Genomic DNA, 1,153,433 nt, shown 5'->3' with positions numbered 1-1,153,433 from the left:
GGCAGAAGTAACCTGATACTGGCTTTGTGCATCCTCCCTTCTACTTCTTCCTGTTGTGTCAGTAGCAGCGATCAGGCAGTTGGGATTGAGATCAACACTACTTGCCACAGCAAGCTGAATAACCTCCTGACCTGCTGTTCTGTTGTGATACATGGGTTTCAGTTTTCTCTGAGCTAAAAGGAACTTACACTGAAGGGAAAATAAGGCCTGCTTTTCAATTTAGACAAGATTGAGGACATTGCATCGAATCAGGCAGGCTGAAATGGTAGGGGTTTTATCTACTGTGTGAAATATGGCAAATGGAAAAGTTAGTTGTTTTGTTGGTCCCCTTACATTCACCTACATCTTGCACAGGGGGAAAAAAAAAGAAAAAGTTTGTATTGCTGTATGAGGGATAATGAAGGAAAAAAAAATAATTTAAGAATGTATAGTTTTCTGTGTGCGTCAAGATTGTGGTCTATGAAAGGACAGCCAGAGCAACACGTATGATTCTGAAAACTTACTCCCAATTTATTCTTTTGAATTTAAATAACACCTAAACCAGTTTGAGAGTCTGACAGTTGTAATAGCAGTGATAGGGGTTATTTTCTCTTACCATTGAGTACTATTTTTGCATGATGCAAAGCTTATGTTGCACTGGATCTGAATTTTGTTGCTTAGGCTGAAGCTGTTTGGTAAAGACCTTTCAGCTTCAGACTGGTTTATGCTACTTTGAGTGTGCCTTGGCAGAACAGCTGGATGTTTTCAGGTGGAGTGTGATCTAATCCCTCTGGAAAAAGTCCATAATGACCATCACTGTTAGTAGGAGCAGGAAGGTAATAGACTTAAATGAGGCTATATTGATTTATGAAATAGTCGGTTTATCATTGGTACTGCAGTTACCAGTACTGGTACTACCAAGAGATGAGTTGTGACTATAGGCTTCCCTGGTTTTAGCAAGGGACAGCATTTGGAATATAGCTTATTCCAGTAGGAGCTGATGCGTAGCTTACGGGCGTATAGAAAGGTGGTTTGAGAGCTGCCCTCCACCTCTTACCTCACAGATGGCATGGTGCCTTAGGCTGTGGTACACAGACCACTAAGCTGGATCGTATGAATCTGCACTTCCCTTTGTAATGCCGGCAGGCCACACGCTCTCTCTGTCGTGTGTCTGTGTACACAGGTGAGCAAAAGGATCTGTTACAGTCAGTCAGCTGGAGTCCGTGGCTGCCCTCCTAGCAGTGTAATGCTGTACCAGGGAAGTCAGAACAGCTTTTGCAGCTTGTATTTGAGGTAAAACTCAGAGTTGGTAGTAAAGTAATTCCAATTTTGTCTTTCTGGCATCTGCTTTACAGGCTTCTCAAGAATGCAGTATTTTGGGCAAAGACCTGTCCCTCCACTGCCATACTAAATCATTAAGCTGTGTATTCCTCATGTGTCCGTTCCCAAGGAAATGTTGACTACTGGAGTTTGATCTGCTCTTGAGAATTAGAGAAGATACAGTGCTTAGAATTTTTTTTTGTTTGTCTTAAAGAAAAGATTTAATAACAGCAGCAAATGTTATATGCACCTCTCTTCTTTATGGATATTATTAGAATTATTACAGTAAGTATGCAGTTCCTAAGATTTTAATATTACACATGTTTTCTTTTAACATGAGAAATAATATTTCTGCCCACATTAAATATTATTCCTTCTTTATTATAACTATTTACAAAAATTTGGTTCTACCTGAAAATATTATGCATAGGCTGAGTGTATCTGCTATCTGTGAGGTTTCTTTTGTGCTTATTGCTGAAGCTGGCTTCTCTGCAGAGCTGTTGAAGTGGGTAAAGCCAAACAGTTTTGGAACAGTTGTGAAAGCCTCCATGTGAAGTGTCATATTTACCTGTAATGGCTGAAAGCTTGGATCTCCTCTCACACAGCAAAGTTGAAATAGTGCTTTTCTGGGTACCTGATAATAGAAGAGGTCACTTTTTAGACCAGCTTAACTTATAGTAAATGGTTGAAGAGAAGCACTGGTGAGCTGTCACTCATTCCAGCCCGTTATAGACAGTTCTTTGTCTGTAACAAGACAACAGGGAAGCCCAAATTGATAGCTGAGTCCTGCCAATATAACTTGTGTATCCGTTCCTTCATGTGCTTTGCCTGCAGTGTTTCTGAAAGATAAAATAGTGCTTAGGTTGATGAGGAGTGGATAGGAAGAACTTTTCTTTTTCTTTTTTTTTTTTTTTTTTTTTTTTAACCCATTTGGATATAACGAGAAATAAGATACCTTAAAGCAGAATTTTTTTTTTTTTTTTTTTTTTTTCTTTCACTAATGGTTCTGACATGACACTCATTTAGGGGCTTTATTATGAGCGCATTTTGAGGTATAGTGTGTGCGGGCAGGCATGTAACAGAGCCAAAGAAGGCAGAGAGTAAAAAAAAGAGAGGGAAGCCAACAGCTGCAGAGTAGATAGCCAGCCTCTGTGGAAGCATCAGTCTGTGTGGGAAATAAGGGACTTTCCTGACAAGGAATGAGTTGTACAAGAGTGCTCAGGGACAAATACAAAGTCACCCCAGTTGCTCCATACAGTTTGGTATTGTATCTTTGAAAGTCTCCTGCTGTTTTGGTCATGCATTAGAACAGTAAGTTTCTGTGCAGAGCATTTGGTTTGACTCGGATGTTATTGCAGTTGTGCTTGCGGACAGAGATCCAGAATGGTACAAAAAGAACGACTGTGGATTGACTTCACAGTTTCCCTCTGCTGGATTCCCAGCATGAGTAGAAGTTGCAATAGTAAATAAGTGGACAGGAGAATGCGTTAGGCAGAAAAGTATTGGTCATCTAATAACTGCAGTCACTTTTCTGTACCACACACTAAGACCTGGCCCTTGTTCTTTATGCTTCTTTAGTATCTTGATTCCATTGTTGGAATTCTGTATCTATAGACATGCCACCAAAGTCTTCTCACTCCTTACTAGCCTTTGCAATAAAGAATAAATTAGACCTGTTATTTAAAAGATCCATTGGCTCCTGGAGCGTTACACATACACTATTGCTTTACAGTTCGGGGTGGTTTGGGCCTCAGGGGATGCTAATTTCTGCCAAATTTGATGCAATTTGTTATTCAGTATCTTTTTGCAATGATCCAGGTCTTTTAATTGTTAATCAAGGTTGCAGTTGACAGGAATGGATAGCAGCAGGGTGAATAAAGACGTGGACACAAAATTGCAGTGTGACTTAGTTAACCCAGCCAAATGTACAGTGTCTGCTTCTAGGGAAAGGGACTGCAGGCCACAACTACTGAGGAAGGATCATCAGTGAGAACATACGGAGAGATTGGAAGATAGCAAAGGAAAAAACGTAATAGTGGACTACAGTATATGTTGGTGCTGTATGTGGGTCCCTAGAAAACAAATGCACAGAAATAGATACCTACCGAGTGTAAACATGCCATAGTAGTGCCTGTAGGAATGAATCTGACCCGTGGGTGATGTGTGAACAGAAAGTGTGTGTAAGGACATGTCTGGATAGGAGTAGGAAGAAGGCATTGCATGTCCTTAAAATAGCATTAAAACTGTTGCTATCATATATTGTTTACAAATTTTGTTTTTTTTTCTTTAGGGAAAATGCTGAAAATTGAAAACAAGAAAGAAAAGAGTTGATAAATAACTTGAAGTCCAGATATGTTTTTTTTTATGAAAGTAAAGACAAAGTGCTGTGTTACAGTGAGAAAATACGTGTTCATGTCTTGTGGAAAGAATGCAATTTGCAGGAAATTAAAACAAATTTATTTATCTTGGCGCAGAGAATGTTGAGGAAGGCTGGAGACAAAAGGAAGTTAAGAGACAAGGTGAAGCTCTGTTGTTCTTAAAGAGCTGGATGCTGAGAACTGGAGCCCCTTGGGATAATTTGTGATATGTAGAAAGATGGGACAGCAATAAAATGTGTCTCTTCAGGATTTTTGTTTATTCTTCTGTGGAATTTCTTGTGGGTTCCTTTCCTGGTGTAGCACTATTAGTTGCTTTGTTTTTGAAGGAGCAGCCTGGTGGCTTTGCCTTTGATTAAGAACCCCCATATGGGATAAATCCAAAGAGAATCGAACCCTTTAACTAAAACTATGAAATTGGAACCTTTTTAGTACAGCTTGAGTTAGACTTCTTGTATCAGATGAAGATCAAGGAAGCCAGGGGAAATCTGACCAACTCAATACTAACACTTTACAGGGTGAGGCATTTTCCTTGCAAATTGGAAAATTGTTTCTTCATGGGAAGTCCTACATATCCTAACTAGATGTCTGTGAGCTGTCTGTATAATATAAAGCCAATCCTTAGATTTGTAGGCTGTGGTTCTTTTGCATTTTGAAATCAGATTCTTTTCACACTTGGAACAATACAAAGAAATGAGAATAACGTGTATCCTCTTCTTTTTGGAACATCTGAGTACTCATTTCTCTCACTGAAGTCCCTAATAATCATGAATCTTCATAAACCATAGATGAAAGGTATTTTAAAAGGTAAATTCTGTAGAGCTGTCTCATTTCTATTGAAGTGTGCTGTATTGCAGCTGAAATTCTATAGAAATTTCTGCAAGACATGAACTAACTGAAGGACGGAACCTCACACAAGGGAGTCTGACTTGTCACTGGTGGTTCTACGCACTTCATTAAAAGAAATAGTATTAATTAAAATGGGTAAATGTTTGGATTGTTTTTTCTGATAGGTTTTGATTCAAAAAAGTTCAGTCTTACAATTTTTATTGCAATAAATATTTAGTCTCACTAAAACACAGCTAGAGGTACAGCTGTACTTACGGGACACAGCTGATATGACTGTGGCTTTTCATGACATCTCTTTGGTAGGCTTCGAAATGACCTTGTCAAAGTTAAAAGCTTGTAATGTTCATATTTTGTTTTTATGGCATTATGATTCTTCATAACAGTGCTAAAAACAAAAACACAGTGTAATTATACTGTCAGTCAAGCAGCCAGAGAAGGCATTTTCCACCAGCTTTGCACCTACTAAACCGTAAGTAATTTATAAAATTAAAAGTCATGACTAAGTGGAGGCATTCTGGGGCTAGTTAAGCACTTGTCGTAGCTCTGGTTTAAGTGACCCCACACACCGAACTCTGGTTGCGTACTTCTATCCTGTGGGTGTGAAAATGGTTGTTGGTACTTGTGTTGCTGTGCTTGCACCTAATAGAAATAGCAAGCTGTCAGCAGAGCTGTGAACAGGTGTACAGTGTGTGTTGTAATGATGTTTTATTCATTTGAATTTCCAGCCCATTTAGTCTTTTCCAACAAACAACAAAAATATTTTCTTCATTACCTCCAATTAATGTAAATGTCAAATGTTTGAATATATTATCACAGGGATAATTCAGTATGCTGGTTGATTTGTGGAGTATTTGCATTAAAGTGACAATTAAAACAACAACAAAGAAGTAATCCAGACCACATGTTCTTACCTGTTGTCATGCTGTTATAGTGATGTTGAACTTGTTTCTGTGAGGTCTCCTTTTGTCTCTGGTAAACAAATTTCCTAAAACCTCTGAGTTTACCATCATTTATATCTAGTCTTTAAAAAATTTTAGCAGTTGTTTTGTATTAATTTTTAAACAAGGTTTATTAGCTGTCCATTGTCTGTTCTTTTACTATATAATGTAAAAGTTTAGTTGACAGATATTAATCTCTCGTAATGGAATTGTTCAGAGGGCAGAAGCCTGCGTTACAGATATATAAAAAATGTGTTCTCATAGGATAGAGACCCTAAAATAATTATCAGATGTTTATCTTTCAATGGCGCTCTCTCTCATTTAACTTTTCTTTCAGTTATTTCTGACTTAGTCTGTGCCTGACTGCTTGCTTGTGATGTGGAAGTGAACACCTCTCACCTATTTCCTAGTGCTGTATTTACAGCTTAATTGAAAGTTTTTGTAGTAAGTGGGACTGAAACTCTTGAAAAACATAAAACATTTCAAAGGCCTGAAACGTAGGTCGCAAAAGTCAGTGGCACCTAAAATTGAGCTTCTTAATCTCAACTGACAAATTTGAATAGAAATTACTTCTGTAGACGCAAACATACTGTAGTTGTCACCCACAGTAATGCATAAACTGTTCTTTTTAGTTTAGTTGATGTGTCATACGGTACTTCATTCGTTAGTACACGTGACTTTTGGTTCTGCTGCCGTGTCGTGCTGGAGACGGTGGGCCACTTACTGTTATTATTTCTTACTTTGCTGTCTTAGGGAACTGCCTTTATCTCAACCCATGAGTTTTCCTTTCTTTCCGATTCTTTCCGCCATTCTCTCCTGGGATTCTACTGAAAACTTCTGGAATAGAATTGATGCCTGCATGTAAGTCTAGCATATCAAGATGGTGATGTACAGTCCCATCCATTTCTGTTTCATGAGGAGTAGGCCTGTATAGGAATTCGGTGACAAGAATGGGAGACAGCTGATTTTGGAGCAGGACAGTGACTGTGGGAAAGGCACGGCTTCACTTTTGTGTAGTGACAGATGTATTGCCCATACAACGTGCTGAGATTCTTCCTTCTTACACTGGTGAAGCCTACAGAGTAATCTACAGGCAGCAAGCAAGTAGGGTATGCTGCTTGTTATTTTCTCCCTTACAAGTAAACCAGAATTACTTTCTTATTATTTTCCAGTGACTTGAATTCCAAGGTTTTGCAAAATGTGTCAGTCTCCTACTATCCAATTTTTTTCTGATGATCCTCTTCTCATTCTTGGCTGCATTGTCTGTTCTGAGATTATCATATTAGAGTTTTAGAAACGACGGAATTTTACTTTTCCCAGCATCATGGGAGGAAAATAGTTGGGGAAGATGAGAATTCCGAAAGAACTGGATGGTGTGGAGTGCAGCAGATGTTGCATGAACATCTGGACTGCATTTAGTTTAGTTTGTAACAGATTAAATTAGGTGGAAAATTGGGACGTCAATTCTAGATCTTGGATTCAGAAGATGGAACAAGTGGATTGTACGTCTGATTTAAAAGATAAAATAAAATGAAAATACTAGATATGGAGAAAGTGATAGAGATGTCAATAGAAAAATGCTTAGACTTCTTGCATACTTTATGTGTAAGTTCTTGAGTGCTGCAAGAAATAATAATTTACATTGCTCATTTTCTAAAGAAACTCCCCATCTCTGTGATCTGACTTTAAAGCTGCTTTTGTTATGCCTACAGTGTGGTTCAAACCAAATTTCTGAATTTTTAGAGGTAGATCTGATTTGTTTGGCTACCTTTTCATCATCATGAACATTCAGAGAACCAAATAACCATGCAGCAAGGTATAAAGTGGTTGGCAGTATGAATACAGGTAACAGAGGAGAGGCCTGAGGGGGAGTATTCCTAGGAAGAACATGCTTAAAGTTATTCTGTGTCTCTAGCTGAGGTCAGAGAGGGCTGTCTTGTGTGGTAAAGCTTTAATGCTTCGTGATCACACAGAAAAAGTAATCCCATTCTGGTTAAAAATGCCAGGTTCATGCTGTTGCAGAGAGAAACATACAGCTTATGAACTTGTAGGATAAATACAAGAAGATAACATTACATAGTGTGTACTTGCAGGCTAACAGATTTTTAAAATAAATTCATAGTAAAAATGTTGATAATAGCTGAAACTTATTATGTAAAAATAGGTAATTAAAAATGAGTTTAAGATGTGAGATGATCAAGCAATCTATTGTATAACTTACAAACCAGTCCTCATCAGCAGATAGCATTAGACAGTCCTACACAGCCTCACTATGTGTGTAATCTATGACAGGCAGTGTACTCTAGTTGAAAGGGAAAGAAATGTAGATGCAGTAGGAGAAATCCGAGGTAGCATATACTGGAAATAATAAATGCATTTGTACATGTGAGGAAAGCTAGTGGGCAGTGTATTTTAAGTTACAGAGAAGATGCTTTCTGTAACAACTTCCTCTAATTTTGTATGAAGATAAATATAAAGTATAATGAATCTTAACTTTGTTTCTGCAGATTATTCTGAATTACAAACAATGGAAGGAAGGCAGAAAAAAAAAAATCCCAACCCTTTCCTTAATTCTTCATGATCTTTTTTTATCTCTTTGTTTCATTGGAAGTTTCACTGAATTGGTTTTATTTTGGTTTTGCTGAAGTCTTGGGTTGTAGCATGTCTAACTCCTAAAGTCACTCCTGTATCAGGCGCTGCCTTGGCTGCTGGGGAGGTGGGGGCATGGGTACATGTAAGCTTGCTGCCCTGCCACCCTTTCCTGTCACCATATTTTGAGGTACTTTATGGAATATCAGGGTTTTTGTGACAGGAAAGGCAGAAATGCTTCCATTTCATCGTTGTTTTAAGTCATTCTTTTTATGTTGTATCCCTTTTATCCACGTTCTTCTGTGTCACTGTTTTGGCAGTTTTTCTGCTTTGGGTCAGGCAAGCATCTCAAGAGACAACAGTTCAAGTGTGCCCGAAAAAAAAGGAAAAAAAAAAAACCAAAACAAACAACAACTCTTTTTAATATGACTGAAAACTTTTTTTTTTCCATTTCTCTAACTTAATATAAACTTTTAATCCAGGACATTACAGGATTTAATTTCAAGTTGCAGTGGAATTTTTTTTTTTTCCCCTCAAAACAAATTAATTGACCTATTTCTGGTTGAAAGTTATTTGTTATTCCCAAATTCTCTATTGGTTCTAAATGTCCCAGTGATTTCCTCTGATTTTTTTGGCAGTTAGGGGTATATGTAAATAATTGGTAATAAAAGGGAAATACTGCAGTGGTTAATGGGAATTACATATCTTCCCATTTCATTTGGGAAGTATCATAAAGAATACATTTAACTAGAACTTTTAGAACATTCTTGTCTACACTTAACAAGTTAATCTAATTTCCCCACAGTCATTATAACAAACTTTTCTCAGTGGATTGAGTGACTGGTCATAAGTACATCATAGCTGACTCATCTTTCCGTGCACAGTAATGTAAATTTTGAGAATTCGTGGCTCAGAATTCACTGCATATAATTCAAATCTGGTGGATATTCAAAATATAGTAATTCCTTCTAAAAAGGTAGTATGATATGCTCAAAATTATTTTAAAATCTTTTTTGTGCTAATGGTTGAATGACTTTTTAGAGAAAGGGGCCTCAACAGCATACTTCTGTGGCTCTGTACTCTATAGCAAGGCCATATAGCAATCTGTTCATAACCCTTGCGCATGAGGGCAGCTTTAGGGATCTGATGTGTCCCAGCGGATGCGAGCAGTCAGGGAGGAATAAGCCACTACCATTCAGGGTCAATGATTTATGACCCTAGAAATAATGTAAAGGATAAGTGAAATCTACCTTTCTGGATATCATAATAATAATAAAATGGACACTCTTGCTTAATGTCAGTAGGTGTGCTTCTGATATCTGCAGCACCTTCCAGGAGATGTAAGACCAGATTTACAGATGGACAATCAACCTCTCAGGTTCTGAGTTGGTTTTTTTTTAAAGCACAATTTCCTTTTTCAATTTGTGTAACTGAGGTGGCACGCATGCACACATGGTTATGCATATGTACGTAGCTAAAGGTGATAGGTGTGCACTGTTTCTCTGCTTGTAAAAAGTCTGTAACCAGTGTTCTGTTTACAAAGCTGGTAAAACATTGCAAAGTAAAAAGATTAGCAAGAGGTAACAGTGGTGAGTGATGGGAGGTTCACCTGTTGCACTGTGTACGTACTTGCAGCTAAAAAACCTTCACACGTTAGCGGAGCCAGCAATGTTTAGGTTCACCTGGTTTTTGGTGCTTTGGGAAGACTAGAAATGAAGAGTTAATTGAACAACAAGAAAATACGTATCAAGACAATCCCACAACCCATTTTTCGATAATTGTTTCTTCTCTTAAGAGAGCATTACCTCTCTCACAGATGGTCAGAGTAAGGCATTTTGGGAAATCAGCCAAACTTGGCTTTCTTCCTGGTCTCTCTGCTTGGTAACGGCAGCATTTAACCCCAGAAGTGTTATTTAACTTTACTCCAGATACCATTTTAATCAACAATACTAGACTTCACAGTTGGAAAACTCCTTTTAAAGTCTCCGAATCCTTCCCCTCCCTCCCCCTTATGTGTGTTTTGGACGTACGGAAACAAACTCTGCCAAAGTAAAGCTTGCTTACTTTAAAATTACTTGGAAAGGGACTCCTGAAATATGACTTGTAGAAAGGTTTAATGAATCATGTAAGTGTCATATTTCTAGGAAAACATGGTCCAACAATTAAATCAGTGGTGCGAAGGAAAAAAGATTTCCTCCCTCCTCAAACATAAGAAGGAAGATCTGTTAAACACTTGAAGCACTAATGTTGAGTTCCTTCTCTTAGAATAAAACCCAGGACGTAGTGTCTCTGTGTGGTAGTACCTTATGCTCATAATACTGTTTTCATATCAAGTGACCTTGGTGTAAACTTGAAGATGCAAAAATGGTGGGAAATGGAAGTTGCAGGTGATCCAGGGTACTTGTTCTCTGCTCTCAGGCAGAGCAATCCTCTGCAGTCAGAGGCATCCCAGTGGTGGGAGGGGATGGGGGGGCAGGAGGAGAGAAGGAGGACATCCATCTTGTCCACAGCAGGTTGTGAGTCGGGCAGAATAAAGGAGCTTGACATCTAACCTGTGTTTTTCACTCTTTAACATTTGTGAAGACTCACAGCCTCTATGAAGGTTGTACAAATACAATTTTCAAAATAGTATGAAACTGCAAATTAAATCTTTTTTGGTGACGATGGCTTATTCAGTACCAGCTGGGGTCTTGTAATATGCATGGAAAATCATCCTGTCATTACTCTTGCAAAGAGCTTCTAGGATATTTCAGCTGACCTGTAGTAGTGTTTTTTTTTACCCCAGTCCTGTTCTGTACCTTGAAGACAGAGTTTATTCAGAAAGAAAAAAAAAACTATTCTTTTTCCAGTCACTGCTTTTGTGGAGACTGTTCCCTTTCTCACTGTTTCTAAGTGAGCTGGGCTTCCATGCTGCAGGATGCTTTGATTTTGGCTCCAAGCCCAGCATCTCAGCACATTCCTCTTAATGGAGTTGAATTTTTCTGTCTCTGCCTGCTTTTTTCTTTGCCTTCTGTCTTTCAATCCAAGCAACATTTTATTTGTATGATAAGCATGAGCAGGCCAGCTCTCCGTTTGCACAGTGAGAAATTTCATTTTCTTCCAACTCTGCTTTGCTTCCCCTCCGTGGAGCTGAGATTAAGCGAGTTCTGATACTGTCACACTGCAACACAGGCAGGATAGGGAGCCTAGAAGGCAGAAAATATATTTTGGCAGTAATTGAGCCCAAATTATTTTTTTTTCAAGAAAGACTTTCTTCAGATAAAACTATATTTTAGTTTATACTATAAAGGTAAATATAGGCAATGTTTTTTAAGATGCTAAAAAATCAACTGTTTAAAAAAAGAATCTCTTGCAAAGAAATGGTTTGGGTTTTTTTGTTGTTTTTTTTTTTTTTTTTTAAACACACACATCAACTAGCTTCTCGTACTCAGTCAACTGCCAAGTGCAGTTGGGGCTACTTGTATTTACTCAAGTGTCTTCCATCACACTCATCATTTTTCCAGAAAATGAAAAATTCCATTTCTTTGCAGAACTGGATTCCTTTCTGAGCACTTCAAACTCTGGACAGGTCTCCTTTAGCAGAATAGGATGCAGCAACCTTTCCCACATGCCACATGTTATCGCTCTCTGACAGTTGACAGCAGAGCTTATGTTTGTTCTCCTTAATCTATTTAAGTACAAAGATCTGGTTTAGTGCAAGTGAGCTCTTTTTAAACTGCTTAAAATAACCTGTGTGTTACAGATCAAAAGAGGTTATGGAACACACAGGCGAGTAGTTCTCTGGCAAATATGAGGGAGAATTACTCTGATGTGGAGTGGCAAGGCAAGTGTTTGTCCCACTGGAAAAGCTGCCTGCACGGCTGTTCATCTGATGACAATTATCCAGTAGTTACTGGGGGAAGTGACTTGTTGTTTATTTAGAAAGCAGAGAGAGTGTTATGAAAAAGAATCTTAGATATAACTGTCCAGTAGCTGAAGCAATGAAATATTAGATATGCTACAAAGGAAGTTTGTGCAGAACGCAAATGTAAATATTGGTAAGGCATCCAAATGTTTAAAAGAAATAGCTTGTTTTAATGGATTAAAAATAAATACCTCACTACAGAGATAATCCTTAAATGTTAAGTTTCATAGTTTAGTTTATTTCAGGGTAGCTGTAATATATTAATTTAGGAAAGTTTGTGATTTGTTCATAATGAACAATTCTGTTTGCTTCTAATTTTCAGATGGCTGAAAATAAAAAGAGAAGAAAAAAGAAACAGCAATTATGTCAAGTAATTACTTTTATTCAGTTCTAGTTATAATAATAATAGTGTTCAATGCCAGCTTCCTAAAGGCTGGTATGATTTAGTTATTACTTATTTAGACTGCTCACTCAGCGATCTGTTTGTGGGTTTGTTCAGCACAAATGGTCTATGTTTGAACCAGAACGATTATTTCTATTTTTTTTTTACGTGTGGGTGTCATTCTGTGCAGAGCTGTAAATCTCGCTGGGATGTTAAGAGCTGAGTTTAGACTCAGCGCCTCTCTGGGGAAAGAAAGGACCCTGTGGACAAAATAGACTTGGGTTCACTGCGTGGTGTTAGCAGACACAAGTGCCATCTTCCTTAAGACCTCTCTGGAAGTGGAAGAAGTGTGTACAGGAGAGGTTAGGCAGATGGCTGGGGACCTCTTTTAAACTTTTTGAGTTCTTTCCTACGAGCTGCAGAAAGTAGCTGTGGGCTTAGAGTTGTTATCTATGAGCTTTGAGTCCTGCGACCCACTTGCTCTTTTAGAGATTTGGCTGCTCTGGCTATCATCACCCAGGAGAGGGACCAAAAGATAAGTTTTGGAAACCAAGAAAGTTCTTGCATTCTTTCAAAGTTGAAGGTGGAGAACAAAAAAAAAAAAAAAAAAAAGTGAAATGTACATTTATCTTGCCTTTTTGTTGCATTTTTCTTTTTTACAAAAATAATAGAAAATGTAATTTATTTTAATTTTGTTTGCTAGCAAGTGTATATAAATTGGTTTTGCTATTATATATGCTTAGCATTTTGGTTTTTTATCACTCTGATATTCACATTAATCTTATGATAGTCTTAATTTCTTTTACCTCTAATTGAAAGGGTTTGAAAATGTCCCTAAAGTCACTGGACACTTAATTCTTTCAAGAAGATTATTTGAGCAGTTTCTGAAGTTGTTAGAAAACTTGAATAGACAGTAAGAAAACTTTTGTCATTTGTTAGTAAATATCTACGTTGTGGGCTATTTATACTAGATTTGGCAGATTTGCTGTCACTAATAACATTAATCTACTGGATCTTTTAACATTGTTTACTATTTCATGTCTTACTAGAATAACTGTAGTGCTATTTTCTTCAGTAGCTGTCAGAAAATAGTAACTGAAATGAGTATGTGAGCAGTCCTTGTTGGGAAGGCTGTAGCTGAATACTGGTGTGATCAATATGTCTTAGAGGTTTAGGTTGCAGTTTTCTCAATTAATTGCTGCTCAGCTTTTAAAACATAGCACAGCTCTAATACAGAATAAAGATCAGTGTGATGTGAAGTGATTTTGACACAGTATTGCTTTCTCTCTTATTGTTTTTTTGGGGTTTTTTTTTGTTTTTTTTTCAAGTTTATTTTTAAACATGATGGTTTACTATTTTCATTCATTGTAGGCAATTGATACTTTGCTATTGCAGTGCGTATTTAATTTGGAAAGTAGGAGCTGCCTGCTCATTCTTCTAGAAAAGAATGTAAACATTTGTTTGCCAATGTAAGCCATGTTCTTCTGCCTCTGTTAAAAATGTTGTTTCCCACCAACATAAGAAAATCTCCCCCATAATCCATCTGATTGCTAGGGTGATGGAGGTGTTCCCTAGTTCTCTGCAGTGCGATGTCAGCCAAGTTAGCTTCAGCAGTTTCCCCCACCATTTGAAGCTGAAGTCTGTCATTTGACTGATGAAGAGGTGATGCACTCACACCTTAGGTTCGTTCTGCCAGGTAGGAGCAGTAATGTTTGGCAGTTGCATGCTCCAACACCTCCAGCCTGTCCTGACATTGGAAATGGAGTATTTCCTTCCTGTGCTCCAGTTTAGCGAGTGTTACTTGTGTTGAGAGGATGGTATCTTTGTCCTGACACCAGCAGAGATTGCAAATTATTGGAGAGAAGAAATATGCTCAATATAGTTTACCAACTCAACGTCAACTAAATCCTGTCTTGTCACCATTGAAAATTCAGACCATCAGCATGTGAGATTTTTTTTTTTTTTCAGGTAGGAAATGAGGAGACACACCCTGTAGGATTTAAAAGTTTTATTCTATCCCCTTTTACTTAAAAAGCTGCAGACTTCATATAAAGTTACAGGGTTAATTAACATCATTGCAGCTCGCAGTTAGAGGTCAAATAATTTGCTTTTCTTAACAAATGTAAGCAATTTCAGTTACAGAGTTGAAAGAGCAAGGAGTTATCCAGATCGTTTTACCAAATGTAGAGGAGAATGCAGGTTGAGGTATTGAAAATTATTAAAATGCTTTGGTTACAGAATGTGTATTGAGAAATGGTAGGAAGTAGCCTTATAATTTGTATATGCAGGAAAAACAGGAAATATATTTGTGAATATTTATATTACTTTGTGTTTAGAACATGGTGGTTTAGAAATAGATCCAGAAATGGCAGATCTATATTTAAATAGGGCAGATCCAAATAAAAGAGGAAGTATTTTTGACTCTGGAAAAGGATATTTTAAATAATTTATCCCACTTTGGTTCTTGAAAGGCCATTAATTGCGTATCTGTTATATGTATTTGTGTACAACTGCAATCTGAAATTTTTCAGCTTTTAAGAATAAAAGATAAAGAAACTAAACTGTGCTTATCTTCTCTAAATTAAGAAAGAAAAAAAAAAAACTTCATTCTTTTAACAGTATACCTTACCTTGTTTTTTTCTGGGAACCTTTCGGGTTTGTACAATATAGAGGTTTATAGAGGTTCAAGGGGCAGCTCCTCGGTCAGTAAAACTGCATAATTTTACATCTGACCCTGAAAAGATAGTGAATTACGGCACTAAGTTTAGCGTATTTTTCTCCTATGGACTGATCCAGGGAAGAGGATTTCTGTGTGTTACATGAAACTAGCATTTCTCCTTAGCTCTTGCTTGCAAAATGTCATTAGAAATGTAGTGTGGACAGATAATCAGTTTGCATGGCGCAAGAGGCAGGAAGACTGTAGGTGGCGGCTGTAGAAGAGGTGTTTAACCTTCCCTTGTGCTGATCCAAACCTAGCATGGCTGAGAACCTAACACTTCTCAGAGGAAGCTTTGTGCCATCTCCAGGTGAAGCTGCAGAGCGTAGCACCGTGGGAAGCAGCACTGGATGTGCTGCTGTGCGCCCGGAGTCTGCCTGTGAGAGGGCGTGCCGGGGGGCTGCATACGCGCTCTGTGTCTGCGTCCTTGTGCTGATGCTACAGCAAAACATCTCCAGTACTTGTGTTTTTACTGGGAGCCACTTGATAAATTGTAGTAGACCGCTTGTCTTGTCTCAATTCCTGTGGCAGTATTTTCCTCTCTACACATCTATCTAGTTGTGTTTAACAACTAGCTTCTACTTTATCTCCATTTAGGCCAGGATGACAAACTATTAATTCACTGGATAAGCTGCTGTTTGGTACAGAGGAATTGCTGCCAGTTCCTCGTGTGTACTCTGGCACAAGATTCCCACTCTGTGGAAGGAATCCCACTGTTTCCTGTATGGAGATACTCTGGGATTACCAACAATTTCTCCATTATGACCGTGGCAGGGGGGTTGGAACTGAATGACCATTAAGGTGCCTTCCAACCCAAACTGCTCTATGATTCTATGAAAATTATATGAAGACATTGCCCAGTTAATGCAGTGTCTGAGCAGCTGGTTGAGGGAGGCTGTACTGCTACGGGACGAGGCGGCAGCTCCCTTGTGGAAGCTGTTCATTCCCTACTGCCCTGCCGGGGAAGTGAGTTCTGGGCTTGGGGCGAGTCAGCTGTCACAGGTGATGGAAGCTTATTGAGATGATAGTGGCTAGCTTCCTTACTGGTGGTGGCCTTCAGATGCATCAGATCCAGTTAGACCAAGGCCATTGCTGATTTAGAACTATAGAGCCAGCTGGAGAGAGTTACTGTAGGCAGGTTTAGCTGTTAAGTCATGCTTTTAGCACCCGTCTTTAATTACGCATATTTGATAGGCGTACAAAGAGACAAGGAGCAGTTCTCTCAGCTTTATGTAGCGTAAGCAAACTAAGCACAATACCGATGTAGGAGCTGCCTGTACATCCTTTCGAATAGAATTAGCTTTCTGTGGAGGTAGCTAATGGTAGCTAATGTAGCTGTAATTTAGGCTTAAGCACTCAGTTCTGAAAGGAAGGACTAGGATTTTCCACAAAATATCAGATAGAATTTTCGGCAGTTCTGTGTTGTAATGTTTTTCATTCTGAAGATGAAATCTCAGTTTCTTCATCAATAGCAAAGCTCCTGTACATGACAATAGAGATTTTTGAGAAATCTGTAAACTAGGGTTTTATTTGAGAAATTTGTAATTTGGAGAGACCCTTTCATAAAGATGAAAACATCCTCAACTACAACTTTCATGTTACTTCCCAGTTACATTAAGAGCTTGTAGAACCCATATAGCACTGGCATTGCTACTTAGAAATATCACAGGGTTACTGGATAGTCTTGTAGGGTACTTCGTAACAAAAATTCACTGTTTGCCAGCTCCTGCCGCAGCTGTTAGTGTTTTCACCTTTTTTAAGGTGAGGGGTTTTTTTCTTTCTTTTTTTTTTTTTTTCCCCACTGGTCTTTAAGTAATGTGCTTCCCTGTTGCATCTTCACATTAAAGTCACATGAGAGTTTTACATGCTCTCAGCTCCTGCTATGGTTGGTGGACATGGTCTGTTCTGATCTGAGAGCAAAAGCACTGATGCCAACGGTGCTGGCAGGCTTTTCTCAGCTGGCTGTGATTACACATGGCTTTAAATTTTCTTTACTTTCCGGAAGAATGTATCTGGCCAATATTAATTTGAAATAGGAGGTGATAAATCATATGAAAAATTTCACCCACTTCTATTTTGATAGATTTGTGTGCAAGATGAAAGTAAAATACCTTAAGAAAGAAACAATAATTACTCAGTTTTAAGATTCAGCTGCCTTTCAAAATATATGTAAAAGGGAATATATGTATAAGAAACAAATTTCAAGCTTTTATGTATGATTATTATATGCATGCCCCACTCTCCTTTTTATTTTTTTTTTATACCTGGCTCTCAAAGTGTAAAATTTTTATTCTTAAAGGAGCTAACCAGATGTATGTGCAAGACAGGCAATCTCTATGTGAATTTTCATATCATACAAATCGCTATCCCATCTGCTATCCATTTCCTTACAGCTGTCCTTCTTTCTTGCTGTTTCTGTCAAGGAGCCCTAGGAGCCACCATTCAGATAGTTCTTACTCAACTGAGTAATCCCCTTGGAGGCATAAATATATTTTTTTGAAGGATTTAGCTTTTAAATCTTGACTACTGGGAAGAACAGCTTTTGAGAGGCTTCGTTATTTTTTGTGAGTTTTGTCTAATTAGTACACCCTTCCAAATACTGAGAGCTGTGCGTGAAGAGTTGCTGTGAATAAGACTTACTTGAAGTGTGTTTTGTGGTGTGTAATGTAAGTTACCGTTTCCTTTGTCTCTTCTCTTTTTATAGCACGTAGTGTGATTAAGAACTCAGTACAAATAAAGAAGTGGTGGCATGATTTAGAATTTATTGCATTTATTAAAGTATTCTGAACTCAAACTTTTAAAAATAGTGATATCAATTTCAGATATTTAAGGGGATAAGTACCTAGTGAGGATTTAGGGTAGGGTTGATTGAGGAAGTAAGTCTACTTTCTGAACGTCTACAAAGAAAAATCAAACAAGAAATTCAGTATCAAAAACATCAAAGACAATAATGCAGTTGCTTTCATCTCCAATGTGTGCCTGCACTTCAAAGCGAAGCAAAATGCTCACCCTTCCGCCAGTACCCCCGAAGGAGGATGAGCATATAGTTGAAGATAAGTCTCCATCGCTTCTTAGAGAGAGAACAGGGAAAATATAAGTAAAATTTTGCACAGAAAAAAAAAAAAGCAGCTTTACACTGTTTCTTTTCCTGCAATGTTTATATCACAGGACATTTCCTGCACTAAAGAATCTTCTTGTTTCATTAAGATATGTAAGTAATTATATACCCCTCAAACCCTGCTGTTCACTCAAAAATTTTATTTCATCTGTTTATCTCTGAAATCTAAGGATAAGGCAGTGTTCTCTGAGGTAAAGTAATATTCATCATCCTAATTATCACTTTTGCGAAATGTGCTGATTACACACATTTGAATATGTACATTTGCTCACTCGTATCCTCCCATACTTTTTCTCTTGGAATTGATGATATTAGGTTTAATTCTGTAAAGTCATTTTGTATTAACAGTTTTGTGAAGGACGTGTTCAGTTACTCTGGCAGTGCGAGGAGGGAAAGAGAGAGGTAAATCGACCCATAATGCTCCTCTAAACAGTTTGCTGTGAAACCAGCACACTTTAGGGCTGGCCATGCTATAGGAAATCGTGCATGTAGTGATTCCCCAAATTTAGGTGTCCGATTCAGCTCTCGTGGTTGTGAGTGAAAATCCGACCCAAAAACAAAGCCCGGAAATTAACGGGAAAAAAATCAGGACGTTTCCATTCTGTACTTGCTCTGGGGAATTTTACTTTTCAGGCAAAGGTTATTGCTAAAGATACATGGTAAACTGAAAGCATGAAAATATCATAACTTTTATTTCTTTGAGTGAGAACAGGTTTAAAATGGTTGTTGAAATGAGACTAAATCCAGTTTTGGCTTTTTCTCTATGCTGCTTTAGTTCAGTTTCAAAGCTGTCACTGATCAGGAAGCCTGACAGGCCCAGTGTTTGCAAATCCTCAACGATGAGCAGTAACAAGATTTAAAAGTGAAGCCTCTGAATAGAGCCAGTTTGCTCAGTCAGCTTTATAAATTCAGTTATTTAACCATCTGCAACCTAGACTTATGTTATTATTGTGTATCAGATCTAAATCCTACACAAATAGCAGTCACAGCATAGTGAATGTCATCAGATAGAATAATTGTCCACACCCTCACAGCTTTTTTTCATAGCATACCAATCAGCTGAAAAGGGATTCGTAACCCAGTAAACTGAACAGGTTGCTTTTAAATGAAGTTCTATAAGAACAGAAATATTTTGGAGTCACTTTAATAGGGAAATGCCTTTTGGCCTTCATTTCTTGTCTTTCTGTTGCAATGAGTAGAGGAGAAGTTCAATCATTAGGCGTTAACATTCTTCTTGCAGAATGTACGTGGCCTGAACCGAACTTTGTAGTCTGGTTGCCAGACCAGCGAGTCAAGCTGCAAATACTGGCGATTTTCGAATTTGAATTACAGTAATAAACAGACCTTTAAGGCACAGTAAGTCTTCTGTGTTATATTTAAGTCACTGGTAGATTTTAGTATTTTGGTAATGAAAATTCCGCCCACCCCCCCCACCCCCCCCCCCCCCCCCGCCCCGAGATCATTCCTCAGTTAGCCATCTAGGAAACTTCTGGCAGTTTCGAGTATCAAATAATTCTCCTAACTGTGGTGCCATTTCTGAAAAAAAACAAAACAAAACAAAAAAAAAAACCCAACAAACCAGAGAGCAGAACACAACAGTACTGTTGTGAACTCTGGTATAGTGCTAATGTATTTTGTTGGGCACTCTTCCTGTTGTGCGGAAGCATGGATACATAGATGTATTTCTCATTAGATGAGCCGTAATGACCAACTGTCATGGTGGTGCCATTTCAAGCAGCAGCTTGAAATGTTATTTCTGTAACTGTTTGCGTCTGTTTGTTTTGCACAAGAGAAAGAACCTATTGTTTCCTTTTCCACAACTTGCTGCTTCTAGGCTTTGCGTTCTGCCCAAAAGGAACGAGGAGTCTTTAATTCACTTTTTAGTCTGTGAATTCTTCTAGTCTCTACTGCACAGGTGAGTTTACGGAACAGCTTGGTTTGGATACTGTAGCTTTTAGATTATATTCCAGTTTGGGTAATATGGGGGTTAGATAGCACCAGTCCATATGGTAATCAGGTGTAATTAGCTGGAGAATTGTCAGGAGACTGAAGTGTTTGGAAGCAGCAAGGTCATCAGGAATGGCATTGAACAATGAGCAGTCATAGAAATTTAATTACATTTGCTAAACTGTTGTAACCAGTTCAAATGCGATCTTTTAAGAATGGAATTTTTAAAGTTGTGATACAGTGATACAGTGCTGTTTAGGTTGTTTGCCTCAGATTGTCTGTACAGAGTTAAGGATTTCTGAATGTACTCAAGTCAAGAAAGAACATGCTATTTATATTCTTAATCACATAATGGTCTTCGTTTCTTTCCCATCCTATGGACTAGTTCATTGTAAGAGTTATGTTGATAGGAACCTAGAATTTCTGCACTTTAGAAATGACCTTTTAAATGAAGTCTTAGATCTCATTGCTATTCAGATATTTATACGTATACATGTGTCTGTGTTTATATATATAAAAATACCTCTCATATATGTATATTAGCTATGCATATATAGAAGTACTTCGTACACACATAATGAAGTGCCCGTATAGATATATGCATGCATTGTATCATGTAAAAAGTGTGCCTATGCCACTTAAAGTTTTAACCTACTGTGAGGGTAGGCAAAATAGATGAGCTTTTCCTTAGAGGTTGCTTTCTTCCTCTGTTACATAAATATATTTTTCTGGATATACATTCTGAAACATACTGACATAGTTATGCAGTGCTTCCTTCACGTCTGGAGCAAATTTATGACAGTCTGTCAAGTCTACCCTCAGTATTTTAAACTTTCCAAAATGGAAATTTTTTATTTTTTGTAACAGAGGAATACAAATTCACTGCCTCATCTATCAGAGATCTTTTTTCAAGAAGAGTCAAAACCTGCTGATTTTCTCTTCAAATGAAGGAAGAGACATTTTTATATTGGTAGTCGTGTGTGCTCAATGAATTGATTTGTGTATTTGCAAAACTTGTGTATGCCGTGCAAAACTCTGCTCTTTGCTAGAAACGGTTAAGTAGCCTATATGTTCTATCCTGAAACAAAACCAGTTCAACAAGTCCAAAATAGATCATGAGGGCCTGGTAGGGAAAGGCACAAATGGGTGCAGAATTGGTGGCTGGACCCAGAGTCTTCAGAGGTGCCAGCTGTCCCTGGCCAGATGTGCTGTCCCCGAGCCTTGGTAGGCCCGAGGTGCTGCCAGCTGTCTCAGCTGTGTCCAATACCTGGTTAGAGAGGAAAGCAGGTAAACACTCAGCAGTCCTGAGAAACCTCTGCTTTCTTGGAGAGCTGTGGCAGTGATGAAAGAGATGAAACATAAATACTCTTAATTCTGTTTTCTTCTATTCCATGTCAAGTTTATATTTTTAAGTCAAATTAAAGCTGTCTTAGCTACTAAGTATGAAACATTGTTCTGCCCTAAATATCTGAAGAGCTGCAGTTAGAAAATATGAGGTAAGAGGCGATATTGAAGTTATTAATTTTCCCATTTTTATTTGCTGTTAAAATACTTTAGAGGAACATTATGTTTTGTAGTTTATCTGTATAGCAGTGTGCGAAGGAAACTACTACTCTTGAAATACAAATTTAAATTTATTGATTTTCAGTGAGCAGTTTGTGCATGCATGTGAATCAAAAAAATCTAGCACGTATCTTAACATGATGCACAAATCTTTGCATTGTGGTTTGGAAACCAAACATAAAATTTCATTCATTTTCTCAGTCAGTGCCACAACCATTACATTATTTAAACATTTTATTTTTGTCTGTGAATATTGAGTTGCTCTGGCCATTTAGTAATGCAAAACAGATGAAACCCTTAAAGGATTTGCTGGCTGGCACCAGAAGCTTTTATTGTTTAAAGGAAAAAAAAAGTTAATCTCTTGAAAATGTTATACTATTGACAAAGTTGCTTGCAATAATTAAGAAATTTAAATGAGTCACTCAGAGCTGTAGCAATTGGGTATTATGATTTCACAGGAAATAAGAGTTTCAGATATTAAATGTTCATATTGTGGCATGAGAAAATGCTTTGCATCTTACGAGTAGCTTATCTTCTAGTGGAATTAGCTAGAAACAATATGCATTGGGTGTGATGTCTAGTTCCTTATTGTCATTCAGGGAGAGAAGTCGCTGGGGCTCTCTCCCCTAGCTGAGAGACGGGGCCTGTGCCAGCTCTTTCAGACGGTCGGGTCCCTTGTTCTAATGGGGTGTTCTTTTAGCTCTGGAGCAGATAGAGTCTCCAGACTATTTCAGAAGCATTAGTGACTTTCCTTTGAAATATTGTACACTGAAGGCCAAGTCCTTGTCTCAATTAAGTAAAGATCAAAATTCCTGTTGATTCATTCCATTTGTGCTTGATAATTATATTGCTTCCATTTTAGGAATTTTTCCGTTGCTCTCTCAGAGATCAGTGCAAGTCCTTTACCAATTTCATTCTATGCTTAAGCAAAAAGGTTTAAACTATGACGACTTCATTATGTGTGAGGCGTCCCTCAAGGGTCCATGTTGGGCCCGGCCCTGTTCAACATCTTTGTCGGCGACATGGACAGTGGGATAGAGTGCACCCTCAGCAAGTTCGCCGACGACACCGAGCTGTGTGGTGCCGTCGACACGCTGGAAGGGAGGGATGCCACCCAGAGGGACCTTGACAGGCTGGAGAGGTGGGCCCGTGCCAACCTCATGAAGTTCAACCAGGCCAAGTGCAAGGTCCTGCACCTGGGTCATGGCAATCCCAGGCACAAATACAGGCTGGGCGGGGAATGGATGGAGAGCAGGCCTGAGGAGAAGGACTTGGGAGTGCTGGTGGACGAGAAGCTCAACATGAGCAGGCAATGCGCCCTTGCGGCCCAGAAGGCCAACCGCATCCTGGGCTGCATCAAGAGGAGCGTGGCCAGCAGGTCGAGGGAGGGGATTCTCCCCCTCTACTCTGCCCTGGTGAGACCCCACCTGGAGTACTGTGTCCAGTTCTGGAGCCCCCAACACAAGAAGGACATGGACCAGTTGGAGAAGGTCCAGAGGAGGGCCACGAAGATGATAAAAGGGCTGGAGCATCTTTCCTATGAGGACAGGCTGAGAGAGTTGGGGCTGTTCAGCCTGGAGAAGAGGAGGCTCTGGGGAGACCTTGTAGCGGTCTTCCAGTACCTCAAGGGGGCCTACAAGAAAGATGGGGAGAGGCTGTTTAGCAGGGCCTGTTGCAATAGGACGAGGGGTAATGGTTTTAAAATAGAGGGAGGTAGATTTAGATTGGATATTAGGAAAAAAAATTTTTACAATGGGGGTTGTAGAACACTGGAATGTTCAGGTTGCCCAGAAAGGTGGTGGAGGCCCCATCCCTGGAAACGTTCAAGGCCAGGCTGGGTGAGGCTCTGAGCAACCTGATCTAGTCAGGGATGTCCCTGCTCCTTGCAGGGGGGTTGGACTAGATGACCTTTGAAGGTCCCTTCCAACCCTAACCATTCTATGATTCTATGATCCTATGTGCTTTTACATAACTGTTTCTGATTATTTGAAATAGGAGGGTAAGGTAAGATAAAAATTACAGTGGCTTACCTTCTTAGTTTATATTTTGCAGGTTTTTTTTAGTAAAATCCAATATTATTGATTTTTTTTTTTCCCCCCCCTATCTCCTACATTCCATACCTGTAGCACCTACAGGATGAACCATGGTGTCTGTTGTAATAAATAGCCCTACAGAATATGAGATTAAATTAATTTATTCTTGGCCATATGGGTTTTGTGAGACTAAATGCATAGGTCATGATCTTCCTTCATCAGGGAACCACAGCTAACAATGTCTTTCTGAGCCTTTTGAAATACCGAGTACACAAGCCTGTAGTCTTCATTAACATCAGGAAAACCACAAAGCAATACATTGTCATATAGCAGGTAGTCGGACTTGGCCAAGCAGTGTATCAGAAAATAGCTTGTTGTTTGGAAAAAGATGTGTGGTTATTACCAAGAAAGTTTGAGGATACTTTTCTCGATATTGGCATAACAGGATCAGGGGTTAAGAAAATACATCACGTCCCAATGTAAGCAGGTGCAGCGCTTCCCCATTAAGAATTTTACACGGTGGTAGCTTAAAGAGCAAGTCTTTTTCCAACTTGAGCTACAAACCAAGAAAGCAAACTAAACAAATGTAATTTAAAAGGAACTGTATTAGATGTTCCACGACAGTGTGAAAGATGGCCTGTTATGGGCAGATTCAATTTGCAAAATTAAATTTGAAATTCTTCACCTTTTGAATATATATAAATATACATGTGTTTACTATAGCTGTAAAGGCTAGCATGAAAATGTATTACATCTGTAACCTTGAGTAAGTCCGATTGTCCTTTGCAGGGGAACAGCAAATGTTTTATTTGTCTGTCTCTAAAATTTGTTCCTGTTTAAATAATCCCCTATCCCTGCATGAATGCCTTCACGTTCCTGTTGAAAGATGTTATCTGACATTAGAAAAAACATTAGTTATGCCAGATATGAAGTAATTATCATGGCAGGGGAGCTCAGGTTTACAAATACATTTCTGCATTCATTTTTTATTTACTTGCAGTCTTGATTTTGTGTGCATTAAAGCATAAATTAAAATAGTTGACAAATATTCTGAACATTAGTTTGCTAATGGACAGAGCAAATAAACCTATCACTTTTATTTTTTAAATACATGACTATAGTGAGCGATACGATGCTTACGAAGCGGGGAGACTAATCGCTTGGTTCTGATCTAGAGCAGATTTATCCTCTTCGACCTGAAATTTCTTGTCTGCAGTGCAGCTCTGCATTGGATATTCTGCGCTCATCCTGTTATCACAGCAAGCGGAGCTAATAGATCTGATGTGTATAGACTAAGCAGTAGGTATATGTGCTACGGCGAGAGCACTGCTGCATGGATCTCTGTGGTGCAGATAGACGCTGGGAAAGATTTACCGTGATGCCTTCAAGGTACATTTTGTGCTCAACCGTATGTCATTTTTGCTGCTCGTGTTTCAGCTTTTTGGAGAATACAGGCTTTAGGCACAGCAAAATAAAGTATGATGTGAATAAACATGGATTTAGGAGAGTATAAAACTGAATTTACGTTTTTGACGTTAGCTGGAATTTGAAGCTGATTTGTTGGCATTTTGGAAGATGGCAAAACAAGAGTTAGATAACAAGCACTGATACTGTTAACTTCCCTTTTACTTTCAATTCTCCATGTGGTGCAACGGATTTTACTGTGCCCAAGAATGATTTTCAGTTGCTGGCAGCCCTGCTGTGTGTGTGGCAGGATATCCCAAGGGAGTTCAGCTCCCACTTGAAACTGTTTGTTTCGATGCCTGAATGAGAACTAAGCACTTTTGGAAATTTGAGCCTTAACTTCTTTGTGTACAAAGATAATTACATCCTGTGCTTTTTTTTTTTATTACTTATATCTTTTTTTATTGCAGTTTCACTATGAATGCATCCTAATGTGGGGCTTAGATCGAGGCATAGCCCTCAGTCAGTGTTTCCCAACTGAAGTCTTCAAAGCACTTTACAGAAGAGGTCAACATCTTGATCCCGGTGGGGAAAGGGAGCCTGTAATTGTGCAGGCAGCTGGGCCAATCTCATTAATCACTGCTTCCTAATGTGGGAGCTCGTGCTCCTACACCTCTTCCAGCCCCAGCTCCCTTGTGCGGGGTTTAGCAGGAGGAGTAGGAAATTGTCCTTTTGATACTGGGGTGAAGTGGGTTGACTCGGTGTGTGGAGCAAGAGGGGACACACAGCACTGGGGGCTGGGGAAGGAGGGTGGGAAATGCTGCAGTAGAGAGAGTTTAACACCAGTAAAATGCTGAGAGCTCACTTAACAATAGTCATTTATCTAAAATATCCAGTAACTTTTTCAAGGTTCAAGTCTACATGCTCTTTGTCTCATGTCTACATGAAATTTTATAGTTAATTATAGCCTGGAATTATTTGGATAAGTAACAACGTTATTTAGAAATTACGTATTTATTTGCAATTTGTGCATGTCTTAGGATATAAAGTAATTGCTAATGTTTGATCATTCTTTATACAGAGACAGTAGAAACAAGTCATCCGAGAAAACTGCTGAGCACAAAAGGCCTCTATTTCTGGAATTCCCAGATACTTTTAGCAAACTTTGCTAAAAGTTGGGGTTTTAATTTGGCATTAACAAAGGATTTTGTGATGTTTTATATGCTGTAATCTAATATTCTGCCTGTGATTTCATTCAGAACTACTATACATTTAAATCTCAGTTTGGAAGCTAGATACCACAGGAGAATAGTCCTGGAAAAATCTAAATTATCAGTTATGAGCTGATCTAAAACTTACAGTATTGAAACATCTTTTGAAATATGCATTAGAGAATCTTTAAAGAGATCATACAAAATTCATCAAAACGCATTTTTCAGAAGCAGCTACTTTTTCATCAGGGTTTTATATGTCACTGTTTCTAGTTCCAAATTTTTCAGGCATTTACATACAAACAAAATTCTGTATATGCAAACATACAGGGAAGAAGAGATGAGAGCTCATCTATTACCAAATCCTGTGTTAGAAAAGACAAAGCAGCTGTGATACTGTTGAGTTACGGAAAACTGGGTAACAGATCTAAAAGGAAGAGTAGTGTCTGGAGTGTAGGGATTGCACAGAAAACAATTTATTTGATACCTAGCCAGTGTTTTATTAGCAGATGGGGCAAATACAGCAAAGAGCTTTGCTAGTGGTTGTCTGTACTCAGTAGGTACAAATACACTTTTCTATCCTGCATATGTTTTGGGTTTTTTTTTTTGTTGTTATTTTCTAAACTAGTCCCTTGGCTGGGAATCCTCTACAAGAGCAGGCTGCTCCTTCATTCAAAACCTTGAGTATGTAACAGCATCTCACCTTATCCGTGTTGGCTATGATTTTTGGAGTATTTGTGCATCGTTTTGCTCATTGTTGTATTCACTTTTGTTGTCTCTATACCTCTCTTTCTAATTATAAATAGACATGTTGTAGAATTACATCTCTCAGACGTTCCCATGTCTTTACTTTGCCTGTCGTAAAACTGTAGCTTTGCTTCTCTGCTTTTGTGCTGAATGGTCCTTCCCTCTGCTGTGGATTTGGTAGAGTGCATGGAGCAAGAGATACTCACGGTGAGGGTGAGGTTATTAAGAGCTCATTAGGAAGCTGCATGAGAAATAGGAATTCCTGAAAGCTGTTATTCATTCAGGAAATACACTAACCAAGAATAGAGGGAGAAGTAAAAATGAGTGAGATGCTGATTTGCTGTCTCCATGTTTCCCTAGATTTTACCAGTCTCCACGCTGCTCAGCAGTTCCCATCTGCTGAGACTTCATGTTTCTGCTGTGCACTGCAACCTGACTGTGGCCCTTCAGCTGTGCAATGTATAATAAATCCTACATCTACTTTAAAAAGAAGGCCTGAGAGGGACATATGGTATAAAAATAATATTTAAAGTCTATTTTAAACCTTACTTTGCAAATTATATGCTAGTTGTACACAGTTAATTTACATGAAATATCCAAAGTTTAACTGCCTGAAACTTGACAGTTGTGTACTTGTTCAAGAGGCAGAGTGACCAGATATATATTTAAATAAACATCTGTCAGAACATAAACATCCTTCACTAATTCACTGTCTCAAAGCAGTCTGTGCGGTAGCCACACCTTGCAGCATGCCTTGAAGGTAAACAGGTAATGACAGTTTGGACTGGCTATTTTTTCCCAAATCATTGACTCATCTTCTTCCTCCCTGAGGCACTTGAATAATTATCCAGTTAGTAATGATTCTATTTAATGCAATAAAACCCTTTCCACATGTAGATTTGAATGTGTACAGCATGTGATTTTTATGTGAATCATGTATTTTGTGAGCAGCATGGTCAGCTTAGAATTAAGGAAGTTTTGTCCTGGGTCAGTTCTGTACAGCATCAAGTGCAGACAGCTGGTATTCATAATGAACTAACTAGGAAGGTGCCTGAGAAGTCCCACATTCTTGGTTTGATGAAATCTCTGTGGATTCATTTGTATTGCCCTTTTTCCTGAGGCACTAAAGAGAAGAGGGTGTTTTCAAACAGAGTATTTGAGTTAACAGAAGCGTTCTGTGGCGGGTGTGCGGATGCCGGAGAGAGCTGATTGCTACCTTGCAGACTTTGCCTTGGGAAGAGTGAGTGGTTATTTCAGCACTGGCATCGTTCTGAAGGATTGTAGTGTATTTTACTTGGTTAACCTTTCTTGTTCCATTGGATTATTTGGTTGAAGTCAAGAGACTTAAGCTGATGATTTTTACTTCTGTGATTTGCCAGCCCTGATAACTGGTGGAGTGCCAGGTTCTCTCTAAGCTGTCACTGGGTGAGTGTGTTCCAGCTACATCCACCTGTTTGTGCTCTGCCTGCCAGGAGAGTGATTGGTTGTCAATGTGGCATCTTTGCCAGCACTAAATCCACTTTTCTTTTTTTCTGGAGGAGAAAAGTAATTGGTACTGGTAGCTTCACAATTGGGTGTTATGAATTTTCACAGACAGCAGGACAGGCACACTTAATACCATGGCTTGTTGAATGATCTTTTTTTTTTCATGTGTTTTAGTGATGAATACTTTAGGTGGTACTTAAAACTGTAAAAGTAACGTATCCCTGCTGAAGACACTCTGTGTTGCACTGACTGGCTAATGCTGCTTAAGGTAATCAATTCCTGTCTTCATTTCAGTTAATCTTAATCTTTGCCACTGCTCACCAGAGAAACATTTGATCACATGCAGAGATTTTTTCGTTTGGTAGTGGGATTTTTTGTTTGTTTGTTTAGCCTTTTTTTTTTACCCAGGCAATAGTGTTAGTAGAAAGAAATAAAATCAGTAGCTGATCAGGACAAGTTTGTCTGCCACCTTTGTCATTAATGAGTTGATATAAAGTGAGTAAAATGTTTTTTTCCTTGATTGTGTAAACGTGAGAGAAAATAAACCCAGTGAAATGAAAAACGTCATCTAAGGCATATCAGCCTACCACCGTGTCTCCATTAGTATTGTGATTTCATGTGAGCTGTCTTAGTATCAGTTTTGTTTGGATTTTCTACTTTAAAAGATTTGATATCTCTCTCGGGCTATCTCTTGGGTAGTTGTAGATTACTTCTCTAGCCAGTTCCTGGGGAATTTTGATTGTCACAAATAAGCTTAGCGCTAAAAAGCAAAGAAAACTACACTGTGTGTAGGCTGTAGGTCTTGATAATGGGTAACACAATGAACTTCCGTGGCACAGTATGCTGTCGTGTGCTCTTTCATCGCAGGTGAAATCAGGTAGCAGAGAGAGCAGGGGCCTTTTCTTCTGTCTCTGTTATTGGTGATGGGATAAGGAAAAAAAGAAGGGATAAAAGTGAGGGGATCATTTTAAAACAAACTGGATTTTTAGTACACACAGACTCTTCAAAGTTACAGTCATTCTTTAAGAAACAGTTCATTAGATCAGAGTTACATGGAATAGACAGCGAATTTCTTCTTTTAATTAAAATTCTGGAGAGGTTTCCCTTCCTGCAGGCTGTCCTGAGCATCCTACTTTTGCAGCTTTCTAAACAGAGCGATCAGGAAAGAGCCTAAACAAAAGATAGATCCAGGAGCCATATTTCCCTGGTGAACAGCCAGGTGTCAATGTTATTTGCCACACCATGTAATGCAGACTATAAACTTATGCAAGCTTTGTAAATTGAGACTCTGCCAGTACAATGAAAGAGAAATGTTTTAACATAAATGAAACCATTTCTATTTCAATCCTTAAAATATTTTTCATGATCGCCAGTAGTCTCCAGGTTTCATGAAAGGTGAAGAATTCTGACCAAATTTCATTTTTCAGATATTTTTCTTTTTTTCATCTTATAGATAATACTCTCCAAAGTTATGCATTTTTCATAATAGAGCAAAACAATGGGCAAAGTTAAGGGCTGTAGTAGCATAAATGTCAGTCAACTGCTGAGGTGTAGAGTGAAGAAGTACTATGTGGCAGTTGAAACAGGTGAATGTGGGAAAAGAAAACATGACTTGGGTCAAATTGTCATTTTAATTTGCACATCTTGAGGCTGTTGTTACCTTGGAGAACATGTCGTTGATCAGTGGGCCAAGAAACAGAAAAGGAAACCACAGGGAAGACCAACAAATGTCCCTAAGTGTTATTAATCAGTTTTTGTCTCATATCAGCATGACTGGAAGGATATAGTTAGCTATTGCAGAAAAGACAAAGCTCTGTCTTGTAATGGTGAAGCTTGTATTCCCTAAAATAATTTATAAAGCTTGTAATTAAATAAATGGAGTTGTGCTAACATTGTTCAGATCTCTCAGGATGATGTTTTCTCACTCTTTTGCTTTATTGACCTGTTGGTAGCATTTTCCTATTTCTGCCACATGGGTGGGGTTTTTTCCCAGACAAATGCTATGGTACTACAGGAAAACATTGCTTTCAACTTTAGGAAGAATTTCTTTTTTTAATGGCGATGTAAATCTTTGATATATATGACTTGTAACAGATAGTGAAAGTTGTACTCTCAAATTTCATTGATCAAATTGAGGCAGGTATCGAAATTAATGTTGTTCCGTATTAGCACTATATCCAATGAATATTTTCTTTTACAGCCTAGTAAGCTGGATGCAATAGAGAAGTATGATTTCTGAACATGCAGAGCAAGCAGAAAGATTTTAGTTAGTAGGCCATGGCGACGTAAACCTTTAGATTCTATATCAGCATTACTGCTTACAGCGCGAAGTGGGAAGGACAGGAATTTGATTTGCCACGATCCATTATGGTTCCAGCACTTCATGTTGACATTTTCTTTCCACTCCAGTTACCAGTCCTGTGTATGTCTGTGTTGCAAGACGTGCGCCCTAGAGGGTGTCTAAGCACTTCACCTCAGTGTTGGGAGACACAATTCTGAACGTACCACTCGTACCTCAGAACAAGGGAGATGCAAGGCACGCTTGCACCAAGGAACAATCACCAGTGCAGATGCAGTCACTGAGACACTGTTGTGTTAAACCTGCCGCTATATTGCTTCTATATGAATACCCAGAGGAAAATGTGTTACTGTGATGTGCTGCCAGAAGGATCAGCCAGTCTCCTAAGGCATATTTGGCTTGTATGCTTTCAAGTGTAGGCAAGTATTAAATTTTCATTACAATGATACTGTTTTCAGCTAGACTGCTTTTTGAGCACATCAAAAAAAGGACTGGCTGCCATAATTCAAGGCCAGAAGTGGTAGCTGGGAAAGAGAAGGGAGGGCTAGCCATCTTACATCTGCTCAGAGTGACAGCATCCAACTTCTTATCTGAATAAAATAAACATCACTTTCCATTTGTAATATGTTATAATTATTAGTACTAGGAAAATAATGTAGACAGCTAGAAGAAGAGATATGTGCCAGAAAGAAGCAGTGCCAGGGCCAGCGTGACCTTAGAGCAGAAGGAGGAGAGTACACAAGTATGTGCACATTGCTTCTGAGATGGTACAAAGCATGGTGAGGTGGCAGCTGGAGCGCTGTGGGAAAACGGTGCACTTTACTGATGTGCCCAAATGAACATCAGTATGCATTAAATTAGTGCACTTGTTTTACTGTGTTTTGAAATAATAGTATAAAGTACGTATTATTTAATCTGTGTGCATGAACTGTGAATTATGTGGTGTAGTTCATTCCAGAGAACAAATGTGATCATAGTCTGGGCTACCACCGCTACATATTATAAATGTGCCTGATGTCTGGTGTAATTACCACGGTACTATTTCTGTTTTCTGCTGAAATCTGATTTGTCCTTCAGGTTTTGCACTGCCAGTTATCTAAATAAAATATAAAGCTGAATAAAGTAACAGTCCATATGGGGTCGTTGTATGTATAGCAAACAACACAGCCTTATCTCGCAGCATAAACACTATTGTCTGCTTTATACTACTTGTTCAAATATTTGGAATTAATGGTGAGAATACTTGCTATTAGGAAGGTTAATGACTAATTGATTAACAGCAGAGAAGGCATCTGCCACAAATGAACTATAGTCATTGTTACAGTAAAGCCTCTGAAAAATGTTGTAAATCCTCACAGACCTATTTCCTGAGAAGTTATCTTGACTGTGTCTTAACAGAGAGCCCTGTCATAGAATCATAGAATCATAGAATGGTTAGAGTTGGAAGAGACCTTCAAAGGTCATCTAGTCCAACCCCCCTGCAAGGAGCAGGGGCATCCCCGACTAGATCAGGTTACTCAGAGCCTCATCATTCAAGCCTGGCCTTGAATGTTTCCAGGGATGGGGCCTCCACCACCTTTCTGGGCAACCTGTTCCAGTGTTCTACAACCCTCATTGTAAAAATTTTTTCCTAATATCCAATCTAAATCTACCCCCCTCTATCTTAAAACCATTACCGCTCGTCCTATCACAACAGGCCCTACTGAACAGCCTCTCCCCATCTTTCTTGTAGGCCCCCTTGAGGTACTGGAAGACTGCTATAAGGTGTCCTGGTGGTTCACCTTATAGGGCCTTTGAAAATGGATCCAGATGGATGGGCATGAAAGACATGGAGTTGATCGATTTATACAACCTGGTATATAAGCATTTGAGCAACAATGATATTGGGTGAACACTGCTGGTGTGATTCAAGTCATGTTTGGCTGCCGTCTTTGAAGGCTGAGTGATCCACTGCTGTATTTACTCACTCTTGGACCCAAAAATGTAGAGGCAAAGCTTGAGTTGTTAACCTCATGCAAGCTGCATCCTGGCAGCTGTTGCTTATGAACAGGGCATGTGAAAATAGGGAAAAATGATCAGGCTGGACTGACAAATTGGCATTTGCAGATGTGAAATCCAGTAATGCTTTACTGGAGTGAGTTTACTTCTGCCGGGAGGACGGCTAAACCCTTGTTAGGGCTTGTAGCAGGTATTTATTGCTTTTTCATCTGGATACACTGACCTGCTACATTTCTAAATTTATTCGTATGTACAAAGCCTTAAACTACCACTGTTAGTCCTACCCGTGAAAGGATTAAAAAAAAAAAAAAATCTCCAGAATTGTCAGCCTTTGAAATTTAAAGGAGTTAAATGAAATTTGAAGGAGTACAGTCTCATTCTTGCATCTAAATTTTCTAAATGCCTCCTGTGTGTATCCCTTCCTGAACCAAGATTTTGTTATCTCTCATGTCTAATGCTATTCAGAACTTACAGTATTTTTTTTTTTTTCTTCTTCAACTCGAGCATTTGCTGTGAGTTTACCCTTTCTCTCAGGGAACTGCTGTCTCACTGTTCTGTGATGTCATAGCACCACGCTGTTCTGCAGGAAACAAGCCAGGAGAGTGTCATTTGTGTGGAGGTATCCTGCCTACAAACTGCCATATTTGCATTGCTTCTGTTCACAACAGTCAATTTAGTTGTGATACTTCCTGTAAAATAATAGTTAGTACCTCATCAGAAACTTCAGAGGATATTTCAAAATCAGCTTCACTAGCTGCCTTGAAAATAGGTGAAAACAGAGACAGAGGAGCACTGTGGCACAGTCACATTCTATTTTAGTGGCGTTTGCAGGGTTCCCTGCTGATGAAGTTGGAATAGGCAACTGTTGTATCACATTGTGAAGCAACTAAGGGAGGATTTGCTTTTGGACATCACTTGTAAAGAAATTAAAAGCTTCTCTGAGCCAGTAGGTTTACTGTCTTTTTTTTTTTTTTTTTAATATGGGATCACAGTTACATGCCTTGAAACTTTTATGTTAGTTTATAATTGGAAAACTAAAAATCCATTCGTCCACATGATTTTATTAGTTCAAAAAGAAAAAAAAGTAAATTAAGACACATATCTGACTGTAGATACAGGGTAACATTTAAATTTGTTATAGCCTATTAGAGCTCAGTTGTTCCTAATAGATTAGAAAAAGTATTAACAATTGAACTGCTGTTTGTTGTTCTAGTCTTGATCTTATATTTGTAGGCATGCATGCAGATGCATGCAATTGGGAGCAACGCTCTTTTTAAAGGATTTTAAATGGTTTTCAAGTTGTGGCTTCAATCTTAAATTTAAAAACACTCCAAAACAAAAAAATTGTTTTGGTTGATACTGCAGCTTTTTCTTTTTTTTTTTTTTTGTTAAATGACTATTTTGCCCATTTAGAGAGGAAGAATTGAAAACTTATTTTCTAAACGTGTATTCAAAAATGTACTTTTGAGACTTGTAGTTTCATACTGTTATATTTAATCCATATAACCGTAACTTTCATGATACAGCTAGAGTTACTTCAGTATAGTTAAGTGTAGAACCAGTTACTAAAACAGCAGCCAATATTTTAACCAGACTTCAGACTTTATAACCTCTGGTGTGCACTGCTCCCTCTCATCGCTTCCCTGTCTCCTTGGATCTGTGCTGCCCAGGCTGTGTCCCACTGGCTGCACTTCCTCTGCCAGCTTCTCTACCTTTTTTTTCCTGTGAACAATTCCACGTAATTTTCCTACCTAGTTTCAGTTGCTGTTTATTTGGCAGAGCACTTCGATAGTAATTGTCTGTGACTGTGTCTTCATCAGTGTTTTATTCAGAAGGATAGCAGGTTTTGAGTGCATGCCCTGGTTGCTCTCACTTGTGCCACTTTATCCCCACTTACTTGTCCACATCCATAAAGCATGTAGAAGTGTAAAGTAGATTTCTTTCAAAGGAAACAAATTTTGAAATGTCTTTCCATAGGTGCAAAAATGCACTCCAGCCCATAAAAGAAATAGTTTGCACTTTGTAGACTTTATTAGTAGTTTATTTAGGGGTGATAGCAGGGTACAAGGCTGAACGTGTTCCAGAATAAGCCATGGGAAACACAGTGCACGTGCAGGAACCTCAGCTACCAGCTGGTACAGTGCATCGATTGCACCCAATGACTGGCTAATATAGGTTAAAGCCTGAGTTGCTCGCAACCATGGATATTTAAAAATCCATTATGTCAAATCCCATTGATGGCCGAGTACCGTTTGCCTTGCAGACCTGGATTAAGGATGTTAGCACTTGATTACACCGGTAGAGAAGTCTGGCTATTCTGTAATGCATTTTCACCGTTCTCTTTGTAGAACAAATCATGGCTTCCTCGCTCAAAAGATACTTTTTTCTGCTATTTTAGATTCAGTAATTACAATAACTCTAAACTGGAAGCAGAAATGAAGAGATTAGTTTTATTAATTATATTATTTTATGATATAAAGACTTTCCCTCATCCTCAGTCAAAATCTGTTGTGCAAATACATGAGATGATGACAGTTCGTCTCTCCTGGAGATTAAAGACTTTTATCCTCATTTTCTGATTCCTCAGCCCGTCTTAGTGTCCTTGTGACAACTGGACGGACTAAGTGGTTCTGATTCTTGCTAGTGTGAAGCTGAAGACTTGCTGGACAGCAGTGAAGCTTTGCTAGCATCTACAGACTCTTAGCATGAATTCAAAAAGATAGCTCAGTTCAAAGTCTGAGTCTGAGAAATTTAGTGTGCATGAATCCAAGTACTATTTTCACACAGAAATAAAAACTCTGAATATGTATGAAAGGGAGAGAGAGAGATTATACTCATTTCAGAAATCTGGCTAAGACATGATTCCCACCAGGACATATGATCATTGAAAGAAAATGGAAAAGCATGGAAGCACCAGCTGTTTGTGAATGAATCAGATTTGGCCTGGTTAGCATCAGAGATGAATAAAATCTGGTTTTGTTAGGATGATAAAGACTGAATTGAAGATGGTTTAGAAACCCTCTAAGGATTCCTCTGAAGACAGTTTCTGGCTAGTGAAAATACTTAGGCTGTTAAATAAATATGAAATTATTATTGGGTTGTTTATTATTCACCTTCATGTTAGACTCCTTATCGGTTTCCTGCTAGCATCGTCCTGCATCTAAAATCAGATACCCTTAAGCTTCCCTGTTTCAGAAAGGACAGTGCATGTCTGTGTGTGAACGTGAGCCCACGTGTTATGCCTGCATATAACGTTAATATAATAAACTAAAAAAAAACATATGTAGGAGAAGGGTGCTTCACTGACATGAAGCCTACTGTATGAGTTATGTGCAAGCTAATTTGGTTGAATTTTCTGAGTACATATTTATGACTTATTTTAAAATGGAGGAGAAGAATGTCCAGGCATAAGTTTATAACTACAGTGCTACTGTGAAATGCTGTTTATAGCGTTACATACACAGCAGGGCATGAATGCCGATGAAAAAACCTGAGTGGAATATTCTGGGTTTGTACTGTCACCTGCAGAATGTTAAAGTGAAGAAGAAAAGTCCTGTAGTGAGTGACTTCTACAGCTTACAAATAGATGAGAGGGGCGAAAAAAAAAGTTTTATAAAACTGAAAGATTTTGTCAACTGTAAAAGGAATGGTTTATGGTATTCTTGGCCCAGATACATTCTTAGTTTACGTGGGTGCATATCAGCAAGTCCAGACATGTATCTATGCATATATTTAAGGAAATGGTGGGGATATGATATGCTTTACAGTACCACTGCCACTTGGCATTTGTCATTGCTGCTTTTTTCAGGAGGAGTACCACAAATGTTCCAAACACTTGGAAGAATGCTGGTGGTGGGGAAATGCTGTTGCTCTCATTTATTTTAATATGTCATACATTGAAAAGAGAATAACCCCAAAACTGAAAAGCATAAACTTACAGCAAAAAGTTAACTACACAACCCCTCGAATATGAAACTTCTAAAGAGACTTTCTGAGGGCATCTACCCCACATTACATCTCTAGCTCAAAGAAGAATCACACTTGGTTTGACTTTCTGCAAATTGAAGATACCTTCTATTCCATTTCATTCAAATGTTTGGCTATGCTTGATTGTTGCCATTAGATAGCAAGCACAAATCCAATAAAATGTAAACCTTGCTTTCATTTAGTTGAAAGCAACTTGCTTGTTCAAAGTCTTTGAGATTGTCTCTTTTAGAAAATAGTTTCTTCTGAAAGGTAAGCAACCTTTGTCAACTTGAAGATCTGCTTAGTCCTATGGGAGTGATTGATTTTTTTTCGCTTAGTCCGCTGTCATGCAAATCATTAATTTACTTCATTCGGGGTTTATTTCTTTAGATGGAGTAAGAAAAAAACAGGTTGCTACTAACTATTCTCTCTTTTATAGGGAAAAAAAAAAATCCCACAAAACACTGTAGCACCTAATATTCCACTGCCATTCTTCTTAGGTTAATTGATGCATTTAGATAAGAATGGTTGATAGCTTGAGCCCTTCCAAGTACATACTCAGTCTGAAAACTGCCAGTGTCATTGGAGAAGTAAAACAGTGTAGTGACTTAGCTCACAGTGTCTAACACCCGTGTGTTTAGGTAAATCTAGAGTAACAGCTCTTTCAAAATATTAAGGGCAAGATTGGGAGTGACAGCTCTAACACAGACTTGGAAAAGTTAATCGATTTTTATTATCAGAATTATTTCCAGTCACAAAATACTGTGATTTTATTTAATGAGGGAGGCTATTAGAGTAACGGGGCTTTTGCAGTGATCGAAGTAGCACTCTTCTAGTCCTAAGTCACTACAAAAATCTGTTTGCTTTGGCACAGTAAACCAGTCAAGGAGTGCTTCCGAACTTGCTCAGCTGGTAATAATTGTGCAGGTCTAACACCTGCTGCTTCTGCGTAGCACTGAGGGGACTGAAGACCACAGCGTGTCAGCTGTGGGTATGGCTGTGCTGAGCAAAGCCATTGCGGCCTAGTATTTACAGGCCGTCTTGTTTTTGGCCTCTAATGTACTACTTACATCTTACCATTTAGAGATTTGGGCAGGCTAGGATTTTGAGGATCTTGCCTGCTTAGTCTGTGGAGCTGTGCCTACCACTTAGCTTTATTTTACTTTCACGTGGTCGCAGCGTAGGGTGTACAGTGAGGTCCCCCCCTCAGTCCTGTGGAATTTTCCATTTCAAGTCTGATCAGAATGGTCAGGCTGGTACTGTCGCGACTCGGACAGTCTGGTGTATTTTCAAGTCTGTTTTACTGGTAACCATAAGAGTTTAGATTCCACGATCCTTCAAGTATTTGCACTTTTAAGTTTGCTTGTACAAAGAAAGTTCAGGAGTTTTATTCGCATCTTATAGGCAAAATGAGGCAAGAACATAAAATGCTGTGCTGTGTTGGCCTAGGGGAGCCCTGTGAACTGCTCCTAGGGAATGTACAAGAGGTGACGGAGATAGGCAGGCTGTTGTATCTGTGACAGCTCTCTGTGTGAGCCTGTGCCTGCACTGGGAACTTCTGGTTTCCATAAAATGAAAAGATGGGCTCATTCGGGACAAAAATTGCACCTCTATTAGAGAATACACATGCATAAACCACACAGGAGTTGATTGTGAGTAAAATTTTCGTGGTATTTCCTGTTCATTTGTTTGGAGGAACAGGGAATGGGAAAAAGATGAAACATACATACATATATATATATATGTGTGTGTGTGTGTATGTATATAAATTATCTATATATGTATCAAAATGAAATGGTAAAAATGTTTTAGTCAGATGAACTTTGCCTGGGTGTTTTGGTTTTTTTTTGGTTTTCTTTATTATGTTGTAAAGATGGCCAAACTTTGCTTTGGCATATGCAGAAGGACAGTATTATCTTCAGAGTCCTCAGCTGTCCCCACAGAAGGGGCACGTTTCCTGGGTTTTAGAAATAATAGAAAAATTAGGAACTAAAATCTTTTACTATCAGGTTAAACATGCTTTTTGACTGTAGCATTAAAAACAAGCTTTTTGGTCTATCAGTCTTTCATAATAACCTTTTATTAGATTTACTGGAAGCATTCTATCGTTTTCTTCTGAAAAATGGGCATCCACTCCAGTATAAATAAAAATCTTTTTTTTTGCTACTGCTTTCCAAATGCAGTATTTGAAATATTCTTTCTTGATATATTACAAAGCATTTTAGAAAATGTGAATCACATTATTTAGAATGGTAAGCACAAGAAAATAAAAGGTTGATACCGACTGGTGGATTTTTATTGCTGATTTTTATTATGTTTTTGAGTTATTAATGGAAGGTATGGTTACTGATCAGTGTTTTATAATAAAGCTTAATGATTGAATCATTTTAATGAAAGAATACATATGTTTGGCAATATAGAAAATACATATAGTAATTGTTGAATTCAAACAATTATTTTTTTTTTTTTAGTGAAAGCCCTGGAGGAGTATCATTTTTTGGTTAGCTGAAATATTTTATTAACTAGTATGAACTGGCTTGAGCCTTCTTAAACAATAATAAATGATGTTGCTAGAAGGCAGCTGTGGTAAATAGTTTACTGCACTGCTGTGCAGGTTTTTCTTTTTTTTTTCACCATGATCTCAATACTAATGACAGTAAGGGAATAACTGAAACAATTTCTCCAGAGTACGTCTAATTATGTTGGATTTTGTGTCCAGGAAAATTAAGATATAATAGTACATCAGCTGAACTGAACCTGATACCACAAAGACAGTTTTGTTAGTATTGATCTCGGACTTGTTTGCAGTGGATTGGGGTGATGGGAGGAATTGAATGAGTAAGTCCAGCTCAGCACTGCTTAGGTCTTGGTATTTAGTGGAGTGGTAAACCACTTGAGTTGTAATTACTGGTCTGCATTACAAATTACATCATTTTTACTCCTTGGAAATTGCACATTTCAGTTAGAGGGCTGGAAAATTATTTCTTTAATATGCTTGTTAGCATAGCTGTCCGATTCCTTAGCTTACGTTAATGGTGATATCAATGTGCTCTTACACAGTAGTAGTACTCGGTGGTGTATTTACAAGAGATAAATTCCATTTTCTTCACAATTCCGTGGATATCTTTGAGAATACATCTATACTTCAGTTGCTGCTTCTTCCTTGCCGCCCGTAGTTCTGAGAAAGTTCAAAATTTATTCTTAACCATCCTTGTGCTTCCAGGTAACTAGAAGTCAGTGGGATTCAGTGTCCTTCATGCACTGATAACTTCTCTTTTAAAAGCATTTATGTAAAAGAGGTAGAGATGAATTTAAGAACTCAGAACCCAGCATGTTGCATCAAAATGAAGATAATAACTGGCAGCTTTAGAAACTGTCTAAGTTTAGACATCTGAAAATTGTGACATAATACTTTCCTCTTTTTTTCCCTATGACAACCCAGTATTAAAGGGCTTAAACTTGGCAGCCACACCTACCAGTAAGTTCTTGCCTCCAGGAGGCTTTCTGAGTCCTCTGGCATACATATTTCTGAATCATTGAATCATGCTACTGTTGTTTTGTTGTTTGTTTTTATTTATTTTTTTTAGCAAATGATTAATCAACTATTTTTAAAAGAATCACTGGCTAGTTTCTTCATACATTTCTGTATTTTCTTATGCCTTATGCTGCTGCCGTAGAATAAATTTTTCACAGAGGTTTTGTTTGTAGTAAAAATACTCAATTTCTCGTAACACCAGTCATCCTTCAGTGTACTTTTCACTTCAGTCTAGGAATGAGACCACGTGGTTGTATTCTGTGGCTCTGAAGAAGAGAAGATGCTTTCTGAAAGAGCACTCTAGTCATGAAGTAGCAGGAATTGTGACTCTTAACACAGTATTTAGTTGTACTTCTTTAACTATTATTTAAAGGCAAGAATTGTATACTTACGAATGGAGATAGGTACACCTCACCAGCATTCATGGTTTTGATTCCTTTTATTTGAGTTAATGTGGGCTGGGACATCACAGCATCCCACCGCTCCTATCCCTTTATAATGCAGAATGCCTGCAGTTTCCTGCAGTGTAAGAGCAGGTGACTTCCTTCTTATGTTTGGCTTGTAAGATCTTTGGGACCGTATTTTATTATGTGTGTGGGCATGAGAGTAAAGTGGTAAGTTTTTCTTAAAAATTTGAACAGAGCTCAAATAGGGAGAAAAGGGGAATAGTGTGTTTCTGTGTACCATTCCCTTAATTAGGGCTTCAGCCATAAGTTGAAGTCAGCAGAGGTCATTCCATTAGTTTTACTTTCCCAAGTTTTTTTTGGTACAATTAGATGGGTGAAGAATTACTACTTAAGAAAAAATGAAATCCAAGATACTAAAAAACTAAGGGGTAGGTTCTGATAACAGTCAGCTAGGCAGGCTACTTCGTACAAATCCAGTTTTAAGCCTCCTTCAAAAATAATGACATTTCAAAATATCTGTAGAAACTTTTTAAAAGTCTATGTAATGTCAGCTGGTTTTTAGTCAGGTTAAAGTGACTGCACTTTTTTCATGTTAAGAAGCAACCCAAAAAGTCTTAGTTATTTTTTGTTTTTCTGAGGTATGGAGAAGTTAGATTTTTTTTTTTTTTAATTTTTTTTTTTTTTCCTATTAAACAAGTACTCATAGGATCATGGGTCAGGCTGGAATGACTTCATGCATCCTCTAGTCTGATGTTGTGCTCAAGGCAATGTCAGTACTGAATTCAGACCAGGTTGCTCAGAACTGTCAAGTTCACAGTACCTCCAGGGATGGTGATTGCATGACCTTGCCATTAAACCTGTTCCAGTGCTTGATTACCCTCATAGTGAGCTTTTTTTTTATTGGAACTTCCCCTGGTTCAGGTTATGGCTGTTCTCTGTCATTCACACGCCAGGCAGCTCAGCAAAGAGCCTGGCCAGGTCTTTGCCGTGAGCGCCTGCAGGGCTGGCAGGCTGCTCTCTGCTCTTCCCGAAGCCACCTTTTCTCCTGGCTGAACTGGCCTCCTTCCCTCCATCGCTCCCTCCAGGTCTTGTGCTCCTGCTCTCTCAAAAAATCTCAGAGGTTGTTTTTCTGTCATTAGTCAAGTTTCTAAACTGAAGAAATCAAATCAGCTCTATTTTCAGAATTCTTATAGTAAGTAAGTTAGATAGGAAAGAAACCACATGTGATCCTTTGCTTGTAGGTCACTTCAGATCTCCCAGGTGGGTCACCATGCTGGAGTGCGGTGGTAGGTGGTGGTGTTCAACAGGAGAAGTAGAGCAGAAAGCTGAGGCAGTCAGATAGCCGGCTTTGCCCTGCCGTGCTCCTGTGGGAGTGTGCCACCAGCTGTCTAGGGCTGATCGAGTACTCTCATTTTGTAAAAATATTTTTCTTTTACCATTCAACAAAGAGAATAAGAAAAGAAAACAGAGAAGTCTGGAAAAAGAGAAAACACATTTCCCGTAAGGAAATACTGCAGTTACCTGGTATGATTGCTTCCAAAAAAAAAAAAAAAAAAAAGTAACTCCAAGTAACAGTAACAGTAGGCCTCCTGAGCTTACTTGTGTAACTAGAAGTGTGGTTGGGAAAAGACATTATAACTGCTTAGAAAATGTTAAAGAAGTCAGTTTCTCAGGGGAAAATGGAAATTCATCAGAAAAGACGCTTTGCCTGAGAGAGCTTTGCTTTCCATTTAGGATTCTAAACCTTTTCATAAATGTGTGACTTTCACAAAAAAAAAAAATTAAAAAGGAGGTAAAGAAAAGCTTTTCAAGAGGGATTTTCTGCTGACAGATAGAGTGCTGGTAAGTTGCTGAGTGGCAGAAGCAGTGTTTGCACCAGCGGAGCCAGCTGGATGCTCTGCTCAGCCATTTTTGAGGAGGGTCTGGAGCAGGGCCCGCAGCAGGACCCGCCTGCGTGCCCTGCGGCCTGCCGCTGGGACTCCTGGGGGCCCGTCGCTCTTCCTCAGCCCCTAGAAACTGAGAGTGAAGGTTTTGGTTTCCCCTAGATACTTGAACTAGGGAACAGAGACATGTAGGACAGGAAATGTGTTTGTTCTTGTCTTGTGGAAGATGTGTTGTACTCTGAAGTTTTTAATAGAGGGTGCTTCACAGCAGCCACAGTCATCCCCTTTGAAGCACCGGCTGTGGCTCCCATCTCTAGCATCTCTGCCTAACACTCCTCCTTCTAGCCCCTGTGCATACAGGCAGGTAAAAAATGTGCAGCATATAGTTCTAAATATTTATAATTTCAGAAATTATATGTGATTTCAGAAACAGTAATTGAGACAGTCGTATCTGTTAACAGTGTTGATACAATACGTTCTTTCTATCTGTTTTTTTCAGAAACTCTAGCTGCACCTTGCATTGGGGAATAGATACAGGAGTTGTGGTTAGAGAGAGGATGTGATGTTAGGAGAGTTGATCCCTACTCAGTGCTGGTCATGTAGAAAATTGTAAAATTGAGAGCTTTAGGCAGGAAGACAACAAAGTGTTCCAAGTACTTTGTATATACTGAGCATTCTCATAAAATCTCAAGTTTAATGTCAATAAATTAGACACTTTTATTGTGTGCAGTCATTTAGTTTCTCTACTGAAGCAAAAAATTATTTCTACAATTTGTTACAGTTCTAAAATTTTCATCTTCTCTGGTTTTAATTCTCATGGAACAATTCTAGTTCATTCTTCCATATATTGCTTAAGCAGTTATGCTTACCTTTTCAGAAAAAAAAATAGAAGAGAAAGAAAAACAGTAGGTAGGTACACGTAGAAGGTAGAGTGGGGCTGTGCAGCTGTATGGTTTAGCACTCCAGACTTCAGGATCCATGGAAAATCCCCAGACTGGACATCTTAACAGTTACATGGAACTGGCATGAATTTGGGGTATTTATACTGTGGGCGTGTCATTCATACGCAGTTGTTTGACAGCATCTGCAACATAAGATAGTTAAGCTCACTTCACTGTGTAGCTATCTTTTTTCTTTTTTACAATTTTGGTAATTCTTCTTACTGTTGTACATTCAGTACAGTGAAAGGCTTTGACCAATGATGAAGATACCTATTCCAATTATGGGGAAAAAATAATATTTATATTTTTTTAAGTTTTAATTTGAAAAAGTCAAATGTTTAAGTCAATTTTTTAAAGTTATTTCTTAAGGAAAAAAAATGTATGGCTTTAGGTCTTTATTTCTGTGAAAATAATTCTATCCTTCCTATATAAATTTTACTTTATCTACAATGTATAAATAGTATAAAATAATTGAATAATAATTGAATCAGAAAAAAAACCCTTCAGCGTTGTTTTAAGATATTGGAAGATTCCAAGTCTATTATGATGAAATTGAAATGATCCTACAATATGTCTTTATTTTGATGGAACCAGATTTTTCAGTGAAAATTTGTTGGCGTTTTCTGACAGACTTTATTCAGGAGAACAATTAAAATAAAAATCCAGAGTTTTCATTGTTTTTCATACAGAATTTCTAGTAGTTTAATAGTATATTGCAAAATTTTCCCTGTGTAATCTTCGTAGGAATCTGGCAAGCAGTACTGCAGGTATGGCGCTTCATAGGCAGGTTGTCAGCCACTGAAAAATAACAAGTTGACAAGAGTTTGAAAAAGGATACCAAGCTAATGGAGCAGTGGCAAAAAAAAAACTTGTGTTGTTAAAAGCATGATATATGAGAGAAGGAAAGAATGGGTGGAACAGTGTAGCATGAAAAATGAATAGACATTTCATTATGAAGGACTTCCCTCTTGTTTTCCAACACATTGCTGCTTGCAGAACCCTGTGTAAATACTGCAAGTGGTTTGTTGGCAGCAGACAGCGATGTCAGATGCTCATACCTTTTCCTAGCAAGAAATTTGTATTGATGTGTCTTCGGTAAGTTTTCAAATTGCAGAGCTGTGCTAAATAAAATGTCATTTTCTGAATAAATTAGGATTTTATGCTATCATCTGAATTACTAATGTCGTCCTGTGTAATACAATGTTTATGCTTCTCCTGAGGCAGCCTCTTCAATTTTGCTTACACCTGTGGCTTATTAGAGGACAGAAGGTCTTCCAAAGACTGATGGTCCCAATGGAACACTGCTCATTTTCAAGAAAAGGCTTGAAAATTATTTCAGTGTTTCTAAGTAAACCTCCAGGTCTTGTAGTTTTTAATTTGAACAGGCTTGTTGATGTGCAGGTATCAGCTACTGCTGGGAGCAGCTTTTGTTTTATCATGTGTACTCTTCGCCTTGTAACCTTGCAGAACACAACAAAAATTGGTTTAATTTTGTTTGTTTAGTTTGTGTAACTGCTCCAGTTTTCACAACTCGTTTGACGTATAGTTATCTATTCTCTCTGTTGCTAGAATGAGGTAAGTTCAGTATCCCAGAGTGATCAGTGGAACATCCAGACATTATAAACAATTATTTGGTAAAATATTTGTAAGAGAGCTTTTTAAGAGTTGAAGATGTATTTTTCATTTGATTTATTTTGTTTCCCCCAAGTTAATATGTTTATGTGGAGCTTGTTCTGAGCTATTCAGAATTTACTTTTTTTTTTTTTTTTGAATTGTCTATCTCCACCTTTTTTTCTCCACATAATAGTATCTGAAGGGATAATGAATACATTGTGTAATGTCATAAATCAAGTCAACCGATAATTGAAGCACCACTGAGGACACACAGAGTCATCTTTCGCTGTAGTAGTTTTAGAGTTTGAGCACCCTTGGATCCACCATAAATTCCAGCATTTCTGCACTCCTTTCAGGGGAAGCGAGAAACGAGCAGCCCTTTCTCCGTGGGGCACTCGTGACTACTTGCTGCAGGAGGTGTGCGAGGAGCAGCAGGTTCCTCTTGCTGAGAGTTTTTGGCCTTGCTGGCTCCTCCCTGATGGTGCACACAAGGTGCTTTATGCCTCTTCAGCAAGAGCTACCAGCAGTCCACCTGTCTTGAGAACCATACTGATATTTTCTGTTGACCGCTATTTCCTCACCTTTCCCTCTAAATGGCAAACATATTTTTATTCAAAGAGCAGCTGGTTATATTCTAATGCTTTGTCTTCCAAAGTAGATTCTTGCAGTGTCGAAAATGGCAATTTTCTGTCCCGCATGGTCATCTTGAGTGGGGCTGAGGGATGCAGCCTGAGTGCTGGCATCCCACGAGCACGTTGTGAGGTAGGTGTATGAATGTTACCTAAATGTTTGTGCAGTTTCTGAGCACAAGTCTGAGCTCAGATTTGACACAGTGTTGTCACACTTCTCGTACAAGGCTCTCAAATTAGAATCCTTCCCTTCCCTAGATGGGAAGCCTCATGAAATCTTTAATTCTTAATTTCAGATTAGCATTAGTAATAATTTGAAAGGATATTTTTTAAGACAGGTGCCTAACTGCTACTGACAATGGATGTTCCTTGAGGTTCTAACTCTCTGTTTATGTCTAAAAATACATAAAATCCACCAATATACTTGTGTGCAAAACAATTTGTTTAAGCAAATAGCTAGTGATTATTCATTAGACTTCAAGACTCAGAATTAAACTTCACTTGTATTTAAACCCTCTGCAGTTCTATTTTAAACCAGGAAAAAGCTTAATAGGGACATAGAGGAATTTAAAATGTTGATCTCACACTTCCTTTGAATGTGTGCTTGAAAACTGCAGCTTTTCACAGAAACATCATTCGTCTCATTAAGTTATGACATACACTAAATATTAACTTAGAGTAATCTTGCTGGAGATCAAAGCCTCACACTTCATGGAATGAATTTAAAAGTAGAAATTTCTTTGAGAAAAGTAGTGAAAATAACATCCTGCATAATTCTTTGTTACTAAAAAAAAAAATTAATTAAAAGTGAGTTAAGTTTTCCAAGGAGTATATTACTCAAAAGGTAAAGTTATTAAAGTATCCATAGCTATATAATATGAAGTTTATATACTGTATTATATTGTTTTGTCTGAAAAATGAAAGACAGAACTCTGGAAAGTGAAGGACAATTTGAATGTTTTCTAGATTAAAACTTCCAGGTTTTCACTGCCAGTCTCTCACTCTTTTTCTTTTTCTTTTTCTTTTTTTTTTTAAATTGTAACATTTAACCTTCTAAAAGATGAAAACTTTGAAAATGAAAGCATTTCATCTGGAATTAAACTAGCCAAAATACTTTCCTGTTAATTTTGCTGAGAAGTGTGGGGAAAATAATTTCACTTTTATTGAGGACTTGCTGGAAAACCAAAACTCAACCAAACAAATCCCTACTTTTTCTGGAGCTCTTTTAGTCCTATTAGGGCAGCTTTAGGGGTGATCAGAAGTCTTGGCATTTCAGAGGAATTCAGTGTAATACAGGGGAGCTGGGAGGCAATCACTCTGCAAACAGGTTGGTTTTCAAAGCTCGCAGAGTTGGTGTCTGCAGACCCATGTACCTGTTTATCCTTTCAGGTGACGAGCCAGGTGCTAGGTCAGACAGGTTGGGTATAAAGATCTTTCCCGAGTCCTGGGTTTAAGTGGTTGACAAAAATTGCCTTCTTTGAAAGACTCATGGTAATTGTAGCAGTTATAAAACAAAGCAAAAAAGAAGTGATTAGAAAAACAGGAATGAGACGATGATTGAAATTAAGGTCGCTTGCACAGCTCTTCAGAGTAACTTAGTGGCGTGTTCAGAATTGTTGTTTACGGTAATATATTCAAGTTAATATTTAATATTGCATATTTTGTGTTCTTTTGGTAAAGTGTCAGTAGTTATCAGCTGTTTTGGTTTTATTGATATACAGATATTGGCACGCTCACACAGTCTTGAAGAAATGCTGTTGCTGCTGATAGTGGGCTTTTAAAAGTGCAAGGGTTTATAAGCTCATGTATTCCAAGAAATCCATGTACTGCTTTAAGTATGTGGAGAACGCTTGTGGTTTTATTTGATGTGTCAGTATTGCGTACAGTATAAACTGTACCGTTACAGTCCGTCTGTAGCTCTCTTTTGCTGAGGATACTGTTGTGTGAATGAAACTGCAGTTCCAAGGCGTCTGTGGTTGGTGTTATTAGGGAAAGGGGCATTAATGCAGAAAATGCAGTTCAGCATTTAGCTCACTCTGGTTTGGTTCCTAGCTCTGTTATTTGGGCACATCTCTTCACCTGGGTTTCCCTGTTCTAAGCTGGAAATGCTGATGTCGGTGATGTGCTGTGAGGTTTGGAGCTAGAAACTGCTACGCAAGAGGTGGGTAGCGTTCAAAGATCGACAGATTTGACAAATATTTTTGGTCTCCACTGTATGATTGGGCACTGATAGCAGAATTAGAGAAATAAAGTCAGAGTACAAATAGCACCTTGACTTGTACCAATATTCTGCTTAGTGTAGTGTTGAATTAAAGAGTTTAGCTGATTTCTAAATCTACAATGTGTTTATTTCTAAAATTTTTGACAGAATTAAATGTTTATCTGCTTGCATTCTTTTTTAGCCACATCTCATGCCAACTGAAATACCAGGCAAAAAAGGAGTTAAAATATTATGTTCTGGAATTTTCATTCCACTTAATTTTAAGATCTTAAGGAATTAACTCCAAAGACCAGCTTAAACTGGAAAAGTGGCAACTGGGTGAGCAGTCATTTCCCCACTTTTTTTCTGAGTGAGCTCTGAAGTTTAGATGTGCAGATGAGTTAAATCTGTTGAAAAAAAACCAAAACAAACAATTACTTTTGAGACAAGTTCACTACTTACTGTTGTCATAAGTCACAGGGTAGCTGTTTTGTCCATCAGAGTGTAGATTGTGTATGAAACTCATAGAAGAACAGCCCATATAATCTTAGAGTGTTTGCCCATTCTTTTTCTTCTCGCCTACAGGTTTTCTCTTTTCTTTTATTTTTCCCATTTAGTTTCCTCAAGTATTTGGAAAAAAAAAACAACAAACAACCTCTGCCAAAAAAAAAAAAGTGAGGTGTCACCACAGAAATGAAGGCTATTAAAGAGCTTTTTACAGAATTTCATCTCTTGGAGAGCTTGGAATGAGCATACTTCTCTAGGCCTTTACTCTTGCAAATTAGGCCTTGAAAACTATTTGTTAGAATTGTTCCATTGGGGTGAAAATATCACTGCAGTTAGACTCGTGACCCAACGGAAAGACAGCTTTCTCATGACCGTCAACATGAAGACTTAATTTTAAACTGCACTGAGAAGGAAACAGATTTGTTACCTGTTCTGTTGTTTACTTTTGACCAGAACTAGACCCTATTCTGCCTGTCACTAAATACTTAGTCTCAGAAGTTAATGTTATTAAAAAATTGCACTTGCCTAAATATTACTAAATTTTATTCTTTTCACATTTGCAGTGTAATTTACATCCTTTTTTTTTCCCTAAGAATTGCTAGAAGTCTTCATAGGACTCTTAATGAGTCCATCAGTAATGTCCAATTCCGTACATGTTGTTTCCTTTCACAGTTCTTTTATTCCTAGCAGTACAGCCCTGAGGACTTCTGATTATAAGATCTTCTGACTACAACTTACGAGCCTAATAGCCATCACACCGTTATTTATGATCCTACAGCACACTTCAGGGACAGCCTCTGTAGCTGGCTGGCTTTGTTTGCAGTAGTCAAAGCCCTGGAGATGTCAGCATTTAACTTTGCTTTGAAATTGCTGAAGTGTGGTGTTCCACCAGATTGGGTGGCCTACACAGCAACTCGAATAACAAATGGCTCTGGGTTTTTTTGTGGAGGAGTAACCGCACATGCATTGTGTTAAGGTTGCCTTTTGACTATTAGGCAGTAATTTCTGAAGAAAAGAGCCTGCTGTTCTCTCACATCCGAAATGGAACATGAGTATAACCTGGAATGAACTCTTGTCTTATGTTTTTATTCATTGTTTGTTGACCCTGTGGTCAACCCTCTGTCACTATGATTAATCATTCAGACTCCAGTTGTCCAAAAAGACAATTCAAGCCTTTTCTACAAGAGAAAATGTGGGGTGGAAGGAAATAACACAAAGTATTAATGAAAAAAAATGAATTAATCTTTGACATGATAATTTATACCTGGGCTAGCAAACCAACAGGAGTGCTCTTGTATGTGAATGATTAATAGCTGCTATGTTTGCATCTGTGACAAGTGATTAATAAAGTTTGTGATTAAAAAAAATACTTCCTTTTCTTTTCCTCAAGTGTGCAAATCTTGGAACTCCATTTCTGTCTGCACAGTGGCTCAATTACAGTGCAGACTTATTTGTAATTCAGATGTCACTCACCATTACTCATGCAAATGTCTTTGAAATGGAGTTCACTTGATCTGTTAAGTCTGAAAGAACGGGGAAATCTAGCATGTCCCCAAAAGACTTTCTAGTCTGTGGGGAAAAACATGTCTGAGGTGCAGCTGTTTATTTAGAAGCATGTAACCTATCGGTTACATGTAAAATTATTTTCTGAGATTGCGCAAACTAGTTACCAGATGCAAATTGAAGCTGTAAAGTTGATCTGTATTTCACAGTTAGAGCAATGACTTGCATTAAATCTCAAACCTATTTAGACAGAGCTGTGATTTTTTTTTTTTTTTTTCCAGAAGTTAGACCATGCTGTAAAAGGTATGTAATCTGGGTGGAAATCATTCTCACAGCTGTAACATGACAGCTTTAACCAATTACTGGTTTTTAAATGTACACAATTCCCTTCTCCAAAAATTAAAGGTATTAGATGAAAATTTGCAAAAACTTGTTTAGAAGGCCCTCTGCAAAATGAAGTCTTTCCGAGCCCGTTTGCTAAACCCTAGGCTGTTCAGATTGCATGGAACAATTCCATGGGTGTGTTGATGCAGTTGTGAAGGAAGGCAGGAGGGGCAGCAGTGGTTCAGGCTAAAGGAGCAGTTGGCTCTGTATCCGCTCTCCCAACAGTGGGCAGATGGTTGCAGATGCCTAGGGAAATGGGAGTGAGGAGGGAACGGCGCTTTCTTTGTTGTGTTTCACCAGTTGCTAGTAAACTCTAGCTTCCTGAGCTAGACTTTGAATTCAGACTGTCGTGTTTAATAGCTATCAATATATCATAACCACTTTTAAAAACCTGTTTTTATTTTGCCCCCACGGCATTCTGTGGCAGTTACTTAGTTTCAAATACAAATTGCATGTTTACTATTTTAAACTTGCTATGTGAGCATTTCTTTGCCTTTCCTTCTAGTTCTTATTTCATGAGGAATAGTGAACAACCTTTCTTTACGTTCTGTTTACTGTTCATGATTTTGCAGACCTGTTTCATATTTCCTTTAGGTCATCCCTTTCAAGGGGAAAACTTATAGTCACTTTATCTTTTCTCCTGTGAAATCTGTGGCACGCATTCTAACTCTCTTTTTTAAGATGAGGGATCAGTATTTGAGATAGATCCATAAAGGATTTACATAGAAGTGTAATGATGTATTTATTGAGAATTTGTTCTGTCATTCTTTTTGGCTGACCCCAAGCCCAGAACTGGGAGTTTCAAAGCAGCATCTACAATGTCTACAAGTGACATTCTTTTGTGGTAATAGCTAGTGTATATAATTTGAGAAGATTGTCTTGTTGCTTTTTGTTTGCTATTTTTAATGCTTGGTACTTCCTGTAATAATTTTCAACATTAATTTTCATGTTCCAATATTTTTTCCAAATGTCAGTACAATGGTGTTTAATAATTTTATGTCTCCCATTTATGAGTAGCATACTTATTTTTCTTCTCTAAAGATACAAACTACTTATCAGGAAAAAGAAAATTTAATCTAAAGTTCGTTCCCGTGCCCTCTTTGGCTTGTGTAATCTGCAATTTAGGTCTGTAGATTTCCAGGCTTTACACTTTTTTAGAAGTCTAATAAGGTTGGACTGATAGATTGGCACAGAAACCATATTAAAGGCCCGTTTCTGGAAGTACCACCTCAACTGATCATAATTCGTTGCGATAACGTTAAGTGAGATTTGTCTTTCATGCACTTAAAGATTAAAGTGCGTAGAGAAAGCAACGCTTTAAAGTGACAAAGTAAGTGTCATGGAGACATTTGTATGAAAGATAACAAATTCTTTCTTCCTTTGTAGGCATTAATCTAATACGTAAGAAGAGAGCATTGTCTCCCTGATTCATGGTAATGTAATTGCTAGCTTCAGGTAGAGGTTTTTTGAACAATTTTTGTTCTAATTATTTTGTAAATGTGTTTTTGTTGTCCTGAAGCATTTTTTTCAAATTATCTTTGACGAGCAAGCCAAAGTTACCTTTGGTAAGAGAGGACACTTAAGTTGACTTGAAACACAACGTTTTGTTTTCATGTTGATAGTTTCAGAAGTAGGAATTTGGAAGTTATTAAAATCAGAAAGAGAGATCTAAGAAGTGGAATTCGGCATCGTTCTCAGTGTATCTGCTGGTCCAGTTATGAAGGTATCTGTGTTGGCTTTGTGATCCAAGTTCTAATCCTCCTACTGAAACTGTAACTTTACAAATAGTGATGTTTTCATTGTCTCTCTGAAGGAGTGAATAACAGTCTATAATTTGAAACACTCATCAGAAAAAAAGGAAAGGACCCAGGTTTGAGTCAGTGTTCCGATGTGTAGCGCTTTAACTAAATCTAAGAGCTTCAGCAAAGGCATTTGAGACAAGCACATGCTGAAACACTTGAGTATTGGTGTGCTCACTTGATATGTCATCAATAAATGAACCTGCTAATATTAGCCTGTGTTTTCCTTTTCTTCTCCAGACCAGTTTCTTTCCTATAACAACATCATTTCCAAAACATAACCTCATTTACTTTGCAGAATTAAGTGGAAGGTTTTGTTGCCTTGACCATTTAAATATTATTTGGTCTTGCTTGATCATTATCCTGCTAAGCTAGGGAGAAGAGCTTCAGCACTCAGCCAAAGAAAATACAGACTCAAGTGGGCATTTAGTTTGTATTTTGAAAACTCTACAAAAGTTTATATTATCATGTCTCATTCAGACTTTACTTCTGCCAGGAGCAGCCTTCCTCATTATTTTTTTTCAGTAAGGTATCTTCAAACAAACTGTGAAGTGGTGTTAAACCCTGTATGGGTCTGTAAGTCTGTGGGCTCTTTAAGGTGTGTGCCCGCTGAGTGTGATTACTGGAGAAACAGAGAGAAGAAAGGTCCCCTCATTTCCCTCTGGTAGTAACATTATTTGATTTACAGCATTTCTTTAAAACAGGAAACTGCCAGGAATGTTTCTTTATTTCTAAGTAAACATTTGTCACTGTACTTGCAGAGCCCATAGTATTTACATTTAGCTGTTGATATTTTAATTAAGAATTTCAGCGTGTTGTTTGCCCTGCGAGTTCAATGGGAAAAACTCTACAAGTAAACATCAGTTCCCTCTTGGACAATCACTCTGTAAATTAGCTTACTTTGTCAATAAAGCGCATGCCTATCAGCCCCTTCAAGGCAGCAGGGGGCAAGGATGTTCATTTGCTTAAGCAGTAGGTTATACTATTAGTGTGTGTGATTGCTGTTAATTAGGATGTGTGTAGATGTCTCTGCGCTGCACAGTTTGTAATATAAAATCTTTAAGCATTGCAGCTATTAATGAAGTCAGTAAGTGATTCTATTAGGAGACTTTTTGTTTTTATTACTTCTTCTCTGTTTTGCTATTATTTATTATATTAATAGTACAGTAGTCAAAATATAACCAGGGGCTGCACAAAACCAGTAAAGCAGAGTTTTTTCCTTGAAGAGTCTGCAGGAGAAGGGACTGTATGTACCCGTGGTTGTCCTGTAAGGCTGAAACAGGAATGCATGTATAGTCCAGCTATCAACTATAAGTGACTTCCATCATTTCCATTTGATATTAGGTTCAGTGTTTAAATATATTTTTTGTATCCCTTGGACTTGACATAATTTAAGATTTTGCTTAGTTTTCTAAATCCATCATAAATTCTCTCACTTATGTTTTCTTGTAAACAAGGTTATGTGAGTATATATTTGAAAGACCAGACTGTATGAATATCCATTTCTAATTTACATTTTAAAGCTGAATGTTTATAGCAAAGCCTGAGTTAATAATGCCTGTGCTGTTAGCTACATATAACCTCTCTCTGCATCAGCGGCAGGATGAATTCAAACTCCTGTCGAGTGTCTTTCAAATATGTAATCTAAAGGCATGTTTCCCTTCACATGGAGAAGATCAGTTGAAGGGAAATACTGTTCTACAAAGGTAAACAACAGAGTTTTAGATGAAAATTCATCCATTACTTGGAAACAAAGTCATAGCATTAGAAGTTTTGCATCCTCATCATGGTGATTTAATGTAAGTTAGTGTTTTGTCTGTGTGAGCATCACAGAGAGGGAAAGCAAGCCACTGCAACCGGTATTTGGACTAGCAGAAAGGACAGTGCTTTGCTGAGCTCATGGTGGTCAGAATGTCTACATGAACTTGGAAATGTATGCCCACACACTCTGCCTTACTGTGTCCCGAGGGAGAATATGACATACTCAGTTTTCAACTATATGGATGCAACGCTAGAAAAGAATATGGTGACATGTGTACTACAATTGTTGGTAAAATTCAATTCTTCCCATTGAGGCTCAGATGAAACCTTGAAGTTTTACTTCCTCTTTTGCCAAATGCCTCCAGCAGTACTACTCTCAATTTGACTGGAAATGGTATGGAACATTAATGGCCAGACTGGATGGAAGTTAACAGAAGTGGATTTTCATCAGATTTAGGTCATTGTAGGTTTTTGTAGGAATTTTGAGCTTGGACTTGAAATTATATCAGGATTTCTAAACTTTCACAAGTGCACTGTCAACAATGAAAATGCAGCAAGGATGGAGTCAGTTTCCTGAATGTAAAAAGTAACAATATTTTGGGGAAATTCTGTCTTGTTTTGTGGAAAAAAATGATTTCTCTGATTAAGAAATCACATTTTCTCAGATTGCCAGTAGTAAAACCACTAAAAAAGCAAAAAAAAAAACCCCCAAACGTTCTTTGAGAGATTTTGGTTTTTAAACAGAATGTTGCAAGAATCCAACACCCCTCTGCAAACAAAGAAACAAAAAACCCCCGAAAGTGCAACCTTCTGTGGTATAAATATAAATGTAAATTAGGAAGTGCAGGGGTGATTCCACGTTTGAGGTCTTTACTCAGAGCAGTACCAGGGTTTCTGTGTTTGCATGTGTAAGGGAAAAAAAAACAGTTGGAATTTTTTAAAATTGTAGCAACTGTTTTCCAGTTGATCCATTGGGACACTGGTGCTCTTTATGGCTCAGTGCGTCCTCTGTCCAGGAAGGTTTTGAGATGTGACGGTGAACCACATTTCTCCTACAAGTTGCTAGGCATCAATCTTACCAGACCTCTTTCGAAATTTTCAGCCAGTGCCAGGCACAGCAGCAGATGTGTTTGTAAAGGAAGCTTTCCAGCCATCAGCAGCTTTGCTGAGCTTGTACTTGAGCTGAGCTACTGAAAAAAAAAAATGCTGGGCAGAACTTCAAAGCCATATTGTGGAATTCGGAAGATAAACAGGTTCTTTTTCAGCTCAGGAAGGATGACTAAATTTCAGAAGACAAACAAGACCATTAAAGATTCCCACAATCAGAGTTAAAACTCATTCCCTCAGAATGTGTAGGGAGGTGGATGTGCTTGAATATTGTAGAACTTCAATGCCAAAATCCATCTTTCTTGAAACACTGTGAGGTTGAGTAACAGGTTAGTGTGGTGTAGAAAGGACAAAAAGAGCTTTTGAATCATTACGCAGATGAAAACACAGAATGGTTCTGTTTTCTCATGATTCAGAACCAGGAGCAACTTCACAGTTTCCAGGAACCTGTTGATTATTTTTGAGCTCCTGAAGGAGTCTGGTTCTTGGTTTCATATCTGAATTGTTGCAGGTACACGTGAGATATAGAAGCAAACTATGTTCTTGGAAACTCTGATCAAGCCCATACCAACTTCACTGACAATAACAACAGAAAAGCTTTTAGGATTGTGTTGTATGACTCAGATACAACTTCATATGCAGACTTTTATGTGACTTTTATAAACACTAGTAATATTTAAGTTTCTTCCAGATGCATCCATGACTTTGGTTTTCAGACTAATTTTCCTTTGCTGTTGCATGCTATCAAAGCAGAGGAAGTTAACTTTACGTTCTGAGCCATACAATTTGCCAAGTCAGATCAAGCCTTGAAATCCATTGACATAGATTTCTTCTTTAACTGACCAGTCTCTGATAATTCAGAGACATAGAAAATATCTGTGATGCTTGGTTAGGCCTTAGGTCAGTGGGTTATCTTCAGTCAGCATCTAGCTTTAGAAGTTTCTGAGAATTCTGTACTTTAATGACCCTAGCTAGCTGTTTGTATTGATATTTTGCTCTAAAATGGAGTCACACTTTAGGGCAGTTTTGATTTGCTGTTCCATAATTTGCACCATAGTAATGGTTAATCAGAAAGTTAAGCGCAAGAAATTAAAAAGCCAGAGAAAGAAGTCAACTAATGCTTTGTACATTGATAAAAATATTTGACAGATCTGTTGTTATTACAGAGGATTGCCATTTACTAGCAGCAGTTGTTTGAAATCAGTCAGTAAATGGAAATACTTTGCTGCTGTTTTATCTGTTGTTTGGATTATTTAAGTACTGACTTCATTTTCTGACCTTAAATAGGACGTCCTGACACATGGTCAGCTTGTGACAGTGATTAATTAGTATTAATATACAAATTCGGTGTTCTGTCAAGGATGACTGGGTATGGGCTGTTCAAGTTGTGATCTCCTGCTTTGCCACAGACCAGCACTCAGAGGGCAAATAGGAACACAGGGAAGAGGTTTTGTAGGTTTGCTTTGGTGTATCTCAAATGAGCAACTGCGTAAGATGGGTCAGAATTTTTTCAGTTCCATTGGAGTTGCGGTCAGGTCTTCAGAGAATAGAAATCTGGTTAGTTCTGCGTTGTCAGTACAGTCATGACATTGTAGAAGTTGAACATCAGTCCTTAATCATCAGTAACTCTAAATTATACTTATTTGTTGCTTTTTATATCAACTTCTCTCCAAAGTTAATAGTTCTGATTTCAGTCCTGAGGGTTTGTTTATTTTTTTATTTACTTTTTTTTTTTAATAAAAGCAGTGTGAAATAATAGAGGAATAGGACTTTGAGGATCTGTGGTTTATTTCTAGCTTTTTCATAAACCTTTTGTGGGACTTTGTGTCAATTATTTTTACCTTACAATAAAGAAATGATGACGAAAAGGGACTTACAGTCCCAGATATTATTATTTATTTTTACATTGCATTTTGTCTCAGTTAGTTCAGTGGACGTATCCATGTTGTGACTGTGCATTTTGGTAAGGAAGCACTAAGTAGGTTGTTTTTGTCCTGAGGCAGGTAAACATACATCATGGATTTAGCATCAAGATATATTTTTTAAAGTGTATACAAAGTACATTAAAATCCTTGAAATACAATGCTTAGCAACATCAACAAAAGGGTGTATAAAAGTTGTAATCAGTGTAGTATATGGCAATATTACTATAACACAATTTTGTATGGTATGCGGGCATGTTTTTCTGTTCTTTCACTTTGTCACCAAAACCCACTTTTGATCGTTACCGGCTTTCTGTATGTTTATTGTTGTGCAATGTTAAGTAAACTGCAGATGGGTGAAATCAGTTTGGAAAGATGTCGTTTCAGCTGAAACAGTTAAGTTATGCTGATAGTGATCACTGCACTCTTTTCTAAGGTAAAAAAACTCTTTGGTCTTGCAGTGTTAAAAGTATCCTCACTTCCCTTTGCCTTAAGAGGGCTGTGGAGGGGAGGGAGGACGAAGTCTCCCCATTGTACTCCGCTACTGTCTGCATCAAAAGTATAATCAAACCCTTGCAATAGCATTATCACAGTGAAATTGCAGGCTGGGTAAGTACAGTATGTATCTCCTAGTCAAGAGAACCTAGAGATTTGGGGCTGACAATTGAAATTATGTCATGATGCCAATTTTTGTAAAGTGCTGAGTACATTTTCTCTGTAAATCACGCTTGTTTGGGTCAGTTCAAGATTTGCTACCAAATCCTAAAGCAACGTCGCTACTTCAATGTCTGTCCATAATATATGAAAATAACAGTGATATTGTTGAACCCCGTTTCAGAAGGACACAACAACCCTGAGATAAGTTTGTGACTCTCACTAGTTAGTGAGTGGATTAGTCACCAAATAAACTTTCAGCTGTCTGTGGCTTGCAGCTTTGAAGCTTAATGCTGTTCATTTGTGATAGTCACAGGAAACTTCGAGATCAGATATTCTTGTACTTCCTAAGCGACTGCCGTTGGGCGTGATGAAACGAGCCATACTAATCACTGTGCTGCGATGCAATGCCAGCCCCGTTGTCTGTTACTAATGCACCCAGCAGACCTGAACCCCTGTATTTCAGGTCTCTTAAAAGCACTTACTCTTGGCATTGCCAAATCAGAATAGGTTTAAAAAGGGTACAACATGTAATTCTTAGTTGGTTTTGATAGATTTTTACATAGAGGAGGTAACAGATACTTCAGAATTGTCAGGACTATCAGACTAGGGAGACATTAATTCTGAGGAAGAGGTTTCTTAAAAGCATGAAGCAACTTATACGTGGAAATTGTTTTGTGGAGCTGGCAGGCCTGCTTTACTTCAGCTCCACTGAACAATCTCCAGGTATGACGTTTTACTGTTCTTGACAGAGAAATGAGTGCTGATGGAAATGTAAATATATTGGAAGAAATAGAAGTTGTAACAATTAGTTTGTTGGAGTAGGCTTTAGAGGTAGAAGTGCCTTTTGTATTTAGCCAGGGAACCGTGCTGCGGAAGGGGAGTCCTCCAGGAGTTCTGCTTTCCTGGTGCCTTTCTTCTTTTGCTAAAACATGAAAATGGGAACCAGTGGGTAAGAGTTAGTGTCAGCATCCTAAAGTTTCGTTATAAGAAGCTACTTCATAATGAAGAAATGTCTATTTCGATTTCACAAATTGTTGTGATACTCTTTAACGTCTTTTGACACTGTACACTGTATGTCATTCAGCTTTTCATTGTTCTAATTTCAGTCATGTGGAAGTGCTAAGGTTAAAAATAGACTAGAACCACAAAGGTTAGTTGCTTTTCCATCCCCTACGAAGAATTATGCTTAACATAGTCTCTTCCCAAGTGTATATGTACAACTAAACGTTGACATGAATACAATTCTTAACTGAATTCTTCTGTGGGCTACTAATGAAAAATGAAGTATAAATATGATTTGTCACTGGAACTGACAGTTGGAGAAATTGGGTCATTTGTTAAGCTAGATCTAGTAACCAGACTCAGACTTATTTTTGAGATGGTATAGGAGATTATTGTGTATCAAAAGAAAAATCATGAAAAAGAGGCATTGATGGCAGGGGTGACTGTTACAGAAGTTATCATCTCCTGACTTAGAAGGTTGATTTTATTTTTATCATATTGTGCAGTTCCCTCTATCTCGTCTGTAACATCAGTAGAGAAGTTTCTCTCTTCTTCCTCATTGATCATCCCTGATACATGGATGAACACCTTATTTGTGTAGATCCTTCTGAAGTGTTCCACACTGGCCTCACCCCATTGTTAAAAAGCTGGCGTGGTGCCTTTGAGTTGGGATCTAAAACTTATCAAGAATGTGCTCCCCTCGGATTCTTTAATGTACATTGTGAGGGGCCCTTTTTATGGTATCTAATGAGCTGTCCCACAAATGCACTGAACATTGTCATCAATCACTGCAAGGTGCTCCTTATTCACTTTTCTTTTTCCTCCTAGAGACAGTTAAGTAAGAATATTTGAGTCCAGTGAGAAAAGTGCTCCCTGTGTAAGCAGCCTTTTTCAAAGCTGTGAGGAGGACGCATATGATTTCTCTAAGACACCAGTGAGCAGTTCCATAGTGCTTCATGGTGACCTTTTCCTTGTTGAGGAATGATTATCTCTGAAATTTTCAGACAGGCACTCTAGCACCAAGAGCACAGAATTTCATTTCTTGTGTCCGCAGATGTTGCATCTATGTTACAGTCAAGATGATACAGGAATTTCATGGGTGTCACAGGCTGTAGGAGATCTTAGCTAACAAACTCCTTTTATTCTTGCAGTTGTGTAAAACATTTTCTGGGTTAAATATTAACAGTAAGTAAAACAGAGAAACTACATCATTACTGGAACAATCCCATTTTCCTCTCCAAATTAGAGAAAAAACAGGTAAGTATTTCCAGTTAATGCACAGAGAGTTAAAAAATTTCTGTCCTGGTTATGCCATCAGGATTTTGTTGTTTGGACCAAAAGAGATGATTTATTCAGTTTTTGTTTCTTTCTTTAAAACAAGGATAATACTTGCCCTGTAGGGGATTAAAGGAACAGTTGCTTCTATGAAGATTTAAGTAGCTGTAGCAAAAAGAGTAAAGGGACTTGCAGACATTGGCTGCTGTTTGCATAGTTCCTTCTGCCTCTTGATTTGGGGAGTCAAAAAGCGATGCTCAGTAATCAGAGTAGAAGGTTTCTAAATTTGTACGGTTACTGGTTCAAGTGAAACTTTTGTTTGCAAACTGTGTAGTGAATGACCATCTGACTAAGAGGTACAGGTGGAAAAAATTGACCAATACAGTCAGGGAAGTAAATACAAGTGTCCTTTCTGTACAAGAATTGTTTGAACTGATGGCCTGCATAATAGCGATGCATCTTGGTCACTGAAAGAAGAAGTGTTTGTCCTACAACAAAGCCCCAGAGCCCATCATTGACACCATTTTGTGCTGTACCACACAATTTCCAATTTGGGAATGGATGAATACAGTCTTACTGTTCCTGCATGTTCTCTGGCTTGCCAAGATAGGTACTCTTCTTGAAGAAAAAGGGCTGCAAGTCTTCACTTTAAAGGGGGATATGGCTAGATTCTTGTAATTGCTAAATATCTGTGCCCATATATAACCACATCAATCACTTCTAAAATCTAATTTCATTACTTCTGAAATCTAATTTCATTACTTTTTTGTAATCACTGCAAACTACTAGTGATCAAAGTTCAGATCTATATATTGCTTCATGTCAAGTAAAGATCTATTTTTTGAAGGAGTCAGTCTTAAAAGATTGATGGAGTTCACTGGATTTCAGGTGATTATGGTAAAGATTTCACTTAGGATGGTAGATGATCAGTTCAGTGAGGTTTTATTAAGCAGTTAAAACAGTTACTATTTGTCTTTGATGTTTTAGACCAGCACTGTCCATCCAGTTTTGTCTTCAGTTAATGGAATTTTGCAATGCTGGCCTGCTTTTGAACCACCACCAGTAATAGGTATATTCAGAGGTAGCTGAATGACGGCTAATTTATTTTATATTTTAATTTTATCTTGTAAGGATTTGGCATTTTATTTCATGTATTATCATTCTGAATGTTTCCAAGAATGGTGACATTCTCTGTGGTATGGTAGAAGATGATTTGGAAAACTTCCAATCAAGCATTACATAAAAGGGCTATGTCTTACGGATGTAATAGTCCAGCTTTGTGATACGGGGATATCCTGTATGTTCCTCAGTAGACGTTTAAATGCTAGTTTTGTCTAATTAAGTCCTACAGTTTTGGATAGCTGCTTGTTAGATTTATTTTTCTCTCCTTGCTTAGCAGAAATCAAGCTGAGGAGGGAGGAGCACAGCTTCCTAGGGCTGCTGCAGAGATAGTGGACCAACATTACTGATAGATGAGGAGATGCTTTGGTACAAAATAGGTTGGTCCTTGCGCTTAATTTTTAATCACCATTTTGAGCAGTTCAATGAAATTGAAGCATCTTATGAGCAGCTTTCATGTAGCATAGATAGAAAACAATCACACAGAAAGGAATTACGGAATATGATAGTGGCAGCTGTGACACTGTGGCACTGCTAGCTGACCTACACTCCATGGGCAAGGTGCCTTGCAGGCCCAGTTGCTGGTATTTTCCCTGATTACCAGTGAGTTCCTGGTCAGTTGTCATGTTGTATGAGCAGATTCTTTTTCACCTCTTCATAATTTCAACATTTTTTGAAGTTGTTAATGCAAATTATTTGGGTGGGTGATAGTACATTCTCATTCAAGCATGGATTAAGTTTGTTACATTTAAATTGGTGAAAGCACTAAATTTTTTCAAATAATAAAAGTAGTCTGGAGATATTTCCCTGCTCAGATTACTGCAAGGGAGTATGTTATTTTGCATTAAAAGTGGTAACAGTTGAATTGAAAGCAGTGAGATCAAATGTGAGAATATACTGGCATTGTAAATGCCGTTTCTCTCTTTTTTCTTTAAAAGTGTTAGATACTGAAATGGATTAGCTAACAAAGATGATTGAAGTGTGGTTTTGGATGCCAGCCAACATATTGTGATATGCGGCTTGGCCAAAAAAAAAAAAAAAAAAAAAAAGAGAGAAAATGAGAGCAAGGCTTTAAGCCCCTTAGGCAACGCTAATGTTGATGCTAATTAATTCAATGGACCTTGGGTTAGGCCCACTTTCCTCGGGGAGGTATTTGTCCTCCTTCTTCACTCCTGGAGTTTGTATTCAAACTACTGTGTCTTTCTGTCACTGTGAACAAAGTTACCTTTAAAAAGTCATCTATGAATATCAACACGGAGAATGACTTTTATCTTAACCCTGCAGGTCAACAGTATAAAAAATAAGAGCATTCAGATTCAAGTCTCTTTGACCTTTTCAGACTACATGAATCTGCTTGATATTTTTACAGCGGAAAACCATTTTACTGGAGAAAAAGAAAAAACCAATTATTGCAGAACAGATCTAACTAATAGAATATGATTGTTGAAAATGGGAATATCACTCTTTAATTACCATTGTCAAAAGAAGACTATTTAACCACATTGCATTACCTCCGTGTGCTTTTTCTCACGATGTTATGAACACCATTGTGAGTTGCTGACGGAGTATTACAGGGCAGCTACCTTGCTGGGAGGTGTTCTGGGGGACTGTGGTGCCATTGCTGTCGATTCTTACTACCTGGACACCACTGCAGCAAATGGTCGGCATAATTGTCTTTTTTCCTGTCTTCCCTGGTGCACTTCAAATTGTACTGCAGGTCAAAGCCATGTCCTGATAATTTATATTCCGCTAGATTATACAGTTAGCTGGCCGGTGCGCCCTTGTTAGCCAGATAGATGATTTCCATTTGGATGCCATCATTTTACTGAAAACTCATGAAAATGCAGATTGAGAAGCTTAGCAGATGAAATAAATAAGTAGAAGTAAGGATATGTAGCTTCTCCATTGCACCCCTCAGACGAGCCTCGCAGCTTCTTCAGGGAGCACTGTCCCAGCATGAGGAAACTCTCAGTCATGTTTAGTTCCATCTTGTCTCAACCACAGTAAATCCCTGGGCAATCCGGTTCTGCTTAGTGTTTCAGAGCCAGGAAAAAAGCCCTGGTGTACCAAAGGGAGCCGAGAGCAGTTGATACTGTGTCTCTAAATGCTAAAACATTTATGGCACACCAGTGTCATTGCCTAGCTGTGTGTATTTGACAGTATAATCGAATGTTTTCTTAAGGCTCTTGTGAAAGATTTTGTTCTGTTAGCTGATTTTCTGTGCACGTTCCTATAATGATTATCACAGAAGTAGCTACTGCACATCTCCCACATTGTGTTAGGTTTCAATAAATATTGTGGAAGCCTCATTTCTTTTTTTAAAGACAGCTCCAAAAGATAAATGTCTAAAACAATTTTGATAATAACTGTGTCTTCAGAGTGTTGTGTACGTTCCTTTTGGTGTACACAACATTCAGTGTAAAATACAGAAGACTGATGAAATAATATTCATTAAGAACTTAGAAGTAAGAAGCCATGAAAAATATTATTTACTAAATAGGAGTCAGCAAAGGCTGCCAAATCTGGTACTTCTATTTCTTTGTTGCTATCCCTTAACTTCAGCTTATGGAAGGAAGAGCAGAGTAGGGAATGTTGCACTACAGCATCCATTCCTCCCTGTAAATCTGCTCGTACAGCTCTGGGTGAGGCACGAGAGTGTCTCCAGTGAGAGCTACTGAGCTTGTCATCCTCCCAACCTTACAGATGCATCCTGTAGTTCCATGCTGCTCTGTGGGCTCTCCTGGGGGCACCTGGCTCCTAACAGGTACTGCTTGTCATCAAAGAGAAGGCAAAATAGGAAAGAGAAGTGATAGCGCTGAGGTAAAATGTAGACGTTTCTGGATTGCCGTCTCCTTCCTCTCGGTGTTGTCGCATGACCTGAGGTTACTCCCAGGTGTGTCTGCCCTTCAGCACGTAACGCCTCGCGGTCACTCCTGGCTCTGCACAGCAGTGGCTGTGTTCCAGCACAGAGACGGCAAAACTGTCACAGTCCCTTCAGGAGCCAGGGGCCATCCAGGTGTAAAAGCTATTAAAAATCCATACGTGCACCGATTTGTCCTTTGACTAATCCAGTCGTTTAGATTTGGTCTCTAGAGCTACTCTAGAAATTGAAACTTAAATCATTAATCTATAGTGCTGATAGTTCTGTGACTTTCTTATGTTAAGTAGGTAAGTAAATAAATAAAAGATAATCCTTACCAAAGGCAAAAACATAATAAAAACAATGTCTTCCAATGTGTGAGGACTCCTGGCTTAGCTGCTGTTCTTTATAATGTTTTTCTCAAGTGTGATGGGGAGGATGAACCAAGTGACTGGGTTAATAATAAATTTCCTTGTTACGTTTATGGAAGGGGAAGGAACATACTAGCAGCAAGCTGAGAAAGGTTTCATACAGTCATTAATACCTCTAAAGATCAGTTCCGAGATAGGATGCTACACAGTTGTGCATTTGTATTTGTTTATGTATTTTAGTAATATTCTGAATGTACAATGCCATGTTTACTTTGAACGTGTATTATTGATACTGGAGTAGGGAATGTCATTGCATGAGTTGGACTGCATTGAGAAAGGCAAAGATTTTTAGCTAATGAGAGGTTTTTCTTTTCTTGCAAGCACCTTTGTGAGAACTTGCAATAAAAAAAAAAATTACATTTATAATCCTTGTAGACATGATTTATCTTAAAAGCAAACAAAGGAATAAGAAACTTTGGGCTTACTCACTTCCTGAGCCTTTTTATGTCTTAAAAAAAAATAAAATCTTGTAGCCACATAATCAAATTCAGGCCAGACAAGGAGAGTCATACAGTGATGACCAAGTGCGGGGGTTGCACGGGGTGGCTCTGAGTCCCCGCTGCCTTCCATTGGCATGCGGGCACCTTCGCAGCCCCCGCTGCTGTACCCTCCCCTGTTGTCTTGCCAGTTTCAGAGAGAAAAGCCAAAAAGGATTCATTTGGTGGCTTGGATCGTCATTGCAGTTTTAGAGAAGACCCTGTCACAGAGGAGAATTGCAAAGAAACTTTCACTCCTATTACATATGTTTTTAGAGAACTTACAAAGCTGCCAAGCCAACTGCTTTGCTGAGCCCTGGAACTGTGTGTGAGCATGTGTGCACACATGTGCACACACAGCTTTTTTCCTTACAGATGCTGTTTTCCTCATGCTGGAAAGACAGTACAGCTGTCGCGTTGTCATCCTTTTTATCACAGCACTCTACCCTTTGGTTGCATCCTTTTCACATGTCGTCTTCTAAGCACAGGAAAAAGGACATTTCCGAATATATTCAGTTCAGTAATTCTTTTTGAGTCAAATGGCTATTTATATCCATTCCCTAAACATGCTATTGTATGTAAGGCAAAATACGAGAAGTGATGACAGATAATTGATTATCACCCCCGAAAAGAGCTGAAGAAAACAGCAGACACTGTCTGGCTCAAATCACACCATATCAACTCCTTCAGGTTGTTTGTTTTTTAAAATATGTGTCTTGCACAGTATAGTATAATGATGTTTGGAATATGAGGAAAAATTTTGAGGCCTGCTACAAGTGTAAACGGGCTTTTTTTTGCCATTCACAGAAAACCATGGAGTTACTGTCTGTTTCAGTTGTTAAAACGGAGTTCCGAAGTTGGCTGGGGCTCTTGGGGGAGCCTGGATTTCTCCTTCCCAGTCTGTTTCTTGCAGTTCCCATTTGCAGGTTGTGCCAATAGCAAGGCCACATATGGGTTCCAGATAGATGCTGATGCGCGCTACACACAGAGGCCCCCTGTTCACAGATACATGGATCAACACAGAGCATCACCTTCGTAGGCACCCACAGCACTTACATGAACAGCACAGCTCCTGCTCCTCCTTTCCAGATCATTAGGAAATTGAGTATTTAGTGTGTGCCCTGTATATACACATATACAGGCAAATATATATATATATATTCATGTGTAAACTCTGTCTTGATTAACGGTCACTCTCATATTTGCTCACTTCTCAGACCTTGCAAAACAAATGCGCTGATTCTTGGCTCTTCTATCCCCAACCTGAGTTTTTTCCAGTTCCTAGTCTCTTTCTGCTTGCTGGCTACTGCAGCTTGATTGAAGTTTTTGCTTCCTCAGGTGTCTTAAGGCCTACAGTGGACTGTAAGTCCACACAGAATCCAAGCCCAGTACCTAAGCTGTGTTTATCCTGTCTTCGTCTCCAGCCTCACGTCTTTCCAGGACTTACTGGTGAGTCAAACCTGGAATTTGCTAGTGAATCAAACACAGACAAACACACCAGAGAGCAAAGTTACGCAGAAAATAGGTGAATGGAGTTTCGTAAGACTGCAGTTACCCGGCACAGGGCTTGGCCAGACCAATATAGCAGCTTGTTTGTATGCAACCAGCCTTTTCCTTTTTATATTAACCCTTCTCTCAGTCTTCCTATGCTTGCTTCTCCCCAGTCCACCTTGATCTTAAGCATTCCTTTTCATGTTCCCATAAGCTTCTTAAAACATCCCCTGAATTTTGCATAGTCCCACAACCCACCTGCAATAAAATTGATCATTGCTATCGACTCAGTAATCCCGTTTCCAGCTCTTATAACTTCTTTAGGACTTTGAATGTTTCCTTCAGTGGCCCATGATGCAGGGACCTGGGAGTTCTGTCTCTGGTATTTGTCTTCATTGTCTCCTGTTTCTTAGCATTGGTGTATCTAGGTGTGATTTATTGCTTTGTCTGTCTCTTGTCCTTGTTTGTATTCTGAATAGCATTTAAGTGGACACCCCATCATGCCAGGTACTTTTGTTGTAGCAGCAATTTAGTATCAATTCAGATTTCATCTGTTCTTTCATAGCCAAAACAAAGCCAACTGGAGACCATAAATCTGGATGTATGGTGAACCCTGGCTCATATGACAGAAATGTGTATGCACACATCTGAGATAAGTTAGCCTTGCACAATGATACAGACTTGGTATTAATTTGACTGTGGAATCTTCCCCCCCCCCCACTTGTGAATGTGAGCTTTATGTGTACATCTTGTAGGGAAAGAGTAAAGCAGGGCACAATAACTCAAAATGCTCAAATTTTCTACTGGATGTGTACATACGATTGGACTAAGGTCGAGAGTAGAATGAGCACGTGTAAGCGTGAGTGGCTGGTCTCTGAACTACAGGGTACATTGACCCCTAGGCCATGAATTTTCTGTGGGACAGAGGACTCTGCTTTGCTTTGTACAGCATGGAATACGGTGCCATCAAAACCAGCCACTAACAACTGCAACAGTTGCCTTACATTTTCTGCAGTCCTAGCGGCTGCCTTGTATTTATAGCAGCCACAAGGACTAATATCTAAGAGCACAGGGTGGTGAAGCTGAAGAGGAAAGGAAATGAGTTTGAATGTTATGTGAGTGGCAAGATGGAAGGGATGGTGCAAGTGGCCGAAGTGCAATAGGAAGCTTTTCAGTTCAAGGTCATAAATATGAATTTTTCCCAAGCTGGCAGTGACCAAAAGCCCTAACTGTCTGAAAGCAACATCACCCAGTAATGGCAGAGACTGGAAGCAGGAGTGTAGAAAGACATGAAAAGCTTTTCAAAGTGCCCTTGCGGGCTAATACTGTTACTCCAGTGACTAAGTTTCTTGAAGGCTGTGAGTCTGTGGCCATTTATCTGGTAGGCTTGCTATTCATCTCCTTTGAGTGTAGTGTAAATGCACTGTATTAGGGTCATGATGAGAGCAAACCGAAAACGTTTAAATATTAGAAATGAGTTAGCCGGCTATCCAGCAGGAAGGTATAAGCTATTGCAAGTGCAAACACAAAGAAAGCAGGGGAAACAAAAGATAACATTTGGAAAGAGATGGCTGCACTGAGACTTGTGATCTTACAAACAAGTCTGTTAAGGAGGAGGGACTGTTTGATAGTGTATGAGACAGCTTTTCTCTTGCAAAATAAGGAGAAAATACTGAGTATTCTTTTTAAAAGACTTCTCTCTGCTTCCCAGATATTTTACAGACACAAAAAGCGAGAGTGCACAGAAATAAAATCATGTCTAGATTGCTCAGAAGTTTAAAATGTTGGTAAATAGGAAACTGTGATAGAACAGACTGAGGAAACGTCATTCTGCCTCTATTTCGGAAGGCTTAAGGAAATACTGAGAGAATGGACAGTAAAGAAGAAAGGGTTGAAGTATAACACTTGGAGTGTATTTTACTATTGAGACAGATAAAATGATTCAGATTATCTTGCCTTAATGTCTCTAACATAAAAAATGAGATAAAGAGGAAGAGCTTGCAAACAGTACTGGCAAAACCCAGTCATTTATAGTATTTCACCACTGAAACAAGACCTCTCACCTGCGCCTGTGATGAGGGTCTAAAATCTGAGCCCAAATCTAGGTACTAGTTTGACATTTACAGTTTGTTTCTTTAGCAGAAACAGGAACCTCAACTCTACACACATTTGCCAGTATAGAATCTGTATATAAAGTAAGAGATAGGCTTTTCTTCCTGCGTTCTTTTTACCAGAAATTAAGAGAGAGTAGTTGAAAGGCTTTTATTATTTTTAAGAAACAGTGTTTTAATTTAAACCTGGAAGAAAAATCACATTAGTGAGATTTATATGAGAGAGGATATGGTGCTCCAGAATGTATTGAATGGAAGTTCTACTGTCCTGTTTCTTTCTGCTAGGTCGTCCTGTTCCTTACTGCTATGTTAAGGAAAGTAATCTTTCTTTACTTCTGGAATGAGTGGTTCACATTGTAAGGGACCCGTGGTCCATCTTGCTCCTCAGAGTGGGATTGTGGTAGCCAAGGTTTTCAGTGTCTTATCCAGTCTAGTTCTGAATATCTCCAAGGATGGAGATACCACAGTCTCTAGGCAAATTATTCTCACAGAGTGAATCAGAAGAGCCCTGAATATTCTATATTTTAAATGTTACAGCTTCTAAGCTGCTGCTGCATTGTGTATGATTTGCTGATTTTGTAGGCCCTCACAGGGTAGCACCTCTCTGCCTTCTATTTAGCAGCAGATGGACTTACTCTTAAGAAGGTATTTACAAATGTGAACAGAGTGACTGATCTCTGTAGGCGTCCAGTGTAGAGGAAAGAAAAACACAGATTTTAGTCAGAGCCAAAGCCAAAATCACTCTCTTCAGAGCTCTCTCACTTGGTTGAATATAGAAAGGAGCAGGAGAGACAATGACCGTGTGCCCGCTTTTGGTAAAACGTTAGGTGGAACAGCGCTCTCGGGTACAAAGCTTGAAAACCTCAAAACAGAAAATGCCTCTTCTCTGCGGTGTAGCCAAGCTAAAGATGTTCTGGCATTCTCTGACATGATCCTTTTGCATGTTTTGCATATGTACGATGATCAGAAGCCTCTTAGCTCACCTGTACTGGGCCTGTCATCACAGAGTCACTCGAATTTCTATAACAAATTAAATGGTCATTGGATCAGAAATGGAAGCCGTCTGTAGTGTGGTCCTACTGGTTATGGGTGCAGAGAGTGGTGAGGAACATCCTCGAAGGCCCACATCCCAGCAGATAACCCCCCATTCCTTCTTGTTTTCTGTCTGCTTCAGAGAGAAAAACACACTTTCAATAGAAAGTTAAAAAAAAACAACAACTCATATTACCACTGTTGAACAGAATATTTTTGAAATACTGAAAAGGATGGGAGAACTTCTCACATATGACGTTGTAATCATAAAGGATTAGTAAATCTTAACTTAAAATATAACAATATATAGCTTGGTTAAAATCCATTTAAATAAGCAATTTGTATCACCACTGACTGGAAATAGTATGAGAAATTCTCCTCCCAGTTGTACGTTTCAGTATCTTTCAAAAACTACAAAACAATCTTGAGAATTTTATATGGATTCCTTACGGTATTCCTTAGGGTATATCTTCTTTGGAGATGTGCGCAACCTGTATTTGCTATTCTGTTTTCTGGACTGCAGCTTTGCTAAGCTTTGAAAAGAGGATGTTAGCATTTTTAAAGCCTTTTTTCCCCTTTTTATTATATGAATCACTGTTCTTGAGGGAGTCAAAGTTCAATCCTCCTGCTGCATTACAATGCCTTTCAGTCTAATATTAGAGAGCAAGTCCCATTTTACTTTGTATTACGAAGCTTCACTTCAGCATTAATTTCATTCGGAAAGCAGCTGCACTTATAATAGATTCCTTTTAAGCAAAATGGAAAATATACATTTATCAAATGACTTTCTTCCAGTAATGCTGCAGCAGTCTTTATTGCATCAAAGTTGTCAGCAATCAGCCCATCTTTCTGAATAAAGATGTGCCAAATCATAGAAACAGACTTTATATTGAATAAGCAGTGAGTGAGTTCCATGGTGGATGGACAGACAGACACTACCTCAGCTTTTACAATATAATATATTTATTTATGCCCACATCACATTGCTTTAGCAAATTATTATTGGGGAATGTTTTCTACATGGACATAGCAACTGACATTATTGAAATAAAAATCATGCTTTTCAGTGTCTTTTGCCTAGGAGACTAATAACACTTTGTTACAAATAAAAGATTTTTAACATCAGCCTTAACAGCTTTATCTTTCTCTGCTGAGACTTTTTTTTTCTTTTTCCTCTTCCAACGTGGTTATTGAATTACTGAGTTTTTCTGCAGAACATCAGTTTCCCAGTTTGGTTCAGCACAGTTTTGTTCTGTTTGTAACTAAAGCAACGCTTAGATTGCATTTTTAATTTGGAGGTTTGTTTTTACTACTTGCGAAAAGGATAGGTCCAATTAAAATGTTAATTCAATTATAAATTTCTAAGTTTAATTCTAAATATTCTGTGGACTGGAAAATCCATTCTTATGAAGAGAAACTATTGATGTATTATTCTTTGGTTACACAGAGAGACTAGCATTAGCCACTTGATCCTCCGCAGCTGAACCAAGCTTTTGATATAAAATTGAGGATACTTCAGCATTTTTCTTAGTTCACTCTGTGGATTTCAGAATTCCGGGGATTAGAGTTTTATAATCTGTCTTGTCCTTATATTAAACCTCTTCAGGGACACTTATTTTTTCAGGAGTTGTGATGCAGGATTAGGCAATGGGGGTGGCAAGAAATGGAAGATAATTTCTCTTACTCCTGATGTTCAGGTTGTGAGGTTTTGAACCCTGCATATTCCACAAGCCCAGAAATCCCATGATCAGACTTACACGTTTATGACAAAATCAATCTGAAATTATCAAAATCCATTTTTAAGTGCTTAACAAGGACAGTATATTGTATTCCTATTATGATTTTTTTTCCACCAGATATTTAACATGACAGTATAATTTTGTTTTCTGACATAAAAGGATCCCAGGGAAAGAGCACATGATAAACAGTAACAAATGTGAAAGCGAGTTAGCGGGGAGAAGCCCGCTCTTCCATGGTTTTCCTTCCTGCCTGCTTGCCAACCGAGATCAAGTCTGAGTTGGAAAATAATTCGAATACTATTTAAAAACCCAACCTATAAAGGAAAGCATACACTCAGTCAGCAATAAATGAATAAAAATAATCACAATTGCATCATAATCACCAGGTTTCAAATTCCGGTGATCTCTTTGTCTTCTGTCTGCTGTGTCGGCAGTGCACATATAGGCAGTGGGTAGAGATGCCCCCAGTAAGACAGCCACTAAAATCAATGGAATTACACTGCTTAGAAATCTCAGCAGCTCTATTGGCCTGGTCTCTTTCATCTCTGTAGAGCTGAGAATCGTGCTGTCTTTAGTTTAATGGGAGCTTGCTAAGCCGTGCAACAAAATACTCAGGAGTCACCGCAGCAACTGGCTGCGGTCTGGGAAACAGCACAGTGAGGGTAGAGCTCCGATACCAGCTGTCTTTGAGGTTGCTGCATACTGTAAGATGCAGCAAATATCACAACCTGTTATTTTACTTCACCGCATAAATGAGTAGAAAATAAGGCAGGGCAGAAGTCTGGTGAGCTGCAGTACTTCCCTGCAGCGGTTGGTGTTAAGTTCCCAAACGATATGCAGAGTTTCAGGTGTAGCTTCCTCCTCAGCTCCAAGAAATTAAAAAGGGGGAAAAAAATCCCCAACCCCTTTGGTTATACTTGTGTGAAAATGGCTTATCTAATTGATCTTAGCTGTTCAGGGAAGCTTCTGTTTACTTAATTGAGAGCGTAGCCGCTTGCCTGATAGATCGGTACGTAGTAGCTCTCCTGAACAGGTCCATCAGCAGATCAGGGCAGTCCTCAACTGATGTGTGGTGCTGAGACACTGCTACGCTCAGCGGCAGAAGCTGATTTTTCTCAAAAGCTGCACTGCAGGCTGGATCACAGCTGGCTGGGATGCAGCTTCTGTGGTGGTGATGGGCTGGCAGCACGTCTGATCCACATCGCATTCACAGAATACAGCAAAATCCCTGAGAGGCGGGATGTCTGTACAGTTAAGTTAGGTCTTGGCAGATTGAAACAATCACTTCTTAGATAAAGCATGAAATAAGAAATTTAACTATGGTATGTGTATTGTTAAAACACTAAGAAAATACAATGTAAGGCTGCAATTATAACTATTTTTTATGAAGGTAAAATAGCTTTTTCCTGTGTACCACCTGAGTATTCATTCAAGTGAGTGTGATGTATACGGGAGAGGACCACTGTGTGCACTTGCATATGAGTAATTCTGTGAAGCGGAAGTGTTATTTTACTTGAAGACACGAGGGAAATTTTATCTGAATTACACTAGAGTGCAAAGAGAATGCACTTGAATACTCATAGAAACTGCTTCTTTACTAAAGAAGGTTTATAAATAAGATGAGGCCAACTCTGTATTTAAAATGGATTTAACTCTTTTTATCTTCCTATGCTTCAAGTGTTAATTATTTTTATAGGACCTTCAACAAGATGACGATTACTCTCTGAAAACCAATCATTTTAAAATTTGCTACCATAGAGCCATTACATGTGTGTATCCATCAGGTAGGTAATTCAGCTATGAGCCAAGAAACCAGTGCTCAACAGTTGTATATTTACTCATCATAAAAAGATTATTTTAAGAGTAAATTGTTAGTTGAGTGAAGTAAGACAGTTCTCTGTAATAACTATTTTATACTTTATCTAAATAGGAAATACATGAGTAAGTGGAAAATTTTCAGAGGACTTGCATATTTATAACTCGTTCTTCACTCACAAAATTAGCTCTACAGTTATGATTAGATCATAGCAAAAATCTCAGTGTTCATTTGCAGAGGCTGTTAGTGGACCAGCATATAATTACGTGAGGAGATATTTTCCTATTTTCCTTTACTTGAATGCCTACATCATAGCTTATCTGAGAAAGAAAAATATTTTAAAAATAACTTATTAGTTTCTTGCATAGAACTCCGCCACAACAGACTGAGACATTGGTTTGTTTACAGTTTAGCAAAGCTTATTTTCACTAGATCCTTTACAGTAGGGGACAGAAATGACCATGATTGAGGCAGCCATATGAAAGGATAAGAAAGGTCAGGACCCAGGTGAAGGTACTAAAACAAGGCAATGTATGTATCACTGTTCTTTGTGTCTACCCCTTCCCATTCCATGGAAAAAGAGATGAGCCATAGAACAGGATTATAGAATGGTTTGTGTTGGAAGGGACCTTTTAAGGCCATCCAGTCCAACCCCCCTGCAAGGAGCAGGGACATCTCCAACCAGGTCAGGTTGCTCAGAGCCCCGTCCAGCCTGGCCTTGAATGTTTCAAGGACGGGGCATCCACCACTTCTCTGGGAAACCTGTTCCAGTGTTCTGCCACCCTCACTGTAAAAAAAAAAAATTCTAGTGTTTAATCTGAATCTACCTCCTTCTATTTTAAACCATAACCCCTTGTCCTGTCACAACAGGCCCTGCTGAAGAGTTGCTCCCAGTCTTTCCTGTAGGCTCCCTCTAGGTACTGGAAGGCTGTGCAGCTGAAGTTTCAAAGCAGACTTATACAGCTTCTGAATCAAGTTACTGAGGTTAGACCCCTTCCAGAAAATACCTACATAAATTCTGTTGGAAATATTTGTATTCATGAAGTTGTGTGTGTGCCTGGCAGGGGGACTTAACTGAGCATTTGTTTCCATGTTGTTGAAGTCACTAGATGTGGAGCAGTTGGACTGGGGACCTTTAAAGTTTCCTTCCAGCTCATGCTATTCTGTTATTCTGTGTTTCATCAGACAAATGTACTTCATTCTTAGCTGATGTATTTAGTACGGATTTTGAGGTTCAGTTTACCCCTAGGGAAAAACGTGGTCTGATTTTCATGTCTTGTTAAGAGATACAGATACTGCTGAACTAACTGCATGTGTTGTATTTTTTTGACTGAAAAGAAACCTTTTCTGTAGACCCCTGTTGTTCTCAACTTGCATATGCTTTTGTGTGGTCAAGCTTTTCTTCCTTCCACAATGCTCTAAAGATTACATTCCAGGACTGCATAAGCCTTTAATAGGGTTTCTGTATAGTTATGTAAGGTCTTACATGAATCTTACTTCAAATTAAAGACTGAATGTGAATTTGGATAATAAATTCTATATTCAGCATTTTAAAGTACTTGTAGAGAAAGGTTATTCAAGGCTTTTTGCAGTGGTTGTGAACAAATAGCTCCATGAACTAATAATAGTCATCCTCATGTTTTCAGCTTGGAAGTACTGATAACAATTTGATTTACTACTATATGTGAGAGACCAAATTCTTTAAAAATATTCTGTTAAAAAATGGTGCACGTGACTCTGCTGTAAATGAGTAGAGAAAACCAACTAGCTTTTCACACACATTGGAATAACGAACACATCTTGGTAAAAGAATTATAGACTGTATAGTTGCAGAGAAAAAGTGACTTGAGTATTTAAAGATATTTGACTTGGTGTGTAGGTATTGAATTTTTTTCTTTTTTTTTTAGTGTTTCAGAGTTTTCCAGGTGAATCTTATGTACACGTCTATGCATCTTTTAAACATACTCTTCTGAGGATTACTTCCCTTTGCTGTTTCCATGTTATGAGTGCCGGTTTACAGAGTTCTTTCAGAAGGTGTGAACAGGACCCAGCAATAGTATCTACTGGAGAGGGGTAGTTTTTTGACTATAGTGTATCTGTATATATGTGAAACCTTGGGCATTTGCTTTCACTATCAAATTAGTTCAAGGATTTTGTAGGGCTCGGGGAACAAGACTGGTGTCTCGGTTTATTTCACAAAGAATAACTGTACGGTATGGAAACGCCACTGGTGTTACGCATAGCACGGGGAGCAGGCTTCAGTGAGGTTCTGTCTGACCGAAACGCAAATGATCCTGGCATCAAGGACTGCATTTCTCGTTGATCCACATTTATGTCGTTAAAGTAGTCAAACAATGTAGAAGTCTGCATCATGCCTCCCTGCATCACGTATGTAAGTAAATAGGGAGATTCAGTCCGTGGTTGTTAACTAGATGATTACAGAGAGAGAAATAGAAATTAAATATCTAACGAATTTGTGTGCCTTCAGAATATAGATGAATTAAGAACTGATTTGTGTCCTGCTTGAAAAGCTATGGATCATCCTTCCTTAAAGCTCCCTAGGGCATGGCTATATTAATTTCATATTTCTGATTCCTAAAAATAACCTCTGTCAGTGATAGCAAGAACAACTGAAACTTTCACAGTACAACCCCTGCTCCAACAAACAACCAATCCAAAAAAACAGCATACTTTCAGACAGGGAATTAGTGAGATTTGAGATATCTTTCTGGTTTAGTCTGTTTTACGTCACTGTTTCCCCAGTCCCACTCTTGCACTGGTCTCACTGGGGAGCTAAGCCCACAGGGATTCCACTTTGTGATAAAGACTGTGGTGTTGCTTGGAGCTGGGCCTCCCACCCTTTCTGGATAATGTGAGCGGATTCCCTTCATCCTTCATGGGGGGAAAGACTCCTTAGCACCGTATAACAATCTCCCTAACTCCGTCTCTCCAGGGAGAGAGGCTCCCTTTGACTGCACTCTGGCAGCACATCTATTCTGGTACCTTGGAGAGAACAGGAATTAGCATTAGCTCAGGGAAAGGGAGAACGTAACATTCTTTCAGTCTTACTCCTTCCACACTTCTGGTGCTGTGATACTTTTATTAACGCTGAGAAGCTGGGAAGGTAGGGAATGGAGATGACAGAGGCACAGAGACAGATCTGAGGGTGGCACTGAGCAGGGTTTAAGGCAAGTGCCTGAGCTGTTATGGTAGCATTGGCACTGCCTGGAGTTGTATATATTGAAAATCCTTAAGTTCTCCCCATGTAGTACATTTAGAACATCCCGACACTTTTTTTTCCCCACAGTCAGGTTGAGGGAGCGTATGTATATCAATATCCAGCTGCTTGTGATGGTTTTGAACCCTGTGTTTTGGCAGGGTCCCACTTGACCCTCTGCTTTTAATTTAGACAAAATTACCTGCATTTTGTCCTGTTGGTATGTTCTGTGCTGTTCTTGACCGTTGTGTCTGGGAGCTCTGATAGCGTGGGGTTTTTTTAGTAAGTTTCTTTCTTGACTGTAAGCCTGGATGACAAACAAGCTATGATACACTTCAGACATTTAAGAGGAGGCTTACAGCAAGAAAGAAACCTAACCTGTACAGTGTAGACTTAAACCCACAAATGTTAAAGCCCAAGATTTAAGGACTTTAATTCAAATCCAAACTTAAGTCACCAGTTTCAAGTGATTTAGCTGGTTTTGTTGCATGTTTTACCATCATGCAAAAACCATACAGGAAGCAATTTAGACAGACTGAACTCGATTTTTATCATCAGAGCTCCAGCAGCTTTTGCTTCCCATGCCGCAAACAGCTGGTTCACGCTGACTGATCTTGCTGGTGTTACTGAACGTCCACAGCCACTGCTGTGTTGTGGCTTTAAACAAAAAGCATTGCACGTGTTACGGTGCTGTCTTTGGGCCTGGCAGAAGGGTGCCGCAGACCAGGGGTGAGCTGATCTAGCAGCCTTTAGGAGAAGCTTCACAGCACCTCACAGAATTTCTCTGCATCATTAGTCCCGGAGTCTCCTTTCTGAGTGCAAAACACTGTATGTTTACATGAACTTAGTTTTGTAAATACTGACCCTGGTTTTGTACCAGCCTCTAGATTACAGATTATTTAATAATGATTGTCTTACAGCTGTGTTGAATAATATTACGGTTACTTTCTGAAAGATACAGAATGTGCTTGCACTGGATGTGACCTGATTTCATCCCAGTGACAGGCACCAGTCTTCACTGGCTTTTGTGGTGTGCGTTTGTAGCACATGGGTGGAGCGGCTAGTGCAACGTGGGACAGTCTCAGAGGTAATTGGGTGCCTTTATACCCACAAACTTTTATGAATAGCTTCATAGACTCTCAAGGTTTTCATGGTAGTTAAAGGGTTATTGAGCCTTGTGATGTCTTGGTGTGGGTTAGCCTTGGCAGGCAGCTGAGTCCCACACAGCTGCTCGCTCACTCCCCCAAGCGAAATGGGGAGTTGTGGGTTGAGATAAAGGCAGTTTAGTAAGTAAAGCAAAGCTCCATGTGCAAGCAAAGCAAACTAAGGAATTGATTCACTACTTCCAATCAGCAGGTAGATGTTTAGCCATTTCCTCTTCATCATGCACAACAGTTACTTGGGAAGACAAATGCTGTAACATACCCGCCCTTCCTCTTTCTTCCCCCAGCTTTGTAGGCTGAGCATGATGGCATATGGTATGAGATCTTCCTCTGGGCAGCTGGGGTCAGCTGTACCGGCTGCGTCCCCTCCCAGCTTTTTGTGCACCCCCAGCCCGCTTGCTGGCGGGGCAGGGCAGGGCAGTGCTGTTGCGCTGTTCAGCAAAACCTAAAACCTCCCTGTGTTATCAACAGTGTTCAGGCCACAGATCCGAAACACAGCACCATCTGAGCTGTTCTGAGGAACATTAACTCCATGCCAGCCAAAACCAGTACACATCTTTATTTGTTATTTTATTACATATGAAGAAAAACTCCAATCAAATTAATGTTTTAGTTGTGCTTTATTCTGCAATGTAACTCAGACTTCTCACTTCCACTTAAACATCAGACCAGCTTACAGACGTCTGATTTCTTTTCCAGCGCTCTTAGTAGAATAGCATAACACGATACTGAGATACTTAGTGGCAGCAGTTTTCATCTTTTCGGTTTTATGGAAGAATTCTTAGGCTTGTTTTACATTCCTGAGAGGTAAAAGTAGCTTTTACATGAAGAAATAAAAATAAGCAAATAAGTAAATTACATGAACTTTGAAATCAGCACTGTAGAGCCTGTGTTTCAGGTAACTAATTTTTAGGTGTATTTTTTTGCATACCATGCCTGTCTTAGCGATTTTATGCAAGTTTTGAGGTTTGTGTGGAATTGGTAGCACTTTGCTGTCTTAAGTGCCAGCTCTGTAGGTTGCTAGATGCAGCTGAGTGCTATTAATTGTTCTAGAATTGGGCACAGCAAAATTGTGCTTATTAAGTTAGAAACTAAAAGAAAAAAACCAAGCATTGATTGTGCCAGCTGATTATTTTGTGTTAGAAGATCAATTTATGTTTGTTGATTGATTATTCCGTAACATTATGATAAGTGGAAGAAAATACGCGTAATCTTATTTATATCTTTATTTGACTCTCGTTGAAAAATAAAAAAGAATGTAGAGGTCGAAGATTCTGAATCAAATTTCTAATAAGCCATGACTGCTACTCAGAGACATTTTCTCCCCTGCTGGGAATAATGTTATGGGTCTTTCATTTTTTGAAGAAAAAAGTGGAAGGGTACAGCAACTCCTTATGATTTGCTGCAAGTTGCTATGCATTTATGATGATTGTGACATTGAAGTCTATACTCTTTTTTGACACAAGAAAGGAAAAAGTGTAAGTACAAGGTTGCTTTAAAAAGTTTTGAAACCGGAATTCTGACAGCATTGCACAATTAGCTCTTTCACTAAGCATTTATGGCAGCTACAAATTCACAGCATGGTTTTTGAGGCAGTAATAAATGGCGGGGAACAGAGATCAGAATGAGTCCTATTGACATTTCACAGCCCGAACAAAGGGTTGAAAGTGTATGGCTTGTATACAGCTTGTGTTACGTGTTAGCCCCTTAAACTAGAACTAAACTCAGTATCACCCCTTAAAGAGGCTTCATGCAGTTAATTATTAGCAAATTAAGTCCTTCAATCATTCTGAAGGTTGAAGAACATTAAATTATATAGTGCTTACCAAATGATGGCCAGAATCTGACTCAATTTACACTTTGGAGTCAGTGATGTTCATGAGGTTGTGAATCAGGGCAGAGTCTGGCCCTCTTAATAATTGAAGTGGAACAGAAATAAAGAGCGCATTCAGAAAGCCACTGTGAATCTGCGGAGCCTCATGGTATGGAACCGTACACCGCCAGGAACACAGTGCTGTGTAGCAGGATGACAGAAAGGAGAGGAAAACTCACTCACTTCAGGGGCTTTCTTGAATAAAAATGATTTGTATGGATGTTCTGCAGTTTTTCTGTGAGCCTTGGGGAATGCCTTTGATGCACTTGATTAGGGAACAAGATCTCAACCTTGTAGACTCAGTAAGATCTTCACATGTTTAAATACAGTTAATTAGTCTCAGTTCTCTCTTTTCTTTTTTTTTTAACTTACGCCTTCACATGTTTTGTTTTTCCCTTTTTTGTGCTATTCATTGATTATAAGACTTAGTTTAACAAACACCCTGTTTGTGCAAGACCCTGTTCCTAATTTATGGAGTATAAATGACCAAGTGTAATTTTTATTTTGAAATGTAAGATTACATATATTTTACAACAGGTTTTAAAAGGGAGTAGGAAAATCCTTCATATCTATCTATGTGCTGTAGTGGAGTGAAGTGCAAGGATTCCTAATCTGCTCCAAGCATGCTGATATATGCCGTATCATGGCGAGGTATTAGCTCAGGAGCAGCATAGCCAAGTTGGGAAGTAAATGTGTCCTCGCATAATCTGTAAAAAGTATGAGCTTCTGCTGGGGTCCATGATTGCTACGTCTTCTCTGACATGAGCTTTTCAGCAGGATAAATTGGATGTGCAGACGATGGTGTTCAGTTCTAGTGGCATAGTTGTTGGGTATGTGCTGTATGCAGGAATGGGGAGAAGCTTGGTGGGAGTAGATACCCTGGGCATAGCCAACAACGTGGATGTCATTGATTAGAATGTCTGCAGATTGAGCCCTGGGAACCAGCACGTGGTTATTCATCATGGGAGTGCTTTGACCTGCACACGGATTTTAGTCCATGATTCTTTGCTATCCTAAGAGATGGTGTATTCTGCCAAGTACTCACATGAAGTCAGCTATGTAGGTGGGTAAATATGTGTGGCTGAGCCATTTTTTTCCATCATCGTGCATGAAAGCTTGATTTTCAGCTTCATTGAGCATAGTTTTGCTCTGATTCCTCAGCTCTAAAGAGGCATCAGTCCAAGGTAAATTTTGGGCAAAGTGTATCCTGCCACATCTGTAAAATGTTCTGGTAGTTTTAATTCTCTCTGTTGGCAGACTTGTTACTAACTGGTTCAAATTATTTAACTATGGAGTTACCTATTTTCCATATCTGTAAATAAGTTCCCTTTATTAGAGAGGTGTTGAAAAGACATTCGCTTGCTTATTTCATGGACTTCAAACCTGATGAGGAACATCTGGAGTATGTCAGTCTGTGATTTCTGTTTTTCAGTATGTCCATCTTGTGTACGGAAGGAAGAGGGTTACAGAAAGGTTCGGAAGTCTGGCATGCTCCTGTCTGAGGGACGTTTTCATGAAGCCGTTTCCAAGTAGTTTTGTAGACAAAGTGCAGTATGTTAATGCTGTGTCAGAGCGATGCACAGGGAATGTAGTGGGAGCTTACGCTGTGTGTGTGCGTGCCAGGATGTGCTGTAGAGTTGAAGTGTCAAATCCACAGATCAGAGCCTTACCTTTAATCACTCTGCTCCGGCACAGGTGAATATAAAGCAGCACACCCCTTCTCCCCGGAAACCCCAATAAAACTGCTGGTTGTGTTCCACTCTGATGCACCAGTTCAAAATGGCTGTCTGCTTCACTCCACTGGTTTCTTGGAGGTGGGGATTGATCTATGAATCTCTTGCATGATACGTTTGAAATATTTATCTGAGCTTGAGCTGTCAGGTGGTGTCCGACTCACTCATTACGAGGCAGCAGAGGGAGGCCAGGCTGTCAAGAAGTTACCGTTTTCATAAGCTGCAACTCTGTGTTGCCGTCTATGGATGGCATGTTCTGTGCTTTGTCAGTCTTTGCAACTGGAAGAGCTGGTTGCAAGGTATTTGATTTAAATGCTGGTAACAGTAAATTATATCCAACAATGTTAGCTTATCTGTAATATTTATGGTCCTTTTTTTTCTTATTTCTCTTTGCACCTTTATTCTTAGTTATTATTTATGTTTTTATTTATTTATTGGCTTTCACTTTTCCTCATTTTCTTTTGCCCTAAGTTTCTGTTCTCTAAACGTGTCAGTGACTGGCTTGCAACCCAGTGTAATTGGTACTTGGTAAATGACCTCTGGCTTGTTTCTTGATCAGAATACTACCTGATCTACCCGAGCTGGGTGAAACATGCCTTCAGGGTGCTACACAGTTTCCCGTGATCGCAGAATTGCGGACTTTTCTCGTAGTGCAACCAGGCACCAATAAACATCTCCTACAAATTGTAAATTCAGTTTTGCTGTGGATTATTAGTAAGAAATAAACCACCAGATGAAATCAGACATGTCGTTTTTCCTGTTGTGTGTTCTCTTAGACCGTCATTATGCCGTGGTACAATACGCCGTTCTATGGGAACACGGTGCTACACGCTGCCAAGACTGAAAGGTTTCATTATATTTTGGATTCCAGGAGCATGACAGACATTTTTACATTATACAAACTACCTAAAATTGTAGTTCTTAAATGTTTTCATTGTCTGAAAGGCACATCTTATAACTGTGGGATAGGAGTGTTATCTTTAGGTCAAATTACTGTGTGCTGAAGCATGACCCAATTTTCACTTTAATGGGAATCCCATTTTTGGTTGTGCAAAAAAATATAAGAAATACCCATTGACTGTGAGGTGCTTATTTCAGCTTTATTAAAGAGCTGCTGATTGCAAGTTATGGGATGCTATAAAATTGAAACTGCCTTACTTAAAAGCATTCTCGCTTGTGTGATGGTCTAAAGGTTGATTTTGTAGCTGTGTAGATAGTGCATGAGGTTATTTAGATAGTGCTTCCTCATCTGCAGATATTTGCTGTTCTTTCTCTTAAAAAAAAAAAAAAAAAAAGAGTCCTGAAGCTTTTACATTTTGGCAGTTAATCTTTAATTCTTCACCATACCAATTAACTGTGAACTATTAGAGAAACAATAAGCCATGAATCATCAGCTACAAGTAGGCAGAGAGTTTAATAGTCAAGAGATTGAGCATTTCTTAATCTTATATACACTCAACATCAAAGTGAATAAATCCAAGGTTAAAAAGAAAGGCTATCACATTCCCCACTGGTTTAGAAAAGAACTTATTTCTTTCTCTCTTGTTCGTCTGCTCATACAGCACAACAAAAGGAAGGACCTGATTCTGCAATCCTTGATTCACACAAGGAGCTCTTATTTCTGTATCAGTCACACTAAGCAGAGTGTATTATTAATAGATGTTATTCACAGTATACAAATAAAAATCATGAGAACAAGTAGCCCACTTCAGTAAACTTTCAGTTCTGTGGAAAGTCCTCATGGAAATGACTGCTCCCATTTCAAGGGTATGATGTGTGGCAGTACAGCTATTCAATTAAGAGCCTTTGAAACCTTTGAAAGCTTGTACTCTGCCTAACTATGAGCATATAAATAGTCCTTGGCTTTCATAGAGTTACTCATCTCTCAGAAGTGAAGCTGAAGTTCGTGTACATCACTGGGTCAGTGCCAGACTCTCCTGCGTCTTGCAGAACAAAGTTAAGAGATAAAAAGGCTGAAGATATTTCTGTGGTCAGAACTACATGGGAATTGGCCTGCCTTGCCTTAAAACTTTTGAAAATGATTGGTTAGTGCAGTGCTTCCTAAATACAGTTAACAGCTCCAGAAGGCTGTATGGAAAGAAGAGTTCAGGTTATATTTATAGTTGAAGTGGTTACCCCATGCTAAACAGAACAGGATGCTGTGCATTTACAGAGAGCTGATGGCCCTGAGAGCGAGCGGCTACATTTCACACAGGGCTGATGCAATTGGAAGAGTTGCACAAATGCGGTGTCGGCAAGTCAGGATTTTTATAGAGAGTTGTAGAGCATTTCACTCTAATGGGGCTGCTGCCGTGGAACTGCCTTTCAGATCCCTGGGTTTACTCTGCCTGGGTGGAACTTTTTTAAAATTCTAAGTGAAGCAGGCTCAAATTTGGATTTATGCGCCTTCTCACAGGATCGGTAAGAAGAGGTAGGCTGATATATTCTGCAGGATATTTTTCTGTAGGAAAATACTTACTCATCAAAAGTGACAGTCTGTAGGAGAAAGGAGTAAATGAAATAGACTGTTTCTAACCTAAATTTGGAAATGTTTTCAATTGCTAGAAGATATTGGACAAATGGTTCGAAGAAGCCTCACATCTGTCAAAATGGGAGGTGGCTTGGTTCAGAGTAATTTCTTATTTCATAATCCATACTTAATTTGCGAAATTGGGTTGTTTTGCAGATGTCTGTGCAAAGACTAATGAAATACTGAGTCCAACATTGAAATAGGAGGCAGACTGAATTTAGTAGTTGCTGTATCCAAGGAATATCATTAGGTAGCATCCATATAGATACTTTACAAAGAAATGGTAAGACTTCTAATTTTATATGTTTTAGATATTTTTAGTTTTGATAGTAAATGTTTCAGACAACTGTAGGGTTAATGCACCTGAGGCCAGTGCTACTTCCTTGCCATTATCTTTCCTTTCTCAGCCACTTTTAGAATAATTGTAGGAAATTCTGGTAGTATTGCCTTGCTCAGATAGTCCAAGAAAAAAATATTTAATCCAAAAAACCGTAGGAATCAATAACATTCTGCTAACCTTGTTCCAAAGCTGTTTATTGCCAGTAAAATTTCCTCAATATTACTTAAGCTGCTAATGTGTTTAAATAAATTGAATAGAATTAATCAAATTCTACTCTGCATCATTAGGAGTAATGAATAGCTAAAAATCCCGCTCTGCTGGAAATGTAGAATTGCTTAATTCAGATTTCAGTATCAACAGTGCTGATACAGGGGAAACAAGCAGAAGGTGTTAGGGGGCCTGTTAAGAATCATGTGGTCTAGTTACAGAAAGATAAAAGCAAATGTTGAGGTAGAATTTTATCTGCATTAGGTTACTAATTTACTATCACATTACTTAGGAACCATAATGGAAACATTTTGTTCTGATCAGAATGACAGCAGTCATAGTACAGGCTTGGAAGGGACTTGAGAAATTGTTCTGGACCATTCGTGATCTCAGGGCAGAAGGTTCCAGTCTGGTATTCCTTTGCAGGGAAGCTTCCTTCCAATTGATACATTTTCAAGAAGTCCATCAAATTAAAAGAAGAAAGACTTTTTTTTTTTTTTTTCTAAAAAATTCTCAACGATCTATTTCTCCAACAATCTGTGAGAATATTTGTAATCACTCCTACTTAAAAACTACCCAACTCTCCAACAGTATTTCCCTTACACGGCTCTCCCTTTAGCTTGCAGTCTGTAAAGATTTACCCTGAATGACCAGCTTACTGTTGGGTACTGAGATGGTGTTCCTCTATATTTACAGTAATGGGAGCTTTGGAGGAAGGAGTTGAAAGGAGGAATGACAAGGTGGTGTGCAGTGTTTGGAGTAAACAGTGTATTTCCATTAATTCTTTGCTTTGTGACCCGGATCCAGTGGGGAGAAAACAGGTGATATTTTCATGTTGAGGGCACACAGTCTTCCAGGATGGTGATTTCTATAGTAAACTGGGGTCCATGAAGCTCTTATTGTTGTCCATCTGTACTACAACTTATTTTTAGGTTGTTATCCTGAGAACCTTGTCTACACAGAAGACGACTACTTTATTGCATGACTAGCAGTTTCAAAGCCGGTGTGAGCACAAAATAGACTAAGGCAGTGTTTCTTTTCTTTTACTGTCTGAATGGAAGATAGTCGCTGTGGTTGGTATTACGAGATTATGAGAAAGAGGCACGAATAAATCATATGAAGGGATACAGAAGTAGTCAGTGTGGCTGTCAATGTACTTCTGTATTCTGGAAGAATCATTTCCATAACAAGCTGGTGGAAAGGGAGGAGGAGGTGGAGAAGTGAGTCCTTCAGGAGATGGTCTGTACTGTCAGGAGAAGTTGCTGCAGCACGAAATGCCGTTTGGAAACGTACTGAAAACTGAGCCAGAAACTTCCAGACCTAGAAAAGAGACACACTACTTTTTTTTTTTTGTAACAGCAAAAAGCTTCTGTCCTTTTCCATCTTGCTTCAGAAAGATCTGTAATGTAAACTATGAGTGATGGTGGTAGCAGTGTCTTAACAGGAATTCTAAACAAATAGAAGGGCACGTAAAAGAATACTGCAGACTAATTGAGAATTACTAGGAGTTTTACAAATGTTGATTCCCTAATTTCGATCCTTTGCTTTTCTGAACAATAGGTTTACTCTCTGTTGAACTGTGAAACTGAAGTATTTTTACAAAAGTAAAGTTAGTATTTTATTTATTTGAGGTGTTGCTTTTACGTGGGTAAGTCATAGAACAAACTGAACTGAATTAGTATTTTCCCAGTCTTTGAAATATGTATTTATAATAACTTTGTATTTAATTTCTCTTGAAAGTTGAATAGCATTAACACTCCTGTAAAATAATTTACATTTGAAAGAAAAGTTTTGAAATTTTGATGCACATTTGGTAGACCTTTACCTCTCAAAGAACACTGAATTTTAACATAAAAGTCAACATTAATTAGCATCTCTTCCTTGGTTATCATTATTTTTCTTTTTATATATTTTAGGATAGATGTATATGTACATACTGTCCTTTCCTCTGTGTATAAAATAATTGAAACCTGGATATATTTTTTGGCTTTTTTTTTTTTTTCATTTCTGAATCTCTCTCTCATTTTAAAAAATGAATACCAGGCTTTTTGAACTCTCCACTGTTGATAACTGTTTGGACTGTATCTTCAGTCTTCTTAAGGGGCAGAAAAAGGATTAATCTAGAGAGTTATGCTGTGGCTTGGCAATGGAGGATCATTTCCTATTTTATTTGCTGGCTATTTCTTCTTGTTTGCTATTTATGAAAAAGGTTTTTACAGTTGCTTGGATTTTGAGGGTATTAATTTTTGCATGGAAAGTCCAGCAGTTCACAGCAAAAATTAAGTTTATGTTCCCCAACTCGTCATGCAGGTTGGACCTTAAACTCATGCCCTTTGTGTGTGATGAGGAGCTTCATCGTACTGCCCAACTACTGCCATAAACGTGCTCTGTTTTCAAGCAGTTGTGGCATTATATTGACAGAAGGTTGCTATGATGCTGAATTGCTGGCTCTTTGTTTGGAATATTGTTTCTGTCACACAAAGATTTTCTGTTCTTTTGTTGAGAGATTTACCGACTTGTAATGATGCAGTAAGAGAGTGTGCATTTTTAAAATCAGATGCAATTACACTTTTCATCAACATCCGTATTATAGTTTTTAGCAGTTTCTAAAGAGCGGTGGTAGATAGTTTGCCTGAGATGTAGAGCTGCCTGCTGCTATTCAAGGAACAAAGATAAAAAGCTTTCATTTATGTATTGCTGAAATACACTTTTTCTGTTTAGTAACAAGCTGATACATGGTGATACTCTGTCAGTTCTAAAACATCTGTGTTACCTTCCCTTCCCTTTTCTCCAGGCGTGGTGTTACACAAAGTGGTGAAACAGTAATATAATTTGTAATGGGATAGCGTGGGTCATTGTGTATGCACTGTAGATGTTTCCTATCTTCCAGACTACCACAACGTTACAATAATGTAACGTAAGTAAAGAAAGAATAAGGAAGCCTAATGTGAGAGTTTTCAGGTCACTGAAGAGATGAGGAAATGGCCTCATGGGATGTTTTTCTGATTTAGTGTGACCAATCCAGACTTTCAAAACCTGCGATGTTAACATGTTGCTAAAACATCAGGTGCCAAAAAAAAAAACCCTACCAAACCCCCAAAAAATCAACAACCAAATGTAATTAACATGGCCGTTGTAGTTTTTGTTGCAGCTGCTACAACAATGAGCAACTTAGTAAGGCCTGTAGGATTAGGGTTTAGCAGCATAGTTTGGGAAATGTAGTATGATGCCATTTAAAACCCTGCCACGCATGGCATTGCAAGGTAAATGTCACCACATACCATCATCAGCTCACTGAGTCTATGTTCCAGTATATCAGCATAGCTGAATATGAAAAGTTTCTTGTCAGTTTTGTTTAAAAAACCAACCAAAACCAACAACCAAACAGAAGATGTAAAAGTGCAATCAGTAGGAGTTCTGCTGCTGTAAGTGGAACCAGCTGACTTCCACTGACTCCCAGCGAATCTGAAGTTCTCTTCTTGCTGCCTTTTTGTTAAGTTGAGTCCAGCACCTTTCTTTATTCTTTTCCTCTGTCTTGTAAAACAGTTTTTATGCTGATTTCAGTGATGCAGTTTCTACAACAGCCCCTCGAATAGCTGAAGATTAGTGGCTGGGCCTAGGCAGGAGAAAAAGTTGTTGAAAAGCAGGAGGATGGAAATTTTTCTTGTTGCCTTTCCCAGAAGAAAACCTATCATGTTACTACTCCCAGAGGGTATCATTACATTATTGCCATTTGAATTAGCACCTACGCTTCTCCGTGGGGATTTCTCATCTTTGGCCACCCTCTGTGGGCTCTTTACAAACACAACAGGCGTTGCTTACACAGGTAACTTTGGAGTATTTAGATTATTTGCTGTGCAACATAATGTTTAGAAATTACCTATGCAGTTTTTTAAATAAAGCTGAAATTGAAAAGCAGTGCAATATCCCAACCTATTGCTGTTCCATATTGGCCAAGGGAGCATCTCTTACTCTTTGAGAAATCCTGCTGAGAGGGAGGAGACCAGTGCTCATTGTGGTGAGTGCTGTTAGTATTCAGCCTTTTTTGCTGGCTAACACTTTAAATACTGTAAGTAGTAAGGAAAAAACATATTTATATCTATATGTGCGTAAGTGTGAGCTTACAGAGGAGGTTTAGAATTTAACCACATTCTTGAATATGAGAACTCAATGACAAATTCTACCTTTCAGCTTAATGCAGTTGCAAACTCCAAAATACATCTCCAGCTGCTTTGTACTCGTATGTCAAAGCCTGAAAACACAATGAAGCACTTGAATTTTGGCCCCCAGGGAGCACTACCATGTCATCTTGGGTCCTGCAACGCTTGTCAGTGATGCCTTATTAGCTTGGCACTGTTTACAAGTAGTGACTCGCTGGAGAGGAAGAACAGGCAGGGGGCTGTGAACACATAATATGATAAGGGCTGGAATACATTGACAGAGGAGTTGACATAATGGTATTTTGTCCCAGGGCTCAAGCACTCGTTCAGTGAATATGGCTGTAAAGACATGGCTGTTAGAGTTTCACTTAGTCTGTAAGTGCTATTCCAGTGAAGACTTGCTTTTAGGGCAAGAGAGATATGGCAGGGCCCAAACTCATCTGAAAATTTGAAGTAGGTCTTACTGCACCTTCTCCTTTTAAAGTAAGTGTTCTCAAAAGGAACTTGAATCTCAGAGACAAAGTTCTACTAAAACGTCCACTAGAATCATGACATTGCAATCAGCTTGGTACGATAACAGAGGATTGTACCTTGCAGGACGATTACTTCCTCCACACTGTCCCTCCATGAACTTGTTGGCAACAAGTTCATTATATCTGTTCAAGTTCTTTGGAAAAGTCTCCTGATCCTTATTACTTCTAAGACCTAGTTTTGTTCTTTGTTTTATTTAGCAATTTCCTCCTCTCTACTTGAACTATGTCCCTGCTCCTTGCAGGGGGGTTGGACTAGATGACCTTTGAAGGTACCTTCCAACCCTAACTGTTCTATGATTCTACTATTCTGAATGTCTCATTTGCCCCAGTGCAAAGATGGTCATCCATCCACCTCTGTCCCAGTCTCAGGTGCATGCGGAGGAGGAGCCATCCAATCCTCACTTCCTTTCAGTGGGTTATGCCTGCCCCAGGAGCGGCAGCTTGAAGAACGTGACATGGTCCTCTGCATGACCACCCATTCATTCACAGTTTAGGGGAGGATAACAGATGATGCACAGCAGATTATAAATACGCAGTAAAATCATGCCGTCTCTCAAGGGGCGGAACATTGAAAGTGTTGCTGGTTGAGAATAAATCATAGTGTTTATGTCCCATTCGTGCCAAAGGACTGGTCTACAAAGAAGGGAATGGTGAGTTTTTGTAACTTTGCTTTTAAAATTCAAATACAAAGCAAACATTATGAATCTTAGCACTGATGATGTTCCTTTGAGGGAAAAAATATGGCCATATCAAGTCTTGTCTTTACCATGCTTCTTGCCGGTAAAACCAGCTTCATTCACAAGGACGTATTCTTATCGGCACCAAAACTAAATAATTGTTTCTAAAGCTGAATCGTGCAGGCAAACAGAACTTTAGTAACTTCCCTGTTACTTTGCTCACAACACATAGTGTCTATGAATCTTATCCAGGTTGTCAGTGATGTAAATCAGTACAGATCTGTCAGGTTCAGCAGAGGGTCTAGATTCCCAGCAGCTTAGCTGTGTGCTGGAACTGGACATATAACAGTGGACGCCCAAAATTTTCAGGGCAATAGAGCTTGCAGTAGGAAAAGTGAACCCAAAATAGATGCCATATTAAGATTTAATCCTGTGCTCTTTCTTCTTTTCAGAAGTGGTTCGCTCGGTTTCCTAATCACAGTGTACTACGTTGCTGCTTTACAATCACACTCCACATGCAAATCACTTCACTGGTTTCTTAGTGACAGCAAGCCCTGCCAGCAGTAGGTACTTTGAATATGCCAATAAGATTTTAACTGCTTCGAAATGGTTGCAAGGGGTGTTGTTTCGGGAGATTACAATCAGGGCATTCCGTCAGAGGGCTGCTAAAATAGCAATACTTTATTTCCACCAGCCTATGTGCAATGAGCTAATAAGTGATTACTGTCTTTGTATCTTTATGTTTAAGGACTGAGTAGAGAATTTTGTTCAGTGAACAATGATTGTGTCTTCTCAAGGCATATGCGGCTTCATTAATATTAATGAAGCTTGCATGCATGCATGCATCAAAAAAGGACTTATACCCTATATAATCACTATTTGTCTAGGCAGGTTTAGCTTCATCATTGTCTATTTACTAAAAATAAGCCTTGTGCGGTTGATTTATAACTAATGCCTGGTTTACGTTGTGAATATTTACCATTGTCTTGATGTCTGAGACTATGAAACCCTCTTCTGCTCGTTCAGGAGACGGAAGCGAACTGTGACCTTTACAAAACGGATGTCCATTTGACATTTGTCCATCTGTCATTTGGAGAATCTGTGGCCAAAGAAGGTGAAAGGTTAGAGATTGACCCAGAAGTTCAACATGTTTTGTGATCGTTTTCCTATGATTCTATTACTACATTTTAAGTGTAGTGTAAGGTGCCATGCATGAAGTTGCAGTGGAGATCAGAAGGGAGCAAATACTCTTCAGAGCACTTTTCACACTCCAAGTGCTTCTGACAAGCGTATTCCTTTCCTTCAGCGGTTGAACTGTTGGCTAAACTAGCTGAATTTTTATTTAATAATTTAGAAATTGTGTTTGTAAAAAAGAGGTAAGAAAGAGGAATCTGCCTTTTAAGTACTGGAAAGTGTTCATTGGCATCACAAATTCGTAATATGCGTCTTCACATGTTGTTTTAATATGTATATACACAAAATAATTTCTGTAAGTTCTTTTCACAAGTTTAATTTTAAAAAATGCATACACTTAAAACACTGCTTTTTGAAGATGAAGATGAATATCAGCTACAATTCAGAGATACCTGTAGCAGAAAATGAGGTTATAGAAATTTCTGAAATTTGGTCAGATGGCCGAATCTGTAGCCCATGGCCTGTCTAAGGTAAGCCATTTCGTCAAGATAGATAATTATATTAAGTAGCAAAGTGTATAGTACTTGGGAATCGCAGTGAATAATTAGTTGAATCTCAGCTGCCATTGCATTATCCTGGGAAAAATGACATATGTAATTCTTGGGTGTGTAAGTAGTGGAAGACTAAGCAGTGGAGGGATAATATGTTGATTCTGTATCTCATTTTCTGACTCTGAGTATGTTTCTTCATTATTCCATGCCTCAGCTGCCAGTATTTAAAAGGGCTATCATATATTGAAACTAATCTGTCCTGTTTCTTGAAGTTCTGGAGTTTCTGGGAGTACATCTCTGAGAGATTCACCCTTTCTTAATAAATCCTTTTTAAGCAGGTAGTAAAGCTAGTGTAGTCCCTGAGCATGAGAAGCTGAAAACCAAATTTGTCCTTCAAATTTCAAGGAAGATCTCTGTAATCATCTGCTATTATTTTATGCTTCAGATAAATTTATTTTATTCCTCACTTATGTAATCCTTTGTTATACTATGAATAGACTCTGTCAAAATCACATTGTCTCTTGGAGGAGTTGCTTTGCTTTGGGTCAGTCAACTTCCAAGACTTCCAGGTTTCCAAATCATGGGTTAAATTATACCATTCCTGATGTCCCAACCTGAGGCCGTTCTTTCAGGGACAAAGGCTTTCCCAGGAGCTCATCTCAGATAATTTTTTTGAACGCCTTTTGGCATTTAAGTGCCTTTTAGGGCATTTGATTGAATTCCAGATATCTTTTAAATAAGTCCAGCTACTTGTTTTACCTTTCTTTCAGAGAGACATTTCTCCGTTCATGCTATTCTTGCTTTGCATTTCAGTAACAGTCCTTTACTATGCCAATCTTTCCTATTCAATATCCTGCTGCAAAATCACGCCCTTCTAAGTTCTTTAGAACAATGTCACTTACATTAGTGTTGTTGTGGATAACCTGCTCCTTATGTTACGTGCGTAACAGACAAAAATCGTGTCTTACTTGCCCCTAAATGCCCTTGATGTTCAAGTGTTCTCTGCAGTATCCTGCTATGAGAAAGCTTTCTTTTGATACAGCCTGACAGTTCCCTCTTTCCTGATGTTTGTATTAGCTTATTCTTCAGGATGCTTCTATGGGTTTTATTGTCTGTTCTCTGTTAGACATCCTTAAGGTGATGATATTCTGGAAACAAGGCTAGGAACACCAGCACCTGGGTGCTTGGTGTTGGGATGTCCTGGTGTAGACGAGCACACCCTCAGGTAAGGAATGTCTCATTTTGGAATCACCCTTGATTCAAGGTAGGTTAAAAGCAAGTGCAAAGAAAACAAGTTTTTCACAGTATCCAAAATCTCCCAAATGTTTGTAAAGGTTGTAAGTGGAAAAAAAAAAAACCGAAGTAGTAAATCATTTTACTTAAACACACTTTACTTACCCTAAAATTCCACCATAAAGTTTTCTCTGTCTTTATTCAAAGGCTCTCTTCACTCTACTATGGCAGGGATAAATTCTTTCTGTGTGATTTGTGTCTAATATTTGGGTGAAGATTCACTGCTTAAGCTGCCCTAAGTCCAGGCTGCTGTGATTTTGCCCTCACTCTTGGTCATGTTTGTGCTTTTTCCTGGTACTGGTGTTTGTGCATCCTGCCAGGTAAGCCCAGACAGGGAGACAATGCAAATAACAACAACTTTATTAAAAAAGCATATGAGAGGGACCAGAATCCTGCACTTCAAGGATTTCCTTTGGAATTTTTACCCTAGAAACATTGTGAACAAAGGCTAATAGGCAGATTGCATTACAGGTTTGTAAAAGCAAAAGACAAAAATAATATTGTTCCCGTGAATAATGGGAGGAATACAATACACCTGCTATTGTATTTCAAGGTGGTTACTGAATATTGTACCTAATGCTTTTTTTTTTTTTATTCCCATGTTTTTTCCTTGTCTTTTTCATTCAGTTATTTCTTTAAGTTCAGTCAGGAAAATTGGAATTTTAGACTTAGATCCAGATTTTTTGTGACTCTATGTTTCCTTTATTTTGACAACAATTGTGAATTCAGTACCAGTACAATGATTAAAAGGTAAATATCTCAGAAATAATGGATATGGACAAGGCTACATACTTAAAAGCTAACAGCTATGGAATATGCGACAATAAGTACTATACACTTTACATGATCAACGGCAAACTAGGAGCTCCAAAGGTCTAGAAATTTTTCAAAAATGAGATTCAGCAGATACTGCTTTGACTTATGGGCTTTAATTTAATTAATTTAACTAGAATGAGGTCACATTCCCAAACAAACTAGGTGGATTCATTGTGGAGAAGCACCGCATGCTGTGCCTGAATCCACACAGCTGCTTTCCGGGTCTGAAAACAGATTCATCCATGCAGGTTAGCTTGGAGCCATTATTCATCGTTATTACTACTTTTTTTTTAACAGTACACAAAAAGAAAACTGAGGCTCTTTATGTATGAAGGGAAACACAGTCTTCTCAGGATTATTTACAGTCTAATATACAGTATTTGTTGAGAAAGGAGTGGCAGAAAAATGAACTAAAATAAATCTCTGACCTTTTCTGCTTACCTTACTTGTAAAACATTCTTTGCCTGTTTTCTGGCAGGTTATGAGCTTCCAAAAAGACCTTCCCTCTGTACAAAGAGCACCTACTGCTAATGGCCGCATACAAAATCTTGCATGCTCCCGTTTTCTTCTGTCCTTTATTTTACTTTAAGTATTTATATTGGCATTCCAGTCTTTTGGAGACTGGAGCTCGGACCCTTTATTTTTCCAGAGGTGGTGAGTGTTCACAGCTCTTCCTTGGTTTTGTGTCCATCCCTTTCTCTCACAATACGTGAAGGAGACTCTGCCCAGATGAGAGACTCTGCTATGTAGGAGAGAGACTGATGTGCAGTGGTTCCCTAGATGAGTTGGAGACCGTTGACACTTGTAGCACATTGCTTGAGGATATCCTTGCAAATGAGAAAGTTGTTGCAGTGAGAAAGGCTCAGTCCTGATATTTAAGCTGATGCCTTAAAACATATTAATTTAGGAAGGGTGTGGGGGGTGCGCGTGTATTTCATGAGCCTACCGAAAGCTCAGTCTGATACAAGGCCTTGACAGAGGTTTAATTCCTTAGAACTGTTACTGAAATGTAATGCACAGTACTAACATTTTCTTTGTGCTTTTTGGGGGGAGTATCCTTTTCTCCCCTTTCTAAGCTCTACCTGTAAAACACACTACAGTTCTTCTCAAGCCGGCCCCAGTTCATTCTGAAGTCTATGGCAGATATGAAGTGCCTTTCTAGCCACCTCCCCATAATCACAGATCTCACTGCTTCTGACTATCTGCTTGACTGTGGAGGTTAATGATGCTTGAAAGAATTTTAAAATTTAGGCAGGAAAAGTCATTGTACAGCTGATGATATAAAACAAGATCCTTGGATATTGACTAAATCTTTTTTAATTTGTAATCTCTCAGTGCTATAACAAATAAGAGTAAGTGGAGCATATTTTTACAATCAGTGTGGGTTAGCTACTGGTGTTATTTCCATAGCCGTATGGTAGAAATAAACCCCTACTATACCATATTACACAATTTCAACTGAAATTACTAGGGAAAATTTTCTGGGAAATGAAGTCCCTATTGGGTAAAGAAATAAAAGAGGATTCATCATCTGAAGTATTCAGAGCATTACATTGTACATTCTCTTGAGAGAGACAAAGCACAGTGCAAAGCAGTGAAGAAGCCGCCCTCCCTCAGGCTGTGGAAGCAGTCCTCGAAGGTCTGAGAATGAAAGCAGTCAGTTTTCATGTGCAGGTTCTGTTCTGGAAGTTCATCCGAAATGGAAACTGTGAACCACCTGCTTTGAATCTGGGAAGACAGACTAAGCCACAAGCAAGGTCTTCCTGTTCCACACCACAGGCACTGGGAGATGTGATGAAGAGGAGTTGTCTAGTGCACCTTTTGGAGGAGGGTATTCCTGGTGAGATGAGTCTTCTCGCCTTGGGTGTTCATTTTACGGTTGTGGAAAGAGGATTCAATCTCTTCTGAATCCCTCCAGCCCAAGCACAGAAAATCTCATGTTTTCCTTCAATGGTTTGAACTTGCTTATGGATTTCTTTCTAGTTTATGCCCAGCAGTCGCAGACATTGTCTTACTGATGCATTTATACCCTTGTATTTATTGCAGTGGTGCAGACTGTGACGCTTGACTCTTGGCTAAACCATCCTATATTATTTTTTTCTTGACTAAATGTTAAAAAAAAATTGATCAAGGATGATTTTTAATTATAAAAGTGCTTTGAAAAGATTTTTTTCACCTGTATAATTAGACGACATTTTAAAAGAAAATTTTCCAGTCAATTAGTCCTTAATGAAGCTCAATTTGTTTTACAAATTAACTTTTTCTTAAAATAACAGGATGATTTAATGCAAGAGTTATTCTGCTTATTTCAGTCTGTACTACAAGTCCCCTCTTCCAGAAACATACGTCCCTCCTAAGTCAATAGGAGATAGAATTTAAGGTAATAGGTTTTTGTTCCCTAAAGCTTCACTAAGCGTGTATGTTGACTGTGTAGCACTGGAATACTGAGGCTGTTCCCAGAACTTTGGTTTGAGCTCTCACTTCGTTCTTGTGCTGGACCTGGTGCGCTGTGGTCCTGAAACCAATGCATTGACTCCTCATGAAATTAAGGGTGCCGTATAAAATCTGGTTGCCAGTTTTTCAGGCTCTTTGTGATTTTGCTGTCTCTTCATTGTAGTCAGCCCTACTGCGGTGCTTAGCGGCTGAGCCTGCTCTCATCTCTGTGTACACAGCTTTATCCTTTCTCTGGTGTAAAAAAGTTAAAATTTCCTTGGTCTGTGGAGTTTGACAAATATAGATCTGTGTTGTAGGAAGACAGGGCTGTACTTGGCTGTTGGTTGTACAGATTTAAGTCCACAGAGCCTGTAGTTTCTCGTGAGCACAGTGTGGCTGCAGGGTGAGTCTTTCCAGGGACGGCTGGGGTCCGTGCTGCCCGCGTGCTCTGCCCCATCGTAGGTGACTGCTTTGGACTGTACAGCTGTCTCTTCTAATGACGTGGGGAAGCAAAATAATAACTGGTTTAAATGACTTTTTTATTGCATAGATTTTATTTTGAAATAATAATCATTTATATTTTAGAGTACTACATAAAAATGTTTTGTTTATTGTGACACTTCAATAGTACATCATATTAATCATTGAATGAATGAAGTACTGCCGTTAAAGTCTGCTTGTCTTTAAGACTGTACATTTTTACTGCATTTAGGTCAAAGTATATGACCTGTGACTAATAAGATAGAAAATCATAAACAATAATAACAGCAGCTGAAATATTTGCCTTTCTCAGCCAGGTTTCATCTCTGAGAAAAGGGGATTTGCAGAGACAGTAAGGACAGCTAAGCATCCAGTTCCTGTTGAAAGCCCACAAAAGTCAAGTACCGTAACTCTCACTGGCTCGTGCCTGGGAAAAGGTTCTGTTTAATATTGTTGCTGAACAGTGCCTGTGCGTATTGGCAGTTGTTACAGCTTTGAGGCCAGATTCCTTTCTTGAAGGTGAGCACATGATGCTCTTTCTGTCTCCCACTGTGGCTGAGTGTTGACATGAGCAGTAGGGAAGTGGGGAAGGACAGTGGTACCCCGCCTCTGCTCTGCCAAGGTGGCATTGTGGTTCAGCTCAGTTGCTTTTAATACTGGAATACTGCTGGGAACTGAGTCTGGAAGAAAATCCTGGGGAAAAACTGCTTTTGTTCTGTATTTGAGAAAATTTGCCAGGTATCAAGGGTCGTAGGACCCTGACTGGTTTGCGCATCTCTCCTGTCCGTAGGAAAGACAGTATCGTTTGACTGTAGTTAGACAAATGGGCCTTTCCTAAAGGGATATTACGCTGTCTGCTATGAGGAGAGACAGTAGTTGTAGGCAATCTGAATTCAGCTGGAGTTCAGCTACCTGCAGGGAAAATATCGCCTGAGCTGGATATTCAGAGCACCTCAGGGAGCACAGGTAAGAAAGCCGGTCTGCGTATTACTCCAACTTATTCTGAAGAGAAAACCACAGCTAACATTTCTACTTTCAGTTATCCCTTTCTGCAGCCAACGAGAATTTTGAGGTGACTTAGAACAGTAGCTGGCCTTTTATTAATTTATTTTTTTGATTTGTAATGGTAAGCCAGATTTAAGCATAGCTAGGAGCAAGTTCTGTTGACATGAGAATTCGGGGGCTGGCGGGTAGTTAAGTGGAATTATTTACATTTAGAGAGGTCTGCACAGAATTAATGGTTGGAGGATTTGTTTCTCTTCATCCTGTCTCCTACTGGCATTTGCTCATATTGCTAAAGAAAGAAAGAAAATGCTGGTTAACAAGACTCTTGTTTAAGGGATGGTTAAGACTGAAAAAGGAAGTATTGCAAAACTGATTGATCGTGGTTTAAAGTATTTACCTGATGAATTTAGTAATACCCGTTGTTTTAGGGTTATACAGTGTCTCTACTGTATAGAGTACTGTCTCTACTCACTCATTCAGAGTGAGATCTGGTCTGGCACACATGCCTGTTTATTTAGTGAAACATTCATATGATGTCCCTGTCTGTCTTAGTATGCAGAGTTGAGTGCTTCCTGGCTTTCTCCCCAGCACTTGCACATTAGGAGAACTGCCGTACGTCCCCGCGTGGGTATTGCTCTGTTCTCAGCCTGTCCCAGCAGAGGATGGACTGCTCTTGACCGCAGCCTGGCGCGCTGGGGCCCTTACAGGCTCGGGTGGTTCGGCTGTAGCGTCATAGCAAGTGAAAGGTGGTGGCAACACATCAATGGAAATAGCTGCAAGTATGTGTAATGTATCTGTTTAATTATCTTATCTGTCCTGTGGGATCCTTTCCAATATCTTTTTACAAGTTAGATCACTCACAATCAAGGAGGAAAAGAGAGGAACAAGTACAGTGCATCTCCCTATTAGGGACCTAAGCTTCTCCAGCTCCCGGTTTCTATTATGAACTCCAGTCTTTCTGTACTGTGTACATTTTATTTAGGAGTAAGCGCACTTTTTGGATTTTCTGCTCAGGGCCAAATAAGCTCTTCTGTTAAAGATCTGCATTAAGAGTGATGCTCCCTTGTTTCCACCCTTTTGGATGGAAGTGACTTTGTGTGCCGCATGCCGAGCTGTTATAGATGGGTCAGTGCAAGGTTAGATACCTTACCGTGATTATCAACAGTGCTTTTTAAAAAATGAAGTCAACATGGCAGTCAAGAATAAAAACAGCTTGAAATATTGTAATTTGTCTCACAAAAACATGTAGTTAAATGGAAGAGAAATATATGTCATTAATTAAGTATAGTTGATTTAGCTGACAGTGGTATAAATTTGAGAATACTTTTATTATGCTCTAATTCTTCTCTGTTCATTCTTCAATGCGAGTTCTGTACTTGGAACTAATTTTCATCTATTACACATTTCATAATACTATTAGTCTGATTAATTAATGCATAATACATCCTGGAGACTAATTTGTTTACTCCTAACGGGCTCATTAGGACTTGCTATATGAATGTGAGATTAGATTTAAACTGAGCCACCTTCTAAAGACGGAATCATATGTCTGCTTTGCAGTAAACTGGCAAAGGAAAAGCTGGTAATCTATATCCCTCGTTGATATGCAGAAGCGCGTTAGAAGTTTACTGAAGCCAGACACATAGCTTGGCGCTTCTCGCAACTAAAAAAAAATGTATTTGCTTACGGTGGATATGGCTTTATATATTTCAAACTGAAATCCGCTTTTATTAGGACAATTTGCCACGACTGCAAATCTGAATGCAGTAGTACATCTATTTTTATTTGGTATTCAAGTGTATGCTGTATTCTCATAGGGCTTCACCTTTGTTATTTTACTTTTTAATGATTTTGTCTAACCAGAGTGAATGGATAACTCTGCACTGAAGCTAAACATTCACCAAATACAGTAGAATTTGGGAGGGTTCCCTTGAGTGCTGTGAGTCAGTCTGGATTTTGTTGCCTGTTGCTGTATAATAATGTCACGTTGTTCTGAGTTTTTGCCCAACTGACCTAAGAGGAACTTTCATTTCTTAAGTCCTGGTTTTCATACCAGCCTGGATTCTGAATGGTTTGTAATACTGGGGCAAGCAATGGTAGAGAATTGAGCATCACTACAGACAGAGCCAGAGTGGCGGCTCCTCCAGCACTTTATATACTTGGGTAATTCTTTGTAAGTTCCCGTATATGTACATGTGTGTAGCTATATAGTGTATGTATGTGTGTAAAAATACCTTACTCATTACTGCCCTTCTAGTTCTGAACCAGTAATTAAAGCTGATGCCTATTCTTTCTGGTTTTTATCTTTTAGCCTTTTCAAATAGAAGAGGTAGCAGGTCAATGCTTTTCCAAAACCTTTCTCTTAGTCTGGTGTATTCTCTGCAGACAGGTGATTTACAAGTATTCTTTAGTTAGTTATGGTGAGTTACCACAAGTTCTGAAATAAATCATTATGTACATAACTTTCATTTCCAGGACTTGGATTGGAGAACTTCCCAGAACAGGCTGTGTAATGAGGCTTCCTGCTTTCCGTCAACTGCACCTTTCTTACTGTGAAAATACTCTTCTTTCCACAGCACTGGAAACCTCATGATTGAGCCCTGCTTTAATTAGGAAAATGTGAATCCAGAAAATGTTAACTGACTTTTTCCTTCACTCCCCTTCACAAAAAGTTTCAGTCAAAATAGCAATAACTTAGAGGGCTGTGAGTTGTGATTTAACTGTCTTTATTCTTCTTTCAGGAGCAATATTAGCATTCCTCTTCATGCTACTGTGAAATCACAGATGGCCTTAAAGTTTTTAGGTGGTGTCCCATTCTGTCTTTTCATCTTCTTTCTTCTTCTTGTCAAACAACCTTTTATCTCACTGAACAGAGACAATCTACAAATCAGTCTTAGACTGAAATCTTAGCCCTGCCGAAGGAATTAGGAGGTTTGTTATTTGTTTTAGAGTCTAGATTTGGATTGCTAGCCTGTTGTTCGTTATAAAATTTGCCATGGATTTGTTTCTTTTGTTTATTTTGTGGACACTTACCCAAAACATCTATTGCTTATGACCAATAAATGAAGTCCATTTTCTGCATCATCCTGGTGAGATCAGAGTGTTGCTTCATACATACATGTTATATGTTTTAATGAACATGTAAAGTTTAGATTTGAAAGAGCTTCACCTTGCTATTGCATAGCATATGTTTTGACAGGCCATATAAAAAACATAGTATCTCCATCTCTTGCTAGTTGCTGCATATTGCATTAATTGAATATGCTGTGTAAGTCTTCAGCACTGTATTTGAAACAGAACAGATCTTGGAACAAAAATGAAGTGTTTCTTAAACGATGGAAAATGGAATTGCCCACTAATAGGTCTCAGTCTTACTAAGGTGGAGATTAATATAGAGTCTCTAGTGTTACAGGGATAACAACAGGAATGCTTTTGTCTTGCAGAGTTTATCTTTATAAGTTTTGGAATAGAAAAGGGTTGACAAACTAACTCTGTCTCATTAAATTATCTCCTATATTACCAGCAGATCATAGAATCATATCATCATTAGGGTTGGAAGGGACATTTAAAGCCCATCCAGTCCAAACCCCTGCAAGGCGCAGGGACATCTCCAACCAGATCAGCTTGCTCAGAGCCCCGTCCAACTTGGCCTGGAATGTTTCCAGGGATGGGGCATCCACCACCTCTCTGGGCCGGTGTTCCACCACCCTCATCATAAAAAATACTTCTCCCTTATATCTAGTCTAAATCTACCCTCTTTTAGTCTAAAACCGTTACCTCTTGTCCTATTGCTACAGGCATTGCTAAAAAGTTTCTTCCCATCTTTCCTGTAGGCCAGCTTTAGGTACTGGAAGACCTCCGTAAGTCTCCCTGGGGCTTTTTCTTCTCCAGGCTGAACAGCCCCAACTCTCTCAGCCTGTCCTCACAGGAGAGGTGCTCCAGCCCTCTGATCATCTTTGTGGCCTCCTCTGGACCCTCTCCAACTGGCCCACATCTTTCCTGTGCTGAGGGCTTCAGGGCCAATAAACAATCAGTTCAGAATGAGACTGTCATGATTATATGCATAACCTGTAAATATGATTTTCTCAAGACTGTTATATTCCAATTATTATACTTAAAGTAATTTATTATATAATTTAACTAAAATAATTATGTATTTTATTTTAAAAGCCTATTAAAAAAAGTAGCTTTACATTTTACAAACCCTGAATTAGACATTCCTTGTAGAAATGCATCACTGAAAATCAGCTAGACAATAACCAATATTTTTGGAATGTCACTATGCTGAAATTGGTGGTCAGTTTGGTTTTTTTTTTTTTAGTAATCTTGAGGATTGTTGTGTGTTTGTTCCTCTGGGATATTATCCTCTTGGGTCACTCTAGAGGCATTCCAAGAGGTACCTGTGCTGGAGATAGTACTATTGTACCAAGGAAATGTAAGGAATAAGCTGATTGCCTAATCGCTCAATATGGTTCAGCATCTTGTGTTCACAAAATTCCTTTTTTTTCTTACTGCCTCCAAAGTCTAGCTTCAGCAACAGAGAAATAAAAACTCAAGTCTACTCCGAGGTTTGAATTTCTACTTTGTAACTACTGTAGTATACAAATTATCTTGATTTAAGTTAAGAAGAAGGAAGTTTGGGATGAACTTTATGCACCTCTGATACACTGACAGCTACCCAGCCAATACATCAGGAGGTTTGTTCGCTCTTTTAGGTGTCAGAGTTGGCATTGTGGAGTGAAACACATTTCTCAGATGCTTCTCCTTGACAACACTGTCGGAAACACTTAGAGTTAAATCTTGATCCCTGGAATGTAATTGAGTTTTGTTTTTGACTTTAGTGGGAAGAGAATGTGCCCCTGAAAGCAGTTAGTGGAGTGCCCAGGACAAGCTAATTTGTTTTGCTAACACGGTTCAGCTGTGTTAGAAAACACTTTTCAAAAAGAATTAAACTTTCCTCTGGTATGGACAGGACTAATGAAACTTCCTTCAGAGCCCATCAGCACCATTCGTTTATAATCAGCCAGAGGGACTGCTGTCTAGTGACAGGAGACAGCGTCCAATCTGAATAAAAACCAGTAGCATCTGCTGTGCGAGTGGGTAAGCAAAACCGACAAGTTAAGATGTCTCGAGAGCTCTTTTGCAGCAGCAGGTATTTTATGTGATTCGGAACATGGTAGGCAAAGCTTCCCTTGATGAGTCTTGAGCATCTGTCCTTATCCCTAACTCCATGGGGCTGAGTAAAGTCAGCAATATTGCTGCCTGTAAATTCAAGTAATAAGATTCTGGGAATATCTCCTGTGTGACAGTTTTAAATAAATGAATTGTTTAATATTAAGCACTTGTTTCCATACTGCCTGAAACTATGTGGAGGATAAGCAAAGCATATAACTGTCCTTCAGCAGTGTTGATTAAGGCTTAGATTATTTCAGCTGGTTAAAACAATTTGTCTTGCCATCCATATTCCCGTGGCAGAGACCAGAGCTCACATGCAGAAAGCAGTTCCAGCATTATCCAGAAGGTTACGTGTTCAGCGCTGGGTACTCTGTGCTGGGCTCCCCAGAAGCCATCAGGAAAGAAAGGGAAATTCTCAGCACTCCTCCTTCTGTTTTACCAATTTGCAATCTTTTATTAAATTACATTGTATGTAATTAAATTATGTTGTATGTAATTATTGAGCAAGGAATGTTCTTGTTAAGTGGCTTTGGGAAATAGATTTTTATGTGCCACCTGCAAACATGTTTTAGCAAGCTGCATGTTTCTGCAGAAATACATGCCTTTATTGCGAGCCTGTGAGTGAAATATTTAGCACCAGCTAGAGTGAATAGTGCAAAGAGGCTGTAGATGTGTAGTCACTTAGGAATGTGCAATTCTTATAATAAGTATATGTTGTGGTTTAGCCCCACTCAGCAACTAAACTACCATGCGGTCGCTCACTCACTCTCCCCTCACTGCCCCCCACAATGGTAAGGGGAGAAGAATGGGAAAGAAAAGAAGGCAAAGCTCATGGGTTGAGATAAAAACAGTTTAAGAGAACAAGAGAGGAAAAGAAAACAGAGATGGAAAAAGAAAAAAAAAACAATAACAGAATATATTCAAGCATGTAATATACACTTGCAGTAGCTCATCGTGGATCCTGGTGCCCAGCTCCCTCCCCTCAGCGCCCTCCTCACTGACACACTGAGCAGGGGTCCCATGGGGTGGAAGGGCCCTGGGGCTCATTTGGGTAACCTGTCCCAGCTGGTGGCTCATCAGTAACCTGTCCGAGCTGTGTCCCCAGCCACAGGGGCCACCAGCTCCTGTTCCTCTCCCAGCTCAGGTGAAGGCCAGGTTGGATGAGACTCTGAGCAACCTGATCTGGTTGGAGATGTCCCTGCTCCTTGCAGGGGAGTTGAACTGGATGACCTTTGAAGGTCCCTTCCATCCCAAACCATTCTATAATTCTATGAAAATCAACTCTATTCCAGCCAGAACCAGGACAGTATAATTTACAGTATACTGGGAATCTTGGACCTGCAGAATTGAAGGATCCATAAGCAAGTGAGTATACTGGGACCTAAAACACTTCTGGCATATTGTTTCTGCTTCTGATTTGGAGTTGTTTAGATTTACCTTGGAGACATAAGTAAGAATACTAACTAATCATCTAGTTTTTTTTCTCGTCTTAATTCTAATTGACATGCAAACACTCACCACAATTTTTTCTGCTTTTTCACCATTGCAGCTAACAAAAAAGCATGAAATGTATATAAAGGCTACCATTACAGGAATTTTTTTTTTCTTATTAACATTACTGATGGAAAAAGAAAGTTTACTCCCCAGCTAATTACTTAGAAGCTTGTCCAGTATTATTTCCAGACTAGCAGAAGCTAGGAAGTTATATTCAGCCTTTGAGAAGAAGAATGCAGTGATTAAATGGGATGAGGAAGAGTTTGATTAATTTCTAAAGAAGCGTATTTAACAAATCTTGGATTTGGATTTGATTTTATGGCAATACATGTGTATTATACTTTTGGAGGTGAAAAGCTGTCTCGTGGGATGAAGGCGCAGAGGCGTGTATCAGAGAAAAGGGAGCGTGCATTGTCACGTGCACAGTAGTAACCCACCAGTAACGCAGGTAGTTAATTCCAGGGCGCTGGTGTGTGTTCTTGGAATTGTAAATTACAGAACTGACAGATAAAACTCTTGTCAATAATCAGCTAAAAATTCCTTTATTCTGAAGATCACCTGTGCAGCTGATGAAAGCATGTATTTCCAAAGGGAAATTATTATTTTTGTTTTTTAAACAAAGAGTACGGTTAGCTGTAATGAGCATGTGCACACTACACAGTTAATTTAATTAAGCTTCTGTAAGCGTAATGCAAGATGAATTCAAGGATAGTCAGCGTTACCTCTGAAGGTTTCAGATATGTTGCAGAAGATTAAAAGGACTTGATGTTTTCCATAGCAAAATCTCTTAGGCCCCAGTTTCAGCACTGTTTCTGAAAAAAGGTAAAAAGTGGTATCTGTGCTCTCCTCTGCGTTTCCCAGGCTGGCCTTTCGCTTCAGTCCTTTGCTCTCTGCCACGACAGGTGTTTGTGCCACTGTGTCATGAAAGGGGGGAAGGAATTAATCTAGATAAAAGGTAATCTAACATCATCTAATTTCAGAAAGCTTTCTTTTATTAAGTTACCTTTTTTAATGATAGTAAGCCCTTAGAAAGGCATTGTCAAATGCAAGAGTGTTCTTCCCCAAAGTTTAGTCATAAATGTTGCCTCTGACACCAAATGCATTGGATTTTGGCTGTTTCTGAACGCAAAGCAGGTTCCTTTCAGTGTTGTAGGGCATTGGAAAACTTATTACGTAACTCAGTATGCTTCCCATTCTAGTTTACTTCATATCATGATAGTTTGTTAGCACTTGGCTTTTTCTCTTTCAGCAGTTTCTAAAATTTTCAGCATACCGACACTGCAAACTGCTCCGAATTACGTTTCATAGTCTGCAATTCTGTTTCCTTCAGTACGGAGCCGCAGCGTGCCGCTGTCAGCGGCTGTGCTGGCTTCCGGAAGGAAGGAAGGGTGCGGCGCTGATGTGCATAGGGCCATTAAAAGAACAGTCAGTTTAATCTGCTTTATTTCTTTATTTACATTCTTTAATGTATGCTGTAAATTCAAAACTTCCCTTTTTAAGAAATCTTTTGAAATCCTTTTTCACCCTCCATACTTAACGCTTTCACCTCTCCCAGGCCGTCCTCTGTTTGTCACTGTGAGCGCTGCACAAGGACAGCTTCCGACTAGCGATATTCCCAGCTTTAAACAAGAATCTGCTTAAAAATTCTCTTTGAGGAAAAAACATGTAGAACGTCATCCTTTGTAATCACATTAGTAAGAGATTAAAGTAATTTTTTATCGCTTTTGCAAATTAAGATTTCGTTAGTATGCTTTTTATTTCTTCCAAAGTTTGTGTTAATGAATGCACCAATGTCAGTTAGGAAGAGAAAATGGTAGAAATGCTGTCAGAAGAATTTAATTACACTCAGCACTAAGTATGCATGTTGACAATAATACTGGGTTGTTTGTTTGGTTTTTTTTAACAGATAAACACTGGATGTTGAGGTTACAAAGAAAAAAAGAATAAAAATGTGATTCTGTTGAGAATTATTTTTCTAAAGATTTTTTCATTTTAGAAATGTGAAGGTAGGCTGTAATTTTGCTTATCAATGGGATCAATAATCCATTCCTGAAATTATTTCCAGTTTACTTTACTGTGATGTTGGTTTGGGGGGATGGTGGCAGGAGTAGGAGAAGGAGAGGGAACAGGAAAAAAAATCTTTTTTTCTCTCTACTGAGAGACTAATGATCTCTGAATCTTCAATAAAATTGCAAAACTGGTAACATAACAGAGAATGTTCACGTTTATTTATTTTCTCAAGAACATGATTTATATAAAATTGTTAGAATTCTTTTTTTTTCATGGCAAAATACAGGAGAGATTCTTCTTACTGAAAAAAAAACCACATTCACTTCAGAGGGAGCAAAACTGAGCTGTATTTTTTTGAAGGGGTTATGGTTTTTAACAAACCCTCCACCCAACAGGCTCTGCTTCCTGTTTGTGCAAGGAGTGCCCTGGCAGGATATTGGAGCTTCCATAAGATTTTCATAAGTAACTTATAGTTTTGTATCCTTCATTCTTCAGACTCTGAAAATTTGGTGCAAAAGTATCTTGATGTCCCAAAATGCGTATTTTTTAGGTTCTTTTTCCTTTTCCTCTCTGCAATATGAAAGTTTCTCAGAGAAGCAACTGTTAGCTTGCATAGCCAGGTCTAGTTTCTTATACAGCTAGGAGGATTTATCAGCGGATGGATTTGCACACTGGTATCATTCTCCGGGACAGTACCTTCCTTCACGTTTGTGTGGATCCAAGTTGGCAAGACTGGACTGTACATAGCAGAGATCTTTTTCAACTGCAGTGTTTGCAGTGAAAGGAGTGAGAATGGAATGTGTGCTGAACTTCTCCAGGCTTCTCACCAATGTGCTTTGGGTTAAGCCCTTTCCATAATAACTTGCTGCATCTGGAGTGCTTGCTGGTTTAACAGTGATTCTCAGAAAGTACTTCTTCCTAAATCCTCTCTTCTCCTACCTGCATTGTAGCTTGTGGAGCTATATGGGGACAGCATCCTGTTACTCTCACAATACTTTGGTGATGCTGACTTTCCCCAGACACTCTTCTGAAGTGGTTGGGTATCCATTTGTTAAGCATTACTGCTTATATAGGAATAGTATGTTTCCTTTTCTGTTGTTTCCACTTCTACTAATTGTTGTTACAGACTGAGATAAATGTATTTATGTATAAAATTTAAAACTCTAAATCTTTGAAAAAGCTGTTGGCTAGGACTTTGTTCTGGTTTTGTTAGTGAGGGGGGGCCTAAGGTGGCAGCTTCTGTAGGAAACTGCTAGAAGTCGCTCCCCTTTGTTCAGGGGACTCGGCCGGGCCTAGGGCGGACTCACTGCTGGCCAAGGCCAAGTCGATTAGTGGCAGAATGTTCCATGATAACGCCTCTGCGATAACGTATTTAAGAAGCGGAAAACTTGCGAGACATGCAGTGAAACTGTGTTTATCTGAAGACTGAATTTAAGAGGCCTCTCTCTGTCTTTATTGAGTTTGGAACTTGCAAACACTTCACCCCAATAGTCAGACTCTGTCGTGGTACCAGCATCACATACATCCGCTGATTGTGTTCAGAGGAGAATATTATACCCAAGCTATGCAAATCTTTACATCCTCTTAATTTCCTAGTGTCTTTGTTATGTTTCACTTTGTGATAAATCTTTTCTCCTTTCTCCCATTTTTTAATGCTTTGAAGATTTTCTGAATCTTTATCTCAGTTGAAAGGATTTGTTTCTTTTTCTTCTGTTTACCCGCTCCTGGGAGTGCTAATACCCCAGGACCATGTCCAGTTGCGATATTGCTTATCTAGCCAGATGTGAAACAGGATCAGGCATTGATTGCTGAGGGGCTGCTGGCTTTGCAGTCCCTTTGCCAGCTGTGCAGCACAGTGCCCTCTGCAAGGGATGGTGGTCCTGAACTGAGTTCAGTTCTTTTGCTTTCCATTTGTGCCAATACTTTCTTTATCACGTTTTATACATTAACATGTGGAACTAATGGTAAATTCGGATCTGCTCATACACATGCGGTGCAGATGCAGAGATACAGACACCTAAATAATGCAATATGACAAAAGGATTGCTGGGAGGAGCGTTGCTCTGATAAGAGCTTGTGTGGACACTCCAGCTGCTGACAACACTTCCTGTTTTGCAAGGGGAAAATAGAAATCAAAAGTAAACCCTGTCTTATACGATGAGGATTTGGAGCTTACCTCAGAGACATATGGAAATTCAAAATACAGACACAATAAAAATACAGGGAAATAATTATAAATTGGGTACTACACCAGCATTCTGTTGGACACAACCCTCCCTTTCCAAAATGGGAGCTTTGCTGAAAATCCCAAATACAAGGTGAAGGACAGACGGAAGCATGTAGCCTGCTGATCCGATGCTTCAGTGAGAGCAGATGGTATTCTGCAACAGTCCATTTGTGATCATCCCATAATAAAGATTAAAGTTGCATATTCCCCAGCAGAGGTGCTTTCGGCAGCCTGCCAATTCACAAACAAGTTCTTGGCCCTCTTCTTCCATCATTTGACTCCTTTTTGGTTTTTTCAACTTATCTGAATCGTATCATTTTGCCAGTGATAAATCTTTCTGTAAAAAGTCAAGATGAAGAAAAGGTTTTATATTGCCATTGTTTTCCTGTTATAATAGTCTATTAACTGCAGTAGGAAAAGGTTTTATTGTTCCAGACCATAATCTTGCAGTAATGTTTTTAGTCATACCCATGTTGGAGCTGTGCTCGCTTTCCAAGGTGTGCGAGGTTGATAATTGCACAATGAATGCAGGGCACTCTCTCATTGAATTTGTCCTTGTGAGCTAAGAAGTGTGGGGGTGTTGTAACGAGGCAGCAGCTGTAACTGACATTCTAATCACAGTTGGGAGTCTGATTTAAATTAATTTCTCTTTTTTTTTTTGGTAAGGTGGCTGCAAACTGTTATTTTACTGGTTATAGTGGAGCTCAAACCCTGACAGGTTGTATAGTAGCAGACAACCATCTGATAACCTGGGATAGCAACACTGAAAAAATAATAAGCTGCTTATAAATGCTAGGTATGCAGGTATTCCATCACATTTTTAGGCTTAATGTGATCTGAATTTTGACACATTTCCTGTAAAATTGATAACTACATTTTCAGAAGTCCATTCTTTTCTGTTTTTTTTTTTTTTTTTTTTTAATACAGCATGTCAGTTGTAGAACATTGTCCATGTATCATCGTATTGGTATTACATTTGAAATAGATATCTATATGTATACCAAAAAAAAAAAAGGTTTTAAAGCAACACTTGAACTATGAATGTGCATGTGAGTGTATTATAATAATGCATAAACAAATAGATATCCAGGCCCTGATTCACTCAGAGCTGTTTGGAAGGTATTGGGTTCTTACTGTATTTTGATCAAAGAAAATATTCGTTAAAATTGAAACAAATGCTTGCTTTCACCATTCCTTCATTACTTACTGTTCAGTAACCATTCAGATGAGGAAGCTTTGTTTGAATTCTGTGATTCTTTTAACATTTGCTGGAATTATGCTAGTTTGCTGTCTGTGAGATGGAGAACACTGATAGATACGTCAAGGATGCAATGAGGATTACCTAGTGTCTGTGTGGGAAGTACATAATTCTGTGTGTTTCTTTATCTCCGTAAATACTGAGTTTCCTGATATGTTAGATAATGAATGCAAATGCTTTCTTACTGTAAACACCATCTATTATCTCTGAAGAGATCTTCTGCCTTCCACTATTATTTTAGAAACCATTAGAAGAACCTCTTTTGACTATTAATACTTGGTTGCATTGCTGTGTCAGTTGTAGTGATTCCCTCATCCTTCAATCTGGTGGCTGCGGTCCCCCAAATATGAAATGTGAATGGCAGGGCTTCTGTAAATAACACTGAATGCTTTTGGAGAACATGGCTCAGCATAAAACAAAATGCCAAATAAATACATTTAAAGCTTTGAAACAGTAAGTAATCAAGAATTCTGGGCACTGTCTTCAATGAAAGAGATCAAGGGAAAGTTAAAAGTACTTGGCTTCTTCTACAGAGATTCTTGACTAATTTAGCTAAGCTGTTTGGTTATCGTGCATGGGTGTGTAGGGTCAAATGTTTTAGTTGTGTTGTGTTATTGGAGGCAGTTTTGTAGCTTGAACATACTGTGGCACGTTCGTATCATCTCTGGGCAGGCAAAGAAATCGTCCCAAGTAGGCCACACCCTTAGAAAAGCACGGCTGCTAAATAAGGTGTGAAGACAAGGCCTGAGTGAGAATTGTAATACTTTGTGCTGTCAAAATAAATTCTGTCCAATGCGGGAATTGTGACCATGTTAATAAAAATAGAATGTAATAACTTATAGGTAAGGTTTCTCTCTGCATGCTGTCATTTTCTCACCTAGAAGAAATAACCGTTACTGTAGATTGAATGTTTGAAACTGCTCACGACAGTCACATTTCTTTGTTCTTTGACTGTCATGATCCAGAGATCCTTCACAGAATTGTTCTATAACCAGTTCTCCATTTATCTTCAGACATCTTGTGAAGAGGTGCAGAAGTGCATCGTATGAGAACAGACTACGCGTAAACAATGCTGTTATCTAAACCATACTTTGATTCCTGATGTCACAATTCTTGCTGTCAAGTGCAGCATCCATTACCAGTGCTTCATTTCTTTTTTTCAAAGAGCCTAAGGGTCCCTAGTAAAATTGCAATGGGCCACATCGTAAGAGGATCTGATATTTTCTTCATAACAATAAAAACTTTTATAAATCTCTCTATTTTTTTCTTTTTTTTTTTTTTTTCTTTTTTTTTCCTCCCCATAACACATGTATTTCCATGTTGCAGTTAGGGAAGACCTGAGTTTCTGTCACTTTGGTGAGTTTCTAGCATCACCACAGTATTTGAACGTACTTTACTGCATTTAGTGTGTAAATTTGCTGACTTTGCAGTGGCCCAAGTGTCGTAATGATCTTTGTGCTGAAGCTAACAGAGGCACTACCCTCCCAAATGGAGTACAGTAAAGGGAGGATGATTATTTTCTTTCTCCTCTCAAGTACCTGGTGAAGTCAAGTTCTCACAGACTAGCACAGGCTGACTACTTTGTGAAGGCATGTGGGCTACTGTTGCTGTTGCTACGAGTAGGTGAGTACTGTGCTCTTCCCGTCTCTTGTGGCATGATGACAGAATCTTTGTCTTGTAACTCTGCCCAGAGGATGCTAACAGGAAAAAAAAGCTGGTGGTTTCTCTCCACTAGTGCAACCTCTTTTATTCTCTTTTACAAAGCTTCCTTCCTAAAAAAGTAATCCCGATCCCTCTCTCATTTTAAATGATCACATGTGTTTTGTTACGGTTCCTGAAATACGTCGTGATCGTCAAAAGGAGTGAGAACTTGCATGTCCTGCCACAGCTTAGTCTGTCTGTATGGCATAGAATAGTCTGGTCTACAGTCTGAAACATTTACATTTCTCCTAGTTACAGCCTAGGAGCAACTCTCAACGCACCTGACAGCTCTGCTGGGCTGTACTTCTGGAGCAGTTAGCAGAAGAGTCACACGGAGTTGGCGTGTGGGCTGTGTTAGAGAGCAGTTTGTACATACAGCGACGTAATGTGTGCCTGTGTGTACATGTCTTTTTATTGCTAGGGGTGAAAAAACTTGATTTTTCCTATTCTAATGCAAACTTTGGACCTCTTCATGTTTCCTTTCTGCTTTTCTTTCTTGCGTTTTTAAATCACTGTTAATTTATAGAAATACAGAAAGCAGTACTGCAGGTTCGTTGGTGTTACACTAGCAGATAGCAGAGTTCCCAATTTCTGGATTTGACATTCTACTTTTTTTATCTAGCTGAAAACACTTGCTTTTGGAGACAAATGTAGTCATGTTGGAAACTTTAAGTATGACAGTGTTGTTAGGGTAATTCCCAGAGGTGTGTGCTGTGTCTAAAGCCAGCAGTGATCCGAAGCCTGGGTAAGAACATGTCTTTGAAAATAACGTGTAAAGATAAGTCGTTTGACACAGGCTCTTTGGTGAATTCAAAATCAGGTAAAGAGCAGTAGCAGATGTCTAGTAGAAGCAGGACTGTCGCAATGGTTTGTATCTTCTGAGGTTCTTAGTCCTCGGTGTTTGGTTTGGAGCAGGGGGGAGCGAGGGAGTCACTGAAGGCAGTAAAATAAACTGGCTTCAGATCCTTTACCTGCTGTTACTCAGGGGGAATGTGATGCTGTGACATCTTCCGTGCCTCTGTTTTGAAAGTCATCTAAGGTGACTCAGAAGAGAGACTGCTGGACCATCCTCATCTAAATCTGGGGAGTGAGCAGTTGTCCTGTCTTGGGGGCAGAAGGGAAAAGAAAGTTCCCTGTTAGAAATAATTTTGTTCTGGCCTTGCAAAGCAATTGCATCTGTTCTCACACTCGGGCGGAGCTAGAGGAAGGATGTAAGACTGTCAGAATAACCAAAGTGGCCAGAAAAATGTTTAAGTTATATTTAATGTCATAGTTTAACTATATGTGTGGTTTATTTATTTGTTTACTCTTGTTTTTACTCCCTTATTTAGTACTTCAGTTCTCTCTCTCCTTTTTTGACTAACTCATAATTGGTGCAATTTATATCCCAGTTTATCTCACATTTTGAGTTTTTCTTGACGTATATCTTTCAGTTGCTGAGTAGAAGTAGATGTAAAACTGATACCAATAATGGAAAGAACTGCTTCTCGCTGGATTTAGCAATCAGTTCGGCAGACATTTTTATAAAGAGCACCTGTATTCCTTCTGAGGTTTGGATTTCTCGGTAAAATCAAGACTGGAATTTCTCTGTCCCTTGAAGTAGACAGTGATTAGTTATATTAAACAAAGTGTTTGTCAGAAACCCGATGTGAAGCTTTCCCCTGTGTGCTGCTGTTCTTCGTACAGCAGGTAGGTCACTGCTTTTACAGCCAAGTGATCTCACTGGGAAGGGCAGGCCCAGGCTGGCAGGGGGAGACGTCCTTTGAGCAGTCACCAAGAGCGCTGAAGAGTAACCTAAAATAGATGGATTTTGTTGCCTTCATGTTTTACACTGTTTTGGTGTTAGTTACTGCAAGATGAACGGCAGTAGAGGCAAGATGTTCCCTGTTGCCTCTTTCTTGTGAAGGCTATTAAACTGCTTTTGAATGTGCCTGCATCATTCTTGGTTTGTTTTCTTTTAATTCGGGTTCTTTTCTCTCATCTCTGTGAGTTCATTACAACTGCGAGATCACTCTGTGCAAAGACTGATTTAATACAGAGAGGTAGATCTTCAGCTGGTGTAAGTCAGCCTTTAATGTTCTTGGGGTTTGACTGATTTGCATCACATCATGATTCAGTCTGTACCTCCAGGCTTAAAATTTATAAGCCAAACAGTTTGTATTGCAACCATTTAACACAAAACAAATATTTTAAATCGATGGTCTCCTTGGATCCTAATTGTTGTGTAAAGTTTTTAGTTATATCTAGGCAAATGACCACAGTGTTATTGAACGCATACTTTTCAAGACAGATTTTAATTCATGAGGTTCCTTTAAACTAAAGCAGCATCGTGTTTGCTGCTGCATGCCTTTGTCCACTGCAGCTAATTACCAAGATGAGTGCATAAGAAAAAGTGTGTCTTTTCTCATCATCCTTCCCTGGCTGTGATTCATTCCAGGTTGCCACAATCAAGCATCACAATTCGTTACTGCGTGAGTGAGTTAGATGTCACAGAATCATTGTTTTCTTCTCTGTGCCTCTAGCTGAGAAGAGGAACAGGCTGTAATTAGGAGGGAAGTTCTTCTGTGGTACATCAGCACATGCATAGTCTTGGAAATCAGCAATGATAAAGAAGAGAATACACAAATATAAATACTTTTAAATAGAATTATTAGAAGATATGATTTGTAGGTGAGGACTGAAAAAAATCATTTTGATAGGTGATACTATATGAAAGATAAAAGGCAGTTTGTGCACCTAAGGTTTAGTTTATGCTAGAGAGATGAAGTAGGATTAAGAGTATTTACATCCAACTTGAATTAACTGACAACTTGATTGCAGAATAATTTGTTGACTGATAGATACATTCAAAGAGACTGTATTCCAGTGCTGAAAAAGAGCAACTCCAAATCCAAGAGTTAAAATGTAAGAAATAGTAGCATGAGTCTCAAAATTGTGGTATTTTCAGGTACAGTTCTGTTTCGGGGTCCCTGCTAATCTATTCACCCTGCTCCCTACTGGGTTGGTGCAAGTGTTTGTGGAGTTGCATCATAACCAGGGTGACTGAAATTATTACAGTTAGAAACAAAATGACTGTCTTTGGTGGCAAAAAGGAATGGCTGTTTTTTTCAAATCCCAGTTGTTTCCCCACGTGGCCCCACAGCAGCTATGCTGGCACCAGGGAGCAGCCCTTCCAAGAGCTGCTGCCGCCCGTGGCCTGGCTCGAGCTGGAATGGCACAAGTGTTGTCCCAGAGAGAGCTGCTGGGGGACCTCAGACTGATTACTGGGGAAAGGTTTCTGGTTTGGGTGTTGGTTTTATTTGCAGGCTTCACTTAGGAGTCACACACAGAGATGTGCAGACGCGTGGCCCTGTGGTGGGAGCTGCTCCGATCGGGACTGTGGCAGCCCTGCCCGGCGCGGGGGCTGGTGCCCAGCAGGCTGCCTTCCCCTTCCCCCTCCTCACCTCTCCTTTGCCCTCAGTTTTAAGGTTGTTTCAAACAGTCCTGCATCATCTGTATTTTACTTGGACTACACTTTTTCCTTATGAGAGTGGATGAAGGAACTAGAGGCTTGGAAGCCAGTCGGCTTTTCCCGTGTCTAATCACAGTATTGGATTACTGACGGTACAGTGTCAGGTTTGGAACATCAGTGATTCTTACACTTGTTCACTGCTGTTGTGATGTCGTGGAGTCTCCAATATCAGTAATACAAGGAGATAAACTGTGTAATCAGTAGAGATATTTTAATATTTTTTTTAAACACAAAATAAAGGAAATTAAACCCCAACATTTTAATTACTGCAGCATCAAAATTATAATTTTAATAGTTCAAAGTCAGTGCAAAAAATGTCTATACAAAACAGCATTTCACCCATTTTCTGCATACTATTCCATACTCAGTTATGACACGACTACTAATGCAAATACTGTTTTTTCAAACCCCTGTGAGGATTACATTATTCGTATCAGTGTTAGATGTCCAAATATTAACTTTGAAAAATGTCAGAAGATACACACAGTGAATATGATTTAATGATACTGAGAAGCTGTAACATATTTAATGCCTGATTTTGAAGTTTTAAATTTTAAGTTTGTCTTTATTAGTGCCAGTTCTTATTTAATTGACATTGGTGGTTTTTTAAACACCTTTGCCAGCAATTTTTCCGGCATTGTTGGCACATGACTGTCATTTAATTTTAGAAAGTTTTTTTACATGCATTATTTTACTTTTCCTTTCAAGAAAGTTGTTTTCCTTGGAAAACAAAATAAAAATAAAACATAACTGAGCTGTGCTAAGCCTTTTTTGGCAATTTGTAGGATCACTGGTACCCATAAAAAATAACAGGAGGAAATTCTCCACTGTTTTGCACACTAGCTGAAAGTTCATCAACCTATTTTGTTTTGATTCTACAAAAGTAAGGAGATATGTACTGATTTTTGCAGTCAGTTCATTGGGCTTGTGCTACCATGTTGAAGCCTTAGCAGTGCATTGAGAACAGTCTCTCACAATGGAGTGTAGCCTAGATTCTAGACTTGGTATTTTTTGTTAAGGTCATCGGATGGTTTCCATAATGAGGACTGAGACTCACCCATTTGATCTCAGTGATGGAAAGGTTGTGGCTCAATGGGCCATTCTGTGGTTTGTGTTACTGCTGTGACTCTGCAAGTCTTCATTTCTTGTTTTTCTGTAACGTCTCAGCTCTTGTGAGGAGGTGATGGTGAGGAGTACCACAGGTTGCTGTTCGCTCTGTTCAGGGCAACATCTGTTACGCCTAGAATTTTGTTGAAGCCTCACAAGTAACAAATGAGGAAATCTCAGTGTCCAATTATGTGGATGGTACTAGTGTATTGTATTATACAAAATAACAAAAATATAGCACCAAAAATTATAATGATAATTAGTTTTCCCAGCTGTGCAGGAGAATTACGCGTTTGCTAAGGCATTACAAAGCAGGGGGACATGGACTGGTCAGTCAAAATATGCTCTTGATTAGAGTCCTTAGGATGTGCGTTTTTACTACTGCATCCAGGCCCAGAATTATTTGGGTCTGTTTTGTATAACGTAGAGAACTTGAGCTCTCTTGTCCTTGGTCTAACAGAGCCTTACAGCATCACAGCGTTAGCTGCGCCAGCACGGTAGAAGAGTGCACGTTTCCTGAGTGTCTGACTGCAGCAGACCTGCTGCAAATCATTAAAACGCTGCCTGGAAATTAAGCCATCAGTACTCCTCCTTGCCTGCTACTACTATTTTTTAAGGGTGCAGGAGGAGATGATGAAGATTACTCCGACCTGTAGTGTCGGAGTTTTTCCAGTTTTTCTGAATTGTAGCTGGATGGCAGATGGGAGCCTGCAGAGGGGGAAAATGAGGAAAAAGGAGGGTGCAGCAGGTATCGAACAGCAGTACAGACTGATATGAATACAAATTAACTCGAAGTTAGACCTGGGTAGGATCTTAAAAGTGATGTAGATGAACTCCATAAAAATTCACTATATCTTTCAGTAAGGTTCTTTGAAAATCATTCTGAGATAGCGTATATATTTTTAATAATTCACAGTGAGAGCAAAGGCAGAAGTATAAAGATTTTGAAATAATTTTTCTAAGGTCAAATTAAAAGATTTCTGAGGCTCCTTAAGTAATCACACACTTATTTATTGAGATTCTATTTAAAGCATTCCATTGTTCTCCATAAATATTCATGTTTATTTTAATAAGTGCTTTACAGATTTATTTTAATTCCGCCTAAAACCCTCCAGTGGCTAGAAAACTTCAAGTCCAGGTGTACAGACAAATCTGGAATGTATTTCTAAGATGCTGTAGCAGAGTTATTAAGACTATTATTAATGACAGCTATTTTTTTTGTTGTTTTTGATTGCCGCAAGAGAACACAGAAGCTTACAGCTGAGATTATTTGAAGCAACATTCCGTTCTTTAGGGGGCTATTATTTCAATAAAAACAATGAAGTCAGTTAGCATAGGTAATAAAATAATTACAGTAATTTATTTTGGCTATTAAGTGTTGAGTCCCCTTAGCTAATCATCCACTTAAAGCTGTTACTCAAAGTGCCCTGGTTGCTTTTGCCTTATAGTTAAACATCATGAATTCCTATTCACTGATAAATCCATCTTTTAAAAAATTCCTGCTGTGCTTTTCTGCTACTGTTAAATCTGAATGCTGTCAATGATGTAATGTATTGTTACCCAAAACTAGTAAAGGATATTTCCTGTTGTCCCGTCAATAAGAACAGTCATTCCTTGACGACTTTGTGCCTGGTTACAGGCGTAACAGATCAACCTCCTCTTTACAGAATGGCCATATTTATTTATAGAAAGCAGAATTTGATCCTTGGGAATGTTATTGCTAAAGTACTTCTGAATAAATTAATCTTTATAGGTGAACTGACAACAGTCAATCTCTGTCACGTTTAGAGAAAATACCGTTTTTTGTGTTTTAACATCGTTTCCCTTGAACTGATTCAAGTGCTGATTTCCTTAAGATAGAGGACAGTAGAAAGCTACTCAGCGAAACCTTTGATATAGATGAATACATATATATACGGGGTATAGAATTAATATATTATCAACTTGTCTGTAGATGTATGATGTAAAATCCATTGAAAATTAAAGAATGTTCCAAAGACTTCAGGATACTTACAGTCAGATTTCACGTCCGTGTCCAGCAAGAGGTATAAACATGACCAAATCCAGGCATGCAAGTGGTTGCAGGGAGCTTCACTCTCGTGTAAAGCAGTCTCATTCCTGTTCTCTAAGTCAGAGTCTTACAAGCATAAGACAAAATGAAAAATCAGTGAAAAACTGTGTACGGGTACCAACAATCTATTGAAGATGGTATGCACTGGTAATTTCAGCTGCTTTACTACTGTGTTTTATCTCTCAGGCCACAAAAAGTGAGAGCTTCTAAAGCAGTAAATCCACTCAAGGAAGAAAGCTGAATTTTGAAACATGTGGCAAAAAGATTCCTGGATTCAGGCAATCCAGAATGTGGTTGCTTAGATTTATGGACTTCATGATGCTCATAAGGGTTTGGAAAGGCTGGCAACTTGTGGAAAGGTGTTTGGGATAGCAGTGCTTGCGTTTTTCTGTTGGTTTGTATTTTACCTCATAATGCTTCATAGTGGTGACTGTTTTCAAGCAGTTTCACTGTTTGTTGCTCCTGAGAAGTGCAGGGAAAATCTTTCCTTCAAGAATCCTTTGAAACTGAGAAAAGGTGTTGGCTTAGCCTGAATATTTTAAGGAAGAAAAAGGTTGTCCTCTTTTTAGGTATATCAGCTTTTGCACCCCAATTGAATTTTAAATAACCCTCAAAAGCCAAGCAAAATCTGTGTTAGGCTATGATAGAATTGGTAAGTCATCCAAACCATTCTTTATGTCTCTGCTTTTAAACACTGACTGACTTACTACTCAGGGTGTTGGGAAGACGATTATTAAGGGATTTTGATATCCACGTTTCTCTCTTTATAAAGGGGTGGTTTTTGTTTTCTTTTTGGAGGGATATAAATTAACATCTTTTGGGAGATTCAGTCAGGGCATGAATAGGAATGTAAACTCTGCAATGCATCATTTTATTCTTTTAGGAATCACATTTTACTCAGAGTGAAGTAGCAAAAATTGTCACCTTTCATGAAAAGGATTAAATTAAACTACACTGCATAACATACTTTGACAATTCTTATGTAAGTGTTTCCATTTAGAATGATATTTTAAAGGAAAGCCTTTAAAATGTTTGTTTTGTTTCTGCAGACTTTAATGGATGACATATCCTTGATTTTATTTTTCATTTCTGACTGTTAGTACCTAATGTGGAGGTTTCTTTTTCTTTATCGTGCCTCTAAATCTGTTATTTGCTAACATAACTTGGTAGAGGCAATGCCGAGGTCTCCTTTAATGTGAAAGCGAGGGAGTGGTGAGAGGACACAGTTACTGCCCCCCGTGACCAAATTCTGCAATGCACAGTTTGAGATCCCCTATAACATAAAAAGCAAAATAACTACGTTCTTCTGATCAGCTTTGATAACCTTTATAAAGAACCTGCTGTATCATTCTTCCAGTCAAAGTTACTGTAAATAGTCTACTAGTTGTCCATTTATAATTAATTTAATTTAAATAAGGAAGAGTTAAGAATACTTCTAAATGAATAAAACTCTTCCAGTAATTAGTCTGCTTCAAAAATGGAAATTTCAAGTCTGATTTGATAAACATAGGTGTGATTAATGTTAGTAACTTAATTGACTTCATTTGGAATAATAAACAGTTAAATACACAGAATCACAGAATGGTTTGGGTTGGAAGGGACCTTCAAAGCCCACCCAGTCCAACCCCCCTGCCAGGAGCAGGGACATCTCCAACCAGATCAGCTTGCTCAGAGCCCCGTCCAACCTGGCCTGGAATGTTTCCAGGGATGGGGCCTCCACCGCCTCTCTGGGCAACCTGGGCCTCCACCACCCTCAGTGTAAAAAATTTCTTCATGTCCAGTCTGAATCTGCCTCACTCTTATTTTAAAACCATTAACCCTTGTCCTATTGCTACAGGCCCTGCTGATGTACAATTGTACATGATTTTAAAATATAATCTAGTTATTGTAATAGTTTACAGAATGCCTATCATATTCTGTTATTTAATTTGTTATTTTTGTTGGATAGAAAACGGCAATTTTTAATTTACTTTGCCATAACAATACAAGTGTCAAGAGAAAGGTTAACCATATATTATGCCATGTTTTTCTTAAAGCCTCTGCTCTACAGATCATTTGATTACTGAGTGTCATGGCTTTCATATGCATAAAGAAAAAAAAGCTTGAAAATGCACTAAAAATATTTTATAGAGGGGAAATAAATAAGATGACAAAAAGTACTACTTTAGAGGTTGCACTTAGTAAAGACAGCATCATGTTGTGAAACAGCTTGCTAATGGGGTTTGACTGCTTTTGTTCATCAGTATTTAATCCAAGGTTCCCTTTAAATCTTAGACCTCCTTTATTTTCTGTTTTGGTGAATGTTGGAAACGGGAAAGGCATTAGTAAATACAAATTTGCAGGCTGAAAAGCGTTACTCTTGTGGTCGATTTAGGGATATCGGGGTATAAAATCTTACATTAAAAAGAAGAATTAGAACAAAGCACTCTAAACTCATGGTCAAACAGAACAGTACCCATAGGCTTTTTCAGTCACCATGAAGCTTTTCCCCTCTTAAAATGAAGCAAAATTTGTTCACTTAGAAGCAAGGAAAAATTTCTGTAAGTGATGGATTTAACACACCGCATAACCTTTTCATTAGACAATTATGTGTTTCAGTCCATGGGATATGAAGTGTATATTTTTTGTAGTATGTTTTCAGATGTCAATGACCCTATTTCATGAAATATAAGTCACACTGTGAATTTAAAGATCTGAAGAAAATCAATAGATGAGACATTGAAGACTTGTATATAAACTGAAAATTTTTTTTTTAGTTTTTTTTATCTCTCTTTTTTAGTCTTCTTGCTGAAAGCTCAACCCAAACATCAAAAAAATCATTGAAAGACTTGGATAATAATTACTAGAGTCTTGGATTTTACTGTAAAGAGCTTTTGTGTCCTAGCAGTATTTGAAGTCCTAATCCACTGGGTACAATACCTCTGGGTAAGACACCAGTATCGTAAGAGAGAGTTAATCCATTGAGCAATAAAAATTATTGCTCTACATCAATTTTGAAAATTTTCTCTTACCTTCATGATGAGTAAAACTCAAATTGTACAGACACAATTGTCATTGAACTAATTAAAGTAATTAACATGATTACATTAATAATTGCATACGCATGCCTTTGGTGTTTGGTGTAGGGGAGACATTTTCACAAACATACTTTTCACTAGTGCCTTTATAAAGATTAAGGAACTTAAACTCTCCCTTAAAATGCTTCCCCCCGTAATTCCCATATATGTGTGCAAAGGAATCCCCTTGTTCCTGTCCGTTTCTTACCTGTCTTTCAGATTTGAAAGTTCAGTTTTGGACACTTGAAGTTTTAAGAGCAAGCTTCATTCTCGGAAGTGTGTGATTAGAAACTCACGTTTCTCAGACTGGATCACGATGTGCACTCATTATATGTAATCTAGCAGGTTTAATCCTGGAAAATATGCCAGTTATGAATACTGTAGTGATTGTAGAGATACAACTTCATATTCTCTGGTTTTGGATTTGCAAACAGGCAGAGCTTTGGAGTTCTCTGCTTATATGCATGGATATAAATGATGAAAATCATTTTAATACTGAAACATGAGAGGAAATGAAGAATACAGCAAAGAGGAACAGCGGCCCCATTTGAACTATCACGAATTTCAGGGGCGCTTATCCTGCCCCTTAGTCAGAGTTAATAATCATTTAATGTTTCTGAATGAACAAAGTATCAGAAAACATGGCAGTTCTTAATGCAGTACACATTTAAACCGAAAATTAAAAAAAAAAAAATCAGTGTAGGTATACAGAGTAAATATTTAGCAAATATTACTAATTCAGTTTCTTTCTACTCAAGAAATAGGGATTGGCGGAAGGACTGAAAGACAGATACGGATTTGTCTCAGATCAGTAATTGTATTTAGCTATGATGAAGCAAACCCCTAGTTTATGTATGGTGTTACTAAAAAAAAAACCTCACATTTGTATAGTAAGAACTCAGAAGGTGTTGATAATTCTCATCATTGTAATTTCTTATTTTATTTTATGTTAATTTACAGTTAAAAATACAAACAACAAGCAGTGAGGAGAACGTCTTCAGTTTACAGAAAGTCTGTGTTTCTGGAGATATGTTTGTGTTTTAATTAGTGTATTTTTGTTTTAGTTGGTTGATACTGTAGTTCTCAAGTAGAATTGTGCACATAAATTGATAAGAATTCCTCTTAAGGCTATGTTCAGCTTAATGATACATGTGAGAATGATTCTGCATCTGAAAAAATTGCTAACAAGGTAACTAGAAGTTAAAACCTTCTGAAAAATCAGCCATGAGACTCAGACTGAATTGGCAAACATTTTGGCTCAAAAAAGTTGTCTGTGCTTTACTTCTAATGATGGTGCATTTTTAAGAAACTATTAGTATTTAACTTTCAGCTCTAATGCAATATTGTAACCATTTCCTTCATTTTAGAACATGTCATCCTGCTTTCACGTACTTTAGACAATATCTTAGAGGCTGTGTTTCTCTGGTGAAAGGCCACTGAGGATACAGACAGGTACTTACGCTGCGTAACAGGTCGTGGTGCAAACTTTGTGGAGAACGTGGATCGCTATAAAACTGCTGCAAGATACACAGAGTTTAGTGCTGCAGATACTTCCAGCTGAGAATTTATAATGCAGAATTTCACTTTGAGAGTCAAATTGTGTAACATGTAATAAGAAGTCACCCTACATTTGTAAATGCCATGAAGAACAATGTGAGCATCAGACAAAAGGGAATAATGTTAAGTGAGGGTGTCTGAGACATCTATGTGGATGTGAGAAGGAAGACTTGGTTAAGGTCAGAGTAAGACTCGGATCTCTAGTGCATCATCACTATGCTATATTTCTCATACAACATTTACTAAATCTTATATGCCCATGTTACCCACTTCTGCTTATTCAGGTGATCTGATAAAGTCTAGATATTTTTCGGTATTGATTGGTGTAAGCATGGCTTAATGGCAGAATCATTACTTTTTTAATTTTGGAACTGCCAGCCCTTGCTCTTCTCAACTGCACTTCAGTTTCTTCGATTAAGGACTGCCATTACTAATTGTTTTAAAATGTTGTTTGAATGCTTCTAGTTCAAAAAGTTTAGTTGTTCTTGTAGTTCTACACTTTTAGTAATTCATTAAAACTTTATGTTCTTTGGCATAACCAGAGCCAGAAGCGGGAAGCTGATAGAAAACCCTGGAACAAAAGCTGGAACTTAAATTAGAGCTTCCAGAAAATAGTGGCTTAATGGCTTTCTGCTCTGCTTATGAGCTGCATCATTATGTCCATTCATTCTTTGCATTAAACCGATGCGTGCCTGGTGCCGACCATAACAGACTTTGCCTACCTAGCTCACATCTATTATTGCAATTCTGGAGGAAAGGTCAGATAAGGATAATATGTCAAAAGGGTATAATTAAGATTCAGAAAGATTAATACCTGTGGTATTTAGTGAAATTGCCTTCTAGTGGAATGCTCATCTATTACTTTGATATTTAACATTTCTGCTGTTAAAATGTTAGTGCTTGTAAAAGTACAAAATTGGTGGCAGACATTTGGTTTATATACTCTTTTTATACTAAAAAGGAACCCCATAGGAGAGGCAATCGGGTTGTTGGTTTTTTTTTTTTTTTTTTTTTTCCACTTGGAATTCTTATGTGTAAGTCTTTCAGTATTTCCACTATAATATTGTATTTGGTAAGGTTATTTAAGTTATGTCAATCAGTTTGACGAATGGTGTCAATTGGAGAGGGCAGGGGAGAACATACCAGTAACAGTACCCGAGATGTGTGGAATGGTCTCTGGTCAAATGAAAATGATACATTTGTAGGATGAAGAGGAATAAATGTTATTTAATTCATCATGAAGAAAAAGATCTTTTTTTAATATGGTTCAGCACATACTTAATATATAATTGAAGGCAGATGAGTAGCCTCACTGGAGTTTGTGGTATGTAGGAGCTACATTTCCTCCAACTATTCCAGCTACTACACAAAGACATAAAAGACGGCACACTTCCCAAAAAGTTCAGTTAAGCTGAGAAGACTGGTGCAAACTGACACCCCAAAGTAGGTAAAGTTAAAATAATAACGAGACAGGTATGAACACAATGAAGTGATAACTTTTTTTCTTGCTCGTTATGAACATTGCAAGTAGTTTTTTCTTATACATATTACGTTCAAGTCTAAAAATATATGCACAGTACACTGCTGAAAATTACAGCAAAACAAATTTGAATGAAAATCTACACAGTTTTCCTGAATTCTTGTCCTTTTTTTTTTTTTATCTTTAGTTTCTAAAGTAAATGGAAATTTTCCTTTATTGGGAATTAGATTCTGCAAGACATTTACATGAATCATCCTTCTACAAATGGAGTTGATAATTAAGTGAGTCACAGGTAGAGAAGTTCTAGATTTACTCAGTAAAACTTCTACATGCCTTTGCTACAGATATAACTGTATTTAGTGCTGGCAGTACTAAATATGCCGTATTAGATGTTGTATTACACAACACGTGCCAATATTAAATTTTAAAATTCCTGTTAGTGTAATGATAGGATCTTAAACTGCAATCAAGGAAAGGAAATTCAGAGCTACAATGGACATCACTGTTGAGAAAGTCATGTAAGAGTTCAGAAATGACACCCTAAAATTTCTGCAGTTCTAAGAAGAGTACAGTCATTGTTAGTGTCATGTCACTACTTCATGGGTTTAATTGTGGGTGTGTTTTATTTACAAAATTACAAGTACGGTTAGTTAAATGTCACTAACTGTGTGTGTCTGTCCGTCTTGGCCCAGGCCTGGCTGTACTTCCAGCTGAGCACAGAAGGAAATTAGGAAGGTTCAGGATAATTCTCTTTTAAAAGAGCTTTCATTAGCTGTCTTCCAGAACTTTTGGAATGTCTTTGTACTCAGTTATCATGTAGGAAAATAATTTTTTAATCTGTTGGTAGAGTTTTAATTCTTTTCTTAAATTGAGAAGAACCGTTCAGCTGTCTAAATCTGAAACACAACTTCTTATTTCTCTTCTACGTCTGGAAGGTTTGTATGACAGTCACCACACATAACCACATCATAAGCCACAACAACACAGTTAGTGAACAGCTAAGACTAGATATGAAGTGCTGTAGGAATTCAGAAGACATTATGTGTAGGAATTTTTTTAAAAGTACGTGATTTAGCTTACTGGAAGTTTCACTGTGTAAATCTGATGGCTGAAAGTTATGCGATAAGTTCTTTTCTGATCATTGAAAACAATTGTGAAATCAGGAACCAAAACAATTACTTTCATGTTTTGTAAGACTCTGACAAAGCTAATAACTTTGTATTCACATAAAAGACAAGGTTATCCCTCAGGCTGTTGTGAGAGATATGTGCTGTTTGTTTGCAAGTGTGCTGTAAAGACTCAGGGTCCAGAAATATGGGTGGGATTTTTTCATATTTAAGTGCATACTCCTCCTGAGTCTGCTGAAATGAGTCACGCAAGAGGCTGAGGGATCACACCCCAAGATTTTTGCTGTTCTCTGTAATTCCTATGTATGTTGCATTGTAGACTACATTTTATTCTTCTCTATCTACAGATAGATCTCACTGTAATCTGCAAGTCTTCTCTACATATTAGGAATTGCAGTTTAACCTAAGAACTGCTCCCACTGCTGCTGAGTGTGCAACTGCGCTTTGAAAGCAGAGCATATTTAGGGCTGCCGTCGGCCCCCCAGCCGCCACTTTCGCAGGGGGCTGACTGAGCCCCCCATTTAAATGTCACATCTTGTGTAAAATTTGCCGTTAAGCAACAGTATCTTGTTTGGGAACTATTAGACATTGCTGTGTTTAAAATGCGTGGTAATTACTTATTCATCTTGTGTGGCTTACTGGGAGAAAGTCATGGGAAGGAAATGAGTATTAAGGTCTGAAAGGAATGGGAGAGGGTACGCTGGGAAATGGGAGAGACAGAAGATTGATTAGAATAAATGCAAGTGTGTTGTTTGGTATTCATGCAGCTGGATGTAATGGAGTATTGTGACTACAGAGACTTAAATGGGGATCACAGCTGAGCAGGATAGAAAAAGTGGGAAAATATTGAGGGGGTGGATGGGATGAGGCATCAGCTATGGCTGGAAAGAGCCAAGGCAATCATGAGAGTTCCAAATACATTTGATGTGACGGGTGCTGAAGATACAAGGAGGGTTCAAGGATTTGCAGCCATTCTTGCTGCCATTTACAGTAGTGATTATGGAGCAGAACGGCGATACGAGGATGGGGCCATAGCCTGGGAGCTGTTCTGGACTCTGCGTTACCCCATGGGTGTTAAAAAAGCCAGACATGCCTTTTTCTTTCTGCAGCTGGCCAGAAAAAAAAAGTTGGAGCTGAACCTTTCTGTTTTAGACCTAACTAGCACCATGCTGCTCCGGAACTGCCAAATGCCTACAGTAGAGCAAGTGATTAAACACCTTTTTGAATTTTACTTCAATTTGTCAGCATCAGCTGGGAAAACATAAATGTCCAGTGTCATAAATAGCTCATTTAAAAAAAATTAAATAGCCTGGACAAAACAATTGAAACAAAAAATAAATTAAAATTATTTCATTCAATCTTTACTCGGGCAGAATTTCCAATGAAGTGGGCAGCTCAGTAAGGATTGAGAGGGAAGTAAAAAATTTATTTATTTTAGTGAATTTGATCTCTCTGAAAAATAGCTAAAATAGAAATTAAAACTGAGTTTTTAATTGCTAGGTAATTGCAGAATGCTAATAAGAATACTAATAAGTATGCCTGCTTGGATAATGGATTTTTTTTACCACCCCAGCCTCTCTTTTTAAGCAGAAACAAGGAGTAGACGTGCTATCCCATGCATCTTACCCATTCAGAATCACATACGTGTCACCTGCACACACCTAGGTTTTCTAAGTATGCAGCGATTGCTCTTTGGATTACTTGAGTACTTGCTGGTTTCCCATTGCCTGTGTTATCTACTTAATTAACTAGTTGTGTCTCTTGACTCGTTATCTTTTTTTTTTTTTTTTTTTTTTTTTTTTTTGTGGCAACAAAGGCAGTTGCACCGAAGACTTAAGCATGCAGAGGATTTTTTGTCACTCATGAAAGCATGATTTGCTTTGTAAACTGCAGGTATCAAAGCAGCTTTTCTGTTCTGTTTGGACACACTGTGTAGTAAAGGGGGATGAGAGGCAGCTGTGCTTCAGACCACATGAAGTAATTTGCAGACACATTTTAATTGCCTTTTAGAGAGCATGAAGGAGTTCCAAATAGTCTAATGAGTTCCAGCAAACACCTGTGAAATGCTTTTAGACCACCATGTAAAACAGAAATTAAGAAATAAAGCACCAGTCTAGCACGTATATTCTAATGGAGGTTAGAGAGGAAAAATATATTTACTTAAGTACTCACTACATTCTCTAAGACAAAAATGAAGAAAACAAGAAACCATTCTATATTTTTATACCAACAAGAACTTAGAGACAAACATCAGCTAATGGTCTTTGTGGAGCAGTTAATATAGGAGCCTTAGGGGCAGAGGCTTGTTTGAGGTTGCATTATAAATAGTCCCAATGTATAAATGTATTTTTAATGATTGTGTTGTAACTCAGCAGAGTAATTATGGTCAGTCTTAACTTCAAGTGTATGGGGCTGTACCCACTTAAATCAGAGGTGTTCTTGAGTGCTTTTTCTCCCTTGGGCTTAAAAATAACAACGGAATCTCATTGAAAGGTCCTGCAAATGATTTAATGTGAACTGTGTTTCTGCCTATATAGTGTTCAGTCTAAATGTATTTTTGTTGGAATTGTGGATTGCAGACCTCTGATGATAGTGAATTTACTGTTTGTGTTTAATATTTAACTGTTCAATGGAAATAGTACCTGAAATCCACAGTGAGGCTGATCCTTGAGGTGGAGCCTCAGGTAGCAGGAATTATGCTTCAGCTCTGTAAAATGCAACGTATCACCACATCAAGAATGCCATGAGATTTTGATTGTGCAAAGATGAGAGCTTTTTCGAAATAGATTGCTCAGAGAAAACATTCAGAAATTTAGAAAAAAGGTTTCAAACCCAGTACAACTGTAAGCTATATGGAAGGTAGACATTGTAGACATTGTGCGGTGGCTTGTTTTTTCAAAATCTATACTGGGAGGATTTGCAGAAGGAAATATTTCTAAAATTTATTTCTTTGGCCTTTTAAAAATGCCAAAGTAACAGTAACTGCCTTTTTGCCTTCAAGAAACCCAGCAAGTTGATGGAAGCTATGTAAGTTGTACATTAACTATACAGAAGAAGAATATCAGTTTGACAAGGAAAAGTGTATGTTTGACATTCTGGATTTCATCATTCGAGCTTGCAAGACTGATTTGTGGCATGCAATAATGTTGTCTTAGGCCTCTTTGGAAATGTTACAGTTCTCAAATGATTAGAACGCTGAATGTTTGGCTTTGCAGAGAAAGGAAGAAAAGTTTGCTGTTTGAGTGACGTGAATGAAATGACAGCTCATCTCTAGAATAAGACATTGTGCTGTGAGGCTGCTGTATCATTACTTCCTTAGCAATGAAAAATTCCATTAAAAATCATCTCTATCGCAGGCTTTGTCGTAACGTGTATTTTTTCTCACTGGCAAGGACAAAACTGTTTAGAGTATATAAGTTGAAGGAAAGATTTTGTATGTGCAATGCATGCTGTTGCTTAGAAGAGAGACTAAACTGAGGGAGGAAATGTAGAATACCCGTTCCTCTCTCCTGATTAATCCTTCAGGATTAAGAGTTTCCTCTTTTATTCAGATGAAATTTAGACATAAGTAGGAGATAAATTAATCTATTTTTCATTTCTGACAAAATAAAGGCAGACTTGAGGGGAAAAAACATTTCCCTATACTATAATGTACAAATTATACAATATCTTAAATCTGGATTTGTTTTTCTGGAACTATGTAAGTTTTCTCCTGTTGTGCAAGGACTAAAGGGGTACAATGGACGGCATCGAGGAAGCAGCAAGGCAGGAGTGAAGTGGCATTGTGACAGTCAGCGTGTTACGGAACTGGCAGCACAGTGTAAATAACTGCCAGATAAAGCCACGGGGTAATCCAGAAGTCTCGGGATGGCACAGCAGCATGTGGTGACGTGAGAGCTGAATTAAAGACATTACATATTAACTACTGAGCAATCACTGTCACTAAAATTACTATTAACAGCAACAAATACTGCAGTATAGAGAACGATCCCTTATGAAAGCATAGTAACTGAAGGTGAGCATCCACACATCAGGTATCAAGACTTGCAGTAAACCTAAAAACAGCCTAGCAAGAATATGAATTGCTTTCAGAAGTAAAAAGCCACATCCTGTTTTGCATATAGAAAGATCTCTAAATATAAGAATGAGCAATGCTTTTTATTTTTGTGGAATCACAAAAAGATCTGCATTGGCCATTGGAGATGATTAGAAGTGTAGGGGCCCTGCGTTCCTACAAAGGTATTTAAGAACAAGAAGTTTTTCAATTATAGTCAGCTCAAAGAATCTCAATGGAAAAAAAATATTTTAAAATGCTGTTTTATTGAAAACTCAGTGTTTTATACTGAGTAATTATTTTGTGAAATCTTGAAAGGGAACACTTAATCTGAATCACTTAGGTTCCATTTAATTTCAGTATCAAAACATATTATTTTTCTGGTAATATTTTAATATATTTTGTTTTGTTTGTTAATATAAATATTTATTTAATATTATGTATCCTATTTTATATTATAATACTTCCAAGTTATTTCTGCTCAGCATTTGAATCCCTTGATAAAGTTGATCTAAACCTGGTTTCTTTTAAGTTTTGGGGAAAATACTGTCAGTGATTTAATCATGAAGTCCACACTGAACAGTGTGGAAGTTGCACATAGTACAGTAGCGCAGTAATAAAGATCTGCCTGAGCACATTGCCAGTTCTTTAAGTGAAGGCTTTGTAAGGTATGTTCCAGGTACTTCAAATACCATAGACATTGCTAGAAATGATAATAATGGGGGTTAATATTTTTATGCTCATTCTATCTGTATCCACCTCAGCTTCATTTTTCTTTCATTTTTATCTCCTTACTTTATCTGTTTTTTTTTCCTCTCCTTCCTTCCTCCTCTGTGCTTTGAAAAGATCTTCATATATGAAGCCTGTTCTCTCTGTTCTTCTTTAAGAATTGAAGAACTGTTAGGAGAGATTCCTCTCTTTCATCCATACGTTTCTTTTGTTTATGCTTTCCTTCTTCTCTGGCGTGTCTGAACATTTTTCACCGCCTTCCCTCTAGGTTTTGTGAAGCATCATAGCACGCTTTGCTCCAGCTATATCTCTTTATATCTTCAAGAATTTTCACGCTCTTGCTCTTACACACTTTTTAAAAGGCTAAGCACTGTGCAGATGTTAAAGATCAATCAAAACATTATTCCAAATTTCATTATAACATTATTCTAATTCCAAAGATAAAGAAACCTTACTTTCCCACATAAGGAAACTGAAGCCGGGTGAGATTAAATTTCAGTTTTAAAATTGCTGTCACTTTGGCATAGGCCATATAAGACATTTTTAGTATGACTTTTAAAAATATTTAAAACGTACTCATCCTATTGATTTGTGATAGAGATGTGCCTAATCATCAACTCTGGGAATTACGCTTTCACTTGCCATCTCCCACAAGCAAAACATGTTTTTGAAGAACTGGTCTGAAATGGCATAACCCTTGTGCATAAAAACTGTTCCACATGTGCCAAGGCAAATGCCTTCTGATAGGTTTTATTTTCGTTCTGCATTTCTGGATGGTTCTTGAAGACAGGAATGTGTCTTGCTTGCATAGGCTTGCTCAACATCCCATGGCGGTGAGGGGTCTGGCTGAAGGGTAATCCTGGGATTCTGCAGAAACTCGGATTTACAGGATTCATGGCAGGGGCAGAGTGGGAAATCTGTAAGGATAAGGTGATTAACTTTCTATTTCAAAGGCAGCCCTGATCACTTCTAAAGTACTTGAGATAGGCAGTTTTGTGAGGTAGTTATTCTCTGCTTGATTGAAACTAATTGTTTAAATAAATACACTTTTTTTTTTCCAGTAGTATCTTTTAGAAGCAAGTGATCTATCTCATTATAATCATAAATATCCTGCAACATTACCAAACACCATTCAAAAATCATTACCTCCCCTTGGTAATGATATTCTCTCTATTTGGGACAGCCTGAGGAGTGCCTTGCAGCCTGAATGTGCTGGAATACTGAGGAAAGCTTTACTTCGGTCCATGTTTGCCAGCACATCCTCTTTGTGTGTGGTGAATCTTTTTTTTTTTAGGTTGTCCATACTCAGGGCTTGGACAGTCATAAAGAGATTTAAGGGCTTTTAGTTTAAAAACTGTTAATATCTCCTAGTCATTTTTGAGAATAAAAATTTGAAGTTTTAAGCTTTATCCTATGAAATTACAGTAGAATCTCTGTCAAGATTTTATTATGGAGAGAAATATCCTTACTTGAGAACAGAGTAAAGAATAGCGGTAAGTTTTTGATACACAAAAAAGGCTAAATTTTACAGTATTCGGGCTGTGCTATTAGAAGAAACCCAAACCAACGTGATATAGTGTTTCCTTAATGACACCAAGGACATTTTGAGAGTCTTAGTTAAGTCATTGTATAAATCTTGTTTACATTAATCACTGCTCTGTAATAATAGAAGGATAATCCCACTTTCAGAACAAGGTTGGCACTGGTGGCTCTCTGGAGTCTGGAGACTGTGAAATCTAGCCTGGAAAAAAAAAATAATAAATCAAGAAAATTGATAGGTATTGTCCTGGCTCTTCACAGTTAAGCACTGAAGAACTCCTGTCTTGTATTGGGAGTCTGGTTTAGCAAATCTCTCTCTGTCCCTGCTAAGCAGCAGATGTACCTGTTCTGCTTCTCAGGACTTGTGAAAGGTAGACATGATCTGGGAGAAGGGATTACTTTTCTATTAAAGCAGGAGCCAAAAAAAAGGAAAATTCACTATTCAGATAGCCCCGTAAAGCCTTAAATAAGGAAAGTAATTGACGACCAAGCAGAAAGCTTCAAGATATTGTATACTTCTTTTCCAAAATGTATAGCAGTAAATGATTTGTAGCCTGAGAGTCTTAGGAGTATTTATCTCATAGTGGGATGTAGAAAGTCAGCAAATAGATGGAAAAACGTGAGTAAAAGTAATAGCTTGTTTTTATTCTAGGTACTAACCTATGTAGTTGCTAGGGAAGGGTGCACAAGATGAGGGGTGGGAGGAGAGAGAGGAGGTCTTAAACCATGTAGTAATGAGTGAAGTTGATCTAGACACAGCATACTCTATATATGCATCCTTCAACAGGATATAAATACTTGAGATGTAACAGTGTGCAATTCCAAATGGTTACAACACAGTCCTGAGGTTTGTATACCTCCAATGGGAGTACAGGAAAAAGCATCTGTTAGAATCCAAACTGTCGCTCTTTACAAATTGTTTGTTAGGGATGACATTTTTAATTGTGGTTAGCTGAGAATAATCCTCGTTACTTGTTATGAACATGCCTTGCTTTTCCATTTGCTACCTACTACGGAGTTGCCCCAAAGAAATCTTAAAGGAATGTAGTAGGGAAGAGAGGAAAAAAAGGATTTGTCCCACTTTGTTAGGATGTGTTCTCTATTGGTCTTCTGTTTGGCTAGAATGGGTTATTCTTTCCAGGGTTAAAGCCTGGTGTTGAGGAAGATCCCATATCCGTAGTAAAGACGGGGAAGCGAGTGAACAGAGTAGATGACTGCCCAGGGTGTCAGTGAAAAGCTTACAGTTTGGCAAAGGCTTATAGAGGGAGAAGGGCAGAAATTGCAGCAGAAGCCACCTGCTTCTCTTAACCACAAGTGAAACAAACTGGTATAAGTGACCACCATGTTTGCTGGCCTTTGCCTATTTGTACCTTTCGTCTCCCTACTTTATATTTTTGAGTAATGAGTAAATAATGCTTTTCTCTGAATATCAGCGTCACTGCAAACTTGTCACAGACTCCTCATGGATGCCAAACCCCAGCTGGAACTTGTTGTCACAGACACCATAGGGAAGTTCTGATGAATGCCAAAAACCCAGCCAAGATGCTAACATGAACCTGACTGGAAACCAGACAGGTGTATTCCCACACTGGAGAGTGCTGGGATTACACAGCCCTCTGCTGAGCGCGGTACGTGAAGCCAAGTGTCAGTCTTACACTAAAATGGAACTGGAGAGAGAGGTACGGTTTAGAGAGAAGCTGATACAGTCAGTATCAATTAGGAAAAAGACATAAATATGAATTAGTAATCATTCATCATCTTCAGTAAAGAGTTCAATCGTCTAACTTTAAAAAAAATGTAACGTTTTTCTGTTAACAGCCACTTATATCACAAACATGCATAATGTTGATAACTATATTTTACAGTGTGAACCCTCTCTCTACTTTTTTTTTAAATGTACTGTCATTCAGAAGAACAAAATAAATTTTCCTGAATTCTTTTACTGAGAGCAGAATAAATGTAGAGCAAACGCTTAGAGAAGTTTCCCATTTTTATAATAAGGATTGCTTTTTACCTCTGCATGAAATGTGAAAAGCTGTAGTACAAGTACAGCTGAACCATAAAGCAAGGTGAATTTTATTTTAATCAAGGTAGAAAATTTGAGCTTTCTAAATTGCCTAGGTAATATTGTAATAAGTTTGTTAAAATATTTCACTATAGTGTTTGAACTGGAGTCAGAGCTCTGCTGCTGGCCTTCCACCCTGAGACTTTTGGAATATATCATCAAGAATTTACAAATAACTAAGCCAAAACAAAATACAATCTTATATTGTCCAGCACAGGAGCCTCGTCCTCGTATGGTCTTTATCTGTATAAAATAAGCTGTCCACAGATAGTCCTCTACCCACCATTGATTACCTAATTACACAATCACTCCATCAGTAAATCAGCACAACATCTGTGACCCTCCATGTCACTGCAGTAGCCCCCTCTGATTCCCCAGGAGCTTTACCGAGGCGGTTTTGCTGACATAATATATTCATTATCCATTAGATCTGGCACACGCTCTGCAGTGCTCAATTACAATACAATCGAGCAGAGGGCCTGGTGTCAGCCGATGTAATGACTTTCTGATTATCTGTCTTTAAATGATGAATGAAATGAAAATGTACCATTCAAACCAAATGTAAGATTGCTAAAGATGCTAAATGAAAATTTTACATATACATTTTGTGGGAAGAGGGATGAGGTTAGAGGGTAAGGGTTTGCCTCACATTCAAAAATAAAAGGGTAGAAATCTTTTCTTCAACCGCTGTAAAAGCATCTGGTGGAACGATGCTGCCTTCAAAGTTGTGGTCTTGTGCCCACACATTTTCTGACTGTCTCAGATATTTTCTGTCTCCCAATAATTCATTAGAAGTATTTAAGTTACAATGGTTTTTTTCAATAAATTTAATCTTCTCCTTTTTCATTTGAGAGACTTAGTTGCATAAGTTAACTTTGTGTGTAATAACACTTCTTTAGACTAATGTTGATTATGATAGAGAGCTTTATTAATGAGTCACTTCCGACTTCACACATTTTTAAATGTTATGAATTATGGGGGAATAAATGCCCTACATGGTTTCACTTTGAAATACATTTCTGTGTGGAACTCTTTGTTTTCTAGCTTATTGTTAAACAAGTGTTTGGGAGCAACAATCCTGGCCTCCATTTTATCTTCCGATAAGAAGATAAAAAATGTTCATGTTGTGCAATACCAATCTGTAAAACCTTACGTAACGAACGATATGTATCACTGCCAGATGTGGTTTCTTACATCATTTCTTAAAATCACAACTTTAAAGAGCATATAACTGAGTCTCAAAGAGTAGGCTGTTATCTCACAGAGTAAACACAACATACCACTATGGGGAATAATATTTTAACTGAACAATATCCTTCTGAGTAGACTAAAACAAAATGAGATATTTCAGTATATGCCAGGATTAGAAATAGATGAGAGATTCATAAACATTCTACTTTTCAAATAATTATGAAGCAGATGTTTGATGGTACAGTCATTTCTGTCTCTGTTTACATCTTAGGTTATTTTAGTTATAATTGAAAATTCCATAAAGCCACACGTTGGAGCGCTTTTTGAATCTTACTTAAATTTTAGCTTCCCATTTTACACCCTTAAGTTGAATATTTCAAGCTTTGGAGTGATGTACAGCTTTCCTGGGAAATGTAGTTCTGACTTTTCAGCCACTCTTTGGTTGTAGGCCTAATTTTTTTGCCAGATACCATCATGGAACTTATGTAAGACTTTTACAGTTCATCGAGATATGTTTATCAGCATCCTGATATCTCTGTTCTAATACTGCTTTTAATACAAAATTATTTTGACCTAACAAAAACTGTGAACAAATGAATTTTATAGCTTGTAAACCTTGTGTGCGTATTTTGAGTACAAATTACATGAGTAATAAATACAATTGCAATGAATGAAAACAAAGAAAGGCAGTGACAACCTCTACTCTGCCCTGGTGAGACCCCACCTGCAGTACTGCATCCAGTTCTGGAGCCCCCAACATAAGAAGGACATGGACCAGTTGGAGAAGGTCCAGAGGAGGCCATGAGGATGATCAGAGGGCTGGAGCACCTCTCTTATGAGGACAGGCTGAGAGAGTTGGGGCTGTTCAGCCTGCAGAAGAGAAGGCTCTGGGGAGGCCTTATTGTGGCCTTCCAGTACCTAAAGGGGGCTACAGGAAAGAAGGGGAGAAACTCTTCAGCAAGGCCTGTTGTGATAGAACAAGGAGTAATGGTTTTAAAATAGAGGGAGGTAGATTTAGATTAGATAATAGGAAAAAAATTTTTACAATGAGGGTTGTAGAACACTGGAACAGGTGGCCCAGAAAGGTGGTGGATGTCCCATCCCTGGAAACATTCCAGGCCAGGTTGGTCGGGGCTCTGAGCAGCCTGATCTGTTTGGAGATGTCCCTGCTCCTTGCAGGCGGGTTGGACTAGATGGCCTTTGAAGGTCCCTTCCAACTCTAACCATTCTATGATTCTATAACCCTCTGGAATTTGTAAGATATCCCGTTCAGTTATAAGCTTGATGCTGCACAGCAGCTGAAAAAAACTTGTTTTTACAAATATCCTCCTGTTTGGGGAGTTTGAGGGAAGGAATCAAAAGCAATGTGGGTACCTTACTAGTGCTTCATGATTTATGACAGATTTATGATTAAACTGTAGATGGAAATGAATCTGAGTTGACAGTGTCATCTCTAAAGGAAAAACTACCCAAAGATTTTATTGCACTCAGATGTGTATTTGGGGTTGAGTCAGCCCTTTCTAGAAGCAGGAGCATTGGAAAGATTTGTAGCCCCTTAACAACTTTGGAAACGTCTATATTCTCCAGGCCCCAGGATCTCATTTTGAGCAGATATTTAATAATAAGCCTTCTGGTCAAAACCAGAGAAATATGCCAGCATAACTTGAGTTAGAGAGATGCTGCCAACAGAGAGAGGGACGCTCTGCCCTTACAAATACATTAGTTTAATCTAAACCAAGGGGCAAATTTGCTCTGGTCTGGTCTCAGGAATCTAGATTGATCATATAACCTTGTGAAAGGAAATTGGGAATCTATTATATAAGAGACCTGCTGGTGAAATAATTTTATCAAGTGCTTTGCTATTGTTCATACTGTTCATACGATTTTATTGATCGTCATAGGACCATTCTATGCCCCTTTGATTTTAGCTTTTAAAAAAATCAAGGACTGATAATTTTGAAGTCAGTAAATTATTTCAGTCAACTTCTTTTGTCAGATGGCAAATAAAATGTCTGTGTGCAAACACTTACTGCTTTTGAATGATAAAGATGTTTCCATCTTTTTCCATCAGTACAGTCACATCCTCCACTCATTCCCATTATTTAATATTCCCATCATTTAATATTTTCTCTTGGCTGTAGAACCCAAAACATATGAAAAGTTGAAATGTTTGACAAGTGATTCTTGTTTTCTTAGTTTAATTTTCTTCGCTCTCTCCTCATTGGATATAATCCTCGGCATCTCTGAAGATTCGTCGTATCAGGTAACAAAGCTGGAATAATGCAGCAGAGTGCAAACCCTAGGCTGTTCCTTAAATAGGGGGGAGAGATGACCTCTGGAAGGATAATGCAATTTAGTGCTTCTCCACTGGATTTACTCCTGTTTGTGCCTGTTAGTGTTAGAAGGCAAAAAGCCAGACAGCAAGGAGATTTAAAAAAAAAAGTGTGTGGAAAATCAAATAAAGGTAAATGCTTGGAAAGTAGGGTAATTTTATGACTTGCATATTAGATTAGAAAAATTGCAAGTTTGAAATTAATTGGCATAAATACACATACTAAAATAATTATAAATTTATGTTGCAGGCTAAATATAGTATTTTACTGTTTCATCTGTAAATTGGGTGCTGATCTTCTGTGAAATAACTCGAAAGAATCTCATGAACAACATATAGTTATTATTTGTTAGTATTGTAATGAGAGAATTGGAATACATGTGAGAATTTTACTTTTCCAAGCAATTTCTTTCCTCACTTTTCCTTTTTTTCCCTCCTTTCCATTTCACACTAGAGCTCTTCCACACTGGGTCAAGGTGCTCTCCCAGGATGCCAGGCTCTCTGATGCCCACCCTCTGTGCCGGCGTAGAGCCAGTGATACGTGTGATAGCTAAATTCCACGGAGTGAGGTCGTGATGTGTAGTGTACGTGCTAATCTCACCGTAAACCCCAAGGGGTTTTGCAGCTCTGGGGAATCAGCAGATAGAGCCTGAAGCAGTACTTTTCTGCCCTCCAGGTCCTGACACTATACCCACAAAGGAGCTCAAGATGTCACCTTTGTTTTAAAGGAAGGTGTCTCATGCTTGGATTTATCCTAGCCTGGGATACAGCTCCCCTTGGGTTTTGAATTACCTCCAGTGATTTATAGCTCCTGCTGAAAGGGTCCGTTATATTCCCAGGCTTTGTTAGTGGCGTAGGCTGAAAGATTTAAGATGGTGGTTATCAGAGGTTATTGTGTTGTCTGGAAAACATGAGGAGTTTCCTGCTTCTGTTTCCCACTCATGTCGTTTTCTCTGCCTTTTATGTGCGGGCCATACAGGCTTAGCTTTCTGGGAAGGGCGAAAAAAAACGAAAAGAAAATCATTGTGGTAACCAAGTAGAAACCAGACTAATCTTTGAGTGGTCAGTAGTTATTTCTCTCTGTTTTAGTAGAAATGAACTATATAAATATTTTCTTATCACCTCATGACTACCTTCTAACGTCTTCTGACATGCAATGCGGTGCAGATAGGCTGAGAAGCACAATCTTAAGGACAGTCTGGAAAGCTTAACACACCTGCTTTCCGTGATATCAACTAGAGCTTCTCAAAGATGCTGGGGTCTAAAAAGCGTTTTTAGTCTCTCACAGTATTTGGAACACATACATATCCATTTAAGTGACATGAGGCCTCATCTGCTAGCCCTGTTGTTGTGCTTGCTAGTAGTACAAGAATATTTCTGCAAGTAAAAGCTGCAACTCTAAGGCCTTTCCCTGATCTTTGATAAAGTAGCAATGTCCATGTCACTGATCTATGTTGTGGGCGTATTTTAGGTGCCTGGAAAAGTTCATAGATGCTTACCAAAGAAGTTGTAGGTTTCTTCTGAAATATATATGGGAAATGTTGGGGAACAACCAGGCTTTTAGTTAGAAAACTTATATTGCTACTACTTGCAAATAGTTTCAAGTCTCTTAATAAAAATAACATTTTAATCTCAAGCCTTTTGCAATACTGATCAGTAGTTTAAATATTCAACAGCTTGAAGGGCAATTTTTTTGCAAGCGATGTATTTGGAGGTTTTTTGTGTGCATTGTTCATAGCTGTTCTCAGCTATCAGCACAATTCAAAACCAGGTTTAAAACAGTGTGCCTGGGAGTCTAACCTTTCCTTTCCTTTTCATATTTGATCACTGGTTTGCCTCCATTAAATGACAAAGACAAGTGGGCCAAATAAAGTCTTCTGGTTTCAGTTACAATCTTTCAGTAACAATGCCTTCTAAATTGCTAAATACAACATGTCTCAGTAGCTTAGAAAACAAAGTTGGCTCTCTGTTGTCAATGTAGCAGAGATTCCAGCCTCTCTCACTTGGTTGTCAGGTTTTGATTGACAATGATTTTCCTACAGTTTTCCCCTGCTTCAAAATACCATGGGAAGGATATTACGCATTCCCAACCTGTCAGCTTTGGCTGCCGTACAGAGTGTTCAATTACGCTCTAATCGAATAGCTGCCCAATGTAGGCCACATAATGACTTCCTGATTATCTGACTTTAAATGATAAATGAAATGAATATGTATCATTCTTTTCAAATACAGGGTAGTCACTGAGCCAAATGAAAGCCGATTCTGTGCCCTTTTGTCTGAAAAACAAAAAAAAAAGTAATTCTATTTAACAGTTGTTCTGTTGCTTGTTTTGCCTTCATTAAGGTAGACAAAGAATGAGTTATCTAGGTAAACATTAGTTTTCATTTTTGTTTTCAAACAGATGCTGAAGGTGTTAAACAGTGTTTAGATCGTTCTCCTTCCTCTCTTTACGTTGACTTGTTATAAAAAGCAAGGTCAGATTTAGATGATAAGTTTCTATTGGGAATATTTCAACACATGCTGGCACTGCAACAAGTCTGTTTTGAGTAATGTATTATACAGACAACATTAAGGACTGAATAAATTATTTAGCGGTGATAGTGCTAGATGTTTTTCATTTCCAGTCTGTGGTATTAGTACTAAGCAACCATTATGGCATTTGAAGTCAAATAAACCTCTGCCATCTCAGTGGGGTAGCATGCATTTGTTATGCCAAAGTCAGAGCGCAGTCTCGTAATGATCTTTCAAAGGCTTGTCAGGGAGATTCTCCAGCCTTTTTACCCAACAGCCTGTGGTGGGCACTTTTCTCAAAGCAGTTCTGCTTCATCTTTGGTATGATTGATCGTGCTAAAGCAATCTGTGAAAAGTTGCCGTGATACAAAGACTTAAGATGAAGCAGCTCATAATTTTTTCACACATTAGCCTGATTGTCGTGGCTTCTAAACCACTAGGAACCACTAGGAACATCATGATGTAATACATAAAAAGAACACCTATGGTGAAGTTCAACTCATTTTGAACTTTATTAATTGGCTAAAACACTGGCAGTCCAGGACCAGGTCCTAGATGAAAGATGTACTTTGACCCCACTATGAGCAATCCATCCCTGAACTTAGTTAGCTCCTGAACTATATTTTTTCCAATTTTCAGCCTAATGTGAAGATACGATAGCCATGTGAAATTCTCCAACTTGCCTGCAGCAGAACTGTCTTTCCACTATATTCTTTTTGCCATTATTGTTCTTATTAGATAGATCATGGCTGGGAGTAGGATCTCAAGGTCCACCTAATTGTTTGTTGAAAATGCTCTAGTGATTGAGATATTTGAGAGAAAAATTACCCTCTTCATAGGGCAGCATTTTGGGAATGACCCCCTTCCCTCAGGACTAAATCCCTTTCATGGTGAAGTTGATGAAAATCATGTAACGGGGAGGTTGACAATGAGCCAGTCATGAATGTGTGCTGGGACACATCATGCGCTTGTATGTCAGATCAGGGGACAGAGGAAGGCTCCATACAAACACACCCCCTGCCCTGTGTTTCAGTTCCAGGTGCCAAGCATGAAAAATCAGGTTGACCTGATCAGCAGAAGATTTTCACAAAGCGGCAGGTCTACTTCTGGAATTTTTCCTATATTTTTATGTTGTCACCTCAAGAAATGTCACCCAAAGTTTGCATTTCAGCAGGTAATGGATGCATTTTGCATGTTTTAAAATGTTAGAACATAGTTTTTGCACTATTGCATCTTTATATCAGGAGAGGAGCTCTGAGTTGAGGAGGAATGCATTCTGGGAGGGAAGACCTTAGTGACCATTTCTGTAGTGCTTTCCAGGGTAGGTAAGAGAGGAGCGAGCATCCGGTCAGCAGATGAAATAGCAGTAAGGAGACATTTCAGAAAGTGGGCAGAGAGTCTACAGAAGCAGGCAGCAACTTCATCAAGTGAACAACCTACCATTAAGAGATGATAGCCCAGCTCAGCTTAACTTTAAGTAGCAAAAGTGGCTTTCTGTGCTGTACAGTCCTGTCAGTGTGCTTAAAGTTAATGTAGCTTTAGACTCAGCTGTATTCTCATATTTTTTACCCAGTTATTCTTCCTGTTCTTTTTCTTGTGGCTGTTAATATATTTTACCAAATTTGATATTTGAATTACATGAAGAAAACTCTTTATGATTTGAAAACAAGGTATTCTTGTGGTTTATGAAGTTGTGATCAAAACTCCTGTTTTAATTTTTTCTCCTTTGTTACAGAGTGACATGAAAGGAACCGAAGTGATTTTTTTAGGTATTAAATAGCATATATTTTTAAATGAAATAAAAATGTCCTGGATCCTGAAAGGACATGAGGTTTCCAATTGAACTTCTTGGGGCTACATTATAACACTCTTTCTAACTAGTATCTCACAGTTGGAACACACAACAAAAGTAAAACTAAGGGTACCTGAGCTCTTACACAGTTAAAGTACTTTCAGATGCCCAAGTTCTCTTGATTTCATACTGCTGTGCTTGTGATTCTTTAAATTAGCTACAGCTGAGCTGGCTGCAGCTAATGGATAGTTGCTGTGAGCATGGTTAGTTCCTTAGTAGATCTGAAGCAAGATGGAGGATATTTATATTTTCTGATTAGGTAAGGTAGCATTTTTAGATAGAACAAACAGATATAATTGATTAAAAGTGTCTCCTTCCTATTTTCTTTCTTCCCCTTTCTCTTTTTTTTCCCCCCTGCATTAATTGTTATTATGCCAAACTGAGGTAATTATAGTGTATGTCAGTACTGCTGCAATGATAATTCTTAGTTCTTATGCAGCCTGGCCAGTTCCTTGTTCCTAACCCCCTGCACTCTGCACTTAGTACACTCAGCTACCTGAGTATTTGCCCCGGGGTTGTGTTGTTGTTGTTGTTTCCTTTTTTCTCTAACAGATAAAGTGCATTTCTGTGTAGCTGCTGTGTTAATTTTAGCAGTGCTTGAGCTGCCTACTTAGAAGTGATGTCTCTGTCACAGTGGTGCAGGCATATTTTCTCTTACTTTCTTGAATTCGTAAAGAAGAAAGAAATGTTTTCTCTGTGGTTTAAAAGGTATTTTGAAAAATCTAAATAATGCAAAATTAAGAAGAGAGAAAGCTAATTCAGGTGGTTCTTAGTTCATCTGTTGTAAACATTTCTTCCCTGAGAGCATTCTCAAAGCAAGAAAGACTATAAATGTAATTCTGAGAAATATGTTTATTAAACAGTTGAGGGGAAGAGGAAATCGATCCAAAATGCATTCTGTCTTATTTCAAAAGTTGCTGTGGGAGGAATGTGCCAGTATGTTTTGCCATGCTTTTATGATTCATACTTTTCCCTATCTTTTTTTTTTTTCTTTCCTCCCTATTTCTCTACACTGTCCATAAAGAGAAAAAATGATGGGCTGAGGGGCACTCTTAGAGGGGTCCGAGCACTGAGGAGGGCTTCTTAGTGAACTCTGCCAGAGAAGGAAATCAGACAAACAGAAAGGCAGGAGGACGAAAGGGTGCAGACTCTTCCTAGAGCTCAGACAGAAGAATAGGCGTTCTGCCTGCTTTCTTCCTAGTAACAGCTTTGCTAAGAGCAACCAGGTAATCTAGTAATAGGACTTTGCTATTTCTCTAATCTAGAAGACAAAATACAAATCTGATTTAGGAAAATCACCGTATTTAGCCAGGTATCCATTTACACCTGTGTGGCTGAATGTGTCTTAAAGAGGCAAATCCAGCTAAATGAAATCTTTATGATCTGAACACAGACAATAAGGTGTGAGTTGTGCTGTAAAATGTCCAGTTTTGAAGCTGAGAAAGACAAAGGAAAACAGTTCTAAAACTTGATCCTTAAAGAAGAAATGAGGGGAAAAAAGGTGGCGGTAGAAAGCCTTATTAAGAAATACCTGTAACAGTCTGTCTTCCCAGCATTCTGTTACACTTCTGCGATATAAAAACCTGTAGATAGTCCAGGAGGGTATTACCCTGATTAATTCTGTAATGCTTTATTGGACCTTAGAAAGGCTGGGTGAAGACGGCGTATAAACCATTCATTGAGTCTGGATGAACACAAAAGCACAGATAAATTTTTCTGAACCTCTGTTTAGATTGATATGTGTGATTGGTGTGTGCTCTAATGATGTTAATCAGCTAGGCAATTTGAGATACATATTTCGTCTTTGAAACTTGATTGTGCAAGAAGCATAGTTGGTGCAGACAGAGCAGAATGGAAACATCTGTAAGGGGAAAGATGACTTGTTGCTAATTTCCCAGAATGAGTGTGTTGCTCCTCAGTCATCAAGAGTGAGAGATCTAAGAGGATGATTACTTTAAGAATGACATTTGCCCTTTTATTGACTCTCTCTGAATTTGGATGAGCTAGGTGAAGTATATAACTTGCTGTCGTGTCGATGTGTAGGATTCATGAATGTTGCTAGAGAGTATGTAGTGTAATGACTGATGGAGCTGTGTTGGCAAGTTGTGCATTTCTAATTCTATCAAGATTGTTTCTTCTCGGAGTCAATCCGTAGAAAGCTCAGGTACGAGCAGTTCTGTGTGCTCACACCAGTGGTCCTTGTGGGCTAGGAACCGGCGTGCAGCTGTTTTTCCAGCAGTTAGCAATCATTTAGTCTTTCATATTTTTTTCTAGCATTGTTTAATATGTAGCAACATGAAATTAATAGTGTTTGTGTGGTAGGTACATTTTGAGGGGTATAAATTGTCTTGGCAGGTTTTGGATACTCAGCAGGAATCATGCATTTGTAAGTGGGAGGCAATGTGGCATATGAAATTATGGTCTCTGAGAAATTTTTGAGGAATTTACTCTTCAGAAAGGGGAAAAAAATATCATCAGTGTCACTGAGTCTTAATGCATATGGTAATTCGAAGTTGTTTGGTTGTTTTTTTAAAACAACACTTAAATAAATAAAAATATAAAAATAATAATATAAATAATATTGAAGAAATTTCTGACTTTGCAGCTGAACACTATTTTTTGAGTGACAATACTGATGATATTGCCATCGTAACCAGTACCAGTATTAATCAGAGTATTTATCCCTGCATATGTAGGAACATATGTGAAATTGTAATGCTGAACTTGACTGAAAAGCTCTAGGGTTTTAAAATACAGGAGGCCCAAAATCTGTTTATATATTTATCAAATCAGCAACAACTATCTGAAAACTTTATGTGGAGTATGAAAAGACAGAAGGTACAACCCCCTGATGAATGCTCCAGCGGTAACCGAATGAATCCTCGGTTTTCCTGCCCCAGCCTGGCTCCTCTCCGGGGGCTGCAGGGAGACACCGGCTCCAGCCGCGTCTCCTGGGCTGGGGGCAGCCTCAGCCTGGGGCGCCTCCTCCCCTCCTTCTTCTCTGGCCTTGCCATTCCCAGGGCTCTTTGTCACAGATTTTTCCTTGCTGCCAGGTAGTGTCTTGCCCTTTCTTGAACGTGTTTGTACAGAGGCTCCGTCAGCCTGGCTGGTGGGCTCGGCTGTGGCCTGTGGTGGGGCCTGTTGGAACCGGCTGGAACCAGCCTGGCCTCTCCTCTCGGGGACACGGGAGGCCCTGGGCACGGACACCCGCACAGCTTGTGTGGGGCACAGTGGGGGGTCGCCTGCGATGAGGCTGAGGAGAAAAAAACTAGAAATGAGAAGTGTAAACTAAGGTAGTAGTTGGCTAGAGAATAGAAATTTAAGGTTATATTGGAAGCAGTAGGATCAAGTTGTTGAAGAATGTCTTTTGCTCTGAAACTAGTGGAAAACATGCCAGTGTAGGTGATATTTACTGGTATAAAAAATAAGAGAGTGTCATTCCAGCACACGGGAAAGCTGGATGACTTTGAGGGCAGCAGTAACAGACACAAAATTTAAATCCAGTAGTATGAAATATGGGGTATGTCGTCAGGGAATCAGAGGACTGCTGCGTGTTTGAAGCTCATCGGCTGGACACACAGAAGGAGGCCTGGGTCTACAGGCTGGCCTGAGCGTGACTGCTGGCCACCAGTGCCACTTGCCCATGGAGTGCAATTGATAAAATACTTGCTACAGACAGGGAAGTGTTAAAATGACCTTGCATTGACGTGCAGTGTTTAAAATCTGGTTTTCCATGTTAAATAAATGTGGGGGAAAAAGGATGGGTCAGTTACTGTACAGTGACAATTAGGATAATGAGTACCCTGTCATGCAAATGAGTCTAAAAGGCCTTTAATCATTAGGCCTGCATGAGAAAGGATCTGCATTTATAACTACTTGTTATAGATGCATTAAGAACAAATATTTGGAAAGGGAAAGAACTATTTAACCTGAAGGAAAACGTTGGTAAAAGAAGCAAAAGGTACCATCCTGGCCATGATTAAACTGAGTTCTGTCCTACTTACTGGAGGATCTAGAGTCACCTTTGAATAGTTTAATAGGGTCAGCGGGCCTGACTTACTTTAAGGCAGAGTGGTGTCAGATTACAAAGAATATAACAATGGGACTAATTGATATAGCAATTGATTGCCTCATTTATTTATAATTTCTTCTCCGGACATGTAACTGTGCAAATCTTGAGGCATCTTTTCCTCTATAAAAGGATACACCTGAGTTAAGACATTCCAGCTCCTTTTACAAAACAGAGGTCTATCCTTGCAGCATGAAATGTGGTGTGAGATGAGGTGCTCTTGGGGAGCAGAGGGGGGCCGTAAATAATCATTACTCCTATGTGAAGTGCAAAGGACTTAAGAAATAAGGGCAAGCAGAAATACTTGTTTTTTTTTTCCTTCAATCCCACCAATGTCGACATTTGAATTAAGACAGGAGAAGTACTGAGGGCAAAATGTAATGATTATAAGCAACAGCAAAATATATTTTATTGCAGAATGATGTTGAATGTGGTTTGTCTGATAGTGTGTTAATGGTACTCTGACTACCGATAATCACTTAGACTGCCAGTCTGTTATTTTTAAAGAGGAAGGTATGGCTTAATGAAATTTTGAAGTTTGATTGTTGCAGAAATCATGTGTTCTTCTTTTCTGACAGCAACTAGTGCCAGTCAGTTTTGCACTTAGCTTGCAATGAAGCACAGGTATACATCCTACCACCTTTGCACTGTAATACATCAGTTGTCTGTACTGGAGTCATGTTACGCTCTATGTAGGGACCCTTTTTCAGAATAATTTCTTTTTTTTTTTCTTTTTCTGGTAGCCACTTGAAAATTGTGTATCTAGGAATATGTTGTTAATCAAAATGTTTGCCATAATTGTACTTGGAAGCCATTTGTCTGGAAAAACCACACAAGCTATGAAGTAGTTGCATATATAGAAGTTGACATTCTTTTAATGTTCTATTTGTCAAATAATTCCTGAAAACTACTTAAAATTGAAAGAGAAGATGTGACTTTTTATCTGGGATATGAAAATATCTGTGTAAGGTATCTGTTAGTATAGACTTATTTTTTTTCTGAAAATTCTGCGGTTTTTCTACCATTTCTACTTCTGTATTCTGGCTGACTTAGCAAAGTTGACTCTGACTATTTCATTAAAAACTTCAATTTTTATTATTGGGAATGAAAATCAGTTAAGAGAGGAAATGTAGCTGTAATGTACGTAGTGAAGACTTTCTAGGCAACTGAAAGTAAATCTACCAAAGCTAAGTCTGTATATTCTGCCTTGAGGATGTTTTTTTCTTCAGAGAATGGGATGTCATCTCCCAATCCTTGGTATATACTGAGAAAAAGCCAGAGTTTCCAGATGCATATAAAAGGCTCTCCAAAATCACTGTGATTTCAGAATTTCAAATTGCGAAGAAAATAATTAAGTCAACAAAGCCATTTGATGTTTGTTCCCTGAAGAAAGCGGTAGCAATGCACAGGTAGTTTGTACCAAGGAAATTTGAGCTTTGCGCTGTTCAAACCTGGGCATCTGCCACTGAGTTTGCCCCTGGATAAAGTCAACATTCAAACCAGCATACTCTATGTGGTTATGAGGGCTCAGAAAGAAATTCTTAAAACATCTCTACAGCTTTTAGAACGGAATACGTGATTTAACACTGAAGCATTTGCATACCTGCTCCTTTCTTTTTTCTCTCCCCCCTCCCTTTCTCTGGATGTACATGATAAATGACAGATACTTCTCGGATAATATTCATGTGGTACTCCAAAATAATTCTGCAGACATAGTAAAAGCTTTTAGAGACTGTAAAACTGATTATCTCTTCTGTAGCTCTTTTCATCTTCAAAGCACTTACCAGCATTAACTAATTAATCCTCACAGCGTCCCTCTGAGTTAGATATCATTGCTATTATATCGATGAAGGAATTGAAGCAAACACTTTGTGACTAGCTCATGATCACGGTGACAGAGATGTAGTTAGAATGCACAGACCTGTACATCCACGTTCTCTTCTCAAACTGCCATGCTGTTCCTCTCTTGAGAAATGTGCATGTAGATATACCTGTAATTACAACTGAAGGGGGAGTTTCTGTTAATGAAATCCTGTTAGGAATTGCTTTCTTGGAAGATTTGTGGTCAGATAGACTATTACCTTTTTAAACCCCTCTTCTGCACCTTCTTGCTGAATGGGCCGGAGTGCAAACATGAATGACTTGCTGCAGAAACAGTTTACTTTGTATACAGCTATAGCTAATTTTAAAATGTTTCAGATATTTACTAAAAATCTTAATTCCTTCAGAAAATGAACTTTGCATTTCTTTATGGTGCACTGAAAAATTTAAGTCAGAAGTAACGCTTAGGATCTGTATCCATTCTGCTCTCTGTAGGATAAATTCCTCAGTGATCTAACAGTCCCAGTGTCCTGAGCCTGCTCCTTCCAGACTGCAGATGCATTACATGAGCTCCTGGCTGCACTCTGTTATGAGGAGGCCTGATGAGAACATTAGGGAAGGTCAGACTAGGGGCACTCAAATTATAGCTAAGTACTATGATAGTATTTTCAAGTCAGCTAATATGAAGTTTTTTGCAGATCCTCATATGCCGTGGGATTTTTTCCTGGTAAAATATATACTTTCATAAAAAAAACCCAATTATTTTCCTGAAAATTCTGTTCTCCAACCTGTGGAAGTTCTATCAAAACTCCATTTTTGTGGAGCCTTGAGAAAAGGCCAGATACAGGCCCAGAGCCTTGAGAAAAGGCCTAGATATAACAGCTAGGTTATGCCTGTAGGTAACCATAGCTTTTATGATGGGGCTTGGGTGGGTAGGCAATAGTGGGGAACAGGGGAAGTTTTCATCTGGGATTTTTCACAGGTTTTTATGAGTAATGGTGCCAGTGATACTTAAACTGAATGAGGACGATCACAACATGAACTTTAAGGCAAGTAGCGAATGTGATGCTGAGCATATGTCAACTGACAATGAACACAAAAATTAACAATATAAAAAGCATAATCAAAGCATGCAGCAGTGGTGACTGCCCAGCTCTGCCTGGAAAATCTACACAGAAAATCTTCCCTTTTAAAAAGTGGAAGGCTCTCAATTTGCTAAGTGTCAAACTTCCACACTGGCTAATGCTGCTGCCACCCAGAATAAAAATATATTGTCTTAAGCAGAAACTACCGTTTGACGTAGAACTCATTCTGTTGAGTAGAGGATGTACAGTGAAACTGAGAACCAAATTTCTTTAAAATCTGGGTTTGCCTTTTGGCAAACCTCTGCTCTGCAGTGCTTAGTGTGAAAGAGCATTAAGGAGATCTAAACTGGTGCAGCAGCAGAGGCGCTGTGGCCTACAGTATGTGGAAAGATTTAGAAAGCTGTATGAGAGGCTGCCATAGGGGCCTCAGTATGACTGATTCTTTTTAAATGGTCAAATCCAAATACGTGGAATTCTTCACATCTCCAGATCTGTCTCTTAGAGTATAAAATTATAAACTTAAATCCTTAAATTTTGAGTTATGTTAGGTCTCGGAGACTTCAGAATGTTTAGGCTCCTTCCTTGAGTGTCTGTAGAGGCTTGGTTTCCTCTAGGAAATGGAAAATATAGTCTCTTTCTTGCATATTACGTAACAGAGGACAAAAGATTAAGCAAATGTAAATCTCTCAGATTTTAACTCTGTCAGGCCAGTAAAGCAATAAAGACCACAAGAGGTTTATTTATTTTTGATAAGTGGTCTAAAAATTATTATGAAACGGTAGGATTTGGAAGTTAGGGTATAACTGAGTTTTTTGAAAAATCAGTCTTTTTTGTAGACCATTCACTGACTGCAAACTGCATAATTAAAGTGCAGGCCATCATGATGTTGAGACAAGAAGCAGAAATTGAAAAACAAGTATCAAAATACTTAGTATTGTACAATTGAACTTTAAAAATCGCAGATTTACCCTGTTGCTGTAATGAAATAAACTGCACTCTAGAAAGCTTAAGTTTTAAAAGTCCAGAGGACAGAAGTTTTGGATGTGGTTGAAGACTCTCTCATCTCCTTTAGAGATGTGTGCTGATGAGCACTGATCTTTTGTTTCTTTGATGTCCATGGGAGTATTGGGGCAATCCCAAGCACAAATACAGGCCGAGCAGAGAATGGATCAAGAGCAGTCCTGAGGAGAAGGACTTGGGGGTCTTGGTTGATGAGAAGCTCAACATGAGCCGGCAATGCGCACCCGCAGCCCAGAAAGCCAACTGCATCCTGGGCCGCATCAAGAGGAGCGTGGCCAGCAGGTCGAGGGAGGTGATTCTCCCCCTCTACTCTGCCCTGGTGAGACCCCACCTGGAGTACTGTGTCCAGTTCTGGAGCCCCTAACATCAGAAGGATGTGGACCAGTTGGAGAGGGTCCAGAGGAAGCTATGAAGATGATAAAAGGGCTGGAGCATCTTTCCTATGAGGACAGGCTGAGTTGGGGCTGTTCAGTCTGGAAAAGAGAAGGCTCTGAGGAGACCTTATAGCGGCCTTGCAGTACCTAAAGGGGGCTACAGGAAAGATGGAGAGAAACTCTTCAGTAGGGCCTGTTGTGATAGGACGAGGGGTAATGGTTTTAAAATAAGAGGGAGGTAGATTCAGATAAGATATTAGGAAAAAAAAAATTTACAATGAGGGTGGTGAAACATTGGAACAGGTTGCCCAGAGAGGTGGTGGATGCCCCATCCCTGGAAACGTTCAAGGTCAGGTTGGCCCGGGCTCTGAGCAAACTGATCAAGTTGGAGACGTCCCTGCTCCTTGCAGGGGGGGTTGGACTGGGTGGGCTGTAACGGTCCCTTCCAACCCAAACCATTCTATGATTTTCCAGTTGAGGAACCATTTCCCCTGAGAACAGCTGTTTAGCTGTCTGTGAGGAGCAAGTGCAGGGATTAGCGAGCAGATGTTGGGGTTGATGATGCCATGGCTTTAGCTCTATCTGATTGCTAGCTGTTCAGTGCGATGGCTGGGGCCCTGGGTGGTCCCCCCCAGTGTGAGCGGGATCACATTGCTTTTCTGTGAGTACAGAAAGCTGCTCTGAGGAGGACAGGGTGGAGACTCTGATGATGTCAATAAATAGTACTCAGCAGACATCCTCCTAAAAAAAATTAGGAAGTATAAAATTAATATTTAACCAGATTACTACATTTTGTCTGCTTCATTAATATTTTATTAATTTATGAAAATGCTGTTGATGGAAGTAATATTGACAGGGTGTGTTGCTTTGGTTTGGTTGTTGGTTTTTTTTTTTTTAATATCTTCTGGTAAGTGGAAAGATATCTTCCTTATAAGCAGAAATCATCTAATAAACCATATTGGACAAATGCTCTAATAAGACAATAATTATTAGGACATGATGCATTAATGTTTTATGTTGTCTATAACTCAGCTTTAAGAGATTAATAATGGAGATGTGAGGGGAATGCTGCCTTAAGTGTTTATGATTATGTTAATATTAAGACATACTGTAGGAAAGGAGATGACTTTCAGGTAGTTACCCACTTTGTTTGGACAGAGAGCATTCTGGAGGAAACGTTCTTTCCGTTTTCTTCCGATAATCCTTAAGCAGTTCTGCTGAAGTGAAATGGTAGGAGCAACTCTCCATGACTACAAATCCATGAGAACCTATTGTCACTATTTAAAAAAAAAAAAAAAATTAAAATTGCAAAGTTGCTTGAGCTGCTACTCTTTGGCCCCAAATTGTTGAGGAGCAAGAATTCCAGAACCTTATTTCATTTTGGAAATGTCAGTTGTTCCTTCTACATCTGAAACAAATCCTGATGCTTCAGAACTCTGATATGATTTGACCTGTGCATTCAAATTGGCAAAGCAACTTCTAAATAAGAAGTTGCCCTTTCAAAAGGCAGAGAAGAATTCTTGGAAAATTTGAAGGTAGTATTTCATCACAGTGGCAGAGTGAACAAATGTATTAATGAGAAAGAAAAGCAATAATTTATTGTGGAAATAAGTGAAACATACAGCATGGTGGAGTTTTGTAAACCTCTTTGACTGGTTGTGGGCATAGCAAAACCATTCTGATTGCAGGTATTTTTTCCTATGTCTTTTTTTCAATCTTAGGCAATTGTTGGATATCCTCCTCTTGAAGAAGTCACTGAAACAAAAGTGCCTTTTGTAGGAGATGAGAGTTCTTTGTTGTGTTTTAGAAACAAGAACAGCTTTTAAAAGTGGTGTTGTGTCATTTTGATGCTTTAGGTAGAATAAAAATGTGGTGTTCATATTTTTATAGAGTATTTCTGTTTGACCCTTTTTTGTCACAGACTATATGTGTCTATGCAGTCTTCACTTGTCTCTATTTTTCTATATTGAAGACAGAGCCCCTTCTCTTCATATCTTAATCATATTTTCTAATCAGAACCTGAACCCAGTAACAGTTCAGTTGAGCTTTTAAGATAACGAAGTGAGATGAAAGTTAAGCAGTACAAGTTGACCTATGCAGAACTGCTCCTACTGCCAGGGTACCATGAGCTTGATCAAACTTGCAAACTTATTTGTGTTTTCCTCCTACTTTTAAGTGCCTGCGTGCATACTGTTAATACTCATACCTAATGTGTGAAACACGCAACTGTTTATCACAGCCCAGCAGGCAGGATACAGATATTTTCAAAAAGCACTGCTGTATCCTTATCTCAATAGTGCTAATATTATCCCCTGCCAAAACAGACATGATATATTGAAGTGTCTGTAACTGTTACAGGATCTCTGCATATTCCTTGAATTTAGCCTGCAGCAAGTCTGTCGTCCATGGTGATCCTGATGTTGCAGCTGATGTTGCAAGAAGCAGATTAAAAATATTGTTAGAGCATTGGTGCTGACTTAAAAGCAGTACAGCCTCTACAGACCTGTGAATTGAGACACATCCATTAAGCTGGACTGCTTACTTTTCCACCTTCCCTATTACTTCTTTATATTCTGATACTAGGTCCCCTTTCATGTTTGTCAGGTAGAGATGGGGTTCAGATCATAGCCACAAGCTAGGAAGAATCGTAGTTAGGGGCCAAACTTACCTAACTTCAAAGCTTAACAGCAGTTAATGAAACAGGTTCCTATCTACCAAAGTCTGTTTGAGTTTTGGGAAGACTTTATTTTCTTTATTTTTACTGACTGGATTAAACCTGACACCATAACATGGGAAAAGGAGAAGTCCAGTATTGCAAACCATTTTCTGTTTTATTATCTCCAATATTTGCATACTGCAGTGCTGAATTACACCGCAATTGTGCAGAGATCCAGTGTAATGGCAGTGTAATGACTTCCTGATGATCTGTCTTTAAATAATAAATGTAAAGAATATGCCACTTTCCAGCTGCATATACACCAAAGTTTATTGCCACTTGAACCTACTTTTTATTCCTTGGGTGGGTGGGGAGGTGTAGAAGGTTAAATATTTCCATGTTACACTCTTTTCTAACCTGTCCTCATATGAGTAAGTTATTTCAACCTCCGTGAAATAAATCTTCCTGAAATTCAAAGGGGAAAAGTGGTTGTATGGGGTTAATCTCAGGATTTTACATCAAAGTTTAGATCAAATCAAAACCCTTGGCTATTGGTGAACCACAGGTTCTTCCTGTTCATGTAAGTCCCTCCATCACCCACTCCAGCATGGCACTTTTGAAACGCAGAAATCTGTCACTTCTGAGATAAACCCGCTAATCCACCTCTCTCCTTGGCACATTCTCTGTTCAATGGGCAGATTTCTTATATGGATATTTTCTGTCACTTTTGCCTGTACTACCTCTGTGTCATAAGCTGATGGCTTTAACTAGTGATTTTCTGTTTTTCAGATTCAACAGAGAAATCCAAACACCTCTCCGTGAAGTGTTTTCCGAGTTTATCCCCTGCTGAAAGTCTCCTCTAAGGTAATGGGTTGTGAATGACAGCAGGCATACTGTAAACAAAATTTCTGAAAAATGTTTCTTGCTCATCCAAAGAGCTTGTGAATTCTAAAGTCTGTGTTATTCCTCTCAGCACCAGCAGCAGCCTCTGTCAGTCTTGCTGGTTACATATCTATACAAGTCTTTTTTCTCTTTATTTTTGGTTAATCTTTAAAATTATATGTCCACTTTCCATGCTGTTGTCCAAATTTTGCCATTTCGTATCTCTGCTTGTGCTGCCTTTTCCTTTTTTTGCCATCATCTGATCTCAATATCCTTCTTGAATTCTTTCCTGTGTCATCTCTGAGAAGTTAACTTGATAAGTGCCTTTAGCGTTCTTACATTTTGCCACATATACTCAACTATTTAGTTTACTTCTTTAATAATACTGTTTTTAGTGTTCATTGTGTGTATGGTCATGCTAATGAGCTTGTGCACTTGATTTCTAACTCTCAATCTCGTTCCGATGCGGTTTGTATGTAAGCTTGTTGCTTCTGTGAGTTTCAAAAGGTTTCCCAGTGTAATAGTTACTTTTTGGTTCTCTGTCAGAGTGGATGTGCGAATCCGCAGGATTGTGTCTGTGTATATACACACAAATGCATCTGAATACACACACAGGCATGTATAATGATATCTATGCATATGCACATATCCATGTGTATATGTACTTGCAGCTTTGGTTACTGCAATTTTTTATGTATGTCTGAATCACAAAGTGAGATTTTTTTTTTGAGACCACAGGACATTGGGGTGACTATAAGGTCCTTATAATCTGTCAATCTACTTCCTGAGCTATGTTGATAGTTTTGTGTTTTGCGGAATGAACATGATCTGTTGTATTACAGCACAGACTGTAGTCATGAGTTTTTTAAGATTCCTACTGACACTCTTGCAGCAGTGAGCCCTCTTTTTTTGGGCTTCTTTAGTGAGGAAGACTTAGTATTTGGAAAATGAAAGTGGGTACGTTATTCACAGTGCTTTGGCTCCCTGTTGAAAATTAAAGACATAGGATGTAATCATGAGTCTTTTCAAGTCCTTGTATTAATTACTATGACTGTGTTGTTTAGATTAGGATGCAGCAAGATGGCGAATTGCTGACCATGTATCACTGGTTTGTAGTTCATTGTTGTAAGGAATTACTGAGGAGGATTCTTCTCTGTTCCTGTGTGCTACCCTAGCACTTTTAAATTATTTATTTATTTATTTCTCTACATGTTTAGTGGTGTGGTTTACAATATGGTTCTTTTTCACAACAAGAAAAGATCTTGTCAGCAGAATATTATGGCACATATAAACTGGTGACATGAGGGGTTGTATCTGTCTATAGCTTCCCTTTCCACTTTCAAGTCAGACATGTACTGAAAGACCTATTTCTGAGTTTTGAGATTCGAGATGGTAACACTTAAGAATGCTACTTCCATGATTTCACTGTTTGTTTGGTTTTTGGAGACAAGTTTGATACTTAAAGTTGATCACAGGGTTGCTCATACATGTGGGTTATGTAGAACTGCCAGATGAAAAATCCGCAGCCTGTATATAGTTCAGCCACGCAAAACGTTCTGTTAGAGGACTGAAAAATTTAGACAGTGATGCTTCTGGAAAACTTACTAGTGGTCAGCTTAGAGAAAATTAACCCGCTTGTTTTGGGGAAGGTATGGTCAGAAACATAGAGAAGCATAGAGTTACACTAATTGACAGTGGAAAAATCGTAACCCTCCTCTATCTCCTGACTTCTTAAATTTTGTCATTTTACTTTTGACATGCGGAGAAAGACTCTCCACAACCTAGAAGGTTGTAAAGTAGGTATACTTTATTTTCGATGCACCGGGTGCGTAGGGAATTGTTTCCCAAAAAAGGTGCGTGCCTGTGTCAGTGGACTTTTCTATATTTATACACAGGAGTGTTTACATATTCATAAGGATTGTGATAACACCTATACGTATTCATAACCTTTCCCCGAAAAGGTGGACCCATTCCTGGAAATCATTTCCTTAGTCCATGCCCTGGACTCCTCCTTATTGCGCCTGCACCTTGATGTCTGGTGGTCGTGCGCGGGGGTCTTTGGGGATGAAGGAAGCAGGGAAGAGCGAGGAAGAGGAGGTTAAACTTTTTACCTCTGGGCCTTGGTGTGCCATTAATTGCCCACGGCAGCTGTTTGTTGTCCATCCGTGCTCCTGATGTTTCGCCAATAGCTTGTTTGTTCCATATTTATCCTGCTATCCTTGTTGGTTTGAGTAATATCTTCCTTCTTTGTGATTAATTCTGTATATTTACATCGTGTGCGGTAAAATAAGCTACATACTTTATCATCTTTTGTTAAAGATTATCCTTAATTATCATGCTACTATTTTTGGTGTTTTCCATCCCTATCTCACTTTCCCCTATTTCCTTCCCCCAATGACTGCCAGCCTCTGCAATCCCAAAGACTGGAATTTGTTATGCTAATACAGCGTAACCGATGAGCAAGTTGTTCCATCCGATTTTTCACTTTCTTAGCAGCAACACCTGAAAGGTCATCATCAGTCTGTAAGTGAGTTTCAGATATTCAAGTGCACTTTTCAGATATGAACTTAGATTTTGTGCCACATTAATTATTCAGCACTGATAACGAGGGGAGAAAAACAATTTGAAATTTGACATTTTGTATCATAGGTCATCCCTTAAATTGTATTAATTATATTAATTCCTTCAAATTTTTAAATTAATTGGTCAGAATGTTCCAGAGGACAACAGTTTGAAATAAATAGTTCTATTAGTAGTTTTTAGATAATAAATGTGTTAAAAGGAGGTGAATGCCACCCAGAGGGTATGCCCCAAACAGCTGGGTTAGAATATATAGTAGCAATGCACAAGGGATTTTTTTGCTTAGTGCATATAGACTGCGTGTGTTAATACGTTAAATGTTTCTCATGAGATGGTAATTTCATTTAAGGAAAATGTAAGGCAAACTTCAGCAGTTCCAAGCCTCATTCTCTATATTTCTTTTCTGATATTTAGGTAATTGAAGAGCTCATGGTTTATGCCAAATAGTTTCTTCTGCATGGAGATTCTTTGTTTGCATCTTTACTCTGCCTCAGTGTGATCAGCTCAGTTTGGAACTGATGCTTGTGTTTCAATTCCAGAGTCATTTAGGTTGTTTAGGTCCACAAGCAACCTTGGAGGGCAGCTGAGGAAGGGATTGGGTAGGCAGTTTCTTTTGTTTCTGAAAGTTTCTGCTGCTTTTGTCTTCGCTTTGCTGCCTTCTGTAATGCATAAAAAAAAAACACTTCAAAAGGCTGCATATTTATTGAATTGCTTTAAAAACCTTAAGTATATTGTTTTGGAAACTGTGGTACAATAGAAGAAAATAATGTAAATACAAATGCAAATATTGAGGTGAGTACATGGAGGGATTATAAACCAGGATTTTGTCAGTCATGAAGAACAAGCAAAGCTGCTGTAGTGACTGGTGTCCTGTGAAAACACTGGATGAAAAGAATAAAGAATTACTGAAATAATTCTGACTTCTCAATGACAATTGATATTTACTCATTAGTGATATTGGGGGTCTTTTTTTTCTGACTATGTCAAATAGACAATTTTATAATAACATTCAGCAGATATGCCATTCAGATAATGGCATTTAAATACCATGGTTTGTTGTTTTTTTTTTTTTTTTTCCCCTCAAAACTCTATTATTTTTTTCTTTTAATTTTTTTCCTGTATATAGGTATTTGAGAAAATGTCTTATTTCTGTTTGGCTCCTGGAAGTGTACTGTCATTGGAGGAGGGCATTCACTTCCAAGAAATTTTGATGAGAATACTTCACAGTCAGCTACAAATATTTTTAACCTTCAGGTTGTCTTTGATCCCAGATCAGCTTTCAATTACCGTTTCAGTTACGCAGGAAAAGAAAGATTTTATCATTTACAGAATACAGCCAACTCAGGAGGAAGCAGTTATTTTAAGACTTCTATTACTATAGCTGACTTATTACCGTACCTTGTTGCTGGCCTTCCAGAATACTTGTTTATATGGAATTAATCAGCTGATGGATTAATTTCCTGAAGTTTACATGGACTACTGCACAAGTGTTGAGATAGAGTATTATTTATGAGAAAACTTTGGATTACTTTGTGAATTTTATTCCTTTCTTATACAAGAGAGAGCAAAACACTATGAATCCTGAGCTGTTTGTTTAATATGATGATCAATGTTAGATCAAATTTTGGATTTGTTCTTTATCTTTCAGGATTGTAATATGCCTTAAAATTCTCAAATGTGCTGGATGTGATTTTTAGCAGTAATGTTTGGAGTATGTAGAGTCAGTGTAATATTTTATGACCTCTGTAACCTCACTTGCACTGTGACGTTAAATACAACAAACAACTCTGGTTGAATTAGGCAGGAAAGTTGTAAAAAGGGTATCAGTGTGAAACTGTCCTATAAAATACCACCATCCAACTCACTTTATAGCCACACATTTTGCTATTGCAATCTTAAAGAAAATCTTTGATACATTAAAAATACTGTAGATCTTGTGTTTGACACAAATTTCTGTATGTCAGTGTGATTCAGTCTTTATCAAAATGTGCATATTTATTAAAAACTTAACTATAAATTGAAATTGAGGAATCAAATGATCAGTGCCATCTATTTCTTATGGTTTTTTCTTTTTCCTTTTTTCTTCCTTTTCTTCTTCCTTTTCTTCTTTTTCTTCTTCTCTCTCTTTTTTTTTTTTCTTTCCCCAAATCTCTTCTGTGCTCTAATTTTACAATATTTTAGGATGAACGTTTGAGATCAGGAGAAATTTAGATGCGATTGACCCTCAAGCTTCTCTTATTTACATTTCTGATTAAAAACAACAACAACAAAAAAAAGGAACCTGAATAAATATCTTTTCTCTATATGAACTGTTTGCCTCCTTCCTAGGACTGTGGCATGAAAAATAGACAAGAAAGTTGATATTATGCACACACTTGTAAATTAATAGCAGGTTTGTTATTGAGGATAGGAAGGCATAGAAGAAAATATTTATTTTTAGCATGGTGGGCAAGAGACCTGAAACGAGTATAAAACTCTACTGACTATGTTATTTAGTTACTGTTCACTGGAAGGTAGCAGACTGTCTGTGCAATAGTAACTTGCATCCAGAATAGAATGTTCTCATTTTGGATAAGCTTATCAATCATTTTTGAATCTCTGGTTTTGGATTAGATGGCTAGTGCTTTACTTGTTTTTCCATTTAGCATATTCTAGCATTGCTCTTCTCTTTGGTAATATATATATGACTTGATTATGTATTTGTGTCATGCTTTTTAATAATTCCTAAAGTTTGACTATTGAATACTGTCAAATTTTCTTTTTTGTAAATGTTAATTGAAGAGACGGGGGGCAGAGGGGAAGAAGGCTGTGTTTTTGGTTTGGTTTTTTGGTTTTTTTTTTTAATTTAACTGTCTTATGTTCCTATTTCTCTGTGAGTAAACAAGAAAAAAACCCAACTTGATATTTTAACTTCCCCATATGATTAACCTTTTCATCAGACGAGTGTAGTGAAAATCTAAATGAAATAGTTGTTCGTCTCTCCAGTACAAGGTCCTGTATTTAATGCCAAAGCCATCCTTGTGCCAATATCTTTAAGAAAATGGCAAAGAGGGCTGCCAGTGTAGCTGCATATTGAGCACTGATAATAGTTTTTTGCCATATTGTCAGTGGATGACTTCAAAAAAGTTGTTGAGAAATAGAATCTCTCTGACTTCAGTATCGAAGTCTGCAATGATTATTATAACAAGTACTCCATTAAGAGACAGTGCTATCACATTAATGTGGAGGCTCCAAACTGTTTACTTTTTTCTCCTAAAATGTTTTCTGGTACAATACTGAGGTATCTTTTAATGTCAGTAGTACAGGAACTTTATGGATAGATCAAAGGTTGCATTCACTTAATACCAGTTTCTGTTTTAAGTATAAAGAGAAGAGGCCTGAGGTAGAATATGAAAGTACTGTGGTGGTACTGTAATCTTTCAAGGTGGTAATCAGCAAATGCCAGCAGAAATCTTGAAAGAGCAAAAATCAAATAAAGAAAATAGAGAGAGAGAGAGAGTTGTGTGGAAGTGCCAGAGGATTGCGAGATGCTTTATTTTCACTTTTTAAGTCCGTGGTAAGTGCAGAGACTTGTTTTGGAAGATAACCTGCTAGTTTTTGATTACATACCAGGTTAGGAGAAAAGATGGACAGGGAAGATTTTGAGGAAAGGTCTTGGAGCAGCATTGCTTTCCCTGTTGTGTTGGATTAGTAGCTGTCCAACATCTGCATTTTGACTGCAAATTACTGCAGGTACCCATTCTTCAGCTACCATTTTAGCAAAAATTTGTGATAGTGAGACTGAGTGCTAGGCAAAAACATGAATAAAAATGATGTTTAGTAGTGCAGCAACTTCACTTGTGAGGGGTTTTGCATGCAGTATGCATGTGCGCTCGTGAAAATGTATGTGTACAGAAGGGCATGGTCATAGACATTTTAAAATCCAGCCTTCCGCTTTCTGGTACTAGGAAAGGCCATCAGTGTTAGATGAGAAGGAAAGGCTTTATATTCTTACGTAATATTTAAGATTGTTTGCATTTTAGTTCTTCCTTTTTACAAAGCTGGAAGTTTTGTCTAGTGGCATTTAAGTATTTAGATATAATTCTCTTCATATGTAAAAAACTTATAACTTTCTGTGAAGTGAAGGGTAAAGTCTACATTGTAAATTTTTGCTGCAAAATCTACGTATAGCTTAGGTACAGGGTTGGTCATACCTTTTGTTCTGTAGGGATTGTTTGCACTAATAGTTTAACTCACTTATCTGTATATATTTATAAATATGATTTGTGTGAATGTGTAAATAAATATTTTTTCCCTTTACCGGTACTACTATTTCTATTAGCATTAGTAAAATAGTAAATAATGTGAAAATATCCCTCAGATAATAGAGAATAAACTTTATACCTGCAAAATTTCAGTTTCAGATTAATACCGTACAGTTGGTTTAGGGTCTGTAGTCGGTTTTGGATGCCTAAAAACTATAGGTAAGTGCTTCTGGATAGTTGTATCTTGGCCAAAAATGAATGGAAAAGTGACATATGACTGACACTACTGCATGCAGATTATCTTATTGCCAGCAATAGAAATAGTTAGAAGGATATACACTCCAGCGTTATAGCGAAGTCATTGTTTTTTTCGTGAGGATCTTGTGGTTTATCCAACAGACATTGCAGTGCAGTGCACTGGGGCTTTCAGAGACAGCTCATCATAATCTCTGGGTCCGTGACCTAACAGATTAAATGGAATGATGAGTTTGTATTGTTAGAGCAATTCTGTCTAGCGGACAAAACATTTTATTTAGGGGATAGATTGATGGGATTAGAGCTTTGAATTGATTTACTTTACACACAGAAATTTACTGTAAGGTTGTGGGTTTTTTTATTAAACCAGCCACTGGATTGTTAAAGGAATTATTTTAGGACAGATCAGTTCATTTAAATGAAGAGTGAAGGATCAAAAACCTCAGAATTTATTAGTGAATTCAGACCTTGCCATTCCTTTGCCTAAAAGCAATATAATCTTTTCTTATTTTATTTTCACTTGCAGACTATTTGGAAGGCATATAATCCTGTCTCTACATTCCCTTTCAGCACTAAATAAACTTGGAATGCCACAAGGTATCTGAATAATCAGAAATTCAAATAATTCTTAGGGTGAAGAGGGATGCTGTTTGCTTTAAACACTTTTGAAAAATGGCACAAATAAATAGGATCTATTATTTGTGTTCTCTTGATTTGTTGTAGCTACACAGCTCTTCAGAATAAATAGGAAAATATGCTGTCAAAATGTATATCCTTTTCACAAATACAGTTCTTCACTCGAAGAAAATTACTAAAGTGCTTAAATAAAAATTTTACAGTGAGAGCCTTTTCATTGTCTTTCCCTTTCCCTGTAATGCTCAGCAGGTGTTTAAATGTGTTATTTTTTCACTTCAAACTATAAGTGTGAAGGAATACCAATAAACGTGTTAGGTTTAGATAATCCAAAATTCCCTTTGCTCAGCTTCTTAGTTTACAGTTATCTGTGTGAGTTAGGAATCTATTACGGTGAGTTCATCTTATACCCAAATCTATTCACCAAGCATCAAAACTCATCAGTGAGATGGAATAATGCCATTTAATTAGTCTTTGATATACAGTTAAATTAGGTCTTAATAAGGGGTAGTGCATCCTAAAATCAATTATCTCGCTCTTCTTAATAAGAGCAACTAATTAGTAGGTAAATCGCCACAGTTCCCCTTTTATCCTACAATTTTTACAGTCTTATGGAGGAGATTAAGCTGAGGAAATTACTCCCCAGTAGCTCAGAGAAATTTTAGGGCATACCTTAGGAAATGCTTTGCCAAGCTAGCTGCCGTACAGAAAAGAAACAATAAAGAAAGGGGGGGAAGGGAGAGGAAGAAATCTCATTAAAAATGCTTAATTTCATGATAATTTTGCTGGAATTCCTTGTGTCAGATCGCTTACCTGACAAAGGCAAATAGAAAGTACGTGTTGGCCTCCCTGCAGCGATCTGTCAGTGTACAGTGAGTGTCTGTCCCGGGGTTCATTTCAATACAGTCATCAGCTAGCCAAAATACCAATTTTTCCATGGAAAACTCTGCAACTGTAAACAAAGCATAACTTATGGGATTTAAGCACAGTCTTTACAAAATATAGCTTTATATGGAGAGTGGCTTTCTTGTAGAAGGAGAATCAGAATCCCAAAGAGGAAAATAGTTGCCATGCCATATGAAAGAAGAGCACAGTGGTCATGGAAAACTTCAATATTTCTCCATAGGTACTAAAATTGTTACATGTTTTAAGCACAGAAGTGTTGTATTTGCTAAAAAATAAGCTCTCAAAGACTTTGAGCTTCTTCAAATTGAAGTTTCTTTAATTTTTAAATCCATATTTCCAATTACAACAAACTAAGTGCTGGAAAAAACTCCTAGGTACAAGAGGGGTTTTCCACAGAGTACTCAGAATTCCATCACAAATTCCATCTGTCTCAAAATGCTACTAGGAATGTACTGACTTTGACAGGCCCTAATTTCATCCGGTCATGTAGACTACTGTACTGCATAACGCCATAGATTTGTCAAATTTGATGGCGCCTTGTTGAGTTTTTGCTTTCAAAAGATGATGTCAGTCTCTTTAATTGGATAGTCATTTTTTTTATCATGGTCAAAGATTTGAAGGGACCTCAATGACACGCTTGTGATTAATCAACGAAGGGAGAGGCTTTTTTTTTTTTTTTCATTCTTTTTCTGCTGCTACTACATCGTGCATACACTAGTCCCTTCACACTAAACTTCCTTGCCAAGCATGTCAGAGAGATTTTATAACTGTGAAAGTGTGATGTTATTGCTTCAGTTTCCCTTATGCTTATTGTTGCAGTTTCTCCAGACACTTTCTGGTGTTAGTCATTAATGACAACACAGTGCCCTTGTTTAGAGAGTCTGAGGTTGCCGTCTGTTCTTTGTTTTTCCTTCTTGCTGCATTACTCATGCTTTTTGTGGAAGGAGAAGTTCTGAAGGCAGCCATTCCCCCCTGCAAAACTTGATGAAATGATATAATCTTTGATATCTGTTCCTGAATTGAATGCTTATCCCAATAATTCAGTTTCTGATCTTAACAGTACCAGAAAGCTGTGAGAAGCAGTCCTCCTGTTTGGCTTATAACTGGTCTGGGACAGGCGATTATGATAGTGAATATCTGAATCTCCAGACAGTAAAATTTACATTAGCATCTCCGTGGTGCCATGCCAGTGGTCTTTTTGTTGGTGGTCAGCTTTAGCAGCAGAGAAGAAAACCAAACATGCTGTCCAGTTGCCTTGCATGTTCTCTGTCTGTATATAACCGATACAGAATCTGTACACGAAATGATGCTGGGCCCTGTTACAGTGCATGTACCAGTATCTGTGCTCTGTACCCATGCTAACAAAACGAGTCACAAACTTGCTGAGCATTTACAGAGAAAGCCTATGATAGGTGGTGGTGGGGAAGCTAGCGAATGCTGAATTTTGGCCTTGTCTTTGGTGCCTCAGATGAATCCTTGAGCCTCTTTAGCTTTTTCTGACCCTGTCCTCAACAGTGGAAAGTTAAGATGGGGTGGAGATTTTAGCAGGCCACAATCCAACCTAGGCGCAGTTTAAGGACCTATGTTAAACCTGCTTCTGCTGATAGCCTCGCATTTAAAAGGACTGAAAGACATAAACTAATAGCATGCCTTCACAGCCATGTTTTCTATAGAAGTGGGTATCAACTTTCTGGACGGACACTAGTTGCAAGTTTTAAGCTATTTTCAAAGCATATACTTTAATGGTTTGGGTTTTTCTTAAGTCAGTATTGGAATTGTGAATTAGACAAGTAACTAGTAATGCCTCCTCCCTGTGGGCATTTGGGAAAAAGCCATTAAGTGTGTTGCTAGCATTCTCATTTGTATGTTCAGTTTCACATGTATGCTGGTTTGTTTTTGTTTTTTTTTTTTAAAAAAAAAAAGTCAACAAGCTTTGAAATGCAGCTGTAGAATATAAAATATCAGGAATCCTTCCACTGACCTCTGCAGATTTCAGAGCTGGTTCATAGTGGGGACTAAAAGGTCATCATCTCCCACTCTCCCTTGTCCCCAGCTGTACATCTTATGTGAAGGCCAAGTTGGAACCCATAGGGGTCACAACAGCTTAGCTGGGTTTCAGAAACAGCTGTGCCCTCATGACCCCAAAGCAACTTTTTATTATGATATTTTTTGAATTGCAGCAGTAAGTTTGGATCAAACTGTTACCATAACAAGTACTAACAGTCTGTTTAAGGGGTAACATAAGGTCATTTTACTGAGCGAAGATGAATGTTCATTCCTGTTTTTTCCAATTTATTATGTAGTCCTGACAAAATTACCGTGCCAGTTTTATGATCTCTTCTGCATATCTCTCTGCTTCTCCCACTTTGCATTGAACCTGGTTCAGGTAGGAGTCTTTGTTTTTGCAAAATATTGAGGGGGCCATGGCATGATAGTTTGAGAAAATACCTAAGTCATTATGTTTGCAGTTAAATTAAGTTCATTTTTCCTTTGTGAAGAATAGCTGAAGAGAAACAAAAGATACCTTTGTCTTTTTGTCTACTCCCTGTTTCAATAGTGATGCATCTTATCCCTGCTAAAGGGCATGGTGGACTCAAATGAAATCACCAGACAGGACATAATTTCATCTCCAAATGCCCTCTTACTTTTTCCCTCCTTTGACAGCTTTTATTGTGTGACCCACAACCATGTGAAGTTAGGTGGGTTCTTCTCAGCAACATCCATCGATTGTATTTATAGATCAACGATGCATGTTTTATTTAAAACTGAAAATATATTGGCTAAAATTGGCAACCTATGTTTGGTGTCCAAGAATTTGCAGATGAACAGGTCTTTTCTCTTCCCTGTCATCGTGTCTCCTCAAAGGAGCTTGGACATTTTGTTGCTGTCACTTTGCTATGGTTATATCATCATTTACGTCTGCCGCTTGTAAACAACAGTACTGCGAGCAGCTTGACAAGTGGCACTTCCCCTAGTAAACAAATCGGTGATGCACTTAGAGTGATTAGCAGGGATTGCCAGCGTGTGAGATGGGGTTGGTGTCTGAAGTGGAGTTTGCCCTAAACACAGACTGTCCTCTTTAGGATACCCCCATCACAGGGGAAGATAAAATTAGCTTTTTGTTATGAGTGTAATACCTGTGTTAGATCCATGCTTTCATCAGTAGTTTGTGTGAGACTTCAGGTGTTTTCTGATCCACTTGCATTCTGTGGGTATTATTCCAAAATTAAGGATCAGGGATCTCTATCAAACAAGATCTTTGTGAGACAGGCAGTTGTTCATTTGGTAAGTAAAGGAAAGAAAACATCAGCTCAAGAATAAAGCCTTGACTGCAGCTACAGCTGTGATTTGGCGCAGAAGATGGAAGAACAGGCAACTTTCATATTCTGTGATGAACTTGGCCACAGGTACCTATTTTTATTCTGTCCTTGATTATTTGTCTCATGGATTTTTTTCATACAGTCTGAAGGTAACACGTCAGGTTTGTGTATGTGCTGTCTGCTGTTGTCTTGAGGTAACCTTTTAGGGCCTCACCCCAGGTGTCAGAGGCATGTTAAGAGCAGTGCTTTAACTTAAGGAAATACAGATGCTAAAGCAAAATGAAATTTGAATCATTAGAACAAAATCACCCTGACCTTAAGTTCAAATGATCACAGCTCTAATGGCCTATAGAGTTGCTTATCATGAACTTTTCAGAATCCTGCTCTTAACCTTATTATAATTCAAATTAAAATGTTATTTAAAACCACCAGACTTCTTTGCAGGCAGAGACCAGTGACTTTACTGTCCTTTTCCTTACATGACTGTTGAATCATGCATCAGTGCAAAGAGAGTATAAAACACTACCAAAGAAGAAACACTGTTCAAATATTTAAAATTAGCTTTGTATATAAAGGACTACACAGAGTAACTGGTGATAGGTGTGGCTCCATCCTGGTTTTTAACATTAGCGAAGGGTTGTTAGTTCATCTAGAAATTTGCTCTGCCAGATTTGCTGCTTCTCTATACATGGCTGTGTGATTTGTCTCCACATTCCGTTTCTTCTCCCCATTGAAAATGAGCTGTGCTGATTTAAAGGCTGAGATTGCGATCAGAACCATGAGATACGGCAGGTTGAATGTTTTTACGTATACATCTTTTCAGCAGGAATTTGATTCCTGTCTTCCCTCTCTTCTTTGAGATAAAGCCTTCTAGCCTCTCCAGGAGTCTGGGGAAAAACAAAAATGTCAGCAGCTGTACAACAAATTATAAATTTCACCTACATTTAAAATTTAATTTAAAATAATCTAACCTTGTCTTATTTTAAATGCCAGCAAGTTTGATATTTCTTTTTACATGAACTTGAATTTACTTCCTACAATGAGAGAAGGTTATAAATATTCCTTACTCCACCGCCTGTTAATCATTTTATGTTTCATCTTTGTGCTTTGGGTAAACAGAATCCTATAAACAGTGACTGAAGAGTAACTTTCTTAGCCTGTTGCTTCCTTGCTACTGCAAGTATTTCACTCCCTGGGATTTTTTTTCCTGTCACTTCCCTCTTACCTCTACATTTTATCTTTTCCTTTTCCCTTTCTCTTCATTTTCTGATTTAATTCTCAAGTTCTCTTTAATTTTACAGCCCTCTCCTGAAAACACACAACTACATGAGGAGGAAGATGAAGCAACGTCATTCCTTCCCACCCCCCTTTCCTGCCCCGAGCATGGGGATTTGCCCTTCTGCAGAGTCGAAGCTCACTGCAGCCCCAGCCAAGGGCAGCACATAGCAGTTACAGTAAATTCAGAACTCTTCTCAGTCTTTGCGGTTCTGCCTCTGGGGAGAGTAAGCTCAGCAATAAGTTGTTTTACTCAGTGCAATTACAACAGTCTGCTGCCCTTGTTCAAACTCTTTTGCACTGGAGAGGAGGCTGGGGGACCAGGACGGACGATGGCACAGAGCAAAGCTGGGACTGGAGATGGCTGCGGCAAATTAGCGGGTTAGTTTTCCGCTCCCAGTGGCCTTGCCTTCTTCCCTTAGCAAGTGTGTGCTTTACCTATGACTACAGCTGTCGTTTGTCTGGAAAAATGTGTAAATAGCAATTGACTTATCTTGACCCATTGTTCCATTTCAGAAACAAGTTATTTCACAAATGAATGTCAAATGCTTTCCCCTAATTTATGAATTGTACAGCTATTGCATGGGAGGTGTCATGACTTTGAAGTGAGAGTTTAATAACAAAGGCATTGTGTTTATGTTACTGTCCATTAAGGCCATGACTAATCCTGGCTGGATACTACACTGCCACATGGGAATCTTAGATTATGCAGCTGGGTTTGTTTTATTTTGGAAATAATATTAACTGTGTGCTTACATTGTCCAGTCCTGTTGGATGTCCTGAAGACAGTGGGACTGCTCTGTTCAAATGCCATTCTTAGTTTAGCTTGTATGTTTCCCCTAGTGCTGTGGTGCCTTTAGGCTTTTGTTTGTACAGAAACAGTTACCAATCTAAGTGATTTATTTATCACTTCACATTACAATTATGTTATCAGAAGACAGGATTACATAAAGCATTGTCAGATATGAATATAGATTGTTTTGCTGCAAAGTGGCAGATCGCATGTGTGCTTATACTTTCTTCCGTCAGATATGGGAAATGCAAAAACAAATGTAGAAGGGCAAACATATCAGATGTTTATGAGATTTTTATCTTGCTAAGGAGTTCAGAAAAAAAAAATTATTAGTGTCCGTAGTTTGATATATTTCTGTTTCAGTCAGTAGTCAATTTTATCGTCTGAGCGCTAAGACCAGTATGTGTTTACTTTTCTAAATAACACATATTTAAAGGTTGAAACTAATCTTTCTTTTCTTGAAGACCCCAACAGTGTTCCAAAGGAACAAGCAGTTCAGGTCTCTTTGCATAGGATGAAGTCTCAGATCAAAAGTTGCTTCCTTTTCACATCCTGTGGTGGCCTCTGGGCTCATGTGTCACTGGAAACTCTAATAAATGTTTTCTGCCATTGATTTTGCATTGACTGCACGACAGTACTACTTTAAGCCTTCTAGGCTTCTACTTTTTTTTTTTTTTTTTTTTTTTTTTTTCTTTGAGTACAGATGCAGAGTACACATCTTTCCCTTCTCTGTGCAAGACACCATTTGTGCTGGAAGGCATGCAACAGGGAAGGGGGATACACACCTCAGTTACTCATGGGCGGAACACTTCTGTCACAGCCAGGAACTTCTCATCTTGTATGTATAGATCCAAACTCCAAAAGGAATTCCTTTAGTCTTCCAGGTCTGATTACTTTTTTGCTGCAGCTCACTCTTTCTTCCTGTCTCGCACTGCCTGTGTCGTTTTGTGGGCGTTCTGGTAATGAGGCAGCATTCATAGTTGGGAGTTGTCTGTGGTGTGGTTCTTCTCTGTGACCAAGTGCTGTTGTTTATTACTGTTCCAGTAATCTTTAGGCTATTGTTGTGTTTAAAGAGGTTTTTGCCCAAAGGGGAATTACAGACTTACATTATAAGGCTCATTTGGGTCCTGATCCAAGGGAAATTATTATTCAGAGGCTCTAAAGAAATGACAGATGTGACATTAATGCTGTACTCGCTTGTACAAAGTAATTTTTATGTATTTGCCCCCTGACCTTTGTCTTTATTATTGATATTGGATTTATCCTTGCCAGCTGCCCTATCTGGAGTTGCTAGACATTTTGTCCATTCCTTAACCAAGTCTGAAAGGTCAGGGTCTATTAACACATTTAAGATAATATTCTCCATGTATTTTAAGTCAGAATCTTTCCTTCTTTCCTCTGTTTTTAGTACAGGGTTTAGTGTGGCAAAATCAGATACTGGCTTAGCACTGATAATCTTACGTACTCAAATAGGAAACGAATGTGTATGAACTATAACAGACTTGAAATAAAGATTTGAATATTATTGTTTTATTTCCTTTTTGTTGTTTGATTAGTTGGGTTTTAGCATCCTTGGTAACTATTCAAAATAACAACACAAGAAGTCTGCCTATTTTAAGCTGCTCAGTTTTCTGCACAAGACTACACAAAGAATAGTGGTTTCTTGAAAGAATATAGCAAGAAACCACTGAAAAAGCAGCTGCTTTTGTCCAATAGTTTTAACTACATTGTAGGCTTTTTTAAACAGTTTTGCTCTAAACAGTCATGACAGTTAAGGTCTGCAAATGGTATTTCGGTAGGTGGTGCCATCTTTGAAGAACTTACTGCCATAAAATGGTCCCTTCATGTGCAAGCAATGCGGTTTCAGATTATAGACAATCAAATCAAGGATATGAGGGACTAAATATTCTCAGTATGATCGTTGGCCGTAGGGTGTAGGAAGATTTCTGCATTCAATAGTCAGTATACCATTTGAAGGAAATAGGTGAATTAATGTTCATTAGCAAGTAACTCATTATAAATAAATAGCATGTAAATGTACTTGCCGAAGAGATTGAGTATATATGTAGATATCTGTGTCTCAAGTTGCAAGCTCTGTGTTTGTGTGTATATATATATTAAAAGTAGTACATTAATTATGATAGAAAGCAAGATACTCTTTATCTGAACCAAGGAACCACCCCAAAAAACATCAAGATTACCAGTATTTTCAAAAATAACTTTATATTTGGGTAACTTTGCCATAGTGAGATGTAATTAATATCATTTCTCTGGTGATTTTGAATCTTTAGAAATATTCATCAGATTTATCTAGCCTCTTCATTGGTATCATAAAGAACCAGGTACATGGTATCATAAATTCTATAGTAATCACATTGACAATTAGTTTAATTGATTTAAAAAAAAATATTATTTCCATAGATTAATTTGGCTTAAGATTTTCTTAGGAGGTAGAAAGATTCTACACTGTGAAGCTAAATATGGAGACAGAATTTTGTTGAACAATGAAGGAACAGTATCTCTCATGTCAACATAGTGAAAACAGAAATAAATTCTTCTTGCGCCTCCCACCTGGCTGTAATTACAGCATTGGCTGCAGTTCATTTAAAGAAATCTGTTTTTCAAGTGATTTACCAACATAAATTATGACAAAAATATTTATGAGACTACTTAAGTAGCTTGGTAAAAGTGTGCCTCCTCTGATAAAGAGGCAAAAATACTACTATAGAGAAGTTCACATGTTGATATTTAAGGTCTTCCTTTTCAGCATCATTTTTCAGGAGTTTTTAAAAAAGAATATTTGTTGTCCTGTATTTCTCGGCAATAGATTATCCTAGTTTTATTAGTTTTCATTTTCCCTGATGAACTTTCCTATGGTCATTATGAAATTTTACGAAGAGGAAATGACTGTGAAGAAATAGCACTGAGAGACCTTGAGGTGATAGTGGGAAAACAAATTAGCTGTTAATCTGCACATGGTACAGCTGCAAAAGTGGTCAGTACTACCATATGCAGCGCACACAAAGTCATCTCAGTTTTGGACAGAGGAAGAAGCTTTTGGTGAAGCTCGTGAAATAGTAAACTTAAGATACCACGTTACTGCTAAGTCTGATCAATTATAATCTGTGTAGAGAGAAGCAAGATGGATAAGGGAGCTGGAGTCAGATTTGGAGAACAATGTAATGCTTGAGAAATGCTTGGGAAATAGCAGTCTCATTTGGCATTTTAAGGGATATATTGTTGTTTTGCTGTTACTGCAATAAAACTGCAAGCTTTATTATTACAGCATGAAGATGCTGAAGGCCACATTTTATAGACAGTGCTTACATACTTTAAGTGCTTAAATACAGTGCTTAAATACTTTAAGCATACAGTGAGTTTCTTAGACGAAATATGAATGACAGATGTATAAGATGAGGTGCATAACATACAGTATTTTCATACAGTGCCCTCAGAAAGGGTGCAGTTACACACACTTACTCTCTTCTGAGCAAAACCAGGTAAGTAAAAACTACAGTGAAGGCAACTTTAAATTTTACACACACACACACATATATATATATATATATATATGGATTACATATCTATGTACAAATTAAACTAGTGACTGCTTTTCCTATATCCATCATGTATCTTGTGCCCTTCTTGGAAATCAAATTCTTTGGAGCGCCAGGGAACTATACTCCCCAAGGAAATGGAAACAAACAAGCTCTTAAACTTGCATCCATAAAAATCCCAAATTTACAGTAGGTATGTCGTCAGGAGTATTTTGAATTACCTAATAAAGAACTTAAAATATAAGGGAAGCAGGAGTACTTGTTACCTATAAGAAATAAAATATTTCTATACTCTTTTACCAGCAACCTCTTGAAAGTAACATTGATTTTTCTATGCTATTAACAAGAAGATTTAATCTCTTGACACCATCTCTGGTCATCTTGCTAGACATTTCATCATGTCTTCAATAGAAATAAAACTGGATCTGTTTGACTCTCAATTTGTCATATCCTGTGTTTGACACACAGTGTTTGAGTTGCCTGGTGTTGTGTTATTAATTAAATTTATTGTAATCTAGCAATAGTTAAACAGAAGGCATATTCACAGAGGATTCGGCTTCAGCCGGAGTATCGTAAGCTGTTAGGTAAGTGAAAACAACAGAGAAATTCTGGAAACATTAGAAACGTAGCAGTCAGAGTTCTGTTCGTTACAGAAAAATGCAGACTAATAAAACTGAGAGAAATATTGATGAATATGACCGTATCCATTTTAGCAGCCTTCAAAACAGCTCCTGCTCAGTCATTTCAGGACTGATTGAAGAAGGTGGATATACTTCAGCAGAAATGAAGGTAGTGTTAGCATTGTTTGGATAAGTGGTTATGTCAGATATGGGGGGACCATATATAAGATGTTGTAAACATGGCCTAGACCTTAACATTTGAAAGAACATTAATATGAACAGGAGGTATTTCTTCCATTGTGTTTGGTTGTAGCAAGAGAGAGAGAAAAAAGTATCTCTATAAAGTTAGAAAATACCTAGAGAAGTGACCGGGCTTACTGTGTTTTTCTTTTTGAAAATTGAAGAGATAGTGGCATTTTCTCAAAGAATGTTTCTGAAAAGTAAAAAGAAACAAAAAATCCTAAGACAAAGAAAAGCTCAATTATACTGTGTGACAATATATGCTTGTGTAAAAACTTGTTATGCAAGAAGCAAACGAGTGCAGGTTTCCCTTCTCTGTTTGCTGAAGTGATGTGTAAAGCTGTTAGATTACCCAGTAAGCAGAGCATTTTATAGAAATAATTTCAGACATAGCTGTTGCTTAATAAAATACTTGTTCAAAACAAGCTTATGTTATATAAAACAGACCTGTAAAGAACAGAGGCCCTGTTCATCATTATTTTAAAAAGCAGATTCTGACAATATAGAAGAAAACATGGTAGTAAACTCTAGAAATAAAGATTCAAGTAGTATCTTAAAGTTTTCTGTTATTTCTTTCGAATTTAAATGTATTGAATAGATTGAAAATTAACACTGTCATTCTGACCTTTCTTTTCCCACCTGGTGTTTTTTCTATCTCTCTGGCATGTTCCATTGACATTTTTCTGCAATATTTATCTTGGCCAAAATGAATGAGGCGTTTAATCTCTGAGCGCTCCTCCCCTTTCTTCCTCACAACTTTCAAACAGACAGTTCTTGTTCAGATCTGCGAGCTACCAGCTATTTTGGACTTTTCCTTTTCCCCCATTATGCCAGAATCTCACAGTATCTTACCTGCAATCTTACTTGCTTCATCCTCATTGTCAACTTCTTTACTGATACAGCATTCTTTGTTTTGGCTTCTCTTCAATCCCTAATAAATACAACCAATTATTTGTCTGATCTGACAATTGGTTAATGTTATCTCAGTTCTGCAGATCTTAAGCTGTATGATAGCAAACACAGCCTTCTCAACTCTGTGTTACCATTCGGCTCATTTATTTCTCTTTGAACCTGGCCCATCTTCCCTGGTGGCACTTTCTTTTTGCTAGTGTCTTTTTGGTCCTGAAACGTTGTCTATTATCTCTTTCTTTTTGAGCTCTTCAGTAGGAAGGACCAATTCTTTTTGAATCTTTGGGGAATGTTAGTCATACCACACAGATTTAATGTATACAAACAGTCTAGTCTCAACAGCTCTTCCTGGTGCTTTTGCCAGTTTAAGACAGAAAAGCAAAGAAAGATGATGTCTGTGTAGAAAAAGGCTCTGTATTCTGTAAGTGGAAGTGTTTTGGGATAGCTAATCATGTCCTGAGCAAGAACTTCTTTCATATCTCATTTCTGTGTCAGTGCAGTTGAATTACAATTTTTTCAGCATAGCCATTCAGCCGCTGGGAAGAAAAAAAAAAAAAAGAAGCACATCAACTTCAATTGATTATTTGCATATTTATCAAAATGAAAGACTTAAAATTGCTGCAGATTGAAATTAGGTAAATGAAATCAATTTCTGAACTTTTCGATGAATCCAAAAGAATGACAACAGACTACGTGTAAGTATCATTCAGAAAAACTGCCTTTAACAGCTTGAGGGATCACGAAAGGGCCACGAAGATGATAAAAGGGCTGGAGCACCTCTCTTATGAGGACAGGCTGAGAGAGTTTGGGCTGTTCAGCCTGGAGAAGAGGAGGCTCCGGGGAGACCTTGTAGCGGTCTTCCAGTACCTCAAGGAGGCTACAGGAAAGATGGGGAGAGGCTGTTCAGCAGGGCCTGTTGTGATAGGATGAGGGGTAATGGTTTTAAAATAGAGGGAGGTAGATTTAGATTGGACATTAGGAAAAAAATTTTACAATGAGGGTTGTAGAACGCTGGAACAGGTTGCCCAGAGAGGTGGTGGATGCCCCATCCCTGGAAACGTTCAAGGCCAGGCTGGATGAGGCTCTGAGCAACCTGACCTAGTCAGGGATGTCCCTGCTCCTTGCAGGGGGGTTGGACTACATGACCTTTGAAGGTCCCTTCCAACCCTAACCATTCTATGATTCTATGAAAGAAAAAGCCTCAAAAATGACACCCTTGTATCCCATTCCATTGATCCAGAGTTGCTCTAATATTTTTTTTTTAGAAAAAGAAACCCATGTTTTAGTGACTAATTTAGTTTTAAACACCCTTTACTTTCTTCTAGTTTTCAGATAATATATCCATTTTGGTTACTTTTTGAGAGAGATTGGGGTAAGACAGGTAAGATTTGGGTAATACCTCTGAGGAGAGCAGAGCCAGTTTGAATGAACAATCGCATTTCACCATAGTTTCTTTGAGTTTTTGGATCACATGCATGTGTACTGCCTGTCATCTTCTGCATCAAGCCCAAGGGGTCTTAAACAATATTTTAGGTAATCTACTAGGCATTTAATTTTCTTTAGAAGAACCCAATTATGCTAGAAATTAATAATTAAAATTATAAATAGAATAAAGAAGAAAACATGCATATTGTATCCTACGGCTACATTTTTCAGCATGGTGTGCAGGGAATTAGGTGCAAAAATCCCATTTGTGTTAATGGATCTTGCATGTCTATTTCCTCATACACTACAGTGCAAATTTACCCCCTGGTGTCTTTGATGGTACAGAGGACCAGCACAGAGGGGGAGAAGAGTGAGTGATTTATATGATGATCTGTCAATCATAATGGCAACCAGAGAAAATTGCAAAGCTGATTTTAACCTCTGTAGAAACAGCTAGTTAGACCATATGCTTTTTCCTCTTGCCAGATGTCATAATTCATCAATTTCTCATTAAGAAAATAGCACTATTAAAAAAAAAAAAGGAAAGATTTGTCTTACTTTTTTTTTTTTTTTTTTTCAGAAGAGTCCAGAAAATCAAACTGTAGAAAACAGGATGAGGTAGCCCTTTTCATAAAGGCAACTACTCTGTGGTCTTTTAGTTTTCAACTACAAGGTCAGACTGGAGTGCTTAAACCTATCACAATCTGATTTTTCTGAAGGGTTTTCCATATTTACAATATTTTCAAAATTGGAGACCATTAAAAAAAAAAATCCCCTTATTCTGATGATCCTTAATCCTGCAGAGGAATCTATGAGAGATGCAGCTACCATCTGAGGTTTGTATTTACTTTTTGTCTCTTAGAGCTGGAGGTCACATATATATACTTAAACTCGTTCAACCTATATGGATTATAGCGATCTTCTGACTGCTGTTGTGTGTCTGGTATTTAAAAACAAACCAACCAAGAAACAAAAATCACTGACAGGTAACAAAAATGTTAACATCAGAATAAGGCATTATTTGTTCTTATTCTCTTGAAGGCTGTGAAAACTCAATGTACAAAGAAGGCTGCTTAGCTAAGTTAGTTGTCATTTTTGTTACTACACTAGTTAAATTTAAATATAGTTAAATAGATATTTTTTTTCTTTTTTTTTTTTTTTTTCTAACAAGTGCTTAAAGCATCCAGGGGAACCATAGGACATCATTTTCCAAATGTGTTATATCCTCTCTTCTTGTATAAATAACATCAACACGTTGTAAGTGTTTGGTAGGCTGCTTTTAAACAGCTGTTTTGTTATTAATATTTTATTGCCCTACGTTTTCAAAGATATTTTGACACTTGCTATTATTTCAAATGCAGCTTTTCTTGGAGTTTTTAATGGTTTGTGTATATCTCTAGACAGTTTCAAGATCTTGAAGCTGTCACAACATGTTAAGTAGGCAAATCAGCTAACAGTAGTTTCAAGAAAGATAATTTTCTTTGCATAACTTCAATCTGCATCATTTTGCATGACTTATTAACAGGAACTGACTCATTGACAAACAAGGCATATAGTGTATGGAATAGAGGATGTTTCAGAGTAAATGTCTTCAAAAAGCTAAGCACTGATCAAAATTCTGAATTTCCTGCTGCTGACAGACGGTTCAAAATTTGCAGAGGCTGCTTACAGTTAAGGTTTCATTGGAAAGCTTTCCACGGGTATATTACAGTTTTGATGTATGTAAAATGTTTAATTTTGCAGCTGTCAGAACTTTATGCCTTCAACCTCACTCAGTAGTTCGAATCTAAATTTCTAAAGGTCATATATGGTACTGTAATTGTTTTAAAATTTAATTTTCTTTTTACTCCTTCCAATTTTCTTTTTACTCCTTCCAATCCTGGAGTGAGTGGGACAGTGAATGTCTGAGTAATGGTGAAAATTGAGAGTTCTGACTTTTTATTCAAACAACCAGATACTGTGCATCTGGTCAAAAATGTGTGCTGTCGTTACACCGCGTTGCTATTGACCTCCACCCTTTTCTCCGGATTCCACCCTTTGTAGGAGGAGAGATGATTCACAGTGTGTGATAGCTTAACACCGAGTTTCTCTGCCAACGACTGCTGATTATTTTGAATCATCTGTGGTGATTTTTTTTCTGATATGAAGTACTATCGCAAAGCAGAACACCAAATTCTGTTTGTTCGGGGGCTCGTGTCAGACAAAGCAGCTGTCTTAGAGGTGAAAGGATTAGTGTTTTATCTACTAAAGCAGGCCTAGGTTCTGCCTCTTTCTAAAATGGAATTATAAAGCTAGCAAAGACTGAATAGTGTTTTCTTGTGTTTTATACCAAAACAAAAGTTTGAAAGTATTATCACTTTTCTCTCTGGGTTTTTTGTCATGTTCTGTGGTAGTGACTTCAGAAGAGAAACTGGCTCTTCTCTCCATTCCTTAGCAGATGGTGGCTGTTTTGAACACTTGTGCGAGGCTTTAGTAGCAGCTATCCAAAGTCTGTGTCTGAGAGTTTTCATGAAAAGCAAAGAAAAAGCTGCCTGCATACTTCAAAAGCAATTAAGAAGTTAGAAGTCAATGCTAAATCTTTGTCCTTTTTCAAGTAATACTCCATATTAACTTCAAAGACAGTGTGCTGGACTAAAGTTTTCAGGATTGAACTTTTAGCAAATAATGATTTTGATATTTAAATCTCTTTCTGTAACCGTTATTTTGCAGGCAGCTCTTCTCACAAAATAAGATTTATAAGAAGGACTTTGAAGTTTAAAAAATACAACTGAATACGCTTGAGTTTTCAAATATTTGAATAGTTAACGTGATTTTAACTGCCTCCGTGATAACACCGACTAAAAAGGGGTTATCTTTTTCATGGGAACGCATTATAAGAACACACATAGAGTCAAATTTTTCATTTCTGTCTGGGTACAGTATGCTGCAAAAAAGGTCCTTTGGATATTGAGCAATTGCAAGATTTTTTGCTTTATAAAACTTCTGTGCAAGCCCCAGAGCAGAAATCATTCTTCAAATAGAAGAGTGATTAAGGTACTACAACATTTAATAATCCCTGATGCCAGCGTGGTCCCTTGCAGCTGTCAGCAGTTGCGTACCAGATGTAGCAGTGTGGGCTGGACTAATTTTCATTCGTCCTTGGGATCGCACACAGTCCAGAATTTCCTCTGCCATCCCTGATTTCTGACCCAGAGCCCAGCAAAGCTGAGGACTCAGCTGTGTGCTCATGAAGATGTGTGGAACAGAAGAGCACTAAGGGAGTTGTTTGCAAATTACTTAATGGGTTTCATCAGCTGAAAATGGAAATTATAAAACTCAGAGAATTGTGATGTGAAAGAAAAGCTCACAAAAGTTTGTGGGACATTTTCTTCCATGAAGTACTTGCCTAGAGTTCATAATAAGTGTGAAAATACCCTAATAGAGCCAAGCTTAGCAATCTACTTTGTGGAAAGATTTTAAAAAGTATTAAGTACTGCTGAGCAGCCAGATGCATGTTCATTTAGGAGTGGAGACCTTCCTTACCACATTTTATGTCCCAGGAATGTGACCTCTTGGAAGTAACACTGTTAGTCAGTAATATTTGTGCTTATTCATCATGAAGATTGCAGAATTTTTCATCCTTTCTTTTGTGTTTATGTGATCAATGCGTAATTCAGCATATTATTGTGTGTAATACTTATTTTTTTTAATTATTTTTCCTGTCTGATTTAAAGGAACTACTCAAGTACAGAGTCCTCTGTCTGTCACCGTCCCTGTTCCTTGTGCTTGATATCTCTCGTCACATGGAAACATTCCTGAAAAGGCTACTAGATGATCCAGCCCAGGCAGCTGAATTCTAGGCAAGGTCCCTGTTTATAACTGTGGATTGGAATAGGCAGAAATTGTCATCCTTAAAAATGCTTGTTTAACACTGGATTTCATAGATGAAAAGATTTTCTGTCATTGAAAATGCACACCAACTAGGCACTCTTTGCCAGTCTTGTCTCTAGACACACCATTGCAAGGAAAAGCCATTTCAAATGAGCCAAGTAAATATTTAACTGTATTCTACTCCGTGGAGAGTAGAGAGCAGTCGTAGTTACTGCTGTAAACGTCACAGGGCTTTGTAGACCAAGCTTCTTGTTCTCTTCCCCTCCTGCATTGCTTGCATGTGCTCCAGTGCTGAGTAAAGAAAAGCAATGCTGGGTAGCTCAGGTGAGAAGTAGGTGAACAGCTTCTGTCTGTGCTTGCCTGTATAGGTCTAGGTGGATGTAGGACGAAAGGCTTTCTGTAGCATGATGAAGAACAGAATGGTGTGAGTAGAAGAGTGTGTATGTACTGCAGAATAGCTAGAGCTGGACACTGGTCCAGTTGGTTCCAGAAAGCTGAATCGTAGCAGTCAGCACCTATACATGGTCAAGCCACAGTTCTTCTAGTCCAAATTCAGCAAGTCGTGCTAAACGTTGATTCCTTATGTTAAATCATGTTATGGGGTCTATTTGTAGGACATATTTCTGTTCATTATGAGTAAAGATCTTTTATCTTTTCTCAAAATTGTGGTGAAAATACTGCTGCAGGTAGGATGAGCTTTTTTTTTTTGACATTTCTGTTGCTATTTTAGTGGTGTTCTGTCAGTAATGGCTTGAATCTATTCTGTAAAATATTTACTGAGAAATCAATTTTGTTACCATAAAAACATGTCTGTTACTTCTAAACAATTTTGATAGTGGTTTAAACAGCAATAAAAAGTATTGTGAAAACCTTTTCAGAACTGGAAAAGGTAAACCCCACATAAACCCTATGAACCTGAAGAAAATACAAATATATTTAACAGAACTATTTTCAGTTTCCTGACTAACTACTATAATTTCTTACTGGAGTTCCGGTTTATCCTAACTTTATTAAAGGATCCTGTCCAGCAGGGTGTTGAGCTCCCTGTTTTTAACTACAAAAATCATTTAAACAAGTTGTTAGATGTCTAAATAATCTTGTTGATGTTAGCCTACAGATGTTCTTAAAGTTGAACAGAAATATTTTGCTGGAGGAACACTGACATAATATGATAAAATGAAGTCTTAAGTATGCAAGATGGAAAAAAAAAAAAAGAAGAGGCAAAATGTCATTTCACAAAATGTAAAAATGTAAATTGTTTTTAAGTATTTTAAATGTGTTTCCCTAGAAATGGTTACCTTTCCCAGGTGGATTTGATACTGCAAATAGACAAAGGCTGCCAGGTGCTCATTTGTTTCTGCTGTTCCTTGGATTCCCTTGTGAACATACCATGTAGCAAAAGACATAGGTATGTATCTTTTAAATACGAATGTGAACCCAGTCATCAAAAGAGAAGTGGCAGTGAACTCAGGGAAGTTTAACCATACAAAGTCACACTTGAAGTTCAGAACATCTTTAGGAGCTTTCCTAAATGGCAAGCTCAGTTACAATATTCTTGCGCGTGGCATTAGGTTGGTCTCGTTGTCCAGGCGCAGCCGCAGCAGGAATGGAGTCGTGCTAAACTGTGTGATGGCCAGTAGGCTGATTTCTCTCTTGGCTCATTGAGGCTTCTGATTCAGGATATGATGCATCATTGTATTCTGTAGTGCGGCTGTTACCATTCAGCTTTCCTAGGGTACTTAACAGTTTGTCTGGCTTAAAATATCTGTCTGGCTTTTGTTTCCTGCCTGTGCATTTTTGCAGTATATCTTACAGGCAAGTAAGATGTCTGTTGTCTTTTTGATCCTTGAGGATTTTATGAATCAAATCGGTATTAATTGGAGTAGCGAAGAAGAGAGGAAAGAAGAAGAAACACCATTTACTTAAAAGTAATGTGACAGGCTCATAGAAACATTTCTTAGGCTTTTAATAGTCAATTTACGGAAATAACATGTTGGGTCAGTGGAGTAGTTGTGTAGTCTATTAGCCTCCCTGTTCCTAAGGAGTTCAGCCCAGCATTGATGTTCAGGTCAGTGCTTATTTTTGTGTTGAGAGGTAAGCATCTAAATTTTTATTTAGTTCTCTTTTTTTTTTTCCTGAGAAGGGGGAAAACCCATCAGGTTGCCAATGGCCATGGTGAAAACTCAGATAGAAAAGCAGTTCAAGTTATGTAGCTTGCTGCTTGAACTCAAGAACAGAGAAGACTTCAGTTAATCAAGGTTATTCTTTATTAGATGTTTATATGAGTAGAAGATTCATTTGAGTTGGATTTTGTGACATGAATAAATAAATTACCTCATTAGAAAAATTCTCAAAAATTGGAAGGGGAAAGAAAAAAGAGTAAGAGCAGCAGTACTCTCTTTTCCTTTCCTGGAATGAGATATGCAGAGCAGATAAGCATCTCATAGATATCTATATAACAGTCTACATAAGAAAAACCAGCAGATTTTGAGTACTGTTATGTCATTTTTGATGTCTCATTCATTCCACTTACTTGCCATGCCCCACACCTAGAAATATCTAGTCTTTACACAGAGATTAAAGCAGAATCAATAGAAAGCAAATAGAATAGCCATTTTAATCTTTTATCCCAACTCTTTTTTGGTCTATGCTATTTTCAGCACATCACTTCTGAAATTACATTCTTGAAAGCAAGAGAGATTTTTCCTCTCCTATTATTTTCTGAAGTTCATTGTTCTTGGGAGGTGGAAGATTTAGAATGCTATGAAGGAAAATACCACACCACAATTGTAGACAGGGATAATAAACTTTTTTTTTTTTAATGCATTTTAGCTAGAGATATGGGGACCTGGAGCATAAAGATTACTTGATTTTCTGTCATCAGTGACTCTTGAGCAACTTCGAACAAGTGTGTGCATTCTTGCTATCCATTAAGACTATTTTGTGATATGAATTATTTTTGACGGGAGTTTTGAGTTTTAACAAGTTGATTTAAGAGAAAAACTCAGATGCCAAGGGTGATGAATAATTCTATTCTAAGAAAGATTTTTTTTTTTCTTTTTTTTTTTCTTTTTTTTTTTTTTTTTTAATGGCTTGTTTATGGAGTAGTAGATGCTCATTCGCTCTGGGCATTGTATATCAAACTGAGGGTCATGATCACCAGAAAAGTTCAGAGGGGTTTTGAAGTGTTAGCTGCAGTCAAGAGCAATTAATTTCCTCCTGGGTCAGCGTGGTTTAATTCCTTTAAGGAGGAGAGAGAAAAGACACTGGAAATGTTTACTATTTTTAATTGCTCTCTGCAGTTGGATTTCTTCTATATGGAAAAGTAAGTGTAAATACTAATTGACTGACTTAAAGGCATGCTTTCTTGCTTAGCCCTGGAGGAATGGGTTTCTCATAAAGACTGGGAATCCAAAATGGCTAATGCTACTAAAAAGAAATGCTGGCTACACAAGTAGTTTTTAAGAGGATATATCACTGTGCGTGATTTGGGTCACTTTCTGACTGCACATCACTATTATACTGTCATAGCTTTAGTACCGTTAGCTATTTCACCTTCCTCCCCCCCCCTGCATTGGGGTTTGATACACTAATGGCTTTGTTTCTGTCCCTGTCCACTTCCAGAGTTGTCACGTGCTGTGAGAGCCCTGAGGCATGGCTCACCTGTGAGCAGGTGAAAACCATCTCAGATGTTGTCTCAGGATACCAGTGCACCCCAGCTTAGATAAAGCCGAGGAACTCTTGGGGTGATCAAGCCTGGAACAGTCTTACCTTATGTTTTTCTGCCTTTAAGCTGTTTTTTACCTTTTCTGTGTAGTGGCAATCTACTGACTGGGTGTGGAGAGAATTTAAAGTATAACCACAAAATTACTGGAGAGGGAAGCTGGGTGATGAGGAGGATGAACTAGATCACATGATTGTAAAAGCACAGTACTAGCCCAAGGGAAGGACACAAAAAGTCAAGGCAGGGTTGTCTGGTGGAATCCTTGCTTAAATTGACCAAAACCACTGTGCAATCTCAGGCTCAGCATGTCAGTCCTCATGCACATCAGCTGAAATTTTTCTTGGAGACTCAAGGGTAAAGCAAGGACGGAACAGAGGTTTGGCCCTTAAGGAGATGAATATCGTTTCACACTATACGATGTTTAATTGCCACCTACAGAGTAACATTTTACAATAAAGAACACAGAAAGGAACTTCTTCAATCCCAGTCTTATACACAGTCAGTGTATTGCTTAAAGAAGCAAAGCTGTTACGGACAGAGAACATGAATCCCCTGAGAAAATGAATCTCAAGCTAAACTGCAAGCCACAAGAATAAACCAGCAAAGCCGATTTGGATGAATGTTATAAATAAATAAATAAATCTTCATTTCTAATTTGCATGAAGGATTAATAAAAAAAACCAAACAACTTTAAAAAGATGAGGCATAGATGCAATTTTATATCTTGGGATTATAAAATAGAATACACAATGGAAACTCATCTAAAAATTTGCTTACATAAGGTGATTCAGTACTGTATAATCCTTTCCAACCCACATAATCGTGATATTGGAAATACAATAATCACAAGGCTAAGACAGTCAAGTTAGTATTCAGGCCTCTTGTATATGGTCCAGTAATGAATTTGATTGAGAATATTGTTGAGCCCTCTTTTTTGTTGGTTTTATTTTTTTTTTAAACAGAGCAAAAAACCAGTCCTCCTAGAACTCTCAGGATGTGCAATACAACAGAAAAGTTATTTAATTGGAACCTACTCTGAAACAAATGTTCTTTTCAAGTCTCTGTTTGGGTTGATCTTTGAATGACAATATGAAAAATCTTATTTTTAAATTCTTTGTTTTCATCCTAAATTAACTTATTTTTCTGTAACTGATCTTGACTATTGAATGAACCCAAGGGTAAAATGCAGATTCTATTTTAATGTTATTTTGCATAATGCATTTGCACATTGTGAGTAATGGTACCCAGAAGGAAAGAAGCAGCGTTTAATTATATAATTCTAAAATTCTTTCTCATACCTTTCATATTGTGTTTTTATTCATTTGTAACATGTTAACAACAAAGCTGTGTTTTGAAATGTATTTGGGCTAGGAGACACTTCTGCCTTTCCAGAATACTAGTGTTAAGTGTTTGTAGTCTTTCAAAAATTCAATGCAATTTTTGTTTATTTTCATTGCAACCAGATAACATGAGTTACTACAACTAGGTATGTGTGTATCTTAAACAAGCATATGCATGCATATACATATTCATTATGCATGAGATTTCTGTGGCAGGTAAGACTTAACTGATACAGCTAGAGTAGATAGTTCCTGCGATGGCTTAATCATTTTGTGAATGAGCACAAGGAAGTATGAAGCTGTGTAAATGTTTCTCTTCAAAGCTTTCCGTATTTCATACTAGCCAGTGCTGCTTCTGCGCTTTTGCTGGAATATTTGACTCCATGAGGTGCACAACCTTGTCTCAAACTGAGCTGGAGGCTGAGGGTGTCTGGCACCTCACACGCTCCTTCTTTGGTAGCGTAAATGCGAAGACTGAGGTGACTGGTGTGCTGTTAGACTGTTGAGACCCATCAGACTCAGTCCAATACACGCTGCGTGTCAAAAAACTGACTCAGTAAATAGGTGAGAATTTGCCTGTTATGATTAGGATTTTTCATGCATGTATGTGCCTGAATTTAAACATGTTACAAGCACTGAGATAGCAAATACCTACATTTTGTTCTGTTTCTTTGTGACTTTGGTGAGTGCTCTATGTATGATTGAAGGTAACAAATGATTTAGAACAATTTGAACTAATACAAGCTCTGAAAGAAAATTGCTGAATGGAAGCCATTATATTTAGAGATCTCACATACACACATCTGTGTATGTGTATAAAATTAAAAAGAAGGTTATTTAGCATAGTATGCTATATTTCAATTTAGGAGAGGTACTGTATTCAGAATTATTGTATAAGCTCTGAAAAAAAAAAAGGTTTATATTGTCTTGAGCTATTTCAGTGGTGTTGCTAGCATGACACTGTAATCCAAAGGATAGAATATCAATAAAGCTAGGAGGTACAGGAATGTAAACAAGCTTTAGAAAAAACGTCCAACAGTTTGTTAAATAGACCACAACAAAACAAGTCCATTATCATTGCAAAAATAGCTCTGAACTTAGTATGTCTAATTATCTGGATAGCTTGGAAAAACATAATTAATCCATCAGCAGTATTCGGCATTCTACTTCTGATACTGAGTGGTGAGTTTTATGTTTATTCATATCTCTGTCAATATACTGGCATCTCCTGAAGATAAATAAATGTAAGATTTTTTCTTTTCCTCTTTATATGATTTTTAGTCTGACTGAGTTTGGGAGTGTAGTCCAAATCCCAAAATTTTTTCCTTTTTAAATAGAGAATGTTCTTTTTAGTTAATAGTGAGGGAAGATACTTTTACATTCATCTCTAATGTTGGTACCATTTTGGGAAGCTTTCTCAGCAAATGTTTTACTGCCCCTCCAAACATGGTGCCCTGTTTCTGGCTAGGACAGAGTTAATTTTCACCTGAGCTGGGAGAGGAGCTGGAGCTGGTGGCCCCTGTGGCTGGGGACACAGCTGGGACAGGTTACTGATGAGCCAGCAGCTGGGACAGGTTACCCAAATGAGCCCCAGAGCCCCTCCATCCCATGGGACACCTGCTCAGGGTATAAAGTGGGGGTGGTGCTGAGGGGCAGGTTTTGGTGCTGGAGAAGGGAGCTGGGCACCAGGATCCACCATGAGCTCTGGTACTGTACGTTACCTGCTGCAGCGTTTTCTGTTATTGGGGCTTTTTGTTTGTTTGTTTGTTTTCCCTCTCTGTTTTGTTTTCTTCTATTATTCTCTTAAATTTCTTTTTTTTTTTTTTAATCTCAGCCCGTGAGTTTTGCCTTCTTTTCTTTCCTAATTCTCCTCCCTGTCCCACTGGAGGGTGGGGGGAGTGAGTGAGAGACTGCGTAGCTTGGTTCTGGGCGGGGATAAACTACAACACATGGTAACTTACCTTTGTGTGTTGGATGTTTCAAAGTAATGCATTTTATTTAAATTTCAAATGTGTTCACATAATGTGAGCCCATAGATGCTGTGGTGACTTGTGCAGGGCTGTGCAGTGTTGGTTTCTGTGAAATCTGGCTTGCGTCATAAGGAGCTGATTCAGCAAGTGGCTGAGAACAGGGCTCGTGTAGTCAGGAGTGCTGCTTTTCAAAATCAGGTATGAACGTAAATGGCGTTGAAACTTGAGCTGATTTGTCTGGTTCCAAGCTCTCTGTGTAAATGCGGGCAGAGCAGGTGTTTGAGTTAAGTTCTTGAGTGGTTGTGGCATCTGCAGCCGGAGCCGGGGGGGATCAGTTTGCAGCTCTCTGGGGCAGCGCACGCTGCCGGAGCGGGATGGCCCTGCCACGGCTCTCCGCAGCCTTGGTGAAGCCCAGGAGAGCATGGAACCGCGCAAGCAGAGAAACTCGGTTCTCTTCTCATCCAAAACCTTTACCTTGCTCTTTTAGTTAGTGTTGGCATGTGACAGGGTGAAGAAATGGGAAGGTATGATATCTTTTCTGAGACTATATAGAGTTTGCAGGACCATAAGTTCTTCACTAGCTTTGTATATACCTATTAGGCCTCTTTATAAGGCCTTTTAAAAGGCAGTGCATTTTCTACCATTTGCTCTTTCTTTTTGCCATCTTTTTGTACTGATAGTATTGAAATACACTGATCTCTTAAGGTGCAAACAAATGTCTTTGGAATTAGACAATCAAATAATACTTGGGAGGAAATAAATGTTTATGTTTCTCCAGGTTACCAAAAATGCCAATCTAACCAATGCTTCTCAAACATGTGGAAAAGTATTTTTGGGTGCTTTCTTCCGTTTTCTGCTATACCCCTTACTTTGCCTCTACCATACATAGGTTATGGAATCTCACTGTTCTAATGCCAAATAAATAAGCACAAGTGAAAATATTACAGAACAGAAGTTTATTTTATAAATAGATTGTCGTTCACATTTGGTATTAATGGCTACGGTTTGAGTTACCGCCTATGTATACATACATCTTCTAATATGAGTGGCTTTGTTCTGTTTTCCCTGAGGTGTGCATTATTTTCCTAGCCCTCGGCGCTGTGTGCCGCGTAATGGATAGACAGTTCACAAGAGTAGCAGCTCAACAAGACTCAGCCTCTCCAAAATCAGCCAGCCATGGAGCTGCATGTGGTGATGGCACTTCAGCATAGCAAAGTGTTTTCCTAGTGGTTTACAACTCTCATATCTGTAGGAGCCTTATCTAATTGCTCTGCTCAGAGTATCTGCATGCGTATCTATTTCTTTCACCCCAAATATCTTCGTTAATGGCTAGTGCTTCATTTTTTGAGTTGTAGAGACTGCATGCTTTTGCCCTTTGCTGCTTCTATAATGGTTTGTTTTCCTGTGAGCTTTCTGACTGTCGCGTATATGATATCTTTAAATCACAAATCTCTGAGAGGACAGTGAATTTGTTGAGGGCACCCATCATTAAAACAAACTTCTGTGATTTTATGATACCAGGATGTCTCCCCCTCTGTTTCCCTCCTTTTCTCTGCCTTCCCTTTTCTTTTTTTTTTCCCCTCTTTTTCCTTTTTCTGTTCTGTTGTTGCCATTCCAGAAATCATATCTATCTTTGAATTTCAGTCACATCTGTCTTTTTTTGGCATTATCAATATGACAAGTGTGATCATAGAACAGGAAGCTAGACTACGAAATGACTGTAAAAAAAATAAGCATCTCTCTTCATAATGAAGAGAACCTGGCCACTTCTTTAAACTATGGTACTCTCTTAATACTTGACTTAAAGTTAGCCTAAATTTTGGAGTAAAAAGTCATTTGTTTCACTGAATATATTCCTGGGGGGGGTTGAGTCTGTTCACCATTGCTGATATTCTCAGTGCATTATCAGACTCATGTTTCAACCTGTGGGTGACATCCTGGCTCCAAAGCAATTAATTCAGGCACGCAGCATTCTGATCATTGCTTTGTGAAATACGTGTTTTCTGTTCATAACCATCTCTATCAAACTCCTTCCAAATGCTAAAATCTGTATTCATTCTGCGTGGATAGCCTAATAACAAGTAAGATTTTTCCTGCTGCATTTTTAGTGTTGGTTTCCTGTAAGCCGAAGGAACTTACCGAAGTTTTGGATGTTTCTTTTTTAGACTTCAGATGCGCCAGCTGTAGCTGCCTGGTTTTGAAAGTGCATATAGAAGGGTTTTTTAAATTTCTTACTTAGCTTTTGTTGAGGTAGTGGCATCCCATTTAAAAAGTCCTGTAAGTACCAACTGCATGTGCCAAGTTGTTACAATGTGATGGCAAACAGGACATTTGTGTTGCAAAATCAGGTGGCTCTGAATTCTTTAATGGCAGAGTGGTTTTTTGCTTCTGTCTGAAATACAAGATGACTTTGAGTCAGCTAGTGTGCTCATAACTTTTTAGTTGAGAAACACAGTTACTTGCAGCTGCCCTGCTTTACCAGCCCCCTCATTTTCAGCCGCCTCTTGTCCGCAGAACTAGCGTGTTGTGCACCGCTCTCCACCCCTGCACGGTAATAAACTCTGGATAGCTTGGCCGTGGATGCCTTTTAATGATCCTTACATTTCTGTCCCAACCAGTTTAAAGAGTATCTCATTAATTACACTCTGTTGATCAGTCTGTTATGTTATTTTGTGGAATTACCTCTTTTTCTCTCAGGAAGCACATGGGCAAGAGTTGGCTTCAGGCCCCGTATACGCACGACAGGGTCCCACTCTGACTCTCGGACCCTCTCACTAGAGATTAGTAGCCATAACTGTGCGTGCAAAACGGAACAGATGTAATAAATTCACTTGCAGGTGCTTTTGTTGAAAACGTTAAAAGAACACAATTTTTTTTTCCTCTGAATGAATGTTGTGCCTATGCTCAAATAGGTGAGAAAGCTCTTTTGAAGAGGCAGGTTTATTAATTATGGAATCTGTACTGGTGTCTCAATGTGGGGAAGAGGATTGGAAGTATTGTGGGACTACTGTAAATGGAGAAAAAAAAAACTTTGGCAAAATTTTAATACTAACAGTGTGCACTGGAAAGAAGAGCATATATGCATTTCCCAGTAAACTGTCCCTGGTAGCAATTTAAGACTGTGGAAGTGAATCTTTTAATCTAGATGGTGGATGAGTGATGAAAATTTGATTCGATTTAATTTCATTTAAAAGAATGTGTCAGTGGACCAGCTCTGAAAGATTCTCAGGAGGTATTATGAAACGTGATCAAAATAGTTTCTTAATATATAATTTATGTCTGGCAGTTTAACTTTAGAAATGGTAAAATGTTAGCATTTTAGAGACCCACAGATAATGCACAGAAAGTCTATAGGGGTATACTCTTTGGCCATATCTGCACAGTGAAATGGTATTACTGTACAAGTGTACTTTTTACTCAGATTTTGCTTTTTGCAGTTCACAAATGACTCTTGCTGGCTTCTGTCAGTTGGCCTGCAGGAAGATTTGAGCAGTTGTCTGTTTAATAATTGCCATTCTTTCCTAAATCATTTGCATTTGGGTTGAAGAAATCCTCCTTCTCTTAAAATATTCTGCAGAACCTGTGGTTATAAATCAGATATCGTCATGTTAACATGTAAATACTCGCAAGTGCATAACAGTGGAGAGTGAATTGATGCTATGTGCAGTCACAGAGCATTTACGGGGGGGGGGGGGGGGGGGGGGGGGGAACAAACCAAAAAAAAAAACCCAACCAAAGGCGCCAAATTGAAACAAAAATGTAGTAGCCACCAGAAAACTGTCTGCATTATCCCTAATTACATACCATGTACTTTGAAAACCACCCACAAAAATATCACACTAGAATTACAAAGAAACCAGTCCTCCTTATCTCTCTTATGGAATTAAAGAAATAGCAGTTTGCACAAAAACATACAAATTTAAGTAGCATTTTTAAAAGTTTTAAACAGAGAAAAACCTACCAACTTATTTTATATTGCAATATTCAGAAAATGAAGAGAATTCTAAAAATGCATATTTCCTTTTGTGAACTGATGTTAGATTTTCAAAAGTGACTTGTATTAAAAAAAAATCTGTGGTATGTAAAGGATTGGTTAGTGGAGTCTCAGAAGTGCTTATATAGTAACTTCCTTCGAAACAAATGTAGTCCTGAACTTCTCAATATCACTGGCACTGCTTGTTTGCTCCTTCAGAATGGTCTTGAAAAAGATTTGGTCTGTGGATATTTAGAAGGCTACTGCTTAAATCATTTGGGAGGGAAGCAGGGGAAAACTTTGTCTTACTAGTCAAGTAAATGCTTTTGATTTCTTTCTCTGTGTCAATAAATACAGACCTCAGATGTTTGTCTGCAACAGTTTTCTTCTGATTTTTTTTTTTCCCCTTTGGTTTTTTTTGGCTTGTTCTTAAGAATGAGCAGCTTGGCATCTGTCTGCTCTGAGACTGTATTTGGGTTGCACAGCAAACTTCACAGTGTAAGCCTTGGTGGAAGTTATGAATTTAATAGCTAGGAAGCTTGAGGTGCTAATTTTCATATTCCAAAATGTTAAAGAGTTCATAGCCTCGAGGTGTGCGAGGAAGTTCCCCGGTCAGTGCCTGGAGTGTCAGGTACCGGGGAGGAGAGTCAGTGGAGATTTCCACGGTGGCCAGGAGGTGAGAGTGACAGCAAGGTCATATCTTGAACTTCTCTCCATGTGAAATGGAGTTTCTCAATAGAAGGATGAGTTTATAGTAACTTGTTCACATGAGAATGGACAAGGGTGGGGCTGATGAACCTGACTTCTGATCAGACAAAGTGTCTGCGTCCTCTTTTCCTGCTTCTCTTCTACACTTAGAGACTTGATGTTTGCCTGCTCTTGGACTCATGTGTAGCCAGGAGAATTAATGAAATAAAATGCTAGGGGGGAAAAAAGAAAAAAAAGGCTGAAAATTTAATAATTTAAGTTAGAAGGAATCTTTTATTAGGACATTTATTTTTATTATTATTTTTGGCAACTCTTCTATAGTTCTCATAACTAAAGAATACTTTGGAATAATCTCCCTTTAATCAACAAATATCCCTAAGAAAAAAAAAAACAGGTAATTCTTCAGCAGAATTTAAAAAGCATTGTATTCTAAGGACTTTTATAAAATTAAACTCCACAAAATATAAATTGGGAAAAAAACAGAACAGCCTTAAATGTCTTCTTTATCAAACATAGGAAAAAAGGAAATAAACATTTATTTTACTCTGTTACTTTATGGACTTTTATTTAAAGACAATTTAATTATTAAATTAATCTCATTTTCTCTGAAGCTTTCCTTCGTTACTGTTTTCAAGTATTTGTGATTTTTTTTTTTCCATTACCTTGTTCTCAGAAAGGAGTAATTGTAAACTGTACTGTATTTTTTTACACACAAAATATGCTTATATTTGTTCAAACATGTACTTGCTGAATTTTGACTCTTTATATTAAATACCATGAGGCTTTCAGATTTTAAATAACAAGCTCATTCAAAATTTGAGCAAATGCTCTTCCAATGTAACAAAGGATGTGCAAGTAATGCAAGGGTAATTTAATGTACATTTGTCTCTGACAGGATGCTGAAGACTTTCTCCCGTTAGCATGGCTTCAAGCATCTACATCTGTGATTCTTCATCTTACTTTTTCCTTTCAATTTTTATCCACTCCTTTCCTCCCCCTTCTTTCTTTCCAGTAACAAATAAGATAATGTAGAGAAGTCGCCTTTCCTGTGGGTTCTCCGGGATTATTTGGTTATAACAAGTAAAATGGTGTTTTGTATTGAGGCTTTTTAGAACTAATGAAAATTATCAACATGTCACACAGCTGCATTTCAGTTTTGTTTGTCAGAGCCCAGAACAGAATTGATTTTATAAATAGATCCTAAATGTGAGCACAGAATATGCATACTGATGAGTTCATGATAAGACTTTGTTTAGAAATACTTTTACAATTTACCCATGAAGAGGAAGAAGAATTATATGTCAAACAGAACAATGTAAAGCAATTTTTTCCAAAGTCATTTATGCAACTCCATATCCTTCAGAAAATATCCTACTTAAGTGGTTTTTGCTTTATGATCGTTGGTGAGATAGAAGAAGGGTTCATGTGTATTAGAAAGAAATCACATGCTCTGGAAAATGGAACATCTTGTTTTACTGTAACACAGATTCAATGGGTCTGACAGGGCTTTTTTAGATAAAGTTAATTAAAATCAAATTGATCCGGGCTCCTTTTCCCTACTTAAAGTTTTTTACAACATCACTAAAAGAGGGAGAGAGAAGTAGCTCCAGTGGGAGGTCAGAGGTTTCCAACACCGGCTCCAAGAACGGTTCCTTTCCTGCTAGAGCCTCTCCTCAGCAGAGAGGTGTTGCAGTGGCCAGTTCTGACATCTGAAGAGCAAGCTCTCTGTGGTCAGTCAGGGAGGCTGCTCAGATCATCAAGTAGCTTATAAAATGTTATGGTCACACCCCTACGTAAGCCTTTTCTTCTCTGTTTGCAAACTGATTTGAGCACTGTCTTTTTGCTCTTGAACTGCTCTCTGCAGGTTTATAACTGACATGCGCTTCGTCTTGTCACCTACCAGCAGAGCTGGGATAGGCAATACACAATTCCGCAGAGTCTGAATGTGGGGTGGCTATACAGCTTTTAAGGTCATGTGAAGATTGTGCTTTTTGTATTGAAATATTCCTCCCTGGACAGCATCCGTATAAGCAGGAGTTATGTGAATCTGCAGCTGTAAGAAATTGGCTACATTTATATATCCAGCCTGAAGAAGAGAGTAAGAATAAACTGAAGATGCTTCAGCAAACATTTTTTGCTTAGATATTCATAGGAAGGTGAAGAGATTTGTTTGTTACTGTGTCTGTTGCAGCCCAGGCAAGATCCCAAGCTCATTCTGGTGTACCTCCTTAGGAAATGTGCCTTTTGCTGCAGATGAACTGTGGCACTTCCGTGCATAGGATGGGATGGGCGTCCTAGTGTTCACAAGTTTGTCCTGGTATTTAACCCATGTATACCTCATTGTTGCAGTCTTCGCATACCCTCTCTTTCTTTTTTTACATCTTGAGGAGATCTCCTCTTGAGACTTCTTTTGCATTTTTCAGGATTGGAATCCAGTTCTTCTTTTTTCTGATATTGTGGAGTCTAAAACAGACTTTGGAGCCGTGTTGTAGTCCACAGAGAAAAGTTCAGAACTTCCTGGTTTGGAGATTATGTTGTGCTTCTACCAGAGGTGTGGGTATTTGTAAACTGGTTTGCCAGGTGGAGTTGTGCTTCTGTTCTGAAGGAACTTTGCAAAGACAACAACCCCCATCCTTCTGGGGCTTCACATAGGCAAGACATGTGTACATCATGCACTGAGAAAACCAACTGCAAACGTAGAGGCTGTGTGTGTGTTTGGTGGATTTTGAAGAAGTGTCCATAGACTTGAATACGATGGTTTTGCTGGTACGGTATTATTTTGATGAATGTGGCTGTACTATTTGCATTTATTTCCATTGTTATTTCCATTGTTAGCTGGATCATTATAATTTGGTACTGGTTATCAAAGCTGTTTGTACTGAATGAAAAGAAGCAAAAATCAGATATATAGCACACTTTGCATCAAAGCTGAGATGTGCTTTGCTGTTTTGAATTATAGATCAGGTGTATGCCCACTGTGTGTCATCCAGTGGCGAAGGTGTGGCCTCACTGAATACATGAAGTGTTCCTTTAGGGAAACTGTGCACAGGATTAACCTGTAAGTGGCATAGTGGCACAGCTGAGATCGGTGGTATCGTTCTGAAGATCGTGTACAATTCACCTGATGCTGAGTGGCCTCTAAAGCTTGGCTGACATTAAAATGTTATTCTTTAAATCAATTACTGCAATAACCATTTTGTTTTGTGATATTCAGAAAATAACGTTTGTGCCATAGAAGAGTTGAGGATATCTCTCAAAAATCAATGTATGATCACTGATGGCAAAGTAAAATTCTCCGTTTAGGTTCCTAGGTATTGATATTTGTGTTCAGCATAACTATTATTGCTGATGTCACTGGTAATAACATAAGGAGCAAAAAGTTGAGATACGTAAAATATTGGATCAGAGCTGAAATAATGTTTATAGCACGCGTAAGTGTTGCAATAAAGCGTTTATCTTAAAAATTCATGCTGCTTGTTCTCTTTCCCCAACAGCCAGTCATTCATTTTTTCTTTAAGTTGTAATTTGTCAATTGTATTTCTCTACCAGATTATTTTGTCACTGTTGTGCTACATACCCCTCTTAAAGTGATTTGTTTTTTTAGTAAGCACTCAAAAATAAAATGCATGGCAGAAGAGTTTTCATTCAGCCACTCTGCAGAAGCAGAAGCCGTTGTCCATGGCTTTGATTTTGACAGATTAATACTTCTGCCTTCATCTCTCTAAATATAGTGTTGACAAGATTGCTGATAGATTAGCCCTTTTCTTAATTCTGTTCCTAAGACCTCATTGCTAGCTGTGAATTTGTGTGGTACAAAATTAATATATAGAACAAAGGCTGTCAGAGCATGGGTATTGGTCAGACGTACACAGATTCTTTTACTTTAGTTTTTTTTTGAGAGATAAAATGCATTTTTTTTAAGGAAAATTATTTTTAAGTGTTTATGTGCATACTCTTGTTTAAACTATCTCATTCTCAGCAGTTTAGGCTTGGATGAGTAAGGGTAAATAGATGTACTGCTGCAAGTCCATGGTCTGATTTCAAATTGGATTGGTCCTTGTAATTCTGTGCCACCAATTTAACAGAAGGTGCCTCATACAAATTACAGCTTGTTCAAAATGTGGCTGCCAGAATATTAATTTGAACAAAATATTCACAACCCACATTTTTGTTCAACTCCTGGATCTTTTTTCTGAGTTTTACAATCTGTTGATTCTGTGTCTCTCTCTGTATTTGCTGATAAACTGGCAAGTTCTTGTGGAGGGGGCGGGGGAACCATCTTAGGGATTCCTTGTGTTCCTCTGAACCTGGGCCAATTTCTGGCTCTTGCGTCATGCTCTTTTGGATATCCGTTTGTTAGTGCAGCACCTATAGGTGAGTAGCCGGTATGGCTGTGTGTGTTTGTGAGTTATTTTGTTTTGATGCAGACTGAATTAATTCATTCTGGCTGATATCCAAGAGATTTTTCCTGTCTCACTTAATTAGACATGATGGCCTTAGATTTTCCATGAGATTGAAGTGCTTTTAAGTGGCAGATCATGGAAGCAGGTGTACCTTTCTTCTCTGAGCCGGACACAATCCCCCTTCCCTGTTCTCAGCAATACGTTCTCCTGCAGAACGGCTCTGAGGACGGACCAGGACCCGGACCCTGCCTTCCCATTTGCCCAGGCTTTTGGGTGAGACTCCTAATTTGCGGAGGGCTCACACAAAGGCTGTGTAAAGATGATGTTAAAGCTGAAGAATAATGTCTAAGCTTCCGTCATAGGCTGGCAGAGAGGTGTGTCTGTCTTCCGCGGCAAAGTAGCACAAGGATAACAGAGCTGTCCTAGCGTTGCGTGGTCTGTGCCATGGGATGTGATCTATGGCTGTGTCCGGTTTCTTCTAGTCTCTCACAAAATGGAGTTCTAAAGCAGTTAGAAAGTTGAACATTACCTTAACAGATATTAATACACTGGTTTGATTGTATTTGGATTGCTTCCTGAGGAGAAAATGTTATTTGTATTATAACTGTCAGAGAATGGAAAAAGAATTACATTAACAAACGCATTACATCCATGTGTTTATAGATCCAGTCTCCCTTAGGGAATGCTGCCAAATACGATATTCCTCACATTTGGTTTGTAAGTTGCATCTTATAGTGGAAAAAATATATGCTGTAAATGTGTTGTTATACACATAACTGAGACCTTGATTAATTAGAGAATTTAAACACATTCTTAAATCTCACTGAGGCCAGGAGCACATAAAAATAAGCTGAAAATTAAGAATATGCTCAATATTTTTAATGGCTTGGCTATATTCTGTGGCTGGGCCTAGAATCTTAAGAAATGTATTTTTGAAAATATTCTGATGTAGTGCAGTGTATTTATAAAGTGTATTTATTACCATCATTTTTCTTTTTTTTTTTTTTCCCCTCAAATATACTTATTTCACAGGTTTTATTTGCTGTTTCACACAACCAAGTATTTGGCTGTGCTTTAATGGTGTCCTGTTTTCCTATAGGAATAGGAAATAAATGTATAGGAGTGCTATCTTTAGGCCAGAATTGGACATCCTCATGTGCCAAAAGGTGGCCTACTCTTAATAATACCATATTAAATTTATCTCATTCTCAGGATAAGATATTTCTCAGTGTGATTGAGGACAGTGAAATCTGGTGTGTACATGAGGAACATAGTACATGCTTGCAGAGTTTCATTTATTGTGCTTTAGAAAAACAGAGTAGTCGAAGTGGCCGTCTCAAGACAAGGCTCGTAGCTCTTCGTGCTGCGGAGGCCGGTGTCAAGGTTTGAGTTTTGCTTTTCTTACAGTTGCCCTTTTGAAATTAATTTCTGTGAAGGATGTTTCCATAAAAGATATTTGGGGAATGGCAGTGGCTGCTAAAGTTAAAACTTAGTGTTGATGACGTGAGACTTAGTCTCGTGAAATGCTGACGCCATTTTCCATAGTGCTCTAAAATCAAATATCCAGCTGAAGTAGTTTCCTGCTGTGAGATGAATACTAAGTTTTTGAAATATACATAAAGAAATCTTTTAATAACATGTAATTTTGAAACATTCCTTACATAATGGATATTTCCACATTGTTTAAATAAGATTTCCATATGCTTAATTAAAATAAAGTCAAGTTTGCAAAAAAGAATATTAAGTTGGGGCTATTCTGGAGAAGAGAAGGCTCCGGGGAGACCTTATAGCGGCCTTCCAGTACCTAAAGGGAGCCTGCAGGAGAACTGGGGAAGGACTTTTGACAAGAGCATGTAGTAATAGGACAAGGGGTGATGGCTTTGGGCTGGAAGAGGGTAGGTTTAGATTAGACATAAGGAAGAAATTCTTCACTGTAAGGGTGGAGAGGCACTGGCACAGGTTGCCCGGAGAAGCTGTGGATGCTCCATCCCTGGAAGCATTCAAGGCCGGGTTGGATGGGGCTTTGAGCAACCTGGTCTGGTGGAAGGGGTCCCTGCTCCTTGCAGGGGGGTTGGAACTAGATAGATCTTATGGTCCCTTCCAACCCAAACCGTTCTAAGAATCTGTGGTGTGATTTTATAATAGGTGAGTTCAACACTGGCTTGGGTGACAGAAAATCATATTTAAACTGAAAATACAAACCCACTCTGATATAAACTTATATTCTACCAGAAATAAAAATCCATGCTTTACAGAAATTGCAGAAACCTTTCTGCAGTCTTTCAGAACCTGTGAAGTAATTTAAAAGAATTAGGTGTTAATATGTGTTCCGTGGTATGGGTGTATAAATAATTGTTTTGATCTCTGTCAGGTGCTACATCTCTGAAGGGTGAAATGTTTCTAGAAAAGACTCCTGATCACTTACAGACAGGTTGCCCCAGGAGCAATGAAACAGGATTTCTTCTGTGTTTCTGCTCTGCGTCCCCACGCCCTCCATCACAGTAACTCCTGTCACCTCGTTTGCCCCCATGTCCATGACACCACTCCCCGCTAGCTGCATTGCACGTCCTTTGGATGTGTCTCCTGCTCAGCCACGGGTGACACGTGTGCCTATCACAGGGCAAACGTCTGCTCACAAGGCACTGATATAAATTTTTCTCTGCTGTTAGGTGGAATTTTATAAAACTTACAGAAATACAATTATATTTGAAGCCTCAGATTTAGTCGAACTTGATTCTAGAAACATATTAGAGATTTCTGAGGAGCAGCAAAGGTGACGGGCAGCTTGGTGCCTGTGTGTTATTGCTTCAGCAGCTGAGACCTGAAGAAACACTTTCCCACCCGCTAATTAGGAAGTTACAATCTATAGCTGTGTAAAAAAGAAAGCGGGTCTAAAACTTGAGGGGCATCTTCTGTGTTCATCTTCCCAAGTGCTCTTTTCCTTATTTCATCAAGGGTGTCATTGTAAACATCTATCTAAGTTATGTGAAAATATGTCTTAGGCCAGCAGTGATGTATTAATGGAGTCAACGGGTGAATTTTCATGAGATGTTGGGTAGCTTAAGGTGGAAGGAAACTTAGCATGAGCCCTGCTAGGAAAAAACATAGACGCTTAAGACCACTCTTAAATTCAGGAATGGAAGGTGTTATTGGGAGCTCTAGTCTTTAGTAATAAAGATGTCTTTTTTAGTTTAGGATATGAAGTGTGTTTCAACTCATTTGGAAAATGTTAACTGATGAATAAGCAGCTTTTATTGGAAGCTTTGAATGTGAATTTTTGGACTGTGTATGACAAGCAATGAAAATCTTATAACACCGGAATGCAAAAAGCAGTGTACCTTATCAGCTTTTGTGAAAAATAAACCATATTACATGTATTTACACTAATTGTATAATTAGACATTCAAATTACAGTATGTAAATACTTAGTAATCAGCTAAAATTTGCTTTGAAAAACAAGATAATTCCCTCAACACAGACTACCTTAAAAGAATGTTAAGTTAGGAGAAACCCCACGAAAGTACAATGGGAAAATTAGTCTGCAGTAATGAAAACCTCGGTAACTGGGGAGTAATGTGTAATTCCATCATTTCCTTTCGTGCGCAGCTATATTTAACGATTCGAAGCCTAATCAGGTGATGTGCTGAGCACAGTGAAATAAGTAGGAGTTCTCCAGAGTCCGTAATGCCAGAGCCCGGCTCGCTTTAAGGATTTGCCTTATTCCCCTAAAAAAGGAGGAATCTCTCTTTTCCCTTTAGAAGATCTCCAGGAAAGATACTGGGAGTGAGGAGCTGAGTGTGTCAGTGAGCCACATAGCGAAACTGCAGCCAAGCGTACTTTAGAAGGCTGTACTAGACCTGGGGAGTTTTGCTGAGTTAACAAAATGCTGAGTATTTGTTATGCTGCGTCTATCTCAGTCTAAAGCTGCTCTAGATACAATGTGTAAATAAAAATATTTCTGTCCATGGAACCTTCCTCTTTCAGTGTTAAATAATCAAGCATCATTTTTATAAATTGCTGGTTGTTGTTCTTGACTGACATGTTTACTCAGATAATATAACAGTTTTTCTCGAAGAAATCTACTTATTGTCGAGATGACATAAACATGGGGGTTTTGTGGGAGAAAGAATTCCCAAGTGTTATTTACTGTTTTGCCTAATTCTCTTTCAGGTTTACAGCCTCATTTAGTATTTTCCCTTCCTCAGTACTGGTTCAATTACCATCTATATTTGCCTATATCTATTACAAGAGCATTTGATGAGTCTAGGAATGATGTCTGCTTAATAAACACCTTACTCCTGTATAGACTGGACCTCATAAATCAGTTACAGCCTGCGCTGCTGCTGCTACCTTTGCCGGTTGGCATGAGTGGATGTGATACGCTGCACGCTTTGCTTGATGCTGATCTTCCCTAGTGCTGACTTGCTTTGCTTTTGTAAATGCGCCTGTCCCTAAACCATCACAGTGACCCTTGCGGCGGTGAAATGAGAGGTGAGGGACTGTAGTCGCATGGCACAAATCAGCACGGCTTTCATATGAGGAAGTGTTCTTCAGGACTGGTGACTCAGAAAATTACGGTTAAATCCTGGCCTGTGTGCTAACACTACCTCACTTCTGTGGTATGACAGTGAATGCAAGGAGTGAAGGGCTGGCATAATTCGGAGATGGAGAATTTTGGGAAAGAGAGAAGGAGTTGACAGTGTCATGAGATGTACCTTCACGCCAAGTTTTCTTAGCAGATGGAAAGCTTTTAAAATTGAGTTCAGTATTACAATTAAATTTGGAGTAGCAATAAAACTGAGCCAGCACAGCAACAAAGAGCAGTAATGCCTTGCTCAAATGTTTAAATGGTTATGTAACCAGTATTATTAATTTATGCTAACATAAAAATAACTTCTAGCCAGTTATTATTGTAATTGTTGATACTTAAAACCTTTGTCGTGTTGGTTCCTGACACTTAAGTGGAGAGGTTTTGCTTTTTCTGACACAACAAGTTGATCTCAGGCTATTTAACAGACAGGGAACAGCTGTATGTTCCTTCCCGGCTATCCACATTAGGTAAGAGAGCCAGTAAATAGGGTCTTCAGGTCTATCATCTCATCGCCTGAATCGCTGAGGAAGCTCTGGCAGGTACTGCAGCAAAATTGGGTTTGCAGCCACTGTGCCAGATCATGGGGTTTTTTTCCTCAAACATAAAGTGTGCAGGTAAAGAAATTTAGCAGGAGATGAGAAATGCTGCTTTACACAGAATTAGGATGGTAAGTGGATCAGCATGGTCTGCCATCGTGGCTGGGTCCGGATGGCAGTAGGAGCTGGGAGCAGCTGCTTGGCCCCAGTTCCAGCTGTGCCGCGAGCCTCGGCTGTGCCTTTGCTCTGGCACTTGCATTTCAGGATGCTGAGCATCTGGTTGTAATAAAGCATAAGATTATGTGCAGTAAGTACTTGGAAATGTTGAATAATGGTCATCTTGACCAGTTACAGGCAGCCTGTTCTTGCAGGTTTTCTGTTCAAAAGTCGGAATTAGGTAAATTCACTGGTAAATTGACATAATCCAAGCATGGCAAGGGTGCATCCTCTGTAATCCAAACACATGATCAGGATAACCAGGAACATGCTTTGCACTGAGTACATAATGCAGCACCTTAGAACATGGACTTGCTGTGAAGGCAGCTGCGATGAGCAAGTTTTAGACTACAGCTGATGAACACTTAGACTTCAGTGCTTACTGAGAGGGTTGCAGGACCATGGTGTTGCATTGCAAAGTTATCTTGCTTTGCTACTCGAGTGAAGATGACCTTAGCGAAAAAACAGTAAATGCCATAAACTAGCCATAAGCTTGATCCAAGTTTCCTACTTGATTCAAGGGAAGACATTTTTAGGAAAGCAATTTCTGGTGTAGGAGACATGACAAGGATAGAGATGACAGAGACAGGAAAGACTCTGGGCAGTGTTGTGATCTCAAGATAACTTGCAGCGGCTGATGAGACTGAGTCATTCAACCTAAAAACAGTGTAGTCACTACTACTGAGGAAGATACTAAAAAGATTCCTTTGACATTTTCAGTATTTGGAATTTCCTATCCATCAGCTCTTAAAGAAGATCCGTAACTTTATAAAACCAATAGACTTCTGTGTGCCGTACATTCATAGCAATATTTGAAGAGACTTGGTTGGTTTCCCAGTTCTGCTAGGGAAAAAAAAAAGGGAATTTTCACAGCCTAAAACAAAGAAGAACTAGAGTAAAGAATTGCAATACCCAAAAGAACCCGTAGGGATTTCCAGGAAACGACAATTCAACCCAACAATCAAGATGCCAGTGGCTTTTTAAAAAAACCTGTTCTTCGTTCTAAGCTGGGAAAAATTCCCAAGATGACAGTGACAATTCCTCCTGTAATTCACTTGAAGGCAATTTAGGTCATTTGATCTGAGACAAAAGAGCATATTTGAACATACCATAGTCGCAGATCCAGGTGCAAAGCAAAAGATGTGTCAGCTCTAAAATCCAGCATAGTGCTTACTATATGCAAGAGACCCTTCTAAGAGCACAGCCTATATTTTTCTTTTTATTCCACCAACCATCCAGTATCTAAACTGCAGACTCCTTAGTTCATTGCATACTGGAATTACGTGCAGCAAATTCTCCAATAGTTGTCAGAATTTAATTAAAATCAATAGCAATTCAACACTGCAACAGCCAAAACTTGACATAATGTTTCATTTCTGTGTACGAAACAGGACTTTCTGGAAGTGTTCGTTTTTGACCGATACGTATTATCTTATCTTGTCACTCAAGATAATTCTTCTGTGTAGCTTTCCCTTATCTCAGGGGATATTTTCAATCAAAAAAAAAAACTCTTTAAGCATTCTTATGTTAACACCCTTTGTCTAAAGGAAAACCGATAGCTTAGTTGTCAGTGAGAGGTTTTTATTAACACCAATATATGGATGTTTATTAGTGGTTTTCCCTTGAGCTTTGCTTATTTTTAACAGAACAAAATGTTTCAAATGATAACCATTTGAAAAATCTGATTCTCCTTCTTGTAATTTAAAGTGTCTTCTTGTCATATGTATATTTGGATAAGTACTGTTCCGAATTTGGATTCAGATCCGTTCTGTGAAAAGCGGTGTATTTAACATTCCTCCCAGCATTGTTACTCCATTTCCTGTTGTTTCTTCATGTACATAGCTGTCAGTGTTGCTGCTGGCGTGCTTCTTTAGGGAGACTTGGTTGAAATCAGAGTTATTGGGAAGCGCTCAATTAGCAGTCTTTCACTTCTGGTAGTGAAGCCTGCTAAGCCTCCTATGCTTTAAGCACAGTATTTCTGCACAACTTTTCCGTCCAGATGTACACATTAATCAAATGAAGAGAAAAACAAGAACTCCTGAGTATACTGCTGTTTCTTTGATAGGACACCGGCCTAGACGGTGGCAGGCACGCAATGACAGGCATGGGTGTACGTGGAAGTGACATGTAGTTAATATAAGATACCGATCACTTCAGTGGATCTGCAAGACAATGATTCGATCTCCACAGTAAAATAAAAGAGAATGGAAGGGAGCCAAGTGCTTTATCTTCTGCTTCCAGTTCAGTCCTTTGGATCTCCCCATCCCTTTTGTCTTCCATGCATGCCCTGATGATACCACAAAAGACTGTGGTGTAGATTCAAATCTTTTTTTCTTCCACAAGATTCAAGTCCCCCGTGAAATCCAAGTTCTCTTTCTGTGAGGTTAAATTTTAGGATTTCAGTTTAATGGGCACAGCCGTAAGGTGCTGCCACTAAGAATTAATGCCAGTGATTTGTACTAACCCCCTTCTGTGGCACTGTGCACCCATGTTCCAATACAGAATATTCCTTCCCAATTTCCCTTTATTAACCACACCCTAAACCTCATTCTAATGAAACAAAAAGGACAAATTACTCAGAAATGCAGTCTCTGTCGAACTGTCAAGCGGTTACAGGAAGATAGCAATTAAGAAAAGCTAGAAGCAGTTTGAAGGCAGAGTTTTGGATCGATAGGCAAAGGAGCAATCAGCTTTCACAGACCTTTGGCTGGCCACGAGATGTTAACGCTCTGTGCAAGGCGAGCGCCTGCTTTATGTTTTTTAGCATGCACTTTCTTTCTGTGCTTCTTGGAGATGTTCATCACTTGGTATCAGGTCCTCCATTTCATGAGTTGCTTGGCTTACACATTGTTATTTTTTTTTCCAAGTTCTAGATTATATGCTACGTGCATACAGCTTGCCGTACTCGGATGGGAAAAACAGAATCTTCAGAATGAGTTATTCACAGTCCCAGCTGTTTTGCACATCAATGACTTTATTTTTTTTTTGTGAGTATCTATTATTCTCCCACACCTGGAGAGAGCCCCTAACGACTTATTTGTGGGTGCGGTTCAGACTGACTTCAGTAGCGTTTGTTACTAGAAAGTACATGGAGCTTGAAGAAAGTCACTCTTTGGGCACCATTAACAATTAAATGAATTAAAGGCTTTCAGGCATCTACATATACTTGTTTAACTTGTCAAAATATTAACATTGCCCTGGTTTTGGCAGTTTCTGAATACATTACTGTGAAATGTGTGCCATCTGCTCACTGTTTTGTGAAGTACTGCAGTGAAATGTTGAGATTGTTACGAAAGCTCTCAGCTGGGGTTCTTCACCCGCTGCTGTGGCACCTCTGCACAGCTGTCCTCTGAGCACTTCCCCAGGCCTCCCTGCCCTTCTCCAGGCTTTCTGAGGCCATCAGGCCACCTGTCCTGCTGCTTCTCAAGTGCCCTCATGGAGCCTCATGACTGCACTTGTGGGTTTGGATGAATTGGGGATTGAGTGAAAAGAAAAGTCATGATCCCAGCCTGAGGAAGAGCACGTGTCCGTTACAACTTCTCTACCCCAGTGTATCCTGAATGGCGGTAAAGACAGGGACAATGCATGTGTCTTCTTCCTGGAGGGCCACCCCAAGGGTCTGAAAAGCAGCTGTTCCAGGAAGCATTCCTGATCGCCCAGTCTTGACGCAACCCAGCTCTCAAAGCCAAAGAAGAGAGAACACATTTCAGAGTTGTTGTTGCAGCATAAAAATCATATAGGTAAGTCTTGGAAGCCTCAGGAGTATCCCACAGGCTTTCTCGTGGTTGAGGTGAAGGGAGGGAAAGTCGCCATGTTTTCTCTGAGTTACGTTTGCACTTCTCTACTTGGAAAATGTGAGATGATATGTAGAAAGAAGTCTTCTAAGAATTTATGCTCAGTGGAAATGAAAAATGTGTTTTTAATTCAGGATAGGTACTGCTGTAATTTCTCTTGGCCACTCCATACTTCATTTCCCTCTTCCTCATTCTTACATTGAACTTCCCGGTTTAAAGTTTTAGGATTCATTCTCTGTTCTACAATAATCCCTCCTCCAATAAGCTGTCATTTTCCAAAGTTATTTTTCTTTCTTCTTTCATTACAGTGCAACACTGTTTCTCTGTTGAGCTTTTTATTTCTCACCATCCTTTTTTCCGTCGCTTGCCATGTTTATCCCAAATATTCTGTGGCATACTCATGCTCACAAACACTCTCTCTCCCCTTGTTTAATTGCTGTTCCTTCTGAACTCTTCCAGTTCTCACCTCCCTATTCAGAGTCCCGTATTTAATCTCTGCCAATTTTAGTTACTGCCACTTTTATCTGTATTTCCTTCAAGCTTCCCTCATGCTTTGTGTTACCTCAAACTAATGATGAAGTGGGACATGTGTCTGCTCTTTTGTTCGTTTTTCTTTCAACACCAGTGTGATTAATCCTGGTCTTTCTGATTGGCCCGTGCAATGATGATTGAGCTGTCGTTCAAACTTTCACTCTGTCTCACCACCCGTATGAAATTGAGCGTCAAGCCATGGGAGCATTCAGCATTGTCAGGAGAATGTGAGTCAGTTAATTTACAAAGTGGCTCTGCGTTTCATACCCTGTCCCCACTTAGGAATGCAGAAAATACTGTGTAGGAGTTATTAATGAATCAGGATACAGCAGTGCCACTACATTACATCATCTTGCATCCCTCGAGATGAATGAATTATGGATACAAAACCATTATTGCTTCCTTTTGGCAACATTTTCACTTTCTCTCATTGTCTATACCTGTGACTTGTTGGCAGTCCACCCTCCCCCAGTATGTTGCGAAACTCCTGGAAGCTTTGTAATTTTATTGTTTTTTTGTAGAAGTGCTTTCGTAGTGCTTCCACTGAATTCCCTTTCCTTTTGCTATAATGCCGTTAACTTTTCAGAGCTTACATTTGTTGCTTTATTCATTTTTAATAATTTTAGTTCAATGAATGAGAAATATCCTGTAATGCAAAGGGTTTTCAAAATCACTGACAAATGAAATTGATACCATTGAGGTTCTTCTGTATTTGTATTGGGATTTCTAATGTGGGAGACTGAGAAACACCACGAGAACTGCCGTTGTCAAAAGTATGGGTACCTAATCTGAAGTACGAACATGTGGTGCAGGCCCCTTTTGCAATTATTCTCATGCTACTGGAAGAAGAATCTTATCAAAGTGAAACTTCTCTTTTTAGTAAGTGAACTAATTTTTTTTTTGTCCTTTCCAACTAGGATTTGAGATTTTTTTTTCTTTTAATGCAAATGTCCTCTTTTTTCTGATCAAAAAGCCTGTACACCCTCTCCATGTGTGAAATTCGTTTAATTACATCTTTTCAAATGTATCATAGTGCATATTCAGTTTAATTTATAAATAATGTGGTGTGTTAGGTCAAATAATCTTACAGTGTTACATCACGAAATGGGGATGTGGCAGCCTTGAAGGCAGAGCTCCTGTACAGGCAAGACACTGTATTAATCTCTTTTTCCTTTTTGATTTCCACTCTTCCATCTCCAGCTTTGTAATCCCCTTTCACAAGTGGAGTAACTAAAATGTACAGAGAATGGAAATATACCTTTAAAAAGTCCAGTGAATCGGTTTCTGTTAAACCTCATTGTGTAAGAATGGGCCGGTGAAACTGGCACAAAGTCGGATGAGAGAGAGATTAATTCATCTTCTGTCACTTCTGAGAGCAGGGTTCAAACCAGTCCAAAGAGACAAAAAAGGCTTTTTGCATGTGTGCTTAATGTGTATAGTTGTCAGCAGTGAGGTGCTTCAAACCGCTCTGCCCTAGTTTCCAGTTTATAGAAGTATCACAACCCCAAATGCAAGGTGTTGGTGTTGGAAAGAGCCCAGGAGCTGAACTGGACAAGCTGGTGCTTTGTTAGCAGCACAGGGGTGAGTTACGGTGCTGCTGGAAGGGCCCGATTAAGGGATGCTACACCAGCAGACGAGCTTGTTCTTCTTTTTGATATATTCTTGAACGATTACTTTGCCTACATTCATAGAAGTTGCCTCACGAAGTCTTTCTGGAATTACTTTGTCCTTTAACGAGGAATGGCTGATTGTGTCTAACAAGTAGAGCAGTGAGTCTGCGTATCTGTTTCTCCTCAGCATTTTGCCTGTAATTTTTCTTCTCTCCATCTGTTAATTCTATGTAGTGGCTTATGAAGGATTACATTAGAACATTTTAAATAATTGGTATGATAGGGGATACCATTAGTCACCGTTATCACCGGTGAGTGATAATTTTCTGCTCTATCCCTTCTGTTTGGGGAGAATTGGAGGGCAAGTCTGCTAACAGGGAACAGAAATGCAGAGTAGATTAAGGGAATGTTGGACTTGATTTATTTCTCACACTGTATCTCCACTGATTTCACAGAATTGCTCCTGATTTATATCACTGTAATGTAGAGGAAGATGAGTCCCTTAAACTGTACTGTGTGTGATTCATTTTGTGTTTTGTCATCCTATAATGTATATTTTGTGGTTTTGATATTAAGCTACACATCTTTCAGATCACAATCATGTTATATGCAAACTCCTAACTACGATATTATCTATCATAACAGTGTTGTTTCTTAGTATACTTGTGTATGATATGGTTTGAAAATACGGTGGTCTTCATCTTTTCTGTTTTCTGCAAGACTTGAGATTTTAATTTTTTATATATATATATAGGTATTTTTTAGTATTCCTTCAGCAAAGTATTTAATCTTCAGTATACATCAGGCATTCTGACAGATGTGAGTAGAGCTTGGGACTTTAAAAGTTGTGTTCTATTTTACTTGAAAATGTAGAATATAATACAAATATTGTTAAATAAAAGTAGAACTGTACTTTTCAGAAACAGATTTCTAAACAAGAACAGATTGTTTAGAGAGCTCTGTGGAATTTTCTTAAGATTCCATAGTTGGTGGAGACTGTGAAAATTGCATTTGTGGATGAACAAACAACCAACCATTGCACACTTCTCCTTTAAAACAAAACAAAACCAACCAACCAAACAAAAAAAACCCAGATGCCCCTGCCCCTTAGATTTTACTCTAGAAGGGTTTATACTTAAAATAGTGACTGTGATTTTCGGCTATTGCAGAAAGCCTCAGAAATAGTAGCACATGGAAAGTGTGTTGGAAAATTCTGAAGCCATGGTTTATTGGTCTAGAAGGAAACTCTAAAGCAACTGTATGTGCAGTAATAGCTGTCCAACATATCAAAGTGCTTAAAGAGTGGGAATAGGTTGGTTATGTGTTAGACATCACCAGTTATTTCTGTATTCAGCTTGCTTTTTTTGATAGCGTAGCATGGTGTGCAGAGATGTTTCACGCACTCATGACCTTGAAGTCCTGAAGGATCACCTTCCCTTACAGTGAGCTTGAATTTAGCCTTGAGGCTAGGCCTGTTTTCAGTGAGGATCTGGACCAGATTATTTACAGTAGTTGTTTCCAGTCTGAATTATTCTAGATGATAATGTGATGCAGAGACTGGTTAATCAACCTGTGTTGCCCAGTTCTACGAGCAGCATCATTATTAAGGTGCAACGTCTTGCTGAAGAGCTGAGTACATAGTGAAAAACTAATGATTAATTCACAAATTCTATCTGAAATACAAATTGCAAAATATTGCTATGTGGATGTTAATGTACAGATGGTCCTGAACACTTCTCATGTTTGATTAAAAAAGTCCCCTAATGCTGAAAATATCCTGAATTTTAGCAGTTAGTAACCTGAAAGTGTACAGCAGCCTTGACCTTAGGTTACATATTATTTAATCACGTGGTTAAAAAAAAAAAAAAATCATGTAAGAGAAGTGACTAGCTGTTTAAACAGCACGCATCCTCTAGTTTGGAGAATCATAAGCAGTTTATGAGAGAGTGATGAGTGACGAATACATTTGTAATTAATGCTGTTCACCACAAAGAAAGAGCTTTGACAGCTCCTGTCAAAAAAAAGGAAAGAAGCTATATTTAGGATAAGGGCTACGCAGAACCAGTATACTGTACTTAAATACTCCTAATCTGCCTTCCTTATTCTTCTCTCCACAAAACCCAACCCAAAACAAAACAAAACAAAAAACCAAAAACCTAAAAACCCTGACAAAGTTCTTCAGCAGCTTTGGAAAAATGAAACTGTACCTGTGTAAGAACAGGGTAAAATTACAGGAGGGAGGATTGGGTGGAGAGGATGAATCTGAAGAAAGAGTCAGAAAGGTAAAGGCTCCTAATGAGGCACCATTAGCAACCTAAGTAAAAGGCAGAAGGAGCATACTTTTAAAATGCGTAAGAAGCCAGGGAATAACAAAAGGAATTGTTGGGTCCTCTGCTTAAGAGGATGGAAGGAAAAAAAAAATGGTATGTAGAAAGCTGAAGAGCTTAATAGCTACTTTGCGTTAGCTCTTCACTAGAAAGATAATAGTTACAGGCTTAATGCACTAATAGTGGTAACATAAAGGTGAGATGGAGTCAGGAAGGAACAGGTTAAAAAGTACATACCAATGTAAGATGGAACACATTAAAATGATCTCTGGAGAGCCAGGGAAAATTCTCCCTGGAGTGAGGTAGCATCGGTATGAAAGCCATTGGCAATTTAATTAGTGAATTCATAGAGGGGAGGGAATTTGACTGGGGCAGGAAATGCATGCCATGGAATGAAATCCAGCAGGTGTAAGATCCTCGTAGTCAAATTCTGCTTTTTCAGTCTTGAGGACCGAGGGAGTATTCTGCTGCTCTGAAAATCCATTATTGAATATGGTATATGGCCCTGACTGAACAGCCTGTGAATCTGCCTTACTAATTAGTACTTATTTTGGCAGTGGTCGTTACATGGCCAACAGCCAGTCTTTCAGGCTGCAGGGACACGTTCTTCAAAGGTGTGGACTGTGAGTGGGAAACATTACATGATATCATTTCCTACAACAGTAAGTCTGCCTCCTAGTCTGCAACGGTGCTGTCTGATTGATAACTCCCGTTATTTTATAAGGTTGAGGGACTCAGCAATTTTGTGCTAAACACACATGAAGAGGAATCATGAAGTCACTGTGCTTGCTGTCCAATCTTTTCTTTATAATTATTTCATAAACTGCCATCTGTAATTAAGTTTAAACTGTCAGTGGTTCCATAGCATAGCAGTGTCATTGATGATAACACGTACACAATTATATAACCCTTTCTATTGGGAAACATCAAAAAAAATCATGGCTGGGAATGCATAATGCTTTTTTCAAACAAGAGAGCAGATGAAACAGAAATTTCAATGGACTCTTACAACCCCACATTCTAGTTGTTGTTATCTTTCATTTTTTCTTTTTAATCTCTGCAAGCAGGATATTTTTGGATCTAGAATGTTTCTACATTTTGCTTTCAAAAGATCATCCTCAGTTAAGTTTGTGTTCTGATTTTAGAATGGGGCAGCGAACAGCAGCAGAGTGCAGGTAAGATTTTTCCTTTCAGAATATTATATGTGCCATTTGCTCAGTGAAAATTCCTCCAGATGTTGTCAACTACTTGCACCCTTCCCAGTTTTCCTGATGTGCAGGAGGGACTAAAATCTGTCCCTCCTTTGGGGAAGCCTATGCAACCAAGCGCATGATTGTTATGACTCCTTAGGCTGCCGCTGTTAAAACGTTCCGTCAAAGCCTAAAGCAGCTGCATATCAAGCAATGGTAGAGGCATAGCAGCAGCTCACAAATGTTGCTGGCCCTCCTCAGAACGAGAAAGCGTGTTCAGTAACAGCGAGTGACTCATTCCTCCAGGCACTCCTTGCCCCTGGGGCCGCTCTGGGAAGTCTGCCACGCAGGAGTGGTTCTTGCTCTGTGGGCAAACCTCCCTGTTGATCAGCAGAGCATGAGAGGAGTGCAGTGCAATTTGCTTCACCCTATTTCTATAAAAAGGGATGTAAACATCCTGGTTTTATAGCATATACGTAACATACATAATGACCATGGATGGATGGTATATTGGTATATATTTGTACCATATCAATGACTGCAGTGTTCTGTAATTTCTATTGAAACACCTGTATCGCACACATAACTCTTCCTCCTCCTTCCCATCTTCAAAAGCTCTGACTAAGACTATTCGCATTTCATTTCACCCCCCAGCAGAGACTACATATTGTAATATCCCATGGTTGTGATTCTCCTTGTACATGGGAGAGTTTATGCTCCCTGTCCAAATAACAGAGGAGGAAAAAAACCCCATTCCAGGCTGTCTCTAGTGGTATCTCAGTCTTGTGTCCTCTTCTCAGCTATCATTTCTGTCTGCCTCTCATTCTGTTTGTGAACCCATCTGGGATTATGTGTTATGTTAACATAACACGCAGTTATATGTGCGCCAAATCCTTTCCAATATCTCTGTAAGTGATACAATAGATCTTCAGCTGTACAGCAGCAGCTTGGGACTGGGTGGGATGCAGTAAACATGTGGAAGGAGTTGGCCCATGTCGTTGTGAGGCTGCCCTTTACTGTCCTTGAAAGGCTGTGGCGAGTGGGGAGGGTTCTTCATTGGAGGAAAAAGCAAGCACTTGGTAAAAAACAAGGAGGAGGGTCCCCCAAGGAGGATCTGGGGGTTCTAGTGGAAAGGAAGTTGACTGTGAGAAAACTTAGCCCCTTTAGAAGGAAATTTTAGTAGATGATGTCAAGGTGACCTTTTAAGCTTAATTTTTCTATGACTTTGCATTTCTCTGCCTATGGTATGTATAGGGTTCCCAGTTCGGGCCTTGTATGACCTCATGAGTTCGTCCATCCTTACGCTGTTGTCCAGTAGCTCCCACGTTGGCCTTAGCAATCCCAGAGCTGTACGTGCTGCGCAGCGAGCCCTGCGGAGGGTCGCTCCGTGTGTTCCTTCCTGCCGGGCTGGGCTGTGTGGGGACTGCGGAGATGGCGTGGGGAAGCCACCTGTGGTCTTGCTTTCTGTATGGTTCTGCTGAAGGTGCTGAAAAAGCCTGTGGCATTTTTCTATCAGCTGTGCATAGAGAAACTGCCATCTCCTGCAAATGGTCTCTGAAATATGGAGGCGGGGGAATGTTCGGTCGTTTGTTGCTCGGGTTGGGTTCATCTGCTGTTCGTGTTTGCCGATACTGTAAATTGTGGCTGCAGGCATTCAGCTCTTTCACTGCTACGTGGATGGGCACTTGTGTCGCATGAGGGGAGCTCCATTCCAGGACAGGAAGTTTTTGCCTTTGGTCTGTTTAATGTTGTCAATTTTTCAGCCAGCACTATACCATTTTTTTGACTGGTGTTACTGAATATTTAGGAAGTGACTGGAGTACTGCTTACTTTTTTTTTTTTTTTAAAAGAAAAAGAGTTAAAAGCAATAAGTCTGAGGTATCTGCGATATATCTGTGCTGTTAGATCTGTAAGTTGTGTGTTGTAGTGCAGATAGCGATTTCCCTGGCGACCGGATGGGTGACCGTGAGGGCAGGGCGGCCTGAAGTTAAGGGCTATCTGCTGTCTTGGCATGAAATATTAGTAGCCAGCATTTAACATGGTTTTTGCTTTCCCACTTTATTTCAAAAGCAGAATTAGAAGGATTTTGTTGCATTAAAACAAAACCTCTAACAAATTATTATCCTTGTCAATGCTTGCACTTCATATAACTTTTCCAGTGTGACAGTGAGCAACAACAGCGAGGGCAGGTCCGTTTCAGGAATTTGCTTTAAAGAAAAAGCAGAAAAAGAAACCTCTGTGATTATAAACCCGGATTATGTAAATTAGTCAGATATGGGCTTTTTTGCTGGGTTTGTTTATTTCTCTTCTGAGATCTCTTGTTTAGAAGTCAAAGTGCTGAAATGGAGGATTTCCATTTAACATTGAAAAAGAAATCAAATTTCTGCTTCCTTATTGTATAGCTCTCTGCTTATAACCTTTAGAGTTAGTTTATTTAGCTTTACAGCAGCATTCCTGTGTGCGTTTGGGTCTCTGGAACTCATTGCTCCCCCTCCTTATTTTATTACCAGAAAATTCAAAATCCTTGACAAGGGAAAGGACTTCAGAAACTACAGCACAGTCACACTTCCCCGACATCAAAGTGAGAAAGGACTGTGAGGTGAGCCATCTTGACCAACATGAAACAGGACTTGACATTGTAATGCCTTGACATCGCTCTCATTTAATCTTTTTTGCTTCTTTTTAAAATCATTTTTATTTTTTTTTTATTTAGCGCAGTAAAAAGAGGATATCCTAAGGACACTTATGACTTATACAACCTATAAGTGAGCAGAGGTATGAAAAGCATCTGTAGCCCCACTTTGCTTTGAAAAGAGAATTGTATATTCCCAACAATATAGGGGTTGCCTGGCTGAATGTCACGTGTAACGCTCAGTGCTCTGATGTTTCCTTGCTGGCCACTGCAATAAAAAATAAGAAATTGATTTAATATAAGAGTTTAGCAATGAATAAGTAGCAGTTGGTGCTGATTATACACCAGAACCTAAAAGCACACAACCCTTCAAGTATAGCAAATAAATGCTAATCTTTTTTTTAAAAAAAAAAAATTGATAACGTCAAAAAATGAAAATCCTATTCTTTGGTATCCTAAATTAAACCTCAGTAAACTAACGCCATTATTACTGAAAAATCATTCCTTAAATATAAGTTGGAAAATAGTTACTAGAATCATGTTGTCATTATAGGAAAATGTAGTTGTTTAGAACCTGGAAGTCTATGTGTTTGAAATGCAGCTTGTTACAGACGTGCATTTACACATTTGGGAGAATTCTGCTTGTAACACAGCTAAGTGCTTTGTACCGTTCATCTTATAATTTCTCAGCTACTGGAAGATTATCACAAGTTTTGTGTTAGCTTGCCTGAGGACAAGAGCACTTTGCTAAATTCTACATGATTTGACTGTGCTTACTGACTTATTATGCACAACAAAGATATTTTGTTGTGATTATTCAATAGAAAAATACACTAAATTGGTTTTTGTCCTCAATGTGACACTGAGAAGCAGTCTTTGTGCTGAATTTTGAAAGTGTCAAAAATTAAGAGTAAAATCTTGAAATAAAAAGAAAAAAATAACTTTAAAATAAATGAAAAAAGAAAATCCAAAGCCTATTGGTGTATTTTCCGATACTGTCTGCAGCACGGCGTGATGCTGTGCTGTTACTCTTGGTAGCATGTGAGCAGAGCTGTAAGCAAAACTGGAGTAAGTGCATCTGAGGGGAAAAATAGAATTTTAGAAATATTGTCATTTCAGCGTTTTGACTTTTTTTAACATTGAAGTAGTATGTTTAATAAAAATATATCTCACTGACAGTGCATCTCTGAGCTAATGTATGTATTTATGGCCATAATTATATTTACTAAACAGTGGACAGAATGTATTAATGGACATAGTACGACTGGTGTTATAAGTAGATTATGATATTTTATTTTTGTTAGGTTTCTGATGCTTTTTATTAAATCTTGATGAATTAAATACAAGTTTATTTTAAACAGAATGTCATTTGCTGTACAGTGAATATGAAGTCAAACGATTCACAATAAAACATGAATCCTTTAAATAAGAATGACGCCAGTGTAAGTCAGCTTTGAATGGCAACCCTTATATCAATAAACAAGGTATTTTTTCTTGACTACTTTATCTCTGAGTGCACGCAAACATCTCTCTAGCACGGTTATGATAAGTAATTATCTATTGAATCATTTAGAGCTAGTGCAGTGAAAGTAGGAAATAGTGTACTTACCTGGCTAAACTCGTAGGGAATGCTTTATGAAGGCTAAGGCATTGCACAAAATTAGTAATATTGATGCTGTATTTTTTTTCTGACAAGCAGTTGTCTTTATCTTACCATTTCCTAATCAGAACGCTTATTCTATATTATCCTGTGCTGTAAATCAGACACAGTGCTGTGCATTAAGACAGGCTGAAAAAAAAGAGACATTAAAAGGGTGTGAAATTAAGACAACAGCATATTTAAATTGTTAGTGATAACTGAAAACAATATTACACCTCCTGTTCTTGCCGATGTAGTCAAGGATAAGCAAGTTCTGCTGTATTTCAGAAATGGGCTGTGTGAAGAGAAGACAAGCACGCTGATGTATAGAGCAGTGGTCACTGATTTTGCTTTAAGAAGGACTTAGACCATGCAAGGGAGGAAAGTCTTTTCCCGCAGCAGTGCAGTGAAATCTGTTGTTGCTATGGTCTCAACTGGGTGCCTGGAAGCACCGATGTATGTGTGAAATGTTTTCATATCACAAACATATTAGCAACTTACTTGATACCAAGCACAGAAAAAGAAACCCATACTGTTCATGCATATCCTTGTTTTCCTCTTTTTTGTGCAATAGGTAAGCGAGGGTGTTGTTGGCAGCCAATTTGATGTCAGGTCTTTTTGTGATTCTTTCTTAGTGCTCATCAGGGTGCCAATAGACTAAAGCCATCCAGCATGAAGAGATTTTTCACATCACAGTTGCAGAAGCAAACTACTTATTGCCAAGCACAGAAAATACCAATAAACATTACATATTCACATTTCCCTTTTGTTGTTTAATAAGGGAAAGGTGTCCTGGTGATTTCTCAGCCATCAAGCAGGAAAAATTACAACTTCTTTTCTTCTCTTTTTGCTCTCTTCTCAACGGAGAGTCTCCTTTCCCCATCCTTCTGCTGTAAACTATAGAGAGCATATAGAAAGTCTCAATAGGAAACATAATGGGAAAATAGGAAATTGCAGAGCTCGGTTGCCAATCGCAAACGAAGGGGCCTCTCCTCCTGGCTGTATGCGGGTTTCTTTGTTAGCCAGAATTGTTTCCCTGCTTTTCAAAGGTCTGTTTATATATTTGGGATATGTCTGCTTTCTCCAAACACTACAGTAAGTTTTATTCATGAGAGTTGTGTGTGTGCAACCTAGATTTCCCCCTTTGTCTTTCTAGCAGGGTATTTTTTGCTGTACCAGCTGCCTCTGCGGTTGTGTCAGGCGGAGCACGGCGCCGCTCTGCAGAGCGCCTCCCAAACACAGAGGAGTCCGAGGGGCCGCTTTTGAAATAGCGAATCAATAAAGTGTGTGTGTGCAAACAGAATGCTTTGCTTTAAAGTCCCATTTGCTTAATTTTAGTGGCACCACCAAGAGCTGTCATCTTTTCCTTCTCACTGCTTACACTGTAAGTTTCTGCCCACTGTGAGAAAGAAAATTTGCCCGAGCTTTCCTGGTCTTCTTTTCCCCTCTGAAGATGACAGAATCCATATCCTTGTGCAAAACAGCTATGAAAATTACTTCTTCATTAGGCTATAAATATCGTTACTAATCTTTACATCTACTAATTTACTCTGTCTGCCAACATTAATTTGGCTCAGTTCCTTTCTTGACACTAGATCACTAGTGAACTGCTGTCACTACTTTAATCTTTTTAGTATACCAGTAGTCAAAATAAACCAGCAGTAATAAATACTGTCAGTAGACATAAATACCGGTATTCCAGCATGGTTTTCTGTTGTTGTTTTGTTTTGTTTCATTCATAGTAACAAAGCATGTCAATTGAAATAAATATGAAGCCTTCCCGTTACTCTGAAAAGTTTTGCTCTTAGCCATTGTGGTCATTCAGTGATCCCTGTGCTAGATGTGTACTTCTACTGCTTACATACGTGACCAGCAAATATGTATACTTTGTCTTTCATTTACATAGTGATGCCAGCTTAAAATGATCTGGTCCTTTCAGGCACTTGATTTTTTTCTCCTAGTACGTGGGGTTTAGTTTTTGTCCTATAGATAGCAAATTGTAGATGTAGGAAATAAGACAATGTTCCAACAGTGCTGTTCCTGAACAGTATTGTCAGTATTTTAGTTAATGTCCCCTTCTACGTCTCCTTAAATGTACAAATCAGGCACCACCTCCAGTCCTGGCAGACCCTTTAGAAAGCATTACATCTTAATGCTTGTAGAAGTACTGATGTACTTTTACTTCTGTAGCAAATGTAATATATTGTATATAATATATATAAAATTTACCATTTGCCTTGTAACGCCTGTAACAAAAATATCGTGGAAATACATACGAAAAATATAGGTCAACTCCCAGGGTGTTTTCTAGTGTGCTGTATTTTTCTCAGTCTCCCATTATTTACCCAATAAATTCTGATAGTAATTTTGATTTAGTGTGCTAATTCAGAAAGTAATCATACAAAGATTATACGCACTAGTTTATATTTAGAATACTAGGAAGGATCCTTATGTAGCTCCATATTAGACTACAGTCTGATTTCTCTTTTCATTCTGACATACTGATTTCTGTGACTGGCTGCTCTGGGAAGTTCTGGTAGAAGTTTTCTAATATATTGCTTGGCAAAATAATCATACTGTATTCAATGAATTCATACATTAGCATGACTCACATATAAGGCTGAGCAGTTGCAGAGCTAAGCCAACCACTTCCAGTAAATAGAATGCAAAATCCCATGTTTATTTTAATTTTATTTATTGTATTGCATATGCATATTTTAATGTTTTTTCCAAGAATGTTTTCCCTCCCTGCCTCACTCTCTAATTGGCAGGTAGGAGTGACACCTTCTCAGGTGGCTAAAAACCCCAGCCTTCACGTGTGGAGTCATATTTGTCTGAAACGGCGTACCTTTCAGAAAACAGATCCCTGTGCGGAAATCCGTGTAGAAAGACAATGCTGAAAATCTGCCTGGTAGAAAACAGCTAAAGCTGTTTGACCAGGTGATCTGGTCAAAACACAATTGTTTTGTTATAGGTTCATACATTAAAATAAATAAAAATGTAACTGAAAAAAAAGGAAATATTAAGAGAGATAAATTTGAGCGAATGACATCAACGCATTTAAAGTCTCTTAAACTGTCCTGTTCCTTTTAGGCAAAAAATGTAAGTTTTCTTGAAATAAGTGCTTTTCATATCACATTATAGAAAGAGGATTTGGATTTCAGATGTTAAATTCAAATCTAAATGTTTTTGAAGGTACAGAGTTACACTGAATCTCTTTAAACTAATTTCTACTATCATAACGTTTGTGATTTAGAAAATTATTGTAGACTTTGGCTTAAGCTTTGGACATTTCTCTTTCCATTTACTTGGGCACAAAGAGTTCTCATGCATCTTCAAATACCCATTTTTTTCAGGCCGTTATCTTGCACAGGGTGGGATATTTGTCCTGTCATCATTCACTTACCATCTGCCCTGCTTGAAGAAGAGTTACAGGTCAATATCAAAGTTATATTCTGTATAGGTGCATGTAGCTGATGTGAGGGTGAGTTAGGGTGAGATATAAGTAAATCAGCAGATAGCACACTGGGTTTACTTCTCTGGGATTACAACCATGCAGATTTATGTTTAGTTCTTGGTTTCAATAGTTAAAGCAAAGAGCACTAAGGAGGTGAATTTTTACCTTCTGTGAGGTCTTTCATTATGCTTTGGTGGGATTCCTGCCTATTCTTCTTCTGATGGACTTTTCTTGCTGTGCTGAAAAGCAAGCTTGTTAAATAAGATCATACAGAAATACAGGACAGGTGGAAATTATTCTGTATTTTTTTTTGTAATTGATGAGTACGGAGAAACTTTCACTGTAATGCACTTTAGTACAACATTGTAGAGTTTATGGCACAATCCCTAACTGGTGGGGAGGTGCAAAACAGCACAGAAGTAGGGGAATCTGTAAGTTTCGGGGAAGGGAAGGTTTTCCTTATATAAATGTATCATTGCTGGGGATTAGAAACTTGCATTTTAGTCTTCATACAGAGCCTTGTTTGCAGTTCAGTAGCAGGTAACAGTAATTTAGTGCAGTAAATGTCAACAAAAACATGGATTTCTTAAACTTCCCTCTTGTTCTTTTACATTTTGCTGTAATATTAGATATCGCACAGGGTTGTTTTTTTTTTATGTCCATCTTCACGAGATCAGGTAATAGCATCATAGGATATTTTGGACTGGAAGGCACCTCAGGAGGTTGCAAGTCCAAACCTCCTGGTCAGAGCCCGGGCAGCTCTGAGGTCAGCCCAGGTTGCTCAGGGCTTTCTCCAGGCTGGTCTTGAAAACCTCCAAGGCCAGGGACTGCGCAACCTCTCTGGACAACTTGTTCAATGCCTGAACATCTTGTGACCCTGTGAGCTTCTACTATCCCTGTTGATTAAGTGGGAGTAGAAGAGAGTCTGAGCTTTCTTTGCTGATTTTAACTCAAGTTACAGTGTTACCTCTAACTGAAAGCTTCTCTGCAAGCAAAAACTTTGTGTAAGAAATAGAAGATACAGACCAAATTAACAGAGTCCAGTAAGAACATTCCATATAGCAATCAAATAAATTCATGTAGGGTATTAGTTTTCAGTGTGGTTATTTAACTTGAACTTAACTCTGCTGGAGTTACTCAGATCACCTCTGTTGTGAAGTTGTAGCCCAAATGACTGGTCCTGGGTGGCCTAAAAAGCCAGGGACAGAAGGGAAAACTCGTTCTCTGGTTAAGAGTCTGAATTAAGTGTCTTCACCGGTGAGTCAGTGTGCTCCTTCGTAGCAGGAGCTCTAACGGGGTTTCTTGGTGGATTTTGGCTGTCTTAAAACTTCCAGGCCTTCTCTTTTCAGCAAAATTAGGAACAATTTGGTATGCCCTAAAGGAATTTGTACTAAGAACTGGTAACTGTTGTAAAGCATTGGGACAATAGGTGGAAAGAGGAGGAAGAGTAACAAGTAGCCTAAGAACTATGCAAACAAAATGTGTATGTGAGAAGTGGTTTCTATGCTAAATATATTAAAATTATTCAGGATATACCTATAACCTCATCCTTACAAATTTTTAGGTGTGTTATCCTGTTATTTTTTCATGCCAGAAACTCAAAATGGATGGATCACTTTCTTACAGCAGGGCCCATGCCACAATGTGCATTAGAAATGGTTTGAACTAGCTGGAGGCATGAGTCCTTCACTCCAAGTCCCAGAATTCACCCAGGGTTTGTGAGCAGCCAGTTTATGCAAACCCTTCCTTTGGTGCATCGCTGCTCTAGCAGAGGCGCGTGGGTTATCTGCCAAGGTAGTTGTCTGCACTTCACCTGTCAGTACCTGATGCTTCTGTATTTCTCTTTCATTTTCAGATATATTAAAAATTTATCACAAACATTTAAAGAAGAAAAATGCATTGACTTTTCTGAAAGCAATTCGTTAATTAACATCAAAGAGATGAAATTTGCCTTGCATTGCCTGGTGAGTGGCATTCTTCCATAGTCCTGGTTGCTATGGCGATGAAGGAAACTCGTTTGTTCCGGGTCACTCCTAAATTTGCACATGAAAGCATTAGAGATTACTGCTGTCTAATCAAGTTATATGGAAAAGTTTAAAGGGAGGTACAATGTTTTACAGCCAGCAACCCTCAACAGAATAAAACACAATAGCTGAGAAAAAGGATTATCTTGTGCTTTTAAAAACATACTAGGAAAGTTCAAAATGGTATGAGAGCTTTTTTAGCCAAACATCTTGATTTTTTAATACTATTTTCTAAATGAGGAATGTAGAATCACATTTCTAATAGAGAATTAGTGTATGCATTGCCCAACTCCAGGGCTGGATTCAGCATAATGAATAAGGCATGTGCTGTGCATTCATTAAATTATTTTACTTTTGAACTCCAGATTCTTCTGTGTCACAGTCCTTGGTATTGTCACATCCCTACTGAAGTACAAGAAAAAATAGTTACTCTCAGTATGAATTAAATTCACAAAAGGGAAGAAGTCAGGACTGCCACCGAACTTCCAAGAGGAAGCCTTAGGAGAAGGCCACACCTTCCTGCAGATACGGGCACGTGACATGTGCAGACTGTCTCGTTTTTGACAGTATTCTGCAGAGCATTAGGAAATAGTGGGTGAATACCATGGTAGAGACCACATTTTCAATAAGCTTGTATTTTCATGTATGGATTAGGTTTTCTTTTTTTCTTTTTCTTTGTCCATTATTTAATTTATTTTTGTGGATTATTAGATTTTCATAACTTGCAGTTTCCAAATAATGTCAGTCATATTAAATGCTGTTTAAACAGAAAATTCTAGAGCTTTAATAGCAGTTATGCAAACAGTTCCATTACAGAACAGAACATTAAGTTACCTTAATTCTTAATATTTATGATTTAACAGTACGGCTCAGAGACCACAACTGAAGAAACATAATGAGTTCCTCAAGTTATCTTTCAAACTCAATATAAACAAGCTTATAGCATCCTGTACCTTAATTATATATGAGGATATTCTTGCTATAAAATAGCATTGTTGTCATGGAAGCAATCAGGACTCGGCAACAAGGGAACTGTGTGATTGACCAAGGCTGTTTTTTACAATACAAAGTGAAAAAACATCCATTTTAAAGTAACTGCGGTAGAAACCTATCTGCTTAAATGTTGGCTTATTTTTCAGTACTAAATTTGACATTTTTCACTAGTAAAGCAAAGTAGAAGATTTGTTTGTGATGGTATGAATTAGTACCATGAAAATGTAGGAGGAGCCTGTGTATGTAGATATGTCCTTATTAAGGAGATCGACTCTAGTAGCAGAATGTTTAGGTATACATCCATGTTTGCTTATATATGAGGAAGATTCAATTAAGAAAGATATATCAGTTACATACATTTATTAATCTGTAACTTTTTATTGTCCTGTACCTCTAGGAGGCTCTCACATCTACGTCTCGTGATTCTACTTTGTTCTCAGTCTGAGTTTTTTATGTGCAATTCCTCCCTATTATTTCCTATGGAGAAGAACTGTGCTAATGTTCTGTATTAGTTTGTCTGTTCGATAACCTAGGGCCGGACACCTGACCGTGTTTAAGGAGGACACTCTATAAATAGGACGGAAAGTGTTAGCATGTGTGAGAGTCTAAGAATGTTGAGTTTTTTCATGTCTCAGGTGAAATACAAAATTACAAAGACTTAATCACATACTTTTGTACTTGATTTATTTTTTTTTGGTCTGCTGTCTTCTACTTTCCACCAAAAGATTTATCACTTCCCAAGTTCTTAGTTTTTAAGGTATAAGAAGTGCCTGTATCCTATCTTATGCAGGAGGGATATAAATTCATCCAGGATTGCATGTGCGACATGGAAGACAATATAAAGATATATTTTCCTTACATTTGCTTGTTGAAGAGATCTGCCATGTGCCAATGTTGACAACTCAGTAGCCCAAATGCTGCTGTTCCACTCTGTGGGCTCTCACAAGCAAATGCCTGGTAGCTCTTACCCTCTGCTCTGCAGCGAAGCCCACCCCAGAGCGGGGAGGTAGCTGAACATCTGTGCTCTCCGTTACTTTCCACCACTTAGATTCCAATATATGGCAAAAAGAGCATTTTACTGAAGCCAATAGTAATCTTCTCAGCAAAGTGATTAAGCGTGTGTTTAAGTGCCTCGCTAGATTAGTGTCTTCAATATCACTGCTGACTCTAGTGGAGCTGTGGTTAATCCTCATGCGCTAATGTTTATGTGGAAGGGGACTTCTGACTCATAGTTCTCAAAAATCAACCTCAACTTAATAAAAAAGAAAAAAATTAATGTAAAAAAGAAGGTTAGCCATATAAATTTTTCTCTCAAGGCTTGGAGGTGACATTATCCATCTAACAAAACCCCCAAATGACACACGATGTTACCGATTTTTTTAGGGCTCATCATTTGTAATTGTGTACAACATCACAAACAAGGCTTTTCAAATACTGGGGGGAAAAAAAAAATCACAAACATTATTTGAATTCAAGAGTGCTTTTCTGTTCTTCGCCTTATTGGCTATTTTTAAACTGCGTTTGTTGGTGGAATGACTGTTCTTTGTATAGAAATGGCCCTGACCACTTACAAGCAAAGATATTCGCGCGTGAGTAGGCATACTTTCTATTCTTCAGCTTAAAAGTGTTTTGTGTACACCTGGAACAAAAGTGATACTGTGATTTTAGCTGACCAGTTGCGTATCATGAATAATGCAGAGTAGAATGAATAACTCATCAGCAACTCTGATATGTTCTGATATGTTCTCACCCAGGGTCCACTAATTGTGGCCTGCTTATAAATGTGCTGTGAACAGAAAAATGAACACATTCTCAACAAATAGTTTTCAATAATTTTACCAGCTTCAGTCACAACTTTTTATTTCAATTCAATATCCAACTCTTTCTGCTGTACCCTATTTTGATCTGAAATTATAGAATTAATTCACTTCCTTTTTTAGCATGTAAAAAGCATCCATTTCCTGATTCAGTTTTACAGCAAATCTCTCTGTTGGTTACTTTTTAAGCATACAAACCAAACAGTACTGTAGGAAAATGAAGTAAGTATCAGAAGGACTAGATATTTACTGTAAGGGTGCTCCCTTTGTCTGGCTTACTGAAAGGAGGAAAAGAAAAAAAAAATGCTGTGTTCTGTTTAGCCCTTTTCTTGTCTTTTAAATATACAATTTTATATACTACGCAATTGGCAATTTTAAGAAAATACTGCGGTTGTGAATGATGAATAACCATTGCGTCATGTTGTGTTTTAATTTTTTGTTTTGAAACTGTGATTCTACACTCAAAACTGGTAATTTAATAGGAGATGAAAGCAGTATGTTTTCTCCTTTATCGGTGCAAGTAAGTAAGAATCGTTACTTCATGAATGACTTTTAGAAGATGCATTATGAAGGAATGGAACCTGAGCGGGTTCCTAAACAAATAGCAAAAGAGATGAAAAAGTAGTTGAGAAGAAAGGTTTTGAAACATAAGGAACAGAAAGCTGACAGCTGAGGGCCCAAGTTTTCCTTTGAGGAGCCTTCCGCACATGGCTTTTTGAGTACTTGTGGGAGAATGAGCGTGGCCTGAATGCCACCTGCCTTCTCTCTCCCTGCGCCGTTTTCCATAGTAGCAGGACATGGGGAGGTTTTCGAGAGGTGGGGGTAGTTCTTTGGGGGATCATTCACAGCACCCACCGGTAAGAGACTTAGCTGGTGAGTCTTCAGAGGCTGCTCAAGAATCAGTGGAGTGAAGCAGGTTCCTCCAGAGGTCACTTGGAGCATCAGCACTTGGCTCCTCTTGCACTCAAGTTACGTGATCAAAATGTATCTCTTTCCACAGAAATTACTTAAAACATTTCAGCTCCTTTCACCCCCGCCCCCTTGTCCATATTCAGGGCAGCTTTTACCATGTCGGTGTGCATATATCATCAGAAAAAAGACTGAGAGAATTGGGAGACCCTGTTTCTCTGCCGGCCATCCTCTGCTGTCCTGGCTTCGTGGCCCTTTGTGCATGCTGCAGCTGGAGCAGCTCAGAGCCTTTCCTTTTATCTTTCCCATATAGATGGTGATGCTCCCCACTCTTACCCTGTTCTGAAAATAAAATGAAGTAAGAGTAGTAATGTTTAGAGACCCTGGTGACAAGTGACAGGTAGAAATGTAATAATTTCTCCTTCTTCATTATTGTTTTAAAACGGCTACGGGTTTGTAACAATGTGAAAGTTCATTCCTAATAGGCAAGTGCTCACATCCCAAGCCTCGGGCTACAGTCAGATATAATTAACACCCTTTGACAGTCTCAGAAGGGAGTACAAAGACCATCTGAGCTGAGGAGGTTGAAAAACCCTGTTTCCCTTGCAGCTGAGATCTTCAAGGCTGAGGTATTTTACTGAGAGAAGTGTAGAGAAGGCAGCATTGCTACTGTCTGAGCTTGAGCTCTGCTGCGGATAATCTGGATTTTGGGGATTGTAACTGTGGAATCTCTCAGTAGCCTAAAAAAAAAAGCCCTTTTCCTAATGTTAAGTGAAGTATTAGAAGAATAAAAATGTGGCATATAAGTATCAAATGCATGAGAATGTTCACGGTTCTTATTTAAATTAGTTTTGATTCTCTTAAAAGAAAAAAAAAGGCAGAAAAAATAGAAACAGCTCTATCTTACAGCATGAAATCTTTCTGGCGTTGGTGGAGCAGTTTGTTTTCCACCTCTCCCAGTCCTCATTGTTTGTTCCAGATTCGTTACAGCAATATTGCTTTTTCCAGTGCTATATTGTTGTGATAAATGCATGCGTATTTTCTTCAGCCTTGAATTTTGGCTTCAAGGGATCGATTCAGACCGGTATTTTTCACAAATAAGCTATTATAAGAACTTCAGAGAGAGAGAAAATAGTTTTAGCTTTCAAAGTGACTTGGCTGCTGAGATCAGGAGCTGAAAATGTCAGGTGTGGTACCGTAGTTACCCGGGGCTTTGGAGGTCTTGTGTGGGCATGGAAGTGAGAAGGGGCCCAGCTTCCGCAGGTGCTGGAGCTCCTGAGAGCTGTTTGCATTTCTGATAATTACACCTGTTTTATTCCTGGTGATTACTTTAGGATTGAATTTTTAGCTTTTGAAAATATTTTATCTTCAATTTAATTATTGAAAATAAAGTATAAGTTAGTTGTTTTATTTCCTCTAAGTGTTAAGTAATTTCATGAGATGTACAAACACTTCTGAAAGGCTCAGAAAACAGAAATAGTCTCTAATAGCTGCTTACCTTCTGAAACGGTTATTTACCTGCTAAAAAGCAGGTGGAGGTGGGCTGTCTGGTTTTCTAAAGGCTTAATGGAGTATTATCACTGATGATTGCTAATTTTTCTTATAAGCATTTAGTTTTAGTTCAGAGTGTGACAGTGAAATTGAGTGGAAATAGAAATATAAGGGAGTGCTGTGAAACGATGGCTGTTGCTATACTGTACTACACGTACGCGTACTGAGCATGTTGAGTTGACTGTCCATGAATGTCCTGACTTAGGTTACGTATTTCAGTTATTTTGGTTTCCTTAGTTCACTGGTCTGAAAAGAAGTAAAGTACCCAGCTTTACATAGTGGAAACAAGAATCGTTAAGTTGCAAAATACTGCCCTGACTTTTGAGTTAGTTCTAGCTATCACGTATACATGGATCATTTCAGAGGCATCCTCCAGTTTTTTTTCTCTCTGAACTCCTTTCATCTCATTTCTGATGAAAATTACTAGAAGCACACTCGTGAATGTTAATAAAATACAATATAGTGTTAAGAGCTAGTCCAGTTAAATCTCCATTAGACTCTGTGATTCTGTCTGTTCGTCGTTCATGCAAACGCAGATTTTACTGGCGTGTCTTTTGAAATGCCTCAGGTTCATTTTACACTCTTCCTTAGCTCGTATCCTGAGAATAAAGAAGGAAAAGTACAGGTAGTGTAGACTGAAATGAAATGTGTTTGTTTCTCTCAGCTTTTTTCTGTGCTGCGTGGCTCACAAACTGCTGCGTACTTGGCACTAAACCCACATGAGAAAGTGGAGTTATATTGTGAAATGGCAGCAGTCACTGCGGCATGGTTTCAGGACAAACTCACAGCTGTCAGCTTTTGGATCAGTCAAGTGTGGAGTTAGTGCAGGGGAAATGTTTAGCCTCAAGGGGGAGAAAGCCAGCTGCCATGGCCATTAGCACCCTTTGTTGACCGTCCAAGAGCACCAGCAACATCCAAGACAGCTTTGTCCCAGCTCCTTTTTCCTGGAGGAAATTATGGGAAGATGCCCATTATGTGGGCAGAGAATGGCATGGGTTAAAAAAAAAAGGGAGAGGTAGAGATACATTTAGGTATTGAGGTATAGGTTGTTTGATTCTTTGGGTATCCCCAAGTAGAGACTTAATTTGCACCTGTCCTTTCAGAACGAAAGGGATTAGTAAAACTTGATAGAAGAAAAGACATTTAGCCTCTTTGCCTTGCATGGCAAATAGAGAAAAAAAAACAGGCCCCTCAAAAGGATAATCAACGGAATGTGCTAATATTTGAGCCAGCACTTTCAAAATCCTCAATTAATTTTGGGGCTGAGGATATTGGGTGCTCAATCAGAGCACTCCAGCTGCACTTGAATTATCTGAGTGTAGATGCTTGGGATCTCCTAAAATGAGATCCCAGCTGTTTCTGGTTGATAAATCCAAAATTAGTAATCGCTTTTCACAATTTTATTTTAAATTAAAAATAAAGTGCTTTCATTCATTATTTGGATTACGTCATAGCACTTGGGAGCTCCATCACAAATCAGGACCCTGCATTATTCAGGACATACAGACAAAGAACAAAAGATTGTTTTTGTCCTAGAGATCTTACAGGTTAATTATAAATCTGTGTATAAGAAACAAAGTAAAGTATACAAAGATACTATGAGATATGATCCAGCAGTGTTGTCTCAACATAATCAACTGCCTAAGCAATGGCAACTTGTTGCTTTGTTTGTAAAATTTATTTTTTTTTTTTTTAAATGAGCAAAAGTTTAAGGGAAGATTGAAAAGAAAACAAAGCAGCAGCTCCTTTGGACTAACCATCAAGGTATGCACTTCATATCCCCTGAATATACACTGCTGCAGTGGGTGTGGAAGGTTACTCTTACACCTGCAACGGATGGCTGTCTCTGTGTTAGTACTTCAGTATATACTACCCTTTGTTCTTCTTCTAAAATTGTTGTTTCCTTTTTTTTTTGTTTTTGTTATTCTTCCCGTGACTATAATCAACAGATGAATCATTACTTCTGTATAGATGATAGTTGTTGAATGGAATAATAACATATGGTAAGGCAAGACAGAGAAATTACTACTGATGTCCAGATGCCTATCACCCAATGAAAATTCTGACCTTTCAGAGTAAAGAGAAGTTAAGTATTAAGTTAAAAAAAAAAAAGGTACAGTTGACACTGTGATGAAAGCTCACACAATAATGTAGTGTTTGTATTTTATACTTATTTCCCCATATAAGCTTTAGTGTATGTTTGTTTTCCCGTATTGCATGGATGGATGAAAATAAACATACAGGGAAATATATGGGTACTTCATTCTCCTTTTGTATGTGTACTGCTATTATTCCCTCACTAATTCTTATTATAGGGCTGAAGCATTGTATTTCAATCTATGAACAAAATGCCATTGTTTAAATAAACAATGTAGAGGCAGGATCTGTTGGAGTCATTGCAGAACGATGTATACACAGAGAACAAAACACTTAGCAGGTAGCTTGAGTGCGGTTATGTCAAGTCTCCCTGCGCGGATGGTGCCTCCAGAGCACTGTGAGTACACAGTAGATAAAGAGTGTTTCTGCGTATGGCAGAAGGAGAAATGGTATTGACGATGCAGACAAAGAATTTTTGAAGAGTTGTTTACAGTTTGCTGGAGTCAGGGAATAGTACAAAACCTACTATAGGATAGTAAACCTGTACACTCACTGTTTCTGTCAACATTTTTACTTTTTAATTCATTTTTATTTATGAGACTGAGCCAGAATCCCGAATCTGATCATCATTTTTGGATGAGACTAGGAAACAGATGTGAATTTTAGCATTCATATATATCCTAGCTATCTGACTGGCTGTTAGCTGTTTATTTTTTATAGTTCTAATCACTTCCTCAAGTACATGACATATTCTTGATCTGGGACACCAACATTTTTCAATCTTGGCATTGAGCAATAAGGAATTATTTTTCTGTGTAGGTGCAGGTGCAATGAAGAATTATCCTGGCCGTTTATGGCTTTCTAATTCAAATGAGATAATCATAGAAGGTTGTATAAATCCACTGACAGCTGAGAATACCCCCTGAAATATCCATGTAAACATCTTGCAAGAAATCTTCTCGCCTGGACCCCAAAGGAGAATTTTTTAAATCTAGAAGTTTCTTGTAAAGCTCCATTTAAAATATATTTACTTCAAACTCTTGTCTTCTGCAGGACCCTCTAGCCCTGAAAACCTTTCTTATCCTCCTACACTCCATATTCAGCTTGTTCTTGATTACAGTTATTTTACCACTGTACAAATTCTACTTCCAAAAATACATATGAAAGCTTTTATTTCTGTGCTATTCAGCAGAAAATAACCACAGCATGGAGGCCACAGAAAATTGTGGATCTTGCTTCCTGACTAGTTGCGTTAAACTAAGGCCACCAAACCGTTTCCATGCACCTGTGTGGGTATCTCCTCTGGCGACCTGGTCTTGAGCTTTTTGTCTGTAATAAGCTCTTCCACTTTATTTACAAAGGCTGGTCATCTCCACACTCCAGAACAATATTTTGTCTAATTACTTAGGCAAAACCAGGTTGAATGTCTTTCACAATCACTTCCAGTGAGGGACTTGTCCTGTTAGAGGGGAGGAAAGAAAAAAAAAAAAACAAACCAAGAAAAAAACAGTTCTGGCTTTAAATTCCTTGTTTTCACAAGCCAGATGGTCATAATAATTTTAAAATAATTCTTTTCTAGATTTTCAAGGCTTTACTTGCAGTCACGGGTAGTGAAGCTTGAGCCAGTCTTAAAACATTTCTGAGAATGTTTACCAATACCGTTGGATTTGGTCAGTTCCCCAGAATTTCCAGAGGAGATGCTCATCCTGATGGTACTCCATTCATGGACAAGGGGGCAATGTGTAGATACAATATGAAATTGCCAAAAGGGCGGCTTATTTATTTGATTTTTTTTTTTATTCTTTTTCCTTCAGGAGTTGGTATTTCTAGAATTATCTTTAGCTGGTGAATGAGGGAGGGGTACTAAAAGGAGACATTCCGTATCCTTGATTTCCAGGGAGTGCTTGTTATTAGCTCGGAAGAAAACAACAGGACAATGTGTCAACAGTTAGATATAACTTCAGTGAAAATAGTTTTCAGTTAGGTGATTGGACTCTTTAAATTTGAGTACACTTTAATGGAACTAGACTTAAATATTTATAGTGAAGGTTAACATAACAAATGAAAAGATAATAAAATTGCATGAAAATGTTGCCATGCTTGTAATAATGTCTTTATAAAGTAGAGAATGTAGTAAGTGGGTATTTTTTGGCCATTCACCCAGCCCTAAGAGCAAACCTATCGCTTTTAAACTTTTAAAAATATCGACATTTTGCAGCAGTAAAATGAAAGTGGTATTTTTCTCTGTGGAGTTCACTTTGCTGCAATTTTGTAATAATAGATTAAAATTTTCCCTCAGCATGGATCTTAAGCATCATTGAAGCCCAATTTTAAGGGTGCAAACTTGACTTGTGACATTTGTGTCTTTTCATATATAAAGAAGTTTTATGAAAGATGATTTGTTTTCTCCACTTGCATCATTTGGAAATCTTCACAATTAGTCATCTTTGGAACGTGTTCGACTTCCGCTTGTTCCTCAGCTGTTTACCGGCATTTCCAGAAAGTTAATGTACTCACCAAGCTTACTCCAGTTCAGCACCGTGTCCCCAGCCTTTCACAACACGTTCACTGTGCCGTTTCACAAATCAACGCAGGCGCCGCGATAGCGCAGAGGGTGTGATGAATGAGGCATGCTCCGGACTCCACATTTCTGCATGCATTGTTCATCATTTTGATGGAGTTAGATACGTGAATTTTTGTCAGAGAGGTCATGTAATCTGATTTCTAGATCTGTGCACAGAGATAGGTCTTTATCTAATTACTCCTGTGGAAGAGGAATGGCTAATTTTCATGAATAGTGTATTTTGGAAATCCATTCATCCTGGGTTTAAAAACTTTAGGAAATGAGAATGTACAAATTCACTTGGTAGTTCTTTCCAGTGGTTAATTGATGTTAATGCAATATGTTGTTGGATTAGAAAAAGAAAGGAATATTCTGACGTGACTATAATAGGAAAATTCTCCATTTCAGAAATGATAGATATTTCATTGTGTTCAATTTTCCTTTCATTTATTAGCTACTGGAAATCTGCTGATAAACTAAATATGAATTGGAATAGGTTGTAGTAGCTCAAGTATTTAAAGAATGATCAAGTTTGTTAACTACTCTGTTTATTATCAAAATAACATTAGAACAAGGTGGCTGTGGATTTTTTTTTTTTTTTTTATTTCTGGGTTCAGGGTTTTTAGTTTTTTCATTTTTGTTCTCTGTAATAGGAGTGATAGAACTGAGTGATATCTGTGGGGTTTTGGTGTGGTGTGTTTTTTTTTTTTTTTAACAATCATGTAGACATGTTTTCAATACAAGGATGCAGATATGCACCAACACAAGATGCATATTTAGGAAACTGCAGTTTCTGCAGAGCAGAGTCCTCTGAGATTTCAAAATCTAAGTGTAGTGTTTCAAGTAATGCTTAAGTTTTGAACTAAGTCTTTGTACAGGATAAATTTCACTGCCAGAGATGTGGAACCCCAGGTGGATCTCTGGTGTACATCTAGGAGTATTTAATAAATAAAATAAAAAAATCTTTATTTTGTCAATCATAATTTGAGAAAAAAAAAAAACAAACACAAAACACCGCAATGTCAGAAGAGTTTATAGCCTTAAATTTGATGATACCTTACAGACTGTTAATTTTTCCATTTGAATGAAAAAAAAAAAAATCATGTATTCCTGCAATTCAAAAGTTGTGCGACCAAGCGATTTTGTGGATTCTCTTAATCTTCTCATCTTTTAATAATTTTCTTGCTGCTGTAGAGAAGATGGTAATATAATGGGCAAAACATTATGGGGAAAGCATATAAAATTTCAAATGGTGAAAGAAAACCCCTGAGGAAAAATATTTCCATCACAAAGTGTTCTCTTTTCAAGGGATCTTTGAAGTCTGTGATAGGACTCCACATTCAAAAATCTTCCTGCTTTGTTTCTTTTTTAAATTAATCATTTGAACATTTTTGGGGGCTTCAGATGTTTACTGGGTGATTATTAAGACACTGAAGTACTGAAGAAGACTCATGAGGCTACGTATTCACCCTCAACAGCCTTTTTATATTTTATTTTGACAAACCATCAATTGGAATTTTTAATTCAAACTATTCTCAAATGTTACCTCGTTTTTACACAGTATATTATCAAAGTACCAAGTCCTTTGATAAGGGTAATTAAACATGCCAAGTTTGTTTCCATAGCCCTAAGTCTGCAATTGCTTAGTCTTTCATTATGTTGCATGACTTACTTGAGCAAAGCCAATGGCAATGCTCCCTCCAGTTCTAAGTGGTAGTATATTTATCATTAGAATTAATGATGAAGAATTATTTTGGAGTAGATAACAAAAAAAAAAAAGGATATTAGAAAGTACAATCACAGAGAAATAAATGTCAGCTTTACAATGATTATTTATGAGAGTTGTCTGGATAGACCAAGAGTTTTGTATGTGACCTTTATTTGGGAACACAGAAGAAGAAATAAAAACGGCATCCCTATTTCTCAGGGGAAAAAAAAAAATAATGGGCTATATGAAATAATACTTAAAAAAAAATGGTGTAGACTTTGTGGATTTTACGGTAGTTTAAATGTAGGTTTTGTGAGGTTTTACAAACCCATGCCTGCCACACAGTAAGTGTCATGACCTTCATCTCCTAACAGAGCCTGAAAATACCAACCTGAGGAAATACTTGCTTGTGTGTGGTCTCCACTGCTGAAGCTGGAAACCTAATGCACGTTGTGGCCATCCTGTAGACGGCTTGCGTTCCTAGTATGAGCATGTGACTGTGGGAGAAAAATCACTTTTCAAGTATTCTTCACCTCTGATAATAAGGGTATATTTCTGTTTTAAAAAAAAAAAAAAACAACTTGAAATTAGCAACCAAATGTTATGCTAGTGGGATCATTTTCCCTGTCCTCAAGTTGACACTGAGTAAGGTGGTTTTATTCTTTTAGTTGCCAAGGAATGAAGAGGAAATCTCTAATATTCTACTATTCTCTTGGTTTCACAACATATTATCTGCTTTGTGACACATACACTGGCTGATCCTTTCTATTTTCTTTCTCTTTGTCTGAGAGTGCTGGAATTTCCCACTGTTCTGCCCTTGATTTTGTCATTGGAATACATTCTAGCAGAAATTTCAATTCACAGAGCAAGGTCATCTTTATTTTATAATTGTGTAGAAGTTAGGAAATTACAAGTATTTTAATAAAGGCAGTAGTGATAGCTCAGGAATAAGGTTTGGACCTAATATCTGTGCCAGGGAGTACATTAATTGTAGTAAAAAATAAAAGCATGTGAAATGGCATACTACTGACATGAGCTGATTATGATAATGCCTTAGTACAAATTTCTGAAAATCAGATACTATAAAAATATACCATTGACTTTATGTTAATAAAATATTTTGCTTGATGCCTTTTAAATTATTCATTTGAAGTAGTCTAAAAATATAAAAGAAGTCTTATTATCATTCAATTTACATGATTACTTTAAGTTCACTTTTTTGGTTTAACATAAACAGAGTATAAAATTCCCATCAAGCTTTTGGATATTTAAAATTGTATCATTTTTATGCAAAAATTGGAGCCTGTTAGGATGTTAAGGTTGTCATTAGTATAAATACAACTTCAATTTCTGATTCGAAACTGTTTTACACATAGAAATTACTGCGTTTACTGATTTGACTCATTATTTCTGCTTTGATTATTCATGTGCTCTTTTGAAAAACACAGTTTTTAAAAATAAAAGCTAGAAAACTCTGTAAATTGGCTTGAAGTATTATCATGAGCATTTCTGGTAAGCAATGCAGGAATCAAGGTAGTCATGGAAGGAGACTTAGGCTTATTGAATACTTGAGTTGTTATTTTTTAAGCAAGCTGAGCTTTGTATGAGCAGTGGTGTTAATGCAAGTGTGAGTACGGCAGTCTGGAACTCTCCGACGCAGTTAAAGTGAAGCAGGTATCTTTTCCTGAGGTAGAATCCTCCATCGTCCCTTGCAGGGAGGCTGAGTAATCTCTCGGTGTTATTTACTGCTGGTTGAAATTTGGAGATAGTGTTACCTGATCCTCTGTCGTCTCTGGTCATGCGAGATGACAGATTCCTACAGCTTTCTGACCTTTATGATCACTGCTGTTTCCCAGAAGCAGTAGCAACTTCTAGAGCGTCAGATGATTTCTTTGTTTTCCCTCATCTATTTTTATTTGACTGTAAAGTCTGTTTCCTTTGGCTGTCAAGGCCATTTTATCAGTGCAGATTTGTTGTCAGACTTCCGAGTCCGATTCAGCCATCTGAGCAACCTGATCTGGTTGGAGATGTCCCTTGCAGGGGGATTGGACTGGATGACCTTTAAAGGTCCCTTCCAACCCAAACCATTCTGTGATTCTATGATTCTGTCTTCCTGAACACTCAGTCACTTCAATGCCATGCCCCCCCCCCCCAGAGTCTCCAGCTCGGTGCCACGTTTAAAGGTGTGCCTGAGACGAGCCACCTAGACTCTGCGTGCTCCTACCCAGGGCCTGCCACGTGAACCCAAACTGTGTGAAAGGACAGGGGTTGCAAAACTCATCTCTCAGCACTTAGTTTTCTGGTGATAAAGGGAATTTTTATTCAGGACTTCCTATGGAGAACTGTGTGCACAAAGGATTGCAAGACTGGGGAGATAAACCTTAGCGACTGGAATAAGGCCACAAAATGAATACGCCAGCTTTTCAGTCGTTCACAAGGGATACGGCCTGAAATCAAGTCAGCCCTGGATTGCCATCAGCCAGCATATGCAGGGAATTCTCACAGCTGCTGTGCTCAAGCCTTGTTTATTGTAGCGGATCACAGAAAATAGATGGTTTCATTTCTTACTTCTAAGAGTCATCTCCATTTTGTGTGCTATAGACTTAATCCATACCAAAGCCACCCTGGCTGAGAAACACTAGACAGTGTTATTTCCCTCTGATTAGCACTTTTTCCCAAATGGTTCTTTAATCTCCATATCTAGGTTAATTTGAAATAGCAACTGAGAACACAGGGACTTCCAATAAGGAAGGAAATATATTGTACAGCTTTGCTGAAAAATGAGCTTGCTACAAAAAGGCACTTTCTGTGGCTGAGAGTATTTGCACAAGTGCCATGCTGTCTTAGGCTCTCTTTCAGGAGTTACTTTGAAAACTGAGGAAAGTTAGTATGATGGAGTTTTGCAGGTGGTCACACAGTCTAATTTTAGGAATTCAACTGATGTTCCTAAGATAGGCGGCCTGTGTCGTTGGCTGTCTCTGTGCTCAGGGGCAGGAGAGGCAGATGATTTTTGAAGCAATTCTGGGTAAGTCATCTAAGACTAAGTAAAGTAATCTCGCAGTTAAGGCTCTTTGACCCTTTTTATTGTGGTTCACGAGACCCAATGGTTAATTTAGGTGTTTCTGTTGGCTATTTTATAGTGTAAATATCCATCCCTCCCCTCGTTGCAGTTTAGCCATGAAGCACAACTAGAGCAGCTCATTTTTGGAGCATTTTCAACTAATGCCCTTGGAGGTTTGTCAGTGCGAGAGAACTTCCCTTGTTTGACAGAAAATTTGTTCCATGAAAACACTTAAATCCCAAAGATTTCATGGGTGCTGTAATGTAATAATCCATGTTTTTAAAGCTTTTGTACCTTCAGCAGCTTGCAGAGTACAGAACGAAGCAATAAGCATTGCAGATGCTCCTGTATATTTTCTGTGTAATGATATCATTGTGTTTCTCTGGTTTAAGTTGGTAAATGGCTCCTGGCTTGATGACAGCCTGTACCTCAAAGGTGTTGGCTACTACAATGCAGCTTCATTTAGAATTGCAAGGTTCAGAGAAAGTTTTTCCCATAACTTGTAAATACAGAAACCCTAGTAGAGGGATTGGGTTTTTTTAGGTCAAATTATGTAGGCATCTAAGTAAGGAACTGTCAGTCAAGTGCTTGATAGATGCGTTTTTTCATTTCCCCAAATTGTGTAGCCCAAACTACAGAACCTAAAAGCAATCTTCATTGGCATCTTAACAAACAAATGTGTTGTACGAGATAGAAATAGCACTCAAACTTGTTATCTGGTGCATTTTTGAAGATTTAACATAACCGAAGCATTGGGGATTTGAAAAGATTTGGTAGAGGTATAACAGTTAATAATTTTTCACTCGTTGCCAGTTTGGCATGACTGTGCTTTTAGCATTCTTGAGATCCATAGCTTCGTACACAGTGTGGGCATTAACGTGTCACAGCAGCAAGAAGGCAAAGTAAGTTTGATATCTGGGGCAGTAATTACTCACAAGCAGTTACAGACAGAGAAAGTGTGGCCTAAAACCTCTTCCAGGTGATGATTCCCAGCAGAAGGGTTAGAAGCAAGTTTTCGTAATATATGAGGCTCTGAAACAGATAAAGCCTGTTGGGGATATTTTCTTTCCTTAAACTGGTAAGTTCGTCTTGCGATGGGTAGTACCAGGTCATGTCAGACAGGTGATGTGACAAAATGACCATCAGTTCAGCAGGGTAAAACGAAGTGATTTTCTTAAATTGCCTTTTGTTTGACCTTTTTAAAAGTAGTGATATAGAGAAAAAGAGCCTCCATTGTTCAGTCTTTTCTATAGAATCAGGCTAATTTTTTGTGTAATGGAATTCACGGTAGAGCTATTAGCTGCTTCCATCATTGTAGAAATTGCTTAGAACGTGACTGTGCTACTTACAACCACAAAATCAACTTAGAGATGATGGGTTAATAGATATGTAACGGATGTCTGTTGAATCAGCTGAGAAGTGCTATGACCTACCAAGCATGCATCAATACAGCGCTCCTTTCTCACAAAGTAACATACCTCCTTTCAAAGTGTTTGCTTTAGGAAGACATAGGGAGTACAACTCTCTTGTCTCCTGTAGACATCTGTGCTCTTTATTTACAAATGTCAAGTTTCAGTGAAGGGTGTGCCACGAAACTTTCCTCTGAGTTCATCAGTGTCTGTTGTTGAGCTTGTGTGTGCCCCTGGGACCTCCTTGATAGCTTGTGCTACTCAGTTGACTGAGGTGAGAATTTGCCCAAATTACTTTTTTTTTTTTTTTTGAAGACTAATGATAATGGGTCTCCAGGGGTTCTAGGGCGGGTGCAGTCTGGAGAGTCAGATGTGTGATGCACAGGTCAGTGATAAACCTGTCCTCTCCGGGCAGTTGGAGTGGAGCACTTTCTGGACAGCAGTTACTCCCTCCTCACCAAAAAAAAAAAAAAAAAAGAGGAAAAATCTGTGAGCCTTTCACAATTCTGGCTCTTATATGTTCATTATTCCCTGCAATACCAGTTTGGATGCATCAGCAATTCTAAAAGAATTTTACATCATTAGAAAAATAAAAAAAATTTTAGTGAGGGAATTTCATACCTATTTCCACATTCCATTTTCATCTTGCATCGTACAGATCTTTTAGCTGAAAGTACAAAAAGCTAAATTTGGCACTCGTGCACTTACTGCACTCTCGTACAATACTTAACCTTACTAGCTGGAGACGAAGCAAGATGTTACGCAATGGAAGTGTTTTTACTGCGTGCATTGGTTTCTAGCTTTAGGGGTTTTTTAAAGTTTAGTTTAGTTTCCTTTTACCTCTAGTTTCTTTGTTACTTTATTCTCCTTTTCTTTTGGTCAGCTCTGACAAGACTGGTACGCTGAGGTGCGAAACGTTCTGCGTTGTTTTGCAGCAGCGTTTGTCTCTCTGGGAGGAATCAGAGTTTGTTTCACTGGCAACTATGAAATCACCACTGGGTCTGTCATGTGGTTAAGCTGCAGATGGTTTGCATCAGTTGCTTGTTTCAACTGCATGAAATGTCCCTCTGGGCTCTGCTGTGATTCCAAGGAATATATGCACTATCGGCCACATGAAAAGAAAATTGTGTTTTACTTTTCTGTGACATTAATCCTTGCTATCCATAGCTTTGGTTGTACAGTTCAGATGCTTCTCCAGGTGAGGGAAGGAAGACGCACCGGTGGGATGCAGTAGTAAGCTATAACGAACCTTTCAGAGGCATCATACAGCCTGGTTTAACCTCAGGAGATACCGTTGCTGAGAGTCAGGGATGGATGGGAAAGAAAATCCGTATGCAGAAGTTTATGTCAAGTATCATATCAGAAAGGAAACTTTTTTTTCCCTCAATGGATTGCCAATGCAAAAAGGTTTCAAATAAATGTAATAAACAATTTTCTCCTTAACAGTAATTTTTAAAAGATACATTTTCTTTTTCAAAAGGGTGTGTATAAAATGGAGACTGTGGTGGTCAAGCCACTTTTCCTTAATAATGTAACATTTTGATACGCAGCCATGCTTGATGCGAAAGCCACAGGCAATGCTGCAGTTTGTTGTTGATGGTTTGTCACTCATCTAGTTTCCCTGGCACAATTTATGTATATGCAAATACAGATTCTTGTCATGCCGCTAGATATTTTAAATGTCAAAAAACTCTGGTTACCCTGCACAAGAATAGAGGCTTAAAGCGCTTGCATGCGCATCATGGTTCAGAAAGAGTTTCAAGATTGACTGGAATTATAGTAATATTTCTCATGGAAAGTACTGATACATTGAGGAGGAGAGGTTATTGTCTTTAGAAATTTAAGGCTCATGAAAGCTGTTCAGTTATTGCATCTGAAGTTTCATATCTAATTATTGTTAACCTAAGACACCAGAACGTAGTGGTTAGAGACAGCAGGGCATTGTTTTTAAAAAGTCTATTCACCATTTAGATGCTGAAACAAGTGGTCACACTTTCAAATATTCTCATTATGTGAGATATTCACCGCTTTCGAATGCCTGAATAGAAATGGCAGGAGGGGAACTCTTGAGTGCTGCATCCTTCTGAAAATCTCCCATTTACTGTCTTGTCAAACTTTTACAATCCCCAAATATACAATTTTTTTTACTTATTATTTAGCTGGCTCATAGATTTTTAAATGAATATATTTTATACTGTTTTTAAAATGCTGAATAGTATTTTAGATTCCAGAGATTGTCACGCTAGTTGAATATTGGGTTGCCATTAAAATGGGTTGTTTAATTTGTTATAACATGTATGGATGGCCTGAACAGTAGGACATAAGGCTAGGCTGGTCAACCTCTACGTAAATAAGATGATAAACTACAAACATTTCTGAGGTGAACAGAACTTTGATGTATCAGCCTCAAGTTGTAGATGAGATGCTGAAGTCTATTACTAAAGAATTGTTTTCATGAAAAGCAGCAGCTTTGAGGTGAAGAGCAGCATTGCTATAATAGCTGGCTTTTCTACCTTAAAAGTTTACTTTCATCTTGTGGCACAACAGTCAAATTGTAACACTGAAAGTCACATTTGCTCTTCAGATTCTTGTGCAAGACCGATGCTTTCAGCATCAGGTACTAGTTTCCTGTATCAGAAGGCAAACCGTGGTCAGTTGTCAGAGCTCTGTGGTGTTCCGGTGAGAGGATCTGAAACCACAGGCTGTGACAAATTACAAGGTACGAATGTTGCATCTTCTCTGTTTCCTCTTTCTCTACTTGAAAGACGAAGTTACAAACTAAGTAGAAAGAAAAAAGAGAACCTCTGCATTTTCTTGTTAAGTAGAAGTTCCTGACTTGAACTCTTTAGTTTGTGAAAGGGGCGTGGGGCGTGGAAGTCGCTCTGAAGTGTTAAGCTTTACCTTCCTGGGGAGTAACTGTGGAAAGGCAGAACTGCGATATTGGCTTGCCAAGTGCCGTGCCACCTGCTCTCCGTGTAAGTGACCTTGGGATTGTAACGCCGTCACACAGCAGTAGTCTGACGCTTCAAGTCTGAAACTGTTTGCCGATGGCAGCTTTATGTTATTTGTGTGGAAATTGCTCAGCTCTGACATTTACAGCATGATTGTTGCTTTGCTCAGATCCGTCTCTGATCTATTGATCTATGCTTTCTTTTCTACTGCAAACTATTCTGTACTCATTATAAATCCTTGAAATTAGCAAAAGTCATCACCATAATATTTTGATATAAATTGGACATTCACAAGTTGCTGAAAGGTCGTGGTGCCAGCAGAAAAAAAAATACGAGCTGACCCACAATCTTAGCAGCATTCATCCCAAAGCAGAAGTGCTTTGTATGCAAGCTTACAGTATGGACTCACATTCTGAAATTTTGTTTTCCCCTTCCATGAGCAGGATTGGGAAAGTAGCCAGATTTGGGATAGAACTGTCTTGCACAGTGCTGGAGAATGCGGCTTTTGATTGCATCCTGCACTCCTCTGAGTGTGCATACGAGAGGCTGGTACTGCCCCACGGGAGCTGGGTTCAGCTGAGACGTCTCCTGTGCTGTGCTGCCGCGAAGCTCAGCACAGGTCGGTCTGGCCTGAGCAAGAGTCCCTGTGCTTCCCCTTCTCACCAGACAGCAATGTCGAAAGCAGATCATGTAGAAATTAAACCAGCAGTTTCTATGTCTACAGTAGTTGTACTGTTAAATACAACAGCAAATCCAAAATAATTTTTAATTGATAAAATAATTGATTGATAATTGCTTGCAGAAGTTATGTCAAATGCAGACAACGTTGGCAGTGTCTCAAGTTTTCTAATTTGAGCACTTGAAATGTTTAGCGGCAACTTGAGATTGTTTTGGGAGCTGTAGTCCGTGTCTCAGTTGATACATGTCTATATTACTAATCATAATGACATGTATTTTTTCATATTTGCCAATAACAGAACCAGAAAAGTGCTCAACAATGAGAGAATGATTTCCACTCCTAACTCATATCCATTACCCTTCCATGTCATTTGGAGAGAAATTTCTCACTCCGAAGAGACCTGGCTGTTGGGACTTAAAAAATCTGTGCTGATCTGTGCAATACACAGAAAAATATTTTGCCCGAAATCTTCACTAGCAAAAGGAGATTTGCTTCATTTATAAAGTTTCAGACCTAAGACACTAGTAATGTTCTCTTACAAAAAGAGATCCTGTTTGAAATGCAACATGGATTTCTTCAAACAACATGGAGGGTTAAGATGGTGGGAGAAAAGCGAAGTTTTACAGGAACTGTTTACTTATTAACCAAGGCACATAGCCTGGCTCTGGTACTCTGGAAATAGATCAGACACGCTGGCAAAAGATCAAGGATCATGTAGAAGCTTAGTATGAGTTGCCATTTTTATATAGGATTCTGTCTCGTAGCTATTGAGAAGTTGTCATTGATTGCTGCCATAAAGGAAAGGAACAGCCACTCCCCGTGAAGCACAAATTAACAGTAACATGCAGAAAATATTGGAGTTTATGTTCGATGCCAACAAGTAAGAATAACAGAAAAGCATGACCGCATGAAGAAGAACTTCCTATTGCTCCTTAAATAACACCTTTAGTGCAAATTGGAACTGACAACTCTTCCTGGAAATAGTAAACATTGTTAAGGTGTTTGTTGTTTAAACATGCCTGAATTTTGAGGATAGAATGTATATATAGAGAGAAGGGTAATTCAAGAATGCATGTACAGAAAAAAAAAAAAAAGAAAAAAAATTAGGAAACTAGTGCTAAAGAGAGAAAAACTTATGAGAATTAGATAAAAAATTGTCTTGAGCATTTACCATTTTTCCTAGGAACTTAACACTATTTCCAGCTGGTGTTTTTATTAAAGGCTTAGCACAATGCAAAACATTGTGAAAACTTACAATGTATTTGCCCACTGGTTTTTCCTCCTAATTTAGTGATTCAGTCATAAGCAGAAAAGGATGCATAACATTTCCTCATACTTTAGATAGAAGCAAGAATTGGTGATCAGTAAAATTCTCGTAGAATTTCTACCCTCCAGCCTCATTTCCAGAGGATCAGTAAAACTAAGGAAATGTAAGAATCCAGTGGCTCCTATAATTGGTAATAAAGAGACTTTTGTGACTCAGGGGGACTCCTTGCATTGGTGACTGTCAGGTGTCAGCTACATAACCATTTCTCTCTTTCTCAGACTGATATTTCCACAATCAACAGTTCGTGTTTGTGGAGGGGTTATACAGTTTGCAGATCAGGCAAAACATGAGTGTAGACATTCCTAACCTGGTGTGACAAATGCCATTTTGTCTTAAAAAAATCAGGTTTAGGATGAGTTTGACCTGGTGCACCTTGGTCTGGGGCACCCTCAGGGACCCCAGCTGTCTGCATTCAGTAATACCACAAACTTTTCCTCTGTTACATTTTCTTGTCACGTTTTCATACGTAACTTGTCGTGAATGAGATAGACGGGTTTCACACGAGTGATGGATGTTATCCGTGCCTTTGGATAATCCAGGTTATCCTGCCACCTTTACTGTCTTAGATACGTGTGCATTGATTGTAATACTGTTGTGTCTGCAGTCCGTTTTGCTGTCCATGGAATAGTTGTTTTGTTTGGATGTAAAATATTCTGAAAGGTATTTTCATCAATTTGGAGTGAATGTGATGGGTCCATCCCGTTCTGGAGAAGAAAGGCTTTTTATAAATAACAGTAGAAGACACAACTGTCATTTTAATAAATTGGTAAATAAAAGCATTTGAAATTATGCTTTGTGTTAGCTACAAAATACTTCCTCAGCTCTTAATGTTGAATTTCTGCCGCATATGGCATTGTTGTTTCTTCAGAGAAGATTCTCATTCTTCCGGAAAGAGTATATATTAATTTTTAAAGTCATATTTACAAGTAACCTACATAAGACCTGCTGATGTCTTGAATTTTCATAAAGCATTCTCACATGTATTACAGATTCATAAAATGTCTCCGTAATTGTATCTGCGATATTTGAGTGTATCATGGCTGCTCCTGGTGCAATGCATCTCCCATTGTGAATAAGGTTCTGCCTGTAAGGCTTGTCCCCTGGATCCTTGAACTCCAACATCAGGGACTGCAGTAAACAAGATATTGTCTCTGTTTGAAAGACATTTAACTCCAAATCAAAATAGATGACAGAAACCTGCTTGCTTTTCCTTTTTTTCCTCTTTTTTAAAAAAAATGTGACAAAATTTCTTATGGTTTCTTGTTTGTCTACTTCTACTGCTCTTTAATATTTTAATTTATTTAAGGCTCCTAAGGATCCTGAATTGCACAATATTCAGAATTCTTGGCAGAATACAGTGACCAGAAGTCTCTACTTGAATACATGACTGATATTTACTGCTAAACCAGTAGCACTCGGATGTGTGTAATAGCCAAATATTAATTGTGCTGTTACAATTCATAAAGTCTTGGTCATCTGATGTGGAAACCCTCATCATGAAGTTAAATAGCTGAGATTCCACTTGTGTTAACATTAGTGGTCCCTTAAATGCACTTGAAAGAGGCATCGGCTTCTTTAACGTGTATCAGAATTGAATAGCCACACTCATGTATGTTCAGTTTCTGCTTAGTATTTTCACTCAATGTATTTGAGTGTGGTATATATACATAGTAAATAACCTGTTTATTGCTTATATGGCTTTTGAAGGTTTTTTTTTTTCACAATGTGAAACGCATTCTTTAGTATGTTGAGGAAAACTCACATAATGCAAACACGCTTGCTTCAATTGCGTATGCTATTGTTATCTGCTTGTATGCAAGTTAATTTGCAAGAGTAGTTGAACTGATAATTGAACTTTTTTAAACAGTTGTACATGTGCTGTGTGTATGTCAAAAAAAAAAAAACCCAAAAGTCATAATTCCAGTTCTTGGAGAACTGAATGTGTAAATCTTCTGCCTGATTCAGATGGCCTGATTTTTCGCATGCAAAGATTCATCAGAAACCTGGTGAAATCCTTAAGTTTTTCTGTAAAATATCACAAATGAATTTTCTTATTGTAAAAATTACTGATCCAAATCAGGATCTCAGATATTGATCCTTCATAAAGGGACAATTAAAATTTCAGGTTATTAAAATACTGTGACTTGGAGGGGGAGAGAGTGATTATCTTTATAAGGAAAAGCAGAAAAACGACCCACTGCCTCCGTATTTAGTTTACAGACTCCCTTTCTTAAGATGAAATATCCTTCTTTGTTAAGAAAAATGATCATTTGTCTAAAAAAAAATTTTAAAATGTAAGTGGTCAAAAACTGCAGCTGTTATTTTATGGGTAGCTAGAGAGAAGGGATCAAATTCCCACAAGTTCCACAATTTTTATTAAATCTGCTATTGTCATCTCTTTTTAAATGCATATACAATAAACAACACGTCAATTTTAATATATATATGTAGTCAGTGATGTGATAAAAACTGTAGCCCTTATGCCCAATTTAGACGCATTATTCCCCCTTTTATAGTTATACTGATACTCTCCATTGTGAGAGAAACACAATAGGAACTCTCATATTATTAAAAAAAAAAAAACCACTATCAAATTTGTAGAACACTTATTCACTGTAGTTGCCTGTAATCTTCCAGAATCTTTTTCTTTGTGTGTAGATACTTTCTTATAACTACATTAATAAAGAATAAATCTAAACAAGATAAGAAGAGAAAATTGGAAGCCTTCTCAATATGTTTTCTTCCACACAGCAGGAATTACAAAATAATTTTGTTTCTTTTTTCCAGTTCTTTGCTGTTGCCCAGCCAGCACCTGAGGGATCACAAACAAACTTGGGCATAAGTAATTAAAATTCAAAACTTCGACACTCAGATACTTTTTACATTTTCTTTTGCTTCCAACTAGCAAGGAATTTTCCACAAAAGCTTTTAATTAACAGATGAGTTTAATGGTATGTGAGTTTTCTGTAAATGGAAAGGACCTCGGTGAGAAGTATGGAAGAACTCTTTCATGCTCCCAGGTTAAGACCATTAGTTTATTTGCATATTGATGTTTTTGTTGAATCCATTTTCCTTAATGAATAAATAAAATGGTAGATATAAATATTGGAAAGAGCTGAGGAAGCGTTAACCAGAATGATGGGATGATGTGCTCTTTTTCAAGGAAGAAAATTGTGAAGATTCTTGTTTTTTTAAAAGAGTCATTTTCAATGAGCTACAGTTTTCCTAATGAACATTAAAAAGACTCCAGCCTTTTCAGTAATTTTTATAATTTCCCACCTTATGAGCATTATATAATTCTTTGTAGGTAGAACAAAGAATATGGTTAAATACAACATACATTGCATTTGTAAAGAAAAACCAAGCAGTTTTCTGCTGCAGGAAATACCAGGTATACATTTTAGGAAAAATGCCAAGCTGTCTTTCCAAAGGTGCAAGTGTCCCTTACAAACTTCATTCCCCCTTTCTGCTGAGGCTCTGAAAATGAATAGCCTTTCCTCGAGGCTTTCTGATGTGATGGGAACAGGAGACAACTTTTCTCGGTGTGTGATAATCAGTAGAGGGTAACGTCTCATACACAGCCCACGTAGGCTCTCCTGGTATCACATTATTTTAGCCGTAGGCTAGACTTTGTGTTGGTTGAATTGGCATACTCTGACGTCGCTGGTTGTGTTTGACAGTGAGGCTACGATTTTTGTTTCTTTTATCTATTTATTTATTTAATTATTTTAGTGTACAGCTGTATCTATGGATTATTTGGAGTAAGCAAGGTGAGAATTCTGTTAATTTCCATTTAAGACCTCTGAAAAATTGCCTTTGTGTCTTGATGGCTTTCTTTTGTTTGGTGTGAATTACATTTATTTTTTTCCTGTTGAACACATATAACACACAACTCAGAGAGATTTGTTAAAGAGAAAAAGTGGGAGGAAAGTGGCTGTGCAATGTAATATGCTGATGCTACTTAACTCCATTTCTCAACATAGGAATACTTGCCTGCTTCAGGAAAAAAAACAGCTCATTTAATTAGGCACTCATTTCCCTGAATGACATAGTCCAAATGTATCCCCTTGTCAAATGACTTGCCTTTCTAACCTTGCAGTCCATCATGGAGCTTTTAGAGGAAGGAAAGTTCTAGCTAGGGAAACATGCTGCTCTCCAATTCCTACTGTGTCCTACACCAACTTCCATCTTTTCATTGGCTACATGTATTTATTTCTTTAGAGTGAAACATGAGCAATGATCCATACTACAAAGCTGTACATGTATAATTACTGCTATATTCAAGTATTTAAACTAAAAAATTTGGGGTTCAGATAGGAACTTGAGAGCTCAGGTGCCCAGCTAATTACCGAGACGTTAGTCTCCGTGCCCTGACCAGCTAGGGAACGCGCCTCTTTTTCCTGGGGAAACAGATGGTGCTTTCAGCATACTGTAAGGTCACCAAATTCAAGCTGTTACAAACTAAAAACCAATTCCAAAGTTTTGCAGCTCTCACAGAGATGGCTTTGCCGAGCAACCCACTCTGTTAGAATGTGGAGGAACCGGCGCACGAGGCGCAGTAGTGGCAGAATGTCACCGGGCATCCGGGAGGCTGATCTCAGTCACTCTTTGTGACTGATCCAGGGATCAGCGAGGAAAGGCTTAGAGCCACCTTTAACTTCCCAGGAGCTGAATTGGGCATCGTAACACTCACCCAAAGAGCTGGCTCAAAGCTTTATGAAATTGTAGAATATGTGAGAGCAAGCTGTGAAGACTTAATCCAGATAATATCACAGCGGTATAACGATGGGCTGGGGCAGCAACTGGGAGATTTGGCAGGGGCTGTGTTGCAAAAGGGCCAGCATTTCCTTCTTCGGGGTTATTATTTCTTTGTTAAAATAAAAGATAGGTTGTTAAAACAAATGTTTTCAAAGTATTTCACTGTATACTGAACAGTGAGCACTGCTGTACACTGAGAAACAAATTAATGAATCAAACATTGCAGCACTATCCACAGGGGCTCATTTAAAAGCAAATGCATGACAGAGCTGGAAAGCAGCTTAAATGCAAATGAGCCAATGTGATGAAATCTGTAATGTTTGATTCATTAATTTGTCTCTCGTCGTACAGCAGTGATCATTGTTTAGTGTGTGCTACTAATGAAAGACCCTTAAAGACAAGGATTTCCAACTTTCTAGATGAGCTTTACTTTTAACAGAGAAGTTCTGTCACAAAACCTTTTATGATCATGTGAAATTCTTGCAGCATCTGTACTAATTAGCTTCATAAAAAAGTAATATTTAATATATATTTTAGTTTTCTTATGATGCAGGCTAGCAGATGGAAAGAAGGAGAGCCAGCATCATATGATCTGCTAGCTTTCCAAAGGCCACCAGCAGCTACTATATTATAGTTAAAAGGAGAAAAATACTGGAAAAAATAAACTCTTGGCTACGGAATGAAATAGAAAAACTCCCCTCCCTGCCATCTTTAGATGCAATTATTTTCCAGAAGATTTTAATCCAATGTAAAAACATGATTGAATGCCCAAAAGAGGTGGGCAGGGTAGTCAACTTTATTGTTTACCTTTGATAGAAGTTAAACTATTAAATGTCTGTTTTGCTAGATATTCTGGTAATGTCTATTTGACCTTGTATAGCAGTGACACCAGCCCCTCTTTGGCAGCTCCTTAGCTCTCAGGCTATGGTTGTGTTTCTCTTCTCAGTTGCTCACATGACTGTGAGACTGGGGAAGACAGAAAAGGATTATCAAATTAAATAGCTGCTGTAAAACGTATCATAAAATGTAGCAGTCTGGGCTCCAATGACAAAGGAAATTTTACCAGAGTCAGTCTGAGCATTTACTGCCATAAATACAGGAATTTGTGTAGGTTTGGTTTTGTTTAGGATTCGTTCAGATGATGATGGCTTTGATCAGTAAGGATCTCCGCAAGTCATTTTTGAGAGATGAGTGGCACTAGCCTCACAGTGTACCAGAAAAAAAAAGAAAGGCGGCTTTTGTAGCTTATCAGCAGCACATAATAAAAAATTGGCTCAATTAGGATTCACGTTTTTGAGATTCTTGTTCCAAATCCAAACAACATGCACTAGGCCAATCTGTTTGTTTATTTCCATTCTGTATTTACAATGGGTGACATTTAGGAAAGTGCAGTGCTAATTGCCTTGCAGGTACCTCTAGGTATTGACATCTACAATTAATCACAAAGCAGGGATGCAGTTGATTCAAACAAATTTTTATCACATCACCATAGAAATGTGAGTTATTTACCTGATGCTGAAGCCAGTTTTTCTGATAGGACAGTTTCTGTTCTCTTGGCTTTTTCTGAGGTTGCAATCTAAGAAGTCAAATATTGCCTGCTACAAACTACCTATGTCTTGAGGGCAGCAAGAGATGATTGTAATGTCGTGTGTAATGACATATAAAGGATCTTTTCTGTGGAAATGACTGTCTAAAATTAAAAAAAAAAAAAAACAAAAAAAAAAAACAAAAACCCCAGAAAACCTGGCCCTGCTGTAAACAGATTTTGGTTTTCATGGCATGCTATATACCAAACCAAAACAATACACAGTTTTTCGATGGCTACCAAAATCACCTGAAAAAGGGAATTGAAATTGGTGTTTAGAAGTGTATGGATCATGATCAAGATTTTCTCTGTGAGAAATTTCTGGAGTCTACTGTCCTTAAATGTGGAGTAACTGTTGGGATGAAATTTTGGAAAACCAACCAACCAAAGAAGATAAAACCATATGCAAAGACATTAGAAAGTAAATTCCACAAAAATTTTATTTTTGTTTTAATCTAGCATTGCACATGTGTTAGACTTCAATTTTTCATTTAAATTTCTTTTTTTCTGTGTGGTAGCCACTTAGTTTTCAACTTCCTCGGCACCATTTAAACTCAATTTCTGCCTATCATCCCATCTTACTGTAGATAAATGGTGTTCTACATCTTTTCTGGATTCAAAATTATTTTGAAATTTCTAGGAAGAAAATAGCTAATGCTTTAGTCCGGTAATAGCTAGTTCTGTTCTGCTAAAGTCAGTGGGAAAAATCCTTGTGGCAATGATTCAGGACCAAGACCAAAGAATGCTGCAGTGTATTTTGCATCAAGCCATAGCTTTACTTGCTTTTTTTCCTTTAATCCAGGTAAAAGTAATTTTTGTGAGTGTGCGTGAGTGTAGCAAGCCAGTATTTCTTGTAATAGCAGCATCTTCTACCCTAGAACCGATATGACATTTAGTTGCCTGTTGTGTGTCCCTCTTTTGAACGCTTTGTCTCCTATTCTCTGTGTTTAGAAATGCAATGTTGAGTGGACTTTTTACCCAGGGCACAATGATTTGCGTGGCTGCTTTCTGAAAAGGCAGTTGTGCGTTCTGTAGGTAAGCACGGGAGCAGCACGATGAAGAGCCAACCAAGGTAGCGGTCATGCCTTCCAGCCAAGAGGTGACCTGCCGGTGTGCTGCTGGAGATACACGGCAGGGCGAAACACAGGGTGGAGGGCTGGAGGGGCAGCTCAGGAGAGGAGCTGTGGAGCTGACATAAGACAGGTGACCACTGTGGTGTTGAAATATTCACTCTCTTTAATCACTGAAGTGGTTCCACAGTGTCAGCACCAAAGGGTTAACAGTCAGACCAGTGACAATACAGTAAGTTGATCTGGTGCTTAGTATGATTTGTTTGGTCTCTCTTCTATTTTTATATTATGCATTTCTGTCTATTAGATCTTTTCTAGTCTTTGAAGTCCTACCTGGCATGCTGTTTCTTTATTCAAAAACAATTTTTGCTTATCTTGAGATTCACGGCTTTGTTGTGGCTTTTATGTTGATGAAGCATTTTCTCACGGTTGTGTTTGTTTCCATTCAAATCATTGTGGGTCTATTGCTTCACTTCTGAATGTCGCTCCCTTTCTTAGGAGTCTCTTTTCACCATCTCTTTTAGCATGTCCAATCCTTTCCATCAGTCTTTCAGATGGTTTAATTCCTCAATTCTTCAACTGATGGTATCAGACCTGTTTATGTTACTAGGCACAGCCAAAGAATTATAACTTGTGTGTGCCGTTCCGCCTCATGCACATGTTTATTAGTAGGCTGGTAGTGTTGTAAGAAGTTGCGGTAGCCAGTGCCTGATGTAGTGTACAGAAATTGTGTGCAGAAATTGCAGTGTAGTAATTCAAAAATGTGTTATCTCAAAAGAAGGTTGTGCTTATTAACTTCTACTCTCTGTTCAAGCTACAGCGGATGGTTTTAGCTAGTTAAAGCAAACTTTTAAAACTTTATTTTTGCATTATTTTAAGATATCATAGAAGCTTTACAAATCAAAAAGTGTTGTTGCCAAACAACTGAACTGAACACTTCACAAGCCACTAGAGATTTTATTTCAGCATTTTCCAAAGTGTTTCCATTGAACAACAAAATGTTACACCTTTCTCTGCACTTACATACCATGTTAATGTTATGTAAATCAGCTTTCAAAAGTGACAGTCAGTGCCTCTAGTCTACAGTCTATTTTCAAGAACATCTTTAGTCTTTCCCTTAAGTGTTTAGGAAATAACTTTGTAGTTTAAGTATAGGCAAAAGAAAACAAAAGTAACTGGAGATAACAGAAGAGATTTTAAATTAATAAAAAAGTTGCAGTTGCTTAAAACTATTTCCAAGGTCGCTGACCTGTATGTTTAAGATGTTGAAACCATTGGCATGGTTTGAAGGCTAAGACGTGGTCTGAGCAGGTCCCCGGTTACTACACTGCACTGCAGAGGTGGCCAGTAGAGGAGTGTGGAGCGGAGATTTCTGGTCTGGCTCAGTGGGTGCTGGTGAGCACGCGAGGCAGGGCGGCAGCTGCCTGCGTACAGTGCTGTCTGAGTGCTGCTGTGCCCCGAATTTGATATGGAAGAGATTCTGTAAGCTAGCATTCAAATGGGAGAGCGCTACATTATTTTTGCTCTTGTCAGCCTTTTTAAGGATAAACAGACAAATATGCAACAGAAAGGTTGACTGAATAGTTTGCTTGGAGTGTAAGCAGAACTGGAACAATCTTTAATTTAAAAAGAGTTTCTAATTGGAGCTGAGCTGTAAAAGAAGATGATGAGTAACATCTAAACCCTACTGAGAAATTCTGCTATTGTGGCCACCTTCTCCATAGCAATAGCCATTCCTTGACAAAAAGAAAAAAATCTTCACCCCAAGGACAGTCCAGCACTGGAGCAGGTTGCCCAGAGAGGTTGCGGAGTCTCCATCCTTGAGTTTTTCAAGTCTGGAACAACTCTTTTGTTGAGCTTAGGGTTGGAACAGACAACTTCCCGAGGTCCCATCCAGCCTCAGTTGTTGTCCTCTTCTCTGGTTGTAAACCCCATACATTGACCATGCTGCCTTTGCCCGTAGTGAACTATTCAGAAATAATAATGCTTTCCGTCAATGAATCTCAAAGTATCTCTAAAAAAAAGGATAGATGATTTGGGGGATGACTGGGGACAGTGTGAGCTGAAGCAACTTGTTTCAGGTTACCCAGCCGGGCAGTTCTAGAGTTGGTGACAGCCAGCAGATCTGCTTTGCAGTGCTTTACACGTTTCACACTCTTGTGTAGTTGTAGGGATGTGTGAGCTGGCAGAAGGCATGTTCCTCAGCTATACGGCATCGTACCAGAGACCTAAGAGGAGAGCAGCGGCCAAAGCATGGTCCTGTGTCCATGTGCACACACCCTGCTGCTCAGCAGGGCTAAGCAGTTTGGAGGCAGCATCAAGCTGACACAGGCAGACTGCCTCTGGTTCTGGGGCTGGCTACCTTGGTCTGGGCTAACATCAGTCCACTGCACCAGACTGTTCTGTCTCCTGGGCTTGCTGCTTTTCCGTGAGAGGGGCAATGTAGTTTTGTGTTCATATTATGCAAAGATTATTAGATTTTTTTTTTTTAAATTACATTTTACAGCAAATTTTCTGAGAAAACGTGGAAACCCGATCAGTATTAAAAAGAAAATCTCCTCTCTGTCAGAGAAAGCACGGGAGCCTGTACTGGCCTCTGAACCAGTCAGCTGGGAAGCTTCAACTGCGTAAAGAAAACACTTACACAGTGAAGTCCTCCATGAAGTTCGTAAAACTAGATGAGCTGTAGCATCCTGTCGCATTATTCTTGGTGCCTTGTGGATATTTCAGGAGAGCGCCCAGGAGCTACCCTGTGACTGTTAGAAAACCCAGACCGCTCACAGCGTGTGAGACTGTTAGGATGAGTTACGTTTGGTGCGTGGTGCCTCTTAAGGGCTGATTCGACCCTTCGTGTAAGTTATGTGCACTATTAGCAAGAGGAACTGATCCCATGAAAGTAGCGTAACATAAATAGATGGGTTCTGAAGACTCATTACCAGGATAAGTGAATATCATGTATTATGTTTTGTAATGTGTTCTTTTATTTCATTTTTAAGTACCACATAGCTGATTAATCAAAAAGCAGTAGTAATGGCCGTTTTCCTCTTGTGTAGAATTTAATTTAATTCTCGTGAAGGATCTTTAAGAAATAACATGAGGAATTGCAGTGAACATTAAAAGACATTGTACAGAAAAGCCTCACAGACTTCTGAGTTAGTTAACTGGTCTTTCTTTAGATCTGAGTTTCCCCTCTTTGTGTTGTAAGACATATGACTAAACCAATTTGGTCTTTAATCCATAGAACATGCTGTCACCTCGCCTGTCTGGTTTTGTGTCACTGCTTACTTGACTATGACTACAGATGTGAAAAAATGAATAGTAATAAGTCTCTTGCTTATATTTGATATGTGATTTTTAGATGTTTTATGCTATTTCCATATATAAATTTGCTGAGAACTAGTCTTTAAAATTACTTTTTACTTATCTTCATGACTCTGGACTTTGAAGTAATACTTCAATGACAGCCGAACTGAGACATTCTAACAGTTTCTGAACAGGGTCTGAGCAGACCTCTCGGTATTCTGCACCATGCTAAAGAACTCCTTCCCTCTTGAAAGTTTTATCATGTAGGAGGCTATTAAAGTTATGAGTTTCGGCTGAGGCATGAATAAATCCTGAGTCTTACTGATGATGTCATTATAGTGGTCAATAAAATACATAGAAGCAAATGCTTTTCATGCTACTAAGATCAGCTAACCAAATCAGGATACACGAGCAATTAACTCTTTAATTAAGATGAATGGATGACATTAGCCCTTCTTAAACCCTGCTCATCAGCATTTACAAATAGAAAAAGACCAATATCTCCTTCCCAAGAAATATAGCTTTTATTTTTCATTCTTTGACAGCATCTCATTCTTTCCACTTTATAAACAAGTTCACTGATGAACACTGCAAGCACTGAGATTTAAGCAGCCCTGTGCAATCAGTGCTATTTCTCATTGCTCAGAGGTAATGTGTATGAATTTAGTTTATTTTCTAGGCAAGTTGCATTGATCTGTGTTTCTAATTAAGAAAAATAAAGGGCTTTTGATGCCCAAATATGCAAGATCATATAAATTCAAGCAGCATGACATGTTAGAGGCCACATAGTTAAGTATTATAAAACTTCTTGCCTTTGAATTGGGTTATTATTTCTGACAAAGGTGTGTGTAAACTGAAGGAATAAAATCTCTCAGTTCTCTATCCTTGCAAATCAGAATAATCTGTCTGGAAGCAGGTAGATTATCTCTCCCTACATTTAATAAACATACTGCAATATATTTATATAAACAGGCAAAGTTCCCAGCGACTGAGGTGTAATCCTACAAAATTGCAGGTTTCCCACTAGTAAAGTCAATTTATTGCCACTTTCTATTTTTAATGATATATGTTGCATATACAAATTCTGTCAAGGAGTAGTCTGTTTTCCTACGACATGTAGTCAAATAGCATACCTGTCACGCTCCGATTTCGGATGAGGGGAAGGCCCCCTTGCGTTCTAGCCGACCTCAGACGAGTCTGGGAGCCTAGGGGCGGCTGGACCAACCTCTCACACACTGGAGTGTGGTTTTGCTCGTATTCTCGGGAACAGAACTAAGACTTAAAACGGAGTCAAGTGCCAGGTAACTTTATTAACCCGACGACAAGTTTGCAAATGCAAGAGAAAAGAGAGAAAGAATGGAAAGAGGGAAAAGAGTTTCAGTTGCAATAGCTACCACCACAGAGCTGCGGCGTCCCGACAGTCCAGTTCACTCGATGGGGGAACAATCCGTCCATTGTTGGTTCCGATATTGATTCCGTGGTTGTTGGTTCCGTCGATGTGGATTCCGTCAATGTTGGTTCCCTTGATGTTTGTTCCCCTCTTTATATTGGTTGTTTTAGTCCTTTTATTGTTCGTTTCGTTGACATTGAAGCCCTGGCACGTGTCCAGAGAAGGGCAACAAAGCTGGTGAGGGGTCTGGAGCACAAGTCTTATGAGGAGCAGCTGAGAGAGTTGGGATTGTTCAGTCTGGAGAAGAGGAGGCTCAGGGGAGACCTCATTGCACTCTATAGCTTCCTGAAGGCAGGTTGTGATGAGCAGGGCTTTGGCCTCTTCTTCCAGGCAACAAGCAGGACCCGAGGAAATGGCCACAAGTTGTACCAGAGGAGGTTTAGATTGGACTTGAGGAAAAACTTTTTCTCTCAAAGAGTGGTAAGGCACTGGAACGGCCTGCCCAGGGAGGTGGTGGAGTCTCCGTCCCTGGCAGTGTTCAAGAGGCGGCTTGATGAGAAGCTACAGGATATGGTTTAGTAGCTGTGGCAGCAATGGTAGTGGGAAGACGGTTGGACTAGATGATCTTATAGGTCCCATCCAACCATGTGATTCTATGATTCTATGATATTCATTGCATTCCAAGAATTGGTTTGCCTAGCCGCATCCCTCACCTGGCACTGATATGCATGCCCATTACCGGGTGATTTGCATGCCCGTTACTGTCTCTGGGCGCATGCTGGGGGGTAGGACTAAATTTCTCAGAATCAGCTCTGCATTCAGGTTTGTAGGACAACAGGAGTTGGCTTGCAAGATAACGGGAAGACTCTAGTCCTATGGTTTAACTGAAGTTCCATTGTTCGGGTGGTGGTTTGATATTTCAACAATGTTGAGACAATTATTCCCCACATGTGCAGGACACAGAATGGAATCAACGTAACTGTTGAAAGTAGGAATTTAGTATTATTTTCACTAATAATTCTACATGTGTGTAATGTTTTGGGTACAGCTTTTTTCTGTATTGATGTTACTGTTGGTAACTTTTGTGAAGCAGAATTTTGCAAAACAAGATACTGCTTTCTACTTCTGTAACAGATATTTTGTTCAAAGAGCCAGAAATGCTGAACATGTATTTAAACTTAGCCTCTCTGAAGAATAGAAAGTCTGTATGATCTTTCCTCCCGTAGTTGCAGTATCAACTGGAAGAAAAATAAAAGTTCATTGCATCTATTATGTTTCTGGTACAGCAGTATAGGGTTGCAGCAAAGAAACAGAAAAGAGTATTCTTTACTCTCTTTTCAGGTTTCAAAAACTATGGAGCCTTTTATGAATTTGTGTGGCTTCCTGATCTCTGTGGTACAGCTACATGTAGTGAGGCCAGGTGGGATTTCGGGAAAGGATAAGGCGAGGTGGGCGATGATGCCATTTGCAATGTGTAGAAGTTTCTATCTCTTCCAGGGGTCTGATTTCCCCAACAGTCTCCTCTACATTGCAGTCTCTGACCTGCAGGGAAGAAATCCCTCTTTGCCTGCACAGGCAAGTTCTGGCTCCAGCGTTTTTCCTGCTGTGTGGCTGCTGCCGTGCAAGACGTGGGGACGTAATCCCTACAAGCTATTTTTGCCGTGCTGTACTCTTGGCAGAAGGCCTGGTGGTACCTGTGATACATATGACATTGTTACTCGCAGTGAGCCTGAGGCAGTCACCCAGCGTGTCGTCCCGCAGTGCGGTCTGCAGTAAGACATCCTCATACACCATCAAAACATCCTCACTTTGCAGCTTGTAGCTCTGTTCTCTTAAAGAAGAAGGAGCAAAAGCTTCCCTCGTCAGGGAAAACTGTTACACAGAATGAAGCTGAAATGGTGAGGAGATCATCTGAGGAGGTAGATGATGACAGGGAAATAGCCATCTGTGTTTCAAGCAGATTTTTTGGCTTCCTGACAGAAAATGGAATAATGACGCTATTCAGACTGCCCCATGATTGCTTTACCCACAAGTCCAGTCAACTAAGACAGTCTTTCATAGACTTAAGATGATACAAATCTACGTGTACAGAGAAAGATATGGGGATGTAATTGTAAAGGGCACAAGCCCAAACAACACAGATTTTTTAAGTGAACTCTTGCAGTTATTAAAATGTTTTGGCTTTGTAACAGAATACAAATCTGCAGTGTTGCAAAACCTACACACGAGGCCTCTGCAGAGGTGACACTGTCACTTGTTACACCTTTGGGAGCGGTTTGGTGTGCGAGGTGCTGCCGGCCTGGTGCCCAGCGCTGCCCAGGTGTGGCTGCGTTTGTGATGGCAGGGTAGGGCGAGGAAGGGCACATGTGGGCTCTGGGTATTGTATGCACGTCTGTGTGGTTCCTTTTGTTGTGCCATTGCAGTACAGACTACTGAGATTCCTAGCCAACTCTTTAAAACGAGGAATGAAAACAATGTTTTATGAGCATTACTCACGCAGCTACTGAAGAAAGACCGTAACAAAGGAGTCAGGCACGAGGCGCTTTGAAAGTGAACAGCTCTGCTGCAATCAGCAAGGCTCCTGCGTGCAGTAAATCAGCACATGCTGCTGCTCTTGTTGCTCCGGCCGGGGCTGCTGCTGGTAGCCAAGCAAGCTAGTTTAGAGCTGAGCTTTGCACCCTGGTGTGACGCTGCTGCTTGCTCTTCGGTGTGCCCTGAGAGCTTGAGCGAAGGCACGCAGACTTTGGCACAGGTTGGGTCGCTGGCGGCACAGGTATGGGAAAACAGGACAGGGAAGCGTCCCCCACAGAGAGGTGAGAGGGTGAGGGCACAGGGACTACGCAGGCCATTCCACCATCAGCTCACAGCAGGCCGGACGCTGTGTGGGCATCAGCCTGCACATCCACGGTGCTGGCAGCTGTGCCATTAGCCTCATGCCTGCTCCTCAGCCCCGCAGCGTGCGGTGAATTCCTGCACTCACCTCCACTCCCATGGAGAGGGGCTGGGTCTGTTTCTGTGGTGCAGGGCCCCTCACGTCACCATCAGCTCCTCGGGAAGCTTCTTACCCATTGCTCAGGGTGGTGAATGGCAAGTCTTTTACTTCATTGTTTGTGGTGTAGATGTAACTTCACAGCCTGTCGGTATGACAGCTTTTGATACTTGTAGTGCTTATTTGTAATTAAATTGTCCATAATTTCCATCATTTTATTGTAATTTTAGTTTCAGAAGGCTTGAGAGGATTGCACTGGGATGTGAGGATGCTTTTAACCTCTAAGCTAGCCTTATAGGGTGCCTCTTAACCCTCAAATTTCTTGTGTGTTCATGGGGGTTATCCTTACAGGTTGGTACACGTTCCGTTCTGCTGACCGCTTGCCACAGCTCTGTGGTTATCTGCATTGATGTATTACCTTCATTACCGATAACTCTGGTATAAATAAGGGTGAAGACACAGCAGGACAGGCCAGAGCAGGGCACAGACTGGCTCCCACAGCATGCAGCACGGAGCCCATGGCCACGTGGGTAGGGAGACCATCACCGGCTCTGGGTGCCTCTGGGTGCTCTGCTTGTGCCACCCACTTGCAGCACAAACAAGGACAAAGGACTGATTTGCTAAAATAATTCTCTGTGGTCCTAACTTTTCTTTGACTATTAAAGTGCTGGTCCCTGCTTCTAGTATGAGCCATACCTTCAAGATTAGTTTGAGACATTAGGCCTCTGTATCCATACAGGCATGTATATAAAATGATCAGATTGCTAACTTCAGGGGTCAGGCCTAGAATTAGGTGTCTAAATATGAATTTAATTCTTTGCTATCTCAATTTAAAGTCATTCTCCTTCTTAAAGTCTTAACAGGAAAACAGTTGGAAATTTTATATAGAAGCCTTCTTTAAGATTAAAGAATTAAAGGTGGAGATCAGCCTGTCAAAGCCCAAGCAACTTCGGTAGTAAAGCCTGTTCAGAAATGAGTGTAACTCATGCATCCATTGTATGTAACAATTCCATTGTATTTTAAAGCGGGAATTAAAATTATATTCGTATATATCTGAGCATATATTGATATATAGAGATGTAGATGCAAAATTATTTTCAAATACATAATCTGTAGTTATGGGGGAAAGAAACCAAATTCCTCAAATTTTGCATCCAGCTGGTTGGGAAATTTGTGCTTTGAGAAAAGGCAGCACTCACTGCTAGATAGTTGTGAAAAATTCAAGTACTGCTCCTTAAAAAGGTAAGAGGACATTAGGATGGAAGACATGAAGTAAATAAAAAGTCTATAGTGGAAATGGAGAATGATCAGAAAGAAAGTTGATTACTTCATTTTACAACTGACAGTTCAGTGAAGTTTCTGTTTTAATATTATGTGCAAGCCAAACTGCCAGGTTTTATTTGTCATCTAACTCTAAGACTCATTCCAAGATACTGGAAAACCTCTCTTGTAGAGTTTTACCTCTTTAACCTCAAATGAAAACTGGCATTCCATCTGGATAGTGTCCAATGTGTCACATTTTGGTAGTCATCAACCAGCTCGCCTTATAAATCAAGAGCACTGATTAAATAATCAAGATTTTTGAAATGCCTTGAGGGAGCGGTGCGTTTTTTTGCATCAGTGATTAGTATTCAGTGGTAATACTGAAATCTATTTGAGCTGCAGATACGAAACTGCGTTTTGCATACTAGGCATAATCAGAGAGATTATATTCAGAAAGTGTGCTTCCCCTAAGACAGCAGAAGGTTATGACTTTTGCCATGGCTCCATTGTTAGTTTAAGTGAGCTTTGTCCTTGCTGTTTTACAGCCCTTCATTCACCAGAATGAAATCTTTTCTGCAGCTCTGTACTGGGAAAATGAAAACTCTAGGTAATAACTTTCATAGGGCAGCTGGTTAAATAAAACTCCAGCCCCTGAATGGAAAGCAGTTTTAATTAAAGATCTTTTCAGTTATTAAAACTTAGCTTATATTGTAACATTGCTTTTGTTGTTACAAGCATTTTGTCATTTAAATCATTCCCCCAAAACATATTACTGATGGCAAGGGAGGCTGTATTTTACACAAGAGACAATACTTATTGGTTGCAAAAGAGACTCGTTAGGAAATACGTTGTTGCTAATAACAAAAAAGAGAACCTAAGCTCTAAATCCAGTAGTGAACTTGAAGGAAGTGTAGGAATCAAAACACTGGTTTCCTGAAAACCTGTGCTCAGATGGTGCAAAACTGCAGGTTGCGTCAGTTGTTTTTTACCACCCTCCTCCTCTCTAATGTGGTGGTTCTGCATCTCTGGATGCCCCCTCGGATCTGAGCGGTGAGAGCAAACTGCACAAAATGCAGCGGTGACTGGGTGCTAAGCTGCCCGGAGCCTGGGAGCTCAGGTGCATTCCCTGCAGTCCTGCTGCCAGCTACAGAGTTTTCCTGGGCAACACTGAGCGGTGGGAGACTCTCCCTCCTTGCAGACTCATCTTCCCGGCTCCCAGACTGACTGGTTTTAGCTAAATGAAAGTGTGTTGTGTTACCCTTGAGACAGGCTTAAACCTGGGGATCTCAAGACTACCGCTTTTGTTAGGATAAGGTGCTCTGATGTTAAGCAATTACATTTAAATTACCCTTACCTCCAAAATTTAAAAAGTATTAAAAAAATCCTCGCACCTGTCAGAAGACTGTTTGAGCCTTGAGAAAGAGCCTTGTCCTACGTCGATCCATATATTTCCTATAACCTTGCAGTGCAATGTGTAATCATACTTAACACAGTCTGCATAAGTGGGCTTAATGCACGCTCATCACTGGCCTGGAGGTGATTAGAGATGATGATGTATAATCATTTGGAAGGGGGAAAGGAATGATGAGTTGGGATTGGTCTGTCTGCTTCCTAGCCCTGTCCTTGATGGATACTCTGAGAGCCTTCTGTATTCATTCATAGCTCACTGGAAAGCAACAGTCATAGTACCGATGCTCGTCCTGCCTACCAACAAACTTCCAGACCTGACAAAAGGTGAGTTTCTTGTCTCATTGCATCAGTTAGCCTTAGAGAGATAATTAACTTTTCCTTCCAACTTTACTTGTACCCCTAGATGATCATGACTACACCACTGCCATTGCTCTTCTGCTATAAACGGGGGTCTCTCCCAGGAGATGGAGGACCTGAGTTTGCAGTCATCTTTGATGGGGAATTTCCCTCTCTTGTTTTTCTCACACTCCAGTTGAAATTCTGCTATGATGCAGAAGGGAACTCGAGCCTTATTCTGCCGGTGAGAAAGGGCACAAGCAGTAGCATGGACTGTAGTGCAGGAAGCCCTTCCTCTCACCTTTCATATCTCTGCACTGTTTTGTATTTTACGTTAAATGGTTGTTGGGTAACAATGCATTATATGAGGACAGGGTTCTGTATAGTAAAGAAAATGGGGCAGAATCTGGTGTGACTTCATCCTCATGCATACAGCTAGATTTTCCGATATCCAAAACAGGCTGGGAGGGTGTGGTCTTTGGCCAATGCTGTCACCTCAACTGCATGCAAGAGCTGTCTGGGAGAGTGCCAACTGACTTGGGCCAAAAGCACACCGAGGATCATGCTGAACACACTCATGCCCAGGCCTGGCCCGGGTGTAACCTCTATGCTCCTCTCTCGTGAAATCCTAACAAATTAAGGTGTTTATGTTCTTTAATGAATCTAGCCTTAAGGCAGAAGGCACTGTTGTGCACGCTTCTTGTAGATGTGAGACTAAATTAAAGCATGAGAAGTATTTCCAGATTCCTGGATGAAAGACACAGCGTAACTGAGAAATGTGAATGCTGCATTGTTTTGATAGATACAAATACTTAAAAACATTGATATAGACTCACACAAAGTACTGAATAAAGCCGGAAAAAGGCTTAAGAGAAAAGTGTGGCTATTAATAGCTCCGCCGTCTCCTTGTCCCGTACTAGGGGTGGCATTGCTTATTAATCCCATAAATGGTAAAAATTGTACAGTCATTAAGATCCAGTATCTGCAGTACTTAAGCAGAACTTGACATTAGGTTAAAAAAAAAAAAAAGAAAAATTGGGATGTAAATGTAGATATTCTGTAATTTTAAGCACCTACTACTTTTTTCTAGGTCAGGTTCATAGCTAATTCCACTGAGATTTTATGTGCTAGAGTATGTGGAATGTTGTCCCTGCGTGTTCCAACTGAATGCTTCTTCATTTCATACAGTAAATTGGAGATAAAAGATGTTTGACCCTGTCGTACCATCCTAGTTTTGGTGTTTGAATATACCATCCCTCAATTGCTTTGTTAGCCAGTTATCTGTTATTGATGCAGGCTTTGCTTGTCTTTCTTTTGAAGACAGCTACATTTTTGCCCTCCGTTTCTCTCTGATTTTTAGTGATAAATTGCATACCTTGTGAGAATTTCAGCTGCTTAGTTTTGAAGTTCACTATTATTTAGCACTGGTAACTTCTAAGCTACTGCAATTACAAATTTCCTGTTAATCAGTACAATATCTTCTAGTATGGTTTAAACTTCCTATCTTTATGTTCGTGAAAATAATACTATCAAATAATTTGTCATTGGCCCCGGTTTCATAGTATTGCAAGTCCACTTCCTTTAGTTGATTTCATCCTCGTTCCTACTGTTGGTGTCAAGCAGAGGGTTGGGACCGATGGATCTTGAGGTAGGTATTCTTTCCAAGTATTTTTGGGGTGCACCTCTATAGACTTGTCATTTAGCTACTCTGCAATGCCAGTTTTCTACATAGTGGATCCTTTCAGTTCCTGTTGGTCCAGTAGATCCACTGTCTCCCTTACAGGCTTGCTGCTTGGTAGCCTGAAAGCATTTACTAATTGTTTTATGGCTGTGACTAATTGCTTTTCAAGTGTTTCTGCAGGCCTCCAAATTTCAGTCTTCTATTTCACCTGAAATATATGCACTTCTCGTTGGCTTTATTTGAGTCTATTAAAGATTAAATGTTTTGCCTTAAACTATGATATTCTCATTCTTCAGATTTCATAGATGAAGTTACGTCTTGGCATATAGCTAGAAATACAGTACGTGGGCAGAGAGTATTCATAACAGAAGGAGAGAAAGAGTTTTGTGGTTTGGTAGACAAAACTCAGCTTTAGAGATTTAAGGGCTCATTTGCAGGGTACAATACATTATTAGCTGATCTTCTCAGGAAAATTCCCTGCTGCCCAGAGCCTTTGTGGAGTCTCCATCCTTGGAGATATTCAGAAGCCGTATGGGCATGGTCCTGGACCACCAGCTCTAAGTGGCCTTGCTTGAGCTGGGGCGTTGGACAAAATGAGCTCCAGAGGTCCCTGCCAACCTCAGCCATTCTGTGATTCTGTGTGATTGTGTATGATAATAGTCAAATTCACCAGGCACGGACAAAAGTAATAAAAATAGCTGATGCCATCTTTACATGGACATGCATGACTATGTTGAGTACCTGCAATTCACAGTAAAATATGGCCACACTGCAGGAATTAATTCATTAAAACACCAGTTGCTGAAACACCATTTTCTAAAATAAACATAAGATATGTTGTGTATTGTAACTAAAAGCACATGAAAGCCTTTCACAATGAAATCATAAATATTTCTTGGTAGAGGAAAACCACTGATTTTTGCTGATATTAGTGATAGCAGAAGCAGGAGGCAATAATAAATAGGATTTCAAAGTGCTGAAAAGGAAAACAACAAAAAGAACTGGTCTGAGGTTTTTGGATGTTCTACCTATTGGCGGTTACATGTAAAGAATTATCTAAGAAATAATATATTTAGCAAATGACAAAAGTAATTGAATTAGACAAGGATAAAATGCTCAGTTTCATCAAGGGTTGAACACCATGCCCCCTGAGTGCAATAGGCAGACTCTCACAGGCTTTAGATCAAACCTCGAATAAACCAGTTTGGTTACTGCTGTTTGACCAGGGTAACAGCAAGCCTGTGTGAACTTAGCCTCATGCTGTGTTTTAAACGTTTTCAAACTGATTATAACATAATGACCAACACACTGTATGAGTCTAATAAACTCAGTGTATGCCAGTTTTAATTAATGAAAAAGGCCTCTTGCACTCAGTTTAAATATTAATGGCTATTTGGATCTCCTTTTCTAATTCATGCAATACTAATTTTGATCACCTTGCAAACTGATGTTCTCCGTGATAACCTGACAAAGTAAATTTTAAATGTGTTGTGATGAGAAGTTTCTTGTCATAAATGTAGCTGTGGAGGACACGTACAATTCCCAGCCATTCAGTCTCCTGGCAGAACCAGAAGAGAGTTCTGCAGGTTACACCCAGCTAGCATAGTGACCACACATCTCTAATTGACACTCAGAACAGGGATAAAAAACCCCAGCAGCTGATAATGCGTATAAAAAGATTGCAGTGATAGAAGACTAAACTTTATCAGTGTGCCCCAGACTGGCCAGTCACTTCTCTGGCCATGCTGCTGTAGAGTGGTCCTACACGTTTCTGTCTCTGAGAATCATTCCAGCAATAAACCACCATACCACTTTGTGCAGTTCTGCTCACTTAGCTGCATTGTTTCTCTGCACAGAGAGGAGGGATATCTCACCTCCCTCCCAGAACAACTGCACTCCAGCTGGCAACCACTGCTCTGGCCGAACAATTCTGGTAAGTATTTATAATCAGCTATTGCAGCTGCTCCAACTCATTCTTTGCTTCTTTATATCAGATTTTGCATTTACTCCTTAGAAGTTTTTCTGGCTTACGTGGGGAATGCTGCAAATTTATTTTGTATAAAATTGGAATCTGAGAACTGTAGGTTTTAAAACAAATTCAGAAAAGGAAATATTTTTTTCCCCCAACAGATTGATAAAAGAAAAAAGCTTGCGTAACTTGCTCCCAAATTGAACAAAGCTAACAGAAAAGTGATGGTCCCTTTCATGAACTGTGAAAAATGCTGTAGATATTTCTCTGGCTTAACAACCAAATGAAAAACATTCTCTGTTCACCACTTGCTCTGCAAATTTTGCTGCAAGCACCAGCAGCTTCACACCAAGAAGACCCAAAGGAATTTTCCATCAAAGCAGAAGCGTGCACCACATGAGCAGGTGAAAATGTGATGGAGAAAGGTGTGATGTCTCTGTGTTTGCTATAAGCTTAACCCATGCCAGCATTCATCTAATACACAATATTTTGTTTTATTTACAAATTCCTATGGATTTAGTAGTTGAATGTTGTTCTTGTGAGAAATTTATTATTTGGCATTCATGCACATAATGATATGCTAATATATCCTTTAAAAAAAAAAGAATTCATCTTGTCTGTTAACATGCTGCAAAACGTGCATGTAGTAGAAAGAAATATTTAAAACATCTTTATTTCATTATCTCATTTATTATGTTGTAGGTTGGCAGCTAATTAGTATAGATATTTGAAGTTACAGATCGAGAGAAACTAAATTACTGCGCTATAATATAATTAATCACAGAAAACTTTTGTTCAGCAGCTAATCTTTTATTAGCTACTTCTTTGCTTCTTGTTGATACTCATAACTTTGATTAAGATTTTCGGTGCTTTATTTAACATCATAGCATATTAATATGAGATTCAGTGAAGTATCTACTGCCTCTGGAATAACATTGCCAGGAAGATGAGGAATTGAAAGTCCTCCTAGTGCTAGACTTCACCAAGCAGTAGTGTATGTAAAGCACCAAGGGTTGATGTTTGCTATGAGTCCGTTGGAGCAGAATGCCCCAGGGTAGCAGACATTCTTTCCCTTTACGCCCTTCCCTCCAGTTATTCTCCTGTGCTTTCAGATGTCCCAACTGTACAGCCACGGCTACAAGCGATGGAAGAAAGCAGTAATGCAAACCAAGACCGAGATTCTTGCTAGCACCTTTGGAAACCTATGGCAGAGGTACTGCAAGGGCAGAACTCCGGAGCGTTTTGTGAGGGTCCTTGAACTGCTCACAGTGGGATAGGCTCCATGTACTGTATCTGGTTCAATATGATTTAAATACCTCCTCTGACTTTCCTCCTAGAGTTGGTATGTTGTTCAGCACTATTTCCTATCCTTTCATTTACCCAGACAAATTATCTCTGAGAAGCAGAAATTCCTGGTAAGATTTCAAAGGTGAAAATAAATTATCCCGTAATTAAGTCCAGTAGCATTATCCTGTTGTTATAGTTCTTTTTTTCAGGTGAAAAAGTGACAGGATACATAGGTCTGTGTTATTTCACAGGCATAATCTATGCTTGAAAAAATTTTAAAAACGTTTTCATTAAGCACTTGCACATACTTTAGCGTGTGCCTGCCTTCTGGCTCAGATAATTTCAACTGTCTTGCTTTTGATAACAACAGGAATGCAGGAAACCCTAAGAAACTTGGAATTTACAGTCACTGGTTCCTAGAATCTTCCTGACTGCAGCCCCTCTACCACAAAGAGATCATGAAGCAGTTTCCTGGTGATGGTTGCAGGTTGGATGGTCAGTTTTTGCTTTATGCAGTCGCTGACGTGACTGCAGGTTGATCACACGTCTGTACTCAGATCTATATTTCTAAAATGTTTTTAAGAAAGATTTGTTCATAAATTCCCTTGGAAATACGTGGCCAGCATGCTCAGTGAGCTATGGAGTGTCATGGTGTGGAAGGAGGGATTGTATCTTTTATTAGGCCAACGAGCATTGCGAGCTTTTGGTGGTTCAGGATCTGAAAAAAAACCAAAAACTTTTATGTCCACTTCTAGCTTGTCAGCTTTTGCAAATAATGTTTGATGGCCTAATTGAACATACACCTTACTTTGCCTATTTTCATTACCAGTATAATGATAAAGAGGTATTGAATTATGAAACTAAACATATAAATGCTTAATCTGAATGGTTTTGGTCTTTTTTTTTTTTACCCGTAGGATTTTATCTACTCAAATGGTTACCAATTCAAACACTTGACATAGGAATAAAATACCTAAGTAAGCTTTTGTAAATACCAGCTAAACAGGATGACGAGTTACTGAGCAGTCACTTGGGAAATACTGTTTAGGGCATTTACTAAATGTTAGAATATTTTAAAAATTAATTGTTTTTACTGTAACATGGCATTACTGAGAATACACCAACAGAAAATAACTAGTTTGAAAATGAGGTGCTATTTTGATGGGGTAACATATTGGTAAACATTTAAAAATCCCTAGTTTCCATTTGATTTCACTGTGTGTATGAGTCTCTTGGTGTAATTTGACACAAATGTAACCCATATTCATATGCTAACTGTGTATTTATGTTAGATAGTTATTTGCAATTCATGCTTTAGTGGCCATTTATATAGTTTTGCTTATCGTGTCAGCCAGCTCTGACATTATCACATGATTCCAATTTTTTACATGCTTTAAATAATGAACAGCAAATAGGCAAGGACTGAGTAAAGCAAACACCATTTTAAGAATAACAAACCATAAACTGATACAGTGGTGTCCTGGTTCTGGTGGAATAGAGTTTTGCTGCCCCTCCAAACATGGTGCCCTGGTTCCGGCTAGGACAGAGTTAATTTTCACCTGAGCTGGGAGAGGAGCAAGAGCTGGTGGCCCCTGTGGCTGGGGACACAGCTGGGACAGGTTACTGATGAGCCACCAGCTGGGACAGGTTACCCAAATGAGCCCCAGAGCCCCTCCATCCCATGGGACACCCTGCTCAGGGTATAAAGTGGGGGTGGTGCTGAGGAGCGGGTTTTGGTGCTGGAGAAGGGAGCTGGGCACCAGGATCCACCATGAGCTCTGGTACTGTACATTACCTGCTGCAGCGTTTTCTGTTATTGAGATTTTTTTGTTTGTTTTCCCTCTCTGTTTTGTTTTCTTCTATTATTTTCTTAAACTTTTTTTTTCAATCTCAACCCAGCGTTTTGCCTTCTTTTCTTTCCTAATTCTCCTCTCTGTCCCACTGGAGGGTGGGGGGAGTGAGTGAGAGACTGCATAGCTTGGTTCTGAGCAGGGATAAACTACAACAAGTAGTAATAATGTGTGTATAGCAGACACTTTCTTTTAACCAAAATCTACTTTATGGGATGTTTGCAAATAGGAGGAAAGAAAAGTAATTGGGCAGGATGTCTGCTAAAATTATATTTACGGCTCAAATAGTGATATTAATAGCATTGACCATGGAAATTTGTTATAGGAGATAACATTTTTAGAAAGTAAAAACAGTTTTCCTCATTTTATTTTAGTAAGTGGATAGTATGGTTTCTGGTATATATCTGAAGGTTTTTCCACCCAAGTGTCATAGTGGGATTAATTACAGTAATAAGTAGAAAATATCATATGAGTAACAATTGTGCACTGGTGAACAGTTTCAGGTATCTTTCAGGATTTTATTTTGAAAATTTCATAATGAGGAACTGCTGTTAAAACTCAACACCCAAATATTTGTAAGAGCAAAAGGATATATACATAATATAAATGCAAGATTTTCCCTTCTGTATATTCTTATGGATTTTTAATTACATCTTGTTCCCATCCAAACTTAAGATTCGGTATTACAGGTTTAAGTGATGCACAGATTTCTTTAGACACCAGTTTTATATATGTAGCTATAAAATGAAATGCACAAGTGTAAAACGCTAGGCTATAATAGTTTATCGTTAGTGCTCTATGGTATTTATATAGTAACTTATTACTTCTCTTGTTTTCTTAATCATGCTTGGAAAAAAAATGCTGTCTACATCATTTTATGAAGTACAAAATAACTGTCCATTTCACGGAATCATGAGTCAGAATCAGAAATGTGTGAGCTCTGACTTGTGGTCACGCCATAATACACGGCTTGATTTCTTTGTAGAAGTTTTTTTTTATTTTCACAGAGTTCATTTGTAAATCATGATTAGTCAACATGTTAATGGTCCTTTTCCTCTCAAAATTCCCAGTGATGTCACCAATCCGTCTCTAGTGAGAGCTATGACGTGAATGTTAACACATAGAGAAGTGCAAGTCTCAGGAAAAAACACTTTTTGGATGTTACAGTGATAGCATCTGGGACTTTTCTGTTCCAGCTCTGTTTGTCGCTGCAGTGGTAATAACAACGATGAGAAACTGAACAAAAAAATTCACTTTATGCATTCTCTTTAGGTAATTAATGTGCCTGTTCTCCTTCTTAGGCCTTGATCTCTATGTGCAAGTCATAATTCTGCTTAAACAGTTTTTTGTGTTTAAGTAGACATAATTCATAGGCAAATACCATGAATAAGCATGCACAGGTATTTTTACTTTGTATGGTCTCTTATAAATAAATCAGTAGTGGTACCTGAATTACAGACTTCCAGCAGGATGAGGGTTTCACAGAATCACAGGCTGTAAGGCCAGAGGGGATCATTAGATTGTGTAAGCTGACCTTCTCTATAGCGTATCGTATAATTTCATCCATTTACTGCGTACTGAGTTCAATAACTTCTGTTTGACTAACACATATCTTCTATATTTGCCTTTATATTGAGTTTCTTGGCCAAAAATCCATTACCATTTTTGTCAGGTCTACCATCACCTGAAAGAACTTTTGAGGATTTTCTTTCCTTTCCTTTCCGTTAGAAACCTGTCACTGGGAACATGGAGCTGAGTTCCTTGGAAGGGCAGCGATTATCCTCGAGTCTGTAGTTTTGCATGATCAGTATTGTTTGTGTTGGGCTTTGGGATTCTTTTGAGTTAAATGTGTGTCAAAAATACACTACTACCTACCCTATTTCTTTATTTGTAGTTTTTTATTAGGAAATTCTAATGATTTTTTAAGAAACAGGTTATGTTAGTAAAAAACCCAAAGTTTTTGCTATTTTAAAAATAAACATTATATACTAAAAATACATTCTAACACCATCCAGACCCTTGCTCTCAATCTCTTTTTATCCTACATAATTCATAACAATATCTGATATGTTCCTGCTAGCAATGTAGCACAGATGATTAGAGAAGGATTTTTAAACAGGAAAGGGAGATTTCGGAAAACATACATTTCAACTGTGTGGCTGTTGCGCCGAAGGTGGGCATTCCCAGTGTTCTTCAGCCTCCCAGATGTAAATTGGCACGCTGAAATAGTGGTACTGTGCTGAAATCATCCATCTCCTGTAGGCGGTTAAGGGATCTGCGTTCACAGAGTTCATTGTCTGTTTGTAGTCAACTCTTTTTTTTACAGATATTTAATGATGTGGCTTTACTTTATTTCATAGATTATTCATGCTCTTTTCAGGGGAATTTTTAGATGAAACAAAAATTATTGTGGATCGTCAATATATAAATAGTTAAAATTATTTTTGTAAATTTGATTCCTGTAGTATTTTCCTTAAGTATTCCTTATCTTCCTTGTAAAAAAAAACAACCAAACAAACCCAAAAACAAATTTTTAAAAAAACCTCCCTTAAAGCAAAAAAAAAAATAAAGCAAAGAGCAGATAATCCTCTGGAAGATCTCCCTGTGACTGAAGAGACGAGGCTTTTATCTTGCTGGCGCTCTTAGAGCTCTAAGAGGAGTCCCTGTAAAGGTAATGAAAACTCAAAAATACAGTTGGATCATTTACAGTTAAACCATTTACTGGGATCTCTTCCTCCCAGTATAGCTTATGTTCCTGTAGATACTTAAGTTCACGGCCGATGGTGTGAGTGCGCGTGCATGGGCAGTTTCTGAGTGCACGCGGATAGGAGCCAGCCCCAGCTGTGTGACGTGCGCTGAAAGCACCAAATGAAGTCCCTGAACCAGCACTTGGGCCAAATTCTCTCTACCCTGGTTAGCAGTGCTATGGTATTTTCAACAGCAGTAAGGGAAACAATGGTAACTTCACGCACAGGCTGTGGAAGGTTTCATTTTCATAGGTTAGCATTGTAAGGTTTAAGAATCTTGTAAAATTAATTGGAGGGGAGCTAATGGTTCAGGAGCAGTTCTCATGCATGCTGTTACTTCTAAGGTTTTGTTTTGTTACTTATTTAAAGGTGATCGTACTTTTTTGGCAAACCTAGTGCTTTCAGATACTTTTAATAAATTCACAGTACAAGGTATCTGAGCTACAGAGATTCTTATAATGAGCAGCAAAAATGAGAGATATTTTATTAGGATGTGTAACTGCCACTTGCTGATTATTTCTAATTGGTGAAATAGCAAATTGGTGTTTTATCTCTTTAAGCTTTTGGCCTAATAACTGCACTGTTTTTCATGAAACATCTCCTTTGGATGTAGCTAGAGGCTTTCTCAGTGGTTTTGTTCACAAACTTGCAAATTACTCTCCGGTATTGGTTCATAGAACCACAGAAGGGTTTGGGTGGGAAGGGACCTTCAAAGCCCATCCAGCCCAATGCCCCTGCACGGGGCAGGGACACCTCCAACCGGATCAGACTAGTTGGTAGTTGCTATACTTTTCTGACAGTGTAATTACGAGTCTCTAGTAACATGGTGTTGTTTTTTTCACAGCTTTTTGTGTGACTTTTTGAATTAAATAATCTTTTTCAACCAACTCCTCTGCACCACTTCACACAGAAACATTTGCATTATTATGATGAGCAGAGCAGCATTGGTCCTGTCTGTCCCGTCTCCTTCCCTTCCCTCCTTGCAACTAACTCAGTCTTTGCCATGTACAAACAAGTCTGGAAAAAAAAAATCTCTGGACCATATCTCAATGTATTAATACTACTTGTTATGTATTATTTTCTTATCACACAGTGATGACCTTTTCATACAGATTTCTTTCTTGATGTTACATGCTCCATCCCAGATGCAAGCTTTAACATTAATTCTCTGTTGCTATATAATTGAGTGGTTTTTATATATATATATATATATATATATATAGATAGATAGCCCTGAGGGCAGTTTTCTCTAACAATCTGAAAAACTCAATTAATTGGTGTTTCTTCGCTTATTTTTTTTTAATTAAATCTATCATAGTGAAGTGAGAGATGTACTGAGTTACTGCTTCAAATTATTTCCCCCTCCTCAGATTATTCCAATATTTACACAGAATTCTATATATTTTTTTTGTTTTTAAATGAGACCGTGGTTATTCACAAGCTATTTAATATGAAAAACTGTCCTCAAATTGATTCTAAAAGTGTCCATATAATATACATGTACACTCATCTCTTTTCTTTGACCAAAATAGAAATTATTTTATGACTCACATTCAATTGTTACAGTTCTCCACTTCGAAAAAAGTCAGCTTGTATAGAAAACAAGGCTTCATAGAAGTGCCCTTAGACAGATATTACTGACAGGGAAAAACCATAGCTGACAGTCAGAAAAGATTTTGATAGACCTGAGAAGAATAGATTTCTGTCTGTAAAAGAGGACCAGAAAGCTTCAAAAGAATGCTTGCAGACATTATTTTAGTAAAGCTGAAGATTTTTCCCTCTTTCTGTATCCAGTCCGTCTGTACAAGTGCTGTAGAAGTTCTGTGGACAGAGGGATTATAAACAGTTCAGGTGTGCTACTGCTGAAGAACTGCTACCTGGTTTGTGGTCAAGCGTTGCAGACTAATTTAATTTAAATTGTTAATTAATTTGTTTATTTACCAGTCCTTTGAGAGCGCCCTAGGATTTCTTTGTAGAAGTGCTCATTCTAATGGAAGTAATGCATTCATTTGTAATCCATGTAGACATTTTTCTGCTCATGTTCTCTCACTAGAAGAGAAAAATTAATACAGAACTAAAGGAATAGCTGAAAAATTTATAAAACTATGTCATCAACTCTTTCATTTGTAAAGAATAAAATGAACAGAAGGGGACAGATAACTAAATAAAGAATAAAGAGACGCAGGTATTTTGTTCATGTTTGTTAAGGACTCTAGGTACCTTTCCAGTTTTTACTGAAGGAACGATTGAGTACGCATTTCTGGTTTAATAAATGTAAGAGTGAATTTATAAAAAATTTTTTTGGCTATCTCTTTTTTTTTTTTTTTTTTTGTGGATTTTTAAAAATAGAAATAGGTTTGCTGTTTTGTCAGCAATCCTCACTTCTGATGGGTTATTTCTTTGCATGGCCAAGTTCAGCCCTTGGGTAAACGACAGGGATTCTTCCAAATGAGGAGATGGCTCACTGGTTTGTAGCTGCTGTGAGCTATGCTGACCTGTTTCCAGCTACATGTGATGTTTAAGCTGGAGAATGAAACATCTTACTGGGCAGTAATACAGACGAAAAGAATCATAAGAAAAATTCTATTATCAGAGAAATTTTTTTAGTAATGAGAGAGCAGGATGTAGTCGTGTTAGATGCTTAATCTGAATGTCAACAACTCTCCGGATGACAATACATTTATAACATTTTCCATTTCCAAACAATGAGCAATCAAACATTAGCTAATTAAGATGCCTTCAGTGGTGAAAGAAAATACAAAAATACATGAAATTATCAAATAAAAAAAAAGTGACTAATTTGTCAGCTTCACCATCACTTTACAAGTAGCAGCAGCCAAGTTATCCCTACACTGCATATCAATCAATTTTACTTTTTACAGCTGATAAGATTTTATCTAATTAAATTATATTTTAATTGCCTTTGACTTTTAATGCAAGGAAAATGGCAATATGCTTTCCATTCAAATACTCCCTACTTATTTCTGTATACTGTAATTGTCATTATGCAGTTAACAGTTGTTCCACAGTGGTATCAAGACTCCACATTTTCTCCTTAAACAAGGATCCTGAAATAAATGTGGGGTTATTTTCTATATCCTAATATAATTCTTTTAATTGTTGGCAATATTGAATAATGCCCACTTATACTGTGTTGTCGTTCTCAGAGTTACTCAAATAGCATCTTTGGAAACATTTGATTCCATGTGTGACTGCATTTGCAATTAGAGTGCCAGTCCTGGAAAACAGTGTCCCTACTTTTCACACTGAGTTACTTACTAATTGCCTTTCAAAATATTTGTTTTTTTCTAAGACTATTATGAATCACAAAGATAGAAGTCGTATTCCTGCTTTATAATATGAGAATTAAAGTTTATTATAGTACAAAAATGTGTGCCTGTAAGAATGTGCCAGAATTAGGACTGTGGATCCAGTTCAGCTTTTCAGCGCTGGTGTGGTTGTCCTACGTACGATGGTGAGCATTGAAGGGCTGTACTGATAAATAGACCAGATCCAAGATGTAAGATTTAAAGAGGACTCTTCTCTAAGTATCTCTTCTACACCTGCAAAGGAAAGGGTGGGAAGGCGGCAGGCAATTTCTTGACAGTTCCTGTTCTTCAATTCAGAGAATACAGGGGTGTTCTGCGGGCTGGTATTTTGGACAATTCAAGCCATATTTAATCTTAATTCAGCACAGAAGTAAAGCAAGCTAAGCAAGCTATAAACAGGCACTGCTGCAAGATATGAACGCTAAACCAGAAAAACAACAAAAAATAGACAGCTTTTTTTCTCTGGGCTTTGAGATAATCAGACTGGATGAAAACTCAAAGGGAAGCCATACTGCATTTAGTTTACTGTCTGACCCAAAAATTAATTTCTACACCAGCTGCAAAGAAAACATCACCTCGAGGTTGTATGTGAAGGTTTCTGTCACAGTATCACTCAACGTTTAGCATTCACTCATTGCCATATGGACTGAATGCTCTACCCCTTGCACCTGGTTTACAAATAAAGTAAGAAGTGCTGCAGCTGTATTTTCCAGCCATTTCTTCCATGAACAGATAATGGTATAGTCAATGCTGAGATATTTGATATGAGTAGTGGACATTTTAGTCCCTGCACGAGTCCTTAATCTCACTAGGATCCACAGGAGGAAAATTACTTGATACGAGAACCTTTGATATTACAAGTTGTATTTAACATTTCAAGGCTCATTTGAGTCAGCTCAGCTCACTGAACTGCTAAAGCATTCAGGACAACAGATCCTGTGGAGAGGAAAAACCTATAGATGTGTTACGTAGCCTAAAGGTATATTACAAAAAATCATGAAAAAATGAGTTGCTGAAGATAAGGCCCAAAATTTTATTGGTGCTGTTCATTTTAGAAGTCACCTGAGAGCACAGGCCTGGTGCGTTACGGAACAGGAGCAGAAAATAGGACTGAGATCTCCATGACTGTCCTGGTGTTATTTAGTGAGGGGGGGCTACGCTGTGGAACTTCTGAAGACAGAAATTCTGTTACAACCCACAAATACCTGTAGAGCATGAGTCAATTAAATTTCATATTAATGCAAAAACTACTGTATTATAAAACTATGTAATGATTCCTTTTCCCCTGGTGTAACCCATTAAGATGCCAGATGATGTGAGCTTTCAGTAGAGATGTGCAGGCAGTAACATCTACCTACTGTGCCTGGGCAATGTACTAATGGCTATTGCGAAACACTGACTGTAAGCATTCAGCCAGGCTTCTGCCCACAGCAGAAATAAATGAATGCAGATGCTTTTTTCCGGTTGTGCTACCCATCTTTAGTCGTTGTTTTGTAACCTCAGTATAAAATAGAGAAAACCAAGTCATTTCAGGGGTTATGTATTTTGTGGTACACTGAAGATGGAATCATAGACAGAAGGTTTTATGCCTTTAGAAAACTGTTATCTTTGTACCACTCAAAGGGCTTGGCTTCTAAGCACTGTAAAAAGAGTGCTTTCTGCAGATCTGTCTTTTTAACTAAGTATATATGCTGATAATGTTGAACCGATCCTGAAGCTTTACTTACCTGACCCAGTGGGAGAGATTTGGCCACGGGAGGCATTTCTGTTAAAAGGGCTGAAGGATTAAACTTGCATTTAATTTCTGAGATCAGCACAGCTTTTGACAAGATACTTTTATTTCTATTGATGGCATGAAGTTACTGCAAATAAAAGGCATGATGTAACGTGCACATTTTCTTCTCGCGGTATTTCTTGGAGAGACAACCCGGGTCAGTGGTCAAAGAATGAAATAGGCAGAAGATTCAGTCAACAAAAGTTTTTTTTTTTTTTTTAAAGGAAATCAAACTGCCTGATGTATAACTTGTATATGTAGAAAGAATGATTGGGTGCAACTTGGGTGGTACCTCCTAGGAAGCACAAAAGGATACGGTGATACGTTGCCCAGTTAGTGTAGGGGGAGGGTCTGGCGTAGGCTCTCAAAAGTCAGTAAAATTTTCTGTGTTAATTCAAATCGATTGCAGGTCATGTCCTAAATTTATAATAATTACATTAAATGTGTTCTGATTACAAACAAACCATAGTTTTTTTTAAATATATGTAAGTACAGTGGGAATTAACACATACCTTACAAGAGCTTTCAGAAATGCATTTCATGTGCATGGTTAATCTTTTTTTTTTTTTTTTTCTTTTATACTAGGCAGTACTCAAAATACAGAGGAAGAGGTTGCAATCTACAGGAAGCTGGTAGGTCAAATTTTAAAATTATATAAACTGTAGTATAATTGGGCTGACAAAAAAGATATAAGCAGTAAGGTAATGAAACTTGCATTTACTGGGTATTCAGAGAATATGCAAAATCATTTAAATTAACATACTGAGAGGGAGAAAATGCGGTTTAGCAGAGGCAATTAACATGAGAAAGTAAGACAGATGCTGTGCAAATAATTCATAATGAATAATTTCTTTGCTCCATTTTGTATTTGCAAGTTTTCCAAACAAACTAGTTTTTCTGATGTATATGTTCAAACTGTTTGCTGAATAATACCTATGCATAATTTTTTGTCTGTAATTCATTCATAAGCAGAGCTTTTTGAATATTCAAGCTTTTTTTGAATGGATATGTAGGTCGTACAACACATTTCTCTTTTCCAATTGGGGAAACATAACTTATAGTTTCTGCTATGAATAATCACAATATTTAACAATATTTGCATCATTATTTTACCAAACATTCTTTCTAGTAAACTCATTTGTTAAAATAATCATGGAAAAAGAGATGCAAACAAAAGCAAATAAATTACTCTGACATCTCTTCTTTTGTTTCTCATTTGACAAAAATAATATCTCCTGTCCATAATTCTGTTTGTCTTCAATTAAAATATATGAGGAAGCTGAAAATACAAAATCGTAGTTTTAAAGATACTCGGGTTTCCTGCGGCTGTAGTGTTGAGTTACACTTAAATACAAAGAGCTCCTTGCCCAAGTAAGTGTGCTCTAATCTACTTCACGCGTTCTTGTTGGCTGGTTTCCTGCCAGTTCTGCAGATCCACTAAATGACAAACCAGCGTTTCTGAATGGCAGTCTGCTCTTTTAGCTCGCTTTCAGAATAACTGATATGATGGGCAGCTTGCGCCTCCGTTTATCATACGGCTGAATTTCCTCCATTCTGTACCCGGAGATGGTACCAGCTTCTGCTGTGTAGCATAAGGGAAAGACTTACATATAGGAAGATAATGAAGATAAACATACTGTTTGTTGGCAGTCAAGGTGATTAATTGCGAGAGGCAAGCTTAATTATGCCAGTAGTAATAATTGGTGTCATGGATGGACACCAAGTTTTTGATGGCCCATTGTTAGAAATGTGTTGAAGTTTGAATATGAACGCATTAAGGAATGAGTACAAATCGTGCCTTCTTACATAACGGGCATATATTCTTAATTATATTTAGAGTCTTATTTATTTGGAACGCTGGAAAAGTCAGATTTTACTCTTTCTGTAAGTGAAGCAGGTCATCAGACCTGAGAGACTGCAGCATTCTTATGATAAATTGTGTGTGATTAACTCGATGAGTGAATTCCATTTGCAGAATCTTATTAGCAATGTAAAAAATGTATTTAATTTTATGTATTTATTTTTATTTTGTACATGTTTTTATATTTAATACATTTGTATTTCAGAGTTTCTATTTCAGGTTACTATGTCAGTACCAGTAATTAAAAAAAAAAAGTAATCTTGGTATTAGTAAGCCAAGTATCACATTCCTAAGGAAACAGCGGGAGAATATTAAATTTTCTTGTTGAGATACCTTTATATCCCATTTATATAGTGGCACCGAGGATCTGGCAGTCTGTTTACACCTTTTTTCCTCAGATCAGAAATTAGCCTGGGAATAGCTTACGACATGAGAAATACAAAGGATCCCCCAAATCTTTCTAACACCAGGAGGACAGGAGAATGGAGAGAATATATAAATATGGTTTCACAAATGTCAATTCTGCAAATGTGTATCAGTGTGAAAGTTCAGCCATTCTCATATTTCATACAGAATAATGTGAGAACAAGACAATTATTTAAAATAACTGAAGTATATCTATGTCTCTGGAAGAGAATGGAAATAATAGAATAACTTGCTTAGTAAATCCTGATGTAGAAGTGTGTTAATCAGCAAGGACAAGTTCCTTTGGGTACAAAGAAATGATGTCTTAAATGAGCATGGCAAACTAAAAAATCGTTTGAAAATACAGAACAATAACAATGAAGTTACATTAAAACTAGAAGGAAATTGTACTTCACTAATTTGGCAGATTTTATATGGCAAACATTAATTCCTTTTTTAAAAATTAGATATATAAATTAAAGTAAGAAAACAACAGAAAAGAAAACATTCATTAAACTAATCTAGTTGAGTATATGTTCTCATTCTTCCTTGGGTTACTTGCCTTCTCTTATGTTTTTCAACACTTTAAATTTCAACTTCATAAAACATGTAGACATAGTAAATCCTTACAATTATTATGTTCTGTTGTCTTCTTTCCTAGTTATCTACAGTTTAAAAGAACATGTTTTGGAATCTAGGTATTTCATTTGCAGTTGCTGTAATGCATTATTTTTGTAATCTTAAAACAGACATTATACATGATACATCCCTGCAAATATAATTCCTGGTCTGCCTTCCCATTCTTCTATGGCTGCCTTCATTTCTTTTTGCACTGCAGGAGTTCTTACCTTACTGGTAGGAGTGATAAATGAACATGTTTCTTTGCATTATACATATTTACAGCAAATAAACTGTGTACACCGTATCACTTTATAAATCTATTGCCCAGTGCTCTTACAGCCAGTGCATTAAATATGGGGCTTCTCATGGATTGCTCACTGTGGTTTCACACAACAGATAGTGAAAGGAGATCAGGCATGAAAACTTCCTCTTTATCTTGCACCTTTCTCACACAAAGTAAGTGATAACAGCTAAGTTCATCGTCCTTCTTTCATGCAATATTCAGGAAATCAGGCACTCAAACTATGACCTTCACAGAGAAAGGACTGTGTCATTTTGTTTAGTCAGTAGCAAAAGTGGGGCCCTGATCCTGAATGGAGTTGTTGGATTTTGTCAGAAGATAAATAAAGCAAGTGAATATTATTGTGTGCTTGTATGGAACTTCTTTTCTAGGAAAATATTTTACATTAAAAGAAAAGAGAGTAGAAGAAGGCACAGAACATAAATTATTAATGAATGATGGGGCTAAATTAAGGTTAAGCAAATAAAAACCAAAATAGTTTAAGTAATAGCTTACTTAAAATAAACATGAGTTACATAGTCTCTATTATTTCATTCTTTTATTAAAAATGCTATGCAATAACAAAATTTATGCCATCTGTTGGAAAAAAGTTATTCCCATCTTGAGAATTTTATGTTGGTTTATTATTATTTAATATTTCTCATTGTCTTGGTAATTCTTGCACACTAAGAAAAGGAAAAAATATTGTTCTATTATGTTTTCTAATGCCAAGTGAGCCTATGAAAGTTAAAAGATTCACCGATATATCATAGTAACATTTTTCGGTAACAAATTCACCTTTTCCTCCCTCTAATTCCTCCCCATGTTGCTAGAGTGGCCTTACTTAAAAGGAACAAATGCTGTTAGTTATGTTTGCAGTGGCGTTTTGTGTAGGGGTAGAAGTGTATCACTTGAATTGTCACAAATCACATACCCTATTTTATATATTGTACACTTCTATTTTTACTTTTTTTTTTAATTCTTATCATTCTTTCCCCAGTCATTCTTTGCATTTTTATATGCACCTTCCAGTAGATGATTTGTCTGCACCTTTTACATGCTTATGGCTGAAGCAGACTGCTAACTAACTTCATATTGCTTTTGAGTCAGTCTTGTACTGACCACATTAATTTCAATATTATGCAAAATAGTTACTGTATCCTTTACACCTTGCTAGTTTCTTTTTCTCTTCTCTTTTTCTATGTATTGTTCCAGATATATTATTCTACCACTTCTTGTGGCTAAAACAATTGAGCTGACCTTTCACCTAGACTAGATACTAGAACTGTCTGTGTGTGTTGCCATTTACCTAAACTTAGTCTCATTTACTCTTGTGCAGATTATGTATCTGTGGTGTAACTCGTCTACACCAATACTGTTTCATGCAAAGCTGAGAAGAAGTACTTCTGATATCAGAAATAAATGTAGATTTTATCCTGAACTGAACTTTGCCCATTAACTCATTGTTACTACTCAGACCGCTCCCTGACCTCCATGGTTTATGGTATATAATCACCTTGTAATATTTTCTCCCAGACAAAAAATACAAAGGCATTTCAATATACAGACAACTACGGAAAGCATATACTTTTTCTTTAATTTAATAGTTACAACCTCTCAGTACTTACTTCAGGAAGACAAGTGAAACTGTTCATCCTCTGTCCTGTCAGTCATTGAAATGGCCAAGAGAATTAACATTGTAATAGTGTGTAGTTACACTCAGTAGCAGCCAGGAGCTTGCAAAACCAAACTAGGGACTAGTTAATAACTGCATCTTCCATTGCTGTTACAACAGTAATGAGAATCCAGATTTCAGGAACTGGAATCTAAAATGTGTATTGGAAACCAGTATGACTGCAGTAACTGGATAGGCCGGCAGAACGTGAGGGACCTCAGTCCTGACTCACATGAGTAAGAATTGTCCTGATACTTGTATATTTAGTTTAACATTTGTATTAGTGGTTTAGGATTAGGATCACATAAGCACTCTTAGCACAGTAACTACACTGGAAACAGTGCGTCCCTCCAGCTCTTCAACAGTGATACTTAATTTCAATGCCTGCAAGGTGGTGTTTTGTGAGAACTGCACAATTTGAATACAAAAATTCTTCTCAGAGCCCAGTGAGTTCTCCTCTGGATGTGCCAGGAGAGCAAAGGCTCATCATTTGCTTGAGAGGGGACTGGTCCACTTTAACAATAGGTTGGCAGTCATATTCTGCAGAATTCCTTTGAAATATTTGTGGTCAGTGAAGATACTGTAGGGGAAAGAGGGGTTTAGGTGTGTAAGTCTGGAGTTTCACGTCTGTGTAACACACTGTCGACATGCACCGGGACAGACAGGTGGTATTCTACTGAGTTCTGCCTGGGGGATGGGGGTTTCATTAGGGAAGGCTGTGCATACCGAACGTGCTCCTTTGCAGACAGCAATTTCTCTGAAGAAAAATGATCCCTCTTTCAGTACAACAGTGTTCTGTGCCTATAAAAGTCTTCACATTTTCTTTACTTTCCACGGAGCAGGTATTACCTACTAAGACTTTCCATCTTTTTTTCTCCTCTTCTTCCAGAACTGCAAACTTATTGATGGCTTTGAATTGTTCAGAGCCGTTCAAGCATGTAGCAAGTAGCTTTCTACCTGCTCGGTACTGCCATTTGAGCCATTTCAAAGACAGGCTATAATTCTTACAAGGTAGATGGGCTGGCTGGAGGAGAGAAAAAAAAAAAAAAAAAAAAAAGCTAAAAGGACTGGAAACTGCCTGAAAATACTAGTACAATTTTAACACCTTTCTGTTCTTTTCATTTGACAAATTATGGACAGCTTCTGGCAATATTTAAGAGATGACACAAACTCCCTTATTTTAATGTCAAACATGCGCCACATTCACTGAATTACCAAAGATGGTGATTCCAGTGTGTTAAAATTCTGTATCTTCCTGCTCTGCCTGTTGGTAGCTCACTGCACCATACCCAGATATTGCTCCTGTACCACTGTGTGGTTACTTCCTTGAAACAGATAATCCCATCCTTTTTTTTTTTTTTCCTTCTGTTTTTTAATAATTCAAGACTACTGTTTGGACAATGTATTTCTTACTACGCAATTGCAAGCATAGGATTCAGAATTAAAATAGGACATCTTGAAATCAGGTGCAACTAATGACATTCCAGTATATATAATAAATGTGGGAAATTGTACCAATTAATTAAAATAATCCTCTTTACAACATGTTAAACCATTTGAGAGGCATTGCTCAGTAAGATAAGCGCTTTTATTATTCTGAAGAGTTGAGTCCTATGTTGTTACGGTGGATCATTGCATATCACGATTTATAGCTTACAGGATTGGAAAAAACTATGCTTACGATCTGGTGTGACCTCTTGTGTAACACCAGCCTGAACTTCACCCAGGTCACGCCTCCATCAATCCCATAACGTACATCTGAGATGCAGCATATCTTTCAGAAAGATTTTCTGTTCTATGTAAAGACTTTGAGCAACACAGAATTCATATTCCATAGGTAAAATGTTCCAGTCATTAATTAGCTGCAGTATTAAAATTTCACCTTCATTGTACAATGCATTTACGTAGCATCAGCTTCTATAAACTGTATTTAATTATGCCTGTTTTGATCAAGCTATAGCAGTGTGTGTGGTGGAGCAGCTATATGCTAATAAGAGGAATAATGATATATAGAGACACATGAAAAATCAGCAGTTCTAGCTTAGGAAATTCAAACATGTGCTTAAAAGGCAAGAGGACAAGCATCCAGCATTTATCTGTGGAAAACTGAAATTTTTTTTTGCTGTCTTATTTTTCCTTTCCTTTCAAATCATACTGAAGGTCAATTTCTCAAAGTAGTATGAGAAAGAGAACCATGGCCCTTCTGAAAGTGGACGAGATGTCCTCATGTCAGCAGGTTCTCTAAGGGACAAGGTGATACTGAGAGGGACTCGGGATACCAGGGACTGAAGCTAATAAAGCATGCAGGTTCTAGGCTGTGTATCACAGGCCTACCTTTTAGGCATCTCGGGAGTGGAGCAGTATGTAATAGAGCCAACAGGAAACAGGCCAGTGATACACTTGCAGTCCCATTCCTCCGGCACTCCACTAAAATCTGAAGAAATAAGCTTATATTCACTTAGGATTCACTGCTTGGAACTTCTTGAAGGTAGGCAGTTAGATTTTTTTCCTGTAAAGAACTAAACAGAGCTAAAGGATTTAAAAGGTGCTAGAGGAGGAGTAGCCTGTGGTCGCCGTTTACTTACTAATCGGGTAGTTAAAAAGTTCTAACCCAAGAAATGAGATATTTGGTTTATTCTCTGCAGCCTCATGCATATTCAGTCTCACGTCTCCCATTCCCAGGAGCATACCCTTACCACCAGCTTAAAGGGATGGGAACAAACCTCTGTACCGTTGAAGCTGTATCACCACATCTAAAAGAATCCAAGATCAATTTAAATTAGAGAACAAGAGGAAGAGAGAACATGGTTCCCTGTCTGTTGTTAGGACTCTTACTTTAGGGAGAAGACATGGTGTCCTTCTACAACGTACATTAATTGTCTCTCACATATTCTAATTTTTATATAGTTATCATAAATTCTGAGTATGGGCGCAAAGCCAGTATTCCCACATTGGTCTTACTAGTAATGCCTAGGTGTGTATCTTCTGTTGATTTTTGCTTTGATACTGTCTGCTACCCATCCGTTCACAGCTGTCATTTTACTAACCCACACCAGTGGGCATATATTCACTTACTCAGGAAAAAGCAATGCTATTTACTGTAAACTGCCTTCCAGAAAACAGTGCCCCAACCTGAAATGTAACCCATGTTCTGTTTCTCTAGATATCTGACCCTGACTTTAGCACTCCCGTTGAACAAATGAGGCTGCCTTATCAGGGCTTCTGGGTTGGTCTATGCCATTGACCCGTACCCATCATAACTGACCATCAGCAGATATTTATTGTGTGGCATTTAATCAGCCATTTGTTTGTTCTCTCTCAAATCACTCATATATTAAGTAACCTGGTAATATTCTGTGTATCCCTACTAGAAATACTCCAATGAGATGAAGATTTATAAATACCTTTAGATTATATGGGCTAAATGTATTTTGGTTTTTGCTAATTTCTGTTTAATCTTCATAAGCATCAAGTCATGCGCTTTATGGACTGCTGTTACAGACATTATCTTTTTCACTGAAACTTGCATTGTACCAAAATGTAGTTTTACACGATTCTTTTCCCATCTGAGTGTAATTCTCAGTCTTTCTTCCTGATAGGGACAACTCATTACTTAACTGCAACAATCTTTTTAATACATCTCTAACATTCATTTTTGCAATCTAGTTTATTTTCAAGCAGAGAGATTATTTCCAGTGAAATGACTTATCGCAGTATCTCTCTACAGAAGTCTCTCTGCAAAATCAAGATATCACCATGCATATTACATTAAAATTTAAACCGCAGCTTTGGAGACAAGGACACATCTTTAAATCTGTGAAATGCCACAGAAGGAGATGAGGCCAGGGAGCAGTTGTGGCTATGTGGATGATCTTCACCCCTGTGAATAGATGCAGTCCTCAAGGTGCAGCACTGCCTGTAATTTACCAAGCTCTACTAGTATGCTCAGCTCTTCCCTCTTCTCAATTAACCTTGAAAAGCTGCGAGATACTTCCCTGCTGATTTCTGGATTGCCCCTTAAAACTCCTGCTCTTTGTTGACAGTTAAAAATCTACAGTTGCCGTTGGAAAATTAACTCTGCTGTAGCTTCTCACTAATCAGACGTTTCCAATATGTTTTTCCCAGCTACAGGAAATCCAACGTGCTCTAGTTTACTTAATTTCTCCGCAGAGATTTTCTATTTTATAGAAGATAGACATGAAGATGGTTACATTTTAGCAGCAGTTCGCCCTGCTGCTGTGGCATTACCCATGTCCGAGGCTCCTTTTCACTGCTGTTCCTGTATGTCCTGGTTAATTTAAGTCGCTGCTTTCCTCCTGGCCTCGCCAATAACCTGTCGGAGCTGTATGGGTTGACATCAGCTTGTGTCTAGCAGTTCGCCATTCTCTGGATTTCTGTTCTACTTTCCTTTAGTGCTCCTTTTTCTGGTGCCACTGGTGCTTCCACAGATGTGTAGTAAAGGGGAGGGGAAAATTTAAGGTTAAATAATAGCCAGCATTTTATTATCCTTCACAGAGAAGGTAAGTGTTCTGCACAGTGTTTGGAAGCAACATTTTGTAGAACAGTGTCTGAGGCTCACCCGCGGCCGGTTCACTGAGCAGGGGAAGGTTATGGCTGAGTTAATTCTGTTCTGAAGAAGCACAGAACAGTTTGTCGAAACGTTTCTAACTTGTGGCAAGAAGGCGGAAGCAATTTTTTACAGGTTTGGTTTGGTTTGTTTTTTTTTCCCCGTGATGAGTTTTGGTGATGCTTGTTCCCGTTCCCCGCGCTCGCCCCCCGCCCCTCCGGGCCGCGTGGCCCGCAGGCGGGGGCGGCAGAGGGGCCAGGTTCGCCCGCGCCCGCCGCCGCCTCACGGCTGCGGTGGGGCCCGCGGCGCTCCGCGGGGGCCGCCTCCGGCCTTCCCCTCCCGGTCCTGGACCCTTCCCCGGGGCGACGGGACGGGCATCCTGACGGCGGCTTCGCCCGGCGGCGGCGAGGGCCGTGCCCGGCTCCCGCAGCTCTGCGGCAGCGCCCGGCCGGGGGACGGGCGCGGCGCGAGGCGCTGGCGCCCGCTGTGCGCAGCGGCGGTCGAGGAGGCAAGGACGCCTCGCGCCCCCCGCCCCTCGCGCCGGCCCTTGTTGCCGCCGCCGGCGGCCGCCCCTCACGCGCCGCCGCTCGGGCCCGGCAGCGCGCGCGCGGGGGCCCTGCGCGCGCGCGGCCGGGTGCCGAGCGCGGGGATTGGCTGGCGGCCCCGGCCGCCGCGCGTGCAGCCGGGGGCCGGCGGGGCTGCAGCCAGAGCGCGGCTGGCGCGAGCGGCTGACGGGGCCCGCGCTCCCTCCGCGCCTCCGCCGCGCCGCTCCCCGGGGGCGGCGGGAGGCTGCTGCTGCTCCGCTCCTCGGGGGAGGGGCGGGACGGCAGAGGAACGGAGAGCCGAGCAGAGCTGAGGAAGAGAAGGGGAAGGAGAGAGAGGGGTGCCCCTCGTCAGTGAAGGAATCCGCACCGGTGCTAAGTTATCTCCCAGAGACGGTGTGAGGCACTCGAGCTGCGCAGCCTCCTCCTCCTGCCGCTGCTGCTGGTAAATGCTCTTCACTTCTTACTTGCTGACGTGCTCGGGGCTCTCCTTACTGCTGCTCGTTCGGCATCCGCGCCTGTAGCCGCAGCGTTTCTGTCTCCCTTCCCTTCTGCCCCCCTCCCGCCCCCCCTTTTCCGTAATTGCATTAGCGGAGTTGACAACTTCTGATATGTGTCTGGGAGCCGGGCGGTGCGCGGTTCGTTTCCCGGAGCCGTGCAGTTCAGCAGTTGGAGAGGTCAGCAGTTGCGGGAGTTCCAGGGAAAGGCGCCTCTGCCTCTGCAATAAGTGCTGCTGCTGCTCTGCTGCCCGTTAGTTCTCGTCCTTCATCACTGGCATTTCTTTTATTTTCACAGTGTTTTAATTTTGCTTTTGTTCTTGAGCTGCTTCTTTTTTTTTCCCTTTCCTTCCCCCCCCCCCCTTTCTTCTGTGATTGAAGTACATTTGTTTTTTTTTTTTTCTTCCAGTTTTTGCCAACAGTGTGGAAGGGTATCGCTGATTCAGAAACTAATGTCCACAGTGCGTCTTGGTTAGGAACAGGCAGAAAAAAAAAAGAGAAGGCAGGCATTTGTATTCCGAAAGGGAATTTAAAAAAAAAAGGAAAAAAAAAAGCTGCTTTGCATCATTGCTGCAGATTTGCAGGAAGCAGTAAAGGACAATAATATTACATTGTTTGCACAGAATATAAACATAGAAGCGCTTTGGTGTTTCATGTATAGCCCTACGATTGAGCTGTTTCCAAATTGCACTTAATAATAAATTCATAGCTGTGGAGGAAGAGATTGCTGGCATGTATTGCATACGTTTCTTAGACAATGTACTGGTGTGTGTGAACATCAGACCCAGTTCCTGTTAGACCTTAACGTAGAGTGGCAGCTTGACAAGATACTATTTTGTTTCTTGCATACACCCAAACTGAAATTTAAATAAGGTGCCTTGATGGATGCAAATTCAGCTCTTAACTCTTTATCTCCAAACCAGAGTCCTTTTTTAACTTGTCTTGTTAGGATGCTTGTGAATGCCAGTGTAACCATTTATCTGTAGCAATTTCAGATGGCTTAATAGCACTGATGTCTTAATATGTGCTTTTTATGTTTTTTTTTCCTTGTACTTCACTATTTAAGTGTTCTGTTTTTTTTTTTTTTTTTTTAAAGGCTCAAAATGTAATGGCAAGTATTCTCTCTGTTTGTGTATATGTGTGTACATAAATATTTATATATATAATGTTTGCCTTGTTTACATTTTCCTTATCCTGTATTACACAGAGAAAACAGGTAATATAACAGAACTGAAACGTAGGAACACAGAATTAAGGGAGACTTTCTTTATAATATTTAGTTGTATATTTAAAATACTATATAAGATCAAAGAAATTCAAAATGCATGTGTTTTAAAGAAGTAAAAAGTCTAGAACTAGTACTATTATAACAATTTAAGAAGAAGCTTGGCTGAAACAATACAGAATGCAAGCTGTCAGTAAGTGTGTGCAGTTATCTAATATCCTCATAGAACCCTTTGTGGAATGATGTTTAAAATCGGATGCATTTAAAAACATAGTTTTTGATAAGTGCAGAGTTAATGAAAAAGTAATATCACCTGTTAATACGGTTACTTTATACAAGTTTAATAGTTAACTTTGGTTGTACAGTCTCAAAGTTTTTCTTCAGACTTCAGAACAATTTAGAGAGAGGTGATTCTGTCCTGGAGATATTTGTATTATCACTCGATACTAGTTGGATAAACTGTGTAGAACAATGACTGGTATTTTCCTAAGGGGCTTATGTAAGTGCTAGGTAAAGTGGATTCTTAGGAATGGCTGACAGCGTAAAGATAGGTGGTATTTCTTGCCTTCTCTCAAGGTTTAAAATATAAAGAAACAATGTATTTGGGCATCATTTATCCTGTATATTGGCAAGTCAGTATCCAGGTGGACACTTTATTTAGCTTGGCCCATATGCTGAGATTTCTAGTTGCTGAATAATAAATAAAAACTATTCATATGTTACACTGGTATAGATTGTGTGGTATTCAAAAAGCTAGCTGTGGAGTTGGAGCTTTAATTTATTTTGAGAGGAAAACTTTTAGCTGTGGTTTCTTAAGTGTCCTGGCAACATCTAAGAACTCAAAGAAGTATTTTTTTTTTCCAATTGTTAACACACTTTCAGCATACTTAAAAAAAAAAAAAAAACAAACCAAACAAAAATTATAAAGTAAATCTACTTATTTTTAGACTACTAAGATAGTGTTTATATGAAAACAATAATCTTTTAATTCTCTATGTGCTTATTTTTGGTGTGGACAATGAAAATAGAATAATCTTGTTTCTGTATCATTAGATTTTAACTGTTTATGTAGCTTGGGGAAATTAACACTTGAATATCACAAGTAATGTTTTTCTCTAATTAAATTGAACAGTATTTTTATTTATAATATTTTGTACTAAAAGTCGAAGAGCTGAATGAGAAAATAGAGGCACTTTCTCTTGTTAGGTCGCAGAGATTAGGAGCATGGTTTTGAGGGGCTATTTAAAATGTTCTTTCTTTAAAAAAGAAAAATATACTTATTTCTAGGGAAAACAGCAATATAGATATTAACTTGTGGTGTATTATGGTCATGGCTTTGGTATTTTCCTGTCAAATACTGTTGGTTTTGTTTCTGCAGAGAAAGAAAATTTCTTGTGAACAGTGTTACTGTTAGAGTAAATAATGGTGTAAGCTGTATTAGCGATCTTGTACTTAAAATTATTTAGAGCAACACAGAAAAGGGAAAATGTTCAGTTCAATCAAGGTCAATGTCTAGACTTTCTTGTCTGAGAGGTCAAACTAAACTGAAGGTCAAATTAAATAGAGAGAAAGCTCAAGCCACTGTTAGACCACTCAAGTCAACATACTGATGTTTGAAAAGCTGTTTTATGTTTGCAGTTTACTGTGAATTTAATCCCTTGATCCTTAATGTTTTTGGCGAAAGGTGCTCTTAGGAGCAGCACCACTGATGTCCATGCTCAAAGATGACACAAAATAAAATCATAGGATTGATCCTTTAAATATTAATATTCTTTTAAATAAATTAATAGTTCTAAAAAGTTTGTTCTCCCTCATCCTGGATCTGTAACAGGAAATACAACCTTAGAATATAAATTAAATTCATTTCTACTGAACTGATTGATGAGAGATGTTTTAGTCCTGACTTGTTGTTTCAGAAGATTAGTATTTAATTGAAATAGCAAGTTTTTTCCAGCCTTTTTTTTAAAAATGATACTTCACTTATAATTTCACAAGATGATTATCAGGAATAATAGTTTTATATTATACTTGCTGTTCTACAATACAAAAGATAGTTTGTGGGTACTAAACATATGTGTGAGTCCATACTTTCTGACCTGAGGTGTCACATCCCAGAGCCTTCATACCAACTGATAGTGACTCATCTTTCTAATTCCTTACTGCACAAAACAGCTCCCGTACAGTGTTATTTTAGTTCATGTAGGAGGTAGAATATGCAGTGACTCTGGCTGTATCAGACTTCCAACCACAGACCGGAGCAAATTTGTGTCCTGGTCGTCTCTGTAGCATCAAAAGACTCCCTTGTTCTGATCGTTTTTCAGAGTCACTTAATGGAGCTGCTGCAGCAGCAGTACAGTCTTCCCTAATCCACATATGGATTTAAAAGATATTTTGGAGCATTCTCTGTTAGCGGAATTTTGTCTCACAATTATTAGTCTGCATTGGGATCTCATAATGCTTTTGAATACATTGTTTTAAATCCACCTTACTGACTAACTCAGTATTATCACATAGACTTCTCGGATAAGCAGGGTGTGCTAAGCTTAGCTGTTATTCATTTTTAGTTTTAAAAAAAATAGATTTTTTTAGTTGAATTGATTGACATTCAGTGCCAAATAGTTATAAATTTTCTACTTTCATGTTTATTGCTGGACGGTAATAACCTAGTAGTCATCCAAATAAGGATGTAATTACGAGATTTTTAGCAACAAGCTGCACAACGTTGAATTATAAACTTAGATATATCTGAGCAGGTTGCACATGGGTATGCTATGCATATACTGCCTTACACCAGTGTCAGTATTCAGACTCATTCTGGGGTGATAGGTAAGGAAACAACTGATCTTAAGTCATTCTGCGTTCTGTAACTCAAGAACAAGTTTTGTAGAAGATAAGTTTAATTGTTTTGATGTCTTTGTTGTTGTTGTTTGCTTTTTTTTTTTAAACTGTAGTGCCCCTCAAGTAGTATGAGGAAATTAAGGAAAAGGTATGACTCTTTTCATTTTTGGATAATAGAGTCTTCATTCTAACTTTGTTAAGGGACTTCTGTGGTATATAAACGTGTATATATACAGCACCAACTGTAACCGTTCAGAACTACAAATGTGTGTTAAAATTTTTTTAAATATGTGAGTAGGTACTCTTGAAGGATTTTCACATTAGTTTTGGGCACACCGTAGCTGTCTTTGTGTCTTTAGTAGGAGCACTTAAAGCCTTCACTTGGTCTCATTTCTCCAGATTTATCTGTTGTTTTTCAACTCACACAGGCAAGGAAAGCACCAGGGATTATTAAGAGGGGTATGTGAACCTATCAAAATCATTAGTGAAATTATCAGTGAAACACTTAGAGTGTGAAAAGAACTTGTCTGTAAAATCCTTGCGGAAAGTACTGTGTGAAGTACGTGGAGAGGCAGCAGCTGAAGCCGGTACTGTACTTGTGTGGTAGCTGTGTGTGCTGAGCAGGCACGGTAAGCAAGAACAGCGCAGAGTTTGATGCTGATGGGCTATTTGGGGGAAGCAGTATAAATGATAGGAACAGAAGTGTTTTTTCTCGCCTATCGTTGTTCATGCAAGGCTTTTGTGGGCACAATAATATCAGCTAGTCTGAGAGACTCAGGGAAGCTTTTACTGCAGATGTGAGTCAAGGTCTGCCAGATTGTATAGTAGAAACTTAATGTTGCAAGTCGTCTTTTTACATCAGTGTGCATGTGTACAAGCTCAAACAGAGCCTATCTCCATGCGTGTACTTCTGTGGCTAGCTGTGTAAGAATGCCTCCCAGAAAGTTTTATATGTGTTCCCCTAACTCTGAGCACAAAAATCTATTTTTTTTTCTTTAAGGAGAAAAAATAGAATGTTTAGGAAAGTAACTTGTCCTTAACTGATGAAGTTAGGAGTGGTGGTTCTGTTGTGTTTCTAAATTACTCTGTAAAGTGCTATATGTAAAGTATATTGTGGAAAATGCAACTTAAGAGATGTGGATGAATGTATATAAGTAGAAATTATACAAATTGTGTTCTGAAGACGTTGTTACGTAGTAGTGTAGAGCTCATGTGTAAACGCATATGAAACTAGTATAGATAGTTCTATTAAATGTAAACAACAGATTTTTTCCAAAGCTTTTTACAAGTATAGATTGCCTAGTGACTCTTCTAATCTCCCTTTAAAACACAGCGATATATGGTGAAATAAGTTATCGTAATAGTGTGCTCCAACATTGTACCACATACTGAAAAAAAATGGTAAGCGCCTTTTTTAACAACAAAAAAGTTGAGTATTTAGAAAGGTAGAATACTTGATGTTGAAATATAATAGTGACACTAGAGACAAGATTTTTGATTTAGAAAATAAAATCCACTTTACTTGCTACACTTATCTTGCCAAAGGTATAGGAAATACTGTGTTTGAATCAGATTCTGGGGGAAAAATGAGGTGTTGGCTTTGCAGCAACTGAAATAAGTAGCAAAGGTAAATATTAAATGCATCATAGTATATAAAAATACATTCTCTAGGGAGGAATGTTATACATTTCATACTTGCAATATTAAATGAGTTTTCTGAAACAATTAAAACAAGTCATATGCAGCTTAATACATTTAATGATTATTTAAAAATTTCCTTAAAGTGCATACTGTTTGCCTAATTCTGCTGTCACTGTGTAGATACCTACTTTAAACATTACTGAAGAATTTGACATTTAAAGAAAATAACTTCATCTTAGTTCATATTTACATAGATTACAAGTTTGGATGTGCATGTGCGCGGGTTCTTGGTGCATTTGGTTTTGGTTTTGTGCCTAGGGACATTCAGAAAGTCATGCCCCATCAGGAGTTGGCAAGAATATAGTCTGGAATGTAGAACTTTCTTTTAAGGCATGTTTTCTTGTCTAGGCATTTCTTGTAACCTTCCTCTATGTAATTTTGACACAAAGAAAATGTTTTTACTGTTGTTGGTTTTTGAGATAGTAAGCTATAGCTGGTATAGTAGTTTTGTGTGAGAACATACAAATATTAACATCCACAAAAAACAGAAGCCCATAAAGGGATAGGGAAATAGTTTTCTCTCCCACTTCAGCATAGCAAATTGGACACTAAACTCAAAAGCATTATTAATTAATCACACAGAAAAATAATTTTTTTTGAGACCCCTTCCAGCATGGGGAAGTTTTAGACAAACCTTAGTTTATAGAAGAATGTTTGAATGTGTAACTGTAGTGTAAGTAAACACAATATTACTATGGAAATGAAACTGTAATTTTAATAATGTTGTAACAGTTTGATTTGTCTGAATGTTTATATTGCATGTGTACAGTTACCGAAAACATGACTGAGTTTATGTAAACATTCATGCGACATGTGAATGGGACGGGAAACTTCCATGGTGAATAGCTTCGATCAGTTCCTTCTGTTTTGGGAACGTGTGGCCTAAATATCAGCCAAAGAACTCTGACAAAAGCTCTTGAGGGAGGCTGTAAATGTGCCGATCACTATTGGAAGTGAAGCAGTAGAGGACAGAATTCTAAAGAAAGCTGACTGTTCAGAGATGAGTGGGTGCCCATACGATGATAAAAACTTCCTGTTAGCTTTACTTGCTTTAAGATCAGTTCTTAATGTCCCTCTGGACTTTATCCTGCATCTGTAGCTGCAGAAAATCCTTGAGAGAAAAACCTACATCTAGGTTTTTCAGTTAAGGTACCTGAAATAAATGTGTGTGTTTGCTGATTAAGTCTTTTTAGGAAAGACTTAGGAGAAGTAGACTGTCAGGTAGATTAGTAATAATCTAAAAAGCAAGGTATGGTAATAAAGATTTGTATATAGCTGTGGTCACAAAAGGAACTAAACCTTTTTTTTTTTTTTTTTTTTTTTTCTTCTGAGGAGTGAGCTGGCTTTAGTTGTCTCCCTGCATAGAGACTAACTTAAATCTCCTTTTCCCTTTCTCTCCAGCAACTTGTTGTGGGCACAAAGCAGTCTGAGAAAACGCCTCTTAGTGCAGTGCTAAATTTGGAGGTCATAGCTGTATTAACCAATGCAATACATGGTATTCCAGTGCAAATCTTAGCTGATACCAATGGCCCCAGCTATGGAATAAAGAATAAGCTGTGCTGCTGTCTATCTTTTGATTTTCCTACCTGCTAAAGGATGCTGACTGAAATCCAGAACATTGTCACCTTCTTTCTTCAGTAGAACCTTCTTGAGGCTGAGAGATGACATGAGAGTGGAGCTGTGCAGAACATACCTTTTCAGAAAATCATGTCAGTGGTCAGGATCAATGCCTAAGTGGCTCACTGTGCAGCAGAACTTGCTCCAGCATTTCTCTAGGGAATCTAAGCCACAATTGTTTCAGTAACCCTTCTAAAACAGGCCCTCTGGAAGGTGGAAGTATCTTCTTGATACTTTGGCTGTTTCATCATTGGAGGGCAAAGGTGAGAAGTGGTCTCTTTCAGATCACGACATAACCAACATGCCTTCCATTGGTAACTGATCTTACCATCACAAAAAAAACCAACCCTGAAATAGTGAATCCTCAGTGGATCAATGTCATCTCTCTTCTTCCTCCTACTCCTTTAGGACCATTCTCTAGCGAAGTGCTACATCCTGCATCAAAACAGCAGTCTCCCTCCGGGGCGTGAAGAGCAGGGAGCAGGAGAATAATGCAGGAAAAAAAGTGACCTGAATGTTGTCTTACTTGCCCTGGGATATGTCTTTTGTATTTCAAAAGTATATTCATGGCCTTTGGCTTCACCACTGCATCGCTGTTATTAGGGTGAGTGCCTACAAGACCTCAAGCCCTGCGTTCTGCGTTCCAGCAGTGGAGGAAAGGGCTGGCAGCTCCTCCTGGTATTGTGCTCTTTGTTGTATGAACAGTGAGGATTACTAACTAATGAGTTGAATGAGAGAGACCTTTCCCTCTGCTTTTGCAGGCAGCTGTCAGTACTGGAGAGAAGAAGTGGTGAGAGGTGAGAAGAACCTTTGGATTGCCTGTGGAGTGTTTATTCTTCTATTAAAGCTTTAATTACCTAACTGAAGCTCTTCTTCCATCTCTCTAGCAATCCCAGGGGCCTCCACAGGTTCCTCTAGTTCAGCTGGCACTCTGTATCAGCTACCTTCAGGCTTAAATTGCCTTTCTTTTCCTTGCGTTGTTCCTTTAAAGGAGCAGTGATCGCTTCCCCTGGTGTTTCTCAAACCATCCAAAATGTAAGCCCTTAATTGATTACTGTTTTACAGAGCTGCTTGAGCATTTCCTCAACAGCTGTCATTCTTTGCCCACAACTTTAATTGACTGCAGTTCTGTAGATCTTGAACTTGTGTGTTACAAGATTAGGATTTGTAATTGCACCCCACTTAGTTTAAGGCCGGCTTCTGGATGGCTGTTCCCCTTTGCACAAGGGTACGGGGATAGGGAGAGCTATGTCGTTCTGTTTGCCTCAGCAATCTTCTTGGGGAAAGTCAGAATTCAGATCCTGTTAATAGTCCCAACATAGATGGTCGTTCCCTTCTTCCCTGGTGATGCTGTGTAGAGGAGACAGCCATAATACTTTTTCATTCCCTTGCTGTTATAGAAAGGAAGCAGTGTGAGGTGTAGGGTTTGGATCTTAAAAAAGTGCTTTGTGCTACCTCCATTTGCCAAAGGTTTTCCATCTAGCCCTGATAAGAAAGAGGTTCTGATTATTGAAAGTTTTCTGGCCCCTGCAATGAAGTATTAGAAGTCCTATAAATAGTCAGATTGGGTTAGTCCTAGTAAGGCTGAAATCTGGTGGGTATTCCGAAAGTCATAAAGCAGTTTCTGTGAAAACAGATGATTCGTTCCTATGAATTGTACAGCAGGAGTGTCTTTAAATTTGCAACATAACAATATTTCTATATAATGACAGTTAAGCCTGAACTAGCTATGTTTGAATATTAGGGTCTGATCCTGTAAATAGTCATTATTGTCCTGCTGTTGTTCAGATGGCTGTGTGTGAGAAGGGATCACCTGCTTTAGGCAAGCTCCCCTGGATCGTGTTTTTCCCACTGTCATCCCTTTGCAGTTTAGTTTAATGGATGCATTTGAAAGAAGGACACTTAAAAGATGGTTAGATGTCAGTTTAATTTTGCTAATGAAATGCTGTTTAGTACTTAGTAGGCCATAATATTGGCAAAGCAGAACCTGTCATTGATAGCTAGTTTGATTTTTCAAAATAAGCAGCAAGAAACATATATATATATGAGCTTGAATTTGTGGCAGTTGAAGTTAATTGACGCCTTGCAATTATTGTAGTGACTTTGGATCAAACCTTGCTTATACATGCTACTTTTTTTAGCTGGGTAGGGATGCTAGCTTTCTTTGGTTTTAAGTGTTTTTCTTTAATGAAAAACAACAACAACAACAAAAAAGAAGATGAGGCCTGGCACCACACCTTACACAAACAATTGCCGAGGTTAAAGAAAAAATACTCAATACTTGGTTTAAGATTGCTCTCCACTCAGGCAGTGCAAACAGAAGTAAAACCAGGCACTCTCCTGGTATTTCAAGAGCAGCTATATGTTACTCATCTGTGTCTTACCTTGTTTGCCAAAAAAGAATATTGTCAGGCATGGTGAGCTGGAAGGACTATGGCTGATGTGCCTTTTCCTGGGTCCAGGTGGTGACTTAGCGAAAATGTGGATCAAATTCTTTCTTACTGTCTTCCTTCTCACTTCACTTATCTGCTCTAAACCTAACTCTGGCACAGCTGTATTTTAAGCTCCAAGACATAAGCTCCATGACCAGGGGTTATTTGACTTGGTTCAGTCAGTTCACGAATGTTTTGGAGTACACTTCCCCACATTTATCGTGAATAAGTCTCTCAGTGTCAGAAGTCACAGTATGCATATCGCTGTATTTTAAAATAATACTTTCTGTGTCAGGTGGTTGGGTGGTGAATTTATCACATTTATGCCATGACCCTAAAAGGGGTGTCTTTGGTTGGATGGTGGTATTTTTTCTCCCTGTCACCTTCCTTCCTCTCCCTTCCCTGCCCTGCTCACCTCAGCCATGACGTAACGGGGAAGGTTTTACAGGTATAGTTCTATGTTTGTAGTTAACTAATTATCTTATTACCAGAAGTTCTATGAATACTTAGTGCCATTTCTCCTGTTGTGTATGAAGTCTTATTTGGGTCTGTTACCAGTAGATTGTAGTTAAATGCTGAATGTTAGAAATGAATGTTTATTTCCACTTTGATTACTTTGGGAGTGCATAGAGCTATTATTCATCTTCCCTACTTAGCAGTTATTCAACATATCAGTTTGCTCACATAGTAAATTTGTGATAGCTTTCTGTATTGTGGAAAACAATCCTTCCTTCAGTAGGGAAGCAGTGGTTCAGGATAAGCGGATGCACTGAAAAACAGGTTTATTCTCCGCTTAAAAAAAGGGCTGTTAGAGTTCCACAGATAAGGGTCTGGATCCGTTGCCTCTGAACAGCAGTCAAAATTTTGCTGGTCAGTTCACGCACAGCTTACAAACTGCGCTTCCCTTCCAGACCTGCTATAGTAGCTTCATTTGGAAACTGGATTGACTGCCTGAAATGCATCAGTTTTGTAGAAAGATGCGTGTCTCTAGGTTTGCTAATTGTGCAGATTTTGCTGCTGTGATTATTATTTTTTTTTAATTGCAAATGTTTCAGTTAGAAAGTGGGTTTTGGAAGATGATAGAACTTGGATGATGTACCAGTACTGTAGGAGGGAAAGAAAAATTAATCCAATTTTTAATTTAAGATAAACAGCTTTATTATACAGGCCATCTTCTGCCTCTGCAATTAGTCTGAACATGGAGAAGAGTCTTTCAAAATAACTGAAATGGCTGTATTATATTTGAAATATACTGTAGCTGGGTGGCCTCTTCACTGATTGCTTTTAGCATGTTATGGGATCATGTTCTTCTTTCAATTAACGAGGGTCGGGTTCAGTAGAACAATGAGTGCCCAGTTTAGCCCTTCTCTTTAAACTGCTGCAAGATTGAAAGCCTTTGGTGAGCAGAGCAGATGCACCTCACTGATGACCGTGACTATGTCACGTAGTGCAGAAGCACCTGTGCGTCTCCCACATGAAAACTGGGTGGCAGCGCTAAAATCCTGTTGCCATCTTATTTCCATTTCCTTGCTATCTTTGAAGATGTGTGTTGACTAAAAGCTGATGCTTTGCACAACCCTACTCTCACTGAGGACTTCCTTAAAGCTTGAATTGTTTTCTCCAAGAGAGATTGAGGATGAAAATTTGAGAGAATAAAACCAAACCCCAAATCCCCTTTCAAATGATAACAATAGTAAAGCATTGACATAGTATATCTGTGGAGGCTGTGAAACCCTGACTGTTACTGGTATTACAGTACAGACTAGACAAACATCCATCTAGGATGATAGCATTACCATTGATAATGTCTTGCAGTTAGGGGACAAAGTAGATGACTTTGCAGTGGGCATCTCTCCCAGTTGTATTTTTCTGTGATGTGTTGACTAGCACTTTTTAATAGAAATAGGTGGATCTGAAGAGATGTCTACAAAAACCCTCCATCTTTTTTCCATCTGTGTTTCTTAGAAATTAAACCTGTTGTTCAAGTTACTGGAATTTTGAATTAGGACAACTGAGAACTTGTATAATCTGAGAATGGTAAAAACAGATTATAGCCGTTGAAGTGCTATTTGAGATGAAATCGGTATGTATGTATGTGTGTATGCATGCACGTGTAGGATTTTGCAACTTGGATACAAAAACCCTTGTGATTACAAGGTGGGGATATTGTGTTGTTCTTGTTAAACTGTTTTTTCCTTTTAAGGCTTCCTGTCTAAGCAAGCCCTTAACGTATGGAAAGAGGCTGAGATTGTGAATAAGACAGCTGTTTCACTGAGCTCTTCTGTAAGTGCTGTAGCAACCTTCTAGCTCTGTAGTTGAAATTTCGCACTAGTAAGTCCTTGTTTATTTTAGACAATGGATCTGGCGTAATGTATCCTAAGAGTAGCACCCAAATAGCTAATGAGACTGCGTTAAATACCATGTAGAGAAAATGAAAGTGTCCTGATTTAGTAAATGAACCTGACATGAGAGAAATAAAAGCACAGAAAAGTAGATCATGCTTTAGATCATACAGAAATAGTGTGAGGAGAAAATAATAGGAGCGAAGTCTTCATGGTAGTCCCTAGAACCCACATGAAATAGAGTAAGATGAAAGTTTTAAGCCTTAATAACTTTGTGAGGGAATGCCATGCCTCTCCCTGTTTCTCTGTATTGTGTCAGTACTGTTCTTTTAAAAAGTGGTCATAGGTGCCCTCTGTGACTACCACTTTATCAGTACTACAGAATCGCTCCTTGAACTCTGAATTCCACTGAGGTATCTCCAGATGCCCTAGATAGTATTGATGCTTTCCCTAGAAAACAAAATGGTTCAGAAAATGGCCAATCATCCATGCTGGCATAACCTTCCTGCATGCTTTTATAATATAAATTACAGTGGAATTAGCGAGTCAAATATTGAATATTGTCTCTTTTAGTGCTATCCTTTGAAATTACTGTTAATGATGATTCCCCAGTTTGGGGAACATGGTAGTGGTTTTCTAGTGACTAATAGCTTCAGTCAGTAATGTAATAGATTTTTGCAGTGATAATGAAAAAAATTCTAATGAAGGTCAGATAGCAAATGGCTACTGAAGCATTAGTTTTAAAAATCTGTCAAACTTTGCAATGATTTTTTCAGTTTTTCTTAATCAGACTTTTTCACCCCTGATGACAGAGCTGTGATCATTACATTACATCATTTCAGTGAATTTCTTGGAAGAACAGACCTAGTTTATTAGGTTCCTAAAGAAGATACTTGATGCTCCTTAGCTTGATGCATGATATCAAGGCCCATTTCGTTTTTCAGACTTTGTAGGTGAGATGGCATTGTTGAGCCTGACAGTTAAACCAGGACGGGGTGAACTGGGATTTGACTATTTTACTTACTGGTTGAATAGCTGTCACAGACAACCCGATGGCATGATGCAAGTGCATATATATCGCCATGGAACTAGTAAATACCACTCTGTCTTTACAGTAGATGGCTAAATCAGTGATGCAAGATTGTCAAACTTTTGTCTAAAAGTTTGCTTTTGTAAATTTGTTTTTTTTTTTTTTTTGTAGTATCGTTAGCTGTTGCAGCATTGATGTTCTGCAGGAAGTAGTGGTAGTTTTGTTGATTTAAATTATTGGATGAGGCTTTTCTGTGTTACACAGATAGAGGACTTTTACAAGGGCATTGGACGGAATGTGTTGTGTTGTAAATATGTTCCTAAATTGTGGCTAAAATCAAATGTGTTTTATTTTTGTAGAATATTTTTTCTCATTTGCAGTTGTGAATCATTCATCTGTTTGTCATCAGCCAGGGATATTTCTGAAGTAAGTGAATTTGTTAGCTACCTACCAAGTATTTTTTTTTGTCCAGCGTACTGATTCTTATTATAGCCTAGTTATGTTAGCTACAAAACATTCATTTGTGAAGTGTTAGAGAACTGTGATTATTTCTCTGAGTGACAGGAAGTAAACACAGAATACAAGTTTAAAAAAAACACCTCAAACCTTTCAGTATTGAAAGAAAAATGACAAGACTGCCTTTTCCTGTGAATCAGTAAAGTGAAAGTAATACTACAGAAGTATAGTTGAAGTTAAGACTTGGCAGACAATCTCACATAAAACCCTTCCTGCTCAGAATCTATTTTGGAGTAAGCAGAACCACCGTATAGGCTGCTATTTTATTTCTGTGTCGAGATAAGCTTGTTTAACTTCTGGAAGGATACACATGTATACGTATGATTTCCTTCAGAAAAGTAATTATTGGAAGTAAAACTTCTGATTACTGGTTCCATGAAGATGGAAGATAAAGGCCAAAACAAATTCTTGTTAAGAAGGAGGTATTTAACTACAGAATTATTATTGAATTAAGTAATTCTTATAATGTCTGAGCTTTTTCAAACCAAAATATTGTTTCCCAATTTAAGATCTCTATTTGAGAATTGGAAAGAAATACAGATACTGACTTTTTAAAACCTTAAATCTTCATCAAATACTAAAAGGCTTCTAATGAAAAAAAATTCATTTCCATTCAGTATATTGGAGAAGGAGATGGTGTATTATTTCAAAATTTAAAAACAATACACAGTGTAGTACAAAGTACAATATAGTTCTTCATTGAACTACACGTGCATAGTATTGTTCTAATATTTATTTTTTAAAAATTAAAAATTAAGCAGGTTAGACCTGTGGGGAAAAATATATCTGTATGTATCTCATGAGGTTGCATCAAACTACTATAAAAAATAGGCAAATAAGTATGTGCAGTCTGTAAGTCTTAAATTGAGTAGGTCAGAGAATGAAAAAAAAAATACTCTTAAACCTTGATTAATTGATTTTCTCATTTTCTAAAACAGTTGTCTCTCTAATTTGCTTCTCTGTTACACTTTCACAATATGCATTTTTGGGGCAAAACCTATCCTAACAGGTTTCTCATACATCTTCAGTGTAGCGATTATTTTTTTTGCTCAGTGACTGTTAAATCCTTGATTACGTTGTGGGAAAAATGTAATGAAGTGATCTAGTATCTCATTTGAGAAGGACTAGCTGTTGTGTTGTTAGTAAGTTCAGTGTGGTGCTTATGGAGCTTTCTGAGGTAAGATGTTAAGAAGGAAATTTGTATATTGTTCAACTGCTGCACTGAAGGTTACAAATTCATAGGTGATGCTAGGTACATTTTATTTTTGTGGCTATGCGGAATGACAGGAATACAGGTTAGAAGGCAGAGTTGGTGGTCCTGCAGGCTCTGAATTGATTATGGTCCTAATATCTGTGATTTATCCTCTCTGTGACAGAGAAAAATACAGAACTGTTGTCTATTGAGCAGTTCACACTGCTTTATAATGACCAAAGCATGTCAAAACCGATTGCATAACAGGGTGTCATCATCTAATATATACCTTTTGCTGATGCAGTGTGAGCCAGGCGTGGATGTTGGCAGAACCACGTGGGTCAGTTCTGTTCAACAGCAGGATACACTTTATTTTGATATTTGTTGCCCATCGTAAGAGAAATGGCTGCCATGCTGCAGCTGGGGTATAGCCCTCTCATGGGTCTATGACACAGAATACTAAGTGAATGTGTTATGCTGATTCAGAAGGGTAGGTTTTAAACCACAGGGTGTTGCCACAGGTCTTCCCTGAACAGTTTATGAACTTTCATGCTTGATCTCAGTCTACTAGAATTTTGAATTCTGGGCTCGGTGAAGCTAAGTTTATTGCATTATACTAACTGCCGTATTGCCTGGGAGTGGGCTCTTTGTTTATTGCATGTTTTAAGAAGTGAAATATTGAAGCCAAGGCAGTTGTTCTCTGATACCCTTCCACAACCAAATATGCAAGCTTCCTGTTAGCCTTGATTTCTCTCTCACAAAGGACGTGGCAAATACCATGATGGACTTAAAAATCTAATCTCACCTGCAGCCAACTCGTTTGATAGATCTGAAGAAAAGGAGGTTATTTCTTTATCCTGACCACTCTCAAGTATCATCTAAAATTTGCATAGAAAGCACATAATTTGAGAGGAGCTTGGTTATAAAAGGTGGGTGGTTTGTCACCTTGCTTAAAGGTGATGAAGTTCAGAAACATGAAGTTACAAGAAATAGGAATTCTTGTGATTCAGACTGCAAGTACTGTAGATTTCTTTCTGTCTTTCACAGTTCACAGAAAAATACGTTCTCAAAGGGACCGTATTTCATAATACTTAAAAAAAAAAAAAGATAAAAAAACCCCAGACTATCATAGCTATATTGGATTTTTAAGTCAGCTTTGATTCCTGCCCTGCTGAATAGATATGAGAACGCTGATGTGGAGTCTTCAGAAGGCTTAGCAAGTGATATTCAAACACCTGGTATTACATCTAGATATATGGAAAGTAGCTCTGCCTCAGACTCAAGGAAAGTGGATTCAATCCAGTGTTAAATAGAATCATGGAATGGTTTGGGTTGGAAGGGACCTTAAAGATCCATCTAGTTCCAACCTGCCCTGCCATGGGCAGGGGCACCTTCCACCAGACCAGGTCACTCAAAGCTTCATCCAACCTGGCCTTTAACACTTTCAGGGATGGGGCATCCCACAGCTTTCCTGGGCAACCTGTGCCAGTGCCTCACCACACTCACAGTGTACAATTTCTTCCTTTTATCTCATCTAAACCTACCCTCTTCCTGTTTAAAGCTGTTATCCCTTGTCCTGTTACCTACATGCTTTTGTCGAATGTCCGTCCTCAGTTTTCTTGTAACCCCCCTTTAGGTACGGGAAGGCCGCTATAAGGTCTCCCTGGAGCCTTCCCTTCTCCAGACTGAGCAGCCCCAACTCTCTCAGCCTGTCCTCACAGAAGAGGTGCTCCAGCCCTCTGATCATCTTCATGGCCTCCTCTGGACCCTCTCGAACAGGTCCATATCCTCCTGATGTTGGGGGCTCCAGAGCGGGATGCAATACTGCAGGTGGGGTCTCACCAGAGCGGAGTAGAGGGGGAGAATCACCTCCTTTGACCTGCTGGCCACAATCCTTTTGATGCAGCCCAGGATGCAGTTGGCTTTCTGGGATGCAGGCATGCATTGCTGGCTCATGTTGAGCTTCTCATCCACCATTACCCGCAAATCCTTCTCCTCAGGGCTGCTCTTTATCCTTTCTCCGCCCAGCCTGTATTTGTGCCTGGGATTGCCCCGACCCATGTGCAGGACCTGGCACTTGGCCTGGTTGAACTTCATGAGGTTGGCACGGGCCCACCTCTCCAGCCTGTCAAGGTCCCTCTGGATGGCATGCCTCCCCTCCAGTGTGTCAACAGCACTACACAGCTTGGTGTCACTGGTGAACGTGCTGAGGGTGCATTCTATCCCACTGTCCATGTCGCCGACAAAGATGTTAAACAGAGCTGGTCCCAATATTGACCCCTGAGGGATGCCACTCATCACCCGTCTCCACTTGGACATCAAGCCGTTGACTCCAACTCTTTGATTTTGGCCAACCGCCCAATTCCTTATTCCTTCTCTTTAGAGAGAAGGATGTTTTGCGGGACAGTGTCAGATGCTTCACACAAGTCCAGGCAGATGACATCAGTTGCTTTTCCCTTATCCACCAATGCTGTCACCCTGTCATAGAAGGCCACCAAATTTGTCAGGCACAATTTGCCCTTAGTGAAGCCATGTTGGCTGTCACCAGTCACCTCCTTATTTTCCCTGTGCCTTAGCATAGTTTCCAGGAGAATCTACTCCATGACCTTGCCAGGCCCAGACTGACTGGTCTGTAGTTCCCCAAATCTTCCTTATTTCCTTGTAAAACCAATACAAGATTGGACTTCCCTGTTCTTTGTGTATGAACAATAAAGGCTGGAACTACTTCTTTCCTGTAAGTTCTCTATTGTTTTCTTCTAAGACATGACATACTTTTTGCAAACAACCTTACCAGTGTGTTACACTTTTAGCCGGTCTGTTGGTTAAAAAGAAGTGAGGCTGCATCTGGACCAGTTTTTTGGCAGCTTGAATCCCTTTGATAGCTCGGAGTTGTGATCACTGTGTTAGTGTTTTCTTCTATAGCCTGTGCTTTGTGGAGATCCAGTAGTAACCCTCCATTTGGGATGTGCTGCTTCTGACTTTGTCCACCAAGTTCACCATTAATTGGAGGATGTCTTTGCTTATGTGACTCAAATTTATACAGTGTAAATGCCTTAATGTTTCTAAGTCACTTTGTTATGTATGATAACATTTTATTTCTTTCTTTAGTGGTGACGCTTCATTCTCTTCTGCTCTTGAATAGCATGTACAAACTAAGCAGATGATGGTAGTTTTTGCCATTCTGTTCTGGGTTGCAGAGTCTTGCATGCTCAGGAGTCTTTATCCAAACTTCTGACATTTAGTTCTATGGATGAGATAGTCTCCTGGTGTACCTCAGGACGAACAGTTCAGCTTTAGGTCTGTTAAGTTACAACTCTGAAAATTAGGTAGAATCACCCACCTTGACCATAGTTTTCATATTGTATGGGGTAAATTGATTTTTAAAACCTCACGAAATATTTTTTTAACCTGCAAATGTTAACAGACAATTGCGTTGTCTTCAGGAAGGCAAATGCACGTCCTCTCACCATATGCAAGAAATTTAGTTTTAGTGAAGTAAATATAAAATCATTTGATTCACAAAGCAGAAAACAGACAAGTACTCATTATTTGTCTAAAGAGGATATGTTTTGTTAAAGTCTCATGCATAATTTTGGAGAAACATATGAGAAAAAGTTTCTCTTTTGGGTTTCCTTCCTAATATTTATAAGACAGACGATCAAGAAGCTAATGTCTCATGGCACTTGCTGTTGTAGATTTGAAGGGTTGCATCCCCATCTAGTTACTCTGTGGAAACTTTTTGAAGCTTTAACAGTTATTTTAGATTCTGCAACACATCACAGCTTTGAGCATTCTTCCCTAGCATTATTGTGCTGTCTGATTGAGTCTGCATTTACTAGAGGTTACAGCTATGATTATGTAACCAAGAGATACAGGTAGATAGATAAAGATGAAAATCCTTTGTATTATTTGGCTTTGATTTTGTTTTGATGTGGGTTGTTTTGTTTTGTTTTTCCCTCCCAGATTGAACTGACTATAGAAACTTGAGAGAAATAAATAGTACACAGACTTGGGAAAAGAAGATGGTAAATTACAGTTAGCAATGGTATAAATCAGGGTTCTTGAGAAGATGCGTTGCCTTTACTATACATATATTTCTGTATGTGTCTATACACGTGTATATGGAAAGGCTTACAATGCAGATGCCCTTGCTGTGAACTCAATGATGACGGAGTATTTTTTCCACAAAATGTAGGTGGTTCTTTGTTCATTCTTAATTTTTTATTTTGGTGAAGATGGTAGAGGTAAGTATTTGTTTTTCAGTAGAAGAATTCAAACCTCATTAGCAAAATGCAAAGCTATCTTCTTTGCCATCTTACTCCTTATGAAAGTAGCATTTTACACTGTTCTGGTTTTGTTAGTGAGGGGGGGCCTAAGGTGGCAGCTTCTGTAGGAAACTGCTACAAGTTGTTTCCCCTTTGTTCAGTGGACTTGGCCGGGCCTAGGGCGGACCCGCTGCTGGCCAAGGCTGAGCCGATTGGTAGCAGAATGTCCCGTGATAACGCCTCTGCGATAACTTATTTAAGTAGGGGAAAACAGGAAAAGAGGGGGAGAAGATGTGAAGCAGCTGAGCGGGGGGCAGAGAGGGGGAGGCGCGAGCCTCATGGGCCTTGCAGGCCTCACCCTCTGGCCCCCTGCCGGGCAGCCGACTGGGCCCAACTTGGCCCGGCCTGGCTGCAAGAAGTGGAGAGGAGTTGAGCAGTTGAAGTGAATAAGATGTAAAAAGGATCCTGAGAGACGTCTGCCAGCCTGTTGTGAGGAACGGCTGCAGACGCCAAGGTCAGTGAAGGAGGAGGGGGAGGAGTAACGCGGCTCCTGGCCAAGATTCCCCTGCAACTCATGGTGACGACCATGGCGGAGCAGGTTGTCCCCCTGCAGCCCATGGAGGTCCACGGAGGGGCAGAGATTCACCTGCAGCCCGTGGAGGACCCCACGCTGGGGCAGGTGGAGGCCTGAAGGAGGCTGTGGCCCGTGGAGGGCCCACTGGGACAGCTGTTTTAGAGGAAGAGATGACAGTGGAAGAGATGACCGACACCGGAGCAGTTCCATGAAGGACTGTGGCCCGTGGGAGGGACCCCACGCTGGAGCAGAGGAGGAATGCGAGGAGTTCTTCCCACGACGATGACACAGTGGCGTAAAACAACGCGTGATGAACTGACCACGACCCCCATTTCCTTTTTCCCGCCCTGTGCCACTCGAGAGGGGGGGTAGTATAGAAAATGTTAAGCCTGGGAAGAGGGAGGGGTGGAGGGAGGTTATCTTGTTCCCTGTCTCATTCTCCTGCTAATTTTAGAAATAAATGAATAGTTTTCCCCAAGTCGAGTCTGTTTTGCCCGTGATGGTAACTTTAAGGATTTTCTCCCCGTCCTTATCTCAAACCTTGAGCCGTTTTTCTTATATCATCTCCTGCTATTCTCTCGGAGGGTGGGGGGAGCGAGAGACAGACTGCGTAGTCTGGTCCCGATCGGGGCTGAACTACGACATACACACAGCAGCATTAATTACAATTAGCTATAGCATTCTAATTTGACTTTATTTGTTCAGAACTCTATTAGCGTTAAGCAATTAATGGTAAGTTGAACTTTTAAGTGGATAAGAATGTCTTTCTAAGCTGTAATAGCTCAATGGATGAGCCTATTGTCCTAAATTGGTTTAGCTACATTATTAAATGGTTGCTGTATACAATGCGCATCATTATATCAAGACTGAATACTATTAAACGTATCACTCTTTTAGGTACACATTGCAATATTCCAGCAAATGTTTCTAAAAGTTCCAGTTACGAAAAATTCTTGTTTCAAGCACTGTCTTTAAGTGCTCACTGGATGATTTCTAGATCAATTTACAGAAATGTATGGGTCAGAGGATTTGACGTACTGCCTAAATCTGATTTTGCAGGTATGTTTACTTTTTGGCAATATTACTTTTCACTTGTGGTGGTAGAAAAAAATACTTTAGACTTCGCTCAATGGCTTAATTGTCTTTCCATACACTTTGACTTACAGAGGATTTGCATTCATAACACATTTTTCCATTTAATATGCTTTATATTATAGCAGGAAATAGAGAAGAGAAATCGCCAGCCTAAAAATACAAATAAATACTTGTTTATCCTGTGAGTTACATTTGAATTCTTTTTTTCTTTTCTTTTCTTTTTTTTTTTTTCAATCTGCTAAGTGCAGTGAGGACACAATCCAATGATGAAGTAACCAGTTTTCTAAACAAAATACGCTAGCACACACACTTTAAAATAAATGTATGTAGGAAGAATATTTTCTCTTTTGCATTAATGTGTGTGGGAAGGATTTTTTCTCTTTACTCCTGCATTACAGCAGGATGCACACACACACACAGATAATACCTATTTATCTCTATATTTATAAATATAGGCTATTCCTTTCAAGCCACAGTAAGGCAGTGTATGTAGTGGGAGCAGTCCAAGGCTGAAATAGTGTGTCTGAAAACAGCTGTTGTATCCTGGTTCTCCCACTTGCTCCCTAGAGAAATACTATGTTGCTTATCTCCAGACAATAGTTGATTATTTTCTCCTCCGCATTTGTTGGCTGTTAGTGGGCTTGTGGACGAGACGAGGCAGAATCACAGCACCACGTGTTTCTACTTAACTCCGAGAAAGGAAATAGCATCCTCTGTAGTCTGTTCTTCCCCGTCAGAGAGCCAGCAGTGGCCTACACAGGAGAGTAACTAATTCATGCTCTCTGACCTTCTCCATGTAAAACAAGCAATATTATCATCCTCATTTGCACTTCTTTATTATTTACTATAGTGATAAAATCAGAGGTCCACAGACAGGTTTGAAGTGCTATTGTCTTGGGTTCTGCCTATGTAGAAACCAGTAGCAGTTACTGGTAAGGCTTCAGTGCTTGTACAGCAAACTCCTGAGAGACTCTGGGGCTTGGGTGTGCTCCCTGCTACCTTCCTTGATGTGGTGCTTCACCCCTGCTCTCCGGACTGCGCTGACTGCTCTCCTGTTCCCTGGGATGCCAGCTCTGGGTCTGCAGGGCTCCTGAGCAAGCACGGTCAGCCCCCGGTTTGCGCGTTACCCTGTGAGTTACTGTATACTAGGGAGTTAAGAGGTGTCTTTCCTCCTGCCTCATTTCATAGACTGCCACGGCCTTGAGAAGGGATTATTTTGTGTTTAACCTGCTATCTTGAAATCACCCCTAGCTGAGGTCAGGCCAAGGACAAAATGCCAACTGAAAGTAGTCACAGCGTCCAAACAAAACAACACAAATGTTGCTGCAAGGGGTGTAAGTGAAGAAAAACATTCTTAATCAGTTTTTAATGAAATAAATTCAGGAAGTTCTCCCTCACCTTCCTCCTGCCAGCTGACCTGTAGGTTTTCCTGCCAGTCTCTCCTTTTGTATCCAGCATGTCTTAAGATGCTTGTTGCAGAGAACAACTTCTTGGGGAAATGTAGCATTTACTGACAGTCCTGTTGTGAAGTCCTTGGCCTTAAAGGAGAAAGCTGTTTGCTTTTGCTCCAAAATGAGTTTATTTTATACCAGAAAATAGTGCAACTGTTCCTATAACTTAATTGGTTTTGTCACTTTCTTGAAGATCCTTGTCTGTTACTCCATGTTTTGTTCCTTGTACTTGCCTGGCTGTTGGTGACTCCTCCCTTCCCCTTCTGGTGATTCAGTATGAATTGTGTTTGGTTTTTTTTGAACATAGCATTTCTGTGTCTGTTCATCCTTAAACAAGCATAGTTGATACAAACGTCAAAAGTGGGTGAGTGTAGGTGGCTCATTACTGGCTCCAGATTGAGACTGAGCACCATAGCAATCACGGTTTTGTGGACACCAGGGGCTTGGAGCAATTGACCTCCATCATCTTGCTTTCAGCAGTACAGAAACACAGGGTTTCAGAGACGAGCCAGAACCATGAACCAATGGGTCTGAATTAATTGCCATTTTAAATCATACCTTTTCAAACTTTCCTTTAAATCTGACCCTCCCTGGACTTTGTTAAGCAGCTATCCAGAGCGCTTTATCGGTTTGACTAATGATGTTGAACATAATCTTTACCATTGTGGTTAAATTGGATATTATGAACCTGTTGGAACAGATTGCCCTAACTATGACTGCAGTTGCAGTCCATTTTCAGTGATCTATGAAGAACACCTTCAATTAGAAAACTTTTTTTTTTGTCAGGGTTTTAGTATGTTTTTTTCTTTATATGTCTGTTTACAAGTGGCATAACAGCTCTGCTTTTTCCTTTGGATGCATATAGTGTATTGTATAAAGAGTTACTCTTGAGGCTCGAGATGGAGCTGGTTTTGCCACATCACAAGTATTTTGTGGTTGAAAAAATCAGTTTATGTTGACCCATAGTCAGTCCATGGGCTCTCTCTGTGGGTTCAGTTTTGGAGGAAAAGGCAGGCGAGATGTGGCATCGTGACCCCACACTCCCTTATTGCGTAAGAGGGAGAAGTAAGCATGTGCGCTCGAAAGGAACAGATGTGGACAGTTAATTCTGTTGCCCTGACCAAGTGATTAAGGGAATTAAACCTGGCCCATTCCATTATGCTGAGTGTCCTTACACCCACTCCTGTTTAGAAGCAAAATGCTGCTTAAAGTGAAGAGTTACTGAAAAGCAGAGCACAAAACAAATATTATCAATCACAAATGTCACATCTAACCTCTGTGCCTAAACACGTGCCTTCGTGAATATGAGATTCCATTGCTGTGACCAATTCAATTAGACTATTAAAAAAAAGAACAGTGTGAGACACCCATTTGAGTTGTGCTTTGTGATTGGATTTCCTGAAAATTGCTTCTATTGAGAAGGGCTAGGGTAGTAAATGTGCACAGCAAAATTAGTGTTTTCTCTATGGTGTTGGGATATATTTTGTTACCGATTTTAAAGAGTATTGCTCTATGCTTTTCTATCAAGCTTTGCCCTAGGGTGATGGTTTAGAATTTTTAGTTTAACTTTGTCTGTCATGACAAATGTAGAGAACTAGACAGCTGGGAAATTGTAAAAGTGGGTTTAAAAGGGAATTATCAAGTTGCTCCACTCCAGTGGATTTAGCAAACCAAATTTTACAAGAACACTATCGATTATGCTGGAGGAAATAAGAGCAGAGTCTTACTTGTAAAATATGGCCGTGCTAATCGTTACTATTTTTTCATAATTAAAGGACCATAATGCTCCTGAACTGCTCTCCTCTAATACTAATAGAAGATTAAAGATAGACTGCAACCTTGAACTTGCAGTTTCAGTGTTTTGAACTTTGTATAATGTGGTAAATAGAAAAGGAAAGGTTACCCAGACCTTGATTGGGTTTCAAGACCTGAAATGATTAGTTAAATCCTAAATTCCAGTACCTGCATAATGTATGAGGTACTCTGATTTATTGGGATAGAAAATGGACATACTCAGCCAAAAATAGATGAAGGGAGGAAAAGGGTGAAAGTGGATAACAGCTAAGTTCAGAAGCAGTGCTTTACAATGAATTTTGCCTCTCCCATCAGAAGAGAGAGCACTGTGGTATTTCTGCTGTACCACACCCTTGGACATATCTTGTGCTGTCTGTAAAGACAAGAGTTCAACTTCTGTGGCCGCTTCAGGCAGGTAGGCATTCAAGAAGTGTGATGGTTCAAGAAAAGCGCAATGGCCTCTCCTACTTGAAGTCAAAATCTGTGAGGATGCAGAACTGCTGTTATGTCTTTACCCTCTCCTTCAAAGCCTCCTGCCTATAGATGAGGGCAAGAAAAGATAGATATACCGTTCTCTCTATTCCTCATACTCTTTGCTTTTCTGGAGGAAAAATTTGAGTCTAGCCTTATGACTTTCTGAAGCAGTAGCTGCAGCTTAAAAAATAAATTGCAAAACCTCCTGCATGTTTCTGAACCAGAGCTATGAAACTAGCCTTTGCCAATTGTTTCAGTCTAGTATTCATCAGTATCTCTAGCGACAGGAGAAGTGCTGGAACTGCCTATCGGTTGAGGAAAGCCATGTTGGACCTCTTAATTCCCTGAGCCTGTTAACTAAGTGCTATCATTGAAACCCTCTGGATAGAGGTGTTGGTGTTTGAATTTTACAGAAGCTGATAGCTTAGACCACTGCTCACTGGGGAAGTATGTTCAAGTGTATTTTTCAAGTGTTGATACATTAGACTGCTTAATTTTATGGTCCTGTGACTGTAATTAATATTTTTAAATTAATTTCAGTAAACCTACTTAGCATTCTGTATTAGTAAGAACTAATGCTAGTACCAATTTTGTTTTCTTCTGCACAATTATTTTGTAGATATTTACTTTTGTCACTGCTGTTTGTAAACAAAATGAAGGTTTTTAAAATTTTAATAGAAAACAAAATATGTCCATTTTTCAAAACTAAAATAAGTTGCGGGTTTTTAAAAATTTTTTAACAGGAACTGTATCCCAGCGTTAAGAAACTTAAGAAAATAAAACAACTTTTTTTTTTTCCTAGCTTATTATATGCTGTAGAGTATTTCATGTGAACTGTTTTTTTTCAAGACCTTGAACCATTTGATTCTCTTTTACTATGGCAGTGCCTATAGCCGGAGTATTTTGGGCTTATCTTAGACCTCTCGTTATCGCCATGTTAGGGAGAGCTGGGTTTTTGTGCCTTTTGAGCTCTTGAAGGTGCAATGTTATTTGTGCATCATGGAATCAAAAACATTTCTAAACAAAATTTTAACTTCGTGTATCAAATGCAATTGTACTCTAACATAGTTGAGTTCCTGCTGATTTTGGGACTCTTCTATTTTGATTCTGTCTATCCTTGATTTCTGCAAGTTAAGCAGCACCACATGTATTCTTACATGACCTTTCAGCCTACTGCTTGCAGAAGAAAGGGTAGAAGAAAGATTGAATTGAATTGTGATATATGGAAATGCAATGGGCTATTTCTCTCTGTTCTTAAATGGAGGATTTGTGAAACTGGATCAGCTCCTCTATACTCTTTCCACTTCTTTCGCTTGCTGTACCCATGGCTGGAACAAACTAGAGAGCCCCTCAACTTTCCTCCTTCTGGGCCATGAAGAATGGCCATGACTACATCTGGCTTCTGACACTGAAGAGATCTAAAAGTTCTCTGTGTCTTTACATTGTTACTGCTTCCAAGAGAGCAGTCTGCTGCAGCCCGTAGTCTGTGGCTGTGTGGTTAATGAAAAGATGTGGGATGGTACACAGATTCTATCTCTTCTGCAGTTTACATGAGAACTGAAGAGCATGCAGAAGAACTGTACAGGGAATTGATCAGAATAGGAAAAATGTGAAGAGTTTAGGAAGTATGACTTTTGGTTTTTTAACCTGTGAAACAGTATGGGGTTATTTTCCTTTCTCCTTATGCTGACTCTTAGATAACATTCTTGGATCTTTTCTAACAGAATAGAATGACCCAGCAAGCCTGACAGTGGCCCAGCAGGCACACGTCCTCCAATTTCTGCATTCTCTGGAAAGTTAGGAGTGTTAGTGAAATTATATGTAGTGGTTAGCGTAGAAAGATGGAGATATTAGGAGAGCACTTTTGTGTGAGTGTAAATTTATTTACATCTGATAACATGGCTTCTCATGGAGAAGGTTAACATTCTCTAGTATAAATTCTGGGGATTTTTGGTTTAGTTGCCAAGCTTTTTGGATTTCCTTACAATTTCCCTTTGAATTAAGTGTCCAGCTGATTTTACACAAGGATGGTCTTCCCTACCTTTAGTTGCTGTCTTTTACGATATAATTGTTGGTGTGTTCTATTAATCTTGCAATCATTGCCCTTCTGGTGGTATGCTGTTTGATTTATATCCTGCAGTATGTTGGAAAGAATGATAGAAGGAAGAGCAAAATGCAAAGTTATAAGAACAACATGAAAGAAGAATTTTGGATCAAATGCTGCAATAACAAGCAGCATTTTCTTTTTATGTCATCCTGAGTCAAACATGAGATAGAAATACCTGGGATACTTCTTGTCTAATAAACTAAGCCATGAAACCAGTGCAGATCTTTTCATCTGTTGCAAAGAATCTTCTCTGCTGGTTATTGTTACTATACTGGGAAAAGGAAGGAAAAAGAAAAGAGAAAATGCTTCATTTTTTTCACTGCTGTCATCACTCATCCTAATGAGGACAAAAAAGGTTACCTCTACTAGGAGATGATGCTTTCATGTATTCTGAAACCCACCTGCTCACTTCCTAATGAGAACGTAAGGTTTGTAGATACTGTGATCGTGTAAGGATGTTTCTGAACTACATTACACAAGAAATAACTGTCAGCTGCCTGTTTGGTAACTGTGAGTTTTTAAATTCAGACATCTTGTGAAATACTCTTGAAATAAATTTTGGAATCCTTTATTCTGACTGTTTTAGACCCTTTCAAATGCCAGACATCAGCAGTATCTGTGTCTTGGGGGTTTGTAGGTTGCATTTTACAAAAACATATTTCAGCATCTGCATGTATACTATGCGATATTTATGTATGTGTATGTGACTAAATACGCAGATGAGCACTGTGATTTGAATTTACAAAAGACCTGGCAATGCTTATTAGCTTTCAGAGACTATTAGTAAGAGGAAATGATTTTTCATAAGGTATTTTTGACATATCTGACCCATACATTTCGCCTAATCTTCTGCTTCTGAGTTTGCTTCTGTACCTTGGAGTTTAAGTGTCATCGCCATCCTGTGCTTTACAACTGGGGTGTAAAGGGGAATTTAAAATTATTAAGATGAGGAGATGGTTTTGAGATTGAAAGCTGTGGATTAATTTAGAGAGGCGCTTTTTTTTTTTTTTTCTTTCCTTTGGAAGTTAGAGCATGATGCATACCATATTTCGTATACTGCAAGACATACAGCTTGTTTGTTTTTTTTTTTTCTTGTGCCTATTTGTTACTCCATTTGATGTTAAGTGTATAAAATATATCTGCAAACTTCAGTGGTTAATACTGACTTGAAACTGACAGAAACAAGATTGTTGCCTCATTTGTGGTCACTTGAACAAAACAATGGAGAGAAAACATCAGTTTGGAGCTTTGTCAGTGATCATAAAGTTAACCAGCTTTCTCAAGTCCTGACTGAATCTATTTAGGCACAGAGTGTTTTACTCCAGTCTCTCCATTTTGTTCATATGAGTATTGCTGCTGTTAAAAGCTGTACACAGAGGGAGAAACAGAGCCTCTGCAGCCAGCTGCCAAATCACTTGAGCACTTCTGGGAAAAAAGCAACACTTGGACTTCCATATGCATTTTTACTAACAGTAAATTTGAGTTGGGACCAATTAGTATCTTTACATGTGTAGGTCATTTAGATTAGTTAGTTGATGGTTACTTTTAGTATTTATATTTTTGTTTCATTTAATTAATCTGCTTTATAATCTAACCGTGCGACTTTCACTGAAACATGAGGGTTTTTTTTCTGCTTACTTCATAGTAAGTAGATCTGGCTGTCCATAACAAGTGTGTGGGGGTTTTGTTTGCTTGCTTTTTGGTTACTTAAATTGTGCGTGAGAAGAAATCAGCCTGCCTGGGAGGTGCAGGTTTACAGTAGCAATCAATTGCTGCTTCTAACACAGTGCAGTTAAACTTGATGGAAGAATTGCTTAAGTTGATCTGTGCTGAATAGCTGTTGTCAAAAATTCATTGTGGTCATTGGTCTGCTAATAAAAGCAGCTCACAGAGCAAAGTAATTTGGAGTTAGAGGAACAGATGTAGGCTCATTAGTGTCAAGGAGTTCACCATCAGGAGTTCAAGCTGAGTAATGATTAGCCAATGGAAAGTATGACTTAAAATCCTTAAAATTCTTTTAACCCTTGGAAATACATGTCTTTTGAGGGCCACATTGACTTACTAATTTACAGTGCAGTTGGAGCATATCAAATTCTAAAAGCTACGTGAGAGCTGACAGGTGGGGTTAACTGATCCTTGAAGAGACCAGGTTCACTGAAGGGGAGAACATGGTGGGCACGTAAGCTTCTTTCCTTATCCCCCTGTTTTATTGGTAATTGGGAGGGGGATTTGTGCTTCCTATCCTTCTAATTCCCCAAAGGTCCTTCAGCAGCAGCCATGGGATTCACCCTTGCTCTGAAAGCAATCTGTGTGCTTGTGGATGGTTTTTATATTTCATTTGAAGGGAGTGGAAGGAAGAGTGCCTACATGGCAAGAATTGAGTTTTACAGGGTTGAAAAATGTATCCTTGCTGTGGATGCTGTTATTTAACAGATTTTTAGCCCTATTCCAGATTCTTAACCTCATGTTTCTATTCAAGAGCTCTTCTATTGCCTCTTGAGTCTTTTGCTAGCTGTCCAGCATTCAGAAAGAAGCACACCTTCAATGCTGGGGCTCCCACTCGCCTGCTGCTCCATGATGCAACACCTTTGCTGTGACCTTAGGATAATAGGTAAATTATTACAATACTGTGATAGTTTGTTTCAGAGGGTATTAACTTCCTCCAATAAGTGAGTTGTGCTCTTGGTCTCTGTAAGGGAAGGTAAAAGGTCATGGCATAATGCACATTGATGTATTTTTTTAAAAATCATTTAATTCTGTTTAAACCAGGATATCATTTTTGAATCAATAAATGAAGAAACAAATGAAGATTTCTAATATTATTATTATATTTCCTCAGGTCATAATAGAAAGATTAGTGTTACATAAAGACTTTAATCAGAAAGATTCATATTCTAATGAAAATGAGATTGTGTAAATGACATGAAACTACTGGAAGATGGTGCTACACAATCATATGTTACAGAACTGTAACATTTCATCCTTCAACTTGATTTCCTTCCTGTTGCGTACTGTTAGTTCATTTTCTCATAAATATTTCCTGTATCTGATGGGCAAACTCAAATAAGATGTTTGATAGCTATTTGTTGGGCAAAAATGCTTGAATTTCTGTAACGTAAGCATAACTATGTCCTCTCATCTGCCTTTTAACTGTGATTTAGCTGAGAGTTGAAGCATAGTCAATTCCATTAATCAACATTGAATCAAATCTGTAAGCTTTGTAGTAAGATTTAAGTGTAAAAACATTTATTTGAAAGCTTGCCAAACTCCACCTCTGAATTTTCTTTCTCTTGTAGGAGCTGATAACTCTGGTAACTCTGATGACACTAACACCCAAGTAGAATTGGAACAGTATTTCGTGGGTAATTTAAGTGACAGTGATAATCTCTCTTGCTAGAGAGACATAGTTCTCTAAGCTTACATCTGCACTTTAAAAAAAAAAAAAAAAAAAAGAATGTTTCAAATGCATTGTTTGGAAATACATGGGGTTTGTTTTAATTTTTTCTTTTATAAGGGTTTAGTACAATTTGTCTACAAATAGAAAGTTATTTTGAGTTATATAGGCTTTAAACCAACCATGTAGAGTGACGCAGCAGTAGGAGGTTTATTTGGTACTGCCTGAAAATGGAAACTAGTACAACTCTCATTGTTAGAAAACACCGAAATGAAACAATAAGTATATAGAAAAATACATGTGCTAAAAAAATACTGTGGACTGCAAAGTAGAGAAATATTCAGGATAGTTGCAGATAGAGTTTTAAGTTCACTTTTTTTTTGAGAAAGAGATTATCATTTACCACAGAGATGTGACAAATGACATTATGATTTCCTCCCTTCCACTGAACTGGTATGACTGGTTTTGTGTCTGTGAATATATGTGCAAATATTGTCCTTTTCTTTTTTAAAATTATTTTTCTAGCAGAACATGCTAGAAAAATGCTTTATCCACACTTGTGTCCGTGTGCTCATCTACATATCTTTTTCTAAGTGCTTGATGTTCCGCTTCTGTGACAACCATCTATATTGATTTATTATGCAAAAAAGAATGCTTACTGTAAGATGATATTTTTGTAAGAAGTACCTATTCTTCAGTGTACTTTATCAACACAGTGCAGATTAATTTTACATTTCAAAAGAAGCCATTTATTGGCCCAGAATAAAACTATCATGAGCACAGATGGTGAAAAAAAAATGGAAATATACGGCAGATCTTGATCTTTTCCACCTAGCTTGTGAAAACACCACTCTATTCCATTCCGCCAATCTCTACATGGTCATCTCTGCTTGATAACAGGATGGAAGTTTTATAGGACAGAGGGACCACATTTTTTTAATTCTTCCTTTTTTTAATTTGTAGGTAGGTAAAGTGGGAAATGTTAAGGAGGAGAAATTATAGGGACACTGGAGAAATTCCTTTAATAAGATTTTTTTAATGTGAGGAAGCTGAAACCCATCATCTGCCAGGCATACTCAAAATCAGAAGATAAAATTAACATGTAAGAAATTTCTTTTGTATGTTTCCTCTATTTTTATTACTTTATCAATTTTTATGCTAGATTCTTCTGGCCTATACATGATAAATCTAAATAAAATTGAGAGTGGAATTCATCTACAGTGTACATATAATGTTAAATAATATTTGGCTCAATACATGAACTGTTACCTGTTACGGTATCTGTTGAAGACAGGGATGAATGTGCTTCACCTACTGGTTTGTATATGGTGCTCCAAAGAGTATTTCGAATGTACATGTGCCCAAATTTTTAATTCTCTATTTAGATATCTGAATTAGTTCAAAAAAAAAAAAAAACAAGATTCTGTAAGTACATTAATATTTTAAATACACTTTTATAGAATAAACTTTCAACACGAGATCAGGCTAACATTCTATATTAACTTTTGCATTTTTGTTAAAGCAGAGAGAACTGTATAAACCACAGTTAGATGCTCAGCTTAGCTATGTAAGACCACTGCATCACACTGAAGTGCGCCCGAAATCCGTATGCTCGATGCTTATTTGCTGAACCTGTACTGCTATTTGTAGTGTCTGCCTTGCCTGTGACACTTAGTTCTTATCCTGCTGTGCTCACCTTGGGGCTGTTGGGCAGATAGGAACAGACTCAATTTGCAAGGGCACACAGCTACGAGAGCAATCTTGCTTGCAGTTTTGTTTTCTGTGTGGAGGCCCATCTTTTAAGGATCCTGCATTTTATAGAACAACCAGGCCGTTCAGTGACTGAAAGGACAGGCTGCAAGATGGATTAGCTTTGGAAAGTTGGAGTTTTGTTCTATGAAGAAGGCTTTTTATATGGTAATTGACTGGATCTGGTGAATAAGGTGGTATTGGGAATATACTTCTGGTCATCTAAAATCTGTCTGTGCTTGGTAGAGTATTAATAAGCTTTTTGAAAAATTGCACTGTGGAAGTACAAGCTTGAGATGTGAAATTGTCAAGGATTTGACAGTCAGTCCCACTTGACTTTCTTAGTCTTGATAGGACTGTGCGTGTGCCACCTTCCTTGGGCTTGGAGCTATGGCCGCTCTCTGAGAGGTCTGCTTCCACATACTCTGGGCTGGTACAGCCAGAGCTAAGATAGACTTCCTTGTGCTGCTCTAGGTCTTGGAGTTGCCTGTGACGGCTGGCGGTGGTCGGGGAAGCAGTGGTCTGGCGGTATGGAGCTCCTTGATGATTAGTTGCTGTTATTTCTTTGGGGAGGATTCTGTGTTGCTGTGCTCTGAAGCAACTAATAGTGGATTTAGATAATTTAAAGCTAGTACTAGCTACACTTGATGGTAGGCAAACACTAATGAAGTCTTTTTTTGTGTTCCTGTTCCCAGACAAATGTCTGTCACAGGTATCTAGCTGTCCACCATGAAAAAATGACGGATTCTGAGACAAGCTGGGGGGCTGCAAGTCGTTTAAAGACTGTATCATACTACATGCTGGGCTTGTTTAGGGTGATACCTAAAGCTTTATTTTTCTCAGTTTCTTCCTTCTTTTAGCAGTCTCAGTAATACTTTCCTGCATAATTTTATGCTTGTTAATTGTACTGTGCTGCTGTTTCATTAATAAAGAAATGAATATTATTCTTGGTACAAAGAGCACTGAAGTCTTATATGGGTCATAAATCCTGCTGCAGTTTCTAGAATTCAAACCTAGTTGTCAGATCAAAGCATTTAAATTCCACCAAGGTACTCCTCACCTCCTCCACTTCATGACTTCTTTGTTTTTGCAAAGGCTGCATATATAGTGTAGTGTCATACTCGACTATTTGTGTAGTCTTTCACTAAAGGTTGCCAGCGATCCGTATTAGCTGATACTTATATATTTGTATTTAAATTTTGGTGGTAAGATGTCTTACTCTCTGTTAATCTTTCTACTAACTAAACGGAGAAGTTTGTATTTTAATGTTGCTTTATTTTACACCTCCTTCAGCTTTTAATGCTTATTTTAAACAAATCCTTTCTTTGCTCGAACAGCATGGTAACAGTATATACAAAGTTACATAAATATAAAGCTGGTTAGGTTATCCCAGTGCAGTAAGCCATGAAAATTCAAGTTTCCTGTTTCTATTTCAACATATTTTCTTTAGACTGTTAATACACATAAATAGTATCATATTGTATTCAGTAGTATCACAGCTTCACTGGCACTATTCAAATTCCTTCATGAGATGAGCAGGGATAAACACATTGGAAATACGAAATACTAGAAATCAACTGAAGTCAACTAGCAGGACACATTTAATATCAGATTTGTGTACATCTGTGTGATCTTGTTGACGGCTATCATATGGAAAAATACGCCTGTAGCAGAAGTTTTTAAACACTTTCTTAAATACTGTTTTTCTGAGGGGCCATCTTTTTTGACTTTAGGAGGAGAGTAGACGTTGACCATCGCAACTTGATGATGTTATGTCCTTACTTCTCGTGTGCACTTTTTAAAACATTAGCTTAGTATGGCAAGCCCTGGGTTTACCACCTGATGTGAGCCGTCGTTGCTGGTTTCTAGAACAGCTCATAATTGAAGGGTCTGGGGCTTGGTATGTGGGTGGCTTTGAAGTTCAGTACTTCTGCCTTACTCCGTGCTGCTGATGTCTTTGTGTATAAATGAAACTGTAATTTGACAGTCCAACAACATGCACAAAAATCCTTACTAATTGATTATTAACACTGTATGCCAAAGACCCATGGAACTTCATTCTCACCACTGAAACAAACGGTGCCTCTAGGACAGTTATTAAGACAAAAGTATATTTGCACTCTTCCTTTCTCCGTTCAGAGATCTTTCTGAAGTAGTTTGGATAGTACTTTCTGATGAAAGAATGAGATTTTTAATATTATTTCTATGCTTGATAGAAAACAATGGTTTCATAATTAATTTTTTTTACTACTTGATTTCAAATACTATTTTCCTGGTAATGTTAAAAGGGATGAGGTGATGTCCAAAGGAAGTAAAATATATAAGTTGAAGTTGATACTCCATTCACTTCACACTACTAAGAATTTTCACTTTTTCCTTTTGTTAAAAAAAAACCCGCTTAATTGCAGTTAGAATCAAGATTAACCTCTCCCCTCATGATTCAGACATGGATCCCCGTCATCCCTCCTCACCCTCTATGAAAGTGTTGTTCTTACAGATATACTCAAGAGGCTTTGGCCACTCTGTGGTGCTCAGATAGCAGAGCAATGGTATCAGTTTCTGAGCTCTTGCTGGATGTTCAGGTAGTTGTGGATGTCAGTAATAATGTTTGTTACTTGCAGTTGCCAAGAAAGTTTGATTTTTAATTTTTTAAATATTTTCATTCTTGGTTGGTCATTCTTCGCTTCCATTACAGGCATCAACTAATAGAGGGTATTCTTCCAAGACATTGCATTTCAGAATACCTATAAGATGTTTAAGTATCCCTGGCTTTAATGTAAACGGTTAGGAACTCTCCTGCCTCGTAGCTCAATCTTTGTGTGTTTCTCCAGCTGTGGAGGCGTTACTCTCAATAAAACTTCCAACTGGTGGCAACTGAGTGCCTTCATCTGTCCTGTTTTTCCTCTTGTTTTATTTCTTTGAAAGTCCTTTGATCTAGAGAGCATCAAGTTCGCTGTCTACTGCAAGCTCTTTATTTCCCCTTACTGAGGGAGCTGGCTGCCCTTTGAGGAGGAAGATGGAACTCAGTCCAGTTTTGGAGACCTGGTGTAAAATGTTTTCTGGCTCTTGGATGACTCTGAGCTACTTGTCCTTTCTGCTTAATATAACACCGTATTTGCACAAATATATTGAAGTTAGCAGAAAAAAAAAGTTTTAAAAGTGAATGTAGTTTATTGATGATTAATAATTCTGCACTTCATGTTAATAGTAGAAGACTATTGTCATCTATTAATGAGGTAGCAAAGAAGCAAATTATATAAATGAGCATAAAATGATTGATAGACGTTTATCTGAAAGCTGTGGTAAGATGAATTTATTTCCTGATGACTTGAGATAATAAACCAGATTTCTTTGGGATTGTAAATTAAGTATCTTACTATTTCTGTTATCACAATGTGCCAAATTCTGGTCTGACAGTTTATCGTACACTTCTGTGGTGCTGAATATTTTGCTCTGAACTTCAGTATTGTAACATGGGATAAGATGTTATAATTTTCATTATAAATTATTATGTAGAGATTTCAGATATTCAACAATGAAGAATCAAGTTCCTGAATCTCCTCAAAAGTAGGTTTAATTCACACATGTGTTTTATATATTTCTGTCGAATTAATACCTATGCATTAATGTGTTCATTAATGACATTAGAAAGAGATTATATATTTGGATATTTTACATTCATAGAGTTTTACTTCTTATTGTTCTTTATATTAATATTGTTAAAAGTGATGAAGTTATGCATAACAGCTCTATTATTGTAACGCATTATGTTACGTAATATGTATTTGTTTGTTTTAGGGGAGTTGAACTACTAACCATAGGTAGCTTTGCAGGCTGAAGTTGCGTTACTACTTATGTATGTGGCAGCGTACCAACGCACAATCCGCAGCCTTGTAATTTTAGAGTTCAGTGTCTTAATAGGATCAAATGGGTAATTACATACAGCTCAGTCTGCTGCATTCGCTCATGTTGAGTTGTAGTCTACTCTAGGACTGATTATAGAGGAGGAAGGTGCAACGCAGCATTAGGAAAGGATGGCAAGTTTTGGGGTCTTTGTTTAAAAATTCAGCAGCACTGGGTAAAGAAAGCTTGTTTGTAACTGAGAATCAATCAAATTAACCAAATATGGATAGCTTCATGGTATATTTCTTTTCAGACTTGTTAATGTTTTCACATAAAACTCTTCATGCTCTTCTTTTATTAAGCTGGAGGCGTGTACAGTTCTGTGGGAGAGGTGGAAAACAGCCTTAGCTCTGTCACAAAGCAGTTTGACTTGTAGGGTGTGAAAGGCGAGTACTATCATCACGATCAGTACCACTAACTTTGGCTGCTGCCTACAATTAGAGATAGGGAGCCTGGTTAAATGGGTTGTTATGTCTTGTTGTTTTTTTTTTGTGGGGTTTTTTTGTTTGTTTGTTTGTTTAGGTAGAATCTTACTTGAGCCATGTTACTGGAGTTTAGGCATATGCACAGCCATTGGCATGGTCAGTACCCATAGGCAGTGTGTTTGATCTACAGCCTTTCTCTGAACAACACATTCTTGCCTTGTATCAGTTCTTGACTTTAGCACAATTTAAGGTGTTCGCTTTGACGGTTGTCTTCACTGGGATTGTTGCAGCAGTATAGAATGAAGTACAGTGGTGAGAAGTGAGTGACTGGAAAAATGATACTAAAGAGCACTATTTGGATTGTATTCGGCATCTGAAGTTCAGAAAAGTGAGGAACATTCAGATTCTTACATCATGTATTGCTGAGTTACCACAGTCTCCTTTCTAAAGATGTACTAAAGATGTTAAAATCCTGTAATTGCCTCTGTTTAGGGTTCAAAAAGTTTGGCCGGAAGGAGAAAGGGAACCCGCTTTGTCTACAGTGGATGTAAATTTGAAAGCTTTTTTCTGTATCCTAATATCCCAAGAGTTTACAAAAAAATCGTATAATTAACTCTGTTAATCCATCAGCACTTGCACCATGCGCTGTTATTCCCATGTCTGTTTATGTTCAGGAGAGGACATAGTAAGAACAGTTAATGGCAAGAACGTGGTAGGATCAGATACTCAATCCGTAGTTATTCCAAGTTTCTCCATGTCTCTTTCTGTTGAGAAATCTTCTGTTCCAGAGACAGACATTGAGAGAGAGTTGGAATTACTACAGATTGAATGTCCAGAAATCAGTCCTGGGAAGGATATTGGGAATCTTTCAAGAGACTGATTTACAAAGAAATAAGCGGTAGAGTTGTAATTTTTTAGTATGCGTAGATTTACAGGAAATGCATCTTGAGCAAGCCTTATTCAGTATTTAAAGAAGTTCAGAGATTTGATTGATAAAGATGAAGGTGTGACTGTAACAGCCTTTTCAGAAATACATTTCTTCAAATTGCATGACGTTCCAGTTTGAAAAATAGCTTTGCCCTATATCAGCGAAGCACTAAGAACTGGCAACTAACAAATCTGAAAATTTAGTTATAATAATAGAGTGCAGCTCCGTAGAGGATCAGTACTGTGCTTAACACCATTTAACAGTTTCGTCATTGATCCTGAAGTACATGGAACTGTGATAAAATTTGCAAATGACACAAAGATTACCAAAGCAGTAAATAATGAGGGCAGGGAGTAATACAGAATTATCTATACTGATCCTGCCTGTAATCAAACATTATGTGTTATGTTTCAGTCAGATGCTAAGCTTAATCAGTAAGAAGTAAAAACATACTAAGCGAAGCTAATAAGAAATGGAAGAGTTGAGAAACTGCAAGACTCAGAAACCAACAAATCAGCAGTACTTTTCTGCAAATACAAGAAAGGGCCCAAACAATCCTTACCTATGTAGAGAGAGAAATAGTGAGGAATGGACTGACCTGTAAGCATTGGCACCAAGTACCAAAGGAAACGGTGAATTATCCATCTCTCTGAATCTTTACGTGTAGACTAGGAGTTCTGCCATAGTTTAACACAGATTAGTGGGTCAAACCAGAAGTAATTTGAATGAACCAGAAGCCTTTGACACTGTCTCCCACAGCATTCTCCTCGTGAAGCTGATGGCTCATGACTTAGAGAGGCTTACTCTTTGCTGGGTAAAAAAACCTGAGTGGATGGCCGAGCCCAGAGAGTTGTGATGAATGGAGTTGGCAGCCAGTCACAAGTGGCATTCCCTCAGTTTTAGAGATGTTCTTGTTTAATATCTTTGTCAATGATCTGGATGGGGGATTGAGTCCTCCCTCAGTAAGCTTGCAGATGACACCAAATTGGGCAGGAGTGTCGATCTGCTCAAGGGTAGGAAGGCTCTGCAGAGGGACCTGGACAGGCTGGACCAATGGGTCGAGGCCAGTTGTATGAGGTTCAACAAAGCCAAGTGCTGGGTCCTGCACTTGGGTCACAGCAACCCCATGCAATGGCTACGGGTTTGGGGCAGAGTGGCTGGAAAGGTGCCCGACAGAAAAGGACCTGGGAGTGCTGGTAGACAGCAGGCTGAACATGAGCCAGCAGTGTGCCTAGGTGCTGAAGAAGGCCAAGAGCATCCTGGCTTGCATCAGGATCAGTAGGAGTAGGGAATCAATCGTGCCCCTGTACTTGGCACTGGTGAGGCTGCACCTCGAATACTGTGTGCAGTTTTGGGCCCCTCAGTTCAAGAAGGACATTGAGGTCCTGGAGCGCGTCCAGAGAAGGGCAGCGAAGCTGGTGAGGGACCTGGAGCACAAGTCTGATGAGAAGCGGCTGAGAGAACAGGGATTGTTTAGTCTGGAGAAGAGGAGGCTGAGAGGAGACCTCATTGCTCTCTACAACTGACTGAAAGGAGGTTGTAGGGAGGTAGGTGTTGGTCTCTTCTCCCAAGTAACTAAGGATAGGATGAGAGGAAATGGCCTCAGGTTGCATAAGTCGAGGTTTAGATGGGCTATTAGGAGAAGTTTCTTTACTGGAAGAGCGGTCAGGCAGTGGAACAGGCTGCCTAGGGAAGTGATGGAGTCACCATCCCTGGAGGTGTTCAAAGAACGTGTAGACGTGACGCTTTGGGTCAGGGTTTAGTAGGCATGGTTGGACTTGATGATCTTGGAGATCTTTTTGTACCGTAATGATTCTATGATTCTAATCAAATGGCATGTCACAGCATGTTGATGTACAGGCGGTCAGGCTATGTGGACTAGGATTGCCCCTTGACCTTGAACTGTATCTATAAAAAGTACTAAGTTGACTTGCAAAATTGTTTGACAGACTTCTCTGGAGAAGCTGTCGTACTTCTTATGGGAAATTACTTGTCCCTTTATTTTAAGGTTAAAGCTATTTTTTTAGGCTCTACTGAAATGTACTTTGTCCCATGTACTAAATTTAGACAAATTAAATTGTCATTTTTTTTTCTGGCACAATAACATGCTAGTCTAGAATGTTGGATGTTTTTTTTGTTTTTTTCCTTTTAAGTGGAAAAAAGTGTGCATGCAAATTAAAGGCTTCCCAGAATGAGATGTTTTTCATACTGCTTTTGTGACTTGTGATAAGAAGACATTTTGGCCTAAAAATGAAGCTTATTTTTGGCATAGGGAGGGAACTTCTTTCAAGACATGGGAAGTAGGAATATTTATTTTTAAATGTTTTAAGAGCAGATTTAGAGTTGAAACCTGACCACCTGTTGTCAGGCTTATACTAATCACCTGTGAACTTGTAAGTAGGGTAACACAGTGCTATGTTGTGATGTTCGTGTTTCTTAAAGAACTGGTTAATGCTCACAGGGACTGGAATTCTACTGTGGCAGCACTGGAAATGTGGGGGCTCTTTCCACTATTTTCTAACGTATTTTGCAGTGATAGTTATGCTCCACAGTCCCTGCTGGTTCAATACTTTATCTTTGCCTTGCACATTCTGTACGTTAGCCCCTCTATGGAGCCTTCACAGTCCTTGGGCGTCAGCAGCGTCACTGAAGGACTGACAAGTCCCAGACAAATAAGTCTCAACCTCAGCAGCGCTCACTATTTTTGCAAACGTAGAAATGCCTTCTGAAGAGCACAGAGGATCAGTGGGCTCTCCCTTCCTTTACCAGTTACTTTTCCCAGTGTCCTTCAGGTTTATTGATCTCTCATGTTGCTCAGTAAATCCTCATATTGGGAGCATTCATGTCCCCTGACAAGAAGCTACCAACTTAAGTGCGCTCACTGAGAGGTTGCATTTTCCCCCCGTAGTCAGTGAAACAAGTCAAGAATGGTTCAGACTTGTATGTAGGTTAAGGAAATACTTTTTAGAAATTTTACAGGGAGTTTGAATGCCTGTTTCTTGTCTGTCTTTAAACTCCTAACACTTGTGTTACCATTACATCCAGTATAAAAAGTTTTCTATTAATGTAGGGGCTATATTTTTAGATACAAAGATAAAATGATCTCATCTCAGACTTGGAATTTTTTTGTAGTCATTGAATAAAGCAAAAATAAAGGCTTTTGTATTCACCTTTCTGCATATTTTCCTTTGTTGTGTTTTTATTTTTGAAGTGTGGCCTGGATTTTTGTTTTCCAGCCCTGCCAAAATTTTAATTTCCTTTTTAAGTTAAATTGCAATGTTCTTTTAAATCACCTTGCAAAAAAAGGTTTAGTTACGTAGCAGCTCTTCAGAGAGTGTGTCTGCGTGTGGCAGCAGTGTTTGTGGAAGGAGTGAGTGGCAGGCTCAGGAGAGATACCTTCTGTTTTTCTCGTGACTTCATTTTAGTCTTTGGTATAAGTACATTTCCGTTAAATGTCATGAGTTGAGCTGCTGTGCAAAACAAAATGGTGTCGTGTATTGCAAGACTATTAGCAGAACAAGGATTTCCTGCTGCTGAAAATCACGGTGGAACATTGTGGAGGTGATGACCTTCATAGCCTTTAAATGAAGCGTAGAGTAGTAAGATGTGCATTGTTTTATATGGAATGCACGGATGCACAAAAAAGTATTGGAAGCCATAAGAATGACATGACAAATACATGATGAGATTAGTATTATGTTCAGAAGAACAGCAAAAAAAAAATACATTCCCTCAGGAAAATTGCAGTTGCATAGTGTGAGATTGCAATACAGCCATGAAAAAGCAGAGCCAAGTAGGAATTTTCTGCTCTCACTGAAGAAGGCTGTGCAGATCTTTTATCTGGATTCAGGGTCAGGCGTGTGATTATTATGCTGACTCACTTGGTAGCCCTATGATGTGAGGCCTGTTAACATTAACCCAAGCATATAAAACCATTTGAGTTTTTCTTTAAGATGAGGGAACCTTTGGATGTAGAAGTTAGTGACAACAAAGCACCAACTATACGATGAAGGTGTAGAGTTGAGTGGGAGAGGCCAGAAGAGTGTTCTTGGTTCTTTGGTGTGTGTTAGGGCAAAAAGAGAGACAGTCTTGGAGACAGGATACTGGGAATAATGTCTTTGAAAAAATATCTTTGAAAAGAGGTTTTTTAATGGTATTCCATAAAGCATAGAGCATAAAGTAAATCTTACTTGGAGTGCTTGTGTCTAACGTAGCAGCATGTAGATGTTTGGAGTGTAGTCTGAGAAATGTGTGAAATTCACGCCCAAACTAGGGATTTGAAGGTCAAGTACACCTGAACATCTGAAAATAAAGCAGACAGCGTGAGTAGTAAGAAGGAGTAAGTTCTTTGTTTTGCATATGGAGACCCCAGATGAAGAAAGCAAATGAGCTTGCACAGAAGAGCTGTGCTGCTGTGGCACATGTTCCAAGTTGCAGTCATAACTGGTGAACTATCTTTTATTTTGGCGTTTACATAATACTTGCAAGGCTGAGCGCAGTGTTTCACTAATGACTACTTGAAAATTAGAAATAAAGCAGAAATAAACAATACTATTGTATTTATTGTTGAAAAAAACATGTGGTTGAATGTTGAAGAGAATATAGCTCTCTGCTGGTGCACAGCTGCCTTTGTGTTCCTCTGTTCTCACATCACTGGTGTGAGGAAGTTAACTGGAATCTCTGAATTACTGACGTTGAGTTTAAAGTTAGAATGGTTTTGAAAATAATTGATAAATCATATGTTTTTCCACTGATTAAAGGTAAATACTTAGTGTCAGTGGGAAACAATATGTAGATTTTATTGATATAGTAACTTTTTTTAACCTAAGGACTTCACAATGGAATAAAATTATTTCTGTCAAAGACCAGACCCCGTATGAGGTGGTCTGATACTTTGGAGCAAGCTGAATTCTTAACCAAGTGTGCTTTTAACTGAACCGGTTTGTTCTGAGATCAGTTTTGTCAAAACCAAATCCCCCTCCATTTTGATGCTAATCTTTTCAGGAATGAAGGGAAAAAGAAGAATATTCAAATTCTTTTTTGAAATATTTTTGTAGAGACTATAAAAGATTCAGTCTCTATGTGATTCCCTTCATAACCGAGGGAGAAGTGTGGTAAACCTTCCACACGCACGCTTGTACAACACATGGAGATGATCTAAAATCCTCATGCTGAGCACGCACATTTGGCTTTTCTGCAGATTGGGGCTGATCCAAAAATGCACAATAGTTCATTTTACCAGTCAGCACCATTCTCTGAGTTTCAGGATGTGGCTTTGGTGGGCTTAACATTGGACTTTACCTGTTAACCTCTCTCTGCATGAGAACTGCCACTGGTTTTTTGGGATTCAGGGCATGCTTGAATGACACCGAAGGCATGAGACCCACTGTTGGAGGTAGGGATTTTAAGGGCAGTGAGTTGCAAGCAAAACCAAATAATGTTTGCAGTTATAATGGAGACATAGTGTTAGATGACACTGCAACCTCCAGGCAAGCAGAGATGAATTTTTAAATGCCTCTAATGATGGTGGACCTATGAAACCTGTATCCCACCTACCCAGGTCATTCTCTGTCTTTATCATTAAATACTATTTCATAATCTCAGCCTTTACTTTGATTTGTGCAATTAGGTTTCTTACTGTTGCTATCTTAATAACTATATGAATATGAATAAAACTCTTCTTTTCCCATTTACCTTTGTGTTATATGCAGCTGAAACTGTGTTACTGTGTCCCATCCCCTTCCTCTACCATGTCAGCTCCTCTTCAGGCTAACCAGTCTAGATTTTTTTCAGTCTGGTTTTATGTAGGTCATGTTTTCTCTGATTATCCTTGTGGCACTCCTCTGGACCTTGTCTGGCTTTCCTCATTCTTGAAGTGCAGTGCCACAAACGATGTGCAGAACTGTGAGTAAGCAGAGTAGGAAGGATTATTTTAGAGTCTGTTTTCTTGTTTATACAGCCCTATATATAAATATAAACATAATATATATTTAGAGAGTGAGGAACAGCATGATATTGTTGATTCATGTGCAGCTTGTGATCTGCCACAGCCAACAGCTTTTTTTTTTTACTGCAGAATTACTTGTTTCTCATCTGTTTATGTGCAGTTGAGTATTTCTGCATAAAGGAAAAATCTTGCCCTTTTTCTCACTGTCGTGAGTTCTTTTTTTTGAGAAACATTTTGCCCATATGTTGAGCTAAATTTTAATTTGAAACCTGTCCGGTATCGCACTACTCTCTCATCTTTATGTTGTTTCTAGATTTAAATGCTCCAGATTTTAGTCTGTAAAATGATAAAATAATTTAGTTTGGAAGGGACCTTGGAAGGTCATTTGGTCCAACCCCTTGCTGCAGCTTCTCAAGCAAAGTGTTTGTTGCACCAGATCCAGTACATGTCCCTGCACGTCTCAACACAATGCTTTCTTGTATTTTGACTGTGATCCCTTAGAGTGTTCTGGGATGGAGTATTCTGGAAATAGCTTTCTCCCTTTACCCCTTGCTTGTCTAGCTAGACTATGCTTCACTAGCTTGATCAGCTTGTCCCTTCTGTTAGATAGAAGGGTCTAATTATAAGATTTTTCAGAAGAAAAAAATCTTTAGTTTCTTACTACTACTTTACTTGAGGGTTAAACCAAGGCTTTAGGTAGTCTGTGTAAGTGTTAACTGGTTCATAAATGGAGGTTATGGATTTGACTTTTCCTTGAAGCAGCATCTGGTTGTTAGATGCATGTGCTTAGGGCATGGTCTTATTATTTTGAGGCATAAAGCAATTTCCCCCACCGAGCTGGGAGAAGCCAGCTCCTTTCAGAATGCCAGGTTTTGACATTATGAGAGGAAAGACCATTTGCGAAAAATGTATTATTAGTAGTAGTTGTTGCTATAAATACCTATCTGTGTTGAGCTAAATTTGGGAAAAGATGCAAATCCTTATTTTGATCAAATGCCTATTATTAGAGGTAAATGGAGAGAGCTGCCTGGTGGCTTTGGCCCTTAGGAGGTTGATGCCATGTTCTGTGGGAGGTGTATCAAAGAAGGTAAAGAGAAGCAGAGCTGTGATTAGATGTGTTTCAGCTTGGGCTTACGCGCACGGAGAGGTTATGCAGCTTTAACTGCAGGAATAATTATCAGATATGATTAATGATGCAAGAGAAGATTTAGCCACAGGTGCTGTGATTGACTGAGTCAGGGTCTGTGTCAGGATTGGTCCTGAGGTTTTAGGAGGCTGTGGGATAGGTTTTAATGGTGATACTGGGCTAGATTAAGCAAACTCATTTAAAATCAATATTTCTTTTTTTTTTTTTTTTTTTTTTAAGTAGACCAAGTGTTTTAGAGCTACTTAATGGATTAAACCAATGTCTACTGCTCTATTTTTCTTTTGTACAAAATGTTCTGTGTGCTAAGCATGCAGAAGAAACTTAATGGCAAGGTTTGATTTTATTAATTTTTTTTTTAATACGATGTGATTCATCTTTGCCATTCTCAAGTCTAATTAAAGATAAAATATCTGCAGCAGAATACAAAATTGTAACATGATTCTGCAGTTGCATAATTTTGTATCAGCTTAAAAAGCATCGTTACCAGTTCTTGCCCTATAAGTTAAGTATTTGGATGAGTGTGATAATCCTGTGCTGCCCCACGGTCTGCACACTCAGGCACTCTCTGGCCTGCTTCCCTGGTAACACTGCTGCCTCAGTCTTCTGGGCAAGTCCGGTGGACTTGTTGCAAAGATTTTAAGTACCTTGGGATGTTTTGGGTCAGATCCAAAAAGCACAACCCTTAATTGTGTGCGTTCCTGTGAGTTGAGAATAAATTGATATTTTGCTTTTTTGGAAACTTGGTAAATTCTTGCCAGTGCAAGGTTTTAAACGCTGCCTCTGAATAACTGTGACATTACCAGGTGATTTCACGGTGAAACAGAGGTGTGATGTATCAAGACCTTTACCAGTAATACCTGCAGATTTAGCAAAGCTCACTATTGATGTGTTTCAGGGTTGGGGAGGGATGCTTAGAAGAGAAAAACTAAGTGTTCCAGTGACATTATTAGTCTTTGCAGCCTGTATCTTTCTTTGAACGACTGTTCTGAGAAACGTAGTTGCGTTGTGTATGCAGGGCTCTATTCTAGCATGGTCTTTTAAGGAGATCCTTTCTTGCTAATACTGCAGTACTAAATTTCACAGAGGAAGCCATCAGTCCTTGTAAATGGAAGGGTTTTTTTTAACGGCTGAGTGGGCAAAAGAGCCAGAAAATCTTTGTTTTGTTTGGTTTTTTTTTTGTTTGTTTGGTTATTTTTTTTTTTTTGTGTTATGGATAGGAGTACTTATCATTCAGCCAAGCAGAGAGCCTTTCTACAGACATCATAACAAAAAGCCCTAATAATATTTTAAAGCAGATTAGAAATAATCCTTCTGTATGACCTTGCCCAGGTGATGTCCTGGTTTGTTGCTTTTTAGTTGGGCACTGCATCATCAGAGCAACATTTTGCTGTTTAATATGGTACCTGTGAAGTGGCATTGTATCTTTATCTGTATTTCGTCACCAGAGAGGGGTAAGGCAGCTCAGCACGCTGTACAAAGTCTGCCTGCTTTGTGTCAAACGCATTTGCAGAGCAGTGTCACTCGGATAATGATATGCTCAATGACACTGCAGCAGACTTGAGCAAGAGAGAAAAATACAATACAGCGGATCTTCAAAAACTTGGTTTAGCTTAATATGAACTCAGTATATCATTGTTTAGTATGATTCCCTTGTTTACCAAGTAATTATAGCTTTAAAATCTGTTTGGGTTAGCATTTAGCTTCTCTCCATCCAAGGGGATCATAATATTGATGGAATATGTATTAGCTTGTTCTTGTGAGCAAAAGTGATTAAAAATATATCTTTATTATTCTCAGTATGATAGAAACCGATAATACATTTTCAAATGAGCTGTTCAAACAAAATATCCAAGTAATGGGCTTCTCTTCCTTTGCATGTAGAAAATGAAGTCAAATCTGCTTAGTTTTACAAGGTTTTAATTAAATTAAAGGCTTCTAAAATGACATAAATTACAAAAGTGAAGCATGAGCGTTGTAGCATTGGGGGGAAAAAAGTCTTGAGACCAAAATTTAAACAGTGTAACGCAAACATTAAAGTGGCCTTCAACAATGACTTGAGGATTAGAACTGTGGTTATCAAGAATTAAAGGATTTTAAAGGAATAATCTTTCTGTTTTGATTATTACATGCTAATGCTGATATATTTGACCTAAAGGAAAAGCTTCTTCCTTTAGCTATGTACCATCTAATAGTTTTTATTGTTGTTCTCATTATAAACAGAATGTCTGTAAAGGAGCGCTTAATTTTTTGCTTTTTTTTTTTTATTTGACTGTAGTAAATCGGGAGATAAATACAGATAAGTAATAATTCTTGCAACTTAATAGTACAAGCATGTTCTTAATGTACACACATTTTAGATTTCAGTAGATGAAGATGTATATTCTAAAATGCTGATTGCTGTAAATTGTCTTTTGAAGCTTCAAACATGATATGGTACGTAGACAAACCAAAAGACCACCTAATTGTGTTCTAACTTATATTGTAAGTAGCTGCAATGATAAGGTAGATTCATAGATGTTCTTTGTCTTTCTAAGCTCCTATAATGTATATGGAATCTTGAAGTCCTTAAACTGACAATGATTGTTTTACAATAATGTTTATATAAGGCTTTCATAAGTGAAGTATTTTAGTACCTGACATCTGCCTATTCAGAAATACAGGCATGCTGTAGGAGGAAATTCTAAATATAATTGGAATTAAATTATGGAATGAAAAAATACATGAGGTCAGTTTCTGGCCATTAAAACTGAATGAGAATTTGAGACTTTAGTTACAATTGTGAACATTCTGAGGAGGCAGAGTGTGCAGTGTTCCAGAAGTCATGATAAATTGCCAAATATACCGGTTCTCTGGTACTCCTAGGTTTTGTGGTGTTTTTTTTGTTTGTTTGTTTGTTTGTTTTTCCTTTAAGAAAAAAAAAAATCACTAATATCGTTACTACCTTTATGTAAGTGTTTTCTATAAAATGTACATAGAAGTACAGAAATACTTAAAGGGACAGTGCTTTGTATGAAGAACATACTGAATTACGTGTATTCCAGAAGCACTTTTTTCAATCCTAATATTTTGCAGTAACTGAAATGTTGGCAAATCATTTTAGTATCTCGTATTTCTGCAGGTTAGTTAATTTGTAAAGCACTTAAAAGAGGGAAAGAAATCAGTCAGTGACATTATATAAGACTTTCACTTTTTTTCCCCCCCTCTTCTCCAGAGTATATGCGTAAAATGTCATTGTTGATGCCTTTTGTCTAGTAGTCAGGAGGTATGCGTGCAAATGAAAGGGTTTTGTAGTGTAATCTAAGAGTAAGGATGATTTTGCTTTAAACGTGGTCCGAGTGTTATGTTTATTAATTTATTTAAAGTATAGATCAAGATAAAACCAGCTTCATCTTTCTTCAGGTAAGTTTTGACTGGTCGTTACCAAAAATGAATTGATCTTGTTTGGTCATTCATCAGATACTAAGTTTAAAGTTTTGTGTAGCTTTAAGTGGCATCAAACTTGTGCATTTATGAATGTTTAAGCAGGCCCCAACCGTGACTACAAGACATTCAGGTCAGGAAGCTTGTGTTACACAGAGAAAGCTGGCCATTTTGGTTCAGTACACCAATCTTGTTCTAGGGATGAATGGCCTGATGCAGAAGTAGATTTGGTGGTGTTTCCAGACATGGGCACATGCTGGCTGGGATGATCATTCAGTGTTAAATAAATACATTCGTGGGTTTGATCTCTGCTCGAGGATGAGGAGGGCTGCAAAGGTGAGGCTCTCTGTAGGTACCTTGATTGATGAGGAGGATCTTCATGGAGCGGCTGATGTCCTCTGTGATACCTGGATTGAGGAGGTGATATCAGTTGTTCCTGGTGGTGAAGGTCAGCCAGAATTGTACTTCACTCTCTTAGTAGCTGGTCCATGCTCTTGCAAACAGTGACTGAAGTGTTATAGACTTTGAGTAGGAGTATAATCGAGCATTTTCGTTGCTTTTTTATTTTGGAAAGGGCTTTTTTGTTTTGTTTTTGTTTCCCATGAAGACGGCTTTTGTTCATGGGGGAAAAAACAAACCAAAACCAAACAGACAGAATGTCTATGTGAATGCTGCAAGAAGTAATAAAATAATCATTGTCTCTAGTGAGGCAGCAGTTAAAAAGTATCCTTACTTTTTTTTGCCTTGTTTCTTTTTTTTTCCTCTTTCTCCCTTGGAGGGAAGTGGCACAGACATGGGCATTTAATTGTGATCTTGACTGATTGTGCAGTACCCAGAGAAGAGGGGTGCTCAGTAACTCTGTTCTGCTTATCCTGTGGCTTCCCCCTCCTCCGCCCTCCATAATGATATTCAGGCTGTGAAGAGGTCGAAATATCAACCTTATATCTGAAGACAAATTTACATTTCACTCCAAACACCATAATTTAATGAAGGTTTTATGCTGTTGTGGGTACTTAATTAAGCTAGAGGCAGAGCTGAAATTTAATATTGTTCCACATGCAGGGAAGATTTACTTGTGGCTTATTTTCAGAAGTCCTCTGAAAGACTATTGCTTAAGCAGTCTACTCTTGTTGGTTTTTAAAGCAGATTGGAATAACTCAAACTTTCGTAAATAAAATCTCATTTTAATTGCTCAATGAGGATAATGTATGTCTTTTTCACTTATGAGTTTTTGAGGAGGAGATATCTGGATTAGCTGGCTTTGCAGCAATGATCAATGCAGCTTTTACTGTCCTTAGCAGCTAAGCCTTGATGATGTACATGTAAACTAACGTAATCATTGAGGACATGCAATGCTGTATGTGCTTCTCATATATAAATCAAGGTGACAATTTAAAAATTGGTATCTTCTGTGACAGTTCTTCTCTTGCACAGCAGAAACCTGCCTTTTCAATCTTAACCCACTGTGTTCCTGTCGTAGTTCAGCCCCGATCGGGACCAGACTACACAGTCTCTCTCTCACTCCCCCCACCCTCCAAGAGAATAGTAGGAGATGATATAAGAAAAACGGCTCGAGGTTTGAGATAAGGACGGGGAGAAATCCTTAAAGTTACCGTTATGGGCAAAACAGACTCGACTTGGGGAAAACTATTCATTTATTTCTAAAATTAGCAGGAGAATGAGACAGAGAACAAGATAACCTCCCCCCACCCCTCCCTCTTCTGGGCTTAACATTATCTATACTACCTCCCCTCCTGAGCGGCATGGGGGGTGGGGGAGCGGGGGGGAAGGGAATGGGGGTCGTGGTCAGTTCATCACGCGTTGTTTTACGCCACTGTGTCATCGTCGTGGGAAGAACTCCTCGCATTCCTCCTCTGCTCCAGCGTGGGGTCCCTCCCACAGGCCACAGTCCTTCCACGAAGGGCCCCCCCTTACTAACAAAACCAGAACAGTTCCTCATAATAAATGAGATTACACTACTCTGGGACATCACTTTCTCAGTTTCGAGTCATGACACCATCTGACTTTGTACAGTGCTGTGAGTCAGTGGGGTAGAAGAGGTGGCAGCTGCTGTTAGGGGACTGGGTGGTCACTGTGATGGGAGATTTCTGAGACTGAGAAACTAGGAAAATTTCCAGACTTCAAACAAGTGTGTGTTTATGTACAACTACTAGGCAATCTATCTGATAACGCTGAAAAGCAATAAGTTATTACAGATATTAGTCAAGCAAGCCTGAGCTGTATTATACCATATTGGCTGTGGTGGTTGCTGAATTGGAAATGTCCAGGGTGAAGAGCTCTTGGAGGGAGCTGAAGCCAAAGTGGGTGTCATTGCTCTACCACAGGTTTCACTGCTTGGCATATGGATCTTTTGCAGATCAAGACCAGCCTTAGTCTTTTCATGGGTCAGAATCAGTCTGTTCTGGCACTGATGGATGTTACCTCCTGATGGTTGCTCAGTTCCACCTGCTGCAGATGAGCATTACTGACTTGCAGGCTGAGTGCCAGCCATCTGAGTCTTTTAAGTAGCTGCAGACTGGGTACTGTTGTCAGAGGTTTCCTGTGGTTATACATCTATGCCAAGGTTGTTTTACTTCTGGCACTAAATGAAGTTGTTTTGAGGTATGTCAGGGGCCAGGGTAACCAGGATGTGTTAGAGTGTGCTACAAAGACACAGACTAAGCATGTACAGGACAGTAACGTGAAAATATAAACAGGAACTCTAATGGTAGATTTATTTCTTATTAGGATTTATTGCTGCCATACAGACCATGTAACTGAGAACTCAGTGAAACAAGAAGTGATGTGATTGATGTCAGGAGTTAGTAATTTTATCTTAATTAAAAATAGCAATTTCTGCCAATGCATCAAGACACTGTATGGGATTGTTGAGGGTTTTTTTCCGCACACGTTGCGTGCTGCTACTCTTTTAGCCGGATAGCGAGATGTCTTTACTGTTTGTTTTCCTTTGTTCGACTGGAGTTGAAAGAACTGAGTATTTCTGCAGTTCAGACTTTTTCTACTGAAGCCTTTGAAACAAAATGTGCTGCCTTTTTTTGGGGAACATTTTTTATTCAAAGCTATAATCTCATTTAAATGTGTGACAGTTTCATGACTGAGAACTTTTCTAGTAGTAATTTCCTATCACTGAGAACCTAAATATGACAGTTCCTGAGTCTTAGATGTCCGGTTTCTTGTCACTGCGTAAGAGAATTAGAGTGAGTGACTTCAGCTGGGGAAATATCTGCTGTAGTTACTAGCTGATTGCTGGCTTTTGGCTAAGCTCAGCTCTAAATCATTCTGTCATTAAAAGAATCCATTCTGGTTATTTAGAATTGAAATCATTACATGGGTACCAAGTTATGAAGCTTTTTTCTCTTTTTTTTTTTAAAGATGAGGAAACTTTCTGGCAATTTCATATGTGTTTCATTATTAGTGAAACTGTTTACATTTGAAGGATTTCTTGGTAGAAGGCATCTTTCAGCACAGCAGAACTTGGAGTCAGTGTTTCTTAGATCACAGTGAGAATCCCCAATATGGTACAGCGAGAGAAGTGCTATTTTTTTTGGGCTGCATACTCCCTGCTTAAAAACATATTTACTTTTTGCCTTCTACCAGTTGAGGAAGCAAGTAAATTATCTACGAAATGTTTGGCTGTAGCTCCAAAACAGAAAGTATTTGCTATGTGTTTCAATTAAAAGAAGCCCTGTAGCAAAATATGTTAGTCACAGGCAGAGGCCAAGTGTATCAATATTCTGTAGGAGCAGCAGTCAAGATAATGAACGGCTAAGGACAGTGGACAATGGAAAGTGAAGCGTGTCGAGTCAGTGCATTGTCAATGAAGTCTGGGCATGTTTTGCATTAGAACGTGCTGTGAAATTGCAGTCCTGATCCTTAGAGAAAGAGTAGACAGTTGCCTAATGGCATAGCGTAATTTTAAGACTGACTTAAGCTTTTGTTATAATAACCAAAAGACTTAAGAAAACAGTTTTAGTGTTTAATTATTTCCTTGCTTTGAGAAGTTGTTTCTGGGCTTCCAGTGCATTTTACTTTGAAACAAAAGAAATTAAAATCCAAAAGAGACTTAGTCTGGTATACTTTTCTTTCCTATGAGGTATATCCCTTATGTAAACAGCTTAGGTGGGAAGCATGTTATATTGGAGTTGGGACTTGAAAAATTACACTGGAGAAGTGGCAAATCTCAAAAACAATATTATGTACTTGATCAGCCTTGTAAATACTGAGCTCAGGATTCTCACTCTATGGTGCAGCTGTTAAGCATCTTTCTGAAATCAGGACTGCAGAGCCAGCATACCACGAGTGGAGAAGAAAAGATAGCAGCATCTAGAGTGACTGTTGCAGAGAGTAAAATTAGTGAATTTAGAAGAAAGGGAAAGGTGGTCAACAAGTTGAAGGGAGAGAGTAGCAAAGTGCTTATTTTGCAAGCTAAGAGGATGTGTTTTTTACCAACCATGCGTATTATCTGCAAATCAGGAAAAATATAAAAAATTGAAGGAAAAAATAGCAATATTATGTATTTTAACAGGTTATTAAAAGGTAGCCGAAAGTCCTGAAAGAATATGTATTTAAAAAATGTGCTTTTTTTTGTTTGTTTTTATATTAATATTTCTGTCCTGATCGCTGGAGCATGTAGTGTGTTTATCTGCTTCCCACTTACCTGAAGTAGCATGCTCTTCAAAACAGTAACAACGTATTTCTCTTGAGTTTCTAACTGTTGTAAACATGTATTTGAGCATTATTACCGTTTAAAACAGAAAACAAAACAACTGCAAGATGTAATTTCTGTTTTCTTTAGGGGAGGCAGAAAGGAAAATAACGTTAGCCATTTTTCCCTGCAGATGTTCCACTTGAGTATAGAACCGGATGGTGCACAATAGATCCTTATGAAAGTGGTATTTGATGGTGCCACCTATTGCTAGAAAAGCAGAAGTAAACTGAGTATTTTTATTATGTGTATGTCTTCTCTGAGCAGAAAAATGAATGGTACCTGTTCATCTTTTAGTTATTTCAAGGTCATTTTAGATACGTGGACATAAGTTTGACCTTGTCTTTGTGGCTATGAAATGGACTATATTTTTAAAAACTGGATTTATTATACAGTAGCATCAGAGACGTGGCAAGTTTCTATTCCAGAAAGCTTGCAGATATTGGCACGTGGTTGAATGCCAGTGGCTGTACTTTGGCTCAACATATTAAGCCTGATTATCCACGCCCCTTTAATTGATGGCATTAAAGTTCATGTAATGCACTACAAGATTGATCCTAATAGTCCTAAAACTGCTTTAGATTTAGCAAAACACTGAAAGTTAGGGATTTTTCCTAGTACTTGACTTTTAGTTTTATGTTAAATAGGTAATAAAATATTTTTTAATGTGCATCCTAAATTTCTATGAAAAGTAACTGGCTGATGATGAAAAATCTTTGAAGACAAAGACTTAATCTGGGTGCCTCTTAATACTTGGTATCCTTTATCAAGTCTTTTGGTTAGCAAGCATGAAAGCTGATTTCTACACCTGCCCTTTGAAGCATGATATTTGTTTTGTTATAGAAGTCTAACAAATGCTAATGGTAAAAATAATGAAAGATTCATAGGGGCAGCCCAAAATCAATTTTAAGTTTTAATTTTGGCTCTTAGCGTTAGTGATTCTTCTTACTGGCTCATTCCTGTTGTTTATCTCTAATAGAGAAACACCCTACCCTAAAAATATATGTATTTTTGGCTTGTAATCTTTAACAGGAAGAAAACATGTCTTCTCAGGATTGTTTTCCTCAGGAAGGATCTACATGGCAAGGTAAGAGCAGGAAAAGATTGAGTACCTTGGGGAGGAACTTGAGCTTTCTCAGACTGAGGCAGGTATCTCAGGAGTTTATTGCTGCTTCACGTAAGTAATATTCTTTGGCTGAAGCTGTCCTCCTTCCTCAAAGATAAACCAGTCTCCTGTTACCCATGCTGAACTTCTGAAGAACTAGAATTCTGTAAAGCTTAAGGGAATCAAAGAAAGTAGCTCTCATGTATAAAGACATATGTAGATTTAGAGAAAGCTCAGAATGAGAAGTAAAGGATGACCTACCCATCTCCTGTCTGAAGAAAAGATGTGGAGAAGTCTGACTTCATCATCTTAGTTACATTCAGTGCTCAAATCCAGTTTAGCGAAAGCTAAAGCTGATTTTAAAGTATTTTTTTTCCCCTTCTATGTTTGTATTTAGCCCTCTTTCTTTCTGATTCTGAATGCTGCAGCCAAAAGCAGTATAAAGCCTTTAGCGGCTACACTTTGCAATATGGAGAAGGGGAAGGATGTAGCTGTCATAACAGTTTATTTTATGGATGGATTTTGTATGCTCTCTTCTTGAGTCTCCATGCTGAATCTCTTCTGCAATCTGTGTTCCTATACCCTTAATGTCCTATGTTGTGTTTGTAGCTACCTACTCTCTCGGTGTTCCTTAGCACTGGTCCACCTGTTTTGTTGTTTTCTTGTTCATTCGGCTGCCTGTCATCTATCCACAGAATTAGAGGCTCTGAGCAAAGCCAACAAAGTTTCAGTTCTTGCTGCAGAGTTTAAACCCTCTTTATAATTTTTTTCCTAATGAAAATCCTGTTGACATAAAAGGGAAAATAATTTTCAACAGTAAAATTACAGGTCTTTTGTAGAAGTCTGTATACCCTGTTCTAATGGAGTTTAATGTTTAAAAAAAAGTTACATACAAAATGTATGAGCGAAGGCATCTGGAGTCGTGCCCGTGAGTGGGGCCAGCAGAGGGCACTTCAGCTTGGAAATGAGAATGGTGATGAAAATTGGTCTAAATACCTCTAAGTTGGGTAGCTTTGTTGAAAAATCGAATAGTTTTAATACGTTAATGAGAATCATTTAGGCAAAAGGTGTCTGCATTGTGATTGGTGCTTTGTTGGCATTGTCTTCTACAAACTGTGTACCTGCAGCCAAACAACATTGTGCCAGGGAAGAATTTGGGAACTGAAGGAGAAAAAAACGCTCTCCATATAGTTTAAGATATGACTTTACTAAAATGAATTATACCTTTGTTGCAACCATTTATCATCTAAAATTGAACATAATAGCATATGTTAAGGCCACTGGTTAAAAACTTTTTCCCCCAAAGAGGATACTTCTGATGTCTTTTTAGTTGTGATTTGATTTATTCTTTTAATTAAAAAGCAACTGAAATGGGAGAACACTGCAACCTATTAGTTGATTTTTGTGAATGATGGTGTAAATGACTTAACACCAAATAGTAATCTATTTCCCCTTTCCATCTAGTACTGATATTGTTATCTTGTATTATAAAACTAACATATGATTATATCTGCCATTAATGCATTTAACAGTAGATGACAAATTTTATTATGATAAGAAGGCTTTATGCTCTTCCACTTACCCTGGTGTAAATCAGAAGTTACTGCCTTGAATTGAAAAGATTTATTCTTGTGTAAGAACTTACTGGTGTAAATTAGCAAAGTCAAGCCTGATATGTGGTGATGTACCAAATTATATTACAGAATATTTAAATTCTGTCTCCCACTGTGAACAGCAGGATACCGTTTTTATCCTTCCTGTTGAATGCAGAATCACTTTTCCATTTATAAATTGAGCCTGAACAGAGTGCTCTCGGTATTGGCTGTTCCTCTGTTACTCACATACAGAATATATGAAGACACCTGTTCATCCTTGTAAGGCAAACAACAAACAAACCGAAGTACTTTCCTATGAAAAAAATTGTTCTGTGATTAGTGGAACTAATGAACCTTCATTGCCTGCAGGTTTCTGTTCTTCATCCCTGATCCCCTCAGCAGGCCTCCCACCTGAAGGATTACTGGTTTCTCTCTGTTCACAGTCCCTATCATCTTCCCCTTGTCCTTTTTCCCCTGCAGTAATGCCAGTTGCCATCCTTTAAACATTTCTGCAGTACCTTCCACAGGCTGCTCCTGCCCCATGTAACTGTCGGCAGCACTTCTGCCTGACCCTGGGTGACTCTGGTGCTGAGTGGCAGCTGGGCAGCTAGCAAACAGTTATTAGCCTGGAGTTGCTTTTCTCAGAGGTGATGCTAATTGGAGTCTCTTGTTTTACCATCTGACAGATTTTTCTCAGAGCTCGGGGGAATTTAGTGTCTTCAAGATGACTGCCCTCTGTTACATTTCATGGAAATGGATCAACAGATATTAAAAGTGGGTCTTTATTCGTTCCTCCTTGTTCTAGTGATTGGTCTTATTCAGTTTGGTTTTGCTAAACTGCTGCTCTTTCTCCTGTCTTGCTCTCTCTCTTGTTCCGCAAATCAAGTGCAATGGCTACTGCCCTTGTAATGATATTATTAACTGGATAGAAAGCAAGCACAGATCAGGAAAGGAGTGCTTAGTCCCTTATTATTTTTAAGGGCATATATGCAATTTGCATTAAAAAACTTCTAGGTCTTGCACTTGAGGACAGTATGAAATGATTGCCTTTAAGCATACCAAAAAGAAGAGGAGGGTGAATACTGAAAATGTTTAGCTTCAAAAAAAAAAAAAAAAAAAATAGCATATAGCACAATTACAGCATATAACTGATACTGAAATATAAATAGTAATGGAATGTATGAGGCTGGAAGGAACTTATGGAGTCCTACCATTCCTCCTGCTTCCAGGGTCCCCCTGGAGTTCTAGGCTGGCTCCCTGTGTTCGGTATCGGAATGCCAGAACTCTCAATGGAGGCCTTTAAGCTCATTTCTTGCGTTGAGCCTTTTCTCTGTTTTGTAAAAATGTAAGCATGCGTAGTATTTTTTATCAATATGTATTTAATGAAAACATCTACAAGTTTTAAGATAGTCTTTGCTCAGTGCAGCACACTGGCAATAGAAATAGCTGGGAGCAAAAAAACTACACTGTGCTTGGCAAGATGGCCTCTTGCAGTGAGTGTACTTTTGAGGCAGCACCAAGTCTCCTGGTGAATATAAAGTTGTTTTCTCTATGTATTACGTTTGGGAAAGTGTATTAAAAAAAATAAAAAGTAATTTTAGTCTCAGTAAATAAATTAAAAAAACAGAGATTTAAAAACTGTAATGGTTATCATATAAATATACTGAGCAGAAATTTTTTGGAAATGTGTAAACAACAGACAGTGAATCCTATACTGGCAAAGAACGTGTACATGGCTTTTTAGGACTAATGATCAAATGAAATTATTTCCGTTAATGAGAGACTACTGATAAGCCGTAAGCATTTACAGATACACCTTTTAGTGCTGTGTTGTATCAAGATACTGGCTTAAGCCCTCAGCTAAGGAGTTGACAGGTATTGTAAGAGGCAAGGACTAGAAATAATACACAGAACCTACGTAGGAAAAGCAAATCTTTCTTTAAACTACAGTTTGTAAAAGAAAGTTGGCTTCAGTCTTGTGATAAATGTAACCCTTACCTAAAAGGCAGCTGGCAACCTGCTTCTTAGTTCTCTGAATATTTGATACTGCTTGCTTTGAAATTATTTTGGAAGTGACATCCACTACGTATACCAGATTTTTTAATCATTGTTTTGCTGTTTGGCTTTTTTAAATCAACTGGGAAGGCTTTTGCTTTTTCCACTTTCATAGCTGAGCCGTGATAGGACTTGAAAAAACATAATATCACATTATTTTATGATTTAGAAATACTGTAAACTTATGTGTTTAGGGACATCATTCTGTAAAGGTAATTAGGTAAAAAAAGACACTGTAAAAACATGTATGAATTTCTTTAAAGTGCTTAATGAGGCCTAATATAAATCTGAATTTCAAATCACATTAGGGTTGTCATATGCCCTAATTTCAAATGACAGTTCTGGCTTGCCACTCAGTTGGCCTTTTATTTTGTGTCACAAATTAACCAACCATGTGTTTTTATGTCACTGTTTTATTAGAGCAGTGCTGTACTTAGAGATGGGGAAATGTCATTGCAGTAGTTCTGTTAGAACACAACTCTTTTTTTGGGGGCCAGGGGGTTTGAGGAGGATGGAAATAAAGGCAATTTCAGGCCATATTTAGATAGTTTACATATGGATAAATATAGAGGAGTGAAAAATTCCATCTAGTTTTCCACACTTGTACTGTACTAACAGTACAGTTCAGTGCGAAGTGCAGCTTACGCTCCTTAGCAGCAATGTATCGGCATCAAGATGCTCTTCAGCAGCTGTTGCTGTTAATGGATGACTAATATCGAATACAGTGGAGAATGTGTTTACAGGTGAAACAGTTCTTGAAAATGTATGATGTTTGTGAAACAAACAAATGGAGTGTCTGCTATCTTTAATAGAATAAAGAGAATCTACTAAAATCATGAAAGGACAAAAAGCAACTGGGAAGTGTGTGGGGATTTTTTAAATCTGCTGTTTGTTGGAGGGGATTAGTATCTCATGATGCCTTTTTCTTTTGTTCTTTGGTTTAATTCTGTGTCTCTTAAATCATACCATCTTGTTGTTCTAAGTAAATAAGGTAATACGTAGAGTTTGATGCACTGACTTAATATTCTGGGATTGGATTAGTAGTATGGGGAAAGGTGAAAATATAATGTCTTGTCTTCATTTGCCAGTGCAAAAAGCATTATAAAGATGAGCTGGTAGGTATCAAGCCAAATAATTCTGTTCTGACTCAGTCTAGAGGTAGAGAGACGCTAGAAAGAACAAGAAATGCGATATAGGCCATACTGATTCGGATGGATGGCCGCAAGTGGATACCTGGGGACAGTAAAAGAGGCGATCATAATTGAAATGCTTTCCGAGTCTTTCAGCCCTTTTGGTCCTGGGACTTCCTGAGCTGGATGTCGTCTTGGCTGCTTGGGAAACCTCAGGAGGGTTCTCCTCTGTGGAGCTTTCCTGCATTTACTTAAATCCTTGTAAACCTGTGGGATCCCCAGCGTTCTCCAGCAAATACGCATTTGCTTGTTGATAACGGCCTTTTTTTAAGGAGAGGGGAGGAAATAAAAAAAAAAAAAAAAAAAAGAATATTTTGAACCAGACTACTGCTAATTCTATTTGATGTCCCCTGTTTCTTGTATGGAAAGAGTCAGGAAGGTTGGGATAACATACCTTGCAGCTTTCTCTGTGGTGTCCTTCCCTCTGAGTGGCGTGATTTTGTCAAGGGGGACATGTTACGTGGATTACACACTGCTTGCTGTATTGCTCTTCCCAGTGCTGTTCACAGAGTGAGATGAGAAGGTGCTGCTCTGTGGCTTTGGGAGGGAAGGAGTTCCTCCTGACAGCCTGGGCAGGGGAAGGAAGATGGTCGCTGCTGCATTACTCATTACAGATCTGATCCCAGCGCACTGGGATTTTCATTATTTAATGTAAAGTGTTGTCGATCATGGTATTGTTATTGTGGTCTAGACAGTTTATAGGAATGCGTACCTGTGCAAGATTAGGTAAACAACAAAGGCATTCTTATTCAGGCTTTCAAATGCACATGCCTTCAGCAGCTCAGTTTAGCTGCTTTTCATATATGGCGGGGGTTGTGTGTGAAAAAAATTATATATATATTTTTATGTATATTTATACACACACTCTTATGTCTCTGAATGAGAAGGGCACTCTCCTGGAGTTAGATCATTCATCTCTTTTAAAGAGACAAAATACTGATTATCTCAGTATGCATGTAAATACTAACACTTATCCAAAGACAGTGCCTGGAATTGCAATTACTATTGATTTTTCATGAAATGCTGTTGGAATAGTTCTTTATTTATTTGAATCTTAAGTTTTGCTTATATCCAGACCAAGTTACACTTTTACTTCCAGTGGTGCCTGGTGATGGTGCTGTGAATGGTTGCAGTTTCCTTCAGCCCACTGAAAGTATGTTTCTCAGTGCTTGAAGCTGCTTCAGGTGCCTCTACAGTAGCAGCTGATGCAATGTGAAGAAGGAAAGACCAGGACTTTATTTGCAGAGTGTGTTAGGATTCAAGGCTGCAGATCCATTTGAGGTGTTGGCCAGCCATAACCGTGTGCTGGCGGCAGCTCCTAGCAGTATGAAATGGCTGACAGAGACAGGTCATCTCCCTCTGCTGACGTTTCCCTTCACTTTCTGGTAGCTCTAGTTCCTTTCATCCTTAGATGAGCTATGTTTGGCCTAATAGGATTATCCACCTCTTCTGTTCCTTCTCCTCCTCCCCTGATATTTGCAGCTTCACCTAAGTAACTGTCTGGTGCTGTTTGAATCCGCTTACGATGATGCCCATCTTTGAAGCTTTGCAGTAGTTCTCAAAGTTAATGATATTCTGGCATTTTCACTGTAAGTTTTATTCTTTTTTCAATTTTTATTTTATCCTTTGTAATTGGAAACTCTCAGTGTTAGGTAATGGTAAATACAGTGTTATATTTATTTTCATGCTCTCAAGTGAAGCTCCTGATTCATTTGCTCTGGTTATTATCGACTTGCCTGTTTTTTTTTTTTTATCATTTCCATGAATTCCTCGGGCTCGGTTGAGTCAGACTGCGAGCTGTGGTCTTTGTGTGCGCTTAAGTATACCCTAACACTTTGCACCTTTTAGTAATTTCTCAGGTTTATGCTGTAGTCTGTACTCCACAGTAACACTGATTAATGTTTTGCTTAGTTGAGCTAGTTAAAAAGAAAAACCAAAACCAAGAGATAGGGGTTTGCTGAGGCTTTACTGAGTCACAGGCTGTGGTGGGCACAGCCCAGAACATGTTTCTTACTGGTCTCCTGCACAACACCAGAGTGCCTCTCAGGAATCTTACTCAGACACTTTGCTTTTTCTTTCCAGTTTTGTTTGTTTGTTTGTTTTTGCTTTTTTTTTAATTCTTGAGAAACCTATGCATTTTTCACAATTGGCCTGTTCTTCACTTGCCAAATTATTGATAGATGTTTTCTATTTGCCTGACACTTTTTCAATCCTTTGCTTTATTTGCCAACCAGAGGTATTGTTTGTAGGTGCTAAATACGCACTGTACCTGTTCTTGAAAAATTTAACAAACTTTCTTTTCAGACTTGTCTTTTTAAATTCATTGGAAAATATTTGATTTAGTAATTTATCCTCTAGAATTTTTTGAGTCTTTGTTCTTTTAGATTCCTCGTCTTGCAGTTTTAGAAACTCCTGATATTCTAGAACAGGACAAAATCTTTGAAGTTTGTTATCAAGGGGTTTTTAATCTATCTAAAGCACTGTTTTGTAAATAATGTAGACAATGAATAAAACACTCAGCAGCGGTGGTGAATTTTTTTTTTTTTTCACTGAGCATAATTTTGCTGGATTAGTGTCAGCTCTCCTGATTCGTATGCTAGCAGAGGCTTCTTCCTGCACGGCTGGTACTACAGCTGTTGTTTGTTAAGCACCAACTCTTAGTGTTACTCCATTGTAGCATTTTTAATTTATGGAATCATGGTTATCTTTGTGTTTTGGATGACCATGTTGTTTCACTTCAGCTTCTGCATTCTCTTTCACTGCTCTTCTGGATACATATTTCAGTAGATATTTCACAAAGACTGATTTATTTTTAATTTTTACTGCTTTGCTTTTTATTTGGATTAGGGTTGCTGTGTCTCTGAAGATGTGAGCAAAGTTGCTTCTCTGGTGTATTATGTTTTGTATTCTGCTATGATTCAGCTGCGATTTTCATTCTCTGCCTCCTGCAAGCAGTGCTATCAGATTTATGCCATGATCTTTCCTGTTACCGTTAAGGACTGCATTCCTGTTGTCTTTGGTCAATAATTCTCTTGAAAATTTTAACTGTTGTCTTCAACTGTTACTAATATCTATTAGAAAAAAATGATTAATTTTTTAAGATAGAAGTTTGGCAGTATGTCAGTTATGAAGCGGTACAGAACTTACATACTTGGGAAATCTGTCATTTCTTCTTTTTTTTTTTGTAACTTCAATTCTTTTTGTTCTACAGCTGTAATATATTGAAAAACTTGTGTTTATAATTTCATGTCTGTTAAAAGCTTTTTTATTATTAACTCAAAAGTAATTTAATTTCTATTTACTAATCTACCACTCTCTCTAGTATCTTTTACTGTCTGTCTAATGGGAAGAAGAAATCATACTATTTTTCTTTCAAGTTTTCCCTAAAGCTCATAAACCTAATTTCCATTCTATGTATTGATGTCAGAATAAGGAAAAGCATATCTTGAAAGTTTTACTCTCATTTGTCAAGGGTGTTACATTTTGATCGCTATCACTGTCGGTAATTGACATCTATGTTAAATTTCAAATGTATACAAACTGTAGATTTTCCCTGATTTGTTGAAATGTTTGGTATTTTATAAAGCATTAGTTTATGTAAGTTTTTGGAGGATAATAGTGCTATACACAGAATATAAAGTTTGCACTGTACATTCTAAGTGAATTGACATAAAAGTGCCTGCTTTCTTGGTTTTTTAAAATGCTCTGTACCAGTTTTACTTAAAAGTAGACTCTCTGCAGGCATCTGTCTGTCTTTTTTGAAACAGAGGCTATATTAGAGTGCAGTTACACAAGTTGCCAAAAAAAATGTAGAGAAGTGGGGAGGACAAGTAAAGGACTCCACAGCCAAAGCTAAAATCCTTAACTTACATTTGTACCGGCCTTTGGGTGAAGTTGCATGAGGATATCTTTTCCTCAGGATACTTGCTCCATGCAATGTTTTCATCAGCTGCTGTCTAAGAACCAATTAGTCTTGCAAAGCCAAGTATGTTAGCATTTGTAAGATCACTGATTTGTTGGGGGTTTTTTTTGGTGGTGGTGGTGTGTGTGTGTGTTTTGTGGCTGCTGGGATGAAACAAGGAGTTCAGGAAGGGGATCATCGTACAACGTAATTTATTGTGTGTTGTCTTACACTGCAGTTCTGCTATCAGCCATCTGCACCTGATCAAGACATCCCTACGTGCTTGTTCCTGCCCCGTGCACTCCCCCAGCCCCATGTGCTGGCATTGTATGCTTACCTGGCAGTGTACTGAGCCAGACTAAAGAGCTGGTGGAGGCTAAAACTGTGGTGGGAGGAGACAAAAGAAATGGGAATATTTTGGTAAAGTGAAGTGCCCAGTCAGGTTCATTGAGTAAGCACATCAACTCTTGTCCTGACTCAAAGGAGGGGAGATGTTGCAAAACTAGGAAGCCAGTTGCTGAGGTAGGGAGAGAAGTGCGTCTGGTAGCAATATTGCCTCTTTCAGCCTGCACACAAAGGTGGTGACTGCTACTGATGTGTTGATATGACTGCAGCGTTGAGGAGAGAGGCGAACTGGGATCTCTGTGTTCCATCGCCTTTGGTATTATGATAGACACCTGTATTAAACAGACCATGGCATAGCCAGTAAATGCTTACTTATTCCTTACTTACTGGATACCTTAATTTATAAAAATATCTATCAGTCTCGGCTTACAGCTGAAGGCACCCTGAGCTGTCCTGTATCATGTTAAGTGCTGTATAATGCTAAGTGCTATGAAAATTGCGGACATGGTGTTAGTGCACACTTCATCTTCAATCCTCCCGTGCCAGGATCCCAGCCAACGGAATGGGAGTAGCGGCCTCTCGAGTGTGGTGAACCGGGAGTGGTCAGAGCCGTGCGGCCCCGGGCGCCTGGCTGCCTGGCCTGCAGCTGCAGTTTCACAAACCAGCAGAAAAGTTTTGGTGATGCTCCGTGGGTCAGTACCTTCCACCAGTGACAAAACTTAAAAATAGTAATACTAGACTGCAACATAAAATATGTACTGACCAGGACCAAATACTAATTGTGTGTGTTATGTGGATTTTGCAGTTCCCTGGCTGTTGATATGCTTGCAGCTGTGATACTGCATTTCTGTCCTTACTGTGTGAGTAATCTATAACCTTAATCTAAGAAACATGACTTATTAATTAATCATTAACAAGAGCAAGTCATGCAACAGCATGAAGTGTGCCAAATCCTCTCTCAAAGTTTTCAAGTGTCTGGCTGCTTGTAGATACCATCTCATTAGTCCTGGCAGGTCGCTCTAGAAGGACCAGACCTTGCATTATGTAGTAAATTTATGGATTTTTATATCAGTTACTCCAGTGACACTCAAAGTGACTTACAACCTTTCTTTGCATTTAATTAATCCTCTTTGTACTCTTATGAGGCACACTGTTAGTGTGGTTAGTAGCACTGTTGGTATTAGCTGAAATTTAAATAGTGGCATAGACCGTGGCCGAAGCGTGGTAGGTATTTGTACAAATAGGTGCTCAGTGGAATGTTTACATCTTTACTGTGCCTCATTTTCACTAACCGTGAGAAGGATTGTGGAAATGTGCAAACTTTGCTGTGGTGGGGTGTCCTGTGGTGGGCCCTTTGGAGCCGGCTGGAACTGGGGCGGGGCAGCCGCAGCCCCTCCTCACAGGGACGCCTGTGCACAGACACCCCCTGCAATAAACAGGAGTGTAACTGGAAAAATTACCCTTTTTCACTTACAAAATTAATTCTCATTTATCTTCTTCACCAATTAGTTGACTGTTAGATTACAATTTTGCCATAAACTTGCAGTATGGCTGTGAAACAAACAGGTGCTTTTCCAGGTACTGGAAAGATGTTCCCTTGTTCCTCCTGTTGCTTAGAAAATAGTTGTCTCTCGTCATTAGATGCTGATAAAGTAGGAGAGAGACAGTCTCTTAGCCTCCAGAAACACTTAGTGACAGGCCAGTACATGAGATGTGCCTTCTCTTCAGAAATAGCGTACTTTGGTTTTATGCTGATTGTGTGGTAGCTGCCTAAATGATTTTTAAAGAATCTGGTATTATTTGTTATTGTAAGAGAAGCCTGAAAGGAACAACTCCATCCCCTCTATTTTTTCTTCTTTTCTTGCTTGGTTTCACTTACTTGTAACTATTTCTCACCTGTCCTCTTAGCAAAAGTCACATCAAGGTAAAAAAAATTACTGTTAGAATGTAGAGACATTTCAGCTTGTCACATGGCATTTTTAGCCAATCTTGGTAACAAGTAGCTTACCAAAAAAACCCTATGATGAAACATGTTTTTATTTTTGTTACTTAATTTGCTACATGGACTTAGGGTGGGTTTTTTTTTGTTTTGTTTTGTATTCAGCCATAGCTGGACTGTTTCGTCTTTCCTTAGACCTCTCACGGGTAAAACGGGCCAAGAGAGGAACTGAAAACAGTACTTGTAGCACTACTGAAGTTTGCACTGTCAGAGGAGAAAGAAAATCAAATGCTTTTAAATCTCCTGTGAGCCTGAAACACTGTGTACTTTCTGTAGTCTTCTTTTAAAGTCATTTTTGCATCATCTTTTGTCTCTTCCCTACAAAGTGCCGCATGAGCAGACATGATGCCAGCAGCACAGTGAGGGTCACGTAGGAGGCCGTGTTCGCGGCTGGGCTCCCAGCAGTCGGCTGCGGGCCGGGGGGTGCGTGAGGGGGCGAGCGGAGGGCTGGCCGACCCTCCCGGGGAAGGGCCCCCCTCGGCAGGGCCCGCTCCCGCCTGGGCGAGCAGGGCGGCCTACGCGCCACGGCTGGGGCCCGAGCAGGAGCGCTGCGTGCCAGTTCCCTTGGCTTTCGGTCTCAACACGCTTCTCAGCTTCAGCTGGGAGCGGCTGCGCGTGCCTTTCTGTTAGTCAGCAGCTCCCCATCGTCAGTTCCAGAAGCCTATGTGAGATGGTCACCTTTTCTTGAGGATTAAAAGATGATTCTGCACATCTGGTTGCCAGTTTTTGCATGAGTCTGACTTGAGGCAGATCTTAGCTCTAAAAATTGCTTACTGTTCTTTTTCTTGGTAGATAATAGGTGTTTTGTATCTCAGTGTGACCTGATGCTGCTGTTACAACTATTTCTGTTCCAAATTCAGCCGTTCCTGAAATAGTGATGCACAAACAGGGAAGGTGTAAAAGAATTAGCAATCACAAGCAAATACTGTAAATGGCACAGAACTACCAAAGCAGGAGGTATGTAATAGAAGTGTCATTTGTGGTGAGGCATAGGTTGATAGGATTGCACAGAAGAAAGTAAGCGTAATAGTGAAAATAAGGAGATTATGGAAGTAAAGACTGCATGCCAACCCCTAACTAGTGAGGTTATCTGTATTTCAGCTTTCACATTTGTGAATAAAAAGCACTGGATTTTTTTAACATCGTTTAATATTCTTAGAAGATCTTATGCTATGATCTGGATTTAAAGATTTTACATGATACTAATGTATGATGTGTATTGAATTCTTTGTCTTATTTAAATAATTGATGCTTTATGGAAAGCTGTTGGCCTGAAATACAATTATGCCTATTCATTTCCAGGGAGATAGACCTCAGCAGTTAAGTAGTGCTAGTACATCAAGCTTCTTTTTTAACCATAAATAAGTACCATTAATTTAAATTCAGTTAAAGCAATAGATAAAGCTGACGGTGTTAAATACTCTCAATGTTAAAAGAAAATTGCTTAAAAGTTGCATTTGTAACAGTGGAAAGCATTACCTTGTCTTCATAGGATTTTGTATGCATTTATGAAATATTTGGCTGTAGTGTTGATGTTAGATTGTCTGTTCCCATCTCCAAACTGTGGTGATTTTGTATTTTTTGAGTGGGTGGGTATCAACTGTTCAAATTTCTTTGGCAGCATGACCAATCACTACTTTACCATTATTTCTTATTGTTCAGTTTCATAATGCGAGGTGAAACCTATGGGTTTTTTTTTTCCAAATGATCTTAAAAGTATTTGTGGCTCTACCTGGATCATTTCATTGTCCAGGTGAAAAATAATTCAATTGCTGAGGCTGTGGACATGTTGAGTATTTTTTCTTTTCCAAGAATACTTTTGAGGATAATGAAAACTCTGAAGAAACTGCAGGAATCAACAGGTAGAATAAGAAGTATTGCATACTGAGAAAGAAAAGAATAAGTTTACAGAGAAAGTGAGAAGTGGTCTGTGAAGTGGTGACATCTAAGAGTACTTTAAATTAAACTTTTCACAGTGAAGATACCTGGAGGAAAAAAAATTGTCTTGATCTAAGAGTTTTGAGAATACTATCAAAGATTATAATGTCTTTTCTTTGTTTGGGAATTTGATTAGAGAGGACATGGTGCATTTCTATCTGCTGGTTTTAGCAGTGTAAAAATTAAATGACTAAGCAATCTCATTGCTTGAGTGTCTATATTTGGGGCAAGGAGAAGAGAAAATGAGAGGCATAAGGAAAGATATGTCTAGAAGATTTTTTTTTTAATATGCTGGGGGGTAGATTGTGTTGCCCTTTTGGTAATTAAAACTGAGAGATAAGTACCAAAACATTTAACAAGTCTATGCTTATTACTAGTATATTACTTTTCATTTTTTCTGAAAGTTATACTTTTGTTTTCCTTCCTGCCAGATCCTTCTTGCTTTTCATTGCTCAGCACATTAAGAATTCTCCCACACCTAATGAACTAAAGGTATCACCCATAACAACTGCCAAAGAGAGCCTTGCTGACCTCCCCTTTCAGTGAGTAGTCACAACTTCAGTTTTGTTTGTTGTTTTGCTCTGAGATGTGTTTATATTGTTGACCAAAGTGCTTCCATCTATGCTTGAAAAATGCCTAGAAAGATCTCTGCAGGAAAGTGTTTTTGTAGAGGAAAGCAATTTGTCTCAGCACTTTGCTTTACAGAATCTGCTTCAGTCTTTTCCAGCCCCACTGAATTACTTGAGAATGCTTTTTCCTACCTACCTGGATTTTCATTTGCTAGATTTGCCCAACCTGACAAATGCAGGAGCAAATGAATGTGTTAGGAATTTGTTGCTCCTGGCATCAAAAGACATTTTTCTTCACTCAAGTAGGCCTCTTATTCAGTTTCTTAACACAACACATAATATTTAGTCTATACAAATGTGTACATATGATTAACTTGTACATTTGCGTATCCCGTAATACATGCTGTGCAAAGAAAAGATAAACAGAAGAACATAAGAGAAGAACCTTTCAAATTATCTCTTCTTTAGAGGTGTCTCTAACTGCTGGACAGAATGTTCACAAGACACCCTGTAATTTAATTAATATTGTACATATACTCTGGGAATTCATGTGATTACATACAGTAACACACTTAGCCCAGTGTGTCCAGCAGAGGAAGTAGACTATCTCACTTAGGAGTAGCTCAAGAGTAAAGGAAATATAACCTTATATTGATCAATTCTCATAACAATTTAAAACTTATTTACTTTTGAGTTTTTTATTCTCTTGTGAATTTTAATTTTACCGAATACAATTCTTGCTCAAGCCATTTAATTCAGTGGCAATATTTCGTAAGAAACTACTTCTAGATTGTACCCCTTGTAAAATAAATGTTTTAAGTTGAGTTGATTTAATATAACATATTAAATTTTATCATGTCTTTCAAAGCATGGCAAAAATTGCATTTCTTAGATATGACAAGCACCAAATTCCAGGGGAATTTTTTCACTCACACTGAAAAAATTGACACATTCTTCTACATTGTTTGCAATGAGTCAATTGGTTGTCTTTCTATATTTTCAACTAAAAGGTTATTTTCTGACTCCATGATTCTGTATTTATTCAGTTCTTAGACCATTAAGATCTGTGCTCCCTACTTAAAATGTAAATTATTCTAAGAGTCTGACTCTTTGAATTGTCAAAATTTATATAGTATAAAAAATTAAAATGAGGAAAAAAAAAAGAAGTACTTCAGTATAAATAATCTTTTATATTGGGAAAGAAAATCTGGTGCATTTGTGGAGTTATTTTTTTATTTTTTACAAGTCTGAGTTGCATGACACTTTTCCGCCAATTCTGTATAATTAGAAAAATGAAACAGTATTCTTGAAAATTGTTTTTACTATTAAAACTATATCTGTGTTCTCTATGTAAAAGTTCATATATTTATTTTAAGGGATCTTTGTAGCCAATCTTTAAATAGTTAAAGATCAGATTGACAAATACCAAATTCCTGGAGAACAAACATTAAGTGATGAAAGGTACTGGTCCAGGAGCTCTCAATTTTGCTCTGTATCTCAACTGCAGTTTGTCAGGAAAAGGTTATAGATGTAGATCCTCAGTGAAAATTTTGAAACACAGGATAGCTCAGTCTCAAAATCCCCTGCTGTAGTCTTGTGTAGGTAGGGCTGGTTGGTTTGTTTGGATTTGCTGCCTGTTTTTTATGAGGGAGCCTGAATAACACCAAGTGATCTCCCAAGGTCAGACAGCAGGTCAGGAGCAAAGCTGAATGTGAAATTGCATTCATAATTCCCTGCAGTAATTGAGGCTGAGAATGTGTCCATTTAAACCTTTCAAAATGGTGGCTAGAACATGTATATTGCCTTTTTACATTGCTCTGCAGAATACTGAGGCCAGGAAGGGTTTTCAGGTACTGAGAAAAATATTTTCTTCCTACTGCTCCCCATCGTATGGCTGCGGGAGTTTGCTGTGGGTTTGATTTGGGTCGAGGCACTTGCTAGGACAAGAGAGCTTAATGCTGTGATATTTGTGAGGAGCAGAGCCTTCCTTCCCTGGCAGTGAAGCATTTGCTTAAGAGAATTTCCACCAATTCCTCCAGCTTAGAGAGGACCCTCCACAGACGCACAGGACGAGGGAAGAACCTAAGTACCACAAGAAGATCGCACACAGTGTATTACTTGAGATGATATGGGATGTTATTTTCAGGGCCTTTGAGATTTTTGTCTTTTGCATGTTTTGTCTTTACATGCCACAATTAATTTTCCATAGCTGCGAGTTTGGGGTTGGGAATTTGTCCTGTGTTCTGTCACGGGTGCTGGTGACATGTCTTGTTTTCAGCCTGTGGTAGGCTTTGCTGTTGACTTTACAGTGTTGAACCAGTACCACCCGTTCTTTCTTTCCCTCATTAAATTTGTGTTCCTGTGGATTTGCTGGTGTGATGAAGAAGTGCTGGCTAATTACTTCCTTTTTGTGTTGTTGCCCAGTCTCTGAAAACTGCATGTTTCTGCCTTTTGATTTGTTCTTCTTGATACAACTAACGAAGACTCACCATCAGTTCCCAAATACCGACACTCATTTCCCTCCCTTGTGTCCTTCTCCAACATTGTCTGTGTTGTTCAGAGGCCATTGCTCTGACATCAGTGCTTCAGCATATTTGTTAGGTTTGCTTTTTGCGGGGGGGGGGATTTTGTTTGTTTTGTTTTCAACAGAAGCTGCTATCATCATCCCATCATGGTGGATCAAAGCCTTTAGAAAGTAACTACCTTAAAGAAAAAAAGAAGTATCACTTGTTGAACAAAACCCTCCTCGACTTATCCTCAAGGGGGGGGATTCAGTTTCTTAGCTTTACACATCTTGTCTGTAAATTCCCTTCTTCTGTGGGAGTGTGAAGAAAACAGCCTCTTAGTCGCTGCCATCTTTAGTGCTCTTCTTAGGCCTGGGTCTGGAGGATGTAAATTTTTTTGCACTTTTAGGGCTGCTGCTCAGTGTGAAAGAGCATATTCTGTACGGTTTGAAAATCTTCTGTGAACTCAGATTGATGTGAAGAATCAAAACTACTTGAGAAAATGGCTGAAGTAACCCTCTTTTTACTGTCAGGCTTACATGCCTCTACTATGTTTGATTTGATAGTTTCCAGTGTTTTTTAAAGTGAACAGAAGTATACAAAATAATGTGAAACATTCATGGATCTTCTAAGTGACAGCATCCATCACCAGCACTAATGCTCTGGGTTTGAGCCTATAGATCAAAGACTTGTTTGCATGGTTACTGCCAAGTTCCAGGTCTAGTTCTGCCAGTCGCACACACCTCTCTATCCTGGACTATATTTTGCCAGCTCCTGAGAGGTACCTGGTACCTTCAGTGACTGTGTGTGCTTGTGCTTACTGCTTTTCATAATTGTTTAAGTTTCTGGCTCCTTTCCTCTTTCCACTGTAGCTCTGTGCTCACAGCCACCCCACTCCACACCCCAAAACAAACAGATGTGGGGGAAAAGTCTAGGTTTTCTAAATATGTAGTCTTGTAAACAATTTTTTTTTTAAGTATGCTCTTATCCTTCACTAAAGCGAATTATTTCCTTTCCATTGATTTTTTTAAAAAAAATATACTGGTCTTTTTGAATAGTTGTCTTTTATTTCCTAAGCAACAAACTCACAATCGCTACTTGATAAATAAAATATTTGCACTCCGAAATGGAACCACAAAACCAATGTAACTTCTCATATTGATTTTTCTCCTGCGTAACTATTTTGGCAGTAGAGGCAGAATATTATCCTGTGCAAGCTTAAAACTTACTTAAATTACTCTAAATTATAACCAACTAATAAGTCAGTATTGCTACAGTGTTGTTCTCCCATTCCTCACCCCTCGCCTAAAATTTGTATCCCAAATAAGAAACAAAGTGTCAGAAAATGGTTTGGATTTTTAAAAAAATGAGCACAGTGGAATGGACACTTCCTGTAATTATCAACAATAGTTCAGCATGGTGAAAAAGCAGGGATATATATTCAATTAAAATAAATAATTGTAATATGAAAGATGATTGTGGAAGTAAAAGCTTTTGTAAATTATGCTGTATCACCAATTACTTGTTTTACTACAACATATTGTAAGGAGGAAGAGGCACTATTTCTTTACATTTCTGTCTTTGTTATGGAATTTAGTAGAGTATTAATGGGGTTTAACCCATTTAGTTTTAGGAGTGACTTTGAATTTATCAGGACATATGCCCACTCATTGGCCTTAGCATTGCAAAAATATTTGTTGGGAGAGAAGCATTTCTTAATACCCAAGATTTTATTTGAGGAAATAAATTAAACACTGTCATTTCTCAAGTCCTGCACGAGTAGATTAGAAATTGAGTCTTATTTTGGATAAACTCATATCTCTGTCAGATGTATGGAAGATGGGAGTAATTCAAGCAGAATGGTAAGCCTAGGATGGTTTACAAAAAAAAAAAGGATTACTGTATTTTAAAATATTTTTAGTGGACTTTAGATATGAGTACTCAAACTTCAGACTGAGAGGCTCTAGTGAGAAAACCTGACTGCATAAAATACAAAATTATTACTAAATGTCAAGTAAGAATGTTCTGGCAAAGATAACGAGATGTTTGAAATCCTGGAGTTTTGACTGATTGCTATGTATCATACAAGGTTAAGTGTTGATAAATAGATGCTGATAGTATTCAGTATTTTGTAAGGATTCTTTTGGAGTTAGGTACAGATTTTAATAATCTTCATTCTGTGCCATGAAGTTGTATAAGTCACATATTTTTCATATACTTCAGTGTGATCTGAGCTTGTGCATTAAAAATGCTCTGGGCAGGAGAAACCAAACGTAAAACGCATTTGAGCTTTGACCTTTGATTTTTTTCTAACTAAGGGCATGTTTTAATATATGTCATAATTTAAAAAAGAAAACTCATCTTTTTTCTTCTCTTGAAGTATGGGACTGTGGGTGAAAGCGTAGGGGGGAAAAACGCTGTAGATATTCAGGCTGATCTAGAATGCAAGCTTGGGGGAAATATTAGGATAAGTGTCTGGCCGCTCCTTAAAGTGAGGCTGAAATGGAGAGATCTTGACTAGAAACTGAAATGGCATTCTGTGGCTGTCCTTAGAGAGCCTCAGGAAAGAGTTATAGCTCATCACAGATGGTGCTCTGTGAAATACTTCTGTGTAACCTGCTCCAAGCACTGAATAAGGGTATGTGACAGGAAGGAAAATGTAAAATCTCAGCCGTGGTGCTCTTGGTAATCTGTCCTTTCTTTATGGTTTTATCCATTCTTTCCTGTACTGAAAACTCAGTACCAGCAATTCTAGATTTTTGTGGAACCTATTCTGAGGTTTTACTGGTGAGATTTCAAAAGAAATTCTGTGTGCTTGAGAATTATATACCCCTTTATGTTTGATGATGAATCCTGAACTGAAGTATTTCAGAGCTGCCTTGTGAAAAGGAAGAGGTTTGCAGTCAGCATCCTTCTTGGAATGAACCCTCTGTTTGTAGTTACTTTGTGACTGCAGTTTGAGGTAGGGTGACTGTGTAGGTGTCTGGTAAATGTTTTGGGTGGAATAGAGCATACATGTGAGGAGTGAGTGGGTAAAGCTGCATTTCGGTTCCATTCGTTCCAGTCCTGGCTGGTGCTGTTGCCCTTGTGAACAGCTTGGTTTTATATATTTAAGGAAAAAGAAAAAAAAAATCTTTAAGAGAAGGGAATCTTATGTAAGTAAACATTTTCTTCCAGGTTTTTCCTTTGCTTTTTATTGCACTGTTTGTGTTTATAGAAGTAGCCGATATAAACTAGTTCGTTACACTTCGAATGCCTGTTATAAAATAAACTCCAGTTCAGAATCAGTCTGAAATGAAATCACAAGTTAACTTTTAGTCAACAAGCTATATCTGCTTGGAAAGGATGTTCAAAAGTCAGGCTTTATAGAAAGAAAACAGAAGCAGATAGAGCTAAACTGCCATCACAGTGAGAAATCAAAATGTTCAGTGCTTACAGACATTCTGGTATCGGGAAGAGCTACCACCATCAGTACTCCATCTGACAGCTGTATATATTTGCCACTGAAGCTGGGACATGAATCAGTTACAATAAGCCTGAAAACAGGCCTAGATGTCATCCTGGAGATGGCTGCTGTTGACTGCAGGAAAGGAGATATTAGAGAGAGCAAGATACCTTGCAGGAATAAATCAGTTTTGAGCAATAGAGAGTCCTCCAAGGGTGCTAATAATGCAGTAGGAAAACATGTCAGTGGGGCATTGGAGAGTGACAAGATTATGCTGCACTGTAGCAGTGTTGCGATTCCGGTAGGTATATGAGGCAAGATGATTCATAGCACAAATAATTTTTGTTCTACACTTCTATTCTTCTTTAAATTTAAAGTTGTGTGCAGGGATGGTTGTGGTTTGCTAGTTGTCTTTGAGCTATTATTTATTCTCAGTTTCACTGTGCCTTATATAAGTTTGTCATTTACATAAACATTTCTCATAATTTTAGGACGTTTAGAGTGACCTGAAGTGGAAAGATGATACAGCTACCATTGTCTTACGTGATCTACTATAAAAAATCAAAATATACCTAACTTTCAAAGCATAGATTTCAGCAGAATAATTTTTTAAAATGGTATAGTAAACTCAGTACAACTAGATTTTATTTTACTTTTTATGACCTAGCACCTGCTGACCTGTTTTTCTGACTTAGGGTATAACCTTACCTTTGTGAGCATGTACAGTAGAAGCAGCTTTACTTCATACAGATCTTCACTGACCTAGCTTTTGATACCCCCTGGCAATCTGATCCATACTTGTACTACACGAGGTTAATTACAGTAATGTGAACATATACATTAAAACAATCTGCCTACTGTTAGAGAGATTTTCTGTTTTACAAGATTGCATCTATTTCTTAATATTAGCTTTGTCATAACTGTAATGTGGCACATTTCACGGACAGTTGAAGTTTCCCTCACTGTAGCAGAAATGTAGCTTATTATGCAGATAGCCACTTCTGACAATGAGCGTCTGCAGCTACTCAAGACCTAGAGATGCTGGTGTGTGTGTCTAGGCATCTTCAGTTGTTATGCTATGTTGTACCAGAATAAATACGCAGAATATATTGCAGTAGAATTGTCACAATGCAAAAAAAAAAAAAAAAAAAGAAACACTGTGCTGCTGGTTATAAAGCAAGTAGTTAAATCTAAGTGGAAGGAATTTTCCTTTTTAAAAAAATATTCTAAATATTTTTTAATCTCTTTTTTTTTAATTCAATCTCCTTAGCAACAGAAACATCTGTTTCTTTTCTCTTAGTCATTACATTCAAAGAAAGTAGCTGCTTCAGAAATAATGAAAGCAATTTCTATGAATTGGGTAGCTATTAATTGTTGCCAAGATGTTTTAGTATGATAATAAGACATGCAACAATTGGATTTTTTCTTTAATTGAAATATAGCTGTCTAGTTAACCTGTGCTGGTTGGGTGAGCTATAATCTGTCAGCTCTTATAGTGCACTTATAATATGATTTTCTGTGTGACAGAGACAAGAGTGAGCTCGACTGTTTCTGGTTTACTTAGTATCAATGTGTGGATTGTTGTTGCACCTAAAGTTTTACTAATTTATAACTTCAAAGCAAATCGGTGAAGGAGTTTGCCTTGAAGCCAGAGGAGTAAATATGCATGACTTGACGAATACATATTTTTGTATATTCATCTACAATATGAAGCAGTATAATTAATTCAAAATATATACTTTGTTTTATGGTGGTGCTCTTTCTCAAATTACTGTATATTTTTCTGTAGTTTTGGATAACCCAATTTAAAGCTGGTATTTGATTTCAAAAGAGCTTACTGATCTGTTATCTTCATCTGTATGGCCAAGAGCGCATTCCTGAATCATAGGAAATTGGCACATGTAAGTGAGATTTAGAAGGAAGTGAACTGAGACTGCAGAATCAGGATTTGAACTGATCTCTCTAAGCCAAGAGAAACAGACTTTGCAGTGTTGAGAAGGAAGGACCTTTGCTACCACCGTAGTCTTGAGTGACTGTGGTTTAGAGCGACCTGCACCTGGGTGAGCTTGAAACATGCTTGAAAACTAGTGCAAAAAATTGAACTTATTTCTTTGTAGTGTGAGCCTACTAAGCTCATCACATGGGGATTAGTAACACTGTTGTGCGGGAAAAATAAAATTGGAAGTGCAAAACTGGGAAGACTTAAGCTCAACTGGAGCTACACTGGCAAGGGCTAGCATGAGTAACAAGGAGGGGGTCTTACAGGAATGTATGCTCATTGCAGAAGGAATTTCTAGGTGTTCATGGGCCGACTGAGAAACGTGGAGAAGCCTTAATGATGAACACTATGAAAAAAGATTAATTACCCGATGTCAATTTTGCCTTGTTTCTTCACAAGCTAAGTCTAATTCCAGACCTGTGTGTGTACCATGTTCGAGGAGAAGAGGTGCAGCCAGGTTGATAAAAGGCCAGTTTTATGCCTTTTGTACATGACGGCCAGCCTAACTTCAGTCCCTGGAAAGACCATGATTGTAGATTTGAAATCTACTTGCAAACATGTCAAGCATGAGAAGATAATCAGTAACAGTGTGTATTTACTGAAGGGCTATTAGTATTTTACCAATTTGATTACTTTCTACAGTGAAATGAGTAGCGATGTCAGTTGTTTTACATGTTTTAGTACCAAGTTGTTCTTTCAGTCCACTTTGTACACTGAAGCTACACAATAGGTTTTCTTTAATGCTTCTGCAGAGTGTGTACTTGTGGCTTTCCTTTTTTATTTTTTTTTGTGAGGGGACATTTTCTCTTACTGCTTGCAATATGATGTCTGTAGGATATGCACAGTAGGAAAAAGAAAATAAAGCCTTTGACTTGAAATTTACACCAAGGACCAGCAAAACTTTTACTCTTATGCTGCAGTCTTTAATCACATTTGTACTCTCCCTGATCTGTTCTTTTTCTTTGTCTCTCTCCAACCCTGCAAATAATAATTCTGCATGAAACTACTTCTGGCACATGTAGGTGGCAAAAATGGTTTTGAGAAGCTTTACCAAAGAACCATCTGGAGCCTGTATGAGGGCCAAGAACACTGAGAACTTCCTCCATGGAAGAACCGATTAGCTGGGTGGAGCAGCGAGCAGTAAACTATGACTGTAATCCTTTTAACTGGCCAGCACATCAGGCAGATGGGCTGGCTGCCCACATGCCATTTCTCTGGGAGTTTTAGATAGGAGGCCATACTCCCCCTTAGGTTCTGCTAAAGCAATAGCAGAAGCCATCTGCATTCACATTAGATGTGCATAGTCCGAATTACAAACATTAAACCATTCTCGATTCCTCAATAAGCGTGTAGTCTTTGTGCTGAAAGTGGAGCTGGTTGTCCAAGCTCCTCAGGGATGAGGTTGCTGCGGGCAGGTAAAGAAAGAAGGTTTTAGGAAGGCTGGGAGGGGAGAGGCTGAGTTTTAGTGAAGATGGGCACCATTGTCTGTTGATCCTACTGTAACTCCTGTGGATGGGGATGAGGAAAGGTATCTGTGGGAGGACCTCAGAAGTGAAGGCTTTCTTCAGTTGTGGTCAGGGACAATGTTACAAAAATGATAGGTGTTATTGTTGCAGGGAAGGGCGTTACAAAAGTACCAAACCCAAGTGTCTTGCTGTGTCGGCAAGGAGGCATCACAGGTTCCTGCAATGGATGTCTTCTTCTCTGTAGGCAGCTTGATACTGGCTTTAAAGTAAGTAGATGGTTATTCCTACTAGGTGTTGAGTTTTTTCAGGTTACTCCAGGTGAAATAAATACTGATTCTATAAAGTAAGAGTAGCTAAATGCTTGGAATCTTACTGCCATTGTCATCCTCTATAAATGTAATTAGAACAGGTACATGAAAGCCGTGGTCATGCATTTCAGGTGGACTTGCAAATGCAGTTCATTAGGTTAGCTTCTGACTCTTCTAGTTGAATTGTTGGAATAGGAGGCCTTTTCTTGAAAGCAGGGGATGGCTTCAATTCTTTCGTGATAGCTACAAATCAGGCAGTGAGGAAACACTTTGTCACTTGGAGAAATAATGTAGTCATCAGTATGATTGTCTGCAAGATGTGCTAGTTGTTCTGTAGGAATGCCCAAAAGTTGATGACTGTAAGGTGGAAAAAAAAGTAAGTTCACTTGAGGTAAGAAGAGCAGAAACTTCGGTTATCTAATGTCTCCTCTGCTGACAATCTAGCCATTTCAAATGTGAAAGGGATTTTTTTTTTTTTTTTTTCTTTTTTGTTGCTTCTTCTCATTTTGCCCTTCACTGAAAGGCAAAGTTTCCCTTGGCACCAGCTGTCTCAACGTTTCCTGAATTTTGGAAAATAATTCCTTACACGTTGGTGCACTTTGTAAAGAAATGCAGGTGATTCCTACAGAGTATTTCAGAGTAAATTGCACGTTTTCTTTCCTGCTCTGTACGTTTAGGTTTTGTATGTAAGCTCTCTGTTACTGTCCGGTGGTTAGCGTACTCAGGGTGGAATTTGTTTAGAAGGAAATCGCTAGTTCTTCTATTGTTGAAGTGGAATAAAAAAGTAACACAGGGTGAAAAATGAAACAGCAAACAGGGTGCTTGACGAAGGTAGCACTCTCGGTAGCAGTGCTTCCACATATGTTTAATGGATAGAATCTTCAAATGGTTCCATAGCAAATGGGTGCCTGTTTTAGCCTGCTCAGTAAATTACCCCTAAAGGTGATGGCTGGTAATTCTGCAGCTCTTCGTGATGTCTGTCCACAAGTTATTTTTTAAAGACAGACTTCTCACGAAGAAGAGAGAAGAATGAATCCCGGTCAGTTTAATGCCAGTGTGAATAAGACACAATTTTTCATGTTTGAAGTTTAATTCTGATTTAACATGAAGTTACTGCAGTTGGTAACAGAGCGGAGAAAATACACATGTAAAGGTAGTGGCTTTGAAGTTCGTGTTAGAATATAGGTGTTAAAATGTGTCCTTTAACTAGATTGAATATTCAGAATATGTCTCGTTTTTCTCTGAACTGTTGTCACAACTGCATAAAAATTATGTGAATATAATTCATGTAATCAATATTGTTGCAAGAACTGTTTCATCTGTCCTTTGTGTGTGATTTTTGCAGAGCTGGGAGAATTGTTTTGATTTTTTGTGGGGTTTTTTTTTTTTTGGTTAAAACTATCCTAAGAACAATCTGAAGAAACCATCACAAGTTGGATCTGGGTTCTGTCACAGCATTATAATAGATTCTTTGATAAAGTGACGCTTTTCTTGTAATAAAATAAAATATTTCAGAAAGCAAGCAATAGAAAGTAATTGTATTCAAAAACTGTAGCAATACCTTTGTTTGGCAGTTACCACTCAAAGACCTCATGCTTACTTTGAGTTGAGGGTAAATTTTCGGTACAACTATTGCATAAATTAGAATTACAGAACCCAAAGTTACTTAGATATTGATTTTATTTTTTTTTTACCTTAATATAATTACTAGATGACCTTTGAAGATCCTTTCCAACTCTAACTGTTCTATGATTCTATGACTGTTGATTACTGTGACAGATCACAATTGCATACATGTCAATACTAAAAGCCATTTTTATTATATATTCCATACTCTTGAAAAATCCTACTGTTTTTAACGAATTTATAACACAAACACCTTCTCCAGAGAAGTTTAGAATGTGTGGAAGAATACTTGTCATCCACCAAAGGAAATGGGGTATTTGACAGCATGCATTTGTCTACAAAATGCGAAGCAATATCTGATGAAATACACTTTGTCAATAAAATAAATTGCCAAACAAAACATAATCCTTCCTCAAAATACGTTTAGCGTACACAGTGAAATAAGCTACTTCCACAAAGTGCATTTTGTTGCTTGAATTTTTTTGATATGCTGTGTATCAGAATCTGTAGATAAAGTGTTGGGGTTTTTTTTGTCAGACACTGTATATCAACCTTATTTTATTATATATAGATAAAATACATTTAATTTGAAGGTAGACATCTGATAGGACCCCTTAAACTGGTATTGATTTAGCTGCAGTGATAAAACACAGACATGCACTGTTTGTGGTGTGCGAGCGGCTCACTTCTTCTCCGAACTCTGCATATAAAATAATGCCTCTGCTGTTTGTAATTCAGCTACTGTTGTGGTGACTTAAAGATATTTAGTTTTCCTATGGCAAATAGTTTCCACCGTACTAAAACAAAGTGCGTAACTGTTTGGTCAGTTGGTGGAGATTGTTCATTTTCATGCTTTGTCAGTCACATAGCTTCCATTACTTATGTCCATGTGTGAATGATGGGTCTTCAGCTCAGCCTTTTCCAGGCTTTTCCGGAGTCATACCAGATGCTGATCTGAATAAGAATTTGCTGGATAGGAAGAGGGGGAGTTTCTAAGCTGAGGAGTAGCTCTTCAGTTCATAAGTAATTAAAAGGTTTTGTATTAATTCTGTTATAAGATACAGTAAGCTTTTCTTACTCAATTACAATTTCTTCTTGATATCAAAAATTTACTTAATTATGTGTAAGCAAAGCTACTTTAGCCGTTATGTAACTGTTGGGAAAGGCATGATATGTCTTTGGAAAAGGTTGCCAAAAACTTACATTTCTGTGGAGAAATACACGGCTCCTGCTGAGTTTTTGAGCAGTAGTGTATATTGAAATTTGTACTACAAGGTCTAGAGTTCAGTTTTGTAACATAATATTCAGAAAAAAAGCATTACAGTTTCCTGTTTCATAGTTCTTGTTAAAGTTAAAATTATGTATGAGGGCTCCAAATTTTCATGTACAGCAATGAAAGTTAAGTTACTTTGAGACTAGCTGAGAAGTATTAGTTGTGGTGATAAGTAAATGTGCAAATTGTTCCAGTCATAATTTGGAAGTACAGAGCTGAAGACAAAAGCAAAGCGAAAGTCTCTAGCCCAGATGGAGTATCTCCTGAATTAGAGTGATTGAAGGTTGTCTTCACTCAGAAGAAGTTAACAAGTTCATTCTTGTCACTGCTTGCTTTCCTGATTGCAAGAGTATTAAAAGAAAAGGTCCGAAGAGTGTAAAGGCTTTAGTTCAGCAAAAGAAATTAAGTGTCTACTCATGAGTTAAGTTTGCAGTACAGTATTTTGAATAGAAATGGAATTATGTATTTGGCTAAATAGAAATTAATGCTAAGCTGCTGCATCTTGTGGAAACAAAAATATGCATTGCTACAATCTTGGAGCCTCCTCTTCTCCAGGCTGAACAGCCCCAACTCTCTCAGCCTGTGCTCATAAGAGAGGTGCTCCAGCCCTTTTATCATCTTTGTGGCCCTCCTCTGGACCTTCTCCAACTGGTCCATGTCCTTCTTGTGTTGGGGGCTCCAGAACTGGACACAGTACTCCAGGTGGGGTCTCACCAGGGGAGAATCACCTCCCTCGACCTGCTGGCCACGCTTCTCTTGATGCAGCCCAGGATGCGGTTGGCCTTCTGGGCACAAGGGCGCATTGCCTGCTCATGTTAAGCTTCTCATCCACCAGCACTCCCAAGTCCTTCTCCTCAGGGCTGCTCTCAATCCATTCCCCGCCCAGCCTGTATTTGTGCCTGGGATTGCCATGACCCAGATGCAGGACCTTGCACTTGGCCTGATTGAACTTCATGAGGTTGGCACGGGCCCACCTCTCCAGCCTGTCAAGGTCCCTCTGGATGGCATCCCTCCCTTCCAGCGTGTCCCAAAGTGCCATGTCTACACAATTTTTTAATACCTCCAGGGATGGCAACTCCACCACTTCCTTGAGCAACCTCTTCTGGTGCCTGACCTCTCTTCCATAAAGAAACTTTTCCTAATAGCCCATCTAAACCTCCCCGATACAACTTGAGGCCAGTTCCTTTTGTCCTATCACCAGTTATTTGGGAGAAGAGACAAGCCTCCCTACAACCTCCTTTCATTAGAGAGGGTTGCTCCCTCCTTTCTCGTGTGATTTAATGCCATAAATCTTTATAGGAGCTGTCAGAAGATTAATAGCAGTTGTAGAAGAAACTATGTAATAGATCTTTTAAATGATGTTTTTGAATTATGTATCATTTTCATATTTTATTACCTAATTGTATACAGCACAACTAATGAAATACCAATTTTTAAAAATGCAGTTCGATTTTTAATATGTAGCTATTGAACATCAATCCGTTCTTTTTGGTTTAGCTTCTTAGTGCACCAAGTGTTGCAGAGCTGAAGTCTGTTTGGTTGCAGACAAGAAGTGAAATGCACAGAAAATAGTTAGGTTTTTTGAAGTTGCTAGAAATGTTCTTTCTGTGCCATAAAACATAAGTAAAAGTGGATGAAACAGTGTAACAGTAGAAATGGTCGAGTTTAGTCCTAAACCTTCATACTGACACAAAGCCCCAACCATTAGACTTCGGGTTTGGAAAGCTCTCATTAAAGAATGTGCAAAGTAGGCTCACTCTTGCTCATTAAGCCACTAGAAGTGTGTGTACAAGTCATAGTTATGCTCTTTTTTTTATTCTATTGAGCATGCAATTTGCATTCAGTTTTGAAAAAAAAAAAATGTAATTTCAGAAAGCTGCTTCTTGAGTGGTTAGATTACAGTTATGCTTCCCACTTAATATGTCTTACAGTTCAAATAACCGCATTCACATTGTTCTGTGTTAATGTGGAAGATGGAGGTCCTATTAGAGATTAAGACTGAAAAGTTGCTATTGAGGCTTTTTTTAGCTGCTGCTTATGATAACAGGGCTTATGTGATGGTGTTTACTGCATCTCTGCCAACTTCTTCAACCTAAATTTTGAACTAGTTACCTGTGCCACTGACTTTGATTAAAGGCTAAGAAATCTAAGACGTAACTAATTTCCTGCAAGATAACAGACAACTTTTAAATGCTTGGGTTATGGAGAGCTGTCCTGTTTCTGGCTAGGGTGGAGTTAATTTCGACCTGTGCTAGAAGAGGAGCTGGAGCCGGTGGCCCTGTGGCTGGGGACACAGCTGGGACAGGTTACTGATGAGCCACCAGCTGGGACAGGTTACCCAAATGAGCCCCAGGGCCCCTCCATCCCATGGGACCCCTGCTCAGGGTGTCAGTGAGGAGGGGGCTGAGAGGAGGTTCCTGTTGCTGGGGAGGGAGCTGGGCACCAGGATCCACCATGAGCTCTGGTACTGTTTATTATGAGCTTAATTGTTTTCTGTTATTGGGTTTGTTTGTTTGTTTGTTTTCTGTCTCTGTTTTGTTTTTTTTCTTTTTTCTCTTGGACTTAGTTTTTTCATGTCAACCCAAGAGCTTTGCCACCTTTTCTTTCCCAATTTTCCTTCCTGTCCCACTGGAGGGTGGGGGGGAGTGAGTGAGAGATTGCATAGCTTGGTGCCGAGCAGGGATAAACTACAATAGGAACTCTCAGAAGAAAGGAGAGATTTCAAAATGCCTCAGCTTTAGAAAGATGTCCCTCAGTGAATGTACCTTGTAATCTTATCAGCAACTGAATTTCATTAGTTCCATTGCTTACAGAATTATTATTTTTTTTTTGAGAAATCAACAATGTAAGGTTTCATTTTTAGGGGATTAAAATATGTATTTTTAATAGTTTGCAAATATTATTGCTAGAAATTGTAATACAAAATATATATCTTAAAATTATTACGTTGAGTTTTCACAAAAAAAATTAATATAAATACTGGGAAAACTAAGAAAATGTGTGTATGGACCTGCTAAAATTGGTGAGGTTGCAGTATAAGTGTAGAAAATTTTATGTCCATTCTCTGAGATGGTTTCTTGTAGCCTGTGCTATATGTTTGCTCTTAAATGAAGAAATACAAGTACCAAATTTTTTTCTCAATATACTGACACTGATTAGAGATAAACAAAACTTGAGTTTAATTCGTTTTAACAAAGCCTGGTATCTGGAAGCCAAAAATGAGTATTTCAGTCAGAATATTCAGAGTATACAGAAAATGCTGGAATTTTCTGCAGGGCAGGTTGTGTACATACTTACAATTTAAGCACCCTAATCCTTTTACAAAGAGAAAGGAAATGCACGTGTTAATTTGGGCACATTCATAAGGAGAGATTATATAGAGAATAATGGATACACTTCAGGAGTAAAATGCCCTGCATCAATTTTTAAAATACATTTCTGAAATCTTGAAATGGTGAATATTGAAGCAGATTTATACAAAATGCTTTAGTGGTTTATAGCAGCTGGCTAAAGTGATACAAATTTTTTTTTGTCATCTGCTCTCATTCTGTGTCAGTGTGCTGTCTCAAGTTTTCACTGTCAGTTGACTCCCTGTAGCAATGATTTCTTACATTGCGGTTATTCTCTTTGAAGGAAATGAACCAGCCTGTTTCTTTCTGGTACGTAGTTATGTCTTTTGTTAATGACTGATAACAACTCCGTGAACTCTAGTATCAAGAATTGCTGGTCCCGAGTGTCACTGCTGAGAGGGAGGGAAAAGCGAGGAGCAGTTGATGCTGTTCAGTCTTGCCGTCCTGCATCACGTCATGTGCTCCTGTAGTCCGTCACCAGGCAGTCCAAAACGTTTTCATGCCACTTGTAGTGAACGAGAAGATACATTGACTTATAAATCTTTGTTGCCGAGTAAACTAGGACCTTGTGTTTGTTTACGAGGGATAGGAACCACTTCTTTTATTCAATTTCAGTTCAAATGCACTGTTGCCATTCCCTTTGCAGTTCAGGTTTTGCATGTCCTTTTGCATTTCTTGTTGACCTGTTGTCTTAAAAGGCTACTTAGGGTGCGGTAAGCCAGTAATGCAGCTGAGATTTGGATGCATGATGGAATTAGACATCCACGTTTGGTTTGCATTTGTCTTGTGCACAAAAACTGGGTTAAATTTGTACAAGTCGATTTTAAGATAGCCCCGTGATGTCCTCACCTCACCTTTATTTGTGGGAATTCTTGGAACTAAATATTATTTTATTCATATTCTTAGATTTGTAATGTAAAATGCTTACTTAAGTATCTGTCTCTTGCTATTTCTTACACTTACATAGATTAACTGCTGGGAAAACAATGGGATATGAACATTCCCGATTACTAGCAAAGCATGTAATGGTGTTTTGTGGATAAAATAGAACTTGGATTTTTCTGGTGTTTCATAGAAAAGCCAAGGTTGTTGAGCAAGCGGAGGTGTTACTTGGAGCTGCTACTTACAGATTAATTAAGTTCCTTATTTTCAATTAATAATTAGTTAATTAGTGCATTTGTGTATATCACCGTAAGACTAAACATTTCTAGATGGACTTATGTCAAAATTTGCATTTGACTCAAGACCTGTCCTCGAAGACTTGGGTGAGATCCTGCAAGGATTTTGGCATTGAAAGATACTGTGTATGTATGTCTATCTGGTTCTTAGTGCATTTATCATTACCTTAAGTGCCAGAATAAATTCTGTCAGTTAAACAACTTTGTCAGTTTTGAGTAGTGTTTCTCCTTGCTTTGTTGCATTACTGCTTCTTAAAGCCTTTAGTCAACTCTTTTAATCTGAGCTTTTCACTAAGATGCTTTTGCAGCTCTTTCAGACGTGGACGAGCTGCTTTTGCAGTACAAGCCCATAGTTGCTCCACAGTAGTGGGCAAATAACTGCATAATGTGGAAAGTGCCTTATACTGTAATTTTTGGTATGAACTTGCAATTTTCTTCTTCCCTATGACTGACATTTTTGGTCACAAAATATGTTAGGGACTAGTGGTCCTTGAAGTGATGAAACTTAGTGCTTTGGTTTGCTGCTCTAACTGAACCGGCTTCTGGTATCCACTGTGGATACAGGAATTAGGTGCCATCAAACGGGCACAGTGATAATACATGCCTTTTGAAATTCTCTCTTTCCCTGTTGTACATGTCATGCTACTGTTGTTGCAGTTTTAAAAAAAAAATCTGTGGTGCACCTACATGGTTACTTTTTTCAAATGACTATTTCTTTTTTTCTTTTCTGCATGACTGTGTATATGAAGGAAAGAGGCGTACAGAGCTGTGCCTCATTACATAATGTGTGTGAATTCCCTGACTTCCTTTATTTCTCAGAGTTAGTTTGGAAAGAGTTTAATTGTCAGAGTTTATTTGGAAAGAGCTATCAAACCCAGGAATTATGGACAACACAGCTTATTTTATATGAGTATCCTTAATATGAAGTGGTTAAAAGTTGAGAACTTGTACAATATTTGTGGAATTCAAATGATCCTTGATAGAGCTGGGAGGATTCATTTATTGGGAAGGGCAACTGCAGTCTTAATCTGTAACATAAAAAGAAGAATTATTTGCAAAAGAAAGTAAAAATCAATGTTCATTTAATTAGTTTTGCAGAGGAACAAAATATAGGAAAAAACATTGACATTAAAAAGTATGATTTTTAAATTAAGCTTTAAATGAGAATTGCAGTATTGATAAGTTGAACAAAAGCAACTGTCTAAGAAGGATTCAAAAAGTAATGTGTACAATTTGTCAGAGTAAAATAGCTTTATGCAAACATGTGTTTTAACCAATTATTTTGAAGTGAGCATTATGAGTGCTTTTTTGAATTGAGTAATATGCAAGCCTTCATCTAGGAGTTAGTGTAGCACCTGGAATAAGGACCAGTAATCTCCGTGCAGTTTTTGACAATATGAATATAATTGCAGAAAGACTAAAACATAACCTTAAAATTAAGTCAGGGAGCTTAAAAGAAAAATTGAACAACCAGAAAATAAACAGATTAGCAGAAAGGAAGAACTTAAATACATAGGAATGGAAATAATTAATTCAACTAACAAGAGGGTGCTCATTATATTAGTTTTATATTAATATGAGTTTATTATATACTGATTAGTACATATGCTTATTTATTCTTAAAAAACAAATCTAATCTGAAGCAATTTCATTGACCTTATGTCCTGATTTATTCCTGTAGTATTCTTTTAAATATGAGAATGTATAAGCAGTCTGATGCAAGGCTGCAGTTAAGTTATTTAGAAAACGATACGTTAAATTGAGAAATAATTTTTAGTGGTTCGTTTTAAAAATGAATAATATCTGAAATACTGCTGTAGTAAAAGGAAGCAATGAAATAACAAGTGCTCTGTGTAACAGAAGAGAAGCTAGCTTGCATTCCTGAAAGCAGGAGATATGTGAAATAGTTATTGATGAGAGTGAGTAATGGATTGATCAGGTAATAACTATCTAAATTTAAACCTGACGAGAAAATGGATAGTTGATATTGTTAAATATCCTCTAACATAGCAGAAAGGGGACAAAAGAAATCCTAGAGTTGTGTGAGGATGGTGATGGTTGCTTCGATAAACAAATGCAATATGGAATGACTGGGAAACAATAAGAGATGATAAAAGGTACAATTTTCTAGTTGTTTTTCAGACTAGCATTATGGCAATGCTAGCATTATGGCTAGCATCTACAATGGAGGAAAATGAGGGAAATTATTGAAGCTAGGAAAACATGGCATTATCCTTTGTTTGCAGTGAGTTTGCGTGTGCCCTACGTTGTTATTACATCCTAATTATTTTAAGTGAGCTCTATAAAAGCATTATGTCATTCCGAAATTTCTTGGGAAGTTTAAGCATCTGGGTTCTGTGAATTTTTTGTTGTGTGTTTGTTTGTTTTTCTCACATCAGATATGTGGGATTTGCAAATAATTAATAGATTCAACACATTTAACAATGTCAGTATGTAATTTCCACTTCTAGGTAAATTCTTGCATAAATCCCACTGTGCATGTGGAAGAGGTCATTACAAAAACTACAACAAACTAAATTCACAGATGATTTTTCTTTCACTTGTATTGTTGTTAGTGTACTTTTGAAAATACCTTATTCAAGGCAGAAAACAAAGATGATGTAAGTTACTGCTTTTTGCAGTTCTATAATATATGCTTGTAATGTGGTAATCTGCTCTCCTAGGCAATTCGAAATGTACTTTATTTACGGAATTCTCAGGGAGAACATCACAAAAAAATTTCACTAAGGACTAGACTATGTGCATTAGCCTCCAAGTATGGGAGGTAAATTTATGGCTTGTAATAATTGTGATAATCATTGTACTCTAGTAACTAAGGAACCCTTTATTGATTGTGTTAATTATTAACAGCTACTGAAGATGCATTCTCAAAATGTTCACCAAGTTAGTCTCTTGTTGTAAGATTTCTGTTTTTTGGATTTTTAAGTGAAAATAATTTAAAGGAATGTTCAAGTTAAAACCAAATATAACCTTAATTACCATCAAAAGCAAGTGCGCTGTTGTGTAACTTGAGGACTAAAGAGTCTGTGCTACTTCAGAATTGGTGCATAGATGGCAAAATGAAAAAGAGCAGCAGTCCTAATTAAGATGATCCTTTCTCCCCTGCGGTTAGGGTTATTTTTTTTCTTTCCCCCAATTTAAATTTTACTTTCTTGAAATAGAAGTTTTGTTAGTTTCCAAAATGAATCAAAGCTAAACTGCGTATTTTTTTTCTAAGATTGAATAGTTAGCATGTTATCACACTATGATTTTTTTTTTTTTTTTAACTATTGCTTTGGAAAAATGAGAATTTTGTGTAGTTCCTTCAGAGGTACTCTAATGGGACTTCATGTAATTAAGAAACATCACTGTGGTACAGATGACACTGTAGTGGCCATTATGGAGGTAGAGTATGCTAAAAATAAGGTATATGCTTTGTTATGTATCCTAAAAGTAAAGCTCCAACCTTATGCTCATAGCAGAAAGAATAAATAACATGGAGTAGTACATATACATACTACTGTTTTGAAAAAAATATTTTGTAATCACGAAAATATGGTCTGATGGCAAAGTTATTGAATAGTATTTTACATGTCACAGAACTTTATAATTTCGATTAAGAAAGTCTTACTGTTTTAGGAGTTTTATATAGAAATTTGTGTGCAAGTAGTATGAGAGGTTACAGATACACTTAGGAGGGCGCTTATTTGAAAGATTCTAACTCTGATCCATAAAGCAATGACTTTCTGCTGTGCTGACTTGCATATGTTCTGTGAATATTCAGAAGTAAATGGGGAGTAATCAGAGTGCGTATGTACAAGTCTTCGTAGGATATGAATCTGAAGTGATTTCTTGGGTCAGTAAAATACCTAGCAGAAAATGTACCATTAAGATACTGTTGAACATTTACCAAGTGGGCTTTTTATACTTCAGTTTAGATTCCTAGGATTTTTGTACAGATGAAGTGATACTGAGTACCTCTGGGAGCTGTCAGTGCTGAGTATAAAGCCAGCTGATGCCTCTCTAGACAGCTGCTATTTTCGGAACTGCTGGACAGATGAGTGTCCTTTGTCTCTTGCCCTGTTTCAGAATATACTTGGCTGAATAAAAGGGCAGAACAGCAGAATGGGAAAGAGCTAGTGAGTTATGTTTGCTCCTACCATTAGACCACGGTGAGGTGTGGGTTTTAGTATCACTTCTTTAACTGAGCCATGTAAGTGCAAGGGAAGGATATTACTGCAAAATGGTATTGTGCTTACTTGAGTAACTTATATGTGAATTTTAATAGAAATACTCATGCAAGAGAGAAAGAGGATGTTCTTAGAAAAGTGAAGCAACTCAAGTGATGAAAAACATGCTCAAATATGCACATCACTGGGAGTTATATGAATGAGGAAAAATGTATAGTGATATCTATCAGTTCCATCAGCTCTTGGTCTGAAATGATTCTCCTTTATCAATGCATTTATTCAGAGATAATGACATCTCAGGAACCAATCAGTTCCTATTGCCAGTAGCACTTAGCTTCTGTTAGCACTCTGGAACCATCAAATCAGATCAAGTGAATTAATCTGTGATATGGACAGCAAAGAGCAGCAGCATTTATCGTCTCTAAGGTCATCCCTCACAGCAGCATTTCAAGGCAGAAGTCCCTTCTCGTAGCAGGATGTTTCACTAAATAAGTGACCTTCACGGCTCGTGTGTTCCTCCTTTGTTTCACATGTATAGCTTTCATGGGACGTAAGAATGAGGATTGTATAGAAGCGACATGGAAAAATACTGTCGTAGTGATGGCATAGCAGAACAGACTGCTAAGAATAGCTGGGAGGTGGTTTGATTTTTTTGTGGTTTGTACATTTGGAATGGAATATCCTGTTGGAACATGAAATTTTGGAACCAGAGGTCAGAAGATTCAGGCCATGGATAAAATTACATATCTTCCAGAATTGCAACAATAGGAACAAAACAAAAAAAAAACCAAAAAACAAAAACAAAAAACAACCCACCCCAACAAAAAAAAAACCCGCAAATTTCTGAATGTGGTAGAAAACACCATAGGTAGGTTCTTTGGCGTGTTACAGCAGGACATTGGTACAGTGAGAGAGAGTAATGGACTTCTTCAGCATCTGTTATGCTTGTGCTTCTTCCTTACATATCTCATGTACAGTGGCAGTGTCTATGTATATTCCTTAACTTACATGCTTTATTTCAGTCTGTGTCTAAAATAAGTGTTTAGTCTTTGTATTTATTTAGTCCTTTTTTATTCCACAAAAAATTTCATTGTTTTGTATGGTTGTGGTTTGTTTTTTTTTTTTTTTTTATGGGAGATGAATGCAATCTGAAGCTGTTACAGAGCACTCCTGTATCTCGTTGAATAATGCACATCTGTGGGTATAGGTGAGACTGACAGAGCTGACAATTCTCTTGACCAGTAATGATCTCTTATGTGATTGTTTTTATAGGAATACCTATCTATATAATGATTTAATTTTTGGTCAAGATCTGTCAGTCAAGTGGTTTTCCACTCTAATGTCAAACATCTGAGTACTAGTTTGGTACCTTCTAAGTAGGTAATGTCAAAGTAGCAGACTTGTAATCAAGCTGAATTGAACAAATTATCAAAATCAAAATGTCATTAAGTCACTCTGTCAAGGGACACTTAAAATTCAGTTAAAAAAAAACCTCACAAAATTGCACTGCACTAATTTTTATGGTATAGTCTTTAAATAACACATTGCATTTGTATATGCTTTGTTTGATTCCTGTGTTTGGATGTGTTTTTTTTTTCCTTTTAAGACAAACAATCTCTTTGACATGTATAAGCTTTTTAGCCAGGCTCTTAACAGGTTGATGGTGGTTTGACTGTTACCTTTTCCAGGTCTGTGTTTTCAGCCCCAGTTGCCAAGTGTACAGAGATGAGAAGTACTATAAAATAAATGATTATTTATTTGTAATCTTCTTTGCTCTCATAGTTCAATAACATATGAACCACTGTGGCCTTTGGTATAACTGTACCCTGAATTTAACAAAATATTCATGCAGATGCCTTAAACCTGGTGGAGATACCTGTATTCTGCAAAGCCCTGAAACATGGTTTGTTTTCAGCAGGATGTTACTCTGTTCATGACTTAACTGTTGTTTGTGTGCTGAATACAGTTTGATATAAAGACTGGCAGTAGTCACAGTTGTCACAAATGGATACGTGTTTTTCAGTGGGCTAGTGTGCTGTATGGGTAGATAGTAATGAAAATGAATTGAGAGAGAATACTGCCTGAGCTTCAATTGATGCAGTCAGTGTCACAGTTAAAGGAACCAAATGGCACACAATTATTTTGTGAGACCTTGCAAAGGGACATTGTTGGCAAAGTATTACCTTTCCCTGCACTGATAATAGCCATTGAAAAACCTTACATTGAGGTACCTACATCCGAGTCCTTCATTGACTGAAATATGAGCAGTAAAGATATTTTAGTAAAACTGAAACTGAGTTGATTTTTTTATTCTTGAGCTCCTTACACCTTTATTATATGTAGTTATGGACTTTCTTCAGTAGTACAGATAAGCTTGAATTAGAGACTCTGCCATGATGTTGAGAGGGACGTTCCTTTTGTGTGTAATGTTTGCAGGTTGGTAGTGGTTCATTCCTTGTGTGCTACCGCAAAGGAAATAATCTTAAATGGTGTATATCAGTTTTAAAGTTAAATATCTTGGATTTTTTTTTTTTTTTTTTGAGTCAAGACATTTAATACTTTCTTTTTCCTAATCCCTCTCACTAGGGCTAAGCAGAGAGCAAAGGCTGTAAATATCAATTCTATATTTATAGCAGGATTTCCTTGCCCTAGCATAGGGTTCTAGGCCGAATGGCCAACAGCAGTTTAAAGAAAGCTGTATACATCAGAGAATGTACATATATAAAGGTAATCATTTTAGTTAAATTTTGCGAACTGACCAATGTGTATATCTTGATGAACTTATTTTAAGAACATGTTGAGAAAAAAGTATTTGCCCAGAAAGGTTCAAGAAGACTACATGAATAATGTACCTTACAGGAAGACGTTAGTTTCCCAGTTTCTGATGCTGGACATGCATGCTCATGGAGTTCCAGGGACCCATGAGTGCCGGATTTCTAACTCTGTTGTCTGAAAGCAGAACAGATAGTCTGCTGTGCTGTTTTTCGGGAGAAGCATATGCACAGCACAAAAACCAGAACGTTATATCACAGCCAGGGAAGCACAGTCTTCACTGACCATATGGCCCTCTGGGGACCTGACTGTTCCTTTTGATCATGTATACTACTACACTGCTTGTCACACTGTAAATTAACCTACATTTTCTGAAACTCTTCCAACTGTATTTGTTCCTAGATTGGAGAAGAATTCTGATAAGGATATGTATTTTGTAATACCTGCTTCCTTCCATGGTTCTGAGCTTGTTGGCACTTCTTTAAAAGAGAGATCAAGTAGAAGCCCTCAGGCGCATACTGCCAAGCCTTTAATGCTACTGTCTGTCACAATCTGAAGAGCATACTCACATTCCTTTAAAGTGGTCCTTTCTTCCGGTGCGAGTCATTCTCAGAAAGTGACATGCTTCCTCCCTGGCAACAGTGACTCCTGCTAGCATTAAAAATTCAGCTGGGGCAGTTGCTCTGAATATCTGTGGTTCTTTGAACATGACTTTTGAGGAGGCTTTTACCTCATGACTCAAGAACCAAGGAGCATCCCTGTTATCCTGAGAGAAAGCAAAAGGTACTTAGCCTGACGTTTAGCTTGAGTCTGAAGTCAGTCAGTGTACTGCTTCTTCTGCTGATTGTTTTTATTAATGAACCTTTTGTGCGTCTCTTCCAATCTTGAAGACTGTTGAGACATGGTCAGCTTGCCAGTTAGCTTGCCAGGAAAGAGAGTATTGGTGAGTCATGAGCTACTTAATGTACTCTCACTCTGAGTGCCACTACCATTGTTTTCTGTAAAAAAACAGAGTGTAGAAGCCTGTGACCCAAAGCTACAACCTGGGAATGTCTGGGTGGCAAGAGGAGCCAAAGTCATTGAAGTTTACTCAGCATTGTGTATAGGTGACATCTTGTAGTCTGGGTTGGGTGATACCTTTTACCTCAGTTTCTATATTGAGGCAGATCTCTCACTTGGATGAAAAAATAAGTCTTTAACATACAAATGTAGATTTTGGAGTGACCTGAATGCATCTCTAGTTTTTAAATATGAAGCTTGAGCAAAACATCAAAGTGTTATTGGCAGTTTAGTCTCTGAATTGCCAGTCTTCCTTTGACTTTCACTCTTACTTGCTTTCCCCTGTGGCATTACCTGAAACCAACTTGCAGTTCTCACTTGTCTCTCTGGGCCGTTGGTGTCCCAGGTTCAGACACCCTGCAGCACGAATGCTGCACCACTTCATCTGGTTCCTGTGTTGTGGCGGAGCAGAATGAGGTGCTCGGTTTGGCCCTGCCAGCTGTTCCTGCTCTCCCTGTCGTTCCCCCACTTGCCAAACTTGCCATAGTCTTTTGAAATCCACAGGCATGCGTTGCATAGGCTGCCCTGTGTTTGTCAGAGCTTCTGGAGCAATATTGCATATCAAAAAAAAAAAAAAAACCCTGAACATTATTTTAAAAGCACTAATAACTAGGAGATACCCATTCTCCAAAACACCACTCATTCAGGGGCAAGCTTTTCCTTTTTTCTTGATTCAAGTAGTTGCTGTATTCAAGGCACAATTTTCTCTTTCCAACCTATCCTTTGCTGTGTGAATTCAAAGAGGACATAAGGTAAGGTAGTGTTGATGGCTTACGCTCCAGGAAACCATGCTAGATTTTAAAACTGAGGAAAGGATTCTTTCCAAAACTGCCATTTGAATAGACCAACTTACCCTCTCCAAGTACTTTTTAATGAGATATGCATTGTATTTTTATGGATTTTAATGCAAGAGCATAATTAGAAATACAGTTATATTTGCTGTTATGACTTTGAAAGGTGCAGTGTAAGTATTGCTTACCTAATAAAAATTGACAGCCCTTCTGGTGCTCTATTCTAAGTCTGGTTTACTTTAAGTCAAGCTGAAAATAAAATTGACTTATTTTCCTACAAATATCCACAAATACCTACATTTTCTACAGATATGAAGGCAAAACTTAAACTGAATTTTAGTGCCTCATGTTTAAATGTGTGTTTTTTTCTTTGTAAGGGAGGGTTTGGTCCGTTAATTTAAAAAAAAAAAAAAAAAAAGGCTAAAAAGTGTGCGCCTACTTTAAAGGATTATGTTTCTGGGAAGAATGTAGGCTAGCATTTGTGTTCAAACAAACTGATTTTATAAGAGCCATGAGCTTTCTCATTAAGAATTACGTTAATTTATCACCTTTATTTAATCAGTTGCCATTCTGTTGTGTTTAAGATCTTCTGCTTGTGTTAAAGAAATATCTGTGTGTATGTGAAGGCTTGCATGCATAGTTACTTTGTATGCATAGTCACCTAATTCTGTTAGTAATAACTTCACATTAAAATATTCAAGATAATTTTCATTATTCTTTCTCGAGCGTTACAATTAAATGTACTCAAGTTCATATTTGTGTATCACGCATTTTCTCATACCTATAAAGATTATTTCTAATTTTTCTTTCCCCAAACTGATTTCAGGGAACTTGAGTTGTCTCTGTAGACAGAATGACCTTATTTTGGAGCATTCAAAGAAGATAAAAATTATATATCTATATCTATCTCTCTATATATATATATAAAGAAAATAACAGGTATTATTGTAGACATAAAATCATTTTCAATCTTAAAAAGAGTTACTCTATATGCTGAATGAAGATTAACTAGTATGGTAGTCTCTTTTTAAGGTTATTCTTAAGAGTAGGAATGTATAAAAATTATTCACCGGGGCTGCCGCTGGTCTCTGGGTTCCTATAACAGGGAGATGATCTCAATCTGCCTTCATGCTGTTAAAATGATGCATAAGCCTACTAGCATTCTCAAATGATGGAGTATTATTGCAGCCTCTTAAAAGTTGGGCACTGAGATAATTTGGCTGATGTTGGAGAAAGAATGTACCGTAACCCCTGTGGCTCAGCTTCCATTGAATAAATACGGCATGCTGCTGGTTTTGTTCTCCTTGTGTATGGAAGAACAATTAACATGTCAAAAAAGAAGGATCACAGAATGTTCTGGTTCCTTCCTGTAAAAGTGCAATTCCACACTGAGATGTGTTTTTGAAGTTACTGCACAAGATCCAAGGTTTTATCTCCAAAATATCAGAGGTAGTCAGTCCTGTCCTGCTTATGGAAAGATATGTTACAGAAGTTGGAAGAACTGATGAATACCATACTAGTTTAGCACCTAACATATGTTTAAGAATAGGACATATTTTTATTGCTGGGTGTAAATGGGATCTGCAATATGAGTACAGCAGTAGAGTTGGAAAAAAAAAAAATCCTTTTTGTGTAGAGGTAGATAATGATTATGATCGTAGTTGGCTTTGTTTTAATTAAATAAAAATAAGCTTCATCAATTGTTCACAATAACTCGTGTGTATTTGTCAGTGAGATGAAGATTTTCATTCTTCTCTTTGGTTATAGGAGAAATACTATGAGAGAGATTAAAACCTTTGTAAGACTTGATTATGGATTTTCGTATTTTCAGGCTTTTGGCAGTTATAATCTTAACTGATTTTTAAAATAGGATATTACACCTTCTCTCTGTTCTTCTTCCTCTCCTTTTCTTTTTTTTTCTGTTGTTGTTGTTGTGTTAGCCCCTTACCGCTTACTGTTGAGGGAACTTTGCTTACGTGTCCAGCACTATAAAAAAGCTTTACTGAAATACAATTATTTACAGTTTCTAGAGAAGTTTGATCTTTCTACTTCCTATTCTGAAGTTTACATGAGAGAAGCTGTGGAGTGATTCATTGGGTGATTCTTTTGTTGTTAATTTGCGGTGGATTTTTCTGACTGTGGAAGAATTCTGCATTTTTTATTATACCTTGGAAATTTAAATTCAGTATAACACAAAATCAATAGAAAGCAACTTGGATAATTTCTAATTCTCTAATTGAGAATGAAAAGTAATTAGTTTTCTTAGGGTTGTTTGGATTTTACTCTGTCTAAACCCAGATACAGCTTTGAAATATCAAAATAGTGATTGGAAGCTAGGTGGTAACGTATGAGAAACAAACATAGTTTCACATTAGTGTATGTTTTGCAAAAGGCAAGTGAATTGGCCTGCTTTTTGTCATTAGAGATTCCTTAAGTAAAACAGTTGTGTAATGCCCTGTTTTGTCAAAATGGGAAATTAAAAATCTAGAATTTGAAAAAAGGCAATAGAAGGGTACAGGCTGCAGTTATGAAATATTTGTTGCATCTTTAAATAATCTGTGCCAAGTGTTAATGATATCTAATTGTCAGAAGAGTAGTCTTGTAAGACCGTATTTCAAGTAGAGTTTGTGTAACTTTGTAGCATGCTCTTTTCTTTGACAACACCTCTCTGTCTTGAAGCATGGTTTCTAAATCATGTAGGAATTCAAAGACAGTTTTCTTGAGAAATACATTATACGTTTGGGGTTTTTTTACTTGTATTTCTACTTGTGTTTAACAGGAGAACCCTGAAAAGCAGAATTTCAATAAATCAGAACATAAATTTTAACACTAACATGATTGCATTATCTTGAGAAAGGTTTGTTACTTCTTCGGGGCTTGCTTAGTGCAAGTCAGCATATAGGCACTGCAAGTTGCCCTTGTTTGAGGCTGTGCGTTGTATCTTGCTACTGGTGAAGCCAAAGTGCTTAGTGCCATGAAAAGAGCGAGAGATAGGCATGCCCTTATTTTATGTTTTTCTGTCACTTAACCCAAGTATGTGCCTTAATACTGATAAGTGTCTGTAGCATGTACTCAGTTTTTAACTTGACTGCTATGATGCACCCTGTTCATTAGGTCTTACCCTTCCTCTAGCCTGACTGCAATTTTGAAATCCAATAGTTTTGCCTAAGATGAATTGGGCAATTCATCTGAATTCCTTTGGCAATACCATACCTTCTGTTTTAGGGTGAAGTATTTCACACTGTACCATGTTTCAATCAGAGGAAGAACGTGAGATGATATAATCATGCTGGATAAAAGGTTACTTAATCATCTTTTAGTAACATCACTTTCTGCATTGCGTGTATGGTAAAACTCAGGTTCTGAAGTCTTCAAAACAGAGAGTGTTTGGAGATACTGTGATCAAACACTGTAGATCACTGTTGCAGCAACTACCTTGTGTCCGTATGGATATACTTTACAGTGCTTCGGAACAGCTTCATGTTTCCCCTATGTGCCCTACTGTACTAATTGTTTCTGCAGTTCATAGTGGTCAGGTACTTTTTTTTTTTTATCTGCTTAGCAGTTTTTGACGTTCCTAGTAGATTCATGCCAGTCGTCCAAACTGTTGTTTTGAAATTTAGCCTGAAAATCCCCAGCCTCCAAACTGTGCTTCAAAGTGTTGTGCTTTGCAAGAGTCAAGGACTTGCCTTTTAATTTCTAGATGAACGGAAATTCTTAAGAGCTTCCTCTAAAGTCTGGTCACAGATTTCTGCCTCTTTGGATTTCTTGACTTACGTATTTCCTACTCTTGATTGCTTGGAGGGCAAATCTTGCAGCTGTGGACATGGGTTTCTAAGTATAAGGAAATCTTGCTGCAGAAACTTTTGAGACAGATCTGATAAAAGGAAAGGTGAGAAACTCCTCTCTTAGCAGAAAGAGTGGTAGTTGAAGGTCAATTTTTACGGGGACCTCTATAATTTTTTCTAGCTGCTGCAACTTAGATGAAAGATTAAATTTACCTTTTTCTGTGTAATCTCAAGTAGTCAGTCTTTGGGTGTGGAATTAGACCAGATTTGTAGAGGTAGTATTTATCTTTTCACCTTTGAGTAAAGTGGACTGCTAAGTAGCATTGTGATTCCTCTGTGATGCCATGAGTAAGACTAGTGATGACACTCTTCCATTTTCCCCGTAAGATCTTGGATGGTTGCATGTCACCCAGTGCTCACTTTTAGGGTGTAGACCCCTGTATGATCTGTTCTCATTGTCCACAAAGCTTTAAGTCTGCATGAGTCAATAATTTATAACTTTTTCCTCAGCGTGTTTTTTCCCCCCTCAGTTGAAGTCACTGCCCTTGCAGCAAATGTCTGTGGGGCTGACATTGCAGAAATGTTTAGTTAAGTGTGAAATCATTAGCCCAATGTGATAATTTGACAATCTGTTGTGGTAGGAGAAAATCTGCTCTAGCCCCAGTGGCTATGTTGCATCATGCGAAACATGCCCTTCGTACTGCAGCTGCTTCTCTATGTTTCAGAGGTCTTGTTTTGCAAGTGAGAGATGCCATTTATTCACAAAGAAAAGATCAGAATTAAATTCTGATGGTTTATATATAGAAAACCACAGCAATCAGGAGTTACTTTAGCCATGTCACGGCTTACAAGCTTGATTACAATTATTCTGTACTTAACTATGAAACGTCATCCCATTATTTTCCTTGTACGACAGAAACTTAAAAATAAATGCATGAGTAATTAAATATATGAGGAGAGAAAACTATTCAAAAATAAACCTTGCAATTTCTTGACACAGGAACTGTGAAAATAGTTTTTTCTTACGTTCCCTACTTTAAGGGACGTTTGGAACAGTTCGCTTCTAGATTTTCAAACACAGAGACTTTTGCATCAGGAGCTTTGAAGCAGCTCGCTATCATGGATCGGTACAAATAAACCACTTTCTGGGAAATATGACATAAAACTTGCCCTAAGAGTTTAGAATGTGATATAGGCTAAACTGGGGCTCAGGACAACTGTAATGTGTGTGGCCTTACGAAAGGTAGCCTTGATCAGAAAGTGGTGTCAGCTCTCTGGAAGATGACTAGGAAGAGCACTAGAAGATGAGGATGATGCTGAGCACTGAGGAGTTGCTGCTGTTATAAAAGCAGAAAACCCAGGCACAGGGTTGGATTTTGGCTTGAATGTTAAAGCTTGAAATTTGCTATCATTTGATGAGATAGGAATGAGCTTTATTAACTCTAATTGAGGTGAATATAACAACTGTGATCTATGTGTTGCTACTGAGGAAGATCAAAGCCAAGTCTACAAAAAATTATTGGAATCTTTTATGAAACTGTTGAAGAACATTTAAATATGGTCCTTCACTAAGTTGTTTCTTGGCTTTTAAATATGATTTTCTTTTTGACGGAGTAAGCTATTTCATATTGTAAGAAGAATATCAAGAATATTCATTCTTGATTTTTGTATTTTTTTTTTATTGTTCAGTTACATGCCTGTTAAGAATATATTATGCTTTCAGTCCTTAATGTGGTTTCATTGTTGGAGAGTAAGGTACATTCTGTCTAAAAAGAAGTATATGCCCTCGTAATTGAGGTAATAATACAGACTAGAGAAGCAAGACTCATGGAAATGGTGTTATCCAGGGTGTTTTCTGCCACAAATTGCTGTATTTGGCAATTCATATTTTTATTTAGAGAAATAAAAGGCTTCTCACATTTGCAGGGAAATGGAGGAAAAGGATGTGTCTATGTGTCCATAAATACTTATCTATGAAAGACTCGGATAAACTTGTAACAAGCATTGTGAATAAACTTCTAAGTAAGGCTTAAAATCATACAGTCATGAGTGTTACCATTATTCTCTTCACATTGCCTTTTATCTTCCATTTTTTGTCCTCTGCCAGAAATGTTTGGTACCTAATACCAGATCTTAATTTATTATTAGATAAAACTCTTTAATGTCAATAATGTTTGACAGTTTGCCATGACTGCAAAAGGAATGCAACCGTCTTTGATTTAGTCACAATTTTCATCTGCTTTCTTTTTTGTAATTTTTTTCCTAAAACACCATGCAGTCCTTTCTGTGTATTTTTTCATCCCCAGGAGCAAATGTTTTAGAGCTCCGTGTTCTGTTACAAAGATCAGTGCCAGAAGCCCGATGCTTATGAGCAATCCTAGTCTAGCAAGCCAGTATTCACATGCACTGCAAGAAAACAGTTTAGTAAAGAAAAGATTTAAGTTATAAAGCTTGCAAAGGATTACTACAAACAGCACAGAAAAATCAGGTTTTGGAAAATAATTACAAGTATCATAAAATTATCCCTTTAATGTGATTTAAATGTGCCTTTGTGTCCATAATAAGTATACATTTAATTTTGATGAGCTACTTGCAAATAAATTGAGGAATGCTAGAAATGAGGTTGCTTCTTTCAGTTGCTTGTGTCAATTGCAGGGTAATTGGCTGGTTCTTCAGAGGACTTGTGGGAAAAGCATTGGAGTGCTGTCAGTTTTTGACTACGCTTTTTTATTTCCTTACTGTAAAGTGCCTATAATTCAGCATAAGGTACAGGCTTTAACTGCAAAGATTATTTTATGCTGAAGAGCTTCTAAAATCAAGGTCAAAATGCTACTAGGTGGACTAGGTAAAAATGTCAGCTACAACCTGTGTAAAAGCTGAAGAGAGTGAAAGGAAATGTATGCTAATTAGGTCCTCTTACTGCATGTCGCGTGCTCGTGTTGATAGAATGAATGCATTAATCAATGAGACTATATATATGAACTAAAATGGGTATTTATTTTTACTAGCTATTGTACTGTTACGTGGAAGTGGTGGTTAATTCAGCTAAAAAAAACCTGAAATTGCCCATCTCTTCTTTAAATCCAAATCTGCTCCTTCAAGACAGGCACCTACAGAAAACGTTAAGATCTTAGATGTTTGTGTACATGCAGTACAGCAAGAGCATTCTGGGTGAAGATGACAAATCTGGACAGGTACTCTTAATTTAAGCTATTGTGTCTGGTGGAGGTGGGGGTGTATATGAGCAACCTGATCTGGTTGGGGATGTCCCTGCTTCTTGCAGGGGGGTTGGACTGGATGGGCTTTCAAGGTCCCTTCCAACCCTAACCATTCTATGATTCTATGTTGCACAGCAGTAGAAGACCATAATAAAGTGTCAGCATGAATTTTTGTCTCTACTTTTATCTGTTTAAGAGTTAAAGACAGACCATTAATGTTATTTTAATATGGTGTTCTGCGGTTGAATATTTTGTTACAAATGCCAGTTGAAATGAGTACAGTGTACTCTGGAAGAATTGGAATGGATGGCTAAGCTTGGGTACTCAGAAATAATATTTCTTCCATTCTGAGTTTGAGAACAATACTGCTAAATAAGGCCTTCATTAGCTGCTAGTTAATTTGGGACAAAATCCTGCACTTAATATTTAGTAAATGGAAATGAGTGTGTCTCATGCTGATTTATTTTATTTCCCTCATACATTTTGCCCATTGCTTAAGCTGTGGCATTTTTGATACCAGCTAATTAGGTTCATTCTGTGTGGATGGGCAGCCCAAGTGACTCAGCAGGGCAGAGGTAAATCACTTCCGTCCATCCTGCTATGCTTGTTAGCAAGTCATGAATATCCTGATACTGGGATTTTATTAGTTGGTACGTTTCTGTATTTTCATCAGAGAAATTGTTAATCATGGGCTAAGAATTACTTCACAAGAAGGTTTTAGATGTGTTGAAGGCGATTATCTTTTTCTTTGGAAATATCCTGTAACCTAGTGTTTTATCTGAAGTGTTTGGATGTTGTAATGCCTATACTGCCTCACTGAAGTATGACAGGCTTGTACGAAAACTCTTGGCAAGTACTTGCCATGTGAAGATGAGTAATATGATTAATTTGCTGTAGAATAAAGTCTGTATTTCCTAGCTGTTTAAAAAGGTGAACTGTTACAGAGTTATTAACATCGGAAAATCTTTGGGAACTAGAATCCTTCGGAACCAGGAAAAGGTGCAAAGGCAGAGGATTACACGGTCATTCTTGTCCGTGTTAGTGACTCCAGGAAAAGAACAGGTTTTATTAGTAACGTAGCTAAATAGATGCATCTCAGGGACAAAACTAGTACAATGTTCTTATATTAAGCATAAACATAGCTTACATAAACAATTGGTCTTACAAACCCAGCAGTAGAGGCCATGCTGTTAAGTCTTTCTCATGAGAGGCTTTTATGATTTTGCTTTGTATTTTTCTTTAATGTTCCTCTAAGATACTCCCAGCGTCCTGGACACTAATCTTTCAATAAGCAGCAGCTGTTCCAAACGAATACCACTGGTTTATATTTACCATTTCTTCCTGGATTTTGATAGCTATCTGATTATGCTGTTTGCTGAGCAATCTTCTTGATTCTCCTGTGTATTACCTAGAATATCAGCTGGGTAAGGAAAGTGGTAATGGTGCCTCAGATGTTTCACTGTGCTGAGGTGATAAGATAGTTTGTGGGCCATGGTAGCAACAGCAAATTTCTCTCTGACTGAATTTCCTGTTCACTTTAATTAGGCAGAGGTGTGACGTTAGCTGGTGCTAAATGAGTAAGCCCTGGTCCTCAGCTTACAGCTCCCTATGAAAAATCACATTCTGCTGATGGGATCTTAAGTGTATACCAAAGAATTTTTCTTCTGAGTGGAAATCGTTCTGGTTTTTCAAGTATGACTCAGTAAATTTCCAAAGCAAATGTGTGTAATACCCCTGTAGGCATACAGGCCTGTCTGTTAACCACCATTTGCATAGCATCTGTATGTTCAAGGCCTACTTGATGATCTTTTAAGATTATGAGGGATTTTATTTTAAACTAAATATAAAGCTACCTTAAACTGTTAACATAAAATATGTAATCAAACTGAAATGCTTGGTATGATAGATTATGCAAGCATAGAAGACGTTTGTGTGGATGCTAGTTTATGTTTACGGATAGAAATTAGTTTTATAATTTAGTGTTGTTTGCTTGAAAATCTGGTTGGATTTTTTCAGTGAACTTTTTATAAAATGTGATTTTTGATAATTTCTTTCAGTTTCATGTTAATTATTTCCAGAATCCTAAATTACAGAAAGCCTAACTTAAAGAATCCTGAGTGACAGTACTAGGTGCTTTGTGTGCACATTTGCTTTGGAAACCTCTGGTTACAGGAAACAGACTGGTTTCCTACAAACCACTCAACTAATGGGTCTTAATATTGTTAATTCTAGGATGTTAATCATCTTACTCAGGGGTAGGTCTTTCTTCAGTTTTTAGGAGAAGGCTGTGAAGAGCAAGAGATGTGCAGAGTCATAGTGCATGTAAAGCCGTGGATAACGTCATTGAACTGCGGATACAGAAATGGAAATGGTTACTCTGCTGTGCGTATTTCAGTGGTTTGAAAGTGTTATCTTTAGTCCATATTGAGCAATGTATTTAGGAAATACTAAAAGAAAGATAACCAATAGTTTCATGTTCTTTCAGTTTATTTATCTCAGCTACATGAGCAACACTGAGTGTTGACGTGTGTGTCCCCCACCCGCCATTTTCTTTGTTCGCGCAGGATTGATGAAATATTACTCAGCCCAATTTCAAAAGACAACTTCTGATAATTGCTTTGGTTACTAAATACTGACATGTGCTTTTTTTTCCCAAATGGATTAGATTATCTAAGCGTTGAGTTCCCTCTGGGCATTGAATTTTTCAGCTGATTTTTATCTTGATTTTAATGCTTCTGTTACAATGAATAAAGTTGGTTGAGCTGAAAATGATTGATACGACCAGAAGGATGTCTAAACCTTGGAGGGTTTTTTGGTTTTAGTTTTTTAAGCTTTTTTTTTAAAAAAAAAACAAAAAACAAAAAAACAAAAACAAAAAACAACAACAACAAACAACAACAACCGAAAACCCCAACAACCTTCTTATTTGGCTGTATCAGAAATGTCTGCTAGATTTAATGAAGGAGAAGTGAAGCTCTACTGCTTATCATATTAATACAGTTTTGAGTTTCCCAAGACAGAATTTCTCATTTGTCTCAAGGTGATTTTTTTGTGTTGTACTTAAGTTGTCTGAATGATAAATAGTGCCCTAGGTAAGTTGCAGGCTGTATATGTAACGAAAAGTAATATTGCATTTGAAAGTTTTCTGATAAAGTGGAACCCAATTTTACATTGAAAAGCTAAGATGAATTTTAACCACTTTTTTGCTGGAATTTCAACAGTCAGTCTGGGCTTATTAGGAAATGAGAAATTATTTAAATTGTCAGTGATTAAGGACTGACAAGAGTGTTTTATTTGAATCATTTTTTTTTTCAAGTAAAAGTAGAAATGATAAAAGTAGAAATGATCCTAATTTATTTGTTATTTTATAAGCATCTGTATATACACATCTATTGCATGTAGACATATTTGATATACATAAAATGTAAATACATACACCGCAATATATAGTTTCATATATATTTCTGCATTGCTTAGTGTAAGAAAAAATTCAAACTACTTCTAAAATCTAATTGTTTTGGTGCTAATATTAGTAGGAAATTATTTCAATCATCAACGCGTTTTTAGATAACTTTGTAATTGGTTGCACTTTGTGACAAGATCCAGTGAGTAGAGCTTTACTAGTACTTCTGGCTTAGTTTTACAGTTAATCTTCAGCGAGACTGTGACACTTAATTCCATATGTGAACTGTATCACATGTGATTTTGCAGTAGCTCTGAAGAAAACTGTTTTTGCCACCTGCACTTAGTTGGAGGGGAGTTTTAATAATTGGCTCATAAACTGAGAGTTCTGCATATCAGAAAGTAACAAAATACTCTCTAGCAGTCTGACAAACATAGGGCGGGTTACAAAGGGCATAGTTTTTCACGTGTGCAGTATCTGAATATATTTCCCACAGCTAAAGCCAGGAAGAGAAGGAATACAGTAGCTATTTTGCAGCACTCACCAAAAGAGCTAGGTCAAAAATAATTTCTGTTTTCCTTTGTTGCAATGGAGTATATGTACTGAAAATTAGTAAATGCGATGTATATATTAAAAATACTTCCTCTGAGTGTGAACAAAAACGATTGTTTTACGCTCTGCTTTATTAGCCCTGTGTAGTAAATGGACTTAGATATATCATTAACAATATGCAATATTTTTACATGTAATTACAATTATTTTTCCAGTTTACTTAAATCAGTAATTGTTCTGGATAAGTAGCACAAATTTATACTAACATCTCTAAACTCTGAATATGTTTAGAGCAGAAATATCTGATAATGAAGATGTCTCACAGTGTTGTTGAGTATAAAACAAGATGAGTTTTTTCTTTATCGTATTTACAGAAAGTTTTGCTTATGAGATGACAAAGTGCTTGGCAGGAGCACTGGATAAGGTGGCAAGATCTGAGGTTGGGCACGTCTTCAGTTCACTGGGAAACCATTCAGTATTGTACCCTGGCTGACCACCCCTGGAACGGGATGAATTCCTTCTCCTACAGCCAGCCCCGGACGCTGATTCACAGCCCACTGGTGCCAGTGGGCTGACGCCTGTAGGGTTTTGGATCTGGCCTGAGCTCCTATGGGGTGCTGAGTCCAAGGGGCTGGGATGCACCCAGGCATCACCCACACTCGGGAGCAGTGAGCCTTCTCAGCCTCCTGAGTCTTTAAACATCTCACCACCTCTTTTGTTGTCTGAAGATAATAGTGTGTCTGTTTTGCGGCCTAGGGGGAAGTTGTTGTTGGAGGGTGAGCACTTCAGTTACTGGTTCCATGCAGTACCTGTATGGAGCCATGATAAAAAACAGTGCTCATTTCACTAACGATGGACACAGATGAGATTTGTTTCTTTAAAAATAATGCATTTTGGTATATTTGAAATATGAAAATAAAAGCAATACATGCAGACTAATATTTCAGAGAATTTCAAAAGTTGTTGACGTCATCTGTATCACAAAAAACTGTGACATGACATACCTGTGTTGTACAGGGTTCTTTAAGAAGGGTTTCTATCTGCTTCGTCATTAACAAGCTTTTCCCTGACAAGAAAGGAAATACTCTATTTGTCTCTTGTGCTACTCAAGCTCATAGCCAATTGCTGTTTAAAAGGGACAAAACAACCAACCAAGTAAAATAGCACGCAGAAAGGTTACAATTCTGAAGTCCAGGCAGGCAGTGTACTTAAATAAGGTAACCTTTTGCGTTCTGTCACCTGTTTTTTTAACTCTTCTACTTGCAATTTAATGCCTACCTTGCTCCTACATTTCAGTCTTGATTAGTTTCCACCATTTTAGAGAAACTCAAAAGATTATCTCAAATTCCAGATAGTCTGAGCGAGAGTGACATGGTATGTGCCACTTTACGGTGAGCCACTCGTGCAGTGCGTACTTGAAATCTCTCCTGTAATACTTAAGTTTATTTTGTTTCTGTAAGTGCTTAGTTATATTTCTAGCACATTTGATAAAGCACTATTACACAACTGCTCTTGGCTCTGGTGTTAGTCTTTGTGCCAGTGTTTTTTACTGCTTTGTAATGGGATTCTGTAGCAATCTGTATGTGTATTAAAAGACAGTTCCCGTTCTGCTATACTAGCTCTGTCATCTCCACCTTTGTATCTTCTACCTGTCAGACCCTTCATGTCTGACTCAAGTTTGAGACACTTGTCCTAATTTCTGAAACTATTCTTCTAAACAGTATTTAAGCCTTTGTATGTTTTTAGCATCCTGCTCTTCTCTATTGACTTTGTTCCAGTCTTCATCTTAAGTTTGACCCACTTAAGTGCCTGTGACTTTTTCTGTGCTACTGCTTATAATTGAAGCTGTTTACTTGGTTTTGTGCCCAAAATACCCCTGTTTCTTCAGATATTTTTCAGACAGCAAGAACCCTCTTTACTTTTAAGTCACACCTCTCTATAGAGCTCATCATCAGTGCAGCCTACAGGCCTCACTCAGATGCGCGACACCTGATTTCTAACAGCCTGGTTTGTGCTGTAACAAAGTCTTTTATACTATGTACTTCTGCACAGTGATAATATATAGCTCTCTGGCAGTGTATTTCCCCCCCCCTCCCCCAAATCATGCTGCTAAAACTAAAATTGTAACCTATTGCATCTCCAGTGTCTGATGAAGCTAGGACCTGTATTCAGCAGGGCTTGTGAGTGTATTTTTTTCCTTAATAAACAAACCCTGTAATTTAACAGAATATTTTTTATTTTATGGTTCTTACAGAAATGTAGCAACTATAGGGCAGGAACAAGAGGAGAGTTTTTACACACCTCTTCTTCTCTTGTTAGTCCATTACTATGTTTTAGCCCATTCTCCCAGTGGGAAAGTGTGAAGTGTGAGTGCAGGAAACAGAGTTAAGCTGGAATGTCCTGCAGAGATTGACTATCACAAAGGGTAATACTGCTTTATCGATCCTTTCCATACCGTCTCCCACAGTTGTGTTAAGCCTGTAGCAAGTACAACCTTTACAAAACAAGATCAAGAGATATGCCTTACCATTTAAGTTGAATACTGGCTTTAAAATGGGATAAAAGGATGTTTCTTAGGCATGACATATTGTTGGCATTTTAGTATATACATGATAAAAAAAACCCCACAGAGTGGAAGTTCTCATTTATTGGAATAATTATTTATTTTTGAGCCCTACATCTGTGGATGCAAGTGATAGGACCAACTTCACTTTATTTAAAGCATAACTTGAAATTTTTTTCTTTTTTTTTTTAACTTTGACCAGACAGCTTTCCTAGAGAATTCAAATTCTCAGTCCTCCCCATATTCTGTTATATATTTGTCGTAGTTCAGCCCCAACGGGGACCAGACTACGCAGTCTCTCTCTCACTCCCCCCACTCTCCGAGAGAATAGGAGGAGATTTGACAAACAAAAGAAAACCAGGAAAAAAAAAAACCAAACACACGGGTTGAGATTGAACAAAAAGTAAATTTAACAGTAATGACAGAAGAAAACAATAGAGTGATGGAACACAAATACAGTATAATAGCTCACAACAGATCTCCACATCCAGTCTCTTCCAACTAGGAGGGCCTCCCTTCAGCACCCTCCTCACTTATATACTGAGCATGATGTCAGATGGGATGGAATAGCCCTTTGGCTAATTTGGGTAAATTAACCCCAGCTGTTAGCTAATTAGTTAACTATCCCAGCCATAGGGGCTACCAGCTTCAGTTCTCCACCCAGCTCAGGTAAATATTAACTCTGTCCTGGCCAGAACCAGGACAATATTACTTAGTTATTTGTACTGTAGGAGTGAAGAAAGATTGTCTAAGATTTAACAAAAGACCGTCGGAACCTTTTTTGTAAATATTTTTGTGTTATTCCCACTTCTCTGTTGTACATAATTCCTTGGCTGCAGCAGGTGTGAAAGATGCTTATAACATTTTTCTCTAGTGCTTATTTAGAGCATTTGTACCCTAGGCTTTCAAAAGAATGCTCAAGGGCTTTCAGTTCAGTAGTACGGATTCCCATTTCAAATGTTGGCTTGTACTTATTAGTAGATATATTAATTTTAAAGATCTTAAATTCTGTTTTGAAAATCACCAGAAAAGTGTCAACTACTGTAGATGTGACTGGATCCCGGTACCTGTTTTTCTGTGCCTTACTGGACTGCGCATTATCTTCAGGTGGTTGAGGCAGAGCTAGGGTCAGGAAAAAAAAAGATGAAATGGGAAGACTGTTGTGTTCAGGTGCTAGCAGCAGTGTTTTGTCGTGTCCTTTTCCCACAGCCTAAGTGCCTTATCTCTAGAAGCGAAGGGCGTTTGTCCTTGAATGCAGTGCAGACTTGGCTTTGCAGCTTTTGCTAGTAGGCTGCTTTGCAGGCCTTCATAGCTATGGAAGGAGCTCTTCTGTAGCTTTGCCACGACTGTTCAGTCAAGCCAAAGAGCCTTGTGCTAAACTTCAATTTATCTTAAAGTTATTTCAGGGACTGACACCAAAGCCAACAACAGCAACGTGTTAAAAAAACCATGACCAAAATAAACCAAACAAAAAAAAACCCACCAAACCCCATATCCTAGGTATCAACGTGTCTTTATTTCTCTACTGTCTTTACTAGAATAGTGTTACCACTTGCAGTCTCAAACCATGTGCAGACAAGTGTAATGTGATCTGTATTTTAAGGAAGTAACGCATTTACCATATTGGTGATGTGGAAGCAAGTATTCAAACACTGTTGGGAAATATCGGAGTTTTATTTGCAACTCTGCTCATTTCACTCAGTCCTGTGTGTTGTGATTAAGACTCCTTGCTCCATAGCTGATTTGTCCGGATGGGAAATTCAGCAATGAATTGGGAAGAAACCTGTAGCCGACTTGAGACAGGAGCGATAGGAAATACCTCTCAGCAAACAGCATCTCAGATAACCTCTTCCTACTCTGCTTTTCAGGATAGCTCGGTCTTAAGACTCTTCTGCCTGTAAGTTGTTACAATGAATAACATGAGGAAACTTTAGTATCTTGTGTATTCAATTTTAGATGTAATAAAAATAGTACATCGATTGCAGTGCCGTGATCACGGAATGCATTGTTTACACAGATTACTACTCACTATTCACTGTCATCGGTCAGACTTAACACCGTACTCTGTTCTTTTTGTTTCACATGGTATAGGCATATTTTTAGAAAAAAATACTTAAGATGAAATGAGTTGTTATAGAAACCAATTTTGAGGCCAGAAACCAGGTAATTGTAATTTTTTCCATTATTTTGATTTAAAAAGATCTCTGGTATGCAGATGCCATGTGAATGGAATCCACAGAGCTTAGAAAATAAAATATATACCATGAAGTATCTGATAAATAAGATCAGAATTCTTTATTTCTTTAAGTAATTGTAAAACAATCTTGAAACAACGTAGAGAAGTGCTTCATTGTTTTGAAGCTTCTGATTCTCTGGTGCTAATGAGATAATTATTAAATCAGTACTAGCTAGTTATTATTATTTAACAGTATGAAAATAATAATGTTAAAATATTTTATTTATATGTTTAAGTAAAGAAAATATACACCTTAAGAAAGGTTTTCTTATTTTATGTTTACATTGCAGTCTGATTAATTCTAGTATAATTAATTAAAGTCAGAGGATGAACCCAGGCCCAGAAGAAGGGGCTGGAGAGATATTGGCTTAAAATGCAACAAGTAGTTGGCAGATAATTTCCTTGCTAATTTAGATAGTTGAAACATTTTAGAGGATTGTTAATAGCAAAAATAAAAATCTGCTTATAAACAGACTGCTAGCAAGTGTGAGTGCTTACATGAAAAATGTTTCTGAGAATGTACTCATTTTTACTGGTGTTTATAAATGCTGAATGTCTGTTATCTCCTTCTGAGTTTGTTTATTTACCTATGAAAAGTAATCAGAAATATTTACAGAGACTGGGGAAAAACCCTGATAGGAGGTTTGGTTTGGTAACTTGCAACTGAAACACTTGCTGCCTTTGCTACTGATATATCAAAAAGTTAGGAGTAAGCCAGTTAGTAAGACTGTGCCTGAAAAGTAAAAATAAAATGAAAAACCCACATGCTTCTCAACTGTATTAAGACGTTGGATAAGAAACTATTATGTGGTAATTTTAACCAAAATCATTAAATAGATGCTGCTGCATTACAAACGGTCATGCAATGCAGCATAGTCACAGTACGGTACAGTTGCTCAAATACGGGAATTCAGCTTTTAGGGAAAAAAAAATTACTGTGTTGTTATGCCTGCGTTTGGTAATGCACAGTGATGTTTTTTATTACGTTCTTGCTCTCTTGGAAGCTTTGTACCAAGCCGTTAGTTTTTTATAGTGTTAGAGGAGAGCCACCCACAAGAGTGGTTTTGCTAATCTGTGGCTGTAAAATGTTCTACCTTAAATTACTTGGTGTGCTGTATGTGTGCATGTAGAACATACTGTACATCTTGGGTACTTCAGTTGCTTTGTGAAAGACAGTAGCTGGGAGTAAGAAGTTGACACTGGGACTTTTAACCATCCTATTCCCAGGCGCATTGTTTCCCAGAGGCTCATCGCCATCCCCTTCTGGATTTCTAAAGGAGATGCTGTGGTGCAAGATGTCACTTGCAAATGGGCACATGCTGGTGCCAGTCTCTTAATCTGTACTTATGGCCTTCTCTGTCCTTAGGAAAAAAAAAAAAAAAAAAAGGCTTTTCAAGTGAAGATCATGGGCCGACATGAATAATTCCAGCAGACTGAAGGCAGCACGTGTTCTACAAGCACTTCTCTACAACAGTTGTTCCATAGCCACCAACAGTGCTTCAACTGTGTATTTAAGAAGTGGTATGGTTTACGTGGAGCTGTGTTTAGAGTCTGGGGCTTTATTTTTAACTGATACTCATAACACTAAAAATAGTAATGATTATCTGGTAAATTGAGAGGTGGTAATCACTGGATAAATGGTATACGTGTGTTTCAGAGAAGTGTTCTGAATAATTATTCAGTTCTAATATGCTGTTTAATTCCAGTTTGTTTTTTTTTTTATCTGAATTACTGACGGCTAGCACAAGGCTTATCCTTTTGAGACATTTCAGTCTATTGTGCATGTATTATGCTTTTATGTATGAAAGGCATATATATGGTAATAATCCTTTAAATTAGTGTAAAGAATATTCTATAGTCATCGTACACTGAAAGAATGTTTGGGGTTTTCTGATGTGGTGGCTTTCAGAGGCATGTCTGTGTTTGTCAAGGATTGTAAAATATGTGTAAGGTAATAGAACTGATACGCTTGTATGCTTAAAGCTCATCCTGACCCTGAGTCAAACTGCTTTTGAGATTTGGAGCAGGTAAAAAAAAGTTCTGTAGTATCATTTTTTCACAGCTTTGCTGTTTGGTTCCCTTAGGGGTTGGGAATGTGGAAGTATTATGGAATAGTGGCTGTCAATCTGAGCAAAACCTAGTAGTAGTGGAAATCTCATTAGCCTGTCTATCAGGTGAGATCTAAAACTGAGGTCTTGACCGCTTGTGGTCATTAAAGAGCTCGCTCACTGTTCACAGGAGTAAAGGTGTTAAATGCAGTGTCTTGGATAAATTCCAACTTGTGAAATTAGATTTGGTCTAAATTCCCTACCAGTTTAATTCTTTGCTTCTTTTTCTTAACTAAAGTATAATAACGCCTTGAGTTATTAAAACAGCTGCTCGCTTGTATCCAAAGCGTGTCTGCTTTGCGTGGATAGGAAAAGTTTTATAACAGTGTACGTTGTACCTTCATGAAGTAATATAGAAAAAAGTTATAAGCAATCTTAAGTGGCAGCTAGAGTGTTAAAGCTTTAACATGCAACAATTTGCTCATATATTGCCAAAAATGCATATACTACATTTGTTACCAGCTCTTAAGGTTTTAGTCAAACTCTACAGGTTTATAGCAAGCCATCCTAACACTGTGGCAGGATTGATGCAGAACCAGTCAGTGGCACATGATGCAATCTTGCTGTCAAAACAGACACTTCCAGCTCATAACCTGTAAAATGCATAGTGGAAAGATCCAGGTAACTCTAGAATGTGTCCATTTTCTGATCAGGTTGACTCCCACATCCTGCATTGCTCCCTAGGTCTGCCTGCAGACCTGAACTGTTGGCTGCTAGAGCCATGTGCAGCCTGCAGCCATCTATCATCCCTGTTTAGGGGTGCCTGTATAAATTCTGTATCTGTAGAGAGTCAAGATGTGTTTGTTCATACACATATTTCTTTCTGTGTACTAACAGGAAGTTGTTCTGTCCGTTTTCCTTCTGTATGTTTGTTCTCATTTAGCATACCTGCGGCTCAGACACCTAACCAAGACACGGAGGTCATGTAGGTGTTCTCCCCATTAACCTCATAGATCGGAAAGATTCTTTGGACCTTCTGTAATCCTCAGAATAAAGCAGTCATAAATTATCTTTTTCCCTCCTTTCAACTCCTTGACCAATAGCACGTAACTGTACATGGAAAGGACTAATTCTCAGAGTGCAATCTGTACTCATTAATTCATGTTTCTTCAAATATCTAAGGACTTTGCCAGCTTCCATTTTGCAAATGTTCTTCTCGCAAGTTGATAATACCGACGTATTTAAGACGTGGACACTTACCCTCTCATCTGTCAGGGACTAGGGTACCTTGATTTCAGCTTATTCTTTTTTTTCTGTAACTCAGGTAAGTTAGATCTGTAGGAATCAGTGGAATTCCGGCATTCAGGACAAAGAGAGTGGCACAGTTGGTCCCCTTATGTATGCCATCTCAGGAAAGAGCTGTCTCATTTCAAGTATTAGAAACGTACCAAACCCATTTGTTTAAGCATCTCCTTTCATTTAGTATCCGCAGTTAGCATTTCAGACATGGGAACATGATCAGGTTATTGCGGCTGTCAGGCTGTTCTCACAAGCTATCTGTTCTGCAGTGACTGACTAACCGTGTTCTTATCCCACATCACGTGGGTTAACTACCTTATGTCTTCATGGAGTACAAGTAGTCACACAGTCCTGTCAGACTTTTGATGTAGCATGTTTACACCAGAATTTGCCTTCCTTAGTTTGAGTGTCCCTTTCCATTAGTTATGTGAGATGTTTATATTTTTTCCTGTTATCTTGTTTAAAAAAACAACCCATGTTATCATTTTGCATACACTGCCTCTTCCCTGCGTCCATCCAAGTACTCTTGAGTTTAGACTCTGAATTATGTATACCCAGCTTGTCATTCAGTGCAGCACTTAAAACATTTCTAAGTCCTTCCAAAAAGACGAGCTTCTGGAAAATTAGAGTGTGCTTTGAAATCAGTGGAGAATATACTGTATAACCAGGAAGGAAACACATAGATAGGTCAAAAGTTATGTATAAGCACTTGTTGTTAATAGTAGTAATTTTGCAATACTCATAAGAATCCAAACTGTTGTTTCTCTGGTTTGCAAAATTTCATGGGTTTTTTTTTTGATCTTTTTTCTTTAATCTTAAAAGGTGTGTTTGCAAACATGCATTATATAGAGCATCTAGTTTCTTCAATATGTTATTGTTTTCCCCATCTCTTTGTTCTTCAATAACATGGTAACGCAGGTGAAAAATAAATCAATATTATTAGGAGAGCTATAAAAATCTGATTTATTTTATGAAGTTTTTAAGTCATTTGTGATTACTCAAAACCTACAATTATCAAGTGGAACATATCTTTACATTGATGATGTATAGTTTATAAAACTGCACGTACTCTGTGTTTTCCACCGATCAAGGTAGTACAAGGGCTTTGTGTTGTGAATGACGAGGAGTGCCATTTAAAATGAGAACTATGTGTCAGAGTTCTGTGTGTTTATTTGCAGAATCAGCACTTAAATATGCTTCTCTCTTGGTCTGACTGGGGCAGATAACAGTATGAAAACAGCTTATTCATTTCTTAACGGATTTTCAGATCCTACGAGGGAATGCAGAAGTGTCATCTTTATATCAGTACTCTACTTTTTTTTTTTTTTGTGGTAAATCAAAATATTTGCCCAATTTGCTTATATATTTTGGTATGTGACTTATTTGATTAATACATTGTCTCATTAATGCGTTTTCCAGTAATGCCTGCTTCATGTTGATATACCTCAGTAGAATGGTAACCAGTTTCTTTTAAAAGAAAGCCGCATGGAATAAGAGCCTCTTTTGTGTTTTGAGTTTGTGCGTGTCTCGCCATTTTGATTCAAGCAATGTGAAAGTGATGGGAATCAAACAGAAAGGAGTTCAGCAAATGTATTTTTATTAATATTATTACAAATTGAGTGAATTCTATAAAGGATTTGTGTGCTTTTGTCTGGATGCCAGCTTACTTTCTTCTTTCTGCAGTGCGGTTTGAATTATCCTTAAATTTTACTCTTAATTTAATGTTTAAAACAAGCAAGGGAGAATGAAGAGGATGAGGGGTTTGGAGATGGGAAGAAAAAAGTTAAATGGCTCCTTTTTTCCTTCACATGGGTGAACACTGCGTGTGATGGCAGGCCCTGAGCTGGTTCACTAGCAGAAGTGAGGTGTAGTTACCGTCCCTTTATTATACAGCCACCTGGCCACTTGGTATGCATCTCAAAGATACAGAGAAAAACTGGGAAAACCATCCGTCAGGTCTTCCTAAAAGTGGTGAGAGTTTTACTTTTCTGAGGGGGTATAAATGTGCCCCTGAGCCTCTGCCCAGTTAGGAGTTCATCATGATGGATCTCTGAGGACAATGCGTTCTCCTGCTGTAGGAGCGACTCAGACGTTATGGCCATGTGTTGTTAGATTTAAAACTGCTCTGTTGTTAGGAAAAAAAAAAAATTGTAGTAATTCCCTTTCGTATTTGATAAGCAAAATAACAAATACCGTGTAAGGTTTAGGAAGCTGTAGGATATTTAAATCAGTGAAAATGTGTCTTGTTCAGGCTTCTGATAACTCATGACAGCTATGACTGGCTGTGTTGGGTTTCAGTCCACAACTCAAAAAGCTTAAAGTTTACCAAAGGAGGTTTGGTTTTGTGCTTCCAGGAACTGTTGTGTTACCACTGACGTAAATCCTGTTTTCAACCAGGCAAATGAAAATGCTCACACATAATTTTTCAGGTACTCAGTTGAATACTAGACTTCTTTATAATATATTGTTGCTATTATTTTAATAACTCTCTTCCAATATATTTTTGTCCAATTATCTGTTGCAAGAATTTTTTTTTTTTATTTAAAACTCCAAATTTTATCCAAGGTTTATTTGTTTAGCAAAACATTCTTGTTTAAGCTATAGTCTATATAATCTAGCAGGTACAACTTGAAATATATTGCCTTCCCTAAATTTATGAATTAAATACTACTATAGATAAATTTTCATGTATGAATTGCCAGCACCTATGAAGGCAGGGAGATACATTGGATGTTTATGGCAAGCTGGATTTGAAGTGAAGATAATCTTGAAAAGATAATAATCAAGTCTTTACTATTTTTTTATCATGAGAATATATAAAGATGATAAATGGCAGTGTCACAAGATAGGAAATAATATTTACAGTATTTCCAATATAAAATGAATGAAAGACATTTTTATTAATGTTAATAAATTTAATTTAATGTCCAGTTCAGGAAATAATTGACCACGTGCTTAAGGTGGATGAATAGTCCTGCTAGTTTACATGGGACTATTAATTGATTTAAATTTCAAGAAATAGGTACATGTTTATGTGATGGCATCCACAGGCAGAAATAAAATAATTTGGCAATAAATTGTCACTTCAAAATGATGTAGGTATTGAATAGCTAAAGAGATTTGTGAAAAATCTAGGAGCTAACTTACGAAGAGAAGAAAAGTGCGACCAGAGGCAAGCCTTGTGGAGTGTGTTCACTGGAGTGCGTGTCTGGCAGATTGGGTGGGCTAGAAAACAATTGTAGAAAACAACTTTTCTAGGCACCAGGAAGAGCAAGTCCCGTGAAACGGAGCTCAAATTACGTTCTCCTGCCTTTCATCCTGGTTTGAGTGACCAGATACCATGTGTTGATGCTTCTTCATTTATTCATCGTTTAGATTTAACATCTTACTTACGTGAGATGTTGTGACACTGTCTTTTTAAGTACATCAAGTATTAAAGGAACAATATTAAGATGTAATATTTGAGATTTCAATCTTGTTTTGAGTGAAAAATATATTGGTTATAAACAGCTTGGAAGAAGCCTTCAAGGCGGGAATTGATTACTCAGTAAGCCTGGATCTCTGGGAATTTGGCTTCTCTTTTACCTTCCTCGCAATCACTCTCGTATGGTGATGTGCACGTTTCGGTTTTGTGTGTCACATCCAGTGGTCAGTGTGTATTGTGTCGCTGCTTGTACTCCAGACCTGCCCGTGGTTCTGCTGTGTAACAAATTCAACATAACTGCTGTTCAGCGCTTAGGCAGACCTGTGGTCAAATGTGTAAGAAGATGGCAGTGTCTATTGTCTATAAGCAGGTAATCTTCTTAGATGAGTGATATTCTGTGCTGATGATATTTGTATTCTTGCAATGCCTGCATTACTTGGTGCTGCATACTTCCCTGTGAGTGTATATTCCACGTTAGCAATTTCTGCTTTTAATGTTGTCTTGGTAGAAAGTATCGTACAGGCAGAATAACTCTACACCCAGACCATTGTTTCTGTTAGTAAATTAAATTAATTAAATCCTGAAACTCTTGGTCTTGTTTGTCGTGTATAGGAGGTTATACTGATTAACACCAGGCTTCAGCAGTACAAAGATTTTATTTGACTGGAGAACTGTGCAGTCTCAAATCTACTGAAATTGAAGGCATCTCGTAGTTTTACTGTGCAGAAAAACTCTCGCTGGAGCAGAGATCCCAAAGTTCAAGTAACTAAAGTAACAAGGTTTGGCTAGATCTCCTCCCTGCGCGCCGCCCCCCCCCCCCCCAAGTTTTTATGCATGCATACAGTGAATTACAGAAGTGTTACTTTATGTCACTTTTAGACGTAGTGGAGGAAGGATGAAGGTTATGTCTTGGTTTTGCTGTACATCTGCTGACTAGGATACCTGTTGTTCCTCGGTTAGTCACTCAGATTCTTTGGTTTGGGAAATATGGCTCAAGGATTAGATTATGTGAAATAGGTTGTCAGCATCTAAATATGACTATATCTTTACATTTTTCTGAGGCCTCCTCCTCCTGGGGAGGTGAAGACATGGCTCTGGAGCACCCTCCAGAGGAGCGGGTGCCATTTTCCTTGGGTGAAACCCAGCACACTTCTGTAACAGGAGCTTATAGCTCTGATGGTACAGCCCGTGTGTATCTGTTTCCCGTATTCAGAAAACCAAAAAACCTCACCCTGTTCCTTGCCATAATACACAGTTTTTCTAGTGTGCTCACAGAACTGCACAAAGGTGTTTGTCAGAGTGCACACCAACTCCTGTCAGGCTCTTGGGGACTGAGCAGCTGAAAACAAGCTCTCAGCACATACGCTTTCTGCTCATCTGTTGGCCTTAGAGGTGCTGGATTTTTTTTTTTGTTTTTTCCTTATTGCCTACCTGCTCAAATGACAGTTCGTGAGCCCCTGGGCAAACTAAACATACAGACCAAGTGCCTTCTTTGCTGGCATGGTGATCAGATAGTTGTTGTGGCTGGGGTGGGTTGCAGTCACTGAAGGTCTGCGTTGCACACTACTAACAGGTCGTGTTCGTTGCACCTTGATCAAGGGGCCTGATTTACCTTCAACTTTACGTAGTCACACTTGGAATTAATAAAAGGTTAGATGTGATACTGAGTAATAGCCACTACAAAGCAGTGTGAGTGATTGGGCAGCCTGGAAGGTGGCAGCTGAGCCCTGCCTGGTTGGGTTGGGTTGTATCGGTTGCTGTCAGGGGTCTTTCTGAAGTTACATGAACCTACCTTTAAATTTCTTTTCTGTCTATAAAATACTTAATGCTTATTACAAAGCCTGTGGAAGGAGACATGCAGACAGAAGGATTCACTTTGTGATTTTTCTCTTTTACTATAGTTTTTTTTTTTTAAATCCTGTTCCATGTACTATTCTGTCTTATGATGATTTGGACCAAGTCGTGGGGTTTCATCATGTGTAATGCAGCTTACACAGCTTTAGCCTATATCAAATGATGATGATAATTTTAGTTAGGAAGCAATTTGCGCATCTAGAAAAGCATGCGGAATGATGGATGCTGATTGAGCATTTTGCTGTTTTTTTAAACAGACAAAAAAATCCCTTGTATAAACCAGGTGGATATGCAATATGAATTGCAAGACAAATTTATTTCCCTTCTCTTGCGGAGTATGTGCAAGCAGATCCAGAATATTTGGCATTTAGTGTGATGTTGAAAAAGGCCCCAGAACTTGTTAGAAAGTATTTAATAGATGATTGCTGATGACGAGCTGCCAGTCAAATGTACAGAAACCAAACCGAGCAGGCAGAAAACCGGGAGACTGTAGTTGTATCTGCATCCTCTGGGATTACGTTGGGCCAAGTGCTTCACAGGAGGAGGAAGAAAAGTCGGGTGGAATGGAGCTTGAAAACTAACAGTTAATTGTTTGAGGAGGTTCCTAATTGTTTCCTGTGTGTCTGGGTTGTGCGGCAGAAATAAAATACTAGTTCAGAACATGTAGTTAGAAGAGAAAGTTGGTTTTATTTTAACTGGAGTTTTGATGCCGGTGGAATGAAAATAAGTCTGTAGGGTTTCTGTGATTTGGGAGGAGGGCTAGGGGGGGGATTTTCAGACAGTAATGGTTCATCAGTAATTATGTAAGAACTAGGATAAGTTATGGAAAAAAATAATGGGGTTTACTTTTTAAAATAAGAGTTTTCCACATATAAAAATGGAAGGGGAAGCATCCTAAAAACAAACATGTTTGTATTTGAAAAGTAATAGATTTGGATTGTCCCAAAAGTAATTTGTTTTGATTTTTCCTTCTGCTCTCCAAAATGTAGCATAGCTTCTGATGGATTTGTAGGGACTGTAGTTGTCTTCAGCAATGTAACATTATAAGATAAAACTCAGGGTAAATAAGCATAAATTGGACAGTGGTCTGGGGACCAACTTGGCCTAATAATTTTTGAGAAGTCTTAAAGGCTAAATAATTCTCTTAGTTTTTTGTCTTTACAACATGTGTATCATCTCTTACAAGGTTTCACAACAAATAACTTGCATTGGCTACAGTGGTGTTTCAGAAAGAAACAGGGTAACAATTCAAAACTCCTAGAAGGTTTGCAAAGGGTATCGTAGCTTTACAGTTTCTATCAGATGCAGCATTATCTTTGGCTGATTTTTTAGAAGTTTGGTTGTTTTTTTTTTCTAGTGTGTCGTTTTGTGTGTTTGTATATGTGTGTGTATGTAAGTGTTGGTGCATCTTGTATATAGGCTTGTAATACCTGACTAGTCCCAGTTTTATCCTCCTTTCCTGCTGGTTTCTTCTGACTCTCATGTTTAAGTATTGAGTGAATTTCAGCTGTTGCTGGATCAGGGTTTTTGAGGCACATCAGTTATTTTGTGATTAGCAAGTCACTTATAGCTGATGGTTGCTGCCAGGCCTATTGGGCTTTGTGTCTTTTCATTGTCGGTGTGTTTATGAAATAAAACTAAATGTTCAGAAACCTGTAATTAGTCTTTCTCCTCAGTGTTAAACAAATGTTGCTGTTACCTTTTAAGGGAGGGTGGCGTATCGCTCCCTTGGGCGCACAGTAGAACAATGGAAGGAGTCGGTGGTGAAGAAAAGGACTTTCATCGTTTGATACCAGATGTCATAGGGAAGAAAGCTTTGAACCATGGAGACTGGTAAACTTCTCCAAAAAGGCTTACAAGTGCCACACACTGGATACTGTAAGCTCTCTATATCCTTAGAATGAGGTGCATAAAATATAAAGTAATATTGCTTTGTATCATCACTGTTTTACAAACTACTTTGTCATACCCACCCCGAGCTCCAAGAGAAAGCTTGTGGTTCCAGCTGTCTCATTGATCATGTGCCACTAGTCGTTGCAGCACACACAATTGAATTGCTTTTCCCTCAGGGAAACAGTGTCTCCAGGTGTGCTAATAATAAAATTAATAGCTTAGAGAAACTGCTTGCCACAGCAGACGTGGCTCTACAATGAGAGGATCGATTCCAGTATTTAACTGTCCTAATTCCTGAGTGGATACGAACTCAGCCACCGCTGAGAAACGTTCAGTCTCACAGTTAATCAATACATGCCTGATTTAAAACAAAGAACCAAGATTCAGGATTAGAAGTCTTTCTGAATAAAAGGATGTCTGTCAACACCCTTCAACTATTATCTTAACATAAAAGTTGGGAGTGCTTTAGCTAGTGCCTCTACAGGAAGTAAACGTCCTACTCATTTTGAGAAACAGCTGCTTGTAAATATTAGAATGTAAAATGGCACCTAAATAATCTTGAGCTGGCATTTTGTAGAGCTTTATGAATTTTGATTGTAATTGATAATATTACTTCAGTGTGGATAATGTACGTAGTCATACACCGCAGTTATTACTCTTCCACATAGTGCTGCTGTCAGTAGCCACGTATTTGGCTGCCAGCAATGTGTCTTGAGGGGCACACATTCTTTTCATATTGGATTTTGAGGAGATCTCAATTCTGAATGTTTATAAGTGTCAAGGTTTGGCCTATGTGTGAAGGAAAATATGTGTTCTTATAAGGTGATAGTGGGAAGTGAAAGAGCATTACACACTACTGCATGGGACAGGCGGCTCAAATTTCAATGGCAGCTTCTTAGTTGCAAGACAAAGAGAAATTTGTTGAAGATAACAGCTTGTTTGCCCAAGCCTTTTTTTTTTTTTTTTTTTTTTTAACCAATGATTTGGTCTAATGACAGCCATTGTTACTTGTCTTGGTTATGTCCTTCAGTGATTACAACTCCACCACAGCTACCTACCACAACTTAGTACAGTTAGTGGGAGAGGCAGCTGAAGAGGAGTCAGATATTTCTGTCAGCCATTGAGCGTGGCAGTTCCCTGCAGAGGGAAAATATCCTTGCCCTCAAATTTCGGTGAAAGAAATCAAAATCAGCTTTCCCTGTTGCATTCAATACAAGCAGAGGAGTGTGGCTTCATTTGATTACTTAAAGTTTAAGAAACCTAAGGCAAACCATTCAAAGACATTTGAGTGTTGCCGTCATCTGTTGGAGGCTTTGTAGGTAATGGGCAATTGGAGATGGTACCAGACCTGAAAAAAATGAAGGTGCTAGGGAAGGGAGGGCTTCTAAACAAATATAAGTATTAAAATGTTGTTCATAACCTAGAAAAGATTGATGTATGTGATATGAAAGGTGTAGAGGTATTGCTGTGACTTTCTTTACATCACTTGGCAGAAAGGTTGGGGTGAAAATTCTCCTAAGCTCTGAGCTATACCATGGCATCATCTCTCTAAAGATCTCACCACCACTTTTGTACCTCAGCCACTGTGCTTGGCTGTATTGGCAGGGAAAGATGAGAGAAATGAGAAAATCCCCTACAAAAACACGTTTAAAAGAGGACTTCAGCCACCGCCTATTTACACCAGCTGGTAAAACATTGCTTGTATGGATGGGAAGCATCAGCGCTGAAGAAGTGCTGATGGGATTTGCGGGCCTGTGAGCTGCACAGTGCACTTTCTCAGATCTGTTGCTTTTTCTCTCAAGACTGGAATTTTTTTGCATTAGTTACTATGACAGATGTGGGAGAGTCCGGCACTTCTGTTTTTGTCAAGTGTGTTTCACTGACTTAGCTTCACAATAAATTGCTTTCATTTTTTAGTCTCTTAATGAGTGAAACGATGTCCAAACATAAAATGTTTCAAGATAGCTTCTAGGGCCATGACTGGATCACTAATTAGTTGTTTCTTCTTTTCTCCTCTGTGTCTTAGTGTCATACACTTTGTACACAAAGGTTGAGGGCGAGAGATAAAGATAAATTTGTTAAGCAGCAACAAACTTGTTTCTAAATGGGGAGCATGGCCCAGCTATGAGGGCAGGCAGAGTCTCGCAGTGAGGCTATATGGCACATTTCTGAGGCAGCTGATTTTAAATGATTGCTGGGAGCTATTGGTAGCAATGAAAACAATCCTTTGTGGTTTTGATTGTTTGAATAAATAAATTTGTTAGGAAAAATGTGCTTTGAGTGACTCGGATACGCTGCTGGACACAGGCTTCCAATGGGGAAGCTCTTAAAGGTGCAAATTAGAGTTTGGTCTGTTGCTCCAATGCATTTGCAAGTAGTGGGGTTGAGAAACTGAGTAGCGTTAGGAGATCTGTAGGATTGGGTTCTGGAACAACTCCAAGAAATTGCTTTTATCTGAAGAACAGAGTTCACATGGGAGATGAAAAAGAGTGTGCTTCTCCTACCATGTGAGGGTGTTGGTCTCACTAAGACCATTATTAGGGGAGAAACTTTGAGGTCTTGCCCACGGGGACAACTTTTTTTTTTTTTCAGTGGCTGCCGTTGCAGGTGAAGTTTTTAATTGATCTATGAAAAATTTGGTTTGCATTTTCAGTCTTTTCTTAACAGCTGCAAGCATTCAGCTCTTCATTTGTTAAAACCAGTCATTTTCAATAAATGAGTGTATGTTGCAGTAGCGTACCTAAATTGTCTGTTCTTGTGCTCTGAACTTGTGCACTGAGGCAGGAGTCCTACTGACCAAACTGATACGTAATTAGATATTTAGAAGTGTAGTGTAAGAAAAACAGTTCCTCATGCAATATCACAGCAGCTATTTTCTCCTCAGTTATTTCAATTTTCGTTAGTTCTTTTCTGAACATCCATATTAAGTGAAATGTTCTCTAAAACTATGTCAAGTAGAGCATATCCTTCCAACATACCACTGCAAGTTGCTTGCTCACTCCAAAGATATCCTGATTTTTATTAAGTGTAATATACCTGGTAAGTATCCTAGTTACGTGAGTGTAGATTTTGTACCTGAATTTTTTCCTAAGATCAAGTGGCTGTTTCAGAAGTGGTGAGTAAATCCCATGGCAGCAGAGCCTGTTGATGATATTGGCCTAACCATTTTTTGTTGTATTTGAAAATGCCATTGAGTTTTTTATTGTATTTTAAAGAATACTCAGCTTTAAGAAAACTAGTTTCGTAAGCTGCAGGGGAGCATCGGTAACTGAATAATAAAGAGATACTATTTAGTTATTATTAATATTACACTTGATAAAGTAAAACAATGACTTTTTGTTAAATAGATTTGTATAAGAAGTCAGTTTGATTTGGTGGATGGATATTGGTTCCATACAGAGTAACAGATGAAAATTGCTTCTAGAAAAAAAAAAAAATCTGTAGAGAGGGAAGCAAAGGTTTTTCTTCATGGCTTGACCATGCTCACAAACATGATTTAAGAATTCTTTTGTCTACTTTTAATTTTACAGAATTAACAGTCGGCTTAGGGTCGTGATATATATTTAATTTGTTAAAGCACTTCTTTACATGTTCTGCTTTATACCTAATCATTATTCTTATGTTTTTGAATTCAATTTCAAGTAACTAGAGAGTTTCAGTATTATGGCATGGTCTTGAAAGATGCTAACAGTAAGTTTAGAACCATGACAAAAACCTCGTGAGTTGCAGTGGTCCATTAGCACTGAGTGTGTCTACCCGTAAATAAGAATCCGTATGTGGAGGTACTTCTAAGTTGGTTTCAAAGAAATCCCAAAAAGCGTAGCACATGGTATTGTACACGTCTGTAATCAACCCTATGAGGATTCTCATCGTAAATTGAAACCTGAATTTTCTTTGCAGTTGAGCTAGACTTAGGCTAGCTGGCGTGGGAGAAAGGTGAGCAAGCCAGGCAGCAGGCAGGGTTCAGATTCCGAGTTCAGGGGCTACCCAGAGGGGTCCCGCTAGGTCTCAGTTCCCTCCGTGCAGTCCGGAAAGTACGCTGCCTTGTCTGGAGTAGGAAGAGGAAGAACAGCTGGTGCAGCTGCTGGGGCAAAGCTGGGAGTTCAGCTCTTGCATTTTAAATTTAGAGAAGGCAGCAGCTCTGCGGGAAGCGTTTTCCTGCCTCTGTCTATCTCTTTGTACCCCCCCTCCATTCACAGGGCCTCAGTTAGGGGGGCAGAGAGGGGACTTGTCTCGTGAAAGTTCATCTTAAATTGTCGTTATTCCTATTGCATGGACATGTTCAGTGTGCAGCCAAGAGAAAGGGGTGGAGAGGGGGAGGCAGAATTCTGTGTTAAAGCTCTGCTGAAACTAAATAAACTCTCGTAAGGGGAAAAGGCATGTTTTCTTTAACCCTTAGGCTATCTCCTTGATAAATTTCAAAGGTTCGCTGTGAGCAACAGGTGTTGGTGCTTGCGGAGTAGCTTGTAAAATGTGAAGCTAAGCCTTGAATTAAGATGTTAAGCTTTGTACAAGTCATCTTATCACTCCCTCCTGTAACATCCCAGTACAGCTTCCCAAAACGGAAAGTTTTGATTTGTGATGACATTAAGATGATAGTGCCTCATGAGGGCAGATCCTTGTCTTTGATTATTTTATTCTTAAATAATTTATAACAATAATGTCAAGTGCCTTTTGTGGTGTGGAAGAATGAGTGTGTTGTATAAAAGAAAGAGCATTTCCTTTAATTTATAGGCTCAGGCTCTAGTGAGAAGAAGGTATTGTCAGGGATTAATTGTCATGATATTCAAACTTTACATTTCTTAAAAATTAATTCAACCAGTGAATGCAGGACAAACAGTATTTTCAGTCATTCCTATAAAATGTTACTTTCTGCTACTGTTCAGAATATAAATATCTATAAGCTACGGGTTCTAGAACACAGACATGGAAAAGAAATACAAATACATAATAATCCAAAGGCTGTGGTCTTTGTTATCATTTTAGTGAGCAGCTGAATTAACACTGCAAGTTTATAAGCCTTCTGTGAATAGTGTGCTTTCTTGCACAATAACTGTTTAGTCTCACTTAACCTCAGTGAAATTATTTGAGAGGTAAATGTGTTTATTAGTTAAAATCTGTAATACTTGTTGATCGATTTTGTCAGCTTTACTTTTTACTGTGAGACAGACCTGTGTTCCTGAAAATGGATATAATACTTTTATAGTTTCCTGTTTTATTTTTTTCCTTTTCATTTTTTTTTTTTTTTTTTCCTCCACTACGTTTTCCAGTGCTAGAGAATCAGAACTTAGGAGAAAGGAGGATCTTCTCTCCAACCCTAATTTCTTTGCCAATTGTTTTACTTTTATTCTGTGATGGGTAAATGCTATTGCTTGGTCAAACATCAGAGTTTTTGTCAATCAAAATTGAAGGATGTATAATACATCTGTGCTGGAATGCTTACAGGATAAACAGCATTACAAACATGGAGGCTCAAAAGGCAGAGATCCAAACTGCTAAGTTATGAGGAAGAGGTTTTTTTGACGGTTACAGAAAGAGAAGACTATAAAAGTACTTTTGAAAGAATAGTAATATTTATTAGATACTTAATGTACAAGCAATAAGGCTGGCATTTTCAATTCATAGATAAAGTCTAAGGCTGTAGAACATCAGCATCTTTGGAAGGAAGAATCATTTCTGTAAGAGCTTTAGGTCATAAATGCAAAATAAAGCCTCTCTCTATCATTAATATCAGGTGATGTCGATCACTTCTCTCATGCAAATAAGAACTATAAATAGAGGGATTACTACATAAGCAGTCAATTATAAACTGTTGCGTTGTGGAAAAAAACCCACAGTACGTTGGCTTGCTGTCATTTCCAGAAAGGGTTTTAACCTTTTACTAAGAAGTAAGTAGATGATGATGATTCAGTGGGAAAGATCTAGAAAAGCTGCTGAAAAGGAAGAAAGTGGTGTTGCCTTCACTTGCGTAGGAGTGAGAAAGCTCAGCATTCCTTAGCTGAGTTCTGTTTCTTTCTAAGATTATTTAGATGGAGATGCTAGATAGAAATGAAGATCCTTTGTCTTTGTAGGGCTACAGAGGCCACAATTACTATTTGACTAGTGAGAGGAAAAGAGTTTTTTGAGAAAAACTGAGAAAAACGTTCACAGCTGCAGTTTAATTCCTCAAGCACTGGTTCAGCAGGGTGGGCCACCACCAGGCATTACAGGACTGACTCAGCGCATCAGCAGATGTGCGTTGTTTACAAACATCTTTTTTTTTTTTCTTTTTTTTTGTTTTTTTGTTTCCGAGAGTAACTTTTCTCGTGTACCTTAGAAGAATTCAGGCAGACATTACAGCTACTGAGTGGCAAACCAGAGTTGCAGAAATTAGCGTTCTTATATGTAAATGTCAGTGTGATACACCAAGATAGAAGCACCCTCTGTAACATTTCTGCAGATTACATTGCTGTTAGGGACAGGTGGTGTCATGGTGGGTAGTTCTTGCTGTGTTCCAGTAATAATTAGCTCCTTCACTCTGCTGTAGAATTAGAAACAACCAATAAGTGTATTTGAAATGCCCAGTCTGTGATAGTAGAGGATTCATTAAATATGTTTGGACACCAGAGTATCCACGTTCTGCACTAGAAAACCTGAAAATAAACAGAATTTTTTAATAATGAAATGTGGCGCAATGATCAAAGCTGGAAAGCAAGAAACATGTGGTATGAGTATAGAACATGAAATCAACCTCCTAGAAATGAATGATGAGGTCATTAGACAAGGAGACTGCTTACATGGGCAGGCAGTGGAAGCAGTGAGGTCAGATGTGTTTGTCACTAGACTCAAGAACTTTTGGATAAGTTGACTTATGATAGCGAGGGAGCAGCCACTTGTCCCTCTGCTTTAATCTCTAAGTCTCAGTGCTGTGATTTTGAGGCCTGTTAATTGACTACTCTGCTTTTTTATTGAGTTGGGACTTTGTATGTCTCCGTTAATACTCTGAAATGAGTACAGTAAATGTGTGTGCATCGTTAGTAAAATCTGGGAAGATAAATTTGATACCTCTTCATACATAATCAGTGACTCTCAGGTCCTTAACAGTCTGTCTTACAGTAAAAACAAATATGTTGTTCCTGTATTAATATTATAGAAAGAGCTCCTCTGTTATCCTCATTTGGATAGGTGTTTGAATGAAGAAATCCTCACTGTAAACATGGCATAATATATAAACAGTACTTGCTGTTGAATAAGCTGAATTTAGCTGACGTTGTATATTATTATAGTTACTGTAGTCATAACAATACCAAAACTTTTACTAACAGCTTTGTCATTGATGCTTTTTGAATAGGCTGACTTGCCTTACTTGGGAAAGCTTTTTTGAATTGTAGTTGAAGTGACTGTGTGAAGTGCACAAGTTTTCTTTCTGGAGGTAAACGTTGTACCAAGTGAGATGCATTCCCAAAATTCTATATAGGAAAATATGTGTAACCCTTGGTCATCTATGGTGGCCGCGAGTAATTGTAACTACTCTGAGGCGAACATGTAACTTGTTAAAAGCAGTAGCGTTTAAAGGGGCCAGATGATTAGAAATGAGCTTTTCCATCAAATACATCCTGACACTAAAACAGGCTTTAAAATACATACCTACAACACAAAGTAATTCTGTTTCTGAGCTGCAGAGAAAAGCAAGGTCCACACCTACACAGAAGTTAGAAATTGTGTAATAGGGGTGTCATACAGTAAATGGAAGCAAAGTCTGGCTCCTGTTTTGCAAGGTGTTTCATAGAATGCTGTTGTGCTAAAGCACAGCTTTATGGAAAATGAATTTAATTTTGAGATCTTCTGTGTGTAAGGAATATAGTCTTCAGGAGGTGAAACTACGGGGCGGGGGAGAGCGATCTGTGTGTTGTTTAAATTAGTATTCGAAATGTGCGCGTTGGTGGTTTAGAGAAACGCCTGCAGTGAAGGGTGAGGAGAGGGCTGTTCGGTGACCCGGTGCTGCCACCTAGCAGCGGCTGCAGCGCCGGGGGAGCCGCGCCGGTGGCAGCGGCTGCAGCGCCGGGGCGCGTTCCGAGGCGGATTCTTCTCTCGAACCTTGTTGTGAACTTCGAGAGCCTAAATGTCTGTGCTGAGAAAAGACGCTTCCTACACTGTACAACTCAAATATTAATGTGAAACGCTTTCTAATTCAGATAAGTGGAATCAGGAGTAGTAAAAGCTTTTTTTTTTTTTTTTTGTTCAAGAAATACAGTAGTAGTACAGCTAATATTAATGGTTTCCAAATTTGTCTTCATAGATGCCATGTTAATAAATGTTACTATTTTAGCAGCTCTCAAAATAAAATGTTACACTTCCAGTTAGTGATATCCTTCCAAAATCAAGCAGAAAATGGAAAATGAAGAAATCTCCCTGTGTTTATAGAATCATAGAGTGGTTTGGGTGGGAAGGGACCTTCAAAGCCCACCCAGTCAAACCCCCCTGCAAGGAGCAGGGACATCCCGGACTAGATCAGGTTGCTCAGAGCCCCATCCAGCCTGGCCTTGAACGTTTCCAGGGATGGGGCTTCCCCCACCTCTCTGGGCAACCTGTTCCAGTGTTCTATAACTCGCATTGTAAAAAGTTTTTTCCTAACTAAAATTTTTTTAGTGCTTATGCCCCAGTTTTACATGTTCCTAAAAAGAAAAATGTGTATGGGGTGGTAATAACCAGGGTCACAGTAATCAAGACATGACTGATTCTGTGTGTGGCGGCAACTAGACATTTATTTTGGGAAATCTGTGAGATTTGTTGAGCTATTTCATGCTGACATACAAGGAAGTACCAGCTTTCTTAGTCATATATCCTTTTAGTACAGCATAGTGTTGCGTCTTCCATCGTGTTAACCTCAAGTGCGTGTGAAGTTAACACATCCAGTCAAAAAGCTACTTTTACCTTAGTGCTCTTTTAGTGCTTTGTTCTATTTTATTTCACTTTATAGTAAGAAAAAATATCTTGAAGAAATGCCAAGATATTCCATTTAGATTGATGGTGTATTTAATGAGTCCTTTATAGGATGTAATACCAAGTGTTAATCAATAGACGTGCCAGAGTAACTTCCAATACAACCTTGTAGAGTTTTTAAAATTAATTCTTATTAAAATTATTGACTTGTTGTGACTTACTGGGGTTGCAACTGGAGCAGTTTTTCATCCTAATTAGGAGGTTAGGTTCCACTGGTTCCACTGCTCAAACGGCAGATAATAGTGTAATGATTGTCATCGTGAAACATAAAAATCAATGTGAGATACTATCAAAATCTGCTGACTGTCACAAATTATGGAAATTATTCAGGGTTTTGAAAACACTGCTAAATAGTGTTTCCTTTTATTCTTTATAACGCATTCCAGCACAGCTACTCAAGAGACTGTCTATTAACATGAAGCAAATATCAAGTGGTGCTCAGATAGTTAGGGCCACCTCTTAATCTGTGATATAATCTACAAATATTTTAGGAGAGATATGGAATAGTTTTATTTTTTTACAGTATTCAGAATCAAATATATTACTAGGAGTTATGTAACAGGATTATATTGTAGTTAACACTATGCTCTGTTTTCCGGTCACTTTTGTTTGTTTATGCAATACAGAAACTGGAATGTGAACATAATGACCACATACACACCTGTACATACACACCACTGGTAACATCATGAGAACTGGAAAAATTTAGGTTGTTTTATAGATAAAAATTCCATCTTTTCTTTTACTCTTTTCGCACTACTCTGTCAAGGGGCAAAAAGGAGAGAAAAAAAAAAAAATGTTAGTTGTCACTGGGACTGTGCTTCATTTACAGGTTATTTATAGCGAGCTTGCTTTTAATATTTGATGTACACAGACCTTTCAATCTCAGTCAGGTGTAAATATGAAAAACTCCTCTGCTATAATTGCCTTTGGAGGTCTATGGAGGTTTTAAAGCGTCTCATGATTTCTGAAAATAATCTGAAGAGAGTATTTTCTATTTGTAAGATTAAAAATCCATCCAGTAATAACAAACTTGAAGGTTGGTTTTTTTTCTAAAACTACCCAGAGTATTTCCCCGTAGAAATAAAAAAATATCCAAATATGTGAAATGCAGTTACAGAAGTGAACAAGATAAGTGCTGTTTGATTAGTCCCATCTAAATTTCTATATAGTTTCCTGTTCCATCTGCCCTGTCTGCAGAATGTATTGTCCCATCTTATGTTCCATAACGAAAAAAGAGTATTCTGCATTTCGGTGTTTGCATGTGTTGTGTAAGGGAAAGTGAGGAACAAAACCTTTGGATTTGAAAGAAAATTAAGCTAAAGCTTGAATGCAAATATTCACCAAGTTTCTTCCATGCTGTTCCTTGTCTCCTTGGAATTACCTTAAAGCAACTAATTTCAAGTTTTGTAATGAAATAAGTTCTTCATCCAAATCTTGCATCTTATTTTGCCTTTCTTCTTTGTATCTGTACATAGGGGATTGCTGACAATTGTTCATAATGATGTTTTAAAAGAACATACTAGTTTAGAAATAAATAAATATATATATAAAAATATAAATATATATACATATATTTAGAAATATATGTATAGCTATATTATAGCACAGAATCACAGGGGTTGAGGTTGGAAGGGATCTCTGGAGGTCATCTTGCCCAACCTCCAAGATTATGTAAGACTTCTCAATTTTCTTTTTGAAGACTTTCCATTAAAAAATAAAGTCTATGCCATTTTCAAGCATGTTCAGTCCCCACATGACCAAGTATGGGTTCTAGTTGGAGTTAAAATGAACAAATGAAAGTGGTTCCTTATACAGCACCCAGCCTGGGCTTGTGAGCCTCCACCCCAACGTGTGCTGTGGCTGCCAAAAATTGACATAGGCTCCACAGAAGACTGAAAAGGACTTTCAGCCTCACATCAGTTTGAGTAAATCCTGAGATGAAAAGCCTCTGAGCTTGGACATATCGGACGTATGTCCTCTCTTCTTTCTTTTCTCTGGATTTCTACTTACTGCCACTGTAGCACATGGGATGCTGGGTGGGATGGACCCATTGCCAGAAACACGTACCCTCCTGAGGCACTTACTGGGAAGCTGTAAGTGTGGGGCAGAAGGCCCAATGCATGAGTACTGCAGGTTACAGATCTCGATAGAATTACAGTTGCCTTAATTTTAAATGTCATTTGTCTGTGCTCTAGCAGTGTTCTGTAGAGAGAGAATTTGTCCAACTTTGCTGGTGGTAGAATGTCAGCATAGCTTTGCTGTGTTTTAAGTATATATGAAGTTTAAGAAATGGAGGTGCCTTTTACAGAATTGTAAACTGAGATGCGATACACATCTCTTTCCTGAGAAGTGTATGTTTTCTTAGATTGTGTAAGACAACAGTTCACAACTCTGCACTTTACGTTTTAAAGTGTGTATACACCCGAGTTTGTAGGTAGGGGGTGAATATGACGTATGTCTCAAATGGCTTTGACATTTTATTGTTCACTGTTGCTCAGACGTTTAGACTCAGCTGATGTGTAACTCTGTACTCTGATGAGTTGACTGAGATTCTAAATAGTTGTTGTGGTTTAGTCCCATTTGGCAGCTGAAATACCACACAGTCTGTTGCTCATTCCCCTCTCCTTGCTCCCCCTACCACCAGTGAGATGGAGAGGAGAATCAGGAGAAAAAGCAAGGCAAAACTCATGGGTGGGGTAAAAATAGTTTAACAGAACAACAAAAGAAGAGAAAACAGATATATAAAAAAAAAGAAAAACAATGACAGAATATACTAAGCACATGATTGACAGTACAGTAGCTCATGGTGGATCCTGACACCCAGCTTGCTCTGGAGTAGCCCGAAGTCCCCTCAGCACCATCCCCACTTTCTGTGATGAGCAGGGTGTCCCATGGGATGGAATGGCCCTTGGGCTCATTTGGGTAACCTGTCCCAGCTGGTGGCCAACTGGTGAGATATCCCAGCTATGTCCCCCTGCCACAGGTGGCTCCAGCTCCTCTCCCAGCTCCAGCAAAAAATAACTATTCTAGCCAGAGGCAGGACAAAGGTGTATTTAGATTTTAATTTAAATGTATTTTTCACAAAACTAAGACTTGTACTGATATGCAACTTTGCACTTGAACTGAAAAGAGAGCTTTCAAAATGATGATACTAACCCTGCTTGGGGGCAGAAACTGGCAGAGTTCTCAGCTGATGCAAATCAACATGTCTCCATCAGCTCAGTGGAGGTGAAGTAATTTATAGGAGCTGCAGAGCTGATAATCATCATTATCTTAGTGTGAAGAAGATAAAACTGGCTCTGAAGATCTACGCAGTAGATTATGACATTATTCGAAAAGTATTTATTAACCTTGCACTGTTAAACTGAAAGTAGCTTCTGGTATCCGTGATAAGAAAAGGTAAGATTTATAACATTTGAAAAAGAAACAATAACTTTGGCTGTCTCATTAACATTATGTATAGCTTAAAACAGCTGTGCCCATTTTGTAAGCTTTTGGAAACGTGCAGTTGTGTCCGTATTTTGATTCAAACCTGCACACTGCTGGTGTGAACTCACCTGTCAGTCATTCTTTGAATTGCTTGGATGATCAAACAGAATTTGTTGGAAGAAAGCCTCTTCTGTCAGCATTAATGACATATTTCAAAATTTAGGTCTTAGTAAATTCTTTCTAATACAAAACAAGGAGAATTTTCACTGCAATAATAAAAATCATGTTAACTAGCACAGGCTGCTTTTCTCCGTTATAGTGTCAAATTCAATCCTTAGTGTGAAAACAAAGAAAAACATACTTTTAGTTAAATGTTCGTTGAATAAGAAATATTTTCCTTTGTAGACTCTTTAGAAACAATTAAGCATTAGCTCTGTCAAATACTGACTTAGAAGTGAATTCAGTTTAAAGTATGTGAACCATACATTCTTTGAAATTTGCCTGAAAAGACTCATTATGAGAGTAATGCCATGAAAAACCACTCCTTTTCAAACTGGGTGAAGCACCTGAACACTTTTTGTGAGCAGCGGTATTCTAATACAGCCAAAAAACCTTCCAAAGTACCTTTCGACCAGCAGATTTCATATTCTGCACATCTGTCTTCCTACAAGACTTGCAGTGATAATCAGATTGGTTAACTCTTTTTTTTTTTTTTTTTTTAATCGATTTGAGGCAGATAAACTCAATTGTGCATGAAATCTTACTTATTTTGGGACAAAAGGGAGTTGAGTCTTGGTAGAAAATCTTACCTTCCAGGGAGGAAAACTCTTTAGACTTTACTTTTTAAGGCATGTTCGACATAATTAAAAATTCTTATATCAGATACCGAGTTCAGTTTGTTAGTGCATTTTGGATATAGGACTACAGTTACAAGTAGTATTGAATGGTGCTGCAGACACAGGGATAGCCTATTAATTACTTTTCTTTTTTTAACCCGTTTCTTCAAGTGACTTTTACTGGCTAGTGATGCTTACTTCAAAGAGTTGCATATAAATATACACAGTAGAAACTCATTAATTCTGAGTGATTTTGGAAATGCACATGAGGAATAGCTGAATTTTGCATATCTATGCCGTTGCCCCGTGCTGGATTCATTTACAGAGAGACTTGTAGATTGTTTCAAACACAGCTCCACCTAGAATTTGTGAAACCAACAGAAACGAAGGAGTAGGTTTTCCAGAAATGCAGATGGATTTGGAGAACAGTCCAAATTAGGAAGCTTATAAAAACTGGGAGGCAAAAATGGGTCAAAATCAAATAGCTACAGCTAAGGAATGTTAATGAAGTTCTGATTATAAATGGAGAAAGCAATATCTTACAGTATTGTCACTCCACTGCTGTGAAATGTGTACACTGTACTCTGACCTGTCTTGGTTTCCTTTTCTTCTTTTACCTGCTGCACTACAAATTTTGAACCTGGTTGTACATTAAATCTGTTCTGGACGCTTCCAGTGTGACTTGTTTTGCTTTTTGTCACACACTAATCTAAAGCAAAATTCTCTGCTGCCCCCAGTCCTTTTTCATTGCTGTTACTCTATCTTTTATTACCGTACAGGGCTCTGTTGTGAGTCAGGGAGGTTTGGTTTAACTCTGGAGCCTCAGCACGGCATTTGTAATCTATGTGTATAGTGTATGTTTTAGTAGAAATTATGGGTGGCTTTTGTGATATGACACCTTGCTTCTGCATAGTTAAGTTCTTTCTAGGAATGATAAGGAAATGGGCTTTTGTTCCTTCTGATAAATTATGTTACTAAGCAAAGTGAGGATTGGCCTGGGTCTATGTAGATAAGTAGACTTATCCTTAGACTTATCTGATTTCTGGAATTCTTAGGAAGTATGGATGAGTCTCTCTATATAAAGAAATAACTTTTAAAAGCATTTTTAGTCTTTATTTAAACAAATCTAATTAACTGATATGTTACAATTTCATATTGAATTACAGTTTTTAAATCGTAGTCATTTGAAGCATTGATCTGACCATGTATCCAGTGAGGCACTTGAGCTGGATCACAGCTAATGTCAGTGCAGCCTAAATGGAGTCATGGAACCATGGACCGATTTGTATTTCATTCTTATCACTCAAAATTCAGTTTCTAAATGGGACATTTCCTAATTCTGTAGTCTTGATTATAGGAAAATATTGCAGAAGCCTCATGTAAGTTTTTTACAGTACATGTAAAAACATTTCAGATGGGAGAATGACTTAAAGGCAGATAGTTAATGTTTTTTCACCTCTGCAAAACAGAGGGGAAAATTTGCTTCTTCAGATTAGAATTTCTGAGAACTAATATTAGTTTTGAAAATTTAAGCCAATCCAGCTGGAAAACTGAGAATGTCATCGAGATATTCTGAGTATATAGATTTCCCTAACCATTCTATGATTCTGTGATTTAAGATATTTATAGGAAATGAGAGAGCTAGTTTTATTTTATGCTTAAGAATCACTGTTTTTGAATAAATACTCTTTTACGTACCTAAAATCGGTTGCAATTTAAGTTACTACAGGTCTGTCTTTTGGGGAATTGCCTAACTTTCCGACATTGAGATTTGGGTGTTGTAGAATGTCTCCTCTGCAGTTCTTGTAATATAAAATGTAACCGCCAATTCAAAATGGCAAAGAGAGAAACCTGATCTGTAAGCTGCTGTTAAGGAATTCTATTACTTTTTCTTGTGCTCTTTTTTGCATTTTATTATTTTAGTGTGTGACGGTGCTACTACACCACTTAAAAAAAAAAAAAAAAAAAATTGAAGTTGAAAGTTGACCTGAAAGTTGAAGTTGTTAAAGAAACAAGAGTTCATGCAAACCACTTTGTCCTTGACAATATTTTTATAAGAATGGGGAATAGGTCTTATAGCTGAAGTAAATAAATAGCTTGCTTGTTTATTTGGAAGAATACCCTATGCAAAAATTCAAGCAAAGAAATTTGTATTTCAGTTCTTTACTGAAACTTCCGTTTCAGTCAAAGTTGTGAGCTTGAACAATCTTGTTCAACTGCTGAAGCTTGATTTCTGTTGTCTCTGTTCTCAGTATTAACTCTCAATGTGCTCGCTGAGGCTGGTGGTTGGTATTCTTTTAGCTGACCTCTCAGGAAATGGGAGTGAAACGGGGAATAGCTGAGTGATCTGAGTGGAAATCCTTTGTTCTTGTGGTAGCTGAAACTTAAAAAAATTGGTCGTGGTAACTTTAATGGTATTGGAATTAAAACCATTTTGGTGATTTATTCAGAGGTTCTCAATTTGTTTGGGTTTTAGTCTAATTGCATGTGATTGATCAAATACTTGTTTTCTTTTTCAGGTTTAAATTCTAGTTGCTTGTATAAGCACAAACGTCTTGTCCGTAGAAAGCTGGCTGTATGGTTCAGGGAGCAGCTTTTTCTAGAATGAAGTTGATATGAATTACTAACAAAGGAGGTGTTCTTGCTGCCTAATGCGCTGTGTTCAGACACAGTCTTCTGTCATCTGTTACTCTGTGTTACTGGAAAGACAAAACTAGTTGTCCACAGTCCTTCAATAATTTCTGTCTTGCATGAAATCTTTACGGTAGTGCTGTGAGAGACGTCGCTTCAAGTGACTTTGGCTGTGCCACTTACGGAATACTCAAACATACAGTTTTCGTTCCTGCTCTTTTTTGAGTAGGAGGCTCTGATTTGGGGGTGTATGAGAGGTCTAATATTTGTAAGAAGCTCTTCAGTTCTAAGGTACTTGTGGTTCTCTTGTCGGTACCCCAGGACCGCTGCCTTACCTGGCCATGGACTGAGCAGGCAGATCCGACACCTCTGGGTGTCTGGTAGTGACAGTCTCATCCCCACTGCTTGTGCAGAATTTGCTTTTGATGAGTGGCATATGCGTACCACTGAAAGTGGCATCAAGAAAGAAATTTATTTACTTTGGTGGTTTTTTTGCTTTAATTTTTTTCATTTTAATAATTCATAAAATATTTAATGCAAGTTAGAAATTACTGAGGTAGTTTGGACGACTGAGTAACGTGGTAGTGGTATATGGATCGGTTTACCTGTAGGTCGTTGTGTGTCTCTGTATTGACCTGAATTTGCAATCTGATGGCTCTTAATGAATATAAAAAGCTTTGTCAGATATCTCTTCAATTCCGCTTCTTAGTAAATTAGGTTAAAACTCTTCGTAGTTTATTGATTTCAGTTCAGGATAATAAAGCATTTATAGTGTTTGGGTTTTTTTTTCAGTTTCCTGCCTGCTCTGAGAGGTACAGAGATAGGAGACTATTCTTCCCACTGCCCGTAAGGCAGAACAGGCTGCTGAAGCTAAGGGAGGCTTTAAATAGCAGGGTTCCTCCGTGACTTCGCACTTCTCTTTGCCTCAGTAACTTTATGTATGGAAATAAGAGATTGCAGTGTTTTTCTTTGTGGAGAGGAGAAATGCTTTGGAGGGTGGAGCACTAGTAAAATCATTTCTGAAAGATGTAATAGGATGTTACTTACAGTAGTCTTTGTCCAGGGGATTGAGTCACACCTGTGACTACCAGTAAGCAAGTGTATGTCTGGGTAATAAGTTTCATGAACATAGAAATGCATAGCTTGAAATTCTGGACCTGTCAACATCAATGGCAACTTGTCTCAGACATAACTGTAAAAAAGGCAAGTTACAAAGGAGATGGTTAATTAGAGCACTTTATTGACTGCGTGCTTTTCAAGAACTACCAATGGCATATATCTAAGTATTCCTTCCTTCACAATTTCTGCTGGCAGGGAAATTGTCCATAATCCTCCACAGATGGCCTGCAGCTCTTTTAAGAACTTGTAGGAAAGTGAAGATCCTGTGAAAAAGTATCTTCATTTGTTTGCTTTTTACATTAAAGCATTCACAACTCTCGGGTGCAGTTACCATAGGTGATGCTTTCTTCAGAGGTCAGCTCCAGTCCTGCTGGGTTTCCTCAAGAATAAAACTGTGTGGTATGTAAAAACTGGAAAATAAAACAAACAAACAAACAAAAAAAACTCAGAAAGTTTTAAATGTTTTTCTGACCTACTCAGAGGACAACAGTTCTTCCTCTGACAATAACTAAAAACTATCTCTGATAGCAATGGACGAATTCCTTCCTGATTCACCAGGATACCTGGGTGGTCCTGGGAGACCAGACCTTTCCTGTACTAATCCCAAGAATGCAGTTATATGACTGTTCCCTCTGTGTACCCAGGCCTAGTAGTTTGTGTTCTCTACACACAGAGAATAACCCCTGCTTTGAATTAAATAGAGCAGAGAGGAAGCATTCGCCCCGTCTCCCCCTGCCCCGCTACATTGGCTGAAGTTAACAGGCGTTTTGCAGTGTGGTGGACAGGATTATACAGGAAGAGAAACCACCGTTGACCTTTGTGGGGCCACAAGTTCATACCTACTGTATGTGCTATATTCTGCAGTGGAGATAGAAATGGAAGGATTTGGTAGGTAGATCACTACAACAACTTCAGCTTTTGATTTTTTTTTTGTTGTTTTATGACAATATATAGATTTTTCAGACAAAATAATGTACCACATATCTGGGTATCACACACACAGAGCTGCAGTTGGTCATTTGCTACATATCTGTAAGGCAGGCACAGAGGAACGCCGTGCTTGCTGTGCTGCCAAACAAAAGACAAAATCCTCAGTGAAGAAAGAACACGTCAACATAGATTTACATGACATGGGAGTGCTGCTGTGGCTGGTGGAGAGGTGGACTCTCAGGTGTTAGAGGTTCCAGTTCCTTTTCATGCTTTGTTTTCTTTAGATTTATAGTAGTTTTGTTATAACATACAGGAGAGTTGTTTTCTTTTAGATTTATTTTCATATTTTTAAGGGATCTCTTCAAAATCAACACTGTCAAATGACACGTTTAGAAACATACGAGCTTGCAGTAGTCTCTTGGGAATTGTGATAGAGCTTGTGCTTGTTACTTTTGTTAAACTGTGCTTTTAGTCCCTGTAGATTTTCTTTACTCTAGAAGTGCGTTTCAGGCAGTTTCTGTTCCCTTAGATGGTCTGTGTTGTGAAACTGAAGAAGCAACAAAGCCCGTTCTCCTGTCTCTGGCATACCATTTCGGTGTGGCATCCTTTTGTTCTGTCATCAGCATGTAGCAAGGACCCCACTGCAGTCATGTTTGCTAGTCCTCTGCGATGTGCACACATGTGCAGACGTAGTGTAGCCTCTGCCTTCTTGTGCTGTTGAAGCTTTGAGCTCAGCTTTCAACCTGCAAGCTTAGATGAATTTTCTAATTTAAAAAGCTCTGATTTTTTTTAAGCCTGTGTGCTCAGCTTACAAAGCATCCATCATGTGTTTACTTGTTTCCTTAATAAATTTCCTTAATAAATTTTTTTAATGACTGTGGAACTTCTCCTAAATTAAGAATATCATAGAGTCACAGACCATCAGGGCTGGAAAGGACCTCTGGAGATCAGCTCATCCAAGCTTCAACACTGAGCTGAGAACCCTGTTGCTGAGGGATTTGTGTAGTTGTCTTGAAAAAGTGCAAAATTCCCCAGCCTCTGCAGCAACCTCTTCCAGTGCCTCTTTGTTCCCTAGTGTATTTCACCCAACTCATTTCTGATCTGAACTTTCTCTACTTTAATTTACACCAATGGTTTCTCACTCGCCTTTGGTTCCCCTCGCTAAGGACCCAGGCTCGCTCTTCTCCACAGCCTCTTAGGTACAGGAAGGCCACTGCCACGTCCTGCTTAGCCATGTCTTCAGCACGTTAGGCAAACCCAGTTCCTTAATTTCTCCACGCAGATCAAATGCTCCTGTCCCTTGAGACACTGCCATCTTCCCCTGGTCTTGCTCCAGTTAGTGAACATCTTGTTTTGTGGGCGGAGGAGAACTCAATGCAAAATTGTTGCCATCTGTAAAGTGCTGCTAAAAATAATAACATTAAGAAATCATTTACCTAGGTAGATAATACAGCATTGGAACAAAGACAGAAGTTTAAGGCTTGTGTTTAGCTTTTAACGAGTTGATTATAACTGTAGAGAATTCTAGTTTCATTATATAACTTTTGTTAAGCGGGGGGATTTTTTTTATTGTTTTGTGTATATAACATCTAATGCTTAGTAGAAGAATCAGCTACGTTTTCAACCCCTAGTTACCTTTCTGTTTTGAAAAACAAAGCTATAAAATTTATCAATTCCAAAATGCTTAAAGAATAAGTAATTTTAATAGCAATTCTAAAATATTTTAAATTCCCTGTGCTATGGATGTAGAACAGGATGTCCATATAGCTGTACGGATGGTTAAAACAAAGTGTCGTCACTGAAGTTATAAATTTTATTTTGCAGGAGTCAGTGGTACAGCTGAATCTGGTAGGTGAAACAACATTTGGTTTAAGTCTTTCTTGCTAGATTCCTTGAGGTTTGATCTCTATCCTTGTGATAAAATGCTGATGCTCTTGCCTGGAAAGCGTGACAATGGCAGTCGAAGAATATGGGCATCTCTGTTCTGGATACGCGGCAGTCTAGGCACCAGATGGCAAAATTGTGGGGGCTGGCTGTAATGCAGTGAGCTTAGTCTTGAGAAAAAATTAGACACTGTTATTGTTCTTTCTGTGAAATGGCAATGGAGGGAAGGGACAAAATGGGTTTTGTAAAGATTCCTTTTAGCTTTGAGAGTGTTATTTAACTGATTACTTCCTTGTGACTGTCCTTGCTTTCTAAAACTCAATCCTTCGTAGTGAGTAGGAGATGGTTGTTTGCCTTTCTCGTGCAGTAGCTTATCTGAGAAAATCCTCGTGTGAGCTCCTGTGTTCTGTGCTGATACGGCTTAAGACCTTGCTGACCCCAGGTGCCTTCCGGCACCTCCTGCTGTGTGTTGGATGAAGATCATATAGCAGGTTGAGAACTATGGCAGCTGAGGAGCCAGGATGGACTGATTTGTGCAACTCAGCCACATGAGCAGTGGCTGCTGACAAAATGACACAGAGGAAACCTCTTATCCACCAGCAAATGCCAGGCTTTCTTTAGTGGTACCACAGACAGCCATAGTAAGCCAAGTGATTGTCCTATCCAAGAAGCCTTCAGAAGCAAGTTGCTGTGTGAGAGTACCTGTGGGATTACATGTGCTGTCCTAAATGGCTAGGTAGCTCACATGTCTCGAAGCTTGTGACCTTTTCTCAAGAGTGATTTTCCTTCAGAGTTATGTGGCCTTTTTCTTTGTGATTTGGAGATGGAGTAGAGGATGTAGTAAAGTCTGCACAGTGACTGTACAGTATTATGAGGTATTTGCTGCTTCTTGTGTTCTTGGACCAGTTAATTTCCTAGACATGTATTTTTCTGTACTTGGTCATTTTATATAATAGTTGTATTCGTTTTATCTGTTGCTGCGAGGTTTAATTAATTTTTATAAAGCAATTAATTTTCCTTTATTGAAAGACAGAACAACACTTGAGGTATAGTTGTTAGCTGAAAAACTTATAGTGCAGCCTTCTTACTTCATTATGTGAAGTTTCATGGCTGTCTGAGGCGATCTAGAATTTAAAATGTTTCAGAAAATACTTTTATGGAAGCTGTCGAGATATAATGTGATCTATTTTATGTGCCGTAACATGGTGTTTCATTGTCATTCACTCATGTTTCTTTTTTCCTTTTAACTTTTTCTTAGCTTACCTTGAACCTTTAAAACTAAGGATCACTATGGGAAGTTGTTGTTTCTTACAAAGTCTGTCTGTTTACAAAGGCAGAGAACTCCTAAGGAGTAAGGCTAATAGTTTACACAAACAAAAGGACTCTCCCTGCCACCCCCTGTAGAGGGAAGTATCAGAGCTTAGTTGAGTGGGTTGTTTACTTGTGTCTTTGGGAATAGCTGTCTTCATTGAAATTCCACTAAATACTGTTAGGTAATTTAAAATACTATTACATTTTGTTATCTATTGTCCTTAGTAAAGCCTTCTTCAAAGAATATTTTCCTAGGCTGACTCTGCTGTCAGGGAGAAAGCATATTAAAGCATCTTGTTAATTAGCATATGGAAAATGTTAGTATCAAATTGAGGTAGGAGAAGTTCCATGGAAGCTTTAAAGAAAGGAGAGCGTTTCTTGGACAGAATGGGAGAGAATGATGTAAAGTTAGAGTCAAAAGCAAGTGGTGTTCTCAACCAAAATGATGAGTAAAGTATGTAAACTCGTAACTGTTTGCATGATTACGACATTTGATGAGGTCTGAGAATGGTCTTGTAGAGGTTTGAAAATCGCTTAGAAACCTCTCCAGCAACATCATCATCATATAGCAGCATCCTCTGATGAGAAGTACACAGGAGCTTTGCTTGATCTCAGTTTCTGGAAAAGTTCCCCCTTACCAGTGTACTCATCTACTGAGAGTAAACAAGAAATGAAAGGGGCGTTCCTAGGGTTTTCTTTTGGCTGATCTTGCAGTCAGAGCTTCTGCTGTTGCCAGCAGGAATGAGGGTACCCAACACGTGTAGAATTATAGAATGTTTTAACGTATGGAAGTGGAGAAGCATTAGGAAGGAACTGTCCTAAAATTCTTAGCATTGAACCTGCTTGGGTGCAAGAAAAGTAAAAGTCCTTTTATGTCAGTTATATTTTTCCAACTTCATGTTTAAAATCAAAACCCTTGAGTCTAATATGGAAACAGCGCCCAGGAGATCTCAGAGACAGCTGGTGGATTAGCCTGGGTGTGAAGGAAAAGGCTTGTGTTAATGAACAGCATTCAAATCCTTATCTGGAACTGTGGGGATAAATAAAGTTTTTCATTAAATGGAAAGACAGGAGCCTGACAAGGACAGAACACTGGAAAATGCTGGTGAAAAAAAATAAACGAACTAATGACTAAGTGTTGGTGAAAGCAGGAATGGCTGGAGCATAACTTGTGCTCCAACCAGCTTGATGTCTTGGCTCCATTGCTAGTAAAGTTAAAAATCCCATTAACTTAATTAAATACAGCATTCTACTCTAGGATTAGAAGGAAAAGAAGAGCATCACCAACGGACAATTAAATAAAGCAAGTTGTCATTCACTGCATGGGCATTTAGATCTGTCTCACTTCTATAAATGTTGATCAGTTTGATCAAAAGCTTAATCAAAAATTATTTAGACAATTATTTTGTGATTCAAAAGTATTCTCTAGTGATAGGAAACTTATACAGAATCGTTAAAGCATACTTAACTGCGTTGCGTTAATTATGCAATGATAAATTATTCTACCTTTCTTCATTAACAGCATTTTAGCAGTCGATAATAGTATTGTTTGTTCTTTCTAGGCAGTAGAAGAGTGATGATGTTCTCTAGGCAATTTTTATTTTTATCAAACTTAGCCTTTTGCAGTGGCCAGTTTGTATTCGATCTTTAAATCCATTCTGTGAACTTGTTCAGTTATGCTGATTTTAAGTAATTATATTAATTGAGCATTTAGCTTATTGTGTTGTTCTGTGGTGACTTTGACGCACAGATCAAACTCTACAGCTCGAACAGAGTTATAAAGCAGGCATGTCTATTCGATGCCGGGTGTGTGGAGGATCACTCCTCCAAAAGCATGCACACCGACAGCACATTTTACCCCAAATTTATCCGGTGCAGGTATACATATTCACAGGATAGCACAATACAGACATACATATGCATAAGTGAGGCGGGGTTATTAAAAAAACACTTGTGTTAGCATTTCAGATCTGTCTCTGGTGGTCGTTTACTTCTTCAGGCGTCTGATCTCCCTCTAGATGAACTTTAGTCGTTCACCCATGCTCTCCTTTCACTTGGGGATTTCGGCAGTTTACCGACTTCTGACCAATTTTGCGGTGGAACTAACGTTCCATCCTTTGCTAGACATATTAGTCCTTGACAAATTCCAGTTTTTTTGACAAATACCAGTCACTGGTAAGCTTAAGTGAGTTTCAAGGCAAACAGGATTGTTAGGCATTCTCTAGCAGACAGTCTCCTAAATCAAGCAATATGCAGACAGAGGTGATCCAGAAGTAGGGGTGCACTTTTTCACTAAACAGCAAAGAATACAGCAGATAAATAACCATTTTATTCACTCCCTGAAAACTTGTCCTGTGCCAAAGTTGGATTATTGAATTTTCCGATTTCAAAAATAGTCTTTGCATAAAATAACAGCATTTGAATCTCTAAATAATAAGCTTATTTCCAATTGTTGACGTTGAAAAGAAGTACAGGCTTTTAAGAGACCTGGTCTTTAATGAACAGATTGGTACACAGTGTACTCCTCCTTTTCAAAAAAAGAGGGGAAGAAAGGCTGTTTCTAGTACTGTACACACTACTGAAATGTTCTGATCTAGTTGTGCTAGGTTATTTAGGGGCACAAAGTAAATGTGAAGTGCTTTGTTTTCTCTTGAACTTCCAGGTGATTACTGCATTCTGTCTATGGTGAGTGGCAGTTCTAATGGCCACGTGTGCTGTGGTAGCGTAAGGGATCATTAGAAAATGCAAGAAACAAACACGTAACTTAAGTAAGATCAGTGTACGAATCAACTTCTCGTTTAAAGACGGTTTTTGCTAAGCCATTAAAATTCATTCAGTCCTCCCTCCATGTCTCCTATTGATCTAATTTTGCTAATGCAAAAAGCGGTCAAGTTTTTTAAAAACGCCTAAACAAAAAAAATTCTCTAGTTGTGTGTTACAACTTTATTTCACTGTATTTTAAGCCGTGTATGGTGATACTGTTGTCTGAATAGTTTGTTTGCAATGCTGTGGAGCTGTTTTTTGCCTGGCTGTTTTGGTATCCCCAAAGCAGAGATTAAGGTGGAAGAAGAATCTGAGAATATTTTATTGCATTTAGATAGATGTATTTAGTCCCAGATGCTTGGGATTTGTCCTCAAGTAATAGAAAAATCAGGAAAAAAAATTTTAGTACTGTAATAAATATGAACATATAACTGAATAAACACCCCAATCAAATGTTTTTCAGATTATCTATACTATTTTAAGTCTCTTTTAAAATTTAGTAAAGTTCAGTAAGTTTTTAGCAGTATAGTATTATAAAGATCAAATTGTTTGCCAAATTATTATGACATCTAATTCTTGTAATAAGATTTTCCTTAAGAAAGGTCACAGTAAAGCTGATGGGACATATTTTTCATATTTCTACATCTATTTTCCTGCGTTACTGTATGGGACTTGTCACAGTGCAGATGTTGTGCCTTGCATTCTGCACACGAGAGTGACTGAAGAATATTTCTTGGCATTATCCACAGTACAGCATTGTCTTACCATTTCCTTTTATTTTTGTATTTGTAGGGTAATTGCACAAAACTCTACAAAAGAATGTTTATTGAGGGAACAATTTCAAAAAATCCTGTCTGTCTGAGAAGATGCTTTAATGAGCTAATATGGAAATACTCAGAAGTTGTATCTCAGCCATAGTAAATCCTTCTTTTAACTCCAGTAACAAAGAATTAAATATTCTTTCAGAAACAACAGAAATCAGGCCAGACAGCTTAGAGTTGAGCGATCATTAAAACAAAAAGCTGTTTGTTTTTCTGAACAGATAGACAATAGCTTTGTATGGAATAATAGGCTTTGTATTAAACAGTAGCGTGAAGCCATCCAGAGAGTAATTGGCAGCTTTTGCTCAATACTGTACTGTATTCATCTGTTTGTGTTTTACAATTGTGATATATTGATATCTGGATTTCAGGAGATAGTATTGAACTGGGATCAAAGAGCTAGATGTCATTAATCTGAGCGATCATATATCTCCTTGAACTTCCAGCAGTGGTAACATGCTTTACAGTTAACATGCTTTACATTTTAATAAATATTACAGAACTAAAGAATTGGACTGAACAATTCGGATCTAGAGAAGTCAGCTTAGCCACTAGATGTTCAGAGAGATGAGAAACGGGAGTGTATCTTGAGTCTCCCTTTCTCTTTAATCTGAAATTCTAAAACTGACCCTCTCAGTTACACTTGGTGAATGTCTTTTAATTTTGTTTTGGCTTTTCTGTGTCTGTTGTTTTGTGGTTTCCTCCCCCTGACCCCCGAAATGTATTATCACAGTTAAGAGAAAAAGGAGGAAAAAGAAAGCGTGTTTACACTTTTTATCGCACACAGACTGCAGAGTACCTGTGGGTGGCTTAAAGCAGCTGTTTCTCCTAGTTACCTAACTTTCTCATTTAAAATATAAAAAGGAAAAAAAAACAACCGCGAGACATCTAAATGTCGGGGTCTAAATGAAGCCAAGAAACATTTTATCAAGTTCACTAGCTCCTCTAGCCAAGTACATCTGTTCTCCCTTAGGGGTATAACATATTCCAGCCAAAAAGCAATGATTTAGCCAGTACTTACGCCAGTGTTATGACCTCCTCTCCTATGGGTGCAAACAACTACAAAAGTGAAAGACATGACTGTTTTCTGGCGTTTTTATCGTTTTTCACTCGAGTTTGTTGCCGTTGTGGCAGAAGGAATCATACCATTGAAGTGCTTTGGTCCTTTAAGTAAAGCCTCTGGCCTGGGACCAGCTGTAGCTGGAGTGCAGGACCTGCTCCCGTTCTGCTGGGTGGGCTTTTGAGTGGGCACTGGAACTGAGAGGTGACAATGGGAAAGACATCATCTTCAACTGTCCCGGCTGAATTTGCCAAAACCACTTTTTCACCTCCGTAGCCATGCATAGAAAAGCAGAGTTTTTGATCGTATTCCTGCTTGTTGTCAAATCTGAGTATTTTTTGTGTGGGAAGATTTCATTTCCAGAAGAAGTTCTGTCATGAGGATTTCTCAGGACTAGTATAGGCCTGGGCGTAGAATGCCATGAGAGAAAGTCATACGTACAAATACCAACTCAAAATAATGAGTACCCCAGTGGGTAGGGTGCTCACGCTTGGTGTATTGCTTGCTTTCTACAGTATCTTTCATTTTGCCGTTTATGTATGCTAACTGTGCATATGTTGAAGTAAATATGCCACAATAAGGGTGTCTTAATTAAGTAGACTGTAAGAATCTGTCTCTTTCTGGTCTGGTGAGCAAGAAGATATTACACAGTTTTGAAGAGTTCCAACTGCTGAGATGGGTAAACTGGTCATCTTGAGGGACTGTAAAGAAAAGCCGGTAGTCATGTTCTGTGGTGCACAAGAGCAGCCAATTCCCAAAGTGTGTTCAGAGAATCAAAAATGCAGAAATGTCAAGGCTGGAAAGGACGTCTGGAGATACCTGGTCCAACCTTTTGTTGAGAACAGAGCCTTGGGTTATGATGTCTAGGGGCAATAAAACCAGTTGCTGCTGCTCCTGAGCACATTGTTAATGGATAATGTGACGCAGTAATGGTGGATAGGAATCAGCTCCTCTATGCAACTCTCCTGCACGCTTCGTTCGTAATCGCAGGCCCTCCTGCAGAAAGAATGGAAATAATTACAGCTGGTGTGAGTCTGCTGTTCTTTGTACTATTGCATAACAGGAACAAATACTATTCTCTCAGTTCCGTCTTGTTATCAGTGCTCGTTCAAAAATCAAAATACAGCTGGTTTTGTTTTATCATTTTTTTAAACTCTTCAGTGAGATAATAATTTAGATAGAATGCAATTACAGCATTTGATTTCTTCCCCCCCCCCTCCCATTCAGGTCAATTATTTCAATTTCTAAGGATGCATCATGTGGGTCTGCTCTTTGTTCCCGATCTGTGTCGCATTGTTCCTCAAGGATAAGTCAGGGAAAGGAGAATAAAACAGTGTAGTAGCAGCATTGCTCACTCTTGTTATCTTTTCCCGTTTATAGGTGACAGTGACTGACCCCATATATAAGAGTGGCTTTTCTGAGAACGTCCTACCTGACTCAGAATAATGGATATAAAAGACAGAAGACATCGCTCTCTGACGAGGGGCCGGTGTGGAAAGGAATGTCGCTATACAAGTTCTTCACTGGACAGTGAGGACTGCAGAGTACCAACTCAGAAGTCCTACAGCTCAAGCGAGACACTGAAGGCATATGATCATGACACCAGGATGCACTATGGCAATCGAGTTTCTGACCTGGTTCACAGGGAGTCGGATGAGTTTCCAAGACAAGGTTTGTTTCAAGTCAGAACTAGTTTCTTTTATAGTAATCCTCAGTAGAGGATTGTTAAAGTATACCCATCTCATAAGGACTTGAATGAAAGAACTGGAGGGGAATTAATGCCGTTTTACCATTCTTTCAACTGGTTTGTGTTAAATTAGGAACTTCTTTCTCTTTTTAGATGTCTGATAATGTTGGAATTCACTGTTTGCTAATGACGCAAACCAGGTTCCACTGTTCAAAACCTGATAAACACAAGTGCTAGTGAGCCTTACCTAGATGTTATATTTCTCATGGATCTCATGGTTACCCAGTATACTAACCTTGCATTCCATTTCCTAGGCTCATTTTAGAAATAGTAATGACATTTTCACCTAAACTTGTCTGCCTTTAGTGGAGTATCTGTACTGGAAAGGTAACTACAACATCGTTATGGTAAAACTCCATCATAAGGCCAACATGTATTCATTATTAATCAGGTGCCTCAGAATTCCTTTCCTGTTCTTAACTGCTGTGTAATTGAAATGTGGGAATGGGGATACTGTTTCCTTATTTTGTCACTGCTTACCCCTCACCGCATAAAAACTGGAAGGAGGAGACCCATCTAACTGCTTTTATAACTGACTATAACGCTTTATCGCAGCATTGAGAACCTAGACCTTTAAGCAAGGTGAAGTAATCTTTTATTTTATAAGATGTTCTTCACTTTAAATACTGTTACGACCAGTGAATTAATGAATTAACGGTCTAAATATTTTTAGTTGAAAAAAACCTGTGATTATGACTTAGCACTGTACACACACACACACACACTTTTACTCTCGTTCAGGTATTTACTTGTGTCAATAAATCAAAAATCGGTATGTTGAAGCAGTTAGTGAACTTGGCTTCTGAGAGCAGTGTTTAGTTATCAGCTTGACCAAATAGCCTGATTAAATGATTACTCAGTCAATAATTAGATATAGTTTTTAAAATAAATTACTTGGCTTAGTTTCAGTTGAAGAATCAGGTGTGGTTTATATCAAGGAAGATACAGGCAGTTTTGAGGCATAAATATATAGTCCTTTGTGCCGCTCTCAATGGAATGTGCATTATCTAGTACATCTTTAGTTGCTCAAACTGTACTGTTTTATATGTGTGCTTATTAACAGCATATGGTAGTTCTCTGCTACATGTTTCTAATATTGTGACTCAGGAAATTCTAAGTTATCGCACTTCTTTGTGGAGATCATTCAATGAAAGGTCATTTTTAATACTTGATTTCATGTCATGCAACTTACTCAAAGCATTCTGCTAGCACTCAGTGTCTGTCTTCACCTTTCAATCAAAATATCTGTTAATTAGCATCATTAATTAAAACCTTATCTAATCCCTTGTTTCTCTTGCATTTGTGTGCAGACATTTGGAAGTGTTTGCACTGTGCTTGGTCTATCAAACACCCAGTTCTATTTTCTGAGGTAATCTCTGTTCTTTTAGGTTCTTTCTTTGCGTATAGGTATTTACCTACAGATAATGCATCAAACTGCAACTAGATCGCATGAGCTACTGGAGCCGTTTTCACTATGGTTTGTTCAGCCTTTGTGTACAGGACTCATCTAAATATTACTTTTCCCTATCTGGATGATTGATGCTTCAGCTCAAGTACCTCATTTTAGTTTCCAGGTCATTATTTGGTATTTCATGAGGGTGTTCTCTTTCTCTTGATTACTGATTTGACAACTGTTCATCCTCCTCCTGCACTTAATGTGTTCCTATCTGCCCTCTTTATGAAGGGGAGTGCAAATTGTTGGTAACTAAATTGAAATGTTCCAAACAGGGTTTTTTATTATTATTATTACTTCCTTCTCATGCTAGTCTGTATTGCAGTGTCTAGATGAATAAAATCTATTTGACAGAACCAAAGTAAGTTTTTTTTTTTTGTTAAATAATATAGGCAGTAACTCCTTATTTTCCTGCTTTTGTGAATTTTAGAAATAAAATTTCTTTAGAAAATAAGTGTAAGATGATTCTTTGTATTTGAGAGCTCAATATCTTCCTGATTATGAAGTTCCTCTGCTGACATGAAATTTGAGATAATGTGGCAAGTAAATCTAGATTAAGACTTGGTACATGTTCTCACTTTATACATTAATATTTTATAGATTAAAGTGTGGTTCATTTAGTAGGAAATACTGTTTATTACGTGCCATTTCCAGCTGCAGACATCTACGAATTTATACATGTAAATTTATTCTGAGTTTGAGTGGGTGTTTTGATGGGATTAAATTCTGTAGGAAATAAAACGTGCTTAAAATAAATAGTCTTTAGAGAATGTTTTATTCTTATGTTATCAAAAAGCTTGACATATTTTTTAAAGCAGTTGTAGGTATTTTCCTCAATATTTTGTCTCTCCTGTTAGCAAAGCTATATGCATTTGACTTACTGAAAAATATCTGGTTTAACCATGGCACTGGAGCTACTCAAAGCAGTTGTTGTCAGCTGCTCCCTCATTGTATGTTACTCAGTTTTGAAAATCTGTTAAGCGTGAGACCAAGTTGTACTACTTCAGTTTTTGTTTATGATGGCTTGGCAGTGAGATGCTAATGACAAAAACTATATTCAGAGCTCAGAAGTCTGAAACAGTAGATCTTTGAAGGATAGATACCTCTCTAGGCTAGTGTGAATAAAGCATTTGATTGGAAAATTGAATGTTGGTGGCAGTTTAGCTCTGAGAACACAACTTTAAAACTTCATCATCAGTTGCACGTTTGGAAGTAAGCTTTTTGTGCTCATCACTGACAGATGCACCCACCGAAGAAAGCTCCTCTGTGTCACAGATGATACTTTCTGGGGTGGTATTTGGAGGTTTTGGTATAAAGGCGTGAAGGATGACATGGCTGTGTACTACCTGTCACACCTTAGTCTGGCATTACTTCTGCTGGGATTTTCCTAAGGCATTTGCCTGTAGTTTTTCTAAGTAATGGAATTCCCCTTTTAAAGTTTATTTTTAATGTATCAGTAAAGTATTTGTACAAAGTAACTCAGAATAGATTTAGTATTTTTGTTTCAAGCTTATTTCTGATTATCTTCGAAACAGATGTTCATATTCTTGGCTAAAATGAGAGGTACAATGCATGCTTGAGCTACTAAAGCGTCTTAGATTTTCCCTGATATAGATAGAAACGTATTTGTAACTCAGTACCTACACTGGATATTCATTAGTCAATCGATGTATAAAATGCAGTCCTTCAGTGGATCTGAGAGAGCGTTCAAACATTATGAGTTTTGTTTAAATTTGATGAGTTCTTTTGAATATTGTGTTTTAAGATTAATCAAAACTTTTCTACTTTCTGCTAGGATGTGTCAAAAGCTCGACGATAGTTCTGACATCTGTGAATATTTGGGATATTTTACAATCTGCTGGTAATACGTTCATTTCTCTATATGCCATGTATTTTTCCACCAAAGAGAACGAATTACTGAACTTTATCCTAGTTGGTTGGTTGGTTTTGGTTGTTTTTTTTTTGTTTGGGGGTTTTTTTCGGTTTTTTTTTGTTTTTTTTTTTTTAAAAAAAGTACCTTCTTTCTGGCTTCATCTGCTGACACAACATGGTGAAGGTCCATAAAGGCAAAAAATGAGGATTTTCAAAAACCTTTCTTTTAAAGAGGTTGCTTTGAAAGGCAACTTTTCTTCAAGTATGCTTTGTAACCAAATACTGCTTAAAAAAACACACAACAACTACTGAGTTGTTAAAGAGTTTTATATTTTATTTCAAAGGGGTAATTGCAAACCTTACTATTCCAGAGTTCCTCACTTGGCATTCACAGCTCATGGATTTTTTATTTCTGCCTGAGCCAAACGCCAGGCTTCAGCTGATGCAAAATTTATTAGCCAATTGTTCTACGGAATTGACTGCTTTCTCATTCTCAGGTCAGATCTAGTTTAGCAGTAAATCTCTGCTGTGAAATGTTAGAACAACTAGAGTATATTATTGAAGTTGTTAAAAATAAGTCTAAAAAACATAATCCATATTAAACCGGACCCAACAGTCTTCTGAAATATTTTGTGGGGTTTTTTTAACACAGATGAATTGCTTTATATATGTCACAGCGTTTCTTTTTGTATGGCAAGGTAATTTCAGGAAAGAACAGCAGCCAATACCTTTCTGTATGTCAACCCAAATTCAACTTTTTAGTCTTTTATACTTGAAAACATACTTTTTTTTAATGCTGTTTAACAGGTATGTTAACAGGAGTTAGAAAAAAGTAGTAAGAATGATTATTATAAATCCCTTATAATGTACCTTAATATTGTACACTATTTTTATTAACATCAAATAGAAAATTAAATTATCACAGTACAGTCCTCAGAGAAGGGGCACTTGGGAAGTGTAATACACTCTGTTTTCTTTCACATGAAGTTGTGTTACTGTGCCATACTGCTCATCATCTCTTGGGTGTTTCATGCTGTGTCTTTTCTACGTGTATATTGAATATGTTTCTTGAAGAAAAAAAGAAAAATATCAACATCCCCGCCCCAAACGCAAAGCAAAACCCAAACCAGTTTGATGAATCTACATTTTATTTTTTGCAGCCTACTCTAGGGCAACTCTGCTGGGAAAAACAAATATTATTTTCTCTTCTTGTTCTTCTTCACATCATAAACCTGTCACCAAATAATTTATTGGGACATGTTCGAAGAACCACACTACAGTAAGAACTTTTAATGAGAGTGATTAAGCTTGTTCAGATTTAAAGTTACTGTTGCTCAGATAGTCAGTGACTAGTGTTCTGCTGTGTAGAGGGGCTAGCTGCTGTTAGGAGTGCTCAGGCTGACTAGGCTTTGTCTCGCTGCTGGGATTCTCTGTAACACCAGGATGAGATTTTGGTCATCTTGTCCTCAAACATGAGTCATACTCAACTTTGAGGCTCGAGTTAGTCTATCCCTTCCAAATCCAACTGAGTTTTACTAATTGTAGTTTTAATATTTGTTTTCAGAACCTGTGACCTTTTGAAAATTAAATGTCCTACATATATATTTGGATTAAAGACACAAAATAAAACTTTTGCTTGTATTCTGATTAGAGTGGGAGCACATTCTTCGTTTGCCTGTGTTGTGTTAGGTTTTGAGTGGCATTCTGCAACATGTTGCTTTTCAGTGTATTGCAAACTTAACTAAACAAAATCTGAGGCAGGTGGCAGAGGCTTAGGGAGGAATCACTTAATGTGGAATCAGATGTAGGGTGGCTTGATTGGGAAAAAAGCCTCAAGGCAAATTTCCTATTATAACCGGTACGCATGTGGAACTTGCACTGCTGTTGAATCAAGATTTACTTTGGTTTTAATGGTTACCTAAGAGATACGCGATCCCAGTGTGAAATATTTATTAAGGTGAGACAACTGCATTCAGTTTCTCTTCTCTAGAAAGCATGGCATGAGTGAGAAATAAAAATTTTCATTTTAATTTATATACCTCATTTAAAAAAGCAAAGATGTTGAATAAAAACTCCCTCCCCAAGTCATAAAATATTATATGGTTCTTACTGTTAGGTGATTTAAAAACATGAAAGCATTTTTCATCTGTGCTTTCATCGATGTTGATACTGTTAATAAAGGAGCTATGTAGCAGCATTACTAGACTAGCAAATAAATAAAAGTACAAACCTTCATAGCACCCTTCCCCCACAATGCTTTTAGGAAAGAAAAATATAAGGAAGGCTAACCCAAAATCTAACACGCCTCCTCTCATTTTTACTCTAGGTTCAGTCAAGTGGCCTTTTGAGCTGTAACAGTAAGATCTGCTGCTAAATAGGAATTATACTAAAACTTTGTGTGTGTTAGGTCTGAGTCACGTAACGTAAAATCAGAAGGAAATAACTTTAGAAGTGGCTTTTCAGGGGAACCTCGTGGAATAGAGTCTCAGACTTTGGGATGCTTCTACGTCCCTATGGATAAATCACTTCCTCTTGCTCTTTTGTGGTTGGCTGGTTGGTTGGTATATTTTTACTTCTGAGCAGCAAGCTCCCTGATTCATAAATGGTAGTTTAAATCAGTTGTTCTGATAAACGCTTACTTCCCACTTCCCTTTCGTTCCTGTTGCATTCTTTGCTGGCGATTCACCATTTCATATCTTCATGCACTGTGACTTAATTTGCTGGGCATGGTTGGTTGCAGGACTTGCTGGAACTAACCACTGAGAAGTCAAACTGTCGAACTGGGCTTGTTGGGTGGAGGTGTAACTCTTGCTCTGTTACCTGTTTGTGTGTTTGAGCCAGCTTCTAGATGAGCATCTTGGCCTTTCAGAGCCCTTCTCTGAGAGAGCAGATGCTGACTGACGGGAGAAGTGTTCGGCCCAGCGATTTGGAGGTGGCCGTTGCAGTACAGCATGTTGAAGTATTTCAAATGTCGTTGTTATGGAGAGAATGTAATCAACTAGCAATCTAAATGCACAATGTGCTCAATTAAAGTATTACCGGGAATCTTGTTCTAGGTGAACATCATAAAGCTGATGTTGGAGTTTAATAAAATACTGTCTTCTGAAACTTGATATAGAGAAGCGATGATGCTGAGAGTGGACTCCAGTAATAATATGACTAGTGCTGAAAAACACGGTACTATTCTAATATTAATATGTATTTGTAGAATAAACAACAAACAACTGGACATAATATGCGAATTCTGTGTGCATGCACAGTTTCTCTCAGGGAATTTTTTTTTATTCCTGCCAGTTTCTCTCAAGTGATCGTTATTAAAAATCAGCATTTGTTTGCAGTTTAAATGAGAGAATCAGAATGCAGTAGTTTCTGAAGCAAATACTTAGGTATGTGTAGATCTATGCTTCTTTTTTTCTTAACAGTTATTTAGCTTTCAAAAAAAGCTTTTGCGTTTTTTATTGCTTCTGTACTGAACTCATCATTAGTTGATGATTAAGTTAAACTAGGTTCTGGTTTTTAAAACATTTACAAAGTTATAGGGACAGTATGTGAACTAGATACAAAAAGATAACTTTTATAAACTAGACATCAACTCGTGTAGTTAACACACACTGTGAATAAAAGAATTTTCTTAAAAACCGTAAGTCTAGTCTAGAATAGACTTAGTAACCATTTTTATGCAATACTGTTTCAAAAGCACCTCAAAATTAATCAAAATTATATTTCCTATATTTTATAGTTACAAATTTGGATAAAGCAAAAAGATCTTGTGCTTCAAAATAGAGTAGTGTTTGCTTGCCTTATAGTGCGAGGGCCTAACGGAATGTTGAAGAAAACCTGTTGTCTGTGTAGTTTTTTTCTCCTCATCCCTTTACTTGGTTGTGTAATAGAAGTTTAAGACTTTGCGTACATGAAATAATAATTTTTGATCCTATAAATCCTTCTCCATTTTCTCATTACACACACAGGCACACACTCCTCTAAGAGGTTTGTAATATTTAGGCACATCCATGTGGGTGCTCTTTCTTATATTAAAATCCATCATAAAAGGAAATAAGGTACTCCGAGGAGATGGAATAATATGTTTGTTTTTAAAATAAGATAAATTAAATGAAAATACTTATTACTTGATTGATCCTACTAACAAGAATGGCTAACCGAATTCGGCAAATATTGCCCCTTCTCTGGGTTCGTGTTTTCAGAACGACCTGCAGTTGAACATAGATATTTTGTAGGGTGTGTTTTCCAGCAAGAAGAGTTTGGAACAGAGGCTGATTGCTTCTGAGTGTTCTCAAACTGATGCAAGGAAGATAGTCAGGTGCTTTTCTAGTACACCTATTGCCATGAAAATCTCAGATTTAAAAAGCTTTTACACTTGATCTGGGTTTGAATTGGGCATCTTTGTCTCTGCATCCTAGGCACGTACCAGAAAATTAGTCTTTAGAAGTCAGGTAGTCCAGAATTTGCATTAGTGAGTACTGTTTTGTTTCTACTGTGGGCCTTGGAACCCCTGTAAAGATATTTTTCTGACTAAGAGAAATTAGACCATTTGCTTCTCCTCCTCCTTTCTCATAACACAGGAAGAAAGAAATATTTAAATAAAACAAATATCCTTCAATTTTACACTGACAGAAGACATTTATTTTGGATTATATGTTGTTGAACTCTCTGATACCAGATGTTTCTATGGTCCACGTGTTCAGAAAAATAAGGAAAGGATTAGACATTTGTGTGTTTTTGGAGTCTGTGGAGGATGGGTTAAGCATCAGAGTGTATGCACTGCTCCAGTGCACCAGACAGTTTTCAGCCCAATGCGTTGGGAACAGATTTTAGGTGTTTACTGTGTTTATTCTGTAATTGTCTTCTACACCTTATTTTTTTTTATGTTCTTTTGGAATATCTTACTGTTGTTGGGGACTAAATTCTAGACTCAGTGGGCAGCTGGTTGGGCTGTGATGATGCTTACTATGTTTGTATTTGTTTTCTTCTCCCTATTTGCTCTCCCTATGCCTCAAATGGATTATGTGATTTTTAGAAGCTATTCAAATATTGTGATTGAGCCCAAATAAACACAGTTTACTTAGTACGAAAAACATAAGGAAACTTTCAAACAAACAAACAAAACAACCACCCAAACATTATTTTCTTCCTCAGAGAACCACGCATGTTTTGCACTCGGGTGGAAGTGCTGATGACCTATGTAGGACCTGTATAGACTTACAGCCTATATATGGGCATCAAAATGAGTAGAAAAGAAAACAAGAAGCAAGTATAACTGGGTAAGCAAGGCCCAGCATTTTGGATTTGTTCTTTTTGTTTTATATTCTTTGTCTCTGGATTCAGAGTTTAAGGTCAGAAGTTCTACCAGTTATCTTGTTTGGCCTGCTCTCCAGTTGCTCATTAATTTTCATCAGATTATTTCTACATTGATCCCAGTAATCTGTCCTGGAATGAAGCACATTCTGGGGTCTTGAAAACATCCATAAGGCAGGAAATCCATCATTTCCACTGGCGGGCAGCATCTGTTGGAAGCCATCCTCCACATTAAAAGCAGATGCCAGCTTCTCTTCGGACTTTGGAAACTGGTTTCACTTGCTAGCCATTAGGTCAGGTGATGCACTTTCTGTTTTATTGGCACACCAATAATACTCAGTGTTTTTTCTGTACAGATTCGGTTAGATGCTGCAGTTAAGCCAGTTGTCTTTTCTATGAGCCCTCTCTGTGCCGGTAGAGCTCTTCAAGCATCTGCCTGTGTAGTATCGTCTTCTGTCATGAATTCAGATGTATTACTCATTTCTAAGCTCTTTCTGAACTTTTAATTTTTCTCTAAAGGAAGCAAATGCACCATAGCAATGCCATATGTACCTCAGTGACATGGATAAAGACACGTTGAAGAGGCAGTGACATGTGTAAAGGTAGCAGCCCATTCATACGACTTTCATGTTTGTAAATCTAAGCTTCAAATTAGCTTTTTCTCGTAGCAGGCAGTTCCTTTTGAGCTGCTGGTCCTTCGAGGTTCCCTTCCCCCCCCCCCCCCCCCCCCCCCAGAGTCTAGATAGCTGACTAGATGAAATAGCATGCAGATATTTTCATATATTGCAATTTTTTTTTTATATGAGTGCTTAGCTGGAAGTGTCTTACAGTGAATACCAAAGTACATGTCTGTGAATGTAGACCATATTGGAAACAGAGATTTACTGTCCCGGAGTGTAATGCTTACTCAGCCATCTGATGAGATTTGAGCACTAAACAGTTTGAGAGGGATGCATAAAGCTGTTTTATTACAAGATGCTGTTATGAATTGTAGCAGCTTTCCTTATGGTATACTGCTGTTGCCAAACAAGTTGCATGAATGTAAGCAGTTTTATTTGTAATTACTTGCTTACATTTCCTTAGAATATTTGTGTTATAGCTGTTTGTAATTCCTCCTCCTCTGCTGGTGGCAATCCCTACATCCTGTTCAATTCAGAATCAAAAGGTAGCTTTTGAGAGTGTTTGGAGAAAAGCCTCTCTTAGGAATGCTGTTTCTTACATATGATACAGAATGCATCTTAGATGCTTGTATGTGTGTGTGATAGAACCTTGTTGAAATGGATGCAGAAAGCTTATTCAGGAAAACTCAGGAAACCAATTCTCCAGTTCTTCTTAATGCGGTGAAAAGTAAAGTAAGAGATTTTATTTTAGCTGAATAGGAGCACGTCCAGAAAATGGAGAGAGGAGTTACCTCCCTAAAGAAATATTAGGAAAAACACAGTAGCTAGGAACACAGGTATTTTCTAAACTTTGGTCAAAAACTGGGTGTTATACACTGAATTTGACACTTGAAAATGTTCTTGGCATAATACTAAAAGCAGTGCTGGTTGTCTTACGATTCTGTTCTCCGAGCTCTGTTTAAGTGCTGTTGCGTTAGATGATGCTAGTAAGCTGTTTTCCTTACAACAATCAAATGTTTTCACAGTCATTACCGTCACAAAGGTGAAAATCTCATGAAGTAAGATACTTGCTTGAAGGAGATAACAAGCAAAGAACAGAAATATCTCTTCAGTGGAGTTTGTCTGCGGTAATTTTGAAAGTCAAACTTTGGTCTTCTGTTGGTTACCATGCAAGATGCTGTTTCAGCTTAATAAAAATTTTACTTGGAAGATCTTATCCATCCTGTTTATTTCTTGCATTGCCTCCTTTATTCAGGTTATCAGCCCAGGTGCCTTGCCCCTCCTCGCATTGTAAACATCTCTGAGCTGCGTGCATGTCACTGTCCTATTCCAGCTTTCCTCATCAGCTCATTTATCCACTCTTGAGTTCTGAATCTTGAGAGCTTCTGTCACCAAGTTTCTTCTTTTACTGTGTCTTTGGAATGTGTTCAGTTGCGACCTAGACATCAGGGAAAGTTTCATGGAGATCTACAGCTGAGGTTTTTTTGTTTGACACTTCCACCAGCTTTTGTAAAATGTAAATTAATGTCTAATGTTAAGAAAACTTAAACAAATATCCAACATCAGTAGGATTTTTTTTCCAGTATTTCATGTGAAAAAGGTAGAGTAGCATTTGATCTGTTTTTACAGAGTAAAAAATATCACTATTTTAGATTCTGCTACTTAAGCCAGAGGCAATATTAAGTCCGGTTATTTAAAAAAATAGAGACCATCATGTAGAACAAGTTGCATAAATTTCCTTCCTTCAGGCAAATGGGCCATTTTGTGTTAACTGGTCTAGCAAAATATTCTGGCTTTTTAAAATAACTTCCAGTAGAATACTCTGTTTTAAAGATGGCTGTTTAAGCTGACGTATTATGGATTATAAATATATTAACATTTCAAATTATGTAGTTACAAGACCAAAAAAACTTCTTACAAATAATATTCCATTCAATGTCATAATGATATCCAGTTGTCTCTTGGAGGTTTTCTATCCCTAAAATAGAATTTCAGCAGTATTGAGGCAAAGCTACAATGGTGTTTAATCACGGTGGGAAAATACTGATGAAAACTTTGATGAAAATTATTCACAATATGCTAAAAGTTTACTACGCAGAAAGCAGTAATCTGGACATCATTCATGCTTTAGCAATCCTGCCAAAGAATTGGAGGAGGGAGAGGGTAGTATTAGATAATATTAGATGTATTTTTTGTACTATTTTAAAATCACTACAGTTGTTATAATTTTATGGATAAGCAACTATTACCTTTTTTACTAAATTCGTACAAACACAGGAATAAAACTGGTAAAACATTATTACCAATATCTGCTTCAAGCACTGAATTTCTAAAGTAGCTTGTTAATAATAGGAGGAAGGATGTATCACAGCTGTAATGCTATGTCTTCCAAAATTAATGAACAGCTATAATTTTCATAATGAAAAATTAAAATAAGGTTAAAATGGTTTGTAAGACTGCCTACAGATGTAGAAGCAGTCTAATTAGAAGAAAGAATGTGAAATTTGCAGGAGTTGGAAGTGTCTTTTATCTAGTAGTGAGAGAGGACTGAAATCCTATACTTGTGTTTAGGACTGAATGTGAACGATACAAGCAGAACACAGCACAGAAAAATGAAATATTATTTGCTCTCTGAAATCACTGTGTCCACAACAGGTTGTGGGTTTAGATATCTTCAGTACTTCAGTTACGTGATTCTCTCTTGTTGACTCAGTGCGCCAATCTCTCATCTGTGTTTGCCCATTTCTCTACCATTTCTTAAGTAAAATGAACCTTTGTGCTTGTTTTTACTATTAACAAATGGTAATTGAGCTTTGATATTGTGCCTTGGCTATTCTCGTGTAACATAGATGAGGTGCTGGCTTAATATATTTAGGTCTTTTGGAAAAAGTCCACTGCTCACAGCTCTCTGCCCTTGAGAGACAGTATTGCACAGGTAAGGCTTGGCTTGATGTTTAGAACTCACCCTTAAAGAAAACATCTGACTGGCATGATGACATTCAGCTTTCAGCCACAAGAAGCTGCTGTGACATGGTTTCCGTGTTCTTGTGTTGCCCGGAGTTTCAGTGCAGGGATGGGGTGTGCATGTCACAGTTGGAAGCTGGGAAACTCCCTTCCCAAGTGTTTGCCCAGGCCAGAGGCTGGGGAGACTCCCTTACATGCTTGGGGAGGTTGACAGCGTAGACACAGAGACAAGCACTGTAATACTGCGCTTCCCTGAACTTGGTTTTTCATTTTGTGCCATCGAGGATGACTGTAATTGAAAGTATACTTGGAATAAGCAGGCTTTGTGGTTATCAAATGTGTCAGCTTTGCCTTTTATGTTTAGGTGTTGGCTTTCTAACTCTCTATAAGCTGTTATTGCATGACAGGCTCCTCCATCTTAAATTCATTCTCTTAAATTCATCTTCTTCCTTCATTTTTTTTGACAGCGTAGCATTGTTGTGCCTTTATCGCAGTATATGTGTCCCACACAGGAGGTTTTCTGTGTGGCGGTTTTGCTGTGGCCATCACTAGGCTAGGCAGGACAGTCCTTGTTAATGAAATTCCTCTGAAGTATTGCTTTAGAGTAAATTTTGTGTTGATGTGCATGTTTTCTCCTTATTCCTACAGCTTACAAAACCAAAATGGGATACGATTTATCCAGTTTTTCTCCAGTATCTCTTTTGTTGCTGATGATCTTAGTATCCGGCTTGAGAAAATGTATACACAAAAAAAAATTCACGAGCGTGGCAACCTATCTTCTTACCATACAGATGTGATAGTTATATATTTGGCATTCCAAAATGTCATGGTTACCTGTAGAACAAGATGGGGTTATTTATGCATAGGAACAACTTGGAATAAATAGAATGACTTGACAGATTAAATAAACCAAAAACTAAGAGACAATTTTCACAGTTGTAATATTGTGTTGTGAAATACACAAATATTGTTTAATAGTACTGATTCAGTTATTGAATCTAAAGTATCGATTTGCTCAGCTGTTCAGCTGAGGAGTAGTGGATTGGGAGAACATGAATTTAATTTAGATTTAAATTTATTTTTCTGAAAATTATGACTTTTCCTAACTTGTAGAGGGTTTGAATGCTATTCTGTTTTAATAATCCTAGCATCGCTATTTTTGTATCCTTGTTGTTTAAGCTGTAGTTGGGTGGAATGAGGCTGAAACTCTTTATCCCTCTTTTCATTTTCTAGATAACAGAAAAATTACAGTAGTTAGTGTTTATTGTGAGGCATGGGAAAGACTTCTGTAGTTGGGTTCGCACCGGGAATGTGGAAATATTTAATAAATGGTTCGTGTTGATAGAGATCTACCTTAGATCCTCTTCATGTGACTTAAATAACGTTATGCAAGAGAGAAGATATGGTAGCATATAAAAAAAAAAAAATACTGTTACCGAAATGCACAGTAAATTTCCACAAAATAATTGAATAAATTAAGCCCCTGGACATGTTAACAGTACTTTTTTTCAGAATAGGAATTAAAATCTATGTTTCCAGAGATCATATGACTGCTTAGCAAGGAAACAGATTTATAGGTACTGGTAGCATCAGTGAATATCAAATATGCTTTTTTAAAAGAAAAATATCATACCTAATGTGCTTAAAGCCTACATTAAGTCCAGCATTATAATTTACTTCGAGCTATGCTTATACAATATGCCTGAAAAAATGCCAGAGTTTTCAGTTTACATTGATCTCATTCATATCTAATGAGGTGTTTAAAATAAGCACTTCATTTATTGTTTGCTCGTGTAAGAGAAATTCTCTATAGAGATGACAAATGTAAAAAGGCCTTTATCACATTGGCTTTCTAGACAGGGGGTGAAGTTGAGCTGAATCTCTGCACATCCTTTACCTTCCTACAGCCTTTTTATTAAAAGGCATTTCTCCATTGTCAGCAGCTCCGGGAGAGTATTGTGGTTTAATTCTGCATATGATCTCTGGCAGCTACAAACCTCCCCCTCCAAAAACACCAAAGGAATCCTGCTAGCAGTTTGAGCAGATTAAGTAATAAGTAGACCCTGGTGCGTAGGAGGGCAAACTGTGTATCCTTATCGTTTAACTTCCTTTAAGTGATCCACTTAAAAACATCCTTGTACGGACTATCTTAAATGTCTGATGCTCCAGGTTGTAAATTAACATACAGCATAATCTGAAATGCAGATGAGGGGAGAGAGGGCACTTGTGGAAAGTGGCTTCTTGTCTTACTGTCAAGGAGGCTGTTTTGCTTGAAGTTTTATATTTCTGCTGAACTCTGTAGATATTTTTGGATATGCAGGTGGTAGAGTGTGTCTGTCAAATTTTCTAGTTCTTTTTTCTCTCAAGGAATTCTTTGCAAATATCTTTAGATTCTTGGCAAAATATTTTGAATGCATTTGTCTGTTTCCTTTTTTGTCTGCATTCACCAACTAATTACATGATTTTCTCATGTTCGTTGTCCTTTTTTAAGGACTTCCAGCCTGTGCAGAATGATACTGATAAATAAAGGCTTGAAAAATCCCAGGGGGAAAAAAAAAATTGTGGTGAAGTTAAATGAATTGGCAGTATCTTCAGTGTTGGAAAGGCAAGGTAAATTTTGAGATATGAGGACTGATAAAGAAGAGATTTAAAGGAAGATGAATAAGGCTAAGCTAGTCGGGAGCAATGCTCAAAGACGGATAAAGAAAGAGAGGTATCAGTATGGGCTTTAGGGTAGTGACTCTGGACAGAAGCAGCAAGAAGAGAAAGCATTAGCAGAATTCTTGGAACTAGCTCTTATGTGCAAAGTCTTACCAATCAAATGGCTGTCCCAACCATGGAGAGAACTGGAAATGCAGCTTTGCAAGATAATGTGAAAGGAGGTAAAAGGGAAAGCATGTGTAAGATGGTGTCAGGTGGCATTGCTCTGTGTTGCCTGGGAGCATCAGCTGGTGGTGATGATAAAAGGCGGGGTTTTGCTTCTTACCTACACAGGAGAGCTGCTGTGGACAACACTGAAGTACTCTGTGGGAAGGCAGTAGCGTGGCTGTAGGTGGAGGCAGTACCCTAAAGCTCGTCAGTGGCATACGTACTTCCAGCAGCAGAGGCAAATGGTGCTGTAACACCACTTACCTTCATGCTCCTGTTGGCTCCTCCTCTTCTGTAACCTGCAGTGTGTTTCCCTTTTGGGAAGTGGAAGCCAGGAAAACAGATCGTGTACTTTACAACCTTAGATGCAATATCTGACGATAACAGGAGAAGGACAGAAGGGGATGCTTTGTTCCCAGAAGTTTCCATGGACCAAACCCAGAAGACATTATGAGTGGTGGTGGCAAATATAATGGATGTTCATCCTTCTTTCTCTGCTCTTGTTGCTTAGTGCATATGGCACAACTGATGCTTCAGGGTGGCTGAAATGTATGTGACTGACTTTATTTACTTGGAGGTGATGTGACTGAACTGCATTTAGCATTCCTGCCTTCCTTTTTCAGCTTGTGAGTTCCTAATTTAACAAGCGCTAATAAGCTTTTTCAAATGATCTTGCTGCCAGCTCTCTTAAATTGTCATTTGGCTTTTTGTGTTAATTTGGAAAAAAATAGTGCAAAATGACTTTCCTAAAACAGAAGTTTTTCGTGTACCAAGCCTTCTCAGTAATTCCGGAGTTCAATGGTGTCCTTTAAAAAGTATTTAGGCTACAAATATAAATACTATCTCAGCTCTTGAGGGAAAAAGCCCCTTAAATTCATATATATATATATATATATGAATGCCATATAGTTGTGTTTTACTGTTTCAAAACCACAGACTGACTGAAGGAAAAATCAATGGTGTAACTGGGACTCACTCTGAAATGCAGTGATAGTCAAGTCTGTATCTATATGGGATACCTAATGTGCAAGATTTCAGAATAACGTGATGTTAAATATACAATTGTCACACAGGTTTTAACATAGCAAGCTTTGCCTGTAAGTAGACTGGAGCCAGAGACGGCGTTATCTGGGAGAGGAGGGATGAGGCACAAGCAACAACTTGCCCGGAATCCCCAGCCCGGGCAGTAGCTTGCTGAGACCAGTTTTGCAGGTGTGAATGGTGATGTACGCTGGCATGGGCTGTGAGACAGCTGAGTGGTTGCTGGCATCTTGGAAAGTAGTCCTGCCTAACTACGTAGCATTTAGAAAAAGTGTTCCTTATTAACTGTGGATTGATTAGATCATTAAATAAGAATTTAGGAAGAATGCTCAACTGTTGAACAGAATCAAATGTTTTACTAGCATTATGTGTTTTTTTCCAGTTTTTGTCAACCAACAACGCATTAATATTGTAGAAAACTGAGGAATTAAAATGTCAAAATCTTCTGAAGTAGGTACAATTCCACTGTCCAGGTCATTGTATGTCCATTTTGGAGGACAGCTATAGCCAGGAGTGCTAGGCTGGGAAGTGGCATGCTCAGATGCCAGTACATCAAAATGCTGTGAACGTACGAGCTGATCTAAAGTTGCCCATTGGGGGAACACCAATTTGAAGACAAGTTTTTTGTTTTCATAGCCAGATGAAGTTTCCAGACATCCTGCTGACAGGTGAAAAGACTGTGATGTTTATATTATTGCAGATTAATTTTTTTTTTGTCTGTTTTCCAGGACAAATCATAGTACGACTTTGAAAAGCCATTTGTCTCAAAAAGTACATTGGAAACTAGAAAAGAAAAAACAGCATAAATAGAGCAAAACATCACAAAACAATGACCAATGGAAATGCTGTATATATTTTTACATGAGTATCTTGTCACTATGTTTTATCAGCCTCGAAGTTTCGGTTGCTTTTAAAAGGACTATGATCTGGGAGAAGGTTGTTCTTTAGCAGGATAAAGATGTTTGTAATCCCCTGACACTGCTTATGGAGTGTAGGGTTTTTTATTTGTTGTTTGAATTCCCAAGTACATTTTAATATACAGTATGAATTCACATATACTGATAAGCAACATAGAAATTAATTTTGAGAGCACTGTTGGGAGTGGAAGATGGTACTGGTTGGTGGACAAATATATATATATATTTTTTTTTTTTCCCCAAAAAAAAAGCAATTTCTAAAGACTATGTTTAAAGGTTTTTTTTAGGGAAACTAAGTGGAGCTCTAAATTAATTTAGTACTGAAACAAAAAAAAAAACTGAGATACTTGACTTTGTTGGAGGCAGAGTTAGTGTGTGGTGCATTATCAGCTTCTCTTCTCAAGCTCAGGCTGTGCTGTACTCCACAGACAGTGTTTGCGTAGACTTCTGTGCATTTTGAATTGCTTTTGTAATCTCATCTTTCCCTACCTAGATTTCCCCCCCCGCCCCACAATCCATATTTCTCATGTCTGTGGCTGAACTCAGTGAGGCTGCTTCAGAGCTTGAGGTACCCTGCTGCTGTGGGGCCTGTAGCTAGAATGCTGCTGTGGGGCCTGTAGCTAGAATGCTGCTGTGGGGCCTGTAGCTAGAATGCTGCTGTGGGGCCTGTAGCTAGAATGCTGCTTTTTTTTTCTTTTTCTTTTTTTTTTTTTTTAAACCTTTAAGAATTAATAGCCATGATATATCCGAGTTCCCTGTAAAAAGCAGCCACTTGAATGTTTACAGTTTTCATTATGACATTATTAATGGTTGCTTACCATGATTTTGTGACTGTTAGGCCTCCACTGTTTTCCATGTGTTTGAATGCTCTGTTCGCTTCACAGCTCTCCTGCGTCAGGGCTGTGAAGAAAGCAGCTGTCCCTGCCAACGTGAAATGGAATTTTGTGTCAGCAGGACAGTCATATGCTAAGCTGGGTTTTACTCGTTCCAGAAGAATGTATTATTCTCCTAGGTAGTGTACAAACATCTGACATGTATTAATAATGGAACTTTTATACAGCTCTGTAAGATGCAAAGGACGTTTTTCTCTGAATTGGGATTCTAATGTGCTAAGAGTAATTTTTCAACTACAGTTCCCCAAAGTACTGTATTTAGAAGCATCAAAATGCATAGCTTGATTTATAGAATTGTGTTTATTATTTATTTTATGTAGACACTGTTCTTAGCTTCAGAAAACAGATTCGATGGTGCTTTCCAACAGTGAGCATTTATTTACTTAGAATGTAAATTTCACTTTCAGCCTTCTTCCATTTGAAAGGAAGAAAAGCAAACTGATTGTTGTGAACTACAAAATTATTCAGGACTGGTTTTATTAACCAGTAGATAATCCAGGGCACTTCAAGGTGCAATTCTTTTTTCATCTTTTTAGCGGGTCTCTAAATGCTAATGTGCATGTTAATTGGTGGTGGAAGGTGGTAAATGAGAAGAATTACCCAAGATTTAAAGTCTATGGAAGACAACTTGAAATGCATGTACTTCATGTTTTATGTAGCTGAAAATGATATAGAATGGAAGAAAACAAAAGACTCAGTTGAATGCTTAAGAGTGAAAAATGTATACATTTTAAGTAATTCATAGGTTTGGGGTTTTTTTTCCCCCAAACAGAACAAAAGCTGAGATCATATATGTCATACTGATGTACCAAATCCTATTTAAATAATGCTGAGATGTTCAGAATTTGTTATTTTTTGTCTTACTCTAACTCACATATCATACCATTGGGATAAATTATTTTGGTTCATTCCGATTTTACAGACAAAGTGCATGAGAGAAAAGATTAAGCGAGTTGCTTAGGGGCATGAATAACATTGTGAGCAGAAATAGGAAAAAAAAAATCTTTGCACTTAGATTAGTAATCCATTTTTATTTATATTAGCTAATATTTTCACTGGTTTTTTTCCTTCTTTATTTATTATCTGTGTAGCCTGTATTCTTAACTAATCAAAAATTATTTTTATTCTAAGCAAAGTTTTCTGATTAGTGAAACTTCAAGCCATCCATCACAAGGGAGAAATTCACTTCAGTTAATTCCATGTGTCTTGCCTTCATCTAATTTTCTGGTGTTTCTGGAAAATACATATTGCCTTTATCCATCACAGAAGTGTAATAATCATTTAGAGAAATAAAGCTTAGAGTGCTTTATTTGTTGTTACAAAATAGAATTTAAAAATATGAAGGTGAAGTCAAAGACATGCTTTTACTGAGTTTTATTAATGTAGGAATTACTCTCATTCAAGCAGTTTGACAGCTTTATTAATATAATTTATTTAATAAAGAAGTCTTACACTGCTGAATTGGGGAGAACAAAAAGATAGTCAAAGAATTGAGAAAGGTAGGCTTCAGGAGACACAGCAGTGGAGGCTGAGTGAGAACTCTCACACCTTAGAGATAAATGGTAAAATTGAAGAAAAGAGAAATAAAGGAAAAAAGGAAGAAAAAAATCAGCAAATTTTGTAAAATTTTTAGGAGTTGTCTGGCTCTGACTTACAAGAAGGAATAAGATCTCAGAAGTCAGTGATAACCGTGTCTTCCTTTGTGAATCGAAGTTCATTTTCTCACTCTGGTGACCGCTCAAAAATTGTAAATACAACTTGAATGAGCATATTTTAACTTGCCTTGCTGGCTGCACCCAGTATGTGTTATGCAGGATCTTTTCCAGAGACAGGGTTTTTCTGTTGATCCTCTGAGTGGTAGTCTAAGTTAGCATTTACCACAGTCTCCTTTACAGTCGTATTCTTTTTCTTACTAGTGTCCTATGGTGTCAGGAGATCTACTGATAAATCAGCTTTCTACTGGGAAAGGGCAGCAGGCAAAACGCAGCCTCTAAACTGAGCCTGGATGCCCTTGCATCACAAGGGAAGGAAAAAAGACAATGTTTACCATGGCACGGATATCGCCCCTTTCACATTTGGAAGGTGTAGCACTAATATTTTAGCCACCCTCTTCGTCTAAATCTGAGGGATTTTTCTTATTCCAGCAGATCAGAGCTTTTGTGGCTGAAGTGCAGAAGGAAAAGAGTGTTTCAAGTATGCTGTTGCAGTCACTTGATGCCTTGCAGAACTGGTGCTGGTAACAACTTGTATTGCTTGTGCCAGTATAACTTGCAGTCCCATGTGTTTGGTTAAAAATCAAGTCGCTAAGACTTCCTGCCTGACTCATTCAGATTGTTCCAGCCTTCTAATCAGTGTACATCTTGCTTTGCATTAATTAAAAACTCGAAACAAGATATTTTTTTCTGAAATTCAGGATGCATCTCACTGTCAAAAATAAATATTCCTTTTAGAGAATTGTCTAGCCAACCTTGATTTAAAGCCTAAAATTAACATGTAGAGTTGGTGGTGTTGTACGTTGGCCAATAATCCTTCCAAGTCTTCATGCAAGCACTCATTTAAGGGCTCTACTTTCCTGTCTGGAACACAGAGGGTAACGGTATGGGTCTCTTCTCTGTGCAATACTTCAGTGTATTTACCAAGTGTGATGTAGCTTAAGTATGGGCAGTGCTAAGGATACATGCATAGCTTGTATGTGTGCTGTCCATGGAGAACAGGAGTTTTTTTATCCACCCATTTATATTGAGAAAGCAAGAAAGTATGAGTTACCCTTAGATAAAGTGCAGGATAAAGTCCTCAGAATTCATGGAACTTCAAAAAAAAATGCGTGTGAGAAGTATTTTAAATTCCAGGTAATTTTAAAAGTTCATGGTTAAAAAAAACCCAATCCCATCCATAGGTAATCTGAGTAATTCAAAAATGTGTCCATAGAAGTTGGAACATTTTATCTGGAGACAATGCTTGTAATTATCAGTGACTCCAAGAAAATTAAACTATAAATGTATCTAAATGAAGACACTGAGAAAAAAATAATAATAGGTGTTTAAAATACTAATTAAATTGCATTAATTCACTTTGTGTGTAATCTTATTCAGAATTTTAATGGCCTTACTTCAGTTTCATTAGTTTATTTTTTGGAAGCCATTACATCAAAGTAAAGCTATTGCATTTCTAAAATCAGAGTTTGTGTAAGTATACTTATTAGTTTAATCTTCAAATTTTCTTCTTACCATTTCTGGATTTTAGCAGTTAAATTTGTACCCAGACACATTTATATAGGTAATTCAGTTTTATAACGACTCTGGCTGTCGGGCGTTTTAAGGTAGCAATACAGTGCAGATGTCCCAAAGGAAGTCAAGTTCCTGTTCCCATGTCACAGTCGTGGCTGCAGATGATGCTCAGCTACAGAACTGGTACTGAAGAATGAGAGGGGTGAATATTTTGTTCAGAGGCTTCCAAATAATAATGAGTTCTGTTCCAAGTGTTCTTTATAAATAAGCACTTTAATGGCATTGTTCTATGAATAATGTGTTCTGACCTCTTTTATGGGATATTTGATCCTTTTTTTTTTTTCCCCTGTTCAGAACAGATGTAGCAAAACCAAGAAACGTAAACCAGAGTCCTTTGTCATGCCCTTTACATTGTAATTTACCATTCATTTCTTTTAGTCTGAAAAAATAACAACCTTGTTACTCTTCCAGTTTGGAGGTGCCATTAACAAATTTAGGTCTAATGGTCATTGTCTGTTTTCAGTTCAGGTACATGAAGCAAAAGGAATCAAGGCATATCTTACACCATCTAGATCCAGTCCAACATCAGTTTTGACTTGCTTATAATACAGTTTTTAGTTTACAGGAGCCCTGAGCCTGTTCTTTCCTGACCGTGAAACTGTCACGGTGAAGATGAGGCTGTGGTAGTAGGGTACAGAAGTTTCTGGTTTAGTACTGAGCTCCCTTCCTTTCCTGACTTAAACCGTAGCCTTCATCTTATATCTAAGTGGTGTGTTGTGGATCATTATTTGTGTTTTCTGATGAACTGGAATTGTGCACCTGCTTTCTCCGCACTCTGTTATGCTGGAATTGTGTTTTCCTTGTGCTTACAGTTTTCTGGTGAACAGGGCTTTGGCTGTTGCAGTCCTGATGATGAATGGGGAACGGCTGGTCACAGAGCGGCTGTTTCCACACCCATTGCTTTCAGAATGTATGCATGATGTGTGGCCAGTTAGGAAGTTAGTCTAAATGGTTAATCTGAATAAAAAATAATCTGATTGGATTCCTTATTTTTTTTATGCCGCTGTTTATTTTAATTATGCAGCAGGAGTGAAGGTTCACACAGTGCTTAGTAACGTTCCACCCCCGCTTGAAAGGGTGGCAGGTGAGTGAGCAGAGAGCCAGCTGCCAGCCTCACGTGCTTGCAATTTCAACTGGGCTGCTCCTGTCAGGATCTCTTAATGTAGCACATATTGTCATACATAAGTCAGATCCAAATCAAATAGAAATTACTTTTGATTTTTTTTTTTTTTTGTATGAGTATTATTCACAAAGCTGAGTCCCTATACACTCCTATTAAATTTTGAAGGTGGTTGTTGGTTTTGTTTATTTGTTTGTTTTTGTTTGGGTTTGGTTTGGTTTGGTTTGGGTTTTTGTTTGTTTGGTTGGTTTTTTTAATATATACAGATGCACAGAGCATTACCAGCCTTCATTTTTTTATAATGGGAGAATGTTTGGGGAGATCAAACCATAAGCTGTAACTGATCAAGCAATGGCAGGTGAGGATTATGTTTCCTGATTGATTCACCTCCCTTTCCCTTTTCAGTCTGAGAAATCGGTTAGAGGTGGCTTGAGAGCAGAATACGGCTCATTGGTAGGGAGGATTTTGTGGAGTTTATGGAGGGAAGCGGAAGATTTGCTTCAACAAATGAGGGAAAACAAAGGGAGTGAGGAGAGCAGGCTGAGGTGGAGGAGTAGCGTGTCGTTACTTGGGTCTGTCCAGCCATTAGTAAGTGCACGTTTCAGTCGTATGGGACCTGAGTCAATAGCTCTGCGCTCTGAAAAGCAGACCAGCTAAACAAGTGGTTAACAACTCCAGAGGTAAAGAGCTAATATGACAAATATTGTCTGTATAGGCATGCAGAAAGATAAATGCTTTGTTTTAAGAAATGTGCTATAACTAATTTGTGATCTTCCTTGGTAAAGCGACAGTCTAGGGCGGTCATTTTAGTCTCTCAGAACCAGCGCGGTACTGCTGTCATCACTGCTGGTTGTGCTGCAGTTCACAAGGCTTGCGTCCCAATGCAGTTTTACTTAGAAAAGAAGTTCAGTAAGCTGTTCTTGAAATTAGCTTGACGGAATAAAACAGATACCATGGTGTTACAGGGGTTTTCTTGTTGTTACACTAGAAGAGGCAATTGGAATCTTTTAATAATTTCAGCTTGGTGAAATCCCTACCGCTGAAGCTTGCCTAGGAAACACGTAACACTTCATTTTTGGTACCCGAAGGAGGCGATCTGGTTGGCAGGCTGTGTGGCTGCAGTAAGGCAAGGCTCGGGGTCAGCTGTATTGACTGGAACTGTGTCATGTGAATGAGATGAGGGAAATTTACCCCGTGTGATTGTTCTTTTACAATATCTTTTAAAATTCTTTTAAGAAGAGTCAAGATTGAATTTATTCTATTAAGAAATTGCATGGTATGTTTTCTCTTTGTGCTTTCTTTTTGCAGGATGTTTTCCCTGTGCTTTTTCATATTTAGAACATGTTTGAGTTTGAAATGGAAGCCTAAAGGTTTTTCTGATGAATTGCTGGAGTCTGTTAATTTGTATGGTTCATTTGTGCTCTCCATAGGAAAGCTGAATTTGCTGGTGCGTACTTCGGTTGTGTCAGAAATGCGATTCCATTTTAAAGTGATATGTGGTCCCTGTAATATTTTTTCTATCAGTGTCAATGTATTTGGAAGACTGAGCCTCTGTAAGGTTGAAAAGAGTCAATAAAAATAAATTGTATATAAGAAGTTTGCGAAGGGAAGCTTCAGTGGCTGGTGAAGGTGGTTACAGGAGTACTGAGAGGAGGAGAGGGGCTGTTCCATACCGGCTCTCCCTGTAGCCTGTCAATTTATTCACGCAGTGGACCTTGCAAGCCCAATCCACAGATGCTATTTTCTGCTCCTTGCTGAATAAAACTCAGTGCTGGGTCCTGAGTGTAAAGACTAATTAGTCAATGAGTGTTAAAGGTCTGTTAAAGCCATTATGGTGTATGTCCACAGAGACAAATAGGGGCTATAAAACATTGTGTTTGAAAGCTCATTTTACATGTGTATTTTTCATTAATAGTGATGATGGTAGTAATAACTATAGTCTTTTAATCCTGAAAGCTCTCAAAGGACTAAATGCAGAATGCAGTGCATACTGTGTGGGCAAGATCACGCTTGCCGTTACTGAAACGTGGTCTTGCTGAAGGCATCCGTAAAGTTCTGTTGAGCTCCAGTTACTGTTGGCCATTGTGCAGACAACTGTGCAGTGCAGGTCATCCAAGTAAGTGATTTTTATCCAAAAGTAATTGTTTCCTGTGTTGAGGGTACTAGAATATATATGTGTGTATGTGTTTCACTTTGAGAGTGGCAGCCAAGAAGCCCCCCTAGTTATGTATCTTTACTTTTTTTTTAGTTTGACTTCAAAAACACATTTTTCTAATTGGTTGCCAGCTTTCCTCTGAGTTACAACTTTGTTGAATGTTTGACTGTCAGAAATTTGTAGATAAGAATTTTTAGCTACTATCATAAATTAGAAGTCAATGTCAATATAAGCATATGCATGAGTTGAAGATGTTCTTGCTCGTTTCCCTGGACTAAGCTGCAGCTGTTCTGTGTGTGCTGAAGATGGATGTCTGCATTGCCAGCAGCTTTGAAAGTGAAATGCTCCTCTGCTTGTTTTGCAGACTTTTGTGGGGGTTTGTGGGATTCCTGTGTGTTTGGTTGGTTTGGTTTGGTTTTTGAAAGCTAGTGAAGCTTAAGGTGAGTGAACTAGTAGATATGGCCTCTCTTCTGCAGTTATAGCTGTTCCAGTATGTAAAACTGGAATTGACTATAACACATGTAAAAGCATTCCTTCTTTTCTCTCCACAGATGAGATTTAGGCAGGGAAGGAAGTCCCTATAGACGCTCCCAAAATATGTTGCGGATGTGTTTACCCCGTTAAGTCCAGCTGTGTGGAGCCTGTTTGATTAACGTAAGCCTCATTTGCAAAACTTAAAAGACAGAATTAAATCTGACTATAGGCACTATCTGGTTACAAATGAAAAAAAAAATGTCAACATGTTTGAAGAGAACTTCCTCTTCTAGGTTGGACACCTGTGTTGTCTAGTATTTTCATCACAATGCCATACTTGGATCAGAAGATGCCAAGATGTATCTTAAATATAGAATAAAAAAAAGGTGGCATTTTCCATGTCAAAGTAATGGACTTTCAGGTCAGATTCCCAGGTTTGGTGGTTTTTTTTTGTCAGAATACTTTCCAGACTCCTTGTTATACATTGATATTTTAGGTAATTTTAAATATTTGTTGGTCCTCTGCAGTAGTGGAGGGAAAGGCTTGCATTCAACAGTACGTGCATGAGTATTCTGGGCTTTATTCCTCTCTTTTAAGTGGTCTAACTCCTGCAGCTTTTAGCATAAATCCTGTTCCTTTAGGAGCGACAGTAAGCTATTGTGTTGATGTCAAACCTGGAAGGTGTGGACGGGAGGTGGAAAGATTATAGTCTGTTGAACAGGCTTCCACCACAAAGTTAGCTACATATAAATAGATTGAGATGATGGTTGGTTTAGTTGTCTGTGTTAATTGAAGCTACGTGCAGTAAGGAAAGGGTATTCTTGGAGGGAAAATGAAAAAAAAATTAAAACTTAGCAGCTCTTAACAGATTTTTAACTGCAATTCCATAATTAATAACCAATTATATGAATGTTTTGGAGCCTTCATGGATAGTCGTACTAGAGGCTTCGAGAATTTAGCACTCTCTCTCTACAGAAATGGAATTAATCACTCACTTCAGCAATGTAGTTATATTAGCTGGTGAATGAATGAAGTCAAAGGGCTAATAGATCTAGTGAGCAAAGCACTTGCTTTTCAGCTGTAGGTCAAGCAACAACTGCAGATCTCTGAGGAGCGTTTATCCTGGAGACAGCGTGGTTTCAGCGTGCTGAAGTGACTGACAGGGTGTGACTGACAGCTGTGGGTTTGAACCTCATCAGAATACCTAATGCTGCTTGAAGCCCTATCAAAATATTTCACATCTGGTAATGAAAGCTCAATAACAGAGGTATAATCTCTTAAAATAACATTAGTTTATAGAAATGTACTTTATTTTTAACATAGTTATCGAAAATGATTGTTTTAGGATCTAGTTCTTTTTTGAGGTATCTCCTTTTACTCATAAGTCTAATATTAAATTGCATGTGAGTTGAGAATGGTGCAGAAGATCTTGTGAAGACTTTGAGTAGTTCAGAATATTTCAGATGCCTCATTTGCCTTCAGCTGTGATGATGTATCAACAGTTCCCTGGAATAATACGTACATTAAAATTAATACTTGTGCATGACAGTTTTCTCAGGTATGTGGCAGGATGCGTGCCCATCATTCCTAAGTTGTATGTGTAATAATGATTCATCACAAGTGTTCAGTATAGTTACAAACAATTTCAGTTTAGACCAAAGATTTTTATTTTACATAAGAAGAGCAATCCAAAATAAAAAATTGCAAAATTGGAGAATGCCTGTTTATAGTCATAAGCTTCGATTTAGTTTTTGGCTTTTTCAGCACTTCCCCATTTTGCTCAGTGTTGGCTGCAGCTCATGTATTTGTATTTTGCTGTACATATGTATTGTTTACTAGTGAGTAGAAAAGCTAGTGCAGATTATTAACTTCTAAGATGTGAATGATGATACACAGCAGAGAAGGAAGAGTGCTCACAATATATGTGGTAGGGTCAAAATGTGTTTGCAATTTGCAAACTATAAGTAACAACAGTGGAAGTTTTTAACAGTAAGTGTTTCAGAGGGAAAAATAATGTCTTTGTAATCTCAGTCACTGAGGACTGAGAAGAGGCAGCAATGTTCTTTGTAGATGGATGACGATACCGCATTTTGGCTTTTTCATTATCTTAAGCTTCTAAATCTCTCTTTCAGTCTTCTGCTGCAAAACCAGGCGGAATGTTTCATTATTTACATGTAATAAGAATTCAGTTTGTTTAATATTTAGTCTTCTCACCATTTCATTATTTCACTGTATGCTTTTTTTACAGATACTAGCCTTTTCATTTTTATGGACAAAATAAAGATTTTTTAGTGCATTTTGAACCCACAAATTAAGCTAATTTTCTGCTGTTACTTTTCAAATGTTAACGATGTATGCATTATTGTCTAAATTATGTGAATGGCTCATGTCTAACATGAATAATAAGACTACTATTACAAAAGAAAATGAAGTTGTTAGTGGTGGATCTTGCATGCTTCGTGTACGGTTATTTCGTAGGGAGTAGTGCCTAACAAAAGCCAGTAACTACATAGAATTTAACGCATACCGTATGGCTAGCAAATAAAGTGCCAGAAGTTGTATCGCAATTTAGACGGATATTTGCTGGATTCGTTCTAAAAACCTCCACAAATACTACAAATGCAGGTTGTGAATATAATATTGTAGGGTAGCAATTTATGACACCATAATTTTGCTTATAGTGCTGCTGATTAGCAGCTTCGCCATGGTGGCTTAAATCGTGACTTTTTGTGGAACAGACCTTTTGTGCAATAGCAATTGCCAACAATTACATATGCCATAGTTTTTGTCATTTTCGTATGGGTATCATTTATTAACAGCAATATCTAAATTAGTATTTCAGAGGTTTTTCAGGCTAGGTGATTTTAACTGCTCCTTCTCACAGGAAAGTCTTAATCTCCTTCACAGCGTAGACCTGTGAGGTATAGGAAATGACTGTAGGGGGTCTGTACCTGAAAAATGTGCCTTCTAATGAGGGCCGTAGCACTGTGGACTTGCTCGGGGTGATGGCATCCGTAGCTTTCCTCTCCTCCCAAGGCAAGCTGTGTATGGTAGGCAGCGCCGGGCAGTAGAGGAGCCTCTGCCGCACGTGTGCGTGATGCCATTTTGCAGTCAGGAGCTGCCTGTGCAAACATCAAAGGGAACACGTGAGGCTCCGTAGTGGACCAGCCCAAGCCAGAGGGCTCGCCTGCTTCTTCATGGGTGGGAACGGAGCTGTTACTCCCCAGAGATGCAAAGGAGCCCTGCAGATACGGAGATCCCTGCAGCGGCAAGGCGCTGTACCCAGCTCAGCCAGCCCTCTCTGGCTCTGAGAGTCTTTGTTTGCAGGTGCAAGGCCCGTGCTGCCATGTTGGTGATAACTAGATAAAATAGACATCTTGGCTTTGGCCTCCTTTAGAAGGTTTAGATGGAGAGGCCTGTTCATGGCTTTGGAATCAATCTTTGACATGTGCCGTGGTTGTTAAAGTGGCTATGAATACAAAATAATAAATTTGTGTAGCGCTCAACTTTTCTGTAGCTGTCGATCAGAAAGTTCTGAAGTGGATTTCTTTAAAGACTCCCTGTCTCCTGAGGAAAAGGGGATAAGGCAGTGTGTCCCTGGACAGGATCTATGACTCATTATGTCAATCAAACCCCACTTCAGAGGGGAATAAAGAGATTTGTATCTCAAAGCTGTGCATAACGACTTCTCGGCTTTTCATTTCATATTTATGAGCGGTTTACTTTGAAGTGTTTATCAGGCAATACGCAGAAACATGAGAGAGCATTGCCTGAAACCATGTTCAAGTGTCTAATGTGTTAAATGCTTGCTGAGCAGGCTAGTTCATCAGTGCATGCAATGCAAAAAAAAAGAGAGAAAAAATAAACTTTCTGGGTTTTTGAGGTTTTGAAGCAGAATCTTTATATTAACAATATAAAAAGGATTAATAATGCCAAGTATTTTGAAATAAATGTAATATAGGAAACTTACAAAAGTTGGCTGTGTTCTGTGTTAAGTAGATAAATAGTTATTTGCTTGAAAGGAAGCTTAACAGCACTTAATACCAAAACTATACAGTGCCACATCTGCTCTTAAGACAGGAGTATACAGTGACCACAAGATTCTTACTGTTAATTTTGAAAGCTTGAGGCATTCATAAAAGCAGACTTCCGTAGGGTTCTTTTCCTCCCTCCAAAAAGGGCAATGTGCTGATAACAGAAGTATTAAAAAATGATAAAAGAATAGCAGTGGTATTAGCCTGCAATGGAAACAAATTTTTGGCAGTATTACCCATTTGCTGTGTGCTGTGCCTGCAGTGGAACTCTGAAAAGGCAACTCTTGTTAAATAGGTCAAAGATAAAAAGCCAACATTTTAGGTAAAGCGGGAACAAAATGTCAGTGTTTTTATCCTGTTAATATCGCTCCAGTGCGTTAGCTAGAAGAGAGCATATGCCTGATGATCACTGTTTCAGTTCCCCGTTCACAAATTTTCTGCTAGCAGTCTTCCCGAATTCAGGTTTTACTGATTCTAGCTAGATGTGGCTGGTCAAGCCAGTCCTTGGAGGTGGAGGACATAGACACTGCTGCTAACAAGGGCACTCTATTTCCAGCCCACAAAACCACACTGGAAAACTCGTGTATGTATGTGGTTGGTGCACGATATTTACTTAGAATCATAGATTCACAGAAAGGTTTGGGTTGGAAGAGACCTTCAAAGGCCATCCAGTCTAACCCCCCTGCAAGAAGCAGGGACATCTCCAACCAGATCAGGTGGCTCAGAGCCCCATCCCACCTGGCCTGGAATGTTTCCAGGGGTGGGGCATCCACCACCTCTCTGGGCAACCTGTTCAGGTGTTCTACCATCCTCATTGAAAAAAATTTTCCCTTCAGTTTCCATTACAAAAATAAGTTGTAGCAAAACTTATATCTAGGGTAGTTTTCCAATATGTATGCCTGTTCTGAAGTTGTTAAAGAGATGACAAAGAATAAAATAGAGCAACTAAATGCCTTTGAGAACCACAAATCTGAAATTTAAATACCTGTAGCGGCAAGTTTTAATATGCTTGGCTGAATCAGAGGTTCATCAGTCTGAAAGTGATGGATAAATCTGTGAAGTATCCAGAGCCTGTCATGGTAGCTTAAGCCATCTGAAGCTACTGGTCAGCTTAGCTCATGTGCTCTATCGCACTGGTAATTATGAAATTTTTTTCAGATCAGACAGTGACTGAAATGCCACAGGCAAGAGATGTACGACAGTAGCACACTGGCACAGTATTTCTGTCAATATTCATGTAACAGAAAAAGGGACTGGAAGCAGAATGGGCAAGCTCTCTCATCCAAGGGATCCTGTAATCAGGAGAGAGGAGAGATTTTTCCATCCTTAAGTCTTCAGTACTGCCCTTATCAACTCCATGCTCCCTTTCAAAACAGGTTGCAGGTTGAAAACTGCCTGTGACTCCGGTATAGCTGATAAGGAAATATGTGAACTAGCATAAAATGCTTCTTTGCAAATGGTTGGTAGGTTAAAAAGTGTGAACTAGTGTGAGGATTAATGAATAATCCAATGTAATCTCACTGTCATTAAATCCAAAGAATTCCATAGTTGGAGACTGCAAAGTAAATAATAATAATAATAATAATAAATGGCATGATATGATACCTAGGTATACTTGACCTTTATCAGTGAGATGTGAATTTATCATCTCACATCATCTGCAAGGCACTTATGAAGCAAGTAAAGGCACTTACAAGGTGGAATGACGTGCATGTTAAAAATAGTCAGATAACAGCCTCACAGTAACTCTCAAATGAACCAAATTGTGGTCTGGCTCTCTTTGTAGTGTTTACTGTGTCATCTCCTAATAATAATGCCTCACTAGGGTTTAGGTTTTAGACTGAAGCGTTTTAATACAGAACTAGGCAATAAAGAAGGGTTAGGCAGTAAAATGTTTTTTATTACAACTGGTTCTTATGTAGAATAGTTGACCTAGTGGGGGGAAATCAGTTTTTAAAAATCAGTTTTTAAAAATCAGGGTCAACATTTTCCCACACATAAAAGAAGGAGGCTCTGAGGAGAAGGACTTGGGAGTGCTGGTGGAGGAGAAGCTCAACATGAGCCGGCAATGCGCATCAAGATGAGCGTGGCCAGCAGGTCGAGGGAGGGGATTCTGCCCCTCTACTCTGCCCTGGTGAGACCCCACCTGTCCAGTTCTGGAGCCCCCAACATCAGAAGGATGTGGACCTCTTGGAGTTGAGTCCATAGGAGGCCACAAAAATGATCAGATAGCTAGAGCATGTCTCCTGTGAGGACAGGCTGAGAGAGTTGGGGCTGTTCAGCCTGGAGAACAGGAGGCTCCAGGGAGACCCGATAGTGGCCTTGCAGTACCCGACAGGGGGCTACAAGAAAACTGAGGAGGGACTTTTGACAAAAGCATTTAAGTAATAGGACAATGGGTGATGGCTTTGAACTGGAAGAGGGTAGGTTTAGGTTAGACATAAGGAAGAAATTCTTCACTGTGGGTGTGGTGAGGCACAGGGGCAGGTTGCCCAGAGAAGCTGTGGATGCCCCATCCCTGGAAGTGTTTAATGCCACGTTGGATGGGGCTTTGAGTGACCTGGTCTATTGGAAGGTGTCCCTGCCCATGGTGGGGGGTTAGAACTGGATGACCTTTAAGGACCCTTCCAACCCAAACTATTCCATGAAGATTTGAGAAAATTGTGGGGTTTGTTGAGTTGTCTTGATATTGTCTCTCCAGAGGATCAATCCTGAAGTGGTGGTTGGACCTTAATTTACTGCTTGACATATTTGCATTACCATTCTGTTGTTAAGCAAATTAAAGTCAGTGCCAGCAGTCTTTGAAATCTTGGAGAAAGGTGGAAGGGAAAGGACAACGAAAGGGCAACAACTGACGCTGTTGTTAAAATGGAGTTTTATGAAAACATAGTTTCAAGCAGCAGGAAGTTATATGCTACAAATCCTTACTTCTGTTGACTGAAGAAGAAGAAGAAGGGAAAAGTGATCTAAATTAAAATTTAAACACTGGAACTGAAATTCCAAACCACTGGAACAGACAGAAATTTAGATAAAATAGAGAAACAGATTGCATTAACGGAGCACAGCTGTGCTTCTGAGGGAGGAGGAGAATGCTGGGCACAGCGTGTGCCTGCCGGCACAGCGGCTCCAGTGCAACAGGCTGGAGTGGAGATGTTGCATTTGGCTGTGCAGTGACTGGCAAAAAGGGAGTCAGAATAGTGACTTGTTTTGTCTGTGTTGAAATGCCACTGTAGGGAAGGAGAAGAGGGGCATGGAAGGAGGTCCTGCTGGTCCCTTCCATAGTTCCGCAGACGCCTGGTGCGCCCAGTCAGTCCCAGCAATGGAACTAATGGATCTGTTGCCTGTGGCGTTGCAGCTGTTGTACGTGCCAGAAGGGATCCACTCAGTTTCTGTGTTCGTGGTTGTACGTGCAGTCTACAAACTATAGTCGTTGGTAGGTAAAAGAAATCCTGTATTAAGGGTGTGTATTTCATCTGGAGCAAAGTTGAGGACCACTGTTAATCTGAATTGGTGCCAACTGTGGAATTTATAGTACCATAACCGACTGGTTGGGAAAATAACAAATGCTTTTACTAAGATTAAAAATTAAAATCTGAAAGCAATTTATAATTCAATCAAATAAATAGAGATGTTTCCTGATCTCTTCATAAAATTAACACAAGTGATGTATAGAAGAAAATGTGGTTGTGTCTGTTTCTTAGGAGGCGTACTGTCTCAAAGAGCTTAGTCTGTTTTCCTTGATACTTGATTATAGTATCTGTATCTCTTTTTTCCACAAAATTATAGTGCTCAAATTAAGCACTTTAAGTTTAAGTTTGGCGTAAAGTTTTTATGAATTTGTTCAATATGCTTTTTAAATTCATATAGTGCTGCATCTAAATTGTTAGAATTTTAGGGGAAGCTCTTCTTTCCATTTTAGATGGGCTCCTTTTATCAGTCCTCCGTCATCCACACTGGTCTGCTGATGGTCCTCCTAGCAGGATTAGAAATACAGAGTTAAAAGCTAGCATCTCTGGCATTTCTAAAACCTGTGATGAGCAACATCATTCAGAATGTAAACACGGAAGTTCTGAGTTGAATAATGGTTTAAACTTATTTTATTCTGCTGTAGAGGATACAATTTACATGAGCATTATTTCTAGGTGATATGATGTTTACAGTGAAGAAGCACCTTTTGACTAAACAGCTGACAGCTGCTAGTGCTAAGAAATCTTTATACATGCCTGGGGACCTTCATAAAATATAGAGGATCCATGTTCCCAACTTGTGAAGCAAGGTGTAAAAGAAAACAATTAAGGTTTTGTCTGTGATGACAGCTGATTCAGGTTTTTCAAGAGTTCCCAATTAAACAGTTATGAAAGTATGAAAGCTTATTACCTGTGACTTCTGCTGTTTCTAGAGAGCAGAGTTATTTATCATGTCATGAACAGAGGTTTATTTTTACTGGTTTAAAATCTTGATTTAACAGTATAAAAATAAGAAAAAGCTTTTCATGAATTCAGCAAATTATCACCAGCTACCTCCCCTGGTAGCTTCCTACAGATTTTCATAGAACTCTTTCTTAATAACTGAACCCAGATTTGTGTAGCAGTGGAAATTAGTAGTGGTGCAGTGATTTTATCCAAAGGTACTCATATCTGTGTATTTATGGCCAACTGAGGTTTGTTTGTTTGTTTGTTTGTTTTCCTGAAGACCAAGGAGAACTCACTGTCCTTTTCTGACATAGCTAAAATGCTTTGAGAACACAAGACCAGCATCTTTGTGAGAATGCCAGTGACTCATACCTTTTTTTAGTGGTGGAAACAGAGATCTTGGATTATGTGGGTACCATGGTCCCATTATTGTACTACTTTGTGCCAAATGAGCTGAATTGCGCATTTCAGACATAAATAGTCAATGCAGATACTGAATGCTAGCTCTGTATTGGGATAACACTTCATTCTCTCCTTACACTATCTTTAAAACCGACTGTTCTTTGAAGTTTGCTTTTTCCATGGAGTCGTAGGTATTCCTTCATAGGAAAATACTGTGCTGGTGTGACAGGAGATATTATCAGGTGTTAAGCAGGCTCTTTAACATGAAAAAGCAGTTTGAAAATGATTCTTTCTTTGTTCTTTTATGGTAGCTATTACTTTATGTACACAAATGCAATATATTCTTAATCTTTTTGGTGCTTCTGTGTTGAATTTTATTTAGAAATTCATAATCTCTAATATAACAAAATTATTCCACAGTTTGACTCATTTGGGACTGGTAATAGAAGATATGCACTGTAGCTCCTTTTCATAAGATTCCATCCAAAAAAAAACCCCAGTCCAGCCCCCCTCCAAAAACCACTGTTACTTTTATGATGTTTGGACTGGAACTAGTAAGTTACAGCAAGAGCATCATTACTTGCCACAAAGCTTTGTTCTGTTCTTCCTCTGCTGCTTGTATATAAGTAATAGGAACTGGATTTTAGTCATTGATAACCACCTTGTTGTGGGAGTGTATCACAGCACATATCTGGGAATTAGTACAGATTTTATCCCAAAAAATGCACTATTTGTCACTGCGGAGGTATGTCAGATCATTTGGACAGTTGTATTAGCACAATGTTGTTGTCTACACTTCACAGATAAAAAGACCAGAATTTGTGCTATTTTTTCTCCAGTCACAGTTTTTTTGGGTTGCTTTCAGTCTTTCTTTTTAATATGTGGAGGTTAGTTTCTGCTGGTTCCCAATGCTGCAGAAGCATTTCCAGTCTTGTTCACATAGGAAAAAAAAAAGTGTATTGTTGTAGTTTTAAGTATAAAATAGTTCTCTTTTTTTTCTTGTCACTTCAACAAAAAGTTGGATTAGCATACTCAGTAGACACTAGGTAGCCCTAAAAAGAGCAGATTTCTTTCCCTTCGGCTGGGTTGCCCAGGAAGCCATCATTGACATGGGACATACTTACGCAAATACAGGTATGCACTGGGCGTGTATAGCACACAGAACCCTGTGGATTTTTAATTTGATTTTTATCACAAAACAGTCATTGAGTTCTACGTGAAAGATGGTACATTTCAATAGAGATAACCAAATACATGGGGAGGCCTAAAGTTGCTTTGAGAAAGGAATGCATGTTAATGTGTCGTGTATACCCGAGTTTACATACATTTCTTATAATAGCACCACAAAACTTCAATGGATCAACATATTTGGGTTGAAATTTGCCATGAATTCTGTCTACTTTGGGTTGATGTGTTTGGAGATGGACAGGGAGTGTCTGACTGGATCTGAGAACGATGCTAGACAAAATACATTACTTTGCCTGCTGTGAAAACATCACCTGACCATTGTGTTGGTTAAACTCAAGTCTCCATCCTTTGAATCAGATATTCCAAGTTCAGAAAATGTTTTCCTGCTGTCTGTCTCTGCATCTCTGCTGAAACACAATAGAGTTACTGGGGTTTGCCTGCAGACCTGAGGAAAGCTCCCAGGCATGCGAAGGAGCTGCCGCAGGCCTGCGGGGTCGGCTCTGAGCAGGCCTTGCCCGTGGCTGTTGCTCTGCACTGCTGCCGAGCAGCGACCCAGGGAAGAACGGGGGAGGCTGGGCCCTCAACTTGCTTTCTGCTGACACTTAAGCAGCGAGAAGGAGTGCACCTGGGCAGAACCCAGAAGGCCGAAGCAGCAGAGGAGAGCAGAGCAATTGCTTACAGAACTGCACACTTTTTTTTCTCGTCTCCATCAGGTTTCCGAATGGACAGATCTGTAGGAATAGCACATCCCTTTGTAATAAAGGAAGCTGTTCTCTTTTTACCATTCCTCAGAGCTTGGAAAAGTTGGAAAGCTTACAAAAAATGAAAGACTACCTAAGAAAGTAAAACATTAGTGTGAAGAATTAAATTTTAACCTGAACTGTGTTGGGTAGACAATAAATCATACTCATACTTGTCACCTAGCGCCATCCTCTTGTCCTCCCAAATCAGATTTTGTCCTTAAACAACATTGGCATTTGTGGAGAATATGGTAAGTGCATACTTTGTCCTAAACTAACATATCATGAAAAAGAAGTTCATCACCATAAGGCGATGCCAGAAATATAATTTTTTAGATGGTACTTGTTCTGCCAAAATTAGTGTACGCTCTGGAGGAAGGCTGCTCTGTTCTCCCTTTCCTTACTTTCAAAGCTAAAAAATGGGGATGATAAAAGCTCACCTCATAAGGAGGTGAAGGTAAATAAAGGAGTGTTTGGGATACTCTCAGAGGTCACATTTAACACAACCATAGAAAATAGGTATGAATTAATTAAAAATACTGTATTATCTATTTGGTATATAGAGACTGAATGTGGAAGGTTTGGGGGAAAAAAAAAAAAGAGTAGCTCCACAGTCACTGAAGGAGGAAATTTTACATAAAAAAAATAGAATACAGTCACGTAACTGCAGATTATGTAATATTGTGAGATAGAGTGAAATCTCATTAGATGCCTGGTTTTATAAATCTTATAATTTTTTTAAGTGTATATGAATCTACTGTATTAATACTGTCAACAGAATTATTGTCAAAAAGAGAAACATCTGTATCCTGGTATTAGGCTTGGAGATCTCAGAGTCAGAAATAAGCAAGGCAGAAAGAGGATTATAAAAAAGACAATTAAAGGATTCTGCTGTCATTGATGAGAGACTCTAGAAAATATATTTCAAATTCAAACCACGTGTTGTAATGTGCATATGGATTTCTGTTTGCTGGTTCTAGCCTTGAGAAGCAAGTCTTACGGCCAGAGAGCATCCCAGAAAGAACTGAGTCGGACAAGGGGACTTATTTCTGAAACAACCTCATAGCCAGCTGGGCCAAAGAGTGGGTGGGTATATCGCATCCCCTGTCATGCACCAGTCTCCAGGAAAAATGAATGGTACAATGGGCTGTTAAAGACTACACAGAGAGCAATGGGTGCGGGGACATTCAGACATTGGGATGCACATTTAGCAAAATCCACCTGAATAGTTGACACTTGGGGATCCACCAGTTGAGCTGGTCCTGTCCAGTCAACACTTTTATGTACTGTAGAAGGAGGGTAAAGTCCCTCTAGCGCACATTAAAAGTATGCTGGGAAAGCCAGCCACCACTCACCATCTTTCCTGCTCTGAAGGACTGTTATGACAGATGGAGCCCAAAGTCATGGACGAACTCAACTCAGCAGACGTTTTATAGGGATGGTCCATAGACTAAGAGTTTGATATCTGTGTGTATGTATCAAAAGAAACAGAAAAATGTCCTGGTTTCAGCTGGGATAGAGTTAATTTTTCTTCCAGATAGCTGGTATACTGCTGTAGTTTGGATTTAGTGTGAGAATAACGTTGACAACACATTGATGGTTTAGTTGTTGCTAAGCAGTGCTTACAGTAAGGCCAGGCCCTTTCAGCTTCTCTTGCCCCACCAGCGAGTGGGCTGGGCGTGCACAAGAAGCTGAGAAGGTGCACGGCCAGGAAAGCTGATCGCAACTGACCAAAGAGGATATTCCGTACCATATGGCATCATGCTCAGCATATAAACTGGGGAGAGTTGGCCCCGGGGCAGCAGCTGCTGGTCGGGGAATGGTTGCGCATCAGTCAGTAGATGGTGAGCAATTGTTTTTAGTTTTCATCAGTCTTTCTTAGGTTTTACTTCTCTCTCATTTTGTTACTTTCCTTTTCATTGCAGTTTGTTGTTAGTTTAGTTTAGTTTTGTTCAATTGTTAAACTGTTCTTATCTCAACCCATGAGTTGTCTCACTTCTGCTGTCCCAATTCTCTCCCTCACACTGCTGGTGGGGAGTGAGCAAGCGGCTGTGTGGTGCATGGTTGCCAGCTGGGGTCAAACCATGACAGCTGCAGAAGGGACCAAGGCTTGCCAGAGTTTCACTTTTAAGAAAACAGTTGTGTTTCTGTTGAAATTTAAAAAACATTGTCGGCATACTACTGCGTTAGTATTTGTAACAGTATTTCCTGATGTACATGTACATTCTGAATTGTAAGAAGTATTACCAGAGTGGGGGTGTGTATGTACGTACATGTGTGCGGGCTGGGTGACAGCATGTCGGAGATGAGCCTCAAGACCTCTGTGGTATTCTCATACTTCTCAGTAACATCTATAAAGCATTTCCCGGTGCCTTTGTCATAAATGTGCTCTATGAAAGCAAGATTTATCATCGTTAAGTGGTTAAAGTTCACATTCACTTAGCTATAAAATGTTTACCTTTCCTGATAGCAATACCTTGAATGTAATAATCTTAAATGAAAATATGTCATCCATGAATCTTCTTAGTAGGCAGTCACAGGAACGTGTAGGAGGCCCTGCTGTTGTTAACCCCCATCTGTAGATTTTAAAACCCAGAACAAGGTATAGCTTGTTACATTATTGTCATTTACTAAGGAATCCGTTCTCTGGTATTTTTACTGTTTGATCAGTGGAGAGTTTGTTCCACAGGAGCTTGCACTGCCCCTTCCCCACGCTAGCGAAGGGCTGTTATTAGGGAAAAAGGGATATGGAGTTAAGAAATAGGATCATTAGGAGAATTCAGGTAAAGACAGTTTATGTAATAATGTTTGTGAGCATTACAAAGAGGAGGAAAAGCTAGCCATAAACCTGCTGGAGGCTGATGAGCCTCATGGCTAGAGTCTCCTCGTTTTTACCTGGCCTCCCAAACCGTGGGTTATTTCCTTACTTGGAGGGCTCACAGCAAAAGAAGAGATTGTCTTCTCCTTGTGCCTTTCTTTGTGAATTTGTGCTTTCTTCAGAAATGGGATATTGCAGTCATTGTAATATCAATGATAAGCAAGAGAATTTTCCAGGCGTGTTTCATGTTAATATTAAATTTGCCACACAGGCTATTCGTTGTGATTACATGGTTAAAATTCCTCTATGTTGCAGTGAAAAGATACTTCTGATTTAAGTACATTTAAACTACTAGAAAGATGCAGCGTAGGGGGACATTTATAAAAGAAAGGACTTACATTAATATATTTTTTTTCCAGAAATCATATGTACAGTGGTATATATGTGTATAGTGGTACAAAAGCTTCAGAAATGCAGGATGACAATAGTGTATCCCTCAGCTTAGGTTTGGAGTCTCAATTAGGAGTATCTGGTAGTGTAGAATTAGAAATGAATTTAAGTTAAACATTTTGCAGAATGGGATCTTTAACCACAGTAGTACTGAAAAAGGTGAAATAAAAAGAAGGATTAAAAATATGGCAGTTGTTTGTCGGATAAGGAAGACAAGTAAAAAGTGTAAATGTTAAAAATGTGTATGGTAAGTGGATAAAAAAAATGACATTGTAATAATCTATTCTCCCTGTCATTATAAAAAATGAATGCATAAAGAATTGAGAAAAATTAAATGTGAAGCAGAGTTTGTTAAAAAGAACGACCTCTTCATATACCACAGATTAGAGCAAAATTGTGGTGCTTGTGCCAGCAAAAATCATTGTGACTATGAACATGACAAAAATTTGAGAAAGGCTGTAATGTCTTAAATGTATTCTTGTTATTCTTACTACTTATAATTGATTATAGTGGCAGGGAACGTAAGTGATTTTTATCCTTTTGATTGTAGGCTTAGCCCAGTTTTGAACTGCTGATTTAGTGTTGAAGGCAGATTTATCATATCTGTGCATTACTGGTTTCAGATATCTTCCTCTGAGGCATCTTCTAGCGATCACAGCTGGATTAGATTTATCTTCAGAGGGCAACTGGTGCAATTGGTAATTACCCAAATGAGACCTCTGCCTAGAGGTGATGTGAAAATAACCTTTGCTTATATGGTAATGCTTTCTAGTCCTAGGTGAGATAACGAGGAGGATTGTACTTTGCTGGATTAAAGACACTTTCAGTAAGTGTTTATATACTAAAGAACTTAACTAAAAGGAAATGTGCTCAAAAGATAATGGAAGTAATGTACTAATTAAAAGGAAAACATTTTTTCTACCCTATTGAGACAGTATTCACAACGTACAGAATTATGGGCAATGATGATCAAGTATGTAACATCATATTACACTTCTGAACTGGTATACTACTGGTCTATTTTTGTATGAGAGATTACATGCACCTTAAGGGAGCAGCTGGTATTAACTGCTTTTCTTTAATTAAAATGGTCTAGTGATTTCTGCAGGTGGGGATGGAAGCTAGTAAGCTGTGTTGCATATGAAAAAGCAAAAAACCTTGTGACTTCTTTTTTTTTTTTTTTTTTTTTTGTGGTGTGTTCTCTGAGAGAAAGAAGTTTATTTCTTTCCCACCAATAAGGATCTGATGTTATTTATGTCTTTTCACTTAGTGCTACCAGCAATGCAGTAGATGCTACAAGAATCTGAAAGAAAAACCCTTTAGTTTTGAATGTACAAGAATGGGTTCTGCCTGCACATTTCGGTCCTCCTTTGCAAGTGAAGTTTCAGTAAAATGCAGTTACTCTCAAACTTCCTGCAAGCCCTGGAGATAGAGTATGCTGTGTAACACTGTGAAAAGCCATCCGTCTGCCTTTACTACTAGTGGTAGTAGTGCATTTTAGCTCATGGACTGGATTTCTCTGTGGATAACAGCAGTGCAATTTGAGTTCCCAGGGTATGGTAAGCAGCAGACACCACTACTCTCCTTCCTTCACTTTTCTTCTAGGAGGTCTTGATTTGCTTGGTCTCCTAATCACCTCAAGAGCTAAGGAAGGTACTTCTGGAAGGAGACATCAAATCTTAACCCCTGGCCAGGCTGTGTCTATGTTTCCCTGCTCCAGCTCATAGGTGCTGTAGTTTCTGCTGGCTATGGGGGTGAGGAAGGCTGTGTCATCCTCGGTGACCTTTCTGTTGTTGGAATCCCATATGGAGTCTTCTGCCAGTATGGGTGGATATGAAGTGAGTTAGATATTTTCTCATTGTTTGTGAGACCATACTTTATTTGCAAAGTAATAGTAGGATTCTTTCTGCAGTGAATTACTGGATAAATTATTTCTATGCATCCAGAACTGTATTTATCATCAATCTGCATTTACAAGGTGGTCTAGTAATGCCATTAACACCTTAATGCACAATAATGGCTGAGCAAATAAGAGAATATTATATTAGTAAAAGCAGTTCATATGTTATTCAAGATATGTGGACAGTTTCATTTTAGGGAAACAAGGCATGTAGGAGAATATGATTCAGATCAAGAAAAAAAATTCTGGAGAACATAACTATAGTGTTTCTATCTCCTTTTCCTCAGGTTTTACAGTAAATTGAGGGATATGAAGATATCAGGAAGTATATAATATATAGGATGAGTTATTCTACCATTATATGCAATCTTACAGAACACTGTCAAATACTATTTTGTGTAAGCAAACACAAAACCAAAAATTAAATAAAAACAATTCACAGTCTACCGTGCTTTTACTAGAGAGGGAAATCTCTAGAATATTTTGTGTTGATCATCAGGGTGCTTGAGATTTTCTGTTGTAAGACTGTAAGGAAATTTCTGAGAAGGAGCATAGAAAACCCTTTCCCAGAGGCTGATTCTGGTTCATGTTCTTGAGTTGATCTGATCCACTTCTCAAATTTTTTACATTTGGTCAGTTTTTTAATATTTTTCTCCACATTTCTGGAAGATGCCATGTTCCCAGATAGTAAAACTGAAATGGATGCATGATTTCTGTAAAGACTATATTTTCCTTGCATTTTCAGTGCCTTTACCGTTTTCCTCAGACAAGTAAAGTAAGAATTTTCTGAAGGCTGCTTTTTGCATCAGATGTTATAGTCAGATTCTGACGTCAATACAGGATGCTAATCAGAGTGAAATCATCTGGGCTTGTAATGGCTGTTAAAATCCACAGAATATCATTAAAATGTTTTACCGTGTATCCAAAACAGCTTAATTAAGCTAATATATCCGTAATTGGTGTGTATATTATGCCACCAGCAAACAAGAAAACTTGAAAAACTTCACTTTTATGATGAGTTTGGTAATTTTAATCTGTATCTAATGTCAACATGCACTTTACCTGTGTAGGTCAGAAAGTGTGGGGCTAGTAGGCTTCAGTTCACTCCATTTTTAATATCTGTTTTATATTTTTGGTTTATTTTGACCTTTTTTTAATGAGTCTAAGGTTAATTTGCTGATACGGCTAAATGCAAACCCTAATCAATCCATCTGTTTTTGTTAAATGTCTTGTACTGAAATTGCACGATTAAAATTTACATTTTCTTTAACAGTAACTTTGTTTCATCTAACTGTCGTGCTAGAGCTCTTTACTTGCTAAAAAAAGGCAAAAAATCTCTAGGCTGAAGAGCACTTGAAAAGCTCGTTTTTTATGACTGTTCAGTTCATTGCTTTTGACCAAATCACGAAATTTCTGATTACTAGAATAAATATTAGAAGGCAGGTTAAAATATACTCCTAATGAGGAGGGTTTGAGTTAATTTGGTGTTGATGAAAGAGACCTGGCTTTTTTATATTCTTTTTAAACTTTGCCACTAAATGTTTCATTTATTTAGAATTATCTAGTTGGTGATAGTTCTTTACCTGATGATGTTGGCCACTCTCTTGCTGCTGGCCTGTTTGGTTCACCTAGGGCTGAAAAAGAGCATGTCTCCTCCCTCTTGTCCCACTCAGTGTTGGACAAAGTCATAGCTCAGTCTTCTGGAAGAAACCCATTGCCCTCTTTTAACTGATGAGCCCTAGGAATAAGTGTTAAGTAGGGCGTAGTTTTATTTTCTGTAGATGCATGCATGCATTCCATAGCTAAAAAATCCTTTAACAGGTAGTTAAACACCTCCAATAACAGGTGATATTGGAGAAGGTTGGTACAGATAGATGGACCACATACATTTCATACTGTATCATCTTTCCTGGCTAATCTATGAAAGAAGTTTTAATACTTTATATATATATATATATATCTATATATATCTTCAGTTAACATCTTCATTAATGGAAAACACTTAAGTATGATTTTTATTTAGTGTATGAACTTCCACATACAGCATCATTCTGATAAATGTGTAGAGGATGAGGAGAAAATATAAACTGTTTTGGACATAATAAAACTAACATTTTAGAAACACAGACCACAGATCTAGTTTGCCTGTGAAATAATTAATTGATTAAGAAATTAATTAAACAATTGTCAGTTATACTGCCAGCGACTTCAGTGTCTCTTTGTTCTTAATTTGTAGCCCAGTGTAACAAAGCTAAAATCACTCTGCTTTTCCAAACCTTTGAAAGCCTTAGCGACTCGTGACTATTTCTCTACATTTTTTTTACCATCCTGTTCATTACTATCAGAAACAAATACATAAGGAGATATCAGCCAGCAAGTCTATACTTTCTGACAATCCCGAGGGACTCCATGTGTTTTTAAAAATGTATGAGACTTTGTCCACTGAGCCGTTATTGACTGCTAAAGGTCACGTGTTTTGACATTGTTCCTGAAAGTTTTGCCTTTAAAAGCAATGACCTCCTGATTTTGGTGCTGATGCACACTTTCTTCTTGAATATGGTGAAAAAAAAGACAGAAAACAATTACAATTATTATGAGATCTATCTTGATTTCTATAGTAGGTATTAACCTACCGATCTCACCAAGTGTAGAAGTGTAAATCTGGCTACAAGGTTTCATGTTACATCGCTGGTAGATCTGCAGTCCTTCAAGTTATCTGTAAACTCAGTTTTCCCAAATAACTGTTTATTTTCTATGAAATAGGAAACTATATGAAAATTAGAATTAAAATCCTATCTGTATGGAACACTCATGTATAAGAAAATTAGCTTCACAAAAAAAAATTTCCTCTTTTCAAGTAATTAAATGCTCAACTTCAAAGCTCATGCTGTGGTCCTACAAGTATAAAGTTAGACACATAATAAAGCATATCATATCATTAGCACTTCTCATGAATTTTACATTAATCACATGCCTAAGTGATTAATTATTTGGGGCCAAAGTAGTAACCTAAAATTTAGAGACCTTTCCTACCTTTGTTTTGTGTGTTTCATCCACTTTAACTGTATGCAGTACGGTTTAGCTAGGCCTTGTAGATCTCTGTGCGCCAGAGATCACTGCGTGTAATTCATGACAAAGGCTTGGTATAGAGCATAGTTAAGAAAAATTTAAAAGGTCTGTTATTGTCAAACTTCAGGTAAATCCCCTAGCTTTTATATTATTGATTTTTTTTTTTTTTAATTGCCTTTCTAGGAACAAACTTCACCCTTGCAGAACTAGGAATCTGTGAGCCCTCTCCCCATCGAAGTGGCTACTGCTCAGACATAGGAATCCTCCACCAAGGCTATTCCTTGAGCACTGGCTCCGATGCCGACTCGGACACGGAGGGAGGAATGTCTCCGGAGCATGCCATCAGGCTGTGGGGAAGAGGTATCAAATCCAGGCGAAGTTCTGGCCTGTCAAGTCGTGAAAACTCAGCGCTCACGCTTACCGACTCCGACAATGACAATAAGTCAGACGAGGAAAACGGTAGGCCTTTTCTTCTATATATTCTTAATGCACATATATGAGAAAGTGATCATGCTTAAAAATACTTGAGTATGCTTTTAAAGGTGAATTTTTCACTTTTTTTTTTTCTCAGTTTGACTAAAGCTGCTTTTTAATGTTGGAGGGTTTTTTTTAGTATTAATCTCAAGGAACTCTATTATATGTGTGTAATATAATATGATATGTATTGTGTTTTATCTTACAATTTACTTTCCACGCAGTAATCTTTTACAGAAGTTTGTGCTCAGAGTACATTAAATTAAACTTAATGGTGAGAAGCAGAAAGAAATTTCTTAAAAGAAACAATTTCTCATGTGTGATTTTATACACAGCTGGAAGTAATACTAATAATCTACAAAATGCTTGTAGCTGTAACAATGGTGCTAATTTGTAACTATCAGATTTAACTTTGTGTGGTTTTTTATGTTTTTGAAGTTGTAAAAGAAATTAAATTAATTTGCTGTTTGCTTACTGGTAAGTGTTGGAGGGCTTTTAGAAAGAAAACCTATGCACCAGACTGAGACAAAGCACTCCTGTTTTGTTTATTAAGTTGGTAGAAATGAGACTTTAGACAGTGCAACAATAATTTGTGACAAAATACCTAGACATTGGTTGATTCTCAAAGTAAACTGCATTAAGCCAACTGTCCTTTCACATGCATATAACCCAGATTCATGTTTTCCATATGTATCAGCTAAAAATTTGTACCTGGGGAATTTTCTGTGCCGAACATATTTTTAAATTACACTGAAGAGGAAAAGTATTAAGAATGGCTTTGCAGGAATTTGTCCTCCATCCTATAGAGTGATGAAGGTACAAACTCAGCTTAGTTAAAATAGGAAGGAAAGGTTTTGATACTTGCAGTTCTGAGCAGGTGAACAGGACTCTGCCTAATCTTATACCCTCAGAGCAGCGATTCAGGCAGCTGATACCAGCCAGTGAAACCAGCTCTCTGCTACATGCTGCCTGTAGTAAAATTGAATTTGTTACGTGATGTGTGCCTCTCAGAAGAGGGGTTTTGGTAGCTGTTTGCTTCAGGCCCCTCCCCACACTTGCTGTTGTCTATTCCAACAGAGCCAGCATGCCAAGCACTAGAAATACAAGCAACTGTGTGTCAAAGCAAACAAGGCAAATCTGAATGGAAGTTTTTGTATTCATAGGAAAAAGTTTAGAAAAGTGCAATTGATTTTGTTTGTAGCAGCAGTCTTTTTTGTTGATTTAAATTGACTCTTCAAATAATATCTCCTCTCTGTAGGCGTAACAGGATACATTTCTTCATCAAACCCAAGGAAATGTGTAGTTACTAATGATGGTGCGTACAAGGCAGCCAGTATTTTAAAAAGAATCAGTGACTGATTAATTGATTTTCCCTTTTCTTTTTTTTTTTTTTGACAATATTGTTGACAGAAAATATGACATCTTCCATTGACTTCAGTATAGTTTTGGTGAGGCTACTGTGCATAATGTCAAATAATAAACCTGACTACTGAAATTCTGGCATTACGGGGCGGCTGGGATTCATTTCTGTAGCATGAATTCACTTCCCTGAAGGTGATTGTTTGCATTTCAGTGGAGTCACTGTGCCACACCTTTTGTCTGAGGAAATTTAATCTCAGGACCTACTTTAATACATATTGTCACAGACATGGATAAAAAATGAGTCTGTTTCCTTGCATTTCATTTTCCTCCTTATAATAAGTGAATTATTAAGTAATTGGGAACACAGTGCAGGGAATCCATTTTGAATAGATGGTTTTTCTAACAGTGATGTTAATAAGAGAGAGAAGGACATAATCAAACAGCACACAAGAAACAAACCAGTATGCGGAATTTATTTTCACTTAGGTTTTTGTGATAAGGGTTTCTGTATGTTTGGTTGTTTAAAAAAAAAATCACGCAATATGAAGCAACGATTAAATACACAGAGGTGTTAACTTCAGTAAACTTTTTAGTCTTACTCACTCACAAAGCCTGGTTAGCTCAAAAATCAATACTTCTTCACATCACTGATTTTATGAAGTTTTGGGATGCATTATCATATAGATTGACAGTTGCCCCACTGGCTCAGCACCACAGTATGGACACTTACCAAACCATCATTAATTTCTCACGCTTGTGCCCAGCAGTGGTTTCCTACATAATAAACACTGTGTCCTTCAGAAGCAGATCAATAACCTGCTAGGTATTCGTCTTGAAGAGCAAGTAACAAGAATCTATACTTCAAGAGAAATTTGCTCTCTGGTATGGTTTCAGATTTGCAGGATACTAGCATAAAGCAAGACATTTCTTGGTATCAGATTTGATCCATTTATGCCTGGCAGTATCAGAGGGAACTCATGATGCATAGACCACTGAATTTCTTTAAAGTACCCTTGAAACTTTTTCCCCTGATACAGTTCAACTCTTGTGTTATAAAGCAGTTGTTCAACTCCAAAAGGTGATTATTTTTTGTTAATATTGAGATGCTATCACAATTTATATCATTGTACTTCAAAAAACCAACCAAACAACAAACCATACCTCTCACTTTTCCTGTAATAATAAATCTATTTTGTCACTTTTAGTACATCTCTAGGAAGCACAGAGGAGGCTTAATTTCTAAAAATTGCTGTAACAATATGATTTTGTTCCCATTGAAATCCACTCACAAAACTTAGTACCATTTTCTGCACTTCCAGATTTAGTATGATTTAGTTTTATCATAAATTGAAGTTATGTGAACTGTGAAATATTAGCAGATTTGAAATGCTTTTAGATAAATTGAAATAATGGAAACTCATTTGAATTAAATGTTTTACTTGGTATACTAAATTTCTTCCTAACAAAAGATCTTGGTGATGATTCAGTTTGAAAAGCAACACCTTTCACAAGTCTGATTAGACTGTAAATTCTTATCTTATGCCACAGGTTTTACTACTGTCTTGGTCTGACCATCTCTTCTTTAGACATGGCAATGTGAATACATAACAGCAAATCTGTCATCAAACTGTTATTCAACATGATGTATTGAGTTGTGAGATTTCAGTAAATTAATCTTTTTGTGATCCATACAAACGTAAAAAGTCAATTAGAAATACAGCTTACCTCTGATGCCCTGTGCCAGCTTTGTAGAGAGAATTATTTGCGGGGACCGGCAGGTATAGAGTGTAGGGAATATACCAGAGGCTTCCTGAACACTTATTTTCTCTTTCTTTTTATTAAATCCTGTAACTGTTTATTTCAAAACATCACTAAAAACTTTTCAAAAGTAGCTTTTATTATCAGTTGTCAGATGTTCTTCCTAAGCCTCTACAGTATTCCTGTTTCCAGAGTGAAGCTTAGGTGCTGAATATGTTTAGGTAGTGACCTTGAGGCAAGTACTATTTTTTTTTTTTTTTTTTTTTTTTTTTTTTTTACGTTGAGCAGTTCTCTCTTTTTGAAGTTGAGTTGAAATTGCATTTGTCTCGAAAAATGAAACATGTTGTGAAATAAAGTAACTTTCATTTGAAACAGAATGGTCATAATTAAGGAGGATTGATGTACAGGATGCTTTTGCTACAGATCTGCAGTCTTCTCTTTTCCTGGCTTCACTGCTAGAGTGACCGGTTACAGGCTGTTAGGGAGGTGATTAAACTCAACCGCCATCAGACAGGTGAGAGTGAAAAGCTGAACGAACCAGCAATACAGAAGAAAAACCATAATCCTAGCTAGAAGAAAGGAGAAGGGAAAAGCAGCATGTAAACTCAGAGCAGATCTTGGTGAGATTCCGTAGTGCTGATACGAACTAATAGACCCAAAGAGAATCCACAAGCAGGGCTTTCAGTTTGATATGAATTTAGATCTTGTTAATTCTCCTGTTGGAAGAGAGGAAACATCTGGAATTACGTGAGTGACTTTTTTTTTTTTTTTTTTTTTTTTTGGTAGAAGGTTGTTACCTTGAGACTTTTTTGTATTAGTACCGTTATTGTATGTACCAGATAGTATCGCTGGTAGAATGGGATGTACCAAAATGTTTATCATGCGATTTCTGCTGTGATATTATATCATCAAACACTTAAGATGTTTCTGGTTTACATTTGTGTGTTAGAAGAGGAAAAAAAAGCATGTCTTGGGGGAGGAGATAATTTCAGCACTGAAACTATGTTATTAAAATAATGTCAGACCAAGAAAGATTATCAAGGAATGCTTTTATATTGCTAGTAGTGATTCTGCATTGAGCAACAAGACAGGAATGAATGGGAAGAAATAAAGCGATCTCAGACTTCAGCAAAACAAGAGAAATAGTTCAAGGTCATACTGTGGCAATCTCTGTGTGTGTTTTAAAGGAATCCACAATAAGACACTGTGATTTTGGTAGCTGTTTGTAGATAATGCCCATGAAAAGCAAATAATTTTGAATGTAGGGAGCCATTTCTGTGTTGGTAGCCCAGCTGTACCTGGTGAGGTGTGGAAAAGGGGTGCATTATTGGAATGAATCTGGAGAAACTTCATGGCATTGAATCAGGTAGTGCCATGCAACTTCCCTTTCCTGACTTCATCTCCCTTTCTTCTGGAGATCATCTTCCCCGCTCCACTGCAGCCAGCCTGTCTCCAGCATCAGGGGTGGGGATTCAAGTCACGTGGAAAGGTGCTGTAGGATGCTTCACAGGTATTTTCAAGTTCAATATCCATCAATATTTGCTACGCTAGACATATTGGTGAGAATGAATTCTGTTATTTTTTTCCACATTACTTAGGTGGTGTTTCTAATTGTACTAATTAAAAGTTTGAATACCAGACAATACAGTGTGTGCATATCAGTTATTATTAAAAAATAGAGTACCATAAATCAAGTGAGGTGAAGTTGGGAAAATTGTAAGATAAAATATGAGAAACTGTATTTGTGTTGTACTTTTGATTGAATCTTATGAAAATATAGGGAAATGATGTTTTCCTTTCTTTTTTTTCCCCTACTATGAAGTTTTCAGTGGTGATTTCGTATAGTAATTTCTCAAATGTGTGTGTAAAGTAGATCTTAAAAAAAAATACCCCATAATTCAAACATATCTCATATTTTATTATTGCATTGATTTTATGAGCAGTAAAATCCTGGGCTTTTCCTGGGCTGTTGTTGAATAACAGGTTTAGGCTTAAAATGGAAAAGGAAAGATACTGCTGCATCAGAGCAGCATGCAAAGAGGCACCAGGCCATCAGATGACAGCTGAGTAGTTTCTTTCCTTATTTTAACATGTTGTTCTCAGTATTTTATTACTTCAGCTTTTATTCAGCTTTCTATTTCACACTTCATAATTTGCAGAGACGGTTATGGTGAAACCGTGATTCCACTCTTGCAAGTTTTGTTGTATGCATGCTAATGTCTCTGGGTGGTAAGACCAGTTTGAAAGTAGAAGGTTTTAACCTTCCTGGTGACAGAATTCTGTTTGGGTTTAAAAAGTGGGAGATTAAGCTTAGTTCCCACTAAGAAACACTCACTTTCACCTATGGGAAATACTTTCCTTTTTAGAATGGGATGTTTTAACAGTGGCAATACACTTGGAGCAGATCTGTCTAGTCTTTAATTGGGAGAAGAAAGATAATATGCCCTTATCATTTTGAGGTAGTATATCTATGTTTTGTGTACAAGAAGTAGCAAGGAAGCTATAGACTTACTGTGTATTGCATAGTAGAGTGCTAATTTCAGCTGTTAGCACTGTTTGGGAACGTTGTGCCCGTTTCTCTCCCAGATCAATGCAGGTAACTTGGAAACAGCAAGAGAGACAGCTATGACAGAGAAGAGAGGAAGAGCTGCCACAGTTGTACAATCTGTTCATAACTGAGAAAGTGGCCAGATGGTCCTGAGGAAATGGTGGGATTTAAATGAAATGTCATATGCTCAGAAAATGTAATTGCATACGTCATACATGAACTAGACTTCTTATGAAGGAGTTTTAGGGCGGTTAGCTCATGTATAGGCACACTTCATCTCTTCTTTAGGAAGGCTTGTAAAGTACTTTGTAAATGACAAATTTAGAAAGTCATTAAGCACAGTATCAAAGCTTGGTTGCTTGCATAGATCCAATTTTGATGCGCTCTCAAAACCTGAGGGCACTTCTGATAGGAAGTGATTTCCTAATGAGCGAATTGACTAGCAGGAGCAACTTTTAAAGGCTTAACTACACATCAGCTACAGTTTTGTCCAGGTAAATGGCTTATGCATCCAGTGCAGGGGGAGACTAGGTGATGGGGTTAAGGACCAGAAGTGGATATGTAGGACTGGTAAACTTTAAAGCCTTGTGGAAGAGAAGAATATGAAATGACAGTATATAAAATCTTAAACATTTTTTACAATTTCAATGTAACCTAATAAAACTGCAGTGTAGATCAGCAGGATGATGCAGTGAAAGTAGGGCTGCACATACAGGTATGCTGAAAGAGCTAAATAAATACTATCTGGAACGTGGTGTTTGGTGATATTCTGGAGACTAATGATGTAAATGTGGCAATAGTGACAGCTCTGCTTAGATGGCCTAAAAGGGTAAAAAAAAAAAAAAAGCTTTTATGTTCAGTTGCTTGTAGATTGCATTCAGCAATTTGACAGCCGTTAGGTTTTCCATTCAGTTCGGCGTTGACCAGAGAGATGTATGCCAGGATCTCTGTTTTTCTTCTCCCGGAGATATATGTATTTCTAGCCCTGAATGTAGAATAAATGGATGGGAGGTAATCTTCCTTTTTCCTGAATTCATAAGAAAAGAGCTTTTGCATGCAGCTGTATCTACATCATTGTGTGAAGGTCACAAGATGGTGAGCTTTTTAAAAAAAAACTCTTAAAATAACTATGAGTTTTTTCAATTAATATTTTAATTATAAGCTTTTCCATCTGCCTGAGAGAAATGATGAAACTATGTTTAACAAGAACTCCATTACAGCACATCATTCAATTTGTCAATTATTAGTTTTAGTAAAGCAAACTTAGATGATATAGGTCACCTAGCTAAGCAAGCAGCAGCGCCTTTGAACAAAGTATAACAGAGGTAGAATAATGCCCTTTTATAGTTTTCCCTAACAGAGATGTGTATCTGATAAAATTAATCCACCTTGGTAATAAATGCATTGTGAGTGGCTGATGAGCGATAAAACGTTTACAGGAAGGTTTGCCTGTATGTGGTGTTTAACAAAATTTACCATGGTGAAACAAAAAAAAATTATTTATTTCCCATTTCCTTTGTTAACCGGAGCACAGATCACAGAAAACCATACACTGAACTTATTTTCCGTCTTCTCTTTCAAAAGAAATTTAACCAAAAGTCTCCTCTCAGTTTGTGATGCCAGATACTGGCACCTTTGCTCACGCAGCATGTCCCACTAGTAGTAATCTTCCTAATTACCAAGACTTGTGTATTTCACTGATTAGTGCATAATTAAGGTCAGGCTATGTACTGTTCTTTTTACTCAACCCTTTGTTTATGAAGCTTGGCCTGAGTCTGACCAATGGACTCTGTTTCCCATACGTGTAAAGCCGCACACGTGTGTGGCTGTGTAAGTGTTATTGCCCTTTCTAAGTATTTCATTTGATTTGCTTTGTGTTTACACTCCGCACGTTGTTCTTTTCAGGTAGTCTGGCAGCTTGTCAGAGACAATGTATTTGAATTGATTGTTAACATGATGTCAAAATGTATCATTTTGTTCAGGTAGAATGTAATTCATCTTGAATTAGAAAATGGATAGGAAACTGTACCTTAGCTCTTCTAGTGCCAGAGGTTTAATATGTGTATATTAAAATAAACAGAACTTGTTGAAAACTAAATAATCCCATCATTAATGAGTTTCAAGAGAGATTATTATTACTTTACTCTTTTATTAAAAAACTTTTTTTTTTTACTTAGTTCTTAAATAGAAAATTATAAAGATGTGCCATAAGTCCTGTTCCTTAGATCAGAGGAGAGGGAATCCAATTCGTGAGCCTGAGTTTTATATTTTTACCTACAAAGGTTTTTTTTGCAGATGCTCCTGGCAGAGTGGGACGACTTCTGTCAGATACCATAGGAGCAATCTGGAAATCAACTGTTTCTTTACTTTTAATTTCACTATATTTCACATGGATTCAAGATGACTTTCTGCTTAATTTAAGCTTTTACACATTCTGTGACAGTCTCCTTCCTTGACATTGATAAGGGAAATATATATATTCATTTAGTCTTTCTGTAGCACTTGAAATTGCTGACTCTGTGACATACTTGCTTTAAGAAGCTGTGGAGATGATTGGCAGTACTTCAGAAAGACTGAAATTCTGCCTCTCAAATCAAGTGAAAGATTTCTTGTGAGCAGCTGTTTGTCCACTTAGAAAACACTCGCCTGTTAAGTCTTTGGCTCACAAACCTTTTACCAGTGTTCTCCAACATCTCAAAAGGTGTTGGAAGCACTACAGAGACCATGCTGAAATCTTAACCATATGTGAATACGAAGTATTATCTATGATAAAAGTAAAGGACCATTTTTTCAATGTATAATTTATTTATCTGATGATTAAATATCATCAGATTAGACTAGAACCCATGAAAGGAAGATGACACTGAAGAGATGGAAGTATTTTGAAGAAGTTGCCTTTTCAGTAAAGTTGCTACTGTTGAAGACTAGTTATCATTGTTCTTAAAAATACTCACCTGCATTTTGCAACTTGCTGTAGGAATGCTTTGCATGTTACAGGCTTACACGAAGCAGTAGCTTTAAATGTTTTTCTAGGCTGAATAATTTTTCTTATAATGTGTGAGTGTTTGTCACCAGAGGGTGCCATTGCTGTGATCTTGCACTAAAACCCACTGAATTCTGGAAGAGGTACTGCTTCTAAATGGGACCTCTTTCTTTAGTTGTGTAAAGCAATGGCAAGGAAAAGTGGCCTTATGAAGAATAATTTGCACAACTGGCAGCAGAGCTATGTGTGGATTCAGTTCTTCGGGTGCTGTTGCTTTCACAAAATCAGCCAGCAGTTGGAACAACCAAGGTCTTCAAAAGGAGCTGTTTCCTGGTTACCCGCTTGGGTTTGTTAGGTAAGTGCCTTTAACTACTGCCACTTACACTGCAGTTGCATACAAACTCTACATCACCCATTTCTCACCAAGAAAATTACCGCATATATCTGGATATGTAGCGCTGTGCAGCAGGGTGTCAAAAGAAGAGGCAGTTGTATTTGTGAATGAGGTTGCAGGAAGAGGTATAGTTACTGCAAAGGAAGTTGCTGATATGCATCCAGTTCAAGGTCCCTTTCCTAATATTCAAATGTGTAAGAGCCTTAGGCTTGTGTGTGCTATCTGTGCTCTGTCCACCGAAGTCTGTGGCTGCACAGTGATCATCTGTGGTCAGGTGGTGGGGTCCAAGAGAGAGATTTCCATAAGCTGTATTCTAACAAACGTCATTGACTGATGCATTATGTCACAGGTGCAGTTCACTCACAGAGTGTATCAGGCTGTGTTAAGCTGCGGTATGAACTCCTATTTCTACCTTCTGTCCTTTGGTATTTTCTCTGTGCTCCCAAATACACAATGCAGCTATCCACGTAAACGAAATAAAAATATGAACTTATCAAGCTTTTTTTCCTGTAGGCTAAGATGTTAGGGTTTTTTTAATTTTTTTTTTTATTATTAAGAACCATGCTGGTATTATTGAGGGCCCTCAGATAACCTCTCTCTGGGACAGATACTAGATCTGAGCAACAATTCAGTGGAAAGGATGGCTTCTGTGATTTTTGAAGTTGTTAATAAATATCTCAGAAGTTACCGACTGTTCAAGTCATTCTAAGGCTTTCCAGTAGTGCGTTGCTAATACGGAGGGGAAGACCATTCGGTTGATTAAGTTGTATTTGCCAGGAAGTTCAAGATGCCTATGGAGACTGATACTTCCTTGCCATGTTTGCCCTATTGAAACGGAGATAACATCTTGTAAGGCGGCATAATATCATTCAATTATAACAACATGCCTGTAGGCAAGGCACAATATGTGAGCATCATTTGTTTGCTTAGAGCCATGACTGTCATTCAGAAATATTGAAAGGTAGCAGTTGGATTTTTTCACACAAATGGTTAAGGGACTTTTCTCAACATCAAATTAGCGTTCAAGAGTGAAAATATAGCTTCTGTTTCCTCAGATGCTGAGCTGTAAGAATGAGTAATCATGATTCCTGGGGGGAAAAGATGGTTTTTTGAAAGGAAAAAAAAAAAAAAGTTTGAATGGTACTAGATAAGAAATGGTTTTATCAGTTTCCCATAGAACATTTTTATTTAGTAAACTTGAAATAAGATGAATTACAATGAAGTTACTCCTCTTTTCAGTTCTCTTTCAAAAGAGGGGAACTATTTTTAGGGAGTCACGCTATTTTTGTGTCTCCCACACAATGCTGTAGCTTTAAGCTATATGAAACAGTGGGAATGAGGACAAAACAAGAGAGTGGATGTAATTGCTTAACAGAGCGGAGTTTGTCTTTTGAAGCTCTGTTGTTTGGTTTTTTTTTCTTTTTAAACTATTTTTTGCTAAGTAAAGCACAACATCACTAATACTTGTGCTGAAAAGTTGTTTCAGAGCAGTTTTGTACAGTGAACAGAAAGAAAGTGTCAGGTAGGAAGGATTAGGTCAAGGCTGAGACTGTGAGCTCCTGCAGTGTGGAAAGACGAGTGGGTGAGAAAGAATCGTGGGACATGTGGTGCGAAGGAAAGAGGAGTCAAAGGAGGCTGCAGAGAACTCCTCGAATGCTTGGGTTTAGGACAGCCAACGAAACATCACACCTGGGCAAGGGAGTGGTAACCTGCCATCAGAAATGTTTTGGCTAATGATGTGTGTATGCTGTTTTTCAAAAGTGTGCTGTAGCGATACAGAGGATACAGAGTTTTGATGGTTTACATCAGAATATGAGTTCTGAAGTTCACTTCAATAACCGCTTTTGCTGTAGCTAACCTTCTCCGCTGTTGGCCTGGAAAGGGTTAATGTGTCAGTGAACGCCAAAAGACTGCTAGGAATGGGATACTTGTGTTTGTGTTTTATGTTTGTGAATGAGATACAAATATATGGAGTTTTATTTTCTTTCTTATTTTTATGCATTTCATGGTTATTTCTAAAGCTATCAGTATATGGAAATAATTCAGTTTGTTTCCTTGCTCTGCGGAGTTGTCTATGTTTTCAGTGTTCCGTAGTGAAATAAGAAAGGTTACTGCCCAGTCCTGTCAGATATATCCCTGGGCAGCTGCTCAAAGACTCCTTGAGTCTTGATCATCTAGATTAATTTGCCAGTTCTAATTTTCTAGCTAATTACTGCATACTTCAAGACTAGTTCTATTATGACACATAGCCAGGTTTTATTCTTTAAGATACTTTATTTCTTGACCTGTAATTTAACTTCACCAAGAGTATCTGAAGGTAGGTAACCGTATTCAGTTTAATCCTGAGTTCTGGGGTTGGATCATGCTCCAAGCCTGTCCTCTGTCTATCTGAATCAGGAGTCATTGTCCGCTCCCTGTGGACTCTTTATTTGTGGATTTAATGTTCTTACCCAGAAGTAAGGATGTTCTGTACATAGTGGAGCACGGTATTGGCTGCCTTAGGTGACAGAATCCAGTCTCATCTTTTCAGATGAATATTTCTATTCATTTAAAAGCAGGATTTCTCCTGTGTTTTCAGATTTTGGGGTGGTTTGAATTAATGTATTACATTTTACTTCCATAGATAATGTGACAGATGAAGGCAGCCTGGTGTGATTTCGATTATGATATTTTGTATGGCACTATTTATTTTTTAAAGACAAGATGATAAATAAAAGACCTATGATAAATGTTAGAAGTCTGACCCGTAAACGTAGCAGGCAGATGTTAATCATCAGTGCTTTCTGTCTTATCCTCAGTCCAGCTGTTCTGCTAAAGATCCTGAGAAAGTATTCTGGGAGGAATCAGAACTTCACATTCAGCATAATTAAAATAAAAATTACTGTACATAGTGAAGTGTAAAGGAGGTAGCTGTATGCTTTCTATGGCTTTGGTCAATCCTCTGATAATTTATGTTAACCTTTTTTTTTATTTATTTCATTTTTTTGACTGGTATTTTTCACCATATTTTTCTCCCATCATTTTCAGTCTTGGTAAACATAGTAAGGCATTTGCTAGTTTTTGCCTGAAAGACCATTTATTCTCCCTTTCTGCATTTTTTTTTTTTAATGTAACATAGTGCCTTGAGCTTAAGACCTTAATGTGGTTCCAGATAATCTCCTAGTTTTGTTTGACACATGATGGCTTAAAAGCACTGTTTATAAAGCAGACTATTACAGTATGAATTTGCAAAGTGGGGTGTTTTTTTTCCTCCATATGATGAATTCTTTGCATGACTTAAAAAAAATGGAGAAGCAGATCATCTTACAGAAATAATGATCATCTTAGAAAAACGATCTGAAGAAATCAATATTTTTCTTTTCTCTACTTTTTTCTCTTCTTATTTGAGTCTAGTTCACAAAATAACTGCGTGTTAGAAATGCTTAAAATCACTTCAGTGGTGATAAATTTTGACACTCTTTCAAATATTGGTTTTATGTATTTCCTTTTTGTTAGTCTTCTTGTGCCTTATGTACTGCAATAGTACTCTCATTTTTCTTAGCATGACAGAAATAGGGTTTTTTAACAAACAAAAACTTCAAACAATTTTAAATGTGATTTGAAGCTCCTAAAGTCTTACTTCAGCTCTACTGTTATGTCTCAGAGGAGTAGAACATACGTGGCAACTTCTCCAGAAAGATCCTCTCAAAAGAACATATTAAAGATGAAATATAAGGATTTTTAGATCAAAAGGATAATGATTTTTTAAAATCTTTACTATATGATAAATTAATCAGAAGGTATTATAAAGATGTACCAACTTGCACAAGGAGAGAGCAGAGAAGGAAGACAGTGACTTTGAAATTAGTATAGACATAGACCTCAAGGCATTCTTTCAGAAGTTTTTCATAAACCAAAAAATGCTGTAGCATGAGCGCTTGTTAAAAATCCAAACTGCGTCAGAGTGAGTGTGATGAGAAAAATTATTGATATGATCAGTAATACCTTATTTAATAAGTTATTTTATTGTATTTACAGAGGTGCTAGAACACTCTGACGTACAATAATGGGGAGTAATGCAGTGACTGTGCAGTGACCAGGGCAGGGTGAATAAAATCACAGCACCTTGTAATTTCTCTAAAGGAAAAAAAATACATATATTTTTAAAACTAAAAGTAATTAACTGGCATATATTGGTATGGGCATAATTTGCATATTTCTAACAGGAATTACAACCAACAGATTTGACTAATTATGAAAAAAAGTCTGCCATTTAATAACAGCTCATCGGACTTTTATAGCACAGACATATGTGTCCAAAGGCAGATGCTGGACCAAAACTCCTAATACTGTGACAATTTGTTTCACATTTCTTATGTGAGCACTCGTATGACTCATTCATGGGTTTTTTGTGAATGGAGTTATCATTGGTTAGTTAATTTTTCTGTCAGAATACAAATACAGTGAAACCTGTTCTAACAGATCAGCTGTGACAAAAGCTGTCACTCTCATGTGGGGTTCGTAGATACGCCTTACGCCCCCCCCAAATACACTATAGTTAAATTTATAGTCTTCGTTACAGTGTGTCTAATGTTTCAATATCTATTTTACTTATTTATGGAAAGCAAGGTAAATTCCACAGTGCTGTGTGCTCTGCTTATGTAAGCACAGTACATTGTAATGAAGTTTAGTAAATCTTAACATTCAAAGGAATTTTGAAGACTTAGAAACAAAATGTTTGGTCCTGCAAGTCCATTTAAGTAATTTATTCGTTTCATTAAATGATGTTAGTGGGTTTTAAGAAGGATTTTGAGAAACAATGAGAGAGTAACTTCATTAGTATAATTTAGCAATAATAATGAAGGAGAGTTCTGGTTGCATGCATACAAATTATGAATTTACGGCAATGCTATAAAAACGTGATGATTGCAGATACTGAGCCTGGGATAGGCGTGCGGAGTTCTAGCAGCGCTGAGTGTACGAGCATGTAGTCCATGCTCCGTTTTTTCATGCACAAGAATTATTCATCAGCCTGGGAAACGGTTGCAAACGTGGTGAAATTAGTTCTGTATACTGGTGATCTCAAAATACTTGACTCATCTTTTAAAGAGTTTCTGAAGTCTGAGAAACTAAAATGACAGAGGCAATGTTTTTTACAGACTTTCTTATGCTGTTCAAACATAAAGTTCAGTGAGTGAGTTCTGATGATTTTGTACAATTCATTTCAGCTGCTGTTACTGAGGAGATAATGTAAAGCCCTTGCGAAGCAGCCTTTGTTTAGCAGCAGCAAAATCATCATGCAGGTTGAACACATGCTTGAGCACTGGTTCATACTGTAAACCAAATATTTGGAAGAAAAATTATCCCATGGTAGTGTTGTTACGTAAGAATTATTGTCTGTCCCCCAGACATGGGGACCATAGCAGACAGCACACGAGCTGCGTTCGCGCCGTGTGGTGATTCAAGCCGCAAGCGCTGTCTGGGGAGCGCGGTAAACAATGCCCCTCCGTGGGGTCAGGGCGCTGCACAGCCCCTCGGCGGAGGCTCTCCCGGCATCACCCTGCACCCCGTCTCTTTTGCCCTTGTTCTGTATGGGAAGAGAGGTACCTGCACAGGTCCTGTGCCTTGTTTGTCCAGCTGCCAAACTCTTCTTTTGCCCCTGTATGGTTATGTTTATGTACTTAATTTTACCAAATCTTCTGCACTGTTGCTGGTTGTGTTTCTTGTGGTGTTAGGATGTTAAAAAATGTCCGTATACTGTTGCAAGTTGTGGAGGTTTTATCCAGAGCCCTTCTCTCTAGGCGGAAGGCAGGCATCCTGTCCTGCCTTAGGGGTACCGCAGCCTCTGCTTTGGCTGTGCTGTCCCAAGGCAAAAGAAAACTTTAAAAAGATAAGCTTAAAATGCAACCTTTAAAACAGTTTTTTTAACATAATTACAAATGTCTCATGGCTCATTTCTGTCCATAGCATACAGAAAAGGGAGAAGTTGGGTGATGAAACTTGGTTTCTATCTATTTTGGGGCTTTTGCCACTTGTTGTTTTCTGCCATGCCATTGACTCGATATAGGATGTATTTTTGTTCAGCTCTGTTGTACGGTGCTGAATATAATACGCCCCAGAACCTCAACTGAAGCTTCCTGTGATTTAAATGAACAGTGATGTTCTCCTTCTGAGTCAGGACCGAGCTGCGCGGTATTTCTGCGGTAGCGCTGCCTGTGTAATTTTACTGGCCTCTGTGACTGATCAGGGGCCAGGAGTCCATTGATCACTGCTCCTGGGCTTCTCTCCCACTTCACCCTGGGTTTTAAAGTGATGCTTAGTGTCTTAAGAAGTAGACGTGTAATCTATATGTTTATCAATGGGAATGAAAGAGTAATTTTCGTTCAGGCACAGGTGAGTTACTACTTGTCTTGGCTGAAGGGCTGCTAGTGAAAAAGATTTCCCTATAACATAACTAGACAGGAGAAATGAGTTAGAATTCTGAGGATCTGGAGTACAAAATATGCAAATTACAAGAATTTGGTATACTGTCAGGCTTAAACATTTTCCCTTGATATATAGAATTCGTATGATCTGTTCAGACCAGCATCTTATTTGTGATATATACATATACAATGAAATTTGTGAGTGGCTTGCTTGGTTTTTTGTTTTTTTTTGTTTTTTTTTGGTTTTTAAGTGAGCATTTTATAACAAATTCTAAGTCCAGTTTGGAGTGTTATGCTTTAGACACCTGTCTCTTTAAAACTTGAGTGAAAATACAAGATGCCTATTTGAATAACACGGTGTCACCAACAGTGCCTGAAAGTGGTGCAAGAGGTGACGGTGCTTCCTTATGGCTCTCTCGGTGTGTATCGTGCAGTACGTCGTGTGTGTACACGGGAAGGTCTTTGAAAAAGAATATTAAACAGGTCCAAGATGTGATGTCGGATCTAGTTAATCAGCATACTAGAAATATATTACCCTAAATCTTGGTTAGGAAAATAGTACTCAAAGTCTTGATTTTCTTTTTGTTTGAGGAGACAGATGGCATATCTGCTTAACGGCAAATATCCAAAAGAATTTTTTTTAAAAATTCTGTCTTTCAAAACATGGCAATCAGAATCATCTTGGAAAGGAACTATTAAATTTAATAAGCCATATGTTCAGTGAATTTACTTATTTTGTTCTGACATGTAGACATAAAATTCACCTCTGTGTCCTTTTGTGTGAATTAACTGCCTGATTCTCTGATACACAATTAAGGTATTTAACAAAGTTCCAAATGTGCAACGTATTATTAGCCAAACAGAGCAACTAGTTTTCATGTTGCTAAAATAAATGCATTTAGGTGAACAGTCTGCAGTTTACCAGAGTTCCCTCTGTGGAGCTCAGTGTGTTTGAAGATCTGATTGACTGGCAGCTTCCTTGGTATACATAAAACAGATCTAAAATTATTTCAAATAGAAAGTCTCTGAGGATTGTATCATCTTTGCCGTTCTGTTGTACTGAAGATGCAGATGTGCCAGACTGTTCTGCAGGATTATAAATGCATTAGTGAAACCCTAATACGCTCTCTAACAAGTATATGCAGTGCAAGAGGTTTTCTTAGCCATCTTGTACCCACTTACTTTATTTATTTCATGTAATTGGCATGTTGTTCTGCTTTTATAGCTTGTTAAAATGAGATGTGAAAATGGCTGGAGCTAATGGCTACTGGAAAATCTTTTCCCATGGTAGGCAGAAAAAAATACACTGCAGATTTTAAAGCACAATAGTCTCCCAGTGAGAAACAGAGATTAAAAAGATGGATGTTGAGCATTGGTATGTATAGCAGAAGCAAGTTTTAATGACCTTGGATTTATAAATGTACATCATACGCAAATGCCACAGCATTGAAACGGCATCCTATTGTAAGTGCAGGATACGGGTGTAAGCCAGCGCTCCCTTGCTCCGTGGCGCTGATAGTGAGGCGTAGGCATGGCGTGGAGAATCTGGTGGTAGTGGAGGGGACTTTTTCCTTTGCTCCTTCAGAGAAAATGGTAAGAGATACCTGGACTGCGATTTCTGAGCATCTTCCTGCTCTCCCTTTCTAGCAAACAGAGTGTGTTCCTTGGTTGCATGTTTCCCACCTCTCCTTGTGGGGTGCAAATCAGTGTCACCTGACGATTCCTTGAAAGCTGGTTCTTGCTGCCAGTCACTGGGCAGGTGTGATCCAGAGCGGGAGTGCAGAGGAGTAATTTCTCTTCACTTTTCTGTGCAGGCTGACCTATATTTCCTTGCTCCATGAAAGCCACTGTATTGTTATGTGCTAGCCCTACCCCTTCCTAGAGTCTGGTTTCTTGGCTTGCCAAGGGCTAGGTCGTTCAGCAGAGTTTGTGGTTTGGAAAGGGGGTTTCTTTTTGTTGCTGCTGTTTGTTTTGGGGTTTGTTGGCTTTTTTTTTTTCCCTGACAGTATAGCAAAATTGGAAACATATTGCATAGATTTTCTTTTTATTCTTCAAGAGTCTGCTGCCTTTGTATCTTCCCTTGGGTTGTTAAAGCATGGGCTATTGGTGTGTCAGTGAAACCTGCCCTTGCTGAAGGAATCTGGGAGAAATGAACCCTGTAGGCTAACGTTTTTAATAAAGTTATGTTTCCATATTATCCTCTCTCTCCCCACCTTTGCCCTCTCTCTTGTTTCTGTGTCTCTATGAAATGACTTTTAGCTGGACATTGACATTAGCTGTTAACATAAAATGAAGTTTTCCTTCAAAGGAGAGTTGTCACGGTGTGCGTGATGCTGTTCTGTGGGCTTTAATCAACTGACAAGTTGCTTCAGTTCCAGGGAATCCTGTCCATAAACTACTGCGGCAGTGGACTCCTTCAGCTTACCAGATAGGATGAATTAAAGCATTTCTCATTTAGAGAGAGGTGATTATTATGTAACATACTTAGTAGTGCTCTCTCCTTTTTCCTTCTCTTTAACTATAAACATTTCCCACTTTCTACTGTTGAAATATAATTCTCTGTGTGGTTTGTGCAGAGAAAACAGGACTCAGGATTATATTTAAAAATTGGAAGATAAGAGCATCTAATTTTGCTTGCCAGCACGTCATTCTGTTTTAGAAAAAAACCATACTCTAACAGAAAACAAGTATGACAGTATATATAGTACACTGTACAACAACTGATTTAAGTATAATTATATTTCTTATCATTTAGAATTTTAGAGTTTTTTAACAGTTGTTGGTTTTGTTTCTCTGTATATACAGTGCACTTGATAGTCTTTGGTGAGTGTTCCAAAAGGGGAAGAAGGGCCTGTGGCCCCCCAAAACTGCAGAGCTCTCTGCAATGATGCATCTTCTGAAATACATCCTGCCCCTAGCAGAATTTGTTTTTCATTCCTAGCACCAGATAACGACAGTTTGCTAGCAGAAGCGCAAAAAGTCAAATGCCATAACATATTTTAATAATGCGTGGCGTAAACTGTATTTTATCTTCACAATAAATTCAGAATAGCCTTAATAGGAAATCTCCTACCATAGGATGTTTGCAGTTCTTGTTGATGGAAGTTGCACTGAAAGAACTCGTTGCATCAGGAGCCATGCGCAGCAGTTACCCAGTGCGTAGGGAAAGGCTACACAGGCAGAAATGGGATAAATTTCCATTGCCTTCCACTAACAAGGCCACGTAAAAGTTGTAAGTGATTCTTACCTCACCCAAATTAGACACGTGCAGTCATTCTGTACTTATTAACAAGAGCAACTAGTGAAAGTAAGTTAGAAATGAAACTAAGTTGTTATAAAATGTGAGGCCTGATAAGCCAAGCTCGTTGGCCTATTCTGTCACGCAAAGCCAAGCGCGGTTGTTTGGCAGTTCCTCATTTAATACATTTCATGGTTCATTTATGCTTTGGTTTTATTTCTGTAGTGGCGGGGCTAATTCTGTACTGTAAAGCGCAGCATATATTGGAATATAGATCTCACGGGTAATTCATAATGTAGAGGAAACTTGGACAGGGTGAACTGCGGGCAGGTGAGCACAGAGCCTCCTCCCCCGAGCCAGGATGCTCCAGCCTTTGGGAGGGCACAAAGTAATGCTGTTTTATCCTGCTGTGGCAGTGAACTGGTGAGGTATGGTTAGATAGGAATCCATGCAAATGCCCAGCGTAAACAGTACTAGTTTTAAAGAAAGGCTTTCTTGTTTTTCTCCTGAACTACACTGCCGATACTGTCAGATGATTTTCTGTTATTTCAGTTGCTATCAGGAGAAACACACGGTCCTTCCCATTAATCTTTTCTGTTTAGTTTTTAAGCTATAGTGATGTGAAAAAAAAATATTACAATGCTGTGCGCTGTGATTTTAAATGGCCTTTTCAGTCTTTAACAGCTCTTGGAAAATAAAAGAGGATTTTAGTTTCAGAATTTCACCTGAGAAAGTGAAAGACAGTAGAGGAAGCATAGTGTGACATGGTGTCTCTGTCACTAAGGGCACTACGCTGTCTTGCTGCTGGCTCATCCTTCTATCTGGGAATTTGCCAGACTGGGAAAATCCAGTGGTGCTGGTCAGTTCAGTGATGTGTGAGGCCGTTCTGTACCTGTTTGGGGAATGAGCCGCTCGCTCAGCGCCCCAGAGTGGGATGGGGAGAGAGTCAGAAGGGGAAAAGTGAGAATTTGTGAGTTGAGATAAAGACAGCTTAGGAAGTAAAGGAAAAGCTGCGTGCACAAGCAAAGCAAAAAGGAATTCATTCACTCCTTCCCGTCAGCAGGCAGCTGTGCAGCCAGCTTCGGGAAAGCAGGGCTCCATCACGCGTAACGGTTACTCGGGAAGACAGACACCATCGCTCCCAGTGTCTCACCCTTCCTCCTCCTTCCCCCGGCTTTGTACGCTGAGCATGACACCATGCAGTATGGGGTGTCCCTTGGGGCAGCTGGGGTCAGCTGTCCCGGCTGCGTCCCCTCCCGGCAGCATGTGAAACAGAGGAGGGCTCGACGCTGTGTGAGCACTGTTCAGCAAAACTTGCAACCTCCCTGTGTTATCAGCAGTGTTTAGGCCACAGATCCGAAACACAGCATTGTATGAGCTGTTAGGACAAAAAGTAACTCCATCCCAGCCAAAAGCAGCACAATGATGAAGGGAAAAACAATTCTCAAATTAACCGTGGATGAAAATTAGTTTGAAATATATTGAAGCAGTGACATTACCATTGTATGAAAAAAATATGGTATAAAATGCTGAAGTCAAGTCATATTTAATGAAGTGAACAAGAAGTCTTTATATTGCCATGTGGTGTAGGAACCTGTATTTTGTTTCGTGGCAAGAAATTAAATTGCAAATTGGAAGAAAAATAAAATTTCCACTTACCAAAAAAAAAGCATACCTTGCAGAGCACTGGTTTTCTGCCTTCTTGTACAACAGAAAGTTTATTTAGGTACTTAAAAAAAAACCAAACAAAGTAAGAAAAGTTTTTCCATTATTAAAACATCTTAGAAGTTGCTGAGGGAGGCCTTGATTTTTGTTCCATATACCAACATAAATTTTTTAGACAAAATATTTACAGTGTAGCATTTGATTTCTAAACAATAGCCCAGCACCTGCTACAGGTGTTACAAAGAATGATCAACTGTTGTGTGCCTGTTCCAGTGTGAAATATTGGTAAGATGAAGTATATCAAACACATTTATCTGCTGCAAATCAGTTAGTCTCAGAAAAGACTCAGTTAAATTTTATGGAGCCTAATTTTGTTTCTGATACAACTTCTGAAATTTATCTGATATACTGTATTTTTCTGTCCCTCTTAGGTCAAATGAATCATCCTTTTTTTTCTCTTCCAGAATGGACAATAAAAATAAAGCCACCGTATGCCGTTTGTGTATAATGGCATGATTTACTGCACGTCTGAATATAAAACCATAAAACTTACAGGACATGGTTAATACATAACCATCAAAATAACAGAGTGCAATTCTAAATTTATGAGGCTGAACTTAACACTGAATATCAAATAAGAACCACATTGATTTCTGGAGCGCGTGGCTTAAAAACACATTAGGTGGCATAACTGCAAGACAGTACATTGATTTAGGTGTAAAATGCATAGCACTCAATACTTCACCACCTAACGTTTCCCAGTAATGAACAAAGCTGTTGTATATTGATGAAAGGAAAATTATTTGTTTTGTTAGATTATGGTACTCAAGCAGATGCCTTGCTTTTCGACTAGGTAGGCATAATTTGAGTCGCGCTTGGTAACAAGTGACGTTGGACACCTTAAAGAGAGAGTACACCGGGTTCGCTACATGATGTGTGTTAAGAAATACGTACTTAGTCTGACCTTAATGCAAGTCTGAATCCAGGCACCCTCATCTCGGGGAGAGTGCTTTGGCAGGTACGGAAGATTCATTGCGTTTTGGAGGCCTCTAATCGGTTTTAAAATGTTAAACATTTGCCTTCTTGAATCACAGCCAGAGAATGAGTCTATAAATCTCCATCATCCTTGCTCACGGAGTTTTTCCAAAATTAACTCTGTTTACATCAGGAAACACACTTTTGCCTTGTTCTAGGCCCCAATACACAAAATGCCTCAGCAAGTGAAGAGATTCATTGACTTTAGTCTAAGCTCCCCAAAAGATTAGTTTGGTTGACATTGGCAATTCATCTAGATTTAATCTTAAGGAGGAAATTCTGCAAGGGGGTTTAAATCGGGTCTGTTAAACATGATTTTCTCATAGCGCACCATATCCAGCGTGGCATCCTTGTCCTTTGTAACACTTGAGTAGCGCAAATGGGACTTGTGGCAGCTCACTCGGTGGCTTCAGGTGAGCGCAGTCCCTGGTCCTTGCCAGGATTGGGAACAGCCACCCTCATGGGTAGTGCTGCACTCCAGGCAGTCCTGCCAGAGAGCCTTGCTCCTCATCCTCTGAGAGCAGGAGAGCAAAAATACGGTGGTGATGAGAAATACAGCTCCTTTGAACAGACACGTGTGTGTACGACATACCCGTGTGCGCACACACACACATGTGCATGTATCTCGGAATTATTCCATGAGGCATGAAGTTTGCCTGCCCCGCGTTAGGTCTGGGGCATCTTGCAGGACGTCCCCTTTGGATTGGGTGGGTTTCTTAGGGGAAGCGAGCAGGTGTCAGGTCAGTCTGTGGTGCACACTTGAAAACTTCACAGGGTGCTACTCTGATTGTTGGTGTTTTGGAAGCAGAAATGGGATGCAGTCTGCATTTCAGTTTTGCCTACGGTTTGGGTTACTTTTTTTTATCAATTTTACAAAGTTTAAGTATTAGTCTTCCTGACATGCAAAATGGGCTGAGATGTTAGAGAATAGTGTTTTTAATCATCATTGACATTTTCAGAGAAGATTAAAATTTAATAAAATTAATTGTCCATTTTTGAATAGCTCACTTTGCAGTTAATCATACACCTTTAACTTCCACTAGAGATACATATTTCTTTCCTGCAGTGTTTTTTACCTTGGAACTTACCTGCAGTAATTATGATAATTGATTAAATAGTTGGTTGTAATTTTTTTCTTAAAATTAATGCAGTGTAATTGTAAGTTATGCTTAGTGTGAAATAAACTGCTTTTTTAATCTTGTTGAAAAAGACCTTATCTGAACTTCTACAAATTTTTTTTTTTTTTTTTCATTTTAAAGGAAAATCTCCAACTTATTAGAAGAATATAACTTACTGGGGTTATATTTAATGGCAAGTACAGAATATGTTTCTTTCACTGCTGTGCATCCCTAGTAATATAATTTGAAGTGCTAGGGCCCTTTGCATCCATTTCAGAATCTATTATTAGTTGATTAAATTAACTGGCTGGATCAGTACAGTGAGAAGAGACACAGTAATGATATTACAGAATTAGTATGCTATGATGAATTGTCAAGAAAAGTGACTGTGACAGCCCTGTGGCCATATGCACTTAGCCATGCAATTTATAGTCATTTGAAAAGCCAAGGACTTTTCAGTTTTGGTTAGGAAATTTGTTCTTGTTTTTGACAGAAGTTGAGGAATATACGTGTATCGAACAAGAGGGGGTTTACAGTACCAACATGAGAAGAAATCAAAGGCTCTCTTCAACTGCTAGCATTTGGGTGATTTGCAAAGGACAAGCGACAGGAAAGGATGACTTTTATTGTAGCTCTGCCAGTTCTTTTAAACGGATTATGGTATGATAGTGCATAGTGTATGATAGTGCGGTTCCTTTACAGCTGTAGAAAATAGTATTACTTCGGGTAAGATAAAAGTGAGTGCAATCTTGTATCGCAATTTCAGTAGTTACAGAGCACCATCAATTTTGGTACAGCAGCGGAGCCTTCTAGGAGGACAGTAAATACAGCTGGTTTTTATACTTACAACTGGTTTGGGACTATTTAAAATTTCTTATTTTGCCTTTATGCAAATATTTGTAAGGAAAATCAAGATTGCCCACCACGATCAAAATTACCAGTAGTTACAGTAGGTAGTCAGCATGTACAAATTGACTCACAGCCAATGTTGTAGCAATTCCCACTCTTTTCAGCCTGTCCTGCTTAGTTGCTGGACACTTGGAGTTTAAATTTAAAATCCTGCCACTTGAACATTCACCATATTGTGGATTGGCACTCTCTGTAATATTCTTAATCATTAAAGCCAATTCTACAAATACATTTTCGAAGTAGTAACAGGCGGGGCCTGAATATAAAAGCAAGCAGACTGCACCAAAAGACAACAGATTGTATGGTTAACTCATTGTTTTTATGAGCTTAATAAAAGGTGTATCAGTGCTACTATGGATGTATAATCTTTGCTGAACATCCGACTGAAATTCTTGCCGAGCTTTACAAAGTAAGTGGAGTGTTAAGTTGGTTTTGTTACTGTTGTCAGTTAAAACTCTTGTAAAGAATAGAACAAGCATGAAACACTTATATTTTTTGTAATTGTATGATGAGCTGTAAAAGGAATTCTTAATTTCATAGGTAACCACTGCATAATTTTTGATCCCTCCTGGGATCTTTTCCTGGTGCATGGGTGCTGGAGATGATTCTTCAGACTTCTGTGTTTTTTTACCTGTTTTCTGTCTTCATTTCATTGTTAGGTTCATTTAAAATCTTGTGCTTGAGTCATATATATTATTATTTTAGAGTTTATATATTAGCAAAACATGTAGTATAATGTAGTCATAGAAATAATATCCCCACTATAGTTTTCAGTAACGTGAACTGGCAACAGTTTTGTTACTTTACTGGTAGAAGATTTAATAAGTGCTAAATACTACTGCTAATATGGGTGTTAATCAAGAAAACTATTTATACCTTTTTTTAGTTTAAGCAAGTAGTCCCTTGACTTCTATGTAAAATAGCTCAAATATTCCTACATTTAAGAGTTAGTAGCATAGATATATAATTTTGTAGCCTAAGATAAAGTATTTGTCAAGTAACAAAATGAGTTCTTTGGGCTATGTATTTTTTTGACTGACCTGGACAGAATCTTCCCTGAAGCTGTGACCTGGTAGTAGTAACGGTGGTTACTGGTGTTTTGTTTTAGTTCTGAGTTTTGCCTTTACCTTTGTCATATGTATATTTAAAAGATACAGCCTGAAAAGCTAGTGTTTCCATAATTATTACATCTGTTTAGCTCTTTAGATGTCAGTTAGTCCGTGTTTCAGTGAGGTTTTGGCTGGGTCTCGTGCTTTATTCCTGCAGCGTTATGAACTCAGCGTTGCTACCTGCGTGCAGCCTGGGTAATGAACACTACAGTCACACAGTAATTTCCTAATCTTCCTGATCTATGTACTGTTAACAATTAGCATTAAGTAACTCTCATGCTTATTTGCAGCAGTAAACTGTGAATATGTTTTTAAAAAGCCCAAACAACCGAAAACCAAAAAAAAACTCCACTCATAGATTATAACAGACAATATAATATTTCTTTTCAGTTATTCTTTTTTCCGTATTTACAGCATCATTATTTGAAAAGACCCTTTTTGGGTATTACAAGAGAAGAAACTTCTGCGAATAGATGATCAAAAGCTGTCCTTGTGAAATAAAGCAAACTTGAGTTGGTTTCAGTGAGTATCCATGAGTGTAGGACTAGATCCAACATTTAAGCTCAGTAAAATTGGAGACATACAGGAGATGAAAATGATTTTATTTTTTACTTGCCTTACTGTATGTAGCAGGGAGTTTTTATTAGTTGGGTGTTTGATTTGGGGACATGTTACTCTGGGAAGTGGAGTGATTAAATATTGGCTCTGATCTCTGAGTCACCCAGTACGTAAGAAGATAAGCATTTAAAATCTTGCTTGTGAGTGTGTATGCAAAAGTGCCTGTTCCCTTTCGTAGCGTGTAGTCAGGCTTTGGGATATTTGTGTGTGCCAGTAACTTTTCATAGACAGAGATCACCAGCTGGAATAAACAAAAGATTATTTTGTTTAAAAAGAAAAAAAAAACAACTTTGTTAGCAGCAGCTGTTAGGAACCTGGACAGTGAAAAATAGGATGCTGTGGTTCTGTCACACGCGTCTTTTCCATATTGATGGATACCCTGTGCCTGCACCCAGCGAAGGGCCTCTCAGCTCTCCGGTGCCGGGCCCACTGTGCTGAGTACTCCTGAGAAATAACAGCACGTCAGAATGATCTGAAAAATATTGGCCAGAATATTCTATCACTGTATTCTGTATTTGGAATCTAAAGAGCACTTAAACCTGAGCAGGAAAATGACGGTTGCACTGAAGAGTCCACTCGTGCTCCCGTGGAAATGAATGCCTTTGATGTCCGCGCACCGCAGAGGAGCGCAGTGAGCAGCTAAATGCCTTAATGCATTCTGCCGCTGCGCGAGCCGAAAGCTTCCCCGTGCATCGCAGAGCCCGTGCGGTACGGTTTTCACTGTCAGCAGAGGAAAATGAATGCCTTTAGCTTTAAAGTTTAAATGCCTTGCTCAGCAGGGAGCCCAGAGAGATTTGTTCAACTGAAATGAGCTTATAATAAGGCTTTCATCCTAAGATAAGTAAGGACAACATTCAGTAGCTCTGTACTCCCTCACCAGAAAATACAAATAGCTTTCTCTGCGCGTTATGATGCTGTTAGTCTTTCGTGTGATATGTTGCAATTCATGCTAATAGACATTTTCCATCGTCAACTGCGGTAAGGCCATGTTGTAACTACATTGTATTTAGAAATGCAGAAAAGTAAGAGTTGCAACTTGTATATTAATTTGTTCATTTATTTATTTTACCCTTAAAAAAATGAGCATTAGGATAGTATGTACAGAAAGACTGGCAATAGCAAGATATTTTAAACCATTTAATTGTGCTCAAACTTTACAGAGGTTCAAAATACATTTGGGGGAAATTCGTAGCAGAAGAAAATCCCTCAGTGGCTGTTAAATGTGAAACACCACTGCTGGCTCTGGCGGTCCCAGAGCTGCAGGGCGCTGGAGGCTGCGAGCGTGCAGGAGCTATCGCCGTGCTTACACCGGTGGAGACAAGGAACCAGGGTGGATGGACCCTTCGTCTAAACTGATGTGGCTGTGCTTATGTTCTTGCTCCTGTATCTGCTGATTTTCCAGCCTCACCCCAATAATAATAATTTCTTATGCAATCATGATGCAGTTTTTGGCCTGCAGGTGTCAGTTGGGATTATTGAAATAGAATTTAGGACCAGAGTCTCTGTCCACTCTTGTTTTGTGTGTGGTGTTTGTTACAGGGTTTCAGACTCCCTAATAAGCTGTTAACAAGCTGTCAATTATAATGCTTATGCAAATCAGAGAAGCAGAGAGGGACTGATGTGTACAGTATGCTACCTCAGAGGATGCAAACTAAACCCTTCCCAATTCCATCACTGTCCTTGCCAACGCCGTCATCTTAATGTCTATAACACATTCATCTTGTCTTCTCCTTTATATCACATTTACAAATTGAATACATTAGTTAAATATCAATTAGTACAGGTCATATTTTGTGTTAAATACCAGGGATCTAAAAATAGAACAATGGTATTTAGATACCAAGGGCTTCAATGAATGTGTCTTCATGATGGTTTAAATGTGTTATTTACAATTTCCTGGTTTTCTGTAGTTCACCGGCATCATCTTGTTTTCATTTCCACCACCCCTCTTTTTATTTTCTATGCACTTGTTTTCACTGTATCTTACTTTTGCTTGGAAATCCATTATTTCCTGGAGTCTTTTTTCTAATTCTTCCCCAAGGGTTGCAAGCCAGGTGTAAGTCTCCATACACCAGTCATCAAAATTTCCGTGGCTGCTTATTTATTTATTTTCTAAGTAATTTTCAGAAATGAAGTCCCATAGCTCATACTTCTTATCATAGTCATGGTTCCCTCAGGAGCATGCCACAAACCTAATCTCTTTCAAATTCTCCATCAAAATATCAACATAAATTTATTTGTGTCCCTCTTGGTGTTCATTAGCTCTTGCAGTACTCACCAATGTCATTTTATACCCCGTGTTACTAGACTTGGCTGCGTAAGCACAGATCATTTTGACCTTACTATTTTCTGTTCAAATGTGTCTTTTTTTGTGCTTACCACTGCAATGTTGGGGGTTTTTTTTTGTCTTTTTTGAGAAAGTGGAACAAAGTGGCAATTGGTTGACTTTGCTGTTTGACTGTTGAAAGTGAAATTACTGGTGGAGTACAAGTATCTAACATCTGACCACGTTGTTTAGCAAGACTTATATTTAGTAAAAACGTCTGGAGGGTTTTGAAGGGAGTAATGCGGAAGAAAAGCTACTTTTCTGGTGAATTTTAAAGCTAAAATGGATATAAATTCAGTTGTGAATTTCTCTTAAGTATGTATGCAGTTTTAACAGAGGAGGGGACAAGGTCGGTGTCCTGTGATACAGCTGTGAGCAGAATTAAGTCCATTCCTGATTGTTCACATCTCAATTGGAAGTGTGAAAATTGTGTGCACCTGGGACTTCACAGAGAATTATGTTTTACAGGGAACTGCATAAATTAAAAAAAAAAAAAGAGATTTCAAAATGCACAGTTATTTTCTAGCTTTTATGAGGTTCTCTTGAACAACCATTCTCTTTGGTGGGCACATACGAGTAGCTATATAGATCTTTCTGTTTGTTTATTTTTAGAAGACAGTTGGTGTCCTGGGCTTAAGTCTGTGTTAGGGAACCATAGAACCTTTTGTTGGAAGGAAGGGCTGGAGATCATCGAGAGGTCACTACCTCACTCGAACTGCTGTATTCATCCTGCCTCGTGTTCCCTAGCGTTGTGCAAACTGTCTACTGTCTTCAGCGTGGTGGTTGCAGAGGAAGGTCCTAGACACAGGCCATTTTCCTTGACTCAAGCTTGGCAATAGTTATATGACAGCTGGATGAGAAGGAAGTGATCTTTCACCATGTAATATTTGGCTCTTGATTTTCAAATATTTAAACTAAATTTTAGGAGTGCATAGGAATTTATTTAACTAAAGTTAAATTCTCTTAACTGAGTATTCCGCAGAAATTGAGTGTGTTACTTGTCTACTGACTTGATTCTGCTGCATTAATATCAAGGACTGTTTTTCTTCTGTGAGCTGAATGAAATCAGGATCAAGTGCTAAGTAAAGTTAAACAGGCATTCATATTCATTCAGGAGCAGTACAAAGTACGTATTCAACTTGGTGTTATAATTTTCGTGTGATATCTGGTAAGCTTATTACTTAGCAAGAGCTATTAGATGAAGTTAGGCTCACAATTACAAGGAGACCCAATCAGGCTCTTGCTTCACAGAGCCTGTGTGACTGTAGGAAGCTGATTAGGATATTTGTAGGATATTAGTGGGAGGCTGAAGAGTTGTCATTCCCTTTTCTGAAAAGATGGATTTATTCAAAAAGCTATCTAATTGGATAGATAATTGATTATCTGAGAAATTACATTTTCAACAAAAAGCTCACACCAGCATGCTAAAAAGCTTGTTCTTTGCGGATTTTTGGAATATAAGATTTAGGACAGATGTCTTCCAGTTATAATTTCCCAGCTGGAACTCTGTAAGAAGTATAGGAGTTGTAAGAGAGCATCATACTGTCAGGATGTGTTCAAATTCACTTTTTTTTTTTTTTAATAGTCAACAACAACTGGCTGCAGCATCTGGCATTACTGTACACTTTTAGAGTTGTTAATTCTACCAACTTTGGGAATGTTCAATCACATCTACAGGCAAAGGTTTAGAGGATTTTGTTTTATTTTTAAAAATCTCTTTAATCCAAGCATTGCCATTAGGGCAGTGCTTTGGTATTTCTGTTTCTGTAAAACAAAGTGAAGATCAGGCAGATCTGATTCAAAGAAAAAAAAGTTAAGCTTATTTTATTACCATGTAGGGGAGCCACATAGAATTATAGAAGTAGCATTATAGACTAAAAACAATACAGCTTCTCATAGCTTTTTTTTTTTTTTTTTTGAAAACTTGCTTTATTTTCATTGGTGTTTGGTTTTTAGGGTGCTGGTTGCAAAGATTTCTGACCCTGCTAATGACAGAGAACTGTATGTAATGCACAACGTACTGGCATTAAGTCTGTGAGTAGGTAGGTCTTGTAGTTCTCTGCAAAAATAAGATCAGATAGTGCTTTTCTGGGGGCATTCCACTTCTCTTTTGAGTAATCCAGTCTCCCAGTCCTGTTTATGATGAGTCTGTGTGGCACAGTGCTGCAAATTCTTACGTTCTGTATTACTGGGTACCTGGCTGCAGTTCATGCATATGCTAATGCTCATTTTCAGATCCAGCCATCAAATATGTATATAGTTGAAAGCACAAATTGAAAGGCCAGATTTGAAAGTTTGACTTTTTTTTTCTCTTTTTTTTCCTCCTCTTGATCCGTCAGAGTTGATTTAAAATTTTACATGTGTGGTCTGATTACTTTGCTGTAAATCGAAAGTAGCTGCACTCAAATGAGTGAAGTTGCGAATGGAGGTTAAAATAAGCAGTAGCAAGCGTTAATAATGTTCTCAAAAAATGAATGTCATAGAGTCTCTAATTTTGTGTAGAAGAGTACTTATTTCTTAACACGTTTACAAAAAAAATATGTAAAGTTAACTTGACTGCATTGGGTTTTTGCATGTTTTACACTTCATGGACATGAACTAAATCAGCCGTGCTAAACATACATATTAATATTCAATTTATTTCTCAGTCTCTTTGAAAGAACCATGCAAAAGTTTGGGCTTCTTGGTTTTTTTTGGTTTCTTAGTGGAAAATTGTATCCATGTAAGTAAGCATGCACTGAACGGCAATAAATCATTATATCTCAGATGACCAATATCAGCAGGAATCTCATATACTTCACTGCTGGAGTTGATTTTTAAATTCATTGAATAATTATTGGTGCTGCTTTTCTTATGTGACAAACATTTTTCTCTCTCTGATTCTGGTAGGTCTTACAACGATGTTCGCAAACATACACGCAAACAACCCAATGTGCAAGGGATGTTATTTTTAGGATCTGGGAAAAAGAAGGCTCAGGAATTGACATGCTTTTTAAAAGAACAACTTTTATCAGGAACTTTGTACTATGAAGTTTAAGAAAGAAATCTGATTCAAGTTGTTTCAGTAACTTTTTAAATGTTGTGTTTTATCTTGTCAAAATGTAGATATTTTATTGCAGCGTTAATATTCATGTAATATCATGAACTGTTTCTGTCATGAAGAGTAATGTAGTCAATTTTAAATTATCATAACAAAAATGCTGTGGTACAGGATAAAGTACGTCCACTGAATACAAAATTTGGTGAAGCTCCTAAGGTTTATGCAACAATTATGCAGATGATACTGATCAATGGTTGCCTGACATTTTATCTTTTGCTGTAGATACAACACCAATTGTGTCAGTGTATTCTGGAGAACAGCAATTGTTTTTGTAATTTCTGGATCAGGAAAGCAATCTGAATTCCTGCAGATCTGCTCTACCCACACAAGCTGTGCTGTGTGGCAAGGAGATTATTGACACAAAGCCAGCAGATCGAGAAGTGAGGGGCCCTGGAGTAGGTGCTGAGGCAGCCAGTCTTGCAAGGGTCTGAGGGATATTAATTCACTTCAGCTGAAATTCATGTCACCTCATCAGCACCACTGATGTGATGATATCGGGCAAAACGAGGGGAAAAAAACTGACTGATTCTCAAAATACAAGTATAGGGAAAGCTCTCTATAACTTAAAAATAGATCTGTTATCGATGTTAGTTAAGTCTATAACACCTTTGCTTGTCAGAACAGTACAACAAATTACTGTTTCTTTCATCAAATGGTTAATTGAGGTTTTTAAATAAAACACTGCAGAAATTGTCTACAGCAGTGAGACATCAATTTGTTAGAGGAGAGAAATCCTTTAATAGCCTGTAACTTAAATAGTTTGCCACCAAAATGAATTTATTGAGTATTGATTGGCTCCCAACTCAGTTCTAATACTGATTAAATACTACAGCTTCATTTCAACCTCCCTGCTTTAGAAGTTAGGTTCAGGATAAGATAGGGACAGTGAGAAAAAGCCAGTCTGTTTGCAATTATTTTCCTTTCTTATTTGTGAAATATTGTTTGCTTCTTAGCCCATGGCTGATGCCTTCCAACCAGAGATAGCAATTCTGCTTAGATTTCTTCTTTTGGAAGCTGCTGCACTTAAAATTACTCCATATTTTTCCATTTATTTACCATATTACCTGTTGCTGGTATCAAAGCCAAATCTTTTGAAACCAAAGCAAAGTTTAATTTTCTCAAGGCTCAAGAGTGTTGTACATTTCAGGATTTTAAATTGACTTCCATAAACTGAAACTTTTTGGAGTTGGTGTGCCAGTCGCTGTGTGACAGAGCTGCAATTTTTCAGAGAATGCCGGTCTCCGGGATTTGTTATCCCTCGCTCAGCTGTGTAGCCTGTGCACTAGCATCACTAGTCTGTATGCAACTAACTAATTAAAGACAAAAGTAAATCTTATTTTGTTTCTCAAATTAGTTATTGAATTTCCAAATGCAGCTTTCTAGTCACTCCTCGGGAGCAAAGAAAGGGCAGAGAAGGTATAGACATGCGTACATATGTGATACATCCACAGAGACACGTACCTGCCAGCTTCAGGCCGTTTGTATCAATGGACAAAGCTGAAATGAACTTTGCCATGGATCCTCCCGAAGCAGTGAAGGCTTCAGTGCTGGAAAGGTGGGAATTGGTCTCCACACTGCATAGCCAGACATCACAGTCTGTCATCCAGAAACTGGAGACGTTATCTTGAGCTCTTAAGTAATGAAAGCATACCGCATGTCAGGCCTGATGGGGATTGATCTTAGTAAGAGTGATAAACTAGATGGAGCTCGAATTCTGCCAGGTTTGGTAAGGTTGCTTAATGACAGAGTGTGTGTCTTTGCTTCTTCAAACTTGCTTTGAGCAAATGCATGCTCATTTGAAGTGCTGTTTTGGCTACATTATACTGTATCAAAAACCAGTAAGTTAAAGATGGAATTGAACTTCTTTTTAATTTTTTATAATTTGTAGAAGGCACGGTTGTGTTTATTAAGAAAAGCTGTAATTGTTAAAACGTTAATTGAATCATACTTTAGAGTATTTGCATTTGATGGTCTGTTAGGTTAATAATGACTCAAAATTCATGTCGTTTGTTCCTTCAGAATTCAGCATGAAGTGAATATATTTTTTTTATCCAGCTGCTGAGACTTTTAGTATTAGAGGGTGTTTAATGCTTCTGATAAAGGTGAAATAACTCTTAACTTCCTTACTGTTCATTTTAGAAGAGGAAAAGGAGAAATTTGTTCTTTTTGCCCACAAATGATGGAACCTGTCACCCTGCACCTCAGTAGCTGACTCTGCAGGGATGGATGGGATAGCGTTAGCAATATCAGCTCATTGACCCAGCTAGGAAGCTATATCAGGCAGCTAATGCAGTCGAGAGCTAAATAGCCATGATTGAAAGGTTCAGATTTAATGCTGTGCTGTGATTAACAGCAGTGTTTTACATTTCGAAGTGCTGTCGTGCTGGGTGACTCTGTATTTAACAGAATATTCCTGCATCTGGATAACACGTGAAAGGTTGGCCCTTCTGGCTGTGATCAGTAAGAATTTTTCAAACTTATACTTTGTAGTACAATTATGCAGGAAATTTTTGAAAGTCTTCAGATCCATTGTAACATGCATCTGCTTCTGCCCACAGTACATCGGCAACCCCATGCTGGGAGAATCTTCTGATTAATTTTTATTAGATATAGTAAAAATATTAGCGATTTGAAAAGCATTGGCTTATAAAACTTATATGTATGCATTTTTGTTGCTTTTTGCCTATGTTTGTGTGACTGCATTTCCATTATACGTTTAATACACCTAAATAATGCATTGGAAAGAGCTCTGAAATAAAAGGTCTGCATCTTCCAGCAGCCTCCAAGTTTCCCGAAGGAGAGCCAGCCTTCCCAGACAAGGTCTGTTGCTACTCCTTCCTTTGGCCTCACAGTAGTTGCTACGAAGTTGTGGGATTTTTGTTTGTTTGGATTTTGTGCAAGAGAGAATGAATATTTACACTTTCCTTTATTTCATGCAGGCAGATAAATTTATGTAATGACATTTCTTCTCTCCTTTACATACAGCCATATTGCAGACACTCAGTGTTCCTGGGATGTTCAGGTTTGTGATACTTTTGGAAATAAATTTGGCAGCATTTCTTCCTACATCTTTTCCAGTAACAGCTGCAGCTTCTTTGCCTGTTGTGTTTTCCTTCTGTGATGGGTTGCCGTCAAGTGTAGTTACAGGAGATGGCTGCTTTCTCTTCTAAGTGTCTAAGCCAAGCAAGTTTGGCGAAGTTTTTGCTCTTCTTTCTCTTTCCTTCTCATTCTCTCCTCTCTTGTCTTTCTGGCAGCGTGCTGTGAGAGCAATATCTGTAGCAAAGTTGCTATAGGGGAAAAGCCAGACACTCACATGACCATTATATAGTTAATAGGGACGTACTTTTTTCGCAGTAAGGGATAAACTGGTAGGTAAGCATTTCACAGGTTGTATCTGTCCTGTGGTTTTAGAAACGTCTGTGAGTTGGAATGGATGCTCAGAGTCTTTTTCATATTCTCAGTTTTCTTCGGGTACAACAGGATGCCCCATAGTGAACGCAAAACGACGGACCTCTCAGATCAGTGTGCTTTGCAGGGCCCTTTCTTCACGGGCTTCCTCATTCCGTGGGGAGAGGGGGAGTCGGGGGGCAGTGTGGTTGTGCTGGAGGGCTGCAGGCATAGCCCAGCTTACCGCAGGGTGCTGCTGGGGACAGGGCTCTGCTCGCGCCGGGGAACTGGGCTGAACGTGGGCTGGGACCGGACGATGCAAAGGCAGTGACCTTCAGAAGGGTGCACGGGTTTGCTGGCTGCGTGACGGAGTCTGACATTTAGGGCAGTGTCAAGGTTGAAGGAAGGCATTGCTGCCGACGGTGATTTGCAGTCCCTGCTAGAAGGGATGTGTAACTCAATTTAATATCTGCTGCTTTTAGCTCTGGAGAAGTGTAATTCAGCCATGTGTGTAAACCAGGATGATGACCTTCACAAAACCCAAAGCCATTAGTTAAATCAAACAAACGAAAATGTTTGACCAGTCATAAATACCACAAGGGTTGAATGGGTGAAGAGAAAGGAAAGGAGATTAGAAGCTTTATGTGTATATAGACATCACCAATTTTAGAATCTTAATGGTATTTAAATGATTCATTTACATCCAGATGGAAAGATGCTTCTTTTTTTATGCATAATTCTAAAGTTATTGCAGCGTACCAGTTTGTACCTGCAGGCGCAGGTCTGACAGGCAGCACGGAGTTCATGGTGTTTGTCATTGCTGGAGGTCTGCTTGGTTTGGGCTTGCATTTTTTTTTTTTTTTGTTTAAAATACAAATAATATGTACAGAAGTCTTTATCAGTGACTAGAGCATCTTAACAGTGCTACAGTTTTTAAATTAAAGAATTAAGAAATCTGATTGTGGTTTTTTTGTAATTTAAATATTAAGTTTTATATATATATATATATATATATAAAAATAAAAGTGGGGATTTTTTAATATACTGTACCAGAAGTTATGAAATCAAGCTCACCTTCTGGTGCAGATTTAATGGTTTACATCAAGGTAAAATTTTCAGAGGACTTAAGTGAGATTTTTTCATGCCATCAGATGCATACAGGAATTTCAGACTCCCACTAAAATTGATCTGTTTCCAAAATGAAGATTGCCAAGTCCTGTGGGTGCTTCAGAGTATTTTACCCGGTTCTCTCCTGTATTTTAATTGTTCATGTACAGTGACTTGCCTGAACAAATCTATTTATGTGAATTCTCCTTTTTTTTCCAGAAAAATCTCTGTCAGAGAGCTGGAAATTTAAAGCCACCACCACCTTTTACTTGCATTACTCTTGAAGCTGTAGGCAAGGTAGATCATGCAATTATATAGTGGCTTGTAGAAATTTTTTTTCTTAGTGTTTAACTTAGTGTTAAAAATTTGTCCCTAATGTCCTCTAACATCTGTCATTTTTATCCTAGTAATTCAATTAAATAAATTGTACTTTTTAAAATAAAATTTTACATCTTAACATTCCTCTGCAACTAAATTTTAATAAATGTTAAATATTTTCTGACCTCACAAAACTAGATAAGGAAATATCTTAAAAAGCCTCACGGTATTTAGGAGGCCTTACATATTTAACAAGCTGTTTTCCCTAATCGGTAAGCTGCATTCTGCCTTTGATTTACTTTCTCGAACTACATTGATTTCTGTAGCCTAATATATATATTTAATTAGTAGGGATGTGACTGCAACTAATATTATAGAACTTTTAAAGGACAATAAATTCCAAAGTGTGTTTTATAGATTTTTATTATTTTTTCTACATCAAATATTTTAACCACTGAGGAAAGTATAATTTATCTTACTGTTAGACTTCTGTGGATCTTTTTTTAGTGTAACTCAGGTTTCATTGAGATTGAGCGTTGTGTTCACCTCTTCCAGAATGCGTTCCAATGTAGTTCTCTGTTTGTAAACTGTTATCTCACTTATAAACTAATTTGTAAGGGAAAAGGTTGTCTTCACTTGAAACTCAGGCTGATACACTGTTCCTAAAGCTCTGCATAGTTGAAATGGCTTCCAAAAGTTTGGGATGTACAGCTAAAGTGGCCTTTCCTTGTGGGGAAGGAGAGGAAAACTGCAAGATACTGGAAAAATAATTTGTCCTTTAAGTTGATGTTTGGGATGTCACCTACAAGGACACATTTATTCCCAAATCTAAAGGATGGCCAGAGAAGAGTGAAGGGAAGTTTTGGAACTGTGCTACCCAGGACAACTGTAACCTGTGTGGATATCTGTAAGGGCAGTAGGGAAAGTTCCTGCTTTACAGAAGAGACTCCCCAGGCAGGCATGTAATCCGAGACCATTTCACCACAGACTGCGGTATTTCTTCAGGGCTGGTGGTGGGTAAGGGATTAACCTTTTTCTGTCCACTGCTGCTCTCAAATGACAAAACACTGGGCAAGTACACGCAGGGCTGGCATGAATACCCTTCCCATGCCTCCCTGACACATGTGGCTGGCTGCTGCTGCCAGGTGGAAGGGTGTCGAGAAGAAGAGGCCAGCCTGTTCTTCAAGGTGCACAGCTATGAGACAAGGGGCAACAGAGACAGGTTGAAACACGAGACGTTTCAGTTGGTACAGGATAGATTTTGTTCAACATGGTCAAATGCTGGAATAAAGGCCCAGAGAGGATATGGAGTCTCCATCCTGGGAGATAGCGAGAACTTGACAGGATAGGGTCCTGACCAGCCAGGTCTTATTGGATCTGCTTTGGGCTGGAAAGTTGGACTAGACAACCTCCAGAGGTCTCATCCAATATCAACTGTTCTGCAAATCTAGGGTAGCTTTTATAACAACCTACTTGTTTTGCCTAGCTTCAGAATGAGGTTCCAATTATCTTAGTTCCGGCTTGTAATGCTAGTCTTTAGTTTTGACTATTCGTGCTGTGCTGGATTTAACAAATCCTGTGAACGTGGCAGGGTATAATTACAATTTTATAGAATTGTACTGAAATTTGCATTTTGAAATTCAGATATCTTAGCAATAAGATAATATATGCCTTACATTATAGATTCCCATTGTGCGTGAATTTGTATAGCTGTGTTGATAAATAGTGTTGACGTAGGCTGAGTCTTTCCCTCTTAAATCCCTAAGAAAGGATAACCAAAGGGAAGATAAACACCCCTATCTGATAGTAGGAGAGAGTTCCCAGTTGGAGGAGTGAGAAGGAGCTTTGAAAGGAAGAGGTTTATGATTTAGCATGATTAATGCTAATTAGGATTTATGGAAAGAGATGAGGAAGTCTACACTAAGGCTGCACATGGCAAATGTACTAGATCAGTTACTGCCAAGTATGGTAGAGAAAATGAAGAAAAAAGAAAAAGTGGCTTAGAAATTTCTTATCCAGTCTCTGCTTATCAATGTGAAACATCTGCTTGAGCTGCCCTGGCTCCCACTGACAGTCAGCGCTACAGATACGGTGAAATTCCTGCTTACATGCAACACAACACCACCGCCCTTCCCTGAGCCGCGTTGTAAGAATTTATTGTCATATGCATGCGATTTAGGGGACGTAGCAGGTTAAAATGTGAATGGTTGCAGTGCACTTGGATGAGCATCACAAATGGAAATTAGCATTGGCACAATTAATTTTTGTTTGTTATAGTCTTAATGTTGCTAAGCTACCGAAGGGAGCGGATCATGCTGAGGAAATCTACAAGTTGCTGACTGTTTGCACAGAATCTTTTGAAATGTTACACTAATCGTGTGCTATAGCTTAGCTTTTATGGAGTGTAAATAAAATCAGTAATTTTTTTTTTTAAAGCCCCCATCTTTGTTTTAAAATACTCCTGTCTTTACTTGTTACCAGAGTACTTGTACCTATAAAAAGCAAACCAACTGTGCTTAGATTGGCTTCTTTGTCAAAGAAGCTTCTTAGTCAGACGTGTACAGACCTGAATATGAGCAACTCCTGATAGTAGGAAGAACAATTTTTGGGGGTTTTTTGTTTGTTTGTTTGTTTGGGTTTTTTTAAGAACTGCAGTTACTTCCATTTATATATAAAATAGTTGCACAGACAACATAGCCTAAGTTCATACCCACAAGTAAATACAAGCTGAAGTACCTCGTGTTAATAATATTGCTTCCTAAGGTGAAGTGCTTAACTTCTTCCCCCCATGAATTCGCAGGCAGCCATGGATTATTAGAGCTTGAAATATCAAAGTGAAGTGCTTATGGTTTCATAGGCTGATGAAATGGCCAACACTGTTCAAAAGAAGAAAGGTGCAATCTTGGCCTCAGGAAGGAATACAAGCAATCTGTGAATTCTGCTTTCCCTCTGTATTTCCCCCTGCTCCTGAATATCTCGTGATACTTTTGCAAAACAAAACAGAGGGGCTTGATTTTCTTTGGATTTTTCTTCTTGCACTCAGCACAGACTTAGTTTATTTGCACGATAACACAAGCCCTTATTTGATGTTCAAGTATGAAAGCATTATAGGGAGGGAAGAAGGGCAGACCTTTGACAATATGTTTTTACCTAATCCTCGTGTTTTGAACTTGTTATGAAAACATCACAAACTCTTCCTAGGGGTAGCAGAATTTGTCACGTGATAGTAAAATCAGTTCAAATGCCAACTTTTTAAGAGTCGCAGTAAATGCAACAATTGCATGAAATATTTCTATTGGTTTTGCCTCTGAAAACAACCAAGATTTGAGCCTGGAAGTACAGTACTTGTTCTGAAAACCTCCTGCTGTTCTCAGGTCAAAACGTTCGGCTTGCTGGCTCTGTGTGGTTCTGTGGCTTCAGCTTACCTGGCAGCGCCTTACTGCGGAGGGAGTGTTTTGAACAGTAACAGACTTTCACCTGTGTTTCCTGAATGGAAGTTTAATTCTCTAACAGTTCTAAGCTAGTGAGTAAAGTCTAATGAAAAAGGTAGGATTGTGATAAATTCCAAAACAGTACTTTTATCAGACTTTAATTTTATATGCTAAGTTAAATATATAGGTTTCATTTCAGGGCAAATTAGAGGAGACACTTAGATGGTATCTCCTCCAGACGTAATTACAATTGTACTTAATATTAAAATCACATATTAACTATTTCTAGGCAAGGTGCTTGATTCTGAAATGGGTATGTTCTTTTTAGCAGTGGAAAGCTATTACTCAGCAAATAAGTATTCGCAGTAAACTATGTATTTATCGTATAGCAAAGTATTATGAATCAATTATTTAAGCCATTGTTATATTTTAGGTCTATGAATACAATATCTTTGGAGATTATTTATTTTACGGATGCTTAGACATGCCATTCAATATCACATGGGAGCTGGACTCAGAAATCAATTTGTGGCTCTTAAATATTAGATAGTTTTAATTTCCTAGAAGGAATAAGATCCCATATATGCTAACAAATACTTAGGTGAAGTGTTCTTGACCCTAAGGATGCAAAAAATCGGTACATGGTTAGCACATGAGACGGCTCAGTCAGAGCCAGTAATGAACCCACTACACACACCGCATGGTTTCAATTACAGCTTTATACGACCAGACGGCATGGTGCCAGAAACAAAAGATTGAAACAATTTAAATGATTCTCTTCTTCATGGTTCAGATACTTGAGCCCCTGGTTTCTGTTCTCTTATTAATGTTCGCTTTTATCTGTGCAGAACTCAGACTTGGAAAATAGGAATTCACTGCTTGAATATGTAGAATGTCATCTTGTTAAAGGACGCTATAATGTGATCTGGTAATATATCACTTAGCTAATTATTTGCTGTGCAATGGTTGCCTTCAAGGTTTATGTGCTCAAGGTCAAGAACTATTTCTGGAAATTGTCTAATTTGTCCCAGTCAAAATTAGAGAAGTTCTTCTAATAGACAGTTAGCAAAATAAAGGTCATAGTCCTCTCTTCATGTAATTACTTAGCAGTTAAATAATTTACACCTCCAGTGGTGTCATCTCCTCACCACCTCCGCAACCGGAGGGAGGGACGGAGGCAAACACTTGTGTCACTTTGTAGGATACTGTAGTCTCTGTTCCTCTTGTGGAAGATGTCCCACTGTCCACTGCTCTGCTGAGAAATGAAAATAATCGTTGTTTTAGCATGTGGAGATCCACTGACGAACCACTTGTCACAGGATTCCTAGCTGCTCCCTTGTCAGACTGCCAGCTGACGCGCTGGCTTTCGGATCCCCTCAGTCCAGGTCAGCAGGCAGGGGCAGGAAGTTGCCATAGTGCTCTGTTTCACCTGTTGCGGATTATTTTGGTGATGGCAGTGAGAAAGCCTGGAGTTGTGACTTCTTTGCAGGCTCTCTACCCTAAACAGCTAGCTTTTTCAAGCTTATACATCACCTTCTTCTGTGGGTGTGAAGGGATACTGAGGTTGCGTAGCAACTGATTTTTTGGCATTGCCATCCAGTTTATGAAAGAGACTGTGTGCAGAGCCATCTGTCCTAGGATGCCCAACAAAGAGGGACATCATGGCATTCAGCGTATGCTGACCCGTCCGACAGACCTCTTCTGTAGGGGTTCATCTCTGCTACAGAGCCAATGGCTGAGGAACGGAGAGACAATTAATCGCTGTATCAAGCACTGTGAAATGTTGCCTAAAGTCTTTGAGCACACTTTTAAAGGAAGCAATGCTTTCCAGTATTCTCAGATTTCTTTCTTTCTTTCTTTTTATACAGGCTGTTTAGGCATAATGGGTTTCCATGTGTAAAGCTTATTAAAATGGAAGAATAATATAGCCAAGCTTCCAATTGCAACTCAAGTGAATTATTGTGGTAATGATTAAGTGAAGTAGGAATTGTAGCGTATTTAGTACTTTTCTTAAAATGAGGCCATCGAATGTAATTGAAGGTATGTAGATGGAAGCAGAAGGTATGCCTTGGTGCGTAGGTTGCTACATTTTGCTTTGTGTAAAGTTTATTTTCTTTGTACAGTTGGAGCAAATGAATAAAAAAATACTGAAAAGGTAATTCCCTACATGTCTACCTGTATTAGCATTTTACAACATTTTGCTTCATAAAATAAGCTATGTTGATGCTTATTAAATCCGGTGATACGTATTTGCTTTTAAAAAGTTATATTTGATTGTATTTCATCAAACTCATTTTGTCAGTCACTTAGAGCTGCTTCTGTTTAATTGCCGCCATTAGAAAGGACTGCATCTTAAGCATTTTATAGGAATCAGTCGTGGTTTTGCAGTATTTCTGAAGCCATTCTTAACATACATTCTTTTACCAGTATTGCACTTGTTTGCCTTCTCATCCTGGAAGATTTATCTGCATACATAACCTATCTAGCATAAGCATTTGATGCTTTTGAGCTGGCCTTTCATGGCAATGTGCATATTAACTCTAAGAAATTAGAGAAGTTCTTCTAATAGACAGTAATAATAATATGAAATTCTGCTTCTCTTACTTTGTTCCTTACAATACTTACGCTCCCCTCCACCGCCCAAACTGGAGTAAAATATCATAGAATCATAGAATGGTTAGGGTTGGAAGGGACCTTCAAAGGTCACCTAGTCCAAGCCCCCTGCCAGGAGCAGGGACATCCCCATCTAGATCAGGTTGCTCAGAGCCTCATCCAGCCCGGCCTTGAACGTTTCCAGGGATGGGGCATCCACCACCTCTCTGGGCAACCTGTTCCAGTGTTCTGCAACCCTCATTGTAAAAATTTTTTTCCTAATATCCAATCTAAATCTACCTCCCTCTATTTTAAAACCATTACCCCTTGTTCTGTCACAACAGGGCCCTACTGAACAGCCTCTCCCAATCTTTCTTGTATGCTCCCTTGAGGTACTGGAAGACCGCTATCAGGTCTCCCCAGAGCCTCCTCTTCTCCAGGCTGAACAGCCCCAACTCTCTCAGCCTGTCCTCACAGGAGAGGTGCTCCAGCCCTCTGATCATCTTTGTGGCCCTCCTCTGGACCTTCTCCAACTGGTCCATGTCTTTCTTGTGTTGGGGGCTCCAGAACTGGACACAGTACTCCAGGTGGGGTCTCACCAGGGCAGAGTAGAGGGGGAGAATCCCCTCCCTCGACCTGCTGGCCACGCTCCTCTTGATGCAGCCCAGGATGCGGTTGGCCTTCTGGGCACAAGGGCGCATTGCAGGGTCATGTTGAGCTTCTCGTCCACCAGCACTCCCAAGTCCTTCTCCTCAGGGCTGCTCTCCATCCATTCCCTGCCCAGCCTGTATTTGTGCCTGGGATTGCCACGACCCAGGTGCAGGACCTTGCACTTGGCCTGGTTGAACTTCATGAGGTTGGCGCAGGCCCACCTCTCCTCAGATGTTCCCGAACCTGCTCTTTGGGTGCCGTGGGCAGTATCATAAATATCATAAATAAATCATAAATATCATAAATGCCTGGATGAATACAGGTTTGGGGATGCAGTCTACTGTAAATGTTAATGCTGCCAAAAATAATCTAGTCTTTTCAATATCTGATTTCAATTTTATTAACTTTGCAGCAATATTGCCTCCTCTTTAATATTGCCTTTTTTTTTTTGTGAGACCAGACCATAGCCTGACATCTAAATTGTTTCAGTCTTGGTTTCTTCTGTTCTTCAGTTATCACAAATATTTTATAGTTGCTTAAATTCAAATCATGGCAATCAGTTCCTAGAGCTTATTCAACCTGTTTCTTACATTGATATCTATAATTTTTAAGTACCATAACTTCAATTATACGTTTATTGTTGTATCTTGAAATGTAGGATCAACATGAGAACTCTGTTTCATCTTTGCTAAATTAAACCAGTCCCAACTGCTTTTCTTGCTCTGCTATGTTAAACATAAAATAAGTTATTTAGCGATGTGGTTCCTTCCTTTCTGTAAAATAGTTTTGAGTTCTGGACAAGATTGAGAGTGACTATATGTAAGGAACAGACTGGCAGGTCCTTGTGGAGTGTGAAGTGCTTTTGGACTTGAAGACTTAAACTTTCCTATCAAACTTACGTCTCTATTTTCTACAGTAACTTTCCTTTTGCAGTATTTGTCACAGGCAAATGCAGTTCTGCCTAACATACATAATTCTGAGCTTATCTCTAACTTTGGAAAAAAAATGACACTTTGAGAAACTTTATAAAGTAAATCATCAGTTTGATTTCTACTAGAAATATCAAATTAAGATAAAATGTATTCATCTGTGCTTCCTAAAACAAAAGAGAAGAAAATAGCTGAGAAACAAGTCTCTGTTCTGTGTGAAAGAGAATACTTAATCACACATCAGCCGAGAATTAAAAAACATAGCAATACATGAAAGTATTCTTTTTTTCTTCACTGAACAAATTAATTGCCAGCAGTGGAAAAAACTACAAAGTGCTTTTCAAAAATAAAAAATACATATCTAAAATGTAATAAACAGGAGCTAACACTGCTAAAATAAATCTCCAAAAATCAACTAGCAACTGGCAATTGGTTTTGGGTCTCATCAGCTTGAAATACATATCAAACAGCTTCCTTGCAAAAACAAATTTGAGAGGGTAATTCTACATGCATGATTTTCTCAGACAGACTCATCACAAAAGCTTCCATATAAATGTCAAATGGACACTCTCTCCAGCTTAATTGATTTCATAGCTGAGATCTGGCCAATCTGAGGTCTTAAAACCACCTAATAATGTTCCTCGTAATGTTCCTCATAATATTATTATTATACTTCTCTAAAATAAGTAGGAATAATATTCAATATTTGCTAGGAAGTAGCATTTGTCTATCACTAGGTATGCTGACAAGCGTAGAAAGGGGATAAAGAGAAGAAATTACTACCAAGCGGGTGAGACGGATGCAGGATAGTAACCTCCTTGTCCCCTTGTACTGCCCTCCAAGAGCAGTATGTTGCAGAAGAAGGGATGTAAGTTCATGTTGCAACTGGAAGTCTCTGAGAAATGGCAACATTTACACTATGTAGTCACACATATTCCCCCCTTTTTGGGGGGTAGGATGACCTTAAACGTGATATTCAAGGAGTAATCACTGAAATTAATTCTATACGGCAGATATGTTAAATCAAGTCCGCTTTTAAAAAATACAGTGCTAGTTTTGTTTTCCAAGATTGCCAAAATAATGAAGACAAAATGTAACAAAAAATGTTTTCACAAAATGCAGGAGCGTGGAAACGTCCTCTATGAAAAAAAATCCTTCAGAATTGGTGGTGAACATGTTGTTGATAAATACTGAACGCTTCCCAAAAAGGGACAGTGACGAGAGGGGAGGTACAGCTAGGGCATGTCTGGCCTCAGGAGCGTCGGGTGTGTAATAACCCAGGGGAGAACCGTACCGGCCCACACAAGCAGGGAGTTGGTCTGCAATTTATGGAGATGAAAATTAGAGTTGAGTATTGGAAAATTCTGGAATTCATCCTTATTTCTGTATCTTACTGATTATGTTGGGAGTAAGTTTTTAGCCACATTTGTCTGCTGGTTTTATTCAAATGTAGATAACATCTTTCAATAACAACCTGCCCTGTAATGTCTGGGACTTACATAAGAATGAATTTGGACTGCTGCAAATTATCCCCATATCACAAGAAATAGAAAAATGCACATTTTATTGACTTTCTGGTTTTTCTTTTTGGTTGTTTTTTTTTTTTTGCTTTTTTTTTTGCTTTTTTTTTGTTTGTTTTGTTTTTTTTTTTCTTTGTGTGGCTGACATGCGTATCTCTAACATGGTGCTGGTATTTTTAGCAGCATAGGAAGGGGATTTTTACTCACTGTCATACTACAAAGAGTTCATGAGCTTGCAACAGATCAGAATAGGTCAAATCTAGCCGCATGACTAAACTTTTGTGCCAAGGTAGCTTAAGATGGGAGCTGAATTGTCCTGAACCACCTTAATACTTGAAGAAAAAACTATGGCAAAATGGAGCTGCTTGTGTTTTCCCAGGCTGGATAACTAATGATAATTCACCTTTCTGACTATTTTTATCTGTTTCTTCTCCCTGAGCAACGCCCATCAGCTTTCCAAGGTGGGTTTTTGCAGTCTTATGTCGATATTGTTTATATCAAAATAAAATTTTATTGTGTGGTTTAGGTTCAAGTATTTATTTTAAGCTAGCAAGTGGGATGGATTTGACTTCCACTAGTCAGGGCTGGTAGCGATTGATGAAAAAAAAAATTAGATTACGCTTAATGGTGACGTCTTCAAAAGCCCTGGAGTGACTGAGGAAGATAAGTCCCATGGAAAATCAATGAAGCTTAGGCTCCGAAGACAGTTAGGTAAGTAGAAAATGCTGCTCTAATGACCTAAATGGTCGTTCTCTCTCATGCTCTCTCAGTTGTAGTATACAAAAGAGAATGGATCTGTGTAAAAATATCCGGCATCTCTGAACGTTTTTAGGCTGTTAAAAAAAAAAATCTGAGTGCTAGATCTTTATCTAATTACTGTCTTTTGTTCTTGCCTAACTTAAGCAGCAATGGGCTAAAGCATGTTTCATGTAGAAACTAGGGGATAGAGCAGGAGGGGGAGTGGGTGTGTGGAACAACCAAAAATCTCCCCCCAAAACAGAACATACCCCTTTAAAGGAAGTGGTGGCTATTCAGGTAGCAAAGAAAAAATGGTTATTTTAAACCGTACACATCATTAGCTAGTTGTATTCTTTAAGTTCTTGGTTTTATCATCCCTAAGGGTTGTTCTTTAGTACTGATGCTCATTTCATACATGCATTTGATGTTTGTTCACATCATACAAGGAGAACACAATTTTCTCTTAAAACTTGCTAGGCATCACAGATTTCTAATTTCTAGGTGGTGGTTTTCAGTTCAATCGCCTTAATCATTTATGTGGATATTAGGTTGCTGTTCTGTGAACCTTTTGGGAATCTATCGTTCTCCTTTCTGGGCTCTTATTTATCAAGAATATGTGTTTGCTGCTGGTGGTCAGGTGGTCAGCATTCAGATAACGAGGAAGAGGAAGGAGCTAGATTTCAGCCCTGGTAATGGTTTTTGAGAGAGAAATGATCATTCATGTGTGCAATGCTGTGTGTGTGGACAGCAACACAACGGTTATGTTACCTTGGTATTTATCTCTGTCTCAGGAGATGTTCCTTGAGCCATGCTCCTGTGTTACAGAAGTTGACAAATAATGGCTTAGAGCCTTATTTCCTGCCCTGTTATCAGGAGGTGTAGCACAGGAACTGTTTCTAGTCTTCCATGTTCTGACAATTTCTGCCTTTTCCTTGTTGGGTAAATCTCATGTATTTTTGTACCATGTTGAGTTCCTATCATAACGAGTGGATATTTGAGAGTACATCAGCTAATGACTTACCTGACACATGGTTGTGACAAATCTGACACAAGAAGCAGAAATCAGTATCAAAGACATGGGAGCAAGAGCCATCCCTTTTAAAGGTACGTACTTTGTTTTGTGAGCAGGCCTGATAGCAATTAATGTGACTCAGCTGAAGCTCTCACTTCAGTCAGACTCTGTTTAGGCTGAAATAAAAAGGAAAGACTGGAGAAGTCTCCCAGATCTGATCACTATTCGTGTAAATTGGATGTTGTCTATCTGTAACTAAGGCAGATGTGCAGACAGTAGCTCCGTTCCGTGCATATCTGGAGCACGGGACATTAGAATCGAGACTGTGGGAACTGGATTTGTTCTCCCCCAATAGAAGACCTTATTTCTGTTCACAACTACCTAATAGAATAGTAGGGGGGACAGACCTCATCTTAGATATGTAAAGCCACAGGACAAGAGGCAATAGATGCAAGCTGCAACATGGGAAATTCCAGTTCAATAGAAGGAAGAAGTTTTTACCGTGAGGGTGATCAAGTACTGGAACGGGTTGCCCAGAGAAGTGCCTTATTATCCATCTGTGGAAAACCCCAGAGCTCCACTGGCTGGTGTCCTGAACGTCCTGTGGTATTTGGACCTGCTTTGAGCAGCAGGTTGGACTAGATGACCTCTGGAGTTGTTTTCCAGTCTGTAGGATTCTGTGAATCTTTGGTATAGCCGTGTGTTTGAAGGAGGTTAAAGCCTGGATTTACTTGTACTAGGCAGTGTGATCTTTTGCTGCCCTGGGTTAGGTTTTTAAACCTATATTTGAACTCATACTGTGTGATTTTCTTCCATTACAATGACGCAGGAAAGCTCAGTGGGCAGTATAATACAAATTCCTTTGATTTCTCAGTAGGGTTAGAAACAAGGAGATGGGCACTTGCCGAGTAACGAGCTCTACTGAAGTACTGGGGTTTGCATAAATAAGAGATGCCTGTATGTTGAGTGGTATAGTCCCCATCGTGTGGTAGTGAAATAGCATCAGAATTAATGAATAAACTTTCTTCCTTGAGTATCACGTTGATGCCATTGTTATGAACACTTGTATTAGACTGGAGAGGGCAACAGAGGTACGGGAAGAGATTTGTCCAAGGCTGCATAAGGCTGTCCATGATTTGGGAAATAAATCTGGGAGTCTGGAATTCTGGCTGAGTGTACTGCTGCTCAGGCCATCCTCTCTGTCCTTGGTTCAGACCAGCTCTGTGACAGAATGAAACAGTTGTATTTTCTGGTAGTGTTTTATGTATTTTTGTGCTAAAAATTCTGAAATGATGCTTCAAACAATAGAGGAAAGTAGTGTGCAGCTACACAGATCACACTGAAGGACTTGATGCATAAAGGTAAATCTTGTCTTAATTGCAACTTGCTTGTCAAGGATGGATGCGTGAAATAGAACATGCAGTGTCCGTTCAGGCATCTTCTTTTTTGTTTGTACATTGACCTTCCTATCCCTTTTGTTATGAATTCAGGTTCAACTGGGATATGAATTGTAGTGAAGATTGTGATGAATTTCATGGTCTTGATGGTAAAAATCATCCTGTGTTATTGCCAAGGGATGAAAGCGTCATAATTCATCTTTTTAATCTATGTATTAAGTCATCTTGCCTCCTGAGTATTGGCTACGTTAAACGTGCTGTTACTACATTGTTGCCCATCTATAGAGTTTGTAATAGGTGCAATTGTATTCGAGATACATATAGTTACAAAAATGGGCACAAGGTAGAAGAGAATTTGAAGGATTTTTTTTTTTTTTTTTTCAGAAAAAATGCTTGAGTTTTTTCTTTCTGAGTTAAAAATTCTGTTTGTTGTTTAAGTCTGTGGGGGCATATTTTTCTGTTGCTTTAGAAAAAAGGTGGACAAATACTTATTCTGGTAAAAGCAGGGGTATTCCTCTGAAATGAAGAATACAAAAGCTAACATTTGTTGAAATGTAATGATTCATTTGAATGACCAATTTCCTTAATAGTTTTTTTTTTCTGCCAAGATCACAAAATGATTAATAGGTTGATCCAACCCACATTTATATTACATTCTAATTCTGTATTATATATTCTCCAATGTCAAAGAGCTAAAAGTTCAAATTGGACTCATTTTCATTATCAAGTTAGAGGTGGGGAACTGTAAATTATTCACCTCCACTGAGGAGACCAGATTTATAAATCTGTTCTAAGGAAAGTGAAGAAAGGTTTCTAACGTGATTTAAAGATACTAATTCGTATCATAATTTCAATGTGTGGAGATTACAGCCAATAGCTCTTTTCAGACGAAGGCTAGATATCCTTTCACCATTCATATTCCTTTCATTGGTATTAGCAAGAGACTCATTTCTTCAAAGTACATTCTCCTAAAATGTCTAGAACTCTACTTTTGCTGGAAATATTAAAAACTAGTTAAATGTAGTAATACAATCAGTATGGGTACTCTGTGTGTGCGAGCCAGTCCTGTGATTGATAACATGATCCTCTATAATGGCATGCCTTACGATTCTGATACGTAATGGTGGTTGTGTACCTTTCTGGGGTTTATGTTGGTATAAAATAAGTGCTGTGAAAGTAGTAAGAGGATGAGCCTTGTTTTGACAATTCGTAAGTCCTTTTAAGAATGCCTGATATGTGTGTGGAAGAGGAGAAATTAATTAAAACCGAAGTTTGTTTGTATTGTCCTTCATTTCCCTTGAAACATTTATCCTATTTTATCGTAATTAAAACATGAGTTAAATGCTCTGCATTCTTGAAGATCAAGTAGGCGAAGCATGCAGATCTGTTTTTCACCGTGTACGTTTTCTGGCCAACTGTCATCAACGTGTTTAAACTGCACTTCGTGTTGGATTGAATTGGAGATTATATTCATACATAACAGTGAGACCAGTTAGGCTGAATTCTGAGCTGAGATTTTCTTAAGACTGTGAATAAATCTGTTGATTTAATGGAGAGAACTTGGAGAATAATTGGTAAGTTTATCTTAGAACACATGTGGATATTGTAGAACTGTCCAAAGCCGTATAGAGGAGATATTTAGCAGAATGGTAAGGTCTGAAATAAAAACAAAACAAAACCCCTCATTTTTTCTAAGATAAAGTGAGCGATGAATTTATTCTTACACACATGATATTTTAAATACCTGCCTATTCAGCTGTATGTGACTCACTGTTCTGTTCTGTTCCAGCTTTGAATATCAATAATGACATGTTTCCTGACATCTGGGTTAAGGTGAAGCTATTGGATCTGTCAGTTAACCTCTCCTTTGTCAGCCTGTCACGCTGATAATTTTGTGTATATGGTAGAGCCATTGAGGTATTCTCTGTCCTCTGGCAGAATGGAAATTTAGGTTTCTCATTCACTGTGAAGATATTTTTTATTTTCTACAGAAATACGTATGCTAGGATGCTTCTAATGTATAAACGATAAACTAAGGTGCAAAAGATGGCCAGTGGAGGCAATGCCAATGTAGAAAGCATACTTCCTTTCTCAGACTTGGTTTAAGTTCTGAAAGCTTTGTTACTAAGTACAGCAGTAACTACTTATTTAGCAGATATTATCATGCAGAATTCATTACAGTAACAACGTTCACGAGAAAGGAATGCTGTAAGCACACTGTAAGGTATTTAATAAATATATAAAATACTTATGTCACTTTATACTTCTTTTCAACATATGTCACTTCTTTACAGTTTGAGTATTAAATTAGTGACATTTAAAGTGTGTTCTCCCATAGCTTGTGGCATCTTGTAGGTTGTTTGGTTGAAAGTAATTATGCTTCATCACGGATTTGTGTTCCAGTCAGAGATTGAAACACTACTGAGCTCTACAGTATAGCGATGATTGCAGATTTTCAAAAGAGGGGAGTTTTTGAAGATGTCTGTGTGTTAAGTTAAATTTTTGAATTAATAGGAACATCAAAGATGCAGCATCTGGGTCAGAGAAGGACCTCGGCAGAACTGCTGTTTGAAGCCTTTCATTCTTGACCTCCAGGACTGTAATAAACTTTTAAATAATTTTCAAGGGCACTTCAGATACTTTGTCAATTAAACTGCCATGCAAGCCCTTTTCCTGTTGGCCTGTAGCCATCATTTAATACAGTCATTAAAATTTAGTTTTAGGAGATTTTGTATGGCATGTGGCTTTTTTTCATCAAATGACTTTATCTACAAAAAAAAAAAGCAAAAATAAAAGGTGGTAGAATATTTATTTAGAAAGCAAATAATTTGGTTGTTTAGAGGAGCATTTTGAGAGATGATACCTCTCAGTTAGCCTGTGCTTTTGTATTCAGGTGCTTAACCTGAATAGGTCAGATGTGATAAAAGCATGCAATGAGCTTAGGAGGACATGTAATAACAAAAAAAAAACCCAAAATTAAAAATTAATAACCTAATAATTTTGCCATTCTGGAAATCCTCATGTAGAGCATGTGATGCTGTATACACAATCTAAGATAGGCCTGCTGAAGACTCAGTTGTTTTGAGATGTATTTCCAGTATTATAAAACAGAATATTGTGATGAAACCAAAACTCTCTTCTGGAACCAGAGTTTTCTTCTGAAATAAGAAATTTTGAAGTGATGTATGCAGTAGTGAAGGGTGGAAGGAAGCATTATCTCACAGGGTGCTGTTGCAAAAAGTGGTAGTGACCAAAGAAGAGGAGAAAGACTTGAGTGCTGTTCCTTGTTTCGTGACTGTTGTGACATTGAGGGCATTTTTTAGTCTTTCTATTTATTTATTTTTTTCCCTTGGCTGAATTGTAGGATGGCGATAATAGCAGTGATATCTGGTAACCACAAGAATGCTTTGAGTTGTGAGACATCTGTGTGTAACTTTGTTCAGTATCCCTCACTGCAGTGTGCTGTGTATCTGCACAAGTTATTGTTACTGGACGTAGCTAAAGGGCTTCCAACCGCATTTGCCAATGGGGCTGGTGTGCTGGCTCCACTCGTAAGCCTGGAGTAGTTCTCTATGATATTGTAACTAAATTTTCCGTTCACCTTTGTCAGTAGTTAAGATTACTTTGTCTTCAGTTCAAACATGGATGACACTATCCAAATAAATAAAGAGGTGAGGACATTTGATAGCATGCCAGTAATGTTACCTGTGCTCCACTTTCAGCAGAAATTGAGTTTTAATGAGCCTTCCTGTTGCTTGGCCAGATAGCACCTCTGTGCCTGTTTAAATCAAGCTGTGGTCACGAAGACAGTCAGTAGTATCATGTGACACAGAATCATAGAATGGTTTCGGTTAGAAGAGACCTAGAAGATTGTCTAGTCCAACCCCTCTGCCCTGGGCAGGGGCACCTTCCACTGGACCAGGTCACTCAAAGCCCCATCCAACCCGTCCTGGAGCATTTCCGGGGATGGGGCATCCACACCCTCTCTGGGCAACTTGTGCCAGTGCCTCATCACCCTCACAGTGAAGAATTTCTTCTTATGTCTAACCTAAACCTACCCTCTTCCAGTTTAAAGCCATTATCCTTTGTCCTATCACTATATGCCCTTGTGAAAAGTCTGTCCCCGGTTTTCTTGTAGGCCCCCTTGAGGTACCAGAAGGCTGCTGTCAGGTCTCCCTGGAGCCTTCTCTTCTCCAGGCCGAACAACCCCAACTCTCTCAGCCTGTCCTCACAGGAGAGGTGCTCCAGCCATCTTCCATGTTGCCAGTTGTTAACTGTCAGTGTAGTTGAGATACGTATTTCAGCAGCTCTTCTGTTACTCTTCCTCTTGTGCTCTTGAGGGGAAAACAAAAATAAACAAAACAAAAAAAAAAACCAACCAATCAAACAAACAAACAAACAAACCCAAAAAACTCCCAGAACACTGGAATTGTCTTGCTTTCAAAATTTAGCCTTAACTTCTGACCACAATTCAGAGCATGTATGAAGACAGGTCTTACAAGCTTGTACTCTGCCTTAGGATCTTGATATAGTTCTTCACTGGAACTTAATGTTTGTGTATTTATGAAGGCCACAGTTTCTAAACTTTAAAGTTAAAATCAGTAAGGCTATTTTCATGGTTCCGGAGTAGCAACAGCTGATATCCTGTTTACCCTGGGAATGGAAATTTTACCTCCTTTCTGGCTTTCACAGAGCTTTAGGGAACTCTCAAACCCTGAACCCCATTGCACTGGATCTCCTCAATTATAGGCCCTATATTTTATTCCCTGTACCTTACACTTAAATTTGTTGTGCAGGATAGCAGAGGATATACAGTCAAATACCAAGGTTTGTGTTATACTGTTGTACATTGCCGCCCTTATGCTCTCTCCCGTACACAAAGACTCAGATCCTTAGACCCTGCCTTCTGGAAGAAGTTTAACTTTCTTCAGTCCTTTGCTACACCGCAGAAATCTGCTTAATGCTGGATACTCCAGAATGAATTTTTGTTGTTTGCTGCTCAGTCAATCGGCTGATTTTCAAAAAAGCGAGAGTATGAAGAAGCGTCACTTTGTCCATATTTATATATTTAATTACTGCCGGCATTAATACATTGCTTTGTTTAGTGTAGTGCACAATAGTCTGTCTCTCCATGAAGTTGTATTTCCTTAAGCGGTTAGGTTCTGCAATCTGCTGCTTATTGCATCTTGAAAAGCGCGATATAAATTCAAGTCAGGAACATTGTACTCTAGTTAAGGGACCGAGAGGATCGTAAAGAAAAATGAGAGGTATAGCAAATGTGTTTCCAATCTCTGTAGTACATATAATAGAAGGTTTTATTCTGCCATTGTCAGAGAGAATCTCATTAGAGTTCATACTTTCCTGTTCCTGAAAAAGTTCTCATGTTGCGTACTGTAAAGGAAAGGGTTCACAGAGTTAAGATTTTAAGGGCATAGGCTCCCTTCTAATACAAGAACTGTGATCACAATGGACTGAAAAGTTCATAAGCTGTTTTGAAGACAGTAGTAATATGTACAATTTGCTTTATTCAGAAGCTCCTTCATGATGCAAGTGCACCTGCAGGGCTGCAGAAGGAAAGGAATTTTCCACTCTGTTGTCATCTGCTGACCTTCAAAGGTAGCTGCCTAAAAATAATGGACCAGTTCAGCTTGAACTGAGTTTGGTTTTGGTGGTGTTTTAAATAAGAAATCTATCCAGGACAGGCTGAGGAACTTAGGAGCACAAAAAACTCAATTTGTGTGGAGTTCTAACAACTGGTGAGTGAGGTGTCCAGGGCTGTCTGTTACCAACTGTCAGAACTCAGGTGCTCTGTGGTAGAGCACCCCTCCAGCTCTTGCTGGGAAACCGCTCATCTCTCTACCTGCAGCCTCGGGGAGGGCTTTCACAGCTTCCCAGCGGCTGCACCAGCTTGCACCCATTGTATGTGCAGAAAGTGTGATAACGAGGGTGTTACATATTTTAGAAAAACAGGAAAAACTAATAGAGAAATCTGAAAAATCTGTGTTTGGATCGCTTGTTCTAAACCTGACAATTATGATAAATAAATTGTCCTATAGAATCTATTTCCCAACAGTGTTTCAAAGAGAAGCATGTGTCCCCAGAGAGTACAGGTTTGAATCCTTAAAGTAATGTCTTGAAATGTAAGTTAAAAAATAGATACAAAAACCAAGAAAGGGAAATGATGCTGGGAGTTTCTGCTTCAAGTTCAAGTAGGCTTCTAACTTTGGAAATGGTGTTCTTCAGTTTTTATCGTCATAGTCTACTATTTTTTTGCTTTCCTTTTCTCTTCCCTGTCGCTTCTATTGAGCTGCTGAAACGGCTTATTCATAATGTATTTCACATTTTTTTAAAAGGCCAAATTTTCTTTTTTAAAAAGCTTGTATTTTTAATATTCAGAATGGTTAAAGCTCTCTGTCCCAAACCAGAGTCTTCTTTCCCAGGTGGGTGCGTGTCTGGGGTGGAGGGAAGATGCTTTTGGCTGGTGCCGCTGTCGGAGGAGACGCTGTTCCCGGTTTCTCACCGGCAGCTGGGGCACGGCCATGGCCCTCGGCCTCCCCGCGCGGTGCAGGCAGCGCTGCCGGCACCTTGCCCGCTGGGGACATCTTCATCTGGGCCTCTTGTCCAGGTGATAGCCCCACTGGAGGCGAAAATGGTGCGGTCTCTCCCTTAAGACATGAGATTTTGGGGCAGGGGAGAATTTCCCACAAAGTTTTTCCTTTTCTCCACATGGATATCGGAGGTACTGGGGTCAGGGCCTGTCGGGAGATTCACAGAAGGACTGAGGCCCCTCTTTTCTACTGCCTGCTAACTGGGTTCTACATTTGTCAGTTGGAATTGGTTCAGATTGTAACGCAGCAAAATATTACTGAGCGAGCTGAGTAGCTGAGCCTTTTCCTTTAGTTTGGCTGTTCTTTCAAAAAACCTGTGAAACGCCCTTTTTCTCCGAATGGTAAGCAACCTTTAATAGTATGGTGTTTATTTTTCTAAACTGAAAATAAAAATAAAGCCATACTTTTCTGATCTGCATTTAAAATGAAACATTCTTAAATTGTTCTTTCAGATTTTACACGTATTCCTGTTGAACTCCTTAAACCTTTGCAGCAGATTAAAAGTAAGGAAAACAAGAGCAAAACCTAGAAATTGGTCAGATATGGAGAGGCCCAGCTACAGGAGAAATTAACTTGAGCCTGACACAGTGAACACTTACCATATGTTTGATTTTAAGGAACATTTTGATAGTTTCCTTTATTTTAATTCACAGATGGGTATCATACATAGCCAGTGTGAGAATAATCTTTGAAAAATCTGTTGCTTTTTAAAATCAAATTTCTGATTTTGAAATATACTGACAACACATTAGACAGAATCCTGGAAGCTGTACCTGGTAGATTAGGTTGTCTTGTTTTAATATGGAGAATATTTTAAAGATTCCTAATCCGGTGTGACTTGAGGTAATTATTAAATGCTTCTTAGGCTTGCAGTGATATATCTAATGATTTGTGTAGACATCTCTTAGATAGTCCTCCTAATTGCAGAATGGTTATCTGTGAAGCCCATATTTCATTGATTTCTGGTATTCTAAACGTCAATTTTCACTTTTTTACTCATTAGTTTTAATTACAATTTCATGCCATAACACCTTTACCACAACAACAAAACACCATCTATGAGAGGAATGAGCTCATTTTAGTTGGTTTGCGGTCGTAGCTGCTGCAGTGAGTTTTCCTGAATATGCAAAATAGTATGAAATATTGCAAGCTTAACTTGTGCTAGAAAGCAAATAATTGTTTTTACCTTCTAGACAGCATGAAAGGTGGAGATTTGAGCTGGAGCAGATTTTGCGGTCCGTTTCTAATAAACACATGACAGTCTGCTAGGGTATGTGGCTTGTTTTCCTCATGGGTGAGGCAGATGGCTGTGTAAACTGGGTAGCTCTGCTGAGCGTTTTCCCTGTGTTGAAATGTATGCATGTATATTATTTACATATAAAGACAGGTGACATAAAGGTCTTCCTTGCTCCACATTTCCCAGTACTGCAAATGAGTCTTGAGTATATACATCCTTTTAGCTTGAAGAATGTTACTGTAGTCTCAGAATGTTACTGTAAACACTGTATTGATCAGCAAGTGTCAAACTCATTGCTGCTGGAAATTACTTCTGTTGGTAATTACTAAACACAGAGAAAAGAGCCTGGACTGGAACCAAGATTGACATTTGGACTTAATAATGTAGTGAGGCTTTAATAAGCCAGTAATAGGCAGCCTCAAAAATGAAATGAGCAAAGATTACAAACACATAGATCAGTTCCTTGGATCTTAAATACATAAATTGTATTAATCAGTATTGATAAAAATTAATTGCTTATTTTATATGGTCCAGATGTAATTATAGATCAAGATAACATTTCTTAATAAGGCAACATAGCCTTTCAAATTTCAGACCTTATGAGCTATGCAGCCGTGACTTCAGGAGACCTGGAGCACAAGTTCTATTTGCTTCTTCATTCTGGAATTTTTTCCTGCCTCTCCTTTCTTGTGTGGTGCTCATGCCTGTTCTGCCTTGACTCCGTTTGTTCTGGACTGTTGTACTCTGGTGACAGAGTTATATTTAGGCCTGAGTTTGAAAGTCTCTCTGTATTGGAGATTTATGTTACAGTGATGTGACGGCCGTATTGGGCTTCCAGAAATTTTTATTTTCAAATTTAAGTTTAGTAAACTTGAGCATAGGAAGTGTGCAATTGACTCTATTTCAGGACGTGTAAATATGTGCAGCTTTGTGGTTGGAAATTTGTTCTGCAGACTCATGCTTCCTGCAGTCCCATCAAGACAGCGACACGGGAATCCTCCCACACAACAAATCAAAGTGACAGGGTCTTAAATAAGCAGAAATAAGGGAAATAAGACTGTGAAACTTTTGTTATACCAGTTTTTACCTAATAATTTCTGAAGTTCACCTGTCAGTTTTTTAAATGTTATTTTATCATATAATTTTTAGTGTGAAATGTATAGGAAGGCTACAGTGTGAGCTTTATTTATTATTTTTAAATAATCCTTGATTTTTTTCTAGCCAACAATCAAGTGTTCCAATTCAGGTCTTGTCTGCTCTGTAGGTTTTGGTTTATCTGAATGACCACTGGTGGGATTGTAGATACGCTTAAGTGTAAGTAAGTGTAGCTCTTGAAAAACCAAATAGGTCTTTTTTAATAAATAAATAAATAAATGAATAAGTACATAATTTTGGGGTTTTTGGTAACATGTATTTTACATGTAACACTCTTGAGTTAGTGTGTTTCCTACATGTATAAAAGCTGTATCTGAAAAACAGGAAGGATATATTATGTATTTTTTAAAAATCCCAGTTAACTTAATTTGGATTACACCATGTTATTCCGAAATTAATGTAAAAAGTGCATCTTCGTAGTCACACGATTATTGGACAGTCCTATTAAGATATCTTCAGTCTGAAACAGTAAAGGTGAGTAACTGCCCTGGTTCCGGCTAGGACAGAGTTAACTCTCACCCGAGCTGGGAGAGGAGCAGGAGCTGGTGGCCCCTGTGGCTGGGGACACAGCTGGGACAGGTTACTGATGAGCCACCAGCTGGGACAGGTTACCCAAATGAGCCCCAGGGCCCCTCCATCCCATGGGACACCCTGCTCAGGGTGTAAAGTGGGGGTGGTGCTGAGGAGCAGATTTTGGTGCTGGGGAGGAAACTGGGCATCAGGATTTGCTGTGAGGTATTGTGCTGTTTTTGTTTTCAGTCTCTGTTTTGTTTTCGTCTGTTATCTCTCTTCAACGTATTTTTTTGTTTCATCTCAACCCATGAATTTTGTTGCCTTTCGTTTACGAATTCTCTCCAGCCCACTGAAGGGTGGGGGAGAGTGAGTGAGAGACTACGTAGCTTGGTCCTGAGTGGGGATAAACTATGACAGTAACAAGGAAAAGAAAAATGATCTTAAACAGGACCAATATTTTTTAAATTTTTTATAATTAGGAAAAAAGTAACTGATGTGACACGTGAGTTTTACTAGTGTGAGAGATCAACTATACTCCTCTGTTTACGCTGAGGCTTTTTGCTGTTTTTTCCTTGCCGATATATCCAGCTAGTTTTGCCCAGTGTTGGAACTCGCCAGCTCTGGCACGCTAAAGCTGAGTTGGAGCTAAAGGCAATGATCAACTAATGGTAAGGTGGATGTATTTTAATGATGTTGGGAATACATAAAACTGAATATATTGTTGGCTCTGGTCACAAATGCATCTCATGTTGCTATTTTCCTGGCTTTGTTTTGGTTTGGTTCAAAACTTTGCATTGTTTCTTCTCATTAACATAAGATAACTGGAATAAGTTTCGTACCACTGTTCTCCATTCCCACTTGACTTGACATTTTTGTAGTTCAGATGAGGCTCTAATAACGTTTCTGAGCCCTGCTCGCTCTAATGATGTCCATTCAATAAACTTGAGCCCTGCTGCTGAGGTGCATAGTATGCTTGTAGTTAATTAAAAAGAAAAAAAAACCTGTCATGAGAATGAATATTTAGCATTTTAGGCAAAAATACAATCAAGATTACAATTTTTGATAATAAGTACAGTTGTCTTGATAGGTTTTGGTTGTTTTGTTTTGGTTTTGGTTTTTTTTCCTTTGGAGCTTGATTGTTTTGCTCTTTGCCCCTTTGTCTTAAAGTGATAATGATCCAGAAAATTTGGTAGGGTGATAACTCAGTTTCCTGCTGAAATTACCTTTGTCTTCCGCAGTGTAAGAAAATGGCGTCAGGAGCTGTTTTGAGGTTCAGTTTGGCAGAGCTGATGACTGTAACTGCAGAGCATGGCAGTAAGGATGATGAGGCAGGCTTGTAGGTTTACTTGTGGGGCGCGTAGCTAATGGCGTGGGTCAACTCTAGGGGCACAGCTGCGGCAGAGAAATCATGGGGCAGCTACGGAACTGCAGAAGAAAGGCCCTTAGCATTGCGAAGGGTACAGCTTGTTGGGCCCTGTGGAAAAAGAGACTACAAGTTAGAATAGACATGACAGACAAAATATTGTAAAGGAAAATGTAGTAGTCTCGTGCAATTATTTTTATTCCTTTTTAGTAATTTTTATACTTTTCTCTCAGTCCTTTTCCACACTTCACTAAATGATGGCTTGAGGAGAGTCAGCAAAATACATTTTTACTGTACAACGGAATGTGGGAAGAATCCTCCTGGAATGAAAATGAGAGAGTCGATGCTCCATCTGTGAGAATTTTCTTGTTTGCCACAGCACTCGCCTGGGCCTTTTTATTTCTGATGCTCTGTGTTTGTAAACTGGTAACTTTTTGCAGATCATTCAGTAGAAGCAAAGAACCCTTTAGCCAATGTTTGTTGCCAAACACGGAGAGGTGGTGGTGAGCCTGTTGGTAACCTTTAGTGGATCCTGGAGAAGCATAAGCTGAATGTAGAGAGTGGCAGAGGCTCTGTGTAATGTACTCGGGGTATGGAAAGGAAGTGTGAAAGCGTGCGCTTCAAGCATCTGAGCTACAGGACACCTGCAGTGATGGCATTTTCTAGTCCCTGTATTACTGTTTTAATAAGAGTTAAATGGGAAAACTGTTACTCAGAGGGAGGAGAAGCTCAGCTCTCAAACAAGAAATGTCCCCTTGCCCCCACTGCGCTGTTTGCCAGGCTGATGACAGAGACTTCAACGTCGAGCGCAACTGTGGTGGTACCTGGACACGTGCTCGGTCTGGCAGGCAGTCACACTGTTCTCTGGCTGAAGTTTCTCTCTGGTGTAGGATGGTACATATACATATTCTGGGAGCCCCAGCAGTCATGGGAAGGTGTTCTCATTGTGCTCTCCAAACAAGCAAAATGTGTGTTTACATGGTGACTTTTATAGCTCTGCTTTCTCTTCAGCCTCTCAGAACACTGAATTAATTACATGTTCAGGAGACGGAAGTCCTCCTGTCCCTGCAGTCATCGGTAATTTCTGTAAACACTGTTTTTCTTCAGATCACAAGATAAAGGAAAACAGAGTTTTACTTAAAATGAGGAAAAAAAAAAAAAACAACACCCTGACACTGAAGACCACATTCATTTTCTGACACCTGGCCATATTAGTGAACAACAACTCCATAGTGAAGTCTCTTAGTTGGGTGCAGGCCTTCTCCATACATCTGGCTGCACAGGGAAATTTTTGCCTCAGAATGGCTCCATTCACACCCTAGAGAAAGAGTTTGATCGTACTTATAATGATGTGAGTAAACAAACTGAGTCTCATCTTGGCAGAATCAGTGCCAAAAATAGGCCGTTGTAAATGGGCACTCCCAGCCTGAGGCAGAGAGCCAGCACGGCCGCACGCTGGAAATCTGTGTTCTGCTCGTCAGGGAAACTTTGGCAGTTCTGGAGATTGAGGGGCAAGGGAAAGACCTTCACATCACAAACTCTGTCTGTGGTGATAACCAGTGTGGGCGTTCTGTGAGGTGAGCCCTAACATGTTACCCTTTCTGTCAAAGTAGCACCCTGTGCATTTTAGTGTCATTCCTTAATTTGGGCTTGAATAGCTGTGTTTGGATAGAATTGGGATGCCAGTTGGCACCTGACTGAGCATCTCTACAGGTATGGTGATATTAAGACAGACCTAAGCTGGAAACGGGAAGGAGTATTTCTTTGCAAAGAGAGAGACAAACTCGGAGATAATTTATGTGCTTGTTTAATAGAAAGAACAAAGCATTTTTAACAGTCAGTGAATTAGTACCTTGTTCAGAACACAACTGTTTTTTAACATCCTCTGGCTGGGTATGGCGGCAGCTTCTCCCGCCAGTATTTATATGTTAATAAAATAGTGAAATAATAAAACAAAGCCAAGAGTGCATTTTTAACTTATATTGCTCATATTAGATCCTGCTTACAGACAGTTAATGGCTTTTTCCCTCTCCAGCTTTATACATTGAAAAATAGTCATAACAACAATAAGAAAGCTTCCTTAAATTTGTTTTCAGTAAGTTATGTTCACCTTTTGAAAAAATGCTGTGTAATTTGTTAATCTGTTTTCCCTGCCAAACTGGTTGTCTTATTCAACAATAAATTGAATACAAAGCTTCCCCCAGGCAGAGAGACAGAATACCAACCCCTGAAAGTCTGGCAGCTTAATTGACATTTGGTGGTAGCCTTAGGCAGAAGTTAATTTCTCCGTGTTTCTGTGCACACATACACTTTTCATAAAGCGTGCAGGCAGCACTGCAGATAAATTAAGACTAATTCATATTGTAGTTCCCAGGTACACACTTGTTGAAATGACATGAAGCCATTTCATTTTATGAGTGAAGGAGTTCCTCACAATTAACCAAATCTGTCAGCCTTGTAGGAACAGTATGTTCCCAGGCAGTTGTACGAGGTTTTTGGAGCGTTATTTTTATTCAATTGTCGTCCAGTGAACACAGCAATCTCAAGAAGCAAAACTGAGGGTTTCAGACCTTATTCCCAGAAGTTGTCCCACCTACCTGAATGCTGCTATTCGTGACTAATAGTTACGAGACAGGCTGCTAGGGAAATGTAAACTTGAGTCATAGAAGCAGCACTATGTATGCCTAGCACACGGCTTTAAATAAGTGCCAAGCAAGTCTAGTTATTAATTCGTAATCCATAATCAGGTAATAGAAATATCAGGCCAGTAAAAGGTAAATGGAGGATTTAAATTATTTTATTTAAATTACATTTTGGATTGTGATCTGTTTCCTTTGCCTGTGTAAACTGAAGTCAGCGAATGAAGTCCAAGCTCCAGTAGTCAAACTTCTGACTTTGCAAAGGAATGGGTTTGCTCAGTGCCAGCTGTGGAGCTGGTCCGTTCCTCTCAGTGTGCCAGTCTTTCCTATATGATGTGATGAAGGTTCTTGCTTTGTAAGGCTAATCCGTTAGAGCTATTTCTTATACCTATCAGAGCTATAGGCAGAGAAAATAATTATGAAACTAGTAATCTAAAGTGCAGTATTTGCAGTAGACGTATATATTTATAAAACCAGTATCAGTCACCTTTGTAGGGCAAAGTCTGCAAATTAAAGCTCAGAGAGCTTTTTCTGTAGTCAGTGAGACTCTGAATGCTCATGAGTATGGGAAAAATGGGAAGGAAAAGAAAAAAAATCTATTTTTTCTAGTACTTTAATGTACATGTCATTGACTATCCCATTCCTAATGGACAAGCAAGCAACTGCTTTGAATTGCCCTAGTTCTTGAAGTGTACTCAGTTTTTCTTTGTACAATATATATTGTCTTGTTTTGAAAAAAATTTATGTGAGAAAACTGTTTTGATGATAGAAATAATCAGCTACAAAAATAAAATCTTTAAAAAAGTCATCATGGGGTTTGGGTTTTTTTTTTTTTTTAAAGACTCAGGGATTACAAAAGGCAGGTGTTACAGGAACTCCATAGGAGCATTACTTTTACCCACAATCAAGTTGTGGAGCTGAAAATCCTCTTGATGATCAGAGACTCAACAGTACCAGCTCATTTCTGGCGTAGTGCTCGTAGGTGGAGTCATGGGAAATCGGGATGTGCGCAAAGCGTGCTTAACAGCAGTTGGGGTTTGAGTTGCGCGCTGTGGACGGAGGGACCAGTTGTCGTCCCACACGCAGCATCATGTACGAAGTGTTTACTGCATCATTACAATAACTCACTGAAAGTTCTCCTTTAGTTCTTGCTTTGTATAACAACACATGCTCTGATTATCATAGTATTTATCAGCATACCTTCGGCGAGTCTTGCTCAAAGATGCAAAAGAAAACTGTTCTCTAAAGGTGGCATATGATAAAAAGAGAAGTTGGGCATTTATCTGCGACGGGTGTGGTGTCAATGGTGTTACTGTACGTAGCCCCTGGATTTTAGTTGCTCATCACTGCTGCTGCCCACCAAGGCAGCGTGCCAGCGGCGTGTGTGATCGCGTGTTAGATATACAGAGAACTTCCCGCGGCAAATCACCGGCAAGTAATCTGCGAAACCCTTCTGTGCTCTGTTGCTAGAATTAAGTTTATGGATAATTTATCACCTACTTGTCTCTTGAATAAATTACACATACAAATGAAGACAGAAAAACTATAACTAGTGTTGCTTTTGGCTCTGGCAAACAGATATGTGAGACGCTCTTATCAAATATCTCACAGCCTATTCTATTTAGCAGTTCCTGATTGTGAACAAATGAGTCATTCCTCTAGCTATTGTTTTTGCAGTACAAACATTACATTTTCTTTCAATTCCATGACAACTTAGAAATTATCTATTATATTCCACATGTCAAAACAAACTCCGATTTAAAAAAAAATTACTCTGAGTTTAGTTGCAATGAAACTGTAGTTGTGGTTAAAAATTTCACAGTTGTTCTGCTTTCAGATACTGTCATTTGCAACTTTCCAATATATCTTTAGTATAAAGATGTTACATTATGTTTTAAATATAATACTTTTTTCCTAAGGGTTTTTTTCCCCATTTCCTTAGTGTCTTCTCAAGTAAGTATTTTCAAGTTATTTTTGAGATCTTGTTCTTGTTCACAAATACTGTTGTAGGTTTCTTAAATGTAAATAATGGCAAAGGAACGAACTTTGGAAATTGTCATGACAGTAAATGCCCCATTGATTTTTATATTAGGCTACACATGTACATTTTGTAGTACTGCATTAATCAATAGATTTTTTTTTTTTAATTTCACTTTTATAAAATCTTACTTCTCGTAGATATTCATGTGCTGCCCCTGAGAGTTTGCGTTAACTCCTTGGTCTCCTACCGGGTCTGTCATCTATGTTAAAAGGCTGTTCCGTGGCCCGAGGCGCGTTGGGATCTGCATATCTTTTATTCTTTGGCAGCATATGGATGAGAGACACAAAGGGAATGTCTGAGATTCTAGAGGCAGATAGAAGATTGGCTCCCTTTCTTTGCTAAAAACTTGATGTTTTTCTTCAATTCGAAGATCTTAAAGATTCTTTAAACTTAAAGGTTTTGGTTTTTTTTTTTTTTTCTGTGATTGTGATTGCCTCCAGCCAGCTGAGGTGTGGGAGCTCCTGTTCGGGGGCTGCTGGGCCAATGCTGTTGCCCCCAGCAGCGCAGCTCTGCAGTCTCGCTCCTCGCCAGCTGCATGTGCAGTGCAGGCGCTGTTATTGTAAAGCTCTCAGCAAAGTCAGTGCAGCTGTTCACCTGCACATTACCCTCCCACTCACTTATTTCATTCCAAAATGTCAAAAATCAAGGGGAGCTTTCCAAAAAAAAAACAAAAAAAAAAACCTTAAAAATAATGGACTCCGATTCCTGCTGTGACAAATACACAAAGTTAATGATTAGTTTCCACAAATAATTGTACTGTTAATGGAGCTGAGGGAAAGAAACCAGCTTATAGAACTGCAGCAAATGACCTTAGTTTTAAGAATGTTGATGTTCCTACAGTACATCAAGCTGATGTGATTTTTTTTTTTTTTTGGGGGGGGGGAACAGACACCCACAACACAAAAAAAATTACCAACTGTTAACCAAATTCAGTTATTTGTGATCAATGCTTACATTTTTAAGTCATTAATTTTCTTTTCCCTGTATGTGATTATTGTTTGCATTTTGCATTTCACTGTCATTGTGTTTTATGAGAAGACCAGTTTGGTTTTTATTTCTTATTTTTAATTTCCTTGAGCTACCTGAATGATACTACGTCTGGGTTTGCAGTATAGCAAAGGAATCTCACCTGAGGTGATGCTGTGTATCAGGCAAGTCGGTATTTTTTAGAAACCACAACGAATTCAAAGAGAGATACTACTAATTCTGTTCACTTCATTAAAAGATGTTGCCTTAAAGATAGGTTACGTCTTTCCTTTTTCAAAAAGGTTCTTTTACACAAGTTTTCTGCTTGGATGACTCTGCCCAGTGCCATAATGCAGAAATGCTCTGCTGAGGGTGATGGCCAACATAGGAGTCAGCATCCCTTCCCCTGGCCCTAGCTAGAAGATCAGTCCTGCTTTTTACAACTCACCTTTTGATAGCCCTGTAAGGAGACTGTAAAGCTAGATTAAATTAGAACTGTTTACATCAGGTTTGATGACTCAGTTTTCTGTTATATAGACAGAAATAGAAATGTCAGAGTATGAATACTTCTGACAAGCTATTGCATGGAATTCATTCAAAAGTAAAAAGTAAGTTTTACTTTGAGTTTCTCATTTTGATACTGATTTTATAATGTAGCTTAATTCACAAGTGGATGAGCAGATAGTACATGTATTCAAAGTAACTATTCTTATGAAAAAGGCATTGCAGTGTATTTGGGACAATATCTTTGTAATAGTTTAATCTATGCAGAAAACCTGGAATTCTAAATTTTATCATGAATCATGCTTAAAAGGAATTCTAAGGTATTACATTTTTCCATGACTTAAAAATGTTACGCACTAATCATCTATAGTAAAAACTTCTATTAGTACCATCTGTATGTTCAAAGTGAAATAATGTAATTACATATTCAGTGTATTGTTTTCCTGTAACGCATTCTAAAATATGGATTTTGAGAAGAGGAATAAAGAAAAAAGAGTTACAAAAGGAAAGGTTTTAATAATGGAAAGGTTTCTATGGACTCTGCTGGGGGGGGGAGAAGACGAGCAATTATAAAAAAAAAAAAAAAATCCAATTATGTGTCATTTGTGTTGTTGCCAATATAACTGTTATGAGTAGGATTTGAAGCTGAGCCCATGCAGTATGCTACAGTAAAACGTAGCTAATATATTTATATGAGAAAAGTATTGCGACAGTTTAAACTGTGCTGAAGTTGATAATCAAGAAGTTTCTAATAAAAGAGGGTTCAGTGTGACAAGATTTCCTGAGCAGGAATTAGTATAATATTTAGAAGTAGGGATTTGTCTGCTGAGGAGTTGGTGAAGCTTCTACAGTGTAGCTGTACTTCTCAAGATCGTAGTAACCCGCAAGTGTAGTGCCATCTAGGATTTTAATGAGAAACATAATACCAGGATTAAATTTTGCTTGATTCTTCAAGCAGTGCATTTTTTAAGAGAAATCAAAGGTAACCACCTGGTGAAATACTAGTCGACATAATAGACCGTGACTGAGATCTTTAAAACTGAATCTTGGTGTGTTGCTTGCTTTCTTCTTTTTTCTTTTCCATCGTGATTTGGCGATTATGTAGAGACTTGTGCACCCAATGTACTCCCTCCTTCGTGTAGGAGGAAGGTTTCTATTATAATGTATATGGGGTTGTCAGTCCTGTCCCTGAAAATTTCCTGCTCCAAACCTGGATAGAGATGTTCTGTACCTGTCAAGTGCTGTAAGTGCTTTGACTTCCCTTGGGATACAGAGCTTTACAAAATCAAAATGTCTTCTACCAAGTGCAAAAGCTACCATAAGATGAATGCAGTTTCCGGGTGAGAAATTAGGCAGGTCAGTGTTGGAGAGTTCTAAACTAATAATCTCGTCAGCCTTTAACAGAGGCACCATGTGTATAACTGTATCCTGTGTACCTCTACATGTTTCTCAAGTTGTCAACATTTGAGATACATTAAATATTTATCTTGCTTCCTTCTTCATATTATAGTAAATATGACAACTTTGTAATGTTTATCCTAACTACTGAGTCTGGTCAAAGGAGGCACAAGCAAGGTTTCAGTCTTATTGTTTTTTTATTTGAGACTGTATATTATTTAGACCAAGCATTATGCACAATTTTCAGAGAAATCTACCGAGGCAGTCATCTTGAATCAGGTTAAGGAATGGTACCAGTTTCATGTGTGTGCCTTTTCTATCAGTCATCGTAATTGGGGATTGAAAAAGTCTAGGCAAGGAAAACTATAAATTTTGCACTTGGTTGTTTTTTTTTTTCCCCAGAATTCTGTTTGCACAATTTTTCCTCCTAAATAAAGTAAAAACATTTCACTGTGAAATCCTGACTGCAGAGTGCTTGAGCTCAGGTAGCTCTTTAGGTAGAAGACACTAGGCTGCGTACATTGATATGGAATCATAGAACGGTTAGGGTTGGAAGGGACCTTCAAAGGTCATCTAGTCCAGCCCCCCTGCAAGGAGCAGGGACATCCCTGACTAGATCAGGTTACTCAGAGCCTCATCCAGCCTGGCCTTGAACGTTTCCAGGGATGGGGCCTCCACCACCTTTCTGGGCAACCTGTTCCAGTGTTCTATAACTCGCATCGTAAAAAATTTTTTCCTAATTTCTAATCTAAATCTACCCCCCTCTATTTTAAAACCACTACCTCTCGTCCTATTGCAACAGGCCCTACTAAACAGCCTTTCCCCATCTTTCTTGTAGGCCCCCTTGAGGTACTGGAAGACCGCTATCAGGTCTCCCTGGAGCCTCCTCTTCTCCAGGCTGAACAGCCCCAACTCTCTCAGCCTGTCCTCATAAGAGAGGTGCTCCAGCCCTTTTATCATCTTCGTGGCCCTCCTCTGGACCTTCTCCAACTGGTCCATGTCCTTCTTGTGTTGGGGGCTCCAGAACTGGACACAGTACTCCAGGTGGGGTCTCACCAGGGCAGAATAGAGGGGCAGAATCACCTCCCTCAACCTGCTGGCCACGCTTCTCTTCATGCAGCCCAGGATGCAGTTGGCCTTCTGGGCCGCAAGGGCGCATTGCCTGCTCATGTTAAGCTTCTCGTCCACCAGCACTCCCAAGTCCTTCTCCTCAGGGCTGCTCTCCATCCATTCCCCGCCCAGCCTGTATTTGTGCCTGGGATTGCCATGACCCAGGTGCAGGACCTTGCACTTGGCCTGGTTGAACTTCATGAGGTTGGCACGGGCCCACCTCTCCAGCCTGTCAAGGTCCCTCTGGATGGCATCCGTCCCTTCCAGCGTGTCGACGGCACCACACAGCTCGGTGTTGTCAGCGAACTTGCTGAGGGTGCACTCTATCCCACTGTCAATGTTGCCGACAAAGATGTTGAACAGGGCTGGGCCCAGCACAGACCCCTGAGGGACGCCACTCGTGACCGGTCTCCACATGGACATGGAGCCGTTGACCACCACCCTCTGAGTGCGGCCATCCAGCCAACTCCTTATCCACCGAGTGGTCCGTCCATCAAACCCATGTCTCTCTAGTTTAGAGAGAAGGATGTCGTGCGGGACAGTGTCAAAAGCTTTGCCCAAGTCCAGGTAGATGATGTCAGTTGCTCGTCCCTTGTCCACCGATGCCATCACCCCATCATAGAAGGCCACCAAATTGGTCAGGCTCGATCTGCCCTTGGTGAAGCCATGTTGGCTGTCACCAACCACCTCCTTGCTCTCCATGTGCCTTAGCATGGTTTCCAGGAGAATCTGCTCCATGACCTTGCCAGGCACAGAGGTGAGGCTGACCGGCCTGGAGTTACCTGCGTCTTCCTTATTCCCCTTTTTAAAAATGGGGGTTATGTTCCCTCTCTTCCAGTCATCGGGGACCTCACCAGACCGCCACGACTTCTCAAATACGATAGCCAGTGGCTTGGCAACTTCATCCGGCAGTTCCCTCAGGATCCACGGATTGATCTCATCAGGTCCCATGGACTTGTGCACCTTCAGGTTCCTCAGATGATCCCGAACCTGCTCTTCCAGTACAACGGACAGTTCTTCATTCTCGCAGTCCCTGCTTGCACCTTCTATAGCTTGGGCGGTGGGACAGGAACTCTTGTCGGTGAAGACTGAGGCAAAAAAGTCATTGAGAACCTCAGCCTTCTCCATGTCCCAGGTAACCAGGACACCAGTTCCCTTTCGGAGGGGGCCTACATTTACCCTGGACTTTCTTTTGTCCCCTACGTACCTATAAAAGCTCTTCTTGTTGCTTTTTATATCCCTGGCCAGATTCAGTTCTGCCAGGGCTTTGGCCTTCCTTACCTTATCCCTGGCCACTCGCGCAGCCTCTTTGTAGTCCTCCCAGGCTACCTGTCCCCACTTCCACCCTCTATAGGCTTCCTTTTTCACTTTCAGTTGGTCCAGGAGCTCCTTGCTCATCCACGCCGGCCTCCTGGCCTTTTTGCCCGACTTGTTTTTCATCGGGATGCACCTCTGCTGAGCTTGGAGGAGGTGCTCCTTGAATATAGACCAACTTTCCTGGGCCCCTCTTCCCTCCAGGGCCGCCTCCCATGGCACTGGGCCCATCAGGTCCCTGAAGAGGCCGAAGTCCGCCTTCCTGAAGTCTAGGGCAGAGAGCTTGCCGTGTATTTTCCTTTGCCCTGTGTATCTTGAACTCCACCATGTCATGGTGGCTGCAGCCAAGGCTGTCCTTTAGTTTCACATCCCCCACCAGCCCCTCCCTGTTGGTGAGCACAAGGTTGAGCATGGCACCCCTCCTTGTCAGCTCCTCTATCACCTGCAGGAGGAAGTTGTCATCCACGCATTCCAGGAACCTCCTGGACTGCCTGTGCCCTGCCGTGTTGTCTCTTCAACAGATGTCAGGGTGGTTGAAGTCCCCCATGAGAACCAGGGCCTGTGACCGTGAGGCTGCTCCTATCTGCCTATAGAGCACTTCATCTGCTCTGTCCTCCTGGCCTAGACAGACCCCCACTGTAACGTCCCCTGTCCGTCCCCATCCTCTAATTTTGACCCATAAGCTCTCTGTCAGCTCCTCCTCCATCCCCAGGTGGAGCTCCACACACTCCAGCTGGTTGCTGATGTAGAGAGCATATACTTGTATACTTGCTGTATGTAGAGTCTCTTTAGATTTGGTTAGGATTTTCTCCTTTGTTAAAAAGGTTCAGGAAAAGTTTGCTCAAAAAAGGCTGGGGAAAGTCTCTGTCCCTGCAGGTGCTTAAGCAGCAAGGGGAGGAAGCCTTGGGCAGCGTGGTCTCCAGGCTGTGTTGAAGTGACCTGAGCAGCAGCTCAGAGTAGGTATCTCTGGTCCCTTCTGACCCAAGTGGTTCTGCAGGTCTCTTATCTCAGTTTTGTTAGTGGGAAAGCAATGAAGAGGATTAAATAATGAATAACCAAATAAATCAGAACCCAAATCAACTGGAAGCAGTTAGGTTTTCTCACATTACCATTACAAAATGCTCGTTGGTGTGTACCTGGTGAGATCTGCCCTATTTTATTGATTTTACTGTAAAGTCATTATTTTTCTAGGTGCTTCTCCATCATCTTGATGAACAGAACTTTTAATCTGAAATTGGTGAGCTGTGCATTTCTGGTAATCTTTTTATGGGTGCTATCTCTGTATTTCTTTAGTTGAGATTTTTGTAACACTTGCATATACCTTCTTTGGTTTGTACTTTTTTTTTTTTTTTTTTTTTTTTTTTTTTTCCTACAGCATAAGGCTTTTCATAGCATGAATAGTATGACTTTGCAATTCCTAGTCATGTGCCTTAATTTTACCTTTTAAAAGGCTCTTCCATCATATAAAAATAGCAATGCTGGGCATTCCTGTTATCTGTAAAGACTGATCTGGGGAATCGTATCACTAGGGATCCTGAAATGTCTTCTGTCTGTTTAGACTCTACAAGATTTCAGAGGCAAAGAAAATAGATTTGCACGGGACTTAACCCTGTACATTCTCTTCCCAATTTGAGAGACAACTTAATTTCCTTTACCAAGAGAAAACAAAGAAACAACTTGTAAAATGAAGTGGAGCAAGATCTCCTTTAATAAACAGCTGGTTGGGTTTTGGAGGTTTTGGGTTTTTTTTTAGTTTTGAGTACACAGAGTGTGTCCAGCCGCTGCAACCATCCCACAAGTTTTCCCAGTCCCTCCGGCATGTCCAAGGCCAGGCTTTTGAAGATAGATTTTTTTTTTTTGCTCCCCAGGAGGAGTCAGGGTAGTTTAACCCCTCCACAGCTGTTGTATCTAAATGTCCTCGGGTTTTTGCTGCTCTGGGCCGTTATGGAAGCAGATCGGCGTGGGCTCTCATTGAGGGGCGCTGGGAGAGCTCAGGCGGTTTTCCTGGATGTGTTACCCGCAGTTTGTACAGTTATTCATGTTCAATTGCAAACTCTGTGGTACTGACTTTGCGTGCTGGATGGTGTTACTTACCATATCCTAGTGTGAAATGAATCCATTACAAATCACTTCAGTGTATAGACCACATAATTTGTTTTCTGTTCTTGTTATCAGTTCAGGGAAAAGGGACTCGGGCAAAAATGTCTCAGAAAATGTGCTATTGTTAATGACATTGCTGTCTGGTTATGGGAAGTCTGGAACCTGGAAAATCACTGCTGTTGGTGAATTTGTCTCGTGCCCAAGGTCTGAAACGATGGGCGTATGACAGGTATGTTAGAAATGGAGCATCAGGTCCGGAGTACTGATTCCTAGCGTTTGTTCAGAAGAGTTACCATTTTCTTATGCGTTGTAACGCACTCTTCTGTCTAAGAAATACAGCTGGAATATGGACAAGCAGGAGTGGTAATGGAAGTAAAGTGAAAGCGAAGAAGATGAGTCGAGAAAGGCAAAAAGAATTTAGAGGATTGGCAGAGAAAACCGTGGTCTGAATAGGCATGGAGCAGAGCTAGGAGATAAGGCAGAAAAGGAACGTGGGTATGCGGCTGCTCAGGGGAGGATTTATCTCACCAAAAGCAATGCTGTTTGTCAGTCTTTGTATTTGCTAAAGCTCATTCAGTATTCATGACGATATATGGAAATGATACTAGAGGGAGAGGAACACTTTGAGTGTGATACTTTTCCTTTCAGCTGTTTTTATTCAAATGAATGGGAAACCCTGCCATGTGGTAGACTTCTTGGATGAGCTTCTCACGAATCACTTAGTGCTCCATAACTTAGTACTGGTGAAGTAATACTTTCTTTTAAAGCAATTATTGGTATGTATGAAAGTGTCAGCAGCCTGTGATGTACTATAGGCAAAATTAGTGTGCTGCTAATAGAAGTTGGCATACGCAATTAGCTAGACAGAGCGGTGTGCAAGCTGGTGTGACCTAGTTCTGCATTTCTTGTAGGAATTAAAACAGAGGAATAGTTGCAAAAAAAAAAATCTTTGACCCCTGCATCGCTTTCATAATCAGCTCCCAAGTAGTGGAATACATAAAATACCAGCTCATAAGGAAAGAGAATAATAAACAAGATTTATGTGTATCACTTGTAAGTGTTGCTGTCAGGCACATTTTTTCTGGTTTCATTTCTGCTTCTCATTTTCAAGAGATTAAGTTGTTGTTAATAAGTTGACATCTCCTGCTTTATTTATTTGACTCCAGTACTTAAGCTACAAATTTCATCTCTCCTTCATTGTCTGTGCTGTCTAGAGTGAAAACAATATTTTAGAAGAGACCTTTTTGTTGTGTAATACATTTCTGTATGGATTTCAGGACAGATGCTTGAAAAAAGTATCAGCTTACCTGCTGTAATATAATCTTTCATAGGTAGGAACCAAGGTAATAATGAGTGGCAAGTAAAACTAAAAATATTGCTACTGTTCTAGTTTCTAGGATGTATTGGTTTAAGTTCCAAGTACAATACTATTAGAGGTTTACAGATTGCTAAAAACCCAACAAACTAATAGGAATTGTGCGGCAGGATCATACCTTCCTTTCTTTTTCTGTAATTTTGTAAGGACTAGTATTTTTTTTCCCTTTTCCTGTTCAGGCTTCAGAGTAGTGGATACTATAGGTGGAGGTGTGTTGGCACATTTCTGACAACATTTGCATGCTGTCTGTGCTTGATGGTAGTAGAAAAATAGATTAGGGTAGAGAAAATTCTTTGGGATTATTATAGGGCGAAAATAAATCTGAAAAACATTTTAAGCATCTCTTAAATTAATCATTAACTCAAAAATAGCTGAGGAAAATGCCTTCCAATCTCCACATGTGATTAAATAATCCTTAATGAGAAGTGGGTCCTTCGTTAGACACTGTATCTGGCTAATTGAAGAAATGATTTTTGAATACACTCCGGAGCACATGAATGAGCGAGCATGGCCTATACATGAAGATATTTATTACTGATTGATATTTAAAAGTTGCTAAATTAATCTTATTTAACTGGCTGCACACAGCCAAAACAATGTTATGGTAATTGTGCTGTATAACTTGAGGGCTTTATTTTGCTTCAGTGTACAATTTGAAAGTTCAGTGTATTTCTTCAATTTTTTCCTGCAGTTCATTGTTACTGTGATTAATCCATAATGACTACTTAGATAAGCAGAATCTAAATGGAACATGTTCATATGGTTGTGGTTTCACCAGTAACCAAATCCCTGTGGCTGGGAGGGAGACAGTGCCTGGGCCAACAGATTCTAAGCAAGTCACAAAATGGAGACAAGTTTTTAACACAAATGTGCGCTCTCTTTGCGGGACTGTTTTACTTGTCATTCGACCAATAGTTTCCACTGGGAAGAGTCCTTGAACTCCTGATGCCAAAATGTAAGGGTGAAGAGCCAAGATGAAAATGCAGCCAAGCTGCTGTCATCTCCTGCTTGACCCGCACATGGGGAAGGCGTACAGGTAGGCACTGGTCAGTACTCAACTCCAAGTTTGGTGTCTGCCTTGAGTACACCGCTGACTCATCCGAGGAGGCCTTGGCCCCTTGCAGAAAAAACTGCCTGGCCTGATCTGCTAAGAGCAGCTGGCATTCTATTTTAGATAAATCTGTAAAGTTATCAACCCTTTCTTAAGTTTGGGTCTGTTTTCTCCATTCTTCTTGAGCAAGACACTTTGTTTTTGCAAAGTCAAAGAGGGGAGAAGAACTGTTGGGCCTAGAGGCATATCTGCCCCTCTGGGCTGCGTGGTGCCACCCATGTCCCCTCCCCGGCGCTCTCATCCCCAAAGGGAGACCTCTCTGGGGTGGGCCAGGAGGGGCTTGGAGAGGTGCTCTCACTGAGTCTTCATTTACGCAAAGATCCACAATATATCAGAAGTGCATCAGTGCCGTAACCTGAGCACGGGCACCTTCATCACATGCTTTCAGCAACTTGAGGGAGGAACACAGCTGGGGGACTTGCCCACACACTCTTCCGTAAGAGACAATGGGATCTCAGTGCACCTCCTGATTACTTCAGCGTGCTTTGTACAGAGCCATTGGTTTCTTACTAGCAGTCTGTGCAAGAGGAATTCCTCACACCAGACTTTTGGGGCCTGGGATGATCGCTGAGACCATAATCACTAAGACTACTGCAGATACTACGTGCAGAACCCTTGCACTAATAGTTAATGATAAATTCAGATGTACTGGAAAAAAATATCACTAAGGTTAAGCAAAATTTGTGACTAACAAAACAGTCTGGTATGTCCATGCTGAAAAAAAACCCGCAGAGGTGGGGTTGAGAGTTTAATCTCATACAAGCAGAGGTTAAACCAAGATGCTTATTAAAACAGAATATAATTAACCTGTTGCAACAATGCTAGTATCTGGTCTTACTGAAAAGCAAAACAGTGTAACAGAAAACAATGCAAGAGTGAGAAAAACAAACCCTTGCTTCGCCAGGGAAACGCAGTGACCATTCTTACTCAGGTAAGGAAACTGGGCAGCGTTAAGTATTTTACTTTTCCTCCTGAGTGATCGGTACCAGAGGTTATGTTCAACAGTTGCTGTGCGCGGGGGAGAGAAGAGCAGGGAGCGGTCTCCTCTGCAAGGTGCTCCTTCCCCTTGCCTGGAGAGGAAGAAGCAGGCGGTGTTAATTATCTGTTAATGTGCAAATATTCCTCCTGGAAGGAAGAGATGCCAGGCCAGTGTGACACCTTCTCGCTTCCATTTCTTATGTAGCTTGAGGAGACCTAGTTGCTTGAAGCAGCTGAGACGGTAGCCAGAGCAGGGCCTTTGGCTGGTGGAGGAGTGTGTCTGAGATTTTGACCCAGCTCTCTGCCCTGCAGCTAATTGACTGTCAGTTCTGGCTGGCGCCTTTCCTGCCCTTGTTATCTTGGCTTCCTTCTAGCCTTGCCTTGGCCTATTAATGCTGCTCCTTCTCAAGATTTTTCTCCTTTAACTTTTCATGGCTATCTTTCTCTTAAATTGTCATGGTTTAGCCCCAGTCAGCAACCAAGCACCCCACAGCCACTCGCTCACCCTTCCCCTTCCCAGTGGGGTGAGGGAGTGACTTGGAAGGGTAAAAGTAAGACAACTTTTGAGTTAAGAACAGTTTAATGATTCAAGTAAAGTAAAATATTGTAATAAGATTAAGATTAAATTGTAATGAAAAGGAAAACACCAGAAAGAGAGAGAAACAAAACCTGGGAAAAACAAGTGATACAACCACTCACTATCCATTGACTGATGCCCAGCCAGTCCCTGAGCAATGGCTGCCGCCCCCAGCCAACTTTCCCCACTTTATATGCTCAGCATGATGCCACGTGGTACGGAATATCCTCTTTGGCCAGTTGGGATCAGCTGTCCCAGCTGGGTCCCCTCCCAGTATCTTGTGCACCCCCAGCCCACTCGCTGGTGGGGCAAGAGAAGCTGAAAGGGCCTGGCCTTACTGTAAGCACTGCTTAGCAACAACTAAACCATCAGTGTGTTGTCAACGTTATTCTCACACTAAATCCAAAGCATAGCACTACACCAGCTATCTGGAAGAAAAAGTAACTCTATCCCAGCTGAAACGAGGACCTAAATAAAGCTCTGCCCTTTCTCAGGAAAGAGGTCAGAGAGGAGCATGGAGGCCAGTGCTGTGTCCTGCTCTTCCTCCTCTCACCTGCTGTGCTGCTTCCCCCAGTAGCAAGGTGACTCCAGAAGCGCTGTGATGGACATGTAGATGTCCTGGTACAGGGAGGTACCAGTGATTGCTTGTTATGCTGCTGTTTAATTTAATTTTCTGTACATACAAATGGTGGATGTTCTTCTGAAGTATCACTTAGCAGACAAGGGGCAGCAGATGGTTACTTGCCTTTGCTTTTAAAGACCTCTCTCCGTTGTGCAGTGAGTTCTGTTGTTACTTGGTGCTAAGAAAATACCCTGATGATCGTGAAGAGAAATTGAAGCAACTGAAAATGTACTAATTATTTGGTGTTTTTATTGGCATGTAAAGCAGAGCAGTGCCTATAATTAGTCTCATCCTCACACGCTACCTGCCGATTGGAGTTAGCGTTATTCCAGCCCAGCTGTCGTACACATGACAATGTGAAGTACGTGCAAAGCTCTGTGAGAATGTGGAAAAGGTTTCCCATCTGGGATTCCAGAATAATACAGGCAGTTGGTGTTTCCCAGTCCTTATTCGAATGCAGTTTTTCAAGTGTTTTATTTTGGCAAGTCCTTACTGGTCCCACTGAAGTAATCATGGATCCTCTGTCCAGGTTCCTCTGTTACTGGTTGCTCAGATTACCTCTAAGTAGGTAAACCTGACGTGTTACGTGAACTGGGGATTGTAAGAAGTCTGAACCAACTAGCTGTAATTTCATAATAAAGCTGTTATCTAATTTGAGGTGTTTTGGCAAATACTAATTAAGTTTCAAAAATAAATAAATAAACAAACAAACAGACTCAAGCAACTGATTTCCTGAGATCAAAATTGCTTCATATAGCAAGAGTCAAGGATTCTGTTGAATACAAGGGATTGTAGCAGTGCCTAGCTTGGTGTTAGATAAGTGTTTATATTTGAATGTAGAAAGAAGAGTTGCTCTTAAAGCTGCCATTTTAATGGTTTTGTCTAATTGAATTCTTGTTTAATTCTTAGGAGGAAGAAGCGATTGGCGTAGGTTAATTCAGAAATTGTGCAAAATGTTGCACTTTGAAGCCATTTTAAGGTTTTATTTTCACATTGCTAATTTGCATTTTGAAAGTTATACATGCTCTTGATTCTACATTAAGTAAAATAATGAATGCCAAGTTAAATTTAAGTTAGGACCTGCACCTTTCAGAAGATGTGCGTGGTTTTTATTACATTTAAAATCATATACGTAATTATTAATACTACTGAAATGCTGTTTAAACATATCAAGTTGCTAGAAGCCCTTTCAAAAGGTATTACTGCATCTTTTAAAAAAAAAAGTCATAAGTAAAGGAAATCAGGATTGTGCTCTGCTCATTTAATTTCAGTGTAGTGAAGCCTGGTTCTGCTTTCGAGTAGGAAAATGGCTACTCATCTCTGAAGAAGTTTCTGATACGGTGAGCAGATCACTGGTGATAATGTTCCACTAACTACAATTTCTAGTACAGTACCGAGATGAGGAAAGGACAGTAAGGTGGTGACTTTAATTATCTATGTAAACTAAACCCTTTGCTAGATTCCTGTGATTGAAACTCATTACTCTAACTTTATTGTTTGGTTATGAGTGTAAACTACAACCCAATTACATTAGAGAGGGTGGCTTGATAGATGTTTGCAATCTGAGGCATTTGGAAGGGAAAAAAACTGTCAAACAGTTCAAGATGATCTTGTTGGCTCTGCTTTTTGACTCTAAACCAAAACATGCTATTGGATTGAATATTTGCAGCAGGAACAAAAAGAATTCTCTGTGGCGTTGGATGCAATGTGCTGGAACCTTCAAGGAAGTAGACTCATTTTTTCCTTTCTGCATGGAATTGTGCTTTGTGTTTTCTTAAGACTCTGGATATGACCTTCTCAAATTGACGCAAATAATAAGTCATTTGGGATGTCTCCAAACTTCATGTTAGTCAACATGAGATCTTTCTGTGGCATAGGAGCACAAAGTTCCTTTTAGTCCATAAGTGGTTAGAATAGGGAGCTTTGTATGCTTACTGATCTGTAGCTGTGATGATGGCAATGTCGGTGACTCTGTTGCCTCTTCCTCTTTTTCTAAGTCATTGAAATCCAGACAAAGTGCCCTGCAGCGCCAGGTGATGCTGTACTGTGCCTCTCTGTGATCCAAGCGGAGATTTGTGGGGATCCCATGTCCCAGCTGAGCTGTACAGCTCCCACTGAGAGCACTGGGAGCTGGGCTGTCAGGAAATGATTTTAGACAATCCAGTTCTGATGTCAGACGTAAATTGATCTCTGTGGCTTGGGTCATATGGTTTTTTACAAGACCAGCGATTGATACATTTGGTATTGGAAATCAGGTGTGTATTTGTGCAGTTTTCAGTTTTGTAATAGGGAGGAAGGAAAGAAAAGCTAAAGATCCCTTTGGGACAATTAAACATTTCCCTTTAGTTAGTTGCCTGGAATAAGCCTTTGAAGCAATAGATTTATAGATATGCTCATGGGCTGGCTATTGCGAAGGAATCAACTTGAAAGAAAAAAAAAATAAACATCAAATGTATATGGTCCTTCTGCTTTGATTATTTGTTTATATGCTATGGAAGACCGTATGGAATGCAGTGGAGATGCTAGAACAAGACTTTGTCCCTGAAGATCTGCGCATTCTAAAGGGACTGGGGGATCTGGCAGGGTGTGAACTGTGAACCCTTGCATTTTGATTTTTAAGGACCACGGCACTTGTATTGCTATTTAAATATTTTAAATGTTTTGTTCTCAAACCTAAAGGGTTAACTTTTGGTTGATAATTATTAGGTGTTTACCACACAAAAGATCAAATTTCTGTGCAATAATTAGAGGGGTTATTGTTCTCCAACCGAAAATTCAGGCACGTGGTTTTCACTTACTGACATTTCTTTGGCAACACTGTCAAACTCCTACCTGCTGTCTGTGGGCAAGTGATTAATACGCGACGTTTACACTGGAGATATTTTAAAATGCAACTTTAACAGTATCTACAGTACGCTGATGCTAAAACTGTAGGATGTTTACTTGCTCTGAGCTTGGCTTTACTACCGGTGACTTCTGGTGCTGGAATCAGTTACGAATACAGTTGAGTACACAGATTCCATTAAGCTGGTGTTAGGGCTCTTTTCCTTCAGTTCATCTGGACTCTTAGGAAAGAGAGGCATGGAAGAAGTTGTTGTTAGAGCAGGTTTGCAGTTGAGTGTGAGACTGGAAAAAAGCATGCATGAAAGCCATCTGTTGATTATTGAAACAATAATATTGATTCTTAATGGCAATGGCCACACACTTCAGCTGGATTAGACAGAAATTTTGAGAGAACAGGGCGTTAGGTGAAACAGGCTTGGAAGCAGAGACGTTTATTCTTCTAAGGAAAGCTTGTGAAATCTCAACTTATATAATTCGTTTTACAAATTGAAGTAATAAATCGTAGTGAAAATAGAGCCCATGATACAAAGATATCTACGAAGCTTCTTTTATTTTCATCAAAAGAAGATACAGTTCAAATGCTCATGTTTTTTTCCCAACTGTATGTAAATAAACACCTTGAAAATGTCCAGTATCCACAGGAATACCCAGATAGGAGCTGTTGTTGAGATGACCAAAATACCCATTCAAGCTATTCTTAATCTCTTTTTAGAATGTGTTTCGCACTGGATTGTGAAGTGCTAACAAGTATCCACTCGGTGCACAAATCCCTAACTATACATTAAAAAAGCTTCTTAAGAGAAAAATTCCATGAAGTGCTCAGAGCTGATCTTGCGTTCCTGGCTGAACGAATATCCTTGGCACCGCTGATCTTCTGTTGGTGGAAGGGGGAAGTCGGGAGTGCTGAAGAATTAAGTGAAGGTGCTTGGCAGTTTATAGATTAGATACTTGTGATACAGACGTATGCACTGTATGTATTGTATTGTTCATGAGCATTGCAAATAAGTCATTTAAATTGTATTTTTAGTACAGAAAGTACGTTCAGGTCATAGGTTTTCTGCATCATGAATTGTTTTGAATGTGATTGGGAGAGGTGGGTGTGTGGAATAATTTAGAGGTATTCATCCCTATGTACTCTTATTTTTCCAGTATCTTATTGTGTTTTGGTTTTTTTTGTTCTTTTAAAGAAAGACCAGTGTATATGGCCAAGGAAAATGAAACTCGCAGTCACCTTTCCCACCACCTACATGTATGCTTCAAGCTGTAACAATAGGGACATTTTGTGTGTGGGCTGCCACTTCAGTGTAAGTCAGTGTAGTTTCATTATTTTTGTACTTACTGAGGCGTTGGTGTGTATCGTTTAGTTGTAGGCCCTACCTCTGCTTATTAGGATACAAACCAGAATTTCTGTGTACTTTCCCTTTCAATTACTTCTTTTCTTTCTTTAATTCATTATTTTCAACTTCAGGATTTTCTTAATTAGGCTTTGCCAAGTTTATTTCCGTTTTTGGTTTTTTTTTTCTTAATTCAAAGCTATAATAGCAGAGAAAAGAATGAAAGTGAACAGGAAACATCCTTAAAGTTTTTATAAATTCTCTAAATATGGAGAAATTTAATTTGACATAGTTCTAAAAATATATAAATTTATCCAAAAGAACAACAGAACTAAAATGACTCTGGCAGAAAATAATACAAAGTATACAGTATGAAGGTTAAAGGCTTAATGAAAGGATTAAACCACTCCTAGGAGTATTCTGTATGCACCTGCCCTGTGTTTTACGAGCTCTTCTGTTGAGAGATGCGCTCCAGGCTTACCCCTGCTAGAGGATATTTTGTGTGGAAGCTGAAGTTGTCATTTATATATCCATAGGATGTATATTGTCACATACATGGGATATATATATTCTCACATGCATACAAATACACACACACACGCACATGCTCTCTTCTAGACATCCCTAAGTCCACCAGGACGCCAGAAGAACAGTCGTTCCCCTTCCTCAGATAACATGTGACCACGTTTTCCAAGCAACTTTTGACATTTTAGATTTCAAACCTTCTCCTGCTATTCTGGATTTTTACACTTTCTAGCTCTGTTGAAGGTGACCCCTGGCCAAGCCCATACCGCTGGCAGCGGGCTGGCAGCCTGGTTTTCCCAAGGGTCTCTCTTATTCAGGCTTTGTGAAAGTTCTCACCTGGACTTTCCGTACCTTTTCTAGGGTATCCCCATTGCTTGGCCATTTTACCTTCTCTGTTTCAGTAAAATAGAAAAAAACCCTGCCCCTCTCTGTTGAAAACTAGTCCAGCCCGGTGGATTGGACCGTTCTGCATTTGTGTTCGAGACTGTGGATCCTCATTCTGTGTAACAACATGTATCCAGTCTTGTCAAAAGAGATTGTCCATTGGCATTGTAATGAACTTTATGAAGGGAAACTGCTGCTCTTTTTCTGGTTCTGCCTTCTATACCTGAATTATTTTAATGTAGATCTTACGGTGATGCACTGCTCCCTCCCTCTGCTATGATTGCTCTGTCATTTCTCATTGCTTCCAGCACAGGAGCCCAAGTGGATGGTGCTTCTCAGGCTGAGCTAGAAAAATCCTCTCTGTGCAGAAGTAATTTTCTATGCTCACTTTTTGGAGTTTAAAAAGTAAACAGCATATGTCCAAGAGTGTGTGGGAGGCAAAAAATGCATCCACTTAACAACCTGAGTGCTTCACAAAGCGGGGAGGAGATAGGTGCAGAAACACAGTACTGATACTGATACTATGTGCTTGACAGAAATTTGTAGGAAGAGATTAACCTTAATAAAGTGTGTGCTTAATTAACAGTCTAATGGAATTATACTAAAATAGTTAATTCATATAAAGCAAATGTCATATTTCTGCTCAAATTATTTTTTTCTCTGTATTTTCCACATGGATTTATATCGGATGCAGTCCTCTTACTATGACTAACAGATCCACTCCTGTATTTACATTCATGCTTAACTTCGAGCTCGTGGATATCAAAACAAATGCTTTCACAAAATGAGTCTGTGTGCAAGTGCTCATTTGAATTGTGCACAGAGATGTGGATTTTTTTTTTTCTCCCATCCTTTCTTTTGGTTTAATCACATGAGTAAAGCTGTCTAAAGGGCAATTGGTGTGGTGTCCGTTTGGAAGACCGTTTCCAATCCTCTTTATGTGCAAGTGCTCATTTTAGTAATGCCTGTGTTTGACTTGCAGCCAGCAGTTTTGTTATCAGTCAGAAAAAACTTCCCTGAGACACCAAGCTTGCAAGAATGAATTATTTAAAAAAAAAAAAATGACTTTATTCTTAAATGTCAATCACAGAATGTCTTTGTTTATCATCTTTTTAAAGTGTTGGAGAGGCTCTGCGTGAATGTAATGTTAGGAGTGGTTTGAATGGTTATCTGATGCGATAAGTATGCTTTCAGCTCCTGGTTTGGGAAGGTCTTGGAGCTGGCGTCAGCAAGCCCACACAGTGGCTCTGTGCCATCTGCTGCTGGTACCGGAGAGAGTGGAGACGGGAGGCTGGATTGGTGCTCGGTGAAGATTTTTCTGCTGTTGTTACTGAAACGTCAGGCTGGACCTTTATGTAGCCAAGCAAATCATTAAGAAATTTGCACGTTTTAGCAGCAGGAGTCGGAGGGACCAAAGGCGAAAATGATGAATCCTGCTTTGAACCAGGCAGCCTCACCTCTGAGGGGCTTGGCCGGAGCGTCTAAGTCCTCTCCGGCAGACCTTGTGGCAATCAGCTCCACCGGCGCCTTACACAACCCGGCTTAATGACTTTCTAGATCACGTCCACTTGGTGTACATTAATGAGGATTTTTTAGTTGTGTTCCTGCTATTTGTCTCTTTTAAGACTACTTTCAGTGTTTTAGCATCATGTTCAAAAGGCTAGTCAGACTTCTGTGCTCGCAGCCTCATTAAAATTCTGTTCTGCACATCCTCTGACTCACACTTTATAATCTATCAGAACACCTGTTTTCTTTACAATGGCCACAAGGCAGCTCAAAACACTGTGGTATTTAGCATTTAATAATGAGCAGAAGATATGTATTTTTTGACACTTAAAATTTGCTTTAGAAAAGTGTATGGAAAAAATCCAGGTTTGAATGAATTATCTGAATTCTCTCGTCTTCCCTCCCCTCCTCCCCATGTTTCGTTATTTGAATTTTGACACAACTTAATAATTCGGTAGCAAACGGAGAATTCGTGCATGACATTAGCAACAGTCATGCCTTGAACTGTGGTGGACTCCACGTAGCAGTAGCTTCACCCGCAGTGTTAGCAATTTTTAAATTTGTTAGGGCAGGAAGTGATTGAGATTTGTATCTACATTTAAATAAGAGCCCTTCACAAGCAGTTCATTGTAACTCTACCCCTATGAGGGTGCTTAGAAGCCTAAGTATATTGTTAACATCTGTCTCTTTATCATTCCATTACTTAAATCAATAGTGGGTATTGCAAACAATTTTTCTTTTAGTTGCAGGCTTTTAGAATTGTAGTATTTAGCTTAATATTAGCCATTTGATACAGAAGCAGTTTGAGGGCTCAGCGTGGGGTGAAAAATGTGATCTCAAAGGGCGAAAGCCTGGCACTGTTGTGTAAGCGAAGAATCATTTCCCGGTGGAGATGAAATGCCGTCTCTTCAGTGCCCTAATAGAGGACATACTGCAAGTTGATTATTGTAATCCTACAGAGTTATCTCATCAGTGAGTGGATTAAGGGTGTTCTTTCTGCTGAGGGGTCAGAATAAACATTTTCATTTACTCCCTGCTGCGTCACTGACAAATAGAGGTGTTATCAAAGAACATTTTACCACACATGGTAAACAAAACTACAGCAATGTGCCAGTGATTCTTCTTCCAGCTTTCCACCGTCATACAGGATAGAGCACATGCTGAAACTAAAGGCAAGAAATTGTCGCTGAAAAGGAATTATTATTTTTAATGAAGAAGCTTGCATTCCTCTCTGATTAAATTAGCTCACCTTGGTTCAGGTTAGTAAAGTTCCAGGTGCGGCATACTGCGTGTCCTTTGTAACGGGGAAATGAGTTCACTGGTCCAAGAATTGGGGATATTTTTAAGTATTTTAAAGGAGTAAGTTGAAAGGATGAGATAAGGAGAAATAAATGTGCAAGCGGAGGAGATATGTAACAAAGGCAGATTTAACATTCTGTCTGTTGGAGAGCAAAATTTCCAAGGAATCTTGTGCTTATAAAGGCATTGTGCTTTGGTTGCTTACCCCATATACTCTTCAAGGGAATTTTCATAAAATAGTGTAAGGAATAGCAATTTTCCTTTTCTTGATAAATGTTGTTCTTTTTGAAAGCGGCTGCTCCCAGGATGAAACCTCCTTCTCTGCATGAAATGATTGCAGGGCACATTTTATTAGAAGGATCTGTTCTTGGGAAGCCAGCAGCCAAATTGTGTGTGGCATCAGAGCACCGGGAAGATCAAGGGTGGCAGCAAATGCAAAGGGAGAACCAGTATCACATTAAAGTAAAAGACCTGGAGCTGCTAATGCAGAGGGTTCCTGAGTCTTGTAAAGCAGGTGTCAGCTTAGCTCTGTGGTCTGCATCACTCAGTAGCCACTGCAGGGATTTTATACAGGGAAGAGCAATTCTCGTCGATGACTGTGGAGTTGTTAGCTTCCAGTAATTCTTAGAATGGATTTCTTTCCTGTATGGCATGTATTTTGAAAAATTATTTTAAAAAATAACATGGGTAATATTCGTGGAAAATAGGTAGAGAAAAGAACAATGTGATCAAGATGCAAAACTGCTGTGGAATATTTCAAGGATTCTGTAATCTGCAGAGTGTACCCATATTTCTTCAAACACGATGTGAAATAATGGATCGATGTCATGATATCTGCTGAACAAAGTATTCAAAGAGAACTGAGCTTGAAGCTGAAATTTCCCCTCTATAGAGGAAGAAATCTTTAGCCTAATCATCTCCTTTGGTGAATGTACAGGATCATGACCTTTCTCTAAGATGCATGTTGTCCTCTTCCAATATCTTGCCCTCTACGTAGAAACCCGTACCAGTGATCCCTTCCAGCAAGGCTGATTTCAGAGCCACCGGGTTGTTTCTGCTCAGCTTCTCACCCCTGCCCGGTGTGACAGCTCCTGGAGCTGTGCAGGTGGGATTGTACAGGTGACATTTCCAGATCTGTTTATAAATGACATTCAGTGTGGGGGTTTTGTTCATTTTTTTTTTTTCTGCTTTATTGGTTTTGGGTGTTTTTTGGAGTATAGAGCAGTTACTCTGTGGAAGTCAGTTCGCCAGCTAATATGTTTGCAGTTGTCTCCCCTTCTCCTGCCACCATCATCAGCACGAATAGCTGAGTGTGCTGAGCAGGGAGAGCTGGCGGGACGGGCAGGGATGAGTGGGTGCGAGAGGAGGAGGGCAGGATCTGTTTACACTGGGTTCACCACCAGCAAAAATTACAGCACGGAACTGCACTCTCAGCAGACAATTTGATTACTGAGGCAGTGCTCCAAGCACATGATTTATCCATGTAGCTGAAAGCAGATATGAATAGAGCCAGTGTGCTGAGGCAAAGTCAGAGTTTCAAATAGAGGTTAATCAGATGTGACAAAATAGAATAAAATATAGACAGAATTAAGGGAAACATGTGAGTGTTGTATAAAAGAGTGAACTTAAAACACTAAATGGAATAAAACATAAAATACTAGTTACGTGACATATTAAAACCTGTTTGAATGTGGTTTGCCACATGACAGGTTTCATTATCTCATTCATTTGATAAAAACAAAGACGTTTTCTCCAGAGCCTAAAAGCAGAAGTATTACCAAGGTCAACGTGCATTAGATTTGCTGGTGCAGCAGAGCATGGCCGTGACCGCTGGGGTTGCTGAACCTCTCAGGACATCACTCGCACGTTACTGGGTAAGCGCTGCCGCCCCAGCAAGGACTGGGACACTAGTTTGCTGGGTAACTCCTGTGTCTTCTGACGTGGGAATCAAAACCGCCCCTCAGCTGATCTAGCTGCCAGCTTTTGGTCTTCCTATTTCCCATCAGAGCAATGCTGATGGAGTTCTTGTGTTGGCATAAAACAAACCTTGTCAAGATATCTCTGTGTGAGATTTATGCAGAGTGAAATAAAAGTGTGACATGGACACCTGATGCGTGAGTCTTCTGTATGAAGCATGACACTTGGCAACAGAGAGAGTGCTGAGCTCTGCAGACCTGCCAATTCACACTCGTTTGCAGTGACTCAGTCATTTTTTCCTGTTGGTTGTGCGCAAATATCTAGCTAAATAGCTCCTCAAGTTCGAGATTTTTTTATGCAATGAAACACTTGTCTAAAGTATTTTTTTAACAGTGCTTCCTTAGACATATGTTTTCCTTCTGTTCTTTAATCACACTTAGCCTTTAAAAACAAAATCTATATGGATTTTGAACATGAATAATTAAAAGATTACATTCAGCTTTTGTTTCCTTCTCTTATAGAAGCATAAGATGATTTGGATCTTCTGTTTTTGTTAAAGCTCACAGTTCCAGTAGGGAACTGGGGACCCAGACTTAACTGCAGGTTAGCTTCTTACTTTTGTCACCCAACTCTTGCTTATTGACAAAAAAGAAACACAGCTGTATGTAAAGTCAGTCATTTATAGTTAGTATGTAAAGTCAATAATTTATTGTTAATGTTAGTGAAATCATAACAGGCTAATAAAAAATTATTTAGGCCAGATGTAGCTATTACAGAAAAAGAAGAAATGAGAGAGGGGAGAAAGCTATTACAGGAAAAAATCTCAATTAAAAAAAAAATAAGTAATATAAGTCTCAATACTAATACAATTAAAATTGTTGCACGCACTACCTAGCATCTCCGCCTTCCTTTCTCGTGTTACGCTACGCTTCCGCTGGCCCTGGGTGCCAAGGCTGCAGACCGCAGTCTGGAAGGGAGGTTCTGGTGCGTCACTCGTTCGCGTTGCAGGCGGATACGGCACTGCTGGTGGGGAGCACGCCTTTCGGTTTTGTGGGAACATGATGTGTCTGCCAGTGGTTTTTCATCCTCCTCGCTCCAGGGAGTGCTTGGGGCTCCTGTTACATTCTGACATGCTTCTGTACCTTGCTCCTTTTCACTGATCTCCAGCTCTGTGAAACTTCTGGATTTACTGTATGTGCGGTGTCTCGTACGGGGTATAGACTTGTTCATTGCTTTCTTTGTTACCCTGAAAAACAATTTTCCCGCCTCCCAGGTCTCTTTTTCCGTAACTGACCCTGGGAGCATTTCTAGTGCTGGGCTCTCCCTTGCCACCCTGTGCCCCTCTCTTTGTGGTCACGCCTGCACTGCAGCGTGCTGCGTGGTTACGCTGGGGTCAGAAATGCTGAATGCCGCCCCGAGTAACCGCTTGTCGTTAGAGTTTCTATACAAATTACGGTTATTTCACATGAGAATACAAAGCTAAGGAAAAGTAAAACAAAATAGGCGATACTCAGTTATTTAAAAAAAAATCATTCTTAGAGGAAAAAGCAAAGCTCCGGCGAGGCCAGGACAAGGCCAGGCAAAGGCTGGCAGGGCCGGAGGCCCGTGCTGTTGGCTAGCGTAAAGCCTGGTGCCTTCACAGGCTCTGGCAGCACCACTTCTACTGCATCCACCCTACACCATCAACCGACCAGCAAGAGCTCTGCTGTCTGATTTTGAGAGCATTGTCCATTGCTTCTGTCTTCCCTACATGCATTTATTTATACTGGTGATAGCATTGATGATAGTATGAATAGTAACAATGTGATAAGAATATTTTTCACAGATTTTTGCAGAGATGGAAAGTCAATGTGTATGTTTTCTTAAACACAAATAATTGTGAATGGAGGCTGAGGTTAATCCTTTGGGTGTAGTGAATGTAAAAACAGTAAAGGAAAAATAAGTTTGAAGTAGCAAAAATGCCATGAAAAATTGCTATTGATCATCTGGGTGGCTCTTTCAACATCAATCATATTGAAGTTACAAAAGCAAAATCAGTCAAGTTACGAGAAACATTATGTCAGCTGGGTTGTGTTTTATAACCCTAGTGCTGCCATGACTCCTTTGCGCCATTTGTAGCTGTTGTCTGTAGCTGTGTCTGCACAGCCAGTTTAGGGGCCAGCCTTTGTCTTGCAATTTATGACCATGGGAATTTTACTGTTAGATTAGGAGTTCAGTGCAACCACTCAAGCTTCTCTTTCTGTTAGTCATGACAGCAATTAGGTCACAGGAATATGTAACAAATTATTATATATAAACTACAAATGTATAAATTAAGTGGAAAAATCTGAACTTTAGAGAGTTATTGGTGGTAGCATGAGGATTTATACACTTTACCTTTTTTTTTCTTTGAAATATTACTCTGATTGTGATTGTTTCTATTTGGTGTTTCCGTATCAAGTGGGTTCCAGCATTCAGATGTTTTATCCCAGTGGTAGTGTGGCAACGAGTTCCCCAGGGTAACAATGCATTAACATTAGTTGTTCAGCAGCTACCTTACTGTTTATTCAAGCGTCCCAGTTTCCTGGGCTGGGTAAATGTAAGCAGGAGTATGCAGCTGAGCTCCCCATCTCCTTTGTTGCCGTATTTCTTGTTGCAAGGTGAGTACTGAGCTGTACCGTGCCTGGGCGCTCTGACAGCACATCCATGCAGTGGGTGTGTGGGACTTCGTGGTGGTGGTACTGCCCTTCTGCCCCCCAGGGGCTCAGACTCCCACAGTAGATAAATGTTATCTAGCAAATAGTGCTGTATGTAAATGGATAACCAAAGAACAAAGAAAGTGAAAATAAATATGAAAACCATTCATCTTATATGTACTTAAATAATCTATTTAATAAAATTCTGAACTCCTTACAGCAGTACCTGTTAGCTAATGAATGCCATTGAACTATTTAGTCATTTTTATGCTCTCTGCACTCATCTATATAAATATGATATGAGTGTCCGTGGTTTTTGTTCAGTTTTTCTCCAGAACAGTTTCTACCATTGACCCTTCATTAAACATCCACATGCATGTGATAGGATAGAACAATCTCAGATCCATGGAGTTAAACTACGAGAGGTCAGTCTTGGAAACAGTCGTGGCTGTAATGGGGACACAGAAATTTGTTTAATTTCCCAAGCACAGAACCTTTTTGCAGCAAACTTTGTTAGGACTGATGGGGAGAGCACGTGGATATTGGCTCTGTGGGGGCTGGTGATGATACTTTACACAGCTTGTCCACCAACTCTTACCTGTCGTTTGCAGAGTCTGCTGGAGCTTCCTTAGCTGGACTTTGTTGGGGGTTGAGGGCAAGGATTTTTTTTGTGTGGTTTTTTTGTTTGTTTGTTTGTTAACACATTCTCCGTTTGATCCATTAGGAGGAACATTATAGCAGAATGTTCAGCTCATTAACTTTCAATCATGCAAGACTTTCATTCTTGAAATAAAAGCTCATGCACTTGGAAATATTTAAAAAAAAAATGAGAATGTAGAAGTGTGAACAGTTCCGAAGTACAATGGAGTTGTGTGAAAGACCAAAATCCATTTGATAAAAAATAGCAGGTTCCGTATGCCAGGAAACATTAGGAGAGCACGCAAATGCAATTGGGTTTTCAGGTTTTCCACCAAGGTGTAGAAAGATCTGCAGCTACGTGAATCCAAGGCTATTAAATACTTTTAATACCTGCTAAGAATGTGTTCCTGTTACTCTTTGACAGCTGTATAAAATTAGTCTCCTAACAGACTCTTTTTCTCCATTTTTTATTTAGATAAAAAGTTCAATAATTACACTTTGCCAATGAAAGGCAAATTTCAGTTAGAGAGAAAATGCAGAAACAATCATTTATTACATAATATAATACCATTTCATTTTCATAGAAAGTGAGTTTCATTATCTTAAAACTTAAGCTATTATTCTTTCTCTAGACATTTAAATGAATAAATGTTTGGTCATAATGGAAACACTTTTAAAAATTTGTTTTTATTTTAAGTAAAGGCTGTGATTTTCTCGATATTCTTTAGGGCAAACTTCCCTCCTAGACAAGTGACGCGTAAGAATTTGGCCTTTCCAGAGATTCAGTTAATTCAGTATTTTGCAAGGAAATGGCAGAAATAGCAGGGAAAATGGTGAGCTGCTATGAGTTACTAGACAAGCCTTTTCCTAATCATACAGATGATCGTTCACAAAATAAGTCTTATCAAAGGTTCATTTTAACTAGTGGATTTTTTTTTTAAGCCATACAGTGAGGGTGATTAACCCTACACTGCAATCGCATACATTTGCCCTGTAAGAGTGTCCAGAAAGCAGTCAAAATGAAAAGAATTAGGTAGTGAATTTTAACTATTTTGGATTTATTAATGAAATACCTTTAACAGATTGTAGGACTGATGAAAAACAGAAGAACATATAGGTGCGCTATTCGACACATCAGTGATGTAGGTTTTTTTTTAAGTTACCTACTAAAAAAATAGAGGTTGTTGCTTGAACTACATGTTCTCTGAAACACAGTCCTGCCCTTCCAAGGCTTGCCCTATTTTTACGTAAGTAAAAGTTACTTGAAGGAAAATCTGATTTGTCCCTTGATCATCCCTGCTAAAAAATGTTTCTTATGAACTGCATCAAGACAGCAGTCTCTAATATCATCACTCTATTGATGGTACAGTAGGTAAATTTTGTCAGTGAGCATATACTGAATCTTTTTAGGATCATAATGCTTTTTGCCAGGAATAGCAGCTTGCCCTTACCTGAGCACACTTTCTTGACTTCACTTCTCACGGAGGCAACTGTGTAACCTAACTAAACTCAAAATGTATTGGCAAAACTTTCCTCAAAAATATGCTAGGACAGACTTTCTATATTATTTAATAATACTTCAAAATGCCCAGTGATTCCCTTCCAGTTTGGCAGCGATGTGTTTGAACCAGGATAAGTTTCTGTGTTCTGTTGGAAAGACATCCTCCCTCTCTCCAGAGCAGTGAAAAACTGGATTATAGGCGCACTTGTATCAGTTTGTACTTCCCTGGACACAGCAAGTTCCTAAAGCTCTTAGACTCTTTTTTTCCCTAACAATTTAAACATTTGTCTAAGTACCTAGATTTTGGTGCCTTTTTTTCTTCCTAATAGAAGCACTATAAATATTGTATTTGTGAGATGTTTGGCTGTAACTAGTCATTTATTTTGCAGATCAAAGAAACAAACAAGTAGTGGCATTTTCACTCATTCATAATATCAACAGAGCACAACTAGATGAATATGTGCAGAACTCAAAAATGTAAAGTTTAATTATTTGCAAGAATTTTAGCTCTTGCTAATTGGCAGCTGAGAGTGCAAACCCTGTCTTCCTCAGCCAAACAAGTCTGGAATTCAGAAGTAAATTAACTGATGAGCGTTCTGTTTGTTGGCAAAGGAGGGAACTCAGTGCTCTTTACAATGAAGTTGCCTTTAGTGACTTCTGTAACTTCTCTCATGGACTTGGAAGAGAAAGATTCCTAAGGGAAGGCTGAGGTTTGCCATGTGTAAGGGAGTAGGTAATAGGAACCCTGAAACTCTTGAGTTTGGTTCTTGCTTCTCTGTGTAATAACAGGAGAAGTTGTCATCATCCATCTTAGACTTGTGTCCGCCTCAGTGCACGACTTGTGTGTAGCTTTAATCAGAACTGTACGATCTGTTACAGAAGCAGTCTTCAGGGTTGTAAATGGCAAAATATTTCATTATGTTCTAGAATATAACCCATAAAGTTTGATAAGTAAGGAACAGTGATTAAAGGCAGAGGGCGTAGCTATTGTAGTTGACATGAAGATGTTTACGTCAGTAAGCAGACAAATTTAAGTGACATCAGAATTTGCCCCTGAATATCGGCATTGTAATGCTTTGATTATGAAAGATAGATAAAGGTATCAAACTAACATGAAGCATAAATTACTGTCTCAGGATAAATAGACGTTGATGAACTTACTCTTCTGTTGAATATGTGAAAAATGAAAAGCATACTGTATTGGTAGAAAAGGCGGTATCTGTTCCAGAAACACCTTTGGGACTAATGAACTGCCTAACTTCAAGCCAAAACGAAGACATTTTATTGAAGAAGTGTAATGCAAAATTGTAGCTTCACTTGCCATGTATTATCTTGCCTGTGTCTGGTTTTTTTCTGGTTCTTAGAACTTGCCTTCTATTATCGTTTTAATCATCTTGATCAGTATGATTATAACCACAAAATGTCAGCCTGAGGAAAGTGACAATCTAGGCATTATTGTCTTTCATTGTCACTTTTGTCGATTCACACTTAGCTACCATTTCAACTGTTGGTATCAATCTTGTGATTAGATACCATTTGTGATATGGCCAGTGTTTACAGGGGAGCAGTTACAATAAAACAGCACTTCAGTATTCCTGTTTGGAATTAACGGCCTCATCTGAAGTTATTCACCTGTGTTATCTTAATTATTTTTTTTTCTTGGAAACTCATTCTTGGATATCAATGCTATGGTAGATAAATAGTTTGGAACAATTTTCTATGCGTGATCAAAGATAGTTCAAACATCTGTAGTATAAATCTATAAGTTATTTTTCAAGACACTATTACATTTTAACTGTTCTAACATTCCAAAACATTGCCTGGAAGTGACCAGCAGAGACACTAATTTGATGCTCTCAGTATCTGCTTAAGAAAAAAAACTATTTCATCGTTTATATTTTATTCCAGATACATTTGAAATGCGGTAAATTTAGCAATATTGTTCAGAAATGTAAAGGATTATTCAGTAGTGTTTTGCATTCTTCGTTTCAGTGCAATAAGCAATTAAAGAGAAGGACAAGTTCATGCAGCATAAAAATGATGCGTGAAATGTGACATCTCTTTAACATTGAGAGAAAACACTTCCCCCCATTGAGTGCTTTACACCAAATGCAAAATATTGACACAGCCCTATTATCCCAAACAATAGACTTCTTTCAGAAAGATAATTTTATAGAAGGGGTAGTATCATGTGATCTTATTAATATTTATGAAATATGATAACAGAAAAAAAGGCAATTGGGATAGTGCTGCTATCTTTATAGACCCTATCCATTTCAGCCTCAAAATGTTTTTCATTTCACACATCAGACACTAATTAGCAAATATCTAATTAGTGTTAGAAGAGTAATCGCTCATGGGAGTTGTTGAGGCTTTGAGCTTTCATGCATGCAAAAATAGTGCCACTTTAGGTACATTTGTTAAGGTACAGTAACTTTAACTTTTCTTTTTCTCTGAACTGTGTGAATTAAAATAAAAAGCAAAATTAAGCTCCAATAATTGGGGGTGGGAAATGACTGTATTGATAAAGAGTGAGGCGAGATCCAGAAAACTTTATTTAAAGGTATTTTGAAACTTCTGGAGATGCTGGTGAATTCACTAGACAGAACAGAACGTAATATTAATTTGATTTGTTTTTACTTTCCAGGTGAAAAATCTGTATATCTGTAATGTTTCTCTTTACAAAATAGGTAACTATATATACCTTAAATCAGTTGAGCACACAGTACAGCTAAGGCTGGAATAATGAAAATGCTATAGGAATTCTACCATTTTGAAGTTTTATAGTTCAAGTATGTCATGGTGATAGGTTTCTTGTTATGATAGTTAATTATTAAGTTATGTGGGTTTTGTTTGGAATTTTTCTTTTATGAGAGACATGAATTCTACATAAACAATATCTACCTTACTTGTAATTTTGTCACAGAGCAGATAAAAGGATGTTAGCTAGAAACATAGATAGTGCTCAGTACATAGCATTGTGCTTCTGTCAGCATCAAAATTACAAATGTGAAGGAGGAAATGAAGCCAGCTATTTTTTATTCCTGGTTTTGGCAACACTAATAAGTTCACTCTAAAATTCTATAAGCAGAAACCTGATTTTGAAAATAATCCTACTGTAGGAAATGTATGAAAATAATGTTAACAATAAAATACGTCTGTAATGTTTAAATATGCAACAAGTATTAACACATGCTGGAGGACTGAAGAATTAGTCTTTTTGATTTATTGAATTTGATCATGCAACCCTTTTTGCTCAACTTTCTGAACAGGATATGTCTGTTTATCCAACCTGGGTGCCTTCTGATTCATATTCATAAACATTTTTCAGTAACTGTTTACTATCAGTTTAATTTTAAAAATAATGTGGGTTCAAAATGTAGCTTTTAGGTGGATAGAGAAAAAAGCAATTCATCTGTGATCTCCACTAAATTGATTCGATTTCAGTGGAATTGGCTTGTACTGAACTTTCAGCTGTCCTCAGCAGAATGTTTTCTCCAAATGATGCAATATTTGTACAATATCAACTTGTCATGCTATCCGGAATCTGGTTCCTAAATATTAGAGAAACTGAGTAGTCTATTTTGTTGAAGGAGCTGAATGGAAAACCGATGCAAATAAACAGTATAAAGGCTAGACGTGCTTAATTTTTGTTTTTCTTTTTTTTTTTTTTTTTTTTTTTCCTATTCAGGCAGCTGGATCTGCATGGGGTTTACACTTGTATCCTAAGTTTATTAATAAAGCCATCAATAGGTCAACAATAGCTACCATACAGCAGAAGTGGCTATCACCTGTTTGATCAAGTGTCGGCTTTTAAAAAAAATCTTATCCATTATACCACTGAGCAAAGTATTTATTCCCCATATTCAGTCCCAGTGAACTCTCCATTTCAGTTTATTTTATGTTGCTTTCTGTCTAAGCCTCTTTTTAAAACCACTGCATATTCCACAACTGTGGGTCACTGAGTACAGCTGAAATTTTTAAACATGTGGATGAAAATGTAAGTGTGAAAAACAGTGCTTATAGTAAAAATACTGTATGAGGACAACATAATAATATTGGAAAAAAATTTAAAGCTTAGGAAGAGACCTCTGGAAAATGAAGCATGTTCAGGAGATGGTATTTCCCTGCATTGAATCTGTGAAAATGCGAAAATGAGTGTGTTTTTAGGGAAGCTTCAATCCATGGCTTAACAGCATCATTGGAAGTGAACTGGTGTACGCTGGTATGGTCTGCTGATGTTCCTCAGAGCTTAAGGGAGTGTGTCAGCACATCTTTTTCATCATCAAAATGCTGCACAAATAGTTTGCATAATGGCCGTTCTCTACTTATTGTGACTTTTCTAATTTCAGCTACTGGTTACAATAACAATATTTAGCTGTTGCGTGCAGCTTGGAATCTGTGGGTTGCGAAGTGTTTCTGTAGAAAAGGTGAGTGTTGGTATCTCCGTTTACACTGAGAACATGTAGGAAGAGGGAGGCAGATGACCTGAAGCCAATTGCAGAATGCAACCTACTTTTCCAAACTCCAGGTTGTTTCTCTAGTTGCTTCTGCTCGCTACTGTATTAGCGGGACTAGAAATAACAGTTTCTGAACCTCACTGAACTGTGACAACTTATGCTGCTGGTTCTAGGTAAACAATCTTGCTTTACAGGTTTTTCCTTGTTTTTAAGGCTGGAGTTGGTCAGGAATTGATACACAGCAGGTAGAATACATTATGCATTTTAGCGTTTTGAACTTTTTAAAAATATAAGTGTGATTAGTTTAAATTTAGTAGATGTATGCAAAAATTCAACACAGGAGGATTTTCTTTTGTTGAACAAATGATGCTTTTTTGTTAGGTTGTGAGTTTTATTTTTATGTTCATTTAAAATGGAAGGGATCTTTTATTTCTCTTAGATTCCTCATGTTTGCCAGAGCAGGGCACGTTTGTCAGGACAAGAGTTTTGGCACACCTTTGGAGAAAGTCTGTCTTCAAACACCATTCAGAGGTGAAAGAGGAATCAGTTGACAGTGGGTATTCTATAGATGTCTGTCTGTCGTCTTTCCTCAAAGACTGAGCTAATCTCTCTGTCAACACGAGCGTCCTCATTTATAACTCAACACCCTTAGGCTTTATTCCTGCTCCCCTTCCAAGTAATTGTCGTGTCAATGAAAATGCAAGAGCAACCTCCCCATGGGAAATAGGGATACAGAGACACTGCTGTTCTCTGCTCTTCAAAGCATCTCTAGGAATGCCTCCAACTGATCCATTCCTGCATGCCATCTTTTCCTTTGTGTCAATCCAGGAGCAAGGCAGGTGTGGTTTTCATTGAAGCTTTTTTTTTTTTTTTTTGTCCACATGACATGTGCTACATATACAAAGATATACTATTCTATATTGATTTTTCTGTAGCAGAATAATAAGCAAAATTAAAATAGGCAGTGCTGTTGAATCATTATACTAGTCAAACCCAAAGTAATAATAAAGAATACCTTCATTAGCAATGTTTTGCAGTGTTGATAGGATTTCTGTTAAGTTAAGCAGATGGAATCAAGCTTGTAAACATCAACTTCTGGTAGGTTTTGCAGGTGTTTGACATCTGTCTCAAACATTTGATGGTATTTTCACACAGCCTAATTAGCAAGGTCAAAAATCAGAGATGTGTATATAATTCAACAATGACCAGATTGTAAGTATGAATCATAAGCAGATTCTTGATATCCCATGATGATTTACTACTTGTGGGAAAACTTCATGTTTTATTTAATTTTTCTCCTTCCTACTGTAACGATATACTAAAAAAAAAAAATACACTTTTTGCTTGATGTAGTAATGTAACATTTAAGATATGTAGGCAGAACCGTTCTTTGGGGTTGTTTGTTTAATGTATTTCCTACTTTTTAGCTTATGGTTTCCTTGTGTTTTTAACCTTTCTCTGTTGTAAAAAAAGGACTATATAAAAGCATTTCCATAAATTTCAAAACCTTTTTAAAGTCACTATGGGGTGTGACTTCACCAGGGAAAGAAAATTCATTCCTTTAACTCAACTTTTCAATTTTCCTTCTTGAGAAAGTTGATTTTGAATTAATCTGAACATACTTAGAATTTTTCTACTCTATTTATGTTTAAAAAAAAAAAGAAAAAAATCTTAGAAATGAACTATTTAATCTTCCAGAAATATTTGAGTTATCATTAATATTGTTCAGCTTGTAGAAATTATGTGTTGCCATATTATTTCTTACTCCAAAATGGGACATATTGTCAATTAACAAAAAACTGAAAAGGTCCAACCCAAATGCTTTTTCAAAAAGAGTTAAAACTCAATCAGGGTCATGAAATACACATGTCTACTTAGTAAAGGTGACAAACTGGATAAAGAATCTGGAGCAACTGATTGTTGTTTCCGGGGAAGCATGTTTTCCTTTTTCATAACTGCAGATTTTAAGTCTGGATTCAATGTCACAAATACAGTGGCTTGCCACAGTACATAGATCACAACTAGAACAGGTAAATACAATTTATATAAGTGTATAAATCAGAGAGTGTAATTTTAAGTACCCTTTCATGAATTACATTTGTCTCATAATATTCTTATTAAGTAGGTAAATATTATTGATCCTCATTATTTAGAGATCAGGTAGCGTTAGCAAACACACATTATATTTCAACAACAGATTTTCAGGCTTGTCAGTTGAATGTTAGGATCTTCTCTAAATCAGTAGTCATAGTTCCTGATGTCCGACGTAATTTAATCTCTTTATTTTCTATTTCCTCTTTTGTAAAATGGGAACAATAATAGTATATGCAAATTCAATATAAAAATGCATAGAACAGTTTTTGCTGCTTGAGTTCCAAAATGGATATAGCCAGCTCTGTTGTACTGTTTTTAGGAAAATGTCTCACTATTTTAAACTTTTTTTTATGCACTGAAGTAATGAAACCGTCAAAATGGTTTTTATGCTGATGGTTGAACCCCAAAGCGTTCTAAGATTGTAGGTAACGGTGCTATCAGCAGCAGTTTTGGTTAAGCTGTAATTATTTCAGTTTCTTCTACAACCAATACAAAACCAGAATTAAACTTTTTTGCAAATACATCTGTGGAGTATGACAATATCCTAAACATGGAAAAACTTTTATTTAAGATGCGCAAAGCAAAATAAAGAAGAAAAATCCTAGGTGCGTATTTAGCCATATGATAATTAGATTTGCAAGAATCTGTGTGAGTTTTAGGAGACCATCTAATTTATTTCTCTCATATAAGTGAATGCTTTTAACATATAGTCTCAATTAATGTACTTTAATTCCACACTGTAATGTAAGTGATAGTGTATCAGTTTTATTATCCCTGGATGTGTTTACTTGCTTGATCAGAATTACAGCCAGGTGGTACCGTCTTCTCACAACAAGTTTACTTCCCTTTGAATGAGAATGGCTCATTTGAAGTTTGTGAAGGGCGTATCTGTATGGAATTCATAGGATTTCATGTTGTGATACAGCAAGGAGACTTGCTAGAAATTGCCTGTTTCAGGCTGATGATGCACAACTAGACATCTGTTAAATTAACATCTATCTAAGATTTTTGCCTTTCAGTCAAATGCATTCAAAAAATTTAAATCTTTTTAGCTGTCAAAACAATCTGTCACAAGATATTTATTTTTTTTGTATAATGGGTTACTTAAGGAAAGCAGCATATGGTCGAGTGAGCTGCACCTATGCTGCAGCTTTCCCAGATCTGTACTACCTATGAACTACTGGAAAATGTGCATTAAATTATTACTTTTGGAAATTTAAATAAATACAGTAAAACTCTATACTTTTAAATCTCTTGGCTCCCTTTCTAATTTGTGTTTCAAACAAAACCCAAACTTCTAATGTTAATTTTCATAAAAACGTAGAAGATGTCGCCCTGCCTTTTTGTCTTAAAACAATCCATAGGGCGGTAAATACTTCCCTGCAATAAATCACAGTGTGAACAATCCTGCATTCACCTGCAAGTCTGTCTGTTTGCTTAATTTAGGACATTCATTACTTCTCACATAGAGGAGGACTTAATAACACATTATCAATTACAATTATGTATAATTTTAATAAAAAACAGTAATAATAGATCTTAAGAATGATCAAAGCAAAAAAGCCTTCAATGCAATATATAGCGCTGCATTGTGCTGGATTCTTATTCCACCAAAATATGGCTTCTGTATCTGGGTGGCATACAAGGGGTACTTTTATGTACCCCTTGGAATCATGGAGCAGTCTGCCCTGCCCTATCCTGCAAGAACACGGCTGCGATTTCTCCAGAGTGAAGTCATAGTGAAATCCTGGCCTCATTCAAGTTGGTGGGCCTGCTACCTCTATGTCAGTGAAACCCAAATTGGCTGCTTGCTTTACTGTGTTTTCTCACAGACAGACACACTACAAGTCCAATGTTAGAGCTGTTTAAATTATTTCTTTCGGATTAATTTGTTTGTATACATTTCTTACACTTTCAAGTTTTGATTTGTGTGTGCTTGAGAAATGAGTTTTTGCTTTGCTTTGCTTTTGTTAGTCCCATAGCACATAAAAAGCATGTGTGAATATGAGATATCTTGCTGTGGGAATAGTCAGTAGCTTTGTAGACGGCTGAGATTGGAAGTACTGAGGATGTGACATACTTCACCTCTGGGGAGACAAGAAATGTGTCACCCACACTGCTACAGCCCTTCAGGGAGCATCTGCTGTTGCTCATTCATGGTGTACTTTTGGATTTAGTTTCAAAGCAGGGAGAGCACTGTATAAAAATGTTGCAGTAAGTCACTGTATTTCATTAGTTATTAATAGAAAGCTTTTAAGTGCCCCAAAAGGAATCTCTGTGGGCTTCCATGTCAGTATGATCTATTCAGAGAGACAGCATTCGACCATTGAGAACATACGGGGACACAGACTATGGAAATCATTCACTTAAATGTCACTTTTATCTTAGATTTGTCATCTAATTTGAATATGTTGAATGCCATGAATATGTTTAATTGTAGTTTTCTTTACAGTAAGTTGTATTTCTTTCTACTGACTGCAGCCAAAATACATATATGTTAATTATAATCTGGGTTTTTTCAAAGCTAGTTATTTTATGTTTGCTTTGAGTAATATGTTATGTGTGTAACTGCAGAAACTGTTGGTTTAGGGTTTGGGGGAGAGTTTAGAAACAAGTTTATTCTAGTAAAGATTTAATTACAGTGAGATAAATTATGCTAGTGTCAGAGAAAGAAAAATGAAAACTTTTAAGATCAGATTGTAAACTAGCGTATGTTGCTAGAGCCCTGTTGACCTCAGTGGAGCATGTAGCATTTTGGGGTTTTGGTATTTTGGCACATAGGAGTAAAAAATAACACCAACGCACACCTGAGCGTCACCAGCCAGCAGCGCCTTCCGTTCTCCGTGCCTGTTCAGAGCAATCCTCCTTTCTGCCTCCCTCCTCTTATCCGCAGTCCAGTAGCAGGGGGCGGGCGGACTGTCAGGTTTGGAGCAGGTTGTGTGCAGGTCGGTACGTGCACCCCAACGTGCCAGGTCTAATAGAACAGGGAATTCTTGGGTTGTGTCAAAACCCTTCTGTCAGTAGGGACAACTTTGTTTGCTAGGGAAATCCCTATTATGTTGAAACTTCATTCTGATCTGACATGGCTGCAAGCTAATCAACTGGAAGTGGATCCTAATACCCCATGATGCAAGCACTGCCAGCCGGTTCCAGCAGGAGTGAAGGGTCACTCAAAGTCTCCAGCTCAGCAGTACCGTGCTCCTGTCCTGGGCTGCTGCTGTCATTCTGTCTTGTCTGAAACTCCTCTGGGAAGTGGATGGTGGGGTTCTTTGCCCAGCTGGAAACTGAGAAGAACACATCATTCCTATTTGCAGCTGAACGCTCACTGTTGCTGCAGCTGGAATTACGTGTGTTCTGAGCAGCGAGCTGCGCTGTAGAGGTATGTGTCTTTTTCCCAGTTGGCTGCCCATAAGCACCAGGACAGAACGTTATATGATGGGTTGTCCTTTAGCCATTGGCAGGCCAATCAATGGGATATTTTTTTGCTGACTACAAAATTGTGCTGGCTCTGTTATGAAATGCTGGTTCAGCTAGGGTAAAAACCATGCAAACAGTAAAGTCCAAGAACCTTCGGTGTTCAGGAGTGTGGGCAATGTACCTCCAGGCATAGGTGCAAAAAACCTGAAGAGTAAGAAAATTATTTTCAAGTGCTTTTTCCTTAAAATGCGTTCTTGGCTTTCCCTTTATCTCTTTTTTTTTTTTTTTAATTTCCTTAAATGAATACTTTTCTGAAGAAGCAGATTCTGGGAGCATTGTGCTGGGAACAAAAGGATTCATTCTAAGACTTGTTGCTCAATCTTGTTTACAGGTTTTTTCTTTTCCTGGGGCCTTCTAAAGTCTTATCAATTATTCGCTTCCCTAATGTATTCATATTTGCTAGAATAAAACCTTGTTCTTTTTTGAGGAGGACTGTACCAAGTGCAGTGGTTCCCAGTATTTTGTGGTGAAACATTACCCGAGAAAGCTGGCAATGACATTTCTTTTCCCAGATCTCTCTCGGTGTCCTTACATTCTCACCAGGACTCCTGCTACTTCCTCACTTCTTCCTCTGTCTCGGGATGGCTGCAGCTGCTTCCTTGGTTGTCTGTGCTGGGACTCCTGCTGCTTTCTCCTTGACCTCACTGGCTCTGCTGCTGCCCAGGAGCAGAGCTAGCAAGTCACAATGCTAGGTCGCGGTGATTCAGGCTGATTCTAAACGGGGCTTTTTAAGGCATTTCAGAACATTGCCTGCTAGCATGGTTTCCTTCCAGCATTTCCTTTTCTAGCATAGTTTTCATGCATTATGACTTTTAGTTTGGCCAAAGCAATCTGCGTAGGTGCCATGCCATGCCTTGCCCGTCAGGTACCCATCATGTCGTGCAGACATTGTGCCTTGGCAGGTGAGGAACGACTGCACTTGTGCATGTGGCATTAACAATAATTATGATCATAATCATCTTTGGGAATACATTAATATTGTTTTCTTACATATGTATTAGCTTAACGCTTAGCTAAATAATCATAATTAGCAACTTGAAAATTTTGTGTAAACATTAGTTATTAAACCCTTAAATGGGTCCTATGAGGTATCATTACCACCATTATATAAACAGAAAAAATTGACCACATCAAAGATAATTGTCTTTTCTAAGTTCCAGCAGAGAATCACAAACTGAGATGCAATTTGATCTCCAAAGCTCTATTTCAGTCATGGATTTTGCATGCTTTAACACACGGACTCCCAGGAGTTCAGTGTAACTTGTCAACAATAAAAATGTTATTGTTTACATTTTATTTTCTAGTCATCACACCAGAAATAATTTGTCAGTACTAGCCCTGTGGCTTTTTGGACATGCCTATTGCAAATTAGAAATATATAATTTTTTTTTTTTATATTTAAGATGACTGTATCAGTAGTTGAGACCTTAGGTGGTGTTTTCTACTTTGAAATAAAATTGCTGAAGCAAGATATTACCTGAAAAATGAAAAGCTATGTTAGAATGCTGTTGAAAGTTAACCCAAATGGCACAGAAATGTCATACATAGTTGATTATAATCATGCTTCTGTGTCTAATGTTATTTTTGTATATTGCTCTGGTCTGTTTATAACCATTAAGAAGCGAATTATGCATAGTAATGTGTCTGGATTCCCAGGAAGTTATTTGGCCTGTACATTATAATTTTTATTTGTTGTTTGGCTGCAGGACAGCATATGGAGTCATTATCCACTTAATAAACGAAATAGATGCAACCTCCCTTTCCACTGGGCGACTGTTGGTATGGGAGTAGGCAGCATCTGCCACCTGTGCAGACAGACTGAGAGGTGGAAGTTCAGCTGGGGCTCTCATCTCTGCCTTTTCCAAGAAGGGTTGGTTTGTTTTTTTTTAATTTTATTTTACTACTTAGAATAATGAGCCTTTCCTGGGAACGTGGAGGTGATGCAATGGCTATGTCCGTTTGCACTGGTTAAGAGAGCACGCTCCTGTCCCTCATGGCCTGTGTAGGTAAGGCTCATCAGCGTACAGTGGAGGGTATGTGGCATGGTTAGAATCTGGGATGTGCGTGTGTGAAGGATACGACTGAGGCGATCAGTGCCATGTACTTGGAGGCCATCAGGGAACCGGCTGAGGCAAGATTCAAGTAAGTGCTTTGCTTAAAGACTGAAGCAGTCCACTGTTGAGTGAGGTCTTTGTAGCCAGAGCAAAAACATTTCCATGTTGGTATATTGTTCTTTGGAACATGTATTGATTCTGCATGTCCCTGTCTCCCTCTGTTGAGCAATTTTCTACTCTTTTTGTGTGTGTGCTTTTTAATGCTTTTTTTATTTTCTGAATTGTAATCGAGTGGCTAACAGGGTAACTATATTTTAATAAGGTTTTATTTGGTTATAACTTAATTTAAAGCTTTTGGTTCTGATTGGACTCACGTAAACAGTAATTCTTTTCATTTGGCAGCAGTGTAGTTAAAAGTTCCCTGGAATCTTGTGTTTAAAATGTTAATCTAAAGTGAAAGCTATATACCTTAATTGTTCACATTACTAGCAGCTATCAGTTGTGCTAATTTTCTCTTTTATGCATGAGCAAAGCCCACAGTCTGTACCTGGGCTGTCTAAGAAAATAAAACGTGTTTCTTCAGGCACCTACAGCATCAGCCGTGTCGGGCTGATGACTGTGGCCAGACAGCGCTGCCATTAGCGTTACCCCTTTGGCATCTCCTCTTGATCCGTGAGACCTGCCGAGCCGTGCAGGTATTGCTGGCACATCACAGCCACAACCGGTACCCAAAGGAGCTCTCTGCTCTCTCCTTTCTGGAGCTCTGTCTCTGTTCAGACGTTGTCAGTTCTGGTTTATATCAAACACTGCTCGTCTCTCTCCCGACCTCTTCTCGGAATGGCTGTCCTGGAGGCGCACACAGTTCCACTATCCTTCAGGGTGCCCAAATCTTACTGGAGTTCGAGGAACTGCAGTACCAGGCAGTCACCCGAGGAGCTCTTGGGCTTCTTCGTGGCACAGGTGGTTCGTTTTGTCTTGTTCCAAAGAAAACCTCGGTGCTGGAAGCCCCTTCAGGTGGGTGGTGAACTCAGGTGCCGTGCGTTGGGAGCCCTGCCCACCGTCAGCCCTCTTTCCCTCCGCCGTGACAGGGCGTTGGCCCGGCCCAGCGCCACCACCGCCCTCGGTTGCGCGGCCCCTGCGCAGGGAAACGCCCGCCCCGCCCCGCGCCGCGCCGCGCCGCAGGTGCCGCCGGTGAGGAGGTCGCGCGCGCGCCTCCCCCCCCCCCCCCCCCCCCCCCCCCCCCCCGACCGTTGCCCCTGGCCTCGCGCCCGACCGCTGCCCTGACTGGGCCTCGCGCGAATGAGGTGTTTCCCGCCCCCGCGGAGCGAAGCTGGCGCCGAGGGAAGGAGGAGAAGGCGGCGCATGGGGGCTGCTGCCCCGCCCGCAGGTCGGTGCCTCGTCCTGTACGGAGGGGGGCTTCTGGGCGAGGGGCGCTCCCCAGGGGCCGTGCCGCGGCGGGACGGTACCGGGGTGCCCGCGGGCCGGTCCCCGGTGGCTGTCCCGGGTCGGGGAGCGGCGGGCACTTCCGCTGTGCTCGGGCCGGGCGGCGGCCGCGGCGGGCGGCTCGCTGAGGGTTGGGGTTTTTGTCAGGAGCGCGGCTGCTCTTGCAGCTTCTGTGCCAAAGTCCGAGTTAGAAGGAAAAACAGCCACACACACACACAAAAACAAACAAACAAACAAACAAAACCTGATTAAAAGGGGAAAAAAAAAACACAAGCAACGCAAAACTCATTATTTATTTATTTATTTATTTATTTATTTATTACCCTTCCGTTTCCCCCGCCCGAAGAGGTGCGGAGCTCAGGCAGGGGCTGGCGCACGGCGGCCGGGGAGGAGAGGCGGCGGCGAGGGGTTCCCGGGACGGCCGGGGCTGGGGGCAGAGAGGAAGCTCCGGTTGCCTTTGGCCCGAGCACCTTTCTCTGGGGAGACTCCGGCTGGGAAGTGTCGGTGTTCCAGCAACCGCTGCTTAGCGGTGACGGTATCTGGAGTGAAAGCTCTAGCCTCCCGCCCTGTTCGTGCCATCTGTACAGCTGTGTTAAATTCACACAGTTCTAATGGTCTGGGGGGCAAAGCACTGTGTTTGTAGCTGGATAGCTTGAGCACTAGTATTCTTACTTGTTTTATTAAATACCAGGTGGTGTAACAAAGCTTGTAAATGCAATCTGGCCTTGGTGATGAACACAGCCCTGGTTTGGTGGGCTCAGTCACTCTGTGAACTCCGTCTGCAGAGGTAAGTCATGCCATTACATCTTGGTAAGAAGAGGTTGCTCACTGTGAGCTAGCAGGGCACTTCGCTGCTTGCCCAATTTCATGAGCTGCTTTGAAACTCTGAGGTGAGGAGGTGAAGATGTGCAGGTAGGGATGTGTAGCATAGCAGTGGCAGCCCACACCCTTCCTTTTCACAGGCAGCACCTGCAGGGCAGGGGTTTCCCTGGGCAGGGGCCCTGCAGCCGAGGACAGTGGTGGCTCTGGCCCAGGCTGAGGTCCTCGCACAGCTGAGGGAAGGAAAGCTAACGGGGGCAGGTGCGCTTGCCTGTTCTCTGTTCCTGCAGTCTTGGTCCCACCAGAGGGGCTCTGTGCTGTCCAAATGTGGGTGGGGCATTTTGTGGCATTTAGAGATACCTGAGGATGGCACCTAGCTCCAGAGATGCAGGGCTGTGCACTGATTTTGTGTGGACATTATTTCAACAGTGTCTGTAAGAGAAATGCGTATGTGTCTTTAGTTTCAGGTGGTTTATACTAGACTAACATTTTCATCCTGGTACTGTTATGGTAGACACTTAGTTTGTCTTGTGAGCTTTAAACATCAGCAGATGTTGAAAGTATTTCCATAACACCCTTTCATTGCTCTTAAAGGACTTCTTGACAAGCGTAAGGAAATATTTCCATTCTGGTGAGAACCAGAAAATGTGTTGGAACTACTTAGGCCTTGAATCAGACATTACCTGTGATGATAGAATGGCTTTGGCTAATTCATATCAAACTGAGAAGCATTTTAAAAATGAAATTCACAGTACTGTATGTTTCTTCACTTTTTTTTTTTTTTTTTTTTACTTTGTCGTGAACATCTATTGGTTGACATCGATTAATGCTCTGTGAATTTGATTACCAGAAGATCTATTAGAATTGAGACAAAAACTAGGTGATATGATGAAGATATAACCTTGACAGGCTGGAGAGGTGGGCCCGTGCCAACCTCATGAAGTTCAACCAGACCAAGTGCAAGGTCCTGCACCTGGGTCATGGCAATCCCAGGCACAAATACAGGCTGGGCGGGGAATGGATGGAGAGCAGCCCTGAGGAGAAGGACTTGGGAGTGCTGGTGGATGAGAAGCTCAACATGACCCTGCAATGCGCCCTTGCGGCCCAGAAGGCCAACCGCATCCTGGGCTGCATCAAGAGGAGCATGGCCAGCAGGTCGAGGGAGGGGATTCTCCCCCTCTACTCTGCCCTGGTGAGACCCCACCTGGAGTACTGTGTCCAGTTCTGGAGCCCCCAACACAAGAAGGACATGGACCAGTTGGAGAAGGTCCAGAGGAGGGCCACGAAGATTATAAAAGGGCTGGAGCACCTCTCTTATGAGGACAGGCTGAGAGAGTTGGGGCTGTTCAGCCTGGAGAAGAGGAGGCTCCAGGGAGACCTGATAGCGGTCTTCCAGTGCCTCAAGGGGGCTACAGGAAAGATGGGGAGAGGCTGTTCAGTAGGGCCTGTTGTGATAGGATGAGGGGTAATGGTTTTAAAATAGAGGGGGGTAGATTTAGATTAGAAATTAGGAAAAAATTTTTTACGATGCGAGTTATAGAACACTGGAACAGGTTGCCCAGAAAGGTGGTGGAGGCCCCATCCCTGGAAACATTCAAGGCCAGGTTGGATGAGGCTCTGAGCAACCTGATCTAGTCAGGGATGTCCCTGCTCCTTGCAGGGGAGTTGGACTAGATGGCCTTAGAAGGTCCCTTCCAACCCTAACCGTTCTATGATTCTATGAAGATAAGCAGGGCAACAGCTTTATAACTTAGGCATTGCATGACTGCAGTCATAGCCTTTATACTAAAAAAAAATAAAAATAAAAATAAAAATTCACAACAGCATCGTATTCCTTTACAGTATTATAGTTACTGTGACACCTTACCAAGCAGAAAGTCTGTAATGATTAAAGAGTAAGGTTATATAAAGTTCCATCAGAGACCCAAATATTTTCACACTGAGGTCAATAAGCACAGTTTTGATGGAGAAGAATTGAGTATTTGGAAGAGGGAGAAGGTAAAAAAGTTGGGTTGTTTTTTCTTTTTTTTATATGTTCATACTGCTTTCTGATCTCTTTAACAGTAGTTTTCAAAGTACCTTTACAAACCAACTGTTATCTTTGTATTCCCTTCATAGATAGGGGTGCTGAGTCACAGAGAGAGAAAGTGTATTCTAAAAAGTCCTAAAAAAAGAAACCGGGAGGTTCAAGGAAAGAGGAAATGGAGGTTATTGAACAATTTTAACATTTATAAGATAGTCTCTCTGGTTTTTTTTTTTTTCCAAGATTGTACTCCTTAAGTGTCATGCTTCTGGTGTTGTGCATTAAGGCAAGCACTTTTCAGGAAAGGCGTGGTGACTCTGTTATATTGCATTGTGTATCTCATATCTATTCGTGGCAGCTTCCAGAGGTTTTTTTTGTATTCAGCATCTGAAATTGTACCATTTTATTCCAGATTTCACAAGTAAGAATCAGATTCTTTTAGAAGAGAGTTGGCTGATAAGTAAAGTTTTGAATTGGGTCTGTGATTGTCACAGGAGAGAGAATGTCAAGAAATGACAGTGGCTGTAATAAACTGGCTGAAAAATATTAAAAGTAAAACAAGTTAACACTTGTTTTTTCTAACTATTTTTTTCACTTTGTCAAAAACTGTTTACTGGAAAGCCTGCTCTAAATGTATCTGACTTCATAAAGTTAAAGAACATTTGAAATAACAGCCAGATAGTTCGTGAGTGCTTTTAGTCAGCGGAGTGGAAGAAGTGTCACAGTCTCAATTGAATTTCCATTAAATCAAAATATGTATATTCCAAAGAAAAAAAGAAGATATGAGGGAAATAATATTGAATGTTATTATTAATTTATTTTTTTTTTAGTTTTGATTACAGCAAGTTACTTCTTATGGATATTTTTAAGAGCATTAACATACCAAAAAAGCCACATGTTGCTATTTATAATCTAATCCGGTTACATTTCACAACTGTGAAACAGTTGTCTTAAAACCAAAACTAAAATGTGCATTCATATTTTTTTTTAGTTTTAATCATTTCTAATTTAATATCATCTTAGCTTTTTATAGAACTTCTAATATAAATTTTTTTAACACTTGTGTCACTTTTAAAAAATTTACTTCTAATACTATGTTTTAAAGTTCTCGAGTCAGTCATGTCACATTCTTGCTGTTCTCAACATTCTAATCAGTACTTTACATTTACCAAATTTTTTTTTTAGTCTTTTGCTTCACTATGTGTTCTCTGTTAGTAGTGTGACAAGGATAAAGACAGCAGGAGCAGCTATTCTGGGTCATACCAGAGGTTTATCAAAACCAGCATCCTATGGCTGATGAGAGCTGATGACATGCCAAGAAAACTGTTTTAAGGGTGCTTTTATATGCCATGTCAAACTTTCTTGGTGGAATTTTACTCTATATTCTGAACCACAACAGACGGGCAGTAAACTGGATTTCTTGAAACTGCCCACACTTTTTCTTATCATTTGCTTGAGTCATAGTATAGATACAGCATGAAACGGTTTATTAAAAAACCCTCTTGATTCATGTTACGAGTAGGACTCCGCACATATGCAGGCAGCAGGCAGGGATTGTGCAGTTGTTTTTACATACTGTTGTTATGGCATTGCTTGTAGAGCAATCTCTCCAGTGTTTCTTACATCATCACTGCAGTGGTAACTGTTGGTGTAAAGTTAACTGTTCATCAGGGGTCTGTTATAAATATGCAGAAATGGAAGTCATCAGAATTCTCTAGGGGTCTTTCAGCTGACCTAGTAGACTTAGAGGGCTTTACCGTTTTTTTTCATGAGATAATTGGAGTTTGAGGTGTTCTGTTGTGGTATATGACTATTCCACTTCATCTTTACATGAAACAGTTTGAAGCATTTAATGAGTTGTCAGGTATTACTAGTAGGGTAAGACCTAGTTCTGTGAGACCTCTGCACTATAAATGTGAAAAACTGGAGTGCTGGTGCAAAAAAAATGTGGATCAGGATGTGAGTAAACAGAAGCAAGTGTTAAAAAAAAAAAAAAAAGACGACATTTGTCCCTATTTTCTATTTCCTCTACTGTGCCTTGTATTAGAGGTGGCTAACCATGTTTCTGTTTTCATCTTGGAACTTTGTTCTTTAATAACTCCTCTCCTCTGGTAAGCCTTCTCCATTTGAAGGAGTTTCAGGCATCTTTGGCACATGACACAGATCAAAGTCGTCTCCATGCAAGTCAGCAGGTATTTGGACCTGCCATTATAGGAGGTTCCTAGATTTGGTTCTATGCTTCTGCATTATCAAGGAAATACACTTCTGCCAAGATCAGCTCACAAAAACTGGTGGGTTTTGAGGAGCCCTGGTTAGTAGGGAGCGACAGCAGTGGCCTTTTAATTTGTTGGCATTCTTCTGCTTTTTTGGCATCTGTATCATAGATGTAACAAAGCAATGTTTATAGCATCTGAATTTGAATTCTGAGCAGAAATAATATCAGAATAGAAGTCAACCTGAATATAGGTCAAGTTAGTGCACAAGAAACCAGCACATCTTCAAAGCTGTGCTTCAGAGTAGTACTGAATGCTCAAGGGTAAACTTAAGGCAGGAATGTTGCATATTAATTCAGAGGACTGTGCAGTAAAAGTAGGCTTTGTTCAGTGTTCAAGTGTGTTGTCCAGTACTGTAAAATAAGTTGTACACTCTGTGAAGCTGTGTACTCTATTACTCAGTGTAGATCTGTACTTCATGTACAGGACTTAAATTATCTATTAGCGAAGAAAAGCCTTTACGAGCCATACAGCACTTTCCTGGAAACTGGCTTTTTGTCTTTGCAAGGAGAACATACCTATACTGTGTGGAAGAGCACTCAGCCCATGTTGTAGGAGGAAAGCATTGCAGACAAACTTGTACCTTGTAGGTAAGTTATTCTTTCCATCCCTAATGTTAATTGAGGCACAGGAGGGTCACATGAACTGGCTGTCATTTGGGCATAGATCAGTAATCAGTTTACTGCTTTTTTTAAAGAATAATGTAAATATTCTATGGGAGATACTTGGGGATTGATGTACTGTTGACAGTCTTAAAAGGCTTTAGCTTGTATGACTGTGTTCAGAGCTATAGCTGGAGGAGAAATTCTGAACAGAAATGTACCAAGCAGGCAGTAGTACAGGTTGGTGTCACAGAAGTCTGAGTTTTGAAAAATTATTTTAATGCGTATTTCTCTGTGATACTACAAGTAAATATGATGGGGGAAGGGGAGGTGAGGCGTTATATATCCTTTGTAATTAGTATTCCCAAATAACTAGGAACATGCTGATTATGTTCTCTTTTAGTTCTTGTCTTAAGCAAAATTTCCAAAAGTACTGATTTCCATTCATTCATGAAATGACTTGTTTCGTGATATATTAGCACTTATTTTATGAAATAGAAAAAACTAAAAATTAACTATATAAACAAATAACAACTTAGGTATTCACTATTATCACTTACTGACTTGACAAAAATAAGAATCAAATATTATTTTTAGCAGCCATTAAAAAATCCCTATGACTCAGAGCCAAATTACAAAAGCTGGTTTTACTGAAGAAGCTTGTGCTGGTATTTTCTCCTTATTTCCTTTGCATGACACTTGACTGTTTCTTCTGTTGTGTAACACCAGCAGTCATAGATAAATTTGTTCAGCCGTGCATACAGTGAGTAAGATTGTAGTGCTTGGACCAAATGAAGGTCATAAACAATTTTAATTTATAATGATGCTATCACATGTAATCAGTTGTGCTAAAAAAGGAGTATTTAGGTGGTTTTATAATTCATACCAGCAATAGTACTGCATGATTTTCTTCACTCTGCCAGGATGTTACATGTAGCTTATGCTTGTGCAAGGTCTTTAGCTTGTGCCTCTCACCAGTGAAATTGCATCTGATTATGACCCTTCTTTTACCACACCAGTTTCATTTCTTGTCATGTATTGGATGCTGGGAAGTTAAGTATAGACAATATAAGACACAAGGGATTTTCTTGTGTGCGCTGCCTCTGTTCTAGCCTTTGTGCTGCTCTGTTTTATTTCCTCTGAGCAGTGAACAGATCACAGTCTAGGGAATGGTGGTTGGGGAGCAGTGAAGGGCCTCACAGTGCTGTTGTACTTTTACAGTGGTTATGGTGTAAGAGAAAGATCCACAGGTGTCATTGAAACAAGGTTTGTGGGGAAAAAGGTGGTGTATTTTATTAAACCAACTGATACAACTGAAAAAAAAATAGATGCTTTCAGGCACAGTCTTTCTTCAGGTCTGAAACAGAAGAAACAAAACCAAAAGACTGGAAAAATAAGTTCTGTGTTCATGCCAACTAGATAATTGGTAAAGAAAAAGTCTTTGCTGGATATAAAATGCAGAAGGATATTGGTAAGGGAAAGTGGTTGTTAGCTCTTTTGCATAGCTGCAGGCTTTCCTGTAGCTCCAAAGGATATGTAGTCAGTGAGTATTTCTGGCCAGTAGTCTCTTTAATAGGCATGAGTACTTCTGTAGTCTTTTGCGACTTTGTTTCCCCATAATGTGCTGTCGTGATGCTCCATGTTCTAGGTAACGCTTGATGCATTTTCCTGGCCAGGGGGATTGTGGAGAGGGGAATTCAGCATCACTGAAACAATGCAATGTGGTGAATGGTCTTTGCTATTACGTTACTGTGCAGGTTTTAAGTCAGAAACATAGAATATGCGTTTGTGTGCAGGCTAATGAAATCCTAGACCTAAACCAAGAAGAATGATCCAGATTTCTAGTACAGTAGAGAAGTAAGGAATCAAGAGGTTTTCTGTGGTTAAACCTGACTTGGCTTCTTCCACTAAGATTGAAGAAAAGCTCTGATTACCTGTTTTCTCTGTAATTGTGACAGTATAAGAAAAATGGGCTGGGAATCAGTTATTTATGTCTCTGCACAAAAAAAAAAAAAAAAAAACAAACCCTAACATTACCAGTATGTTTCATTGTGTACTTATTTTGTAATGTTGTGTGGTGTGGTGCCTGTATGCTGCTGGAGTACTGCCCATTGGAGCTGTCAGGACTCAAGCGGTTCAGTGTCCAAACGTTTTTAGTTGAAACACAAGGTCAGTTCCTGTAGAAAAGACTTTATTTAGTGCGGTATGTATGCTTATGCTCCGTTTTAGCCACACAATCTTGTATTTTTCATTCAAACAAACAAACTGCACGCATGTTTTCAAGTGTTTTGTTGACCTTGGATGTAAGTACAGGGTTTTGATTGCATTGTGCATTTGTAGATAGGCCTGTGAGAATGAATAAATACTTCTAGAACTACGTATATATGTGTTTACTTTTTTGAAAATTGTTATCAATGGTAAGATACTTGTAAAGTGCTTATCACAACTTCCATGAGAAAAGCAATTTACCAATAAGGGTGAGAAAATACAAAATGAAATGGGAAATAGACAGGAAGGATCTCTTCTGTAATTGTTAGTTACTCATTTTAAGTTAAGTATGCACAGGCAGAGCAAGCTTCTTATAGGAACTTGAGACTTCTTTTTTGTTGTTGTTTTTTTTGTTTGTTTGTTTTAACAGATAGCTAGGCACTTCCATTAGAGTATTTACTAGTAATGCTCTAGAAAAACTTGCAGTAACTGAACACATAGATCTCTGTTTCTCCTTTCTCCTCCTGTCCCCGCGAATCTTCAGGTGATGATTATTTCCTTCATATCTGGAAGAGAAAACAAGAGGGCTTTAAAGCAGCTACACTGCTTCAATTAGGTTCCTTACACCAACAGAGCAAGGAGAAATGCTTGATGCAAACTATCACACAAAATGCTCTCTTGCTAGGTCGGGCTAAAGCTGTGTTGGTACATGTATGGAGAGACGTTTAAAAGCCCAATGTTCATGTGAATATTTTTCTCCTTATGGTAAATTTTACCCCAAGCTCATGAGATGAAGATTGCTCAAGAAGATTAGTGAGAATTTGATTTTAGTGGCTGTATTTAAGTAAGTGCGTTGCCAACCCCCAGGGGACAACAACTAACATGTGAAACACTGTAGCAATGACAAATATAGTAGTAAATGTGGGGTTTGGGGTAGTTCACAAGCTTCAAGAGTTGTTTTTCAAGTTTTACTTCACAAATATGAAAACTGGATTCTGTCTGCCCAATGCTTAATGTGACGTCTTGTGGTAAATTTCTGGAGGTTAACATTCATAGAAAAATATAGATTCTTGTAAAACTTATGGTACAATAATGATATATGTGTACACTGTTGAAATTGGCCACTGATTCCATGATAATCGTTCATGAACTCATCTTCATAACCTCCTCTCTGGAATTGGGAAATCCTTACAAAAGAGGATAGAGTTGTGTAGAGCTGTTAAATCTTGGGGGTTTTTTGGGGCGGTTTTTTTTTTTTGTTTCTTTTCTTTTTTTTTTTTTTTTTTTTTTTAAATATCTAGGTACCGTAAGACACAGGTGCCTAGATGGAGCTCTGTGTGACTTGCTGACACAGAAGTATGCTATACTATACTGCTATATCCAGATTTCCAGAATCTTTTTCACTGACATAGTCCTTCCTTTTTCCATAATAGACTTGAGATGCTAAGAGCCAAGGGGAGGCCCAAATAGAATGCTGCAGCAAAGAGAAAATATATATTCCTTTTCAGGTTTGTTTACATTTCTACTGCCCCTTTAACCTTACATCTCCATGTAATAACCAAGTCTTATTTTGAAGTTGTGTTAGTTCTGCAGCAAGTAGACTAGGTTTTGGCCAGGTGACCAATTGGCTAAAAGCCTGTTTACCTTCACCTGAAAAAGATAAAAGCTTTAAACAAAATAAAGTACAGAAGCTGTCCTGATGTTACAAATGGTGTATGTAGTTTTTTTTTTAAAAAAAAAAAAAACACACCCCCCTCCAAAAAAAAAAACAAAAACAAACAAAACAAACCCACCCCCCCGCCCAAATCAAAAACCTCGCAAACACCCCCCTCCTCCATCTAGCGTGAAAATAAACCCTACTTGTATGGGGACTTACTGTGTAGACCTTTTTGAAATGAGTAAGAATTCATCATTATATTTGAAATTTTAAATTTAATTCTTAGCTTTTATTGCTTAATAAAAAAAAATGAGATCTGATCATATCTTTGATTCCTTTAAAAATGTTAGTTCTGGGTCACCTTTTTTCTCCTCCTACTGCTTAGTGCAACTTCATACAGAAATAGCAAGATAAATAGAAGAAAGTGTCTGTAATACCTCTTTATTTGAACACATTTATCAATGCTAATACGTTTTGTTGCCATGAAAACTCAGTTATCAACATTAAGCATTTGTTCAGTCATTTGTTTATCAGAGGCAGTTTGTTAGTAGTTATAAGTAGAATTCCATCTGTCAGTTAAACTATATTGTAAATTGATGTAGAAATTAGCGGCTCCTGTTTTGGAGGGTTAGAGGGAGGTGTCTAGCCTAATGAATGTATTAACTAAATTGCATGTAAATGCATCTCTGGGAAATGGTTGAGGGGAATCTCAGGTATACTGCACACAAGTGTGCCAATCAGGCGAAAACAGGCACACATTGTGATTATCTCAGTTTTCAAACCTGGAAGAGACAAAAATGTGTTGCTAAATGAGAGAGGCAGTATGTCATGCTCACTGAGATAAAAACAGAAGCTGCCAGACACTTTGGCTTTATTCTGTGCATTCTTTGCTTCAGAACTCTCCTATCTTTTCTTCATGCTTATTCTCCCTCACATTCTCATTCTTTCTCTTTCTCTCATTGCTGTCTCGATCTCTCCCTTATTGTTCTCTCCCTCTTTTCCCGTCTTTGATGCACATACGTTGTCACATTTCATTGACTCTCCCCTCTTCTCTGTTCTTACACTTACGCCTAGTGGTGCTTTAGCCAGAGCCTGCAGCCTCTCAGCCGAGTTTTAGTCATGTGTGAAGCTCAGTTTGATCGAGCGCTCCTTTTCTGCCTTTTCACTCTTGCAAAAGATTAAAAGGTGGCGTCACATCGCTCCCCTGCTCTTTCCTGCAGGAGGGACTTAAAAGGGACAACAAAAACTAATCACTTTAAATAAGCGTTTTCTTGCAAAAAAAGGGACTTAGCTGTGCAATTTGAGGCTGGTGAGGACTGAGAAGGCTAGAGGATGCTTCATACTGCTAACAAGGGGAGGAAGCCTTCAACTGAGGCAGGTAAGAAGTGCCTGAATCCGAATGTTTCATGGAGTGGCTTGGTCAGAGCGGTAGATTTTCAGCGTTTTGTAACTGAGGCAAGCAACTGCAGCGAGAGGCAGCATCGCTGTTGTATCAGATTCCTTTTGTTTAAGATGTAAAGTATGTGCTGTAAATTGAATTAGAAATGGGTTTGAGAAGATGCTGTATTCATACTGAGTGATGGTTTCCCCTCTTTTCTCTGTGTATCAAAATAAATCAGAGAACCAGCTTTTGTGAAAGCTAGACTTTGCGTAAGGTTAAATTCAGTGCTTAAATCTCAGTATAAGAAAAGCTTTTGAGTCTTAGAACCCTTGAGGAGGTTGGCATTCTGCAAGAGCTGAACTAAAAATTAATTGTACTTATTTACTATTTATTTAGTAAGGTAAAATCTAGCATTGAGTTTAGGTCTAGCTGAATATGGTTTGTTTGCCTGGCATTTCATCGGATGAATAGCTATACCCTTTTAGACATACTGTAAAACCTGCTTTGTGTTTATGTTTTGTAAATTGGGATTAAGTAGCATCCTGAATGAAATACGTGACTAAAACTCATAAACTGCATCTGTGTTTAGTAAAGCAATCGCCAAATTAGAATAATGGATTTATGTCAGTTGTCAAATGGAGTTAACTCTGAAAGTGCTGTCCACAAGTGCACTTGGATTACAATAAAATGCTTTCTGTTTAACAGTTATTGAGAGGAGCTGGTTTATCGGGCAAACCTGAAGTCTGGTGATAATATAAAATTATATAGCTTGAAGTGTTTGTGGTTTTGGGAAACATGCCCTTTTAGTCTCTACAAAAATAGATTGAGGCTCTATAGGGATTCCAAAGGCAAAAATAATTCTAATTACTTTTAAAATGTTACATGCTGCTATGTTACATGTGCTTTTTATTGACAACTAGAATATTTAGCTATCTGATCTTCACTGGTTTTGATGCCTTTTTTTTCCTCTCCTTACGTTTCTGCACTTATATTTTACAGTTGCTCTCTGTATGAGCAAACTAAGACTCTAAATAGAAGGAAGGGATTCTATGAGCAGCAGCAGCAATGTTCTGAATTTCATTGCCATACTGAAAAGTGAACAAGCAGTCAAAGGATAGTTAGACCATTATTAGGGATTTAAAGGAAAGCAAATAATAGTTTAGTGATCAGAGTTATTTGTAAAAGCAGAGTACTAATTAACTGGCTCTGAAAGCAGAGCTATGAAAAGCTAACTTCATAAGCTGTCATAGAGTAAACATTGATAGGTAGGTTTTAGTGTTGCAGACCTACAAATGAGCATACTGGAGATAGAAATTAATATGTTTTCTTGAGAACTTTTGTCTTTATGCAAGTTTTGCTAATGACTCACTCCTGCATGCAGGCAGTACGAATGCGCAGTGCTGTGTACCTTGCAGAATTCGGTGGCAGTGCTTTGTGTACACTTGCAGTAACTGATGTTACAAGATAGGCAGTGACAAGCCACCACACAGCTGAATGGGATCAAGCCCCCAGGGAAGCCAAGCCTCCCAACAGTGTACAGGGACTTCACACATTACTTTTACCTTCAGTGGTAGTTAATGATATATATCCTCGTAAACAGGGACAGATTTTTTTTTTTTTTTTTTCCTGAAGACTTAGACAAAGGAACTTTATGGGTTTCTCTAAATTGTAGTAGACATATTTACTTTGTAACTATAGTTTTTCTGAAGTTGTTATTGTGTATTATTTGGCATTGGAATTGCCATTACACCCTTCTTGCACCTTTTAAAATGTTTCTGCATGTTCCTCCAAGCTCTTTTTATGCTTCAGATCTGTTTAAGCACATGTTGGATCAAACTGAAATTGAGAGTAACTTCTCTGGCAAAAATGGGAGTCCTGGATGTAATGTGGTATTTTAAATGATATTTTGTGACTTAAATGAAGTAAGTCTAAGTGTAAATGGTAGATGACTTTCGATATGAATTAGTCATAAAGAATCTGTTCCTCATGAAATGGCAGAAAAATAGGTTGAAGATGAGCTAACTTGATCTGTTTGAGCCCAGAATGCAGGATCTGAATTGCAGCTTGTTTATCTTTCCTTTTGGCATTTTCTAACTCTGCCCTCCTAGATGTTAAATGAGTGATTAATATAAATAGCAGCATTTTACTGATGTTCCAGTAGATGTTGCTGGAGAGCAAAGTAGAGGTTACTTCATAGAGGAAAAGAAATGCAGTGAGATTACAAAAGCCAAAGAAAAATCTCAAAGCAAATGGTTATACAGGCTATTGGTAGTTTAATAACATGAGATCAATAATTTTTTACATCAACATCTTAGGTGCTATTCTGTGTGAAAATCTGAAGAGGAACATGTGCTGAAATGAGACACATGTGGAGACCACCATCTTTAACATTTTATCATCAGTATTAACATTGTTTCACATGCATGTTTTCTCAGAGGAAGCACTGAAAAGAGTATCCCTGAAAGTTTGATTTTTTTTAAAAAAAAAGTTCAGAAAATACAAATGTTCAATTATAAATTAAGAAATTAAATGCATGCAACCTGAAGATTAGAATTCCAGTGCAGTGAAGTTGCTTTCCTTTGAGAACAGCAAGAGCTTACCAGATCAACGCATAACATAATTAAAAGCAAATAACCACCGTCTTTCTTAATTTGTATGGGGTTTTTTTTGTTTGTACATTAATTTTTTAGCTATGAACAATTGTGAGTTACCATCTTCTCATGTGCTTAAATTCTGAGAGAAATCCTGTGATGATTCTCAGATCAATAAATTATAGAGTAACTAATGGCAAATGCGTGGATAGAAAACTGTTATGTTGTATGCTAACACTACTGTTTTATTAATTATTCTGATAAAATTATAAAGCAGTCCCAAAGGATTGGAGGATTCTAGTATACAGGCGCTAACTGATGCAATTTCAGGCAACCACTGACCTCTATCTGTGGGAATATTTATTTTTGGAGATGAAAATCAACCATAACTGATTGCAAATTCAAAACAGTAATGTGTGTTGTGTTGGTTTTTTAATCCTAGCTTTTCATGTAGAGTAGGATAAACATTCAAAACTTAGGCTAGTCATAGTAAAATTGTGATCACTTTGCATTCAGCTGATATGTACCTATTTGTACCTTAAATAAAAAAGGAAAAACAAGAATTAGTTCAAGATCTTTTAGATAAGGGATTTCAATTTTTAGAATAAGAATTACTGTGTTTTGCTGAATTTTATAGTACGTAGCAGCATGGCTTTATTTAGTTTGCTACTTACTATGTAAGAAAATTTCAGCTTCTGCTTATAATTGGAAAAAAATGCAGATAGAAAAATGTCTGGTAGATCTCTACAGTCATCTCCCATGTAGTTTGCATTGTAGATTATTTATTGCAGTTTGGTGTTAGTGTTTTTATGGGTTTTTGGAGATACATGTGCCAAAATTTCTGTAATCTGACAAGCTTTAGGTTGGTGATTTTTTTTTTTTTTTTTCCCCATACATATTTACTATTGCCAGTAGGGATTTTCCTTGGTGTTCTGCTTCTTTAATTCATTGTTGCATTTGTGCATACATACAACTATGTACATAATAAGGTAATTCCTTAATCTTCAGAAAGCTGTTTGTGTACTTTATACGCAAAAGAAATGAAATCTTCCTGTGTTTCATGAGTATAATTTAGGAAATGTTAATGCTATATATATTTTTGAATAGTCATCTGTAGTTTTTTGTGGGGTTTTTTTTGCTCAACCTTAGAAGTTCCTAGGGCTTTAGAGACAATTAGCAATTAATACTGAACATTGTGCATCTCAGCTGGGCATGACCAAAAGTTCATGAGCATTTTTAGATTTTTACAGTTCTATGTCATTCAGAAAAATAAGCCTGACTGTTACTAGTAAGAGAATATTACTGGAATTATCTTCTTGTAGCTTCCCTACTTTAGTTTACTTTCAGACTTGTCAGTTCAATGAAATGGTACGCAATTTAGTTTAAAAGATCGTAATGTGTCATCAGTTTCTAAAGAGAATTCCCTGTTGAAAACATTGGCAAATTCAGTTTAAAGGCTTATGACACAATATAGCCCTAAGGAATAAACTTTTATCTTTGTATTTCTCAGTTCTCAAAGTCATGAAGAGAAAAGCAGGCGTAGTTGTGTAGTGGAATTCTATTTATGAGTACACTATGAGAAGCTCAGAATAGCTGAAAAGGGTAAATAATTCCGGGCGCAATTGAGTCTAGCACCACATCTCTCAGTAGCAGCAGTATTGTGTTTGTAGGTTTGTCTCTGAACACATATGTATGTATAAACAAACACACAAATCTGAGTCTACATATTTTAATTCAAGCCCATTTCAAATTTAAAAATATATACCTAGTCTCACATTATTGAAGTACAGGAGGAGGATGTCTAGGAGTTTGCACTGAGTTACTGAAATATAAAGCCATGATGTGTATATAGAAAAATGTAGTGCAGATAATAGTAATTTAATGATTTATTTGGGAAGCTTGTTTCAAATCCATCTATGTAATTTGTTCCATCACTGTGATAGTTTCATTAAAATTTGATATAAAGTGAATAAAAGTAATTTTTAAAAAAATAAAACTAGGATTTGGCAATTAAGTTATCTAAGGATGTTAGTTCTTAAGGAAAAGACATGGATGTATATATTTTCCTCAAGTATTGCTGAAGTAACTCCTGAGTAACTTGACGTAGTGGATGTAAGTTCTCTTTTAGCTATATTCTGTGAGATATATTTAGCTAACACAGTTCTTACCCTATCTTTGTGCATGCAATGTTTGAAAGATGCAGAGTTCAGTTGCTATCTATAGCGTATATTGATTTAATGGAATTCAGCCTGTAGCTCATAGATTATTCCAAATCAAATAAAATTTGTATTACGTTATCATATGCAATATGATTATAACAGTGTAAAAAGTAGAATTAAAAAGCTTTATCCCCCGCTCTTCGAAGAAAAAAATCTAAAAAGCTTGTTAGCTAAAGCTTCTTGAAGTAGGACTTTTTTTCAGATCATTCTCCTAAACTTGCCTTTGTCTGTGAGACTCCAGAGGATCAAGTCATATGAAAGTATCTTGTGAGTGGTCCTTCTGTATAAAACATTAGCAGTATTAAAAAACCTCATGTATACTTTCTGGGCATTTTTATACGAAACTCAATATAAAGTATTTTCAGTTGGAAAATCTGCCTTCAAAATTTCATGTGTTATTTTTGTATATATTTGTGGTAATGTTTGTTGTTTTACTTGACGACACAGTATTACCAAGTCATGGCTCATAACAATGCCAGTTATGCTAACATTGTTACAGAGGAACATAGTCTTTTTCTGTTCCCCTCATTTTTCTCTGTTGTTGAATTAGTGTCTATTTTGAATAGGGTTTACTTGACAAATTCAGCTCCTTCAGCCCTTTCTGTTTGGTCTAAATGTCAGACCCAACACGGGCTTTTCTACAGTTTTTTCCCTGGCAGCAAAATGGAGACAAGGAAGCTGCTGCAAGATGTTACCATTTGGTGTGGGGAAGAAGTGTCGATACTGAATTGATAGAGACTTGTTTTCTCTCACTACATACAATAATGAGTATCTTCCAGTAACTAGGAGCTTATGGTTTTGTGTGACTGACCCTCCCTGGCAGGTATTCGTGCTTAAATGAATCCTACATTATCACAATATTTATATATATATATATATTCATACTTGTGGCTTAATTCTGTACATAACAGGTAAAGAAAGCTGTGGTGTATTTGCGTTGGAAGGATGCAGAAAGAAAAGGGAAGAAATTAGCAAAAGATTCTTCATGTTTAGAAAACACAGGAGATAAAAATGTTTCTAAGAACAATTTGTAGTTAGAGTAAAAACTGTAACATAAAATAAATACAGATTTCTCTAAAGTCAGTCTGTTGTGACATTGCTCTAGTATGTGCACATGCACATAATGTATATGTGCTATACATATATACATACAGTCTCTAGAGGTCAGTAGAATGTAAGGAATGGGCACATACTCAGTTTTCTAATATGAGACTTTGAGGTGCAGCGTATCAGTTTTTGCTACCTAGAAAAGATGAATATATTTCTACTGAAATTTGGAAGTGAAGTAATTAATCAGAGTTAACAAAGAGCTGAATGAAAGAGAATCATGTCTGTCTTGTTGTGGAAATGAGTGTAAATTATTTGTTGGGGCAAATTCCTGATAAATGCTCATTTATGTTCAAAGAAACTTGACAGAAATCCAAACGATGATTATTGTATTATAGCTCACTATGTTGCATTTCCTTACTACCTTTTTTAAGAACATTTTTTTTAGAATGACTGAAATAAAAACTAAAATAGTCTTTTGAGACAGCATATGTCAGATGCTAAGCGAATCAGGACTGCAGTGCAGGCAATACTTTTTTTTTTTTTTTTTTTTGTGTTTACCCAGTTAGCCTTGGCCAGCCTTAACAAGTTAATTGTTTTATCCTTGTTCACCACCTTCTAAAATGAAATGTTCTGAATGAACTGTTCACTTATGGTTTAAGGTTCTATTTTCTTTTTTAAAACTCTTCTGATAGCTTATTATTACAAGCTGCAAGTTTGGAGTTTTTTTAATATTCCATGACTTGGTTTTGTTTTGGTTTGTTTTCTTAGAAACTGAGCAGATGTATATCTTTGGTCTCTGAAGGAATTGATTTAGAGTTCTAATTTATGCTGCAAGTGAAAAGAAGTTTTATGTTTCTAGTGGTGTTCTGTAGATCTAAGATCAAAATTTAAAGCAACTATAATTCTATGCTAAAGAAGAGTTGAGAACGATAGGAAAGGGTGTTACAGATGAAGTGTGAGTTAACGCTGATACGCTCTCTTCAAGGAGATCTGCATTAGAGCAGGCAAGCAGGGTGTTTGGGGTTTTAAATGTATTCTTTATTTGTTTGATTCACAATTACTGTGATTTGGATGCAGAATTTTGAATTATGTATTGAAAAAAAAAAATCAACCTAGACTGTTCTGAAGAATAAAAGTGTGTGAACTAACTGAATGAAAAAGTAGGTGTTTCAATAGGTTTGCTGATTCTGGAACATACACGAGTACATTGGTTTGTTTCCATCCTTTCTGGAAGAGAATGATAAACGGGTTCATTACACTATGGAACTGATTTCAGTATCAGACCAAAAAGGTACTGGAATCTACATCCACTGTAGTGGACACAGAAATAATAAGCTTTATTAATCTGATGGCATTCTGCTAGCAAATATTCAGTTGTTTTGATTTGTAGAGTGCATTCCATGATGGCACCTACTGAGTGTGTTTGGTTTCATTACTGTCTAGAATGTGGGGTTTTCTTTTTTTTTTTTTTACTAACATCATATTTTCCTCATCTTTGTAGAAAACATCTGAAAAGAAAACAAAAGATTTGTAAAACTTACTCATACTCACCAAGCATTAATTCACTAACTGCTGATCAAATGTTTTTCATTTTTAATCCAAAAAGAAAACAAAATATTTCTTTAAAAGTGGAAGTGGATAGTATGTATCCATAGCACACAAATTATTGTTCAATTTGATAAACTGCTGTACTGCAACATAGGTTCTTTTAAGGCATACTTCCATAGGAAAATGTATTAATGTAGCTTTAGCGCTTTCTTTATACCACTGTGGTTACACTTGGCTTTTTGTGTCTTTGAAGATGCTTGCAGTTGCTGCCTAACCACACTACATAAACTCAAAAAAACGCCTAATTCTAGAGTCAGACTCTTACAGTGACACATATATATTGTTGTATAAACAGTGTAGTTAGGCTGTTAAATTTATCCACATATACAGGTCCTTAGAAATTATTTATTTGTATACTCTGTTTTTCTCTTCAAATAGGGTTTTCGTGTGGCATTTGATATCTTTGTTCTGTTCATGTTGTAGTTATGGTTTTATTGTAAAATATTGATAGGCCAATTCCTGTCCTAGAATTAGGTCATCAATTCCCTTTTCAGTTGTCCTCTAGTTATTTCTGTTTGCCTGGAAGCTAAGCTTCAAAACTCTCTATGATGTCCCTAGATACTGTGGAAGGCATCTTTCAAAACAGCATACAGAACTTTTTAAACCAGAGTTAATTGTTGCAGGAATCATTCTGTTTTTCTTCTCCCACTGTTCCTTGAATGTACTGAAAACTTTCTTCAGGCATTAGATGTGAAAAAGCAAAGGAGATGTGGAAGTGGAGCTCAGACTTCAGTGTATCTAGTTTTGGAGGAGTGGGAACACTGTCAACTCCAAATTTTCACTAAATGTGTGCTTTTAACATAAACTATGGGGGTAATGAAAGACATCATTACATTCAACATGAATATGTTTTGATAAATACTGAATATGCATGATCCTTATTGAAGTCTGGTGACTCTCCACATAAACTGTATGGAAGAGCTTGAAGATCACCCTGGTCCTGGTATGTGAAGTTGCAATGTTTGTGTATTTGAAAACATCACCTCTGAAAAGAAGATTGGATAGTGTGTCTGCATGAAAGAGGTCTAGGTGTGATGCCTTTGCACATAACTGTTTCTGATTCTGCATTGCTTGGGTTCCCAGCAGCAGATGTGCTGAGATGGGATGCTGCTGAGAAGCTAGAGCACTTGTGGAAAAGCCTCTGTTTTCAATCCATTGCAGAGAAATGTGCAGTCAGTTTGATGTTCCTGTTTGTGCCTCCTTGCTGTTTTTCAGGAAGTTGGTGAGGTTTTTTTTTTTTGTTTGGTTGGTTTTTTTTTTTACTAAGCTGGTGAGTTCCCACTCAAAGGAGGTATCTCACAGAGGTATGGGACAAGATGACATTTTTTGAAAGAAAGCTAAGCTAAACTCAGTTTCCGTTGGACACTCCACTGGGTTCTGAGAGAGGGACTTACTAGGCAATTAATATCTAGAGAGCCACTATCTTGGGGAATGCTTGCTTGTTTTCTATTTTAAGCACAGAGAAACTAGTACAGTCCCTCAAGATTTTGTGTTGTGGCCTTTAATACAGAGTTATTTCATGTGCTGGAATTAATGCTGAAGAGCCTAATCTCACAGTTTGCTGAAGACAAACTGAAGTTCTTATAAGCAAAAGAGAAATACTGCCTCTGGAAGCAGATATTTATTAAAGTTCATAATTGTGGCAAAGTTGTCAGAGCTATTGAAAACAAGTGGGGAAGAATCAGTTTCCTCAGTTGGAAATGACTGCAGGCTTTTGGTTTTAATTATTTCTTGTCCATATATTTTATTTTGCTTATTTGTTGTTGTGTTTGTGATTATGAGCTCTCAGGCATGAAATGATTGGACTGTAACAACAATGGTCCATATTTTTACATACAGTGGCTCTTGTCTACCTCACTGAGAACTGTATGAATGTTTGTGGGGACAAGACTGAGTCTCAGAATTATCACTTCTGAGAAGCACATCCATTTTCATGGGGATTTTTTTTTTTTTTCCCTATCAGTAATATAAACAAAAGAATAGTGGTAAGGGCAGGTTTAGATCCAGCAGTGCTTCTGGTGGGTATCTAAGTGAGCCATATTTTGGATGCAGGCATGTAAGGAGTGGGTTGTTCTTTCTTTCCCCAGTCAGTTACATATGAGAATGGGGAATAACTGGATACAGCAAAAAATATAAATGATAAGATTTTATCCTATTCTATCTTAGGTAAGATTTTTATCTTACGCAAGAAAACATTCAGCACATTAACCTTTCAAAAATATAAAACCTGATTATTTTAAAGAATATGTAAGATAACGGTGGGCAGACTAAGTATTTTACACTCTACACTTCAAGGGAGTCTGTTGGAGAATGATGGCTTTTTTTGAATCTATAGCTTAGTATACAGTCCGTATATAGGTGATCGTAATGTTAATAAGTTGTCTGTGTCATTATCTGTGATTGTGGAGAACTTGATTTCATGACTCAATTGGTCTCTTACAGTTCTTTGCTCACTGTTTTACTTTGTGAAAAGAGGTGTATCCTTAAAAAGCAGGACAGAAGTGCTCACCTAAAACAATCCACAGAACTCGGAGAATTATGTGCAAACTTGAGTAAGCATGACATTTGGATGTAAAGAAAACTGAAATGACAGTAATAACCAGTATCACTGTAAAATTACAAATTATTTCAATTTAAGTGGTTTCATTTTTCTGCACACATTTTAAAGTCTGTCACCATAAGCTGCTGACTTAATCTGGAGTGCATTCTGCAGTCTTGACAGTTGTTGTGGATTTGTTAATACTAAATCAGTAATTGTTGGCTTTGAAGAGGGATCCAGAATCTTCAGCAAGAGCTTATTAAACTGTAAAATATGGATTACCTTTACCCTAATGGCCTCTGAATCCTATTACCATCCCATTAGAGAGTGTGGGATTTTAGTAATTCTGTTGTTGTTTCCGTTGGGCAGCGAGTACAATGGGGAAGGGCAGGGGTTAATGCAATTCATCTCCTGTAATAGTGTAACAGTAAGTCCTTTATCATTCAATGGGTGTCGTTTCCTTAAGGCAGGGACCAGAACTACCCCCACCCTCACAAAAACACCAAAAACCCCTTGAGATTTCCTTCATTACCTCCACTTTGTAAACAGAATAGCAATGAATAAGATGATAAATAAGCAAGTGCCAAGTAGGCTGCAGTCTAGAAGGGTTTTCAATTGCTATCATTATGCCAAGAGGTATATTGAAATACCTCTTCAGTCAAGATTATTATATTTTTTAATTATTTAATTGCATTGATACAGTAATATTCTGATCGGTTTCCAAAACCATGAAAGCACCTTATTGCTTTCCTCGTAAATGTACAATGTAAAAAGTGTAAACAAAAATGTAAAGCAAACAAGAGGAAAACAAGTGGTCTAAGTGGTAAGAGTGACACTTTTGTGCGTGAATGGTAGTTGCCTGTTTTCATCTGTATAAACTATCTCTAGTGATAGTACATCTTACTGGAGGAATGATTTATTAAAAGTTCACAGCAGAAAGGAATGTGAAGCATTAATAGTTATTAGGTGGGGGTATAAAAAGTTGTGTATAGAGGTTCTGTCTGCCTTCTGTAGTGAATGAGGCCAGTATGTAATTTTTCTAGCACCTGATATAGTTGGGGTTTTTTTTAAGTGTTTCATGGAGATTTATTTGACAGCTAAATTCCAAATGCTAGAGGCAACTTGCTTCTGATTTCAGAACAGGATCAAAAAGGGGAAGAATTCAAACAGACGTTGCAAGATAAGTTGAAAGGGACTCGTCAGTGTAACTTTTCAGATAAACAATATGTGATATACTGATGTCCATACTGTATTGAGTTGGGATTAATTTGATTCATGAAATGCTTCTAGCTGATACTTTTCTTTTTAAAATAAAAACAAAAGGGATTATTATTCAAGGCAGTTAGTTTACCTTCATTTATATATTTGTTTAAGAAATCAGAACATACTTCTAGGTATTGGAATTTTCATTAACTGATTTTTATTTGTTTTCTTCAATGTTTGTGTTTGGTTTTACCATAGTATTGCCTATAAATACAGCGGTTTCCTTTACTATGAATAGGTAGGATTTTGCATGCAAGTAGTAAGACGGGCTGGAGAAGGATCTGGTAGAAGAGAAATGGGCTACTTTTTCTTAAACCACAATCAGTAATAATCATGCGAGTAGCTTTTTACCTGCTACTTGTATTTATTTATGCCTCCTGCATGTTTGATAACAGAACCCAAGAAAGCAAAAGAGTGAAATCTTTACAGAAGCACTTGAGAGTAAGTGTTCTATAAATATTAATTAATTTCTCTTTGCAGTATTCCCTTGGTTAGGTTTGTGGGGCCTTGCAGTTTTTACACGCGCATGCTTGATCACATGTGGACAGGCGTTTAGATATTATTTCTGTCACTGGTAATACTGGGTCTTGAAGAAAAGGGAATGGATAGCTCCTTGTCTTTCTGCATTCGTTACTTCCCAGAATGGAATATCACAGTTGCTCATCCTTCCTATAAATGTTGGAAAGAGAAAGCCTGAATTCATATGCTGTAAGAATTGTGCTTAAAATATAATCAAGAACCAGTAACCCATTTTTGTCATTGTGGAATAGATAGGTTGTCTTCTCTTTTACAAGAAGTGGTGAAATTTAAATGTCTTACGGTATATTCTACAAGTAGGTCATTGTTATAGCTGGAACCAAATGAACTGATTTGTTGGCAAACTCTTTTCCCTGGTGAAACCACCCTCTTCTTGATGTACATTGGGTAGGCTCCGTATGTCTCAGCAGGTCAAAGTCTGGTTGTTTTAAGTGCTGAACAAATACATGGGAAGCTATGATCCATGCATTGTTGAGTTAATAAACTAGTTATAACCTACTTACGTAAAGATGTAGTATCTGAATATTTTAAGGGTTTTCTTCCTGCTTATGAGTAATTAGAAATAACAAGCTACTAACAGATATGTGCTTACATTAGAAATTGACTGTTCCACTAAATTTCAGAATGAGTCTTTGTTGTGATTAGTAGGACCTCGATGATGATGGTAGAATGAAGGAGTGTATATTACATTTTTTTAATTTGAATTTTGTATTAATTTCATAATTTTGCTTCATCCTTTCGGAACATACTTAGTAAAACAAAAATTCAGTTAAGTATTAGCATCAGTAGTGTTTCTAATTAATTTGTGTACTCTATCCAATCAATGTAGGTCAATAAACAAGGTTTGGCAATATAGGTGTTGCAAAAAAAATTAATTATAATGACAAAATTGTAACAAAAGCAAATGTTACAGGACTTTTGATCACACTTTTATGTGAATGAAGGGGATGTGCATGATGACTCACAAGAGTAAGGAGGGTTTGATTCTACATTGTGCAGATGCAAAGCGTAGTGCATGCAAAAGAGAATAAGTGAAGTGAACATGACTATTTGAGGACTACATTTTTCTCAGGGATGTAATGACCAGTAAATACATGAATTATCTAACTGCTGTTATTTTTGGACCCTTTAGCCTTGCTCCATTTGGTTAATGCTGTTTTGTATATCTAACAGTGGGGTTCAGCCACTATGCTCACTTGTGATGTATGAGCAGACTAAAACAGTTTGATTACTTCCTAAGATACAGTGAAGTTTTAATTTGAAACTCTTATTTCGTACTGGATTATATTTTGTTAGGAATATAGCTAGAAGAAGGCCTTTTTTACAGGAGGCTTATCATTACAACTTTTTTGATTCAAACCTAAACTATTATTTTTTTGTTTATATGCTTCTAAACTGATGGTTTAGAATGTACTACAAACTGGAATGTGCTGGCATGGATTTATATTTTTGGGAATTTGTTCTGTTTTTCAAATGTGAGTTTTTATTTAAATACATTGTGCTTAAACTTAAACTCTTTTTTTTTTTTTTTAACAAGCTTTAAAACAATTACATTTTCTCAGTTTGCTTTTTGCATTGGAAAGCTGACCTTGTATGTTAAGTACTAACATTAATCTGCCATCAAGATAATGTTATTTAAACATTTGACATATGCCAGAGAGGTGGAGGGGGAAACAACAAGCAAATAAAATGTTTGTGCCAAAGAGCTGCATTTTACATTGACAAACAACATTGGTCTCTTAGCCCAAATGTAATTATAAGAGAGCTGAACCTAATAAAGCATGTAGTATTTTCATTTTAATCTGTAAAACAAAAATGCAGTGCTGAGGGGAAACTCTCAGAGAAGGTGGAAGTAGCTAAACAGAGGTAAACAATTACATATTCATCAGTGAAATAACTTTCATGCAGGTATAGTGGTCAGTTGTTAAACCCTGAGCTAATAACTTAGGCTGCAGTCTAGTTTCTATAATGTAGTAAAGTAAAATATAAAAATATCTGACTATTGAAGGTCATTGATTCTACTTAGTAGCTGTTCTTTTGATTTGAAGTTTTGTCCTCTCTGGACTCAGTAACAGTTTTATTTCACTTGAATTCATCTCAAAAGGAAGATTGAAGTCTAAAACAGTAGCCTAGTCCTTTTAAACCAAAACAAATTTTGACTGCCAGAAGGAGCCTTCTACTGCTAACATTATTTTTCTGTATACTTCTGTTACTAAATAATTCTTTGTTTCAAATGGCAGAAAATGTTTTTCCAAGTATGATTTCAGTTGTGCGGGTTCAAATGAAGAATCAAGAACTGAAATGCATGAATGCTATGCACAGAGGACTATAACCTGCAGCATTCGTTTATATTTAAAGAGCTAGATAATGCCCTTTTGTGTGTACTTGGCTGAGTAATTTTGTCTGCATAGGACATATAAGCTAAGCAAGATGATCTGTTCTTGTTTGGATCACAGATTTTTGTCTTGGTCACATCTGAAATAACTTTCTCAGGGGAACTAATTTGGGAAGGATAGAGCCTTGTTATGGGAAGGCAAGTAACCTGAAAGATTGAACTTAATATCTAAAAATAACTGTAAATTAATTAATTCTTTCTTACAGTTTTCTGTTACTGGCATACCACATGCGGAAAAAGCCAAGAAGCTAATTGAGTCAGGATTAGTTTTGTTCTAAGTGTAATCCAGCAGATATTTCCATTATTTTTCAGAAAACGTCTGCTAAGCAATTGTCAGGAGGCCTAGCAGTTTGAAAGGTGTAATTCTCCTGCCTCCCCCCTCCCCCGCCATTGTTTTAAACAGCAGGAACTGCAGTTCCAAATTGGTCAGCTGAAGAATCCATCCTGAAAAGTTCAAGAGAGATCTTCTTCCAGGGATGTTTATTTGAAATGCGTATGTTTTGAGGGCAGAAAGTAACCCATCCATCTATAATTCTATTAAATAAGAAGTGGTGATTAGTTCTTGAATTTTTTTTTGGTGTGCTGGTGACCAGCTAAGCATCCTTGCACAGTGATGTGTAAATTGTAGTCCTGCTGATTTCAAGTTACCTGAACAGTGCGGTTGGACCTTTTAGATAATCAAGGCTGGCATGGCAAAGGAGAACAGTCTGTGTTCATGTTTTCACATGTCAAACTCCAGTAATTTTCAAGAAGATATCACATCTTTTATTACAGGAGCTTTAGGATTGTTGCCTTTATCAGCGGTACTTATCCCAAATGCAACTTGTTACCTTTCTTGCTAAAATGTTCTCACGAGCTTGCATAAGCAGTGAGCCTTCTTCGACCTCACTAGTGGAACTGGTATTACTCATCATGATCTGAATTTATTTGGTGCTGTGAAATGTAATATCCTTCTTGTAAAGCAGGAGTGCTTTCTATGCAATCTTGGCATTGTATTTCAAACCCATTCTAAACCGCAGTTTTTGTACAATGTGTTTGCAAAACCTGTATATTCAACTAGAGCTATCCAGGTATCAATAATTTTGTGTGGTGGCACATGTAGAGTTTTTTAACATTTATTCCTTCCCTGCCTTCTGATGAAAGACCAGCCTTTCGTCTTCATTAACAAAAAGCCTATCTGCATCAGAATCTCTGCTTTTTAATTTAAAACATTCAGTTTAATTTGTGCATGAATTTGTACCCTGGTAGCTCTGGCATTTGTGAGAGACACAAGTGACACTGACTGAAGCAAGTATCTTATTCAAATTGAAGATTTAAGTATTCTAGACACTTCTCACTCCATGAAAGCCAGGCATTGCATATGGCTTTTAATGCGTGTGATGTCAACATTCTGACCATCGGAATGCAGGAAGTGGAAGAGTCACTGTCGACTCCCCCACCCCCTGCTAGAATCTTTCTCCTTGCTCCCCCAAAATATATTGTAAGCGGAAGTACTGCTGCAACTTGATGCATCATTGTAAACTACTATTCTAGTATGTTCCATTTACTTCCTTAACAAAAATGTCAGTATAAGTTTATATTAATCATGTACAAAATTATTCTGTGCGTATATAGAGAGAGTGGTACATACAAATTAGAAATTTAGATTTATAAAATGAGAATTGAGGCAACTAGCACTTTATTTTCACATTGAAGTCTGCTAATTCAGAGTGATTATCCCACTCAGCACTCTGTGGAGTTAAATCCTTATTTTGGTGTTTGCAATATAGCATTTTCATTCTTCTCTGAAATTTTGAATACAGCTTTCAACTAGTACGGAATTAGTTAGTCTCTTTGTGCGTGGAGGTATTGAGATGATCGATATTCTATTTTCCCCCTTTATCCTGTTTGCTGACTAGAAAAGAACATAATGTATCAGTGGCTGGTTTGATACCATAAAAAACAAACCTGCAGTTGTACTGGCACTACAGTAGATTTGAAGGGAAGGTGCTCTTTGTTTATATCTTGACTTATATGGCTTAGTACTAGTTTGTTCTGGTTTATCTTGTTACTGCTGCCTGTATGGTACTTGGCCTTCAGGAGATACTCCTGTGCTGCATTGCCTTTTTACAGAAAGGTTAGTTGAGAAGTTCGGAGGAGTACTGCAGTCACTGCGGTACATTTCATTTGTATTGCTACAAGTTTTTGTGATTGTGTTGTGTCTTAGATTACAAACAAAGAAACCCCAAACATGGGCATTGCTATGTGTTTCTGCGTGTTGTGGTTGTAGAGAAAAGCTTCATCACATACCTGAATCTAAGATCTAAAGGAATCTGAAGGAGTGCAGAATTTTTCATTTCAAACTTTTTCATGTGGGTTGGTTTTCTTTCCTCCAATGCTTTGGCAACATTTATCCAGCTACAGACTGTAGCTGTTTTGTGTAAGTAAAGTTGATTTCACCGTGAAATAGTAAACTCATTAGCTATTTTGTTTGTCTGTTTAGAAAGTGTATGCCTCTAAGGTGGTGGGTTTTTTTGTTGTGTTTTTTTTTTTTTTAATTCGTCGTCTTTAACATCAAATTAGCAAAAATAAAGGGTATGTTAAAATCATTAGAGAGAGTGAATTCCTGCTTTTACGTAAGCTCAATTTTCTCCTGTGCTAAGTCTCCTGAGATCTGTAGACAGTTGGTGCCAAGATAATATTGGCACCATTTTTTTATTGCCATGGTGATCTTCAGCTCTGCTGAATACTCAAGGGAGACTATGGTATTTTAAAGCAAGTAGAATTTTGGTAATTAAAAAGGCTGGAAGGAATAATCTTTCTAAATTTTGCCAGCCCGGGTAAATAAGAATAATGAATTATTTCTGAATAGGAAAGTTATTAACCTGTTTTACTTGATTAGTATAAAATAATAGTCAGCTAAAAAGACATCGAGAGTCGGAGAGGGCAGGTACTATCTCCAGCGTACCATCAGTGTTCAGAGTCTCTCAAGTGAGATCTTCAGAACTCGTCCCCAGGAGAGTGCCGGGGAGCGGCCATGGTGCCTGCAGAGGAGCCACCGTCCCTTTGTTGGAGGGCATGGGCAAGGGGGCTGCCGCCCCGCTCCTCCTGGTCCTTGTCTGCATGAGGAGGGAGGATGGAGGGGAATGCATTTTCAGAAGATTTTTTTTTTTTTCAGAAGATTTTTCCAATTAAGGCTATTGTTTGAAAGTTGTACTCCTCTTTTGTATGCTGTTCTATCAAATACAAATTTTACATGTTACTGAAGGCAGTGAATTTTTTCATTTTCTCTGGGGTGGCCTAGTTTTCAGCTTTGTATGGTCACAGCATGAGTCAGCACTTTGGGTTGTTTTATGGTGTTCTCAGATATTCCCTCGTTTTTTTGGGTTTTTTTGTTTTTTGTTTTTTTTTTGTCCTTTCTCTTTTATGACCTTTTCAAGCATAGCAATCATTGCACAAAGGAACTGTAAAGTATGCTGACAGGAAGGATAGTGAGACACCTGCCATGCTAATCTGTTTGAGTTTTCACAAAAAAGAAAAGTTAAGAAATCTTTCTACTGACATGATTGCAACCCATTATTTCAGGTCAAATTTAGCCCTTTAGCCGTAGTAGCTGTTTTTGCAAAGCTGTGTATCGCCTTGAACGTTGGTGTAAAATATGCTTTTGGCAAGCAAATAAGCATTTAAAATGAAACTTAAATTGTTTTGGTTTAAGTTTGGATATTTTGCTAAAAAATACAAGTTACTGTGTCAATTCCTTTTAACTGCCTCTGTTTGTATGTATTTGCTCGTTATTGTCTGTTGTAAGTTATCTGTTAATATTGCTTGCAATTTGGGGGCAGGGGGCATTTTTAAATACTTGTTTCATAATATATGAAGTTTAAGTTTGTGAAATTGCAAAATAGAAAAAGAAAGCGAGATTTTTCCTTCAATGTACAGTTCAATCATGTCACATCTGCAAGACCCCTGTTATGCTTATTAAGTGTTAAAAGAGATTTCGGTCTGTTTTGTATGTTAAAAACCAGTTTCCGTATCAGGCTAGGCGTTAAGGATGGCTGAAGCAGAGCTCCCATTGCACTGGTGACTTTAGAAACATATAAATGTGGTTACCTCAAAATGGGATCAGTGTGCATAGCACTTTTTGCAGTAGTTCAAAAACTTTAGGGGATTCTAACAGGACTGGTGCGTGCTGACCCACTAGAAGGAAATTCCTTTTTGAGTGTGTGAGGCCGGGAACATAGAGACATGTTTGAGCAAATCATTGCTGGGACCGCTCTTCAGGATAACTCTTGTGTCCCTCCTCCTTTCAGTTCCATATTGATACTGTGAGGTATATTGAGAAGAAAACAGGTTTGAAAGATTGTGGATTAAACAGGACGTTTGTGTTTGGTGTCAAATGGGTACTTGGATATTTATTAGGTTCCTTTTATGTATGTGTGAATAAGAATAGCTATATTCAGGGGATAGACTCTTTCTTTCTTCAGTGGTCTTCATATTGGAGCTATGGAACAGCATTGCTACTGTTGGAAGCAAAGGTTTGGCAACTTTGCACACTCTCCAGCACAGTCAGCTAATGAAGAGAAACACTGCCTTTCTGGGGGTAATACAAAGCAGGTGTTGTGCCTGTGTACGTACACCCACCCTTTATCCCCCAGTTCGTCTGTAATCCTCCTGATTTGCGTTGGACGCTATTGCCTGAGCCTATTCTGTGCCAATATGTGTAACAACACAATTTCACTTTTGGAGAGGTAGGTGGATTTGGACAGCTCTGTATCAATTCCTGAGGACACGGAGTCACTTTTCCCAAATGGCTCTGTCTCTAATTAGTGGGCACAGAGCCTTGCTAAGAAATGTATTTCTGGCAGAGCTCCACTTTCACTGGGTGGGTCAGGATTTTCTTGATTGTTATTACTGTACTTCATATGTGATAGATTTTGTTCGGCTGAATATAATCTGCTAGTTTGCTTGGGTGTTTTTGTATTAGTGCAAATTAATCTTTGGTGGGGTAAGCTTTTCAAGGTTTTTTTGGTTTGGGGATTTTTCTTGTGCTTTTATGTATTTCAAAATGTACCACTGATAGCAGCCATTTAGGTAGATCAGAAGCATGCCAGCTTCTCTGGTTATTTGCATTACGTTTAAATTATTTTAAAGACCATAGTCTAACCATGCTCTAAATTTACCTTTCTTTAAAAAGGATAAACTTGTTACTTACCTGGCTCTGAGCAGGGATTACAGTAAATAAATAAGCAAAACTCTCTGTCTAGTTATTTTTAGCTTAACTATACTTTTTTTCTTCTTAGTTCAGTTTACGATGAGATGAGAACGACAAATAGCCTAAATTAGTGTGTAGCATTTATATCTTGTTAAGTTTCCTGCACGCAGGAAAATGATTATATGTGGAATGCATCTAGAGGCTGATGAGTTTGTTATAATTATGAAGGTAGATGTAGTGAGATTAAAGCAACTCTTTAGACTCTCTGAGGAATTCCTTCTCTCCACATTGCTATTGGGTTAACTATTTTCGAACCAAAGAGTTATTCAGCATTCACTTCTGATATTTTGGAGAATTGCCTCAATTACTGTGTAGGAGATTGATTGGTAGCTCTAATATTAGCATTTATAGGTGGTAACTAATTAAATTCTGCATGTACATGAGTGGATAATAAAGACCCCTTTGCATCTCATTTATTAAGACGAATCTCCAGTGTAATTATCATTTTACTATTATTTAGCATGCTTAATAACTCTTCTTTGTCTGTTGAATAATTTTCTAATTCTTTCTAAAATATAGACTGAAGTGAGAAATAATCTCAGCTCTTCATCTTGTACAAAGTTACAATTCAGTGGTTTTAGTTTCGGTTTATGCTTACTTTTGTCTTTCAAAAAGTACTTTTTTTTTTTTTTTTGTTCCAGCTTGAAGTTTTTCAAATAATGTTTTGAATTCCTAGACTGGCTTCAGATATTTAATAGGCAGAGTGAAGCATTTTGCTGAGGAAACTTGAAGATACACATGTGTTCAATTTATCACTTCCTGTACAGGGAATAGTGTTGGCAAGGAATCTATGAGAATGAGACTAGGAATATTTACTATTTGATAAGGAATGTTGAAAGAGTTTCCTTGATATTAGTGTAAGAATAGATTAGAAAATGATCTTTCTTTCATTTTCATTATGGCTATTTTTTTTGTATGCTTTTTTTTTTTTCTTAAGCTGCTACCTTCTTTATTACTTCTCAGTGTGATTAGGTGTTAATTTTACTGATTGATATTATATGTAACCATGAAACAAATTATTTTAGGATTATTCTCAAGTAAAATATCAAACACTTCAACTTTTAGACCTTGAATTGCTGCTGTTCTGCCTCCGAAGTCCTTCCTTCCCCAAGGGATTCTGTCTTTGTTTTTTTCCATGTGCATTTATTTTTGTGTTAGTAATGTGCACGTGTATGTTTATATACAGTTGTCCAAATGTAGTCTGTGTGAGTGCTTATGTTTGAGAACTGGTTATATGATGCCCTTATTTTCAACTGAGGAGAGATCTGGAGAGATTAAACTGAGACTGGAAAAAGCTTTCCATCGTTGTGGTTGATCAACTTGAAATGCTTTTATGATAGAGTTTGCATACGCGTTTCTATAAATTAAGGAGATGTATATGCAGAGTCATACCTACATCCTGATTGCAGCTTCATTCATCTTTGCTGCAATTAGATTTTTGCTGTTTTCAACCTGTCAGTGTTTTTATTTTCCCTGTTTTCATTTTTGTTCACCATGCTGCTTCTCGAGTCTTTTAATTCCAGTTCAACTGCTTTCTTTTTTTTTTTTATTTTCTGGACATCCACAACTTAAAATACAGCCGAACAGATATTCTTCCTTTCTGTTCTATGCCTATTGTTACTGTAGTTTCACAGAGAGATTTGGTTGACTTTCATGTGGTGATACTGATTTCTAAAGGAACATGGGATTTGGGAATATCTTTTTGCTCTTTTTTTGTAAGTCTCTACTGTACTTGTACAAATGGTAATTTTTGGAGTCTTACACATTGGCTATTTTGGTATGAAATTTTATAATAGCAGAAGTTTCACCCACAATTGCAGGGCAACTCTGTCTGATGTAGAGGTGTTCACGATTTCAGTGGAAAAAACAGCTTAAGTTCATCCTTTGCAAGGAATTGTATTTTCCCTTAAATATAGTCCTAGATGTTGCTGTTGCATTTTCCTGAAGCTTCCCGGAAATTTGACCTAGAATAACAGGTTTTCATAATCTTAACTTTGTAGATATTTAGTTGTTATTTACCTTCTATGCTTACAGTAATGCCAAGCCGTAGTTTGCAGCCACACAAAGGGCCTTCCGGCACAGGGGCATGCTTACGTTTTTCATTGCAAGTTGAAATCACTACCTGATCTAAATTTTTATTAAAGAAATGATCATAAAGAAGCAGAAGACCTTTGAAGACAGAGTAGTCAAATGTCCTGGTGGGTTTTTAAGATCTTTTATATGAGACAGCTATTCTTGGGCTAGGTCAATTTCTACATAAAATATAAACAATGTCTACCTTTTTTGGTTTCTTGAATTTCCAACATCCATTTTCCTTGATTCTCAGGTCTCTCTTGATGTGAACCTATGATATGCCATAGGAAAAGGGAGAAAGTGTTTTTTTTTCCTGTGGTCTCTAAAACAGTAAATGTGTGTTTGCTTTGCAGTCTTAGAATGAATGTCCACTCAGGTTAGAGATAATGCCTGTACAGTATGTGAAGGTTTTACTGAACAACTCAGCGGTGCTCACAGTTTAGGATGTGAGTAGGAGCACTGAGAGCAACTTTGTAGTAGAGGTTTTCTATGCTGTTGTCAGTTCATCTGAGGTTCTGGAGGAATGCATAGCAAAAAAGGATGGCGCATCAGTGATAATGCAGTAGACTCTCTTTATTTCATCTCTGCAATCCTTGAAAACAAAAATTATTGTCAGTAGGATTGAGGTGGATGTGGCTGTGAGAGAAAACTTTGTGCAGGGCTGCCCACACTGTTCCAGCTTTTGTAGTAGGCAAAAGATAAGTGTGGTTTGATTTATCTCATTTTCTGTTGTTACAGCTACTTTCTGCCTGTGTGTCTTATGGCTTTTTACCTTGAATATTTTCTTACATACTTTGGTTTTGTCAGTAAATGCTTAAGAATTACGATGGAGTTGTAGGGAGGTGTGTGTGCTAATATTTTTCTGCCTCATGGATAAACTTGTATTATGTTTCTTTAAATTATGGTGGGATTTTTTGTGGTTTTGTTTTTTTTTTTCTCCAGTAAGCTGTTATCTGTTACTTCAAAAATGCCTTTGGCATGACTTTTCTGTCGCCTTTTGCATTAAGGTCACTAACTAAGGTCTTTTAAATACCTTGGTCGCTGAAAACCAGATCTTTGTATAAGTGACTGAAGATACAAATAACTTGTTTTGTAAAATGCCAAAACATCTGTGTCCCATTGGTGTTCTTATATGTTTGTTAGCACAAACAGATGGAAAGAAGTTATTAAAAAAAAAAAAAAAAGCATGCTTAAGAAATGGAGGCTGGTATACTGCAGAAAAAGCTTGTAATATGTTCCTAGATGACAGTGCAGAATCAGCCATTCTCTACATTTTATGTGGTAGAGGATAAAGGTTCTACTTTTCCCTGTATTTCTGTATCTTTTGTTTTTGGAGACTCCAGTTTACTCAAATTTTCATGATGATACACAGACTTATTTTATAGATTTGTCACTTTGATCTTTTAATCATTGTTCCGTGCTTTATTTTAAGGTGTGCTGGTGGCAAAAATCCTTGGATTGTTAAATCTGAAATTAAATCTGTCTTTTGAGAACCTGACAAGCAGAGATTTGAAATAAGTCTGTGTCTCTGAAACTTCAAATTTGTATTGTTAGATAGCTATGCAACTCTGGCTTCAATGTGCTTTTATTTTTATATTTTAATTTAGTGTTTGGTAACAAGGACATTTTGCAAGAACTTCTAAGCACTGCTTAAAATAAACCAAATGCTGTGAGGACCAGGTCATTCACATAGCCAGTAAAGATGAAAAATTCTATTGGAGAGTTCTCCTATCCCTGCCAAAGTGACCTTGGTTGGTGGAAAGATGACAGAGTGCTTTCCTGGCTATGCCTGACAGCAGTGCGATAGCAGCACCGTTGACAAATCACTCCCATTAAAATGGGGGGCACTTTCGGCAGCACTGGCGTCCCTATCCATCAGTCCTGATTACTACACAAACGTCAGCTGTGGCACAGAGCACATTTGTCAGAGGGAGTAAAAAGCAGTTGTTAGTAAGAGCACTACCTGTCATACTAATGGACTAAAGCTTGCTATGTTGTGACTTGCAGGAGCCAGCAGATTTACAAAATGGCCTAACCAGTACTTTGAGAAAACACTTTCTGTTTGTGGAGTGCAATGGGATAATTAAACAGGGGGAGTTACAAACTTTGGGTATGGATGATTGAAAAGTTTCTTGAATGCTTTGGCTGCCTGAAGTGTATTTCTGTCTGTAAGACAGTAGTAGTAGTGTGAATGAACAATTATTGACTTTTCAGAAGGATTCTCTCTGTCTTAACTGTAAGAATGTCCATAGTCCAGAAGTAAGTTTATTAATACCTTGAAACTAGATGAGCAGTATAGTGATTTCTTCATGTCCTGGTCGTACTCATAGTTCTCTAGCCTAGGTCTTAGAAGACTAGGAGAACATTTACTGAAAATTTCTTGTATCATATAAAGTACAACCATTGTCTGTGATTTATGTGATTGTGGTTTGCTTTTATTTGGTTTTACTATTCTGTATAATTCATAAAGGATAAAGCCCCTGAAGATTTCTGTATAATAAATAAGGAATTCTACAGAAAGATCATAATTTTGTAGTAAATTAAACCACTGTAAATCGTGATTTCCATATAGACCAACTGATTTTATCCTTATTGAAGAGAGTAGGCCTATCCCATAAAGAAACAGCAGAACTCTGGTAAGACTTCTGTATTGTAAAACTGCCATTCCTAAGACCTTATTAGAAACAGAATTATTCTGCTTGTCACTCACTCATTAGTCAGTATTCAGTGGATAATAGATGTAATAAACCTTTACTATCTAAAATAATAAAAACTTTGATTCTTCTGTTCTTACTCATGTAAAACTCTAAAGGAAGTTAGGGATTATATCTATATTAAAAAAAATAAAGTAGCTCAGTTTAGATTTCTGGTCTGTTTCTGCTTGTTGTGCTTAGTTCTACATTACATTCTCAGAAATGAGGTGTTATGATGGAATCACTTGCATGGCTGTAGTCCTGCTATGTCTCTTAATGGTAAACCTTTTAAAAGCTTTTAGCAAACAGATATTTAAAAATTGTATATGTCTTCCATTTGAAGAAGATATTGCACAATAGCAGGAAATTAATACTAATATTCTATGATGTAGCTTTTGCTTAAGTGAACTGTTGGTCCTACAATGAGTGTAATATTAGTGGACAGTAGAGCCTGATAGAGCTACTGAACCTTCCACGCTAGTAACTAATACTGGTAGACGTTTTAACAGAAACTATTGTTACAATGTCAAATTACTACTGTTTCAAATCTAGGTCATGGAATCATCGAAGATTCTTTTTAGAGTTCAGAAATAAATATTTCACCACCTAAAGCTGTGCCACAGAGGTTCATATACAGTCTTAATACAAAATAACTGCCTTTTAAAATGCCAAATATATATATGAATGTATGTTGTGAAATTTAAATGTATTGTAAAGAATTTTCCTCATAATAAATAGGACTAATTTTGTTTTCATCAGATAATCATAATTTCTGCCTTGCAAAGAGAAACTGAGCTATGTATTTTCACCAGTGAAGTGTTCATATTTTGGTGAGCTTAAAGATGGATACAGTCTTGTCATATTGTGGTTTTGTTAGAATGTGTGTTGAAGATGGGCAAGTAAGAAAATTACTGTTCTTGGTTTATAGAATCCTAAACATAGGAATATTTTCCTCACAGGAACTTGAGAATCATTTTTGAAAAAAAAAAAAAAAATCCATAAAGAGTGAGCCATTTAAGTTCAACCATGTTTACAATTGGACTCTTTGGAGGTTTTTTCAGAATCAGTACTTTATATTTTTGGCAGTGCTAATACTGTTTTCAGCACGGCTTTTCTGTAGAAGAATTTCTACTTCAGATTTCAAACCTTTTGTCTTGACTTGAAACGGAATACAAATATGAGATGGTGAATACCTCACAGTGAATGAATAAAATAATATTATGAGTAAGAAATCTCAAAAGCCATCAATTGCTAATTTATTTGCCCATGTGGAGTTTTTGTGATATGTTGGGTTTTTTCTTTTCAGAAGTTTCACCTCCCAGTTGTCCTACCTTAATTATTACCAATTTAAATAACAAAGCCTTTTTCTGAACACTGTAGATGCTAACAAAAATTTAGCCTGGGGGAAAGCTGTCTTTGATTTTTCAGTTGCACATAGGTTCTTGTGTAGAAGCTTTCTTAAGTATTAGTTTTCTTTTTGTGGATGGTTAAACTTGCATTCATCAGGAAAGACAAAAGGAAATTCATCTGAAGTGGGAAAGACGCTGGTATTTCTGTGCATCTCCTTGAGATACTTTCGACTTTGTATTCTGGACTAGAAGCTCAATATACAGAAGTCATTTTGTACATTGATCCAGCCGACTGACATCTTTGAGTGAATATTCACATGTTATCGATTACTGTGTATGCTCTCTGTTTTAAGTTTAAGCTGCCCTTCTGCTAAATAAAAGGTATCCATTTCTTACATTGTACAGTAAACTCGGAGATCTCTTGCTCTTTGTCCAGTACTTAAAATTATATTTAGAACATTTGATGAAGTGCTGCATTTGATACCAAGTTAAAACAATGAGATTAGTTTTAAATGTGAGCATTCTTCTTTGTGATCTTTAAATAAAATCAAACCACCTCCTGGATTATTAGTAAATGTCGAGTGTGCTACCTGGGCACATCATTGCTTTATTTCTTTATAATCTTCCTGCTTTGGGAAGTATTAGCATTTTTTGTTCACTCATTAAATTAAGATTGGATTACTAGAATAAAATCTTCTCTTAAAAAGGTAATTGCAGTGTGTTTCAAAATGTAACACTAAATCTATTTTTAGTTACTGAGATTCCGTTGAAGCACAGTTCTCTCAGCCTTCCTTACATCAGCAAATGTGTGGTAGTAATTCTGTACCAAAAGATCAAAACAGCTTTTAGTGTGTTTGTTTCACTGGAGAGATCCCATTAAAATTAGATCTTGCTGGTGAAAAGTGATTTCTTAAGATTATTTTGAACCTATGAAATTAAGTGAAAGATGACATAGATATTATGTATTTCTTACTTTATTTTATCCTGATACACATAAAAATGTAGATTTTTGTGCTTTTGTGTTGATAATACAATGGCTTGAGGAGATAAATGTTCCTTCCATTATTGTTACTTTATTTCTCTGCCATCTGCCGTTCTCTTTCCCCCCACCCCTTCTGAGTAGATGTAATCAGTTGTGTCTGTTGTGTCTGTATTTATATTAATAAATGTAGGCCATGTTTAGCTCACCAAGCCAGATAAAGAATGTCTCTAAATGTTATTGGAATTTTGCCCACAACCAAGAACATACGACATAAAATGTTCAATAAACTAATCCAAATCTGCAGTTAGCTCTTTGAATTTGATCAACTTCCAAAACACAGTGAAAGTCAGGTTGATTTTAAGTTTTCTGCTAAATGGAAATTTCCATACCACTTCTCTGCCCAAAATGTACCAGTTTGGGTAAGAAATGAAATTTATGACTATCAGCATGAACCCTGAGCAGTCTGTCAGTTCTCAGATCAGCTGGTGCCTTAGGAAGATAAGCTGGAGTTTGAAACCTCCAGGCATTTTCTGGGGTTTTTCTCTCTTAAGGCAACGTGGAACAATTTGTAAGGCAAATTCTGGCAGACTGTCATGGAATCTGTTGAAAATAATGAACTGTGACAGCTGGGTTTTCCACCTAACTCTTATCTTCACCAGTGAACTCCTCTAACAATATTTTTACTGCATTCCACTGCATATTGGAATACAATTATAGGGATATATGAGGAACAGCTAACTTAATGATTGTTCTGTGGACTGTTAAATAAGCCCTGAGGCTTATAGATCATAGCATCATTATGTCTCAGAAGTTAATAAGGGAGGGGTGTGGTCAGTAGGGCATTTTGAAGGCTTTTGAAGTATGTTCACTAGCGCAGCAAGGAATCATGATGATAGTCTACACTTTGAATTTTCCTTATGTCAAGTGTTCATATGGCAGCGTAGGGGTAAAGCCATGTGAAACTGGTGAAGGGGAGTGCGGTGTAAAATAGTGGGAAGCTTAGAACTTTTCTGCTGCAGTAATGAGAGGAATCTTTTCAGGTACACACCTTTGTGTTAATGAAGTGGTACTTCATCTGATTATTGAATTATTTATTTCAGAGTATTTTCTTTATACATAGCTTATAGATTTTTTTGTTGCTTGCATACTAGTTTAGCTTGTGTTTTATGTATTTGCATACTCTTCGTAGAATGCAAATAGGCTCATCCATTTGCACATGGTTTACATGGATAAATGTTTTCTTTCATTAAAATTCTATCTCTGGCATAACTAGTGATAGTGTGCTAAAATGTGAGATTATGTTCATTCAAATGTCAAAACTGGAGAATTAGGCCTTAGCTGATCTTCCTTGCTTAAAATCCATAACGGGTCTGCTTTTTCAGATTTTTATGTTTATATTAACATCTGAAGGAGATAGGAAGATATTAAATGTGTTGGAGTTCACTGCTAAAAATTGGTGTTTTGTAGAGGACAAGCCCTTTTTTCAATATGCTATGTTTTAAATGAACATTACTGGAATTGTAAAAAATTGCACACTTTTGCTTGTACATGACTTTGATGCTTCCTTGAAAGGAAGATCGCTTTTTTTGAGGTCTTACTATTTGGTTTGGAAAATTTATTTGTCCTTTACCTTGCTCATGTGCTTCTCTTTTTGTGATAGGCTGCCTGAAAATAGTGAAACAATAGTCTCTGTAACTGTATGAGTTCAACTCCTGTTCAGGTTTTGATGAAAAACACTGCTTGCTTATCTACAGGATTTCATGCTGTGTTCAAAATATTCCACAAAGGGGCTATTAAAGCTGGTGGAGAAAATTCATGAGGCATTCCTACCAGCGAGTGTGTTCTCTAAATTATTTACCTACTTGTGCTTAGTCACATTGTATTAGTTTGCCATTTCTTACAACAGTGTAAGTTTATTCTTTATGAACATTCTGAGTTAAGAAAGTTAATAATGCTTTCTTTTTATTGTGCAGGCTGACCTACCAGATTAGATAATAGTAAGAAAATACTTAAAAGGGTAAAAAAAAATAAATGCTTTATTTATCTGTATTTTAAAATATATGTATAAGGAGAAATTTTGTCAATAAATTTAAGATTCAGTGTCAATTTTCCTCTATTTTATACTGTTCTAGTTCAAGCTTTAAATTACGTTTTGTTTTAAAAAAGGAGAGGTAAGAGGCAAAGAGATCTTTAGATGTGACAATTGCTTAAAGTGGTGTTTGCAGTGATGGAAAAGACAGCGATTCCCTGAGGAAGGAAAAACAGCCTTACCGTTATTTTATTATCTGTATATACACATCTGAACAGCTGGAGAGGAACTTGAGTTGGTAATCATCTCTTTCGTTGATGATTGTTTTGTCTTTCATTTATCTCTCTATTCTGAAACTGCTGCTAACTTGCCAGTATCTTTGCTTCCCCCCTCCCCCCCCCCCCCCAGTAAAAGAGTGGACAAGGTGAAATTTAATTTCATTTAAATCATGACTTCTTAAATCTTCAGCATTATTATTTTACTCATCATTTTTCTGATGTGAATTTGATGGACCTTTGGAAATTTGATAAGATGTGCATTGCTGTGATGATACTGTCAGCTATTCTGACCTTAGTATTTATCCTTACTGAATTTCTACTGAAAAAAAAAATCAGATCTCAGCAAAATATTCTGAAACAAGTTTCTAGCAATAATTCCAAAAAAAAGAGAGAATTATAATCCTTTAATATAGGAATATTAATTTGATATCTGTTATTAAATTTATGAGAACTCTTTGGTGAAAAAAAATACCTTTCTGCTTAATGAAAAAAAAAAAATCCTCCTCCTTTCTGGTCATATAGGGTTTTTTTGCTGTTGTGGTGGGTTTTTTTTGTTACAATAACTTGTATTCTAGTTACACATGTCTCCCATTACAAAAGACAGTATATTTGTCTTTAGCCTATCTAGTTTGCGTTTACTCTACAAAGGAGTCTAAGATTACCCAATCTAAATTTATTTTTCTGAAAACAATAAGAAAATAAAATGTGATTGTTAGCTCAATAGACTTACTTTCTGTTAAGGATGCAGAATTACCTCTGTGCTGGTTTCTCTTCCCATCTGTTCCTTACTGTCTCCTAGTTCTTTTCCTGATTGTATTGTAAGTTTATGTGGAAGAAAGAAGATACGTGTAATATTTTTCTGCTACAGACACACAACAGTAGTAGTCCTTAGTTACAGAACTTTGAGTCTGTACAATGACAGCAGGAGTGCATCATTGAAGTTATCTTTCCACTGAATTAAATGACAAACTTGTTTTTACATCAGCAGATAACAATTTTGCGTTCTGGAAGTTAGATATCGCTGTGGAAGCCTATGCTTTTCCCATTGTTTCAAAATAATTCCTAGTGGGCAAACTCTTAGCAACTTCTTGGGGTGGGCAGAGTGTGGTTGTAGTGGAAAGGTGGTGGTGTGCAGTACAGGGTAATGAATGAGCCTGGAAATGGGGCACACAAGCTGAGCTTATTCTTCATGAGCAATGCCAAACAGAAGGCTGTTAAAGATTGAGAGAGTTGATGCCTGAGCTTTTTGGTGGAACTGTAATGCAAATATAAAGGGACTGGTACCATAAGAGTTACTTCATTTGTGAAAGTAGAGATGCAACTAAGAGGTGGCTTTGCTGTTAATGTGGAGTTGACTGGTACTTTTTCACTCTTCCTAAGATATTGCCTTTGAAATCTCACTAAATGAAACATATTCTTTAATAAAGGAAGTTACTCCATTTCTGCAAAGCTCACTGTCACCCTTTCTGCTGCACGTACCTGCTCTGGAGATTACTCTGTATGCAGAGCTGACCTGCAAATGTCATTCTGACTGAGGCATCCCAGTTGAGTTAAAGGAGTCATTTGTATCCGGATGAACAAACCGTAATCAAAGACGACTTAGACTAACTGTTTCTTTTTTTTCTTTTTTTTTCTTTTTTTTCTTTTTTTTTTTTTTTAATTTTACAAATGTACATCTCAAGAAATGACAGATGTTCAAAATGGGAAAATGGGGATTGTTTCGTTTTGGTTTTGTTCAAGATTTGGATAAACTAATGAGAAAATAAGGAATAATGAATGAAATAGTTCATCACGAGTGTGTTTCTAAATGAGTATTGAGACAGGGTGAGATGTTTTTGCAGATGCAGTGTATTTCATTGAATTAACAAACATCTATAACCATTTAAAAGTTAATTTTTTTGTGAACTCTTGTTGAAAAGTGCACTATCCAATTTAAATATTAATTAGATAGTACTTTGGTTGTGAATGAAGAGTTTTGGTACTAAAATATCTTGGTGTCCGATTTAAACATAAGTATTCATCATTTAACTTTGGCAACAGTGGAGTGTAAGGTGACTAGCTGCCAGCAGGGCTGACTTGAGTGAAGTGTCATAGTTGGGCAAGAGGACTTCGTATTGGCTCATCTGGGACTGGGGACGCTGAAGTAACACACCTCATCCCTGTGGCTAGGGTATTTGGCAGTGCAGTTTACACATTCCCTCTTTGTAATCTGAAAAGTAGCCGTGACAGAGGCTCCGGAGGGAGTTGCTTGGCAGCTTTCCCTGTGTCTGTGTGTGTGTAAGAGAGAGAGAGTGTGCTATAATTAGTGACAATAGAATGTGGAGAGAGAATACAGAGGAAAAGGCTGAATTTTATTAAATTAAATGTTTTCATCAATAGCTAAGCAACATGCACATGTAACACTGTGAATTAATTATGGAAAGTATTTGTTCTTCTGCAGTACATTTGCTGTGTAAATACTGCTAACAACAGTAAAGTCAGTTCTGTTTTGTATATAACATTGCTATGAAATAAAGGTGTATGAAAATAGCATAGTATAATTTCTATTCATTTTATTCTCCTTTCAGTATTGTATTTTTCTGTTTGAAAAGGGGAAGATAAACTTTTGAGGCTCTTTGCATTTCAAAGATGAACACCAGGGATAGTTGTTTTGTGTATCAGATATGTGAGAGGTAGAGGGTTTTTTTGTTTGATACTTTCTTGGGGTCTATTTTGGTTTTTGGATTTGAGGGTTTTTTTGTTTGTTTTGAGGGTTTTTTATTTTTATTTTTAATTTTACTTTAGATGTGTGAAAGAGTACGTAGGTGTTTGTAAATAAGATTTCCTCTGACGGAAGTCCTAAAAATACAGTGTAATTCGTGCCTAAAGCTGGCAATGATTTTCATGGTAGGAAAATAGAAATGGCTTTTAAACTAATTTAGCTTTAAAATATACTTGAGATTTGAGGGCTATTAAAGCTGAGGTGGTGATGTCATTATATGTATAATCAAATATTGTTTTGGTTTTGGGTTTTTTTTCCTGATTTTTAAATACAGAGTTCATTTTGTTAAACTAATATCTGCATGACAGTCCACGTATTTTTATGTTATTTCTTTCACTTCCCAGGCTATATAATGTTACTCAAAGGCATGCTGTGCTAACCTAGAAATTAACTTTTTACATCTTGCTTTTTCTGAATAACGAGATGAAGTAATAATAGCCTGAAAGTATATCAGAAGTGTGCTTAGGTTGAGCAAGGTAACGGTGTCTTTATATTTTACTTGAAAAATTTAATTTGTGATTTAAGCTAAGTAAATAGTAGCTAGAATATTTTACAGCAGGAGTTATGTGAGCTTCTACTATACAGATTGGGCGTACAGTACGGTAGGAGAAAAGCACTTTACATCTGCTAGCGGTCTTTTCAGTACAATAGAGAAATGGGATTCTCATCCTTCATAGAAAGTGTCAAGTCTTTATATTTGAAAATAGCTCTCCAACTTAGACTTCTATAGACAAAAAATAAGTGTAACCAAGTACCTAATTTTCGTGTGTTTTCTGAAATCAGACAGCATTATTTGCACAGTGCTGAACTGTGGATGGAGACTGACGTGTCCAGACAATATTAACAAAGCCAAGTTAGTTACAGTACATGGTAAACACCACTGGGTGTTTAAAACCTAGACTGGGCGCTGGGATAACATGCTTGTAATATATGTACAGTATTGCTTATTTCTGTGTTAAGAATTGGCTTACTTTTCAGGCAATCCCTTAATCACGTCCTGAGAAAACAGAGAAGGTAATGGATGTGGAATCCAGAGTGTCTCGAGTCCATTCCACACCTGGCAGCTCAGTTTCTGAGATTTCCGATCCAGTCCAAAGTTGTTATTTTACTGTCACAAGAAGGACTCCCCAGATTTGTGACCAATAGTATAACACGAAATAGAAAATCCTTAATACTGTTCACTGAGTGTACTTACAGATGTGGAGGGAAACTTTTTTAGCATATTCCTGAAATGGTTGCTGTCTATAGCTTTTTGAAGGATGCCTTCTTCTTCACTTGGTCTGTTCAGTAACGATTTAAAAAAAAATGTGGCACATCATCTGTTTCTCTGTCACCTCAAAATAAGTTGGAGAAATGCAAGGGAGCGGGGATTGCTTTCCTTGTACAGCTTCTCTAGCAAGTCTTATTTTTCTTCATGTTTTTCTGAAAAGCTTTTTTCTTCTTTTCACTTGAAAATGGCCATTGTAGACGCTGACACAAATAATATTTATATCATAATATAATATTCATAGTGTATTTTTAAGTGTAGTGTGTGTTTGTGGTATGCATGACTGATACGTACACCTGGATTTTATTTCCTTTCTTTGAGTTCAGTCAGATGTTTGCTTGTTGATTTACTGGGTGATTTCTGAAAGACTTATTGTCAATTTAAAAATAAATTTAAAATTAAATTTAGATACCACAGTCTTTTAGGATAACCAGCTCTAAAGCGTGTAGTCCTTAAGAAACACTCTGCAGTATCTTTCAGGAATGGCTTGTTGATCCTGCCTTGGGCCATGCATCTTTCTCTTGTCTTTTCGTTGTTAAGATTAAATTGCTATGAAACATAATCTGGCACACTATGTTGAAATCCTTTCCAAGAGTACCACGTCCCTCCTAGCTAAAGAAACACATTTGAGTTGGTTCTTAATTCACTCATAACAAATCTATGTTGACTATTTCTTATCTTTATTTCTTATTTTCACAAAATTCATGTTTAGCAATTGGTTCCATGTCATTTGATATCGGAGTTAAGCCGACAGGTCTATTAATTTCCTCCTTCTTCCCTGCTCCTCACTTTGTAAAGGCAGATATTGCTTTCTGTTCCTCTGGGATGCTTCGTCCTTTCTGAGTGTTCTGAGATGATCACTAATTGGTTAGAGGTTTCTTTCTTTTTTTTTTTCTTTTTTTTTTCTTTTTTTTTTTTTTTTTTTCCCCTCAAGTATTTAATAGAAAACTGTAGGCTCAACTTCTGTTATTCTTGACAGGAATGTGTCTGTGGTAGCGAAATAGTCTTTAACTTGTTGATTAAAAAAAAAAAACCTACTATTGTATGCAGTTTTTATTTTACTTTTATGCCTTAATCATAATGCATTGTCTTTTTTAAGATAAAAGTAAAATCAGTGTTTAATCATCCAAATTCTGCTCCTGTTTTTTCCGCTCTTATATTTCAGGGTTTTTTTCCCTCCCTTACAGTTTCTGGCTCGTGTTTTGCTTTACATTTCTAATGGTCAGGAATAAAAGTGCAGTGCATAATCTTAGTCTGTTATTAACAGAAATATCATTAAAAAACCTGAAGAAATCCAGAACAAATTAATATGTAAGTTTTCAAGATTGAAAAAGGGTTCCAATAATTAGAGTTAATAACACACAGCATAAATGTATCAATTGTTCTGTTATGGCAGATGACTTGATTTGATGAACATTAATTAAAAACCTGAAAAAATAATTTTTGAACATTCTTTGCATACATGCAATACTGTGCTATCCACAGTACTTTTCTTTGTACATGCTAAAAACTATTGTATGTATTAAAAATAATTCTAATGGAAAGAAATAGAACCCAGAAAATTGTATTTTTAGATTTTTTTTTTTTTTTTTTTAGCCAAGTGCAGAACATGCACTTTTAATCTCCTGTTGATTAAAACACTTAAACATAGACTTCTATTCGTGAGTGAGTATTCTCATTCTCTGAAATCAGGCTGCTTATTCGTAAAACCTTTAGCAAGGCCGTATGAGAGAAGATATTTTGTCCATGAGTAACTGAATAGTACTGATGACTCCATTAAAATGAGTGTGCATACAGTATCTTGTCCTTGTTGTTCCCATTTTTCAAACTTAAAATACTAAAACAAGGACAAAGCTCTCTGCAGCCTTTAGATTAAGGCAGAAGAAAAGAAGCCTGTAATCATAAGACAGCTTTAAGACAGTATTTTTGTTATGTTATGAGGTCTTATCAAAAGAATATGTAGTATTTATTCCATAAGTAATCTTCCAGAGTATTTACAACAGAAAGGTAAACGACCTATACTTTGTTTTGGTGACATGGTCAGGCTTTTTTTTAAATCAATTTGCTGTTGCAGTTTTTGCAGTAAGTTCTTAATATGGTTTATAAAGTCTGTCAGTTGTTAGTAATTATGATCTATCAATCCATGTGCAAGCTTATGAATCCAGTTCCTGTGCTAGCACTCTTCTGCAATAATTTAACACAACCTGAATATGTTGGTAATTTCCGTGTGATTTTCCCTTTAATTATTTTTTGCAGTTAGATAAGTTTATAATAATTAGTAAGGGTCTTGAAGTGTCAGTGGCAAGAGTAGACTCTGAGTAAATTTACACTAATATTTCATCACATGCATTTGTGCAATTCCTTAAGCAATATTGTGGAATTTTCTGTTCTTGGTGTATTATTTTTTCTTACATGTTCTGAAGTTTTGCCTAAACCATACCAACAGCACTACATGAGGCCACGCTGTAAGCTGAAGGACTGAACTGTTGAGGTCTTTAGCTATTTGCTAATGTTCTCTGGTGAATTGTGGCTTCACATTAGCCATTTAATTTTATGAGGTAAGTAAGAGATCTTAGCATTAGTTTGAGAACATTGATCTCATGCTGAAGAGTTAAGTTTCATAACTTTTCAAGGAATTGCTTCATGTTTAAATATACAACAAATGTGCCTAGAGAGTAAGATTTTGGTTGTAATGGTGCTTACTTTCTTTATGCTTCTGTATGTGGCTGCAGGTAGCAGCAGCTCGGCCTTGCGATGGATTTTTCAGTGTATTGAGAGGCATAAGCAGCAGAAGTGGTAGTGGACTAATTTCATACTCTCCATTTCTTACATAACATTGAGTGACACTGATGGTGTGGGGAAGAGAGGACAGTCTGATCTGTATGCCTTCCATGCACCAGATTGCTCTTGGAAAAATACTCCAAGAGATCAGTATCGCTGTTAGAAATGCCCTGGGACATTCTCTTGTTTTGCAGTCTGAATTGTAGAAGTGTGCTCTCACTGAGGCATTCCAGCTTCCAGCAGCTTGTAGTTTTATCCCAAGTTTCTGCCCACAGCCTTGAATATTTTCCATAATGATTTTGATTAGGGCATGGAGGTAGATGGTCTTTAAAGGTTCATTGCAGCCGAAACCATTCTATGTCTAGTTACCCGAAAAGAGATTCCTTCAGTTATCAATCCTCATCTAATTTCTGTTAGCAAAACATGAAGGACTTTGTCAGCAAACTGCAGGGCAGGGAAGGGACTTCACTCTCTTAAAACAGACTTGTTTCTTTTTTGTGTGTGTGTCAATGGTCAGAACTTGTTAAACTCCTGGCAAAGATCACCTGGGTGAAAGAAGAGCACCACTTTTACCATAAGATTTTAATCCCAGATGATAACATCCTAAAGCTGATTCAGTTCACAAAGGTACAAAAATGACCACAACATTGTATAGAGTTCTGTAAATATTGTTATTTTTCAGGACTACGACAGATGTTCAGTGGGGAAGTAACATGTCATGCTTACTGAATTTTAGAATCACTGTGTCATTTGGAAAAGCTCAAATGTCATTTTAAGGAAATAAACAGGAAGATGTACTACAGAGAAGCAGTATGGAATGAAAATTGGCTGAGAGGATATAAATGTAATTAGTGAAACACATTTTCATGACTAGTAAAATTAGCACCCATTTATACATGTTACACACTTGAACCCTTGTTGACACCTGAGGCTGGGAAAATATATCTGCTAATCAAAACATGTAATTATATCCTATGAAGCTGAAGTAACACACTGAATCCTTGCTCTTTGTGGTGTTAATGATTTGGGAAACTCATTTACCCAATCACCTCAGTTTGTCCTTTCTTGCTCTATTTCTGTTCCCCAAAATAGTAAGATAAGGGGCATGCTAAAGTGATTAAACATCAGATCTATGGAAGAGTGAACGTTGCATAGATTGTTAGATAATACTGATATCATTAAAGAAGAAGATGCTCTCAACAGTGAGGGAAAAAAAAACCCTCTGGTTGTAAAATAAGCAAAGCAAGATAAATTAAGTGTTAGCTTATTGGAGAATTAACATTCCTGGAGACCTTTAGTATAGTTGGGGAGTTGATAACTTCTAATTTCCCACTGGCATGACCTTAAGTGTCTGTCCTCAGAGTCCAAATCTACATCTGATTGAAGATTATGATGGTCTCACACACACAAAAAAAAAAACCAAAACATAAAGAGGAAAAAAGTATAAATGATTGGTTATGTAGAGGTTTGGGCCTATTACAGGAGAATTAGCGAGGAAAAATGGGTTGAGAAAATACTAAGTTTAATGATACAATAACAGATTAGTTTTATTGTACAGCTCAGTTCTAAAGTAGCATTATGCAGATGTGAGAGATGAGTAATACTAATGTAGAAAAACAATTTATTTAGTCTGCAAATAGTAAAGTATGTCACTGTCAGTGAAAGGTATGCTGCTATAGCTATTGATACGGTTGTCTCATCTTTTGTTCTGTGTGTGCAGTTAGCACAAATTAGAATATGTGGAGGAGGTGGGCAAGGAGCATTGTTGATATAATGTTTTGGTGATGAGAAGTAGAACCAGAAATTAACTGATTCACAATAACATTAAAATTATCTTTAGTTCTTGCAATTCAACAGAATCTTCAGGCTAGTCAGATTATAAAGGTGATTGTAAAAAGGAGAAATGCACTTAGAGTAGGACAGATGTTATCCATCTTGATTATGCAGCTCTGAGAGGTACTTCTGAATAACCAGGTCTAAATATTTTTTAATCACCCTGGTTTTTATATATCTCGCTGTCTTAGATGAACCAAGAAAAAAGAAAACGAGAGTTTATAACGATGCAACTTTACTATTCATCACTTGCGTAATTTTTAGACTGTGACATTCAGTGAGAACATTTTATTTCTTTTTCTGAAAGACAAGATAGGTAAAATTTAAAACTAAATAAGCATAGTATACGTAATGTTTATTAACCGCAAAGTCCTGCGAAGAACACTGTAGTATGAAAATGCATTAACTATTATAGATACGTTAACATATTTAGTGTTAAGATGATTCTTAGAAAGCTGGAAATGAGCAGAAAATTTACTGCTTCTAATTTTTGAAGGTAAATTAATTCAGTATCTCATAGTTCTATTTATATCATCTTTCTTCATACCCTAATTTCATGTGGCAATATTTACATACTGTATTTGCTATATACGATGTGGTTACTGTCCTATATTTCTCACTTAGGTCCGCTAATCTCCTATTTTTAGATGTAGACTCATGGAACATCATAGATGTTTTGGGAAAATCCACAACCTAAGTCCTCAGAAATTATATTTAAGTGCTTCCTGTGCATACTTTGAAATAAAATAGTACGGTCTAAACAAATTGTCTAAATAAATAGAACCAATACAATAATACATAGTAGCACATTGTGTCTGTGTGTATCAGTAAGTAGTCTAGCACATGAATATTCTGTTAGTTACTGCTAGTTGCTATTATTTATCTACTGGAATTGTAGTAAATGTTCTCTCAGTATATTTTCTCTGTAATGTGATGTGTGGCAAATCCTCTGTAGAAGTTGTCACAATTGCTGAAAAAGTCAGTATGCTGTTTCAATGTCAAGAAGGCTTCACTTATCTGTTTAAGGAGTTGTTAGGTATGATTTTCAGATCTATGAATTTAAAGTTTCATGGCTCTGTATGTTTCTTATCTCAAACCAGTGATGGGTTATGGAATCTGAGTACTTGTGCAATGAGCAGACTACTTTTGACATTCAGAATCCGGGAACAAAGCAATAGGAATTTGATGAAAAGTAGTGGAAGTGACTCTCCGGGGTTTTCTGACGTATTGGAGATGTAGGCTCGATCACAGGCCTTGAGTTCTCTTTGTAGTGGATCATTGCCTGGGCTGAACAACTCACACCTTAACGCAGCCAAGGATTGTTCATGCTTAGTGACATTTAAATTTAACATTTTCCTTGTCTACTTTATCAATTTATGTTATCTGGTCATGCAAGAACATTTTTTTAGCAAGGTGGTTTTTACAGTCTGTTCTGCACATTAAAGAATGAAGTGTCCAAAGCGTAGCTTTAGTCCACCTAATTCTGCACGTAGCTTGTGCTTAATGAAGCAATTTTGCAACTAAAGCTCTTTATTTCCTTACAGAATCAGTAGAAAGTGGTAGGTGGTTTTGGATACTTGCCAGAGGAAGAACATTCTCTCTTGAGTTAACTCATTTAGACAAGATCACCCTCTGAACATATCTCTGGAGTGCTTATTTCTCTCCACTGACTATAGAGAGTAGAATTGACTTCACTGTCAAGAATCTGAGCATGGTCTAAGTTAGATAAACAAGATCCTACCCGTAATTTTTTTAGCACGTGCTGGAGATGTTGACCAGTAAGTAGCAGCTTAAAAGGGTTTTATCAGTGTCAGCTTGTAGAAGTAAAGGTCGTAAAGATAAACTTTGACATTCTTGTTTTTGAAAGGACTACTTCAACTCTGACATTGCTTACTTGCTCCTTTCAGAAATAGTATATTCCACTTTACCTTTTGTGAAGTGCTGTTATTATAGGTGTGATTTCCTAATGGTCTCTATGTATCGGATAATTACCTAGGATTTGTCATTACTGAAAAATAGGATTTGGTATGTGGAAACTTAAATAGTTGCGAATGCTTGAGATAAAATAATAAGACTGTATAATTCTAAAAAAGTTCAGACAAAAAAAACATGGCCTTTTAGTTGTGAAAGACTGGTTAAAATGTCTGAGTGCCACTGGTTGCTTCATCAAGGAATGGATGAACCATATCACGCTATGCTACTTTGTAAAATTCTTGTGTCCAGAGATGAACTAGAGCATGCACCTTTCTCTATAAATATGAGGTGCTACTTTGTCATAATTGCTAGACTCTTTTCAGTGCCTAGTTCAGAAGAGTGCTGGTTTTACTGTGAGTTTTCCTGTGTTGGAATACACATGTGGTGTTGGGTTGATGGTTGGACTTGATGGTATTAGAGGTCTTTTCCAACCGTAATGATTCTATGATTCTGTGGTGGTCAGCACCTATATAGTCTTTATGAATGATAAACATCGTTGCCTACAGTAAAGGTTTGGTTTTAAATTGTATTTTCTAATATATGCCTTTACTCCCAGATGATTTAGTACCTTAAATGCACACACAATAGCCCAACTTGTCATTCAGCTCACAGGCCATGTGTGAAAGGTGAAATATTTGACATCCTAGTCATCTCAGTCCCTAGCTAGCCACATCAGAGGTGTTGTGGTAACGGAAACTAAGAAACGACAGTTGTGGGTATTTCAACTGGTCTGAAGCATAGACTGTCCGCTGTTGAGAAAACAGGTTTCTAATGACCTGTTCACTCACTCCAGTAGTCTTCTGCCCTTGTTCTTGTATCTCCACTTAGCCTTCTAAGTCTGCAATACGTTTCTATTACCTTTCTCTTGTCTTTCCTGCAAAACTAAACAGGAACCAGGGTCACCTTGCTGGCAGTGCTTAAGTAACATCTCTTTTTGAAGAGTCATGTTACTACATCTCTTAATTCTGCTTTCTTAACAATTACATGAAAATTTCTGTCATACTGTGCATGTTAATCCCTTGTTCATTTTAGTGCACCATCTACAAAATACCTTTTAGTATGCCTGTTTCTGAAGGGAGATACTGTCATCTTGTCTTCTTTGGAAGATACTACATACATTAAAAGAGGAAAAATTGTTTTTTTAAGCAACTGTTCCTTTTTTCAGACTGATGTAAATTGATCCAATGGGTAGTACTAAAAAGAAAATACTAAAAAAAAAAAAATAGGCACATGAAAGTTCTTTTTTTATGTTCTTAAATTTACTTCTTGGCAAATTTTTACATTAGCTGATGAACTATAAATTCAATGTAGTATTTTACACTCAAAGCATGCTTTCCATCCTGTTACACTCTTTGAATCCAGTGAAAAATAGTGATGTGTTTAGTGTTTGTGCCCAGTACAAAAAAAAGGCAGAAGCTTGTACTGAGAGTACCATGGAGTGTCGAGAAGAGGAAATATGGCCAATATATGGGGCTAACCCCCTTCGCTGCCTTATTCTAAATAGTCTCAGTGTTTGGACAGTATTTGTCATTTATCTGAAAGGATATGTGAGGTATTAGGTTTGTTTACCTTGGAAGAATGCACCTTACAATGCTTAGCTACACCTGTTACAATATGAACATATTTCTTCAGGATAGTTCTCTCTAATTCTTACACCTTCTTCTGTTCCTGCAGTACACATCAGACTAATTACTTTCCTTTACCTAGCTGAACATTAGCTCTCTTCTGCCTCACACTCTGATCAAGAATTTGCTTTAACTGAATTTTGTCTTGCTTATCTTGGACCATTTATTCAATTTGTAATGTAATAGAGCAAAGATGTAAATCCAGATTTTGTTTTATGGAGTATTATACATGTTATAATGGAAGATATTGAGAGAGGGAAGGGCTGTAACTAGAAGGTATCACAAAGTGCTCCTCTTGCTCTTTCACTCTTTTGTAGGTGTCCCTAAAGCTATTGTAGCCTATTGCATAATTTAAGTAGCATTCTGGCCCTGCTTTTTTTTTTTTTTCTTCTTAACTGTTTCCTCTGCCGCCCAAGCTAGAGCTGTTATACATGTCCTAAAAATAGGAATTTGAGGCACAGAGATGGATTTTTTCGTATGCTCTTAGAAAGCTATTTAACTGTAGTTATATTTTTGTGCTACTTGAGTTATAATAAGAAAATCCAGCAGAGCTGTTTGTCCAACATCATTGTTAATTTTTGAAGTATTGTTATCAGAAATAGTAACTGTTTATTGAATCTGTTTTAAGTCTGTTCGACTTCTTTCCAGTATTGTCCCTTACCAGTAGCTACCTGGTAAGAAGCTTGGAATAGATTTTCTTCTGGGTTAATGAAATCTAATTGTGTGTGTCCTGATACCTTACCAACATTTCCTCTTCCTATAAATTGCTCTGATATGGACACTGATAAGATAATGAAGTTGGATCACATCCACAATAGTTTTCTGAATAGATGTCTCAGACAAAGATTGTTAGAACAATTAAAAGAAGAGGTAGTTTCGGCTTAGTATTGAAAACAACACGTGTTGAAAATAGATTTGTGAATCCTTAAAAAATATAACTATCAAAACATGATCTAATGATTTTTATCTATAGTATCTTAGAGATTATAAAGGCAATGCTGAGTTTCTGCAAAATGTAATGAACGAGAACAATGTTCTCATTTAGAGTGGATAGTACTCACAGTGATAGGAGACTTCCATGAAATAACCAGTACATGAATGTACATCCTTCTGCCTTTAGCAAACATTTAGCAGCTTATTCTAGTGGAAAAACACTTACTTTTGTATATGCACACGAAGGAATGTTACTGCTACGCTAATAAAAGAGAGGAAACTGCTTAGAAACATCTGGTTCTTCAGTGTAAAGCTGAAAACCAGAAAACTTGTCATTTACATGTATTTGATTTTTGTTTTGTTTTGTTTTGCTTTTATTTCCATGTCCTTCATGTTCTACACATTCTGCTAGTCAATATAACTGAAATACTAACAGTTTCTGTGAGTTGATCAGATGTAGTGACAAGGGTTGGTCCTGTTTGATTGTAGTGACCATCTTAGTCTTTCACTAAGGTCAGCCACCATCGTTTTGCCCTCAGACTTTCACAATTCCGAACTACATTATGAATGCTGAACATCACCTGCATTAGGTTCACAGACATCAAATTCTTAATGTGGTTATGTGATGCAGTGAAGTAAACCATTTAATAGGTGGAAGAGATTCCTTTTAAAATAGAAAAAAAGGCCCTGATCAGCTCTCCAGTATTTTTTCCAAACTGATTGAGAATATAAGGTATAAATGAAACTTAAATTATTTGATTTTTCTTTATAGTTTCCTTTATCTGGGACTGTAAGAAGCGTAGTACAAAAATAGCTGTCCTAAGAGGGAGTTGAGGAGTGTTACAAAGATTCAACAGTCCTTTGTATACTTCTGACGCAGTTTGGTCTGTCACAAAAAAAAAAGTACAGTGCTATGAAACAGCATCAGGCCAGCTATTCCCAAGCTCCTTATTGACATGTTTGCATGCTGTGATTGTGTCTCCAACTTCTTCCTGCACCTTTACTCTCACCTCTAGCTCTGTTTCTAACTTTCTCTTGTGCGAGACTTGGCAATGAAACATTGTTTTGAGGTAGCTTGATATCTTCTGTTCGTATCCTAATGATTTTTCTTTTAGTTTTGAGACTACTCTGGACCATTTATTGCTTTGTTCTTTTTTATATGGCGTGAATGGACAACAAATGAAAATTTTGTCATAAGTTCATGTACGGTCTATTTTCAAATGCCAGGCTGTTTTAATTACTATTTTCTGTTAACATCAACTGGTGCAGGAAACATATTCAGCACTTCATGTAACTACTTTGCCTTTTTCTTGCTTCCTCTTTAAAGAAGACTGAAACTTTATTCATTCTTTTCCCTTTAAAGCAGAACGATTTGTTTTAGATTAAAACTGGAACTACTTTTCAAACTCCCTCCTTTGTCCCACAACAGGCCATGAATCAAATGCCACTCATTTTGATCAACTAAAGTATTTGAAGATAAGCTGTTTGTGTACTGTCTTATGCTTCTGACATTTCTGTGATAATAACTATGAAAGGGGGGGGAAATCAGATGTACACTTTTTTCCCAGTTATGATTTGTAATTCTAAGCGCATGTTCTTTTAGGCAATATAGTTGATAAGACAAGTAATGCTAAAAGGCAAGCTTGGCATAATACCAGTTTTAGCCTTTATGAAATATCACATACAGCATTTACGCAGAGTAAGATGCCACGAAGTTCTTAATTGCCAGGATTTATAAGAAAATACTTCAGTATGCACTGATCTTTCACTATGTACACAATTAGTGATGTTTACTGTCGTCATTTTGCATGTGTGTCTAACAGAATTTTGTCTGGATTGCTCTGTGGGGAATAGCGATTCCATGTAATTAGCACTGTGTTCTACTTTGGCTTAGATGGCTTTTGTCATAGAGCCATAGAATGGTTAGTGTTGGAAGGGACCTTTCAAGGCCACCCAGTCCAACCCCCCTGCCAGGAGCAGGGACACCTCCAACCGGATCAGGTTGCTCAGAGCCCGTCCAACCTGGCCTTGAACGTTTCCAGAGATGGGGCATCCACCACGTCTCTGGGCAAGCTGGGCCAGTGTTCCACCACCCTCAGTGTATAAAATTTTTCCTTTATATCTAGTATAAATCTACTGTCTTTTAGTTTAAAACCAGTACCCCTTGGCCTATCACAGCAGGTTCTACTAAAAAGTTTCTCCCCAGTTCTCTTATCAGCCCACTTTAGGTACTGGAAGGCCACTATCAGGTCTCCCTAGAGCCTTCTCTTCTCCAGGCTGAGCAGCCCTAACTCTCTCAGCCTGTCCTCATAAGAGAGGTGCTCCAGCCCTCTGATCATCCTTGTGGCCCTCCTCTGGACCTTCTCCAACTGGTCCATGTCCTGATGTTGAAGGCTCTAGAGCTGCACGCAGTTCTGCAGGTGGGGTCTTACCAGAGTGGAGCAGAGGGAATCCCCTCCCTCCACTAGATGCTGGTTCAGGATAGCTGACAATCTGCACTCTCTCTTCTTACTCAGTCCCTTGTGTGTGTAGAGTGCCAGTAGTATTTTCAGAATAGCACTTATGATGAGGAAAAAGTAGACATAAATGTACTGCTTGAGAATTTATTGGTACTCCTAGTTCAGTTGATAAGGAGCCTTGCCAACGTAGTGACTCGACTGCCTATTTAGTGAACAGGTAGAAACCTTTTCTAGCTAGAGTGTTTCTACTCCTCAGAGATAAAAATAAGAGTTGGTGACTTAAGGATAGAATGAACAGGAGCTAAGACAGCTTGTCTTTGCTGAATCTTGTCCTGACAGCTGCCTTAGCAGAATGCATTTGATAAACTGTGATTGACAAAATACTTGAAAACTGCAGCTTAAAACTGAATTTGTGGAGCATGCGAAAGTAGATAGGATAAAGTAAAAGTAGTCATATGAGCACACAGGGCTGTCATCACGCACATAACTCTAAATTTGAGAAATAGAGAGCTATAGGGAAACCTAGACTGTCCTAATATAATTACCAAGATCATGACTGTAATTTAAGTCTTCATTTGAAGCTAGATCATAATGCAATATCTTGTGCTTGTTTATTTTATGGCAACTAATGTTGTAAGTCAGTGGTAGAGAACAGGCAAAACAAACAATTTGACTACTAATTGCTGTGAACGTTTGCAGTCCGTACATAAATTCTGAAGTTTTATGGTCCATTTTGATACTAAAAAAAAAAAAAAAAAAAATTGTCAACGTTGGACGTTATTTCACTAACTTAACATTTCTGGTTTGAGAACAATTAGAAGTTTCCACTTTTTGCAGATTAAGCTCAGAATTCTCCAAAAATGAAACCCTTCTAATGCATCTTCTTCACAACTGGGGGCACTCAGAGCCTTTTTCTTAAGTGGGTTGTCTTTTCTATTTCAAGTCTATATCATCTCCTTAATTGTCTACATAAAATGTTATATGCCATTCCACAAGGTTACAGAAATGAATTATACCACTTCTGTATAAATATTGGGATAATTTTCAAAGTGCTTTATATAAATTCGGTTGCAAAAATAAGATACACAGTACACTGCTAGTATTGCCAACTGTGGAATGCTGTGGCAGTAAGCAGAGAGCACTGTAGTCTCCTTTCCTTTGCTGATTGTAGTCATTAGACTGCAGTACCAGTTGGTGCATTTGTTGGTGTTCATTCTGTTTCCCGTTTGCATTTGAATTCCTATAAGGAAAGATAAAGACGTAAGCAAATGACGCTTATTTGCTCTTTAGTTGAGCTCCTATTAGAAGTCTGGCTTTAAGAGAGAGAACATTAGGGGAAGATACCTAGGTATTCTTTAGAAAGTATCATGTCCATTCAGTTTCCAGCAGACTTCAAAATGACATCTCTGAGGTTTTAATGAAAACATAAGTCAACAGGGAATAACTAAAAATTCACTTAAAATGAAAAGGAAACAAGGTTCTGTAAACTGCGTGGTTTGTGGAAACTGGGCGGAGTCCTTAAGGCCAGACTCTCTCAAGAAACAGGTGTCTGTTACTCACCTGTCTTGTGTGCAGCAGGAAGCAGCTACCATGATGTATAAGGTAAATGTATGTTGTTGCATGAAACAGCTGAATTTGGCCAGTTTTTTTGAATGTGTTACAGCCACCTCCTGCACTTCTTTGTTCCATTCATGGGGCTTTTTTTTTTTTTTTTTTTTTTTTTTTTTTTTTAATGAGCTAGGAAAACAGATACATGCTGAGGTGATCATTTTCTGTATGCCGAGTGTTATCCAGGGTAGTGAAGACAAAGACATTGAAAAGTTTCGTTAGGAGTCTCATGGTGCTGAGTGGGTGGGAGAGAAAACAGCAGGTGAAATTGAGAATTGATGAGGAAATACGATGGGGTCTGAATTGTCTATTATTATTCAGGAAAGTTATGTTAGTGTGACAGTGGACAATCCTATGTAAGAATGTCTATACAATATTACAATACTGCTGACAACCCACTTCTAATAAAAACAAGAGGAACCAGTGGAAAGTTTATATAAAGAACAAAACAGAACATAGAATCGCTGCCAATGTATAAATGTGTGGGATGTCCATACCTTGAACAATATGTTGAATTCTCATTCTTCCAATTTAAGAATTATATAGCAGAACTGCTGGTGAGATGGGTTACTCAAAGGATGGCATAGGTTCCTTGTGAAGAAAGGCTGTAATAGTTAAATATTATTTTGGGTAAAGAAAAAAAAACCAAACAAACAACTGGTGATATTACTGGAGTCCACAAAGTGATGAGTGACATAGCGAATGTGAATAAGGAATGCTTATTCACTGTTTTTGCCCCATATGGGAACTATACAATATCAAATTAGCAAATGGTACATCCAAAACAAACAAAATTCTATTTCTTCGTATAACATTTGAGGAAGTTTTTGGACTTCTTGTTCCTAGACTTTGTAAGTACAATTTATACTGATTCAAGGGCAAAATTGAGAAATCATGATTGGACTCTATCTTAAGGGTCTTTTACAACCTAAATGATTCCATGATTCTAATTGATGGAAGAAATATACAGCTAGGGCTGTTGAACAAAAATTTAGGAAATCTGAGAGGAACTCCTGGAATCTGAGGCTATTCTGAAGGATCCTCTTTATATGTTTACTCTAGTTTTATACTTTTCCTTAGACTAGAGATGTGGTAAAAGATCCTTGATCTGCTTCACTGCAGGTTGTACTTATGTTCTTTGTCAGACAGTACTGAGAATACATTTGTTTCAAAGGTGTAAGTGATCTCATTATAGAGGCTGAAGAGCTGGTTGGAAAAATTTGAGATTGAAAACTTTAGCTTTGTTTTTTCCCCCCCAACAAATAACAGCGGAAGACAATAAGTTTGTCTACTTGTCTTCTTGTAACTTGTGTGGCAGTTCTTAGTTCTTCAAAATTGTTTACAGGCACGGATGACAGGTTAGATTTTACCAGCTACGTTACTTGAAAACTGTAATTTGATGGGGTGGGTTTTTTTGTTTTGGGGTTGTTGTTTTTTTGTTTTTTTTTTTTTCCCCTAGTAAAGCTTGCTGTAGAAAGAGAAGAGACAGCAGTAAGTAATAATGAGTCTAAAGGTGGTTGAAACTCATCAATTAATTAATTAACTCGCTTTAATTTAAAAACAATAGTTCTTAGCAGAAAGTCAGATGCTGGACTTACTACTTTAAGAGCTTTTTTGTTTTGTTGGGTGAGGCATTATTATTGCTAGAATATTTATCTTAATCACCAACTCCCTAGGAACACAGCTATGTGTATTTGGTTTAGGTTTCCTTTATATTTAGCAACCTTCTTAGTTTTAAATGAGTAGTAACTTACAGTGTTAGGAGCATACAAGATGTTGTAGGGCCTATGGAATATTCAGGTCATTGAAAAAAAAAGCCCAATATGTCAGTAGGACTAAAATGGTAGCACTTTGGTCCTTCTTACTTTTTTTTTTTTTTTTTTTTTTTTTTTGGCTATATGTCTTAGCTTTACACTGTTCTTTTGACAGAAGAAATCATGTTTTGGGAGTTTGCTTTTTTGTTTGTTTGTTTTGGAGGAGAGGGAGGGTGACCCAACACCCAACGTGTGGTTATAATAATTCAGCACTTTTAGAATTGCATGCTTGTACTGGAAAACTTCCTTTCCATTGTTTTATGAATCTCTTAATGTTTATTTCACAGCTATCACAGTGCTCTATTGTGCTGACTATAGCTAGTGAATTAAAACAAGCACAGTCTTATCCAGAACAGTTAACTTCAGTTTATCCCCTTACAAAAGAAGCAGCAAAGTAGTATGTGACAGATAATTTTTAGTGTAGCATTTTGGTTGACTTATTCTTTTTTTACACTTTCAAGCTGAAAAAGTACAGGATATCAATACGTGGCCCGTAATAAGGAGAAAAATTATTTTTAAGGGATTGATTTTAGCGTTCTTTAAGGTTTTTTTAGCCTGCTCTATAGAGTTTTTATTTACACAGTTTTGTACGCTCCCAAAAGTGACCAAGAACAGCAGCAAGTGCTTTAATTGTAGTGTTGATTGGTTGTAGTACAACACATGTAGTCCTATTAAAATTTAAACTTCGTACCTGACTACTTTTGTTGTAAAGACTTAGTTAATGTGAATTTTGTCACCGTATTTATGTAAAGATATTGGGTTTAATTATTTTACCTTACAATCTTTAGTTTGTACTTCAGTAAATTAAATTTTCCTCATTGTTCTAGTAATTCAGATATTGGTCTTTCCAGGCATAAATTCTCGATCTGAAAACATAGTTATTGGAACAGAGGCTGAACTGATAATTAACTGTTATTTCAGAGTAAGACTTGCATGGAAGAGGTATTAAAGAAAGGGAAAGCAACCTTAGAGTGCCTGTAGTTGCTACTTGAGACTGAGGATTTTTCTAGTTTTTAATAAATGATTCCCGTGAGAGTTGTGGCTTATGATCTTGTAAATTATGGCGATATTGACCTGTAGCTGAGTCATTGACCCATATAGGGATCCTAACCCATTCCTAACAGCAAGAAGTAACAGTTAAATTGACCTTTACTTTAAAAAGCAAAACAAAATGAGAAGGAAATGGCATGAAGAAGAGAAAAAAAAATGTATGAAGTTTTTCTTCTAATGCAAGTCAATGACCATGTTGAATTTAGAGGCAAATGTGGATATTTTAGGCACTAGTGCTTGACTGTTCAGGGGTGTTTAGGAAGATTTGTCCAAATTACCAGTGATTTTTTGTGGCATAATTTTAAAGTGGTATTGTGAAATTGATTTAAACTCCAATGTAGACATATTCATTTGGACTTAAGAGGGCCTGTAATTCTTGTTCGAAATAAGACAAGTTCAAAGCATTTAATTTAACTTAACTAAATCCATTTGAAGTTTAGGTTCAGTTCACTTGAAGTTCATAAGTGTAGACAGACTTCTGCACAAAGAGCTAGACAGGTCTATACACTACCAAATGCTGATCAAAATTATGCATGTCCTTGTGATTCTTACAGTACTAGCACATCCTAATGCTTTTATTAGTCCATAGGAAATAAAAATATAAAATTGAAGTATTTGTCATTTTAAGTGTTATACTATTGTCTCTAATGCTAATTGTAGCTAATTCCTTAGTTAATTCTGTATAAAATACATGGGCAATGCGTTTGGAAAATCCAGCTCCGTAAAGTAAGAACACCACGGTATCTGGTGATCAGCCTCCTTGCTGTGAGAAAGCCCTGTGAGACCCAAGAACGCTCTGCGGTGGGATCCTGCTGAGTGGATCCTCTGGCCGCATGGTGTTCAGAGGTGTGCCTCCTGGTTGCTGGTTACATGGCATAGCGATAGAGAGGGAATAAACTTGGGGAGAGCGTTTACGGCCTTTCCTTGTCGGCCTTTCTGTCAGACAGCAAGAAGATGTCAAGTAGGTCTTGTCAGAGTGCCAGGCCTTGTGGGAGACTGTTGGGATGTGAGGGAAATTAGATAGTTGTTAAAAAGTTATAGACCGGCAGAAGCAGGGTATCAGTTTCTGAAGAGACTGCTGTGAGGAAAGGAGAAGAAAATGAGTTTGCCTAATACCGTGCAGAAGACAAGCGGCTAGTCCGAACAGCTACACCTCACAGGAGCCCAGTTTAGGAATTGCAGTGTTTGTTTTTTCATTTTTCAAAAAATATTGCTAGTATTAATACTATTATTTCAAGTTAGGTGTATCAGCTTTGACTTTTAACTTAAACTGGGACTTGAGACAGCAAGTTGTAAACTGCTGCTCATTCTTCTCTGAAAGGAATGTGCAGAAAGCAGGTTTCTTTCTCTCTGTTGGTTATTGTAGGAGCAAATGGACCTATGGGCACTGGGGTGTTTGTTCTAGAGGAATGTATAAGAGGAAAGCATAGTAACTTCCCACAGGTTTTACTTTTTCCAAGTGTAAAGTGTAGTGTCTGATTTTTAGTCTGGGACTAAAAATAACTTAATGATCAAAAGGTTTACTTACAAAGGGTTTGGGGGTTTTTTTCCTTCTTTTTGGCAAGGCCGAAGATTGTAGGTCATAGTCTATTCTTTCCTGTCTAATAATTGCAAAATCCATTACTATCCCTTTGAGATGTTTTTTATAAAAGACTGTACTAAATCTGAATAAAAGCCTAATAAGTAGATTAGTTAGAAAAATAGTCCTCATGAGGATGTTTGGTTCTGAGTGTAGCTGCTAGAGATAACCCTAAATGCAATTAGGTTGAACTCCCTGTGAGTGTCAAAGGAAGGCAATACCCATGGAGACTTCCCTTCAGATGACGCTATTCTTAAAGCATCTCAATGTTTAAATTATTTTTTTCTTTTGGGCAGTGGTAACAAACTTCATTTTAAAAAGTTGATGGACAAACAGAGCTTGTAAACTTATGATTTAGCCATTAGTTTTAGATGTTTCACATCAAAAAGAGGGATGGCTCAGCTTCCTTGGGGCAAGTCTGCATCTGTACCCTTTGTAGTTATCCCAAATGTCCCAAGGTGGCCAAAGACAGGTTAAAAGGGAAAACAGCAGATTCAGTAACAGATACAAGCTTAAAGAGTAATGTGATAAAATGTCAGCGAATAGACTGTTGTGGATCAATTCTGTTTTTTCATCTTTAAAGAGAAGTGAAAGCAAAACTTCTATTCAAACAAAAATAGATACAATAAAGATTTCAGAAATTTGCATGTTACAGGGTGTAATACAACAGAAACTGTAAAATCACAAACTACTAAAATTGTTTAATTGTAAGTACTGCAGAATTACACTGTATTTTATGAATTTGATCCCATTTCCACATAAAAATGGAGAAGAAAAAAAAAACTTTGTGAAACAATTCTATTATTTCCTTTTTTAAATATTCCTGCATATGCATGTGTTTACTTATATTTGATTTCTCCTATTTTTAGAACAGGAAAAATATGAAAATTATCTCGCCACCTTTTAGTATTATTTTCTTGGGGAAAATTGCTAGTAACACCAAAATGAAGAAATCTGCAGTGGCTATTTATTTATTTATTTAATGGAGGTTTTATATTACTAGTCATTGTGCTTGGCACTTCATGTATCTTTGTTTCATTTGCATACTCTTCTTAGAATTGTCTTTCAGTGGACCATTCCTGAAAAATCTCCTGTTTTCCTTCCTTTCTTTTAAATCAAATGTCTTTATCATCAAAAGTAAAGCAGAACTAATTGCACATGAGCCAAAATACCTGAAAATTACTTAGTCATACCACATCAAGCTCAGATTTCATGTGTGGCATAAGACGACTTTTAGAAGGTTTAGTAAACTCTGATTTTTCTTGTTTGTAAAAGTATAATTTGTCCTTTCAAATTACTTTTTACCCCCAAAGTCAGCTATGTAAAACTCAGCAGCTATCATTCTTTCACATTCTTTCTGTTGCAGGTATTTTAGGTCCAAAATATTTGTGCTCCTAACAAATAGCTCATTTGTTGTCTTACATATTTAGTCTGCAAAGCTGTTTATTTTCTGTTGTTGTGGTCAGCTTTTTCAATATCTTTAGCTGTCAATGTGTTGCCTTTTTTTCTTTGTGTATAGTAAATTACTGTAGTATACAGAACACATTTTCAGTGTTGAATCTGGTCAGTCTTGGGTGCAAGATTAAATTATTCTCTTATAAAAATTATGAAGAGTTTGAGACGGATGTACGAAATAAAATAATTTGCCAGTAAAGACTTGCAGGCAGTGAGGAACAAGAACTGAAGTGACCATACATTATTAGGCTTCTTGTCTTACTGGTTTGTGCAAGAGAATTCATGTAAATAAATATAGTTTTTGTCTTTCCTGTTTGCTACATGTGAAAACTCATTTGTTGTTATTATGAAATTCAATAACAATTTTCAATTGATTTTGTACTTTTGACATGTAAGAGGACTCTCTAATTACTTCATGTTTATGTTTTCACAATCTGGCTATATTTGAATTAGTGGTACAACCAAAAGAAAACTTCTGGTTTTTAGGGAGACAGGGGGATACATGTTCAAATCTCTTCTTAAAGCTGGAGAGCTTTTACAAGACGAATTAAAAAAAAAAAAAATTGCCATCCTTGCAACAGTGTAGTTACCCTGGTTCGTGTCTAGCTGAGGGGCAGCAGAATGAGCCTGATTATGTTGATGGTCGATGTAAAAGTCATCTTGCTCCTGCAGTAAACGTATAAGAAGATATAAGAAGTAATCTATTACAGCTGAAAGTGTCCTTTTTCCAAATATATCTTAGGAGTCTTCTTTTAGATAGTCAAAATTATATTTTAGGATTATGTTACGGTACATACTTGACTATAATAGTAATAGATAATGCACTGAAAATAAGTTTGTGTGATCTAAAATACCTGCTGTACAGCATGTATAGAAACTCTCTTGGACTTCAGGTTAAATCCTAAAGCAGGGATTATAGCCAGGTTTTTATATACTCTGTCCTTTGTCATGATTAACGATACTGACGGGGTATGTGTACCTTCTGGAAAGCAAGATTTCATCAGTACTAATGCTATTCGATATGCCTTTTTGTATTTCATCTATAACAGGGTAAAAGAACTCTCATTCTCTAGATAATGTGTTTTTTATTATTCAGAGATGGTTTGGGGGGGAGGAGGTGAAACGTTCTATGGGCTGTATTACACCAAAGGTGAATGGAATGGAGGAAAAGAGCCATCTCTAAAATGTATCTGTTTTATTTCATTTAGATTTTCACACACACCTTTCTGAGAAATTGAAAGACAGACAGACAAGCTGGCAGCAGCTGGCTGAGACAAAGAACTCTCTAATACGTAAGGTTTTTATCTTGCTTAAACTGTATTCCTTGTTAACTTAGAACTAGTTTAGAATTTGTGGTTTTTGCAATGATTAATCTAGTTCTGTTTGTTCTGCTTATGATGCATTGTGAGATTTGTTTGTTTGCGTTTTCCTCCTGGGTATTTATATTCTGTTGAACAAACCCACTCTCTTTGCTGCTTATTTCTCTCATTCTTCTCAATCAATTTGATTTGATGAAACTAAGTGAGGGTGGGATTTTATTGGGAGTCTTCAGTGGGTGATGAAGGAGCTGCATTTGCCCTGAGCTGACCTTGCTTCATGGGACTGGGCACCTTGTGGGGAGAGAAAGAGAACTAAGCCATGTAGGAGATGCCAGCTCTAGGTACGCACAGGCAGTGTGATACCTGTACCTTGCAGTATTTTCACAAAGGCAATTACATATGTCTAATCCCATTGGTTAAAGCTTGTAACTGATACATGTTGCTTCAGCAGTTCTTAAATCTGACTTTCTAATGAAAGACTTAGTGATAGCTCTGTTCATCTTCAGTCTTGAATTGAAATTGTTTTATCTGAGTTTGATTCAGTCACCCTTGGTATGACATTGAAGTTTTGTATCTCAGGGGATGTGCAAAACAATCAGGTATTTTGTTGGGTTTTTTTGAGTTTGTAGGGCATTACCTCGCTGATAGACAATAGTTTTTGTTTTACAGTACCAGTGCTCCCCTCCGACACACACACCTTTTGTTTCCCTGAGAGCAAAAGTCCTTTTGGAGGAGAAGGATGTTTGGAAAAAAGCTTGCAATGTACTTTTTAGCAAAGATGAAAAATAATGAGCTATAGTAATATAAATCCAAAGACATCTTAGCAATTTCAGTATGGACATAATGATTCAGTGACATCTTCCTGTTGATGTTTCTTAAATTAAAAAAAAAAAAAAAGGTTTTCATTCATTGGATATGTATGCTTATACAAACTGTAGTGTCAGTATGTGCCTTTACTAATTTAGCAGGGACCATTTTTTGGTCTTTTTTTCCTCAACACTGCAATTTGGCCACATATTTCACTGCCTAATGAGGTTAAGGACATATTTTGATAATTCTTTTTTTTTTTTTCTTCCATTGCAACCATGACCTAGTACATACATAAATTATACCTTTCCATTTGGGCTTCTCATTTAAGCACTTAAGTAAATGCTTTGCTGAATTGAGGCCCTAACTAAGAATAATATTCTGCTTGTTTAATATTTAAATAAGATATAAAACAAGGTTTTCTCATCACCCCCAATTTGATTTTCTGATATATGTATTTCCATAATTCCTTGGTTATGGGTGAAAACTAGTGAATGGTGTAACACTTTGAATCTCAAGCAGTGTCTGAGTAAATACTGGGATGGTTTCCTACATCAGATTGTGGAAAGTGCTGTGACCATTTCATAACTACTGCAACCCAGGAATGCTCAATGTGTTTTCAAACGGGAAATAAGGACTGTTGTTTTTTGTATTTCCATGCCTCTTCTAAGAGTGGGAACCAGAGCGTTTGGTAGAGCAGTTAAATTTCCGTAATATTGGTATATAATACTAAAAATTGCCCAAGGGTGGCATGTACATGGTTGGTAATAAAGATGGAATTAATAAAGAATTGAGATGATCTTGTATATATCTCTGCGTTTCTGAAGCATTCATAACTATTGGTGCTGCAGGAAGGCGTTTTAGCACAGGTAAAATGAATGGGTTATGCTATTTAGGCCATACTTAATTTCAAAGAATCATACTTGAGTGTGTTTTCCAGGATCATAGAAAGGGTTTTGCCCTACAAATTGCATCAATCTGAACAATGTCTTTTCTCATTTGAAGCTTTGAGGCTTTTCATCAAACACTGTTTCTCTTTGGGTTAGTCCTTTTCCCTAACATCCTGATACCCTTCCCAATTCAAACAAATTTGATTTGTATATCGTGTTTAATTGTTGTAATTGTGTGTTCATGGCTCTAGAAATTAAGACGAGCATGAGAATATTTTAATAACTGTATAGCAACTCAAAAATATTTGGCAGTGGTATTAATTCTCACCTCTGACTTGACAGTAATATGCATTTAAGAAAATAATTTAATTGAGACAAGCAATAGAAAAAGTATTTTTTATTACTGCTATGAGTCTAATTACATGGACATGCTGAATCTGATGTGGCTAGTAAAATACATCATTGCACACTAAAGAAATGGTAAGAAAGGTGCAGTGAGCTTCCAGATCCAAGATGTGCTGACTGACATTGATGTCAGCCAGATCTATTATGTTAAGAATTTGAGGGAATTGACCAAAACCAAGCTTTATCTCTGTTCCTTTTAAAAAGTGCCATAGAATTTTTTTACATCTGGATGCTGCCAAAACCAGACAGATGGCTCTAACCTTGGTTTAAAGCCTCAGCTGGCTGAGAACGCATCCAGATTCTGTTGCAAAGCTGTCCGTGTGCGTGTTGTGTCAGCAGAAGAGGACTCTTTCTATCACCACAAGTAGAGCCCTCAGACTTTTCATTTTAAAGGTACCCAGTTATCGAATGTGCTCATAAGTAGGTGAATTGCTTTGCTGTGTTCTAGTAAAATGTTAGGTTTCTTGATCTGTTTAGCCTTTGCTTTGCTATGGAGAAAGATGCTGCTGGTACAGACCAAGAAGTAATGGGAAAAAAGGAGGTTAAGTGCTGAACATGATTTTATAATGGTCAGTGCTTGAGAAATACAGGCAGAAGGACTGTTGTCAGATTCATGTTGAGATTCTGGAAGGCAAAAGCATGAAAGTCTCCTGTAGGAAAATTGCTTCCCCTGCATAGTATTTGGAGTAGACCTAAATCTCACCTTCTCTGACTTCTCTTTTTTTGGGGAGGTGAATTCTTACTAGATTTAAAAAAAAAAAAAAACCAAACAACCAAACAAAACCAACTAAGCAACCAAAAAAAAAAAACAACAAACACAAACCCGCAAGAAACAAAAGAAAAAGAAAAAAAAAACCAAAACCAAAATCTGTCTCATACTTAAGCATCCAGGATTAAAAGCAAATGCAAACAAACAAAGCCACCCTGCATTTCTTTTTGTAGCTGTAAAATAATGCAGCAAAAGCTCAGAGATTTTTCAAAACCATTAATTAATGCTTTTAAAGCATTCAGGTAGTGTAACGTTGAGCATTATCTAGAAGCAAAAGATGAAATGTAATGGTGCTCAGCTTAGACTGTGATTTGAATAGAACACTAACAGAGGACTGCGCTTCTCATTAGATAATGAGAATAAAAGGATAGGTTCCTTATATCGTGTGTGCTAGCCGGCCTGAGCATTAAGTGCGATAGAAGGCTTAACAGAGAGGGAGAAATAATTGAGTCAAGTAATTAAAAAACATATTGCAGTGCACTAACAGCGGTTGTCCAGGCAGCCTTTTTTCTCTCATTTCCTATCCTTTGGTTCACTTCTGCAGCCATTGTAGTGCAGTTTAAGCATCTTTGCTGTTTGTTTCAACACGATAATCTGGAGTAATATGTGTACGTATGAATCTGGCCATGGTAGTGGAGTCCGTTGTCTCTGAATTCCTCTGTAATCCTGTCGATACCAAAAGGAGGTTTGAATAATGATAGTTAATAAGCTATGTATTTGATATGTAGTTGTGGGAAGCATACAACTATCTCAAAGATCTATGGTAATCTGTGATGTGCAAGTAAGTTCTTAAAGTAATTTTGAGATGTTATCAATTGAACTGTAATTTAATTGAGATAGGAATCATACCTTTTCTGGGGAAAGAAAATTGATTGGATTTTATCCTGTTCTTAAAACGTTTAGACAGAAAATGCAACTGGTTGTATAGAGATTTGATTGAGGGAAACGATCTCTCGATGGCATGCCATTTAAAATCATCAGTGAGAATGGTAGATTGATGTCCAGTGGCCTTCAGATATAACTAAGTTTTTTTAGCTTGTTGAAAACTGTGTTAAAATACTGTGTACGGATACTGTGGATAGAGTTTATAGTAATTCTGTTTAAATCACAGCAGTGAGGAATTTAGTTCACTTTGTTACTTTAAGTGTGGGTTTCCTTTATTGAAGATTATGTGGGTTTGCATTTCTGGGAGGTGTTTTTGGGTTTCCATTTTAAAGGAAATTATATCAGAAATATATGAGCAAAAAATTGGTTTTGTCATGGGATTTTAGCAATGATCTCTTTCAAGTCTAAGTTGCACAATTGTTCTTCATACAACGCACTGTTTTGTTAGGAAGCAATCAATGAGAGAATCTAAACCGCATAGCTACAAGTGTGTTATAAAGTAAAGTAATGAGAACGTAGGAAATTCTGAGGGGCAGATAAAACTCTCTTACCTGTTGGGTCCTAGGAGAAAACAAACTGACTAGTCTACCAGGTGCCTCTTCTAGGAGAAGACTTAACATGTTACAGAATTTGTCTTGAAAACATTGGTATTTGAACTAAAAAATTTGCAAATTTGCTTGAGAAACAAAACAGATTGTGTGTTGAAAGACTGAACTGCTAGCAAAATACTCGATCATGTCAGATTTATACAAACCGATCTCCTGTGTATTGCACCGTGTCCTAGAAAACTGGAAGCCATGAAAACAAGAGCTTGTGTTTTAAGGAGTTATGTGACAGCTTATAAAAAATAGCTTTTGCGCTTTTTACGTGAAGCTTCTACCTTAAAGAAACTGATTAAATAGGTGGCAATTTTTAACACAAGCAGCGGCAAAATAAACATCATCTGCTAGTGTTGACTTATTCCATAGTATGCTCATGCTGGGTGATTTCATTTCACTTTTTTTTCGGAAGTAGTTAATGACGCATCTGCTCTGCGGTGGAGGTGCATTTTGGGTGATTAAATGTGGACATAAGTTTAGGGAAAACAATAATGAAACTTTTTGAGGAAACTGAAGGAAATATTAAACTGCTAAAAGGAACTTGGAAGATATATAGCTATGCTGATGCTTTTTTTTTTTTATTTTGATCCAATTTATTGTTGGATGAAAAATATTAAAAGTATATTTATCCTTTCAAAATATCTGCTTATCATGGAATGCTTCTTGTTTAGTTGTTCTTTTACCAAAGCAAAAATCTTTCCACAATGACATTCTTAGTCCTCTAAGAAAGCCTCGTTTTCTGTCATGTCTGTGAGTCTGGGGCTGCAAAGACAGAGCAGGTTCAGGTGTTGTGTGGGATTAGTATCCAATTTGTTTACGTGGGAGAAAGTATTTAAGGGAGCATAATGTACAGTGCCGTCATTGCAACTGCAGAACAAAGTAATTAGGTTTGTTTCAAGATGCAGTTGCATACTGTATGATAAAGTCTACAATCATTTAGAGCTGTTTACTATAGAGTATGTTTTTATCCTGTAAAGCTCTGTGCAGCTATCCTCCCTCCCAAGCAAGGTTGTAAGACAAGATGTAATCACCTGGTGTCCCTGGGTCCTTCAGACAAAGACATACAACACCCTGTCCCTGAAAATGTTCCAGGTGAGGTTGTATGGGGCTTTGAGTGACCTGGTCTAGTGGAAGGTGTCCTTGCCCAAGGCAGGGTGGTTGGAACTGGATGATCTTTAAGGTCCCTTTCCAATGTAAACCATTCCATGATTCTGAGGTAATTCATGGTGGTTTGTGTTGTAGCATGTTTTCTTCCCTTTGGTAGAACTCGGTTTGATGGTTTGAAGATTCCTCTCCTGTGTCCCTGAAGAGCAGTCTCTTTCCAAATTACCCTGGTATGTCCTACCTTTTCCTTCTCAGTCGGCAATGACAAGTCTTTGTTGTGGGAATTCCTACTTACTGCAGAGGCATAAACATAATGATCTGCTGTATAAAACGCTAGCAGTTAGGTTGTTAAACCTGTGTTTACTGTGTCAAATCATATGTCCCTGTTCTGTTATCAGTATAAGTAGATTTTAAAAAATTCAGAATACTAAATGTCTGGATCTCCATGTGGATGGATGGATTCAATTTTAAAATTTTGAGATAGAAATTAAAGCCATGGATTGGAAACCTTAGGAAAAAAAAACTGTCTGCTTCATTCTCTAGTAGGTGATAAACCAGAATGGACTTCACAGAGACATGAATTCAAACTCATTATGCAAAACTTTAAAAGTCTCAAGTAAAAACAAATTTAATGTCTTCCCTTCCTGCCACCAGGGTCTGTTTAATGGTGTGAAATCCTTGCCCTGCTTTTGTGGTTTCGCAAAGCATTTTGGTAAGTAAGGCAACTGAAATACAGTGTAAATGGAAAATTACATCTGGAAAAAAACGTAATATAAACAATTTTTAAAGGAGTTGCCATTTCTTCTTTTATTGGGGGTCCTGAAATATATGGTGAATATAAATGAAGCTTTGCATTACCTCCTTATGAACACTGGCTAAGGAAATACTGATAGAAATACGTTAAAGGGTAAACTTCTGTAGTTGTAGTTATTTTAATACTTTTATTCAAACTTCATTCAATTCATTATTTTAGTAATGAATGTGTAGAAAAGCATTGCCTGTGAAGTAATATGTGATTAATGTTAATTGTTCTGATAAAAGACAAAAAAGAGCAGTCTGACTTAGTGGATTTTTGTCTTTGCAGACTGCATAGTAATTAAAAATTGGAATGAGAATGCATACGAGTTGCACTAAGTATGTACTGCCTATATTAAATAGTGAGCATTTGAAGTCATCCCTTGTTCCTTAGCAGTGATAAACAGATTTGCAGAAGTTAAATACTTATATTACAAACCTTTTGACTCGACCTGATCTGTGTAAACATTGCATTTATGAATTATCAAACCTCTTCGAAAGACAGCCTTATGTGTGTGCATTATCATTTATGTTAATCTGAAACAGTGCTCAAGCTGCTGTGCACAAAGTTAGAATGAAGAATCCTTACTTATTCATACCCATATGTATGCTGTGAAACTTGAATAAGGAGGGAGACAAGAAAAAGTGATTTTTAAGAAATAAATTATATACCTATTTTTTGTACAAGTGTCTTATTCATTAGTTTAGGTTTCCGTATGTCCACTGTTAGAGTAGAAGTGGAGGGAGCCTGAGCAGTGCTTGCTTTGGGAATTTCCATAGCTTCTGTGTATAAGCACTTTCTTTTGTTTGGATTATGAACTGGAAGTACAATGTGCTCTATTCCAAACCAGATCTGCATCTGGGCCAAAATTTTTGTGGTTTTTAATGCCATAATAGTAAGTAAAGTAAAATTTACTGCGTTCTATTTTTTTTAATACAGAGAAGGAATGCAGAAATTATGACAGTAAATTATTTTAAACTACATTACTTGCGAACTCTTCCCCAAATTAAATACTGTTACATTGACAACACATAAGCGCGTTCAGAAGTTGTCAGTGGAAGGCCAAGCATTTTGATAGAAATGGAGATAGTGAATGGTCTTATTGTACATGAAGAATTAAATCTGCCTGGGATAAAAAGCAGAGGTGAAAAGCTGAGACAGTACACTTCTTGATATCCGTTTCCTAACTGGGACAAGAGAGTTCAGTATTTTCCACCAACTTCACAGTATTTCTCCTGCCAGTAAGACTTACAAACATATCTAGTAATATGTTTTCATGCTTTTTCAAATTTTATTTCCTTGAACAGGATTGTTAGGATTTAGTATTTGATGCTGATATAATTGTTCAGATTTTGAGTGACGGTTCAGTAGAGTGCATGTGAGTCAGAGACAGGTTTTTCTGTAGTGTGTGTGCTCAGAATCTGGCCATACTTGATTGTACTTGTTTGGGGTTTTTTTGTTGTTTAGAATTAAAACTTTGTATTTTCAGTCAAAGTCTGAGGTAGAAAAATACTGTGTCTCAAATCTCACATGGCTTTAACTACCTGGTTCTGATTAATGAACATATTGAATGTAGTGTTAATGCCAAGAGGCCCGGAAAGGACTTACTGAAACTTACTGGCCTAATCTTTTTTTTAAACAAAGCTTTTTTTTGTTTGTTTCATTAAATAGCATGTGGAAGTAGGAAACTGAGTGCATTTTGGAAAACTAAATAATCTTCAACTAAGGAAAAAAAAAGTCATCTTTCTCTTTAGATACTAGAAATCTTCATTTGTTACCTATCCAGCTTGCAAAATCTTGAGCACTCTGAGCACTGTAATATATTCACTGCAAGGGCAAAGCTGTACTGCTGCTCTCCCTCCTCTTTCCACTGAAAGGATACTTGGCAATTCTCAGGATTAGTTGTAGATGTTGCCCCTGAGTTTTGATTCTGTGCATCATGTGATAATATCATCATTTTGAGGAATTTATATTGATGCTTCTTTTCAATAGTAAAAAGCTTAGTACACAGTACAGGCTGAAGAGCCTCATATTCCAATTAATTTACCAAGGGCCTTATTTAGTCACTAGTACTGACGTATTCAGGGTAATAAAAGGCATCTCTTCTTCCAGCCACTGTCAGGCCTCATTCTCTTTATAGAAAGCCTTGGCAAAAGTAATGGAACTGCATTTGCAGTCGAACTTTTCATTGTCTTCTGCTCTTGGCAGTAAGGCTTCGATCCTTCATGTCATAGATCTAACTCAGAACTGGCTTCATTGTGTCTGAGTAAAAGTTACTGTAGTAAAAAATTGAGAGCTCTGTATGTTGAAGGCAGTATTCAATATGTCTGCATTTTTGTAGTTTTAGATTTAGGATTTGGATCGACAATCTCTTGAATATAGGAAGAAATTAAGACTAAAGCAGGAAATTAAAACCAGAACTGCCATGACTGCACAGTACTGCTACTTGTAATAAAGGCTAAAGGATTCAAATTCTGCAAACAGGGGCAGAATTGACATCAGGAAAGTATGTTTCAGCTAGATTTAGGTGAATCTAAGGAAGATAGATAGGGTTGACGTGTTGATTTCTTCATTTTCTAAATCCCTTCTGTGCTATGTGTTATTGACATTCCTTTTAAGGTGGCCCAGAGTTAGTCAAGTCTGCAGGGTCATGAAGCGATGGCGTTTCAGGCATGGGTAGTTGTCAGCACGGTTAGCACTTCTAGCTAAGTAATAAAGTATTAATAACATCAAAAATTACTAAAAATGATAATTACTACAAATATTTAAATGGCGTTTGCTTTCCTTTACTGTGGTTTTTCTGATATATCCTAAATCTGTGGTGGTAGTAGAAATGAAATTGTCTCAAAGTTAAATGTAAAGTAATGGGAAAGGACAGAAATATCTCTTAAGTGTGATTATACAGCTACACTAAATACATGTGGAGATTCATACAGATGAAATTTGAAATCAGTACAATCCAAGCAGTTGAGATGCTTTATATGAATTAAGAAAAAAAAATGCTGCTACTGTTCACTGTCAGGGATTTTAAGTGAAATCATTCCTGAGCGGGAGCACTTGGGTTGTAGCTGGTTTGACTGGGGATATTTTAACTTTGCATATTAGTTATGAAGTTCAGTGGTTCACTGGGGCTTTACAGACGATTAGCTCTCTAGAGTGAGGAGTTGGGATGGGACGAGGTATTTGGATTGGGAAAGCATTAGAAGAGTTCTGTGGTCAGTTTGTTGAAGTACGTTGCTGGGGTACAGACATCACTGTAGCCTCAAACTTTCATGATGTGAGCATTCTTCCATGATTTAGCTTTATTGTAACAATTTAAAAGGGCTGAATTGGAGGTATTGAGGCTTCTAAGTAAATTTTAAACTGTTTCCTTAGAAAATTTAGGGGATTTAAGTTAACAAGATGGAGGGAACATAATTACAGAATGCTTCTACCTCTGTTTTCCTTGTCAAAATAATATAGAAAAAAATATTTTTTAAAGTATGTATGCTGATTATGTGTACTTAACAGAATTCTTTAGTCTGCTTTTGATGAATTTATATGCAGTTCTAAATTCATCGTTGAATAATAATTTGTATTTAATAAAATGTATCTTGTTGGAGTAACATCTCGATCCTTTCATTTTCTCAAGTGTCATGTACAGATCTCTTTATCTAGCTTACTGTAATGTGCAGGACTTAAGAAAAGGACATAAAGCTTTTTAATTTCCATCTATCATTTGTTGCACTGTGGTGCAGCTCCTGAGCCTTCTTTACATTCACAGGAAAGTCAGATTGTAGAAAAAGAATAATGTTGGTTTTTTTTTTTTTTTTAAACACAAGTCTGACTGATACTCAGCTGTACTGTGTGACCTGTGGCTAGAACAGCTCTCTTCTAGAAGCTTCTGGCAGCTTCTCACAGAAGCCAGACCTGTAGCCCCTGCTACCAAAGCCTTGCCACAGAAGCGCAATGCGTTTCTAACAGACAAACATACAGAATGTAACTCTTTCTGAATTCCCAGAATGGTGTTAACTTCTGAGCTTAATCTCTGTCAGCTTTTGCTCTTTAGTCCAAAGTAACAGCATGTTTCTTCCCTGTGTCTTGTATGTGGCAACTATTACTGTCTGTGACATAGTAAGGTAATTGTTTTATTTCCATTAAAGGAAAACTAAGTTGTGTTTGTACTGAACTTAAATTTTTAAATAAGAAAGATGTGCGTGTTCTTTATTAATTGTTTATGTATACCTCGCAAAATCCCGTGTCTTCCAAGTGTATTGTCATTTCTAAGTATGATTCATACTATACGAGAGTTCATGAGTGTTAGTGTGAGGAGGTGTTTGTTGTTCCAAAATGCACGTGCCAGTGAAGACAAAGGACCGTAAATCTGAACTGCAACTCAAGTCATTTCTTCCTTAGTGACCGTGCAAAGAAGCATGGTGTGTAATTAATCTGTGCTAAACATGCACGACACGCGCCAGATGTAGATGAGTAAACTAAGTACTAAACATACTCCAGCAGCTGTTTCAACATAATTTCTTTTTCAATAAGCTGAAGAATCTTTTTCAAAGGATTCTAGCATACACTTGGTATTGGATTCCAATCAGCCAGTTAAGGGACACAACAATTAGTATATTAGAGGTGAAAATTAATCAAAAGCTGGTAGAACTTTGTTGAAAGAAAGCAGGGGGTTGGTTTGGTTTTTCTTTTTTCCACAAGAAGCTTAGGCTCAGTTAGCATCATGGTAACCTCTAGTAGCTTGATTGGGGTTTTTTGAGAGAGATCCCAATTGTTCTTGAAGTGGAGGAAGATGTTAGCTATTCAGGTTTTTGTGTCTTAGCAGGTACGTACAGAAGAAGATGCAGTCGTGATTTTGAACTTTCTCTTATTTGTTTAGATAAAAGTTCATTAACTTAGTCCTGGGATTAAAGTATTATTTTACGTGCAGCATGACCTTTCTTTTCTTCTGCATCTGAAATAAATGCTACTTTTCCAATAAAGATTAAATGAAGGAGTTTTTATGTACATGTATAGCGTGATACTAATTATATTTGAGTTTAGAGTTTTAATCTAAAATCTTTTTCTTAAATTCAACTCTGACATTAGTTTATACTTTTTAAAAGTGTTTATTTTCTCCCAACTGGGATTTCCTATTCATACAATCAGTTACGTTGGTGACTTTGTGTACCATACTTCTGGCTTTCACATATCCTAGTCAATGTTTTGATTAATTTTTTTCAGGATGTTACTATTTAAAATATTCCTATGAGGTTGCGTCAGTTGGCTTTTGACAGATTAATATATTTTGTATAAATACAACTTTATTCATGTTTCTTCTAAATTTGTTAGTACTTAAACATCTGAAACCCTGGAGTTCCATAGCTTGGTAAGGTTGTTGAATCCGACTTTTAATTTTCATGGTGATATATTTTAAATTTTACCTTACAAGCAATAGCAGGAGGGAGTGCTTCCTGCAGTAGTGCACCTGCTGATCTGTGTTGGTGCAAGTGGCACTATTTCAGTCAGGTGATGTGACAAATTACTTTATTATTGTTTCATCATATCTTTCTAAAGAAAAAAAAAAAATCTGACCTCAAGGAAATGTTGATATTTCTTGTAAATGTAACTTACTGTTCATAACTCATCCTGAAAAAATGGAAGATTTGCATTTATATACTATTAAAAAATTGAAGACAGAATATTAGTTAACATACAAAAGTTGCCAGAATCTTATTTTTAAGTCATAATTTTCAAAGTTACTTTATTATATGGAAATGACAAGTATTTCTTTAATATATGCTCATGTTCTTTATGTTCACATATATTCCGCATCGCCCTCCTCTCGTCCTTATCACACGTAGATTGGGACAGTCAGGATTTCTAGCAGACTTCTTGTTAATGAAAACTAGTGACACGTGTGCTTTATTGTTCATTGAAGGCTTTCTTCTGACAGAGATAAATGATGTGCTTGGGGTTACAGGGAAAATGTGATTTCGTCATTGAATGGAGGAGCTTTGAAACAGTCTTCCCAATTTACAAATTATGAATATGCCAGATCTGACAAAGAGAAACATTTATTCTAATGCATGAGCTCTGACACTCGAGTCATTTGGACGTTGTGTCTTGCTGTCATCTATTTCGTATAGGTTTCAGTAAATAACACATCTTTAAGTTCTAGAAATCATCTCCATTATTCATGTAAAAGCACATTGCATAATTGTTCTAAACATAGAAACATAGTGTACATAGAGTAGACTGCTTATTGTTTAAGTCTGCATTTGTGAGAGCATCTGATATGCTTGTGCCAAGAGAAATTAGACTGCTTATGTAGTCAGTAGGAAAGGTGAGGGCTCTAAGCTCATCTCATCCTCTTTCTGCTCCTGTTTGAGGAATCAAAAATAGGTATCTGAAGTTACAAATCATAAGTATTCCTATGAAGAATGAAAATGAGCAAGAAACTAACCTTATCTAACTTTGAGATTGGCTCTTCAGGTTGATGGGTTGGAGTGCATGACCTCAAGAGGTGCCTTTTAACCTTAATTGTTCTTTGAGTCTGTATTACTAACTGCCTATATACCTCTGTGGCATAGAAAGATGATGTTTAATTTGTCTGAGCCCTGTAGTTTGTTTCCTGAAATCATAATAATCTCAACATAAGTATAGGCACTTAGGCGTTTTGACATCATTTTGGAACTTCTGATCTGTTCAGAACACAGATCATTGCTTGGTCCACTGTATCGCTGCAGTTATTCCAGCAGCAAAAAGAAATAGCAAAATAATAGAGATTCAAGTTTCTGAAACAAATGACACCTGTATCGCAGATACCCAGTATTTCCCAGAATCGATCTTAAATAATCATAAAATCTTACTTAATCTTATGTAATCACAAGGTTCTCTGTTGCACATGAAATGGCAGTACTTCAACTTCTGCGTTAGTTAAACATCAAATTGTATGAGGATGCCAGAAGATAAACAGTTGCTTTTTCCTAGATTTGCAGACTTTAAAGACAGGCCTGTTATGGAGCCCTTTTGCTGTTTGTAACAACAGGTTCACTGCCTCATAATATAGTGTTGGTTCCATACAGAAATAAGAAAATACTAGAAATTATCTTGTAAGTAATTAAGTAATAAGATCTAAATCCTCCTCTACCTCCCATGTTGTATATGAGAGAATTCACTGGACATTTTCTGTTAGTAGACGTACAAGGTGCGAGGGAGGGTCAGCAGTTGCTTTACAAACTGGCAGACTGCCAGTACTAGATCCAAATTTTTGTCTCAGGATGTTGTGTGTAAATTCTCAATGGACAGTCTGGTGCTTTGCTTGGTCTCACAAGACTGTAACAATAAACTTTTTTTTTCATTCTGTTCACATTAAGTTCTGTACTAGAGGTGCTACTTTACATATGTGAATGTAACAGGATTGTGACAAAAATTGCTCATTTTTAATTATTTATCAGACAACAATACAGAGCTGGTAAATCCTCTTGTTTGTGTTGTTTCCAAAAATGTTGAAATGGATGCCTACGTACAGTTTTGGAACATGTTATTGGAGAGAGAAATGAGTTTATGGGAAATGCAAACCAAAAAATCCGGCAGTCTTGCACATGTTCTTCATCCTTGTATTAAGATGGTTTTCTTAGCTTTCAGGATTTGGTATGGCTCTTCATAATGTATTTTATAGTTTCATTGTTATTCATTGCTATTTCTTTTCATTTTCATTGAAATGAGTAGCTATGGTTACTGTATGCTGCTGCAGCCCCATGCAGTGAGGTTGTGAGGGTTTTTAATTGTGATGTGATGTATGTTTTCAGACTGTAGTAGGAATTCTGCAGCTTCCAGCCCTAACTGTTATTTGTTGGGAAAATAAAATTAGATTACAGAAGTTCTATAAGCCTGCCTGAAACGAGGGAATTTGTTAAGAGGTTTGTTTGAATAATAATGTTAAGCCTTTTGAGAAGCAGCATGTGATCTTTTTGTCAAGGGAATAGAATACAGAGAGGGGGACTGTTTTAGTAAATCCTGCCATAGTTGCAGGTTACTACGAAAAATTGAAAACTTGCTGAAGATAAATGCTGTAGTAGTTAGACTACAGCAGGCCAGCATGTTGGGAGGAACTCAGGTCATAGCTGACAGGGAAAGGACGTTAGAAAAAACTGAAGTAACAATACCCATGAGACGCTTCTCAGTGCAGGAGAAATTGCTAGGTATTCACCAAGATAAAACTGGATGTAAATTGTTGGACTCGTTCACCATAATCTAATGCAAAACAACTGTTGTGCATACTATATGCAAAGAGATAGGAATCAATTGTGTGAGCTCCTATTTCTTGTCATATATTTTGTTTACAGAGCCGTGACATTTATTTAAAAAGAAAATTGGGAATATTACTTAAACCACTATGATTCCTCAGCGTTGCTTTGGGAGCAAAGCAGCAGCGAACATCTAGCATCCGTGTGCGGTGTCTGATAACATTTGATATTTTCCAGGATCAGTCATGTTCTGTCACAGTGAGTGTAAGGCTGCCATTCTGTGCCACACCGTTCTCTGCCGCTGTTGCTTCTGATGTAAGGTGGCATGGCATGTAAACAGAGTTTATCTGAGACTTGACAGTGTCATGTTAATGTCTGACTGCCAGGGCAACTTGCTTGAGCCACAGGAGTCTGCATTTAAATCAAGAAAGTCATTAAGCTATTTCGCCTTAGAAGAGAAGCTAGTAATTTCAGTGAATTTAATAATATTTTCACACTGTGCATGTACACTCTTACAAATAACTCACTGATCTAGTTACTTGTACATTATTTTTATACATATTCCTGATTTTTATTGGGGAAAAAAACCACCAGCATCCCGTATAGTTAGTATACATAATTTCATAGACTCGTAGAATGGTTTGGGTTGGAAAGGACCTTTAAAGGTCATCCAGTTTCATTCTTGTTCATTGGTTAGTGGTTAAAAAACAGCAAAAGTAAACAAGGAGATCAACTTGCTGCTTTCTGATAATGACTATTTGTTGATGAATAACCTAAATGATAGTTTTCATGTGTCATCTCGTGTGTAGTGCTTTGCTGCAGGCTGCCTGATCAGTGTCTCCACTGTATGTTCTGGTTTTAGTTTTTTAAACACATACAATACAATGAGAAAGGAAGAAATTGAGGGAAGGAGATATACATATACCAAAGGGACATAAATAGGCTCAAGTTGATGGGAAGGATGACTGTTCACAAGTAGAACGTGTTGGATGTGGGACATTTTATCAAAGGTAACAGTTCCAACAGCTATTGAAAACAACACAAAGCTGACTGGAACAAATAATAGAAGCGTTTTTATAGTGTTAGAAAAATCTTCCCATTAGCTGAACACAATATGCAGGAGCAAACATATGGATTGGTCTCATTAAGAACAAAGACAGTTGTTTGAGATGAACCTCAAAGGGAAGAAGAAAAGTGGCATTTCACTTTGGGAAAGACAAAAGAATAATGGGATTAAATTAGAGCAACATCACATTATCACACTGGTGGAGTTTAGACAAAGACAGAGAGTACAATAGTTGGTCTTGCTCTATGTGGCAAAACAAGAAAAAGAAAGGATTGAGTCTGTTAGAGGCATAATAAAGTTTTGTTTGGTTGGTTTTCAGTGTTAGAAAGATCTTTCTAATTTGTTTTGTGCTATGGCTCTATGCAGTTTGAGCAGTGTTGGTCCATAGACAGAATATCCAGGAGAAACCCTCAGCATTGAGTCTAATGTTTTTTTTACCCATCTCATGAATTTGCTTTTCTTTTCCTTCTTTAAACATGTTGGTAGCTAAAACTTTTATAAAATCTTTGGTCCTGGTTCCTCCAGCTGAATGCCTAGATTTTAATTGATGAACTGCAGGCGTTCAGTTGTCTGTTTTGCTCTGCTTTTTAGTTACAATAGCTTGGAGGTGTTGGTAACCTGTATGCCAAAGTGTATCGGCTGTTCTTTTTTGCTGAAACTCAGATTTCTGTGCCTGACTGATGTCACTTCACTATACAGTATATATGCACTAGGTAGGGAATCTGAGTGTCCAGAGCATTCTATAAGTGGCACCTTTCTCATAAAGCATGTTACCATCTGAATTTCTACTGATGCTAACCCTGTACTAACTGGTTACTGGATGTTACTAAATAAAACAGGGAAAAGAAGTAATAAAATGAAAACATAGGAGAAGTTTGGGTCTTCTTTTTGTCCCCTTCCCTTCAACAGGTCTGTGAATGCTGTTAGATATTTGTAGTGGCACAGCAAGACAAGTTTGCTGCGTCTCATGTAAGACAATTTCTCACAGAGCTAGGCTTGTGTTTTTCACATTGACCCTTAAGTCAAGCAGGCAGGTACTGTTTATCATCCTCTGGTTAAAATAAATAAACTAGTCACAGCTTTTTTTTTCACTGTGCTTTTGAGCTCTCTTGTGAATAAGTCTGGTTATCTATCCAGTGTTCTGTTCTTTTGTTGAATTTGCTCGTTCACTTTTCTTCTTTCTCTCCCTTTCCCCCACAATTGTGTTCCCCTGCATCTTAAATAGTTCATTTAAGAAGTAGCAGACTTCCAGAGGAATTTTAATATGGTCTCCCATTATGGAGATTTCAATCTGTTACACCATCACAGTTCAATCTGTTAGCTCAATAAGAGTTTAAAAAAAATTTAGACTTTTAAGAACTTTTTAACAAAACGAAGCAATTTATATGCGGTTAACAATACAGTGTAATATTTACAGTAACGTTTTAATAAAAGCATGGTTATATGCCAAGGCAAGATGCTACTTGAACTGAGATGATAATTCAAAGGAGCCAGAGATAAAACTTACAAATAGCAAAAAATCATAGTTACATCTGAACCTTATCAGATATATATGCCGTAATAATAAAAAGAAAATAAGGAGATGGGGGAAGAGAAATCCATTCTTTTAGCTTATGAGAATCTGTGATGTGCAAAATCGCTCTTCTGTAGCTGTGATACCTGTTGTAACATTATACTACCAGGTGCTAGAATATCACGCTGTGCTCAGTAGGACTGGACTGTGCAAAATAAGGCAAAAATTATGCCTATACACATATTTATAGTGCTAGCATAGGATCTACTGCCTGGCCTGAGATTACGTTGTGACTGTTAGGAATGATAAAACCGGTATTTGGAAGTTTTTGTTTGTTTGTTTGTTTGTTTTAAATTACAAGTTGTTGGGTTTGGAGTATTAAGCACAGCAGGAGACTAATGAATTTAAGCTTTATCAGAAAAAAGCCTGCAAAATAATTTCACTTTTCATCTTTGGCAGGTATAGAATACAGTTCACGTAGTGGTAGTCTGTGAATGTCTTAAATATGTATCAAGAGATTAATATTTGATCACTTTGGTCTCTTAAGAGTTAGTTGGTTATATGGGTACGTTGTCCCTAGCACATGAATGGAACTAAGTATTTATTTCGATAAATTAACTTTATTAACCTTGTCTCAAAGTCAGAGGTATTCACAGACCTTGGTGAGACAGATCCTGGAATCAGTCAGTTATCAATATTTTGTTAGAAATTACAACTAAAACAGGTTAATCTAGAATGTATTTCTAAAGAAAGAAAGCAGAAACAGCATATATACGTAACGAAGGCCAAGTAATCCTATCTGTAGCCAAGAGTAATTGATGAAGTTTAACTTGTGAATGGCACTGCAAGTCTGGGAGGTGTGCAGCTCAGAGCAGGGTACCAAATATTTGATCCTCACAGGGAAGAAAGAAGTTGTTCAACTCCTGAAGCATCTTCAATGTAATGCTGTCTTAGTCATCAGCATGAGGCCAGTCTGAAGTTACTCCATCTTCTCTCATGTTGCCCTCGCCACTGTATGTGGCTAGTACGTCTGGCATAATAAAATGAGCTGTTCTAGGATTTTTTTTTTTCCCCAGTGGATTGTTGGAGAAATTTATCTTTCCAAAGAATACACACAGAATTGCAGGAAGATGCAGGGAAGCACTGGATACCAGACGTAGGGAATAAATATACTTTGGTTGTTGTTGTTAATTCAGTTGGAGTAGTTTAAGAAGGTGTGCTTCAGTTCTACCTTATTCCTTGTCAGGAGGCCACTGCTACATCGCGCATGGGACTCTGAGAAAGCATGTCAGTACTCCAGGTTTATTTCTGTAAATGATGAGGTTAACTCAGATCAAACTAGATTTAAAAATTATCATCTGTAGTGCATATGTTCTAGTACACTTGTTGTTTTTAATGTATTTCAGCAAATTATGAGATGGCTATCTGGCATCCAACTATTTCATAGTTCTTTTTCCCAGGTTTACTCTGTACCTACAGCTATTCTCATACACCAGAGGTAGAGCTTTTATGCATAAGGGTATTGAGCTTAATTATCTTCTGGTAAGTAGAACGATAAGCTTCATTTCCTTTGTTGATTCATGAGAAATATTTTGAAATATTGTTGTTTCAGTTCAAGCGAAAAATATTTTGATGGCAGCGTTTGCCATCCTCTTTATAATTTTGTCAGTATGTGTTGTGAGTTAGAAGGAAAAAGAGTAGCTGTGCCTGGGTCAGATAGCAGGAATTTACAGAGAACTCAGTGTTCTGTATTGCATCCAACAAGGTCTGTCTTCTTAGAAACAGGAATGACCTCTCTGACTGAATTCCAAGGAAGTTCAAAAACCTTTAATTTTCCTTGAAATCTATTTTTATTATGACCGGGGACGGGCTAAGTTAAAAAGTGTAAGACTGTGACAGTACAGAAAGGAAAAAAAGCCTTTACTGAATGGTGCAGATATTCTGTAGCAGTTTAAAATTCCTGGGTTTTGGGGCTTTGTCATTTTTATGGTGTCCAGCGTGTGACTGAGGAATGCTTAAGTATTCAATTATATTTCTAAAAGAAGTTACAGTAATTTATGAATACCACTGCAAAATCTTAAAGTTTAATTAGTGTCAGTGACTGTTACTGTCGTTGGCAATACCATTAGTACTGAGAGAAAAACATTTACTTAATGAGGATAAGATATGTCAAATATGGATTCAAAGGCATATATAAAGTAGATATGTAAATGTATGTAGATATATGCATGTGTACTAGAATTATGTTATATGAAGCCAGATGTACAACAAAGGGTCTCTCTGGGTGAGTTAGATAAAATCACTTTCCATTATTCACATTTTAAAGTTGAGGACTGACCTACTGTCCAGAAATATTTTAGAAGTTCTGAGAAGAAAATAATATGTCCATTGTGTGTACTGTTATAAGACTTTTTGGAAGATGTGCACAAAATTGATTAGTTACAGTTTTAGTTGTACTTTTGTAAATACTGTCTGCTGCTCCCTAAGAAAAATTGTTGTAATGACTCTACAACAATGTCTGATGCACCGATCTCATGTCTATGCCAGATCTCTATTTGGTTTGTAAAAAGCCCCAACTGGGGATTTGTGCTTGCATGGGAAAAAATAGAAATAGGGAAGAAATTGCTTTAACACTTAAAAATTTGGCGGATTTTCCCCAAGATCTCTTACTGCGAAGGGTAGCAACGTTGAAGAAGGTAGAGTGCTAAAACATTTTCATTGCTGCCCCTGTTAAATCTGTCAATCATGATTCTTTTCAGTTCTTACAGTTCTGTTGTATATGAAGAAGATAATATTTGGACGTTTTTATACTACCCATCAACTGAAATGTACCCATTGATTCCAAAAAGATGTTTGACCCTCAAAACGCAGTTACTTCTGCTTAAATCAAAAGACAAATGCGGAGGTGGTTTCATGAGTGAAATAACATTTGTAAAGTGGAGAACATTGTAAAGTGGAGATAGGAAGGCAGCAACAAACACACATTTAAAAATATATATATTTTTAGGCACTTGTCAGAAACGTTAACCTGGTAAGATGTGGAAATGTCAGACACATTACATGTGCAGGACGTGCATTTGGCATTTTGCTGTCAGCAGGGGAGTTCTTCTACAACTAATTCCTCAGGAACCACACGCTGAGTGTGTCTGCAGGGAGGAAGGAGGGCTACGGGTAGAAGCCTATATTGTTTATTTTGTGGAGGTGTATTACAGGATTTTTTTCCTCTTTAAGGGACGACCATGAGTTGTGTCAGTCATGCTGTATGATAATTTCCTGGAGTTGGAATAAAATCTGTGGTTTATGCAAAATGTGAACCAAACTGTGCAGCCCATTAGTCTTGCAGGTACGAACGGCCAAACACTGGTGTGCTACATGTAAAATTAGTTTAAAAACTGTTCTCTTGCAAGCCAGATGTGTGTAATAAATATTATTTGCTGCTGAATTATGACTGTTGTAGGGGGACCTGTATGACACTGGTTAATTGGGATCTCTTTTCGGACATGAAAAAGGAGGAGGAGGGGGAAATCATTCCCTGGTTTAGCCATTTTAATTACTTTTCCTTCTCTCCCATCACTTTTACCAGACAGTACAAAAACCCGTTTGCTGTACTATTGAATTTAAACAGGAGTGTTGGCCCCTGTTATGTGCATTGTCCCAGCAGTACCATTGATAACAGTTGTTTATTTCGGCTGCAGATGTTTAATTTGACACTAGAGCTATAGTATCTAGGCTTAAGAGCACGGTAGAGAAATGGAATTCAAGTATCACTCAAAACTCAGGACCAAATCTCCTGCTGGATGGTATCACATAGAATCAATATATTAATGAATATACAGAACAAAGCAGGTAGTTGTAATTTAAGTTTATACACCAATATTTCCTTTAGAGAGCTTCATAGGTATGCCAGAAATGCAAAGAGTTATGATTTTCAATCTCTTTTAGACTGTAAAGTCTAAACATTGGCATCAATATTATCTAAATTTAACAGTAATATTAAATAGAGGAGCAATATTGAATGCAAAGTCAGATTTATAGCAAATAGTTTCTTCTCTTTGACGTATTTTTTCAAATTTTGAATATTATGATTATTTGATAGTCTTGGTTACTGCTGACGGATGCTTTTTTATATATATAATACAGTCAGAATGCAATGAAAAAATAACAGATCTAGATTATGGTAAGAAAAATTATATTTGGCATTGTATGTATGTATGGTTCAGATAGGTATGATTTTGAATTTAATCCTGCACAAACAAAAATTATATAGACTGTAGATTTGGAAAAAGGTCTTTTTCAAGTTAGCGAGATCTGTTATTAATTTTGCTCTCATAAAGACAATGTTTTCTTATGTGAATAAGCCGCAGTAGTTGAGTGCATCTTGTTGTTATGAATCCAGAGAAGGCAGAAATGAAAAGGGAAAAAAAAACAAGGCTTTTTGGGTTCCATCTAAATAAAAGCATTCTGTCTCATTCCTCTAGGAAGAAGTCATAAAACTTGTTCACAAACCTTTGTGGAATCATGGGGGTTTTTTGGAAATAAGAAAAAATATTTCTAGAAGTTAACATCCTTAAATTTATTTTAAAAGTGTATTAACACCCTTAAATTTCTGTTAAAAAAGTATAGCTTTCCTCATGGACAATTGTTCCATTAGGTGTTTTTTGAGGATTAGGACAAAATTCTGATTACTGTGCATTGCAGCTTCACTAACAGCAAATAGGTGCAAATGCTGAACCACATTTAATCTCTGGCAGTAATCATTATTTGACTTTAAATGTTATGCAGTAAGACTATATTTGGTTTTTTTGTGCCATTAGCTGTAGTTATCTATATAGGGAAAATACAAGTAGGAGATAGTGAAGCTCTTTTATAATCTTGACAAATAGTTCATTAATAGATGAAGGATAAAAGCTGGTTTTTTTCAGAAGTTTTCAAAGCATTTATTCTAAGAGATTTAACTCAGTGGAGTACCTATCATTGTCAAAAAGGATATGAAAGCTGAATTATCAATGTCTTTCAATTGAGACAGCATAGTTGATCCATATTAGTAAGAATGTTTGTCGTTCTTCATGAAGTTACCAGTGTGTTGTCAAGCATTGAAGTTTGTTACATTTTCTTCAGTAAGTGCTTCCTGTCCCCATACACAATATTCCTGATCCCATCTCTGCCACACCAGCATATGTGGAAAATAACCCAAATTGTGGTGGTTTATTGAGCTGCCATATCAGCTTCTCCCTGTGAAACCTGCCCTGTCATTCCTCTGTTTGGGTATCTCTTCAGACTGGTGCGCGTCGGCATTCACCCATCAAAAATGCCTCCTTCCTAGGATTTTAGTGCAGTCTGTAGTCCGCACAGCACTTCTTCCCAGATTTGTAACTCCATGTTCTTGCTACCTTCTTACGTACAAAGGTGGCTGTATAGTGAACATACCTTTGAAGGCAAAGGTGGCGTAAATAATGATACACTTAATTCTTGGCTAGTATGTTGTAGTCATGGACTTCTGAATAACTAGGAGTTTCATATCATTATGCATGGCATGAAACTGAGCGAAGAAAAGTGCAGGAGGGTGAAATAGCTGGTGATGAACCCCAGTGTTAAAATGATGTAGAAATGTTACTGTCCACTTCCTATTGGGGAGGTGTACAGGATTTTTGTTCTGTAAAGACTAACTGGTGTCACTCAACTTGGACGAAAATAACCTTTTTTTGTAGGAAAGATACTTCTAACATTTCTGTGCTGTTAACTGAAGCAAACCACACTTTCTATATAATGCAATAATTATTTGTAGCCTTACTAAGGAATAGAGTAAAATTAATTTAAAAAATAGCTTGAAAAATATCACCAATATCCTTGGGCTTATTCTTAAGTTTTCTTAAAAACAGTAATAACTAATAATACTTCTTGTTCTTTTGTCTCATGAAGATGTCACAAGATTCAAGTTCAATTTTGTAAATATTTGGTTAAATGTAAAGCTAAATATTCTGACTAAAGTTTTTTACTGCATCTGAACAGAGAAAGATATACAGTGACATCTAAGAGGATGCGAGGAAAAGATGTAGTAATCACATTTTATTTACAGAATTGTAGTTCCATGGAAACACATTGTTATTTAAAAAAAAAAAAATTAAAAAAAAACAAACAAAAATAAACTGCACAGTTTTTTAGTTTATAGTCCCTCTCAAATGAAATCTAAGCACAACTGTAACTAGTGCACTTATCGAGGAAAAAAATTCAACAGCTGTATTTCTTCAGTGTGCTTGGGGCTAGCCTGAGGACCTTCCTGTTCCTCTGAACCATACTTTGATTCCCACTCTGTCTGTTGGGTTGGGAAATAAAAGTCATTTTGACCATATAAACTGCTGGATAGAGAAAAGTCTTTATTCTTTGGTGTCGTAAAAGAAGGAAGAAAAATAGATAGTTTTGGGATGCTTGCGGAGAATTTCAGTGATACCTCTTTTTTATCTTGGTGTTGAAATTTTTCATTGGAATCTTAGTATTTGTTACAATGTGTAAATATGCTCAGAGTAACATTAAGAAACAAATGCTAATGCACAGGACTGGAGTTTTTCAGTAGTTGGTTCTAGTTGTTTTGGTTTCTTGGTTTTGAGAAAAATATCTAGCACTCCATTTGAAGGCAGAAGGCTGTATCAGCTTGTAGGAGAGGTGGCTTTGGAGGTACATTTCTGCCATAATCTCATGTAGTAGGGGACTTAAAAAAAAAAAATTCTGCTGCTGCTTTTATTCTCTTTGTGTTTTCATCATCAGAAATATTTCAGCATTTCTGACAGAACTTTGTGCCTCTGTGGTAGAAGGGCTATCTCCATGAAGTTTTCACTTTGACCAAAGTTTGAAACATCCAATAACGATGGTTAATAAAGCGTCAGGGATACTACGTGGCTGTCCATTAGGATATAGGGGCAAAGTTACAGAATGTCACAGCTGCAGATCAAAACTCAAAGCTCAAGTTGTCGTTTGGTTCTATTTGTTTTCCTCGTGCAAGAAATTCTTGAAATATCTTAGCTTAAGAAGAAACCTACTTTCACTCCTCTTCTGTAGTTTGATTAATAAAATGGTAGTCCCAAAGTTGAGATATTTAAATGTGGAATCAGGCATAGCTTAGACAGCTCTGCAAAAATGCTGAAGTTCCGTAATAGCGTTTTTTAACTCCTGTACTGATGTATCAGTGCTGAAATGCACCTGTGGGTACATGCTCATAACGGAAACTGAGCGCCTGTGAAGAGAAGGGGCAAATGGAAAAGTATTTAGAATCCTTCAATGTTTAAAAACAGCGTCATTTTCATGAAGCTTTCTGTAACTGTTTCTGAATGATGATCTGAGTCAGTGTTAATGGGATTTGAAGATGCGATTCCATGGTGTTCTAATTATTTTAATCCTGATTTTCAGAGAATGTTTTATTAATGGCATTGTGTTAAAAGCCTGATAAGTTACTCTTAAGTGTGGCAGGAAGAGGAGCCTAATTAAAAATAGAATTATTGTTTACACTGAAGATTTCATGGAGATTTTTTTAGTGGGGAACACTACCATTTAAGGCATTCAGTGTTGGAGTAAAGAACTTCAGTGACTACAACTTATCCCTAGTACTTGATGCTTCACTTTCTCATGCTTATCTGTAGAGTAGTCTCAAGTTATTTAATAGAGCCTGTTCCTCAGGCCTCATGGTGCTGGAATTTGTTTTTTCCTTCCTTGCCTTTGTCTTTCTGCAACTCAGAATTTGCAACATTGAGCTTACCAGATGATCAGTAAATGTCAAACAAATCGAAGTGTTAGTGCTGGCAGAGCTATTGAAGTGCTGCATTCAGAATGTGACTTTTTTAATTGATTCCTGAGAGGTCAAAATAGAAAGTGCCACTGAATGAGCGTCAGGGATTCACAGAAAGAGGGCCTCAGCTTTTGTTCTCTGTGTACTTATTTATGCTGTCTTTAGCAGGTGCGAGCACCTGCTTGTGCTCATATATATAATCACCCTAGGAACTGTTAATATATTTTTAATTTTGCTGGGAATTAGCTTATATTATACCTGGGGGAACATTTTGGGAAAATATTCTAAAACTGAGAGTGGAAGACATCTAGCTGAATAGCATGCATGCTTCAGAAGGAGCAGGGGCGTATTGCAGGCTCTAAGCCACCAGCATAAGATGTCAGTAGCGGTGCCCTGCTTTTCCCTCTTCTCCTGCATTTTGTTACTCCTTTGTCTTAGTGATGGCTGCTTCCTCTTCACTTGTCTGTTGGGCTGAGGAGTATTGCATGTGCTGTTTGGGCCATATTTTTTTCCTTTTGCCAATCTGAGTGTGTTTATTTTGATAGGCCAGCTGGCAAGCAGTGCACGCTGTTGAATGTGGCGCTGCTTGTGTATTCCAGACAGGAGATAGTGAGTACCAACCCGTCAGCTCTGCCCAGCCAAGAGATGTGTCCTGTGGGTCAACCCAGTTTCCAGTTCTGTGAAATGTGACGTAATTATGACTCAGCAGAGAAACAGGGACAAGAAAGGGGTGACACTAACTGTTCTTTAATTATAATGTCCTTTGAATTAACGGCATATGGCTTCTGGGTATTTTTCTGGACTCATTTTGTGATTTAACTCCTTTTCTTCTCCTCGGTGCTCTGGATTCTTCTTTCTCTTTTAACTTATGTGTAATTTTGCTTTCCCCAAGGTCACACACATACCAGTCCTAGGGAGTTTTACTGGGAAGGGGTTTTGACCCACTCTGCAAAAGATGATTTGCATGTTTTACATCTCCACTTTGCAATCTCTCTGCGGAGTGACAGATAAACATACAGTTAATCACAGCTTCCTTACTAAAAAGTTGGTCGAATCAATTCAAGCTAAAATACAACTTATACTGTGCTCTTCCTATTCTGATTTATCAGAATAGTTACATTTACATGTCAGATGCATGAAAATCAGACTTGCTCATCTATATAATCATTTTTGAGCATTTTCTAATCAGAGATGCCTTCTGCATTAGCATTGATGATTTTTGGTTGCACTGCTATGTTTGTTCTGTATTTGTGATTAATAAGCTGCTTGGAATATTTTTCCACTTGACTGTGTGAATATGTTTTCTCCTATACAAAAAAAAAAACATTGACACAGAGGTTCCAGAGAATGTCCTGTGCTTATCTGTTCTTAGTGATTTTGTATTCCTGGAAAATACTTGGAAAGTGTGGGTTTCTGAGGGTATGTTTGACTACTCTTTGCTATTCTGGTCTCCGCTTGCATACTGGGATGCAGGATCGTTGTCAGAATACATATTTATGATTGCTGGATAAATGTTCATGCTTGCTGTGTCAATGGAGAGCTCTACCAATTCTGTTCTCTTCTATTTTTTTTCTGCAACTGCCTGATACGGGCATGCAAATGTATATGTAGATGAACCCTTTCACTCTCACAGTAAGTATCCACAGCAAGATTTATCTAGTACAGACATAGAATGATAAAGCTTTGGGAGATAAATTTTACCCACAGCCTGAGATTAACATATTGGCACTTGCGCGGTGTCATGTGTATGCCCAGATCCTAAACGTGGTGGTGAAAGGAGCTGGTTTTGTGTTTGCTATTTTAGCTGATCAGCCTTTACATACAGTTAATGTGCCTTCAGTACTGCAGTAAAGTTAGCCAAGTGGATGGAACTGTGCACATTAGAAGCGTCCCGATGCAGAAAAGCAATTGAATTAAAGACTGACCTAAAAACATACAGTGAAGTCACTACTGTGATGTCATACTAGCAGGGAGGTGACGGGGGAGAAGCAGCCCGCATCTTTCAATGTATAATGGTAGTAAACATGCGAATTAGATGTTGGTGTTTTGTCTAGATGATTCTGTGGCTGTTGTCTGTCTTTCCATCAACAAGGTTAAAATGTATGTATAGTTAAATAACAGGTCTAAAAATAAGGGTAGTTTTGAAGTGCAGGTTATAGGCTAAGTCTGACAATATCATGAGCTTATTTCCTATAAATGGATTATTTTTAGAGGCCTTTTTATTTTAAATCCTTAGGCTACACCCACATCTTTTTTAAAAATGTCTTTTCCTGGAGCTTGGAGGATTGTAAAACTGAGGCTTTCAAATAATCAGCTCCTACTAGGAGTGGAAGCTTGAAGCAAAATACCAAATAAGGAGGTTAGTCTCATTAACAGAACAGAACATACATGAGTCAGTAGACATAAATAGCGCCAAATTCAACAGGGTAATAAAGAGCAGCATATGCTAATGTGTTAGAGATTAAAGGGAGGTGGCACAAGTGACACACTAAGGCGAATTGCATTGTTCTGCCATTCTGTAGGCTCCAAATAACCTCTGGCCTGAGGGCTTAAGATTCTTACTACTTGACAATACGAAAATAAAGATAGAATTCATCTTGTCTAATTTGCACTAAAATAAAAGATACGCTATTAATCAAAGTTAATCATTGGTAAAGTAAGACAGGCACAGAGTGATCCCTCCTGCGTGCTTCATCTTAGGATGGCGTGGGACAAGTTTCCCTGTTGTAGTTTGTATCCCTGTTCATTAACTGCATAACTACTTGACAAGTTATGGTTAGATAACTATTTTTAAATTCTTAAAATAGTCAAAGCATATCTTAAATATCTGAATTAAGATAGAGGAGTGTGTTTCGTCTGAAAGTCCCTCACTAGTTAATTGCTCTGTGGTGTCCTTTGGCATCAGTTGTCTTGCAGCCACGTGCTTCTTCGTGGAGGGCACTCGGAAACCAGGTGTGCTCATTTTTAGCTGCTGTCACTTGTAGGCTCTTTGTATACATAGCCCAAATTTGGATATTCCCAACTCTTCTCTCAATATATTCTCAAGAGACTGGATAAGAAATAGTAACCCTTTTTGCAGTCTTCCCTTGACTTAGGTTTAGTGTTAGATAACTTAAATGATGACAAATAAACTTTCCAAAGCAACAGTGTTGATAACCTAGAAATGGAGTTATAAAAGTGCAGAATTAAAATGTGTTACTAAAATACTTCTGGACAACAGCATTTATAGTGATTGTCATTTAAAGACTTTTTGATAAGTACTTCAAAAAGTACTGTGCTGGGGCATGGTCTCCACAGGTATACTTCTCAGAAGATCACCAAAGCTAGTACAGGTTCTTTTGAAATAATTTCTTCCAGCTTGAAGACAACGTGGAGGCAAATTAACATTCTAGAGTTTATCTGAGAGTGACTCTCCTTAAGTTTAGCTGGGAATTCTTAGAAGAATTATTGCCCATGGTTTGGCTTTTCTTTGTTTTTCAGGTGTTTACCTTTTAGGTTTGGAGGTCAAGCTGTAGTTAAGAACTTGTATCACGTGTCATTTGAGTGTGTTGATTTTCTGTGTCACTCAAGAAAGCCTTGTGACAGATTCTGTACCTGACATCTCTGTGAAGCACATGTCAGTTTTGGGAATGCAGTTCTTGGAGTAAATGGCTGGCTGTCCGAGCTGTACTCTGGAATCAGTTTTGGAGATGGTGTGTCCTAATGTCTATGGCACAGCACCTTTAGTATTGTGTTAGGAAATACATTGGTAGTACACCAGTGTGTACTACCACTGGTTTCTGTGTTAGTGACACCTACGCTACTTTGTAATTTACTCCCATTTTATGATAAATTTAAAACTTTTTGTAACACAGTAGCACTATGCATAGTCTGATGAATTTGAATTGATGACATCCACGCAGTGATGGATTTGCAAGTGGAAGAGGGATGCAATAAAAACTTTATTTTGTCATTATGTATAGTTAACTCTGCATTCGTATACTCTTATGTCTTGATGTAAATGTAAAGATTATTCTTTAGAGCCAGGGTTACTGTTTTTATAAAATACATATCTCATGGTTAGTATTCATCTCAGTCTCCGTTATTAGTACATTTTATTTATGATTATGCTTTAATTGTCTATTTGCACCTTTTTTTTTTTTTTTTTTTTTTTTTTTTAAAACACCCGATTTTTGCAGGTAGGGTTTTAGATTAGCTATTCCAGGCTTGTAAATTTAAACATTCAAAAGTCTAGAGTCTAGATGAACATCCTGCATGTTCATCCTGCATATGCATCCTGCAACGTTGCCTTGCGTGCCTGTGCTTTGCAGGGAAGGAGAGATCGAATGGGATTCAGATGCTTTAGTGTGCTCCGTACTTCCTGTGGGTTAAGTCAAGGTAGTTCTGTGAGAAACTTCTGGAGTTTTTGTTGCTGTTTCTACTCACACTTCTGAGTTATCTAATTTTTGCCATATTATCTATGGAGAACCACAGAGGTATAACTGGAAGCAAGTGCTACAGTGATTAACTGTAAGTCTTTGTGTCTTTTATGACATCTAGTTCTAAGCAGCTAACAAGGCAATCTTCTAGTCTTCAGAGTTAATTTAAAAATTATGACTGCCAAGTATTGTTGAAACTAGTGTTTACTCATTGATTGGTATAAAGGAGAGGAATTAAAGGGACTTAATGGGGGGGTTTTTTTGTTTGTTTTGGGTTTTTTTTTTGTTTGGTCTTTTTTTTTTTTTGACTAACCTACACACCATTGTATTCCTAATATGCTATGGCTTTTGAAAACTGTAGTTTGTTTATTTTTTATTTGCTTACTGAGAGCAGCAAAGAGGATTCTCACTTGGCTGCAAAGAAAATTCACACTTCTGTGAATCTCTTAGAACTAAAGAAAGCAGACTTCAGTAGGGTTGCCACTCACTGTTTGCTTCCCAGCTTGTACTGGTTCTTCAGATTATTCCACCGCCTTTGGAGAACTCTGTGTTCCCCTGCAAAACATCATGAGGCCTCTGTGGGCCATTCCTTGAGTTTAAAGGTTCCTCTTGATTGAAATGCTGCAGTTCATTGTCAGCCACTCCCTCAGTTTAACACCAGCCAAAAATATACTGACAGTGTACTTTGTCTCCTTGTCCAGGTCTCGGATGAAGATACTGGATGATAACAGACTCCAGTACTCTTGCAGTATTTTGCTGGGTATTGAGTCATTAATTCTTGCCTTTTGAGCCCAGCAATTCAGCCAGTTTGTGGCTCATTGAAAAGTCCATTTGGGCAAACAATATTTCTTCAGCTTGCCATTGAGAATGCTGTGGGAGCGGGTGTCAAAAGTTTCACTAAAAACTAAGTGCAATGTTGATCACTTTCTTCTTGCCTCCATAACCAGTCATTTCATCATAGAATGTAATTATTTTGGTCAAGCATGATTTTCCCTCTGGTAAAGCTGGGTTAAGTCTTCATGATTATCTTATTGTCATTGGTGTTCTTAGAAAAGATTTCCAAAGAGAAATAGTCAAAATTCTTTCCAGGCATCATTCTATATGAGACTGATCAGGTAGTTCCCCAGGTTCTATTTCTTGCCTTTCTCAGATTAGCATCATGTTAGCAAGGACTTGCCCCCATGGCAATGATTTTTCACAATGATTTTTTTATCATCTTATGACAATGTCCATCAAGTTTTTCAGCACTCTTGGCAAACCCTGTCCAATCCTCTGCATCCCTCCCTGACTCCCTGCCCCCTCACTGTGTGCCCCACACCTCCTGGGCATGTTCGGCATGGCTGTGCCCTAGGAGTTCTGTCTAGCAATTCCTTGGCTACACCAAAGCCTCCTTTCAAGTTCAGAGTCTAACCTTTTGCTAATTGCCTTCCCAGGCTTTCTCAGGTTTCCAAATTCAGTTGTTTCATGATCTCTAAACATGGAATAGATATTCTGTGGAGTCAAGTGATAATCCCTCTCCTTCTCATCCTTTCTTGTCGTCTGTAAATCAGTGGTGCTTTTTCCATTCATGCATGCTTTTCTACTGTGTCTCCATGGTCGCATCACAGATCTGTGACTGAACTCTAATTTCTTCCTTATTGTTGCTCAGACTCTGCACAGTAGTGGACAGACGCCTGAGGAAAATGTCCGAGTGCCCTCCATTCCAGCAGGAATGGAAGGTGCCTCTTGTGGTTTTCCTGCTGGCATCCACTTGCAATTCCTCCTCCTCCTTTACTTTTGACTTTCACTCCATGTTGCATGCTTCTGCTCCTGCAGCTGTGTTAATATATTCACAGACAGCTTTGGTAAAAATCTACTTTTACAGATGTACATGAGCCAGTATGCATGTCTAACATAATACTACATTACTTCAGTTTTTCATTTTCAGCCTTGTTTTATCTGTAAACAAACATATAGATCATATTTGGTTGTCTGACAAATGTTAGTTGAAATTAAAAAGCATAAATGTAATTGTTATATATATGTTGTCAACTCTTGGCTATGAATCTTTAAGGCAAGTGTCAGCCACTGCTAGTTAGCGTGCCTTCCCTCAGCCCTAACCTGCCGGAGCTCTTGGTTTTGAGATGTGTATCAGAAACAGTGACAACGTTTCCAACTGCTGCTCTGAAGCCTTTTAGAACTTACAGAAGTTGTATCACTGGGAATTAAGCTTTGAAAGTCCAAAGGAGAAATTTTGTTTTATTTGAAAGTGTTTTGGTGCCTTTAAGAGTCTGAATTTATTCTTTGCAGTTCAGTAAAAAAGAAATAGCTCTGCTTTATAAACCTACTTCAGGGGGTTTTTGCTTGGGTTTTTTTTTCCCCCAGAAATTCCCTTTGAAGCTTACAACTTGATAGATTAGCCCAGTGCTAAATAAAATGCCCTTTTTTATGTGCGGAAGCTTGGTAATTGCTGCAAAAAGATTCTTAGTGACTCATAATATACGTATAATCAGATTAGTTTTGAATTCTATCTCAGCTGAGAATGTAGGAGTAATCCAATCCGTGGTTGTTTACCTCTGCTTTTTCCGATGCCTCAAAGGGTGCAAGCAAGCAAGGTCGCATCAGCATCTCGGTAAGGAGGGCAGCTGGTTTTGTGGTGTGGAGAAGCAGTAGATTGAAGCCTCTAAGGAGGACATGTTTGAAACTATTGAGGCTAATCACAGTGGTTTTGTTGTATACTACTTAAAGCTCAGAAGCCTGGTTGTGCAGTTAAACTCGAAAGTCTAACACAATTGCGTAGTGAGAAGTCTTGTCCAAAGCTGTAAGTGTATGGCTATCTCTGATACCTTGCTTGATTCCATCATGTAGGACTTCTCAATCCTGCTCATCAAGAGGACAGCTGTTGTGCAGCTGGAGTGTGCGGATTTCAGGTACACTTCAGCAGAGATTAAACTGCTGAAGTTTCTGGACGCTCTGTATGTAACGTGGAAGCGTGGGTAAAGACCAAACCCGTGAGTTCTCTGGGTCTTTCAATAACACTTTTTTCTGCTACTTTCACCTTTCATGGAATTTATTCCTCTATGATAATAGCTAATTATGAGATTGGAGGGAACTCAAATGTCAGTTGCAGATTTTCAAGTATTTTATTTTATTCTCCAGCTCCTTCATATGAGTCCCAGACTTCATTGTATTTGAAACAATGTAACAATTCTTTGTTTTAGTCATTCCCTTCCATCTTGCCCAGGCAGTCTTTCTTTGTGTTTTGGTAGTCTCAGCTTCATCCAGTGTTGCACAATGGGACAGCTGATTGGTTCAGGTGCTGCTTTTATAATTAAATTGTGTTCAGAGCAGGGGAGAGCAAGACAGGAACCAGCCATTTTAATATGATAGTGTGTATGTATAATTGATCTAAATGAATTTCAAATTCTAAGTATCTAGTAATCATTAAACATTAAATCTGCCTTCAGTAATAATCAAATATACATGTATTTATTAAACGTAATATGCATGAATTAGTATGTGTCAGTACATGTATGCAATGATATTTAATGCCTTTTGAAACTTACGTATTGGGAATCTCTTCCCACTATCCCAGGGTTATGTTACAAGGAATATTTTTATATACTTGGTATATTTTTATATACTTCAATTATTTGTAATTTTTTATAGAACATTTAGAAGTACAGTGTAGAAACTATCACAGAAAAATGCAAAATTAAAATGTCATGGTAAAGATCTACTTCCTTAGCTCATCGTTTGTTAAGAGATAAAAGAGGTGCTGCTCATAATGATAAAGGGATTCGTTGTTTCCGTTTACTTCTTATGTCAACAAAACAAAGTTAGGACATACTTAAAACATTCATTATAATCCCTTGGGAAGTGTGTTTTCTGTAGCAGAATTCTGATTTTGAAACTTGGTTAGGCTGCTTAGATAATCTGAAGTCATTTAAGATGGATTTAAAAAAATATAGAAATTGATATTCTGCCTGCTTGGACTATGTTTTAAAGATCCAGCACTTCAAAGGAAATTACTCAGAGGAAATCAGCTGCAACCAATGCTCTATCCAGCCTAGCAAAATTAGTTCAAGGTATCCTGGGGTAATGCTAAATTAAAAGGGTGTTTGTGGTGTCAGAGCACACAAAAATGCTCCTTTTTTTTGTCAGAATGGAAGGAAAGATGTAAAGGTATTTTCTCATATGTAGGAAGATAACTGTAGACAGTATAACTCGATACGTATTTGATTAGGATGCCTGATAGACAATCCCTTCTGACCGATTAAAGACAGGTACTGATTTTCAGTCTGCTGGAATTGCCACATCTACAGAGATGATGTCTTTTAGTAGCCAAATATCCCTTTTCTTACTGCAGGATAAATCAGATCTTGGATACAGTGATACGTGCACAAGCAGAGGATGTGGGAAGCATTTTGGGGGTGGAATGTAGAGTAAGATTTTGTGGGGTTTTTTTTTAATGAAGCCAGAGAGATGGAGTGATCTCCTTGATAATAAAACTTAACTTCAATGCCAGCTCCACGCTGTTAGAGCATATTACTAAACAGCAAGAAATGTGGCACAGATGTTGTGGCAGCCATATTTTACACCCTCCAAAAGGTCATGTCGCTTGTTATTACATTCAGAATCAATATTAAGTGAGCGTTCCAAATCTCAGCTGTCAGATGAACTTATTGCTGCAAACCAAGGCTGAAAGGTTTTCAACTGTGATTCAAGCAAGCCAACAAATTAATAATACAGAAGTATGCATGGTGGAGCCAGGTGATCTGTGTTCCATCAGAAAAGGAACTTAAATTGAAAATCATAGAAATGAGAGCTGGGATGTTTAATCTTCTCCCGTAGTGGACTTGTAATGTCTGTGCAAGTGCATTGTAATGGTCACTGCGAGGGAAGATTTGCATACAGATTAAATTGTGTGCAGTAGGGCGAGATAGTACGTGTGTGTGTGTGGTACCTTTAAGTATGTATCCTGTGAAATGTTTGGATGTCTGACATGTGGAAAGCATTTGAAAATTCCTATATTCTGTACTTGTATGACAATTCTGGTTTTTTGTCATCATCTCTGGTAACAGTGAAAGTGAACAGGTCTTCAGTGGGCAAAGTGGCTGGCTGTGGTCCAGGAGAGCTGCAGCAGGGAGCCTGAAGGCTGAGTTTGCATGTCTGTATTCACTGTCTCCAGGGTAAAGATAGATTACAACATCACAGCAGTTTTTTGAACGGAAAAGTTAGTCATTCAATGGGGATGGTCTTCTGGGAAGGAGTCTTGTGCTTTTCAGTAGCCACAGTGCTCACAATTCTAGCTGTGCTGGTTCTGGCTAAGACAGAGTTAATTTTCTGCTGAATAGCTGGTATGGGGCTATGTTTTGGATTTGTGCTGAAAATTATTGATAAAACAGGGATGTTTTCATTACTGCTGAGCAGGGCTCACACAGTATCAAGGCCTTTTCTCCCTCTCACACCATCCCACCAGTGAGTGGGGCTGGGGGTGCACAAGAAGTTGGGAGGGGACACAGCTGAGACAGCTGACCCCAACTGCCCAAAGGGACATTCCATACTATATGGTGTCATGCTCAGCGTACAAAGCTGGAGGAAGAAGAAGGAAGAGGGGGATGTTGGGAGTGATGGGGTTTGTCTTCCCAAGTAACCCTTATGCATGGTGGAGCCCTGCTTTCCTGGAGATGGCTGCACACCTGCGTGCCGATGTGAAGGAGTGAATGAATTCCTTTTTCCTTTGCTCGGATGCGTGGCTTTTGCTTTACCTATTAAACTGTCTTTATCTCAACCCGTGGGTTTTCTCACTCCTACTTTTCCAGTTCTCTCCTCCATCCTGCCATGAGGCGAGTGCGCGAGCGGCTCTCTGGTGCTTAGTTGCCAGCTGGGGTTAAACCATAACAGTAATTTTGGAAGCTGTTGGAATTTCTTAAAGTTTCTAGATGTTCAGTATTTTTGATACTGCTTACAGAGCTGCTCAGAGAACAAAATGAAGAAAAACTCCTGCTATTTAGAATTTCTCTTTTGTTTTCAGTAGATATCAAAGTGGCTTCAGATGAAAAGCATGATTTCAAATTGATCTGTGCATCTCATGTTTTGTTCTTTCTTCCCTATGTTCAGATAGTTCTATTCCACCAGATTTGCATTTGCTTAAAGGCTTTTTCACAATAACTACAGTGTCTCTGTGGCATGCTTTGTTACGTTTCCCCCTTCTGTTCCAGAAATGGTGGATTTTGTTTCTGATATATCTGTGAAGGAATTTCCTCCATTTCAGAGTACAACTGATCAAAATTTCAGCTAATCTGCAGAATTTCTCTAATTTCTCTTACATCTCATTTAAATTTGAACGTTCCTCATCCTACTTAATGTAAATTCTTCAGATAGAAGTTTCTGGCTCTTGAAGCTAAATACGTGAAAACAAGGAAGAAGTAGAAAAGAGCCGTCAAAGTGAAATGAGAGCAATAAGAGAGAAAACATTTCCACATCTGCCTTTTGTGTACTTTTTCACACAAATTGTGGGGTTTTTTTCAACTTTGAATTTTAAAATACCTTCCTCTCATTTGTGCTATTGCCAAGAGAAGAGCGACAATGGGGAAGTGTAAATACTGTTGTTCCCTTCTGGCTTCAGTAGACATCCGATGGACAAAAAAAAAAAAAGTTTTCTTTAAAAAGCACTGACAGATATAGAGAAAATATCAGTCTATTCAGTACAGATTTTGGAGAAATGAGGGATTAATATGAATGGGAGAGCAATGGGGCAAATGTATTAATATGCTGAAGATATTTTGCTGCACCACCGTGTACTTTTTCTAGACAGAGCATAGATCATGATCATTTAAAATAGACTGTGAGGTTTATAGAGCTGATTGACGTTCTCCTCAGTCTACCACGTGACTTATTATTGCAAAATAGAACTGGATTCCAGCTTTCCTTCTGCAAGGAAAATCATTTCTGTCACATACCTTGTTTATTGTCCACACTGCCACTGCCGTTCTTATTCTTCTCATTGTTTCTGTTTCCGCAGTAACAACTACAGCTATTTGCATTTGCAATGGTCTTTTGAGACTGCAAGGTCTGAAAGGATCAGGCATTGGTATGTACCTTCAGTTTTAGGGAAATGGCATTTTCAAGGCCATTTTAAACACCCACGTACTTGTTTTCTTCTAAAATGCTGAAAGGAAGCTGTGGCAACACCAAGAGACAGTCCGTATTTTTTCATTAAGACATCTCTATATGGATGAGGCATTTACTTCAATGCTTAACCTTAAATCGTTAAACTATATAATAAACTGATTTTATTGAGTGCCATCAGCTTAAATCTAGATAAAAACTTCATGTGGTTTTTTTTTTTTTTTCTTTCTGTATACCTCAGTGAAGTAAATACTTTAGATTGCATGGCAGCCAAAATCTGGCACATAAAAACTTACAGATGGTAAAAGGCATGTCTTTTCATCTGCCAGTGTGTGATTCAGATAGCACAAGCAGACTTCAATCCACTTGACCTCAATAGAGTTGGCACAGTCTTCTTTCCCACTCTATTGCCAGGCTTGTTTGATACAGCAAAGTCAGTGATGCTTTTGTGTGAAGAGAGAATGTAGCTTTTAGATCTAAGGTAATTAGAAAATACTTAAGAAGTATTTATAGTGAAGTTTAATTTACATCCACAGAATGCCAGGGACTGTATGTGGACTAGTTGGAAGCACTGTCTTTCTTAAAAGATAATACTAATTTCTAAATAATTTACATGACAGAATCTGAGGGCAGCTATATCTTAATTCCACCAAATTAAGTCAAAATTGTAGAGCTAAACCTATAACAATATCAAGTTATTTAATTTGTGTTGGTAGGTATAGAATGTATATTTAACACTGTAAGAGTAAGCAGACTGATGCGACATTATTGTGAAGCTACAAAGAGAAAAGTTAGGAGGTTAGTTTTTATGAAGAAATTATTTTGATAGAAGTTTTTTGGGAACTTTTTTTCTCTGCTGGGCACGGGGTTTTTTTATTTGTACGTTTAAAAAAAAAAAAAAAAAGATAGTTACCCTCCAGTGCTCAACAACATGGATTACTGGAGTTTGAACGACCCTGCACACCATAAAACGTTCTTAGAGCCCTTAGGATCTTTTCACAAAGGTCAGTTTTTCATTCAGCAATGCACATCAGTCTGTATAGTCTGACGTTGAGATTTGTGTTAAGGAATTGAGATATCTAAGATGTAGACGTTCATTTGATGGAGCCCAATGGGGTGCTTGTATCATGTAGAGTAGTAGTTCTCAAAATTTAAGAATCAGCATGCCACATAAAAAATTTAGAAGTACTTATTATACCATCTGTGAGATTTTGATTAGTTTAATTATAAGGCTTTCTTGTTCTGATTTTTACTAACTTGCACACGGCCTGATTGCAGCTCACCAGTACTGTGTGTAATACAATAATATGTTGTACTCTAAATTTTGAGAACCACTTTTACAAAAAGCTCTACCTGCTTTGGACAATTACATGTGTTGATAACATTTTCTTTCTGGTTTTCATATTGTTATTTAAATTTCTCTGTAATAACAATGCGATTTTACTAGATAAGAGATGTACTGAAGTGGTAGTAGGACCATGAGCGGGAAATCTTGAGAAAATGAGACTAAATTGAATTTTAAAAGGCAAAAAGCAAGAGAACTGTCATGTGCACAGTCCTGATGGTGTTGAATCTAGGGGCAGGACCTGAAGTTCAGGCTGCTTCCTCCATTTGTAGAGTTCTTGAGGGCAAAAGCATTAGTGTTCTCCTTCCTCATGCCAACCAGCATCTGCCTTCCTGCATCTCCTCTTATGTTGAAGAGCTGTGTGGATTAATCGTTCCCCCCTACGCTTTCTAAGCAAAGCACTTGTTTCCAGCTGTTTTTACAACAGTCCTGAGGCTAGGAATTCTACTTTTCATTACAAGGTTTAGTAAAGGTTAGTCTCTGCTTCAGTCAAACCATTTTGGCGCGGGGTGGAATAAACAGTGGTTAGGGTGAAGTTTTGGCATTCCAGTGAGCGCTGGACTTGAGACAGGAATAGTACATCAACTCTTCCCCCACCTCCCCACCCCTTTTTCTCTTCTCTTCTCTTCTAAGTATTCTCTGAAGAGAATACTGGTACCACTGTCAACTGGGCTCTTTAGGTATATTCTGGAAGCAGTTTCTGGTTTTGCAGGTTTTCCTGAGAGCCAAGACTTCACCAACCCAGAAGCCTGTTGTTCACAGTAGCACAGATTACTTCTTGGTAGTTTTTCTTGCCTTCAAGAATTCTATGATTAAAAGTAATTCTTTAGGAAGGCTTGACAAGTATGGTACTTAATATACTCAGATTTGCATAGGGCTTTCAAAGAGGAAATTCTGGGATTCTGTACTTGAATAACTGCAGACTGCCCAGATTTCAGAAAAATTATGGAATTTACTGCATGCCTGCATGTTACATCCCCAAAAGCATAACAAAACTGGAAAAAAAAAAACCCACTTCTAAAATTAATGTCAACACTTGTGATTTCTTTTTATTAATGAGTATTTTTCTTCTATCTTGTGCTGATGAGTTTCAGTGTGTAGGCTGCTCTGCTCAGAAACTTCAGTCTCGTATACCTCACTCTCCTGCCGTTAACTAGCATCATTATTAGAGTAGGTTAAGGGAGATCATAAATTTATGGGAACTAGTGAACTTTTCTGGATTATTGTGTAGTTGATATGTGTCAATGATTGAGATGAAAATTTTGAACTGAATTTTTTTTCTTTTTATTTGTGGGGCCAAGGTGGAGAGCATTGCAAAAAGGTTACATTCTTGTAGCAGCATGTGTATAAATTTCCATAATTTACTCTTTTCCCTAAAGCATGTCATTTATTTCCTTGTTTAAATTATTCCTCTTTCTATGCTTTTTTTTTTCCCTTTTTGACTACAAAATTCTGTCTTACTCCTTAAAGAGGCTTAAGTTGGTGGAGACTGGGAACATTTTTTTGGGAAGCTTAACTCTGTACTTATCCTATTCATATACTTCTTTCTAGACATACTTGCTCTTCAGAACAAGATACAGTGTTGATGTATTCCCACACTAATCTTGAATATTCTCAGGGTTTTTTTCTTTTTTTTGGGTTTTTTTTTTTTTCTGTTTTCTCAAATTCACTCAAAGTTTTCTCAACTAAATCACAGAAACATTCTGCCTTTGATAATGCAGGACGAAACATTCGCTTCATTTCTTGAGGTGTTCATAGGCAATGTTGTAAGCCAAGCCGTTAGCAGGCTGTGGCAGTAGTAGCTTTATTGCCAAAGTATCCCCGACTGTCAGCCTGTGGAGAGTAAGATGAGATTGCTCGTGTTTCCGTGTCTGTAGGAAAGTCAAAGGTCAGTGGGCACTGAGAGCCTTTGGAATGCAGAAAGGAAAGCAAGTGCCCCTTTTTTCAATTACAATTTTACAAAAAAAAAAAAAAAAGGAGGCTAAACAAGAAAGAAAAGACACAGTTCTTTACTAGAAACAAATAACTGATTGAAAATACAGTTATGTCTTCATGGGTGGTGGAAATCTAGAGGTAGCTAGGACACTAGATTGAAAATGGTCAGTAACCATTGGTTGCAATTAAATAGAAAATGTAATAGTGTGGTTGGTTTTGAATATATGTATGTAGTGTGTGGGGAAGAGGGAAGGAAATCTGTCAAGACCTCTAAGAAATGTCTGGGTGAAAAAAAGGAAAGAAATTAAGCTTGCTGCCACTAATGTTATTATTCAAAGACAGTTCAAAATTCTTTCTGTCCCCAGATAACTTTAAAGGACTCATAGCAGCAATTAGCATGTAAACTATTTTTCTAAGTCACTAGAAGATTCAGCATCTAATTACCCATTACGTAATAGCTGTAAGCCAGCAGATAAACTGCAAATGGTTGATGCCCTGGGATAATTTAAAATACTTTGGTAGTAGTTATGTTTAAAAAAAAAAAAAGAAAAAAAGTTCTTAAAATATATGGACAATCCTTTAGCATGGATTATAATTTAGGTGAATTAGAACTGATGCCATGTTAAAATGGACTCCTCCTATAAAAGAAACAGGAAAAAAAAAAGAGTTTGAGAAACTCGTAGCAGAAGTGGATAAAATGCAGCTGTTGATCATTATTCTGTCCAATGCAATCTATTTATTATCTTAAAGAAAGAAAGATATTTCAGTGGTGTTATTCTTGCATGACATTTTACATTAGTGTTGTCACTATTGTATGGTAGGCCTTAACTCTCTGCAGGCTGAAAGGAGAAAGAAAGAATTGATCCAGTGGAAAACACTGTAAATCAAAAAGGTAACTGAAATGATACAATTAATTTAGTTGGTTTTTTTTTTTAATATTCATAGTCCAATTTTCTAACTTTCCTTAGTGTATTTTTGTTATGAAACTACTAGTCTCCATAATAGGTAAAATACCATTTTGTTGGTTTTGTTCTTAAAAACAATCAGTAATCTCAGTGCTTATAAACATTATTTTTTAAATTACCTATGGTTTCTATTATGTTTTGATTCATGCCACTGTTGTGCTTGTTCACTGAAACATTTGAACATAAATTACATATATTCAACAAGTTTTAACAAATACTTATATATTTACTGACTGTGACTGAAAGCTACACTTGTTCATGAATTTAACATTTAAGAAGGAAAAAACTCATCCTGAGCTCCCAAGAGCTGAGCTCCTATTTGTTTTCCTTCTTTGTCTTTTTGTATTTTTTACATTTAGACTTTTTTGTGCTGTATCAAAAATAAGTTCCTTTTTTATTCCTTTTTTCGTCTAAAAGTAAAGCTTTGAAAATATCAAAGGCAATTGAGCCTGGTAGAGGCCATTTATTTTCTATTTAAAACCTTTTTTTTAATTAGATTTCTATCTAATACACTGCAACAAAGAGAATATGATGTCCAAAGATTAAGGTACTTGTCTGGAAGTCTAAAGACAAAATTGTCTACCCAAGTCTGCCTGGGGGCATTAGTCATGATCACTAATGGCGTGATACGTGTGGAGACTTGGCAGTCACCGTGCTCAGTACTGGCATACAAAATAGTTCTTATCAGGATCTACAAGGCTCTCAACAGCATTTTGTCAGTGCATAAAGAAAGGAGTTTTTCAGGTCAGGAGTTTTGCAGGGTCAGCCAAGGATTGCTGGTGTTAGGAGTGCCTGTGGGAATCTCCTGCCGACAGCTGAAGAACAAGTGCCTTTTCTGGTGCTTGGGTTGGCCACTCGCTATCTGCACGTTATTGCAAAGAGCAGTTGTGAGCACTTCAGTACTTAACGGAGATGTCTGAAGAGTAGTAGGAGAAGAAACACATCTTGCAGTTGTTTAGTGTTCGGTGGAGAAGTCAGTGATGAGTTTGTAAAGTCAGTTCCGTTAGGTTCGGTACAGTTAGAGTACCAGCACAGTATACTTATTCCGGAGGCTGATGTTCGTACCAGGACATAAGCATATTCTTCTGTCAAATTGCTGTCTTCCTGCTTACCACGTCACCTTCCTTATAAACATCTGTATCCTAAATGTGTGTTCCTCTCAAATGAAGTCTGTGATTACATGTAATGGGTACCTGTCAGAAAAGTTTGTCTAGTGGTTACCAACTACAGTTCCATGTAAACAAGAGACGACTTAGGGTTAGTTTTTGGTGGGGATGTGAAAGGCAGATTTTGCTGGATATATACCAGCCCTTTTGGTTGCACTGAGTTACTGTTGTAAAATATTGTATGAGCCAAAAGCTGAAGATACATTGAGAGTAAAGGGTGGATTATTTTAAAATGTAAATAATTTTAAACAAGTGTGGAAAAGATTGTGAAGAGACCAGTCAGCCAAGAAATGTAGAACTAGAGGAATATACCTTAAGACCAGAAACGAGCACCGTTATGCAATCATGCTTGCAAAATGTGGAGTGCTTAATAATTTTTGAAGTAAGCATGTAAGAATATAGTAATTCCATAGGCAACCACTGTCTGTTTTAAGTATGGCGTGAAAAACTTATTACTTTTAATAAGTAATTATTCTATTAGAATTCTGTTAGAATTATTCTAATTCTGTTCTACTTACAATAAGTAACCCATTCTCCAGTTTCATATAGTTTAAAAGACCATGATAATCGGAGATAGAAAAATTTGTCAGTTCCAGAGTTTAAATGGAAAGAACTGTTGCTGTGTTAGCACCTAGAAAAATGTATGTGTTAACAAGAAATGTAGAGATAGAGGTGAAAAAAATGAGCAGTAAGTTCCTGAGAAGAAAACTGGTTCTGCCATTCAGCCGAAGGGTAATGTTACAATCGGAACAGGTGAACATGCAACTTGAGATTTTTTTTTTTTTTTTCCCCACATACATACATAAAATGAGAAAAGTGTTTTGTATTTTGCTTTTGATCATCCAGCCTTAGTCTTTTTATATTTACTGGCCATTTAGGTGTTTCTCTTTTGTCTAATCACTTTTTGACCTCAGGTAAAAGTGTAGCATTTACAATTTATTTTAGGAAGGAATTCTACCACTCGGCTATCAGTACAGCAGGGAACCTCTTATTTTATTTGTTTTCAGTTTCTCACCTGCTGTTTTCATTTGAGATGCCCTAAGTTTTTCTATACCCGCGGTACCTCCACCAGAAGACAGAAAAAACTACGAGAAAACACAGTTGTTGTCCAAAATCATTAATGACTGTTTTGCAATTAAATATCCCATTACTGTATTTTATATTAAATGTATAGAATGTATATTTATCTATACTATATATACAGTATTTATTATTATATACAATTGATAATTTTTTTCACATACATATATAACTTTTTCAAATATAAAACGTTATATACTTACGTAATATACATATATATGTATAATACATATATGTGTGTGTATATATAGAACTGGCTATGAAAAGCATGGGGTTTATGGGGGTGAAGTGCCACCACCAACAGACAGATTTGCAGAGCTTTCCTAAAACCCTGCGGAGGTTTCTCTGACCAGCTGAGAGGGTGACAGTTACTTTCTTTTGTTGCTTTCAGGCCTTACTTGCATTTTCATAGAATCATAGAATGGTTAGGGTTGGAAGGGACCTTCAAAGGTCACCTAGTCCAAGCCCCCTGCAAGGAGCAGGGACATCTCCAACCAGATCAGGTTGCTCAGAGCCCCGGCCACCCTGGTCTTCAATGTTTCCAGGGATGGGGTATCCACCACCTGTTCCAGTGCTCTACAACCCTCATTATAAAAATATTTTTTCTTTTACCAAGTCTGAATTTGCATCCTTCTGTTTTAAAACCATTACCTCTCGTCCTATTACAACAGGCCCTGCTAAAGAGTTTCTCCCTATCTTTCCTGTAGGCCCCCTTTAGGTACTGGAAGGCCGCTATAAAGCCTCCCCAGAGCGTTCTCTTCTCCAGGCTGAACAGCCCCAACTCTCTCAGCCTGTCCTCACAGGAGAGGTGCTCCAGCCCTCTGATCATCTTTGTGGCCTCCTCTGGACTCGCTCCAACTGGTCCATGTCCTTCTTGTGTTTGGGGCTCCAGAGCTGGATGCAGTGCTGCAGGTGCGTTTTGCGGGAGTGGAGTAGGGGGGGAGAATCACCTCCCTTGACCTGCTGGCCACACTCCTCTTGATGCAGCCCAGGATGCAGTTGGCATTCTGGGCTGCAAGTGCACGTTGCCTGCTCATGTTGAGCTTCTCGTTCACCATCAGTCCCAAGTCCTTCTCAGGGCTGCTCTCAATCCATTCTCTGTATTTTTGCCTGGGATTGCCCCGACCCACGTGCAGGACTTTGTATTTGGCCTTCCTGAACTTCATGGGGTTAGCACAGGCCCACCTCCAGCCTGTCAAAGTCCCCAAAAAATGTAAATTTTAAGTCACATTTTAACTTCAGATTCACATCTTTCCTTTTTCTCATGCTTTCTATATTGCTTCTGGTTTTTATTCTTTTTTTTTGTACATGTTCAGCAAAAGAGAGCACCTCCACTGCATACTTTCAACTTTGTGTTACAGAAGTCTTAAAAATTTGATCAAAAATTAATTGGTCTATGAAACAAACTTTCGACACAACAAAGGGTTGTTTTCTTTTTGCTTTGGTCAGTTTGAACTTACGTCTGTGTTGGAACGTAATGGAGTTCATAGTTAAATATGACCTACTGATTTTGAGTGTATGGAATTCCGTAAAGGAATTTTTTTGACTTGATGGAATTCCGTAAAGGAATTTTTTTTTTCTGTTGCATGCACTGATGAGCCAGAGAATCTACTCTGCGTTGCCTGTGAGCTGGACAGTGTGCTTGGGCCTGTGAGTAAGTGTTGGTGTGTTCTGGCCCTGCTAGCCGTGTGTGAGCAAGGTGCTTGCCTGTCCTCCTTATCCTCAAATATGAGAAGAACAGTTGTACATAGGAGCTTTCAAATATGTTACAGGCATTTTTCATCAGCTTTACAGGTGAAAAATAGGAGAATTCTAAAGTAATGCATAATGATTAACATGTATTGTAACACTTAAAGTCACCCTGTGACTTAACATTTGGGCTTGGATTGTATCCTGTAAGTCAGTTCGTGAAATCACTTGATTCCTTTCTGCTTCTCGTTATTTTTCTTGCATCTTCACAGGATTTCTCACCCTGTTGAACTTCCAAGTGGCAGAACACTAATGGAAAATTCCCACTTACCTTTCTAAAGAATCTATCTTCTATGTGTGATAGCACATACAGAAGAGACCCAGAAATCTTACTTCCTCAGGTTCTGAAGAGCATCTTCAACGTTTGTAAACGAAGTATGTGTGAACGAGTGTATTGGTTTCCTTGTTGATCCAGTGAGGTGCTGATGGCCCTTGCCAAGAACAGTAGTGGCATACAGTTTATGCTGAGAAATACATTATGAGGACACTTACTTGAAGGAATAAGCAGTCAGAGGAATAAGGTATATCTGTGGAGTAGCTCAGAAAGACCTAAGTGAATCATAGCACCATTACAATTCCTCATTTAAGAGCTAAGGAATAGGAATTAGTGTAAATATTTATTTTTTCTTTAGATTGTTACTCCTGAAAGATGTCATTACTCACACAGCTTCCATCATAACACGCTATTGTTTCAGCACTTCGACTTCCTAAAGGCAGCTAAGGTACAGGTTCCTGTTAATGCTCCCAGCTGTCTTGTTTTCATTTCATGTCCTTGAGAGTTGTTGCATTATTTATTCATCATGTATACAGAATTAAGTGCTTTTCAGTGGCTGATCCCTGCCCCGCTTGTGGGCTACATTAGACATAGGGACAGAAAGGAAGAAGACAGGTTCCCAAACTACCTACAAGCAGGTATAATTGATTTTCAGTTTCATAACAGAATGTTCAAAGGAGTTGTTTTATTTGTTTCTCAGTTCCTTTGGTTTTGATGGGTGTTTTTGGGAAACAGTTGTGTTATTGTCTGGTAGTAGAAGTCAGGCACAAAGGTTTAAGAGAAAACATTTTTCTCTTGAAAATAGATATGACCTCACTGTATGTGGCTTTTTTATTTCTTAAATTTGCAGGAGTTAGTTTTTGGTTTTTTTTTCTTTTCCCTCAGTGCTATTCAGCAGTGTACAACATGAGTTATGCATACTAAAGCCTGTGCAAACTAGACAGTCTCACTTTGCACCTACCAAACAGACAACTGTCTGAACAGCGTAAACAAGACAACATGCCAGATGTGGGGAGTAACTTATTTTCTGTCTGAACAGAAGAGAAATAGAAGAATAGAGTGAAGGATTATTTAAAAAAAAAAAAAAAAAAAAAAAAAAAAGCTGCTGTTGCAAATGCTTAACATCCAGTGGAAGAAATGAGTGTTCTGTTTTCTCCTAAAATACGTTAGTTGCTTTCTACAAACTGGAGTAATACTAATTTTTTTAAACATAAACTGCAGTTGCAGTGTTGACAAAGACCGTGAAGTTGTATTCCTGATATGAAACATACTCTTATGAATATTACAATAGTTCCGATGCTTTAATATTGAACTTCTTGAGTTGAACTGATTGAAAGTTATCATAATGGTTTATGTTTTCAGGGTTTTGAGAGGTGCAGATGAATTCAGCTTAGCATTTGCTGCTGGTTATAAGTCCCAAATAAGATTTTTATTAATATTAAAATAAAATTAAGTCCTAATTATTAGATTTTAAGCCTAGAACAGTAAACTTTAATTAACTCTATCCTAGCCAGAACCAGGACAAACAGTCAAATCAGAAATTAAATTCATTCCCATATTTAGAATACAAGTGTATAGCCAACGGCAAACATAACATTACAGTTGTTCTGTACCATCTAGGGGCTGCAAGACACTAGTATAGGTTAGTATATCTTAGTCACACACTTACACAGAGACTGTGATGTTATGCTTAAAGATGTACGCATGTAGAACCAAGCTGTGAAATGTTCAGGGAAGGTGATGCTAGTCCTATCCAAAAATAAAAATTTATGATAGAGCAAGAAATTTGAGCTGGAAATCTATAGTGGCTATGAAACCAAACACATAAGGAAAATTTTGAGACAAAATTTTGAGTTGGTAGAGAGAGCTTGAAGTATGGAGGCAGTGAAGGTTCTTGGACCTAAGCTGAGAATGATACAAAAGAAGATAAGTCCCTAGAAGCAAAATAAAATGCAGATTTGAGAGAGTGGGGAATTACTACATAAATTATGCTGAGTGCCACTTTACAAGTTCCTCTCCCTTATGTGAGTAGTGGATGCAGGCGTTGCAGGTCGGATCTCTGGCAGACAGCAACTCTCAGGAACAAGTAATCCTCTCTGTTGCTTTTCCCTAAACACTATTGTTCATCTAAACCAAAAAATGGTACTAAACTACATGCTGCTGGCATTTAAAGTGTAAAGATTATCAGAAGATCTTAAGCTAAAGACTGGAAAAGATTGACAAGTGCAAAAGCACACATCATTCAAAATTCATTACTCCAGGCGTTCAGTCATAAACTATTTTCTATTAAAAGAACGAAACATAAGTTGACAACATGAAGACAGAAAATGGCATGGATAAGCAAAACAAATGAAGCCCAGATTACAAAGGTACATACACATTAATAGTGAGATCAAGAGGAAGTGTGTAAGTGTTTCTATATAAATTTTAGAGGCCTCTGTTGAGAATACTTACAACATTTTTTTTTTTAGTTTACAATTACAGCCTCTTTGTAAACAGATACAGAAACTAGCTTGTTGCAAAGGAAGAGAAGGGGGGGCTCTCCAGATGACTCAAGGACCACCTGTGCACAGTGTGATTGGAGCACAGGACCTGAAAGGCTCAAGAACTAGAAGACTAGTTCCTTCTGGATCCCAGCAGACAGTAAGCCTACCTCTCAAAGTAGAGTTAAGGATGTGCCACATGTTACACAAGATGCAATTTTCTAACTTATTTTCAGGTTGTGACGGGGCTGTGACCACCAGGAGGTTCTCTTGATCTTTATCATGTTTTCACCTGAAGGGAGAGGGAGAACTGTGTATTTATCTATGCAAATCTTCTGCAGCATCAGGGTACAGCCCAGTCAATTATATTCAAGATGTAGCTTTAGGCAGAAAATAGGTAGCATGCTAGTAGACCTAGAATAAGGCACTTTTTTGGGTTTTTTGTTTGTTTGGTTGGTTTGTTTTGTTTTTTTTTTAAGAGAGGACAGGTAGCTGATGAACCTTAATCTCCTGCCTAATCCAGTCTATGACTGATCAATCAGTCTGTGACTGATTTAAAATATTTCAGTATCTCCAGTACTGGAATCAGTTATGCTTGAAAAACAACAGTTGCGTGCGGGTGACATCCTGTAATCCAAATGAAAAGCAGTGGCCTTATTGTCCTTTTGCTTGTCGTTGTCAATAGGCATCTTGGAAACCTGATGGGAGGAAAGTAATCAGCAGTACGCTGCAGTGTCTGGGGCACGGTAACAAGAGGCTCCAGGGAGACCTGATAGCGGTCTTCCAATACCTCAAGGGGGCCTACAGGAAAGATGGGGAGAAGCTGTTCAGTAGGGCCTGTTGTGATAGAACAAGGGGTAATGGGTTTAAATTAGAAGGAGGTAGGTTTAGATTAGATATTAGAAAAAAATTTTTTACAATGAGAGTTGTAGAGCACTGGAACAGGTTGCCCAGAGAGGTGGTGGATGCCCCATCCCTGGAATCGTTCAAGGCCGGGCTGGATGGGGCTCTGAGCAACCTGATCTAGTCAGGGATGTCCCTGCTCCTTGCAGGGGGGTTGGACTAGATGACCATTGAAGGTCCCTTCCAACTCTAACCATTCTATGATTCTATGATTCTATGAAAGGGAGAGCAGCTCTGTAAAGCATTGTAAAGCAAACAAAGCATGTAACCAGGTAAAGAAATTCACTTTGTGTCATCAAAGCTGTGTCACTTGAAATGCCTTACTCAAGTTGGAAGAACACTGTGTGAAGGCTGTACTGACCATCTGACTGGGATGAGGACTGACTGCTAAATGTCAGGGAAGATCAGTGTCTTTTGTGCAGGTAGAAAGCACTATAATGATGGCTTATAACATGCTCTGTTGATTAAGTCTCAAATGATACAGAGACTGCTTTTTTAGATGCCACAGATTACTGCTTCTTGGAATCCACTAAAGCTTTTGCTTTAGCTTTGAGTTGCTTTTGAACTGCTTTGAGATGGTAGGGAAGATTTCTGTAATGGTGACTGTAACGTGCTTAAGCTGTCTTTGTTTCAGAATGGTTTTACATGTTCCTAAAATACTTCTCCAGTTTCCCAAAAGTTTTAATGTCTTAATTTGGAGACTCGTTTGCTGATTGATGGGGGAAGGGAAGGCAAGGCAAGTAGTTACTAGCAGTGGTTGGGTAGGGAGGGCATGGACTAGATTACTTCTGATGGCCAGCTGGTAGTCCACGTCTCTGTCACCAACTACTCCATGAGCTAAAGGAATTGAAACTTGAGAAGCGAAGGTGGTACATTCTAAGTGCAGCAAATCTTTTATACTTCCTCAAAACTGTATTGACACTGCCACTAAAGAAGTTGGCTATGGTAGTGAATGCTTTTGCAGAGATGAGCAGGGTGAAATATGTGTGTATTTCTGATGATCACATTTCAGTATAAAGCCTTTTAGGGAAAGTATGTCCTGTGTTTTTATTTGGACTTTATGATAGGATCTTTGAAGAAATGGGCAACTCTGCTTTCTGTTACCTTCCTGTCTTTCTACTGCAGATATCTCTCTGTAGTATAGGCTTCAAGTGACTGCAGTGCTAAATAGGGCTGTCAAACAGCTCGTTGTTAAAAGATTGAACTTTGATGGTAAAACCATCTAATCCAAATCCATACGTTTTCTGCTTCTCCTAGAATACACAGGGTGAAAGAAAATAAATATTTTTTTTTTCCTAGCTGTGACACTAATAACATGTTATCATTAATACATCTCCTAATTAAAATATTAGATTTAGTACTTGAAATGGGACTTTCTTCCTGGGGGACATTTTCCAGTATCAATTCGCTTACCTTGTATTATATTTTTAACAAATCTTTGCCATGTGTGCTAATTATGTAATAGAGCTGATATTTAAATCAAGTAGTCTCACCTCTTGTGCTACAATTAATATGGGGAAAAATAAGAAGGAGCCTCAACGGAGCTTTAGAGTCTATCCAGTGCAATACCTGGTTCTCTGTGTCGTCTTGTCTGTGTAAGCTTTGTGTGGCTGTGAGCATACCTTTCCCTGGTTTACAGCTCGGAACATGCTTGTTTTTAATATACCTGTTACCAGCTAGAAGTCACTTTCTGAGTGTAAGGCATTTCAAAGACAAGATTTTGCTGAGCTGTATAATGAAATCAAATAACATGGCTGCAGAAATAATGATGTTAAATGCACTCTTTGAAAATCTGAGGTAACAGAGTAACAGTTATTTGCTGCGAATTGCTATTGCTGTAGGAAGATACATTTCTTCTGGGATATTTTTCAGTTATTTTTTCGAGTGTGTATGTATGTGTTTATGAAGCAAAAGTTGTCATTATGAAATGCAGTGTGAGATTAATACCAAATATTATAAGAAAAAAAATAAGATGTTAATAAGCAACAGAGTATTAGAAAGACAGGACTTGTCAGGTCTTCTCCTCATCATGCCACAGGATTGTTTTGCATTCTTGATCTAGTCTTGTTCCTTTTTATGCACAACTAAGGCAGCAAAATACCTACTAAAGGCATACAGAAATAGCAGCACTTTAAAGACTTTTTAAAGCAGAGGAATGGGAACAGCTTCAGTACCTTTTAAACTGAAGTAGCATTCTACTGCAGTACTTTGGCTGAAGAGAGGAAAAACATGTTTCTTCTTTAAAGTAGGGAAGAAGAGCAGTTCTTTCTGAGTAGGGTTGGTTGGAAAATGATGAAACCTCGTCAGTTAGATGCACTTCATCCTTTTGAAGAATACTGTACAATTTCTTTATTCCCATATATTTCCAAGAACTGCTATTAAAGAAGAAAATCATTACTTCTGTCTAGTATTAACTAATTTGTTAGTAATTGTGTGGAAGCACTGAGTAAATACAATCTAAAGAGTTTACCTTTTATTTTACACACACAGATGTTTCTTAGGTTTTTTTTTTTTTTTAAAGACTTCTGATGTACTGCATGAGAAAGTACTGCTTATGTCAGCTGAGCACCAACCTCAGCAGTGATGTGAAACTGAGTAATTGTTGGTTTTTCTATAAAACCGGTTTCTGTTTGCAGGTTTTCTGACGTGTGTGTGTATATATATATATATATATATATATATAGGCCTTGTTACGTTTCAACCATAAAAATCCAGATAATTGATAGGTAATGAGAAAGGTACAAATAATATGGAAAAAATACCCAAAAAGCAACTCCTGTACTATAGTCATATTAGTGCTATTGTATTATTATGTCCTTGAACCACAGAAAACAGGTCTGAGATATTTGACTTTCAATTGCCACGTAGCTTTCATCATCCAACAACTACTTCCCTTTCAAATATCCATGTTTTAGTTTTGCATTTCTTTGTGCTTTATGACTCATTGAAAATAAGGTGGTATGCATAGATATGGATATGGAAAGGTGTGCATGTGGCTCTTCTTTCTTTTCAGTTAAGATCAGGAGGTGGGCAGAAAAAGGAAAAGAAAGAAATAAATGGATTAAGTTCTGTTTTCTTGTTGCAGTTGTGGTGGAATACCTATGAAACTAGTTTGTCATTCTTTCAGCTGAAGTTAATGTGTTTATAGGGTGATAGAACTACTCTGGGTTGGACTTGGGGTGAGGAGGGAACTCCCACTGTCCCATGTTGTGTAAGGACTTCACTGCCACTTTGGGTGGGAACCATAATGCAAGTTGTGCATTGTATGTGTGTGCTTGTCACTGAAAGTTAAACATTTAATGTACATGTTTCTTCAAAGAGCATATCAAGCGCTATTGCTATCGGGAAGAAAAAGCACTGCTTTTGAATCTTGCATAACTTTACAAATCATGGCACTGCGTGTACTGGAGAGAGATTTTTTTTTTGCCTGGTATTGTAATTGGAAAAATGCCTCTAACCTGCAGAATTCTGAAAATTGATGTTGCTGAGACTTGGGGCATGTGGCTCTTGCATCTCCTGCTGAAACTAGAATGTGTTGACATTTAGAGTATATTTTCTGTCTGATGTGCTCCTTATCGCATACCCTGCTCTCTGTAGTGGTCTGGCATTCTCTAAATTTGTGTGAAATCAAATGGATGTGTTTTTCTTTGATAGATCATGAAGGTAGTGCTACCAAACTGAAGTCAGAAGTTACGCCGTGAATGTGTGGCTAATAGCTGAGCCATGTTCCATTGCAGTCCACCTTGGAAGAATCTTCCTGTGCCTAGACTTTTTAGACATTCCTGCCTTACTGGTACAGATAGAATATGTTCTATTGTGCAGAAAAGGCACACGTGATATCCCCTAGTGGAAGCTTTTTGTGAAGAATAATGTCAGTTGTTGAGATGAGGGAGACAGGTGACATCCAAGTAAGGGAGCAAACAGATCCATTACATACAGGCTTTTCTTTCCCAGTCATGCCATCTCTTCTTCATTTTCACTGGCACTAGCAAGATTTTAGATTACGTAAATGGTGTTGCAATCAGTTTAAATAAAAAAAAAAAAATTAAAAAAAAAGACCGTTTTCCTTCCTGAAAACCATGTCTGAGGCATTCTTTATGAGAACAGTGGATATGTTTATGCTGTGGTGGTTTGCAGAGGCACCTGAGGACAGAGGAACGCTGCCTTCCTCGTTTGAAGTTGCAGGAGGAATTTTGCGTGAGCAGAGTGATCATTGTTGTATAGCTTTAATTTATTTCCGTCAGCCTTACAGATATAGAATGAAATGTCTAAGTCTCAGGGGTTGTAAATCGCTGCCGAAATGTTGCAAAGATAATTTATTGTTGTATCTTAATTAAAACTATAATTAACAAACATTTTACTAATAACATGGCAACAAATTTTCTGAAAGGTAATATAATCAGAGACTTGATTTTTACTTTTCATACCCTTTACAGTGGTGTATTGCCATTGACGTAGATTAAATGACTTGTATCTGATTTTCACAGATTATTTAGTTTTTAAATTATGATTGTTCAGTGAAGTAACTTATAACTGTTTGTTTTAAAAATCTTTTACGTTTGTGAATTACTTTGTGATTCTAAGCAAATCGGAGCTCTGGGAGTGTAAAGCGTATTTACTGAATGTTTTAGTTTGTAGAAAATGTTTTTCAAAGGCTTTGTTCACCTGCGGCATTCTGAAAGTACACGCCAATGAAAGAGCATCCCCCTCTGGCTGCACCGACCTAAGTTCTCTAACAGAACTAGGGACCTGGAGGAATTAGAAGAGGTGATCGAAGGACGTATTTTGTCTGGCAAAGTCAAGGCTTCATGTTTAATTTAAAAGAAAACATTAAACTTTTCATGTTTAATTTAAGGAAACAGTAGAATGTTGGGATTTATAATCCTAATGATGCTGTGTTTGTGCCACATGATGTTAGTGGCATGCCTGCTGTACAGGCTGCAGATATATAGCAACATTTTACTAAAAATGCCTTTCTTTTTGTTTCTGAGAGAAAGAGGAGAAAACAGCTAAGGCAGCAACAAACAACACATTAGGCATGCACTACTAGTCTAACTAATTCTAGGGGTGCTATTAGCAGGCATTTAGGCAAATCTATTAACATTTAGCATCAGCAGAAATGCGATTGCATTCCTGCTTTTCATGTTTCTGGCAAAATATGCATGGCCATTCAAGGTAGGAAAAGGACATTGAAGCCATTTGTTAAGTATTATAGCCTAAACAGTGAAACAAGTTTTAGGGAAATTGTTGAATTGAAAAGGAAACTTGACTCAAAGGGTGTTAAAAAGGGAGCCAGATTTCTTAAAGAATAATGCTTATCAAGTGTTTGGTTGACATTTTCTGTGCATCACCACTAATTTTCATTTTTAAACAAGTCTTAAGCTTTTAACACACTTTTATATTCACTTCCTCTTTTCTTTTTTTTTATGTGTGGAATCTGGGATTGCTTTTGAAAAAGGTGTACAAAGTAGGCTTTTTGAGGTACATTCATTGTGCAGTTCAAGTTAAAAATATTTTTAGTCTTCTAGGATATACCAGACAACTCTACAGCAGAACAGACTGGAGGGGTAGCTACAGTGATTGTCTTATTTTTGAAGTGACAAAGGGCAGTTCTTTATTATAAGTCATAAAGTATTGATAGTGTACACATACTGTAATGTGATGCTGTAAATGGGAGAATTCTTCCTAACTCTAGCTCATGTTTTGTGTGGGTTGACTGCCATAATAAATTATATGACGGAAAGTTCCTCCTCAACTTTACTGTTAAAATACATTTGAAAAAAAAAAAAAAGCTGTCATGGATTCTTAACTATTACGATTATTTCTTTAAGCACTGAAGTTTATTGTTTACCTTTTACTCAAGTACTCAACATCTTTTAAACGTCTGGCTGTATAGTCCTTACGAATTTACCATCACTGATATTACAGGGGCTCCCTGTTTAAAAACAAACACATCATCACTATTCTCAACTAGTTCTATTTTTTTAATTTAAATTTTTATTTTATTGGTTATCTTGTTTTATGAGCTACCTGATTTGTGACTTTATATTAGGAAGGAGAATTTGTGAACTGAAATAGAAGAGTCCTTCTGTGTACTTTATTATAGATACTTCTGTTACCTGCTCTACCTGCTCCCTCCCTCATTTCCTCTAATTGGTGTTAATTTATTGTGGCTCTTGGTCCTTTGGAGACCCCAGAGCTCCCAGAGGCATTCATAATCCTTGTTGCCTGTTCAGGCCCTTTTGTTTTTTCCAACCATGGAAAGCATTCGTGTGTGGAGAAAAGATTCTGACAAAGCGCAGCATTAAACCTTTTTCTGTATTGAGAGTTGGCTGTTCGAACTCTTAGAACTTTTCTGTCTCCTACTCCAACAGGTGGCTATGCCTGATTTTCATCGTTGTTTCAGTACTGTATATTGAGTTTAATTGTATTGCATCAGTGGACTTAGAGCAAATGAAATACAAAGTGTTGTCTGGGGTTTTATTATGTTGGTTTAGAAACAGTTTTTGTTGTAGGGTTATGCTATTAGAATGTCTTAAAATCTGTTACAGTAGAAAGCCCCATAAGTCATAAATTTTGACTGATTTTACAACGCTAATGCTTTTGTTCTGCCCTTTTCAACTTTATCATTGTGTTTTGCAAGTCTTTCCCACACACCCCCAGTGCTCCTTGCATTCTTCCATTGTCAAGGAAAGTTTTATAATTCAAGATAAACCAGTTCTCAAGGGCTGTGACCTGTAATCACCAGTAGCCAGAAAAGGTGAAACTTGTCTGGCTTTCTGCTGCTGTCTCACCTCCCGGCCTTGCCTGCCTGGTCCTTTCTCACACCTATGGGTGCCAGCTTGGGCAGCCGGCTGTGGGAGGAAGAGGTGGTACCTAAGCATGGGAAGATGTGCTTGTGAGCCCTTCTTGGGCTCAAGTTTTCTGGAACCACTGAAGAACACAGTTGTGTTGACAACTAAAGGAAGAGATGAGGTACTGAAGAGTTTCTGTGCTGAAGTTAGCAGCCATGCACTCCCTTCATGTTTCATCTGAGGCTTCTCCAGATGAGCCCCTTGCTTAGGTGTTTATTCATCTTTTTAAACTTTCTTCTTTGTTACTAAAATTCTGTAGGGCTTCTAGGTATGAAATTCCTGTAGCCATTTGTGTTAGTTTTATTTAGTTAGGGGGGCTACGGTGGCAGCTTCTCTAAGAAGCTGCTAGAAGTTTCTCCATTGTCCAGTGGACTCGGCCGGGCCTAGGGCAGACCTGCTGCTGGCCAGGGCCAAGCCAATTGGTGGCAGAATGTTCCGTGATAACGCCTCTGCAATAAAGTATTTAAGAAGGGGGAGAAAAAAAGAAGAAGAGAAGATGTGAAGAAGCTGAAGTGAGGGGCAGAGAGGGGAAGGCGTGAGACTCGTGGGCCTTGCAGGCCTCACCCTCTGGCCTCCCGCTGGGCAGCTGGCTGGGCCCAACTCAGCCCAGTTCGGCTGCAAGAAGTGCACCGTTCTAATATTTTTCTTTTCAGTAAATATACTGCATTTGATTGTTTAGTTATTTAATTCCTCAAGCAGTTGACTTGGTTTATACTACTTTATTTTTTAATATACAGTTTCTTCTCTTTCATTGAGGAAGGCAAGAATCACATTTGTATGAACTGGATACTTTTTATGCTAAGTACTTAACAACTACAGATTTAAGTTCTTATTTATATAAAACATGTGAGAATAAATTCTTCCTCTACTTGTCTCTTGAGACTTAAATTCACAATTCTGAATTTTTCCACATGCAGCAGCTAATGATTTAATTTGTATTGGTGTCAGCTTAAATCGTCTCACTGCTCAAATGGCATTGACTGCTGCTACAAAAATACACAACCATTAAATAAATCCCTGATTGTTATTTAAAAAAAAAAAAATTAACCAGTTTTAAATACTTGATTTCTCATCTAGATGTTAATCTTACAAAGTCAACTGCTTAAATGTAAATTCAGATTAAATGAAGTGCTCTTATAGAATCCTTCAATGTATTTCTCAAAATTCAAATTTAATCTGCAATACTGATATTACACTTATGGGTTCCAGAGGACTTAGGACCTTTTAAGCTGTCTTTTAAAATTTTTCTTGTACGTTTTGACACATTTTGGGAAGGCATAATGAACTTCTGCCAAAGGCAGGGCAATTCGAAAGTGTTTAACAGTATGATGCCAGAAAGAGTGCAGAGTCTTTTAAGTGATCATAATAAAAGTTGATCTAGAAGCCCCCCAGTTTTTTCTTTTTTTTTTTTTTTTTTTTTTTCTCCTTACTGAGGCATATTTCACATAGAAGCTGATTTTCTTCCAGCACATCATAATGTATTTAAAGGATTGTGCTGACACCATCACAGAGACCCCAGGAATTGCAACCCACCTTAAAGCATGGCACTGAAGTGATTGCTGGTTTTAAAATCTTTGAAGAAATAAGATGGTGCTTTGGGCAACAATACTCATTATAATGAGAATGCGATACCTGCAGTCCTCCTCACACTGCTGAATCACCCAGTTAAACCTCTGTGTGTAGGTTGATTGTTGACAGAGGGAGCAACAATTTGAATTATCACAGTGTCATAATGCCTTTCAGCTGCTTACATGAACCTGCTTCTTGACTACAGGGGGAAAAAAAAAAAGTTAAACCAGTTGTTTTCCTTTATGAGAACTGAATGTATAAAATTTTAACCACATAGAAAGTTTGAAATGTCAACTTGATTCTCTTGTTTAGGTCACCTGGGACAAGGGCAGACACAAAGATGATGGTGTAACTCTGCATTGTAATTTTTAAATCGAAAAAAACAACTTTGTGGTAAAGCCCCCAAAAGTTTGTTATTTGACTACAGTCCTTAAGAAATTAATACTCTAGGTCTGGGAAGATGGAACTATGATCTTCACGTGCAATAACATGGCTAAAGCCATACATTGTTGAGGGAAACTGTTGAATTTGTGGAGCACAGCAATAATTTCTGCAAAGGCTGTTTCTTCCTTTGCTACTGAAGGCAGATTTGAAGTTTAAGACAGTCAGAGCCATGCACACCAGCATGGTGGTGACACATAACCAGTGTCCTTGCCTGTCTGGAGAGCAAACCTTAGCAAAGCTGAAAGCTTTTCTCAGCCTGCTCATGGGTCACTCACATCTGTGAACAGATGGGAGTATTCCTGCCTTTTAAGTCACCTTTCTAATAGCGACAAAGCAACCTGCTGCCTTTAGTACGTGGTGCTTTAAAGATCTGTCAAGAAGCAACAGCAATGAACAGGCTAATGCAGAAGAGGCATCCCTTAGTACTTCTAGGTTGTAGAAAAGCTGTAAATGGGCTTCTTCCAGAAAAACGTTGCCAATTTTCACTTCTTTGTGTAGATATGTAAATTAGAATGTTGCTCTGTTAGAGCTTGTTCACTTTGATGAAACAAACTGAGCTTTGGCTTAAATCATAGAGGTAAATTCCTCATTTTATCAATCTAAATGTTCTATTAGCAGAATAGTTATGCAGTCACTGATAACAGATTTTCCTCAGTAATATTGAGCATAATATTTTAATAATGAAGACTCTTTTCTGCCTGCTGTCTTTGAGCTAGCTGCTGTACTGAGTTCGTGGTAGTGGCAGAAGATAAATACGCATGGCTAACTTCTGTTAATACCGGGCAACGAATGGCTACTGAACATTTTCAGTCTTAATTTCTATAGAAGGGATATAGCAATTCATGTAGTTGTGGATTCGTTTGGCTTTTAAAAACCATTCTCAGGGGTATCATTAACAAAATTTTAATCAAGTCTTTCAGTGGCAATATTGAATTTTAAAAGTTGGTAGTTACTGGTTACAGCATGACTTCGTTAGTATACAGGAAAATCATTCTGTGGTGATTAACATCTATTCGCATCTTGGAATGCATTATGGGCTCTAAATTATCATAGAAATTAATGCAATCTTCTTAAAAAGGCTTAAAATATGGTAATAGATACAGCATACTAGCACCTGCAGCTCAAGGTACCAAAGTTATTAAAGTTGGATATAATTATATTTATTTTGCAAGCATCTAAATGAGGGGGAGAATGAGAAACAAAGTTTAATAAAAATTAAAGATTGGGCGCTCAATTTTAAGTCAAATTACATTTTTTAAAATTTTCTTTTATTTAATAAGTATATTGCTATTTCTGATGCATATGAAATACTTAAGTTCATTTTAAAGTTCAAAACCTGTGGCAGAATTGTGACATTCCTTGCACTGACTTCATACTAGTGAATTCAGTCAACTGGGATGCTTGTGATTTACACCAATAAGTCGAGAAGGAAAGAAATTTGTTACACAAATTTAATTTTTCAAGACTGCTTCTTCTTACCCAGGTGCTGTGCTTGTATTTTTTTTTAAGGATCACTTGCAGATTAATTTCCTAGTGGTCTAACAGAACAGGAAGTATGAGAAAAGAAATAGGGCAGCTGGTTACAACTCAGTTTCTGGTTTACACCTGTGCGGGTGTCCTCTAGGAAGAGTTTGCAAGAGAGCAAATCAATGGTACCTAAAAACTGAGCAGGTACAAATAACTTGGGGTTCATGTACTGAAATAGTTTTCTGATTTAGACATATGATACACGGATAAATAAGTAACTGATTTAAACTTGACTTCAGCTCCCATTCTGCAAGTAAATTAATGGGGCTAGCCAAGAAATAACAGTGCTTTTTCTGCAAAAGGTCATGATTATTTCCTTAACATAAAAGGAACTAAATACATATATGTTTCTCTTGACTATCTGTGACATAATAAGTAGATACCTCCTTATTCCTTATCTCCTTATTCTTTAGATGTTTTATTGAATGAGTCTGTCTTCAAGATAAGAAGACATGCTGACATTTGATGGGAGTGCTCATTGTGCATAAAGTGAAGCGTGTACAGCACGTTAAGTGCAGAGTTGGAATGCCAAGAGAGGTTTACAGATAACAGAAATTAGCAGAAAATACTTCTTAGTATCAGTACCAAAAAAAAGCTGTATTTTAAATGACAGCCAGATGCTTGTTTACTGTGATTATAATGTTAATGGTAATATTCTGTTTGCAGTTCTGTGTGCATTGCAGCTACCGAGGTCATTGGGAATTCTGGGGAGACTTTAACCTCTACTTTTTCCCCCCCACACACTTTTTAAAAAAGTAAAATGATGGCTGCTGCTCACAGTGTCAGACAGGATGAAGTAACATAAAAATGGTAGCTATTTAATAAGGTTTTTAGTTTAGTTTTTTTTTTTTGGAGGGGTGTTTTGTGGGAGTATGTGTGTTTTGCTAGACATAGTACAGGAAAGGAAAATATTAAAGATCGAAAAATTAGCATTGATCAGTACTTTTGTTTCAATTCTCTCAACAGTTCCTTCAGTAGTAGATGCTTTTAAGCATCTGTCAGTATTGTAGAATGGTCTTAATGAGATAGAAAACCAAGTTTTTACTGCATAGGAATGAATTCAGAATCTTTTTTCCCCCCATTCAGAATGAAGTTAAAATTACAATTTAGTCCTTATGTAGATATCCTTGTCCAGCTGTAATACTTGAGATTTACTTTAGCTCTGAGTTTGAGATTAAAAGTAAATAGTGAAAGAGAAAATGGAATAGAAAAGATGGGATTAAAAAATTAAAAACCCACACACACACTGACAAAACAAAAAACCCCAAGGGAAGTCAATAAACAGTGCCATTACTAATTCATTCAGAAATGGGAGTAATGGTTTTCTAACGTGAAATAACCAAATCCAATAACTAACAGTTTGTCAAGGCAATAATAGTATTTGTACCTCTCTTAATTGGCTTTTAACCTTTTTCTTAGTGTGGAACTATTAAAAAATTAAAGGAGAAAGTATTTAGAGAGGCAGATTTATGTTAGCTCATTGGTTTGCACTATTTTAATGAGGTCAAAGCAATAGACTCTCAGCAGATCCTAAGGTCTGGATGATGAATGGCTGTTTTCCACTGCTGATTCACAGTGTTGTGCTTCAGTCTTTGAGTTGCTTTTAAAATATGAAAATATGAATTTCTACAGTTAGGAACTATTCTTGAATGATTTAGTCTTTCTCAGGAATATGTATGCAAATGTAGTTGAATAAAAATTAAAGAAGTTTTGCTTCTTGGCAGGAGGAAGATTGAAGTGGTTGGATTAGAGAAAATGTTTCTGAGGTGTGGTTGATTTTGAAATAAATAAAATGAATGTGCCCACATGTGCGTTTAAATATATCTGCTTAGGGTATTGAGGCGTGTCTCCAGTAAATTGATCATTAATCATATGTAGTAAAGTTATGATGAGACTTTAGCAATCGCTAAATGTGCCATTTTCCTAACGTGACGTTACACACGTGTGGATAAGTAAGTGGTAGTTTTAGTGGAAATGTGGATAGTAATTATTGCCTATTGATCTTTCCTTAGTGACTTCATTTATCAAAGGTGTTTGGTTTGGTGGAAATCTGCAGTGCATCAAGCTTATAATTGAAAGATGATCCTTAGGATTTCTTGGTCTTATTTTAGGCCTTAATTTTTCCATTTTTTTCTTTTAATGCTTTTTTATTCCCTTGAAAAATATCTGAACAAAAATCTGAAAGTGGGCAAGCAGGGAGTCCCTCAGTTCACATCCACATATGCATTAAAGTTTATATAGGGAGCCACAGTATCTGAAAATAGAATTGGTAAAGACACGCATGATTGCTGACTGTATTCCTACGGGAAACTGAAGTTGCTTGAGAAACAAATATAGCTCCTCTAGCGCTTAGGAGCACTAGGAGATAGAAATTTGAAGTAGTTACCTTCCTTTCACTGACCATGTCTTCACATATCATTCGTAAGAGAAAAAACACTCTAAAAATAAAATAGATATTAATCTCTGTGACAAACAGCTACGTTGTTGGTCTGGAATTTTTCTGAACAGCTCACATATATATATTTTTATTATACTTTTAGAATAGTGAGTTATGAACGATTGAAAATACCCTCCAGCTTAATTGAGAACCATTATGTCTAGTAATTGCCAGTGATTTCAGAAACAGCCGTTGTTCTCTGGCCTATTAACATAATTTGAATTTTTTATTGCTCTTCATAATTGTCTGTTGGAGTTAACAAACAGGTTCGTTTGCTGAAGTGTTTAAGAACAAAAGCCCCAAATGGACTGGATTGTGATGTATTATTTCTGTTACCGACCTTGCTGCAACAGTTTTGTACATCAGTTTTTGATGGGGTCGTGACTTCTGCTAGGAGTGTGGACTTTCTAGCTTTCGTTTCATTAAGTGTAGGTAAAACAGCATCTTTTAAAATTGTCTTTGACTCTTTCTTACATGTCTATTCCATTTAGTCCTCAGTACCAGTTTAACACGATAGCTGGAGAGAAGTGCTATTTCAGCCTTATGTGTTCACCATGGCAAGTCAGCAAAGACAGAAGACACTTGACCCCTGCTTAGATTATAATATTTTTAGATCAAGACTCCTTTTTAGTTTTGTGACTTGTAGTGGAAACAAGCTCAATTGGGTTTCTGTGTACTGCAATAAATAAAAAAAAAATAATCACAGAAACTCACTGTTTTATTACTGATTTTCCCAGCACATGATCACATACAACATACCATCACTTGTAATATAAAAACCTCCAGTGACAGAAAGATCTCCTACTTGTTCCTATTTCTGTCATTCTTCTTTGTAGAAATCGTTTTAAGCAGGTTTTTCTTCCTTGAGCGTTTAGACACCTCGAGCCTTCAGGTAATCTTCTCAATTAGTCCCTGGGGCTGTAAAGAAACAGGAAAGTGCAATGCTCTTAGCAGCTAAAATTGCAGGTACAGGCTTTAAACAATATGGTATTGGGGGGAAAAAGGAGGAGGATAGGAACAGATAGAGATCCTGGACTTTTGGCTGATGGTAAGGATAGTGAAATGTGTGATTGACTTCTCAGAGAGAACTGTAACCAGCTCTTCCTTTGTGCCCCTCTTGCAGGTGATGTCAGGCTGCGTACGCTGCTTCTCTCTGTAGCGCTCGTCTCTGTCCTACTCACTTCATCTATGTTCCCCTGAAATCCGTCAAATGCTGTGTTCCATCTTTGTAGGGCCCTAATGGACAGGCTGAAAAGGTTTAGGGGACAGAGGACCTCAGGGTGGGGACAGGCAGAAAGGGAACAGTCTTCTACTTGTTTTGACTTAAGCCAATTGCTTATTTAAGGCATTCAGCTATCAAATAATTTCACTCATCATTTATTGCTTCTTTCTGTGGCAGAAACATTTTACATTGCCTTTCACATTCATAATCGGAAAGCGTATACCAAGAAATTGGTATAACTGTTGGGAAAAATATGTTAGTGATGAAAAGACAATTGAGGAACAGTTCATAAGCAGGTGTAAGGCTTTATATTTATTGTGTTTGTTTATATTTTGGACAATATGCCTTTTCAATAAATTGACAGAGCCCAGCTGTAAACCTACATTCCAAACATGAGCTTTCTGCAAGGTCTGAGTAACTCCCGCAGAGCTGAGAGGGCTGTAAAAATACCATACGTGCCTTGGCCAGCAGCAAAGTTTAGATTTGAATAAGCCCAGGGCTTTCTGAGGATTAAAATGACTTCTTTAAAATTTAGGGATGTTTAAAATACATGAAGTGAAATGAATTGAAAATTTCTAATACATATGTGTTCTCCTATCACTGAAAATGGTAAAATAAATGTTATGTAAGTGTGATTCTTCATGCTTCAGTGTAGGAGGCATCTTTTTGAAGACTAGGCAAGAAAATCACCCATTATCTTTTGACATGAGTTAAGCCTAAACCAGGAATCTGGAATTTTTGTACTACCTTTATGGTAATTCTTATTGTGGGGTACTGACTGTTGTTACTGAAGCCTATACTTCCATCATATATGTATGATTCAGGCTAAGTGGTTCTGCCTTGCAGGAAGTAATTTATCTATATCTTATCTATATCTTGCTGTTTATTTTTTATTTGTGGTGATTTTTTGGTGTTCTTTTTTTTTTTTCTTAGTGATATCAGTACAAAGTAAAAAATACATAATCTTAATGAGAAATAGGAAGTGTCTTGTAAAGATAACTTAAAGGGCAACTCTTGGTAAGGTTACGGTTAGTGAGACAAAAGATCCTTAAACTGGGGACAGCGTCACCCCTAGTGAGGATAAACACCTAGAGGTTGCTTCTTAAGAGATTAATGTTCTAAAATGTTTCTTCTTTTGTAATGAAACTAGTACATTCTTTGTCCAAAAGATAGTGAAATACAAACCATTTGATTTGTATCATGGATTGTCTTGGCCAAAAAGTTCCTGTAAGGATCTGTAAGTACTGCACAGATTAGGACTGGTGGTTGTATATGATTTATAATATGTTTGTTTTATTTTTTAGTCAGTCTTTTACTCCGTTATACATTTGTTACAGATTTTATCGTATCTGCTATGGATTGAGAAGATATTAGGTCTCATATTAAAGTACCAGCAAATGAGCAAGGACATTCCTGTCATGGAATTTTACAAGGTGTTAGCTACAGGCAAATTTGAGACTGTGACATCGGCCATCCTTTTTAATAATCTAAGCTCTTTTTATACTTTTATAATAGCTGTCAACTGTTGACTAGAGAAGGAACTCATAGTTTTTTGTCTCTTTCAAAAGCCATTCATGTTCTACCACATTTAGATAGCAATTTATTTTCTAGCATGTGTATATATATATATAAATATATATGCTGTTGAGCTTGGGCGGGAGATGTCTGACATCCTTGCATCATTTAAAATTAAAGAGGGGAGGAATGAATAATCTTGTAATGAGAACAGTAACAACTGAAGACACAGCCACTCTCTTTATCTCTCTGTTATTAAAGGAATATGTCCTCTCTTTCTCTTGTGAGATTATTACTTGTTGGAACTCAAGTGTTGACCTGATTTGCATTTTCTTTTGTTACTGTTGTATGTCTTTGGATTTAGTGTATGTGGATCTAATAAATAACAAGATTAAACTGAATAAATGGTTGCTGTCATTCTGTGTAGTTGTAGCACTTAACCACAGGCTTCAGGTATTTAATTGCCATTCTAACTCTGAAGACAGTAGTGTAATGCTCCACTGCTGTGAATGATCATGTGGTTAATTTTGCAATCCATGGTGAACCTGAAAACTGAAGTAGCATTGTGCACAGCAGAAAAGTTACCTAGGTATTGTTTGTAAAATGAAGTCTTACTGTGCAGAAAGAAATCAAAGTGTTAAAAATTGTATTTGCTAAGTGTTATGTATAATAATTGTATGTTGTTTCAATTGTACATCAGGTAATGTTACATATTGCAAAGGAAGTTGTTTCTGCAGCATTTGTCTACCTCGCTGCTTACAGGTGATGCCAAGGTGGTGACAAAGTTAGGCGTGGTGCGACCTGGGGGTGCTGTGGGACTGTTCTGTCGAGATGTGAAGAGGGAGGCTGGCAGTGTATGTACCATAGCGCCAAGTTTGTAGTTGGAAGAATTTATCTTCTTCATGCTTTTATTTATGACATGCAGTTATAAATATAGCAGTTGATCTCCTTCTTACCTTAAAATTGCAAACTAAATGAACATTTGAAATAATTATTCCGAGTTAAGTTCAGACACGTTAGAAGTTGCTTTTATGGTCTGGAGACCTAACTTCAAGCAAGAATGAAAAAGAAACAATCCTATATTACTCAACTACTTTTTAATGTTCTCTGTATCCATTGATAGACTGAATTTTTGGCAGTGAAAGCGTATACAGATATATTCAGTTCATCTTCCTTCTCTGTTTTCTCCATAAGCCTTTGGCTGAGTTTAGTTATGACTTATAGCTTGAGCATGACATTTGGGAAAAACTGAAAAAGTAGTATAAATGTAAATGTGAAAAGCTACAGCTCATTCTGTTTTTGAAATTGTTGGTGTGAAAAGAACTCAACAGTGTTTTATTTAAACAAGATCTGCTTCAACCTTGATTGACTTGCAGTAAATTGCCTGGTACGAGAGGCAAAAGGAAGTGGATAGAAAAATGGCAATCAGCACCAAATGTTTCACATATTGATTGACAAGCACCAGAGATGTGCTGAAGTAAGATAAATTGGCTAACAGAGCCCATCTTGACAGCTCCTGAGATGGGAAAATTGTTCCTGTTAATTTGCTGCTGGGACCTTGTCATTTATGGGGATATGTATTTGAGTGCCTTGTAATGGTGTAAACAAACTTTGGATTCCTAAGTAGCGTATTTCAGCTTCAGTTGCTTTAGTTCTTCTCTGTCCATGTATTTCCAAGCTGTAGTTACAAAGTGCTTTGAGATCAAAAAGATGAGAGAAACTATCATTACTTTAAAGATACAGTTCACGCTAAAATACAGAATAGCACATTCAAGCTATTCTGTAGCCTGTTTGATTTGCACTGGGGTTTCTGCTTCACCAAAAGGCATGGAACAGACCCCATGTATTCTTAGGGGAAGAACTTGTATCTTTCTTCCTTCTTTCTGGCAAATCTAACTGTAACTATAATGAAAAGATTTCTTACCTTTTAATGTATGTAATTTTGTGCTTGCAAATGTCTTTTAATTAGGTTACAGGTTTTCTTAGTACTGCCGAGTGAAGCTCCCTTTTCCATATAGTAGTCTTTCGCATCTGCAATTTCTTTTCATTAAAAGGAAATTTTATCTTTTTAATTTCCTGTACTATTCTCCCAGAGTGCCATTAATTATAGCGATAAACAGCAGTGCTAAAATAGTTAATGATCTCATAGCTGTTGTGTTGCAGTCTGCCACTCAGGAAGGCTTCATTTTGGCTAAATCTTTTCGCGTGAAGTGGAATTCAACATAAACCTCACTTAAGAAGGAAGTCAAGATTCTTCAGCTTTCATGTAAGGAAAGCGAGCATATTCCCGTGTTCATTTAAGGTGTGGCCCACAAACATAAATGACATTGTCTTTGCTTCCGTAACTTATATTCTGTTTCTTTGAGTCTGCTTCCCTAACTCTGAACTGGAAATTAACTTGAAAAAGACAGAAATATTTCAAACGTTTTTTAATACTGGGAGCGAACAAAATTTTAGCTACACTTAAATTGCTCATTGGCAAGTGGTTTGGTAGTTTTGTCTATAACCCTTTAGCTGGATGTTTTCTGTATTCCGTGTCTTCTTCAGGGAGTAGTCAGTTAGACCAGAAGACATCAGAGAGATTTTTAAAGGGCTAAATAGGCCTCTCTCCATATTAGTCACTGTATTTCATTTCCCCCTTTGATTTTGAACTGCAGTTTAGCTCCTAAATCTGAGCGCAGTGGACCATCCTCAATTGGATGAACAGCAGCAGCCTGGTATTCCAGTAGGGAAAATACTGCTGTTGGGGAGCCCCTCTCTGTGCAAAAGCTTTTTAGGACTCTAAGGTGAAATTCTGTCTGTGCTTGAAAGCAAAAATACAAATTGCATTGACTTACAAGGAGCTGTGATTCCACTGTGATTTGCTATTTAATGGTGGAATGTTCATTCCTGAAGCAGGATCTGTGCAGGGCCTGATAACTTCTTGTTAGAACACACAAACGTTCGGTGTAAGATACCATAACAGTCTTAAACATTTGTAGCAGCCATTAAATGTTTAAGAAAAAAAAAAGGATGTTTAGCTGCCTGAAGATGCATTAAGACACAGGAAAGTTGAGTGCTTACGTGCTTTTGTGCTTTGGAAAATTCCGCCAGTGGCATACATGGCTGAGAAGTCAAGCCTTTGGTTTCCTTGAACACCCAAAACTTCTGCTGGTGTCAGTATGGGCTGTGTAAGAAATTCCAGATTGAATCTTGAGACAAGAAACCAGATGAAGCAAGAAAAATGCAGGTATCAAGGTAATATAATGTAAATGTAAGAATCAGTATCAAGAGTAATGGAAGATTAATTCCCATCAAACTGGTACTTTTCTCATTGCACCTAAGTATCTCCCAGCACTGAAATACAAACATCTCTGGAGTGTGTCACAGCAGATGTTCAGTACTAATTCAGAAGTGCATTCTGCACACATTTAGAAAGTAAATAGGGACACTGTGTTCAAAGTGTGGGTGTAACTAAGAAAATTTGACTTGGATAACCTGAAGCAGAATTAGCCAGAGTATAGCACTGGCACTGTGCTATATGATAGAGCAGATGTTAAGCATGTTATTTAAATTATTTATTCATTTACCTAATACTGATCAGGTGAAGCCTTGTGTTCATTTCACGTTTGCTCACCAGAAATTAGAACTGCTTTTCTAGTGGGTTGCAAAGAGTTAAACACAAACTCTCTAATTGTTACCCAGCTCCCTATCTATATATGACTTTCACAGAGTTTGTTAAATAATTACAAGTTGGAATTTTCTCATATTTGCTCCACATAGTGTTATTTTTCCCACCTATGAGTGAGTGACTCCAGGCGCTTGAATCACTAAGTGTTGCAACATTCCTGGAAATAAATGTCTCTTATAGAAACAAAGCCAATGTAATTCACAATGATACGTGGTGGAGATGGTGTGAGTGGATGTTTAACAGTATTTATAATTTCAATAAAATGAAGTGAAGGTAATCAGGAGGTGTTTGGATAGTGGAAACAAATTTGTAGCACAGCAAAGTCTGAACTCTCTCTGTGTCACTAGATTAGAGATCAAATCGAGTACTTGTAGATTTATCTAAGGAGGTAGAGTTCATAGGGTGCCTGGTAACTACTCACCTAGGGCCTGATTACACCCCTTTCATTAGTGAAATTCCCTGGCATGGATGGGCTTAGCTCTAAGATTGATAAACAGGAAATTTTCTTTCTTCTCAATTTTTAAAAGCTGCACATATTATCACGTTGTTATAGAGGTGGAAATTCAGATGATGATGGTTGTGAATCTTCCAGTAAGTTTCTTCTAAATTCATTCCTAATCTTAGAATGTTATTTTTGTCCCACAAGGAACAGACAAGTGATGAGTTGTTATAATTTCTTGCTAGTTATAGTTAGTTCAGTAGAACCTTTTTAGGGAAATTAAGTTAATGCATGTTTGTGTGAATTAGGCTCATGTGGATTTGTCTGTTACTTCTTGCTCTGGTTTTACTGGCGAAGTCAGAGGTACAGTAATATTAGAGGAGACATTTTGGCTTTGAGTGATAGGAAAAAGTCATTGAAACAAATTACTCTTTTCCAGCTATGAAGGTATCAAGCATATGCCAAGTAATCAGCTTGCTAGTGTAATAGGTTCATGAAGGAAGAGAGTTTTCTAATCTTACTCACTGATGTTTTTCCCAAGACAGCAACAGCTTTTATAAAATGAGGCTTATAACTTCTCATTACAGAATCTAATCTGTCCAAAAGACCCTGAACAGCTGCAAAACCCTAATATCTTCTAGCTGAAAATTGTTTTTATTATTTATCTTTGTTTAACTGGAAAAGAAAGGGGCAGCAGATAATTTAACAAGACAAGAATTAAGTGACATTAGCTTTTGACAGCAGCAAATTATTCTTTTACATACTGAATTGGTTTAGATAATTTTGAAGTCATGACTGCCTGCTTTTTTTTAATATCCAAATTCTATAAAACTCATACATTTTTGTAGATGGGCTGCTTAGGAAAATTAATTTAACTTTAACACTGACAGTTGGAAGAGAAGCGATTGATTTCCAAGTTATTCTTGTTCCTCTGTATAGATTTTAGTAATGATAGTATCTTGCACTGGTACAGTGATTTTCATATTCAAGAATTACACATGCTCAGTACTTCAGGAAATGTTAACCACTTACAGAGGTCAAATGGTTTAAGGAAGATAATAAAACTTGAACAAGCGTGTAAAATGCATCCATGACAAAAATAGAGACTTGCTGTTTCTTCTTTGTTCGTCCCCTTTCTGCTATCCACTGTTCTCTTGTGCATTACTGTCAAGAAAAATCTAGGATAATTTTGTTTCATTTGTGATTTTCTTCATTTATCTCTACCTCCCACCCCCCACATAGGATTTCTTGGAAATGTAAGTATAAATTATAACATGTACCTAAGAAGAAATAGCCTTGAGTTTCAGGATAATTTTATTTAAACAACATTTTAGCTTCTAGACTCTTGAGATACTGTACCTACACAGGAAAGATCATGATTTCTAGATTTATATTTGCTAAAGAAATTTGCTGGTTTGCTTGTATAATGTGAATATAAGAGTCTTTCAAAACTGTACTTTATGCAGCATCAGGTGATCCTATGTTACTGTATTTCATCTTTTCATAAAGGAGGTAGAGATTTTGGCAGGTATATGTTAATTTCTTCAGCCCTTTTCCTTGATTTTGCTTTGTGACATTTCACAGAAAGGCTCTAGGAAATCTGGGAATGCTTGAGAGAAGAGTTAGTTCCATTCCCCACTTGAGAAGGGAGGGAATGGATGTTGTTGGCACTAAATTTGGCTTCACTATTATCTTTGGTCTTGCCAACACAAATGCTTTCACTCACCCTGAATGCAACAGGAGTTCACATGTTGATGATGGATGGAGCTGTGCCTCAGCAACACTGACGCTTGGGTACTGCTGCTCTGGGGAACTGCAGCGTGAGCCGTTGAACATTTCAGCCACCTTGAAATGAACACCACCACCCCACAACAGGAGTTTAGGTAACAGAAAGCAACTTGATGCCTAAGAAAGTGATCGCAAATTGTCAGATTTTTCCCCTCTTTTTCTTCCGTACTTCATTTTGGGCTTTTGTCTTGTCAACTTGGAATGCAGTCTCATTAATAAAGGGCTAACTGAGTTCTCCTTACAGATAAATCGGCATCCCTGGGTGCCAGCTGAGGTAACTGTTTGGTGGTGGGCCTGGTCCTTCCCCAGGGAGCTGGCTGTGCCGGTTGTACGGGGGCTCAGCTCCGGGGGAAGATGACTTCCTCCCCGGAGCAGCTTTTCCTGCCTCCCGTATGCTGAAGTACAAATACCATGTTAGCTACAAAAATAATAGCTGCTCTCACTGTATAGAAAAAGGGTGATTTTTCCTGTTGTCAGTTAGGTGTAGTAATTTCATCAAATATAAAATATTTATATTCCTTATGCCAGTTATGACAATATTTAATTAATTTATTACATGTGACTCTGCTTGAAAGTGCCTAGCACGTTGGCAAGGCACGCTTTGCACAAATATTTGCAGGACAGGTTTTTTCCTTGCAGAAAGCAGTTATTCTGGGGGGGAATAGGAGAGTCTGCTGAATGTGCTATACCTCAGGAAAGTTTCCCCTTCATCAGCTGCCTGCTTAATTTATAGTGCTTTGCACTGCAAAATCCTGTGTCTTACGTTATCTAGTTGTTTCCTGACACATTTAGCAACATTTCTCGCTCTTTGAGGTGAATTTAACATTGCTGACAGTGTAGAAGTTTCAGTCAGCCTGACTGGGGGAGCGGGTGCCTGTGCTGGGGGTGCCACCCCCACAGCAGGGTCCTGCCTGTCCCCAGGAGCTCAGTCCCCCTGGCTTGCCAGCCCTGTTCCCGGAGTAAGGGAGAAAAGGAGGGGGATGGCTGATCCTTCTCTTGTACCACCTCTAGCTTGGGTCCAGCCAATGCCACTGCTGGATAGCCTTCCTTGGAGAGCTGGAGTAAATATCGGTAACACAGCAACTGCTGCCAATGGTGCTGTCCATCATTTAAGTCACTAACGTAATTTTACGGCATTACTTTATGTAGGGTTCTATATTTTGTATTGGTGTACCATGAACATCAGCTTCAATCAGTAAATGTCAAACTCTTAATTGCCAATTAAGTGTTTTGCAGTTTCTGTTATGATGCCATCAGTTATGTAGAAACGACTCATCTCCTTTCACTTTTTACTTCCCTAGCTTCCTGCATTAATACTAGAACGCTACTGCATCTTCCAGTTGTGTTTTTTGGTGTGTGGTTTTTTTTTTTTTTTTTTTTTTTTTTTTTTTTTTTTTTAAAAAAGGTGGTTTACCTTCTTTCTGCAATCTGATGTGTTGAGGATTGCACACTGACTTTTTGACTTGCATGTATTTTTTTCTGTTTGAGTCCTGGTCCTTGTGACCAGAGCTGTAAAACAAAGACACAAGTGACTTCATTGATAATCATGTATGTGACTACCTGTAGTTATTACAGATCATTTATATTTATTTTCTGCATGAATAGCAGGGAGCCTAACTTAGAGACGTACAAAAAAGTTGTATCATAACCTCTTGATGATGAAGATTACCAGTTGTTTAAAGCTACTGAAACTTGCTTTTGCTTATAAAAGCCTCTACAGATAGGAAGATGCCTTCATAAATGTAATTTATCAATGAAGATAGGCTGTTTAGGCGTATGTAATTGTAAAAAATTGTTTAGGCATATGTGTGACATGCTACACATGTGCAAACCTTAGGAGTGAGACTCTTCTGAAGGGAAGAGCTTGAGAATTCTGTTGCAGGTACAATAAGCTTTGAGATCTGTATTTATCACCTCTGGAATTCAGATGTTTTCTAACAAAATAGGTGTTTATATAGAAATGGATAACTTAGGTGTGTGGGATGGCAACATACAGATTGTGATCCTCCCCCCCCAACAAAGTTAATGGCAAAATGGCTGTTTAAGGAGCCTGGATTGATCCTTTAGACCTTTTTAAATAATGAGTTGGGTTTTTTGTATTACGTGTCTATTATGCACTGTCTGTGTATAATATATACATATTTATATCAATATATATGCATTTATGTTTCTTATATGTTGTTGTTAGGTAGTAACACTATACTATAGTACAGTTAACGGAAAGGTTACAGCTCTTCAGGATATATTTTTGTAATCCATATTTACACAGTGACTGCTTATGTGTCAAAATGCTTATATTTCAGTAATTTTTGTTATTTTTGTTCCCTACTTCCCGCCATGCACCGTGATGGAATATAGAGGCCAGGGTTTCACACACACACAGGCTTTATTCATCTGCAAAACTCCGTAAGTCCTTTGCAGGAGGAGGAAGAAGGAGAAGTACGGAAAGCGCATCGCAGAAGTCCTTCGATGACTGATGAGCAGACTGATTCTCTCCTTCAATTGTATCTCTCATTTATGTATTTTAACGCTAGGAGTGATTGCAGGCAATCCTTCTGCCCCCACCGCGGTGATGGGGTTTGGTCTTTTAGGCTAATAGCAACTGGAATATCTCTTTCCCAAATGTGTTACTGTGATTAAGATGAACAGAACTCTTCTTAGCTCTCTTACAAGTGTCTGGGCTTGAGGCAGTCTGCTGTGTGGCCCCATTGCTGCGCTATACCATGACCACGCACTGGTTCGCACTGGTAAGCTTGTGCCTCATTCATCCTCTGGCTGGCTGTGAAGCTGGCCTTAACAAGGAGAATAAAGGAATTCATCACACCAGTGTCTGACCTGCGTGCTCGGCTTGTGTTGATGTCTTCCTGAAAATAGTTGTGGAGCTGCGGCATCATTACCGGCTACAAGCATGGCCTGATTTTTGAATGCAGATTTAAAGCCTTAGGGACTTAAAGTGTAGCAGTAATTGAGGAATGGTGTCATAAAAGTTCCTGAGCTGATGAAGAAGGATGTGACTCTGTTAAAAAGAAAAAATGAAAATAATGGGTCTGTGCTGTCTGCTTTATAATCTTAGGGGAAAAAAGGGAATGGAAGTGGTAAGAGGGTAAAAAAGGGCCTTGCAGAGTGAGGTGCCATGTGGCATGGAAGCCCGAAGCTATCCCAAATCATAATGCCCTCCAGAAGGAGAGTTACCAAGATAAGATAAATGACAGGAGAAAGTAATGAGAGAAAGGAAAAAGTTTTTGTGTTCTTGTCTGCTTGCCTTTTCTGAAAAATGCCTTAGAAATACTGTATTCAGTATCTGTATGAGTCTTGGCTGTGCGTGAGTATATACGGCACGAACATGCATATGAACAGGTATTTGAAGAAGAACAAAGATTACTTTTTACTATTGACATTGTAATGTATCAGCTTTTAGACTTTAGTTTCCTTTTCTAGCATTTGTATCTGGTTTATGTTTCTTTGGGTATATTACATAGTTACATTATTGCTGTCAATAGATGCAGATATCCATTATATAAGGTTTCTGTCAGTGCACAAATAGATAAAAATCTGATTCATAGAAGCTTTATCATATTAATATACAAAGAGTAGACACAGATTGTATGAACTCCTATTTATATTATGGATTTAACTTTTGAAAACAGCAGTGTTTTCAATAGAGTAGTGATGTTACTGTATATCACAGTGTGTTTTGTAATGCTGTTGAGTATTGCGAGTCCCATTGTGAAGTGATGGAAATTCAGAATCTCTTCAAGAGAAGGAGAGTTTCAAAATACAACTGTATATGTATCTGCAGACACATGAATAGGTCTGCCAAGAAGCTCAGGTTTATAGAACCTGTAAAGCTTAGTCTGTTATTTTGAATGGTACAATAATACATTGAACTTATTTCACCAAGATATTAGTTTTCAACAGTAGGAATTGAATCCGTTCTTTCTAACTTAAGAGTATATAGCAACAAATAAATTGCATTTATCATGCTCTTTATAGCCTAGCTGCATATGTTCAGTTCTCCACGGTAGTTTTACAACCATTCTCTCAACTGTGGTACTGCAGATAGTTACCCTTCAGATTAATTTCCTAAGGCAACAAAGCTTAATAGTGTCTCTTTCTGTTCTCTCAGTAATTTTTCAAGTCACTTCCCCCCAAATTTTACAGAAGGTTGGGTGTCTTAAGACTCCTATGTGTTTTGGGGAGTGACAGTGAAGAAGAAGCTCTACTGGAGCCCCACTGCTGTAGAGGGAGTTTAATGTTTAGTAGATGCCAAAAGTCTGCCTGACAGAAAGATCATGAATGCCCCAACTGCAAGAAAAGATTTAATCAAATTTGGCAGCTTATTAGGAAATGTAACCACAGGACAGATTAGCAATACGTTCTGTGGCTCACAGACATCTATGTTTTTCAATTAACATGTGCTTATGGACAAATCTTCCTCAGGAGCCAACTTCCCACCAAAATAATGCAATGTTTTAACAACTTGATACCTTCTGTTTCCTCTAAGCTACAAACAGAGCTCTAGTAATTAGACATTTTACCTTGTCTTCAGGGATTTGGCTGTATTATTTCATGAAGGTGACTAGCTTTACTGGCTTTTTTTCCATTTTTCTCAGTATGTTCTGCAAAAATGTACCTGAATTTCTCTGAAATACCATATTCAGTTTACATAAAAGGCAAAATCTTTTTCCCTTCATCTCATCACCTCAAGTCCAACATTTTTATAATATAGTAATATTTCAGCATTGTACAGTAAATGCAGATTTCTAATTTATAAGCTTCATCTTTTAACTTCATAATGTTGAAACAGAGCCAGAATATGTGAAAATGAAATGCAGACAATGAGCACAGTGTCACATTCCTGTTTGAGGTGTGTCAAACCTCAGCCTCTCCACTTGTTTCCAACACATTGCAAAGAAATAATTAGAAACTGGTTTTGTTCACTCACTTCTCTTGAATGTTTAGGATATTCACTGTAATATTTCAAAAGAATAACATAATCATGAATAATAACAGTAATTATTCCTGTCATCAATATTGGAATTATTTCCTCCTAAATGCAAGTCCGCAATATTCAACACATATTGAATTTTCTCTAGCATAAAAGAGAAATGCAAATGGCACCAAATTGGGCAGGAGTGTCAATCTGCTTGAGGTTAGGAAGACTCTGCAGAGGGACCTGGACAGGCTGGACCAATGGGTCGAGGCCAGTTGTATGAGGTTCAACAAAGCCAAGTGCTGGGTCCTGCACTTGGGTCACAACAACCCGATGCAACACTGCAGGCTTGGGGAAGAGTGGCTGGAAAGCTGCCTGATGGAAAAGGACCTGGGGATGTTGGTAGGCAGCAGGCTGAACATGAGCCAACATCTGCCCAGGTGGCCAAGAAGGCCAACAGCATCCTGGCTTGCATCAGGAAAAGTGTGACCAGGAGTAGGGAAGTAATTGAGCCCCTGTACTCGTCACTGCACCTCAAATACTGTGTGCAGTTTTGGGCCCCTTAGTTCAAGAAGGACGTTGAGGTCCTGGAGCGCGTCCAGAGAAGGGCAGCGAAGCTGGTGAGGGACCTGGAGCACAAGTCTGATGAGAAGCAGCTGAGAGAACAGAGATTGTTTAGTCTGGAGAAGAGGAGGCTGAGAGGAGACCTCATTGCTCTCTACAACTGCCTGAAAGGAGGTTGTAGGGAGGTAGGTGTTTGTCTCTTCTCCCAAGTAACTTGTGAAAGGACAAGAGGGAATGGCCTCAGGTTGCATCAGGGGAGATTTAGATTGGATATTAGGAAAAAAATTATTTACTGAAAGAGTGGTCAAGTATTAGAACGGACTGCCCAGGGAAGTGATGGAGTCACCATCCCTGGAGGTGTTCAAAGAACGTGTAGACGTGGCGCTTTGGGTCAGGGTTTAGTAGGCATGGTGGTGTTTCGTTGACGGTTGAACTTGATGATCTTGGGGTTCTTTTCCAACTGTTGTGATTCTATGAAAGACAGTAGATGGGGATTACCGTAGAGTAGCTTAAACCCATTTTTGTCATATGATAACTTGATCACTTTATCATTAATTTATCCAGTGCTAAAAATATAATTAAAATAAGCATAATAATCACTTACCTGTCTTCAGAAATTTATTTTATTGTAAACTTTTTGGAGATAAGAAAGTAGTGCATACTATTTGCTGGTACTATGCAGTGAAAGTTTCTTTCAGTTTCCATGGGTGACTTTGGCTGATTGCTGCTCCCCAAATATAATTTATAGATGATGGCTGGATTTTTTTTTCATTTTCTTGATTTTCTTTTTTTTTTTTTTCTTTCCTTTAGAATTTGATGTATGACTGTAGAATATTACTTAGTGGTATAGACCTTTGTGTAATTCATATAAATTGAGAGGTTCTTGATTCCAGAAATGAAAGTGTAACTAATGAGAAAGCCAGTGTGTATTTGCTCTGCTACTGTTTAAGAATGATGGAAATTGCAATGCACCATTTAATGTAGTTTTGCTCCATTTTAACATTTGTAGCTAGCATGCAGCAGATCCCTCTTTGCCTCACAGACTTTGGCAGTATCACAGAGGTCATATTTTCCTATGTATAAATTATTCATGAACAATTTCTCCAATGCACTAAACACACTTGCAGAGATCTGAATGTGTGTTTCTCTTCTTCCTTTCATCCGTACAACTGGTCATATGCTAATAGGCAATGCAAAAAAAAACCAAAACCCCGTCTTCATCGGTGTGCATTTCATGGAATGGCTTGATCTAAAGTTATGAGAGGAAAGTTCACAAAAGCAAAGAATAAATAAGTACGAATGGGGTTTTTGTTGACTCGATGCCACTATTTTAGTTAACCAAAAATATGTTGGGACAGTGGCCTGAGGTCTATTGTACATGTTGAGGATCAAGTTGCAGAGTTGAAGTTGATCTGTCTGGGGAGCTAGGCAGGAAATTCTGTCCCTACATCACTAGTGTGGAAAGAAATGATAGTGAATGGGCAGGAAAGCTTAGAGTTTCCAACCTGTGTTCCAGCTCAGCCCATCTCTACAGATGGAATAGTTCCCCTTCAGTCCCTGTGCTTCCTGTCACGTCCGTCGGTTGGTTTTGCAAAGATCTACAGCAATACAGGAAGAACCTTAGCTTGGAGATAGCTTTCATATGGTCTTGTTACATACCTCTAACAGATTCCTGTACTGGAGAAATTTCCCTGATGAAAAAAAAAAACCCCACAACAAAAACACACCAAAAAACCCCACAACACTACCACTGTTGTTTTAAGAGACTATTACAGGCGTGTTGTAATTCTGGGAATCAACTCATTATAGTCCTCTTTCTTGTGGGTCTTTATTTAGCAAAAACCTATTTATTTGAAAATTCTCCTGGTAAAATATGTAGCTGATGCACTTGCATTTTGCAGCAGAACGTAGCTTGGGGCCTTCCAGCCTTCGCAGTGCCTTGGCTATGATACAAAGGGCCAAATTTGTACCAGTGGAGAGATCTTGTGGCTCTGCACAGCAGTAGTTATATGTAACAAAGGACAGTTACAGTGCAATTACTTGGTTGTTTGCGTTTTTTTTCATTTCATTCATTGCTGATCTTTGATCCCTGTGTCCTCTTTCCCAGGTCGTCCCATTCCACCTACATCCTCGTCTAGCCTTCTCCCATCTGCTCAGCTGCCCAGTTCTCATAATCCTCCACCAGTTAGCTGCCAGATGCCATTGCTAGACAGCAATACGTCCCATCAAATCATGGACACCAATCCTGATGAGGAGTTCTCTCCTAATTCATACCTGCTAAGAGCGTGTTCAGGGCCACAGCAGACTTCCAGCAGTGGTAAGAAAATTACAAACATATGGAGTTTGTTTGTGATGTGTTTGTGCTGGTTTTATGCTTTTTTGGGAAATGTGTTCTTACATCTCCACAAAATTGAGAGCATCTATGGAAATGAGGCAAACAAAAATCTTATAGCTTTATTTCACAGGAAGTTTTTTGGAAACACCATACATCTTATGAGGTTTTTCATTTTAGGAGTGTTACAAGTAGTGTGAAAAATACTGTTGAATTCTTGTCATCGGAGGGATTTATTTTTTATAGCAGATTTCCTGCTCCTAGATGCATCTGGTAAAAGAGTGTGTGTACGCACAATGGTTCTTTGTTCTCGATACACTAGTACAGTGTCTCGTGTAGGTGATGAAGTTCTGTATCTAAAAATGTGTGGTGCTTCTGCCATTCTGTGTCTGTTTTTGTTTTGGAATCTGTCTGATTCTATACCCCTAATGTCACATTTAACTAACATACTGCTGTTTTTCAGCAAATTAATTCTTGTCTTTCAGGCCACTGTTTTAAAACATTTGCAGTTCTGCTATCAGTCGTATAATCTGTAGTGGTTAGGATTTTCTTTCTTTTTTGTTTCTTTAACAGATGCTGACTTTTCATTTTGACAGCCAAAAATTGAGCAATGAAGATGCAATCCGTTTTTAGAAATAGAGGCAAAACAAAAGATTATTATAGCTCTTTTTTTTTTTTTTTTTTGAGCATAGATACCTGTTGTGTAGTTCCTGGATGTTTAATTAAACACTGTAAGTTTATATCTTACACACAGTTTGTGATCTACTCAAGGTTGCTCTTTCCTGTAATAATACAGATCCGAACGGTATGGCAGATGGTATGTGGTCTGGCACTTTTGGGCTTTGTGGGTGTGTACAATGCACGTGAACAATGCCCTTTAAACAGTGGCTGGTGGTGCGTGGTGGGAGGATGAGACAATAAGCAGAAGTTTAAACATAAGATTCTGGGTGGATATAAAGTAAAACTTTTTCCCGAAGGATTGGATTGAAACAGGTTGTCCAGAGAGCCTGTGCAGCCTCTGTCCCTGGAGATTTTCAAAAACTGGTTGGTTAAAATCCTGAGCTACTTGGTCTGACCTCAGAGCTGCCCTTGCTTGGCAGAAGGCTGGACTAGAAACCTGTTGGGATTCCTTCCATCCTGAATTATCCTTTAACCCTATAATCTGTTCAGATATGTTAAAATATAATTACACAAAGAAGTAATAATTCAGAGACTGAGCACGCTTCCTTATTACTTGAGGTTTGAGGGTGGAAAATACAATATCAGTTTTGAGAGGGTTTTTTGAGTTTCAGGAGGATCTGGGGAGCTGCAGACCTTGAAATCTGTAGTGGGGAGCTCAGTAGAAACCATAGAAATGGGGAAAAAAAAGTGGATATGATCTATCTTTGAGTCAGTACAGCTTCTGTAAAGGGTAGTTCTGCCTTAGTAACAATTAAGAGTTCTTTGAAGGGGTCAGCTGTTTCTGAGTAAGGGTGGTCTAGTTGATGAAGGGTCTTTATATTTTCAAAAAAGTCTCAGCAAAATCAGTCACTAAATGCTTTTAAGGAAACTAACATAGAGTAAGAGGGAAGGTCCCTGAGTGGCAAGTAGTTATTTGAAAGATGATAAGCAGAAGTTGGAGCTTCCCAATTAATTTTCATAGGACATGAACATACTTGGAGAAGATGATGAGCTGTGGGGTAGGAAAGCTGGCTGATGGCAGGGTGCTAAGGACGGGGTCATACTGTGAAGAATCACAAAAGGACCTTGTGAGACCAAGTAACAGAGCAATAAACTGTCAGAGGAGATTCAGGGCAGAGAAACATAAAGTGATATTCATGGAAAAAGTAGCTCTGGTTCACCAGTTAGTGATGGACCACTACCAATCAGGAGTGAGTTGCTGGGGTCATGCATGCTTCATCTCGGAGCTCAGGAGCAGGTGAATTTGACAGCTGAAGAAAGGAACAAAGACCAAAAGAGGGAGCATTGTCCAAGGGATGTGGTGGATCAAACAGTTAACAAGGATTTAGAGGGGAAAGCGAACACTAAACAGGGGAGAGATGCAATGAGGGTTGCTAAGTAGAAGAAAATCAAGGTCAGGGAATGTGAACTAAAAAAAGACTTGGAGAATACTTGAGTACTTGGTATTTATAGCCGCTGTTGGAGACTGAGCCAGCGTGGCTTTTCTTAAGAAGCCAAATGAAGTTGCAGTAAAACAACATCAGAAAATTTGATGGAAGAGCTCTTTATGTTTAATTTTAAATAATAATCTTTGTTTCTTCATATCCTTAAAAGCATTCTGTTTCATATTTGTTACTGTGGAGTGACCCAAGGAACCTTTTTGGCATGCCTAAATATGCTTTGATTTGTTTATGAGTGGCTGATTTGTTCGTTCTATGTTTTAACATTTTTTCCCCCAAGTATCCCATTTCCTTATTCAATAAACAGCCATATAATTTATAGAATGACTTAATTTTCAGAGTATGAGAAACAGCTGTCTTTTTTTTTTTTTTTTTTTTGAGCATAGACATATGCATAATTGTTTGATCATCACTCAGTGTGTTCTAATAGCATGAGCTCTTCTGGACTTAATATGTCCTCTGGAAACTAATAAGCATTTTCTAGTGATCTCAGTTTTTTTCTGTAGTTCTTAAAATGTTTCTGTAAGAAAATACCACAGATAGTGACGAATACCTTAAGTTGGAAAACCTCACTTGTTTTGTGGCTCATCCTTATTCTTGAAAGATTTCAGAGTAGATTTTAGTACCTACGTGATACAGAAAGGTGGCCATACTTTGCTTTTTTAAATTATTAAAAATCTCTTTTAGTTCCTATGGAAACTTAGCAATGTACATCCAGACATTTGGGAGAGAGTAAATAAATTTAAATATTTTGTTTAAATTTGAGGCTGAGTTAAAAAGGAAGATTTGAAGATACTTAGATTTAAGGCTTAGATTCCAGATAATTGTTTATGATTAATAAATATTTGCTAGCACTTTCTAGATTCTTTTTTTAAACATTTCTATCACAATCTTCAAAGTACATGCTGAAGATGAAATATTTGCACAAGTCTTGTGCTGATTACACAAACAAGTGTCCTCTTGTTTTTCTGATTGTACACTTATGCCTTCTTCAGCCTCTACAATTAGAGGATAACTCCTCAACAAGTTTAAGATGAGTCTTCTTGGATTTGAGGTGATGATAGTCATCCACATGTACTGCCCTGTGCCCTTCGCAATAGCCATTCTTGATATATCTGGAAAACTCATTTGCCTAAAAAAATTACCTAATCAAATCTTCCATCAAATGAGCAATCTATTGTTGATACTATGAAGGCCTTTAATCTACAATAAATCTTTGTTAGAACTCATCAGAGCTTCCAGTTTGAGAGAAATGTGATTATAGCACTCTTAAAATGACATTACATCATCGGGGTGATTGGTTTATCATTTGGAGAAGCGACATCAATCATAACTAGCATAACCACACAGTAAATGAATTCAACCTTTCTGCTGCAGAACAATGACACAATAATTGCTCAAAATCAGACTTAAAATGAAATCAGAAAATGCACTTTCTTTAAATATGATGTTAACCTAATGGAATATATTATTAAAAATCATGTTTGAGGAAACTCTATGTAATTAAAAAGATGTGAAAATATATTCCTTTTTTTTCTCTCATTAGAACTTGATTTCAGTTGCAGAATCATTTTCTATGCAACAGATATTATGCTGGTTTTAATTGAACTCCCATCACTTACATTCCTCTGCTTGTATTTCTTAATATAATATGCAGCACAATTATATGTGATGAAAGACGAGGTTTTTGAAATGTGGTGCACCTGCTGATAATATTTTGAAAAACACAAATATTATAGAAGGAAATGAGACCTTTTATCCAGGAAAAGTTAGTGGATTTTTTTTCCCTTTTAAAAGAAGGTCAGCTCCTGTCACACCATTTTCTAGAATGGTTTCTTACAGCTAACAGTAGGAATAGGTTTATTTCTTCCTCTCTGTATTGTATGTTTTTTCTTTCTGGTAATATAAGGTGCCTCATCTTGTTGGAATGCCATTTTAATGACTTCTGTGATAATTAATACAGTGTAACAGGCTGCTTTTCAATCTTACATAGACAAAAAGATAAGGGTTTTTGTTGCCAGCACCTGTACCTTTGCTTTTTTCTATAGGGCTTATTGGTGTTAAACCAGATTTTGGAATCCCAACAGTGTTTGTCTGTTTGTTTATTTTTCAACCTGACTAACACACCTACGATATATCTACTTGCATAATAGCTTTTGATGTAATGGATCCATAATTGGATACATACATTATCTTCAGCCATTCTAACAGTGGGGAAAGTAGATGCAGAATGATTTTTGGGGTATTTTGATCTTGGAAAAATTCTAAACTGCGCATTAGATATTGCCACAATACTCAAGTTGTTACTGAAGTTTTACTGGAAGAGGGATCGTGCGCAGTTTTTCAGTGTTAACATTCCTTTTTGTCTCAGAGACAATAATACAAAGTAGTTGCCTTGTTATAACAATATTTGCCCACAGAGTAGTTTGGATGCCGCTTAGAAGATAGAGTTGCTTTGATTTTTTTTTTGCAAGCAGTTGTTGGCAGTGAGGAGAGAGGAATGGAGAAATAGATTGACTTGAGTGAAATAATTGTTATTGTTTAGTCTTCACTTTGACTTAGAGTTGAAATAAAGAATAAGACTCTTTATGCTTATGACCCTATTTTTTGTTAATTTATTATGTAAAATATTAATATTCATTATAGTCAGTATAACTATCTAGAAGGGTGTCTTCTGTTCAACAGATATTACACGTCTGTAGGATTTCATAATTATTAATGTGTAATTACCACTACCTCCTTGCACTTTAATCCAGTATGTAACTATCTTTTTTTCTGAAAGAAGCCAGACCTTTCATTAATGCACTGTAGCTGGAGGTCTTATTTGAGATCCTCTGCTGCGAGTGCTTGGAAGGTTATGTTTTATAACCCTCTGCAATCTGGCATCAAACAAACAGAAGTTTCCAGTTTCTAGTATATAATGCAAACCCATACAGAAGATTGTAATCTTTAGGAAATAAATAAATCCTATAGAAAAATAATTACATCTCCTTCAGATGATTAAGTACCTCCCCCTACTGAATGGAGAAAGTAGTTTCCATCTGCCAGCTTACATGACAGAAAATAAAGTAGCAGCAACAAAAATCTAGGATCCATAGGTCATTTTTTTTCCCTCATAAAGGATTTACTTTGGCTTACTTGAGACTGAATAAAAGAGTTTGAATATCTCTGTAGGTAGCACCTTCATCTTACTGCCAGAAAGACGTGGGTTTAAACTGTAGATAAGAAACTTCGGCATGTGTAGCTATCCCAGCATGATATCCAGTTGCTGGATTGCTGGAGGAACTATTCCACAATTAACCAGGCTCAATACTGAGCATTAAGCGTTCTGACAGGAATGTCCTGAAGTTTAACAAAGGGAAATGCCAAGTCCTGCACCTGAGGAGGAGTCACTGCCTGTACCAGCACATGCTGGGGCTGACCAGCTGGGAAGCAGCTGTGCAGAAGTGCACGTGGGGACCGTGGGGGACAAGAGATTGACCATGAGCAGCAATGTGCCCTGGCTTGCGTTAGGCAAGCACTGCCATCCGGTTCAGGGAGGTGACACTTCAACTCTGCTTGTCACTGGTGAGGCACATTTGGAGTGCTGGGTCCAGGACTGGGCTCCCCAGTACAAGAGACATGGGGACTTATGGAATATCATAAGCAATTTTTTTCTGATGACATTTTACAACAATGCGAAAAAAGAGTTGCAGATTATAATTTTGATTTCTATTCCAAATTAAGAGGAAATTATATATGTTTGTTCCTGGGTCTGCTGTTGTTATTATTGAGAATTTCAGTGCTATAGGCTTTCTTCTGGCTTGGCACCCATGGCTGTTACGTGCTGCCCCGGAAAGAGAAGCAAGCAACACTAATTTGAAGAATACCATCCTTACTGCTTAATGTAGCTGAAGAGCATAAATCGCTCTGTATTTCTCAAAGGCTTCTCTTCAGCAGGTGACCATGCCTCATAAAGATTCCTCTGTTACAGTGGATAAGATTGAATAGACACTCCAATCTCTTGGTTTCTGGAGTTTATGCTGTGAAGACTGGCTCCTAGCTTTGAGATTTTAAGCAATAGTATCTTTCTTATACATACTGTTTTAAAAATGTGTATTTAGCAGCAAGGTCTTTAAATGGATTAGGTTTTTTCCAGTTTGTTTTTAATACTTAAATTCTCTACATCCTTAATGGCCAGTCACATTCTAATTGTGTTGCATCTCTTGAGCAGTAGGTCTGATTTTAGAGATTTGGGCTGGGATTAGCAATGGAGGGAGCAGCATGAACTGTGTTTTCCCACTGAAACTGAAGGGTGTACGTTTTCTTAAGTATTTGTTCCACATTGCTGATAGTATTGCTGCTGCTAATCTAGGGAGCATATGTTGACAATGCCAGCAGATGTCTGAATTTCAGCCAGAATACATGATTCTAGATACTAAGATATTGCAGAAGTACTGTATTTATTGATTTATGAATTCATCATCATCACAGACAAATCTCAAACAGAAGGTTCTATGGTAATAAAAATGGTCATGCATTACAAAAAGCTATAGAATTGAGAACAGATTCTTATTCTGTTGTTTCTGTATTTTTCTTAAGCTCACGGTGGTTTTCAGAGCTACAGAGATTTTTGTTAGCTGCTTTTACATCGGTTTGGTTTGAGGCTCGTCAGTGTGTTACGCTGGCAGCCTCTGCAGTGATACAGCAGCACAGCAAAGCAGCTGCAGAACGAACTTCCTGAGGTTCCTTTGCTCCGGCACTGACTCTGCTTTTTTCCGATATCTGCCGTAAAGGTTGGGAAACAACTTAGTTGCTATGGCCAGTCAGGCCTTGGTTTCTCTTGTTATCTGTCCTTATTTTGTCTCCTAGCAGCTGGGTCGAGATCACCAATAAATGTCACGCGTTCGAAACTTAAAGACCAGATAGCGTTGTTCCATGCCGTTGGGCCAAGAAAATGGGTGCCTGGACACGGTGCCTTGCTTCAAAACTGAAAGGCGCTGGAGTTATTATAATTATAAGCAGAAAAACTTTTTTTTTTTTTCCTTTCATATGCTGAGTCCACATGCTGTCTGTGTGGTTTTCCGTTGTGTGTAGAGAAGCCTAAAATGATTCTTTCTAATGCTCTCAGCTCTAAGTTGTGCTTTGTAATAATTTTGTCTTTTGATACAGTTTTGAATCTTCCAAACTGCTCCTCCCTTTTCATTGGCAATGATGTAATCCTACCAACTCCCATAGTGGCTTCTGCAGTGGTTTGTATGGAAAGGCGACATTTAGAAAACATTTCATGTTTTAACTGTCACCCACCAAATTCGGGAGCTGATTCCAAGAGTCAAGCACATGTAAGCTATGTGTGCTTCACAGATTATAAAATCGAGAACCTAAAATTGGGGATGTAATTTTTTTAGAATTCTTTGCAATATTTGTACCCAGGAGGTTCTGTGAGGTGTGTGTTTGTTTGGCTTTGTAGTAACAAAAACTTTAATCACTTGATTCTTTCTCCCTACAAATCCAAATAAGTGCTATTACAGGCACTTAAAGGCAAGGAGACACTTTCCATCTGAGTCCATATCGTGTCTTACAGATTTCCTGATTTTGATAATACAAAGCCATACACTTCTGCTTTATTTAAATCATAAATTGTCTGTTCATCTAGTGCTTAATTATTATTCCTGGTTATAGAATTACTTCAATAGATTTACAGTTATATAATACCTATTTCTAATATGCTTATAAATATTAGTGTTTTATTGGGCAAATCTGTAAATTTATTTATTGTAATTTATTGATCACGTTAGGATCTTTAGAAACTGAGTTTATCTTCATATAATGCATGATTAAATCAATATTAATTAGGACTTTTTTTCCTTTAGAAGATGTTCAGTCTTATTCTTAAAAATATGAGAGATGGAGAACTTGCCACATCATTGGAGAAGCTGCTCAGTGGTTATTAATTCGTCTCACTGTTGTTTCCCCTCCATTCATGCCTGACTGCCTGACAGTTCTGAACTCTGTCATTTTGCTCTGGTTATTTTTCCCTTTCTATTTACCTGCAACAGCCCTGTTGCCCTGTGGGAATGTGTACAGTGAAAGGGTTTGCACACAGAGCTTTATTGATGAAACCCTCCACTGAAAAGACAGCTCACCCAAGCACAATATGCTCTCCTGTTATTTCCTAAGCCAGTTCCTAACATGGATTAAGCCTTGTTTTAAAGAGGACTCCTTTGCTTGCATCACTGCATCTTCTGCTGGGTTTTGCCCATACATGCTTTTGTAGACCAGGATTTTGTCTTTCTTACAATCTCAACTTAAGCAGCAACCTTGTGCAGCCACAGTTACAGTGGAAAGGTAATAAACATATGTGGTTCCTTCATGGAACAGCTGCTTTGTTTTGACGCAGATGTACAAACATTTCCTGTAGATGGAGCATGATGGGGGTGGCCACTGTGGGGTTTGTGCTGGGACCCAAGCAAGTGTTGTGAGGCTTTGGTGGTGTGGGATGCGTTCAGAGCTGAGCATGGCATTTCAGCTTGGTTCTGTCTGGGGTGGATGCTCTTCCCTTGCATCGTGTCTGTCCTGATATCGCCTGCGGATAGCTGGCTGACACCGCTCTAAGGATTCTGGAACTGAAGGAGTTCAAGGGCGAGTCTTGAACTGACCAGTTCCTTTGTTGTTTGTAGTTCCGATGTTGTTTGTAATAATTACATACTAAAACTGAAGATGAGGGGTTATTTTTCTCACCTAAGCTAATCAAACAGTATTGCCTTCTTTATTACATTACAGATACATGTAATTTATTTTTCTTCAGATTCTTACACAGAAAAGCTGAGGACTTTGAATATTTTTAAAAGTTAATTACTGAGTAAACGCTTACTTTTTCAGGTATCGTGACATCATGGTACTGAGGGCATCTTGCTCCATTTTGTCAGCTCCTCAAACGTTTCCACAGCTGAATCTGTGGCATACACATGTGAATGAAATGGCATCTCTCACTCTGTTCCATTTCTTTGGATTCTGTGTTTTCTTCCAGTCTGTAGCAGTGCCGCACTTGCTCCCAGTTCCCTAGGTTGCTTTTATTGCAGTGACCTTTTCCATCTACACAGGGTGCCATTCGTCATTCAGCTCTCCTTCAGTCCCTGCCTCACACCACCAAGGTATTGCCTTACATGTCGCTCTTTTACAATCGTTCCTTTCTATTTCATGCGTTTGTGTTGTGTATCATAGGGCTGTAATAGTGGGATTTTCAGTAATTGAGCTTTTCGCTCCTTTTATTCAGGTCAGGTCTAATGATCTGTGAAATAAATAAATGCATACATCCAAGCAAAAACATAAGAGCATCTTTATGATTATAGTGATAGCTGGTACTTACCTGTTCTATCTGGTATCTGGAAAAAAATCTAGTAAATCAAAAGGAAAGGGAATTGGAAACTTAGTGTGGAAGTTGAATTGTTTTCAGAAGGCTCCTTGTCCTTGCTACTTTGTTAATTTAGGAGCAGTAACTAGAACACTGTAGAAAATAAGTATGACCTTTTATAAATGATAAAAAGCAATATGTGGGTATAGAAGCCTTACATATACCAGAACCCTAAAAGCAGGGAGTCTTTCTCTGCTTGCTGGATCTTTCGAAATCTGCCAAAGAGGGACTGCCTTACTGTGAAGTACCATGCCCCAAAACTTCCACTCCTAACACCAACAGAGAAGTGCAGTATTGTCTCAGTTCTCCCTAAGGAAAATATTTATGACCTTGTTGTTTGGAAACATCCTTCTTGGTCTTGAATCACCAGGCCTGGGACAGTTGGTTCACATGATTTGGGGAGAACTCGGAAAACTGAACTTCAATATTACGCACTGGGCTAATTAAATCTGTAATATATATGTCATGGTAATTTTGGGATTTACCAGTGACTTTTTTTACTGGAATCAATGGGAATGTTGGACACCAAACGCCAGGCTAGCTCCTCAGTTCATACTCACTGTAACGAAGTGTGGAATGCTCTGCTGAGCAAAACACCGTGTGTGAGCGCGTTTGTTACTGTTCGTTCCCACAAAGAGGTGGGTAATTGTTTCACTAATCTGTCAATTATAGGGACTAGCAAACATGAAAAGGTGTAAAAACTTCCTAAGTTTATGAGCTCCAGGTTTGTGAAACCATAATTTACAAAGTCAGGAGAAGGGAGTTTGGGGAGTTAGAGCTTAAGTGGTAAATGATGGCTTTGAATTACTGTGTCAAGTGGTGAGAATGGGGATTGGGACTGGGATAGTTTGGGTGTGCGTATCAACCCTTATGACCCTGCAGTACAAGATTCACCAACTCCTGACACCTTCGTTTCCATTGTAGTGGAAAACCTGCTACAAAAGCAAAAAGGAGTAGCATGGAGGCAAAACAGTAAAGTAAAAAAAAAAAAAAAAAAGGCAGTTGGAAAGGCTTATGTGGAATGAAATAAGAAATTTGGACTTTTTCAATTTGCACATTTGGTTAGGAAGAGCAATATTAATTACTTCAATCTAAAGCAAAACGTGGGTTGTTCCCCCCCCCCTTTAACTTTCCACCTTTTCACCTTTTTATTTAACTTTATTTCAGTGAGGGGGAAGAAAAAAAAAAACTTGCTTAAAAATCTTCCAAACGAAATAGTGCATGCAACATTTCAAAAATGAAATAATTATTATTTTAATTAGATGTTTATACATTTTCCAAATCTCTTGTCCCTTCCCCTCCTATCTTTTTCACCTAAAAATGTAGAAAAATTTCATTAGATATTAGTGAATAGACCATCTTCTTACGGCGTGAAGCAGGCACCAGGCAGAAACCAGTTAAAGAATAGCTATTAATTCTCAAATCCGTGAACTTAGTATACATAGTAAGGCCAGTTATTTATACTTTTGAGTGCTCTCTGCAGTGGGAGAAGAGGGCACAGAGAAATCTAGACCACCTGGAAGGAAAGGAGGAATTTCCAAGACTCTGAGTTTCCATTTTGAGACTGACTTGAAAGCATGATCAAATTGTGGAGACCAGTGTGTATGAACAGACTGAGAATTGGTGGTTCTGGTAATGCAGGAAGGCCAGTAAGGGACTGTGCTTATAAAACCAATCTGTGGAAAAGACTTAAGAGACTGCCTAGAAACCAGACCTTTAAAAATGTGCTGCCAGCAGCTGAAGCCCAGTCCCTCTACACAGCTATCACAGCTTTCAGATAATTTACAGGGAAAAAAAAAAAAGCTACGTGATGCAAATCATGAGAAATTGTCATCCAGAAGTATATAGATGGCCACAAAACTTATTTCTTCATTTGTATTTCCAGCCACACCCCAGTTCTTCTAAATATCTTTTTTTTTTTCTTTTTTATTTTATTATGGACAACTGGAAAGGTTCCATATTCTTCAGTTCCTTTGAGATCATGCCAGAAACACAAATGCATTAGTGTGTCTTGTTTCACTTCCTTTTTTTGGAACAATGTCCACTAATACCCTGCTGTCACAAAGCAACTGGTACTGTTTCACAGCTCTTTATCATGGCAGCTTTATTGTGGGCAGCTACAGCGGTTGCTCGTCGAGGCCCGGAGCCCCAGCAGTGTGGCTGACTCTTCTGGGTACCATGAAAGTGAAGTTGTTCAGTCAAGTTCAGTTCAGACGATAGCAACTTCTTCATAGTTAACATAGATGTTTCTTTGAGGAAATTAGTGCTGATGGGTCCCGATGATCAGCAGCCTTTGCGTTCAGTGTTTTCTTCATCGGGTGGTATAGGTTAGTTTCTAGAATAGTATTTTCTGTATACAATAGGCAGATTCAGTTTAAATTTCCAAATTCTAGGTATTTTTTTTATATTTGTTCTCTCTAGCTGGGCAGGTTTTATTTGGTTTTTTTTTTTTTTGAGAGGTGAGGTGGTGCCAGTGGTTTTGGTTTGTCTGGGGTTTTTTTAGCTACAGATTTAAATATATACATTAAATACATTGTCATCTTCCTGGGAATCTTAATTTTGAACTGGTTTTTAATAACCAATCTGTTAGGTTCATTTGAGTAATAAACAAAAACATTACAGTTTGTTCTTTTCAGGAATTAATGCTCTAGCATGCTGTTTTGTATTAAAAGGATCTACAGAACTATCACCATTGGGTTTCAGTCTTTGCAAAAATTCTGCAGTTCAATTATTTCTGGTTCCCAGTAATCTTCTTGGGTGGTTTTATGAGAAAGCACCTTAGAAGTCAGAGCAAATTATAGTGAAATGATATAATTTCTGATTTTGGTTTAAGCAGTGTTACCAAAGAAAAAAAGAAAATACATAAAAGGAAAAAAGAGCATTTTCTTTATAGTTTTTCTAACCCCTCTTTGTGTTTTTCAACACCAAAACCCTCTGTATCTCCCCCTATTAGTCTTGTCTGAGTAACCGTTAGACTTCTGTTCCTTTTTTCAGATAAATTTTTATTTTCTCATGGCAAAGCAAACCCAGAGCACAGGTCACACGTAGGAAGCAGTTATCACTTCCCAAAGGAACCCAACCACGAGAGCTGGAGTCTCAATTTGCCAGCCTACTGTGCTTCTACAGAAACTGCCAAGTTCTCTATGGAAGTGCATACATATTTTCATAAGATTTGATGCTTTCTCTACATTCATTTTGCATTTTTAAATCTGTTGAAGATACGGGATGCTGTTAATTTAGCATAATAACAATATGTGAAGATTGCTAAATATTCCCATGAGTAAAATTCACAGCAATGGAGAATGTTTGGAGCAGACACAGAGCAAATTGCTCAAACACAGAACAACCTGTGGCACAGATCTGCCTGCTCTAACAGGCTTCATAAAATTAAAGGTAATATTTTCTTACTCCTCTCCCAGCTGCTTTTTATTAATCCATGTTATTAAATGATGGTTAAAGGCTCTCTAATGATTCCTTGTTTGTACTCTATTCATCAAAATTCAGGTAATGGAAGTCTTTTCCTGCTTTCATTTGTTCATAAATCTTGTTTGAGCCACTAGCTCAATGACTGGTGTTACTTTTAGCACTTTTTCACGTGGCAATCTGTTTCACAACTACAAAATGTAAACCAACAAAAGAATGTGCTCTCTCGCTGAATTTTCATTGCTAAGCAATTTGAAGTAAGGATATTAAAACCACTTACACTTTACAAGTGATCCGTATTGGAGTATGGATAGTTTTTATGCTGTCTTGATGTAAACCTTAGGATTTTTGCAGAAATTTTTATGCCACAGTTCCTGAGCTGAAAGTGTTAAAAGCTTACTTACAGGATTTAAAAAAGAATAGATAATCAAGCTTAAAATAGTAGTGATATATTCACTGGTTCGCTGCTAACATTATTTATTTAGTCAAGACATAGAGGCAGGACTGTGAAGACGTTTTTGAATTTAGAATCAAACTTCAGGTTCCTGCACTTCCATTTACTTCTGTTGAATCCTTTTCATGAGCCATCTGAGATTCGATATTGATGAAAATGAAATCACCACAAAAAAAAAAAGTCAAATCTTCACAAAGATGAGTCAAGTAAAAGAAATACAATGGTGTTGCTTTTAATGATAATAAAATTAGGTTGCTTTTTTGAGTATTGGGAGCAGTCAGAAAAAGCAATTGGTACTTACTTTGGGAGTGCTTAAGTGTCAGTGGCTCTGAGCAACATGTGAGCTGTTCTGTGTCGTTACAGAGAAATGTTATGCCTCACATAGGCGTTACTGAGCTGATCAATTCTTCAGGAATTTGCATAGAAATAAAACTGCATAGTAAAGGTTTCAGGAAATAAAATTGCCTGTCAACTTATAAACACAACACACATCTGATTTTTTAAAAAAAATTCTAAGTCGTGTAATGAAGCAAATTAAAATAGCACTGGATTTCTAAATGAACTTGGAATATTCTAGTTTCTTCCACAGAAGTAATGGAATACGCAAGTGAAATTTACCCACGTAACCCAAATGGTCATCGCTGTGCTCAGATACCACGTTACGCAGCGTGTCACACCATGAAGTGTATGTTGTGTGTTCGCTGGAGATCTTAATGGAAAAATCTGACACCTGTCAGTAAAGCAAATATTATTGTCCAATGGAAAAAATGATCATGATGAAGAACAGGGTAATTAACACCTAGGCTTACATGCTTCACTGCTCCAGAAAATTGATCCAAGAGACATGATATGTACACAGGGGATGGGCTAGCAATTAAATATGTACATCTAAGGGTTGTCTTTGTTTCATAAATCTTCACAGTCTTACAGCCCTTACTTTTTAGAGGTGATCATTACCTTAAAACTTTTGTCTCTAACGTGACAGAGCACTTTGAAAGAACGTGGCTGAATTATTCCATAGGAAACAAAAAATTTTAAGTGTCCCACGGAATGATTTTTGTGTTAAAATGTTCACACTGCTAAACTTTCCTGTTAGGAATATGTTTGAGGAGTCTTTGAAGATAACTTTATTCTGAAATATGATGTACTTTATAGCACTGACCTTATATGTGGCCATTAGTTTAGGGGGAAAAAAGCAATTTATTTTGACACTTACTATTTTTTTCCTGGGTAAAATAATTTAATCTCTGTTTTTAAACCACAAACCACTATTTATAACCCATTGTTAAGCTATTTCAGGACTACCACAATATTTTGCTCTTATTAATATTTCAGCAGATATTATTTAATAGATAATTATATTGCTAGATGTGTTTGATTATTGCCTGTATCCAGCCTGGCGATCTATATAGTTTACAGGTGCTTTCCGTAGGGAACACGCATATATACGTGCGCAGTAACCCCTGGGAGTCACCCCCTCCTTCCCCTATGTACGTGTAGTGAAGTGTTACCCGCAGTGGGAGAAACACGCTCCGCTTGTCCTGTGGTTTGTCAGTGCTCAGCAGATGGTGGAGACTGTATGTCTAAGTTAATGGAAGCAAAAATTATATGAAAGTTCAGAAAAAAAAAAATCAATTAATACAAGCCAAGAAATGATGGAAAGGTGGGTGATGACTGAGACATCAGTGATGGCAGGACTTCGAGGCATTCTTAAAAATTATATTCTGTGCCAGATTTCTCGTGACTTCCAGCTGTCATCTAATCACTCAAATAATCTTTCAGAGTTTCAGAGGGTCAGAGGAGATAAGAGTTAGAGTTCAGTCTGAAAATGTGCTCATTGTTCAGGTTATCAAAAGAGGCTTTACTCTTGAAAAACCTTACTCCACGATATTGAATAAGATGAGATTTGCAATTCTCAGATCTCTGCCTGAAATAATCTTTGGAGGAGTTCTGCTTTAATCTTATATTGTTCCTTACTGAGAGGACTGAGGAGTCACATAAACTTGTTTCCAGATTTTTTTCATGCCACCAATGGTTTATTTCTGTTGTCTGATGCTGGCTAGAAATGATGTCTTACGCTTGGTGATACAACCTTGAAAATCATTAGGCTGGTAGCAGGGAGGTGTACAGATGGTGGGGTTTGGCAAGCCACTGGTTTTGGTAAAGGTCTTCTCTGTTTGAAGTCAGTGATTTGATGGCTGATTTATTTATCACTGCTTCGTTGTAATTTAAATAAAAACTTAATTAAGCGAGCTTTGATTAAAATTCCATACGAAGAATGTAAACGTTGGCAAATGATAATTACTCTCAGAATTGCTGAAGTACTGAAAATGCTTAGAATGTCTCCTGTCTGGCTGCTCTGTTTAGCCGTTCTGGGTTTCTCTGAGCATTCTTTTGTGTAGTGGTGTTCTGCCGTACTGGGCTATAGAGTGGCTTCATTACAAACAGCCTCTTTGAACCCAGACTGAACATCACCTTTTATCCATTATATATGTTAGCTCTTAGAAGTTTCTGCTCTTGTCATTTATTAAGCGCTTGAGTAAATGCAGAATCAGGGCTGTTTGTTGGGGGCAGGGGGAGCGGGTGTTGGTGTTTAGGTTTAATGACAGCGAGGAGAGCTAAAGGCTGAAGGAAAGAGAGCCAGACCTTGAGTTTATTATGGAGATAAGGAAATGTCGTTTGGGGCAATATGGGCCTGAATTAGAAGAGCTGTAGAGTGCCTTTGTGCATTTGAAGTTAGCGCTGAGGATCAACCAGTGAGTAAAATCCTTACACAGAGTGAGTACAACTTGGTGGTGTTTATGGTTATAGCTAGTATTGACTGAACCTGGATCAGCTGTCAGTTACCATGGAATAGTTTGGGTTGGAAGGGACCTTTAAGGGCCATCTGGTTCAATCCCCTGCAAGGAGCAGGGACATCTCCAACCGGATCAGATTGCTCAGAGCCCCGGCCAACCCGGCCTTGAATGTTTCCAGGGATGGGGCATCCACCACCTCTCTGGGCAACCTGGGCCAGTGCTCCACCACCCTCAGTGTAAAACATTTCTTTCTTATGTCCAGTCTGAATCTACCTCCCTCTATTTTAAAACCATCACCCCTCGTCCCCTTATCTCTGTGTATGTTGATGTACCCATATAGACATGTCTGTGCTCACGTGTGATAAATATATAATGCCCAGTATACATATACCTGCTATACATCTATGTTAGTATGTGTATGGAAAAAATGAAGGTGGAGAAATCAGGTAGTTGTTTTTTGGTGGGGTTTTTTTTTGTTGTTTTTTTTTGTTTGTTTTTTAATTAGGAAGAGTCGGGGCATTTGAGAAATTCTTCTGGACAAAAGCAAGGAAAAGGGCATTATCTGTAATTAGAAATAATAATGTATAATTGGTTCATTTGCCATATTTCTACAGTTCTGATTTAGTTGAACAGTGTGATCATTATGCCACCAGTTTTCAATAGAGGTGTCACAATGAAAAATAATTGCAATATTCCACAATATTAACTGTACCCTAATTGCAAAAGTTTTGAAATATAATTACCGTGAAAGCTAATGCGACAGGGAACATTAAGCATAATTAGTGTATTTTAAAAAAGGGAAAAACTGTTAGAAGCTTGTTATTGTCTCGTAAGGTAGCTTCAAATTAGCTGGATGCAGAGCACTTTCATCTAGGTTTTCTGTAATTTTCATTATTAGCACGGACTGCAATAAATTTTTTTGACATAGCCCACACCTGCTAACCCTGCAGGAAAGAATTTTCTAATGTGCGCGGGTCCCAGGTTTCTGTCACAATTTCCTGGGAGACAGCAGTGGGTAAGATTTACGTGTGGGTTGGTTGGGATTGGGTTGTTTTTTTTTTTTTTGAAGGGGGGGTCTTTTTTTTTCATCTGGTCAGTCATGCTGCGCTGCTCAAATTGCACTTTTTTGTGCAAAAAGACACACAAAAATGCTATTATGAAGCATCCATTACACATAACTGTGTTCTGAAAAATTATATAGTATAATAATTATCTGTTTTCTTTACAGAATAACTACATGCTTTCACTTAGAGCATGATAGTTCACCCATATGATTAGAATTTCTTTTTTGAAGTAAAGTAAAACAATATATTGCACCACTTGTATACTGGAAATGTTTCCATGCGCATGTAACAGGGAGAAGGGATCCAAGCCGTAAGAAGCGGTGCTGATTTTATAGAAAATCAAATTTTAGGTAAGTAACATCTAAGAGATTTTCCTGTGCTTTTTGCTGTCTTTTTGCAGGTAGAAACTAATATTTTTCTGATTTTGCTATGTTTCAAAATTATTGAAATGTGTTTTTGAATAAGCTAGATCCAAACAGAAACATATGGAGGAACACCATTAGTTTCAGTATTGTTACTGGACACTGTGTTACTGTGGATGTTCTTGTCTTCACTTCATTGATGAACTAATTGTGTGTCCCTGCTATTTGCAGCAAACCAAAAACTGGACATCTGAATCTTCTTTGATCTCCCCCTTCTTTTGTCCCTTTGCTTACATCGAGCAGGGATTAAATTAAGATGCCAAGCCCAGCTTGCTTCGCTCTCTTTGTTGAGCAGGGAGGGTACCTTCATTAATTAACATGAGAATTAGTTTAGTGATAGTGACAGTTGTGATTCAGAGATTACTCTGAGCCCCTGAAACATAAAAATAGAAGGGCAATATCAGTAACCGATTTGTGTTCTGTGCTTCACAATGTATAGGAATGCATGTTCCTCTTCTCATTAAAGTACACCAAAAATAAACAGAAAATCTGAAAGTCAGACATTTCCTGTCGGGATTTGCTGCCATAAATAGCTGTCCGTTTTTCATTCCTACCAGCTGTGCGTTTGAGTAGCACACGGCAAAGTTCATGAATCACTTCTCCTTGGCAGGTTGTAACCACCACAATATTCTGCCACGTAGCCAACAGCAGCGCATGAGTGATATTAGCACTTAACTCTCCAGAAAACTCTGTTCAGTAATTAAACATTAAGTCTCTGATGCCTATCATCATTCAGTGCCAAGACCCTTTACAATACAGGTTTGCTGTATTCAGGTAATGATATTAGAGATGATAATTTATTCTGGAAATGTAGCTATCTGAGAAGGATGAAATCAGGATTTCATTTATAAGCTGGCTTTTCAGGACTTTTCTCCTAATTCTGACATTCACCAATGCAGGAATATTTATTTAGTTTAAAAATCCTCTGAATGTAGGATAATTGACAAAGAGTGATGAAAAGAACAATATTTAAAACTGTGGCACCAGTAGCAGCGTGTAATAAAATGCAGAAATCTGCCTTCATTCAATAAGGACAAACGATCCACCAGCACTTGAAGCTCTGGGCACCATTTCCGAGTTAGTTGGCTCTGCTTTGGTGTCAACATAAAATTGAGGTCAACTTGCTAGGAAGCTTCAAATAAAAATTCAGACTTATAACAAATACAGCACTGCTGACAGAAACGATGAAGTCTGTTTTCCATCAGTGTACATGCATAGCTCAATTAATATTATTGTGATGAGAAATCATAAAGATAACCATCAAATAAATTAATAGCTGTGTGTTGTCTGCTAGCAGCCACAACTCCAGCTACCCGCTGAAGCTGTAGTGCTCTGTTCACTGCTAGTAATTGTCTATTTTACAACAAAATGGCCAAAGAAAATAAAACACACAGAACTTTAAAAGATCCTAGGCTTAAAGTTGAAAAATCAAGTTGCAGTAGAAGCTTGCTAGTTGTCAGAAATAAGTTATCTGAATTTGCCCAGTCTTTTACACCATAATGCGGTGTGCCGGAAGCTCTTCTGCTCACTCAGCCCCAGCAGCTTTGTGGCCAGCCCCGGCATGTGCCCCAGAAGGCAGAGCTCTGCTCCTACCAGTCTCATGGTGGTCTTTTTCCAGCTTGCCTGTTTATTCGGTACACAGTCTGCTTGGCTATCTTGTTTCTTGTGAACTGAGTTCCTTTGTTGCACGGCCTGTGTGAATGTGTGGCGCAGAGTAGCCTGGAGCCCCAGTTGCAGGGGAGAGAGGAAAGCCCTTCTTTTATCCAGGCAGGCAACCGACTGCAGACAGGCTTTGAAAACGTGACATTTTCTAAGTAAAATAAAGCTGCTGTGTACATGGGCACGGGGATGGCAAGAAGCATTTCCCTGATACAGAGTCACTGCACTTCCACGTGCTTTCTCTCTGCTGTGGAGCACAGGGTATTTTCCCTGTCCAAACAAAACTTTCCTCTGTTTGCCTTAAAACGGGCAAGCCAAAATATTCCTCCTGTCTGTTTTCCAGAAAAAGTGTGAGCCTTTTGCCTGATACTTTCCAAAACAAGACTAGGCCAGTATATTTTTTTCTAGAATGAGGTCAGGGAGCTTTGGGGTGTTATAGAGAAGAAAAGTATTCAAGCAGGCAATGCAGGGGAAGATTAAAAATTGATGGGGTTTATAGTGCATAGGATATATATACAGATGGAAAATTGTCAGAAATGTTGTGGACGTGTAACCTTATGTATTTCTTTTTTTGTTCAAATTCTTCTATCAGTTGTATTAATCTTGACATAAGAGCAGCCACATTGAAATTAATCTTTATTTACATTTTTAAGAATAAAAAAAAATATTTTAAAATCACTATGCAGAAAATAGTAGATTGTTTACAAAATAAATTTACACTTTTACTTGGAATAACAATTAATAGATGCAGTATTTGAAACAGTTGTATGCATATTGATATTTTCTTTTAATATAATTGTAGGATACAATAGAAAATTAAAATACTGAAAATGTAAAGTATCACTGTTGTTTGGTTGTAAACACAAAGGAAGTTTATGTTAATAGAATACAGAATAGTTGTGAATGGCAACCTTACCCTGTCAGGCAAATTCAGCAGAAGTTCACATTTCTAAAAGGAACACTTGAAAGAACAATATTCTATCTTTTATAATATGAGATTAGCACAGCTCATTCTTAATAAGTGAAAGGGAGTTTGGCTTGTAAGGTGTTAGGCAGTAGAACTGCCTAATAGCGGCTTTGAAACATAGTGACTTCTACTAGTGTGAGAGCCTTCTGAGGGACTCCAGTGCAACAACAGTAATGCCGTACTACATTATCCTAACATTTTTCACCTAATATTTAGAGACTGTATTTCAAATGGGAGTTGCATTTTGGACTCGGAGGAAAAAAAAATGTCTTACCTCTAAGTTTTCATTCTTTCCCACCTCCTTTCGCCTCTAGATGTTGGAAGTTAAGAGTTTGAAATGCTAAACTAAGGAGAGAGTTTGAGTTGGTAAGGAACTATGGAGATGGCCACTGGTACCATTTGGTGTTGCAGGCTGTAGCATGGCACTGCCTCCAGGCGCCTGGAATATACGATCATTTAAATGCATAACTCCATATGGTAGCAATTCTGTTAGAGCTATCATGTGTAATTACAATGACTAAATATGTTTGTGTGTAGCTGTGTGTGTGTCTATATATGACATTTTTTGGTTAATTTGGTCAAAAATTTGATTGTGACAAGTTAATGTGTGTCTGCAGACAACTCTGAATACAGGTCAAAATCATAAATGGGATATCTGCCAGTTTGGTGGGACTGCGGAAATTCTTGTAGCAGTATTGTGCTTTAGAAACTGATTACTAGCATGTAGCTTTTGATAATTTCATTCGTATTTGTGAACTTTTTCTATTAAGTTTAAACTTCTTAGGTGTCTCATGTTCTCCTAATAACATACAGTTTCGTATCATCCACTGTTATCAGGCAGAGCGTAGCAATATTACTACCAGGGATGACTGTGATAAGTGAATTTTGGACAGGTCTTTGAACAGTTCTCTGTGACTAGTTGTTCAGTCATGGTTTGGATGAAACTGTTTTTTGGTTTGTTTTTTTATTTTAACCAAGGGTAGAATAGGCATAGGATTATTTAAATGAGCTTTGAAACCTTAATTCATCTGGCAAACTGCTGTAGGATACTAGAAAATGTTAAGGGGAAGAGGAATGGAGATTCTGAAAGCAATTAGAGAAACCTTTTGACAGCTCTTTTCAGCAGCTAAAAAGCCAGCTTCTTGCAAGGAAGAACCTCCTGGCACAGTTTCCGTGTCTTACGGACAGTTGTGCCATCAGTATGCAAATGCAGGATGTGGGGGAAGGCACGTTGAGATACTTGCAGATTATTCAGAATTCAAGCAAAACTACCAAGAATATAAATAAGATTTTTTTCCTTCAAATCTAGCAGTCAAACTTTTCTTGTTAATTGTTCAGTATTTTACTTTGAAATCTAGTTTCTTGAGCAATCAACCTTGTGATCTGAATTTTTCCATATGCATATTCATGTGTGTGTTTACATATTTGTTTGTTTATTGCATCTGGTACTCCAGTAATGTGTAATTTCTATTTCTTCCTTTAGTCTGGAGGCCTCTCATATTACATTTAGATTGTATCCTTTATCATCTTAAATTGACATTTATGCTTTTACTGCTATTGTTTGCCTAGCTCCTCTCTGGTATGGATCAATAATTTGTTTTAATCTGTGTCACTTCTCTTATCTCCCTCTACACAGAGATGCAGTCATTCTGCACTAGCGTACGCCTACAGAGATTGTGTTAGCAACAGTGCGGTGCCTGCCCCCTCCCCGCTCCGAAATGCCAGGGAATCTTAATTGCTTTTCCGGTTCGTTTATAAAAATGCAGAGACAACAGTGTGTGTGAGACCAGTTTTGACAAAGTAATGATATGCCAATGCCTATGAATAAATAAATCTGATTTACATAGAGGAAAACCGTGGCGATAGAAAGGAAGTCACAGAATGGAAACAAATGCTGATTTAAAGACATTATTCCTTCTTAGCGGGGAGCTGGGAGAGGTCCAGAGTGTTGTAGAGCAGAGGCTGCTTTACAGATCTGGTTGCTTTTGTAAACAATATTTTTTCTTTTAATATTCTCAAAATAACTAGCTTGATGAGGTACAAATGAGAATTAAACAAGAAACGTTTGCATTTTCAGAGGCCTCAGGAGGCTGTTATGCTTCCTGTGCATTTCTTGCTTTCTAATAATAATTTTAACAGTTTGTGTTCAAATCTTTCCCTAAATCTGTTCAGTTAAAGCTGTGATGTGGAATAGCATAGTAGGTAAGAAACGCTGCCATACTCTGTGTGTAGTGACAGATTTGGAGCTATCAGCAAAGAGTTGAAACGAGTCAGATTTACGCAGTGAGTAATGAATATCGTTCTTGCAAAGAAGGAATAATGAGAGCAATCAGAATAGCCTGGCAGAGAGCGGGCGTGGAGAAAGGCTTCTGCAATACTCAGTAGATCAATTTAGGTATGAAGGCTGATAATGGGAACCTAATAAAATAATCAGAGGTGTGCAGGGATATAGAAGCGAGATAGCTAGGGCACCTGCCGGTTCTGTTGTTCCTGTCTGTGGACCGGCCTGTGACCTGCTGTGCAGCCTCCGAGGGCCTCCGTGATCCTTCTCTTTTGCTTGGGGTAAACTTCACGCACCGTAAGTTCACCATTTGGTACAAACTGTGACGATGGTGAGCAGTGCCTTCCCAGGAGGAACACATGCTGCACTGTGTGGAAGAACGGGGTCTGGAAGGAAAAGGTTGTTTGCATTCGTGTACATCCAGGGATAAATACCCACTGATGTGTAGATGATAATCACCAGCTTGGCAGGAAAGAGTACGATGAACATGTTTAGGAGAGAAAACCTCTGTGTCAAAATTTGATAAGAGAAATAGGAGAAATGTCATAAGGAAGTGCATTGTGCTTTTAAACTGTTTATTGAGTTACTTGGTAATAGCAGCAAAATATATATATCTACATACATAGAAAGATGAGCAAAGATAATAGTCACCTGCCTCGTTCAAGTCTGGAAGCTCTGCCTTCGTGAAACATCAAAGCAAGTGAATACATCTTGTGCATTTCCTCCAGCAGTGACAGCACTTCCCACTTCTGTGTCCTTCCCTTATTTTTTTGTTTTATCACGTAATGGTTGTTGTTGGTTTTACTTCAAGAAAATAAAAAACAGTTTTTGAGAGTACATGATGTTTAGAAAGAAAAAGAAAAAGGAAATAGATTTTCCTTTTTCAGAGGTCTCCTGTTCCGTGGGATGGGAGTGAAAGCAGCCCAGCAGTATGCCTGCACAAGGCTGACAGTGCCAGATAGATAATTCAGGGACCATAAATAAACAATGAGCTATTTCTGGCTTTTATGAATCATGAGATTTTTTTTTTTTCACATCCCCCATAAAAACTGAGGCAGCCAGCATGTCTGCCTCTTACAGTCTTATCAAATGTGAGTAAACAGCGCCTGTAGAGCTCTAGCTCTTAGGTTTACGATCCAGAGAAGCCTTATTCCGTTTTTACTATGCAACGTCTCCTTGACCAGCAGCTTTGTTTGCACTGGACTTCTAATTGCTTGTACTTAGAAAATCAGATGTGTAAACTAGTAATATATGAAGAACAAATATCTTACAGTTGGATCTGAACTGGTGAGTATGAGTCTGGTGAACTACCAAAAAATGAGAGCAGAAGAATATTGCCTCTTTCACTGAAGAATTATGAAGTGTTAGAAAAATGAAGACAATGTGTTATTGGTTATCATTTCTGACAGTAATGTAAGTGCTTAGGCTGTGCCTAAGCAATTACTTTTTTTTTTTTTCTCCTGTTGATGCTGCAGTTCATTTGAGCAACATACAGCAATAACTGGCCTGACTCACAAGTGAGCAGGATAATATATATAAGGCAAAGTAGTTTGGTTGAACAGGAAGCTCTAACTTCATTTCTGCAGTTTATGTCCAGCCATAAACTGTGCTCATAATATGGGCACAGGACTCCTCCACAAGTCCTTTTGACAAGTTAGGGATGTTTTGCAGTGAAGCAGGGGGACACTGAACTATGAGATGTCTGCCACTCATAAAGCTTGGAGTGTCCCAGACTGGCCTCTGACCTCCCTGCTGGGCACTGGTTTGTGACCACACTGCCCATGCTGGAAAAGCCGCAGGAGCACTCGGTGCTGCACAGCCACACCTTCCAAGGTACGTTGCTGTGGAACCGCCTGCAGAGACATTTAGTTCAGGGTCATCCAGCCAAGAATCTGGTCTCTGCGCGGCAGATGCATATGCAACCTTTTTTAAACAGCTCTACGCTCTTACAAGATATATTGGGCTCGAGCAGCGGATCTAACTCTTACTGTAGCCTGGTATTTGGATTTCCTGCATAATTGGTTAATATACAGCAGCAGAGAAATATGTTGCTGCGTCTGTTTTGGCACTGTAGGTGATCTCACAGCAGAAATGCTGAGCCATGGCTGCTAAAAGAATGCTTGTCCTTCTAAGCAATAGCAGTGTACCTGATTGTCAGGTCTGACACCAAATGATTGTGTTCATGGCTTCATGCTGCATCCGGGGAGTGAAGCACAAGCCACCTTTTGGCTACCTGAGCCTTTGGGTAAGTTTCTCTTCTTTATTAGTCCAGGACGTAGCACTTCGCCAAGGCAAATCCTGTGCTAGTCACCCGATGGTGACATCACAGTAAGTGTCTGTTCTCAGTCGCTATGGTCAGATATGCACACAGCTCACTAAAACACAGGCGTAAGAATTCACTGGAAGAGATTACCAACCGACTTTCAAATACTGATTTCACTCTGCTATATTACAGGGATCTTAATCGGTTTGTTTACCAGAATTCATCCCTCCACACCTTTTTCTTCTTGGAGTTCATTTAGGTAGCTTATAATCAATAGTTAATAGAGGAAATTCAGGTTGCTCTTGCATTTGTCAGCACTGCATTGCATCTCCTGTCCCACACCTGTTATATAGCTGCACTTCCTTTTGAAGGGCTGCCTAGTACATCGTGCTTTAATTCTTTTTAACAAAGTATTCTAACTTTTAGACTTAGCAAAATTTGTTCCCTATATATCTTCGCAATTTTCAATGACTTCTTTGTTAATTACTCTCTACTGGACTTGTTCAATTCCATAAACATTTTCCAAATAATGAAAATATTTAATTTACTGTCCCATTATTACCTTTTTCTTTAACAACCATCTATTCCTATCATAAATTCCTGAGCTACATGTTTAAATCTAATTTTTATTGTTATTACAGCTCCTGTATTGATACAGAAGAAGAACTCCTTGATCTCCAAAATGCCCACTTTTTCATTTTTTATATGTGTAATGTATTTCTCCCCTATGATATTATTGTTGATTTTAATTATGCCATCCTGACTTCTTATTCTTTGAGCAGCTTAGCCATATTGTTCTCATCCTTGCTCAATGTTCTCAGTTTTAAGAATGTGTAGGCCCTTGACATGCTTCTCAAGTCAGTGGTATGCCAGCTGTGTTGTGTGCTCTAGCTCAGTTTTAAATGTATCTTGAATTTCTGTCTTATATTGAGTGCTATTAAAAAAAAAAAAGTTTAATTCTGAATCTTAGTATTTAGGAATTAAATCAATGTAATAACTAATATTTTCTTAGTGTTAGTTTTCAGAATGCATAAATAACAGCATCTAGTGACTTTCATGTTTCCCTGCCTGTGTGTTACTGTCGTAGTTCAGCCCCGATCAGGACCAGACTATGCAGTCTCTCTCTCACTCCCCCCACCCTCCGAGAGAACAGGGAGAGAAAATATAAGAAAAACGGCTCGAGGTTTGAGATAAGGACAGGGAGAAATCCTTAAAGTTACCGTCACGGGCAAAACAGACTCGACTTGGGGAAAACTATTCATTTATTACTACAAATAGCAGGATAATGAGACAGAGAACAAGATAATCTCCATCCACCCCTCCCTCTTCCCAAGCTCAACATTATCTCTACTACTTTCCCCCCCACCGAGCGGCACAGAGGGGGAAGAGGGGATGGGGGTTGCAGTCAGTTCATCATACATTGTTTTACGCTGCTGCTTCATGGTCGGGGGAAGAACTCCTCACATTCCTCCCCTGCTCCATCGTGGGGTCCCTCCCACGGGCCACAGTCCTTTGTGGAACTGCTCCGGCGTGGGTCATCTCTTCCACGGGTGCCGTCCCTCTAGAACAGCTGTCCCAGCGGGCCCTCCACAGGCCACAGCCTCCTTCAGGCATCCACCTCCCCCGGTATGGGGTCCTTCACGGGCTCCAAGTGGATCTCTGCTCCTCCGTGGACCTCCATGGGCTGCAGGGGGACAACCTGCTCCACCATGGTCGTCACCACAGGCTGCAGGGGAATCTTGGCCAGGAGCCGCGTTACTCCTCCCCCTCCTTCTGAACTGACCTTGGCGTCTGCAGCCATTCCTCACAACAGGCTGGTAGATGTCTCTCAGGATCTTTTTTTACATCTTATTCACTTCTCATCTCCTCTCCACTTCTTGCAGCCGGGCTGGACCGAGTTGGGCCCAGTCGGCTGCCTGGCGAGAGGCCAGAGGGTGAGGCCTGCAAGGCCCATGAGGCCTGCGCCTCCCCCTCTGCGCCTCTGCCCCCGCTCAGCTTCTTCACATCTTCTCTTCTCTCTTTTTTTTTCTGTTTTCCCCTTCTTAAATACGTTATCGCAGAGGCGTTATCACGGAACATTCTGCTACCAATCGGCTCAGCCTTGGCCAGCAGCAGGTCCGCTCTAGGCCCGGCCAAGTCCACTGAACAAAGGGGAAACAACTTGTAGCAGTTTCCTACAGAAGCTGCCACCTTGGGCCCCTCCCTCACTAACAAAACCACGACAGTTACAGGAGAAGTTACATTTGAGCAAGTCATTGAAGTCAGTGAATGCAGCTGTCACGTTACTTGGTCGTAGCATTGTTTCCTTATGATTGTATCCATTGGCTTGCTCATGTCTGTCAAGTATATGAACTTATCGACCCTGTATTTCTTGGCCTTCTAATACAAAACCTGATTTGGAACCTGGAGTTTCTGCTAGATTTATTTTTCATAATATTTAACTTTATATGTTTGTAATGTGGAACGATCTTATGGTGTTCCTTGCATGTTTGACCTGTCATTTAGAACTGCTGTATCACAGCACGAACAAAATGTGCTATTAACTCTTAGGCCATGAAATATTTCTGTTGTTCCACTCTACAATTGCTTCTCATAATGAAACAATGGCAGTGACAAACAGGAGAAGAGATTGCATTCTCAGTTAGACACCAGCAGCTGTATTAGACTCTTTGCTTAAGTTTCCATTTCGTTTAACCGTAGAAACCATCCCTTGAAATACAGTTTGGTAAACTTAATTATTTTTGCTTGCTTCCTCTAATATTTCAAGGTATGTGAAAATTAATCACAATGGGGGTTATCATATGCTTTCCTAAAATCTATGACGTTTATAATGGGTAGATACTGCTTTGTTGCATTACACCGTTTATTATCCTGTGTTGGTGCCATAAGACCTTTTATTTCTTTCATTTAGGAGCTCTGGCTGGCTGCAATTACTTTATTTAAACTTTACTTTGTTTCCTTCATCAGAATTATAATTATAGTTAATCTTCTTTCTGCTTGTTGAGAATTTTGTAAGCAGATTGGTAGGACCCATTCTGGGTGAGATAGAGGAACACCTGCTGAAATACAGTTCATTAGGGAATCCCATTTGTTTAGGGAATACAGCTCGGAAAACTCAAAGGACAGTAAAACTATCTGCTGTCGGCCACACTTTCAACAGCGCAGAATGCCACAGTAAGCTTTGGTTTCACACCACCCCCTTCCTCCCAGTGCGCCTGCCCCTCACGCTGTGGCCCTGTCACGCAGCACAGACCTCGGGGACCACCATGCGGGACTCGGGAGGCTCCTTTTGTGTGGCAGCTCCTGGCTTCTGCCTGGCTTTCCCTGAGCAAAGCCTGCGCCCATCCCTGCTTCGCTGTGCCAGGGCTCAGGACTCCCAAGCAGAGAAGCAAGCACAGGGCAGGAACCACAGGAAGGGAAGAGTTAGGGGTAAGGGAAGGGGCATGAACACTGGGTTTGCGGATACTGCAAGTGAGTCAGGATAGAAGTCCAAAACGGTCCCTAAAGCTACCATGAACTTAAGGTGAAATAATGTCTTTAAGGAAAAATAGAAGATTCATATGTGCAATATATATGACAGGTATGTATCTTCTGGAGAGAGGGAAGGAGAAATACGTTTTACCATAAGAAATTTTTGGTATATACAAACCAAAACCTGGAAGGAATCCTCTTCCCATGGAGTGGAGTTCTCCCTGGTGGGAACATGTGCCTTTGAATGGGGAATGCAGATTACATGCCAGGAAAGGAGGAAACAAAGTAAATGTTATTAATCCTTATCGGAAGCGTACAGTCATGACCAAGTGAAATCCTGTAGGCATAGATGGTATCCATACTTTGCCCCATCGACACAGTTTTTGCATTCAACCCTCAAGAAAATTTCTTTTACAATCCAATTAGTTTTTAATTTATTTCTAGCGAAGATGCGGAATGTTAATTACCAACATAAAAACAAAGTTGCAGTGCACTGCAACAAATGAATGCTTTTTTTATGCTTAGATTAAAACATTACTTGTAATTGTTTACAGTGAAATCTCCTTGCTGTCACACTGGTGTTAACAGGGTTATAAACTTTTAAGTTCTTAAAAGGAAACAAGAAAGTATATTATCTTCTAGCTATGGTGTAATCTACCATTAGTTACCCAAATATTGCTGCATTTATACCGTATCATGTACTTATCAAACTTCTACATGACTCCTCAAGTATTTCCAAAACAAAAGAGTTATTATTTACCCACTGTGAAAATAGCCTTGTGGTAGTGGTATTAGAAATCATTAGCTCTATTAAGTCCGTTATCAGCTATGCTAGCAGCTGGAAATATCCTGCAGCTCAGGAGGGCTCCAAAATGTTCCTCAGTCATTATTTTCTAGATTACTTTGTTTTCTAATATAGTGAAAACAGATTATAATCACATTCAGCCACAGGCAAAAATAGAAGCTGACAACACTGGTAGAAAAAGATTTATGAAACTTTTCATTGCTTGGGGCAGTATTTTGTAACAAGATAACAGCGTTGTCCCTTAGATAGGAGCACGAGTGAACAGTTCAGCTGCGTCTTTCTATCGTCTTGATGCGCTGTGTCTCCAGATGACAGTTATTGCACCATAAATACAGCCCACAGCATTACAGATGTCTATAAGCAGGATCCATATTAATTGTTCATGTGTAAAGAAGAGACAGATCTGTTTGTGTTAGCTTAGGAAATAACAATCTATTTTTTTTTAAGAGCACAGGATCTATAGAAGCATAAATTTTTCCTTGTCATTGCTTGCTTTGAATAGGATTGACTCTGAAGATGATATCTGGAATTGCTGGGGTTAAAATAATTCCTTTGTCAATCTTTGCTCTGGGTGAGATTGACCCTTCAAACAGTATGTCTAAGTGACAGGATTAAAATAATTTCTTTAATGTGGCTTAAAAGCATTAGATTGGGGTTTTTTTTCCTTTGCAGAAGCGTTTTTTACAAAAACTGCTCCTTCTTGAGAAAGAAGAATAATTTAGGTTTGCAAGAGCTACAGTGTTGAGAGAATAATGATTTGCCTCACCTAATCTGTATTTCTTCCTCAGCAGGTAGGGATCATTTTTTTTTATATCAGGGATCATTCTTGTACATCCAGGGCATAGTCCTGTGTATTCCTGAATACCCAGTACCTCTGTATGGCCAGATAACTCTGTGTGCCTAATACATTTTTAACATGACATGTCTAAATTCCATCACTTCAGAAATTCAGCTTTCTCTCTGCTTCCTTTTTCTTTGATCATCTAGGGTAAATTCATATAGGAATGATTCAAAGTGAATCTGTAACTGTCCCTACTGTTCGTGTGAAGAGCTCAAATCCGCATCTCTTGAGTTCCTGTCTAGAGCATCATCTGAAGTATTTATAATTGAGGCCCTAAAAATGTTATACAAATAGCAGCATGCCATTTCTTTTTATGCAAAACCCACTTTGGGTATGACATATCTGGAGCAGTAGGAAAGGCTAAAATGTTTATTTTGCTAGCTGACCCAAGTGAACAAATAGGTGCAGAAAGATTGGAGTGGGGATTGTTATTTTTTACTTGTAAACCAGGTTTTGAAACAGGCTGAGATGAATCTGGTACTGTGCTGGGATGTCAGAATTCCTGCCAGTTATGCAAGGTGTTTGAATCTCATGCAAGAATTGCAGTAACAATTTTAAGCAGCATGATTAGGAAGAAAACTGTTATGTTTTTCTACTTTCAGCTGTAAAGATACTCTATACACATGGGGAAATACGGGAAAGAAGAGGGTGGCATTTAGGGAGGAAAATTCTTAGCAGTGTTTTATCTAACTAGGAATTAAGATTGTATGAAATTGAAGTGAAGTACCTGCTTTTGCATTTCTATGTCACAAAAAAAAATATAGACCTTTACTTTTATTTTTTTAAGACGTTTCTCAAATGTATAGAACAAGGTGTGCGAGCTAGTGGAAATTTCTTCATATTTCGGTGGATGCTGCAGGAAGTTTTTATCACTGTAGATATGTTTAAGGGTATTCTTTTTAAAGAACACAAATCATACTTGCATTTCAGCAATGGAGTTAGACAAATTAATAAGTCCTTTGTGATGCTGTGGTGAGAGGTGGGATTTTTTTTTTTAATACAAGTTTAAGATGGATGTCTTTGAGGCTAGATTGTGAGAGCTGATGAGTCACGGGGTAAATCTGAACTACAGAGACTCGGTAGCACTGAGATGGCAGGACAGGAAGAGAGCTAAAATCTACAAAAGGAAAGTATGAAAAAAAAACCCCACAAACTAAAAATAGTAAGTAGCAGAAAGAGAGGGATGAGAAGGAATGAAGCAATGGTATTTAGTGAATTTTTCAGACACCTCAGAGCTCTGGCACTATGAACCAGTCTGTTACAGCTGGATGGTGCTGTATTTGTGTGCGCCGTTTCACTCCATAAAAGGCAGTGTGCCAAAGGGCTGTCTTTCTCTTCCCTTTCATACTCCTTTTCCTTCTCTCTTCCACCTCTGAAAGGCTTTCCATGTCGCTAACATCATACAGTCCCTTTTTCTTTCCAATACCACCTGCACCATCGCAACCACAAAGGTGCAACATCCCTTCCTCACCATGGATGCCTGTCTGCTGTGCAGGTGGTCAGTGCTCACGTTCACGCCCACAGTACCTGCTCCTGAGAAGATCTCAGGCTGCCCATGAAATTTTCCTGCATTTACCCACCCAATGCCCCTTCGTGATCTGCTTTTCTGTTTAATACGGAATCTGAAATGGGGATGCAGGGTGATTCAGTGACTTGGACACCATCCTCATCACTAGATTCTGGGCTCAACTGTGGGTTTATTAAATAGAAAGAACATCTTTCCTTGGGTTGTAAGCTTACCTCAGCGTAGTTTCAGACAGCAGCATGAAGTTGCCCAGTGGCTGAGGCAGATACTGTCTAATGTTGTGGCTCTAAAGTGCAGTAAAGTCACAGCACCTTACTGCCAAAAGCGAAAAAAAAAAGGGGCTCTGCACTTTGTGCCAGCTGCACAGTGACACCCAGAGCATACCCACCTTTCTCTGCACATGAGTCTTTCTTTGTCACTTGCTCCTGAATTTGACTCTGCGGCTGCTTTAGCAGCAGGTTCCCTCTGTTCAGAGGGTATTTTGCTGCCAAAACGTACTTTTAATGAGGGGACCAGCTGTTCTCCCTCAGGACCAAGATTCCACTTGCTCCTTAGTTTGCTTCTTAATTGTCTTATCACTGATGAATAATTTAATATTTTTTTCTTGAGTATTTAATAAATTTAGAGTTTTGTGGAGTCTCAGTTAATAAAAAGACAACATACGGCAACAGAGGGTTCTCTTCCCCTCTGTTCATGGCACAGCTTGCAATATTTCCCTGAGCTTGTGTCAAACAATACGCAAGTAAATTGAAATAGTGAAACCATATCAAGATGTCTATCAGCATCCTACACAGATGTGTAGTTTGGGTTTTATTCTAGACTGCTTTTTTATGATGCAGAAAATATGCATGGAACAGTCTTTAAGCTTTAACAATGATTGACTTGCGTGTGCTGTAGAGGATAGCTTTTGTTCTTTACTTTTTTGTTAAAATGCACTAATTAGACATTAGCTTAAAAATGTAATCCTCTGCAATGGGTAAGACTTGTGTTATGTGTCATTTGGAAAATCTGTGATCAGCTGTGGGTTTTTTTGTGGGGGATTTTTTTTTTGTTTTTTAACAGCTAGCTAAAAGGTCAGGCAGAACTGTATTGCATTTCTAGATCTTTATCCAATGTCAATGCTGCTTCATTTTTTTATGCTTATGAAATACATTATTCAAATATTCTACATGGAAAAAAACCCAAACCAAACCTGTTTGAAATAATAGTTAAATTTAAAAGAATATCTCAAGCTGCCAGGGACCTATAGGATCATTGAGTCCAACTCCCTGCTCCTCACAGGACTACCTAAAACTAAACCATGTAAGAGCAATGTCCAGATGCTCCTCGAGCTCTGACAGGCTTGGTGCTGTGACCACTTGCCTGGGGAGCCTGTTCCTGTGACTGACCACCCCCTCAGTGAAGAACCTTTTCCTAATGTCCAGTGTGAGCTTCTCCTGATGAGACTTCATTCTCTTTCCTCCTGTCCTATTGCTGGTTACTGGACAGAGGAGATCAGCACTGGCCCCTCTGCAGCCCACCTTGAGGAAGGTGTAGGCTGCGATGAGGTGGCCCCTCAGCCTTCTCTTCTCCAGGCGGAACAAACAGAGTGACTCCAGCTGCTCCTCCTAACTCTCATAGGACATATTTATTTAGTGTGTTTTCCTCTTTGTTTTTGCTGATCTCTGTCCTTGCCCGCATGTCTCCAAGAAGCAGAATTCTTTGACTGACTTCAGAATCCTCTTTATCTCCTTTTCTTCTTTATCCTGATTTCACAAGTGTCCTGTTTCCAGCTAGGGTAATTTTCTCCTGAGCTGGGAGAGGAGCTGGAGCTGGTGGCCCCTGTGGCTGGGGACACAGCTGGGACAGGTTACTGATGAGCCACCAGCTGGGACAGGTTACCCAAATGAGCCCCAGGGCCCCTCCATCCCATGGGACCCCTGCTCAGGGTATAAAGTGGGGGGGTATATAAAGTGGGGGTATAAAGAGGGGGGGTATATAAAGTGGGGGTATAAAGAGGGGAAGGTTTTGGTGCTGGAGAAGGGAGCTGGGCACCAGGATCCACCATGAGCTGTGGTACTGTGCAGTATTTTCTATTATTGTTGTTTTCCATCTCTATTTTCTCTTCCTCTGCTGTTTTGTTAAACTGTTTTTCTCCCAACCCATGAGTTTTTCCTTTCTTTCTTTTGTGATTCTCCTCCCCATCCCACTGACCGGGCGGTGAGGGAGGGAGGCAGTGAGGGACCATGTAGTATTTTGGCTGCTGAGTGGGGCTAAACCATGACAACATGTCAATTTCATTGTCAAAAAATTTTACCCCTTGATCTGTGGATTTTCTCAAGTTCATCTATCTTTTTTTGGCTTTAACTGCTGTGAACCTTTTCTGTCCAAGGGATTTCAGCAATCCACACGCATTTTCAAGCAGAGATTTCAAACATAGGTTTTGATTACTTCTCATCATTAGGAAAAGCTGTTAGCAATTTTTACAAGGTGGCAGATGTTTATCCAGAGGTTTTAGCCAACTCTGCAGTCCTGGTATTTAACTGCTCTCTAATCTCCTATGACTTTAGTTGCATAAAATATTTGAGTCATCCTCCTTTCCAGTTTTTAAAGTCTTCCTTAATATTGCCACTGTCATTACTGAGAATACAGCACTGTACCTGAGAGCTGATTTCTTTCTCTCTTTTCACGGTACTAAACTCTACTTAGTGCTATGGTGGTCTCAGACATTTTGAAAAAAAGAAGAAACACTACATAATTCAATTATCATAGCTACTTTTATACCTTAATAGAAAATGCAATCTGTTCTGTCATTGCTCAGTTAACACCATATTTCTTTGGTTCTTTACTTGAGTCTCTTTGAATTGTTGGTCTTCTCAGAAAAATGAAATCATGGCTTGGAGACAAAGAAGGACAGGTAAAGATGATGTTGACTGGAGTACCTGAGGTGAAGCTGCATTTTCAAAAATGCTGTGTGTGTAATGGGTAGGACAGTGCTATTTGCTCTCCCCTTGGCACTGGGAACAAGTAGCATTGCCAAAAGACATTACACTTCCCCGTGTTCTGTTCGTTCTGGTAGTGTGGGACCGGTTCAGGCTTTGGTGTCTGCCAGTATGATTACGCAGTCTCTTCAGGTTGTAAATTCAAGTGCCTTTTGCGTGCTGGAGAAGTAAGAAAAGTGGGTATTTAAAGTGGCAGCCCAAAGCTTATAGCTGCATTTTAATTATGGTATCAGAGGCAGGCTGGGTAAACTGGGCAGAGGATGTCAGATAAGCGAGCAGCGCAGTCCCACGGAATGGGTAGTGACAGTGTTTTCTTTTGCATTGATTGTAAGTAATTAGACAGGTGTATGCTATTAAAAAAAAAAATAAGACCCACAGCCTTATTCTGAGAGGCTCTTCAACATAATAGAGTTGCACTGAGGTTTAACTTCTTGAAGAGGATTAAGTTTCTGCAAGATGTTGGTAATGCTGTTTAGATAAGGTGACACTTGGTCTTCTTCGGCTAGTCCTAAGTTTTCAGTGGGCTGCTCCATTTCTTCTTCGCTAGAGAGTGTGTTTCTAGCTTGCAGTAAATTCATTCATGGTAAGTGTAGCAGTAGTTAAGTATTTGCTGGAGTACTGTTGAGAACACTGCTGGACAGCATAAACTCAGTGGGCACCTCATCACAGTGGTGTTAGGCGTTTAATTTTCCTAGTCTCCAAGGTGACCAAAAGCCAGCTGTCATCTGAAAGCTGTTTCGCCGTCAGCATAGAGCTGTGCCCAAAGCAGCACACCGTGCCTCTCAGGCACTAGCAGGAGTGCAGCACAGGGTTGGTGCGGGCAGGTGGTTCCCAGACCAGCACTGATGTTCTCCACGCTGGGCTGGCCTCAGGTCAGCTGCGCTGGCTGCTCCGCACCCAGAATCCAGTCATCCCCGGCTTTCCCTTAGGTCTGCCGCGCCGAGGTCAGGGGCAGTAGTTTGCTTGGCACCAAGACTGCAGATGAAGGGGACTGGGATCAGCCCCTGAAAGCTGGTCACATCAGACATTGTATTCTGAGAAGTTCTAGCCCAGCTGCAGCACCCAGTGACAAAGACCAGTCATTTTTATAGCTAATGTTCTCTTGTGCTGATTTTTCTGATTTTCTGTATGTGAGTTAGGGGGTGCAGTTGTTTGGTTTGTTTTTTTTTTTCCCCTTTACATACTTAAAACTCTAATTAAAAACTTCTATAAGAGCTACTGGCTTCATGTTGGCTCATTTGCTGCTGAGTGGTAAGCTATGTGAGGGCTTTCATATATCACCTTAGGATACGCGTTATTTTTACTCGTTAACCCATAGTTTCATCTTCTGAATGCTACAACCTGTTGTCTGAGGTAGCTGAAGTTAATCCTTCTGGCACCTCTTAAAGTCAGGCAACATCAGCAGGACTTCTTATTCCAGTGGTCTGTGACTTTCTTTTTTGTCTCATACCAACCAGCAAAGAATTCAAACCAAATTTCACTGCCTGTGGAAGGAATGCCAGTCATGTAGTACTGCAGCTTGCAGTGCTCTGGAGGCAGGCAGACTCCTGCCTTTCTTGTAGTTACCTGGATCTTGCCTGCTTGTAAAAGATAAGTAACCTATTGAAAAGTCTGATTCGGTGCGACATATACATTGCACCATATTTGCTTTTCTTTACTACAGCATTATGCAACATTCATCCTACTTTTTCTGTAAAGTCTACACAAATTATTTTTACCTGCTCTAGATGTTGAGAAAACGGGTTGTCCAGGTAGTAACTGGCTTCCCAGAAGCTATGGAATTGAATTGTTCCAGGAAGCTCCTCCAGGAACCGTGTGTTTACTGGTATTTGTCAGTAAGTCTTCATGTTAATGTGTTTAATTCCATCATTTGATTATTATCAGGTGGTTCAGTCTGAAGGAAAAAACTGTGTTGTTATTATTATTATTTTCATGCTGTCTTTGGGCTGAAGGGGTAATATTGTAAATATTTCTGGAAAAAATGCACTAACACGTATGGAAGAGTATTGTAATAAGATAGAATGTATTTTATTTTTCTTTTAAACAAGAAAACTAGTGTATTTTTGTCAATACTGCTGTTGAACTGAAAAAAAATTCTAGATTGGTGTGCAGTATGCATTATGGTGAATCATCCCAAGGCAGTAGTGTAGGATGGAATAAGAAAAAAGTAAAGCAGTTGACAAAAGTTAGTGCTGCTGGGAAGGATGATAATATTTCCTGAGAAACAGAAAAGTTGCTTGATGCTGAAAGCCATGTTCAGTGTACTTAGTTTCATTAATAAGTTCAGCTGCCAGACTTCTCAGTGGTGAGAGCTGACATTACAGACTGTTAGAACAACAGAAGGATTCAAAATCGTTACTCCGCTGATAGACCTTTCCTTCTTAAAGGGTCTGCAACACCTGGAAGACTGACTTATTAAAAGCTTGCGTAGACATTGCTGAGATCTCAGCTCCTATTAAATCTTCTCCCTGACACACTTACTTTCAGTAATTTATTCTGAGAGATTCTTTCTTGTATAGTTTTTTAATAAGGTTAGATTTAAAAAAAAAAAAAAAACAAAACAACAGCAACAAAAAAAATCAGTATTATTTTGGACAACCATGCTAAGGCACACAGAGAGCAAGGAGGTGATTTGTGACACCAAGGGCAGATCATGCCTGACCAGTTTGGTGGCCTTCTATGCCAGGGTGACGGCATTAGTGGACAAGGGATGAGCAACAGATATCATCTACCTGGACTTGTGCAAGGCATTTGACACTGTCCTGCAAAACATCCTTCTCTCTAAACTAGAGAGACATGGGTTTGATGGACGGACCACTCGGTGGATAAGGAGTTGGCTGGATGGCCGCACTCAGAGAGTGGTGGTCAACGGCTCGATGTCCAAGTGGAGACCGGTCACGAGTGGCGTCCCTCAGGGGTCCGTGCTGGGCCCGGCCCTGTTCAACATCTTTGTCGGCGACATGGACAGTGGGATAGAGTGCACCCTCAGCAAGTTCGCCGACGACACCAAGCTGTGTGGTGCCGTCGACACGCTGGAAGGGAGGGATGCCATCCAGAGGGACCTTGACAGGCTGGAGAGGTGGGCCCGTGCCAACCTCATGAAGTTCAACCAGGCCAAGTGCAAGGTCCTGCACCTGGGTCATGGCAATCCCAGGCACAAATAGAGGCTGGGCGGGGAATGGATGGAGAGCAGCCCTGAGGAGAAGGACTTGGGATTGCTGGTGGATGAGAAGCTCAACATGAGCAGGCAATGTGCCCTTGTGGCCCAGAAGGCCAACCACATCCTGGGCTGCATCAAGAGAAGTGTGGCCAGCAGGTCGAGGGAGGTGATTCTGCCCCTCTACTCTGCCCTGGTGAGACCCCACCTGGAGTACTGTGTCCAGTTCTGGAGCCCCCAACATCAGCCCCCAACATCAGACCAGTTGGAGAAGGTCCAGAGGAGGGCCACAAAGATGATAAAAGGGCTGGAGCACCTTTCCTATGAGGACAGGCTGAGAGAGTTGGGGCTGCTCAGCCTGGAGAAGAGGAGGCTCTCGGGAGACCTTCTAGCGGTCTTCCAGTGCCTCAAGGGGGCCTACAAGAAAGATGGGGAGAGGCTGTTCAGTAGGGCCTGTTGTGATAGGACGAGGGGTAATGGTTTTAAAATAGAGGGGGGTAGATTTAGATTGGATATTAGGAAAAAATTTTTTACAATGAGGGTGGTGGAACACTGGCCCAGGTTGCCCAGAGGGGTGGTGGATGCCCCACCCCTGGAAACGTTCAAGGCCAGGTTGGACGGGGCTCTGAGCAACCTGATCTGGTTGGAGATGTCCCTGCTCCTTGCAGGGGGGTTGGACTGGATGACCTTTGAAGGTCCCTTCCAACCCAAACCATTCTATGATTCTATTACAATGCTTAATATGTGCTGTGACATTTCTGAAATAATCAAGATCGTGTATTGCGTTAAAACACCTGTGACTAGCATTTATTTTGTCCCCTTGGAAAACAGCTTTGTGTGCTCACTGACAGGGTTAGGTAAAATGCAAAGTATGGCTGTAATGGATTTGGGGATGACTTTCTATTGCACCTGACTCCAGGCTCACAATGAATTGGAAATTACAGTGCAGTTATTCTCATGTCAGTGTGAGAATTTTCAGGCTCCTACTTGGACCATCCAGGGAAAATAGCAGTTTCCAAGCTGTTCTCCAATCAGGAAAACGTCACTAGGCTTACAACGCTGGCCTACATATTTCTGTTCAGAAGTTTCTGTATGTGTGCAGAAAAATGTATGTCTTCACTTTCTCTTTGGTGTGATTCTCGGTGTATCAGACTGTTCGAGCTTTGGAGAGGGTTTGTGTACGTCTCTAGATTGGGTTCAACTCTCCTGTTGTGCAGAACCAGGTATGTAGAGCAACATTTAGAGTTCGGGACTAAAATGCTGCATGGTGATGATGATGGTAATGATGAACTTCATTGCTTAGAAATATATATGTATGCTCTTCTTCTTAGATCTTCTTACATCAGTGCCTTCTTCAGTCAAAAGTAATCATAGAATCATAGAATGGTTAGGGTTGGAAGGGACCTTCAAAGGTCATCTAGTCCAACCCCCCTGCAAGGAGCAGGGACATCCCTGACTAGATCAGGTTACTCAGAGCCTCATCCAGCCTGGCCTTGAACGTTTCCAGAGATGGGGCCTCCACCACCTCTCTGGGCAACCTGTTCCTTTCTCTAAGCAAAGCCAGTGCACCTTGTGTAGTGTGATAATGAATATTTAAGTTATTTCAGCACATATAATTAGTACATGGTATCTCAGAAAATACCGTTTTGTAGGGCAGTGTTTTTTAACCTTTTTGTAGGTGACCCTCACTTGAGAAAATTGGTTCTCTGACTGTAATTCCTTAGGTTAGATTCCTGGTGAAGGGTCCTGTTTCTTTCCTTTGCTTGCATGAATACGCATGCCCCTTTTTCACAACCAACCCACTCATCCAGCACAAAGACCAAATTTGCCATTTCTGTGGCTCTAGCAATGCTGGGAACAAGCTAATATTCTTGCTGCAAGCAGGTTAATTCTGTCTAGATGCACTCGGACGTCTGCGCAGAGCATCTCAGCACCTCGGGTTTCGGGAGCGTGATGGAGTAGCAGTCGCGCTCTGTGTACGCAGCAACGACTCAGGTCTGGCAGAGTGAATTTGGTCGCTGCTGCTTCTGCCTCCCGCGCGATGAACTCGTGCCCCACAGGCTGGGAGCTGCAGATGCACAGCATTTGACTGGCTCGTGCGGCAGTAGTGTCTGATTGCCTTGTAAGTGGTACAGTAATTTACCTCCAGCACTCCTGCGAAGGATATGGATGAAGACGCTTCTAGATAACGAGCGATTTGGCCACAATAACTCAAGGGTTGGCTCAGTCAGAGCAGGATGTAGCAACTATGACAAAGTCCTAGACTTTATCTATTAAACCACCTTTCCCCTTTTCTGTCATTATCTGGATATTGGGGGTAAGCAATGGAGTATTTTTTGTTTGGTTAGTTGTTTTGGTTTTTTTTTTTGCCACAGCAACATTTAATTTTCTATTCCAATATTGTGCTGAGGAGATGGCTGCACTGCACTGGCAGAGACTGATAAGTGACTTACAATTTTCTACAACACATTTAATGCGTTTTCAGTTTGAAATGTACAATCTGGGATGACAGTCAGTCAGTCAACCTATTCTTGCCTCAAACGCTGTGAAAACGTGGACAAAACAAGGAACATCTGGCACGTGTTTTGGGTTTACAACAAGAGCGTGAGTTAATGATAGCTGTGGTTATGAGTGAGGTAACTGGCTGCTTTACAGTGTATGTTGAAAACATTTTTGGAACATTCAGATTCCATTTAACTATGTGCATTCCTTCCACAAAATAATTTAGAGAATTAAAGCAAACAAACAGAAGAACTGAAGCAGACATAGCAGAAGCTGGCGATGGAGACGCAGCTCCTTGTGATGCCGTGCTGTATCCTGCGTGATTCAATGCCTGCTTCTCTTCCTGACTCGGAGTAACGTGAGCTGCCTTTGAAGATGAATTCAGCTTGGAAGGTGGCCCTGTGGTTCTGTGAAAACCCTGTTACTCATTGTGGTAGCAGATGATGTGGTTTCCTTGTGAAAACAGTGCGGTGAAGTTATTTGAATAGAGAACTAGGAATACTGAAGACTGGGTTTCTAATGCTGGCTAACAAGGATTTTTCTGTGGGTTTACTTTATTTGTGGGTTTTTTTTTTCTTTCAGCGCATCAGCTTCGTTATCTTTTTGTGTTCAGTGCTTGTATTTTTCAGATGTATAAGGAAATAGCTGCATCATTGTTCATTTCAGAAAAATAATAAGTGTTTGTTTTTTCCTTTTAGTTCTTTTGTGAAAAGGATTGATGAGGAGATGTTTATATGTCTCTAGCATTTCATCATGGCACAGAGGATAATTCAGTACAACTCAGATACAATCTACATTACTTTTTGAGGTAGTATTGACAAAGAACAGGGATGCAGGGAAGTGATTGCTTGCTTAGATTAGGGACGCTGCTGATTCTGCTTTGAATTTAATCTCTGAGGTGGGAGATTAACTCGTTCTCCTCAGATTGTTGTGTTGCTTGGATTTAGTGCATGTGTTAAGTGAGTGTACCAAAGCCTTGGAAGAACTTTGAAAAGTAATTTGACCATGTTAAAGCAGATCTGAAGTTTTACTTCATGTTCTAGGCAACATTTGAACTGCTGAAACGGCTGAGCAGTGATGTTTGGAAACACGCTCAGGAGCACGCAGCCATCGCTGTTGTACATGCAACACTGTGACATCCGGTGGCTTTTCCTGATCCCTGAGGTTGCCAGCCTTCTGCCAGAACAAGGCTGCGGCAGTGCAGCGGCACAGGCTCCCGAAGGACCTGCAGCGGCTGCCCGTCATGCAGCGCTTCCCCCTGCACCCTGCTTCCACCCGGCGCTGCGCGCAGCAGGGCAGTGGCCGTGGGGTTGCGCCCTGGGCTGCAGATGCTCTGCTCTCTCTCGTGTATGCAAAAGGGGAGATCATAGTGACAGAGTTGTACTCGGGGTTGGTTTTTTGGTGGGTTTGTGTTTGTTTTTAAGGAGACAAATGCTATTTTGCATCTTTCTTTTGCTGAATTTTCCCTTTGTGCTGATTTGTTTAATTCTTTTACTGGATAAAAGAATGAACAGAGCAAAACATTATCTGTTTTTCTTTTTTAGCATTTTGATTCTGATTAAACCCAAATAAATCATTTGGATAGCTTATAGTTACTTCAAAGATACATAGATCAGACTTGGTATTCTCTGATTACTTACTTAAAACACAATTTACCCTCACTCAGATTCTAATTTGAAATGAGCATTGCTGGTATTCTTGACCTCAGTAAGATCTGTTCAAGAATCACATGATGGTTATGTGGTCATCAGGCCCTGATTTTTCAGAAGTGCTCAGCACAATCAATGTGTACTAAAGATACATTAGAATTAGGTATGTTTGTCCATTTGTGAATTTAAATCAGAAATTAAAAAAAAGTCAAAATATGGAGAGTACTAGTATTCCAGATTTCCAGTTCTCTGATTTTTATTGTGATTTTAAGAGACTTCTCCTTAAATCCTAAATGTTTGAGATTGTATAGTGTATTCTGATGAAATGCCTAATTCCTGTAATAATTGAGAAGAGGCATAATTTCCTTAGTACTTTTTTTACTAAATCAATACTGGCAACTGCTGTATCAAAAATAAAATCTCTTTCCTGATATAAAAAGCCAGATGTACTCCGTCAAGGCACTTATTGTGTTTACACTTCCAAATAATAAAGCAATTGGCAAGAGGCCGCAGAGCACGTCATGTCATAGGATGCGTTGTGCCGGTCCTTTCGGCTGCTCAGCTTTTATTATGGGACGAGTGATGTCCTCTTTGAACTTCAGAGCTCAGCAGATTTGCAGGTACTGCTGTTGAAGTTTTAATTTAGGCAAAGATGCTCATAAAGAAGTGCTCAGATGTTCAGATGTGAATCCAATTTTACATCTCTGGCAAGTTTGATAGCGTTCAGCTTCTGCTTTTGATTCATTTAAGCAGGTTTATGATGAAGCAGCATGTTAAGCTTTTATCTCTCTCATATATACACATGAGTGTGTGCATGCCTTCCTAGTTAGTACTTTATATATATATATAACCTTTATATATTTTAACATAAACAATATAATATCTGTATAATGTTGATAATGGGTATTTATTTTATTATTCTATATTAAATGCTGCATTTATCTTATGCCAGGTTTCTGAGGTTTTGCAGCTGCAGTGTATGTTCAGCTACTTCTGCACAGCTCATTTTGTGCAGTACATTTTATTTACTGTGTGAGAACTGAGTCTTGAGGCAGATTAAATTAATTTGTGGTAACTTGAATTCAGTTCTTGCTTCCTTAATCTTAGAGAAATTCTGTTCATTCTTATTGATGTGCAGTTGGCTCACTTTTAAGAAAAACTGCTATGATTTTGTGGTTACCAGATTCAGAGTCTTAGCTGGCACTACTGTGTCTCAGAGCAAAACTTTTCTGTTTATGTGGGTTTGACTTTTCCACATTTATCTTCCAAAAGGAGAAACTGCATCCAAAGTAAGCTGAGAAAATATAAAGCACGTGAATCTTCTGAAGTATTTTTTAACACAAGGGCACACGTTCTGTTTTATCACTCATAAATATCCACTTATTGAAATCCAAACATACTTTGTTTAAAGCTGGTACACAGACGAGGAGAATAATTCCCCTTAAGCTGCTGTGTGTGTGGATATTGTCCAAACACATTTTCTTCCTGCTGTGTCTTACTCCACAAGCTGTTGGGAATGGCACAGGCCCTGGCGTAGATGAGACATTTATGTTGTGAGAGGTCCAAATGGGGGTTTTAAATGCAAAGTTTGCTGGGCTAAACAGTCTCTTTCGAGCTTATGTAAGACATATTGAGGCAGGGGTAGTGAGGAGAGCAGCACCTATGATGGCCCGAAAATTTAGGATATGTTTGTGAAAGGTGTCTTTGTTTTTAAAGTAGTTGATGCGACCAGAGGGTGAGCTTTCAGGCAACAGACAGTCAAAACAGATAAAGAAACTTCTGTGCAGATTTAAAGCAACATGTGAAGGATGTAGAGTTTATTATAATTCACTTCTTCAAGTTTCTTGTCACAGGACTTTAACATTTGCGAAGTCCCCATAAACCCGTCTGTCTCTTCATTAGCCTGTGCTTGAACAGGCTCACAGAAGCACTTCAGAAAATTAATGCTCCCTCTCCAAAAACCTCTGCTCTCTTTCAGTTCCCTGGTTGTACTGCTGTTGGGTTTTCCCTGGGGCGGGCGGTGGGCAGAGCAGTGCCAGGGGAGGAGCTGGTCACAGGGGTGTTGCATAGAGTCACAGAATCATTTAGGTTGTAAAAGACCTTTGAGATCATTGAGTCCAACCATAAATCTCCGCCGCCAAACCACGTCCCTTCGCGCCACATCTACACGGGCAGGAAGAGCCCGGCCGGGCTATCCGCACCGGGCAGGACACGGTCAGTGCCGCGGCTCGGGGTGCCGGGCTGGTTTGCCCCTCTTATCGCCAGTGTTTGAGCTGTGATATTGTGTGGTTTTCCCTGTACAAAAGAAGAGAGGCCTCTCTTGGGTGGCTTAATGTGAGACTCTAAAATACCCATCTGATTATGGGAGATGTTTTGATCAGAACTGTAGTATTCAAAGCCTAAAATGATGCACCGATGTTAGTTCCTGGCTCTGTGGCCTGATTCTCAATTGGGATAAGCCCCCCTTGAACGGTTTGATTGTTGAAGGGGGGGTGGTTGGGTTGGTTTTTTTCCTTCTTTTTTTTTTTTTTTTTTAATATTGGCCATAATTAACTTAGAATTCACTAATCCATTCAGCAAATTTTCTATACTTCATTGTTTCATATAAAAATAGATCAGTTTAGCACAAATGGTTTCCCCTTGTGGTGTTTTCTTTTTGTTTGATTCATTAAGTACAGAATATGCTTCATTTTCTAAAAACAAACGTACATCATTATAATTTTGCTAATATTAATTTTTCTGATTATTATTCGCTAGAAAACTACAACTTGATATAATGACTAAAGCATGCAGTTCATAACAGTGTTTGTTTTCTTTAATCTTTTGCTGTTTTTATTAGAAGTAAATTATTGCGTCACGTGGAATTGCACTTAAACTTATTTACCATTCTGCGTTTCTGTTCAGAGAAGTGACTGTGCTAGAATGACACCTGCTTATTCTGTTTTCTTCTCATGTGCTTTTTATTTTAATCCACTTGCCTTACTGCTTAGAAAAAAAATTATTTTCATTATCAATGCAAATGTGTCAGTACTCAAAGAATGAGAAAAAGTGTATATCCTTCTTTATCTCTGACAAACATGATCTGTCATTTTTCAATGAAAGAGGCTGAAAGAGTAGTATAATTTTCAGATCTTGATGTGTGTTTGTGACATTACTAAAGAGAAAAATACAGACCAAATCCTGATCACATGGAAGAACATGAAAGATACCATCATTGCATTGTTGTTCTCTTTTCATATTTGGAGTTTAATCTTTCACTGGTACAAATACCGTTTGTTTGAAGCTGATGGGTAAAATAACAGTGAGTGAAAGCCGATTGAGATCTCTGATGAAGTTTTATAGAAGCATAAAGACTGTATTCTCAAAAGCTGTTTTTAATCCATTAAGGTTCATCTCCTTAAAGTCCCTGATAGAAACAGGCAGGAAAAAGTTCCTCTGGGTGGATGTAGAGAATGGTCAAGCTAGATTGCTGTCATGGCTCCTTCACAGAGGAGCCTTGCTCCAAGGAGAAACCACAGAGATGTATTTTTTAATGTAAACGTAATTTTTGTGAACATTCCAACTGTGCCACCTCGAAACACTGTTATCTGTGATCTCTAATAATCACTGATCTGGTTTAACCATGTTTTAATGCCTACAGGTCCAAAAGGCATGCAGGCTTAGGTTACTGTTTGTGGGGTTTGGCTTTTTTTCCAGGCAGTGATCCCTTGAAAATGCCAAGGAGAATAGTATCATCAACACACATTTGTGATTTATTTTTCTTTTCTATTTTAGGCCCTTCAAATCATCACAGCCAGTCAACGCTGAGGCCACCTCTCCCTCCTCCTCACAACCATTCACTGTCCCATCACCATTCCTCTGCCAACTCCCTCAACAGGAACTCACTCACAAATCGCCGGAACCAGATCCACGCGCCTGCTCCGGCGCCCAACGACCTGGCCACCACCCCTGAGTCTGTGCAGCTCCAGGACAGCTGGGTGCTCAACAGCAACGTCCCGCTTGAGACCAGGTGGGTCGCATGGACGGACACCCCTGGGAGATGCCACCAGACAGTTCTCTGAAGTGCGCAGAGAACATAGTTTGGTTCCTTAAGAGATTGGATTTAGTTCACTTTGTGTCAGTGATGGTTTTGGCTGACACAACGTTGGGAGTTAGTGACATTAGAATACCTACCAGCCTCTGATTTGCTTTGCACTTGAAGATAGACAGGTGGACATCTCTCTGTTCACGTGTCCCATTTCAAAGCCTTTTATTCCTTTTGACCATCCTTGTGTACACAACTCATGGTATTAGCACAGCTTTTTTTTACTCACAGACTCAGGGACAACTTACTTATAATTCATATTGTCTGTGTTGCTGAAAAATTACACATTTTGCCTTTCCTGAAATAACAAACAGAGGCTCATTTGAAATTATTCATTTTGGGAGACCTTGAGAAACAATCCCAGGTTCAAAACTGACAGTACTATAATTTTAATTTATATTTCATCCACATGCGTGCTCATTTTAATCTCTTCTGTACATGTTAACAGCTTGATGCCCGTGAGGCAAACAGTTGCATATAAATGAAAAGGTGCAGCACTGAGGCTTGCCAGATAAATAAATAAATAAATGCCTGACATGCTGCCATTCTAAATATTCTGGTTTGTTGTCATTTGGGGTATGGAATGTCAAACATATTTAATTTGCGCTTTAAATAGCAGAGCTGGCAGAGTCGATCTCCCAGAATTTAAAATTAGCCGTTGTGGTGCTGAAAGAAGTAATTGGGATGGTTGGGTGTTCTTGCTTGCCCAGATAGCTGTGAACACAGCAAACAGGTAGAGGAGCTGGACTGCTTGTAACACTGACTCGTACTGTGGTTTTAGCTGCTTGGTTGCCACGGCTTCTGAGATGTTAGATTTGAATTGCAGCCTTCTGGGAATTTAATGCCGCTCAACTGGATTACACCCAGAGTAGCTAGGTATGGTGTACTTACACCGCTGTGCAGTCTCAGCCCAGCCCCTCCCAGAGTTTGGGTAAAGATTGCCTTCTGGTTTGGAGCTCTGGGAAGGGTTGGTGTAGCTGAATGTAAGCTCACAACACCCAGGCTGTTGTTACCCAGCAGTTAACCAGTGATTGTAGCACCAAGGGGAACAACCGATACTCGGAGGAGCAGGGAGTCTGTGCCCAGTCTGTGCTCCTGTGCCCAGTTTTGGAACGCTGACAAGGGGCCTCATCCACGTTGCCCTACTTTGCTAAAGTGGTAACACGCGGGGGCTGAAGAGCAAATGCAAGTTATCTGAAGCCTGAGATGTCCAAGAAATGAAAGAAAAAGGATTCTTGCTTACTGAAGGTTTGGTGCCAGCTTTGTCGAAAAATAAATTTGAGTGAATGTCTGCTCTTAACTGCTGCTTCTCTGAGAGCATCTGCTGCTATTTAGATCTTTTGGATCTAAATCTACTTCTTCAGATCTAAATTTGGCACCTTGGATTTGATATTCGTTATTAGGAGCTACAAGATAAAGACATTGGTCGTATTCAGCCTGGGCCAGTTGTTGCTCTGTGGATCGTTGCCCACAGGACTACAACATCCTTTTAGTTCTAGTGCACAGTAACCCCCTGCTGTTCCTCCTCTATCTCCTTTCATATCAAAGTGTTCTTGGGTACAACGGTACCTGAAATATGGCATTTCTGATGGGTCAATTGTCCCAATTTACCAAACACTTTATAAGGAGGGAATTCCTTAGGACATTCACAAAATGATTCTTTGTCATAATACTGGCATCCCTGAGAAGCAGGAGTGGGCATTTTGCCTGGCTGTTTTTCTTTGTCTGTCTGATTCTGTGCCTGTTCGTTGTATGTGGAGACTATCAATTCCGTTACTAACTTTGTTTCTTCTCCTTTTCTATTTTTTATCATAAAACCCCTGGGAATATATATGTATTCATGTTGATGACAAAAGGTTACTTTGTGAATACTGTTATTTTTGGAGGTTGAAAGATACCTGGCCGTTAATTGGAGCTTTTCTGTAGACAGGTTTGTCATAGGCAAGCATTAAGATATTAGAAAACATCTTGACAGGGTTGCTGTGTTCTAAGTCTATTCCAGAGTTGCTTCAGGATCGATTTTTCTTCTTTTCTGAAATTACACACCTGACAGGACTCGATGACAAGTTTCATCACAAGAATATTAACTCAGAGGATGATGGGGTTTTTTTTCCCCAGTTTGCAATGAGTTGTGCTGAAACTGATGCTTGCAGAATCATTGGAGACTTTCAGAATTAGCCTGTAATTCTTCCACTTTGAAACTGATATTTCATCTAAATTCGTACCCGTAGCCACAAAAACAAATGACACCTTTTTGCTAACTTTTTAGTTCAGCCATTACTTTATAGCTTTACTTTGTTGTGAAACCCTGATCCCTCTTACACCGCCTCTTCACAGTGCACTACACTTGAATTTGTTGTTGTTGCTGTCAGTTTATTAATCTCAGTAGTGAAGTGCTCAGGAGGCACTGACAGCACCTGCTGTCTCAGGAAGGAGTTTCACAACTCTTGGTTTTCACCTTTCAGTTACCTTCAGTGGATTCTGCTCTCAGCTGAAAATAATACACAAGTGGTCGCATCAGTGCTTATAAAACAAAACGGAGTACCGGAGCTTTCTGAAGGGAATGCTTTATGCCAGCACTACAAAACTCTGATCACAGTTTAGATTCCAGATGTCTCTTTACCTAACAGTACCAAGTGCTGAACTCACTGAATAATACCATGTGTGTCTGTCTGTGTGCGTCGTTATTTTTTTTCTGGTAAGAATGTTTTTCACTTCCCTTCTTTCCTTTGCTGCCTTAGGCAGTTTTGGCTAAATTCAGACTGTTCGGAGACAGCACATTTTCCAAGTATATCTTTTTTCCACCTCTTGTTTCAATATTGATGGGAGTGGCTAATCACATTTGTTTTATTTTCTTTGTCTTGTGAAGTAATCTTTTACTGCTTGCACATGTTTTCACACACCCTCTCAGGCAGCTGTGTCCCAAGTCTCTGTGTGCCCTTTGTGGTTCTGTATTTTTTACATAGTGTTGTGGTTTAGCCCCAGTCGCCACACCGTTTTTCACTCACCCTCCCCAACAGGATGGGGGAGAGAATTGGGAAGAAAGGAAAACTCATGGGTTGAGATGAAGACAGTTTACTGGAATAGCAAAGGAAAACTACAATAATAACAGAATGTAAGGATATTAAAATATACAAAATGAACAGTGTATGTTTTCTCACCACCCGATGTCCCAATGACTGACACAGCCCGTCCCGAGCAGCGATCACGGAAACAAATCCGAGCGACAAGCAAAGGAGCAAAAGGGAGCCAGCAAGGTAGAGGGAAGGATGCCAGCACACGAGGGAGAAAGATGGATGCCAGGAAGGCAGACACTCACCCTGGCCTTCCCCCACTTATATACTGAGCATGACGTTTATGGCATGGAATACCCTCTTTGGCCAGTTTGGGTCAATTATTCTGTTTTTCTCCCAGCTTCCTGCACATTAGTGAGACTTGGAAAGCAGGACAGTGTCCTTGGTCTCATTCACAACAACTGGTATCATCAGGGTGTTTATCAACATTCTTCACATACGAAATCCAAAACAAACCAGCTACTGAGAGGAAAATTAACTCCATCCTGGCTGAAATCAGGACACATCATTATGCTTAGCTGTATTGCAGTAGCTTGTTGCTTTTAGTGGAGTTACAGGATTGCAACATGCATATACGGAATTGCTAATTAAGCTTTTTTAGAGTTGTAGAACGGTTTGGGTTGGAAGGGACCTTTAAAGATATCTAGTCCAGCCCCGCCTGCCACGGGCAGGGGACATCTTTCACTAGATCAGGTTGCCTAGTGCCCTGACCAGGCTGACCTTGAACACTTCCAGTGATGTATGTTTTATTTTAGTGCTCTTGTTTCTGGTTCAAGGCAAACAAATGTGGACTATATCTGCCCTAATCTGCTGTTGCTTTATGGCTGCAACAGGCCCCCAGGTTGGCTAGGTAATTGTTCTGTTTTCTTTGAAATAAGGGTCTGTAATGGAAGGGTTGAAATATCTTTAACTAAGGATGCAGTAATACATCGCCATAGCATTTTTATGGTGCTCTTTTTATGGTTCATTTCTGCAGTACTTAGCTGCTTTACCTTTAGGCTTGGAGCTGCCATTTAATGCTCTTTAACTTTTATTGTCCTCTTGCAGTCTGTTTCAAACCATCTCCTCCTCCTCCTTTCCAGAGTGCTGGTTGCTACGTTTTCCAGTGTTCCTTTATTGCGTCTTTAATCATTGCTTGCGAAGAGGATGAATGATGAAAATACTACCTTTGAACATCCCGGTGTGGGTCTCATTACTTCCAGACAGCTAGAGAGGCCGCGCTTGGCTTTAAAGCTTAAAATGCTTTGAGGGCACAGGGAGAAAAGTATGGCTTTGCAAGGAAGGTTTGCATCACTCTTTGCACTGTAAAAGTCCTCTCTGGTACGGGAACCTCACACAGAGCCGTCTGCAGGCACCAGTCAAAAACGGAATGCTCGTAAGGGAGGTTAACAGGGAGCTTTCATGGATGGATGTCTGACAGAGATTGCCTAATGTGCTAGTGCCTGTTCGGTACTTTCTATTGATATTAATTTAGTTGGTACCATTATAATTAATTATATTTATTCCACAAGAAAAAAAAACAGAAAAATTAAATAGAAATTATTTGGTTTCATAACTAGTCTCATACTTTGAAATATTTTCAGTCCACATTTTTAGCTACAAAGATAATTTTGTATGTATGTTTTTATTCTCTTTGAGTTTGCTCTGTTGCTGGGCTTCAAGGAAGACTGTAACATGCTAATGTTTCTCCTGCATTTCAGAAGAAAGGAGGATGGTCACTTTTCTGGTGATTACAAAATCAGTTTCTTTAGATCTTGTGGGCTGTAGTATAAGAGCAGTGGTCCAAATCTGGCGTCATTTAAACAAAGTTCAGCAATCTGAAAATTAGCCTTTAAAAAAACCCGATGTTGCACTTCAAAATATTTGCTGCTCCTGAGGTTCAAGCTATATTTCTTACTTTGCCAGTCCAATTTTAGACTAGACGTAAGAAAGACATTTTTTTACAATGAGGGTGGTGGAACACTGGCACAGGTTGCCCAGAGAGGTGGTGGATGCCCCATCCCTGGAAACATTGAAGGCCAGGTTGGATGAGGCTCTGAGCAACCTGATCTGGTTGGAGATGTCCCTGCTCCTTGCAGGGGGTTTTACTGGGTTGACTGTAAAGGTCCCTTCCAACCCAGACTGTTCCATGATTCCAACACAGTCACTCTGGGTGAGCCTGAGGAGAGAGAGCTAGGACAGAAATGGGAGATTAGTGGATGGAGTAGCAGCATGAGCTGTATCCCAGTCTGTACCAGTGCAGTGCATGAACTGAAAATCATGGGGCATCAACCTGTGCTCAGCATTTTTGTAGCTCCAGCCTTCTAGACAGTGTAGCAGTGAATTCGGTACGCAGTGGCTATGCACAGGCTATGCAGTTGTGGCAAAAAAGCCAAGAATAGAGTACACAAAGAGGAGGATTTAGTGCTCAGGGTGTTTTGGCTTTTTTTTTTAAAGAAATAAATTAAATATCTGAAATGTTGTTAATATTGAATTCAAATACTGTACCATATTAGGGTGTCAAGATCAGCTGCAGAATTCAAGTTTACATATTCATTTCAGAAGTTTCTGAATGTGTAGAAGATCCAAGTTACAGCTGCTCTCCACAATTGTCTGCCTATTTTAAATAATGTCTCAATATTTTGATATCTTTATACGTGATGCAAAACGTTCTGGAACAGAATAGTGAAACAAAATTTCTTTTCCTTTTGTTAATGCAGATTTCTAGGATATATTCAGCGTAAACAACTCCTTGGAACAGTGAAATAACTCCTCACTCTGATTTTGCTTTGTCTGATGTGGCTTTCTCTTACCACTTAACAGCTACAGGCAGATACGCTACAGCAGTTTAGTCCTCTGAGTTTAAGGGCTGGAGCAAGATCTGACTCCTTCATTCTCTTGCTCCTGCAGGAAGGTTGTGTGGTCTTTCCAAATAAATGGGATCTGCACAGATAGATTCTGGACCTCTCTGAAAATGAAAAGCACCTTAAAGAGTCAAGTAAAGCACAGTCAAAGGCATCCCCAAGGACTTCACACGCTAGGGCCATGTGCTTGGAGGAATTCCAAAAACATTGTAGAAAGGTCATTTTTAGCCGGCTACTCTAATATTGTTTTCGTAACAAATGTAGACTCTGATGGGAGAGAAAAAAAGGTGAAGGAATACACTACAGAAGCAGGATATGTAATGATGGTTCAGAAAGCAATCGATCTAGATGCACTCCTACTCACATACACATAAGCTCAAAGAAGCTTTTACAGATTGCAGATAATTGCATGTTTTCACGATCTTGGTTTGCATTTTTAAGTTTTGCATTGTGCAGAGTGAACAGGCGGTGTGAGTGACTGTACAGGAAGAGGCAGGCATGTTTATGGTGCTACCCTTAGTTTGAAAAAAAAAAAATCATCTCAAATGATGTGATTTAGTTTTCTATTTTTTACACTTACATGTAGACTGATAACAATTATTTTAGAGATTTGAGTTTAGTATTCTATTCTATTATTTATGCTCTATAGACTTGAAAGAGCACTGTTGCTAGCACTTTTTTTTCTTGTTAAGCGAGTAGTTGAATTAAGAGATAGTGAAGAGCTTCCATGTACGCCTTTTAAAATAGAAGTGTTTTGAAGTTATGTTCATTAATTGATGTAGAAAGCTAAAAATGACTGCACCTATTGAAATGCAAAATACTGTTGTCATTATCATCATTGCTGGAATACCAAACATCGGCATTATTGGATTTCATCACTTTGCACTGTGCAACGTGCTACTCAGAATTTTACAGCAGAAAAGACACAAGGTTTTCCACTTAAGCAGGGAAAGGTTCCTGTAGTTTGAGCTCATTCAGAGCTGTCTCAGTCTTCCTGTATCAGTATTGATCCTGTTCCCATTTAATGTAAGTATATATGCAAATTAACTGATTATTTGTGTTTATGTCTGTAGCTGTTCCTTACTTGTTACTAGCTGTTAACTAGCAGTTTCATTGCTGCATTCCTGGAGAACAAACAGCAGTGCAAGACAGCATGCATCAGTTTAAAGAGTAAAGCAGTTATGTTGCTGGCTAACTCACACAAAAGCTAACTGGGATGTAAGCTGACGGGCTGAGTGAGCGTGCTCACCACCTGCTGCAGGGCACCCAGGATCTTTTTTGGCTGCCCAGGAACCAGTCAGGAGGGTAAGGGGTGGCCCTCATGGCTCCCTGTGGCCGCTGAGCTGCCATGTGCCACCTCTCTGATTCTTGAGGTACTAATGATCCCCATCTCAGCAATGCTTCCTCTTTCTGTATTGTTCACCTTACCTTTCTACAGAGCCTCTCGCAGCCCTTTGTCACAACTCAGCAGCTTTCCGGGCCACCCGAGCCAAGGCTGTGCGTTGGGATGTACCAGCGCCAGGCCTGGAACGCAGCAGCGAGAGCCGCAGGAGAGTGCTCAGGGGGCAGCTTACAGCGGGGATTAGAGAGAGGAGGCTATGAACGCTTTGCCAGCAGCATCTCAGTTAACATCTTTCAGATGAAATGCAGGTTGTCCTGTACAAAGGAATTCTGTACAGAGCTAACGCTGCAGCTGTGGCACAATGCAGATATCTTGCCTTTTTTTACCTACCTTGTTTTCAATGGCAGCTTTGCGAACATTGCCTATTTGTTTTCCTTTAATGATATGACAGATCAGGGTGCCCAGAGGCTGGCAGCTGCCTTTCTGTACAACATCCTACCTTCCTGTCAGGCGGCTTTCAATTACTGTGCTTTTGTGTGTCCAACTGTGTCTTTGTTAGGAGCGTGGAGATGGCAGTGACAAGGTAGTCTGGTACTTAGGGCAACATCGCTGACGTTCTGCTTAACACTGCATTTTTTAAGAAGACTTTGCCTGGGGATGTGAAGAACCCAGCCTTGAAGGAATTGTGAACCTTTCAAAAGCTGAGAAGCTGGTATTAGAGCTGCACTGGAAGCCGGCTGGCTGCCACAAGGTTCAGAGTGACGTTACAGGGGAGAGGAGTGTCCCGATGGTATTGATGTCTTCATTCGGAATTATTGTTTCTGTGCCTAACAGAGTGTCCTTGGTTCCTGCACCGTGCAGTCAGTTACAGACTGATTATCTGCAGCAGGCTGAAAAACTCTGAAGTAGCGTGTTCTCGTGAGGGCTGTCCTCTGTTGGCAGGAGGCATTTGGGTGCGAGGGTGCCCAGGTGCCCACGGCACACCTGTGTGAAACGGCTGCTTCGTTTGTGTGTGCATTTTAAATAGCTCCTCGTGGAAAAATGTATCTTACTGAGGTTAGGCTGCAGATTTGACGTGATTGAGGCTATTTCTTGTAACTATACAATTTCAACACATGCAGATAACATTCTAAACCTTTACTGCTTACTTTGGTGCATTTGGGGGATAGCAAAGTCCTTGTGTTCTAGACATGGAGGAGGGTAGAGACTTCTCTGCGATCTTACCATGTCAGGGAGCCCTCAGCTGTGCAAACCTGGCTGATAATCCTCTGTTTCTCTGCAAGAACCTGAGAACGAGAACATGCAATTAATCTTGTTTGGGGAAAGACTGGGAGACCCTTACACAGGTAACCAAAGCTTGCACCAGTCTAACACTCAAGAGTTCATTCTCAGCATAAAAGGCATAAGGACAGGCATAAGCTTGTCCTCAATCTTTGCTTCTGTTTCTATGGAAGTTAGAAAACTGCCATAAAATTTCAGTGTCTGAATTGGGCAGCCACTTTGAGGCTTCTACTGATGTAAAATGACTCATGGCTACTTTTTGGGGGGACTTAAACTACTGTCGTGATTTTGTTTAGTAGGGGGGGGCCTAAGGTGGCCCCAGAAGATTTTCATTCCTTTTTTTCCCCAATGAAAGCCAGCATGTTACATTCTGTACTTCATTGTCTTTTCTGCTAGGAATAAATGTCCAATAAAATTATAGACAGATGTGATTTTACCACAGCTTGAAGATTTTTTTAAGTCCTAGAACAACTAAATTGAACCATTATTATTCTCTTGGTATGTTATCTTTTCTGTTTATTAATTACTATTAGAAAGTTATGAACAAATACGAAAAAAACCCCAAGCATTAGAGCTCTCTGTATGTCTTTTTTCATACAGAAAAAGCCTAGGATAGTATAAGGAGGGAAAGAAGCAATTTATGTTAGAAAGTATCTTGTTCTTCCTCCCTATTACAGTTTTTCGTTGCAAAACCCATTTTTTTTCTCAGCTGATTCTTGCAGTGTGCTGCCATGACAATCTGGCCAGAAAGCAGGAAGGAAAAAAAAGATTGTTCTTTCAAAGAATATGGAAGCTAATACAGCCTCTGTCAGACCACTGTTCCCTGAACACCAGAGGTCCTTTTGACCTGTGGGAAAATAAACGCTATAGAGAGCTCTGAATTAATGAAGAAAGCAAAATACAGCTTTTTCCATTTGCCATTAGTCCACAGAACTGTGGGCAAATGTCACCTTGCAAGCTCAACTTTCACAGATGTCACCTTTCTCCTGGCATCAAGGATGAGGTCCCCGTCTGTGATGCAGCGCGTCAGCAGCACGCGCTGCTTACAGCGAAGGGGTGCTGAATTTTGCAGCCCAGAAGGCTGCAGAGCATTAGAGGAGAGCGCGGAGCGAGCTACAGGGTTAACTTATTTTCTGTGAGCAGCATGCAAGCTCCTTGCATAGCTTTCATGGATGCTTTAATTACGAATCGTTGGAAACCGGTAATCATCTTGTAGTTTTCCAGTATAGGAATGTCTTCATGATGCACAGAAATTGGGGAGACTGGACTAAGACTTAGGGAATTTACGCCCATGTTACAAAATAGAAATTTAGTTTCAATCTAAATCAAATTATTAATGGTAATTTTGAACTAAAAAAATATGTTTTTCTTAATCATGTTTGATAGGTGAACAGGTAAGACAGAGAACGTACAAGTTTTAAAATTCTAATCTGGAAGCGATTTGAAATCAAGTGAATGGGTACAAATAAGATCATTTCTTTTTATAAGCAGTCATTGTACAATACCTCCCAGTCCTACCGCTGCGAGACTGTAATTAATGTTGATAAATGCTGGTGTTCTCTCTGTGCAGCTTGGGCCCACAGACAATTGGTTGTACCAGAGCATGTCAAATCCCACATAAAAATATAGCTATAGATCATTGGGTTTAGGGATAGAGTTGAGACAAGTCAATTTATTTCCATTAGTAGCTGAATCTAGACATAAAACTCTGGGGCTCCAAGTATTTTGTGTGTTGTGTTCTCAGTCTTTCTGGTGTGCTTTACTGTAACTTCATGTATTTCTGCTAAGCTCATCTCCAGCTTATGAATGCGTTGCCAGTTTTCCAGAAGGGCTTGGTGGATATTTAATGTGCCCTTAGTTAAATGTCTTTTTAAAAAGTTTAAAGGCATAACTGCTATCCTTTAACTCGGTGTGCAGTCTCCTAATGGTCGCCACTTGCAGGTTTGACAAAATTCAGAGTTTATCCAAGTACTTTTTTTCTTTTTTTACTTTGAGAATGACACCGTTCCATGTGTCCATTGCAGTCGGCCTTTTTTACTGTTCTGATCAGTTTTAGCAATGTAATAGAGATCATGTTTGGATGGATAAGTGTTTTGGTTTTCTTTATGTATTTTAAGTATCTCAAAGCAGATCACAAGCTATTTTTTATTCTACTTTTTTTTTCTTCTCACATGAAAAAGAGTATGATTGACATTTTCTATTAAAATATAGCTAGATATTCATTAAGTCAATTTTAATGGGAGCAGAGTTTCGTTATATATCTGAGTTTACTTTAACAATGCTTTATATTAAAATTTCTGTTGGTACTGTAGCTGCCTTCTCAGGTAAAGAGAGCATAAAATTCCTGGGTTCGAAAAAACCTTGACATTTTAGATAAAGACAGTGCCAAGGACTGCAATTTCCAGTTTGATTCTGAGATCTGCTTTTGGGCAGGAAAAAAGAAAGAAGTGTACAAACTGTTTGTTGTAGACCCTTAGGTCCAAACCTGAAAGGGCCGCTTGCGCCATGAGGATCTATGAGGAGCAGGGCGTCCTAGGCTGAGAAGGAGCAGAGTAGCCTGAATGCAAGAGATGAGCCTTTCTGCCTCCCTCTGTCTCACCACATCTTGCTGTCCTTCTGTCCATCCTTCCTTCATGCCTCATTCTCCATGTCACTTCAATCCCTAGCTCCTGTCATGGAAGCGGTGTTGTGTTCCCAACTCTGGAGAGCGAGCAGAAAGGATTAAAACTGCTTCTGCTAACAAGTGTTAATCAGGTTTTAACCACACAGAAGGAAGACAAGTGTCAATAGATCTCGTGTAACGCAACCAGCCCGATAACATCATTTCCCAACAGCTATTTGAATTGAATTGTTGCAAAGTACAGAAATATTTAAAATGAAGTGTTCATGAAATCAGACTTTCATTATTTCTTGCTTTCTTTTAACTGGACGGTGTGTTTTTTAATTTAAAAGGCTAGGTCATTTAGAGGGAGAAACCCTTTTAGCATTTACTTTTACTGTTGTTTCTCATGGATCGCATACAATGTGCAGAAAATAAATCATTCTTACATCTAATGAGCCTCACTGAGGAAAAAGAGCAGCAATGTTATTTGAAAAAAATGACAGGAGGCTTCTGTTAAGTAACTACTTAGAATACTCCCTTTTTATTCCAGGTCTTCCTTTGCTTTACAAATACTATATTAAAAAAAAAAATACAGCATTAATCTGCTTGAGACAGTTAGGATTTGAAAGCCACTTCTGATAGTGCATTTGTGTGTCTGAAGTTTTTTCTGTGGTGTGTCCAGAGCAGAAGGAAAAAGTTCTGAGTCAATGCTATCACTGTCTTAGGTAACTGAAATATTTTCTGAAGCAAACAGTATTTTGATCACTGTTGTAAGGAATGTACACAGTCATTTGGGCTTTAATAAATAAATAAATAAACAAAACAATGTCAAACTAAGTGATTTTTCATCTTCATTAATGGAATTTATAAAAAGAGCGTGTTTTCAGAGACTATCTCCAAATGTGAATGTTTAATTATAAAACTTGGGAAACCTAGGCAGCTTTCCTTTTACTGTCTCCTACCTGTATGCACATTCTGTGCAATTTATTATGCTCTGGGTTTCATTTCAAAACACATGATTTAACACGCTTTAAAATCACTTTGGTTATTCAGTATAATAAGTATACAGCAAACTCTTCGCTTGGCAGTGTGCACATGCGTGACGATGGGCTGGAAACCATACTTAGGCAAGACGTTTCCATTTCGAACTTCCAAATCATGGCTGTGGTAAACAGTGGCTGAAATTGATTTTAAAGTTCTAACAGGTGGTCAGAGTGACATACTGCATTCTGATCTGAGTGAAAATATTACACTTTTTTTACATCTGATGTAAAACTTGAATTATTTTAAAGGCTATGGTTTTGTTGATTTTGGAGATTACTGAGTATCTTCAGTCTCAGTGATTCCAGGGAGCTGTGAAGAGTTAAGGTATGGAACGGAACTGCAAAGCTCTTTTGTCTCAAAACAAGTGGCCTTCCTGAAGACCTCTTCCTTTATTGTGTGTGTCCCTTTTTATCATTTACTGGGAGCTCACTTGTAGTCAATTCTTCCTGACTGGGAAAAGTTAATCTAGAGAAGCTGGTCTTCTGGTTTGCTTTTTCTCCATTGTCGGCAGCATTTTTTGATAATTTGTTAAGTAGTTTATGTTGTTCCTTATTTTCTTCTTAACAAATGTATGGGCATTAATTCTGGGGAAGATCTATTCTAACAGGACTATCGTTTTTGCTTAATATGCTTTTAAATTTTTTACTGTCAGCTTCTGCCAAGAGTGTTTGAGACTCATTATTTTTTTATCTTTGTTGGGTAGCGGGTTCCACAGGGAAATCGTGTTAACCTGTGAACTCCAAGGGAGTGTTTTCTGATAAAGTTCGGTGTTCTGTTGTACTAATAAACATTACAGGTATTTTGTAGTGGAATTAGTTGCTTTGTCCTAATCAAACACGGGCGAAAAGGAATTGATAATGACATCTCTTCTGAAGATGAGCTTTTTTACTAGACTGCTCGCGCTCCTTACATGCGCAATCTCAACTGGTACTCAAAGACACTTCATTGGTCACGCTGGTGTTTGAGCTAGCGTCTGGTCAAGTTGCGTCTAATTACAGAGAGGATTAAGCAGATATCCTGAGACTGTGTTTTAGTGACAGTTGTTAAGCTTTGGTAGCAAAAAGACTGAGAATTTTCATCTCCTTGTGCCTTCGTACAAAATCTTTTTTCTTTTTAGTTGACTTTAACATGTTACAGCAGCTGGAATGGAGTAGGAATAGGAGATGTTTTTTTCTTAACTACAGGATTTGCTGTCTTCAACTGTGTTCCATTTTATGTTTTTCAGGCATTTCTTGTTTAAGACATCTTCTGGAACTACTCCGCTGTTCAGTAGTTCTTCCCCTGGTTACCCGCTGACCTCAGGAACAGTTTATACTCCACCTCCCAGACTGTTACCTAGAAATACATTCTCCAGGAATGCATTCAAGCTGAAAAAACCCTCCAAGTACTGTAGCTGGAAATGTGCTGCTTTATCTGCAATTGCTGCTGCAGTCCTGCTTGCCATCCTGCTAGCATATTTCATCGGTAAGTCTGTGTTTTCTCTGTCAAATCTCATGGCTAGGTCAGCAAATGAAAAATCAGGAGATAGGAGGGTCACAAATTTGTATTCTTACTGAGCAAAGTTAATTACTATTCTTTATACTAATTAATGAGGAAAAAATAAAATGTTCAAATCCTGTTCACTTCCATAAGAGCAGTGGAAGCAAGAAATTGATTCAGGATTCTCATGTGTCGGATATGCTTCTCTCATAGATGGTCCAGAGAGTGCTATAATGATTTTATATATATATATATACACACATATATATATACTAGGTCCCCCCTTTGTGGAAACATTCCAGGCCAGGTTGGACGGGGCTCTGAGCAACCTGATCTGGTTGGAGATGTCCCTGCTCCTTGCAGGGGTTTGGACTGGATTACCTTTGAAGGTCCCTTCCAACCCAAACCATTCTATGATTCTACCATGTGTTTAAAGAGTATTTGGAAAAAAATTGTAATAGGTGGTGAATCCATATAAATAACAGAAGCTACTGGCATTTGAATTCAAATATTACCATCATATGCTGCCTTTAGATAAAAAACACAAAATCATTTTGATTAATAAGTCTCAGTCTATATCTGTCTGTGTGCATAAATTCCTGGTGGTGTTAGATATAAATAGTTCCATTTTGTCTGCTGTTATTTTCTATATTCCACACATCCTTTGTATTTTGTAAGCAAAAAATATAGAAAGGAAACTTTAGATGTTGTGCTTATTTCCCATGATTAATATATTAACAATAACCACACCATATTCTAATTCTTCCTGTGCTCTTCCAATATTTTTTTTTTACATGCTCTTGTTATTTTGTCTTTTTTAGTTTAATTCATTTCTGACTTCCCTCCCCCTGGTATCCCCCTTATTGCTTGTTGTTTTGGAGGTTTTTCTAAGTGTCTACACAGAATAGCTGTGAATTTTGTACCTTTTACAGTGCATTTGACAATATGTTGATAACAAGGACATGCTGCACAAACTCCCTAGCTTCTCTGAGTAAATGGCAAAGTTATGATCATGGTAACTTGTCAGTATTTTCTGTTAATGCTTTCCAAACCTATTCCGTGTGTTTTGTAGTTCATCTCTGAAACTCTTCTCATCTATAGTGCTCCAAAGACCTGTAAAGGTGTACTGAATTTTCTCTTTATTGTCTGCATTTGGAGTGAATTATTATTTCTGCTGTTCTTTTGATCCCATATAATCTGACTTAACAGGATAGACACTGTTTTCTAAGGAAACTGCATTTTTTCGTACTGGTGAGCTTCCATATGTAATTAATACGTACAGCTCTCGGACAGAGCTGACTGCCTACTTGATTGCTGCTGTCTCTTCAGGCCAGGCCTACATCCCAGCATACTCATTACTACAGAGCTAACCATCTTTCTCTATTGCTCCTGTAGAAAACCTCAGAAGAATAACAGCCTTAGTCTGATATATAAATAAAAAGATTGGAAAGTACATGAGTTATTGAACCTGACAGTTGTCATACGACAGCTCTCTGAGTGATCAGGCACGTGGGAAATGATATACTGCAAGCTGAGTATTTTAATCATGTGCGTGACGTTGAAGTGATGCATTATGAAATTTACTTTTCCATAGTATTTAGGTTACTGTAATCTAAAGCAAACCTTTGCAACATGGTTATTGCTTTGTACACTTTCATATGCTAAGAGGAGAGAATGTAAGGCAATGCATTGACCCTTACTAATGTGTTAATGATCTATCATTTCAAGTAATGACATAAGTGATCTATTTTGATAGAAGTTTTTGAGGTCTTCTTTCCTGACTAAAGAATGATGAGTGCAATAGAGTTGGCTAATGAATGCACAAAAGCAGATTTTAAGAAGAGAGTGTTGGCTCAAGGATTGATAATGAGAAGTTACCTGACAAGCTTCAGGCCATAGACAATAAAGAATAAGTACATTGAAGAGTAGCTGTCAAAATCAGAAAATAGCCGCAATTTATCCTGTGAATAAATTTGATGCGTCCACTCTGATCATAATTTAAAGTGATGGAGAAGAGAGAAAAGTAAAGAAAACAAATCAAAAAAGGAGTTGCATTGCCTCAGGTGCATGAGAACAACAGAAAGGTACAAGGGGTGTGCTTTAGCTGGGCCATTCATTAATTAAATTCCCTCACTCTCAGCAAAAACTCCTCTGATTCATTCCACATGATGAAGAGCAGGCCTAAGGCCATTAGCTATAAGCTAATCCATCCATCAAGTGTGCTAAATAATCTCCTTGATTTAAAAAAAAAAATAAATAAACCTTCAGAATCTTTCCTTGTTCTGCAGTTCTCTGAAGGTTACATTCTCCTGGGTATGTGCAGACTTGAGTCCTGGGAAAACTAAATATCCTCTCTCCTGAGGAAAGAACAGCAATGTGGGATACCAGCTGTCCTGCTCTCGTGCAGCTCCTTTGGAGCACCTGAGCTACTAATCCCTGAACTGCTGTGAAGACAAAATAACTGTCTTGCTCTGTCAGGAGGAAAAATGTTTTTCTGTTTTCAAAACGAGTGAGCAGAATAATGTTGAGATCAGTCCAAAATCCCAGTTCTGTCCTAATCATTGGGACAGTGGGCAAGTGAGAGCTGTTAATCTTCCAGGAGCGCTGGCAGTCTTGGCATGAAGAGACATGTTAAGTTCCCCCAAGACGTGCGGGAGGAAGGGCAATACTCCATATTGCAGTCGCTCCTCCTGATGGATTTTGGTTGAACTTCAAGCATAGGAGAGGCTTTAAAGGTAATGGTTTTCTGCTGCACTGTGTCGTAGTTCAGCCCCAACGGGGACCAGACTACGCAGTCTCTCACTCACTCCCCCCACTCTCCGAGAGAACAGGGGGAGATTTGACAAACAAAAGAAAACCAGGAGAAAAAAAAAAACCAAACACGCGGGTTGAGATTGAACAAAAAGTAAATTTAACAGTAATGACAGAAGAAAACAATAGAGTGATGGAACACAAATACAGTATAATAGCTCACAACAGATCTCCACATCCAGTCTCTTCCAACTAGGAGAGCCTCCCTTCAGCACCCTCCTCACTTATATACTGAGCATGATGTCAGATGGGATGGAATAGCCCTTTGGCTAATTTGGGTAAATTAACCCCAGCTGTTAGCTAATTAGTTAACTATCCCAGCCATAGGGGCTACCAGCTTCAGTTTTCCACCCAGCTCAGGTAAATATTAACTCTATCCTAGCTGAAACCAGGACAACATGTCCATAAAGAAAATTTCCCTCCACCATAGCAGAGGTTGTATCACCAGGGTTACATCAGCTAAAAGTAATAGTTATGGTAAAAGTCATCAAAATTAGCAGCAAATGGTTCTGCTGCTTAGGTGTGTCAGTATAGCTAGGCTTTGTGAAGATGATCATATCAATGCTAATCAAGACTAAATGAAAAAGACAATGCTGGCAAATATGAGGTAAATTATGTTGAAATAATACTTGGAAGTTCTCATAGTCTTCAGGAGTTCTACATGAATTATCCTATAATAAAAGAGATGGGATTTGTATGGATAGATCATTGAAAACATGCGGTCTACCTCAACAGGTTTAGAGATGTGACTTTCAGAGAACTGCCAAAGGTTATGGGTGGCTTGAAAAAATTTCTAATGAGGGGTGATTTAAAGAGACCAGCACAAAAAGTATCATAACACAGAAAATAATAAATATTTTTAAAAATATTTAGGCATTTGTATTGCCTTTCTGATAACACAAATAACAATACAATGAATGAAATGGAAAGGCAGAATGTTTACAGGTTTGAAAATAAATTAATAGTGCATAATAACCTTTGGAACTTTTTCCCATGCTACGTAATGGATGTTAAATAAAGATAGTACTGAGATTTTTAAGAAGTTAAACATTTGTCAGAGTAAAATGACAATATGACTTATTAGAAGGAAACTTTGTGGGTTTTTTCTTTTTTAAGAGGCATGTAGATTGATGGTTTAGATCACAAAATGCCATTGAAGTTTGACTTTTTAAATAGCCTCTTCCTTTATAGACCAGTCAATACCCGCGTTATCTGTGTGTTCTTACATCTTCCTCTGAAACTTATCCTGACTGATGACTGGGAAAAATTTCTGCAGGTCTGCGTGGCACTGGTTTACCGTGATATGACACCTACACGTGCAAAATGTGCTTGGCTTTGTGTGTGTAGTTTGCCATCTTGGACATGCTGTTCTGTACGTGAATTCCTTTACCCTGATGGAGTTTCTGCAGAAACTTTGCTATACATCAGATTCACCAGCTTGAAAATAAATCCAAATTTAAGATTATTTTCATGAAAAAGAGCATTTTAAGATATTTCTATGGCTGAGTGTTGTTCTATTTTTAAGTAGTAGTTTTCTATTTAGCCAAGAATAGGAAGAATTCACTTCCGTTAAGTTTTTTTCTTGCACGGTATACAAAATGTCTGCTTATTTAAAGCCAAGTTTATTACTTCTCCCTCTTTCTTCAGTAGCCAAATGTGAATGAAATGCAGAGTGTATGTTGGTAGTATTTCACAACGTTTTGGTAAATTCCAGCTTGCAGTATGTAAATGAAACTGCCCTGTGTGAGACATACAGCATTTCGCAAAGCGCAGGAGTTGCTCCTGTTATCCTGGGGTGACAGATGAAGAGTGTAGAGCCAGCCATTCAGATTAGGACATCCTGAAGATATTGGACTGCAGGTAAAACACAGTTACTGGAAAGTAATTTATAAAGTGTCAGAAGAAAAGCGTATACCACACATACTGTCTTTGTCCGAGTGTTCACTTCAGAAGTTAAGGGAGTGATGAAAGCATTTGTCATGTTAAATTAGGTTTTAGCTCTTCAGATTCACGCCAAACTTGGAGGGGAAAAAAATATTAAAAAAAAAAAAGAAGAGAGGAGGAGAGGAAAAAGTCATCTTGTGTTTTTCACAAAGTAGTTGCTGCCAAACATAAATATCACATTTTTTAAGCCCTTACACTGCTCTGATTTCTGCTGCTCTAACTCTGAGCATCAAAGAACATCTGACTATCAGCGTGTCAGTATGTTAAAAATGTGGTAAAGTATTTAGACTTTCCTTGGGGGGGGGGGGGAACAACTTGTTATTTCCTGTGGAAATTAAAAGCTACAATGGGTTTAAAGATGCTCCATTTGAAAATAGTATCTGGAGATACTGAAAGCTTTTAGAGTACTGATACTATTTTATCTACTATTGTATGTGAGAAGATACAGGAAAAATAAAAGGAAAATGACAGAAAGAAACTATAAGAATAGCATGCTTGCACTAGATCTTCAGTGCATATGTTGCACATGAAAATATTATTACTTATTTATTCTTCAGTGTTATTTGGCCTTAAAGATACATGAGATTTAAGATAAATTTGTTTTCTGCATAAACTTACAATAACATATACACTTCTGTGCTATAGAAGGGGCTGAATTGCCAAAGTATCTGGCAGTCAATTCAGCAAATGAAAATGTCTTTTTTTTTAAATTCTCTACATATTTAAAGTGAAAGCCTAAATAATAGCTGTGCACAGAACAAATATTTTGGTAAATATCTTGCTATTAGAAGGCATCGTAGTGTTTTCTGGATAAAAGGCATATAGGCAAATGGTTTATTTGCTTATCCCTGTTGTACTCACAAAAATATTCAATTTTCTGTGACAGTCATACAAAAAAATTTATGAAGTTTCAGAAAAAAAAAATAGAAGTCTCATCTTTACTCTGCATCAAATATGTGTACATACCAGTTTGCATAAAATCGTATTCTTTAGATGTTGATACTAACTTGATTTATTTTCTTCCCACAAAGTCAAATATTTGCTAATGTAGGTGCTTGTGTGAAATTTCCTGTCCGTTCACATTTGTAATTTCTTCCACTCACAAGTCTCAGTTGTATTTTTGACCCTGATTCCACAGATGAGGATTCATCAGAACCGTTTGCTCAAGTGGCTATCTTATGTATCAGTTGGGTTTTTTTTGTGTGTCGTTCTCCGAGTGGTTTTTGATGAATGGAGACTTAGGTTTCATATGAGTTCTTAGGTTGCATTTGTTGTTTTTCACTTACAGAGTCAGAAAACCACTGACTTTGTCTTGTCCAGACTTCATGGAAATCAAATACACTAGACATTTTGGAAACCAAGACTGAAAAAAGGGAAAATCACGCAAAGATGGAACCTCTGAGAGGCAGAGGTCATCTGGCTGCCAGTCACTGCTATCAGATTCACTTGAAATCAATGTAAACCGAGGGAGCGTTGCATCTTGCAAGATTAGCTGATGACAGAAAGTTCTGTTCTTGTATTTGCATTGAAAATAGGTGTCAGTTAAGGGGCAATAATTAAATTTTAGAATATGCCTGTCACACATTGATTGATTCTTATTGACTGGTATCAGTCAATTTGAGAAAGAGAAAAGAGCAGTAGTAGCTTGGCAAGTTTGCTTGATGCAGCCTCTAAGAGAGGCTTTGAGCCTTTTGGGGAGAAGCATCTGGCCCTGTTCCATAACACAGCTATGCACTAGTGCTGGGAATTGTGGAGCCTGGCTCCAGGAACTTGAGATGTGGCTTTCTAGCCTAGTAGGTGTCCTGCTGTCCTCTCACACAGTCCAAAGGTGTGAGAGATACATTAGGTGAAGGAGACTTTTCCTAGAGACAAAGTGCTCCAGCTGTTGTATATGCATAATGCCACGAAGAACAGGAGGATTTTTATGTGAAATTACTTGAGTGTAGTTTGCCTCTGCTTTTCCTGAGTTAAAAATAATGTCTTGATCTAGAGATTTATTCCAAGAAAAGCCAATGCATTCTTCAGCCTAGCAGAGATCTCGGAGATAATGGAAGTAGTTGCCTTTCAGTGTGAAGGGGCAGTTTTATCTGCCTGTTCCATTCTCCTTTTCTCTTTGTTGAGGATTTTCATACAGTAAACCTCAGCACTTGAAACTAGAGTGAGACTAATGTTTCCCTAACTCACAAAGTGCTATTGCGTGCTTAGCACTTGAAACTGAAAACCCTTTCTGCTCAGCCTCCACGTTGAACGAGCGTAGGCGGAAACCTTGGCAGAAACAGGAGAGAAGGGGATGTTTTCTTTTGTGTGTCGTTGGCGTTGTGTTTTGGGGGGCGCATTTTTGTTGGCTTTTTATTGTGTATTGCACAACACAATCCAGGGTGGGTCTCGGAGAATGTTTTTTCACAGATGCTGGTAGTGCTCCCCAGAAGCTGTTAAAATACATTGCTGTGAGCTTGAGTCAAGCTGTGTAACTGCCAAGGTGATGTAAGCGGCACCAGCTGGTGCTGGTCTGCTCAAAAGCTGTGGTGTGGTAGAGGTTTGTGTCACAGAACTGGCCAATGTGATGTAACAGGATAGCAATGGCTAACCTGGAAATTTTAGATGGATAATGTTTAAGATTAGTAGTTTAGTAGTACAATTATTATTTATACAGTACATATGTGGGCTTTTTCTACTCAAAGCTGCAAGAATGGCTTCCTCAGAGATGTGTTTTACTTTTTTTCTCAATCAGGAAGGACCTGCTCTGTTGTTGTCCTACCACGCCCAAACTAGAAAATATCCCGAGTTTCCTAATGGCTGTGGAACAGAGCCTATTCTCACTTTCATCAGTGCAAATACTGAACATTATGAATTTTTTCAGTAGTCTAGGATTTAATCCAAGAATTACAGGTATGAAATCTTGTTAGGGCAAAGGGATAGCTGAGATAAGTAGATGCAAAAGAAGTCAGGGGAAAAAATGATGAAAAAGCTTTGAGATACTTGAGTGAGACGTGCTTTATAACCTAGGCCAGCATACTGAGATGAGACCGTTTTTCAGGGGAAGGGTGAGCAGAAGGGATATCGAAGATTAAATTTTGCTAATATAATGCCAAGTCAGAGAATACCTATCAAATAAACCTGTGGTCATTCTCTCCAAAAAGTCAGTGTTCAATATCAGTGTAAAATGTCTCAGTTCTCCCAAGGGAAACATTGCTTTGTTAGCAGCTGTTTATACCGAGATCGCCAGCTGATCGTTTATGGATTCATTTCTATTGATTATTTGTTGCTGTGCTTCTTTGTTGACTGATTGTGTTGTTTGCATTTTGTGTACTCATGGATTTTATTCATTTAAGGGAAAAAGTACATGTTTGCCTTTAGGAATATAACAATTGCTCAGTGGGGTGATAGCAGATTGAAAGACGCGGCATCCGAAAGATGTGGATTTTTTAAGTGTGGCTAATGTAGCACTTACAACACTATTATGAAAGACTTGAAAAAACACAAATTAAAAAATACCTAAGTGTACTAAAGAAACAAGAGAATATTTAAGGAACTTGCAGGAAGACAAAATATTAAAATAGCAATTAAATTCCAGTTGTGAAAATAATAAGACAGGCTAACAGACTACAGAAATTATGGAGAAAAGAAGCTGAACAGTGGGAAGAGAAATGACACATCACTATGAAATGTCAGAAAAGTTTACTCACCATATCACATAAAGTGGTGAAATTACCTCCTTTTAGTAATTTAAAAAATGTTTAAGAGACAGATTTTGGGTTCACTTCAGCTTTTGCTTATTCAGGCTTAAATTTTGTGTAGCCTTGCTGCATCATACCTTGAGCTGCCTGCTCACTTCACTGCTCGGATACAAAAAATCCCAGCCATCTTACATCGTCTGCACGGCCAGCAGTAAAGTCAGTGGCTTTGTTTCAGTGCATACCCTTTGTCTCTCATCCTCTCGCCACGTCCCAGTGTGAAGAGCATCGCTCTGTCATCTTGATGACCTGTGGGTACTGGCAGGCTGCTTTCGAGCCCCCATAGCCATCTCTCCCCAGGCTAGACAAGCCCGGCTCCCTCAGCCTCCCAGGGCCAACCATCCCAGTGGCCTCTCCTGGACTTGCTCCGATTTATTGGTGTCTTTGTTGTACTGGAAGGCCCAAAACTGGATGTAGTTATCCTAGAAGCAGACAAATGAGTGCAGAGCAGATGGGGATAACCGTCTCCCTCAGTCTCCTGGCCGTGCTTCTGTGCAGCTCAGGATACTGCTGGCTGCCATTGCTGCCGGGGCACGTTGCTGGCTCAGGTTCAGAGCCGTTCCCCAGCCCGTCCATCCCCGTCCTCCTTGCATACCACTGCAAGGAGTGATTCCCATTTCTAGGGATGAGGCATTTTTGGCCAAATAATGAGTGCTAAACTCTAAGACATGTTATCCTTTCACTGACTAGGAGTGAATGGGTTTTTTCCACAACAAAATTGGACCGTGATGGGTATAGGCAAGCCAAAGCCTATTTTATTTAATAGAGTAAGGGGTGTTGGAAGGAGAAGCTCCTTTTTTGACTGATGCATGTATAAATTCTTAGTAGTCAGAGAATTCTATCCTACTTAATTTCTCATAATCGCTTCTGACATCAGAAGCTTGAATTACAGTGCCAAAATGAAGAATGCAGTTGGTTAGAAAAATCATGTTTTGAGTTTTATGTTGAGCAGATTTGATAATGAGAGAATCACTATCGAGTCCCACTGTTGATTATTAGACACTATTAATGTCTTTATCTTGGCTATTACTAAATAATTACTAGAAAAGACAAGCTTTTATATTAATATAATTCGTGAATGGAAAAGGAACTTCATTCTCTTATGGCGATCTTACAGAACCTTACCTAAAACTTTAAATATGCTCTAGATTTAGTTTTTCTTCTCTTGGATGTCCAGATTTATCCCCCTGTGTCATGTTCAATTTTTAAAAGGTAATATACATAATGCATAACAGTGATGCAGTTAATTTAATTTTAAGCTTTTTTTCAATTTGCTGGTTGGTTGATTAGCTGATTTCTTCCAACATTTTTCTTACTAAATACTTTCTGAGGAAAGCTACAGAACTGGCAGTGTGGCAGACGAGGTTCCCCGTTGGGCGGGTGAGGCGGTGTGCTCTCTGCCTGCAGTACTTCATTTGCCGTGCAGGAATTGTCTTGAGTTGGACAAGACTCTGAAAGATCAGTCAGTCTTTTACGTATATGCTGCCTGCACCTGTATGTTAACAGTTGTTTTGTTTAAATCTGAGTGTACTCCACTGTTGTTGCAGTTACATTTTATATTTTTCTTATACTTGCATCTTTCCTTTCAGTTCACTCGTTTCTCCTGCAGGAGAGTTCCTGCTTTCTGGGAGGTGCAGGTGACTGCGTATAGCTAAGGTAGCGTCAGAGGCTGGGGAATTGCATGAGGGCGGCAGGAGATGATCGGAAGGCCCTACCCATGGCTGCTGCAGCAGCAGGCGAGGCAGGATCTGCTTGTTCTCAGTATCCCAGTCTGCCTGCAGAAACCAACTTGAGCACAGTTGTGCCAACAGCAAGTGCAAAGCCAACCTGCTACTCTCAAAAGATTTGGCAGCGTAGCTGAAATAGTTCTTTGTAGTCAGAACAAAATTATGAATTTTCAATTTGCCATCAGGAACTTTGTGCTACAGCTATGCCTCCTAAATACAGAAACCACGACACCCCTGTGTAATTCTAGGAGAGCTGGTTTGATCGAAGGCGTGTGGTTTATCAGCAAACTCAGGTTTTGCTGCTGACAGCTGGAATTGGTCTTTGAGGATATCGTTTTCTTTTGCAGAAGAAAGGAGATTCTTCTTTTGTAAGAGTGTACTGCTGCTAGAGGAGTTCTGTGTTCAGTTATTAAAAGTTACTAAAAGAGAGGAAAATAGTGCTTGATATGCTGAGAAAATTAATAGTTGCTGGGAAAATGTCAGGAGTACGTAGCAAGTTTCCCAAGGTAATATAAGGGTAGATATGAACTTGCGACATTTTTGCTGGTCTGAGGTAAATGCAAATTACTTTAAAGTGAAATAGAAGTTAAACAATTTCACAGCAAGCGTACTAACAGTTCCCAGAGAAAGGCAATGCAGCATCCTAGTCGCTTTTACCTCACAGTAACAGGTTGGTATGGCTATATCATACAGGGACTTCTCTAAGGAGAGAACTGTGCGTGTTTGTAAGAATGTGGTGCAGAGCTGGGACCTAAAAATAGAGAATCATGTTAAAACTGGCCACAAGGCACCAGAGAGCATAAAGAGAAAAGAGATGCAATTTAGGTCTGTAAGATTTATTGAGCCAAAAGTTTATTTCACCTGTTGTTTCTTTCTTCATATATATATATATATCTCCTTCTGCATCTCGAGAGTGCATTAATCACTGAAATGCAAAACTCCAACCATGTGAGAAAAGAGAAAGAACAGCCCATAATGGAGCCTGCTCATTAAGAAAAGCTCTGAGACCTGATTAGTCTCATTCTTGCATGGGGAGTTTTAACTTTTTCTCTTTTTTTAATCTTTTTATGTAATTTTAACTCTTAAAATCATGTTACTGTCTTTATAGCAAAAATTTACTTTAAACCTTAAAAACATCAAAGTTCTTTAACATGGGTCAGGGATTTGGGGCTGGATTCATTAAGGGTATTAGGGTCTTTTTCAACAAGAAGAATTTTTCTGCACCTCTGAGGCTTCCTGAAAATCCTAAAATAAATAATGGAAAAATAGTGATTTAAAACCTAATTTCTAACACAAACCAGACCTGGCTGTCTAGATGAAGAATAAGCTTCAATAAATGGGAGACAGACGCAAGCCTCTTCAGTATGAAGAGTAGCGAGGATGCAGAAATAGAAATAGGTTTTTCATTACATGAGGGATTATGCTTGGGCCAGAAATGCCAAATATTCTGTGGACCGCAGCTGCACTTTCTGTCTGCTCTTGTATTAGCTGGTAATAGTAAAACAATGATGTGATGGCAGAGACAGCTATTTGTTCTCAGAAACACAGAAAAGTTGTGGATTGCCATATTGTACTCCATGGCATATCTTAAACTTCTATCCTTTTTGCAGCAAATGGGCTACAAATGAAAATATACTTTCTCCTTGAGCACCACCTGAGGATGCACATACAGCTGCTGTTGTGCTCCCTTAGCCAATTTTTTCTTCTGTCGTCCTGACACTCCTTCGTCCGTTCAGGGACTCGTTATTTGCTTGCACAACCTGGGTCATTGCAATTGCCTAAGCAGCCACCGGCAAGTGCCGCCAATTAGGCCTGCGGCGGAGGGAGAGTGTTTCTGTTGCTGAAAGCAGTGAATTTGTAGCCATTCCAAAAAAAGAGCAAGATGCACCTTGCTACTTGATTGGCTTTCTGTCATTTGATCAGCACTACCCGCTCTCGTATTAACAGAGACTAGAAATGGTGTTGGTTTTTGGGACATAGTTTGTTGAAGGGTTTCACTCCGTCTCATTTTAGAATATTTGTAAATGGAAATTGCTGAGGTTCAAATGCTGTGAGGTTCATCTCTTCTTTTAGATTTTATATAGATCTCTGAGAGAACGAGTGTCGTCTTTTTCTTTAGGACAAATAAGGGTTTAGCGACATCTAGTATACGCCATTCTCTTCATCTTTAGATTTTTTTTTTTCCTGTTAAAAATCTCTGCATGTTCTTTCTAGAAAAATCATTGTGAAAACAGTCTGCTTAACTCTATTTCACCATGCCATGAAGTATTGTTTTAATATGTTGACTGTTTAAAGTGAGCATTCATAAATCACTCATCTTTTCTCCCGTATTTGCCAGTAGAAAACTGTAAACAACTAGAACAGAAAAAGGCTTTTAAACACAGCGCAATTTGCTCGACATTGATTTGATACTCCCAGCATACTAGGTACACAACAGGTAAATTGAAAGAGTGGAAATTTTCTTTGCTTCGACTGTGTGTGCATTTGAAAATGTACAGGTTTGACTGTTGTTTCTGCGATTTGAGGAACGGATATTTAGTACAGAATTCACCAATTTGGAATTGGGTACCAGTTTCAAAGCTACATGCATCCCAACCTGCGTTTCAACCCGAGTCTGAAGTAGGAGGCTACTTTCAGTAGAGTAGAGTTTTGCAGATGAGTAGTGCTCGGTCCAGCACGGCTGAGTGGTGTGGGTCACGGGCAGGTGTGGCCAGCTAGAACAATCTATACAGACCCTGGGCTCCTTCTGGCCCTGACTTCTTCAAGGGCCCCGGCGACATGGGAGAAGAGCGAACTGCAGGTTGTGGGCTGTGCTACAAACCCTCCCCTGCCAAGCACGGGCAGCTCTGTGGCCTGGACTTGGCACTGTGCGTTCATGTGGTGGGTGCCTTTGCCCTGAACCTGTCACCAGTCTGCACTGAGGCGTTTCCCAGGAAGGGGCAGCGCGTGGCCTTGGAATAACTTCATCAAATCCGTCCTATTTTTTGTCTCTGGAGTATCGAGCCTTATCCTGAGCACAGATTTTAGCTTTTCCTAATAGAAAGGTCTGAACAAAAGCTCAGGGCTCAAAGCTTAGGAATTCTAGTTCTCTTAACACACAGATAATCTTTTTTTTTCCAGCTGTCAGCTATTCTTTACATAATTTCAGCAGATTTTGTTTTAAATGATCTCCATTAACAGCTTCTGCTGCATGCTACAACATGTATACTCCGACAACTCTAGAGCAGTGTGCAAAAGAGGTAACGGTTGCATATATTGTACGCCTTGCTTTTTCTTCAGTGGAGTCGGGACTCTGGAATCATAGGTGTTTTTGTGTAGTTGTACAAAGCAGTTTCCAAAGTTCAGCACTCAGGGGGTTCACACATGGGTAAATTACTGAACACAGCAGATCACCAGTAAGTTTCTGGGTGGATACTTTTAGCGAAAGTTTTCTTACCAGTTTTACTGTGTGACCCCAAATCTTTCTTTTTTTTCAGAGACAAAAGACTCTTGTATTTCTCACAAGGCAAAACAGGCATCAAATACCAAGGGTAAGACATGGGGGTCTGGAGGTGGCAGTATTTGAGTCTTTTAGTTTGCGCAGTAAGGTTGGTCATGGAAACCTTCACATGAAAGATGTACTGCTTTGATCAGAGGCCAGGAGACAGGCTTTGAAAGTAAGTTGATTCTTTAAGCGGTCAGTGTTTAGCTAGTCGCCATCATAATGGTTAGGCACGCAGGTACTTGTAGATGGAAGTGCAGGCATACAATTGTATCGACGCTATCAATGAATCTTCGTTTCCCTTGGCTGGAAATTTAAACACAATCATGTCCTTTCTTGGCTGAAGAAAAATAGAAAATTCTAGATGCTTTCTCCTCGCCTGAAGTGTCTGTAGGGCTGTGGGGCTTCTTCCTGCCCCCTTGTGCTGAGATATCTCCTGTTAACTACAATTTACATCAGCGTGCGTGTGCGCTGTGCAGTGTGTGCTCAGTCTTCAGTTGCCAGCTGCGGACAGAGGGAGGCCTTGTGAAACCTGTCTGTGTCACCTTCATGAAAATATCCCCTTTGTCAGCTCGGGAACTGGAAATCCAGCAGTCATTATCCCTCATTTTCAGTAATATAGATGCCCTGCGTGCCGTTTGCAAATTGAGACGGTATTGCTTAGTATAAAATGCCATTTCAGTTTGAACTCTGAGTAGTCTGGTAAGATACAGATGATATTATTCTATGATAGTTTTACCTTGTAAAGCTTTTTCCTAAATATAAACAGTTTTTCCCTAAAGCCTCTTCTTGGAAGTCAAAGGTCTGGATTGAAATGACAAGCTTAAAATAGAGTTTGTGCTGCAGATTATGAAAAGGCCAAACTTGTGAATTATATTATACATGCCTGTAGTTTGCTTATTGTTTGTGTTTATGTGTATAAATATCTGCAAATTGAACTGATTTCTGTATATATATATATATCTTACTGATTTCTTTAATCTGCTTTTTATTGTGTGTTACTAGATGCAGTTAAGTCACATGTAGATAACCTTTTGTGCTGTAATAAAAATAACTAATATTTCTATAAATTGATGGAAACTATGATAATATTCCCTCTGTTATTAACTTGCTTATTTTATGTATTTGTCAGAATTTTATCCTAGGCCCATTCTTGAAAATAGTCCCTGTGTGCTTTTTATGAACTTTGTTGGAACTGCACATGTGAGTAAGTCAGGAATGGGAAAATTAATCGTAGTTTGTGTAGGCTTTTCCGCAGCAGGGCAGAAGTTTACAAAAAATAGCTGAGGCACTAACTGAAAATAATTTTATTTTCTTTGGTGAAATTCACAGTATCTCAAAGTGTTTTGTAATCTAGTACATATTGGCCACCAAAACTTACTGGTACTTACTTGTACTCTTTTCTAATGAGAAATTTCACTTAGATCCATTGTTGCTACAGGGTTGCCTGTAGTTTCAGTGCAATGTTTTCTATAAGTTTTAGTGTAGCATACATAAGGTTCGCTGAAACAGGTTTACAGATCAGCTGGGTCTGGAGAAAACTGCGGTTTCCTATGTACATTTTTGTGAAAGAGGGCACTAGCGAAGGTCTTTAGGCAAAAGCTACTTAAGACAAAGTAGTTTGTCCCAGTTATGAAGTTGGGGGAAATCCCTCTATCTCTCATTTTGACACTGTGGATTTAAAACCAGCCCATGGCTGGGCAAAACTCAAGCTGAAAGTGTATTTAGGCACCTCTAAAGCTTTAAAGCGACGTTTTCTCTGTTTTGTTGGCTGAAGGTTAGATGCAGTCTCCTGTGAGCACGGGGTGAGGGGGGAGGCGGAGGAGCAGTGCAGATTTTTCACGTCCTCCTCTCTTTATGTAAGATCAGCTGGATTTGACCATCCGTTTCTTCCCTGCCCTTGGCAGTGGTGCAGGCACCACTTCACAGCGTCTCTCTGGCACCATCAATCTGTTGTGTGACCTTGCAAGTCAGAAATGGGCTAGGATGCCATGCTAGGAAAACAAATAGCACTAGTGTCTTAGCCAAGGACTAACAGATGGGGCTAGATTCTGCTCTGCTCTTAGTAACATAGCTAGAAAATTGATAACCAGCTTCTTAACTTAAACTGAAATAAACTGAGTCCCAGACCTACAAAAGGAATTCCATGTACCATCTCATAGCACTTACCTCTGCGGTTGAGGTTAGGGTTGATAGAGTTCTTTTAACCATAACTTTTTTTTTTTTTCCCCTTCCTCCTTCCTCGAATTGTATTTCCTTATGGGCATTTTAATTCTTGACAATCTGGAAATCTTCTAGATGACCCAGATATTGCTGATGTCTTTCAAGAAAATGCAGTGTTTATTACGCACTTGGATTTTATTAAGGGGAAACATATTCTCTGGCACTCTCATAATTAAACAAAAGTTAATGTAGAAGCCATTATTCTAAATTTTATTTTCTTTAAGGAAAAGTGAACATCTTATTTAGGAGCAATAAAAATTTTCTAAGTTTTATTTATTTGTAAAGCAATAGCTGCTGCAGTTGAAATTAAACACGGAATCATGCTGCTTCTGATTAATTCTAGCACAGAGGAGCCAAAAAAAAAAAAAAAAGGACTTGATTTTTCTGTAAATAGGCTAAATTAGCTTCTGGTAAATAATGATAGTTGGAGGAATGGAAAGGAAAGACAAAAGTTTTATTTCCTGCTCAATGAAATTACTTACTCATTTTTTTTAAAATGCTTGCTGTAAAGGCTATGATTTGCTGTTTTCTAGAATTGAGATGAATAATACTTAATGCTAATTTAGCTTATAGGCACTTTACTGTGGGGAAAATAAATGTTATTATTCCTACATTCCAGATGACTAAGTTGAGTTTCACTGATGTATGTATTTTACATTCCTGTAGAAAATGGATCTTGGCTCTGCTGGTTTTGAGTGTCTGTTTTGAGTAGTACCAGGCTCTGTGTTCCAGTATTTAAAAGTAATGCGATAAACAGATCTAATGAAGAGTATTGGGTTTCAGAAAGAAATCGTAGCACAAGGTAGTAAAGAATGAAAGACAATTCATGCCTATTAAGACAGCAAAGCATGATGGACAATTCCTGCCTATTTTCAGGTAGTTCAGGAGGAGAGATCTGTGTGTGTGAATGTTTGTATCTGTCGGCAATGAGGCGACTTCTTCACTAAGTGCTGGAGTGATAACATGAGATTCGCTACGCTTGCTTTCCAGGGAATCCTAGATATTCACATCCCATTTGGAACAATGTTGTAATCATTATTTTCCCTTACAACAGGCAAAATATTTTTTTCTAACTAACATCTTAACACCTTTAATTGTGATTAACTAACAGTTTGTTAGTTATTCTAATGAAAAATATTGGTATGCTATTTAAAACGAGTTCTGATATTCTATTAATATGAGGGTAAGCTGAGCTTTGATCTGTGTGTCCGTGTTTTTCTCACTGTCCTGCTCCATTTAACCACTTGTTCCCCAGCTAGTTTGGTTTTCCCAGGTAACTTTATGCAAGGAGGGGGCTGTAGCCTTGGATGCTACCAAAGCAATTAAAATCTTCCTCTCGGCTTTTAGCATGCAGCGCTTGCTCTCCCAGCACAACCTTATCTATCTGTTTTTATTTCAGGACCCCAGATTATTGTCCCTGTGGGGCAAAGTATTGCTTTTCAGGCTGTTTCCTGGGGAAGAACTGCTCCCTGGGCAAGTGCAGCTATTTCTGCACCTTTTTCCCACCTGTAAGCTGAGCAGAGAGGAAATAGCGATCAGCACTGCCCAGCTCCGAGAAGGGTACCGAGTGAATCCACTGGTGGTTGCCAGAATAGCAGGAATGACACCCTTTGCGCACACTCAGTGCTAAGTCACATTTAACCATTATTTTAGCTAAGGCATATTATTTTCCCAGAATAGACAATGATAAAGGAGCAATTTCTTCAGAGTAGGAGTGAAGCTGGATGACTTTTGGAATCTTTCAGTGCTACTCCTGTTCCGAGAATAGATGGCAAATATCAGGTTCTGGGGCTATCAGACTAGTGTCTGTATTAGCAGGTTACTGACCTTTAAAACAAAATGAGTTAAAGTACAATATTATGTGGCAGAAGTTGTAACAATCATAATTAAATATTTTACATTAATGCTCTGTTCTGAGGGGGGGAAGACAAGTTTTATTCTATTTCCCATACAACTTGATAAAAAGAACTTTAGGCAACAAGGGAAAAGAGCCGTGTGTTATTTCCACTTTCTGGTTTATTTTCTTTTGGAGGGAGCAGATCCCACCTCCCTGCTTCCACAGTAATCTGCCCTTTCCCACCTCTGTGTTACTCATCCACCTTCTAATACTGATAGCACACACTCCTCCTTTCAATGCTGTCACATACAGAATTTATTCTGGGTTTTTTTTTTTGTGTTACTGTTAGTGGCGATAACGCATTTTCTCATTTAAGAATCTACAGGAATCTTGAGTCTGATTCCAAGGGAAGCAATTTGTACCTTACTACTGGAAAAAAAAAATGTAAACCCTTCAGAAGATAGATAAAATACAAGGAGATGGTAATGTTAGCAATACCTTTTTGTTTGTAATCTTGACAACCTCTGCTTGCCAACATTCCCAAATTACATTTAAAAATTTCAATAGTTGTTTTCTGGAGAAGACAGGGAATGTTTTGATCTTGACAGTAAGATCATGGTTCCATCCAAATAACCTGCTACAGATTAATTAGGAGAGAGGTTGCAAAGCTGCTCTAAATCAGTTGTTTCTATGATACAGATTAATAAAACCAGACTTTTTTTTTTATCTTTGAAGTGTGACTCTGTAGAATTTTGTTCAATGTTTTGATAGCTTTTTATTGTTTGATTTCTCTGCAGAATTAGTATAGAAGTTCTCTTGTTGATGTATACGAATTGAAACACAGCTGGGTACGTCTTATTTTACTGCTTTGAAGATTGCTCTTTAAGTGCTTGCATTCTGGTGCAGTGGCAGTGGTATGCAGTGTATTGGGCTACTGAAAAATTCAATAGCTTCAATCCACAGCATTCGTACGCCTCTGCCCGAGTGTTTCTGCCAGTAGGTCGCATGTGCAAAGATACTCAGGGTCCTCCTCCTTCCTGTCTTTTCCCCATCCTCTCCCCAGGTTCCATATATTTACAGTTATCGCCACAGCAGGTGTCTTACATCAGATAGAGGCCCAAAAAATGTGAATGAAGTAGAACATAATTTAGTGATTGATTTACAGAGCAGACAATGAAGGGGAAAAATGCTTCCCTCTCTGATATCAGCAGGCAACCACTAAATCATCAGCCTACACGAATGCATTGTACAGCCATCCACCAGGAAATTTGAAGGTAAACTAAGCTGAGCAGCGTGCCACAGGGCCGCATTTCTGAAGTGGCAGGGGCCATGTTTCTCCCATTTCTTACTCCTTGGCTCTTATAAAGGAAAACTGTGGGTTTCTTCAGTGTAAACCGATTTTCCTTAAAAATACTAAGGATTTATTGCTATCTATCAAAAGATATGATTAAAACTGGTGTGGGCCAGCTCCTGCAGTTTTCATACAGTCCCATTACATTTTTCCATGAGGAATTAGGTTTCATTTCCCTGTTCTGCATGCAACTATTGAACCTCAGTTAGACGGCACTGTTCTTGACTTTCTAGCAATGGGTTCATATTAAGGTATAAAGCTTATGTGGTACTTCGTTGGCCGTAGTTGGTCAGAGAGCATAGAACTGGTGCTGTGAAGGGTGCCTGGGCACAAGACGCAGTGCCGCAGGGCACCTTCCTTCCTCCAGCTCACTTGGAAATCAGTAGAAATGATAAAACATGCCACAAGTGGCCGTGCAACACTTAAGCTATTTAGGGATACTTTTATTTTGATATCTCCTGTAATGAAACCTTAATATCCTTGCCATTGAATTAACATGACAGATCTAGTGAATAGCCTAGAAAATGGTACCGCTAATTAAGAGATACCTTAAGGACTGGGTGCAGATACAGGTGAAATATGTGCATTATGGCCCCATTTTGCAAAATTTATTCTCACAATTATGGCCATAATGCTGCTCTAGCTATTCAGAAAAGGACAGTCTACATTTGCAGGTAAGATTTTTGCAGGCTTCTTCCCAGTGTTCTGATATTCTAAGGGTTGCTAAGTTACAGGCAGAAAGGTAAGTTTATTTAATATATTTTGTTGAATAAATTTTATAAAATATTACTGATATCTGTGGTTCACTAGGTTATATCTGAGGCTTTGCTGAAGTGGAATTGTCATGAAAAATACTATGGACTTGATTCATGATTGCATTATTCCTTTTTCACACTGATAGAGCTACACTGAAAATAATTGGCTTACACCAATGGGGCAGGGATGAATTTGACTCTATCTTGAAGTGAAATATGTTACTTGTACAAATAATATGGGTGCCATTAAAACCCACAGACGAGAGAAGCAGGTACTAGTTAGCTGGTATATTATTTGCTATATTACTCTGGGCAGGGTTGTCTGTACAGAGTCAGGGCAGTGAAACAACAGAAACCAGTATGCAGCTCACTGACTCCTGTTCAGTGTGAAGTGAGGCAGTGCACGGCACCAGCGAGTGGGACACAACCACCTCGATACCGTTCTTGCAGAGGACTTCAGCTGACACACTCTGCTTCCTCTGGCTGAGGCTCTGGCTCCCCGTTTGATAGCCAGACAGGTATACGTCCAAGTAGTTTTTAAGCTTGTACCTGTCAGGCATATTCTAAATGGGCCACAGGCATGGACAACTGCTGGATAGGGAATTTAATCTTTTGCCTCTGCTTGCTAGAAGAAGTGTTGGATGGCGTTAAGATTGGGGGAACATTAGTGGTTTCCTGGCTGGCAGATCTGGGTTATGTTGGCATAGGAGACTCAGCTCGGTGTAACCACATATGTTCCTGGGCATCAAGATATCTTTTTTTTTATTTAAAAAAAAAAATTCTACCCTTTTACAGTTCCGCTGTTTTGTAAAAAGCAGAGTTCTAAGCAAGGCATCTTGGTCAAAACATAGTATCTGTTTATTGTAGTCTTGCTGTTAGTTTCTGTGTCCTTGCAGGACTTAAACAGTATTGTGTACACATATATTTGAACATCATCTGAGATGTTCAAGGCCAGGCTGGATGAGGCTCTGAGCAACCTGATCTAGCTGGGGATGTCCCTGCTCCTTGCAGGGGGGCTGGACTAGATGACCTTTGAAGGTCCCTTCCAACCCTAACCATTCTATGATTCTATGATTGAATATGATTAAGCATTGGGCATTATTAAAAATATTACTTGAAGGGAAGGGTGTTATAATCATGCTTTTGGATTTCCTCCTTTAGGACAACCTGTGTTTTAATGACCTAATGGGAGTTTCATAAACTTGAAAGAGGTCTCAACCTGCCAGACGTTGGTTTCTGGGTTTCTAATGCACTGTCTTGTTAAAGAGTTTGTGTTCATCATAGTCTGCTCTTGATCTGCACTCATGTAGATGCTCTAAAATAGATGAAGCTCAGTGGACAAATAAATGCGTCCTTTTTAACTTGGAAAAATATACATGATTTAAAAAATAATTTAAAGTGGAACTTCCCATTATTACCAGTGCTATTGTGAGGTGTGGGCTGAAAGCCATACCGTTTTTTCCTTGCCAAAATGGGGCATAACCAAGTTTGTTTAGCAGGCTTTTTATGACTGTCAGTCCTTACGTTGAAAGCTATCCTGTCACCTGTTTTTTAAATGCTTCAAATTTAGGAAGCCTGCTGCAGATGGCATCGGTAGTTTTACTGATCTGAGGCCTTGGGCAAATTCGTTTGAATTGCTTTGAAACTGCATATTCAGAATTCAATAAAATAAGAGGGTCTGATGGTGCAGCTGCAGCATATCCCCTCCAGCTGGGTAAGCCGAGATGTTTCAAGGCCCTGGACTAGCAAAGCCTGGGTGTGATACACAGATTACACAGAGCGCTGCCAGGGAAGAGGTTTTGGCAGGCTGGGTGCAGCAGTACCCCCTGCCAGCAGACTTGGGAGTAACAGTGGCTTTCATGCTACGCGGCATCTTTTGCTGGCTTTCCTAGACAGAAATTTGTTGGTGCAATAGTGGCGGCAGGCCAGTGGGAGGGGATTGCCTCAAGGGTAAAGGGATGGAATGTAGGGAAAACAATAAAATCAAAACGCTCCAGTTGTTTTGAAAGTGATTGGCTATCCTGAATGCCTTGGTATGGATCCAAAATGATGTGCTCCATGGGCGGGTTTCGTTAAATTGCATTCAGAAATCATATTTGCCCTTGGGCAAATACCCTTGCTTTTCTGCATACTAGGCAAGTCACGTGCACCAAAATGGAATTCACATGGTGCGTTATTCAAAAAGCTGATGCCAGTCATCATACCTTTTATGCATATCCAGTCCCGTAGTTCTTTATGCCTATTTAAATATGCAGAATGCTTTTCATTATTACTGTGCCTGTAAAGCACTGATATATATATATATATAGGCCATGTAATTTATTGCAGTATAGACACTTGTCTCCATATATATTCAGCGCTTACAAATATCAATTAAAATCATGAGGCATAAAATATTTTGGTTGTTGGGTTCTGATTTTCTGAGATTTCTGCTGTTGAACTGTGGAAGTAATTCCTTTCTGTGCCGTGCGTATGTGCTTTCCAAATAACTGCTTCTGCAGCAGTACATGGCTTATCTTTGTAGCGCTGTAGTGCCAGTATCCTTGTGAGCCTCACAGTCCTGGCACAACCAGCACAGTGCCTAAAGGTGAGATAATCAGAGAATATGTGCAGGGATGTTATTTGAGCACCATATCGTGGGACCGCACAGTATGTCCCTAGTTACTGAAAGGGCTACCATGAAATTTAATTTAGAATTTTACAAACACATTTTGAATTGGAAATCTCTGTAATAACTTTCCCTTTGCTCAGCCTTTTAACTGTGAAATTCAGTTGGGGAGTTTTGAAGCAGCAGGTAGTGTCACAGCACTCTAGAGGGATTTTGCCAGAATTCAGCTAAAGTGCTTGCAAGTGTCATTTCCATATTTAACTAATTTCAGTTTTAATTAGCTCCGTGTGAAAAATGAGAGTTCACGCTGAGCTAAGCTGTCAGCATAGAGTCTTGTTTCCTTTCTAGCCTCTCAGGACAATTACTGCAGCATCCTCTGTTTTTTTCAACGAGAGTGCTTAGCCACCGCACGCTCCGTCCCTCCCATTGTTCCCTGACAGCAGTCAGTGAGCGTGTTGTGTCTAGCTTGCTAAAATGGAGAAGTTCTGAAAATATTTTAAATTCAAATTTGGCCTAGTAAAGGTTGAAAGAACTTTATAGGTCTGACTCAGAAATACACAGCAGAATACAGTGCGTCCCTTCCTCAGACCTCACTGGTACTGTGCAGTCGGTTACGTTGTTCAGAACGCTATCTGATCACTGCAGCGTCATTACTGCGTTGGGTAGTTCTACGTTTTGATAAAGCAGGTTTTTCATAGTGCTAACAATGCAATGCTCCAGAGACCGCTTCATCCCAAAGGCCCCTGGTCCTCTCTAAAGAGAGAACGGCTTTTGCGTAAAATTCCATAATGCAGTATAGGGATGGAAATCGGTTAATCCTGCATCTGAACTGAAAATTTACCTCTGAGGACTGGACTTGCAAATGTTAAAATACTTTTCAAGAATGAAGTGAGAGCTGCAGTTTATGTAAACTCTGCAAAAACACGAGATGTGAACAGACTTCTGAAATAATTTTATGAACTAATAGCAATCCTGAGTTACATTTACATGACAGTTGTATAATACCATTGTTATTTTTGAAAGAATGCAGTCATTAAATTGTCAAAATCACATTGAAATGGAAAAAATGGTGAAATAACTCTGTAGGTGTTATCACAGGGTTGGGGGTTTTTTAACCTGTCCTAGGCGGTGAGTAAAGATTTATTATTGTAAAGGTTTGTTATTGTCTTCATTTTAATATTTGTTCATGTGCAAGCAAAATAAAGGCTGTGTATATTTTATTTCTCACTAATTAGTATGGACAGCCACTTTCAGTAGACAGAAGAAGATTTTCTCTATTAGACCATAAAATAAAATGAATCTTCTTCAAGTTGAAATGCATGGGAAAAAAAAATCTCAACTGTAGCACTTTCTGGGTACTTAAATGTTAGTAATGTTGTGAAAGAAGAAGGTAAATACATTGCAGAAACTTGTCAGATACAGTGACATTGAGGAGTTCATAGTCATTTTTCTTTTAAGTTGTCAAGAGAAGCTTTGATACCTGCTTCCAAGATGAAGGAAATTCTTGAAAGGGAAAATAAAAAAAAAAGGAAAATAAATTTAGTAAAAAAGAGTAAGGCTGAAGTGCTAGATATATTTTTCAATATCGTTTAGCTTTGGGGTTTTTCTTAAATATATAGTACTTAATGTTTCATCTGTCAAAGAAAAAAGATCGTGGTTTAGTTGCTGGCCAACTGGGTGTTACGGGCACATGAAGCAGAACTTGAGCATTAGCTATGAAGTACTGATGTGTAGTTCTAGCTACCATATATTGCTTTTTCCCCTTGTAGTGTAAGTTGTCTTTTCTTTGAAGGATAATTCCCAGTTATTGGTATTATTAGGTAATATTGTTACATATGTTAAAATTTATTGTATTAATCATTCAACATAATTAAATTATGCTTTACAAAGTGTATATAATAGAAGCCAAAGGTTTTTGAGGGTATGTAATCTAGCTCATATTTTATTCTATGATTCATTAATTAATTTTATACAGTGATGCATATGCTAATGCATTATCACTCATGTCCAAGTCACCCTGCCATTTAAACTCTTGACTTTGGAGGGTAAAGTTTTCTATGGCTGCATTGCTGTTTCCTGTAGAAAACACTATTTTTTTCAGGCATTGTTATGATACTCACAGTCTCAAGTACTTAAAATGAATAGAGGAGTTCTGAAGTGAAGCTCTTTCCAATGAAGTCAGAGACAAATTTGACCTTGATTAGAATGAGCCTTGATTTGAAACAGCTCTAAAGTGACTGGTGATGAGCATTCTGCATTGCTGACCTCAGACAGTGGAACTGGCTTCTGCGCCATTTGGTATGCAAGACGGAAAGCTTCATTAAAATGATCAGGTATCAGATGCTCTGTACAATAAGCTGGCTTCATTTTTCTGTTGTGGACAGCAGCTCCATCTATAACAGTGATTTCTGCTATTTCTGCTGTGATTTTTGTTCTATCAAGAAGATGATCAAATTGAGCTAGTCTTAAAAACCCATATTAAAAAAAGGCAATGCAAGACATAATAGATAAAGAAAAGTAATATAAATATTTAATTAAAGTGTATATTATGATGATGTTCCTTTGATGAATCCAAAGGTAGGTATCCAAATTAAATGCAATTGTCTTCCATTATGCATGCTGCACAATGCTTGAAATGGACTTAGATATTCTGGTGTGCTGTGCTGTTTCTCGGGACTTAAAACACATAGAATCATAGAATCATAGAATAGTTAGAGTTGGAAGGGACCTTCAACGGTCATCTACATATGCAAGCTTTTCTTCGTTCCCGTGCTGGCTGATGAAATAGTATAACAGGATTTTTGGTGATGCAGCTGATGATCATATATGAACATACACACAGAAATTCCTTGTAAAATGTATATTGCTGCAGTCTGAAAACCTGCAACTCTGCCACGTCACAATACGGCAGTGATCTGAAACTGAAATCCTGGCACCGCAGAAACCCCTCATTGATTTCTCTGTTTTCGAATGTTTGTCCATATTGGTGTGATCACACTGAAATCGTGTCCTCACTTGCAGCACTCTAGAATTCTAGATGGGAAGACGAGAAGGCACAGATGCAGGAGGGCAAGCTTTCAGTCCCTGCTTTGTTAGAAAAAAATATTTTTCCTGTGAAGGCAAAATAAGCAAACTTCAGACTTAGAAACCTGCCAAAAATAAGACAGGTATAAGATTAAAAATAGAATATATCCCAGTTCGAGTAAACTCATTATGGGAAATGGTTAATAGAAATCATGTAAGGACAATGAAAAAACATTTCTCAAAACCATAACTGAAGTCCAATTTGATAATTGTTTATTTTTAATAAGTTAAAATTAAAAAAAAACCACAAAGGAATGAGTTACAGGACTGTAACTGACTGCTTGTATAAGATATTTATCAAATAAAATCTGTAAATTTGATTTTCATACATGTTTCTATTCCAGATCAATAGGACATCGCGTTCCATAATGCATTAATACTGTCAGCTTTGCAAGGCGTATAGAAGGTCTAAATCTGCCTAGATGCTAAATATAACCTGTACCTTTATCTCAAGATACAATTTATGCTATGTTCATATATACCTGTTGAAGTGTCACATGAAAGAAATATAAACAGTTCATTATGTTGAAAATGAATGAGAAGCTTTGGGAGAAGAAATCATGTTTACTTTTCATCTTCGGATTTATGTCCTCTTTGTAATCAACTTTTAACTCCAATAATTACTTTGTGTAGAGAGTAAAACCTTAAATTTTATCATTCATGCAAGGTTTTACAGTCAGGTGATTAAATTAAACTATTCTGTATAATTTCTACTAAGGGAAGAATATACTCCGTGATTAGAAATTATGTTTTTATTACTTTTTTGCACTGTGGACAGAAATTTGTCCTTTCATAATCATGCAGTTCCACTTCATTTAGTGTATGCAAAGGCGTAATAAAGGTAACAACTATTTTCTTATCAATATGGCTGACAATGAGAGACTGTGTCAAGGTCTGAGTGCTTGGAAACAGATTATGAAAATCTTGTTCAGCGTGTTTGTAGAGATTAGGGCAACTGCACTTATAGAAGATGAACGTAGTAAAATTAATATTTGATATGATATCCTTTAGGGTTACAATCAGTATTAAAAGTAAAGCAGTTATTCTAATTCTTGTAAGTTCAGGCATCAGTAATTTAAAAGAGTATGGGCAATGCGCCCTTGCGGCCCAGAAGGCCAACCGCATCCTGGGCTGCATCAAGAGGAGCGTGGCCAGCAGGTCGAGGGAGGTGATTCTGCCCCTCTACTCTGCCCTGGTGAGACCCCACCTGGAATACTGTGTCCAGTTCTGGAGCCCCCAACACAAGAAAGACATGGACCAGTTGGAAAGGGTCCAGAGGAGGGCCACAAAGATGATCAGAGGGCTGGAGCACCTCTCCTATGAGGACAGGCTGAGAGAGTTGGGGCTGTTCAGCCTGGAGAAGAGGAGGCTCCGGGGAGACCTGATAGCGGTCTTCCAATACTTCAAGGGGGCCTACAGGAAAGATGGGGAGAAGCTGTTCAGTAGGGCCTGTTGTGATAGAACAAGGGGTAATGGGTTTAAATTAGAAGGAGGTAGGTTTAGATTAGATATTAGAAAAAAAATTTTTACAATGAGAGTTGTAGAGCACTGGAACAGGTTGCCCAGAGAGGTGGTGGATGCCCCATCCCTGGAATCGTTCAAGGCCAGGCTGGATGAGGCTCTGAGCAACCTGACCTAGTCAGGGATGTCCCTGCTTCTTGCAGGGGGGTTGGACTAGATGACTGTTGAATGTCCCTTCCAACTCTAACTATTCTGTGATTCTATATTTGGGTCTGTATTCCGTGAAAGTCCAGTTTCAAGTCTCAGCTAGGTTCTTCCTCCTCTTGGAAACAGAATAAAGATGAGCTGGGTACTTTGTTCATGATAACGGTATCTTTTAGGTGTGAAATTAAAATTGTATTCAGTTTACGTTGTATTAACATTAAATGCTCACAATTGCACCAAAAGAAAAAGAGGTTTTCCATTGTGTTTTAGTCAAGAGCATCCCTTTCTGCTATTCTAAGCTCATTTCAAAAGTGGCAGTATTTTGGCAAGGCTGGTGAAGTGGATATTGTGAAATGTGATTTGGGACATTTTAGGCTGAAAGATGCTGTGTGAGGTAAATAAAAATATAAATACTCTTCTTATTAGTTACAGCCATCTAGTTCAGAAGCAAGACCAAAAAGATTGCAGCCTTGACTCTTAAAATTGCCGTAAGAAGTGAGTTCATTTTATACAGTCTCAGGAGCTGATGAATCTTGTGCCAGTTCTCTATGCTCTGTACAATCTGAGGCCTGTCACGAGAACAAATGAATGGTGCACTGTATTCTGCTTCTCTCTTAAAGTCTTTGTCGTGAGATTCCAGATTCTGAAGGTCACGTGCAATGCTGTTATCCTTCTTGTGACAAAAAGATTGATCAAAGTGGCACAAAATCAAAACACTTCAGTAAAGAGGACTGAAAGGAGAAAAGTTGAAAAAGTCTAAAGGAGGGATTCTTTCTCAGTCCCAGGCAGAATGTTGACCGCGGGGCAAACAACCACCCAAGGTACGTCTCCTGTTCCTGCGGGCTGAAGCTCTGCTTGCCTGTTTTTACCCTTGGAATTGGGAGTCAGGTCTTCACATCCTTCAGTTCTCCCCACCCCCAAAGTAACTGCAAGCGTGCGTAAGCTTTTCAAATATTTTGGAAGTAGAAAGACTGAAGCTGGAGATAGGGGAATGAACTTTCAAAGCATTGCATGGCAGATAAGCACACAAATCACATTACTACTAATGGGATTTGTGGGTATATCTTTCATGCTGTGCTTTGAAAATGCATTCCATTCAGTTTATTGACGTGCATGGGGAAAGAAATCAGTCAGCTTGGAGGGGGGGTGTGACCAATTTTTTAAAAATATATATTGCTTTTTTTAGGTCCCTTTATTTCTTCTATATTAGCACACTGACAATGAACCGTCTTACAGCGCTCCTTCCATCTCCTTTTTCATCTTTAATAACATTTATTCAAAAGAAAGCAATTAATAATTCCCAGCAGAGTTTTTTGCTGCTGATTACGACAATACACTCATTCATAGATCCTTTATGGTACTGCTATAAAATGCTTCTCGGGTTGGATGCTTCAGAAAGCAAAACCCCTGTTCTAAAAAGTTTATTGTCTAAAAGAGTTTACAAGCTGAAAGTGAAATGATGCCTGAGGATTGCTTTCTTATGTTTAAGATTGTGTCAAGGCAACTTTCCTTTCCGTTGTGTTTTCAAAAAGGCAGGGTATCTCCTGCATCTCCCCGGGAGCGGAAGGAGCTCGCCTGACGTTTCTGCCACTTTCCCCCGCTCTCAGCAAGCGCTGTCCTCACAAAGAGCGCAGAAGTAAAGATAAGGGGCTGCCTCTGTTTCCCTCAGCTTATATCCCAGAAAGTGAGGTGCTGAAATTAAAGTTTTACCGTGACTCTGTTTATGGGATTCTCTTGGATTAGAGAAGCACAGAGCCGTACGCTCTCTGCAGCTGTGAGAAGGCTAGCAGAAACAGTAGCCTGGTATTTATTACGTTCATTGTTTCATAAACTTACTAGGTAATCAGTCCTCACAGCTTTCCTCACATAGTCAGAAAACAGGCTCTGTCTTTCTCCTTGGAAAGCTACAAGAAGTTCTTATTTTAAGTAAAACTATTGAAGAGCTCAGGCGCAGTTAACCAGAGCAGAAACTTGTAGATGGGTAACATAGAGAAGCCTGTGTGTGGGTAACAAAACCAGCTTAATTCAGTTGGAGGAGAAGTGGGAAAAAACGTTACAGCATATTAAAATGTGCAGGAGTGTCTTTGTAGTTAATGGAATTCTCCATTGTTAACATTGAAAACTAAAAAAAAAAAGTTACTCTACAAAATGAAAGGTCTTGTTCAATGCTGTGTGTAGGATGAGACAGGCAGAAAAATGGTTCCTTATTGTGCTCTCCAGCCATGATACAGGTAAGCCTATGGTTTTAATGAAAAGAGTGTGATCTGTTAATTCTTAAAGTTGTGTATTTTGGTAATGCTTTAAATGAAGTGCCTAAGTGAACTTGTAATTCAAATTTATTAAGAAAACAGTGCATACCAAATAGCATACTGATGATTAAGATGATCTACTGAGAATGAATGACCTTGAAAGTAAGCCATCTATTTGTTGTTGAGCTTCAGTGGTCACAGTCAATAATCTGTATTTTTTTTGCATACATTCTACGACAATAATATTATATTTCAATCAAGTGATCTATTTTTGAAATACTACTTTAACCTTTCCTGCCAACAGCTGAATGCTCACAAGTAGAGGAGACAATATGGTCAGGAGTACATTGAAATGTTCTACATGAGGTCTGTAGGATTCTTAGTCATTAATATTACAACACCAGTTCATAAATCCCCTAAAAACTGGTAGTCCAGACTTTAAACCTGATCTTTAATCTCTGGTATCAAATGTAAAAGTTAAATTCTTATCTCCTGTGTTCTTGAGATCTCCAACAAGACATTTTGAAAATATGTATTTCATACTCCTAACTGACCCTGCTTTGCCATTGATTAAATACAGGGCTTACTATTGTGCAAGCGAGTAATTACACTAGCTTGAGAAACCCACACAAACTTTGTGGCACATCAGCAATTGCCATTTTATATACTACATTCTCAGCCTATTTAAATGTACTGAAACATATGCCCTAGGGTACCTAAAAATCATACTGCTACTAGGAAGTGTTTTATGGTATTAAAATTCAAGGGTTTACCCGTGATGTGTTGAGCTAACCATTCCTCCAGCTGTCTGGGCTGGTGGGTAGGTAGGGACATGCTGTGGTACCGTGTAGGGGGTAAAAATGCATCACACACTGCAACAAACGCTGGAACTGGTGGCTACACCAGGAAGTGTTGTATACATGTAGGAGAAGCTGCGATGGGTCAGATAAAATAATCCATTAACTTATCTCCAGCATCCAAAAGTGGTTGTCTTTGTAAGAATGGGCAAATCATGTGTACTTCTCCCTATTGATCTTCCAACCTCTGGTTCTCCTAGGTCTTTTCTGAGATGAGGGGAGGTGGTACACCAATATTACTTGCTTTGTTTGCTCTTCCCATAATGGTGTAGTGTTTGACTTGACATTTTCAGGGAAGTTTATCATCTAGTCCAAAATTTCCCTTCAGTTTGATAACAGTCAGCTCAGAGCTCATTATTTTATATGTGGAGTTATGGTTACTCCTCTCCAGTGTATGTTATTTTATCTTAACAGAGTTTGGACTGTGTTTGCCATTTTATGGCCCAGTTGTTCACTTGTGGTATGTCCTTACACAGTTCTCAGTCAGCCCTCTTCATGAATAATGCAGTATCAGCAGCAGACTGTGGCATCGCCCTTCATGGCCTGTTTTCTGTTTGGAATTCTGTCACATCATATATGATAGGTTTGGCTTTTTTAACTACTACTTTAAACTTTTAATACATCAAAAATGGCAGACGTCCATCCAGCAAGCCATGTGGCTTTTGTTTAGCTTTTAGAAAAGGGCCTGGGAATGTGATGAATTTTTCTGAGATCTCTTGGATGCCCTCAGGAGGACTCTGGCATCCTTGTCACAGTCACACTAGATATTCACAGAAGAATAGGAAGTTCTGGCAGTTAGTCTTGAATTTTAGGAGAGACATCACTGTCTCTCTAGCAAGGAAAGGTGACACTTGTTCATATTGTTTATTTTAAGACTGCTTCTCTTAAGTAACAAAGACTCAATCTTTGGTAATGTTTTTCCAAGCACTGTAATATATGTTAAACTGGAGCAGTCGCAGGTTAGAACTTCCTGAAGACACTGTCCCGTTCTGCCGGTAACAGAATATGAAAGGGCATTAGTATAATTGTGAGTCCAGGTCCTTGGATGCAGCAGCTTTCTTTGAGACAAGTGCCTCAGCCATCATTTAAGATGAGGAGTCATATATTCCATTCCAGTGGCACACTGATAGTGCTTGTATTCCTCCTGCTGCAAATATGGCTGAAGGCTGGCCAACAGAATTGTCGCACAAACGATGGTGTCGGTGTCTGTAAAACATGTACGACTTACTGAAATCTGACTTTGCCAGGCATATTTGCTGCCAGGTCCAAATTTTGTGGGAGAGAACTGCTGATTGTTCACAATTTTGAGATACCTCGTACATAGAAAACACTTGCAGAATTGCAGCTGTCCTCTGTGTTCCATTTCTGTTGATCATAAGACATGTTAGCAAAATATGGGTCTCAACTGAGATTTAGTTCATCAAATTCTGATTGTGTTGTCTGTTTGTGAACTGTCTTGTAACCGCTTCGGGTGTGAGAGGAACTAGGGAAGGCTTCTTACTGTTCTTGTTATAGCTACCTGATGTTCCATGCTCCTCAAAGAGACCTGAAAGCACTCACTAGAATCAAGTGTAGTGTTTTTAGGCACCGTGCAAGATTTTCCCATGCAGTTCCTCCATTGCTCTTTTCTGACCTTCAAACTCGTGCTATTCCTGTCTTGGGCATCTCTTGAGGAGAGGTTGTCAGCTGTGATGAATTGTGCAATCATTTTGTAATAGGGGCAAGTAATCACTAGGGAAGAGTCCTAACGCACTCGTATCACTTGTGACTTGGGTTGAACTTGAACCTATTTCTCCAGAGGAATAGTAGTAGAGCATTAAACTACTATGTTTCTAGTCTTTTAAGTAACACATATTTTATGAATACTAATACATACCCATAAGTGTAAAACACTAAACTTCTTTTGCTTCATACAAATATTGTGATGCGCTAAAATAATGTACAAACCATATGAAAGAAAAAACAGATGTCCAGATAGTTCTTTGAATATACATACTCTAAATCTTAGCAGCCTGCAATTTTATTAGGTACCTTTTGTTTCATCCTGTCTGTGATTCGTTATGCCTGATTTGGAAATCACACTGATGCTCAGGACTAAGTATACTGGAATAACAAGAGTTACGTCATTGTTCACCTCACGCATGGATGGAAAGGAAATTTTTAGTGTTTCCACTCCCCTATAATACAATAGCCTACATACAGCAAATGTGCTTTTAGCAGTTATTTGCTCATGTTGTTTATGATAGAATGGACCAACTTCTTTTTCACATGAAAAGAGGGTGCCCTGCTACAGGTAAACATAGTATGACTAGGTACATCCTGACAAAGTGAGATCATGGTTTGATGGGTTCATTTTGGATGAAAATAATTCAGGGTTCAGTAAGCATGAAAACTTGGAAAATTAATATATGGAAACATTCTGAATTCTGTCCATTTTTATAATATTCCAACCTTTTTGAGTTGCTTAGGGAATACTGAATTTTCTAACAAGCAAGTGGTGAATGTCTCCCAGACCTCAACTGGGAAGATGCAGGAGGAATGCTGAAAATGGTGGTTTGTTGTCCTGGTTCTGGCTAGGACAGAATTAATTTTCACCTGAGCTGGGAGAGGAGCAAGAGCTGGTGGCCCCTGTGGCTGGGGACACAGCTGGGACAGGTTACTGATGAGCCACCAGCTGGGACAGGTTACCCAAATGAGCCCCAGGGCCCCTCCATCCCATGGGACACCCTGCTCAGGGTATAAAGTGGGGGTGGTGCTGAGGGGCAGGTTTTGGTGCTGGAGAAGGGAGCTGGGCACCAGGATCCACCATGAGCTCTGGTACTGTATGTTACCTGCTGCAGCATTTTCTGTTATTGGGGTTTTGTTTTCTTCTGTTTTTCTCTTGAACTTTTTTTTTTTAATCTCAGCCTATGAGTTTTGCCTTCTTATCTTGACCCTTTCTCCTTCCTGTCCCACTGGAGGGTGGGGGAACTGAATAAGAGACTGCATAGCATGGTCCTGAGCATGGATAAATTACGATAATCATTAATTTGCATACTTCCTTTAAGAAGGAAAACCATAGAGTAAAGGGATAAATGCAAATCCTGATTCTACCCTGCCTTTTGGCAGACACCGAGTTGTAGATCTCTAGCACATGAAGACACCAGAGGTCTCTCATTTTAAAAATATATGGTCAGGAGTGACAGGAGAGCACAAACGGGGAGGTCAGAGAGCTTTCTGGGCTTGGAAACCATTGTCCATTAGACTGAACTCTGAACGGAGTGAACATTGGGTTTATGGGCAGGAGAGAAGATTGAACCAAAAAGGAATGTGAGGACACTGCCGAGTCTGAGAACACTCAAGAACATTATGCATGTAAGCTTTGTCGTTTTTCTGTGGATTTGTATACCTTTGGGGATTTCTTAAAATACTGTGTGATTCATTCTAGCAGCCTCTGTCTTATGTAAGTCTTAGATTGATCCTTGACAGCTCTGCCACCTGGAGTGATGAACTAGTTCTCTGCTTTTGTTCTTGATGGGCGTGCAGGTTTAGCTTCCAGGCGCTGTTGCTCTGTATGTATGTGTGTGTTGCTGCGGTGGGAGAGAGACGTTGATTATTACTTTTTACCTAAACCTCAAAGGTTTTACTTCTGAATTTATTGTTCTTATATTCTTTTTTTTTTTTTAATATAAATACATATTTCACTATCCTGAGTTGGTATTAAATGTTGGTGTTAAATGAATGAGATAAATTCTGACAAGCTTAATGTTTAAAAGTCAGGTATTAGAGACAAGAACTTTGAAAATATGCTTAAATGTTGAGGGGGGAAAAAAGCAAACAAACCCAAATAATACCTACAAAACATATGTAAGTTCTCTGTGAAATACAGTTTATGAATATACATACACATAACAAATAAAATGGCACTTTTCTGTGTTTTAAATCTTCAGAGATGTGTTTGTTCCTGAAGGTTAATCTATAAACTAAATGTGGAGTTCTAGAAATGTCTTTAAGTGGGCTGTTTTGGAAAATCAGTGCCCATCTTGGTGGTTAGCTATGGATCTAGCTGAGTGTCCTGACCCAGCTGTCTAGTGAATATTTTTTTGAGAAAGTGTGGCCAGTACTATAATATCTAATGAAAATGTGTTGTTGGGGAAGAATGCAAAGCTACAGGATCACAGATTATTTAGTTGTAGTTTAAAAAAAAAAAAAAAAACACCACAAAAAAACCAAAGCTACAATAGAAAAAATAGGAAACAGGCACAAATTCACAAGCCCAAATTTCTCTTCTGACACACAGGAACTCAACTTCTGAGTGAATCCCCGTATTTCTAATTAAACAGGCTTCTACTTATTCTTTTGCTGGAGGCATTTTTGTTTGATTAACAGAACAAAAGGTTAATCATTTAAATTTGCTATCTCACAGCATTCTGAAGCAAGAGAGAATAGGTAGCTCCTTTTTCTCCCTGCTCGGCTGCCAGTCAGGTTTGCTAGATACGATGCAAACACAGAACTTTCCCCTCAGACCCCTGTGCCATACTTTTTTCAACGTATTCTTGATAGGAGGTGAACATTACTCATGTTTGTGACTTCACTTGCCTCAGTGGAAGTTTGTAGATCACGTAATGGATACGTGAGCTGTGCAGGAGACTGTAATCTTTTCTGTGTCTCTGTAAGGGACTATAGCAGACATGCAAATCCCTGCCCGATTAAGAAGGAGCTCTAATTGCTCCTACTTAATGTGCATCTATGATTAAAACACAGACCAATGGAGCTTTTATTGAAATTATGGCATACTTGGAAGCAGATGGATCTTTTTTTTTTTTTTTCTTAATACCATGTTAATATGATCTTTTCTAAATTTTTTGTCTGAATTTACCTGGTAATTTTAAGTTAGTAACTATAATTCTCTTGGACAGACTACTAGTTATGATTTCCTTATCTCTTTCTTGTAAGGAATGGTTTACACTTGAAGTAGCAAGTTTTCTTATCTGCAAGTGACCTACATTTATTGTTACACTTGCAATAAAATAAGTAAAAAATGCAACTTTGAGAAGACGCACTGAGAGCATAAACCACAGAAGTCTATAATTCTCCTTTGTGACTTGTTTTCATTTTGGGGCTCTGAAATTCATTTAATCTTTCTGCACTTTTTGCTTACGGGGGTGGGCCAACTGAACCCTGCCTTTGGAGCCCTGGTGTGTGTGCATCGCGTGGGAATTGCTGACAGCACAAACTCACCACAAGCTGCTCTGCTACCTGGCGTCTCACGTCTGCAGCACAGCTGATGTCTCTTACTCGATGGGGAGAGTCTGCATGAGCTAGTGACTTGTTTGTTGTTCAAGCTTTATGAATCATTTTTCAGTTTCATTGCCATATCAAAAAGAAAATTAGTTGCTTAAGATTAGACTGAATAGCCTTTTAAAGTATTTGTTTGGGCAGAACAAAAGAGCTGACATGGAATAAAACATTTGATCCCACATAACACTTTTTTATATTTTCCAGGAATTCTTAAACATTCCTGAGAAATCAATTTTGAGTAGCTTCCCAGCAAAGCATCCGCATCCTTTTCAGGCTCATAGTTGGGGTTTTTTTTTAAATACCAGATGCTTTAATGTATTTTCAGTTTTTTCTCTCCTAACAGAAATTTGCAAATTCAGCATGAATTCAAAATCTAGCAACTGCCCTCTTTACACAAAATGTCTCCTGATTTTAGTTACTGTTCTTAGACATCTGCTTGGTCTGTAGGTATGAAAGCTGTCTTGCTTCTTAGATGCTCTTCTCAAAAATATGGAGGTTAAATTCTGCATAAATTGTGTCCTGAGGGATTTCTAGGAGTTGGGATAGATGGATTCTGGGGGTGAGGGGTGCTTTGTTTCATTTTCTTGAGTTTTAGGAATACGTATGTAAGTCGGCCACATCCAAATAGATTCCCTGTATTCAGATGTTATCTGAGTGATGTCTCAAGCACTGTAAATTGCAGTTCCTGTGATAAATCTTTTGCCTTACCTATCCCTAATGTTTAATTGCGGAACACTTAGCTATGTGGCCACTGATGGTCTATTGGTGACCATTCCAGCTCTTCTACAATTGCTTGTAGTAGGATGCAAAATATCTGCTAATCTTGTGTGGATCTGACACTACAGAAGTGAACAATTATAAGGGTGCTCATAATCACATGTATTTTGGGTTCCTAAACTGACAGTGAATCCCCTCAAACACCATTTTAGTATATAACTGAAAATGCTGTTCTCTGTGGTATTGTAGGTTTGCAAACATCTTGTGCCAACAAGGAAGAGTGCTTGCTGGTGGTGAACATAGATGAAGTGAATAAAAATGGCTTTGGGGGCTTTTCCATCCCTCGCCACTCCTCTATGTTGTGAGGATGCCATAGGGATAACACAATGAAAGTATGGAGATGTATTCAGGCAGCTTCAGTTTGTACAAGGTGAAGATGCACATAAATCCACCGGCTGAATGATTCAGCCCTGGCAGGTCTCTTGCATTATGCACAGGACTTATTCACTTAGCCCTACCACCGCGCCTATAACTCATGCACTAGCGAAGGTGGTGCCCTGGCCTTTCTCCTGCTCCACATCTTGCGCGTCGGGCGCAGCTGCGTGGCCTCCGCTGTACCCACGGGCTTAGGGACGCCAGAGAGGCCGCGGTGCTGCGTCCCTGCCAGAAAGCTGTGGAGTGGGCAAACCCGCCCTGGCCGGGACTGCGCCTGGCTCGCTGTCGTGTGGGCCCGGTTCCACAGGCTGGATTAGAAAAAACTGTGAGGGCAAAGAGCTGGGTTTGTCGGGAAAGTTTAATCTACAAAATGGGGACAGAGGCTGCTAAATCTGTTGATTTAAATAAGTTGTAATAAACAGAAAATAATTGCCTTACAGTGTCATTAGTATACATAGGGCTGTTTTTATAATCACCGTATGAATTGCCACGTATCGTTTGAGCTCGGAGCCAGCGTCTGCAGTCGTGCTTTGTTTCCAGGAACGCATCCTCCTGCAATGTGAGCGTCGGCAGGGCAGCGCGATGGCAGAGTCTGAACAGAATGCTTACCTCTCTGTTTTGATACGCTGGCTTGTAAGCGTTTCTCTTTTCGTGTTTCAGTAATTTAGAAGAACTGATAACAAAAATAAGACAGATTTATGTGAGCCATCAGGGCTTCCTTTTGTTGCTTTTTATTTTTGTTGCCCCTCTTTTTTAGCACGTTCGCTCTCCCCCACCCCACGCAGCTTTACCGCGCTATCCCGGCGGCGCGGTGCGGTGTTACTGACCTCTCGGCCTTGTGTCCCGCAGCCATGCACCTCCTGGGGCTGGACTGGCAGCTGCGGCCGGCGGACGGACACACCTTCAGCAACGGGCTGCGGCCCGGCCTGCCGGGCGCGGAGGGCGCGGCGGCGGCGCCATCTGGAGGCAGAGGTGAGGCGGCGGCCGGCTCCGCGCGCGGGAAATGGCGGCTTTGGGGGTGTGCTCGGCGTGCTGCTGCGGGCGGCGGCTGTTCTTCTCCGTCCCTCTATGCATTAGTGCACAAAATCGTCCGATTTCTGGAACCTCAGACACTAATGAAGAAGTGCTCAGTCAAAAAATGTACATTTTGCCGTCTCTATGCCCCATTTCCAGGTGTAGCTTTGGGATCTCCGAGGAGGAGAAAAGGCTTGACTTAGTAGGACAGGTACATTGTGCTGTCTGCGGGGAGTCAAGAGCTGTGTTTTCCAGCCTGGGACCAGACCCTTTTTGTTTTCTTTTTTCTCAGATGTAATTCTAATAGAAAATGTCAAGGACAGCAGAATTTGAGCCATAGTAAATAACCTGTGCTGTGGTACTAGTGGGAGTAATGTATGCAACAAATTGGTTCTTTTTCTCTTAAAGAAAAGCTGTGTTCCAGTGGGGGATGTCAGAGACGGGGCAATGAGAACAATGAGTAAAACTCAGGAAACAGGAATACTTTCTTGAACTGAGAAAAAAAACCCAAAAAATATATTAAAAATACAGAGAAATTGCATGTCATGAAAATTATTTTAATCATTTAAATTTAATGTTTTTTACTGATGAGGTTCATGTGTTTTATTTGCTACATTGCAGTAAGGCTTTCCCTGCTTATTACAAAAATTTAGATAAAGGGGGCAGAACATTTCAGTTAGTCAAAGCACTTCCCAGGCCTTGGTGTAGGGAGGGGGTGGCTGAAGCGAAAGAGAAGTGAGAGCATTTGCTGTTGGGCAACGGAAGAGCTGGGTGTTGTCTTGCTCTCAGGACCTGCGGCTCGTGTTAAAGTTGCTGATTGCCAAAGTGAGAGTTAGAAACAAGTGCTAACACAGGATACTTGCAGTGAATGTATTTGAAAAGTATTTGAAAATCAGGCTGGGCAAGGAAGTTGTTGAGTTGTTCTTTGGTGTGACAAATCATTTCATGAATTTGCTTTTGTTTTCAATAAGTGTTTCTGCTGCACTTCAGCTTCTTCACATTTTTCCATGGAGGGCCGAATTTTGGCTTCCTCCTTTTCATGAAAACCTACATCCTTCTGGTGGCAAAAAACCTGTGGATTTCCAGAGAGCAGTTTGTTGGCTTGGGTTTCATCTCTGCCTGCCTGTAGGTCAAAGCGGATGAACAGCACATCCCTAGGTGGGAGGCAGAATGTTTCTATTAGTGCTGAACTTCTTCCAGATTGTGCACAGGTGAGAGACCCTATGGTTTTAGGCAGGAACCTGAACAGCTCAGGTCTGCAATTATGGTCACTTAGCAGACAACCGCAGTGTTTAACACGTTTCCAAATTCCCTCCCCTGCAGCTTTTTGCTGCCATCTCTGTACGAATATAGGGCAGCAGGATTGTTGAATTGGAAGGTGCTCATCTGCCTGGGGCACTTCACTGCAAATTCTGGCAGTTTATCCCAGCCCCACTCTAATTAGCCTTGCACATTTGAAGAGGCTGAGATGCCGGCTGGTTTGGGAGTGGAAACCTCCTGTAGAGGAGACAAGGAGACAGAACTGCTAGTTATGTCTTAAATTGCTGCAGTTAGCTTTCCTCAGAGCATGCTGGAAAAGTTTGCTTGTTCTTCTGACGTTTTGTAGAAGGTTGCTGAAATGTTGATAGTCTGGGGGAAGCAGGGAGAACAATATTTAGGCAAGTAATCTTCCACAGTGGGATAACATGAATGACAGGTTTGGATGAACACAAGGAATATCTAAAAGACAAATTCTCATAGCAGGGAAGGGTGGACGTTTTTCTGCTTCACCTTTCCTTTTATTATGTCCAAGTTAATATTGCTATCCCGGCAGTTTTTAGGAAAGCCTCTGACAGCTTTTAACACAACAACCGTTTAAGGGCTCGGGGCTCTGGCTGTGGAGAGTGACCTTTCTATAATTGACACAACTCAGGATGAAGCCATTCTTTTCAGAACATAGGTCTCCCAAAGAAACCTTTAACCCATAGACTGCGAACGGCCACTTAAACCAAGCTGTGCGTACTCAGCAAGCAAGGCATTTTAAAGTAGAGTAATTTGGAAGGAAAAAAAAAAAAAAGCAGATATTTCAATTTGATCTGCTTGTTCCTTATTAATAAACTAAATTCTGGTTTGAAATAATGAAACTGCAATTTTAGAGGTATGAAAATTAATTTATTACTGCATTTTCCTATCTGAATGAAAACAAAATTCACTATTAAAATAACACAGTTGCAGTTTGTTTGTAATTGCACATGCGTCTCACTAATACTGGAGAGGTCTGAGAGAGTAGACAAGTGCAATGGATAGAAAAATCCTCAGTGCTCCTGTAAAACTGCGAGTGAAGTCCACCATGGTCTGACTGTAAACAAAGCAGAAGATAGCTTTTTGGTTTTGTCTGAGCTGTGCTCAACTGGGGATTTAGACTAAGAGACAAAAGTGAAGAAAAATATCTTTCTTAATACTAATTATAAGGTTGTATCACTTCGTAGTACATAAAAACCAAGAACTTGACACTGCCATGGAATTGTGGAATTGCTACAGGGGTGAGATAGTAATGACATTAAAGAAAACTTTCTGAGAGAGGAGCCCATTTACAGCTGCATAAAGATAACATTAGAATTTTGGTGTAATTTAAATTAGGGGGGAAAGTGGGGAAGGAGGGGAAGCATGTTTAGGAATAATTGCTTCTTCACAAAGAAGTGAATTGAATGACCGTATGGGGTTTTCCTGCACCTAGATTATGTTAATCTATGCCAAAAATATATTCTGCATTTAAAATTATGTAGTAGGCTAGACACACATTTCGATAAAATATGTGACTATCTATTTATTGTTTCCTTTCTAATTGACAGACTATACTATAAAAGTCAACTTTAATAATTTCAGAGGACACCTAAGAGAAACTGCCATTTATGTGGAAATATACAAACTAAGTCCTGCTGATATTGCAAGTACAGAATGCTTTGATGTAGGGGTTTTGGTTTATGACATTTTGTCTTTGGTGTGCTCACAAATTTAGCAGACTTTCCACTAATTCAAAGTCGACTTAATATTTGTTATCTTGATTATTTGCTATAGTAAGGTCCTATAAAGCTGAAAAACACAGTAAGAGATTGTGGTCTCTGATCCTAGAAACCCACATTTTTAAAGACACTAAAGATAATTATGGGCAAGCCTTGTGGGCCTGAGAGATCGCTTTGGTTACCATAAATATGCTGACTAATTGGAAAAGGTAGATTTGAATTTGTGTTCTGGTATTCACGTAATCCAGAGCGTGTTTCTTTGGACCAACCAGCTTGATCCAGGTTCATGCTCAGTTTATGAGATGTTTCTCTAAGTCTACCACAGTGTGTGTATTTCAAAAAGACAATTACAGTTAATTAAATGGTAAAGTATTGAAGTGTCATGAAAAATACTTGTTTCCAGTTAACGAAATCAGCTTATTTCCAGTTATCAAAATCAGTGTTGTAAATGTAATTACAATAATTAAATGAAGAAAGTTAAATTTGCTGTTAAATTTGACACCATCTTACCTGCTTGAGATGATGAGAGAGAGGAAAAACAGATTTCTGCTAATAGCAGAAATTGGCCTTGAATGGATATGGAAAGCTAAACTGAGCCGTTGTTGTGAAGCTGTATAGGTTGTCTTCAGTTCTTTTCAAGTGATGTTGAGACCTCTGCCAGATGCTGCATCTCTTAAGTGACGTTTTGGTTTGCACATACAGATTATCATTGTCTGATAGTTAAGAAATTTTATTAGCAATGCTGCAGAAAAGCAGTATTAAAGGAATAATAAAATTATTGTATGGGAAAATATGCCACCCTTAGGTAGTGATGAGTTGGGGTTCAGATGCCCATAGAACAGGCCTGAGACGCTGGTGCTGTCCTCAGCTGTGTTCCTGCTGAAGCCTAATCCCAGTCCTCAGGCAGTGTAAGGACTGGGGAACGAGTAGAGGGAACTCTTTTGTCATGTTGCAGAAGTTAAAAAGATGAAAAACTCATACCCCATTAACAATGTAAACAACATGAGTCTTTTGGTTTCTACGGTTTCCGTTTGGATGCTTTGAAACAGATGATCAGAATGTAATAACAATCAATGTATTTTAAATGTCACTTCCGTTACCTTCATTCAATTTAATCAAGACATGCCATCATTTTCCAGGCGGATTAATCCTATTAAGTAGTTATGTGGCTAATGTAATGTAGATCTTAATTAACACATTAGCAAGCAGAAGTATTAATATGGACGCTATGAAGGCTTGCAGATGTGGTCTTCTGAAAATATACCAGGCTCTGGGGCTGTCTTAGCAGAAGTAAAGTATTTGACGAAGTTCAGCAGATCAGAAGAGAAGTTTCATTTTTGTGATTGTGTGGCAGTGATAGTTAGAATTGCTATGTTTAAAGTTACATGAAGTGCATTATATACCATCAGAAATAAATGCTACATTTATGTATGCTTAAAATTCATGCTCATATGTATTTGTTTTTTGTGAAATACAGTGAACTGACAGATCTTAATTTCATTTCAGTTATAATTTGCTTTTGATTCTGAAGACAGTTAATCTTGTGAAGCCATGCCCACACACATGTGAAGATGTGGCTAAATTTTTAGGTGTGTCAGAGTATTAAGACCTGTTTTGCAGTTCCAGCTGCAGGGCCAGGTTCTTTGACTGCAGCTGAGCCAGAGCAGTGATCTTAAGCAGACACTCTATTTGTGGAATTTTGTTCGTTTTGCCACAATAGAAATATGGGCTACTGCCCAGCAAATCAGAGATTTTTGTTTTTGTTTCAGAAGCTGTTTTACTGGACTTGTGAAAGCTCATACAAATTCAGAAGCTTCCTTCCTCCTCACTTCACAAAATAGAGCTCGTTAGTACCCCAGCATCCTCAGCATAACTGAAGTTCAAGATGTGTCATAGCAGCTTCTCCAGACAAACGCTAATTTCCTGGCTTTTTTCTTTATTATAGCTATGGGAACTTGTTTTGCATCAGCAGTCAATCTATTGTATGCGTTTCAAAAGGAATCTGTCTTCACTTGAGTCCTAGGGCACTTAGGTGTTAGTAGAAGACATTTTGAAGCAGAAATTCATATAGGAAGTGATCAGTGTGGTAGTAGTGCACACCACTGATTTTTCCACTGAATAAATTTGCATAGAAAAGGCATTTTCTACGTTTTTTGTTTGCTGTTCTGAAACAATAAGAAATGTCTGGTCATATAAGTAGCAAATTTACCTGAGGAAAAAATTGAGATATCATTGAAAACCATAGTAGTTCCTGTGCATTATTTTTTTGACAAAAAGTCAATGGAGTGTGTTTTTTATATTGATTTATTTCCTTTACACAGTTTTACCATAGATTTCTTTGGAATTCCAAGTCATCTGTGAAAATCTCTAACTATATAACAAACAACAACAGAAAAGTAAGTTAGATAAAAATAAAAGCTGTCTGCAGCAGTATTTATAAGAGATGCAGAGGTACAGGAAAAGAAGCAAGAGAGAATTCTCTTTAACCGACGTTGGTGATATTTATTCCTTGCAGTTAATTTGAAATTGTCCATGTTATCGTGGTAGTTCATTATGGATCCGTTGGAGTGGTTATTTTGCTAGGTGTTTTTCAAGAGTGTTATCAAGATGCAATTTACAGTCATCACCGTTATAAAGGCGCACAGTCAAAGCTCTGGAGTTAATTGCTATTTAAATGTGATGTCTGTAGTGTGACACCTAGATTTCATTTTTATTTAATTTTAGCTACAGTGTGAGAGAGGAGCCTATAGTAAATACCCAAGTATACCTGGTTTCATTGTGGATACAGCTCTGACACTGCTTGCCATCAGTTAAATGAAGGGCTGAGCGGGCACGTCCTGTCCGCTGCCACCTTCAAACCGACCTCCGGCTGCGAGATGAGGCTGCTGACAAGTGAGCAGGGGGAGTTTGCCTTGCTGTTGTCATGTATTGCGTGTTTGATAGCTTCAAAGGCAAATATACTTCAGTGCTAAAACAGTCTTTTCAAATGTATATGCCAAAATAGTAATTCAGCTGGGTAAATAACACAGCAGTTTAAATGAATAAGTGTTATTTAGTTGATAAATGTATGTTTGACTGAGCGACTGAAATGGCTCCCCTGGGTAAGATAAAGAAGTATGCTTTTAAAACTCTTCTGTAGATGTTTATACAGAGGAAATCACAGAAAAAAAAATCCAAGTATCGGTGGGGTTATGAGATAAACAGACAAAACACTAGAACAGTCGCTCACAGCAGAGATAATGATATTGGGAGTGATATGTTCACAGCAGTATGAGTTGTTTGGGTTAGTCTTTCTTCCCTGATTTGTCAGTTTGTCACATCTGTAACTTCACTTACATGCAGTTGATGTTCTTTGAATGTGATCTGCAGTGGTCCGTCAAAATGGAAAAGCTTCTAAAAATAGCTGGAGGGAGGGCGTCAGGTGGCAAGAAACATTCTCTGCATTAGGAGGTGAAGACTGAAGGGAGCTATAAAAAAAAAGGTTTGAGTCTCTGGAGACAGAGGTTATAAGTGAAGCTGTTAGTGCAGAGAAAACCATTGCAAATACAAAGTTAGGACGATCAATTTTTGAGGCTTTAAAAAACAAACTTAAGCCTATTGAGTAAGAAAATAGGTTCAGTGGTTGCATATTCTTTGCATTTCATTTCTGTTTTTCTAACTTATGGAGGAAGGAGCATGAAAAGGCCAATGTTGAGACACCTCCTGTAATATTTCTATGTGACTGCTCTGTGTTACTCATCTTCAAGGTGAGAATTTTTAATAGGTTATTGCTAATATTTCTGGTTTACAAGTAGTCATCTGAGAACTGGACTTAAAACTTTATAAGTGGTTAGTTAAAATTGCAAATATAAAACTTACATGTTAGTACAACCTCAGGCTTTTCTAAACTATGTTATTTCTGCATTGCAACATAGAACCATAAAAGCAGGATCTCGTGTATTAATTTCTTAAAAGCAAAAATAAGGATCCCTTTCAGCATGCCGGAGGTGAGACAGGAGCTGTTTCTCAGATGTGGCACGGGCTGGATATGGAGCAGAGGTATGCCCTACTACAGAAATACAGACTTGAAAATAAATGGGCATCCCTCCATTCTGTTCTTTGTTGTAGGGGGAGGGCTTCTGATTTCAAACAGATCTAAGCTCCAGATTCCCACCAATTTTATGTGTGCATTTCAGAAACAGATAATATCGCCCGACTTCAGTATTCCTTATGTCAAAGATTTCCACTAGCTTCTGTGGACTGGAGCTTTATTGTAATAAAATTGAAAAAAGTATGTAATGCAGCTAATTCATTGAGTATAAGGAATCTGTGGACAGTCAGAAGACTGGAAGAGGCACTGGTCTATTAATTTTCCCACCTTTATTTCTTATCCAGCCCTTATCATAATAATAGTGCTGCCTACTTTAATACTTCCTGGAAATAGCTTTTTACTTTGACTGTTTCACTTGGACTGTGGATATCCTGATCCTAAAGAACAAGTTTCTCCGGAGGGTGTCACTGTTCTCAGATGAGATACACTTGATGTTCATTTAAGTACATGCAGTCTGCTTCCAAAGAAATAATTTACAGCACACTTCTTAAAAATGTTGAAAAAAAGTCATCATTTTTTACTATAACTTGGAATTATGAAGTGAAGTAAATGTAATGCTGTGATCAAAGGAGATGGAGTCCTCAGGCTTAGGCTGACTTCCCAGCTCTGCCAGTGATTCCAGTATAGCATTCCACGGGTGATTTTATGTGCTCATTTGAACTGTAGTGAGATGTGCCTGCCTTTGTGGAGGTAGGAACTTTGAGATAACCTCTGTTGCAGTAATCCATTAGAAATTAAATCAGTGTTCTGATAAAACATTGTATGTTTGGATCTGGTTGGTAAGTCTGTGTTCTTGGGCAGCTCTAAAGGCTCATTGCTTGATGTTCTCAGACATTTGTTCTTTCCTTGCAGCTGCTTCTGCTTTCTTTTTTTCTTATTGCTCTGATGTTGTAGGTTCATTAGCATAGAAAATGAAAAAAACAAGCAAGTTGCCAAAAACTATATAGCCATTAGTAAACAGAGCATTCTTTTACCATTTCAAAACACTGCTAACATAATACCTGTTTCATTATGTACAAGTGTAACTGTTGCTAACATAGATAATTTGGAATCTATAATTGAAACCATGCCTTTGCAGCACTCTCAATTAAAGATAGTCAAGACAGAAAAGCTGTTCTTTATTTACCTGCTGGAATTACATGTCATTCTGTGCCATCCTGTTACATTTATACAGTGGTGGAATATGTTTCAAATGTAACTTGCCATTTATTGAAAATAGCATCACAACGTGGAAAAAACATGAAGTAAACATTGAGCTTTTCACAAATACTCTTAAGCTGTATCAGAGGTATTGCTGCCATCCAGTGTGTATCAATAGTTATATTAATGATACCTTTAAATTTCTGTGATTGTTAACAGGTATTTTCTATGGTCTTCACAGTGTCTGTTGTAATGATTTTTAAATGCATTTTTCACCACATTGCTTGGGAGTATGGCACACGAAATTTAACTTTGCTGTGTACTGTAACTTGAAAGCGCTGCTGACTCTTCGTATAGCACACCCCATGTTTAAAATATGTGTAGCCTCAGAACCATCCTGTTCTGCTGAGATTTGCACCATGTTTTAGAAGCTGACTCTTTCATGATCTGGAAGCCAGAGCACTCAAGCAGAAAGGTCTTGTCTCTTGTCTTCAATAATGCATGCTGAAGAACCATCAAATGTGGTTTTGACTAACCACAGCACGAGGGAGAAAGACTGGTGGGTAGTCCCTGCTTCAGGCCGGGAGGGCTTAAAAGGCAGGATGTGGAGTTGTACTAACTTTATTTCAAGAGGGAGGAGATGCATGTTAGAACACACAAACTGTCCTCTAAATCCTCTTCTCTGCATTTCATTTCTTCTGTCAACTCTCCTGTCTATGACCTGGAGGTTTACTGGACTACTGTACTATATAAAACAATGGTAGTAAAAAAATTGGTCTGTTTAGATTGAAGTTACCCCTTCAGTTCACCTTTCTGATAATTTTTTTATAACCTGATTGCCTACAAGATGCAGTTGAAAATTGCATGAAGAGTTTCGTATGTGCTTAATTTGACTCTCTGCTGTTACTATACTTGATCAGGAAAAAGCAATTGTAGAATTTAAAGGGTTGGAGGGATTAGATTTAGATTAAGATTGCACGTGCCCCACCAGAAAAGGTTTGTAGTCGTCTTAATTCAAATATAGCGACCAAATTCTTACATGCTGATTGAAACAGAAGGCAGATTGCATCAGAATGAGAAAGGAAAGTTACAGTTTGGTTTAAAAGGTGGCATTGCCACAGACCTTAATCTTGAATGAATGAAAATACCTGTATTAAATGCAATTATCTGATTTGATTTGTCTTTGTTTTTGTTTTGTAGGACCATGGGTCACTAGGAATAGCAGCATAGATAGTGGAGAAACAGAAGTTGGCCGCAGGGTCAGCCAGGAAGTGCCCCCTGGAGTGTTTTGGCGGTCTCAGATCCATATCAGCCAGCCACAGTTCCTGAAGTTCAACATATCCTTAGGGAAGGATGCTCTTTTTGGTGTTTATATAAGAAGAGGACTCCCACCATCACATGCCCAGGTACTTTGTCAATGTGTTTGTTGACTTTAAATGTCAAAATGCAAAAGTTTAGAGCATCTGTGTTAGATTTATGTTGGCACTTATGGAGCTCAAGTTAGGGATTTCTGGGAATTGCTTAATATTTGACTGAACACCCTGGTATTAAAATTTCTAGGTTATTACATACCTCAGCAGTACATTGATAAAAGAAGTAATCAGTTATGTTCTTACCATTCAGATTTTTAAGGTAACTTGTGGTTTGACACTTAAGTTTTTAAATCTCTGGCAAAATCTTGACACCAATTGAGATAAACCTATCCAGTTATACACCAGTCAGAAATGATGAGTGATGCTAGTGAAATTCACAGTATCAAAGCACTGTATAGACTTGCAGTGCACGCACAGCTAGATGTGTTAATGTGTAATTTTCTGTCTTCATAGAAGTTTTAATCTTCACAGGCTGTTGGAATGGCATTGTTGGGATGTGCAACAGACTTTGGCACCACTGCTACCCAGCCATATTGGAGAACATAATGTAGTGGCCATGTGTTAGAGAGCTTTAATTTTACTGCTCTTGCCTCAAGGAGAGTATTTAGGTATAGTGTCTAACTTAAACATGGGGCAAGTCTTGCAGTTGGGAAACTCAACTCTTCTTGATTTCCATCCAGCCTCAAAGATGGAAACTCAGTAATGCTGCATTTTTACAGTGACCCTGTACTACAGAGCTAAGGGTTGTAGGTAAAGATAGTTTTTAAGTTAGTGAGACCAAAGTTAATCTTTCTTCTACGTTGTGCACGGGATGTGTTAATTTCTTTGCCATGAGAAGGTAATAGCTGTATTTTCTGTTACAGAGATTTTTTTTTTTAATTGTATTGAAAACTCATTGATGTGAATGGAAGGCTTCTCATTTACTTAGATTAGAACTGTAATGAGAAATAATATATTTGCAGCTACACATACTAAAATGAAAGAGCTTCCATTCTTTAGAGTGCAAGGGAAGCAGAAATAGCAACCAGCTTTTGGAAAGGACCCCTTCCTTCATGCATATCCTCACTACTAAAAATTGGTGCTTCATTCAGAAATTGTCACCTAAACTTGAAAAGCTTTATTTAATATATGATTTCCAAAAACAAAATGTAGAACTCCGAGACCCCTTCTGGGAAAGTCGCATTTAACATTTCTAGATGCCTTGCCTTGATTTACAAAGAACTGCTACTACTTTTTTTTTTTTTTTCATTGGCAAAGCACACTGCAAAAACGTAGATGGTTAAAACCTAAGCTAAAAGCCCAGAGGCTTTAACATAATTGCTTTGCTACATATTGCCATCTAGGGAAAGCATGTGCATATTGCCTGCAAGGAGATACCAGCCCTCAGTGGACTGTGTCCGTATGCACGCACAAACTCATGGTACAAACAGTCAACCAATTAATTTTTTGGGGAAAACTACACTTACATGAACTGAATTTTGGATCTGCTTCCTAATGTGAGGCAAATCTGTGGAATTATTCTGCATTGCCTCTTGTTCCTTGGTGTTTATTCTTGCTTGTAGTCTGAATTGAGAACAGAAATCTTAAAATAGACTTGGGAGGAAAGGAGAGAAGAGGTTTATGTGGGTTTATGACCTGTGCTTCTAAGAATTTGTGAACAAGGAGCTTGACCATCCAGACTCCATTAACTTCCTGTAATATGCAGTTTAAAACATTCTGAGTTACTGAATGGATATGTCGGATTGTTAAGAAATAAGGATCAGCAGTCCTCGACCCGAGGAGGGGAGAGCAAGTGGTCAATTTTCCTTACAGCTGGAGGTTAGCATGCAGCATCCTGAAGTTCCATACAAAGACAAGATAAATCGGAAATTGTAGAGGGCTGTTGACTAGTTTCCAGCCGCTTCCTGGCATCCATGCCACACAGGAGGTATCCATAGAGAATAAGTTCCAGGGTGGGATCCTTTCTTAGGAATATTTTTGTTGTGGCTGTAATGCTTTAGTATGTTGCCATGAGGGCAAAATTATATCTATGGATCTTTAAGTGCTGCAGTGAGGTAATGGCATCATTCATTGAGCATGTCTCATTTAATTCAGAATGAAATTCACCGTTAAAAAACCAGCAATTTAGTTGAGGAAAACAAACAAAAGTGTGAATCGTGAGGTGAAAATGGCTTAGGGCAACCAAAGCTCCTAAGCAATGATCAAGCTTTGCTATTAATACGAGTTAATTATAATTGTCTAAGACAATGACTGTGACTGTGTTTTACAGTAAATCCAGTTGGATGTTGCTGGTCGTACAAAGTATTTTTTTAAATTCAAGCTGAACTTTAATTTCTGTTACACTGTGATGAAATGTATTTGTTCTAGGTTTCATTATTACGTCCTCATCTGAGAAGACTATGATCAGGCAAAGTCTCTCTTCTTTCTTACACTCCACCTTACATGGATAGGATTTAAATTTTGTGACCTTTCTGTAAAGTTAAATAATATCAACTGTGTTTCCTACTGAACTAGATTCCTCCTTAGAGAATCTGTTTTCCAGTCTTTAGAGGAAGCAATTCCAAGCCTCTTCCATAACTGAAGTTAATTAAGTTCACCAGTATAATCGGCAGAATTACTTTCCCATATTGATGCAGGGTCCTGGTGCTTGTCAGTAGGGTGGTACAGCACAAGATTGCTTGGCATTTTTGTCCAGAAATCAAAATTCAGCCAAGCTGCTACCAAGATAAATACTTTTAGAAAAAGAAAGGCAAGCCGTTACAAACTGAGTTAGTGCAAAGAAGCCTTTTTCTGACAGAAAGGAGCAGAGTGGTTTTGTATTAATGAAAATAGTCTGAAGTTGACACCAGACAATATTTTAAAATTGAAATTTAAAATCCTTGTTTCTGCAGGTTAGGGACATGAGCTGTAAAGCAGTGAACAACTTCACTTGACAGTTCATCACTGATCAGTGCTGATATGTCAAGCCAAGTAAAATCCTTTGTGGGATGAAGTCAATAATCAGCAAATTAGGTACATGATTAACCTGAGACAACAAGATGCAGTTCCTGTCTGAGAGCCCTGCTGAGATTTAACCTTCTCAGTATTTCTGCTTAGCAAATATTCCAAATGCCTGGTTTAGTCAGTCAAGCTGATGTAGCTGTAAACTTGTCTAGAAGCAGCCTCGTGTGCTGTGTGCACAGGGAATGGAGCTCTAGGGGAGAGGCTAAAATGCAGTTTTGAGTGGCAGGCAGAGTAGAAACAGGAATGCATTGCTTCCAAGCAAAATTCTTCCAACCTATGTAGGTTCTTTCCAACACAGAAATAACAGAATATGCATTGCAGGCTTGAGTGATCAATAGGAAATTAGCAGAAGATCGTTGTACTGATAAAATTGATAATGTATAGAAAATGAACTGTAAATGTGGAATAATGCATGAAGTGACTGTACAGAGATTATAGCAATTACGCTGTTACTACACATTGGTAGAGCATTCCAAATGACGCGTGAAATAAGGTAACCTTACAGAAACATCACTGTGATGTCTGGAGAAGGCAGTGCATGGACTTGTATTGTTTTCATTTCCAGCAGAGTGTTTTATACTTACAAATTTTTCCTGTCAAGATGAAAACTGTTTTCATTTAGAACAGGAAGTGGCTTTGTTTGAAGCAACTTGAATAGCTGGGGATCTTCAGTGTTACCTTGTGTTTTAGCCAGTGCTCAGACACATTTCAGTGCTCCGACAATCCTAAAGTTATCTCGTGGCGACTGCGCTGTTATTACTGAGGGCTGTTGCTGCATTGTACTGGTGGTGGTGTGTCACATTCAAATGTTGAAACAAATCAGTTGGCTGTCACTGTGGGTATCAGATGTTTCATGGGTGTATTTGAATGAATAATTACTAACTGGATTTTATTAAGAACTAATTTTAAAGCACTCTGCAAACAAGTTTCCCTGACATATGTTTTCTTGGCTGCTTAGGTCTTACAGGGCTTTGACATAAAGACAAATGCTAGCCACAAGGCCAAACATGTTTTTTCCATTTTTTCCCCACTCGTTCATTTGACTGTGCATCCATTATTGAGACAAAAGCTCTGCGAAATCTTTCTTTTCAGTTCCTAAGTTCAAACGTGATCAGGGATTTTGTAGAATCATACAAATAGGTTCAAATCTAAGAAAAAAAACCAAAGATTATGCAGACTCTCCGCATTTTCAGTCAGCCCCTGCAAGCTCTCTTTGCTGTGCTGTGTTTTCACAACCAGTTCACTTCCCGTATGCAACTGGGCTCAGTCCATCTGTGCTGTGCGGATGGGACTGTGCTGCGTAGTCACTACCGTGTACATGAAGTTCCTAAGCTGTTCTGCTGACTCCCCATGGTTACTAGAAAAAGAAAGTCCTTATTAGCCTATGAATAAAATGTGTTGAAGGATAAAAAGCACTGAATGGAAAAATCATAAAATAAATTGCCCAGAAAGAACTTTGTATGAGATTTAGGTTTGTAAATAAAAGTATGCAGTAGAGTTTTGGTGTGCTCTGTAGTAAAAATAAACAAACTCCCTGCAAATGTGAATTTGGAATTTGTTTAGAAAAGTAGACTGGCAGGTCACGTGCTTAGATGGAGCTTTAATCATAGTAAGTACTCCTCTCTGCAAAATGGAGCTCTGAAGATGTAGGCATCTGGGATTTCTGGTGGTTTTCTGTTTCTGAACAGTTTTTGCCATTTTTGTCTGTCTTTTAATATGAAGCTATGAAATATAAAGGATCATTAAAAAAAAAGTCAGTGAAACTTCCAAATCACTTCAGAGATTTAGTTTGGTTTGCCAGATCCATTCCCTAATTCAAGTGATTTAGTTGTCTCTTCCTTAGCGGTTGTCTGTGTTAGATTAAAAATTCCACTGTTGCGTCTTAATGATCATGAAAGTACTTTAATTCTTTTCCTAGATGAGTCTTCTGAACGATGTATATTTGTCAATAAGTAGCTTTAAAGCAAGAGTGATATCTTCAGCACAACATTATATAAAAATAATTAATCATGCAAGTGTGGTAGATCAGAAAATCATCAGGGCTACAAGAAGAAAAATTATGATTCAGCTAACTATGTGAAGAAGTCTTGTCCAATTATGAATTCACAGTACCATCTCAGTGACCCTTCAGTCAGGGATTTTAGATTTTGGGTCCATATAGATAGTACTTGCTGACACATTAAGATTTGTACACTGAGGGAACCACCAGCAGATACCTTATCTTCCTTCTTTTTTCCTTAGTCCTGAGGAATCCAAGGAGGGATAAAAATGTTATCTTCTGTATCATCTTGCACCGATGCATCGCCGTTCATAAAGTTATTCAGGTTTAGTCGTTTTGCTTTTGCCTGAGCATGAAATAGTTCTTCACAGTTTGATTAAAGAGAGGCAATACCAGTCTTAACTTTACCGAAGTTAAAATTGTGGCCTTACGGGGAGTCGTGCCAAGGGACCTGCTCTCACTAGGTCGCACTCTGTCATTGTGAAAAGAGATTCTGCAGCTAAAACTACTTCAAGCAGTTTCAGCCTGAATACTCTGCCCCTTCGATCTTGCCGACTGCTGAGCCTTCTCTGCTCTATGAGGTAGAATCAGCATCAAACAGAGGGGAGGCAGAAGAACCTGCCAGCACAAGCAGAGACGAACAGCATGTTGCCAGTGAGAAATGTCAGCTTTTATTGCTGCTTCCTTAGTTGACCCTTTGTGAATGATTGTTCTGAAGAGCAAGATTTCTTTTTCCCAAGATGTTGCCCGAGTAATAACATTTCCCAAGGAGCTGATGAGTCTGTCCTTAACCTCTGACTGTTAGACGATAGGTTTTAGCAATATTTCCAGATGTCATTGATTTAAGAGATAGATATGTGTGTGTTTGGCACCTCTGATACTCTGAAAGTTACTGGCATGCCAAAATTCTCTCAGTCTCTGGCATACGTTGGCTTAAAGGTACTAATTTACCAGCTTTACCTTCTCCTGCAGAAATCTTGTGTGAAAAAAAGGCTCTAATGGATGGCAATATTAACAGTTTGGTGAAACTTTTTATTCCACCACTTCTCTTTCCCATGATTAAAGGTATAGGAAGGGGTGGGTAACGCACTTCCTGTGACAGTGGCTTTCAACATTAGGAGACCTGGGCTCAAATTCCTGCCCTGCCTTGGATTTCCTTTGTGGCAGCGTATTGGTGTTGGTTCCACATGTTTATCAGGAGTAGTACTTCGGAATAGTATTTCCGTACTTTCCCTTTGTTGTAAGGCTAAGTGCATCGAGGACTCCATATTGCTCGTGTTTCACTGTTAAGAAATTTCAAACAGAAAGGTCAGCTTTTATAGGTTTAGATAGATATGTAGTATGGCACTGAAGTGTTAAATCAGTCCGTGTGTCTGTCTTTTCTACCAGGAGGGAGAATCTTCATTATTTTATTGCATCTTGTGTGTTATTTGCTAGAACTCACTGTTGATGAGTGAAATACGGCGTACAAGACAGCCCTCTGTGGATGTTTATTCTGTTTACGATGCAAGATTACAATTTTCTATTTAAATTGAAAGCAAGTGAAGCTGTATGTGTTCTCAGAGCTGTCTCAAGCACCGACTGCGTGTTCTAGAGATAACGGAGGGAAATGCAAAAATGCAGTGAAACTGTAGGCAAGCAAGCATGTACTATTACTGTATATGATTGAACACATACGTCTTTCTTTAGGCATGTCTATCTCTTTCTACTACATAGATAAATGTATCTAAAGCAAGATGTGCTTTCATAGAGGACTTGTTATACAGCTATCAAAAGATTAGATATCTTGTTTTTGTTATTTCTTAAGGGCTTCCCTTAGATAGGGACTAGAGAACTAGTAAGTTGAACATGGCATCAGCTTGAGAGCTCCAGAATCACAGACATTCAAGACAGCAAAAAGCCTTTTAGGAAAACTGTTGGCCAGCTGCTTTGTTATGCACAGTTATTCCCTGTTGTAGATTAACCAATATTTCTTGCAGTCCTGCAAGACTTGTGTGATGCAGTGGCATCTCCATTGGGAGGCTGTTACTGAGCTTAATAGATGGGAAGCTTATCTGACATTCATCTTAAGTTTCTTTTTTTTCTTTTTTTTTTTTTTTTTGTTTCATGCCATTAATGGTGCCATCCCTGTTATACTCTAAATAATCACTTGCTCTAAATAATCTCTTTTCCGAAGATTAATGTAGTGTTGTATCTTGGAAACCATCCAACCAGAAATTCTCAGTTTTCCTTAATATAAGTTCAATTCCCTCAGCCACTTGATTTGTGTTATTCCTTTTCATGCTCCCTCTGGTTTTTGTATCCTACTTGCCCCTGATTCTTCCACATACAACCTCAGGTAAGTAACTCTTACCCTGTGATGTAAAGCTTGTGCAGTGTATTTTTATCAAGTGCTGAATTACCTAACATTAGGCAAATAGATTTCCTGTTTGTGGTGTTCCTGTTTGTTTTCATGTTCTGGGGGCTTCTGTTCAATTATATGTCTGGAGCTACATCTGAGATTCCTGTTTCTCTGGCAGCAAGAATTTATTGTAGGCAATTGCTTAGGAAAGGGAGTGTCTCTCACCGGTTAAAGGTTTACAGCTTTGAAAGCTGTGTAGGAACCTAAAATTTGATGGGTCAAATAATAAATTTCAACTTCTTTCTCAAAACCTAGCCTGTCAAGAAATACCAGTTGTACATTTTTTTATCACTTATGTAGAGCAAAAATGCATAAATCTATGTCATTGTTTAAGAAAGGATAAGAGTCACAGAATCTCGGTGTGTTCCATGGTCGACTAGTAAATATCAGTTTCACGTTGATGTATCTTCCAGAAATATAATTTGATTACAAAGTAGAAGAGAAAAGAGTGTCAGATTTTGAGCTGAAATACCATTCTGTATTCAGGTCTGTTTGTTCGGGGTTTTGTTTGTGTTCTTTCCCTGGTCCCCCCTCCCCCTCCTTGTTTTGTTTTTTTTTTTTTTTTTACCCTGCAGTATGATTTCATGGAACGCTTGGATGGGAAGGAGAAATGGAGCGTGGTGGAGTCCCCACGGGAACGTCGAAGTATTCAGACCCTTGTTCAGAATGAGGCTGTGTTTGTTCAGTACTTGGATGTGGGTTTGTGGCACCTGGCGTTTTACAATGACGGCAAGGACAAAGAAGTCGTCTCTTTCAGTACAGTTACTTTGGGTAGGTATCTCCAGAAGCTGAACTTTTTTCTTCTCTGTTCGTTTGCTTAAAACCATAATACTTTCTTGCAGTCTTCAGTATTTGACCTGTTTATCCTTATGTTGTGTAGTGCATTTTTCTCTCAACACTACTCTGTCAAAAAGTCTGCAGTGGGGTTCTGATTTTCATTTGCTGATTTATTTTTTAAGATTTTAGCATCCATATAGATCTTGAGTCTGGTTCTGGAAAACAAGACTCAGATAACTTCAGTCTGGGTTGAAGCATTCTCCAGTTAATATCTCTCTCCCTTATCTCTGTCACTTTTATACTTCTTATTTGCTTCTCTGGAGAAGCTTCTTTACATCCAAGTGGAACAGTATCCAGCAGGAGAGCTGTTTAATATTAGTAGAAAGACGGCACAAGAAGCTGACACCTGTGAATGAGGTTATTGTTTGCAGTCACCCCAGGGACTGGGCCAGTTAATTAGCCATACGCTGTCTTACAGCTTACTGCTCACCTAATAGCGGGTCATCTCCATGTTCTATGGTGGAATCAACAGCAGAAGAACATTTAGCCTCTGATGTGAGAAGCTTGCAGTTTTGTTAAAGAATAGGATTACATTTAGTTGAAAATTAAACTGAGTCTAGATGCTCCAAGCTTTATTAGAAGGTTCGTTGAACTTTGAAGCACTTAATGACTTTGTTGAATATCTTGTCACAGTGGCATAAAAAAATCCTGAGATAGTCTACGTACTGTTCTGTCCTGGTTAGTGAAGTGTTAAATGGCATTATGTTATATAAATCTGTAATTTCTGTTAGTGTAGGGAATGATAAACTGCAGGAAGACCAAGTGACTTCTTAAGCTTGATGAAAACTAGTTGGAAGTCTTTTCCGGTCTTGCCTGATTAATGATATGAAGCTTAATTTTTTCCCTTTTACATAGGTATTAAAAATCAGTTTGTTGGCTTAAGTCCCAAGGGGTGTAGGAGGATAGCCAATACTGTGTCATTAAGTATGAGTATAATTGTTTCTGTTAACCTTAATAAAGAGGAAAAAATTATTTTTCTTTCAGAGCTTATGTGTGGTTTTTACTAAGCGCTGTGCATGTTGATATATATATATATATGTTTGCTTATTTGCCCATAGAAGGCTTTTGCTGCTTCTTGAAAAACAGGAACGTTTGTGCTTATATCTTGTTACTCCCCTATCGTGCCTGGAAAACCTTCAGATATGATAAGCTGTTCTTAAGAGTTGCCTGGTCTAGGCTGCAGCTTTCAAGAACATCAAAGGTCTAATAGTCAGGTAGACTACTTGATAGTGTAATAATAGTAATTGGGCTGAAATGTAGAGAAAAGTGTAGTGTTTTATCCAGTTCAGAGGTTCTTTTGCACACACCTAGTATCAGGCATTTCATAATCAAAGGATCTGAGGCAGCTGAAAGTTCTCTGATGTGGAAGAGGAGAAAGAATAACAGAAATGATGTTAACTCCCAGACAGTACTAAATTTACCATGATTTTGAATATATAGAAAATACTTGTGTGCCATGAAGCAAAATAATGAATAAATCTATAGACAAGCTTCTTCATGAGACAAATTGAAATCTTTGAGCATTATGTCTCAATTTTTCTTTTCATTGTTTACAGGAATCATTTCAAGAGGCCAAGCTAATGACATCTCTTCAAAAATTTACTTTAGAGTTTTTTTAGTGTCCTGCAACTGTGAAATTAGATTTGAAGTTGTGCTTGGATCTTTCTCCTCTTTTTAGTTTAATTTGACAGAGAAATACTATGCATGGTTCTGCTAGTTCCAAATCCAAAATTCATTTTCTGTGTTGTACAGCTGCTATTTGTTTAGTGTCTGGAACAGACAGAGCCATTTATTTTAGGACCACATGTCCCACAGCAACAGGGAGTAATAGTGAAGAGTAAGAACGTTCCAATTAGGTTTTTGTTCCAATAATTCAGTGTTGAAAATATGTTCCCCTGAAATCCAGCAGCTTTCAAATGGAAGCGATTCTAATAATTAATTTCAAAATTGGAATTTTATTTCTAGATTGTTATTATGCAAAGTAGTGTATATATTATCCAAATAATAATAGAAATTGTGGAAAATAAGTATTTTGGTACAATTGGAATGCTATCATCAGGCTGGTGTGCTTGCACTTCTCAGAATACTGAAGTCATCAACACTTCAGTCCGTCACTCACACTCTAGTGTTAAACCTTGTCCTCTGTTCTTACAGCCCTCTTCTTCACCCTCTTGCATAGCTACTTGCACCTTTTTAATTAATTTTTTTAGAATTAAGAATATTTACTGGAGCAAAAGAGTTCCTCTTTGTCATGTTCAGCAGATATTTCAGTCAGCTTAATTAATGAGGCTTTAAATGTCTGTTGAAGGAGAAGATCCGCTTCTTGGGATAATCAGTTTCAGATGGAAGAGTGGTTGTGCAAGATCAGAGTCTCATTGCAAAAGGGATGTTGTTGATTTTCCTGATGAAGCATTATGTTTGCTACATAATATGAATTCAAACATAGCTGCAGACCCCTTAGGTCTGTCCTGTCTACCTGTTGGAACAGAGGACTTGAGCATGATCAGAGCACTGTGAGTTCTAAAGCTACTCAGAGATTTAATATGTGACTTCAGTGTGTCACTGGATCTCTATGCTTACTCGTGCTGCCATAATAGTTGGTACCCTTCTGCTTCACCTAAACTTGGTGGTGTTAATATTATTAGGAATTGTTCTTCTAAGTATTGGAGACAAAATAAACTGAAGAAAAATTAAGCCAAGAATTTGTAGTCTAAATAGGAACGAACTAATGTACCTGTGATGCTTCTGTTTCAGATTCAGTGCAAGACTGCCCACGTAATTGTCACGGGAATGGCGAGTGTGTATCAGGTGTCTGCCACTGTTTTCCAGGATTTCATGGAGCAGATTGTGCTAAAGGTATCGTTTTCCCTATGTTTACAAATAACCACTGTGTGCGTTTGTGATCTATGGATCTACTGTGCCTGCTGGTTAGCGTAGGTCCAAGCTAGATTCAAATAGATCAATATGCATCTTTTTTTGAGAACTTTGGGTTAAATAGGATAAGGTGGAAGTATTGCTACATTGCTGATGAGCTTGTGTAACTACAGCTTTTTTTGTGTGTCAAGGGTAGTAGGCAGAAATGACAGAAAATATTTATTTTCTGTAGAAGTGGATGAATTATCATCAGTGCTTTCTGACAGTCATTAACTGGTCTGCAACAGAAGACAGATTATCTTCAGTGATAGCACATAATGTGTATTCTGGCTTGGCTGAGCCTGACTTCTAGTACATAGCGTCTTTCTTGCGTATACAATTACTCTGACAAAAGGAAGTTTGCATTTTTTAGGAAAATAAGTAGGACTTGATAAAGTCTTAAAATAAACCCATTCTTAGATGTTGATTTTAAATTTTAACAACTAAAACTGGGAAATGCACGATTATCAAGGATTAAACAGAAATCTAAAAGACACCTATGGATTGGCAGTATGTGCTTACTAAGTTTTTCTGAGAGGTTTTTTTTGTAGCTGTCACAGGGAAAAGATTCATAAAGAAGGACCTCTTTAGTGTACACAGCTAGTAGCACATGTTGTCTAAAATCAATGACTTAGTTGTATTCCCTGCTGTTCCTGAGCACAGTCATTACATTTTACAGTTTACTTCCTTCTTACTTTGTGTAAGATTTGAGCACACTATCAATATCATGTGCTTACAGTTCTTTTCCACAGGGATAGGGTTGTTAGTGTTCAAAGGGGGAAAGCCTGGTGTTTGAAAGCTTTATGAAATGCCTTGAAGGGCCTTAAAAATGTACTCGTTTCTTCTTAGACTCCTGATCCAGTCCTGAGGACAGTTTGTTGTGCCTCACCTCTTTTACTGGTGTAGCAGGGTGGCATCCAGCATACTTGTGCATGTCTGTGAAATACTTCTTGAATAGCTGTTATAGTTGTACCGGAGTGAGTAATTTACATTTTGTGTCTCCATATTTGGCTCTTGAAGGTGCCCTAGTATTAAAAAAATAAAAGACCTCAAGGGCCTGGGAAAGCTAATGAGCTAATGATGCTACGTCAGTGCTACTCCTACTCATTTTAAAGAGTGCTCCAGATACAGCGTGCTTGTTGTCTGATTACCTGAGAAATTAAGGCACTTGGCAAATATCTAGAGGAGATATTTGTATTACAAAGTAAAGTAAAAGGTGTGATAATGTGTGGTATAAATACACGCTGACAGCTGTATGCGTTTCTGTGGTGTTAACCTGTGAAAGTGTGCATGCATTGACTGTGTGCCTCACTGCCACTCCTCACACCTACATGGCCATCAAATCAATTCATTTGCATTTTGAGTTGTGGAGCAATCTTGCATTGGCTGCTGAAGCTCTGTGTAACACTGTATTCTGTGTTAACGCTAGAAAATACTTCATTCAGGCTATGGCAGTTAAACAGCTTTTTTTAATAGAGTACCTGTCAAACTGTATCTGTCAGGCATCTCCTACCCTCAGTACATTCCCTCTGCTTTGTCCTCTCTGTGTTGTCTCTTTCCCATCAAAAGCAGAAATGGTTCCTTGGAAGCTTTTTTCAGCTCTTAACTGTTTTCTTGTCAGACATCATGGTATTTCTAAAGAACAAAGAAGCTTGAAAAACTACTTAAACTTACAAAATGGGTGTGTTGACAGAACTCTCATGTTTCTGTGCAAGCACATAGCTGCACGTCGCTATGCTATGGGATGTACCCAGAAGAGTGCGGCTGAGTTAGGGTGCAGGGGCCATATGCCTCACCCATTTCACAGGCACTGGGATACCTGTTCTCATGTCCACAGATTTTTCTGCTTACTTGAATGCTAATTGAATGAGAGAGCAGTTTCAGAAGACAGAAATCAAAACTGGGATTGTATGCATGCTGAAACACAGTATAATGAGAGAGAGAATTAAATCTTTTCTAGCATATTAAATCTGTGGACACATGTTTAATAGACATTTACCGTCATTTTAAATTTATGTTTAAGCTGTCACAAGTATGGAAGGATAATGATTTTATTTCCATCTGATTTTTTATTTCCCTAGGAACACATCTTTCAATGTCTCAGTTCTCCACTGTAAAATAATTTGAGGCAAGACTCAAACAGAGAAATGTGGAGAAAATGTGAACAAGCTCCTTAGGTGGCTTTTAGAACTTGGTTCATGCAATAACACGGCAGTGTAAGAGCTTCACATTGGGTGAAACCCAAGTTTGATAGATAGGAAGCATAATCCCTTATACCAGTGAATCCCCTGTTACAGGGCTGATCTTGAGGGCATCAGAGGCAACCAATCTTGAGAGGACTCATCTGCAAACTATTTGCAGACAGCACTCAGGTACTCCCTCTGTTAATTTACTCCATCTGTGTAGTTCTAAAAGATAAAAATGAAGGAAATCTATGAGAGACAGCACAGATTTTACTTCAGATCCATTAGTTCCAGGAAAATACCATGAAAATTATTAGAAAGAGATGAACTTTTGGCCGAGCTCACAGGCTGAAATACACTTTCATATTCCGATTGGAGTGGAACAAATTTCACCTTCTCATACACTCTTGCCAAATACTGAAGAATTTAATTTCTCACTCTTATCTGTGGAAATAGCTTATTCTCAGGTAGCCAATATCAACAGATTTACTCCGTCCTTGCTCAGGCAAAACTCCCTTTGAAATCATTTGGAGTTTAACTTAATTAGGAGTTCCATCTAACATACAGAGAAGATAATGATATATTTTAATCTCATGTGGATTAAGTGTAGCATATAAAGAAAAATAAAATCTAGTAATCAAAAGATAATTCAGTGGCTGGAGATGTGTCCTGATAAAACAAATGTGTATAGTTACAGCCAGTGGAGGATTTGCTGTAAATTGAACTGCGCCGTGAGTGCCCTTCTGTCCACAATTATCTATAGGAGCTCTTGGTAAGAAGCGATGCGATGGCCAAGGATCAATTGAAGAATCAGAAATGCAGCTATGATTGTGTTACTTTGGTGTGTTGTCACTTTTTTATATTCATCTCTGTTTTTCTGTAACCTCTGTGACATAACCACCCAAGTATGTCCCACTGTTTGTCTGATAATAGTTTGGTCTTTCAGCTGCCAAGTTCTGTGGTGAATCTGCAAGTAGGCGTCCTTTGTCGTGTCCTGCTTTTCACCGTTTGTAGAGTTCAGTCTCACAATGAGTTGGGTTCCTGGAAGTGACTCAGAGTTCGCTATACTTGCTTTTCATCTCATAATGTATTTGCAGGGCATGCAGCTCTTCCACTCCTTTAACAGAAATACTTCCAAAGACACTGTCATATACTGTTTTGCAAATGTACTCAGAGCCTCCTTTAATCTTACATTATAAAATACCAGGATTTACATCACAAGCGTGTTTAGCTAATCTGAAAAGGTGAGACACTGTGCCATCACATGGGATTTCTACATTGACAAGATGAGCATAGTACGTTAAGAGATGGTGTCCAATTTGTAAAAGGAGGAAAAAAACTGAGTCACGTAGCTCATGTCAGCTGCCATGAGGTTGCCGTTTAGCAGATTCTTTTAGTTGATTATGCAATGCAGTAAGAAACATGTTTAATATTTTAATCTAAATGGATTGAAGGCTTTGGGATTTTTTTAAACCAGAAATTTGTACCATGTTTGATTAGTTGACTTTTTAATCTGATTTTAAGAACTCTAATGATTCAGATTTATGTTATTCGCAGTTTCTTTTCCTGTTCTGCTTGTGTGGGTTTTTCATTATTTTATTTTCATTCTGTTTGTTTTTGGCTTACTGGCAAAGGACGGCGCCACTTTAATAAGTATAAAAAGAAGGGTAGGTTTTTTTCAATTTCTTTTTATTTCTTTTGCAACATCTAGTTTGAAATAGTTACTAAGCTGTAAAGTGTAGTCTATTTATTTTTAAATCTATTTTAATGGATTTGCTGTTTCTGATGATTGCTCGCACCACACTGAGTTCCTACCACTGCCATTTTCTTTGTGATGTGTGTACTGTTAATCTCTGTATAAAAATGTTAAAAACTGTCAATTATTAGGTAAGTAAGGTGTAATTGCTAGAAGTAGCAACTCTTGCTTTTCCTCAGTTGTTATTCAAATTTCAGTTGTTTGGGGCTCTTCTGGCTCTGAGGTTATGCGGAGGCTTATTGCTTGGGCAGTAGTGCATAAAGTAATGGGGTTTTGTCCTTGAATACTCTGCTCGAAACTTTTCTTAGTGCCGTGTCCAGAATGCTCCCAGTGGCATAAGAGGTTCTGGGAGTGATTGCGGTGGGGAAAACATGAATTTTGGAGTGCATCTTGCCAAATAATTCAGTACTCGGTTCATTGCTGTAGAGCACATGGCCTACATGGATGAAAGCTGTCCGGCATGTGCTGGTAACTCTCTATGTGACTAAAGAAAACAGTATTTGCCTTCGTAGCTTGGCTAGAAATTTTAGGAACTGAAAGTAGTGCAAGCAGACAGAAGCTCGCTGGACGTTGAAGGGAAAGGTGAGATGTGATTCTGAACCGCCGATCTGCTTTGCCTGGCAGAAGAGATGGGACCCATGGTGAGGCAGCACTTAGGGTCCTCCGTGGTGCAGTCAAACTGGTGATTGTGCGCCTTGTACTACTCAAGTGACTCACTGCAAATTTATGCAATAACAGAGTATAGATTAGACAAGAGAAGCAGGTTGGATTAAACGCGATGGTACACAAAGCAGATTGGTTTGGCAGAGAAAAGAGCAGGAGAGGAACGACATTGTAGGAAAATGCCATAGTTATGGCATTAAGGCAATTGTAATAAGTGATAGTACTTGTTAAAGCTGATCTATCGTGATAGTGCTTTACAAACAAAACAAATAAATAGAAACAGCAAACAGCACCAAGCTCCAGGAGTTTAGCATGTCAACACAAGTTATGGATATCTAAGGAAAAAAATGTGATACTCAGTGTTACAAACACACTAGCAGTGTGACTGTTGTCAGTTTTGGGGAATGTTGTAGTAAAAAGCAGTTTTAAAGAGGGGTAATGGGGCAGAGAGATAACATCATGTGGACAGGGGAGGGAAAATGGGGCCTCCACAGGAGACAGAGCCTAGGAGAAAGCTCAAAAAAGCTCTTTTAAAATTTGACTTTTGAAAGTGCTGTAAGTCACAGAGAGGCTGAAGTCACAATTCTAGCAGTGAGCAGTCTGGGGTGAAGCAGATCTGTAAATGAAGTTGGAGCATAAAGTTCATGTTTTATGTGATAAGAGGAAAGGACCTGAAACAGGACTGGAAGAGCCACATAGCTGAAGGTTAGATTAACAAATTAACAACATGATTTTTGCAGCACAGTTGCACACCAACAAGACTGAAGAAGACTGAATTTGTCAATGCTGAAGAAAAATGTGTTGATTTAATGAAGATTTTATTTACTGAAAGCTAGGGCAAGAATTCTGACAAAGAGACGGAATGCAGAACACATCTGTAAGACTTTGTCAGAGCCTGAATGTGAGGTGAGGAAACAGATGAGTCAAAGATAATATCCAGATTATGAACCTCAGTGACAGGTGGAACAATGGTGTTGTCCGCTGTGATAAAGCAAGAATGCAAAGGAGGGCTAAGAAATAGTGGACTTGAGAGAAAAGAGGAATTGGAGAAATAACAACTTTATTGGCAAGCACTTTGTGAGTTCCTGATCGTAGCGTGTCTCCTCACTTACACCATATTATTTTTTTTTAAAAAAAAAAAAGAAGTGTTTTTCTTCTTTTCTTTGGAAATACTGCATTCATGACTTGTCACCCACGCATATCTCACATCCTTTCTTGCAGTTGACAAAATTCAGCATATTCAGCTTCTTTTTTAGTATCTCTTTCTGGGTGGGTTTGTTTTGGGGTTTTGTGTGTTTATGTGTATATGTGTGCCAACTTACGTATGTGCTGCAGCAGCAGCACAGCCCTGGCTTGTCACTCAAATCTTCTCTCAGAGTGGGTGGAAGCATCATTCTGGTGCTTGAACAGAGAAGGCTGTGTTTGGCAATATTTCTCTCCACTACTTCCCACCTTTCTGACTCAGTACCTTAAAATGCCTTTGTTATAAATTTTCTTCGTGTTTTCCCAGTCTCATATTTTATTAGCAGGTATTTTTCATTTCTAGCAAACTGATCATGTCTTCACTTGCCTTCCAGTGAGTTCTATGTACAGGGCAGTGCTTGCCTGTCTGCCCTCAGTTTTCTTATTTTACAGAGCTGCAGTACACTCTGAAAAGGGTTTTATATCATCAATTGTGCCTAAAATAATTACAGAATAAATAAATGGACATGTAAACTATTTTGACAATGATTGACAGTCATTGCCATTTATCAGCTGCAAGCTTGCCTGCATGAAATGAGGTGGTAGCTTTGATCCAGTGTCAGGTAGGGAAGTAGAACCAACACAAAATCCACCACTCCAACTCTTTTTAATTGGCAATTTAAACAGGAGCCAAGAACCGAAGGGGTCACAGGCTGAATTCTTTCTGGTCGTTAGTGATCAGGGCTCCAAAAGGGGCTCAAGGCACGCAGTCAGTAGTGTGACAAGGGATGGAGCAGAGGAACCGTCGTTTCTGGTCTGCAGCTTTCCTCATCAATCCTCATGGACTCTATCAGAGATTAGAGGTAACAACAGGGGACTGGAGAGTCTGGACTCCTGAATCCTACAACAGACACCTTGTTAAATGTATGTTATAACACAAGTCGTTTAGCATGCTAACATTTCATTACTCTAAAAACGTGTACCTGTCCCTATAGCAGGTTGTAGATGAAATGCGAGTATTAGCAGGCGTTTGCACAGCAAGTGCTGTTAGTAACAGGACAGTGAGATAAGAGTATTCAGATCTCTCCCTAGCCTGTGCCGGGCTAGAAGTTGGTGCTTCATATCCTTTGCATTCTTTATAAGGTAATATTTTCACAGTTGAAATAGGACCCAGGAGCTACTTTTAGCATTGTGAATATTTGCGAAACCAGACTTTAAAAATACAGATTTCAACAAACAAAACATGAACTTCTCGTTCTTAAATTTTTTATAACTTCTGCTGATTCCAGCATTGAATTCAAGATTATAAAGAATTTATACAGAAGAGCTTGTCCTGAATAAGTTCACTTGGGGACGCTCCTATTGTTTTGAAACATCTCCTTCCTTCTGTTTGTTATAGGTCTGCCTTTACGGGGCAGCAAAAATGCTTTAAAATTTTTTAATGTGTTTATTAAATCTTGTTAAAATATACCCAATACTTGCATCTAGTATAGAAACTTATGAACATTTGTTTTCTATGTTAAAGCACCAGTAAACATACAGCCAAATTTGTGCCTGTGTGTTGTGTTGCCCTTTCATGTGTTTCTAAATTCAAGTTGCCACATATGAACTTGAAATTATATGACACCTTTTCCCAAAGAGCTTGCAGGTTAGTGATGCAGTTAAGAAGATAGACATATTGCTGTAGGAGAAATTTCAAAGACAGAACTAAAAGGATTAAGAAAAAAATGGGGAATGCTGAGGAATTCAGTAATGAAGCAGGAAAGAAATAACTGAGAAAAGTTCCTAATGCCACTGCTGGACAAAACATGATAGGTGAAGAGAAATGGGCAAGTAAGTAATTTTGAGTCTCTGATTTCAGTGAACGTGAGTGCGTCTTTATCTGATCTCTCGTTACGCAGCCTGCAGAAATTCAGAGAGCAAAGACAGAGCCACAGGCAGTGCTGTAGCTGAGGCCTACAAACTGGAACCGAGTGTTATTGGCTTTGTATGATAAGGAAGTTTGCTTATGTCCAAGATGAAAAGCATATGGAAACACAGTAAAATCTTATTAATGGATTTTTCTTCAACAGCATTATAGCAATATTTTCATACCTATTAAAAGCTGGGTAGATTCATTTGATCTCTCATAGCTGCTTTCAAAGCCTGCTCTATTATCACTAAGTTCATTTTATCTTTCTCCTTCTTGTATATGTGCAGCAACAGCACATCTATTTGCACAAATATTTTCTGTTTCAATGGGATTCCAATAAATGGAGTATTTCAAAAGGTTCCCGGTGCAGCGAGCAGGTGGACATACATACGAATACATGCAGGATGCAAACCATTGTGCGGCTTAGTTTCTGCAAGCCACAAATCTTTCTTTCAATCTTATAATGCTTCCATTGGTGCCTAAGAATCTCTCTGCTGTAACTGTACTCTGCTGAGCTGAATTGTGCTCACTGTGATGTATGTTTTGTAATTTGTTTTTGTGTTTAATTGGTTAGCTTATTTAATTGTGTTGCAATCTACGTTTTGGCTTTAGATTACATTGTCTCCATGGACTTGTACTGGTGTTTGTTTATTTCATTAAGTGCTAAGAGTTTGTCTTTGCAATTGTGTTGGGATCATCTCGGAGTCCTTGCAATGATGGTAAATGTCATTGCAGCAACTCTGATTAAGTGATGTTGTAAATCACATTATAGAAATACAGCTGTTAAGAGATCCTTAGACAATGCCATTCCTGAATAAGAGAAGCAGCCCTGAATCACAGCTTCACATTTCAGCATGCCAGACATTTTTCATACCAGCATTATACCTGGATTTGAACCTGTAATTTAGATCTTTTCCTGTATTTTGACCCTATTGGGATGAGATTAAATTCAAGCCATGCCCCTTCACTTTCTCAAACAAACCAAAAAAAATTTGAGTGTAGAAAAATGTTAAAATATCTGCAGCTAACATGGAACTGTGCAATTAATCATGCTACGATTTAAATATTTTCTGGTAAATTTAGTAAGGCAAATAGTAACTGAAGTGAGAGCACAGCAGTCTGGGTTTTAAGTACCCTGAGTACTGCAGCCCATGGGTGCAGTCCTGCATCTGCTGCACTGCCGTTTGACCTGAGCTAAACCGTTACCAGAGGAGTAATCATTTTTACACCATTCTCTGGGTATCGTGTAAAATCTTACTGAAAATATTTGAAGAAGTGTTTCAGTCTTTCATTTTTTCTTCTATATGCATAAATTACTTCATGCTGTTAGTGCTTCTCTGTCACACATCACAACACATATGTTTGCAATGGTAATTCTGGTATTTGGTGTTTGTCCTTAATGCTGCTGCTTGTGAGCTTGAAGCATCACCTGGTTGATTCCTCACTGGTTCTTCCCATTGAAATAGCTACTGAAACCTTGCAATAGCTTGGGTTTGCCTTCCTCCTCAGTTTTTCTAGTGATGAAGTTATCAAGACATACAAATGAAGATCTATATGCTTCTCTGTGACAGTAGTTGATTTTAACATCTGTTTATTTCCATCTGTTGGTGGAAAGTAACATTTGTTCCTCTGCATCTTCTTGTCGTTGTATCAACTTTGCTGCTTATAGCTAAAGCAGGAATTTCACAGCTCTGATTTGTTACTAGTTCCCACAGAAAAAGACGTTTAGATTGCAAGGCAATGTTTGCAGGACATTTGTATCCACCATCTACATTTTCTTCCAGTCCCTCATGTATCATGCAGAGAGAAAAGAATTCTTCTCTCGTTTTTTTTTTTGTGGGTTTTTTTTTTGTTTGTTTGAGGTTTTTGTTTGGTTTTTTTCCCTTTCTTTTCAAAGACACAAAATATATGAGAATCAGTCACATTGTCCTGTGGAAAACCAAAACCAGTGCAGGGTAATTTCAATTACCTTGAATGAATTGATGCATATGAAAAAGAAATTGAAGGCTGCTGCTCTTTAACGATTCAGTAGATAGGGAGGACCGTAACTGGATTGGCTGCAAATCAGTGTGCCGTTTTGCAGATTATTTTGGTGTACTGCATGGAGATCTACAATCTTTCCTTTACTATAGGTAATGGTAGTTGCAGAGCTTCTGAGATAGTGGAGGGGGAACAAATAGGTTGAAAAAGTGTGAATCCAGAATGTCCTGACAAGAGAAAGTCCTCAAGACGTTTGAACCCTGGCACAGCTAGCTGATCTTTCAAGTGTCTAGCTGAACTCAAAAGTCCTCTTTTCTCTCTGTCTCAAATTTTAGTTTGTTTTGTATCAGTAGAAAATGAGTTTTAAGTTCGGCTGTGGCTTTTCCAGTGAGGGAGTACAGAGACCTTTTTCTCTTCCCCCTCGGGCCCCCCTCAGGACTTTGGTCTCTTTTGAGAGCTAAGACACAGATCTGTGTTGATGGCTGGCTAGGTTGTCTAAGCTCATCTTCGCACTAGCAGGAATAGGGCTTCAGGCCTTTCAATCCACCACTAAATTCATTCCAATGTATCTGACATTTGCTTAATATTTATTTTCCCTATTCTTACAGACTGCATTGTTATTGTTATTTAAAATATTGAGTCTGCTCATGAAGCAGTATTTTCTTATATCAAGTGACCAGCCCCATGGAGAACATTTTAAAAGTTCAGTATGGTTCTAGAAATTGCTGGTAGATAGTGTGGGAAGATATGTTTATATTTATTACATAGATTTTTTTGTAACAGTTGTAGGCAAAACAGTTGTCTAATGGAAATAGCTACTCTGTAGAATGGTAGAGGAGGGAACAGCAAGTGTTGTCTTTTTGACAGATAAGATCACACTGAAGAGAATGAGAAACTATGACATTTTGGATACGTTTTGTCCAAAGCAAATGTTTGCTGAGTGTTTAGGAGAATGTAAGTATTCATTGTGCAATTAATGCTGTTCAGTGACTTTTATAAAAATCCTACCATTTTTTTGGGAGAACAGCTTAAGTACTTATCGATTGAGAACCTCTGTAACTCCCAAAATGGAGACATCCCCATATCTCTACAGGTATTTTAAATGAATTGAATTAATCATAGGCTTAAAAGTCTCTAGTGATCTTCGTTAACTTTCCTGGGTTTAATTAAAACATCTGTGCGCTTTTAATTTATCGATTCATCTAACTCATATGTCATGTTTTTAACACACCCCAGCATGCTGTGCATCATTTTTAACCCGATTTCCACTTAACTAAAGCAATTAAATTCACCCCGGATTAATTAAAGCATCCATACTTTAGTGCTTAAGTCAGCATGTGCTGCTTTCCCCAAATGGTTTCTGAATGTCAGAGATTTGACACACCTGATGGGTTTTTTGTCCTTCTGGAAATTCTCCTGTGAATCTCTTTACACAGCGTACTAATGTGTAGTTTTACAGAGCTAGGCAGGGGCGCTGGGGAAGGCTTGGGTTTGGGCAACCAAAGGGAGGGTTGCAGACCAGGACTACTCTGAAGGGCTGTACCTTTCATCTTAATACTGACCTGATGCCTGCAAGCATAGAGTAACACTACTATTAAATATTTAAAATTATTTGTGTAGCCTGTAGTCAAGCTACATGGTTTCATGAAGTAGCTAATAAAGCATATAACGTCAGTAACAGTTATTCATAGTTGTTCATCCTTCTGTCTGTGGGTGAATTTTCTACAAGGTTACTTTGTCTTGGAAGAGCACAAGGTCTTAGAGCAACCTAAAAGATGTTATAGATCTTCCTATCAATGTTCTTAAGAACATTCCAGCCAGATGGAAGTTAGTCATCTCTGAAGAGCAGGCAGTCGAGTCAAACACCATCCTTACTGACCATGCAAATACCACATTTGTGAGGCTTAAAGAACAGATGAGAGAAATGGGCCTGGATTCCTTCCATCTCCCATTCCAGAATGATTTTCTGGGAGCAGCTTCTTAACAGGAAAGTAGCCTCCAAATAGCGTAAACTAGTAAACGTGAAACAGCATAGACCATGGAGTGGTCTTAGAAAGTATTTCAGTTTTTCATATCCATAAATGAACTCCAGTTAAAACTAACAGGCATGCAGACAAGTACTGAAATGTGCACTCAGTTGATGAAAATAAGTTTAAACATAAAATATGAAGGAAAATGTCAAACAAAACAATTATATTTTTAAACTACAAATAAGAATACTCATATATCCATTGAGTTTGGATCTTTCCTGTATTTCTACTCCAGATTGGAGCTGACTTGGAATGTGGTTTTGGGTTTCAGATTAGATTGTTACAAACAATGTTATCTGTTCTTTATATGCTGGCAAAATCATGCCTAATCTCTTAGCAGCAGCAGGTTAGTAGCAGTCTCTGCTAAGAGGAAGTCCAAGTGTGAGCGATTACAGAGTCTGAGTTAATCTGAGTTATCCCTTAGAGGAACCGCACCCCGAATGTCCATTGTTAAGGTTCATTGGTAAGAAGTTTGGTCTGCGTCTGCCTTCAGTACAATTCCCGGTGGTCAGTGAAACAAACAACGACTTCATTTCTGTTGTGCTAGTGTGTATTTTGTTTTCTTACATAACTAGAAATTTCTCCAAAGAGCATATCAAAACTGCCCCATCTCCAGATTGAGATTTTTGAGAGACAATTATAGAATGTTAATATATGTTTGTATTAAAGAACTGAAAAACATTGACTCTCTTTTGTGATACATGATGACTTCCTCCAAGTGTAGGGCCACTGGGCTGACTTGCACCGATAAGTAAAGGGAAGAACTGTTTGAGCAAAACCAGACGCCAAAAATTTGCAAGTTCTTTTTGATGAGAAGACTCAAAATGTGTCCATGTATTTGGAAGTAGAACCAAGGTTTTGTCTGACTCCAAGCGAACTTTGTGTAAGCTTCAACAAGTGCTGTGCATGCTAATATTAGTCCATTCCTTCCACTGTTGGGTCATACGAGTAGCAGTGCAGCAAGTGGACATACAAGTATGTGAGCACATGTACTGAGCAGGTGATCCTTATGCAGTTTTGAAAGTGCATACGCTATCAGGCACATTTCTTTTAATCTGTGTTCTTAATCACAAGTTTCAGGACTGAAACTCATTTCCTCCTCCTGGAAGGAGGATGGAGGATGTAGGAACATCTACAGATAAAAATAATCTGTATTTCTCTGAGGTCTGCCAAGGTTCAGTACAGTACAACAAGGGCTGAACATATCTTACATAGGAGTATAAACTGTGTTTCTTCAGAATGCTTTTTTTTTTTCCCCTGGATCTGTGTGTTTGTATAGAGTTCATATTATGGAAGTAACGCTGTAATGGCTCAAACCAAAATTCCATTTTACGCAGGATTTCAGCTCTGATGGTGGCATGCAACAGATAGGTACAATTTTTACTCTTCCTCAACTGTTGTTGATGCTTCTGTAGTAAATTCTTTAGACTCTAGAGATAACTTGTGTTAGGACTTTGTACAGCAGATGATGTCTCTTTATGTGTTCAGTCAGGGAATCTTCTTCCGTGAGTTTTAACTTCTCAGATAATCTTGCTAAAATTGGTTGATGGAATAGTTAGCAGTACTCAGGATGTAAGAGCACTTCAGATGATATTTAAGTGCTCTTTTAATGCAGCTTTAAACTTGCACTTCACTAAGTCCTTGTTTTCCTTACTAATTACATTGTGAGTAGGCAGTCAAGCTCATCTGTTACGCACACCAACTTGTGGTAAGAAGCTTCCGCTTTATATGTGAGATTAGGGCTTACAGGCATCGTGGATACAACCATTCTGGTACTTCCTCAAATATTACCCCAACAGGCTTGATGCAGTTTTGTCCATCCAGACCAATGACTCCCCTCACCAACCTGCCATGAGCATCTCGCCACAAAATCTGTGGTACATATGTTGAAAACTTTTGACTTGATATGGGATGACTCCTGACAGCTTGTCTGGGATCTGAATAAGTTTGTAGGTGGCACAAAGGAAGCTAACCTTCTTATGCCCTGTTTGAAAATTTACTTTTGGATGTAACACTGAGCTACTTGCAAAATCAGAGCGATGTAAGGACATTGCTTGTGACCCGGTCCAGGACAGGGAAGCATTGCAAATGCAAGTTCAAAAACCTTTCAAGTCTACATATTTTTGTGCCTAGAAACTCAGATAACTTTGAAGAGAGCTATACCAATTTGTCTATTTTATGAGGAGGAACTGAAAAAAGTCTGCAGTAGAGAAGTGACAGCCTAGATCCTCGTGGTACAGGACTCTCTCTGCACCAGGGTAGTGTTTGCCCTACAGCAACAGGAAAAAAGCCAGAACTCTGCCTTCAAATCCTGTTTGGAACGTCAAGTAGCAAGGGAAAGGCCTCTCAACCAAGCAGCTGTGTATCTAAACCAAGTTCTGCAACAGCCTCCAAGAGTTTGACACCTCAGATATCCTTTACTGGTTTCTTGCCGTGCTCTGGAAGAACACCTCTGGTGAGTACGTACGTGTGAATATCATAAGGGTGGGTGAAAGGAGCATTACACAGACTGCAGCTGGGATACCCGCCTGTATGTTAGGTGTCACTGGAAAAAATGGTCTCTTTTGATGCCAGACCATTTGGGCTTTATCCCTCACCATCTCCCTTCCTAGTCCATGTGTGGTAGGCTGTTACCAAATCACCTTTCCTCATGCAGCAGGGGATATTAGTGTTACTCTAAAATACCTATCCAAAGGTAACCTTTAGAGAGAGAACTTTCAGACGGGTGTTTGGCTGGTCTTTCCTGCCCTGTTCGTGCTCTTAAGTCTGTGCAGCCTGCAGAACTCAAAGGTCTGTAGTGTGCACTGGTCAGCTGAGACTTGTGTTAAGACCCTAGTCCATTTTTTTGTTCAAATACTGCTGAAGGGCAGAATCACATCACCAAAACCACATTTGGGGTTATTACCTGTTGTGCTTATGCAAACGTCACTCAAGAGATCTGCTTTTGTGCTTACCTCACTGGAGTGTTGCCACAGCTACTCCTGAAGACCTCGCTCTGCTTTTCGACAATGCTGGTGTGTGTTACGTGGTTATCCTTATGCAGTCTGTCTGTCTGCAGAAATGAGATGCAACTTGATTGTTCCATTACAGAAACCAACCTTCCTTCACACTCCTTCAACAGACTTCGAATGGCCAATTCTGTCCTGGAATAGGGGCCATCCACTTCATGTAGGAACAATAAGCAGTCCTAGATAACAAGAGCTCCAGATGAGTCTTGAGTTGTTTGCACCTTAACTGAAGCCACGTGGATGTAGGGTAGCCTGTTTTGGGTCTTGCTGTGCAGCAATGTGTTCTAGCAAAGAAGCGTAGCAAACCTCTTTTTAGACTGTCTGCTTCTGTTTTCTATGGAAGAGCAGCTTGCTTTTCTCCCTGTTCCTCACTTAGGACAGCCTGTAAACCCGTAGTAGAAACATTAATGACGAGCTATTTCTTACAGCAGGGATAAGCCAGCTTCTTATAACCTACATTTGCTTGCGTTCTTGCTTACATGTTGTCGTAGTTCAGCCCCGATCGACACATGTTTCTCCTTCAATCTTAGGGACATGGCAGTCTTGGAAATGCCAAAATCTGACCAAGAACCTCTGTCATTTTTCTTATTCTCGGTGATATTCTTCTTATATAGTTTGTAGAATAACTCCAGCAGAGGGTTGTAGATTAAACTTTGTGGCTTTAGGTTGTAAGTGTCTTGATCTTAACTGTATTCATTTCATCCCTAAGGTTAAATGACAGATTCTCTCATTTGTCCAAAGTAAATTCTGGTGTCAGTAACATCTTGGCAGCGCATACTGCAGTGCAGACCACTGAAGGCAGATTACTGTCCAGCCTGTACACAAGCTTCACAAGGACTGAATAGATTTATGAGCCATAGCAAGACCTCTGACCTGGCAGAAGCATGAAGAGAGGAATGAAAAGCTGTGATATGGCTTTCAGCTTTACTTAAATTTCTGGAGCACCATGGCAGTGTAAGGGAACACTAAGAAACTACTGTGGAGCTCTTTAGCCCAAGACCCAGCACCGTCTTGTAACTTTTTCTGCTGTTTTGTCACAGCATGGTGAGGAGGTTGGTGGGCAGAAGCAAGCCATGTGCTGGTATCCCAGTGCAGTTGGAGAATCCACATTGAACGACCGTTAATAATGATAATGTTGAGTCTCTGCAGTGGCTCAGAAGCATGTAGAGAATTTGCATCTAACAATATTGCTACCTTCTGTGGTGAGCTTGAACAAAGACACTGCACAAGCTTAACCACCACATACAGGAGCTGAGAGGTGCATTGTTCTGGAGAGAGGTATCATTGTGTTAAAATGAGGCCCAGATAAAGGAACAGTACCTCTACAGTGTGTCAGGGTGTAGAAGGTGGCACCAAGAAACTTGCCACTTGTGATTACTCCAGGTCTTCAGGACAAGTTGCCCTCTGATCTCTCAACTCCAGATCCTCAACACCATGGCAAATAGAGCAGGACTGAGTGTGACTGCCTTTCTTACAGCGATTTGGGAAAAAATGTATCAAAGTCAGCCCAAATAATGAAATGAAGAGTTACAGAGAAAGGAGTTGTTTGTGCCCCCAGGTCTTCATACCTGAAGAGAAGAAGTGTACCTTGTTTGATCCCTTTCTTTCTGGCTCACCTGTATGACTTGCAGTAGCAGCAGCGAGCATATCTTGGCAGTGAAAAGCAGTGTATGCTGAGGAACTGAGATTAGACTCCACGCTGGAAAGCATGCAGACAGAAGGAATAGTTAGTCGTATGGCATTCAAGTTGCTACTAGTTCAGAATATTGTTTATCATGGAAACATGTTTAACGATGATATGCAGAAAGATGTAAAATAGGCTGTCCTGGAGTGCAGTATGGACATAATGGATATTTGTCTGTATTTGAAATTCAGTCCGACTGGTTCAGTAAACTTAAGTGTGAAACCATCTGCAAAAAGCAAAAGTGGTATAACGTTAGCATAATCTTTTTCACTGAACTCAGCAAAGCACTTGTGAACGTATGTCATACCTGAAATCTGGAAAATGATGCTGGAAATTATACTTTATTCAAGGTATTCATTGGAATGAGGAAGAAAAAGATTGAATAAGACTCATAGTTAGAGAGAACACCAGGAGTGAAGCAGAATGAAGTCCTATTCCTACCAAAGAATGGACAATGTGGCCCTAAAACATAGGAGGAGTAGCAAAAAACCACCAGACTTCAGCATACCGATTTTGTTGTTATTCTACTGTAGAAAAAAAATAGGGTAAAAAAGATTATACATGTGATACGTGGCACATCAACCTATAGTTTTAATTGAAATAATTATCAGCACTCTAAATTTTGCCTAACGTCTCAGGTTAAATTCTGAATGTATTTTTTTTCTGATTTTTTTTTTCCTATTTCAAATAACAAAATTCTTGAAGAAATCTGTCCTGACATGTGTTTTTGCAGCAGATCAATGGGACCGCTAAGATTAATAAGGGTTACAGTACTGAACAGCAGAGAAGTTGTCTAACTGGACAGTTACACATGTTTTGGTAGGAAATCAATTACTTGGGGTTCTTCTTGATCGTCCAGGTTAAAAGGATAATAGAAGCCAGAAGACATTAGGACCTTTTAATGATTAATAGTAGCTTTTGAGTATTTTTTTGGCACTGTAATACTAACTGTTAGTTTCTAATTATTTTGAGGGGTGAAAAGACAGGGAAATACTTTTCTGTCTTTATTAAACCATGTCAGAGAGAAGAGCACAAAAGTGTGCCTTTTCTCAAAGATTCACTTCATTACTCCCATTTTCTGTTACTCCTCTGTTCTTTTTCCCATTTCTCTGACTGGTGGCCACACATTCAGCCTTCGGTAGGCATGCAAGTTCACAAATTGCCATGTTGGGAGACGTGGCCATAGAGGAGTGTGCATATGCCTTCGCGTAACATTTATGTGCAACTGGCTTTTAATAAACCTTTTCATTTTCTCTATTGCTTTGCATATGTACAACATCAGATTCCTGGCATCCAAGACCTGCTGACTGCCTTTATTATTCATAGGCTTCATTTCATTTGCATAAATGAATATTTGCTCAGGACGTGTCTTACCCCCTTAATAATATGAGAGGGAAGGATAAGGGTTAATGGTGCTTTCTTGTCAATACACAGAGGGTAAAAGCAGTCACTCAGGGATTTGGGAAAATAAGGTTCAGTTGGGATGTTGGTGGCAAGGTGCATTTGTGGTAGATGAAAGCTTGCATTATTCCTGTGTTTAAGATTCTTAAAATGAAAAAAAAAAAAAAAGTCAAAGGATCTAAAAAATTTTGGAGACATTACATTTTGAAAAGTGTTATGAAAGAAGAAAGATGCTGTATAGTAAAGTGTCCTGGGAAATGAATGTTTTGTGTTCTGCTGTCTGTGAAAATTGGTTGTTAACTAGTGGGACAAAGCAGAGTAATGTCAGACTCTGATCTGTTCACATTACTTCATGAGTTATCCCAAACGTCATCAATAGTCTATAAAGAATTGTAATTGTATTCTCAGAATGCCCAACACATGCATACTTTATTAAATAGTAATCAAATTATTTCTTTCAGAAACAAAGAACTGAACTACTACAAATTGTCTTAGATTTTTTTTTCCCAGTAAATTAATATATCTGAATATATGTGTAAGTATTTGGTAGTGGATTTTTAGTGCACTGTTACCTGAATACATGTGTGACCCTGTATGCTGCTGTTCTTTCGTTCGATTTTCCAGCTGCCTGCCCGGTTCTGTGCAGTGGCAATGGTCAGTACTCTAAAGGCACCTGCTTGTGCTACAGTGGCTGGAAAGGTCCGGAATGCGATGTGCCCATCAGTCAGTGTATTGATCCCTCGTGTGGAGGTCACGGTTCCTGTGTCGAAGGGAACTGTGTCTGCTCTGTTGGCTATAAAGGAGAAAACTGTGAAGAAGGTGGGACATTTTCTTTCTATATTGGGAGTTTGTTTTATGGGTTTTTAAGTTATTTCATGGGTAGGGGGAAAAAAAAAGGAAAGAACGGGAAAAAAAATATAAAACTACTGTAACAGTTGTTGTAAAAAAGTCCATCACAATTCTACTGATCTATCAAAGTTTGGACAAAACTTCTGGCCTTGTTTAAGCGTTGTTCTGCAACATTAAGAATGTCTGTCACGAGTCAACCTGAACAATTCATTTGTTGAAGACTGAAATCTTTTCTTATAGATTGTGTTTATTGAACAATTTAGATGTAAAACACAGAGGAAAAAGGAGCAGTGGTAGACAAAATAGTATAGCTGTAGCTCCTCACAAAGCAAACATACCAGTCACTGTTCAGACAGTAGTTGAAACAAATTTGAAAGACTTGGATATCCGTGTTACTTACAGACTTCATGTGGGCAAATTACTCCTGTTACTGCAGGCTGTGGGATTAAAGAAAGGTAGATGGCACACAGAAATGACAGCTGTCCTTTAAATGCAGAAAAGCTCTTCCTGTTGAATTTGTTCAAGTCTTTGTGTACGTAGAATATGCAAATTTAATAAAATAACCCATGCAGAATGTGGTCATAGATTAAGCTTGGTATAAGCTTTATTCACAGTATTTTCTGTTGTAATGCACAACATAAATTAGAATGCTTTTCTTTTTAAAATGCATTAGTATGGTTTTAAAAGGGAATTTAACTCCTTGGACACTTGCTAAATAGACACTTCAGCTTACCTTGGCACATCCTCAGAGCAGTAATAGGTGAAGCTGCTTTATGATGACATTCCAGAGCTTATTAATCCTCCAAAAGTAGGAGCAGTTTGAGGACTGAAGTGATAGGAATGGAGCTGCATGATATTAGGACTAAAGGAGTCTCTATGGAGTATTCTGAGTGAAATGCAGAGCTGTCCACCACGAGTATAGAGTTTTATCTTACCCTAGAGTAAACAGCTGGTTCTCCCATCAGAAAACAAAGGGAAAAAAGCTACTGGGATCTTAACTACTAAGGATTTTATTCTTTGGGTGTAGACTGCAGTCATTGCCTTTAGGACAAGATCTTACATTAGTTTGAGTGAACTTACTTTGCTAAAAGTGAAAAAAAAAAAGCAGGGATCCTCACTAGTGGGACTGCCAACACTGCAACTGTTTGTTCGGTTCATTCCTGTCATCTCCTTCCAAGAAAGCTTCACAGCACTGGTTATTACAGCTCTAATACAGAACTCAACTGAAGTCAAAAGAGTTTTTCCGTTGTTTTTAATGGGTTACGTTTTAAGTTATATCCAGAAAATTCTGTAATGTGCTTTTTGTCTCCTAGAATTGATAGTTCTCAGTTCACCTGAGTGCATGATTATAGGAAATACTCAAATAATATCTGAAATGCCTTGCTATAGCTAGCATTGCCATGGAAATCAAATTTGCAAAGGGCTGTCTTTAGCATGCTCCACAACATCCAGTCTGTTCCCCAGGAATGCAGAAGCTCTTTCTGGTACTACCTGCAATTGTTTGCTTTGTCTAATTTAGTCATATACATTTCATCATGTTCTGTGTGGTCATACAAGTGCTCGTATTGCTATAGACTGTGGTAGGTGGCCTAAAATTATCTTTCTTTCATTTGATTCTGTAAATTTTACCTTGTAAGCAGTTGCTCCATCATCTTGGTTGTAATTTCCAGCTACATCCATGGAATTCTCTCTCTATTTTCAGTTGTCTAGAACGGGTGTGGTATATTTGAGCTAGACATCTTGAACCCCCTGTCACTCTGTAACAGAAGGCTCCTGTGCTTAATTCAGCTGATGCTAAAGTGAAAGTTTGAGATGGGTGAAACAAACACATCATCAACTCCAGAGCAGTTTACAGAAGCTCGTGCCTATCTTTTTGCAAAGGCAAATAATACCATTCAAAGTTGGAAAAACAGAAAAACGTTGTCAGTCAACAAAGTTTTTGGGGAGGTGAATTACTGTAAGAGGTGAAATGATATATGTTATTTAATCAACAGTGTGCTTGAACGGATAAGGGGTTTTATAAAAAGAAATGGATTACAAAGGCAGGAGATATTGAGTGCAAACTTGGAAGGGGCCAATAACATGACAAGAAAGGTTAAAATAACCTTTTGCATACATCATTGGGCAATAAATAATTCAATAAATTGATTTACAAATAAATAAAAACCAGCCATCAGGTTTCTATTCTAAAATTCCATTTTGTTTGTACATAATTCTCACATTAATTCAAGAGTTACGGGAAAAAGGGTATAATATGAAGTGGTGTGTCTCCAGTTGCAGGAAATCATCTGGTCTTATTTAAAGGTTTTGCATGAATTAAAGTTCTACCTTTCTAATGATAGAATGATGCAAATAAATATATCTGTATTTCTATAGCATAAATTTCCTGTCTTGATTTGAGCTTCCAAGAGGAATGGTGAAGGTTGATTCATTCTCCGTTTTCCAAGTAGGATATTGAATTAGAACAAGTGGGTCAGCATTTTTTTTCCTTCCTTGTTAGCTTTTTGTTTCTGATATTCATCATGGTCATATTGTTTAAGCAATTTACCTGAAATGAAAGTGGCACTGAAATCAATATTTGTGATGCACAATTTTTGCAGCATAAACACTGTTGTTCTATTAATAAATTTGCACACAAGATGAAGTGGCATATTTGTCAGGTTTCATTCAGTCTGGTTTAGGAGGAGACAAGTGAAATTGCCAAATTAGGTTAAAGTTAAGGGTGGTTTTCTTGTCGGTGTCATGGTCGAGTCATTTTTCAATGACATTTAACTTCATAAGTGTAATTCATGGCTCTTTGGGGGTTTTATGGTACATGTTGTTCAGAAAGCTCCTTGACCTCCTTTTTTGTCCTTAGGGATCTAAATTGCTTTCAGTACCTTTTTTGTCAAGTCTATGGAGGGCTCAATACTAAATGAGCTCTAATGATCTGAGCTGCCGAGGGCCTGCGAGTCTTAACTCTAACGTACTTGCCAAGGCGCGTCCTCCTTTGTTTAAACACCAGAGAAGCTCCATTTATAGATCCTTATTAAATACCATTGTAAACCCTTCGGAAGACGTGGAGACAGAACCTTTGCAGCTTAAGTCAGTGTGGCTGTTACAGGTAATCACCTTATGCTAAATTAGCAGCTGAGGATCTGGCCCACGATGGTAAGTGTGAGAGCATGTATTAAAACAGGGCAGGGTTTGAGTTCAAAGGAAAAACTCTCTGCAGTTTAAACATTGAAAGCTGTTACTTACCCGTATGATAGAACAAAACAACTGTAAAGTATATTTGCTTAGAAGAGTGGACAAAGGGGGTTAGTGTGTTATTCTGTGAAACGGGAGATTGGGATCTTAGGGGTGTTGGTAGGCTTATTCTGTTGAAATTCTCAGCTACATGAATACTGTAGTTCAGGGCAGGAGAAAGACACATACTTTATGTAGCAGAAGGTGGTGTTTCTCATAAGCTCCATATGATAATTTTAGAACAATTTATAAATTTGTCAAATCTTATCTGAACTGAACCACGAAACAATCTTGCTTTACGTATAAGTACAAAATTGCATTATAGTATTTTCATGTCCAATTAACTCAGCATTAAATCTTAAAAAAGAGGGAAAAAACTATAGCCTATGTAATCATTAAAATGAAAATAATGCAAGAATTTTTATAGTAATTTATTCCTGTACTACTGTAATCTGAATTAAAATCAAAACTATTCTGATAACTCGTGTTATTCCATCTCTAAAAGTGCCTGCCTCAATCCTCTGTTATAGCTAATCTATGTACTTACTTTAGATGTTCTGCAACTACATAAAATAATTTGACAAGACTCTGTGTATAGAAAAGTTGAGATTTGAAAGATCAAGGATTGTTCACATAAGGTAGAGTGAAAATGTCTCTGCCTTAATTTAGAAGGATCAATTTGGAAAAGATGAGAGATAAATCACTTTCATTATAAACTCAGATCTTCCTGGAGCTGCAAGAGAAAATGCCAATCATTCTTGGTCCTTCTGTTGTGAGCTAATATATACCAGTCGTGAGATGAATTTGTTTTATTTAGGACATGACTTTGACCTCGGCCCTCCATTCCACAGCAAAAGGCAGTTGGCAAAGCCTCTATGTTGGTATTTGAGGTAGAGCATAGTATACTTACACAAATTCATAATATAAGATAAAAATTTGGAAAACCACGATGTTACTGATAGAGTTTATTTGAAAGACAGCTCATAACTTGATTTATCAGGATTGAAATGGCAACTGAAATTTCACTGGATGCTTTTCCATCGTAACTGTTTTCACTTTCTTATTCTGTCATTTCTGAATTGAAAAAAGATAAAATCCGTATCTATATCTGTTTTTCTTTATTTCTTTAAGTGGAATTATCTGCTGGTTAGAATATGGGATGAAGTAACTAAGACTCTCACTTTCACAGCTTAGCTACCAATGGAACGCAAATCAAATGTTCAGAAGTGCCTGAATAATTTAGGAGTCTAAATGAAGCTGAAAGCCACTGGTACTTTGAGTTCTAGGTACTTAAAGTGGATATCATAATGTTATTCTGACACTTCAATAGTAATGATGGCAGTATTGATGAAGATACTCCAGAGAAAAATGTCCTTTAAAACGTGTAATTTATTCAGTTGTGTTTTTTATTTTGCTATTTAAATATAGTACATGAGTCACTGGAACTTCAGAGGATTTCCGAAGAAATGTCCCCAGCTGAATGCTTGTGTGTGGAACTCTTATTATGTATATTTAATTGTCATTTTAAAGTCTTTGTGCTTCTTCACTACAGCATTCCTGCAGTAAGCTTTCGTTGTTCAGTCACACCTTGTTTTATCTGGAGCTACTGTAAAACAGAAATTACTTTGCACTTCCCCTTTCTTAGACCAGGTGTTAATATGACTTGAGGAAATACATCAATTTGCTTTATTTATCACAGTGCTATAAATTTTTCTGAGCATGCATCTGCATGTTTTCCAAACATCATAATGTGTGAACTGACCTTTCTCCACACTGTTTTTATTTTCTTCTGCAGTTGATTGCGTAGATCCAACGTGCTCCAACCACGGAGTCTGTGTAAATGGAGAATGTCTCTGCAGCCCAGGTTGGGGTGGAATAAACTGTGAGCTTCCCAGAGCCCAGTGTCCAGACCAGTGTAGCGGGCATGGTACCTACCTGTCTGACACGGGTCTTTGCACCTGTGATCCCAACTGGATGGGTCCTGACTGCTCTGTCGGTAAGAAAAATATTTTTCTCCGATTCTGCAATAATATTTCTGTTTTCTTAAAATGTTACTATCTATGACAAGTTTGAAATGCAAATAGTTTAGAAAATGGTCTTTGGAACGTATTTGGTCCTGTCTAGTTACGTTTCGTCCTGTTTAATTATCTAAGACACATGTCTATATCTCAGATACTATTTTTGTAACATTCTTAATTTGGGACTGTGAGCTGGTGGGTGAGGGGGTGCAAATTTGGAGTTTGTTTTTCATTCCAATCCTGACCCTCATTTGGACTGATAAAGTTACTGAAGTGCTTCACATCTGTTTCCCAGCTGTAAATGGAAACTGCCGCAGTTTATAAATACGCTCATAACAGTTGAGGAATGGAGAACATAACAATTAAGTACGTTTTGGGGGTTTGCTATCACAAAGCAGAAAAATCTCTTTTCAAATAAAGGGCATTTTCCCTTTTCAGTTTACATGGAATATTTTTAAAAGCAAATATAAAACTAGAGACACTTAAAAAGCAGTCATAGAAGTGTAGGCTAAAAAACTTAATGCTCTGCAAAGCTACTGTTGTAAAACTTGATTATTCTAACAGAAGGAGCTAAAGAGAAAGAGTTTTGATAAGACAGCTAATATTCTATTCTGCAGAAAAAAAAATACTGGGAATTTTGCATTTAAATTGTAAGCTGGACCTTGAGATGGAGCTGTAGGCCATAAGCAAATCTCAAAATAATATTTTCATTTTTCACACTTATTCAGTTATTTTTTAAGATTAATGACTTACAATAACCCACCAGTGAAATGAATATCAAGATGTATTTTTTCTGCTTCATGCATCAGCAGCCAGAAAAAAATCACGAATGAGAGTTTCACCGTCAGTTTCTTTGGTGAATGAGGCAAAAGAGCCTCTGTTTGCTTTTCTGCAACTCCAGCTGGCAAAGAGCAGTAGAAGACTTTTTGGAGTAAGGCAGCACATAACTGACCATGTTAGTAATAGGATTCCAAAATCTCTCCTTTGAAAGTGTCTTCTACCTGTCACTCTCAGAGTCTAAGTGAGTTGTCACCATTCTCTGCTGAATGAGTTTTAGGGGAGTTTCAGTCTCATTCTTAGCAAATCATCTGTATCAAAATCACCAGAGGCTCAGCTTTCAGTAAAACAGAGCTCAAGCTCCCCTTCTGCACTGCTGATGGGCGTTGCAGAAGCCACCTCTGAAACTTGTTTGTATCTGAATAGAGGATGCAGCTCTACAGTAGTTTGTCCCGCATATCTTAGCAGATATTTAAAATGACTTTTAAATTTAATTTAGGGGGGGTTTAAGCAAAAGTTAAACACTGGTTTTGATGTGAATATGAACAGGCCAGCTTTTGACAGCATACAGTTTTCAGCAAACACATACCTTTTTTTTACTCAGTTTTCCCTTCACGACCAGATTGCTGCTTCTGCCCCGTTGCCGCCAGCGAGCTGTAACTTTATTCTTTTCTCCTCCTAGAAGTGTGCTCTGTAGACTGTGGCACTCACGGGGTGTGCATTGGCGGAGCGTGTCGCTGCGAAGAAGGGTGGACAGGAGTGGCGTGTGACCAGCGCGTGTGTCATCCCCGTTGTACAGAGCATGGAACTTGTAAAGATGGGAAATGTGAATGCAGAGAGGGCTGGAATGGGGAGCACTGCACCATTGGTAGGCAAACGACAGGCACCGAAACAGGCACATATTGCTTTCTTTTCATAAATCGTAGAGACATAGTTACTGTTGTGTGTTGTAATAGGCTGTTCCTTTAAGGACCTTAGTGCTTTCAAATATTATCTCTGAGTCAAAATGTGTTTGCCGAAATGCAGATGAGCTCGTAGAACAGTTTAAAACCAGTAACAAACTGATTTGTAGGAAAAAAAAAACACCACCACCGCCAACAAATTCTGCAGCAAATGAACATTAGTAAGTGAAGATGTAACAAATGGTCCGTCACGGTATCATCTGAGTCGAGATTTTCAAACTTAACTAAACATTCCTTTGTGTGAATGGCATCTTTTTTAATTTCCTGGGCTGATGCATCAGTGCTCTCCTGCTATTTTACATCACATCTGAAACACATCACCACCATCACCACACAGAGCAGGGGTCAAGTTGTGGAGGAATAAGTGTTCCTGGTGTTACAGAAATAGCTCCCTGGCATTCTCCTGTGTTGTGCTGTGACAGTGGGCATGGTGTTTACATACAGACAGTCCCAGCATGGGAGGGCCCCGTCGGGAGTGCTGCATGCTGCTGTACCCTTTCCTAATAGCACACTGCTCAGCACAGCATCGGCATTGCACAGCGTGCCGTGACTAACACAATTGCATCTCGGCTGTGATGTGTCAGCCTGGGAAGTTCAAAAAGGTTTTACTTACACAAAGCAGTGATGATCCATCCTCTCAATTACTGTGCCTGAAAATTTATTCTGAAGAGAAATTAATTGTTCCAGTTGTTATTTTGTTTCTACAAGCAGTCAGGTAGTGTATTTGGATTATTTTGTAAAGTTACTGAAAACAAATGAAAAAATTGTTATTTTCTCTATGCTGTAACGGAAAAATGGAAAATTCTGTGTGATCACTTCTCTTCTGAGAAGTCTGAGCAAAATTACCTGGAACAAGAGAATCCAGCTGCTGAGACAATGTGAGATTCAGACAAGTGTACTTTTCTCCAAATAATTTTTGGATTACTATTCTGTATATCTTAAAAGAAACCTAGTGAGTCAAAATCCAAGGTCATATTGTTTTAATTATCTTAAAGTGGTAAATATAACAAAGAAAAGGAGTAGGTCAATTGAGATTTTCATGGCAGTCAGGGACCTTAATGGGACAGTCCTATTACAAATGAATTGTTATTTCTTTACTTTTAAGTATGGTGAGATTCTTGCATCGCTCAAGCTGTTTTTCTTTTTCATTCCCCTCTGATTTCTCCCTGGATATACGAACCTTTTCCGATACGAGTTGGAAACTAAAAGTGTACTCTTATTGGAGTGAAGAAAAAAAAAAAGGACAAATAGATACATATTTTTGGGGTGTATCCTTTGATGTAGTGGTGCTGCTTCCACCACGCTATGCTAATATGATTTAAATCAAAGCTTTTATGACTGAACACTTTGTGACCAGCATAGATGCAGAGTGTTTTTTCACAATTGCTTTCTCACTTCCATCATATCAACATATCTCTGCTAGATTAATCCAGGCATTTTGTTTTCATATTAAGTATTTCCCAAATCTTTACAAAATGCCTAGTATAAAAATATTTTTGCATTAAATTGTCTAATAAGTGGTTATTTTTAAAGTTGCTGGTTTGTGCAAAATTTGTTTTGCTTTATAATCTTTTAGTAATATGCCTGTGTTTAGAGATAATTAACGTGTTTAAAGTCTCTATTACTGTGCATACAAAAAGGTGCCTTGTAGCGTTGTCTTAGCATTCTGAAAATTACAAGCTGAACTACTGAACTCTGAAGTGAGAATTTTATTCTCGTTTTCAGAGCTGTGAAATAAATATTTTCCCTATTATTGATATATATATATATATATAAAATAAAATCTTCTTTTCAGAGGAAGCGTGATACTGCTAAAGTGATTAAAATATGCATAAGCTTTTTCTGTTTGCTATGTGTTAGAAAGATTTCCTTGAAACTTCATGTGGGTCCACCTGTGACAAAGATGAGACTAAGGCAAAAAATTCAGGTTGCCCTTCCAGTTATTGTATATTGAGTTTGTGCAGTCATAAGACACGTGTATATTCTTGTGAGAGGCCTCTACTACTGAGAATTTTCATGTATTCGTATTGTCAGGCCTGGTTGTGACGCCGTTTACAGAACCACAGAACACGATGCCAGACATGGAATTCAGTTCAGAGGGACAGCTGAGCTGGATCCCATTGGTCCGTTTCACGTGGGGCTGAAACAGAAAGGTTTTGGAGGATGAGGATGGTCGAACTAATTTTTGTCAGTATTTGTACAAAAAACGCTAGAAGTTACTGCTGGAAAATTTGCCTTTAAAGTGGATTGATACTTTGGAACAAGGATGAGTTGCTGAGGATGTTTAAACATTAGTGTGAAGAACTAAAGTGCACTTAAATTTTACGGGAACTCATTTAGAGTGCTCCCTTTATGGTTTCACTTTCGACTGAAAGCTTGACAGACCATTTAATGTCAGCATTATACACTGAGGAGTGTCCACCTAAAAAGATAATATGCAAGAATGAAAATCTGATGTACTCAAACCTTGATTTTTTTATTATTTTTTTTTATTCCAAAGCCCTTGGATTAGTCCTGTTTGGAAGGTACCTGGCAAACTGCACAGTCTTTTTGTCCTACGGTAAAGCCAGGCCAGGCCAGAATAAAGTAGCAGATGAGCAGAGATTGAACCTCTCCCTTCCCTGTATGTAGTTTGAATTTTTGAATGTTGTATTGGGTCTTCAGGAGCAATGAATGGCCAGGCTTACCTCACAAGGCATCTGAGAATTTCTCCATGTGGTCTTCAAGCAGAAAGATGTGAATCCTGCAGGAGATTTTATTTACTCTGAATTTCCATTTATTGCTACACCTACTCTGAAATCCCTTGAAGTCAGTAGAAGAATTTGCTTTGATTGCAGTGACTTCAGGCCAAGCCCCCTTAGAACCAATCCATCTAGTTGGTGAGAAAAAAAGCCCAGGTTTCTATATACGAACCAAAATACATTTTATTTTGTTTGTGTGTCTTTACCAGTTTCATGTGCTATATTCCTGTGGCAGTGGAAAAGAAATGGTTAGAGCAGCCTGCAGGTATCCAGGCTCACTCAGGATGTATTTTTGTATTTAATATCAAATTAGGTCTTCATAGGTAGTTAACAGAATGCGCACTCTGTGGCATTTCACTGTTGAGTATATAAGCTCAAAAAAAATTTAACAAAAATGCAGTTTCTCTCTGCATTTATGAAAAACACTCGGAGAAGTCTCCCGCAGTGCCACCATTAGCTCAGTCTTAACAAGCTGTTTGTGCGGAGCAGCTTTTACCTATGAGCAGCAATAGAATTGTGTCTAAAAATCAGTGAATGCCAATTCCAAGTTATACAGATTTTGATAAATCTGCCTCCAAATAGTATAAAAATGCTAGGAGTGGTGTCTGGTCTTGCTCAAACGCTGCACATAGCAGAGCAGAAGTCTACACCAGGCACTACATTTCACTTTGCTACTTCAGGCAAGAAGAAAAATTGCTTACTGGAGTGCTGATAAAGAAAATTAATCTCTTCCCAGTGCAAAAATAGACCTGTCAGGATATGTTTATTAAGTGATTACTATTCATTGATTGCAATTATGGAGGAAGTTATAACTAAATAATAGAGGGTAATCTAGATGAGGAAAAAATATTGGAAAACTAATAACAAAGCAAAAGACTGAGATATAGCAGTTGCTAAATCTTGAACCAATTTCATGCCAGAATTTTAAGATGGAGGATTTAGCTTTTCCTTTAATCATCTGAGTGTTGTTAAAGTGTGCTGTTATAAAACAGATCTGTTACTTTCACTGAGAATAATACTTGAATGTTTAAGACTTGGTTTTAAACTGCTGTGGATGTGTTATCATATAAACTACCAGGATTGTACAGTAAGGATGATGTGATGTACATAGAGATCTTAAGAAAGAGTCAGAATAGCATTTTAAAAGCGTAATTCCATCTGTAATTCATATCCCTGCAGCATGAAATACGACTATTATTAAGTCATTGCTAAAAATCTCACTGAGACACCAGTGAAACCTGGATTTAATCCTAAATATTTATGAGTAAAATTTAAAAGTCTGCAAACATATTGTATCTTGTAAGGTAAGCTCTCACCAGACGACGCTGTATGAGGTTTGTTTTGTGGCAGCCTGTCTTACTCCCAAAGCCTTGCCTTTGTCTGCACGCATCCTACGTTAGATGTGGGTTAAGCACTGCTGCTTTCAAACAGAAAGTGGCAAAAGATTGTAGTAAAGGTTCTTTGATAATACAGATACTCTGCTGCAGATTACACTCAAGACAATTCTTGTCTTCTCTGTTCCTTTTTTTTATTTTTATTTTTTTTTTTTTCCAATGCAAATAAGCTGTACCGCCTTTGACAGCCGTAGACGCTGAACCTCCAGCTGCCTGCCTGCTGGGCAGAACTCGAACAGGGATGCTGTGTGCGTCTCTGCGGGCTCTGCTTCCTCAACGTGGTCCTGCTTTCCAGCATAGAGCTCCAGAGGTGGGGATCTGCCACTCCCCTTCCTCCACGGAGGCCTTGGCCTCTGTACTGAAAATGTCAGATGCTGCAACATGTTCCTTAGTAAATAACAGACTGGGAAATTTGTATTAACCCTATATCTTATCTTCTGTCTTTTCAGGGCCTTGAATAAAGATTTGAAAGAACTGTGATCCTGTCACCTACATGGTGGGAAATAACCTAAATTTTCAGATTCATAAAAACATGCAGGGAAAGGAGAGGACTGTCTATGTCTAGGGTGATTAAGATAAGAAGTTTAAGTTACAGTACAGGAGATTTGGGTTAGGTTAGGAAAAATCTTGTAACAGTAAATGAAAAACTGGAGTAGATTGTGTAAGGAAGTTGTTGAACTCCTCATCAATGGAACTTTTAACAGCAATGTAGACAAACGTCTGTCAGAAATGGCAGAGAGCTAATTCATCCTGCCATGGGGCAGAAAGCTGGCTAGAAAATCATTGACCGACGGGAGCTCTCTTCCAGTCTGATTTTGAAAGGAAGCATTCCTTCTAAGTACGTCGTTTCATAGTGGCCTGTGTTAAGATTTGTACTGTCACTCCCTTGAAGAATCTAATGCCACTCTTAGGAGTAGGACTGATTGTTTTTCCAGCCAAGGAGACTAATCTGTGTGTTCTGTATCTGCAGAACAATGGCTATCAATGTATATATTGAGCCACTGTGAAACATCCAAACAAAGAGCAAATATTACACCCAGGAGGTAAATAGTTCAGATCCTGTCCCTTTGAAGTACCAAGACTCACCCAGCTGAACACTGGATGGATAGTATTCCACCTCTGGTTTTGCTAAGAGAAAATGTTTGATGATTCCCCCCCACACCCTTTATATGTGGAAGGAATACCACATATAAAGTGTAAACATTTATATTTTTACCTTATCATGATGTTGATAATGAATAGAACCATTAATAATGCAGCATTGTGTTATCTTTGGATACAGCAGGATATTTTTGTCCCATGGTAAAGCTCTTTGAAACAAAGATTTTTTTTTTTTCTTCTACTACTGGTTTTTCTTGTTGTAATTACAATGGTAATGATTAAAAGATCAGACGATTTTCAGGAGAGATGGAAAGTGTGTGGGAGGAGACAAGGGAAAGCCATCGTATCTAACAAAGAGCAATTTAGAATGATCTAGATATATTAGACTTCTCTGATGCACGTCTAACTTAAAATTAATCTGTAAGAGTTTATGACCTATCAAGGCATAAAAGAACCTCTAATGACTATGATAGAAATTCAGATTGCATGCTGTAGAGGGAGGAATGCACTTTTTCATTTTATCTGAGAAATGTGTAGAATATTTGGGTCATGACCGCTTTCCATTACTGATGATATAGAAATACGTTGGTAATATATGTGATGACATGGCCAAAACTGCTAGAGAGATGGGCTGTTTCTGTATCTGCAGATTCCCGTTCATCACCCGTATCATACAGTCGTCCTCTCTCCTTTACACTGGGTAGCAAGTTTCTAGATGAGCACATCTGTGGTGCGGTCTCTAGCTAGGTGGTGTCAAGCTTTCACTTTGAGTATGAGAAGGTGGTTTCCCCTCCGTACGTCTCTCCAGCAAAACGGAAGGCTAGCAGATACCTCATGAATTAATCTGGGAGATTCTCAATGATTTCTGTCATTCTCTGCACATAATTTACATTTTCATTTCCATCCTGCAAGCATAGAGAGACACATAAAGTAGAAGTTTTCCTTATAAAGTGATGTTTTGGTCACTTTATAGTGTCTTATAGCTATATATTATAATATATATGTTATCTATATTATATTATAGCATGTTACATTTTATAACCAAACCCAAGGAAATGTACTAGTCGATTAGACCTGCAGTCATCTAGCCTACTGTTACTCTGCCCCAGGAAAGATTCAAGTTCCTAGTAAATAAGCAAGCAGGAATTCTTCCTGGAAAGCTGATGCTTTTTATCTTTTCCAACTACATATCCTATTGGGGTGCTTTGTTGGTTCTGTAAATGTGTCGTCTTTGAATTCACTTCCAAAGCTTCTGAACAACATCTCTGTAAAGTCCTCAGATTACACACTGTGTGAATATCTTTTGTTTGGAATCTCATGCTCATTTCTATTTCTGATTGGTAACTTTGTAAATTCCTTCTGCGGTAACTAAAATATACTTTGCTACTTTTCTGTATCAGGGATGAGTAAATATTCTAAACAATTTCTGTAGCTCTGAGGAACCGAGAACAACCATATGCATCCTTTTCTTTATCATAGCTGAGCAAGATAGCTGATTATATACGTTTGGAAGGAAAAATTCTATGTAGAGGTTTGTATAGAGTGAGAGTGGTTTGACTTTCAGGGAATTTAGAAACAGAATTCTGTTTCATCTGCGGAATTTACAGAGGGCAGCTGGGGATCTTTTTTGGCTAAAAGGCAAGCTTATTCATGAGGAAGAACTTTCCTGTTTGCATTCTTTGCTGAGGGCTTCCTGTAAATGATTGAAATATGTCACAGTGCAGTGGCAGAACACTTGAGTGGCTCTTTTTCTTTCTCTGTATATAGGATATTTGCAGCACATGACCTTATTTCTTCTCTTTCTAGCCCCAAAAATTTAATGAGAGTGTTTTCAGCAAAGCTTCCTGCATTTTGTCTGGTACTTCAAAGATGCATCCAGCAGATACTGGTGAATAGTTTCCCAAACTAAAATCACATTTCCTTTTTCCCCTTTTGGAGGGGCTTCTACATGAGTTATATGGATAGTCTGGCCAATTCTTGAACTCTTAAAAGACCACAAAAAGAGGGGGAGGGCAATCAATCAGGCAGCTGATCTAACTTTTGAAAGGGCAAAGCTGATTTTGCTCTTCATAGGAGTATTCACACCGTCAGGCAATCTTCTCTTCTTCCACAGATAATGTTTTCTGAGTTATTTTGTACCCTGTGGTGTCAGGCACCGCTTCAGCAAGTGAGTGAATTACGTGGTGTTGCTGGATACAAAGCAGCAAAGACACGGGAATGCTTGTGAGAGGTCAGTGACATAGATTGTATAGAGATAGAAAGGTAGTGCCAGATCTTGAGAAATATATATGTGTATATCTATATATATTATTTATACTTACTAAGAAAGAAATACAAAAGAGAACAATAACTGCCCATCCTTTTGAGGCTTGCTTGTTAAACATGTCTTTTCCTTATCACTTAAATTCTTGCTTATACATTCTCAAGGTATAATTCTTGTATCTTCAATATCAATTTCACATTATCTTTCATGCTTGAAGATGCAAATAAAGCCAAATGTGTTTTGCCTGGCTGCTGCAAACTCTGGAATAACAATTCAGACGCAAAGCTTTTCCTTTTCGGCTTCTTGTCAATTTTGTCTCTGATTCCTACATAGTTTCAAATTAACAGTAGGATACATTAGAAGTTAGAGACTTGTCTTCCTGAGATACTTTCTGCTTTGAAATTCTCTACTTAATATTTTCTTAGTTTAATTTTGAATTAAAAACATTAGTGTCAAAAAGAAAAAGGAAAAAATAGTCTCTGTAGCTTCTCTGAAGTGTCAGTTCAGGATTTTGCTGTGTGATCTATTTAGGGCTTTGGGGAAAAAATGGGACTATTGAAAGCTGTCTCTTTAAACTGTCAGTTATCTCTTGTGCAGTAACTCCTCACTGAGGATGAAAAACACACTGGTGTTGAATATTGATACGTCCTTCTTTCACTAAAAGCCCTTACTAAGACAATTTTTAAAAAAGATCTTAAGGATTGAATATGGGAACTTGTTCAGGGTCCCAGCTATGAGGTTTCCTGAGCCGTTCTTACTGAACCGCGTTTTTATAGAGTTTATATTGTTCAGCTCCTTTCTCTTGTTCTTTCTTTCCATTCCTGTTCTGACCTGGTTATGAAATACTTATTAGAATAACCTCATTGCTGGAGATTATTCTTGTAGGTAGCCTCAGTCTATTTAATTTTAGATACAATTTTTCTATACATATAAAAAGAAGCAAAGTTTTCTGTCAAACAGAAATCATCATATAATGTAGTATATCTTATTTGCTCAAAGAAATTACAAACGTCATTTATGTAACTGAAATGTAAGAGCTAAATACAAACCTAAGTGTTGTTGAAGGTGCTCAGTCTGAGATTGTGGTCTGTGTTCATCTCTGCACATTGAAAGTGCAGATAGTTGGAGTAATATTGGGGTCTTTATTACCTGATTTATAGCTACTGTGACAATTGTAACTAAGTGTTAAGATTTCTGCAATTGCCAGGACACTCTTCTGTAGTGTTCTCAGTCATATAGTATTGATTGACATATAACTGTCCATCTTATTCTACCAGTTGTATTCACAACACATCCATGCTGGGATAGATAGAGACAAAGCAATGCTGATGGCTCACTAATCTGGCAGCAGTTCGCAGTCATGGTACTAAAAGCTGAAGGAAAAGTGGGACATGAGAAATTAAAGTTACTGTATTTATCCTCATTCTCTCTTCATTCAATAACAAGATCAGAGCAGAAAGGAGTCGTGGTCCAGCTGTCTTCCTGAAGATTTTCAAATCTGAGAGCTGACCCTTAGCGCTGGGTGCTACACGCTTGACTTAAATATTTCTCTCTAAATAAGTACCTCTCTGAACAGCTAAGCAGTTTTTGTGGAAAGGTACTAACTGTAGCTTTCACAGAGACTTCAGTGTGACATGGATCATAACATTATCCCTGATGAAAATTTAGGCAGAAGAGACGTGTTTGTCTGCTTATCCGTGTAAAGCTTTTCTCCTGCTCATTCTACTGGTCTTAAAAGATACTTTTACTCCTGCCTTACTCTTATCTGCTGGTTCTGTGGCCCCTGACTGATGTCTAACATCTAGGATTCATTGCCTTTTCTTGCGCTGTCTCGTTGGTTCTGGGAGCTATGCAGTGAGTCCCAGACGTTCAGGTGTAAAACAGTTTCTGCATTCTCTCAAACTCAGCTGACGTAATGGCAGTGAAGTCCTACTCAAGGCATTTGTATTTTCTCTGTTGTACAGCCCTTCAAAAGGCTGCAGATTTCCTGCATTCTGTAAATAGGGAGCCATAATTTGATAATCTGCCAATCAATATCATGATTTATTGCTTTTTCCTAATCCCGTTGTATTTTTAGTTTCTATTTGGTTTTTAACAGTCCAGCGCAGAGCAAGTTGACCAACTTGGCATCAATAGACTGTGGCCTGCTTTTAAAATGCTATAAAATAAGATACCGTACAAAATAGCTGCAAGGAAAGGTTTAAGTGTTTCTTCTTAAATGTTCTGGAATTGTTAGGATAGTCTGAGCTGCAGAAGCCGATAGTTAATCTTTTATGTAGTTAAAAAGTATAAACACTTTTAACAAGTGTATTTTTACAGAAACCCATATAAAGTAAAGATTACTCTTTTCTGTATTCATTCCGCTTAATTATAAAATTGCAGATGAGGGGTTTTTTTTAAGGTAGACATTGAAAGAGTAAAGTTATCCATGAGTGTGCCACATGAGTAAGATTCATAATGCATCTAGACCACTTATGTTTTAATTTGCCTTCAAACAGTCAGGTTTTCAGAGCATTGAATAACTGAGCTGAAGAACCACAGTGCATGAAAATGCAGTCCCTGTTCTGAAGAGAAATAATGGTGATAATAGCTTTGTTATCTAAGAAGTAAATATAACGGTCTAATAATGATTAAAAACCATTCTTTTCAATTACAAACTAAAACATTTTGTGGTGAAAAATGTTAGTAGGTTGTGATTTTAAGCTAGAAACAATACTAAGAGGACAATTATCCAAAAGAACAAATTAACCAAAAAAAAAAAGGGATCAGTTCAGGAATAACATGTTTACCTTTAACGTGGTAATATATTGATGTTTAAAGCAGTACTGCTTCAAATACTGTGATTTTCCAACTGGTAGGAATCAAAAGGGATTGCTGAGCTTCTTGTGGAATGAGTTTAAGAATAGCACTGAAGTTTGGTTTTGTTTTTCTTTTTAATTCAGCATGCACAAACACAAAACTTTAAATGTCCCAAAGGATGCTGATTCTCCTAAAACCAGAGGCGCATTAGAACAGAGGAGAGAACTGACTCTTTGTTTTGACCACGGGGAACGTCAGAGAGTAGCGCTCGAATCGCAATGTAGCCTGGCGCCATCACCTTTTCAGCATTTTTAAATACAGGCTGATCTGACTTCTTTGCTTTCCATTTCATAAAGCAAGGCAAGATGTGTATATGCTGGATTACAGATCGCTTCTCTCTGAAATTAATAGAGGAATTAGTATTACAGCATACAGTCTTACAATGCAAGATAGTGTGCCCAGAATTAAGCAGCTACAGACAAGGAACTTGGGTGTGTCTCTCTCCCTCTTTCCCATTTTCTTTTCTTTTTAAATAGCAGACTCACTTGCATTTGAAGAAGAAAGGTATTACTGAAAGCAGGAAGCTGTGGATCATTATTTATTGCAGAAAAAAAGTGAAAGCACAATATGAAATTGTTAAAATGTTAACAGATTCTGATTAATTCTACCTATTATATCTTTTTTTTTTTCCGAGTAACTTGATGACAGTACAGGAAAAATAATGGCAATATGCCTTTTCTTGTTTCAAAAAAACCCTGAAAAGATGTTTTAGACTTAAGACAGAAAATCATTGCATAGGATTTTGTTAGGAATATGAAATGAAGGTTGACATGGCTCACCATGCAGCACTGGTAATAGATAGTTGCACTGGTGGAGGGAGGGAAGCGACATAGATTTTTGTATCCAATGCAGCTTTTTGTTGGCTTCTTTGGAAACTAGGGGTGAAATTGCTTTTTGTTACTGCCTCCCTCAGATCGTTATAAACTGATTCTTTATCGTGAAGCCAATCCATCTATATCTTCATTGTGTCCTGTGAATGTTTGAATTTCTTTTCCCCCCGAAATAAGTCAGAAATATCGATTTAGAGTGGAGCAAGCCTTCCATATTTAGAGAACGGGTTATTAGAGTCAAGGTCACTTTGTCTGTGAAAGCTGAGAGGGCAACAGTTGCTTGAAGGAAATACTAGGTGAGTGTTATGCTATAGGAAATTTTAAGTTGTGTAACGAGGTCTGCACTCACTGTTTCTGCGTTATTCTTCTGCAGAGGTGGTTATGAACCAGAAGCCTAAACAATGTATATATATTTACATGCATATGTAGGTAGAAGGCTGAAGGGTAAATGAAATAAGATCTGTATTGATGCCTAAGCATTAGCTTGCAGTTGCAACTTTCCTTAACTCAAATCCAGAGGGACCTGTAAAGGTTATCAGTTTTATGATTTTTCATTGGAATCTTTTGTTGCGTATTCTATAACAATTTTGATTGCTTATATGCTGAAGAAAAAAGTGAATCAAAATTGGTGAGGCCTCCCCTTACTTTCAGACAGTAGTTCATATCCTTTATCAAAAGACTTAATTACGTGTGAGATATCACTCAGATACCAGACTTTATGGATACATTGAAGTGTCTCCTGAAATTGTTCATATTTTCATACCTTATAATGAAGGCAGTGTTTATTAAAACCCAATGAGTTCTCCATTCCTTTCAACCTTCCATACACCAGAATTTGATAAGCAAGGCCCATCTTCTTTCACCAGTATTTGTATTTCTAGTTACCATGAAATTCCTAAAATCGTAATTACCTAATTCAAAATCGTTACTGTATGGAAAGTTTTAAGTATGAGATACTTTGTTAAGGGAAATATTTATTCAGCGGAATTGAGATAATTTAACATATTGTCTTCCATTTAAAACTGCATCTGTTTAATCAACCTTTTTATTACGATTTCCCCTGCTCTGCTAGGGATTTTTGTCAGTATGTCAGAGATAAAACATTATTTTTTAAAATTTCTAGCAAGGTGTGTAGAATGTATCTGATTTCTTAAGGGAAATGTTCCTATTGATACTAAATGGGAGTTCTCTTAAAAGTTGTTTTCAGAATGCGCCCCTAGATCTTAATTATTTTTTTTATCTATTTTATGGCTTGAGGTAAAGATGTTATAAAATGTGAGTTGCTGTTCAAGTGTGAACAAATGACAGTCAAGTGAAAGGGAAGATGTCTGTTCTTTTCAGCATTGCTTCTATTTTCTTTGTCCTGTGACTCAAAATCACAGGTTTATTAAAGATAATGTTTCACAGGGCTGCTGCTTCACAGGACTGCTGGTACTAATCCTTTATTTGAATTAAGTAAGTTCATTCCAGCTTGGGAAATAAATAAAATTAGTAAGTTGTTTCATTCAGAAGGAGAAGCAGGTATGCGTGCTGGAGAACACACACTGTCAGTTTGCTGATTTGTACCCTGGGGAGAAAGGCGATGTCGTTAAACTGTGGGATAGCTTTTCCAGTGAGTGATACTCAGGTAAGAAGGATTTCTGCAAAAACTTCCTAACCACTTACACGAGTTATATAGTAAACTGGGTACGTGCTATGCCCGATTAAACGTATTGCCATGTACGTATTTATTCGGACATGGCAAGCCATTCCCAAGTTCCTTTTGCTTGGTTAAGACCCATGGACATCTCATTGACTCAGTAGAGTCCAAGTGCGTCAGTCCTCAGGTGAGAGGCCTCCCGCTGGCACATTGAGGTTGCAAGGTGTTCCTTTGTTAGCTGGCCGTGGGACGCGGAGTGGAGCATTCCAAAGTCCTCTGTGGTTGAAGCTGGGCCAGTACTTCCCGCTGTCTGCTCCCAGCTGATGGCATACGGCTGTGCAGCGGAAAAGGCTGCTACGGGCTGCTTGGTTTCACAGCTTTGAACAAATCATTATCGTCTAAAGGAAAGCCTAATTAATATGTGTTTCTAACACGTTCCTTAGAATGCGGTAACGGTTCAACTATGGATAAGAAATGAGAAATGATACTGTACCCAACTGAAATTGTGGGAAACAGGCAGAGTGCAGTAAACAAAGTTATGATTTTAATTGTGAACGCTGAGGGTAAATAATGCTAAGTGGTAACTGGGATAGAAAACAGAAAGGTAATATTTCCTTGACATGTATTTGATGTGTTTAGAGAAACTCTTAACTACTCGTAGTGTATTTTCAGTGGTGCAAAAAAAAGAGCAAATTGTACAAAACTGTAGCAAACTGTCCTTCAGATGTCCCATGCACAGGTTTTGTCCTCTTGTTTTGTTTTTTTGTTGTTGTTGGGAATTCTTTTTTTAATGGTCTTTGTTATTAATAATGTTAAGTCTGCTTTTCCCTGTTACTGTTTGGGATTTTTTTTTTTTAAACTGAAGCAGACATGACAATTCATAGTTGTGCCCCTTCTTACCTGACGTGAGCCAGTGACTGAAGTGGATTCATCCGAGGCGTTGATCATACAGTCGTACTGCAGCTGGGCCAGGGCCGTCTCCAGATTTCTCGGCTGCATCTCCATCTCGCTTAGAGGCGGCGTCTCTCCTGAGAGGAGTGCTCCTAGCAAACGGTCCCGTTATAACTAATAGCATCCTGCCTGTCCCAGCACGGCCTGAAAACTCTGTCAGATACAGGCGCAAGGCAACCAGGTTGAAAGCCCAGTTGGTGCTTCCGATGGCTGCAGTGGAGGAATGGAAAAGGAGTATTCTGTCTATAAACGGGATGACTTAGATGTTTGTTCCAGAGAGTTAAGGTCACTTGTGGTGAGGCCAGGGGAGGAGCAGAGCTGTCAGTTGCACACAGTAAATGTTTTTACTGTAAAGCAAGCAGAGCTTAGAGAGCTTTTTCTCTTTCAAATTTCTTCCGAGTGCAGATGAAATACCCTTGGCATTCTTGGGGGTGAAGTGGTGAAGTACACCACTAGTACATCAAAATCAGTTTCCCAGATTTATTTGGTATTTAAATATCAAGGTAACTGGCTAAGATTGAAGAATTAAGAGGCTTTTTCCTTCACCACTTAGATAAGTAAAGAAGGAACAACAAGAGAGCTGTCCTGTGCTTTGTCTGTGCATGCAGGAGTAAAAACTGCTTGTGAAAACAAATTTTTTATTTCTTTAGCTTTTGTTAGTCATTGTGCAGTTGATAGATAGAAAAATTGGAAAATTGTATGATATTCTTGAGGCTTCTGTCTACTGAAAAGCACGGATGTTTAGCACTTTAGAATTAAAGACGTGTTTATAAAATATATTTTATGTAGTGAAATGCACATCTTCTATCCTATATCTGCCAAACAATTCAGCATACACAAATACTCGTGTAACTCAGAATGCATTGTTTATGTATTTTAATTTGTTTTACATGTTGCCTATGTGACAGAATACTGCTCTGGTGTTGTTGGTGTTATTTCATTCTTTACATTTTTACATATTTAAACTTCGTAAATTTGAGCGCTAATAGATGAGATATATTTATTGTAATATTCAAATATCCATTCTTTTTTGTTACTTCTTAATCATATTTTACTGTCATGAAGATTTAGGATTCCTGCAAACCAGAAGGGATAGCAGAAGCGTTTACTGTACATTATCAAGGCTTTTTGCATTGCAAACTATCCCGCAATACTTCTTTAAAACTTCTTTTTTTTTTTTTTTTTTTCTTCTTTCTTCAGCGCTTTCTTTGGATTTTCCATTGGGACAGCTGAAATGTTTGAACTCCGTAGTCTGAAACCGTACAGTGAGCAGCCATTTATTGGAATCCATGTAATTAATACTTTAAGAAGATTAGCTGCAAAATATAATGCCTCTCTCTCTATAGCACTTTTCATCCTGAAGTGGTTCCAAAGTTCTGTACCAAATTAAGGGATATTTGCTCATAGAGCATGCTAATCTGTTATGCAGTAATAGAGGAAAATGCATGCTTATGTTAAGGCTCATATTTATTCTTCTGATAGAGATAACCTGCACACGTAACAGGATCTGCATTTGCATACCTGAAAGCTAATTGCTAAATTATAAATTCCATGCAGACATCAATATCTGATAAGTAGCAAGTAATTATTTTGTAATAATGCCTGAGAAAACTGGGATTCCCTGCCCTGAGAATTAGGAATTATAAAGCTCAAACTGAAAGGTTCATAGGTAATTTGGGTTGGAAGGCACGTCAGGAGGTCATCCTGTCCAACCTCTTCCTCAAAGCAGCGTGAGTTATGAGGTCAGACATTACGCTCAGGCCCGTAGTTTAAGGCAGACTTCCTACAGCCCTCTTTGTGGTACATCAGATGGGCTGTTACTCACCGCTAAGCGTTTTCTGTAGCGTATTGGGCAACATCAGTATATAATATCTGCTTGTTCTCACTGCAGTGTCCTACAAATGCTGGGTGGCATTTGTCTTGAGGAGAGCTAGCCAGGGACGATGTAGGCTCCTCTGCTGATCCATCAGGGTGTTCAGAGAGAAGAGGTACATCTGCCTCGCTGGAGGGTTTTCAATTTAATAAGAGATCTGGGAGTACCCTGTCCTGCCAGACAAAGCCTTGGTAGCAACAAGCAATCCAGCCCTTTTCAAGCGTGATCTACTCTTTGTATCAGCAGGGTCTGAGATTATAAATATTTGAAATTAGATCCCAACTTTGTGTCATCTTGATGTATACAGAGATTTTCAAAGTTCCTATCTGAGCGGGTGGGGGATAGAGTTACCTCTAGTTTTATGCAGGCTGCACGTACATAATTAAATTGGGTTCACCTTTGGATAAGCGTGGCACCGTGCCATCTCCACCAGCAAGCTTAGCCCGACTGGAAGCGTGGGATGGAGTACCAGCATCCTTTGTTGTCTGGACTCTGTATGAAAACTGCATAAAGGAACATGAAACCAGGAAAACCTTTAAAGCTTTCATATGACTTCATACTTTCCTCCAAAGTTAGAATAAAATCCTAGAGGTACTTCAGTAAGCTGGGTACGATTCTGAGTTCGTACATCATCTTGGCTGCTAAGAACTGCAAAATCAGGGCTTTGCATTGTTTTCTGTCTGAAACAAGGGAAAAATAGGTCATTTATGTTGCATTTTATAAATTTTGGTTAGCCCAAAGAAACTCAGCTTTTGAAATCTAATGTCTGGGATTTGACAGCACAATATCAAATATCTTTTTTTTCCAGATACAGATACCATTTAATACAAGAATTACGTTGTATTTTTTTCCTCTTTGCTCTCCCTGTGGTACAAAGAGGATGGAATGGGTACTGAGTATGGAAATGTGATGCGACTTTGTGCATCAGTGTATATGAGATTATTGAAGCTTTGTAGTATCTAAAAGTATGCCAGCACTTTGCTGAAACATTTATTCAGAAAAGTTCAAATGCATATTTTTGGAAAGCTATGGCTGCCACGTATTTCAAATAATAGAAAAGCCAGTTGCATTGTGTGCAAGGAGGTAGAGTAGCAATTACTACGTGAATCCTAATTTTTATGAATGAATGCCTGAAACTCCCTGCCATAACACTGTGATTAATGTAGGGATTTTAATTATTACATTTTAATTAAGTTATATATTCTTTTAAATATGAGGTCAATGTTTTGCCTGTTACTCTTCAGTTGGCTGAATTTACACACCTTGTCTGATAGGTCACTGTATCGTTACACTGCCACTAAGCTATTTATGTAGACATTATATTAGAGACAAATCCAACTTGAGAAGGTTTCTTTCTTGGAAACGATACTACGTATTGCAAAGGATAATGCCAGTCATTACATCCCGTATCAGAAACATTAATACAATAAAAGATTATGGTTGTGGTACCGGTTTTATGAATGCAATTTCACTCGGAATTATATTCTAAATGGATTTTGTTACAGTAAGATTAATTTGAAAGAACCAGCTATCTTAAATACAAATTTTACTGCACCTTTTATTTATCTTTTTATTGGGTATATGAGTATAAGTTGAATATGAGTCTCATTTGGAAAAAGTACACTGTGTAACTTGAATGTGCTGCTATGGCCAAATTTTAGCTCGTGCTCAAAATGTCAGCAAATAATCCACTTCGCCTGTAGAGGAAACTGTAACAGTGCCGTAGCTTTGGGGCTGCAGTAGTGTCTTTGTTGGCATCCGTATGTTTCATATAACTGCTTTGTGGATGCTGGTACACATCTGGAACCATCATCACCTGGCCATTGATAAAGCCACCGTGCGCAGTGCTGGTTTTTCTGCAGGACGTGCGGCATCTTCTGAGTTGAGGTTAGCAGTGGCAGGGCATGCTGACAGCACGCTGCCTGTGCGCCACGCTCGTACCATCCCTCACCCCTGCCTGTGGTCTGTGGGTGTTCTGGGGGCTGCGTGGAGACGGGATCCCATGGGCATCGCGCACTTGCAGGACTGGATCTGGCCTCCTGGCTGCAGCAGGGCACTTGGTCTGTTAGCATTGCAGACGCTTCAGTCTCACGGCTGAATTTCCCATCAATGCAGTCTCACTTCCTTCTTGCAACTCTCTTTTATGAACAGGCCAAATTCTTGGGCTCAGCTGAAGCTCTTTGTGTATACCCGACCTTCTGAGCAGACATGGATTTTTTTCATTATAGATCTGTTTGGTTTTCTCATGTCTCAGGTCAGTGTAGCACAAACTGTCACCCTCATTCCCTTGCCCAGCTCTTGGCAGCTTGAAGGTGGGTGTCACACCAAAAGCTGGTGGTGGTTAGAGAACTCTGTTGGTTGTGCAGAAGAGGGAGACCTTGAGGGCATCTCCCTCCAAGAAAGAAATGGGAGCCCATCTGCCTGAGTCGCTTTAAATGAAGTTGGATAAAAATGTAATGTACTGCTGGGAACAGTCCCGTGTTAACAAGGCGTGATGCTCTGACATCCATAGGAGTTTTTTTTCAATCTCAAATTTCTGTGACCTGTATTGCAACATGAGCCTTTTTGTGTGTGTGTTTTTCTGTATCTTTTTTATAGTTGTTTTTTTTTTTCTTCAGAAATATGCAAGTGACTTTTCTTGAGACTTCCTTTGTAATACCAAAAGTTCCCTTTTGTGAGAGGTTTGCTTCCCTTCTAAAGAGTCACACATTAATTTTTTACATTTTCCTGTTTTGTTTGGAAAGCTGGATGTTCTCTGAATTGCACAGATAGGTAGTAAATAGAAAAAAACTCTATTATGGCTTACATATATCCCAGGCAATTCAAGGAATCTTACTTAACATAGATGACTCTGTCTGGACAGAGTATTATAGTGGAAGAGATCAGGATTCTGGAGTCTTGAAACTTATTTCTCAGCCTTTCCGTGTTTTTCAGCCTGTTTAATAAATGAAATTGTAACTGGCCAATTCTTTAGTTTTAACTCAGGCATGTACTCATCTCCCCGAACACATCTGCAGATAATTACTTATTCCCTACATTCCTTTGTTTGATACCTAGCTTAAAGAACTATTTAGGGTACTGGATAATTTTTTTTTAATTTTTCTGAAAAATAAAAAGGGAAGAAAAGAAGCAAGGACGGCAGTCAGAGCGTCTTGGTGACAAATGTTCGGTGGCACAGGGAAGCTGCCGCTCTGTGGGAGCAAGCAGCTCTACTGTGGTACCCAAGCAGTGAAATCAGGCTTTGTATTCCACTGAACGGCTGGCTTAATTCTTAACAATTTGTCAATCTGTGTGACTGTCCAGCTTCAAAGAGCTGAGCAAGTGGTTCTGCATGGCGCTCTAGGCTGTTCTGGAACTGCCCGCGCTCGTTCAGAGGGGCCTCACCTCTCGCTCAGCCAACGCTGCATTGCATTGACATGCATTTAGTTACACGGTTTGAGTTTGAGTTTATTTAGCTGAAATTTTACTCTGCAGAAAATAACTTCTGTGTGCCTACGATAATACTGTGTCATTTTTATTTGTTTGCCCTTTCTTTGGCTTTAAGTAAGCCCTGTAGGCTTTGGAATTGGAGGATTAAAAAATAACAATAGCAAATAAAAAGCATAATATTATTTTCAATGTTGCTAGGTACCTCGTTCTGTGTACCTCATTTATTATTTGCTAGATAGCCGTAGGCATACCAGCAGCTCACTGAAGGAATGAACAGAAAATACGAAAACAGTGATTATCCTCTAGAATCCAAATTAAACAGGTTATTATCATTACTGCTTTTGTGCCATTTCTCTGTATTCTGTAGGTACCATCGTGTCCCAGACTACTCTTATTTGCTACAGTTCTGTAGTTAACAGCTGTAATGAGGAGAATTTAAATGAAACTCGTGTATCCTGTGAGGAAGAAAACACCGTGCTGTACAGCATACTCTGTACTGCAGGGCACCTTCACCCGTAGGAACGCCCGGTCCGGTGTCCGTTCCAGTCAATGAAGACCCCGCTGACTGCCAGTGGGCTTGCGATAAGGGTGTGTAAAATGGGGTTAGGCTGAAAGATAAGCCAGAGACGCCGCGTTCCAGGCCATAGCTGCACTACCCGCGTGCGAAATGGGGAGAGGTGCTGGGAACCGCTCCATCTGTGGGAGGATAGGTGGCCGATAGACAGCTTTGGGTCAGAAGAACTCAGCAGGTGTAAACTCTTGAGTTAAATCTAGTTTTCTGTGTACAAACTGAGTAGAGGCTAAAAACATTGTCCGCTTCTCTAAGTGATTATGAAATACCACCTAGGGAGATTTTACTTTCTTCCCTCCATCTCTCCTACCCCTTTTTTGTGTAATTATAGTAAGAGGCCACCTATTTCTTCAAAGTTGGAAAACTTTAAAAAGAACAAGATTTCTCTAACTTCTCTTTCCCTGGCTGCCCCTTCCCTTGCTTCTTTTTCAGAGTGATTGGCCTGCACGTAAATGGGAGTTCTGATGATCATTAAGCTTTAGACTGAAAACACAAATTAATTGGACAGCATGGTTTTATATTTTGATTTGCTTAAAATGTTTGGTTTGGAGTTTTAAAGTAGTTTATGCAAAGGAAAATCTTTATATGCCTGGGTAGCTGTGTATGTGTTGGGTACCTGGAGTTTGAGAGTATCAGTGGAATGAAAAGGAACTCTGTGCAGCACTTACCCAAAATTGGATTCAAATTTTTTATGTACTGCCTAGATATTGGAAATCAATTTGCTGAGTTAAGAAATGAATTAACGACCTTACAATTTAGTCTCAGAATACTTCCATTGTAATAAAACCTGTGAGTATTCTCTTGTAAATATATCCAGCACTATCCCTTTCTCAGAAACAAGCACTGTCCATATTAATTTTGTTTGCTATTCATAATGATTCTGCAGACTTTCTTGCTAAATTCAGCTTTTCATAAATCTCCCCTAAGATTTTGAAGTATGAAACTATAGAAATAGATAAAGTTTACGTAGGCCTGGAGGAAGCAGTAGACAAGTTTTCTCACAATGACCTCGGTAACAGCAATGTTTGTTGTTTTCAAGACTATTTATTTTTCTGTTGTTGCCATGAAAAACTTTTTAATTTGTATTGTTATAGCATCTTCTAGGCCCCGTCATGGACTGTGACAAGGTGGAGCTCTGCAAACAAATAGCAAATTCTAGTATTTTCACTGCATTTTGTCTGTTGGATTATGAGATCTTTCAAACAGGATCTTTCTCTTCCTATTGTGTCTCGAACCTTTTTGATCCCTTTTTGCTGTGAATATTAATAATATGAACTAAGATGAATGTGTAATTGTGTGTATATAGTAGCAGTTGACTAAATACCCCTCTTCATATTGACCTGTTCTCATTTCTCATAGTGTTTTGTTAAGTAGTGTCCTGTTCTTCTGGTACTACTACTACATAATTTACTTGGCATCCATGGTAAATCATCTTCCCCTTCGTAACAGGCACAGTCAAGAGACAGAAATCTAGTTCATTCCTAGAAGAAGGAACTCAACTATTTTATGGCAAAGATACCAGACTTTTTTTTTTCTTAAGCCCCAGTTCTCTCATGCTGTTGCAGAGTATTCATTTGTACTACGTATCACCACAGTTCCTCTCACTGTAATGTGCTGTCATCGTACGTGTGTTGGAATGGATAAGCTGAGGAAATGCAAGTGAGGCTTTCAAGTACTGAGAAAGAGTCTAGGTACATAGGGGACACGTGTCCCTGTGCCCTGAAACAGATAAATGTGCTGAATCTCTGCTTACCGATTTGTAGAGTTTCAGAGTTGTCTTCAAGCCTTTGTTGTCAGCCGTGAGAGTCAGTGTTCTCGTGCCACTTACCACTGTGGACATGACATGATATTAACTTGCCAAAAAAAATATGAGCAAGTTAAGAATGCAACAGCCTGTTTGAACAACGAGGAGTAAGAAACACCATGAAATCCGTTAATTAATTTGTTCTGTTACTCTAAGGTAGTTGGGTTGTTGCAAAAAAAACTAAGACAGGAAATAACTTCAGGCGTTGAGCACTAGCCCTAGTGTTCCAGAACGGCAAGATTGCAGAGGTTGTTCTGTTCAGTGGGAAAGATAAAATGTGGTTTGGGATCCCATATGTACAGAACACCGGTTTACATCATTCTCTCTCAGATCCAGACTTTTCTGCTTTTCCTTTACCAATGCCTTCCAGCATTCACTTTACATGAATGCTGGACATTTTGTCTGTCTGTGGTATGGAGAAGAATGAATTTTAATATTTTGATTTTGAAACCTTCTTACTCTGATGGTCCCTCACAACACTAGTCACGGATTCCTGATGCTGTATTGCAAAAAGCACTGAAATGTTTCTTGCTGGTTTAGTTGTTGATGCATATGTACCTATCCTAATGCTCCCAGTTACCAGTCCTACAGGCAAGTTGGGAACTGGAAGAGAAGGAAGGCTGCGTCGGTGTTTCACCTCTAGCAGCAGTGGCCTGTGCAGAGACATTGCCAGAAGCGTGAGGCACTTGAACTGCTGTTGCCCGTACTCTGCCTGTTCCGTGAATAAACAGGTTGTCAATCTGGCACTTTAAACAAGCACCTTCGTCTTTTTTAACCTAGCTTTTTGACATTTTCCATTAAGCATTACTGTAATAGAAAGGATGAAGAGGATTTCTCTACATACCAAGAATAGCAACTTCTCTGCTTAGCGTGAAGGGCCCTTTTCTGTGCTGGGACTGAGAGCTTCATGCCGTGGCGGATTACTTCTCAAGGTTAGATGTCGATAGCCCTTCCCTCTCTGACTGCCTTGCTCGCTGAGTGAATTCCTAAGACAGCCAGGTGCTAATGCACTGCCGGGCGTGAGCTGGGACTGCAGCATGAAAGCAAGCCTTAACGATGCACTTGGCGTTAGGACGTGCTTCGTACAGCGTGCGTCTGCAGCAAAGACCGTATGTCCAGCTGTGATCACTGAGCATTTGCCGAGACTCTGGCGGCTCTTCAGTTAGGCGCTTGGTGACCTTGTCCACTGTCAAAACCCCTTGACGTGCATCACGGCGCAGTAGCCCCGTCTAAATGCTGTGTGTGCAGAGGATGTTCGTCAGCACTAATCATTTAGTAGAAGATTTAAATAGAGATACTCAGTGCACTGCCTAAATAGAAACTTTTTTTAGAGGAAAACCTGTTATTAATGGTTCATAATGATCTGGTTGGCCAACAGGCTTGTAGAACAAATTTTGGTCTAAAAGACTAAAATGCTATGTAAATATTGCTTGAAGAAAGACAGGAAACACACGTATGTACGGAAACACGTAACCATGCAAAAATATCTAAATAGTTGTCCATTACTTAAAGCTGTTTTGAAAGTTAATACATCATTAACTTTATAGATCTTTTAAGGAAGACTCAATTGTCAAAGTACTTGGATCTTATTGTAGTGTACTGCTGGTTTTTTCCCTTCCTTGTGATATTTATGTTATTAAAACACAAAGTCTGTCTTTGAAAGGCCACAGTTAAATAAACTCTGTGGAGGTAGCATAGTGTTTCCTAGCAACATCATGTCTATACCAGCGATGCTTGCTTCTCTCTTTAAGCTAAAAGTAAAGTCATATCCATTAATCCCCAGCTGCACGTAAAACTTTTCAGAGATTTTGCTAGCTCCCTACTGTTCATGTTTTCATCTTGCTCATACGCTGCAAAGCAAACTGCTTCAGTGATTTAATTCTCTTCAGTGCCTCAGTATAAAGCCAACCTTGTGTGTGTATTCACAATTACTATTTGTTTTTCATTTAAAACAAATAATTTATCCTACAGTATGATGCCTTCCCTCAAGCTTTACCATTTTAGTCATTCAAACAACCTGACAAATGAAAGAGATAAAATAAATGCCTGGAAAATAGATTATCTGTACCACAAAAGCAAGTGCAGTTTTTTCATAGCTAAGATGTGTAATGCCAAAACAACCTTACATTTAAGTGAAATCGGCACTGTATTTTTTTTAATACACAACAACATTGAAATAAAACTTCTAGGACTTGCTTGTATCTGCTGATAGCTTTCTGTACAAAATCAACTGAATGGTCTTGGCCCTTTTCGCAGAGGTCTGGTATCTTACTGCACAGAGCTTTGGTGGAAGTCAAGCTGCTGTGCCAGCGCTGGAAGTGATGCAGGTTCAGGCACCGTGTTAGGACAGTGCGCAGAAACTTTGGTTGCTGTTGTCTGTGAAGAACCTTTTCTGTGGGACAGCTGGGATCTCAGAGGTCTCAGTCCAGCACCTTCCGCGGGCCCAGCATTCTTTTTTTCTTTTTTCTTTTTTTTTTTTCTGTAGTAGGAAACTTTTGGAGTTACATCGAAAGTTAATGTGTCTGTGGACTACTTAGTCCTGTTAAAATTTAATTAATCACTATGAATGTATCAGGTAATAACCCAGCGAGGAGAAGTAAAAGCGAATGCTTACATACCATGATACCAATTGTGTGAGTACCAGGGATACGAGGCAGCTCGCTTTCCTGCATGGGAAACTCCAGCAGCAGGTGAAAACCAGTATGGGGTCAGAGGAACTTCTCTGTAACATCACCTGGCTACACCCAGGGCAGCTGGGAGGAGTAGGAAGAGACACAAACTGAGCTGTGGCTTTCTGAACAGGTTTATGGAAACACACAGGGAGTCTAAAGTAGTGATTTCTGGGAGGCTGTTCTACCATTCAGCAATGGTATGAAAGCTCTGCTCATCTGATGGTTGGTCCTGTTCCTGGTCACCTGCAGAGGCCAAGGAACTCCAGGGCTCCACATCTGAAGTGGTGCTGCTCAGACAAAGAAAATATGTTTATTTGCTTTCAGGATATTTCACACTGCTGTCTTCCACGCTCGCAGCTGGTGAAAAGAGTATCCACGCTCTGTTAGGGTGCCCATTAGTTCCTTGGTGCTCTTAAAATGCCTGGGGAAGACAGTGGAGTACTTACTTAATAGTCACAGCTTGAGGTCATGGTGGGAGATGGAAGGGACTAAAACCCAGCCGGTCGGTGAGACCCGAGAGGGCTGTAGCGGGTCCCCACAGATCATGATGCCGACAGGGATGCCATCACTGCTGGTGGAGGGGAAAATGAGAGAGCATGAAGCTTCATAGGCTGTTTTGAGGTTAAATTTTCTGCTCAAGACCAACAGCAGTAAGATTACTCCGTGTTCTCTGGTGGTTGTAGAGATGGCAGGATTAGACTGTGTTTCCAGCCCAAAAAAAGAAAGCTTGTGAATGATTGGGATCCAACATCTTTGTCAGTATGGCAACGCAGCCTTCTCCCCCTGCTCAGACTAGCGAGAAGGTGCTATGAGAGGTCTGCTGAAGGACTCTCCCATCTTCTGTCAGCTCCACAGGCAAACACACATTTCTGTGGATTGGGTATTGAAGGATTTGTTTGTATATACCACAGCTGGAATTTGGTCTTCTTACTCTCTGTCCTAACGAATATTCAGTAAGATACAGTAGTGCCTCCCGAGGCTTATTTCATTCTGGAAAAAGCAGTCGAGGTACTCTATTCCCTGTGGACGTTTTGTTAGAACATATGAGCACCTGAGCTAATTAATATTTTTGTTCCTCATTCAGCTCGTGCTATACAATAAGCCACATCATATCCGTAGTCAAGTCAAAACATCCTTCTTTTGTGGGGTATTTCTTCTATTGTGTCTTTGAGAAAGCATGAAATGTCACATCATGATATAAGTAAAGTTAGTGTTAAATAAGTAGTTTTTTTTAAATGGCTATTAAAGAAGGAAAATATTTTAAAAACTGTTTATTTAAACTTTATGTTTAGAGAAGCTCTGGAGAATTACGCAATGCACAATACAAAAGGCACTCTGAACGCTGACGTGCTTGTTGAAGATGTTCCCCCTCACGTGTGTGTACGCACACGTACGGTGGGAACAATGAGAGGCTGTGATCGTCTGTCAGCAACTGGAATTTCTACCAGCTTAGATCTGAACCTTTGCAGGGTTCTTAAAATGTGTTATGGCTGATGGTAGGACTCCTCCTGCCTTTTGGCTTGAGTTAAATCCCCATTTCTGTGAGGTGTCCCCTTCCTCCACCCCAGGGCTGCGGCTCTGGGCCCGCAGAGCGTCTGGCCCGCCGGCAGGAACGAGCCTTTTTGTCTGCACAGTGATACTGTCAGGAGTCTGAGCAGCAGCGGGGACGCATGTGTCTTGTACTTACCTTCTCCATTTCTTCAACCAGATGGCTGCCCTGATCTGTGCAACGGCAACGGGAGATGCACGCTGGGTCAGAACAGCTGGCAGTGCGTCTGCCAGACCGGCTGGAGGGGGCCTGGATGCAACGTCGCCATGGAAACCGCCTGTGCCGATAACAAGGATAATGAGGGAGGTGAGCAAAAGTCTTTCAGTTCCCAGTCCCTAAAGAACAGAGGGTTATACGCGCTTTCTTCATGAGTCATTTTCCTTCAGAAAGACTTCGGCTGTTGTTGTTGTCAAATGTTGTTGGTACATTTCTTCTGAAACAAATGAGACCGCGCAAGCTGCAGCCTTGGGGAGAGCGGTGGAGAGCCCGGCCCAGCAGAGCAGAACCTCTTCTGTGGGCTCTTGGCACACGTGAGCTGCACAGCAACTTACTGTGCCTGTGCGCACAAGCACAGCGGCTGACGGAGCAGGGTATTTAGCAATATTTTTTCTGCTCTGTGCTGGAGGCCGGGGTCATGCTCTCATGTACGCAACCTGTGTAAGCGGTTGTAGCGTGCTGTCATATTGCACCGCTTGTGTGCCAGGCTTTAAAGGGCAGAGTGAAGCGCGCTGGGATCCCAGTTCAATTTTCCCTCTCCTTTATCAGGCATATCCCTGTTAAATATAGAATTTGCTCTGTGTTTACCTTCAAAGATGGCTTTAGTTTATCTTACTTTGTAGAGACTTCCATGGTGAATTAGGCTGTGGTGGGCTGTAAGGAGTTTTGAAAAGTGGCACCATCTAAATACGATTGCTTAATCTACGTCCTTCGTTTGAAGTGGCTTTCTTACACCTTTCATTACAATGTCTTTAGTAAGTCACGTAGGTTCTTTTTCACTTCTGCTCTTCATTGAAAGTCAAACATCAGACACAGCTTTGAGACTCTCACTTTTCTTTGGCCAGTAATTAATCTAAAGAGCACATCTGTTGTTTGCTGATTGATAAATGTTTTACGGTATTTCCTAAAACTGCAGAGAAACATTTGGCTTATTTCAATTACTGCTTCTGGGGTAAAATTCTTGTTGAGTGCTGTAATTTTATATAAAATTTCAGAATGTAGAAATTGCTTGTAAGTCCCAAACTGAGGAACAGGAATACTTGGTTTTGATTACGTTATAGTAAACACATCTGAATATCATCTGCTAGTTTTAATCTGTAAATCCTCTGTAAGTTCCTTGGTTTCACATGTGATCAGTGCTTACATAAATATTTTAAAAGAGCTGCAGCCGATTCCATTTCAGAAAACTGGAACTTGCTTTATAGCTGTTAGAGGCTTGTAAAGAGCAGAATCTAACTGCCAAATTATATTTGGCATTTAACTATACAACACACCCCACTAAACTTCTGTTAAGATGCAATGTAAGAAACCATTGCACAGGTGAACTGTTAGGTTCTCAATTTTTACAGGCTTTGAGGGAAAATGTGGAAGTGGATGTATCACCAGACGTGAGTTTGGAAAACATTATTAGAAATACTGGACTAAGCTGTTTACTTACTTACCCAATACAGTATTCTGCACTTGTAAAACAGGCAAGTGGAGAAAAAAAAAATGAGCAGTGACACCATTGAGCCATTCATAAGAATTTAAAATTGCAGAATTTTAAAACTTAGTTTGTGGAAGGCAAATAGTAGTTCATTGAAGTCACAGAATGATATGCGTTGGAAGGGACCTTTCAAGCCCATCCAGTCCAACCCCCCTGCCAGGAGCAGGGACATCTCCAACCAGATCAGGTTGCTCAGAGCCCCGGCCAACCTGGCCTGGAATGTTTCCAGGGATGGGGCGTCAGCTACCTCTCTGGGCAACCTGGGCCAGTGTGCCACCACCCTCAGTGTAAAAAATTTTTTCCTTATATCAAGTCTGAATCTACTTCCCTCTATTTTAAAACCATTACCCTTTGTCCTATCGCAACAGGCCCTACTGAAGAGTCTCTCACCATCTTTCCTGTAGGCCCCCTTGAGGTACTGGAAGACCGCTATCAGGTCTCCCCAGAGCCTCCTCTTCTCCAGGCTGAAGAGCCCCAACTCTCTCAGCCTGTCCTCACAGGAGAGGTGCTCCAGCCCTCTGATCATCTTTGTGGCCTCCTCTGGACCTTCTCCAACAGGTCCATGTCTTTCTGGTGTTGGGGGCTTCCGAGCTGCACACAGTACTCCAGGTGGGGTCTCACAAGAGTGACATAGCGGAGCAGAATCACCTCCCTCAACCTGCTGGCCACGCTGCTTTTGATGCAGCCCAGGATGCGGTTGGTGTTCTGGGCTGCAAGTATGCGTTGCAGAGTCACGTTGAGCTTATCATCCACCATCACTCCCAAGTCCTCCTCAGGGCTGCTCTCAATCCGTTCTCTGTCCAGCCTGTATTGGTGCTTGGCTTTAGCGTACTTGCACTTGAAAGAAAGCTGGTCTAGCTGAAAGCTAGAAAGGTTAAGGAGAGAACAAGAACTCCTCAGGTGTTCTCGGTGCTTGCAGGTTGAAGTTGGTTTTTTCCAGAGGCTAGGAATGTTACTGCTAGTTGCTTCTTGTGGGAGTGCAGATAGTTTGAAAATCTATGCCTGTTCCAAGGTCTAAACAACCTGAAAATTCCATTTGACCCACACATTTTCATCTGGTGATTTTATGATCAAGGCAGAATTTAATCTCTTCTCTTCTGACTCGTAGCTCTGTACTTTAATCTGATGATCGTTACTGCTCTTTAATAGTCTCACCCTTATGATGTTTCTGCAGTTTTTCTGTCGGGGAGCTTAGGTGACGCTCAGCACCTGTTCAGCTCGCTGTTTCTCCAGGTACTTGCAGGGTATATCTAAAAACCGAACAGACAAACCCTTTGATTCAGCCACGCTGTGTTCTGTACACGGCGCAGGTGGCGCGGGCTGCGAGTTACCCACAGGCTGTGTGGCACTGCAGTACGCTTCTGTCTCTCTGATGCCTTTGTGATTTTTACTGTTACAGTTGGCTTGATTATATTTTGAGCTTGAGATTTCTGTGAGATGGCATGGGGTCCTCTCCAATATGCACTGTCAATCCCATCAGTTTGTCAAATTGTCAGTCAGAAGAGCTACAATAAAACTCAAAACTGAAGGTAATGTTAAGCACTTCATACCTGGTATCTTAGAGTGCAGTTCTGCCTTTGCCTTAAGCTGTGCTACTCTTTATGTGTCGGGTTCACTACACATCTGGCCAGGAACGCGTCGTGTGCCCTGTGTGGTTATTGGTGTCATCACAGGGGAGTGTGCAGGAATGGGGCGGGAGGGAGGGGTGTGTGCTCTGTGCTTCAAGGTGCACCTTTATGTAATTGTGACTGTGTATATAGAGGAACAGATAAAATCAAGTTTTCCTATCAGACAAAGCTGAAAATTGTACTCTGGGAATCAATGTTAAAGATTCAGCTAGCTTCCAGAACCCCAAGTTTCACATAAAACACAAGATTATTAAAAGTTAAAGAAATAATCTCTCCGCCCAGTCTCTCTCTTCGTTTGAAACTCAGCTGAATTTACTTGCAGCAAAATGTTGAACTCGTTTGCTACTGCATTACCACCATTGCTCTGTTAAGCAAGTAGTTCTGGAGTAGTACTGAAGAGGCAGGCTGTTCTTTCGAAAGGCAGCAGGGTAGCTAGAAATACCGTTTTTTGCCTAAAGGAGATCCTTGTCTGGACAGCTGAGTCTCCCTCCTTTTCCGTCAATCTATTCATGTTGTTAAAATATAGTTGCTTCAGCATGTCACTGAAGTGCAACTATTGTTTTCTGCCTTCCATTCTTCCCCACGTGGCAACAGATTTAACGTATTTTTGAAGCTGAGAATTCTTACTGCAATTGTGTCTCACAACCAGATTCAAAGGCCTTGGGCCAAGTCTTCATTTCATGGATGTCAAGAGCAGCACTGACTCCAAAGGGATTCCCTTTTCTCCTCTTTTGTCTTATTGTGCACTGCATGCTATAGTTCAAGCAGAGAAAAATGAAATACAATACTTAATATTTTTTTTCCATTTTGGATTAATGCCCTGTAGTTGGTTTATTCCTACAAGTGGCAAATGTGTCCCTGTCTTGTTGAGACTTAGAAATCTTCATTTGAACTGAGATGTCAGTGTGTGTTACATTCCAGAGCAGAGAGAGGAGAGGGTGTCCGAGCTGTTTTCGCTTCTTAGAGCTGTTCAAGTGGAGCTTTGCCTGATCCAAGGTAGCCCTGGGAAATTCACCTGTGTTTGTCCTTCCCATCGCATGTCAAATCTAGATATGGGCTTCACTGAGTCTTCGTTATAAACCTCTCTAGGGTGGCTACGGTGTGTCAGCTACTTTGCTGGAAAAGCTTGAAGATACCTTATTTATTTATATGTTAATTTATCTGTCTATTTATTTGTTTTTAAGCAGGAAGCCTGAATGAAAGGTAAGGGTTTTCTGGCATTGTCTCACTTTTAAGATCTTTCTAATTTAGAAAACGCTTCTGTTTTCCAAAATGTGTTTGGATTACATAATTTACTCACTGTAGCCACTTCTAAGTCTAATCACTTTCCTTCATCAGTCCCTCACTAGTCTAATAGTTATTAAGCATCTTTTGGAGGGATTAGAAAAGCTTTATTTTAAGATTTATGGTTGTGATTACAGTGTATAATCCCTCCAATAGACATATACAACCCATTTAATTCCCTGTGGATTTATTTTAGGAAATTAAGGGATTAGAAATGATATCTTGAGGAATGGGAGAAGGTACATTACTTTTTAACTTCATATTTCCTTTGACATATTGTGTAAAGAAATCACTATAGTGGCTATTTATACCCATCTTGTTACAGTATATTTTATAATTTTGTTGTTCCTAAGTCATGAAATGTTTTGCTATATCAAACAGTATTCTTGAATTTTGTATCTTTAACTGGGTTTCATCTTAGACCTTACAGTGCCTGCAAGTAAAGTGGACGATGTAATGCATCGCCAAAATCATACTTATTTTCTAGAGAATAGTTTCAGTAGATGTTGGATGCTGTTGATACCAGGAGCTCATGTTTGAGGGATCTTTGTCCTGAACTCCCTGGGATAATCTGGGAGAGGTAGTTAGGTAAGAACTCTGGTGCTGCAGAAGCAGCACTGGCAGGAGCCCATATCACCTGCTTGGGTTGCTCTTTGTAGGCTTTTCTTTTCCTTTTATTTTTTCTTCTCCTGCCTTTTGCATCCTTTCACACTTACTCTACTCATGTTTATAGTTTTTATTGACAAGGCAGTTAAGTGATGTGATCCAAGAGAAACAGAAAAAAAGGAAAACAACCAAAATTTTGTTTCAGATTTCATTAGGATGGAGAGGACAGGAGCACATAAGTTTAAAAAAAAAAAAAAAAGCAACCTTAAATGCAGTCACTGCTGATATCACTTCACAAATCACATTTCTCCTCAAAATGTAATTATCTGCACTAAAATGGGGTGGGGAAGGAAAGGAAGTAACCTACAGCAGTATAGAATACTCAGCTAAATAGAATGAGGAATTCCTTGTTTGTTATGCAAAGTGGGACGTTCTTTCTAAAATACGTTTTAATTTATTTCCACTTGGCTTTCCAAAGAGTTGTGCATATCTCAGAAGACAAATTTTGCCCTTCAGTTTGTTACTATACAACTGTAACCCCACCAGGAAATACAGTTGGCAGTAATTCCGTTTGGCACAATACATTAAAGATAATGAATGGGAGAAAGCTGGCTCTCTGCTCCGGTATGAATTCCCTTCAATTCATAAGAAAAATACATTTCTAGAGAAGTTCACTGTCAGGACAGTGCACTTGACTGATTGAAAGGCTGTTTATTTGAGTTGTCTTAGAAAACTCATCTCTGAAATTAGACAGAAAGAAAATAGAAAGAAAAGAGAAGTGTCTTCCTGCCATAAACATTTAGAAAAAAATTGCTTTTAGAAAATTACAAATCCTGTGACTTGATACTGCATCAGGCTTGTGACATTTAAGATAATACAAGTATTTCACAGCACAAAAGCAAATCATGTAATTTAGCTTGCCTCAACAAGCATTGCCTCAGCAGGGGTCTCTAATTCAGCGCAGACAAAAGATTTTATGAAGTTCTCAATATAAATACCCAGAATACTCTTGGCGCAGAAAATACCTTCCCAGAGCCTGTACAATAGTCAGTTTTAGAACATTAAATGTAATGAGTAGTTGAAATCTATTGTGGATGGGGGCCAGAGAAAGTCGCGTAGGCTCAAGTGTAAAATCTGTATCAAAACTAGACATTATGTAAGTTTGACAAGAGCTAATGAGTGTGCTCGTATGTGATTTTGTATAAGCTTCGTGTCAGCCCCTAATCGCCTTTACGCACATTAGCCAACTTATCCTCGCACCGTCCCTCACGGGACGTGTTTCTACAATAACATGCTCTTATAACCCGTGGAGAAGCAAAAGCAAGACGTTCAGCGACTGCGAATTCCACAGTTTAAAAAGCCATCAGTTGTTCGGTAGGTATCCATGCATGCACTGGAATGGAACAAACTTTTTTTTTTTTTTAAGATTGTTTTCATCTTGGAGCCCTTTGTCATCTGTGCTCTAGGAGATCTGTGTTTGAAGTTGGAGCATCAGCAATCCACCAGTGCTCAGAGGTTCTGATGACCACCACGCGTTTGGTGCAGAGCCTTAGCAGATTCATCCGGCTGGCACTCAGGAGTTGGAGGTTTTCCTGGCCGCCAAAGCTCTGGGCAGCACAGGGATCCTGAGTGGGGAAGAGAAGTGGAGCTATCGCTCTGTTGACGTAGTATTCCGAGGTGCCTTACAGCCTCATCGGGGAGCTTTTCAGGCATTCAGAGGCACACCCAGCTTATGCAGAAGCCAGATTTATTCTGCTTTGCCACAATTTGGGATGTACAATCCAACTTTTCCTGAAAGGCAGCTTTGGTTTAGGTTTATGGTCCCCAAAATACTCAGTTGTGCTCACGGTTTGTGATCAAAGCCAGTGCCATGATGGATATCCTGGCAGTTCACAGAGAGGCTTTCCAGTTTGGCTCATTGAGGAGTAGGGCTGGGACAGGATTAGAAGCATTTTCTTTCTTGTTAGCACCAGGAACTTCTGAGGAATTATTATCAATGACGTATGCCAATATAGCTAAGAGTAATTAGATCAAACTACAAAAGTGAAAATGTGGGTTAAATATCAAGTAAAACTTCCTGGTAATAAGATGTCCTGGGCTGGGGAATAGCCTGTCTGTGGAAACAGTTCTGCATTGCAGTTTTAGAGCTCAATTAAAATATTTCTCTGTTGGCAGAGAGTAGGCCTACTCTTTTGATAATCTGATAGAGCATCTCTAATTCTTTCACCTTGGGTATATTAATACTACACATAATTAAAATCGGATCATGATAAATTAACTAATTTGCCCTTAGAGTGATCAAGGCCCTTTTGCCCTCAGGGTTTGTAGTAGCTGCTGTTCCCCCGCTCTCCGCCTCCATTTTAATCATCAGTCTGAAATGTTTATTGGAAAAAGAAAAATTTCCAGGAATTACACTCTGGAAGTCACCAGCTAGTGAAGTGTAAGGATGCCCTCTACTGAGCATGTGCTGAGAAGGTTTGTTTTGGAGACAAAATTGCAGCTGCTGGGTACAGAAAGCATTTGCTCAAGCAGCTGGATGTCATGGCAAAGTTAAATCATTCTGATGTGCATCATGAATTGAACCTGAGACACAGTCTGCAAGTATTTGATGAAGAGTGGGAACTAAAGATAATTTACTTGTAGGAGTTAAAAAAAACCACAATAGCTCAAGAGTCAACTTTCCAAAGAAAGGTGTTGCAGAATTCTGGAGTCCAGTCACCTGAACGTGATGAGAAATATATTCGGTGGTGAAGGAAAACTGATGATGAGAGGTTCTAAATACATTAGCAGTAAAATAGATCACTGTTTCTACTGAGAGCTTTTTAGGCCTTGTCGTGAAGCTCAAGAGGAACATAATAATAAGACCATCTTAAAATATAGCATGCATGAGTAGATTATTCTACTTACATGTAATACTTTAAAATTTTATTTTTGCTATATAGTTAAGTCTGCCAAAAAGCTTATGAACAGTTCACGGAAAGTCAAGAAATGTGTATATCCATTAACCAAAGTGAAGTCTTCAAGAGGAATACCATGTCGCTTGATTGGTTTCTGAAAAGATTTGGGAATTCACAAGAACCATGAACAGCAATTGACAGCTAATCCTGAGCTGCCAGTTTAAGTCAGATCAAAATTTTCTATTTATTTCTTCTCAGTTGAGGCCAAGTCAGACCTTCTTTTGGTCTCAAATTGCTGGAGGAGGTTCAGCGCCATGTTAAGTCCCTCTGCGGTCTCTTCCCGTTAGCATAGAGAGTGTCAGAGAGCTGCGAACTGGCCACTGTAAACTTCGATGTGTGCGCTATGAAAAGCAGCAATATCTTGGTGATGCTAATGGTGAGGGTTTTGTCATGGAATTAACCACATAAATAATTCAGTGTGCCTAAGGAAATTTGGAAGATGAGGAGCTCTGAAATATATATTAAAAAACAAAGTACTGCATTCTAATTAAAATTCATGCTTATGGCAGAATTTTCTCTTACAGAAGGTACATTTTTTTTCTAGCCCTTTTTTTAATCAACTGATTCTAATGCAACTAAATGACTCTGTAACCGTTCACTTCATATCTCCCGGTACAATATGGCTCGAGAAATGGACTGAGGTGCAGGGTCCCGCATCTGGGGAGGAACAACCCCAGACACAAATGTGTGCTGGGAAGCACTTCTGTTATCATGAGAGTGACTGGGCACTGGAGCGGATTGCCCAGAGATGGGGTGGAGTCTCCATCCTTGGAGATAATCAACAGCTGTCTGGGCATGGTGCTGGGCGGTGGGCTTTTGGTGGCCTTGCCTGAGCAGGGGCATTGGGCCAGATGACCTCCAGAGGTCACTGCCATCCTCAGCCATTCTGTGATAGTATGTCCAGATAGCAAATTAGGCAAACGTGAACTAGAAACATCATACATGGAGTCAGAGATTTGAGATGAACAAGGTAAATAATAGCAGGAATGCGAACAGTATAGCAGTATGTAAGCCTCTGACACCAAACAGCAGTGCCCGCATTCTGATTCCATATGCTGAACAGATCCATACCTCAGTTTCGCTTTTGCAACAAGCTGGACCAACTAGTTGGCATAAGGTAAAAATATCCTAACTCCTAAACCTGCCATCTGGGAATAAATTAGAACAGGGGAATACATCCATGTATTATAAGTAATAATGTTCCAAACAAGTAAGTTGTGTGTATTTATGTTACGGTATATGCCTGTCTTTTCTAAATATTCTTGTAAGCCTCTGAAAGTGTGCAGGTCTGAATTCACATAACTGCATATAAACCTGCCAGCATGAAAGGGATCACACACAGGTTTCTCCCCGGTATTGAATGGAGATGTTTCTAGCCTCCCAGGTCCTGAACTGGCAATTCAGAGCAGTTTGATTGCTTGCTTGATTGTTTGTGAGATAACGGCGAGATTGGCAGTGACAGGGTAATTTACTGAAGATTGCAATGTCAGACTATATCCAAGGGAGCCTGCGAGCATACAGATGTGATCCGCATGACTGACAGCGTGCTGAGAGATTGATATGCCAATTGGAAATTCGTGGTGTCGTCAGGAGCGTTCAGTCCCAGCAGCCCATAATCTGCTGCGTGATGAGGTCGTTACAGACAGAGCATACGCTCACCTCTAACAACAGGTGTAGCAAAAACACGCTGCAGCTCGAACAGGTAAATGTAAATTTGGCAAAGGGAGTAATTTATAGCCTGTGTTTTGTTTCTCTTGGTTCTGATGTGTTGATAGGATTCTCTTGACTGGTGGCCATCTGAATAAAAGAACTGAGCGGACTAAACGGTGGGCAGCTGTACGTTCATAGCTGTAGAGGCGTCGCAAACTGAGGAGGAATGCAGGATGCTGAGAAAAAGTTCTCAGAGCTTACTGGGAAAACTGCCTTGAGTTACAGTCTGAAGCTAGCGACATCTTTACAGTGATTATATAAAGTGGGTGGAACATAGACCATAGCAAAAAAGAAAACTCCCACCACCATGTTGGAAAGGGTTTCAAGATGAGTGGAGCTCTTAATGTGATTAGGCGACTGACCTTAAAGCAATGTCCAGCTCTAGCAACAGGGTGGTTTGTCTGACTTAAATGTCCTTAGAGGGCTGAATGAAACATTGTCAGCACACCTTGGCAAATTTGTTTTTAAATCAGAAACAGTCATTTCAGACACACACAATCCTTTTGAAATACACGGAGAATTGTAAAATTCTCCTTTTGTTGTTGTTGTTTTTCCAGTTCTCACTGCGTAGGGTAATGCTGGTCTGTTGTGCATTTGAAAATACATGAGTCATGCTGTTACTCTACGGTACTTTTGTCAACTAACCTACTGCAGTGTTCTCTCTTGTGTATGATATTCAGCATGTGCCTAGGCGATATTTATATTCAAAAATTCAAAATTTTCTCTGAAAGTTTGCAGACCAAAGGACATTGCAGATTGAGTGCCTGATTCTTGCCAGAGTAGATGAACAAATGTTTTTAAATCGTTACAGATCATAATATTTTAAAGTAAATGGTTATTAATTATTAATTTACAGTAGAACTCAATTGAGAGAACATATTTCCATTAAATGATTATACCAAAGGAAAGGATGATGCCAGATGTTGTTACTGTATGTGCTAAAAATAGTCAGTTGTAATTTATCTAAGTTTTCTAATTGATCTATCAATCTCCATATTGAGGATTCCATTTTAATTTCTGGTGTTTAGATTCTAATTTTTCTTAAAAAAAAACTTTTTACAAAATGTTCTCGATGGATAACCTAATATGTGACATGATGGCTGAACCCACCAGCTTTGTGACTGATCCTTCCTTATCCAGGCACGTGAACAAGTTCTGATTCAGGTATTTGTGGGAAGTGGGGGTTCCAGCAGCACTTCCCTATGAATTGCCAAAATTGGTACGTTGTCACTTTTCTTTTACTTAGGTGATGATAACTTTGTCACACCCATCTCCTTCCCTCATCTCCCCAAACAGAAGAAATTAAATTAAGCAGCATAATTCTCATTACTCTTGTAGCCCATCAAGGAATTCTAAAAATTTTGTAAAACAAACAGTTGGGAAAATTTTAAAAAACCCCACACAAAGCAAACAAACAAACAAAAACATAAACAAGAAATCCTGTACTCATTCCACTATTCCTGCTTCCTAATTTCAGCCCTTAACAGATTTCTTTGGGATCAATGCTCATCTAACAGTAGTTTAAATTAATTGTAGCAGAAATGGTGTTTAACGAGTGTACTTGGCAACGTCTCATCCTCGTTGCATTATGGTTCAATTCCCAGTTTTATGGCGTAGAGATGTTACCAACAGTAAGCACTGACATTTTTTCCCAGTGCCTTAAAATGTCCATTAGATATTTTTGCTTGATAGCGCTGTGCAGCTGGCTGACTCTTGATGATCCTTCGCTTTCAGACGGCTTGGTTGATTGCCTGGACCCAGACTGCTGCCTCCAGTCTACTTGTCAAAACAGCCTGCTGTGCCGGGGTTCACGCGATCCTCTTGACATCATACAGCAGAGCCATTCCGGTTCGCCAGCTGTGAAGTCATTCTATGATCGAATCAAGCTCTTAGTGGGGAAGGACAGCACGCATATCATCCCAGGAGAAAATCCCTTCAACAGCAGGTAGCAGCTATAAATGACACTGTATCTGTGCAGTTACGTTGTATGGGAAAGCTTCTGCCAAAGATTTTATTTATATTTTAACAAGAGATGTTGCTGTCAGGTGCTTCATGTGTTTACATCTCAGGCATCATTCCCACTGAGGGCACTCTCTTGCAATTTATAATGTGGCCTTTATTTTATAACACTGAGTTTTATTAGCATTTTAACATTCTCACAGCACGTAGAAGAGTGTTCCTTCCACTGAGTAGGAGCTTCTGAGGTTTGTATTTTATGAAGACTGCAATCTAGAACAACAGAAAATGCAAACTGATTTCCAGTTAGAAAGAGGTTGCATTTTATTTAGTGCTATTAACACAAGTTTCAATAATGGAATAACATTTCAAATAATTTTCAAGATACATTAATTTAGAGGGTTTTATTATTTATTCCCTATATAAAACTGTTTTACTTGCTGTTTTACTCACATCGGCAAGACATCTAATTAGGTTTTTGTTTTATTCTTCATTTCCTTTTTCTGTCTGGTTTTCCTATGAATATTAATTATATATTTATAATGAATCAAGAAAGCAGCACATCATTAATTGATATTTGATGCCATTGTATGCTTACAAGAAGAGTGATGTTCCTGTTTCTCAATATTATTTAAATATTTCTCCATGGAAAGACACTAAGAAATTGATGAATATGTTAATTATGTTCATATTGCCCAAGTTAAAACTGAGCGAGGGAAGAACTTCATTTGAGATAATGCCCAAAAGATTGGACTTCATTACAGGAAACTGTTTTTTCAGTCAGGATTTCATTATAGACTTACTGGTGATGTATAGCAAGTCACTAAATATTTGTCTGTAAAATTAGGATCATCATGTTTCTGGAGACACCAGGCAGGTCTCCATTGTATTCATCCCTGTGATGCAGAAATAGCACAATCATTTTCATATTCTATCAGAAAAGCCCTGTTGGATCCTACTCTGTACAATACAGACTTTATTCTATCCTATAAAATACTGTATGCTTACACACATGGAGTTGTTTGGAAAACGAAGAAAATTGTTCCATTTTCATATAAATTTGTTGTGGGTTTTTTTTTTCTCATCAGCTCTGTAAAAAATAAAATTGGGGAATTCTTATGATTTTCTCCAATGTTGCATGAAAAGGAAAATAAGACAAGAGAGAAGCTTACTAATTCAGGAGCCTGAATAATTTCTCAAAAAAGGAACAGAGGCGACAGCATAAAATAGCATACAGGATGGTTGGTACATGCTGCTCTGCCTATGTTATGGTCAGCAAAGTTTCCCTGAGTGAAGAGGAGCCGGCAGTTTCCTGTTACATGTTATATGCTAACCAGTGCTTGATCTGTTGCCTTATTAAGCCACCCAGAAACAAATGAGTATCTCGTATCTGTATTCCACTGTAATGTGATAATATTTAGTTGTATTACTAGCATGAGCCAACAATTTATTCCTAGGTCTTGAATATTTTACAAAAGCAGGTGATTATCATTCCAAATTCCTAGGCAGGTATAGTGATAAGCAGACATTCTTGCGCCATCCAAGAAATATTAGAAACTATATTTGAAATAATCAAGCAGTTTATGTATGGACATGGGTTGGAGTCTTCAAGACAGTCTGAGAATTGGAGCTCTAGACTAAGTGGGAGCTGGGCACTGCAATCCTAAGGCTCCTTTTCAAAAAAATCTAATTAGAATTTTTTTTTTTTTTTATGTTTTCTAGGGTTCCTGGTGGCAGGAGTCTTAGTTCTGTTTTACTCATTTGAAGTACATCGCATATTTTAACGTATCTTTGCAAATGGCATATTAATGACATTTTTAAATTGGCCTTAGCCTCTAAGTTGTGAAGGTGCTTTTGAGAATTCTGCAGCTCAGCTGTTATTTTTGGTACCAATTTTAAGCCAATCTAATGTATAGTGTCAAATTGAAAGTTTTAAAACTAAAGTTTTTGACTTTTAAAAAGCGCTACGGGGTTAGACTCCACGTTTCACGTAAGCTGCCATAGTCTCAAGAAGTAGCTGCCTTGAAAGATAATGGCTTTTCTCTTTTCTTAGCTCAACCTCTCATTCAATTGGAAGAAATTAAAAAGTGGGACAAAATAGTGCTTAGGATTTTTTTCCAGTACTGGTATAAGAAAATGAAGTTATTTCCTACCCTACTAAAGTAATAAATAACAAAATGTATTGATTGCAGAATTATTTAGATCTCACTGATTGTTTCTGTGCAGAAAGAAGAGCAAATGAAGTTTTCAGGGAAAAGAAAATAGATAAGTGTTTTTACACATTCAACTTACATGTTAGGAAAAAAAAAAGACTCAATGTATCAACTTAAATTGTCAGTTACACTTTCTAAAGATTACCAAAAAAAAAAGGTTGTGCTGTGTGTGACTATTAGTCAACGTATTCCTTCTCATAAATACAGATTTTAGCTACAAATTTTAATACCCGTTGTGTTGCATGTTTTGGCATTTTATAAATAAAAAGGAATATTGGCCAAAATGTTCTTATTTTCTGAAATAATGAAATTGAAGGTAGAAAAAATTGTTATGAAAGTTTAGTTCTCTTCTGCCATACAATAATTTGTTTCTAAATCTGCTTTCTGCACTGTTCCCCTATGGAAGGTTGAGTGACTGTCTTCCCACAACTATTTCTGTGTGTTTGTAACATAAAATGATTCAAGCGAAATGAATAATACTAAGATAATTATCATGGTCCAATGTATTCCAAGTAGATTTTTTCAACAGGTATCAATTTCTGTTGAATTCCATATTCTGTTAAGAGATGTTGATTTCAGAATTAAAATTTGACCTGGAGGGTCAAGGAATGGTTGAAAGTTCTAAAGAAAAAGTAACAGAAATGGCTCATTTTCATTAATTTGTTCATTTTTTATGTAATATTGAAGAAAATATTATACTTTGTTTCAAATAAAAATACGAGGAAGTGGTTGTTAAATAGCCAGTATGATACACTTAGACATTTACATCTCAGCACCTGGAACATTTGAGTTAATGGAAAATACCTGAAAGCAGCCCCTCGTATTCCTAATGGAAATAGATACGTACATCGCTTCAGAAATGCAAGCACAGGGGATACTGCAAGCGTTACACACATCCCAGAATGCAATTACATTCTGTCAGTTTTTGACAAAACACAGCTGAGTTCAGTCCCCTTGTCTACAGCCTGGACCGGGCCCAGCAGCCTGTGGTGGCGGGATGCTGTGCCTGCCGGGGCTGCGGGGTGGCTGCTGTCCCGCCAGCACAAAGTGCAGTAAGGCTTTTCGCGCTCTGGCTCTCTCTAGCTCCGGGTGAGAGTTGGTGGACCACGCTGGAAGCACCTGGTGCTGAAATAGAAATCTTTTCACCCAAGGCTACAGCAACACGCGATTTTGCAGTCGCTAGGATGATGGGTTGCAGCAGGATTTAACTTTCTCCCTGTCACGTTTCCAATGTGGAAATGGAAGCCATCTGCAAGGAGCTTCTCCTTTTCCACCTCCCTTTTACCGTGCAGCTTCCCCGAGTCACCAGTCTGCTTCTCTCAGGGTGCGGGGAGGGTGGAAGGGAAAGGAACCAGGGGATGGAGACTCCTCTCCGGACTGGCCGTGCTGGAGAGCAGCAGAGCAGGGAGACGCGGGGCTTGGATGCTTCCGACACTCAGGAGGCTGAGGACACAGCCAGGCAGGAAGCAGCAATTTCTGCCCACTGTCGGCTTAGCAGCAGCAAAGCACTCTCAAAAGAGGAAAAGGCTGACTGTGCCTCTTCCAGGAATAACCTGCCTTCATCTCCTGTAGGTTAAGCAAAATTATTTAACCTGTTGGCTAAAAAAACTCTTTAGTTTCGCCTGTGCAGAAAGCTGACCTTAAAACCAAATCCTTTCTCCTGTTGACCAAGTGGAAAGCAAGGGTTACAAATCAGGAGCAAATGTGGTGTGCAAACATCACTCACTCCAAAAGGTGAAGAAATGTGAACCTTAAATTGGAAAATTGGTTATATAAAGAAGAGGGTAAGGCATTGCACCGTATTTTCCAAGTGTATGAGGCATCCACAGACACGCCGTTGCACCCAGGGAGATTTGTGACAAGTGCCCAGTCACCGTTTTGGTGGGACTTCAGGGTCACGGTTCTGGCTTGGCTGAATGTGGGATAGCTTTCTTCTCTGCAGAGGCTCGTGAGACAAAGCCTCCTTAGAGAAGGAAGGCACTTACTGCCAGTCTGTACACACAGCCCTCACTGCGTAGATAAGCAGTTTATTGATGGAAGGACGTAGAGGGAGCCGCGCACTATTGTGCTATCTTCAGTGTTCTAAAAATCTTCAGAGTAAATTGAAGTACATGAGTACATTGAGTACATGAGTACATTTGAGTACATGAGGCACAAGCATTCCACTACTCAGTTTATAAATAATGTAGCTTTGCCTTTGTAACTAACTTTAATACCTTTAATTATCTTCCTTTTTCAGTCTTGTATCTCTTATAAGAGGCCAAGTGGTGACTACAGATGGAACTCCTCTAGTTGGGGTCAACGTGTCATTTGTCAAGTATCCAAAGTATGGCTATACCATCACTCGTCAGGACGGCACGTGAGTTTGCCTGCTTCGCTGAGTACCTATTTCGTATGTAGTGTCTTTGCTGATTAACAGATGGTGTGATCTAATGGAACCATGTGGTACCATGCATTGCATTCCTCCCAGGGCACAGAGCTATTAAGTAAACACAAAAGTAATTTTTCACATGGCATTTTGAATACTAAATGCAAGTAAATATGAAAAGGCTGACTTCTGATAATGTGTTAGGAGGCAGACTCATTTCAAATAAATTGCTCTGTATCTAGGAAAACATTTGTGGACTACAGTAATATCCAGCTGAGACCACAAATATTTCGTTTTAAAATGCAAGCCAGGCTAATAGTGCTAGAAAAAAAAAATTGTACTATCATTATAGAATAGTATATTTTGTTAACAGTTCCCTTCTGCCTCTCCTTTTGAAGATCCACTATCTTTTGAGTTTCTTCAGGGTAGAATGTAATCAAAAGATTCTAACTGAATATATTTAGACAATTTCCTGCTGTGCAAAAAAAGTGCTTTTTCCCCCTTGTGTCAGCTGATTTGAAATGCACACAAATTCAGATAAACAAAAATCAATGTGTCATGGTTTATCTAGTGTACTGGCTGTGGTAACTGGAACGGTATATCTGTGACACGTGCATTGTAAACATTTGCCAGTTTTTCAGGATTTTGCATGCAAACAATTGAAATAATGAGTCAGCTGAAGTATAAGGGAGTATTTAATTTCTACATATCACAGAATATTATTGTGGTATAGTAAAAGGGTAATGTTGGTTTCAGTGTTTTAATACTGCGTAAATGGTGAGCTGAACTCTATATAGATCTGAATAGATTATTGAAATCATTGACTAATTCGTTACTTGGCCAGCATTTGCATGAAACAACTGATATCTACCTGTGTTGTCAGAACAACAGAAGTATTTTACTCATTTAGGCCAGGTTTCAAAATGCCTGCACTGCTCCACATGACTGCTATGATTATGTAGGAGCTTGGGAGTAAATATCTAATCCTCTCAAAAAAAGGATCAATGAATTGTCCTGGGGACAGGAATTTTTATCTTATTTGTAGAACACAAATGGCAAAACATTTCATTACTGTTCTCTTACTGCTGTGTGTCCCATTCTCTGCTCAATGGACAGCATCTTTTAGAAAAGCGATAATTCAGTGTCCAGCTCAGTATGAACTTGGCTTCTCTGGTAGTTTTATACGTAAAGGAGACTTGTAATAGTAGATGTGGTAGTTTTTTTAATGGGTATTTTTAATTTATTTAATGCAGATTTTATAATCTATAGGAACAAGGTTTGTCTGGGTGAATTCAAATCAAAGCTTGTCTTAGCTGGATTTCAGTTGTGTAGTTGCCAAGGTCCACATCCCATTACTGATCATTTGAAGCATGACACTAAAATATACCTATTGCTGTAGGGGTATTTGTATATTTATTTCGTTAGTCAGGAATGCTGTTACTGGAATTATTCAGTCTTGTCACTTCTAAAGCCCACATTTTTCTAGATTTGACTTAGTTGCAAATGGCGGAGCATCCCTAACCTTGCACTTTGAACGAGCCCCATTTATGAGTCAGGAAAGGACGGTATGGTTGCCGTGGAATAGCTTCTATGCCATGGACACGCTTGTGATGAAGACAGAGGAGAACTCCATTCCCAGCTGTGATCTAAGTGGTTTTGTCCGTCCTGATCCAGTCATCATTTCATCACCACTTTCAACTTTCTTCAGTGATGCTCCTGGCCGGAATCCCATTGTACCAGAAACCCAGGTAAGAACAGCGTGAGTGAAACGGATACAGAGATCAGTGGTCAGATGCTACTGCTGACCTGAGCACGTAGCACAGGGTCACCACTTGTATCCTGGAATGGCGGTAGCAATGCCTCTGTAGAGTCTGCAGGAGATATTCTAGGTCTGTGCCACCCAGACACATTGATCTTTGATACCTTGTGCCTTCTCGTTATCAAACAATATATCAAGTATATCTCTGTATTTCATTTGACAGCTTAGGTGTTTCAAGAGAATTTTGCAAAGACTTGCTGTGTGCTGCTGACTCCAGGCTGTTTTCTTGTATGTTATTTAGGACAAGGGAAAACTCTGCTGGCACTGTTGTTTCACTACTTTATTCAGTTGGTCTTTACTTTATACTGATAGTGAAAGTTGCAGGTTCCTGTGACTGTATTTCTTATGTTCCCCTTGCATATAACTTGCAGTAAAACAACTTGTACTTATTTACACTTTTGCCAGCAGTGGGCTCTTAAAAAGCAGGGTACACAGATGCCAAATAATTATTTGTTCAGAAATGTCAGCTGAACTGCATCACTGCACTGATTTGAGGACAACCATTCCCAGCAGTAGAAAGTCCTAAGTTCATAAGAATATACAAGTCGAAAATTATTCTTAAAAAAGTAACAAAGCGCTAATGTAAAACCTTTGGTCTTTCTCCTATTCAGGTTCTTCATGAAGAAATTGAGATCCCTGGCTCTAGTATAAAGCTCAGCTACCTGAGCTCCCGTACTGCTGGATACAAATCCTTACTTAAGATCGCCATGACTCAGTCACTTGTGCCGCTGAATCTAATCAAAGTTCATTTGATGGTAGCGGTAGAAGGGCATCTGTTTCAAAAATCGTTTCAGGCATCTCCCAACTTGGCATATACATTTATCTGGGACAAAACAGATGCATATGGTCAGAAGGTTTATGGGTTGTCAGACGCTGTAGGTAAGTCAGCATATAAAAGCTCCCAAACTTTCCAAATAACACCTGTAATTCTTAGTAAGAAAACTGCAAAGATTTCTTATGGAGGAGCAAATACAGAGTTCTTGTCTTCCTGACACAATTTATCTTTGCATTATGTTTCTTTTACACAATAAAGATCACATTCAGAGGGTCTAAACTCCATCAGCCTGCCTGTGTTTCCTGATCGGTAGCTGTCTTAGAAGGTTTAGACCAGACAATGGGAAAAACTGGCCACAGGAACTTAGGTGAAACCTAGTCCATCACGATGTTGTTATTTTCTTTCAGTTAACAAACGAACCTCATACTGGACTGGCTGGCATTCTTCAGTGCAATTGGATTTTCATGCATGGTGTTATTATAACCTCTTGTGGTATAATACGTTTTAAATGAAAGCAGTGGTTTTCTAACGCTGGTCAGACCTGTAGTTCTATAGCTGGTTTTAGTTCGCTTTGTTCTAGCGGGTGGAGAAAAGAGTGATCATCATAATATTTTTTAAGTTTCCATTTGAATATCAGAACAATTTTGATACAACAGTCTTACAAGTAGGCATCAGAGCTGTGCCAGTGTGGAAAGAAAAACTTCATGTTAAAATCTTATTTTCTATATTTTCTAAAATATTCTTTGCTATAGCTTTTATTTCTTACATTAGTGCGTAAGGTATTGCTTTCCTGAGTAATCCTTACAGTGTGTGTGTGCTTAAAAGCACACAGAGTTTTCACTGCCCTTTGGTATATGGTTTGTAAAATGAACACACTAAATAAATGCTGTGAACGTGGGGAAAATTAAGAGTTTGATCTTGTCCTGTTATCTAATACAGTAGTGTTATTATATTTTTAAAATTATATTTCTCACTCTCCTCTCACCAAACCAGTCACTTCTCAATGCCAGCTATTCGAAGAGAAGTGATCAGATCCCTGCAGAGTACGTGTGAATGAAGTTTCAAATTTGTGTCTCGTCAAAGATGTGAATTTAATATTGTAGAATAAAAGAGAGGAATATAATCGCTGCATCTTCTTGAGGGGGCTGGGGAACTGGAATGCTGAATGACTTGAATGTGCTCTGGACGCTTAATTCAGTGTTCGTTCCGCAAGTATATTAGATTTTATTTTATTTCAGTTTCTGTTGGTTTTGAATATGAGACATGCCCTAGTCTCATTTTGTGGGAGAAGAGGACAGCGCTGCTGCAAGGATTTGAACTAGATCCGTCAAATTTAGGAGGGTGGTCCTTGGATAAACATCACGTACTTAATGTCAAGAGTGGTGAGTTAGTTAATTCCGTGTTTTCTGTGCCGCATGGAGATTAGTCCATGAACACTTTTTATTTGCATTTTATTTACACTTTTAGAAATGCAATTTCTTCACTCTTTTTGTTTCATCTCTATCTCAGTAAGGTATGGGACATGTTTCAGTTGACAGAACGTTTTTGTAGAATTTTAACAAGTATTTTACTTTTCTGCACAGCATTACGTTCTTAAAGTCCAAATCTTTATCTTCTCTTCTGCTGTTCATTTATTCCCCTGTAATGTCTGTCTTCCTTCCCTGTTTTTCTGATCTTAACCACACCGCTTCCTTGTTCCTCTTGTTTGACCTTTTTCGCTCTAATCTGAGATGGAGCTTAAAAGGAGTGAGTCTGTGACGAGATACTGAGTCTCAATTGTCTTTTTCTTTTGTCACCTGTTTGGTTTTTCCTAACTTCTCTTTGTCTTTACATATCCTAAGCTGAATGTCCCTGGTCTTCATATTTTACAAGAGACGCTTAGGGAGCTGAATGCTTAGCATGTATTTCACTGGATCCCTCTAAAGTGTTTTCTACACCCTCCCTGCTGATCCCTCCATTAACAAATTGCAAACTATATTTTTGGTCAAGAAATCTGAAGTAGTGTTCTGGATCAGGCTATTTGAACACAATTCAAGTGCTGTGCAGAGGATCAGACACTGTTGGGATAGCCATCGGCACAGTGCATGATATTCAGTGTTGTCAGCAGTGGGGAGCCAGTTGCTTTACGTTAGGATCATGCAACTGCATTTCCAAATGAAGTTTCCAGCCAGATATCTACAATCTTTCGTACATTGAAAATGGTCACTCTGTCAGAGAATCCACCCCCTTCTTAGGGCAAGGGTCTGTGCTTTGAACAAATATTTTGAAAATAAATCCTATTTTAAAGGCATTTCTTGAAGCCTAGTAAAGATCCTTACCCCCTTGCCCTTCCTCACTGATCATTACCAGCCCTTCTAGGAGTTTCATTTTTCTCCTGTCTTTTCGTTTTCTGTGCTGTTCTCTTCTCTGGCGTCTCCATTTCTCATTTTTTATTTTCCATTAAAAAAGTGTGAAAGACTGAGAGGTGGAAAGAGAACAGTAAGATTGGCACGAAATTCCAAACAAAACATAACAGGAAACTGGAGTGAGAGGCTCCAGGGACACAAGTAAGGAACATGTCCTCTCCACGGTTTGCCTTCTCACGTCCCGGTTAATAAAACACTCTAAAGCATTGTGCCAGGCTAGAGGGATCTATGGCAGAATTTTATTTCATAACAAATACGAAAGGACTCTCAGTTTAGGTTTGGGCCTGTGGTTGTGTATGTGTGTGTTTTTTAAGACAGAATCTTTATTACACCTTAATTTTTACTGCTGCAAAGCTCTTTCACTCTTTGCACTGTTGAAGGACCTAGTGCTGAAGTCATCTCAGTGTACAGTCCTTAACAGCAGCTGTTGAAAAGAGAACTACTTGAAGTCCTCCGCAATGAATGATTGTAATAACCACCACTTCTCCTCTTTGTTATTAGGAATATTGCACAAAGGCAATGGAGAAAATCAGTTTCTAACTCAGCAGCCAGCTGTGATAACCAGCATTATGGGGAATGGGCGTCGAAGAAGCATATCCTGTCCTAGCTGCAATGGTCTGGCAGAAGGAAATAAGCTTTTGGCCCCTGTGGCACTGGCAGTGGGTATTGATGGAAGTCTCTTTGTTGGGGATTTTAACTATATTCGGCGTATCTTCCCATCCAGGAATGTTACTAGTATATTGGAGCTGAGGTAAGGTCTTAATCTTAGCACTTCATTCCTGTAGCCTGTGCTCAAATCAGCCTTTACCATTACTTTTTATAATTTTGTAAAACATTGTCACTTTCAACCTATTTAAATTCCAGTGGAGAAATGGGGCACAGAAATGCATACTTCAAAGTCTGTAGCTTATTAGAGCAATGACTATAGAGAAGGACTAGGACTAAAGAGTACAAACCAACTTGTACAAAAAGTACAAACCACCTTCTTCTGTCCAGTTGGTGATCATTTGATACAATCTCTCAGTGCTATACATGCTTTAGTTTTGTTGGAAAACTACAGAATTGGCTGCCCTTAGGTATTGAGCCAGTGATAAGCAGAGCTGTAACAGCCTCATGAGGATAGAGGGAGGGTTTCCTGTCAGTGGTTTTGGGAGCCGCTTTCCCGCTTGTTTCCCGTACCCGTAATTCAATTTCTGTAGGTTGGCAAGTGCAGTTGAGAGTGACATACAGACTCACTCTCCATCACCAGAACTCATTTTAGATGGTATCACTGTCCCTCAGTCCCACAGCCCTCTGCCAACACTAAGGTTTGGTTACTCAATAGGGAAGGCATGAGTGTAGAGTGTATCACTTCACCCATTTCTGTTCCATCTCCCTTTTTTCATCCTAGGAGAGGCAAGAGCTATTGCTTCAAACCATAACTTAAGTAACTGAACCTTATAGTTACAGCACTGTTGAATATTTGCAGAAAAAAAAAAAATGAGGAAAAATAGCTTGCATTGGCTTTCTTCTGAGAGTTCTGCAGCCCAATCAGGCAATAATACTGCTCTTGTAAGCTGGATACAGCTGCAAAGCACACCGAGTGAATTTAGGTCATTAGCCTGTTTTTAATGATATGGCCAGTAACCGGCTCCTCTTGCTTCTACTGCACTTTTAGTTTTTAATTAGTGCAAAAACATGCAAAATGATTGGACTGTTAGAGAATAGGAGGCCTAGCTCTATTTTACACCTCTCTCCCATTCGTGTCATTCTGTTGATGTCACTGTTGTGAATTCTGATTTATAGAAGAGAAAAGAGATCCAATTCAGGCCCATTCTACTCTGAAATCACTCTGACACCTACCTCATACACCATCAGGCTGCCACATTATGTTAAAAAAAAGTCATAGATCATCCAGTGCTTTCTGCTAGCAGCTCAGTCAGTACAAACCACAGAAGGTAGCTGGTGTGACCTGCTATAAATAATTACATCAATATATACTATAAATCCTCATTATATAGAACATGCTGATTTTTTGTGTCTGGTTTGTTCAATTCTGTTTAGCTTTCCAGTAAATAGGTGAAGTTTAGCTGTTCTGTTTAGCTTTCCCAGCCTTATAGGTGAGAGAAACATTTTGAAATCAAGATGCTTTATGTAAGGCTTTGTAAGTACCTCACTTCCAGATATCAGCCAGTGAGTTTCCTAGCACACCTGATACTTGAAAATGTCTCCAAGTTTACTACAGCATAAGCCTGAGTACTTTACTTTCTGTCTGTGCAAGAGAGAACTTGGGCTTTTCAGCACACGTGAGGGAAAATGAGAAAGGATATCAGTAAAGAAACGGAAGATGGACTTCTTAATCTGCTTTTGTCCGCTTTTTTTAATGAAAGTCTGTTTTCCGTAGCGTAGTTTCTTTAGCTTCTGTTACAACTATGAGCAATGAACAATAAAGCTATTGTATTTTGAGTGCACTTGGACAGCTGCAAATGACTTGAAACAGATATTTAGGATTTACAGTGATGTCTTTTGCCCCCTGTTCCTCTAAAGGGAACAAAGGTCCATTCCAGCCAGCATCATCTACAGCAGTAATTGTGATTCAGTGGTCACCTTTAAATGTGTGTGAGTTACATGGGTAAGAGTTTGAAGATTTGAGACATTTAACTGTGAACAAGAGCAGAATCTTCAGCATCTAACATTGCAAATAGTATGTCCATAAGTGTTACCAACCAAATACATCACTTTATTTGGATTTCACAAAGGATGTAATTTTGGTTTTACAGAAGCCAGTATAAATGCTGAGTTCCTTTATAAGTCGGTGTGTATATTTGCTTCACACTATCCTTTGTGGAGGTGCCAATAGGAATTTTGCCTGAAGAGTGTTGCCATGTCACGCTTAACATTGGTATCGCAAGTTTGGGGCTGTGCCTCGAGTGCTGCAGCTCAGGAGGCATGCACCTCTTTGTTGCATTCAGTGGACATTCCTAAATGGAAGTGAGATAAACACAGAAACTCTGTGGTGTGGATAATGTATTCATTTACTTCTGGGAAGCAGAGAACGCTTTTCCTTTGACTCTGTGTCTAGACAGTGAACTAGGGGTCAGGTAATGTACGGTCTCCCATTGTACAGTATCTTGCTGCTCTCTTAGAAAGTTTTTTTTACCCTGGGATTTGCTTTGTTGGCTTAAATAGATACCAAGTAGCATCCAACCTTGCTTTAAGCAATTATTGCAGAGATCGAGGGGAGAGGAAAATAAACTGTGTAGTAGAAATTTTTTTAGAAATAGTTTGTTGGAAAACTACTCAGAGGTTGCCTCCAAAACAGGGACAGTATTGGAAGCCCAGTGCTTCCCCCTTCCCAGTTCTGTATTCAGAAAACTGCCAGTTTGTCTCTCTCCTAGCCCACAAGCTACACATATTTCCATGTGAAAACTCCTTCAATGGTCCAGAAAGTTTCTTGTAAAGTATAGGAGGGTGGGGGCTGGGGGCAGGGGTCTCCTACTAGGGAACTAGCTCGCAGCTCTAGCACTCCTGGTTGCTCTTCATCCATAAACCAAGCTGAGGCTAGAGCTGAAAAGAAGTATCTTCTCCTGTGTCCTTTTGTAAAATAAAACAAATATTATGTTTGCTTTACCATCTATTCTTCAGCTAACTGTTTGTTCTTTTTTCTTCTGTTCCCTTTCTATAAAGAAATAAAGAGTTTAAACATAGGTAAGACACGAGCTCTTTCCCATATAATTTGATATGGTTTGTTTGCTTCATTGTGTTTGCTTTTTGTGTTGTGCTTCTTGTGTAATGTTATGTTCTTCATGTACCATATATAGAAACATTTTTATGTGCTAATTGTGTGTTATGAATATGATAAGCGTTAGCAATTATGAAAAGCAGTCAAAAAGCAACCAAATAAGTTCTAACAGTAATTAGAAATTTCTAGTAGAATGCAAGTATAATGAACCCCAAGCTAACTTCTACATAAACACTTCTCCCTGCTGTCTCTAATTGGTCTAAATGGTTGAGGTAAACTACAACAGCAGATTTACAAATGCCAGAAAGGTTCACAAAAGCACTAATGACTGCAAATAGGTCAAAAACTCATTTTCCGGTCATTAATGATTTTCTGAAGCCTCATAATTTATTTTCTATTTTCTTTCATCAAAAGTCAGTCAACCCGTGGGGCTGGTTGTATGCAACCACTAGATGCAGTCGCTGTGAGATTCATGAGGGAGGCATAATCTTTCCGGGCATCAGGAGAAAAGATTTTTTTATCGCCTTACCTGAGCACTAGGTCTTCTGGATGGCAGCAGCATAGGAAACGCTTGCACCTTCTTCCATGCCACACCTGCGACGGGGAGAATGTTTACCCTGGAGAATATCAAGGGCAAGAACAGGAAGAGCTGTTGTAAACTAGTGTCCTGTGCATCACCCTCTTTAAGCCGTACTTTCCATTTCTGTAATACAAGTTAGATTGCAAAAGATGTCTGGACATCAGTGTAATTTTCCCTTTACAATATATTTTGGTATAGCAAGTCTAACTCCATGAAATTTTCTTATCTGGATGAATTCATTCACAATTTGCTAATGATAATTGGTGATGCTGGAGGCTCCTCATTTCCAACTACAAGCTTAGTTAAGGTTTCGGATGCTTAGAGATTTGCTCTGGGCAGCTTCTCTTTTGGGTTAAATCTAAAGAAAAGCTATTGTTGTACTGGTGTGAATTTGATGCACGTATGAGAAGAATAGTGAGCACAAGCTGATTCTCCCTGTAGCTGCTGCCAGGCATGAGGATCCCTCAGACCAGAGTAAGGCTGCATGTGGTGGTCACCGCTGCATCTGCTGGGGAGGGCTGGAGGAGGAGACGTTATTGGCAAAGCTCTGTGAGCATTACCAAATGTTGTGTGAAATCTTTTAAAATGAGGTACATTTCTGTGCTTCCTGTAATCCAAATTAAAGATTACAATGGCACGGAGAAGAGAGAGGCGGAGATCTTTAATTGCTCAGATGCTGGTTTGAGAAATATTTACTACTTGTTTGTAAAATGCATCCCCGTTTGAGGTAATGATCTCATAGTTTCTGTGGGGACACAGCAAGTGCATGTCACCTTCCACTAGTCATTTTCTGCCACAGCCCCCCAAATATTTTACATGGAGAGTCTCCCAGTATCTGTTTCCTTACCCAGCTCAGGAGAGAGCAGAGAAGTGCACCGCAGTCTGCAGCTCCAGTGAGTTGTTCCCTGATCTGGAACTCCTGACTGACTCCCTGGTACAGCTGCCCTGAGGGAGACTCCGGAGGAGAAAGGCAGGGTGAGCTCCTGGACTGCAGGGCAGGAGAGGGGAATCAGCTCATGTTCTGCCATTACTCCTTACCCTGACTCATACCTTACCCCATCCTGGTAACAGTGGGACAAACCCAAGGCTAGCTGTGGGCAGAAGGGTAGCGGGGGTACGCTCGCTCATGAAGGCAGGCACAGGCTGGCAAAATCATGTCCGAAAAGAGGGACCCTTCCAGTCTCCCGAGTGGCCGCTGCTGTGTGTCAGCTCCCCAGGCACTGTTGCAAGCAGCTCCCATCACCCAGGCCAAGCAAGGCCCCTGCCTCCGGCAGCAAGAGCTCTGTCTGTGCCCAGCTCCAGTGTGTGCCTGCCCCAGGTCCCCCCATGCAGCCAAGGTGCAGGTGCCACGCATTTTAGAAGGGCCAAGCAAAAGGTACCCTGGGCCGGAGCCCAGCCCGGAGGCAGCAGCAGCCAGCCTGCAGCTGCAGCACTGGGTTGTTGGCTCCTCAGCTGCTCTTGCAAAGCCTTGAGCTACGTTAGGGTGTATTTGTGATGTATGGCACAACACCAGCGTCACAGCAAAGTTTGTTCTTCAGTGTTAAGGGAGAAGCATGGTGGAAGAAGAGAGCAGAATTTCAAAACAGTGACAAATGTGCAGGTGTTTGTATGGCTTGGATACTCGAGAGACTGGAGAAATTTTATAAATGGAAAGAAATAATTTTGTGTGTGGCAAAAAAAAGATGGAGCTTTTTTTGGAGGGATGAGAGGGAATGTGATAAGGGTCTAGTGAAGAGGTGCAGTCTGCTGCTGAAGATAAGGAGAGGAACTTGGGGAATAAAGAGTTTGTGCTCTAATCTCAAGCATGTCACTAGTCTCCCTGCATAACTTCGTCTTTACCACTTAACCTCTCTGTGCCTCAGTTTCCTCCTCTGTAAAATGGGTATAATACCCATCTTTTTAAAGTACTTTGAGATCCATGCATGAAATAAACCTGCCAAGTATTTTTTGTTTACTGTATTTTTTCATCTCTAATTTCTACACTCCTAGACTTCAGCAGATGGATTACCTCTGCCTGGTGAATTTGGATCAAACCAATCTCCTTCCCACCTTCTACAGTTTTAGAGCAAATTGTTATTGACCTAAAATCATGACATGTCAAAGACTGGCACAGAGGACGATAACTGTAGAAAGTGCTATTTTTGGGCCTCCTCGTTCCTCCAAATCTGGTCATGACCCCAGAACGCAGTTGTCTTTGGGCTGCTGATAATCCATCTGCCGAAAGTGGCTTTACTATAGTTTCAGTGAGTCTGATCAAGAAATGGCTTATGTCCATCGTAACTTACCTCTGTGTATCCTCACTCTTGGAGATGGGTGCTTTTGCCACATGAAACTAGGAGTGTGGATATTTGGAGGCAAATATCTCTGGTTACTGGTAAGTAACCTTCATTTTTTTTTTTTTTTCCTTCCTGTCTTCATTTGTCTTCTATGCTTTGAAACCACCATTGACCTTATTTACGCTCACCCATAGGCTCCAAAGGCTGGAAAATTCACATCATGCTTAAAATCCAACTAAATTGAGTTAAACTAGCCGGGCAAAATTTTGAAAATATTTCTGCACTTCAGTTCTGTGTGTGTGAATGTACATATATCGCTAAGACTGACGTTTCTTAATTTGCGGATGATTTCCTAAAGTAGTTCCAAAATGTGACAAGCTGTCAAAACCCATGTATTTCAGAAGAGAAGTAGCTTTCCATATGAGCACCCATTCTAATTGCAAACTGAGGACCAGTTTTTCAATAACAGAAGGTTTGGAGTTAAAGTCAGACATTCGGGGTCTCTGATTTTAGTTATATAACCAACTTGATCTGCCATAAATTAGATTCTTGATAAGAATGAATGAGAACAAATTTGGTTTAGGAATAGATTTGTTATGCCTCTGCCTCCTGTTTTTACGAGACCTCACAAATCTTGTGGCATAATACAAGTAACTCAGAAGCTGGTTCTTTGATCTTACTCCTATGACTTCTGCTGTCAAGGGAAGTTAAACAAGGTAGCCGGGAGTGGAGGCAGCAGGTAGAGATGAGCCAAAGAGAACTGACCTGGATCAGCTCTAAAGGGCTAAAGAGATCAAGAGGGAAGTCTGATGTGCAGCTTGGCTTACGGGGCTGTGCTGTGCAAGGTTTGGTGTAGTAGGATTAATGAGATTTAAAATGACAATCCTTCTGAAACACTGACCAGGCCCTAATCAAGTTAGGTCCTCAGATGGCAGTCCCTCAGACCCCACCTCTGTATGGAGGTGTCAGACTTTCTTTCCAGACCTCTCTGTGCCTGATGAGTAGTGAAGCTCTGACAGCCTGTAAAGTTTCTAGACTGCTCAGCTGTTTCTGTTTTATGCTTTCTTTTTCTCTAAAGCAACAATCCTGCTCATAAATACTATCTGGCCGTGGACCCTGTTTCAGGCTCCCTGTACGTATCGGACACCAATAGTCGACGGATATACAAAGTCAAGTCCCTCAGTGGCACGAAAGACCTAGCTGGTAACTCTGAAGTGGTAGCAGGGACTGGAGAGCAATGCCTGCCCTTTGACGAAGCCAGATGTGGGGATGGAGGGAAGGCAGTGGACGCCACCCTAATGAGCCCTCGAGGTAAAGTAGGAAGAGAAGCTGGAGAAACTGTGTGATGCTAGGCTGGATCTGGAAATAATTATCTGGCAATTAAATCACTCCTTGCTCAGTGATTTTTATTCTGGGCTTTAATTACAGTGGATTGGCAAGTGTTCGTGCTTTGTTTAGTTAAAGCAAACTTTATTACCCCAACGCTGAACGATGCAAAAGGAGAACAGAACACAAATTAGCAGGGTACCACTCACTCCGAGAAGCAGGCATGTAAACTGGGAAACAAATTACTGTTCAAGACACAGTCTTTGGGGAGAAAAACTGCCTGCTGTGGGGGTTTTTTTGAGTTTTTATTCTACGTATCCTCTTTCTCTTCAGAGGGGGAGGAAAAATAAAAGGATTCTTGCCCTTAACAGTTTCTAATTTTGAACAAAAAGTTTTCAAGATGATGTAGAGATTTGAAGATGTGTTTCTTTGCAAGATTTTGTTTCCACTGTTTCATCTTAATTGTAAGGATGAATTAATCAGGTGAATTGCCAGGTGTTTCAAACATCTTTGGGCTCTGTTTCAATGGTTGAAAATAACTAGATGATCATAAAAGCAAACAAAAATGAAAGGTCCTGTTTCTTTGTATAGATAATACTTTAATACATACAGAGTACGTTAACAGGATAGATCTGCTTGGATGTTTTAAGTTAAGTTTCTGTATAGAAGTTAGGAAGGTAAATCTGTATCTTCTCTCACTGCCGCATAGGATGAGCACTGCAACCATCTGAAGACCAAAATTTTTAGATCAATATTTTATTTTCAGCCCAAGAAACAGACAAGGCAGCGCGCCAAATCAAAGCAGGAAAGGCAAGTGAGAAAAAGCCTGCCCTCCTTCACAACCGGCACGGGCATCCTTCTGTTCCTCCAAGGGAGCACCCTTTCATTCGGTGCCTTTCCTCTCCAAGGGCTCCCAGTGTGACAGGCGTTGAACCTTCCCTTTCTTTCTAGGCTGGAAAGCCCTGTGTCTTCATCTGGAAACACCAGATGTTCTTCCCATATTCCTTACTGCAACAGCTCAAAGAATTAAAAAACATTCTCAAAGACTATAATGTCTTCTTAATTTTTCAAATTTTTAAAGCAACTTTAAAATATTTCTAAAAATTCTTTCTCCTAATTTGATCCTTCAAGTAAAGAAAGCAACACCTCAAATTCCCGAGATTAAAATTTAGGTGAGAATTTTTTTTTTATTATTTGGGTTTGTGTAACGTACAGAGTTGAAATTTATAAATAAGCTGATGTATTCTGCTGGCTTTTCAGCCTGTTCTGGCAATTTTTGCAGTTTCCTTTTCTTTAAAACCCCAAAGGATAAACCTGCTCAATGCCATTTATTCAGCAGAACTGCAGATGCTTGGAGAGTCCAGAACCTGTACCCAGGTTGGAAAGGAGGAAAGAACAGGGCAAGTGAACAAACATCACTATCTTGTAAACATGTTAATAAGATGAAGCCTGCCTTGAAGCTGGGAGCCTCACTGCTTCACTGATGCCTGGTTTTCATATTTGCAGGAATTGCAGTGGATAAGTATGGACTCATGTATTTTGTTGATGCCACTATGATTAGAAAAGTGGATCAGAATGGAATTATATCAACCCTGCTGGGCTCCAATGACCTAACCGCTGTTCGACCCCTCAGCTGTGATGCCAGCATGGATGTCACCCAGGTAGACTCTTACTGCATTTATTTTCTTCTCTGCCTTAGAGGAGATGGGCGTCTATTTTGGATGACTGCCTGGCCACTTAAGAAATGCATTATGCAGTACAAGATGATTGCATATTTGATTCATTACTGAAATGAGTGAGCCAGCCTTTTACGGTGGCTAACACAGGTTATTTATGCAACTATAGAGAAATAAGGTTGAGATAATGGGAGTTATTGTCTTAATTGCCTGTTTTTCTGTAATTATTGTAGAGCTTCCACAACGTAGCATTCATTCTTTGCACAGAAACACAATTAGCCAAAGTTACCACTGCAAGTAGCTTTAATTTTTCCAAAAAACAAAATCATTGTTTGAAATAGTTGCCGTTCATGACTTGGTTTCATGATTTACGCTGATAAACCCCTCACTATTTTGCTGTTGTTACACGTGGAATTTTAAACACTAGAAGTGTACTTTTCAGTTACGAGTTTTACAGTAATAATTTGTGCAACTCATAGGTACGGCTGGAGTGGCCTACTGATCTCGCTGTCAATCCCATGGACAACTCACTTTATGTCCTAGAGAACAATGTTATTTTACGGATCACAGAAAACCATCAAGTTAGCATTATTGCTGGACGCCCCATGCACTGCCAGGTTCCTGGTATAGACTACTCTCTTAGCAAACTGGCTATTCATTCTGCACTTGAATCAGCCAGTGCCATTGCCATCTCTCACACAGGAGTTCTTTACATCAGTGAGACAGATGAAAAAAAAATTAATCGGCTACGCCAGGTAACTACCAATGGAGAAATATGCCTTCTTGCAGGGGCAGCTTCAGACTGTGATTGCAAAAATGATGTCAACTGTAATTGCTATTCTGGGGATGATGGGTATGCCACTGATGCCATCTTAAATTCACCATCTTCCTTAGCTGTGGCCCCAGATGGTACCATCTACATAGCTGATCTTGGAAATATCCGCATTAGGGCTGTCAGTAAAAACAGGCCCGTTCTTAATTCTTTTAACCAATATGAAGCTGCATCTCCAGGAGAACAGGAGCTGTATGTCTTCAATGCTGATGGGATTCACCAGTACACTCTCAGCCTTGTTACCGGGGAGTACTTGTACAATTTCACCTATAGCAGCGATAACGATGTCACGGAGGTGATGGACAACAACGGCAACTCCTTGAAGGTCCGCCGGGATGCCAGTGGGATGCCCCGCCATTTACTGATGCCGGATAATCAGATTGTCACGCTGGCTGTTGGCACTAATGGTGGACTCAAGCTAGTCTCAACGCAGACCCTGGAGCTTGGATTAATGACATATAACGGAAACAGTGGTCTCTTAGCAACGAAGAGTGATGAAACAGGATGGACAACATTTTATGAGTAAGAATGTTTTTGGATCTATTAAGCGTACATTTACTTTTCAAATGGTAGTGAGTAGGCCTTAATCTGACCCTACTGAAATTTGTTGTAGGCTTTTCTCTGATACTGAATAAGGCTGTTACATCTCAGTTTAGTATGATACTGGAAATAATTAAGCGGCTTCTTGATTCCATCGGATGGCTGGGTCCTTTGGGTGGGTACCAAACCACCTAAACCCCTGCCTGCAGTTGAGGCTCGTGGGGAAGCTCGCCCACCGCCAGCACGAAGGACTGTGTACCGCACCCAGAAACCCGAGCTAGATTTACCAGACTGGGCCCCTGCTCTTAGGGGGGCCTAAGAGCCCCTAAGAGGGCGGGGGGTGCTCTTAGGCGTCAGCAAGGCTGCAGATAACTCGCATCCAGACCTGGCTCCTGCTGAGCTGCCTCTCTCTAGGAACCCTAATGCTGCAGTTTCTGTTGGAACTCAAATTATATATCTTTCTGTTCAGATTCATATATTACTCATGGTTGTTGAAATGTTGATTAACTTCACTGATTGTTCATTCTTGAGACAAGTGAGGAAATTAGATCCCCAGCTATCCGTCAGGCCCCTGGTGTAACTTCCGTAATTTGCAGATAACCCAAAAGCACACTGGTGCTCGTGAGCATATAGATTAAAAAGACAGAGCTTCCTCTTTAAATGAAATTCTTCAGAGATGAAGTTTAAAAGTATATTACGAATCTAGAAAATCTAGTCAGATTTTTATTAATAGTTATCCTATTCTTAGTAGTTTTATTGCCATCTGTTGATCAAAACAATTTAAAAAATGGAAGCTAAACAATATATGGAAAATATATAGAACTTTTAAGTATGGCAAATCTGATGCTATATACTTTGTTTTAAATACTTAATGATTAATAAATACCATTTCTCAAATTAGTGGGTAGAAAGTATGAATAAGACTTGAGATTTAATTTTAAATTGTAGGCTTATTTTTAAGGTTACAGAATAGCAATGACGCACATCTGTTTTTGTTTATTAATGCATTCATCTTGGCCAGCACTTTCTGTCTTTTTAGAGAAAACGTAAGTAATGCAGGAATAAAAAGAACTGTGTTCAGTCTGCTCAAAATACGTCGCAATCAGCATTGCACATCAGTATTTTGGCCGCAAAGTGTTTCGTTCCCGTACAAAGGAAAGCAGTGCCCTCTCGTGGGCTCCTCCTGGTGCGGCTCTGGAAATTGAACCACGGCGGTTTTTCATGTAGGCTGTGCTTAGAGATGTGGAGGTTTTTTTCTCCTTAATATTTTGCAAAAAGTATTTCTTTACCACACATTAGTTACAAAAATAATCCAGTTATGTGAATGCAGGAAGATATTACCTGCTGATTTCAAGATCAAGTAAAAGCTCACTGTACTAGAGGGTGGTAAAATCCACATTTTGTTGTTGTTTTTTCCCCAATAGCTAGCTCAAGATTCATATCAGAAGTCATATAAAATAGTTATTTCTCAAAACACCAGTAATTAATTGTAGAATATTAATTAGCAAAGTAATTTAAATCTCTGCATGAAAATCAATGAAACATTTAAAAGGTCATCAGCAAGTTGCAGGTTGCAAAACCAGCATAACCAGTGACTGAGAATAACATGAAGTACTAAGTTAGCATTGTTTATTAGAAAAATTGTACTATGATTCTTAAGTAAATACAGAAGGAAGGTGCTTTGATGTTTTACTGAGGTGCATCTGAAAATACAATTTAATGTGTATATAGTGCTGGCATGTTGACTAGACTTTTTTTACAAGATCAAATAAGAAAAGATACGCAACCCTTGTCTCAGTTCAGTGGTAGTTAAGTACCGTATTTAGGTCTAGGTGCTGTCTCAGATGCTTAGTAACTTAGATGAAGCAGCACAAATAACTTACTTTCTCCCAGATTTGTACATACATTCTCATAAACATAGAGCCCATAGATAAGAGGACAGCATTATACATTTTTTTTTCATTAAAAGTGCATTTACTATAGTGCATGTATAAAGTAAGCTATACATGGGTGACTATTTTCTAACCTATCTGGGTTAGAAAAGAAAGCCATAAGATGCCATTCACAAAGACATTAAAAGAAGATATGTGTGTCTATATGTGAATGGAAAACCCTATGTGAAGACCAGAAGTTAGCTATATGCACTGGAGATACTCATTACGGAATACCAGAAAAACAGAGGCATGTCCTTCAGGCTGATCCTAAGCAGCTGACTTACAGTAACTCCTTAATATGCTTTGTCATCTCATGCACCCCACAGTCGAGGGGTTTAGTAGTAAGATTATGAGAATTATTTCAATCAAATTTATAAACCTAAACATAGTAAAAACCCTGTAAGTACCCTGGCCCAGGTTGCCCAGAGAGGTGGTGGATGCCCCATCCCTGGAAACATTCAAGGCCGGGTTGGCCGGGGCTCTGAGCAACCTGATCCGGTTGGAGGTGTCCCTGCTTCTGGCAGGGGGGGTTGGACTGGATGGGCCTTGAAAGGTCCCTTCCCACCCAAACCGTTCTCTGATTCTAAGTTGATATCAATTGAAGACAAAAGAAATACTTAGCCAATGAGAGTTTATGAGGACAACAAAATAGTTTTCTGTGTCATTACATTCATGCATTCATACAGAGATAATCAGTACCCAAATTGTTAATATGGTAGCAGAACTGGAAAAGAAAAAATGTCTTTTAAGAGGTAAAATACTACACAAACTGAAGTTCTCATGAAAAATTTATTTCAGCACAGTTATATCAACCAGGCGTTGAAATGCCATACTGTCTTATTGAGTATTCCTTTCTTTTATCTGAAACTGCACCCTGAAAATGCTCACAGACTTAAATTTGTGCAGTATATCTAGGTATGTGTATATGCAGAGAAATGCATACACGAACTATTTTTACGTGTGTGTGTACACACACTGCATACGTATATTTTATATACAGCGTATGTGTATGTGCACGCAGTTCATTTGCAGTAGGAACAAGCGAGGCTCTTAAATAATGTAACAGCTACCAAGAGGCTCACATGGGATAATTTAAGCTTGGTTTTGGGCATGACGCACAGATATTTGAAGTGGTCCTCAGTGGTATCCCACTTGGTCTTGGGAGCATCCTAAGAGAACACTGCAGTTTTCCTCTTGAATCAGGCAGGTTTTTATAACAGAGAGAAAAGAGAGATATATGTAAATGTATGTGGCTGTGCAGCTTGCCCTGCTCCATGTTAAGTCAGAAGCTGCTGTTACTCTGTTCGGCAGTACTATGGCACTGTCCTAGCTACTCCCACCCACAAGCTGTCAAGCAGTACCGGTCTCAGACCTCAAAGACCAGAATGCTAGCAGTGAAAATGAGTAAGATGTAGAGGTGCCATAATATTGGACATGGGAGAACAGCCTCCAGTGCATTATCAGAAGCCCGCTGGAGGGATGCACAGGTCAGACAGCTGTAGCTATCTGAGAAGATGACAAACAGGCGCTCAGCTGTGTCTCACAGCTGAGCTGTAGCTGTGTGTGTTTGGTGGCCCACCACACGCGATCTGGCAGTGGCCAGCTCAGAGCTGCCAAGCTGTCAGGAGCCATCTCCAGGCTGCAGGCAGAACGGGACAACAGCTTTTGTCTGCCTGGGGCAGTGGTGGTTGGTGTTACCCAGAGCTGTCCTGGGAACTACGGACGTAGAAAGCTTTGCTTCCTTGGGCAGGCTTGGTCACAGTTGGCAGTGTTAGCAAGTCAGTGGTGGGTACAAGGAGATGCTGCTTTTTTTAAGATACTGGGATTAAGAAAGGATCTCTCTCCTTGTAATTTTAGTAGTAGAAAAACTTGGGATGAAACCTTACACTAACTGAAGCCAGTAAGTAAAGCTCAGAAATTTCAGTGTGTCCAGAATCCATCTCATTTGAAGAGCTAAAGATTGCCTCATCAGATCTGGTTCACCTAGTCTGATGCTGTGTCATAGGCTGTGATACGTAGTGGCAGCTTCTGAAGAAGACACCAAGAAGTCCCAGGTTAAGTAGTACATTTTCCATTGCAAAATTTTCTTTTTTTAGTTCATTAGACCTGGGTTCATGTCAGGAAGATGTGTATATAACCATTTAATTCCTATATAGCTTTATTATTCAGATAAATGTCTGGGTGTTGTATTCTACTAAGCACTTGGTCTCACATAATACATAAATTTTTTAAAAATCCCTCAATAATATGTCACTTCTAAATTGTGTAGTGTGTAAAAAGTTTCTGTTTTATTAATTTTAAATTTTTTACCTTTAAGGTATATTTCTTAAATCGGATTTTATTGGTGCAGTGGAGAAAATAGAAATGCCTTCTTTATACATTGGTATTGAGTGTGTGTATATCATTTAAGTAGTGAATTTTTAGTATGTTTAGCCCAAAAACTAAACAGTCTGCAGATCGTCTTAGAGAGAGTACTTTTGTCCGTATCACTGTAAGCGTGTGCATCGCTTGCTTATAAACCCTTTTAATCTCTGCCATTGCTATTTTCAAACAGTGTGACCAGCACTGGGAAATGTGCCCCATGGCAGGGGGCAAAACACTGATTTCTAGAAATAGTATTAGAATATTTTCATTTTTTTGTCTCAGTCTCTGTACCTCCTCATCCGTATTTACTTTTCAGACGGCACTTGCACTTTGAACAGAGATGTTCAGTGTGCAGCCCACAGCAATCCCCAGGAATTTTTCCTGGGTTAATTAAAAACCCAGCAATGTGAAGGACGAGTTTAAATTTAAGTCTCATTTGCATTGCCTAAAATATATTTGCTGATGGGCTATTTCACCAACCATTTTTCTGGATGTTCACCAAGCTCTGCCCAGTCATGCTGAAGCCACTCATAAACTTCTCCAGTTTGTCCTACATAACATTGTCTCTTCTGTACTGGTTGACATTTCTGTTGACTTTGGTAATATTCTGTTCATCACTCTGCTAATCACCAGACATACCAAGTAGTCAATGTGCAGACTCTTAGGGAGTATCTCATTATTAACCTTTGAGATTCTGAAACTGCATTTTTTGTACTTTCTGTTTTTCGTTGCTAGATGGATGCTTGCCTGGATCGCGTTCTTTCCTCATCTGTACTTTATGAGTACTTTTCAATTTTTTTTTTTTTGTGAAGACCTCTATATAGACTTAACCAAACTCTCTTTCATAGATTATCTCAGCATACTACCTTTTATCCAGTATCTTGTTGATATTTTTAAAAAGTTATACATATTTATATGGGTAGAAACTTGTGACTTGTATTGAGAAGAATCATGCTGCTTGATCTTTATTTGATCCTGAACTGCCTGAATGAACCCAGTATATTATTGGTCCCTTTTAGGTCGCGTGATGCTTTGTTTTACTGATTTACTTCTTTGCCTAATACTCCCATTGGTTCCGGTAAGGCTTGTTGCTCCACAGGTGATCTTTTTCCTTTCTTCTCAATAGTCAGTTGAACGGGTGCAGCCATTTGCAATGGATTTGAAAGACATGGTTTATATTTGTATTAGCTGAGGAGCCGGTTTGTGTATTAAGTGGCCTACTTTCTGGTTTCTGGGTGATGTAATTGTAAAAAGTCCTGTTGAAAGCACTTATTTTTTTTCATCTTTACAGCTAACCGCGATGTACAAAGAACTCAGCTAGCTCCGTGATACTAAATGTGCTCCTCTTCTCTTCTGTTACTCTCAGGCAGTGCAATGGATTTACCAGTTCTCTTCCAGGCTTCCTGCTCCCTGGGTTCCTGCGTTCAAAGGATGACCAGTTGGTTTCAATCTCTACCTAAACTTTTCCCTTTAACTACACAGGACATTTTTTCTTGCCTTTCTGCTGTCTGGAAGTACGTGCGCTTTGGTAGCGGCTGGGTGAGAGACTCTTGCACAAGTAGAGAATTGCAGGAAGCAGAGTGTCGGACTGGAATACTGATTTTGTTTCAGGTCCCCATTTCTTGCCCTTAAGATCCAAGGGATTGCTTCTTTAGCATATGTATGCACACAAATACAGCATACTAAAGGAAAGGGAGAAAGAGTATGATTTGATTTCAGGCAGCATTCTTTCTTTCCCTCCTCCTCAGGCTTTATACCTCTTTAAATAAATTTAACTCAATAAACTCATGGAGAGCCCTTTTTACTTCATCTTCTAAGGTATATTCTGAGTGCTGACTGCTGCCCTTTGTGTAACTCCAGCCTATCCTGTGCTTTAACTTCTCATCATCCATCTTTATGAGCCAAAATACTGACCCCAAAATGCAGTTCAATACCACAGATAAGATCTAAATGACATTATTATGTTCTCAAGGTGATGTCTTTTTTAATCTCCGATAGCAAGTTCATTCCTTAATATGTCACTTAAGGCCATACTTAGGAGTTTCCACTAGGTATTCAATTGCAAATGTGCACTGTATGCAATTGTATATTGTAGTATCCATCTTATGTCCACTTCCTTAGAGTGCAACAATTAAAATACAGATGAATTTACTAGTTATAATTGTTTGAGCCAAATATCACTCTGTATGTCCATAATAATGTAGTTAATTTAATAATTTAAAATATGCTAGCCTGAATTTCCACTCATGTAGTTGAGATGAGTATCTCTAAAAATTATTATTTCATCATTATAGACTCTTTCAAGAACAAAGAAATAGGTATAGCCAGGATGTTCTTGAAATTCTGTTTCGTTCTGGGGTTTTTGCACAAATGTGGTGCATTATTAATACATTGGGTATTGAAATGAACATATATCCTCATGCTTTTTTGCTCTCACTAACTTTTCTATTAGCTATGATCATGAAGGGCGTCTGACCAATGTAACACGTCCCACTGGAGTGGTAACTAGCCTTCATCGAGAAATGGAAAAGTCCATTACCATCGACATTGAGAATTCTAATCGGGATGACGATGTCACGGTCATCACAAATCTCTCCTCTGTGGAGGCTTCCTATACAGTTGTTCAAGGTACCAAAGCACACTTCCACATCTCCTAACCACACACACAACTTGAGAAAGCAGTTCGCAAAAGATTTGTGTCGTTAGTACACTCATGAGCAGGGGAAAAGCAATGTAAGGCTTGCAAGAAAAACGCCCATAAAGCTCATTGCTAAAATGACAGGTCTTCAGGACAGGTAAGAGACCTTTCACAATCATGCTTTGTGTCAAATATGTATGGTCGTTATCTGCTGGTGACAGTCCTGCTGCTGCCTCTCAGGTCGGGTTCACTTTACCCACTGGAGTATTTCTCTGTACTTCGCTGCAAAATTGGTTCTGACTTCAGCGCCACAGAGATGCAGTCTGACTGCTGAACGTGGCTGCCTGGGTAGAGATCCTTGTGGAGAGAGAGGCTCAGGTAGCCTCCTCCTATTGGAAGTGAAATCTTCCAAATTTATACTCTATCAATAAATAAAATGGATGATTTGGTGCCACAGTTAGCACTTCCGAGAACAGTATTACAGCCCAGGTGTGGCAGAAGAGATCAGCAACAAAGTGGTTAAATGTTTGCGTAGAGCTTTCCAGCACGGCCCAGGCATTCTATCTGATGAGGTGGAAACAGTCAGTGATCAAAAATAGACTGAAAGGAATTTGGTGAGTGATGGGGTTTTTTTAATTAAGATATAATGTCACTGGAACAAGAACATCATCATCGAACAATAGTCTCCTCCTGACATAAATGTCAACGTTTATAGACTATTACACTGTGACACGTCTGGCTACAAAGACTTTATTTCTCTTACGCCAGATGATTAATTATGTAGATGCTGTCCTGTCAGAAAGATGTGACAGGTGCACACTGTAGCGCTCCATCCTGGCTGAGAAAGGACTTGGCTGTGTCAAACAGCTGGAGAACTGCACGGCCATAGAAGTACGAGATTATTTTTATAACTCTTCTCCAACAGCCAAAAGGCCAGGTGTGCACATCAGGCTAGTGCGCTTGTGGTGGGGTGGCAGGAAGGCAGGCACGTAAAGGACCGTGGCTGCCAGCTTGCATTGCTGGAGCCTCACACCTTGAGGATTTAAAGCCAAACCATAATTCTGCACAAAGCTTCTGCTTGGAGATAGTTTTTAAACAGAGGGAAAGAAAAAGAAGAGGCACTCACTTCTTCCCACTCATAAAGAGTCCAGCAGTTTTTTTTTGTTTGTTTTTGTTTTCTTTTTTGTCCTGGAGTTTAATGGTTTGTTGTTTATCCAGCAGTTCAGTTTTCAGGAGTTTTGTGTTCATATTAGAAATAAATTATGTGGTGGAACATATATCACTGTGCATTTTGATTCACAATTAAGACTAAAGGGAAAATGTAATGAAATAAACACAGTATCTCTCTGCAGGCTCACTGTTACACTACTCTTCTTTACATGAATCAGTAACATCTGTAATTTCCACCATAGTACCACGTAAATGGTAATTGCAGGCTGACTTCATTTAACATCAACAGGAGTGCAATAAAAACCCAATCAAATTAAGCTATATGTTTTCTTTATGACTGGAGTAGCTAAATTATTTTCTTTTCATTATTGCTGTAGATCAAGTGAGGAACAGCTACCAGCTCTGTAATAATGGTACTTTGAGAGTGATGTATGCCAATGGCATGAGCATTAGCTTTCACAGCGAACCTCATGTCCTGGCTGGGACTGTGACTCCCACCATAGGACGATGTAATATTTCTCTACCAATGGAAAATGGTTTAAACTCAATCGAATGGCGTCTGAGGAAGGAACAGATTAAAGGCAAAGTGACTGTGTTTGGAAGAAAGCTCAGGGTAAGTAGAATCTGCCATCATAATAATGATCTTTCCTTCTGCAGGCAGATTAACTTTCTGTTTTGAAGGCCATGTCTTTCCTTTTGACTTGTTAAAAATGTACAGCAATGGGATTGTCTTTGGTATGACAGCCTTTTCTTTATTTGAGAGGTCAGTTAACTGCATGGGATCATCTGATGCAGTCAGCTATAGAAGCTTCATTACTAAAAGTTTTCCAAAAGAGGCTGGTAAAAATACCCAGAATATTGCTGCAAGTCACTCTGCTTCTGGAGGTGAAGGTGGGGGGAAATCCAACCATGCACCGTTTGTAAAAATGCTGTGGCATACTTACCACAGTTAGTCCTGGGGAGCAAACACAATTGCAGCTTGAGCTGTTACGTTCTGCTTCTGTAAAATCCCCCTACAGATTCATTGAGACAGGCATATTGTGTTTATTCCCTTTCCCAAATGGCACAATTGGAAAATAATTGCCATAATTACAAAGTCATAAGCATAGGATAAGACACACACTCAGGTCATGTAATCCATCCCCTGCCAAATTAAAGATCTGCTGCAGCTGAATTAATCCCATTCTGTGTTTAGCTGGCCTGTTTTTCACCCCTTAAGTATCTAAACTTTCACTGGCTGCTTCAGTACATACAGTTTTGGAAGGGCTTTGAGATACTGGGCAGAAAACAAATCTAGCACTGATTGAGTTCTGGTTCTTAAAAATTCTTTCAACGTCATTGGACCTGAGATCATTGTGTGTTCAAGATGATATATTTAATGCAGTATGTGTTTAAAATTATGTAATTAACAAAAAAAAATATAATACTCATGTTAAATTTTGGGGTTTTTTCCTATTGTTTAACATCTAATTCACAGTGTTGAATTAACAAGTCTTTCCTTATTCTCACAAATGCTCAGAGTGCACCTACTGGGGAGAGGGGGAAGGTTAGACAAAAAATGGAATGAAATTAGCAGCTAATCCTTAATGACTAAATTTCATGGCTGTGTAATTGATTTCTGATGTGTTGACCTGCAGAAGTTGATTATAAGTAGAAAATAGATCAGCTCTGCAATTTGACTAGGTGTTCAAAATAACAATAAATAGGACCCTGAAATGAAATTGCTGTAATCCTAACTCTCAATACTAAAAGCTTAATAGAGGTACTTGTGGTAATTAGCTGAAGTTAAATACGTCTTAGAGCTGAAACCTTGCCTGAGATGGGTTTTCTTGCATCATGTTTATGTAAATCAAAACACTGCTTTATCTAGCAACACCTCAACATTTAATTGTCTGGTGTTAGTTCCTGTAACAGTAATCACATATCCATTTAGCTCTTTTAAATGAAAATCACTAAGAGATTATAACAGGTTGAGTGGACTGAAAATGAAATTTGAAAATGAGGGAGAAAGCATAGAATTTATTTGCATCTCATTTATTCGAATCCATCTTTATAAATTGTTTAGTGAATGAAATGGAGCAAGTCTGTTGGAACATTGTGGGGAGCAGGTGGCAGACAGGGGAAGCTGCGGCAGCTGGAACAGCTGTGGCACGGAGAGGTACAGATGGGCAGTCACTGCCGCAGAACTAACGCAGTGCCGGGATGGCCAGTGACAGAGTGTGCAGAGCCATCTATGGAATCCCCAATTCAGAATCAAGTTGTACTGAAAGGGATTGTTATTGTATGGGATTCTCCTCTTGCAAGTACTTACTGGAGGCCATACCCCTTTCCTTCAGTACTTAAAGGGAGGCAGATAAGAAAGATGGGGACAGACTTTTTAGTAGGGCCTCTTGCCATAGGCCAAGGAGTGATGGTTTTTAACTAAGAGAGTAGATTTAGACTAGATATGAGGAAGAATTTTTTTATGATGAGGGTGGTGGAGCACTGGTCCAGGTTGCCCAGAGAGGTGGCGGATGCCCCATCCCTGGAAACGTTCAACGCCAGATTGGCCGGGGCTCTGAGCAACCTGACCTGGTTGGAGATGTCCCTGCTCCTGGCAGGGGGGTTGGACTGGATGGGCTTTGAAGGTCCCTTCCAATGCAAACTATTCCATGATTCTGTGATTCTTCAGGTAGCACTGCTGTGCTCCCCAGCTCTGCTCATCGGTGCTGTAGGCACATCACAGCCATGCGTGTCGGCCTCCGCAAATGTGCCTGGGCAGACTGCATTAAGCCAAGACAGGAAGACCTGCACTTCACTGTTATGTTATCCCACTTAAGTGTCCACTACTATTTTATGCACCACTCTGTCAGTGTCTTGCACTAATTTCAGAGAAAGTCTTGTTAAGATTCCCTTCTGAAGAGTTTTTGTTACAGTGCAGCATCACGTAAGTGATTTTTGTTGCAAGACCTCTACCCAAGGTGCACAGGCCTTGTCCCTACAGCCACGTGTTCAGTAGCAGCTGAGGGAAAACCAGATGTGCACGTGGATAGCGGAACAAAAGAAAAAGCTTGTTAGGTAATCTTTAGTCATGATACTTGTAATAGTGTTATGAGTGTTCCCAGGAAGAGTGGGAGTTAGTCGTTCTGTTTGGGTTTCTATATAATTAATATGACACTACAATTACACTCTCTGGTTTTACTTATTTTACAAATGAAAATGATGTTACTGAATTATCCAAGCAGGTGCTGCTTTATTCTCCAAATGATGTTTGTGTGTGTGTGCAGAGCTCTTGTCTGTGTAATCATTAAAAAAACCCTAATAGTTTAGTTTTCTGTGGCAAAAGAGCCAATAACCTGTATAATGTTGTTGAGAAAAGGGAGGATGCGAGGAGTGACTTTCCTACGTGCAGATTACCGTTGCAGTTACTGTAACAGAGGGGAGAAACCTCAGAAAACCCAGCTGCTTTGTGAAGCTTCAGAAAGTAAAAACAAAACAAAAAGCAAAACCAAACAAACAGAAACCCAAAAGCTAAAATTCAGTTCGTAATTTTTTTAAAGACTTTTTTTTTTCTTTTTAGTAAATCTACCTGTCCTTAAGAAATTTGGATCTTTCAATCATACACTAACCCTTTAATGTTACAGCTAAATCTTTCTGGGAAGTTAAAGCTCTCTTCTGCTTCCCCAAGATCCTGTGAAGGAAAGGTTTTTGATATGTCTCTGTCATCAGGATTGATCCTGCACTTACAAAACTAGAGGAACCAGTTGAGGAAATACTGATGTTGAGTTGGGCTTCCCTGCCTTTGTTTCCATTACAATGGGAGAGCAGAGTATGATTTATTTTGCCAAGATGTTTTTTAAAAAATTTGATTTTCTTTGAATCATAGGAGAAATTGTTGCTGGGATAACCTTTGGGAAAGCCTACAGAAAAGAGCTTTTTCTAATAATTACCCACTGAGGAAAAGCAAGCTATTAAAGAGCTAAATTTTATTAATGGAAAAATTAGGATAATGAGTGATAATTGGAAATAATTATTTCTTTACAAACACAAAATTGAATTAATTTTAAATTTGCTTTCTGTATAACTGAATTCCTACAGAGTTGGTTGGGATGGGATTAGTTTTACCCCGCCAGTGGATATGAATATACCTCAGAATAGCTTGTATGTACTGGAGAAAGGCTCAGGGTTAATTTACATACTGTTTGATGTGCGCTTTAATTTTGAATAAGAGAAAACGTTGCTTAATCAAAGGTACTGCGAAATATAAGCTGACGAACAAATTCCCAGAAACTGATGAATACTTTTTAAGTAGTCTTTGCTCTCCAATTACATCTAATTTAAAGACTTCTACTTTATTAATGATGCATCTACAATTAAATTACTGAAGAAGCTTTATCAGATTACAGCATTAGCCTGAATTCTGTGGCTTAGCCTCCAGTGAATGTATTTATGTATCTCTCATTATAGCACTCTCACTGGAAGCCTCTCCATTTGGCATTCTTACGCTCCTTTGTTTCTGTTTTGCTGTTTTATGTAAAAAAAAAAAAAAAAAAAAATCTGGGACTGAAGCACTTCATGCTGTACTTTGATTTGAAAATTTTAACTGCAAAAATGAAAAAAAAAAATTAACCTAATTATTTAGCACTTTTGTTTCTCAAAACTAGAAGTCCATCTTTACCAGCCTGTATGATCAGGATTCTTAATCAGAAGAAATTAAACCCATCCTAAGTGACCAGGTTGAATACTTGGAAAGTAAATGAAAAAAACATTACATGAATGAATTAATAAGCAGGGTGTTGCAGCTACAGAACCTAAGAAGCTAAACCTCATTGTAGGCATAAAACTATTGTTTCTTGTATTGTTCTTGGAGTCATTGCAGGGAAAAAGGCTAAGAATTACTGATGGCAGAAGTAGAAAAATTACTTCCATGCAAAATAATTCATTTCTTTTCTAAGTGCTGACACTGCACTTTGAGACCTAGGTGTGCAGTACGCCTGTCTGTTTTGACAGTAAGGGAAGCCTTTCTCTGTAAGATTACAGCTCCCATGCTGCAGGGAGATGAGAAATATCCAGTGAAACACTCAAAGTTACATATTTGAATATACTGAGAAATAGAAAGCAAAAAATAGGAAGACGTCCAACACTTTTCAAAAATGTGGGGAAACAGAGTTCTCCATTGTGCATGCTGTTGTCACACTGAAAATCCATGGAGCGTAGTGCTCAGCGCTCACTGATCACAGCCTTCTTTCGTTCAATAGGTTCACGGAAGGAATTTACTGTCCATAGATTACGACCGGAACATCCGCACAGAAAAAATCTATGACGATCACCGGAAATTTACACTGCGGATCATTTACGATCAGCTAGGACGGCCTTTCCTTTGGCTACCTAGCAGCGGTCTGGCTGCTGTCAACGTGTCTTATTTCTTCAACGGGCGCCTGGCCGGGCTGCAGCGCGGTGCCATGAGTGAAAGGACAGATATTGATAAGCAAGGCAGGATCGTATCACGCATGTTTTCAGATGGGAAAGTTTGGAGCTACACCTATCTAGAAAAAGTAGGTGATATTGTTTTACCTTCTGACATTAGCTACCCAGAGACAGTACCATTCAGCTTCACTTTAAGCTCTGTACATAACACACACATACAGACAAATTATCTAAAATTTGACTTATTCCAGCTGTTAAGAATCTCTTTGTATCTGGTCCCGAAATTCCTCATTTTTCAATTAGTAAACTGAATTTGACAAATCTTCAATGGGAAATACTTTGTTCGTGTCTTTTGATAGTTTCCTGAAAGTGGTTAGGCTGCCATATAATGGCATAAACTAACACAAGGAATTGTGCTTAAGACCAAAAATGCATGACTAAACCTGACAAAAGGTTCAGCTAGAAACAGGTGAGTCATCTCTAATCATTATTTATTAAATGAAATTATGGTAATGTGTGTTTACTTAGCCTAATTAAGACAATTCCGTCATAAAAGTATCTTAAATACTTCAAAATTGCATGTTATTTTCCCTCTCCCTTCTTTGAATCTGTTGGTTTAAGCAAGCCAGAGCTGATGTTCTCTGCTTGGTTTCTCACATACTTCACACTAATAGTTGTGAATTACAGCTGCTAACGGAAAGATAAATCAAGTCACTTATTTAACCACTGTGCATCCCTCGGGGGGGGGGGGGGGGGGGGGGAGTCCTACTAAAGGGAGGATAGCTATAGGTTGCTAACCTACACTTTTTCTGGAGTGTCAGCACATTGATTTCCAAGTAACAGGTCCTCTCATCTGGAAATCTGACAATATTCCTGAGTAGGTATTTGCCCCTAACGTCTCTAATTCTCTTTTTATTCATTTAACATTAGTGCCTCTTCAGTAAACTTCTCTTTAATGCTCTCTCAGAGGTCACATGCTGAAAGCTAGGAACTGTGTATTATTTTTTTTCCCCTACAGTCGATGGTACTACTGCTCCAGAGTCAGCGACAGTACATCTTCGAGTACGATTCTTCAGACCGGCTTCATGCTGTTACCATGCCCAGCGTTGCTCGGCATAGCATGTCAACTCACACCTCTATTGGCTACATTAGAAACATTTATAACCCTCCTGAAAGCAACGCATCAGTGATTTTTGATTACAGCGATGATGGGAGGATTTTGAAAACATCATTTTTAGGTACTGGCCGACAAGTCTTCTACAAGTATGGAAAGCTATCCAAATTGTCTGAAATTGTTTATGACAGCACTGCAGTTACTTTTGGATATGATGAAACGACAGGTGTCCTAAAAATGGTGAATTTGCAAAGTGGAGGATTTTCTTGTACAATCCGCTATCGTAAAATCGGCCCACTCGTTGACAAACAAATCTACAGATTCTCTGAAGAAGGTATGGTCAATGCAAGGTTCGATTACACATATCATGATAATAGCTTTCGAATCGCAAGCATCAAACCCATAATAAGTGAGACACCTCTTCCGGTGGATCTTTACCGTTACGATGAGATTTCTGGCAAAGTAGAGCATTTTGGCAAATTTGGAGTTATTTATTATGATATAAACCAAATTATTACTACAGCAGTTATGACACTGAGTAAGCACTTTGATACCCATGGACGTATTAAGGAAGTTCAGTATGAAATGTTCAGATCCCTCATGTACTGGATGACTGTACAATATGACACCATGGGAAGGGTAACCAAAAGAGAACTGAAACTTGGTCCATACGCCAACACAACCAAGTATACCTATGATTACGATGGAGATGGGCAACTGCAAAGCGTAGCAGTAAATGATAGGCCAACCTGGCGTTACAGTTACGATCTGAATGGAAACCTTCATCTCTTGAACCCTGGAAACAGTGTCCGATTGATGCCTCTGCGCTATGACCTAAGAGACAGAATTACGCGCTTAGGTGACATCCCGTACAAAATTGATGATGATGGATTCCTCTGTCAGCGAGGCTCAGATGTATTTGAGTACAACTCCAAAGGACTCTTAACAAGAGCTTACAACAAAGCAAATGGGTGGAGCGTTCAGTACCGTTATGATGGACTTGGCCGAAGGGCTTCCTGTAAGACTAACCTGGGGCATCATCTGCAGTACTTTTATGCTGATCTTCACAATCCAACGAGGGTAACTCATGTCTACAATCATTCCAACTCAGAAATTACCTCTTTGTACTACGATCTGCAAGGCCACCTCTTTGCAATGGAGAGTAGCAGCGGGGAAGAATATTACGTCGCCTCTGATAACACAGGCACTCCATTAGCTGTGTTCAGCATCAATGGCCTCATGATCAAACAGCTTCAGTACACAGCGTATGGGGAGATTTACTATGACTCTAACCCTGATTTCCAGCTCGTTATTGGGTTCCATGGAGGGCTGTATGATCCTTTAACCAAACTCGTCCATTTTACCCAAAGGGACTACGATGTCCTGGCCGGGCGCTGGACATCTCCTGATTACACCATGTGGAAAAACATTGGTAGAGAACCCGCTCCTTTCAATCTATACATGTTCAAGAGTAACAACCCTCTCAGCAATGAACTGAATCTAAAGAATTATGTAACAGGTGAGACTTCATTACACTTTTTTATAAAAACACTACCATTTGGAAGTTAATTTGAGAAAGAAATCAGACTTCTCCTTACTAGGCATTTGCTGAATCCTCCCATCAGGGTTGAGCCATGTTCTTTTTTGTGCTGTGAAGAGGCCTGGCTAGTCCTGATTCTTTGATACTGCTCCTCCCCCAATGCAGGGCGCTGTAAGAGAAGCCAAAAAGAATTATAGAGGGGGGAATTTTTTTTTTTTAAATTGCCTAAATATTTAATTTCAGCATAGTGCTCTTCTTATTGAACTAGTACTGTATTAAGATGTATTGATTCTAATTGTATATAAAGAAAAATGAAGTCACCTACAGGAATCACTGGCAGGTTAGTTGAAGAATCGGGAACCAGAACCGCTCAGCATCTCCTCCCTTCAGGGCGACTTTAAAATTAACTGCTGATTGAGCCCATGGGCACATTATGAATGAGCACCAGGCATGGATTTAATTAAAACTCTTTTTCCCATTTAACTTTTAATATGCAAACAGTCTTTAGTCTTTAAAACAAAAATTTTGATGTTTTTTAAAATCATTTCATCCTGAAAGACTAAGAAATTTTACGGAATGCGTAGAGCTGAGAAAGAGAAACAATAAAGTAGTTTTGATCATATATGTTAGAATTTGGTAAAACTTATAACCTCTTCTTAATTAGTAATAATTTTTCACTTGGTAAGATCACACAGTATTGAACTAGCTGCTGGTAATTTCTAAAAAGAAAGGTAATTAATTTGTCTTCAGGAAAAGCTTTTTTGAGAATTGAATATGTGGTATACAATACTTAGAGCAGTGATATCGTTTTTTTTAAATGAGCTGTCTTAATTTTAGCGGTATTTTGAATTTCAAAATACGTGTCCATTTCCTTCAAAGAAAATCATAACAAGTTTCACTAGTACACTGGGATCTAACTGTATGTGTAACATACGTAGGTTCTACGCAACTACTTTGCAATTTGAAGATAGTTTGAAAATATTGGTGACTGAAATTACCTTGGGATCAAATTCTGTCATCATAAATCCAACAAAATTCCTATTTTTATCTACCATTGTTTGATTTAGGTTTATGGTGTCATCTTACAGTATTTTGCTACATTCTGAAATGGCATTCATTTAATTTATCCATCCAGTGGGTGAAATCCAGGAAGATGCATTGCATTTTGGCATAGCACACACCTTGTAGTCTGTAAAAATACTTCATTGCTGATGAAAATATTTGTTGCTGTATGGATGAAACAGATTATCTTGCGCAGGAAGTGATTACGGTTGCACCTTGGTTTTCGTAGTTTTAAAAAAAACCCAACCAGAAAACAAAAAAAATGCCTTCCCCCTACCCCTAATCCATTTTTACTCTTAACCCCTGACACTGCTTTATTTGTTGGTTTTGCAAAGAGGAATTCCTGTAGCAAGTACAGTGCTGCAAAGCACAGTAGCTAAGGAAAATCATAACTGCTTTGTATATAGGTCCTCCGCTATTGTGCAGAATTAGGGCAACTGAAGTGAATTGTTTTGGAGGTAGCATTATACCATAAAATAAATTAAAGTCTTAAAAAGGAGCACTAACCCTATGCTGTGCCAAAGCTAAAGCACATACACACAAATATCTGTAGAAGTACAGTATTTTGGTACTTATCTTAGTGTCAGAATGGCTAAGAAAAGATTAATTTTGCTGTCAAATATCCACAACCAAGAATACACTTTTTATGCCGTAACATTACCTCTGCTAAAAATTGGGGGAAAACAAAACTAAAGCCTTTGCACCAGCAAGCAGGTGCCGTGTTGTGACTGAGGGTGTCCCAGAGGTCTGTGCGGAGAGGCGGGCGCTCTGCAGGCGCTCCGCATGCCTGTGGGCAGTAAGCAGAGCCCGCTGCGCGCCTGCCTGCTGCGGGCACCGTGCCTGCGGTGGGCTCCATTCGGCCAGCGACCCTTGTGTTGAGCATGCCTTGCCACAGTCACATCTCTTGTCAGACATGGAGTTTGGCTCAGGTGAAGAAGTGGAAATAGCAGTACCGGGAGCCATCGTAGGCCAGCGAGGGGAGGTGCCACTGGAAGAGACAGGAGAGATTTTTAAGCAAAAATGGTCATGAACGTAGGTCCAAATCAAATGAGAAGTGCCCATGCTCTCACACTGCTTAGAAAAGCGAGACAGAAAACAAAAATGTAGAACAAGGTCATAGCTAAAATACATAATTAGTTCTTAGTATCTGCTGAGTGAGAATTTAGTTATTAATTTAGTTACTTAGCTTTTTCAGCTGGATATGAAGACAGAGTTTTACTGGTCAAACCCAGAGCTGGAACTTCCTGAAGCTCACCCCAGAGCTGCGCCGTCGCCCTCCCGCACAGCTCCCCCTTTTCTGCACTGGGCCTGGAGGGATGGGGAGGATATTCTTGGCACCTAAATTTAGACATCTGAATTACAAGTCTAGCTTCTCACTGCATTTAATGGAGCCTCCCGAGACCTGGTGACAGCTAATGAAAATAGGACATGGAAGAGAAGCCACGTGTTTTCCCACAGGACTTTGCAGATGTTTTTAGTACCAACCTAATAAAACATAACTTCACAATCCAGTTTATCGGTTACGATAGCCACATCAAAAGGTGTCGGAGACAGGACAAGTATGGCATACAGTAAAGTGTTCGGATAATGCACGTGCTGTAACGGAAAAAGAATGAAAGAGGTGGTATATCCCTGATGAACTATTTAAAGTACGTTTAAAGCACTATTTCCTGTGCCTGTTCATGGTAGATTACTACAATTCTGTAAAGTGCCACGCTGTAATATAAATTATGAGTTCCACTGCTAATTGAAATTAAGGAGGTCAAGGATGGATTTCCTAAATTTGTGGATTTTTTGTATTTATTGCACACATTTATTTCTCACTTGTCTGCTTACTTTTGATTTTTAGATGTCAAAAGCTGGTTGGTGATGTTTGGATTTCAACTTAGCAACATTATTCCTGGTTTCCCTAGAGCAAAAATGTACTTTGTGTCACCGCCTTACGAGCTGTCTGAGAGTCAAGCGTGTGAAAATGGCCAGGTAGGCAGAAATACGAGGTTATTTTTCTTGATAAATTTGTCCCACTCTATGAATAGAACTGTTGGCTCTTCCGTAGTTACAGTAGAAGGCCAAGTGTTTATTTCAGTGTAAAATGAAGGGAGTATAGCTAGATTTTATACTAATGAACATAGGTCTTTCTTGCCAGCCTTCGTTGTTATCATAATTATAGTGTCATTAGTTTGTCTTTTATTGAGTTCTGCCTTGATTAACAAGTTGTAACTCGATTAACGTGATTAGCAATGACAAAGGGAGGAAATTTATCATGCGTTGTACCTTTGGTAAAACCATCCCAGTAACATATGTGTTGCAATAAACTTAGCTTCGTACTTGCTGTACTGCTAAGAAAAGGTTCTACTTCTCACCCTGTAATTAGCTTTCTCGTCATTTTTTTCTGATGCTTTCCATAGTTACAGGCTTTGGTTTGCTACTCCAGTGAGCTTCAGTTAGAGTGTTCATACTTACTTGTCAGATTAAGGGTGGTAAATGGTATATGCTTTCCATCTTTATCATAAATTCTGACCCATTTAGTAAACTTGAAAAGAGTACGAGGCCAATTCCAAACGTGGTCTTTGCTAGGCTTACTTCACAGTTGTGGAAATACAACTGAAATGATCATAGAAACCTAAACATACCGCTTTCACAGGCTTCTAATTCATTTGAGAATCTAAATCCTCTCTTCAGGAATTGCTTTGGTTTTTGGAGCCCAAATCTCATCTATTTTCGAAAAGGCTTCCATTCATAAGCATCTTAGTCATATATACTGGTTGAAATCTCTGGGCAAATGTGTCCAGAAGTTAAGTGCCATCTTTTAATAGATTGATCCTGTTTGATTTAAGCTCTGATGAAAATTGTGCTAGACTTGGGTCCTACTTATTCTTGTAACGGACATTATATAATTTGCCAAAGTTGAGATTTGTGGTACGTATATGCTACAAAGGGTGATTAATGAGAAGTATTTGGTATTACTGACAGCAAAATAATTTGCCAAATGAGTATTTACCTGATTCTGAATGGGATATGTATGGGGTGGGTAACTGAGGATGGTCTTCCCACAGCATAGACTCTTTCACTGCACGGCTTTGCTTTGGAAAAAAAAAAAAACAAAGCAAAGCTTAATATTGGTCTCTGAAATGAGTATTTTCAGATCTGTATCTTCTTTGGTGTTTTTTGTTTTGTTTTCCCCAGCTAATTACAGGAGTTCAGCAGACGACAGAAAGACACAACCAAGCTTTCATGGCTCTTGAGGGACAGGTCATATCTAAAAGATTACATGCCACTGTTAGAGAAAAAGCAGGTCACTGGTTTGCAACAACCACTCCTATCATTGGGAAAGGAATCATGTTTGCTGTGAAGGAAGGCCGTGTAACCACTGGCATTTCCAGCATAGCCACAGACGATAGCAGAAAGATTGCCTCTGTCCTTAACAGTGCCCACTACCTGGAAAAAATGCACTACAGCATCGAGGGGAAGGACACCCATTACTTTGTCAAGATTGGCTCGGCTGACAGCGACCTGGTCACCCTCGCGATGACCAGCGGGCGGAAGGTCCTGGAGAGCGGAGTCAACGTCACCGTCTCCCAGCCCACTCTCCTCGTCAATGGGAGGACTCGAAGGTTTACGAATATTGAGTTTCAGTGTTCCACCCTGCTGATCAACATCCGCTACGGACTGACCCCCGACACGCTGGACGAGGAGAAGGCGAGAGTGTTAGACCAGGCTCGGCAGCGAGCCCTGGGATCAGCCTGGGCCAAAGAGCAGCAGAAGGCACGGGATGGTCGAGACGGCAGCCGCGTATGGACAGACGGAGAGAAGCAGCAGCTTCTGAACACGGGAAGGGTTCAAGGTTACGAGGGATATTATGTCCTGCCTGTGGAGCAGTACCCAGAGCTAGCAGACAGTAGCAGCAACATCCAGTTTTTAAGACAGAATGAAATGGGAAAGAGGTAACAAATTAACCTGCTGTCATCCTTTGCTGGATGAATCAGTAGTCATAACTGTTATCTCCTCTCCTAAGGAGATGAAGACCTAAATGGGGGCACTAGGCTGAGCTACTTTGGGATAGTAAGTGGCAAAAAAGCTCATATTTTTTGAGTTAAATGCTACTGTTCAAGTGATTAAAAACCACATCCTGAAGTGGACTAAAGCCAGACTGAAAACTCTAACCATACAAATTAAAAAGTACCCCTGAAATATTACCCACTTGTTCTGGGTCTAAAGAAAAACAAAAAGAAGGCCTCGTATTGTATTACCTCACTCCATTCACACGTGAGCAAACTAAGAAATCCAAGTGGGCCACTTTCACTGACCAGCTGATGAAACACAGATGATTCAGACTGCTTGTTTGATAAATATCCAAGAGGTTTTCATTTAAAGCAAAACACAGGTGCATTTAAAACATGACTTTGGGGTGATTTGTGTGTAGCAGCTGGAGGACAATGAGAATGCAAGTGAGAACGCACTGGAAATAGTAAAGAAAAATACATTTAAAAATTATAAAACCACACTTGCACTCTGACCCTCCACTTGTCTGGCCTGAAGCTTAACTTACTCAAAGCGGGCAGAGTGTAAAGTTACATTCAAAATGGTGGCTATAAATCACTACAAATAAATTTCATACTCTGTTTGTCTTTGAAGATTTCCATTGTGGACAGTATAACACAGTTACAGGGTGTAGTCTGTTTAGATTCAGTAGTTTGTTGGTATCAGTTCCAGTAGAGCTGTGGGCATTGTGTTACACTATTGCAAATGGGCACCACGTCAGATCACCCTGTACATACATCAGCCAGAAAGGCACAATCACTGTTTCAGATTTAAAAATTATTAGTGTGTTTGTTTGGTCGAGAAACTGAGACAATCACATTACAGTCACCACAAAAGAAAAAAAAAAAAGTCTAATAAGAACTTTGGTACAAGAACTTTTTTGTAATATACATGTATGAATTGTTCATTGAGTTTTTATATTAATTTTAATTTGCTGCTAAGCAAAGACTAGAGACAGGCAAAGATAATTTATGGCAAAGTGTTTAAATTGTTTATACATAAATAAAGTCTCTAAAACTCCTGTGAATTACTTGTCTTCCATTGTGAAATCTTTTAAAAATGAAAAAATACTCCGTCTCACTGTCGCCTAATACACACAGCATCTTTTGAAATGGCTGTTGCACTGTGGATTCTACAGTGAGCCACTCCTTTGATCTCTGGGTAAGCAGTCCTACGTACACACCACCTGAAAGTCTGGTTAGGACACAGCAGAAAATTGGTAAATGCTACAGAAATTGTCTCTCTGCGCCTCACGACTAGCAACCCTCAAACTGTCACATTTCAACCCTAGAATTAGTTTAATTGCACTAAAGTAACTTCCAAACAGTTTGAAAATGCAGTAACGTGATATTAAATGGAACGTGGGAGGCTGTGCTGTGAGCCAGGAGGCCTCCATGAAATCTGTCGTCTTTGGGAGAGTGCTTATTTCTACCACATTTAAAAACTGGAGGTAAGATCAAAGACCCTCTCCTAAGCAAACAGTCACTCCTGATGATGTTAAAAGGGAACTGTCCATCAGCCAGAGCCCTGCTGCTTTTATCTTGTTTAAGGATGTAGCCAGGGAGCTCTACTTAATTTTGAGAACAGTTTTGCTTTTGGGGTTTCAATTGAGGGTTTTAATGATTCATGATATCAGCAGAGACGCTCGAGTTGATGATGGGCATTAATTCTCTCCGGGGCGTTGTTCAAGCAGAATGGTTCAGCGGCTGTGTTGTTTAACACCGTAGAGCACTCAGAAAGTGCAGCTAGGTTTTGCTGTGCAAAGCAGAGCCATCCCGTTCTGGCTGGAGCCTTACACCAATGTGCTTGCCCCGTGCAGCACACGCGCTGGAACCCCAGGCCCTGTTACTCGTCCTCTGAAGGATGGCTCTGAGCACATTTTCAGATGAAGGTCCTGTATGTCCATCACCACAGATATTTTTCTATGCTGATGGACTTGAACTGCTGTTATTTTATCAGGCTGTTGTTTACAAGTTAAACCTCTTAAAGAAATGTTGTTGCTCTTTTTTTTTTATGGACGCATAAAACATGAACTCACAAGGTGGAGACACTTCTCGTTATCACAGCTTCTCTGGATTACCCTTGCTGTGTACTGGTAAGCTGCTTAGGTCATTTTTTGGCATTGAGTGATTGTTGCAGTTGAGAGGGTTGAAATGAAAGCCTGTTGCACAGTCACCTTTATTTTGTTGCTAGTGTCCTAAAGCTGAAACTCTTCAGAATTAGAGCTTCCACCACTTTACTTTATCCCTCTGCAAAAGGAAACTTAATTAAACTAAAGGTGAAGTACCCTGTTTAATATTAATTGCAACAGGAAGAGATGTGACAGGTTGCAGGGGATGCAATCGGAAAGATGAGGCTCCTTGTCCAGCTCCTTTGCAAATAATGTATACGTCATCAGGATGTTCTTAAACAGAGCTTTTGAAAGTGGTCCAGTCATGCTAGCAAAATAGAGACCATTTAGCCAGAACTCTTTTTTTCCAGAACATGTGCACAACCTGGCACACATGGAAAGCCCCAGCTTGAGCTCTTAGATTCAACGAGCTGTTGTGCTGGACCTGACGGGTCATTCCCAGCGTTACCTCTCGCCACTACGCTTTCTTTGTGCTTCGGTACAGGATCCCTGCTGCATTTAACAGTGTATCTAAGTGGGCAAACTCTCCCAACCTGCCTTTTTGGCAAGTAAACCACAGTATGTCCTGTTACGTAGAAAACCCTTATGTAGTATATCAAAGAGATTGAAAGTGTTGCTGTATTTTGTATTTATGACAGAGAGCTAGATGCTCTCACATCTGGAAAAATAGCTGGCTTTTAGAGGCTTTTCACGTAACGAACGGGGGGATAACTGAACTGATATGACTATGGCCAAGCATTAATTGCCACCTCTCCTCTGGTCCCATCTGAGTTTCCCCTGTTTCTTGAGGGATCTTTTTCTAACTGACTTGAGCATAAGCGGGGGTGTCTGCAGAGTGAACACAAATCCAAGAATAAGCTTCTGTTTGAAGCTAGAACCAGATGGAGAATCAGCATTAGAGTACATTTCCTTTCTTCCTGTTGGATTGCCATAACTGAAGGAATTTGGTATTTAAAACCTTTCATTGCAGCTTGAAAAAAAAAAAACCTGTTTTGCTTTCTGACTTAGCCCAAAGCCTGGGACTTTGTGAGCGTAGGTGCGTGTCTCAGCACACTCTGCTCCTCACAACCACCGGTGTTGTGCCTCTCGAGGTTGCACTCCACAGAATTTTGGCTGCATGATCGCAGTTTGGCCCATGAAACGCTCAGAGGTACTGGCCTGTGCCCCCTTGCACTGCCTTGCCCACGCCAGTTCCCCAGTAGTCCCATGTTAGCCTGCCTTAGTGACCTTGGTGTGCCCCAAATAAAAGCACCAACAGATGCTTTCATGAGCATCTCATCTCGAATGAGATGCTCTCATTCATTCTCTCATGGGAATGAATGGGGAAGGAAGCATTTAGACCCTATTGGGTGGGGGTTTTTTCTTTGCTACCTGGAGCGCAAGGGCTGACACATGCATATAATGCTGGGCTCTGAGAATGCACAGAGCCAGTCTGAAACGTGCATGGGAGCCTGGCTCTGGCATTGTTAGTTTGCACCTCCTGTCCCTTGGGTACTGTAGCTTCTCAGAGTTTCCTGCCAAAAATGAATGTGCCAACAGCATTCTGCGTCTGTAGAAAGCCCCCGACCTTCATACAGCACAGCCGCATCCTTGCAGTAAGAGCAAAAGAGCCAGACATCCCTCCTCTGCACTGGACGTGACCATAGCACCTCCTCCCAAGGCGCTCTCGTGTTTATTGGTCAAGAGTTTCCTGTGCAAACAGTATTCAGCCTTCCCTGGGAATCCAAGTAAAGGACATCAGAATGGAGTGCCACTGAATAATCTGCTTTGTGTCATAATTTCTGCCAGGTGGACTTTTGCTGACAGTCTTGCAAACACTTCTGAAGCACTCAGTGATGATCAAACATGCGAATATGTTTGACACTCAGCTTTGAGGCTACAGCCTTAGGAAATTCAAATGGTAAAGTTTCTGTCACCCTCTCGCACTGTCCTCTGTTCATCTGGTGATCTTGCATGAGAACCACATGTTAAGGGCAGTCATGTACTCGGGTGGCCTTTATTTTAACTGTGCATCTGTTCAAAGGTGAGACTTTACAAACTACAGTAGGATGGCCTCACAGGTCCTACACCAGACAAATGTTAAGCACAAGGCCCTTAATCTCAGGAAATACAGATTTTACCTGGAAGACAAGACCTTCTCTAGCCTTTTCTGCTTCTGCCTAACCCAACGCAGCAGTGCTGGGCAGATCCAGAGTCACAGTCACAAACTGTGTGTCTGCAGCAGCACCTGACAGGGACTACCTGTGCCAGCAGGAAAAGCAAGTGCTAGTTATCAAGCAGCTGAGACTGGGTCACACAGCAGCCATCACAACATGCATTGCAGTGCCCTCACAACTGGCCCATCGCACTAATGGGCTAAATTGGTAATTTTAATCTCAGCTGACTAAGAGCTCACTATGTCAGCTCAGCCTCCCCACTACCACAAATTAAAAAAAAAAAAAAAGAGAGGTGGAAGGAGCAGTGTGATGTGCTCAGGTACCCAAGTCAGACATTCAGCCAGATGACCCAGGCAGGGAAACAGCTTGGCAGAGAAGGCAGGGGACTGGACCCTGCCAGCCTCTCCCGCATGTTGTTTGGGTGGCTGCCTGCAAGTACCCTGCACACTGCAGGCCAGTCAACCTCTGCGACCCAAGAGCCACTTCTTGACTGGGGAATGTGGGGTTTGCGTCAAGGCAAGAGTCAGTGCCCCAGCAGATGCCATGTGCCCACCCACGCGCTTCAGTTCAGCTGCAGCTCAGCAGGTGCCACCAGCCCTGCCCAGACTTCCCCACACCTCCTGCAGCAGGAGTGGGGTGTTCCTCTTTCCAGAAGGTCTACAGTAGCTCTTCAAAATACCTATCTAATGTAACAGGTTGGGCTTTCCCTTATTCCCTTGCTCGTTAAAATATTTGTGTAGTGTCTTAGCCTCTACCAAAGATTTAATGATTCTGGGGTTAGAGTTAGGCTACTTCTGTGGTGCTTATGAGCCAAGGAGAGGGAAAAAAAGCAAGTAATAAAGTAAAATGTGGTAAAAACACCATGGGAGACAGCCGTGTGCCAACTTTCAGAGAGACGCAAGTGAATGCAGCCAATTTATATATCCTTACAAATCATACTTAGAATGGAAGTGGCAGTTAAGCCATCATGAGTACAGAAGGTGGCAGGCAGTATACTGTAACACTGTCCGTGCTGTGCTACAGCAGCTCAACAGCATTGTTATTGCAGAAATTACATTTACAGCAGCTTCTGGCAGGCTTTAGTCTAATTTTGTGGCTGAATATAAAAAGAAAATCTGCCAGCAGAATTGTGCTGGCTGTACTACCGCCCACTCTGCTACAGCGCAGGCCTTGTGCCTGTTTCAAATACCTCTCTCCCCAAACTTCATTAACTGAAACAATCGTAAATGAAAGTAAGATATTAAGAAACATCACTCAGTGCTATAAATCAGTAATCCAACTATCTCGTTTCTAGTGGTCAGCAATAGTCAACGACTCAATATGCTCTTCTTGATAAATCAGTTTTTAATCTGTCGAAAGGTCATCCTAGAGATCAAATCCAGATTCCTGTTTGCTGCTGTAGGCTGTAGTGATCTTTTTGAAGACATTCTCATCTTAATGCCCTGGTCTCTGCCCAGGTAGGGAGGGCAGGCCATTAACAACCCCATGACAAAGCACCTGAGAGGAGAATTTTCAGACCTGACAGAGCACAGGGCCCTTATTAAAAGAATGGTCAAGAAGATCAACTTCTTGCCCCTGGGACCTTTTCTGGAAAGCTGCTTTCCAGCTGGGTGGCCCCCAGCTTGAGGCTGTTCCTGCCTGGATACAGGACTCTGCACTCCCCTTTGCTAAACTCGATGAGGTTCCTGCCAGCCCCTTTCTCCAGCCTGTTCCCCTGAACGGCTGAAGACCCTCTGGTTATCAGCCACTGCCCAGAATTTCCCCCACTGGCCCCTTCAAAGACAGCAGTGCACGGCCTGGCAGTGCCATCTGCCAGCTCCCTCGGCTCTGCTGGGTGCACCCAGTCCTGGGAACTCATCCTCGTCCCATTTTTTTCCCCCAAACAACCCTTATCTCTGTTGTTTTATTGGACTCTTACCTGATTCTGCTCCACCGAGGGTGTCTTCCTTACTCCAGACTTTCTACCTGGGTGAGCTGAAGGCAGATCATTCCAGAAAAGAGCAGAGGCCACAAAGGCCTTTTTCTGCGTCACCAAGTCCCTCGGCGCTGCTGGGCAGCGAGCTCACGCTGCCATGCCGATCTTTACAGAAAGACAAAATGTCTGCACTGCAGCAGTGCCCTGTGCCGAGCCCCCCAGCAAATCAGGGAGAGCAGCTTCAGCTGTGCGGGGCGGCAGGGCCCAGTCCAGCACCTGTGTGCTCAGCGCAGCTGCGGCCCTGCGGCCTCCGCTCCTCCCGGCCGGGCACAGGCCGGAGCCGCTGGGCGCTGCCGGGCAGCGCGGCCGCTCTCGCCCGGCCCCGCACCCTGGTTGGCAGCTCTGCGACGGTGCTTTCTGCAGCCCCGTTACTCTCCGTAAGGTTTGACGCAGGTAAAGGAAAAATATTGTTCTTGGTCGTATTTCACATCAGGTAATGTGCTGCAAAACTCTCCTGATTTAAAATTTACACCTGTTTGCCTGAGGAAGTGGGTCTGGTTTGTCAGGTTTGTGCTTCCACCAGCCCTGCCGACCACCTCCACCTCCCTCCCGCCCGCTGCTCCCACAGCCCCCGACGGGAGCAGCCGGGCAGATTTTTCGGCCATTGCATCCATCTCGGTTCAGGTGCCAGTACCTGGTCTGAGGTGTGACAGGTACAGGCAGCCGTCCTCCTACCACTGGCAGGAGACAAACGCTGCTGTCCCTGTGCCACAGGCCTCGCCTGGCTTCACAAGCAGTGTCCTGTTCGGTGCTAGGGGGCCTTGAGCCAGGGGTGGGTCTACAGCCACGCTGCCAGTGACGCTCGGTGCTGCGCGACAGTCGGACGGGGGTCAGCAGCAGCTATAAAGCAGCGTTCGGGTTACTAAAGCAGGGAATAAATGGTCCTTTAGAGTCCCAGCCACTTGTTAAGTATTTTCTAAGTGAAATTAATCTGCTTTATATGGGCAGTTGTTTCTTTAGCGTCTCTGATTTATGCAGTAAAGTACACAAGGTTTGTTCGGGTTTTTGGTTTTTTTTTTTTCATGCCTTCATCCGGCAACACCATCGCTGCTGCGCTGCCACATGGCCTTCAGCCTCTCGCCCCCTGCGGCACAGGGGGTAAATCCCTGCTGCACTGCAGGCAGCAGCACCACCTCACCAGGCCCTGAGTGCCAAATCCAAGTTCACCTCTGACCGAAACAGCGCGCTGCTGAGCAAGCCAGATGTGCCTAGGTGGGAAGGGAAAGCCTGGGAGAACTGGCTCCTGTCTTTATACTTTGCCCTTCACTGGTACAAGTAGCCTTGTCCCCTTTGGGACTTGCCGTGCCACGGACACAATGGCACGCCATGGTCGGTGCGTCCCTGTGCTGCTCCTGCACTTGGCAGCTGTAGAGGAGCTGCTGGATGGACAGCCGAGGCAGCAGGACAGACTGCCAGGGCGCCTTGCTCCCGTCCCACTGCCGCTGAGCAGCAGCCAGCTCACGAGAGCAGCCTTGATGTCCCTCGCCCAGCCACTTGCCACTTCCCAGTTCGAGAGGCGATGGCACCTGTCCCTTTACTGTTCATTGCTACCGGCTGCTGCCCTCAACCTGGCCGTTGAAACTGGTCATTAATGCTAACGGGAGCCAGAAGTTTCACAGCGCCTCATGCTAGACAACAGAAATCCCACCTGGCCAGCTCGTTTTGACATGGCATGGTGATGGCACCACGGAGTTTGTACAGCGCAAGGCTGATGACCGCTATCAGTGCACACAGACGCGTTTCCTGTTCCATGCCTGCGCACGTGCAGGCTATTCCCCCCTACACTTGTCACACTTGATAAGGATGAGCTCCAGCCATGCCACATCCTGTGCACGTCCCACTGCCCCCGCTCTGCTGCCACAGGTCACCTGCAAGGGAAGTAGGTGACTCTGGATTTGAGAACCACAAGCCACGCTGGCAGTGATGTGAAAGTTCGTATTTTCAGGCCAGAAAGGTGGAGTGCTGTGGCAGCTGTGTGGCTGGTGAGCTGACAAATGACCAGGAGAAACTTGCTTATGGGAGGAAATCTCCCTAACTTCTGAAAAAATAATGGGCCAGTAAAAATAGCAATGAATACCAAATTGATTTTTCTGTCATGTGTGTTCTCCATGACAGGTTGATGGAAATTTTTTAACTTTTTTTTTTTTTTTTTTCCTTCTTTCTTATAACTGAGAGTGACTGTGTGTTTGGTCCCATTCCTAATTCCCATCCGCAGCGCCAGGGCTGGCTGCCGAGGGCGGACCTGCCTCTGCTTTTGCTGAGCTCAGCAGAGCCCCACGCCAAGCGGCTGGGTGGGTGGCTGGGGGGCAGCTGCCAAGAGCTGCTGATGCCCCTCGGGGGACAGCCGAGCGCCTCGGGACTGGGACAGAAGCTCACGCTGGCATCGGAGACTCTCACCGCTACGAGAGCAGCTCCAGCTCTGTAGGTTAAGCAGCTCCCAGTTACTGCAAGCTGGAAAACACACATCTGGCTCCCAGTGTACGTTCCAATGGATGTCCACGCGCTCAGGGAAGACAGAGGCCCGAACTTCCCAGCAACGTCAAGGGAAGATGGCAGTGCAGTGCTTCCAGTGGACGCACAAGGGTCCAACAAAACAACAGAGATAAGGGTTGTTTGGAGGGAAAAAACCAAACCTGTTTTGTTTGTAGTGAAAAAAAACCCTCAGAGCACCCAAAGGTCATAGTTAGGAATGTATTCCCTGGCTGCAGGCTTGTTTGCTGAAAGATAAAGATCTTCGGTGCAGGTGTACAAAGTGCCACGACAGCGAAGGTGACACGGAGTAAGCCTGGGGCTGAATGACATGCTTGTGGCGGCCTGGCATCTCCAGGAATCATGTGGACTGTCCCTGTTACAGGTGTCCTGCACACATCCCGCTCTTCCGAGGCAGAGCTCAGCTGAGGAGGGTTTTCCTGCTGCGGGGGGTTAACAGTGCTGCTGTTAGAGCCAGCCTGGCCAGTGCCAGGGGATGGCCTGAACGTTTGCCCCGGTGTAAATATTGACCCGCAGCTTTGGAGAATCCTGGTGCAGCAGTGGCTTGGGATCGTCCCACAGCCCGCAGCTTCTCACCCTGATTCATAAACAGCCCCGTGTCCCGGCCCTGTCACACACAGCTTCTGATTACACAAGCTACTTCTGAATAGAGTAACCAAAAAAATACCTAGAATAAAGGACTGGAAAAAAAATTATTTCAGATCCTCCAAGTTGTTGTTGAAGCGTGCAGTGATGCAGCTGTAGCACAAAGAGCACCTGGTCAGCACGAGCCTGAGAACTCCTGCATCCTCCTGTGTCACAAGAGGCGGTCAGGGCTGAGGAGGAGTCAATTTGGGCAGGGTCCTGCAGGCTTGGTGCTGCAAATGCACTTGTATTTTCATGAGGTTTACAGTGGCTGAGGCTTCTAAAGTCTGTAGCCTCCAGACTCACCCCTAGGTCTCCTGCCTTTACTTTTTCATCTTGTTTTAAATGCCTTGACTTTTCCCCATAGACACTCAATTTTATACTAAGCACTCACAAAAGCAAATAGTATGTGTACTACTTAATAAACAAATGTGGGGGAAATCTGCTCAATTTTTTTTCAGTGTTCAGAGTAGCACAAAGAACTTCATTATGTTTACTAATGCTGTTTATGATAAATAGTATGAAAAAGGTAGCTTGAAATTTAATGTTAGAAATCCAGAATCTGCTGCCTGAGGCATTGATAAAAGGCAGCTGAATTAAGCTTTCCTCTTTGTCAGAAACCTCCATTTAGTTTGGTTGTTTTATGATAAGCTGGTCTCAAACTTTCCCACACTTAATTTTCCAGCTGCCCTTTGATTTTATTTAGTTTTAAAAATTTCTTTATTGTCCATGCTTTCTCTTGGACTCTCCCCAGCTTTGACACAAACCCCTTGAAGAAGCCTGCATGGTTCAAGTCAGTCTGCTGCTTCACTGTGCAAGTGCAGCTGTCTGCAACCTGGGATGATGGGGTAAAAGAAAAAAATAAGCAATTCCTGAAGGAAGGATCAGGGACGAGGAGAGAGGCGCTATTTCCTATGCATAGCTGTGCTAGGGTGGTCAGAGCATCCACTCTCACCCTGGAATCCCTACGGAAAGAAAAGCTGTAGGGATAAGAGCTTCTTAACCCTGTGTCAGGGTGGTGGTGCCACCAAAGCCAGCCACCAACGGGACTGTGAACTCGCTCAGGAACCGCAAAGCTGTCCAAGTCCGATTTCCTGGTGCAACCAGTGCCTCTGTACATTTTAGGCTTCTCCTTCTACAGTGAGCGTGGGAATCAGATAGAAAAGCCTTTTCACACTGGAGTACCTCAGTGTGTTCAAGGATATTTGCTAACAACTACCTCAGCACTTTATTTCCTGGATAGACACCTAAAAATGTGTGAAACCATAAATCAGAAAACTTAAGAAAAGATAAAATGTGGGTTTGTTTTTAATACAGCAGGATGGTTGCACACTCTCCCAATACACTTTGGGGGACTAATGAAATCCCCTGGGGTCTGATCTGTGCTCCCAGCTCTGCTCCTCAGTAATATGAGGTGGGAAACAGGAGAAAAAAATAAAACTGTCAGAAACTAAAAGACCTTAACTATAACCTAAAGGGACAAAATATCCCAGAGCTTTGTTTTCCATACAACAAAGTCAAAGAGTGAAGCAGCCTTGTTGGATCACTAAGGATGTACCCATGTAGCAGATGTGACCAGAGCAGCATCCCCCTGCGTGGACGCACTTTGTGGGAGAGCTATCAGCACAGTTCCTCAACAGCAAGCCCCAGGTGAAATTATTTGTGCCAGGCAGTGCCCAGTTAGGACATCTTGTCTCACAAACTATTCAAGGACCACTTATGATCTTCTTGTGAGAGGCCAAAACCCAGCAGAACTCCAACCAGCAGACTTCCCGCGGTGGTGGGAAACCCAGCCTGCTGCACGTGTCCTGTTTAACAGTCCCCTTGCTAGAGGAACCTGGAACTCTCACCACTCCTCACATCTCACCTAGGCTACGTGACACCACGTGCGAGGAAGCGCTGTACCAAATGCTGCAGGTACAGAACAAAACAACAGACGCTTTGTCAGGAAAAAGAGGTGCAAGGAGCGGCAGGACACAGACGAGATGCAGCCAACACCTGCCAGAGCTACAAGATGGCTTTGCAGATGTCAGCTGCTTTTTTTTTTTTTTTTTTTTTAGGCCTCCAGCAATGGGGTCTTTTAAGGAGCAGTTTGAAAGAAAACAATGAAGCGGCTTTGCCAATGTTTACAGAAAGTTCCTTTCGTGTTGGGACTGGAAAGGACAGCAGGTTGTGCACGCTCCTCCCTGCCTCGTGGGCACCCCTGCTCTTCCCACAGGGCTGGAAGCGGCCTCTGAAAGGAGAAAGGCCTTGCGGTACTTCTAAAATGAAATGTTCCCTCTTTCCAAACTGGGTTTTGACTTTTTTAAAAATCCAAAATGTCATCTGGAAACTGAAAAAAAAAAAAAAAAAAAAAAAAATTGACATACAGTCTGGGTGTGGGCAGGGAGTTTTCTAGAAGGATAAGGTAACCCTTCACAGAAACAAAATGGTTCCTTCAAGTTGAACAATGCTGGGAGTTTTAACCAAAATGTGCTATTTCAGGTAAATGTAATAATTGTCTCCTGGCAATTGAATTTAAACTCATTTTTCCTCCTATTTCAGTTCAGACACCTGAAGAAAACTGTTGAGGGCTAAGAGACCAATACTGTGCTCTAATAACTTTTGACATTTGTGGTTTTGTTATTTGCAGTCAATTAAGACTAGAGCTTTAAGTGTTGAGTACAAAAATACAGACTTTTGAATGCATTAGGGAAAAAAAAAAACAGCAACAAGCAACCTGCTTCTCCAAAAAAAAGAAATCACCAATAGAAAATGGCTGCTCTTGTTACTGAATAATTTGTTACCTGGCCTGTGTTGGACTCTGCAAAGCTGGATGAGGTCATGTTGGAGACATTGACCCCAGGGCAAAAAAAATGAGATTTCTGCAGACTTTGTTCTCTGCTCTGTTCTTCCTTTTCACATAGGTAAGAACTTACTTACTTACGAACTAAACCTTCCCTTTCTTTCCTCATGAGAAAACAATCACCTGTTTGTTTATTGCTTTCCAGTTCAAACAGACTCTGATAAAGCTGAATTCTTTTGTTGTGAGTGTAACTGGTAAAAGGGAGTAAGTTACCATCCGCACATTCCTGATTACATTCATGAGTTCATACAATTCAATGAGAGGGGGTTTTTTTTCTGAGTTAAAAAATAAAGAAAGAGAGGTGGAAAAATAAGATCTTTCGACTTCAGTCAGAGCTACCTGCAAATATTTTCCAAGTTATTATTTATTTCAAAAGCAGTTGTCTTTCTTTCTTTAGAAAATTACAGTTACTTTTTTTTTAAACACAGGCAATGACATCTGGAAGAGAAAAGGTATTTGGTCGGCTTCTTTACACACAGCCTTTCTTTAATCTAAACATCTGAAATGTAGAAAAAAAAACACTTAAAAATGAAACATGCCTTTTAAAAGCATCTCTGTGCTTGAAAAAAAAAGACCACAATTACAGGAATATGAAATTATACATTAATTTGTTATCCCTTTTTTATTTACTTCTTTCCAGCTTTCTCTTTTAATATTTAAAAACATTACTTGTTGCTGATTGTTGTCCTATTGTTACAGTTCCCCTTTTAAAATTTCTTAAGTACTTTGCTGAGTGTTTTACAAAGAGAGAAACGCCATTGTCCACGGGATTAAAAGCAGTAAAGAGAAAATGACAGCTGCAGTGACAAGCCCAGTGCCCCGCAGAAATCCATTGCACTCGGCTGGCGACGGCCCAGGGCTCCCGGCGGTCCTGGTGCCTGCTCGCTGGAGTGGCACTGCTCCCAGCGCTCCGAGTCTTCGCTTCCAAAAGAAACCACAAGTTTCATTTGGAGTTGTGGACAGATACAGTGTTTATTCCCTCCTTCTGTCTTTTTTATTACTTTAAAAGCCATGTGTATGGTCCTGTTCATAAAAGCAACACATTTAGCTGCCCCCTCTAACTTTGGCTTCAGACAAAATGGGGTTAAATCCGGCTATTTTCCAAATGCCTCACTTTCAGTTTTATTTGTCTTCATTTTCTTCCCTGTTCAACCACTTCATCAGCCAACTGCTACTGCATTCTGCTTCGGCCTCTGGAGAATTAGCAGTTCTGACTCCCAGCATGTTGTCAGAAAGCCTGGAAGAACTTATCTTACCCTCGAAATCTGGCACAAAAATGAGATGTTATTTCTAATTGTCTGTCTTGCTTTTACTTTTCCTCTCCAGCCCTTCAGGGCTCCCCTCTTCCCGCCCTGCAGTTTCCTTTTCCACCCCTATGCTTGGCAGGGCTCCCCGCTCCATTCTGCTGTTTCAATAGCTGGAGCTCTACAAAACTCCTTACTTTTCCCCCACCCTGGACAGTAGGAAACCGGCATCAGCTGGCGCTGCCTGGGAAAAACGCAACCTCACGCAAAATTCCCCTCATCACCAGACAGTGCAGGTCACAGCCCCATCGTGTGAGCTTCTATTGTGACGCTTTTCTCATGGGCAGTCTGTTCAAGCCTAAATTATTGAAATCTGGGGACAGAGGTGAGGGAGGGCATGTCCTCGTAGCCCGTTCCGTACTGCATGGCAGCTACGCCTCATCCGCGCTCAGGTACTGGCAACAGCCCAGCCAGCTGCTCTTGGGAGTTACGTGCCATGTGGCGTGGACACCATCGCCCGCCCCCGGCTCATGGCTCGCACCTGGGCCTTCCTGGTGCTACCCTGAATTATTTTTTATAATCCTGCATTCTGGTGATGGCCTTACTATTCACACACCCAGCTGCAAAGAGCTATCACTATTGAAGCCACGTAAATGGAAAAGTCACCAAGATCACCCCTGTGGAGACCCGCGGGGGCCACGCCGTTGTCTCTTCGCTTACTGCCAGCAAACGCGGCCCAGCAGTGGCAACACCTGTGGAGAGCTCAGCTGTGCCGGGGGGTCCCTGCTTTGGTGGGGGCCCTGCACCGCTGGGGGGTCCAGCCATGGCCCAAGGGCTGCGCATCTGCGGGCCAGGGCCACTTCACAGCCTGAGGGATGTCCCCCATGTTGGGGAAGAGTTTATGTGCTTGTCCGTGCATGTTCCAGCACCCCAGGCACCCAGGCCCGCGTCTCTGTGTGTTCAGCCTGTTCTACGTGTTCAGACAGCCTCATGGCTTCCCTATCCTCCGCCTTCTGAGTTTCTCCTCAGACGGGCCGAGCTGCGGTGCAGGCCCTCATGCGCAGGAGAACGGTTATAATGGCGGCCCTCTGCTTTTTCCCTCGTAGCTCCCCACCCGCGCTGCCCCGACGGCCCCGGATACCGGTGCAACGTCCAGCTTCCCTCCCCGCCCCCGCTGGGCCCCCTCGCTGTGCGCTTCTGCGCGGGAACCCTCCGCTCCCGCCCTCCGCAGGTGCCCACACCCTCCCCGCCGGCAGGGGGCGCTCTCGTGCGGAGCGGCTCTGCCCCACGCGGCGGCGGGGCGGGGCGGGCGGAGCCTTTAAGAACCGGCCGCGCCGGCCCGGGGCGCCGGTGGTGGGCGGGGCGGTGGGGAGGTGCGGAGCCCAGCTGAGGGGGCGGAGCTGCCCCCGGGACTCGCTGGGCCGCCGCCGGCGGAGCAGGAAATGGAGGCGTGAGGGGCAGGGGCTTCCCACGCCGCGGGGCTGACCGTGGGCTCGCCCGCCGCACCTCCCCGGCCCGCCCCCGCCGCGGCTCAGGGGCCGGGCGCTTCGGCCCGCCTCAGCCGGCTCCGCGCCCCGCCCCGCCCCCGCCGCGGGGCCGGCATGTGAGGCTGCCCGGCGGCGGCGCCTCCCTGCGCGGCTGGGCCGGCGCGGCCCCCGCACCGCTCCTCGCTGCTCGCGGGAGGGGAGGCCCGGCCCGGCCCTGCCCCGGGGCTGGCCACCACCGCGGCCGCCCCGGCGCGGAGCGGTGGATGGGGCAGCGCGGCCGGCGGTGGGGACGATGCCGCGGAAGGAGCTACCGCTGCCCGAGGGCTGGGAGGAGGCGCGGGACTACGACGGGAAGGTGTACTACATCGACCACGGCAGCCGCACCACCAGCTGGGTGGACCCCCGCGACAGGTGGGCGGCGGCGGCGGTGGGGGGGGGCACGGCAGCGGAGTCCCTTCTCGCCGTCCCGGGGGGCGGGCAGGCACCCGCGGTCAGACCTGTGCCGGTCCCCGGCCCGTCCTCTCCGCGCTCCTGCCGGCCCGCGGCTCGGGGCTGGCTCCGCGGGAGGGGAAGGCAAGGCAGGGCGGTCGCTGCGTTCCCCGCGGCCCTGGCTGGGCGCCCGCCCGCTGCTGGGGAGGTGAGGGGCGGGCGGAGATGGGTGAGGGTTGTTGTTCTGCCCTTCGCACCTTCCTGCCCACCTCCTTCCCCGGCTCCAGGCGCCCTGCAGACCTGCGCTGCTCGCTGTCCGTAACCGGTGAGCGCGGTGCAGCTGGCACCGGCGCTGCCGTCCGGGCCGTGCCCACCTGGCCGGCCCCCGGGAGCGGAGGCTGCCCGGTCAGCAGGGCCGAGCTGGCGGGGGGGTCGCGTCCTGCCTGGGGGCCACCGCTGCGAGCAGCTCTGTGGCCTTGGCGAGCCTGGCGATGGTGGAGGTCACTGACTTCAAAGCGCGGGTCTGATCGCCCCCCGTCTGTCTTCTGCTTCCCTGGGTCTCCTCTTGCTCCTGCTTGCTCCGAGCAGCTCTTTCCCTGTATTGCTCACTTTAAAAGTAGGAGAAGCAGAAAACCGTCTCCTGCTCAAGACCCATGTCCTTTTCCAAGCAGCACTCTGTCCTAGCACGTTCTAGTTCTGCGCTTGAGGCGGTTATGGTAAACTGGCGTATGGTGGCTCGAGCACGAAGGAAGCTCAGCTACTGGGTCGTGTTGATCAGGAGTTTCCAAATTTCGCATTTAATGCTCTGTTAGCTGAAGTTCCCAGACGCATCAACTCAAAAATCCATCTTGATTAGCTGGGAATTCCGACAATCTGAACATGCAGTTTTAAATTTTACATGCTTCGCACGTCTGACAATGAGTGTTCTTGTTAAGGGGCAGGTAGTATAATTTCAGAATTTGTTTTCCTTTCTTCCCCTTGCCCCAGCAATTGGCTCCTTAAAGGGCTTCCATTGTTGGCAGGATGTCTGTACTCTGCCTTCTCTCAAGTTCTACTTTTATGGTTTTGTTTTTTTTTTTTTTTTTGTTAAGCATGGAAGTGAATGATTGTCCAATTTTACAAGATTTCAAGGAGTGTTCTGCATTCCAGGAATAATTCTTGTGTGTACTGTACACAAATGTAACCTGCTGCTAGCTGGGGCTTTGGAACTTATTTTGAGGCTTCTGTTTTGGTGATGTGGTCAAGAAGAGCTAACAACAGGGTTGTTTCAAGGTGTGTTTTTTACCTGTCGTAAGTCAATACAAGCTTAAATTAGGAATGCTTTCCTGGAATCTTTATTCTTTTACACAGAATGAAGACAAGTGAGAAATCTAATAGGCCTGGTACTGGCGCTTAAAAAAATCTCATCCGCCCTTGGTTAGTGATGCAAAAATAACAGAAATGACTAAATGGGTGCCTTATTTATGTGTGTGTACAGAGCTGTCGCAGAAACATTACCTACTCACGGCTGCTAAAGGAGAATATTCAGACACATACTGATAAGTCTGTCACATGACATGTTTGTTGTGCACATAGAAATACACCTGAATACACATGGCCCTGACGAGCTTTGCATCTGAGTCATCTTCCAGTAGTGCTACCAAGAAAAAAAAAGCTATATTGGACACTCCCCCTGAAAATCCTCAAGGTTTTGAAGAGTTTATTGGTCTGACACTGACTGAGTGACACAACGCTTACCCATCACCTAGGAAGCCATGTGCTTTTATGAGTTCAAACCCTGCTCTGGCATCCTCACAGGAACAAAGTTTCTCTTTCAACTAATTGCCGGTGTCTGTGAAAATCAGCTGATGAGGAATTTCTGATAAGACTAAGTCATAAGACAACTGCTCCCTGCAGTAGTGAACTTAGGTTTATGTGCTGCTCGTTGGACTTTAACAGTGTAATTTAAGCTTAAATATTTTAAGTGTAGTCTTTTACAAGTCGTCTTTAAAAGTGCTGCAGCTGACAGGTTGGTTTGTGTATTGGCTGCAGTACTTGGCTTGCTATGCTTACACATGCTGTCTTTTACTCAGTGAAAAGCAGTAGATGTTAGGAAACATGGCTGTGAAACTGCGAGTTTGAGGGGTGTGGAGGAAGGTGTATGTGTTAGGGTTCACTCTGCACCCCCGGCGCCTGTCAGTAGGACTGTACCTTTGTAACACCTCATGGATTTATTCAGGGAGCAACAACTGGTAGCTAAAGATAGGATGCACAGAGTTTTAAACCTTCCCTAAATCTTTCATTCTGGCTTAATTTAGTGGAAGTAAACATGAGCAGGGACACCATGTAGCTTCAGGGCACGGGCTGGCCCATTGTTTTTGTGACAACAATGGGTGTCAGTTTTGTTCTTGTGCTGACTGGGGTTGGCTGCTGGGGCGGCAGGGCTGGCTGTGGGCACGCAGGGGGGTGTTAGCGGCAGGGGGTGTAAGGTGGGACCTCAGCTGGCGTTGGACTGTGTGAAATCAAAAGCTGGACTGGTGAAACCAGCGGGGCTGGTGTTTTTCCAGCTCTCCTGTAATGCGTGGCACCAGTCCTGTGGATGGGCTGTTGGTAAGAGGGGCCATTAGACTTTGCCAGTCTAATGAAGAATTTTGTGACTTAACCATTATTGTACCTCTGGTATGGTGTAACGGAGAAGAATCAAGGAACCTTGTAAGCAATAATTTCAGGTTAAAAAGCTGTAAGGCAGTTCTAGCGACCAGGTGGGAAAAAAACCCAAGCCAAACCAAAACCCTACTGTGTTTTTTTTCTTGTGTAAAAGGAAGCTCACGTAGCTGACTTTTTTGTAAGTTTGTTTGAAATTAGAAAATATAGGCCGTGGATACAGTGTAGTGGGAGATCAAACCGTACCGAGCTGGGGGAAGAAATCCTTCATTCCAAGTTGTAAAAGTAAGCATGATCTTTCAGGTATGCACCAGTACATACCATTTGGGTAAAACACACCAGAGGGTTGTCCCAGCTGCTTTCTTAACACAGAGGGTGCGTCTGCACTGTAAGCTGCTGTGCTGATGACTAAACAGAAAACAAGAATGGTGTCTCAGAAACGTTAGCAGCAGCCACTGCCTGTTCTTAAGCATCACTGTGGGTCAGGAATTGCAGCAACCGTGTGCCCCGAATGAGACTTCTGCGTTTATCAAATGTGAGGGTTAGAGGTGGACATCTGGGATCCTGTGGGTGGGTGGGCTGTCCTGGGGTTCTTCACACTGGGCTGAGGGAACCTCTGCTCTCCCTCAAACTCTCTGGGCAGAGGATAGTTTTTTCTCTCTTCTCCTTGCCTTTCAACCCAGAAGCTTCCTGACTGGACTGAGAATTTGGAGATGCCTGATAAGCTGTCCCATTCTCCAATATCACACTCTTCCTACTGGCATGGTGGTGTACATGTTTGTTTTTTTTCTAGGTTATTTTAGATGGAGCTGACTGAACTTCTCATTTTACCCCAATCACTGGGCTCCTATTGAGAGTGAGAGGTAGTGCAATAGGAGCTTCTTCTTCTAGCTTAAGCTTGGTGAAGCTGCTCAACAGCAGCAGATGTTTTCAGTTTTGGGAGGCAGCAGCACCTCAATTGGTGGCCCTTCATTTCTTGAAGGCTCTTAGTGATCTAAAGGGTTGGAGATGTTTAGTAAATTGAAACTTGGATTCTGCAGTTGCTCCCTGAAATCCCTTCCTACTCCATATGGAGGTTTTTCCAGTCTGAACCTACAAAGCAGATATTTGGTAAGGAGAATTAGGGAGGAGGCTTGCCAAGGCTCAGGGCCAATATGTGCTGATGTATGTGTTGTCACATGTAGAAGACTTTGTGCTTTTAAAATAGTTAGGGCCACCTGTTTACTGAGGAAGATTGAGGTTTGGTGAGCCTGAGGATCTTACTGAATAAAAACCAGGCATGTCTCATAGAGAGCTCAATCTAGGAGAGCTCAAACCCATGCACTTCTAGGTCTGCCTTCTAGGCTTGATATGAAATGTTGCAGAGTATTGTCTCCTCTGTGTTATTCTGATCTTGAAGCTTTCCATCCCCAGTCTGCTCTGCACACTTTTTATCCAAACTTCCTGTATTAAAGATTTAGAAAAGTGAGCATGATGCTAAAATTTTACATGTAACTGTTCACTATTTGGATTATTATTGCCCAGAGGGGTGGTGGATGGCCCATCCCTGGAAACATTCCAGGACAGGTTGGCTGGGGCTCTGAGCAACCTGATCTGGTTGGAGATGTCCCTGCTCCTGGCAGGGGATTGGACTGGGTGGCCCTTAAAGATCCCTTCTAACCCTGACAATTCTGATTCTATCATCCTGTTTGTCTATAGCATAAATATAATCTTTGGAGCAAGCTGTTCAGCTAACCTAAATGGTGGGCGTTCTCTGAAATATCAGGGCTGGAAGAAGGGAGGGCAAGAAAAAGCAGCAAGAATAAAAGGAGCTTTGCTTTTTTGTTCTTGAGGATCAGTAAGCGTAAGGAGAAGTCTCAAAGATGGAGCATTTCTCTTCCCCCGGTTTTTTCATCACTGACAGCAGTGTAGGATGTGCAACTGAAGGCTGCTAGCTTGATGCCTGCTGTTGCCTTTCTTTACTGATAACTAGCCAAACACCCTGTCATATGTATGTGAATTTGCTGTTTGCTCGTGTGTACATTCCCCAAAATAGCTGATTATTTTATAAAGAACAGGCAGTTTGGTCATAGAAGCTGTTGATAACCATTTTCCATGAGTGCAGAAGTGGCAGAAATGCAGTCTTCATCCAAGTGCCATCTCTGGGAACAGGTGTCTGAACATGTAGGACTTGTGCTATTCTTACAGGTTTTTTTTTCCACAGTAAATGAAAATGAATTGTTTTATATAAGTGCTAACATATAGGGAGACAAGGGCAGTGAGTAAGAATATTATGACACTTGGAATGTTTTTAATTTGTTAATATCAAGTGTCTTCCAAGATGAATTAACACAGGCTGCACTTGTAATTGGAAGAAGTGGATTGGGGCTGAAATCAATCAGACCTCTTCAGTTATGAAAAAATCAAACTTCATTTTTGTTTCTTTTTTCCCTAAGAGTCTGCAGACGAGCCCTGTGGTAGGATGTATTGATTGTTTTGGAGACAGCAGGGGCTGCCTTCAGAGCCAGTGTGCTTTGTCACTTGTGTAAACTCACTTTCAACTGGGAAGGGTCGCTGGGAACAACAGGTATGATGCTTTTTAACAAGGACATCACTGCTAAAGGTGTGGTATGCACAGGTGTGTAGTGACAGAGGATGTTGGCAGTGACTTCAGAACTACTGAAAGTATTATTTTTATCTTACTTCCCTATGGAAAATGAAAAAAGTGAAACATGGGAAGCTTTATTCAGTTCAGCAGCTTTTTAATGCATCTTGGGGAGTTCTGAGTCTTAAAAGATCAGAGTTGCTTTTGAAGAAATCTCTGTAAATTGCATTGTTTAGAAGTATGTAGGTTGAGCTTTATTTTCTGCTCTGGCAAGGTCGTCTTGTTCATAAGATCAGTCCTTTCATTTTGCCTCAAAGATTGGTGGCTTGTGAAGTTAGTGACACTGCCACAGACTGGAAGCTGATTTGGCAAGGGGATCAACAATTTCATCCCTATGTAGGTCATGTGTTTTCATAATGAGGTAGTTATCTTGCTCTCCATCCAGTGGAATGGGAGAAAATTGGGTGGGAAATCCCAGGGCATGGCAGGTGAGGGGTGGCTGCTGTGTTGGTGACCTGGGGCAGGTGCTCGGTGGCGATGCTGATGGGGCACCTGAAGCTGTTGCTGCCACCTGAGTAAAATACTGTCTGCATGGGGAGTGAGGTCCAGAAGCTGGTCTGGCTGGAAATGGTTAATTTCTGGGTTTGTTTTACAGAAACAGTTGATGTAGGTTATATGCTTGTGCTGGCAGAGCAGGGCTGAGTGTGAGGCTATGGGGTGAGGAACTGGGGCTGACTGGTGGCACCCTGGGAACGCTGCTGAGGGTTTGCTTGTGAAGCTGTCCCAGGCACCTCACCCGGTCAGGCTCTCTGACAGCCCATCTGGGGAGGTGTTCCCAGAGCTGGAGGTGTTTGGCTTTGCTGTCTGATTTCTGAGTTGTACAGGGAGAGTGGATTTTTGCTTGCTGGAGCCCAGATGAACCCAGCAGTGGGGCAGAGCCTCTCCTGAAGGTGTAATTTGCACTGGTGTCTTCATAGCTAGCACAGTTATGAGAAGATGAGTTTGCAGCAAACTTTTCCATGGCTGAAACTGATTTAAATTCCTTTAGCTTGTGCCAGAAAACTTATTGGAAGACATGGGAAGACTTGTCCAAAAAAAAATTTAACGAAATAAATTGCACATAAAGACATGATGTGTGCTAGGTGGCTGGGGGTGATCCTGCCGCTGACCTGCCACGCTGCCCTTTCAGACTTGGCTCTTATCTCGGTTACTGGAGGAATCTATTAGTCAATGATTGATTCATACTCTGTGCTGCTGAAGGTGACTGCATGCTGCTGGGGCTAGCGTTGCCCTCTGCTCAGCATGCCAAGGAGCGTCACCGCCCCACAACGTGTTCTTGCGCGCGTTATGGAGACTCTGCTGGTCTCACGCTCTGCCAGGATCGAAATGTTCTGGGCTTGGCTTGCCACGCGGTTGTGTCAAGTATGGGAGAGCTTTCAAGTGTTCCTCAAAGGGGAGGCGAGATCGTACAGCTGGCTTGGGAAGGCCTTGCTGATGTTCTTTTCCCTGTGCAGCGGCTGCCTGAACCTGATGGCCTTGAGCGCCCCACCATCAGAGCAGGAGGTAGCTGAGAAAATAGATGAATAAAGGGGAGTGGCAGCAGGCAGGCAAAGTCAGGTGGAGGTATGCAGACTACTGCATACACATGTGAGAGCTATGTAGATCAACCACTTCCTTGGAGAGAAATACTTTTTATGCTGGCTCGTTGCCATTCACGAGACCTTTTTAGTGAGGTTATATGTGCTTTGCTTGTGGTAATGAAGACTTAGCTTCACCTGCTCCAGTAAAACCCTGAGTTCTTGCTCACAGAGCTGAAGGTTACTGTTCCCCCCTCCCTTTTAAGCTACATGCATAGATAATTGGCTGAACAAACAACAGACAAAACGGCTCCCAATAGAATAATAACTGCTTTTCACTGCCGCTCATCCAGTCAAGTGACATCTGGAAGACTCTCTGGATAGTCACAGGAGGTCTGTGTAACAGGAAGATGCAAAGAAGCCAAATCCTACAGCTGTCAGCGTTCTCTGGGTTTTCGTGCTTTTGGATGGGTTCTGCTGGCTTGGTTTGTCTCTGTTTGTGCTGGTGCTTACGGCTTCCACCCCAGCCACCATGTTCTGCAACATAAGTACCCAACACATATAAAAAGCAGATTAATTGCTTTCTCAATCTTATGGAGGTGCTGTGGGGATTAATTAGTTCTGACAAAGTGCTTTCTGGCTGGGATGTCAAGCTGATGTTTCAGGACTAATGGTATTGTTCAGTGAAACTGTTTAGTTTTCCTCAAACGCCTGATCAGTGTTTTAGAAGAATTTACTCTGTGGAGGAAAGCTTTATTGATTTAAAGCACGCAATAAGCAGTGCTGGTTTGCATGAGGCAGTCATTCATATCTGCTGTGTGCAGAGCTGGGATGTAAGGTGGTCACATAACTGTTTTGGACTAAAAATATACGTGAAACTATTGCTTAAATGACCCTGCAACAACTTGCAAATTTCTCCTATGTGACTTAAAACTGCTTTAATAGCCTGTACTCATAACAAGGGCAGTCCATGCTAAGGAGAGGTCTCTCTGCGATTTTGTGTCTCACAACAGGGAGGATGGCCTGCAGAGGAGCAGCAGTCACCAAAATAATCCTCTGGACCCTTAGAGCAGCACAGGAAGATGTAGGTAGCCCCAGAACTGCTCTGTAGATTTGTGCTGTGGATAACTTTGCAGTTAACTTTGCTTGTGCCAGGCACAACTTTTGATTTCATGTGGCATCTGAGCTTCTGCAGCTGCTAGAAGACGTGCTGCTGGCCCAGCTGCGCAGGCGGTCCCCTTGCCCGTGCAGCCTGCAGGCCACCCAGTGCACGCATCCCGCGGGATGTCCTTCGAGGGGCTCCGGCAGTTTGACACCAAGGGCTGGCAGCAGCAATCTGTTGGACCGTGGCATCTAACCCCTGAGTGAGTGGGAAGGGTCTTCTCACCGACAGCTTCTCGTAGTTGGACTGTTTGAAAGATTGAGTATGTTTTTGAGCTGCTTATCCAAATTATCTCAGAGGGAATTTGAGTGGGGATGATAATGGAGAGTATTTGACTGTCAGATGTGATGCAGCTCTGCAAATCGTCCTGTCTGTTTCCTGTGAAGTATCTCAAGTTGATGGCCTGTCTTGGGTGGTGCTGGGTCAGTCAGCCTGATTCAGGCTGCAGAGGAGCTCAAAGTAACCCCCCTGGGAGGTGGAGGTTATCCTGCTCACTTGGTAGAGCTGGCTTGTTCTGCAGCTGCCGAAATGCAGGGGAGGAGGCGGGTGAGTGGGAGTGGGGAATGGGGCGGCTTCTGTCCTGGGCTGGCAGAGGTGGGGTGGGCTCCATGTTGCAGCAGGGCACCTGGCTGCTGCATGGTGCTCTGAAGCTGAAACCTCTGCTTTCCCTGCAGGGAAACCTTCAGCCTGCCTGCTCTGTAGGGCCCTGTTGTCACTGGGGGTTTGCTGGGATTTCCAAGGCAGCACGCGTGTGCTGTGCCTCTGTGTCTCACGTCACTGATCTAGGGGATGTGGCAGTCCTGCTGCAACAGGGCGCACAGGGTAAGGTCCGTGCTCAGTTAGTGATGCTGCTCTGGTTTTTAACAGCTGTTAGGTTGTTGCAGTGCTCTCCAGACAGGCTTTTTGCTGCTCAGACCCGAGCTTTGTTCAGAATGGTGCCACTTCTGTTCCTCAACATCTGATACAGCTTTCTGATTGCTACTTTGGACTTTTGCTGTTTTGATGGGAAGAGAGTGGCTTAGCTGGCCCAAGACCTTCCTCCTTTGGAAGATCTGTGCTGCCACAGCAGCTTCTGTGTTCCTTGTAGGATTTTTCCAGGTGCTCCCTATGACGAGTGGAGTGATGCTAATCATGCAGCTTCACTGACTGCTGCTCCTCGGAATGAATTCCTGTATAGCGGAGATGGAAACTTTTCTCAAAGGAGAACTTGGTATGAAGAGGATGTATTTTTAAGATAAAATGGTAAGGCTTATCTAAATTAGGATGACCTATACTGAGTATAGTGTTCCAGATGAGCTTTTAGTATTGAATTGTGTTTAAAAAAAAAATCCTTGACACGAATAACACTTTGTATTGCAGCGTTTTGGCATGGTTAAACTTGAAACCAAATCAGCACTTTGAACAGACTTTTGTGTTGGAGCACGTATGTGGTGATGCTCAAGTGTATTTGATTAGTGGTGTGTGTTAACCCTGCAGAGAATAAGGAGGTTAAACTCTTCTGTTCAGTACATAATTCAACAGTTCTTAACACCTGATCGCTCTCCACTTTGTCAGTTCACACACTTGTTTAGATTTTCTGAAATTCCTTGAAGTTATCTCTACATCCAGCTAACCTAAATAGCTTGTCAGCCAGCAAGGCAGTAAGCCAGACTTGCAATTTGTCTTTTCTTATGTCACTAGCAAGTATTCCACACTACAAGATCTAAGCAGCAAAGTTATACAATCTGTTGCCTTGATGGGAGACTGACTGTTTAGTTCTTATGTGGACACAAAGAACGCTTTAGAGTGTTTAACAGCTAGTTCTCAAGAAGTAAGTTTTCCAGTATTCCAGAAAAAGGCACATTTGTCTGGTAAAGAGGTCTCCTTACAGTCCTCAGTGAATGTTACTCTGTCTCATTTTAACCTATATATCCAGGGAAAGGAAATATCATGTCTGCTATCACGTCCCATGGCTTTCTGTAGCACTAAGGTTTTTGAAGATATTTTAGACTTCCTCACTTTCCTATTTTTTGCTTTTTAAATTTGAATGTAGAAGCTTCTGGATGTAACTTAAATCCAATCAGTCAAATATCAATGTATCTTTTCAACTGAGGTGCTCTCTAATTCTGAATAAAGGTAGATCTATTGCCATATGTCATCTGTTAATTATTGAGAGACTGTCGTATGACATTGCTATTTTCTCATGCAGCTGGCTCACTAGTAATTCAATTTGGAAGGTATCATCTGCCAGAATGGTCTTTGCTTGATGCTACGAGAGGCATAACCTGAGCGTAAATACTTCCTAAAAGCACATGATATTTCCTTGTCTGGTCTCTTCTACTCCTTGGGCACTGCCCCTCACTTCCTTTTTAAGTTTTCTTTCCAGGAGAAGAATGTGTGGGTGGAAGGGGAGGGGTATGTGGCTGAGGAACCTGGCTTGATCATTTGCAAAAGGTTTGCATGGGTAAAAATCTCAGTTTGCAAAGACAAATTTGCAACTGAACTGGCCACACAGTCCTCCACTCAGGCTTGCTTTCACACATCTTTTGTAAATGCCACTCTTATCCCTAAAGCAAATGTTCTGTGTTGAATTTTCTCATCTTTATTCTCTATTTGTCCACTAGTCTGTAGTTAATACCCCATAGTGCTTCCTGGTTTATTTTCTGTCTGCTTCCCAGAGACAGGCTCCTGCAGCGTTGGATGGTAGCTCTGACAAGTTGTGTTGTGTCCCATCATGTCTCCGTCTCCGGCGTGCTGCCAGAGCCCTTGTGCTCTACTGCAAGGCGGTGAGGTGGGTGCTGGGACTCCCTGGCTGTTCCCATTTTCTGAACAGAGCCAGGTGACACTAGGTCCTTGGAAGAGGAAGGTGGCTGAGGCAGTTAACTTCTCGGTGTTCGGGTTTTGCTGTGTAGTAATAAAAATGAGAACAATCCAAGTGGTGATTCACATCTGTAATCGTTCTGCTTGGACATCTGCTTGTGACACTTGCTTCTGATGGAGTGCTACGTATTGGTAAGTGTCTCTTAGCAGTCAGATATATTACAGAAAAGATTTCTGGTGAAATAATCTAAATTAAATCAGTTTAACAATGACCTTTAAAGGCATTATTGTTTCAGTTACTTCCTTGGAGTAGCTGGGCAGATCTGTGGCAACACCTCTGAGTGACACTAGTGCCTCTTACCATGTATATTATTGAAGACTGGCTGAAATGCTGCTTGGGTCCAGCTTAGATACCTGAGGAACGGTGTAGAGTAGTGATGGAGGTATGTCAGTATGAATGAAGGATTTTACAATAAGAGTTTTACTGTTTGTTACTTCCTAGGCGCTTATGGAGGGTTTCCTTCCCCTTAGCTAGTGTCTTTGCGGTGGAAGGCCAGTTGCTGAGCTGTCATTTCATCCTTTGTGTTCCCATCCCTGATGCTCAGAGCACTCCTTTTTCCAGTGATTGTTGCTTCTACTTTCTCTCTTACAAGCTGTAGTGTGAAAGCAACAGCTCTCACTGTTGCATAGTTCTCTTATGGCCGTGCTTACAGGGTCCTTACAGCCTTTCATAAAGTAAGCATTTTGCCTGATGGGAGAAGGAGGCTTTTCAGAGTTTAAAAAAAAATAAATACACTGTAGATAATAGATTCCCAAAATGCAAATTTGTTTAAGCAACTCCTTAAAAAGAAGGGAGGGAGGAAGGAATAGGAGATTAAAACCTGTGTTTATATACATGTAGAAGCTGGAGGCAAAGCAATCCATTCATAAATATACAATAGGATTTATGTTGTGGTGAGAAGTGCTGCATGCATATTCATGTGTAATTTGCAAATCCTTTAGCAATTAAATACTTTACTCCAAACTCTAGAACTAAATAACCTTGTTGAAATGAGATGTCCAAAGGCTCTAATACTTCTCCAGTGGAGAGAAAAGGCTGAGTGGTGTAATAGATCTGATACTCTAATTTTCACTGTATTAAAAGATTTTTGGTGTGCTTTGGGCATTATTTTATTGGGATAATCAGTAAATATTGAACAAAACATGTGAAGTAGAGACCTGCAAGAAATATTGTAAAGCTTATCATTCTAAGAAAAGCAAATAGACTTGGAAACTTATTAGGATGTTTTTCTCAACTGGTTTTAATGTCAAATACCTTTGTCTAAACTTTCATATCCTGTAGGTAAGGAAGGAGGCAGATGAGTAATAGAGCTCGGAGTGCTCTATGTGTTCTGGCTGGCACAGGTGTAACAAATAGCCCTTTTAGCCCCGTTTACTTGTTTTCCTCATTTGGTCACAAGTAGGTTCTGCTTGTTGGTGATCAGAGAAAAGCCCTGGATTCCCTGTTCCTACCTTGTGTTGTGGTCAGGGAGACATGGAGCAGAGGTGATGTCCCTTTGGTGTTTGGAGGCTCTGCTGTACAAAGTTGTACTTGAGCTGGTTTGAAATAATATTTCCAGGTAACTGTGAAAAGTTGTTGCTTTTACAGTGAGCACTGAGGATTTGTTATTGTCTGCCATGTCAGAGCATCAGTGCATCTAAGCTGGTGGCTCATCACATGAGGGGAGGAAAGGGCAGCACTGGGTACTTGAAGAATATGAATTGGTTTAGTTCCATAGAAAGGACAAAATTGGGGTAAACAGACCTGGTCGTTAGACTGAACCCGGACTGGGCGGCTTCTTGGCTTTGTGTAGTGGATACCTGGGCATCAATCAGTTTGGGTGCAGACAGGGGAACGGGTGATGTGTGAGGCATAATATTTCTGATTGCTGTGAGGCTGTCTGAGCTGGTTTTATGTCAATGTTTTGTATTATATGTTAATGAGGAAAAATAAAAGGGATTAATTTATTAACAAACCTCACTTTTAAAATGAGCACTGCACAGGTAGAGACTGGATGGGATGTGAATTTGATCCCCCCACATTTTAGTAGCTGTAAGCGATTGCCTCTGGATCCATCTTGGAAGACTGCAGTGAACCATTGCTTACAGTATTGTAACCGCTTGTACGTTTGCTGGTGGAAAAGCGAAAAAGCTTTGCCCTAGAGCTTGGTTGTGGCTGTAGTGCATCATTTAATCTTGCCCTTTCGTGCTGCTGGAGGTCTGGCTGTGGGCCGGAGCTCAAGGCCTGCTGGCAGGGCTGGAGCAGGCTGGGGAGGGACTGAGCATTACCACCACAGGAGGTGGCCGTTCCTCCTGCCTGGTGCACATCCATCTCCTCACTAAGCTAGCTGGCACACAAAAACTGCTCCCTCTTTCTGGACAGGCTTTCTGCTGCCGCAGTAAGTTGAAATGGCCGAAGGAGTATCTTTTGCAGCAGTGACCTACCAGGTTGGAGTGACCTTCCTGCAAAACACAGTTCCCCTAGAAGTCACGGCTTGCTGCTGAGCTGCAGTCTGCTGTGCTTGCCTGGCACCATGGATGGTGAGCATGGGTTCAGCCAGGCAGCTGTGTCACTTGTGGTTTGTCTTTCAAAGCAGACGGCTTCAGTATCAGATTGATGCTTTCTCCATGCTGCGCTGTGGGCTGTAATTCCATCTACTGCGGCACTGTGAAGGTGACACCTGAAAAGGTGTCTGCTTCTTTCTGATGTCCTCCCTGTATCTTCTGCATGCGTAACTGGAGGCACCATTTTACCTGCGTGTTGGTCTTGCTCAGCACGTAGTTGCATTTCTCTGAAATGCTGTTAGAGAGAATTTCGATGTCATCTCATTCATTGCAAGCACTGCACTTCCTGCAGTATCACTGTCCTTTGTCTTCTCTAGTCTGGAACAGTAGAAGCATCTGTTTATGCCATTGATCTGGCAGTTATTAGAAGGACATTGAATAAAGGACATTATTAATGGAAAGCAGTAGTGTTCAAAGACCTCTGCCAGTAAGGTCTGTGCTTTTAATAGTTCTGCAGATTCATCACAGATTTTGGAACTTGGCAGCAGGTTGATTCTCTGGATCAGTCTTTAGGTTAGCCTAAAGATAGCAGACAAAGGCAACAGCAGTATTTTGTTTGCCAGAGTTTCAGCTTGGTCTTTGCAGATGAGCTGAACTATGGAGCATTTATTTAGCTGAGCTGACAGGAATGAGTTAATATACATGTTGAGAATTCTGCATTCATGGTGTAGATCAGTGTTTGGGTAGAAATGAATGAAATGGATAATACAGTGAAACTGCTGAAAAAATTACTGGCATGGGAGTTGCATCTCATTCAGGTGCTGATGGTGAAGTAGTACTCAGTTAAGCAGCAAATTTCAAACCTGTGAGACCTTGTGATGGCTTGCTTGAGACCAAATGTACAGTGCTATGAAGCACAATGCGTTAAGCACAGATTTGACTTAAAAAGAAGGATGGAAATGAATGGCTGAGATATTTCAGGTAATTGCCTTGAGCAACAGTGATGGCTGTATTCTAACAGCTTCAGTAAGTTATAAACAGGCTTCAGCTGAGGCTAGATCAGGCAGCTGATAGTGTGCACGGTGCCTGCCGTAATTTGGCTGGAGAGCAGCGCGCACGTTGTGTGCAGGCTGTACTCCCTGGTGTCTGCTCGGAGCTCCCTTACAGGGGGTGTACCTGCAGAGGTCTGGTACCCAAAACACTTCGCACTTCCCCAGCTGCTTTAGTTTTACCTGAAGTACCTTGCTACAAATACTGTTTTTCACTGAGTAAGACTTAAAATAAGGTTTTACTAATTCGACAGCCTCTTATACTTTGTCAGCTATAAAGGCTAGGAAAACTGATCGTTATGGGGAGAACATGTTCTTGAGGGATCTTGGAACATCATAGATGTTTTTTTCTTTTTTTTTTTTTTTTTGGGGTGAGTAGAATGAAGAACATGAACAAGGCCAGGTTGGACGGGGCTCTGAGCAACCTGATCTGGTTGGAGACGTCCCTGCTCCTTGCAGGGGGTTGGACTGGATGGGGCTGTAAAGGTCCCTTCCAACCCAAGCCACTCTATGACTGAGGTAAGCTGGACAAGGATGTCTGTCTAACAACATCAGCTATACAGGATTTCAGTTGTGCATACAGAAGATAGGCTTTGAAGTAATCTGTTTTTCGGCACTTTGCCCTCTACATTTCAAGGAAAGGTACAGTTTAAGGTAACTGGAGAGAGATGGTAACAACCTAAATGAATATAGAGACATCCTGCTCTGGAATTTGGCATCTCTTGATGTGAGCTTCTCCTTTTGAGAGTGTTAGCTTGGAAATCAAGTGGTGGTGATTCAAGTAGTCAAATCTGTTAGTACTTTCTTGTGTCAGCAAGGTGGAGGTATAAAAGAGTTGCAATTGAGTTGCTAATTAACTTGGCTTTTAAGCATGGCTTTTTGGAAAGTAATGCTGCCTCTTGTCCCATTCCTTGTGGAAAGGCAGTGTGTGCTCTGGCTGGTGTCCTGGGGCATTTCATGCCCCACAAGAAAATCTCAGGAGTGAAATGTCTTGTGACTTAAAGCACCTGCACATCCTGTGACTAGTTTGCTAGGTTGCTCTACAAGGTGGGCTTATTTTGTGAGGAGAGCATGAGGTATCTGCAGTATCTTCTTTTCCTGGTTTTATCCCCTGTGTTGAAAACTGAGAGAAAATATCCTGTTACAGACGAGCAGTGCTGAGGCTTGATACGGCATACGGAAAGATGTGATATCCTACTGTATCTTGCTAGGTTTGTGTGGTTGCTACTAGATTTTTAGAGCTTATTTTGACCAACTCATATTTTAGAAGACAAACCTAAAACTCTTGCAGAGTTAGTGCCTTCTGCTGCTTCCCTTGACTTGCAGGGAAGAGAAATGTGTGAAAGTGGGGGTGGTTTGGCCCCTAAATAATACTTTGTGCTTTATGCACCAAATGCTTAAAATCTTTCTATTTTGGAGTTAAGTAATCAGGCTAAATGGCAATGCATAGAAGGTAGAAATAAAAAATCTGGTGTGGAGTACATGCCTTGGAAAGTATAGCGTAAGGTATATGATTCTTTTGGGTAGGGCTTTGCATAGGATTAAGCCAATTGAATTTAAGGGAGGAGTGGGGCTGACCTGAGGGTAATGTTGGATGTTGGAGATAGGGAAACTGAAGCGAAATCCTGAGAAGAAGAAATTATTTTAAGAATAAGAAATACCAGAAACAACGTATAATCCACAGACAACATAGGTATTGCTCTGAGTTTTTACGTAAAAAGCCCCCAGATGCTTTGTTAATGAGTACAGCAACGCAATGAGAAGCCAACTAAAGTGCTGAGCACAGGTAAACCTGTGTAGCCCTGTGTTTTTGTGCTGTGTGCCACTTGTCATCGGCCTTGTCGGTCGCTGCTGCGTGAGGATACGTGGAGCAACTGAAGGGGAGCCCTGGCCTGGGCTGGAGACCCAGAGCTGCTGGGTGCCTCGCCTGGAGAGAGATGCTGTGTTGTAGTCAGTCTGCCTGAGATCAGTGGAAGTGAAGCTGAGCACTAGGAAGAGAAGACAAAATGACTGAAGGGAAGAGACGGCATCTCTGATGTGCCAGGGCATTATCTGCCTGGCAAACACCTAGGACAGGGATCTCCATCTGGCGTGGGCTCGGTCGAGGAGCGGCTGCTGCCATAGGAACCGAGGGAGTGCCAGGGCCCTTCTGCTGGGATTAAAGCCAGGACAGCTGCATTGTGGCCAGGCAGAGCTGCTGGCTCCGATGTTCAGGTCTTTGTCTTCACAACCCATCACCTGCACTGCTACTTTTTCCTTGATAACATGACTCTTACAGCATCAGAATATGGCTTAAACATTATGCTGTGCTCTACTTTCAGATGCTCAGTGGTAAAAAGGGGAATAGGGATTTTAAACATCATCGAGGGAGCAATATGTGCAACGGGGGTCACACACAGCCAGTCGCTCTCGCGGGGCTCAGCTTTGTATTCAGATGCGCTGGCCGGCGAGCTGCAGGCATTCCAGATACTTGGGTTCGTTTTGGCTGTATCTAGGCACGCACTCACAAAGAGCACGATGCGTGCAGTGAAGTATAAATCCCGTCCTCTAATGACTCAAAGCACCATTGTGTGCGCATACATGCTTAACAGATTGTATAATTAGCTGGCTTTGTAAGCAGGCAGCATGTGTGACTCTTCAGCAGTTATCTAGAAATCTTACGTGGTGTGAGGAGTGTCTGCAGGTCCTTAAGCTCGTTGTATCCGTGCACTGATGAGTGCTGGGCGGAAGAGAGGGGTCTGCATCCCCTCTGCCTGGAGGAGATGGGCTTCCCAGGCCTGGCACTGTCACCTCTGCCTTTACCCTGAGCGCTGGGCTGGCAGGCAGCTCTTCCCCCATGGCTGGTGGTGCCAGGCTGGTTTGGCTGGCTGCTCTGGGGGTGTGGGGACAGGGTGACAGGGACTGTCCCCAAAGGCAGCCCCCATGCAGCATCCTTGAAGACAGGCTCACCAGATCGTGTAGCCGTGTGCTTTAGCAAGCACCATCAGAGCCCTGCTCTTGGCCCCATGAGTTTGTTAGGTTTTGGCCCAAGCTGCTGCCTGTTTTGTGTGGAATAATTAATTCAGAAATGTTAATCCTAGAGGTCACAAGTCTCATTGCAGAGTTATCCTGACCCTGCGGCACAGGGGCTGCTGGGCCCGCATGCAGCGCGGCTGCTGCTGCAGTGCTGTGCCTGCTTGCGCTTGGGAGAGAGGGGCTGCTAAACCCCGGGACCGGCTATCAGCACGTAGGAAGGCTGGGGTACGCTGCCAGGGAGGAATGCGGCGGGTTGTGCTGGTGTCCGGGAGACGTGGAGGGTGGGAACACGCACCGGGCCCTGGGATGCATGCTTGGGATTTCACTAGAGCCAGGGAGGAGCCAGGAGGGAAACGAACATGACCTTGAAAATTGTTATCGAGATGAAAAGGTGCAGTCAGCGAGCACATTCCTCCGCCAGCCACGCTGCACAGCGTGCCGCCCGGCTGGGCTGACGGCGAACGCTGGGGCTGCACGGAGCTCCAACAAACGGCTCCTTGTCTCGTCTTCAGGAGATCGCTTCCTGCAGTCGGAGGCAGGGTGACTGCCAGTCCCATGGTGGGATCGGCGCAATTTAAGGGTGCGCGTAAAGGGACCAGCTTTTAAAGTTGACTGTATCTGTGCCCTTCGTTTATAAGTAATAATGAGTGTGGAGACAGTAGCAAGGCAAAGTTTGGCAGCTGGAGAAGATGGGCCACTCGAGAGGACCAGTTTTAATTATGAGTCCATGGCTGATGAAGCTCATCTACAAGTTTGGTGCCCAGAAATCTGGTGAGCAGCCAGACAGCTCATCACAACCAGCAAGGGGGGGGTTGCGGTTTTCCCCAGTGCTGCTTCTGTTTGTGACACTCCTCTGTTGCTGGCATGCTATTGACCGCTGAGTCCCGCTAACCCAACTGTAAATTCACTTGGCAGAAAAGTCTGGGTACTCTTCTGTTATGTTACTGAATGGAAGCAGTTAGTGGGAGGGCTTGGAGGGTGTGATAAGGGAGAGTGGAGCTGCTGGACTGGGAAAAGGAGCAAGAAAGGGGTATGTAGGGTGGAAGGTGTTAGAGATGCTTTTTATGGGACCAGTAAGCCATTAGCCTGGCCCAGCTGCTGATGTCTTTGTGCGTGGATCTGACATTTCTCCCTTCCCCCCCATACCAGCACATACAGTTACATACTCATTCAGGTTAAGAGACTGCATTGCCTGAAAATGGATCCTTTTTTAAATGCTTTTTGGGTGCATTTGGTGCTGGAGCATGTCCCAGAAAAGTGTCTAGCTTCACAGTGCAGATAAAGCAACTCTTCAAGTGCAAAAAAGAAATCAACACTTACTACTACTATGACCATGACTATGTGCATCAAAATGATAAATGCTGCATTCCTGAAGAAAGCCAAGTATCCTTACAGCTTGACTGTGACTGTGGCACGTATTGCTGAGACTGTGCTGCAACTTTGGGAGCAGACACTTAAAATTTTTTTTTTTCTTTTTCTTTTTTTTTTCCTCTCCTGTGGACAAGGGTAGAATAAAAACCTCTCCCTATGACTATCTGAATTTACTATGGTGTGCTGTGTGGTTTTTGTTAGAGGAATTCAGGTGTTTGACATTGTCTTTTAGATGGTTCTTCTCTAAATGCTTAGCTTAGAGCATTTGGGCAAAAATCTTGTCTTGCTTGTCAAATTCAGATCATTTTCAGTTTTAGCGGATCTAGATGTGTGCTAAGAATTTGGATGTGTGCTAATAATGTTGGGAAGTCTGTTTTCAGCTAGTGTGGAGCAGAGTGCCCCTCTGCTCAGGGAGACAGAGCTTGGTTTGCTCCTGCTGGCTCTCATATGTGAAGACTCATCTCCCGGGTGAGCTGAATTGACTTGCTGAGGAGTTTGACAAGTAGTCTTGCCATCATCTCTGCTCTTGTGGAAGTAGTATTTGGCCCTATTGAGTCATGGAGCTGTCAGGATTGGTAGGCTGGCATGTGCTGATCTAGTTGGACAACAGAAGAAGCAGCATGTCCACAGCCTGCTCCTGCTCAAATCACGAGATGGTGTGAACACACTATTTCTCTCAAAACTGGTGGATTTGCTGGCCAGCTTCCTTATTGGTCCAAGCTTGATGGCATAACCCCAGCTTTTGTTTGCAATGATACTTAAGACGAGTGTAGCATCTTTGTTTTTTTTTCTTTTGAAGTTACTCAGCTTGTAAAGCCAGGATGAAATGCAGCTAGATCTGTTGTGGTTCACCTTCTTCACCTCTTAACATTGAGCAGTTACTATGGAGGTACTGAAGCTGGTGTGTCTGCTGTCACACAAGCCAGGAGCTTGAATAAGGTACATAAGAACTGTTAAAGACTTGAAGCTAACTTTTTTGGCAGGCTGTCATTATAAACCTTGAAACGATAACCACCAGGCATTCAGTTACGATGCAGATTGAGGGGAGGAGATCATGACATGCTGACCCACCTACATCTTTCCAGTGCAGAGTTTGTGACCTGGGTTTCTGAGTTTTGCAGGACCACCGGCTTGCTCTCAGCTTGACTTAGCAGAATGCTGGTTGTCTTCTCACAAGAACCTGTATCTCAGCCGCTTAGTGTGGGTGTAGGAAGCCTTCTGTGTTCTCATTAGCTCTGTGACTTCTGTGGTGACTGGCCAGTATTGAGGTGAAACTTTCCTGTGGCAGTAAGGCAGTAAGGTTATAATGTCATCATCAAAACCAGAATTTAGTATTCAGGGGCTACTTTGATTTTATTTTATTTTATAAAAAGTTGCAATATTTTGCTTTTCCCTGAGAGTGCTGTAAATCTGGCCTTTTTTTTTTTTTTTTTTTAAATGCAGAAAGTTGTTATTTTTACCTAAAGTTTGGAGGCATTGCTGGCAGAGTTGACTCTCTGGAAAAGCAAGAAACTGACTATGGAGAAAGATGAATTTAATAAGCTTCAGCACACCAAAGCAAAGAAAATATGCCAAGACCTTTGACAACTGATTTCTTTTTGTCTAGAGTATTTCTCTTATGATAAATATTTCAAAGTATGTTTTATTGCTTCCAAAGGGAGTTAGAGTATTTGACTTAACTTTGGTGTCAGGAGTTGATAATCTTTCAAGGTGCAAATGAATTTGCACAGCTGTTGTAACTGTGTATGAGGAAGTGGAGACGAGAGAAGAAGGAATTATAGCATGATCAAAAAAGACACAAACAATTAATGTAAGGTGTTTTTAGTCTTCACCGGAGTGTATTGGAAGGAGGAAGATTTTGCCTTTGGAAGGAGGTTCTTGTGCTCTTTTCTCATACACTAAAGTAAAATAGTAGCTAAATATTAATGGTAAGACTGTGTAAGGTGTCTGACACATACCTAGAGCATGAAGTGTGAGCAGCAGTGATGAAGTGCTACCTATGCTGAGCTTTGTCTTCAGCGGAAAGAAATGCTGTGTGCATTTTGAACTGAGAAATAACTAAAAAACTTTTACGACCCGGTATCTCTGTAGAGGTCTACTGGACACTTAAATATTACGATACAATGCATTAGGTAGAAACTTGGTTCACTGCCTCAGGTCAAAACATGCAGCAATCTCTTCTCCACAAGGCCTTTATAGGAAAATAATTGTCATGGTAAAAGGTGACAATTTAACACACTTAAAGATGCCACCAGCTTGTTTTGTGAGAGCCAGTTATAATTTGTGATCAGGATATCATTAATTGCTTGTGCTTAACTGCTGAGCACTTCTCCTTATATCCTCTTTGAACATCTGATACTGATTACATCCGTGAGCTTGTGTTCAGAGATCCTCAGGTAGTACTCCCTGCAGTAATATTTGTTGTAAACAGTCTAGGGAAATGAATTTTTCATAAGGTGTTTTCCCTTGAATTCTGAAAAACTACATGTTGCTTCTGGAATTTGTCTCAAATTTTTTAAATTTTTAGTAAAGCTAAAATGCTCATCCTGGTTGGGAGACAAGGCAACTCCGTATAGTGAAACTTGAACTGAATTGAAGAGTTATTGTCCCCTTCCTCAGTCTCATACACCAATCCAGGAAGCTTAAGCAAGACTTACATATTTTTCCTGTGGCTATGTAAATTCTGTGCAAAGAGGGAGAGGGTCCCCGATGAGCACAGTGTCCCTGGAGAAGACTGTTGGCTGTGGGCTGTTGTTTGGGGAGGGAGTGGGCAGCTCTGCCGGTGGCGCACGCGCTCCAGCTGTGCAGGGGGGGTCTCCCTCACTGCCCAGACCTGGCAGCTGGGAATTGCAAGGGGTGCTACGAGCGGTATCCCAGTTTCAAGAAACTGTGGTGCTCATATGTTTGGCTTTGCCTGTGATAAAATGCATGTTTGTCCTGAACCTAAAGAAGCCTTTCACCTTAGTTGCACTGTTCCAGAACATAGACAGTACCAAAACCATAATCCTTCTCCCTGTTTGGTCTCAGCTGTGGTCCCTGAGTATCTGGGCTGTGCTTTTCTGCAGATGGGTTACTTTCTTTCTTCCTGAGCTGAGCGTTGGGCCTGCAGGTCTTCAGCAGGCCGCTTGTGTCACTTCAGAGCCGGCAGAAGGACTGCAAGTGGGCTTTAGGCTGCGCGAGATGGTTGGTGAAGGGAAATGCAGAGAGCAAGTGGTGGTGTAACTTCAGTGTTAACACAAGTGTGATCTGTTGCAAAATGTATCGATCGTGGATCATTCAAAATAAATGATGTTTGTAAGAGTAAATCAATTAAACTTACTTGGTGATGCATATCTCACTTTTGCTATCCTCAAATGAGTGAGAAAACTTCAATGGTTGTTGATTTGTATTGAGTCCCTTGCAATGTGTGAACTACTGAGCCGTGTTTTGTGCTTCATACAGTTCTGTCTATAAACACAGTTTAGAATAATTTTTTTTTGTGGCTTAACTACATAATAAATCAAGACTTCTTCACTTTGGATTAAAAAATTACTAAAACCTATTATTAGCTTTACACTTTTATGCTTCTAACTCTTTACATCTCCTAAAGCTTTACTCTCCTGAGATTGTTCTAGACATCTGTTCTTGTTTTGACATTTCTGTTTATTTCTATACAGTATGACTTTTCAGGAACTGAGAAGGCATTGTGTCAATACTAATAGCAACAGTCATAGATAGTGAAGCTGATATTGTGGATTCCAGCTGCTTATGTGCTTCAGCAGTCACTGCATCCATGAGCTGTGCTGTGTAACCTGGATTTCTCCTCTTCGGAGCAGAAAGGAGGGGCCATGCCTTCATTTCCAAAGGCTGTCCTCAGTACTAACCCACAAGGCTGAGTCTGTCGAAATAGTTTCGGTTTGCCCCTCTTGAAGGATATGGCATAGATTGCAATTTGTAGGGCAACACTTATGCTTGAGTATGTGTACTGTATCTTGAATTCACCGTTGCTTTGCAACTGGAAGGATTTTTGTTCTTCCGTGTTCTCCACTGCTCTAAAATAATCTTGACCAGGCATCTCTGGTTCTTACAGACAGGCAGAAATATTCTTGTTCATACCTGGTAGCACTGAGTTTGCAAAGGCATTGAAGGGGCCCATGTCCTCCTGTGACTACACTGAGGCCTCTCTGGGGTCCCTTGACTTGGTGTGCTTCCGATGTGTGGCTGGATTCAGCTCTATCTGGAGAGAATGTCAGAGCTGACAGACTGCTGTCAGATCAGAGAGTACTGAAGTCATGTTTCCAGAACTGATCTAGGCATTGCATAAAAGGAAAGTGGCTGCAGCTGAGCTGTCCTGGGGCGAAGAGCAGAAGAGGCTCCGCTGCTTGCCTAGACTGTGTCCTGCAAGTGATGCAGAACAAAGAGCCTGCTAATGGTAATGTTTGGAATCAGGAACATCAAATAGCTAAATAACTCAATAAGAACACTTATAATGCAGAAATAGCAAGCAGGCTAAAGTTGCTGCGCAGAGTCAGCAATTAGCCCAGGGCTAGTAGGAGGTGAAACCAGGGAGCAGCATACAAACTATGTGCGTGTAAAACCAGCCTCCTGTGCTTCCCTTGCTGCTTTCTGAGTATGTTTGCATGCTAGCAATGCTTGGGTTTTACGTTGGGTAGACCAGGCAGCCTAGATGAGGCCAGTGATGTCTATTTTCCTCGCTTCAAATGCCGTGTGAATAAAGGGTACAGAAGCTGGTAGTGTTGTGGGAGGCATTTGCTGTTCTTCACAGTAGAGAAAGAGCATGCTGGTAAGAAATACAGCAACAAGCATTGCTTCTTCAAAGAGTTAAGATTTTTTGATCAGCACACATGAAGAGAAAATTCAGTGCCTTATGAAGTCAGACTGTGGGGTGAACCACAGGTCTGTTCCGTTTTACAGACACGCAGGTGGCCAGCTCACTGTGCCGCTGCCTGCCTCTGCATGCCACCTTCCATGGGATAACATGTTCCTAAAGGCTGGGGCGCAGCAATTGTTCAATACTTGCCCCATTGCCAAAATCTCAAATATTTATCATCTTCTGGCAGTAGCTCTTGGTGCCCTGCTCTAGGAGCTGTATTGTGGGGGGAGTCAGTCCTATACACCTCTGTCTTGAGGCATCTTGCCAATGTAAACTGCTGCCACCCACGCTATAGGCAGCCATTCAGAGAAGTAGGAGTGCAGGCTGCAAGAACAGAGACAAGCCTTCCAGTTCTTAATCTCCCAAATACGTCAAGAAACTAGTCTAACTACTCTGGATGTTTGGTAGACAATTTACCGCTTACTGTGCGGTGACCAGTCCCCTTCTTCAAGAACAGTCCAGCCTGAGTGAAGAGAGAGCTGACTTAATCTGTTCAGGCTGTTAGGTGGCAAGGCTGCTTCTGATCCTAGAAAACCTGGAAGCAAACTTAAAAAAACAACCTCAACCATTTAAAACTAAATACATTTTAATGATTTGCACGGTTAAATTCCAACTCTTGCATGCTTTTAGTTTAGTAGTGTTGCACTGTTCTCATCAAGTTGTACCTTACTCTTTTATATCTTTTCTGCTTCAATCTGTTCAGGAAAGCATGCAGGATATACAAGCTGGCAGGCAAGTTAATGTTGTGAGAAGTCTCAACTCCTATTTCCTGACTTTTAACCTTGAACTATCCCAGGAATTTCGCATTTGAGTGATTAAGAAGGTATGACTGACCTTCTGCCTCTCTCCTGCTAGCAGAACCAGTTTGTTAATCTCTGGGAATAATCTAAACTCTGTAAGTGGTTTTAGATAGTCTTCTCACAAATAATTTAGTAGTTCTTTGCTTTCAGAGGCAAATGATCTGTACGGAAAAGAAATGCATGGGCAGACTGTCAGTGTGTACGGAGCAGAGCTTGTAGACATGCAAGCTTTTCGAAAGTGGCCAGAACAAGCAAGCCGCTGTTAGACTGATATGTACTAGGCAAGCTCGTTGTGGCTAGTGGGGTGTTAAATTGTGTATTATATACCTCAGTGGCTCCCTGAATCTGAGTAAAATGTATCACTGTTAAAGGGATAAACATATTTGTGTTTGGAATGCTCAAAATACAGGTGTCTGGGGTGTCTCCTGATCTGTTTTGTGTAGAATCTGCTTAGGTAGCATGTGACTGATCTCTGTAGAATAAGAATTTAGATGTTACCTGCTAATGCAAGAGAAGTAGAGGGTCTCAACTGGCAAATCATATACAACTTACGATCATGTTAATGAGGTGCGGGGGTTATTCTCATATGCTGGCCAAAGAGCAGTAGAGGACATCACTGCATTCGAGTGTCAATAAAACTGTTTGAAGTTAAGGTAGCTTGGAAAATAAGCTCTGAGGGTAGATGCTGGGCTTGCTTATCACAGAGGTGGCCCAATGCATGGCAGTCAGGGGCCAAGATGAGATGCAAATGAAAGACCTTTGGGAGGATGAGAAGATGCTCAATAACCATGGCAACGAAGGAAACAACTTCTGAACAGAAAACAGCTCTGCAGTCTGAGTTGCTTGAGATGTTGTGTTGTTTTTTTGGAGGGCATTGCTACTGCTGATGTTTAGGTTCTGGTTTAAGCAAATTTGATTTACAGCGACAACTTCAAATAAGATGTTTTTCTCAGACCTGACCCCATTTTTACTGTAAGGGTTGTAGTTCTGTTCCTAGTTATCCTTTATCACAGCAAGACTGGGACCAGGCTGCAATGCCATACACACGAAGAGGCATTGAAATGACATCTGTTTGGGATAACTGGAAGTTTAGGGTGACTTCCTTTGTGTGGGTGTTGGTGTAATGTCTGGCTTCCAGAACTTTGGAATGTCGTTGCTGATCTCTCCTCAGACTCCTTGGAGCACAGTTAAGAAGCTTACCAAATTTGTGGTCACTTAAAGGCTTCTCCTTATTACCTGGGAAGCACTTTCCCATTCATAGTTCTTGTCTGCATATGGTGGTCCTGAATTACTCCTTTCTGCTCCACTCCCTGCAAACGTCTCCCCTTCTAAACCCACTGCAGTTGCTGAGGTTTTGGTACAATTGAGGGTGTCATTTGGCCCAGAGCTGCCTGTGTGTCACTGCTGAGGATCCTGGCTGTTAGGGGTGACCTGTTCTCATCACCTTTTGCCTAAATTCCAGTTGGAATGGGAATTCAAGGGAGTGTTTCATCCTGCTCAGATGTGTGGTGACAGGGTGCGGAAAGCTTCACCAGCAAGATCATAAAAAAGGACCTCTTCGCTGCCACACCTCAAGCCTCCAAAAGCAGTTCTCCCTGCAGTGAGAGAAGATGCTCCCAGGGAAAATAGTTACTATAGTGATGAATAGCCCTGGTGTGTTTGAGGGCTGGATCACCGGGTTGAGTAATAAATGTGTAGGAGTCTATTTTTAAAAGCTTTTGTGAGGAGGAGATTGCTGTAGTCCTAGAAAATTTGTCTGCAAAGTGATAGGTTTTTTCTATGCCGAAGTTTAAAAATAATCATAGTCTGTCTTGAGAATGAGATGACCTCATTAAAAACAAAGAAGCTTGTATGCCATCATGTCGAGCCTCCTGGCAGTGATTCTTGCAGCAGCTTTCTGAGTTACAGTAGGAGCTCTGCCCATTAACAGGTTCCTCCAAACCCAGGCCCATGGGGATTGCTCGTGCAGCTGCGCGGGTGTCGCAGCTGGAACCGAGGTGCCTTCAGCCCATTTTCTGTCCTGGTCTGTGTAACATGTCCTGTCATATGAGCAGTGAGTTTTATTCAAATGAGAAATAAAGAAATGCTGTGTTATAAATAAATTGTTCAAGTAGAAGCCATTGAAAATAAAACCTAACTCCAAGATTCTCCCACAAGATGCTGGGTTTAAAAACTATTTGGTTTTGTAAGAAATAGTATGAGTGGAAAAATTTGCTGGAACTCCCAGCTTTGTTACTTGACTTGCCCATGGGTCAAGTATGTCTCATACTCTGGCTGTGAACCTGTGAGTGGAGGAGGGAAGAGGAAAAATGAGCAGAGCCGTTAAGCTGTTAGGTTTTGGTGGGTAATGCTGTGAGTGTAAGCAGAGGTGACATGAAGGTCCCAAGTGATCCAGGTGCCACCTTTGTTCCTTGCGCAGTGAGCCGCTGCTATCAGTACAATAAACTAGGAAATCCCCAGTCTGTAGTTTCACCTGTATGGAGTCATGATGGATTTTGTACAAGGCCATGTGATCTGCACTGAACTGATTAAAATAAGGCTCTGCTGTTTAAATGGCTTTACTGTGTTACGGGGTTTTGAGGAACCCTGCAAACACAGGGATTAAGTGAGCTTACATACAGCATAGAAGCTCAACAATCCACTCCTGGTTTATAAAAGCTTCATGTCTTGGTGACCCAAGTGCACTGTTTGCTGTCTGCACGTAGACATAGGTGCACATGCGTGCTCACACAGCCATGCACCTGAAAAGCTGCCTGTGGGTTTGCTGGGTTGCTGTAGGCCACCAACTGGCACTGAAATCCAATAATTACAAAAGTAATTTTTCCTGTTTTAAGAAACTCCGAATTGATTTGTTACCTTTGTAGTATTAACTCCAGATTTGTAAGTAGCACGGTTCACCCATCTCCTGCTCCTGTCAGGAACCTCTGTGATCTTACAGCCATGTTTAACAAACCTTTTGTCAATCAAAAACTTGTTATACAAGGATTATTTGCCTTCAGTTTCCTGTGTAATGGGGTTTTTGATTGACAACAGTGGAGTTAAATACTATAGAAAGGCATTCTGAATCTGAGATGAGCAAGTTTCCATTTAATAAGTGTTTGCACATTATAACATTGGCTTCCAGTTTTATCTATGAAAGAAGCTGAAGGTGATAGATCAAAAATTATAAGAAATAATGTGATTTATAAACTAGAGATGGGAAACTAACTTTCTACTTCCTACTGTGGGAGCTAGGATTTGAACAACATCACTTGCTGTACAAATACTCGAGCTACTGGGGGCAAGTGTTTCATAGAATCGTAGAGTAGTTTTGGGTTGGAAGGGACCTTTAAGGCCCATCCAGTCCAACCCTCCTGCCAGGAGCAGGGACACCTCCAACCAGATCAGGTTGCTCAGAGCCCCGGCCAACCTGGCCTGGAATGTTTCCAGGGATGGGGCATCCACCGCCTCTCTGGGCAACCTGTTCCAGTGGTCCACCACCCGCAGTGTAAAAAATTTCTTCCTTGTGTCCAATATGAACCTGCCTCCCTCTGTTTTAAAACAATTACCCCTGGTTCTGTCACAACAGGTCCTACTGAAGAGTTTCTCCGTGTCTTTCCTATAAAGCTCCCTTGAGGTACTGGAAGGCTGCTATAAAGTCTCCCTGGAGCCTCCTCTTCTCCAGGCTGAACAGCCCCAACTCTCTCAGCCTGTCCTCACAGGAGAGGTGCTCCCAGCCCTCTGATCATCTTCATAGCCTCCTTTCACCCTATCCAAGGTCCATGCTCTTCTGATGTTAGAGGCTCCAGAGCTGGACACAGTTTCGCAAAGATGGAAGTGTCTTGGTGCATTCACTGGCTGATGGGTGGGCAAAGGCTTTCCCCTCAGCTTGTCTCTGCATGAAGACCATAAGGTGATTCTCAGGTTAGGAAGTTGGGTGATGCTGTTATCTTTTGCCTCTGTTATCAGGATTAGTTTCTGACATGGTGTATTTGACTTGCTGTGTGTGGTGGTTGCTGAAGATACCTGGTTTCCAGGTGTCCTAATGAACAATTGCGCTTACTCAAGTAAATTTGAATTTCTTGAATGAAATTTAATGAAAAAAATAACATATTGAAAACTAAGAATATATAATGGAAAGTGCTAAGTGTAAGTTGATGCATCTCTTTCAAAGTACTAAATGTTCCTGAAAATTACTCAAATTAAACTTAGCTAATGGGGAAAGCAGTTGCAAGTGGAATGAACATGAGATACAGGTGAGTTGATGAGATGAACATGTGGGTTACTTTTTGGTGAGCTGGAAGGCCATGGTTTACAGATATCTTCTCTAGCTCAGGCTAGTTTCTCTTGTAGGACCTCCACACCAAGTTTAGCCTCCAGCTTAGAAGCAGAGGAAGTGCTACAGGAGTAGGGCATTAGAGCAAAGCTGGAAGAGCATGGCTGGAAGATGCAAACTCATGTGCCAAAGAGGTGTCATCTCTTAACTAGACTAGTCTGGATTTAATTTAAAAAAATGCTGTACCTACAGACTTTCCCCACTGGTTCCCTATTTATGACTGAAGATCAGAAGTTATACAAAGTCAGGATTCTCTGAACTTCTGGGTGTGTTGCTTTCTATTGAAAGCTGGATGAATGTATCTGGAGGTTTCACTAACAGCGGAGGGTAAGGAATGCATAAAGCATTGTCGTTTTCCTTCTGTAGTTACAAGCACAGTGGGTGAAAAGGATAAATTTTTTTAGATTGCTGCTTTGAGTCTAGCTTTAGTGAGGACCTGTTATATGATAACGTGGTTGATGATATTTTTCCGAGGCTGCTAGGAAGCTTTGTGAATCGCAAAGGAGATGTTTCAAAAGAAATAGTTCTGCAGATGTGCTTTAACTTCCCAAATGCAGAAACGGTCTTGTTCTATGCAGAAATAATATGCTAAGTGAATCATGTCTTGCTTGAGAAAGACACTTTACCTTTTGCTTGTTTAATCCATCATGCTACATTGTGAGGATGCTTAGGGAGATGCTTGATTTTGGATTCCTGGAAAACTGGTTTATTTCAGTCTTCATAATAATGCCTAAAATAATATCTTAAAACAAAGAACTAATCTCCTTTTTCCTTTTATGCTTTAATCATAGTCTGGCTACATAACATTGCATGTCTTTAATCTGTAATTGTAGCTTTGCTGTTTTGATTTGTGCTGGTTTTTTCCCCAACAGCAAGAGAAAGGAGTTCAGAAGAGTAATGTGGTTATGAAGCTGCAGTTATTTGGGGAAATAGCTATGTGACACATGCTGTCTGTAATAAATGGAATTACTCTCTTAATTCTAAAACTAATTATTCTTCTGTTTGCTGGTTGAATGACGGATTTCTCCTTTAATGAATACTTACCCGTCTGTGCAAATGGGATAGCTGCAAGCTTGCAGTCAGCCTGGGAGGACAGCACTAGTCTGCTTGGTGGTGGGTGCTCCTTGTAAGGTATGCTGAAAATCTGAATCTCAAAGGTGAAATCTGAGCCCTAGTGACTGGCGAGTCTCCAGTTAGCTTGTCATTGCTATGGCAGACTGATCCTGTCTTGTTTTTTTTCTCCTTTTTTTCCAAAACTCCAACTGAAGGGACTGACTGGATGTGATTCCTGTCTTATACTTCATATGGAGAATAGGAATGTGTCCTTCAGTTGCGTGGTCCTGGCATCCTATCGGGTCTGGCAGTTACCGACGACATCTGAAAGGAATTCAGCTGCCTCTAGCGAAATGGAACTGAGCAAAAGATGAGCAGAAGCTTTACAAGTTTGGTATTAAACTTTGGAACATGGAAATTGGCATTATAGTGCCATTCCCTGATGAAAGTAGTCACAAGTCCTAGGGCTGATAGTGCAATGCAATGCTGTTTGTTTGTTTTTTTTTTAAAAAAAAAAGTTTTATTTTAATTTTAGATGTGATTGAGCAGAATTCTGCTGCAGAAAACTCCAGTCAGTGTGTAGTACAAACTAAGCTACTGAGGTATGTTTTATACCTGCAGCACACCCTCACCCTGTGTGCTTTGTGTGGTTTAATTACTGCCCCATGCTGAGGGATGTTTGCTTGGATCACTTGCCAGAAACATTGAGCACTGTAGCTCGTGGGATGTGGGAAATGCATGGTTTCTGGTTGGATCAATCCATAGGGCTGAGTGGAAGCTGGCATACCAGGTCAGGGGCTGTGCAAACACAGGATGAAGTGACAGAGCTCTTTATAGAAGTAGCAAACCAGCAATCATAAAACCAATTCACAGTAATATTTAGAGTGTTACTAATCAAACGATGCGCTGGAAAAGACCACTTGGACTTTGCATGGCCTAGATGGTACACTCTATCGCTGCTGACTTCAAATATATTTTCAGAAATAAATAAATACCAACCTTTTCTGTTTTCCCTTGTTACAGATAACATGTAATAAGTGTTAAGTCTAGACTTTATCATGGACTACATGTGAAAATTTTTCACAGAATTTTTTAATAAAATACTTGGCCATGGAAGGACAGTGTCATGCTTATCAATACAATCAAACAATTCCTGCGACACAGATCTCCTCAGCAGTTACGTTGAAGTATCAAGCTGTTTCTCCTGATGTCTGTGAAGTTGAGACCAACCCTTAGCTTTTAAAAATCTGCTTGATTCTTAAGCCACAAGAAAGTAAGTGGAGACCAGTTCTTGTAGTTGTCTTTTGTTCTGGGTTTTGGTGGTTTTTTTTTGTTGTGTTTTTTTTTTTTTTTTTTTGCAAAGGTGTGACCATCCTGAAGACACTGAGGTTCTTCTGCATTTGTTTTGATGGGCTTGGAGGAGAAGCCATCCCCAGCAGCACCCCTGTTTCTGCAGGCAGCACCCTGCTTTGCCCAGGGGAGCTCGGCTGCCGCTCTGCCCCGCCGTGTGGCACAGCGGAGGTGCTGGGGCAGCCAGGGCAGGGTGAGCTGAGTCCCCTGTTAGCTGCTGTGTCATCCTGGTGTGTCTCTGCCCCTCTAAGGGATGAGAGCATTTTTACCCGTGTGCATCTTTGACTTGATGAACTCAGAGTAGCACATACTGGGTACACTTGGACTGAGGAAACAGCTTGATCCACAGGGGAAAAACATGAGATAAGGGACAGCAATCAGAAGTATTGAGATTCTATTTTATTTTCAGGCAATCTCTATTTTCTATACAAACATGCTTTTGGTACACAGTCTAGATTAAGAACAGTAAATATAAACCTTTCAGTGAAACTTTCTCAAAGTTTCACAGTTCTGTGTTGTGAAGTTCAGAGTTCTTTTTTTTTTTTTTTTTTTTGCACTGCAGAGCTTTAAATTAAATTGAAGTTTTCTGAGAAAATAGAAAATAGTGATTGCCACTGCTTCTGATGGCAAAGGCAATGTATTGAAAGTGAAATGCAACAGCAGGTAAGTAGAGATCTTAGTGGCTTATGCAGCTTTTACAGAAATAGTCCCACCTCATTCTTATTGTGTACCAGGCTTCCAGGTCATGTTTTGGGGGGAGTTATGTTAGTCATGAAATACTGATTTTTATGTTGAACCACTTATAGTTGAAGGCTTTTTCTTAAAATTCCACTTTGCACTAATGAGTGACTGTAAGATGTTAATATGAGGCTACCAGCTGGTTGCTTAGTGCCTCCATATGAAGTGTCCTCAAGTGTGCTCAAAACTTAAAACTCTTTATCTAGCTGCCAGCCCTGCTGAATTACCTTTGGATATGAAAGACTGCAAACCTGTGCAGTCTCTTACAGTGCATTGGAAACTTTCTCTCTTAACCACCTTACCTTCCTGTGGCATTGTCGTAGTTTAGCCCCACTTGGGACCAAGCTATGCGGTCTCACTCACTCCCCCCACCGCCCAAGAGAATAGGGAGAGATAATATGATAATAAGGTTTGAGATACGGAGAGAGAGAGATCACTGAAGTTACTGTTCTGGGCAAAACAGACTTGACTTGGGGAAAACTATTATTAATAAAACTAAAACAGGATAATGAGAGAGATAACAAAACCAACTTCCCCCCACTCCTCCCTCTTCCCAGGCTTAACTTCATTTCAGTTATCTCTACCCCTCCCCGCATGGCACAGTGGGAAGGAGGGAATGGGGGTCGCGGTCAGTCCATCACATGTTGTTTTACGCTGCTGCTTTGTCGTCTGGGGAAGAACTCCTTGCATTCCTCCCCTGCTCCAGCGTGGGGTCCCTCCCACGGGCCACAGTCCTTCGTGAAACTGCTCCGGCGTGGGTCATCTCTTCCACGGGGTGCAGTCCCTCCAGAACAGCTGTCCCAGCGGGGCCTCCATGGGCCACAGCCTCCTTCAGGATCCACCTGCCCTGACATGGGGTTTTCCACGGGCTGCAGGTGGATCTCTGCTCCTCCGTGGGCCTCCCTGGGCTGCAGGGGCACAGCCGGCCTCACCGGGCGCTGCACCAGGGGCTGCAGGGGAATCTCAGCCAGGAGCAGCATTACTGCTCCCCCTACTTCTGAACTGACCTTAGCGTCTGCAGCCGCTAGTCTCACAAGAAATCCTTCACAACCAACTCAGGCAGATGCCTCTCAGGTTCTCTTCACATCTCCTCTCCTCTCCTCTTCTTGCAGCCGGGCCAGGCCGAGTTGGCCATGCAGTGGGAGGCCAGAGGATGAGGGCCAGAAGGCCCACAAGGCTTGTGCCTCCTCCTCTGTCCCTCACTTCTGTTTCTTTACTTCTTCTTTTTTTTTTTTTTTTTTTTTCTTTTCCCCTTCTTAAATATGCTATTGCAGAGGTGTTATCACTGAACATTCTGTCACCAGTTGGCTGAGCCCTGGCCAGCAGTGGGTCTGCCCTAGGCTCGGCTGAGTCCACCAGACAAAGGGGAAACTTCTAGAAGCTTCTTGCAGAGCTGCCACTATAGGCTCCTCCGCCAAACAAAGCCAACACAGGAATGCTGCTTTTATGTGACAGTTCAGTACAGCTCCATGTCTGCTTTTTGACTCACATGCTCTTAGTACATGCAGTGTAACTGCTAGAGAGGGGCTGTGCTGTTTTATGGTGTCCTGTGCTTTCTGCCCAAAGGGCTCTTCTGGTAAGTTCAACTCACAGGCCCCAGCTCAAAGTTACAGCACTTCTTCTGGATACACCATGTGCAGCGCGCTGGAGTTGTCATGGATCTATGGACTTGTGGCGTATTGTGCTTTTGGCAGCTGGATGTGTGAGATACCTGCAAGCATAGTTCTTCCCTGCAGTGATATGCTTGGTTAGTAGTTTCATTTGTGCAAGCTGAACCTCAGCTCAAAAGGAGGAAAGGGGCATGGTTTCAGTGACTAAAATCTGTGGGGTCACTCAAGGAGTGGGTATTCTAAGCTTTGTTTTTCGCCATACAAGCCTTCAGACAACACGTTGCTGGATGTGGTCTCTCGTGGAAAAACTCATCAGAGCAGTATTACAGAAATACTTTCTCGTTTGGATTGAGTGGATTACACATTTTTGTGATACTGAGAAATTCATCTGGTTTGTCATTAATGAAAAACCACATACTGCAATGTAAATGAGTGGAGTTGCATGACAAGTGGTCCCACAGTCCTCAGCACTTGCTATTGATTGTACAGTCTTAATTATTCATGCTATGCAAATTGCATTTCTCATCTTGCTCCTTGTCTACATATTTTTGATACAGGACTTGCCTGCAAACAGTCTTGTTCTTTCAGTTGAGAGACAAGGATTGTTTCTGGCAAAGTTCTTACTGTTCCTTTGTTGAGTAAGTACTGGCGAAGCTAGGCAAGGCTGTGTCAGAATTAATTCATCTTGCTGTAACTTCAGATTAAGAAAGGGAAAAGTGTGTGGAGTATTATTTGACAAGAACAAAATCTATAAAATAGCTTTCAGCTTCCTTTGTTTTCTATACTTAAGCCTTTGTGATACTTATTTTCTGGTCAGATACTTGGAATATACATGTAGGAGTGTTCTTTTATTCATCCTACTTATTATTTTGCATTTCAGGTATACTAAACCACTAACCTTTGCAGACTGCATTAGTGATGAATTGCCATTAGGATGGGAAGAAGCTTATGACCCTCAGGTTGGAGTATATTACATAGACCACAACACCAGTAAGTGACATCTTATTGTATTTTTACAGAGTGATTGTTTTGTGCCTGTGTTAAAATGTACTGAACACAAAATCATAAAATCAATTAGCACTACTTCTAGAGTAGGTGAGATCTGTAGCTCGTTAAATCAAATGCTGTTCTTCGTCGTACAAGTTACTTCCCTCTGTAAAACAGAAATTTGAGACCTTTTGGTTTGCAGTCATGTTCAAGCTGATACTACAGACACACCTCTGTAAGATTTGGCTCTACTGTGGAGTCTGACTAGGTAGCAATGATCTGGAGTTTGTTCTGAGCCTGGAATTTGTCCTTGTGGCAAGATCATTGGAAGCAGTGCAAAGGTCTTGTGTTGATTCCGCTGGCAGGGATAAACTGAATGACTGCATGAGCTCCCTTTGCTGGAGGAGTTCATGCTGCCTTTACCGGAGAGGAAACTCTCAAGTAGGCTTGGGCTATCCCGAGAGATGTGCAAGTTGGAAAAGAGTTAAGTTCAGGCTTGTGGTGTTTTTATTCTGTATCCTCAAACTAAGGCAGTGCTTGCTTAGATTGCTTGATAGACCAGATGTGTTAAGCTTTATAACCTCATTTGCATTATAAGAAAATACAGAGCTTGATGTATCATTACAGGTATTGTTAGGAAATGTGTATTGAGTTGTGCTAGAACAATCCCCTGACAAAAGTAATAAATCAGTGACTTGGGTTCTCTTTACAGAACAGCTCCAGTTGCAGTCCAGAAGCTCACAGCAGAACCATGCCTAGGGCCTTTTGAGGGTACTTTAACTCCTGCAAAGATCAAAACTTTTAAAAGACAAAAATGCCTTGAAGCTGTGTGTGGTTTGTTTGGTTTTTTTTTTAAATCTGCCTCTAGGACTTCAACTGTGAACTTCAGCAATTTTTTTTTCAGCAGGTTATAATATCTTTTTTTAAATAAAAATATGGAAGTCAGGGTTTGTTGTTTGTGGTTTTTTCTTTTTTTTGTTATCTTCAAACCTTTCCCTTTTTCTGAAAAGCCATGCTTTCACCTGGCCTGAGACCACACCTTTTAAGTTTTAGCAACTTCTCTTGGGTATTAAAAAAGCAGAATGAAAAAAAGCCTATTCTCAAAAAGCACTAACTGCCCTCTGCAATACAAAGATCAAATGTGTGCAGTTGTGAAGATGACACAAATATTTTTATTTAAAGCTTATGTCCTCCCAATATGACAGTATTTACCTACCTTTAAATAGCTTTACCCTAATTATTTTTCTGTGAGGCAAGGGATGTTGATTTTTTTTCCTTTTACAGGAAAGGATAGTGGGGAAGAAAGGGCAGACAAGCCTACAGGAGAGAGGAGATCTGCAGGGGAGAGGACTGGACAAACTTTCTTTGGGAAGGTGCTAAATTGCAAAACATAAATTGGGGTCTCCTGTAGCTCTGTAAGACCATGTCTTGTGTCCATTTCGCTTCCCAAGAAAGCACTCTGGAGAGTTGATGATGAAGTTGATTTTTACAGACAGTCTGCATCATAATGCTTTTTCCAGTCTCACTTGGGTCTGGGTTATTCCTGTGCTTACCACACTTACAAAAGGAGTAAGAGCTGAGTTTAGAAGTCTTGTAAAGACTTCTTTTTACCTCTTGCTGAATGATTTAATATTTTCATGACTCTGTGCAGCCAGGAAGAGAGAAGAGCCTGGGCAAGCTCTCCAGAGTAGTGAAAAACATGTCTTTCCTCTTCTGGTGGTTGGAGATTTGCTGTATCAGTTGCTGGGATGTGGGAGATCCCTACCAGGGTGCTCTAGGCCAAGAGCAGCCCAGAGGCAGGGGCATGCCACCTTTCAGTGACTGAAGGGCTTTGCTGTGTTAGGCAGCAGTGTTGGATTAAGAGGTTCCTGCCAATTCAGTTTTGCCTGTACAATGCTTTTGGGGAAGCTGTTTGTTCCCTGTCCCTCCTCAGTGAAATATCTGTGGTGCTAGGTGGTTTTTCCCTTGGGTCAGTTCCCTCCTCTGGTTGATCAGGCAGTGACATGGACTGTTGCAGTAGATGTAAGCCTCTGCATGTGCTGTGGGAGCTGGCATTGTCCCCAAAAGAAATAATATTCAGCCCACCTGCTGAAGTGAGCATCAGGATCACCTCTGACTACAGGAGAAACTTGGCTCAAATGAAATGAGAGGATGTTTCCAAGAGTCTTTTTCCTTGTTCCCTCTGAATTTTCTCTGCAGTTTGAGATGTATTTTTGTCTTGTGATTTGTCTTTCTCTACTGTCCGCACTGGAGGAAGCCCAGTGCTTGTCGCTGTGGCACATCATAGCAAAAACAGTGGCATTAACTTACTCTGCTGGCAGTTGCCTGAACAAGGATGGCTAGCTGTGACCCCTGAGGGGACACAGTTCAGGTACAGGAAGAAGACTCTTGAACTGAAGCCTGCTGCGGGACATGGAAGCTCATCAGGCCTCCTGAGTGTTTCAGCTAGCAGAAACTGTAGCATGTATGTGGAACAAACAAAGCTGTCTTAGTGGTACGTTTGAGGTGGTCTCAGGGTGAATGCGTGAAGATCTGGTTGCAGGTCTGAGCACTGTGTGGTCTGGGGCAGTTGCCCCTGGTTCCTGCCACTCAAAAGCACCACAGGCTTCAAGGGCATACAGAGAATGCTTCAAACCATGCTGACACCTGCTTAATAGCAGTTGTTCTTAAAAGTTTCACTTCTATGAGATGCCAGATGCTACAAGACTTGACCTAGAGTTTAAATTAAAAGGGTAAAAAGAAGAGAGACAAAATCATGACCCTGTTTATTACACCATTTCTAATCCAAATCATGATCAAGCAAACCATATCCACTTACCTTCAGCTAATCAAGAGGCTCATCTTTGTGGTTTATGTTGAGGTATCCTCTGGAGAGTGTCCAAAACCTTCTTCCTCTCCAAAGTCGGTGCAGGAAGGAGCCGTCATCAGAGGATGTGAAGGCTTGTTGGTTTTTGCTGCACACTAGAAGCATTTGAGACTAAGTATCAGAAACAAGCCCAAGGACAGACCTAAATTAAATATAAAGACAGGAGCCATTAAAAGTGAGATGGAGAACACTCTAACCTTCTCTCTGAGGCAAAATAAATACAATTAAATTTAATTAAGTGCCCAGAATATTCCTAATACAGTATTAATGCATAACCCTGAGTGTGTGTCTCTGGGCAAACTTCTTTGGGATTTGATCTGCACAAAGAAATGGTGATTTTTCTTGCCAGACGCTGATGCAAGCATAGTAAGGCTACATTCTTCAAACATGAAACAATCAGATTTATGACGGGCTCAACATTAAATTAAAAATTCACAATACAACAAATGATGTAATAGCCTGCACTTCTGTAGTCCTTTCATCTGACTTTTGAATCTATTTTGTTTTTCTCTGTAGCTGGGGCAGATCAAGAGCCCTTGGGCAGCATTCTCTTAGATTGTTATTACATATTTGAAAATCAAAGCTCAAAGCTGCAATCAAGGGGATACAGCTAGTGCTGTGCTGTGCTGTGATTACTGTAAAGGTTGAGGTGAATATTTAGAAAAATAGGAGCAAAGCAATTTCAGTACCTGAATGCATTGTCCATTCTCTCCATGAGCTGTCTGCCAAGCATTCACTTTGTCAGGTGGTGTAGGTGTTTGAGGTCGTGGCAGTGTTTCACCACCTAACGGAGGTGTTCAGGGTTGTAGATTTTTATAGTCTTCCATCTGGTTGCTTATAATGAAGGGATTTCCCTGCAGCAGCCTCCACCACCTTGCAATTGTAGGCTGTTAGTTTAAGGGAAACCTGGAAATAACCAAACCTGAAGAAGCCATAGGTAGACTTATGACCCAGCGTCCTGAATTAGACTTCAAGAGTCATGGATGCTTTGCCCACATACTCATTAAGCTTGAAATTAAGAGTCCTGAGTCATGGCTGCTAGTGCTTGTTGGTGCAGTCTGTTCTGGGGAAGCTGAGTGTCCGGGAATATGTGGGGCAGCGCGCTGGGCAACTCGCAGCAGACTTTCCCGTTCTGGTTCGACTGTGGAGTAAAGGGAGTAACTCCATCAGGGTATGGATAATATTTTATCTGGAAAATGGAGTTTGGGGGCAAGAATAGAGACAGGAGCCTGGGGTTTTCAGACTCTTACACTTGATTTGCTGCTGTGTCTTCCTGACTTTTCTTCTGCTCCTTCTAAGAGAGACCATAGTGCTGTCTGGGAGGGCAGCAGCACCTACAGTTGGCACAAGCAGCTGCTTTTTCATCAAGTTATTTTGGGACAGTTTTTTCAGGTCCAGGCTTAATATTAGTATTACATCAGCTGCAATGTTGCTTGTGCTAGCAGGACCTACAAAGGACTTTTGAAATATTTCTACGAACTATACTGTTAGTGCCTTTAAAAGTTTGTTTTAATCATCTTTTGCAGCTTCTCTAAGCTTTACTGTGTAACTTGAAATGCCATGTGTTCTTTCTAGTCTTGAGATACTATTAAAACAAGTTATTGCTCGAGTATCCTGTTAATTTTCTCCTCAGCATGATCGTAGACAGCTTGTGAAAATGGTTGAGTATCCATCCCTGGAGTAAAATCCTTTATTTCTAGTTCTGCTCCTAGGATTATTGTCAAACTGTTCTCCTCCCTGCATCCTGTGTATTAAGGTGTTAGTTTTATGCCTGACTTGCTTAAGAGCTGCTTGTACCTTCCACTGTGGCAGCTTTTACTAAATATTTTAAAAGGCTCTTAAGATATGCAGATTAGATTCCTACTGATAGTTTCAAGCAGCTCCTTTTTATTAATTATTCATTACGTGGTAGCTAGGCATCCTTATTCAAGCACAGTAGTTCAGACAGTTTAGAGCACTTAGTTGACTGAATATTGGAACCTGTTCCAAGGAAGAACATATAAAAGCCTTGAAAGAGAGATGAAAAATATTTTGGACACTTCTTCACAAAACCGAGACAAATACTGACAATAAATTTGCCTAATTAGTATTAGGACTAGTTGTGTGTCTGTGACCTTATGCCTTTTCATGATTAGAAACCTGAAAAGCAATGTATTGGTTGTGTTGGGGTAATGGAGATGGAAGTGGTGTCGCTGTTCATGACTCTGTTGCCTGTGTTACCAAAAAATATTTTTCTTAAACTCCACCTCCTGTGTTCTGCAGTGATGTACTGCTGTGCCTGCTTTCAATGAAGGAAATGTTTACTCCCCTTCTGAGATGCTGTTTATATAATGTCATTGAGATGCTTTCATGAATATATTCTGTGATTTAATGAGTCTTTACTTACCTATGGAATCTGAGCGAGAAGGTTTTCTTTCCCCTTTTTGATAAAAGCCACTTGGCAGCCAAAGAGGATTGGCAGAGTTGTAATTGCTTTCATGTTGTCAGGTGCAGTGTAACGCAGTCATGTGGCAATGATGTTTTCTGAAAGTTTTTTATCAGTTGAAGTAGTAGAGGTATTTTATTAGCAATGTTATAAAGCAGTTACAATAAAGATAAGTCTAACAGTCAGTGTCAGTATCTTGGAGCTTGTGTGTGCATATGCTTGTGTTGATGTTTTAAGAGGCAGAACCAGGTTGGCTGCAGCACAGAGAAGTTGGAGAGTTGTGTGATGATTTCATTGTGAACTGTTCTATACAGTGGTTCAGCGTGGCAGAGCTCGTTGGAGTTAATTGTGGATCAGTGGTCACCTACTAAGGAAAAAGGAACATGTCCTTGTTCCACTTTTTAATTAGGGGATTGGGAAAGGGGCTGTTTTAAAATATTGCCATAAATGGTGGAGCTTCTACAGGCAGCAATACAAACCTGCTTCCCATTGATCTTGCCTCCTTTTGTTTTCTTTCTAAGAAACTACACAGATAGAAGATCCTCGTGTACAATGGAGGCGGGAGCAGGAGCATATGCTGAAAGACTATCTTGTCCTGGCCCAGGAGGCGATTGCTGCACAGAAGGAGATCTATCAAGTGAAACAGCAGAGGCTTGAACTGGCCCAGCAAGAATATCGGCAGCTGCATGATGTTTGGGAGCACAAACTGGGCTCTCAGACCAGCTGTGAGTAGTTTGTGAACTCTTAACTGGTGACTTTCTCAGTCATGAACCCACTAGAGCAGTAAAAGGCTTGAAGCTGCTCCTCGGATAGAGCCCTGGGGTGTGTTAGGCCGTGTCACTCTCCACCTTTGCTCAGTTTTTCTCACAAGCAGTAGCTGCCTAGCACCTATTTGGTAAAGGGTAATTGTTATGAAACACCATTGCAGCAGGCTCAGGCGCTGGAGTCACTGTGCAGATTTTCAGCATGGGCTTCAACAAATGTGAAAAAATATGGTGGTTGGTTCAATGTGAAAGAATGAAGTTACATGGTATTTTCGTTGATTCCCCTGCCCAAAATACAGAAACAAGGCAAGAAGGCTCATCTCAGATAGCATTCCCAGGCCCTTTTGGAGTTTAACATCCCAAGTAGTTGAATGACTGTCTCGGGGAGCTAAGGGTCTGTATTTTATGCCGTGTAAAAGCTAACATTGGTGGATTATTGCTGTGTATATGAGGAATATTTTGTGGTCCACATTCTTTGTCACACAGGAAATATCAGAACCTGTTGCTTCAAGAGTTGATGCAGAAATGTTTATAGAAGGCCAAATTTCCTCCTTATTGTTAACTAGTTAGAGCTGGAGAATGTCCAGAGGAGGATTTATTCCCTGCAAGCCATCTAGAATTTTTTTTTTTTTAATAATCTTTAGTATTGCTCGCCACATCAATGGACTGACCTCCCCTTGTTTCACTCTTGGCTGAGTTACATCTTGTGGTGGTGAATTCCACTGGCTAATCCTATGCCTGGTGTTAAAAAGTATTGAAGTAGTTTTATGTCAACTGAAGGATTCTTATTTGAGTAGAATCCTGTCTGTCATCTCTGTAGTATAGTTTTTGGTCTCTTCTTAATAGCACTCTGCCTAAGTACTGGTATGCCAGCAGTACACTAGGAGCACTGTGAACATGAATTACATTGGCATGATGCAATCTGTCTTTAAAAATATAACCAAACAGGAAGAACTAGAAGTGCTTTCCCATGTTTTATAGGGCATAAACTGATGGCTGCAAGGGTCAAAACATCTCCCTTGCTTACAGCTGCCTCTAACAACATTGCACATTGGGGAGCTTCAGTACCTTCTGAAGCAGAAGGTTTTAACCACTGCCCAGAAGAGAATTCTGCTCTTCATGAGTCATTGATTTAATGCAGTGTGACACGCTGTACGATTGGTTGTGTCCTCAAGGCTGTGAGAAGGCTTGCATCGCATTTTTCAGTTTCGTCTCATTCTTTGCTTTTCTTTGTTTCTAAAAATTCGGTGGATTGTTTACTCAATGAGAAAGTCTAAAAAAAAAAAAAAAAAGTAAACCTTTCTGCAATGCCTGTCCTTTCAGTGCTGTTAAATGCCTTTGGAAATGCAGGAAGCTGCAGTATTGAATAGAGTGAACATGTCTGGGAGTCTGAGTTAAGTGTGTTAACCTGGAACAAATTGAGACTTTGGAGATGCAGAACTTGCTCTGGCCTTTTTAGTATACACTTTTTGTGGAGTACTTGACTGCATTATTGCCTTTCCGTGCCTCTGAGGGGTGAGGAGAGATCTGGAAAATGGATAGAAGGCCTACAGCAGCAATGTGGAGATGTGGATGTGTAGGAGTGATGGGAGGTCTTGATTTGTGGTGGAGCTGGTAGAAGAGTAGGGAGGAAGGTAGAGCTGCTAAACTGAGTGTTGTATCTGTTCTAGTGCTCTCTGGCTCATCGTCAAGTTCCAAGTATGACCCGGAGATCCTCAAAGCAGAGATTGCTACTACAAAATCCAGGGTAAGCAGTACAAACAGACCTTTGCTTGCCATGAGAAATTTTCAGATACTTCCAAACCTCGTGGCAAATACTAAGAGGAGATGCCAAAGCAGTTATGCCAAAGAGCTAATGTTGCCATTCTTAATCTAGGAGATAATTTATCAGAATTCTTAAACGTTGCCATCTTTGAAACACTTTTTTTTCCCCTTAGACTTTAGACTTCTGGAAGCTGGCAGTACATACTGCTGTACAGATACGCTCTGGGGTATTGAACTGTGTGCTGGCTCCTCGGTGTGTCACAGCGCTGGAGAGCTGCAAGTTCCCCCCAGAGACTGGCAGCTGTTTTGTCCTGGGCTTAGTGCGGGTTGTTAGCAGCAGCAGTGTGCGCTCCCATGCAGAGCTCAGTTTGGGAAGAAGAAAGGACAAAAGTAAAGTAGGTCAATCTGGCCTCTGTGGAGGAATATAAAACAGCAAGCTGTAGGGTCAGTAGATTTACAATATGTATTATCATCCTGCTGTGTTACTCATGCAGTGGGGCCTTTTAGTTTGGTATCTTGGAGGATGGCTTCTATTGCTGCAGTATAACTCTTGTCCTGATGCTTAATGTTTTGTATTTTTAATGACTAGGAAGGTTTTAAACATTACTGAGGAGAATCAACATGTGTTTCATTCCTGTCTCATTTGAATTTTTCTCAGGTTTTCTGCTTATGAGGTTGGAACTTCCCTTGAGCCCCTTATTAAGTGGTGTAGTATCTGGGTACTGGATAAATGCCCAGCCAGTGACAATGTCCTGGTGAGGACGCAGTCGGGGCTGTTAGCTGCTGTTGAGATGAACTGAATATCTGGAAACTTTGTTTACAGTACTGTCAACACTGAATACATTTTGAACTGAATGGGTAGTGCTGTACCTAAATATTCATACAAAGTATCATTCAAAAAATGTGACATCTTGTTACAGGTTAATAAACTCAAGAGAGAAGTAGCTCACATGAAGCAAGAACTCCAGTACAAAGAGCATGGATTTCAAACGCTGAAGAAGTAAGTTTGTTCTCAACGTCTTACTTTCAGTGTACAGCATCCCTGGCTTGTAATGCATCCCCCTCTACATTTATAAATAACTGCCTAAATAACATAAGCTGAAATATGTTGGTGCTGGTAGATTCAGGCTATACATCATGATTTTTTTTTTTCACAGTGAGGGTGGTGGAACCCTGAAACAGGTTGCCCAGACAGGTGGTGGATGCCCCATCCCTGGAAACAGTCCAGGCCAGGCTGGATGGGGCTCTGAGCAGCCTGATCTCTGGTTGAGATGTCCCTGCTCCTTGCAGGGGGGTTGGACTGGATGGGCTTTGAAGGTCCCTTCCAACCCAGACTACTCTATGATTCTACGATATCTTTAGGCATGTGCAACTGAAAGCAGTACACAGCCGTGGGGGTAGTTCTCTCAAATCAATGCCTGTATGTGATTGACCACATCAGAACTGACTTCATGGCAAAAGATTTTGAACCAGGATCTCACCAGTTAAATGATACTCTGTTTTACCCAGTATTGCTCAATATGGATGACACAGGACAGCCTATTTTCTTAGCTGTAAGAGCTATTGTTTTAGGGCACTGAGCAAAAATTTCGGGTGGAGTGGAAGGGGAGGACAAGTTTCAGGTACTTACCTTTATATGAATAGACATCTGGCATGTTCTGAGTAATGTCACTGGTTAATATCTTATTTATTATAAACGTCATTGTGGTAGACTTGTAATTGGGTTGTGCAAGCAGATACATCCGTGCATGTGAGATCTGTGTCTGGTTTTTGAAATCATGACTGAAAATAAGGTAATTCTTATAGATGGCTAAGTTGATCCTCTCTGGGTTAGAAACAAGGTAACTAGCAACAGTTTTCCCAAACATAGTGTTTTGGGGGTTTCATCTGCACCTTTGTCCTCCCTAAGGAATCAAAGAGATGATATGGCTGAAATCAGAGTTCTGAAGCTTAATGTGTTTCTGAGTGGAGTAACTTAGGCAGTGATTAGTGGGCTGCTTTGTTCCTTTTGTTGTCTTTGTTGTACTTTAGAGTGTGTTTTTCTTAACAATTTATGTCAAGATGCATGCATCTAAGATGATTAAATTAACTACACTTTTATAAAGTGTTAGCTTACTGCACTTTTTAAAAATTTCCATGCAGAATTGACATGAAAATGTCTGATACTCAAGGTGGCTACAAACTTGATGAGGCACAAGCCATTTTAAGTGAAATGAAAGCTCTCAAGAAGGCCATCACTTCAGGGGAGAAGGAAAAACAAGACCTTATTCAGGTATTGAAACAGGATTAATTTATAGTATTTTGTGTCACCATTGCTGTAAGATCAGATTTTTTGAGAAGTAATTTAAGTATTTTTCATTTTGGATATGTGATCAAGATTTTTATTAACATAAATTAGTTCTGTATTGTGACTGAAATGCAGCCTTTTTGTTCTTCATAGAGAGTGGTGAGGCACTGGCACAGGTTGCCCAGAGTTGTAAATGCCCCATCCCTGGAAGCATTCCAGGCCAGGTGGATGGGGCTTTGAGTAACCTGGTCTAGTGGAAGATGTCCCTGCCCATGGCAGGGGGCTTGGAACTAGGTGATATTTAAGGTCCTTTCCAACCCAAACCATTCCATGATTCTTCAGAATCTCAAAATACGAAGTATAAAATATAGCAACTAAGAGTAGTAAGCGCTTGCTTAGAGATGAGTGTTTGTCTCTGGGTTTATTGCTCAAGAATGAACCGGTGTGACTGTACTGCTATCAAAGAGTGGACCTGGAGAAGCCATGAAAACACTGTGGCGCGCTTGATCTGCCATCTCCAGCAGAGAGCCTGTCTATCTGGGCAAGATGGTGTGCTAATTCATGCCTGCAGGCTGCTTCGTGCCGTGGGAGGTGCAGTCCAGCCATGCCTGACCTCATGTTTGCAGGGTCTGAGTGCGCACAGTAAACACAGTCAAATCTTCATCATGTAGTTTAGGCTAAAGCTCTGTAGCTGCTGAGGTACTTTGAGCAGAAGTGAGCTCACCTCATGACTTTTTATGATTTTAGAGCTTAGCCAGGTTAAAAGATGGCTTTGTGAATGACAGAGGATCCCAGTCAGACCTGTGGGCCAGCAGTGTGTCCGTGGAAAGCTCCAGCCCTTTGTTACCCCGGCAGTACTTGGATGTCAGCTCCCAGACAGATGTTTCGGGAAATGTGAGTAATGTGTGAGAAACCAGTTGCACGTGGAGACGTTCCTCTGAACTCTGTAGTACTGCCTTAGTATGAGAGTCCAAACAGGGGCAAGTATCTGTGAAATGATACCTTCTCCTGGTTTAAACTTCAGTGGACCTTCATTTCTGTTTGCAATGTTAATGTGTCTCTAAAGGCAACCTGTTGTTTCCCCACGCTGTGTCTATTAGAACAACCCAGGTGGGAATAAAAGGGAAGGAAGTTTTATTTTGCCTGTAGATACAGCTTCTTGTGATACAGATATTCCCTTAGCTCTTTATACGAGTGATACGCTACTAAACAAGAAACATTCAGCAGCTAGTATGGGCTAAGCTCTAATAAGGACTCTTCCCTTAAGATTGCATTTGGCTTTTAGCATGTTACAAGTGAGAACCACAGCGTATGTGCAGGTATTTTGGTGCAATCAAACGTGTAGTTCTCATAAACCCTCAGTCCTACTTATGCAACAAGATCATGACTGTCAGGTGGGTGCCAGCCTCAGCAAGGACTCGATCAGTGCTGTGGGTACATCGTGTGTCTCACGGGACATCACAGGAGCCTCTTCTGTGAACCTGTACTTAAACATTGGCAGCTACTTGCAGTCAGGGCCACACACGTGACTAAAGATCTACAGATTTAGGTATAACGGGATGTCCCTTGTCTTTAAGACTCGACAATCAAAGCAAGATATCATCCAAAACAAAATGCAATGCAGCACTTAGAGATTGCAAACAGCCTTTAAGAATAAAGACTACAAAGCTATTTGTGCGTGCATGAAAATGGAAGCCGAGATAGATATGGTAGGTTTTCTTTTTCTGATGAACTAAAGCCCGAAAGAGCCTCTGAATCATGTGGGTTTTAAGTATTTGAAGCAATCATGAAAAATTTAATCAAAGGCAGTGTTTTCTTACTGTGTGATTGGTTTAACTAGTAAATGAGTTTTACAAGAGCAAGTGTAAGTTGTAACATCATTGGTATCAATAGGTAATATCAAAAGAGGAGTGGTGACTAAGTTGCTGATTTTCTATTCTGTGTCTCAGTTTATTACCAGCAGCAATAACCAGTTGGCTGAGAAAGTGAGATTACGCCTTCAATATGAAGAAGCAAAGAGAAGGTAATTCTTTGGACTGTTGTAGCTATTAGCTGTCACACAGCTTATTCTGAAGATACATTTCACTAGAGAAGGTGCCACTCAGATTGAAACCCAGTGTTAGTGCTAAATAAACGTGGTAATTTTTGAGCCAGTGAGGCAATAGGCTTTCTGGGCCAATGTTATCATTCAAGAAATAAATAACCGTCCTAGAAATTACTAAGGAGTGACTAATACATGAAGAATTCAGTCTGGCCACACCTGTGGGGACAAAGTAGTTTTGCTACCTGTTGCTAATGCTTCCCCTTTCCTAATAAGGAGACTGTGTTGCAAGGCATCTCCTCACCTTATTCAAAATGAAATGAATGTTTGCGTGGCATAAGGAGAAATGTATGTTGTGTTAACACCTAACAAATAAAAATATGGTCAGTGACTACAATTTCAGAGCTCGTCTGCTTATCTGTAGAAATGTAAGCTTTCACCCTTGCCCTTTAATCTCAGATGAATGAAGAATAGATTTTAAAAATTCATATCTACTTAGCAGGCTAATTTAGGCAAATGTTTTCTGGGCATTACTTTTTAAATAGCTAACTCAACTGTTCAGAATGTACCTGTATTTTTATACGTAAGTACTCCAGTTAAACTCAAAACCACCACGCAGTATATAGACTTTGGCTAGGCTAGTCCTTGTTCAGCGATGTAACCATCAGTGGGGGTGATTTCAACTTTAACGGCTCTAAAGGGACTTTGCAATTCCAGAAAAACAAACTTCAGATGCACGTTACAACCTGTACTTGTGATATGTGCGAAGAGAAGAATTTTTCTCCAGTTTCTGGTTAGAGACAAGAGCTTTAAGGCTGAGGTTACTCATAATGTTCTCATTTTAGTATGTTGGCATGGACGTAGGCCATGTTTCTCAGTGGCATAAAATTTGATCTGTATGTGTGGTTGTTGTCAAAGACTGTGTGTATGTCCAGCTGCTTTTTGACATGAGCTTACACCTTCCTTGCTAGGTGGAGCAATTTTATCAGAGCTGTCTATTTTGCCAACCCAAGATGAATGTTTACCTTGACATTCAAATCTTTCTGTGACTTTTTAAAACAACATCACTATTATTAACCCCCTAGATGCAGTAGTTAATTTTTCAATGTTAAAACTGCTCTTTACTTTTAAGCTTTGTTTCAGATTGCAATTTAATTCACACTGACTTTACGTCTTCAGACTGAAGTGAAGCACTCTTACTTTAGTCTATATCTTTTCCAAGGAGGGGCAAGTTAATAATGAGAAAGCTGAGAAGATAATTAGCATGCTCTTTAAAAAGAGACAGAACTTTGTAAAGGCAGCACGATAGTTCATTTGAAGTAATGATGACAGGTGTACAACACCGTCTTGCAGTTAAAGAAGGTTTGATACCTCATGTCTGTCTTGAGCTATCTATAGATTTTCTCAGACTTTAATAAACATTATCATGAGGAAAGATGGGTCTGAATAGGCATGAATAATTGATGCTAAAATGAAAAGATCTCCACTGTGGTTTTGGCGTAGTCTTTAGTAGGAGCTGCAGAAACAAATACCGTAACTGGCTTTAAGCTGGAATGATACTATGGATATAGTGACTCACAAGGAAGCTTCTGCTCCTGTGAAAATTCCTCCTTGTGTTGTTAAAGTGTTCGCTGTGACATACATTTCAGATGTACAGTAGTAACTCAGTTGTGTAGACTTGCACTCGGCACTGTTTTAGTTCCTTCAACAGTTATGCTTTCAGCTCGGATTTTGTGTGGTTGGGCTTTTGAAAGTGTTTTATAATCTTCTAAGATGGAATATTTCAGGGTCACATTTAGCAGCATTGCAACAATGGTGGGTATTTGGTCAGTTTTTAGACTACACCTCCTACTTTGATTTTATTCTATTTTATTTTCCCTGAAGAACAGAGGCTGATCTGATGTAGGATCGTTAATTACTGGTTGTGGATGCACATCTTAACATGCGCCTCTGTGGAGATGCACGTGCTCTGAACATTCTCCAAAAAGACTAAAAATTTTGTGTTATGCCTATATCACAGATAAGTACTAGCTTTCCCTAGTAAAAAAAAAAAAAGAGAGAGACTTGATATGACAATGAATATATCCTCTAACTACCTTTTCTATGTAAAAAGAAAACAGTTAAATAAAACTTGAACTTCCTGTTCTGTATTTAGTTCAGTCTTGCAAACTAGCACGATTCAGAAAGATGGTGTGACCTGAGCCCAGTACTGCTGATTTCTTTGGAATGCAAACCCAGCATAGCTCTGCAATGATATCGTTCAGATTTGCTCAGTGAATGCTGAAGGGCTGGAGTTTTCAGCCAAATGCCAGACAGTCTGCAAAGCGTTTCTTTTGTAATGATGCTGTTTTATTGGAAAAGTAGAATACATAAACCTTCTTTTCATTGAGAAGGGGAAAAAGAATGAGTATTTTACAAAGAGTAAAACTTGAGGTTAGTTTAACAAAGCTGTTAGACTCATAAATGCATAGAGAACAAATTCCAGTGGAAAAGCCATATCCATGCAAATGTATGCCAAAAGTGATCAGATTAATGCCAACCAATCCTCTTAAACTCATATCCCTTCAAAATGCACAGAGGAATTCTTGGATTATGAATTAATGCCACTGTTAATTCTTCATTGGAGCACAGTGCTGCACTTAATCAGGCACTCAAAAACAAAACAGCTTCTAAGAAGACCTAAAAATAGTTGAGCTGAATATCTGTCAATTATGGAACTTTAATTAGAGTAAGCAACCTGCTGTGGGAAATGACTTTACAGAAAGTGAGGCTTCTCTTCAGAAAGGTGATCTCTAGTCTATCTCCTGTGTTGAAGAGGCAGGTCAGCCTGTGTGAGCCTAATCCTTCACAGGCTCTCTTGGGGCTCGAGTTCTTCTTGGCCTCTGGAGCTCAGAAGACAAAGCTTTATTCTTCAAGGCCATTCAGCAGTTGTGTAGCTGCTGCTGCCCAGATCTGCATCTGATTACTTACTCCACAGACCTTGATTTTTGCTAGCTGGCATTCAGTTTGCTCTGTGCCTGCATGTGCGCCAGTTTGCTGGAGGAGGTGTGCACCATCCTGTGTGCTTCCGTAGCACAAACCAGATTCTGGAAAGAGATTAATCCAGATTAGTACCTGCAATTGTTTGTTGTGCCCAATTTAAGTCCAGCAATTCTGTCACCAGATCACAAAGCCCTTTTCAAAGGGAGATGAATATTCGACTTTCATTTTACGCAGACAGCATTTCACTTCCATGTCTTAATATATTTACTAAACCTGAGCGAGAGATTAACCTGAGTTAATCACATGAAGGGTTATGTATGCCTTGGCTCTCTGGTCTTCAGTCAGGCGAATTATTTTTGCATATATCTTGCCTTATATTGCAAGATACTTTTTCTCCTTGTTTGCGTTCTAAGCTTTTGTAATTTCTCCACCCCAGAGAGAAATGGCAATGAAAACAGACTTTAAATTTCATGCAAATAAGCAGCTGTGGATTTAGGTAGGATTGTATTGCTTCTTTGGCTCTTCACATCCTCAGGTGTGTGTTGCACCAAAAGTGGCCTAGCCCTTTAATGTGTCCCAGATGCTTAGTGTTGAGTCAGTAGTTGGATTCTTCCAGTAGCAGCATGTATATGATTAACTTCCTCATTGTAAAGACAAAATTGGTTTCTAAACTTTTGAGTAACCACTGATCTTTATCAGCCTATATGAATCACGTACAGAAAGTATTCAGTTCTTTCCACAGAACTGGTTAAAGATCAGATATTTACCGCATGATACTCTCTGCACCAAGTACTGTGAGGTCATTAGCTGCAATGCATATGAAACACCCTGTAGTATACCTGACAGCTTTTTCTGAGATCCAGAATTTCTGTTATCCTGTTCCCTGACTGGTGCACACTGCAGGTTAGCTAGAGACTTAGCTCATGATTGGGAGCAAACCTGAGTAAAAATCCCGTTCTGCATGTTAGCCTCCCAGCAGTGCCACCGCTTTACAGCACCCTGGTGAGGAGGGCATGAGGATGTGGGTAGTTGTCCCTGAGCTGAGAGCCTTCTTCAGGGCAGTGGAAGATATGACTGGTCATGGTTCAGCTTTGTGTGTCTGTGGTGCAGTAGCTCAGATACTTCTCGTGGAATAACTGCTTTCTTTTTGCTGCAGAATAGCAAACCTGAAAATACAACTGGCTAAGCTTGACAGTGAGGCCTGGCCTGGCGTGCTGGACTCTGAGCGGGATCGTCTGATATTAATTAATGAGAAGGAAGAGCTCTTAAAAGAAATGCGGTTTATTAGCCCCAGAAAATGGACTCGAGGAGAGGTGGAGAGACTGGAGACAGAGAGAAGGCGCCTAGAGGAAGACCTTCAGGCTGCTAGAGAGACTCAGAGCAAAGCTCTAACGGAGAGGTAGGTTCCTGGGCATAGGACAGAGCTTGCCTTGTTGGACAAGAGGTAGTCAGGAGCAAGCAGCAACATCCTTGGCTGAATGCTGACAGCAGCGTGCCCTCAGATTTCCAAGGAGACCGTTTCTACTTACAGGGTTTCTGAAATCATCTCCCAAAAGAAACTGCCTGCAAGTCTTAGTCCCAAAGTGGGGAATGGTTGTTGTTCCTACAAATGGATCCTCTATGAGAATGTAAGAAATGCTCAAAATAGCCCAGTATCCTGTTAGCGTACTATAATGTTTCTGTATGCAGCCAGCTCCTCACAGCAGCTTCTGCAGTTCCTGTGCAGTCTGGAGCTTGGTAAATGTCAACAGATGGAATTTTAAATTTTTAAAATTTGATCTTTGTTCTGAGCATCCTTATATGTAATTCCGGTAGGAACTGGTATTTGACAGGGCTGTGGGAGTTGCGTGGAATATCCTGTGAATCTGAACTAGCTGAAAAAAAAATGCCAACTATCCTCCCTAATTTTACTTGTGTTGCAGGGGGAGATCTCATGGGAATGTACAGTGAGGATGAATACTGCATTAGGCATTGCCTACAAGAGCTTTACAATCTGGATGTATTAGTGTGGGCGACTGTGGCAATGCTACTTTTAGCTGCAGTCTGTTGAATATGTATGGAATAGGCATGTTGCATTCAGTCTCTCTATGGCTCTATATTTTAATTTCTTCTACGTGCTCATTGTCCAGACTACATCAGTTTTCTACATAGTCTTTTCATGGTTTTATCATGCTGGGGAAAGTGTGGGCATCTTGGATGTTTCGGCTGCAGGACTTTGCCCAGCCTGAAATATCTAAGGTTCAATAAATGTTTTAGTTTTGCCGTAAGATGAACGCTTTTCTTTGTGATTTTTAGGAATACAGTCCCGTTCTAGTGTACCAAAGAAATAGCATGTTTCTGGAGAACAATTTCTTGTCTGGAGGCCTGTTAAGTTAAAGAATGAGCACCTAAGTGCACGTGTTTGTATCTCAAACCAATTCAGGTGTGAAATAAAACTGAGATGTTTCTGAAGTCCATAATTCATGTTAATAACTAAATCATGTAAACCTTAGTTATCTGTGGGCCTTACTGAAAGCAAATGAAAGCATTTACACCTTTATTAGCACGGTAAGTATAAGAACGCAGTAGTGTACAGCAAGCAAAATTTGCTGGACTTTTTTGAGGCCTGATCCTAGAAACATTAACCTTTGTAGTACCAGCTGTAATTATTTTCCCTGTTGTGAATGTTTTCAGGATTGAGTTCCGCATTTAAGAGTATTTGGAGTTGGTAAACACTTACGCATCTTGACCAAATTATCTCCTGTTATACTGTCTATTCTTACTAACTTTTTTAGATTTTCATAAAAAATATAGTTTTCCTTTACTACTAATTGTAAATAGTAAATGCTGCTTTAGCTCATCTTTTTCTTCTGTCTTCTCCTAGGTTGAAGTTGAATAGCAAAAGAAATCAGCTAGTCCGAGAACTGGAAGAAACGACACGATTAGTGGCAATGTTGCACACTCAGCTGAAGAGGTATGTAACCTTTTACAGAAGTTGTAGGTGCTTCAACTGCACACAGTGTAACTGCCTTTCTCTGCTAACAATTTCATCTCCCAGCTGAGAGGTATGAAATGCTTTTCAGCTGTGGTAGTGACCTAAGACCACTGTGTAGTCAATGGAAAGAGAAGCCTTGAGGATTAGAAGTCCCACTCAGTTTAGAGTGGGGAACGTAACCTTGTGGTGGTGCCTCTATCTTGACCACATGAGGAGCTTCTGTAATCCCTTCTATTTTGGACATATAACATTTAGATCACTAAGGATACCTGAGATTTTTTATTAATGTTTGAATTACTGAAGTATTGTATTAATAAAGTATGTTAAATACAGCTTAACACTCCCACAGCAAGTGAAGTGAATCCTAGTGGCACAAATACACGTTAATATGGCTGTCATGATAATATTTCTCTAAATTACTTCCAACTGTGCTGTTGCTTGCAATGGAGACAGTGTCTTGAGATATCCCTGAATCTGTTGTGGTGGTTGTGGTATAGAGAAACATTTCTGCAGTCATAATGTGGACTGGTTGTTCACGCTGTAGTTCTGGAAGAGCACAGGATTACTGTTTGCAGACAAATGCATGACTGCAGGCAGTAAGGCCAAATCATCATTAGCTAAAACTATGCTTTTATCTTTTTAATTAGAAAGAGAATTTCATGGGGTTTTTGTTTGTTTGAGGTTTTTCCTATCAGTGTGTACTGAATTTACTCTGTTTGTAGCTTCTGCACTTGGGTTGTGTTTCATTTTATGAAGATGACACTGAAAAAACTGGAAAGAAATCGTAGTGCAAGACTGACATGTAAATAAGCAACCGTGGAGAATAGCTGTGATGCTCTTATACAGTGGAAATGCATCATATTTCCATTTCATCTAGCTGATTAGGGATCTTTTGAGGTGATGAAGAAGCATGTGAAACTAATTTCTTCCTAACTATGCTCCCAGTGTTCTTGGCATGCTCTTTCATAAGAATAAGCATTTGTTATTAACCCCATAATTCAAAATGTCTGGCATTCAAAGGTGTGCACAAAATGAAGCTGAGCCCAGTTTGTTGATAGGCAAGAGGTTAATTAAAAGACCACTCCCTTTTCATAGTGAAATACACTGCAAAGCTGTACATTTATTAGTCTTCACCAGGTCGATATATACTGCCAAAATGCAAAAATATGTATTGTGTTTCAGTTATGTTTCACTTAAAAGCTTTTGTTGAACAAATGTGATGCAGCGCACATCTGTCGTACAAATGCATAAGACATTTTGTGCCAAAATTATGCTAAATTCAGCATACTTGCCTTTTTTTTGCATAAGGTCATAGGCATAATTATACAAATGCAGCTTTTACTCCATAAATAAAAAATAAGGAATTACTAGGATTATTAACATCCTCACTGTTTTTTCAGTGGGACAACTGAAGCCACTTATGCAGAAAATTTTCAATAGCTAATCCATATCTGCAGTGAGGGTTAAGGGTCTTTAAACAGTCAGTAATGAGCAAGGTATTTAACGTCTGGAGCAGGAATGTTAGTTTAAATTGAAATTCTAGAGATGGTGTATGTTGTAGTTGGTACTGGAGGATTTATTGGGTCTTCTGAGTAGAAAACAGTGTGCTGGGGTGTCTGAGGTTTCTCATCTGAACAGACTTCTGTTCAGCACCTGCTTAAGGTTAGTTTTACTGTCAGTTATGTTCTGAAGCTAGATCTTTAGGGATAAATAATTTGTGTGAACTGATTTCACAGCCCAGCCCCAACTCTTCCCCTTGCTCTCCTGGCCCTGGATTCCATGGAGCAGTCCTTCACCTAGGTAAATCCTGACAGTCTTCTGGTAACTGCTGGCTGTTGTAATCTCGGAGGGCCAGCTCCAGGCAGCTGTGGTATTGCCTTTTGGCTGGAGATCCAAGATTGAGGCAAATGGAAGAAAATTTCCTATGGACAGACAGTTGGTTGCAATAACTTCCTTTTCTTGCATGAGCTTTATTGTTTTTTGTGGTCTGATTTGGAAATTAACGGGAACTACAGATTTTTTTTTTTTTTCCTGGACTGATGTGGGAGGAGCATGTTGTCACTAATTTTAATTTGAAACTATTAATTAGAGTTGTTTTGGCTAAACAAGGACTCTTACGAGGTTGATACGGTGAGCAGAAAAATGTTTGTGAACTGTATTAATTTTATTGAAAAGTGACCCAACTTTTCCACTGAGTAGACTGTGGTTCTGGACTGTTGTGGGGACTAATGTGTATGGCCTGAGCTAACAAAGCAAAATGTACTGTGTATGCTTAGAGATTTGGTGACTTTGCAGTGTTTCCCTGAGAAATGTATGATTTCCCTGAGTATGATTTTCTGACTTCTTTCCTTCAGTCTCTCCACCAGCATGCTTTCCCTCTCCTCGAGCAGCAGCCCTGGTTCTCTTGCATCTAGCAGAGGATCTCTTGCCACCTCTAGCCAGGACTCATCCACCTCAGCCAGTTTCACTGATCTCTACTACGAGCATCTGGAGCAGTTGGACTCGGACTATCAAAACAAGCTTGACTTGCTCTTAGAAGGAGCCACTGGATTTAGACCATCAGGCTGTATCACCACTATTCACGAAAACGAAGTAGTGAAAACTCAGAAAGCAGATACCACCAGTCGCATACAGGCCCTGAGATCATTGTCTGGTACTCCAAAATCCATGACATCGCTATCTCCAAGGTCATCTCTCTCTTCTCCATCTCCACCTTGCTCTCCACTGGTGATAGACCCACTCCTAACTGGTGATGCCTTTTCAAGCCATATGGATTTTGATGATGCAGAGATAAGTACAAATCTCTCAGAACTCACCCTAAACACTGGGAGTGGCAACTGTAGACTGGAAGAGCCTAGAGCAGGAGATAAACATCTAGGTCAAGGTACGTAACAAACTATTTGCATGCACATGCATGCATTTATTTTTAATGTAGTTTATAAAGCATTGAGAAGCAAGTGTTTCAAAAGCTGTCAGTCATCTTGATATCTTTGTGTTGAAAAGCGTACTCAACTGTGTGTTCTACCTTGCTTGGGAGAAAGCGTTGATATTTTAATTTGTACACAAAAAATACTGCTGATACGATGAGTCCTACAGAGGACTGTATCTAGGTGTGGTTTTATTGTACTTGTATGCATGTATACACAAATTACAGGGATTTCATGTGTAAGTATTAATGGTTGGGGGGGATGTCTGGTTTAATTTGGCACTTAACTATTCAGAATGTTGCCTAGTGTTTTGGGTCTGAAATTGGGAGGCATGTAATTGACACCAACTTTTTGGCCAAGCTTTTGAGGAAAACTGGGAAAGGTATTTAGTTTAATAGTTAAGAAACTATAATAAAAATCCTTCCTCACCACCTCAGCATATCCAATGTCTTGCTCTGGTTCCCAGTAAATCAGTGGCAGTGAGTTTATTAACTTCAGCTGAGCAGACATGTCAAGGCTATGCTTGAATTTCTGCTGTTTTGAGGTGGGTGGTGTCTTAGCAACAAAAATGTGTTTAGATTGTGAGCATGATAAAATAAGACATTTAGAGACAGGGGATGTTCTCATATATGCATATGGCTTGTTGGTGGGTGAGAAGAGTTCATCCCTTTTTAGAATGATGGCTGGGCTGAAGTGGATGGAAAGTAGTAGGCAGCAGTCAGGGCACTCGTGCTAGGGCCCGTCTGAAGCTCGTGCGACTGTGGTTGGCTTAAATCCAGTGGGAATGAGTGAAATGACTGGATTTGTAACTGCACTGAAGAAGAGCTTTAAGGGCAATATGAACTTGCAAGCTGTAGTCATATGAAGCAGCAGGTGCAGTTTGTTTCTGTTTTTCGTAGGGCTGTAAAACGCCCGATGTGAATAAAGGGAGCTAGCATCATGTTATCACTGCCCTCTGCATTAGGAAGGCTGATAATATTTAAAATACAATAAAAGACATGCGTGCAGTTCTTCCCCTTTGAGCTACCATTTTCCTACAAGCAAAAAATATGATGCATTTGAGTAGGAAACAGTAATTATTCTTATTAGAACTGGGTGCTGATTAGTTTTAACCTTTTTAGCCCTTCAAGATTTGTCGAGGCTGTTAAAGCTCAGGTGTTAAGCAGATTAAGTGATTATTGCTGTTAGCCAGTCAGCAGACAAAATAATCACCGTAAGTAGTTTATTTCAGGGCAATAATGAGATGAGATTTCACTCCTCAGGCGTTTTGTGGGGGGTTCAGTGTAACACTCGAAACGTGGTGGCTGGATCTGGGGTGGTCAGTACTTGGCCTCATGGGCAAAGCACGTTCACGAGTTCCTGTAAGTAGAGCTGAATAGTATATGTCTGAGGGATTTGCTTTTTGTTTCTGTTAGAAAATGTCCCTGCTACCTTTGAGGCTGAAAAAGGTTTCCTCTCTTACTTGAGTGATACCTGAGCGATGTAGGTGAAACTAATAGCAAATCGCGGAATCTGTCAGAGTTTGGCATTCTCTGAGGAAGTGGCACGGATATGAGGACAGTGCGGGACCTGGCTCTTCAAGGCCTTGTCATGTTGTGTCCAGGAGAGCCCATGGAAGGGGAAATGCCAGGAAGTCAAGAGCAAACTTTAAATTCTTGATATGAGTGGAAAAAAAGGTAAAAAAAAAAATAAAATAGGAAGTTCTATCTGCCTGCTTGGAAATATAAAAGAGATTTGAGTCATTTCTGAACTCTTCCATAAACGTTCTTTAGTGTGATAGCTCTTTAGAGACCTAAAACAGAAAGTCCAAATTTTGTGTTCATTAGCCACATGAAAAAGTTACAGGTTCAGTGCATGTGCAAGGCTTGAAGGGCTGAGCTTCCAAGTCCTTTGCAAAAAAAGTAAGGAAAAGGATGGCTGCATGATGAATCCTTTTCAGAAAACTCATTCATCTTTATTCAGATTTACACTTTAGCATTCTGCTTTACAAACAGCTGCTTCATTGCTGGGTTTTGTGCACCCTCTGTATTTGCCCCCCTTGGCTGCAACGTGCTCGAGCGAAGTGGTAACACACGAAGACTTTCTGGGTTGAAATGGCTGAATGGCATTGGCAAATGAAGGAGAAAAAGAGGTTGAGCCAGCTGGACTCTTACCTATGGTGTCCTTCCTGGTAAGGGTTTCCCAGAGTGGAGTTTCTGGGACCAGTGCGTAAAACTCAACCAACTTCATCTAAAAAGCTAGCCAGTAGGCAAGAAATTATTTTCATATTAAAACCATGGAATAGGAGGTACAAAGCAGCACTGAGGAAAGAAACAACGTAGTTCTGACCTTGTCCACGTACCTCCAGCATAGCCTACGATCAAGAGTGCAGCAGGGGCCAGGCGCAGCAGCAGGGGGAGGATGGATTGAACTGTGGATGCTAGTATTAAATGGATCCATTTGTTTCAGCTAATGACTGACACATTGTGTTACAGATGCTTCATTCATGTGGTTTGGCCTATCTGGAAGAGATCTGGACATTTATTTCTGTCCAGTGGTTCCATGGGAATACCAAGATGAAAAATGCCATTTGGTGGTGGTGTCAAAAAATACGTGGATAAATGGGCCCAAATTGCACACATGCACTCAATACACTGGTGTTACCTATGGCACCCTCTGCTGTTGATTGTAGAACAAGTCCTTATATTATTCCATAATGCTAAATGGAGCTTGCACATTTCTTGCACCAATGTTTTTTTTTTTTCAAAGCTGTTTTTAATTCCTTAAGTGGTTTTGTGAGACTGTGCAAAAAAAAAAAAATAAATAAATCCCCCAAAAAACTACCAAACTTGCTTTGTAATAAAGAAAATATGGGATGGAAACCATATATTGGTTTGGAGGTATGTGCTTTCCTATGGCTACAGGAAAGAGGGACCACTTCTGAAAGATGAAAGCCCCTTGGAGAGAAATGTGTTGCCCCGCTTCTGCTGTAGGGTCACAGCTGCTCCCCAGTGTGACAGCATGGCACCTCCTCACCCTCAGAGCAGGTGCCCCAAAGTCCTGCCGGAGAGGGAGAGCCAAGAGCTGAGTACATCCCAGCCCTTATCAGCCACCTTGGCAGACAGAGTTCTCCAGACTCCTGGCTGAAGCGTATCTCTGCAGAAGTGTGATGGTTCAAATGAAAAGGTGCAGAATTTGCAAAGTTTCCAGGGGATGTCTTTCTCTGTTTTGTAGGACAAGAAATCTAATTTCCTTGATTTATCTTCCCTATTTCATTTTCCCTGCTACTTTAAATCCTATAATCCTTCTTTCTCTCCATGTTTAGCTAGTTAACCTAGTCTTTCTGGACCTATCTTCTTTCCTGTGTACACTAACCTTTTGCTGTTCTCCCGCCTTGAATCTAAACTTGGTGTAAGCTCTCCAGGTAGGATATACCCCTAAGCATAATCCATACTTGAGTGGAGCTTAGTCAGTAGCGTTTGCCTTGCTGCTGCTCTTTGGGTACTCCTACTACCTGCTTAAGGGTTATTTGCGGTAGGAGCTGTTTAATTGGTTCATATTTATAGCCTTACTAGAATTCAGAAGTTCTGCTGCTTCTGCACATTGCCCATCTTGTCATGGGTACTTCCCTGCCCTTCAGGTGCTTTGAAAGCCTCTCTTCATGTTGCCTGCGAGGACCTGCACCCATGGAGGTGCCGGGGATAGCCAGCTGTGACACACTCAGCACAACTGGCGTGTAGCCTCAGCCTGTGGCTACACCACTGCAGGACCCAAGTATGAAATGGGCATTGACTGTGAAATGAAGCACTCGCCTCCATCACATAGGCTGTTCCTCTGATTCTCCAGGGGTGTTTTGTTCTCCAGGGCGGTTGGGCACATTCCTAAAGCACTAACTGCATGGCAGCTGTTGAGCGCAGCCCGCCCTGCCTGTGTCCGCTCTGTCTTCAGAAACATGCTGTTGCTTAACAGTACTTGGGTGGGGAAAAAATGCAACTCAAGGGGAGGATGAGAAAAAAAGCTGTTCCTGATCCAGACAGTTTATTTTCATTAACACTTGTTTTTTATTTTCCTCTGTGCTTCTCTGATAGGTATAAATACAGCTGGAGGGACGGCATTGAAGGTGGCGTGTGTGTCAGCTGCAGTGTCTGATGAATCTGTCGCTGGAGATAGCGGGGTGTACGAGGCGTCTGTCCAAAGGTAGACATCAGATCTCTCTCTAGGAAGAAGCCAATGACTCAGCTTTGCCCATGGGAGTCAGCTAGAATAATGCCGGATGTGATCTTTTTTGTAATTTGGTGGCTAAACTTCTCAATCTTAGATTTCTTAATACTTCTGCAAAAACTACGAGCAGGTTGAATTTGATTACCAACATGACCCATGCTTCCCGTAATAGAAGCAGCTGAAAGCAAGTTCACGGAGAACAGTTTGAACAGCTGGTCTGTTTGTGAAGGTGCTGGGTAAGCTGTGATGGCTGCCTTGACGGGGTAGCAGAGCCATCTGGCTGGTGTAAAGTTCCCCTCCTGTCAGTCAGCCGTCCTGGTGTCAATGACAGCCCTCAGTCAGCGGGAGAGGACTTTGGGATGTTTAAGGAGGACAGCAAAAGCACCTTGAACTGCCTCATGTATGTGCCACGATGCAGTTCCTGAGTGCTTGGATCCAGTCTGTGATTTCTGCAGGACTTCTTCCCCTGAGTGCATAGCTTATAGCCAGAGCTGGGCGTCACTGCTCTTGCTGGGTTTCTGGACCTCCCTTACTGCTTGCTAAAAGCTATGTGGAGTGGTCTGGCAAAAAGTTCACTGCAAGGTACTGATCTTACTGATACCTGGTTTGGCTGCACCTGACATGGGTTTTCCTACTGTTTTTATTGGCATCGAGATGAATTATGGGGTCATTTGTTGCAAGACACGACTGTAGAGGTGAAAAATTGCTCATCTCATGTTCCTCTCATTAGTTCATTCATTATCTTCATTAATCCTCTAGATAAATGAGCAATTATTTATGTTTACAGCACAATTCACTTTGACAAGAATGTGCAGTGCTTCTGTGAAGCAGACGTCATGGGCCCAAGCCAGGCAGTCACACAGCTGGGTGTCTTAGGGCCCCTGTATCCCCTCAATGGGAAAGGGAGCTCTGCGGGGAGGAGGGATAACGTGTGGCAGGTGCCTAAGGCATCCCGTGCACACACGCACGTCTGATGTTACTGAGTGTTCTTTGGGTTGCTGGCTTGACAACCTTTGTAATGACCGCGGTATCGTTTTGATGCCTATAATAAATGGTGAGGGTAGGACGAGCAATGCTTTTGTCCTCTGTAGCTGAAATGGGATTAAATACAAGAGCGTGCGAAGTATTATGGAAAATACTTAAAGAGAAGAGTGCTAATCCTGTTGTAATGTGCTGCAGCATAGCCTCTAAGTCAATTAAACGATCAAGGTAGTTTGGGGAACTTTCAGGGCATAAAACTTCGGAGGAGTACCTTGGGAGGAAAATGATGCAGGTAGCCGTTTCAAGGAAGACCAGTCAGTGTACTCCGTCACTTTTAATGTGCTTAGGGAAGTTTGATTTCTTAAAGGAACAAGGGAATGACTTAAATCTAATAAAACTTGGGAATTTTTGCTGTCATGATGCAGGACAGGATTGCAGTTGTTAAGTCTTATTTCTGTTGCTGGGCAGTCAGCTGTCTTTACTAAAATCCAGTCAAGGGAACCCTTTAAAAAATCTCCCACTGCCTTGTTTTTGCACAGTCTTTTGTGTGGCTTTTTTTTGGCAGTGAAGGAGAAAGGCATATGACTTTCTGCTGATAAGCACAGTAATACATACCTCTAAGGATGATTGCACTTCTAAAATGGGCTTTCTTTTAGCTGCTAATTTTACAAAATCCATATAGCCAACCTCTGGAAACTAAAAGCTCTTGTATCACCTAAATGCTAGCACTTCAATAAGAGGGAAATCAAGTCCTTAATTGTCTGATTTCTTTCAGGCCATGTGTGTCTGAAGTGATGGTATTTGACAGTGATGATACAGAAGCAGTTGGGACAGCTAAAGTGCAAATTGCAATGAGGTAAGTGCTACACATTTTTATTGGATTTTCCGTCAAATGGAAAGAATCATAGAATAATGAATCACAGAATGGTTTGGGTTGGAAGAGACCTTAAAGATCATCTAGTTCCAACCCCCCTGCAGAGACACCTTTCACTAGATCCCATTGCTCAAAGCCCCATCCAGCCTAGCCTTTCGCACTTATGAGTGATATATGGGATAAGAATGATCTATGCGATTCAAAAGACAGTGCTTTCTGCTTTCTTACCCTATTTATCCTGTCCTATTAGTATTAACTAATGCCCTCTTTATAGCGTAATTGAGAATTACACTCCACTCTAGGAGGTCCTTGGCCCAGTTACCCTGGGCCTGTCAGTGGAAATCAAGCGGTGATAGTGTGGTATGAGGGTGCAAACTAGCAGTGGGAGCACTGACAGTGCTGGGCTGGAGAAAGCCTTTTGCTGGCTTGCAGTCTCCTTTACTGTGGAGTTTGTGAGGGGAAAAACCGCTGAGAGTAAATGGCAACACACCTGAATCCCACAAGTAGCGGGTAAGGCATAGGAACCTAGGCATAGAGGCATCTTCCTTAAATGACTTGGTGGAAGATTATTTATGATTTAAGGAAAATAAAGTAGCGCAAAACTCTTATGGCCATCAATGGTAAAACAATGTTTACCCATAACATCTTCACTGTTGTACTTCAAGTATTTCGACTTCTAAGTTTTTTGTATCGTAAACAGTCATAATATAAGGCCTTGCTAAAGGTTTTAGATATAATACAGCAATTTAGCTAGATCCCAGGAAAAGCAATGTGTGTTAGGTCAAATCTGTAGTCCACTGTGTGAACTCAGAAGTTCTGGATGTTCTGGACTGTTCTAAATTCTGGATGTTCTGGTAGCAAAATTTCATGTAATACGAAACCGGTCTTGTTTTAAACTATAGGCAGGCCATGGTCCCATTATAATTTTGTCTTTCTGCAAATTTTTAATGTTGTTTGTTTGTGTCAATGGAACAAGTGCAATACTCATTCATGGAGTCCAAGGCAGACTTCTCTAATAATAATGCTTTTTTATGTCTTTCCAATTCAGATATGATGACAAGAATAAACAATTTGCGATCCTGGTCATCCAACTGAGTAATGTTCCAGCACTGCTGTTACAACAAGATCAAAAAGTGTAAGTGGGGGAAATAAACACACTTGAAGTATTTGTATGAGATTCCAGTGGAAATTAAACAGATGTTGGTTTTTGTTTTCTCACACTTAAAAATTAACCCTTTCTGAAATGCTTCTACACTTTATGTGTAGCAACATTTATGAACTAATAAACCCAATTTTTTCCTCAAAGGTCTGTGTTTGCTAGGGGAAGACTTGCCTGAAATTAGCACTAGCCAGCAAGGTTTTTAACTGTAGCAGTGCCCAGAGCAGCTGCACCAAGTGGAGAGGGGGTGTTTGTTCTGCTACAGAGCTCAGCCTTGGACACCTGCACAGATGCATGTGGGGAAGTTACAGCTTTTTCTAGGCTCATTCTGGGCACAAGTTTTTTAAATGCAGCTGTGTGCTGAATAAGCTGAAAAAGACTTGAATCATTTTTGCGTAGCTGTTTGTGCCTACAAGAGGGTGTGTTAGCAGTGTGACAAGTTGCATAGACTCAAACAACCACGTAAACCATAGTCCCATGATGTTCAATTACAAGATTCAGAAGGATGAAGTCTGTGGCAACTCATGCCACTTCATGTCTCTGATGTTGTGATGAGATGTTTCTTTTTTCTCAGTTGACTGATATTCCAAAGAAGAGGATAGGACGGTAATGTCCAAAGTGCTTAGGATGAATTTCACTGACAGATTTATGGAGCTGTTGTAAGCAAGGGGGGACTGCAAACCTCTGCGGTAGTACTGACTGCAATGCTTTTTTCAATAGGAACATTCGCGTGGCTGTCCTGCCCTGTTCAGAAAGCACAAGCTGCTTGTTTCGCACGAGACCGGTAGAAGCTTCAGACAATCTTGTGTACAATGAAGTATTTTGGGTTTCTATTTCTTATCCAGCTTTACGTCAGAAGACTTTAAGAGTTGATGTTTGCACTGTAGATAAGTCTCACCTTGAAGAATGTTTGGTTAGTATTAATCTGTATTTTAATATCTTTGTTTCCTCTTTTGAATTAGACAAAATTTTAAACTCTGAAGTATGGCAATTTCTGTGAAAGTTTTCTTGATAATTCTTAGCTATATGATCTCTCCCAGATAGTGTTCTCTGCAATAACGATTTTGATTAGAAAAAAAAAAAGTATTAGATAAATATTTTGTTGCAGAACTACTGGTGACTTTGTCAGGCTACTAGATTTCCCTCTCTCATGATGCAGTCTGCTGGACTGGGCTGGTACAATATAGTCCACTCAGACACGGATTAAATAAGTTACAAATTAGTTTTACTTTGGTTTTGAATATGCGAGGATCTGTACTAAATATAAGACGGTAAAAAATGACAAGGCAGATGAAGAGGAATGGAATATACAAAACTAAAACTTCCCAGTCTGAGGCAGTGATTTTTGTCAGCCCTGCAAATTTCTTGAAATGAAGTCTTCGTCTCCTGTTCCTTTCTCTTTTTCTTTGAAGCCTCGGATGTAATTTATCGTGGCTGCAGCAGCACTGTTCATACTTCTGGATTCTTGTACACAGAAGCTGTAGTGAAGCACTTGCTACTTGCATTGGAAGTCCTAGATAATGTTAAAAGTAATTAAACATAAAGCATTACTAGTGCTGTTGAAATGGGGATGAACGGGGCAATTTTTCTTTTTGACAAACTTACCGAAGTCGAATAGTCCTGGATTTTTGCTCTCAATTCTTTATTACTAGTGTGGTAGTGGTTCATTTTAGTATTACACTAAAACTGTGCTTTTGCTCTCAATAGGGTGGAGCACAAATTAGCCTTGCTGAAATATGCAGATCCGGAGAGAAATCAACTCGTTGGTATAACCTCCTTAGTTATAAGTATCTGCAGAAGCAAAACAGGAAAAGTAAACAAGAAAACATTCACTCTGAAGTACCCTGCACTGAGAAAACAGTAAGAAAAACTGCTTAAATCAAACAAATCTCTTCTAAACAGTACTAATGAGAGGATTTATGTGGCTGAAGGACTGTTACAATAGATGAGAAGTGAAGGCTAGTGGGTTTAAATTTAGAACTTGAAAATGTCATTAAGTGCCACAAAATAATTAACATGTTGATTACAGATATGCCCATGTCTTGGGCTAAATACTTACTGAAATCTGCTCCTCATGAAGCTGAGAGATGTGGTGTGAGGTCTGGTGTAAGTGATGTGTGAGCTCTTGCCTTTCTTCCCACTAGATGGTTCACCTTGCTGCAATGAACTTGCTGAATGAGTCAAGAGATGGACTTACCTTTGCACGTGCATGGCATGCAATATGCTCAGCCGATAGCTGCACACGTGCATATGCTAGCGTAACTGGGGGAGGTGGGCCAGGTATGCTCACACAGGCTTGACTGAGCACTGGATGTGCAATAGGCTCTTTGAACAATGCGGGCGTGGAGACGACAACTCTCTCCTATCACCAAAGGAAAGCTGGTTGGGGCTGTTCTGACCAGAAAGGCTGGGTGCCTTGCAGTTTTTGAGAGTTGTATCTTCACAAGAAGGCTCTTGATCTCCTCAGGACTCTGTCTCAGCACTCTTAGAGCAGACAGCTGTAGAACTGGAAGCTGTGGAGAAGAAACTGGAGGAAAGCAGAAGCACTTTAACTGGTGGAGAGAGCTGGTAGGTAACATCCCACCATCTTAGTGTTGTGGGATGATCAGAGCATTTGGGAATTTATGTGCGGAGAAAAAAGCAGATGATACAGAGCTGTGGGAGGCTTCTTCTCTCTCTTTCTGTTTTGGTGAAAAATACTGTTTCTTCTGTTCTGGAGGTTGTGCTTGGGAAATGAGAACAAAGATGATTAATGTTAAGAATAGTCAATAGCACTTTGCTAATTTTGTTATTTGTGCAGTGTTCTATGGACGTCCATGAATACTCCACTATATGGTGCAAGGCTTTGCTTGAGTATTCATTTTGGCTGTTGTTTACGTGATTCAGGTTCAGATTTTATTAATGAAGCCCAACATTTGAAATAAAAAAAAAAAGCCTGACCAGTGGGTTTGACGGAGAAGCCAGCTGTGAGTTCAGAGGAGCTGGAAAGGATGTTAGTGCTTCAATATTGTCCAGCATCACTTTTTAAACTAAGATTAATGACAACCTGAGAGCTCCCCTTAAGATGTACTCACCTGAAGCTCAGACCACATGGCTGAACCCTCAGCTTGCTTCTTTTGAAGCAAGATCCGTGTGAAGTTTTTGGCTGTAATGGTTGCCTTCTGGTGCAGCTTAGCTCCAGTTTCAGTTATTCCCTTACAAGCCTGTGTTTGTGTAACCTCAGTGGCTACAGCACCTGCCAGGTACAAGTGGCTGCCTTGGGGATGTGTTTCTGTCCAGCATCTTACAAGGAGGTACCTCCTGCTGCAGCACCAGAGTGTTGTGCACAATAGGCCGGTTCAATAACAAACCTGTTCTTAACAGGCAAGATGAAGAGATTCCTGATCCAGAAGAGCAGGATGAGATCAGTGAAAATGAAGCAGAAGATGAGGAAGAATTCTGTGCTGGAAAATCGCTGTGGGAAACAGAAGAAAGTCTGAATTCCCAGCTGCACGTGGAAATAGCAGTGAAGGTAAAGTTAAGGGCCTTTTGAACAGAAAGCTGAGCTAACCTTCCCATTGCTCAGCTGACTAGGTTGCTGTTGAGCTGAGCAAGGCTATAGTAGTTACTTGAAAGTTCATAATTGTTGTTTAAATGCTTATCTACCTGAAATCTTTATAACAACTCTACACGACGAGTTTGTCCCACAGTTAATATGGCATCATTTCGTGCCTCCTTTTTGCTGCTCATGAAAACTGTTTTCATTAATGTGACAGTGGCTTAGACCTTGTTCAATTCTGAGTGTAGATGTAGTCGTCACAAACGTGTGCTGTACACGTGCTCTCCGTGCATGTTCATACAGTGATTTGGATCTTTGCTGCAGATTCACAACAAGTAAGGGAGCGGTGTTTAAAATCATACCTCTGTTCTGTGGGAAATTGCCAGGTCACATTGATGCACTGGATCAACAGGCAAAGCTCGTTGGAATCAACTGTGTTGTACAGCGATCAATGGATGCGGAGCCCTTAGGGAGCGACACAGTTAATGCCGCAGCTACTAAGTTCAAAGAGTGAAGTGTCAGGACATCCTGCATCAAAAGGGCTAAAGAATATCTGATTTTCAATGTGATGCCTCTGGGACTGCAAGCAGAGACGTATCACAGGTGGCTGTCAGACGGGCATTTACACTGCACTATCTGTCTTTCAGGTGGATAAAGAGACAAATACAGAGAACCTTGCGCAGTCTTCTACTGTAGTTCGTCCAAAAGACAAAAGAGCAGCAAATCCACCCCAAGCTCAGTTTGTCAGAGGTAGCACTATCATTCGCTCCAAAACATTTTCACCAGGACCACAAAGTCAGTATGTGTGTCGGGTAAGGAAAATGCAATCTTGATGATATAAATGCTATTTTTCATTAATGAATGCATGATATCAGTGTTCACTTAATCTGAATTTTCAGAGACCCGACACTGCTTTCTTCTCTCCTCCTTTGACTTCAGAAGCTGCTCTGTCCTTACCTCCTAGACAGTATCTTTCCTTGGAACTAATAGTGTTAAGCACAAATTTATACAATGTATGTGTGCATGTACGTTTCTGATACGTGCAGCGTGGGTAGATGCCCAAAGCTGGAAGGGCTGCTCTGAGACCATGATGAATAAGCTGCATATCAAACCCCTTCATGCTGCTTTAAGATTGTTTTGTACTACCTCGAACTGAGTTAGCTGTGTCCGCTTGACCTTAGAGGAGGTGAACATGAAAGCTTGGTAGAAATGGAAAGGTAAGTATCTGGTATTGTCAGAAAAAAATTTGTGGAAGCTTAAAAGTTTCCAGTGTGCTTTGTCTGCAGGTGACTGAACAGGCCATCTGCTGGATCAGGATGTCACTTCCACTGCTTTGAAATATTTGTTCACAATTATTTCCTGGATTTAGGGTCAGCCTAAACTATAAATAACTCATCTTTTAAATTGAATTGGCAAACAAGCAAGCACTGCCTTTTATCACGTGTGACCTGTCCTAAGCGAGCGTGCTCTTAATACAGCTGAGCCAGATTTGATGTACAGGTTTTCCCTGGTTCAGAAGCAGGTGCTTTCATAGAAACAAACCTTATTCAATTTGCAGCAGTGGCCTGTGCTTGGGTGGTAGAGGTGCTGTGTCCCAGCACATGCAGATCCCACACACCTGTTCCCCTCCACCCCCAGCTTTGAAAAGGAACATAAGAAGGGAATTAAACACTACTTGGGTTGAGCTCTTGTTAATGGTCTAGAGACAGTCACAAAGGAAGGCAGGCTGTATGTGCATAACATGACAACTCATACGTTGGAAAAACCCAGGGGGATAGCTTACAGGTAAACTTACCTGTTGCACCACTGGCTTAAAATACAGCTGACTGGAGAAAAGAGAAATCTCTGATAAAAAAAGTCCTGTGTTTTACAAATGCTAGAGAAGTGGGTTGTTTGGGATATTTTTAATTACTTGGAGCTTATTTTTCTAGGTTGTTTTGCCTAGCATGGTTACTTGCACAGAAGGGCAGTAGGGTAGAGTCCCATATTATACCCTAACTTAGTGTCCCTTTCTCCATGCAGTCTTTTCCCGAAAAGAGACAGAGTTGAAGACTTGTGGCAGGATCTGGCTGTGCCAACAGGATTGCATGTCGTGCACTCAGATTGGGGTGGCAGCTGTCTGCTGTAGCCTTTCACAAAACTTCATAGTTCTGCTTAAATCACTGCTTATAATCACTTACAGAACTCTCTGATCTTGCTAATAATGTGTGTATGCACTGCTTGTATTTGTTTTATGAAAAATATGTGGGTTTCACTTTCTTTTTCAGCTGAATCGCAGTGATAGTGACAGTTCAACGCTATCCAAAAAGCCCCCCTTTGTTCGAAATGCAATGGAGAGACGCAGTGTCAGAGTGAAACGGGTAAAAACATCACCACTTTTTTTTTCTCTCTAGCATAGACATTTACAAAACCCAGAAAACTGTTTTAAAGGAAAATTTGCAAGCATAAATCAGTTGCTGCGTGCTTTCCTTCACAACCTTTTATTTGTGTATGAGAGGTCTCAAGGCTAACTTTTCTTTGATATGTCAGAATATGACAGGAATGTTTAAGTCGGAACTAATTTAGAACAATCAATTTAGGAAGATGGTTCCTGGTATTTTCCATCTTGTCAGAGCAGAAGTAGCACAAATAGTTTTGCTGTGTTTATTGTTGCAAGATTCTTAAGTACTTATAAGTGTGAGAAGCTAGGGAAGAGGGTGAGGAGAGCGATGTCTCAGATGGTCAGGTGACCCTGTCGCAGTGACTCTGTGGCATACAATGAACAACGGCAATCATTGAAATTCCCCCAGGATACTGATGCTGAACTCCTAAGGAGATGGTTTTCTTGAGGCAGCTTGTGTTTGAAACTAGCAGAAGGCAACATAGTATGTTACTGGAAAAAAACAAACACAGGTTTTTCTGCTGCTAGATTCACCTGAAGATGAGACATTAAACTTAGAAGCAAGGTGCACAAACAAGACTTGTTTGATTTGGAGAAGCTGCCAAGAAAGAAATTTAGTAGAAACACCAAAATCAAAAGGCTTGTCTGTAAGATTTGCTTAAGCTTGTGCTTTCTGTCTTGAGATGGATGGGAAAGCAGGATCAGTAGAGATGCTTTGTGCTAAGAGAAGTGCTGGAAAAATTGGTCTCATGACGTATTTGGCCCTTTGTGGGGAAGTGGTCAGGGGGAATGTCCAGCAGGTCGAGAGGTGATTCTGCCACTCTACTCTGCTCTCGTGAGACCCCACCTGCAGCACTGTGTGCAGCTCTGGATCCCCAGACATGGACCAGTTGGAGAAGGTCCAGAGGAGGCCACAAAGATGATCAGAGGGCTGGAGCACCTCTCCTATGAGGACAGGCTGAGAGAGTTGGGGCTGCTCAGCCTGGAGAAGAGAAGGCTCCAGGGAGACCTTGTAGTGGCCTTCCAGTACCTAAAGGGGGCTACAGGAAAGATGGGGAGAGACTGTTCAGCAGGGCCTGTTGTGATAGGACAAGGGGTAACGGTTTTAAAATAAGAGAGAGGTAGATTTAAGACTACATACAAGGAACAAATATTTTACATTGAGGGTGGTGACACACTGGCACAGGTTGCTGAGAGAGATGGTGGATGCCCCATCCCTGGAAACATTCAAGGCCAGGTTGGATGGGGCTCTGAGCAACCTGATCCGGTTGGATATGTCCCTGCTCCTGGCAGGGGGGTTGGACTGGGTGGGCTTTAAAGGTCCCTTCCAACCCAAACCGTTCTATGGCTCTATGATAGTTCTCATCACTGTGTTCATACACCCCTTCTTTTCTAGCCTTCAATCAAGTCCTTTGGTACAGAGCGCCTGATGCGCACTTCACTAGACCTGGAGCTGGACCTGCAAGCTTCAAAAACCTGGCACGATCGGCTAGTTCAGGAGATCTCAGTGCTGAGGGAACTGAAGGAACAGTTGGAACATGCTCAAAATCAGGGTGAAAAAGAGTTGCCGCAGTGGGTGAAAGACGATGAGAGATTTCGACTGTTGCTGAGGCTAGTGGAAAAACGAGTGAGTAACACCTGCCTTTGCATTTTATTCAGTGTGTTTGAGAAATGTGATTTGAGAAACAGGGTACTTCGGACAGTCAAGACATGAAGCCTTAGCACTGCAGTCACTCGTGTCTTCTGCTTTGGTCTGCATCAAGCAAGCAGTTGATAATGGAAGCTGCAGTCCTTGAGTGTCTGGTTAGCCCTTACCTTACCCTGTCTACATCATACTCTCCTTCTAACTTCTGTGATTTATTGCGGCACCTCTGCTGGCACCAGGCTGAAAGTTCCGATGGCACCAGCTGTAGGAGTGAATTGGTCCAAGGTGTGCTTTGGGGCATAGCTGCAACATCGGTTGCTGTGTTCTTGCATGAGCTGATCTGCTGGCTTAAAAAATACATCAGTACCAAGAAGGTGCAGGTAGCGCCTGTAATTCTTACCAAAGGGCTGGAAGAAGACCTTACAGAAAGTTCTCTCCCTTACAATGGTTAGCTGATAAGCCTTCAGTTTATCTTCTGTGGCTTGTGATTTCCAGAGTCAGTAGCTTCCAAACCCCTTAGACCTGCAGCTGTACAAATACTGCTGTATTTGGAGATTAGTTGGGATGAAATGATTTTTCCTGGAAACACAAACGGTTCTTTTCCATTATTTGTTTAGGTGGAAAAAACAGACCACAAGTGTGAGCTCAAGGCTGATAAAATGATGAGAGCTGCTGCCAAGGATGTCCACAGGCTGCGAGGGCAGAGTCGGAAGGAGCCTCTGGAAGTACAGTCATTCAGGTACTGACAGGTCACTGGTGAAAGAGAGGAAGAATTGACTGCTGCCATGATTTTTCTGGGGATGACCAAGATACTGATGAGGAAGGCTAATATTTCTAGAAGTAGTTAACTGTTCTGCTTAAACAGAAATTTCTGTATTTGTATATAAAAGTGTAAGGTCTGAGAGCCAGGGAAACTAGCTGCAGCACCGCACGTGATCTCGGAGCAACCGGCAGTGCTCCAAATTGTTCCCCACCTGGCAACAAATTCACAAATCCTTTGTTTAACACAGAAGCAGCCCTTTGCTTCCTTGAGTAACATGCCTAGAAAGCAAAAAACTCCAGCCTTTCTGGAACGGCTCTTTGGTAAGGTCAGTGTTGTGCGTTTAACTGTAAGGCTGCCTCATGTCTGATGTGTGAATAAGAGGTGCCGGTTGCGAGAGGATGCGCTGCAGCTCCTTGTGCTGACAGCTGGTGGGATAAATTTTAGTGGGGATGGTGGACATTTCTGGAAAGACTCCTGCTGCATTAACAACCGATCATGTTTTTTTAGAGAGAAAATGGCATTTTTCACACGGCCGAGGATAAACATTCCAACGCTCTCTGCGGACGACGTGTGAACACCATAAAGTATTTGCTTCCCAGACAATTCTACAAATGCAGTTTGGGTTTTGAAGTTATTTATGTGGTATTATGAAGGTACCGAGGCGTTTGTATATTAGAGCTTTTGTCAGTATGTGGATGTTTTGAAGATTTTTAGGTTAAAGTTATATCATCACAGAAACCAGCATTAAAAGTGACAAGATTGTATAGTTTGTATATTTAGGAATGTATTTTTGGGAAATAGAATTTTAAATAAGAACAAATGCAGCGTAAGGTGCTGTTATTCTTAAATAATGCTGTTTAGACTTTTTGTACAGCTCTACCTTTTAGAGGTTTTACTGCAATAAAATAAATTTGAAGGAACCTCACCCCTACCTTCTATGATGTTCTGCATCGGACTCTCCTCCGAGTGATGTATTTTGTACCCTGTTGGGAATGCAGGGAGCCAGTTTGGACTCCCGCGTGCTGTGAACGAATCCTTTGTGAGCTGTGAAGCATTTGTGTTTCCTGCCAGGTCATAAACGTGGGTGTGAAGGTCAGGATACGTGCACTTTTACCATTTGTACTGCAGCTCCTGTCTGCAGTAGGTCTGTTAAGGTGACTGGGGGAGCCCGTTGAAACCCCTGCTGTGGGAGGAGGGCTGCAGGTTTTACGTCCATTTTAGGTTTTTCCAATAAAGTGACCTTTCTGGACAAACCTGCCTTCTCCCTTTTTGTCTTGTGTGAATTGTCTCATCAACCGGCACCGAAATTGTTTCTTTTTTTTCTGTCACTAGCCGAAGTGTCTCGATTTTGATGTGTTTTGCTCTGTGTGCTGGCGGATACCCTTCGCAGTAACGGGGGTGCTCCCTGTTGGGGCGTTCCTGGGATTTTCCCTTTTGTTCTGGACACGGGTTTAGCTGGAGCTGTAGCTCGCCCGCCCCCTGGTTTGTCACAGAAACCGCTGCTCTGCCCACCCCCGCGTAGGAGCCGGCTCCCCGCTGCCCCCCCAGCCCCCGCGCCGGGCCTCTCCCGCCCCTGCTCGCGGCTCTCGGAGGGAGCGGGCCCCCCCCCGGCCCTGCTCTCCCGCCGCCGCTGGCCCCCGTGAGTCCCCGCCGCTGGCAGCGTGCGGGGCTTTTCCCCCCGCGCTCCTGGTTACCGGCCCCCCCGCCCCACGCACGCCCGGCCCCGCCCCGCCATTCCCGCCCCGCCGCCGGCGGTGACGTCAGCCCCAGGACGCTGCACGGGCCCTCCCGGCCGCCCGGGGGCGCTGCGGCCGCTCTGGCGCTTCTTTCCCCCTCCCTCTTTGCGCTTTCCCCTTCCGATCGCGCTACTTCCGCTTCCGGCCGCTGGAGGATGGAGGGGCGCGTGGCGCAGTCCGCAGCTCGGCTGGCGCGGCAGGTGCGGGCCGGGGCGGGGGCGGGGGCGCGGCCGGGGCTCCCCGGGGCCGGACCCTGCCCCGCCGCCTCGCTGGCGGGACCGGCTCGGTGCAGGCCGCCCCGCCCGTCTGGGCCGGGCACGGCGGGGCCTGGCGGCGCGTCCCGGAGGACTCCGGGGGGAGGCGTTGGAGGTCCCGGGGCTTTCGGGGGGAGCAGGGGGCGGGCGGGCGGGCGGGGCCGGGGGGAGGCTCCCGGGTGATGGGCAAACCTCAGCGGTACCCGGAGCGCCAGGCGGTCTCTGGGCGCGGGCGGAAGGGGCCGAGGCTGCTTCCCCAGCTCCTTCCCTTTCTCTGCAGACAGCGCGGGGCGAAAGCGCGCTCTCGATCCCGGGAGCCGGTGTCAGCAGGTCGGGGCGTGCGGTGCAGCTCCCGCACGGGACCCCGTCAGACACGGCTGCGCGTTACCCGCCGGTTCTTCGGCTGGCTGCTCGCTGCCGTGGCCGGGCGGGAGGGTGTCGGGCCCGCGGTGGGGGCAGCACCGGGTCCGGGGGTCCTGCGAGCTCAGAGCAGCCGGGGAGCGCGTTCAGGGCAGCGCCGGGGGCGCGGGTACGGTAAAGGCAACCCTGGCTCTCGCAGACACGGTTATTGCCGCCGTGAGGCGCTTAGGGTGCGGAGAAAAAGATGGTGACAACACTTTCCCTTTTCAGTGGCTCTAATAATAGTAAAAAAAAAAAAATAAAGTCAGTCACTCTGCCAGGTGTGTCCTAGTCAATGACTGACACTGACAGTAGCGTACAGAGACAGCTTCAGGAAAACTTTGGATCCAGCAGGTTAACGGCTCGTATATCGCCCCACGAGCCTGTAACTGGGAGATGCTGGACGTTTGGCTTGTGGTTTTTGCCGACCACACGCGTGTTCTTAAGCATCTTTTCAGTGTGTTTTGGATTACTGAGCCTGAATCTACCTGTCACCTCGCTCCCAGCCACGTGCGCCCTGGAGCCCGCAGGGATCATTGGCTCCTTGGGAAAATAACCCAACACAGAGCATGTGCCAAGTCAGTGCGCTGAGACAGCTCAGCAAAGGCTTGGCAGAGTAGGAGCAGAGATAAAACCATGCAGGAGGGGGGAAGGAGGGGAAGGAAGAGAGGTGCTGTGACCCCTTTGCCATGTTTTCTCGGGCCATTTTATCTTTTTTTTTTTTTTTATTAGTGTGGTGGACTATCACATTAAAGCCCAGAGATAGAAGCCGTTGCAAGTTTCATGTTAACTCATTAATTCAGTGGGGTCTTTGGAAGACATTCTTCTGCACTAAGGGAAACCGTAAGGGTGATTTTAGTCCTATTGAAAAAGCTATAGTTTTTTTGTGTTCACAGGTGAGGGGAAGATTTCTAGTACTCAGCTGACCAAAGAGCCCTTGGAGATGTCAGCATGGCCTCATGTAGTTCCCGCAGCTTCTCATGAGGTGGTCATCAGGTATGACCCTTTACTGACAAGTTGTGCTATGTCCAGGGCTGTGCAGGTAGAGTAATGCAGGGGGCAGCGCTTTACGTCCTGAACAGCGGCGTCTTCCTTCCTTTTCTCAGTTACAGGTTTTGTAGATCAGAAGTGTATTGGTGTCATCTCCTTTCTTCACTTTGATGGTGCTGTGAGAGAGGAGTTACCAAGGGTATCTGTAGTTTAATGTCGTACTTTGTTTTTCAGAAAGAATGTAGGATTTATAATATCCATTCAATATCGCCTAGCATTCATAGGTGATTTGCTAGGGAATTAGGTTTTGTGATAAGGGGCCTTTATAACATTTGAACATTTACAGACCTTTTTCCAGGCGAGCTTGGCAACATGGTTATGTGTGTGGGGGTTACAGAATCATGGAATGTCTCAAGCTGCCAGGGACCTATAGGATCATTGGGTCTAACTCCCTGCTCCTCACAGGACTACCTAAAACTAAACCATGTAAGAGCAACATCCAGATGCTCCTCGAGCTCTGACAGGCTTGGTGCTGTGACCACTTCCCTGGGGAGCCTGTTCCTGTGACTGACCACCCCCTCAGTGAAGAACCTTTTCCTGATGTCCAGTCTGAGTTTCCCCTGATGAGACTTCATTCCCTTTCCTCCTGTCCTATTGCTGGTTACCGGAGAGAGGAGGGTGGTGAGTGGTGTTCCCCTCCTGGCTGCCCATGGACCAGGGTGCCCTTGTTGCCAGTTTTGGAGCTGTTAGCTGTACTCAGCCATGCTGTTGTGATCTTAACCCCATCGATTCTGGAGCTCAGTGTTTCCACTGGGTGCTTTTGGATGAAAAGTTCATTCCATCATTTGTATTAGCTGTGTTGATCAGCACAAAAAGGGAGACTTAAACGGCAGCAGCAGTATTGAGGTAGGCAGCTAGGCCGCTGTGGTAAAACCTTTTGCTTTCAGTTCACACTGAAGTGACATAAAGACTGCTGCTGAAACTGTCTGCAGAAGAGGAGCACAAAACACGGTAGGAAAATGGGCCAGTCTGGGCTGACGCATTGGACTGGTCAAATCTGAAATGGGGCCAGCCCGAGTGCCTCCTGCCTGCAGGTGTCTGTCCTGTGCGTTTACTGGTTTGGTGCACTCCTGGGAAAGAAGCAGATGAGACTTGCTGAACTGTGGCAGTGTTTTAGAGATTTTTACCTCCTGGCCAAATGCAAGCAACGAGGATACTGCTTGTCACCCTGTATTTGTGTGGGAAAGCTGTTTGGGCCAGATGTCTGCCCCAGGAGCTGGCGATGCCTGAGAACCCTTGTTCTGGTTTCTGACCACATGAATAAACCTCTTTCCTCATCCTCTCTTGTAGTCTAACACAATGAAGGAAGCTCCAGTGAGATACTGGTCATCTCACCTCCCGCAAGTCTTAACTTAAGTGGGCAGAGGCATCTCTGGTTATGGAGGAAAATCCAAATCGAATTTCTGTTCTGAAAAGCTTGCCAATGGTACTGAAAGATCTCAGTGGCTGTAGCTTTGGAGATATCTTTTAATGCAGGAGAAATAAGTGTGAGCTGCTTGTTGGCTTGGACACATAGTGATTTTAATTTCAAAAGCAGGATGCAATTTCTAGATCTGGACAGTGTTTGTCCTCGGTGCAGAACTTTCCTAGGGCCTGACTTGCTAACCTGTCCTGAAGCTGGTGACTGTGCTAGAGAGGAGGTCTGGGGGGACGCAGAATTTACAGGTGCTATGAGTAGAACGAACCTTAGTGCTTTTCTTAAAGCGTAGGCTGGGGTTGGGGGGATCAGTTATGCGTGCCGCTGCTCCAGCGTTGCTTTAAGTCACTTTGTAGCAATAATGCTTACTTAAACTTACAGCAAAACAACTGTAAAGTAATGCAATGAAAACTCTCATGTGCTATTTTAAACTTGAACTTCAGTCTGAATTTTTTTTTTAATGGGCTATATGAAATGCTACCAGGTCAGGCTAGTTAGTAAGAAAAGTCAAAAAAAAAAAACAAAATTCTGTTGGTTTTATGGGGGAAGATATGCATATGTATATGATGTGTATGTATGCGAGAGAAGGCAGTGATTTGGGCAGAGGGGATATGCCTTTGCTTAAAAACAGAAGTAATAGGCTGCAAAAAGAAAAGCTGTGGTGGACTCTGTGAAGTGAGTTATTTTTGAGATACAGCTGTGCTGTTCAATGATTTTAGTTGGTTGAATGACAAACCAGAGTATAAAGTTGTTTGGTTTTTTTCTCAAAGTCCTGTTTCTTCACACCTGAACCTGCAGGCAGCATCCTGTTCTCCTGTAGCAGAGACCCTGAGGCTGTAAAAGAACTGTGCTGGAAGCTGAAGCACAAATGATGAATGACCTCAAAAGTACTAATTTTCAGCTTGGTCCACAAATAGGCCACTCCTAAGATTGTTTTGGCTCAGCTTAGGTTTTTTGAGCATCTACAGTAGTTATAGTGGAGGATCTTTTTCAGGTGGATGTGTAAGACCAGAAGATTTGATGGCCCAGTTTTTTTCCTTAATTAAATATTGTGATTGTTTCAAGAGCAACAAAGTAAGCGAGCCTATTTGCTAAGGTTTGGTGACCTATTTGAACACAAGAATAGCCTGAGCTGCCTCCTGCTGTGGGAGTTCTTGTAGAGGGGAGCCTGAACCAGTCAGATGAGGGTGTGGGGAGCGCGCGCTGCCGCCCCCTCCGTAGCAGCTATTGAGAATTGCATTGGCAATGGCCTCCAGACTTCTGCTTGTGAGCCAGGTTTGCGGCTGGTAGGCTGATGGCGGAGGACAGGAGATGGACAACAGAGATGAAGTTTCAGGTGTTCGGTGTCTTTAGGGGATGGGGCGAAGAAAATTACTGCTTCTTGCAGCAGCTTCCAGCCATTGGGCTGAGACTGCCTGTTGAGGCATTTGCCTGTGTCCCAGCTGTGAAGTCTGGAGGGGCATGGGGACGTGCAGGGAAATTTGTTTATTTGGAGCGCAGAGGTCCATCTGAAATTCCTAATTGCTCCTGAATGCCTTATGTCAGTTTTAAGGAAGAAGCCATGCTGGGGGGAGGGAAGGAAGGGTCATGTGGCGGGGTGGAAGTGAGTGCACGCTGCAGCAACGGCCCTGTCAGTTCCCTTATGAAGCAGCACCCTGTACTTCCTGGCATTTCTGTCTCCAGTTGGCGTTGGAGCTTGTTGGGATTGTGTGGGTGGCTGTGGGTTCATTCTCTGGAAGGGAAGCTGTGGCCTGTGTGATGGCGAAACTAGCTGAAGGAGGCTCTAGGGAATTTTGAGTCAAATCACTTGACATCTTTATTAGATAAAAAAGCTGGAGAAGTGCTTGTTTTGGGTAAATGTGTTATTAGCATGACTGTATCTCTGTCTTGATATTAGTGAGATTATTATCTCGCTGACTTTTTAAAAGAATGTTTCAGAATCCCTGTTTTTGACACAAGCATAAACTATCTTTAAACATTGTTTGGAATTATGCCGCTTACACGTCATTGCTGTTACCTTTATGAGGCAAAACTAGAATCACCTTCTGTCCCCCCTGCTCTAGGAATTTCTGTGTGACAGTTTAATTTGCTTTCCAGGAAAACGAGATCAAGTTGTTAACTGCAGAAATTGAGCGTCTGAAGAACTTTGGATGCTTAGGAGTCTCCCCGAGTTTGGAAGGGTTGCGAGACGAAAACGCAAAACTGAAGTATCGGTTAAATTTCCTTCGAAAGGTAAGGGAATAAAGAATTAATGCTGTAGCATGCGGTTTTCTTCTCATTAAGACAAGCTAAATAAATTATGTCAGTTTGTTACAGCTAGTGATGTGTGACAGCATGGTCACTCTGTGTTCTGACACCTTGATTGTTGGTGGCACATCAGAGATTTCTTGGCTCCTTAAACAGAAACCTACTTTATGGGAAGTTTCAGTGGGTTAATAAGCCCATCCCATCAGGTCTTGGCTAGTCATGTAACGGGCAGCACAGCTGAGATCTCTCCCGTGATCACTGACAAAGGTGTGAGAAGTAGTGCACCCTGCCTTCAGGGGAAGTGTTTGTGCTGGGAGGTTCAGAGGGAGAAGCATCTCCTGAATCACGTGATTTTTATGTTGTGTATGTTGCTCTGATGCCTAGAGGTGTCAGCCAAATCTGTCAGCCATGCTTTGCCAGGCAGACGAGGAAAAAAGTGAGATGTAACGGCTCCTCAGATGCTGTGAATTCAGCCTTCTGGATTTTGTTTTTTCAGAGCCTTCAAGAGGAAAGAAGTAAAACAGCAAAAAGCATGATTAATATCAACAGCTGTCTTCAGGAGATCTTTGGAACTGCTATTCAAACTGCCTACCCTGATTTAGAAAACCCTCCGCTAGTGGTGACGCCAAGTCAGCAGCCTAAATTTGGGGATTACCAGTGTAACAGTGCCATGGGCATAACGCAGGTAAATCTGAAGAATCTTACAAACAGAGGAAAAAATGGGGATGTTGTCTGTTGGAAGCTGAGTGGTAGCGCAGCAAGAGCTGCAATACTGGACCTGTTTCAGGTTTGTCAGGCTTCTGGACTGAGAATTCAGTAAGTACCTAACAGCATTTTAGGGGAAGCATTGGCCTGCACAGAGTAGATCTTTAAACCTCTGTTTAGATGAGCGGTGTGAGAGAGTTACCTGTGTGTGACACTGAAAAACTGCTCAGTTTGTGGGATCTAAATCAAATCAGGATGTAACTGCTGCATTGATTTACTAATGATGTGTAATTAACTACCAATTAGTGGGCTATGTGTTTGGAACTAGTAACAGCAAAACAATACATCACAATTCTGGACAGTTACCAGATGTTGATGAACACCTACGAATCTCTAAATGGTCTTCTGTGATGCCAGGAAGGTGTAATGGCCCACACGGATTTGCACAGAGTTGCATGCGCACACCCCCACTTCTCGCAGGGCCAGCGGGTTACAAACACACGCCTCGTCTCCGAGGCGTGCCATTCTGCACACTTTTTGTGCTCGTGATCCTATCTTACTGGCTGTTGCTATCCGAGCCATTTTGCCAAGGGGAGGCTGTGTGGGCATCCCCACTTCTGTGGTTGGTGGCATCTATATTTTCTTTTCACTGAGCAAAAGGCAGGAAACATGGGGTTTTTGTTACGATGTTCAGAGCTCGGAGGTTTTCAGGCAACTGCAAGAATGGTTCCACTTTACAGAACGCCTGTGAAGTGCGTGCAAAGGAAGGAGTGGGGCATTTTTAACCTGGCTAGTATCAGCAGTTACTTTGAAAATTATTACGTTGCTGCTTTCTGGAAGATATTTGGCCAAAGAAGACGCAGAGTGAGAGAGACTTCAGGAGCTGCTCAGTGGGCTGGGACCATGCCGAAGTAAAAGCAGGAGGTGGGGGAGAAACGAGGCAGTGCATTCTAGCTTAGGTGCTACAGTGCCCAGACTTCCAGTGCAGTGATGCCTTTGAGTGAAGACAGACTCTTTGTAATGGCAGATCTTTTATTCTGCAGTCTCAACAGAAGCACATTTCTGGTTTTTTAAGTGTTCTGTTGTCAGTTCACCTTTATTAACTCTTAAACTGGTAATCCCTACATTGAACCTGCACTGACACATGGAATTCTGCTCTCCCAGGATGTCATCTGCAGCCACTGTGTCTGTTGTCCTGCCACAATGAGCGTGACTCCCGGGCAGCATCGATACGTGCTGGGCAGCAGGCTCTTGGTCTGAAGTGCCAAGGCGGAAACAGCCCTCGCAAATACGTATCATCTTCCCTCGGTCTCGTTAGCATTTTGTGACTGGGCTGCAGCCAGAGGAGCACCCTGCTTGACTGCACTGACATGGGCTTTCAGAGCTTTGCCAGTTTTTTGACCGCTGCTTTACCCCAATTAAGTCATGGTTGGGATCCTCAAGCAGTGCTGGCTTCTCAGTGTCGACGTTGTTCACATAACTCCGTGTCTGAACGGTCCCCTTCAAGCCAGGGTTCAGGTTCCAGGTTGTCAGCTGTACTGATGAAGTTCCTAGTACTGGGCTTGGCTGTAGAGTTTGTTCCCTGGGAAGCGCGCTGTATAAGCTGGGCCTGAGCTTGGCGATACTCATGCATGCAGCACGCTCAGACCACATCAGCACAGCAGAGCCGGGGGATGCAGGGCAGTCACTTCCCTGTGAGAGCAGCAGCTTAGGTACTTTCTGTCAGCCTGAGTTTTAGGGGCTTGACTGTGGTGCACGACTCCCTGTAGAGCCTTGCTCCCCCAGGTGTCCGCTGTGCAGGGCTGGGCACGGGTCACCGCAGCTGCCAGAGGAGCAGGAAGTGCCTGACTCGCAGGCAGCACCAGTACGTGCCAGGCAGCAGCCTCTCCCTGCCGTGCACCCATGTGGAAACAGCCCTCACAAATGCATATTGTTTTCCCGGGAGCTCGTTAGCACATTAATGCCTGGGGAGAGCCAGGAGCTCTGCTTGCTCCTTAGAGTTATAGGAGTATGGTGACTGTTTCTAGAACAGTTCAGACAACATGCCCGTAACCTGGTATAACATGCCCGTAATCTGATTTTGCATTTATTTTTTCTTTAGTTTTGCACTTTGAGTAGCATTGAAGAGGTTTTCTTTCCTTGCCCGTTCTAAGCCTTTACCATCGTGTAAGGCTCCTGTTATGGTCAGCTGTGTGACAGGTTAAACCAGAAGCTGAAACTTAAGCAGAACTCCCGTGTTGCAGCAGACTGCAAGTTAGCACATGCAAGCAGTAGTGAGTGTAAATTCTAAGCTGACAAAGGTTCCTGCTCTTTGTGGCCGTGATGGGAGTGAAGTGATAGGTTTTTTTCCAACACATCCAGCAAGAATGGAAAATCATGTGCTCAGAAACAAATAGCTGTGGTAATTCTGTATGGTGTGAATGCGGTGTTTGCAAGGGATGGGCTGGGCTAGCTCACAGAATCCTCCCAAGAGGTGTTTCTGTAAGATTTGCAAAAAGCTATATGAGAAGAGGCTTTGGGGATGGACAGAGAAGTTGTGGAGCTGGACCGGATGATCTTTGAAGGTCCCTTCCAACGCGAACCATTCTGATGCTGTCCTTGTATGTGAACTTCCATTGTGTTGTTTGAGTTCCTCGCAGTGGGCCGTTTGTGTCTGGAGGGAAAAGGAGAGGTACTTTACCAGCAGTTTTTCTGGTGCTCTTTGAAGAAAATTGGACACTGTTAGGATTGCTTAGATTTTATTTATTCACTTATTTATTTAAGTTTGAGTCTAAGGTAGGACTGAAGGCATTTTGCTTGGGTTGCTTTTAATCATAAATCAGCAGACTTGCTCTGAAACAACACTCAGCATCTCCTGTAGACACAGTTCAGAACTTCAGATGTGAATGCTGGCAGAGCTGAGGACACCCGTGAGACTGATGAACAGGGTGTTGAAGCCGTGTGAAGGACTGTGCCAGCTTTGTTGACTTTTAAAGAGTTTGTCCCTTTTACTAGCTTAGAGAAATACAACTTTGCCAAACTACTTAACAAGTTTTGAAAAATAGGCTGGAAGATTTTCTTCTGACATAAGGACTACCTTTTAATTGCCCTTAGCAGAAGGGAGTGAATGTGTTGGGTCTGTTCAGACTTCTGCTGTGTAAAGAGAGCTGATCTACTCTGTAAAATTTGCTAGAGGTGTCTTTCTTTGCGTCTGTGTCTGCATTATCAAGCTAAATGATCATGAGGATCTTTCAGTGTCACACTATCTATGCTTTCTGTTTCACTCTGTAGAATGTTTTTGAGGATTGAATTTTACGTGATCTTCTTGTTGGGTTTCAGATACTGCTCAAAACCAAGGAACAGAAGGTTAGCCCAAGAGAAATCGCTGAGAAAATAACAAAAAATATTCCTGCCAACGAATGCATTGAGAAGGTTGAAATTGCTGGTCCTGGTAAGATGGTTTCATGTTACACACCTTGTATGTTTTAAATATGGTTGGACTTGATGATCTCAGAGGTCTTTTCCAACTGTAATGATTCTGTGAAAGCTGAGAGGGTGATTTTATACTGGATGGTGATCAGGGAACCTGAGTTGAATTCAACTCTTCTGTGATTTAAAACTGCAGTTACAGTGAAGTAGCTTCTTCTGTCGTGGTGAGCTTTGTAGCACTCAGATTTGCGCAGCAGCAGAAAATCTATCTCTGTATTAGAATTGGCAAGTGCAATCCCGAGCCCTTCAATTAGCTATTTTCCCACTAATCCTTAAGGGACCAGCTTTTCCTCTCCAAATATTGGTGATGGGTATCAGACCGCAGTCATGAAATCACAGCAAAAATCGATTTGCCCTTCTCACTGTTGCTTGCATGGTGAGGAGACCTTGTCTACTCAGCACGAAGATGCTGGAGTAGCGTGGAGATTATTAATTGCTGCATCTGTTTTGTCCCTGTGACCCAGGAAGAAATACAAGGGCTCATATTCCTTAGGGCTTCAGCATAAACACAAAAATCACATCAAGTGCTTGGGCAGAAGCTCGTTGATTAGCTCTGTGAAGCAGGAGAAGTAAAACAATGTCGTCCCACGAGCATGGATTATCCCAGGTGAAACTATATGTTTTAGGATATTAATTTTAAAAAAGGAGACAAAGCAGGATTTGGTTTTGTGTTCTGAAAAACTTGGCAGGATTATTTATTTTCTGATTAAAAATGGTTTTATAAATTCACCTTTGAGTGACAGTGTGCAAAAAGGAGTTATGTCAGTCGACTAACTTGCTGCATCTAACTCCTGCAGTAAAGTGTTGTGAAACACTTGTGATCTGGGAACAGAAATTGTCTTCTAATGACAGCTTTGTTGTTCTGTCACTGAAATTTTTTTTTGTTTTGTCAACCTAACATCATATGCTCTTGTCCTTAACGTGAGAAACAGAAATCCAAGGGGGAAGGAAACAAAAAGTGGTCTGAGGCACTTCTGCAGCCCCAGCACTCACTGCTGGTTTTCTCCTCTAAAGGTTTTATCAATGTCCACTTGAGGAAGGATTTTGTGTCGAAGCAGCTGAGCAGTTTATTGATGAACGGAGTTCAACCACCAGCTGTCGGCAAAAGGAAAAAGGTACGGCAGTAAGCGCAAAGGCATCCTTACAGATGAAATGCGCTGAACTGCAGGGAGCTTTGAAATTCCCCCCAAAGTGATTTGTTGAGCCGATGTCCATGTCAGCTGTTGTTACAGCAGAGGAAATGGGATGTGACTGAGGACCGGGCTCCATGGGCGGGCCCTGTGTGCCTGGTGTGGTCTCTGGTGGTGCCAGGGTCAGTCTGGGAGTGGCCCCTGACCCTCTGCTGGGCGGGTGCAGCAGGGCCCCAGGCTGGAAGCCTGCTGTGGTGTCCTCCACTGGCCCTTCTCTGTTGCTGTGTGCTGTTGGCAGCAAAGGGTGTGAGGGTCAGCGGAGGCGAGCCTTCTTCACCCCTGCCCTGTCCCCAGCAAAGCCCAGATGAAACGGGTGAGGTGTGGTAGTGGCTGCTGCCTGTTGTTCATTTTTTCCTTCGGTGCTGTGTCTAAGGTGGTGGTGGATTTTTCATCCCCTAACATCGCAAAGGAGATGCACGTTGGCCACCTGCGGTCTACTATAATCGGAGAAAGTATGTGCCGACTGTTCGAATTCGCAGGTTATGATGTTTTGAGGTGAGAGTCGATTTTTGGGTGTGGTGGGCTTATTGGCTGAATTTCTGCAATACTTATCTCTGTGCTTTGGTCTGTATTTTGATCTTTGTTTATAAGCACATAACAAATAATCCTTTATGTGTAGTAAGATACGAAGCTGAAGAAGTGTAGCAGGGTTAAGAATCAAGACGGGCAGCAGCTTCATTGCGGTGGAACTGGGGGGGGCTTGCCTGTTTCTGGTTTCTGATATTATGTATGTTTCTTCTTTTATAATATAAATTTTTTAAATGTATGTATTTTAAAGCACGTGTTTGAGAAGTCATTATTATTGTGCTTTTCAATTGCTTCAAGGTTAAACCATTTAGGAGACTGGGGCACACAGTTTGGAATGCTCATTGCTCACCTCCAAGACAAATTTCCGGATTACTTAACTGTTTCTCCTCCCATTGGGGATCTCCAGGCTTTCTACAAGGTATTTGTAGCAAATAAACGTGATAGCTACGTCAACATCTGAAAAGCAGATTGAGGAGCTTTACAAACAGAAACCAAAGAACTGAATCACTGTAAGTGGGTTATTGCAGTAACCTGCCACTGGGTAAGGAATTGCATGTCTAGCATTGAGTTGTCTGCATGGGACATGATTCGAGGACTTTGTAAGCTGCTGCCTCTATCTTCTGAGATGACGTACGCTTGGAGAGCCTGTTAGGGATGCTAGCTTGTTTGAGGGGAGAAAGCGGTGCTTTTTCATGTGATGTGTTTTACTGTAGGAATCCAAGAGGAGATTTGACACAGAGGAGGAATTTAAGAAACGTGCCTACCAATGTGTGGTGCTGCTGCAGAGCAAAAACCCAGACTTCATTAAAGCGTGGGAGCTGATCTGTGACGTGTCGCGGAAAGGTGACTTGGCCAGATTCGGACACACATCTCAGCAGTAGAACAGTGTGGCTTTCCTCACCTTTATGTCTGAGTCCATCCTCTAGTTTTCTTTTGAGAATCGCTGCCACACCACTGTGACAAGCTTAAAGAAAAAAGCCAGTACAACCAAAGTACTGGGTTGTCTGTGGAGGCTTTTGTCTCCTGAGTCCCAGTCTGGTGGCTTGACTGAGAGAGGGAAAATGCCTTTAGGGACTTGCCATGCCCACTGGTAAACATATGCTTCTAATTCCCACTGTGTGCATTTAATGGAAGTATTCTGTTCTGTTTTCCTCCTCAAGAGTTCCAGAAAATCTACAGCTGCTTGGACATCACGCTTGTAGAGAGAGGGGAATCATTCTACCACGAGATGATGAAAGACATCGTGAAAGAGTTTGAAGATAAAGGTGAGGCTTTCGGTCTCAGAGTCAGAAATCCCACAGCTGTCAGGATGAGCGAGGTAACCTCACCTCCTGTTCAGCAAGGCTTAGGACCGATGTTTGTGAACTTGCATGTTCCCCGCCCTTGCTCTTTTCCTCAGCCCCATTTCCTGAGTGGATTTTTTGATGGCTTTTCCTCCCAGAGAAGCATTAGCATAATTGATTCTTACATGTTTAATTTCAGAAAGCTTGACTCTTGCTGACACCAAAAGCAGTCTGTGCGTGCTATTTGTAGGCAATAGCATGAGGTACAACTGGAATTTATGGTGTCCTTAGTCAACAGCCAAGGAGCGATACATGACAGACTTCTAGGTCTTAGTTTTGTGACTGTATGGGGACTTTGAGGAAATCTTTGTGAAGACAGTGGCATTTTTGGGTCATGTTGACTTTGAGACTGGGAAGAAGCCAGATGGAGTATAACAAGTCTCTGGTTTTGTGCTCCTCTCTGGGTCTGGCAGTTCTTGAGCCTCACCATCTGCAGTGTTTTGACTAGTCGCATCGCTGGAAGACATTGTGCTGAGTCCTCATTGCGTCTCTGTAGAGTTTTTGTTGCCTTTATTGCCAGAGTTTGTGATGCTGGTTTTGTGGCTGTAAAGGTAGATCTGGATGCCAGTGACAGGAGTTTTTAAATCCAATTAGGTCTCTTCTGGTAAGGCCAGATCTGTACAGATCCACTTCCTTGTGCATAGCCTTGAGTTCTGGAAGTGCAGTGCAGAACGTGACTTGGTTGGCGAAGGAGTCCTCATTTGGGTTTTTTCATATCTTGAGCCATTAATTATTTGATAATGTGAGAGCATGGCCTCTTCCTTCTGGTAGCATCTGGGAAGGGAAGTGTTTCTGGTGTGCTGGCCCACAGACCTCCCTATGCGCTACAATACGATGTTTTCCATTGCTTTTCTAGGATTTGTCCAGGTTGATGATGGACGGAAGATCGTGTTTGTCCCAGGTTTCCCTGTCCCATTGACGATCACGAAATCAGACGGAGGTTACACATACGACACGTCTGACTTGGCTGCACTTAAACACAGGCTGTGCGAAGAGAAGGGCGATATCCTTATTTACGTTGTCGACAGTGGCCAGGTGAGTATGCCAGCCTCTGCTGTCACTGCTGGTACAGATCATCAGAAAGTGTGGTAAATGACGGATGCAACAGTATTGTAGGTGAAACGCCGAGGGGTTTTAGTGTGGTTAGTATATTTACTGTTGTCCTTACTGGGGTAATGGTGAATCTAGTTTGATGGCTGGCAGTCTCCATGAAGAGCTCCTAGAACCAATTGATCAGGGAGAGACCCAGTTACCACTGGAGGTGGGTGAAGCTTAAATCTCAATAGATGAGTCTGGAATGGGATTTATGCTGCTTATACTTGAGTCTCTCCTTGAGGAAATGCAAGATTAGCAGCTCTGTATCTGAGCAGTGGTGGGAATTTGCCAGTTGCTGCTTCTGTAAGCCAGGAAGGCTCTTTGGAAGGTTGAACTTTCTGAAGTGGAATTTGTTTGCAGAGCTAGAAGCATTTTAAGTCTCATTGTGAAAGCAGCATTGTGAAGGAGAGAAAGCTGGGAAGAAAACTGTACCTGGAGGAGTGGGTTGAGAACCAGTTGTTGGTATTTGTTCCTTGCAGTCGGTGCATTTACAAACAGTGTTTGCAGCTGGACAGATGGTCGGCTGGTACGATCCCAAAGTAACCAGAGTGGCCCATGCTGCGTTCGGAGTGGTGCTGGGAGAAGACAAGTAAGTCTTGGGATATAGTTTTTCGTCTGGGTGTGCTCTGAAGAGGATGTTTTAGTGAATGCAGAAGATGTGCTGTTGTTTATTAACAAAAATGTCTGTGGCATGCGAAAACATTAAAAAAAACCCACCACATCCCATGCTGTTCCTCGTAACTGTCTCATAGCATCGTGTGTCATGGTCCTTTGATGCACATAGCCATGGTCAGCTTTGCTTTTGGACCTGCCTTCTGCTGCCTGGCATTTGGGGAGGGGCATTGGGAATGGCTGGTGGAAGTGCAGTGGAAGCTGATGTGAACCCTGGGAGATGGCAGCGGTAAGGGCGATGATTTCCATTGTTTTCTACCTGCCTCATGGTAGATGAAAGTTGGGAAAAGAACCTCGTGTCCCACCTGCAAGCCAGGCTCCAGAGTTGTTCTCGTGTCTCTGTGAAGGTGCGGCTAAAGCAGCGCACTCCGACAGTCATGTGCCATTGCAGGCTGGGTGGTTTTGCTGTAGGTTTGTTACAAAAATCAGGGTGACTTGCTGGACTGGGCAGGGATCTGGCACTGGTATTGTGTCCTGCCTACTGGGACTGGGACAGTTCTGAGTGTTGGAGTCTTCATGGTCACCCTGCCCAGCCCCCCATGGGTGTTCTCGCAGTTTGTAGCTGTCTGTGTGACGTCAGTTTCTTCAATACAGAGGAATCTGTGGGGCATGTGCTTTTTTTGATAAGCCCATAAGGTGTGAACAGTGGAAATCCTTTCAAGAAGTTCTGATGAATGTCCTGCATCTGCCTGGGCACACCTGGCACCCGAGGCAGCGGCTGGGCGTGTTTTGCCTCTCATGCAAGTGCTCGTTTTGGCTCTGTGTTTTCAGGAAGAAGTTCAAAACTCGCTCAGGGGATACAGTTCGTCTTATAGATCTGCTGGAAGAAGGGCTGAAACGGGCTATGGACAAGCTGAAAGACAAGGAACGGGACAAGGTAGGTGTGACACATGGCTTATCTTTCCTGAGAACTTCCCAGATTTGTTCACAGACTTAGGATTTCTGCATCCTGGATGTGAACTGAGAACATGGGCACTGCCAAACCACCTAGGACATGTCATGGGTTGTGTACACAGTGTGATTATTTGATAGCAGTTCTGGCAAGGTGCTGTCATGGGGAAAGAAGAGCATCCCTGAGAACATAGCGGTGAGAAAATGTGAGCTGCAGGCAGCACGTTGGCCTCTGGCTGGGACTGCAGAGCTTTCTGAGGACGGGAGAGGCGAGCTGGGCCTGGCAGGGCAGCTGGCCGTGCAGGGACTGTCAGGTCTCCCTGTGCAATGGCAACAGCTGTGACTCCCACAAGATGCAGGAAGAGGCAGAATATAAAGTTGCAGCCTTGGCCTGCTGGGCTAGCGGTGACTTCCGGTGATGGATGGATGATGGTCCCCATCTGCAGGGGGCTTTGGCTTCACACTCTTTCCCTTGGAGGCTGTGGCTGAGTTTGCTGGAAGCCCTTTGCTTAATGAGATTTCTGTCTGTCTTGCATCGTGATGGCCTGCAGAGAACTGGACAGTGTGGAAGACGGAATGGAACAGAAGGACCAAACTCTGTCCAAGCCCTGTGTGAGGCAGTGGAATTGGGAAGTGCGGCTCCTTGGTGCCGTGCAGCCTAGGGTGAAAGTGAAAGATCCCTTTTTAAACAGGAACATGAGGAAGCACAGGAAAACACCACATTGAAAGTCTCCAGAGGGCTCATACGAGTCTGATACAAAGTGCTTTGCCACGCTGACAGGGCACTGTTCCACCAGAGAGGGGTTTTATGAGTGTTTGGCTTGTCCAAAATGCTCTGTAAGGGTAGGAGGGCCGCGTGTTTCTTACGTGTACGTGCAGTTTTTAAGAAGCAGGAGCGCAGTATGAGCATCAGACCTGTATGGCAGAACATTATGGAGCACAGGGCTCTTGTGGGCCCTCAGGAGCAGAGGGATTCAGCCTCAACCAGGGCAGGGCTGCAGTGCCATTTGATGGCAAGAGAAGTGAGGGGTGAATGTAGGGGTTTCTGGTGCCCCGAGGTGGAAAGGTGGGTGTGAGCCTTTCCCTGAGCACCACCTGGGTAAAATCCCCCCAGCCGCCTGGGCTTTGCTCTTGAGCTGTGCTGTGGCCAAGGCCGCGTGCTGTGGTTGGTGATGCCAACATAGCATTCCTCCTCTTGACTGTATTTTGACATTGCAACAGGTCCTCACAGCAGAAGAGCTGAAAGCTGCCCAGATGTCAGTCGCTTTTGGATGCATTAAATACGCAGATCTCTCCCACAACAGACTAAACGATTACGTGTTCTCCTTTGACAAGATGCTGGACGACAGAGGAAATACAGCTGCTTATTTGCTGTACGCCTTCACGCGGATCAGGTGGGTTGAGTGTGCAAGGAGTTGCTTGGAGTTGAGCTCTGATGCACTCCGCATTGTTATCACAAAGGGAAGGGTGGGGAAAGGGGTGACTGAGTTGCGCCAGTGCTGTTAGCGGTAATTGGTGAGAGAAGCCGGCTACACTGGTAAGCACCATAGGCAAGATATTTTTTTTTGTCATAGAAAATGGTGTCCTCTGCCCTCTGAAACAGGGCTCCTCTGTGCAAAACGCATCCTGGGCTTTTAGCTAGCAGGGAGGGAACTGTGGGAGTCTCTGGTAATTCCAGTAGAGGATTTAGGGGGCTGGAAAGGGGTGAGCCTGTTCCAGCAGCTGCTCACCTCCAGTGTTGCCATATCCCAGCCAGTTTTCGTGGCACCCAGAGCCCTGGTTTGCTTGGCAGCATCAGCTGTCCTTGGCGACGTACCTGCAAGGGCACATCGCTCCCTGTTCCCCTGCACCGCCCTGTTAGATCGCTCCGAGGGCAGCACCTCCCTGTGCGTACCCAGGGCTGGGCCAGGGTGGAGAGCAGCTGCAGGCGGGGCCTGGGGCAGGTTGAGCAGTGGGACCCTCACAAGCAGACTGTGGTGTGGATCGTTGCAGGGCTATTGCTCGCCTGGCCAATATCGATGAGGAGATGCTGCGGAAGGCAGCCAGGGAGGAGGTGCTTATCCTTGACCATGAGAAGGAGTGGAAACTGGGCAAGTGCATCCTGAGGTTCCCTGAGATCCTGCAGAAGATCCTGGAGGACTTGTTATTGCACACACTCTGTGACTACCTTTATGAGCTGGCCACCACCTTCACCGAGTTCTACGACAACTGCTACTGTGTTGAGAAGGACAGGCAGAGTGGTGAGTGTTGGCCTAGGGGTGCTGCGTGTCCTGTGTCACATACCATGGAACAGGCCATCTGCGCGGTCTTTCCCTGTGCTAGGAAGGTCGTTGTCACTCTACTGCTGCAGAACAAGTGGTGTTCATGTGGGAGGACTGAAGGTGGCTGGCACAGCCTGTGTCGTCATCTGCCTGTGAGCAGGAAGGTTGAGTAGAGAGTTGGGAGCAGCCAGGCACCTGGAAACACAAGGGCTGGTCAGTCTGCCTGGCCTGGGGGGAGTGGGAGGGAGTTCAGTGTGCCCAGCCCCAGGGCCAGGCTGTGGGCGGATGGGGTTCCTCTGGGGAAGGTGCCATTAAGTTGTTCCGAGCGGCTGCTCCAGCTCTTCCGTTGGTGTTTTGCAGGCCAGATCGTGAAAGTGAACATGTGGAGGCTGCTGCTGTGTGAAGCCACTGCCACCGTCATGGCCAAAGGATTCGACATCCTGGGGATTAAGCCGGTGCAGAGGATGTAGCTGTGCCCTGTGGGGTGACAATAAAGGGACTAAACAACTGGAGGTGTCGGTGTCTGCTGGGGTGGGGTTGTGGTAAGGGAAAGTGCTCTCAGGGAGCAGCACCCCCTTAGGAGAGGAAGGAGGAAGTAAGAGAAGAAGGAAAGAAAGGAGGTGGGGAGGGAGGAAGGAAGGTAAGAAAGAGAGAGAACAGGAGCAGTGCTTCAGAAGCCACAGGTAGAGAAGCAGACAAGAGGAGTCATGGGCCCCCGAGAATAATTCTCTGTGCAGGAATCAAAACCCACAGGTCCATTCCCAGGCTGCTGTGCTTCAGTCTGCAGTTTAAGGCCCGAGAACTCGAACACCTCCAGGAAATCTTTCAGCCACAGTGCAGTCACCCACACTGCCAGAGGCACCTGTACTCCGATGGCGCCCGCCATCCTGTTTACCTTATTGGCCAGGTGGGAGCAGGCTTTGAGGTCATCTCGGGCATCCCTCAGCAGAGCATGGAGCTCGGGAGGGAGCCAAGCAGTCTCATCCCGGTGCAGCAGCGTGAGGCCCTTGTGTCGGGGAAGTAGTAAGCTGCTCAAGGCACCAGTCAGGTACCTGCAAAAGAGACAAATGTCACACTGAAGGACTGAACTTCAACAGAGCAGGGAGCTGTGAAACACACACCAGGACACTGGAGTACAGGTGGGGGGGTCACCTGCAAGCACACACATCCATCCATATCGCTGTCCTGCACCGGGAGCCTGTACCAGCCCTCAAAAAAGGGGTGGCTCAGAGGACAGCAGTGTGGGGGCTGCATGCTGCGGGAGCAGCAACAGCAGCTGGCAGCAGAGCTGGGGCAAGCAGGCAGCAGCTTTACCTGGAGGAGCAGATCACTTAACTGCATTCCCCCAGAGGCGGACACAAGGGAAATGCCTTCCCCTGCAGCAGCACTGCTTGAATTCCCTACAGTCAGAAAACTGTGCTGAGTGTGTATTGCTCTCACATAACCACAAGGCAAGGGACCATGGCTCGTACCTTCACTTTGGGAGTTGTTGAATGCTTTGCTGTGCATATATATATATATATATATATATATATATATATATACACACGCACAAACACATGTATCTCTTCCCCACTAAACCCCCACCAAAAGCTATACATATCTATTTCTATCGGATGTCGCAGGTTCTTTCCTAAATAGACAAGGGAGAGGGCTCAGCTCCGACAGCTTAGACAGTGCCTAGCACTTAACGGGGATGGAGGTGGCACTTAAACACACACCTCCCGAACCCCACCCCCATACACACCCACACTACCCCCCCACACACACTCCCCCTAATACACACCCCCCCCCATCCCCCAGCATACACACGTAATAACCCCCCCCCGACCTGCCCATACACACACCCCCATAAACACACCCTCCTATACACGCCCCTCCCCCACAACACCCCATTCACGCCCCCACACACACAACCCCCATACATCCTTACCAGACACATGCCCCCATACGCACACACCCCCCCCACCATGTATCCTTCCCAGACACTCCTCCAATACACACACACACACTCCCCCCATACACTCACATGCCCCTCCCACATACCCCTCCCCATACACAACCCCCCATACATACACCCCCCCAAATACACACAACCCCCCACCATACAAAAGCCTCCCCACACAAACACCCCCATACTCACCACCCTCAAACAAACCCCCCATTCACAGGCCCGATATACAGAACCTCCATATACACAGCGCATGCACAACCCCCTCATATACACCCCCCCATACACACCCCCCCCCCCCATACAACCCCCATACACCCCCTCATACACAACCCCCCCATACACAACTCCTCCCATACACAACCCCCATATACCCCCAATACACACACCCCCAAAAAACACGCGCCCCCCCCATACACACTACCCCCCATGCATACTCCCTCCATATACACCCCCACCATACACACCCCCCCCATACAACCCCCCCCCCGACACCCCCCATACAAACCCCCACAAACACACCTTCCCCCCCCCATACACACCCCCTCCAAACACAACCCCCCCCATACACACCCCGCCATACAACCCTCCCATACACACCCCCCCCATAAACACCGCACCATACACCCCCCCATACACACCAGCCCATACACCCCCATATACACACCCCCCCAACACACCCCCCCCAATAGATCCCCCCATACACATCCCGCCATACAATACCCCATACACACACCCCCCCATAAACACCCCAATACACCCCGCCCATACACACCCCCCCATACACCCCGCCCATACACACCCCCCATACACCCCGCCCATACACGCCCCCCATACACCCCGCCCATACACGCCCCCCCAAAAAAACACCCCACCCATATACACCCCCCCATACCCACCAACCCCATGCACCCCCCCATATACCCCACCATACACACTAACCCCATGCACCCCCACCATACACACCCCCACCATACACACCCCCTCCCATACACAACCCCCCATATCCCCCCATACACAACCCCCCCACCATACACACCCCCTCCCATACACAACCCCCCATATCCCCCCATACACAACCCCCCCACCATACACACCCCCTCCCATACACAACCCCCCCCATACACAAACCCCACCATACACAACCCCCCCATACACAAACCCCCCCATACACAAACCCCCCCATACACAACCCCCCATACACAAACCCCCCCATACACAACCCCTCATATACACCCCCCCCATCCACACCCCCCCCCCCCATCCACAGCCCCGCATAGACCCCCCCATACAAACACCCGCCATATACACCCCCATAAACCCCCCCCCCCCCCCATAGACCCTCCCCCATACACATTTCCCCCCCCAACACACCCCCATCCCCACCCCCCCCCCCGCCCCGCCCCGGAATCCCACGCTCCTGCTGACTGGCCAATGCCCACAAACAAAAATCAACCCTGGCCCTGGCGGGTGCTGCCCATGGTGTGACAGCCATAGCGCTGCCCATGGTGTGACAGCCACAGGTGCTGCCCATGGTGTGACAGCCATAGCGCTGCCCATGGTGTGACAGCCACACATGCTGGACACAGTGTGACAGCCACAGAGCTGCCCATGGTGTCACAGGCATAGAGCTGCCCATGGTGTGACAGCCATCGTGCTGGCCATGGTGTGACAGCCATAGAGCTTCCCATGGTGTGACAGCCACAGAGCTGCCCATGGTGTGACAGCCATAGAGTTGGCCATGGTGTGACAAACATAGTGCTGGCCACGGTGTGACAGCCATAGTGCTGGCCATGGTGTGACAGCCACATGTGCTGGCCATGGTGTGACAGCCATAGAGCTGCCCATGGTGTGACAGCCATAGAGCTGCCCATGGTGTGACAGCCATCGTGCTGGCCATGGCGTGACAGCCGTGTGTCCTGGCAATGCTGTGACAGCCACACGTGCTGGCCATGGTGTGACAGCCATACCTGCTTGGGGCTTTGCCCGCTGCCCAGGACACCTGCTGTGCTGTCCCTCTCCTGCGCACCCACAGGCACCCGCACCCACGCCATGGCCATGCCCTCCCTCCACTCAAGGCTCGGCCGGGCGCAGGCAGGAGGCCAGGCTCCTCTGGAGCACCCACCACGGAGTCAGGGAGTGGCAGGGGCCGGTTGCTCTGGGGGCTGGGGTGCTGAGCACAGCACCATGGCGTAGGGCTGGGCAGCGCCTCGCCAGCCAGGACCCCATCCCACCGTACCTGAGGGAGACGCTGGGAGGTCTGGAAGGGCAGTGCCGACCAACTGAGAGTCCCTGTTGCAGATGCTGTGGCCAAGCAGGCAGGGTCAGGGTCAGTGGCGGTAACAGCGTCGGCTGCAGTCCAGTGATGGCCAGAGTCCGGCCTGGGTCCAGGGCAGCGGGTGTGTGTCCAGGCACGGTCACCTCACAGAGCTGCCTGCGGCCTTTCCTCGTGGTCACCAGCAGAAGGGGGACAGCCCTTTCCAGGAGGCCCCTGGGTGCCGGCATCAAACCCCCTCCCCTGGCAGGGCAGCACCAGCACCAGCAGGGCCCCGGCCCTCCTCGGTGAGGGACAGCCCCGCAGCTCCCAGGCCTGGTGTCAGTGGCACTTGTGAAGCGCCCTGGTCATAGCAGGAGCGTGCAGGACGGCTGCAGGTCCAAGGGCAGCCTGGAGTCCCTGCAGGGCAATTTTGGGGGAGCACACAGCCATGGATGGGGCTGCAGGTGAAAGGGGTCACTTAGGAGCTCTGGCCAGGTCAGGGATTGACGCTATGGGGGGGGGTGTTTCACCCCTCCCATGAGGGGATGGGATGGGGTGGGTGGGCGGGTGGTCAACGCTGGAGTGCTGGGCGGGGTTCAATGCTGGAGTGCGTGTGTCAGTTCAGGGGAGCTATGGGGCATCAGCTCCTGCCCAGCCACGGTGCTGGAGCAGGGCCTGAGAAGGCTTGAGCTGACTGTCGGGCTGCACCAAGGGCCAGCACCCCCGTGAGGGAAAGGGGCTGGGAGTCCAGTGGGACAACAGGGCTGGTGGGGCAGCCAACAGGTCCCCCAGTACCTGAGCTGGGCCAGGGATGGCAGCCAGGGTCAGCTAAGAGTCCAGATCATCAGAGACAGCCATGGTGATGCGGTCCAAGGTTGAGGCAGGAAGGTGAGTCAGCAAGGGAGGTCAGGATCAGGTCCAGCGACAGCAACCAGGGTCAGCCACAGCCTAGTGATTGCCAGGCAAGTCCACAGTGACGAGGCGAGGCCGAGGTCAAGCTGGGAAGTCAGTCTGTGGGGCAAGACTACAAGTCAAGGTCTGGGTCCAGACTACTGGGGTCCGTGGCCAGGCAGAGGCATGGCTGTTGCTCTGGCCAGGCCCCAGCACCAAAACATCAACTTCAACGTGCTCCCACAAGAAGGGATGGGCAGCCCTGGCCAGGGCCTCCCTCCAAGAGCGTATGGCAGCCTCTGCCCCACAGGCACTCTCTAAATTGGCTCCAAGCCCAGGGAGTCAGACCCCCATAGCTGTTGGGGGGTGGAGGGAGGAATGGAGGAATGCTCCACAGCTCTTAAAGTAGTTGTGATAACCTCTGCGATGACACAAATTTTGTCTGCACTGGAGTCAGCAGGACTCACACCTACCACAGGCCCAGAGAAACAGCTGGGCTGCGCTGGCAGGGCTCTGGCCCAAACTGCTGCCCAAAGCAGCCCACCTAGCGCAGGCTGCTCAGGCCTTCTGCGTGCTACAGCAAGTGACGTACCTGGAAGAGTCTGTTGCACTCAGTTATCATGTGGGCCAAGCCCTGTGTTGCTGCCAGGTTCTCATTCAGCTCCCTCTGGTCTGGCTTCCCCAGGCTGCACTTCTTCTGACTCAATCTACAGAGAGCGAAAGGCGAATGGAAGGCTGTGTGAGCGAGATGCTGTGACCCACAAGTACAAGGTGCCTACTTGGCTGGCCTGCCGGGGGCTGGAAACCAGCAGCTTCAACAAAAACACAGGGCAGTGAAGGACCCTCAGGTGCCACGCAGGGGCTCGTTACGTTACTGCAGCAAGGTCCCTAGACAGCATTCCCTCCCAGCACACCCCAAAAGTGCCCAGGGCACTACTGACTGGTAGTAACTTACGCCCGAGGATGGCAAGTCAAGGCATTTTATTCCCCAAACACATCGTCACACACGAGGCCAAGGACAGCAATGACCCCACACTGATTTGTGCGTAGCCTGCAAATATCAAGCTCCTCTGATACCCTGCAAAGCCCATGCAGAATCTCTTAAATCCTTTGGCCCAAACCATTCCAAACACGTTTCAAAACCAGTCCCCTCTTAATTCATAATCATTATATGACATCATTAATCCTGGCCTCTGACACTTTTATCTGTATGCAGGAATGCCAAATGGCTTGAAAATTGGGTGGAAAATTGGCACTGCTCCTCAAAGTCAGGCCTGTCAGCTTCTGCCCTTTGAAGCTGGAATCCTGCACTACAGCATTAATGCCCTGCTACAAAAAAAGCCAAAACTTCAAAGCATCCCAGCTTTTAAACAGTGACAACAAAGAGAAAACTCAATTTCTCTTTTTGGTCCTACTATTTCAGCATAATGTTTACGTAAACCAAAGAGGTACGGGTCTCACAGTCAAAGTGTGGCTCCCAGCGCTCAAACACAGCTGCAGTCCAGGAAGGACCCGCTGCCGCTACAGCTGCATCGCACCCCCCGCTGCCCTCGCAATGACCATGTGGCTCCCTGGCCACGTGCCGGCTCGGCCCAGGGAGAGCTGGCAGCCCTAGGCTCTGGCTACACTGAGGCGTTTCCAGATGCTTTGTGCCATTCAAAAGAAAAGTCCTTGGTGATTTCGTCCCCCTCCCTGTGCTATCCACAGCCTGCGTTATTATCCTGAAAGGTGCCATAGAACATCTGGCAGCTTCTGCTGGAGTAGTCCTCATCTTCCGATCCCCATGTGAGGTGATGAACTCGCCACTCTGGTGGGTGCACAATGTTTCCATCAAAGTCTGCTGTCCTTCTCTACCCCGATACGTGTCTGTCCATACGCCGGAAGATGAAGTAAAGCAAACAGCCCTGCCTCAGGAGACCAGATAAGGCATGAATGCTCTCAGAGATTATTTGTCTACTTTGGCCCAAGGGCACCTTCCTCCCTGCACGTACAAACAGGGGACGTTATGCAACCCAGATACTTTTGCTTATTAAGATAAATTTACAGAATCCCTGTGGCTGGGTTTGGCAGGAATGATCCCCTTTTCACCAAGGAGAACTACTGCCAGTAACTGCTACAATCCGCCAGACATCTGCAGGGCCTCAGAGCTGCACCTGGGCTTACGCTGCCAGTGCAGAAGCTAAATTTTCAATAGCCAGCACCACCTTAATCCGAACTGAGGGCCACATGCTGGATTCCTGGGCAGCTGCACCTGTGGGCAACGGCAAAGAGTACAGCGGCCACTGGGGACACAGGCTAGCACCTGTCCTGCATGACAACGGGGCGGTACGTCTGGATCGCCCCATGCACTGCGGTCAACTCCTGCCGGACCTGAACAACCGTATTTGAGACAAACCCCGAAACACATACACTATTTCCGCCCTGATCCCAGGCCAGCTACAGAAATTGTCCAGCAAAGAACACTACAGACAGCACAATGCCCGCATCAAGATGCCAATACCTAATGGAGGAGGAGGAACTATCTCGTCTCAGAGTGTTGAGGTGAAACAAAGAAGGTGCAAGACAGACAGCAATGTTGGTTGGGGTCATTTGGTTTTCCTCCACAAAAGCAACCACATCTCGTAGAAAGAACAGGAGGATTTTCAAAGCTTCTCGGTTTTCCTTTGGGAGAAGGAGAATAGCAGCCTGGACAGCCTGAAACTGCTGATCCTTTGGCATGTCTGAAAACAGAAAAAGTGATGAAAATCACATGTGACTTGCAGAGGAAGCATCCATCAACTGTCCCAAGCAGGGCATTGAAACTGTTGGTTCATCTGTTTTCCTGTCACTCTAACTCAAAACAGACAACACAAAGACAATTATCACAGTCTCAAACAAGTACACTTTTCTCCTACTGCCTTTCAAGATGCACATTCACACCCAGTGATGCTGGTGCTTGACTTGTAATTTATCTTGAACACCATGCTAATGAATTTATCTTGAACCAGCTTCTGTTACAACCCAAATAAGGGCTTGTCTCCCCATAAATTATTACTCTGGAATGATACTTTGGAGCAGACAGCTACTCTACCGTCTTTTCGTTTCAGCTTCAGGCATGAAGAGAACAGATGCTCTCAGATAACTCAATTGAGAGAACAATGTTTTGCCAACAGATTTTAATTCCCACTGAAACCCAGTGAGACTGTGTGCCCAAACAGCTCCTGCAGGAGAGTAGGTATGGTTCATCCTGCCGTGCATCCTCATATGACGAAGATGTCTCCAGCTGACATCACTATAAAGGGTAGAAGATCACTTTTCTTTCCCTTTAAATAGAAGCACATATGCAGAATGCATAAACCATGCTTCTTGGTGAAAGCAGCACATTTCTTATCTCCAAAAGATAGTAATTTAATCTGGGTATTTGCTCAAGTCACAAAATGGGTGAGCAGGGTGAGCAGAATTCAGTCATTTGCTGTTTCTATCCCAAAACAGGAGACAGGAGATGGACAGTGGCCAGGTTACAATAAATGGAAGAAAATGGCTCCACATTCATCGGACACAGGAATTGTGGACTTCCCCACAAAAAGCATTTGTGGACGCAAAAAAGAAAACTTGTTTCAAACAAATAAACAAAGCATTTTCAGACAAAATTTTGAAAGCCTGACACTTTAAAAGACAAAACCCAGCCAAACTTTCACAAATGTGCACCATACACAGGACAGCAGCAGCTCATGTACTCATGTCAGGAAAAGTCACATAAAACAGGCTGAAAACCAGTCCACTCAGAAATCCCATACTTTGGCTTTCAAAACCTTTTCTCAAAAGAAAAAGAAACTTGCCTGTAAGTCCCTACAGCAAGTTCCTTCCCCAGCCCAGCTGCCTTTTGAAAGTGAATTTCTTGAGGGCAAAGTACTGGAGATGGAACCTGTTTAAAACTATATTCAATGCTAGATTTCAGCTTGCTGTTCCTTTCTTTTCCAGATTGAGTCTCAAGGACAGTAACAGTGAGACCACAGGCAGAAAGTTGCTGGCATTTCCAGACAAGGATGCTGTTTGACAGCAACTGTGCTTGGGCACCTTAATAAACATGTTTCATCTATACGACATGACTTTATACCATGAACAAGGGGACTGGATTTTCTCCTAATTTTGCACAAGGCAATGACCACTTAAAAACACAGTTTAGGAGGGTTGCTACAATGCATGTTATTACACTTGTCCTTCGAAGAACAGAAAAGACACAATGTTGGCAAACAGCTAGTCCATCAGAATGCAAGTGTGCAGCTCTTAAATCTGAAGCCACAGTGAACACCTCTTTTCAGAAACCTCCTGCCTGACTTGTCCCCTCTGACTACAAGGGGCCATGGTACTAGTCCTAGTCTGGCCACTGCCTTGGACAGCTGAGTATTATGATATTCAAGGAATTGGAAAACTGTAGCTTTTGTGACCTACATTGGTAGATGTGGAGGAAGGATTCACAGAGCCTGCTAGTAAATATTGGCTCGGGAAGGTCTCGGAAATACTGCTTCACCATATCGGCCACATCGAATGCTGACTGCCCTTCGTAACATACATTGTTTGGGCTGGTTTCATTCATCTCTCTTAAAGACAGAATCCTGGATTTAACACCGGATTTTCGAAACAGGCCAACCTACAGGTAAAAGAAAATATTAAAGACAAAGAGAGGACTCATCATGAATCAAACTTCTGACAAATATTCTTTCCTTCACTCTCCTTTTGATAGCTAAGACCCTAGGGCAGTGGGATCTAACACCAAAATATTTCTGTATCATTAGAAGCAGCATGGACATTCCTCCCAGGCAAACCACGACTGACACCCACAGAAACAGCAGTGAAAGAAATACCAATTTTCATGTTTGTTTGCTTCCTTTTTATTTAATGCAAAATTAAATAATCACTTTTAAAATAATCACTACTGACATCTGTCAGTTTGCTTGAGTAGCCTATGTTCACAGGGTAGAACTGCAGGTTTCTAGTGCAGCAACGTGTGTTCATCCAAAAGCAAACGTACATTGATGCCCACGTTGGAGCAAACAAACTCAGACTGTGGGATCCACAAGGTTCAGGTTTAATATCTCATGTCTGATACATCTGATATATCTACAGGTTGGCAAAGGGCAATTGCCATTCTGAGGGAAAATATTCTTTTATTTTTAATATGAATGTCAATTCAGTTTCAGACAAAAATCTAGATTTAGAAGTTTCCCATGAAATCAACGTCAACAAAGCTTCTGCTGAAGTTTCACTGTGTGCCACTGAGACAGTATTTATATTCATTGGTTTATTTACATTAACTGAATAGATACCACACCTCAAAATGAAACACACCGCCTTCATAAGAAATCAACTGCTCACACTCCAGTACGTGCCACCAAACAGCATTGTAACTTCACAGGATGCACACATTTTTGTACTTCGGCACAATATTACACATTTACAATTGCAAAGCACAGAAAAAAGAAAGCCCTTTTTTTAATATGTCTCATGTCATGGGGTCTCTGATTTCTGCACCTACGCTATGGAAACAGCAGGTGCAACACGCTTGCACTGCCATGTACACATCTCTTAGTGGAGAAATACAGATTTGAGATCCAGAAAAAGATGTTACAGGCACTGTGCTAATATCTTTTATCTCTGCTTAGTGATATATTTCAGCTGAAACAAGATTAATTATCACATTAGCTCTGGCACTACCAGCAACCACAGAACAGAGGGAATAACAACACTGTGTGGTAGATTTACTTCCTAAGGGAGCAGAGACATGCTGCCTCACCAGGAGAAGACAGTTTGACTGCCTGCCCCAAGAGAACTGAGTGCAGATGATTTCAGCGAGGCAAGGCACAAAAATACAATACAGGACTCAAGTTATTCTCAGAAGGAAACAGCACCGGTATTTCCTCACAGGCTTCCTGCTCAGATCTACACCTTTCTGCCTATTCAGAGCCTTAGGAGGCAAGAAAGCCCCTCACAACAGCTGAAAGCAGAGATCGGTTCTCTGGAGCTGATCAGTTTATGGAATAGAGCTGCTCTGGGCTACCTCGAGTTCATACCTGATCAAGAAAGCTGCTTCTTAAGTAGTCTAGGGCTTGCAGGATGCCATTAGGCAGTGGGTGGCTTGTTCGCTGAACATTCAGAAGCAAAGGAACCCCAAACACATTTTTGTCCTTGTAGTCAGAGGCTTTTATTTTTTTAATGAACTTTGGTATAGTCCTGAGAAAAAAAAAACAAACAACAGTGCATGCAACTTATTAGCTCTCCAGCACAGTTCCACCTGCTACTTCAGTTGTGTGCATGGGAAAGCATTTAGTTATACTCGCCACAGCCCCAAATTCTGCCACATACCTGTACACATAGCAGCATAAGATAGAAAGAAAACCATTAAGGGCAATTACAAGAATGGCTTCCTAATTTCAAAACTGATATTAGCTTTAATAAAGCATCCTTGTGTGAAATATGTTCCATCCCTTTAGGACATGGCAGGCTTTTTCACTTCTTTCTATATTCAAGTACCAGATCCCTATCACCAGATGCTAACTGATATTTCCAAGTCCTCTGAGTGACTGACTGTCATTGTTTTAGTTCAAACAGGGACTTGATGCTGAAGAGATGGATTTGCAGCCCAGCCAGCTCTCACCTCAGGTCCCGCGATCTCTGTGAAGGATCACTGACAAAGCCCTGCAAACGGGCAAATTTAGAGAGAAACTAGAACGTACTTTAAAATCAGTAACAAAACCACCAGCAAGGAGCAAAAGTGGAGTCCACAGCAGAGGAAATCCTAGACCCACTGAAATGACCACAAGACTGCCAATGATTTAACAGGATGAAATTCCTCTCCCTGGACACGTATAATCTAGGCAGACAAGGAATCCACCTGCTTACATCAAATCCTCTCTTTCCAACACAGGTTGCTTTAGTGCCAGACAACTTACCAGTTCCAGCCCTGCTTGCTGGACGGGGAGTACCTGTCCATCAGAGCGGTGAGTTTCAGCAACGCCAGCTTTTGTGTCCGGGCTAGCTGGGCAGCTGACTGGCCATCAGTCTGGATGGAAAGGCTTTCCAAGTTCACGCTCTCTTCCACAGACCAGTGTCGCTTCCCGTGCCTACAGGATAAATATTGTTTAAGCTTAGGACTATTTCCATTGTCCCTGTTTGTTAGCTTTCTGCCTGCATCTGTGAAGCACCTAAGACTCTAAATGACCTGCAGCTCCTAAGCTTCTTATGGTTAGTTACATTTAAACGAGGCACTTCTCACCCAGGAGGCACTCTGGCAACACAAAATGTTTCCGTCAGAAATGCAGTAAGCAAGCCATAAAGTCTAATTCCAAATGTCTACGTGCTCATGCAGATTACAAGCGCCCATCTGTGCCCAGGTCAGCACAGATGTAGATATAGAGTGCCTACAGACCAGCAGTTCCTGGCACCAGAAGTGCAGACCCTGCTACCCAGAACAGACTGACTCAAGAATACTTTGTCCTGGAAAAGCAACTACATTTTGAGTGGAGAGAATCAATAGGAAAAGGCTTCAAGGGGCAGGCTAGTAGGGAAACCCAAGGATGGCTGACCTGTTGGTCTTTTTAGAGTCTGTCACGTATGCCAGGTCTGCAGAACAGATCTCCTTGCCCAGTCCACAGCTGCTTTCTCTCTCAGTGGTTAGGAGGTCTCCTGTCATATCTTCTGAGCCCTCTATTTCAAGACAGGTTTCTTTAGGTGAGGATGGATACAAAGAGGTCAAGTCACTGGCAAAGTCCAAATCCCCATCATCTGAGAACTTCTCTGCCCACTGATCAACCAACTTTTTGAGGCCGTTGATATCTTCTATAACATTGTTGAGTTCTGAAAAAACATCATCATCACCAACTTCTATTGCCTCTAGCTTATCAAGTTCAATATTGGGCATGTTGTCATACACACTTAGCCTGTTATCTGCGCACGAAAGGGAGCTCCTGGGGTGTTTGGAGTCCTTGGAATTGCTTCTGCTCCAGCTCCTCCTGCACCCATGAAAACTCCCAGTTCTCCAGTTGACAGAAGAGTTGTCTACAGGAGACAGGGAACTGTTTGTAAGTGTTTTGGGGAAAGTGCCAGGTTTATGGCCTTGTGGCATTTGAAACATCTGGTTCACTCGTAACTCCATGTCATTTCTTAGGTTCTGCTGAGATAGATCATTCCACAGCAAGAGCCTGCTAGAATCCAAGTCCTCTGCATACACCCCTCTTTCTTCACAGTGGCTTTGTGGTTTTAAAACAGGATTTGGAGTGCTCACTGTTCTGCTGTTTTCAGACTGATTGCTGCTGTTGCAACTCTTGGGAGAAAAGGATGAATTGTTCTTTGTTTGGATGCCAGAGAGGCCGGAAATATTTACACAGTTCAGCATCTTCATCTTTTCTTCATTAAGTCCTTCCAGAAGAACAGGTTCACTTATTATGGGTTTGGCCTTTGACTGACCACTCCTTAAGTTGCAGCTCCTTAAGTGCAACTTCTCCATTTTCTTTAGAAGGCTCTTCCTCTTTTTATATGATGATTTATCCAAAAGCTTCTCCTCCCTGGTGATATTTAAAAATTCAATGGGGGGAGAAGAACAACTAAAGGTAGAGTTCAAGGAAGCTACCTTAACTGAGGAACATCTTGAGGAACTTGTGTTGGTTTCCACATCTTCAAAAGGTTTTGGGAAGCTAACAATGTCACTGTCACCACTGCTAGTACTGTGAACTGAGAACACATCATGTTTCTCAGCATGATCCAGAAAGACAGTAGCCTCATCGCTGATGCTCTTCAGTATTGGACTACTTTGAACTGACGCACTAGCAGCTTCTGCTCCCGGAAAACCTTCTAGGCTCTCGATACGAGACCATCTCCGACTGCATCTCTCATAAGCCCATCTGTTACTTATTGCACAAGGTTCATCATCTTCAGAGTCGGTACTCTTAGAAGGAAAAAAAAAAAGTACAGTTCAAAGGCAAAGTTTGGTAAACTTGAAATTAGTAAAAATGTAACGAAAAAGGAAACAATTTTTCTGCCTACCTCCAAAACCCCCAAGACTAACTTATGGAAATGTAACCATTCTGTTACTGAAGGTTTGCCCTGAGCTCTGTTCTGTTAGTTGAAAAACACGCTGACTAATTACTCCCAAGCATGCTGACAAATCTGGTAAGTTCATCACAGGAAAAGATGACAGATTTGATCTGAGGATGAAAAATTCTGTTTTGTGGCAAATCTAAAGGTTTTGAAAGATAATCTTATTGGGTTTACATGGTCTTTCCTAAAGCCAAACAAATCAAACACTCTTTCACACTTCTGTGACCAAAACTCATCCATTTTCAGGTAAAGAAGCATTTAGCTGTGGGACTGTGGCAGCATCTATATCTTCCCTGAGAGCAGAGTGGAACTTTCAAATAAACTAGACATTTTTCCAAAAGATGACATTATTTTCCTGCTAGTCCTGCAGTCAATCTAAGTACCTAAGAAGCTTTACAATCCTGGTGTTAACCAGCCAAAATGTGGCTGTAACTGGTTTAGCTACCACACTTTTTTGCAGCAGAGGACAAAGCCAGCACAGCTAAAACCTATCCAGCTTCTATGGGCTGGACATTTGACATTGGCTGACACTATCTGGATTGTTCATTTTAATTTCTTATCCTTCATTCAGTCAATAAGAGTGAAATTGCACTTTCAAGCCTCAAACAAGATGTGAAACTACTCAGGAAAGCAATGAAGACATGCTGAGGTGGGGTCTTGGTGCAACTATTGGACAACAATGTGTATATTATTTTTTTAAAACTGTTTCAAAACCCACCCCTAACCTGCCTTACAAAGTTACAAAATGAACATTACATAATTTCAATCTCCATCACTATGTTTTTAAGTGGAAAATGCAAATGGAAGAGCTTTGAAGGATGGAAGAGAATAGAAATAAAAGTTCAGAAATTCCTAACCCTTCATACACTTTTTAAAAACAGATTTTTTATATAATAGCTAAACATATTTTTCATGAGAAAATTAACTGTATTTTATGAACATACCTGATTCCTCTGACGGCTTATTTCCACTTTCATTGATGCACACTTGTTCAATGTGTTCAACCGTCTAGGGTATAAGAAAATATATAGAATTTTTAAATTTAAACTGTTTTATTTCTTGAAAACAAACACGCACCCAACTAGCTGTGAACTTCTACCATGGAGTTTTCATTATCGGTGTCAAAGATTGGCATTCTTTTAAATTCTTAAACCAACCAACTTCAGTGGTACTAAAGTATGTGCTTAAGGAATTTCCTTCAGTCATAGCATTGGTAACTTTCTGTGTCTGTGACAAAAACTAAGGCATGAAAAGATGAATGACAAATAACTATGGAGCCTGGAGCTATTAAAGATGATTTATAGTTAATGTTTACCTGAATAGTGATTCAATCGCATCTCCATCTAAAAATTCATGATCTCTCCTCACAGTTTTTACATCAATAGGAAACTGCATATCTGTAAATAAAGAAGCTGAATCTGAAATCTGAGTTATAATTGCAAATACTTTGAATTTTGCAACATATTTATCATAGGTGAAATAAATCTAAATCTATTTCTATAGATATATATTCACACCAATGTCCTTCAAGTAAGTGAAGATCAGTTCCTCAGAGTAAGTAGAATAAATGTATCTGCTTGCTTCTTCTGCTAGGGAAGCATTTGCGGCATTTTCAGGAGCCTGCAGTGACTGAGAAGAAATAGCCAAGAAATACAAAATTAAAGTTTTGCTTTCGTTAGGTTCTCTGCACCTTCTGCCCTCAAGTACAGCATAAACCCAGGAGTACTTTACAGCAGCTCTTGCTGATGGTAAGGTACAGTGCAGCACATGGTACACGCTCTTTGAGGTGTACTGTGCTTGAAGCTAATCAATATATCAGCTGAAGAGATCAATGATCCAGCTTCTGAGATCCATCAGTATTTTCTTGGCTTGCTTTGTAAACTTAGTTTACCTAGTCACGTCACACTGCATAAACAGCAAGGTAATACAGAGGATTCCTTATCCAGAAGCATGGAAATGTACATTTCCGACAAACTGTACGATTGACAGCTTATGTAGTAAAATCTGCTGTAGTCAGACAGGAACCATCTCCATGAGACATCATGTTTCACACTACACAGCTTTCAAATTTGGCTCTATTGCCTGACTTCTAATTTTTAATTTTGCGATGAACAGGTGAGGTGGGAATGAGAGCAGTCAGAAGTCACCGTTGATTCTTGTAACTGCAATTCTTTGATAAAAGCTCTCTTAAAATGGATTAGCTTTTGTTACATTCAATGTTTGTAACAATAAATACATTTTAAAGAACAGTTTTAAGGTGTAAGCACAAATGTTGTCTGAAAATTATACAAGTTCTCAATATCTCCCCCACAAGTAATAAGCACTCCTTGTAGATTAAACAACACAAAAACATGCTGACATTGCATTGTTTAACTGTGGCTGGCTAATTCCGAGTATCTTTTTTAAAAACTTATGACTGCAAGATGATTTTTCCAACATTCTTTTTCAATAGAAAACAATCTTGCTCAAGATGGAATTCTTCTGAGTCCATGCTATTCTAATTAAGATGACACTTCTGCAGGAACACACACCAGGTTGCTATTTTTCTGCAGGTTTGCATGAAGATATTACAGAATTTGGAAGTGCTTCCATCAAAAGCATCAGGTTCTGAAAGATTATTTATGCCAACAATTCTACTTGAATTCACTGTCAGCTGCTTGACATGTCTTTGGGATTGTACCTTCAAACAGCTGAGCGTACTGGGGAAAACCGGCAGCTCTCAGCCAGTCACAGGCTTCTCTGGCTTCGATTTCTGCAACGAGAACATAAAATTGTTCACTTACAGTGCTCACAAGAGTTAGCGTTTTCACAATCTAAGCAAGCTAATTTTGCCTGGTGGATTCTCAGAGGTCCTTGTACATGGATGTTTTGTTAGTATATTGCCAAAAAGAAATAAATTATTGTATCCGATGCACTTACATGTACGTAGCTCTGGAGCAGTCATTCCAACATAGGATAGATAGCAAATATACGAGAGTCTAGATATGAACACATACTTGAGATGTCATACATCGGTGTACATCAGCTACCCCTGAGATCTGGACAGTGAAGATCTGTTATATGTCAAAATGAGTCGCCAGAGAAGGGTGTATGAAACACATGTCTATGCCCTCGCACAGCAAAGCCTGTTCATACATTCCAGTTCTGAGAGATGGTGATAAGAGACAAACAAATCCTATAAATAAACTTAAAATGCTATCATAACATTAATAACACTGGACGCAGCCTAAGCATTCTGAGAACGAGAGTTCTCAGGAGTACCTGTTGCTAGGGTCTATCAATATTTATTTCCTTGCCAACTACCAACACAACTTGGCAGTCACTTCAGCACAGCAGATGTCAAGAATTAACTGCTCATTTTGTGACAAACCATAAAGCCCTGTGGCCAATACTGTAACATTCCCACAGGAGCAAGAGCAGAATAGAACTTCTCAGAGTCACAGAACACTCACCAGATGCCTCAAAAACATAAACATGTTTAGCAGCAGTACACGCCAGCAGGCACTAAACTCTGCAAATACTGGAAATTACTGGGTCTCTTGAAGAGGAGAGGATTCCCATACTGCACTTTCTGTATGTCTGCGTGTACTCCAGCGCGCACATTACAACAGACACCAACTAAATGGCAAAGACTTCTTTGAAAGAAACATTACAGAAGTACCTTAAAATCAATCATGCTCAATAGAGAGAAATGTTCTTAAAGCATCTTAAAATGTAGCATGCTAGGCTAGAGGAACGGACCTGTTTCTTAAAACTATTTTCTTTACACGTACACTCAAAGATTGGGATTCCAAGGCACTTCACATACTCACTTATTCAAATTCACTGCTTACTTCGCTCTGACTTCTCAGTTGTAAGCCATCAGTGCAATAGACTGAAGAAACTCATCAGAAAACTTACAGGATTTCCACGATTTTATTATTCTATCTCGAAACTTTAAATTATTTCCATTATAACTTGATTCATTTGGACAATGCCATCCGTAACAAAGGCTTTCCTGCACAAAACTCTATGGCTTTTTCATCTGAGAATAAAGTGATACCACAGGATGTGGTGATAAGGATATTTCTACATAAAACAGATGCATGACTCTTTTTTTTTCAAACAGCAGAACAGAAACTAATTTCTTCCACAACAGCCTATATACACTGTGCCTACATTTATGACTATATTTAGTGTCATAATTTATCATAATCTTTATCATATCACAGCATTTACTGAATACCAAGACAGGGGACTGATAAAACACAAGCATTGTACTCACAGAGCAAAAGAGAAAGAAAAAAAATCTGTAGAAAAGAGCCAGGAAGATGCCTCATCTAACACTAAAAGCCTTCACAAAGACAAAGTGATTTTAACTTAGAAAAACCCAGTAGACTTACTCAACAAGCTCAGCTGTGGAGAAACCACAGCTGTCCTCCCTCCAGACTTCACTTTAAACCAGTCAGCTTGCGCCTGCGCACAGCTTTCCTGAGCTCAGACAGGAGAGCAACTGTGTAGGGGCTGAAGGTTCCCCAACACGTTAAAAGTACAACTCTATTTTTAGAGCAAACCAAGCCATGAACAGAGATGCAAATAAGAACAGGCTAGAAAATATCTTACAGCTAGTGATGACTTTTTCAATGAATACGACTGAAAATACGATGACATTCTCACACCTAGAGGTGGCCTCTTCCACAGGAGGAGGACACAGGAGCTGGGGGAATTTTCTTTGCTAACGTAAATCTACAGGTCTTTTAACACACCTTTGCACAGTCCCACGCGGCAATGCCACCGCTGTGTTAGGAGACAACACACGAAGCACTAATAAGATCTTGGCCTGCATGTCTACAATTATTTGCCATTAGATTTGCTGCGATTATTTCACTGTTCAAAAAACAACCAAAGGTGTCCTACTGATACCACTATACTTCAGGGGTGTCTATGCTGCCTCCTCCCAGTCCTACTGGAAACTGAAATCATAAAGGGAAAATGAATGCCTAGGAATTGTGTTCTGATGAAAGGGAATTCCCAGACCAGCCTGCATTACTACAATAATGATCAATATGAGAGGAGGAAATAAAAAGGAAATAAGAAATAATTGCCCAAAAGGAAATAACTGCTGTCTATAGGGCTGCACTCAGTACTGATGTGCAAGACTGCTTTGTTTCCATGGCATGTGCAGCCTGAAGGACAAGTGAAAACTCGTTAGATAGTAATGGCAGAACACAGATGAAGCACCCCAGCAGTGCTCTCCATCAAGGACCCGGAGAGTTCTTAAGATCTGGGAACAAAAGTCACAGAGACATAAAAGAAGAAGAATAATCATGAGTAGCATCACCAGCTAACACTAAAAAACCCACCTTGGGCAGCAACTGTTATAAATGTGCAGACAGTTATAAATCCTGCGCTAACGGAGGTGCTACAGTAACCATCAGTCCAACTTGCATGATGCTTTAAGGCATGCATTGAAAAGTGCTCAAAGTTCAGTTTCCGATGTAAAGCAGAGACAATCTTCTTGAAGACTCTTTGTGGTTATTGAAAGGACCCTCACACTAATTTTTTTGGCAAGACAAATAAGCCGTTTGTACAGATAAGCCATTCCTAGCATCTGATCCTAGCTTGGCTTCACAGCCTGTCTGCTCCGCCTCACCATGCAACGGTGACAGCCAGCCTCACTCACCGGTTACGATTTGCCTTCCCGTTCCTATAGCTGCACAGTCACAAACGAATCTCCCAGGTTTACCAGCCAACTTTTAAACTAGATATATTAATAAACGCAAGCTGATAGCAATTGCTTTGTTCTTCTTGATGTTAGAATAGCTGCTCAGATGCTTGTTTGATGGAAGTTAGCTCTTCCTGAACAGAAACTGGAAATGGGGGCACCTTCAGAAAGCTGGTATGGAGCAGCACCCCCAAATACTATTGCAACTGCAGCATATCTGCCTGTGAGCTAGATGCCGTACAAGGGGATGACAATTTTCCAACAGATCTTTTGGGCACTATCTGTGCAACTGAAATAGCAGAGCTACCTAAGCATGTCCTCTCATTCTCATGAACTGATTTCATAATTAAACAGACGAAAAAAAAAATTCCTCCAAAGCTTAATATTCTGTTTTAGATTAGAGGTTGCCAGTAAAATTTCCATGCCAAGCCAGCTGTTTCCCCGTGGGCTACGGATGATCCGTTACTGCCAGATGTTTATGAGAAACAACACACAAGTACGTGCCCTGTGCAATCCTGTGGCTGTCCTGTGTCACACAGGTCCGCCTGTGCTGAAGATGATTCAGCCCAGTCCCACTGAAAACAGCACTCAGAATGCCGCTGTGCCACCGCCTGCCTGTCCCAGTGACCCCCAGCACACCTTGCCCTCCGTGCTGCTGCCCCTTTTTCTCCATTCTGTGCTCCGCAGACCCCTTCTCTCCAGAGCCCCAGTCTCTACAGAGTAAGATCTGAAAACCTGCCTTCCTCCACCTGAGCACCATCCTGTTTGCAGACTGGAGAGCAAACCTACACTCATCAGGTGCTTAGGAACCAGATGCTACAACGTGTATCAAATCTCTATCTGAATGAACACCCATGTTAACAGCCATGCAGGCATACTGAGTCTAAGCATTAGTGAAAAGACATCTGTGCCGAGATTTAAGCATTCTCTCTGAGAGGTTTTCCTCACAAGAAGCAGCACTTTCCTAACAAAGAGGGAGAGGCAGCAACTGAAACCAACGAGAAGCAGAATATGAAACAGGGCAGTCAGCCTTACTACAAAATAGTCACAAGTTTTTACTAAAGAAGAAAGAGTGGCAAATTGTACTTCAAATTTTTAAAAAATACTTCCTTTAAATAAAATGGGAGAATATAAATTTCTCTTTGAAAGCATAACTACAATGAACCTTATTCTCAGGATGCAGCAGGACTTTTCAGTTGCACAAATCTGCTGCCAAAGCAGGAGTCCTGTTCCTCTCCTTTCCCCTGAGTGCGTGTTCCTACCGCTCCTCACCGACCCCGCTCAGCCTGCGCGAGCAGGTCCCGCCAGCCAAGCTGGCAGGAAACGACTCACTTTTTTTTTCGGCAAGATCAAGTTTGCGATGCTTTAGCTTTCTGACTTGGCTACCACACGTTCCGATGAGCACGAGTGGCAAGAGAAGGGCAGTGGCGGGCACGTGCAGGGAGAGGCTTGGGGACACGCAACTGCCCACCGCTGGCTGGCAGCCCCCAGGAATGTATGGAACCTTAGCCTAAATGTATAGTTTTTCACATAAGTGTGCCATTGTAGCTCTCCTGTTTCAAAGTAATTCTTTACGATATTTTAAGAAATCATGGTAGATGCATTACTTTTACCTCTGTCTTCATACAATATAGTTTTCCAACTTTGACGTGTAAGAATCACACGGTGATCAGGTCTTTATTAGAGGGATTTGTGTTCAAGGCTGAATCATGCAAAACCATGCCAGTGACCAAACAGTGTGAGAGGTTTTCTTGCTGTTTGCAGCACCTCTACATTAGTTACACCAGGAACAGAAAGAATAGAGGGAGGCAGATTCAGACTGGACATGAGGAAAAAATTTTTTACACTGAGGGTGGTGGAACACTGTCCCAGGTTGCCCAGAGAGGTGGTGGATGCCCCATCCCTGGAAACATTCCAGGCCAGGTTGGACGGGGCTCTGAGCAACCTGATCTGGTTGGAGATGTCCCTGCTCCTGGCAGGGGGGTTGGACGGGTTGGGCTTGAAAGGTCCCTTCCAACCCAGACTATTCTGTGACTCTGTGACCCTACTTGTCTGCTTTTCTGTAATACATAGTGCAGTGCTTGTGAAAAGGAATAGATTTTTCTCACCATGCCCAGCTAGGAGGCACTCACACGGCCTCTCCTCCCCACGCCGTGTGAGTACAGACAGGAGAACAGGAAAGAGGGCAGGACTGACTCTGACTTTATTTGACTACATATTACACTGATCTGAAAGGAAACAAAAAAAATCCAAAGAATTTCATTCTTTCCCAATCTCTGTCATTATGTAGGAAGGTTTGTTTTCCACATGGCTCTAATCCTCCTACAATAGCAACAGAGGAGCAGACGCGCAAAGCCCCTGCCTCAAAGCCTGCTTGATTTGGCACAGCACAGCCAACGGCTCCAGCGCAGCGAGATGCTGCTGCCTCCTCCCATCACCGACATTCCTGAACTATCGTCCCCCTCAGCCTCTTCCAGAACTGGAGTCAGCAAGCACCGGGCATGCTCGGCAGCCACATGTCAAACTGTGCAATGCATTTTTCCTACTGCTCACGAGCCATCAGCTGTGATCTGGCAGGTCCCTTACGCAGTGACTTAGATCTTGTCATTAACAGTTGTGCCGGCAGTGGTAGAAGCGACAAGGCTTTTTCAGGGTCCATTTAAAGATAAAATCACAAATTTCCCATTGCATCTTTCTTGTCCATGTATCTTCCTGAGGCTATAAAAATTGCTATTACTTCCCTATGACTTACAGCTGCTAATAAGGTATCTCATTTTATACACACTCTGTGAAAATGCATTCGCTGCGCTAGAACTATGATCTCCTGAGGATGTTCAGAACTGCATTATACTTGCAACAGGATTTTCAAGAACTTTTTTTTCTTAAGTGTCATGGTTTAGCCCCACTCGGCAGCTAAAATATCACACAGTCACTCCCTCCCTCACCGCCTCCTTGGTGGGATAGGGAGGAGAATCAGGAAAGAAAGAAAGGTAAAACTCCTGGGTTGGGAGAAAAACAGTTTAACAAAACAGCAGAGGAAGAGAAAACAGGGAGGAAAAACAAAAACACTAACAGAAAATACTGCAGCAGGTAACACACAGTACCAGAGCTCACAGTGGATTCTGATACCCAGCTCCCTCCCCAGCAGCAGGAGCCTCCCCTCAACCCCCAATGAGCAGGGTGTCCCATGGGGTGGAAGGGCCCTGGGGCTCATTTGGGTAACCTGTCCCAGCTGGTGGCTCATCAGTAACCTGTCCCAGCTGTGTCCCCAGCCACAGGGGCCACCAGCTCCAGCTCCTCTCCCAGCTCAGGTGAGAGTTAACTCTGTCCTAGCCAGAAACAGGATATTAAAGTCCCTCTTACTTAAACAGAGCATCTGAACGTGTTGTTACTCAATGTTGAAGGCTCAGATGTGACACTTTGACAGCAGGGTGTTTGCACGGACCAGGGTCAGCAGTTAGGGACTTGTAAAACTGCCAAACTCTCCAAAAGCTGAGATGGATCATAAGTAAGTGAAAATGTTTATTCTGTTGTCCCTTGTGCAACACAAAATAGAAAAGCCTAATTGTGCTTTATTAACCCACTGGAGAAAGAGGAGGAAAAAAAAGAATTATTGCTTGGAATTTTTCCAGGATAATTCAGGCTCCATGCAGATAGTGAATATAAATGTCTGGAAAAATGAAATGGCAACGATATTTGTCCTTTCATTCCTACTTTACTATCATGCTGGTGTTTTAGAACAGCAGCCAACTCTTCAGCTATCACAGCTGGGAACTGCAATGTATCCAGTACTTTGTGGCAACCTTAATTGCATCTTTATCCAGCTCCTTGGCATTAGCTTCCCGAGCTGATTGCTAAGGCTCCCAGGCTGACATCAGGATCTTTACCCAGGTCCTTGTCATTAGCCTCCCACCTCGCTTACTGGGGCTTAGAGAAGTTTAAAGGCATTTTCTCTGCAGACCACATTAACTAGCTTGACAGTGTTGGCTGATCTTTTAATTGCTTCTACATAAGTTAGAGAAGGTAGTGCTTGCTCTACAGGAATTTCAAAGGGCTCAAGGGAATTAGATATCTAACTCTTGCCAACTTTAGGCGAAATGAGAGCGTAACTCTAATTTCCAAATCCACACTTGAAAATTCTCATCCACGGGGCACGAGACAGGGAATTTAGCTCCCTGCAGTCTGATCCCAGATACGTTGCTTCCCTGTATTTCAGTCCTGCTAGCTGTAAAACAGAAACAGATACAACATTTCTCTGATGCAGCAGCTCCTTATGGCTGTTCGTTTACAGGACCCTTGTATGTGACTGAGAAACATTTGATGTAAAATTCCTAAGAGGAACTGTAACAGGAAGGGTAACCGGTTGTGTCCAATAGAGCCAAAATCAATAAACATATAGCACAGAAGGAAGAAAAACCAAAACAAGCACGTCATCCATGCTCTTTCATCATGTAGCACTAAGTTTTCCTTAATTCTACAAAACACCAATTATTCCAGTACCTGTGATATCATTTCAAGCTACATGTTAGGAACTGTTTAATCCAACAGAGGCTGGCCGGTAAGCTGCTGAGTCCAGGTCAAGGGACAACCTTTTACTTGGTCAATATAATAAAATTTGTTTGTATCAAAGATATGCTGCTGCTGAGTCAGAAAATCTACCGAGCATTTCCTAAAAGCATCCAACTACGAAACAAAGGCAGCAGCTAGCAAAGCATGATCTGAAGTGCAAACAGCCCAGGAACTACCATCACACACTGATAAAGGAAAAATATTAAAGGGGAAGGGATGGTCCCTGCAGCACCCACCCAAATTCCCACCTGGGGATGTTACCTACCGCAGACAGCTGCCTGAGCCCACCACTGCAGGCCTCTGCTCCTGGCTATGTGACCCTCAGACCCCCTAACCCCAAAGAACACTCCCCCTCCCCCCCCAGCCCTGCCCAACACCCCCTCGGCCTGTGCCCCACCCTGCTGCATTCATTCAAAGTGAAGGGGTAACTGAAGGCAAATCAACACTTCATGGCTAAGTTGCTCCCCTACCTCAAGGTTTTAACATTTTGACAATGTCATTTTGATGGATTACTCAAATTTTTACAAAATTAGCTACTGTTCCATTTTTTCTCTTCCTAACAAATCCCTGGAGCAATGTTGCCTCTACCCTGCACACAAAAAATTAAGACTGATGTTACTTCCTGCAAAGGAGACGCTGTGCCTAGCAGCAGATTTTTTGACTGTAGATGGAACAGAGCAGCGATCCATGAACAAAACCAACGTCTGATCCCAGCTCCTGAGTGTGACCCAGCCACGCAATGTGGTGGTTGTTTTGCAATTAGGTCCCTTGCCACAAGAGTTTTCATGGAACAGACAGAACCTTTACTTTTATTTTGCTTATATAGACTTAGTCTAGACAAAAAATAGTTTGTGGTCTGAAAAATTCATACGCAGTTGAGCAATGAATTTGTGTGCTAAAAACGTTATCACGCTTCGTGACCTTTGCGGCTCACTAGATTTCCCTGCATTTGCTGTAGTTCATCACTGCTCTGATTTTATTTTCTGCTTTGAATGCTGCAGTTTTACTGACCAAACTTCCTATAGCCACCCCCTGCAAAAAAAAAAAATGCTTTAAATGCAGATGATCTGTTTTGTCACATTAAATTTAAGAAAGAAAAAAGAATAATTGTTGACCTGATTTGCAAGCCAAGATGAGCAACACAAAACTGGTGATTTCTAACAAAAACAGAAGATCAGCCTCTACAACCTGAACAACCACTGTGCAGGGATACTCAACAAGGTACACAGTGTCATGAAGGCTGGTCTCAGAAGAATATATCAAAAGTGTTAATACAATTAAAGTTATTTCCCTGGAAGGTAACTTCAAATCACCAATAACTGTTAGGCATTACAGTTCTATAGAGCAGATGCAAAGGTAGGATGCTGTGTTAATTTACAGAGGTCAAAAGATAATTCAAACTCTATGAATCACTCCAGATAACCAAATCAGGCTCTAAATTTCTGTATGACAACTTCATGTAGTTTTTAGGCTCTTGAAGTTTGGAACTTACAGCAGGAAAAAAAGGAGACTGAATGCAGAAAGCAAAAAAAAATTCTATTTTAAACAAGAATTCTGGATTGTGGCTGTTTTCTTTTTTTTAAAATGAAGCCTTAAGAAGTGAAGTCATGCATTTTTCTCTTAATTTCATTTACCCCAATCTCATTTAGGTTCATTATATCCTAATGAAGTTACAATTTATAGGTGTGTTTCACTAGCATTAGATTTACTTTCCATATAGCAATCAAATGCTAAATTTGCATAGACCTCATCATCAGCCTACTGTAGGTCAGCACACGTCGGGATTCTGTGCACAGTGTCTCCAAACTAGTTGCATTCCACCCTGCTTAGACACTGAGATTCCCCAAATATGGTGCAAGAAATCCCAGAGCCAGTCATTTTAAACAACTTCAAAGAATACTGTATGAAGAAAATAAATCATTTTCATTAATGAGCCTGCCGTTGTATAGTCCTTACCCATACTTAACCAGAACTGCAAAACCTCCAGGTTCCTGAAGTTGTTTCTGACAGGCACTGTGCCACGAAACAGAGTCATGTCCCATTAAAGCCAAGCTTCTTGCATATTTTAATTCTGATGTCACTGGAATATTTCCCATGCAAACACGTTTACCAGAGCACCTCACTCTTTTCTTCCCATCGATCCCTTTTGCCGCCTCCCACAACAAACCCTTTTCAGGAATCAAAGCTGAGTGGAATTTCATTTCTGAGATTCTCTTAGTAAGAACCCAAAGTAGTTGTTTTCCATTTTCCTTGGTGATGATCTTGAGTTAACAGAGGAGATCAAGAAATCTAACTTCAGCCGTCACTATAGCAGTAGGCATCAAGAAAGGTATTTCTATGGAAACAAGCTGTTAGGAGAAAAGTTGCATGATTAAGTAAGGAGTTAAACCAACGGGGAGGAAAAATGCAGAACAAAACACAGGCAGCACAGAGTTAAAAGAGGTTACTCTTAAAGGTAATGGGGAAGAATTGTCAGTTACAAAGAATAAAATTAATAAGCTTAATAGAAAAGGAAATAGGAAATACTCAGATAAAATTAAGAAGAAAACAGATTAACAAAACAAAAAAATTACTGATGAGGAGATCCGCTGATTGAAAAGTATTTTCCCAGGACAAAGACTGAAACTTTATCATCTATGATGCAAGGAAGATTAGACAAACTGCTGGTATGTGTATTTCAGGGAGCAAAGATGTATGAGCGAAAACCTGGACTGCGTGACTGTTTTTCTTCTCTGACAAGTGTAAGCTGAATCAAGTCTTTAACATTGCTTAAAAAGAGGAAAATAATACTGTTATAAATAGATTCTTGGATACACTGAAGTGATGTTGAGACAAAGACAAAACATTAACCCACCACACTACACAAGTACCACCTAGTTATCATTCCGGCCTCTCTGTCAGAAAGCATCTGCGTGAGAACAGGAGCATGAGAAAATAAGAACATTCAATAGCCCTCTGAAATTAACAGCAGATTTTTCCCCTGAAAATCAAGATAAAATTGTGTGGCTCCAAGTCAGTGAAAAAGCTGTTGGATTACAGCAAACACATCCTCACAGTTTATCCAGGCTGTAGTCATTCAAAACCATTCAGATCTGATTTTTACAGTCTTTGCCATCAAAATCTTGACATATGATCAAAATCTTGTAAATAGTTTTCATATTATTTTCTCCATCTCCTAATGAACTTTGCTTGACTGCTTTTACTGGGACTGTTCAGTGAACGTGCAGCAGATAAAGCTCTCACATTTCCAAGCTCACCTAGGAAACACAGATCTGAAATCTAGGGATACTCCTGCTATGGATTTGTTTCCATGACAAGCTCAGGTAATCATTAATTCTCATTTTTATGTCTTTCTTTCCAAACTAAGCCTTCAACAATTAGGTCACAACAACCCACAATGGTAGGAAATTTGCCCTTACCTCTTCTAGAAATCCCTGCAAAAAAAAAAAAGCCAGGGAGAATTCTCCTTCTAATGCCAGATAGCAGAACTAAGATAGAATAAAAACCAAACCTTTTTCTAAAGGGAAAGGGAAAGCATCTTTGTTATTCCAGTGTCCCTTAGAAGAAGTTGGTCCTTTTATACGGCTGATTACCTGCTGCTACAATGATCACAACTACTCTATGTTGTTATGAAAGGAAATATTGTGGAATTCCTGATCCCGGAAAACAGCATGGAGTGTTCCCTTGTCCAGCAGGTGGCAATGACTTGGTTTGATCTCCAATCCTTTAAATCCCTGTGCCCCTATTTCCAATAAAATTGCACAATCTGCTTCTCATTAGAGCAGGTCAAATCTCAAGCTGGAACTTAGCTTTCGTCTTCCACTGCAAAAAGTGAAGTATTTTTTAAAGAGGGAAACACTATGCTATCACAATGAATTCCAGGGATCTTCTCAAGAAACTTCTATGGTTAGACTAAACAAATCAAAGAATTCTTCCTGGACTGTGTGTAAGAGAATGTAGCAACAAAGAGCATAACATCTTGTTTCATAGATTCACCAACAACATTTGACTTGAAAGCCTCAGGAGAAAAGTGCTTGTAGTGGCTGCACGGAGTCCCCTGAGGAGTCTCCCCTCCAGGGAGATATACCCAGCACGTCAATCCTTCCTGCTCGGAACAGCACACGGAAGAGTTTAACTGCCTGGTGCAGAGAACAGGGTACCCAGAGCAAAATCACAGCTCTGACCTCCCGCCAACTGAGAAAAATCAACAGAGTAAACATTTTTATATTCTCAACCATTTATCTCTTTCTTGTATCTCGAGAGCCAATCATAAAGGCAACAGTGACACTAAAGGCAGAGCCACCAACACCTCTGAAAGTCCCTACATAAAAGCATTAACACTACAGAGTATTGGCCTGGACGCTTGAGGAACACAGCTCCACAAGACCTGCCTTCACAAACAGAAGTTTCTGAGGAAGGAAAGCACTCAATTTATACCTGAAGGCTTCATTTCAGTTCTTTCTACCAAAATGTAGCCAATGTTTTGGATAAATAGAACTGGATTCAACAGTCAACATCTAACTGTTGAAGCTTAATAAAAAAAAACATTTTGCACAGGTTGCAGAAAAAATATGGCTGTTGCTTGTAATTTCTTACTTTTTCTACTTCCAGTAAAGTATCCTCGCTGAAAGGTTTTGCCACCTCTGTTACTGCAGTGCATTTCTAGAATCGTAAGAATACTTGTGCTTGGCTTATTTACAGTCCAGCTAGAGGAGGCCCCGCATAGTGGAATGAATAAGCTGCTGAAATGGTTCTGAGGAAGTTTTTAGATCACACCTACTTATATTCGGACCTGAGATGTTTGGGAACAGATGACTCTCAACTCTTTTCACACATAGGCCCTTACAAAGTCACTGTCATTTTTGCTTGTTTTTTATTCAAAGTAACATTATTTCACAAATGACACAATGCTTTTCCCAGCAAGGCAATCAGGCTGAGATCTGCTACTCTCCAGAGTAAATTTTTGAAGTCATAACATGTTCCCTAGAAGGGAACCCTAGAGAGGTTTCGTGTGAGAAACAAATCCAAAAGAGCAAGCCATGGCATAGCCTTGGAGATGCGTGCCAGGTCCTGTTCAGGCATCAGGGAACACAGTGTCCTGCCTTGGACAGTGGTGATCCTTGCCAAAGACATTATGTAAAATGGGAGAGCTAGATGGTCGCACGGAGGAGACAGAACATCAATAAATACATCAAGCTCCTCGACTTAATATGCGTGGAATTGTATGGAAAAGTATCTTCTTTCAACTCTTCCCACATAAGAAGCCAACAGCTTGTAATTAGCTGTGATTCACAAAGCCTTGTTTCACAACCCCTCTGCCCACTGCTGACTTCCTCCTTGGATACAGCATCCGCTGCTGGCAGGCAAACCCGATGGGACTCTGGTGTGGAAGTGGTGACGAGTAACTCGCCAGATACCTGGGCATGCCAGCTCCAAACAGAGATGGGGATTGTTGTATTTCCCTGGCACGAGCGCTCAGGTTCTCAATATAATGCCCCACCGCTTGTGAAAACTGGTTGTGCTAGGTATGAATTTGAGTCGACTAGACACAAGTTTACAAAAAAAAAAAAAAAAAAGGGGGGGGAAGGAAATCCAGCAGCAAGTCATCATTCCTGCCCAGATTACCAAATTCACTTTGATTACTTAATATACAGACACTGGTATAAATGGTACTTAACTGAGGAGAGGGAATTACTTAAAAAAATCAGAGCTTCTGGTGGGAGTTCAACACAGCACTCATCTGCCGCTGTTCGACATTTAAATTTTACATGAGGAAGAAGTTAGGGAAAGAAGTAGCTCACCTTTGTCTCAAATCTGAGGTGCAGTCTATAGCCAGTGATGTCCCTTGACTTCTGAAGTGATTCTGAAATCTCTCCACCCACCGGCTCTTCCCAGTGGCACCCAGCCAACAGCACTTTTTGTCAACTCGGAGTGACTGTCGGTTCAGTAGCACATAAAGAGAGCAAACTCACCAGGACATTTTCAGCAATTTCAATAAATAAAACCAGACTGAACACTCTGTATCTTACCAACATGCCTCCAAACGGCTAGGACTTAAGCATGGATGGATGATCCATTCTAGAAAGGGCATTTGGGAAACATAACATTTTGTATAAAGACAAGAATCACTTCTATGCCATTGTGTGCCTCTGCCACGTAGACCAGGCCTGAAGGTGTAAAATTGTTCAAAAGTCCCTTCTAAACTGTTCCTTTCCTAACGCAGAGGCAGCGCGAGCCATGTGTCCCCAGCACAGACACTAACCCTTTTGGGGGCAGCACTGCCGCTGCACCGGGGTTTGGCCTCGGTACGTAGGGAAACAGTGTCATGGATGAAATTTCCCCAGGACACTGCAGCGTGCCGCCATCCCTTGTTAAGCAGGTGACGTGACACAAACTGACAGACAGCCAAGTCTTTCCCTCTGGAGTTCAGACATTGCTGTGAACCAAGACTGAGTGAAATAGGATCTGTATCCAAACTCCGGACCCTCTTTCAGTCATCCTTCTTGAAAAACAGCTGTTTCTTGCCTGACCAGAAAAGCAGAATAGTACTTGGTGCTTATTTTTCTTCCTATCTCCATTATATCTAAGCTGTTGAACAAAGCAGCTGGACAGAGGACTCCTCAAAGATCCAGCGGATGCTCGTTCCAGCAACAAATCAAAGCAGCTGGACAGGTCAATTTTTTGCCAATCCGCGAAAGCCAGTACCTCCTAATTTTAGCAGATTGATTTTCCACATTAAAAGACAGTTGCTGTTTCTAACAATGTGCCTTAACAGCTCAGGAAGCAGCAGTAGGCAAGTGCCATGCTAGATCAAAGACTGTCCCAAGCTTATCTGTACACGCAGTCAGATCTACTTGGCTGGAAATCTCCTGAGAACAGGTTTACTTATGAGTTTTTCCAAGAGCTTATAGAATCATAGAATAGTTTGGATGCTTGCTTTTGAGCTCAGTAAATGTCACAGAATTAAAAAGACACCTGAATTTCAGTATTTTGGAACAGGTGGTCCAGTGTTATTACCATCAGCGTGCCATCAATGTGAGCAATGTGATGCAAAGGAACATCTAGTATTTTGTTACGGGAGAGCTGGCTATGACAGCTGACACGAATAAGAAGCACTAGAATACATAAACTTCGCGAAATCTTGATAATTTATTGGTGAAATTGCTTATTAGAATAGTAAAATCTGAAAGGTAACAAGGTTTTGATAGAATACTGATTAAACAGATTTAACAAACACTTGCCTGAATTCTCCATAGCAGTTCAGCTTGGCCACGTTCACATCCTTGTGTCATTATTTGCAAGCATTTGTGAAACCATAATTTTGTTCAGATGAATAACTGGGGACCAATAGATCTTACCTACAGCTAGCAAATCTGCTGTTCGGTATGAAAAACAAATATCACAGCACCTTTGATCAGTTCGCATTCCCCCCACAGGCTGAAACTATTTTCAAAGATATTTGACGAGTGCTTACCAATCTACTTCCAGGAATGCGTCAACAAGAGAGAAGGAAAAAAAGCGTGGTGGTTAATTTGAGCCAAATCTATCATTATAGATTATAGACTGATTTTACGATATAATTTCTGTCACTTGCTGTTTTCCCAGCTAAAGTTTATCATCAACAGATAATTCTTCAAAATCTTTGAGACCTCTCCAGAAAACTCAGCAACTATTTTTCTGTGGGTTGTTTTTTTCTATGCACTCTTTTCTATGACATACGCTTAAACTTTTCATTTCACTCACTGATGTTAGGTCTACAGTAAATTCCTGAAAATGCAATTGCCATTTGGGAGAAACAATAGCCAAAATATCTCAATAAATGGCCTCAATAAATTCCATAAGTAGATGTAGCATTTTCAGCTGAAAAGCAGAACAGCTTGTATCCAGACCTCTGAGAAGCTGAGACTCATTTTGGCTTTTCACTTTGGCACTTTAAATGAGAAGAAGATGTCAAAGAGAACAAGAATAAAGCAATCAATGAGGAGGGGGAAAAAAGAGAGTACAGATCAGAATCAGTAAGGCAAAGTGCAAAATTGCAGCAGTAACTTGTAAATGCTTTTTGAAAATGTACAAAATGTGCTGTCTAGATAGGTAACTACAGAGGATCTCCCGTTGCAGCCATTATATGGACTGTGACAAGAGCCAAGAAACAGGTCAATATTCTGAATGCTTTAAAAATAATTTCCTTTGCAGCAATTCTAAAAAGTGGAATAACCTTGGAAAGATGACAGCGGTGCTCTAATCATGTACCTCATTTTTACAATAGGTCTGGAATTGGTGTCAAATTGATTTAAAGGCAACATGAAACTAGATTCAAATGTTAGAGTAGGCTCAGCCTCCTTAAGAAACTATAATGTATCTTAGCAATGCCTAGGAGCTTATTTTAATCTCTACATGGAAATTGTTCATTGAACAAAGAGAATATACTTCACATATGAAAACCGCTTTTAAAATGCTACGAATATTTCAAAGCTCATTTAAAAATATTTAATATAATTAATAGATAATGTCCAGCTCTCACATCTGTCACAGGAATCCCATTTCCCCTCTGTCCAGCACCCACCTGTCCTAAATGCTCTAAAACGCTCCATCTAATAATATTGAGAAGAAACTGCCAAAAGGCCTTAATCATGTTATATTGCAAATTCATTTAGTTTCCTAAAAATGCAGATGGGCACCGAGCAGGGGAAATATTAAGAGAGCCTAAATATCTCAAGCTGGGGCAGGGATGCTTGGCAGCCCCAGCACGGTTCGCCTGTCCGCCAGGTCCCAGAGCGCGTTTCTGCTGGCACACCCACGCTCCCCCGGATACCATGCACCAGGGTGTGCCGAAACGCCGGGGCAGCCGCTCCCCGCCCCAGCTGTGGACCTGCCAGAGGGCGGCCAAGCACCCCTCCAGCCAGGCCCACGGCCAGCTGCGGCTGCTCAGCGCCACTGGACTCCCTCGCCTCGGGCCCAAGTGCACTGGGGCTTTCTGACGGGGACTTGTTCTGCTCTGTGTTTTATGGATCCAGGACGTCTCTCGTCAGAGTTTAAGTTGTGTACATAACTCGTGCTGACCTCTTCCTTCTCGACCAAAGCACTCGTCTGAGCCAGATATCTGTCAGGCATCACAAGGCTGCTTATTTGACGCACTATTTTTAAGTAACTCACAAACATTTAAACAACATTTCTATCAGCATTACATATTTAGAAGACATCCAGAAACGTCAAGAGTACCCGTACCGGTTGGCCCAAAGCAAGCGCAGCTTATGGAACAGCCTGTGACGCACACCAGCTTCTGCAAAGCCCTCGGCAAGCGCCTCGGAGGAACTTAGCACCCCAGCGAAAAGTCCCTTCTGAGACAAGCTAGGTACCCACAGTGCAATGGTCTGAGACACCAAGCCTTAATCGTGTTTTAGTCGTGATTTGTGTTTTAGGGGATAACAAAGAACCCAAAGTCACTACCAAAGACAACAATACCCAGTTTAGGTTTTGTGTTCTCTGCCTGGTCCTTCAGCCTCTCCCAGCCCCTCTCCTAGAGGAGCTGAAAGCACCCATTCTGGCAAACAAAACTTTGCCAGTTCTAAGAAAGTCTGTAAGCCTAGATCTGAAGACCAACCGAGCCAATGGTCCTGTCACATAGCAGCGTTAAGTGAAGACAAAAGCCCAGTTGGATTTTAATTATAATTTAATATACATTTAAGATACATGGCTTTATCTTCCATAACATCTCTAGTTGACCACAAGGTCTCCACTACCAGGTGGTGGCTGTAAAAGGCATCTGCTATCCAGGATCTACTGTAAACCAATTTTATAATCAGTTTCTGTCCTGGGAGCACAGCACGGTCAGTAAAGCTTGGTTTTAAGACCTTAAAGCCTTTGGGTTGGTTATTGAACTACTTTGTTATAACAGACTTTCAAAACTCAAAAGAAGAGTATTATTTCACATATTTTGAATTTGAAGAAGATTGCTGTTAAGATGTTCAGAAAAGAAATACTGACACTAAACCACCCAAAGCACTAAACCCCATTAATAACAGCACTTCAGATAAAAGATCTTGATTTGCTTTAGCTCACTTCAGATTTCAGCAGTACATAGTCCCTGCCTAAGACTGAAGTAAAGCTTGGTGTCAGCCTAGTTATGATGGGAGGCTGCGTACATTCTTGTCTGTATCCAGGCATAACACAACTCCCAGCTTGTTGAGCCAACCAATTTTGGATTAGGTGGCTTGGTTGTGTAGGCTCTTATAGGATGTGGAGTTGGCAGGTCACAGCAGTATGTGTTGTCCTGAGAGAAGAATGGCAAGACCTATGAAGAAGACTTCAATTCTTCATCTTCCTTTTTAAGCAATGAGGCAGATAAAGGTGGCTAAGTCAGAACAGTAGAAAATACACATGCCATTTCCTCTGCTTGACAAATATCCACAAAATTACTGGACCCAAATGCCATAGGCTGGTGCAGAATTAGATTTGGAAGGTATAAGGTACACGTTAGATACCTAGACAAGGTAACGAGTCAAGTATGCATTCTGTATATAGCAGGCTTTAGGAGGATCAAGAAAAAAAGTACATTATCCTGCCAATACTGGAATGTCAGAACATGCAATCACCTCCTAAGTTGTGCCCTGCAGAAGAGCTCAGTTTCTCACTTTCTGCAAAACATCTTCACTTAATATTTTGGATAACACAAGCCTTTTACATATTTCTCAGTAAGATCTAAACCTGTTTTGCAGAGAATATACCACCCCTATGTCTACCACTGCTGGTGAAGTAAAAGGCCGTCAAATGCCCTTTCGAAGACATTGCCCTACATACAAAGCAGGAACCCCGATTTCAGCCAAGGTCGGTTGCTAGATGTGCCTTTTTCTGTAGGTGTAAACCTGCCAAGAATGAAGGCAGGTAGGCAAGTGTGTCCTGCAGTTCATGTGCTGCTAAATATTTGGGGACATTTACCTTTGCCTAAAAAGTACTGCCACATATTTCAGTGACAGGAGGATTTGTCTTGTCTTCCCACATTTAAGAATAACTATTGCTGTCAGGTTCCAGCTGGACCCAGTGAATGTGGCGCAGTTGCTAGCTGTGGAATTCAGACAGTCCTTACCTCTGATAACACAGAGCGAGGGAGTGTCTGGGCTGATAGGACCCGATGACTTGGTTTACATCAATATCACTTACCCAACTTCACTATAACTTTTTGCAGTTCTTGTAAAGAAGATTGTATAGAAACACAAAGTATTCATACAGTCCCTCTTTTCTCCTCTACAGAAATGCCCCACTTCATCTTTAAGAAGTAAAAACAGCCAAAGGAAAAAAAAAAGGGCACCGCTCCCTTCCAACATTGAGCCAGCATAAGCAGTGACAGCACCCACACGAAATATTTTACCATTAATGGCTCCAATAGAAAGCTTTCTGGATGATGTATGGAAGCCGTGCAATCTGAAATATTATAAGCTTTGCTCAGCCTCATTTCAAACTGATGGTTCTCTGATGAGGGGGGAGTTGCCCTCACTTGTACCACCACATTTAGAAATCCATTTAAGTCCTTTTGATGTTATTTGAATGATCACTTCTGAAAGGTTATAAAAAAATACAGCTAAGCCATATTTGTTTTTTTCTGCAATGTTTGGAAAGTGTAAACTCTTAAATCATCAACGAAGTGCATAGCATTCATATTCACCATACCTTTTAAAAGCATACTTAGCATACCACTGAGAAAGATTACCCTGCTGACAGAAATCAAGCGTCTGGATTAATTTAAAGGAGTGCATTTCACAATCCATCATTCCAGAATAGGAGAACAAGGAACTGCTCAGTTAAATTAAATGGTGAGTTACTCTGGAACAAATTAAAGGAAATTAATCTGCACTGTGTCTAGCCCAGACGTGTAATTCAGGGCTGATGCTATTAAAAGCCAAGCAGTCTCACTAGATTTCATAAAAATGGAATAAATTTATAACCAATATTTACTTATTTATTTGCACTCTTGCACAACATGGGAAGTAGCAGGATTTGTGGCTCGTAATATGGGCTGGCAGTTTCAGGCCAGCACTCTTCAAGGACTTGTTGAAGGAGAACAGTCTGGTATGGGAAACCAGCCTGGGAATGGTGGAACAGAAGCAAAACCCTCCCGAGCCAAGAGGAGAACAAATACAAGGGCTGCTTGCTGCTCCCACTTCAGGGCGTTTGAAGTGGCAGCAGGGCCTTCTTACAACAGGTTCTTTTTCTGGGACACTTTGGTGGCCATCACTGGTTGGGTTTGGCCTATGTCCACCAGCTAAAGGGCTCTCTATCGGGCCCTGCCCAGACCACGTCCAGCTGGTTCAACAGGGGCATTCCAGACTGAAGAGTTTTTTTTCTTCTGATAAAAGGCTTTACTTAATAACCCAAAAGCCCACAAGCAGGGACAATCAGGCTCAGCAGAACACATGATCTACTGATAAGACTTTGCAAACAATAGAAGGAATGAAGAAACTTAACAGAAGAGTGCAATAAGGGATATACATCTGTGTAAAATTCCTTGTTGTACCAACTGGCTCTAGCTTTGCAGACATTACCCAAAACCTAAGTAAAGCAGGTGAATGGGCAATGCTGAATGCAGAACCTTCCTACAAACCTCCCCCCTTTGGGGCCAGCTTGCTGCCACACATGGTCTTTTCTGAAACCAGCATGGGATATCATTTCCATCATCTCAGTGTGATTAATCCTATTCTATTGTAAAAGGGAGCTTCTGCTGAAATACCAACCATTTGTTTTTATACGTTTGGCAAAACACCTTCTCCTTTTATTGTCTTGGCCAAAATCAGCCTAATTTTTCAGGTTGATTGGGCATTTGGCAGTAATGCACCTAAATGGCTCTCCACTGCTGTATGACAACCAAGCACTGGCACAGCAAGATTTATCGCAGTGAGCCCCAGGTAAGGATGCCCCATTTTCCTGCAGACTGATTAGTGCTGTCTATTCCGGTGATTTAAGTGGTTTTTCAAAGAACACATTTGAAGAGCTGAAATGGATACATATTGTCAGCTTCTGGCAGTTTTAAGTGCAAACAGCTGCCCTGAAAGCTCTGCGCAGTACCACAAAGAGATGAGCCTCTGTGAAGGCTAGTCAATCAAAGAAGATAAATCTTTGTGTCACTTCCAATTATTGAGATACTCCAGTTAACTCAGGGAATCATAGACATTAGACTGGCTTTAAATGCCCACGTGTGTTGAGACTACACCAAAGCTCTGGGGAGGCAATTTCACTGTCTGACAGATCAAGAGGCTTTTCTCAGCTAGTTAATTCCAATTAAGTTTTTCCTCTCAATTTCATCCTACTATCCATTATCCTCAGGCAGCTACCCTTAGCAATTCCTCTCCTGCCGTGCTGCTTATGCTCAGAGTCCTGGAGACGGTGACATTATTACAAATACCTGTCGATGACACCCATGAGACCTCCTAGCACTACTACTCCTAGCACCAGAGCAAAGATGGTTTCTGTCTTGAAGAGCTTCTTGCAGCTGCTAAGGCCTTTAAATAAAGCTATAGGCTTTAATTTAGGTACACCAATAACCATCTTCTCCTTATGTTTTGCCTCTTTTGTCCTCTGATAAGCTTTGTTGCGTCTGGCTACCTTGACTTCAGATAAGGATCAGAGTGTGGAGAAGATGGTGTAACACCAGGAAAGAGCTGCTGCAGAATTATCTCCTGACATTTTTCTAGAAGTCTACAAGCACTGGTGTCCCAGAAGATGTTACAATTTTTTTTTCTGGCATACTGCTGTGTCATGAACTTTATATAAAGGAAAGTTGCAGGGGGATTCCATTAAATAATTCCTTTCCTTGCCCCTCCAAAAATTAATGGGAATGGCTGCACACTGCAAAGTGGATGGGTGTCTTATCTCTGATATTGAAATGGGCTGGTCACACAGCTCCTCGGCTTCCCTTCCCTTAACCACACTGCCATCCCTCTCACACGCTCAGGAAGACAAATGGAATTAAACAGTCTGTAAACAGCTCAGGGAGGTCAAGGGTTTTGCAAGTTTATTTCAAGAAACAAGTGTAATCCAGCCCTTTTGTCAACACAGCAGTGAGCATCAAAGGGTGGCATACTCCTTGGAGGAAGCAGATCCCCTTACCAGAGGGCGGTCGGAGAAAGCCCAGGGAACAGGTCTTGAGGAGTATCGAGGGCACGAACACCCCTTCAGCTGAGGTGATGATTGGTGGGGGACCCGAGCAGCTCAGCTTCCCAGATGCAGGGTTGTGCTCTTTGTCTGCTCAGGAGAACACAGGATTGTGTCAGCCAACCTGGCATGCAGCAGTAACTAGTTTTCACCCTGGCTTTCAGGAGATGAGAGTAGGAGCCACTGCTGTCATGACAGTCTTCAGACCACAGCTGGTGGTTCCTGAGGCATGCATTGCACGCTCCTTGAGAGCCCTAGATACTGGTCAAAGCCCAGCTAAGCAGCAGCAGAGTCTAAAATGATGAATACAGTAAGGACCAACTGTAGGAAATGTAAAGAAAGAGGTTTCCCTTTGAGAACTAGTGTTGAGGCATGCCACAACTCATGAAGATCACCATACGTTCTCAGGAGTACAGTCTCCTCCTAATTCACTGCAAACGTGAGCAGTCACTATTTATAACAGGGATTTTTCAAGGCACGGGTGAAGTCAGCAGCAGACATGAATGAGTGGGGCTGTACTGCAAGGCTTGGTCACTTTATGGTTTTCTATGTAGAGTTTCTATTACTTTGCTTACATTTTTTTTGCATCAAAACAATTGAAGAAGTGACTTTTTAAAAGCAGTCAGGCTTGCCTAAACTCCAGAAAATGGTCAAAGGAAAGTGTGTTAGATTAGGAAAATCTCTGAAAATTGATATTTCCTCTAAGCGCATCCAGGGGAAAACCTGGTGCGCTGCCAGAACACCAGCACTCCCGGCCAGCTTCACGTCATGGTTAGCACTGCAGATCCTGGCCTCCTCAGCCTGGCCATGCTTTGACCCAGCACGCGGACCCCAGAGCAGCCCCTGACTGCCCAGAACCCCTCTCCTGCTGCCAGTTTTCTAAACCAGACATTCCTCTTTCAATTGCATTGTTAGCATCTTCACTTAACCATCAGCAGAATTTGAAATTGGCCACCTCATCTTCAGCATGCTCCCACCACACCTTAAATATTCAGTAGTCTTCCTGGAATTGTGAGGGCATGGGCTTGGAGAAAAGAGTTAACATAAGGAGGAGATAAGTATTCTACTCACTATCTGCAAACAGAACACCTACTTTAGCCATTCAAAACACATAATCAGTTCAGCAGCAGAATAAGCCGATTATAAAACCTGTAGGTATTTTCCCTGGCAGGACAGAGAGCCACATTACTAAGAAAAAGAAAACTGGAAGAATTTCAAAGTCATCAGTTTATTACCAAACAGCTGCTCTTGGCTAGAACCTCCATAGTGGGTGCAGCAGAATGTACTAAGCCAAATTTGGCCTGCGTTGCACCAGCTGAAGTCCAGAGGAACTGCTCTGAGGTCATCTGAAGTCAATTCTGCAAAACTGGGCAGAAGTCCTGTATAGATTTACACCCGTGATTAATTTTATACCACATGCTGTCTTGCTGAGATCCCAGGGATAAAGTGTGCGTACGGTCAAGTCAAGGTTTGAGCTCCAACCTAATTACACTGGTGTAAAGGAAAGCACTACCCAGCGCAGCATTTACATTATTCAGGCCAAGGAAAAAATGTAGTGGCAGCTGTGAACAGCCTGAAAATCAAAACCCTGATGGGAGGACCTTCACACAGAGGTTTGGTTTGTTGATGCAGCTGACTCTCTGAATCTTCTTTATCTTTTTTTTTATCCTTTCAGAGATATTTGACCTTAAATGCAAAAGGATAACGTGGGTAGGAGGAGTGTTTATTATGTATGAGCTATTTTTCTTTCATGTTAGCAAAATCCTTTTGTAAAAGTTGGCAAAAGTCCTTGTTACAGCTAAATTTCAGACCCATGGGTGATCTGGAATTTAACATTATTTATGTCTCAGTATAAAAAAAGCAATGAAAAGGAAGCAAATTGAAAGAATATAATGAGAACACAGCTGAGGTCTGGTAGCTTTACTTTTTTAAACCATTCCTGTCCATCACCGCCCTTGTCTTCACTGATGTCAGATAACTATTTCAGTGGTTCGAGGGCTTACCATATAGAAGCTGAAGTATTTGTAGAAATCACACATCACTCTTATTTCTGTGTTGTTTTGCAGGCAGGGAGCATGAAGCACTTCACAGATTCAAAGACCTAACCTGCATAGCAGAGCTCCTATTCACGGGTTTGTTGACACTACCTGCTCACAACACTAACGCGTTAATAGCAGCGCAGAGATTTTGCAGTTTAAATCCTTGGCACTAAAGGTACAGAGAGGAACGCTGAGTGCGGATGAAATCCTGCTGCCACTGAGGTACCACTCCAACCTCTTGTCCCCCAGTCCACGGCTTTTCATTGGGTTGGGATGACAAGCAGTCAGACCCTGCAATCCTCACTCACTCTGCGTGATATGGGGTTTCTCAGCAAATCTCCTCCTGGCTCCAGGGAGCTATTTGTATCAAAAGAGTAATTGCTGAGTATGAACGAGAGCTAAACCTCAGCCTTTGACTGTCAATGTTGTCCCATCTTACATCTTTCCAGAGAAGTGAGCTCTTAAAGGGTGGGGTTGCAAAGAACATTTTTAGGAAAGGGTTATTTGTGTTTGCTTTTTCCCAGACTGGTCCCAGGGTCAGACCCATACCAGTTGCTTTTCCAAGCCTCTCTTACTTTCAATTAACACACAAAAAACTAAGGTACAAATTCTTAAAATATTCAGAAAACTGGTTTGCTTCTTGTCTGTGTTATTTCACAGCTATCTTCCAACAAAGTTAAAGAAAAAAAAACACAGTTACTTCTTTTACAAATATACACAAGAGAAAACACTCTCAAAAATCTTGTTTCATCACAGCCAGGGGCCAATCTCAGTGATGGGACAAGCTCTGTCCACACCTTGGCCACACCACACTTGGCCACTCATTCTTCCAGAAGAGCTCTCTTCAAACAGATAGCACTCCTTGATTCAACAGCTCATCTCTCCAACGCACAGAACATATAGGTGACTAACATAAGGAAGAAAGCAGCACCAGACAGCTCCTCCAAAATATCTCCTGAGGAGCTAGGGGAAGCTGTTATTACTCAGCTTGGGGTACAGATCAGCTATCTAAGTTTTGAAGAAGAACATATTTAAATGCACAATAGTTTTCACTTTGAGGCGTCCTCCCCCTCCAGCATCAGCAGACATTAAATATGTGCATATTCAACGCTTCGCAAGCTCTGCAGCAATCAGGTTGGATCAGCAAAGGGAGCTTGCCTCGGTAATTCAGGTGCCTGTGTAATGTCAGACCCCGGAGGTACAGCCAGGGTGACATTTTCAGAAGTATCTAAATTTCTTAAACTCTTCAAGCTCCATTGAAACTCGCTTGAGGTGAATTTGAATGGAACTTAGTGTCCCAAATCTCTTTTGTGTTTTAGAAGAGGTTAGCTTCTGTCTTTAAATTTCGCAACAAATAGCAAGCAGACTCTGCTTGGAAAGTTGGGTGTAGAGTAGCAGTTTGGATAGCACAATTCCTTTGAATATTAAAGGTATATTTAGTGTGGTGCTCAAGGTCACACAGCAAATCAATGGACAAACCTGAATCTTAGCCCTAAGGGCATATTACTTGCAATCAGATGCAGGAGTAATTGAGTAATTGCAGAGGCTTAACAGCAGCATTACACCAACTTAACATATGGCTTGAAAGGGGCTTGGGCAGGTTCACTCATTTGTTGAAGGGGAGAAAGAGTCAAGAGCAGGGCTGACATCAGGTATGAACAGCTAATTTAATCGCACAGGTAACCTGGCACGGGAAAGTCTGCTACTAATTTACATTCCATAAAACTTCTGGGTTTAGTGTCGCAGTTTTCAGTATCCACTGCTGGAAATACTGAGAGTCCCCCCACTTGAAGGACACATCCTGCTGACTACTGGCACTATGTTGAGAGAACCCAAGATGAAAAACACCCAGTGACTTGCCTCCAACATCCAAGCTGGCACAACATGAGTGACAACTGCTGAGTAGGTATGTCCCTGTGTGTGGCAGTGTAGGTATGTCCCAGCAGTGTGCGTACCAGCCCTACCTGACAACCACTTGCCTCTCATTTCAGCTGTCAAAATTGTATTTATGCTAGTGCAGTATTTCCTGGTTCCTAATTTGGATGGTTCCCTCAGTTATTTTTCCACTAAAATGCTCAAACGTTTTTTGAAAACTTCTAAACAGGAAGAGACCTGACCTCTCCTCCCTGAACATCTTGTGCTCTCTTCTCCTGGCAACAGAAGATCACTCCTGTGCCAACTGCTGCAGCGACTTCAGGACAAACCGAGGGGTGGATCCCACCTTGGAACTGCACGTGGGCTCCATTTCTGTGCGCTAAAGTGTGTGCATAGCTTGTCTTGAATGTTCAGCAGCCTTGGGATTTCAAAGTCCTCCCTGTTCATGCCCAGCATGCCCCCCTCATTTCAGCTCACTACCATGCCTGACCGTGCAGACAGATCCTGGGTCTGTTCGTGGAGGAAATGAAAGGAAAAATGCCCATTGACTCAACTAGACTGATGCTGAGCCAGGTACTTAATTCAGGTAGACACTGGGAAGCTCCCCTCCTGTGCACTTTCACTGGGCACAGAATGGTTTTGGGCGTTGTTTACACTTGGAGACCTGCTGGCTCTGGGGCATCATTGCTGCCTCCTTGTCTGGAAAGACATGGCACCTGAAGCAGAGCCATCGTATTCCCCACCATCCAATCGCTTCCAGTAAAGACCCCAGGGAGGAATTTCTCTTCCCCTGAGAGGGACAAGCTCTACACCTCAGGAGCCTGATCTGTGCCGGAAGTCCCTTGCCTTTGAGATGATGGACGCAGCAGACGCGGAAGCCCGATTAGCTGTTCGTGCACCAAGCCCATCTGCAGCCAGGCTGCATGTCCCACAGGGGTGTGTGGGGCACCCAGGGGCGCTGCCCACGCCCAGGCTCCAGCACCTTTCCTCAGAAGGGAAGTGCTGTCCTCAACAGACACCACGCACCAGGGCATTTAGATCAGGCAAACTCCCTGGCACATTGCATTAAAGTTAAAGCATTACGTTAAGAAGCTGGGTAGCTCTGAAGATAGAGCCTAGAAGCAAATGGAAGAGGCAGCTTCCATACAGATCACAGGTGCAGGGCACCGCGTTCAGCCACAGACGTATCACCATGAGTCTGTATGAATCCAGCTGACGTAGCAGTGGAGCAAATGGGAAAAAGTCAGGTCCTGACTCCAGGAGGAGGAGAAAATGCACTTCACCTCCAGGAGCATTCACACAGCCTTGGGAAAGGAGCGAAGCAATGCTAAAGCCGCTGTCAAACCACCTGGCTGCGTGGATGACCACTCAGGGCAAGCTGTTGAGGAGAAAGCAGCACAGTTAAGCGTTTTGAGAGACTCTTAATATTCAGGCACAGTCACTGACTCTGCCTAAACAAGATTTGTACATATTCTGGACTGGTGCTGTGGTGGGTGGTGGGGGGGAGAAAAAAATTGTAATCCCAGACAAAGCAAAATAATAATGTGCTCTTGGTCAGAAAGGTTCATGTGGTGAAAAGTAATAGTAGCAAGTGGTCTGCATCTATATCCCATCCACCCTGTCTGCTGCAGAGAGAACGAGCTCTTCACGTGTATGTGCAGCACAGTCTGACATTCAGGTCACAAGCTGTAATTTAAATTTCTCCATGTTCTGCTTTGTTTGACATCCTACCAGTTCAGAAGCAGTTCAAGGAAAATCCCTGCGATTTCTCCTTCCAGTTGCTTTGAACAACTCTCTAGCTTCTGTAATTAGCACCCTAATCAGTTAAAGCACTGAACACACAGAGCCCCCTGCTACGCTGGTCTGACAAGACATACTGGGTCCACAGCCTCAGTGGTGACTGCAAGAGCAAATCTACTACGGATTGAAGGGCATCAAAGTTCAAAATGTGTTGTCTTTTTTTTGAAAACCACAGGCTTTTAAGGAATGTTTTTACTAAATTACAGACCCTTTTGAAAAACCCTTACACCTTATAAGAGCATTTTCACTTGCTGACATAGCAGGCAGAGCCAGCACGGGAACAGCCCTGTTTTCTGGAAGTGGGGAGAAGAAAAGAATTGGATGCATACATACACTTTAAAAAACTGTGATTTACAAAGCAAAACATTACTTTTCCTTTTCCCTCATTGGCAGTGGTGTCTGACAGGGAACAACTGCTCACCATGGCCAGCACAGGAGTGGGCTTTCAGTCTTTCAAGGTCACTTGCAGGGCACCTCCTGTGGCACAAAAGTGCTGAGCTGGGATCGGTGTGCAGCTGCTGTTTGGAAATACAAATCTACTACCCACATGCACATACTGCCTTAGGTAGCCCCCCACAGACTCCGGGGTATCTAGACCAGTAAGCGCTCTGCTATGTGTGAAGGTCCCCAGGTCTGCCCCGGTGGGAGGAGGCCGAGGGCAGAGGCACACTGCGATCCAGGGCGGCACGCGCAGTGACTCCCTTCCCTGCACATCCGCTGCACGAGTCCCCGCAGCGTGCCTGCATCTGCCTGACTTCCCCATATGCAAAGAAGGAGCAGTGTCCTGTCTGGGGACCTGCTCTCCAGGTTGAAGACCAGCGTTCAAAGCATGACATCCCCACTCAGGCTGGGGAGATCCTGGTCTTCAGATCAGTGATGCTGCTGAACATGAGGAAAGAATACCCATGCCTAGCCCAGGTAACACTTGGATGTGTCGCTTGTCCAGTCTGAGATTGCCAAAACCATGCTTATTGATGGCTGACAGATCCAGCAGAGTGATCCCATAATCACTTCAACAGCTACACTTCACCGAAGAACTGCCTGGGTATGGGTGCTGGTGCGGTCTCCCAGCCTGGGCCTGCATCTCAGTCCCTTCCACCAGCAGGTTTTAAACGCTGTCATTCATGTATTTGTTCAGCAAATGCATCACATTCTAATCTACTTCTAGACTTCTAACAATATGCCCATTTTTGTGTAAAACTGTAACAAGTTTAGAAGTTGATTTGCCTATCCTATCACAGCTTGCCCAAAGCCAACAACATCCATATTCTACCCACGACTCAGCACAACGTTCAATGAAAAAGCACACAAAATGAACATTCCCTGCGCTCCCGAGGTGATTTGGGATTCATCTCAGCTGAGAGAGGAAGCACAGGGTCCTGTGCGGTTTCCTGTGGACCTATAAATAGCTGTTGGATGTGGTTTGGGCAGAGGTCAGCACCAGACAGCTGTGCGAGCTCTGGTCTTCATTTGCCTCGTGCTGGTGGGAATGGGACTGATGGCAAAATGTGTTCCCCTTAGAGCAAGAGGAACATACATTGTGTGCGCCTGCTAAATTAGTGGAAGCAAAAGAGAGTTTGCCATTTTTTTGCAGCGGCAGAAGGGCCGCTGGCTACCTGCCAGGGGAGGGGTCCCACTGGGGCCACGCCTGCGGGCTGGCAGCGGGTGAGCCTCTTCGTTCACCTGTTGGTTTCTGACTTTGATGAACAACATATGAAATCGAAGAATGTTTCCAGACTGCTCTAAAAGGAAAGGACAGGCATAAAGATGCTATTTACTTGCTTGACTCCATCAGAGGGACCTTTGGCATTAGCCTCGGCCCTGCTCTGGGTGGGTTGAGTGGGGGTCCCCCGCACGGGTGGCACGCCTGGTCCCCCGCCGCAAACCCAGGCACGCTGTGACATCTAGTGGCAAGCTACCCCAAGAGCCCAGGGAAAGCTGTGTTGGACAGGTCTTTCCCACAGCCCCTGGACAATCAGCCACAGACACACCTGCATTTGTTACATACTCTTCAGCCCCAACTTTATGCCTAATTTTGTATTTTTGTGTAATGTCAAGTAGGACAGCTATTTCTGCTTAGGCCAAGATGTGCTGGTGAAAGGCACATTATACCAGTTCTCATCTTCCTTGCACTGGGTTGGAAAGGTCCCGTCCTCCTCCCGTCCCAGGCAGCCACCGAGTGAACCGCTCTGCCAGCGTCACCTCCGGAGCAACGGCTGCAGCTGCACAGCGGCACAGGAGTTAGATGGGGTTGGGTACAAGCTTGGCCGTTCGCTATTTGACATGGCTTCCAACCCGTGTTACCCAGCAGCAACCAGTGCTGGTGTCTGAGCAGCTCAGGTGGCCCTGCCAACACTTCCCAGAAGCCAAAGGCACCAGCAGCCTGCGTGCAGCCAGAGAAGTGGAGCAGCAGCCACGGCACCGTGTAACCTCATTGCACATTCATCTCCACCTCCTTCTCGTCCTTTTGCAAGGGTTTATTTAATATTTCACCCTTTTTTTTCAGACTCTGTTCGATTTCATGCGCCATCGTCAGTGACATATTCAATATTAGCTTTGCCTAACAAATAGAAAGGCCTCAACTTGCAAGGTCGGGTAGCACGAGTCGGGGATGTAATCTGATTACGGTGCTGCTTCATGAAAGAAGGAAGGAACAATTACCAAATACGCAGAGTAAAACTGAGAGAAAAGGTCAAATTTCAAGAGGATCGTGGAACTGGGAAGGAAAGCGGGAAGCTGAAGCAGATGAGCACCGGCCTCTTTGCGTAGCCACCCTCAGTGCACCCACCACAAATCTCTATCCCTCGCAAACGTCCCACCTCTGCCGCATTTCTGGAAGACAATGGAAGCAGCAGCAAGGCCTGCGGAACCACAGCCTCGGAAAGTTGAAACCAGGGTGGCCAGCACCAGTTCTGCTTCAGATGCTGAACGTCACTGTACCAAGCTGAGACTCACAAGTGGTCCCCAGGCTCCAGCAGCCAGAAGACACCAGGCACCACAGTAAAAACCTACCAAGCTGTCAGCACGGCCTTTCCTTTGTCTTTTGCCTTTCATAAAGCTTTGTTTTAATGTATAAAAGAGCTACTCATTTGATGTTATCTATTCACCAGAGAAGCCAAGTTCCCTTCCCACACAAGCATGCCTTCCAACAGCTTCAGGTCCTGCCTTTTCCCAGGAGCACCGAGGGAAACGGGAAGAGGCAGAGGAGGGATGGGTACTGCAGGCAGTGCGTGTGCTCGGCGCCTGTTGCATAGGTCTCGACAGACCATGAGGGCCAGGTTTTTGGCAGGTATCAGCTAACGCTGCCCCTGGAAGTGTTCCTAAATAGTGGACTTCAGAAGCTGGAATGGCACATTTACACCAAAAAGAACAGAAATCCACATGAAAACACTCCCAGAACCACCTCCTCAACTCTTACCAGCTCTCTGACCACAGGGTGAGCGCTGGGGACAGGGGGGTAGCCCACTCATAGCCAGAAGCACTGACCCCAGCAGCCCCATGATGCTTGGGGGCCCTTTGCAGCACCCCAGCAGGTTTCCCCCCTGCCACACAGACCAAACAGGTACTGCTGGCACCTGGGCTGCCCTACTGCCTGCCTCAGACCTGGGCTCCATGCCGGGCACTTCTACTGGCTTTACAAGCAGCTCTCAGCAGTGAATGGAATGCATAGGAGAGTAGATGCCAGCTTCTCCCTGCCCAGCGTCCCTGCGGCACAGCAGCCGTGGGGCAAGGTGGGTCCTTCCCTGTCGCTGAGCATGGCACGGCTAGCAGCTCAGCCCCTCCTGCCCTCCAGCCCTTATCCCTCTGGGTCACTTCCCACAACATTTGTTGTATCAGCACTCAAGTGCATGATGTTCTTATGGAGAATATCTGGCAACATAACCTGTTCTCCTCTTATGACTTTTAGCTTATGTCAACAATTTATTCATTTCCTAAAGACAAGTAATTTTCTACCTTAAAAAAATACACCTTTTCCACCACCTAGAAGACCTGTGTGTACTAATGGATGGATGCTGAGCTCTGGCCTGAAACGTAGCAAACTAACTGCATTTCTTCTCAGCTCTTCTTCTCGGCAGACAGCCAGGGTGACGCAAAGCAATGAGAAATAAATTGACTCGAAGCTTGGCCGGAGAGCATCAGCAAACAGCGAGTTGAAAACTCAGCTTGATTTATTTTATAGAGAGGCAAAGGACAGTGCTGTTCCCAGTTGCAGTCCTGGCAAACAGTCCTCAAAGCCCACACGAGAACAGAGCTGCCAGCAAGGCTGGGCAGCCGCAGCCCCAGCGACTGCCTGTCAGGGGAGCATCGCTGGGAAGGGCTGACATGACACTAATTCATTTCTGAAAACACTCACTGCAACACTTCCGTCTCCTGCCCAGAGAATATAAAATGTTTTACACAGAGCAATAAAATAAAAGCTGCCATCTGACATGTAGACAATACCCTCCTACAGATCCACCAGAGTTACTGCAGGATTTTTTCAGCATTACAAAGCAAGTCTTTGGCAAAGGTAGGAGCTGACGCTGGCCCAGCTGATGGCCGGAGCAATGCTGGGGGTGCCCCAGTAAAGGGAGACCAGCTCCCGCGGGCTGGGGGTGCTGCCAAGGGGCTCCAGCCCTGCTGAGGGGACCCGAGAGAAGCAGGAGTGGGGTGGGAAAGCAATCAAGGGGCTGAGCCAGCTGAGATGGGAAACATGCTCAACTCATATCCAAAAACCTCCTTCCGCGCTGAGGAGGACAGGGTGGACCCAGGAGCATGGCTGAACCTAGAGCAGCACCCGCTGCCCCTCTCCAGCCCCTGCTCGTGCCAGGTGCCAGGACAGCCACCTCGCTGGTGCAGGCTCAGGGCACCCATTGCAAAGGTCCTCCTCTCAGATTTTTTCCTCCCAGTAATCAGATCACTTGTGTCATTGCATTTCAGAAAAAGGCATCAGTGCTCAGAGCGACTTCTCCTCTGATGATGATCTCCCAAGAACCGAGATGCTTCCCTGCCGTGCCAGAAGGCTGCTGCCTCCCTGACTCCAGTGCTGCCCGTCACCCCTCCCTGTCCCCTGTGGGTAAGCCTTCCCCTGCCCCAGCTGTGCTCGAACAGGCAGGGATGAGACTTGAGCTGTGACCACTATGGGTCCTGGTGATCCCTGTGAGGAGCCTCTGGTGCCCACTCCTGCTGCCCTGCCTGCCCTGGGCTGACACTCATGGTGAGACACAGAGCTTTTTTATCCAACGAACTAGGGCGGTGGGACACTGGCCCAGGTTGCCCAGAGGGGTGGTGGATGCCCCATCCCTGGAAACGTTCAAGGCCGGGTTGGCCGGGGCTCTGAGCAACCTGATCTGGTTGGAGATGTCCCTGCTCCTGGCAGGGGGGTTGGACTGGATGGCCTTGAAAGGTCCCTTCCCACCCAAACCGTTCTGTGATTCCAAAGCCTCCGTTTCCCGGCCCGCGCCCCCCGCCCGCTCCCCGCCGCGGGACCCCGCACCGACCGCGAGGCCGCGCGCGGCTGCTGCCCCCTGGTGGAGACCGGGCGCTGCCGAGCGCCCCCCCCCCCAACCCGCGGGCTTGGCTGCGCGGTACGCGCCCGGTGCGCGGCTTCCAGACCCTGAGGCGTTAGAGTTCCGCGCTGCTAACGGCTGCACGGCTTCTCTCAACGCCGGGCGACACCGTCACAGCCTGGGTTTCCCGTCCAAACGAGCACAGGCAGGAGCGGCGCACCCCGGGAGGGACCGGCCAGACCCACACCTTCGCCGTGCCATCCCCCAAACCAGCTCACGCCCTGTTCTCTGGTAATAACACGAAAGAAGTCAAATAATCAAGGAAAGGACATAAACCTCCTCCTACCTTCCATGGCGAGAGCAAACTGCAACGCACCACTGTCTGGCGCAAAAGTTACTCCCGCGCGTCTGCCAGCGAGCGAGTCCTGCCCGGGGCGACGCAACGCCAACCCCGTCTGCTCGGCTTTAAGCAGGACCGCCGAGATCCCACCCAGGACGGGGTGGAGAATCCTCCCTGGGAAAGAGCAGCCCGGTCACAGCCTCTCCCGGCCGCTCATCCCATCTCGCCGGGGCTCTGACACGCCGCTTCCTTTCTCTTCCTCCCCGTATTCAGCAGCAGTCTCCCATCACCATCTACAACCCAGTTTGCAACGGGGATGGAGTTTGACAGTGCCAAAGGTGCGGGCGGCACAGGCCCCTGCAAGAAATACTGTCAGGAGATAAATACAGGACACATAGTTTAAATCAGCTGCGGGACGGAGAGGAATGAAACGCGCAGAGGTACCTGAAGCGCTGGAGTTACAACAGTGAGAAGTCCTCGATAAACTGGAGTGTGGCCCAGCTGAATGAGCTCAGTGCAGAGCCCACTGCTGAGCCGGTAATGCGGACACCACCCCTGACACTCTGCTCTACTTCTGCCAGAGGCAACAGGAAAAGAATGCTAAATCTAGTGCTTTTACACTGAAACTCCTTTACACAGCGAAGGTTATTTTTTTTAAAACAATCTCTCTGTCAAACTCATTCCGGCTGGAGAACAGGCAGGTGATCGCTCTTTGAGTTTGTTTTGCAATGAGCAGTGCATACGGTGAGTGTGGCCAGGCACTGTCGCACGCTGGGGCAGCGGGCTCACGGCGAGATGGGCTGCAGGAATGGAAATGCAAGCGGGTGAGAGGGCAGCACCCACCACCATGCCAACCCTCCTGGGTGCTGGGGCAGTTTGGGGTTTCACTGGGTTTTCAGGTGGGTAGAGACTAGAGGATGCTAGTAGCACGTTTGTGCGTTAACGTATTATTGCCTGCCATGTGCATTTACTCACAGTTTTGGACCTGTTCCCACTTTGTTTGAGACTGAACCGTCCTGCACTAGGCAGTTGCCACAGACCCAGGGAGAGCAGCCGATCCCTGCCTCCCATGGCCACAGCTCGTATAGCGGAAATTTAAATTTACAAGTACAGTGGAGAGACAGAGAGACCAGGTAGAGTACAACAGCAGAGATGATTGCTGTTGTTGCTGGGAGACCAGAGCTGATCCCTGGTCTCTGTTTTCAGCTGCTCACAGCACACAACAGACACCTGTCTGGGCACCAGCGCTCATTACTGGTTAGCTCTGTGCCACACAGTCTCGCACTAGGTAACAAGGTTAAGCACTAATGAAGGAAAACCCCAAAACATCCCAGGTCCTCACGGCTGCCAGACATATATAGCAAACTGAAGTAACTACTGAAGAGGTTTCTAGTTGGAATATGTTTCTGCAGCATTTGTGGAGGAAGACATCCAGACTTGGGTCCTGCTTATCCTGACCAGGATGTGGTTAGGATAGCTACGGACTTCAGCAAGGTACACTGGTGTGACGAGAACAGAAATTAGCTTTTAATTGCTTCTGAAATAGGATGTCTGAAAGAATCCAGAATCCAGAATTCTTTTTCTGACTCCAGAAGTCAGAGGAAATGGAGACACAGGCCTCACACAGGGCACTCTTCAGAAAAGGGGCTCAGAAGACAACGTTTGCCCTGGTTGATCGAGGCTGACCGCCTGGAGAAGGCAGCATTCTACAGGATGCTGGTACCTGCACCACTGAACCCAATGCACGCAGTGATACAGAAAAGAGAATAATTACTCTTCAGAAGAGGAGCAGAACCAAAGCCAAGCTTCCTGAGCAGTCACATCACCCCAGATTGATCCCCACTGTCGTAGTTCAGCCCTGATCAGGACCAGACTACGCAGTCTGTCTCTCGCTCCCCCCACCCTCCGAGAGAATAGGAGGAGATGATATAAGAAAAAAACAGCTCAAGGTTTGAGATAAGGACGGGGAGAAATCCTTAAAGTTACCGTCACGGGCAAAACAGACTCGACTTGGGGAAAACTATTCATTTATTTTCTAAAATTAGCAGGAGAATGAGACAGGGAACAAGATAACCTCCCCCCACCCCTCCCTCTTCCCGGGCTTAACATTATCTCTACTATCTTCCCCTCCCGAGCGGCACGGGGGGGGAAAAGGGAATGGGGGTCGCGGTCAGTTCATCACGCGTTGTTTTATGCCGCTGTATCATCGTCGGGGGAAGAACTCCTCGCATTCCTCCTCTGCTCCAGCGTGGGGTCCCTCCCACGGGCCACAGTCCTCCGTGAAACTGCTCCGGCGTGGGTCATCTCTTCCACGGGGTGCAGTCCCTCTAGAACAGCTGTCCCAGCGGGCCCTCCACGGGCCACAGCCTCCTTCAGGCCTCCACCTGCTCTGGCGTGGGGTCCTCCACGGGCTGCAGGTGGATCTCTGCCCCTCCGTGGACCTCCATGGGCTGCAGGGGGACAACCCGCTCCACCATGGTCTTCACCACGAGTTGCAGAGGAATCTTGGCCAGGAGCCATATTACTCCTCCCCCTCCTTCTGAACTGACCTTGGCGTCTGCAGCCGTTCCTCACAACAGGCTGGCAGACGCCTCTCAGGATCCTTTTTACATCTTATTCACTTCTCATCTCCTCTCCACTTCTTGCAACCGGGCCGGGCCGAGTCGGGCCCAGTCGGCTGCCCGGCAGGGGGCCAGAGGGTGAGGCCTGCAAGGCCCATGAGGCTCGCGTCTCCCCCTCTCTGCCCCCCACTCAGCTGCTTCACATCTTCCCTCCTCTTTTTCCTGTTTTCCCCTACTTAAATACGTTATCGCAGAGGCGTTATCACGGGACATTCTGCTACCAATTGGCTCGGCCTTGGCCAGCAGCAGGTCCGCCCTATGCCCGGCCGAGTCCACTGAACAAAGGGGAGCGACTTCTAGCAGTTTCCTACAGAAGCTACCACATTAGGCCCCCCCTCACTAACAAAACCAGAACATTCCACCCCTCGCCTCTGCGAATTACGTATTTAAGTATTATAAGTAAAATACACACACATCAACAGAAGAAAATAGAATTCCCCGCACCAAAATCAAAATAATATCCTCACAACACCAACAGTGGGTAGGCAATTAACAAACAATTCACCACTTATCCCTTCACCACAATCAGAACATAAATTCCCCATAATCATTTTGCTCTTTTGTCAAGTTCAATCCCTGTTTTGCCCGTTACTGCTCCCAATTAAACTCAATCCTTATCTCAAATTCCTCGAGCCCCACGTTGGGCGCCAAAATAACTGTCGTAGTTCGGCCCCAACGGGGACCAGACTACGCAGTCTCTCTCTCACTCCCCCCACTCTCTGAGAGAATAGGAGGAGATTTGACAAACAAAAGAAAACCAGGGAAAAAAAAAAACCCAAACACGCGGGTTGAGATTGAACAAAAAGTAAATTTAACAGTAATGACAGAAGAAAACAATAGAGTGATGGAACACAAATACAGTATAATAGCTCACAACAGATCTCCACATCCAGTCTCTTCCAACTAGGAGGGCCTCCCTTCAGCACCCTCCTCACTTATATACTGAGCATGATGTCAGATGGGATGGAATAGCCCTTTGGCTAATTTGGGTAAATTAACCCCAGCTGTTAGCTAATTAGTTAACTATCCCAGCCATAGGGGCTACCAGCTTCAGTTCTCCACCCAGCTCAGGTAAATATTAACTCTATCCTGGCCAGAACCAGGACACCCACTACCGCACTGGGCTTCTCACAGAGCTCTGGGGCTTTCCAAGTCACATCTCCCACTCTTGCACAATCAGCACTAACTCGAGGAGAGCTGGCACCACTGGATCGCCAGGGCTGGGGCAGCAGGACACCAGCACTGTCTGACACGTTGGGTCTCTTCTAGCCAGTTCCCCTTTCTGCAGCACCGGAGGGCACTGTCCCATGGCTCTGTGCCTATGTGTGACGCCTGCGCCTGCTCCCTGGAGACATCCTGACCTCGGGTTCCTTCCCAGCCTCTCTGAACTCCCGAGGCCTCGGAGGAACAGCACCGCGATATTTTTAGCCTGTTTACAAAGACTGAGCAGTACATTTCTGTGTGGCTTGCAGTGAGTGAGTTGTGTAGTCGGCAGGTCAACTGGCAGCCAGCTGTGCAGCGATGCAGCGGTGATTTGCCTGAGCAGATGCTGTTATCAGAGAAGGAAAGAGAACCAGAAAGAGCACCAGGAGCAGGAGAACATCACCATTTTGTCTGTCCTTTCATAAACATTTCTTTGTCTGAGATTCTTCCAAGTGCCAGGAGTTTCAGCCTCCCCTCGCTGGTGACACGGCTCTGCAGGAGCAGTGGCACCACGGGAGCACCACAGGCTGCTGCTGCTCCATGCTGTCAGTGCTGGAGACCATGAGGCCAGAAGGCACCACAGGAATCCAGTAGCTGGATCTCCTACTTAGTCTCCAGTGAGAGCGTTATCCACTTTACCAATTTATTTTTTGAATTGCGGTGCTTGGGTTAAGCACAGCAGCCCAGGAGCAATGGCAACAGTTGTCAGAAAAGTACCCGATCTTCTTCAGCTCCTCCTTAAAGGTGCCTGGACTTTGTGTGCACAAGTCATGTCAGTGTTTTGGCCATCCTGTCATACATGGAGCAACCTATCATCTTCCCCTTGTTTTTGTAAACATTTTCAGGATCACTGATATTTAGGAAAAACATGTCCATGCTGCTTTCTCACAACCCAGCGTAACTTGCATGCAACTGTCTGTTCTGGAAGGTTGCCCAGGTCAAAACGAGTCAACACAAGATGTTTCATCTCAAAGCAGGGCTCGGCAGAGACACAAGCCCAGCAAAGGCTGGGCTATGGGCGGCCGGTAAGACAGGCTGTCCTGAAAGCCAACACAAGTCTCTGGTGGTGACTGCAAGACTAGCAAGGTGGGGAAGTCTCGACCCATACGGAGCCAATTCACCCTACAGTCTCTAAATATGTTCAGGGTGTCTGGCCCTAATACTTTTTGCAGGGAGAGCTGGGTGGGAGGGAAGTGCTTGGTGCTGTGCTGAGCAGGACTGGCGCAGGGTCAGCACGGGGGAAGTGTCTCTCCACACTTGCTCAGCCAGCCATGGCAGAGTTCTGCCCTGCTCAGCGAGAGCCCCCAGAGCGGCTTCAGCAAGACGGTTGCTGCTGGGAGAGGAGGCAATGACCTGGTTTAGCGAAGGGACAGCCTTGTCCCGCTCCGAGGTGTGGTTGGCTGCCTCCTGCAGCACCCTGAGCACCTCCAGCCCAGGCCAGGTCTCACACCCCCCTGCTGCTCCTGCCATAGCTGTTCAGGGCTCCACGCTGGGGCTCTGCAACGTGCCCTGCTGCCTACAGAGCTGCCAGCACAGCACAGAATGCTGCTCCTACCCCCTCTATTTTGTACAAACAAGGCGGGAGAAGAGAGCATCAGGTCACAAGGTAAATGTAACGCTTCCAGTGACCTCCCTTGAAGACAAAGCAACCCTTGTGATGTCCGTGGGGGAGCTCCCCACATCCAGGCTCTGTCACACCCTGGGAGAGGATCTTGTGCATTCAGCGCTGCAGGTGAGTGGCGTGGAGGCAGCACGAGCAGGGCAATAAGCGCCTCCGCCTCGCCTGGGTGGTCTGTGCTAGCCCGGGGATGAGGCTGGGCCAGGTACCACTGGAGGAACGGGAGGCAGCACCGCACAAACTGGAGGGAGCCCTCCCCACCCAGCCACTGACCCGTGTCACAGCGGTGGGCACGGACATAGCATGGGCTACAGTACGGTTGATTTTTTTAGGATTATGTTATGGCTTCGCTGGTCTTTGGGCAGAAGGGGACGGACCACTATCTCCCTGTCTGCTTGTGACAACACTGCAAAATATTTGTCAAGCTAACTGGTGTTCTGGAAAAAGCCCCTGACAGACCAGCATGGCAGATGGGTGTCTGGGTCCCTCTGCCCCTACGAGCCCAGGGGAGCTGCATGGGAGACCCTGCCATGGAGTACAGCCTGCCCTCCAGGGAAAAGGATTGGAGCTAGCCCCAAACAGGCTGCTAAATCTCTCCTTTCCAGCCCTCCGTAGCACGCAGCGGTTGGACTGGCACAAAGGGATTTGTTTCAAAAGGCTCTGGTTTGTATCCCTTTCAAAAACTCTTGGTGTGGTTTCTATTATGTCCCAAAATAGAAACAAATGGTTGAAAGCACAGCTCGTTGTGGGAATTTCTTCCCTTTCCAAATGCAGTCCAGACCTCAAGGTGCAATGGAGGGACGCCAGGACCAAACGAGGCTCTGAACAGGGTGTCTCGCCCTTGCTGAAGGATCCCCACAGCCGTGCTGGGTATAACACCCCATGCCTGCCAAACCTGCGAGTGCCGGGGGATGCAGCCGCTGGGAAGGGCTTGTACAGCTCCCCTTCTGGGGACCCAGCTAAGAGCAGGTCTGACACTATTCTTGGGGCTTTATATTAAAAGTAATTTTTCTCCTCTGACAAATAACAAAGCATATTGAACATCTCAGCTCTAAGCCACATCACCAGCGACAGCACGCGTACCAGCACAGCCCTCAGGACGAAGGGCTGTGCAACAGCAGCAGGGAACAGCTCTGGCCAAATGAAGTGCCAGAACTGCTGTCATGAAAGGCTCAGTAACATTAAAATACCTTAAAGAGCTGAGGCCCAGATTAGCTCATATTTGGAATAAGAGATGATCTCTATTGCATTTTTAAGACAGCTATAGCTTGGGTTTTTAAGTACCACCTAAATTATGTCACCCTGGGAAGGAATAGAGTTCAATCAGAAGTACGCACTTTTTCATAGGAAACTATTGACAGCGTTTCTATTTGTTGAAGTGTCACTTTCTAAAGTAAAAAATATTTTGATATGATATTTCTCTCAATGTCTGTGTGTGCATAGGCGTGTGTATTTTCCAGTTAATATCAAGACTACTATTTGACAGCTATTTTCCTGAGAAATCCAGAATTACAATAAACTGTTGTCCTGATGTCTGATCTTTGTGACCTGCTACGGGATCACTTCTCCAACACCCAAGGACAGAGGGATAATGCAAACCTTCCTGAGAGACAGCAAATGCCTGAACAATGAGCTCCGCAAAAGTCTTATTCATGCCATCTGGAAGAGTTGTAATTTAAGTTCTGGTTATTGAGAAAGGAGAAAGAGACCATCCACCTGGCAGAATTTGTGTTACTTCTGCTCCTCAGTAACATTCATGCTCAATACTCCTACTGACCAACACATAGCGTACGTACACGTGATAAACCCCCCACCACTTCCAATGGACTGCAATGCTAGTCTGGCATGACAGGCTCTGCAACTGCAACTGCAACCAGTGACTACAATTTGGTGCTGTCGCTCAGTCCAGCTCAAACGCCTCAGTGCTTCAACGGCAGAATCATGACCAGCCCACACAAATTAAAGCTAGGATTTTCAAAGCTGTTTGAGGACCTTAGGGACCCCCAAATCATAGACCTTACACAGAAATACAATTCCCAATGTCCTATTCCTCAACTGAAAGACCAAAATTAATCTGACAGCCTCTTTGCTCCATCCCAGGGGAGGAGCATATTGCGCCTCACTCGCAGCATCAATAAACTTCCAAACTGAAACTTATTTTCAGCCCAAGGAATAAATCACTGCTTGTTTTGAAAGCGGAACAGGGATGTTTGCAATAACAGTGAAGCCCCCTGGCACCTCTGAAAAGTCTTCTTATAAAGAGAGAAGTGCCTGTAGGCTTGGGGCAGGGGGTGAAAAATCTCAGCCCGGTGGCTGCAGCTTCAGCTTATTTTAAATACAGTCTTGGGGCTGGAGAGAGGGACGCCCCGCTGGCAAGAGAACAGCAGATTGCTGAGTGGAAATACTGCCACCAAAATCTATCTCTGCAGAGATGAACACAAGCGACAGGAGGAAAGGGCTATGTGCAACACACTGAGCTTCTCAAAAAATTAATCTAGAAAGCCATTTTCAATAACTAGAACATTTATTACTCTTGTCCTGCCTGAGATGCTGGCAGCTCTCTGCTGGGGACGGGGACCATGCGCTGAAGAGGAGGAACAACACAGGCACTTTTTTTTAGCAAGCCCAGTCTTCACCTCTGTGCTATGCAGCGCAGAGTCCCAGTGCAGCCCCAGACCGTGCCGACCCCCGAACTGTCATGGGGCCCCGCTTGCAGGCCTGCCGCCCGAGGGTCTGCTCTGTGCACGTTTGCACCTGCTAACACACATCCTGAGAGCCTGGAGTATAAGACTTGTGGACAGGTAGCTGGACAGATAGGTAGACAAACAAAGGTATTATTTTTTGGCATCCTAGAAAGGCTTTCTGAAAAAACTATGCAGGTTCAAGTTCACCTATTTCTGTAAACATGCAAAATGAAGAGGATTCCAGAGCTGACCCTTAGCCTTGTCAGCTGACTCTTTGAGTGCAAGGACAAAACCACACCACAGTACTGTGTGCACCTAGACATTCTCTGGAAAGGTTTACCTCCATCGTACCTGGGTTTATCCAGAACCAACTTCACTCTGAAAATATGCCAGATCGGTAATCAAAGCCCTGGAAGAACCTCCTTGTATTCCCCTGCCAAGTACTCCTCACTGCTCCCAAGTGCATATGTATTTTTATCACAATATACCAGGCCTAAAGTCCACAAAGATCCTTTCCAGCAACATGGCTGTTTTGGAAGGAGGTTTTATTTAGTGTGTATTTCATAAGCAGTGCTTTCATCCTGCCATGCAACGCTCTCACTTCCCCTCCGAGAAGCAACAGGCTACCAGCGTGTTTGTCTGTGTGCTAATAACTAGTTTCTCAGAAAACGAATTTTTGCTATATTCTCCTGAGCTCTTTATGTGTCATTACTCAAAAGCTGGTATCTAAGGGAGTATTTTGTCGTTTACTCCTTCAGGCTTATTCCTGGGCTTGTCCTCACAACTGCTTGCAATCATACAGCTTTAAGCATTACTCATGTGCCTTGAGAAGATGCTCTTGGGCACTGTGCAGCTGACTGACACCTTCGTATTTTAAAACATCTACAAAACTCCAGTGAAAGAACAAGTATAAATATTAAAAGCTAGAAATCAAATTCTAGATAAATCTGAAAATTCGCAGCTCTACGTACAAACCAGCAGTTCAAAAGACCCACGTGGTCCCACAAGTGAAAAAAACAGCACAAGTGAAGGCAAGTACTGTGGTGAAACACACTGGTACAACACATGACACAGCAGCATTAAAAGGAGCACACGCGCCAAAAAAATAGAGGTATTTTCGTCCCTTGATCAAGGCCATAGCCCTGATGTTTGATTCACACCAGAATGGGATTAAATATGCCTTTGAACTGACCTGTGAGGCGTTTCTCCCTTGCGCTCTTCCAGAAGCCATCCTAGGCCTTGCTGCTGGAGTCACTGGGGTGGTCGCTGAGGCATCGCCTCAGGTGAGGCTTCCACAGCACCTCCATCCTCGCCCGTACAGATCCAGTATCTTGGAGAGAAATTGCAGCATGTTAGGACCACAGCAAATCCACTCTCCCAGCTTTTGCCTCTTAAGCTGGATTGGAAAAGTTTCTGCGCAGAAGTCTGCAGGTAGTACATGAACATCTCCTGGCAAGAGCAGGGAGCAGAGCCCAAGGCAGTGGCCCCTGCCAGGGTCCTCACCACAGAGCTCAGCCCAGCTCGGGGGCTCGGCTCTCACCTCGTATAAACACAGCTGTTACCTGCCACACAGGATAATTAAGGCTATGCATGTTTCTGGGATCACTGTACCTCTGCATTCCCAGCTGCGCTGCCTTAACTGTCTGTGCAACAGCTTCCCTCTCTCTGAGCTTGCTAATTTACGGTGTCTGTGCATTAAGCCGTGTGCTTGCCATGCCCCTTACTGGTATGTAGTTGTTTGGGATGGTTTTTGTTTTGGTTTTTATAATATATTTATTTTGAAGAGAGCAGCCTGATCTAGAAGCCGAATGGGATGTTTCTCCTGTGTTATGGGATTAACTTGAGAGAAGATTTTGTCCAGAAAACTCTCAAACAGAAAATGTCTCCAGGACTTGGATTAATCAGTTACCTCAGCTGATAAATCATCAAATCCCCACAGTTGGATGCTCCTCACCAAGCACACAACTGCATCCATGGGAGGTCTGAGAGCACCCTGGGAGTCTTTAGAGTTAATTCCTCATGTTGTGGACTGATGATATAGCAAAGTAACAAAGTTATGTTCCTTTTGCTTTGCTTGATACATTTAATGTCATCTCCCACTGTAGTTATGGTGGCAATGCTTCTAACCAAACCCAGAGCTTTCTAATATCAAAAAGCTGTTACGTGCATTTTGTGCCACCTGCAGAGCTCTGCTTCAAGCCTGATACCGGGGAAGTGTAGCTTTTCTTCTGCTGATGAGAAATGCTTGTGTGAGTTTTAAAAGGGCAGGAACAAGTCAGCAGAGGAATATTGGAGGTGGCTGACATGCCTCCTCCCCGCAGTAGCTTTTTTCCCAGACCCATAATGTGCCATGAACCACTGGCAGCAGCTCCATGAGCCTCTCTGCTGCGGGCAGTGCTGTGGGTAGCACTGGGCAGCGGGCAGGTGCTGGCCATGGAGGCTGCCTGCACTGAGGGCTGCGTGCCACTTGGACATCTCCCACAGACAGCTGGCAGTTCCCTGCGTGGGGACAACCAGTGGCCCTCCTGAGAGCACAGAATGACCTTTGGTTTCGATGCCTCTAGGCAGTCCCAGCCACAGCAGTGCCAGTGTGCTCCTTTTGTTTGTGGCACAAACTCGTTTTGATTAATTTCATTTTTTCCTTGATGCCTAATGAGTCTGTGGCAGTCATCTGCAATTTCATGGAGATATCACAGCTGTAAAGAAGAAAATATGTTTTATAAAGCCAAAAAAATCAAGGATGAACAGTCAGATTATTCACATAAAGGAACTAAAGTACCTCCCATTGTCTCTCAGACATGACCCTGGGCTTAAACATAGGGCATGCTAAAAATAAAGCTGTGGCTAGGAAAAAGCAGCAAAGTTGCTCCACATTCCTAGAAGATTCTCACATTCACATCTCCGCCTTGGGACTCCTGCAAGGGCGTAAACATTTCTGGAAACATCAAGCTATGTTGAGATTAAGTGAACATCCTCACTCAGCAGATGTGTTTAGGCAACGTTGGCATTTTAAAATTATCCAGAATGGTAAAACAACACATTTGAACAAAAAAGCACCATCAACTAGTCATTAGAGTCGCTACAAAAATAATCTGAACCTGCCCATAGTATCAAAGGCCAAGATGCAAGTGTTTTTATGTACCATTTATCATCTCTTTGTAGACAACTCGAATTTTGGATTTCATCTGCACCCAAATGAGACCGTGGGTGTAATGTTTTAGCTTGAGCCGGCTGCAGCTGGTAACCATGTGTTTGGATACAGCCACTCTCTCTCAGAAATGTTTAAAGAGGGGTGTGAGTATTTGCATACCCTTAAAGAAGATAATTAATGACTTAACAGCTAAAGTTAAACGAGTAATTCTTTTGCCCAAAGAGACAGCTTTATTAGGCAGCACAGAGGAATATTTATTCACAGTTAAATAAAAAATACACCATTTGAAGATAAGTGGCTTATCATGTAGCCAAAGGCCTCTTACAGCACTCAAGGTACGCTGTCAGGGTGAGCCAAGAAATGTCCTGTGCTTGTCTGCAGAGAGCAGGCAGCAAGCAGCAGGGCTGGGCATTGGCATCAAAACATGCTGATAGTCTTGAGAAAGAGGGATGTCTGATTTTTCTTTACGTGCAAAATTTGGCCATCTCAACTGCTAGGTACCAACATAAGATATTTCCTTCTCACCTCTACTCTAACAGCTAAAGCTGTCATTTCCCAAAACAGACCATGCCAAGGGAGAGGTTTTGTTAGCAGAGGAAGGTTATAACTAGATCAGATATCCCTGTTAATGTTCACACGCAGAGCAAAGAGCAAACTTGCTATCTGTTGTCCATAGCATTATTTACAAATACCATGGTGGTAAAAGCAGCCTACATCTCTCTTACTCCTGGTCATATTCCTCTGTTACAAATAGCAACATGGAGGTTGCTTCTTTCCTCCTCAAGAAGAAGAGTGTTCAAGATTTTAGAATTAATTATATAAGGCAGGATAAACCAGCACTATGTTAAAGAACTGAGATATTTTGGCAGTTCTGTTTCCTTGGGCAAGTCAGCTATCGCTTCTGAGGACCACCTTTACAGAGAAATTAAAGCAGCAATTACATTTAGTTAAACAAGTCCAAAACATCCATAGGAAGACTTTGGTCACCTGTTGCAAGCTTATTACACTGAAACAAATAAACAACGTCCTGCGCTGCAGGTGTGACCCCAGTCTGCCAGGCGCCAGCTGTCCTATACTGACCACCCTCCAGACAGACCCTCTGCATGGTGGGAGGAGGCCGGGGGGCTGCACCCATCCGATTGCTGAAGTCGTTGTCTCTTGTTTCAGATTTGTCATTTCAAAAAAACATAAGCAAGCACGTGCTGTCACCTGTACCCCTAACTAGGGGGGAAGGCAGACATCAGCAGAGAGGCTGTGGAGAGCTGTAGGACCTAACATTAGAGTCACAGAAAGGGCAGAAAAGGGTGAGTAATCTGTTACACACAGGCTAAAATTTCTATTTCTATTTCTTGCCAAGGAAAGACATGCTTCCCTGTTAGCAAGGCTGAAAGACCTTCAGGGAGCAACGAGTGAGAACCAAGCTACCGACTGCAGCAGTCACAGCCCTCCCAGTTCTGGTACCTCTGCAGGGACGAGATGTTTCACAGCAGAGAAAGGGCAGACTCGTGTTAGCTTAAGTCGGCTGGAAAACTGGAGGCCTGAAAAGGCCAGGGCCAGAGCTGCTAAAATGAGGAGTGGGCTCAGCACATCTGTGTTAAAAGATCTGTCAGCAGGATGAACTGGCAAAGGTTTGTCTCCCTGCGCTGGGACGAGCTGTCGCTTCCACAGCTGAGCTGCTGTCAGGAGCAGACACTCACCTGCTTCCCATAACCCTTCTGCCCACTCCCTTCTTCCTTCACGCAGAGAAGTTTTTCAGCTTGCCACATTTTATATTCCCAGCGTATAGAACCTGTCAACAGCGTAATTATTTGTAGTTTATAAGGAAAAAGTTTAATTTAATGCCTTTGTGGAAAAATTGTGGAAATCAATGGAATTATAGGAGCCCACTGAAGCCAGAATAGTTACTCGGTGGACAGGTGGTTGTCATAAATTCTTATTTTTCAATCAGCTTGTTATTATGACACCGTTAAGCTATTGATTTCTTTTTAAATTATAACTGTCATGTAGGTTTGGTTATTTAAAATTCTGCTTTACCATAATTGTTCTGTGAAACATATGAAACTTTTACACCAGGAGAACAGCAGACAGCCTTCCAGTAAGGCTGGGAGCCTGTGCCAGCACAGGGATTTTCACGCTATTTTAAGCATTTACAAGTTGTCTCAAGCCTTAAATGATAAAAACATCAAGTAGTGAGAGTGTACTGAACTCAATATTTTGCTATTCAGCTAGCCTAGTGGGAACATGCTAGTGCAAACATTTAAATGTAAGCACCAGCTGGAAGCATTTCCTTCAGCTGCCACCACGAGGCATTAACTGGGTGTTAACCACAACCACTGGATTCGTGCGAAGGCGAGACCCAGGAGCTGCTACCCTAGAAGGAAAAGTATCAGCTACAGCCAGTGTGCTGTTATGGTGAGGGAACACAGATTCACTTTAATAATAGCACCAGGGCTGAAGGTGACAACAGATGACTTGAAAAGACCAACGGCAGGTTTTGCAGAAATAATTTAGAGGCTTAAGGAAAATTCTGTTAAGCCTAAATCATCAAAGAAAACTTGTTTGAGCAGTTTCACTTCATCACACTGCCAAAGACAGGGTTTATGGGAGGAGAAGTAAGTTTTGCCCAGGGTTCCAGAAGAATCTATCGCACATCTGTGACACCTCCCTTGGCTCTTTCAGCCTGTTTATGCGCATCACATCAGCTCGCAAGTGCTTTTACTGGACCACTGGGCAAAGAATTATTTATATGTGATCCTCTGAAACGCAGCCATACCAAGCACACAGGGCATCGAAGGGCATTTAGTCCTGGCTAGTCCAGCTCACTCTCCTACAAATCCCACTGACCTCATCTCAGCTCATCCCTTCCCAGCCCACCCCCAGGCTTGGCTGCAGCCTGGCTCTGCAGGCGCTGCTGCAGGTGTTGAAAAAAGCATGGAGCTCCGTCTGGGCCAGATCTGAATTCAAGGAAGTGCATACAGGCCTGACATGCACTGGGTTATGCGTGCTGCCATGGCCAAGCTGAAGAAATGCAGTGCTGCAGGTGCTCAGCCTGTGCAGGCTTTCAAGAACATCTACAGGTAGAGATAAGAAACTGGACCAGATGTAGTGCTCACCAGATCAATTCCTGCGTGCTGAGGAATGACTAGCGATGTGCTGGGGAGAGGCTGTGCCCTGTAGAGCTGCTCCACTGGGGCGTGAGGGAGTCACCTGATTTAAAAAAAAACCTCAGCATCTTTTTTAAGAAGTAAGGATTTGAAAATAATATTTAAAAAATTAAGGCATGTTTTCCAGCAATCTAGCCAAAGATTATCCATAGCCAAGTATTAAGGAAAGGAGGGTCCAGAGCTGAGGGAATTATTTATTTAATTTATTTCTAAAATAAGATGCTCTCAGTTTCCCAGGAAGTTCTCTGAAAGGACAATATTGTGCCCCAAACCCCCAGATTTAGTTCATAGTCTCAGAGTGATACATTTATAAGCCTATACCAGGATAAAAATTGACAGCTCAAGAGGATCACCACATCTCTGAAGACAGAAAATGAAGAGCCGGGAAGCAAGTTACTAGAGCCTGAAAAAGATATTAACTTCAAGTAAAATACTCTTGTTGTATGTGTGGGAGTAGGATAGGGTAGGACAGTCTCGTATTTCTTCAGAGAACATAGGTATTTTAATAAAATACTGAATGATACTGTAAACTAGAATCATATTTCAAATAAACATGTAAGTGACAAGTGTTATTTCAACACGTCTACTTTCACATCTCATGAAAGATCTGTTAAGCAATCTTTCTAAAAGCACTGGAATTTTTTTTCTCCAGCAACACTGTCCGTCAGCGCAAGCTGCAGTGACTGGGCAGGAGGCTTTAGGTGTGACATTTCTTTTAGTATTTTGTTGACACCCTCTAATTTGGAAAAATCTGTTCCAAATCCTACAATCCAGTAACTAAAGCGACTAGAGACCAGCGATGTGTTAACCAAATATTGCCAGGAGTGACCAAAAGTCTTATTGTGCCATTAAATTGCATTCTAACACAAGTTTTTTGATGTTAAACTGCATGTCCTAAACATGAAAGCCCATGAAGTGTGAAACCCAGCTTTACCTTCAACATTGCATCTGTTCATGAAAGACAGTCTCTACAGCAGTTTCACCTTTCAAGAAGCAAAGGCTTAACCTTTCCTCCAGAGCAGCCCCATCAGTTTATACTCACATCGTGCAGAACTTGCTGACAGCAGGAACATGAACAGCACCACACACCACGCTTATGAGTCACGCAGCAGCTGCGTGAGCCTGGGAACACTGAAAAGAAATTAAATACATCTCTAAGTCACTTCAGGTTTAAGATCATACGCTCACAAGCAGGATCATTAATGAGCTTGTGCTGCTGTTGACTGTTGCTGCTCTCCCTGTGACGGTGGTAGAGGTTCCCCCGCACCAGCTCAGGGGCACATCACCCCGGTGCCCTTGCCTGTGGTGGGCTGTGGGCCCACCTCAGGGATGCCCCAAACCCCAGTGTCCATGGAAGCACTCCCATATCGAGCAGGTGTCCCAGAGTACCGTTTAGGTTGGATAAAACATAGTTTAACAAAACTTAGCAAATACACTTGAAAATAACCTTCAAACTAAGCTGAGACAGGTTCACTTCTTTAGTGGTTTCAGCCTCCCAGTGAAGCCCACTTGGAAGCGACCACCACTTCCAGAAGAAAGAGTTGTAGAGGCTGGCAAACTAATGGATGATCACTAACATGGTGATCAAAGCAGGTTTGGATTTCCTTGCTCTGGAAGAGCTAGATGAACCTCTGCTAATATACAGAAGGGATATGCAAATTTTCAAGGAGAAGCTTTAGACCTGGCGTTACAGCTGTGATCCATGGTAAACATATGGTAAACATATGGTAAACATATTGCTTGAAGTAAAACAATCAATCAAACAAACTCTTTCTCACTGAAAAAGTTAAAGAATTATTTCTTGTACAAGATGTTTAATAATTCTCCCTGAAAGTTACAAAAGACATTCACCAAGAAGCCTGTGACTCAAAGGGAGTGTGCGTGCTGCAGAGACCCTCCCACGCACAAGCGGGACCTGCAGCTGTTCCAGTCTGGATTTGCAGTTTCATTCCAGAATCTCACATTTTCAGATCCCAATATTAGTCACTGCCCGCAAAAGCAATGAAAACTCCAGAAGAAAAAGCAAGAAAATTCTAAAAGAGGCAGTGGGATTAGCTCAGGCAAGTGGACGCTGGCAGCCACCCAGTACATGACCTGGCACCATCACCCTTGCCACGGTACCCACGGGGCCCGACCTGCCACGCTCCGTGCCACGCTCCTTCAGCCTGGCACCAAAGGCTTTGCACACAGCGCTGCCTGGGCTTCACAACTGAGGTGATCGCTGTTTTACCAGGTTTCTATTCCTAGGATCCATCTTGGAACAAACATCAGTGCTGGGCCTGCAGTAACGACCTCTGCAGCTGCCGGCAGCCTGCGGGCCACAGCCCTGAAAACACAGATGGCCACGCCAGCTTCAGAACGGGCAGCTCGCTGCCGATAACAGCTAAGCTGCTGAAGTGGGGTGGCTTTCTTATTTAGGGGAACGTTACCACCTCTGTTAGGCAGTATTTGTACCGTGGCACCATGACGCCTTCTGCCTGCAAAGTACCCAGGCGTCCTCGCAGGGAGCACGGCAGCGCACAGGGCTGGCTCCAGCAGGTGAGCCCCGCGACAGCCCTGTCGCACCCCAGAGCCTCCTCATCACCAACGGCCCGCTTCGCTTCCACACCAACTAACGCCCCTGCGTCTTTTGGGAAGAGGCGTTCGCCCAGTGCAGGGCAGGCTGCAGGGGGCAGAGAAGGCCGCTCCTTCCCTCGGGCACCCCCGCCGCCTCTGCCTCTCTCTGCTCGCCGTAAGGGAGCACCGCTCTCCTATTGCTCACGCACCGGATCCGTTACTGGACGGAAAAAAAAAAGGACAAATAAAAACCCACCGCACCACCAAGAGGCAAAGGCCGGAGAGAAAAACGTGATTTGACCTCCCCGTCGGGGAATCGAACCCCGGTCTCCCGCGTGACAGGCGGGGATACTCACCACTATACTAACGAGGAGCTGGAACCGCTGTCGCCGGGCCGTTATCTGAGCGGGTGTTCAGGGCGCCGCCCCCCGCCGTCCTGCTCACCTCACAGCCTGGCGGGGGCGACTGTGTTTTCCCGCCGCTCCGCGCGCGCGCCACCGCCGTCCGTGTGGCTGCAGCAGCCCGACCCCGGCAGCGCAGCGGGGCTGCGCGAAATGGCGGCGGGGGGATGTTCGCCCTGCCTCGGCCTCTCGCAGGTGTGCGAGCTCCGCTCACGCCGTGCTGCACCACAAAGCTTCCCGCGCCAGGGCCAAGCTCGGGCTTCCGTGTTTACTTTGCAAACACACACGCACGCATACTCATGGTATATCTATAGGATGTACACTTTAAGGAACACGTAAGCCCAGCTCTGATACGCATTGCAGCAGCCTGAGGCCAGAGTTGCTACTCTTGGTATCAAAGCCATTCAGGAGATCACAGTTATGTACATAAGAATATGATGCTGCACCGCATCCACTTCTACAGACGTGGTGTGTCAGACTCTGAGTTAAGAGCCATCTCTAACAGCGAGAAGTTTAACAGAAAAAAGAATTGGTGAAGATTCCGAAACATTTCTCTCCCCATCCAAACTGTTCCCTATTCTAGAATACTAGGAAATACACACTGAGAATACAGGGAAAACTCAATAAAAGAGACTTCACTTCCAGATCTCCTAAGAGCTGAAGAAGTTAACAGAAAACAGGATACAAAACCACACGGGAGGAGCATCTAGTGTCACTGTCATGGGCTGCAGGTAAGCCGGGACCCCCCCCCCCATCCTGATCAATCGCATCCAGCTGTAGCGAGAGGAAAATGCCACATCAAGGCAGCCTCTAAAGAGCCATGGGTGGGAAATGAGCTGTTGTTTTTGTGTCAAGATCAATTTTGAGTTTGTTAGTTGAAGCAGAGGAAATGGACACAGAGACAAAGGGCAACCACAGCTTGTGAACTGTCACCGAACAGCTTAAAAGTAATACTACATTAATTTCCCAGGCTGGAACATACTGTGGAGTTTTGTAACCATACCTGTGTGGCTAAGGGAGCCTCCTGCACACTGCAATGTTTGCCTAAATTTCCTTTCTTGGTCTGGAAGCACAGAGCTGTTTGCGTTGGCAACTCTTTGCCCCCCTCGCCCCCCGGCGCCAGATCCCAGAACACAGGAGAAGAGCAATCAAAAATTGAGAACCTGAAATCACACACCTTTTATGAGGTCCCCAGCAGTCCCGTTCTCACCTGATCAAAGAGCAGCAGTATTTGGTGTGAAAGATGCCTATAACATCTATGATACATTCCTAGTGGAAGCTGGAACTGACTTTTAAAACAGTCCCATAGCAGAAGTTAATATCTATTTGTCTGAAGGTTTTTTTTACTCCATCATCCTCCACGCTGTCAGTTTTCCTGTAGTATCAGAATCAAATCTTTATCCCAAAGGACATGAGAACTGCAGGACTGAAGTGTTTTCTTGTCTCATGTAGGTTCTCAGTTTGAACTGACTAACAAATATCCATAAAAAATCAGGGACAGCTGGGGTCTTAACTCAGAGGTAGTAATTGATTAATTGAGAAAAGCTGAAACAGTTATGGCCTCCAGCTGTCAGCTCTACACCTTGTCCAAACAATGGCTAGGGAAGATGGATGGCTTCTGAACTGATCCCATTTATAAATTATAAGCAAAAGGTCTCACAGCATTCAAATTTGTGACCTTTCCCAGTAGATCAGCAACTGATGTTAAACCTCAGCCTAGTGCAGGACCTCTAGAAGGCCCTGCCAGCGAGTCACCCACACGAACACGTGCAAGAATGAATTTGGGAAGGGCAGATGGGTAATGTGAAGCAGACCAGTTTCTAGAGGATGGGAAATTGTGGTTCTCTTAAAAACTGGCTGCCATTAAATATTCTAAACGGAAAGATTAATAAATTGCAATTTTAAAATAAACAAATCTAATAGCCAGAAAAGAGATCAGGTTATTAGATTTTGAACATTTGCCATTCCCCTGGTACCAACTTACAAAGTACGGAATCTTACTTTGGGTTGTGGCTTTTCCCCATCTTATCCTTTCCAGTAAGAACAGCTGTGCTGTGCTGTTGGGGTATTTGTGCACAGCATTAGTTCAGCAACGTGCCTTTCATGAAAGGGAAATTCTTTACTAAAACCTCTGCTTCAACCAGGGACAAACAACTAACAGCAACCTTTTTGGTGGGAAGAAAGAAAAGAGGCATCCACGAGCAGGTTCCTGCTGTCCAGCACTAACCTTGTCACAAGTCCCAGCGCTGGCTTCAAAGAGCAATTCAGCGTTCCCCATACCCCGTGTGCTGCTCTCCAGTGGTGGCCTAGGAAGTCTTATGTAAGCAGTAATGCCTTTTCCTCTTAGTTTTGAATTACTGATGTAAATCCTTGTACTTCCTATACGTTCCCTGGGAAATCTTATTGTCTGCTATCAGCTGACATCAGTTACTCTCCACAGGTAGCAAACTAGCAAAAGCCTGTGATATAAGAAGTGCATAAACAGATTACATCAGAGACAGCTCAATAACTTGCCTATCTGGGCACATATGGGTTATGAAAGACTCACAATTTTTTATCCATTTAATACAGCCCATTCAGAAAAGTGGGGAGAACACTCACAGATGGCAGACTGATCTCCCAGCTCATAAGCAGTCATAAACCTGTAGATCTTGGTTAAGAATAAAAATTAGATTCTCCCATTGTAGAGAGTTCCTTAAGTGAAACGTAACTCCATGGAAATTAAACTCCATGGCACTGAGCAAAGCCTCTCAGCTTCCCCCTAGAAGAGGTTACATTTCTCCAGTGTATCTATCAGCCTGAAATGCTGAAACAAAACACCCTTTCCAGTAAGAAAAGTTACAGACTGGTAGGCAATAGGACTGCTAGAGATTGTCCTGCAAAGAGGTGTATCTGCTCAAAAATGAGAAAATGCAGAATGCTCTGGTTCCTGCTGTCATGAGCGGACTGTATGGACACACGGCCTCTAGCAGGACCTTTCCAGAGAATTCAGGTGAAGTGATAAGCTATAATAAATTGATCATAACAGAAAAGTGATAAGGGGCTGCAAACTCGAAGTCAAATACTACAGATGACATCAGTTCTGGAGTTAACAGCTAGCACTGCTTCCAGGTCAATGACACTGACTTGGAGTACTTTTTTAAAGCAGCAAACTTAATTTGCTGCTACCAGTTCCTCCAGTGACACCCCTCTCCCCTACATCTCTAATACCACCAATTTGGGTATTAGTTCTATCGCATTTCCTGTGCAAAGCGCCTCTCCTTGCATTCCCTTGCTAGCAACACTGCTTACCTTGCTGCTTTCCTCTTGCTTGCATTCCTCTGCTGTCACCAGTCTCTGATAATCAGTCCCTGGCCAAATCTCAGGGCTGTTTGCCTTGATATGCCTCACCCTGATATATTGGCCTCCTTCAACAGAACCACTCCGTGATCCCTAATGAAAAGGGACACGGAAATGTGCCTGACCGACCTGATAGCCTTCTGTGATGACCGGCTTTGTAGCAAACAGAGGAGCATCGGATGTTGTTTATCCTGACTTAGGCCAAACTGGTGAAATAGTGAACAGGTGGACAATAGGGTAGATGGAAAATTAGCTGAACAACCAGACTCAAAGGGCTATGACATGCAGTAAACTATTCAAAATTCAATTTGCAAGTAATTTCTTAGGTGCTTACTCTGTCTTAAAATCACACAGGCTGCAGGTCCTTTACCTTTCAGGACTTTCAGAGTTTGGAGTTTGGCTACGAATCTTGACTGTGTCTTTGTATTTCTTCCCCCTCAGCTGATGGAATGTATTTTATTATCTGCTTGAAATACGCTGTCACTTTGGATACCGCTTCCTTTCGTGTTTCATCACACAAAAATCTGCTAGAACAGTTCCTCCAGTCGTAAGCTGTTTTAGTGTTTTAGTGCAAAGAAATTATTTGTAAATTTCCTTCAGAATTACATAAAGAAAAATAATGCAGAATGCTGCAATAAACCATGGCCAGTCAACACTGTGCAGCCAGAATCTAAAGGGTTGAGAGGATTAAGTGTTTGTACACCACATGTGAAAAATCTGACAAGTTTGTCCTGTGACACTGTAAGGTTACGAAGGAGCCACCACTGCCAAATTTACTCTCTCAACTACGTACTTACAAGTTGCATAAAAATTCTCTTCCTTTCCTGCCTGCAGACACAGAGCAACACTGATTGCTCTGTAGCCCTAACGATGCACCTCCCCGAGGCAGAGAGATGCTCGTGGTGCAGCAGATGCTGTGCTGAGTCCCCAGGGAACGATGCTCTGTCTGCTCCCCCTCCGGACTGGAAACAGGAGAACATGGTCAACCACTCTGGCACCTCCCACGTGCTGTGCACAAGGTAGCTGCTATGACTTTTTTTGTGCTGTAGCTTGAAATGGCACGGTGTGAAATGGCTTGAAGTGGATATACTTATTGAACACTTGTTGATGGACAGAAACGCCTTCAGAGCAGGGAAAAAAAGGCAAACTTCATTTTTAATCTATAGTTCTAAAAAGAAGGAAGTTACAAGGCTTATTAATTTAGAAGTTTGCATTTGAGTCCAATAAAATTAAAATACAGCTGGCTGAATAGTCTTACAGTAAGAGGAAGTCACTTGTTTCAGACAAACGTTTTAAAAATCAGATCCACAGATAAGATAGAACCAAACGAAGTTCGTACAGCTTACCTGTCCCCTAAGCTCGCATACAGGCTGCATCAGGAAGCAGTTAAGGACCCCAGGTGAAATGCAAACCAGCTTCCACAAAAGGCTACTACAGTTCACTCAAAGAAAGAAGAGATATTTCTGCATTAAAAAAATGGCAAACCAAACAAATAAACACCACATAAACTTGTAAAGGAACTTGTACTCCTTAACAGCTCATTTTCCTAGGTAAAAAGAAGTCACCGTGGTGCAGAGCTGCTCTTTGCCAGACTTGATGGCGATGCAACACAGAATGGAATTTTCAGGGTTTCAGTTTTGCCAGTTTAAAGCAAAGATTCAGTTTGGACAGCTAAACTATTTGTACAGTGAACCCTGAATAAGGCTCTGGCACAGCAAACTTGTCACAAGATGCATTGCCAGCATCCTGTTATGGCAGAGTTCATTCCTGATAACTTCTTGCCTGCCAGGCATCCAGTGAGAACAACTTCAGGACAATGTAATTTGGCTTTTCCAAAACACAAGCAAAGAACAATTCCAATGGAGGAGTAATTGCAGTTTATCTATAACATGCAGTTTATACATGAAGTATTTTATTCAAGAGGGGAATATCACTCCGCATCACCTGTGTGCATGAATCAGCACGTGCTCGCAAGTTAATTTGGAAGGCAAAAGCTTACAGTAGCCTTCACGGCATGCTTTCTACTTCAAGACTGCAAAAGTAACATTCTTTAGGACATCAAATGTTTTTAAACACAGGACCTGAATCAAAGAACCATGAAGTAAAGGCTTTTATTAAAGGAGGGGAAGAAAAGTGCATGAAAACCATACCAGTCATCTTTCCTTAGTATAAAATGTTATACAACAACCCCCAGTATCAAGTATCACAGCCATTTATGATGCTGGAAAAAAACTACACCCAGAAGTTCCTCCCCCAAAACCCACAAATGTAGGCAAACAACGAACAATCTCAAATTATTTATTAGGAAAAGACAAAGTACTGTTTTAACATTAATACAGAACAAATGATAATAAAACCAGGAAAATAAACTGTAAAAAGTAGGCCCATCACAGAAGAGTTGGGTTATGACATAGTAAATGAAATCCAAACTCCATTCATGCAAACAAGCAGTAAAGAATTATTTACAATTTTGATGGGATGAATTACAGCATTGGCCATATTTGGGCCTCAAAGTACCCACTGACATATTAAAGGGATCCAATCTGTACATTCAATAATGAGAATCTACAAAAGGAAAAATAATTTAAACAATTTACAAGAGCTGTATTACAGATGGCATAAATGTATCATTTACAAGAGCTGTATTAACAGGTGTCACAAAAGTATTAATCAGTAATTTATAAACAAAAATTTGTAGCACATTTTTACATCACATCTTCAGTGTCTGAACAGTAAACAAGAAAGTGGAGACATAACATGAGTGCAATGTAATAGAATAAGGCAACTTAACCAAATGGCTCTTCAGAGAACTTCCATCCTACAAGGGTTTACAATTTTTAAGTTTGCCTGCTTTGCTAACTAAAATAAACATTTGAAGACAGCAACTGGTGATTAGAAGGCCTGCATATGGTAAGACAGTAGATGGAAAATTAAATACTCATTTGTTAGAATGCCTAAACTCAGAAATGTAAAAAAGTGCAATTATCAAAAGCCCTCTATATCCTATCTCTATAACAGCAACACACTAATTTTCATCCTCTAGATGTTGTAATTTAGTATGTCTCAAAATACTAATTTTACTAGCCTTATAATTAAATTCTTTTGTAATGCACAATCTGAAACTAATATACTTCCTCCCAAAGCTTGTATTTACAATGTTCTTAAATTGATGCTAGAATAATTGTGAAATGCTAGCAATTTATAGCAAAGATTAGCCACCAATACACCACATTCCAGTTTATTTTACAGGCAAGTCTAATTAACACATTTAGCTTTTAGAATTATTTTAAATGGGTATTTTTGTATTTTCAACAGCTTCCCCAAACGCTTACAGAAATGGCTGATTTTCTTGAAGTTTTACCAGAGAACAAATAAATGCTAGTCATGTTCTCCTTGAACATGTTCTGCTTGAACTTGTTTAAAGAGCAACAACAACAAAACAAGACGAAGGATAACACTGAAATCCAGCAATGAAAAGTAATCTGTCTCGGAACACACAATGGGAATGTTATGGGCCTTACAGAAAGCGGCACAGGAAGCCAAATCTGCCAATGACTTGCCACATTAACAAACACTGTCCACATACCCTAAAAAAAAAAAAAAAAAAATCAAATGAGAAATTGGAAATAAGGCCAAAAATATTTGCAAATGATAAAACTAAGTCTGTCGAAAGGACTAGGCCATAAATATTTTATTTACAATTTCTATTTAGAATTTTTATTTTCAACAAATGATTTAGCACCAGCAGGAATATGCAAAGTAGCATTACTGTGTTCCCCAGGCAGAAGTCCTTGAGGCCAAATCTTGCTCATTAGTTTAAAACAGTCTCCATTTCAGAGAATCAGCTACTCAAGTAACTAAAGTGAGCAGGACTTGGAACTCAGTTACGCAAACCTAGACTGCTCAAACATACTCCATTAGCACATTAATAATTACAAATATATTACAGCATCTTTTGAGATGTTTACAGCAAGTGTGTTTTTAAGAATACTTAATACACTTTACATATGTGAAGTAAACAAGACTAATAAAACAGGCTTCTTTGCAGACTTTTTTTTAAACTTAGAATTTGTAATTTTATCACAGATGACAGAATACTGGCAATGTACTTTGGACTATATCAGTAGAACTTAAAGAATATAAGCAGGGAGCTCTCCCTCTATACTGTGATAAAGCATTTTTTTATCTCCCATAGTCATGTCTGAGGACTTAACTCATTTTATCTACAATGATTGTTAAGTCTGCCCCCTCTCACTGTGCGTTAATAGGAAATTGAAAAATTAATACAACCAAACCAGTAACTGTACATGTCAAGCATGTTCCTAGCTCTGCACTGTGACCTGCAGGTCTTGGTCAAACACTTCTAATATGACCCACTGATTTTTTTCCCACTTCTTAACCTAAGCAAAGCTCTATTACAAATTACATATTTTTTTAAGCCTACATGATCTACAAAAAGGATGTAGAAAGCCCTATCGCCAGGAAAATAGTATTCTCATTACATGTGCAAATGGACTCAGATAAACAGCTGACCACAACTAGCTCAACAGAAACGCGCTGACCTTCACCTCTGTTCTGAACTCAATTAACCTGTTTCCTTGGGGTTAGAGCCATCTAGTATCCACAATGTGAACAGTGACAGTGCTATTTAAAAACAGGTTGAATGTAAATTTAGGCATCAATGCAAGTTAATGACTGAATGCCTAAGACACCATCTTGTTTTTAAGAAGCACAGATTTGCTCTAGATAAAAGACACTTTAAGTAGTTCCAAATGTTAAAATCCCACTTATTCTGAAACATTTAGAAATGAGGAGTTACTGCAACTTATCTGGAAGTAGGTATTTCCTGAAGACCTATACTGGATAGAGACATTTAGTATTAGGACCCGTAAAGGCAATATAATCTCCTTGCACGTAAACTACCAACAACTCAAACGCAAGTAGGAATCTCACAGTACTACTGAAGGAATATGTAATCCTTTATGAGAACCCAGAACTGAACTTCTGTTCCTAATATACAGGCTGAGTGTAAGTGGGACAGTGTGGTCTCATATTCTTCCCACACCGCAATTCTCAAATTCTGAATGGAGTTATTGGTAGAATCACACAGGTGCTTGCTCGCAAAACACTACAGAGAGAGGGAAAGATCTTCAAAAGGCAGGTCAGACATCCGAACACCCTTTGAAAATCTGGACCAAACTATAAAACAAAGAAAGTGTATCAGTGCTGCTTCTCTCCAAACTGTTAAATATACCGAGGCTTTACAAAAAAGAATTTAAAGGTGTTTACACTTAAACCTCTGCTAGCTTAAACAAAGAATGCTGAAGATGTGTTCATTCCAGCTTGCTATATATTTTAAATGAATTGCAGAAGTTCTCGTTCAAACCGAAGTTACCCTAAGTAGAACTAGAAAGATGAAAGTGGTTCTTTAATAGCCATACCAACTTGGAATAGCTTAATCTAAGAATGAACTTCTTTGGCCAAAAATAGTCTGTACTTATCTGACTAAAAACTTGCATGATTTTTAGGGAGATACTGATACAATAAAACTGTGTGTAATACTTCAAAAGATCAAGCTGGAAGGATGAGACCAATAAATGCAAAAGCACTGCCCCAGGGTAAGGGCTACAGGGATAGGAAGCCAGAAACCTGATGCTGTTTTCCTGGCATCTCTAGCTATGCTGGATTGAAGAGATCATCTCCATGGCCAAAAAAATTATATCTGCCATTTCTCTAGTAAGCAACCCTGGTTAGGAATTCTCATGGATAAAGTCCCAGTATCAGCAAAATTGGCATTATATGAAAAAAAAATAAAAGGCACTCACATGGCTGATCGAGCTGAAAATGAATACACATTCAAAATGAGCTTTACATTTTACTTTAGAAGAAGAAATATCACACAACTTCCCTCTAGAGAAGTGGTTCCACTTGAGATGACAACAGTATCCCTGAGAAAACCCTAGATTTTCTCTACTGTAGTACATCACATTGAATCAATTCACTCTAAAGCCGCTTCAACCAGTTAGCTTTGAGGAAAAGAAATGGCAAGGGTGAATGGAAAAACAAAGATCAGGAAAAAGCAAGTTACTTCAGTGATTTGGATATAAGAAACAAGCTTTTTCAACCTATTTAGAAGAAATTTAGATGAAAAGACTTTAAGGCTTATCTTGCAACTATTCGTTATGCTTCACATTTCTACTAGTGGTAGAGTCAATCTTCAAAGACTTTAGTAACAAGTTCTAAGCTGAGAAAAAATGAGACGAAACCCAAAGATCTGGCTTAAATACAGCATCCCTGGGCTTTACAGTAAGGCTTGAAAACTTCTCCGGTTGCTCTTGTAATGAAGTAACAATTGTGCTGATAAAACTAGCAAAAGGAAGCAAACTTTTTTAGAAGCTCAAAGGAAGTAAAGTAGAGGTAGGCCATACTTTTTGATTCTCACAGTAGTTTCTATACAGTACAGCTATTAAAGAATTACTCCATTACTTTATTGTGTAACTGTACAATTTACTTAAAAAAGTATCTTAGGTCCTATCAACTTTAAATTAACCATGGTCATTAGGTAATCAGCTCCTACATGTGCTTCTGGTTACAAGTAACTTAACTACTACTTCAAGAGCAGCTCTCTTTCAGTATCACAAAATGAGAAGTAGCAATAAATATGGTCTAAAGAAACTGTATGTGTCTTAAAGTACTTAATTTTGCAAGAAAAATATGCAATTGATTTGCAAAATTTTCAGGAGGCTGTCAAAACATTCAGAAAATTAAGCTTTTGCAAAGTTTTATAACCAAATAAAGGTTACTTTCTATAGTCAATTGTAACTTAAAAGGAACAGGATACAGCATTTATAAAGACAATCTATAAAAACCATATCCACTTATATTCTGAAGTGCTCTGGTTTAGCATTGGATCAGTTGAACTGTGAGTGTAATTTTTGTTTGGTTTTTAATGTCTAAAAGGAAACATCAAAGCAAGCACAATGGAAAGGTAGTATGAGTACCAGGAAAAGCAAAAAATAAATGGAACTGCATTTGTGATTGGCATTGGGCTCCATGAAGTGGCTACTCTAAGCTACTGAACTCTTAAAGGACCACAGAAGTTTTTTTTTTTTAAAAAACATGTTGGTATGTGGCTTTGAATTTTAAGAAAAGAAAGAGAAGACTGAAAATAGTACATAGAGGTTTATAACACACTAGGTGAATATGACTATGAACACAACACAGCCATGCTGTGGAATACTCGAGCAATCGGCTTTAAAAACACCTTAAAATCCAACACATGAACGTGTTCTAGTCTGGTTGCTCCTCATGCATTTATAGGAAATATTTAACATTAAAATGACATTATAAAATTGGGCAGCTCTTTAGTCAACAGAGAGTCATATAGCTAATGACTGTATAATATTTCTACAAGTTTAAGATCTCATGCCCTGGCTTCAGAACTAAACTTATTACAGTAATCACAACTGTAAATTTTAAAAGTATACAGAAAACCCAAAAGATCAGTTCCAGAGTACGGATTTTATCCCAAGGCCACAATTTGATGAACAGTTCCATACTGCAAGTGCACTAAATATTGGTCCGTTTGGTGCTGCAATACAAACTCTGATGCTGTCCTCAACTTTTAAAGCCAAACTTCCAAATCCAAAAGCAAGCTAACAAACTTTAATTATCAACATCTAATTAGATTCTGATTAACTCTTATAAAATTAAGGAGAAATCACATTTCCAAATTAGTAGGATAGGGTGGTGATTTTTCCAAACCTCCACAAAAATGAGCCAAAGCATCAGAATTACGAGGTCCCATATTTAGTCTATTTTATAAGGATTTCTTCAATTCCCTTAGGCTTTGTCGTACCTTTACAAATAATAATGCATGATGTCAGAATGTGTAACAGAGTCAAAAAAAACCCAAAAAACAAACAAAAAAAAAACAAACAAAAAAACCCCAGAAGGCATTTTGGAAGTCATGTCCTCAAAAAGAAAAACCAAAAAAAACCAAAACCCAGCTCTCAAAACCTGCCTTCATTAATCATTAAATAAATTGTTTTCCAAATTCAACCAAAGATAAAAGGGGATCTCCCCAAAATATCAACTGTATCTTCAAATAAACAAAGAAGGCAAATGAATATCTTAAAAAAAACCCTTCAAAATAGCAACTGCTTAATCTGCTGCTTTGGCTGATTTTTTTTTTTTATTTTTCTATTCTTCCCACTAAAAATTAAAGCATTAATAGTATCTCCATTGCATATAAAAATAAAATTAATTACTATTCTTACAGTGGGAAGCAATTGTCTAGTTTCTTCATCTTGTAGATAGTACCTTACTGTTTTTGGAGTTGTTTTCTGTAAGTACACATGGGAAATTGTGCTCATAATACAGTATAACCAATGAAAATAATTTTTCATTCATCCATTCCATACAAAACTGATGGGCCTAAAGCCTCAGGAGTAAGCCTGCAATATTTTCACACTGAGCACTTAAAGGATTGGTATTCCTTCTTCTGGAAGCTTGTTTTCAGAGGATGTATTGCATACTAAAAGTTCAATACTGGCTACACGTACCAAAGAACACAAATGATATCCCCAAACATTTCACTTTTCAATGCCCAACAGTGAAAACCCCTTCCTTATAATGGCCATTTTCAGTAGCTCATCACTTCTTAAAAAGTTACAGAAAATCTGGTATTGTCTTCTCCCCTCCCTAGATTTAGTTCCCATTGTCATAAACAAGTGTCATTCAGGTGGAAAATAGTTCAGTGTAGTGACATCTGGTATCTCAACTGAAATTTGGCAGCCCAAGAAGAGCACCAACAGCTCCAAAGTATCCCTGTTCAAAACAAAGAAAAAATATTTCAGGTTCAAGTAGGATATTAAATTCTGCACTAATTACATTTCAATGACAACACAGCATTCTGGTGGACCAATGCTACAGAGAGAACACCATGCACTTCTAATATATGATCTTTCATAATAATTTTTAAAGCTTTGTGAAACAATCATGCTGCCCAAAAGGTTAGTCTCAGAGCATAAAATCACTACAGCAACTTTAAGATGTATCTGTGGTGGTATGAAAGCAGTCCTTGATAAAAGCAGTCCTGACTTTCAGGGTGTTGCTCAAGCTCAGTTGAGAACAATGCAAGTATTTCAAAGGCTCATGGCTTTAGATCTCTCTGTAATCTTTTGAAATACAATACTTACTACTGTTTCCACCCAAAACCAAGGAAAGGCTGTTGAACCTTAGTGCAGAGCTTACCATTTTCTCGTGCCTCTCCAAAAATCTATCACATGAACTGAGATACTCTAAAGAGACTGAAGTACCTCCCTGGCAGAGAGCACTATCCCCAGAGAACCAGTACAGTATAACAAAATTTCCTCTTATTTTCAGTGTTTACTGAGTACTTGGTGTCCCAGGATATAATACACAAGAGCTACTCAAGACATGCATTTTTTATTTATGTTAAAACAATATATACAGATAAATGAACCACAACATACCTCATGTTCTAGGAACAAGGCCTTCAGCTGGCCTTTTGACCAGTAATCCAGTGCATATGCAAGAAGCTTCATTGACAAAGTATTCACACGTAAAAAATTGCCAACAAACACAACTCTGTTTATTTTCTAAAAAGAAGAGAAACACCAAAGGATGAAGTCTTTTCACTGTTTAACACATCTTTGAAAAATTAAGCTATGAACAGACTGCTTTGAGCAAAGAAAAAAAACAACAACAACAACAAAAAAAAAACCAAACAAAAAAATCCACCACCTCAAAAAACCCCATGCCCCACAACTCAATTAAAACATGGCTCCAAAATTTAAAATACAGCATACCTGGGGAAAAGGACGAACAGTGCAACCCCCAAGAGGTACAGGACTTAATTTACAGAGAAGTATCACCTTGTGTTTCAAATTAAGTGAGCATCAGTAACTAAGCCAAAGAAACAGCCCAGCTGAAAGTGAAATTAAATTAAAAATACTTGTATTTGGTAGAGAAGACTCAATGCCTTCATAGCCCTGTACAATGCTGCTTGATCCATATGCAACAAGGCAGCACTGTAAAGAAGCCGAAGACAGTAAGACATAACAGACGCTCCTTTCATCTTCAGACCTCAATATACCTCAGTATAAGGTCAGACTAAGACAAATACTAGAAGCAAGCTGTGAATTTTAATCAAGTCAAATGTAAAAAAAAGTGAAAAATCATTTCATTTTCCCCATTCACTGAAATAAATCCAACATTAAGTGGAAGCAACATTAAACACTGGTTTAATGATGCGACAGCAAGAACAAAAGAAAAATTTGTGTTAGTGTTCAACATAGTTGCTTAAATAAGTGCTTAATTATGTTAGATCAATACTCCTATACAAGTTGTTACAAAACTAGTACAATAATTCAACCTGTAGTCAAATGACTGACATGCAACTGTTTTTCACCATCTTGATTAGTTCACAGTGAAGACAAAATAAACATACGGTTAAGGCACCAAAACAAACATAATTCTGCTCTATAGCAGGAAGCTGACATAATTAAATCCATTTTATCTTTAAACATCAGTTCAAGATACTAGTTTGTGGATCCCTATCATTTCTTATGATTTGTATTCTGTGTCATAGTCGGAATTAGACCAGAAAGTCTTGGAATAAAGCTAATTTGTACAGTTTATGAGTTCTGATTTGTACTAATTTATCCCCATCCTTAAATACGAATTTCACACATTTGCCTCAGACTATTAGTATGTATTTTCAACTTCACCCTCATTTTAACTCTTTTGTTATCAAGCAATACCATAAAGCAAAAAAGGTGAAATTAACTCAATATCCACAAAACTAACTTTCTTCTCCAAGACAGACATGAGAGAAGGACAGAGAAAGAAATGAAGGGAGAACTTGTAATATTGAAACTAGAAAAATACTAGTCCAGCTCCTAAGCAAAGTAACAGTTACTAGCTAAAAAGGTTGTTGAGACTTCTGAGACTATCACCTCCATAGATGTTAAGCAGAGCTCTAAATACAGTTACCCTTGGCCTTATCCAAGAAAGCTGTTACTAAACCTCACTTTAGCCAGCATTTGTTGATAATGAATGAGGAAATCTCCAATGCTCAGACATCCCTATCTTCTATGCTTCAATTCAGTATTCTTCCACAGGTTCTTGACTGTCCATGCTAATCACATCAAAATTGAATGCATACTGGTTCTGTTTAGCAGAGCTTTGAGAAATAGAAGATGGCAGGGAACTGTCTCGGTATCAACCAGTAAGAATACAGGTGTCAAAACAATTTGAAGTCTCAAGAGTTGGTACAAATTAAAAATAATGCTTAACCAGAAGCAAGGCTTTCAATGAGCTTTAATCAGAGAATAATTTCAGCTTGAAGAAACTGCTGGAGGCCATCAGGTCCTATGCACTGCTCAAAGCAGGTCTTTCAGCAACTTCAACATTTAAGTTTCTCAAGTCACATGTTTTGAAACTCTCCCAGGACACAGAGTCCACAGTCTCTCTCCAAGTTCATGTTTCAGGGCTTAACCACTGTCATAGTGAGCATCTTTTTTCCCTTATGCCAATCAGAATTCCCATTGCTACAAGTTGCGTCCATTGCTTCCTGTCTTTCTGCGGTGCATGGCTGTACCTGACAGTGTCTTCCCTGTAACTCTCTCTAGATAGAGACAACCATTTCAGGCTTCAGCTTCCTCTTCTTCAGGCTTAACCCAGATCCCTCAGTGTCCACTCACGTGCTAGGTGCTCCAGGACAGAGCCCTGTTTTGGTAACCTGGCTGTTAGACTTGCTCTAGTTTGTCAGTGCTTCTCTTTTGGCAATGGCTGGGGTGGAGGGGTAAAGAGATCATGCCCAAAGTATCACCTCCCCTGATCTGCTGGCCACGTCCTTACTAATGCATCTCGGTTTAAGGTCAGCCGTCACCACTGCAAGCATACACTGCTGATTCAACTTCAGTTCAACTTGTCCGCCAGCACCCTCCTCTCTTCTGCAATGCAATGCAATGCAATGCAACGCTACCTAGCCCATGACTATCTCCCATTTGTTTTTGCTGTGAGCATGCTATCCTGGAAGATCAACTAGCTATTCTGGCCTCCTTATGCCATTAGGACAACCTCCCACAAGATCTTTCTAAATCCCCACAAAACCAGAGTTGTGTTGTACTCAAGTCCGTCTACAGTCTCCATTCTGCTACCCGCCTTCTTCAGTTTCCTCAGGATCTTAAACTCTACTGCTGTCACTAAAATCCCTGACTAGTTCTTCACTCATGAACAGTAGGTCCAGCACCACACTTGCCTAGTCAGCCTACGTAGCACTTGCGTCAGAAAATTGTCCTCAGCACACCGAGGATTGCTTGTGGTCTGTCACGTTAACCTTCCAATAGAGGCTGGGATAGTCCCTCACAAAAACCAGAACTTACAGAGCCTCTTGTATCCCATGCTGCGCTGAGCCCACAATCATCCTGTTTTCTCAAGGGGACTTCAAGTCCTTTCATCACAACATCCTGTGCACTTCTGCTCCCTCACTTACCTGCTTTGGGCTCCATTCCCTAACAAAGCCAGTCTGAAGCCCTCCTCACCAGGTTACCCTCCTCATTGGCCAAGATATCTTTGTCCCACTTCTCCAAAGATAGTAAAAATATTCTGAACCAAATCCTGGTTCTTTAATACTACATTAATTTCTTAATTTCATTTGAGAATGTACTAATAGGTTTAAAATGATACATCGTTTTAGCAGTCATATAATCTGAAACTAAATAATAGACCTTTAGACAGGTCTTTTACTTGTCAGTTTTTACCTCATTTACTGCACACATCCGGGCAATAGACCCAATGTTATTGGTGATGGTGACCAATATGGCTCTTGCAAGATCTTCTTTACTAACAGACTCTCTCTTCTCTTTGTAGATCATATTCCCAAAACTAGAACAGGAAAAAAAATATCATTAAGTACAAAGTGATTTTATGTGCATTGCAAGTAATTTCAGAATGTAATGTTTATGCTGTAACAGAACTTAAGTCTCATGTTTGTTCTTAAGGAGCTCCCTTTTCAAGTCTGTATTAAATACAGCAGTTTGACAACTGACGCTACAACGTATTTATTCCTTCACAGGAAACAGTCCATCTTGTTACAAACAAAATATTTTTGTTTAGATTGTTGGCTTTCAGGAAGAAGTAGTATTCTTAGGCAAGACTACTCTGCAAATCTAGTCACTGTAAATGAAGTCAATGCATAAGTCTGCTGAATCCTCCAGCTCCTCATGCTTACATCCTCACTCGCAGTATCTATTCAATCCTCTGTTCTCAAAATAAAACAGAGATGAGCTGAATGGTTTTATGATGGAACACAACCCTCTGTAACAGAAAATAAACAGCTAACAGGCTGCTATTTAGGTTGTACAAAATAAGAGTTCTAGAGTAGAAGGACATTTCCATTACCACACACCATAGATGTTTTTTCTCTTTTATAATTCCTAAGAAATCGAGATATGAATCCATAGCTATGCATGGTATTTTATCGCTAAGGACTTTGTGCCATATCTAAGTCAGTTCAGAGAGCCAGAATTCTATTATTCTAAAACTCAAAGAGTCATTAAAGATCCCAACTATCTTAAAAAGGAAATGAGAACAAGTACCTATATACAGAGCAAGTTAAGATGTATTGACTAAAAATGAAAAGTTTGCATGTATTAAAACCTCTCAGCATATGCTCTTTGAAGATGCTTGGACTCAGCTGGCTGGAGAGGGAGAAGAATTAAGTTACTGTGAATTAAGACCTATTACTACTGAGGAGTAAGAGCAAAAAGATCTAATGAAATCTCTTATCTACATATTAGTTTCACTCCCAAAGTTCATTCTTCTTACACTTCTTAAGGGTAGAGAAGCTGTAACATCAACAATAATCTTCCCCAATGGAAATAAAACTTGCAGCTATGACCAAAATCGTCTGTAATTGGTAGTAAAATACATTCATTCTCATGGTGCAAACTGTTTATGTTCAACAGCTTTCATAAGTAAGAACATTATGCTAGGTGCCTGTACTGACAGCCACGTATCAAAAAACCGGCACCTTTTCAAAAAAAATGAAGAGATACTCCTGTAAGAGCAACAAAAATGTCTTCTTCCACTCACCTTCCCTCTGGACAATGGTCCTACTAAATGATTCTAGGAAGTCAAAAAGTAATCTGCTTTGTTCTTCCTCTGCACTTTTTTTCTTGTCATTCCTGTGATCACCTAACATTCTGACTCACGTACCGCTGTATATGACATACCACATGACGTTTCTTCATTACTTAGCTAGCAGGCACTTGCACGTGGCTTTAAATCTTCACAAAAACTGAGTATATATACCTTTAAGATGAAAACATAACTTGACTACAATAAAAATTTGCAAAAAGCAGCTTCCTCTGTACTAATAGTTTAAGTCTTGTTTTTGAAGCCCCCCCAAACCAGCAAAAGAAAAAAGATCTCTTGCTTACCTGGATGCTACAGCCCATCCTGGCAAGCCAAATCTTTCATAGTCCCCTCCATAAATATCTCGAACCAGCTTGTCGGCATGTGTACTGTCTCCTTTGGATGCCATTTCCAGAGCTTCTTCAAAACTTTCACAGCCCGTCAACAAACTGCATAAACCAAGAAAGGTCCCTCCACCTAGACTAAGAAAGAAAATTAGTTGCTTTTAAATAGTATTTTCTCACATCAAAGATTCTTATGTATGATGAACAAAATAAATAAAGCCCTTCAACTTAGATACCAAGCTGTCTGCTTTCTTGCTCAAGGTTCACTACACAAACAGCTGCCAATCACGTTAACGTTTCTGTAAGTAACTTACAAGAAGCTAACCATGCAGTTAGAGCTAACAAATAGTTATAAACTCTCAAAAGGCAAACGATAAGACTTAATCAGAGAACGAATTCCCTAAATACCCACATCACACCACTGACTGATCCTCGATCATTTTCTGTAAAACATGTGGATGCATTTATCCTTATGGAGCAAGAGAAACACAGGTTCACTGGACACATTATCAAAACTTATGACAAAACCTATAAAACTCTCACTACGAAGCACTTCTAGCACTCGTCAACTGATAAAGATGGCACTGGCTAAATCTCCTGAATATTACAACTATGGGGGTGGGCTTCAATGAATGCAGGTGTAAATTAAAGGTAAAATACTTTTCCATAGTACAGAGTGAGGGAAGGGATGGGGTGAGGTGAGTCAGGGAGAGGAACCACTTTGAAAACAGAAGGCTTATTGTTCCACAGAGTAACAACTCCAACTTAGGTTTTTAAGTTACCTTGTTCCAGTTACTCTTTTATAGTTGTCTTTGGAATGGACTGATAAAATACTGACTCCTGAACCGATGTTAACAACCAGCAACGGGTATGGATCATCCAGGTTAAAAGGCATCTTTTGGCATCTCTCAGGATCTGAGGCATTTTCAAAATAATAACACTCTGCCTGGCCATTGAAGCTGACAGAGTCTATATACAGTAAGCCTTTGACAAGGCAGTCAAGCTCATCCAGTTTGTGCAGCTGGAGGTTTCCAATCTGTGTTTAAAAAGAAAAAAGAGAGTGTCAACATGTACTAAGATTGCTTAAACATGCTACAAATTTATGAGTATATTTGTACTGCCTAACTTTAAGAAGCTCAGGCAACTAACTCAGGAACTTCAATCCCACTATAAAGCCAACAAAGAATTCAGAGGTAAATTCTGAATACATCAATTAGCAAATTACTCTGACTATAAATCTAGATCTCAGACTTGAATCAAGAACAACAGGCAGTGTAAATATCTGCTTTGGTAAGCCCAAAGATAACTTTTGAGATACTCAAGAGATTAATCCATTGAAAAATTAGCAATGTTTTTCATCAATCTGAATCAAAAAAAGGTGACCAAATACCCTAGAGGCCCCACATCCAGTGTCATATTGGTGAAACTCACACATTCACACATCTTTTCAAGCTTTGTGGGTTTCCTCTTCCATCTTAGAAGTCAAACAGTCATTTCTAAGATGTCAGCAGATAAAAGTCTAAGATAAAAACCTCAATGTACTAACTATCCTTGCAACTTTATTAACAGTTCAAAGATCAAAAGAAAACTACAGGTCAGAATTCTACAGGACTTTAGCGTCATTACAGTTCTTCCTCAGTTTTGCACATGACAATTAACCTGCCGTTCTCTCATAAAGCCAAAAGACAATTTCATAGGTTCTGTGGCTTCCAGGAAGGTTGTAATTTCACACCATACATAATCCAATTTAACTCCAGGCTTTCACAAGAAGAGTGGTCACACTCTCTCCCTTACCACAGCAGGGAGTTCCAACAGTTAGAGTCCAATTAAGCAGCTAATCCAAGACAAAACACCCGTAAAGTCTCTCCCTGAATCAAGTGAGCTCACATTTAGAAAGCAATCTGTAGATAGATTATGAAGTTGCATAATCAGACTGGATTGCACATTGCTGACTGACATCAGTACCAGACTACAGCACTGCCAGTCCCCTCCTCTTCCCCCAGGTTCCTTCAGCTTTTCTTGCACAGCACAACTGCGAAGCTTCCCTGTTGAGCAGACCAGTGAACTGTTCCAACATAAAATACTTCTGTGGGGTTTTATTAATTAGTTCTGCTGTGCAATTTGTGACTCCACCCCACAAACAATTGTACCAGCTCAAAGCAAGACTGGCATTGGAAAGGAAGTACAAGCAGGTTTTTGAAACCAAATATTTTATGCTATTGACAGTCTCCTTTCTTGTCTCTAGAAGCACAAGAGGTCTGCAGCCACTTTAAAACTAAGACGTGCACACTGGATACTGGGATAAAATTCTCAGTAACAGCTATCTTCAGATAGAAACTACATCTAAACAAATGATCAATTTTGATCATCAAGGAGTCTAAACACCTCAGGAAAATCCCAAACCACTCTGCAGTTGATAAAAGATTGTCTCAGAGATATGCATTTTATCACAGATCTCTAAACAATGCACCAGACTAAATTAATGAGGATAATCCCACCCACAAACATTGAAAACCTATCATCAAAGACTGCTTAGGAAAGAAAATCCAGAATGATTCAAGCACCTCAGCAGTTTAAGCACATTTCCCATCAGAGAAGACACAGATTAGAAAATGGTTAACTCCCACAAAGGTGTCCTGCATTTCACTGCATTAATGGAAGCTTCCAATTAATGGAAGTTTCTAATTAGCATTACATCTTCACGTTTATCATGATGATGTCAGAAAGCATATTTCTAGATTATCATACTTAAGACTGAAAAATAAATTAATAATAATAATCTCTAAGCATTCCACAGTTTTTCAAAATACTACTTATTTTAACCCATCATCAGCAATGCTTTTAGCATCAACTTCAGTACGAGGAAAGATAGGCTACCTACTGTGCGAAAGTCTTCTTCAAACTTGTAAGCACCACCGCCGGTGGCACAGAGCACCGTATGTAGTGTTGAAAAGTTTTTATTTCTTCCCATTTGGATAAAAGTAGGCAAATCATGAGTTGGGAATCTAATAAAGTGCAAGTTTCCTCTTCGAGCAAAAATCGTTAAGTCCTTCAGCTCAAGGTGGACATCTCGAATGCCAGTGGATCCATAGGCTACGTTGGAAGTCAGATATTTGCGGATGCTCTTCAAGCTTTCAACTTCCTCCTGCTCCTCCTCTGCAGTGATATCAATAGGTTCAAAATACGCAAGTTTCACCAAAGTTCCCCCAATGTCCATGCCAAACCATGGAAAAGCTGTGAAGATACAAGAATTGATTGATTAGCTTTGTTCAAGAGTAAAAGCAATATATGTAATTCAAGACTAAAACAACGCCATGCTTTTCAACAAGGAAGACACTAACAGAAATCCTCACAGGAACAAGGAATTAGTACTCATTTCCATGACATGATCTTAAATGTCCCTCTGGTTGCAGGTAAAAATGGAAAAATGAGCAACCCAATTTACACATTGAAATGCTGTCACATGTGCTCAGAAAGCCCAACCAAAAACTCCCCAAATCATACCATATCTTTCACACCAACTCATAAACAAAATTCAATCATTTTTTTTTTAGTAACACAGGATTAAAATTTACAGAGCTGAACAGAGCTGTTCATATATCCCTTGAAGTTACAAAGGGCTAACAAAAAGTACTATTAAGAAGTACATGCAAAGTACATTAGAAAACTAATATTACTGAACCTAGGTTCCATTTTTCTTCATCTTGGAGATGAAGGGAGAATTTCTGTACTACAAAACATCACTAAACAACAAGTATTTTGTCTGTGTCGCTTCTGTGGGATGACTGCAATTCCTAACAGGGATTCTCTGGTTTTTGTCATCTAGGATCATTATTTGAATATGCCTGGATCAATAAGTCTTCCAAACTGTGGGTAGTGAAACAGATACTCAGCAACCCTACAGCAAAACCAACATCTTCATGTGAGAGTTTCCCCACTGTCATCTTCCATAAATAGTGTTTAGATCTTAACTTGTAAGTTTAAGAAAGATCCTGAACATCCAGCTGGGAAGCTCACATTTTTTATTTCCTATATGACACTATAACTCGCTGGGTTGCTTTTTTAAAAATATTCTGTAGAGTTCCAATTTATTTCTTCAGATGCAATTCATATATTATAGAAGTAAGAAACTCAGGAAAAAAAAAGGAAAGATGTTAACATGTTCATCACGAGTAACATGTAATTACATTAGATTTATATTACCAGTGGGATCTATCCTTGAGAAGAATGGCCTACCAAAATATTTTAATGTATTTAGTCAAGATGGGTTGCATGCCAGTTCATCTATAACCTGAGTTCAAAAGCTAAAAAGAAAAGAAACTTAAAAGTTGCCTCAACTTTCAGGAATGGATGTCCAGAGAACACTGCCAGATATTAACAAAAAAGATTGAGTCAGTAACCTTACTCATCTTGAGAAAAAAAAAATTTAAATACAAGGATAAATTCTGAGAGTAAATGCTAACTCCAAGTGGGAATAAAGAAGTTCTATAAACCTGACATCTGTTCTATACAGATCTAAGCATAAAACTAAGCATAAAATCACTCAGGAATTTACTTTACAACTGCATACTTGACTTTTTTGCACTGTGATTCTGCATATAAGAAACTCTGTCATCTTACTGCTTGACCACTATCAACTGAGTGATCTCACCAAGTTTCAGCCTCTGATCGTAAACTATGTCACAAGACCAAAACCGAAAGGAGAAGTTGATTCACCCAGCAGACTACAAAGTGTCTGTAGGAGTCAATTCAACCCACTCCAAATTTAACTAGGACACAGCAAGTCAAGTACTACCTAAAACACTTAGGATTCTTCCCGCTCAGTGGGCCTGCTGAATAACTAGGATCTAGTAGGGGGAAAGAGTTCAAGTGACGAGCTTAAGGAAGACTGGGTGCAAGTCAGGCCTGTTTGTCAGAAGATCCACCACATCCCATGTTAGATAATCCAAAAGGCTTTTGCAAATATAACATGTCACATCTCTCAAAATCTTAAGGCTTATGAATCTTGTATACGAAGTCAAAAAGAACAGTTGAACTGTAAGGAAGGTTATTCCATAATTCAAATGAGAACACATTTTATTCTTATACATGGGATTATGCTGCACAGTATCAGTTTTCTGGGTTAACTGAGTGATCTTAACAGCAATTTAAGGATTTTGAGACTGAAGAAACAGGTCACTTTTCACTTCTGTGACAAACTCCAAGTTGTTTCACATTTTTCTATTGAAAATTTCTCAAGACTCAGCTGGTAAGTACATTGCTCAAGTTCATTGGCAAGGTGGAGGAGTTCTGACAAGCAACTGGGCTCACATACTATTAACTTGCTCCTTACACTAGCAACCCAGAAGAAGCTATTACACAAGGATTCCTGTGGATGTAAGCTACTCTTGATTGACTTATACACAGGTCTAGCCAGGAAAGTTAAAGCCATTTTGTTTCCCAGACACAGAAGGGGATAACACATAAGTATATACGGCAAGCACACAACCAGTTGAACTGCAGCTGCAATTGTGGGACTGCAAGGACAAAACAATTTATCCATGCTTGAGTTACCTTTAAATGTCAGAAAGGCACTGATTTTACAGAGTTAGAATGTAATTGTATCTGGATACAACATGGAAACCTCGTGAACTCTCCTACTGTTGCTGCAGCCTTCAAATTAATTTGCTTTGGGTGAATCTTGGCTCACGATCCACCCTATCTGGATGTAGGGGGAACAGAGAAAACAGGAACCCATGTGAAAACAGCAGTTCCTCTTCCAATTACTGAAGAAGTGGTTTCATTTGCAGGGTTAAAATAAGGCCACAGGGAGAATTAGGGTGGAGGACTACTCAGAAATTATACTAAGGAGAGTATGCTTGAGTTTCCTACAAGCCTTCCCTTCCAGAGGGCAGCCAGGCTAATCGTGGCAATGGCTGGAGCTAACACATCTACTTTAAGTCATACCACACACACAAGGAACCCGCGCATTACTTTACACCACATACATGAGCACTCTGCTTAAGGTGCTGCTGCTACTCTTTGAGGAGTGTTCGAAGCACAAGGGTTTTCACTCTTACATATGGTATCTGCAGCATATATACACCAGCCATCTGTAGCTGGTATAGTCTTCTCAAAGCTACGAAAAAAAATTAATTCTGAGGTAGTCTTGTATTTGAAAGCTGTCTTGGGACATGACAAAAATGGTGCATGGTGCATACCTTAAGCTGAGAATACATAAACGATTCTATTAAAAGTATTTTTTTTTTTATACACATATCTGTAGGTCATGCTTCTTTGAGTGAGAGATTTCAGAGCAGAATGCCATCAGCATAATTAAAAAAAAAATATATCCCCAGATATTAGCTTCATCCTTAGAGCAGGCACAGTTAAAGAAACATGCCTGGATGAGATCAATACCAATTGCATAACCTTCGCTCCAAGCCTATAGCTCTGCAGACACCAGATTTGAGGACTTGCACAACTGTAACCACTGCTTCAATTCACAAGAAGAGTCAATGTATCTGCATTAAAACTGAGCTTTTTCTGCAACTTTTTCTGCAACTGAGCTTTTTCTGCAACACTGTGGATTTGGCCATTAACAGATTTTTCTTAGCTCTTTCTAACTGTTCTTATTCCTAGGAAGACTCTACAAAAAGTTATGTACAGCTCAGAAGTTCCGTGCTGAGAATTAACTGCTATTCACACAACAAATCCAATGCCCCGGCTTTTTGAAGTTCAGCTCCTCTCTGCAGAGGTCAGCTGCAATTTGGAGAGAAAAAAAAAAAAAAAAAAAGCAGGAATAGAGCTTTTCACTCAGCAAGCCCAACTGCTTTGGACAGACTACATAAAACTGCTTCAAAAATATGCATTCTGCTTTTAGGAAGTCAAGTCAGGCTCTATTTAAGAATATATAAAATACGTATTTTTACTATCTGAGTAGAGACAAATATACAAAGTAGAACACAAACTGCAAAGTCAAAATCCATATGGTTTAATGTGATACTTCACACCAAACTGAACTGTCTCCAACAGGACAGCAAGAGGAGTATCACAATATCCAACCTTCTTAATTCCAAATCCCGATTTCCTTTCACTCCCCAGCTCTGCCAGGAGCCACTGTGGTCCCTATGTAGACACAGTAACCAGGAACCTTTGCCCTAAAGCAAGCTGCCCAGAGTTAAAAAAAACCCCAATGATGATGTTTAAGAGATTCCCTAGAACTGCTTCCTGCAACATAGAAAAGCACAAACATGTCATCACAAGGTGCAGTGGTCAAGTACTGATGCAGCAGTTCTGCCTAGTAAGAAAACACATGCTGATGGCTGTTGGTTTTTTTTTAAATTATTCTTCAGAGCTACACAGGGAGGCCTCATTCTCTTGTCTTTGCACTTCTCAAGTTCTTGGTGTACACAGTTTCTAGCAGCAAGCTTAAGGTTACTTACATCTTATACAGATATAGGTCTTTATATGCCAAAAGGAAATAATTACAGAAAAAAAAAAGTCTCTCTTATGCCAGAACTAGCACAAAGGTTGAAGTGTTTTCCTCTTCTACAGTTTCTGCTTCAGCAGAGCAGAGAGGACCTTCGAAGTTCTCCAGCCAGACCACATACTAGTATTTTGACTTTGTACACCCGTTTGGCTCCAAAGCTGCAGGGAGTACACACTCAAAGACTTAACTACTCCCCCCTTACTCAGTCAAGCATAAGATTCTTCAGCTTAACACTCTACTTGTATTTAGCTTTTAAAGACTGAGAAAAAGATTACTGGAAAACTCTTTCCTATGAATGCAATGACACATTTGAAACACAAACACCTTAAAAATACTTCCTTCTCATTGTAAGATAAAATAACAGTCTGGGTCAACCCTGCACTAAATTAACAAGAACCTACCTTTGAAGAGTAGCTACCTCCTAATTAAAGCAGAGCGTTTTGCACCATTTAAGAAAAAAATTAATAATAATCACAGCTGTCAGTGACAGCAGAGAACAGGCTACCAAATTTTGTGTCATCTTTGTAAGAAAGCTTACATATTATTAAGATGTAAGACTGTTGCTCTTCTAGTACAAATGTAGTGTGGGGAACAACGGCCAAACCATACTGCAGTTTGTGATTCTGTATTGGCTTAAAATACAAGAAAAGGATCATGAAATCACAGGAAAACTTAAGTTTACTTCTGCCAGCACTGCCACAGTTCTTCATGAAAGCATGCAGCATTATCAATTCTGATGCACAAAACTTGTCATCTAACTCAGCTCAGTACGTGGCCTTTGATAACAAAACCAACCTTGATCCCATTCTTATCTGATTACTGACAATAAAAAACCAAGTTAACTGTCTAAGTTATACTGAACACAGTTAGTGTCTATAAACACAGAAACTTGAACTACATGTATCTTGCAGTTTCTCCAAATGCATTTTCCCTACACTTCCAGTATTTCACTAAACATCTGCATACAGCAGAGTAAAAATTAATGGTAAACTCCTAACATCTAAATCAGCTAGCAGCCTAAGATAGCTAACACATCCAATGGGACAAGTAAAGGGAAAACACATGAAAGGTTGTTGAACTGCTAGATCAAGTGGGATTAACCTGATGGCTGGGCAGCAAAGTGCCTTTGCTGTACCCGTGTTACAGGGATGTGTGCCTATGAGCCCCTACAGAGCAAAACTGTACATCAGGTGTCCTTAGCCTTTGAGACACGGGAGAGTTTCTCAGCTTAACTACTTTTGTAACAGATTTTTGGTTCAAATATCCCAAGTCCAGCTCAAAACAGGCTTAGGCTGGACAGAATTAACATCCAAATTAAATATATCTGACACGCACTGTCACGTCCTTCCATTTCTCTCATGGAAAAACTCCACCAAACTGTAAACTCACCACACTTTCCCACTCAGCCGCCTCTAATCACGCTACAGAAAGGCCACATTTACCAGTGGGAGGACAGGTGGTAATCGGCAATTACTGTAACTACTCTTCATTATCACATCTACAAGTGGATATCATGTAAAGTGAATACAAGACAAAACATCGCTGCTTTCATCTTCTCCCTCCTTGTTCATTCTGTTAATTCTGTTGACATTTCAGCAGCAATCTCTTTGGGGACAGATGTTTATTATCGCGAGATACAGCATGCCGAGGCATAATCTAACACTTTCAGATGCAAACAATAGTATAAACTTTGAACTGCAGTGAAATGAGAGCCTGTAACATCAGCTATGGGCTAATAATCAGCTTTCAATGACTAATAAGAAAATGCTAGGATACCACAAGACCAAGCAGAAAGTTCTACAAACAGGAAAAAAAAAATAAAAGAGATTCTCCAAGGAATCTAAATGTATTTTTCAGCAATTTTACTACACAAATCCTGCACAGGGTCATTGTGTCTACAATGACTACATGTGTCCATAGAACCACATTAGAGAAAATACATATAAGATTTTGGTTTTTTTCTTTATATTGACACAGCATTTTGCAAATCTCTACTACGTACTTGTGTCGTGACCAGACTACATAGCAGCCCCCCCTTCACTAGACAAAACCAGAACAACTTGCATATAATTAATGTGTCTCAATTCGCCTCAAGGGAAATGCAGACATTTGTTCTCAAACTATTTTTAATAAACAATTAAAAGAAACAAACTGTAAACTGTACAAGATGTCAGAAGGCTCTGCCTTTCCTTCAGCAGTCCACGATGCTCCAGAGCCAAGGTGAAGGACTCCACCTCCCCTCAAGAGCACAGCACGCTGGCACTTTCCTCCTCTTGGGCACCTCGCCTTCCCCCACCAACATGAAGAGCTCTCTCTGAATGACTGGCTCCTCTCCTCCCTTTAGACAGATCTCACACAGCAGCAGTTCTGCAAGACTCTCTGCTCTCACATTTATCATCTCCACCCCCAAATAACCTTTGGAAGTTCCTCTTAAGAGAGCCAGCCATCCTCCCCCATAGGCATTTGCTCAGCAGAGCTATCACCCAACTACTGGATGGAAGGGTCCTCTGGAGGTCATCTAGTCCAACCTCTCAGTTATACTAGCAGGGAAATTGCCAACACTAGATGAGGTCAACTATGGCTTTGTCCAGCCAAGACTTGAAGACCTCAAGTTTTTCAAGAATCCTCCACAACCTCTCCAGCTTCCACTGCTACACTAACTACTTAGTACAAGGTTTTCCTAATTTGAATTCCTGTTATGCTCCTTTAAAACCCCTATCACCTCCCATCACCTGCAAAACAAGCTTAAATGACCCTTTACAAACAGCCAATGTCAGAAGCCACGTTCCACCAATTCAGCTGCATTTCTCACCGTTTTTACAACAAAATAGCACCAGCACTAGCCAGGTGAAGATCTGAAAGGGAGGACTGAACAAACATGTCTGGGGAGTGTATCGCATCAAAAATTCTGAACTTCCTAGGTGTCTCCATTTTACCCTCACCTCTCTTATGATAGACACGGCACTTAGCGCAATCATGCTTTATTTCATGATGCTAAACATCACAGATAGAAGCACAGGTAGGCTAAAGCCATCTTCTCAATTCCACTCTGCAGGCTCTTAGAACAGACTAACGACCTCTTGTTAAATAACGATTAACCATTTTCCCCCTGCATCACATTTGGCTCCAACACAGATGACTAAACACTCACTTTGCCTAAGAAACATATACCCACTCAGCAATTGTACTGACAAGTGTCTACAACTGTCTTAGCCAAATAATTTGTAACTAGACAGCCTAAAAGTGGTATTGTCAGGCCAACTCAGTTTTCAGGTCAATTTGAGCATACAAGCCAAATCGACAGCAGCATTTGGGCATCAAAGCCCCTGAACATCAACAGACTTTTCCATCTTCGGTGCTTCTGTGGGTCTGCTCCTCTTCAAACATTCAGCTGCTTTCCCACTTCAGTCAGCGTGACTAACCAGGAGCAAAGATCTGCAGAATGAGTCTAAAGTTCATTGCCTAAGAAACTAAGTGGTGTTATCTTTAAAAAAAGTAATCGGCTTTAAAATATGTGACAGAGTCAAGATGAAATAAACAACATAGTTTGACACCCTACTCCTCCCCTCCACTGCATACACAGTTCAAATTTTTCCTGATTTCCATCATACAAAACTAACATCAAGTTCAGGCTCAAGAACTGGAAGAGTGCAACTACAAATTTAGCATATTTAAGCAGTTAATTTTTTTTTCATAACATTTGGCATTGTTATTCAGACATAAGGGTTAAATCCAACACTACAGAAAGCAAGTCTTTGAGGCCCAGCAGAGACACTCCTGAAACCAGCAGTCTTCTGCAGCAGAAGCAGCCATGCTCTCACCATTTTAAATTACCAAACCACTACAACGTCTAACAGCCCATTACTGCTTCAGAGTCTTTATATAATTCCTTAAATATTATACCAAGGGAAAAAATGCTGTCTGAACTGTGCTGTTGCTTCATAAGCAATTTCCATACACCGGCACTAAGAGGTGATGGCTAACTCTGTGCTACAAGATGCGTACTTAGAGTTTCCTTAATACACTAAAAGACACAAAGTATTTTCACAGCCAAACTCAATTCCACGTTTATAGCCACTTCTAGAGTCACACTAATACTTCCTGTATGTTTGGTGATTTTTTTCTTGTTGGGCTGCTCAAATGGTATATTTAAAATACACACTTTCAATCTGTTGCCTTAGTTGTATGCTCTTCATGAGACAGGCATGTCTGAGAATAACAGAAGGCCTATCTCTTTAGGCCTAGGCATCTTTTCCATATAGTAACTCATCCTGAAAATAAGTCTGTAAGTATGATGACACAGGCAAAACAGCTCAACTCAGTGGAGTAATACCTGCATCCCTTTCAGCAAGGCACACCTGTGTCAGTCTGACAGGTCTCCCTCACGTGTTGACTTAAAGAGCTGTATATCTGTTACACTGGGAAAACACCGCTTGTATGTCAACTAACTTTGCCCAATCCAATTCTCTCTTCCCACAGAAAAGTACCAGCAGTCTTAGACATTTTATTTTCATTGACCTAAGTCTGATCCATGTTCATGCCCTCCCAAACAAGTATGATGATCCAAAAGAATAAACAGTAAGAAATATTATTACAGCTGTGCTTATTGAAGGAGAGGATTTGGCATACTCCAATGAAAGAGCTGTACCCAGATATTAACAAATATTCTAAAAAAAAGAAACCCAAAGGTCTATTAACCCTTAAAAAGCAAAACTGTAGCTACTGCAGCCAACCGCGTAGGCGCTTAGTACACTGGTTAAGTGCTATCTTCATTAAAAAAAGCACCCATCCCCAAAAACCTGACCAAACCACCTCCCATTCAAAGAGAAGCCGTTCCAGCGCAAGCACCGATCAGTACGAGCACCCGGGCCGCGAAACCCCACTTCAAAGGCAGGCACACGGGCGAGAAGGCCCTCGGCGGGCAGCCCCCCGGACGAGCCCCCGCCGCCCCGCGCCCCGGCCACTGCGGCCATGCCCGCCGCGTCCCCCGGGCCCGAGCGGCGGGACGCGCCGCGGCAGCCCCCGGCCTTACACGGCTTCTTGGCGTCCTTGATCTTCATGGTGCGGCGGCGGAGGCCCGGTTCGCCGGCCGGCTGGGATGTGCGAGGCGCGGCGCCGCGCTCGGGGTGGGTCTCCTGCCCCTCGCCTGATGGGGCGGGGAGCGGCGGCGGCGCCTCGGGGCTGGGCCTCGGTCTCCTGATCCGCGGGCGGTGGGCGGCGGGCGCCCGCCTCCTCGGGAGCGGCGCGGGCAGTGCCCAACGCTACGCCCGCGGCCCGGGCAGATGCTCGTCCAGCGGCGACATCGGCTGTCGGGCTGGGGCGGGAAGACGGGGCGGGAGGCGGCGCGGAGGGCCGAGCATCAGCCGCCGGGGCCGCCGCGTCGCGCCGCGGAGGGCAGCCCTTCCCGCCGCCTCGGGGCAGGGCAGCGGCCCGGCGCGGCGCCTGGGGGCGGAAGCGCAGGAGAGGCCCCGCTCGGGCGCGGCCGACGCGCACGGGCTGCCCGTCGCCGCGGCCCCTCTCGGCAGGAGGGCAGCCCCGGCCCCCTGCGGCGGCCCCGGCCGAGTCGGACGCGGCGGCCCGGCGCGGGCCCCCTCCAGCACAAGATGGCGGCCGGCAGCGGGGAGCCGCGGCCGCGCCACACAATGGGGCCGAGGCGGCGCAGCGGCTCCTGCGCGCCCGCTCCGCCGCTGCCGCAGCGCAGCCCCCCCTCCCAGCCTCCCGCCACCGTCACGCGGCGGCGCGAGGCGCGCCGGGAACCGCAGTCCGGCCGGGCCCGCGCAGCCGCGCGCTGCCTACGGCTCCCAGCGTGCCCCGCGCGCGCCTCCCGCCCGCCGCTCACCCCACGGCCCCGCCGCCAATCGGGAGGCGCCACCGCCTGGCGCGGGCGCGAGGGGGCGGGAGCAGGCGGCCGGGCCCGGTCAGGCCCGAGGCGGCGGGGGCCGCGCGCCCGCAGGTGATCGCTAGCCGCCGCCTCTCCGGCGGGCACGCCGCAGCCACCGGGCCGGGCCGGGCCGGGCCGGTTGCGGTGGTCGTGTGGAAGCGGGACATGCAAGAGCCCCCGCCCCCCGAAGAGGGGCCAGGGCTAGAGGGGCCGGCGCTGCCGTGGCAGCCGCGGCGGTGGAGCCGGGCTGTGGAACTGAGCTGGTGCCGCCCGGAGCTCGCCCTCCGCCAGGTCCCTGGGGTGCAGATACGGCGTGGACGCTCTTGGTCAGTAAATGAAGGAGAGAGCTGAGGTTTGGTTTCCATTTCCCCTGACTGACTGGGGATGCTCACGCCATAACACACCAGAAGCAGTTCAGGAAGTTGCTCATTATATTTGCTGATGCCTGGACTCCACAAACCACACAGATATGTTTAGTCCTCCATAAGGTTTCCCTCACACGGTCGGAGGACAGGCTGACATTTAGTGCCCCGTCACGAGGGTTGTGGAGAGTCGCACTGCGGGCAGCTGGAGGGAGGCCCACAGACGGTGGCAGGACACGGTGAGGTCTCTGCCCTGCTGCTCACAACTCTGAGTTTTCCAGCAAGAACTGATAATGGAGCAGACAGACATTTTTCCCCTCATTCTTTGTGATAAAGTGCCATGTAATTCCAGATCAATTAGCATGACCTTGGATGGATCTAAAAGCTGTGTTCTGGAAGGAGGATTTGGACACCAGCTCTGTCTTGGAAGCTGAAGTTTCCTGATGTGCCTGGAGTTTTGCTTTGGCAAAAGTCTCTATTGAAGCCACTCTTCACATACAGAGAAAAGACTGAATCCTCAACTTCCTGAGCAAGTGGTTTACTTGTGAAACTATTGTATAGAGACAGGAACCACTGTCTCTTCATCTTCCATTCCCCCATCACCCCTGAACACGTACCAAAAAGCCTTTTACCCCATACCACGTGACCTCTGCTTAGTCCTGGTCGCTGCCTTCTTCAGGAAAGGATTTTGGATGTCGGATCCCAGAAGGGGACAGTGTTCACTTACAGCCCTACTACAAATAAAGATTTCAGATGCAGACTTGTCCTCAGTTCCTGCTCAGCAGGTCCAGCAGAGCTTTGCTTCCCATGCTGACCAGCTTGTGCATGACGAGGGAGCCCAGCTGTCTCATTTTGGGGTCCTGTGTCTGCTTTGAGCACTGGTATTTTGTTGGGTCTCATTCTAAAACCTGTCATGAAAGGATTTACTCGTCATTTTAATCCAGAATCTTATGCTAAAAAAGCTGAAATGCCATCTCCCATTTATTATGTTTCCTTTCTGAAATGTCTGGTTTTGGAAAACTTAATATGAAGTTTACTTCTTGTCCGTTAAAGGAAGTCAAGAGTGTATTAACACGGCTGCAGAACTTCTCTCTTCCTGTAAGCTGCATGTAATTGGAAATTCCCATGTGCTATTCTTAAAGAGAGGAAATTTTGGTGCGGCTTTGCGGTTTTTCACGGCAATGTAGTTTACTGTAGAAGTTTTAAACACAAGCCTTTACATACATATTAGGGAATTGAAGAATTTAGCTGCTACCTGGAAGTTAACTTGTGCCTGTTCGTAAATACACACTGTGATCGCAAGATAGAGTCTTTAATTTCCTGCCCGCCGTCACCAGACTATGCAGTGTGGAATGCGTTGTGTAAAATGAGCTATCCGGTGTGGCGCGGGCATCTCTGGTGGGGTTAGGGCAGACAGATCTGCAGCAAGATTTTTCAGAACCTTAATCCTGAGGCGTTTTTTTCCAGCACCTGCACTGTGACTGTGTTTCCTACACAACTTCTAATTCTAGAGGAAATTAAATACCATCTCTGAGAAATGACAGTAATGAACACATACATGCAAGTCAGGAAAACAAGAGAAATCGTCTACAGCCTGTCAGCTGTCCAATTCCTGCTCCCTTTGAAACAGGCAGAAAACTTCCTGACCCAGGCTTTCACTGAGGAAATGATAATTCTCCCTTTCCGGCAACGCAGATTCGGTGGTTGCTTTCCTAGCCTCTGACTTTGGTCAAGGACAAAAGTAAAAGTCTTTTGTGCTCGGGTTTCGTAGGAGCAAGTTCTGAATTTGAATACACTGGCTGCCCACTTTAAGCTGTTTATCTAATAAACCTTCTTAATTCATTTCCACGTGTGAAAGATGGGAATAAAGGGCTCTGTGATAATTAACGACCTGAGGGCTGTTCAATTAAAAAAAAAGCTCAGCAAAGCTGAAAGTTTGGTTTAAGCACTGCTTCACAAGAAAGTGAAACGCTTTAGCTGAACATCATTAGCTAAGAGTATAAAAACCAGTCCAAGGTCAACTCCTAGCTAACTTTAGTCTATCGTCCCAGAGTAGAGGTTTAGCTCAAACGAGAAGTTTAACAGAGGCCTGCGAGAGGCTCAGAACATTCCTTAATTTGCAGATCAGGTTGATTTATGGGTTACAAGTGCTACCACACAGCTTTGAATATCCCGTGAGTAAGAACAAATAGATCTGAAGGTGAATATTCGTATGTGTGTGTGTATAAAACCAGTTCCAAGTTGTTAGTGACTGTCCTAAAGTACTATACAGTGTCTGGGTGGGATGAAAAGGCGAGGAGACTCTTTTTTTTTTCAAACAAGATGTTTTGGGATGAGACAAAAATTGGTTTACTGCTATATTAAAATCTAATTTATTTATTGGTATGACCAACTTGATCTATCTGGATCCTAGTGCATTAAACCATACTTTGTTATTTACCTGTACATAGTAAAAAAAAAAAAAAAAAAAGTTTTTTAAAAAAAACACCATCTCCCCAACCGTTCAGTGAGTGCTTTACTCAGAACAAACTAGGGCAGCTTAAGAGATGCAAAATATGCTGCCGTATAATTAAGGAAGTTTAAGCTCCTCTGTAGTAACTGCCTGTTGTGCATGCTTTTCTCACATGCTAGGTGAAAGCATGATAGCATCTCTCATGCTGCAAAGGCCCACCGTAAATTACCCTGTGGTATTTGGTTCCTGTAACTTTGCTCTGCATGCAAAGTGTCCAGGGCAGGGCTGAGTCATTTGCCTGTCATTAAGAACCCCTCTCAGTGGAGGACTGTGGCTTCTGTTGCTTGTCACTTCACACAATTTCAGTTTCCTCAAGTGAAAATTTCATGTTTACTGTCGGCCTTGTGCTATTTCTTCTGCTGTATTTTTAAGTTTCAGATGGAACAGCTTCCAAGGATGAGGCCAGGGAATAGCCCTGCACTGTACGAAAGCCTCTTGCCATTTTGCGATGTTGGTGAAATCTGTACCTAATTTCTGGCTTTTTCTGTCTTTGCAGAAATGAATCCCCTGTGCTAGTGCAGGATCTGGGTCTCAGCACTGGAGACAAGATGGTGAGGCAGGATGAAGGTGCCAATGCTGGAGCTGCCCTGCACCCAGCAGTGCAGGGTCCAGATTCACCTGTCTTCTGCAGGCGAGGCACGGCGGAGGGGCTGCCAGGTTAAATGCTGCTGTCGGAAGATCAGGTGGAAGACTGGGCCACTGAAAATGTAATGGACTGATTCCCTGTGAGTTTTGAGCTGTCTCCTGAGCACAAAGGCCATTGATCCTGTGGGACTCGTTTAACCCTCTTTCTTCCCTTCCACATGGCTCTGAGGTAGGCTGTGTACTCTTCCTCCCCAGGTAAGAGACAACAGTTGTAAAAGAAAGATTATTTTTACAGAAAAGGAGTGATCCTGGTGCCATGGGCACAAGAGTCATAGGCAGTAGGAAAAGGCAGTGTCATTCCCAGACTACCTTGAGCATCACTTTACTTTGAAAGCACAGGAGGCCTGGGAAAGGAGAAGGTCAACGGATCATGTAGGAACATGATGCAAAGCTATGCACGGCTCACAGCAGCTTCTGTTCCTCCTGCTTGTGAGACTATGGGATGCCCCTATGCGCTGGGGTATAAGTTTAAGCTTCCTCATACTAACAGGTACCGCGTGTGCTCCTTTACATGCCCAGGGAGTTTCTTGCTGCCTGCAGGGCTCTCAGGCCTGAAGGTGCTCGGAGGAACAGCTGCGCTTTTGTGCGCAGATGAGGTATCGCTGCAGGGGTGCACACCGGCCCGCCTGCAGCAGAGACCTGCTGGGTAATACACTCTGCAAGCACGCAGTGCTCGTGCCTCAGCCTGTGTAAGCAAGCAGCAGCAGAATTAGGGGAGAAATAGAATCAGTTGTTATTCCGTAAGCACTGAAGTCCTGCTGCAGAGGGATGGTACTGAACAAGTGTTGGACACTCCCAGGGTTCGGCAAAGGCATCCTTGTGCTGCCAGTTCCTGCAGATTGCTGGGATGAACTGCAGGCTCCTGACCACACTGTCCTCATGACAAGTTGCAGCTCATGGGGACAACAGGGGCTCCTTTCTGCACAGGGCCAATGTGAACAATGCAAGGAAGTTGATGGCAGAGGATCAAAAAAACCTGAGAAATTATTATTTAAAACTCCCCAGAAAAGTCCATGTATCACATATACGTATGCTTCTGTGAGGAGTGGCTGAGGACTTTGGGTTTGTCTTGTTTGGAAGAAAAGGAGGCTGGGGGCGACCTCATTGCTCTCTACAGCTTCCTGAGGAGGGGAGGTGGAGAGTTCTGAGTGCTTCTCCCTGGTATCCAGTGATAGAGCACGTGGGAGTGGTTCAGAACTGCGCCAGAGGAGGTCTGGGCTGGCCATGAGGAAACATTTCTTCACTGAGACGTGGTCAGAGCCTGGGACAGGCTTCCTGGAGAGGGGGTCGGTGGGCCGAGCCTGGCAGTGTTTAAGAGGCATTTGGCCAATGCCCTTGATAACACGGTTAAACATGGGTGGGCCCCGAATTGCCCAGGCCGTTGGACCAGATGTTCGCTGTGGGTCCCCTCCAGCTGAGGTATCCCGCTGCGCTCCCCGCCGCGCAGCTCCGTCCGGCCCGCTCCCGGGCCCAGCCGCGCCGCCGAGCGCAGCGGGACGGCCCGCGCCCTGCGGCGCCACCTGCTGGCGGGCCCCGCGCAGCGCGCCGGAGCGGGGCTGGGCGGGGGGGCGGCCCCGACCGCGGCGTTGCTCGGCGCTGGCCGCGGGTTCGCAGTCACCGTGGCCGCCAGCGAGGAGCCAGGGGCCGCAGGCACGGCGGGAGGGGGACGGAGCAGCCGCAGCCGGGGGAAGCGGCTTACCCGGGGACCCCGAGGCACGGGGGTGTTCGCCCCCGAAGGGCCTGCGGCAGTGCCAGGGCATCGGGGTCAGGCCGCGGCGTGGGGTGGCGGGACATGGGTGGTTCATGCTGGGCCTTGTAGAAGGGTGCAGGTGTGCGCCGCAGAACCTGAAGGCTCCTGGCAGTGGCCGTCCCTGCGCTCCCATCCTGCTTCAGCCGTGGGGCCCGAGGGCCGCTTTGGGCACCTGATGTGACGTTCCCCTCAGCTGTCCTCTAAAGCTGTAGGGCACGTCCTGGAGAACATTCTGGCTCAGCTCACACACAGAACGATGCTGGACTTGCCACCCAGTGATCCAGTCTGACACCTCGCTGGGTCTTAAACTGAAATGATTACTGCAGAGCACCTTCGGCTTGGCAAAACTAAGCCAATTCTGCCTGTCTAGGCCACGAAATCGGGAGGCTGTCTTGTGTAAGCTGAAGTAGGAATTGGGAGGTAACTTGTAAAAGAGGTCACAGAGACCAGAAGTGACAGGACCCCCAGAGAACAGCGCAAAACTCACAACCAAACACCCAGCAAACGATTCCCTGCTGACTAGAAAAAAACAAAGATAAAGGAATGTGGGATAGGCAGTTTCTTGGCACTTTTTGCCTCAGACCAATGGCTAATACCTAGAGCAGAGCACTGCACGCAGAAACGCAAACCAGAGCATTTCATCCTTGGGCTGTGGTTGCTTGAGAGCTCACTAAGGAACCTGTGCGCTGCAAAGCCACGAGCAATACAAATAACTGTTGTGCACGAGTTACTTCAGCCAGTACCTAGACATTTTTTAACAGTTCCCACTAGCTTTTTTAGGGGGCTCAGCTGGGTTTGCTTTAGGTGAAAATGCTACCATCTGCTACAATTATATAATTAACCTTCATAGTTCAGGCTTAATGATGCTCATTAAAGTTGAGTGCTGTCACCAGTTTGCATGGAATGGCCACAGCAATTCCAAGGGCCATAGTTTGAAGCATAATTGGCAATATGTGAGCGTTGCACGGGGCATGGGTGAGGGAAAGCTGAGGACTAGGTGGGAGCTTCGTTTTATTCTATGCTAAGGCTGGAATGCAATGAACAGGGTTGTTACATCTGGGTCAGTAATAATAATAATCAGCCACAGAGGTATGCCAGCAAATTTGGAGTGTACATGTGTGAGATCCCCGTCATCCACTGTTGGCTGGGTGGTGACTTCGATTTCCTCAGACCTCCTCCAACCCCAATTCCCAATATTTCTTCATTTATTCTATCGTTAGTTAATGAGTGTATTTTTGTTGCAGGCCTTTCTTCAAACAGTTAAAGAACCCCAGCGAATACAGTATTTATTTGAAGAAAATACCCTGGCTCAAAAACTATGTGGCTCAATTCATCTGGCTGTGTAAGCCTTCAAAAAGATTAGGTTGTGATGCCATAAAATATGTACCCCCTGTTAACGCTATGTTTAGCTACAGCCATTGTCTGGCTAGATTTGTCCTAGAGGAACGTGTGTAGTCCTGCCATCATTTTCCAGAGCTACCTCACGTACGCTAAAAGGTCAGACTCAGCACCTCAAATACGCATAGAAATCATCTGCATCACAACACAAGGTATGTTACAATCTTCCATAACCCAACAATTTATTTAAACTTACATCACAATGAGAATCTATTAATAAAATACAT

At 39.7% G+C, this 1,153,433-nt stretch overlaps 5 protein-coding genes, 1 long non-coding RNA gene and 1 other non-coding gene across 10 annotated transcripts; 3 read left to right on the top strand and 4 right to left on the bottom strand.

Annotated features, from left to right (window-relative positions):
- The first annotated feature begins 429,111 nt into the window (after window positions 1-429,111).
- On the top strand, window positions 429,112-943,161 carry TENM2 (teneurin transmembrane protein 2). Of its 2 annotated transcripts, XM_086758659.1 has the most exons (30): window positions 429,112-429,337; window positions 473,587-473,862; window positions 641,457-641,540; window positions 718,904-719,113; window positions 764,678-764,912; window positions 778,399-778,637; window positions 816,260-816,382; window positions 825,857-826,062; window positions 834,008-834,203; window positions 837,024-837,125; window positions 855,606-855,800; window positions 860,854-861,054; window positions 862,536-862,721; window positions 888,651-888,797; window positions 900,113-900,323; window positions 904,787-904,906; window positions 906,402-906,663; window positions 907,346-907,613; window positions 908,748-908,891; window positions 910,416-910,665; window positions 913,581-913,601; window positions 917,570-917,802; window positions 919,324-919,478; window positions 919,973-920,847; window positions 927,616-927,791; window positions 929,349-929,584; window positions 934,209-934,505; window positions 935,396-937,010; window positions 939,943-940,073; window positions 941,280-943,161. In XM_086758659.1, the coding sequence occupies exons 1-30, from the start codon at window positions 429,112-429,114 to the stop codon at window positions 942,039-942,041; spliced, it is 8,382 nt and encodes a 2,793-aa protein (XP_086614785.1). In that variant the 3' UTR covers window positions 942,042-943,161. The 2 variants fall into 2 exon arrangements, with proteins under 2 accessions (XP_086614785.1, XP_086614786.1); XM_086758660.1 differs by lacking the exon at window positions 641,457-641,540.
- Window positions 943,162-957,196: 14,035 nt separating this feature from the next.
- WWC1 (WW and C2 domain containing 1) lies at window positions 957,197-1,029,808 on the top strand. Its single transcript, XM_086759061.1, has 23 exons — window positions 957,197-957,497; window positions 991,879-991,988; window positions 997,798-998,001; window positions 999,711-999,787; window positions 1,000,725-1,000,804; window positions 1,001,947-1,002,076; window positions 1,002,839-1,002,985; window positions 1,004,041-1,004,114; window positions 1,008,271-1,008,513; window positions 1,009,978-1,010,067; window positions 1,012,443-1,012,972; window positions 1,017,083-1,017,191; window positions 1,018,972-1,019,052; window positions 1,020,119-1,020,205; window positions 1,020,950-1,021,142; window positions 1,021,937-1,022,089; window positions 1,022,697-1,022,797; window positions 1,023,593-1,023,740; window positions 1,024,415-1,024,579; window positions 1,026,035-1,026,127; window positions 1,027,544-1,027,774; window positions 1,028,410-1,028,531; window positions 1,029,063-1,029,808. Exons 1-23 carry the CDS (start codon window positions 957,379-957,381, stop codon window positions 1,029,127-1,029,129), a joined length of 3,354 nt encoding a protein of 1,117 aa, XP_086615187.1. The 5' UTR covers window positions 957,197-957,378; the 3' UTR covers window positions 1,029,130-1,029,808.
- Window positions 1,029,809-1,030,434: 626 nt separating this feature from the next.
- On the top strand, window positions 1,030,435-1,048,319 carry RARS1 (arginyl-tRNA synthetase 1). Of its 2 annotated transcripts, XM_086758674.1 has the most exons (16): window positions 1,030,435-1,030,491; window positions 1,031,841-1,031,940; window positions 1,035,509-1,035,643; window positions 1,036,155-1,036,343; window positions 1,039,682-1,039,793; window positions 1,040,846-1,040,946; window positions 1,041,395-1,041,516; window positions 1,041,847-1,041,967; window positions 1,042,263-1,042,392; window positions 1,042,710-1,042,814; window positions 1,043,749-1,043,927; window positions 1,044,467-1,044,576; window positions 1,045,431-1,045,536; window positions 1,046,772-1,046,944; window positions 1,047,543-1,047,790; window positions 1,048,172-1,048,319. In XM_086758674.1, the coding sequence occupies exons 4-16, from the start codon at window positions 1,036,191-1,036,193 to the stop codon at window positions 1,048,279-1,048,281; spliced, it is 1,770 nt and encodes a 589-aa protein (XP_086614800.1). In that variant the 5' UTR covers window positions 1,030,435-1,030,491; window positions 1,031,841-1,031,940; window positions 1,035,509-1,035,643; window positions 1,036,155-1,036,190; the 3' UTR covers window positions 1,048,282-1,048,319. The 2 variants fall into 2 exon arrangements, with proteins under 2 accessions (XP_086614800.1, XP_086614799.1); XM_086758673.1 differs by lacking the exon at window positions 1,031,841-1,031,940 and having other exon boundaries at window positions 1,030,441-1,030,491.
- A 3,684-nt stretch (window positions 1,048,320-1,052,003) lies between these two features.
- On the bottom strand, window positions 1,052,004-1,098,033 carry LOC104481234 (rho GTPase-activating protein 7-like). Its single transcript, XM_086758781.1, has 11 exons — window positions 1,097,947-1,098,033; window positions 1,064,663-1,064,734; window positions 1,063,298-1,063,379; window positions 1,062,927-1,062,990; window positions 1,060,473-1,061,830; window positions 1,059,840-1,060,010; window positions 1,058,961-1,059,120; window positions 1,057,342-1,057,540; window positions 1,055,411-1,055,630; window positions 1,053,503-1,053,617; window positions 1,052,004-1,053,030 (listed from the first exon to the last, which is right to left on the bottom strand). Exons 1-11 carry the CDS (start codon window positions 1,097,951-1,097,953, stop codon window positions 1,053,013-1,053,015), a joined length of 2,466 nt encoding a protein of 821 aa, XP_086614907.1. The 5' UTR covers window positions 1,097,954-1,098,033; the 3' UTR covers window positions 1,052,004-1,053,012.
- Window positions 1,098,034-1,115,238: 17,205 nt separating this feature from the next.
- Window positions 1,115,239-1,115,310, bottom strand: TRNAD-GUC (transfer RNA aspartic acid (anticodon GUC)). The gene has a single exon. It is a non-coding gene; the product is annotated as a tRNA-Asp (tRNA).
- Window positions 1,115,311-1,120,959: 5,649 nt separating this feature from the next.
- LOC147598964 (uncharacterized) lies at window positions 1,120,960-1,126,653 on the bottom strand. Its single transcript, XR_015260110.1, has 2 exons — window positions 1,124,214-1,126,653; window positions 1,120,960-1,124,073 (listed from the first exon to the last, which is right to left on the bottom strand). It is a non-coding gene; the product is annotated as an uncharacterized LOC147598964 (long non-coding RNA).
- Window positions 1,126,654-1,126,683: 30 nt separating this feature from the next.
- Window positions 1,126,684-1,146,081, bottom strand: PANK3 (pantothenate kinase 3). 2 transcript variants are annotated; one of them, XM_086758857.1, is made up of 7 exons: window positions 1,145,691-1,146,081; window positions 1,136,069-1,136,421; window positions 1,133,970-1,134,223; window positions 1,133,149-1,133,325; window positions 1,131,469-1,131,592; window positions 1,128,175-1,128,300; window positions 1,126,684-1,127,506 (listed from the first exon to the last, which is right to left on the bottom strand). In XM_086758857.1, the coding sequence occupies exons 1-7, from the start codon at window positions 1,145,716-1,145,718 to the stop codon at window positions 1,127,456-1,127,458; spliced, it is 1,113 nt and encodes a 370-aa protein (XP_086614983.1). In that variant the 5' UTR covers window positions 1,145,719-1,146,081; the 3' UTR covers window positions 1,126,684-1,127,455. The 2 variants fall into 2 exon arrangements, with proteins under 2 accessions (XP_086614983.1, XP_086614984.1); XM_086758858.1 differs by lacking the exons at window positions 1,126,684-1,127,506; window positions 1,128,175-1,128,300 and adding an exon at window positions 1,131,939-1,132,024.
- Between the last annotated feature and the right edge of the window lie 7,352 nt (window positions 1,146,082-1,153,433).

This window comes from Chlamydotis macqueenii, chromosome 14 (genome assembly GCF_036417535.1).
Source record: "Chlamydotis macqueenii isolate bChlMac1 chromosome 14, bChlMac1.mat, whole genome shotgun sequence".
Classification (NCBI taxonomy): Eukaryota; Metazoa; Chordata; class Aves; order Otidiformes; family Otididae; genus Chlamydotis; species Chlamydotis macqueenii.
Note: the sequence above shows the minus strand (reverse complement) of the source record. Positions and strands in the feature narration are given on the sequence as shown.

Bases quoted from the DNA above. Each gene is read 5' to 3' on its own strand.
- LOC104481234 (XM_086758781.1), bottom strand. The intron at 1,061,831-1,062,926 runs GTATGTTCATAA...TTTCCTTCTAAG, and splicing joins TAAGCCGTCAGAGGAATCAG to AGTACCGACTCTGAAGATGA. The intron at 1,055,631-1,057,341 runs GTAGGTCACAAA...TTCTGTTTTCAG, and splicing joins CTTCCTCCACATCTACCAAT to ACATGCCAAAGGATCAGCAG.
- PANK3 (XM_086758857.1), bottom strand. From the start codon at position 1,145,718: ATGAAGATCAAGGACGCCAAGAAGCCGT. The intron at 1,136,422-1,145,690 runs GTAAGGCCGGGG...GTATCTTCACAG, and splicing joins CAAGGACGCCAAGAAGCCGT to CTTTTCCATGGTTTGGCATG. The intron at 1,128,301-1,131,468 runs GTAAAAACTGAC...TCTTCTTTTTAG, and splicing joins GGATGTGTGCAGTAAATGAG to AAAATAAACAGAGTTGTGTT.
- WWC1 (XM_086759061.1), top strand. From the start codon at position 957,379: ATGCCGCGGAAGGAGCTACCGCTGCCCGAGGGCTGGGAGGAGGCGCGG. The intron at 998,002-999,710 runs GTGAGTAGTTTG...TATCTGTTCTAG, and splicing joins ACTGGGCTCTCAGACCAGCT to TGCTCTCTGGCTCATCGTCA. The intron at 999,788-1,000,724 runs GTAAGCAGTACA...ATCTTGTTACAG, and splicing joins TTGCTACTACAAAATCCAGG to GTTAATAAACTCAAGAGAGA.
- RARS1 (XM_086758673.1), top strand. From the start codon at position 1,030,447: ATGGAGGGGCGCGTGGCGCAGTCCGCAGCTCGGCTGGCGCGGCAG. The intron at 1,035,644-1,036,154 runs GTAAGGGAATAA...TTGTTTTTTCAG, and splicing joins GGTTAAATTTCCTTCGAAAG to AGCCTTCAAGAGGAAAGAAG. The intron at 1,036,344-1,039,681 runs GTAAATCTGAAG...GTTGGGTTTCAG, and splicing joins GTGCCATGGGCATAACGCAG to ATACTGCTCAAAACCAAGGA.
- TENM2 (XM_086758659.1), top strand. From the start codon at position 429,112: ATGGATATAAAAGACAGAAGACATCGCTCTCTGACGAGGGGCCGGTGT. The intron at 837,126-855,605 runs GTATCGTTTTCC...TCGATTTTCCAG, and splicing joins TGGAGCAGATTGTGCTAAAG to CTGCCTGCCCGGTTCTGTGC. The intron at 934,506-935,395 runs GTAGGTGATATT...TTTCCCCTACAG, and splicing joins GCTACACCTATCTAGAAAAA to TCGATGGTACTACTGCTCCA.